The sequence below is a fragment of the Corythoichthys intestinalis genome, chromosome 10, assembly GCF_030265065.1.
Source record: "Corythoichthys intestinalis isolate RoL2023-P3 chromosome 10, ASM3026506v1, whole genome shotgun sequence".
Lineage (NCBI taxonomy): Eukaryota > Metazoa > Chordata > Actinopteri > Syngnathiformes > Syngnathidae > Corythoichthys > Corythoichthys intestinalis.
The window spans coordinates 13,233,522-14,368,425 of record NC_080404.1 but is presented as its reverse complement, the minus strand read 5'-3'; the positions used below and the strand labels follow the sequence as shown (position 1 = coordinate 14,368,425).

Below are 1,134,904 nucleotides of genomic sequence, written 5' to 3'. Positions count from 1 at the left end.
GAAATATGACACATAAATCCAATGCATTACAAATAAAGCCTACCACAAATCAGTGTGCTGTTAAAAATTCTTCTTGAACATGCCCTACATTATGATTAGTTTGATTAAAAATAGAGTATAATTTCTTAACAATCACAGCATGATATCCTTATGCAGAGATTCTTGCATGTAGCTTAGCACTTTGGCATTTATTTGGTACTTTGAATGCAGCAGGCAGGGAAACGTCTCACTAACCGAATGATGTATTAGGTTCTTGCTTGGCTGTTTCTGGTGTGTGACTGTGATCTCAGCATTAGCCTGTGACCTGGAACCTGATTTCTTGAGCTGTAATGGATAAGCAAGTATTTCCCTGCTTTGATTGATGGTGGAGAGGCAATTAAAATATACAGGAATTTGTTTAAAATCTCCTACAATTACATTTGTTCAATGCATTGATTTCTTTACTGCTTTTGGATTCATGAACATAACTTTTGAAATACGTTTGACATCACTTGCAGGACGTCATAGCATCCAGTTCTGTATGCAAATGAATTATGTTTAGGGATGTTCCGATCACATATTTTCGCATCCGAGTCCAAGTCACTTGATTTTGAGAATCTCCTGATACCGAGTCCTGATCCGATACCTGAAAAAAAGTTTGTTTTTTTAAACAAAAGTTCCAAACATGTTACTGGGCCACCGTGCCACCTTCATAATGTGATGTATTTTTAAACAAGAATAACGTAGAAAAATGATTGTCTATATTAAACGCTTCATTGAGTGAGTCCACTCAAATCCACTCACGCTTTGACGCTCACGCTGCTGAGAACAGCCTCTCACTTCGTCAATGAGTTGCCACAGCACACTTATGCAAGTTTAATGATGATTGACGCATTTGTGGCTTCTCTGGCAAGATCAAAGTTACAAACCTGTCAACAGTGTTGGGAAGGTTCATTTTCTACATGAACCAGTTTAAATTGCAGTTCAAAAATTTTAAAATAAACTGTTCAATTCATAGTTCCTAATTCAAAATTTTGAGTTCATGGTTCAAAAAAATGAACTTTTGTCGTTCTTTCTTTTCCCCAATAATTGCTGCAACCTATTTTTGATGTAGTCAATATTAGAACCACAGATAGCAATTATTTCATCCACTTATATACTAAAACTGTGTAGATTCATCTTCAAATTCAATGTCAAATCTGCGTCAGTACTGACCTGTTGGTAAAACTTTCTTAAATGATGGTACTGGGCCAGTGTTGTCAAGTTTTGTACCCCAATCATAAATTGCAACTTTTCGATTTGGCACATGCGCATCACATTACAAATGGCCGCGAATGCAGCGATTCCAAAGTAAATATCAAAAACTTTCTATAAATAAATGAATTATGGAGTTATGTTTGAACATGGACGCACACGAAGGAAAGTTCTTTCTCACTGCGTCTTCCCTGTGTCGTTAAGCATTTATTTACACCGGATTCATGTTGCAGGAGTATGTTTATGATGCAACTTGTTTAAATATTATCATAAAATGCTAAATTAAGTCCAACTGAATTTTATTTGCCACCATAAAAGTTTCGGGGGCAAAAGGTGCTGTATTTATTAAAACAACACAGCCGTGACAGCATCAGGCAGCTTGAGTTGCCAGGTTGGACAGTTTTCCACTATTAAGGTTTGTTTTTTTTATCATGTTTTTAGCTTATGGCTTTTTCTGCAGTTTTGTAGGAAAGGCTCTAGTTCTCAACTCATGAATGTGGTATATGGACTATGTGTCCCATGATCACCCTGGGTTCACACAGCCAATGGGATAAGACTTAGAGGACGGGAGAAATCACTGTTCTATGATATCTAGTGAGATGTGTGCGAGAGTTACAGTGCATAAAATAAAAACAGTTGACATATAACAGTAGGTTACCGAAGTAGTCGCGCGTATTCTTTGCTGCACAACTTTACTTACTTGAAGATGAACGAGGTTATTAACGCCACTCACCACCGCTAGAATAAACATGTTCACAGTAACGTTCATGAGACAAAAATATGACGTGTTCAGTTCACGTTCGACCAAAATCTGAACATGGTCATGAAGATCGTTCATTGAACGGGTTCATGCACAACACTAGCTGTCAAGCATCGTTCATTTTAAATACCAAACGCAAGCTGGACAGTTTGGCCATACTGCTTAGCAGGAGGGAGGGTGAAGGGCGGTGGCGCTGTACGAGCATGAAGCAGAAAAACTAACATATTTTTCAATCAAAAATCCGATCCTTATCACCCGATTCCGATTTTCTGGAAAATGGCCCGATTTCCAATCCCGTGATCGGATCGGAACATCCCTAATTATGATTGCACTTTTATACCGAAGATTGTATGTTTTCATTTATGGTAATTATAAGTAAGACCTATGCTATTAGGAGTCATTAAGCACTGCTAACTTTCTTTGATTTTAAAGTAAATTGGGGATCTTGAGATAAATACATAGATTAACTTTTAGGGTCCTTAAGCGGTAAAAAAATCTTTGGTCAATGAGCCAATAATTGAATAATCACTTTAAATTTTAAAGTTAATATTAATTCATATTCATTCAACATTTATCATTTTGGTTTAATTACACAAAATGACAAATTATAGCTGAAGCTTTACGATCTACATACATTATTTGCTTTTACGGGCATTTCTATTTGCATAATATATTTTAGTGATGTTATTATGCTAGGCACGTTTACTGACTAATTACTCAAAAATGACTAATTGCAGCATAAAGTTGACGACAGGAATCTTCCTAGGATGCCTTTTAATCAAATTAAGGAGATTCTAATGGCTGATGTTATTATTTAGAGATCGGTATGATAATCACCTCACCATAATTTTTGTTTGGCTTTTTGTTTTTTAACTATCTGTGTGTAAATATGCAGCAGAGTGGATGGATGGATGGATGGATGGATGGATGGATGGATGGATGGATGGATGGATGGATGGATGGATGGATGGATGGATGGATGGATGGATGGATGGATGGATGGATGGATGGATGGATGGATGGATGGATGGATGGATGGATGGATGGATGGATGGATGGATGGATGGATGGCAAACAAGAAAATGGCCAATATCATTTCATGACAGTACTTTTTATCATTTCCAGCCGAAAGATACTCATTCAACTAATAATTTACCGCAAAATATGGCCAGGGTACCAATAATTTACAGTTTAACTGTATCAAAGTGTAGTGTTATGTGCCTAAAATTGCTGTAGAGCTCTCCACAGATACTCATTATATGTTCTTTTTACATTTTTTTTTGTACATTCCAAAAAAAAAAAAAGTGCGCTGAAGGGCAAACAGCTTCTGTTGAACTCTTCAGTAATGGGTCGATTAGAATTAAAGTCATAAAGAAGGGCTCTGCAGTTGCATTCATTAAGAAAATCAGTCTGTCAGACAATAATGTGGACGAGCATACATTATCATATTGCTGTGGAGGTTAAAAGGAGTCTTACAGTGGTATCATTCACATTGAGATGATTATTAATCTTGTTTTCCTGCACTCTACATTCTTGGTCAAAGAGACGAGTTAAAGAAAAATATATTGACTTGCAATATCCTGTATGGTGTCTATCTGTGGATTTCGACTCATTGTAAAGTACTGTCTGCGATGACCTTATCCTAAAGCAGTTCATAGTGTTTTCTTAGTTTTCAAGCTCGTGTAAGAGCAACATTACTATGCTGTGATGAACCGTGTCTCTTCTCACTGCATTTTTGCATTGCCGCCAAGGGCGTAGGCTTGCATAGGGATGGTAGGGACAAAACACTCCCAACTTTTCAGGATGCTCAAATTGTCCCCACCAACTTTTAAGCAACCTTATTTGCATTATATAATGACTTCATATATGGGTATATAGGTCATTTAAATTGCCTTCCCATATGTTTTAATTGTTGTAATTGACCCCACCATTATTAAGTGAATTATTTTCATTATGTTCAGACTTACATATACAGTGTATCAAAAAAGTGTGCAATGACAAGCAGTACTCAATTTGGACATTTTGGGATGCACGTAGTTTCTATGCGGTGTACTCACTTTTGTTGCCAGGGGTTTAGATATTAATGGCTATATTTTGAGTTATTTTAAGGGGAAAATAAATTAAAACTATTATATAAGATGCACACAGACTACTTTTCATTGTGTCAAAGTGTCATTTTGTCAGTGTTGTCCCATGAAAAGATATACTCACATATCTGCAGAAATGCGAGGGGTGTACTCACTTTTGTGATACACTGTACCTCATTACACTTGCTAAATGTGCCGGTCCATTTTTTTTTTTTTACTCCTAAACGCACATTTGATTGGCTGATGATTTAACACACACACACACACACACACCCAACACACACTCACACACACACATTAGATATTAGAGATATTAGGGATATTAGATGTTTTTTTTTCAGCCAGCAGCAGTCACTGTAAGAAATGCAAAAAGACAATATTGTGGAAGTGAGGAACATACCACTAATTTTGCTACTGAAAGTACTAACTTTATCAGAGTAACATTAACATTAAACTGTGAACTTGCTAGAGAGAAGTGTCCTCTTGTATGTGTTTTCTACTGCTAATGTTAAATTAACTGTGAGAAATGTAGTGAACCAAGTTTTACTCCTTTCTCCCCAATTTTAGTTTTTATTTTATTTATGTGGTCTTAAAGCAGCCCACAAAAGCTTTCATTTTTTTTTGTTGAGTTTGGCTGTGCTTGTGGACAAAAACCGTACTGTTTTACCTGAAAGACGGCTCCATTTTTATTTATTTTTGTTATGCCCTGACAAAGACGTTTTTTCAGTTATATTTAATTTCTTTATTTAGACAATGTTCAGTGGTCTTAAGACAAATGTTTATTCTTTTTTAATTCCTGGATAGTTAAGAGATGATTAACAAGTTTGTATTTATTGTGTATGTTAATATAATTTAAGTGATGTTCAAATGATGCAATTTATATTTGCTCTTAAAATCCGGACATTTTTTCTGGAAGTTTTCAAAATGTTTCTTTAGTAGTTTTTTAAATTAAAGGTTTGAATTGAACGATGTAGGCTGAACCAATACACATAAAAGTTATAAAAGTATAAGTCAATACAGATTTATTTTGCATTGATCATTATGAATGTCCTATATGCCCTTCTACAAGTGTACATGCCAGTTATGCCACATCGTCCTTACCAAATCCACGCCCTTGATTGCCGCCATTGGTTTTGTTTCTCTTCGTACACAATATGAAATACAAATGTACCACACACTCATGGTAGTAAGTAATACATCTTCATTTTAAGATTGTCGCAAGTGATTAGGATGACAAGTCATTTGGAATCATCATCTCTTGATAAAAGCTTGTCATGCTGAACAGATCAGTCCAACCATTAGAGCACTCAAAAAAAGTGTTTAGATTTCTGGAAGAGTAATTCCTGAAGCTTCTTTTGCACTGCCTGTTTTGTTCATGTTTTTGTTGTTTAAATTGTGATACAAAGTTGACAAAATATGACTAGCTTTACAGCTAATATCACAGCTGAAACAACAAATGTGGAGCCTCTTTTTACACATTGTTTGTAGAAGTTAGCATTTTGAATCTTTTTTTTCTTTTTTTTTATGATTTGGAAGTTTCAGTAGTGCACATGTCAATTCTCCTTTAGAAACTGTAACAGAGGTCGAGTGGTGTCAGTATAAACCCCTTTTCATAAAACTGTAAAAGCCAGCATTTTCACAGTGTTAGACTTCTTCTGCACAAACAGAACTGAAAACAGACGGGAGGACAAACTCAAGCCGGCATTTTTTTTCTCCTTCTGATGGATTTTCAAAGCCATAACATAGGTGGAATGATGTCAGGTTTACAGGCTTTGTAAAAGTCAGCATTTTCTTTCCACCTTTTTTGGTCTTACAGTTCAATATAAATTGAGTGGCGCAGAATGGACAAAGTCAACCCAGCAATTTTTCAGCATATTTGTGTTAGAGCTTGAATGCCAAAGGGTGTATTGTTTTTGTTTTTGTCTTTTGTTTTTTTTTGCTTGAAGAGAAATCTAGTCAACATGAGATGTGTATAAAGCTGGATTGAAGATGAATTCTTAAAACTAAAATTGATTTGCACATTGTGATGACAAGCTTGATTGCCTTTATACAATAAAAGCAACTCCAACACCAGGGGCAAAGCCAAAATTTGTTGAGTCATAATTCATAAGCGTACTTAAAAGTTTTTCAATTTTCAGTCATTCATCATGAAGATAGTAAATGTCCAAGAGTGGAACTTCTTTAAAACAAACATTTTCGAGAACAGGTTCAAAATGAACTATGACTGCCCAGCTCACTACCTACATGTCTCACCGGTCCTGAAATGTGAAATGCCCTCTACTGGCTAACTCAGGACCTATAGGCAACAATAAGTCCACAATTAATTGATCTAATTGACAAAGCAATACATCCCTGGATTATACCTAGCAAATTTCATTCTGATCTGTCCACGAATAATGGAGGACAATTTTAGTAAGTGTCTTTCCCAAGAAGAAGAAAAAGAAGAACGGGAACGAGAAATTGCATTATGCCTCAAATACATGCCTCAAAATTCATAATGCCATCATGTCCGACACCAAAGCAAACTTATCACCACGCACAATACTCAACAAAAATATGTTATTTGTCTGCCTGCACTTCAGACATTGAAAAAGTCAGTACAGTTGATGGTTAACAGACATCTATGGGAAAAAAATGGTTTAACCCTTGTCTTGTGTTAGAAGTCAGCCCATATTTTTGCTAGTGAATTTAACTTGATCTGTAAACTAACTTTGCCTGAAATACTGAACCTTTCATATTTCAATGAGGATAGTATGCAAACTATGACAGAAGGGGGGAAATAAGTAAGTGAACCCTCTGCCGAAGGAGACTTAAAGAGCAATTGAAACCAATTTTTACCAAACAATTTAGGTTAGGTGTGTGCCCAATCACTGATGAGTGGTTTAAAGCTGCCCCACCCAAAATAAAACACACACCTGGTAAGAAATGTCTTGAGAAGCATTGTCTGATGTGCATCATGGCTCGGTCAAAAGAGCTGTCTGACGACCTGCAGTCAAGGATTGTTGATTTGTATAAAGTTGGGAAAGGATACAAAACCATCTCTGAAAGTCTGGATTTTCATCAAAAGACAGTCAGAGAAGTTGTCTACAAATTGAGAGTTTGGCACGGTTGCTTCTCTCCAAGGAGTGGCCATCCACCAAAGATAATGCCAAGAGTTCAGCGCAGAATACTCAGAGAGGTAAATTTTTTTTTGTTAATTTTTAAAAAACTAAAGTGTCTGCAAAAGACTTACAGAAATCACTGGCACAGTTCAATATCTCTTTGCACACATTAATTATATGTAAAACTATGGCCAAGAATTGTGTTCATAGGAGGAGTCCACGGAGAAAGCCACTGTTGTTTAAAAACAACATTGTTGCTAGTTTAATGTTCGCAAAAAGGCAATTGGACACTCCAGGGAAGTTTTGGCACACATTTTTGAGGACTGATGAAACCAAAGTTGAATTGTTCGGGAGTAACACCCAACGTCATGTGTGAAGGAAAAATGGAACAGCTCACCAACATCAACAACTCATCCCCACTGTGAAGCATGGTGGAGGGAGCATCATGATTTGGGGCTGTTATGCTGCCTCGGTGCCTGGACAACTTGCAACCATTAATGGAAGAATGAATTCAAAAGTTTATCAGGCTGTTTTCCAGGAAAACTTGAGGCCGTCAGACAGTTGAAGCTAAAAAGAGGATGGATGGTCCAACAAGACAATGATCAAAAACACAGAAGTAAATCAACTTTAGAATGGTTTCAGAAAAACAAAATACACGATCTGAAGTCAAAGTCCAGACTTGAAACCCATTGAGATGCTGTGGCAATACCTAAAAACAGTGATTCATGCCTGACATCCTAGGAATCTGACTGAACTACCACAGTTTTGTAGAGAAGAATGGGCCAAGATTAATCCTGATCAATGTACCAGACTGATCTGCAGCTACAGGAAGCGTCAGGTTATTGCTGCCAAAGAGGGGGCCACAAAATATTAAATGTGATGGTTCACCTACTTATTTTCCCCCTTCCGTCATTGTTTGCATAATATCCTCAATAAAAAAAGAAAACCTATAAATGTTTGGGTGGTTTTAGTTAAAACAGGCAGTTTTTTCATCTGTGTGATTTTGACAGAGATCAGATCACATTTAATGACGAATTTATGAAGAAATGTGAGAAATTCCAAAAGGTTCCGATACTTTTTCATACCACTGTAGCTAATATATGGTTTTTAAGCACTTTAAATGTAATAATTATGATAAGTTTTAAACATGTTACTGTCCTACTAACTTCTTTTTAAACAAGAATAAAGTACAAAATTGCTTGGCTTTATTAAAATCTTCATTGAGTGAGTCCACCCAAATCCGCTCAAGCTGCTCACTCACACACAATGAGTTGCCACAGCAACTGTTTAACAAGTTAAACGATGACTTACGCATCCGGCGCTTTGAAGTTCGAGTCTCTGGCAAGATCAAACATTAACCGTCTGTCAGTAATTGTTAACTTTAACCCTTTAAGGTCTGGGACTATTTTGTCTGATTTTGCATGCCTTTGAAGTTGCCTTTATATTTCAAAGAAAGAATTGTTTACGATGGCCTGGTTTGGTCCCTTTTTTTGTGACACCTTGAACTTCATGTCCAAACTGTTGTTTCCTTCACTGACCAATTATAAATCATCATTTTGGGCCCAAAAAGACCAAAAATTCCAAAATCGTTTTGTGAAAATTTTTAATATTGATGTCCAATTGACAACCAAACATGCGTAACGAACCGTTTTGAAACTTTATAATATTTATTCAACATGTTAGGATGAACATTCAACCAAAAAAATTTAGAATAAATAGTCTTATATTTGACAATTCAACATAAACAACAGGTATTTTATACATGCTCTAGTCAAAACAGGTTATATACAGCAGACCAAACAGTGGAGAACAGTGAAAAATATATACCATCTAACACAAAAAGTGTTTAGAGGCCATCTCTTTATGAGTTTAGGTATTGCGGCCCATCACCTGATGAAAACTATGTACACACAATGAAACTTCTTGAACACACATTTATATACACAAATTGAGAAGACTGATTGTGGGGGGGGGGGGGATATATAGCATTGGAAAAAAAAGTATTTTCAAAAATATTTACAATAAACAAGTTAAAATTTTTTCAGGCATGCCACTCCGAAAAGCTGTTTCGTCCTGGAATTCCTTGCCTTCCAATAATCTTGCACAGTTGGAAGTGAAACCAAAGACATGTACAAGAGGAGTCCAATAAATTTTTCAAGCTCCTCCGCTGTAGTGTCTATCCACACAAACTTTTTCCCAATCTCTTTTCGGACTCTGCCATACTGGTTTGTGTGTTTGCACATATTCATCATTGTCGATGAGGTGAAGAACAGGTCAAAAAGTTCTTTTGGGGTGTATGCATGCTCACGATTCACCTGAGGTCCTGGTGGTCTCCGGGATGTGAACCGGCTGCACTGTGGGGCAGTGTCTGTGTCTTGCTCTGTGCTCCATGGCACAGGTGCAGGCTGAGCCAGTGGTGATCGGCTTCTGCCGCGCTGACTTCTCCAGCCTCTCCTCCGCTGACATCTCATCGCTCTTCCGTGATGACCCCTTCTCCCTCGTCCTCTTTCCATTCGGGCAGTGAATGTAGATTTTTCATTGTCACTATAAATGTACATGAAAAAAAAGTCAGTATTTATGAAAATAATAAAGTATAAAATAAAAATATATACGGCAATAAATAATAATGGAAATCTATATGTATGACAATAGAAAGAATACCATAGCAATACCATAGCTGATGAATATGTGCTACATCCCTAATCTTCATATAGAAAGAAGAACACAAATTATAAATTCCTGCCTGGGATACACACAGCGCACGTACGACTTTGATCTGATATGCACATTTTATTATCATATACACAAACACACACTTATATTGCATCAACATTAACTTTGTCTTGCAATATCAAAAGAAACTTTCAAAAGAAACTTTTTCAGCATTAAAAAAAAAAAGTGAGTTGGCTTACCTCTGCTCGTCGATGGCGTCACCCACGTGTTCAATCCGTCACTATCTTCACTCAAGGACTCTTCCGAAGAAGACGATGATGACGAATTTAGACCATCCTCTTCCTCAAGTTGATCAAAAAGCACAATTGCTTGCGCTAAATTTAGTTTTCCGTTCATTCTCAAAGTCACACAAAGTCGCTGCTTGATCCAAACGGCCGTCGCTCGCCACCTCGCTGCTTCAGAACACTGCTCCCTCTCATTCGGTTGAACCTCGCACGGCAGTTTTATTTATAAAAAAAAAAAAAAAAAAAAACGCATTTTGTGCTTCCACTGTGACTTCGAAAGGGTTCGTTTGATTTGTGTTATTTTCATGGAGCTTCCGTTTTGAAAAAGGACAAGAAATGATGGAAATATAGACATAAACAAATGATCCATGCAGCGTTTTAATGTTTTTTTGAGATGACAATAAAACTATCAAACTTAAATGACAATATCTCACGTTTTAGTTGGTCGATTGACTTCAAATAATAACGAGAGTAAACCGCAACTTTCGCACTTTAAAACGAGACCAACCAACGGCATGTGGGTGACGTAATTAAAACGTGAGGGCGTTTCAAAGACGACGTGCGCTGAGGACGCGCCGGCGCGTCCTTCGACTCTCAAGGGTTAATAAGCAATTCTAGTAGAATGCCTGACCATCAAACAGCAGGGAGATGGCGGGAGAGTGAGACTACCGAGCTCGGGGCAGCTCATCTGTATTTTTTTTTTTTTTTTCACAGAAAGAAATTCCGCGATGGACTGAGGGCGCGAAGTTTGAAGCGCAAAGTAGCGAGGGATAACTGTACAACTTACCGTATTGGCCCTAATATAAGACGGAGTTTTTTGCATTTAAATAAGATTGAAAAAGAGGGGGTCGTTTTATATTTGCGGTCTAGACATTATACCTATTCACGACGCTAGATATCATTGAAGCGACAGATCTCAGCTACTAGTTTAATCAGTTTGCATTATTTTATTGCAATGTTTTTCCTTATTCAGATTTGTTTCAAGACTACGGTTACAGTTATACTTCACTTTGATGGTTAATGCAGTTATTGCAATTTGTTTGTTTAATCACGATAGATTAGTTTATTTACATTTCAAAAACCAGAAACCATTCATTTACGAATGTGATTGCACTTTAGTTTAATAATAATGATAATAATAATACATTTTATTTCTAGAGCGCTTTTCAAACACACAAAGACGCTTCACAAGAGACATGGAATCACAGTACGATAAAAAGGTATTAAAAGAATACAAAAATTAAAAGCACAATAAAAAGAAGTAAAAATATGACAGCTAGGGGTTATGGTGGGTAAGAAAGAGTGAACAGGTGTGTTTTCAGTCTAGATTTGAAAAGTGATAGAGTAGATATGCTGCGGAGATCAGGGGGTAGGGAGTTCCAGAGCTGGGGGGCGCAATGACTAAAAGCTCTGGAACCAAAAGCGGAGAGGCGGACACGGGGGACGGAGAGGGGAAGAATAGTGGTAGAGCGAAGTGAACGGGTTGGACTGTTTAGACGGAGAAGATCGCAAAGGTAGGGAGGGGCCAGGGCATGGAGTATTTTGAAGGTGATGATGAGGATCTTTTTACATATTTAAATGTTGAGATATTAAGATTTGAATGAGGCAAAATAACATGCTTTTTCTCTCAAATACATTGTTATAATCATTTGTTTCAGATGTACTGTAATTATGTTCTGGATAAAAATTCGTTGTTCAAAAAGTACTTTTTCAAACTTGACTCTTGAAAAAGAGGGGGCCGTCTTATATTCGGGCCAATACGGTAATTAAATATGATAAGTGAACCAAATTCAATTTTTATCAACCTTTTGTGAACAATAATTTTTAATAAGTAAGTAGTAATTTAGGACAGGTAAACATGCCTAACTTGATGTATCTCAGTTAAGTCAAATTAGAGAAAATACCCCGTGTTCTTTCAGACATGCGCATATCTGCCTTGTCTATTTCACGCTGTTCTGACACTAAAACATTCAAGCAAATGTCCATGGTGAACCGCGCTGTCAACCAGTCCAAGCACAAGCAGCGCTGTAATGGTTTTCTATAAAATTGACAGCGGTGATTGCAACAAAATGGATAAAATTACATATCTAAGTACTTGTTTTATTATGCCATTGCATTATAACATATTTGTAAATGCTAGTTTTACATTTGGAATTTTAAGGCGACAACTGAAAATTATGTAAACTGTTACGCAGAAGGGAACTTTCTCATGTTGTGGAGGGAAAGTTTAATGTTTGTGTTAGCATTAGCACGAGAAATCTACTTTTTCATTGAAATGCAGAATGATTAAGTTTTTCTTTTTTCACAACTAGACTACTGTTTTTCCCAGAGAAGGTCTAAATTTCCTTGATTCACTTACCTGTGGTAATATACTTAAGATAATGTATAACAATAAAAACTCATTACCCTTTCATAAAGAAAATATTTTTTTTATTAAACAATTGGTAAAATTTGTGTCATGGTTCATTGTTTAAATCTAAGATTTTATAGATCTGTGGGCTGTGATGATTGGTTGTGCAGCATTGGGATGCACCAATTGGTCTGAAAATGGTTATTGTATGTATGGTTTCCCCAAGGACTGAGAGCAGCAGCAAAAAATGGATGACAATGGTCAGTCAGCTGTCCAAACATGAAAATGAAAGGCTTTTTTGCATTGCTTTTTGCCGTTTAAAAGGGGCTCAGTGGCAACAGTCAGCAGTCACCCTCAGCAGGAACCATCAACTGGCCCCAGCACAAGCAGCACCATGAAAATGTAAACTTCTGACCTAAAAAATATATATACAGTGGGGAGAACAAGTATTTGATACACTGCCGATTTTGCTGGTTTTCCCACTTGCAAGCCATGTAGAGGTCTGTAATTTGTAATAAGTTCTCTTCAACTGTGAGGGAAGGAATCTAATACAAAAATCCAGAAGATCACATTGTATAATTTTTAAATAATACATTTGTATTTATTTATTTTTTTGGGGCTGCTTCTCTGCCAAGGGTACAGGACGACTGCACCGTATTGAGGGGAGGATGGATGGGGCTATGTATCACCAGATCTTGGCTGACAACCTCCTTCCTTCAGTGAGAGCCCTGAAGATGGGTCGTGGCTGGGTCTTTCAGCATGACAACGACCCAAAGCACACAGCCAGGGCAACTAAAGAGTGGCTCCGTAAGAAGCATCTTAAGGTCCTGGAGTGGCCTAGCCAGTCACCAGATCTGAACCCGATAGAAAATCTATGGAGGGAGCTGAAAGTCCGTGTTGCCCGGCAGCAGCCCCGAAACCTGAAGGCTCTGGAGAAGATCTGCATGGAGGAGTGGGCCAAAATCCCTGCTGCAGTGTGTGCAAACCTTGTCAAAGACTACAGGAAACGTTTGGTATCTGTAATAGCAAACAAAGGTTTCTGTACCAAATATTAAGTTTGATTTTCGTGATGTATCAAACACTTACAGTATTTCATGCAATTAAATGCAAATTTATTATTTAAAAATCATACAATGTGATTTTTTTTTTTTTTTTTTAATTAGATTCTGTCCCTCACAGTTGAAGAGAACTACAAATTACAGACCTCTACATGCTTTGCAAGTGGGAAAACCAGCAAAATCGGCAGTGTATCAAATACTTGTTCTCCCCACTGTATACCGTATTTTCTGCACTATAAGGCGCATCAGAGTATAAGGCGCACCTTCAATGAATGGCCTATTTTAAAACTGTTTTCTTATATAGGGCGCATTGCGTTATAAGGCGCAGTAGTAGTAGTAGTAGTGGTTGGGGTTGCGTTATACATCCACTAGATGGTGCTGCGCTAAAGGAATGTCATGCCATGATTATGTTATGAACCGATCAGGAAAAGCCGGGGACCCCAGTTGCAGAGGTGAATTGTTTTTTATTCACAAATGTGTCAAAAAAAAATCCCCATAAGTGGCAAAAACACACTAAAAAAGGAGTACTCGGGAAGCTTGGCCTTTTTCAGGAGTGAGGCTACTAATTGGTAGTGCTTGAATCGTCTGGCAACTGGTGCATGTTTGGCCTGGGCTTAAAAAGCCTCTACTAATGAGCCACAGGTGTTGCTGGTTAGTCTAAACCCTTAGGAGAACAGTCCCTCTCGCACCCGTGCAGCCTGCAGACATGGAAAAAGGCATAAATGCTTAACATGACGCAGGATCATAAAAGAGATCCATGTATACGTAAGGCGCATTGGATTATAAGGCGCACTGCCTGCTTTTGAAAAAATTGGGGGCTTATAGGTTCGGTTTACAGTGCGGGAAATACGGTACATTAAATTAGTTTTCTATTACAATTTTGTGTGTTATTATTTGTTGACATCACTTTTCATTCTTAACACATCTCTAAAATACAATAATGTCAAACATTTTGATCCAAAGAATACAGGTTGTCATGCATGAATTTGGTACTCTTTGATGAGGGTGATACCCTTAAAGCTTACAAAATCGAGATAACAAGCACATGAAAGTCGTTTGTCTACCAATACTCACGAAAACAAATAAGTGTATGTGTCACAAAAGACCTCTGAAAGAGTTAACAATTTAAAAGAGACAATCAATTTATCCTTGGTGATACCTTCCAAGTTAGCAGAGTCAGCTTAAAAAGTAGGAGAAAATCGCTTGTCAACTAACTAAAATATATACAGTACATATAATTACGCCATGCACATACAAATAGAGCTCAACATATACATCATTAAGCTCCTCTGATAAAATGCTGACAGTTGAAAATTCATAAGAGGTCATTTTTTAATAAACTTACCTCCAAATATACTTGATGGACAGCCATTCAAATAAATGGGGTCTTCCCTCGTTGATGCCATGTTTGGAACTATTCGTGGCTCCATTTTTTGGAAGTACCCGAAAGTAAAACCGTATAATGGAGCTCTATGGGAGTGTCACAACTCTCTTTCTATATGGCTCTAGTGGTACCTAGGGAGTGCACATACAGCATGGGAGCAATGTGAAGTCATATGTTTAAACAGAACATTTACATGTAAACGCAAGACTGAACATCCTGAGAGTGACAAGTCAATTATCCTTTGACATCTGCTCTTTCAATTACCATGGTGATAGATTGGGAGCATGGAGAGGGGTTAATAGATAAGGGAAACTCACCAAATCAGCTAATGAAGCATCATATGATCTCTTCCTCAAATCAGCATACAGAGTTGTTTATTATTGCATAAATTCTTCAGCGACAGCCAGCTCAAATGCAATAAAACCTCGGAGCAGTTTGCATCTGATAAGTCAAATGAATACTGATCGGGCTTGAAAGGGGAAGCTTTGAACACCTCTTTTACTCACATGAAATAGAGGAATTGATTGCATTTCAATTGATATGTCATAATATTTGCAAAACCAGTACGGGAAAAAAACTAAAGGACGTGCACACTAATACAGTCATGTCCAAAGTCCGGCCCGGGGGCCAAATGCGGCCCATGGTCAAATTTCATCCGGCCCCCAGACACTGTCATAAAATCAATCATGTCTGGCCCGCACACACTTTATCAATGAATCAGCAGTACTGCTACCAGCATATGAAGTAGTTACACACTAAATGCTACTCCTCATTTATCCACTAAAAGGCAGCAGCACTCTAAGCAACATTATTACCCCGTGTTACCCTTTACGTCCAATTTTCTAAAATGGCGACAATCAACAAAAAAAAGTTGACTGCGACGGCCAACGCTTTAAGGATAAGTGGAAATTGGACCATTTCTTCACAAAAATACACAACAACTTTGTCTGCCTCATTTGCAAAGAGACAGTCACTGTTTATAAAAAGTTCAATGTGAGGCAATATTACCGAACAAGGCGCGCTGACATGTACGACAAGATTACAGGGAAGATACGCAGCGAGAAATTGAAGCAACTTGAAGCTAGTTAAATTTCACAGCAGTAGTATTTTGCAAGAGCTTGAGACTTGAAAGAGAGCGCCACAAAGGCTAGTTGTGAGATAGTTGAAATTATTAATTAAAAAATAATAATAAAGCAAATTTGACACACAGAATGGGTTGCTAAAATTTGCTTAAATATATTCTTCTTTGTAAAAGACGTCAGCCAAGGTCGGCCCCCCACATTTTTACCAGACCAAATCTGGCCCCGTTTGCAAAAAGTTTGGACACCCCTGCACTAATAGCATGCTTGCTGTCATAGAATTGCTGCAATAGTGTCATATTTTCCTGCTTTGGATGTGTGGGTGGTGGAAAACATAACCCCAATCTGCAGTAAAATTTGTCTCAATAAGAGCGAAATTGACCATTCAACACTGTGCAGAAGATATAGCACTGCCTTTTTTCAAAACCTCCTTCAATCTCTATCTCAATCTTGTCAAAGGAAGAGTTCTTGTGCTGCTGTCTAATCTGCTGACTCCCATAGCTCCACAGTTTGTGGCGGCCCCGACTTTTGCACTAAAATAAATATGCTTGAAATGTTATCATATATGTTAATGTACAATTCTTATGGAAAGTCTAAAAATAATGAGAGTGATGTGTGCTACTGTTTGATAAAGTCTTGCAAATTTGCAGCAAAATAAGGTGCCAAATTGAAAGTTTCCGTAACAACAAATTCTGTTTATAAGCAAAAAAAAAAAAAAAAAAACATGGAAGAATAAAAAAATACCATACGATGACCAACAGTAAAGGACACAAAATACCTTAATTTAATCTACTGTAGATATACTGTAAATCAAAACGTTTTGGGGCAGGAAATTGTGTCTGTTTGAGCCATAAAATGTCGTATTTCTCTGCCGTCAAATAAAAGTTGATTCCAGATACATATTGGGACCCAACCCATTTGGGAAACTTCCAGGATATCAATCTGTTTAATCAATTGAACTGCTGTTGTGCAAATGGGAGCAGCTGGAAAATAACGGCATTTGCTTGGATGCTACTAAAGCGGGTGCACAAATCCCTTCTATTCACAGCGGATAGGGACTGAGCCATGCTGTAAACAGCAAAAACAACCAATTGATGCTTCCCCAAAACACAATTGTCACTATTATTCATTAAACTGTAAACGTTCTACTTGCTTGAATGTGTTGTGGGGTTTTTTTATTATTACATTGCTCTCATCAACATGATGGTAAAGGGCGAAGAGTGTAGCTTCAAGTGATTTATTCACAACCTCTATTAAGTCACACGTAAGGCCATGTTTACGCTATTCCACCCCGTATCGAAAAAGGGTGCGAGGGATTTAAATTATCTTCCGTAAATCTAACTCATGATGAATGAGTTAACTGCAAATTTTGCATACAAATCCATCTTGTTGCAAGTTGACTGAGCAAATTTAAGATCAGCCAAGGCTTTTACTCGCACTTCTTCCTCATTTAATTTAAATCATTTGACAGTGGTGTGTCTTTGGAAGTAATGTATGTGTGCTCTGAGTATAAATACTTAATGCATCGTGTGTGCATTGGCCCCAAGTTGTTTTTGTCTTAAATTGCACTGAACAGGCAGTGGAAACATTGCACATGATTTAACAGTCATTACTAACAAGTTGGCCTTGGTTGATCCATTTTTTTATTTTCAGGCTAACTCAAGCAAAATGAACACCACAACACCACACAATCTGTCACATATACATTGAGTAAATACTTTTGCAGTCATTAAATTCTGCGCTCTGGGGTTCACTTAATCCCATATAGCATTCTATTAAGATTAGAGACTACTATTATTTTTACCAGATAGAATTCTTCTGGAATTTTATCATGTTGTCCAACAAACTAAAACACAAACAGAAGAAACAATGAGTCACCCTTAAGCAACTCAGCAGCCACTTTATTCTGTGTTGGCAGTAAAATGCAGTGACTAACGGGTGTGAGATGCTTATGTTGTTGTTTTTCATATACCATATGAACAGCTGTATTATCTGTGTTCTTCAGTCTGCTTAGCGGCAAAAATTTAATTAGGAGACTTTGTTTTACGTGACATATGACAGTCATTTAATGTTTACGCCTACCATGAAAGCACTGCGATAGGAAGACTTTCGTGTCTTCTCAAAGAGAAATGTTACCAAATGGATTCTCATGTAACAATTGCAGTGTTAGGTTCCATAATCCTTTCTTAATTAGATGTTTTCTATCACCAACAAACCATATGCCAGAATTTCAGATGTGGGTGGACACTTGAGTATTTTATTCATTTATTTTTTTCAATTACATTATGTCACCACTTTTCAAAGAGAAGTAAGAACAATATCATATTACTGGGTACATTCTTGGTTTCCTGGGTTAGCAGATAGTGTAGCCAACTGTCCCTGAAAAATAAATCAGATGGAGGAAGTTAAGGAATAGAACAGGGCCAAGTATGCTGACCTGGTGATTGAGTGTCAAAAGAATAGGTGGAGGGCCAGGTATTGGAGTGGGTTGCAGAGGATTTGCAGGTTAGTATCAACAGTACATCAGGCCCTTGAGACAAGTGTCTGTTAATCACCCTGACTTGTGGGGTTAGGCAAGGGCGTAGGTTTGTTCTCAATATTGTTAGGGACAATATAACAACATAACCTGCATGTACACTTTTTGCTGGGGACAGGACATTAATAAGACCAAACATATTTGGTGAATGGGGGTCAGGGATACATTTCTCACCAATATGAACCTAATTAATTGTGAGGCTAAATGATTCATGTAAAATAAATCTGTATCAACTTATACTAACTTTCACAATACAAATTTATAATGTCTTTATCTGATAAATTTTCTTAAATCTAGTCGAATAATTTTCTCCCATCTTGTTTTGAGTGTTAAAGGCTAGTTAACAGATTAATGTGTCAAGAAAAAAAATCTTTCAATATTTTTTTGACTTGTGAACAATATCTGTTCTTGAATTAAGAACATTTCTGACAAACAAGTTTTTTTAAATATGAAATATACAAACTTTTTTTTTTTTTTGTGCTTAAAATGAGTATGTTTATTTTCAGCTAGCTATTTTTCTTATTTCAAGAAATTTTGGTAAAATTTACTTGAAGCACAAGAAGATAATTTCACTTATTTTTAATAGATTTACAATGAAAACAAGGGAATTTATTTATTATTTTTTCCCCCAGTTTTAAGGAGGTGGGTTTTTGCAGTGCAAATGTATTGGTTCAGGTGATACACCGTTCGATTCAAACATTTGTTTTCATAAACTACTAACGAAACATTTTGAAAACTTCCAGAATAAGTGTCTGGATTTTATAAGCAACTTTAAACACAAATTATATTAGCATACACAAGGAATACAAATTTGTTCATCATCTCTTAACTATCCAGGAATGAAAAAATAAACAGTTCTGCGGATGTGCGTTATGTTAAAAACGGCTGCGAATGAATGCAGTGGTTCCAAAGTAGATACTACAAACTTTCGATAAAGAAAGGCATATTTACTTACATTTGATCATGGACGGACATGTAGAAAAGTTCTCCTCAGACACATCCTGTCATGTGGCTGCCCACAACTCAGCTGCACGACACTCTGTCACTGTTAACGTCTTCGCCGTGTCGCCGTTCATGTTGCACGTGTATGTTTATGATGTAACTTGTTTATTTAGCCCCTTTGGATAACATTGAGAGTCCAACTGAATGTAAAACAGTGCATATTCACCACCACAAAAGCTTTGGGAGCAAAATATTATCAGGGTGAGAATTTTGACAGAACACCAGCTGTGAACGTGTGTGTGTGTGCGTAGGGGGTGGAGGGGTCAAGTCATCAGCCAATCAAACTAGCGTTTGAGGGGGAAAAATGGACTAGCACATTCAGCAAAGGAAAAGGAGTCAATGTAAGTGTGAACATATTGAAAGTACTGTAATTCACTCAATAATGGTATGGTTATTTCTATCCTTACAACATGGGAAGACAAGATAAATTACCTATATAATTGAAGTCATTATATAATGCAAATCAGATTGCGTAAAAGTTGGTGGGGACAATTTGAGCATCCTGAAAAGTGGGTAGTGTTATGTCCCTACCATCCCTGTGCAAACCTACGCCCTTGGGGTTAGGGGTGTATCGTAAGAACCCCCCCCCCCCCCCCCAAAAAAAAAAAAGGCTGCGACACGTCACATCACCCAAGATATACCCAGGTTGCACCACACGTTGTATGTCATTATTCCAAGGGCGTAGGTTTGCATGGAGACGGTAGGGACAAAACGCTACCAACTTTTCAGGATGCTCAAATTGTCCCTACCAACTTTTAAGCAATATTATTTGTATTATATAATGATTTTAGTTATATAGGTCATTTAGATTGTCTTTCCATAAGTTGTATGGCTAGAATTGACCGTACCATTGAGTGATTTATTATCATTATGTTCAGACTTAGAGTTAACCCTTTTTCATGCTGAATGTGCCGGTCCATTTTTTTCCCCCCTCAATCGCATGTTTCATTGGCTGATGACTAGACCCCCCCATTACACCCCGTCCCAACACAAGCGCATGCACACAACTTCAACAGAAATACATGCCGCCTCCTCCGCCTCCTTCGAAGAGGAGGGATATTAGAAGTTCTTTTCGGCCACCACCACCAGCAGCAGTCACTGTAAGTAATGTAAAAAGTAGGGCTGTCAAACGATTAAAATTTTTAATCGAGTTAATTACAGCTTAAAAATTAATTAATCGTAATTAATCGCAATTAATCGCAATTCAAACCATCTCTAAAATATGCCATATTTTTCTGTAAATTATTGTTGGAATGGAAAGATAAGACACAAGACGGATATATACATACAACATACTGTACATAAGTGCTGTATTTGTTTATTATAACAATAAATCCACAAATGGCATTATTAACATTCTTTCTGTTTAAGTGATCCACGGATAGTAAGACTTGTGGTTCATAAAAGATAAATGTTAAAGTTACAAGTTATAGTAATTTTATATTAAAACTAGGGCTGTCAAACGATTAAAATTTTTAATCGAGTTAATTACAGCTTAAAAATTAATTAATCTGAATTAATCGCAATTCAAACCATCTATAAAATATGCCATATTTTTCTGTAAATTATATATATATTCTGTAAAATAATTTGTTGGAATGGAAAGATAAGACACAAGATGGATATATACATTCAACATACAGTACATAAGGACTGTAGTGGGCATTTCACTCTACTGTCATTTAAATCTGTCTATGCTGTCCTCACTCCGAAGCGTCTACTTTTTCCAAAGCTAGACAGCTAGTGAATGACGCCTTAATAATCAGACTTCTTCCTTTTTCATCTGATCTATTAATAAAATGGCCTCAAACCACTGTCCTCTTTAGACCGTAGTGAAACTACAAAAAAAAGTACACAAGCATTGCATTAGCAACAACGTTAGCTTAGCACGCTATACAGGTTCACTAAACATAAACAAAAAGCGTCTCATACAAAAAATATAACATTTCGCTTACTAACATAATATGTACATTCTTTACAACAACCATACTTGCGGACAAATCTTGTCCAAGGATCATATAAGCACAACATTACAACGTAGGTGTCAGCCCGAGACGTCGTGCAGCCATATTGAACTGGCAAGAAAGCAATAAACCATGTCGCAAAGCGACCACAAGAGTTCGCTGTTAGACAGCACAAAAAACCTTGCTGTAAAACTTACCAAAAGGCAGAATACTGTCTGAGCGGGACATGTGCGTTAATTGCGTCAAATATTTTAACGTGATTACTTAAAAAAATTAATTACCGCGCGTTAACGCGATAATTTTGACAGCCCTACTTAAAACCCCTCTTCATATTTTCGTTTTAATAAAATTTGTACAATTTTCAATCAAAAGTAGAGTTAATATAATAATAAGAAGAATAAAAATAACAATAATAAGAATTGAGTGACCAAACTCTGAGTAATGCCAGTTCACTTTGCATTGTTGTTTAGCTGTGTGAGAACAGATCCTCATTACTACAGACTGAAGTGCTTTTCTTTTTGTGAACTTTTTTTTTTTTTTTTTTGAGAGATAGCAATATTATTTTTGTTGTGCTTTCACTAAATGATACTTCTGTTTGTTGTGAAGGAGTTGCAGAAGCTTATGCCAATAAACGGCGCAGCCCAAAGAACGCCTGTGTCCACTCGCCTTTATAACAGATATACTGTATCTCTGTGCATATCTTACCCAAAATACAACAAGAGACACATAATTGCCACTAAAAGAAAGCAAACTTACCGAAATATGTGTGGAGCACAAAGCAACAGCATAAACGTCTCACAACTACTAATTCTCCCACTATTAGAAGGAAAAACATTAGTATGGAACGGCGCTGCCCCCAAGCGGCCGGTGGCGTTCTCTTCACTCTTAATGTCCATGAACGGCCTCATTGTAATCTGTGAGGCAATGTGCAAGCGGGTCATTTAGCGCATGCGTTAATTGCGTCAAATATTTTAACGTGATTAATTTTAAAAATTAATTAACGCCCGTTAACGCGATAATTTTGACAGCCCTAGTAAAAAGACGACAATATTGTGGACGGTGGCTAACACGCCACTAATATTGCTACTGACAGTCCGACCTGCATCAGAGTTAGCATAGCATTAAACTGTGTGAACTTGTTAACCTGCAAAACTCGAGTACACTGCAAAAATACACCTTCTTAAAACGGTTAAATTCCATCGTTTTCAGTGTAAATCTACTAGAAATAAGTTACATTTTCTGCCAGTGCTTCAAGTAAACTTAACTCAGATTTCTTGAAATAAGAAAAATAGCTAGCTGAAAGTAAGATTGACAGACTTATTTACGGTCTAATTATAAATTTGCCGTGTGTTTTCTACTGGGAGAAATGTAGTGAACTCTGATGGAAACTATAGAACCAGCAAAACGTGAGCAAGACGCTGCTAAGTGAGAGAGGTCCCAGGACACAGTCTGTGTTTCACAGGAAAGTGTTGGCAGTCAAAAAAAAAAACACATGCTGCTTCTTTTCTTCTTGTAAACGGCCTGGTTTAGAAGGAAAGAAGGCTAGAGCATGTTGTGACTTCACACTTTTGAAACCAAATACCTATTACTGCATCCATTAATTAATTAAGATGTATTCATTTATTTTTTATATTATTTATTTTTTTTAAAAAATATTTACAACTTATGCAGACATTATTTTCAGATAATAATACATTAAGCAAGAGGCTTGACTTTCTCCCATGAAAATAATAATTGCAACTTTTTTCATTTTTACATATGAAACACATCAGCATATTTTTGGGGAATGCAGCCCTGACCCCCCATTCACCTAATCTGTTTGGTTTTACTGTATTAATGTCCTGTCCCCAGCAAAAAGTATACACGTAATTTATGCTGTTATAGCGTCCCTACAAATGTTGAGACCAAACCTACGCCCTTGTATTATTCTTCCCTTATTATGCCAGGATAAGCCTAAAAACAATTCACGATCAATCAAAGTTAAGAATGAATAGTAAGTCAATTTATTTTAAGTTTAAAGTTTTCGTTTTACTAATAACTGTATGCAAAAGAAATTACATTTTGGGCCACTGATATTATTCTACTGCCCTCTTCTGGATATGCAGAACTAGTACAGCACTGAAGGAAAAGCTTCTTAGTTGTTTGTTCACTATTTTTTTTATTGCTAATAAACCCTAAAGTAAAAATCCGCTTACACACATTGCACACAATGACAGCTGCAGGTGTAAAGGAGGTGGTGTCGGAGTGTGTATTTTGTAGAATCAACGAACCCTCCATTATTATGTTTTAAGGACATATTCAATTAGAATAAATAGAAAATTAAAGCAACTAACAAAGAAACATGTGATCATGGGTGCAATTCAAATTTTTGGCCACTGTGTGTCAAATCCGACGCTTTGCCGGGTCGGGTCATAGTAATAGATATAACACATATAAAGTAGATGTCTGATTCGCGCTGTGGGAAAAAAAAAACGGGAAGCGCGTCGTCACTTGTCAGCCATTTTGCGTCAGAGCCGTCTTTGACAGGTGACGTAACGCTTGCAGAAGCCGCAGTGCATTGTGGGTCGAATAGCCATTTTGAGTGCACACTTATTGTAAACAACTGAGCAGTGTGAATCGTCTTTGCTTTTATCATTGTCTTTGATAAAATGGGACACTCGTGTTGTGTGAAAGGCTGCCATACTAAATCACATGACAAAAATGGCAGCAAAGTTGACCACAACGTAAGATTTTTTTCGTTATCCCTCCTGGAAAAGAGGTTATGGGCAGCAGGTTGAGGAACTAACGAAGCGGCGTCGGATGGCCTGGGTCGCAGTGGTGAACGAAACGGAAGGGCATCACTTTCGACACCATATCTCCCTTCCTGCGTGTTTGTGCTCGGCATTTTCATAAAGGCAAGTCGGAGTATTTTTTTTAAGTATTGATACTGAATATGCTGTTTTTTGCTTTCTAAAGTCGCTATTTTCTCATTGGCTAACCTTAACTACCTAGCCTCACTTGTAAACTACAGGGAAAGAGGGAGGGCGGTGGAAATGGGTTAATCCGTTCGTGATAAATCAGTGTTTACTTTATTCAGTCATCGTTTATAAAAACATAGAGTGAATGATTTGAAAGATAAAGGTAAACAGTAGAAATGCACAGAAATATTTATCAACGCGTGAGATTTCCTTTTGTGATCTGAGAGATCTGATGGGATGGTAGCATGTCTGATTGAGTGTTTACGATTGTAAAATGCCATGGAAATATCCAATCTTACCTAGCTTGCTAAATAAAACCTAATGTAATTGCAGGTGAACCAGCTTATGAAATGATGGAGACTGACCCAGACTGGGCACCATCTGGGACACACATCTGTTACACCGACAAACCCTGCACACTCTGCAAGACGAAGTAGGCGTGAGCAGCTACGGAAAGAGACACTGCAAGCACCAGAGATGGGGGTCCAGCAGGATGCAAACATTGAAGAGCTGCAGACCAAGGAGGGACCATCTGAGCCTGGTGAAATAAACAGTCACCAACAGAATGAGGAGGGGACACCTGATGCTGGAGAAGAAAGTGGTCAGCTACAGACTGAAGAGGGGACACATGTAGCTGGAGAAGGTGATCAGCTAATCACAGAGGATGGGACGCACAACACCAATCAGGATGTGACACAGACTGTGATTATTGACTGTTTTGAAATTTTCACAGAAAACCCATCAAATCTGAAAGCCCGTGCCCAAATGTTTTCCAGCTACAAGCACCACCACACTATGAAGTATTTAATATGTATTGCACCCAAGGGAGCCATTTGTTTCTTATCAAAAGGCTGCGGAGGTCATCCAAGTGACAAACATGAATAGTGATTTTCTTGACAATTTGTTACCTGGGGACATTGTCTTGGCTGACAGAGGAACTTTTGACATACAAGAATGTGGGCATGTAGTGTTCAGATGTCAAACTCCCAGCATTTACAAAAGGCCGCTGTCAGTTAGCAGCTAGAGCAGCTGAGAATCCATGTTAAAAGGGTCATCAGAAATGTTTGTCAGAAGTATAATATCTTAACAGGAACCATACCCATAAACATGATTCTTCCATGTGAAGGTGACGAAGCCACAATGTTGGATAAGGTTGTCACTGTCTGCTGTGCCCTGACAAGCCAGTGCCCAACAGTAGTTTAGTACAATTAGTTTTCATAGTGTTTGTACAAGCAAAGTTGTTTTTTTTATATATATATATATATATGTTTGTAGATGACAAACCTGTTTAATAAAGTATGTCAGTGACAATTTTGAAGTCTTCTTGACTCTTTGCCTTTCTTAGGTACATAAAGAACTAGTGTTGGTTTTGATAATGAAAAGTACTGTTTTTTTTTTTTGTTTTTTTTTACTAGTTACATTCAAACAATTTTGTGGAGATAAACACTGAATAGGAAATCCGATGTTTGCTAACAAAACGAGAAGTTGACAGTTTTACTTTTTTAGATACTGTATTTAATTTTTACTAAAATTCTCAAAACAGCAGAAGCACAATGGTAAACAGAAAATAGCAATACAAGGAAATATAAAACGTGCATATGAAATAAAATAACACTAGTTGTAGAATAACGTGTTCAAGTAAATGTTTCCCTCTTCACATGATAAGTCCTGCATTGAGAGAATTGCACATCTTTGCATGGCAATGTCAACACTGAAACAATATATTGTGCAATATACATGAATTTGCATGTCATTACGACAGTTCCTTCACCTGTTTTAGTCATGCGATGTTTAAGATGATATTCAAGGTACAATTCAAGTTCAACAATGTTTAAGTAAGAGCTGTATCATGTTTTTAAGAGGAGCAACGAGAGTGACGACTGTGTTGTCGCAGTCCTGCGGTCGAAATGCGGAGATCCTGCACCGAGCCATTCGTTAAATGTCCGTGAGCTTCGAGAGATTTATAGTTTTTAAAATTTAAGCGCTGATACCGTATACGAGGGACTTTTTTATATTCAGCGATGAAGTTGGAGGCAGTAATGAAGCGTCAGAGCTACTCCTGTTCTGTTTTGTTTACATCCGCGGTGCACTCAAAATGGCGCATGGGGGCGTGTCCGCTAGTTTGGGCACGTGACTGACAGACCGATTACAGTCAAAGGAGCGTGTAATTTGAAATATCGATAGATTCCTAAATTGTCAACCGATTTTCAAACGGCTTGGTTTCTCATAAACATCAGAGATGCGGGAGACTTACTGCGCACTTAAAAGTAATTTAAACTATTTTCCAACATCCAATCTGAATTAAAGCCACGTCAATACGTTTCGTTATAAACATAAAACGTCTGTTAAATTAAGAGTAGTTTAGTATTATCGTAGGTCCTCTTAGGCGCCCGAGAAGTAACCCCATAGTATGCAAGATGACAGTCAGTTACTTACGCCGCCGACTCAACCTTATAACATCTAGCCTTATACATATGATATTGACCTCCAAACTCCTACTCCTAGTCCTCGTTTGTCATTGGATGGCATTGGTAGCCGCGCCTTCTCCCTGACGCGCCTGTGTTTCCCGCGAACCCACAGCTCGTGCTGCGTGTTTATGGCGTACGGAGCCCATGTTAGCAACTGCTAAGGATTACAGACAAGGTTCCTTCATGGCGAAGCAAAGCTCCCTTTTCAATTTCTTCACCAAGTCTCCACCGGCGGTGTGCAAGCCGAAGCCCGGTGCTCAACCCGCCGAGGGCGATTTGCCGTCCTCGGTCGAAAAAGCCAACTCGTCCCCAAAAGAAGACGCTAAGCAACTCCCGAGTAAAGCCACTAAAGTCAAACCTAAAAGTGTCACCAAGAATGTGAAAGGAGGATTCAACAAACTCTTCGGTGAAAAGGAGTCAACAGCCAAAAATGAGTGAGTTCATTTTGTCATAGTTTAATGGCTATTTAATATCCTGGCATGGTTTGTGTATCGTTTTGACGAATTCAGCATTTAATTGATTAGTTATGGATTATTCTTATACGCAGATATTGCATGCTGAAATCACACGCTTGCTGAAAAATTAAATCGTCTCTTGATATCTAAGTATCGGATCAAAATGGTACTCTACAAATGCAATGACCAGCAGGGGCGTCACTAGGTCTTAAGAATAGCGGGGGCTTAGCCCCTTAGGAACAGTGTTGTTAATAACGGCGTTAGAATATAACGGCGGTATTTTCTTCAGTAGTGAGTAATCTGATTAATTACTTTTCTCATCTTGTCAACGCTGTTACCATACTGAGTCGGGAAAGGTGTGCGTTACCATGTTGGTTGACTGACGCGAGAAAAGTCTGAGACTCACGGAGACGAGAGAGCAGAGCAGGAGTGGGGAGGAGGCAAGGGAGGGTGACGCTGTTGCAAACGCGATGCTACTCTGCTAGGTGGCTCCAATAATCTCTCCCAATAATACCTGACTGTAGCCGATAGCCTACTAACTACGCCCACATGATGCTTCGGTAGATATCACATATATACAGAACTAGATGTAAATGACAGACACGGCTGCATTAGCAACATGTATAATAAAGAACTAGATGCGTCAGTAAACAGCCGCCATCTTAAAGCAGTAGACTTCTCAGGAAGGCTCTGTTGTACAGAACCTTCCTAGCGAACCTAAGTAACTTTTTATCTAAAATGCTCCTAAATCGGCAAAATCTTGACATAAATCTATCTTTAAATAGTTTTAAAACTTACACATGTCAAAAGTAGACAGAAGGGATGTAATGCAATAACGTGAGCAATTTTAACAACTTTAAAGTTTTATTCACAACATTAAATGACTTCCACACATAGCAAGCAAAGGTTACTATCTAGTTATCGCAATATCCGCAATACCCCTGTATCTAGTTAAGTTTAGGGTAAAGAATTGGGCTGGGGCCAGTTATCCCAAAAAACCCTTTAAACTTCACATTGTGTGACCTGTTTGTTGTTGTTGTTGTTGTTGTTGTTGTTGTTGTTGTTGTTGTTTTTTTTTTTTTTTGGGGAAAAAGAAAATTATCACCAGTTACTTTGCCAAGTAACTCATTACTCTTACACTCAGGTAACTGAGTTACTAACGCAATTACTTTTAGGGAGAAGTAATTTGTAACTGTAATTAATTACTTTTTTAAAAGTAAGATTAAGAACATTGGCCAAGAGTTTCACAGGATGTAAGTGAACATAGCGTACAAGCCCAAAACTTCACAAACAGCTTACAAAGACTAATAATTTATACATATAAACATATAAAATCATAGAGGCTAACGCCATGGTTTTCACTCACAACACATTAATAATTTGTTCCCAAATATTTGTAAACCGCATAGATTACATTTGCACTTATGTAACAAAAATGGTTGTAATTTCAAACCCTGAAAACTACTATTACTTGAATTTAAGTAATACTATGCACACAAACATATATCCAAACATCATACATAACATATTACATACATACATACAGTACAGGCCGAAAGTTTGGACAAGGTCCCAACCCCATTGATAAAGCAATAAATTCCACAAATTAACCCTGAAAAGGCATATCTGTGAAGTCAAAAAACATTTTAGGTGACTCCTTCTTGAAGCTTATCAAGATAATGGCAAATGGGAAGAGTGTGCAAAAAAGAAATTAAAAAGTAATGACTATCCACTGATGATAATCATACATGAATTAGCTTAGCTCCTGTACTCATCTATGCGTAAAGTGAGAAACACAGCTGATGATCCAGAAGGAAGTCACCCCAAAGATAGCAGTAACAAGAGTGCACACTTAAGTCTACAAGGACCTTCACAATGCATTTCAGACGAACTAGCTAGCAGCAGCTAAGTAGCAGTGTTATTTTAGAGCTGGGATGCAACTTTTCACCACAAAACAACAAAGGTAAAAAGACTTGCGCAGAGACTGACTGCGAGAAATTAAAAAAGAAAAATGGTAGTACCAACTGCTAACAATGTCACAGGGACTGGATTTTCAGAGATGTTGGCATTCTCTATATGAACAAGTGGAATGGATTGGATAGCGATGCACAGAAGGGGCTCTCTACCTTACTCTATGAAGTAAGGGTGATAGATTCACGATCATATTTAAGTTAATAATAAAAGGTTATATGATTATTGATTTAAACTAATATTGTGTCAGCTTCATATAATGTATTTTTTTTATTAAATAAAACAACACCAAATTATTTAGGGAGGCTGAAGCCCCCTAAAATAGGCCTAACGACGCCACTGATGACCCGCCACCAGTCAGTTATTCATGAGAATAAAACCATTAACAACTCAACGTTGACATGTGTAATTGCTTGAGAGAGCCCATAAGACATTTCTTGCGGTAGATATTTTTTTTAATTCTGGTTATTCAGTTAATGTTGATCACCATAGAAACTTAGTGTACAATCCACGGACTCCACACTGAATGATGGTGGCACGAATGTCGGGTTAAAGATCATTTGTGAATATCATTTTTACTTTCAGGAACTCCACATGCTCATTCAGTGCTGGCTCTCTCGTGTGGGCAAAGCTAGAGGGGCACCCATGGTGGCCATGCATGGTAGTACCTCAGCCACTCACTGGACAGCAGATGCGGGGCCGTGGCCGGGAACAACGCATACATGTCCATTTCTTTGATGAACCGCCAACACGGGGATGGGTCAGCACTAAATACATTAGAGAGTACCAAGGTTGACCATTGCTAGTATTATTCTTCTACTATTGTTGTAGTATTGGTCCTCCAACTAAGACTCAGACCACTTGATGTGGGATGTCTTCTCATTGTGTTCCAGGTTCTGACAGTAGTGATGCTAAAAGTGGAGGGTTATTTTTCAGCGGGAAGCCCGAAATCCGCCGTGCAATGGAGCTTGCGGACAAGGTCTTGTTCGATAGCCGAGAAAAACGATTAAAGATGCCTCTCTGCACAGATCCTTCAGATGATGATGATGAGGAGGAGGAGGAGGGGGAAGAAGACATGGAGGTGACACAATTTAATTACATTAGTTGTCTAACTGGATGTAAACAAGCTAACAGTATTTTTGACAATCATTGTATGCCTGTTAATCTAACAGATTTTACATTTTATTCTTTTATCAGCTTGAGAAATCTACAGTGACAGATGATGATGAAGCTCAAGAGAAAGATATGGAAATAAAGTCATCCAAAGTCTGTTCACCGCCAACCCGGTCCAAGCAAAATAAAGCCAAGCGCCGCCGCATAATCGTGGCCTCAGATAGCGAGGGATCGGATGACGAATTCAAACCAGACCAAGCTGAGAGCAGCAGTGAAGATGAGGAGGAAGAAGCCACAGTGAGCAGTGAGGCCGAAGAAGCAGAGAGTACGCAAGAGTCTGAAGCTGAAAGCCCGGTTAAACCCGTGAAGCGTAAACGTCTCCCAGAGAAGCCTGTGAAGACAAAGCCAAATATAAGCAGTACCTCTTCTAGTGTACGGAAACGGCCCACAGCATCCATAGCTATCGAAACAAAGTCTCGTCTATCCGCCTTTTCAGCCCCTGAAAGCTTTGAAAGTCAAGCCAATGGGTCAGGCACAAGTGGAGGAGCGACAATTTGGGACCACGAGAAGCTGGAGTGGTTGCAGGATCATAGGAGGAAAGACGGTCAAAGGCGGAAAGTGACAGATGACGGTTATGATTGTACGACACTGTATGTGCCAGAAGATTTTAACAACAGAAATACTCCTGGTATGCGGCAGTGGTGGCTTATCAAATCCCAGATGTTTGACACCGTTATTTTCTACAAGGTGGGGAAATTTTATGAACTTTATCACATGGACGCTGTGATTGGAGTCAATGAGCTCGGATTGACTTTCATGAAAGGTACATGGGCACATTCTGGTTTTCCAGAGATTGGTTTCGCACGCTTCTCAAATGTGTTGGTCCAGAAGGGCTACAAGGTGGCGCGTGTGGAGCAGACAGAAACCCCAGAGATGATGGAAGCACGATGTAAGACCCTGGTCAAGCCCACCAAGTTTGACCGCGTTGTGAAAAGAGAAGTATGCAGGATCATAACACGAGGCACCCAAACCTACAGCGTGTTGGATGGTACTCCTGCTGAGAGTCAAAGCAAGTTTTTGCTAAGTTTAAAGGAGAAATCTGAAGATGAAGGAAAGGGGGGTTGTTGCCGCAGCTATGGTGTGTGCTTTGTAGATACCTCTGTGGGCTTCTTCCAGGTTGGCCAGTTTCCAGATGACCGGCACTGTTCACGTTTACGCACCCTGATAGCACATTATGCACCTGCTGAAGTGCTTTTTGAAAAAGGTAACCCATCTAATGAAACGCGCAAAATACTTAAAGCTTCCCTGTCGTCAGCGCTGCAGGAGGGGCTGAATTCAAGCACTCAGTTCTGGGATGCTCAGAAGACTCTGAAAACCCTTTCGGAGGAAGACTACTTTAAAGACAGTGCAGTCAAGGACTTGGGAAGAGGGAGAAGTCATCTACCGGCTGTTCTTAAAAAAATGACATCTGACAGCGATTCGCTCGGTCTTACGCCTAAAGAGGGCTACGAGCTGGCGCTGTCATCATTGGGTGGATGCATCTTCTACTTGAAGAAGTGTCTGGTAGACCAGGAGCTGCTTTCCATGGCCAACTTTGAAGAATACATCCCTGTTGATGTTGAAATGGAGAAGGCTGTTGGACAAAAAAGTTTCTTTGCTCAGACTTGTCAGCGCATGGTCTTGGATGCAGTGACTTTAGCGAACCTTGAGATATTTCAGAATGGCTCTGGAGGCACAGAGGGAACGCTACTGGAGCGCCTCGACACCTGCTCCAGCCCTTTTGGAAAGCGGTTGCTCAAGCAGTGGCTCTGTGCTCCCCTTTGTAATCCAACATCCATCAGGGACAGACTAGATGCACTGGAAGATCTGATGGCTGCCCAAGCCCAAGTCTCTGAAGTTTCAGACCTGCTCAAGAAGCTTCCAGATTTGGAGCGCCTTCTGAGTAAAATTCATAGCATTGGCACACCCTTGAAGGGTCATGACCACCCAGACAGCAGGGCGGTTCTCTACGAGGAGGTCACTTACAGCAAGAGAAAAATAGCAGATTTTCTCTCAGCACTCGAAGGTTTCCAAACGATGCAGGATATTGTCAATGTCTTTGCATCAGTAACTGGGGATTTCCAATCCACTTTGTTGCATCGAGTAGTCAGCCTTGAGAGTGATGATGGCGGTCTCTTTCCTGACCTGTCCGGTGAACTAAAGCGCTGGAAAACAGCATTCGACCACAATAAAGCTCGTACCACTGGTGTCATTACACCAAAGGAGGGCTTCGACCCAGATTATGACCAGGCTCTGGTCGGGATCCAAAACTGCGAGCGAAAACTGCAGGATTATCTGGACAGACAGAAAAAGAGAATCGGCTGTAAAAACATGGCATACTGGGGAACTGGGCGAAATCGCTTTCAGATGGAGGTGCCAGACAGCGTCTCTGAGAGGAATATTCCAGAAGAATATGAGGTGAAGTCGACTAAAAAAGGTTGGAAGCGTTACGTGACTAAGGAGTCTGAGCAGCTGTTCTATGAGTTGCAAGGATTTGAGGAGAAGAGAGACTCTGCCCTCAAAGACTGCATGAGGAGGCTCTTCTACAACTTTGACAAGAACTATAGCAACTGGAAGACTGCGGTGGAGTGCATGGCTGTGCTTGGTATGGACATTTGTTTTTGTTTTAACTTCCACAGCACTATTGAGACGGAAAATGTTTTGCTAAAAATCGTGACTAATCGCAGCATCTACACGGAATGTGCTTTTCTGACACACAGAATACTGTTCACTCCAAATGTTAACTATTTCGTATAGAGATTTTCTTAATATTAAGGCTAATTCGGATTAGTTCTGTTCATCTAAATCAGAACAATTAATCTCTCAATAAATTGAATTTGCCCACCAAGGTTGGACTGCACAGTGAACTGGCCTTATTCTTAAGCTAACATCGGGGTAATTGTTTTTCAGATGTTCTGATGGCCTTATCACGCTACAGCCAGGGGGGAGATGGACCAATGGCTAGGCCAGAGGTGGTTCTGCCGGATGGCGATGAGCGAGTTGCACCCTTCCTCGAGCTTGTCGGTTCTCGTCACCCGTGTGTTACCAAGACCTTCTTTGGCGACGACTTCATCCCTAATGACATCTACATCGGCATACGCTGTGTCAGCGAGGAAGATGATGAGGAAAAAAGTCATGCTTCCTGTGTCCTTGTCACAGGGCCCAATATGGGTGGGAAGTCTACACTCATGAGACAGGTGGGTGACTTATGGGTGTCTGATATTGACAAGGTGCCTGTTACCAGGCCTGCACAATATATCGTTTGAACAACGCCATCGCGATATGCGCAAAAGACCCATCGCAGGTGTGCGGAGACCTGGTCTCCTGGATACCTTTCATATACAGTTGGGCTGTAGCTAGCGATTATTTTAGTAGTCGATTAATCTATCAACTATTTAGTTCGCATAATCGAACCATCAGATTAGGAACAGTTAATACGTTGCAGAATAAATGTTACGAGATGGCGAAAGGTTTACTTTCATCACAGCATTAAATGTGAATACAAAATAAAATTCTCCGAGTGTTTCTTCGAACTATGCAGAGTTGCACTTCCGTTTAAAAATAAATTAAAACACCTGAGCTTAGCTTCAAATGGCATAAAAAAATGAAAGAGGATCTAAGGACAACTAAAGAACAATTGACTAACTTGCATAGCAAACATCCGCTAGCTTAAATGCTAACGTTGTTTTTAGGGCTGCAGCTATCGATTCTTTTAGTAGTCGATTAATCGATGAACGAGTTCGTTGGAATAATCGAGTAATCGGATCACGAACATGACAAATTAAAATACCTGAGCTGAGCCTCAAACGGCATAAAAAACAAAAAATGAGATCTATGTACAACAAAAGAACAATTGGCTAACATATACTAGTCTAGCTAAAGTCCGCTAGCTTAAATGCTATAAAATGCTAAACTTTTTTTTTTTTTTTTACAATACTCTTAACAAATGGTTCAGACACATATTCCCACAAAAAACTGCTAAATATGCCTACAAACTAAAATACGAATGCATAAAAAACATTAGCTCAAACAAAAACTTACATTGGTCTTAACAGGGGTCAGCCAAGTGAAATGAGTCAGACCAGAGGGCAGTGTATCCACCCTAATCAATAAAACTGCAAACACTTTCAAAACAAACAATTACAACGCCACTTTAATTAAACGGATACTCGAAGCAATAAAGTTTAATTTGAATATTTTTTCTAATCAAATACTCGAGTTAATCGATTAATCGTTGCAGCACTTGAGACTCATTTTGATTTCTCTCGCAAGAAAATCCACCAAGCGCCTGTCTTGTGGAAAAACAATGAAATTGCGACGCCGTCATCAATCGTTGTATTTCAAGCATGTCGTCATACGTCGAGACAAATGTCAAGTCAAAATTTTACGTCGAAGTCTAAAGGATCGTATGCCAATGCGATCGTATGTCGATGTACCGTTGTACTTTATTATTTGCTCTTTGTTTTAAATTTTCCCTATTTTGAAGTCCTGAATTACATGCTTGATGTATTCTTATCAACAAATGCATCATACATTTGAGGTATAATTATGGTTTAACATATAATAGCTATTTAAACCAAACATATAAATCCAATTTCTCAGAGGCTACTCAACAAGGTTTATAATTTCTAAAATAAAGGAACAATAATAATGTAAAAAAACTGGAATGAAACAATGACAAAAAAAAATAATGCCTCTTCTGTATTAGCGAATCATCCTTGAACAAAATAATAGCAGTCTTTTCAATTCTTACTGTACAAATAAATAAATCTGAAATAATAATACCTCTTCTGTGGAATATCCAGCTTTAACAAAAAGCTTTCTCTTTCCGGTGTAATAATCTATATCAAACCATAGTCTCACAACACTAAATAACACAAAAAAAAAAAACATCATCTTCATCATCTTTTTTTTGTCTTGTTTTAGCACTTTGGAGGACGATTATGACGGACTATTAATTAGTGCCAACAAAAAGTTTAATTAAAAAAAAAAAAAAAAAAGGGACTTTGAGATTAAAGTCATAGTCTTGCCACGAGAAACTGAAAAACAAAACAGAAAAACAAGCTATTTTCATCCTTCTGCCGTTTCTGAACCCCTCGCCAATGCCAGGCGACAAGGTAATTTTGGGCCATTTCATGTTGATTTTCAGTCACTTTCTGTTGATTTTGGGTTACAGAACAGGAAGTGACCCGGGAATGAATAGGCAGTTACTCAAACTCAACAGGAAGTGATGTGTAAATGCCCTCAAATGAACAGAAAGTGACACGTAAATGCCCCTAAGATCGGAAAGTGACTGTGAATGCTCTGGTTTCGAATCAACGAACGTTCATTCGCCCTTTCTTGACTTAATGGACTGCGTGTCGAGCGCCGTCAATAGCAGACATAGAGTTAACTGAGACACTATTATGCTGGAAGATTTTGGTAGCAACTCGTTGGTTCCTAATGTTTTTCTTTTTTTTTTTTTTTTCTTTTTAACGTTGACACCTTTTTAAAACGATATCTCAATTCTTGGCACGAGCATATCGCTAACCTTTTGGGATGCAAAATATCAAGATATGTCACCATTTTGATATTTTGTCACACCCATATGGAGTTTGTCACTTTTTTACTCGGGACTGCCACCTTAAGTGTAACCTTGCCTAAAGTGTAACTGCAGCCTATGTTAAGCTAATGTATGGCGCGCATGCTTGTACGAGCACAAACATAAAGCAACGAGCGTTTGTTCCATCAAATCAACACCAGTACCAGAAACGTAAAAACGGTAAACACGATTGTTTACTGTTAATAGAAAGTCCCGCGTGGGTTAGTAAAAGTGTTTTTGCCGAGTGGAGGCTCTGTGAAACGGCACTGCTGTCACAGGTGCGTGTTCACCCAAAGTGTTCAACATTAAAAATTCCGTATAGTGTCATTAAAGAAGTTTATATATCTGTCCTCTGTGCAGTGTGGACTTGTGATTGTGCTCGCTCAACTGGGGTGCTTCGTTCCTGCCGAGCGTCTGCGCTTCACTCCAGTCGATCGAGTCTTCACTCGACTGGGTGCTTCGGATCGGATCATGGCAGGTGAAGTAGAAAAATGGAGACATTTTCTGTGCTTCAACTGTATATAAATCATGTGGTCCACTACAGGAGAAAGCACCTTCTTCGTTGAGTTGAGTGAGACTGCGTGTATTCTACACCATGCCACTAAACACTCACTTGTGCTACTGGATGAATTAGGTAAACGTTAACTCGTCACAGTGAATTTGTGTTTGTGTCATTATTCATTCATTCACTCTGTGGGCAGGAAGAGGCACGGCCACATATGACGGCACAGCCATCGCATGTGCTGTGGTGAAGGAGCTTGCTGAAAAGATTTGCTGTCGCACACTCTTTTCCACACACTACCACTCCCTGGTGGAGGATTATGCCAATAATCCTGCAGTGCGCCTTGGCCACATGGTATGTTATCTTTGACATTCAGTTATGTACTTTAAGGTAATAGCTTTACAGCTAGCGACTTACATCTATTTCTACGGTAACACAGCAATAAAGCAGCAAATACAGTAAAAGATTATTTATGCTTCTGCGTTTCAGTCATTAGTTACAGTTACAAATTACTTCTCCCAAAAACTAATTTAGTAACTCAGTTACTTCAATGTAAGAGTAATTAGTTACTCAGCAAGGTAACTGTTATTACATGATCCATTGTACAACGTCTTTCACATCAATATGTTTAAATTAACTAATTGACTTTAATTGAACTGTCTTTTTCATCTCCCTCCACCAAAAAAAAAACAGGTCACACTTTTGACATTTTTTTATCTTCTATCATCTTTGCTGTAGTTGTTTTGATTAAAAAAAATGGACATGGTTTATGGATATGTCATTCAAGAAAAGTTTAGGTCAAGTGACTATTTTTGGTAATAAAAAACAAAAACAAAGTATTATTATATTGTAGCATCTACAAGGACAACACCTACTTGGTGATGATAATGCATACTCAACAGGAAAACAGTCCATTATTTTTAATTAATTGTACACACCTGAACGCCACGAACTGTATGTTAAAAAAAAACAACAAAAATTGCCCGAGAGTTTAAGATTACGCTCGTCACGCTAAATGCTAGCGAGAACGCGAATGCTCTAATGCTCTGAGCCACCTAGCATCGCATTTGCAACGGTGTCACAACCCCTGTCCCTCCTCCACCCTCCCATTCTGCTCTCTCTCCTTGTATCCTGCGTCATTTACCCAAATGTTAGCAACGGTTGCCTTCACGTTCTCTGTAACGGTAACAGCATTACAAAGATGAGAAAAGTAATTAATTAGATACTCACTATTGACAAAAATAACCTTGTTAGTAACTCCGTCATACTTTAACGGCGTTACTTACAACACTGCGCTTCGGTGATGGCGTACCTACGGCGTTAACGCAAACCCGATTTACGAGCCTGATGTGTGCCTCCAAAAAATCCTGACTACGCGTCACGTCAACGCGTCGTGACATGAACGTCAAAGGACTGTGTGTGGTTCGCTTAGAACGTTATTTCCAGTTCAGCACAACACCGCCGTTTTCAAGCATTCGTAAATGTCTTCAGTGTCGCCTACGCTTCAACATTTGTATTAACATTTTGTTGATCAATAGTGATTAGCTGCAGCTGCAAATACAGGTAGTCCCCCAGGTTGCGATGTACCCGACTTACGTGATTTTTAAAAAACTTTAAGAATGTTGGCATATGTTTTGTTGACTTTTGATGCAGGAAGCACAGTGCAGGTAGTACTTCTGTACGCGAGTAAGAGCGCATGTACACATGAAAAACGTACTAGTATTTGTGCACATGAGGAACGTACAGTATGTGCGCACATGAAGAAGAGCGCACGTGCACACACGTGGAAGAGCAAATTAGCTGCCACAAAGAAATCAAGTGAGAGTGAGGGGGGGGGGGGAGTTGACAGCTGCAAACCTGCGCGTACATTTGTTGCTTGTGAACCACAGAGGCAACACCTGCATATAACACCTTTTGCACTGTTTATTGTGTGATTTCAATTGTGATCAAATACTTGGGGCGAGTTTATGTGATTGTTTTAGATGATGTTCGGACGGTAACTGATATGTGCTAATTGTTTATGTGGATTGTTATTGCTGTATACGCAGCTAGTTATAAACACAAATTTGAATTTCTGTTATTGAAGATGAAACTGATTAAATTTTTTTGTTTTGTTTTGTTTTATTCTGCAAGTGTTGATGTCATGAGCAGCTGAATAAAGTCAGCAAGCCACACGGACATCTGCCATAGTCATTTCGGAGTTTAGTTTGCTGTCTAGCTAGGACTTGGCTCCGCCATATTGACAAGAACAGTACAATGACGTATTATACTTGTTTTTGGATAGTTATTTCGGGTTAAGTCGCCAGCGTAGGAATGAATATTGTTTGTACCCGGGTACTACCTGTACACGTTCCATTTCCGTTGCCATTGCTGTCAGTGGCCGGAGGAAAACTAAAGGAATTTGACAAGAGTCCCCTAAAACTCTACAAAGACAAAGCCACACACCTCAAGTGGCTTGGTGGTGAATTACAGAGCAACGCGTTCCCTTGACGCAGTACTTTAAAGGTGCAATAGCGACCACTGTTGTTAATAACGGCATTATTTTTTTGTCAGTAGTTAGTAATCTAATTAATTAATTTTCCCATCTTTGCAATGCCATTGCTGTTACTGAGAATGTGAAGGGGCGCGGTGCCTCGTAACTAAAAACAGCTCACAACTGCCAAGGAGAGAAGAGCAGTGTGGAGGATGATTGGCTTGGAACATTAGCATAGCATTCACGTTAGCATGAGCATTTAGGGTGGAAATCATCATCTTATACTTTCAGGCAACTATGTTTTTTTTTTTTTTCAAACATACAGTTGATTGTGCATTATCATCACCAAATTGGTGTTGTCCTTGTAGATGCATAGATGCAACAATAATTTTTTTTAATTACCAAAAATAGTCACTTGCCCTAAACTTTTGTTGAATGACGTATCCATGAACAATGAAGGAGAGGCAGGAGATTCAGAGGCTCCCCTGCATATTGAAAAATATACACATATTAGGCGTGTGACGATATATACATATTTGTTCAGTACAACAGGAAAAACATAAAGGCTATTTTCTCACAGCAAGTTTGTATACCGTTATTCTTGAATAAGAGAAATTAGAAAAAAAAATGTTAAGTGTGACCTACGTTTTTAATGAAAAAATCAGTTCAATTCAGTTAATATGAACATGAAAAGTAACGTCAATTTGCTGAGTAATTAATTACTCTTACAATGAGGTAACTGAGCCACTAACTCAATTTTTGGAAGAAGTAATTTATAACTATTTTTTTTAAGTAAGATTAACAACACCGATGACGATGTAGGAGAACGCAGAAGCATAAAGCAGGCCGTAATGTATGAAAGTCATTTAGTGACAACAAAATCTTAATGCCACAAAGTTATAATTGAGGGCGTCCTATACGTGTTCTGCTACATTATTTTCAGGCATGCATGGTGGAAAATGAGTGTGAGGATCCAAGCCAAGAGACCATCACATTCCTCTACAAGTTCATATCAGGGGCGTGTCCCAAGAGCTATGGCTTCAATGCTGCCCGGCTTGCCAACCTGCCAGAAAGTGTCATCCAGTCAGGGCACAGAAAGGCCAGAGAGTTTGAGAAGAGCACCATGGGCCTGAGACTCTTCAAGTATGTTCATAGTTGGGGTATTTTTCGTTTTCGTTTTTGTTACACATCTTACTGACATCTTCCCTACACTTATTACAGGAAGCTCTGCCAGTTTGCTGAAGACACCAGCCAGGACAAGTCCCGTTTAGTTGCACTTGTTCAGATGATCCAAACCATGTAATTTGGAAACCTAATTGTTTTGGTTCCTCTCACTCAGCCAGTTCAATTGCATTCTTTGGTACAACCCCACACTCAAAATGCACTGCAACCAATTTGTGCATAGAGCACATTTGCAAATGCAGTCATTTTATTTTAAACCACATGCCTAAAGCAGTGTGAATAGTTTGGTGTTGGCCTATTTTTTGGGAGGAGGAAAAAAAAACATTTTTGTGATCTAATAAAGTTTATTAAAAAAAAAAAAAAAAAAAAGACAAATGTTCACCTAGGAAATTAAACCCTTTTAATTCAAGCTAACGCCTACATAACGATTATTGAATACTTCACAATATATTAAGTCTAGGTGTTATGATACATGCATACATTTCAGTCTGAATTAGAACCCACAATCACCATTACACATGAATTGGGGAGGGATAATGAAATAATATAGTGCTGTATGTAGATACTGGTCTCAGCTCTTGGGTTTTCCTGCAACATTGACAAATCAATGAGAGAGAAAAACTGAAAGGCGTTTCACAAGACCTGCGACCTAAAACTGGAAACAATTAGGCAAAGTACAAGGTAGAATAATAAGCCTGTTGACAGGTACTCTTAAGTTCATTGCGAAAGGTTTCAAATTAAAACTGCTATGTATAGCCGTGAAAGAGCAGACCTAATTTCTTAATGCCTTCTCTATAAATACACAGAGAGACCCCTGAACAGTTCACTGGGGAGAAATACATGCGAAGTCGTACAAGTCTTGTCAAAGTACATTTCAGTCTTTGTTGCGAATGAGCCAGTGTTGCAGGAGAAACTGCTTAGTGTTTCCCTCTCAGTTCTCTTTCACAGAAAGAAGTTAGATACTGCGACATGAGTATAATTACAGCAATTCTGGGGTATAATAAAACAAAAAAAATACATTTAATAAAATAAGGACATTCAAGTACAGTAAGGTCTTTGCATGAAAATACAAAACTACACAAAAAGCATTAAAATCAAATGAACAGTTGAGGGGTGGAAGTGCTAGTTCAGATATTCTCATACATAACGTATGAGCAGCTCGGTCACCAAGAGATGGAAGCATAGTGGCCTTTCGGGCCTTTTCCTCCATCAAAACGTCTCTGTCACGTTGTACATGACTGTATCTTTACTCCAACATGAGCCATTCTGCTGGTTTGCAGTTTTTTCCCATTGATGTCTCGTTTTACCCCCCAAAAAAAGAAAGGCTAGGCTTTTTTTTTTTTTTTTACATCCAGGTCTTTCTTTTTTTAACCCTGCCCCACATTGTAAATGCTCTGCGAGAGTCTGTATTCAAATTTAGGTTTCCTCTTCCTTAACAATGGTCCCAGGCATTCATTAATGCTGAGGCATGACTGGGATTGTGGTCTGAGGCTCAGTTGTGCTGGAGCGTATTGGACTCTATAGGAGGCGCTGAGTCGTAGAGGGTGTCTGTGTCGTGTGTCGGCTCTCCGGCTAATGTGCAAGGATTTGACAGTGTCCCTGCACCACAGTCACAAAAGAACCTGCAGGTGATGAGATGGGGAAAATGACAATCACATTAAATGGATGAAAGCAATTTTTACCTATCCATCTTTGACTTGAAAAACTAGTACCGGTATTAAGAAAGCAGCTGGATTAATATCAGGGGTGGTCAAAATAATATTACTCAAGAACTCGAAAAAACTCAAGTACTGAGCAATTCCTTATGATGTCTTATTTTTAAATCAATAGCATATTTTTTTTCCTCAGCATTAGGTCATCTACAGGGGTTGAAACACTTCAAAAATCAACAAAAACGTCCGCCTTTAGCGGCAATTACAGCCTGAATTCTGAAGATATTGATTCATACATCTTGTGAATTGTTTCCAAAGGAATTTTAAGCCCTTCTTCAGTTAGAATACCCTCTTTTATAGAGAATGGAGGTGGAAAGAGACGTCTTAACTGAATCTCTAAAACTGACCATAAATGCTCAATAATGTTGAGGTCTGGGGATTGTGCCGACCATACGCGATGCTCAACTTCATTAGATTGTCCCTCGTGCCATGCTTTAAAGTGATCCTCTAACTTAAATAGATGTAGGCTCTAATAAACCACAATTGTTCTCTTGTACTAAAATATGTTGTTAGAAACACATAAAATGTTAAATCAATGGCAATATTTTATAATATTTAGTACATGTTTTGACCGTTAGTTGACGCCATGGTTTGCGGGCTCGCAGTGATGACGTCAATGGCATCTTTCCAAATGTGTAGCGTGTTCAACAATTGCTTATTGCTGCCTAAACTCGCGAAGTAAAATGCCACGATGTGCTGCTTTTGGATGCAATTTCCAGTCAAATGGAAACAAGGGGGGTGAAGTGAGTGGTCAAGGTGGAATTATTATTTTTAGTGAATAAATGTGCATAAGTGGAAGGTTCTCCCCCTTTTTGGTCCCTGTGTGCACGTATCCTACCCACCAAGCGTTGCAACTGGCGCCCGAACATGTATCCTGGACACTCAGTCAAGCAAGGTCCCACCGCGTCTGCAATATTGGTTTCGGATCAGTCTATTTTGTGGAATCGACGGCCTGATCGCGCTGGAACATTGCCATGGGATCGGTTTAATTCCTGGTTCTTCGAGTGAGTAAAAAACGCGGATTTGGATTACTATTGCGATCTTTTTTGTTGACTATTCTTCGTGGGAGTTTTCCCCAAATCATACTAAATAATTAAAGCACTATGGCACGCTACAGTGACGACTGACTGACATGGACCTTACAACAATGTTGGAGTTCGTCAGGGAACACGGGTTTGCGTACTGCTGAGCTCCCCAGTGAAGAGTGGTCAAGGTGGAAATATTTTTTGTGAATAAATGTGCATAAGTGAAAGCTTTTCCCCTTTTTGGTACTTTTATACACGTATCCTAGCTACCACGCGTTACAATGTACAGGACATGGATTACACAAAGTGTGCTCTTTGGCCTGTACTGTAAGCACACGACAGCTCTGGATGATAACAATCTACATAATTTTATTGGGATGTTTGAAAACACAATATGCTTGCCTTGAATATCTGCTAATAAAACTGGAGTTCCCAACACTCTCGCTCCCAACCCGAGTTCCCAATAGCACTCTGTCGCTCTGTTGCCATTGAGACAGCGAGTGCATCACCAGTTTTGCCCAACTTTTGTCTGATCAGGTATTTGCTGCACGCATTTTTCCCTGAAGCTCGTCTTGTGAACGACCGACAGTGCTGTCCTGCTCTTCACTTTTCATATCTGGTTCAAATAGGAAGGGTAGAACTGACGACATGTTGGGAAAGCTAACTATTGACTCGCTGGAATTTTGGCATCAGGGCCAGTGACGTCACGCACTGCGACGTAACAAGATTGGCGACCTATCACTTAAAATAATTTTACAAACCTTATTAAAACAAAAACATTAAGAGGGGTTTTAATATCTAATTATGATAACTCATACTAACATTTATCTTATAAGAATTACTTGTTTTAAAAATAGAGGATCCCTTTAACAATTATGTTCAATGAATATGATGCTAAAATGTTAGTTTTTTTCCATTATTTTGCCAATGAACTGTCAATATTATTATACTGTAACCTGTAAGATGACAATAATAGGCCAAAAATGTACCAGAATCCTAGAACTCCAACTGCTGTCCCAACAGCATGATTGTCCTCTAGTGGATAAACACATTTTCTACCATGAAAGTAAAACTTTTCTGTGGTTTAACAATGCAAAATCAAAACAAGGAAAAAGTTTGAAATCCGCACTTTTATTTTTGACGGCAGCGCTATATGTGAAATACTTTTTTTGTATTTTTTTTTTTTTTTTACAGCGTTCTAAAGACGCCACTTGCGATGTTAGAACATGGACATGATCATATGACTGGACTGGAAGCTTGTGTTGTGTGTGGTGATGTATCTGTATCGTTACGTCTCACTGGTATAATGGAGTCATGTGATTATTGTTGCTGCGTGTGATTGGTGAGACTGAGTGAGTAGTGGAGAGAGTAGTGTTTCTCCTTTATAAATCTAATAGAGGCGTGCGAAATTTCTGATTCTTAGATTATTCGCAATTCAGTCGTGGAAGATTCGAGAATGATTCAGACACATCCAAATTCCGATTATTGAAATATGCCAAATAAAGCGGAAATAAAACAGCGCGGTCTTCGGGACGCAATGAGGAACGGACCGACAACTTATGCCGCTAGATTAAAAAAATAATACCTGACTGCGGACGACAGTTGGTTCATACAAACTACATCCACGTAATGCTACGGTAGATATCTTATGTATATAGAACTAGATGCGAAATGACGGACTCTGCGGCGTTAGCACATGAAAAGAACTAGATGCGAAATGACAGACTTGCCAGCGTTAGTGAAGAGCCGCCATCTTAAAGTAGTAGACTTTTCTGAAAGGCTCTTGTAGCGAACCTTCCACGCAAACCTATTTTATCTATAATATTCCTAAATCGGCAAAATCTTGACTTGAATCTATCTTTAAATGATGAAACAGTTTTAAAATTTTCATGTCGAAAAGAGACAGAAGGGAAATGATGGAATAACGGGGGCAATTTTAACAACTCTAACGGTTGCTTCACAACATTAAATTAATTGAATGTAGTTAAAGCTGCTGATACAGAATGGAGACTCGAGTATTTTATTTACTGTTTTGAACTGTTCACTTGTTACTGAAATAGTAGTTTATTTAAGCCTGAGACGATTTTTGTAACTAATGTACAAAACATTAAAAGCAGCTAATACCTGGGGGCGGGGTGCATCAATAATCGATTTATAATGGAATCGTAGCCTCTGAATCCTAATCGAATCGTTTGGTGCCACAAGATTCCCACCTCTAAAATCTACTGAAGTAAAAAGTAGAACTATTATATGGTATATATATGGTCGAACTATTTTTAGTTACTCAAGTAAATGTAACACTTACTTCTGATTAATATCTACAAAGAGTTGAGTCTCAATAGTATTAAGAGTTTCACGAACCCTCACCTATCGTGTCTGATGAACTCCACGTCGTGTCCCTGGTGGCACTTCTTGATGCAGTTCACACAGATGGCATTGCGGTCTGTTGTATTACAGGTGTGGCACCTGTGGCGAGCCAAATGGGAGCCGTGAAAAGTCAACAAAACAAAAACAGCAGGTGACATCATCATCTAGTTCTCAAACAGGGAATTACCTGTAAAAATCGTGCATTGGATAGCTGGTGTAACTTGAAATCTTGTACAGGCACTGACCTCTACTCACAGCCTTTTCAATTGCATCTTGATTGTTCAAAATTTTGTTATCTGCAGGATGAATATGGCACGATTCATTTAAGTTGCTTGTGAAAGTGTGGCAGTTTAAACTAATACCTTTCATTGTAACGTTGACACCAGATGCAAGAAAAAGCCCTCCGAAACGATTGTTGAAGATCTGATTACCCTCTAAAGTGGCTGTGGCATGATTGGTGATTTCAATACCTGGTAAACACAAGCAAATGAAGTTCGAATGCACGGTGCGTTTCTTAACACTCAATCCTAGATAATGGATTCCAGATTGACTGACCTGCAGCAAAACCGTCAAATATTCTATTTTTCCTCAAGACGGGATGACTGTTGGTGCTGATGAGGACACCTGCTTGGGCATTTCTGAAGATGTCGTTTTCCTCAAGCAAACCTTGGATAAGAGAGAAAAATCTTACTTTACAGATTTTTTTCCAGGAATTTGAGGATGCCTATGTACAACAAAAATAATAATAATACTGGAAGTAAATGTGTGGAAAAAGTCTCACTGGGTGTAATACTTTAAATAAACCTGTCTCAATATGCAATAAGTCAATTTATCGCACCGCAAACAAACATGAGCGTGGTAATTTTCCCGGCTGCGATTTATGGCCGTGTGCGTGCATTCATTCATGTGTCCTGCGTGCACTCGGCACATGTGCATGTGGCTTGCATAATACACTGCAGTTCCTTTCCCAGATGTTTATTAGTCATCAACACCCTGAATTAAAGGTCAGACAGAGACTAACCCAGAATAAAGAAACACAACAACATTGTGAAACGTTAGCATTGCTACATTGAGGCCAATGGAAAAACAACAATGTGCGAATCACTTTACACACATTTAGCCTGTTATAAAACATTGGCAGTCTTCTCCATAACGCAAAATTAAGGTTAAAAGGTGACACTTCAAACATAAAAACACGCTGGTTTACAGCATTTGCAAACGATGCAGGGGGGGAGGAAAAAGGAAAAAAATCTATTACCGACACCACATGCATGACGAAAAGAGAAGCACTTTTTTTTTTCCCTAACTGAGTGTAATGCTTACAGTTAGCGGCTTAGGGAACGTACGTCCGGTGAACATTTCAATATAAAAGCATGCCATGTTCAACATGTAAATAAAGATTTCTGGAGTTAATCTCAGATACTCCAGATTCTACACTAAGAATATCTTTAAAATGACGCCTATTATGTAAAATGTGATTGGCAATGAATAATTTGGCTTCAAATTTGCTAACGTGCACTTTGCAGGACTAGGTGACAGTCATCTTGGATCAAATTAACACTTTTGATAGGCTCTAATTGGCAGAAAACAAAAACAGCATTGGGTTTCTCACCTGTTATATAATTCTGCTCTTAGCTAGCTTTCAAATGACTTGTTATGCATTGTGTGTGTGTGTGTGTGTTTTTTGTACTATTTAATATGTGTTTTATTTTAAAATAACAATTTATTGAATTTGAATGGGCGATTTATTACCATGTATTGTCACTACATTAGTGCTTGAATTGGTTTAAAAAAAAAATGACAATAACATCGCGTATCTGAAATAATTTATGAGACAAAATATCGCCGACGACTTACCTCTTCCTCCATTAAATATACAGATTCCACCATCTCTCCCATCATGGATTTTATTTCTTCGCAGGGTGGGGTTGCTGTCTGTCTTAATCCACACTCCTGCCATAGCATTATCAAAGATCTCATTGTCTTCAATAAAGCCCAGGCCTGCAAAACAGTTTCAATTTTAGGGAAAGTGGGATCGAGACTAGAAAATCCAAAGGGAAGGACTAGACTTCTCACCTGAGTTGTAAACCAATATGCCGCCATTTTGACCTCCCCATATCTTGTTCCGCCTTATTTTGGGATTGCTGCCAGTTCTGTGGAAAAGGCAATCAACACAATAAGATCACTTTCAGAACACGATTCAGATGTCTGAATGAACCTAAGTAAACTAAAACATTTATCATTACACAAACCTTATTTGAACTCCAGAATACATGTGATTGTAAATGTCATTGTCTTCCAAAACACCATGGCCGTTGTCATAGAAATAGACACCAACCTGTCAATGAATGGTTGTAGATGAAACTCAATATTCTGATAACGGCATTTAATTTCTATTCAAATCAGAAGTGTCTGATTATGTCTATGTGTCAGGTATTACAGTACATTAAAATATGAATCGAAGATCAGTTAAAAAAATGACTTAAAGCGGAAGTTCAGAATTTTTGACATTAGGCTTTATCTTCGAGTTAGCGGGGGTTTAATTAGTTGGTGGAGTTCATTTCAACAAATTCTGTGCAGTTTGTAAGTTATTTGTTAGTTTCAGGGCTCCGGAGTGGCTAAGCTAGCGCGAGTCAATGGTCCCTTCCTAGCATGCCAATAAATAAATGATACAGATCTACGAACAGATCCAACATAGTCAAATAAATTCAGAACGCAGACCATTGTTCCAAAACAACCATGCGGCCAAAATATTGTCACACCAAACTGCCGTAATTAATTTCCTTCTGCAGGACTATTTTTTTACACGCGTAATATGACCACAATGGAGAGGACTGCTTCGGCCACTCGTGCTCACACTGCATTCGAGGAGGGTGGAAAGTTGGACGTGTGCCGTTCAGATGGTACCAGTTGCAACCTCAAAGCGTTCCACGCGAATGTAAACAGCAAAAATGGCTAATCGCGACAAGTGGTTTTTTATTTTGGCCATCAAAAGACATTTTGACTTCCAGCCAACCTGCCTTCTCATAAGCGATCAAATAGTGGAGGCCTCCCAATGATAATTTTCCAGATCAGAAGTTGGAATTCTGACTTCCCACCTTCCTTGAATGCAGCATTAGTCTGCTGAGTTAACTGACAGCCGGCAACATGGCGAAATATGCATTTAGATGCTGTGGAAGCAGACAGAAGAAATGGCCAAAGGAAAGTTTCCACAAATTCCCTATGAAGAGCAAGGAACAATATAAACTTATTACTTGCTGCTGGCTAGGACATTAAAAAATCAGCGTTGAAAAAAAACGATGTGATATCACTCCGCTCTGCTCCACTGCTGGATTACAAATGTTGCTGTTCATACTAGGCCTGAACGATATTGGAAAAAACTATTGTTGCGATTTTTTTGAGGTGTGCAATATATTGCGATATTTTAAAATATATATATATATCTTTTTTTAAGAAATTTTCACTAGATGACTTGAATAGCTGTTTGGAAATACTTTGCATGACACACCGTGACCACAGTGTAATGGTTATGGTGTTGTTCATATAATACCGTTTCATTTGTGAATGATTAAGATTGCTGTATGAAGGGATCTAGGAAGCCATGTCTGCACAAAATAGATAATTTATTGAACACAATATTTGACACTTCAACAGCAGCAAATACATTAAATGACAAATAAAAGAACAGGTGCATTAGTCCCCTAAGGTTTTGACAAAAAATAACAATAAATAAAAACTTCTGTAAAATAACAACAAATGCATTAGTCCCCTAAGGTTTTGACAAAATATAACAATAAATAAAAACTTCTGTAAAATAACAACAAAGTTGTAAACATATTTGAACAAAAATATTAAATATGACAAATAAGAGTTGTTCACAAACTATAACAATAAATAAAAACCTAAGTAAAACAACAACAAAGTTGTCAACATATTTGAACTTAAATGTTAAATGTCAAATAAAAGTGCAAGTGCATTAGTCCCCTGAGTTGTTTACACAAAATATAACAATATAAAACTGCAAAACAGCAACAAAGTTGTAAAAATATTTAAACAAAAATATTAAGTATCAAAACGTTATGTGCAGCTGTACTATATATAGTTATTTGAAAAAATACGTTTTATAATTAATTTAAATATGAAAGAAACAGAAACTCAATTGAACTTGTAAATAATTGAACTGAATAACTGCAAATAACTGTGATGAATAACAGAACCATTTTAACTCCCAAATGTTCTGCCTTCCTGATGGCTGTCACATGAATAAAAATAAGAAAAGACATTCCTGCAGCTGTGTTATGTATTTGTCTGCATATCGTCCACCTTCCTTGCTCAGCAATTCTCAACTGGGTCTCATAGGTTTTTGGCCATGACTACTAGTTTATCCACCATTGCAGGCTTGAGACAAGAACGTTGGCACGTGACAATGTTCCCACCTGTACTAAAAAGCCTCTGATGGGAAGCTCGTAGCAGGAATGCATAGATACCTGCGTTTTAAATGGTCCCACGTGTTCGACGGATTACTTCTTGTTGAGGCGAGGCACTGTCGACAGGGCTGTTTTTTGTTCCTTATATTCAGGGGTGCACATATTTTTTTTGCCCAGGTTCTCAGAGGAGGACCTGAAGATATGACTTGGTCCTCATTGAGCTTGAGAGCCGACCCGCCTGATGCGATAAAATTATGACATGCTTTACTTAGAGCTAATTAACTTTAATTAATTATATTAACAATTAATGCTTGATTAACATCAACTGGCACAACAAAATTGCCATTACTTTGAAGTGAAATGTAAAGAAATAAACATAAAAGCTCCAATTCAAAATAAAGGGCATTATGCGACTCCCACATGAACTCCAAGCCTTTGTAAAAGTGGGATGTCCTCCTCATAAGACCTCATTGAACGTGCATGTTTAGCTTTGTAAAATGCGAGCAAAAACGGGTTTGTCAGTGCATGGCGCTGTTCATTACCTTTATTCCGCCAATTGTCTGACATCGATAGTTTGCTTAAATGCCACATGCTCTCTGTTTTTTTCATGCTTTTCAAAGTTTGGATGGCTGAAATTCTTTGACCCTACATAAAATGCGCTGCTCTTATCAGCGACATTGGGATTCTCACGGCACATTTTGTACCGCATTTCCGTGCGAGCATCATTTGCTTCTAGCCATGGTACCTCCTTCAGCCACTTTTCAGCAAAAGTCCTTTTTTTTTCGGTAGCTCCGGTGACGTCTCTGTTGTCTGTCTTTTGACGGGGGTGGGGGAACACGGAAATAATTACTCAGTGGGGCCTGCCTCTTCGACATTTTGAGAAGGTATTTTCTCGTGTCCGTCGCAAATACAGTGGTCAGCCATCGGTACGCAAAAGCGTATGTAAGCCATTGAGGGCCAGCGCGTTTGTCTACGTCCAGTACGCATGCGGACCACTGATGTGCACCCCTGCTTATATTCTTGTCGATAGCCAAAATACTTCCAAAACTCCTTTTGGAGACAGTCTTCCCCTCGCTTCCTTCAACGTGTTGCTTGCTTTCACTTTGAAAACGGCCCGTCCTCCCTCCGCTCTGCTGTTCGGCCCCTCCTCCCTCCACTCCGCTGTAGCAGGGGAGGGGGAGGAGCTGATGACTGCGAGCTGGAGGGAATGAGAGGCTGTGCGCTCTCCTTCCCGCTCCTTCCTCAAAACAAACGTTTGTGGATTTAAAAAATGAAATGAAAAAACTATCGCACGTTCTTGCAATGGGACTATTGTGCATGCGCACATCGCGATGGCGATGTTTAAACGATATATCGTTCAGGCCTAGTTCATACTGCAATTATTGACATGCAAGGGTAAGTTTTAATAATTTTATCCTGTGAAAAATAGTCAACACCATTGATTGTATGGGTCATCGATGATTTTAATGTGTGCATATGTTGTTTTTTCATGTTGGCATGCTAAGTCAGCTCAATTGACTCTCGCTAGCTTGGCCACTCCGGATCCTTGAAACTAACAAATAACTAACAAACCACACAGAAGTTGCTGAAATCAACGCCACCAACTAATTAAACCCTTGCTAGTTCAAAGATTAAGCCTGATGTCAAAAATCCTGAACTATCCCTTTAAGACAAAAATCTGTGCACTTTTTTAAGATTATACATTTTCTTACAAATCTAAGACTTTCTAAAACATATTAAAACCCTGTATAGGTGGGTTGAAATCATACCTGCTTGCCACTGTGTATCCTGTTCCTCCGCAGTACCGGGGTGCTGCCCGTTGTGACCCACACTCCAGCCAGTGTGTTGCTGTAGACCTCATTCTCCTCGATTACACCTTGTCCTTTCTCATGCTGTGTGACACAAAGAGGGAAAAAACATAAGCATTAAAAATACCGCAAGTTTAAAATATGCATAGTTTTGAAACTTCAATCAACATCTATATCTTACCACATAAATGCCACCATGCTGGCCGTCGTGGATCTTGTTGTGCCTGACAATAGGGCAGCTGTTTGTCCTGATCTGTATCCCGGCCAAGGCATTCCCATAGATGTCATTTCCTTCAATGAGACCTCGGCCGTCACCAAAAATATACACGCCGCCTTGGTTACCATTGAATATAGCATTTCCCCTGTATCAAAGAGCAAAATATTTCCACATGTAACACACTTCTACATATGTAGCCATTTTACCAGTGAGGGAGCTATACAGACCTTATTGTGGGATCACTATTAGAAGTAATCCACACACCGGCAAAGTTATTTGCATAGATCTTATTTTCAATGAACTGTCCACGGCCCTTTTCATGCACGTAGATGCCCCCCGTTTGACCATGATGGATTTCACAGCGCACCACTGTCGGGTTGGCATACGCCTTCACCTCAAACCCAGCGATGCGGTTCCTATGAATATTGCAACTCTCAAAGTAACCCTGGAAACAGACCACAAATTTAACTTAGAAAACCAGTGTTGTAAAAGCCACCAGAACACTGCTTACAAGTTGCCGTTTTAAATTGCGATTTACCATTCCATGGTCGAACGTAAAAACACCAACATCTCTGCCATGGTGAATGTGATTTCTTCTTATGATTGGGTTACCGTGATTTTTCACCCATATGCCAGCGAGAGCATTGTTGGAGATCTCATTGTCCTCATATATTCCCTAAAAAAGTTCATTCTTTTCTTAGATGTGTCGTCTTGGACATGGATATTAAGGTACGAAAAAAAGTGAAACGCAACATTACCTGTGCATGGTCTGTGATATAAAGCCCGACATTTTCACAGTCACTGATGTTGCAGTGCTTGATGGTGGGACAAGCACCCTGGCCACTGACACACACAGCTGACCCCACTGAAACAGCAGAATATTGACATTAAGGATGTCTTGATCACATTTTTTTGCACCAGAGACCTACTCATCTGATTTTGCGAATCTGCCAATACAGAGTCCCGATCAGACACACAAAAAAAAGATGTTCTTTTTTTGTTTTAATTTATTAATTTGAACAAAAGTCTCAAACATTTTACAGTACCAGAGGTGGGAATCTTGGGGCACCAAACGATTCGATTACAATTCAGAGGCTAAGATTCAATTATAAATCGATTATTGATGCGCCCTCCCCCCAACTATTAGCTGCTTTTAATGTTTCGTACATTAGTTACAAAAATTATACAAAATTCCTTTCAGGCATAAATAAACTACTATTTCAGTAAGAGGTTAACAGTTCAAAACAGTAAATAAAATACTCAAGTCCCCATTCTGTTTCAGCAGCTTTAAACTACGTTCAATTAATTTAATGTTGTGAATCAACCGTTAAAGTTGTTGAAATTGCTCCTGTTATTCCATAATATCCCTTCTGTCTACTTTCGACATGTGAAAGTTTTAAAACTGTTTCTTCATTTAAAGATAGATTCAAGTCAGAATGTTGCTGATTTAGGAGTATTTTAGATAAAAAGTTAATTAGGTTCACTCGGACGGTTCGCTACAACAGCCTTCCAGAGAAGTCTACTGCTTTAAGATGGCGGCTGTTTACTAACGCCGTCCAGTCTGTCGATTCGCATCTAATTTTCTGTACATGTGCTGCTAACGCCGCAGAGTCTGTCGTTTCACATCTAGTTCTTTATACATGTAAAATCTACCGTAGCATTATGTTGGCGAAGTAGTCAGGTATTATTGTTTTTTTAATCTAAAAGCATGAGTTGAGCCAGAGCCGTGATTTGAGCACGATGTTTACTCTCGGTCCTTTCCTCATTGCGTCCCGAAGACCGCGCTGACTGTGTTTTAGTTCCGCTTCATTTGGTATATTTAAATGATCAGAATTTGGATGTTTGTGAATCGTACTCGGATCTTCCACGGCCGAATCGAGAATAATCTAAGGTCACGGTTCAGTTCATTTTCGGTACAGTAAGAAAACAAAATGCAAAATATAAATTTGCTAGTTGTTTATTACACACTTTTGTGCTTTCAACAATAGGAACATTAGCCTATACAAAGCTAGAATTCTGCTCCAAAATAGAAACTACAATATTCTCAAATGTAGATATTTTGAAAAACAAAATAAAAATAAATAACATTGGCTCAGACATTTTGTTTAAAAAAATATCTGATGTGCAAAATTGAACAGTTGCAACATTGAACCGTTTCAAGTTTCTCATATTAACTTTATGACCACAGCCTCGAAAAGTAAGGGTTGAATTAGGGCTGTCAAACGATTAAAATTTTTAATTGAGTTAATCACAGCTTAAAAATTAATTAATCCCAATTAATCACAATTCAAACCATCTCTAAAATATGCCATATTTTTCTGTAAATTATTTTTGGAATGGAAAGATAAGACACAAGACAGATATATACATTCAACATACTGTACATAAGTACTGTATTTGTTAATTAGAACAATAAATCCACAAGATGGCATTAACATTAACATTCTTTCTATTGAAGACATTGTCTTTTTCTCTGCAAAAACAAACACACAACAGAGCCTTAGAACAGTAACAAAAACAGTATTATTTATAATGTGTGCAAAGTGTGTAGTGTACACATAAATGGGGCCCTCTTCTCTACTCATCCATCAGCCAGTCGCTGAGGCAAACCAACTTAGTTACATTTTCTGAGAGTTGTTCCATTTATATTCTTTTTTTCGTCGCGTCTGCCAGCTGGCTTCCTTCCCTCGCAACGTGACGTACTCTGATTGACGCCGGGCGGAAGACGACGTCACTGCTGCTGATGGGCCACCCGAGGAAGGGTGCCAACTAAGAGCGTGACAATATCTCGATACAGCGATATATCGCAACATTCTGCAACCCGATCGGTTATTGATATGCTCCCGCCAAGTATCGATACTTTTATTTGACATTTTGGCCACTGGATGCTGTAAACTGCTCAATGTTTGAGCAATTCCTTGGCGGTCCGCTAGGGGCGCTCAAGAGTGGCGGTGAAGGTAAAGTGTGCACAAGTTGTCTAGAGAAGAAGAGAGGAAGCTCCAAGTAGGTTGAAAAAAATAAAAAAGCTTCGTGGGAACGGTGGAGGAAAAAGTGAAAAAATACTGCTACAAATTACACATGTGGACACACTTTAGATTTTACACCAACAAGAAAGAAAGGAAGTAAGGTGAACAAGGACTGTGCTGTATGCAAGAATTGTCTAACAAAAATAAGGTTCGCTGGCAGCTGGTGACGAAGTGGACACGGATTTCTTCACTGCTTTGCTTTCATCACTTGAGGTAAGAAAGTTTTGCAATGTAATTGATTTTTTAATTTACATGTATTATTTTGATGACATTTGGTGTTGAGTGATATAAAATAAACCAGGACCCTAAACTGGATGAAAATGAATATGGAACAAGCCTACATGAATTTACTGATTTATCTGATATTATTTGAGAACCACTTTCCATCTAGTTTACTACACAAACTGTTATCACTGCCATTTTGATGCAATAAGCCATAAAAATGGTTTGAATAACTTCCAAGATATACGTATAAGGTGATGTGCATGATAATTAATGTAGCCTACATATTAAAAATAGGTAATTATTGCATCTTTAATTTCTATACATTCAATTCATATTTTTTTAATTCACTCAATACTTCCAACACAAAAAAAAAAAAAATCAGGATTTCAACTAAAAAGCTATTAAGTAACTAATATTTTTTGTTTTATTTTGTTGTTTTTAAGGTGACGAAAATTGTGACTGAGTCCGACATCTCAAATGCTGAAGCAGATGGTGGAAGTGCTCAAACCAATGCTTTTGGCAAAAAAGGTCATATACGAAGAAAAGACCCACCAATTTTATCATTGCCCCACTCCAAGCTCAACTGCTGACTGACACCTACAGCACTCTTATTTTTTTTAAAAAGATTTAAAACTTTAAAGAAATTAAGGGTAACATTCATCATGATCTCTCCAAGAGATATCAGTGGTTGTGGTTTGTTTCCTCTATATGTGCAGGTACACAATTTGCAGTAGATTCATATTTTACAACAATGTTGTACAGAAAAGGTGTCACTGTTTAATAACGGACTTAAACAGTACTTTTTCTATTTTGAAATTTTTTTTTTCCTTTCAACAGTTATATCGTAGAATATCCTGTATCAAATTTCTGACAGATATATCGATAATCGCTGTATCGTGATATCGTGAGATAATCGTTATCGTGAGCCTTGTAGCGCGAATCGTTTCGTATCGTGAGGTGCCCCTAGGTTCCCACTCCTAGTGCCAACTTATGTCAACATTCTAAGAGTTCGCATTTGCAGCATACGTGCCGCGTACCTCCACTCCTCGCTGTAGTATATGGACTACGTGTCCCATGATCGCCTGGGCTCACGCAGCCAATGGCATGGGACTTGGAGTGAACTAACACAGCGCATCTAGGTCGCTAGGGTGAAGCGCGCGGGTGTTGTTGTGCAATGAAAAAGTTAATAGATGCCGCAGAAGTCACGTCTGTTGTTTACTTCACATCACCAGCATATGACATGGTGTCAGAAGTAGTGCAGTACAGCATCAACAAGAAGTAATAATACGTGAACAAGCCCAGCTAAGCATTCAGCTCCCCACGATGCTAGCGTTGCTAAACTGCTCGGCACTTCGGTCTGTGAGTTGCTCGTTCCTTGGCTCATCGATGATGCAGTCGTTCACACAACCAGCTCCCTTGCTGTTGACTGGGAACTAGAGCTGGGCGGTAAACCGAAAATTTACCGTCACCGAAATTCTTCACGATGACCGATGTAATTTTGACCACGTCGGTAAATTAATAAAAAACAAGAAAATAGTCTTTTCATCCCGCTTTGACTCTGTGTTGTTCGTCTATGTTCATTCCCCTTTAAGAAAGCAGTCAATGTACTTACGTAGGGAGTCACGTGATCATCAGGAAGCCAATCAAACAGAAGCCCGGTTAGCTAACGCTAGCAGCTAACGCTACAAGCAAAACGTGATGCAGTGTGGCTTAAGGGAGGTTCGCCAAACTTTCACCCGACATTTAGTAGACTCTTGGTGGCATCCAGACGGGCTTTCACCCGCTGTCCTCCCTTGTTCTCACGATTTCCGGAGATGGTGCTTTCAGTGCTTTCTACTGGTAGCCAGGCCACAGGCTAACGCTAGCGGCCGCTAGCGGCTAACGCTGCAAATGAACGTGATGGAGTCTGATAGCAGCTCTAACCTTGTCGAAACAGCTGAACTTAATGAGTGGACTGGGCACGGACTGCATCTAGCAATTACTATGTCGCGTCATTTTGTATCTGACTGTGTGTGTTTTCTCTGATAGCTTTTGTGATGGTAAAGCATTCAGCATAAAGCACAATCCAACGGTGAAACTTATAATATGACCGAGAAATGGCCCCAGCTATTTTTCTGTATGTGCTTAATTCTGTGTCATTATTGCTATCATAAAATCTTAAGTGTTTCATTTGCAGAAGATCAATATAGCTTTAATGTGTGTCTGTCAGTTTTGGGGTTCATGTATGCGTGCATTTATTAAAAAATGCTCTGGGGGGTGGGGGGGGCTTCGCCTGAAACCATAAAGTAAACACTTGTAATGAATAATTATGTCACAGCAGCCATTGACAATAAATTGTCTTTTTGAAGTGTACTGTTCAAGCTGCAAGTCATTTATGTTACAATGACATGTTTGCACAGGCATGTTGATTTTGACAATGTACATTGTTCAAGCCATACACGCTGTTATAAATGCTCATACTTGAATTCTTATTGTTTACAATACATTTTTATAAACTTAATGTTTAGACTGCATGTACAATTGTTAAATATATCAAATTGAATGCTGGTAACTAAATCAACAAGAAACTGTTAATCTGTATTTCATGCATTGATTCAGATTTTCAAATTACATAACAGTCCGCTTGGGCGACTTTATCGTCATTTATCGTTATCGAGGTAAAACTGCTCAATTTATCGTGATACGTGTTTAAGGCCATATCGCCCACCCCTACTGGGAACGTCCCAGAAAATTGGCGGAAATGGGAGCAAAGACTGCGCCTATATTTATCAGCGAGTGGACTTGATGACGAACCTGAAGACCGCAAGAAAGACACTCTTGAACTTCGCTATGACAACAGTAAAAGTATTTCAGTGTTTACATAGCGTGTGGAGATTAAGTGTAGTTTCATTTTGTTTGTTGTTTTGGTCTGGGCTCACGCTGAAGCCAGCTTCTTCCGCATTTTGTTCATTGCGAGTTCGACTTGTGTGAATAAATTTGTGTCCACTTGCAACTTGTGTGTGTGGCTCGTTTTATGTTACGCCTTTAGCGAGCCATCCGTGGGACGTAACAGTGGAATTATGGGATGCATGAGCGGGCATTCCGCGCTTGCGTTAAATGCGTCAAATATTTTAACGTGATTAATTCAAAAAATTAATTACCGCCCGTTAACGCGCACTTTACAGTACGTCAGAAACTCGTTCGGTACGCCTCCGTTCCGAACCGAGCACCCCGAACCGAAAGGGTTTAATACAAATACATGTACCGTTACACCCCTAATATATAGTATAAATCTTATCTAATTTTGTATCTTTTGGCAATGTCATTGTATTTCTGGATTATTTTGTGACTTTTTAGCTCTTAAAAAGTAAAAACAAAATATATAAATTTGGCCTGAATGATATTGGGGAAAAAAATACATTGCGATATATATTGCCAAGGCTCCACACTTACTTTTTGTATTGGTTGCACTGGTGCACCAACTTTTTTCTTAAGAAGCACTAGCCTAAAATGTAGGGGCACCCACATATTTCATTGCATCACCTTTAACGCCTCATTTTTAATCACTCTCCATAGCATTCATATCATTCATATAAGTCCACTCAAATTCACTCACGCTTTGACGCTCACGCAGCTGACAACAGTATCTAGACAACAAAGATTGACTAAACGATGATTGACACATTCGTGCCTTTGATCGTACAGCTACAAACCTGTCAATCATGGTTTAACTTTAACTAGCAAACTTCAGCTGCACTGCTGACCAAAAAAGCAACAGGAGAGAGAGTGAGAGGCTGTACAAGCATGAAGCAGAAAAGCATTGTTTTCTTTAAATTAAAAACCTGATCCTTTTCACCTAATTCTGATCCCCTGCAAGAAATGGCACGATCGGCCCATGTCCGATCATGTGATTGGATCGGGGCATCCCTCATTGACACCAAAATAATGAAATATACAGTGGTACCTCTACATACCAAGTTAATTTGTTCCAGGACTTTGTAAGTCGAAATCGTCGTACGTCGAGCAGGTTATTACATAAGAATACATTATAATTCCATTAATTCATTCCACAGCCCAAAAACCTCCACTAAATCCTTAATAAATACTGCTGGTACTATTACAAATGGCAGGTAAACATAGAAAAGCAAATAAATTATGAATAAAAATCAGAATAATACTTTAATAATAGTTCCTGTAATAATGTAACCAATAATGTACCTAAACGCACCACGCGGCTGACGTAACAAACAGAGGAAAGGCTTACTTTCACTTTCAATGTTTTCATGACACCGTCAACTGCGGGGTACAGTAGGCATTGCACAAGTTGATGGAATAATAATGGAATAATAAGTCACCTTAACTTATAAAGACTGGCAAACGATGGTCAGAGGAGGACCGTGGAGCTGTATTGTTGAGCCAGTTCACGGATGCGCGCCCCACGCTCTTAGTTCTCTATAACTTGCATCATCATTTTAATGGTAAACATCACCTTTTTCCTTGTTTCACCACCTGTACCAACTTTTCCGAAACCTGTTGATTTCTCTCACAAGAAAACCGCCGTGCGTTTGTCTGCGGTGCTGTCATGTCGTCGTATTTTGAGCATGTTGTCGAATGTAGAAACAAATGGAGAGTCAAATTTTGCGTCGGATGTCGAAAAGATCGTGTGTCGAAGCGGTCGTATGCTGAGGTACCAATGTACTTGAACCAAAGTAAGAGAGGGTTTAGTTACCTGTGCATGTGCTGCGTATGATGCAGTGGTCAATAATTGGGCTGCAGTTGACCGTAATTTCCAAGCAATGGTGTGCATTATGGTGCTGGGCGGATTTATCATCAGGATTAAACTGTAGTGGACACAAGAGTCCTGATGATCACACCGTCTTTGACAACAGGAAACACAAGAATAATAAACATGTATTCTTACCCTTATAGTCATGTATCCGACATAAGCGTCTTCTGAGCCTTCCATGAACACAAATGTGGAGTCCCTGGTATTCTCGATGATGACTTTCTCTGCCACTTTTCCAGGAGCTACCAACAGAAAAAAAGGTCAAACTACAGTGCTGACTCACAACAACAAAAAATGAGAACAGTAAGGTGTATACCAGCGCCAATCATTGTGATAGGCGACTCAATGTAGATCCACTCATCTGTGTAAATACCAGTGTGAACAAATATGAGGCCATCAAAGTGGGGCTCCTGGCCCCCTCCAAGGGCATCCTCTATGGTGTCGTAGTACTTAAAGGGGAAACGAAGAATCAGTCAGATTAATTATTGGGTACAGACATGGAATAAGAAACAAAAGGTAGTCACTTACAAACATGTTATCTCTCCCTTTGTACCTCGCAGGATTGCTGTAGAAGTGTTCTGCAAAACCTGGCTTAACGTGAGCGCCTTTGTACTGTAAACAGACCATCCCGCAATATGCCATTTTAAGCAATCTGAATTCGCACAACAAAGACATAATATTTGTGGTTTGACAGTATTAAGATGAACGGGGGGGAAGCTATCCTGAAAATATATTTGAATTTTTTTGTTCAATGAAATCATGAAGGTAACTCAAACGAACAAAAATTAAAGACACAGTGTCCCGCTTGCACCTGGCAAATCAGAAGGCCATAGTTATAGCCTGCAGTGTTGTTCTTTCACATGACATTAGCCACCCAAACACAGAGGACTTGACACAGCAAAAGAGGGACAAAATGTTTTAAGACAGAGTTTAAAAAAAAAAAAAAAGGTTATCTTTCATTTCGTTATCACTATGTTCTTTATTGTGCTTGCAGAACTGTACTAAGCAACGCAGAAAAGCATTCTAACTTTAACTACATTAAATGGGGTCAACATTTTTTAACAGCGTTAGTCAACACAGTTACAATTTAAAACGTACAGATTGTGTGGTTGTACCATATTTTCGGACTATAGGCTGCTACTTTTTACACTCCCTTTGAACCGTGTGGCATTAAAATGCTTAATAATAAATACAGTGCCTTGCAAAAGTATTCGGCCCCCTTGAACCTTGCAACCTTTCGCCACATTTCAGGCTTCAAACATAAAGATATAAAATTTTAATTTTTTGTCAAGAATCAACAACAAGTGGGACACAATCGTGAAGTGGAACAAAATTTATTGGATAATTTAAACTTTTTTAACAAATAAACTGAAAAGTGGGGAATGCAAAATTATTCGGCCCCCTTGCGTTAATACTTTGTAGCGCCACCTTTTGCTCCAATTACAGCTGCAAGTCGCTTGGGGTATGTTTCTATCAGTTTTGCACATCGAGAGACTGACATTCTTGCCCATTCTTCCTTGCAAAACAGCTCGAGCTCAGTGAGGTTGGATGGAGAGTGTTTGTGAACAGCAGTCTTCAGCTCTTTCCACAGATTCTCGATTGGATTCAGGTCTGGACTTTGACTTGGCCATTCTAACACCTGGATACGTTTATTTTTGAACCATTCCATTGTAGATTTGGCTTTATGTTTTGGATCATTGTCCTGTTGGAAGATAAATCTCCATCCCAGTCTCAGGTCTTGTGCAGATACCAACAGGTTTTCTTCCAGAATGTTCCTGTATTTGGCCGCATCCATCTTCCCGTCAATTTTAACCATCTTCCCTGTCCCTGCTGAAGAAAAGCAGGCCCAAACCATGATGCCACCACCATGTTTGACAGTGGGGATGGTGTGTTCAGGGTGATGAGCTGTGTTGCTTTTACGCCAAACATATCGTTTTGCATTGTGGCCAAAAAGTTCAATTTTGGTTTCATCTGACCAGAGCACCTTCTTCCACATGTTTGGTGTGTCTCCCAGGTGGCTTGTGGCAAACTTTAAACGAGACTTTTTATGGATATCTTTGAGAAATGGCTTTCTTCTTGCCACTCTTCCATAAAGGCCAGATTTGTGCAGTGTACGACTGATTGTTGTCCTATGGACAGACTCTCCCACCTCAGCTGTAGATGTCTGCAGTTCATCCAGAGTGATCATGGGCCTCTTGGCTGCATCTCTGATCAGTTTTCTCCTTTTTTGAGAAGAAAGTTTGGAAGGACGGCCGGGTCTTGGTAGATTTGCAGTGGTCTGAGGCTCCTTCCATTTCAATATGATGGCTTGCACAGTGCTCCTTGAGATGTTTAAAGATTGGGAAATCTTTTTGTATCCAAATCCGGCTTTAAACTTCTCCACAACAGTATCTCGGACCTGCCTGGTGTGATCCTTGGTTTCATAATGCTCTCTGCACTTTAAACAGAACCCTGAGACTATCACAGGGCAGGTGCATTTATACGGAGACTTGATTACACACAGGTGGATTCTATTTATCATCATCTATGGAGATAGAATAGTGCCAAAAGAAGTGAGGTTGTAAAATGAAAATTCTTCCTGTAAAATGACCATTTTTAACTAAAAAACACTTGTATTACCGACTTTTTCCTTTTGTAATAAACATGAAAAAAACACAATGTAAAAAATACATTATACAAGTGTTTTTTTTCCAATTACAAGTGATTTTTTTTTGTTCTACGGGTGTTTTTTCTTAGCTACAGGTTAAAAAGTTTTGTCTCACCCTTGTCGCGTTTTATGAGACAAAAAAAATACTCGTAACCTAGTTTTAAAATAAAAACATACCTGTAAAATGACTCATCTTAACTAAAAAACACTTGTATTTTAACTAAAAAAACACTTGTATTTCCAAATTTTTTCGTTGTGAAATAAACATGAAAAAACAATATTATAAAATTTCTTCAAGTGTTTTTTTTCCTCATTTACAAGTGATTTTTTTTGTTCTACGGGTGTTTTTTCTTAGCTACAGGTTAAAAAGTTTTGTCTCACCCTTGTCGCGTTTTATGAGACAAAAAAAATACTTGTAACCTAGTTTTAAAATAAAAACATACCTGTAAAATGACTCATCTTAACTAAAAAACACTTGTATTTTAACTAAAAAAACACTTGTATTTCCAAATTTTTCGTTGTGAAATAAACATGAAAAAACAATATTAAAAAATTTCTTCAAGTGTTTTTTTCCCCCATTTACAAGTGATTTTTTTATTTTTCTACAGGTGTTTTTTTCTTTGCTACAGGTGAAAAAGTTTCGTCTCACCCCTTGTGGCGTTTTCTGAGACAAAAGTCACTTGTAACCAAAGATGAAAAAATCTACTTGTACATCGAAATAATATGTTGTAAAACACAAAAATATCATTCCAAGTCGTGGTCAAAAGAAGACGTTAGTTAAGAAAGAACACAATCTAGTGAATAGTTCTTCGGGTGTTTTATCTTTAATAATCTACAAGTGTTTTCTGAGCATGTACAACTAAATTTCGGCCCAAGCATGTGATGTGAGGCAAAATTCAGACCAATCGGAACGGCGATTGTTCAGGAGGAGGGCGGGACACACCATTGCCGACCTGCTCCTTCTTGCTTTATTCATCACGGCAGAGTACGACAGAAATGGCAGAGCACGCTCAGGTAAGAAGTTCCGTGGAATTAATGTTTTCTCATGAATGTCATTCAGTTAAAGATTTATCAAGCGTATAATTGGCTCGTCGTCGATTTTCGTGCCTTTCTTAGGAAGGCGAAATTCACTTGATGTTGACACGAATTATGATTATATACGCTTGATAAATCTTTAACTGAATGACATTCATGAGAAAACATTAATTCCACGGAACTTCTTACCTGAGCGTGCTCTGCCATTTCTGTCGTACTCTGCCGTGATGAATAAAGCAAGAAGGAGCAGGTCGGCAATGGTGTGTCCCGCCCTCCTCCTGAACAATCGCCGTTCCGATTGGTCTGAATTTTGCCTCACATCACATGCTTGGGCCGAAATTTAGTTGTACATGCTCAGAAAACACTTGTAGATTATTAAAGATAAAACACCCGAAGAACTATTCACTAGATTGTGTTCTTTCTTAACTAACGTCTTCTTTTGACCACGACTTGGAATGATATTTTTGTGTTTTACAACATATTATTTCGATGTACAAGTAGATTTTTTCATCTTTGGTTACAAGTGACTTTTGTCTCAGAAAACGCCACAAGGGGTGAGACGAAACTTTTTCACCTGTAGCAAAGAAAAAAACACCTGTAGAAAAATAAAAAAATCACTTGTAAATGGGGGAAAAAAACACTTGAAGAAATTTTTTAATATTGTTTTTTCATGTTTATTTCACAACGAAAAATTTGGAAATACAAGTGTTTTTTTAGTTAAAATACAAGTGTTTTTTAGTTAAGATGAGTCATTTTACAGGTATGTTTTTATTTTAAAACTAGGTTACAAGTATTTTTTTTGTCCCATAAAACGCGACAAGGGTGAGACAAAACTTTTTAACCTGTAGCTAAGAAAAAACACCCGTAGAACAAAAAAAATCACTTGTAAATGAGGAAAAAAAACACTTGAAGAAATTTTATAATATTGTTTTTTCATGTTTATTTCACAACGAAAAAATTTGGAAATACAAGTGTTTTTTTAGTTAAAATACAAGTGTTTTTTAGTTAAGATGAGTCATTTTACAGGTATGTTTTTATTTTAAAACTAGGTTACGAGTATTTTTTTTGTCTCATAAAACGCGACAAGGGTGAGACAAAACTTTTTAACCTGTAGCTAAGAAAAAACACCCGTAGAACAAAAAAAATCACTTGTAATTGGAAAAAAAACACTTGTATAATGTATTTTTTACATTGTGTTTTTTTCATGTTTATTACAAAAGGAAAAAGTCGGTAATACAAGTGTTTTTTAGTTAAAAATGGTCATTTTACAGGAAGAATTTTCATTTTACAACCTCACTTCTTTTGGCACTATTCTATCTCCATATCATCGGTCATTTAGGACAACATTGGATCATTCAGAGATTCTCACTGAACTTCTGGAGTGAGTTTGCTGCACTGAAAGTAAAGGGGCCGAATAATATTGCACGCCCCACTTTTCAGTTTTTTATTTGGTAAAAAAGTTTAAATTATCCAATAAATTTTGTTCCACTTCACGATTGTGTCCCACTTGTTGTTGATTCTTGACAAAACAATTAAATTTCATATCTTTATGTTTGAAGCCTGAAATGTGGCGGAAGGTTGCAAGATTCAAGGGGGCCGAATACTTTTGCAAGACACTGTATATTAATTAACAGGATTCTTGCACCATTGTAAATGTCACAGACCTTAAAAATATGATTGAAGACCGAAACATGTCACAACAATTTCTGATTAAGAAAAAAAAAATTCACTGTAACTCGGCTTTTTCCCCTATCATGTGTGACTCGACAGCTTTGACCCCCATTGTCCTGAACGAAAAAGTCTGCACTAGGGGTGGGAACCTCTGGATAAGTCACAATATGATTTGCGATACAAGGCTCAGGATAATGATGATCTCATGATATGACGATACAACAACTATTGATCATTCTAGGATATTCTACAAACTAATAAACAGAAAAACAAGCTCTTTTTATTCTGTTGTTGTGAATTGGAATGAGTTTATCACTAGAAGACGTCCAATCCGTTTGAATTGGGCAGCCAATGCCAGGCAACGAGTTAATTTGGGGGCATCATTTCCTGCTCGTTATTGATCAATTGGCATTACAGGCCACGTCCTGTTGATTTTGGGACATTTACAGGTCAGAGTCGGTTGATCTTGGGTTACTGGAAAGGAAATGACTCAAGAATGTCCCTAAATGAATAGGAAGTGACTCAAAATCAACAGGAGGTGACCTCTAAATGCCTTGAAATAAACAGGAAGTAAATGCCCACAAAAGAGTTTCAGTGCCATTGATGGCACATCCAATCCAGTCAAAATGAATTGGATGTCTAGCAGCCAGTGAGCTAACACTATTCTAAAGGAAGATTTTGGTAGCAACACAAATCTTCTGGAAATGTAATACCTACTGCAATTTTCCATTAAATTTAAGACAATTAAAAACCTTGATTTTCTGGATTTTAAATTTAAAACATAATAAGACATTTTAAGGACCCGTGGGAATCCTGATAAAGCTTATTCATGAATTTTTACAAGCTGACGAGACTTGTTTCCTTCTTGCAGTTAGCGTACGTTTCATTCATTTTAATTAGCGACCGGCAGCGTCACAATTAAAGGGCTATTATGCTTCTGTGTCGGGGCAAAGCCATAGCTACGCCATCAGCAGCTTAAGATGCTTTGACCCTACGCCATAACCTGACGTGTGCCTCCCAAAAATCCTGACAACTCCTCGCGGGGACACATTGCTACATGAACGGCAAGGACTGTGATTGGTCCACACAAAACGTAATTAGGGCTGTCCCAAACGACTAATTTCCTACCGATTAGTCAGCCGACTATTTTTACGATTAGTCGACTAATCTAATAATTTTCTTTTTTTTTTTTTTTTTACTAATTTAATAATGAAATTTTTGTTAAAGCTTATTAATTCAAAAAAACATTTTGGAACACCTAAATTCTTTATTAACATATAAATAAATAACATAAATATCAATAATAAATCACAAACAATGAGGTTAAAATGCTGCTGGCATAAACTTGTGCGAAAAAAATGTAAACGGGAACACTGTGACTTCACCTTTTTAACAGGAGTCAAAACAATTCTTACTCTTTTTGCGGTATGTCATTGTCTATATTGTTCTCAATGTTAAAATGAATTGCAATGTCCCAATCATTTTCAGAATACTTTGTGAGAGTTCAGATGCTCTTTCCGGTGTGCGTTCCGCATTTTTGGGGGAGGGGAAAAACTGTTCAACTTTTGTTTGTTTTAACTTGAAGATAATGCAGAGGGCACACTGAAATATTACCACAATTATTTTGAATGTAAGGCACACATACCCACAGTAACAAAAATTAAGTATATAGTATTAATTTTATAGTATACTACTACAGTGGTACCTCTACATACGAAGTTAATCCGTTCCAGGAGCTTGTTTGTAAGTCGAAATGGTCGTATGTCGAGCAGGATTTTCCCATAGGAATACATTATAATTCCATTAATTCGTTCCACAGCCCAAAAACCTGCACTAAATCCTTAAAAAATACTGCTGGTACTATTAAAATGGCAATTACATATAGCAAAACAAATAAATAATAAATAAAAATCGGATTAATAATATAATAATAATAATAATTCCTGTAATAGTGTAACGAAACGGGTTCTAATAAGGCGGACGTTTTTTTCTGTACCTGAAGGCACCGCGGCGCTGACGTGACAAAGAGGGAGGGGAGCGGGTGAAAGTTTACTTTCGCTTTCAATGCTTTCTTGAGAACATCGTCAATTGCGGCAGACAGCAGGCGTTTTGTGTTGAATAAGTTGTGAAAGAAATGATGAAAACGTGGCGAAGCTGGCGATTTCTCTGGAGATGTTACCACAATAAGAATTGTCAGCTTAACTTATAAAGACTGGCGAACGATGGTCGGAGGAGGACCGTGCAGATGTATTGTTGAGCCATTTCACGGATGCCCACCCTACGCTCATATTTTTCTGTCATTTGCATCTTCATTTAGAAGGTAAGCGTCAACTTTTTCCTTGTTTCACCACCTGTACCAACCTTTTCTGAAACCTGTGTTGATTTGTCACACAAGAAAATCCGCCATGCATTCGTCTGCGGTGCTGCCATTGTCGTCGTATTTCGAGCATGTCGTCGGATGTAGAAACAAATGGCGAGTCAAATTTTACGTCGGATGTCGAAAAGTTCGTGTGTCGAAGCGATCGTATGTAGAGGTACCACTGTATATGTAAAACTTTATAATATTAAATAACTAACATTAGTGCATTCATGGATTACAGTAAGCAGGCCAGTGGTGTTTCCATATATATTTTTTATATTTTGTGTATACAGGATACATGTATATATTTTCCCAAAGTGGGAGCTTCCATGATCCTAATAAATTTAATAATAATTTTAAAAAATATATAATTATATTAATTATTTTATTATATAAAAATGCGCGTTGATACGACGCACATAAAGGCAACTTCCATTTAAAATATCGTTAGAGAGTTGTATGGACTTACAATCCGCTAGCTTGTTGTTTCTTGTTGTCTTCGAAAATTATCCTTGGGTGACGGCGCTTCAAGTGTTCGTTTATAGCCGACGTGCTACCGTGGTATGCGAGCTCAGCTTGGCAAAGAGTACACACAGTGGCACCCTCCATATTTTCCTTGAAATAATCCCAGGCTCTGGTTATTCTGCTCCGCTTTTTTGGCTTTATGCCGCTTTCACGTGTAACCATCTCTGCCCTTTTTGGAAATTGGCTGTGTTTTCAACTCCTCACCGGCGATTCACTTGGCTCGTTGTCGTCGGTTCGTCTGGGTTCGTCCGATTTCCTCCTCGGGAAGGCGGCGGCGTGCATAAAAACACCGAGAGGCGTCGGATGGCTCTTTAAGGATACTTTTATTGACCAAAACAAAAACGTGGGGGATGAAGCCACTCAACTCGGCGCGACCCGCGCACTTTTCCAACTCGCCGATCTCGCTCCCTCTCTCTCGCTCGCTTGCCCACTTTCTTCCTCTTTGCTCAATCTGACAACGCCGGTCACATTGAACTAACAGCGGCCCCCTTGGGGGTGCCAGTAACAACCGCTTGTATCTCGAACGCCTGCCATTCTAAACTTTATGTATTTTTTTTTTTAACCCGTCATTACCCGTCGACGGTATGTTTTGCCCGTCGACGCATTTACGTCATCGATGACGTCGACAACGTCGACTAGTCGGGACAGCTCTAAACGTAATCGTCGTCAACGTCATCAACAAGCATATTGTGCGTTTGCTGGTGCGATATTAAAGGTTGAATTCACCCAAGAAGATCGTCAAATCTGCCCGCTGACATTCGAAAATATCGGAAGCTTACCTCTTTGTTAATGCCCCTCACTAAGTTAAGAAGTGTGGCAAATTCACCCGTTGCCTGCCTCGACTGGTTCAGTGACTGGACAGACTACCTCCACAAACGTTTTTTGACCTGCATTTCAAAATTTGGAGTAAAAGCGTTTCTTTTTTTTATTTCGATGAGCTTCAGCTCAAGAAACAGCTGCTCCGTTTCTGACATTAAAAAAAACAAAAAAAAACAAGGAGTGCTATGTGAAGCCCCGCAAAAGCCCGCAAAACCACACAGAGATAAAGATACACCCCACTCGTGACTGGGCGGTGCCCTACAGCGCAATGCAACACTTTTATGCAGAGCTTCAAATGCTCATTGACAGCGTAGATTCTACGCCGTAGCTATGCTGTCAGGCTGACGCAGAGGCATAAACCATGCATTACAATGCTACATTGAGTGCACATGTTGAAACTGAATATAGTTTAAATAAAACAACAAAATAGAAATGACAAGATGAAGATTTAGAATGCTCATAAAATTATAACATACCAGCTGCTGAAAACTTTCCTTCCAGGGATTTGGCTGCTCATATTCTTCTGGATTTATTTGGTAGAACTTCCCTGCCTCTGGGTGCATCATGGGTCGCGTGTACTCGAAAACATCCATGTACAGTCTTTTCCTGAAACAAGATGCATAATTGCTTAAAACCATTCAATCTGCGGTACAGGGTTGCAAAGTATACTTGGATAAAAAAAATTAAGTGAAACCTTCATTCAAAATGCAACATTCTCAGTACACTCTGTATGGAGGTACAATGGCACCTCTACATACGGAGTTAATTCGTTCCAGGACCTTGTTGGTAAGTCGAAATGGTCGAGTGTCAAGCAGGATTTTCCCATAAGAATATATTATAATTCCATTAATTCGTTCCAGAGCCCAAAAACCTACACTAAATCCTTAATAAATACTGCTTGAACAATTACAAATAAATAAAAATCGGAACAATAATATAATAATACTAATAATTCCTGTAATAATGTAACAAATCGGGATCTAATGTGCGGACATTTTTTGCTGTACCTGAATGCACCGCGTGGCTGACGTGACAAAGAGGCAGCGGTGCGGTTGAGAGTTTACTTTCACTTTTAATGTTTTTCTGAGAACACAGTCAACTGCGGCGGACAGTAGGCGTTTTGTGTTGGACAAATTCTGAAATGAATGATAAAAACCTGACGAAGCAGGCGATTTCTTTGCTGATGTTACCACTATAACAATTGTCACCTTAACTTATAAAGACTGGCGAACGGTGGTCGGAGGAGGACCGTGGAGATCGTACACATTCTACGGCTGTATTGTTGAGCCAGTCCAAGCTCATGTTTTCCATCATTTACATCTTCATTTCAATGGTAAGGGTAACCTTTTTCCTTGTTCCACCACCTGTACCAACCTTTTTTGAAACCTGTGTTGATTTCTCTCACAAAAATATCCACCATGCGTCTGTCTGCGGTGCTGTCATGTAGTCGTATTTCGAGCATGTCGTCAGGATGAAGAAACAAATGGCGAGTCAAATTTTACATCGGATGTCAAAAAGATCGTGTGTCGAAGCGATCATATGTCGAGGTAGCACTGTACTTGATACAGTCAATTTTATTACTATCGTGAAAGCATTAGTGCTGCATACGGAACAATTCATGACTAGGGTTGTTCCGATCATGTTTTTTTGCTCCCAATCCGATCCCGATCGTTTTAGTTTGAGTATCTGCCGATCCCGATATTTCCCGATCCGACTGCTTTTTTTTTTTTGCTCCCGCTTCAATTCCAATCATTCCCGATAATTTTTCCCGATCATATACATTTTGGCAATGCATTAAGAAAAAAATGAATAAAACTCGGACGAATATATACTGTACATTCAACATACAGTACATAAGTACTGTATTTGTTTATTATGACACATCCTCAAGATGGCATTTACATTATTAACATTCTTTCTGTGAGAGGGATCCACGGATAGAAAGACTTGTGACTTTGTATGTTGTGACTAAATATTGCAGTCTAGTGTATTTGTTGAGCTTTCAGTAAATGATACTTTAGCCATGCCCAAATGCATGATGGGAAGTGGAACCATGACTGTGCGTAGTGCTACCAATTGACATATCTTCTCTGCGTTGGGAATAACATAAGGTGTTAAGAAAAAGATCAATTGCTACCTTGCTTCCCCACATTGCTTCCCATGATATTTCTAATCGTAGGAAGAGGGATTGTAAGGCTTTAGCCAATTCAAAAAAGGCTCCAAAGGCTGCCAAAATTCACTCTACTCATTTTACGCTGCATTTTATCTCTCTATATAGGTAAAACGGCGTCATTACAGGTTGAGCGCGACAATGCGTGAGTGGGTTGTGCAGTGCATGCATTAATTGCGTTAATTAATTTAACGTGATACGTTTTTTAAAAAACTAATTACCGCCGTTATTGGGATAAATTTGATAACCCTACCTTAAGCCTAAACTAAAGACTCTGGATGAGTGTAACATATTATGTCTGTACCGTTAAATACAATTAGAAAAAAATAATAATTAAAAAATATATACATATTAAAAAAAGACATGGCCGATATTTTTTTGCCGATTCCGATACTTTGAAAATGACGTGATCGGACCCGATCGATCGGCATCACATCTCTATTCATGACCATAACAGAAACAAGTGGGTGACTATTATTAAATATGAATTGATCTAAACACATAAAACATGTTCAGAACATCCTTGTAAAAAAGGCGTTTAAATGATGTACGCCATCAGAGACTCACCAGAGGATGGGGTCGTTTGCCAGCTCGCTGAAGCGCTTGCACACAAGTGCAGAGTGGCACAAGTCCTGCTCCAGTAGGTATGAGAAGATCTTTAGCACCACCTCATCTGGAAGCTTCTCTTGCAAATACTGCTCAGCTGGAGCTGCTGAAAGGAGGAAAAAATAAATAAATATAGAAGTAAAAATGTGTTCGGAGTAATGATCCAATAGCAGGCAAAATAACAAGAAGTTTTTAGGTGCTATATTCTCTAAATAAAAAAAATTCAGTCTCATCTGAAAGCCACCCTAATTCAGACATATTTAATGAAAATATACTTGCAGGTGTTTTGATTTTTAATGATAGTTTATCACTGTTGAAAATTTGGACTGTTTTTAGCAGAAGGGGCTGGGAAGCAAAAGTAGCTCATACTTCATTGTATGTTCATGTTTCAATTTCTCTCACCATCTTGATCATTTAATTTCTATTCAAGGCTAAACTAACATAAGACATTAATTACCCATAATCCAATGGGAAATGTTTTGAAGAATGTTTTTTTTTATTACACATGTATGCTGCTTATAGATGGAGTGGAATTTAGCCTGATAATACAACAACAACAAAACTATCCATTTTCTGTAATATATTGATGAGGGCTCTGGGAGTACAGGAGCCCCTCCCACCTGACTATAAGCAGGAGGCACGGTCAAACCTGAACTAGTTCCCAATCACAAGGGTTTAAGGTTAGGTTGATACAATCAAACTGTCACTCTCTCAGTCAAACCTACAGACAAATTGGTTTTGCATGCATGTTTTTGAGATGTGAGAGGACACCGTAGTAGCTAGGGAAGAACATTCAAGCTCCACAGAGGAGGACAATAATCCGGGGTTGACCTCTCGAGCTCAGAACTGTGAGAACGTGCTATCTAGTCACCCACACACAAACTGGACTTCACACAAAAAGTGTGTATAGTTACATGGTATATCTTGGCATTTTCCTGAAACCCTTGGTCGCTTGGGTCGGTGTCCGAAGTTTTCTGTCGTTGAAGTGGAAGCACCCTGTAAGAAGAACATCTCAAAGTAAACATTAGTAGATAAAACTGAGCTTATTAAGCACACATAGCAATTTTGTTGCTAGTACCTCCATGTTTGTCTTTGTCGGACACACAGTTCTCTTGGGGAGAGACTTTCTTCTAAGTTGGTACGGACTATTCTGAGCTCCTGGACCAGATTCTTCTGCAACCATATCTGCAGGAACGTCCTCATCTGGAAATGATAGAAATTAAATCTAGTGAAACTAGTCAACATACATATATGGGAACCTGACAGACATGAAGTATATGTGGCTCCCATAATGCTACAGCATTAAAGCAAAGTAATGATTCTATCATAGGAACAAAGAGATTTAATTACCTACTCTGTATGCCCCAGAAACGAATACAGATCCCATCAAGAAGGGGGTTCAATCAAACCTAAATGGAGCATTCACTCAGAACTACACACCAAGCAATGATGGGGTTGTTAGCTAGAGATGCAAAGCCTTGCTGCTTGTTGCTCTGGTTGCAAAGATGACTCCCAGGCTACTGTGCCAGTAACCACCACAAACACTATAACAATCGGGTTAGTTTTTAGAAGCTAGAAATTGCAAAGGCGACCGTGTAAACAGCTTGTTACAATGTTTAATGGGTAATAAATGTCCTTCAATATATTTTATGAGCACACATTATAAAACCAGTCTAGCTGAGTGATGACTTTTAATGATATCCACTAGCACTTAATTGCTATACAACTCAATCAATCCCCAAAATGGTCTGTTGTTCTCCATCAATCGAATTTCATCGAGCAATATACAATTGAAGACATAACCAGTTAATGTTTACGTTTAACAGTCGCAGCACGTTCTCTCCTACATTACACAGTCAATTTACGTAACTGCAAATAATATCAAACCATAGTAATTATTCCAGAGAGATTCCTTATTTGACATGAAAGGGCTTGGTACGAAACACCAGAGTACAACAAGCTAGCCAAACATGCTAATCATAGCTTCTGATACCGCTTGTTCAGTGAGTCTGCTACGACAACCACTTTGTGTACCATTTCCTACGTTTGTCACTCGTAAAACAAGCAACCTCCGCTTTGAGTTCGTCATTTTACCATCACAGCAAACGTTAGACGGTGGGAAAACACACTTTCAACATACTGTAAGACAAGTAAATTGAAATAAATGCCCACGCACTGCAAAAAAATTAAGCAAAACAAAGCGCGGCCTGAAGGCTGGCTGGGAACACGAAAGCCTCGGTGTTTCCTGACAACACAAGCCGATGTATACGCTTACTACAAATACCTGTCGTTTCAACAACTGACATTCCTTGCATCTGAAACAATACTGACGAATACACAATTCAATCTGATGAATTTACTTTGAAATAAGTACTAAAAGAGTGACTAGTCAACGCTAACGCTACCCTGGCTAATATTGAGGTTACCTCTTTCCTGGTGATTCCTCTCCGGCTGCACCGGGCGCGGCCTCGACACTCGCCTTGGTCTTCTGCTCACGGCTCTGACGGAGTTCATTTGGGGTGTTGGTAATGGGGAAGAAATGTCGAAGCCTTCACAGCAGAAGAGGCGACGTCGAACGCAACGTCTATGTCTCTCCCAGGAGCATTACAAGATCTGTCATCTTCCGCGGTGGGCTCCGGAAAATCACACGGCGGTCGGGTTACTCCCGGTCCCCTGCGCTACTGTTACGTCTCGGCCTTACCACTGGGGCAGGAGGAGCCATAACAGACGAGCACCGTCCGCCAGGAATCAGTCGCATCACATGGGACAACCTCTCCCCGTCACATGGTCTTCTCGCGTCCAGCCCAAACATTCAATTACGATTGCGCCAACTACATCCAAGTTGAAACGAAAGCTCAGGCGAGCCTCCGGTTTGGAGGTAAGATGCCTTGCTCAACGACATTGTAGTTAGTGTTGACCAAACCAGACACTATTAGACAAAGATTCACAATTTATGCATTAAACCTTTCCAAAAATTCTAATTCAGAAGTTTATTTTTTAAAGCAGGACCTTAGAGAAAGTAATTGTAGCAAATGGCTGCACTTTTGTTGTCGTATATAACTTCTCATATGTATGAAAGTACAGTGATCCCTCGTTTTTCAGGGTTAATGGAGACAAGAACCCCCCGCGATTAGTGAAACCGCGAATTAGCCCACCCCCCCAAAAAAAGTGTGTGTGTTCAATGTATTTATTCAGATGTAACATTGGAAAAAAATCTGTATAAGACATGTTTTTTCACTTTTTTTTCCTAAAGTATAATTTTAAAAAATATATGTACAGTGGTACCTTTACATATGAAGTTAATTCATTCCAGGACCTTGTTTGTACTTCCAAATGATCGTATGTCAAGCAGGATTTTCCCATAACAGTGTTTCCCCTACACACAAAAGATTGAGGCGCACTGCCACACCAAAATAAAAGCCGCCACGCCTTGGAAATGACTTGATTTTTTTTTTTTTAAATAGTTTTTATTTTAAGGCCGTTTCAGACTAACGGCAGCTGAGTGTGAAGAGTTTAGCGGCAACCTATTCATTGTGTATTGTAATGTCCGTAACTAAGCACAACCCCCTTAAGAGACAATCGGACTGGGGAGCTGTGATGCAGGGGGAAGCGGGTAGGAAGAATGAGCGAACGGGCGAGGTAGCGAGAGATAGCAGTCGCATCTCACGGCAGCCCACTGGTATTTTGTTATTGTTTTTCTTTATTATTGTTACCACAATAACGTGGGTAAGCCAATACCGACTCCTCTCTTTCTTCCCCATATCCAGGTCATTACAGCGGTTGAGATCGGACTTTTCGGCGAAAGTGAACGGTGGACGCCCGTCTTAGACGGAAGGCCAAGTTTGAATGAATTTGCGCCAAGAGGCGGGGAGCGCTGCCGCGCTAACTTTGACAACGAGGGGCACGCGTACTTATATCTGTGCAATCAGGCTGTTTCGGCAGACGGATATACGCAATCACGGCTGATGAAACTTTGATAAATGCGCTGTTTTTCAAGTTACGCGAGCTCTGGGACACTTGAAAAATGACTCTCATACCTCTCCTTGCTCAGTTAATGGTACCTCGATGTGCGTTTGTGTGGAAATGTAGTTCACAAACAACAACAAAAAACTATTCACTGGTTTTGTTTATTTTGAAAGTATTTGCATTTAGTTTTATTGATTTGGTTGGATACACTGCATTCGTAATTTAGTTTATAGGTATATCTATCTGTCCTTTTCGTGGGAATATGTCTGAACTATTTGTTAAGAGCATTGGAAAAAAAAATGTTCACATTTTATATCATTTAAGCTAGCAGACTTTTGCTATGTAAGTTAGCCGATTGTTCTTTTTTTGTACATAGATCCTCATTTATTTATCTTTTTATACCATTTGAGGCTCAGCTCATGTATTTTAATTTTTTATGTTCCATGTCCGATTACTCAATTATTTGAACTAACTTGTTCATCGTTTAATCGACTACTAAAATAATCGATAACTGCAGCCCTACTATTCACCTTCTCACCGAAACTAATAAAAATCTTTACACGGCTATTAGAATTTCGAATGGGTCCGTTGACAGAAGGACTATTATTGTTGTGTGTGTCGTACGTATTAGGGCCAAATAAAAGGAAAAAGAAGGACTACGAATGGGGTCTGCAACCCGTGGCTCTAGAGCTGCGTGCGGCTCTTTAGTGCTGCCCTGGTGGCTCCCTGGAGCTTTTTCAAAGATTTTTGAAAATGGAAAAAGATGGGGGAGGTAAATCTATTTTTTTTTTGTTTTAATATGGTATCAGTAGGAGGACAAACATGACACAAACATTCTTTCAATTCGTTAATATTATAATGAAGTTGAACTGGAAGTGTCATCGTACAACAGAGTAGTCACTTGGTGTGTCATTCTCTATAGGATCCACTGCAGGGAAAATAGACATTTAATCATGAAGGCCAATAATGTATTTGTATCCAACTTAGTCATTTTTATAGTAGGTTAATATAGCTAATATCGATACATACAGCCGGTGTTGCTTTCATTATAAGGCTTATATAAGGCCTTTAATTTTTTGCATCTCCAGACATACTGTATCAGTTTGTTTTTTTGGTCAAATGTGGCTCTTTAAACATTTTGGGTTGCCGACCCCTGAGCCAGTACGAAATGTAAGTCTTACTATTGCTACGAGAAAAAAATTGGTATTATTACGTAGGGTAACGTAGCTGTAATCAGCTACGCATTTTACGTACATGTACCGTAGCTGAGAGCTACGACATTAGCCTGCCCAATGAAATTTCAAATATATCTTTGTTATGGTTCTTATTGGGGGGAAAAGCATGAAAAAAAAATTGCCGTGGCACAACATGGTGAGGCTGTCCGACTCCGATACAGCCCACCACCACAGTTTCAAAAAATCCTAGGGGAAACCCTGCATAAGAATACATGATAATCCCATTAATTCGTTCCGCAGCCCGAAAACCTACAATAAATCCTAAATAAATACTACTATTACTATTGCAAATAGCAATTACAAGGAGCAAAACAAATACATTATGAATAAAAATCGGAATAATATAATAATAGTAATACTGTAATAATAATAATCATAATACCTGTACTTATGTAATAAATCAGATTCTAATGTGGCGGATGTATTTTGCGTGGTGTACCTGAACGTACCGTGGGGCTGACGGCAGAGTGAGACAGTGCAGTTGAGATATTACTTTCTCTTTTTAACATCCTGTTGTTGCTGGCAGTTGGCGTGTTGCGTTGCACAAGTTCTGAAATAAATTATTAAAACCTGACCAAGCTTGCAATCTCTTTGGCGATGGTACCACAATAATATTTGTCACCTTAACTTATAAAAACTGGCGGAGGTCGGAGGAGTATTGTCAAGCAGTAGACGGACGTGCACCCCACGCTCATATTTGTCCATCATTCCATCTTCATTTCAACGGTAAGCCTCACCTTTTTTCTTTTTTCACCACCTGCCATAACATTCTTGGAACCTAAGTTGATTCCTTTACCAAGAAAATCTGCTGTGCATCCGCCTTGTGGGAAAACAATGAAATAGCTGGCATAAATCGTCATATTTCGAGCATTTCGTCGGACGTAGAAACAAATGGCGAGTCAAATTTTACGTCCGATGTTGAAAAGATCGTGTGTCGAAGCAATCGTATGACGAGGTACCACTGTATAGTATATATATATATTTTTTAAAATAAATTGGTTTTAAGCACTTAAATGTAATAATTATGATAAGTTTTAAGCATGTTACTGTCCCACCGAATGATTTTTAAACAAAAATAAAGTACTGTACTGTAGTAGAAAAATGCTTGGCTTTATTAAATGCTTCTGTTTCCTCTCATGGCTGTAACTCCGGGAGTGACATGTAAAAATTACAAGGTGCGCAGGATCACTTTTAAGATGTGGCGTTTATTGCCGTAAACACAACACGTCCGGCTGCCTCGAACGTCGCCACATGCACACATTCATTACAGCGCGCACTTCCTTATCCCCCCGCCCGCACAATGCGCACACAGAGCCTGTCTTTTCCAAGGCAGCACTTCATTGAGTGAGTCTACTCAAATCCTTTCACTTACACACAGTGAGTTGCCACAGCAACTGTTTAAAAGTTTAACGATGATTGATGTATGCGGCGCTTTTGAAGCACGTGACTCTGGCAAGATCAAACACAGACATCTGTCAACATCGTTAACTTTAATACGCAACTCAAGTGCACGTGCACTGCCTGCCTGGGGAATTAAGAGCAGGGAGAGGGAGGGAGGGAGCGAGAGGAAGACTAAACGATCAGCTCGAGACAGCTCATCTGTATTTTTTTTTATATTTTTAATTGGAAAAAAAAAACACGATAGACTGAGTGCACGATGTTTGAAGCGCGAAGTAGCAAGGGATCACTGTATTTTTTATTCTTCTCGAAATATAATTTAGATGTACCTAATGATATAGCTGGTTTCGCACCACAGAACTTGGAAAAATAAATGTTCTGCTGAACCTACAAACTCATACTGTACAATATACAACTGATTTTACTGTAGTATTGAAAATGACAACCCTGACATGATTGGCAAACTTTGAATTAAAATTTCAGACGCATAATTGTAAAGTTGCCACTTATGTTTTCAGTTCTCTTTTATTGTTGAGCAGCCCAGTTAGTAGCAGGAAGCAGCTGTTTCTACTTCCAGCTTTCTTAAATCAAGATCATAAGATATGTTACTTGAAGATTAGTTGTTCCATAAGCAAGAATTTGAGTGTGTGTGTGGGTACCAGTTGGTTTTAATATGCTCTGTGAGTGACTGGACCTAGATAAATTTAAATAACTTTGCTAATCCAAATAGTTTTTTTGTCCTATAAAGTGAATGGGGTAAAGTTGTTAAACCGCCTGCTTGTGTTGATGTTTGTTCGTCCTAATGGTGGTGCTCTAGAGCCTGATAGGATGACTGTTGGAGAGTTTAAAAGCATCAACAGTATTGTCAAGTATAGAAGAGTTTTAAGATCATCTAAATGCACAGCAATAATTTAAAAACATTTTTAATTTGACTCCTATAAATTGTATCTGATATTGTATCTGGCAATATTTTTTTTGTAATATTTAAAATTATATACAATATCAGATTATATTGTATTGTAAGTCTTGTATTGTAAATATTGATAGAAGAAAGACTGACTTTTTTGTTGTTGTTGCTTTACTCAATTTCTTGCTTAACGTAATTTCATTGCATGTAATTGACTTTCCTATATATGAATTCAAAATAAAGAACTAGTCGGTAAAATGTTGTCTATAAAAGTTGTAAAGCAATAAAACAAACGACAAAGTATTTCATAATGGGTCAAAATTATTTTTCGAACAGATCATGTGACGAGCACCTTAGAGACGATCCTTAGCTTTGCTTTGCCAAAACTACACCTGAGGAGGCAAGATGGATATTTGGAATTTCTGTTTCCAGTTTTGTCCCCCCAACCCACCACACATAAGTCAAACCCCACCTATTTTTAAAATCATATGCTGTTTTCTTTTCTTTTTATAAACTTAAGTAAATTTTAGAGAGGGAAACCAGTCTCTTTTTTTAATTTTAGCATGGACACGATTAAATTTTTTTTTTAGTTTGTTTAATGCCAACTATTGCAGGGATTACCGTAATTTTCGCAATATTAGGCGCATCTGACTAAAAGCCGCCACCCACCAAATGTGACAAGAAAACGGCATTTCCTCATAGATAAGCGGCACTGGACTATAAGCCGCAGATGTTCTCACTGTATTATGGGATATTTATACCAAAATATATTAACCGGTAACACTTTATTTGACAGCGGCATAATGACACCAAGTGAACCACCTGGAAGCTTTGAACCAATTGGCTGCAAAGCGATATTGCTTCAAGAAGCTTTATTTTGCCATCACTGCTCCCTTGGGGGAGACGGTCAACCTCTGCTGCCACCTGCTGTCAACACTGTTGTTCTCGAACATGCCTCCTAGCGTGCATTGCAGTGCTCCAGATGTAAATAACAATCATAATTCATGTTCTGTGCTCATTCTTTTTTCTGTTACTGTACTTTTTAATAATTGCTAGTTATGGTATTTGGCAACACTTTATATGACAGTGGCGCCATAAGACTGTCATTAGACAATCATAAATATGACATGACACTGTCATGAGCAATTATGAATGCTTACAACAGATGTCATATACTGTTATCCGGCAAATTATCTTTGAATGGATGTAAAAGATCCGAGCTGGACATAAATGGAGTTAGTAACATAATTTGCCGGATGACACTTAATGACATGTGTCATAAGCATTCAGTAATTCCCATGATAGTGTCATGTCATAATAATGACGGTCTTATGACACTTATGACACCGCTGTCAAAGTGTTACCAAATACCATAACAAGCAATTAATGACTGAATAACTGAATAAATAATTTAAAAAATAAGTTATTAAAAAAATAAGAGTAACTGAATAAATAATTATCACAAACCATGAATTTTGATTATTTACATCTGTAGCGCTGCAATGCATGCTAGGAGGTATGTGCTGCCTATTAACCCAAATAAATCAAGAAATAAGCCGCACTAGACTATAAGCCGCAGGATTCAAAATGAAGGAAAAAAAGTAGCGGCTTATACCTCTGTGAAGTTGGCCACTCATCAGACGCAAATTCATTCCAAAATTTTGTAAATCGTTTGTGCTATGTTTGTGCTTGTTTGTGCTGCAAAACGTTTTGTTTGTGCCACCATCGTTTTGCAGTTATTAAACATTGTTCAATGGTTCAGATGATACACAGTTCGATTCAAAACTTTGTTTTCAAAAACTACTAAAGATACATTTTGAAAACCTCCAAAATAAATGTCTAGATTTTATTAGCAAATTTAAATTGCAATATCTGAACATAAAATATATTAACACACACACGATAAATAGAAACTTGTTAATAATCTCTTAACTATCCAGGAATGCAAAAAAATAAACATTTGTCTTAAGACAAATACGTTAAATATATCTAATCGTTTTGCAGTTATTAAACATTGTTTTTTTAAGGTCATCCAGAGTTCCCCCAGCCCCCAATCTGCGGCAGAACGGAACCCCGCTGGTGTCAATTGATTGTACCTCGTTAGTGCTGGTTTATGCTGTTAAAAGTATAAATTAATATCAATATATCTAAAACTGTTGCAGTTCAAGCAAAACTTTTTACAAAAAAAATCTCAAAACTCAGCATGAGTACAATATATACTTAATAATGTATATGGCGGAAAACACAGACAAGACTGAAAAAGCAGTTTCTGCTCTTGCACTCCTCTTTAAAAGAAACTGCTGTATTTTAAGCCAAAACAACTGTTGTGTTTCATATAACAATATGTCTATATGCTGCCATAGCAGATTCATGGCGCATTAAGCCCCCGAACTATTTTTAATTTGTCCATTCTACCCTGGAAACCCCCGTTTACAGACGTCGTGCAACCGCTTTTGTTTCAACCCAGCCATAAAACTCAGGTAATTAATTATTTTTCTTATTCAAAATGTCTATCATTTCTAGCTTAGAATAATTAATTGATGTCTAATATTTCGTTTAAAAAAAAAAAAGTCTCAGAAAAATTATTCACTCGCATATTTTAAACTTCGTGACAGCACAATGAAAAAAAATGGTGTCTATAAAACAGGTCAGATATCTACCTCATAACTATGACCTAATTGTATTTTTTATGTTACTGCCGCATTTTCTCGAAAATGTTAGATGATAAATAATCGATCCAAACAAAAAAACATTGAAAAAAAACGTTTAAAAGGGTAAATATATGAAAAATAAAATCTCGAGCACTCCTTGATGTCTGCGATTTCTGCATCGTGATCCTTGTTATATTACCATTTTTCACCCATAAAATCTAAAAAAAAATCCAGCTGTGGCCATTCACAGCTCTGTCTTGACACTCAGTGATACATGCTACATGGAGTTTTTGTATCGAAACAAGGTAAGTACGCGATAATATCCCGTTAAAGTCATGGCGTCTGTAATTCTGCTCTCGCGTGCTCTCACCTCCAGATAGGGTTTGCTGTTTTAATTTTTTTGTTTGTTTTTTAAATGCCCTCCTTTTCAATATTTTTCTTCCCACAGAAAATTGAGATTTTAAGCTTTCCAATGATGTATCACACATGTGTATCGGACAATTTTGAAATTTGGCCAAATTGGGGTTCTCAGAGCGGAACTTCAAGTCACCTGAGTGTTTTCCGCCACATTCATTTTATGATTACAATAAAAGAGAGCTTGTGATTTAATTTTTGACGCACTCTTACTACAGCTACAGTATATTTGAAAAGGGGGGGGGGGGAAATCTCTCAATTTATTTACACTGCATTAGTTGCCCACTAGATGTCACCTCTCACCTCTGACCAGCTGTTGTTCCGAGTGTCAGGCAATACCAACTATGTATTTGTTGTCGCTTCACGTCCCGAGTTTTTTTTTTTTTTTCCCTTCAATCCGTTTAATTCCTTATTGGTGGTCAATAAAAACTCATAATCCACTCAAATATAGAATCAATGTCATTATTATAATGGCTGAACACAATCTACGATGACGCCTTACCAGAAATACATTTCAATGTGCAACATTATATTATTTCAATGTGTAACCACAGTGAAAACATTTTCCAGACTGTGCTAAAATTAAATTTGCCTGTTCAGTTGCATTATGATGCACTTGATGACTCACACCGCTAAACTGCAAAACTAACCAACAATTGCCCTGAATGTGACCTCTGGCATGATTCCAATTTTTTCCCAGTTTAATGCATAAAATAGGTCCAAATGAAAATGTACCGTGTATAGTATGTCTTCTGTACGGTTTGTGATATGATTGCAATCACTTTTTAAAGTCAAACCGCTCTGCAAACAAGCATGCTTTAAATCGGTGACAATGTGATGTCACACCCCAACCTAAATATGCAAACGTCCTCACTTCATACTTCTTCCCTGCCCATTCATCTCAAGAGTCCTAAAGAGATAGTACGTCTCACCCCAACCTTTATAATGTACAAAGATCAATAAACTTACCCAAACTCAGACGAGTTTAAGACTGGCTTCACCTGATTTCTGGAGAACTCACTGAGCATTTCAGAACCAATATTTTACTGTATTCAGGCCCATTTTGTGAAGATTGACCATAAAGAATGCATTTCCTGCTTCTCCGGCATGGTTGCCGAGCCACACCAAGCCATACAAATACTGTATATACTGTAAATTCTTTATTCGTGCATTTCTTATGGTTCACTACTGTACTTTTTTTTTGTTCAATACAATGCTTTTTATCTGTTTTATTTTGTCCAGTCTACAAAATCATATGAACACTATGTTAATTATGCTTGTATATGATAACACACGTGATACCACACACATCAGATGATCAATTCGTGATGTCTTAAGTTTTGTCTGTATAAGTATAGGTCATGCGGGGGCTTATAGACACCGACACACCTGCTCATCTGATGGTCAAGCAAAGCATTGAAATAGAAATATTAAATATTCAAATTTGATCCAGTCAGTTATGTGGCTAATGACAATCTGGCTGTTTGCGGAGACAAGCAAAAATGACTAACTAAAATAAAAGAAAAGGACACTCTCGGCATTTTCAATGTTAATTTTCATGCAAACCCAATAAAATGACATCAAAGGCATGGTCAAAGGTTAGGAAAAGTTATGGGAAAAGTTATCTTTAAGGTGACATTTTGATTGTAATCAATCAACCACTATTAGTTTTCTATTTCATACTTCTTATTTGTGCAGATTGCCAAAGAGGACATGGAGCAAAAAAAGAAAAAAAATAGTGAAAGCTTTTTTTGTATAATCTTTTTTTTCCCAAGGTTTATTTTCGACATCCGTGTCCTCTTAGGGCCTCTCTTCCGTTCTGCATTTATTTTCTTTCATTTTGTAACCATTGGACAACTCCGTGTTAGGTCACGGGCTGGGCGTGTGTGTGGGTGTGTGTCATCCCATTAGAGCCAGCACCAGACAGGTGGCGCTACGGCAGATGTCTTCAATCACAATCACCTGCCTGTTTAAGCCAGCCAGAGCTCCACCACGTTGCTCGATCGTCTCTCACAGTTTGTTAGTGCCTTCCTGTGGTTTTTGACTATTCTGCTTGCTTATCTCTTACTTGTTCCCGGGATCCTGCCTTCACCTCTTCCCCTGTACTTTTGCCCAGGCTCTCCACTCCATGGCCCCACACAGCCTCCGAAGCACCCGCACGCTGCTGACAGCTTTGTGGCTAAATAAACTTTTTCCATCCAATCATCACTATCTCTCGTGCCTGTTTTGGGTCCCTCTGTCCACACCTGTAACACTCCTATTAACTCACCATTTAATATTTGTAATATCCTGCTTTTGGGTCAATGACCCACCTGCGCATTAAAATTGTTGGCTTTGTCACTCGTTTTATAGCAACTGACCATGCAAAGGCAGGACTCGAAGAGTAATCTGGGGATATTTTCTTTGTGGCCATTGTACAAAGCCCCTCTCTGTTCCTACTGCTTATTTTGGGGGGGGAAAAAATCTTGTTTTATGGATAGTAGTCAGCTGAAAATGAGAACGTTTATGTGCGTGCCACAAGCTTTTCCGTTAGATGAAATGTTAGGACCCATTGTTGCTATGACCAGAAGAACTAGGACATAATGTTTATTTGTGCTTATAAAACATTGCACTGGATCACCAGTTTGCTTGCAAAAACACATCTGGCTCTTGACTCTTCCATTTGAGTTATGACAGTGCAGCACATATGTTGGCTTGGTAACCAATCTAGTATCCAGTGGCAACAGAGGTCTATTGAATGCTCTATATTGGCCGATGTGACCACCACTATCATGTCACAGGGACACATCCTTAGAGCAGCTGAGTGAGGATGTAATAAGTAGGTTGTCAATTAGTTAACTCACCTGCCAATGTTGTTTGTGCAAAATTATAGTGGGTTCATATTTAAGCTTATATTACTGATACCATGTGTGATGTAACAGCATATGTACTCTACTGTACATGTACATACATATCTGTATAGCTGTTAGATTTGAAACAAAACCACTTGGTTATGTTCTCACTTCAAATAATCCTATTTTATATTTTTTGCACTTAAGATATTTCTGATTGATCATCTTCAAACCCTGTCAATATCTGAAGGCATCCACCGGGGCAGAGGCAGACACAACAGGATAAGCGTCTTTGTCTCAGACTCTTGTCTGTCATAGACCCCTCCCTCCATCCACTCCTCTTTTTGGGCGGCTGTTACAGAGAGGGCAGATGGCTCATTACCATAAATAGGGCAAGGAGAGAGTGAGTGAGGGGGCCATGCACACCGACCAAGAGGACCATGCCGCCTAAAACCGAGGAAATGGGACGCCGTTGCTAGGAGAGAGGAACGACAGCTTTATGGTAACACAAAGCTGACCCCCCCGCCCCATCTAAACTTGTTTTGTTCACGCCCCCTTTTTACCCTGAGCCCTGAATCTGCTGGTTGGGGACAGATGGTCATTGGGCCCCACCGTCTCTACAGCTGGACATGGGGTACAACAACACAGTGGGACCTGGCAGGAGTGAATCACACCTCATGCTGTCCAACCTATGAGAAATGGGAGCGGCACGTGCTGAAGCCCAGGCCAGCAGCTAAGAATAGATCCGCACTTGTTGCCCAAAGGAAACATGTGGCATCACAATAGGTTATATGTTGAGGTAGTTTAATACACTCTGTAAGAAGCCCCAACATGATACACCTTACCGCTTACACATTGATGCTGATGTTAGGAGAGTTGTTGTTTTTTAGCCAGCCAGTGTTGTTATTTTTAATCCCCTACTTGAGTCACTGACCTTGTTTTAAAATGCTACAAAGCTTGGCAAATGTATTCATCCATATGAAAATTAAATGGACACTAAAATATGGGACATGCTGTGAGGTGAGTTGGAAATTACATCTTCCCAGGTTGAGTATGTCAGACTCAGGCTCACATCTGTCTTCATTGGAGATAATACCTCAAAGAAAAGTGAGGTACACAATTTTTAGCTATTAATACATCAGATGAGGTAATTACTGAATTTGTATCTTGAAATAATATAAAATTACACATCAATTTCAAATGTTAACACAATGTCAATTTTATACAATTATAATTTTATGTTGCATGAAAGGGAGAGCTTGGAGGTAGCATATGCAGGAGGTTGGCCTGCACTACCTAGCCCACCGCCTTGGTTGCATAGGAACACGAGAGCAATGCCTACCCTGCAGAAATACTCCTTTCCTCTTTTCTGCCATGCTTCATTACCCCATGCTCAGCCAGGCACAGAGGCACTGCACCACTTTCTCCAGTTTACAGTCATGTGCCCACTTACAGCCTTGTAGTGTGGCTCTCTATAGTCTCAGGCTGGATAGACATTTGCCCTTAGGCATTGGGTCATTCTCGATTTTTAGGTGCCGAGTACACTGGTACATTGGAACTTGCAGCACTTTATTTGGCTAGGCGCCATGTTAATATCTATAGGTAAAATAACCACTTAGCTCGAACTGGAGGCAAAATAGACAAAACACGCTTCACTTAAGGCTTGCTCTCTCCAAACACGTTGTTCAGTTCTACAGGGAGGACATTGAGGTACTTCAACACCAGAGCCAAGAATTTAGTCCTGCCAGCGTGTTCTAGGCCTGGCCCCAGGCCTATTTATGGTTGGACAAATCCAGAGCATCTCACTAGGGAGGGGATTGGGATGCAATGGAAGGAGATGGCCATGGAATCCTCTACAACTACTACCTCTACTACTACTCTAAACTGCTAGTGGCTAAATTTGGATTGTGCGCAATTTTGTTGCGTAGAGGTTGCTATGGTTCCTATGAGGTTAAATATATTTTCTTTTTATTCCACATAAAAGTTTGCACACTGTGTTCAAAATGAACCCTGGATGTATCATTCTCTACATCACTGATTACGTGTAGCATTATGGGATTGCTGATTTTATGGGGAAAGGTGGGGTACCCCATAACCAGCGCACTTGGATAATAATGAACACTTGAAATGTCATATTTCCGGTATAAGGAAATATAGTACAGTTCTTTTGAGGTTAAAACTGTTGCTTTGCAGCAGGAATTTTAAGGATCAATCTAATCTAAAATAAAGATACGAGAGGGAGTCTTATTGTAGAACAATTGTTTTCATATCATATAAAGGTAGAAATCCTAGTCCGGGGTATATGGTAAATCAGTCTCCTGATCCAAGTCAGCCGAATAGAAAATTGATATAACATCTTCATTCAATGAAATCATAAAACGCTTAAAAAAAAAATGTTTTGTGTTACAATAAATGTTTAAGTCCTGACCCTGAAAGTACTAAAAAAAATTCCCTATTAAGGGTTAACAGATTTGCAACAACTGCATGTGGTTTTACCCAAACTGTTCTAAGCTCTGCAAGTTGCTCTGTGAATTCACAAGTGTACCCGCTTCGCCTGGTCATCATCAATTGAGCCTTTCAGGATTTTGTTTTTTTCGGGACGTAAGTTCGCAATTTTAGCAAGAGGTAACTTTTACTCTGCATGCATGAATCCTGACAATGATGAAGGAGCATTAGTAATGCATACACTGGTAGTGCCAGCTAACGTTCCTGTGCATAAGACCACAATTGTTCAGGAAAATACAGTGCGTTTGTGACCAAGGAATAGCGGGGCGGACTAGAAGCTGCGCAAATCCATGCGGGTTTCAAAGAACAAAGCTTTTTGTGTTGTCTTGTTGTGACAGTGAAGCCATCAGCCAGATGTCTCAGAGACATCACGACTTCACATAGCTGATGGTGCATCATAAATTGAGAGGTCTACATAAAATGTGGCTTTACTCTCCTAAAGAATGCTCCTGTTCCACTGTTAATTGACTGAAAGTGTTCATTTGCTTGTGAAGAGAAGTCATTTAGGACAAATAACCGAATTTGGTTTGGCGTAGAGCAGCAAGGGATCAGTGGGTTTATTGAATTACCTCTGCATGTAATGTATTGCCTAACTTTTCTATTCCAACGCTTTTGCAAGGGAGCATGATTGTTTCATTGCGCTTAAAAGTGCAATGAGCTAGCAATGGTAAAGATAGAAAAAACACACACTCAAATTTATCTATTAAAACAATGACAGTTCAGTGTGTCTTCTGGAAACAAAGTGATTGAAATAAAGAAAACAGTCTTTTTTGTTACAAAGTAATGAAGTTAGAGAAATCACTATCTTTGTAAATATTAAAATCACTTGGACTGCATTGATTGCCAGCCAAATCAAATCAACATGAGGAAAACTAAGAAATGTATATTTTTTGCGTCTGACTTTTCTAGACATTTTTATCTAAACTGCCACCTTGCATGTCTGATTGGGTTAATCTATGTGGTTAGCAAGAAAAGTGTAGAAGAAAGATTGTCACCAACATGTCCTCACTGTTTAAAATAATTTTATGAGCTGTTGTGCAAATCATGCAAGATGCACCATCTTGTGCCTGCTATAAAAATGTGTTGTTGGTCATGAGGTTGACTTCATATATTCAGTATGTAAGATTAATTGTTGATTTATGTACTGAAATGCATTCTTGTTCAGTTCAACAGTAACATTGTAAAAGGGGCATATAATCAGCCTCTAAAGAGCTAGATAAAGGTCAATTAACTGTTGTGTTTGTTTTTAATTAAGTCCTTGTTAAATTTAATTTACTCTCCCTCATGATGGCATGCCTAATCCTACAAAGGAACAAATTGACACTTGGGACTGTTAATACATCAGATTCTTACTGTAATCTGAATAAATCAAATAAATACAGAATTACAGGATATTTGTTTTACTATTGAAAAGATCATTCCCCTGCCCTCGACACTGAGCATTTTACTGCCTGTGCCTGAAAGGAGGCACTTATCTGCTGACAGATAACAGACAATCACCAAGTGCTAGCACAATTCATAAAACTGGGTTAACAGAAAGGATTGTCAAACAAAGGCTTCTGTAGGCAAACATCCTCCTCAAGTGAGGATGACTGCAGGCAAAAGCTGGGAGAAACTCCAGGGAAACAAACCTGAAGAACAGAGAAAGTGTTGCATTTGAAACGTGGACCACGCCTGGTTTGCTCTGCTAACAGTCACAGGGCGGGTAGTGTAACATTTAAACTACATTCACAGCAAAGATAAAGCTTCTTAGCCTTTGAATATAGGATTACTATGAGATGTTCCTAAAATAAAATGAGCTTTGACCCTCTTTTAACAACATCTGGACTTCAGCAAGCAGGCTCTTGCAGCTTTACAATTATTTTGGGTAACATTTCATTCTGAGATGAATTCAAGTTCTGGTACTTGTTAAACAACTCTGATTATAATGTGTTATCTAGCAAGAATGCATCTATACATTAGTGCATGTGTCTGCCTTTGCACACATGAATAGTTGTGCATGCTTGACACAATTCTCCAGACCAGGGGTCCCCAAACTACGGCCCGCAGCCACATTTGGTCCGGCCCCCTGAACAACAACCAAAAAAAAATTGTAAAAAAAAAAAAAAAATTTTTTTTTTTTTTTTTTTTTTTTTTTTTTTTTTTTCAATAGAGTTATTTATGTCCTGGCTTTTTTCTGTGAAGAACTGAGCAATGGTTATTTGGTTATTATCTATTTAATTAATACAGTATTATTATATTATATTATATTACATGATATTATATTATATTATATTATATTATATTCAGGGGTGCACATAAGTGGTCCGCACATGCGTACTGGACGTAGACAAACGCGCTGGCCCTCAACGGCTTCCATATGCTTTTGCGCACCGATGGCTGACCACTCTATTTGCGGCGGACACGAGAAAATAACTTCTCAAAATGTCGATGAGGCAGGCCACACTGAGTAATTACTTCCGTGTTCCCCCACCCTTGTCAAAAGACAGACAGACGACAGAGACTTCACCGGAGCTACCGAAAAAAAGGACTTTTGCTGAAAAGTGGCTACAGGAGGTACCATGGCTAGAAGCGAATGATGCTCGCACGGAAATGCGGTACAAAATGTGCCGTGAGAATCCCAATGTCGCCGATTAGAGCAACGCATTTTATGTAGGGTCAAAGAATTTCAGCCATCCAAACTTTGAAAAGCACGAAAAAAACAGAGAGCATGTGGCAATTAAGCAAACTATCAATGTCAAACAGGACCCCACTCGCCCTATGGACATGTGGTGGAATAGGGCGGAATAAAGGTAACGAACAGCGACATGCACTGACAAACGTGTTTTTGCTCGCATTTTACAAAGCTAAACATGCACATTCAATGAGGTCTTATGAAGAGGACATCCCACTTTTAAAAAGGCTTGGAGTTAATGTGGGAGCCGCATAATGCCCTTTATTTTGAATTGGTGCTTTTATGTTTATTTCTTTACATTTCACTTCAAAGTAATGGCAATTTTGTTGTGCCAGTTGATGTTAATCAAGCATTAACTGTTAATATAATTAATCAAAGTTAATTGGCTCTAAGTAAAGCTTGTCATAAATTTATCGCATCAGGTGGGTCGGCTCTCAAGCTCAATGAGGACCAAGTCACATCTCCAGGTCCTCCTCTGAGAACCTGGGCAAAAAAATTATGTGCACCCCTGATTATATTGTATTATATTATATGATATGATATGATATGATATTATATTATATTATATTAAGGGCTGTCAAAGTTATCGCGTTAACGAGCGGTAATTAATTTTTTTCTTTAATTACGTTAAAATATTTGACGCAATTAACGCATATGCCCCGCTCAAACAGATTAAAATGACAGCAGTGTCATGTCCACTTGTTACTTGTGTTTTTTGTCTCCCTCTGCTGGCGCTTGGGTGCGATTGATTTTATGCACCATGAGCATTGTGTAATTCTTGACATCAACAATGGTGAGCTACTAGTTAATTTTTTTGATTGAAAATTTTACCAATTTTATTAAAACGAAAACATTAAGAGGGGTTTTAACATAAAATTTCTATAATTTGTACTAAAATCTATCTTTTAAGAACTACAAGTCTTTCTATCCAGGGATTGCTTTGACAGAAGATGAATGTTAATGCCATCTTGTTGATTTTGTTAGAGCCCCACAGCAGGCCTGTATACTTTTTCCTTTTTTTCCCCCTCAGTCATCAGCACTCATTCCACACACCTGTCCTGCACACCTGGTCATTACCACAGCCTCCCTACATAAGCACACACAGCCCTCTGCTCCATTGCGAGTTTGTTAGCCTTCACTGCAACTTACGAGTGTTTCTAGTTACCTTGTCTTGCCGGATTTTTGATACACTTTTTGACCTTGTGGATTTTTGCCTCTAGCCTGCTCCTCGTCTGTGCCTCTGCCTTTGATACACTTTTTGACCTTGTGGATTTTTGCCTCTAGCCTGCTCCTCGTCTGTACCTCTGCCTTTTCTCTGCGACCTGAACCCTGCTACAGGACCGGATCTAGACGCATCCTGCCTGGGCCTTCGCCTTGCTCGTCCCCCCCTGCTCGAACAGCCTTCAAGGGCCAAGACTTCTTCGTCTCAGAACCATTGTTAATAAATCTTCTCTGAGCACTGCATTATTGGGTCCGTTTGTTCTCTGAGCCGTGTCAGAACAAACTCGCCATAACATGGACCCAGCAGGCTCTTCCCTGTATGAACAGGCCGTCAACAACCAAGGCCAGCGTTTAAACAAGCATGAGCAGCTCCTGTCTCTTCTGGCCCAGAGCGTGTCTCAGCTTTCCCACATGGCTGCTTCATTCCACAACCGACCCGCTGCCGAAGAGGAAACACCAGTGTGGCCAGAGCCCAACATCCCACCACCTACGAAATACTCAGGTGACCCGGCAACATGCAGAATGTTTTTTAACCAGTTGAAGCTAATTTTTGTGTCTCAGCCCCGTCGCTTTTCCCGGGAAACGGCCAAGATTGCCTTCCTAGCCAATCTCCTGGAGGGGGCACCATTGGGCTATTTCAATGCCCTAATGGAACAGAATTCCCCGCTGCTGGCCTCATATGAACATGTGGCAGCCGAGCTGAAAAAGATCTATGACCACCCTCTCCGCGAACAGGAAGCTGGCGCTCTCCTCCTTCAGATGAGGCAAGGCGGAGAACCCATCAGGGAGTATGTCAGCCGGTTTCGCTCCCTGGCGGTGGAATGCGGCTGGGACAACAAAGCCCTAATTTCGTCATTCAAGACTGGGCTTAACCCAGAGATCGGCAGGGAGATAGCGCTCAGGTGCCGTTTTTCGACGCTGGACGAGGTCATTGGCACCGCCATAGAAGTGTCGGACCAATATACCCAGTGGATGCCCCATCCCGTCAGTCCATCTGTTGGACCCACAGCTAACCGAGGTATCGCGGAGGCCGCATCCCCCACCCAGGGAGAACCAATGCAGATTGGCAGAGCTAGGCTGTCCGCTGCAGAGCGCAGTCGTCGTCTTTCGGCTAGGCTCTGCCTTTACTGTGGGGAACCTGGGCACTTTGCTGTCAAATGCCCCAACAAGAGGCATGATTATGCACATAAAGTGTCCATCAGTCGCACTGTTTCTTTAGGCATAACCTCTCGGGTCCAACCCACTGTGGTCTTAAGCTCACCTGTCTTCTCTCTCCGGCAGAAAGCCCTGATCGACTCAGGGTCAGACACCAATCTGTTACACATGGACCTGGCCAATCGACTTGGATTGCAGCTCATCAGGATGTCTTCACCTCTAGAAGCCGTGGCTCTGGATGGAAGCCCATTATGGCGGGTAACGCACCGCACACCCATTATTCAGATGGAATTCCCTAGTCATGTCGAGAATATCAGTTTTCATGTCTACACTTCACCCCACGAACCACTTGTTCTCGGCTTGCCATGGCTGAAGAAACACAACCCCCACATTGACTGGGACACCGGGACGGTGATCTCCTGGAGTCCATCATGTGACAGAACTTGCATAACACATGGCTTGGCAAAGACCCAGATTGCTTCTACCACACTTATCGCGCAAAAAGACGAACAAGCAGAGTTCCCGGCCCTCGATAAGGTTCCCACCTGCTACCATGACCTCAAACAGGTGTTCAACAAATCCAAAGCCACTAGCCTCCCTCCTCACCGCCCACACGATTGCGCCATAAACCTACACGTGGGCTCAATACCACCCAGGGGTCGCCTGTACTCTTTATCAGGCCCGGAAACCCAGGCAATGACAAAGTATGTAAATGAGTCATTGGCATCAGGGCTCATCAGGAGATCCTCCTCTCCTGCAGGCGCAGGATTCTTCTTTGTCGAGAAGAAGGACAAGTCCCTCCGTCCATGCATTGATTATAGAGGGCTTAACGACATAACTGTCCGGGATCGGTACCCGCTACCATTAATGTCCTCTGCTTTTGAAATGCTTCAGGGTGCGCGGGTCTTCACAAAGCTTGACTTGCGCAACGCGTACCACCTTATCCGCATAAGGGAGGGAGATGAGTGGAAAACTGCATTTAACACTCCCATAGGCCATTTCGAATATTTGGTCATGCCTTTCGGACTGACTAATGCCCCAGCTGTCTTCCAAGCATTAGTCAACGACGTTTTGAGGGAGTTTCTGAACGTGTTTGTTTTCGTCTATTTGGATGACATTCTGATTTATTCCTCTGACCTGGAGACCCACATCATTCATGTCCGCTCAGTCCTGGAAAAGCTGCTACAAAACGACCTGTTCGTCAAAGCAGAGAAATGTATTTTTCACCAGCCATCTGTTCAGTTCCTAGGTTTTGTCATCGCTGAAGGGGAAATACGCATGGACCCAGAAAAGGTTCGAGCCGTCCATGAATGGCCCAGGCCCAGTTCACGTAAAGAGGTACAGCGTTTTTTGGGATTCGCAAATTTCTACCGAAAATTCATAAGAGGATTCAGTTCGGTGGCGTCACCGCTACACTCCTTGACGTCACTCAAGTGTCGCTTTCAGTGGGACCCCAAGGCTGAGGCGGCCTTCTGCAGGCTCAAACACCTTTTCACCTCTGCTCCAATCCTCAGATTCCCTGATCCGACTATCCAGTTTATAGTCGAGGTCGATGCTTCAGACTCGGGAGTCGGCGCAGTCTTATCCCAACGCTCACCCCTCACCGGTAAGATGCACCCATGTGCGTTCCTATCAAAGAAACTCACAGCCGCAGAAAGAAACTACGACGTTGGAAACCGTGAACTTTTGGCAATTAAGGTGGCCCTTGAAGAATGGAGACACTGGCTAGAGGGGGCTGAACAGCCATTTATGGTGTGGACCGACCACCGGAATTTGGAGCACCTCAGAACCGCTAAGAGGCTCAACGCCCGACAAGCCAGGTGGTCCTTGTTTTTCACCCGCTTTGATTTCGTTGTGTCTTACAGACCCGGTGCCAAGAATGCCAAACCCGATGCCCTTTCCCGGGTGTTTCCCTCAGAGGGACGTGTGGAGGACCCAGAACCAATCCTTCCAAAATCTTGCTTGGCGGGAGGATTCCAGTGGCAGATCATCAAGAAGGTCCAAGAGGCCACCAAGGGACTGACCAACCCGCCCGGTACCCCCGCGGGTTTGCTGTTTGTGCCACAGGGCCTCCGAGGGGATGTCATTCACTGGAGCCATGCTTCCCGGTTTGCAGGACATCCGGGGACCAGACGCACCCTTGCTCTCCTGGCCCGGAAGTTTTGGTGGCCGCACATGAGGAGAGACGTCAGGGATTATGTGGCGGCGTGTGTGGTCTGTTCCACCAACAAGACACCTCGTAGGCCACCTGCGGGCGAGCTGCTCCCCTTGACGGTTCCGACACGACCCTGGTCGCACATCTCGGTGGACTTCGTCACCGGACTACCACCCTCGCAGGGGAAGACCACCATTCTGACGGTGGTGGACAGGTTTTCGAAGATGGTCAGGTTCATCACCTTCCCAAAACTGCCCACAGCTAAAGAGACGGCCAGCGCTCTGCTCAACGAGGTGTTTAGGGTCCACGGCTTTCCATCAGACATAGTGTCTGATAGAGGGCCACAATTCGTGGCTCGTTTCTGGAAGGCGTTCTGTGGGCTCATTGGTGCCACAGTCAGTCTGTCCTCAGGGTTCCATCCTCAGAGCAACGGGCAAGCGGAGAGAATGAATCAAGATTTGGAAACCACTCTGCGTTGTTTGGTTTCCAAACATCCCACTACGTGGGCCCAAAACATCATGTGGGTTGAGGTTGCCCACAACTGCCTGCCATGCTCTTCGTCGGGGTTTTCCCCGTTTCACGTTGTATTTGGGTATCCGGCCCCTCTGTTCCCACAGACAGAGACACCAACACGAGTACCCTCTGCCTTGTTGTGGATCCGCCGCAAGAAGAGGGTGTGGAGCCAAGCCAGAGCCAGTCTCATCAGGAGCACAGCCCGTATGAAGAGGATGGCAGATCGTCATCGCTCGAGCAACCCGACATACGAGGTGGGTCAAAAGGTGTGGCTGTCAACCAAACATCTCCCTCTTAAGGTTGGGAGCCGCAAACTAGCTCCCCGGTTTGTTGGCCCCTTCCCGATCTCCAAAATCATCAACCCGGTGGCTGTACGGCTGCGACTCCCCAGGACCATGAGGGTCCATCCGACCTTTCATGTTGGACAACTAAAACCGGTCTGTGTGAGCCCTTTGGTTCCCTCCACGCCGCCTCCTCCACCTCCTCGATTGATTGACGGCGGCCCGGCCTACACCGTGACCAGACTCCTGAAATCCAGACCGCGGGGTCGTGGTTTCCAGTACCTCGTTGACTGGGAGGGCTATGGCCCCGAGGAACGTTCGTGGGTCCCCTCCTCTCACATCCTGGACCCGGACCTCATTCGGGACTTCCACCGACTCCACCCAGACGCGCCTGGTCCGTCCGGAGTCCGTCCCTAGGGGGGGGGGTTCTGTTAGAGCCCCACAGCAGGCCTGTATACTTTTCCTTTTTTTCCCCCTCAGTCATCAGCACTCATTCCACACACCTGTCCTGCACACCTGGTCATTACCACAGCCTCCCTACATAAGCACACACAGCCCTCTGCTCCATTGCGAGTTTGTTAGCCTTCACTGCAACTTACGAGTGTTTCTAGTTACCTTGTCTTGCCGGATTTTTGATACACTTTTTGACCTTGTGGATTTTTGCCTCTAGCCTGCTCCTCGTCTGTGCCTCTGCCTTTGATACACTTTTTGACCTTGTGGATTTTTGCCTCTAGCCTGCTCCTCGTCTGTACCTCTGCCTTTTCTCTGCGACCTGAACCCTGCTACAGGACCGGATCTAGACGCATCCTGCCTGGGCCTTCGCCTTGCTCGTCCCCCCCTGCTCGAACAGCCTTCAAGGGCCAAGACTTCTTCGTCTCAGAACCATTGTTAATAAATCTTCTCTGAGCACTGCATTATTGGGTCCGTTTGTTCTCTGAGCCGTGTCAGATTTATTGTTATAATAAACAAATACAGTACTTATGTACAGTATGTTGAATGTATATATCCGTCTTGTGTCTTATCTTTCCATTCCAACAATAATTTACAGAAAAATAAGGCATATTTTAGAGATGTTTGAATTGCAATTAATTACGATTAATTTTTAAGCTGTGATTAACTCGCTTAAAAATTTTAATCGTTTGACAGCCCTAATTATATTATATTATATTATACTATATTATATTATATCATTTTTATTTTATTTACTTTGGTTCCGTGAAGAATCCAGAAAGGGTTATTTGATTGTGGCTTTCTGAAAAACAATACATTTTTACATTTAGGCACTCCTGCAATCGTCACACTTTTTCTGTTACAAACTGACCCCGGCCCCTCATCAGAGAAGAGAAGGGTTATGTGGCCCTCACAGGAAAAAGTTTGGGGACCCCTGCTCTAGACCTTCACCAGTTTACATATTAAAGGAACCAATCGACCCAGTGAGACATTCAGTCATCTTCTGAACCGCTTATCCTCACGAGTGTCACAGGGTGCTGGAGCCTATCCCAACTAGCAACAGTACACCCTGAACTTGTTGCCTACCAGTCACAGGGCACATAGAAAGAGACAACCATCCACACATACACAGACAAATTGGAGTGTATATTCAGACTGCATGTTGCAGGCATGTGGGAGGAAGTCAGAGTACGCAGGCACGGGACAACATGTACAGTAGACTCCACACTGAGCCAGCATTGAACTACCGATCTCAGAACTGTGAGGCAAACGTGCTCACCACTATGGGTTTAGGGTTAGGTTAGGGTTAGGGTGCTCACCACTATGCCACTGCGCCGTCCTCCAGTGAGGTACTTTCTATCGATCTTAAATTCTTGTGTTACTAACCTTATACCACCCTATAAATGACAGCAACATTAAAAACAAACATTGTTTTTTTTTTTTCTATAGTTTTGACTATAAACTATAAAAAAGAACTAGACAGACCCTTGTTGATGTGTTACATAGCGTTTGTCAGACTACATTTACTTCACGCTTCTAATTGTTGAGGGTGGGGCCATGACGGATGGCGCATGGGGTATTTTGGCTGTGCGATAGGTATTTAAACACGCTTGTGGTCTTTAGATCTGTGGCTGGTTGAGGAAGTAAACATATCTTTAGAGCATATGGTTGCCAGGACCACTGCCAATGGTGCACTACTTCAAGATTAGACCTGAGCTTCGCATGTTACTACACCATATACTAGATGGCCGAACGGTTCCCAGAGAGGCGCCAAAGTTAATATAAATGAGCCTGAAAATTCACATGATTATAGCCCAGCCACCTCGAAAGGCATTATGACTTGTGTTATGATTGTGGTAGAAAAATAAAAATGACCACCCTATACAATTGTCGTGAAGCATTTATGTAATGGGATATTGAACATTTTTACGTTGCCTCCAATGTAAGTTGCTTTGTTATGAAGCAAGCCTGTAAACTTCGGTACTGCAGGGTTTTAAAATATTTCTGGGGTCTCATTTTACCATACCCGAGGCTGTCCTTTGGTCTTGACTTGTCACGGTCCCAACTCCCAACAATATTGGTCCTAGTGGATTTTTTTCTTCTATCCAAGACGATTGCTTTAGGTTGTTTTTAATTACCTGACGTGTTTTGGCGAACACTTCCACCTTCATGAGAGAGTCACTGGTGTTGGTGTGACGCATCTTTATCACCTAATGGATGAAGGCATGACTCACTTGTCAGATTGACATGCGAGTCACGCCCTATGCTTACCATTCACTCTTCCAGGATGCTGGTCCAGGTAGTAGAGCGCATGTACGCCCCTTCGTCCCTGTTGATGGTCGGGCCTCGGGCCCTGCTTGCGGATCTCAATGGCCTCCCTGATCCAGTGCTGATGTTTGTTTTCTTCGGTGCGGATGATTCTGGCCTTTTCCCAGTCCGTGATGTGGTTTTCCCTTTTGCAGTGATCGGTGATGTCTGATTTGTGATGTTTCTGTTGTGCTTGTTCTTTTATTGCCCTTGTTCGTCTCATTGTTGTCTGCTTTTCACATTCCTTATTGTGTTCTGTTTTTCTTGTAATAAAGCTCTTCCCTGTCCCCCCAATGTATGATTTATTGCATGATTTGCATGGAATTTCATATATGGAGTTACATTTGTTTTCTGGGTAGATTTTGTCTTTTGGATGGACGAATATCTGGTGGAGTGTTGTGTTTGGGGTTTACCGGTGTGTTTATGTTGTATTTTTTTCATGACTCTTTGTATACGTTCCGTGACTCCTCTCACGTACGGCAACGTCACCATATCTCTGTGTTCTTGTTTTGTTTGTTTGTTTCTTTACCCCCTGTGTTGTGTTGTTCTTGTTTTTGACCTGTCCTGCACCTTTTGCTATTGCCCACTGTGGATACTGACACCTTTTTAGTGCATGTTGTTTATGTTTTTCTTTCTGTGTTGTGTCATTCGTTCATGTAGTGTTCTGAAGGGAAAAAAATCAACTAATCTATAGGTGTAGACAAAATGAACTCAGTGCAACTAATATTTGTGCTATCTTGGTTTATTGAGTTCTGGACTTGGGTAGGTCTTTGTCTCGGGTTGTGTGGTCTTGAGCACAGCACTTGAAACCACTTGTTCTTGAGGATTCATTGCTGCTTTAAAATTGACCAATTCCTTTCTTCTCTCATATGGACATCATACAGTATTTAAATGCTTCAAGGGCTTTACCTTCATTTTTGTCCATATTATAAATTTCGATTTTAAAAATACCTCATGCCTCAGCCATGTTAAGAGTTTAGAGTAAATAACGCTGGGTTGACTGGACACCTACAAAGTGTGTAGACTGTGTTCCCATCCAAAGCCTGGTAAAAGGAAGCGGGAAAAAATAGAGAGGGTGTAACAAAGGCAAGAGGACAGAGGGAATATAGTGCAGTATACAAACAAGGTTTGTCACTAGTAGACAGTTTTATGAGCTCCAGACCTGCTGAAATTGAGTAGCGCGTGTGTGCAGCGCCTCTTATCGCCTCTCTGGCAGTAACGGAGGGCAAGAGCCTCAACACTTGGCGCTCCGTAAAAATGGTCTGATTCATTTTCCGCCTGAGAGGGTCTCACTGGGGCAGCATCAGAGCAGCCAGCCCACACAGATTTATGGACCATTAAAGCAGCAGGGCTCCTGACCACTCTGCCACCATAGGCCGGCTTGCAAAGACACACCGCACCCTCATTCATGCTCAGCCACTATAAGACGGGATAGATTCCTCATTGTTCATTCCTCACTTTTACTGCCTCACATTCAACTTCTCTCAAAGTCTGTAATCTTGCACTTCTTCACCCAACTCTGCTTTTACTGAGGGATCTGTTAACTTTTAATTGTTTTCAACAGCTGTTAGGTTAACGCAGAACTTTAAGATATTTCATATGATTATTTTGTCCTACTGTCGCTCTGATTGTAGTATGTGACTGTGTGTTATACAACTCTTTGCCATGCTCAACATTTCTGATGAACATCAGTGGGGCATGTTGTTTTAGCCTAACCGTTTAACAATCAGATTAGCACATTGGCTAATGGTCTTGCCTTTTCGAGGCATCCTCTATCAACAGTTTCCCTGGTGATTAATGCTTCTCCTCTCTCCCTCAGTGGCTATGCAACTTCATCCCTGAGAGTGACGATGGGAGGGAAAATGGGACAGTCTACGCAGCCTGCTGTCCCTAAGAATAGCTTTGTTGCGCAAGAAAATGATGTCAGCATAGGCCTTAAAAACATGAATGAATATAACATGACAATGAAAATGGTCAGACCAACTATTAACTGTCTTTTCCTTCTTCCTTTTCTTACATTGTATCTATGCACATGTGCGTTTATACACAAGCATGTAAATGATTTTAAAAGATTAAAGTAGGCAATGAAAACAAATGTATCAAGTGAAGTATTTTCCATGACATGCATGCTACAACTGCCACAGAACCTGTTTGTCAAGTTAAAACAAGAGCAATGAGAGCATCAACAAAAGATCAACAGTCACATCAACAGTGCGTACGCGACGACTGCTTGACATGTATGTGGGCTTATGCACAATGAAGGCACACAGGGAACCTATTAGATCAGACCACAGAGAGGTACTTATGTGCGCTTTTGAAATAGGTTGAGCAGGGTATCACCAGTATGTGAACGTTACAGTTTGGTGTGAAGTCGCTTTCAGACAGTAAAGCTGCACTCCACAGATAGCCATGGGAAGATAACAACAACAAAAAAAAGCTGTGCTTTTCTGCCACGTTTGGCTAAAATTAAAATATTCTGGTTTAACGTTATTTGGAAATTTAACTTGGATTTTGTGTGCAGGTAGAAACATGTATTAGTTATTATCAACACAAATAGATGAAATTGTGGTGAAAATTGTCAAAGTCAAGTTAGAAGTATTTTACGATAGTTAATGGAGGACCATGATAAGGTTTGTATGAAAAAGAAGAAAGACCATTTTAAAATCCAATTAACAAAATAGGGTGATGCACTAAAATATTTTATTACTAAAGAGTTAAGTACAAATTGAGGAGGGCCGAAAACTGCGTGCATAAAAACAACGAAATCAAGCTGTGTGCCAGTCAAAATTGTTTGAAGGCAAAATATGAATACATCAAGGGATGCACATAAAATATGCATTCATTTGGACTCGCCACCCTCCCATAATGGGTTCTCAATAAACTTTTATGTTTTGACTCACCTATTGAGAATCACTGAATTATACAGCACAATATCAGTTTAACTTGAATTACAAATACATTTAATAAATGACACTTAAAATAAGATCTAGCTAAACAACCCTAAATTTTAGATGAGCATTTACAAGAATGTTACTCACATATATTTTGTTATTGATTTTTGTCTTTTTAATTTTAAGCATGTGATCAGTGTGTGTATGTGCAAGTCTGGTTAGCTCCTGAGTATCACGGTTTACTTTAGGTGGGGCCCTGTTGAGGGTCCACTGTGGAGGGTGTGGTGACTCATCCTCTCCTGCCCGAGGTGTTTCGTGTTGCCTAAACAACATTCAATTTATAAGGCCTCCAACAATCATATCGCCGCCTACGTCACTGTCATGGGGAAGTATTAATAACGATAGAATTTAAAAATGTTAAAGCCTATTTTGCTTTGTGAGAGGGAAATAACCAAAAAGTGAAAGCTCGTTTGGCGATGCAAAATAGGATAGCGTGTGCGCTCGTGGAGCCCCTTCGCTGCGGCAGTTGCCAGGGGAGATAGGAGGGGAGGGGCTGTGATTGGCTGGAGCGGCTGTGTTGCCATGACGACGGCTAGGGGTTTGGTAGCGTTGCCGTGCGCTGTGTGATCCGCGCGCTGCCTGCATGGAGGAAGCAGCTGCTGATCTGATCTCTGACATTGTGCGAGGCAGACATCCGAATAAACTGCGTCCTGTCGTGTCTTTAAACACACCGCACCAAGACACGTCGTACATGATTGTGAGTATTATAACCCTCTACCCCTTTTCTCGCTTTTGTTTGAGATCCGTGTGTGCTCGGGTCATGTTTGCGAGGCGTGTGTTTCGGAACAAGCTAAAAGTAAACGTGGTCAAGTGACTTTGCTCAAGAGCGGCCAGCATGGCAGAATAAGCGAAAGCATGTGGCAGCTAGCTCACGTTACTTCCCCTCTGCTTTTCATGCTTCAATATTCAAGTCGCAGGGCATTTATTCCAAGCACATACTGCTGTTTATCCTTAGCCATGTCACGTTTATCGGCATTCAATCAAGAGAGCGCGTAAAGTTGTGCAATGCTAAAGCTAGCGTTGGATTTACCCTCACTGACCTACCGAGCGGCTGCTAAGGCTACTTTGCTTCGTTCCTGTACTGGGTGAGCTAAGGCATGTAACGTAACGCATTGAGTTCTGTTAAAACTACCCGAATGGTTGTTAAGCGGTAATAAGTAACTGGGTATCGAGTCCGGTTTGTCGGGAAGTATTGTGCAATAGTCCACGTCATTGCGTGTAACTTCATATTCCACGTTGTGTGTGACTGTGTGGTGATTCATGTCCCCGTTTGTCCGTTTATCAAACATTAAGACAACAACAGTAACTATATTTCGTTTTATTGGATGGCTTAATCTTCGCTACTTTCATTAAACTCGCCACTGTTTAATTTAGTATATTGTGTGTAACATGCACATGAAACAAATCAAACATTGCATGGCTGCATTAGCCGAGTGTGTGATGTAATCGAATATCACAAGATTATTCCATATATGGAGTGTTCTGTTAAAAAAAAAAAAAAAAAAACATGTCTCAGTGTTAACAATTTTTTTATTTGGCAAGAATGACACCAAATGTTACAGTTACAAATTAGTCCACTTAGCATCATAGCATCATACATTACCTCTTGACACTGTATGGGTGTTTTGTGTGTTTGGAGAAAGAAGGTTGCAGTGTTCCATTCAGCGCTGATTTACTTGAAATAAAATCAAAGGCAAAAGGGGATCTGCCATTTCTTTATAGCCAACGTTTCTATGGCCACAACCATCTGTTGTCTTCATTGTTGTTTGTAGTCCTTAGCATGTATTCCACCTCTATATGTACATAGGCATATGCGGGGTCAGTCCTCTTGCTACCCAGAATAGCCAAGAGCCTGCTAACTTTACTGACATTCATTCCTATAAATAGGACCCTGCAATGTTGTTTTTCCTCATGTTAAGTAGCTTTTACCTCTTGACGCCAAGATAAAAAAAAAAAAAAGAAAGATTTAAGAATCTTCTGTTTTTGCTTTCAAGTAGATGCTAAATAAAGTTGAGAAACTTAATTAAAATATGTGGTAAAATAATAAATAATAAAACCGAAGAAAGAAATAATAATTATAAAATGAATATAATTTTATGTAGGATGCAAAATAGCGACAACAGGTATATTATAAAAATAAATAAAGCATTGAGGCTGGTTTGATCTGGTATGTGTCTAATCTGGTATAATATTGTAGTAGGCATCACTGGTGAAGCCCTGTAGTAACATGTTGTGTAAATTTAAATTCATTCTTTTGTAGTGCTTTAAGTTACAATGTGTTCAACATACTTAAATAGAAATCTAAATAAAATCTAGTCCCGTAAACAGTTTTTTCCCCCAGGTGTTGACTATGCCATCTTAGGCGCCCCGCGATTTGATTCGATTCGATTACGATTCAGGGGGCTATGATTTGATTGTTGAACGAAGATCACAGTTATCAGGATTATTGATGCATCGTACATTACTAATTAATAAAGTAGCCAAATAAATTAATTTCCATTATTTATTTAAAATGTCCTAACGATTCAACAGGAACGGTGGAAACATGTCCATACAACAAAAAGCTGCCCTTAAACAGTTTTTTTTTTCTTTTTTTTTACATGAAAGTGCAAAAACATTAACAATTTTAAAGGCAGTACTTATTTTGCTCAACAATACAATAAAATTTACACAGGTGGAATGAATTCCACGTTTTCTGGAAACAAAGTGTCTTTAGAACAGTGGTTCTTAACCTTGCTAAAGGTACCAAACCCCATGAGTTTCACACGCGCAATAACCAAACCCTTTGGAATTCGAACTTTTTTTCATTCAAAATCAATATATCTAAGCTAGCAAGCTAAAACCTAAGTTTATTTCCATTCAAATTTCTTCCCATTTAGACTGCATATGTTTTTATCTTTGTTCCTGCAGCATCATCAAAACACTAAACCAAGACTGGCCCAATGCGCATATCTTAGAATTTTTCATTCATATTTGGACAAATATATCTTATATTGTTCAACATTAAACCTGCTTGGTTGCATTAACCTTGACCGTGCAGTTTTTGTCATGTTTGCATCTCAGATATCAAATTTAATTAAACACCCTGCACAAAATGATGGCCAAATTTGTACACAAGGTCGATGTTAAAAAACATTAATTTTCTCAAAAATCCAATAAACAGTATTAATTTACAACAAATAATTCTGCCTTTTGATTTGCTTTTCACATTGGAAAAGTAAATTACCTCGATTGATTTCAGTTTGCATTTTTTTTTTTCCTGTCGACATTTTCATATCATCTTATCCTTGCCGAACATACTATTCTCATGGCGTAAAATAGGATGCAAATGTTTTTTATGTCAATGCAGTGTACGCTACCCGTAGGTCTATTGTACTTCCTCATACCAAGTGAGAGTCAACCTTCCACTGAGCAAACCAGTTTCTCCTCCCATCAGATAGAGGACTAGAAGTTGAAAGAATTGGAATAAAGCCTGTAAATTGGGGAATAACCAATCCAAAACCTGCTTTAAAACTACACTATGCCTGGATTTAGTCAGCGTCCAAAAATAGGGCCCTGCCTGTCTGAACCTTAACCGAACCCCTTAGACTGACTTATCGAACCCCTGGGGTTCGATCGAACCTAGGTCAAGAACCACTGCTTTAGAAATTAGACTTCTTTTAACCAATATACTTTGTTTTCACAGATTTCTGTAGTATTTCGCCATGTTTGTAGTGTTATTGCTTAACTTAATCATGGTTTTACACGTTCTGCATATGAAATACACATTAGCGAATTAGCTTGGCGCTCGGCGCTAACTGTTAACATCTCAAAAACAACAACAATAAAGGCTAAACAGTAGAAGAGGGTTCGTATACTCACCTCTTATAGACGCGCACAGGTCTTAGTAACACATTCAGGACATTTTTCAATTGACATGACTTGAAACCACTGCTGGACAACTGAAAGACAAGGAGCACCGAACTCTCTCTCTTCCCCTCGCGCTCTAAAACATAACTTGCGCACAGAAGCGCAACCGCCGGGTTCCTGCCTGTCTCATACACAAATTTATTTTCCACTCTTTTGAAAAGGAGTAAATCTCTCGCTCAGTAACCCAGCAGCATCCATCATAACGTTGTGAGTGCGTCCGTTAAAGGTGTCTGGGGAGCAGACGTGTTTTGAATTTCGTTCTGCTACGAGCGGCTGTCATAAAGTTATTAGGGAAAATCATCGTTTTTGAACATTTATGAATCGTAATCGAATCGTCGCGTGTCGAATCGTGATGCAACTAATAATCGATTTTTTGGGACTCCCTTAGTGTTGACTGCGCTCTGATGTTCTCTAATTGTTTACTCTTGGTAAACTTTCAAAACTTGTATTGCTTAATTTCTTAATTTTTTTCTTATAAGACAATACAGAAATGCAAACCTGTAAAAAGTTGCCATGCCATCAAAGATGGTAGGCTTGAAAAGTGTACATTAAAATTTTACACGATAATGTCTTGCACTTTATGGACAGTTACTCAAATGTGAAATGAGATTTTATGACTTAACGTAATAGGAACCTGCTTTTAAAAAATGAAAAGCTTAAATGAAGGGTTTAGTGCACCCAATTTTTAGTGTAATTTCTTGGGAGCAAGCAAAACTGTTAAATTAAGGTAATTTATCGTTGGAGCTTTACATCCTTACCATAAATGTAATCAATTCATCAATGGACAGAGCACATATTTAAGGTGTTGGCAGTTTGGCACCGCAACAAAAATGGTCTCAGGTGATGACTAACATGACATTGTAGATGTATGAAGTTGTTTATTATTCTAGGACAGTTTGCACTAAAGAACAGAAGTTCCAAATTTAAAAAAAAATCTTCATTTCTGTTTTCATTTTCATACTTTTTGTGATTAGTACTAATAAATGACTGCTTTTTATAACCTGAAGAGGGATCGTAAATAGGGTTGGGCAATGGGCATCGTTTGAAATTGAACGATTCCAATTACGGTTCCACGTTTCGATTCCGAACGATTCTCGATTCCGATTCTTTTAAGAGGCAGGGTAAAAAAAAATTGCATGGTTTATATTAGTCTTAACTTTTCGATGTGTTTTTTTTTTAATTATATGAACTTCTCACAGGTTTAATTTTAACTTGCATATAAATATAAGTCTTTGACCTTGAGCAAGTTTTTCCGCTCGGCAGTCGGGGCATCGAAACATGGAATCGAAATTTTAAAATTTGAACGATTCCAGGAGCATCGGAGTGATATAACCGTTATAACCATTGATGCTCGATGCCCAACCAACCCTAATTGTAAATTCATTTCAGTAATGTTACAACTGAAAATTCTCTCATGTGCTTTCTCTACATATTACTGTCTACTTAGTCATATGCCTATAACAAGTACACAACTGATATTTTAGTTGCCAGACAGCAGACATGTTAGCTGCCTTGACTCCTCCAATTCATTGAACAATGCTGTCTGTCTATGGTCAGTACATTTTAGGCTGAGCGGACATAATGACAATGTTGTTAGAAAGTATTTGAAAATTAAATGGCACAGGCTGAAAAAGTTAAATTGGCTGTCATGATTTCATGAGCAGTTATTCAACCAAAAAGTTAATTAAATATTTGAAACTTGACCAAAATAGAGGACCCAAACGGAGTCAGTTTACTAGCAGTGTGGCTTATTGGCACAAACTGGGGTATAAGGGCCTACTTGCTGAAAGCAGTTCATTAGATTAGGGTAAAGTCCAGACTAATGGTTTTGAGCTGAATTGGATTGGATTATGGACAGTTGCGTTATGTATTGGGCTTTTGTGTATTTGTATTTAGACTTTGCGGTCACAGAGCACCCAATGTTGGGAATATTTTTTTACTCATATTTAACTGAACACTGGAGTCAACTGTGTCGTAACGACAAACACATTTCCTCAGGAACACTTGTGGAAAAACCACACATCATTTTTCCAACTTTTAATACTTATTGGTTTCACTCTTCCAAGTAGTTGTTCCATTCCCCTCTATTAATGATGCAGAAGCCCCTAAGGGGATGTGCGCTATAACAGTGAAGAAATGTGACCATCCTTACTCCCATTTTCATTATGTACAGTACAAACTGTAGGTATGATCTATTTTTTGGGCCAATTAACACACCATTATCAATAGATCAAATATCGAAATTAAGGAAGTAAATACTAATTCTAAATTCTGTGTTTGTTGTTCTTATTCAGGCTAAAATTGCACAGGAACTGCAGTTCAAAATGGTGGTAAGGCCATGTAATCAGTCTTATCACACAGTATTGTGTACTCTGACCCAAAGTAAATGGAAAGTTGCGTCCTCAAAAATCCACCATGTGCTTTGCAGGCGTGTGACTGACTTGGGTTTAGATTTGTTGCAAGGGCAGATACCTCTCATTCTAATTGCCTAACTCAGCGTATAGAGCCAGGCCCTCTGATGAAATGCATCAATAGAGCCATCACTGTTCTAGTTTTTAAAATGTACTTTATTGAATGCACAAAAAAGTGACATGGATTTGACTACTTAAAGTTGAAAACATTTATTCCATTCTGGGTTTAAAATGAGTTAGTGAATTCCTTACATCTTTGAGATACAGTATACTACAGTATGTATTTAGGGTTTTTGGGGGAAAAAAGTGTCTCTGTAAGTAAATAGAATTGGGGTGGGCAAACAGGTCCTCAAGGGCTGCAGTTAGTCCTGGACTTTGTTCCAATTGATCCAGCACAGACAGTTCAACCAATGAGGTTTCTGCAGAAACGAGAAGCGCCTGACTTAAATAAAGTGATTGCATTTGTAAAACACCAGATTTGACAATGTGTCCTCTTGATGGGTTGGAACAAAAACCTGCACCCACTTCAACCCTTTGTGGAAAAGTTCCCCCACTCCCGAAATAAAGAGTACCTGTATAGTGCATTCATCTATATCAGGGGTCTCTAAACTAGTCCTCAAGGGTCGTTTTGGGTCATGTTTTTTGTTTCTACTGATCAACCGCAGGCAGTTTATCCAATGAGGTTTCTGCCAAAACAAGCAGCACATGACCGCAATCAACTGATTACACTTTTAATACACCAGATTGGTGAAAAGGTGTAATCTTGTTTTGTTGGAATGAAATCCTGCACCCACCGTGAACTTATGTAGAATAGTTTGGACACCCTTGATCCCGTATTTTTCGGACTATAAGTCGCACCTGAGTATAGGTCGCACCAGCCATAAAATGCCCAACGATGAGGAAAAAAAAACATATATAGACCCTACCCACGTGACGTCACAACTCTGCCCTCCTGACTGGTGCCGCCCAATTGTCCGTCAACACATCGTGTTTACCTGTTACGGCTACGTACATTCCTCCTATTTACGGCGTGTTTTTCTGCTCGTTAACATTAATAATCAAAATGGTGAAGGCGTGTGTGGCGGTCGGTTGCAATAACAGAGAAGATAGACAGAGAGACTTGAAGTTCTACCGGATTCCGAGAGACCCGGAGAGGAGAGAGCGAGATGGGCTGCTGCAATTCGACGAGAAAACTGGGCTCCAAATGATTACCACAGATTAAGTAGTAGTCATTTTATATCTGGTAAGATGCATTTAATATATATTTAGAGGGTTTTGGGCTGACAACCACAATTAAGATCATTGCTAGGCTAATCGCCGACAACATACACGTATGTATGTAGTGAGAGTGCTATCGCTAAACCATATAAACATTAAAAGCCCTAGCTCCATTGACAAATGACATGAAATACATTAGACTCGACAGTGGATGTTAGCAAGAACAAAAGATTTTGAATTGAAAATTTCGTAACTCACCTTTCCAAGCACAAGATAGATTCCTGCCGAATTTTCGTGGACGAGGACCTGTTTCACCCAACCAGCAACGAAGTATTTATCAGCCTCCAAGCTCTTAAAGTTTTTCAAACTTTCGTGAGAATAGGCTGATTTTGTGTGGACAAGATCAGTGTAAATCAGGGTAGCTAGCAGATGTCAGGCAAATACGGCGAACACAGCGGGTCGAAAAACATCGATTTAGGCATCAAATATGGATCTGGCGAATGGATAAACTAAAGCTTTTCCACATAACGCCTTTTATGCAACGCATCAAGTGAGTTTACGGCATCCGAAAGCACCGGGTCTTCCATGAAATGCATTATAAATTGCTCGATCAATTGAGACCATTGATAATACAGACACAAAATGACGGACAAGGGGGCGGAACAATACAGCGATCACGTGATTTTGTGACGTCGGTGGGTAGGGTCTATAGGTCGCACCTGAGTATAAGTCGCACCAGCCATAAAATGCCCAACGAAGAGGGAAAAAAAACATATAGAAGTCGCACCGGAGTATAAGTCGCATTTTTTGGGGGGAATTTACTTGATAAAATCCAACACATAGAACAGATATGTCATCTTGAAAGGCAATTTAAAATAAAAATACAATAAAGAACAACATGCTGAATAAGTGTACAGTATGATAATGTTACATGTTGCATGAACAACGAAATGCGAACGTGGCCGGTTTGTTAACGTAACATAGGTATTAAGAGTTATTCAGATAACTATAGCATAAAGAACATGCTAACAAGTTTACCAAACCATCAGTGTCACTCCAAAACGCCAAAATAACATGTGAAATGATGTAATAATGTGTTAATAATTTCACGCTTAAGTCGCTCCTGAGTATAAGTTGCAACTTCAGCCAAACTAATAAAAAATCTGCGACTTATATTCAAAAAAGTACGGCACATGTTTTTACCATGCTCAAAGCATTTTACATTAGCTCTTTGCCCAAGAACATTTCGACAGTTGGCAGTCGTTTTTACTAAGTACAGTGGAACTTCTGAACTTCATTTCTTCCTACATTTCCAACATGACCCCTATATGACAATTTGAAAAGTACTTTCATACTGCCCATGTAGTGTGGTATACAAAAAATACCATAGCACACAAATCACATCATGTTCTCCCCACTGACAATCTAGACTCAGGTTCCCTAATCCACAAGGCTTGTGTAATCGCTGGGTTGTATGGTCGACAACTAGTTGCACTTCAGTTTCTGAAGTCCGTCAATAGTGCAGGTTTCAGTTCAGTTCCTTGCAGTCATTCTGATCCATGTCACAATAACAGAGTCTGTGGCTGGGTTGTTGTTGCTGTTGATAAAACACACTAGGTTTTTTAGACCGCCTGGAGGGAGGTCATAAGTTCTCCATAGAGCCAGCAAAGATGATAATACCCGATCTAAAGGTTTCCTTCCTGGTTTTTTCGCATATCATATTTGCATGAATAAACAAATGCAATTTACCTTTTGTCCAAAAACTCAAACCATAAAGAAAACAACATTTCTGCAAATTTGGCTAAAACCACCGTGTCATCAACTTCTAATGATCTTATTAGCATAGCGTATAGAGGAAGTTTGGCAACTTGTTTTCCGGTTTGGTAACATGACGCTCTGCATATAGCAGAATAGCTATGCACATCGAACGTCTGATCAGTAGCGCCTCATCCTCCTCTTTTTCTAACTGGTGGACACAAGATGCCGCTGATTAGGACACGCCTCACTGACAGCACTGAAGTGACCGTTTCCTTGATTGAGTAGATGGGGAAAGAGGAAGCACAATGGGTCTTTGTTTCATCACCCCTAGCATAATTAACAGGGTTTATTTAATTGACAGCACTGCGACACTACACATACAGGATCTGACAACTTTTGTGCAAGTAGTGTGCGTGTCTTACACTGTTGGGGATGAACTAGGTTTTATGAAAAACTAAAATTGTTACACTATCATCAATGACTAATCAAAAAAATCTTAAAATATAATATGCCTAAATAATGAAATGAATATGCATTCATAAGAGTAATTGATTTGAGTTCTTTTGTAAATGGTAATGACAGCAGTAAATGGAATTCAAGACAAGATGCTACAATTTACTTCTGCCTCCAATTATTGTTTTCACTATATAGGGAGTCCTCCATGCAAGCCGGATTTCACCGTTAAAAGTCAAATTTTACGTCAAAATACTTCGTATAGGAAGCTAAAATATATCAAAATGAAAATACAAGATGCTGTACTTTCCATTACTGCTGAGAGGTGGATGGAGTTTTCAATGGTTTTTTTTTAGGGGTGGGAACCTCTTAGTTGCTCACGATAAGAATTGCGATACAAAGCTCACGGTAACGATGATCTCACTGTATGGCGATACAACGATTATTGATGCATTGGTTAGGAAATCATTCTAGGATACTCTGCAAAACAACTAATACATAGAAAAACAAGCTATCTTCATCTTTCTGCTGTAAGTTTATCTCCAGTAGATGTCTAATCCGTTTGAACTGGGAGGGTGGCAGCAAATGAAACCCTTCCACTTCAAACAGGCCCCTCCCACTTCTATGGCCACCAGTGGCAGCCAATGCCAGGCAACAAGGTAATTTTGGGACATTTCAGGTCATTACCTGTGTATTTTCATTCATTTCCTGATGGTTTTAGGGCATTTTGTGGGCCACTTCCTGTTGATTTTGGGTTACAGAACAGGAAAGCGATTTATTACATTACTGTCCTTATTTTTACGTTAGATGAACCCTAAGCTGTTTGGTTTTTCGAACTTCAACTATGAACACAAAACCTGTTTTGCGTGAGTGAGGCGATTTCATGCGACGGTTTTACTTTGGCCTGAAAGCAGCATAAATTAACCAGTGTTCGTTGGTCTTTCCTTTCTTTGATCATTTTATGATGTTAAGCTTTGTTGATGGTAGCTTTGCATGTAATGCAAAAGCAACCATCCAACACAGATAAAGCATCCGTCAAAAATTTCAGGAAGGTAAGGGGCAAAAAAGTTGCACACAGAATTTGCCAAAAACCTACGGTTCCCCCCAAATTCACCCAAAACTTTTCCATTTGTTTGTAATGGGATGCCATTGCCATGTTCGTCGTTCATTCCTTTTTAATTGCCTAAATTTCCCATTCATTTTGAATGGCAGAAAAACATGGGTGGTTGAGATTTTTGACCAAAAAACTTACCATTACAGCCCAATGACATTCAACTGGCGCCCAAGTAAGTCGATGCCATTGACAGCTATGCGCTTCCATGCCATTGACGGCGATGCACCTCGATTCTATTGATGCTAATGTACTTCTATTCCATTGAAGCATATGTAAAACGATGCTATTGACGGCCATGTACGCCAAAATATCAACAGGAAGGGACCCTGAAATGTCCCCATATAAACAGGAAGTGATCTGTTATTAACAGAAGGAGACCCTGAAATGTCCCCAAATCAACAGGAAGTAACCTGAAATGAGCAGGACGTGACCCCAAGAGGTTGGCCTTCGAAAGTAAAGCTACCATTGCAATTTCTCCAGAAATTGCATTTTCTAGTTTCCATGGTAATTGCTTTTCTTTTGGCTGGACCAGCATAGCTAGAAGACCCAGCTTCTAGGCAAAGATCCTCCTGGCTGGCGCACCAAGACAGACCAGCACTATACACTAGCTAAGCTAAAACATAGATGCTGGGGACTAAATAGTGGTCGAGGTGCAGGCGTCGTAAAGTCAAAACGTCGTAGGTCGCAACCCGACGACTTACTGTACTAGGTAGACATTACCAATTGTTTTTCAGTTGATATTTCAGTAAAATTGTGCAGAAAAAAGTGTTTTGTTTGTGCACGGTCAACAAAGTTTGTAGTGCTTTACGTCGTGTAGTGTTTTTTGTTTGTTCTTTAAACTCTCAAAATGCAAACATGTTGTAAACATAAAACAGCAAACCTGTTAAAAACAAATTTCTTTCAGGATAAGCACTTTAACTGTCAACTGGCAGAAAGCAAACAGTATAGTCTTGCTTGTTTATGGTATTTCAAAGTATATGAGGTCATGGTGGGAGGAGGGTTTCTAGACAAGACGGGCACATGACCCTTGAGATAAGGTTTCAGTGTTTGCTGGGAGGCGGGTTTGTACTTTGGAAAACTAACCTCTGATTAGGGTCCAAGTGCAGTTTGAAACAATAAAGTACATGTCTGTGCCAAACAACTTAGTCTTTCTTTTATTACTTTTATTTGCCCGTGTGTCATTAACAGGCTTGGGTGTTTGCTAGCAGGGTATAAATGTTTGGCCTCCTTTTGCAATAGTTCACTGTTTTGGTTTAGCGCTGGCCCAACTGAATGCTCTCTGACTTAGGACTTCCTTCATAGGCAGTGGGTGTTTCCTTCCCTCTGGGTTGTCTGTTTGTAAATTTTAGACGAATACCCGGCGCTAAAAAAAATGACAGATGAGAGCGCCCCCCCCCCCCCACCTCAAAAACAAAAAAGAAATACTGTAAGTCAAAGCAACTTCAAAGTTTTATGTTTGAGTTTTTTTTTTTCCCCCTAATTTATAAACTCTTTTTGCCCCTAAAACCTGACACAGTGCAAGTAGATGTTTTTCACCTACTCACACTGATAAAACCTGTAAGTTTGCTGATATTTTTTTTTTCTAGAATATTTTTTTGTCAATGGCAAACTTTTGCTCCACACTTCAGTTGTTAGCGAAGATGCCAGAAATGAGCTGTTGAAAGTTGTTGCATCTGCATATACAGTATAGTTGATCACAGACGCCACTATAAGTTGATTGGAAACGGGCCGCTCTGTAGGGGGCCTATTTTCAAAGACTTATTTCAAATATTTTCAAAACCAAAGCTGCTAGCAACCTAAAACCAAAACGGGTACCTCCCTTAGGCATATATGATTCCCCATGAGCAGCAGCATCAAAAAATTCAAAGTCATTCCCGAATAAAATCCTGATTAATTATATTTAAATGGTTTTAAATTTTTCAGATTTTACACTAAATGCACAAAAATCACAAAATGCAGTCAGTCACCAATATTTTCTTTTTTTTTTTTTTTTTTTACAATTTTTTAAAATTCATTTCTAATTTTTCACACAAAACACAAACACAACATTCCCCACCACCGAATATCACCAACACCAAACATAAAGAAAAATATAACTAATGAGCACCCAACGGGCCTGTGTTCTCCTCTATCATGATGAGCCAGAGATCCATATTATACCCCTTTTTCCCTGTAAGTCAGCCACTTCCCCCAGTTTTTCCAAAACAAATATTCTTTTATCTTTAGCCTATATGTTAGCCGTTCCATGTCGAGTATTTCATCCACTATTAGCAGCCATTGTTCATGTGTTGGAGATTCAGTTCTTAACCAGTTCTTTGTTATGGCCTTTTTTGCAGCCACAAGGAGAATTTTCACAATATACTGGTCCTCTTTATGTATTACATCCTCTAAAAGTCCCAGATATAATACCTGACAGGATTTGGGAATTGTGTATCCCAACATATCACAGAGAGCTGAGTGAACCTTCTCCCAGAATGATTGAATATTAATGCATGTCCAAAATATATGTGTATGGTCTGGATTCAAGTCATTGCATCGTCTCCAGCAAGATTGTTGGCTACTTGTTTGTTTACTTTTAATTTTGGGTGTGATGAAGTATCGAATTAAGTTTTTCCAATTGAATTCCTTCCTGTCACCAATATTTTCAGGATCAAAAGCAATATTTAACATATCATATAAACTTATGCTCGAAATAGTGATTTTTAAATTTTTTTTTTAATTAATGCAATTTTGACATATGTTTTCAACAGCTAATAAATCACTCAATTTTCACATCAGAAACGTAATACTTGAGGAAAGCATCCAGAATCTTAATTCTACTCAACAAAAGCAAAATTTGTATGTTTCTATATACAACCACAATTTATTTAAGTTGAATTCCAATCCGTCAGCACATCTTGCAGGCTATTCGGCCCTCGTCGGTTTTCAGTTGAAATGTTACATAAAAAATATAAGTAAAAGCCGAGATTTTTTGTTAAGGACGCAGAAATGTCTAAATTGCTCAGTTTTGCCCCCAAAAACGGACAATTGGCCGAAAATTACCTGATTATTTGAATGTGTAATTACGCTATTGTGTTTGGATACCAAATTCAACATGGCCCCATCGCAAAACAAAGAGCTTTTTAAGTTGAAAATTATTGTAAATAAATGCGTAAATCTCTGAATTTCTATAGATATGAACATAAAACAGTCTAGATTCTTGGTTGAAAGCAAAAAAACGGGCAGTTATCATTCATTTTGCATAAATATTTCAAACGCTAATTTTTTTCATAATAATTACCTTTAATCTTCGACCAAATCACTCTTGAAACACTCCTACCTGCTTGTACGCACTAAAACTTTGGTCCTGTTTCCACCTAAATCTGGCGTTGGAACAGGGTGTGTTTGAATTTATCGCAGTGAAAGCTTGCTTTGATGCTCTACCTGGCCCAGGCCCCTACGGGAATGTCTGTAGGAGGTGTCTCGTCAACTTATAGTGAAGTCTATGGGTTGTTTAAATATGACAGGACTGATCACTCTGATCGATCTAAAAAAATTTCCGATCTTAGATTTCGATAATAAAATTATCCAGGCCTGAGGAAACTACTGAGAGGAAAAAAAGGTAGTCTGTAACCCTGTAATGCATTTAGTAGTTTTGCATAGGATAATATACCTAATAAAATGCATTTCAAGTCGCGTCACTCTCATACGTCATACCAACGTAATCATGTCCATTTAAATTTTTGAATATTTAAGTTTTGATTTGCAAGGAAGCCAGAAACATCACAGAGAGTTTCAAAGAACAGCCATTGGGGTTTGTCGACACACCTTTGTGTACCAAGAGGTGTAACTGGTTTGTGTTGACTGGTTTAGTTAGTGGTTGGGAGCAGGGTGCGGTGTAACAAAATATGAACTCAAGCCTTTTGTCTGAAATTATGTATTTCCTCATAATCCTATGTTGTAAATAATGAGGACCTAAAGTCACAAATGCCCTCATGGCACCTTAGTCATAGCCCCATGTCATCCAGGTTGGCAACTGTCTTTTCCGCTTCTCTTTGTCAGACAGGTTTTACAGGGAACAGCACTAGACTGCTGGCCTAAGCAGTTTCCGCCTGTATTGATCTCCCCACATCAGCTCTCTTCATGCGCAGACATGAGCGCAATTGCTTCCCTCACCACACAGGCTGCCATTGCAACCGATTCCTAAAAGTCAGATCCGCTGCCTGAGATCTTTGCTGACACAGCCATGGTCTCCCCTTTACATTCCACTTTACCTATGTGACACATCAATGGCTTGATCTGCCACTTACAGCTATCTTTGTGCCTTTGTGTCATTTTTGAAAAGGCTAAGTGCTTAACAGGATAAAGGAGCAGTTTGAAAGGGGAAAAATTGCCTTGGCACCTGCTGTTTGTCCCTGTCTGTTTGCACATGAATATGATGCGGCTCATGCCGTGCGGGGCTATTTTAACTTGCAGATGAGCCATCAGGTCAGCACCATTCCAGCTTTGGTGTATTTTCAACGGTGAGCTGGAGTTAGCAGGCAGGCCCATCTCATTGACTCTGCTCTTTACATTGTAGTGTCCCATTCACGTTTGGATTCTTACCTTCCTCTGAAGGTTTTTCATAACAGTGAAGTGCAGTTCTGACAAATGCAGGGGTAATTGACCAGCTGAATGCAGCCCCCCTCCTCATCTATTCACCTTCCTTCTGTTCATGTTCCATTAACGGTCTTCTGGGTGGAACATGTCATTCTCAGGTAGTTGGAGGCTCTTTTACCTGAGAGGTTTGGACTAAGTTGGAAAGTGGCGGAGCCTTCTTTTGCTTTAGGGTTAATCAGCGTTCTAACAAAAGGCCACTTGGTCACTTTTTTCCCCCCTCCACGCGACAAAACTGTAACGTGTGCAGAGTAGGGCAGAGTGATTACAAAATCGAAATCGTCAATCTCGGTAGTACAAAAATTATAATGCACATTTGAAATTAGCAGTGATGCTGCACCTTACGACATATAGTAAGCATGTGCCTGGATGAGATTCTGGCGGTATGATAACCTTAAGCAAAAATATCACGGTATCACAGTATTGCAATTAAAGCTCTAAAGTGTGTCATTTTGAGATGTCTGGGTAAAAAAAAAAAAAAAACGTTTCCATTGAACAGGATTTTTTTCAAAACAACATCTTAGCCAATGGCAACATAACGTTAAGTTAAAATGAATACAAAAATAACTGAAATATACTAATAAATAAATTAAAATAAATGCAGTCCTTTAAGTGAGCCTAAACCCACAGCCACAGCTCAACGTTATTATTATTAGAAGAAATGATTATTACATTATACTAGGGCTGCAGCTATCGAATATTTTAGTAATCGAGTAATCGACTGAAAATTCTATCGATTAATCGAGTAATCGGATAAAACAAATATATTTTTAGGTGAAGAGCAATTATAAATATACATGAGAAAACAAGACATTTCATCCAATCTTGAACCATTTTCAGTCAATCAATGTCTTTATTTTCGATGTATATAGTTGAAAACAGCCAACAATTGCATCTCAGATGTAACTAGAATTTAAAAAAAAAGACTTATTCACTGCTTTCACTCAAAAAACTTTTAGATCTTATTAAAAACAAAAAACAAAAAAATATATAAATATCTTACCTAAAAATGCCGTTACGCTTGATAACACACATCACTTAAAAGTTAGGATTTTTTTCCCACGTGTTTCAATTGAATTTCTCTTTGCGTCAAGCCATTTTTAAGTTCTAGTTAAGTTTTAAATTAGTCTAAACTGTAAGTCCTGATAGGATTTTGAGTTTTTGCAGTGTTCGAAATAAATGTATGATACAGGCTGTGTTGGAGCACATTAGGGACCAGTGCTACTTGGTTGTTTTATCAAGAAATGACTACTGAGCTAAAATTGATAGTTAGCATGATTAAGTTTTTATTTTACACCCTCATCACTCCACAATGCTATGTTATGTTAAAGCCTGTATGTAAGTTACGTTAGCCACAGTGGTCATAATTTATTTGAAACCTAGCCCTCCGCAGGGCTAACGTTTTGTGAGCTAGTAGCGACAGTAACGTTAATCTTATTTATTAGCGCTTAGCGCTCTATTGCTTTAAGATGGCGGCTGTCTACTAACGCTGCCCAGACGCGGCCGAGTCTGTCAATTCGAATCTAGTTCAACATACATGTGATCTCTATGAGACGCATCAGACGCTACCTGTACCAACGTAGCATCGTGCGGGCTAGTATTTAGCAACGTCGGCGTCGTTTGTGGCGGCTGTCGGCTGCAGTAAGTTTTTTTTTTTTCCTTCTTCCTCTCCGCACGTGACAGCGCGTTGTCCCGCATTAAAAGTAGCCCGAGCAAAACGTGATGCTTAGAGCTGTCAAAATAAACGATTACTCGAGGTGGATAAAATTACTCGGATCAGTTTTTAAACTCGAGTTACTCGAGTTGCTCGAGTACTCGTTTCAGCTCTACATTATACACATGCTCTCTCAACACAGTCACCAAAGCGGAAAAAAAAAACAACAACACAGGCTGTATTGTGAAAATGTTATTTTGAACAGATGTTCACAATGGTGGAAGACTTAAACAAATGTAGGCTGATATTAGAAAGGAAATGGGGAATGGGAGGTACTACGTCATTGTTTGGACGCGCCTCCATGCTGGCAATATGATTCACTTCCGGGCCGGCAGAGTCAATGCGGATTGTAACGTGTGGTAGTCTTAAGCTAACTCTTTCGGTGTTTTAGAAAGAAAATATGGGTGCTTATTGTTGTGTTACCGGGTGCAACAGCTTCTCCTACGACTAAAAAAAGGGCGAGGAAAACTGGACTCACTTTTCACCGTTTTCCTGCATGGAGGACCAAATATCAGATCACGAAGGCACGACGGATGGCTGGGGCGCAGCGGTTCGTTGGAAAAGCATTTCTCTTGATCATATTTCTGCTGGAATGAGAGTGTATTCCCCTCATCTCTACTCTTGTAAGTTGAACGATTTATCCGTTTTGGTTTAAATACGTTTTTTTTTTTTTTTTTTTTTTACTGTTGTGTAAATCTGCCTCGGTAGCAATGCTAACCTTCTCCTCCTCCTCACCTACCTGTTGTGTTACTAGGAAAACCTGCATATGAAATGCTGACAACACATCCCTATTGGTCACCATATCTCTTCTTGGGTTATTCTGAGGTCAAGCGCACCACATCGGAGCGTTATGAGAGGTTGGAAAGGCGAAGAGTGCACGCTGAAACTTCAGTTTGCTCTGCTCTTACAAACACGATCCCAAGTGTTGTTGTGAAAAGTTAATAAAATATGAATACCAAAACATGACTTGAACAACTTCTTGACAAACTGTAACTGCTTGTTGTTTACTTCAGGTCTTCATAATAAACAGGTGTAATAATTACAAAGTCAGGTGACTTACTTTTGTTATTCTATTTGGAATATGCATTGACAATTTTTGGACAATGTTGTAGACAAGAACTGGGACTGATAAGTTGCAATAGATTTATTTCAAGTAATGCAATTTCTCCAATACGATATTTGAATTGACAGTTTAAAATCTTTAAATTAGTGCAAACAAGGCCCACCCTCTGACGGTGGCAGCAAATATTATATAATTATAAGTAATACATAAATACAAGATCACAATAAACGTGTCTTTGTCAAAGCAGTTTAAAACACTATTTACTGGCCTTGGGTAAATTGCCAGACAGGATAAATATGTGCTTTAAAGTTCTTGCATTTCCATTTTAAGTATTGCAAGTACTAGTCTCCAACACAGTATTTGAACTGACAGTTTAAAATCCTTTTAGTACAAAATGGCCCACACTCTGGCAGGGGGCAGCAAATATTATAATACATAATACATTATAAATAGCTATATACAATATAAATACAAGATCACAACAAAACCTGTAATTTTCAAAGCAGTTAAAAAACATCCAGTGGCCTTAGGTAAATAAAGGTGTATAAATATGTACTTTACAGTTCTTGCATTTCTATTTTAGGTATTGCAACTTTTCCAACACTATTTGAATTGACAGTCTAAAGTCTACATAAGTGCAAATAAGAATATTATAATTTAAAAATAATAATAGAATATATAAATTCAACATTACAATGAAACGTGTCTTTGTCAAAGTGGTTTTAAAAAAAAAAAAAAAAAAAAAAAAAAAACGTCGCTGGCCATAGTTAAATAGCCAGGCAGAATAAATATGTGCATTAAAGTTCTTGCATTTTCACAAGTTAAAAGCCCGCAGTTCATCGACGAGAAGGGCAGACCCAGATGGCGTCTGCTGCAGGGGCTTGTTTGAGTCCGACACAGGACAAATGGAACCACTCCATTGAACAAATTTTCTTTGTCAAATGATCCAAGAAGAGAGATGGTGACCAATCGGGATGTGTTGTCAGCAGGTTTACCTAGGAACACAACAGGTAGGTGAGTCGTAGTAGGCGAGCATTGCTACCGAGGCAGATTTACACAACGGTGTAAAAAAACAAAAACGTATTGAAACCAAAAGTGGATAAAGCGTTCAACTTACAAGAGTAGAGATGACAGGAACACACTCTCATTCCAGCAGAAATATGATCATAAATGCTTTTCCGACGAACCGCTGCAATCCAGCCATCCGTCGTACCTTCGTGATCTGATATTTGGTCCTCCATGCAGGAAAACGGTGAAAAGTGAGTCCATTTTTCCTAACCCCTTTTTTTGTCGTAGGAGACGCTGTTGCACCCGGTAACGCAACAATAAGCACCCATATTTTCTTTCTAAAACACCGAAAGAGTTAGCTTAGCACTACCACACGTTACAATCCGCATTGACTCTGCCGGCCCGGAAGTGAATCATATTGCCAGCATGGAGGCGCGTCCAAACAATGACGTAGTACGTCCCATTCACTATTAGTTAGCCATCTTTCATGCTAATTAGCCACGCTATCTGCCTCGTTAACAACCTTACGTTATAGTATGGCTTACCACCACCAGACACACTAAACACGCTTGAGTTAACTCTCGTAGCTGGTGGCAAACATTTTTTTGTATGAATGCGAAATCACATTGAAGGTATTGCCTCCTCAGCTGCCGCCCTCCACAAACATGTTTTACATGTTGGTTGGTCCTTCTCTAAGCCACAGCCGTCTAACTTTTCTGTAGCTGAAGTTTTCCGATACCATGGACTTGTTTTTCCCCCATTGAAGAAAACTTCCAGGTGTTTCACCTCCTCCAGCCATCGTGTAGCATAGCTGACTCACTGACACTGAGCAACAACTGGAGGGGGAGAGCCCTGCAGCTGCAAGCAAGGGATTTCTCTGCATTTTTGGGACACAAAAATTAGCTAGTATCATAGGGGACAGTATTACGGAAAATTTTTGTGGTTTTGAAATCGTGACATTTTCATACCACGGTATACCTTGAAACCGGTAAGCAGCACATGTCTACTATATAGCATCTTATTTTGAAAACAGTAATGGTTACTTTTAGAGCTGGGAATCTTTGGGCACCTAACGATTCGATTGCGATTCAGAGGCTCCGATTCGATTATAAAACGATTATTGATGCACCCCCCTCCTTTTTTTTTTTTTTTTTTTTTTTTTTTTTTTAATGTTTTGTACATTAGTTCCAAAATTGTTCAAAAATACTCTCAGGCTAAACCAAACTACTATTTCAGTATCAAGTTAACATATCGCAGTAAACAAATATACAAAAATAACAGTAAATAAAAAAACTCCAGTCCCCATTCTTTATCAGCAGCTTTAAACTACATTCAATTAATTTATTGTTGTGAATCAACCATTAAAGTTGTTAAAATTGCTCCCGTTATTCCATAATTTCCCTTTTGTCTACTTTCGACATGTGAAAGTTTTAAAACTATTTTAAAGATAGATTCAAGTCAATATTTTACCGATTCACCGAGTATTTTAGATAAAAAGTTAATTAGGTTTGCTTGGAAGGTTCGCTACAACAGCCTTGCAGGGAAGTGTACTGCTTTAAGATGGCAGCCGTTTACTAACGCCCGCATCTAGCTTTTTGTAGATGTGCTTGTAACGCTACCGAATCTATTTTGCATCTAGTCCTATATAAATTATATCTACCATAACATTATGTGGATGTACTTTGTAGCAGCTTTTCGGCAGCAGTCAGGTATGTTGTTGTGTTTTTTTATCTCGTGGCATGAGTTGAGCTAGAGCCGTGAGTTGAGCATAGGCATTACCCGAGGGGCCGGGTAATGAGAAGCATGATGTTTAGCTACTCTCGCTCCGTTCTTCCTCATTGCGTCCCGAAGACCGCGCGGCGCGCTGAGTGTGTTGTACTTCCGCTTTACTTGGCATATTTCAATAATCGGAATTTGGATGTTTGTGAATCGTTCTCGAATCTTCCACGGCCGAATCGCGAATAATTTAAGAATCGGAAATTTTGCACACCTCTCGTTACTTTTACTCTACGTCATTTCTATTACCCCGAGGGAGAAATTTGTGGTGTTCTTAATCTACTTTCTCAACCCAAAATATTTTAATTGATTCATTAATAATTTGTGTGGGTTTTTTTGGGAGGGAGGGAGGCATATCACATTGTCTGATTTCAATAGTCTTCTGTAGTGTGTGTTTAATCAGATGAACGCAAAATGGCTCTTGGGAAAGGCATAAGAAGGCAGTCACAGTTTTTATGCCATGCCTGTACTATGTGGTTGACAATGTCTTCCAGGGAAATGTTTTGGGTAAAACAATCATGACATGGTTATAAAAGCAGTCTGAATCAGTGAATCACTGTTGATCAACAAACTGAAATATCAACCTTTTAGGTCAAAATTCATTCATTTTACACTATATTTTAGGATGCCCACACACTGTATGTTCTCAGGCTCCAACCTTATAACATCCAGTTGATAAATAGTGACATGTGACATTTACTTATTCCGATGTGTTTATTATGCAGCTGAGAGACTCAACTATGTGTTGTCATAAATGTTTTTTTGAAACAGTAAATGTGATTTTTTTCTGAAACCTGTCACATCAATAATTATATATTTTCTTGTTTGGACTCCAGATTACAGATTTTATTAAAACACAAATAGTCCTCACAGTTTTCACAGCCTACAACACGATACGTGTTGTATCACATACTATATCTTTATATTTCAGTTTTGTGAAAGTTGTGATTGACCCTTGGCCAGGGCCCTGGACTGTTTTTTCTTTTTTAACTGGAGCACAGTGGTCCCTGACCTAAAATTTTATGGGCACATATTGTTAATTGACTTGCGATGTACTTGTTGTTCACATTACAGTGATGTTTATTACTTTGTCATGAGACTGGAATGGATTAATTGATTTTCCATGAATGTAAATGGGAAGCATTCCTTTATTCGCAAACGTTTTGGGTCGCTAACCACGTCACGGAACCAATTAAATTAGTTACACAAGGTTCCACTGTAATAGCGGAAATGCGTGCGTGTGTGTTTTTTAAAATCCATTATTATTTTCAGCTTAGTGGAACAAAAAACAATAAATGATGTCAGTAAGTGATGGATTCTCATCAAAACTAAACGAGAACATCCGTGGAAGAGTACCGACCACTCTGTATGAATAATGCAGGTTAATGCATCGCAAACTGTAAACTGCAATTTGCACATATTTAATCGATCCCATGCTGGTGAAACCATACATATCCTCCATGGCATATGTATCAAAAACACTGCAAATACTCTTAAGGCCAGAATAACCCATGATTCAAACTAACACAAATTGGGATTGCTCGCTTCTACATGTTCCTCTACTCTCATTCAGGGTTAAGTGGTAATTTAGTAAATGCACTAATGCCCCGCTCCTTCCTCTCCTGTTCTCACTGGCTGACTTTCACAAACTGATTTGTGAGTATGCATGCATGTGTGTGCATACACTCCCTCTCTCCCCTCGTTCTCTGGCCAAACACTCTTCAGTCTGACCCAATTCCTATTTTATCACAGAAATGAAAAGATACGCCTATCTGATGGATTAAATGTCTGTTTACATCCAGCTATATTGGTCCACATTCAATGCATCACGCATCACCACACTATGTCATCTGGTGTCCACTTTCAGGTGCCGCTGCATTTCTTCTGGCGCTGTGAGACAGCGAAACATGAACTACTCATTTTCCTACTCTCGTTTGTGAGATTTCTGTTCTTAATTGAAAGGACGACATGGTTGTCATGGTGACACCCAAGACTTAAAGCTTGTTGTGAGCTGGGCCAAAGAGTAATCTCTTTGTACATTTGGCCTCAACAGTGTACAATGCGCTTACTTGTATTTGTCAGGGGAATGCATTCAAAAATACAGTAGATGTTGATATTAACATTGGGCGCAAGCAAAATTCATTATCAGTCCAAATCTTTCCTGGTTTTGAACAGGGTGAAATGAGGTGATCACAGAGTTGCAAGTGTTACAATGGAGTTTTCAGCATGGACCAGTAAGGCTTTTTTTTTTTTTTTTTTTTTTCTTGTCCTGCTGGAGGACTTAAATCTGATCTGAGAAAGTCGCCGATCTTTAACAGCTGCGAAAGCCTTTGCAATTTCTTCATGGTCAAGGACTATTCAAATAACTTGACTGTATTTGCATGTACAATAAGGCTGCAACAACTAATCAATTAAAATCGATTAATAAATAAGTTGCCAACTAATTTGATAAACGATTTTTGCTGGCAGCTAGGAGCAGTCCCCTTTAGGTTCTTGTTTGTGTTTAACGTGAACCTCGCGCCAGTGATTAGAGCAAGAGAGAGAGTTTGCTGCTGCTGCTGCTGCTGAATCAATGATATTACAAAGTGTTGAGAGGTGGATAGTCTATATTTGTTGTTAGATCCAGTGTGCTTCCATCATAGATGAGACGCTGCTAAGCTATTTAGCGATTATGCTAATTAGTGTCTTATTTGTCCATTTGTATTGTGTTTTGGAGAAGCATATTAGCACTTGAGTTATTGTTAGATAGTAAAGTTGTCTCATTTCTTTTTATAAAAAAACACACACATAAACCCATTCATATAACAATTTAGAGCAGTGGTGCTAAAGGTACTGAACCCCACAAGTTTCACATGTGGATTCACCGAACCCTATAATATTAAAGCAATTTTTTTAATATATTCAAAACCTATATATCTAAGATAGCAAGCTAATAATTTAGCAAATTCCCGTTCAAAATTATTCACATCTTGACAGCATGTTTTATAAACAGGTCAAAATTCGAGAGCCTCTGTTATATTCCCTCATACCAAGTGCGAGTCAACCTTCCACTGAGCAAACCAGTTCCCCCTCCCATCAGATCGAGGACTAGCAGTTAAAAGAAATGGATTAAGCCTGTAAATTGGGAGCAAACCAGTCCAAAACTTGGTCTAAAAAGCCACTTTGCTTCGATTTAATCAGCGTACGAAAATAGGGCTCTGCGTTTTTTTTACCTTCGCCTTGAACCCCTTACACTTACTCACTGGAGCCCTGGGATTCGATTGAACCCAGACTTACTCACTGGAGCCCTGGGATTCGATCGAACTCAGGTTAAGAACGACTGGTTTAGAGTCTCCTTTCAACCCTAACTCCCATTCAAACTGCAAATTGTCATACAACAGAATGTGCTTTGAAATTGGATTTGGAATATATTTAGGAACAACTGTTTGATAAAGAAAACTGATTCATAAAAGTCGACATCCTCCTTTTTCAATTTTGGTGAGTTTTTTTTTTTTTTAAAGAAAATAAACGAGTCATTAACACAATTTATATCAGCGCTTTGCCCACAAGAAAAAAAAAAATGTCAGTGAGCAGCACTTTTTTTATTTTTATTTGAATGAACAGGAATTTTGTCTCATTTGTGTACTGAGAAATTGTTCTTACATTTTTTACTACCTAAACAAGTTTTTTGTACTTAAAACAGTACAGTTGTAGACTACAGTACAATTAAGTCAGGAAGCTGTAATAAGATATTTTTGAAGGAAATAGTCATCCATTTTGTCTTCATTGTTACTTACAACATGCCTAAACAACTTCAAATTAAATTGTGAAGTTAATTGAAGAAAGTGACATTCATCCTATTAACCGGACGATTAATTAAACGATTACTTGATTATAACAATAATTGTTAGTTGCAGCCCTAAATGTGTCATTAACTCATTCAATTTATCTTGGTAAAACTTACCATATTCTATAGTTGTCGGAGAAAAGATGACTTCATCAACAATACACTTCTGTTAGGCAATAATCTTGTAGCTAAGCCTGTAAGAGCGTTCCGCGTAAGGTGGAGGCAGTCATTTGATTTCAGCAGTCATTGGCGGGAGTCATGCTCATTTACACATAACGAGCGCCCGGGTCTTGGCTGGATGAGGTGGGCGTCAAATTGCATCAATGAGTGGAGCCTTAAGTCTGCTCAGTTGCTTGAGAGGATCTCATTGAAAGTCCTTGGCTAAAGTCAAGAGATGGAGAGCTAAGAGGCTCTCCATCTTTGCAAGGCATGGAGGAGAGGGACACAGGCTTGGGAAGTACAGTTATGACCCTAAAGAAAGACCAATGTATTCTTGGCTTTAAAGTAATTTTGTGTAAACAAAGGCATCACCTCTCTGTGACCAGTATTCCAAATTGTTGCAAAGAGTGTTTTCATCATTTCTTCTTTTTACCTATTTGACATGTCTTCTCTTATTTTCTACAGACCTCTTTGATTTAATGGGTCCAATTATTGGGATGTCACCAGACAAGAAAACGGAAATTCCGGGTATGCAAGAGGAGCGGACGTGGCTCCGAGGTGTTTGTGGAGTTGGAACATTGCCCGAGGCGGAGTGCGCTTCCAGTCCTCTTGCGACTAGTGTGGATCGGACTGGAGGTACTGAAGATGAAGAACTCACCAACCTCAACTGGCTCCATGAGAACCTGCTTCAGAACTTCACGTTAGGGGGTCCTGAAGCGCAACCTAGTGCCAGCCCCCTTTTTGACATCGAAGGAGACTATGGACCCAACCAGGGAACTTCATCCTCGTCCACAGCCTCAACACATAGTAGAGGAAGAGAGCGGGACTCATTGAAGTCCAAGCCCCCTTTTTCGTTTTCGCTCCTCATTTACATGGCCATTGAGCAGTCGCCTAGCAAATCTTTACCTGTCAAAGAAATCTATGGCTGGATTCTTCAGCACTTCCCTTACTTCTCCAACGCACCCACTGGGTGGAAGAACTCAGTGCGTCACAACCTCTCCCTGAATAAATGCTTCCGCAAGGTCGAAAGGACTTTAGGAAAGGTATGTCATTAAGCTGCTGCCTCATTCAATGCACTTATGATTCATTACAGTATGGTTCAATTTGATCGCATTATTAAACTATGCTGTTGTTACAAAACATTATATTTACATTTCTGCTGGGCAAAATCGTTGCTGTGTAAATCCCTTAATAGAGTGTTTCAATGTCTAGTCTTCTAAGTACAGGCGGCACAATAGCCTCTAATGCGATAAGCCTGGAATTTCATCCAGGTCACTGCTAGACAAGAAACGCAAACAAAGCACAGTTTTTGTATGTTAAAGGTAGTTCAACTTTAGACATAGAAATTTAGTTTTAGAAAATTCCTCTTATAATTGGGGTTATCTCAAAGCAGAGTGGCTATGAAGCAGTCATTTATAAAGAGCTCTTTGAACAATATAAATCTAGATCAAGCAAAAGTAAAGCTTGTTACTGAATGTCTGGTGTATGATTAGAAAAGTGCAAAACTATTTCATTGATATATTTACAAGTTCAGCTTTATTTCAACATATATGCAAAGTGAGACTGTAAATTTGTGTTTGGTGTATATTGGCTTTCAAATATGGAAGGTAAATTTAGTTGTAGATTTTAGCATTTGTACATTGTCCATGCTCACAAATAGAATATTTTCCCATACCTTGTGTTGTCAGAATTTGTGACAGAAACAGTTTTCTGCATATACAGTGTGGGTCACAATGGTTGCCATATTGAGCTTCGGTATGAGTTGAGACTTGTGACCGGTAGAGCCCGTGGTGCCAGGACTGTGCCTGGCTACGACTTGATATTTTTCCACAACGGGAGGGGATAATGGGAGGTTAGCACTCTGTGTGTAGCAACACGGAGTAGCGCAAGTCACTCAGCATGCAGGTGCACAGTGTGAGCACTTCGTCTGCTGACAGACCAGCGCCAGTTTCACATGACACTGGCTGGTGGTTTCCGTTGCCATGGAGACATTTCCTTCTTCCTGCATCAGGGACAGGCTGGTAATGTGAGTCAAGGTTATTCTCCACCCTCCCTCGCCTGCTCCCTCAGACTGGGCAAGAATACACCGCCACCAGATAATGTGATAGTTAACACACTCCGCACACATCAGCGACAGAAAGATTCATTGTTTACATTGAAGCAGTGCGTGCAGCAATGTGAAAAACTTTTCAAAATTGACAGTCCATCGGAAAAAAATGTTGTTTAAATAAGGCAATCAATGTGATTTTTTGAAAAAAAATTCCTTGTTTTTATCATTGTACAATAAATGTCAATTAAATTCAGTTTTAATTTCTTTAAGAGGAAAATTGGCCTTAAAATAAATCTTTTCATTGAGTATGAGTCATCTTGTGGCACGAACCGCTAGAAGCCAGAAAATCAAATCATGAGCTGCAAGGAGGTCTGTGATGGCCGAGATCTGTTTTTGTGCCGACTTGAAAAGCAGCTAAACAATGAAAACATTTTCTCTGTGGTGTTGTGTATATTTACGCATCACTGTGGCATGACTGATGATTTTAAGACTTTCTCAAACTCAAGTGGCTCATTTGTTATCATAGTCAGGGTCAAGGATGTTCATCCTTCATACTCTCATAAAGCCTTAATATCACTATCATTACAGGCCAATGGAAAAGGGTCTCTCTGGTGTGTCGACCCGGAATACCGCCCCAACCTGATCCAAGCCCTTAAGAAGCAGCACTTTCCCACCGCTCATGCCTTCTGTACGCCACCCGCCTCCCCGCCTAGGTGACCCTTCTTCATTTACCACAGTAAATTTTGACAAGATGTGACGATGCAGGAAATTGTTTTCAGGCCATCAAGTCAGACACTCCGAGTTAAATGGCCTTAGTTCTTTCACTTTAAAAGAGGATTTTTACGGTGTCATTTCAAAGTGTTGAAATAGTGTCTACTTCTTTAAACGCGTGTTTCAAATTCGATCATGATACTTTTTTTCTTTTTCTTTTTTAATTTCTCCCGCAGTGCCTCCTCACCCCCTCGTCATCTCTTTCTGCAAGGTTGCTCATTTAAAGGTGAGACAGAGCTCTTGGTCTTTGTATGCTCATATCCTATATGGCTATTTGCTTCCGTTGTTAATGTGCTTGTGAATGTATCACAATTGTGGTGCTTTATTTATTTTTTACATTTCAGTCACAGAACATCCAGCATCTCGTTCCCCCGCCTCAATTCTTAGTTTGATTTATTACTTTCAAGTCATTGATGCCTCATGTGGTCCATTCGATGCCTCCGCTATAGCTCCCTCCTTTCTCTGCCTCTTAGATTTGTAACCTTGACAACAGGCAGAGGTTCTGCTGGTGCTGAGTGTGGAGCACTCAATCTCGCTGTAATCATTAATAATTTAGAGCCCCAGAAGTGAGCCATGAGGCTTTTAGACACTTTGTCAGGTCTGAGAAGATCAGATGCATTTTCCCTATCAGTGGCATGAATTTATTGTCTGCTTTGTTTTGATAAATCTTTGTTTTATCCAACAATGCATTGCATCAGCATTTTTGGGTCACTTAGCTGTCAAGTGTTACAGTTTAGCTCATAATACCACAGTGTAATGTTAGGAACAGTTAAACCCTTGTATGACTCCTAGTTCCACCATGGGGTGGGTTGGTGGGATAGCATTACACTTTAGTTTCTAACCTACGAATTAAACAAAGGACATGAACAAGGAAAGAAAGATAAATAAAAAGGACATTTAGCATTTCGGGGTTTCCTCTATGTCGTATGGCTGTCGGTAGAAGAAATACATTTGAAATAATCATGATGCTGCGCATTAATGGACTGCATAGAGTTTTTTTCACTTGGTACTCTAATGGAAAAGTGGCGAAAAGTGGTATAATACGGATCAGTTATGTATTACATTTGTGGCCCTAATGCGTCCCATAACAAACTAGATTGCTTGGTGAAAATTGGGCTTGAGCAATATTAAAGGAACAGAAACTCCCCTCTATTTTGCTCTCACACCTTAGGACTGACCATCATGCATGTTCTCTCCTCTTCCAGAGTCTGATATTGATGCTGCCACTGCCATGATGCTCTTAAACTCTGCCCCAGGGCACCACGTTGACCCATGTAAGAGAATCCCAACAGCATCCATAAGTTCACCCTCCTCACATACCACCCGACCCATTGCTTAAATGTTTTTTATTTAACTGCTGATTCATTTCTACACCTCCTTCATTTGTGTTGATGAGGTCATACTGTTGATACGTTATATACGTTATATTCTTACTCAAGTAGAGAATGTTTCAAAAACATTTGAGACATGGCCCTTTAACACTGCTAGTAATGTCTCAGACATTGAGAAAAATTAAGAGTTCAGAACATTCCAATTCTCTTATGTAATCTCATTCAAAACAGTACCATGGAATTTACGTCACAGCATCCGCACATAACATTCAGTTGTGCTTTCTTTAACACAGCGTGAACACAAATATTCTACAGTTTGCATAGACCACACAATCTTAATATTTTTGCTCTAATTAGTCCTCACGATTGGAGCTTAAAAAAATAAAAGAAAGAAAAAACAGCAAGTACTGTATTCTCCGCACAATACGGCACATCAGAGTATAAGGCGCTGTAAGGCTGCAACAACCTGTTTAAGTCCTTGTTTGTGTGTAATATGGGCTGTGCGTGTGCGCCAGTGATTACAGCAAGAGAGAGTGAGAGTTCACTGCTATACTCAGGTTTAGTTGCTGAATCAATAATATTTACGTGAGAAATATTCTTTTGTGTTGTTTGATCCAGTGTGCCTCCGTCAGAGGTGTGCAAATGAAGCCAATTGTATTGTTTGTATTCTTTGTTGATGAGGGAAGCAGATACTGTAGGTGGATACACAAGGAGCAGGTACAACAGGTGAAATCCATGGATAATCACATGACAAGGCACATCCGGGCACAAACCGAACACAACTCAAGTCATGACAGAGACATTACTACTTAGCACGGAGCACTTAGCAAGTTATTGATTATGCTAATAAGTGTCTTAATTGTCCGTTTGTATTGTGTTTAGGAGAGGCATATTAGCACTTGAATTATTGTTAGAGAGTAAAGTTGTCTCATCTATTTTAAAAAAAGAAACCACACACATAAACTCATTCATATAACAGCTTAGAGTGTCTTTTAAACACAAACTCACATTCAAACTGTAAATTTTCATACAAGAGAGTGTGCTTTGAAATTGGATTTGGTTTGTATATATGAACAACTGTTTGAACAAAAAAACTGATTCATTACAGTCAGCCTCCTCCTCATTCGATTTTGTTGTTTATTTAAAAAAAAAAAAAAAAAAAAGATTGCCACAATTTATATCAGCACTTTGCCCACAAGAAAAAATGTCAATCAGCAGCACTTTTTTTATTTGAATGAACAGGAATTTTGTCTTATTTGTGTACTGAGAAATTCTTTTTATGTTTTATACTCGGGACCTATATTAAAAACGTTAACAAGTTTTATGTAAATAAAACAGTACAGTTGTACACTAAAATTAAATTGGGTAGCTGTAATAAAATATTATTTTTGAAGGAAATGGTCATCCATTTTGTCTTCATTGTTACTAACATGCCTAAAACAGCTTCCAGTTAAGTTAAAAACATCACATTTATGCGATTGTCTGATTTAATGGCTTGCGCACCTTCAATGAATGGCCTATTCTAAAACTATTTTCATATACAGCACAGGCCAAACGTTTGGACACACCTCATTCAGTGCAACACAAATGAAGGTCCCAACCCCATTGATAAAGCAATAAATTCCACTATTCGACCCTGAAAAGGCATACTTGTGAAGTCAAAAATCATTATAGGTGACTCCCTCTTGAAGCTCATCAAGAGAATGGCAAGAGTGTGTAAAAAAGTAATCAGAGCAAAGGATGGCTATTTTGAAGATACTAGAATATTATACGGGTTTTTCGTTATTTCACCTTTTTTTTTTTTTTTTTTTTGCTAAGTACATAATTCCATACGTGTTCATTCATAGTCGTATTACCTTCAATAAGAATTTACAATGTAAATAGTCATGAAAATAAAGAAAAAGAACGAATGAGAAATTGTCGAAACCTTTGGCCTGTACTATATTGAGTAGGGGTGTGACAAAATATCGAAATGGTGATTACATCCTGATACTTTGTATCCCAAAAGGTTATCCATATGCTCCTGCCAAGAATCGAGATGTTGTTTTAAAAAGATGTCAATGTCTAAAAAAAAAATAAAAAGGAACCAACAAGTTGCTACCAAAATCCTCTACCATAATACCCAGAGAGCAGACCAACATTGAACAAACGTTGATTTTCTATCAAAATTTTCGATTAAGTGACGTTGAAACAACGGTGTTCTATTGTACAGTGGGGCAAATAAGTATTTAGTCAACCAACAATTGTGCAAGTTCTCCTACTTGAAAAGTCATCATGTCATGTGTCAACATGGGTAAACATCAACCATGAGAGACAGAATGTGGGGGGAAAAAAAACAGAAAATGACAGTGTTTGATTTTGAAAGAATTTATTTCCAAATTAGAGTGGAAAATAAGTATTTGGTCACCTACGAACAAGCAAGATTTCTGGCTGTCAAAGAGGTGTAACTTCTTCTAACGAGGTCTAACGAGGCTTTACTCATTACCTGTATTAATGGCACCTGTTTTAACTCATAATCGGTATAAAAGACACCTGTCCACAATCTCAGTCAGTCACACTCCAAACTCCACTATGGCCAAGACCAAAGAGCTGTCGAAGGACACCTGAGACAAAATTGTAGACCTGCACTAGGATGGTAAGACTGAATCTGCAATAGGTAAAACGCTTGGTGTAAAGAAATCAACTGTGGGAGCAATTATTAGAAAATGGAATACATACAAGACCACTGATAATCTCCTTCGATCTGGGGCTCCATGCAAGATCTCACCCCGTGGCGTCCAAATGATAACAAGAACGGTGACCAAAAATCCCAGAACCACACGGGGGGACCTAGTGAATGACTTACAGAGAGCTGGGACAACAGTAACAAAGGATACCGCCATGGACTCAAATCCTGCACTGCCAGACGTGTCCCCCTGCTGAAGAAAGTACACGTCCAGGCTCGTTTGCGGTTCACTAGAGAGCATTTGGATGATCCAAAAGAGGACTGGAAGAATGTTTTATGGTCAGATGAAACCAAAATAGAACTTTTTGGTAGAAACACAGGTTCTCTTGTTTGGAGGAGAAAGAATACTGAATTGCATCTGAAGAACACTATAGACCCTACTCACGTGACGTCACAGCCACGCCGCCACGCCATGTCCGTATACTCGTCATGTTAATGTATTAGCGCTTCGTAAATTCCTCCTATTATGGCGTGTTTTTCTGCTCGTTAACATTAATAATCAAAATGGTGAAGTCGTGTGTGGCGGTCGGTTGCAAAAACAGAGAAGATAGACGGAGAGACTTGAAGTTTTACCGTATTCCGAGAGACCCGAAGAGGAGACCGAGATTGACTGCTGCAATTCGACGAGAAAACTGGGCTCCAAACGACTACCACAGATTATGTAGTAGTTATTTTATATCTGGTAAGATGCATTTAATATATATTTAGAGGGTTTTGGGCTGACAACCACAATTAAGATCATTGCTAGGCTAATCGCCGACAACATACACTCAGACGTTGTGAATGAACTACCTGAAAATATATAATTATAAGGGGATAATCAGACAGTTGTCATACAATTAATTTACAATTTCACTATTGAGGTCAAAAGCCAAAAAATAAATTCAACTAGGGACAATCTGGAGTAGTGCTATCGCACTTCATATTTATTACATATTATATATGTATGTAGTGAGAGTGCTATCGCTAAACCATATAAACATTAAAAGCCCTAGCTCCATTGACAAATGACATGAAATACATTAGACTTACCGATGAGTAGTCGTGCGTCGAGGGGACGTCGTCCGCTGCCACCGAGCGCGGAGCCACACTTGACAGTGGATGTTAGCAAGAACAAAGATTTTGAATTGAAAATTTCGTAACTCACCTTCCGAGCTCAAGAAACCTGCCGAATTTTCGTGTACGAGGACCTGTTTCACCCAACCAGCAACGTAGCATTTATAAGCCTCCAAGCTCTTAAAGTTTTTCAAACTTTCGTGAGAATAGGCTGATTTTGTGTGGACAAGATAGTTGTAAATATCAGGATAGCAGATGTCAGGCTAAGACGGCGAACCAGCGAGTCGAAAAACATCGATTTAGGCATCAAATACGGATCTGGCGAATGGATAAACTGAAGCTTTTCCACGTAACGCCTTTTATGCAACGCATCCAATGAGTTAACAGCGTCAGATAACACCGGGGCTTCCATGAATTGCTCTATAACTTGCTCGACTAATTGAAAACAATGAGAATAGGTCTAAAAAATTGGTACAATATGGCGGCCGGAAACAGCGACACGCCCATTTTTTGACGTAGGTGAGTAGGGTCTATACCCACCTTGAAGCATGGGGGTAGAAACATCATGCTTTGAGGCAGTTTTTCTTCAAAGGGACCAGGACGACTGATCTGTGTAAAGGAAAGAATGAATGGGGCCATGTATCGAGAGATTTTGAGCGAAAATCTCCTTCCATCAGCAAGGGCATTGAAGATGAGACGTGGCTGGGTCTTTCAGCATGACAATGATCCCAAACACACAGCCAGGGTAACAAAGGAGTGGCTTCGTAAGAAGCATTTCAAGGTCCTGCAGTGGCCTGGCCAGTCTCCAGATCTCAACCCCATAGAAAATCTGTGGAGGGAGTTGAAAGTCAGTGTTACTCAACGACAGCCCCAAAACATCACTGCTCTAGAGGAGATCTGCATGGAGGAATGGGCCAAAATACCAGCAACCGTGTGTGAAAAGCTTGTGAACAGTTACAGAAAACGTTTGGCCTCTGTTATTGCCAACAAAGGTACATAACAAAGTATTGAAATGAACTTTTGGTATTGACCAAATACTTATTTTCCACTATGATTTGCAAATAAATTCTTTAAAAATCAAACAATGTGATTTTCTGTGTTTTTTTCCCCACATTCTGTCTCATGGTGTTGACAATTGCAGGCCTCTCTAATATTTTCAAGTGGGAGAACACAGTTAGTGGTTGACTAAATACTTATTTGCCCCACTGTATGTAAGGTGATGGTTGGGTTAACAATGTTGGCAAATAGTTCATTTATGATTGACCAGGAAATATGATTGAAAAGTCATTAAATCATGGATGAGCGGGCGTTTTGGTCGAAAACATAACATTGATTCAGCGTTGTTCCAATATTATTAATAATCGAAATGACGTTTAGGTTTTGTAAGGATTTTCACGTTGAAACAACTTTAATCGAGGGTGCAAAAGTGACGTTGATTCAACGATATAAGATCAACAGCGGACTGTTGATCCAACATCTTTTCAACGTCGGTCTGCTATCTGGGTAGTGTCTGTTGACTCCAAGGCTGCATTAACGGTGCTCGACGCCCAATCCATTTAGACTGGGAATGTTCGTTCATTCGAAACCAGAGCATTCACAGTCATTCTACCCGATTTTCAGGCATTTACAGGTCACTTGCTGTTCATTTTAGGGCATTTACAGGTTACAGGTTTACAGGTTAGGGCCTATTCATATGAGTGATTCCCAGGTCATTTCGTGTACTGTAACTCAAAATAAACAGGAAGTGACCCATAAAATACCCCAAAATCAACAGAAAGTAACTTAAAATCAACAGGTAAATGACCTTAAATGGCCCAAAATTACCTCATTGCCTGGCATTGGCTGCCACTGACGGCCATAGACATTCATGAACATTCTTTCATTCGCTGCCATCCCTCCCACTTCAAACGGATTGGATGTCTACTAGTGATAAACTCATTCCAATTCACAGCAGAAGGTTGTTTTTCTGTTTATTAGTTATTTGTAGAATATCCTAGAATGATTTCCTGACCAGTGTTTCGATAATCGTTGTATCGCCATATCGTCAGATCATCGTTATCGTGAGCTTTGTATCGCAAATCTTATCAAATCATGAGGTACCAAGAGTTTCCCAGTCCTATATACACTCACCAGCTACTTTATTAGGTACACCATGCTAGTAACGGGTTGGACCCCCTTTTGCCTTCAGAACTGCCTCAATTCTCCGTGGCATAGATTCAACAAGGTGCTGGAAGCATTCCTCAGAGAGTTTGGTCCATATTGACATGATGGCATCACACAGTTGGTGCAGATTTGTCGGCTGCACATCCATGATGCGAATCTCCCGTTCTACCACATCCCAAAGATGCTCTATTGGATTGAGATCTGGTGACTCTGGAGGCCATTTAAGTACAGTGAACTCATTGTCATGTTTAAGAAACCAGTCTGAGATGATTCCAGCTTTATGACATGGCGCATTAGCCTGCTGAAAGTAGCCATCAGAAGTTGGGTGCATTTTGGTCATAAAGGGATGGACATGGTCAGCAACTACTGTATACTCAGGTAGGCTGTGGTGTTCCAACGATGCTCAATTGGTACCAAGGGGCCCAAAGAGTGCCAAGAAAATATTCCCCACGCCATTACACCACCACCACCATCCTGAACTTATGATACAAGGCAGGATGGATCCATGCTTTCATGTTGTTGACGCCAAATTCTGACCCTACCATCCGAATGTCGCAGCAGAAATCGAGACTCATCAGACCAGGCAACGTTTTTCCAATCTGCTATTGTCCAATTTCGATGAGCTTGTGCAAATTGTAGCCTCAGTTTCCTGTTCTTAGCTGAAAGGAGTGGCACCCGGCGTGGTCTTCTGCTGCTGTAGCCCATCTGCCTCAAAGTTCAACATACTGTGCGTTCAGAGATGCTCTTCTGCCTACCTTGGTTGTTACGGGTGGTTATTTGAGTCACTGTTGCCTTTCTATCAGCTCAAACCAGTCTGGCCATTCTCCTCTGACCTCTGGCATCAACAAGGCATTTCCACCCACAGAACTGCCACTCACTGGATATTTTTTCTTTTTCGGACCATTCTCTGTAAACCCTAGAGATGGTTGTGCGTGTAGTAGATCAGCAGTTTCTGAAATACTGAGACCAGCCGTTCTGGCACCAACAACCATGCCACGTTCAAAGTCACTCAAATCACCTTTCTTCCCCATACTGATGCTCAGTTTGAACTGCAGGAGATTGTCTTAAACCATGTCTACATGCCTAAATGCACTGAGTTGCCGCCATGTGATTGGCTGATTAGAAATTAAGTGTTAACGAGCAGTTGGACAGATGTACCCAATAGAGTGGCCGGTGAGTGTAGAATGCACCACATAAGGCACAGCGGTAGTAGTAGTAGTGGTTGGGGTTGCATGATGCATCCACTAGATGTAGCTGTGGTAACGATTAACAATATTGATCCATATGTAAGGCACATTGGTTTATAAAGCACATTGTCGGCTTTTGAAAAGATTGAATGCTTTTAGGTGCACCTCATAGTGCAGAAAATACGGTAATTTTGCTCCCAAGAAGTCTTACCACAGTTTTGGTGGTGTACGGTGAGCTTTCTTTGTGCTATGCATGGTTTGGGGTGGAGGAGGCTATACATTTCAATTGGGGGAAATTGCTGCCGTTCGCCAAGTCGCAAAATGAGTTGAGTTTCCAAACAGGTATAAAAATATGAATTAAAGGATCACTAGAATTCTCTTGACAAAGCACGATGAGTCACTTGGACATTCTTAGTTTATTACATGGACAGATGATTGAATTTGGGCTTCATGAATGCCTCTGTTTCTCATTTGGTGTCATACTCAATACTGTTTGCTCCCTCTGTTCTCGACAGGCAATTCTGACGGCCCGCTGGACCTTTCCAGACCCGACTCGGTCTTAGTGAGCAGCGATCCAAAGCAGGACCACAACTACAGCAGTGTCGCCCTGCAGCGTTGCTCCTCCCGGTCTTCCTCCTCGTCCCTGTCCTCCTTAGACGAAGGAGGCTGCGACCGCAGGCAGTCTCGCCGCGCCGGTAGCGAGGGCTTCCACAGCGACGAGGATTCCGACCTCTGGGACGAGAGGGCCGCCAACCAAACGCAGCGTCGCCCGCCTGCCATCAAGTGGCCTGACGGCAAAAGGCCGCGACGTGAGGTCAAGCCGGAGCTAGATGAGGAGCTTAAAGAGGCCGCCGGTTCTTTGCTGCACCTCGCTGGTATACGCAGCTGCACGGAGGGCTCCAAACGCAATGTGAAGAGCACAAAACTTAACAGGAAGTAGAGATACTCCGGACCCTGTGAATCCTCATCTCTAACCCCCACCTGTTGCGTGCCCCGGTTTGCCTCCTTCTCCTTTTCTCATCGTATATCGGCCATTTTGAGCCTATCTTTTGTTGTTTGTTTGGGATATCTTTGTCATATAAAACAAATGGCAATAGTATTGTTCACACAGGAGAACGAAGCCATAAAGAGACTTTTGCAACTTGGGGGCAGTCACAGAATATGGGGGGGATGGGTGTCTGGGCTGTGGAGTACTGGATCAAAAATGACCTACCTGCTTTTGTCGAAATAGACGATGGTGAATCATAATTTTGTTTATGCTCAGAAAAATGGGAAAGGGTTTTCTAACTCAAAGCCTTGCATGCTTCCTCCTCAAACCCGTATCCTCTTCCAAGTGAATCTGTGTAAGAAGCGAACGAGTGCATGTTTGTAACAGACAAAACCTAACCTCTTGGTGTTACAAGTTTCCCCTCTTTTTGTGCTAAAAACAGGAAAAAAGACAAGTATGGCACGGTTTCAAAAAACCTTGTGCGCCAAACCTCCTCTTGTGAGTGAGATGCAATAATGAATCCTCAACCTTAACTTTTTCACCTCATTTAGTATTGTGACTTTTTCTGCCCCTGAGATGCTAATCAAGCTACAATTAAGCGAATTAAGTGAATAGCTTTATTGTCTTGTTATGCCATGAACATAAATGACACATAGGCGCTGACTCAGTTTCAGGATTTGCAAAGTGTGGGAATAGTATTTAGTCTGCTACTGCCAAATTTTACTTGCAAACTTCGCCACTCAGCTTTGCTATGTTTTGGTCTGTCAGTCAATTTCATCTACCACAGTGTTTTACATTTATGCCCAAACGTGTCAAATGAAAATCTGCCTATTCAATGCTTGTGCATCAGATTTTCTCCATAGCTTTTACTTTTGTTTTTTTCCCAATTATTATTATTCAATACGTAAGTCCAAACCCATGACGAGAGGGTCGGATGCCCATCTCATACAGGGAAAAATGTAGCCATGCTACATGTATGGGATGGAAAATAACCACTGGTTTTCACATCAGTTTTGTTAGAAGATTTGTCTGATTTGGAAGAAAGTTGAAGTATAACTTGTCTAAAGTAGGATAAACTTCACAGTGCAGTTATGGTTGCAGAGAACTGGATTCCATGTAAAGATGTGTGCTGCTCTTGTGATTGGCCCTCACTTCCGGTCGATTGCTTGTGTTCCTTTCATAGTTCTTCCTCCTTAAAACAAAATAAGGAAGTCCAAAACCCCCTCAAGCTGTGAAATGTACTTTCTGTCAGATGATTTTGTACATTTTGTCTCTGCGGGAGGTTGCAAACCACAGTTCTCATTTTAGGGATTTTTAAATCAAAAGTACTACACAAGAGCAGACATGCATAGTTGAAATCTCATGCCACATGACATGATTAAACAAAAGAAAAAGTGCCACAATTTGTGTAAGTGGCAGCAAGTATAGCAGGCAAGGTCGGTGCCAAACAATTCACTGTGCCACTGATGTAAAACTGCAAGCGGCCATGGTCACTGGTTCCTAGTTGACACAATATAGTTAGTCATGACTTGATGTCCCAGTTTTCTGAACGGCACTAACAGGAAATGCAAACGGACTGGACAGTGTAGTGACGCAATGAAACCTGGGTTACTTTCAGCCACTCTATGGTTGAATCACAGAATAAGCTGTAGACGTACAGTAACTCGAACATACACTGGTCTTATTTTGCTGTGAAAGAACAAATTTATTGTTCATAAATCGTTACCTTATTTATAATATTAATTTATCAGGTGGAAATGCCATCTAAACACTGGTCATCTGAAATGAATGACAAGGCACATTTATAGTTTTGTTTTTCCTCATAAGTATTTTGTCTTGCTCAGCTTTTTATTCCACAGCAATATATCCTATTTCCCCTTTTTATTGTGTTATATTGATTATTTTTATTTTTTTTGGGGGGGGGGAGCAATTGTCCATAAAGTGGGTGTTTTATTCCTGTTTATTTTTGCAATTCACATTTTGCTGCCAGATTATTGAACATGTTGATTCACATTGAACTCTCTTTTTGCTGCCAAAATTAATGTACAACTGGGGTGGTGCAAAATGTCACATTTCCCGCTTGTGCTGTAAATTTTCCAATTCAACCATTTTATGTTTTGTCTGCATTTGTATGTTTAGATTTTTTTTTATTACTTGAGCTAACTACAGAAAACTACTGCCACTCATCGGTCCTGCTTCCAGGTGTTGTGAAATGTTGTTATCACTGGAAATTGGAGCAGACTGACCCATGCAGTCCCAAGGCTGCTCGTGTACTTTCAGACCCCAGGTCCATTCTGAGCAGGAGTGGGGAACCTACACCTTAAATGCATTTGATTCGGGTCACAGGCATTGGAGTTAGAGCAGAACATCTAACCAACAAATTCTAATAATAAACATCATATAAGTTGTGTTTATTGAGATCATCAGAAACATCTGTCGGATTTTGTTTTTGTTTTTTTTCCCCTTACACAAATTCGATGTTCTTCAAAGGACTTTAAACAACAACAAAAAAACTGAATTGCCCCCTTTAAAGGTCAAAGGTTCCTCGCACATGCTAGAAAGAGATCTCTCTTGCATTCATTTTGTAGCACTTGTCAAATGAAAGTTCTGTTGCTTTCAGTGACACAACACAGAACATATAGGGCTGCCACAAGACTACCGCCACACGACACCAGTTGCTCTGTTAGTTTTTAGGTTTTATTGAGTATCGGTCATGTGGTTCCCAGACTTATGTTGCAGATCCTATATGGATATAATTTAAGTTGCATTGATTTTAAAATAACAAAAAACTGCCAACCCGGTTTGTGTCTGCAATGGCTTTTGGATGACACATTTTTGGTTTTTGTATGCTTAACCTATGTTGATAAAATGTTCATAAGATTTATTTTCGCCAAAGATATGCAATTGCATTATATATGGTATTACAAAACTATTAATAAAAACCTGTTCTTCTTATTGCTATGAGCACTTTGTCTGTTCTTAAGAACCAGTGTTAATAGTCCACACTTGCTGCTTGTACATTTCTGATCACCGTTGCCACCTGTTGTGATGGCACAGTTCTAATATAAGCTAATTATTCCGTATTCTTTAACTATAACTACCCATTCATGCGGCAGCCTTCTCAGTTTTCACATTAGCATGTCACAGCTGGCAAATATTTCCCACCAAGTCCGGCTGTTTTAGACGTGTTGTGACTGCACAATCTGTGATCAGCACCACGTGTGGGACTTCTCCACCACACATTACCTCCTTCTTCCTGCTTGTCTTTTTCACTCTTCCAACATGGCAGGTTGCCAAAGTTGCACCTTACATTAAACGTGGGGCCATGCCAGAGATGCCGGCACCATATGTCTTAAACACAACTCTTTGCTCTAAGTTAATTTGTCACTGAGGACTGGGAGATGAGCACATGACCCTGAACAAGGGCTTGTGTGACCAGCCTCAGGCCCATTGGCGCTGCACTATTGTTCAATAGAGTTCTGTGTGTAGACTGGAAGTGGGGAGGTGGGGGCTTCTCCCTACTGACTGCCTCAATTCAGCTGGAAATCAGAGCAGCATCACCTCCCCCCCTCCCACACGGCCTTAGCAACCACGCCACGCCGACAGTTGCCAGGCAACCAGACAATGCTGGAGCCACTGGCTTCATCAGTGTGTGTGAGTTTTCCACGTACAAAAGTGGTAAAGGATGCTCCTTATGTGGGTGAATGATATTTACTTGTTTATGCAAATACTTACGAAACATCCAATGAAATATGAATTTGTATAAATGTTAACATGTGGTGACAACATGAGGAGATTACAGTCGAATGGATTAGATGAAATTAATCAGAGAGAATCTGAGCAGTGATGGCAGCATTAGAAACATGCTATTTCACTTCTAGTGAAAATGAGGTCATGTAATTATAAGACCTTCTTTAAATCCTAACAACACCTTCCATCCTAGAATTCTTTAACGTGAAAGTTTATTAATGACATGGAAACTAATTGCAAGAGGAATTAGGTCTATTAATGATAAAATGTGATAATGATTGGAGTAATGTTACCTTCCTTTTTTTTTTTTTTTTTTAATTCAAATTCAATTTTAGTAGTTAATTTGTGTTTCCTCAGGGCATCTAGGACTTTGTATTACCATAATAGGATACACTCATTCATCTTAGTGGCATACACAGGCACAATCCAAATTCTCATTTGACGAATTAAATAAGAAACGCCTCCCTTAGAGGTTTGTTTTGTTTGCTCTCAGTGCATCAATGCAGTATAATTATAAAGTGTACATTTCTCTTAATACTCCCATATCAAACAACAAAAATGTTACAATATTAACTACAATAAAAAAGTTTAATCAGTTTAATAAAACAAAATTACACCATTTGGATATTACCAAATAAATGACATTAAATGTTAGATGACATAACATAGAGGTTTACGGTATGCTATTTTAGTGGACCAACTCAGTTTTGTGTTTTTTAATTCAAGCGCATATAGTTTAAATTTTGAGATGAAAGGAGTAATTCATGATTACGGACAAAACTTTTTCAAGACTTGCAACAAATGGGCCAATTTCCCTTTCAAAGATGGCCACACCAGTTAAACCAAGTTTCACTGCCCGGAAAACATCCAGAATGTGAGGTTCAGAGTTTGATACCAGATTCCGAAAGCAAGTAGCGCATCTGCACCTTATTATAAATTATTATTTGTGAAATATTGATTGCTTGACTAATGCCCCTCCGCCCCCCCAAAAAACACTTTCTGTATTTTTTTTTTTCAACTCCCAAACAATTATTACCATAAGGGTCATCCCAAAAATTTAAATCACTTTCCTGCAAATTGAAAAAAAAAAAGTAATGGTGCTATGAGTGTCACTCGGTTTGTTTAAAGATTATAATTTATTCTTCACAAATATTTAGTTTTTCATCTAAAACAATGACGTATAGCGAACATTTAAATCCAAAATAATTAAATTCTCTTCTATTAGATGAAAAAATGGTGGGCTACAATACACCAGTGTAACCAGCTGTTGCCATGCATACAACAGAGCTTTGTGACCAACTAAACAGGCCCCGATTTCTCACATTAATGCAATGGTTCTTAACCTGGGTTCGATCGAACCCCGGGGGTTCGGTGAGTAGGTCTAAGGGGTTTGGCGAAGGTAAGAAATGCAGAGCCCTATTTTCATACGCTGATTAAATATAGTCAAAGAGGCTTTTTAGACCAGGTTTTGGACTAGTTTGCTCCCAATCTACAGGCTTAATCCATTTCTTTTAACTGCTAGTCCTCAATCTGATGGGAGGAGGAACTGTTTTCCTCAGTGGAAGGTTGATTCACCCTTACTGTGAGAGAATCCAACATACTAATGGGCAGCATGGTCTCAAATTTTTACCAGTTTTTAAAAATGCTGTCAAAATGAGAATAATTTTGAATGGGAATTTGCTAAATAATTAGATCGCTTGCTTAGATATATTGGTTTTGAATATGAAAATAAAATTTAGGTAATTCCGAAGGGTTCGGTGAATCCACATGTGAAACCTGTGGGGTTCTGTACCCATAGACCTCAAAACCTTCAAAACCACCGGCTTTATTCCACGCACCCATAAAGAGATCCCAATCTGAATTAGCTCTTTTTCAATCTAGACTGTTTTACATTCATATCTATGAAAAAATTCAGGGATTTACAAATTTATTCACAAGATTTTTCAACTTAAAAAGCTCTTTGTTTTGCTACTTCAAAATATTTACGTAAAATGAATTACTGTATAACTGCCTGTTTTGTATTTTTTTTTTGCCTTTGGTCAGCAATAGGCCGGCCCAGCGCCTGCACTTGCTAAAGCTCGTCGGGTTCTTTTCCGGGGACGTGCAGGTTGACCTGGACCGCGCCAAGTTAGAGGAGAAAGAGGACGAGGAGGAGATCTTGGCTGAGCTCGCCAGGGAGCTAGCCGGACCCGCCGACGAACGACGGCTACCTGGACAGAAAGGTCCAGGCCAAGCTGGAGCTTGCCCGGCAGGAAAACATGGAGATCGCCATGCAGCTCGAGGGATGTGACCCACTCTCCATGATGTTCGACGTCCTGGTCGAGCTGGTGGACAGGGGAGAGCTGGATACGGGAGAGCTGGGCTGTCCTCAACCGGCCATCTCACCCCATGACCTATAGTGACATCGGAATTCAATAAATAATAAGTTGTGATTGTATGTAGAATTTATTTGAATATTGTTTATAGTTGATTCCGCATGCCTTTCTCAAGTATTACGTTTCTGATGTGAAAATGGAGTCATTTATAAGCTTTTGAAAACTGTGTCAAATTTGCACTAAATTAAAAAAAAGTTGCTATTTTGGGCAAAAATTCATATGATATATTAAATATTGCTATTGATCCTGAAAATATAGGTGATTCTCTCTGCATTTGGTGATTTTTTGTGCCTCTAGTGTAAAATCTGAAAATGTTATAGCCATTTTAGGTTTTGCTATACTTCTATGAAAAAATAATTAATTGGGATTTTATAAGGGAACGACTTTGAATTTTTTGATGCCGTTGCTCATGGAGACTCATACTGTATATGCCTAAGGTAGGTGTCTGTTTTGGTTTTAAGTTGGTAGCAGCTTTGGTTTTGAAAGTATTTGAATTTGGAAGTTCTTGAAAATAGGCCCCCTACGGATCGGCCCTGTGCCCCGTGTCATGTCAATATATTATGAAGTCTATGCTGTATCCTTAGCAAGGTTAACAACCACTGCATTAATGTATGAGTAAATAGAAACTATTTTTGTATTATTATTTCAGTCATACTTACTCTATTTTTGGTGGTGTTCTTGAAATTTTTGGTAGGTTGGAAAACACTAGATTATGACATTACCGCAATAAAATCTAAAATCTATTTATGTATGTTTCCCCTTATACATCCAACCGCTAGAGAGCGCACTATGAACAGTCACTTAACAGTTTTGTGTTTCCTTATTTGAACTCTGACCTCTGAGCTTGTCACTGGTCGGATTGCCCAGGAGTAACAATAAAAATCAAAGTAATGCAGATAATGACTAACTTGACAGGGCTTTGTTTACTAATGTAACAACAGCTACTCTTCATATTTGATGGTATTCATGGACGATATTCCGACGGATACCTCCGCAATGGCTTTATTTATGTGCTTTTTGCTTTCACTGGAACGTGTTATGCTAATTTGCTAACGAGTTAGCCCGCTACGTGCTGACATCGCCTATAATGCTAACTTCAACCCATCGACGTGAAGTTCCAATAGCATCCGCATTTGTACCATTGCGTAAAACTGATGACCACCGAGGTTTGGATTGTCCGGAAACAATGGCGCTACTCCTTTCCTTTCTTGTTTTCACGGACAGCCAATTTTTGATTGTTACGCTACAAGCAGCTCTCAAGAACCTCATAATTGGAGTCTTGCTAATCTGAGCTAGCCAGCGTTTTCACTCGGACGCCCTTCCGAGTGAAGATTGAAGTTCATTAAAAAGTTCATTGGACATTACTTCGAATCCAGACGAGGGTAATTTCGCTCGTGTTTTCAGGACGTGAAAAAGTTTCGAGTAAATATGGCTAATGTCACGGATCTGCAGACAAAATACAGCAGGCTGGCACAGGAGTACTCCAAGGTAAATCCACTTTTTTTCCATTTATCATCCGATATCCCATGTAGTTTCATGCTCATTTTAGTGATGCTGATATGTTGTTTTATATTCTTACCATGTGTAAGCAATGTAAAAACAAGTGAATTATTTCTACATCAGCACCAAGATGATTATATTTCTAATGTTTAAAATTTAGTTGTCGTTCTAAGCCTATTTAGTAAAATTAGTTAAAAAAAAAAAAAAAAAAGATTTCGTTCGAATATAAGTGCGACACGTGAAGGTAAACCCATTATTGCTTCTCAGTAAGTGTAGCGATTAGATTTGAATGTTATGTATTGAAGCCATTATTTCCATTAGTGCGCAACTTAAATGTGTTTATTATTTTGGGGTACTTAATGTGGTTATATGCAATTGCCCTTTCAAATGACTTGCTTTTGCCTCATGATCTAGGCGTGTGCTGGTATGATAATCTGACCGTATGATAACCTTAAGCCAAAATATCACGGTTTCATGGTATCACGGTATCGCAATTACATCTCTAAAATGTGTTAGAGATCTCTGGGTTTAAAAAAAAAAAACAACTATTCCATTGGATAGGATTTTTATTTTTCAAAACATGTTGGCAAATGGGAACATAAGTATAATGTTAAGTTGAAATAAAACAAAAAATCAAAATAAAATTAAAATAAATGTAGTCCTTTAGGTGAGCCTAAACCCAAAGCCACATTATTACCACTAGAACAAACATAATTGAATTAATTTCCATAAAAAGCATGTGTGTATGACTCATGTTTATCATGTTTACATCAACACACTCCCTTTCCTAACACAGTTGCCAGAGAGGAAAAAAAAACACATTTTATCACTGATAGACACACTAAACACGCTGGAGTTAACGCTCGTAGCTGGTGGGAAACCTTCATGAAATGACAGTGTTTACTAATCTTTAATTTTGTATAAATGTGAAATCATATTGGAGGTATTGCCTTGTCAGCAGCCACCCTCCACAAACATGTTTCACATGTCGGTTGGCCATCCTCGTCTAAGCCGTGGCCGTCTTTAACTTTTCTTTAGCCGAAGTATTCCCACCCCAACGATTTTGTTTTCTTCGATGGGGGAAAAAGTTCAGGAGTTTCACCTCCTCCAGCCATCGTGTAACACAGCTGACTCACTGACACTGAGCAACAACCGGTGGTGGAGGGTTGAGCCTTACATCTGCAAGCGAGGGATTTCTCAATGCATTTTTTGGACATAAAAAATAGCTAATACCTTAGGGATCGTTTGCGGTTTTAAAACCTTGATGTTCAATACCATGGTATATCTTCAAACTGGTAATCGGCACATGTCTAGTCTCATCATTGTTCAGTTCTTCAAAACTGAAATAACATGATTGTTCAAGTGCACCCATGGATGAGACTTGTGAGCATATACATATTCTCAGTACCATTGATGTGTCCTCTGTAATTAAACATCAGCATTCCATGATTAAAAAATAATTGCTACAACTCACTGGTAATTAGGGTATAATAAGTGTTTTCCCTTGCCACATTTAGACTCATATAATGAACACAATGTCATGTGGTTATTTGCTTTTGAAATTTCAAATGTTCAAATTGTTTTCTAAATGGTGCTAGCAATAATTTTTTCCTCTTTATGGGTCCTACACGCCCTTTCTTCCCATGTCAGCTGACAGCACGGCCATTGGCCAGTGTGTGTTGTTTCCTGTTTGACTGATCTCTCTGTGAACCACTATCACACTGAGGAAGTGCTGACTATGTAGTTGTCCTCCACATGCAGTTACAATAGTATTTTATAAATTTTGCTTACTGCTGGAACAATGTGTACAAAAAATGTAATCCAGTTCATTTGGACTTAACAACTGCTGTTTTAATGCATGTGTATGCCACTATTGTGTATATTTTCACAGCTGCGTGCCCAGAACCAGGTGCTGAAGAAGGCAGTTGTCGATGAGCAGGCCACCTCAACTTCCCTCAAAGTAAAAAGCCATCTCAAAGATAAAACACATGGCCCTATTGCATACTTACTACCACGGTCCTGTAGCAATTGCAGTGCCCAAATGAAGTCCCTTTTACACAGTGAGCCTACAAAGTGACCCAGCCTTTTTTAGAGGCACAGTGTGGTCATGGATAAGCAAATTTAGGCCTTTGGGGGTAATCAAAATCATCAGATGTGGAATCACAGATGTGTGTGACACTCAAGATCCACTTTTCACTGCAGCTGCTGACTTGATATTTAGTGTGCAACGATTAATCGGTTAGCTCGAGTATTCGATTAGAAAAAAAGATTCGAATTAAATTTTGCTGCTTCGAGTATTCGTTTAATTAAAGTGGCGTTGTAATGGTTTGTTTTTGAAAGTGTTTGCATTTAGTTTTATTGATTTGGGGATGGCGTGGCTCAGTGGTAGAGTAGTTGTCCCCCAACCCAGAGGTTGTGGGTTCGATTCCCTGCCCTGATGAACTCGCCTAAGTATCCTTGAGCAAGATACTGAACCCCACAGCGCCTTTGAGCGCCTTGAATGGTGGAAAAGCGCTATACAAGTATAACACCATTTGGGTGGATACACTGCCTACTAGTCTCCCCCATTTTACATGGCCGGATCCAGGTGCTCCCTGTTAAGACCAACATAAGCTAGGTTTTTGTTTGAGCTCGTTTTTATGTCTGAACCATTTGTTAAGAGCGTTGTTTAAAAAAAAAAAAAAACTTATTATTTCATAGCATTTAAGTTAGCGGACTTTTGCTATGTAAGTTAGCCAATTTTTCTTTTGTTGTACATAGATCTTTTTTTTTTTTTTTTATACCGTTTGAGGCTCAGTTCAGGTATTTCAATTTTTTTATGTTCTGTATCCGATTACTCGATTATTCGAACCAACTCGTTCATCGATTAATCGACTACTAAAATAATCGATAGCTGCAGCCCTAATTGATAAAAATTCACATGTAATTTTTAATTCTCTCCCAGTGATTTGGCCTGAACTCTGTGAAAGAGGCTAGTGATTTTCTGGTAATCCAAATGTTTGCTACAACAATATTCCTATTTCACTGCTTTGTACTCCATGTTCAGGAGCAGGTGAAGCAGAGGGATCAGAGCCTGAGGAAACAGGAGCAGGAGATGGACAGCCTAAGCTTTCGGAACCAGCAGCTGGCCAAGAGGGTGGAGCTGCTTCAAGAAGAGCTGACTGCTTGTGAAACTAAGGGCAAAAAGGCAAAGGTGTGATCAATAAGATGGAAATGGAAACTGATACATTGCTCATCCCTTGTATTAGCTGTAGTCCCAATCCTGTTGCTTGTAATTCAATATTAAAAGTACCGGTAACTAAAATGCTGTAAGAAGCCACAAGCCAAAATGCCACCAAAATGAAATGAAGGCTAGAATACAAGTAATAGACGGTAATCTTTAGATGCTGTGCAACTAAAGGCCCTTGGGAGTTATGACTAATATAGCAATGATATATAGGCGGAGTTTCACTTTTGGGGGGTGGGGATGGGAAAGACATGTTTATGACCCCAAAACGCAGTGTCAGCAATAAAACTAACTTACAAGATACAGTACATGCTCGGTTAGTACGGTTGAGGTCTTTAAGATCCTAGTCACATTATCAGAAAAATAATTTTGACCCCTTATGAAATACTTTGTTTGATTCTTGTTCATTTGATTCATTTTTGTTGTTTGCTTTATTGATTTACAACTTTTAGAGACAACATTTTACCGGCTAGGTCTTTATTTTAAATTTATATAGGATAGTCAAATATATGCAATGACTTTTTTGGGCAATTAGGGGGGTGCACTGCCCCGCCTGCCTACCCTCAATATCCGTGTAAGGAATGATATCAGATCAATTTGACTGAAAGCATAATAAGTAACAATTATAATAACCATGCTGCTGTGAATGTGTGATAGTAAACTAACATTAAGCATATATGTCTTTAATTGTATAACATATTTCAGCAATTGGATGGTCATGATTAAACACCATTGTTTTTTCCCAATCTTTAGAATAAAGGAGATTCGCCTTCACACCACGGTGTGCGGACACAAAGTGTTTTTGATGAGGATCTGCAGAAAAAGATAGAAGAAAATGAAAGGCTTCACATTCAAGTAGTGTACAATTATTATTATTTTTTAATTTGAAGTCAAGGATGTCGAACATTTTGTTTTTCTCCTGCATGCAATTTAGTTTTACGAGGCAGATGAGCTCCACAAGAAGCAGGAAGCTGAGATGAGGGCACAACTAGAAGAGTTGGAGAGGGACTCGCAACATCACCAGGCTATTGTGGATGGACTCACCATCAAGTACACAGAAATCATTGAAAGGCTGCAGAGTGACAAGGCACGATTGGAGGTGAGGTTGAGACAGAACGAAAAGGCTAGACTCAGGTGATTCCTCATTCAATTATGAACTGACTTGATTGCAATTTTGTCCTCTCTTCTTTTGTAAGGTTAAAACACAGACTCTGGAGAAAGAGGGAAAAGTTTGCCGATTGAGAACAGAGGAATGGTAAGTTTTTTTGGTTTTTAATTGCCTTAATCAAGGATTTAAAGCTCGGTCCTGGCTGATTTATTTATTTTTGTTTCTAGTCAACAGCAATTAAGACGATGCCAGTCAGAACTCAACAGGCAATTGAAACAAAGCAGCAGCGTCATCCAGGAAAAAGTGCCGTTTCATGACACCAGTAAGTGTTTGCTTCTGAAAAAGGAAACTAAATAACCATTATTGTTTTTTTTATCATTAATGTGAAATATATATAATTATTTGCATAAAAATGCTTTTACAGCAGTGGTGCACCAAGGCAATGTGTGGAAGAAAATTACAGGAAATATAAAATAACACGACGGGGCTAAAAACATTAAGTGCAGGGAAAATGTAACTCACCATATGCTGAATCAACATTTTTTTTAACAGCGGCCTCCTAAAACTTGACTGCAAATATCCTTGGTCGCATGGAAAATGTGTTATCTCCAATCGTGAAAATTTTCTTGGCTTTAACAAAAAAGTTCACCACAAGATATGATGCTCTCAATGTATTCGCTTTTGTTGCCTCCTTTGGTAGCTTTTAGCGACATATTATGTAGCTTGGACTTTATTGTAGGCTCCTTTTCTGGCTATACATGTGGCCTTTTCACTGTAAAAAAAGCTGTGCAAAGATGTTGCTGCCCGCAGCACACAGTCAACAGCAACTTACATTACTGTTTACATTGACTGCCGCCGGGCTGCAAACACTCCAGTAAGGGCGGCCAACCACTAGAGGGCAATGTACACACATCTTTGCTCAGATTAATATAGCTGCGTCAAGAGGCACAGGCCAGATTGCGGTTGTTAACAAATTTTTCACTAGTTCACTGCGGCCCGGTAGCAAATGCGCCACGGACCGGTACCGGTTCCCGGCCCGGTGGTTGCGGATCACTGCTTTACAGGGCAAGTGACTATTTGTGCTAATTAAAAAAAGTAATAAGCATAACCACATTAAGAACTGGTGTCCACATATGTGGACATTACTTTTTTGTCAAGTGTGGCCTACATAACCCAAAACTTTAAGTGGGCCCCAGGTCTAAACTGTAATTATAAATTTGTATGATAACTAATCATTACTGTATTTATATTATTTTTTATATATTTTTGTATACATAAGTAACATTATAAAATGTTAATCAAAACTAAACACGGTCCCCAATAACGCTCTAAAGTTTTTTTCCCCGCCCAGTACTTAACTCATCGCCTGCCTTGACAAGGATAGAAGTCTAATTTATGTAAACTGGCAGGATTGGCTGTGAATTAGTGCTGCAACGATTAATCGATTAACTCGAGTATTCGATTAGAAAAAAATAGTTGAATTAAATTTTATTGCTTCGAGTATTTGTTTAATTAAAGTGGCATTGTAATAGTGTATTTTGAAAGTGTTTGCATTTAGTTTTTGATTAGGGTGGATACACTGCCCTTTGGTCTGCCTCATTTCACATGGCTGAATCCAACTGCTCCCTGTTAAGACCAACATACCTTTTTGTCTGAGCTAATGTTTATTAATGCATTCATAATTTCGTTTATAGATATATTTAGCTGTTTTTTGTGGGAATATGTGTTTGAACCTTTTGTTAACAGCATTGTAAAAAAAGTGTTAGCATTTATTAGCATTTAAGCTAGCGGACATTTGCTAAGTCAGTTAGCCAATTGTTCTTCTGTTGTACATCAATCATTTTTAAAATAAATTCTATACCATTTGAGGCTCAGCTCAGGTATTTTAATTTTCCATTTTCCTTATCCGATTGCTCGATTATTCGAACTAACTAGTTCATCGATTAATCGACTACTAAAATAATCGATAGCTGCAACCCTACTGTGAATGCTCACGTTTTAAGTGCCATTCGTTGCCAGCCTCTCCTACTCAAAATGGATTGGACGTCTAGCCCTGTTAATGACAGCCAATGAGTTCAATCAGTGCCCTAAAAAAGTTTAAACCCTAAATACAAAACAATGTTTTTGTGACATGACAATGTATTGTTTTTATGCTCATATGCTAGTTAATTGCATATCATTTAATCCCATCAGAATTTAATATGATGACGAGAAATATTTCCCTCATTGAAGTGTCTTGTCCCTCCAACCTTCCAGAATTTAGTGATTACAACTGTCTAAATGTGCCAGCACACAATCGAAGACATCAGGTGGGTGTTAAAAGGACATTCTCATCTGTAGTGCACCATTTATTATTTTAAGTTTGCCTCTCAAATATCAAAAGGTGTAGGTTTGAACATTTGTACCCACTGTAATTTAAATGAACAAAATCTTATATTACTATTCAGCTTAAAGCCAGGGATGTGGCTGGCCAAGCCTTGAGCTTCATTCAAGACCTGGTGGCTGGTCTTCTGAACTTCCATTCATACACTGAGCAGAGAGTCCACATCTATCCCCTGGACTCTTCTATTGAACCCATTTCTCCTTTGAATCAGAAGGTTAGTAAAACAGCAAGAACAAAAATTATACGCTTGATGTCATGTGAGTATTAATCTGAACGGGCATTAAGTAAAAACTTTCCCTCCAGTTTTCTCAGTATCTGCACGAGAATGCGGTATATGTGCGCCCTCTGGAGGACAGCTTTTTGCAGTTACACCAAAGTATCACTGAAGACACAGTCACTGTGCTGGTGAGACATTCTTTGACAAAGACATCGTGATACATAGGTCTTGTAAATTTATGTCCAGCCAAAATCAATTTTGTGTTGTTGTTGAATTTCAGGAGACTGTAGATAAACTGAAGAATTTCAGTGACAATTTCTCCTCTTATACCAATTTTTTACAAAAGCTTCTCCCTTATCAACTAAAAAGGTCAGCAGTGTTCTTGCATCTAAGTGATGTGGGTACAAAGTAGAGGGTTCTTATTTTAATGGTATTTTCCTCCCAGCCTAGAGGAGGAGTGCCAGACACCACTTTGTACTACTGCTCTTGCAGCAAAGAACCAGGAGCTGCAGAATGATGTGAAGAGAGTCACTGCAGTGTTTGACAAACTACAGAGCTACATTAACCTACTGACTTTACCTAGTAGGTTAATTTGAATTATTCAAATCTGTTTTTTGACTTTGTCTGATTATTCTTGAATCCTGCTAATAAATTCTAGGTAGCGTGGGCAATTTGTCACAGAAGATAATTTTTTAAAAATGTTTACATATTGTGTCTTTTGTGTTAGGTGTACGTCCGGATGGTATGCCACAAAGTAGCAACTCCGCAGTCTTCACTCAGCTGTCGGCATGCTTACACAGTCTTAATGATGCTGTTAAAGGTAAGCAGTCATTTTCTTTCTGCTACAACAAGTAACAGTCAACAAGTAGCTTGAAAATATACCTCAACATTCAGAAATAGATCATGTAAAACCTGCTCATTCAATGTATTTGAGCTGTTTTTAGTTTAGGGAGTCCGCATATTTATGGAACAATTGAGTATTACGAACATCAAAATTAATGGCGGACAATCTGGGATGCTCGGATTTGACTGGCTACAATCAGTGTTGTTTTTGGCAGGAATTTTAATTTCCGGCTTCGTCTTTTGTTGAGATCGACCGATATGGGTTTTTCAGGACCGATACCGATTGTGAATAGTTAGAGGAGCCAATAGCTGATTTTTGAAGCCGATATTCATTTGCAGTTAAATGTAAAAATTGGCGTAAAAAAAAATGGAATAAAACACTGAACTTTATTGATCATACCTATTAATCTTAGTAATATTTTAGTCATTTCAAAATGTGTTAGTTTTAGTTGACGAAAACTCGTTTTAGACTTAGCCGCTTGAGATTTGTAGTACAGGTATTTTCTCCACCAAGTGTGTGGCCACAGCCGCCACACTTGTCTCTCATGGGGACATTACAGTTAAAATCCGACCATGAGTCTTCGTGCTTGTAGCCACCATTGTTGTTGATAGATCATCTGCACTGCCTCAGGGGAGGGTGGGGGCGTGCGCAAGTCACACGAATGATGGCTCGGAAGCAGGCTAACTGACTACAGCTCCAAAAAAATACTAGTTGCACAAATATTAAATGTCACCCATTGTGAATATATGATGGGTACGATGGTGCATTTTCGTGTCGTTGTCGTCTCGTCAGACGTAAATTGGCAATCTTTTCGTCACATTAGAGTAATCGAAGACGCGCTTTCAGCTCGTCATTGTGACGTCATCATCATGAAAAAAATGTTCGATAACGAAATGTTTTCGTTGTTGTCGTCGTTGACGAAAACAACACGGCATTTAACCAATCAGAGGACAGGGTGAATACTAGTACAGTAGGCAGGAGAAAGAGACATGGATGCAGCTGAGCCAAAATAACCCACTTTTAAATTATTTTTTTCATGTTGGCCATTCGGACTAAAGGCCGATACCTTCAAATTTCCAAATATCGGGGCCTCTAGTCTTTTGGACGAAAATGCTTATTTGTCTTAGTTATATTTTAGTAATTTCAAAGTGTGTTAGTTTCCGTCTATTTTTTGTCGATGAATACTCAAAAAGTTATTGTCTACTTTTAGTCAATGAATTCAAGAGGGCATGAAAGTGGTTGGTGTGACCACAGAAGATCCAAAGGACAGGTTTAGATGGTGGCAACTGATTCGCTGTGGCGACCCCTGAATGGAAATGCTGAAAGGAAAGAAGACGAAGACTCAAAATGTTTTTCTCTGTAGAAATGTAACTGTTTTAGTCTTTAAAAAACAACAACAACAAAAAACAATTTCGAATGTACATTGAAAGACAAGGGAAGGTGCAGCATGTCATTGAGTGACACGGCCAAATGCTAATATGCAAATGTCACGCATCGTGAACATGTGACAGAGACTGTACTGTTTTCGTCACGTCTAATCTCCTTCGACGAAAACTGGCAATCGTCTTTAGCTCATCATTGTTACGTCATCGTCATGAAAACGTTCGTCAACAAAATATTTTTGTTGTCCTCATCGTCAGTGAAAACAACATTGGCTAAAACAGCACTGGCATTTAAAATGTCTCACCACTTATGATGGCTACTTTTGTAAAACAATGCCTTTTGTTTGTGTTATCTCTTCTGTTACAGATTAGAAAACAAATTGTTTTATTCAATTAAAAAAAACATTCTTTCTCTAGCAGGCACATCATAAACGTGTTGGCTTTCCCTTTAAACACAGGCGGAGACTTTTTATGTCTGGAAAATTTTTGATTTAAACACCTCTTTTACGTGTCCTTGAGCTGCATTAGTTTCAAAATGATTAAAATTGTCGCAATCCTTTTTTGCTGTACTTTTCTTCTTTGTGTATTTTGGTGTGCAAATAGAAATGTCAAAGCACTACAACCAGAAAGCAAGCTTGGAGCAGGAGCTCCCAACAGCCTCACAAAAACTCTTCACCACCACAGAGTGTCTGCTAGGCTCCCTTGGCTCACTGACCAACAGCACTGGCAAGGTACGGTCAATAGGGGGCGATCAGCAGCCAGTGTCATGATTCATCTGAACCCACACACACACACAGCATTAAACCTTGTGATGCACACTTGAGATTTGTCAGCAGTGGTATCATGGTGCTAAATTTCTACTATAGGGCTCAGGTGGCAAGCAGTTGAATAAAATACGTTACTGTCAAAATCACATTTTTACAGCTGCTCCCCAGGTATACAGTAGTGACTGATAAATGATTTCTCTTTCTGAATAAAAATAATGGGAGGTCCAGTGCTGTGGCTTGGAACACACACTGATACAGGATCTGTGAATCTGTGATGTAGCATTTTTTTCAGGGGGAATCCTAACTTTACAGGCATTTTACCCATTTTACATTTTACCCATCACTGTTTAATTTTAGTTTAAGAGGTGAAAGGTTTAATTGTATGATACTTATTATCTGTTTTTTGGCAGATTGCTACATTCTTTAGTAACAATTTGGATTTCTTCACGTCATCGGCGTACAGTCCCAGAGGGAGCACAGCATCTCTTAACCCTTTACAAGCTGAGACTATGCTCTCAAATAAAAAGAAAGCAGCTTCTTACATTGACATTCTTCAAAAGGTAGGCAATCCCTGAGCTGTGAGAGCACTATATGAGGCAATTCGTTGGACAGAACACTCGTCCAATTAAGTAAGTTTTAACATATTTATAGTGTCATTTGCAGAGGTATGATATACAACCATTTTGAAAGTTGTACTGAAAATACTATGTTATCGTTTTGTGTTCCTTAAACCTTTGTTCCTTTTTAGCCAAGGCCAGAGTCCATTCCCTATAGGGAGGCGCTTTCCAATCGCCAGGTACTCACTAGTTCGACTGAGAGTAGAGAAGGTCTTACTCAACAGGTATGTTGTTGTTTCCTCTGTGGGTCACTATCAATAAGTGTTGCATGTGGTCACGTTAATGTGATAGTGTAAGCGTGTCAAATTATGCTTCTACTGAGTGTTGCAAAGGATACAACAAAATGGCATGAAACTTTAAAACCCAAAATTATTTGGTGAGCTTTGCCAAAATAGTATAAGTGATTACCGTATTTTCACGACCATAAGGCGCACCTAAAAGTAAAAAAAAAAAATTCTGCAAAATGGACGGTGCGCTTGACAATGTGATGAGCTCATTGTTTGGATGGAGTACCAAAATGTGTCCGAGCAGTTTTTGAAAAGGCGGACGTACTGTAAGTGATGGCAGCATGAGAACCTTAAAGGGAGAAGGTTGCATCCCCCTAGTAGTTATAAAGTTTTGAGTGTTTGCGCTAGGCTGTTCAATTCGAATAAAGAAGATGAGGACTTTGCTGGATTTTTGGATGGATGAGGATTGATGTGAGTACTTTGTTAAATTCTCTAATAAAGTACAATTGAACTCAGTTTTGCTACTGCTGCCTTTAAAAAAATGAATAAAAATAACGCTAGCGTGCATGCTCGCGTATGTTTTTCATGCACCCAATAATGCGGTGCACCTTGTGTGTGTGTGTGTGTGTTAAAAAATATCACCTGAAAATGAGCTTGCACCTTTTATGCGGTGCACCCTATGGTGGCAAAAATACGGTATATAGCACTTTTCATGCACAGAAAATGCAACATAAAGTGGCCAATGTCATTGGTTTGCTGGTCTGCACGTATTCTGATTTGGGTCTGCATTTCGGTAAACATCTTTCAAAATAAATCCGAAAGCAAACTTTAAGTCACGTTTCGACTACCGTAGTGATTTTCAATCATTAAATTTTCATTGCATCGCAATGTTTTTTAAAAGTTTTATTTATTATAATTGCTGTACTTGCACCGTTTAACGGCTGTCACCCTGGTTTTCTGGTCCCCGCTTGCCACTTGCAGGTGCAACAGAGTCAGGAAAAGATTGCACGTCTAGAGCAAGAAAAAGAACACTGGCTCTTGGAAGCTCAGCTGGGTAAAGTGCGGCTGGAAAAGGAGAACCAGCGTATTTCAGACCTGGAAGCGCAGCTCGCTATGGCCCTCGGGGCAGGTCAGAACGCGAGGACTAGTACACTGACACAGAACCACGAGGAAGTAGAGGCATCTGCAGCCAAGGAAACTATGTGCACCAGCCTGGTACAGTCACTTCTTACTTTTATCTTGGATGAGAAAATGCATTTCCGTGGCCAAAGTGTCTCATTTCCTGTGACAATTATCATTGTCTGTTCTTGTTGCTCACATGCTCTTTTTGTATGGTAAAACTGTACTGAGACAGCACAATACAAGTAGTCCCCGGGTTACGACGTACCAGACTTATGTGACTTCACGATGCCTGATTCTCGTTTTTTTTTTTTTTTTTTTTTTTTTTTTTTTTTTTTTTTTTTAAATGTTGACTTTTGTTTTGTGATGCATGCTTTTATTTTGGTGCAGAAGGCATAGAGCAGGTAGTACTTCCGCACGCGATCGCATGTCCACACGGGCCCACCCCACACACACACGCACACCGAGAGCAGCCGAGTGAGAGAGGTGACAGCCTGCATGCACATTTGTTGCTTGTGAAGCATCCAGAGGCGACAGCTGTATATAACCCCTTTTGGACTGTCTATTGCGCGTTTTCAATAACGGTTGAATACTTGGAGCGAGTTTATGTGATTGTTTTTGATGATGTGAGGACGCTAACTGATCCATGGTAATCGTTTTTATTGCTCTATCAGCAGCTACTTGTAAACACAAATTTGAATTGCTATTATTGAAGATGAGACTGATTAAATTTCATTTTGTTTTAGTTTCATTCTGCAAGTGTTGATGTCATGAGCAGCTGAATAAAGTCAGCAAACCACACGGACGTCTGACATCGTCATTTCGGAGCTTCGCTCACTGTCTGTCTTGGACTTAGCTCCAAAGTCTTGGCAAGGACAGTACAATGACGCATAATACATGTTTTTGGATATATATATCCTAGTCCTTCTCAAAAAATTAGCATATTGTGATAAAGTTCATTATTTTCTGTAATGTACTGATAAACATTAGACTTTCATATATTTTGTATTCATTACACACAACTGAAGTAGTTCAAGCCTTTTATTGTTTTAATATTGATGATTTTGGCAAAAAAGTCAAGAAAAACCAAAAATCCATATCTCAAAAAATTAGCATATTTCATCCGACCAATACAAAAAAAGTGTTTTTAATACAAAAAAGTCAACCTTCAATTAATTATATCAGCTATGCACTCAGTACTTGGTCAGGAATCCTTTTGCAGAAGTGACTGTTTCAATGCGGCGTGGCATGGAGGCAATCAGCCTGTGGCACTGCTGAGGTATAATGGAGGCGCTGGATGCTTCGATAACGGCCTTAAGCTCATCCACAGTGTTGGGTCTGGTGTTTCTCAACTTCCTATTCACAATATCACACAGATTCTCTATGAGGTTCAGGTCAGGAGAGTTGGCAGGCCAATTGAGCACAGTAATGCCATGGTCAGTAAACCATTAACCAATGGTCTTGGCACTATGACCAGGTGCCAGGTCGTGCTGAAAAATTAAATCTTCATCTCTATAAAGCTTTTCGGCAGACGGAAGAATGAAGTGCTCCGAAATCTCCTGATAGCTAGCTGCATTGACCCTGCCCTTGATAAAACACAGTAGACCAACACCAGCAGCTGACATTGCACCCCAGACCATCACTGACTGTGGGTACTTGACACTGGACTTGAGGCATTTTGGCATTTCTTTCTCTCCAGTTTTCCTCCAAACTCTGGCACCATGATTTCGAATTACATGCAAAATTTGCTTTCATCTGAAAAATGTACTTTGGACCACTGAGCAAATGTACTGTGCTGCTTCTCTGTAGCCCAGGTGAGGCGCTTCTGCCGCTGTTTCAGGTTCAAAATGCGCCACCTGTAGCCCATTTCCAGCACACGCCTGTGCATGCTGGCTCAGGATGTTTCTACTCCAGACTCAGTCCACTGTTTCTGCAGGTCCCCCAAGGTCTGGAATCGGCCCTTCACCACAATCTTTCTCAGGGTGCGGTCACCTGTTCTGGTTGTGCAGCGTTTCCTGCCATACTTTTTCCTTCCCACAGACCTCCCACTGAGGTGCCTTGATACAGCACTGTGGGAACAGCCTATTCGCTCAGAAATTTCTTTCTGTGTCTTAGCCTCTTGCTTGAGGGTGTCAATGATGGCCTTCTGGACAGCAGTCAGGTCGCCAGTCTTGCCCATGATTGCGGTTTTGAGTAATGAACAAGGCTCTGAGTTTTTAATAGCCTCAGGAATCTTGGCAGGGGTTTTGAGTTAATTCGTTGATTCAGATGATTAGGTTAGTACCTTCTGTAGAGTACAGTAACTTTTCATGATATGCTAATTTTTTGAGATAGGAATTTTTTTTGTTTCTTGACTTTTTTGCCAAAATCCTCAATATTAAAACCAATAAAAGGCTTGAACTACTTCAGTTGTGTGTAATGAATCTAAAATATATGCAAGTCTAATGTTTATCAGTACATTACAGAAAATAATGAGCTTTCTCACAATATGCTAATTTTTTGAGAAGGACCAGTATATTTTTAATTTAGAGGGTGTTTAGAGGTATTTAAAGGGTTAATTCTGATTCACGCGAAAATCCGGGTTACGTTGCCAGCGCAGGAATGTAACATAAACATAATGTTCATAAACCAGGGACTACCTGTAGTAGAATGCAACTGTAGAGGTTCACAGGTAGTTCATGGTTCACAATGTAGAACCTTGTCACAGATTACTTGAAAAAGTACTTCAATTACTGTGTATGCCTAAAAAAAGTAATCTACTTACTTTACTGGTTACTTTATTATCAAAGTAAGTTACTTTAAAAGTACCAAAAAGTCAAAGTACCAATTACCAATTTTCCTTCCTTTCCTCCCTCAACATAAGAATGGGGACAGCTCAGCATTGTTGCTAGTAGGGATCTTTTTCAATTATTGCTCAGAAAGAGGGCGAGTCAACAGTACTCAACTGACACATTTCCTCAGTAATATATCACCCGACAAACTTTTTTAGCTCACTCCCACTTATTGGTGCTTTTTCAGTAAAATCCAGCTTTATCTGTTTGCATGGCAGGGGGGCTGAAGTAACTGTAGAACTGCTGGCTGTCTTGTTACCTGTAGGCTTTGCTTTGAGTGGTATCGCGCTGTGCTGTGATTCCAAGTGTTTCCTTAAAAAGCGTTTTTAGCGGTCGACATTGTTTTTGCAAAGCACTGAGATATTTTTGTTATCTTTACTGGACAAAAATGTGAAGTAATGGCTGTATTTGCAGTGAATGAATGCAGCCGTTTGTGGTATCTCTCCTGCTTCTTTCATTGTTCGCGTCGTGACGAGGTTTGTAGGCTAAAATTTGGCATATGACGTTACTCCCAAGAGAAACATTTTCGATACAAAATTGTCTTCGTAAATGACTACAAAATTCTTCATTCTACAAACATTATAAGGCAATAACAAAATAGTAATGCATAGACACTAAGGAGACTAACTTTAATCAGATTACTGGTTTGGGAAAATGAACACGTTAGATTGCTCATTACTGAAAGAAAGTAATCAGATTAAAATAACGCGTTAATCCGTAGCGCGTGAGTGACAACACTGCTGGTCAGGTTGTGTATGTTTTTTTTTTTTTTTTTATTGTTGCAGTAAATAACTGTGTTTATGTCTGTTCTCTCTAGGTTGGCATGTTGTGTACCGTGCCAGCAGCTGAGCATGTGAGTGGCCATGCATTTATATGAAAAGGTTCAAAGCAGCAATATTCTCCATGGATAAATTGACTGTAACATTGCAGGATGTTGCGTGTGGTTTGCAGGTGGGAGATGAAGAATCCAGGGAGCAGTTGATAAAAACTCACTACATGACAAGAGTAAGAGAGCTCACAACTCAGCTCCAGGTGTCAGACAGCAAAGCAGTCCACTTCCACTCTGAGGTGAAGCCTTCAATTGAAAGTCTAGGAAGAACAACTTTAATGCTATTGAGAAAATAAGATGGCACTCTAAATAATCTTAGCAGTGATTCACCTGTCATATATTCCAATTTGTGTCGTTTTTGTAAATACATGGTCTATAAATAGGGCGAGCATGGACATATGCAATTTTTCGTTATACTGAGAAAATTGGTTGGAATTTTAATATGTCCCAGCGTGACCAACTCATCGGCGATTTGGATCGCTACAGTAGGAATAGAACATATCTTTTTTTTCTGTTGTAGAAGTTGCTAGATAGACTATCCCTTCTTCAAAACATAATTTGCTTTTATTAATGGCTTATTTTCATGTTTTAAAAAGCATGCAGAATGAATTAATAAATAAAAATGTTGTAAACTTTTATCTTTCTAGTGTCGCGCTTTGGCCAAGAGATTAGCCATTGCCGAGAAATCGCGAGACGCTGGACGCGATGAGATGAAACGGGCCAGTCAGAACATCACACACCTGCAGGTATGTTGATTCACCAGCAAAAGAACAACAGCTCTAACTGCCTTTGATTGAAATTGTGTCTTGTGTCACACAGGATGAACTGAGCACGACCAAAAGGAGCTATGAAGACCAACTCAGCATGATGAGTGACCATTTGTGTAGTATGAACGAGACGCTGAGCAAACAGAGAGAGGAAATCGATACACTCAAACTGGGAAACAAGGTATTCTGATGACCCCTCTATGTTTTTAATATTTGAAACAGTAGGAATATGACTTCCAGTCAGAGCAGGCCCTACTCAATGGGACACCTTATGCAAGATTTTTATGGCGTCCCTCTCCATGAACAAGTTACCTAGGCTTGAAAATGAAATCAAATAGATTTGATTTTATGATTGCCGTTTATCAGAATTATATGAGTGTGAAAATGATATGATATGAATCAATATATTTAAAATATAAAATAAGATTTTATTTTGTGGGGATATTTTTTAAATTTAGAATAGTGCTGTCAAATTTATCACGTTAACGGGCAGTAATTAATTTTTTAAATTAATCACATTGACGTATTAACGGAATGACCTGCTCATGCATTGCCTCAAACGGATTACAACGATGCCGTTTTTTGCACATTGAGAGCTAAGAGGCATAGAAAGCCTAGTGAACACAAGCGTTCATTGGACCGCGCCGTTTATTGGCATAAGCTTTGGCAACTCCTCCACAACAAACATAAGTATCATTTAGTGAAAGCACAAAAAAATAATATTCCTATCTCTCCAAAAAAAATAATGTTCACAAAAACAATGCAAAGAGAACTGGCATTCCCAATCAAAATAGTTATGCAAAATACACATAAAACTTACTCAGACCTTTGTCAAACTCTATTCAAACATTTCATTTAGCTCAACAAATGCAGTGGATGGCAATATTTAGTCACAATATACAAACTATCAGAGGTCTCGTACGTTGTGAAGCAAGCACTCAAATGAACATGAAATACAACGGATGGACCAGTAAGCAGGGAACTACGGCGTCAGTCGAGGGACAAAACACACTCTTTGGCTTGATTTCTAAGTAATTTAAAACTCTCCATTGACACCTTGTGGTGTATTTCAATCACTACCTTACGTAGTTAAAGACACTGTGGAAGAACGGCAGGGAGCCTGTGTGACATCACCGCTCGGCGACGTCAACAATGGCGAGCTACTAGTTTATTTTTTGATTGAAAATTTTAAAAAATTTATTAAAATGAAAACATTAAGAAGGGGTTTAATATAAAATTACTATAACTTGTACTAACATTTATCTTTTAAGAACAAGTCTTTCTATCCATGGATCCCTTTGACAGAAAGAATGTTAGTAATGTTAATGCCATCTTGTGGATTTATTGTTATGATTAACAAATACAGTACTTATATACAGTATGTTGAATGTATATATCCGTCTTGTGTCTTTCCACTCCAACAATATTTTACAGAGATGGTTTGAATTGCAATAAATAAAGATTAATTAATTTTAAGCTGTGATTAACTCGAATAAAAATTTTAATCGTGTTACTCTACTGTGCAGGTATAATATACAATGTGTTTTTATTTTCGGAGTTAATTTGTTCCAAACCTAACACACAAGTGTTGTTACAATGAAATTTGGAAAGAAGCATTAAACTGTACTTCAGTATGGTACAGGTGATTGCTAAAGTATGAAGTACAGTAATAGTAATTAGAGGTGTGCGAAATTTCCGATTCTTAGATTATTTACGATTCAGCAGCGGAAGATTCGAGAACGATTCACTAACATCCAAAATTTTGATTATTGAAATAGGCCAAGTAAAGCGGCACTAAAACACAGTCAGCGTGGTCTTCGGGACGCAGTGCGAAACGGACTGAGAGTTAACATCATGCTCAACTCACGGCTCTGGCTCAACTCATGCCGCTAGATAAAAAAAAACAATAATACCTGACTGCAGCCAACAGCCACTACAAAGTACGCCCACTTAATGCTACGGTAGATATCACATGTATATAGAACTAGATGCGAAACGACAGACTAGTCGGCGTTAGCAGCACATGTATAGAAAACTAGATGCGAAATGACAGACTCGCCGGCATTAGTAAACAGCCGCCATCTTAAAGTAGTAGAATTCTCTGGAAGGCTGTTGTAGCGAACCATCCGAGCGTACCTAATTAACTTTGTGTCTATCTTTAAATGATGAAACAGTTTTGAAATTTTCACATGTTGAAAGTAGGCAGGAGGGAAACTGGAAAAACGGGAGCAATTTTAACAACTTTAACGGTTGATTCACAACATTAAATTAATTGAATGTAGTTTAAAGCCGCTGACACAGAATTCGGGACTTCGACACTTTGAACTGTTAACTTGATACTGAAACAATAGTTTATTTAAGCCTGAGATGATTTTTGTACAATTTTTGTAACTATTGTACGAAACATTAGAAGCACCTGGTGGGGGGGGGTGCATCAATAATCGATTTATAATCGAATCGCCAGTGACGTTTAGTTATTCTCGCGATGTGATTGGCCGAAGAGTTGAAATACATACCTAGAGCCATGCTCCCCTGTAAAATGCCTGTTTTAAAAGTGTGACGGTTGTTCTTGAGTGCCGTAGAAATGCGCCGCTTTAAAGTGCATGTTGAAAAAAGGCATATGATGGAAAACACTCAGGTGACTTGAAGTTCCGCTCTGAGACCCCCAATTTGTCCAACTTTCAAAATTGTGCAATATGCATGTGTGATACATCGTTGGAAAGCTTAAGAAAATCTCAATTTTCTGGGGGAAGAAAAATATTGAACAGAAGGGCATTTACATTTTTTTCTTTTTTTTTTTTTTTAAACTTTGAAACCTTATCTGGAGGTGAGAGCACGCGAGAGCAGAATTACAGACGCCATGACTTTAACGAGATATTATCGTGGACTTACCTTGTTTCGATCCAAAAACTCCATGTAGCATGTATCATCGAGTGTCAAGACACAGATGTGAATGACCACAGCTGGATTTTGGGGGATTTTATGGGTGAAACATGGTGATATAACAAGGGTCGCCATGCAGAAATCGCAGACATCAAGAAGTGGTCGAGATTTTCTTTTTGATTTATTTACCCTTTTAAACTTTTTTGGTTCAATTTTTCTTTGTTTGGATCGATTATTTATCATCTAACATATCAGAGAAAATGCGACGGAAAAAAAAAAATACAATTAAGCGATAGTTTTGAGGTAGATATACGTGACTTTTTTACAGACATCATTTTTTTCATTAGGACGTCAGAGTTTAAAAGTTTAAATTATGCGAGTGAATAATTTTTTAAGGTTTTTTTTTTGTTTGTTTGTTTTTAAACGAAATATTAGACATCAATTATTTATACTAAGCTAAAAATGACAGACATTTTGAATAATAAATATAATTAATTACCTTTGTGTTATGGCTGGGTTGAAACAAAAGCGGTTGCGTAGCGTCTGTAAACGGGGGTTTCCAGGGTAAAACGGACAAATTAAAAATAGTTTGGGGGCTTAATGCGCCATGAATCTGCTATGGCAGCATATAGACATATTGTTCTATCAAACACAACAGTTCTTTTGGCTTAAAATACAGCAGTTTCTTTTAAAGAGGAGTCCAAGAGCAGAAACTGCTTTTTCAGTCTTGTCTGTGTTTTCCGCCATATGTAAAGCGATTGATGATACCACACACAGACATGATTATTAACAATTAAATGGGAAAGTTAAAAAAGAGCAAATGTGTGCGCACACCTGTCACTCAGACATTAAATATCAGGGCCGTCACTGTCCATCTCTAAAACTAGTTTTAAAAAAAAAAAAAAAAAATCTGATTTATTCGCTGGCTTTTAACCCTGCATCAGACTCAACTGTTTTAATGTTTTATGGTTTGTTAATTTATGTTTTTTTTGTTGTTGTTGGTTTTTTTTTTTTTTTGCTTGCTTGCTTGTGATATCAGTACTGATGTTGTATGTCCCTTTCTTTAAATAACGAAAATGTTCCTCACATAAGTCGTCCATTATTGAAACAATAGAAAAATCAACCCGAACACGTTTGCTGGATTTGAGGAAGGTGAGAAGTCACGCTTGTCCCACTCGGACGCTCTCAGTTGCGACCTCAAAGCGTTCCAAGTGAATGTAAATAACAAAGATGGTTGATAGTGACAATGAGTTGGTTTTTGTTTTGTTTTGACCATTTAAAGACATTTTGACCTCCAGCAAAGCCTTTTCATAAGCGATCGAAAAGTGGAGGAAAAATTACGGTTGAGATAAATTGCACACACTGTAACTGCCTTCTTTAGTTACATCCTTGCTGTAAGGCAATATAAAAAATATATAAAGCTAATTTATTGTATGAGGAAAAAATACATGGCGCCTTAAACTTAATTAACTTCATTATTATGTCATCAATACATAGTATTGAGCGGCATTTTGTCGAGTGACGTTAGATTAAAGCAACTTGTGAAGTGGTACTTTTTTTTTCCCCCCGACTTCGCGACTAGGATCTCCCAGTTCGGGTGGCGTTCCATTTATATTTTTCCTGGTTGGAGGTTGGAAAAGTCCGACTTCCCACATTCCCCGAATGCTACACGAGCGTTGTTGTGACGTCATCAGCAGTCGCAGACGTCCCGAGCGGATAGTGCACCTACAATGGCGCCATTTTGACGAGGAAGAGGCGAATGAAAAATATGACTGCGGCCACGACACTTAGCCAAGTGCAGTAATGCACGCACTCTATTACACAAATCACACATTTCTGGTTTTAAAGCACCAATGTCAAAAGAAAAGCACGTGACTATGTATGGACAGTATGAATGCAAATGAATGTGTCTGTCAGGCAGAACAACCCCGCGGGCCGTACATTTGACATCATGTGACAATTTCAACTTTTAAACCAATCGAGCTGGCTATGCTGCCAATCTGATATTAAAAAAATTAAAATCCAAAGACTGAGTGAGAAGTGTCAAGTGTCTCTGGAGGTTAAGTTATGTTTTTAACCTGTGAACCATGACATTGTAAAGAATCTGCCAGTTACACGGTAGACATGGAGGTCAGTTGTCGAAGTGTGCTTAAGTTACTACATGGTCTGATGGTTAACACACCTGCTGGCAGCATCTGAAAAAGACATTAGGTCCGGATTGAAGAGGTCTGTTGTGTAGTGTGCGTGCGTGTGTGTGTTTGTATCTAATGTGTGTGTGTGTGTTCTGGGTTGCTTGAGAGCACGTTGCTTACTGGCAAGACAGCACACGTGGGTCATGTGAAGGTGCTGGGTTTCTCCAGGACTGAAACTAGACCCAGCACGTTTCTAGACTTTCGAAAGAATGTGAAGTAAATTTGAAGCCCTTAAAATGATATAAATTTTCCATTCCTCTCGATTCAGTGTGTGATATACAGTATATAAGTGATGAAGTAAAAAGTCATTTGGGGTTAGTATGTACATTTGAAATGATTATAGATCAAATGTATTTGACACAGCTGTTCTAATAGGCTTTATAAATATGTAGCAAAAACCTGATTTGAATTGCTGCTTGCCTCTTTGCGAAGAGAACAAGCACAATAGCATTATTAAAAACAAGCTTTACTTTTTGTTCTGGTCGTATTCCCCCCTAATTTGATTAATAATAATTAATAATTTCATATATATTCTATATATTAGTTCAATCTTGATATACATTTTTTCTCGATCTGACGATGTGTCTGGGCCTTTTCTGAAAATCTGACAAGTACAAGCTTTAAATTTATCTTGAACGGTGTGTGTGTGTGTATGTGGAATGATAAATAGCCTAAACTGACTTTTGTTGTCTTTAAATATTTTCTGCAGGCAAATTCAAAAAAGAACAAAAGTCGCTAGCTGCACATGTTTGAAAAACACTGCCTTCAGTTGGGATGATGAGCACCTTGAAGTCACTATGGAGCCACCTCACACCCCACCCTCTGTGTCAACCCGATACCATGAGCACCATACCACCAAACCCGTATCTCAAGAAAAGCATCCAAATCCTCCACACTTTATGAACACTGTGGCATTACAAACTCTCAATACTGACTGAAGAGGCCTTTTTCATCCTGATGACAGTATCACAAATTGTGCCGGAAGCTGCTTGACCTTTGGCCAAAGCAGGATAGGAGAGGAACTGCTTGTTCTAAATGGACCACAGGAAGTGGATAAAGTTTGCTGACTTGAAGACCAAGGCCTATTGCTCAATCAGCTTTTCCCCCTGTTTTGTGTGTGAAAAGGAAAAACAAAACTGTTGTTGCTGCTTATTGAACACAAAATGTCAGTGAGGCTGTTTTTACATGCACCTATTGCTTCACGCCTTTATTGTATAACCCTTCTAACTTGCATAATCTAAGAAGGGCTTTCAATGATCAACCAACAGCTAAACACTTGAATCCATCAATTATTCTGGACAGTTCTCTTAAGAGGACAAAAAATGTAGACTTAAAACCACTGACTGATTAACTGTTTACATGGAAGAAAAAGTCTACGCACGACAATTTGAAGCTTGAAATGCATACCCTTTGAGTGTGTGGTCTTTCTTTGCAACAGTAGTTATTTTTGTTCCCTAAAGTACCAAAATAGTTGTGGATTTGCCTTCCTTTTTGGATGTTGCAGCTTCAATACGTATTGGGATTTGCAATTCTTTTTAACCGTACATTTATTATGTATATTGAAATATGATTTGTTTCTAATGTTAAATACAAACATACAGTATATAAAAAGTATCCATTCCTCTACCTACAAACATTTCTTATAAAATGTGAAATCTGTACCTACTTATTTTGGGTGTGTCTCATAAAGTTTGTATAATGTGATTCATAGATTGCTTGGACTCTTGAACTGTTGCTTAGACAAGTTGGTTCGTGCAGTGTGAAATTTGCAGCTGCAGTTAAGTTTTGGCTTGTTGTGACATGAGGTAAGTCAAGGAATCCTCAAGTTGGTTGGCTCACCAGTCTTCTTTTGGGTGACGGGATTTGCCAACTTTCTTTGAAGGAAAGGACTGTTCTAGTGTACTCACGGTGTAACATTCTCAAAAGCTCACAATGTGTGAGAATCCGAATAAAGAACTATTTGTCTTTAGAATGAAATGCCTTTACTTCTTCATGCATTATCTGCATTTGGTTTTCTAGCCAAAGTCCCGCCCTGACCACTGGGAAATAAGGCGGCACCATTTAACTTGACATGAGAACAATTTCAAGATTATTATTCAATGGCGTCACTTTCTTTGGCAAAAATATGATATGTTAATCTGGTTTTTGCTGGGCCTTTACATCCTCTTTTTACACGACTCATAAAGTGAATCACTTTAAAATTTACAAGCTGAACTATTTGAAAGAGCTATTTTTTTAAACAAGTAATAGGATGTTTATTTTACAACTACCACTACTTGTTACGATGTGGGAAATGGATACTTCTTTGTCTAGCTTGTTCCCTATGCCTACACGAGCTCCGAAGCATTATTCTCTCACATTTTCAGCACACGTTGCTCCCATTACCACACAAGCGGTTCTTTGCAAGCAGGTACCCAGGAAAAAGCATTTCTTTAGGCCACATTTTTGGTATGCCTTACTCCCCACCTTCATGTTAGCGTGTGCTCGGGAAGAACGACTGCTCTTGTAAATTGAAAGTGGGTACACCATTGCACTCCTGTCAACAGTTCCCTCTTAGACCTGCTCATATACCCTCACCGGCCACTTTATTAGGTACACCATGCTAGTAACGGGTTGGACCCCCTTTTGCCTTCAGAACTGCCTCAATTCTTCGTGGCATAGATTCAACAAGGTGCTGGAAGCATTCCTCAGAGAGTTTGGTCCATATTGACATGATGGCATCACACAGTTGGTGCAGATTTGTCGGCTGCACATCCATGGTGGCACGGTGGCTGAGTGGTTAGCACGTCTGCCTCACAGTTCTGAGATCAAGGGTTCAATCCCGGGCTTCAGCCTTCCTGTGTGTTCTCCCTGTGCCTGCGTGGGTTTCCTCCGGGAACTCCGGTTTCCTCCCACATCCCAAAAACATGCATGGTAGGCTGATTGAACACTCTAAATTGTCCGTAGGTATGAGTGTGCGTGAATGGTTGTATGTCTCCTTGTGCCCTGCGATTGGCTGGCAACCAGTTCAGGGTGTCCCCTGCCTACTGCCCGTAGTTAGCTGGGATAGGCTCCAGCACCTCCGCGACCCTCATGAGGAAAAGCGGCATGGAAAATGAATGAATGATTGAACCATTACACCACCAGCCTTAGCCGTTGATACAAGGCAGGATGGATCCATGCTTTCATGTAGTTGACGCCAAATTCTGACCTTACCATCCAAATGTCGCAGCAGAAATCGAGACTCATCAGACCAGGCAACGTTTTTCCAATCTTCTATTGTCCAATTTCGATGAGCTTGTGCAAATTGTAGCCTCAGTTTCCTGTTCTTAGCTGAAAGGAGTGGCACCCGGCGTGGTCTTCTGCTGCATTAGCCTATCTGCCTCAAAGTTCGACGTACTGTGCATTCAGAGATGCTCTTCTGCCTACCTTGGTTGTAACGGGTGGTTATTTGAGTCACTGTTGCCTTTCTATCAGCTCGAACCAGTCTGGCCTTTCCCCCCTGACCTCTGGCATCAACAAGGCATTTCCGCCCACAGAACGGCCGCTCACTGGATATTTTTTCTTTTTCGGACCCTTCTCTGTTAACCCTAGAGATGGTTGTTCGTGAAAATCCCAGTAGATCAGCAGTTTCTGAAATACTGAGACCAGCCCTTCTGGCACCAACAACCATGCCACGTTCGAAGTCACTCAAATCACCTTTCTTCCCCATACTGAAGCTCTGTTTGAACTGCAGGATATTGTCTTAAACCATGTCTACATGCCTAAATGCACTGAGTTACCGCCATGTGATTGGCTGATTAGAAATTAAGTGTTAACGAGCAGTTGGACAGGTGTACCTAATAAAGTGGCCGGTGAGTGTAATCCTGCCAGCTTGGGTGGTGAAAAAGTAAATTTTTTTGACTCAGCAATTGAGAGTGAATTTTTTTTTTTTTAGTCTTTGCACGTTTTCAGCACTCATTTTTAAACATTTAATGTACAGTATTTTAAAAGGGAAAAAAAGTTTGCAGAACTTTTAAATTGCTCTGGAAGTGGGAGTGATGTTCTTTGAAGTGTGTTGGACTAGAGATGTGATTGTCCTTTGTTGTCTCTATTGTTCCTTTTTCTTTTATGACAACTAACTTGAAAGACTGCCATCCATCATCTTGTCCATAAGAATAATAAGTCTAATCACCCAACCATAACTAAAGCACTGTACTGTATCAACGCCCCTGAATGAAGTGAAGTTGTTTTTTCCCATATTCATGAATGCATCTCAACTCTGTTGCTTCCTGCGGTGTCCTGTCGGACTCGGAGGACAGTCGGAGGAGTTCAGTCAACACTCCCGGGACTCTCTCTCTGCCATTTTGAACATAACCGACCAGCCAACATCAGCGTCCATCAAAATTAAGCGATGACCTCAAAGAGTAAGCGATCTTCGTGAACTTGTAAGTTTCTTTCGCATTTGGGACAATTCGTTCCTGTTCATAAGAGTTGTGATTGTTTTGAGTGACGTACCACACCGCACCGACAAGTAGGTCTTTTGGTCGAAGTCGTGCTAATGTTTTTGCATTGGCTGTTGTCAGTCACAGTCTTGCAGTGATAAAGTCAATGGCGTCTGTTCTTTAAACTTTTGTTAAGATTGTGACTAAGCACTCGGTAAAGTTGACGAAATCAAAACAATGGCGTTTAGCGGTGAGCGGAGAAAGGCCTGAGTGTCCGTGACACGGAGCTTGGACGGCGGTGGTGTCGTGGGTGTCAGTCGCTCGATCAGGCTAGAGCTCCGCATGGTAGTTTTAATTCGAGTAAACAACAAGTTTAGACGGTTTATTACTTTTTCATGCCTGTCTAAACATTTACTGAACCGCTATCTACTCTTAAGAGCATCTCCTCAGCCGTTTGCATTACTTTATAACGTAAACGCACGGCGGTCACAACGTACACTTGCACAAACCAATAACTCGGCTTGTTCTTCATTATTTTGATTAGCATTCACAATTAAAACTAAAACGAGTAACAACAATTATAGTTTTAATTTGTTAATTGAACATTGTTAATTATAATGGTAGGCATTTGCACGCATTCATTAAAATGGGGGATAGAGGGTATTAACTATATATATTAGGGGTGTGACATAGGGTGACCACATTTTGACTTCCAAAAAAGAGGACACTCGGCCCGGCCTTGAGATACTTGAATTTTATTTTTACTCGAAGATCACTCAAAGATGCCTATATCACGCACTTTTTTTTGTACTCAACAGGCTTTATTCTTCCTAAAAAAATAATTGAATAGTAAAAACAAACACAAAAAAAAAAAAAAACGAATATTGATTAAAAAAAATTAATATAATGCACACCCATGAAAATGTAGTCCAGTCACTACACACACAAAGTAGGCTATGTGCCAACTCACTTATTTTAAATTACTATCGCGACAATTGTCGTTGACAAACAGGGCACATACGAAGTATAGACCCTACCCACGTGACGTCACAACGCCGCTCTCCTGAATGGTACCGCCCACTTGTCTGTCAAAACATAGTGTTAACCTGTTACGGCTACGTACATTTCTCCTATTTACGGCGTGTTTTTCTGCTCCTTAACATTAATAATCAAAATGGTGAGGGCGTGTGTGGCTGTTGGTTGCACTAACAGAGAAGATGGAAGGAGAGACTTGAAGTTTTACCGTATTCCGAGGGATCCAAAGAGGAGAGCGAAATGGACGGCTGCAATTCGACGTGAAAACTGGGCACCAAAAAATCACCACAAACTATGTAGTAGTCATTTTATATCAGGTAAGATGCATTTAAGATATACTTAGAGGGTTTTGGGCTGACAAATAACCACAATTAAGATCATTGCGAGGCTAATCGCCGACAACATACGGCGTAGTACGACATAGTTTCAAATTCAAGATGTTTGTGACTTCCCTTTCTTCCACCATCGTTATTTTTTGAATAATATTTAGCTGGTACCAAGTGAAAGAAACTGGCCTCGTCTACGGGGCTGACAAATAACCACAATTAAGATCATTGCGAGGCTAATCGCCGACAACATACGACGTAGTACGACATAGTTTCAAATTCAAGATGTTTGTGACTTCCCTTTCTTCCACCATCGTTATTTTTTGAATAATATTTAGCTGGTACCAAGTGAAAGAAACTGGCCTCGTCTACGGGGCTGACAAATAACCACAATTGAGATAATTGCTAGGCTAATCGCCGACAACATACACGTATGTATGTAGTGAGAGTGCTATCGCTAAACCATATAAACATTAAAAGCCTTAACTCCATTGACAAACGACATGAAATACATTAGACTTGACAGTGGATGTTAGCAATAACAAAAGATTTTGAATTGAAAATTTCGTAACTCACCTTTCCAAGCACAAGATAGATTCCTGCCGAATTTTTGTGGACGAGGACCTGTTTCACCCAACCAGCAACGAAGTATTTATAAGCCTCCAAGCTCTTGAAGTTTTTCAAATTTTCGTGAGAATAGGATGATTTTGTGTGGACAAGATAATTGTAAATATCAGCGTAGCAGATGTCAGGCAGACAGGGCGAAGACAGTGGGTCGAAAAACATCGATTTGGGCATCAAATATGGATCTGGCGACTGTATAGAACGAAGCTTTTCAACATAACGCCTTTTATGCAACACATCCAGTGAGTTTACGGCATCAGAAAGCACCGGGTCTTCCATGAAATGCATTTTAAATTCCTCGATCAATTGAAAACAATGCTAATACAGAGACAAAATGACGGACAAGTGGGCGGAACCACACAGCGAGCACGTGGTTTTGTGACGTCGGTGGGTAGGGTATATAGACCCTACTCACCAACGTCACAGAATGACGTGTCGCTGTATCCGGCCGCCATATTATCCGTCTTTGTTTATCCGTATTCTCAATGGTTTCAATTTGTCGTGCAATTTATAGTGCAATTCATGGAAGCCCCGGTGCTTTCAGACGCTGTAAACTCATTGGATGCGTTGCATAAAAGGCATTATGTGGAAAAGCTTCAGTCTATCCATTCGCCAGATCCATATTTGATGCCTAAATCGATATTTTTCGACCCGCTGTCTTCGCCCTCTCGGCCTGACATCTGCTACCCTGATATCTACAACTATCTTGTCCACACAAAATCAGCCTATTCTCACGAAAGTTTGAAAAACTTTAAGAGCAGCACTCTAAGCAACATTACCCCGTGTGACCCTTTACTTCCAATTTTCTAAAATGGCGACAATCAATTTAAAAAAAAAAGTTGACTGCGATGGCCGACGCTTCAAGGATAGGCGGATATTGGACTATTTCTTCAATAAAACACGCAACAACTGTGTCTGCCTCATTTGCAAAGAGACAGTCGCTGTTTTCAAAGAGTTTGATGTGACGCGATAATGATATTACCGAACAAGACACGCTAACATGTACGACATCACAGGGAAGATACGCAGCCAGAAATTATAGCAACTTGAAGCTAGTTTAATTTCACAGCAGCAGTATTTCGCAAGAGCCCGAGTGTCGAAAGAGAACGCCACAAAGACGAGACTGTTGAAATTATGAATTAAAAAAAAATAATAAAGCAAATGTGACACACAGAAGGGCTTGCTAAAATGTGTTTAAATATATTGTTCTATGTAAATCAGCCAAGGTAGCCCCCCGCATTTTTACCACACCAAATCTGGCCCCCTTTGCAAAAGGTTTGGACACACCTGTTTAACTGATGAGCCGTAGACGAGGCCAGCTTCTTTCACTTGGTACCAGCTAAATATTATTCAAAATGTAATGATGGTGGAAGAAATAAGCATCTTGAATTTGAAACTGTATGTTGTCGGCGATTAGCCTCGCAGAGATCTTAATTGTGGTTGTCAGCCCAAAACCCTCTAAATATATATTAAATGCATCTTACCAGACATAAAATGACTACTACATAATCTGTGGTAATCATTTGGAGCCCAGTTTTCTCGTCGAATTGCAGCAGTCCATCTCGCTCTCCTCTCCGGGTCTCTCGGAATACGGTAGAACTTCAAGTCTCTCCGTCTATCTTCATTGTTATTGCAACCAACCGCCACACACGCCTTCACCATTTTGATTATTAATGTTAACGAGCAGAAAAACACGCCATAATAGGAGGAATTTACGTAGCGGTAATGCGTCAACACGACGAGTAGACGGACAATATGGCGCGGAGGCGTGGTTGTGACGTCATGTGAGTAGGGTCTATAGCTTTGAGTGCACCACAGCGGGGTCAAACCATTTTTCTGCTGAGACGGGGGGGGGGATGTTTTGTAATTAAATGTTTGCACTGGGCCAGTGTTCTGTCAGATTTTGTACCCCATCAAAAATTGCAAGTTTGCGGTTCTGCAAATGCGCGTAACGTTACAAACGGCAGTGAATGCAGGGATTCCAAGGTACACACCAAAAACTTTTTATAAATAAAGGAATTACAGTGGGGAGAACAAGTATTTGATATTACTCACAATGGGAAAACCCATTGGCAGTGTATCAAATACTTGTTCTCCCCACTGTATGTACTTATGTTTGGTCATGGGCGCACACGAAGGAAAGTTCTCTCTCACCGCGTCTTTCCCATGCCGTTAAGCATTTATTCACGCCGTATTCATGTTGCAAAAGTATGTTTATGATGCAACTTGTTTATATTTAAGTGTTCAACTGAATGTAAAACAATGGTTACAGTGATCTCTCGATACTTCGCGTCAGAAACTTCCCTCAGTCTATCATAATAATAATTAATTTTAGAAAACATATTGATGAAATTACACATAAACTGTCAAGATATGCTGCTCTTTTCTTTAAACTGAGACACTATCTCCCACTCTCTGCACTTCTCATTTTGTATAAATCTTTATTTGAACCACACTTACAATACTGTAATGTCATATGGTGCAACACATATCCAACTTATTTAAAAAAGCTTGAAATACTACAGAAAAAAGTTATACGTGCCCTAACATGGTCTGAGTTTAATGCTCCAACTAAAATAAATTTTCACCGCCACCACCTCCTGAGGCTTAAAGACCACAACTATTACCAAAATGCTTGTGTAATGTGTAAGATTATCTATAGACTAAATTATAAATTAGGTGACCTCGTCCCAGTCTGTACTCCTCAACACACATACACTACCAGAAGAAAACATCAAATCACAGGAAAAAAACGAAGGCTAAAGTGTACAAGTTTTAGCATTGTGTGCAAAGGACCACAGATTTGGAATGAACTGGATGAAACACTTAAAATGTCACACTCCATCTCCATCTTTAAGAAAAAACTCAAAACTCATCTCCTAGCAATGTATATATAATATGCTGATTCTTTGAATAATACTACTGGTGTCTCTTATCAAATCCAATGTAACCAAAATTTTGAAATTGCCCACAGTTAATTGTGTGTGTGTGCATGTGTGTATGTGTGTTTTGTCTAACTGGGCCCCTGCTAAAAGCTTTGAATAGCTTCTTTGGAGTGTCCGATTCGCCCACCTTAACATGTGAACTGCTAGCGTATGATCATGTACTGTATTTGTTGATGTGCGAATAAACTGAAACTATCATGGATTTTTTTCAATTAAAAAAAAAAAAAAAAAAAAAATTCAGATTAGCTGTCCCGAGCTGATCGCATAGGGACACTCTCGCTCCCTCCCTTCCTCTCCCTGCCCTTTATTCATCAGGCAGTGCACGTGCACTGGAGTTGCTTATTAAAGTTAACGATGATTGACAGATGTTTGTGTTTCATCTTGCCAGAGTCACGAACTTCAAAAGCCTGCATGCATCAATCATCATTTAACTTGTTAAACAGTTGCTGTGGCAACTCATTGTGTCTGTGTAAGTCAGGGGTGTCCAAACTTTTTGCAAAGGGGGCCAGATTTGGTGTGGTAAATATGTGGGGGGCCGACCTTGACTGACGTCATTTACGTAGAACAATATATTTAAGCAAATTTTAGCAAGCCATTCCGTGTGTCACATTTGCTTCATTATTTTTTTAAATTAATAATTTCAACAATCTCGCAACTAGCCTTTGTGGCGTTCTCTTTCGACTCGGGCTCTTGCGAAATACTGCTGCTGTGAAATTAAACTAGCTTCAAGTTGCTTCAATTTCTTGCTGCGTATCTTCCCTCTAATCTTGTCGTACATGTCAGAGTGTCTTGTTTGGTAATATCGCCTCACATTGAAATCTTTAAAAACAGCGACTGTCTCTTTGCAAATGACGCAGACACAGTTGTTGCGTATTTTAGTGAAGAAACAGTCCAATTTCCACCTATCCTTGAAGCGTCGGCCGTCACAGTCAACTTTCTTTTTTTTTTGTTGATTGTCGCCATTTTAGAAAATGGAAGTAATAGGTCACACGGGGTAATGTTGCATGAAGCAATTATCAGAGAATCCCAAAATTTGAAAAATAAGGTCCTAATGAAACCTTTTTTTCAAATTTGTGAAATGAAAAGTCAAAATGAATATATGTGTAATAAGCGCTCTAATATCTATAACCCATGCTAAATCATGTTTTTTTTTTCTCATGGAACCTGCAGATGCATTTGTTGACTTGCATCCATCATTTTTTTTTTTTTTCAAAAAGTCAAAATTCTAAGTCAGTCTCAAAATCATGAAATTTTAGGTGTTTAAAATGTGATACATTCGGCAATAAAGGGTTTAAGTGCTGCTGCCTTTTAGTGGGTGAATGAGGAGCAGCATTTCGTCTGTAAGCTACTTCATATGCTGGTTGCAGTACTGCTGACCAATTTATTAAGTCTGTGTGTGGGCCAGACGTTATTGATTATATGACAGAGGCTGGGGGCCGGATGAAATTTGACCACGGGCCGCATTGGGCACCCGGGCCGGACTTTGGACATGTCTGGTGTAAGTGCTCTCAGCAGTGTGAGCAGATTTGAGTGGACTCACTCAATGAAGCATTTAATGAAGCCAAGCATTTTCTGCTACTTTATTCTTGTTTAAAAATAATTCTGTGGGACGGTAACATGTTTAAAACTTAACATAATTGTTATATTTGAAGTGCTTAAAAACATTTATTAAAATATATACTGTATATACATATTTTTTAAATTATACTTTGGGAAACAGTGAAAAACACATGTCTTATACGTACAGTATCTCTTTACAATACTAAATCTGAATAAATACATTAAACACAATTGTTTTTTTTGGGAGGGGGGGCGGCATTGTTTGCTACTTCGCGGTTTTTCACTTACCACGGCGGTTTCTGGTGTCCATTAACCGCGAAAAACTGTAACACACTGTATTCGCCTCCATAAAAGCTTCGGGAGCTAAAGCTGCCATATTTGCTAAAACAACATAGCTGTGTGACAGCCTCAGGCAGCTTGAGTTGCCAGGTTGGATATTTTATTAAGGTTTTTTTTTTATACTGTGGATAAGCCTGTGACTTTATCTGCAGTTTTGTCAGAAAGGCTCTAATTCTGAACTCATAAATGTAGGATACGGAATATGTTGTTTCCCATGATCACCCTGGGTTCACACAGCCAATGGGATGAGACTTGTGGGATGGAGTAAACCACTGTTCTGTTATATGATATCTAGTGAGATCTGCGAGAGAGTTATGGTGCATAAAAAAAGAGTAAACATGACTTGTGCTGCAGTAGTCGCGTAATTTATTTGCGACACAACACCAGTACGTGACAATGAACGAGGTAATGAACGCTGCTTACAACCGCTAGAATGAGCAGTAACGTTCATGAGACAAAAATATGATGCGTTCAGTGCACGTTGGCCCAAAATATGAACGTATTCATGAACAATCGTTCATTCAGCGCATTCATGCACAACATTAGGCAATGAGTTAATGGTGGTGTCATGTGTTATATTTCCGTTGATAGTGTTTTGTTAGGGGAAAAGAGCTGAAGTCCATGTAATTCAAGTTAATTACGGTTTACCAGTGATGACTGTTGTGTTTCCAGTATGTGCTGAGCAGCAGTTTTTCTTCTGCTCGCTGACTGATGAGTCGACACTTTGCCTCTGGAAATGGGTCATCGTAATTTCGGCTCTGCACTTGTTAAGTCACTGTGGTCAACATCCATCAAATTTGGTTGTTTAGTACATTTTTTGTTTTGTATTTTACCATGGAATTAACGTGCCACCTCATTGAGCTTGTAGTAATTGCTCAACTATCAGCAGATGATCCTCCTAAGTTTAAAGTGATTTTTTTTCTTTTTAAAATTCAGTTTTAATGACAGAATAGAGATGTCAAAGAAATCGGGTTGCTTCATGGAAAGAACAGATTGGTGCCATGTTACGACCCGTTTGACTCACTCTGGTCTGTCTGTTTTTCAGTCTTTTATGTGTTGTAGCTTGTTTGGCTGAAATGACTCAGAAATATTCAGGATTTTATGTGTGCCTGTATTTACAATGGCTTCGTCACATTGTGGATGTACTTTCCCAAGTTGCGCGAACATAAATTTAAGCATTACTTGTTGCATTTTGAGATTCAGACTAATAGGAGCACATTGCTATTTCCTGTGGCCATCATTGTTTGTCCCAAAGGAATGTATGGAATTTATTCTTTTGTCCTCTACAGATTTAGCAGCGCCTCATTTCTGTGCTGCTTAGTAAGCAGAAGTTCAGCATAGAAAAACATGAGATTGAGAGGTGATGGACTCATGGAAAAGCCTGTATTTAACTTTTGATGTCATTTGCCATAGTTTGACTTCCTGGCTGGTTTGTAGTTGAATTCATCCGTGCACTGGAGTCTCTTGATAGTGGAATTCAGAATTTTGTGTTTTAAAGGGGCGGACAACAGGGAATGTAATCTGGTTCTTCTCAGGCCACGTAAATAGTAGGTCATTGGTATAAATCTTCCATACTAAAGTAAAGCCCACATCCCAAAACAAGCATTTACATCATTAGGACACGAACAGTCAGGTTGCAGTGCACCAGGGGAACCTTAAAATTTACAGGCATCACTTATCATCACCTCAATGCCAAATATCACAATATATCACAATATTGTACAAAGAAAACACCGAACTTGATTAATCTACGGTAACTATACTACCCCACCACTTCTACAAATACCTTTTGCCTATTTAATCTCAACGCATGCACAGTTTATGGACAAACTAGACTTGTGCTTGCTTGTGTGAACAATAGCAATTGTTGTGAAGACATTGGCTGCCATTGACAGCACTAGATGTCCAATCCATTGGAACTGGTTGCCACCCTCCCACTTTAAACGGATTAGCCGTCTACTAGTGATACACTCATTTTCATTCAGTTTTTATGAACCACATGAAAAGACCCATCATCAACAGCACAGAAAGAGTTCATTTAATCTATGATAAAAATTTCTAATTACTCCCCGCATTTTGTTTTCTTGCAGATAAGAATTCCTCTCTGTAGGACAGGTCTCTAAGCAAAGCAGGAGCTTTTGCTCTGAAGTGCTATCAGCCATGTGTTCCACCAATCACTCCAACTGGGTAACATTTGACGATGACAACACACCGCTGTCCTCCCCACAAAAACCACTACAGTCACCAGAGTGTATTAAAGTGGCACTTCCACGCCCCAATGGACTTAAATTAGTGTTTCCTCCTATTAGAGACACTTCCTGGAGCTTCAACAGTTCCCTGGAATCTCCTCAAAGCCAGTCAAGTGCCAGTGGACGTTCCTCTCTTTCGAGTAACACACCCCTTTGCACACCTAGGAGTGGCATTCCAAGTGTCTCGTCTCCATTTCGCTCCAACTCCAGGGAGGAAAGTAACTTCTTCAACAACTTCAACAACACACCGGGAGCCTCTGTTCCCTCTTTTGCACCGGAAACCCCAAATCTATGCACTGACGGACCAACACCCTTTCCTACTTTCCAGGGGAACTCTGGACACTTAAACCCTTTCTGGGACAGCTCCGGACACAGCGTTGATGCGGAGAGCTCCTCCTCAGACTCTGAATGTGACAATAGTTTACCACGTTTCTTTATACGGACCAAAGATGGCAGTGAACCTCCACGTGATCACCTCCAAAACACTTTGTCTTTAGTTTGCAACAAAATTGAAGGGCTGCGAGCAGATTTGGACAATAATGGTGGGACAGATACACAGAAGAGCGACGACAGGCGGCTCAGTTCGAAATGTGAGGTGATAAGCGATGGTCCCCCTGAGTTTGTCCCCCGTGGTTTGTTTCGTAGCCACAGGAGAGACGGATGGCCTGTAATGCTCAGGATTCCAGAAAAAAAGAACCGCATGTCTTCAAGGCAATGGGGCCCAATCTATCTTCGCTTGTTACCAGGGGGTGTGTTGCAGATGTACTATGAGAAAGGTCTCGAGAAGCCCTTCAAAGAGTTTCAACTACTGCCTCATTGCCGGCTCTCGGACCTCAAGATAGAAAGCTACAGTGAGCCCCGCAAAGTCCTCACAGTGAAAGTTGAACATTTCACCTACATTGAAAAGAAACGCTACCACCCCAAGCTGGAGGTGAATCATGAAGCAGAAGTGGAGCAACTGCTCAAGTTTGGCTCAACTGTACATAAAGACATGGAAGACCTTGTGGTCTCCATGGAGGAGGAGATCTTTAAGCTGCCTTTGCTACACCAACCTAGGCGGAATTACGAGGAGCAAGAGCTGTCACTGCAGATCACTGACCACATGTGGGTGCAACAAGATAAGTTTGGAGGAGTTATGGAACGCACTGCCTTTACACAGATTCACTGTCTTGCTTTCCTGAATGGAGTTGGCGATTGCTTTCTTGCACTAAACGATCTCAACCTCTTGCGTTCAAATGCAAGTTATGGATCAGAAGATGGCACTGAGATCTGGATGGAGATCACAGACTCCCGCTTTCACAAGTGTGTGAATGAAACAGAGTTTAGCACCTCCAGACTGATAAAATTCTGCCCACCTGATGCATGTAGGGTGGAGCTGATGCGGTACAAGACAATGTTTTTGGGTTGCACAGAAGTTCCTTTTTCTATAAAAGCTGTGGTGACAGTTCAAGGTGCCTATGTGGAGCTACAGGTCTTTCTTAATATGTCAGGGACATTTATCTCCACAATGGGGGTATCGGACACATATCCGCTGTGTGAGAATGTAGAAGTGCGAGTGCCGGTACCGGGTGAATGGGTGAAAGTGACACAAACAGCGGCCTTACTGCGCCAGCGATCACTAAAGGCCCGTATGAACAGAAATGCCTGCTTGGGGTCCTTCGGCACTTTGCAGTCACAGCCTGTCATGCAGGTGTCAGTTGGCAGTGTCAAGTATGAGAACGTCTACTCTGCTGTTGTATGGAAGATTGACAGACTCCCGGCAAAGAATACAGGTAATACACATACTGCACACAGTCTTGAGTAAGCCATGCCATCACAAAGTGATATACTTAACTAATAAAAACTTCTAGACGTTGTTGTTCAACATTGATCTGGTTTATATTTGTATATTTTCTGCTATTATCTGGTGAAATGGCAACAATTTCTTAACCTATATGACCTTGTAACCCTCATTTAATCAGTTCTTAATTCATTCTTTCAAAATGCGAATACAAAATAAAATACCCGAGTGTTTCTTCCAACTATGCCGACTTGCACTTTCATTTAGAAATAAATTAAAATACCTGAGCTTAGCCTCAAACGATACAAATTTAGCCTCAAACGATACAAAAAATAAATGAGGATCTAAGTACAACATAAGAACAATTGCATCGCAAAAGTCCGCTAGCGTCAATGCTATAAAATGCTTCCCATGCTTTTTTTTTTTTTTTTACTACAATGCTCTTACCAAATTATTCAAACACATATTCCCTCAAAAAAACTGCTAAATATACCTCTAAATTACGAAAGCATTAAAAAAAACATCAGCTCAAACAAAAACATACCTTAACAGGGAGGAGCTGGATTCAGCCATGTTAAGTGAGTTAAAGTACATTCACTTTGCCACTGGAGGGCAGTGTATCCACCCAAATTCAAACACTTTCAAAACAAACCTTTACAACGCCACTCTGAACTAATACTCGAAACAGCAAAATTTGATTCAAAACTTTTTTTTTTTTAATCGAATTGCTCAAGTTTATGGATTGATTTTTGCAGTACTAATTTATGCTCTATATAATAATTAAAAAAAAAAAAAGTTGTGCTGGCTGGTGTCACCATGGTTTAGGGCCAGTTAACATTTTACAGTAAGTTACTGCCACCTTGTGGTCATAAAAATTCATTGCATCCACCGTTTGACAGAGTTTGAAACACATGCGCATTCACTTTTACAGGACACAACCTGTTGGTCGCATTGACGCTGTTGAGTGCTTTCTTTTACATTTCTGTCTTGGAAGCTACAGTCATGTGAAAAAACTAGGACACTCCATTAATTATTCAGTTCTTTATGAAGAACTGTTCACATATCAATGTCTGATCTTGTTTTTCTTTATCTATGGAAAAGAAAGTGATCTAATTGCAGGTAAACAACCAAATTTAACATTATTTTACTCATTAAACCAAATATATCAACAAAAATGCATACCGGTATTCTAACTGAGGAAAAAGTTAGGACACCCTACCACCTAATAGCTAGTGTTACCTCCTTTGGCTGAAATAACTTCAGTGAGACACTTTTTGTAGCCAACTACCGGTCTTTGACATCGGTCTGAAGAAAGTTTTCCCCACTCCCCAATGCAGAATACTTTCAGCTGTGAGATGTTTGAGGGGCGTCTTACATGTACTGTACATCCTGTTTCAAGTCACCCCACAGCATCTCAATAGGATTAAGATCTGGGCTTTGACTCAGCCATTCCAGGACTCTCCATTTCTTCCTTTTCAGCTAGTCCTTGGTGGATTTACTGGTATTTTGGGGTCATTGTCATGCTGCAGGGTCCAGTTTTCCTTCAGCTTTAATTTTTTTCACCGATTATCTCACATGTTCCTCAAGCACCTTCTGATACACGATAGAATTCATGGTGGATTCTATGATGGTGAACTGGCCAGGTCCTGCTTTAGCAAAGCATCCCCAAACCATGACACTTATCCACATAATTCAATTTTAGATTCATCTGTCCAACGAACATTATTCCAGAAGTCTTTGTCTTTGTCTACATTTACTCAGGCAAACTTAAGTCTGGCCTTCATGTTCTTCTTGGAGAGCAAAGGTTTCCTCCTTGCACACCTCCCATGAAGGTTAAACCATGAAGGTGAACTCTCTTTCTGATTGTAGAGGCATGCACTTTCACATCAACATTAGCAAGAGCCTGCGGTAGGTCCCGTAATGACATTTTAGGGTTTTTGGAGACTTCTTTTAGCATTTTGCGGTCTGCTCTCGGGATGAACTTGCTTGGACGGCCAGATCTTGGCATTTTGGCAGTTGTTTTGAATGTCCTTCACTTGTGGACTATTTTCTGGACAGTGGAATGCCCGATTTTATATTCTTTTGAGATCTTTTGAAATCCCATACAAGACTCATAAACGTCTACTATCTTCTTTCTAAAGGCCTCAGGCAGCTCCTTTGATCTTACCATGGTGTTTTCTCTCACTTCAACAATCAGGGGCAAAGCAAACTAAATGTGAGGTTTAAATCAGGCAAGCCTTCTTCAAAACACTGGGTAATGATGTTCTAATCATGTGCACCTGATGTGATGCACCTGTGTGTGATTTTAGCCATTTTAAGTAGGATTGAATGTGGGGGTGTCCTAATTTATTCCTCAACAGAAATTGCATTCATTTTAAATTACATTTGACAGAAAGTTATATATAAAAAAAACAATCCGTTCTAATTGTTTAGTTATATTACTTGACTCTCTTTAGATTGTTAAAATTGATAATATCCTTATGACCAAATATGTTAAAAAACACACAGGCTTCCATCGGGTGTCCTATTTTTTTCACATGACCATATATGTCTGAAAGTATTTTACATCTATCCCAACCCGTTAATATGCAGTATATTTGTGTTTATGAGGAAAAGCTATATGAACGGAATTTGTTAATAAATTCTGCTGTGTGGAAGCTAACCTATACTTAAGCTTGTAACTCAAGTGAAATGCAGTGTCTACATGGTATTTGTATACCGGGATGTATTGTGCAGTTGTGTTGAATGCATGCATGTTTTTTTTTGTCAGAGTTTCACAAACCTAAACGAATTGCTTCATATAAAAACAATAAAAGACCTAGCCTTGTGCTTTATTGGAGGACAATAAATGTTAGCTGGCTGTCTGGCAGTGCACAAAGAAACGCACTGTTTTGGGCAGTACACCTTTATATTTCTTTATTAGAGCTAAAAAGTAACAAAATAATCCAGAAATACAGTGGCATTGCCGAAAGAAACAAAAATATATATGTTATATCCTCCACAACACTCCTGGAAAAAGAGGAGGAGGAAGTACTGTAAACAGTACATTGATGTAAAATGTATGGAACGTTTGTTCAAATAAAAAAAAAACTACTTTTTTTTCCAGTATCTGATCGGGATTCTGTATCGGCAGATTCTCAAAATCAGGTGACTCGGACTCGGGTGCAAAAATATGCGGTTGGGACATCCCTAAATAGGATAGTTTTCTGTGTTAGTGTTAACTGGTCTATGAAAATATGTTGTTTTAATTGCGGAAGTCTAGAGTCTTTATTTATGACCAAATGATAGTTAATAATTTAATTAACACTAATTTATTATTTCTAGTTTGTGAGTCACACTGCACTAAACGTCAACTTGTTTGCTCTCTTTCAGCAGTCAGCCACCCTCATTCATTCTCCTGCAAACTAGAGCTTGGATCTGACCAGGAAATCCCAAGCGACTGGTATCCCTTCATCACCATGGAATGTGAGATTATGGGCGCCGTCGTGTCACAGTCTACAGTCAAGTCACTGGGAACGGTCAATGACATCCAGCCGCAGAAACACGTGACCAGCTGGACACGCTATCATTGTCAGGTAAGCTGTTTCAGTTGCAACCTAGGGTGAACCTAATGGACAAAAGTACTCATACATGTGGCGGAAAACACGGACTAGACTGAAAAAGCAGTTTCTGCTCTTGCACCCCTCTTTAAAATAAACTCCTGTATTTTAGGCCAAAAGAACTGTTGTGTTTGATGGGACAATGTGTCTATATGCTGCCATAGCAGATTCATGCCGCATGAAGCCCCTACACTATTTTTAATTTGTCCATTTTACCCTGGAAACCCCCGTTTACAAATGTCGCGCAACCGCTTTTGTTTCAACACAGCCATAAAACAAAGGTAATTTATTTATTTATTTTTATTTATTTATTTATTATTCAAAATGTAATTTTTAGCTTTGAATCATTAATTGATGTCTAATATTTCGTTTAAAAAAAAAAAAGACTTCAAAAAATTATTAATATTCACTCGCATATTTTAAACTTTTAAACAAATTACGTTACAATTAAAAAATTGGCGTCTGTAAAAAAAATCACGGATATCTATCTCATAACTATCACTTAATTGTATTTTTTTTGTTACTGTCTCATTTTCTCCTATATGTTAGATGATAAATAATTGATCTAAACAAAGTAAAATTGGGGGGGAAAAAAACGTTTAATGCAGGGGTGGGCAAACCGGTCCTCGAGGGCCGCAGTGGGTCCTGGTCTTTGTTCCAACTGATCCAGCACCGAGCTTTTAACCAATGAGGTTTCAATGGAAACAAGAAGCACCTGACTGCAATCAACTGATTGCACTTATAACACACCAGATTGGTGAAAAGGTGTCCTCTTGATGGGTCGCAGCAAAAACCCGCACCCACAGCGGCCCTTTGTGGAATAGTTTGCCCACCCCTGGTTTAAAGAGTAAATATATGAAAATGAACATCTCGACCACTCCTTGATGTCTGCGATTCCTGCATCACGACCCTTGTTATATGACCGTGTTTCACCCATAAAATCTGCCAAAAATCCGGCTGTGGCCATTCACAGCTGTGTCTTGACACTCAGTGATACATGCTACATGGAGTTTTTGGATTGAAAAGAGGTAAGTACGCGATAAAATCTCGTACTTACTCTCGTTAAAATCATGGCGTCTTTAATTCTGCTCTCGCGTGCTCTCACCTCTAGTTAGGATTTTGCTGTATAAATTTTATTTTATTTTATTTCTAAAAAGCCCTCCTGTTCAAAATTTTTCTTCCCCCAGAAAATTGAGATTTTTTAAGCTTTCCAATGATGTATCACACATGCATACAGAACAATTTTGAAATTTGGCCAAATTGGGGGTCTCAGAGTAGAACTTCAAGTCACTTGAGTGTTTTCCGCCATACGTATTTAATAAGAAACCAACATTTAAGCCACACTGCTTTGTTGCAGAATTTTTTTTCTTTTGCATGTGCATATTCCTTTTCAACTGCAAGGTGCACCCAACATCAAACAACCCAATTATAACCCTGTGTTATAATTTGTCCATAATTTGTTATGCGTTCCATTTTTATGGCTAAGTTGAAACTTGCAGAGTTAATTGTTCACCGTATTTACAGTTTGAGCTAATTTTCTTTTTTTTTTTTCCCTCCCCAGGTGGAAGTGGAGAAAAAAATGATTGAAACAGAATCAAAGAAGGAAGGAAGTTGTATGACACAGTGATGTACAACTGCATTCCTTTTATTGTATTTTTTGGGGGTGGGGGGTACACACACACATACATGAATTTAAATGGGCGACAAGGGATTTCTGTTTAATATTTTGTGCCATATTCTTCCAATTTCATTTTGCTTGCTAGGATTGTTCTTGAAGATTTGCCCTTCAACTTAGACTGTGTATAAACACCCTAACACTTGCACTTTACATTTAATTGTTCTAAGTAAAATAACAAATGTATGAGAACTTTATGTAGACTTGCGTTTGTATCATCTACACTGCCCTCTAAATTAATTTGCAGCCTTAGTAAACTGGCTGAGAGTATTATTAATGAACATTTATCAATGTTTGGGATGTATGGGTTTGCAATTATGCCGTATGTTGCACACTTTAATTCATTTCACTGGGGAACACTATTTGTTGAGTTGGGTCTAACAGCATATTTTTAACTCATTTTTGGGTGCGGAATCCAAAACTGATCTCGTTTTTTTCTCCATTAACTAATTTTGGAATCTGCGCTCAAATTGTAGATTTAATCAGATTTAATAGAACTCATCAGAAATGGGTTTTCAAATTGTTACCCAATGTCTGGTTCATGTTAATAATCATAAGCTCCTTTCAGATTTATATTACGCTACAATCCCGTGTATGAAGACGCGGAATTTACCGGTCTCATAGCTTTCAGATATGGGGAGATGTACCGGAAATTACCCGGGCTGGATGCTTTTAGACTTCTCCCGTGTTGGCGACTCTGTGCTCTCTGTGCGGGGAGGGTGGGGGATGGAATTTTATAACCCGGACATGACTTCATTTTTGGTCGGCATCACCAACAGAATAAATCACCCATTTCCAAAGATGGACGATGGGCTGTCTCTTCCTTTGCTCTAAGATCGAGTAGCAATTTAATTTGGTCATGTTTTCAGGTTAATTTTGCTATCTTTCTAGTTTGGCATGTTGATTTTGTTTTCCTGCGGAGAAAGAGGAAATGGGGATCGGCTCGCCATGATATTTACGTGATCAGCCTTCGCGCTGTGACCCGGGAATTAAACGACTGCTTTCACACATGCCGCGTTCTGGGTAAATCCCGGACATTATACTAAGACGCGACCCTGTTAATGTCCGTGTCATCTCCGTGTCAGTCGGCCCTGGAAATTGCTTTCAGACATAAGGGCTACCCATTTAAATCCCGGAATTTAACCGGAGTTCAGCGTATGTCTGAAATGGGCTTTAATTAAAGTTTTGATGCATGAAGAAGAGTGACTCAAGCCCAACAATACAACTAGCTGTTGAGTTTTGGCTGAATTTTTGTCTAGTTTAATTTAGTGACAATGACATCTAACAAGCTGTTGGACATTTCGTCCATGCATCATAAAAGCTGACAAATGATAATTTAAATGTGGGAAAAGTATGTGTACATCGGGAAAAGAAAATTTGTGTTTTTAAATTATGCGCCATAGTATGTCTTTGTATACAACTGCTGCTGATTCATGAATTCATGGTCTTAAATTGTGTATATTTTTTTTGGTCTTACCGCAAATGCATTTTTTTTTGTAATGAATGCTGCATTTTTCTCTTTTTGAAAACATCTCATCCCTTACTGCTGCTTAAATTCAGGTGGCCAATTCTGGTTCAATTCTGGCCGAATGTATTTTCATTAAATTGAATCTTTTGCCTAGTATTCGACTGTTAAGCCTGGTCATGGACTTAATTCCTTCAAAAAAGACTGCTATACGTGTTACCAAATTTCTGTCTTACCAAAGTAAAATGAGAAATAAACATGTATGACTTGTGAACCTCATAAATTCCATCATGGCTCTTTTGTATCTTTATATCAAACTCTATGCATACACACACTACAGTGGAACCTCTACTTACGAACGTCTCTACATACAGAATTTTCAGGTTGAGACATACCTCAACTGCAAAATATCGTCTCGTTATGAAAGAAATTTCATGATACGAAAGGCAAAGAAACTGTATGACTGGTACTCGCAGCTCCCAGAGTTTACTGAATGTGCCATTGGCTATTGCCTAGCTTTCCTGGCATCCAGTTGGCTAAGAGGAACCTCTACTGTATGTATATGTGCTTATCTCAGCGTCTTCATTCGCCCCTCGTGTACCGAAAGCTTTACATTAGTGTATTAACTTTTATTCTTGTTTTTTTTTACAGTGTGCACAACACTGATTTATGTTTATTGTGCAATAATCGTAACGTACGTATTTGTTACATGTTTGGATGCATTTTTATGCATTACAAAAGATGTATGTCTGAAGTTTGGAACGGATTAGGACATTTACATGGAATATTGCGACTCACAGAATTTTCAAGTTACAAAACTACTTTCTTGAATCAACTTGAATCAATTTCGTAAGTAGAGTTGCCACTGTATATCCTTAGTAAATATTCACAAAATTTAGCCTTGCTGTTTGGATTAAGTAAGCAAACAACCTATTTTGTGCCCAATCTTTCCTCCAAAAGGAACTTGGTTTTGTGCCTTGCAAGTGATACATCTTGTGCACTCTCTCTACACATGATAATAATATCTTAAGGTCAAAGTGGCTCCTGAAATACTAATCTTCTACTGGCTGGTTTGGTGTTTGTGACAGGCGGCACCATGGCGCCTTCAATGACCTACTGGTGAATCCTTGAAAGACTTCCTGAGATAAGATAATCCTTTAGTCGTCCCTCAGTGTGAACTCAGAAAGTTCCAGTTGAATGAAAATAAGTGAAAGTGAAACAAAAACAGGGGAAAAAGCTTAGAATATTTTTTTTGGGGGGGGGGGCAGAACAGTATAAAATATGCTTTATTTTTTCATTAATGTTTCTTTTTTTTAATTTAGTATTTGTGTGTTTGGTAGATGCAGATCTATCATGTCACTTCCTATTTGGGGACATTTCGGAGACGCTTCCTTTTCTTGCTTGACACGGAGAATGGGAATCTGAGTGTCCTATTGGTCTGAACAGTTTTAATGTATCACATTTGAGTATGATATACTGTACTTCCATTGTGATGATATTCATTATATTTCATTTATTAGGAGAAAGCGAGCAGGAAGCAGGAAGGGGTTATGGGGGGACAAAGAAAAGCAGAAAATAGAAACGGAGAGACAGAAGAGAAGAACAAACAACAAGAAATACATTCAACGCTTACACTTACTATGAATATGCTATTGTTATCTAATTGTATTTCCGGTTGACACCATGTGGGGGGCCTGATGACCGAGGAGAAAAGGAGCAGGGGAGAGTCAGAAGTGATTAGGTGGGGTGGACTGTCACTGTACACAAATGAGCAATGTAAGGTGAAGAACCCAGTATTATGTGAATCACTTGTAAGTGTGGATATGTTGATATCCTATTCTACGCTGCCTGATCGCTAATCCTGGTACAGATAGTTTCTCTGCTTGAGTGTGTCTAATTGCACCCAGTCATGCTTGAATCAGATGTGTGATAGTCCTGCAGACAAGTGGAAATACTGTGCAGGGGCTCCCCCAGTGCTGCGGCTGCCCCTCAACCAATCGGGTGAGCCAGCGTCACCCGTCCCTCCTCCCCGCAGCTCCAGCAAGGGGGCAGCCATCATCCCGCTGGGACCCAGGGTGGTCGCCCGTCTGTACCCCTATTAACCGGCCTTCAGGGAAAGGATGAGGGGACGCGCCACCGCCCCATACGGCACACCACGGGACCCCCACAGCCCACCTGGCCCGGGGCAGGACAGGGTCCCCATCCAGAGGGGGCGACACCCTGCCAACCCACAGGCACCCGGGAAGAGACCCGCGTCAGGGCCCAAGGAGGATACCCAGGCAGAAAAGAGAGGGGAAGGCGGAAGCAGGAGAGTGGCAAGAAGCTTCCGCGGGACCGGCGCCTTAATCCCCTGGAGACACTTCCTGTTGATATCAGGTTTAGAGACATTTCGGGGACACGTCCTGTTGCATGGCTGTGAATGGCATCGACTTACTTGGGCGCCAGTCAGGGCCGGCCCAGCCTATACGCAGACTATGCAGCTGCTAAGGGCCCCTGACCACTAGGGGGCCCCAAATCTGGCAATCTGTTTAATTTATATTCTATTTTGTTTACTACAGTTTGCTTTATTTGACTTTTGTGAGTTTTGATACTTGATTACAAGCTTAAAAAAAATAAAAGTTCTTCCTTAACTTCTTTCTTTCCTCTTTTAGAGAAAGGTTTGGTGCTAACTACTGTAAGTACTGACAATCATTTGGGGTGAGAAGTTTGAAGTATGCAGTGCAACAAAATCTGATTAATATACAAAATATGGACGTATGGGTTGGATTGAATGTATGGGTTTCACAGTACACTGTGACGGAATGGTGGGCCAAAATATGGGCCCCTTTGCATTATTTTGCTTAGGGCCCCAAAATGGCCTGGGGCGGCCCTGGCGCCAGTTGAATGTCAATGGGCTGTAAAGGAAGTTTTTGGTAAAAAAATCACAACCACACAGGTTTTTCTGCCATTGAAAATGAATGGGAATTTTGGACGTACGTGGCTTTCAATGGCATCGACATACATTAGCCTCAGTTGAATGTCAATGGGCTGTAATGGTAAGCAGTCAAGAATCACAACCACATGTTTTCCTGCCATTGAAATGAACAGGAACTGTTTGACATTAGAAATGAATGGAATGACGTTCATAGCCGTCAATGGCATCCCATTAGAAATGAATGAGCAATTTTTTGTGAATTTTGGGGGAGCTGTAAGTTTTTGGCAAATTCTGTATACAGTATATTCTTTTACAGTATGTTACTTACTGTCCTAGAATTTTTTATGTGAAAAGTATGTGATTTGGTCAAAAATTGTAGGACAAGATACATCTTTGGAAAAAAAAAGTGTTTACAGGCGAACGGAAAATTTTGGAGGGGTGGGTCATTTGAAAAATTCCCTGCGTCACGCGAAAATACGGTTGGTCAAACGGTTTGGGCTGTGTGGTGCGCCAAAGAAACGCCATTCAAAAAAAAAATAAATAAATAAAGAAAGAAAGAAAAAAAAAGAATTTTACTATCTCTAAGACAAGAACTAAAATTGGAGAGGATCTTTATGAGAGGCCCAAAGCCAATTGCAATTTCTCTGTGGAGGCTGATTACTATCACCTGTGAAAGAGAGTGGACCATATTAGTTCGGATAGAAGTGTTCTGTGTCTGCTATTTGTTTGCTTTCAATCATGCTGACCAGCGGCGTGGTAGTGGTAAGACCTCTATGCCCCCAGAAAATTCAGACTTTAAAACAAAAACTCAATTTCTTCATGCTAATTCAGAACAGCAATAATGCTTTTCAGCCATTTTTATAACTTGTTGTTTGCAGACACACTTTTACTGTATTATACATATCTTAACAAGAATATTTGGAGTTGAGATTTCATTATTATCATTGGAAAAATGTATTTTGAGCCCTGTGCTTAACCAAGTTCATTATTTAAGATGATGATAGGCAGGTTTTTGCGGTCAAGTGTCACATTTTTATTTAAAAAAAAAAAAAAGAGGTTAAAAAGCTATGTTATGTGTAGTTGAAGAATATTTAAAAGGAAAAAAATTGGCTAAATTTTGTTAAATGTAGAGTTAAGATTTTTTTGTAAATGATTACAGGCCAAATTCTATTTGTCAATAATTGATGATGTCATTGAGAATACAAGGGAGCTGTTCTTGGATGAGGGCCTTGAAGACTGCATCCTGGATGATTTACGGAATGTGAGTTTTTAATATTCTAATATTTGATTCGAGCTGTCTCCAACAAGCATGCCACACCTTGTTCCGTGCAGCTTTGGGAGACAAAAGTGATGGCGTCAAAAGCTATGGACGACTTCAGGATGAACAATGACGACTCTCCCAACTTTGTGCTGCAGCTTCCAGCGAACTATAGCAGCACTGAAACGGAACTCCCAGGTAATTATTTCAAGACTTGTTTTTTTTTTTTTTTGTGGTTGTAATCAAAATATACCTGATGATGCCAACCGGGTACACTGTATCATAAACTGTGAGTTTTTGTTGTTGTTCTGATTCACAGCTTCGATAGAAAGCCCCGGAAGAGAATATTCACAGAATATTCACAATTTTCCTGTTAAGGCAAGTATGTTCATTATGCAAACGGATATTATACTGTATGTTACCAATCAAGTTTATCAAAGCTTCAATCTCTACAACAGATATAATCGGTTATGTAATGTTCACAAAGATTTTCTTACTGGCAAAACGGCTCATGAATATACTAGCATGGTCCCCTGCTTACATTATATTTACTGTTCTAAATGTTGCAGAACAATTCTGAGACCGTTACTACATTCTCACTTCCTGCTGGCCTATCTTACCCTGTGCAGATACCCGCTGGAGTCACTCTACAAACGGCTTCTGGTACGAATATGAATAGCGATGTGCACATGTTTTAAATGTACCTTAAAAGGCCGTGACCCTGAGGCGGCCCCCCGCACAGCATTTCCACTTGTCTGCAGGACTATCACACGTCTGATGGGATTCACGCATGACTGAGTGCCATTAGACACACTCAAGTAGAGAAACTATCAGTAGCATTGAATAGGATGTCATTATACTGTATTCACATAATGCTGAATACTGGGTTTACACCTCAGATTGCTGATTTGTGTACGCTCAGCCTCACCTAATCACATCTTTCTGATACCCCACACACTTTTTTTTTTTTTTTCCTCCTCCTCTGTCATCAGGACCCGTACATGGTGTCAACCGGAAATATACAATTGGCTAACAATGGCACTACTATATTCATAGTTTGTGTAGGCGTTGAATGTATTTCATGTTGGCTGTTCTTCTCTTCTACCTCCCTGTCCTTTTCCATTTTCTTTTCTATCCCCCATAACCCCATGCTGCTCGCTGCTTTCTCCTGATAAACGAAACCCCACGAATAATCATCACAATTGGAGTATACTCCCATCTGATACATTAAAATTGTTCAAACCAATAGGACACTCATTCCCACTGTCCGTGTCAAGCAGCTGAACAGGACAGGTTTAAAGGGATCCACGGATAGAAAGACTTTTAGTTCTTAAACGATAAACGTTATTATGAGCTAAAATAATTTGATATTAAAACCCCTCAATGTTTTTGGTTTTATACAATTTGTAAAATTAGTTTAACTTAGAGGTCGTCATTGTTGTTGACGTCACAGGGACACTTTAGTGACAAACATGTCATCTGTTCAACCCTTTCCATTTGAACCTGAGAGGAACATTAATGAGCATGCCAGCACTGTCGATATTTCACAAAATGAGCAGCAAAAGCAAAATGAACAGGAAAGACGAGATGAGAGTAGGACAAAACCGATGTTCTGCCAAAATGTGCTACACCGGCGAAACGTCCTACAAGAGGCAAATTTGACATCCAAAGTACTACCATGCGCTTTCAGCTTGTTTTGTTTAGATGCATAGAGGCAGAACATTCTAAAGAAGCCTTCAGAAAATACTCAAACATATTAATATTAAATAAGGGTGGTTTAAATACGTTATGTGACTAATGTGGTCAACAGATCAACAATCTGCTTTAAAGCTACCACAAGAAAACACAATGCTTAAGAATGAGAGGGAAACGCATGCAAAAAGCATTTTGCGGCAATGAAAAGGTAATAAAAGACTCAATCAAAACACAGTAAGTAGTCGCCGTTTTTAACCGATGTGTGCATGTGTTGGAAATCTCGCCGCGTGAAAGGAATAGCGTACTGCACGTAACACGTCACCTTTGCTCATTAATTTTTCATGACGTTAGCAACTGTTGCTAGGGGGGTCAAACTTGCGTTTACCCCTCATGCTAGATGCATGTAAATAGTGTACAAACGAGGTATTTACTGAGCTAAACCTACCAATTCTATCTGAAAATGATGTCCCTGGTGCCAAATTCACTGGTAAAGATGTGGAACAACATACAAATGTTTGGTTAAAGAGATGGCTTGAGCGTCCAGGGCTTAAAAAGACTGGGGGGAAAAAGAGCTGACCTGATCCAGAGGTCGCTTTTTTTATCGACACCTTTTTCTTGTTTGCGTTGCCTTACGCCACTTACAGTGACATTCTCCTGTTTCAACAAGCTTTCCTTTACCGACATATGCCCTGTCTGTCTTATGTTATATCATCTGGTTGTATTCTCTGACTTTTCTTGGGGGTAATTTATATTGCTATTTTTGTGTAGCGATCACAAATGCTACTCTGTGACAGCCAACAAACACTTTTATTTTTTTCATTAACAAATCTTAATTCTATTAATTTACACTTCCCCCTTACTAATGTTGTTTCTTTACAACAGAAAAGGTAATACGACTGGCATTCAGATACCATTTTATTCAAGTCATTCAGTGTCAGACAGAAGCAGCGCGTCAAAACGCAATGCTAAAAAATAAATGAAGATATCAAAATGGCTTACCTCTTCGTGGCAGGCTGTAGCCGGCAATGGATCAGCATTGTCATCTCTAGGACGATGGCCCCCCAAAAAATGTTTTTGGCCTCGGGAAACGTATGAAGAAAACATCCTTCGTATGTCATAATGTCTAGAGTAGTTTCTACAAGTTCCATAGCAGCAGTGTTTACTCAGCATGTTCTTTTTTGAAAGATTACCACCAGAAAACAAGCAGTACTAGCATGGGTTGTAGGTGAGCTCGCTTCTGTGTTGACCCCCTTCCGGTTTATGGTGGTGACGTCACGCAGCCTTGTGGTCTGAAAATAGCATTCGTGCGGTACGCTATTGCAGAACACTGGCAGTGTTCATCTAGTGACAAACTACGTCATCACCCCGAGTGTCCGTTGAGCGCATAAAACATTGCGCCCTCGGTGGGTTAAAACATTTACTAAATACGATTGATTTTTTAATCCATGGCAATATTTTATGTTTCCAATAACATATTTTAGTAAAAGAGAACTGTCGTTTATTAGAGCCTACAAGTCTTTAATTCTGAGGTACCCTTTAAAAATAAAATAAATAATTGCATCTTGAAAATATGACTTGGAATATTTTACTTATACTGTACCTTGAAATACCGATGCTTATTTTTTTGTTTACATTTTATGAATGTCCTAACCCTTCTGTTTGTTTCAGGGCAAAAGTTTGCCAACTTTGTAATGTTTGTATGAAGACAAGTAAAATGACAATAGAACACTAAATATTATTATTATTATTTCCACTTGTGTCTTGTATAGTGCAATGCAAAGTTGCATTGAACTGTGAGATTCAGATACAGTGCCTTGCAAAAGTATTCGGCCCCCTTGAATCTTGCAACCTTTCGCCACATTTCAGGCTTCAAACATAAAGATATGAAATTTCATTTTTTTGTCAAGAATCAACAAGTGCGACACAATCGTGAAGTGGAACAACATTTATTGGATAATTTAAACTTTTTTAACAAATAAAAAACTGAAAAGTGGGGCGTGCAATATTATTCGGCCCCTTTACTTTCAGTGCAGCAAACTCACTCCAGAAGTTCAGTGAGGATCTCTGAATGATCCAATGTTGTCCTAAATAACCGATGATGATAAATAGAATCCACCTGTGTGTAATCAAGTCTCCGTATAAATGCACCTGCTCTGTGATAGTCTCAGGGTTCTGTTTAAAGTGCAGAGAGCATTATGAAAACCAAGGAACACACCAGGCAGGTCCGAGATACTGTTGTGGAGAAGTTTAAAGCCGGATTTGGACACAAAAAGATTTCCCAAGCTTTAAACATCTCAAGGAGCACTGTGCAAGCCATCATATTGAAATGGAAGGAGCATCAGACCACTGCAAATCTACCAAGACCCGGCCGTCCTTCCAAACTTTCTTCTCAAACAAGGAGAAAACTGATCGGAGATGCAGCCAAGAGGCCCATGATCACTCTGGATGAACTGCAGAGATCTACAGCTGAGGTGGGAGAGTCTGTCCATAGGACAACAATCAGTCGTACACTGCACAAATCTGGCCTTTATGGAAGAGTGGCAAGAAGAAAGCCATTTCTCAAAGATATCCATAAAAAGTCTGGTTTAAAGTTTGCCACAAGCCACCTGGGAGACACACCAAACATGTGGAAGAAGGTGCTCTGGTCAGATGAAAGCAAAATTCAACTTTTTGGCCACAATGCAAAACGATATGTTTGGCGTAAAAGCAACACAGCTCATCACCCTGAACACACCAGCCCCACTGTCAAACATGGTGGTGGCAGCATCATGGTTTGGGCCTGCTTTTCTTCAGCAGGGACAGGGAAGATGGTTAAAATTGACGGGAAGATGGATGCAGCCAAATACAGGAACATTCTGGAAGAAAACCTGTTGGTATCTGCACAAGACCTGAGACTGGGACGGAGATTCATCTTCCAACAGGACAATGATCCAAAACATAAAGCCAAATCTACAATGTAATGGTTAAAAAATAAACGTGTCCAGGTGTTAGAATGGCCAAGTCAAAGTCCAGACCTGAATCCAATCGAGAATCTGTGGAAAGAGCTGAAGACTGCTGTTCACAAACACTCTCCATCCAACCTCACTGAGCTCGAGCTGTTTTGCAAGGAAGAATGGGCAAGAATGTCAGTCTCTCGATGTGCAAAACTGATAGAAACATACCCCAAGCGACTTGCAGCTGTAATTGGAGCAAAAGGTGGCGCTACAAAGTATTAACGCAAGGGGGCCGAATAATATTGCATGCCCCAATTTCCGGTTTTTTATTTGTTAAAAAAGTTTAAATTATCCAATAAATTTTGTTCCACTTCACGATTGTGTCCCACTTGTTGTTGATTCTTGACAAAAAATTAAAATTTTATATCTTTGTTTGAAGCCTGAAATGTGGCGAAAGGTTGCAAGGTTCAAGGGGGCCGAATACTTTTGCAAGGCACTGTATCATTATAGCTTTTTCATAGAGTATAAAATTTGTATGTGTATATACAGTATCTGAGATGGGATGTAACAATATTTGCTTACTGTTCAATATTGTAACGGTATTAAGCTTACTGCACAATAATAAGTTCAAAAAGGGTTCATTCCTGTCTTATGGGACAAATTAAAAAAAAAAAAAAAAAAAAAAAAATCCAAACAAATCGTATGACAGCCAGCGACCTGTAATAGATTGTGTTATGTTCCACTGAACTCTTTGGTCTGACTGTTCTGAAAACACTCTCTCCATTTTGTTACCCAAAGGTCAACTTTACAAGGTCAACGTTCCTGTTGTAGTCACTCAGGCCCCAGCAGGTCAGCAAACATTATCCCAACCGGCACAGAAGGCAACTGAGCAAAGAGAACCTCCTGATCCTCTGCTGGTTTCAGTCCAACCCAATGAAACACTACCTCAAGAGGTTTTGCCACCAAATGATGTTATTTTACATTCTCAGCAAGACCCTACACCAAAGTCCCCACAAACTGAGGTAGCACCCGCTACTCATCTATCATCTGTATTGACTGCCAACGAGTTAAATCCTTGTCCAGTGGACTTTGGTGCCAGAACCTTAGGTGTCAGTCAATTGTTCGACTTCCAGACCGGCAGCGAAGAGGCTTTGACGGAAACCCCTCAATTTAAGAGCAGCGATATCGACGACATCCTTAAAGAAGTCATTGCAGAGGAGCGAGAAAAAGCAGCAAGGGCAAGAAACTTGGCTCACAACAAATCTTACGACCGGCCTGAAGCCATACTTGGGGTAATTCTAAATGGCAATTCAGCTTAGATTGCAGGTCACTAAAACCACTGTTAACAATTTTATTCATTACCAAGCAGGAACACTGGCAGACCTTTAGATTCATGTTTGTAAATACATGTATCACCACACTAATCATAACTTTTGCCTACAAGTTGGAACTGGACTACAACTACAATGAACTGTCAGATATCATCCAGCTGGATGGTACGGTGGACAGTTCAGATCTGGAAGAGGAAGACGTCATGCCACTACAGGAGAATGACTTCCTAGGTATGATCAACGCAGAGGCTCTTAGGGCATTGCAGGAAGAAGGGGTGAGCAGTGATGGAAATAGCACTTCCTCCACTAGTGACAGCGACGGAGTTGATGAACTTAAAAATATAGATGATGAGGTATGGGTTCCTTTTTGCTATGTGTTGTGGCAGTAAAATTAGTTAAAAACACCCATTGTTGGCAATAGACGCCAATCTATTTTGACTAGGTGGGGCTGGCGGCAATCATTCTGTCAGCCATCCCAGTCAAAATGGATTAGACATCTTTTGCTGTCAATGGCAGAATATGAAGACTGTTCAATAAATTGTTGAATTGAAACTCTCGCTTTCTTTTCAACAGGATCCGTTAAATTCAGGTGATGATGTATTTGAACAAGATGTCACAGACCTGTTCGATTCAGAGACTGTCATAGTTTGCCAATATGACAAAGTAAGTACAGGTACATGGCATGTCAGCCAATGAAATTCTGACCTGTGATTGGTATCGTAATGCTTTTGTCCTCTTTACGGGGTTGCAGATTCACCGCAGTAAGAATCGCTGGAAGTTCCACTTGAAAGATGGAGTCATGTGTTATGGTGGAAGGGATTATGTGTTCTCTAAAGCTGTTGGGGAAGTAGAATGGTAATGTTTTGCTTTTCATTTTGTTTAGCGTTTATCCTCTCTCAGCTGACTTTGGGTGAACCTGAGCTGGTTGCCAGACAATCGCTGAGGCTGCTATAATGATGGAAGATGAAACAATATGAACAGAGGGCGGTGCCAAATTAGATATTTTCTCATCATTGTGTTAGCACTTTGGTTTAATGCCAGTCATGTTGCCAATCCTTGTTTGATTGTTTTTTTCTAATTCCTGTCGGCAGCATGCAATAAACCTTAAAATTGCTGGTTAGTATTAAGATGGGTCTCGATTTCTACACTCACGAACACAAATATTCGGTACACCCATAGTCGGAATTTGACTTTTGTGGGAAGGAGGGCAAAGCATGTAGATGACCCTGGAACGCAGTGTCAAAAAAAAAAAAAACAACAACATCTACACTGCTAAAAAAATAAATAAATAAATAAAGGGAACACTAAAGTAACACGTTGTAGACCCAAATGAATGAATGAAACATTTGTATTAAATGCTCTCTTTTCGTACTTAAGTGCTAACAACAAAATCAAATGAAAATTATCCATGAAAATCAAATTTATCAACCCATGGAGGTCGGATTTTTCAGTTATACTGATCCAACTTTGATGTAATGTCCTTTAAACAAGTCAAAATGAGGCTCAGTAGTGTGTGTGTGGCCTCTCTACAACGCCTGGGCATGCTGCTGATGAGGTGGTGGATGTTCTCCTGAGGGATCTCCCCCCAGATCTGGACCAGTGCATCACTGAACTCCTGGACAGTCTGATGAGCAACCTAGCAGCCAGTAGGAGATTCCAGGAGACTGGTAGTTACTCAGGAGTGCATGACAGGGCTGAAGAAGGTCCTCAGCAGGATGGGTATCCACTCCTTTGTTCAAGGAGGAACAGGATGTGCACTGCCAGAGCCATACAAAATTAGCTCCAGCAGGTCACTGGTGTGAATGTCTCTGACCAAACAATCAGAAACTGGCTCGATGAGGATGACCTGAGTGCTTCACATCCTGTACTGAGTCCTGTGCTCACTGCCAATCACAATAGAGCTCAATACAGCCCCTTCAATCTCCCCCTATGGGTACACCTGAATAGACCAAATAAAATGGTCTTAAATGATAATATATTATACAGCTTTGTGTGGGGAGATTTTTGTCCATTAACCAACACAGAGAAACATTTTACTATCACAGAAATATTTTTAATATGGTCATGCATATGGCATGTTAACCACACATCATAAATACTGTATGCACCACTTTTTATGACCGTCTGTAATATTGTTTGTTAATGCAACAAACACTACATGCTGCTTATTAGAGTTGGATGTAGCAGGTGTACTGATGCACACTGTTGACGCTGAGACAGTAAATGGTTGATGATAAGACTGTGTCATGGCTTGCTGACTTAAAAATAATTCCTTTGTCAGCCTCCACAGTAAACATTTTTTAAAGAATAATGAACCGCTCCGTTCTTGTGGAATAAAAACATTTTAATGATGAATTTCATGAATTCTAAACACAACAACCCACTTAGTTCCATCCTGGAAATGAGCTACTGACAATGATAGATGTCCATCAATTAAAATGGGAGAACTGGCTATGAATGGTCATGTTTCAGAGCCATTGACGGTGCTAGACATCCAATCTATTTTGACTTGGCCTGCCAGCCCTCCGGGTCAAAATGGAGTATGTAATTTTAATTTTTTGGCTGCCATTTACAACGCTAGACATCCAATCTATTTTGACTTGGCCTGCCAGTCCTCCCAGTCAAAATGGAGTGGATGTCTAGCGTTGTAAATGGCAGCCAAAAATTAAAATACATATAACAGATTTAAAAATCACAGAAGATCCATACAAACATACTGGTAATAAAACAAAAAATTATTCAGTGATCCCTCACTACTTCGCGCCCTCAGTCCATCGCGGATTTGTTTTCAATAATAAAAAAAAAAAATCCAGATGAGCTGTACCGAGCCGATTACGTAGTCTCTCGCTACCTCCTTCTCCCTGCTCTTTGTTGGTCAGGCAGTGAGTGCACTGGAGTTGCTTATTAAAGTTAACAAGGATTGATAGACGTTGATGTTTGATCTTGCCAGAAAAGCGAACTTCAAAACGTCGCATTCATCAATCATCGTTTAACTTGTTCAATGCTTGCTGTGGCAACTCATTGTGTGTAAGTGTGCAGCTTGAGCGGATTTGAGTGGACTCACTCAATTAAGCATTTAATAAAGCCAAACATTTTTCTGCTTTATTCTTGTTTAAAAATGGTTCGGTGGGACCGTAACATGTTTAAAACTTTGAAAGATAATTATTACATTTGAAGTGCTTAAAAACCATTTAAGAAATGGTTTTCAAGCACTTCAGATATAATAAAAAGACATGCATAAAAGATACGTAAAAGTATACTATTTTTTTTTTAATCATACTTTGGGGGTGGGGGGGAAAGTGAAACGTCATAAATATATCTTTCCAATGCTAAATCTGAATAAATACATTGAACACACACACACAAAAAAAAAAAAAAAAAAATGGGGGGGGGTGCTACTTCGCAGTTTTTCCACTTATCGTGGTGAGTTCTGCTCCCCATTAACCGCGAAAATCGAGAGATCACTGTAGCAGTTAACAAAGACATCAATTTCTACCCCTTTTTGGGAGGAAAATAAATACTGAAAACAAGTTTGTTATTTTTGGACCGGCCCTCCAATACAGTAATGATTTTTCTTCTGGCGCAGGTCTGGTCTTAGGGTTTACGTTGTTATAATGATTACAATATCCCTGCACAAATACTGTACATGCTGAAACATCTGTCCATTCATCCATTTTCTCTACCGCTCATCCTCTTGGGTTATGGTTTTGCTAGTTCAGGGCTCTGCAGGTCTGGTCTTCGAGAGCCGCTATCCAGCTTGTTTCCCATGTCTCCCCCCCCTTTAACACACGTGAATCAAATGATCAGCTCATCAGCAAGCGCTGCAGGAGCCTGATAACGATTCTGATTATTTGATTCATGTATGTTAAAGGAGGGAGAAATGAAAAACAAGCTGGATAGCGGCTCTCGAAGACCAGACTTGCAGAGCCCTGAGCTAGTGTCTAACTCAGTTGAGTGACTGAGAGGTGATTGCAGGGGCAAAACACACGGGAGGTGATGGCGAAAGTCATCGCCATTGAGCTGAAAGCCATCACACGTGGCGCGATACAACTGCAGCGGCAAGTAACAGCGACATGCATCGCTCTCTGGCTGTGCGTCATCACTCGTCTCTGGCATTTAAACATTTTTGGTATCTTCTGAGCACCAATAACCTTTATGTCCCGGAAATCATGCTGAGAGGTATCATAAAGTATCACTGGTCGTACGTACGTACGTACGTACGTATACTGCTAAAATGACACACACCTCCATGTTTTTTTTTTTTTTAATTTAAATATGACAAGCAATGTTATACAATCATTGAAACTTGTAAAAAACAGCAAACGTACAAAAGAATAAATATCCATGTTGTTTTTTAACCCCCCCTTGTTGACTGTCATTACCCTATCGTGACGGCGAACTGGATCGCGACCGACTGCTACTGCGCATGCACATGCGCAAACTGACGCCATTTTCTCTTGAGCGATGATGACAGATCTATACTGTGTATATATACAGTGGGGAGAACAAGTATTTGATACACTGCCAATGGGAAAACTAATTGGCAGTGTATCAAATACTTGTTCTCCCCACTGTGTATGTATGTATATATATATATATATTTTTTTTTTTGGAAGGGGGGGGTGGTTACTTTTTTTAAAACATACAATTATTATGCCATCAATAGAAGTAAACATAATGCCCTAAAAAGTTAAAACCTTTTCAATGTACATGTGTAGAACATAAACTACTGTATACTAGTGATGGGTCCGTGAAACCTCATGAAGCGTGTCGACACAGTGACACATTGTGTTGACACAGTGTGGATACTGTGTCATTGAATACTGACACCTGCTGGACATAAAAAATCCCTACAGGCAACCCATTTGACAGACTGACACTGAATTGATGACATAGCATGTAAAATCAAATCATTTAAGTCTTTGCATTCATATTGCATTAGTCCATATCTTTACATTATGTGAACATATATTATAATGTGAAAATGTAAGTAATAATGAATGGGTGAATAAGGAATGCCTGTGGACTTTTTGTTCTGATAAAATTTTATTCAAAAACAGTTTTTTTTTCTCTAAATTTAGTTGTTGTTGTTTTTTTTTTTAACAAGCCTGCTGTGGACAACACACTCGCATGGAACCAACAATGCCAGCATGCACAAGAATTTCCAGTTGAAAGAGGTTTGGATAAGATATCCATTGGCTCCTCCAGTATCGAAGAAAATCGGCATTGCGTGCCATGTTCGGCTCAGCCATGCATCGTTGCACTTTTGCAATTTCATCTACAGTTGCACTGCCTCCTTGACTCCCCACTTTGTCATCTAAGTGCTACCATAGCCCATCAGAAAGAAATTGAAGTGGACAAAAAAATAAATTATAGCTTAATTACAGATTTCTAATAAATTACCAAAAAAGTGACTGTGTGAAAGTAAAGGAATGGTTCTATACCTGTGTTTATTTGGGGATTATCAGAAACTTCAATCTCATGCTTGGCCAGTAATGCTTCAGCATTGAGGAGGTGGCAACTGTTTTTATATGACAGGTTAGTCATATACAAAGTACAAATGCGACATTTCACCTGCAAAAAAATAACTTTTGATAGTAAAATCAAAACTTTTTGGGATCACGTAACGACCCGATAATCGCGTTCTGACCAGGATTCGAACCCGCACGCACGATGTGTCGGGGAAGAATGGCGTATGCTCTGACCACTATGCTAGCGGATCAAACGCTGTTGCGTAGGGTAAAGACAAGGGACGGCAACCGACGGACCCGCGTGCACCCGTCACACTAATAAACTAAGCTTTACCTTAAAATTAATTGTATTTTGAGTGAATGATGACAAGTGCGTTTTCCCTGTCTTACGTCCATTTCCACAGCAGGTAGACAACGAGGAAGTAACCGTGAGATGTGGATTGTTTCAGCAACTCCATCGCATTGACAGACGCGCTTCCTTTTGAACCAGTTTGCCGCGTCATGACTGTGTCGACACAGTTCAATGAGTTCATGCATCGGTCACGTGATTTTCTTGTAGCGATACGCGCACCGACGCAGGGGTTGCTCCATGAGCTCGGCGCGCGCGCCGGCGCATTAGTATCACTAGACCCATCACTACTGTATACTCACATATGCAAATATCGGACTCTGAAGCCCTCGTTCATTTTTACAATAACACTTTCTTACATATATCTTATCAAAGACTAACTAAAGAGGCTAGTTAAGCTATAGATATCTTGAAAATGTATGTTATGGCAAAGTCTGACGTTAAAAGTTTTTAACAGCGTGAATGGTCTATGACAGGTTTAATTGGGGTGAGGCTGGAGGACGACAATCTTGATTAATAGCGGATTGCAAGCAACTTTCAGGTGCATACTGCCATCTAGTGAACAAGAATATGCAGCGCCCATGCACCCTTACAATCAATACATAAATTTAATGTCAATAATTTAAGTGCAGTTTAGTCTTTATCTCCCTTCATCCCAAGTAAACCCTTCAGAGACCATTATCCCACAAACACCAAAGAAAAATTTATATTTATTGTTTAATCTATCACATGAATATATCTCGCATCATCCTGCGAGAGAAAATGGTGTCAGTTCGCGCATGCACAGCAGCATTCTGTCGTGATCCTGTAGCCATTTACGATTGGGTAGTGACATTGACAAAGTGTGGTGTGTGAGAAAAGTCTGACTGCAGCCTCACCCACACTACAAACGATGCCTCATCCAAACTACGCCCGTCAAAACCACGCCTGCTGTTGGTACGATGGCGCAAATTAACCGTTACAGTTGTTAAAATTGCTCCCATTTTTGCATTAGTTCCCTTCTGTCTACTTTCGACATGTGAAAGTTTTAAAACTGTTTCATCTTTTAAAGATCAATTCAAGATTTTGCCGATTCAGGAGTATTTTAGATAAAAAGTTACTTAGGTTAGCCAGGAAGGTTCACTACAACTGAGCCTTTCTGAGAAGTCGACTGCTTTAAAATGGCGGCTGTTTACCAACGCTGGATGTAGTACTAACGGCAGTCTGGGTACCGCGTATGGTATCCCATTCATATATTACTGATGTGTTCTAAGTTTTAAGTTTTGCGTTGTTACCTCCAATGTTCCCTCGAAGCTGCACGCGTGCGCAATCGCGCACTGCTGGCACCTACTCTGCGCACAAGAAATTCTATGCTGGACACAAAAAAAAAAATCTACAGAAACGTATTAAATGCGTTGTAACTCGGTGAGTGACAGGTGTCCATCAAATGATACGATAAGATTCATTTCCGCTACGCAGCCAATCATAGCATTGACATTGCTTGTGTATTGCAGCCTACACGCGCGGTGTAGGTTAGCAAGCTATCAACAGTGCGTAAGAGCAGCGGAGTTGAGAGACGCAAAGGCCAACCCCTTAACATGGCGAAATGAACGGCCAGCGACACATCCACTCACCAAGCCAAAGTAAAAAAGAAATGCGGTTCACATAAGATGGAGTGGCTGTCGGAGCATGTGCAAATAGACAAACAAGCAGTGAAACTGTGTGATATTTGCCACGAAGCCAAAGTACCAAGTGAGTTTTCAGAGGGAAAAATGCGGACTGAATGGAAGTTGGACTACCTCAAGTGTCATATTCAGCAGAAAAGTCATTTGAAAGCTGTTGAAAGTTACAAAGACTCAAGATGGGACAGGCGATTGGTACATTAGTATTGCGGGAGAATGCAAAAAGACCGACAGAAGAGAAACGAGCTGTCCCACAAAACAAAATCTGACCCAGAGCAAGTTGAAGTTCTCATTGACGATATTTTACTAGCCATTGAAATGAATGCGTCAGTGGTGTCAGTTCAACAAATCCGCAATCACATGGCAAAGTATGTGAGTATACCAGAAAGCTGGCCAAGTAAAAACTATGCCTTTGAATTTGTAAACTCAATAAATGAGATGGTGGAGAACGAGACTATGTGCAGTGTTAAAAATGCACCCTGGCATACACAGATAGTAGATGAGAGCACTGACATATCAGTACACCAAATGCTAGTCCTATATATTAAGATATGAAAAATAAGGTACAATTTAAGTCAGATTGGTGTGTATTCTAGTGACATTTATAAAGATATTTTATTTATAGATATTAATCATTAAATGCTCTGAATACTAGACAATTTACGGGCAGTAGAAATGCTAATAGCCGTGAAAAGGCGTGATACTGGTGTGTGGCCGCCATGTACCGTATTTTACAGACTATAAATCGCAGTTTTTTTTCATAGTTTGGCAGATGGTGCGTCTTATACTCTGGAGCGACTTATACTGTATGTGAACTTATTCACACATTATTATATCATTGTTGCTAGTTAGCATGTTCTTTATGCTATAGTTATCTGAATAACTCTAAATAGCTATGTTACATTTACATACAAGGCATGTTCTCAGTTCGTTGTTCATGAGTCATGTAATGTTAGCATACCGTACACTTATTCAGCCTGTTGTTCTCTATTGTATTTTTATTCTAAATTGCCTTTCAAAATGACATGTCTGTTCTTGGTCGTGGATTCTACCAAATAAATTTCCCCCAAAAATGTGACTTATACGCTGGTGCAACATATATGTTTTTACCTTTTAATTGCGCATTTTTTGGCTGGTGCGATTTATATTCCCAAAAATACGGTACACATCTGATGTTGCTCACCGTGGGCCGCAGTGTGCTCAGAGAGCAGGTGTGTTTGCTCAGACACATAAAAAATTAGAGGGAACATTGGTTACCTCCTCTATCACCTTAAAAAAAAATAAAAGTGAAATGTTGGTTTTGTTCCTAGAGGGCGCTACACACATTTACACATTTAAAAAAAAAAAAAAATTTTTTTTTTTTTTTTTTACATTTTATCAAAGTTTTCACCAGTGTTCACCTGGCTGTTGAGTTTGGTGAGTTTTGAAGCATTCTGAGGGGGTCGAAATAGTGCTCAAAGCGTCGGCAGGACAAATAATGACTGCTAGGGGGCGCTACATAGTGTATTTGGAATTTGTCTACACGATAACAAAGATTGCACCTGTCTTGACCTGCCTGCCGATTTTGGTGCATTTTGAAGCATTCTATGGGGGCCAAATTGAGCTCAAAGGGGCTGTGGAACAAAGAATAACTATATTCATAATAATAAAACCGAGGAACCACAATAGGTTACCTAAAAAAAAACATTGTCACCTACATGTCCATACTGTTCAGTTATGGATGTGTTTCTAAGTCAAATAAAATGAAATAAACTTTTATTTGTTTAGACCAAATCACAACAACAGTTATCTCAATGAGAAAACAAAACATGTTTTAAGGTGCAGTAGCCCTACGCTGGATTTCGACCTACCCGAGCAATGTAGCATTTTTTTTTTTTTTTTTGCCCCATTGAAAATGAATAGGACATCTAGCGCTGTCAATGGCACTGAAAGATGAGCAGACACAGCCAGTCTTTCCAGTTTCAATTAATTGGATGTCTGTTGTTGTTAATGACAGGCATTGAGTTCAAAGCTAAAGCGTGGTTTCGTGCTGAGCGTTGTTTGGAATCAGGTAGGAATGGAGCTGTAGGCATTTACCTATAAATGCCCTGACAGGACTTCCCCAATGTCGGAGCAGAAAGCGCACTTCTTTCCTAAAGCCACGAGTGAAGATGGTGTACAGGAAAGGGTTGCAGAGAGAGTTGATGGGATAAAAAATGGTGAGGAGGATCTTGGAGTGAGACACTGTGATGAGGGGCATGTGAAGTGTCGCGGAGATTGCGAAGAAAGAGATTGGAGCTATGCAAAGGAAGTCTGTGAAAATGAGCACCGCCATGCGCTTGGCGAGCTTTGCATCATTGTAGTGATTGGCAGGTAATGGCTTGCGGACACTCTGGTACATGCACACGTAGCAGAAACACACCCCCAGAAATGCTGCAACATTAAGCGAGAGCACGATCATCACGTATGCCTGAGAAGCCTGCGTGTCAATATCCATTGGGAGGCAGATGCTCACTTTGCCATAGCTGCTGACTCCCACTAGAGGAAGCAGGGCAACCAGCAGGGAAAAGACCCAACCAACAACCATGATGGCCACCACATGGTGCATGCTGAGTCTCTTGTTTAGATCTATAGCATTGATGATGGTGTACCAGCGTTCAAAGCTGATGACGGTGAGTGTGTAAACGGATAGCTCACTTGAGAACATTGTCAGGAAGCCCGACATATCGCATCCTGGTCCCGTCTGCCATTCGGTGGCGTGGTTGTAGTACTCATGGCGAGAGTGGTAGTCCATGCGAGCAATCAGCATCAGGTAAAACCCCATGCACAGGTCCGCCAGGGCAAGGTTACATATCAGAAATCGGGAGATGGTTAACTTGCGACTTGTAAAAAGCAGGATAACCAACACAGTGAGGTTGGCAACAATTGTAAAAAAGGCTATTATCCATGTCATGTTGCCCAAGATGGGACCCAGTAAATCTTCGCAAGGGTTAAAATCATCTGGCTTTGGTGTGCACTGGATGCCATCATTACTGGGACAAATGTGCTCCAGTTCTGGAAAGTTCTTGTAAAGCTCAGTGGCTCCACCAGCATTTCTGAAGAACAAAATATATTTGAGCTATTTAAAAAAGTTGAAATAATGCATTTTAGCAACTTACGTGTAGAGCAATTCACAAACTGATTGCGGATTCTTGAGTGCCTGTTGTCTGTAAATGTAAAAGCAGTTGATAAGTGAGGTTTTACTTATTTGTATGGTGTTCGGGTCTGTGGGACACATTTTTTTTTTCTTCTCCATTACTGAAACAATGTCTCAGAAGTCAGGACCCGAACGCCATCTGAACGTTAAGCAAATGATGGTTTAAAAGGATGAATATTTGCATTCTTATTTCATGGTCACGTGAAAGAAAATTTTATATACCTGTGTTTGCTGTGCCACATGTGGAAAGCGCAGCACTGGCTCTCATAGGTAAGCTCTGCCTCTCCAAGCTCAACCAGGCTATCTAGTGGAGGAAGGCGCTTAAGGGCAAAAGCAGATTTGGCTCTCAGGCGCTTTACCCTCTCCAAGCCTTTACGAGGAAGAGAGGTCAAAGCTGTGGACGATACATCCCTAAATCACAAACAAACATGTACGCCAAGAAAACAGGTTACCTTGACCTATAGGCACCCAATACGTCGATCACAAGCGACTGGTCTCAAAGACAAAAAAAAAAAAGCTTGGTAGTCCATCGATACTTCCTTGCTATTATACAGTGCTTGCCAAAAGTATTGGCACCCCTGCCATTCTGTCAGACAATGCTCAATTTCTCCAAGAAAATGATTGCAATTACAAATGCTTTGGTAGTAATATCTTCATTTATTTTGCTTGCAATGAAAAAACACAAAAGAGAAGGGAAAAAAATTAAATCATCATTTCACACAAAACTCCACAAATGGGCCGGACAAAAGTATTGGCACCCTCAGCCTAATACCTGGTAGCACAACCTTTAGACAAAATAACTGCGAACAACTGCTTCCGGAATCCATCAATGAGTTTCTTACAATGCTCTGCTGGAATTTTAGACCATTATTCTTTGGCCAACTGCTCCAGGTCCCTGAGATTTGAAGGGTGCCTTCTCCAAACTGCCATTTTCAGATCTCTCCACAGGTGTTCGATGGGATTCAGGTCTGATCACTTTAGATGTCTCCAGTGCTTTCTCTCAAACCATTTTCTGATGCTTTTTGAAGTGTGTTTTGGGTCATTGTCCTGCTGGAAGACTCATTACCTCTGAGGGAGCTCCAGCTTACTCACACTGGGCCCTACATTATGCTGCAAAATTTGTTGGTAGTCTTCAGACTTCATAATCCCATACACAGGGTCAAGCAGTCCAGTCCCAGAGGCAGCAAAATAACCCCAAAACATCAGGGAACCTTTGCCATGTTTGACTCATGGGACCGTGTTCTTTTTCCTGTTGATGCCTTTTCCCAAAAAGCTGTACTTCTGTCTCATCTGACTTCTCAGATAAATTTTGGCAAACTCAGCCTGGATTTTGTATGTCTCTGGGTCAGAAGTGGGTCTTCCTGGGTATCCTACCATAGAGTCCCATTTCATTCAGATGCCGACGGATGGCACGGGTTGACACTGTTGCACCCTCGGACTGCAGGACAGCTTGAACTTTTTGGATGTTAGCCGAGGTTCTTTATCCACCATCCGCACAATCTTTGGTTAAAATCTCTCATCAATTTTTCTATTCCGTCCGCATCTATGGATGTTAGCCACAGTTAGCCATGGGCTTTACAGTTATTGATGACACTGCGCACGGTAGACCCAGGAATAATCAGGTCTTTGGAGATGGACTTGTAGCTTTGAGATCGCCCATGCTTCATCACAATTTTGCTTCGCAAGTCCTCAGACAGTTCTTTGGTCTTCTCTCTTTTCTCCATGCGGTACACACAAGGACACAGGTTGAGTCAGCTTTAATCCATTTTAACTGGCTGCAAAAAGATTTAGTGATTTCCACCACCTGTTTTGTGCCACAGGCAAGTAACAGGTGCTGTTATTTACACAAATTAGAGAAGCATTACAGGATTTTACAAAAGGTGCCATTACTTTTGTCCGGCCCATTTATGGAATTTTGTGTAAAATGATAATGATTTATTTATTTTTTCCATTCTCTTTTGTGTTTTTTCATTGCAAGCAAAAAAAAAAAAAAAAAAGAAGATTTTGCGACCAAAGTATTTGTAACTGCAGTCATTCTGAGAAATTGAGCGTTATCTGATAGAATTGCAGGGGTGCCAATACTTTTGGCCAGCAGTATGTATACATATATATACATATATATATATGGCAGAAAACAGGTGACTTGAAGTTCCGCTCTGAGACCCCTAATTTGGCCAAATTTCAAAATTGTCCTATATGCATGTGTGATACATCATTGGAAAGCTTAACATCTCAAGTTTCTGGGGGAAGAAAAATTTGAAACAGGAGGGCATTTAAAAAAAAAAAATAAAAGTTTTTTAAACAGCAAAACCCTATCTGGAGGTGAGAGCACGTGAGAGCAGAATTACAGACGGCATGACTTTAACGAGATATTACTGTGTACTTATCTAGTTTTGATCCAAAAAATCCATGTCGCGTGTATCACTGAGTGTCAAGGCACAGTTGTGAATGGCCACAGCTGGATTTTTTTGGGAATTTTATGGGTTAAACATGGTAATATAACAAGGGTCGCGATGCAGAAATCACAGACATCAAGGAGTGGTCGAGATTTTTTTTTTTTATATATTTACCCTTTTAAACATTTTTTTTCTTCAATTTTTCTTTGTTTGGATCGATTATTTATAATCTAACATCAGAGAAAATGCGACAGTAACAAAAAAAAAAAAACAATTAAGCTATAGTTATGAGGAAGATATCCGTGACTTTTTTACAACGCCATTTTTTTCATTGTGACATAATTTGTTTAAAAGTTTAAAATATGGGAGTAAATAATTTTTTAAAGTGTTTTTTTTTTTTTTTTTTAAACGAAATATGAGACATCAATTAATGATTCCAAGCTAAAAACGACAGATATTTTGAATAATAAATATAATTAATTACCTTTGTTTTATGGCTGGGTTGAAACAAAAGCAGTTGGGCGACGTCTGTAAACGGGGTTTTCAGGGTAAAACGGACAAATTGAAAATAGTTCGAGGGCTTAATGTGCCATGAATCTGCTATGGTAGCATATACGTAGACATATTGTTCTATCCAACGCAACAGTTGTTTTGGCTCAAAATACACCAGTTTCTTTTAAATAGGAGTGCAAGAGGAGAAACTGCTTTTTCAGTCTTGTCTTTGTTTTCTGCCATATATATATATATATATATATATATATATATATATATATGTGTGTGTGTGTATATTTTGGAATGACAAACAGTTTAGAAAAAAAAAAAAAAATCGCAAAAAAACAATGGTTGACCCACAAAATACAGCGCATGAAGTATACTTAACCCAACCCAACAACCAAAACACAGTATTTGCTAAGAATGTTGCATTTATTAATGCTGTCAAACCAGTCGAAAGTGAAAAACAATAAATAGAGAATATTAGTTTAACATCACAAACATTAATAAAATATTGTAGAAATCATAAACCGTAAAAGATTCCACTTGTGACTAGTTGGCTCAGATGTATCGATCTTACAGGGGCACCGGTTAGAGAGCACAGGAGATGAATTCAAATACTTTTTTGGGCTCATGTGCTGGTGTTCATACATGTACACAATTCTAGTATCTGGTGAAGAGCATATAGTCAACATTCTTCCTCTTAATGTATTTGGCTTATTAAACATTAAGCCACATAATTTAAACTATCAACCTACTATAGAGAACATTTGAATGCTATCTCCCTTCAAAGTAGTACATTCACTGCTCACATGAATTATTTTGATATGATATCAGCTGTAGCCGATTAAAAACAAGCTAACAACTACGAAATTACGAGCGTAAACAATAAAAAAAGATGGATACAAAAACACATTTAACACAACTACTCCAGCTAGCATTGTGAGGAATGTTGGCGATCTATGAGCAGCGCCTTTAATTCTCTCTACAAGGCATACTCACATCATCATTGAAGGAGCCGACATAAGAACGGGGAAAGGCAGAACCGGGAAACGCACGAGTAATTTCCTAAATAAAAATGCTGCCCCAAATAGAAAGTAAATTAATTGAACGTCTAAACTATTAAATCACTTAAATCACAGAAAGAATACATATACAGTGGGGCAAATAAGTATTTAGTCAACCACTAATTGTGCAAGTTCTCCCACTTGAAAATATTAGAGAGGCCTGTAATTGTCAACATGGGTAAACCTCAACCATGAGAGACAGAATGTGGAAAAACCCCCAGAAAATAACATTGTTTGATTTTTTTAAAGAATTTACTTGCAAATCACGGTGGAAAATAAGTATTTGGTCAATACCAAAAGTTATTCCCGATACTTTGTTATGTACCCTTTGTTGGCAATAACGGAGACCAAACGTTTTCTGTAACTCTTCACAAGCTTTTCACACACTGTTGCTGGTATTTTGGCCCATTCCTCCATGCAGATCTCCTCTAGAGCAATAATCTTTTGGGGCTGTCGTTGGGCAAACCGGACTTTCAACTCCCTCCACATATTTTCTATGGGGTTGAGAGCTGGAGACTGGCTAGGCCACTCCAGGACCTTGAAATGCTTCTTACGAAGCCACTCCTTTGTTGTCCTGGCTGTGTGTTTGGGATCATTGTCATGCTGAAAGACCCAGCCACGTCTCATCTTCAATGCCATTGCTGATGGAAGGAGATTTTCACTCAAAATCTCTCGATACATGGCCCCATTCATTCTTTCCTTTACACTGATCATTCGTCCTGGTCCCTTTGCAGAAAAACAGCTCCAAAGCATGATGTTTCCACCCCCATGCTTCACAGTGGGTATGTTGTTCTTCGGATGCAATTCAGTATTCTTTCTCCTCCAAACACGAGAACCTGTGTTTCTACCAAAAAGTTCTATTTTGGTTTCATCTAAACATAACACATTCTCCCAGTCCTCTTCTGGATCATCCAAATGCTCTAGCGAATCGCAGACGGGCCTGGACATGTACTTTCTTCAGCAGGGGGACACGTCTGGCAGTGCAGGATTTCAATTCAATTCAATTTTATTTGTATACTGAAACTCTAAATCACAACAAGGTTGTGTCAAAGGGCTTAGGGATTTGAGTCCCTGGCGGCGCAGTGTTACTGATAGTAGCCTTTGTTACTGTGGTCCCAGAGCTCTGTAGGTCATTTACACGGTCCCCCCGTGTGGTTCTGGGATTTTTGCTCACCGTTATTGTTACCATTTTGACGCCACGGGGTGAGATCTTGCATGGAGCCCCAGATCGAGGGAGATTATCAGTGGTCTTGTATGTCTTCCATCTTCTAATAATTGCTCCCAGAGTTGATTTCTGTTCACCAAGCATTTTAACTAGGGTTGTTCAGATCATGTTTTTTTGCTCCCGATCCGATCCCGATCGTTTTAGTTTGAGTATCTGCCGATCCCGATATTTCCCAATCCCATTGCTTTTTTTTGTGTGCTCCCGATTCAATTCCAATCATTCCCGATAATTTTTCCCGATCATATACATTTTGGCAATGCATTAAATAAAAAAAGGAATAAAACTCGGACGAATATATACATTCAACATACAGTACATAAGTACTGTATGTGTTTATTATGACAATAAATCCTCAAGATAACATTTACATTATTAACATTCTTTCTGTGAGAGGGATCCACGGATAGAAAGACTTGTAATTCTTAAAGGATAAATGTGACTTTGTATATTGTGACTAAATATTGCCATCTAGTGGATTTGTTCAGCTTTCAGTAAATTATACTGTAGCCATTTGTGCTGTAACTGTTCTGCCCAAATGCATGATGGGAAGTGGAACCATGACTGTGCGTAGTGGCACCAATTGATATATCTTCTCTGCGCTGGGAAATAACACAGGGTGTTAAGAAAAAAAGATCAACTACTACCTTGCTTCCCCATATTGCTCTCCACGATATTTCTAATTGTTGAGAGAGGGAATGTAAGGCTTTAGCCAATTAAAACAATTCTCCAAAGACTGCCAAAATTCACTTTACTTATTTTACGCTGCCTTTTAGCTCTATATATAGGTAAAACGGCACCATTATTATTTGAACGCGACAATGCATCAGTACGTCGTGCAGCGCATGCGTTAATTGCTTTAAATATATTAACGTGATTAATCAAAAAAAAAAATAACGCCATTAACGCGATAATTTTGATAGCCCTACTTTTAGCCAAAACTAAAGACTCTGGATGAGTGTAAGGCATTTTGTCTGTAACGTTAAATACAAATAGAAGACGATTTAATTGAAAAATACATATATATTAAAAAAAGGCATGTCCGATATTTTTTTGCCGATTCCGATACTTTGAAAATGACATGATCGGACCCGATCGATCGGGATGTCTTTAATTTTAACTATTGCAGATTCAGTCTTCCCAGCCTGGTGCAGGTCTACAATTTTGTCTCTGGTGTCCTTCGACAGCTCTTTGGTCTTGGCCATAGTGGAGTTTGGAGTGTGACTAACAGAGATTGTGGACAGGTGTTTTTTATACCGATAATACAGGTGCCATTAATACAGGTAACGAGTGGAGCCTCATTAGACCTAGTTAGAAGAAGTTAGACCTCTTTGACAGCCAGAAATCTTGCTTGGTTGTAGGTGACCAAATACTTATTTTTCACTCTAATTTGGAAATAATGGTTGAGGTTTACCCATGTTGACAATTACAGGCCTCTCCAATCTTTTCAAGTAGGAGAACTTGCACAATTGGTGTTTGACTAAATACTGTACATTATATAAGTAGGTCAAAGGGTTAAGTAAAAAAAAAAAAAAAAGATTCTTAACGGTCTGCAGGGGGCGGCATTGCAACACTAGGGGCGCCAATTATAATCTAGTTAGTCCCCGGGTTTAAAACAAGTTCCGTTCCTACGATAGTGAAGTAAACCGAATTTCCGCGAAAGTCGGAATTAACCTTTTGAGTAACCCAAAATAACTTTCCAAAAGTCCAAAAGAAATGTTTGTGTATGCATTCATAATTAAATTTACACCTACAGTTTGTTGAGTTACGTGTCAGCGATTTGCAATGAGAATTGTAAATACGTTAGCATTCGTATCATTTAAGCTAGCGGACTTTTGTTAGGCAAATTAGGCCAATTTAGCCAATATTGATCAGACTAGATGGACATTTGAAAACCAATTGTTTTGTGTCAAGTATTTTATTGTTAAAATGTGTGTCGTTTTGAACATAAGCGAATATGTGTGTTACAGCTTTTCAAATTGTAAAGAGTGAGGAAGGTCAAAAGCTTCAAAAAGCACAATTGTTTGATGTCTGTAAAGCTGAACAACATTTAGTGAGGACAAAACATGTCATATTAATTGAGTAAAAAATAAGGTACTGTGATGTACAATAAGGTACTGTTTACAACTAAAGAAAAAAAAAAACGACTGGAGACAAAATGGCGGGCGACATTCCGGCGTCATAAATCGCATAAGACGAGTAAAACCTGGGGACAACCAGTAGTATACAATCACTTGCTTTCACCCTGCGTGCATGTGCCCCTGGCAATTCGCCGCCCCGAGCGACCGCCCAACCCAACCGTGCCAGCAACCGCCATTGCTAGAACCACACCCACCCTCCATGCTGTTTGGACTCGACTGACATTCATGACATTACATTGGATCTCGTCAAGTCGCAACGCATTCAATCTTGTCTGTATTCACTTTTCATATCACTACGACTATTCTGAGGGCGCTGCGACAGGGTAAGATAAGTGAAAATTCAGTACATTCAATGTAACTTGTCAACGCAAGGTAAGGAAAATGGTATACTTTATCTGTATTCAGTATTGTAATTCATACTTCCATATTCCTAACTGTAGAAATATAATTTTTCGATTGAGCATTTTAAAAGTAGCACATAAAGCCCCCCAATCCTCCCCCCCAACACAAAATAAAATGCTGCCACTTTAACTTTTGTCCCTATGACACAGTGGCAGGTGTCCCAAATAGATATTGGATGCTGTTTGCAATCAAAAATAATGGAATTCATGTTCTGCCAGCACATTTTGTAAGCACAAAATCTGAATAAATCCACTTAAAAAAAAGCCTAAAATAAATACTGAGTCAGTTTTTTTCCTTGCAGATATGTTTTTTTTCTAGCACTATACAAAAGATTCAAATGTTTGTTGCATTGTAAAGGCCTTTTGTTAAAGAAAAAAAAAAAAAAGATGATAACCTTCAGTAACTTTGAAAATTGGTTTGAATGCCCACTCAAAAGTTTTTATAGATTTTTTTTTTTATTGAATTTGTTAAAATATTTTTGGAATCAATGTGCTGTTAACACTCACAAATAAAGCGGACCAACAGCTCCTTCGAAGGCATCGTCTGGAAGGTTGCGCAGATGTTTGTTGTGACTTAAATCTCTAGAAATGAAGAAAAAGAATTACATTTCAAGTTAGCGATTTAAAGTTAAAATAGAATAGTTTTGCGGTATGACCTCCAAAGTTAAATACAATCCATTCTGCACCCAGTGCTGTTAATCTTACTTTAAAAAACACTTACACTTACAAATCACTTCTCCCAAAAAGTAAGAGTTAGTAACTCAGTTACCTGAATGTAAGAGTAATTAGTTAATGGGCAAAGTAGCTGGTGTTACCTTTCATGGTTTTTTTTCAACCCCCCCAAAAAACATTGTAACCTTTGCTATGTTTGGAAGTCATTTAATGTTGTGAATCAACCGTTAAAGTTGTTAAAATTGCTCCCGCTATTGCATTAGTTCGCTTCTGTCTACTTTCAACATGTAAAAGTTTTAAAACTGTTTCATCATTTAAAAATAGATTCAACTCAAGATTTTGCCGATTTAGGAGTATTTTAGATAAAAAGTTATTTAGGTTTGCTAGGAAGGTTCTCTCCAACAGAGCCTTCCTCAGAAGTCTGCTGCTTTAAGATGTAGGCTGTTTACCAACTCCAGTGAGTCAATCAATTCGTATCTAGTTCTCTATACATGTCCTAACGCTGCTGTGTCTGTCATTTTGCTTCTAGTTATAAATACTGTAAATAAATATCTGCCTTAGCATCATTTGGGTGTACTTTGTAGGCTATCCGCTACAGTCAGGTATCATTGGAGCCAACTAGCATCGCGGTTGCAAAGCGTCACAACCCTCCTCCCCACTCCCACTCTGCTCTCTTGTCTCCGTGAGTCGTGCCTCTAACAGACTTTTCTCGTGTCATTCAACCAACGTCGTAACGCACGCATTTACATCCTCAGTAACGGTAACGGCATCGCCAAGATGAGAAAAGTAACTAATTAGATTACTCACTACAAAAAAAAAAATAATAACGCTGTTAGTAACGCTGTTATACTCTAACGCCATTATTAACAACAATGTCTGCAACACTGACTAGCAGGCAGCATAAGAACACGTTTTGGGGGTTTCATTTTGACAATAAATTCAACTAATTTCAATTATTTCAGAATGAATTGTATTGAGAAGCCAGATCCTTTACTCTGCAGCATTGTTTTAAGTAAATTTCCTTGTTTTATTTAAAATTACAATTTTGCCATCACTAATATCTTTCAGTGGTGACATCACGTGACTTTTTTTCTGCTGCTGGTTGAACTTCACATCGTACGCCTCAACATTAGTGTGTCACAGGGCAGGAAAAAAACACAAAAGACATCCGGTCTTTGTTTAGTCTTGTGTATTATTTGTTTTCTCTATTTTCCTGATAAGAAAAAAAAGTATAAAACATATTGCAGAATAAACTATCAAATAAACAACGTCAGCCCAAAACTTGGCCCAAGATTGTGTTCTAAAGAAAAGAAAAAAAAAAAAAAAAATCACCAATGGAAGACTTACAGTGTTCCGATGAAGGTTCCATTGAAAGCATGTGGGTTGATTTCCTTGAAACTGCTTCCCATCAGGCTTCTGTCAAGGTCAAAATTTACTGTCAACAGACCCAGTGTCCATGGTCGAGGAAGGTAATATTCAGTTATGTAAGCATAATTGAGAAGCAAGTAAAAAAACAAAACAAAAAATAATAACTTTTTTAATATAATAACACACTTAAGCTCTGACCTTTTACATCCATTCAAAAGTGAGATCATTTGCCGGATGACACTAAATGACGTCTGCATTCATTAATGCTCATACAGTGTCATTTCATAATTATGATTTTCTTATGATAGTCTTATGGCACAGCTGTCAATTAAAGTGTTACTAAATACCATAAATAGCTATTAATGAAACTGGAACAGTAACTGAAGAAATATTTCGCAGAGAATATGAATTTTAATTGTTATTTACATTTGTAGCGCTGCAATGTATGCTAGGAGGCATGTGTGATGACAACAGTGTTGACACCAGGTGGCAGCAGCGGTTGACTATCTCCCCCAAGTAAGCAGTGATGGCCAAATGAAGCTTCTTGAAGCAATGAAGATTTGCAGCATACATTTGTAGCGCTGCAATGTATGCTAGGAGGCATGTGTGACGACAACAGTGTTGACACCAGGTGGCAGCAGCGGTTGACTATCTCCCCCAAGTAAGCAGTGATGGCCAAATGAAGCTTCTTAAGGCAATGAAGCTTTGCAGCCTATTGGTTCATTCATGGAGGTTCATTTGGTCTTATGACAGTCTTATGTTGCCGCTGTCAAATAAATTGTTACCTGTTAATGTCTTTTGGTGTAATTATCGCATAAGACAGTGAAGACACCTCTGGCTCATAGTCCAGTGTGGCTTATCTATGACCAAATGTCGTTTTCGTGTCAAATTTGGTGGGTGGCGGCTTAGATTCAGGTGTGCCTTATACTCCCAAAATTACAGTAGGTGTCCTCTGATGCATTCTTTTGGTTGGAAAAAATACTAAATGGTAAAAAACAGCCACATTTGAATACCAAATTTGTTTTCTACATGTAAAATTACTATAGTGCATGCATTTTCATTTTTTTGTGGCACGATCACCACCTTTCAAAGCTTAAGGAACTGATGTCCTTAAACATTTTCAAATCTCGAAAGGTGTGAAAGCAGTTTCTACTGAATGCCAACTGTTTGGCTCGGCAGCTTAAACCAATGATTTCTAAAAATGACTATTATTAAATCCAAATATGTTTTGCTTTGTAAGTTTTCTAATTATTCTGTCACGTTTTGGTCTTGCTGGTGCCTATCATGGCCAGGGATCCCTTGGTTTTTTTCTTTCTTTCTTTGTCTTTTTTTTTTTTTTTTTTTTTTTACACACACACACACACACACACACACACACACACACACACACACACACACACACACACACACACACACACACACACACACACACACACACACACACACACACACACAAACACACACACACTCTCCATTGTATCTTTGGGGATCCCCATGGCACCTTCTCACCTCACCAGGGGTTGCTCTGTATGCATCATAACCTGTGCCACCTCAGCAGATCTACACATTTTCCCAGAATTATTTCTTATGCACACACAACCATTAAAAAAAAATCAACCCTGAATGCATTCTTTAGACAATAACTTCATCATATTCTGATATTGTGCTGAGACAAAATCCTAAGTATTTACTCACATGTCACTGCGCTTCTTCGTCATACCATTAAATGAATTGGCAGGGATGTTTTTTACAGCCATGTTTGCTTGTATTTTTCTGTAAAACCAGATAAATCCAACAGGATAGGCCAATTAGTCGAACAAGATTACGTCAACACTTTGAGGAACAGTGAAACAAACTTTAGGATTTGTGCTAATTTTGACTATTGTCACGCTCAGTTACAGTATAAAATCGAATAAGCCTCAAGGAAAAAAATGAACAAAAAGAATGTTGGCAACCACTCCTATGTTTGGATATAACTACTTACAGTCTAAATGGGAATTCCAAGGAGGATATAGTGGACAAGTCTGGAAAGTGCATCAGCCCTGTGCCAAAGATGCACCTGTGAAAAATGTGATATCATTAGGACATTTGGTTTTATCATGGTATACTTTGGTAGTACTGTACGGTATGTGTTTATCGCTAATCGCTAATGGGTTTATGTAAATTGCCATCAGCTTTTCATCTGTGAACTTTGTTTAAAGGGGAAGTTCAGAATTTTTAACATAGGGCTTAATCTTTTAGTAAGCGCGGGGGGGTTAATTTGTCGGTGGAGTTGATTTTAACAAATTCCATGCAGTTTGATAGTTATTTGTTAGTTTCAGGGTTCCAGAGTGGCTAAGCTAGCAATGGTGCCTGCTTAGCATACCAATAAAAAACAACATATGCACGCTGAGAATCACTGATGACCCTTGTAATCAATAGTGTTGGCTATGTGAATACGATAAAGTTATTAAAACTTACCATTGCATGCAACATTTGTAATCCAGCAGCTCTGCAGGGAACAGGTTGTCTAGGCAAGCAGGGCGAAGTGATATCACATCTTTTTTTTTTTTTTTGTGGGAACGAAAGGGATTCCCTAGCACAGTGCTTTTCTGAGTCATGACACGTTTTTACTTTCTGTACAAGATATTAAATTATAAAATAATTTGTCCATATTTATACTTACTCAGTGTGAAACTTGAGCCTTTTTAGATGAACACAAAGCCGATATCCTGGCAGGAATATTCGTCAACAGCTCTCAGTCTCTCTCTGTTTTTATCAAATATAGGAGTTAGGCTTGAAAAGCTCAGAATTATCAGACAGGGGGATTTCAGCGATGTCTTTAACTGCATCTGCACCGAGTATCTAGCTGACAATGGCTTTGCAGGCAGGTAGTATCAATGTCTCTGCCACAGTGTGGAACTTTTTGGATTTAGCAACAAGTTCATCAACAAGGTAACTGGCTTTGAGGGCTTTGTCATTTATTTAGCTTTGTATATTTTATCAAAAACGTTGCTTGTTTCTCCGTGCTTTCATGAGGGCGAACAAAATAGTCCATCGACTTGTTTTGAAGCGACGGTTGGATAGCTGTTCGTGTTGGAATAAAACACAGGGGAAGGACTGACGGTTGTCACATATGGATAATATGGAAATGACATTTTTGTGTGTGTCGACACTTGGTGAGTTGAATCAAAGGATTTACAATAGACGAGCTGGGGTCCACATTGTCGCGCACAGCCACGTGGCTTATGGCTAGAAATCCGAGCAGTTCTTGAACGCGACATGAGCAATACCTCGCTTAACTGCACACGGCCGCAACCTTCTACCTACTCCTTCCTTCCTATTGCAACTCCTCCCGACAACGTTAAAAATGTTTTTTTAAAAAGATCCGATATTGGATAATTTCTTGCCAAACACCTGACAATCTCTCAAGGCACACTAGTGTGCCACGGCACACCGGTTGAAAAACACTGCCCTAGCAGACTGAGTGGCCGAAGCATTCCTCTCTATTGTGGTCGTATTACACGTCTAAAAAAAATAGTCCTGCAAAATGAAATGAAATACGGCAGATTGGTGTGACATTGCTTACGGCGCATGGGTTTTTCACACAATGATCTGCATTTTGAATTTATGTAACTATGTTATGTCTGTTAATATCATTTTTTTATTGGCATGCTGAGCAGGCACCATAGACTCTCGCTAGCTTAGCCACTCCTGAGCCCTGAAACTAACAAATAACTGATAAACTGCATGGAATTTGTTGAAATCAACTCCACTGACTAATTAAACCCCTGCTAACTGGAAGATTAGGCCTACTACAAAAAATTCTGAGCATCCCCTTTAACATTTCAATTTCCTTGTTGCCTCAAAAACATTTAAAATGTACAGTCATATTTTGAACTTAATGATTGTTTGATTATTATTGACAAACTAAATTTAGACTTCACCGACTTTCTGCACTCATGAATACTGTTGCTGCATGCATGGTGAGTACATTAAGCTGAAAAAAATAAAACTATGTAAAAGAGGATATACTTACAAAAGAGTCAGATTGGGAAGGTCAGTGAATGCACCCTTTTCAATTGTCCTCAGGTTTTTCATATGTTTAATAGTGCTACGGGAGAACATTGGGAGAAATTAAAAAAAAAAAAAAAAAAAACTGATGTGCTGTTTTCACAATCTGTAAATTGCATGATAAATGGCATTATAGTTAATTAATCCAATTGACAAAAATCAGAACACTAAGGCCAATTCCTTTATGAAAAATAAAATGTATGTAATATGCAATAGCTAAAAGGTATAAATCTACATTGACTTAACCCAGGGGTCGGCAACCTTTAACATTCAAAGAGCCATTTCGACCCAGTTTCCACAGAATTGACAGCATTGGGACCCACGTGCACATAAAGTGTATCACAAAAGTGAGTACACCCCTTGCATTTCTGCAGATATTTATATCTTTACATGGGACAACACTCAAAATATAGCCATTAATATCTAAACCCCTGGCAACAAAAGTGAGTACACCCCTTAGAAACTACATCCCTAAATGTCCAAATTGAGTACTGCTTGTCATTTTCCCTCCAAAATGTCATGTGACTCATAGGTGTTACTAGGTCCAGGTGTGCATAGGGAGCAAGTGTGTTTAAATTTGTAGTGCAGCTCTTACGCTCTCATACTGGTCACTGAAAGTTCCAACATGGCACCACATGGCAAAGAACTCTTTGAGGATCTTGAAAGACGTATTGTTGCGCTACATGAAGATGGCCAAGGCTACAAGATGGTTGCAACACCCTGAAACTGAGCTGCAGCACAGTGGCTAAGATCAACCAGCGTTTTAAACAAGCGGGGTCTACTCAGAACAGGCCTCGGGTTGGTCGTCCAAAGAAGCTGAGTGCACATGCTGAGCGCCACATCAAAATGCTTTCTTTGAAAGATCGTCGGAGTGCTGTCAGCATTGCTGCAGAGATTGAAGAGGTGGGGGGTCAGCCTGCTAGTGCTCAGACCATTCGCCACATGCTACATAAGATGCATGGCTGTCACCCCAGGAGGAAGCCTCTTCTGAAGACTGTAAATAATCTGATGAGACGATGATTAATTTGTTTGGGTCCGATGGTCTCAAGCATGTGTGGTGGCGACCAGGTGAGGAGTACAAAGATAAGTATGTCATGCCTACAGTCAAGCATGGTGGTGGGAATGTCACGGTCTGGGGCTGCATGAGGGCTGCAAGTGTTGCAGAGTTACATTCCATTGAGGGAAACATGAACTCCAACATGTACTGTGAAATACTGCAGCAGAGCATGATCTCCTCCCTCCCAGAAACTGGGTCGCAGGGCAGTGTTCCAGGATGACAATGACCCCAAACACACCTCCAGGATGACCACTGCTTTACTGATGAGGCTGAGGGTAAAGGTGACGAACTGGCATGTCTCCAGACTTAAACCCAATAGAACATCTTTGGGGGATCCTCAAGCGGAAGGTGGAGGTGCGCAAAGTCTCAATATTTGGCAACTCTGTAACGTCGTCATGGAGGAGTGGAAGAGCATTCCAGTGGCAACCTGTGAAGCTCTGGTCAACTCCATGCCCAGTAGAGTAAAGGCAGTTCTGGAAAACAGTGGTGGCCACACAAAATATTGACAGTTGACATATTAACAACTTTCACTAAGGGGTGTACTCACTTTTGTTGCCAGGGGTTTAGATATTAGTGGCTATATTTTGAGTTATTTTGAGGGGAAAATAAATAAACTCTATTATACACTCACCGGCCACTTTATTAGGTACACCATGCTAGTAATGGGTTGGACCCCCTTTCGCTTTCAGAACTGCCTCAATTCTTCGTGGCATAGATTCAACAAGGTGCTGGAAGCATTCCTCAGAGAGTTTGGTCCATATTGACATGATGGCGTCACAAAATTGGTGCAGATTTGTCGGCTGCACATCCATGATGAGAATCTCCCATTCCACCACATCCCAAAGATGCTCTATTGGATTGAGATCTGGTGACTGTGGAGGCCATTTGAGTACAGTGAACTCATTGTCATGTTCAAGAAACCAGTCTGAGATGATTCCAGGTTTATGACAAGGCGCATTATCCTGCTGAAAGTAGCCATCAGAAGTTGGGTACATTGTGGTCATAAACGGATGGACATGGTCAGCAACAATACTCAGGTAGGCTGTGGCGTTCCAACGATGCTCAATTGGTACCAAGGGGCCCAAAGAGTGCCAAGAAAATATTCCCCACACCATTACACCACCACCACCAGCCTGAACTGTTGATACAAGGCAGGATGGATCCATGCTTTCATGTTGTTGGCGCCAAATTCTGACCCTACCATCCGAATGTCGCAGCAGGCATCGAGACTCATCAGACCAGGCAATGTTTTTCCAATCTTCTATTGTCAAATTTTGATGAGCTTGTGCAAATTGTAGCCTTGGTTTCCTGTTCTTACTGAAAGGAGTGGCACCCGGCGTGGTCTTCTGCTGCTGTAGCCCATCTGCCACAAAGTTCGACGTACTGTGCGTTCAGAGATGCTCTTCTGTCTACCTTGGTTGTAACGGGTGGTTATTTGAGTCACTGTTGCCTTTCTATCAGCTCGAATCAGTCAGGCCATTCTCCTCTGATCTCTGGCATCAACAAGGCATTTCCGCTCACAGAACTGCCGCTCACTGGAGAATTTTTCTTTTTCGGACCATTCTCTGTAAACCCTAGAGATGGTTGTGTTTGAAAATCCCAGTAGATCAGCCGTTTCTGAAATACTCAGACCAGCCCTTCTGGCACTAACAACCATGCCACGTTCAAAGTCACTCAAATCACCAACTGTGTGATGCCATCATGTCAATATGGTACAAACTCTCTAAGGAATGCTTCCAGCACCTTGTTGAAGCTATGCCACAAAGAATTGAGGCAGTTCTGAATGCAAAAGGGGGTCCAACCCGTTACTAGCATGGTGTACCTAATAAAGCGGCCGGTAAGTGTATAAGCTGCACACAGACTACTTTTCATTGTGTCAACGTGTCATTTTGTCTGTGTTGTCCCATAAAAAGATATACTTAAATATCTGCAGAAATGCAAGGGGTGTACTCACTTTTGTGATACACTGTAGCTCACTGTCTAGCTAGGATTTAGCTCCAACGTCTTGGCGAGGATGACGTATGACGTATAATAAATGTTTTTGGATAGTTTTTTTTTTCTTTTTAAATTTAGAGCGTGTTTTGAGGTATTTAAAGGGACACCTAGGTGGAAATCCGGGTTACATCGCCAGCACAGGAACGGAACTTGTTCATAAACCGAGGATTACTTCTACATGCAATGAACTTTTTCACACTGCCCCCCGTCCCTTTCAAACTCTGCGTATGATTGTGTAGCATAGTCGACTACTGCAAAAACTCTTCGCTCTAAAAGCAGTAATTTTGTCTCACAATTATACCTTGATGTCAAATTCATGTGTTTTAAGTCTGCAGTAAAAATATAGAAATTGGCCTCATTGTTTTGGTACTTTTAGAACCTGAAATGGGAAATGCAGTTAGGGTTGAAATATACAAGCTGTTTAAACACAGATGATGAGAAGTACATACATTTCTCTCAAGCCATGGATGGAAAGGAATGCATGTGTCTGGATCTGGGTCGCAGTGCTGTAGTAGATTTGACTGTGGCACACACAGCGTGACATAGGGTTGAGACAAACATGAGCGACTAAACAAATATACTGTATATTAAATGAAATAGTGTTTAATTGAAAAACATGACCTATAAGACATCAGCGAATCCTATAAAATGTACTATGTAAATAACATTATCAGTTCTTTATGAAAATTAAGCTAATTAAAATGTTCATTACGTTCTATCACATTCCTTAATTCAGAAGTGTATATCAAACACGGAGTCTTTTAAATTAATTAATACACATGTAGAAGTTCTTGCTTTTAGAAGAGTTGGTGACTCTTGATCCAGGCCAAATAGGCCAAGAGAAAATATATAAGAACGGCGTCTAAACAAAGACATTGAAAGGTAAACAGACTTTTAGATTTGTCCTTGAGTGTTTTGTTTTCTAATACAAGTACTGTATAACCTGACCTCTCTTTTCTCTTGTTACTTTTTACCACTATTTTTTCCTTTTATGGTGGGCTCTGATTACAAATGACATTTATTTTCACGCTTTCCATGACAGCACTTAATTGCAATGTTGTGAATATTTGCTCATGTCAAAGATTTTTTTTGTTGCCCTCCCCCCCAATTCCTGAAGAAAGCCCTTGTTTCATTTGAGCTCGAAGGGACTGAGAAAAGGGATCAAATCTGCACTTTTGACATACAACAGCCCCTCTCTATTGTAATTTTTTTCATTTTGATGTGCGGCTTGCTCCAAAGATAATTTCATTCACATGCTGACCACCACACCAGCCTGGAAACCTCACATTACACATTTTCCTTTTTTTACACACACAGGTGCAAAAAATTACTTAATTAAAATACAAGTGTCTAAGAAAAAAATACTCAAGTAAAAGTACACAGTACTTGCTTTCAAAAAGTAGAAGTATTTTCTCCCGATGCAAAAATGTAATATATATGTATATAATATATATACTGTACACATACATACAGAGATCTGAGTCGATTTTCAAAGAAAGAACCAGAAAATTTACTGACCGCTAAGTTTTAATTAAAAATAGGAAAAAACAAACAATAAATTGACTGCACTGTAAACAGAAGCTTGACAAGCCCAAAACTCTAAAACCTAACTTAATAGCAGATTGCAAGCAATCATCAGGTGCATACTGCCACCTACTATGCGAGAGTGTGGTGGTGTTTATTGGTCAATATCTTGTTCATCTGCTTAATCTTGCTTGTACCAGTGTTGCTGCCTCTAGTACTCAGTTACGGTATAGTTGCACGGGGCTTATGATAATGAAACTATCAATTCACAATGAGAAAAAAAGAAAAACAAAAGTCATGTGCAATGCAGGCGACAATTTTAAAAGTAGAGGAGTAAAAAGTACAAATACCTGCTGTAAAATATAGTAAAGTAAAAAGTACCAGTTCATATTTGTACTCAAGTAAAGTACAGATGCACAAAAAATCTACTTAAGTACAGTAACAAAGTCCTTTTACTTTGTTAGATTCCACCAATGCATTACTCTTAGAGTTGTGGACACTGTTGCTAAAACCTGGGTGAAAGTAATCAATGATCATATTTTTTCGTGGCACAACTTTAACCCTCTGGCGCATAGTGGTCAATACAGTGGACAGTTACTTAAACGTACATTTCTCTTTAATGCATTGGTTTATATGGTTTAACTGCATAGCAACCTCAAGAGTGTTCTCTGCTGCCATACTCTATTGAGGTCAATTCAGTGGTCAGATGGTATAACTGCAAGTAAATATCCTCTGAATCCAATATACAGGTACTAACTAGTACAGTAGCTGACAACCTGCCACCCATGTTGACTTCAACCTGCATATGCTGTCAATACTTCTATGCCCGAAGAGCTACAGTGGTAAAAAAATATTATGATATGCAGTAACGTCTAGGGAAAGATTTGAATTTGTTTGGAATATGAAATATTTGTGAATAATATATAGAAATTTACGATTAACCATGGGTCCAATGAAGTGGGCATCATGCATTCCTCGATATATTTTTGAACACAAGTCACATCATTGCGTCCCTGTTTTTATGAATCTTTTAGTTATAAATCAGTATGTCATTTTTATATTTATAAGCAATCGATCTAAAATATACATTTTGTGCAGATTAGCTGTAGTTTGCATTACTATATGCAGTTTTTTGCAGATTAGCTGTAGTTTGCATTACCATATGTAGTTTATACTATTTTATAGACTTGAATAGCAGCAAAGAATAAGGCAGTTTACAGGAATAGCCCAGGAAATTCAATCCTGCTCAGTGATGATGACTGTAGGGACAACAGTGATGATGAGTGGCTGCCAAACAACAACAGAGACAGACATACATACATATACATTGTGCCTATTGTTTTGAAAGTGTTGAAATTTCCCCCAAATTGTTGAAATGTTTATTAAAGCATTAAAGTGATCAAGCGTTTCTATATTTTCAATAGAACACAATTCATTTTTTGAAATCATAAATTCACAATGTAATGTTGAGTGTGCAGGCGCATGAAGTCCACTGGATTGGACATGTCTGTAACTTCATGAAAAATTATATTTTTCAAAAATACACAAATTTAACTTTTTTTTTTATTTCTAAAAGGGGAAGTTCAGAATTTTTGACATAAGGCTTAATCTTTGAGTTAGCGGGCGTTTAATTAGTCGGCGGAGGTGATTTTAACAAATTCCGTGCAGTTTGTCAGTTAATTGTTAGTTTCAAGGTTCCAGAGTGGCTAAGCTAGAGCGAGTCAATGGTGCCTGCCTAGCATACCAATAAAAAAACAATATATGCACGCATGAGAATCACCAATGAACCATATACTGTTGGTAATGTTTTCAGGGTATAGTTATTAAAACTTAACATTGCATGTGCAATAATTGTAGTTTGAACAGCAACATTTGTAATCCAGCAGCTCTAAAGGGAACAGGCTGTCTAGGCAAGCAGGGCGAAGTGATATCAGATTGTTTTTTTTTTTTACCACAATTTTTTTTTTTTGGGGGGGGGGCAAAAGAGACTGCCCAAACACTGGCTGAAACACTCCTCTCTATTGTAGTCACATTACGTATCTAAAATAGTCCTGCAGAATGAAATGAATTATGGCAGTTTGGTGTGCCATTGTTTTGGCCGCATGGGTATTTCGAGCAATGATCTGCATTTATTTGACTATGTTAGATCTGTTAATACCATTTTTTATTAGCATGCTAAGTGGGCACCTTTGACTTGCTCTAGCTTAGCCACTCCGGAGCCCTGAAACTAATAAATAACTGACAAACTGCACGGAATTTGTTTAAATCAACTCCACCAACGAATTAAACCCCTGCTAACTCGAAGATTAAGCCTAATGTCAAAAATTCTGAACTTCCCCTTGAAGAAACACTTAATAGGTTTCAGTTTTGGTAGATTTTAGCGATACCGGTGGACAAAAGCGGTAGTGTTTTGCTTCAAAGAAGACTGTGTTTCCAAAGAGGACCAGCACTGCATTGCCCATGAGGACCAGCGCACACCCGCAGTATCGCAAAATCATCAATCAATCAAAAATTAATCTCCCGGTCACCTGCAGATGGATTAAAAAACATTTCTGTTTCCAGTGGCTGTGTAAAGGATGAAAAGTAATAATGTAATGAATCCACTTGTGGCTAAACAGTAGCGTATGGTACAGTTATCAACTGTGTGGCTAAATCCCCCAAACCACTCGAACTCGCTCACGATTTCATTTGAGGGTGGGGTCACACCAGCGAGTGAAAGCTGGGCCAATGTTTATTCTGTATATCTTGGTAGCCCCCCCCCCACCCCAGACTAAACTTTTTGTCTCTTTTGCTGCTATGCCATCTTTACAGAATTCGCGCAAAAACGTTCACATCGACTTCCGTATTTATAATGAATGGGGAAAGGGGGACGTGACGTTTGCCGTAAAGCACTCAGCACATTTGTAGTTTTTTTTTTAACTTGGCAAGGTTCCTACCACCCTCCTCAAAGTTAATTATTGTCGGTGAAAGCGATACAGACCCCCTCAAGATATAAAAGAGGTGTCATTCAACTAGTTGTCAGTCGACATATTATGACAAATGTTATGAAAATGTTTTATAAAGGTGAAAAAGTTACCTATTGTTGCTTTAAGAAGAATAAAAACCCATCAGAAAAAAAATATTGACCAAGGATTTCATAATTCATGCATCAGATGGTTAAAACAACCTTCAGTTACTGACTGCTATTACATAATGTTGTATTTTCTCTTATGAGTTATTTGTACACAGTGAACCCATCATTGACCAGCCAAGTACTTTAAGTATTCCAGGCTGATAAAGTTTGTCCGTGAGGAGAACAGCAATGTTTTTTTATTTTTTATTTATTTATTTTTTAACATAACTTTTTTTACCATAACCAAGCGACGTTTCATATCTTCATTTCCAGCTGGATGGGAAATGTTGACGAAAATGCGATGCCAACTATGAAAGGCACAAAAAAGATGTTATTATAACTAGAACTCTAATCCTACGTTAGAGTTGGATGGACTAAATATGACATATTGAGTCCTGAGCATGTGATGAGTTGGTAACCAGTTCTGAATGTACCCTGCCAAGGTGCAGGACAGATGGTTCCATCAAGATAGCGAAAAATAAATCCAAAGTCATCTGGGATAGACTCCAGCACACCTGCAATCCTCATGAGGATAAACAGGACAGAAATTGGATTGTTATTGTCCTCAAAAGTAAGTTATACATCAACCATACATTTTAGTCATAAATACTGATTTAAACTGAGTAAAGCACTGTGTGTGTGTGTGTGTGTATATATATATCATAGACTTCATCATGTAATGACATGACACATTCGTCATTCACTGCATTACGCCTCCCCAAAGTCTGTCAGCTATGTAACGCTGGATTTAGGTTGAAAAAGTACGAAAGCTGTACTGCATACAAACAGGTGTGATTTGTTCGAGGATTCAAGGTAATTATTATATTTCTCGTACCATGCATGAATTTTGAAACGTTGTGAAAAAAAATCAATGGGAGAAATTAGCCGCTACAACATTGGCATTATACTACTTAATATTTACGTAAAATAACTGCTAACTGTCCGTTTTTTTTTTGCTTTTAACCAAGAAATGAGACTGTTTTACGTTCATATCTATAAAGAATTCAGGGATTTAAGCATTTATTCACAAGAATTTTCAGCTGAAAAAGCTCTTTGTTGTACTAAGGTGGCAGCCAGGGACTTAACTAGCAGCACATTTGACATATTTACGTAAAATAAATGCTAATTGCCCGGGTTTTTTTGTTGTTGCTTTTAACCAAGAATAGAGACTGTTTTGCGTCCATATCTATAAAGAATTCAGGGAAATAAGCATTTATTCACAAGAATTTTCAATGGAAAAAGCTCTTTTTTTACATATGTTAATTTGCTTATTGACTAGCATCATAGTTCATAATTTATACGTAAAATAAATGCTAACTGCACTTTTTTTTTTTTTTTTTTTCTTTTAACCAAGAATCGAGACTGTTTTACGTCCATATCTATAAAGAATACAAGGATTTAAGCATTTATTCCCAAGAATTTTCAACGGAAAAAGCTCTTATTCTTTGTTTCCACTCAGCCAGAAATTTTGGACTATAAGTTGCTTTTCTTTTTTTCCCTTTCATTTTGAATCCTGCGGCTTATAGTCCAGTGCGGCTTATTTATTGATTTATTTGGCTTAATAGGTAACACTTTACTTGACAGCGGCATCATAAGACTGTCATAATTATGACATGACACCGTCATGGATATTAATGAATGCTTATGACAGATGTCCTTAAGTGTCATCCGACAAATTTTGTCTCTAACTCTATTTATACCCAGCTCGGATCTTTTACATTTATTCATAAGTGAGACCATTTGCCGGATGACACGAAATGACATCAATCATAAGTAGAGATGTCCCGATTGATCGGCATCCCTATCGATCGGGTCCGATTACGTCATTTTCAAAGTATCGGAATTGGCAAAAAAATATCGGCCATGCCTTTTTTTAATATATATATATTTTTTAATTAAATCGTTTTCTAATTGTGTTTAACGTTACAGACATAATATGTTACACTCATCCAGTCTTTAGTTTAGGCTTAAGGTAGGGTTATCAAATTTATCCTGATAACGGCGATGATTAATTTTTTAAAAAATGTATCACGTTGAAATATTTAACGCAATTAATGCATGCACTGCACGACCCACTCACGCATTGTCGCGCTCAATCTGTAATGGCGCCGTTTTACCTATATATAGAGATAAAAGGCAGCGTAAAATGAGTAGAGTGAATTCTGGCAGCCTTTGGAGCCTCTTTTTAATTGACTAAAGCCTTACAATCCCTCTCCCTACGATTAGAAATATCATGTGAAGCAATGTGGGGAAGCAAGGTAGCAATTGATCTTTTTCTTTACACCTTATGTTATTTCCCAACGCAGAGAAGATATATCAATTGGTAGCACTACGCACAGTCATGGTTCCACTTCCCTTCATGCATTTGGGCATGGCTACAGTATCATTTACTGAAAGCTCAACAAATACAGTAGATGGCAATATTTAGTCACAATATGCAAAGTCACAAGTCTTTCTATCCGTGGATCCCTCTCACAGAAAGAATGTTAATAATGTAAATGCCATCTTGAGGATTTATTGTCATAATAAACAAATACAGTACTTATGTACTGTATGTTGAATGTACAGTATATATTCGAGTTTTATTCATTTTTTTCTTAATGCATTGCCAAAATGTATATGATCGGGAAAAATTATCGGGAATGATTGGAATTGAATCGGGAGCAAAAAAAAGCAATCGGATCGGGAAATATCGGGATCGGCAGATACTCAAACTAAAACGATCGGGATCGGATCGGGAGCAAAAAAACATGATCGGAGCAACCCTAGTCATAAGCATTCAATAATGATCATGACAGTGTCATGTCAGAATTATGACGGTCTTATGACGCCGCTGTCAAATATATTGTTACCGGTGAATATCTTTTGGTGTGAAATGTCCCATAATACAGTGAGGATAGCTGCAGCTTATAATCCGGTGCAGTTTATCTATAAGCAAATGCCGTTTTTGAGTCAAATTAGTGGGGGGCGGCTTATAGTCAGGTGCGCCTTATAGTCTGTAAATTACAGTATAATTGATTCTATGCAATAAAATGCACATCTCAGCATAGTAATACTGTACAACTATTCAGTCATACATGTAAACATGGCATAATTACATCAAATACAATCGATGTAGCAACAATGCTGCCATAGAGCATGAATAGCTTCTTTTTTTTTTTTAAAAACTGGGAGTATGAATGGTGGAGATTAAGAAACAAAATACCTAAAAAAATTCAAACAGCTGTAACCTTCTCAAGATACAATTAAAGTTCTGAAATATGTGTGTAGCTATATGTTATGTAGTGATTGATGGATTCCAATATGAAATTCAAATTGCTACTTTCAGTTGAATGGAATTATCTTTTGTTATAAGCAAAATAATTTTCAAAATGACATGGCTGCTTCTTAATATAAACCTCAGTACTCGTCCTGTTCCGCTTAGCTCTAAATTTAATTTGCAAGAACTTACATTACTTTTATGTTGATCAGTTGTTTGAAGGCATGGGTTGGAATCTCTTGAAGATCCAAATGTTTGATAACTCTGTAAAGTGTATAAATGGAAAATGTTTACTCCACAGATGCTCCTTTGTTTTGTACATGAAAAATATTGCAACAGAATGCCCCATAAGTGACAGGACTCGAGAAAAAAAAAGTGTAAGAAAGATCATAAATAATAATCATATAGAGATACTTACATCGATGTGGTGTAACTCTCCGAATCCTTTTGAGTGTCATTGCTGCACTGGAAGCTTGAGGCCGTACAATGGCAGATTTGCGGACACTTGAAAGCCTCAAAGGAGGTCACAAATAAGATGCTGGATAGAGCAATCGCAACCCAGAGCACCTGGGAGGTCATTTGGCAAATCAAGAATTTAAGCAAACTTCAGTTTCCGAATTAAAAGTTAATGCAGGAAAATCAATGTAAAGCTAAAAGCAATAAACGACACACTGTAAAAAAACAAACAAACAAAAAAACAAAAAAAAAAACCCAGGTGGTTGTCTTATTTCCTCCTCTGAAGTCTCAGCGGAGGGGTTGCTTTCATTTACTCACGTGAATGTGAGATGTCTGCCTGCCTGGAGGAGTTGCCTAAAAAGTGAAGTACTTGTGACGCTGAGTGGGTGGAGATCATGAAAGCTCTTTAAATATAGTTTCTTTATTATTTTCCAATAATATGCAGGGAAATTAGCTTTAAATGTCACATCAATTTTGCTTTCACAATCTGATATAAAATGTGTCATTGCAGAAAATCAGAATAATCATTATTGGCCAAGTATGTTACATACGTAGAGTTGCTCTAGTATTGTATCTCATAAGTTGCTATAACAAAAGTACATTTAAACATACAGTAGGTATAGAGAACCATTTATCCATGTAGGATTGAAGTCGTGCAAAAGTGCTGTGCGGTGTACAAGTGATTTGTGCAACTGTATGTGACCTGAATTGTAGTACTGTAATATGGGAAAAATAATTAAACTGGTACAGTGTTTAGACAATTTAAAGTGATAATACAGGTAATACCAGTGTTACGAACGAGTTCTGTTCCTACGCTAGTGACGTAACCCGAATTTCCATATAAGTCGGAATGAACCCTTTAAGTACCCCACAACACCCCATAAATCTCAAAATAACTATCCCAAAATATGTATTATACGTTATATTAATAATATAAAGTAAAAATTAAGAAACTATGAGGTACGTTGTGTTAAATGTCGTTATATCCAATGATTTTTCAGGCTCTACTCGTGAGTGAGTCGCCTTGCCGAGAGAAAATGGTGCTGTAGAAAGTGTAGGGAGGCGAGAGGGGGGTGGGTTATCATTGCTGCTCAGGTTGCCAGCTGTCGCCTCTCTCAATATGAGCTCACTGTCCACACTCAAAAAACCGGAACAGGACTCGTAAGAGGAGTCAGCGCCGCTGGAGAAGCAGCAGCAGCATGAGAACAAGGAAGCGGCAGATCTCCTGGCTGAAATGAACTGCAGGACAACGGCGACGCTGCTGGGGAAGGAAGGAACGGCAACAGGACGTAGGCACTGTTTACTCGACTAAAAAACAAAACAAACGGTGTCGTAAAGTCGAAATCACGTAAGTAAGGTGCGCTGTAACCCGGGGACTACCTGTGGTTTGAAATTGGGATATCCCGATCTGATCGCGTTATCGAAAATCAGGCCGATTGCGCCATTTTTCAGAGGATCGGAATCGGGTGAAAAAGGATCGGGTTTTTAATTAAAAAAATATATTTGTGTTTTTCTGCTTCATGCTCGTACGGCGCCACAGCCTCTCACCATCCCTCCTGCTAAGCAGTGCGGCCAACTGTTTAGCTTGTGTTTCCTACTTAAAGTTAATGATGACTGACAGGTTTGTAGCTTTGATCTTGCTGGACAAACTTAGTAGCGCTACGATCAACTGCACAAATGTGTCAATCATCATTAAACTCGCAGATGTGTGATGTGGTAACTCACTGTGTAAGTGAGAGGCTGTTCTCAGCAGCGTGAGCATTAATGTGTGAATGGATTTGAGTGGACTCACTCAATGAAATATTTAATCGAGACAAGCATTGTCTTATGTCCTATTCTTGTTTAAAAATAATTGACATTATGAAGGCGGCACGGTGGGTCAGTAACATGTTTGGAACTTTTATTACAAAAAAGAAAAATTTAAAGAACTCTTTTTTTAGGGAATCGGATTGGGACTCTGTAATGGCCGATTCTCAAAATCAGGTGACTCCGACTCTAGTGCAAAAATATGCTATTGGAACATCCTTAGTAAAAATACACTCAAGGTAAAATTTTTGACCATTTGATACTGAAAACCAAAATTTAATAAAAACAATAAATAATAACAAATTCAAATTTATTACAAATCAAACATTAACTCAATATGCCAAACAATTTGACCGAAAAAACAAAAATTAATAGAACAAAAACCACAGTGTCATTGGACAGAGGGACAGTTTTCATACTGTATATGTCTATGTTAATCATGAAGAAAAGTTACCAATATACCAATGCAAATCTATCCTTTTTAACTATTACGAGAACGGTTCAGTTCAAGTCGACTTTTTGCATGACCTGACAGCCAGCACAGGTGAAAGACACCTACGCGGGGTGCTTTAGTCGTCTCTTCCACTTGAAAACCTTTTAAGTGAATGGCAAGTTGACCTCGGAAAAAAGGAGAAAGGGGAAAATGAATAGAGACGTAACATAAATTCAACATAGTCACTCTGGCCGAAAACAACTTGACAATTGTGCACATTCACTAAAAGAGCGTTTTCAAAGAAATTAGGTTGCACTGCTACAGTATAAAAAACAAAATAGACAAAAGTGTCATGATATAACTAAGTCATGACATCAATGACAAAAATGAATGAAATTCATAAAATCACTTTAAAATAATTATTGCTTAACAAATATATTGGAACAATTTGGTAAGCGCTAATGATTAGGAAAGCACAAACCACGCTGTCTGTATCAGTCCAGTAAGATGAGCGATAGCAAAATTTACAAAAGACTTTAAATTGAAAGAAATATTATTTTCAATGTTGTAATATTATGAGGGGAAAATTGCCCTTCAGATGAACTCAACTGTATTTAAAGACTAATAGAAAACAACCACAGTTGAAACAAAGTATTGCACCTTCTTCAGCCGTTTGTCCGCATGCTTTCCTTGAAGCTTGCGTTAAAATGCGAACATGTCAAATTTGTAAGAGCCTTGCTACAATGTCTGGCTCTTACAGACCACTGAATTCATTGGCTAATGCTGCTTGTGTAGGTTGCAAGGTGAAGTTTTGTATATGGAAGCCTTCTGTGACAAGAGTAACGAGAATGAACATCAAATGACATAAATTGAAATTCAAACCTCAGTCTCTCTACTCCAATATTTTTACAGGATATTCTATTTATCAAGTATTTTTCCCCAATAGCTAAATAAATGGTGTAGTCATGACAAATAACAGTCTTGTTCTAAATGGAATATGAAATAATAAAAATGAATTTATTCAATACGACATGGCAAAATTACTCCATAATGGTCAAAACAGTCGACTTCACCTTTACTGTTGCACCTCCCGAATAATATTGTATGCCACCGTAGTCAGTCAGGCTTTTGCCATTTCACTGCCCCGGCTTCGGAGAATGTAAAATGCTAGCCAACATGCTAACCCGAACCGAGTGACGTCTCAAAGTCTTATTTTCGCTTTTCGAAGGGAAAAATCACACAAAACTAGCTTGGATGATGTCACACGACGGCTGAGTTGTGGATTGTCTTCGCCGATCAGCAACACACCCGGCGGCGAGCAGGTTACAGCTCGTTCCCCTGCTACGGACAGGAGAGCTCGCCGGATCAGCAGCTGGAGAGTACTGCCGGACAAACCGGCCGACGTTGGAGAAGCGCCTAGCTGCCACATGGTCAACATGAATATGGTGTAAAATAATGCTTTACTACACAGCAAAGACGTAAACAGTTAGAGAGCAGCGTACAGTTGTTGTGCAGCTAACATGGCAGGATCTGTCTGAGGAGAACTTTTCTACATGTCCGTCCAGGATTAAACGTAAGTAAATAGTCCTTTATTTAAAGAAAGTTTGTAGTGTTGCCATTTTTAACACAAAGTTGCAAATTCTGATGGGGTTGAAAATTTGACAGAACACCGGGCACATGAAGAGGGCAATAAGCCAAGCATAGAGGGGGGTGTGCAAACAAGCCGCTGGTCGTCGGCCGAGTGGCATTCTCGGTGGACAAGGAGCATTGTCAGCCACAAAATGCAAGCCACCTCCGTATTAAAACTTGTGCAATGATCCCAGTATTTGACATAATACAAAATACGATGTTTACTTTACTCATTTCCTCAAAAGTCCAATGGTCTCACAGTAGTAGGACTTTATTTGGCCAATATCCGCCGGTGAATGGGAACCTTTTGAAACCCAAAAAGGCCCACACACCTCTCCCTGGTGCAGCAACAACTTTCTGCAGCTGTTTGACTGGCGTGATGCGGAAAAAAAAACTGATTAATCCGCAAAATCAGCTGAATCCACAGTCCATCTGCATGCTATAAAGCAATGCTGTATTGTGAGATGCTGACCCGGGTGACGTCACATTCGCATTCGTTCTCAACCCGAGACTGAAGCCGGAAGTCACTCATTTTCATGGCGCGGGATTCAAAAATTGAATCTACAGTATAAAACGATGGCTTCCACACACATCCAAGCGGTCCATTTCATTCAGGAGCATAAAACATTGTGTGAAATATGAAATAAACATGATTTTTGGTGTCATACGCACTTTAACAACACCTTTCACGACACTAAAATAAATTGCACGCGAATATCTAACAGCGCTCCCACAGCAGCAGCTCAATAGCAACAATAAACAATAATATGGTTACAATGCATGCCTTACCGATTTGAAGACACCGAAAGACAGTCATCTTCATTTTCGACCTCGAATTGAATTTTAGAAAATGTTGCTGTTTTTGCAAAGAAAAAAATCCCTAATTTGTTTTTGTGCCATGTTAACACCTCTTCTGTCAACAGTTTACTTTTCTGTTCCAAAAGTGCCTTATTCAACGTGACCTGGTAGCAAGCAAGATGTCAGGTGGTGTTATTAACAACAACAAAAAAAACCTTTTTCAACATATATATTTAATCCTCAAAGTTAAATACGCTATTGTTTCGAAAGGTTTTTATTATTTATTTTTAACAACAACAAAAAAAAGAATCCACCAAAACCATTTTATTCTCCTCAACACCAGGGGGTGTTGCTGCACCCACAGCACCCCACTTCCCACTCCCCTGGCTGTCACTTTCATTCAAGTGCCCTTGGAATTGTCATCGCTGTACTTTCTCTTGTTACCAACAGATTGGTTATGTTATGAAACTTATGTAAAATAATTTAATTTCTAATTGATGGTAGCTTTGCATGTAATGCCAAAACAACCATCTGTGTTGTTCAATTTTTTTTTCAATGGCGTTTCTTCGGCACGCCGCACAGCCAAACTGTTTGGCCCATCGACACCGTTCAAATAGCAAAAAGACCGTAATTCTCGTGCAACGCAGGGAATCTTTCAAATGACCCCCCAAAATTAGTGTTTGCGCCAAAACACCGTTTTTTTGAAAAACCATCCCCCCCCCCAAAAAAAATCTGGTCCTACATTTTTTATCCAATTCACATAAATCATGCATCAAAAATTTCAGGAAGGAGCATAAAAATTGTACACAGAATTTTTCAAAAACATACGGTTCCCCCCAAATTTGTCAAAAAATGGGATGCCTTTGCCATGTACATTGTTCCATTCATTTCTAATGGCCAAAAATTTCTATTCATTTTCAATGGCAGAAAAACGTGTGGTTGTGATTTTTGACCAAAAACTTGCCATTACAGCCCATTGACATTCAACTGGCATAAGTTGATGTCAAGTAAGTTGATGCAATTGACAGCCATGTACGTCATTGCCAATGACAACCATGTATGTCGATGCCATTGACAGCCATGTTTGTCGATTCTATTGATGCCAATGTATTTGGATTCCACTGACACCCATGTACGTCCATGCCATAGACGGCCATATATGTCTGTTCTATTGATGCCACTGTACTTGGATTCCATTGACACCCATGTAAGTCAATGCCATTGACAGCCATGTATGTCAAAAAAATCAATAGGAAGTAAACCCGAAATGCCCCCAAATCAAAAGGAAGTGACCTGGAATCAGCAGGACGTGATCCCAAGGGGTTTGCCGGCGAAAGCAAAGCTGCCATCGCAATTTCTCTAGAAATGGCTTTTTCTAGTACGATAATTTTACTGTCACAATTTTATTAGGTTTTCTTTTCTTTCCAGCATGGAGTAGAGGCATGCCAAGAAATCCTGCTGTTTTGTCACGTTACAGACAATAAATAATTGTGATCTCTTCTCACCATACATGTTCACCTTCACCCATTTGTTGTCCGATGCTTCCAATGGTTGTATTGTTTGGTTACAATGTTTTCCCTTTTATAGGAAGCTGTTGACCTGTTGACAACTTACTGACTATACAAGATCTGACAACTGTTGTGTGTGAAAAGACGGAGGAAGAAAAGAAGGAACTGAAACATTTTTACCTATAATGTTAAAATACGATCTTGTGGAAATCAACACAATACAAACCAGCCCAAACACCCCTGTAAGTGTTTGAACTGAGAGGCCCTGCAGTCTTTACTGAAAGTGGTAGAAGAAGCAATTTGCTGTCATCTCCTGTTTTCTTACTACGTATTTGCACTGAAAGGGTCGTTTTCAGGCGGCGGTGAATTTGAGAGCAAACCAACATCAGTGAGACATTTGTAGCAACTGGCAATAGGGCCACTGTGTGTCGTGTGTGAGTTCCTGTGTTTTATTGCTCCGTGAATTGGACCTCAACATCAAATCCCAGTCAGAACAAATGCATTCTGCGGCTTGAAAACTCTTAAGAGCTCACTTGAGAACGGGCATTATATAAAACAAAATCCACCAGTTGAAGTTGTGTGTAGTGCCGTGCGTAGTAAAAAAGAAAATAAATACGAGCAATAAAATATTTTTGGGGACTATTATCATATCTTTTCTCTTAAAAAAAAAAAAGTCATATATTTACACCTTTTTCATGAAAATCTGCTTTGCTGTTGATTCTAACTGTTTTGGAAGCTACATTAAAAAAAAAAAAGCACAAATAGAAATTAGACTTCCAGGCATGAAATCAAGGCTCAGCACTCAAGGGTAGCGCAAAAGAGTACTATCCTGAGGAACTGAGCCAAGAAGCACTTAGCCAAACTGAACCAGAGCCAAGGTGGTTTGAACAGAGATAGTGACATCAGTGCATCATGTTGACTCTCATTATAATGCCTATTATGATTAAAAGTGACACTACTGCTATAAAACTATAATCACAATCGAGAGTCATCATTTTTTGGTGTAATTTATGAAGTTTTAACAGTCTGTTGTTTTGCTTACACATAGCATTAACTTATGATGGCTTATCAGATCAGGAATTTGAGAGACCTTGGACATTGTGTGGAGCATTAACACGTTCACTACTGGACATGACACAAATAAATTTGGTATCAAATTCAAGGTATAGAAATGGAAAGATTGTTTCATTTGCTTTACTAGTTAGAAATCAGCAAGTGTCAGAGATACTTTGCTCAGGATTCCCTGCTGTCAGCAGGCTTAGGCTTCAACTTTTTTGGACACTGCATATGACTCTAGGCTGCAAAAAGGATCTTCAAAAGTGTTTGTTTTTGTTATGGTTGTCTGCTCACAGTCTTTCCAAACTCAAACCTGTTCACCCATTTCTACTAAGTACCAAACTTTTTTTTGCTACTCAACATCAAACCATCAATTTCCGAGCCAGCTGGACTGCAACAGTGGCCAATGTGAGAGTGTGCATGTGTGTGATTGAGAGAGAGAAAGTGTGGGAGACTTGGCATATCTGTAAGGCTAAATGTGTTTTTGTCTTTGAAGTAATATATTGTTTGTCTGGATGATACAGTGGTGGTCCACTGTGGGGGATGTTTGACGATAACACTATTCGTGCCTCCTAGGTACAATCTGAGGATTGTAGGCGTTTCGCACCTTGGAAATATTGTCAGACAGGAATGTTTATCTTATGACTAATCATTGTCGTCCTGCAGTTTACCTTTAACCTCATGAAGATGCTGTGTCCATTTATCAGTGGTGGAATGTAACGAAGTAAAAGTCATTTGTTACCGTACTTAAGTACATGTTTGTGACTTGAGTACAATCATGAAGTGGTATTTTTTACTTCACTTCATTCTACGGCACATATCTGTACATTTTACTCCACTACTTTTTAAATTGTCGCCTTCTTTACACGTTACTTTTGTTTCCTTTTTTTCTCATTGTGAATTGATAGTTTCTTTTCATGTCTCCAGTGTTCACCCCATGAGGTTCTGCGTATGTGCGTAATGTTAAAAATGGCAATAATGGCAATAAATGCAGTGGTTCCAAATTAAACACTACACATTTTCTGTAAAGAAGGGACTATTTACGTATGTTTGATCAAGGACGGACATGAAGAAAAGTTCTCCTCAGACACATTCTGCCATGTGGCTGCACACAACTGAACTGCACAAAACTCTCACTGTTAACGTCTTCGTCTTGCCGTTAAGCATTTATTCATGCGATATTAATGTTGCCCATGTATGTTTATGATGTAACTTGTTTATTTAGCACCTTTGGATAACATTTAGAGTCCAACTGAATGTAAAATGCTTATTCACTGTCAAAAGCTTCGGAAGCAAAACATTATAACGGTACAAAATTTGACAGAACTCTAGCGCAATCACTAAACCCAATGCAACTATACCGTAACTGTGCTGTAGAGGCAGCAACATGAGTACAAGCAAGATTAGGCAGGTGAAAAAGATATTGACCAATAAAAACCAACAGTCTAGCAGTGCGCCTTCAGATGGGTGCTGCACACTCATGTACAGTAGGTGGCGGTATGCACCGGATACTTGCCTGCAATCCGCCATTAACCTAAGTTTAGGAGTTTTTGAGCTTGTTAAGCTTCTGTCTACAGTTCAGTCAATTAAAGTTTCAAGTTTTATTGCTATTATTATTTTTTTCCCCATTCTGCATAGTTTTTCTTTAAAACTGAGCAGTCAATTAATTTTCTGGTTCCTTCTTTCATTATTGACTCGTATGTATGTATGTATGTATGTATGTATGTATGTATGTATGTATGTATGTATGTATGTATGTATGTATGTATGTATGTATGTACGTACTGTATTTACTGTATGTATGCATGTACTGAATGTATGTATGTATGTATATGTGTATGCAGTGATGTTAATCTTCCATCCATCCGTCCATCCGTCCATCCGTCCATCCGTCCATCCGTCCATCCATCCATCCATCCATCCATCCATCCATCCATCCATCCATCCATCCATCCATCCATCCATCCATCCATCCATCCATCCATCCATCCATCCATCCATCCATCCATCCATCCATCCATCCATCCATCCATCCATCCATCCATCCATCCATCCATCCATCCATCGTGTTGAAAGTCTTTCTGACAGGGGATTCTGCCAGATGTTCCCTGCAGAACCTCACAAAACGTTTGGGCCTGCCAGTTCTGGCCAGCATCTTCCCCCGCCTTTGGAGCCAACACACCACCAGATGGTGATCAGTTGACAGCTCCGCCCCTCTCTTCACCCAAGTGTCCAAAACATGCGGCCGCAAATCCCATGACACGATTACAAAGTTGATCATCGAACTGCGGGCTAGGGTGTCCTGATGCCAAGTGCACATATGGACACCCCTATGTTTGAACATAGTGTTCGTTATGGACAAAACATGACGAGCACAGTCGAATAACAGAACACCACTCGGGTTCTGATCATGGGGGCTGTTCCTCCCAATCACGCCCCTCCAGGTCTCACTGTCATTGCCCACGTGAATGTTGAAGTCCCCCAGGAGAATGAGGGAGTCCCAAGAGGGGGCGCTCTCCAGCACACCCTCCAAGGACTCCAAAAAGGATGGGTACTCTGAGCTGCTGTTCGGTGTATAAGCGCAAACAACAGTCAGAACCCATCCCCCCTACCCTCTCGTCTACCGGGGTAAACCCCAACGTACAGGCGCCAAGCCGGGGGGCAATAAGTATGCCCACAACTGCTTGGCGCCTCTCACCATGGGCAACTCCAAAGTGGAAAAGAATGTTCCTTTAAAAAAGTAAATAGTTACAGTAACAAATTACTTCTCCAAAAAAGTAATTGAGTTAGTAACTCAGTTACTTCAACGCAAGAGTAATTAGTTACTCAACAAAGTAACTGATATTACTTTTAATGTGCTACACGTTATTACATGATCCATTCTATATAGTCTTTCACAACAAATATGTTAGTGATAACTAATTGAATTGAACTGTCTTTTTTATTTAAAAAAAAAAAAAAAAAAATCCTGGTCACCCTTTTTACATTTTATTAATTTCACCTATATAAGATTGTAATGGCATACAAACTTTCAACTTTCAAATGCTGTGAGAAAAAAAAGCCTTTTTCCTGGTGTACTGAACCGTGACTTGTGTGTACCGTAATACTTCTAATATTCATTCATTCATTTTCCATGCCGCTTTTCCTCACGAGGGTCACGGAGGTGCTGGAGCCTATCCCAGCTAACTACGGGCAGTAGGCTAATACAGTGCTGCTCGAAAGTTTGTGAACCCCACAGCGATGGTCAGATTTTTTGTAAAAAAAACTAAAATAACCTTATTAAATGTTAAGTTATACCCAAATCCACAATACTGACATTCCAAATAATGGACTGAAACAAAAGAAATAGTTATATTGTCATTCTTTATTTAACAAAAGTGGTTGATTTAAGAAAAACTCAGATATCATGTGTGCAAAAGTATGTGAACCCCTTCAGTTAATAGGATATTGCGCCTCCTTTTGCAGAGATTACCTCAACCAAACGGTTTCTGTAGTGACTAATCAGCCTTTGCCCATTCTTCCTTGCAGAACGCAGTCAGTTGAGAGAGGTTTGATGGGCGTCCGGCATGAACTGCTCGCTTCAGGTCCCGCCACAGCATTTCAATGGGATTTAGGTCAGGACTTTGACTGGGCCAGTCCAGAACACGAATCTTCTTCTTTTTCAGCCATTCCTTGGTTGTATTGCTGGAATGCTTTGGATCATTATCATGTTGCATGATCCACCTTCTGCCAAGCTTTAACTTCAAAACAGATGGCGTCAGGTTATGTTCTAGGATTTGACAATATTCCTCAGAATTCATGATTCCCTGGACTATGTGGAGTTGTCCAGGTCCTGAGGATGAAAAGCAAGCCCAGATCTTGACATTCCCACCTCCATGCTTCACTGTTGGGAGAAGGTTCTTTTGGTGGTATGCAGAGTTGACTTTTCGCCAGACATGGCGGTTTTGGTTGTGACCAAACAGTTCAATTTTGCACCTACATCAGTTGATGAAAACTCTTTTTAATTTAGTCTCGACAACACAACTGTTAAAAAAACAAAAAACAAAATACTGAATTGATTGATTAGGAAATCAGGTTGAAATAATAGAAAATTCCAAAATGTTGAGGGGGTTCACAAACTTTTGAGCAGCACTGTATATTTATCAATATGCAGGTGAGGCTTTAATCTCTTTGCTCTTCTGGCTTTGGTCTAGTTGTTGTAATTAAAAAAATAAATCACACACGGTTTATCGATAATCCATTCAAGAAAAGTTTATCGCAAGTGACTTTTTTGTTAATAAAAAAATGCATATTATAATGTAGCATCTACAAGGACAACACCGACTTGGTGATGATAATGCATACTGAACGGGAAAGCAGTCCATTATTTTCAATTAAATGTTCCTACCTGAACGCCACGAACTGTACGTAAAAAGTTTCCCAAGCGTTTAACATGACGCTTGCAAGAATGCGAATGCTATGCTAACGCTCTGAGACATCTAGCATCGCGTTTGCAACGGCTTCACAAGCCCCTTCCCTTCTCCCCCTCCTGCTCTGCTCTCTCCGTGTCTCACACGTCATTCATCCAAATTGTAGTACAGTAACGGGAGCCTTCACCTCCCTAATAACGGTAACGGCGTTGCAAAGACAGGTAAAGTAATATATTTCATTACTCACAACTGACAAAAATAACGGAGTTGGTAACGCCGTTATAATCGAAAGCCGTTATTAACAACACTGTATGTACAGTGGGGCAAATAAGTATTTAGTCAACCACTAATTGTGCAAGTTGTCCCACTTGAAAATATTAGAGAGGCCAGTAATTGTCAACATGGGTAAACCTCAACCATGAGAGACAGAATGTGGAAAAAAAAACAGAAAATCACATTGTTTGATTTTTAAAGAATTTATTTGCAAATCATGGTGGAAAATAAGTATTTGGTCAATACCATGAGTTCATCTCAGTACTTTGCTATATACCCTTTGTTGGCAATAACAGAGGCCAAAAATTTTTGGTAACTCTTCACAAGCTTTTCACACAATATTGCTGGTCTTTTGGCCCATTCCTCCATGCAGATCTTCTCTAGAGCAGTGATGTTTTGGGGCTGTCATTGGAGAACACGGACTTTCAACTCCCTCCACAGATTTTCTATGGGGTTGAAATCTGGAGACTGGCTAGGCCACTCCAGGACCTTCTTCTTACGACCTTGCTTCTTACGAAGCCACTCCTTTGTTGCCCTGGCTGTGTGTTTGGGATCATTGTCATGCTGAAAGACCGAGCCACGTCTCATCTTCAATGCCCTTGCCGATGGAAAGAGATTTTCACTCAAAATCTCTCGATACACGGCCCCATTCATTCTTTCCTTTACACAGATCAGTTGTCCTGGTCCCTTTGCAGAAAAACAGCCTCAAAGCATGATGTTTCCACCCCCATGCTTCATAGTGGGTATGGTGTTCTTCGGATGCAAGTCAGTATTGTTTCTCCTCCAAACACGAGAACCTGTGATTCTACCAAAAACTTCTATTTTGGTTTCATCTGACCATAACACATTCTCCCAGTCCTCTTCTGGATCATCCAAATGCTCTCTAGCGAACCGCAGACGGGCCTGGACTTGTACTTTCTTCAGCAGGGGGACATGTCTGGCAGTGCAGGATTTGAGTCCCTGGCGGTGAATTGTGTTACTGATATGGTAGTAGCCTTTGTTACTGTGGTCCCAGCTCTCTGTAGGTCATTCACTAGGTCACCCCGTGTGGTTCTGGGATTTTTGCTCACTGTTCTTGTTATCATTTTGACGCCACGGGGTGAGATCTTGCATGGAGCCCCAGATCGAGGGAGATTATCAGTGGTCTTGTATGTCTTCCATTTTCTAATAATTGCTCCCACAGTTGATTTCTTTACACCAAGCGTTTTACCTATTGCAGATTCAGTCTTCGCAGCCTGGTGCAGGTCTACAATTTGTCTCTGGTGTCCTTCGACAGCTCTTTGGTCTTGGCCATAGTGGAGTTTGGAGTGTGACTGGCTGAGCTTGTGGACAGGTGTCTTTTATACCGATAATGAGTTAAAACAGGTGCCATTAATACAGGTAATGAGTGGAGCCTCGTCAGAAGAAATTAGACCTCTTTGACAGCCAGAAATCTTGCTTGTTTGTAGGTGACCAAATACTTATTTTCCACTCTAATTTGGAAATAAATTCTTTAGAAATCAAACACTGTGATTTTCTGTTTTTTTTCCCCACATTCTGTCTCTCATGGTTGAGGTTTACCTATGTTGACAATTACAGGCCTCTCTAATATTTTTTAAGTGGGAGAACTTGAACAATTAGTGGTTGACTAAATACTTATTTGACCCACTGTATGTATGTATGTATGTATGTATGTGTGTATATTAAAAAAAACATTACTTATACTCTTGTAAAAAAACATTTTAAAGCAAGTACTTTTGTACTTTTACTTAGGTAATTTTTTGCACCTGTATCTGTACTTTTACTTAAGTTAAACAAAAAAAAAAAAAAAAAAAGGGAGTACTTTACCACAACTATTCATCCCGTTTCCCATAAATGTAGGCTGTCACTGGTTTGATTGGGTGACAATAGGTTAGTCAAGAAAAGTTTGACATTGAGAAATGGAAAGATGCCAGTGTACTTCCTGATTACTGTTGATATTTGTTAGGGGTTGAAGACAAACAGTGTCGTGTGGGCTGGGCAGCAGGTCTGGAGCATTATTTTAATTTTTATTCATCTGATTACCCTCCGATTTGTTTGCCATGCAGGTGTCTGAAAGATGACAATGCCAAATTACCGAGATGAGTTTTTATTTTTACACTGGCACAGTAGTAGAACTTGTGAGCAAGCTTTGAGAATTCAAAGCAAAATACCTTAACACAACAATATACTGTATGTATGACTCCAATCCATGTTGCTTGTGTCACAAATAATGCCTTGTAGAGAAATTAAAATAATCTACAATATATATATATATTGAAAATATGTGGGTTATAAATATGTGAGCACTGTTGAAATATAAAGAAATAGTTAGTGTTCTTAAAATGTTAAATCGCTGTCCAATGGGAGATTAATGTGCAAAGAAGGGCCAATAGATTATACCACTGCTATTGCAGTCATCCATCAAGTTGATCCCCTCATTAAGTTACACAGGGGTAAGAATTATGCTTGTTATTTCGCAACGAGCACATAAAAAATACTACAATAAAATCCTTTTCAACTTGTCATTTAATGGGCGTGGGTATTGATGCTGAACGACTCATTTGAGAAGAAACAATGCCGATGTAGGCATCGCACACTTTCGTCTACAAAATGCGATGTATTCCAAATGGCTATTGCTTGTTTCTGTTGTAGTTTAGGTGGGCGTCCACTTGTTGTGAGGAGCACAGCATGCATACATGCATGCATGACATACTTTTACTAATGCGTCAGCATCTCAATTAATACTACCAAACTACACATTTGTTCTTAGTCTTTATTTTGTTTTGACTATTCCCTGATGTCCTTCAGGGGTTAGCATCAGCATCCTGTGTTGGGTTGGTAAGGGGAATAACAATCAGAGTCGCCTTTAACACCTTTATTCTTGCCCTGGATAGCAGTCTCACATTTACTCCAGTAACCTGTTATGCCATAGTAGACGTGATAACCCATGGTGCCTTTCTGTAATCACCATTTAAACTGTGTAACATCACAGCAAATCAGATATTTTTTGTTGATCCTCCTTAGAAAGAAACCTTAAGTATGGAATTGCAGGAGTGGCAAAATCTGTATCACATGCAATTTTTGATTCATCATTTATTTGGAGATATGTGAAAAAATCATTTTCACAACTGCTTAAATAAGCAGCTGAAAGACTGGATGGGTTGCCTGAGCCAAATACCCGGTCACTGAAGGCAAATAAAAAAATTGCCATTGTTTTTACTGTTTGTGTTTTTCAATGACAAAATGTAAAAGTCAATGACAAACATTGTCATTGTTTTTTTCCGTTTGGGATTTTCAATGACAAAAAGTAAAAGTTAATGACAAATATACTTTAATATTTTCATTTATTTAGTCATTCATTCATTTCTCCATATACTGTATACTCATTTCCGAGCCACTTTGGGTCACGGGGGTGCTGGAGCCAATCCAAGCGAACAATGGGCAGTAGGCAGGGTACACCCTGAATCAGATGCCAGCCAATTGTAGGGCACAAGGAGATGAACAACCATTCGTGCACACACTCATACTTAGGGACAATTTAGAGAGTTCAATCAGCCTACCATGTATGTTTTTGGGGAAACCCGAGTACCCGGAGAAAACCCACGCAGGCATGGGGAGAACATGCAAACTCCACACAGTAAGGCCAGAGCCCAGGATTGAACCCTTGATCTCAGAACTGTGAGGCCGAGATGCTAACCATTCTGCCACCGTGCCGCCTTATTCATGTATTCATTTATTTATTTATACATTAATTATTGTTATTATTATTATTGTTTAAAGAGCACTCCTAGGATTCCATACTGAAACTGTAAGCTTGCCAATGTAAAATATTGGAATCTGTGATCATAGCATAATCTTCCCAACATAAGAAATTTGTGAGATGCTCACACAATTTATCATTTGCTTACCGTTTTCGGAAAGATCCCTTGGAATTAGAGAATGATGATGGCTCTGGTCAACTCAAAAATGACGCTGGCGATATAGCTTGAATAACAGACAATATTGCCTCAAGGTTGCAATCAATCAATCAATCAATCAATCAATCAATCAATCAATCAATCAATCAATCAATCAATCAATCAATCAATCAATCAACGGGTGACCACCCTGGATCCCTGGGGGGTGACGATGGCCCCTGTCCTGGGCTGCAGGAGGAGGGATGGGCTGTGCTGGCTTGCCCCCAACTCCCCCCCAACCCCCTTGGGTTGGCTAGCGAGGGGCGTGGCTCCGGGGTGGTGCCCGCACAGCGTCTCCGCTCGTCTGCGTGGCTATCGTATGTTTGATGGGATTCGCGCATGGCTGGATGGGATTGGGTGCGCTCAGGTAGAGGACCTTGGTACTTGGATGGGTGATGGGGCGGCGGAGGGAGGTTTGCCAAAAGGCGCACGGCCGCACGCTCACAAGGGATTCACACGGTTACTGGGTTCTAGCTCACAGGGCTGATTTGTGTACACTCCACCCCTGCCAATAACATCTTCTAGACCCCCCCCCCCCTTTCCCCAGTTAACAGGCGCCCCACATGGTGTCAACCGGAAATACATCTAGCTGACGATAGCACCAACATAATCACAGTTAGTTTAGGCGTTCAATGTATCTCTTGTTGTTGTTTGTGTTTCTTCTGTGTCTCTCTCCTTCTTTTCTTATGTTCCCCCATAACCCCTTCCTGTTCGCTGCTTTGTCTTAATTAACGAGGTATGTTGAATGATCACAATGGGAGTATGCAATACTCCAATGTGAAACATTAAAACCGTTCAGACCAACCAGACACTCAGACTTCAATTCTCCGTATCAAACAGCTGAACAGGACAGGTTTGGGAGAAAAAAAGAAAATGAATATACATTGTATATATAATAGCAACGTTTCCTATCATTAAAGAACCGTTGTCCACTGTTGTCATCACTTACACACAAGATGCATTGCCCACAAGCTTCCCATCGACGCAATTACTCCACTAATGTCCAATCAGAGTGTATAGCTAATATTTAAATATTTAATATTCAATTATTATTTTTTTCCTGAGTTGATAAATTTTCGCTCAATTCAGTTACTGGTCCTTTCTAGTTATCCATTCTCAGCAAAAAGATTAACACGTGTTTGAATATGAAATTCCCATGTGACAAGTAGTAGTTTATGTACTGACATAACTGAACGAATGGATTTACAATGTCTACAGTAAAATGAGTAAGAATCCAACTAAGCATCACAGTCAGATATTATTTCAAGAAACTAAAGCGTCACTTTTCAAAGCAAGACAGCACTCCCTAGTCTAAGAAAGAAGTGTGAAAGTGCTGCAATCAATCCGGATTTGCCAAGACGTGGAGATGAGTGATGTCGACGCGTATGATATTTAGGCTGGTGGTGAAAGAGCATTGATTGTGGGCTTTCTCCGAGACACTGACCTGTCACGGATAAGATTAAGCTGCCAGAGCGGGCCCATCATACCCTCACACTCTCTCAGCAGCATCCACTCCCCATCGGTATGCCTTGTGCATCTGTTGGCTTAAGTCCAACATGTTAACTGGCAGCCAGATGGTAGAGATGAATGAAAGACGGTGAAAAGACATAAGAATGCTTGTTCTTCGATGTAACTGAACCACTGAAGGCATAACTCACAGTTAAGAGTCTATAGATTTATGACAGCAGTTTAGAGACCTCTTATCGTAGAAACAAAATATTTACAAATTAGATTTGCTTAAAATATTGTGATTCCCTTGAAAGGGACCTCTGTGTGGAGAAAAGTAGACTAAACACAGAGAGCTGGTGGAAACAAATATGTAAATTGAGTCAACAGCTGGTAGTCACTTCATGAATCTCACATCAGAACAATGTGGACTTGATGATATTCTTTAAACACTGCTTGATATACAGGAAATAAATATGTTTTATAAATCTGTTTATATTTGTACAGCAAGAAAAAAAAGTTGATTGTATAAATTTGGCCTAAAGCACCTTGTGACAAGTCTTATGCTGTGTTCTCTTTACTGTTTGCGAAAAAAATGTAGCTTACACGTAACTAAGGCATTATTGACCAAAAATCTGCTAATATCACTGACTTCTGTGCATAAAATTGCACTCAAAAAATGAAAATAGAGTGAAAAGCATCAGTTTTGTTGGTTCAAACAGTCAAATTCTATCAGGCAAATAACGCTAGTCTACAAAATTTTGGGAAATATCTACTTCAGGCACAAAAATGGCTGCATTGGTGATATGGATTGGAAAACAGGATTTAAGCGCTGGTTGGCTAAAGTATTCAAGGTATTTAATTTAAAGTTTGTTACAAAGATACATTTGTGTAATTATGTAATATCAGTTTTACAAGTTGTTACATTTGACATGAGATAGATTAATCAATATGTGCCACAGCTTATGAAATGTCTCTTCAATAATGCATTATGTGATTTTGTCATGCATTTGAAACCAGCATATTATATCAAAGCTCTTGCCTACACGATTATATTATATTATATTATATTATATTATATTATATTATATTATATTATATTATATTATATTATATTATATTATATATATATTTAAGGTAGATATGTTTACCCAAAAATACAGTAATTACCCAGAAATAGCCACTTTCGCCTAAGATGCTTGGATTTTAACATTTCGGCCAGGACTACAGTCAGTTGACAGTTTTGACCTTAGTTTTCTTTCTTAGTGTCTCACTTCTTTAATCCAGAAATCATTTTGCTTGTAGACCAGTGTAATCAGTGTAATTTTTAACAAGATGTTTATTTTTATGAGTAATATCATTTTTTTTTTTTTTTTTTTTACAGTGCAATAGTTCTTCTTATAACCAGCAGGTGTCAGAATAGCTTCTATAAACTGTATTTTTTGCTGCTTGAGCATAGTTCTCTAGACATATTTCACGTGATATAAAAAGAGAAAAGTACTGCAGGTGAGACACGCTTTAGCAGTACGTGTAGTTAATGAATTTGTGATGAAAGAAAAATTGATCTGAATAGAAATAGGAGAGCGAGAGCACAGTGAGTGGGAAGGTATCTCACTCAGGCAAGAGAAGAGCAGCTGGACAGACCAATAAGGGTGACTATCAAGCACCATCTTGCAAATATACAAGACTGCCTATTCAGTGCTGTATGGATATTGACAAAAAGATGAAAGTGGAAACAAAAAGCCCCCTGCTATCAGTCATCGCCATGACAACCAGCCACAAGAAAGTCCCAGGCGAGACCTTGCAGTGGGTAGGTGCAGGATTATAATGGTGAATGTCCTCCATTACTTTCCTTCTTTCTGTAACCAATCAAATAACATTGAAATGATCTTTTAATCAATACTGGAATGGCATACTTTAATGTCTTGTTTTCCAACATTCTTTTTTTCTTTATTTTGTGTTTCTTTTGCTTGGTAATCTCCATAGGTTGAGGTTGAGGGGGGCCGGGGGTGGGGTGGGGGTGTGGAGGGGTGGGGGTGGGGGGCTGACACCCCCCCAACCTGGATGCCCGAAAAATGTCATTGCATGTAATTGACTTTCCTATAAAATAATTTGAAGGGGAAGGTCAGAATTTGTGACATAAGGTTTAATCTTCAAATTAGCGGGGGTTTAATTAGTCGGTGGGGAGTAATTTCAACAAATTCCGTGCAGTTTGTTAGTTATTTTTTAGTTTCAGGGCTCCGAAGCGGCAAAGCAAGCGCGGGTCAAATGTGCCTGCTTAGCATTCCAATAAAAAACATCATATGCACGCATGAGAACCACTGATGACCCATGCAATCAATAGTGTTGGCGATGTTTTCAGGATAAAGTTATTAAAACTTACCATTGCATATTATGAACATCAAAATTTGTCTAGGTAAGCAGGGTATCACATCGTTTTTTTTTTCACTGCTGATTTTTTTATTTATTTATTTTTTTTTAGAGAGACAAAAGAAACTCTCCAGCAGACTCAGCACGGGTGGCCGAAGCACTCCTCTCTATTGTGGTCACATTACGCACCTAAAATAAAGTCCTGCAGAATGAATAGAGCAGGCAGTTTGGTGTGACATTGTTTTGGCTGCATGGGTATTTCGAACAATGGGGCGCATTTTGAATTTACTTGACTATGTTAGATCTGTTACTATCGTTTTTTATTGGCATGCTAAGCAGCTAAGCACCATTGACTTGTGCTAGCTTAGCCAGTCCGCAGCCCTGAAACTAACATAAGTTACAAACTGCACTGAATTTGTTGAAATCAACTCCACCGACTAGTTAAACCCCTGTTAACTCGAAGATTGAGCCTAATGTAAAAAAATTCTGAACTTCCCTTTTAAATAAAAGACCTGGCTGTTAAAATGTTGGGTCAAAATCATTTTTCGAACAGATTATGAGGCTAGCACCTCAGAGACGGTCCTTTTCTTTGCTTAGCCAAAACTACACCTGAGGAGCCAAGATGGATATTTTGAATTTCCTAAGCTTTCAAAAGCTTCAACAAGAATAGAGCTTGAATGATGATTGAAAACCAACAGTGTCAAGATATACTGTATAAGTGTCAAGATATACTGTACATGTACATATATAGAAATAAAAATATTAAGGGTGTAACGGTACTTGCATTTGTATTGAACCGTTTCGGTACATGGTTCTCGGTTCGGAACGGAGGCGCACCGAACGAGTTTCGGACGTAATGTAACCCCCTTTTTCAAGTCTGTGAGTCGATCGGGTTACAGTTTCTTTGTGTAAATTTATATTTACTCCGTCTTCTCTACTATAATGAGGACCAACACCGTAGGACAGTATAACCCAGAAACGTCAACGGCGCGACAAAGTGGCCGCCGCGAGAACGCAGTGAAACGTGGGCATTAAAGTCAATCAGCTAATGCACACCAGTCGCAGTGCAGCCGCGTGTTAGACGTGTCCCAGAAGTGGCTCAACACGACGCATGCGAAAAGAACAGCAGAGTTTATTATTTGACGCGCGATGCGACCCCCACTGCGTCCACACTACTACCGATAGCTGGGATCGGGCAGACCAGAAGTCACTCGTGTAAAAATACGGTGGAGCCGGTCGATTTTCAAACTAATGTGCAATCGTAACCCACTTTTTGAGTCCATCAGATCTCTTGATTGGTAGATCGGGGCACAGTTGACTTGTCTTTGTTGATTTACTGCTGTCTTCTCTGCTATAATAATAACCAACACAGCCCCTTGTTGAATACAAAACCCTCCTACCACAACAAAACAAGTAGGAACTAATATTCACATAGGAACTAAATTTATACAGCATAAAATATATAATATAAATGAATACTACATCACATTTGTAAAATATAAACACATAATAAAATAAATAATAGCCCATTTAAATAAAATGAATCGAAATGAGCTTAAACACCTGTAATTAAATAATAAGAATAATACTAGGGGCGTCAAACGATTAAAAATTTTAATCGAGTTAATTGCAGCTAAAAAATTAATCGTAATTAATCGCAATTAATCGCAATTCAAACCATGTATAAAATATGCCATATTTTTCTGTAAATTAATGTTGGAATGGAAAGATAAGACACAAGATGGATATATACATTCAACATACGGTACATAAGTCCTGTATGTGTTTATTATAACAATAAATCAACAATATGGAATTACCATTATTAACATTCTGTTAAAGCGATACATGGATAGAAAGACTTGTAGTTCTTAAAAGGTAAATGTTAGTACAAGTTATAGAAATTTCATATTAAAACCCCTCTTAATGTTTTCGTTTTGATAAAATTTGTAAAATTTTCAATCAAAAAATAAACTAGTAGCCCGCCATTGTTGATGTCAATAATTACTTACACAATGCTCATGGGTGCTAAAGCCTATAAAATCAGTCGCACCCAAGTGCCAGCAGAGGGCAGCAAAACTCCATAAAACACAACAAGTACACATTTCACTGTCCTGTCATTTTAATCTGTTTGAGAGGGGCATTTGTGCATTAATTGCGTCAAATATTTTAACGTGATTAATTAAAAAAATTAATTACCGCCCGTTAACGCTATAATTTTGACAGCCCTAAATAATACAGATCCTGCTTACGCAATTAAATTTATTAATTTCTGTGTAGCGCTTTAACTTGAGAAAATCCCCCAATAAAGCTTTTGAAAAGCGTTCATAAGAAAAAAAAATGATTCATTGACGCATTTCATTTGTAAAATCATTGTTAAAATCTTTATCATTGGGATTGCTTTTCTCTTTAGCACAGGACTTCTTTTTTTCTTTCTTTCAGAAAGAAAGCTGACCAATACGCGGGGTCTGAAAGGCGGGGTCTGTTGTTGGATTAGCCTTAAATACCTGCTACTTTTTGAGCAGAATTCTAGCTTTGTATAGGCTAATGTTCCTATTGTTGAAAGCACAAAGTTTGTGTAATAAACAACTAGCACATTTATATTTTGCATTTTGATTTCTTACTATACCGAAAATGAACCGAACCGTGACCTCAAAACTGAGGTACGTACCGAACCGAGATTTTTGTGTACCGTTACACCCCTAATATATGTATATGTATATATACATATATGTAGAAGTACGACGATTCATGACAGCGTCGCAATTTCATTGTTTTCCCGCAAGACTGACGCACGGCGGAAATCAACATGAGTTCCAAGAATGTTAAAGCAGGTGATGAAAAAAGAAAAAAAGGTGAGGCTTACCATTGAAATGAAGATGGAATGATGGAAAAATATGAGCGTGGGGTGCACGTCCATGAACTGCTTGACAATACGCCGACGACCTCTGTTCGCCAGTCTTTATACGTTAAGGTGACAATTATTATTCTGGTACCATCGCCAAAGAGATCACCAGCTTCGTCAGGTTTTTAATCATTTAATTCAGAACATGTCCAACAAAACACTCATCGCCAACTGATAGCAACAACAAGACGTGAAACGACAAAGTCAACTGCACTCTCTCACTCTGCCGTCAGCCCCGCAGTGCGTTCAGGTACGCTACGCAAAATACATAATGTATATGTGTTGCTATTGTAATTGCTTTTTGCAATAGTAACAGCAGTAATTATTAAGGATTTTGTAAAAAAGCACGAAGCTGGTGTGACTAGAAGAATGGATACCATTGCAGATAGTTCGGTCAGAACAATAATGATGCGCGTTCCGAATTATTCAGACCAAAACTTTCTCTTCATCAACGCGTTGCTTTTTTGTTTTCGTTCTAAGAGTACGTAGGTCTTAGCTCTCTTAAGGTGGCCAAAATATGCCTGATCATAAAAATAAAAAAATTAAAACTCGCCACCAGGGGGATCCAAAACACGTAACATGCAAACAACCTGGCATTTTTATCAGATTTAGTGTAGGTTTTTGGGCTGCGGAACGAATTAATGGAATTATAATGTATTCTTATGGGAAAATCCTGCTCGACATACGACCATTTCGACTTACAGACAAGGTCTTGGAACAAATCAACTTCGTATGTAGAGGTACCACTCTATATATGGAATTATTCTAGAAAGCACACAGGTTCTCCCAGACATTAACGCAATTACAAATGTTTTCAGTATGAATATGTGTATTTTTTAATTTCCTTTAGAAAAACACAAAAAAACCTGAAACGAAAAGCCAAAAGGTATAGAATTTTACACAGATTGTAATAAATGGGCTGGACAAAATTGTTGGCACCATCACCTCAATATTTGGTTGCACATGATTTGGAAGAAATAAAAGAAATCAATCGCTTCCTATAACCATCAACAAGTTTCGTGCACCTCTCATGGAATTTTGGACCACTCTTCTTTTGCGAACTCCAGGTCTCTCAGATTTGAAGGGTGCCTTCTCTACGTAAGTGTTCATTGGGATTTAGATCCGGACTCATCGATGGCCACCTCAGAATTCTCCAGAGTTTTGTCTCCAACCATTTTTTGATGCTATTTGAGGTATGGTTTGGATCATTGTCCTGTTGGATCACCCACGACCTCTGACGCAAACCCAGTTTTCTGACACTACATCCCAAATTGCGGCCCAAAACATTGTCATGGTCTACAGATTTCATGACTCCTTGCACACTGTCAAGGCACCCTGTGCCAGAGGCAGCAAAACTACTCTAAAACATCATAGGACGTCCACCATGTTTGACTGTAGATATTGTATTCTTTCTAAGCCTCATTCTTTTTTTATGGCACAAAATTATATTAATCATTCCTTAGAACAGCAATTTGTAAACCTTTTGTACCCAGACGAGCCGTGTTGGACGGCATCTTTACAAACAGGCAATCGCCAACATGACTAGTAATTTTCACGCGGAAGTCACATTTTAATTACATACTTATTTCTGGGCCTTCGTGGTGAGAGCTCAAACGCACAAAAGATATTATCGGCTTTCGCACATCTACAGGGAAGGACAGAGGAGGCTGAATGGTTCATAGCAGCTATAACAGTGAGAATGAATGTTTTTGTGACGATCAGACCATAATTAGCAGTGGAAATCCAGTCAAGTGCAACATACAGTACCCCCAAGTCATTAAGTTGCCGTCCAACTCAGACGCTAAATGACTTGAAGTGGGAAAGGAGAGGAACACAGATTTTTTTTCTTAACCCAGCACGTCTACCTAATATCACATTAATGAAGTTGAGGAATACAATCAAATAGTATAAATATTAAATCAACAAAAAATGTGGACATTTCAAAGATATTTTTGTATTCTACATGAAGCATTTTTCCTCTCTCCTGCTGGAGTCTCGTACTGTGTTCCTGCTCGGTATTTTAGAATAAAGAATGAATATTTCATTTACCGTCGGAGTGGGAACTCGCCTCGGATGCTTTTGGCGGTGGATACCATGGCTCCACTCACGCACACTACCTTGAAGTGTCTCATTCTTCTGAAATGATCTGAGCTGTCGATGTTTCCTTCGAAGAAAAATGCAGGAATAGAATAGAAGAAGAAGATGACTGATTGTCTTAAATTCAGTGCTTCCACACATTTATCTGGTGCATCTCTGAGACATACAGAGACTAGTCTCATGCCATACTTGTTATCCAGGCTGTCTCCAAGGAAGTGTCCTGTGGGAATTGTCCCGCTCTGCCCCTTGAAATGAAGAAGCAGACAAGAATCATGCAGAAATCATGAGTAACGGAGACTTTGTGAGTTGAAGCAAGATACTCCTGAAGTGGTACACCTACAGGGAAAAAAAAGTAAAGAATATGTTGAGTTGTTCTCTCGGCATGCAACTTAAACAGCTTCTTCTCTATAGAAAAGATGTGGTGTTTGCCTGTGGGGATTTTGTCCATCCATTCACAACATCCAGAACATAAGAGGTCAGAGATCATTTCTGTTCAGACCAGAGATTCAGTTTGTCTCGTATAGTATCTGGTGAGGTTGACATTGTTCTTCCCCTCTAAACTCTTCCAAGAAGGCTCGCTTGGAACTTAACTTGTGCGTTGAGCCAATATTCTTCAAATAAGACTGAATTGAAACATTTAACTTTAACTTTTTTATTTCTGCCAGAAAAAAGAGGGTTGGGATGTGGCTGACCATGGGAAAGTGCCGTAAAAAGAATTGCTTTTATTCCCATTTCCATTTGTTTGGCAACAATTTGTAGAAAAAAAAAAAAAAAAAAAAGTTTTTTAAATGTCTGTCACTGCTCCTTCCCAACAGTGTCTTTGCCTACAATGGCGCCGTTTTACTTCTATACAGAGATAAGAGGCAGTGTCAAGTGAGTGGAGTAAATAAAAGCATTCATTGGGGCCGTGCTTTTAATTGGCAAAAACTTTGTCATCTCTCCCCCACAGCAACTATAAATATTGTGGGAAGCGACGTGGGGAAGAATGACAGGAGTTGATCTTTTTCTTAACACCCTGTAGTGTATTCAACGCAGAGAAGATATAGCATTTGCAACCACCACACACAGTCATGGTTGCACCACTTCCCATCATGCATTTGGGCAGAACAGTTAAGTCGCTACAGTATCATTTACTGAAAGCTCAACAAATACACTAGATGGCAATATTTAGTCACAATACACAAACTCCCATTTATCCTTTAAGAATTACAAGTCTTTCTATCCGTAGATCCCTTTCACAGAAAGAATGTTAATCATGTTAATGCCATCTTGTGGATTTATCGTTATAATGAACAAATACAGTACTTATGTACAGTATGTTGAATGTATATATCCGTCTTGTCTATCTTTCCATTCCAATGATAATTTACAGAAAAATATGGCATATTTTAGAGATGGTTTGAATTGCGATGAATTACGATTAATTCATTTTTAAGCTGTGATTAACTCGATTAAAAATTTTAATCGTTGGACAGCCCTAGTTAAATGTACACCTTATGCCTAATATATACATAACACAATAAAACAGAATTGTTGTGGAACTCAAAATGTTGACTGGACAGTTACGGACTATGCACATTACATCATTAGTAACATCAAATATTACACAATACACCAAAGTATATCAGTAACCGTGTCCTTAAGTCTTTCTGATAGTTTTCCCCTGACAATAATATCATGTAAACCTGAAATTATGGCTTTTAGTTTTGGCCACCCCAAGATTTTAAGTGGCCCCATCTGGCCACCCCTATGAAAAAATATCTGGAGTCGCCACTGGTTGACATGACGTATAGATTGATATGCCGGCCACTTGAGTGACCAAAATGAGGTGAAATTACTACTGGTGCACGATAATTATTGGTCCGATAATTATTGGTCCGATAATAGGAATTATGACGTTATCCCAATAAATCCAATAACATTATTAATAGGACCGATAATACTGTATGTACTGTGCTGCGCTACACACCAGTATGGGAAATAGTTGACCATTTGCGGGGCATTGCTGCCACCTGCCGGTCAGAATAATTTGCTGCATCTATTTTTTGTTTTGCTCACAAGCTCATTCACTTACACAGTGCGGTGTCTAACGGTAGCATTGACAATCGTGAATGCTTTCCGCCTCGGAAATATATGTCTGTAAGTATTTTATATCTACTATAACATATGGATGTGCAATATATGTTTACTTCTCTGGTGAAGGGTCATATGTACAGAACTTCATAAGTTGTGTTATAGAAGCCAGCCAATTCTTAAGGCTAGTAGCTCAAGCTAGTGTGCTATGCTTTACATATAATAGTTGTGTATATAAATGTTTTGTGCAGTTTGTTGTATTTTGAGTATTGAATATGTCTATTTTTCTTTTGTACTTTCACAATATTAAGACAAGTGTCTTCCCAAAAAAACCAAGAAAAGACCAAGCCTTGTGGTTTATGGAAGTGCATTCATTTTTAGCTGGCTGTCGGGCAGTGCAGAAGTGAAACGCAATGTTTTGGGCAGTACATGTACTGTAATATTTTTGGCACGGTGTCAGTGAATTGGGATGTGTGCGTTTGTAAATCAAGCGCTCCCTTTCTGTGACGTCACGCTTAAGTGTGTCACACGGCTAGCGAGAAACACATCTTAATAAGCCACTGAAAAGATGATAATCGCTTCGATGGTGTTTTAAAGATTGATATTGATTATTATAAGGAAAGCCATTAATCCTTTTTGCGCTACCATATTTTTGTTGTGAGGAATGAGTGATGAACCTTACTATATAATGTTTGCATTTTACAGTGTTAGTTATAAGTTAGTAAGTTATTGAGAGGCCTTTTGGTTATTGATAGACTTGCTGTCCTAACCTGTCTCCTAGGTTAAGAAGGTTGTTCCATGGACCAAGACCACAACAGTCTCCTCTCCTGTAGCACCAAATATTTTTATTTGATGACAAAGCACAATACCTGTTGGTTTTATGTTTTAGTTCAGTGCTCATTATTCAGGAAACACATCTTCAATTATATTGACTAATTGATTGTGATTGACTCAAATTATATTTAATATTATATTAATAATATATTAATAAATATTGGCACTTTATTTGAAGTCAAGACTATTCTTGTCTTTGTTTTGTTCATAATAATGTTCATGTCATTATGAAAAATCTGGTGAGGTCAAAGGCAAAAATCTATGTTGAATCCACCACTAGTTTTTTTTTTTTTTTTTTTAACCTCCAGGTGTTGAAAAACTTGGGGGAATATACAGTACATTCAAAAATTATATATTTATTATCGGTTATCTATATCGGTATCGGCTTTGAGGAGCCGGAAGTTATCGATATCGGGTTCAAAAAATGGATATCGTGCACCCCTAGAAATTACAAATTATATTACATTAGCCGAATTCAGAAGGGCTGAAACAGATTTTGTTGTTACAAGGAAATGCTACAAGGTAAGTACATATGTAATGGGTACACGCAAGTCCATTGTGGAGCGTGGAAACCTCCCTGCCAATTCCTTCATGTGCGGACGCTGACGGCTGTGCCGTTGGCTTGAGCTTTATGGTGCAGTGGTTAGCGTCCCGACACTGTTGATATTGAGTGCGTCGTGCAGTGCATCGTGGGTTCGCGTCCCAGCCTAGTCAGAGAGGTGGGAGCAGATCGCGTCGGGGTGCGGCGTATGTCAAACTGGTTACATTGGTGCCGTGACCCGGGTCGGCAGCGAAGGTTTTGGCGGGTGAGTGTAACGGGTACACACAGGTCCGTTGTGGAGCGTGGAAACCTCCCTGCCGATTTCTTCATCTGGGGATGCTGATGGCTGTGCCGTTGGCTCGAGCTTTATGGGGCAGTGGTTAGTGTCCCTACTTGCCGAGTGGAAGCGTCGGGGCGCGCGGGTTCGCGTTCCAGCCTAGTAAGAGGTGGGAGCGGAACGCGGGGCGGCGCTGACACACCGGTTACACATATAAACAAAAATAATATGTCATGCTTTTTTATTGCAAACATTGATCGCAATAAAACATTTGGACAACATGATTCCATTCCTTGTTTTATTTAAAATGATTGGTGCATGTGGAAAACAGGTCAATAAATCACAATTTAGGAAATTATTAGAAAAATACTAACAAAGGTTGAGCATCGGAGGAATGTGTTGTCAGACAACACAGCTTAAGGGAGCTTCTCCAAACTTACACCCGACATCACGGAGACCCTTGGCGGCATCCAGATGGACTTTATCCTGCTGTTCTCGGTAATTCGAGCTCCAATAGCATATCTTAAAGTTGCTTCAGTTAAAAAGCTCGTAGTTGGATCTCGGGATCGAGCTGACGGTCCGCTTCGAGGCGAGCCAACGCCTCCAGCCCCAGCCTCTCGTACCCCCAGGTAGAACGATGTAGTCTCACTATAGGTCCATCAATGTACAGTAAGTGTTGCTGGGAGGCACATCAACTTATATTCCCTTGCCTAACAGCGTTTTCCACCTGTAAACAAACAAACAAAAAACTGGTAGCACTTGCTTTTATGCGTGCCATCCAAAACATACTGATTAGCAACAGGCTAGTAGCAGTAGTTGTAGTGAATAATGTAAAGGTCATAATTACAATCATCATTCTAATATCAATAGCAAAGGCAACAAGTCGTTTCATGCGCCAGATTTTAAGTTTCGTATTTTTGGAGCACATACCTTCCAGCAGTGGCAGCATAACTACACGAACGCCCGGGACCCGCAATACATGTACAGCCTGCAGTTTTAACGTCTCCCTCCGGTGTTACCAGCACCCATGGTTTGTGGTACAGAGCATTGGGGCACTGGCTTGGTTCTACATCCGCCTTCAAGAATACAAAATTCCCATGTTCGTGTATGAGGACACATCTAACTTTTTTGTGGCTGTGCAGGTACTGGAATGCCACTGCCATAGAGTCAATAAAATACAATATTTTACTTGTGGTCACCCTCGGCCACTTCTTTATGTTTTCTTCCCATGTCGAGATGGCAGAAGGATGCGGTATTTCCAAATCGTGTTTTTTCAGGGTTTTTAGTGAGTAATGTCACTTCAGCGCCACTGAAGTCAATGGTAAAAAAATTTAACGCGGAAGTTGTAGGCGGACATAAGAAAGTAAGGCAGACGTACCTTGGAAACTTGTCTATAGAAAATTGTATTGTGATGCCTCACTGGATGCTTTTAAAGTGCATATGACACCAAAAAGCATGTTTATTTCATATTTCACGTGGTGTTTTATGCTCTTGAATGAAATGGAACGCTTGGATGTATGTGGAAGCGATCGTTTTGTATGTTCAATTTTTGAATCCTACGCCATGAAAATGAGTGACTTCAAGCTTCAGTCTCGGGTTTAGGACAGATGCGAATGTGACGTCACTCGGGTCAGCATCTCACAATACATTATTGCTAGTTTATAGCATGCAGATCAGTTGATTTTGCGGATTATTTTGTTTATTATTCGCATCACACCAGCCAAACGGCTGCAGAAAGTTGTTACTGCACCAGCATGTGAGCTTTTTTGGGTTTCAAAAGGTGCCCGTTCGCCGTGGATATTGGCCAAAACAAGCCCTACTAATATAGGACCATTGGACTTGCGAGGAAGTGAGTAAACAACGTATTTTGTATTATGTGAAATACTGGGATCATGGCACATGTTTTAATACGGAGGTGGCTTGCATTTTGTGGCTGATTGTCCACCGAAAATGCCACTCGGCTGACGACTGGCGGCTTGTCACACCCCCGATCCCCACCCCCGCCGGGAGAGCGCTATTCTCGGCTTATTGCCCTCTTCGTGTGCCCGATGTTCGGTCAAATTTTCAATCCCATCAGAAATTGCAACTTTGTGTTAAAAATGGCCGCGAATACAGCGATTACTAAGTGAACATTACAAACTTTCTTTAAAGGACTATTTACTTACGTTTGATCATGGACGAACATGTAGAAAAGTTCTCCTCAGACACATCCTGCCATGTTAGCTGCACACCAATTGCATGCAGGTCACTGTTTACGTCTTCGCCGTGTAGTAAAGCATTATTTTACGCCATATTCGTGTTGAACATGTGGCAGCTACACGCTCCTCCGACGTCGGCCGGCTTGTCCGGCGGTACTCTCCAGCCACTTCCCCGGTGAGCTCTTCTGTCCGTAGAAGGGGAACGAGCTGTAAATTGCTCGCCGCCGGGTGGGTTGCAGATCGGCGAAGACAATAAACAATCCCGCCGCCGTGTGACGTTATCCGGGCTAGTTTTGTGTGATTTTTCGCTTCGAAAATTGAAAAAAAGACATCTATCATGCCTCTTAGTTTGTTTACATTCTCCGAAGCTGGGGCAGGGAAATGACAAAATCCTGACTAACTACTGTGGCATAAAATATCGTTCGGGAGGTGCGACAGTAAGGGTGAAGTCAACAATTTTGATCATTATGGAGTAATTTTGCCATGTCGTCCTGAATACATTTTTATTTTGTCATATTCCATTTAGCACAAGTCTGTTATTTGTCATGACCATACCATTTATTTAGCAATTGGGGGGAAAATACTTCGATAAAAAGAATATCCTGTAAAAATATTGGAGTAGAGAGACTGAAACAATGACATTTTGCGGCTCTCTTCGTCGCATTTTCCTCGTTCTGAATAATTCCCCCTCAATGGGTTGAATTCTAAATCAGATGAAACCATGACCCTGCTGACGTCATCCTCATGTTGGGGACGCTAGAGCCCTATAATTGTAGGCGTGGCTAAACGGGGGATTAAAAGACTAATTTCTCATCATCTGTGCTTTGCCAAATTGTTGTATATAGTTGAATCGTCTCAAAATTCTAATTCACATAATAATGCTATTTAAGACTTTTTTTTATCCTGTCGTACGCACTTTAATAATGATAAGGCTCACATAACACCTCACATCTTTGTTTGGAGACCTCTAATGGTCAATAAGCATAACTGCTGGGCTGAGCTGTGACAAGCCCTTGTGCAAAGGCTGAAGTTCTACATTCACTATGAAGGCAACATGCATATTAGCCTAAATCCGTCAATGAAACACCATAAAATTCTTTTATCGGCTGATATTATCGGCAAGTCTAGTACAGTGTTACCGTTACTTACGAACATCTCTACAGTGCCTTGCAAAAGTATTCGGCCCCCTTGAATCTTGCAACCTTTCGCCACATTTCAGGCTTCAAACATAAAGATATGAAATTTCATTTTTTTGTCAAGAATCAACAACAAGTGGGACACAATCGTGAAGTGGAACAACATTTATTGGATAATTTAAACTTTTTTAACAAATAAAAAAACTGAAAAGTGGGGCGTGCAATATTATTCGGTCCCTTTACTTTCAGTGCAGCAAACTCACTCCAGAAGTTCAGTGAGGATCTCTGAATGATCCAATGTTGTCCTAAATGACCGATGATGATAAATAGAATCCACCGGTGTGTAATCAAGTCTCCGTATAAATGCACCTGCTCTGTGATAGTCTCAGGGTTCTGTTTAAAGTGCAGAGAGCATTATGAAAACCAAGGAACACACCAGGCAGGTCCGAGATACTGTTGTGGAGAAGTTTAAAGCCGGATTTGGAAACAAAAAGATTTCCCAAGCTTTAAACATCTCAAGGAGCACTGTGCAAGCCATCATATTGAAATGGAACCACTGCAAATCTACCAAGACCCGGCCGTCCTTCCAAACTTTCTTCTCAAACAAGGAGAAAACTGATCAGAGATGCAGCCGAGAGGCCATGATCACTCTGGATGAACTGCAGAGATCTACAGCTGAGGTGGGAGAGTCTGTCCATAGGACAACAATCAGTCGTACACTGCACAAATCTGGCCTTTATGGAAGAGTGGCAAGAAGAAAGCCATTTCTCAAAGATATCCATAAAAAGTCTCGTTTAAAGTTTGCCACAAGCCACCTGGGAGACACACCAAACATGTGGAAGAAGGTGCTCTGGTCAGATGAAACCAAAATTGAACTTTTTGGCCACAATGCAAAACGATATGTTTGGCGTAAAAGCAACACAGCTCATCACCCTGAACACACCATCCCCACTGTCAAACATGGTGGTGGCAGCATCATGGTTTGGGCCTGCTTTTCTTCAGCAGGGACAGGGAAGATGGTTAAAATTGACGGGAAGATGGATGCAGCCAAATACAGGAACATTCTGGAAGAAAACCTGTTGGTATCTGCACAAGACCTGAGACTGGGACGGAGATTCATCTTCCAACAGGACAATGATCCAAAACATAAAGCCAAATCTACAATGTAATGGTTAAAAAATAAACGTGTCCAGGTGTTAGAATGGCCAAGTCAAAGTCCAGACCTGAATCCAATCGAGAATCTGTGGGAAGAGCTGAAGACTGCTGTTCACAAACACTCTCCATCCAACCTCACTGAGCTCGAGCTGTTTTGCAAGGAAGAATGGGCAAGAATGTCAGTCTCTCGATGTGCAAAACTGATAGAAACATACCCCAAGCGACTTGCAGCTGTGATTGGAGCAAAAGGTGGCGCTACAAAGTATTAACGCAAGGGGGCCGAATAATATTGCACGCCCCACTTTTCAGTTTTTTATTTATTAAAAAAGTTTATATTATCCAATAAATCTTGTTCCACTTCACGATTGTGTCCCACTTGTTGTTGATTCTTGACAAAAAAATTAAATTTCATATCTTTATGTTTGAAGCCTGAAATGTGGCGAAAGGTTGCAAGATTCAAGGGGGCCGAATACTTTTGCAAGGCACTGTACAAACAGAATTTTCAGGTTAAGACGCGCCTCAACAGGAAAATATTGTCTCGTTACGAAAGAAATTTCAGGATACAAAAGGCAAAAATGCAGTATGGTATTACTTGCATAACGTAACATACTTAAAGCCGCTCTGCCATTGGCTATTGCCTTTGCTGATAAAGGCAAAAATGCAGTATGGTATTACTTGCATAACGTAACATACTTATAGCTGCTCTGCCATTGGCTATTGCCTATGCTGATACTGGTACCAATTAATATTTGGAAATACCAAAAGATCTTCAAAAAGTTTTTATTTATTCTTATAGTGCATTTTTCAAAAGGCCCCCACTTACATCACCATGATTCACACTTATGTTACTTGTGGAGAATGAACAATTTGAAACACAGGTAAAGAATAAAATTTACTGCATAGTCGGGGTGTGACAAAATATCGAAATGGTGATATATCGTGATACTTTGTATCACAAAAGGTTATCGATAGGCTCCTGCCAAGAATCGAGATAACGTTTTAAAAAGGTATCAATGTCTAAAAAAAATAAAATAAAAACGAACCAACAAGTTGCTACCAAAATCTTCCACCATAATAGTGTCTCAGTTAACTCTAAGGCTGCATTGACGGTGCACGACACCGAATTCATTTAGACTGGGAACGTTCGTTCATTCGAAACCAGAACATTCACAGTCATTCTGTCCGATTTTCAGGGCATTTACAGGTCATTTCCTGTTGAGTTTGAGTCACTGCCTATTCATTTGGGTGATTCCCAGGTCACTTCCTGTTCTGTTACTTAAAATAAACAGGAAGTGACCCATAAAATACCCCGAAATCAATGGAAGTAACTGAAAATTAACAGGTAAATGACCGTAAATAGCCCAGAATTACCTCATTGCCTGGCATTGGCTGCCATTGACTGCCATAGACGTTCAATCCGTTTGAAGTGGGAGGGATGGCAGCGAATGAACGAATGTCCCTGCCACCCTCCTAGTTCAAACGGGAGTGGGAGGGATCATCGTCACATCATCGTTATTGTGAGCTTTGTATCGCAAATCGTATCATATCGTGAGGTACCAAGAGGTTCCCACTCCTACTGCATAGTGAAGGTGGAGTGAATAACATGCCGGTGGAGCAGGGCAGTTCACTGGGATGATTGCTATATTGTACAAGGCAGCTGTGATGATAAGTGGTGTGTGAAATCAATCATAATGTGATTTGAAAAAAATATTGCTGACAAATTCATTTTAAATTAAAACTCTTCACTGTCATTAAATTAAATAAACCAATGCAATCAAACCTGAGTATAGCTGTTATTTACCGAAGTCATGTGGGAAGCGAACGTTATTGATGAAATGCTTAATGTCATCCTGGAAGTCAAACACAAAAGTGAGGCAGGCCTTTAATGTTATAATCAGAGCTTCCCTGGAAGGAGGGAAATATTGACCTACGTGTGGACTCCTTCACAGATGAGTGCACACTTGGTGTCCCACCCTGCTGCTCCTTTCATCAAATCAATCAACATTTCCAATTAACTACATTCAAATGTTCTAGCCAAAAAGAACCCCCTTTTTTCAACAGGTCCTGCCCACACACAATGATTTTGCCCTTTGGTTTCCTTTGACTTTTACTATTTCCCAGTATGACTAATTCAAACCAGGAAAGTCCATAGTCTGCTGTCTTTCAGGCATGAAAATCTCTCACCTTTCGGCGAAATTTGCAGTTTTGAAGTAAAAAAGGATGACCTACGTGAATCGTGTAGATCCGAGGAGAAAACTTTTAAGGGGGGGGGGGGGGGGTCGGGTGTAGGCATGTGCCGGTTACCTTCACGGTTTACCATGCTATGAAAACGTCGCGGTTACAAAACCACTAAAATTTTCCGTCATACAGTAGTACGTATTCGTTATTTTTCATGTGTCGAAAATGCAGCCAGAAGTGGCTTGGCATGGCAGCGCCAAGCCCCTTCCCCTGTTTGATGCGGTGAGTGTCAGTGACGCTATAGACCCTACTCACGTGACGTCACAGCCACGCCCCCGCGCCCAGTTGTTCGTCTACTCGTCATGTTAACGCATTACCGCTTCGTAAATTCCTCCTATTGTGCCGTGTTTTTCTGCTCGTTAACATTAATAATCAAAATGGTGAAGGCATGTGTGGCGGTCGGTTGCAAAAACAGAGAAGATAGACGGAGAGACTTAAAGTTTTACCATATTCCGAGAGACCCGGAGAGGAGAGCGAGATGGACTGCTGCAATTCGACGAGAAAACTGGGCTCCAAACGACTACCACAGATTATGTAGTAGTCATTTTATATCTGGTAGAATGCATTTAATCTATATTTAGAGGGTTTTGGGCTGACAACCACAATTAAGATCATTGCTAGGCTAATCGCTGACAACATACCGTTTCAAATTCAAGATGCTTATTTGTTCCACCATCTTTATTTTTTGAATAATATTTAGCTGGTAACAAGTGAAAGAAGCTGGCCTCGTCTACGGCTCATCGGTTAAACAGGGGTGTCCAAACTTTTTGCAAAGGGGGCCTGATTTTGTGTGGTAAAAATGTGGGGGGCTACCTGGGCTGATTTACGTAGAACAATACATTTAAACAAATTTTAGCAAGTCCTTCCGTGTGTCACATTTGCTTTATTATTATTTTTTTAATACATAATTTCAACAGTCTCGTCTTTGTGGTGTTCTCTTTCGACACTCGGGCTCTTGCGAAATACTGCTGCTGTGCTAGCTTCAAGTTGCTATAATTTCTCGCTGCGTATCTTTCCTGTAATATTGTCGTACATGTCAGCGTGTCTTGTTATTATCGCGTCACATCGAACTCTTTGAAAACAGCGACTGTCTCTTTGCAAATGAGGCAGACACAGTTGTTGCGTGTTTTATTGAAGAAATAGTCCAATATCCACCTATCTTTGAAGCGTCGGCCATCGCAGTCAACTTTTTTTTTTTTTTTTATTGTCGCCATTTTAGAAATCACACAGGGTAATGTTGCTTAGAGTGCTGCTCTTAATGTTTTTCAAAGTTTCGTGAGAATAGGCAGAGTTCCTGTAGAAAACATAGTTGTACATATCAGGGTAGCAGATGTCAGGCAGAGAGGGCGAAGACAGCGGGTCGAAAAATATCGATTTAGGCATCAAATATGGATCTGGCGAATGGATAGACTGAAGCTTTTCCACATAACGCCTTTTATGCAACGCATCCAATGAGTTTACAGTGTCTGAAAGCACCAGGGCTTTCATGAATTGCACTATAACTTGCACGACTAAGTGAAAACAATGAGAATAGGTCTAAAAAATACGGACATTATGGCGGCCGGATACAGCGACACGTCATTTTGTGACGTAGGTGAGTAGGGTCTATTCCAGCAAACCCAAAAACAAACACTCCAAACGCAAGGCGTAAATTCTTCAATTTATTGATCTCTCAAATCGTGGTAACTGAAATATACCAAATGAATACGTTTAAAACGTTGTACAATCGTATTTTTTTCCACGTGTGAGTCGCTTCAACAGTTTAGCTTCATGAAGAAGTTCGCCAAAAACAAAACACACATTTTCCTTTCAAATTCAATACACAAAGTTACTAAAAACTTACAAAGACGAATGATAGGCAAGGCTTAGCTAGGAGAGCAACTTCATTGAGGTTAATCACAGCCGCTAAGAGAGAAACAAGTTTGTATGCGGGGAAGAAAAAAAGAGCGTCAAAGATCGCTAATTGCGACAGATTATCTTGTCCTAAGCACAAATTGACGTTCGCTGGACGAGGTGAGGTCTCACTCCCATTTTTTTAGATGAATGCATTTGCCAGCATATTGAATTTGGTGAGTAATGGTTTTAATCGTTTTCATATTTTGCGGTATGACAAAGTTACTGCCGTTTGTTGCAGCTTGCGTTGAACACTGCCAGAGCGTCCGGTGAAAAACTAGCTCCCGTTAAGGTAGCGTCAAGCTTGTGTATTTAACGGTAATATAAAAGCAGTGTTGACAGTAATGCGTTATGTGAGTAATGCGTAACTGTAATCTGATTACTTTCTTTCAGTAAAGAACAATCTAACGCGTTCATTTTTCTAAATCAGTAACCTGACTAAAATTGCTTTCCTTGATGCCTGTACATTACTATTTTGTTATTGCCCCATAATGTATGTAGAATGAAGAATACTGTAGTCATGGGAGTGACATCACATGTCACATTTTCTAATCGGGGATGGAAAAAAAAAGGGTCACGTGTATTACCATGATGCATGAGCCGTGAGCGCTGGGAGTTTGCGGCCAAAACAACATAGCCTTGCTACCTCGCCAGGATGCAATGAAATAGGCAGGAGATATACTGCAAACGGCTGCATTTGCACACTGGAAACACAGCCATTACTTCACATTTTTGTCCAGTAAAGATGACAAAAATATCTCCGTGCGCTGCCAACTTTGCGCTGGCTCAAAAAGACTGTCGACCGCTATAAGCATCCAATTCAAGCACCACTTGGTATTACAGCACAACAGGTAACACGAAAGCCAGGACTTTTTGATACTGCTCGTGCTCAATCCTCGGTTCAAGCTCAGTTGTTGTTGAAGGTTTTGAAAGCTTAGGTTTAAAGAAATTCTAAATATCCATCTTGCTTCCTCAGCTGTAGTTTTGGCTAAGCAATGCAAACGTCTCTCTCTAAGGTGCTATAGTCACATGATCTGTTCGAAAAATAATTTGGACCCATTATGAAATAGTTTGAAGGATTCTTGTTCATTTCATTCATTTTTGTTGTTTATTTTATTGCTGTAAATCTTTTATAGACAACATTTTAATGGCCATATTCAATGGTCTTTATTTTAAAGGGGAAGTTCAGATTTTTTTTACATTAGGCTTAATCTTTGAGTTAGCCGGGGTTTAATTAGTCGTTGGAGTTGATTTGAACAAATTCTGTGCAGTTTGACAGTTATTTGTTAGTTTCAGGGCTCCGGAGTGGCTAAGCTAGCGCGAGTCAATGGTGGTTGAAATCAACTCCTTCAACTAATTAAACCCCCGCTCGAATATTAAGCCTTATGTGAAAAATTAAAATGGTCAAATTCGCCACATGTAGGACGTTTCGCTGGCAGAGGACATTTTGGCAGAACGCCGGAACATATTTCCTCCACACCTTTCTCACCATTTTAACCCCTGACCCATTTTCATTCCTGGTCTTTAGTCCGCACCAAAATGCACTTTTTTGATGCGGTTTCTTTTCACGTTACAATTTCAGCAAGCGACCCAGGATTTGACAACAAACTTACGAATGTGCAAAAATCATTGGACAAAACGGCCTGGGCGGGGCAATGCGCTAAAATAAGGAAGCAAACGATCCAAGAGCTCCTGAGTTTTGCAAACACTCTCATAAATCCCTTTCAGACTTATATCCCATAAAATTTCCGTGTAAAATGACGTGAGATTTACCCGTGTCATGGCTTGCAGACATGGGTATATGTCCCGGGAATTAGCTGCGTTGGACACTTTCAGACTTGTCCCGTGTTGGTGACTCGTCGGTCTCTGTGTTAAAAAGTTCTATTTTGGTTTCATCTGACCATAACACATTCTCCCAATCGTCTTCTGGATCATCCAAATGCTCTCTAGCTAACCGCAGACGGGCCTGGACGTGTACTTTCTTCAGCAGGGGGACACGTCTGGCAGTGCAGGATTTGAGTCCCTGGCGGTGCATTGTGGTACTGATAGTAGCCTTTGTTACTGTGGTCCCAGCTCTCTGTAGGTCATTCACTAGGTCCCTCCGTGTGGTTCTGAGATTTTTGCTCACCGTTCTTGTTATCATTTTGACTCCACGCGGTGATATCTTGCATGGAGCCCCAGATCAAGGGAGATAATCAGTGGTCTTGTATGTCTTCTATTTTCTAACAATTGCTCCCACAGTTGATTTCTTTACACCAAGCGTCTTACCTATTGCAGATTCAGTCTTCCCAGCCTGGTGCAGGTCAACAATTTTGCCTCTGGTGTCCTTCGACAGCTCTTTGGTCTTGGCCATAGTGGAGTTTGGAGTGTGACTGACTGAAGTTGTGGACAGGTGTCTTTTAAACTGATAATGAGTTAAAACAGGTGCCATTAATACAAGTAACAAGTGGAGCCTCAGACCTCGTCAGACCTCGTTAGAAGAAGTTAGACCTCTTTGACAGCCAGAAATCTTGTTTCTCGGTGACCAAATACTTATTTTCCACCATGATTTGCAAATATATTATTTAAAAATCAAACAATGTGATTTTCTGTTTTTTGTTTTTGTTCTGTTTTTTCTCCACATTCTGTCTCTCATGGTTGAGGTTTAACCATGTTGACAATGACAGGCCTCTCTAATATTTTCAAGTGGGAGAACTTGCACAATTAGTGGTTGACTAAATACTTATTTGCCCCACTGTATATCATCTAACACAAAAAGGGTTTGGAGGATATATCTTTGTGAGGTTAGGTATTGTAAAAATCAAAAGTCAAAAGTATCAAAAGTATATACTGTACATGCAATCAAGCTTCTCGAATACACACATCTACTGTATATACAAATTGAAAAGATTGATTGTGAAAAAAAAAAATCTAATATAACATTGAAAAAAAGTCTTTTCAAAAACTATTGACAATAAACTAGTTCAGTTCTATTCTTTCAGTTTCCTCTTGAAAAGGACACAGAGCCCACTCTTTCGCCATTTGCGCGCTGGTAGTTCCCAGGGTTTCTAAAAGTACTGTCGGAGCTAGAGCCTTTAGCCACCAAGCCCGTTTTATGGAATCAGCTTCCAGCTAATATTAAAGAAGCCGAGACAGTCTGCACATTTAAGATTAGATTAAAGACGTTCCTATTCAACAAAGCTTATGGTCAGGCTAGTTGAAGTCGGAGTAGACTCAAAGTTTGGTCTAAGCTGCACTAGAAGCTATAAAGCTGGGGGAAGTACAGCCAATGAGTTTTATCTCCTTTTTCTCACTCTACCTATCACTTACCTTACTTTATTTCTATTTTCCAATGTTAATATCTAGTTGTCTAGTCTCTTCATCACTAGTCATCCGGTGTCCCCTTTCCCCCCTCCCCTCTGGGGAGGGGCTATTTTTCAGCTGCAGCCTCCTGACTGTCCGGAACCCAAGCTGGATGGATGTCCTCGTTGCTACCCCCGTCTCATCTGGCTAGATGGACCTCTTCTTGTTCCTTTACTCCACCGCATTTTTTACGGACTGTAACTTCGCCTGCTAATTCCCATTAGCGGTCCTGGGGCTTCCTGTCTGTCCGTCCTGGGAGTGGATCTCTCCTGACTGTGGTACTCCCCAAGGTTTCTCGTTTTCTCCCCTAGACTCTGTAGTTTTTGGAGTTTTTCCTTGCCGACATGGAGGGTCTAAGGATGGGGGATACCCAGGACTTGAATTTATTTATTCATCTTTGTTGCTTCATTTGCTGTTTCTGATTGTGTATCATATTGCCTCTGCAAAGCCCTTTGAGAAAATGTTGTTGTGATCCAGGGCTATACAAATAAAATTGAATTGAATTGAATTGCGCGCTGCTGTCACTTCTCACTCGCCGAGACGCCGACTCATCCGAAGAAAACAACGACAAATCTGGCTCGTCCTCTTCCTTGAGTTGATGAAATAATGCATTATCTTGCAGTAAATTTAGTTTTCGATTCATTCCGCACGTTTCAAAATCTCTCGCTCAATCCAACCGGCCGTCACACGCTACTTTGCCTCCCTCTCCTTAAGTGGTGCCTCGCTCAGCAATTTATTAAAAATGTTCACATTACGTCCGTCCTTCTTGAGCTCACAATGGCTCCTAAGATATGTTGTCTTTCGTGGTGCTTTCGGTTTTGAAAAAGGGCAAGAAATGATGGAAATATAGACATAAACACATGATCCATTCAGCATTTCAATGCTTATTTATGAGGGCAATAAAACTTTAGAACTCAAATGACATTATCTCCCACTTTTACTTGGTCGATTGACCTCAAGTAAAAATGGGCATCGACCTCAACTTCCGCACTTTCAAATGAGACCAACCAGCGGCACGTGGGTGACGTAATTACAACGTGACGAGTCTTCAAAGAAATAATAATGTTGTTGCTGCCGACACGTTCGGTGTTAAAGGGTTAATATCCGTATCATCTCTGTGTCAGTCCACTTGGGAAATTGTTTTCAGACGTAAAGGCTACCCATTTAATTCCCGAGATTTAACCGGAGTTCAGGGTATGTCTGAAAGGGGCTATACTGAATTGTTTTAGGTATTTGAGTTCAGCTATGGTCCGGACTATGGTGCGGTTGCTTTCACACCTATAGTGAACCGCACCACGGTCCGCTTGGAAGGGAACCGAGATCACTTCTCTGGCGAAGTCTCGAACCGGTTGTTTGGTTCTCACCAGAATTCACTGGTTTGTATTCACACCAGCCCAAAAAGTGCGCACCACAACTTTTTTGCTTCGGTCCGGCCCAAACAGGGCAGGTGTGAAAACATGGGCGTTGCCAGACATATTGCACTGGGGCACGTGCTCCAGTATTGATCTCCAGTGCCCGAGTATAAATTTCACTGGTAAAAATAAATAAATGAAATGCTCTGAAGTTTAAGTTTACATAGCGTAATCTACAGAATGTGCCTATTTAATACGGTCATATTACTCTAATTCACTCCATATACACAATCTGCACATGGCTCCTTAATATGGTCATTTATGCATGTAAATTTGTCTGTGGTAGAAATATGAGTTGATACTTCCGCGAAGCACGTTCGGGAGATATGCTGCATTCATGTGAGATCTGCGTCCCCCCCCAAAAATCATTCTGTGTTTTAAAGGCTTAATGTGGGATAAAAGCATGGTTGCTACAAAGAAAACAGACTATTTTAATGCTCCAACGATACATCACAAGTTGAGTGACTGTTTGGCGCTTTTTATAGACACAATCTAATAGAGAATCATTTTTTGGATTACTCCAATAACACGTGAATGCAGCATCAATATTACGGTGCGTGGTCCCAATTTGGATGGATCCTTTGCACGTGGAATGCCAAATGGTGCAAAACGAATCAACAAAGCCTGAGCACCAGCATGCTCATTCTTTGGGAGGAAATGGGGTATTAGAGGACCGGGCCCGGTTGCCAGAACCACCACTAAGTTCCACCCGTGGTTTGTAGTCCCTTTGCTACAGATAATATTTCGGTCTGAGTTGCAGTTTTGGATCATTTATGCCATTTCCGACAATTTGCGGGATTGCCACCTAATTTTCAAAGAGGTACAGTATATTTGACAGATGGACAGTTAAAAATGCTTGCTTTCACCATTGCCCTGCCCTCCTACAATAACCAAAATACAAAAAGAAGACAAACCAATTGATGTGTTACTGGCTGGCTGACTTTTGTGTGATGGTTGGGGGTGATAAGGGGCTGGATCCATTTCTTGGCTGAATAATTAATTGATTAAAAAGTGTGTCTGGATATCACTGTGGCTATAGCGTATCTCTGTTAAAGTTTATGGCTGTAGAGAGAACAGCTGCTCAGTAGACATCTAGCACTCTCTCGCTTTCTTCTTCTAAACGTTTTCTGCCATATAGTGGATCTCATCTTTAGCAAAACCCTCAAGGCGCTTGAAGTGTCTCCAGATGTGCTCCTCCCCCACATTGTGGACTGCAGCGTCCCTCCCCTGGCATTTTTTCACACGCCCAGCTCGTTTCTCCTTCATTTACAATCAGGCCGCATTTCAAGCCTTATCGTGAAATCAGCCTCCCTTCCATGTTTGCCCCTCTCTTGTGGTGAGATTAATTGGAAATGCAAACTGTAATCAGATCAGTGCAATAAAGATGAGTGGCGTAAAGATGGAAGATATGAGTGACAATTCTACGGACTCTTGATAGGAAATGGAGCAGTTGGTTCTGATAACAGAGAAGTAGACTTGATCAGTCAAATGGTTTGTCTTGGGTCTATTCCTCTACAGTTATTAGGAAATTATTTTAAGATTAAGGCACTGAATAATGTTACATAATTTGTAATTTGTGTCAGTTTTTCTGCCTTACAGTCATTCAAAAAACTGGGTAAACACAGATTTGTCTTTAATCATACTGTATCCCAAACCCAGAGGTGGTTAGTAACGCGTTACATTTACTCCATTACATTTACTTGAGTAAGTTTATGAGAAAAATGGACATCTAAGAGTAGTTTTACTAAGCCATACTTTTTACTTTTACTTGAGTAGATTTGTGAAGAAAAAAATGCTACTCTTACTTCAATACTTTGGGTTATACAAGTTGTTACATTTTTCTTTTTGCAGTACTTTTTTTTTTTGCCAAAAAGCCAACAATGGCGCTACCAGTTTCAGCAATGAGAGGTCGCAACAATAATCACACGGCTCCATTATGCCAGGGGTCAGCAACCAATAAAGCTCAAAGACCCGTTTCGACCATGTTTCCAAAGAAAAGACAACGCCGGTAGCCGCATGCACATATTTAAATTTGAAATGATTGCGTCAGCTTGACTGTATGTATATACAGTATATATACATACACACATACGCACACACATACAGCGCTGGCCAAAAGCATTGGCACCCCTGCAATTCTGTCAGATAATGCTCAATTTTTCCCAGAAAATGAATGCAATTACAAATGCTTTGGTAGTAATATCTTTATTTATTTTGCTTGCAATGAAAAAAACACAAAAGAGAATGGGGAAAAAAATGAATCATTATCATTTTACACAAAACTCAAAAAATGAGCCCGACAAAAGTATTGGCACCCTTTGAAAAATCATGTGATGCTTCTCTAATTTGTGTAATTAACAGTACCTGTTACTTACCTGTGGCACATAACAAGTGGTTGCAATAACTAAATCACACTTGCAGCCAGTTAAAATGGATCAAAGTTGACTCAATCTCGGTCCTGTGTAATAATAATAATACATTTTATTTATAACGCACTTTACATTTGAAAACAAATCTCAAAGTGCACATTTCCGTGTAAAACAACAAATAAAAATGAAAAGACTAAGAATAAAAGAGCAAAAATGGAGAACTGTGTCCTTGTGTGTACCAAATTGAGCATAAAGAAAAGACTGAAGACCAAAGAACTGTCTGAGGAGTTGAGAAGCAAAATTGTGAGGAAGCATGGGCAATCTCATGACTACAAGTCCATCTTCAAAGACCTGAATGTTCCTGTGTCGACAATGCAGTACGTGTAAAGCCCATGGCACTGAGGCTAACTTCTCTAGATGTGGACGGAAAACAAAAATTGCTGAGCGATTTCAACGAAAGATTGTGCGGATGGTGGATCAAGAACCTTGACTAACACCCAAACAAGTTCAAGCTGTCCTGCAGTCCGAGGGTACAACAGTGTCAACCCGTACTATTCGTCGGCGTCTGAAAGAAAAAGGACTCTAGGGTAGCATAACCAGGAAGACCCCACTTCTGACTGAGAGACATAAAAAAGCCAGGCTGGAGTTTGCCAAAACTCACCTGAGAAAGCCAAAAATGTTTTGAAAGAATGTTCTCTTATCAGATGAGACAAAAGTAGAGCTTTTTGGGAAAATGCATCAACATAGTTTACAGGAAAAAAAAATGTGGCCTTCAAAGAACAGAACATGGTCCCCACAGTCAAACATGACAGAGGTTCTCTAATGTTTTGGGGTTGATTTGCTGCCTCTGGCACTGGACGGCTTGACCGTGTGCAAAGCATAATGCAGGGCCCAGTGTGAGAAAGGTGGGTCTCCCTCAGAGGTCATGGGTCTTCCAGCAGGACAATGACCCAAAACACACTTCAAAAAGCACTAGAAAATGGTTTGAGGAAAAGCACTGGAGACTTCGAAAGTGACTAGCAATGAGTCCAGACCTGAATCCCATCGAACACCTGTGTAGAGATCTGAAAATGGCAGTTTGGAAGAAGGCACCCTTCAAATGTCAGAGACCTGGAACAGTTGGCCAAAGAAGAATGATCTAAAATTCTAGAAGAGCTTTGTAAAAAACTCATTGATGGATACAGGTAGCGGTTGTTCGCAGTTATTTTGTCTAAAGGTTGTGCTACCAAGTATTAGGCTGAGGGTGCCAATACTTTTTTCCGGCCCATTTTTGGAGTTTTGTGTACTTTTTGGATAGTTATTTTGAGATTTTGTGGTACTTAAAGGGTTAATTATGATTTATGCGGAAATTCGGGTTACATCAGTGGTTCCCAACCTTTTTTGCACCACGGACCGATTGTATGTAGGCCTTTTTTTCACGGTCTGGCAATGTGTAGCAGAAAATTACTGTAACTGTAAAATAACATGTCTAAAATCCAAAATAAAGTGCAGGGAGAATGTAATTTACCATACGTTTAATCAAACTTTTTTAACAGCGGCCTATCCTAAAACTTGACGGCAAATATCCTTGGTTGCAGGCATAATGAGTTCCAATTGTGAAAGGTTTCTTGACTTTTGCAATACGGTTCGCCACGAGGTGTGATGCTTTCAGTGCATTCACTGTTGTTGTCCCATTTGCTATCCTTTGGCTGCATATTATGCAGAATGGACTTGATTGTAGGCTCCTCTTCTGGCTCAGCTGGTGGACTTTTCCCCATGAAAAAGCTGTCCAAAGACGCAGTGGCCAGCAGCACACAGCCGACAGCAGCTATAACGATATTGTTCACATTGACTGATGCCGGGCTGCTATAGGTGTTCAAACATCCTAGTAATGGCAGCTTACCACTAGATGGCAACGTACACAAATCTATACTCAGATTAGTCAATAGAGTAGACAGGTATATTGATGTATCAAGAGGCACAGGCCAGATTGAGGTCGTTAACAAGTAGCAAATGCTACAGTAGCAAATGCGCCACAGACCGGTCCCTGGCCCGGTGGTTGGGGATCACTGGGTAGGAATGGAACTCATCCGTTACCCAGGGACTACATGTATTTTTTTTCTATCGAAGGAATTCTTTTTTTGTGTATTTCTTTGGCCTAATCTGGTTGAGTAGTGGTTTAGGCTGCTTCTTCTTCAAAGTATAATAATCACAGTTTATATAAATAACTTTGTGCTGAGAAAAAAAAATACCATTGTTTAAAAAAAAAAAAAAAAAAAATTAAAGAATCAAACATCGTAAGCAGTTACTCACAATGTTCCAAATTACTTGAGTATTCTTTTTACCAAATACTTTTTTACTTGTAATTGAGTATTTTTTGGATGACTACTTTTACTTTTATTGGAGTTATATTATTTTGAAGTAACCCTATTCTTACTTGAGTAAAAGTTTTGGCTACTGTACCCACCTCTGCCCAAACCTTATACAATAAGTAAATGGTCTTCCGTGGAAGTCACAGATGGTGTCGCGATACATTCAATTATGCCTTAATGGTATATTGTTGCAATCTTCAGTATTATAGCTTAAGTGTTCTTCCTTGTTAAAGAAACATGATTGTTTTCCATCAGACACTGGAAAAGAATAATAGTGGCATTTAATTTAATGTGTAGCAATAATTGGAGTAAAGAAGGTACTGTACCATTTGTCAGACTGCTTGTCTCTCAGTTTCTGTATCAACACACAATTATTATGCAGAGAAAAAAACGACATTTCAATTATTTGATGGTTTAACATTATCCAGATCAACAGGAAGGATATTTTTTTTCCAAGCAAGCGTCTCAACAATGAACATGCATTATTCATTTTTTTTAAAGCTGCATCCTCTGACTGGATCATTTTACTGTTATAATGCCTCGAGGGGGTAAGACTGTTTATTTTTTCATTGAAATAATCTCTCAGTAGGAGAAAAGTTGCCCATGTGAGAAATCAGACAGAGAAAAGTGGAGAAAGTATGGGAATGTAGTTCAATTGCTTTAAAAAACAACCAACAAACAACAATAAAACAAATATGACACAATTTACTCTACACACACATACACATGCCCGCACACAGAGTATACAAACACTCTAAATTATGGTTGTAACCTATTTGTTCACAAGAAATCCCACAACACACAGAGAAAACAGAAATAAAGAAAAATAAAAACAAAAATATTGAAAAAGTAGACTGAGTTTGTACACAGCTATAAATACCTGGACATAATAATTGTCGACTCTCTGAAATTCACACAAATCAATCCCAAAAAGTGACAGAAAAAGCTTCATAATAAAATTAGTCTTCCTTTCTCAGATGTCTTTGTCATGCCCACTGTCAGGAAATAAAACACGACCAGTATTCTATTCTAAAGACAGTCACAAGGAAACGGAAATCTCACATCCCAGTCAGAGGCCACTCGAGTTTCAGTTTACGTGCACGGGGACGATCTCTGACTCTCTTCTCGGCGTGCACGCTTTTTATTTGGCAAAATCACATGATAACTCATGGTAACACATGAATATGCATAAAGTGAGTACATGTCGTTCAGTGATTGGTTAGTTCAGAATAGCAACAGTTTGGGGAGTGACTTTTTTGGTGTTGTTTCTCAAAACTGGATGCTTACTGTGAAACAATACCTGGAAAAATGAGAGTGAAACTTAAGTATTTACTCTGGTGATTTTCCACAGCTTACGACCTTGAGAACCTGGCCATGGCTGGCACCAAAAGGAAGGGAAAATTTGATAACACAGTCAACAACACCTCTTCGTATTATGTTCAAAGAAATACAGCACATGAACATGGATGAATAAAGTCTTACAAATGAATATAGTATCACACCAGTAATGTGTTTTATAAGCATAGATATAATATATTCTTTCACACCCACTAAAAAAATCTAAAAAAAAAAAAATTCTGTCAACATGTAGTCGTTCGAGATTAGAACGCAATAAATGATCATCAATTCTGTTTGTGATGTCACAACCAGAATTGCTGGTGAAAAGTACCGTAATTTCTGGACTATAAGACGCTACTTTTTTCCCTCATTTTGAATCCTGCTGCTTATTTGGTCATTTATTTGGGTAATTCGGTAACGCTTTATTCGACAGCGGTGTCATAAGACTATCATAAAATCGTCATAATTATGACGTGACACTATCATGATCATTACTGAATGATTAAGTGTCATCCGGAAAATAACGTTACTCCATTTATGTCCTGCTCGGATCTTTTACATCCATTCAAAAGTGAGATCATTTGCTGTATGACACTAAATAACATCTGTCATAAGCATTCATTAATGCTCATGGCAGTATCATTTCATAATTATGATTGTCTTATGACAGTCCATAGACTTCATAATTATAATGACGGGTCACACCCCTCAGACACTGCACTACGCCTTCAATTACGGGGGCTGCCCACACCCAACATCAAGAGGAGTTATTCTCTAACACGCGCACGCAGCGATCTAACACCGGATTTAGGTTGAAAAAGTATGAAATCTGTACCGCATACAAACAGGAAGGATTGTCTCAGGAGTGATTTGTTCGAGGATTCAAGGTAGTTATTATTTTTTTTCTGCAGCAACCTTCTGACTTTTCGTTTCTTCGGGACGTCTGGGATCCGTCCTTTGGGGGGGGGGTACTGTTAGGTTTTGTGTTGGTTTCTCCTAGTGTGACTTGTCCCTGTGATTACCCATTGCTCTCACCTGTGTGTGTTTTCCCAGTGTATCCTGCAATCTGCATCCACCTGTGTTACCCAGCTGTTCCTCGTCTCGTTACCCCTAGTCTGCGTATATAATGACCCAGTTTCTCGTCACTCCTTGTTGCGTCATTGTCTATGTCCGTCTTTGCCAAAGTCAAGTCCGTTCCACGCCCTCGTGTACCAGTCCCTCTGCTTAAGTAAGTTTTGGTTTGAACATTGCCTTTTTGATCCCTAGTCCTTTTGTTTGTACTTTGTGCTTTTGGTTAGTTGTTATTAAAACGTGTTTTGAGTTCTCCTCCACCTACCTCGCTGCCTTTTTTGTTTCCCTGCAATTGGGTCCACACAACCTGCCTGCCTGCCCGTACTCCCTGACAGAATGACGCAACCAATTGTGGACCCAGCGGGAAAAATTCATTTTCGGCAGGCACGCCGACGGCCATCAATCCAAACCCGAACACAGCATATTTTGTTGGACTCTGATTTTTCTGATTTTGAGGAGGATCATAATTTATACGATCTCCTATTTTCTGATTCTGACTCTGACCCGGATTTTGATTTCACAGCCTCTGTTTCCTCTGATCGTTTTTCTTTCTACCCCCCTACCTCTGTGTCCCGTTCGGAGCTCCTGGCCAGAGACTCCTACCTGGGGTCCCGTTGGGCCATCTATCGGGGACCCCCCCGGGGAGGTCTGCGGGGTCGCCCTGGGACAAGGCGGCCTAATGAGGCTGTTCTGCCGCCCCTGCCACCTGAAGGCGCTCACCAAAGGCCTTGGCGTGGTCATCAACGTCGACGGCGTGCGGCAGTTCCTCCCGCGCCGGCTCCTCGCAGTCAAGTTCTTCCCGCGCCGGCTCCCCGCAGTCAAGTTCTTCCCGCGCCGGCTCCCTGCAGTCAAGTTCTTCCCGCGCCGGCTCCCCGCAGTCAAGTTCTTCCCGCGCCGGCTCTCCGCAGTCAAGTTCTTCCCGCGCCGGCTCTCCGCAGTCAAGTTCTTCCCGGGCCGACTCCCCGCAGTCAGGTTCCCGTGCCGACTCCCCGCAGTCAGGTTCCCGCACCGACTCCCCGCAGTCAGGTTCCCGCGCCGACTCCCCGCAGTCAGGTTCCCGCGCCGACTTCCCGCAGTCAAGTGCCCGCGCCGACTCCCCACAGTCAAGTGCCCGCGCCGACTGCTCCTGCGACTCCGCTGCTGTCCCGCCAGCAGACTCCTACGACTCCGCTGCTGTCCCGCCAGCAGACTCCTGCGACTCCGCTGCTGTCCCGCCAGCAGACTCCTGCGACTCCGCTGCTGTCCCGCCAGCAGACTACCCCGCTGCTGTCCCGCCAGCAGACGACCCCGCTGCTGTCCCGCCAGCAGACGACCCCGCTGCTGTCCCGCCAGCAGACGACCACGCTGCTGTCCCGCCAGCAGACTACCCCGCTGCTGTCCCGCCAGCAGACGACCCCGCTGCTGTCCCGCCAGCAGACGACCCCGCTGCTGTCCCGCCAGCAGACGACCACGCTGCTGTCCCGCCAGCAGACGACACCGCTGCTGTCCCGCCAGCAGACTCCGAAGTTCCTGACCCTCGTCCCGACGATGCTGCTCCCCGCTTCTTGCCACGGCTTGGCGGCATGAAAGACCGAGCACTGCCTCGTCTTGGACGCCCGCCTGATCGACCCGTGCGGTCGCCCAACGTCTGGCGCCCTGGACGCCCTCCTGATTGACCCGTGCGGTCAGACCATGTCTGGCGTCCTGGACGCCCGCCTGACTGGCCCTGATGGGCCGGTATTGCTCCCTCCTCCGAGCAACCTTCTGACTTTTCGTTTCTTCGGGACGTCTGGGATCCGTCCTTTGAGGGGGGGGTACTGTTAGGTTTTGTGTTGGTTTCTCCTAGTGTAACTTGTCCCTGTGATTACCCATTGCTCTCACCTGTGTGTGTTTTCCCAGTGTATCCTGCAATCTGCATCCACCTGTGTTACCCAGCTGTTCCTCGTCTCGTTACCCCTTGTCTGCGTATATAATGACCCAGTTTCTTGTCACTCCTTGTTGCGTCATTGTCTATGTCCGTCTTTGCCAAAGTCAAGTCCGTTCCACGCCCTCGTGTACTAGTCCCTCTGCTTAAGTAAGTTTTGGTTTGAACATTACCTTTTTGACCCCTAGTCCTTTTGTTTGTACTTTGTGCTTTTGGTTAGTTGTTATTAAAACGTGTTTTGAGTTCTCCTCCACCTGCCTCGCTGCCTTTTTTGTTTCCCTGCAATTGGGTCCACACAACCTGCCTGCCTGCCCGCACTCCCTGACATTTTCGTACCACGCATGCATTTTGAAACGTGAAAAAAATCAGTGGGAGAAATTAGCTGCTTCAGCATTGCCATGATAATTCACAATATTTACTTGAAATAAACTGCCCGGTTTTTGCCCGGTTTTTGCTTTTAGCCAAGAATCGAGACTGTTTTACGTCCAAATCTATGAAGAATTCAGGGATTTAAGCATTTATTCACAATAATTTTCAATGTAAAAAGCTCTTTGTGGTGATAAAGCGGCACCACAGCGGCTTAAAGACTAGCAGTACATTCAACATATTTACGTAAAATAAATGCTAACTGCCCGTTTTTTTGCTTTTAACCAAGAACCGAGACTGTTTTACGTCCATATCTATAAAAAAAAAATAGGCCTGAACATGCACAAAAAGTCACCAAAATTTGCACATACGTGCGGAAAATTGTACATTTCGATAATTTTGCAACGTTGCAAAAAAATGTAACAAAATGGCTCAGTGGCGCCCCCTTGAAATTTTAAAATTGGCCTATAACATTAGGGTTTGTCAGCGTAGAGCGATGAAATTTGGGGAGTCTATACCTTGTCCAAAACCGCTCCAAAAAAGCATTTACACCCATATTCCAAACCCAACAGGAAATCGGTTATTTTGGATCAAATAAGAAATTTTTATCGATTTACAGGGTGCACATTTGAGACCTTTTCACCGAGGGAGTTAGTTGGATCATCTTCAAAATTGGTGAGAATGTTCAGAAGACATATGAGAGCTTAAGTTTTCAAAATGGTGTGTTTCCATTCACGGGTCTGACCTGGGCGTGGTGCCAAAGTCGGCCATTTTTTCGGCAAAATGACAAATTCAGTAAATGACTAATAGTTCCTTGACATAACGTTCAATCTTTTTCATATCTGGTATGTATCTGCGGTATCCCACCCTTAACACGAGTGCATTGAAATATTACCCATTAGGCCTAGCGCCCCCTAGTGAGAACAGGAAATGCCTTTTTTTACCAGACAGGTTCCTCCTCCAAGGGAAAAAAATCTGTTGACCTCAAACCTGCATCAGGGGAGCCTTAAGACCTGTGTTCAGGTGTCTGATGAAAAATATTGAGGTTTCGTTGAAGCGGAGGGGTCCAAACAGGAAAGTGAAAATGACCGTCAACAATTTGCCTCGCAAAAAACTTTGAACAGTCATAACTCAGCAGATATATGACATATCTGCGCCAAACGTCCCGTGCTTGTTGAGAGTCATACCCTGAAGGGTCTTGTAAGGGTCATTTGCATCAACTCTACAGTGCCAACTAGTGGCGATAGAAAGGAGTTTTAAAAAAGGCCTTTCCTATTGGTTTTTTTTAAACGTAGAGCAACAAAATTTGGGGAGTCCTTACCTTATGCAAAACTGTTCCAAAAAGTCTCTTGCACCCATTTTCCAAATCCAACAGAAAATCGGGTATTTTGGATCGAATGTGAAATTTTTATCCATTTGTAGTATAGTTTACATTTGGAGGCCTGAACATGTACGAAAACTCACCAAATTTTGCACATACATGCGGCTTTGCGTGGATTTTGATAATCTTGCGACATTACAAAAAAATGTAACAAAATGGCTCAGTGGCGCCCCCTTGAATTTTTCAAAAAGGCGTTTCCTATTAGGTTTTTTTAACGTAGAGCAATGAAATTTGGGGAGTTGATACCTTGTGCAAAACTGCTCCAAAAAGTCTCTTGAACCCATATTCCAAACCCAACAGGAAATCGGGTATTTTGGATCGAATTTGAAATTTTTATCAATTAACAGGGTGCACAATTGAGACCTTGTCACAGAGGGAGTTAGTTGGATCATCTTCAAAATTGGTGAGACTATTCAGGAGACATAGATCTAAAATTTTCAAAATGGTGCGTTTTCATTCATGGGTCTGACCTGAGCGTGGTGCCAAAGTCGGCCATTTTTTCGGCAAAATGCAAATTCAGTAAAAGACTAATAGCCCCTTGACACAACGTTCAATCTTTTTCATATCTGACATGTATGTGCGGGATCCCACCCTTAACACGAGTGCATTGAAACATTACTCATTAGGCCTTGCGCCCCCTAGTGGGAACAGGAAATGCCTTTTTTTACTAAACAGCCTCCTCCTCCAAGGAAAAAAAAGTATATTCACCTGAAACCTGCATCAGGGGAGCCATAAGACATGTGTTCAGGTGCCTGATGAAAAATACTGAGGTTTGGTTGAAGCAGAAGAGTCCAACAGGAGAAGTGAAAATGACTGAAGCCATTTCGTCTTACCACAAGTTTTTTTTTTTTTTTTTTTTTTTTTTTTTGAAACCTGTCCTGTTCAGCTGTTTGACACAGAGAATGGAAGTCTAAGTGCCCGGATTCTGAACAGTTTTAATGTTTCACATGGAGAGTCTGACATACTCCCATTGTGATCCTTCAAAATACCTTTTTATTATGACAAAGCAGCGAACAGGAAGGGATTATGGGGGGACAGAAGAAAAGAAATACAAGAGAAGAAAGAAAAGAAACACATAAACAACAACAAGAAATACATTGAACATCTAAACTAGTTACTAATATGGTGGTGCTATCGTCAGCGAGATGTATTTCCGGTTTACACCATGTGGGGGCCAATTGGCCAGTGAAAGAGGAGAATGGGGGTGGGGGTGTCTATAAGACTATAAGCTAAGTGATTGAAAGGGGTAGAGTGTACACAAATCAGTTTTGTGATCTAGAACCCAGTAATCGTGTGAATCTCTTATGAGTGTAAGCCCGTTGGCGACCAACCCTACGCCGCCGCATCGCCAATCCCGGCACCGTAACCCCCAACCCGAGCATGCCCTACCACATCCAGCAGCACGCAAGCCCCACCGGGCGCGCGACAGCCATGCAGACGGGCGGAGAAACCGCGCGGGCGCCAACCCAGGGCCACGGCCCCCACCCAGCCAGCCCGGGGAGGGAGGGCGGGCGGGGGGGGGGTGGGGGTTGTCATGTGCAGCCCATCCCTCCTCCCGCCGCCCAGCAAAGGAGCCACCGCGCCCCCCCCCGGGACCCAGGGTGGTCCCCCGGGCCACACGCGCGCCCATCAACCGGCCTTCAGGGATGGCAGGAGGGGACGCATCACCAACCCCATGCCTACACCCACCCCCGCCCGCCCACCCGGGCCACGAGCCACAGCCACAGCCCCCCAACCGGCACGGCACGCCACGGGACCCCCAGCGGCCCACCAAGCCCCAGGCAAGGCAGGGTCCCCCGCCGGTGCAGGCGACACCCCGCTGATACACCGGCGCCCAGCCAGCGACCCGCGACGGAGCGCAGGGCGGATGCCCAGCCAGAGAAGAGAGGGGAAGGCGGAGGCAGGAGAACGCCCAGGAACTGCCACGGGGCGATGCAAGATCGGAGACCCGACCCCCCAACCCACTCCCGTGGCCGGCAGCCGAGGCAGAGGGGAGGCCACACCCCGGGAGCCACGCCATATAGAAAAAGTGTGGGACCCACCTACCACCCTATTACTGTGGCTGCCAGGTTCCCACTGGCAGCCATCACCCAGCACCGTGATGGGGGTGTGAGGGGAAGGTAGTGCAATGTATGCATTAAAATAGGAGAGCTTGGCTTGGGGCAGTGGGACCGCAGCATGGAGTTTCTGTCCAGCCGCCCGTCCCACCGCCCTTTGCCGGAGCTCTCCTGTGGAGTATGATGTGTGTGGTGCATTTAAAAAAGGTGCAGGGATGGCGGGGCCTGTGGTGAGGAGGCAGCCGTGAGGCCCCCCCCCCCCAACAGGTCCCAACCATCCCACAACCTTGGTGTGTGGTGCATTAAAAACAGGGGGGAGTCGGGCTGGGACTGTAAAGCCCCGTCCCAACTCTCCCCGGAGAAATGTATGAGCATGTAAGTGCCAGGGTGAAAAATATTTACAGTGCCGAAGTGAGAAGTGCGTGAGTTAAGAGGCAGGCTCCCGCGGGCGTGGCCCCGTCCACCAGAACCACCGGCCCCAGGGCGGAAGAAGCGTCAGGGCCCCGATCAATCCCCGCCCCAGACCACCCACGACGCCTCCGCGACCGCCCACCCCCCTCCCACCCACCAAGCACCCACCCCGCACCCCGAGCAGGCGCCACACCAAGTTTTGAACAGTCATAACTTCTACAACATATCTGCGCCAAACATCTCGTGCTTGTTGAGTCATACTCTGAAGGGTCATGTAGGGGTCATTTGCATCAACCCTATAGCGCCAACTAGTGGCAATAGAAAGTCACTCATTTTTCTAATATATGTCCAGTTCTTTTCAGGTTGGTCATTGTAGTTTCAAGACCTTTTGAAATACTTATTTTACGGCCCATGTCCACATGTCTCTGTCTGTTGCCGTGATTACCCTTTATTCGCTCCTTTTTTGTAGTACTCTCTCCAATAAGGGTTTTTATCTCTTAGGTGTGTGAATGTAAAGAGGCAACATTCGAGCATGTTAGGTTCTAATGAGATGACTAGAGAGGGCGATCTGCCACCACCCTGACCTGCACACTGTCTGAGTTGCGTGACGTCCAAGTTGCGCTAGATTGCGAGGGCCCGTTCAGTCCTGCTTGCAGGCCTAGTTTACATTTGTAGCACTGCAATGCACGCTAAGAGGCATTTTGGATGACAACAGTATTGACGCCAGGTGGCAGCAGAGGTTGACTGTCTCCCCCAAGGGAGCAGTGATGGCCAAATGAAGCTTCTTCAAGCAATGAAGCTGTGCCGCCTATTGGTTCAAAGCTTCATGGTGGTTCATTTGGTCTTATGCCAGTATTATGTTGCCGCTGTGAAATACATTGTTACCTGGTATAATCTTTTGATGTAAATATCCCATAAAACAGTGAGGACACCACCAGCTTATAGTCCAGCGTGGCTATCTATGAACAAATGTCGTTTTCGTGTCAAATTTGGTGGGGGACGGCTTACAGTGAGGTGCGCCTTATAGTCCGAAAATTACGGTAGGTGTATTGTTTTTGTTGGAAAAAATCTGAAATGTTCAGAAACTATAACATTTGAGTGCCAAATTTGTTTTCTACCGGTACATGTAAAATTACTATGGTGCATGCATTTTCATTATTTTGTGGCATGTTCACCATTTCATAGCACCTCTAAATCACCTTTAAAAGCTTAAGGAACTGATGTCCTTAAACATTTTCAAATCTCAAAAGGAAAGGTATGAAAGCAGTTTCTATTGAATGCCAACGGTTTGGCTCAGCAGCTTAAACAAATGCTTTCTACATATGACTATTATTAAATCCAAATATGTTTTGCTTTGTAAATTTTCTAAGCATTCTGTCACTTTTTTGGTCTTGCTGGTGCCTATCATGGCCAGGTATCCCTTGATTTTTTTTCTGTCTTTCTTTGTTTTTTTTTTACACACACACTCTCTCCATTGTATCTTTGGGGATCCCAATGGCATCTTTTACACCTCACCAGGGGTTATTCTGCATACATGCTAACCTGAGCCACCTCAGCAGCGCTACACATTTTTCCAGAATTATTTCTTGAACTCCAAATTGTGCAACCACTAGGTTGATTTTTAAAATTCCACTATATTTTATATATGCATAAATATGTTTTAAATTTAAGTGTGACTATTTGGGTTTAGCTGTACAATGTTAGTCTGCGTGTGAGCCCGTTGTAATGTTGTAAACAATGTGCATCGATAGCTGACATGCCTAATGTGCTTGTTAGCCGCTTCGGGCTCCCCAGAGGCAAGAGTATCAGTCCGAGTATTTATTTATGGCACATTTTAACAAGCTAGTCCATGTGGGCCAGCCTTGCAAGATTACAGTCAATGGTAATGTCATGTGCCACACATAGTGCAAATGAGCTCTCCAAATGTTACTGGGCCTTCAACTTATGTCCATGACAGCAGGGAGACTGAAGTATGATGGCCTGCGGCTGTAGTGAGCACATTCATGTGTTAAGAGCAAGATATTTTATTATTTGGGTTAAATAGTCCAAAATGCAATGTAAAAAAGATCATCAGGTGATGAGAAAATCTCTCACCTTTGAATGTTTTATTACAATCTTCCCATCAAAATCTCTGCCATAATGTCAAAAAATGTCCACATGTAGCTTTGTGTGCCTGGTGGGACAATTTTGTTATGTTTGGGCAGTGCCAGGCCAGCTGTAGTGACATATTTTCAACATTAATGTTACTATCAGACAGCTGCCAGCATATTATTCCATCTTCATGGAATGTAGTGGTTTTTAAGTTTTGGTATTTCCATTTGTTCATCCCCCAATTATCTCAACAAAACACATTCAAAACAGATGTAGCTCATTTTGGATGCTTGTGTGCAACACTTGCTTTTCATTCTCACATCTACAAAGCAGCAACAAAAGACTTACTTCTAGTTGCTTCAGTGCTTATACTGGTCAGGTTCCTGAGGAGATGGGCATTTCCTCATTTGCATTTGGTGAAAGGCAGACTAAATGCTGTTACTTGTTAGGCTACGTCTACGCACTTACGCTTAAGGTGCGTTTAAGTGCCCCCCCGCCGCCGCTTCTGCAAGGTACGCCTGCATTTGCACAGTAGAAAGGAGCAGCCTCATGTGTTACGTCATCGCCCGCGTGGTTTACCTCTGAAGCCGAAACGCATTACTCGCCAGCGGGAAATGTTGAAATGATTACACCTTCTAGACCAGGGATCGAGAACTATGTTTTGTGATCACTGTTTTTCTCATTAACGCAATTGAACGCATCACGCGGGAGCGAGAGTAAAGGGAGGGCACGCTCGGCTTTTACGAGCAGTTGCCGTGTTGTGATTGAAATAAATCTTTAGAAGACAACGAACGCCTGACATTGTTACTTGGGATGTTACAATCGATGCTCAGTTTTGCACTCACCAGTTGGAAAATAACAAATAGAAACATATGGTGTGGTGCTACATATATTTCCTGGAAGCCACAATCAGGAGTGCTTGTGCATAAAAGTGGCGCTCCTAGAAGTAGTGACAGTTTTGATAGTGAAACTGATTGCTCGCCTCTGTTACTGGGGGTACCACGCAGTTCACTTTTTGTGGTTTAATTTTCCTCTACACATTTTTATATGTTCCAGTTCAGTCTGCATTGAGTTGGGAGGGGCCAAGCCCAGCAGCTGGTTGAAGACGGAAGACGAGCTCTGTGATAAAACACTCATCTCCGTGTATTCCGCGATGGGAGGACCATCAATGGGCACTGAATTGAAGCATATTATTGCGGCGCACGTTTGAAGGTTCAAGAAAAATGTGTAAATGCATTATCAGTTCTTCACTTCAAGCGATCCGGCTGATACCACATTTAAAATTACGGGTTGGCGGATAGGCAGATGCACTCATCAAAAGAGCCAGAAATGACTCGCGAAGACAAAGGTTCGTGATACCTGTTCTGCACTCTAGACTCTAACTGTAAACAATGACTTTGGAAAAGAAAAGAGGAGCAGGAATGCCACGTATTGATCATCCGCCTCCATTGTTTACAATGCTGGAGGGCTGTACTAAAAATGGCGATGGCTCGCTCCATGACGTCACTTCCTTAGCATCCGATTGTTGTACGGAGACAGCAGTCCATATTAAGCAGTAGGTAATATTACACGCCTACATTATCCGTGTAACAACTAATCCGGACAAGAGGTGTATTAGTGTAGCTGACTTGCCATATAGTCTAACTAATTACACGTTTTTGGCCATAATCTGTCCGAGTGTAGACGAAGCTTTAGAGGTTATGGTAATTACTATACATTTATCATTGATTAGCATTACAAAAAAGTCTTGTAATTGTGATAGTCTGAAATTTATCTAAACTTGCCTGCCATTGGCATCCAATCCATTTTTAGTGGGAGACAAACTGGATTGGACGTTCATTGCTGTCAATGGCATTGAAACATGCTCACTTAAATCCAGTCATCCCAGTTGATATTGATTTGATGTCTGTGACTAGGGTTGCCAACTGTCCCTTGAAAAACAGAATCGTCCGGTATTCAGAAACAAAAGTACGTGTCCCTTATTGAGCTTTCAATGGATGTGCTTTGTCCCTTATTATCATCAAACTCATGTCTTATTTGTAGAATGAATAAATACTGATATAGTGCTTTACAAGAATATGCAGGGAAACACATTCCCCCACCTAACCTTCCTTTTGACCAATGAGCTGATGAAATCACACTAATCTCATTGGTTGAGGTACTGACGCTAATGGAAGACAGCATAAGAGTGTGTTTATTTGTAAAGCTTTGTCGCCATCTGGTGGTGCGTAAGTATAACAAGTTTGTTATGTTCCAGCTTATTCTACAGACGTTAGCACATGACTACTCAAGCCCATAGCAAACACACCATGCCAAAAGAAGGGCTAACTTCGGCAGCCATTCCTTGCTATCTATTTCATCTCGCTGTTTGTTCCTTGTAAGTTATATTCTTCTTTTGTTTCAGTGAAGTGAGTTTGCCTGATTTCAGATTGGAAGACAGACGGGTGGAGCGGCCACAGCTGTGAGCGATTACCATCAGCCAGCCTTAAAAGCCCAGCAGACGGACCACCATGTCGCCTGTTCAACTTGTAAGGTTTCTCCATCAGTTGTTTCTCTCATCCCTAGTGTGTATCTTGATTTTTGACCCCCCGGCTCACGATATCTTTTTCTTGCTTTCAGGACCTGATCAGCGTGCCCCTTGTCGGATACCTCCATTTACCAGGTGAAGTATTAGCTACCCACGTTGGCTTCCACCAGTGCTCACTGTGACCACTCTGCCTTCCGCCCGGGACCACTTTTGGGAGCCAAATAAAACGTGACATTAATCAAACCTTTGTTTTCAAAAACTGATAAAAAACATTTTGAAAACTTCCAGAATAAATGTCTGGATTTTATTAGCAAATTTAACTTGCAGTACTTGAACATAAATTATATTAACATGCACACTTCTTAATAATCTCTTAACTATCCAGGACTGCAAAAAATAAACATTTGCCCTAAGACCACTCAACATTGTCTGTCTATATCCATTTAAGTTAAATATAACTGAAAAAACTTCTTAGTCAGGGTGTAATAAAAATAAATAAAAACAGAGCCTTCCTTCAGGTAAAACACTACTGCTCTTGTCCACAAGCACAGCTAAACACAACAAAAAATTAAATACTTTTTACCGTGACTATGTTTAAAGTATGATTAGTTGAAAAATGTCTGCATAGGCTGCAAATATAAATATTAATTAAGTACTGTAGAAAATAAATGTAAATGTAAATACAATTTAAATGAATGCAAGTCAGAGCCAATTGAATTTAAGTGTAAATGTAAGTCTGAACATAATGAAAAATTTCACTTAAGGTCACTTAGGGTCAGTTCTATCCTTACAACATATGGGAAGACACTCGAAATTACCTTTTTAACTGAAGTCATGATATAATGCAAATAAGGTTGCTTGAAAGTTGGTAGGGACAATTTGAGCATCCTGATAAATTGGTATTGTTAAGTCCCTACCTTCCCTATGCAAACTTACACCCTAGGTATAATGACTAATTTTTCGTAACATAAGGCGAAAAAAATCTCAGAAAAACCTTTCGTTATATGAATTCTTCGCTTACAGAAGCTTTTGTATCTCAAGGGGGGACTGTATTTCTTTTTTTTACATGCAGCACTCCAAATACCGAATGTTTTTTTTTTTCTGGTTGAACTGTGAAAAAAGAAGAAGTAGGTATATGAGAACAGGGGGCAAGGGTGAATTCATGAATTAACAACCTTGAGGTAATGGAATTGAAGGTCTCATTGCGGTGGAGGCAGCCATGCATCCACTATGCACTTATTAGAGTGCAATAAAGAGACAGTGTGTTTAGATTATTATGTCCCGCCTCTGTGAGCTTGATTGGAAAGAGAGAAGGTAAGTAGACAGTGAAGAGAAATAAAACTAGTAATTGGGGGTGGGGGGGAGTCCATACTTAAAAATTGACGGAAATCCAGCAGGACAAAAGCAGAGATTTAGCAATCGGCTAGATTAGCGTCGCAGGAGACACAATAAAGCAAAACAATAGCATTAACTCACAATAACTGGACTAAATATAACAACATGAATCCTGGACCGACTGTATACATAGTCTACATTTTGAAGGCATAGGAAACATCAACATGCAACCGAAATGGCACACTAAATTTGAAATGTAATACTTGTATATTCAGAGGATCTCAAAATGATTTTGTAAGAGACAGTCTGTTATGTAGCAATTTTCATGCAGTTCGAAAACATACCTCCTGTATGTTTACTGTCAGTTTGCTCTCAATGGCAGGCACGTGCAGAGGGGGGAGCGGAGGGTGCTTGAGCACCTGCCCCTTTGCCCCTACATGGCCAAAGTGCCCCCTGTGACTGGGCTTTTTGTGTGTGTGTGTGTGTGTATTTGTGTGCCGTCCGACTTTGCAGGCACACCACCGAGTACTTTACTTGAACACCGAAAACACCTTAAAAAAAAAAAAAAAAAAAATTAAAAGCCATCTGTGTGCTGCAAAGATGGCACATAACACGCCACCCCTCCCCCTGCACGCTGTTCCTCTGTGACCTGGGTGTGTGGGGAGGAGTCTTAGGAAATATGGTGTTGCAAACAAACGGTGTTTTCCTATTAAACCGTGTTCGAGGAAATATTGTAGTGAAAATTGTTACATCAGGTTTATTGTGGGGATATTAAAAAAAAAAAAAAGTAATTTTCTTTTATATAGTTTTCTACCTTAATAATGAATTACCCCCTTGACCCAAGGCCATTTCAATCCGTGTGTCTCTACTCTCTATAGGCAACTACTAGTATATTTGTCCGTTCGCTTCACAACTTTATTTAGAAGGGTACGCATCTTTAAGTTCTCTAATAATGAAATAATAGGTTTGAAAAAACTGTGCTGATGGTGGCTCAGTGAACATCTAATTTGGTTTGTTCTCAGATGAACAACAAGTTGAGTGAGGAAGTTTTAATATAGAGGTTGAAGGAAGAAAAGACGCAAAGACTGAGTCCCAGCCAGAAAGTGTTGATGACAGTGTTGATTTCTATTCATTGTTCCCCCTTCCCAATTAAAGTCTGTCACATTCAAAGCCAATTTTACTGTAAAGGTGGATAAACTGGAAATTATGTTGTTGAAAGGTGTATTAAATTGTTGTTCATGTGCCCATATGAGCACCTGCCCATCCATCGGTCTCTGCATGGCCCTGCTCAATAGTGTTTCTTTGCACATACTTCAATTTGTCTTTGAAGCAGTTTGGTAGCACATTTGCACTTTTCGACAATATCTAATTTTTTCCTTAACCTTGGACTGCTTGTGAACAAATATTTGTGACTTTTCCCTCAATTTCCATTTGCAGAGCTCACAAAAAGAGAGCAAAGTGTTGGCTTCGCTCAGCAGCTACATGAAAAAAATAAACCACATCTAAGAAATATCTTGAATAGTAAGCATTGACGTCTAGCAAAAGTAGTCTGATCCCACTTTGCATCCATCGAGCAACAGTTCGCTCTCGTCTCTCATCTTCACCTGCCACCAACAGATCTTTAAACACTGTAAACATGCCCTCAGTGACACATGCAAGACTTGAGCGTTCTTTCTTATGTTTTCTAGTTCTAACTCACCTTAAAATCTCTTTCAACCAGCAATATCTGCACCTTGGGTAACCATAGAAACGCTTAAAATAGAGCTGGAGGAAGAACGGCAAAATGTGTATAAGTACAATATTTTTCATATGTCTCATGATTCAGGATGATATATAGCTCTGTTAGTCCTCAAATCCAGTTTACAGGTTAGTTGGCTTTATTTCACCTCTACTAGATTGCTTTTTCGGGTGCCGCTACATTTAAGTACAATACAGCATGTTTCAATTTTTAAATCCTATCAAACAGTATTTATGTTGTGAAAGTTTCAACAGATTAATGAGTGCATTGTTGACATCCACCCTCGTATTTTCTCTATCATTATGCCAGTGCAGAGTCCAATGTAGGGTGGCCACCTGTCCGGTTTTGGGACGGACACTCAGCCTTTTTGATGATGTGTCTGGCATCTGGCACAGCCTGGATAGCGGGACGCTATTTGTCTGTGGTTCAGTTTATGTGACCAACTCAGCCACACGGTTATCCCAACTGGTCTGTGATTAGCCAAGAATGGCTTCATTTAAAAACGTCCTATATCTTTGGTTCAATAAAATGTAAACAAAGCTTCAAGTGTTCCTATCTGACGACATCATTTCCTCACTGAGATTTGGCACTAGTGCTCAGAAACATGCCAAAATGGCAGACATCTTTTAACACTGAATGGATGAAACAGCACGATTTCCTCACCAAAAGGAGTCGACACTCGTTCCACGGTTCCTGCCCGCTTTGCCGGTGTGACGTGGACATAAGCAGCAGGGGCAAAGCAACCGTAGAGCGTCACACGGAGAACTCGAGACATAAAAGAATGCGAGCAGAAGGTGCATCGACATCGAAAACATTTTTTGAGAACCCTCATCACCTCTGGATAACAAAATAATTGCAGCTGAACTTTGTAAAGTTGTTCCCTCCTGAGACCTGGCCCACCTGGGGAAGTTATGCGAGTTTTTAATCTGATTGTAGGTTGGACGTCAGATGGGTGGCCACAGGTGCTGGCAATGACATTCAGGAGTCATAAAAAGGCAGTGGACGCCGCCACCTCGTCGCCCGATCATCTTGTCTGTTTCCTACGTCACTTGTATCTCGCGTTCCTCATTGATTTCTGTGATCACCGGCTCATGACTTATTTGCTCTCGCTCTATCCTGTTTTCGTGCGCCTCTCGTCGGATTTTACGCCTGCCACCTTCCCAAGCTTCATCGCCTCACGTCGGCTCGACTACCCCTATCAGAAAGCTCCCCTCTCTTCTTTTTGGATGCAAACAAATAATTTTGTTCATCACTACACAGTGCTTGAGTCTGCTCAGGGATCCTCAACATTCCGCGAATGCTAACAGTTCCTCTTAAAAAGGGTTCACTTCTTTTGAGCAGTTAAATGCACACATTGTTTTTACGCAAAAAGTCCTTGTTCTGAAGAATTTGATTTGTTACAAATGTTCCTTGTTAATACCATTGTTCTGGCAAAATATCCTAGACCGGCGAAACGTCTACCAATGGCGAATTTGACACACTAAGTACTACTGTGCGCTTTCGGCTTGTTTTGTTTAGATGCATACAGGAAGAACGTATTAAAAATGCCTTAAGAAAATACTTAAATATAACAATATCAAATAAGGGTCGAGACAAATGTGGTCAACAGTTAACCACTGCTTCGAAGCTACCACAAGAAAACACAATTCTTAAAAGCTATCAGAGGATAACATACGCCAAAAGTATTTTGAGGCAATGGAAAGGCAAAAAAAGACTCAATAAAAACTAAAATATAGTGGTACCTCGACATACGAAGTTAATTCGTTCCAGGACCTTGTTTGTAAGTCGAAATGGTGGCATATCGAGCAGGATTTTATAATAGGAATATATTATAATTCCATTACTTAGTTCTGCAGCCCAAAAACTTACTCTAAATCCTTAATAAATACTGCTGGTAGTATTACAATGACATGCACCGGAAGGCAAGGGAGACAGGTGGACTTCTTGGCTGGTCTTGCAGAGGGACGGGTGGACGTCTTGGTTTGTCTTACAAAGGAATTGGCTCACTCTCATGTGCACAAAGAAGGTGCAGAAAGAAAAATTGCTTCGTCAACAACCTCCAACACCTAGCCCTGGGAAAAGGGCAAAGTGTCATACGTCACCACATAAAAATGTTTTGTTTTGTTTTTAATTGCACCGTCCCTTGTATGTAGGCAAACTGCAGCTTTTGAAATATGTAAAAAGGTTGTCCCCCCGATTGCCTGCCTGAGCTGTCCACTGTTTAACAAAGCAAAGGTAGCCCTGCCCTGCAGACAATCAAGATGCTAATTGGAGCAATCCAAACTTGTGGTTTTGCGAGTGTGAATGGGAATGACTAATGGGGACCTCAAAGCTCACAACAGATATGCTGATTAGGGTCAGATGACCCTTCTCTGGATACATAAGGGAATTGTAGCATTTGATCCACCCTTGGTAGTTCTAGTGTAACGGATGTGCACATGCATGCGCAAGTGCACTGGGCATTGGTAGGCATTTTGCCACGGAGGATATTTTGGCAGAACACAAAAAGACTATTTTCAAAAAAAAAAATTTGTTCTTGGGTGTGTTGCAATTTGAAAACACGGTACTGTAAAGTGTATGAAATGTCAAAAAAAAGTTTGAAAAGAATTTTTTACTTTTTAGCTACACAAATATGATTAATAAACCGTTTTATAAACCTTTTTTTTTTTCCTACTTATGGAAGTTGTTACCCTAGTAGAGGGACATGCACGCGAGTGATGGTCTCCCAGTGTTACAATGACACCCCCTGCAGACCGAATTTACTGTCTGCACAAAACCCCAAAATAAGAAACTATTTTGGAAACTGCTAGTGCTTTTATTTCCAGTTCTTCGTTTCCCGGTGTTCTGCCAAAAGTACTATCGTGCGCTCTAAACTTGTTTTGTTTAGCTGCATACAGGAATAAAGTACTAAAAAAATGCCTGCAGAAAATACTTAAATGTAGTTATATCCAATAAGGACGGTTTAAATACGCTACGTGACTAATTTGGTCAACTGCTTCAAAGCTAACACAAAAAAACACAATGGTTAAAAGTATGAGAGGGTAATACATGCAAAAAGTATCTTTGAGGCAGTGAAAAGGTTCTAAATAACTAAATAAAAACAAAAATAGTGAGTACTCGCTGCTTCTAACCGATGTGCGCATGCGTGTGGATGCACGCGCAAGCGCCCTGAGCATTGTGTAGGACGTTTCGCCGCGTAGTAAGGAATGGCCGAACACCTGTTCATGTGTCTGCTCCTTCAATGATTATGTGAGTATGCTTTGTTAAGTGAATTAAAGGTGCTGCACATCATGAACATACCTCACAATGCTAGGCGGAGGAACAGTTGTGTTAAATCTGTGTTTGTGTCCGTTTTTTTAATCGCTCACGTTCGTAATTTTGTAGTTGTTAGCTTGTTTTTCTTATCGGCTATGACTTTTAGCATCATATCAAAATAATTATGTGTTGTTTGAACAGTACGCGTTACTGTAATCTGATTGCTTTCTTCAGTAACGAGTAATCTAACGCGTTCAGTTAGTTTCCCTAGTGCCTGTGCGTTACTATTTTGCTTTTGCCTCATAATGTATGGAGAATGAAGAAAACTGTAGTCATGTACGAAGACCATTTCTCGTGGGGGGGGGGGGGGGGGGCGGGGGCGTGTATTACGGTGCAGTCTGAGGCTGAGCGCTGTCTGCCACGGCGGTCAACAACATAGCATTCTGACGAGGCAGCGAGGCTAACAGTGGAAGGCAGGATATATACCGCAAATGGATTCCTTTGCTCACTGGAAATACAGCCATTACTTCACATTTCTGTCCAGTAAAGACGACAAAAATATCTCCGTGCGTTGCAAACTTTACGCTGGCTGAAAATGACTGTCGGTCGCTGAATCAACAAAGAAGCACTTGGAATTACACTACAACGCGACAAAACTCGATACAGCCTACAGGTAACAAGACAGCCAGCACTTCTACAGTTTGTAACCAGCCTTTATGCACATTTTATTGTCAGTGTTTGTAACCATAGGCAGAGTTTTACTTTTGTGGGGCTGGGGGTAAAGCATGTTGATTACAAACAAAAGTCAAAAGTTTGGACACACTTACACATTTTTCGTTTTATATATTTTCACTATTATTGTAAATCCTCTCTGAATACATCAAAACAATGAACGAACATGTGGAATGGCCAAAAAAAGAGAAATAACTGAAAACAGGTTTTATGTTCTACATTCTTCTAAGTATCCACCTTTGAGGTGTCACCAAACTTTTGGCCAATACTGTATATATACATATACAGTATATAAAACTGTTCAAGCGCAGTTGTTGTTGGTTGCGTTTGAAAGCTTAGGTTTACAGAAATTCTAAATATCCATCTTGCCTCCACAGGTGTAGTTTTGGCTTAGCAAAGCAAAAGCTAGTGTCTTAGGTGCTAGTCAAATGATCTGCTCGAAAAATGATTTTGACCCATTATGAAATACGTTGTAGGATTCTTGTTCATTTAATTAATTTTTGTTGTTTGTTCTATTGCTTTACAACTTTTATAGACAATATTTTAACAGGTAGGTCTTTATTTTAAAGGGGAAGTTCAGAATTTTTGACATTAGGCTTTATCTTGGAGTTAGCGGGGGTTTATTTAGTCATTGGAGTTGATTTGAACAAATTCAGTGCAGTTTTTCAGTTATTTCTTAGTTTCAGGGCTCCGGGGTGGCTAAGCTAGCGCGAGTCAATGGTAGTTGAAATCAACTCCATCGACTAATTAAACCCCGCTAACTCAAAGATTAAGCCTTATGTGAAAAATTCAATTACATGTGATGACATTTTTTTGTTGTCATTTTTATGTTGAGGCAGCAAAAGGCGAAAAATTGGTAAAAAGTAACTGATAAGTTACTTTTTAAGTAACTTAGTTACTTTGATAATAAAGTAATTGGTAAAGTAACTAGATTCCTTTTTTGAGGTGTAATCAGTAATCAGTAATTAAATTACTTTTTTAAGTAATCTGTGACAACACTGGGTTTGAAGGGAGATAGCATGCAAATTTTCATTATAGTTGGTTTATAGTCAGGGGTGCACATAAGTGGTCCGCATGCGCACGTGCGTACTGGACGTATACAAACGCGCTGGCCCTCAACGGTTTCCATACGCTTTTGCGTACCGATGGCTGACCACTGTATTTGCGGCGGACACGAGATAATCACTTCTCAAAATGTCGGAGGCAGGCCCCACTGAGCAATTATTTCCGTGTTCCCCCACCCCCGTCAAAGGACAGACAGACGACAGAGACGTCACCGGAGCTACCGAAAAAAGGACTTTTGCTGAAAAGTGGCTGCAGGAGGTACCATAGCTAGAAGCAAATGATGCTCGCACGGATATGTGGTACAAAATTTGCCGTGAGAATCGCTGATAACGGCAGCGTATTTTATGTTGGGTCCAAGAATTTCAGCCATCCAAACTTTGAAATGCACGAAAAAAACAGAGCATGTGGCAATTAAGCAAACTATCGATGTCAGGCAGCACCCCACTCGCCCTATGGACAAGTGGCAGAATAAAGTTAATGAAGAGCAGCGCCATGCACTGACAAACGTGTTTTTGCTCGCATTTCACAAAACTAAACATGCACGTTCATTGAGCTCTTATGAGGAGGAGGACATCCCACTTTTACAAAGGCTTGGAGTTAATGTGGGAGCCGCATAATGCCCTTTATTTTGAATTAGTACTGCTTTTATGTTTATTTCTTTACATTTCACTTCAAAGTAATGGCAATTTTGTTGTGCCAGTTGATGTTAATCAGGCATTAATTGTTAATATAATTAATTAAAGGTATTTGGCTCTAACTAAAGCTTGTCATAATTTTATCGCATCAGGCGGGTCGGCTCTCAATGAGGACCAAGTCACATCTCCAGGTCCTCCTCTGAGAACCTGGGCAAAAAAAATATGTGCACCCCTGTTTATAGTTAAAATGATGTGGTATAATGTTTAAAAGCTAAACATATTAAGAGGTCTGTGAATGTTGCCGATTTGTCTGTATGTTATTCGCCAGATACTAAATGTGAGTACATGTATGTACACTTGCACATGAGCCCAAAAAGTATTTGATTTAATCTCCTGTGCTCTCTAACCGGAGACAATGTAGTAGTCAACACTGAGCTAACTAGTCTCAAGTGGAATCTTCCACACTTTCGTTATTATTTCTACAATATATATATATTTTTTATGTTTGTGATGTCAAATTAATATTCTTTTGCCCATATTTATTGTTGTGCACTTTTAACTGGTTTGTTGTGTAATGTAACATTCTTAGCAAATACTGTGTTTTGGTTGTTGGATTGTGTTCTGTCCCTTATGTTATGTAGACTACCTTTTAAGTTTGATTTCTTTCGAAAATTATACATTGTTCATCCGTCCACAAGATGTCACTGTTGTGGCTCCGGACACTGCAGTTTTTCTTTGGTTTTGCTGTGTGGGCTTGGCTTCCCCAAGTGGGAACTTACTGGAAGCAGCAGGCAAAAAGGACGAACTTAATATTTGAGTTGGAAAAGAAGCCTTGAGGTGTTCAGACAATACACACCTCCTCTGCACCACACATCGTTGGAAACCCTTGACAAAACAAGTTCTGTAAGTTTTCACGTTTTAACAATGTATCCGATGTCATTTCAGTGTATCTATTCTGTTTTTTTTTTGTTATCATTTATGTGGCTTGAACCGACACGTTTTTGTGCTAAGCTAAATAAGCCATTTCATTTTATTTGCTCATAATGTAACCAGTTTTTCTGTCATTTACTCTAACACATTGGTGTTGTGAAGAACTTTTTTTTGTGCATAACACTCGTGTTTTTTGTATGTTTGCAGTTTTACAAAAATTCAGTTAAAAGGAAAGAAATGAAACTGTAGAAAAAGACCAAGTATACTGTCTTTGTTTTGGAACTTCTTTTTTATGGTGTTTAGCTCGCTGTCAAGGTTGAGTAGCCATACGCTCAACTGAGGGCAGAAGAGGTTGTGCTAAGTATATTCCATGCTCTGTATTTCGTGGGTCAGCCGTTGCTGTTTTTTTGTGATATATATATTTTTTTGGGGGGGGCAAAGCATCTTGTCGCTCAGGGCACCATGTAGGCTAGGAACGCCACTGGCTGAGTCAATGGTGAGCTGAAGCCCATTTCAACTGACTTCCAAGGACGGTTGACGTATTCTACTGACTTTCACGAACAGCAATTTTTAAACCCTTCACTCAAAAAGCTATAGTGAACTATGTTTCGACAGCTGTGATAGACATTGCTTGACTTTCAGGATTACCAAAAGCTTTGACAGTTAAGATGCTGGACAAGAGGCCCGGCAGGGTATAATTCTTCTATCTTAAGAGCCACTGCGGGGTGGATTGAAATCTGATTTGGGTTTAGCAGTCAAATAACTTTCCACTAAATCAAATTTATTTTCCATGCTAAAACACAGTGTTGTCATGAATTATAACAATGCGAAATAAAGCAACCCTAAATATGTCCTTGGGAGTAGTCACTTTCCCTCGTGGGACATTTTTCACTAGGTTTAATTTGCAGTTGCCAATCATTCAGTTCAGTTGTCTCTCAGGACAGCTTCAACGCCTGAAACACTGAGTCCGCTGTTCATATTCACACATGAATGTCAAGCTTATATTTTCACTCGCATAATTTATGGCACAATAATCAAAGCTTTCAAAATGAAGCCAATCTGTGCATGGTTTTACTGTGTTTTGGGTGGGTGTCCACTTCCTCACTGTTTTTTTGACCTCGTGAGTCGGAAGGACATACAATGTCACCATCAGGAGGATAAGTACAATGTTTTGGCTGAATTTTATCATTACAATCGCATAAATTATCATGTTGGTAATTCTTTACTTTTGGCTATCCCATGAAACCCTTTGGAAGTAGCTGTCTATGATGCTAACAACTGCCATGTGTCATCAGATTAAAAAAAAGTGAAACAAAAAAAACATTCATGGATGTGTATCTTTACCTGGGGCTACAACACATTTACTGGGTTATCATTTTAGCCTCTATCACGCGGAGAAAAGGCCTTGGTTAATATCATATATTTGCGCAAATGAATTGTGTTTTAGTTGAAAAATAATAAGTCAATTTGACTTTTTTGTAGCTGTGCAATCATTGTACAAGAGAGGGTGCTTCTCGGCATAGTAATACTGCATACATTTGTCATTAGAGATGTCCCGATCCGATATTTGGATCGGATCGGACGCCGGTCCGCATTTTACGGCACTCCTTCAACACACTACATTACCGTCTCCCAATTTACCGAGAGACTTTATTGGTAAAAATGTCAGCTGTGTGGGATCATTTCACCTTAAAGGACGACAAAGACGAAGAGGCAGAGTGCAACATATGCAACAATAAATTCAAGCGTGGTGGTAAAGCTGTAAGAAGTTTTAATACAACCAACCTAATCAAGCATTTAGCGAAATACCACCACAAACAATATGAGGAGTATGTTAAGAAAACCGAAGACAAAAAGAAAGGTCCTACGCAACTAACACTGGCAGAAACTTTTGCTATGCGTGACAAACTGGCACTCGACAGTCCCAAAGCCCAGGGAATAAGAAGAGTCATTGCCGAAGAATTCATTCTGGATGACGAGCCATTATCTCTGGTGAGTAAAGACGCACCATCCAACACTTTTATGCTGCATTCCAGAGAAGTGGGAAGTCGGATTTATCCCACTCGGATGGTACCAGTTACGACCTCAAAGCGTTCCAAGCAAATGTAAACAACAAAGATGGCTGATCGCGACGAGGTGTTTTTTATTTTGGCCATCCAAAGACATTTTGACCTCCAGCGAACCTGCCTTCCTATAAGCGATCAAATAGTAATAATAATAATAATAATACATTTTATTTGTAGAGCGCTTTTACCAATGCTCATAGTAGAGGACAAATGACGGCTGCGTTATTGCCCACACTGTAAACTGCCTTTTTTTTCAGTTACATCCTTTGCTGATCGTCAATATAAAAACATAGCAAAACAAAGATAATTCACTGTATGAGAAAAAAATACATGGTGTCTCAAACTTGATTTACTTTATTATTGTGTTAGCATTCAATACGTTTTCTTGAACGCCATTTCGTCCAGTGACGTCAGATCGAAACAACTTGCAAGTCGGGGTAGTTATTTTTTTCTCCGACTTCGTGATTTGGACCTCCCAGTTCGAGTGGCCTTCCAATGATATTTTCCTAGTCGGAGGCCGGAAAAGTCCGACATCATCTTTGTTGGGCTATGACTATATATTGACGATCAGCAAAGGGTGTAACTAAAAAAAAAAGGCAGTTTACAGTGTGGGCTATAACGCAGCCGTCGTTTTTCCTCTACTATTTGATCACTTATAGGAAGGCAGGTTCGCTGGAGGTCAAAATGTCTTTGGATGGCCAAAATAAAAAAACACCTCGTCGCGATCAGCCATCATTGATGTTTACATTTGCTTGGAACGCTTTGAGGTCAGAACTGGTACCATCCGAGTGAGATAAATCCGACATCCCACTTCTCTGGAATGCAGCATAAAAGTCATGCTTGTCTAATAGATATCATATGTATACAGAACTAGATGCAAAATGACAGACTCGATGCCGTTGGCAACACTTGCATTGAAAACTACGTGCGTTAGTAAACAGCCGCCTGCTTAAAGCAGGAGACTTACCTTGTAGGCTGTTGTATTGAACCTTCCAAGCGAACCTAATTAACTTTTTATCTAAAATACTCCTAAATCGGCAAAATCTTGACTTGAATCTATCTTCAAAACCGTTTTAAAACTTTCACATGTCAAACGTAGAAGGGAAATTATGGAATAACAGGAGCAATTTTAACAACTTTAACAGTTGATTCGCAAAATTAAGTGAATTGAATGAATTGATACTGAAATAGTCGTTTATTTAAACCTGAGAGGCTTTTTATACAATTTTTGTAACTAATGCACAAAACATTAAAAGCATCTAATAGCTTGGGAAGTTTGTTGGATTTTCCACTGACAGTTTACAATATTATTTGCACGTTTTACTGACTGACTATGCCATTTCTGTTTGTTATTTAGAATGTTTTGTGTTTGTCACTGAATAAACAGGTCAGTTTCTTGTTACCAACCATTGTGTGTTATTCAAACTCACCTAATTCAGCTGGCAGGTTGTTATCAAGAGTACTAAAACCCTTTTCAACATGAATCTGACAACTAAGTAAGGAGGCTAAATAACTCTAAACTTTAATACATGCTCAGATAGGCCGGTATCGGCCAGTATAGGTATGGGATCGGAAGTGCAAAACAGTATCGGTATCGGATCGGAAATGCAAAAACCTGGATCGGGACATCCCTATTTGTCATAGTAAGTCTTCTATCTACATTCTTACATTTGTCCATATTTGGAGTAGGACTAAAACATCTGTGCAACAAAGAGTAATGGTTATGAAAATGTAGGTTGTGTTGTCTAAAACAATAAAATCCTACAAGTGAGTAGGGATGGGAATTGATAAGATTTCTATGATTCCGATTATCGATATTGTTGCTTAACGATTAGATTCATTATCGATTCTCTTATCGATTCTAATTTGGACTATTGGACTGTATGAGGTTCTGGGTTTAATGTGTTCTATGGTTCATTCGCCTTGGGGTATCGGTTAGAACACAATGAGCGGAGAGTGGAGTTGGTATTTGGCACTTTTAATTCAACTTGGCAACAGGCACAACTATACAGGCAATGACACTTGATATGAGAATAACTCAAGAAAACTATGCAGTTTATACTCATATAGATGTACAACATAATCTTAAGATGCTAAAATAACACATTCCCTCTTAACACAAATGTGCAACGTGAATATAATGTAAACAACGCTCTCCTCGACGCAGCGAGGACAAGCAGGAGCAACCCGGTCGCACTGATAACGGCTCTAACTTATCATAAGAACTTTATGACATGAAGAGGAAATACTTACATTCGTTCACGGACGCACACAGATTAACAGGTGGCCACACTCTGCTCGAAATGCGCACCTTACGCCTATTCTCAGTCCCAGAATACGCAGCACTTGTGACGTAGGACAATAACAGGACGTAACTGACTGATTGCTATGGGAATGAACGTATACCCAAGGAACCGTTCTAACAGGAGTATTAAAATTTCTAATAAAATCGTTTAGGAGTATTTTAGATGCATATATGTTTTATTTTTCTTCTAGAGTATTCGACGAAGAATACAATAGACCCATTAATAGACTTTTTTGGAAAAATCACCATTTCTTTAAGCAGTCTCATGAATCATGACTTGGCCTGTGAATATACATGCATAATCACCCGATGATGACTGTTCAGATTATACCTGGTGAGTGGTCACTCTTTGAGTAGTTATGTAGTTTCTATTACTGAACTGAATGTGTGTAACATGCGCAAATTATGTGGCGTAAATTGTACTGTTTGTAATCTATAAGAGAATTGGTAGATAAACTGCCAAACGATTCCATGGAATTGAAACACCCGTAACAGAACCAGATCTTGAGTCCCATCCCTACAAGTGAGTATATGATATATACTGTATGTAAATAATACATTTCAAGAAGCATCATAATAAAGGATTATGGCTTTAGACAAGTTTTCGAGGTACTTCCCCTTTACTTCCCTATGTCTGCAAGCCAGTTCCATTTTAGAATTTCTCCATCCAAAACAACAGTGGAGCTGGAGTAACATTACTCATCAAAATCCCTTAAAAAGACAATTTGGAAATACTGCATCCATCTGCCATCATCACGGCAGGGAGGACAACATGTTCATCAAGGCACATGTGGAACCAAGCTAGTGCCACCACAAAGACAGGGTGTTTTTGTAGCCATGTTGCCGCTGTGTTATGGAACACATGTTCTCCCTATCCCTGCATTTTCACGTGTCCGGTGCTCAAAAAATACTAAAGCTAAAGTCTTGTGCATGAAACGGCTTGTTGCCTTTGATATTGTTATTACGATGATAATTGTTATTATGATGATCTTTAATATTATTTACTACAGCTACTTTATCTTCTACTAGCCTGTTGCTAATCAGTACATGTTGGATGGCACAATTATATCAACGTATAAATGCAAGTGTTACAAGTTTTTTGTTCGTTTGTTTACAGGTGGAAAACGCTGTTAGGCAAAGGCGGAGTTATGCTTCTGCGGCAGACCTACTGGGCCAAGGCAGACCTGATTTACGACCCTTCGCCGTAGCCTGACGTGCATCTCCACAATTTTCTGACTGGTTGACACGTCAGTGCATGGTGAAGTGGCGCAAATGGACTGTGATTGGTCCGCTCAGACGGTTGTTTCCGGTTCAGTGCGAAATCACCGCCATTTTCAAACATTGTTTTGCTACACGCAAAAATTGGCCAAGCCGACGAGAGTATCATCGAAGAGCAAGTACGACAACTTCCACAATGTTTCGTCAAGACATTATAAAGGTTGCCAAATAGCAAGGTCAGCGATTGCCTAAAAAAATGGAAAAAACACAGAGACAAGTATGTGTGTGTTCGGAAGCGAATGGCCACCCGAAGCGGTGACACAGTCGGCCAAAAAACGCCGGCTTTTCATCACTTTATTTCGTATTTTTGGTTGGTGCACTTCATCATTTATTCTCTACATACGTATGTTTGCTGTGAGTCTGTGACTTATTTACATTTCACACTTTAAGTATATGAAGAATAAAGCACAGATTTGGTGTCAGCAAAGTTTTTCAATTTTCAACAATAGTTCTCACACTTGATACATCATCACTGATTGAGAGTGCCTCAGTGCTTTTATGATAACAGATGGAAGGAAGAAGGAGAGGAGTCGATGATGGCTTACCCCACTTTATTGTGGCAGCAATAAAATAAATAACAAAATAATAGTGGCCTGCCACAACATGCGACTGCTAACTTTCGCTTTCTCCCGTTCTTTCCGCTCGCTTCCCGCTATGTCACGGCTCCCCAGTCTGATCGCCTCGTAAAGGACCCGCGTTTAGTTACGGATATTACAGTTACGGACATCACAGTATTATCAACATTTGTTGTCTAATGTTGATGAGCTGAAGATCCACATTCAAGCGTTCCGTTTCCGTTGGCATTGTTGTGTAACCGGAAGAAAACTAGAGGAAGTCGACAAGATTCCCCCAAAACTGTACAAACACAACGCCACACCCCACTAGTGGCTTGGCGGTGAATTACAGAGCAACGTGTTCCCTTGTCGCAGAGCTATCGAATGCTTATCACCGCAACGCAGAAGCATAACTCAGGCTATATTATACTGAACTATAACCTATTACATAACCGCATTAAGCCAGAGAAATACAAAACAAGTCATTAAATTTCCGAGGGAGAAAAAATCTACAGAAATGAAGCATCATTCGTCCAAAGAGCATGACTGCCCTCTTGTGGAAAAAATATATTTCCCATTACGAAATTAAAAGGCTCATATCTCAGGTCTTCCGTGGTCAATCGGTGCCAAATAACAACTGGGAGAGTGGTCAAAATCTTTGCTTTCGAGTCACGAGGACAGGGGCCCTTCATGTCAAATACTTCATTTTTTAATGGTGCTTTAAAGACACCACGTGATTGAACAGGCATCATCATAAAACAGCAAGCTTGACTCTGATTGGTATAATGGAAACGTGATTAGTGTTGCAACATCTCATTGATGAAACTGGTAGAACCACTGTTGGCATCTCGGGCAAAAAACATAAAATCTAATATGTAGAATGAAGAAGAAAAATGTAATGACTAGAGTAGCCCAAAGAATCGGAGTAAGAGTAGTGTTTGTTCTTCACAAATCTGCTCAAGTAAAAGTAAAAATTATGGCTCAGTAAAACTACTCTTAGAAGTACATTTGTCTCCAAAAGTTAATCAAGTGAATGTAACTGAGTAAATGTAACGCCTTACTAACCACCTCTGCTTACAAGTGTAATCAGTTGATTACAGTCAGGTGCTGTTTGTTTTAGCAAAAACCTCACTGGTTAAACTGGCTGTGCTCGATTGGTAGGAAAAAAATACAGGACCCACAGTGTCCCTCGAGGACCAGTGTGGTGACCCCTGCCGTACAGGATAGACATACTTAAAGGCATACACTAGGTAGTTTTTTTCCCCGTTTGTATTTGCATTTATGTTTGAAAATGTGTTGCAATAATACATGCAAGCACTGTGACATCAGAGGTGAAAGACTACACAGCATTTATCAATGCCAGCCAATTGTATTTGTGCTCTTTCTACAAACTCTCCAGTAAAACGAGTGCACGACAAGGGCTTGACCTTCATTGTCTCTCTTCATCATCCATCCTATCTCCTTATTAGGCCGATGGTCAGACCAACAAGAAGGTGAAGGCAAGGATGTGTGCTAATGAATTACTCGTCCAATTATAGATAGTGCGGATGCACAGATATCCCATTTCACATTCATTTGCACATGTTCAACTGCCATCATTCTTCTGTTTACCTCATTTTGCCCCTGCAGCAGACAAAAGCAGCACACTGAGGAAGGTGGTGAGGGAAACAATACACCACATAGATGACATCACTTATACGTAACTTTCTGTCTGTCATGTAATCATTCAGTTATATGATCATGGTAATTATTCTAGATGTCGCCATCTGTTTTGGAACAGCTCAGTAAAAATAAATAAATGAGAGGCTGCAACAATGTATATCAAGTCTACTTCTTTCTGCAAGCTACTAAATGTGTTTTTTGTTCTATAAGGGGCAGCTGCTGTATTTCTGTATGTTTGGAAGGTACCCAGTGGGTTTTTATTTTGCCTTCTGTTACTTGTAAAGGTTCACACCTGAACCATAGAGTTTGACTTTTGTGGCGGGGGGACAAAACATGTTGATGACCCTGAAAAGCCAGCAATAAGAATTACATACAAGCAGTGTTGTCACAAATTACTTAAAAAAGTAATTTAATTACTGATTACACCTCAAAATAGTAATCCAGTTACTTTACTGATTACTGTATTATCAAAGTAACTAAGCTACTTTAAAGTAACTTATCAGTTACTTTTTTACCAATTTTTCTCCTTTTGCTGCCTCAACATAAAAATTACAACACAAAAATGTCATCGGATGTAAATGAATTTTTCACGTAAGGCTTTATCTTTGAGTTAGCGGGGGTTTAATTAGCCGATAGAGTTGATTTCAGCCACCATTGACTCGCGCTAGCTTAGTCCTCCGGAACCATGAAACTAACAGTTGCATGGAATTTTTTCAAATCAACTCCAACGACTAATTAAAGCCCCACTCACTCCCAGTTTAAGCCTAATGTCAAAAATTCTGAACTTCCCCTTTAAAATAAAGACCTAGCCATTAAAATGTTGTTTGTAAAAGGTGTAAAGCAATAAAAGAAACAACAAAAATGAATGAAATGAACAAGAATCCTAGAAAGTCTTTCATAATGGGTCGAAATCATTTTTCGAGCAGAGCATGTGACTAGCACATTAGAGACTGTACTTTGCTTTGCTTAGCCAAAACTATACCTGAGGAGGCAAGATGGATATTTAGAATTTCTTTAAACCTAAACTTTCAAACGCTACCAACAACAACATATTTATTGAAAACGAACAGTGTCAAGATGTATATACAATGGGGCAAATAAGTATTTAGTCAACCACTAATTGTGCAAGTTCTCCCACATGAAAATATAAGAGAGGCCTGTAATTGTCAGCATGGGTAAACCTCACCTAAGAGAGACAGAATGGAAAAAAAAAAAAAACAGAAAATCACATTGTTTGATTTTTAAAGAATTTATTTGCAAATCATGGTGGAAAATAAGTATTTGGTCAATACCAAAAGTTCAAGTCAATACTTTGATATGTACCCTTTGTTGACAATAACGGAGGCCAAACGTTTTCTGTAACTCTTTACAAGCTTTTCACACACTGTTGCTGGTATTTTGGCCCATTCCTCCATGCAGATGTCCTCTAGAGCAGTGATGTTTTGGGGCTGTCGTTGGCCAACACGGACTTTCAACTCCCTCCACAGATTTTCTATGGGGTTGAGATCTGGAGAATGGCCAGGCCACTCCAGGACCTTGAAATGCTTCTTACGAAGCCACTTCTTTGTTGCCCTGGCTGTTTGTTTGCGATCATTGTCATGCTGAAAGACCCAGCCACGTGTCATCTTCAATGTCCTTGCTGATGGAAGGGGATTTTCACTCAAAATCTCTCGATACATGGCCACATTCATTCTTTCCTTTACATAGATCAGTCGTCCTGGTCCCTTTGCAGAAAAACAGCCCCAAAGCATGATATTTCCACACCCATGCTTCACAGTGGTGTTCTTCGGACACAATTCAGTATTCTTTCTTCCCCAAACACGAGAACCTGTGTTTCTACCAAAAAGTTCTATTTTGGTTTCATCTGACCATAACACATTCTCCCAGTCCTCATCTGGATCATCCAAATGCTCTCTAGCGAACCGCAGACGGGCCTGGACTACTTTCTTCAGCAGGGGGACACGTCTGGCAGTGCAGGATTTGAGTCCCTGGCGGCGCATTGTGTTACTGATAGTAGCCTTTGTTACTGTGGTCCCAGCTCTCTGTACGTCATTCACTAGGTCCCCCTGTGTGGTTCTGGGATTTTTGCTCACCGTTCTTGTTATCATTTTGACGCCATGGGATTAGAGTTTGCATGGAGCCCAGATCGAGGGAGATTATCAGTGGTCTTGTATGTCTTCCATTTTCTAATAATTGCTCCCACAGTGGATTTCTTTACACCAAGCGTTATACCTATTGCAGATTCAGTCTTCCCAGCCTGGTGCAGGAGTACAATTTTGTCTCTGGTGTCCTTCGACAGCTGGTCTTGGCCATAGTGGAGTTTGGAGTGTGACTGACTGAGATTGTGGACAGGTGTTATACCGATAATGAGTTAAAACAGGTGCCATTAATACAGGTAATGAGTGGAGCCTCGTTAGGCCTCGTTAGAAGAAGTTAGACGTCTTTGACAGCCAGAAATCTTGCTTGTTTGTAGGTGACCAAATACTTATCGTCCACTCTAATTTGGAAATAAATTCTTTAAAAATTCAAACAATGTGATTTTCTGTTTTTTTTTTCTTCCTACATTCTGTCTCTCATGGCTGAGGTTTACGCATGTTGACAATTACAGGCCTCTCTAATCTTTTCAAGTAGGAGAACTTGCACAATTGGTGGTTGACTAAATACTTATTTGCCCCACTGTATACTGTATACAGTATAGGCCAAAAGTTTGGAGACACCTCAAGGGTGGATACTTTGAAGAATGTAGAATATAAAACCTATTTTCAGTTACTTCATGATACATGGTACATGATTCCACGTGTTCGTTCATAGTGTAGATGTCTTCAGTGAGAATTTACAATAGTGAAAATATATAAAACGCAAAAATCACGAGGTGTGACCAAACTTTTGACTTTTGTTTCAGAGTCATCAACATGTTTTGCCCCCCGCATCCTACAAAAGTAAAACTCCGCCGATGGTTACAAACTAAATATCAATATCATGCACACTGTAGAAGTGCTGGCTGTCTCATTACCTGTAGGCTTTGTTTGGAGTTTTGTCACATTGTGCTGTAATTCCAAGTGCTTCCTTGAATTGGATGTGAAGTTTTTAGCAGTCGACAGTCTTTTTGAGCCAGCGCAAAGTTTGCAACGCACGGATATATTTTTGTCATCTTAACTGGAAAGAAATGTGAAGTATTTCTGTATTTCTAGTGAGCAAGTACAGCCATTTGTTGTAGCTCTCCTGCCTCTTTCATTGATTGTTCGCATTCTGACGATGTTGGTAGAATAAGTCGTTCTGGTCTGACCCGTTTGTTTTTTTTGTCAAATGGGAAAACTTGAGATGTGTGAGTGTGAAACTCGAGCAATATTTTCTATTCAAATGCTCTACGTACATGACTACAGTGTTCTTCATTCTACATACATTATGAGGCAACAACAAAATAGTAACACACAGGCACTAAGTAAACTAACTTAAATCAGATTATTGGCTTGGACAAATGAACTCGTTAGATTGCTCATTACTGAAAGAAAGTAATCAGATTGACAACATGGCTTACAAGATATATGCTCGGTTAGTAGCTTAACCCATGCTTATAAACACAGACACCCCAGCTATGTGTGTGTGTACGTGCGTGTGTGAGCGCACGTTCTGTGGAGAAGTAGATGGCGATTTTTGCGTTCTGCGGAGGTATCCAATTTAATGCCAAGTTTTTTAGTCACTCACACCCTTGCGAAATTAATCCTCACCGTGGTGAGTTTGAACATGGCGGCAGGCAAAACAGGAAACGGCATCCTTTTTGACTGAATATTCCAGCCAGGAATATTTTTAATCATACATTGAAAATTAATGTTTTTTTGTTTCCCATCAGTTTTTAGGGGAATTCCAAATCAGGCTGCTTAGGACAACTATGCTTTTGGCCAAGGATGTTGCCTGTTGAATATGGTATGCCCGGTTGTGGCTCTGTTGTACAATTAGCGTCTTTGGCGGTGCTCTCCGGTGTTTCATGGTCCACATCTTCAAGGCTTGATTCTCGCTCAGTAGTTGTTGTCGCTTTTGAAAGCTCAGTTTTGAAAAAAAAAAATGTCTATCCATCTTGTTTCTTCTGTCCTCAGGTGGTTTTGGCTAAGCAAAGCAAATAACCATCCTTAAAGTGATCCTCTAGTTTTAAGACAAGTAATTCTTAAAAGATACATCTTAGTATGAGTTATAATAATTTGACATTAAATCCCTCTTAATGTTTTCGTTTTAATAAAATTTGTAAAATTATTTTAACTGATTGTTCGCCATGGTTGTTGACGTCGCAGTGCTGTGACGTCACAAATCCCGCTGCCGGACTTCTCTCGACTTCAGCGTGTCATTCATTAGCAACATCTCGTCAGTTCGTCCCTTCCAATTTGAACCAGAGCGGAAAAGTGAAGAGCAGGACAGCACTGTCGGTCGTTCACAAGACGAGCAGCAAAGGCGAAATGCGGAGCAAGAAATACCTGATGAGGCAAGAGTTGGGCTAAACTTCTGGTGTACTTGCGGCAAGTGCATCTCGATGACAACGGAGCGAGAGAGCGTATGTTGTCGAGAACTCAGGTTTTTGTCAGCAGATCTTCAAGGTGAGTTATTGCGTCATCAAACTCATTCCAATATAATTGTGTAGATTGTTAGCATCCATAGCTGTCGTATGCTTTACATACAGTACAAGCCAAAACACATTGGCATTCGTGCCTTTTTATTTTCTTGACCATTGACATTATAAACTCTCACTGAAGGCAATAAAACTATGAATGTGTGGCGAGCTAGGGAAGGATGCGGAGTATCAAACCACGGAGCTAATCCGCGTTGTTTTATTGACATTTAGGCTGCAAGAAATAGCAATGTCTGTCTGTCATGCGACCCGCGGAAGGTAACAGTTATTTCCAGCTGTTCCCTTCACAAAGCACCCCCCCCAACCACACAACGTGCCAACATAATTTCCGCCGGTGAATTCTGTTATAACTTGCTACAAATGCACACGTGTGTATTGTGTACTTAGAAAAAAGGTGAAATAACTAAAAACGTGTGATATTCTAGTATCTTCAAAGTAGCCACCCTTTTCTCTGATTACTGTTTGGCACTCTTGCCATTCTCGCGATGAGCTTTCAGAGGGAGTCCCCTAAAATGGATTTTGACTTCACATGTATGCCATTCCGGCGATGAGAATTTATTGCTTTATCAATGGGGTTGGGACATTTGTGTTGCATTGAATGAATTGCATTGGACGTGCTTTGATCAGTTTGAGTGGCAGCATCACTCATATTAGCTGAATACTGAACACACACTGCCTGATGAACTGACAGTAGAGGTGAATTATTAGCTTCCTCTGTGACTAGCGGTACGCCCGAAGGTTCACCTCCCGCTGTAGCGACAGGAGCGGCTTGGGTGCTTAAGAGGGCGGCCAGAGTGTCTCGTCCGTCTCGCTTCATTGCGCGCATTTCACTCGATATCCGAGCAGGCTGAGGCTTCTTGTGCGGGAAAATAGTTGCAACAGCATTTGGTTTTAGTCTGCGCTTATATCTAGCCGCTCCGATGAGATCTTTCATTAGTTGTCATCTACTAAAATCCTCAAACGCGGTAGGAGAAAAATGGCGACAACAAAGCCTTGGTTGTTTGGGAAGATTTGCTTGTCTACAGGCATTTTCCCAAACCTTTCTCCTCTTCTTGTCAACAGGAAATTTGTGGAGACTCGCATCACTCTCCTTGTTTCCATTTGACTCGAAATTGCATCCATAAGCAGCACATCGTGGCATTTTACTTCGCGAGTTAAGCCAGTAATACACAGTTGTTGTACACACGCTACACGATTGGAAAAATATCATCTACGTCATCACTCCGCGCCCGCAGAACATGGCGCCAACTATCGGTCAAAATATGCACTAAATATTATAAAATATTTCCATTGATTTAACATTTTATGTGTTTCTAACGACATATTTTAATACAAGAGAACAATTGTGATTTATTAGAGCCTACATGTCTTTAAAATCGAGGATCACTTTAAGGTGCTCGTCACATGATCTGTTCGAAAATTAATTATGACCCATTATAAATAGATTTTTTTTCATTTTTGTTGGTGATTTTATTGCTTTACATTTTTATAGACAACATTTTACCGGGAAATTCTTAATTTTAAATTCATATACAGAATAGGAAAGTCAGTTACATGCAATTATATTTACGGCCACTCCGTGTATTACCTGAACAGGTCCCATCTCAGTGTTTCCTTATCCTCGTTATATACAAAATTACTGCTTTCTCTTTGGGTCTTAAGCCTTTGTGGAACTGAAACAACTCAGTTAACAGCTCCAGGCCCTTGCGGACCTGTGCCTGAGTCGGTGTTGGCGTCAATCACAATATAATTGGTTCAGCAAAGAGCAATTTAAGAACAACTTCTGGGAAAAGGGTGAAATATACAAATGGAAGGACAAGTGTTGATATCACGAAAATATTATTATGAAAATGCTGTTACTGCATATTATACAAAACACAAAGGGAGTAGAAGAACTCATTTTGTTTCAACACTTCGAAAGTTTGATAGACATTTCAACCATTTCATGAACATGAATGTGCCGAAGTGCTAAAAAATGGTTTTCAATGGGTCACACTTTGATTTAGTAATCAATAGAGAAATAACTGTATGTGTTGGAAGGAATCGGAAATTCAGAGGAATTCCCAGCTTTATTCTCTTAAAGCTGTTTCGACAGACCTCAAACACTGAGGTTGGTAATAAAGTACAGTAATAAATGATGGCCGCAACTGTACTTCGTAGAGTTATCCGATAATGACTTTTTCACCGATAACCGATATTGTCCAACTCCAAAAATCAGACACAGTACTGATATCAAACCGTTACCTATGTATGCTGTCATGGACTTAACATACTGTATTATGGCTAATTGTATTGTGATGCCCCACTGGATGCTTTAAAAATGATAAATGTAACAACTTCAAGGTTTTCAAAATACACATTCTGTGAAGTTATGGAAAACGTTTCTATATTGCACCACTATATCAATAAGCATAACTGCTGTGCTAAGATTTGACCAGTCCTTGTACAATGACAGAAGGCTTCTACAGTGGTATAAAAAAGTATCTGAACCTTTTGGAATTTCTCACATTTCTGCATAAAATCACCATCAAATTTGATCTGATCTTTGTGAAAATCACACAGATTAAAAAAAACAGACTGTTTTAACTAAAACCACCCCAACATTTATAGATTTTCATATTTTAATGAGGATATTATGCAAACAATGACAGAAGGGGGAAAAATAAGTAAGTGAACCATCACATATTTTGTGGCCCCTCTTTGGCAGCAATAACTTCAACCAGACACGTCCTGTAGCTGCAGATAAGTATGGCACATTGATCAGGACTAATGTTGGCCTATTCTTCTCTACAGAACTGCTGTAGTTCAGTCAGATTCCTGGGATGTCTGGCATGAATGGCTGTCTTTAGGTCATGCCACAACATCTTAATGGGGTTCACGTCTGGACTTTGACTTGGCCACTCCAGAACGTGTATTTTGTTTTTCTGAAACCATTCTGTAGTTTATTTACTTCAGTGTTTTGGATCATTCTCTTGTTGCAGCATCCATCCCCTTTTTATCGTCAACTGTCTGACAGACGGCCTCAGGTTTTCCTGCAAAACATCCTGATAAACTTTTGAATTCATTCTTCCATTAATGATTGCAAGTTGTCCAGGCCCTGAGGTAGCAAAACAGCCCCAAATCTTGATGCTCCCTCCACCATGCTTCACGGTGGGGATGAGGTGTTGATGTTGGTGAGCTGTTCCATTTTCCCCCGCACATGAGGTTGTGTGTTACTCCCAAACAATTCAACTTTGTTTTTTGTTTTGTTTTGAGCAACAATGTTTTTTTAAGACAGCAGTGACTTCCTCCGTGGAGTCCTCCCATCAACAACATAGTTTTACATATAGCTGATGTGTGTACAGATTTATTGGACTGTACCAGTGATCTCTGTAAGTCTTTAGCATATACTGTAGGGTTCTTTTTTTTACCTCTCTGAGTATTCTGCGCTGAACTCTTGGCATCATCTTTGGTGGATGGCCAATCTTTGGGAGAGAAGCAACAGTGCCAAACTCTTTCCATTTGTAGACAACTTCTCTGACTGTCGATTGATGAACCTCCAGACTTTTAGAGATGGTTTTGTGTCCTTTCCCAGCTTTATACTAATAGACAGTCCTTGATCGCAGGTCTTCAGACAGCTCTTTTGACCAAGCCATGATGCACATCAGACAAGACTTCTCATTAAGACATTTCTTACTAGGTGTGTGTTTTATAGTGGGCAGGGCAGCTTCAAACCACTCATCAGTGATTGGGCACACACCTGACTTAAAATGTTTGGTAAAAATTGGTTTCAATTGCTCTTTAGGTATCCTTAGGCAGAGGGTTCACTTACTTATTTTTTCCCCCCTTCTGTCATTGTCTGCTTGCTATACTCATTAAAATATAAAAACCTATAAATGTTTGGGTTGTTTCAGTTAAAGCAGACACTGTATTTTCATCTGTGTGATTTTGACAAAGATCAGATCACATTTGATGGTGATTTTATGTAGAAATGTGAGAAATTCCTAAAGTTTCAGCTACTTTTTCATACCACTGTACATTCACTTTGAAGGCAACATGCATATTGACCCAAAACCAATAATGAAAAACTGATGTCGATATTATCCAATATCATTTAAAAATGCTTTTATCAGCTACCCAATAATATAAAAAACTTTAGTGTTAAGAGTTCTATTCAGATTTCGCGTCGATTTCTATATATTTTCAAGCAGTCAATCAATACCACCCAGTTCGCATCTCCAAAATTATTTGGGTACTTTCATACAAAAAGTGTCTGTTCTGTCCATGCACACGGATTATCAGTTGTTAATGGTATATATCTTTTATACGCACACATATACACATATTTTGATTTTTCCATTTTAAAAAGAGGTTGGAATCTCATCTGATGATATCCAGTTCCATTTTTTTCTTTTACACTGCCATGACCCATTTCCTAATTGGGCCACATGGCAGCGGTTACTTTAAATATGAAAGTCATCCAGCCCCCTAACACAGTCTTCCTTTTGTGTTAGAGTATTTTGTGGGTGAGCAGCGAGGTAAGCAAGAGAGCTACAATTCTATACAATTCATTTCATTTTACTTGAATCTGGAAGAAAAAAAAAAAGTTATTTTAACACAAGGTAGTGTTTTCCAACCTAGTCTAGATTTCAATTCAACAGCGAAGGCACAGTCTTTAACCCAGATTTAACCCATTCACAGTGTTAAATATGTTTTTTAGATATACAAAACAACAACAACAAAAACAAACAAAAACCGTTGCTATGCAATGCTTGCCTAGCAGAGAAATGTCTGTTTTTTCCCACTAGATGTTGATTGTAAATGGGACTACATAAACTCACCCTGGATTTACCCTCCATGAAAGTAACTTTGGATTTTGACACTTGTTAAAAAATGTATAGAATATGTTCTTGCCTAAACAAATCCGTTATCTGAAAAAGTCTTGTATGCTTCAAACTGACAACAAACTTTGTATATATTTTTCTTTTAGTCTTGATTTTGTTTATGTGTAGTATTTTTGAAATGATAATCAGTTGTCCAAACATATCATCAAATTATCATATCAGCCTTTAGTGCGCTAAGCAAACAGACTATGGCAGCATCTGATAAGCAGCATGGCTTGCAGTAAGCACTTATTGATGATATTTTTAGAGTGTCTTATCTGAGACACTGGTGGATCTCAATATTTGCATCAAACTGAGTGAAAGGAATATCTGGTCCCTCACTGGTTTCTCTCCATATGCTGCGGATTGTTTCTCCTTGGAGGATGCAAGTAATTGGACCCACTATTTCTACAGTGGGGACACTCAAGTGCATCTCTGAGTATCCTCATAAACAGCAAGAAAAATTGTATCTTTCGAGGTTTCCAAGCACGTCTTCCGTATGTTTACATGACCGGAACAGACATGTTGCTTATTAGAGCCATTGTATATGTTTTGCAACAGCGTTGTTCAGTTCAATGACTGGAAACATGTCCATGGTCGGACTATATATTACAAATTCCCACAACGGATTATACATCTTTGTTTGCTTCATTATTCATGTCAACACTAGAATTATGAAGTCATGGTTTGTCCTAATCTGTTTAAACAATTCCCAGTATCTACAAAGACCTTTGTTGTTGAGGGATTGCAAGCGCTAGATCAATATTCTGTGTTTGTGATTCAATTCTAATTAGTGACCCCCCCCCCCACCCGCCAAGATTTGAATAAAACATCAGTGAACAATTATTAACTGAGCTCTTAAAGATCTAAGAGAAGAAACAAAATCTAGCTTCAATTAAAGCACAACTGATTAACTTATCTGATATTCAAACAGTTTAAGGGAATGTGCAAATGTTGAATACAGATGGTTTGTTTGATGATGATACATGGCTTGATTTGACAGTTTTAGACCCTGCATAAACATCAAATTTTGATACATTTCAGATGTTCATCAACATTTCAAGGGAAATAGTTTGACATGAGGAATACCACAGGCAACCAAGACGTGGTCGCTGCTGCAATGATAGTGGAAAACACGAGATGAAAAACAACACAAGAAAAGTAATCAAATAAACTAAAGCAATGCATAAATTCTGATGTTTCTGCCGCTGACTAAATTGATCAATTGCAACAAATTTTCTGTGAGCGGAATGAAAATGAACATAAATTAATATTCTAATAGGTTTTGGTATCTTGTTCTGAAAAATTATGCAAAAATGTAATAGTTTGAAAAACATGGGTTTGATACAAGGGTGTAGGTTTGCATAGGGATGGTAGGGACATAACACTAGCAACTTTTCAGGACGCTCAAATTGTCCCCATCAACTTTTAAGCTACCTTATTTGCATTATATAATGAGCTCAGTTATGTGCGAGATTTGGACTGTCTACCATATGTTGTAACGATAAAATTGACCCTACCATTATTAAGTAAATTATTTTCATGATGTTCAGACTTAGATGTACCCCTTTTCGCTTGCTGAATGTGCCAGTCCATTTTTTCCCCTGTGATTGGCTGATGAATTGCATTTTTTTTTTTTAAAAAGCATATGACAGCATGATTATTTCATATTTCACGTGGTATTTCATGAATGAAATGGACCGCTTGGATTTGTGTGGAAGCGATCGATTTATATATTGGATTTTTTGAATCCCGCGCTATGAAAATGAGGGCATTCCTGGATTGAGAGGGAATGCGAATGTGACGTCACCCGGGTCAGTATCTCACAATACAGCATTGCTTTATAGCATGCAGATGGACTGCAGATTCAGCTGATTTTGCAGATTGATTTATTTTTTGCATCACGCCAGCCAAATGTACGGCAGGTTTTTGTTGCTGCACCAGAGAGAGGCATGTGAGCTTTTTTTGGGTTTAAAAAAGTTCCTGTTCACTGCGAAGATTGGCCAAAACAAGTCAGACAATCAAGAGACCATTGGCCATATGACTAAGTGAGTAAGCTGCGTGTTTTATGTTATGTCAAATACTTAGCACAAGACTGTTATTTGTCATGACCATGCCATTTATTTAGCAATTGGTGGAAAAAAAATCTGGTAAAAAGATTATCCTGTAAAAAAATTGGAGTAGAGAGATTGAAACAATCATGACATTTTGATGCTGTCTATCGCATTTCCTCGTTCTGAATAATTCCCCTTCAATGGGCTGAATTCAAAATCAGATGAAATCCCTGCTGACATCATCTACCAGCTGGGGACGCTAGAGCGCTAAAATGACATGCGGGGCTAAACGACAGATTAAAAGACTAATTTCTTTAAATCTGTGCTTTGCCAAATTAATAATAATAATAATAATAATAATAATAATAATAATACATTTTATTTATAGAGCGCTTTTAGTGATGCTCAAAGACGCTTTACAATTGAGAAAAAGAAAAGGCTCACACAACGTGCGCAATACAAAACAATAGAGACAAGAATTGCCAATTAAAAGCCAGTTTAAAAATGTGAGTTTTTTCTGGATATATTGTAGTTTATTGAGGAGTTTGGCTGGAGAACCGAAAAGAATGCCCTTACAATAATCGAGTCTGGAGGTGACAAATGCATGTATGAGGGTTTCTGCTGCACAGTAGGTGAGGGAGGGGCGAAGGCGGGCTATGTTCTTGAGGTGGAAGAAGGCAGTTCTGGGTTGCGGGAGTGTGTTGAAAGAGGGAAGGTGCAGTTGTCGATGGTAAAGGAAATTTGACTATCTTTGATGTAAACTGCAGGGTCGTTGAAGATAGTAGTTAACTAGCATCCAGGAAATTGTTGTATATAGTCGAATCATCTCAAAATCTGATTCTAAGATTTTTTCTATGCTGTGACGGGCACTTTAAAATGTATTTATTTATTTACTACATTTTATTGTAAACAACTTTATTTGCAACCTATGCAGACATTTTCCAGATGATCATTCATTAATCATAATCAAGGTAAAAAGTTTTCATTTTTGTGCTATGCTTGTGGCTTTGCTTTTGGACAAAAGCAGTAATGTTTTACCTGAAAGAAAGCTACATTTTTATGAATTTTTGTTATACCCTGACTAAGACGTTTTTCAGTTATATTTAATGAAAGGACAGTCAAAAGTCGATACAGATTTATTTTGTATTTAGCCTATCAATTAATTATATATATATTCTTTTCTTCTTTTTATACTTATATAGCGCTTTTCCACCTTTCAAGGCGCTCAAAGCGCTTTACACTATCTCACTATTCACCTACTGGTGACGCAGGGTTCATATTTGTGAGAAATAAAGCCCTGACCCCCGTTCAACCAATCTGTTTGGTTTTAATAATTTCCCGTCCCCAGCAAAAAGTGTACATGCAAGTTATGCTGTTATATCGTCCCTACCAATGTTGAGACCAAACCTTCGCCTTTGGTTTCATATCATCCCTCTGTGTCCTCCACTAATTGTGAAGATTTTGTGTTTCTAAAAGTTTCATCTGTTTATGATGATGCAGTTTCGTCTGCAAGACAACTTTGCAAGTTCAATTAAAGAGCAGTCAGTGATTCCCAATAAGGATGATTTCTTCGACTTAACTCCTGTTGCAGTCTGCGAGTAGGCGGAAATGTATATTTAAGTGTAATATAGAGTTTTTAGTAGATACAATCGAAAAACAAGTCGGAGGGAAAGCTAGCAAAACACACAAAAGTTACTATTGAGTTGCTCTATACTAAAATATTTAAAACAACAAAACATATTGGTATTGTGAATGTTCTTGAAAGGATGTGGACTTTGAACTGGAATGGTACTCCACTACAATAACAAACACATACACAGAAGAAGCCTGAGGCAAGAGGAGGAAATAAAAAAACTCACTATACTGAAAACAGTGGGCTGTAAATAAATGAGAGATACAATTTAATTATTTCAAAATTGCAATTAAACTCTAATTTTCTTCTTTAACCACATGCATACGAATACAGTTATGAAGAGGCGCTTATGTCTTGCCTTGATTTAAATGGTGCCCACCAAACACATGATATTTTGTGGGTTTTTTGATACTTTTATGCATGCTATTACTATAGTTGAATATTGTAAGATTGCTGATTATTCCAAAAAGAGGCCGTTTTGGTACCATGTTATCATTCTCAGTATACATATATTGTCAATTTATATACGTCAAAATGGCATAAGGGTATCACCACGTCTCTATGGTAACTTGAGACTGACTCACCATCAACACATCATCCAAAAAGAGCTCAGAGATGATCAGTTAGAATAAATGAGGAGTATTTTTAACACACCCTACTCACTCCACCCTCCAAGATTTCAATGTTATTTATGAGTAAACAGCTTTCATGCATCCAAGTTCAAAAGCTCGTATAGATAAAACTGTGGGCTGAGCAGCCACAATTGTTATTTCATGATCTGATTTAATCATGATGGACCCCTTTTCCAGTGCATGGTAAAAGATGCAGGCTTTTCCTTTTAAAGAGTGTGATATTTTCTGCCCAATCATCCATGTCCTACTGTCCAATAAATCCAATGCTATCAAAACTTTCATAAAGACTTTGTCGGGGTGTATAACAAGCAGTGAGTACACTACAGTGGTACCTCTACATGCGAATTTAATTCATTAATAAACATTAATAAGACCAAACAGATTGGGTGAATGGGGGTCAGGGCTACATTTGTCACCAATATGAACCAAATTAATTGATAGGCTAAATGATTGATGCAAAATAAATTTGTAAGGATATACTAACTTTCACACTGCACATTAATAATGTCTAAATCTGATAATTTTTCTTAAATCTAGTCGAGTAATTTTTTGTTGTTTTAAGTGTTAAAGACTAGTTAACAGATGAATGCGTCAGAGTTTTCCATTTTAATAATAATAATAGGTTTTATTTGGAGGTGCCTTTCTGGCACTCAAGGACGCCATACAATCATTTAAAACATTTAAACATATTAAAAGTGAGAAAATTAAAGTATAGAACGTTTAAGGAAATTTAAAATACTAAAAGAGATATAAGGACAGTTAAAAAGACCAGAACTTAATGATTATTGAGGATAGGCTAGTCTGAACAGGTGAGTTTTGATTGAAAAAAGGGGGAGGGAATCTGTGTTCCTGAGGTCGGGTGGGAGTGAATTCCAAAGCCAGGGAGCTGAGTGGCTGAACCCTCGGCCCCCCATGGTGCTGAGGTGAGCGGGGGGGGGGGGGGGGGGGGGGACAGACAGTTGTATGGAGGAGGAGGATCTAAGGGCACAGGAGGGAGTATTAACATGAATGAGATCGGTCAGGTATGGAGGGGCGAGGTTATGGATCGCCTTGAATGTGAGGAGGAGAACTTTGAACTGTATTCGAAAGTGGACCAGGAGCCAGTGAAGCTGTTGGAGGACTGGAGTGATGTGGTGGATGGAAGGGGTACGGGTTATGATGCGGCCAGCTGAATTCTGGACCAGTTGGAGTATATGGAGTTTTATGAGGGAGGCCAAGGAGGAGAGAATTGTAGTAGTCCAGGTGGGAAGTGACAAGGCTGTAAACCAGAATTGCAGCAGAATGTGGGGTGAGGGAAGGGCGGGGGCTAATAACTCATTTGCTCTAAAAAACGTATGAATACGTTCTATTTTTAATTGTTTCAGTGTCCCAAAGACCTATTTACACGTCTTTTACGTTTTTTTTTTTTTTTTTTCTTCAAAAAAGACATTTCTGGGTCGTGATTCAATTTAGCTCCAAAGCACAAAGCTGAAAATCCATTTTAAAGCAATAAAACTGGCCACTAGAGGGCAGTAGCGCATTTGGTACGACCCACAACCCGATTCAACGGCAACGAACGGCCAAGCCGCACGGCCGGGCGCAGGCAGAAGACGACCGAATGGATGCCAGGTGGCGGACGACCGAGCAGAACGACCGGGACCACTAGTGCAGCGAACAATGCCTTTGAGTCCGTGCTGCTCCAAGAAGAGCCTGCAGAGACTCAAAAAAATTTATCTTTATGAGACAGACGGGGATGAGGGAAAAGTTTAACCGGCTGTCGCGGCCAGAACAGCGTCATCTTTCAGTTAGTTATGTGTAAATAAATTGTTACTTTGCCATCAAAAGCTCTATTTGTCCTGTTGTTTATCTTATATTGTAAAAGGAAAACCTTATTCAGATGTATGGGATGTAACTAAAGCAAAAAATAGCTGTGTATAAGTCAAAGTTATGTTTGAAATGTATGTTTTCACAAAAACCTCAATTTCTTCGTTTTTTTCATCAGAAATTGGAAAATTGCTCAAATTAAGCTATTTTCTAATGCTGATTTCTAAAGAATGGAAAAAGATATGAACTAACTTTTTTTTTCTGCTGAAAGAAGAGAGTCTAATCTTTCTTTCGGTGGGTTCCATGTTTATATAGCAATAGAACAGAATTTTCTGTGGGCCTTGCAAAATCAGCCAAAATCCAGGAAAACGGCCGGGAACGAAGGGCCTTGCTCCGGTGAAAATGGCTGGGAGTGAATGGGTTAATGGTGCTTAGGTGAAAGTGGGCAATCCGGGTAATGTTATTGATGTGTGATTGAAACGAAAGTGTGTTGTCGAGGATTACTCCTAGGCTCTTGACTTGGGGGGAGGGTGAAACAGTAGAGTTGTCAATGGTATGGGGTATGTTATGGTTTTTTGAGATGGTGAATTTAGAGCCAACGAGGGACACCTCAGTTTTATTACTGTTAAGTTTTAGGAAATTTTGGGGAAACCACATTTTTATTTCTGTGATACAGTCAGTCAGAGATGCGGGCGGGAGAGAGGAGGAGGGTTCAGAAGTGAGGTAGAGTTGTGTGACGTCGGCATAGCAGTGAAAGTGGATGATGAATTTCCGAAAAATATTGCCAAGGGGAGGTAGGTATATGATGAAGAGTAGGGGTTCCAGGACAGAGCCCTGAGGCACACCGGAGGTAACGGGAGAGTGTAGATTTAAATGACTTTAGTTGGATGTATTGGCTGCGCTCAGAAAGGTAGGATGACAACTAGTTCAATGGGGTGCAGGTGATGCCAATAGTGGAAAGTCGGTGGAGGAGTGTGGTGTGACTAATGGTATTAAAGGCTGCAGATAGGTCTAGAAGGATGAGGATGGAGAGCAGTCCAGAATCAGCTGCCATAAATAGGTCGTTGGTTATTTTAACGAGTGTTTCTGTGACTGTTTCAATGCTGTGTAGTGGGCGAAAACCAGATTGAAAACTGTTCATAAAGGTTATTCTGGGATAGGTGAGAGTGGAGTTGGAAGGCGACTGTTCTTTCAAGGATTTTGGAGATGAAAGGGAGGTTGAATATGGGGGGAAGTTATTGAAGTCGGAGTGGTCGGCACCAGGTTTCTTGAGGGTTGGATAGATGGCTGCAGTTTAAAAGAAGTGGGTACAATTCCAGAGGTGAGAGATCAAAGGATGACAGCAAAGATGAGCGGGACCAGGGAGGTGGGGCAGAGTTTAACTAGTTGAGTGGGCATGGGATCCAGATGGCAGGTTGATGATCTGGACTTCCGGATGAGTTCGGCAATCCCGGGTGGGGGTGGGTGGGGGGTGTGTAAGGAGGAGAGTGGGTGTGGGGACGGGTGCCAGTCGGAAGATATGCTGGGATGGGGGTTGATCCAAGGTCGTCGTGGATGTTCTTAACTTTTTCGGTGAAAAATTTCATGATAGAGCTGCAAAAAGAGGCACTGTAACAGAAAGGGGGGAGGGAGTCTTTGGGTTGGGTGATGCTGTTGAGGAATGAGAAGAGAGTTTTGGTGTTGCCTTGACTGGTGCTGATTATTCTGGAATAGTAAAGGGTTTTGGTCTTGATAATTGAAGCCTTATGGGCTGATATGTGGTTTTTGTACATTTCTTTATGAATAGTGAGACTTGTTTTCCTGGAGAGGCGTTCCCGCTGACGACCCTTAGCTTTCATGAGACGTAGAGTGGGAGTGAACCAAGTAAATATTACTACAGTATTTGTTCTTACTAAGGCCATACATCTAAAAGTTGGTCATTTTTCACCTAAACAAAGAATAAAAGGCATTCAAATAATACTTTGAACAGTATCTATTCTTGAATTATGAACATTTATGACAAACAAGTTTTTCAAAAATTAAATAAAACTTTTTGCTTAAAATAAGTCTGTTAAGCTTATTTTGAGCTAGCAATTTTTCTTATTTCAAGAAACCTTAGCGAGTAAAATTTAATTGAACTACTAGCAGATAATTTTTCTTATTTCTAGTAGATTTAGACTGAAAACAAGGGAATTTTTTTTTTTTTTTTCAGTTTTCAGTAGGTGTGTTTTGCAGTGCATAAGTATTAGTTTAGGTGGTACACCGTTCGATTCAAACCTTTGTTTATAAAACCTACCAAAGAAATATTTTGAAAACTTCCAGAATAAGTGTTTGGATTTTATGACCAAATTTAAATTGCAACATTTGAACACAAATACATATACAAAAAATACAAATTTGTTAATCGTTTCTTAACTCTCCAGGAATGCAAGAAATAAACGATTCTACGCATGCGCGTAATGTTAAAATTGGCTACAAATGCATCGGTTCCAAAGTAAACACTGCAAACTTTCGATAAAGAAAGGAATATTTACTTACGTTTGATCATGGACGGACATGTAGAAAAGTGCTCCTCAGACACATCCTGCCATGTGGCTGCACACAACTCAACTGCACGCCGCTCTCTCACTTTTAACCATCTTCGCTGTGTCTTTAAGCATTTATTTATGCTATATTAATGTTGCATGTGTATGTTTATGATGTAACTTGTTTATTTAGCACCTTTGGATAACATTAAAAGTCCAACTGAATGTAAAAGTGTGCTTATTCACCACCACAAAGCTTCAGGAGCAAAATATTATCAGGGTGAAAAATTTGACAGAACCCGGCTGCGGTCGCGTGTGTGCATGCGTGTGGGTGGGGAGGGGGCGGGGGAAAGGGGGGGAGTCAAGCCATTAGCCAATCAAACTTGCGTTTGAACGAAAAAAATGAAAATGGACTTGCACATTATGCAAGTGAAAAGGGGTGAATGTAAGTCTGAACATTGAAAGTACTGTATTTCCCTTAATAATGGTAGAGTTAATTCTATCCTTACAACATGGGAAGACAATTAATTAAAGGGCAACTGAAGAGCTTTTCGGATTTCGCTCTTGAGTGTTTTACTCAGTTGAATTGTATTAAATGCATCATTGGCTGTCTCAAAAAGTCACATGAAAAAAAAAAAAATAACTGACCGCATAGTTTTTGAGTTATGGCCATAGCAACACCATAGCAACGAGGGACGCGCCGTCCTGCCGACCGCAACCTCATGACGTAACTTCCAGGAAGCCTCGCCACCACTCTGAACACGGAAATATAGCACCACGCTATCCTCGCCATATATTGCAAACATTTTCTGGGTTTTACTCGCCGGACTCGTCATGCCATCTCGATGTGTAGCGATGAATTGCTCACAGGAAGACTCGAGACTCTAGGAGTGGTCCAAAAAAACTTCTCCTGCAAAGGTTTGGACCGTTTTTGTGAGCATGCATACAGGTCCCCAATCGGCTCATTGTTTTCATCATTTCAGCCACGACAGCTTTGAAAACCTACAACAATGCAACCTTGGTTTTACAAATACGTAAAAAGACCCTTACCTTTCTGATTCTAAAATTTGATGCACTTCTGTTGATAAACGAGGGGGACTCCTACTGCCTGTTTGTTGAAGCGCGACATTTTTTGTTGTTGTTGCTGTTGCCCTGTCATAAGTAGATAGGTTTGCTGACAGGTCTACTCATGTTATTTTATTACTATATCAATAGGTATTATGTAAATTCAAATGTCCCCAGCACCAAATAGGTCCTTGGCTCGTTGTTTTTTGGCCTGTCACAGGGTAAATCTAAAGCCTAAATATAAAACAATCCTCTGCCAGGCCCTAACGTATCAAATACATCTAAATAAAACAATAACTATTATACTTCAACATCAAGGTCTGCCTATTTGAAGAGGGAACAGTAGCATCAAATATATGCTGCTTTGACTAGGGCAATATTATTTGATCACCAAGAAATTATTATTAAATTAAAATAAAAAAATCCAATATTTTCATGCTGCTGCGATTTTTTTTTTTCTCCAGGAAGCCAAACATAAAAAATTAAGCGGCGGAAACCCTCAACACGATGAAAAAAGCATTGCAAGTCAGTCGCCACCCAGTTTCCCAAAATCAAGAGAGAGTGGGTCGAGTCATATGATGACCCAAGTGATGCGGTGTCCAGCGATGACGACTGAAGAGATCCTATTAGGCCTGCCAGATGCTGAATTTCTTCCGTCTGCGACATCAGATGACGATGACTTAGGAGAAATAAATGTAGCAAATTTTGATGACATGAAATCATAAACTAGTCATATATACAGTACACATATTTTAAAAGAAAAATCTAGTTACCTTCATATTTTAATGATAATGCATTATCTTTGTATAGAGAACACTTCATGCTACAGAAAAGGGTAAATACATATTTCCCACTGCCATTATCATTTTTCAATGTTGCTCTAGTCCGTTGCTATCCTAACTTTGTGTTGCTTACTAAATTTATGTTCTTTGATGTGTGCCATTGTGTGCTTGGTATAACTTAGTTTATATGTTGTGTCACAATCTGACAGTGAAAGCTGATACTGATTCAACATAAATCTGGTATCATTTATTATTGTGGCCTATTGAATATTTTTTCAGAATGGAATATAATTACAATTTATTATATACCAATAGAATACATTAAGCAGTCAACAAAATGTGTCAATGTTGTTTATAATTTAGGGTTTTATTTTTTTAATTTAATTCATGCCCCTGTCAGTGCTTCAGGCTCCCTCAAGTTTGGCTCTCACGTCTGGGATCTCCTGACGACACAGGCATACTCTTGGAAGGGTAATTACTTGACGGTTTACAGCAACACCTGGAAAATAAAATGGTTTTGTCATTTATTTTGAAAAATCAATAACATATCATTCATTTAGCCACATTTGGGCTAGCTTTATCTTATTTAGATCTGTAGGCGCTGTCCCATTACCTAATATCCAGTTTTAGCTATGTGGAGAGCATGGAAAAATATACAACCATGTAATCGCATTCTAATAAAAAAATCACGATGCTGGACTTACCACTCACTCTCCCGTTCGTGAAGTGTCGAGCTGTCAATTGGCGTCATGACGCCATCTGCTGTGTCAAGTAAATCGCCGTCAACTGATGCCTCAGGTTCAAACATGTAGGGATTAATTGTAGTTCATCTTTCCTGGGAGCCTTTGCCATCGGTAGCGTCACGAAAGAGCGATCCTGAATGGTTACCTTTGGTGGAAATATCACTGACATCGTTGTTGCTGCTATGCTAGCTGTGGATAGTCTTGTCTGTTGCATTGGGGAATCTACGTCACACTTCCGGGTTTGCGAAGGGACCATAAACGGAGTGCAAAAAAACTAAAAAAACGCAAATTATCCTTGCAATTACGTGTTGATAATGTCATGGCTGTTTTGACGAACTCGTCCAAAGTTTATATTCGTAAAATTACACCAAAATCCGGAAAGGTCTTCAGTTGCCCTTTAATGGGTGTGTGCGCGCCAGTGACATATTTAAAAGACCCAGTGACATATTTAACATTTTTCAAATGAGATATAAAACAACTGATTAACAGAGTAGCCATTACATTCCAATTCATATGGCTTCAGAAAAACTGCAATAGATTTGTCAGAAATATGATGGATAAAAAAAAAAAAGTCAAGAGCAGCATGCAGACATGCAGTGAGCTGTACATGATTGTCCCCTGATGCGATGATAAATCATAAAGATAAAAGACAAAACATGAAGAAAGCATGGTGTTGAAAAAGACTGAAAGTTAACATAAAAAGGCTGTCCTGACCTGGCAAGGGAAAAGAAAAAAGGGACAGTTAAATACAATCTACACTAGTCTACCCCCTAATTTGTCCAAGAAACATGGTATTAAAGGCATCATAACTAAAAAACACATGGACACAAAGAATCCAAACGTGCGGGGTTGTTTTTCAAAAGTTTTCTTTAATGAAAGACACAGCGCATCAGTGTCTGTTACAGTCACACGTGTTAAGGAAAACTGCACATTGTCCACTGATTTCGACGCATTAAACTTTACACTCATTCCTACCTCACTCACAAATAATCATTTGATGTACTAACGCAACATGTTCATAAAATAGACAACATTGTACAACATACAGCGGGCCAAATAAGTGTTTAGTCAACCACTAATTGTGCAAGTTCTCCCACTTGAAAATATTAGAGAGGCCTGTAATTGTCAACATGGGCAAACCTCAACCATGAGAGACAGAATGTGGAAAAAAAAAAAAAACAGAAAATCACATCGTTTGATTTTTTAAAAGAATTTATCTGCAAATCATGGTGGAAAATAAGTATTTGGTCAATACCAAAAGTTCATCTCAATACTTTGTTATGTACCCTTTTTTGGCAATAACGGAGGCCAAATGTTTTCTGTAACTCTTCACAAGCTTTTCACACACTGTTGCTGATATTTTGGCCCATTCCACCATGCAGATCTCCTCTAGAGCACTGATGGTTTGGGGCTGTCGTTGGGCAACACGGACTTTCAACTATCTCCACAGATTTTCTATGGGGTTGAGATCTGGAGTCTGGCTAGGCCACTCAAGGACCTTGAAATGCTTTTTAAGAAGCCACTTCTTTGTTGCCCTGGCTGTGGTTTTGGGATCACTGTCATGCTGAAAGACCCAGCCACGTCTCATCTTCAATGCCCTTGCTGATGGAAGGAGATTTTCACTCATAATCTCTCGATACATGGCCCCATTCATTCTTTCCTTTACACAGATCAGTCGTCCTGGTCCCTTTGCAGAAAAACAGCCCTAAAGCATGATGTTTCCTCCCCCATGCTTCACAGTGGGTATGGTGTTCTCCGGATGCAATTCAGTATTCTTTCTCCTCCAAACACGAGAACCTGTGTTTCTACCAAAAACTTCTATTTTGGTTTCATCTGACCATAATACATTCTCCCAGTCCTCTTCTGGATCATCCAAATGCTCTCTAGCGAACCGCAGACGGGCCTGGATGTGTACTTTCTTCAGCAGGGGGACAAGTCTGGCAGTGCAGAATTTGAGCCCCTGGCGGCGCATTGTGTTGTGTGTGCCTTTGTTACTGTGGTCCCAGCTCTCTGTAGGTCATTTACTACGTCCCCCCGTGTGATTCTGGGATTTTTGCTCACCGTTCTTGTTATCATTTTGACGCTACAGGGTGAGATCTTGCATGGAGCCCCAGATCGAAAGAGATTATCAGTGGTCTTGTATGTCTTCCATTTTTTATTATTGCTCCCACCGTTGATTTCTTTACACCAAGCGTTTTACTTATTGCAGATTCAGTCTTCCCAGCCTGGGTGGGGCAGGTCTACAATTTTGTCTCTGGTGTCCTTCGACAGCTCTTTGGTCTTGGCCAAAGTGGAGTTTGGAGTGTGACTGAATGAGTTTGGGTGTCTTTTATACCGATAATGAGTTAAAACAGGTGCCATTAATCCAGGTAACGAGTGGAGCCTCGTTAGAAGAAGTTAGATCTCTTTGACAACCAGAAATCTTGCTTGTTTGTAGGTGACCAAATACTTATTTTCCACTCTAATTTGGAAATAAATTCTTTAAAAATCAAACAATGTGATTTTCAGTTTTTTTTTTCACATTCTGTCTCTCATGGTTGAGGTTTACCCATGTTGACAATTACAGGCCTCTCTAATCTTGCACAATTGGTGGTGGTACGTATTTGCCCCACTGCATATACTAGTGGCAAAGAAATACAGAAATGGCTGCTGTACTCATCTGCGAATTATCCTGCGTCACTATTGCCGTACATTTACACTCACAAAAGTGCTCAAAACCTAAATCATGTTATATTTTGACATCATGAAAAGACCTTTGACATTACCAACAATATTACACCTTGTGATTATCACTTTAGCACTTTGTCTCACCTGAAACACAACGCACATCAGCGCATAGGCGGAGTTTGACTTTTGTGGCAGGGGGGCGCAAAAATGTTGATGACCCCGTAACGCAGTATATGCTCAAATAGTATCTTAGCCCATGCTCGTACATAAAGGCATCCCAGCTGTGGGGGTGTGCGCGTGCGTGTTTGAGCGCACGTGTTTTTCTGTCTTACCAAGTGGAGAAGTAGAGGCGGCATCATTTTTGACTGAATATTCCAGCCAGGAACATTTATAATAATAAGCTGAAAATGAGCGTTTTTTTGTTTCCCATAATTTTTGGGGGTTAACGTCTTTAGTGGAGCAAACTAAAACTCCGCTCACCATTTTGGCGGTGCTCTTCTGATATTTTATGGTCCACATCTTCAATCCTTGGTTCTCGCTCAGTTGTTGTTGTCGCTTTTTAAAGCTAGTTTTGAAAAAAAAAACTACGTATATCCATCTTCTGCAGTCGTCAGATTTTTCAAAGCAAATTACCGCCTCTAAGATGCTAGTCACATGATCTGTTTGAAAAATAAATGTGACCGTTTTAAAAATATTTTTTTTTGTTCATTTCATTCTTGTTGTTTGCTTTATTGCTTTACAACTTTACCTATGCTTTTGCCCCCTTGGGCCCCCCTTAATATCCACGTATGCATGACGAGGACGAGGAAAACTGCACATTGTCAACTGATGTGTGATGTGTGTTTGTGAGGACCCTGTTGCTGTCTCAGGTCCCTAAATAATTTAAATTAATTTCTATCTCTATAGCCACTGGTACATCACTTTAAATGTCTGTATATGATATTCACATGTTTTGTAATAAAAGCAAAAAAAAAAAAAATTCTCCAAGGGTGTGTACATATTTTAAACCCCACATTGTCCAACAACAATGCTATCATGGGTCCCACAATGGTTTATTTAAAAAAAAAAAAAAAAAAAAAAAATCTTTAATTTGATATAAGCAATTATGGAAAGTGGATGAATTTATCTCCACAATTCTAGCTTCCTTTCATTTTTGTGTGTGCTTGTTTTGGCTTTCAAAAATTGGGAGGCAAATGAGTCATGAGAGTGAACTGAATAGCTAACAAGGTCCTGCTGCTCCGTATGGACACAGATTTTGGTGTCTCATGCTGAAAGTTAAATATCCAGAATGACAAACCGCAGTTGCCCTAGATTCAATATCTTACTTATCTTACTTCAAAACATCTTCATTGTGAGATATTTGATCCATATTGACAACACTTTGGAGTGAGGGCCCCACAAAGAAGAACTCACTGCTTCTTGAAGTTATTTTAAAACTCTTACTATGCACAGCAACTGCTGAATTGAGGGAATCCCCTCTTCATCCCTTAGGTGTTGTCTGGCCAAAAGAAATATTTGGACATCTCTAGAGGGGACTGTGAGGTCCCACTCAGAAAAACAGCCTTTGGTCCAAATCTCTCTCTGTAAAGGCCAGTAAGATCTGGAATGTTTACCACTCGCCACAAACCTTTAAAATTCAATTCAAGCAGTTGAAAGTAAACCAGTCCTCTTCTTAGTGATCTACTGCAGGGGTCCCCAACCTTTTTTGCACCACGGACGGGTGTGATTTGGGTCTTTTTTTCACGGACCGGTGTTCTGTCAAATTTTACACCCTTGTGGCGGTGAAAAAAGCCCTCTTTTATATTAAGTTGGACTCTCAATGTTATCCAACGATGCTAAAAAACTATTTACATCATAAACATACATGTGCAACACGAAAATGGCATACATTAATGCTTAACGACGGCAAAGTTGTTAAGTGAGAGAGCTGCGTGCAGTTGTTGTTTGGAGCTAACATGGCAAACATAAGTTAATATTCCTTTCTTTAAAGAAAGTTTGTAGTGTGTACTTTGGAATCGCTGCGTTCACGGTCATTTTTAACGTTACACGCATGCCAAATTTGTCAAAACACCGGCAATGTGTGGCAGAAATATACAGCAAATATAAAATAATTTCTTTTTAGCCCCGTCATGTTAAGTGCAGGGAAAGTACAACTCACCCACTGAATCAGTGGGAGGCCTGAGCGTGTTTCGTTGAGACGAGATGGGAGTGAGAGAAGCCCGCTTCTCAAATATACGATGTTAGAAATTGTAGCACCGTTTTCAGCGCTCTCCTAGCGATGTCAGGATATTCCGAAATGACTTTAATCCAGAACCTCGGTAGAGTTGTTGTCTCAAATGTACGTTTAAAGTTGCAGTGATTTGCGATCTCTACAAGCTGATATTCCAGTTGCACAGACATGCTCAAATCACTCGGTTTATTCACATACCAGTCACGAATACACTCCTTCGCAGTTCGTAGGTCTTTAGTGATTAGGAAGTAGCATAGATTTTGTTTTCTTCGAGGTTGTAGGGTCATCTTCTGGCTCGTCAGGTTCCCTTTTCCCCATAAAAAAATCTGTCCAAAGGCGTCTGTTTTTCAGTCATTCTAGTGGGGCAAGTTATTTCCGGGACCAAATGTGATCGTTGACGACCTATGTCGTACGCTATTATCGAGGCCAAGCGCACATAGATAGTCAAAACAAGATGTACTGCTAACAGTCAAATCAATGCATTTATATGACGACCTCCTTTCCTGTAGTTGTATATCTAGAGTAGACAGGGATATTGGTGTGTTAAGCGGCACAGGCCAAAGTCAATCGGCTAGAATGCAGTCGTTAATTATTTATTATTTCTAGAGCTGTCAAACGATTAAAATTTTTAATCGAGTTAATTACAGCTTAGAAATTAATTAATCATAATTAATCGCAATTAATCGTAATTTAAACCATCTCTAATATATGGCATATTTTTCTGTAAATTATTGTTGGAATGGAAAGATAAGACACACGACGGATATATACATACAACATACTGTACATAAGTACTGTATTTGGTTATTGTAACAATAAATCCACAAATGCCATTATTAACATTCTTTCTGTTAAAGTGATCCACGGATAGAAAGACTTGTAGTTCTTAAAAGATAATTGTTGTAGTTACAAGTTATAGTAATTTTATATTAAAACCCCTCTTCATGTTTTTGTTTTAATAAAATTTGTAAAATTTTCAATCAAAAGTAGAGTTAATATAATAATAATAAGAATAAAAATAACAATAATAAAAATAGAGTAAAAATACAGTTTACGTGTATTTTGCATAGCTATTTTGATATGGAATGCCAGTTCATTTTGCATTGTTGTTTAACTGTGTGTCAGAATAAGGCCTCATTACTATAGACTGAAGTGCTTTTCTTTTTGTGAACATTTTTTTTTTTTGGCGAGATCAGAATATTATTTTTGTTGTGCTTTCACTAAACGATACTTATGTTTGTTGTGAAGGAGAAGCTTATGCCAATAAACGGCGCGGTCCAAAGAACGCCTGTGTCCGCTAGCCTTTACTGTACAACATATATCTGTACATATCTTACCCAAAATACAACAAGAGACACATAATTGCCACTAAAAGAAAGAAAACTTACCGAAATATGTGTGGAGCACAAATAGCAATTTGCATTGCATTGTGAATACAGCATAAACGTCTCACAACTACTAATTCTCCCACGTTTAGAAGAAATAACATGAGTATGGAACGGCGCTGCCCCCAGGCGGCCGGTGGCATTCTCTTCACTCTTAATGTCCATAAACGGCCTCATTGTAATCTGTTTGAGGCAATGTGCGAGCGGGTCATTTAGTGCATGCGTTAATTGCGTCAAATATTTTAACGTGATTAATTGAAAAAATTAATTAACGCCCGTTAACACGATAATTTTGACAGCCCTAATTATTTCTGCGCGGCCCGGTTCCAAATGCGCCACGGACCGGTACTGGTCTGCGGCCCGGTTGTTGGGGACTCCTGATCTACTGTACTGTGTTTTATTGTAACTTCTTGCTCTTTCTTAAGTCTTGTCGTGTTTTTCTGGTCCGTTACCTGCCAAGGGACTTCGGATGTAAATGAGTGTTTTTGCTATAATCTGGCATATTTACGTCTTTTAAATGTTTCTAAATAGATGTTCATTAATATGCACTTTCCTTATCAAATAAATAAATAAATGAATAAATAAATATTTTAGGCACTCATCATGTTAATCCATTCATGGTCAGCTGAGGGACCATTAGGGTTAGAAAATTTAATGGGCGTTTAACTGACCTGACCTGGCCTCTATTTTCTCCTATAGGTGGCGCTTGATTTTTGCACTTCAGATTCAAATACACATGGTTAGTAATTCAGGGGTGCAAGTGGCTACAATTACACATATATTAGGCTACCGCATTACACTTACTGTAACAAGCCATACATGAGAAACTGATTTTTCTTTCAAAATTGAAAAAATATCATACAGTTCCCAACCTCCATCTCTCAATTTTTATTTTCCCCTCATTTCCTTGCATCTATATGAAAAACCTCAATTTTAACTACTTAACAACATAGGATGAAGCGTGCATTAAATTTGAAGATAATGTAAACGTTGACTTATGTATTATTTTAAGTACAAATCACTTTGACATGACACTATGCACAGTGAAATGGAATATATTTTGAAGATAATGCAAACATTGAACTCTATATAATATAAGGAAATAAATAAGTAGCCTAACATAGGCAACAACAACAACTTAGAGAACATACTGTATATACAAATATATTTTTTCTTTTTACTTTTTATTATATTATGTTTAAGGACACCTTAAAGCTTTCAAATAAAAAAAATAAAGTTTATTATTTCTGGGGTAAGGCATTATAACATGGAAGATGTTCTGAACCTCCCCATCAGAGCAAATAAAATAAAATAAAATAACCATCTTCCAACTCTTTCCTTTTTCTTAAAGATCTGATAAATTTTCCGTTGTATTGCCCTTATTTTGATCATATTCATTCAACAAGCTTGTTCACATTCATTCAACAAGCTTGTTCTTTTCTTTTTTAGCTGTCCCAGAAACATTTGAACCAATCACAGCTAACTATCTATGCTGATCACATGTCAACATGCCAGCCAATTGCACGGACAACTGGAATCCAGGCAGGGTGGTTTGGTTAGCGCATGCGCACATCAACGCAACTCGACTGTCTCGTCGGACTTGCTGGGAAAACTCCGTGGAACTCTTGTGGAATAAATAAATAATAAATATCGGTGGAAACGGATGACAATAAATACCAAATGACATGACAAGATGAATATATACTGGACCCAAAAGGCACTAATTATGCATTCAAAACACAGGATGCTTACCCATCACTATGATGCCTTCATACAAATTAACATTCACTTTGTAAAATAGCGAAATTTATATAGACACATGCAAGTTTTACAAAGTTAAGCAAAACTTGGTACTCACTTTTAGAGCATCTTGTGGACCTACTGTGCAAAAAGTAGCTAATTAGCAGCAACAGACAATACAATCAAAAGAACCATTGATGTTCATGGTGACAACTCTACAAGTGCAACTGAGGTACAGTATATCTGTCTGAAAGGAAAGAGATAAATATGCCATATTCAGAAAGTCTCCATCTGTGGATTAATTGGTTTGAATCTACAATTCGTTTGAAAACTATTCAAAGTCCAACAATAAACAACGCACTCCACCATATTCTTATTTTGAGTTTTACCAGCATTCAGTGGAGATATTCCACAAAAAAAGGTGTTTTTCATTGTTAAATTCTTCCCCAAAATATATAATAGCTCCTTTCTTGACCTCTTCCCTCCATTTACAAAGTAAACATGAGTTTAGCTGGCTAACAAATAACGTCAAACGATCAGGGCAAGCGATTAGTCACACAGCACAAAAATTCTTCACAGAAGTTGTCAGCTTTTCCGTCTTCGTTGTCAAGGACACTCTTCATGCTATAATTAGTCATCCATATAGTCCTACATTAACGCCTTGCTATTATTCCGATGTGACTGTCATCAGGCCTGTCATTATTCAGCTGAAAGCACAATTCTACAGGCTGACTGCTGGATGATGTATTACCTGTCAGATTAAAAATAATCACCTTAACTTACACTTTGGAACGGTAGAACAGTCATGCACAGGTGTGGTGACTTTGGGAAAAAAAAACTCCTCTGCCTTGTCCTGCTGGATCCTGGTGCAGTGCGGTCGGTCGTGGCACCTGTCATCTCCACTGGACGTCACTTTTCATGGAGGGCATGGGGAGGGACTGTGGGGACTCACTGGACAGCACGCAGCAGGTGGCAGAGGATACTCACATCCTCTGTCTTCTCACTTCTCTCCCAAGGGCCAACAGAATGCTCGGTACATGACAACTTGCTACTTTCCGCCTGCGTATGCCTAATACCCCTTCTGCATAATAACAGCGCCACAACTCAATTCACACTTTCTTTTTGGCCAACGGTGATCAAAAGGCAGAGGTGGGTAGTAACACGTTTTATTTACTCTGTCACATGACTAAGCTTTTGAGAAAAATCTATTTCCAAGAGTCAGTTCAGTTTAGTTTATTCACACATCATTCAAAGTATACAATACAGTACATATCCTATACAACTAGATATTGTATATATTTATTTAATTCGATGTGCGAAAAGGACAATCCAAGGAAGCTATTTAAAGGTTTTAGTAGGGGTCCGGTTTTTCACAAATACGATATATTGGCCAGATATCTTTATCCTTATGAATGTGGAAAGCATACAAATACACACCCCCATACACATACCTACAATTAACGTTAGACTAGGGCTGTCAAACAATTAAAATTTTTAATCAAGTTAATTACAGTTTGAAAATGAATCGTAATTAATCGCAATTCAAACCATCTCTAAAATATGCCATATTTTTCTGTAAATTATTGTTGGAATGGAAAAATAAGACATAAGACGGATATATACATTCAAAATACAGTACATAAGTACTGTATTTGTTTAATATAACAATAAATCAACAAGACGGCATTAACAATATAATCATTCTCTTAAAGCGATCCATGGATAGAAAGACTTGTAGTTCTTAAAAGATAAATGTTAGTACAAGTTATAGAAATTTTATATTAAAACCCCTCTTAATGTTTTCGTTTCATTAAAATTTGTAAAATTTTCCATTAAAAAATAAACTAGTAGCTCGCCATTGTTGATGTCAATAATTACACCATGCTCACTCATGGTTCTAACCCATAAAATCAGTTGGACCCAAGCGCCAGCAGAGGGCACCAAACACCAAAAAACAAGTAACAAGCGGAGATTATACTGTACTGTCATTTTAATCTGTTTGAGCGGGGCATATGCGTTAGTTGCGTCAAATATTTTAACGTGATTAATTAAAAAAAATTAATTACCGCCTGTTAACACGATATTTTTGACAGCCCTACTTTAGACAATTTTAACTTTCTGGTTACACTGGATTTGATATGAAATACTGTAGTAGTGTTATTACAAAAAAAAAAAAAAAAAAAAAAAAAAAAATATATATATATATATATATATATATATATATATATATATATATATATATATATATTAGGGCTGTCAAAATTATCGCGTTAACGGGCGTTAATTAATTTTTTAAATTAATCACGTTAAAATATTTGACGCAATTAACGCACTAGGCCCGCTCAGACAGATTTAAATGTCAGTACAGTGAAAGGCCAACTTGTTAATTGTGTTTTATGGAGTTTTTCCGCCCTCTGCTGGCGCTTGGGTGTGACTTGCACATGTTATGTGGCGTAATGTCGCCCTCTGCTGGCGATTCAGTGCAGCTGATTATTTGGGTTTCGGCGCGCTTTTCTGACGTGATTATATGTCGACGCGAACTCACACTAATAGACAGTGCTATTTAGACCAGCTAACGTCCGCATCCAGTATTCAGTGGCAGTTCTCATAGCCCCATCACACTGTTTGTGTCTAATACATGCATCGCTTGTGAGTTATATTCCTCCTTTGTTTATATTCATGAGCATTAGATAGTTATTGATTATGTGTATTTGAATTTGTTCACATATATGGTGAAATGCAGTTACATTGTTAGATGCTTGTGAGCTAATTGGCTAGTGCTACTGCTCAAATGGACACGTGTGTGTACATTTTATGTTATTTTGTGATTTATGCAAGTTATTGACACATTGCCTTGTTATTTTCAGTTTTACAAAAATACAAGAAACGTGCTCCTGTCAAAAAGAGATGACTTCAGTAAAGCCCATGCAACTTTGCCACACCGTCTGATTTCTTTTTGGAACTTATGTTCGCTATCTGTCAATTTGTGTACTCACACACATTGAGGACAGAATAGGGCTACTAGTTTATTTTTTGATTGAAAATTTAACAAATTTTATTAAAATGAAAACATTAAGAGGCGTTTTAATATAACATTTCTATAACTTGTACTAATATTCATCTTTTAAGAACTACAAGTCTTTCTATCCATGGATCACTTTAACAGAATGTTAATAATGTTAATGCCATCTTGTTGATTTATTGTTATAATAAACAAATACAGTCCTTATGTACCGTATGTTGAATGTATATATCCATCTTGTCTTATCTTTCCATTCCAACAATAATTTACAGAAAAATATGGCATATTTTATAGATGGTTTGAATTGCGATTAATTGCGATTAATAACGATTAATTAATTTTTAAGCTGTAATTAACTCGATTAAAAATTTGAATCGTTTGACAGCCCTAATATATATATATATATATATATATATATATATATATATATATATATATATATATATATATATATATATATATATATATATACTGTAATTTTCAGACTATAAGCCGCTACTTTTTTTTCCTTCATTTTGTATCCTGAAGTTTATAGTCTAGTACGGCTTATTTTTTTATTTATTTGGGTTATTAGGTAACACCTTATTTGACAGCGGCATCATAAGACTGTCATAAGACCGTCATAATTATGTCACTATCATGGTCATTACTGAATGCTTATGACAGATGAAGATTAAGTGTTACTAACTCCATTTATGTCCAGCTTGGATCTTTTACATCCTTTTAAAAGTGAGATAATTTGCCGGATAACACTAAATGACATATGTTATAAGCATTCATTAATCCTCATGACAGTATCATAATTATGATTGTCTAATGACAGTCTTTGGGCGCCACTCTCAAATAAAGTGTTACCAAATACCAACAACTTGTTATTAATGAAATAACTGGAACAGTAACTGAAGAAATAATTTGCACAGGACATGAATTTTGATTTTCTGTTGCGCTGCAATGCATGCTAGGAGGCATGTTGTACAACAACAGTGTTGACAGCAGGGGCAGCAGAGGTGGGAGCAGTGATGGCCAAATAAAGCATCTTCAAGCAATGAAGCTTTGCAGGTAATTGGTTCAAAGCTTCATGGTGGTTCATTTGGTCTTAAAGAGTTACCAGTTAATATCGTAAATATCTTAAATATCCCATTATACAGTGAGGACAGCAGCGGTTTATAGTCCAGTACAGCTTATTTATGAACAAATGCCGTTTTCGTGCCAAATTTAGTGGGTGGCAGCTTATAGTCAGGTGTGCCTTATAGTGTGAAAATTACGGTATATATTATATATAAATTGCTGAGAGATGGGTTTTGAGTTTTTTCTTAAAAATGGAGACAGAGTGTGACATTTTAAGCATTTTATCAAGTTCATTCCAAATCTGTGGTCCTCTGCACACAGTGCTAAAGTACAGCAATTTGATTTTTTCCCCCCCTTGTAGTATAGATGTTCCGAGTAGTACAGATTGGGACGGGTCACTTAATTTCTGGTTTAGTTAATGGATGATCTGATACATTACGCAGGTATGTTGAAAGTAGTTGTATCCTTTAAGCTTCAAAAGGTGGTAGCTGTGAAAAATCCTTTTAGTTGGAGCATTGAATCAGACCATGTTAACTTTGTTTCTGTAGTATTACAAGCTTTTTAGATAATTTAGAAATGTGTTGCACCATATGAGATATGACATTACATTATTGTAAGTGTGGTTCAAATAAAGATTTGTACAGAATGAGAAAATGCAGCGTGTGGGAGATAATGTCTCAATTCAAAGAACAGAGCAGCATTTCGATAGTTTAGATGTGAGATTAGAGTAGTAGTAGTTTTACTAAGCCATATTTTTTTACTTTTACTTGAGTAGATTTGTGAAGAAGAAACCCCACTCTTACTCCGCTACTTTGAGCTACACTACAAGTTACATTTTTCCTCTTCATTCTACATATCACATTTTACTTCTTTTTGCTGGAGACACCAACAGTGGCTCAACCAGTTTCATCAATGAGACGTCGCAACAATAATCACGACTCCATTATACCAATCAGACTCAAGCTCGCCGTTCAATGAGCACGCCGGCCTGTTCAAACATGTGGCGTCTTTAAAGCAATTTAAAAAATTAAGTATTTGCCACCGTCAACATGACTAAAAAGCAAAGATTTTAATTTCTCTCCCAGTTTTTATGACCACGATAAGCCAGAGTTATGATCCTTTTAGTTTCATAGTAGGAAATATGTTTTCTCCACTTGAGGAAACGCATGCTCTTTGGACGAATAATGCTTCATTTCTGAAGATTTTTTTTCTCTCTTGACATAATTCAATTTTTTTTTTTTTTTGTATTTGTATGGCTTAATGTGGTTATGTAATATGTTATAGTACAGTATGATAATAATAATTTATATAGGTAACTTGGACTGTGAAAAAAAATATACTGTTACTACTCTACCCACCTCTCTCAATAGGTAGTACTCAGTTTAATATCAGGTGTGCTTTTAAGAAATAATGATGAGTACTTTGAAATAGGGCTGTCAAATTTAACACATTAACGGGCGGTAATTAATTTTTTAAATTAATCACGTTAAAATATTTAACGCATTTAACGCATGCACGGAATGACCCGCTCATGCATTGCCTCAAAAAGATTACAATGACGCACTTAAGAGCTAAGAGGCAGAGAAAGGTGTCTTGTTTTGTGCTTTTTCGTAACAAAGGTATACCACACGCGACGTGCTGGCACTTTGTTTCTTTATTAGCACATTCAGCTTCAACATTAACACAGCTTACGGCGCTCGTCAGGCTGTAACTCTAACTCACTCCTGCATCATGTGAGAAAACAACATGTTGACACCGCGTGCAATTAAAGGTGCCTCAGATAAGTCTATATCACAATATTACAAAAGGTGAGTGGACACAGGCATTCATTGGACCGTGCCGTTTATTGGCATAGGCTTTGGCAACTCCTTCACAACAAACATGAGTATCATTTAGTGAAAGCACAACAAAAATAACATCTCTCAAAAAAAATAATGTTCACAAAAAGAAAAGCGCTTCAATCTATATTAATGAGGCCCTATTCTCACACAGTTAAACAACAGTGCAAAGAGAACTGGCATTCCCAACTAAAATAGCAATGCAACATGCACATAAAACTTACTCAAGACTTTGGTCAAACTCTATTCAAACATTTCGTTTGGTTCAACAAATACATTGGATGGCAATATTTATTCACAATATACAATATCAGAGGTCAAGTACGTTGTGAAGCCAGCACTCAAATGTCGTGAATTACAATGGATGGAGTGGTAAAGAGGAAACTACGGCGCCACTCGAGGGACAAAACACACTATTTGGCTTGATTTCTAATTTAATTTCAAACTTGCCATTGACAACTTGTGGTGTATCGAGTGAATCTAGTTTATTTTTTGATAGAATATTTTACAAATTTTATTAAAACGAAAAGATTAAGAGGGGTTTTAATATAAAATTAGTATAACTTGTACTAACATTTATCTTTTAAGAACTACAAGTCTTTCTTGTGGATCACTTTAACAGAAAGAATGTTAATAATGTTAATGCCATCTTGTGGATTTATTGTTATAATTAACAAATACAGTACTTATGTATAGTATGTTGAATGTATATATCCGTCTTATGTCTTATCTTTCCATTCCAACAGTAATTTACGGAAAAATATAGCATATTTTAGAGATGGTTTGAATTGCGATTAATTACGATTAATTAATTTTTAAGCTGCGATTAACTCGATTAAATATTTTAAACATTTGACAGCCCTACTTTGAAATAATATGACATACAGTACACTGACCAGCGGGTATACCGAACGTTTTACAAATTGTTTACACCACATCTCTCACTTCGAATTAAAAAATGTGAAAAAAATAGACTTTAAACTTAACATAATTATTAAGCAAACGGCAAACCTTTGATCTGAAATTAAATGGACTTTAATAAATTTCTTGTCTAGAATAATTCCTGGAGGCACAAACAAAAAATCATTAGTTTGTTAAAATAACACGCAGAAATAAAATGAGACAGATTATTGGCTTGTTTGACCTCTTGTGGTGGTCCAGATCTGGTTTTTGCCAGTCACGACTAATTCTAAATGTAGCTGGAAAATGACTCTCATTATTGATTTTTGCTTTTCTCCTACTACTTTTCAGTTCCTCATTTTCCACAGAGACATTCGACACTCCTCTGATCCAAGCAAAGTTTGATGACGGATACATTTGGGTAGTTATGGAAAGCCGCAGCCCATTAATATTTAATACATGTGAGTGTTCCTCCACTGATTCCAAATCCAGATGGAGTATTTAGTTTCTTTGCGTTGTTTCCTGTTTTGCAAAGTAGATAGCACTATGGTGGCCACTGGCCGATACTTCATATATAATCTTTGGAGAACTGTTGCAATTTCATCATATTTATTTTGGCATGTTTGGATTATTGTCAAGTTTAAATTCAAGAGTATCTAGACATCCCTTTTTTTGTCTTCCTATTACAATATACTACGTGCAGAGTTCTGACGTCATGTGTAGCAAGAAGTGTGGCCATTAAGCTTTAAGTTATGTTAAAAACAGTCTAAGGCAGGGGCATCCAAACTTTTTGCAAAGGGGGGCAGATTTGGTGTGGTAAAAATGTGGGGGGCCAACCTTGGCTGACGTCCCTTACGTAGAATAATATATTTAAGCAAATTTTAGCAAGCCATTCTGTGTGTCACATTTGCTTCATTTCATTATTTTTTTAAATTAAAAATTTCAACAATCTCGCAACCAGCCTTGGTGGCGTTCTCTTTCGACTCTCGGGCTCTTGCGAAATAGTGCTGCTGTGAAATTAAACTAGCTTCAAGTTGCTTCAATTTCTCGCTGCATATCTTCCCTGTAATCTTGTCGTACATGTCAGCGTGTTTTGTTCGGTAATATCGCCTCACATTGAACTCTTTAAAAACAGCGACTGTCCCTTTGCAAATTAGGCAGACACAGTTGCGTATTTTAGTGAAGAGATAGTCCAATTTCTACCTATTATTGAAGCGTCGGCCGTCGCTGTCAACTTTTTTTTGTTGTTGATTGTCGCCATTTTAGAGAATTGGAAGGGTCACACGGGGTGATGTTGCTTAGAGTGCTTCTGCCTTTTAGTGGGTAAATGAGGAGACGCATTTAGTGTGTAAGCTACTTCATATGCTGGTAGCACTACTGCTGACAATTTTTTTAAGTCTGTCCAGACGTTATTGATTTTATGACAGAGGCTGGGGGCCGGATGAAATTTGACCACGGGCCGCATTTGGCCCACGGGCCGGACTTTAGACATGTCTGGTCTAAGGTAAACAGCTTCCATTTACAGGTATACGTAAACATCAAACATATCTGTGAACATGTGTATCCTGCCTCTTGCCCAAAGTCAGCTGAGAAAGTCAGGTTCTCCGAGTTCACCTATGACCGATATAAATGTACATACATGCATGTAGGAAAATGAAGGGATACGTGTATTCATGAGTATACATGAATTAATAAAACATGAGATTTTTTTTTTCTTCTTTACATTTTGTATCAAATCTCATTATAATGCATAGCCACACCTAATGTTGCACAGAGTGATTTATTATATGTTAAGGTCCTCTAAATGAGCACACTGCATTATTAAAGCTTCAAGTTTACATGAAGTGGCCAATTTCTTCTGCTCATTCCTCTTAGTTTGACCTTGACACTGCAAACTGGAGTTTAACTCCAGCTGTTCCTTCAGAGTTGATCTCAGGTCATATGCATCAAAGACACTATCGTAGGGAGGAAGTCATCACCTTGACCGATAAACACACTTGAACAGAATGTGGGAGTGGGAGTCATTTGACTAATGAGGGAGAATGAATTACTGGGTGTTAAAGACCTCACTTGATTGAGGCACTCATATTTTGTGAGAACCATACAAGTAAAAGATGAGTAAACATGCAAGCATGCACATGGTGTACAAAGATAAGCAATGCAGAATTAATGCTAAACTTTGAATCTATAAAACAGCCCTGATCCTCAAGACACACAATGCAAAATATGAATGACTCACATATTTCACTTTTAACATTATTAATGACGGATAAAGTACTCACTTTTTTAAAAAGTAAAAGTACAGACACAGGGGCAAAAAAAAATACTTAAGTAAAAGTAAAAGTATCTACAAAAAAATTACTCAAGTAAAAGTACAAAAAACTATTTAAAATTTAATTTGTAAGTAGAAATGAATTATTTATGCATATATATAGTTATATATACTGTATGGCGGAAAACACTCAGGTGACTTGAAGTTCCGCTCTGAGACCCCCAATTTGGCCAAATTTCAAAATTTTCCGATATGCATGTGTGATACATCATTGGAAAGCTTAAAATCTCAATTTCCCGGGGGGAGAAAAATGTTCACCAGGAGGGCATTTAAAAAAAAAAACTTTTTTTAAACCCCTAAACCAGGGGTCCCCAAACTTTTTCCTGTGAGGGCCACATAACCCTTCTCTTCTCTGATGAGGGGCCGGGGTCAGTTTGTAACAGAAAAAGTGTGACGATTGCAGGAGTGCCTAAATGTAAAAATGTATTGTTTTTCAGAAAGCCACAATCAAATAACCCTTTCTGGATTCTTCACGGAACCAAAGTAAATAAAATAAAAATGATATAATATAATATAGTATAATATAATATAATATAATTAGGGCTGTCAAACGATTAAAATTTTTAAGCGAGTTAATCACAGCTTAAAAATTAATCGTAATTAATCGCAATTCAAACATCTCTAAAATATGCCTTATTTTTCTGTAAATTATTGTTGGAATGGAAAGATAAGACACAAGACGGATATATACATTCAACATACTGTACATAAGTACTGTATTTGTTTATTATAACAATAAATCAACAAGATGGCATTAACATTAATATTCTGTCAAAGCAATCCCTGGATAGAAAGACTTGTAGTTCTTAAAAGATAGATTTTAGTACAAATTATAGAAATTTTATGTTAAAACCCCTCTTAATGTTTTCGTTTTAATAAAATTGGTAAAATTTTCAATCAAAAAAATTAACTAGTGGCTCACCATTGTTGATGTCAAGAATTACACAATGCTCATGGTGCATAAAATCAATCGCACCCAAGCGCCAGCAGAGGGAGACAAAAAACACAAGTAACAAGTGGACATGACACTGCTGTCATTTTAATCTGTTTGAGCGGGGCATATGCGTTAATTGCGTCAAATATTTTAACGTGATTAAAGAAAAAAAATTAATTACCGCTCGTTAACGCGATAACTTTGACAGCCCTTAATATAATATAATATAATATCATATCATATAATATAATACAATATAATCAGGGGTGCACATAATTTTTTTGCCCAGGTTCTCAGAGGAGGACCTGGAGATGTGACTTGGTCCTCATTGAGCTTGAGAGCCGACCCACCTGATGCGATAAATTTATGACAAGCTTTACTTAGAGCCAATTAACTTTGATTAATTATATTAACAGTTAATGCTTGATTAACATCAACTGGCACAACAAAATTGCCATTACTTTGAAGTGAAATGTAAAGAAATAAACATAAAAGCACCAATTCAAAATAAAGGGCATTATGCGGCTCCCACATTAACTCCAAGCCTTTTTAAAAGTGGGATGTCCTCCTCATAAGATCTCATTGAACGTGCATGTTTAGCTTTGTAAAATGCGAGCAAAAACACGTTTGTCAGTGCATGTCGCTGTTCATTACCTTTATTCCGCCCTATTCCACCACATGTCCATAGGGCGAGTGGGGTCCTGTTTGACATTGATAGTTTGCTTAATTGCCACATGCTCTCTGTTTTTTTCGTGCTTTTCAAAGTTTGGATGGCTGAAATTCTTTGACCCTACATAAAATGCATTGCTCTAATCGGCGACATTGGGATTCTCACAGCACATTTTGTACCGCATTTCCGTGCGAGCATCATTCGCTTCTAGCCATGGTACCTCCTGTAGCCACTTTTCAGCAAAAGTCCTTTTTTTCGGTAGCTCCGGTGAAGTCTCTGTCGTCTTTCTGTCTTTTGACAAGGGTGGGGGAACACGGAAGTAATTACTCAGTGTGGCCTGCCTCATCGACATTTTGAGAAGTTATTTTCTCGTGTCCGCCGCAAATAGAGTGGTCAGCCATCGGTGCGCAAAAGCGTATGGAAGCCGTTGAGGGCCAGCGCGTTTGTCTACGTCCAGTACGCATGTGCGGACCACTTATGTGCACCCCTGAATATAATATAATATAATATAACATAATATCATGTAATATAATATAATATAATAATACTGTATTAATTAAATAGATAATAACCAAATAACCATTGCTCAGTTCTTCACAGAAAAAAGCCAGGACATAAATAACTCTATTGAAAAAAAAAAAAAAAAAAAAAAAAAAAAAAAAAAAAAAAAAAAAATTTTTTTTTTTTTACAATTTTTTTTTTTATTTTTGTTGTTCAGGGGGCCGGACCAAATGTGGCTGCGGGCCGTATCCGGCCCGCGGGCCGTAGTTTTGGGACCCCTGCCCTAAACCCTAACTCGTGGTGAGAGCATGACAAAGTATTTAAAGACACCATGATTTTAACGAGATATTATCGCATACTTACCTTGTTTCGACCCAAAAACTCATGTCAAGACACAGCTGTGAATGGCCACAGTCAGATTTATGGGTGGTTTTATGGGTGAAACACGGTAATATAACAAGGGTGGAGCAATGCAGAAATTGCAGATAAATATCGCAAATATCAATCTGCAATTTCTTTTTTTCATTTTTTCTTTGTTTGGATCAATTATTCATCATCTAAAATATCGGGGAAAATACGACAGTAAAAAAAAAAAAAAAATAATAATAATAATAATTAAAAAACAATTAAGCGATAGTTATGAGGTAGATATCCGTGACCTATTTGGAAACACTATTTTTTCATTGTGTCGTAATTTGTTTAAAAGTTTAAAATATGTCAGTGAATAATATTATATATAAAGTCGTTTTTTTTTTTTTTTTTAATTAAATATTAGACATCAATTAATGATTCTAAGCCAAAAATGAAAGACATTTTGAATAATAAATATAATTACTTACCTTCTTTTTATGGCTGAGCTGGAACAAAAGCGGTTACGTGGTTTCTGTAAACGGGGGTCTCCAGGGTAAAACGGACCGATTAAAAATAGCTCAGGGGCTTAATGCGGCATGAAACTGCAATGGCAGCATATAGACATATTGTTCTATCAAACACAACAGTTCTTTTGGCTTAAAATACTGCAGTTTATTTTAAAGAGGGGTGCAAGAGCAGAAACTGCTTTTTCAGCCTTGTTTGTGTTTATATACAGTATACTGTATATATGAACAAGATATTGACCAATAATAAAAACAACAGTGAGAGGAGCACGCCTTCAGATGGGTGTTGCAAAATACAGATATATATATATATATATATATATATATATATTAGGGCTGTCGGAATTATCGCGTTAACGGGCGGTAATTAATTTTTTAAATTAATCATGTTAAAATATTTGACGCGATTAATGCACATGCCCTGCTCAGACATATTTAAATGACAGTACAGTGAAATCCCTACTTGTTAATTGTGTTTTGTGGAGTTTTGCTGCCCTCTGCTGGCGCTTGGGTGCGACTGATTTTATAGGCTTCAGCACCCATGAGCATTTTGTAAGTAATTATTGACATCAACAATGGTTTATTAATAACTCGTTTATTTTTTGACTGAAAATTTTACAAATTTGATTAAAACGAAAACATTAAGAGGGGTTTTCATATAAAATTTCTATAACTTGTACTAACATTTATCTGTTAAGAACTACAAGTCTTTCTATCCATGTATCGCTTTAACAGAATGTTAATAATGTTAATGCCATCTTGTTGATTTATTGTTACAGGACTGTCTCAAAAAATTAGAATATTGTGTATTCTAATTTCCTGAGACAGTCCAGTATATATGTGGTCAAAAGTTTACATACACTTGTGAAGAACATAATGTCATGGCTCTCTTGAGTTTCCAGTTATTTCTACAACTCTGATTTTTCTCTGATAGAGTGATTGGAACAGATACTTCTTTGTCACAAAAAACATTCATGAAGTTTGGTTCTTTTATGACTTTATTATGGGTGAACAGAAAAAAGTGATCAAATCTGCTGGGTCGAAAATATACATACAGCAGCGCTAATATTTGGTAACATATCCCTTGGCCATTTTCACTTCAATTAGGCGCTTTTGGTAGCCATCCACAAGCTTCTGGCAAGCTTCTGGTCGAATCTTTGACCACTCCTCTTGACAGAATTGGTGCAGTTCAGTTAAATTTGATGGCTTTCTGACATGGACTTGTTTCTTCAGCATTGTCCACAAGTTCTCAATGGGGTTTAAGTCAGGACTTTGGGAAGGCCATTCGAAAACCTTAATTCTAGCCTGATTTAGCCATTCCATTACCACTTTTGATGTGTGTTTGGGGTCATTGTCCTGTTGGAACACCCAACTGCGCCCAAGACCCAATCTTCGGGCTGATGATGTTAGCCCGAAGAATTATCTTAGCCCGATGAGTTATCTTGAAGAATTTGAAGGTAATCCTCCTTCTTCACGGCAGCCTCTCAGTCCATCTAATTCTTGGCAGATCTGCTTTTTGGTGATTCTCGGTTGAATCTTCACCCTCCTGACCAATTTTCTCTCAGCAGCAGGTGATAGCTTGCGTTTTCTTCCTGATCGTGGCAGTGACAAAACAGTGCCATGCACTTTATACTTACAAACAATTATTTGCACTGTTGCTCTTGGGACCTGCAGCTGCTTTGAAATGGCTCCAAGTGACTTTCCTGACTTGTTCAAGTCAATGATTGTTCAAGTCAATAATCACTCACAAGAAATTGCTAATTCGTGTTGCTGTATGTATATTTTTGACCCAGCAGATTTGATCACTTTTTCTGTTAACCCATAATAAAGTCATAAAAGAACCAAACTTCATGAATGTTTTTTGTGACAAAGAAGTATCTGTTCCAATCACTCTATCGGAGAAAAATCAGAGTTGTAGAAATAACTGGAAACCCAAGAGAGCCATGACATTATGTTCTTCACAAGTGTATGTAAACTTTTGACCACGACTGTATATATATATATATATATATATATATATATATATATATATATATATATATATATATATATATATATATATATAGTACAGTACAGTAACAAATTACTTTTACTTCGTTACATTTCACCACTGATTAACAACTGTAAGAAAAGGTTAAATACCATTACATAACACTCATTCGTAACTCTGATTACAATTATCAATTTGTCTTTAAGATGACAGTATTGCTAGTGTACACTCCAGTATGGCACTGACATTACACTCTCATTGATACATATAATTGCACAGTAATTGCGCATAGCTATCCGTTCGTCATTGCTCAAAATTTAACAGACCCTTACATTCTTTTTCTCTACTTTCCGATAATTTAATTTGAACCAACATCTAAAATATCTGATGCCCTTTGAGAGTCCCTGGCAATAGTTTCATGGTTTCCTTCTCGGTTGGCTCATCCACAACCGACAGTTTAACTTTCATCAAACTAGAGCCCATCTTTTGATCTCCTGATACCCGCACATGCTTTCGGGCATGTAATCATTCATTCACAACAAAAAAAGTCTGTTAATCAGATTTCACATCCAATTTTGCAAGATCATTTATTATATCAAGTAGAAGTTTTGATATCAGTTGGGGAGTCATACGTTCTTCCTTTGGAATGTCTGAGAAGTCAGATCAAGAATCATCTTTGTCAGCCAAGTATGTTCCTGTAAAAGCACATAAGGACTCTATCTCCAATAGAGGAAGCAACTGTAGCAATAGAGCAAAGTGTGTGTGCGTGCATAGGAGAAGGGGGTTGGATACAACGTAAATCTATTTATTTACTGTCAAGCAGAGGCGGCACATTGTAATTATAACATTATCACTGGATCTTGTAGCGCAGCTATCAACTCGTACCAATGTGTCATCGTGACTGTAAATAAATAAGAAGGACTGCAGGTGGAGCATTCAGTAAGAACTTGCCCACTTTATGCACCATCACTTTTTAAAGTTTAATCCTGTACTTTGCTGCATTCATATGTAACTGATACCTTTCGTCTAATCACGTTTTGGAAAGGTTCCCGACACTTGCCATAAAGCTGCTACTACATCATCTGAGTTTTAATAAAGAACGTATTTCCTTGGGTTTTACAGCACTCCTGTTATACCTGTCATTACAGCCTCGATTCCCTTTTATACTGTATTTCACAGCCTCGAGACCCTTTTAAAACATATATTGTGTAAATTAGTCCTGCACAAAATATCGTCCGAACATTGCAATCGCAATGTGTGCATGCACAATAGTCCCTTTTTTTTTTTTTTTTTTTAAACACATTAACTTTTTCTTTACTTCATAAAAGCAGCAAGTGTGCAGATCCTGGATCCCTTCTCTATACAGCAAGCCTGGAATAATCGGCATTAAATAAATTAGGGATGTTTCCGATCCGATCACATGATTGGAAATCAGGCCGATCGTGCCATTTTTCAGAGGATCGAAATAGGGTGAAAAGGATTGGATTTTTAATTTAAAAATGTATTCATGTTTTTCACCTTCATGCTGGTACAGCACCACAGCCTCTCACCACCTCCCTCCTGCTAAGCAGTGCGACCAGACTGCTTTTCTTGGTCACCAGTGCAGCTGGTGTTTGGTACCTAAAGTTAATGCTGATTGATAGGTTTGTAGCATTGATCTGGCCAGAAAAGCCTTGGTAACTCTACAATCAAAGGCACAAATGTGTTAATCATCGTTCAACTTGCAGCCCAGTCTGAAGTGTGCTGCGCCACTCATTCATTGTGTAAGTGAAAGGCTCTTCTCGGCAGCATGAGTGTCAAAGCGTGAGTCAGTTTGGGTGGACTCACTCAATGAAGCATTTAATAAAGACAATAATTTTTCTAGGTTATTCTTTTTTAAATGTAATTCACATTATGAAGGCAGTGGGACGTGGTTAGCACGTCCCCCCAATAGCAGGCGACTGCGTGCCGGATCCAGACTCAGCACGCCAAATCCGCATAGCAATCACACCCACTTAATGTCAGTGCGCCAGATGCGGCCCGGATCAGCACTATGACAGTCCAAATGGTAGGTTACGCACTGTTCCGGGTCGGACATTGCAGACCGGACGTGCTCAAAATCCTGCTTAACATTTGTGCACCAGATGCGGCCCGGATCAGCACAATGACCGTTTTACCTTAATTGTCGCCTTGATTGCAAAGATGGGTGAGACTGGGACCTGGTGCCACTGATCATCGTCAGCAGCTTACTTAAACCGGTCTTGGCCTGACATCATTGCCAAATCAACAACTCACCTGCAGGTATGTGACTTTCAGCTCACAAAGAATCTTGTAATCCTGATACTGAGCTCATTTTTGTGTTTTTCCCCCCTAGATCCTGTAATGCTTGTCTGGCAAAATGCCTGCCTGCCCAGTCACCTGTTCTATCACCAAACTGCCCACCGGATTCTTCATACACTGTCTACCACTCTCTCTCATCGTCAATGAATTAGGTCCCCTGTTACCCCAGCACCTAAAAACAAATACAATATTTTGTTTACAGTCTCAAAATGTGTCATCTTTAACCCTTAGATGCACAAGTTACTGGACCCTCCACTCTTCCATAAGTGGGTCAAAAATGACCCATATTAGAACCAATGTGTTTTTATCTCATTTTGGTGAAGAATAATCACTTGTATATTAATTAGTATGATATTTAGGGCTACACAAGAATGATTTCATGCTTGAAATATCTTTGATTCAATTAACATTTTTGGGGGGAAAAAAAAAAATCAGAACAGCAATAGACTTCATTCTTCCTTGTATTTTATCATCACTGATGAAGAGCTCCCATGCATCTTTTTGGTGAGACAGCGGTGCTAAGCCCTTGTGGAGGCACTGACCGATTTCTGAGGATATTGTGGCTCTGTGTTCTGCCCTGGGTGGGAGGTAATTCTCTCTAGTAATAGCCCTACCAACTCATTCTGTTGGCCATGATTTTGACGCTTTCTTCTTCAGAGGACACAAAAGTGGAATCTTATGAGTCAGATTGATCCTGTTCAGTTTGATTTCCAGGCGGACAACTGCCACTGCCACCTGGACAATAGTCTGGGTCCTCATCATCAGAAATTTCGGACACTTGAGTCCAACCCCGTCACTGCCTCTCCATCATCCAACATCTGTAGGACCATTTCAGCTGTAAATCTAGCACAAATCCGATTTTTCCATGTTTTTCCGACTCGACTGAACGGGAAAAGTCACATAAAAGTGGAACATTTTCAAATTCGATCCAGGTCTCTTTTGTATGTGGTTAAAATCCCCTCCGGGCCACATTTTTCAAGAATGTGGCAGCGATCCGAACTGTCAAGTCCCCCAAATTGGAATTCATGCAGCAATTAACATCAGCAAGCGAGACAGAGTGCTACGGTAGCGGTGCAGCTGTGCATTCGCGTTAGCACCTAGCTTGAACGCGGCTTTTGGGGAAGGAGCGGGCTTGACAACAGTCATAAAAAAATAAAATGGGTTGAGAATAAGCCTGACAATGCTTGGTTTTCTCTCTGCTCCAATGCGCCTGGGCATGCGGGCCAGTTTGCTCATCGCACCTCGGACTGCGAATTAGAGTGCTTGTGTGATACTTGAGCAGGCTCAATAGACAAAGGCAGTCTGAACGGGTAGGCCAAAAAACAGATATGACAAAAATCCGAATTGTGCATTAGGACCTGCGGTATGAACCTAGCCTTAGTTAGCTTCCTAGTTATGAAGTATGTTAATTTGTTGATAAATAATAAGAGTCATGAAAGACACACACACAAAATACTATATGGACATAATACTTACAGTACACGTATCAGCTCTTGCTGTGTAAAATAATCTTCTTAAGGGATGTCACTTTTTACGTACCTAGTCTGTGTGGTCCAAGGTAAATTTATTCCTGCCAGCCAAAGTTGATAAGAATGAAAGATTCTCATTGGATTCCATAGAAAATGCATGTGTGTCATTTTTGACCCACTTTTGGAAGCTTAGGGTAGTAATACAAAAATGACAATTTCTTCAAATGTATAAAAAGTTCATCAAAAATTTGAATGGCATTATATCAAAAACATGTTTTTTGAGGATTACCGGTACCTGGAATATGAATTGAAAACAATTTTTCATTCCGAAGATATTTCGAGAAAACAACCTCACCGGGTCATTTTTGACCCACTTATGCATCTAAGGGTTAATGTTGACTTGCTTGTTCCAATTATTTTGTGAAAAAACAATGTTATATTGTTATGTTGTTGTATGTTGCATTAATATGTTAGCATTAATAAATGGCATGGAAAAGAAGTGCTGTCATTATTGCTCTTAATAGACAAATTTAATTTGCAATGTAAACACATTACAGTATGATACATTGAACAAAATGGACTCCAAATTTAATACTGAAAACGGTTTTGATTCAAATCTGGCCTAGATTGAGTAACATTTGTGCCATATCCGGGCCATACATCAATGTTGTGTCTGCTACTTTGGACCAGTTCTTGCCCAAAACCAGTTGCTGATCCGGCAAGTGGCTCCTTACTGAGTTTGGGCAATTGTTCAAAAAGACACTGGGGTGGATCCGTTTAACGAAGGTGGGCCGAAATTTGCAGTACATCTGGCCCTAGTCCGCTCCACTTATATTTTGCTATCTGGGCTACCTCACAGTTCTGGGATCGTGGGTGCAATTCCGGCTCCGGCTTCCATGCCTGAGTGAATTTTGTCCGGGTTTCTACTACATCCCAAAAAACTGTGCATGGTATTCTGATTAAACACTCCAAATTTTCCGTAGGTTTGACTATGTGCGTGAATGGTTGTGTGTCTATATGTGCCATGCAACTGGCTGGGAACCTGTTCAGGGTGTAGACCACCTTCTGCTGGGAGTTAGCTGTGATAAGCTCCAGCACTCCCGTGACCCTTGTGTGGACAAGCGGTTCAGAAGATGAAAGACTAAAGGAATTACAATGGTACCTCTACATACGAAGTTAATTCCTTCCAGGACCTTGTTTGTAAGTCGAAATGGTCGTATGTTGAGCAGGATTTTCCCATAGGAATACAATGGAATTCCATTAATTCGTTCCACAGCCCAAAAACCTACACTAAATCCTCGATAAATACTGCTGGTACTATTACAAATGGCAATTATATATAACAAAACAAATAAGTTATAAATAAAAATCGGAATAATATAATAATAATAATACGAATAATTAATAATTATTCCTGCAAATAATGTAACGAATCGGATTCTTATGTGGCAGACTTTTTTTGCTGTACCTGAACGCACAGCGGGGCTGACGTCACAGTGAGAGAGGTCAGTGCGGTTTAGATAATACTTTCGTTTTCTTGAGAGCATAGTCAACTGCGGCGGACAATAGGCGTTTTGTGTTGGATAAGTTCTTAAAAAAATGATAAAAACGTGACGAAGCTGGCAATTTCCTTGGCGATGTTACCACAATAATAATTGTCACCTTAACATATAAAGACTGGCGAACGGTGGTCGGAAGAGGACCGTGGAGCTGTATTATTGAGCCAGTTCATGGATGCGCACCCCACACTCATTTTTTTCTATAATTTGCATCTTCATTTTAAAGGTAAGCATCACGTTTCTCCTTGTTTCACCAACTGTACCAACTTTTTTTTGAAAAGTGTGTTGAAAAAAATCCGCCTTGGGTTCTTTTGCGGTGCTGTCATGTCGTATTTCGAGCATGTCGTCGGATGTAGAAACAAATGGTGTGTCAAATTTTACGTCGGATGTCGAAAAGATCGTGTGTCGAAGCAATCGTATGTCGAGGTACCACTGTATATGAATTTTATGGAGAGTGATTAAAACTGAGGCGTTAAAAGTGATTCAATGAAAAATGTGGGAGCGCCTATATTTTGTGCTGGTGCACCCTTAAGGAAAATGTTAGGTGCAACCAGTGCAACCAATGCAAAAAGTAAGTGTGGAGCCTTGGCAATATATATTGCAATGTTGATTTTTTTCTGATATCGTTCAGGCCTATCTCAAACAGAGCTACTCACGTTATCTGGTGAAAATTGTTCTAGTTTTAATATTGCAATATAATATCACAATATATCCCAAACCCCCCCAATAATCACAATATGTTTTCCCAATATCGTTCAGTTCTATTGTAAATAGATTAGATTAGATAATATCAATTGTATACTTGATTGTTAAAAAAAAAAAAAAATCTGAGAGTATTCTAGTAGTAAAGGTATTCTGAGAGTCAGATGTGGTACATTGTACTATCCATAACTAGGATTTTAACAGGTATATTCCTTCCCACAATTTATTTGTAATGCCCTACATTACTTTTTCAGTCAAAATATTACAGTACCTAAAACAGTGGTCCTGTAATATAATTTGTAATGCCTTCATTACTTTTTCTGTAAAAATATTACAGTACCTACAACAGTGTACTACGGTAACACCTACGGAGGTGTTTTTGGTTTAAATTAACCCATTAAGTTTGGATAGTTATAAGATATAGGATGCGCACTACATAGCCCGGTGAATATTGCAGATACTTCGCAGTGATTTCATAGACACTAATATTTTATTAACACTGTCAAGTCTTTGGCCTTGAGGATTCCCATAGTTTCTCAAAGCTCCTGTAACATTTAACGGCTGATTTACAGAGCAGCTCTCGGCTGTATAACTCTGAGATATCGGTGCTAAAGAGGATTCTTGCTTTTTAAAATGTAGCTGTGAGAGATTTGAAGTTTGATTCAGAGCAATTTAAAAAGGGAGGTGACAGCTCAGGAAAAAGAACCATCTCCTCCGGGAACGGCTGCATTTTCAGCTCAATAAAAAGTGCTACAGGGGGGTTTCTTCCTCCAAGAGCAGCCTGCAGCTAATGAACATTACACATTTGCCCTTTGCGTGGAACAAAATGCAATACTGTATGTACCGTCACCGATCTGAAAAGGAAAAAAAAAAAACGATGTACAGAAAACTGGAGACAGCAGCTGCCTCTGAGCTGACAAATGACAGCGACAGTACTGAGACTGGCTGTACAGTTCTGACACTGACAGTGTTTTGACACATGTTTGACATGTTGATGATTCAATAAAAGCTTTTTGGATGGTGAGAAAGGACCTGTGGATACTACACTCTAGGATTTAGGATGATGTCTCGTCTTTGGTGTTTCTTGTCATCAATACAAATTAAAACTTGAAATAGTGCAAGTAATACACAATGATTAATGAACTTTTTATGGTCATTTAGAATCATTGTAGTGATTTCATAAACAATTCGCTTTCCTTTGCTTATTGTTCATTATGCTTTTCTAACCCACAGCGTTCTACATTCAAGTGAATAAACACTTCTGCAGGCGTGTGTTTTTAAGACAAAGCTAAACCCCTAATTATGTTTCTGTAAAAATGCATTGTATTAGCCAGGCATAGTAAAACATGGTATTCTGATTAATACAAATGGAAGAGTAGCTTGACACCTATCGCTGTCAATGGCAGTGAATGAGTTAAATTCTTTTGAATGCTGAATGCTTTTGGCAGGCCTTAATCCAAAGTATTCTGTCTATGGAAACAATACTATTATTATTACATATGAATACTTTTTTTTTTTTTTAACAGGCTCTTCAAAAGAATGATATCCATGCTATATCAGCTGGGGCAGCACTTGATTTGACACTAACATGGTAACAAATACGTCCTGTCACACTGACTTAAATCATGCAACACTGCCTGCATGGAAGAAAAGACGCATGGAGGTAAAAGAAAAACTCACATATTATACTACTGCCCAATACAATAAAGACTCAGTAAGTACCAGCTTTCCTATGGAAAACACTCAGTTCGTCAGCAGCGTGCAAGAGCTGTCAACATTAATCAAACATTATTAACCTCAACCTGGCAATCATTATTGCTAGGCTTTTTTAGTGGATTGCATATTGTCATACAGGTGTCGCAGTTTTATTTTTGGTGACAACGACAACATTACACCTCTGTGTGAAACACTTAGGTTGCAGGGTTGCTCGTAAAATTGTAATACAGATTCTGAAATGTATTACATATCTGAATTTTTCTACATTTGCTGCCTCCTGAAGATGTATTCTAGTCGATATATATTTACATACAGGGTGACCCAAAAAAAAGTTTACACTGCCATAATACAACTTAAATGCCATGTTTTTTCAGCTTAGAATTTAATCACAAATTATACATTATTGTAAAGAACATGTACAGTACACTCTATTTTTCAATGTGTCCTCCCTTAAGTGTCACAACAGCCTCCAGGTGCCTGCGGAACACTTGACAGGTCTTCTTTATGTAGGATGCTGTCATCTTTTCCCAAGATCTAACAATGGACCTCTCCAAGGCTGACACAGAAGTTTGTGGCTTCTTACAGGCACTGTCCTCCACAGTTGCCCATACGCTATAATCCAGGGGATTGAGATCTGGACTCTGGGGTGGCCACATATCACCTTGTCAATCAACTTTTTGGTCCGCACAGATCGGGTTTTCCAGACCCAGGTTTTCGTGAGGCTGTTCCAGTATCTTTCAGCTTCTTTTTAACTTTGTAGACTGCACATCTGGATATTCTCAGATTTGCTGCAATCTCAGTAGGTGTCAGACCGGCACGCAGCAATTCAGGTACAGCTAAAGTTTTCTTCATTTTCAGCAGAAGCACAGGAATTGTAGAGACGAGAGATTACCAGCTGCATTGAGTGACCTTAATGAATCACTTAAGCATGACAAACTATTTAGATATGTTTCAATGGCTTTTAAACAAGCAGTCAACTGAGTGTAAACTTTTTTTGGGTCACCGTGTATTGCTGAGGAACTTATCATTAAATTATTTTTCATTCAAATTCATTCTTCCATTAATGATTGCAAGTTGTCCAGGCCCTGGGGTAGGAAAACAGCCCCAATCATGATGCTCCCTCCACCATGCTTCACAGTGGGGATGACGTGTTGATGTTGGGGTGCTCTTCCATTGTTCCTCAACACATGACGTTGTATGTTACTCCCAAACAATTCAACTTTGGTTTCATCAGTACACAAAATATTTTGCCAAAACTTCTGTGGAGTGTCCAAGTGCCTTTTTGCAAACATTAAACAAGAAACAATTTTTTTTTTTTTTTAAAGACAGCAGTGGCTTCCTCCGTGGAGTCTTCCCATGAACACTATTCTTGGCTATAGTTTTAAATATAGTTGATGTGTGCACAGAGATATTTGACTGTGCCAGTGACTTCTGTAAATCTTTTGCAGACACTCTCGGGTTCTTTTTTACCTCTCTGAGTATTCTACACTGAACACTTAGTGTCATATTTGGTGGACAGCCACTCCTTGGGAGAGAAGCAATAGTGCCAAAATCCCGCCATTTGTAGAGAACTTCTCTGACTGTCGTTTGATAAACATCCAGACTTTTAGAGATGGTTTTGTGTCCTTTTCTAGTTTTATATAAATCAACAATCCTTGATCGCAGGTCTTCAGACAGCTCTTTTGACCGAGCCGTGATGCACATCAGACAATGCTTCTCATCAAGACATTTCTTACCAGGTGCGTGTTTTATAGTGGGTAGGGCAGCTTTAAACCACTCACCAGTGATTGGGCACACACCTGACTTAAAGTGTTTGGTAAAAATTGGTTTCAATTGCTCTTTAAGTCTCCTTAGGCAGAGGGTTCACTTACTTATTTTTCCCCATTCTCTCATTGTTTGCATGCTATCCTCATTAAAATATTAAAAAACTTATAAATGTTAAGGTGGTGCTAAAGCAGACACTGTATTTTCATCTGTGTGATTTTGACAAAGTTTAGATCATATTTGATACTGATTTATGTAGAAATGTGAGAAATTCAAAAAGGTTCAGATACTTTTTCATACCACTGTACTTGTGCTTATATGACTATGCTTTTGAGTGTTGATAGCTACAGTCAATTTTAAAATTAGAAGTACAAATACTGTACAATATACGGAACAGGCCAAACGTTTGGACACATCTCATTCAATTTACACAAATGAAGGTCCCAACCCCAGTGATAAAGCAATAAATTCCACTAATCAACCCTGAAAAGGCATACCTGTGAATCCAAAAACCATTTTAGGTGACTCACTTTTGAATCACATCAAGAGAGTGCAAAAAAGTAATCAGAGCAAAGGGGGGCTACTATAATGATACTGGAATATTATACGTTTTTAGTTATTTCACTTTTTTTTTTTTGCTAAGTACATAATCACACATGTGTTTATTCATAGTTTTTATCAGTGAGAATTTACAATGTAACAATCATGAAAATAGAGAAAACTCGAATGAAAAACGAATGAGAAGGTGTGTCCAAAATGTGTTATGGTCTATCTATCTTCTCCCCCAATTTAAGTTGTTTAAAAGTTTTTGTTTTTAAAGTGACTGGCCTGTACTCAGTCCCAATCAGCAAACTCAGGACATATATTGAGCTTTGAGTAGTGAAACCACGCAGCGCTGGCATGCACTCCTCTCCTCGTAAAAATCTATGATGCAAATTCCCTTGACATTTTTATCAAACTCCTCAAACACCATCTGCTCACCAAAGCCCACATTTAGTAACAGGAATACAGACACACACAAATATGTACATTTTCATAAGCCTTATGAGTTTTTAAGTGTCCTTGGATCCCTCAAAAAACACTATATAAATGTATCATAATAATTACTGTACATTACTAAAATTAAGTAGGTTTTACCCCTGTATGATAGTTGGATAATATTGTAACATAAAGGAGATATACCGCGTGGGACAGTTTTGTTAAAACAACCCTAGGTTCAAGAATTACTAGGCAATTTATATGTAAATTTATATACATGCAAATGCAATTGGTTCCCTTTAAACATTGTGTAATTAGTTGATAATGGTTGCGTGATGATGTTTTAACAGCAAAATTAATGGATTTTCAATTTAATCGGCACTAATTGCAGTTTCAAACAACAACAAAAATAAGAAAAGATTATGTTCAATGTTTAAATATCCGTTCAAGAGGTACTTAATTAATTTCAGAAAGTAAATTGAGTAATTACTTGAATTATTAAGGAATGAACAGTTAAAGATGACATACTTTACATGTAGACGTGCCAAATACCGGCTTTAAGGTATATCTTGGTATGAAAACGTCCCGGTTTCAAACCGCAAACATTTTACGTCATACCGTACCTACGCTATTAGCTGTATTAATGTCCCGAAAATGCAGGGAGAAATCCCTCTCTTGCAGCTGCAAGGTTCAACCCTCCCCTACCAGTTGTTGCTCAGTGTCAGTGAGTCAGCTGTGCTACACGATGGCTGGAGGAGGTGAAACTCCTGAACTCTATTCCCCATTGAAGAAAACAAAATTGCTAGTATGGGAATAATTTGGCTACAGAAGTTACAGACGGGTGCGGCTTAGAGGAGGTGGGGCAACTGACATGTAAAATATGTTTGCGGAGGGTGCCTGCCGAGGAGGCAATACCTCCAATATCATTTCACACTTATACAAAATTATAGGTTAGTAAACACTGTCATGAACGTTTCCTACCAGCTACGAGAGTTTACTCTAGCGTGTTTAGGGTGTCTACCAGCGGTAAAAAGTGTTTTTTTCCTCTCTGGCAACTGTCCATATTGAGGAAAAGAGTGTGTGTATAATGTAAACATGATACGAGTCATACACATGTGCTTTTTAAGGAAAATAATGAAATTACTTTTGTTCTGAGGGTAATAATGTTGAGCTGTGGCTGTGGGTTTAGGTTCACCTAAAGGACTGCATTTATTTTTATTTTTATTTGAATATTTCAGTTATTTTTAACATTTTTGTTAGCTTAACATTATACTCCCGTTCGGTGTTGTTAATCTTACATTAAGAAAGAAATTAATGACAGCAGAGCCTACCTGAGAAGTCTACTGCTGTATGATGACGGCTGTTTACTAACACCGGCGAGTCTGCCTTTGCGAATCTAGTTCTCTATACATGCGCTAACACCGCCGAGTCTGTCATTTCACATCTAGTTCTATATAATGTACATGTGATAACTACCGTAGTATCATGTGGGCATAGTTTTTAGCAACGTGAGTGTAGTTTGTAGGCTGTCGGCTGAAGTCAGGTATTATTGGAGCCACCTAGCATCGCGTTTGCAACGGCGTCACTCCCGTAACTCCCTTCCTTTCTGCTCTCTCTCTGTCTCTCAGAAACCTCTCGTCATTCAACCCAAATTGCAGTAACGCACTAAAGCCTGAGTTATGCTTCTGCGTTGCGGTGATGGCATAGCGGCTACGGAGTCAATGAGCATTCAATAGTTCTGCGGCAAGGGAACGCGTTGCTCTGTAATTCACCGCCAAGCCACTAGAGGGGCGTGGCGTTGTGCTGGTACGGTTTTCGGGGACTCTTGTTGACTTCCTCTAATTTTCTTCCGGTTATGCAACAATGCCAACGGAGATGGCATTGCATGGCATTCAACGCTTGAATGTGGATCTTCAGCTCATCAACATTGAACAACAAATGTTGATCATAGAAATGTTGAGGCGCAGGGGACGCAGAACACGGTTGCCTAGGTGGTCGTTAGCGCAAGAATAAAAGTAAATGGCAGGGATTTCGCGCTGAACCGGAAACAAAAGTCTGAGCGGACCAATCACAGTCCATTTGCGTCACGTCACCACATGTTGACGCGACGTGTAGTCAGAATTTTGTTTAGCTGCACGTTAGGCTATGGCGGAGAGTCGTAAATCAGGTCTGCCTTGATGGCGTAGGTCTGCTGCAGAAGAATAACTGAGCCTTAACGCACCCCTCAGTAACAGTAACAGCGTTGCAAAGATGAGAAAAGTAATTAGACCACTCACTACTGAAAAATATAACGCCTTTAGTAGCAACACTGCTTATGTTCCAATTTGCTAAATTGTTTTGAAAAATAAAAATCCTGGTCAATGGAAAAAATGAATTTTTGTTGTTGTTTTTTAACCCCAGATATCTCAAAGTAACACATTTTAGAGCTCTAATTGCAATACTGTGATAAGGTGAAACGTGGATGTTTTTTTGGGGCCAAAGATTATCATACCGCCAGAATCTCATACAAGCACATGCCTACAGCATGCAATAACAAATGTTTTTGATAACCCAAGAAACGATGTATACACAATGTTTCTATAATGCTGTACTCTTTGATGTAACAGTTTGACGTAAAACATTTAAATATAGCACACATGTCATTTATTTATTACCATGGACTCCAAATTAAAAAAAAAATAAATATATATATATATATATATATACTTGTTCTCTGTATATTTACAGAGAACAAGTATTTGATACACTGCCAATGGGTTTTCCCATTGGCAGTGTATCAAATACTTATATACAAATATATACTTATACTTATATACAAATATATACATGTGTATCAAATACTTATATACAAATACTTATACTTACTATATGTATATATGTATATATATGTAAGGGAATATTCAAATAAAACCAAAAAACAAAAGACATACAATTGCGGTGAAGTGGAAACTCATGAAAGCTCCAAGTACAAATCACACAAAAAGCGTATTCTTTATTCTTGGTGTCCTTTTCAATGTTAGAGTAATGGGACTTTTCCACACAAAAAACAAACAAACAAAATACACACAAAAATGAGAGTTGGCCAGTTACATACCCATCCCTGAACTAACGTTTGCTTGAAAATTCAGCCCTTCTCTGTCCTCACATTTCTCTGCTCTACTCAGAGGCTTATCCTGAGAAGGCACTTGTCTTCTATGAAAGACTAAGCTCATGTCACAGTGGAGCAAGAAGGCCGAGGGCAACGAGGATTGCAATTGATCCTATCCCAAACAATAGCTCTTCAGTAGGGCTATAGACTCTGGGAGGACAACTCCATTTACCTTATCACCTCCAAACCTGGGTTTTTTTTCCATCCTTTTTTTTTTTTTTGCTTTATCCACAGCAATAAAGAGTAAGAGAAACAAGTGTGACCTTTGAGTGAATAGGCGTGAAACAATGTGTTATATATCGAGCAAGAAATTGGAAATCCATTACAGACGGACGAGCATGCCGGTGTACCTTGCCACTGATTAGTTTGATTAGTTACGTAGACTGACAAACAAAACAGCTTGTGTCTCATCCAATAAATACAGGCTTTCTGTCAATAATGCATTTAAAAAAGTAGCAATAATAATGAATGATGGCCAGTTCTGACAAAACTGCTACTATGGCAAAATAACTAGATATTTTTCCATCAGTACGTTGATTTACCGTTTAGCTTTGATACTAAATACAGGGGGAAAATATATATATATATATGTATATACAGTGATACCTCAGCTCACGAACATAATTGGTTCCCAGAAAGTGTGTGTAAGGCGAAAAGTTCGTCTTCCGAACATTTATTTCCCATAAGAAACCATTAAAATGAGAATAATCCGTTCCCAGGTCCCCATAAAACATAATTTTCTACTAAATAACCCTTAAAACTACACAAAAATATACCTTATTTTATGTATAATAAATGTGCTATTGTATTATAATTAAAGAAATAAACTGTACTGTATAATAAAGTCGTTTTATTCACCTTTGTGATGGTAGTTGATGGCTTGATGGAATGGAGTGGGAGGAGGAGGGAGGGAGGGAGTTACTGTTTGGAAGGAGAGTGTTACCGGCAAAGTGCGCAGTTAGCGTAGACTCCACTGCTGTGCCCCCCACATGCTTTTGGTTGTTAATAAAAGTGCCCACAAAAAGCCATCCGACGCCTCTGGGTGTTTGTATGCACGCCGCCTCCTTTCTGGAGAGGAAATCGGGCAAACCGAAGACAACCGACAACAACGAGCCAACGTGACTCGCCGGTCCACTTCTCACTACGGTGGGAAGCTGAAAGCACCGCCAATTACCAGTCGAGGGCGAATTGGTAACACGAGTCACCTTCCATAAGGACTGTAGGTAACTTTTTCGGTCCCATAATAGCAAAAGTACACTCAATATGGTCCAAAATGTCTATCAAACACAAACCACGTCCGCACTCAACGAAAGTGAGGGGACGAACTGGGACGCCGTGAGCGTGCGTCAGTTTCTCGTGGCGCTTTTCGACCACGTGAATTGGTTTGTCCGCCGAAAACTAGTTCGTCAGCAGAGACTATATGCTCGCGAATTTAATGTTCTTGAGGCGAAAAGTTCGTGAGCTTAAGCGTTCGTGAGCTGAGGTATCACTGTATATATATATATATATATATATATATATATATATATATATATATATATATATATATATATATATATATATATATATATATATATAATGTATATGGCGGAAAACATTGACAAGGCTGAAAAAGCAGTTTCTGCACTTGCACCCCTCTTTAAAATAAACTGCTGTATTTTAAGCCAAAAGAACTGTTGCGTTTGAGAGAATATGTCTATATGCTGCCATAGCAGATTCATGGCGCATTAAGCCCCCAACTATTTTTTATTTGTCCGTTTTACCCTGGAAACCCCCTTTTACAGAAGTTGCGCAACCGCTTTTATTTCACCCAGCCATAAAATGAAGGTACCGGTATGTAAGCTGCACACAGACTACTTTTCATTGTGTCAAAGTGTCATTTTGTCAGTGTTGTCCCATAAAAAGATATACTTAAATATCTGCAGAAATGTGATGGGTGTACTCACTTTTGTGATACACAGTAGATGCCGACAAAAGACAATTATCAAATTTGTTGGCAGCTAATTTATTAACCGATTAGATGTTGCAGCCTTTCAGGACTCAAACCAAGCAGTGAACTTCTCCTTCAAATAGCATATATCTATTAGATAAATAAACTGGGTCATAAAAATATAATGTTGTTACATATATATTGAATATACTGTATACATGTTTCATCAAACATTTTAGTTATCCTTTTTTTCCTCTCCAGTTTTGTGACTTGTACAAAATTCACATATTACATTGCTTGCCTCTGTTAATATTTTCCTGTGCTCTATCCATACAGAAATAATAAAATAAAGTTTAGCATTGCAATAATAAATAAAATGAAAACCCATTTGAGATCCCTTCAAGGCAAGAAAGCGTTCATGACACCTTTGACTTTTATAGAACTAAAGCAGCAGGTATTAATGATCTGGAGATCACAGATACTCACACATATGTGAAGAGACTGCCAGTGGCTTTTTGTAATTACTTACACCGCAAATTGTCTTGGGATGACACTCCAGCATTAGAACTTACTATATAAAACAATAGCCACATTCACACAGAGCTAACACATTCGATTCTCAAGGTAAAAATTAGCTTTGATTTCAGCAGAATGTTTGAGACTGCATATCACCTCATAATTCAGTATTGCATTTGGTAACCCTGCAAAAAGTCGAGATAAAACGGTTTTCCTTCAGACACCAACATGCTCTGCAGACATATTTTTTCTGCAACTCATGTCATCGCAATTGAAACCAATAATGACTATATATATAGATATGCCATCCCACCTTCATCACTTGTCTCTACAATCTGCGAAGCTATTTCTAGTTAATGCTCCGCTTATAGTGCTAATAATGGTGCTTGAAAGGAAAGAAAAATAAGAATTGTATGAAACATTCCAAAAGAAAACACATTTTTACAGTCACTGTAAATTTCTGTTTCAGCCACAAAGTATACTATACTACTTGTCATTTCAATAGCAATAACAATAAAAATAATAACAGAGTAATAGTAATACCTACAGAAAAACTCAAGCATTATGCAGCAAGAGCAACCATTAAATGACTTTTCTTTTGGTTTTGCTTTATTCCTTATTGGCTTTTGACACCACAAGGGAAGCTTTTTATGGGCTAGCACCTTCTAAAAAAATCATGGAAAAAGACTGAAACAGGTAAAATGAATTACCATGCTAAAATATTCACTTATACAGGGTTCTTATTTCAGAAGGCTGTTCATGCCTCTATTAAGGTCTTGTTTTCTGTGTCCTGCAGAGTTCTTTTTCTCACATGGCTTATTAAAGCTGTTCCTTAAAGCTATATAAAGATTTCTTCTGTGGCTCAGAACTATATTATGACTCATTCATTTTTTTGTGTGGTAACACATTTTAGTATACGTATTGCATTACATTAAAAAAAAAAAAAAAAAAAAAAAAGACATCACAGACAACCAATTATATATTATATAACTGGTTGTCTGTGATGTCACAGCCAGGACTAGATATTAAATTTGTTCCTATAGCCAGTGTGCAAAAAGGAATATAATGTATTTTAATGTAGTTTAAAGTGGCTCCTATTACAAATATTGTAATTGACGGGCGAATCGACACAGTGTCATTAAATCAGTATTGGGTAATTTTAAGAAATTTTTCTTTTCCTGCAGACATGCTTTTTTAAGTCCAGCAGTATAAAATACAGTAAGTGCCAAAGTTTGTTGCATTTAAGAGCCCATTCAATTAGCAGATTATAGTGTACTACTTCCAAACAACATAATTTAATCACCAGACATAAGTCTAAATTATTAGAGTACAACATACTTTAACTTTGCATCATTTTTCTTTTCTTTTCCATTCACTTTTTGTAGAATTTTTGCAACACTTCCAAATAAGTACAACCTTCACGGAGAGAAGGCAAACATGAGAAGAGCAAAAGATGACATTAAATAGAAAGGTAGGTGAAATAAGTTGACTCCAGACTCCAGTGGTGCCCGACCTAATACTTTACCACGTGCCTTGCTGCTGCTATAGTTTTTCTATGGTTATCTTCTTGTTTGTGAGAACGTCCAAAAAGGAATATTTGTGACCACTTACGAAACCAATCACCATTATTGGTATTTGTTTTTCCGGGGAAGAAAAAAATTAGGTAACATTTTTTTTCTGAATGAGTCTATAAGTAGTGTTTTAGTTTATATATTTTCCCAATGCATCTCCTAACACACTGTGATTTCTATGTTCTATCTCCATCTTTTGAGGAATTGTCGGTGTTACATAGTTCCCATGCACTTCACTCACAGTGTCAAGATTTATAAATTATTTAACAAAGGGCTGGAATTCTCCTCCATGTTTGCAAATAGTGCTTAGGGCTCAGTGTAGGTGCACACATTGGCAATATCATTCAATATGAGTGGCAGTACAGTAGCTGTCAACAGAATTATTAAGCTTTCATGACACTGTGAGACGATTCCAGATACATGAAAATGATTGTCCGAAAATAAAAGTGAACATGAGAAACATACTCATAAGTCTTCTCAGTTTTGATCCTACTACATGTTACAATTTTCTGAACACGTGCCATCAATCTGAAAAAGGGTTCTATTTTGGTTGGCCGCGCACAGGGGAACACTAGCATATCCTGAGTTTTGTGCAGGTGCGAGCTACGCTCTGCCTGATTGGGAATTCAAAGTGGTGGATGAAATACTCATTTTTTAAAACTTAAGTAAAAATATACAGTAAGCATCCAAGAAAAAATAAGTACTCAAGTAAAAGTACAAAGTACATGCTTTAAAATTTTAAAAAGTAAAAGTATTTTATCCTGATGCAAAAATATAATATACCTATGTATTATATATATCGAATTTTCAGACTATAAGGCGCACCTGATTATAAGCCGCCACCCACCAAATTTGACACCAAAACAGCATTGGTTCATAGATAAGCCAAACCAGACTATAAACAGCAGCTGCCATCACTGTATTATGGGATATTTAAACCAACAGATATTAACCGGTAACACTCCATTTCAAAGCAGCGTCATAAGACTGTCATAATTATGACACGACACTGTCATGAGCATTCATAAATGCTTATGACAGATGTCATTTAGTGTCACCTGGCAAATTATTTCATTATAATTATTCCATTTTCAATGGACGTAAAAGGGTTAAATGGAGTTAGTGAGAAAATTTGAAGGAATACACTTAATGACATCTGGCATAAGCATTATGTAATGCTAATGACAGTGTCATGTTATAATCATGACAGTCTTATGACGCCGCTGTCCAATAAAGTGTTACCTATCAAACCAAATAAATCAACAAATAAGCCGCACTGGACTATAAGCCGCAAAAAAGTAGCGGCTTATTGTCCGAAAACTGCGGTATGTATATAATATATACTGTATATATATAAATTTCATATACTGTGTATATACTGTATTTATATACAGTATTCATAAATGAAGAGATCTGAGTCAATATTCAAAGAAAGAACCAGAAAAATCATTGACTGCTCAGTTTTAGTTAAAACTGTGCAGAATGGAAAAAACAAGCAAAAAATTTGTCTGCACTGTAAACAGCAGCATAACAAGCTCAAAATCTTCAAAACTTAGTTTAATGGCAGATTGCAAGCATTTATCAGTTTCATACCGCCACCTAGTGTGCAAGAGTGTGGTGGTTTTTATTGGTTAATATGCTGTTCACCTGCCAATCTTGCTGCACTCATGTTGCTGCCTCTAGTGGTCAGTTACGGTATAGTTGCACGGGACTTATCGATTGCGCCGGAGGCATGAAAACAATACTATCAATTCGCAATGAGAGACAAAAGAAAACAAACAAAAGCGACGTGTAATGCAGGCAACAATTTGAAAAGTAATGGAGTAAAAAGTACAGGTACTGTGGGGCAAATAAGTATTTAGTCAACAACCAATTGTGCAAGTTTTCCCACTTGAAAAGATTAGAAAGGTCTATAATTGTCAACATGGGTAAATCTCAACCATGAGAGACAGAACGTGGAAAAAAAAAAACAGAACAAAAGGTGAAGTAACTGAAAATAGGTTTTATATTCTACATTCTTCAAAGTATCCACCCTTGAGGTGTCTCCAAACTTTTGGCCTATACTGTATACAGTATAAAGTGGGGCAAATAAGTATTTAGTCAACCACCAATTGTGCAAGTTCTCCTACTTGAAAAGATTAGAGAGGCCTGTAATTGTCAACATGCGTAAACCTCAACCATGAGAGACAGAATGTAGGGGAAAAAAACAGAAAATCACATTGTTTGAATTTTTAAAGAACTTATTTCCAAATTACAGTGGAAAATAAGTATTTGGTCACCTACAAACAAGCAAGATTTCTGGCTGTCAAAGACGTCTAACTTCTAACGAGGTCTAATGAGGCTCCACTCGTTACCTGTATTAATGGCACCTGTTTTAACTCATTATTGGTATAAAAGACACCTGTCCACAACCTCAGTCAGTCACACTCCAAACTCCACCTTGGCCAAGGCCAAAGAGCTGTGGCAGGACACCAGAGACAATATTGTAGACCTGCACCAGGCTGGGAAGACTGAATCTGCAATAGGTAAAACACTTGGTGTAAAGAAATCAACTGTGGGAGCAATTATTAGAAAAGGGAAGGGTAACACTTTATAATAACTATCCGTTTTACTAGTTAATAGATCATTAGTAAACTGTTGATAAATGATTCATTGTTGATTTGTGAAGTATTTGTTAACAGTTTGTTAAGCATTTACAGGGTGTTCCAATATAGTTGACCACATTCTAAATGCCATTCTAAATGAAACACATTTTGTGTAGAAACGTTTCAAGTTTTGTGTGTAACGTTTGGCATTTCTATCTTTTTAGTTTAAAAAATGCCGTTCACTTCAAAAGACAAGGCATTTTGCAGGCAGCGCTCATGTTGCACATTTATGAAAATCTGCCATAGAACCAACAAATATTTGTACTTTTCTTTGTATATTTAACACTAGAAAACCCAGCAGAGGCCGACTCGGCCCTTCCCCAAGACAAATATTCCTAATATTCCCAAGCAATGGCCGATTTGGCCTCTCTTCCTAAAAACCCAGAGGTGGCCCAAATGACCCAAGTGCTTTTGAATTAGCAAGTCGTTGTCCGACAGACAGCAACCACTAGACATACATTGTGTTAGAATGCGGCCCAACGGAGGGGAACACACCACGGTTGCACAATTCATGTGAAAGTTTTTGTCAGTTCAAGTCAAGCTACATTTATTAATTTACATTTATTTATGGAGTTTTACGCTTTTTGCAAACTTTTAACTTACTTCTCCTATACTCCACACAGAAAAACAGAAAAAAAATGGCCCAAATGTGTACATTGTTTTTGCAACAAAAAAAAGTTTTAGAACTGCAATTTGAGTTTAAAGCAAGATCATGTATATAGTTTAGAATGACTGGATCTAATGGAGCAAGAATTGTGGCTATTTTGTCTGAAGTTAGTACGAGAAAACGTGTGAAAACCTTTGAGAAAAACAGAAACACAATTTGTGTCATGAGAAGGTGGAAGGGAGCGGCCCTGAACAGTTTCTTTGAACACACTGAAATAATGACTGAATGTCCTAATAGTACTAAATTACTTTTTGGGAGAAGTAACTCAGTTACCTCATTGTAATTTGTTACTCAGCAAAGTAACACATGTTACTTTTCATCTTCTACACGTTATTACAAATATACAATATAAAACATTTCACATCAAAGATGTTTATGTTAACTGATTGAATTGATTTTTTCATTCCTCCCCCAAAAAACGTGGGTCAGATTTTTTACTTTTTTTTTTTAATTCACCTATATGAGAGTTAGCGGTATACAATCTCATTGGGCTGTCATGATAAATGGTAAAAAAAACACAGGGACCTTGATTACTTGCCATTGAAAATAAATGGGAAATTTGTTTTTATATGTATTTGTTTAAATTCAGATACAGGACATACCATCTTCATAAGTAGGACTCAAGACTCGAAAAAGGCTCAAGTCAGGCTACTTTAGCTGAGTAGGGGGTTGGGCGAAACCTTGCTGAGTGAGGCTACTTTCTCTTTTGCCCAACCCCCTCCTGAGCTAAAGTAGCCTGACTACTAGTCAGGCTACTTCAGACACTTATTTCTTACTTGCCTACTGTAGGTTGATAAATTTGTAGGTAGATTTGTGTATGTCTTAGTCAATCCAAAAAAAAAAAAAAGGTTCCTTCAATCAAAGTATATATTTTCAATCGAAAACAAAAGTCACTTGAATGAAAGCAAAATGTGTTTGAATGCAAAAGTTGCCTGAATGATAGCTTGTTTTTGAACCAAGAGTAGTATTTACTAGTCTTGCATATTTTTTTCCCAGCCATTTCATGTGAGGTGTTTTTCTTGTTACCACTGTTGCTTGGTGTGCTTAGTTGTAGTATTTCTGAATATCTATGTATATCAATGTATATCGACAGCAAATTGTTAACTGATCTTTTCAAAAATGTTTTTTTAACATGTAGAGGGTATTCAAACAAATACATCCGAATTAATTAGAATTATTAAAATACTGTCAAAATATCCTCAAAAGTTTAGCAGTTTATTGTCAAGTAAAAAGTGTCTGAAAGTAGCCTGACGCCCAACTCCCTTCCACAGCTAATGGCTGGTTGCAAGTAAAGAAACAGCAGCCTGACTTGTTTACGTTTGCATTCAAACACATTTTGCTTTCATTCAAGTTACTTTTTTTCTCGATTGAAAATATATATTTTGATTGAAAGAACTTTTTTGGCTTGACCAAGAAATAAACATATCTAGCTACAAATCTATCAACCTCCAGTAGGCTCTCAAAGCTGTGATTGATTCTCATAAAATTTTGTCTGTCTTTATTTGTAGGCAATTTTTGCATTCAAACACATTTTGCCTTCATTCAAGTGACTTTTGTTTTCGATTGAAAATATATACTTTGATTGAAGTAACCTTTTTTTTTTTTTTTTTTTTTTTTTTGATTGACTAAGACATATACAAATCTACCTACAAATTTGACAACCTACAGTAGGTCAAAGCTGTGATTGATTCTAATAAAATATAAAAACATATCAAAAGCAAAATAAATATACCAACAAAAGAATTTTTTTGTCTCTTTATTTTGAGGCAACTTTTGCATTCAAACACATTTTGCTTTCATTCAAGTGACTTTTGTTTTTGATTGAAAATATATACTTTGATTGAAGGAACCTTTTTTCTTTGATTGACTAAGACATACACAAATCTACCTACAAATTTATCAACCTGCAGTAGGCAAGTAAGAAAGAAGTGTTTAGCTGAGGAGGGGGGTTGGGCGAAAAAGGCTCAAGTCAGGCTACTTTAGCTGAGTAGGGGGTTGGGCGAAAGAGAAAGCAGCCTCACTCAGCAAGCACTTTTCCCATCATGAGTGATGCCCCGCGAGGAGAGATTTAACATGGAGCCCCAGTCCAAGGTAGATTATCAGTCATGTTTAGCCCTTTCCATTTTCTAACAATTGCTCCAACTGTTGATTTATTCTCACCAAGCTGCTTTTCAATTGTCCCGTAGCCTTTTCCAGCTTTGTGGAGCTAATCAATTTTTTTATCTGGTGCCTTTTGAAATCTCTCTGGTATTGCCCATGGTAGCGGGTGGATTATAACTGACTGTGGGGTGCACAGGTGACAATGATGAGCTCAAACGGGTGGGGTAAAGGTGGACTTTTTTAAAGTTAGAATGACAACTCTTTGAGTGTCATAATTATTGCTGATTCTCAGGTGCAAATACTGAACTGAATCCCAGTAGATAAAAAATATATAACAAATACATTTTAAGAATCATACAATGTGATTTCTGGATTTTTTTAGATTGTCTCTATGAGTGGAACTGCATCTATGATTAAAATTTCAGACCTCCACCTCTTTTCAAAGTGAGTGAACTTGCAAAATGACAAGGAGTGCATATAATTGCTCCTAATTGTATACCAAGAAGTCCCAGGAAAACAAAAAAATCTTGATAACCTTTCAAAAAGTCCAGTATAGAGGGTGTATAAGAGGTACATTTATGTGTGTTTTCTATAGTATTTCATCGTTTTGACTTGACAGTTTTGATTTGCTGTGATTAATCTTGTTTGAATCTTGTGCATCAATAAATACCAGGAAGAAAATACAAAAATTAACTTCGTCAGACTCTTATTTCAGTTTGAGCTTGAACTGACACATAATATTACATGAATAGTACTACTGTTGTGTGTTCCCCTCCATTTGGGCCGCATACCAACACAAGTGGTTGCATTTCCATATGAACGGCTGTTGTCTGTAGGACAACGACTTGCTAATTCAAAAGCACTTGGGTCATTTAGGCCACCTCTGGGTTTTTTCGGAGGAGAGGCCAAATTGGCCATTGCTTGGGACTGTTAGGAGTAGCAGAATTCTCTGGGACTTCTAGTGTTAACCAATAAAACTTATGACCTTCAACATAAAGTGCATATAGTTTTATTAAGATCCATCAACTAGCATGGTCATTTAGAATGGGGTCAACCATATTGGAACACCCTGTAAATGCTTAATAAACTGTTAACAAATACTTCACAAATCAACAATAAATAATTTATCAACAGTTTACTAATGATCTATTGACTAGTAAAATGGATAGTTATTATAAAGTGTTACCAAGGGAAGACATACAAGACCACTGATAATCTCCCTCGATCTAGGGCTCAATGCAAGATCTCACCCCTTGGCGTCAAAATGATAACAAGAACGGTGAGCAAAAATCCCAGAACAACACGGGGGGACCTAGTGAATGACCTACAGAGAGCTGGGACCACAGTAACAAAGGTTACTATCAGTAAAACAATGCGCGTCCAGGCCCGTCTGCGGTTTGCTAGAGAGCATTTGGATGGTCCAGAAGAGGACTGGAAGAAAGTGTTATGTTTAGATGAAACCAAAATAGAACTTTTTGGTAGAAACACCGGTTCTCGTGTTTGAAGGAGAAAGAATACTAAATTGCATCCGAAGAACACCATACCCTCTGTGAAGCATGGTGGTGGAAACATCATGCTTTTGGGCTGTTTTTCTACAATGGGAAAACCCATTGGCAGTGTATCAAATATTGTTCTCCCCACTGTATCTGTGTAAAGGAAAGAATGAATGTGGCCATATATCGAGAGATTTTGAGTGAAAATCTCCTTCCATCAGCAAGGGCATTGAAGATGAGACATGGCTGGGTCTTTCAGCATGACAATGATCCCAAACACACAGCCAGGGCAACAAAGGAGTGGCTTCGTAAGAAGCATTTCAAGGTCCTGGAGTGGCCTAGCCAATCTCCAGATCTCAACGCCATAAATAATCTGTGGAGGGAGTTGAAAGTCCGTGTTGCCCAACGACAGCCCCAAAACATCACTGCTCTAGAGGAGATCTGCATGGAGGAATGGGCCAAAATACCAGCAACAGTGTGTGAAAAGCTTGTGAAGAGTTACAGAAAACGTTTGGCCTCCGTTATTGCCAACAAAGGGTACATGACAAAGTATTGAGATGAACTTTTGGTATTGACCAAATACTTGTTTTCCACCATGATTTGCCAATAAATTCTTTAAAAATCAAACAATGTGATTTTCTGGTTTTTTTTCCCACATTGTCTCTCATGGTTGAGGTTTACCCATGTTGACAATTACAGGTCTCGCTAATATTTTCAAGTGGGAGAACTTACACATTTAGTGGTTGACTAAATACTTATTTGCCCCACTGTACCTGCTATAAAATGTAGTGAAGTAAAAGTAAAAATTACCACTTCATATTTCTATTCAGGTAAAGTACAGATACACAAAAATGTACTTAAGTACAGTAACAAAGTATTTTTTTCTTCATTTAATTCCACCACTGGGAATTTGGAAGAGCATTGACCATTCTATGCCAAGTTTGGTATTTTGGTACAGCAAAGATGTGGTGTTGAGTATACATACAAGAATGACATTGGTGGCAGAAAGTTAGACCGGACCTGACCGCTGCACAGGTAACAAAACACATTTTGGGTGAATTTGGTTGGGACAAAGGTGGACAGATTCTGATTTTTGACATTCCATTCTTCAATATGACAGAATACAACAGCGGGCATCAAACCTTTCGATTGATTGTGAAAGTATATTGAATGTACTCTTTAATAACAATATTATTACCATAATTATAGTTATAAATCAAACTGGCCAGCTCGCAGCTATAGAGAGGGTATAGGGGGCACAACAACTAGTGATGGTAGGGATGGATGCATGAGTGCCATGGATATATTTAAGTCACCAGCAGTGCATCAGGTCACAGTTCTGATCGCGCTGTGTACAATTTTGCGCACAGACCTCTCCATGTGGCAAGGGATTTTGCCACATTTTAATAGAATGAGTAGAGGTTCTTTGAATGGCGATTGATGACTGTTCACCATCACAACAGTACAAAATGGCCACCTCCAAATGCACTGGCTTACAGTACATCTTCAAAATTACCAACTAATGATCTAACCTGCATTACATCTTCAAAATTACCAACTAATGATCTAACCTGCATTTTCATGAATTTAGACAATGCTCTGGACTTGCGCTATTCACAAAAATACGGCCATTAGTTTCAACTTCAGCACCATATACAGTACATGACACAGATTAAGATGAAGTTCGCAAATGATAGCTTTGCTTTGTTGTTTCTTCAAAATCATTTTTTAAAATCAGGGTGGCCCCTTGCCTAGGTTAATAACCTTCTTTTAATAACAAGTACAAAGTAGCATTATTATAGCTGGTGCTTACTTGGGAAACACAAGCCTTAAAGTTTATAAGCACTGGTCACAATTTAGAGCAGCTAAGAAAAATCATCGACCTTTTCTGTTTTTCAAATGAATGACCTGAGTACAGAGTGTAATTATCGATTAATAGACTTGGAGTCATAATAAACTTTGCATTGTAAGTGCTGTCTCGAATGACCACTTTCATGTTCTGGGCAATGTCCCCTCAAATGGAAGGCAATTAGGGAGCGAAAAAGGCACATTAGTTTTGTATAGTTATTTTACAGTCATCAGTCATCATCACATCTTGCATGATACAAAACTCCAGTGTTCTCTAGATGGACTTTTTGACTTTCTACCACCTGGAATGCTAAAGATGGCCTAGTATCTATTTGCAACTGTAGTGGCTCCATCTCAGCAGCATACCCACCTTCTCCTAGCTCCACCCCCTGCAGTCAAATAGCTATGAATAATGAGATACAGCCCCATGCATTAATGTAACAGCATGGACCCTGAAGGGGTGTGCAGTAGCAGGTGATTGTTCGCAGCCCTCTGCGGGGCTGTCAGTAAACATGTGCCCCCTGTAGCGTGGACCATTTGAGTAGGTGCAAACCTTCCCTGCTCAAAGCCGTTGCACTGCATCCTGGGAAATTACCAACGAACGTATCCCTAACCTCGAAGCTGAATATTAGCTTTAAAGCTACTTCTGTCTTCCAATGATTTATGAGTAGATTTAGTCAAAATAAAAATGTTTTGAAGGGTGAAAACAATGCGTGTGCCAGTAAACACATCGGAATGTTCAAAACGGAAAACATATTCAAGGTTTCCATTTAACATCCAATTTGATCTTGAGCTGGCCGACAGATGTTACAGTCATTCTGTCAATTCAGTCCATCCAAAAGCACCTTACATCACCTAAAATAAAAAATAGTGGTTAAAGAATAAAGATAAAAGGTGCAATCTCATAAAATGGGCTTTATTGCTCACTAAAACACAAACTGCCGGCTCTGTTGGCAGTGTTCCATAACCAAAACCCACTAATACATCAAAAGGTACACCAGCACACATGAGGTATGCAAGAACTGGGTTTATTATTTCTATTTTGGCTTTGACTGTCATCATTAATATTTAGTTTAAACACAGATACAATTTCTTGACTGAATAGTCTGGTCAGTAAAAGGATGTGAAATGGAAGTCCTCTTTGTTTGCAAGTAATTGATGTGAAGCAGTCAGCACTTAGTTTGTAACACAATCTATGAATAGCCAATCAGAGGAGACATTTTGTGGTTTGATTTAAAGTACTATAATGTATTACCCACCTTGAGTCTTGAAAGATGCACTCGCATTGCCAAAATGCCCACCAGAAAACAACTGAGAACTATTAACTCATTGGCTGCCATTAAGGGGGATAGCTGTCCAATCCATTTGAACCGTGAGGGTTCCCTACCAGCCCTTCCGGCTGTATTATTGGACCTCTATCATCCTCAATGGCACAGAAAGTGTTGAATAATAACAATGCAATGATGTCATAGCCAATGGCGGTTCCTGGCACGGTCAGGTTGGGCGGTTGAGCGGCAAATTGCTAGGGATGCATGCACGTGAGGTGCATGCTAGTGATTGTATTCTATTATAACTGGCGCCCCTAGCGTTGCAATGACGCCCCTGCAGACCGCACTTACTATCTGCACGCAACACCACAAGAAGAAGGAGGTGTGGATCAGTTAACAGTGTCATTCACCTAGGGTTGGCTTTGATTCTTAATGTGCAAAGAATCCATTCATCCATCCATTATCTTCCGCTTAGTCCGGGGTCGGGTCGCGGGGGCAGCAGCTTTAGCAGGGAAGCCCAGACTTCCCTCTCCCCAGCCACTTCAGCCAGCTCCTCATTCGGGATTCCAAGGCGTTCCCAGGCCAGCTGAGCGACATAGTCTCTCCAGCGTGTCCTGGGTACCTAGTTGTACAATCTATATGTAATCTTTCTTGTTGTGTTGTGATCAGGAAAAGCAGAGGACCCAGTTGCAGAGGCAGTTTAGTTTTTATTAACAAAAGTTTCAAAAGAAAAAATTCCCATAAAGGCAAAACACACTAAAAAAGAATACTCAGGGAGCTTGGCCTTCTCAGGAGTGAGGCTACTAGGTGGTAGTGCTGGAATCTTCTGGCAACTGGTTGGTGTTTGGCCTGTGCTTAAAAAGGCTCAATCAATAAGCCACAGGTGTTGCCTGTTAGCCTCGCCCCTGAGGAGACCGGTCCCTCTCGCACCCATGCAGCCTGCAGACAGGGAGGAAGGCATAAATGCTGAACATGGCACAGGATCATAACACTTTCTGTTAAGAATTTTTGAAGTTGTTCAATAGTTTAGCCCTTTAATTCATTTACTTTCTATTGAGAGCGGCACTTTTATTTTGGAAACTGCTCGTGCTTTTACTTCCAGTTCTGCGTTTCCCGGTTCATGCGTCTGCTCCTTCAATGATGATGAGCGTATGCCTGGTAAAATGAATTAAAAGCATTGCAAATAGATCGTGATCATTCCTCACAATGCTAGGTGGAGGAATAGTTGTGTTGTGTTTATTTCGTTTTTTGTTTTTTTGTTTTTTTTATTGTTCACGTTTGTAATTTCATAGTTGTTAGCTTTTTTTTTTTTTTTTTTTTTTAATTTTATCGGCTACGACTGCTAGCATCATATCAAAATAATTAATGTGAGCAGTGAATGTAGTGGTTTGAAGGGAGATAGCATGAAAATGTTCACTTTATTTGGTTTATAGTTAAAATGATCTGGTTTAATGTTTAAAAAGATAAAGATAATGGCTATATGCCTGTATGCATAGACTTCATAATAATTGACATGACACGGGGTGCAGGGCCGATCCGTAGGGGGCTAGGCATGTGCCGGTTACCGGTTTCAAGGTTTACCGTGGTATGAAAACGTCACGGTTTCAAAACCACTAAAATTTTTCGTCATACCGTAGTACGGTATTCGCTATTTTACAAGACTCAAAAATGCAGCCAGAAGTATCTTGGAGCGGCAGCGCTCACCCCTCCCTCTCCGGTTGTTGATGTGTGTGTGTGTGTCAGTGACGCTATTCTGCCAAACACCAAAAAAGAAACACTCCAAACAAAAGGCATACTTTTCTTGAATTTATGGAGGTCTCAAATCATGGTAACTGAAATATACAGTTTTAAAACGTTGTACAATAGTATTTTACACGTGTGAGTAGCTTAATTAGCACCAACACAACAGAATGTCAGGAAGTCATCCATGAAAAAGTTCGCCAAAAACAAAACACACATTTTCCTTTCAAATTCAAAACACAAATTATCTAAAAACTTACAAAGACGAGTGTTAGCCTAGTCTTAGCTGGGAGAGCAACTTTGTCAAGGTTATAAATCTCACAGCCACTGAGAAACAAGCTTGAATGAAGGAAAAGGGACGCCATCTAAGATCGCTAATTGTGACAGATGATCTTGCACTAAGCACAAATGTACGCTCGCTGGACAAGGAGAGGTCTCAGTCCCAGCGTTTTTAGATGAAACCTTTACACAACAAATTTCACTTTTAACTAACTTATCCATTTTTAACGTATTAACTTATGAATTCTGCGTCTTTTTAACACAAAGGCATGACATGTAGACTAGAGTTGACACAGTGGCTGAAAATGGCGAAACTTCACTTGAGCTTTTGCCCCCTCAAGGAAAAAGGGAAAACAAAGTACAGTCAATATTTTTCAATTTTATTTAGAAGTGTTTTTACTTTTTTATAGAAATTAATTTATATCTTGTCTCCAATCTTGAGCAACCATATCAGTGGCTGTGGGTAGTCTATAAGTTCTATTTATTTTAATTTCATTTAAAATATTTTTTGTTTATTTATTTTAACGTAATATTCATGTTCCAATGTGCAAATATTTTCTGAAAAATTCAAAAATCCCGGAAAAAAGTTTTTTTTTTTTTTTTTTTTACCTATACCTCTCAAAATAACACATTTTGGAGCTACACATAATTGCAATACCGTGATACCGTAAAACCGCTGTATTTTTGCTCACAGTTATCGTACCGTCAAAATCTCATACCCACACATGCCTATAGGGGGCCTATTTTCAAAAACCTGAAATTCAAATATTTTCAAAACCAAAGTAGCTACCGACCTTAAACCAAAACAGGCACCTACCTTAGCCATACAGTGTATCACAAAAGTGAGTACACCCCTCGCATTTCTGCAGATATTTAAGTACATCTTTTCATGGGACAACATGACAAAATGAAACTTTGACACGATAAAAAGTAGTGTGTATGCAGCTTATATAATACAGTTTATTTATTTTCGCCTCAAAATAACTCAAAATATAGCCATTAATATCGAAACCCCTGGCAACAAAAGAGAGTACACCCCTATGAAAAAATGCTTGTCATTTTCCCTCCAAAATGTCATGTGACTCGTTACAGGAGTGCTGTCAGCATTGCTACAGAGATTGAAGAGGTGGTGGATCAGCCTGTTAGTGCTCAGACCATTCGTCGTACTCTACATCAAAATTGGTGTGCATGGCTGTCACCCCAGGAGGAAGCCTCTTCTGAAGACCCGTCCCGACCGTCTCATCAGACCATAGGACGTGGTTCCAGTAATCCATGTGCTTTGTTGACATGTCTTCGCAAACTATTTGTGGGCTTTCTTGTGTACCGTCTTCAGAAGAGGCTTCCTCCTGGGGTGACAGCCATGCACAGGCCTAGACAGACTTGTAGTTCTCCCACCTGGCCAGCACCTTCAGGCTCGAGAATCGGGCTGTCCTCATCCTCTCAGGCTCCTAGACAACAGGGTTTGTTTTAGTAAGGTAGGCGTTTTGATTCATCTTTTTTACAAAGTGAATAATGCTGGCCACTTACTTCAGCCCCAGGACACCTGGGCCGCACCTTACAGCCGTTGTTGTTATGAAAGCTGCTGTAAATGTTCTTCCAAAGGTGCACGGCGTCAAAGTAGAAGAAGATGTGCTTGTTGCCGTCGGCGTAAGGGTTGGTGTAGAACCAGGTGCCTTCGGGGAGCTCAAGGCTGGCGTTGTAGCCAGCCATGTTGGCGTAGCCTTCAAAGCTGACTGAGTGGAAACACAGACAAAAAGCTTTTTCCGTTGAAAATTATTGTGACTAAATGCTTAAATTCCTGTATTTTTTTTTATACTGTATATATAGACATACAAACAGTCTCGATTCTTGGTTAGAAGCAAAAAAAAAAAACAAAAACAAAAAAAAAAACGGGCAGTTTGTATTTATTTTACGTAAATATGTCGAATGTGCTGCTAGTTAAGTCACTGGCGGCCGCCTTAGTACAACAAAGAGCGTTTTCCTTTGAAAGTTGTTGTGAATAAATGGCTAAATCCATGAATTCTTTATGCATATGGATGTAAAACAGTCTCGATCCTTGGTTTGAGACAAAAACTGTGCAGTTTGCAGTTATTCTACGTAATTATTGCGAGGTATAATGTCAATGCTGTGGCGGCTAAATGCTCTCATTGATTATTTTCACAACGTTTCAAAATGAATGCATGGTACCAAAAATATAATAATTACCTTGAATCCTCGAACAAATCACTCCTGTTTGTATGCGGTACAGCTTTCGTACTTTTTCAAAAATCCGACTTAAATCCGGCTTGGGCTCGCTGCATGTGTGAGAGTTTACTGACTGCCACCGACTGCTAATAAATGATGCAGAGTGTGGTACAGCCTTATACGGGCAGGTGTGACGCAGTGAAATCTGTCAAGTCAAGTATTATGAAGTCTATGCTGTATGTTATTGACCAGACACTAAATGTACATGAGCTGAAAAATGTATTTGCATTAATCTCATGTGCTCTCTAACCATAGTCCCTGTAGTGGTCAACACAACTGAGCCAACTAGTCACAAATATAATCTTCCACACTTTCTTTATAATTTCTATGATATTTTATCAATGTTTGTGATGTTAAATTAATATTCTCTTGCAATATTTATTTTATGCACTTTTCTGAATCCTAGCAATAAGTGCAATAATTCACATACAAATCACACCATGTCTTTCATATGCACAACTGTTCATTGTTCATCACGTTCACAGTGATTAAGTGAAGTTGACAATAAAAAACATTACACAACATCTGGTGTCTCGAGTGGTTTTGTTTTTTAGTCTGATTTTAGTCTCTAGTCTTTTAGTTATGGAAAATCCATACATACATAGCGTATGGGGCTATAAACTCGAGGGATCAAAGTGTATGTTTTATATGGTTTATAGTCCAAAAATTACAGTATTACTACAGTCAGGGCAATACTTTTGAGACACGGGCCCAGTCCAGACCAAAAATCTGCTGGAAAGATTTGGATTCACAAGAGTGGAATCGTGAATATTTGATGGGAGCCCAGACACAAAATATTACTTAAGGTGTCAGCTGCTTGCCACCACCATGGCCATCCACACACTTTCACTGGCTTCACTAAATTAAAGCAGATGAAACATACATATTCCATTGCTAAAATGGACTTAGCATACACTCCCCTGAGCTCAGAGAGGCAGGATTCTCGTCATCGCATCAACGTTTGGGGTTCATATGAAGTCCATGAACCCATTCAAACATTTCCGTGCTGCCAGGAGCGTAGCTACCCATTCTTGTTATGGTATGTGAAATGAAAAATGATGCCCCCCCACGTCCCAACCGGCCCTAACCTAGCAGATACACACACGCTTTATTTTTTTGGTAGCATCTTTGCTGCTTTTTTAGTATGTTAGTGATACTGCTGCAACAAATGATTATTTTTCAAATTGGTTAATTGGACAAGTACCGTATTTTTCGGACTATAAGTTACACCTGAGTATAAGTCGCACCAGCCATAAAATGCCCAACGAAGAGGAAAAAAAAACATATTTACTGTATTGGCCCGAATATAAGACGGTGTTTCTTGCATTGAAATAAGACTGAAAAAGTGGGGGTCGTCTTATATTCACGGTCTAGACATTATACCCATTTACAACGCGCCAGATATAGATGGCGCCAGATATCATCGAAGCGATGTTCTGTCATGATAGATCTCAGCTACTCTCAACTTTAACCAGTTTGCATTATCTTATTGCAATGTTTTTCCTTATTCAGATTTGTTTCAATACTACAGTTACAGTTAGACTTCACTTTGATGGTTAATGCAGTTATTGCAATTTTGTTGTTTTATCACAATAGATTGGTTTATTGACATTTCAAAAAATAGAAGCCATTCATTTACAAATGTGATTGCACTTCAGTTTACATATTTAAATGTTCAGGTATTAAGATTTGAATGAGGCAAAATAACATGCTTTTTCTCTCAAATATATTGTTATAATCATTTGTTTCAGATGTACTGTAATCATAAGCGGATTTTAAGGGGTGCCAGGCCTCCCCTGGTGGCCGAAAAGTGTCATTGCATGAAAATGACTTTCCTATATATATAAAAGTTGTAAAGCAATAAAACTGCAACAAAAATGAATGAAATGAACAACAAAATACATTTTTATAATCAGTCAAAATTATTTTTTGAACAGATCATGTGACTAGCACCTTAGACGGTCATTTGCTTTGCATATAATTAAAGAAAAAAAATTAGCGGAGGGCAATTTCATTTTGGCAAAAGATTTTTTTTCTTTGATTGAACTTTTTTTTTTGTTTGATTGAGGCAACTTTTTTTGGTATTGAATGATTTAGACACAAATGTCCTACCCATAATATGGCCCGAACACAAAACGGATTGCTTCAATCAAAGAAAACTTAAGTGTTCAAATGCAAATTTTTCAATCTTAACTATTTTTTCGCATTCAAAAACATTTTCTATGATTGAAATCTTTTTTTTTTTTTTGATTGAAGTGATTTTTTTTTTTTGAAAAAAAAAAAAAAAAAAATTAAGCAACTTATTTTTTGATTGAATAATAAAGACAAAAACATCCTAGTCAAAATGTGGCCCGAACACAAATTAACATTACTTTAATCCAAAAAGTTGGTTCAATTAAAAAAAAAAAAACTTGACTCCAATCAAAAAAAAAAAAAAAAATCAAAGAAAAATAGCTTTCACTTGCATTATTCTGAGTTTTAAATTTATTTTTGCATTTTTTTTTTTTTTGATTGCAACAACTTTTTTTTTTAATTGAAGTAACTTTTTTTTGATTGAATAATAAAGACACAAAGCTACCTCCATATGGCTCCGCCCAGGGGATACAATTTTTGACTGGGGTAACTACATTGGCACGACACCGGTGGGCGCGCCATATTCAATGGATGATGATATTAGCTAAAAGTATTGCCTAAGCAGCCTGATTTAGAATTCCCCTCAAGAATGATCGGAAACAAAAAACGCTCATTGTCAACTTATTATTATAAATATTCTTGTAAGTTAATTTTATTGCTGACACTGCGTTTCGGGGTCATCAACATGTTGTGCCCCCCCCCCGCCCCAAAAGTCAAACTCCGCCTATGACTGTAATTATTTTTTTGTATAAAAATTAATTTAGTGTTCAAAAACTCTTTTTTCAAACTTGAGTCTTGATAAAGAGGGGGTCGTCTTATAATCAGGGCCGTCTTATATTCAGGCCAATACAGTAAGTCGCAACGAAATATAAGTCGCATTTTTTGGGGAAATTTACTTGATAAAATCTAAAACATAGAACAGATATGTCATCTTGAAAGGCAATTTATCATAAAAATACAATAGAGAACAACACGTCGAATATGTGTACAGTATGATGTTACATGTTGCATGAAGAACGAAATGCGAATATACTATCCTCACCAGGACGCTACGGCTTGGTCCTGGCTGTACAGCGAGCTAAACTCCCAAATGACGATGCTGGACGTCCTTATAATTTGCTGAATCAATTTGATCCTTGATACCAAACAGGTTCGCATCAACGTCAATAAATGATAATTAGGTGCTATTACAGCAATGACACAAACGGTTAGCAAGCATTCGCTAGCATTAGCACATCGTTCAAACAACCACACAACTGGCTCGAAGTGTCCGATCGCGGGTGGAAAACACACAATAACAACATAAAAGTGGATACACAAAGGCGGTGCCTCTATAGAGATATTTTACAAGCATAAACAACGAACGTAGGCTCGGAGCGGTGTCTCTCTCTCTCTCTCTCTCTCTCTCTCTCTCTCATCCACTCACTCAGAGACGCTGCGTAGCTGTCCGTCTTCTTTTGGCATGTGAGCACTCTTCTTTGCGTAAACAAGTGCGAGTGCACCCCCACTTGGGCGTGAAAGCGCCACAATCTAAAAGCATACATTTCAATATAAAAAAGTCAATAATACAATTGAACACACATTGTCAAAGGCAGAACGCGAACGTGGCCATAGCTATTAAGAGTTATTCAGATAACAATAGCATAAAGAACATGCTAGCAAGTTTACCAAACCATCAGTGTCACTCCAAAACACCAAAATAACAAGTGAAATGACATCATAATGTGTTAATAATTTCACACATAAGTCGCTCCTCAGTATAAGTTGCACACCCAGCCAAACTACGAAAAAAAAAATGTGACTTATAGTCCGAAAAATACGGTAAACAATTAATCGTTTAATCTAATAAATGATGCTATTTTTCCAATTACCTTCACAATTTCACTTGACATTGTTTTAGTCATGCTGTAGTAACATTCATTCATTATTCGAGCCGCTTATCCTCATGAGGGTCACAGGGGTGCTGCAGCCAATCCCAGCTAACGATGAGCAGTAGGGAGGGTATACTCTGAATCGGTTGCTAGCCAATCGCCGGGTACAAGAAGACAAACAACCATTCGTACGCACACTCATACCTAGTGAAAATTTAAAGTGTCCGATCAGCCTATAAAATAATATTTTATTACAGCTTCCTGACTTAACTGTAGTCTATAACTGTAGGTTTCAAGTACATAAAACGTTTTTAATAAAAGTTCTGAGTATAAAACAGCACAAACATTTCCTAGTGCACAAATCAGACAAAGGTCCTGTTCATTGAAATAAAAAAAAGTGCTGCTGATTGACATTTTTTTTCTTATGGGCAAAGTGCTGTTATAAATTGTGTCAATAAATCATTTATTTTCATTAAACAAACTAAAAAAAAAAAACGAAATCAAATAAGGAGGAGGCAGACTGCAACAAATCAATGTTCTTTATCAAGAAGTTGTTCATAAATATAATCCAAAACCAATTTCAAAGCTCTCTCTTGTATTGACAATTTACAGTTTGAATAGGAGTTTGTTTTTGAAAGGAGACTCTGAGCCAGGGGTCGGCAACCCAAAATGTTGAAAGAGCCATATTGGATTAAAAAAACAAAATAAAAATAAAAAAAATAAAATAAACTGTGTTCCCCGCCATTTGTTGTGGACTGTCTGGGAGAACTGATTGCGAGACTTGGTGGTGCAGACGTGTGCTTGTCACTGTTTGTCACTTGCTCAGTTGTAGGACGCACGCACTGGGCTTCCGTAATAAGAAGGCGTTGTTTATCTCTTATGCCCTATATTCTGCTTGTTTTCTTTAAACTATGGTATAAGTGCTATTTATTTTATATTGGGTGTGTTAGAGTAAGAAACTGCTTTTTCAGTCTTGTCTGTGTTTTCCGCCATATATATATGTATATATATATATATATATGTATGTATGTATGTATGTATATATGTATATATGTATGTATGTATGTATGTATATATATATATATATGTATGTATGTATGTATGTATATATGTATATATGTATGTATGTATGTATATATATATATATATGTATGTATGTATGTATGTATATATGTATATATGTATATATATATATATATATATATATATATATATATATATATATATATATATATATATATATATATATATATATATATATACAGTGCTGCTCGAAAGTTTGTGAACCCCACAGCGATGGTCAGATTTTTTGTAAAAAAAACTAAAATAACCTTATTAAATGTTAAGTTATACCCAAATCCACAATACTGACATTCCAAATAATGGACTGAAACAAAAGAAATAGTTATATTGTCATTCTTTATTTAACAAAAGTGGTTGATTTAAGAAAAACTCAGATATCATGTGTGCAAAAGTATGTGAACCCCTTCAGTTAATAGGATATTGCGCCTCCTTTTGCAGAGATTACCTCAACCAAACGGTTTCTGTAGTGACAAATCAGCCTCTCACATCTACTTTGGGGGATTTTTGCCCATTCTTCCTTGCAGAACGCAGTCAGTTGAGAGAGGTTTGATGGGCGTCTGGCATGAACTGCTCGCTTCAGGTCCCGCCACAGCATTTCAATGGGATTTAGGTCAGGACTTTGACTGGGCCAGTCCAGAACACGAATCTTCTTCTTTTTCAGCCATTCCTTGGTTGTATTGCTGGAATGCTTTGGATCATTATCATGTTGCATGATCCACCTTCTGCCAAGCTTTAACTTCAAAACAGATGGCGTCAGGTTATGTTCTAGGATTTGACAATATTCCTCAGAATTCATGATTCCCTGGACTATGTGGAGTTGTCCAGGTCCTGAGGATGAAAAGCAAGCCCAGATCTTGACATTCCCACCTCCATGCTTCACTGTTGGGAGAAGGTTCTTTTGGTGGTATGCAGTGTTGACTTTTCGCCAGACATGGCGGTTTTGGTTGTGACCAAACAGTTCAATTTTGCACCTACATCAGTTGATGAAAACTCTTTTTAATTTAGTCTCGACAACACAACTGTTAAAAAAAACAAAAAAAAACTACTGAATTGATTGATTAGGAAATCAGGTTGAAATAATAGAAAATTCCAAAATGTTGAGGGGGTTCACAAACTTTTGAGCAGCACTGTATATATATATATATATATATATATATATATATATATATATATATATATATATATATATATATATATATATATATATATATATATATATATGTTAGGGCTGTGAAACGATTGAAATTTTTAATCGAGTTAATTACAGCTTAAAAGTTAATTAATCGTAATTAATCGCAATTAATCGCAATTCAAACCATCTATAAAATATGCCATATTTTTCTGTGAATTATATATATATTCTGTAAAATAAATTGTGTGAATGGAAAGATAAGACACAAGATTGATATATACATTCAACATACGGTACATAAGGACTGTAGTGGGCATTTCACTCCACTGTCATTTAAATCTGTCTATGCTGTCGTCACGCTGAAGCGTCTACTTTTTCCAAAGCTAGACAGCTAGTGAACGACGCCTTAATAATCAGACTTCTTCCTTTTTCATCTGATTTATTAATAAAATGGCCTCAAACCATTGTCCTCTTTAGACCGTCGTAAAGCTACAAAAAAAAAAGTACACAAGCATTGCATTAGCAACAACGTTAGCTTAGCATGCTATACAGGTTAACTAAACATAAACAAAAAGCGTCTCATACAAAAAATATAACATTTCGCTTATTAACATAATATGTACATTCTTTACAACAACCATACTTACGGACAAATCTTGTCCAAGGATCATTTAAGCACAACAGAGACGTCGTGCAGCCATATAGAACGGGCAAGAAAAAAATAAACCATGTCGCAAAGCGACCACAAGAGTTCGCTGTTAGACAGCATAAAAAGCCTTGCTGTAAACCTTACCAAAAGGCAGAATACTGTCTGAATGGGACATGTGCGTTAATTGCGTCAAATATTTTGATGTGATTAATTTAAAAAATTAATTACCGCGCGTTAACACGTTAACTTTGACAGCCCACTGTCAAACGATTAAAATTTTTAATCGAGTTAATTACAGCTTAAAAATTAATTCATCGTAATTAATCGCAATTAATCGCAATTCAAACCATCTATAAAATATGCCATATTTTTCTGTAAATTATATATATATTCTGTAAAATAAATTGTTGGAATGGAAAGATAAGACAAGATGGATATATACAGTGGGGAGAACAAGTATTTGATACACTGCCAATGGGAAAACCCATTTTCAGTGTATCAAATACTTGTTCTCCCCACTGTACATTCAACATACGGTACATAAGGGCTGTAGTGGGCATTTCACTCTACTGTCATTTAAATCTGTTTATGCTGTCCTCACTCCGAAGCGTCTACATTTTCCAAAGCTAGACAGCTAGTGAACGACGCCTTAATAATCAGACTTCTTCCTTTTTCATCTGATTTATTAATAAAATAGCCTCAAACCACTGTCCTCTTTAGACCGTCATAAAACTACAAAAAAAAAAAAAGTACACAAGCATTGCATTAGCAACAACGTTAGCTTAGCACGCTATACAGGTTCACTAAACATAAACAAAAAGCGTCTCATACAAAAAATAGAACATTTCGCTTACTAACATAATATGTACATTCTTTACAACAACCATACTTACGGACAAATCTTGTCCAAGGATCATATAAGCACAACATTACAACATAGGCGTCAGCCCGAGACGTCGTGCAGCAATATTGAACTGGCAAGAAAAAAATAAACCATGTCGCAAAGCGACCACAAGAGTTCGCTGTTACAGCATAAAAAGCCTTGCTGTAAAACTAACCAAAAGGCAGAATACTGTCTGAGCGGGACATGTGCGTTAATTGCGTCAAATATTTTAACGTGATTAATTAAAAAAATTAATTACCGCGCGTTAACGTGATAATTTTGACAGCCCTAATAATATGTATATATATATATATATATATATATATATATATATATATATATTATATATATATATATATATATATATATATATATATATATATATGTATGTATATATATATATATATATATATAAATATTTAGTAAGTATAGTTGGTTTTAAAATGGGCAATTCATTGTAGATATATTTATTTTATTTTATTTATTTATTTTACTAAGATGTTTATTTTCCCTGCAGTGCATCCTGTTATGAATGAAACATCACATGACTACTTTGTTGTACGATGCCACCTCAAGTTTAACTTCATTACTTTATTAATGAATTAGAAGAATGTTTGTGTCATGTTTGTCCTCCTACAAAGACTATATTAAACAAAAAATATATATATATTTCCCTCCTCCATCTTTTTCCATTTTCAAACATTTTTGAAAAAGCTTCAGGGAGCCACTAAGACAGCGCTAATGAGCCGCATGCAGCTCTAGAACCACGGGTTGCTAACCCCCCCTCTAAGCTGTTATATGAATGGGTTTACTGTATGTATGTGGTTTCTTTATAAAAAGAAATGAGACGTTACTATCTTACAATAACTCAAGCGCTGATATACTTCTCCAAAAAAACAACACAAACAAACAGTTGAGACACTGATTAGCATGATCGCTAACTAGCTTAGCGCTCCTTGCTAATTAGTAACGTATCAACAACAAAGAATACAAACCATACAATTGGCTTTATTTACTCACCTCTGACAGAGACAAACTGGATCTAACAACACTCAAGACAATCCAACTCGTGACATTCTTAATATTATTGATTCAGCAACCAAACCTGAGTGGGGCAGACTAGCAGTGAACTCTCTCTCTTTTGCTCTAATCTCTGGCACGCGCACAGCCTCACATTACACACATACACCAGGTCCCAAAGGGGACAGCGAAAATCGATAATCAAATTTGTTGGCAACAGTCTATTGACTTTCCTAATGAACAGTTTAAAGGTGTAAGTTAAAAAAAAAGGAAGTGGGAGTTATTTTGACTAGGACCAGGAGTGATCAAGGGGATTCCTCGTGACGGTGCCCTCTGTTGGCTCGTGCCCATGTGTAGCACATTCACTGCTCAACGTGTAATTGGCCACTGCGCGCTGTATCTGTTTATTAACATGATATGCATTTCTTCGCTTCTACCAGAGATGCTTTGTGCCTGCATTTGCGTAGCTCTATTATTCAATGTGTTTCAAACGTTGAATCGAACACACATTTACTTTTCTTGCCCCATTTTTTAATATTACATATTAAAACTGAAATGTGATACTTTATGCAAAGAAATCTGTGATGCTTACTGACACACTCCAAAATGTGGCCTATGAATGCTGAAAAAAGGGAAAAATTATATTGCAAGGCATTAAATCAATTAGAAAGATAAATGTTTATAGTTATTAATTTGACCAATTGTACTTCATTGCTGAGTAAAAAAAAATGATTAAGTGATTCAGTCACATTTAACAGTCAACATACTTGCACATCAAGCCGCAAATGGTAACATCTTATATGAGTAGATTCTAACATGTATTTGATTCTATCTAGTTGAGAAACGACAGAGAAGAGTGGGATGATATACAGAAGAGAGCCGACCACCAAGGACAGACAGCTCCCTTCTGGAACAGCACCAAATTGGACACCTTCACCAATTCATCACTTCTTGAACATGCCTGAATTTTGTAATAGCACTAATGTGTTTTGCACTGACAATTTGAGGTCGATGTTGAAACATTTTGCTATGTTCATTTCCTGGATCCTCACATTATTTCTTTTTTAAATGGTTCTAAAATGTTTTATGTACAAAATATCAATGTGGTCTGAAAAACAGCATTCCTAAGATTGGCATCTCGTCGAGGTAATTATGATTGTGTGGCTAGCGCAAGACTGGCCGGGAGATTTCCTAGTGCATGGGAACATGGTGTTTCAGAGATTTGAGAGGGGAAAAATGGGGTCACTAAGTCATGTGCCAATTGAGTTCGTGTCTGCGTAAGAAAGCCCAGGGCTGTTTCTAGTCCCAATCCACGCCTGTCTGATGATAATTAGTTATCGCAGTAATGATGATCACTGAGATGAGGTTGAACGCAATCTAAGTTTATTGCACTATTCATCATAAAGATAGTTAATATACTAAAGAAGATGAGAGTTGTTTTAAATCATGAAGCTTCATGCAGGTACATTTTCAATTTTCAATTTGTGTTAATAAACTAAAAATGTTTCCTAACTTGTTGCAAATAGTGAATAGCATGGGTGTCGCCAGACAATTTCACTGGGGCATGTGCCCCATTATTGATCTGCAGTGCCCCAGTATAAATTTCACTGGTAAAAACAAACAAACAAACAAACAAACAAATAAATAAATAAATAAATAAATATAATTTTGAGTTTTAAGTCTGCATGGCATAATCGTCAGAATGCGCCTATTTAATATGGTCATATAACTTTATTCACTCCATATACAAAATCTGCACATGGCTCCTTAATACGGTAATTTATGCACGTAACTGTGACTGCGATAATATTATGAGGTAATACTTCTGCGAAGCATTTTCGGGAGATATGCTGCGTCATGTGTATCGGGAGATCTGAGTCCCCAAGTTAGAAAATCGGTCTGATGTGTTGTAAAGTCGTAATGTGCGATAAAAACATGGTTGCTCTAATTATACATCACAACTTCAGTGACTGGCGCTTTTTATAGACACCATGTGATAGACAATAATTTTTTTTCGATTACTCCAATAACAAGTAAATGCAGTTTCAATATTACGGTGCGTGTGCCAAACTGCCAATCATACAGTCGATGGTGCAAATTATATCTTTCCACCTGCTTTACAGGTTAGTGCCAGATAAACCACCCATCCTTGTTGTTCGTTTTCACCTCTGTGTTGATGTTTGTTTGATGTTCGCATGAATTGTGAATTTAAATGGTTCGGCTTTACTCTTTATGCATCAGGCAGTTTACTGCGGAAAATTACTCTGTTCGCAAATTGAGGTAGCAGATTAACTGCTGTCTTTTAGCTAACTGGCTAAAAGCACATTAACAATTGCGTACCGCAAGCATTCTGATTTTTATTTATGATTTGTTTGTTTTACCATCTGTAATTGCCATTTGTAATAGTACCAGCAGTATTTATTAAGGATTTAGTGTTGGTTTTCGGCCTGTGGAATGCATTAATGGAATTATAATGTATTCTTATGGTAAAATCCTGCTCGACATACGACCATTTCGACTTACAAATAAGGTTTTGGAACAAATTAACTTCGTATGTAGAGATACAACTGTATGACCAAAATGAACAGAACCAATCTGGATGAATTAATTGCCTAGCTTTGAGATACAATCTCTAACAATTTTGTATGTGTGCTCATCGTAATTTCCAGTTATTTCACAAGCATTTTATTTGTTACTGCAGTCCCTGTAATCAGTTACAAGATGCGTTTTTTTTATTTTTTTATTTTTTAGTATTTTTATTTCTATTTGACTCGAACAACATTACTCTTGCAAATGAGTATTAGAAAGTTATTTGCTTGCAGCAAGGATAAATAAGCAAGGAGTAATTAGAGAGGTAAGTTAGGTAACCCACCTAGGCGACATAAAACAGTTTTAGGTCACAACCTACCGATTGAGAAACATAGATTAATTGCATAACTGTAACAGTGATATATCCCCATTTCAGTCCAGACAAAGTAGAGCAGCAGTGTATGGAGAGGTGAAGGAGAGATGGAAGTTGATGAGCATGAACAGAGGTGAAGCGACTATCAACAAAGAATGTCCCAATTTTGATTTTGAATGCTGATGGCTGAAAACCCCCAAAAATATCACTGTTTTACAGAAACGTGTACTTTGGTTTGATAATATATATATATCTAAAGTATTTCTGACTTTTTATCATAGATAAGTGCTAAAAAATATATGGCGGAAAACACTCAGGTGACTTAAAGTTCCGCTCTCGGACCCCCAATTTGGCCAACTTTCCAAAATTGTCCGATATGCATGTGTGATACATCATTGGAAAGCTTAAAATCTCAATTTTCTGGGGGTAGAAACATTTGGAACAGGAGGGCATTTACAAAACAAACATTTTTTATAGACAGCAAAACCCTATCTGGAGGTGAGAGCACGCGAGAGCAGAATTAAAGACGCCATGGCTTTAACGAGATATTATCGCATACTTCGATCCAAAAACTCCATGTAGCATGTCCCACAGAGTGTCAAGACAGCTGTGAATGGCCACAGCTGGATTTTTGGGGGATTTTATGGGTGAAACACGGTAATATATCAAGGGTCGCGATGCAGAAATCGCAGACATCAAGGAGTGGTCGAGATTTTCTTTTGCATATATTTCCCGTTTTAAACTTTTTTTTTTTTTTTTTTTCAATTTTTCTTCGTTTAGATCAATTATTTCTCATCTAACATATGGGAAAAATGCGACAATAACAAAAAAAAAAAATACAATTAAGCGATACCTATGAGGTAGATATCCGTGACTTTTTTTTAAGACACCATTTTTTTCATTGTGACGTAATTTGTTTAAAAGTTGAAAATATGCGAGTGAACAATTTTTAACGTCTTTTTTTTTTTTTTTTTAAACCAAATATTAGACACCAATTAATGACTCTAACCTAAAAATGACAGATATTTTGAATAATTAATATAATTAATTACCTTCGTTTTATGGCTTGGTTGAAACAAAAGTGGTGGTGCGAAGTCTGTAAATGGGGGTTTCCAGGGTAAAATGGACAAATTAGAAATAGTTTGGGGGCTTAATGCGCCATGAATCTGCTATGGCAGCATATAGACATATCGTTCTATCAAACACAACAGTTGTTTTGGCTTAAAATACAGAAGTTTCTTTTAAAGAGGAGTGCAAGAGCAGAAACTGCTTTTTCTGTCTTGTCTGTGTTTTCCGTCATATATATTTGCTCTCTCCCCAGTGCCCCCCTGTGCCCCAGTATTGTATTAGGTCCAGTGACGTCCCTGTTGAATACATGTCTCTTACTTTTTGCCCCTGTGAAAATAATGACTTTCAGCATCTTTTTTTTTTTTAATTTCTTCTTCCATATAAAACATTTCGGTAACACTTTATAATAACTATCCGTTTTAATAGTTAATAGATCATTAGTAAACTGTTGATAAATGATTTATTGTTGATTTGTGAAGTATTTGTTAAGCATTTACAGGGTGTTCCAATATGGTTGACCCCATTCTAAATGCTCATGCTAGTTGATGGATCTTAATAAAACTATACACACTTCATGTTGAAGGTCATAAGTTTTATTGGTTAAACATACAAAGAAAAGTACAAATATTTGTTGGTTCTATGGCAGATTTTCATAAATGTGCAACATGAGCGCTGCCTGCAAAATGCCTTATCAAAATGCCTTTTCTTTTGAAGTGAACGGCATTTCTTAACCTGAAAAGATAGAAATGCCAGACGTTACACACAAAAACTTGAAACGTTTCTACACAAACTGTGTTTCAGGTTAACAACACCATGTAAATGCTTAACAAACTTTTAACAAATACTTAACAAATCAACAATAAATAATTTATCAACAGTTTACTAATGATCTATTAACTAGTAAAACGGATAGTTATTATAAAGTGTTACCAACATTTCTATATGCAGATTGTCAGACAGACTGTGCTGACTCATTGAAGATGTAGGATGGTTGGGTTGTCTTACAAATGATGAAAATAACATGAAATAATTGCTGGAGAAAATATTAGAATTAATTTGCATGTATTTTTCCTAGGGCTATTAAAATTATCGCGTTAATGGGCGTTAATTAATTTTTTAAATTAATCATGTTAAAATGTTTGACACAATTGACGCATGCACTGAATGACCCGCTCACACATTGCCTCAAACAGATTACAATGACGCCGTTTATGGACATTAAAGTGCATGTGACACGAAAAAGCATGTTTAATTCATAATACACGCGGTATTTTATGCTCCTGAATGATATGGACCGCTTGGATGTGTGTGGAATGCAATCGCTATATTTATTTAGTTTTTTGAATCCCGTGCACGAAAATGAGTGACTTCCGCCTTTCCGCACGTTACTTTTTTAAAGTAACGTGCCCAACACTGGTCATGACCATGCCATTTATTTAGCAATTGGGGAAAATACTTGGATAAAAAGAATATCCTGTAAAAATATTGAAGTAAAGAGACAGAAACAATGACATTTTGCAGCTCTCTTCGTCGCGTTTTCCTCGTTGTGAATACTTCCCCCTCGATGGGCTGACTGGTCCTTCTCAAGCCATTTATTTAGCTATTGTGGAAAAATACTTGGATAAAAAGAATATCCTGTAAAAATATTGGAGTAGAGAGACTGAAACAATGACATTTTGCGGCTCTCTTCGCTGCATTTTCCTCGTTCTGAATAATTCCCCCTCAGTGGGCTGAATAGTAAAACCGATGAGCCTAGTCTCCCGCTGACGTCATCCACCTGTTGGGGACGCTCGAGCCCCATAACTGTAGGCGTGGCTAACCGGCAGATTAAAAGATTAATTTCTCGTCATCTGCGCTTTGCTAAATTGTTGTATATAGTCGAATCGTCTCAAAATATGATTCTAATTCACATAATAATGCTATTTAAGACTTTTTTCTCCTGTTGTATGCTCTTTAAGAGTGAAGAGAATGCCACCGGCTGTTTGGGGGCAGCGCCGTTCCATGCTATTCCATGTTATTCCTTCTAAACGTGGGAGAATTAGTAGTTGTGAGTCGTTTATGCTGTTGCATTGTACTATTTGTGCTCTACACATATTTCTCTATGTTTTCTTTTTTTTAGTGGCAATTATGTGTCTCTTGTTGTATTTTGGGTAAGATATGTACAGAGATATATATGTTAAAAAGGCGAGTGGACACAGACGTTCTTTGGACCGCGCCGTTTATTGGCATAAGCTTCGGCAACTCCTTCACAACAAACATAAGTATCATTTAGTGAAAGCAAAAATAATATTCCTATCTCTCAAAAAAAAATAATAATGTTCACAAAAAAAGCACTTCAGTCTATAGTATTGATGCCCTATTCTCACACAATTAACAATTGCAAAATGAACATGCATTCCATATCAAAATAGCTATACAAAATACATGTAAAACTTAGACTATGGTCACTCTATTCTTATTATTGTTTTTTTTATTTTTATTCTTATTATTATTATATTAACTCTACTTTTGATTGAAAATTTTACAAATTTTATTAAAACGAAAACTTGAAGAGGGGTTTTAAATCTTAATATAAAATTACTATAACTTGTAACTATAACATTTATCTTTTAAGAACTACAAGTCTTTCTATCCGTGGATCACTTTAACAGAAAGAATGTTAATAATGCCATTTGTGGATTTATTGTTATAATAAACAAATACAGTACTTATGTACAGTATGTTGTATGTATATATCCGTCTTGTGTCTTATCTTTCCATTCCAACAATAATTTACAGAAAAATATGGCATATTTTAGAGATGGTTTGAATTGCGATTAATTAATTTTTAAGCTGTGATTAACTCGATTAAAAAATTTAAACGTTTGACAGCCCTAATTTTTCCTTTTCATCAAAACTAATTTGTCCATAGCATGACCTGCTATATACATCACCAAACTGCTATTTCCATTACTGCTGTATGATTCAATGTCAACCGCTGACTCACACAGACAGTTAGTAAACAGCTCGCTATTTTACCTTAATCATTTATGTGTATGTATTTTATATTAATTTTGTTATTGGCCTTCCTTTCTTGCTTTGTTGTTGGTAAGGCTCTATTTTCGTGTAGTTTCTATTTTGGGTTTGGAAGAGGGTGGTTTGCACTGTTTAAGCGTGGACGCTGGCTTTCATCAAAGACACTCAAAGTGGGTCCTCTCAATTCCTTTAAATGCGGTCCACCAGGTTCACACTTGTAGTCCTTGACATGACGGGATAAGAAACTGATTTGTGTCCAGAAGGTCGAGGGGTGCAACGTATAAGGAAGTGCAATTAGACTTCCACAGATAATTGACGCAAAATTGGCTGGGGGGAGCAGAGATGTGCTTTTAAGTAGGCACTTAAAAATTAGCTGCTCCCCCAACTGTTTGCTGCAAGTCTATTTTTTCATTGCTCACTGGCTTATTTTTTTATTTATTTTTTTAAACTAAAAAGGAAGTGAATCCTTTTATAAACAGCAGTCCCGCATCCCCCTGAGAATGTCTCTATATTTCAAGAGTGACAGCTGCTATGTTCACTGCATTCCAAGTTGTAGAGCTACTCCTCCCTCTATGAGTATTCCCTTGTGCATCTGCCAAACAAACACTTGTCAGCATTGTTGACATCCCTCTGTGTTTTTATTTGGCCAAACAACATTGGCAAAATGCTGAGACTACATTTCATTTTGTTACTGCTTCTCTCTTTTTTTTTTTAATTTTTATTTTACGAGCTGCAGTTGGCTTCCTTTTAAATTACATCGCACCACCGACACACATACACACACCGTCCCCAAAGGACCAACAGAATGAGTTAGCACTTCACACTGAAAGCACTCAATTGTTGCTCGAGCGTTGTTACCTACAATAGGTCAAGTACTTCATTAATCGGAGGAAGTGCATCCAAAGGAGAAGCTGTAAGGTCAATTCAAGTGATGTTAAAACAGAATTCAGAGCAGATAGTCCCGGATTGCGTGGGACTCAATACACAGGTAAAAGAAAACAAATTCCTCGCAGCTCTTGAATTGGATGACAAATGTTCCTAATGACATTTGCAGTGAGTTTAAATGAGGCATAGATGACTGTTGTCACATAAGAAGGGAGACATTGCTATTTTTGAAGTGACGGTGTTGAGACGTGTCAGCCCGTCTGTGCTCTGCTTATTTTCAAGACGTGGACAGAACGGCACCCATGAATCATTTATGAAAGGAGAAGAAGTCGGAGAAAATGCAATGTGACATGGTCGCATGTAATAAAGACGACACGTAAAATTAATATGATTCACCTGCCTTATTATGTTACCCAGTGACGCCTGATTTATGCGCAGCCCCAATAACCTTTTAGCACCTTTTTTTTTTTTTTTTTTTTAATTCATTTTATTTTCAAAAAATGTATTTATGAAAGTGACATTGTATATAATGCAACATTCATTGGAATGTAAAATAACCTTAGATAGGGCTAATTTGTGTCGGTAGTCCCATTGCCAGATGTTGTTTGGCCAACTGAAATAGAGATAAAATCATCACAACATTGAACAATTCATGACTGAGCTTTTTCGATCTCTATTACATTAGGTCTTATCAGATTTAATTTTTGCTGCCATTCTTGATCAAAGTCTTAGCAGCCTCTGAATTCTGGTAGTGGTGGTGTTCTGACTATAAAACAATCCTTTTGCTTTCTTTTCATCCAGATCATAAAACAACCCCTTTTGCTTTCTTTTCATACAGATCAAAAATACTGTATTCGTGAGAAGGTTTTATTGCTTGTCTGATTTCAGTCAAGTTTACTTTATGATGTCTAAATGAATGCTATGTCGCGTGAAAAAGGAACAAAGAGGCAGTCATCCTATCACACACAATTTTTGTGTGCCTTAAATTCAAAAGAATATATAGTAAATTATAGTCTATAGAATTATTAAGTAGCATATAGGAAGATATAGAATCATTTGTTCATTTCCCAGTACGAGCTATTCAGTTCCTGTTTGTCATTGGTCCAAACCGCATTATTTTTTTCATTTAAATTATTTCCTTTAGGTGCATGTAAATGGATAGTGGGATGTAACAAGCCTTGTTAAATACACCAAATCACCGAGACAAAATTAAAGTGGCTCAGAGGGCTAAAGTAAAACTCAATACTACGCATTAGCTGTTAGGCTGAGCAGATATTTGCCTCACTTGATATTTATTATTCTTGACAAATATCAACATTATTAGTAGTAATGTTATCAGATCAGTCAAACACAACTATGAGTCCCTCCATCATTCACTGTAGTGCTTTAACGCTTGACTGCTCACTGAAAACAAAGCATATTCATTGATTGCAGGATATTAAATATTGATTCATGGATCATGACGAATCCCAGAAGCAGAAAATGAATTTCATCTAAAAATGTGCAATTCACCTTGTGGTACAAAGCAATCAAGCAGCTCATCATCTTCATCAAAACAAGGATGATGATCATCAGCTCTGTGACACTGACACACACAAGGACTGGGAGTGTTGTGATAATTACAGTCTTCCTGCAGGGCTCAGATTAGTTAGCAGACAATTCTTTCAGTCTTTTTTTGTGCCGTACTGTCTGCTGCGCCAGTCATGCAGTAATCCAAATGCCTCCAAACACATCACATTCTCCATCACAATGCAATTATTATATCAGTTTTGGAGAGGACTGATGTCACTTCTGAGAGAAAGTGCTTGTTGTGCATCACACCTACTGTATCTTCTATCTGTATTTTCTATACCGCTTATCCCGGGGATTAGCAAAAGGTGGCTCTAGAGCATCATACGTCTCTTTAGCACTGCCCTAGTGGCTCCCTGGAGCTTTTGCAAAAGTGTTTGAAAATGGAAAATGATGGGGGAGGGAAATACAGTGATCCCTCGCTACTTTGCGCTTCAAACTTCGCGCCCTCAGTCCATCGCGGATCTTTTTTCAATTAAAAATAAAATACAGATGAGCTGTGCAGAGCCCATCGTGTAGTCACACTCTGTCTCTCCCTGCTCTTTGTTGTTCAGGCTTTGCACTGGAGTTGCTTATTAAAGTTAACGATGATTGATAGATGTCTTCTGTTTGATCTTGCCACAGATCCCTGGAAGCCTACGCATCAAAGCGCCACATCCGTCAATCGTCGTTTAACTTGTTAACAGTTGCTGTGGCAACTCATTGTGTGTAAGTGAGCAGCTTGAGTGGACTCACTGAATAAAGCATTCAATAAAAACAAGCATTTTTATGTTTTATTCTTGTTTGAAATAATTAGGTGGGACAGTAACATGTTTAAAATTTGTTTAAAATGTTTAAAAAGGTTTTATTTCAACTATACTTTGGGGAAAAAGTGAAAAAACATGTCTTGTATGAGTCTCTTTCTAATGCTAAATCTGGATAAATACATTGAACATTTAAAAAAAAAAAATTTGGGGGGGGCGCTACTTCGCGGTTTTTTCACTTATTGCGACGGGTTCTGGTCCGCATTAACTGTGAAAAACGAGGGATCAATGTATATCTTTTTTTGTTTAATATGGTTTCTGTTGGAGGACAAACATGACACAAACATTAATATTAATACTGTAAGGAATTTAAACTTCAGGCCGCATTGTACAACAGTGTAGTCACGTGGTTTGTCTTTCTCAATAGAATGGACTGCAGGGAAAATAAACATCTACCGAATTTTCCACACTATAAGGTGCATCGGAGTATATCGTGTATATTCAATAAATGGCCCATTTTAAAACTTTAAGTATCTATATAGACAAGTTTCCTGAGCGAAAAAATTGGCCGGCGCCATCTTTGACATTTTCTGCTACGTACTTCCGGTTTAGACAGAACAACATGAAGTGCGGTTCAAGTAAGCAATGTGTAGAAGTTAAAACTGCAAAATCAAACCAGAGGAACAGACAGAATCTCCAAAAATGAATTCAGCACGACATAAATGAGTCTCTGGGACTTTCTGTGCTGTGTGTTAACTCCTGAAAGCGCCTATATATATGCTTGGAATTGGAATTTTTTGATCAGCGACCAGCTAGTAAGCTACAAAGCGCCAGTGTGGAGCTACCTCTCCATACACCTTAAATCGAAACCAGCCGCTGACGATAAGTTGTGGATAGTTTGTGGACAAAATTCTAACAATCTGTGCAGCCTGTGTTAACATTAGGTGTAGATTGATACGCCGCCCACTTGAGTGACCAAAATGAGGCGAAATTACAAATAATATTACAGATGCGAAATTCAAAAGGGATGGCGTGGATTTTGTTGTTACAAGGGAATACTACAAGGTAGTTTTTATCTGGTTAGATTATAGTTATGGTATTATGAGGTCATCACACATGTACATATAAAAAAAAAAAAAAAACAACAACAAAACTCATTCTGTTTTTATTGCAGATATTGATCGCAGTAAAACTTTAGGACAACATGATTCCATTTCTTTTTTTATTTAAAACAATTGGTGCATAAAACAACTGGCACATGTGCAAAACAGGTCAATAAATCACATTTTATAAAATTATTAGAAAAATGTTAATGAAGGTAGAGCATAAATCGAGGCTTCCGTCATCAAGGTAGAATGCATGTAGTCTTGATATATCATCAAGTCTTCCCTTGCCTAACAGCATTTTCTACCTAAACAAACGAACAAAAAACATGTAACACTTACATTTACGCATTTGAGGGAAAAAGCCCGTGTATACTTGTAGAAGATGAGTGCTTCTTTTCCATTTCTTTATCATTGAATAACTAGCAAAGCTAATGATGACGCAACACACAGAATTGTAGTCAAAGTGAACATAATTATACCTGTTATTGCTTTATGGTGGTACTGCCTTGGTTCCACATCTGCCTTCATAAATACAAAATTCCCGTATCCATGTATCAGGACACATTCACACACAACTTTGTTGCTGTGCAGGTAGATACTGGATGCCGCAGAGCTTTTTAGGTTTCTCATTGCGTTTCCATCCACTTCCAATAAATCAATAACACACGAAAATTTTGTGGTTGCGGTGACTCTTAGGCATTTCTTCATGTTGTCCTCGCATGTCGTGATGATGGCAGATGGACACGATATTTCCAAATTGTCTTTTTTGAGGGATCTTGATGAGTGGTGGCACCAGCTCCATTGTTTTTTGGTTAGACAACGTGAAAAACAGAAGTTGCGAGCAGAAATGCGCAAGTAAAGCGGAAATACCTTGAAAACCTGTCTATAGGGTGCACCACATTATAAGGCGCAGTAGTAGTAGTAGTAATACTAGTGGTTGGGGTTGCGTTACGCATCCTCTAGATGGAGCTGCGCGAAAGGGAATGTCATGCCATGATTAACCAATATTGATTCATATTTAAGGCGCTATGGATTATAGGGCGTACATTCGGCTTTTGAGAAAATTGAAGGCTTTTAAGTGTGCCTTATAGCGCACAAAATACAGTAATCATAAACGCTTGTTATGTATTTGTAGTAGGGCTGTGAAACGATTAAAATTTTTAATCGAGTTAATCACAGCTTTAAAATTAATTAATCGTAATTAATCGCAATTCAAACCATCTATAAAATATGCCATATTTTTCTGTAAATTATTGTTGGAATGGAAATATAAGACACAAGACGGATATATACATTCAACATACTGTACATAAGTACTGATTTGTTTATTATAACAATAAATCAACAAGATGGCATTAACATTAACATTCTGTTAAAGAGATCCATGGATAGAAAGACTTGTAGTTCTTAAAAGATAAATGTTAGTACAAGTTATAGAAATTTTATATTAAAACCCCTCTTAATGTTTCATTTTAATAAAATTTGTAGTTCGCCATTGTTGATGTCAATAATTACACAATTTTCATGGTCATAAAATCAGTCGCACCCAAGCACCAGCAGAGGGCGACAAAACTCCAAAAAACACAAGTAACAAGTGCACAGGACCCAAATATTTTAACGCGATTAATTTAAAAAATTAATTACCGCCTTTAACGCGATAATTTTGACAGCCCTAATTTGTAGCCAACTTATTCATTTTGATAGTAGGCTAATATAGCTTAATAGATACATACAACATGTGCTGCCTTCTTTATAAGGCTGATATAAGGCTTTTATTTTATTTTATTTTTTTTGCGGCTCCGGACATATTTTGATTTATCTTACAAACAAAAACACTTTTACTTACTTTCCTATGATGCTTTCATTTATTAAATTTTTTAAAGATGTACATACATCAGCAACGCTGAACTTTCTTTGTTGAACTTCACAGATCTACTGTATTACAAAATATTGTAATGCAGAAATTCAGTGAAGACCAGGTCCCAACATACTGTTTGTGGTTTGTTCTAATATTTAATTCTCCTTTTGTTCATGTGTTTATTTATTTTCATTATTCCCGGATGTTTTACAAAGCAAACCTTATAAAGGCACACAAAAAAAAAAAAAGTCACCTTGATATTTCCACTGCAGGTTTTCATGGTCTCTGAGGGGAAAAGAGGAAAACATCATTATGTGGGGTAGAAATGTACCTGTAATAAAGCCAAATGGCACTGAGAGGTGCACTTGTCAAACATGATAAATGACACCGATGCACCCTAAATGTGTTAGGTGCCCTTGCCACATTGACTCCGCCCCCCCAAAGGGTGGCTTGGAGTTCCCAACACTAAACCTTCTCTTTGGAATTTAATACGGACAGCAGGTCTCAAGCAAATTACTCTCTTAGCCCCATTTTTAATGGAAGCAGAAAAAAATATATATATTTTTTGGACATATAACCAGTTTCTTGTTTTTTTTCATTACTTTAGTTAATTTTAATGCACAGCTAGTGGCAGGAGCTGTCTGCCACCCAGGTTTGCCCTCACAAAGTCTAGTCAGAGAGGACTCAATTATGTAAATGATCACACACATAAATTGTGCATCCGTCATAAAATTAACATAAAACTCCACTTAATTCTTGACTTGTTTTGTTCGGGTTTAAAGAACAATGAAACATTACACATTAAATAGTTTACTCATACAAGCAAACGTAGACAAAAACAAATAAGAACAGTTTATCATTGTAACAAGTATCAAATATAGGAGATTAACTGACAATTGGTTCCACCAGTCATCTTTTTTTTCTTTATATTGCAGGTTACTTTTAATGTTGATTTTAGTACAGTAGTGTTTTTTTTTTTTTTTTTTTTTTTTTGACATGATGAGGATATTTTCATACCAGCAACTGTCTTGCAACCAGTTCAGGGTGAACCCTGCCTCCTGCCCATTGTTAGCTGGGTGACTCATTTGACAATAAGAGATTCAGAAGATGGATGGACATTTTTATAGATTTACCACTACAATCAATCCCGGATTATGTTTGAATTAACAGTTTCTACTAGGGCGGGGCGATATGGCCTTAAATCAGTGGTTCTTAACCTTGCTAAAGGTACCGAACCCCATGAGTTTCGCATCAACCGAACCCTTTGGAATTAGAAAAATTTTTTTTTTTTTTTTTTTTTTTTTTTTCCAAATTCAAAATCGATATAAGCTAACAAGGTAAAACCTAAGTGAATTTCCATTGAAATTTCTACTCATTTAGACAGTATGCTTCTAAACAGGCCAAAATGTATGTTTTTACCTCTATTCCTGCAGCAGCATCAGACCAATAGACCAAGATTGTCCCAATGTGCATATCTTAGAATTTTTCATTCAAATTTGGAGGAATATACCGTGTCTTCTACTGTATTGTTCAACATTAAACCTTCTTGGTTGCATTAATCTTGACTGTGCAGTTTCTGTTTATATTTCCAATTATATCAAATTTAATGGAACGCCCTGCACAAAATGATCGCCAAATTTGTACACACACACACACACACACAAAAAAAATAAATAAATAAATAACACACATTTTCTCGCAAATCCAATAAACATTGCTAATTTACAACAAATGATTTTGCCTTTTGATTTGCTTTTCACATTGGAAAATGAAATTAAACTGGAATCATTTCAGTTTCCATTTTTGTTTTCAACATTTCATATTATCGCATCGTTGCCTTACATACTATTTTCATGGCATAAAATGTGATGCAAATGTGTTTTTTATATCAACGTAGTGTACGCCACCTGCAATTCTCTTGTACTTCCTCATACCAAGTGGGTGTCAACTGTCCACTGAGCAAACCAGATTCTCCTCCCATCAGATAGAGGACTAGCAGTTAAAAGATTTTGAATAAAGACTGTAAAATGGGGACTAACCAGTCCAACCAAAACCTGGTTTAAAACGTCACTTTACGTAGATTTAGTCAGCGTCCAAAATAGGGCCTGCGTGTCTTAACCTTCACCGAACCCCTTAGACCAGTGGTGGGCAAACTATTCCACAAAGGGCCGCAGTGGGTGCGGGTTTTTGTTCAAACCCATTATGAGGACAGCCTTTCACCAATCTGGTTTCATACAATCAGTTGATTGCAGTCAGGTGCTTCTTGTTTCCGCTGAAACCTTATTGGTCAAACTGTCTGTGCTGAATCAGTTGGTACAAAGACCAGGACCCACTGCGGCCCTTGAGGACCGGTTTGCCCACCCCTGCCTTAGACTGACTCATCGAAATCCTGGGGTTCGATCAAACCCAGGTTAAGAACCACTGCCTTAAGTACTTATCATGGTAAATAGAGCAGATTTGCCTAGATAACGACAAATTTGCCCAAGCGGACTGCTCTAAATTTGAAATTCTTAATAAATGCATGAAATACAAACTAACCGTTTCTCAATGATTTATTTACCAGCTTTCAATTTAACATATTACGCAATTGTAGATTGTTTAAACATTAAGTATGTAAACATCTCTCGTAAACAATAAGCATCCAAGTATAAACATGTAAAATGGCATGTACGACTTAAACAATATACGATATTGAAAATATTGCTACGGCCTCGGTGCAAAAATGACATTGTAACACAAATGCAAGCAATAGGGGCTTGAACAGAACACAACTTATTGTTAATGGCTGATGTGAAATGATCACTCAGCACAGTAGTGTTTACTTCAAGTTCCGACTAAGAAAGATGGTTTCAGTTTTTTTTCCAGAGCATTTTCAGGAATACTCGCACACAGACCCGTATCCCCCCCCCCCCCCCCCCGATACAAAATTACGCGACATACTGATTTACTGATTGCCAGGTGCAGTCTGTTTGTAACGGGTACATGCGCATCCGTTATGTGAGATGCGTGCAAACCTCCCTCCCGATGCCTTCAAGTGGGTGCGCTGGCAGCTAAATCTGCTCGCCCGGGCTTTTGGCTTGGTGGTCAGCGGATCCGCCTGCTGAGTGGACGCGTCGTGCGGCGTGGGTACGAGTCCTGACTTGGACGATGGGGACGGGGCGTGTTGCGAGGCGCGGTTCGATGCAAAACCCTGTTACATTGGTGCCATTACCCGGATCGGCAGCAAAGGTTTCAGGGGATGAGTGTAACAGGTATACGTGGGTCCATTGTGTGCGGTGCGTGGAAACCTCCCTCCTGATGCCTTCAAGTGGGTGTGCTGGCAGCTAAAGGTAAAGGCCCTAGCTACCGCCCGTTTGGCCTGATGGTCAGTGGATCCGCTTGCTGTGTGAACACATCGCGTAGCGCGGTTCAATGCAAAACAGGTTACATGTGCCCAAAGCGCTGGTCTTGCATCCACTCACTGAGTTCAGCCGCTTTGATAGCGTTAGAGCTGCTGTCGATGGTGATGGCGACAAGGTTCTCCTTCATGTCCCATGCAGAGAGAATTTCTTTCGGGCCTGAGAGATCATTTTACCCATGTGGTGATCTGTAAAATAGGCCTTTTTTCAGCACCAGTGTGTGCACCTCCAACTTGTTGTCTATGAAAAAGACAGTCAAACTAGGTAGGTTGGTTCGTCGTCCTTCTCGTATCCAAAATATTTCCAGACAACCGACGTAGAGTTCTTTCTTGGCACCGTCACCACATAATGAGTGTCAACTAATGCTATACTCGAAGTGCCTATGGCTTGGCTATCGGTAGCTGTTCCACTATTATCCGACTCCATCACGTTCAATTGTAGCGTTAGCGTTAGCATACAGGTTGATAGCAATGTGCTTCTTTTGTTTGTTTGATTTTCTAATAGCCATCTGACTTCACACATAAGGACAGAACGACACATCGTCAAAGTGGGCTGAAAAGACTAACTTTCTCGTTTCATTAAAAAAACATTTACCGACATGGTCAAAATTACATCGGTCATCGTGAATCATCTCCGTAACGGTAAATTGTCTGTATACCACCCTCTATTTTCTACTGCATGCTACAGCCGACCATACTTCTGCTATTGACACTTGCGAACAGAGAGCAATAAATGGTGCATGAATCTCAATTAGATTTTCATTGGATTCAGAAGCCTGGTATAAAAATGCACCTTCAAATCCATGAGTAATTATACCTTCTTTAATAAACGTGGTCAGCCGGAGAAGCTTCTATTAAGCGGTACCGCTTTCCAGCAGACAACCATGAGATTTCTAAACAAATAGTGAACAAATGAAATGGAAACCAGTGTGCTCTGGTGTACTGCTGTGAAATAGAATCCACAATGCGTGTCTCAAGTTCGGGGAGAGGGCATGAAAATTGGAAAATGGATGATTATAGAGAGAGCGAATTACACTGGTGTGTCGAATGAAAAGGACGTCTGCGATATCCAGCTGAGATGGAGACCTAAGAGAGGGAGGGAAAATGGCAGCAAATGAATGCAAAAGACAGGGACGTCAATGCAGAAGAGGGAGGATGACATGAGAGAATAAGCATTTTGCTAAAAATACCTCTTCACTCCATGAATGTTCATCTACTGGCAGAGAGGGTGCCCGTTAAAAGATATCTGAGAGACTCCCATTGTTATTTCATTATTCCTGGTGTTATGTGTTCCCCAGGAGGGGAGCAAATTTACTGTAGAGAGGGATGTTGGCAACTGGAAAAGAAATCATGTGAGCAATCAACCCGCTGAGAGAAAATCAAGTAAAACAACATGTAAAATGATATCATCGAGAATCTCGGGTGGATAGCACTAAAATAAACTCTTTTCAAAACAGACTTTGCCTTGTAGAATTAATGTAGAGTGATATTGTGCTAGGCCTCAAATATACTTTAATTATTATGTTAAACATTGACAATATGAATGTGCTGAAAGGTGGAAAGTTATCTCCATTACGCGTGCTCACAAAAAAAAAAAAAACTGTTGTGCTGGGAATAACAGCAAGTTTATAGCCCCTGCAGTAGTACATAGTACTTGATAACATACCCACAGGAGACTGTCAGTTGCCATAAAATCCCTAGGATATCATATTTGTGGTAGAAATAATGGAGTAAGGTGGACCAAAATACAGAAAATGGTCATACCGCGAGCAAGAAATCATAAAATACATTTGATCTTAAAAAGAAAATTGCAGCTGGAATGAATCATATAAACTGTAAAAAACAAGTAAAAAAATGAAAACAAAGTTTTAAAATTCCCCATACCACAGGATAATCAATCGAGACCATCTTTAGCACCCACCATCCCTTAATGCAGTGTTTTTTTTAAACCTTTTTTTGAGCCATAGTACTATTTTTTCATGAAAAATATCCCGAGGCATGTCACCAGCAAAAATGCAAAAATGAATTTCTATAGACTATATTAACAATATAACATCTTGTATTGAATAGGAATCAAACACACACAAAGAAGAAGAAAGAAAAACACTTTATAATCATGTTTTACTCCGTGTGGCTTCTGTATCGGTCTAGGTATCACTGCATCCACGTTGAAAGTTAATCACAGTATATTCAGTTCTTCCTTACATCCTTGCGTAAATCCCTGCTTATTGCCTTACACCAGAGACTCTCCGAGAGGAAATAGTTTCTGCTTCCTTTTGACCAGTGGTCCCCAACCTTTTTTGCCCCACGGACCAGTGTAATGTGGGCCTTTTTTTCACGGACCGGCAATGTGTGGCAGAAAATGACAGTAAATATCAAATTACACATGTCAAGGCTAAAGATGAATATTAAGTGCAGGGAAAATGTCCCTCACCATACACTGAATCAACCTTATTTGATTTTATTTTTTATTTTTTTAACAGCGGCCTCTTCTAAAACTTGGCGGCAAATGTCTGTGGTCGCAAGCATGAGTTCTTCTCCAAACGTTGAAAGGTTCCCCGACAAACGGTTCGCCATGAGATCCTGATGCTCTCAGTGCATTCGCTTTTGTTGCTTCATTTGCTAGCTTTTAGCCACATATTATGCAGAATGGACTTGGTTGTAGGCTCCTCTTCTGGCTCAGCAGGTGCCCCTTTCCCCATAAAAAGCTGTCCAAATCTAAACAATAATTGACAGGAACTCCAGACTCACCGCTGTCCCAGCGATAGAGTCTGGCGACCGTTCCGCGGATCAAATACCCAGGGCGTAGCAAGCCTGTTAGGATTTGTGTTGGTTCCCTCCTAGTGTGTCCCTGTGATTGCCCATTGATTTCACCTTTTGTTCCTGCTCCTTGTGTTTCTTCCAATCTGCATCCTCCTGTGTCACCCATCTGTTCCTTGTTGTCTCGTTACCACTTGTCTCTGTGTGTATATAAACTCCAAGTTTCTGTTCACTCCTGGTTGCGTCATTGTCAGTGTCGATGTCAAGTCCTGTCCAAGCCCTCATGTACCATTCCCTCCGATTAAGTAAGTTTTGTTTGAACATTGCCTTTTTGATCCCCAGTTACTTTTGGTTGTACTTTGTGTTTTTGTTAGTTATTATTAAAACGTTGTTTTGAGTTCACCGCCACCTGCCTTGCTGTGTTTTTGTTTCCCTGCTTTTGGGTCCACACCACCTGCGTTTTCCATGACAAAGCCAAAGCAAACAGAAAGCGGAGTGGAGCAATCATCGATGGGCGGACATGATGTTGGTAAAGCGACAAGAAACTAGCTCGAGGAAGCACATCTTCGTTTAAAAGAAATGCTTCCAGTGCCGTCAGTTGCTGGGGTTTTAGCGACTTGATGTGTTTTTGGTCATTTAATACTGAATTTACCGTGGATTGGAACTTATTCTCGGCTTTCCCGTTCGCCATCTGTGTTGTTGTGGGGACTACTTCCGACTCGCAACAGTGACATTGCTCGTTAGGAACATGTCTGATTGCACGGATACGTTCGTCCTAGCTTGAGAGGCCAATGTAGAGCTGGGTCCCAGACTCTTCTCACAGTGTTTGAAAAATACATGGAGAGCAGTCTGGTCGTGCCAGGCAAGGCTACTATAGGTATGCAAACACCCTAGTAATTGCTGCCAACCACTAGATGGCGACCTATACATATCTTTACTCGGATTAGTGTATAGAGTAGACAGGGATATATTGATGTGTCAAGAGCCACAGGCCAGATTGCAGTCGTAAATTTTTTTTTTTTTGCGGCCCGGTAGCAAATGTGCCACCGACCGGTACCGATCCGGTGGTTAGGGACCACTGCTTTTGACCGCCAGTCAGTGAATCTTCTCCAGTTATGAGTTTCTTTCCTTTTTTAAAACCTTTACCATCGCTGTCACCGTTATAGTTTCGCTAGCCAGCCGCTACCGCTAGCCCAAACCCACTCTTACGTCTTACGCATTACTAAACAGTACAGTTGTGCCTCAACATTCGATCGCATCGCCATACATACCTTTCGACACCTGACATAAAATTTCACTCGTCATTTGTCTCAATGTATGACAACATGCTCGAAATGCGACGATTTATGACAGCGTCGCAATGTCATTATTTTTCCGTAAGTCGGAGGCACGGAAGATTTTCTTGTGAGAGAAATCAACATGGGTTTCAAGAAGGTTAGTGCAGGTGGCGGAAAAAGGAAATAGGTAACTCTTAGCATTGAAATTAAGATGGAAATGAGAGAAAAATATTAGCGTGGTGTCAGTGAACTGGCTCAGAATATGTCTACGATCTCAACGGTGCTCCTTCAACCTCCGTTTGCCAGTTTTTCAAAGTTAAGGTGACAATTATTATTGTAACATTGGCAAGGATGTCGACAGCGTTTTAATCATTTCAGATTTTGTGCAACACAACACAGCTACTTCCGCCGAAGTCAACGCCAACAACAACATGAAAAGAGAAAGTAAAAACTCTTTCATACCTCTCACTCTGTCGTCCGTCACACGGTGCGCTCAGGAACAGCATGCAAAACACAACCGCCATATTTGAATCTGAGGTTTTTGGGCTTTGGAACAAATTATATGTATATGTATGTATATGTATTCTCATGAGAAAATCCCACTCGCCATATGACCAGTTCGACTTATAAACCAGGTCCTGGTTCAAATTAAATTCGTATGTAGAGGTACCACTGTAATTAGCTACCTATTGAAACCTACTGATATGGAAGAGTATTGCATGATTACATACCATTAGACAGCACGGACACTAGAGTTTGCGCATTAGCGGATTCATTTTCCCAAAACATTTTTACATCAATTAGGTGAAAGTGGATGATTTTCCATGGCACACTAAACACTACGCCACGGCACAGTAATGTGTCATAGCACAGTGGTTGAAAAACACTGCATTGATGGGACTGTTGCTTGTGTTGGTAATAGGAGTGTTTTCACCACCCCCGAAAAATCAGCCCTATCTTCATTATGTGTGGGTTTAATTGCGAAAAAAATGCATAGTGGTTGTTCTGAACTACATTTTGTCACGTTTGACTGCTGCCCTATTTCATTCCCATATGTTGTTGTGTTGGTTATTTAGAAAGCAGCCATATGGACCATTCGATCACTTTTACTCAACTCATAGCAGTGAGCACATGCAGACATAGCATAGTAGCAAGACTCATCTCTTCTTCTATGCATCGTACGTACACACTTGCACAGTGCCAGTCACTGACATAACTAATATTGTCACAACATAAGACATTGCATGTGTCTGTAAACACAACAGATGTTATACCAGTTTATGCTTAAATTAATGTGGAATCAAATGAGGGTTACATGATGGAAAATGTGATTGATGTAAAGTATGTGTGTAAGTGACTTTCAAAGGTTAAATAGGTTTTCTTCATGGTTTCTATATCCATATGCCTCTTAGATGAATTCTGAAATGCCCTTTAGTTCCACTTTGGGCACTTTAAACATTGAATGCCAGTCATGTCTCGGAAGTCATGTTAGTGCTTTGTGTTTGTTTGTTCAGAATTTCCTGCTTTTATTTCGGTAGTGGCAGTCCGACTTGTTCATCTTTACTTCCTGCTCTTCCCAATCAGGTTGATCGTATCCACCTGTGCTCCATTGTATATATAGTCTGCATCTAAACTTGCCCTGTGTCGATTCAACTTGTATCCTGCCACGTTCCATGTCACCACCCCATGCAAGCTTTTTCTTGACTAAGATTTATGTTTGGAACAAATGCCCTTTTCTTACTTTGTTGACTTGGCTCAGTTTTTTGGTATCCAGCAAATGCTGTGATTTTTCGTTGTCTCTTTTTGACATTGATGGACTGAATAATAAACCTTTTTGTTAAAATGGAGCACTCGTGCATTTGGGTTCTTAGTGAATCCTTGTCAATACCACACTTTCTCAAAAAGAACTCGACTAGGAACAAGAATTATGTGATAATTTTCTGTTTGTATACTGTACTTATAAATACATATATATATATATATATATATATATATATATATATATATATATATATACTACTGAAGACAGCAGTAGTGTTAGATGTAACAATCCCGAGCGATAGCAACATCATGAAAAACACGAAAAGCTGGAGAAATATCAAGGGTTGAAGGAAGAGTTGAAGAAAATGTGGGGAGTGACTGTAACAGTGGTGTCAGTAGTGACCGGGACACTAGGGGCAGTAACCCCCAAGCTGGGTGCATGGCTCCAACAGATCTCTGTTCAGAAGAGCGCAATCTTAGGGACAGCTAAGATCCTGCGCAGAACCCTCAAGGTCCCAGGCCTCTGGTAGAAGACCCGAGCTTGAAAGGAGAGACCATACCGCCCGGGTGGGCAAGACGACAATTTTTTGTTGTTGTTGTATATACTAGTATATCCATCCATCCATCCATCCATCCATCCATCCATCCATCCATCCATCCATCCATCCATCCATCCATCCATCCATCCATCCATCCATCCATCCATCCATCCATCCATCCATTTTCTCCCGCTTAACCGGGGTCGGGTCGCGGGGGCAGTAGCTTCAGAAGGGAAGTCCAGACTTCCCTCTCCCCAGCAACTCAGCCAGCTCTTCTTGAGGGATCCCAAGGCGTTCCCAGGCCAGCTGGAAGATATAGTCTCCCCAGCGTGTCCTGGGTCGGCCCTGTGTCCTCCTCACTGTGGGACGTGCCCGGAACACCTCACAAGGGAGGCACCCCGGAGGCATCCTAATCAGATACCCGAGCCACCTCATCTGGCTCCTCTCGATGTGGAGGAGCAGCGGCTCTACTCTGAGCCCCTCCTGGATGACCGAACTTCTCACCTTATCTCTATGGGAGAGCCTGAACACCCATTTGGGCCACTTGTATCCGCGATGTTGTTTTTTCGGTCACGACCCACAGCTCGTAACCATAGCTGAGGGTAGGAACGTAAATCAACCGGTAAATAGAGAGCTTTGCCATTCAGCTCAGGTCCCTCTTCACAACGACGCACTGATGCAGAGTCCGCATCACTGCAGACGCAGCACCGATCCACCTGCCGATCTTCCATTCCATTTTTCCGTCTCTCGTGAACAAGATCCCGAGATACTTGAACTCCTCCACTTGTGGAAGGACCTCATCCCTGACCCGGAGAGGGCATTCCACCTTTTCCCGACTGAAGACCATGGTCTTGGATTTAGCGGTGCTGATACTCATCCCGACCGCTTCACACTCGGCTGCGAATCTGCTGCGAACCAGCTGCAGATGCAATACTGAGGCCACCAAACAGGACCCCCTCAGTGCCTGCGTCTAGATATTCTGTCCATAAAGGTGATGAACAGAACCGGTGACATAGGGCAGCCTTGGTGGAGTCCAACTCTCACTGGAAACAAATCCAACTTACAACTGGCTACACGAACCAAACTCTGACACCCGTCATACAGGGACCGGCTCCCCCGTATCAGAAATTCTGATACCCCATACACCCGGAGCACCCCCCACTGGGCTCTCCGGGGGAAACGGTCGAACGCCTTCTCCAAGTCCACAAAACACATGTAGACTGGGACTGAGGAGCTTTTTAACCACCCTGTTGACTTCAACCCCAGAGAATGTATTCTTATGGGAAAATCCTGCTCGACATACGACCATTTTGACTTACAAACAAGGTCCTGGAACAAATTAACTTTGTATGTAGAGGAACCACTGTATATATACACTCACCGGCCACTTTATTAGGTACACCATTCTTGTAACGGGTTGGACCCCCTTTTGCCTTCAAAACTGCCTCAATTCTTTGTGGCATAGATTCAACAAGGTGCTGGAAGCATTCCTCAGAGAGTTTGGTCCATATTGACATTATGGCATCACACAGTTGGTGCAGATTTGTCAGCTGCACATCCATGATGCGAATCTCCAGTTCCACCACATCCCAAAGATGCTCTATTGGATTGAGATCTGGTGAGTGTGGAGGCCATTTGAGTACAGTGAACTCCTTGTCATGTTCAAGAAACCAGTCTGAGATGATTCCAGCTTTGTGACATGACGCATTATCCTGCTGAAAGTAGCCATCAGAAGTTGGGTACATTGTGGTCATAAAGGGATGGACATGGTCAGCAACAATACTCAGGTAGGCTGTGGCGTACCAATCAGTTGGTACCAAGGGGCCCAAAGAGTGCCAAGAAAATATTCCCCACACCATTACACCACCACCATCAGCCTGAACCGTTGATACAAGGCAGGATGGATCCATGCTTTAATGTTGTTGACCCCAAATTCTGACCCTACCATCCGAATGTCGCAGCAGAAATCGAGCCTCTTTAGACCAGGCAGCGTTTTTCCAATCTTCTATTGTCCAATTTCGATGAGCTTGTGCAAATTGTAGCCTCCGTTTCCTGTTCTTAGCTGAAAGGAGTGGCACCCGGCGTGGTCTTCTGCTGCTGTAGCCCATCTGCCTCAAAGTTCGACGTACTGTGCGTTCAGAAAAGCTCTTCTGCCTACCTTGGTTGTAACGGGTAGTTATTTGAGTCACTGTTGCCTTTCTATCAGCTCCAACCAGTCTGGCCATTATCCTCTGACCTCTGGCATCAACAAGGCATTTCCACCCACAGAAGTGCCGCTCACTGGATATTTTTTCTCTGTAAACCCTAGAGATGGTTGTGCGTGAAAATCCCAGCAGATCAGCAGTTTCTGAATTACTCAGACCAGCCCTTCGTGCACCAACAACCATGCCACGTTCAAAGTCACTCAAATCACCTTTCTTCCCCATACTGATGCTCGGTTTGAACTGCAGGAGATTGTCTTAAACCATGTCTACATGTCTAAATGCACTGAGTTGCTGCCATGTGATTGGCTGATTAGAAATTAAGTGTTGACGAGCAGTTGGACAGGTGTACCTAATAAAGTGGCCGGTGAGTGAATATATACAGTATATAAAACATTTTTTGTGTGCGTTCCAAAGCTGGAATTTGAGAGGGTAAACAAACTTGTATTGCTAACTTGACATTAAGGGAAATAACAAGTTTTGTCAGTACAGTTTGTGGGTGGTTATGAGCATGTTCTAAAAAAACGTGAACGTGTGGGCAAGCGATAGAAAAAGTTTGAGGGGAGGGCACAAGGGAAAATAACATACAAAACATCTTTTTGTAAGGTAACCAAACAGATACATGTTAAAACAAGATAATTTTAATGAACACTGCTTCAGGCTTAAGGCCATTATTTTTTGGGCTTTAATTTTCAATGTTATCCGACAACAATTTACATCAGAGAACGAGTTTTGTTTTAGAGGATTTTATCTTCTCAAATTGTTTTTGTATTGAAAAGCAGATGGGCTTCTACATTATGCATGCTTAATAAACTTGAGTTCAAGATTACTACCTATTATGGTATCTACTTTGTGTATTGGTGTTGACATCGTTTAAAAAAGAAACCTCTATTTGCATAAGCGTTATTAAAATTTAATCCATGACGTGTTTAGCGATTGTTCCCTTAGAACCATTTTAATTCTATTTCCAGCCCCTTTTGAATTCGCAGTGTTTTACTTTCACTTAATTAGTTTTCAATGTTTCTTAAATTATGTGTAAACAGAGGGTGTTGGAAGGAGGACAGGCAGGACGGGTTGCAGACAGGTCCAGTGCTTGTGGCCCACTTTTATTTAATCAATGAAAAAAAGAACAGGCAAAACAAAACAAAATCTTTCGTTTCTGGGGAACACGGCCGCGCTGTGGAATCCCGGGGTTGCTTGTTAATCCTGGAAATAGACGAAAAAAAAACCTAATGTTAGTCAAGGTTCCCAACCAGGATTACGAAACAATGAGTAAAAACGCTCTCGCCACTATCAAAAGCTCCCGCATACTCACATCTCATGGACCCCTTGTTGTGATTTTTTCCCCCCTCCTTTTATACGCTAGGGAGAGCCCCTCGATTGGTGATGAGAGACCATGTGTTGCCTAATCAGGCAATTGGTTACATGTTTGGTGGTCACCTCTCTAGAGAGTTGCTTTCCAGGGTGCTGATGATTATACTTTCTGTGGTGTCCCTGGTGAGGTAGCTGTCCAACGTCCTAACCTCCATGGTGACATCTGTGGAACCAGCCACTGGGGCACCACATACAGTATGATAGTGCATCTGGATTGAGTTCAAATTGAGCTTTATGACACCCTTTGTGTATTTGTTGTCAGATAAGGTGTGCATCTAGATATAGTCAGTCACAAAATGATGAGTGTGGGATTTGGGTAATCTGTCAAGGCTTCAAGGCACTTTGTCCATGTGAAGGAATTAATTGAATGTGTCATATGGTGCTTCAGTTTCAAGATCCGTATTTGGTTCTCTGTCATGATATCATTAGCTGTTGGGATAGCTTCTCTTCTGTAATGTCGAAAAATGTCACCTCAATTTACTACAGTTGTCCAGATCGCTTATTTTTGCACCCAAGTCCGAGTCAGCTGATTCTGAGAATCCGATCCATTACTGATTATTATTATTATTTTTTTAAACAAATTTTTTAACATGTTACTGTTCCACCATGCCACCTTCACAATGTGATTATTTTTAAACAAGAATAATGGATATAAATGCTTGTCTTTATTAAATGCTTCATTGAGTGAGTCCACTCAAATCCAATCACACTGCTGAGAACAGCCTCTCACTTACACAATGAGTTGCCACAGCACACTACCACTAGTGTGTCATAAGCTAAAGGATGACTGACAGATTTGCACCTTTGATTGAAGAAGTATCCAGATTCTGTGGCAAGATCAAAGCTACAAACCTTTCAATCATCGTTACATCATCACTTTAACAAGCAAACTCCAGTGCACTGCTGATCAAGAAAAGCAGCAGGAGGGAGAGGCTGTACGAGCATTAAGCAGAAAAATATATTTTTGTAATTAAAAAGCTGGTCCTTTTACCTGATTTCGATCCTCTAAAAAAATGGCGCGATCAGCCTGATTTCCGATCATGTGGTCGGATCAAGACATCCCTACAATTTACTATAATATTTAACACGAGCTCAGAGTTGTGAGTTAATACATAAAATGACTCAACTTCATAAATGTGGAGATGCTTTGAGAAAGCAAAGCACCCGAACATGTAAAATCATTCCACTTTATTGTGGGAATGCTGTGCAAAGCAAATTTGTGAATTTGAGATTTTTTGCAATTACAGTGGTACCTCCACATACAAATTTAATTCATTCCAGGACCCGGTTTGTAAGTCGAAACGGTCGGATGCCGAAATGTTCGTATGTCGAGCCCAAAACCTACTTTAAATCCTTAAAATATTGCAGGTATAATTACAAATAGCAATTACACAGAGGAAAACAAATAAATTATCAATATAAATCAGGATAAAAATTATATAGTAATAATGTGAAAAATCACAAAAAGTGTTTATTTTCTCTTTTCATGTTGTTTTGTTTTGTTGACGTCGGCTATGGCGGACATTAGCTGTGTTGTGTTGCACAAGTTTTGAAATAAATGATTAAAAAAAAACTGACGAAGCTGGCGACTTCCTTGTCGATGTTTCATGTTGCATTAATAATAATTGTCACTTTAACTTGTAAAGACTGGGGAACGGAGGTTGGAGGAGGACCGACAAGATCGTAGACATATTCAGGCGGTATTGTCGAGCCAGTTCATTGAGGTGCCCACCACGCTCATATTTTTCTATCATTTCCATCTTTAATTTCAATGGTAAGCGTCACCCTTTTCCTTTTTTCACCACCTGCACCAAGCTTCTTGGGAACAAAGTTGATTTCTTCCACAAAAAAATCCGCTGTGCTGCAGTCACACGGGAAAACAATGAAATTATGACGCTGTCGTAAATCATTGTATTTCGAGCATATCGTCCTATGTCAAGAGAAATGACGAGCCAAGTTTTACGTCGGATGTAGAAAGGATCGTATGTCGAAGTGATCATATGTCAACTATACGATTGTTAACAATTATTCGATTTCTGTCACAATCAAAATTTGGGGGATTTTTCCAGATTAACTGATTTTTCGCAATTATTCATTTTTTTGTGACCAGAATGTACTGGTTTGAACCAGTGTTAACCAGATTTAACTGGTTTGTGCCTGCATTTGCTCTAAACAGGTTTGAACGGATCTTAATCATATTGAACTGGTTTGAACTGGTCTAAACCAGTTTGGAAATTTTTAAATCCCAGTTTAAAATCCCTTGCTGTTAATCAGTGATGCCAGAGTCTGTAACTGGAAGTGACATATGAGAAAGGAGTCTTTTCCGTGCACAGTGCCTTCATCCATGAAGTTTCACAATTTTGGCAGCCAGCATTTTATTTGTTTTTTTTTTACCCAAGAAATGTAATCTTTTTTATCGGAACATTGGATTATTCGTGTTGTATAAAGATTAAGTGTCCAAATTAGGGTTTTAATTTAGGGTTTCAAACCAGGGTTAAAGTGCATACGACAGGATAAAAAAAAGTCTTAAATAGCATTATTATGTGAATTAGAATCGTATTTTGAGACGATTTGACTATATGCAACAAATTGGCAAGGTGCAGATGACGATAAATTAGTCTTTTAATCTGTGGTTTAGCCATGCCTACCATTATAGGGCAGGAGAATGTTTCATCTGATTTAGACTTCAGCCCATTGAGGAGGAATTATTCATAACGAGGAAAATGCGACAAAGAGAGCAGCAAAATGTCATTCTTTCAATCTTTCTACTTCAATATTTTTTACAGGATATTCTTTTTGTCGAAGTATTTGTCCCCAATTGCTAAATAAATGGTATGGTCATGACAAATAACAGTCTTGTGCTAAATGGAATATGAAATATAAAACATGCATTTATTCAGTACGACATGGCAAAATTACTCCATAATGGTCAAAACTGTCGACTTCACCTTTACTGTCGCACCTCCTGAACAATATTTTATGCCACCGGAATTAGTCCGGCTTTTGTCATTTCCCTGCCCCGGCTTTGGAGAGCGTAAACAAACCAGGAGACGTGACAGCTAGCCGACATGCTAACCCGAACCGAGTGATGTCTATTCTCGGCTTTCGAAGCAAAAAATCACTTAAAACTACTCGGGATAATGTCATACAGCTGCGTGTTTGTCGATTGTCTTCACCGATCGGCAACCCACCGGGCGGCGAGCAAGTTACAGCTCGTCCCCTACTGCAGGCAGAAGAGCATGTTTGCCGGGGGAGCAGCTGGAAAATTACCCCTGGACAAACCGGCCGGTGACGGAAGAGCGCGTAGCTGCCACATGGTCAATATGAATATGGCGTAAATGAATGCTTAACTACACGGCGAAGACGTAAACAGTGAGAGCGCGGCTGCAGTTGTTGTGCAGCTAACATGACAGGATGTGTCTGAGAACTTTTCTACATGTCGTCCAATAACAAACGTAAGTAAATAGTCCTTGATTTAAAGAAAGTTTGTAGTGTTTACTTTGAGATCGCTGTATTCACGGCCATTTTTAACACGAAGTTGCAATTTCTGATCGGGTGGAAAATTTGACAGAACACTGGGCACAGAAAGAGGTCAATAAGCCGAGTATAGTGCTCTCCCGGCGGGGGGATGTGCAACAACCCGCAGGTCTTCGGCCGAGTGGACAAGGAGCATGTCAGCCACAAAATGCAAGCCACCTCCGTATTAAAATGATCACAGTATTTGAAATAATACAAAACACGATGTTTACTCACTTCCTCGTAGGTCCAATGGTCCCACAGTTGTCGCACACTTGTTTTGGCCGATCTCGAGGTGAACGCGAACTTTCTGAAACCCAAAAAGGCTCACACGCCTCTCCCTGGTGCAGCCACAAAAGCCTTCAGCCGTTTGGCTGGCGTGATGCGAAAAATAAAGGCATTAATTCGCAAAATCAGCTGAATCCGCAGTCCATCTGCACGCTATAAAGCAATGCTGTATTGTGAGACGCTGACCGGGTGACGTCACGTTCGCCCTAAACCTGAAACTAGAGCCAGAAGCAATGTTCCCTCTAAGCTGCGCGCGTGCGCAATCGCGCACTGCTGGCACCTACTCTGCGCACAAGAAATTCTATGCTGCGCACAAAAAAAAATCAACAGAAACGTATTAATAGGGAATGGGACGTACTACGTCATTGTTTGGACCCGCCTCCATGCTGGCAATATAATTCACTTCCGGGCCGGCAGAGTCAATGCGGATTGTAACGTGTGGTAGTGCTAAGCTAACTCTTTCGGTGTTTTAGAAAGAAAATATGGGTGCTTATTGTTGCGTTACCGCGTGCATTAGCGTCTCCTACGACAAAAAAAGGGGTTAGGAAAAATGGACTCACTTTTCACCGTTTTCCTGCATGGAGGACCAAATATCAGATCACGAAGGTACGACGGATGGCTGGATTGCAGCGGTTCGTCGGAAAAGCATTTCTTATGATCATATTTCTGCTGGAATGAGAGTGTATTCCCCTCATCTCTACTCTTGTAAGTTGAACGATTTATCCGTTTTGGTTTCAATACGTTTTTTGTTTTTTTCTTTACTGTTGTGTAAATCTGCCTCGGTAGCAATGCTAACCTACTCCTCCTCATCACCTACCTGTTGTGTTACTAGGAAAACCTGCATATGAAATGCTGACAACACATCCCGATTGGTCACCATATCTCTTCTTGGGTTATTCTGAGGTCAAGCGCACCACATCGGAGCGTTGAGAGGTTGGAAAGGCGAAGAGTGCACGCTGAAACTTCAGTTTGCTCTGCTCTTACAAACACGATCCCAAGTGTTATGAAAAGTCAATAAAATATGAATACCAAAACATGACTTGAACAACTTCTTGACAAACTGTAACTGCTTGTTGTTTACTTCAGGTCTTCATAATAAACAGGTGTAATAATTACAAAGTCAGGTGACTTAATTTTGTTATTCTATTTGGAATATGCATTGACAATTTTTGGACAGTGTTGTAGACAAGAACTGGGACTGATAAGTTGCAATAGATTTATTTCAAGTAATGCAATTTCTCCAATACGATATTTGAATTGACAGTTTAAAATCTTTAAATTAGTGCAAACAAGGCCCACCCTCTGACGGTGGCAGCAAATATTATTTAAGTAATACACAAATACAAGATCACAATAAACGTGTCTTTGTCAAAGCAGTTTAAAACACTATTTACTGGCCTTGGGTAAATTGCCAGACAGGATAAATATGTGCTTTAAAGTTCTTGCATTTCCATTTTAAGTATTGCAAGTACTAGTCTCCAACACAGTATTTGAACTGACAGTTTAAAATCATTTTAGTACAAAATGGCCCACACTCTGGCAGGGGGCAGCAAATATTATAATACATAATACATTATAAAAAGCTATATACTATATAAATACAAGATCACAACAAAACCTGTATTTTTCAAAGCAGTTAAAAAACATCCAGTGGCCTTAGGTAAATAAAGGTGTATAAATATGTACTTTACAGTTCTTGCATTTCTATTTTAGGTATTGCAACTTTTCCAACACTATTTGAATTGACAGTCTGAAGTCTACATAAGTGCAAATAAGAATATTATAATTTAAAAATAATAATAGAATATATAAATTCAACATTACAATGAAAGGTGTCTTTGTCAAAGTGGTTAAAAAAAAAAAAAAAAAAACTCTGGCCATAGTTAAATAGCCAGGCAGAATAAATATGTGCATTAAAGTTCTTGCATTTTCACAAGTTAAAAGCCCGCAGTTCATCGACGAGAAGGGCAGACCCAGATGGCGTCTGCTGCAGGGGCTTGTTTGAGTCCGACACAGGACAAATGGAACCACTCCATTGAACAAATTTTCTTTGTCAAATGATCCAAGAAGAGAGATGGTGACCAATCGGGATGTGTTGTCAGGAGGTTTACCTAGGAACACAACAGGTAGGGGAGTCGTAGTAGGCGAGCATTGCTACCGAGGCAGATTTACACAACGGTGTAAAAAAACAAAAACGTATTGAAACCAAAAGTGGATAAATCGTTCAACTTACAAGAGTAGAGATGACAGGAACACACTCTCATTCCAGCAGAAATATGATCATAAGAAATGCTTTTCCGACGAACCGCTGCAATCCAGCCATCCGTCGTACCTTCGTGATCTGATATTTGGTCCTCCATGCAGGAAAACGGTGAAAAGTGAGTCCATTTTTCCTCACCCCTTTTTTTGTCGTAGGAGACGCTGTTGCACCCGGTAACGCAACAATAAAGCACCCATATTTTCTTTCTAAAACACCGAAAGAGTTAGCTTAGCACTATCACACGTTACAATCCGCATTGACTCTGCCGGCCCGGAAGTGAATTATATTGCCAGCATGGAGGCGGGTCCAAACAATGACGTAGTACGTCCCATTCCCTATTGCGTTGTAACTCGGTGAGTGACAGGTGTCCAGCAAATGATACGATAAGGTTCACTTCCGCTACGCAGCCAATCATAGCATTGACATTCCTTGTGTAGTGCCCAGCCTACGCGCACCGCGCGTGTAGGTAGCAAGCTATCAACAGTGCGTGAGTGCGGCGGAGTTGAGAGACGCAAAGGCCAACCCCTTAACTTGGCGAAACGAACGGGCAGCGACACAGCCACTCACCAAGCCAAAGTAAAAAAGAAATACGATTCATATAAGATGGAGTGGCTGTCGGAGCATGTGCAAATAGACGAACAAGCGGTGAAACTGTGTGATATTAGCCACGGAGCCAAAGTACCAAGTGAGTTTTCAGAGGGAAAAATGCGGACTGAATGGAAGTTGGGCTACCTCAAGTGTCATATTCAGCAGAAAAGTCCTTTGAAAGCTGTTGAAAATTAGGAAGACTCAAGATGGGACAGGCGATTGGTACATTATTGCGGGAGAATGCAAAAACACCGACAGAAGAGAAACGAGCTGTCCCACAAAACAAAATCTGACCCAGAGCAAGTTGAAGTTCTCATTGAGGACATTTTACTTGCCATCGAAATGAATGCGTCAATGGTGTCAGTTCAACAAATCCGCAATCACATGGCAAAGTATGTAAGTATACCAGAAAGCTGGCGAAGTAAAAACTATGCCGTTGAATTTGTAAACTCAATAAATGAGATAGTGAAGAACGAGACTATGTGCAGTGTTAAAAATGCACCCTGGCATACACCGATAGTAGATGAGAGCACTGACATATCAGTACATCAAATGCTAGGCCTATATATTAAGATGTGAAAAATAAGGTACAATTTAAGTCAGATTGGTGTGTATTCTAGTGACATTTATAAAGCTATTTTAATTATGGATATTAATCATTAAATGCTCTTAATACTAGATAATTTACGGGCAGTAGAAATGCTAATAGGCGTGAAAAGGTGTGATACTGGTATGTGGCCGCCATGTACAGTATTTTTCGGACTATAAATCGCATTTTTTTTCATAGTTTGGCAGAGGGTGCGTCTTATACTCTGGAGCGACTTATACTGTATGTGAACTTATTCACACATTATTATATCATTGTTGCTAGTTAGCATGTTCTTTATGCAATACTTATCTGAATAACTCTAAATAGCTATGTTACATTAACATACTAGGCATGTTCTCAGTTCATTGTTTATGAGTCATGTAATGTTAGCATACCGTACACTTATTCAGCCTGTTGTTCTCTATTGTATTTTTACTCTAAATTGCCTTTCAAAATGACATGTCTGTTCTTGGTGGTGGATTCTACCAAATCAATTTCCCCCAAAAATGCGACTTATACGCCGGTGCGACATATACGTTTTTACCTTTTAATTGCGCATTTTTTGGCTGTGCGACTTATATTCCAAAAAATACGGTATACATCTGATGTTGCTCACCGTGGGCCGCAGTGTGCTCAGGGAGCTGGTGTGTTTGCTCAGACACATAAAAAATTGGAGGGAACATTGGCCAGAAGTATCTCATTTTCATGCCGCGGGATTCAAAAATTGAATATATAAAACGATCGCTTCCACACACATCCAAGCGGTCCATTTCATTCAGGAGCATAAACACCGCGTGAAATATGAAATAAACATGCTTTTTGGTGTCATACGCACTTTAATGTTTGCAACCTAGGCTTTAAAAAAAGGTTGGAGTTTAAATTTAGATTTTCATACTAGATTAGTGTTTCAAATTAGAGTTGGGGTCCATAATTAGGGTTTAAAACTTGGGTTAAAGTTCCGATTACATTGACATTGAGCCCACAAAAATAACACATTTCATAACTGTCAACCAAACATTGAAGAAATATAAGAGAGGAGACAACAGTAAGTTATAATAATCATTTATAGTTCAAGGTCATTTTCCTCATACTCATTCCAAGTACAAGTGTCTGGAAAGCAGAACTGACGGACAGAATGACAGAACAAACACAGAACTGTTGAAATGGACCCGTGAAATCTTTAGATCTTTGCATCAGCATCAAGCACACATTGGACTATTTCATAATGCCACTTGGAAACACACAAAACAAATTCATGGTTCTTCATAATTCTCATCATGACTCAATTATAAATTAGTATTTTTTTTTTGTGTTTTTTTGCAGCACACATCAGTCAGTCAGATCATTTTGGTGGAGGAAGGCAGTGATTCTCCAACCGTGCACTTTGTTACGCTTACTCCACTCCTGCTTTGAACTCTGTGCAGTTTTGGGAGAGCTACTCTTAGCCTGGTTAGCATTTGTATAAAAACTATAAAGAAACATTTAAAAACAGGAAGGGGGCTGGGAACAAATAATGCAGATTTCTTCATAAAATGTTCTATGTCTAGCAACACTTAACATTTATGTCATCTTTATTTATTTTTTTGTTGTCATTTTGATTTTTATTCCAAAATGTTTTTTGAGCAGTTATAGTTTGCATCATCTATACAACAGGCTATAAAACACCACATTATCACAGTTCAGAAAGCACATTTAGATGTGGTTGTACTGAATATAAACATATGTAGTTGAATAGGATAATTCAGCGTGCATGGCTCCCACACGGTCACGTCTGAGACTTCTGACGAAATTTCTCGCCTTCGACTTCCTATGATGCCGAAGCAAAGGCCTCCAGATTTCATACTGGCACAATGAACATTTTGCTCTTGTGGAAACAAAAGTTTTGTAAACGACACCGCAGTTCAGTCAGTTCAACTTTGAGTCTGACGTGCTCAACTGAGACATTTTGGCGAGTCTGTGGATCATTGTCAATATTTTTTTCTCTGTGGAGTTGTCGTCAGTTTCCTGCCTCTTTCTTTTTCTGATCAAATGTTTGCAACACTTACGCATGGCGCCATGTTCTCTATAAACAAAACACCACAAACACAGGCAATTTAAAATCAAACCATTAAGTTTGTAACCACTGTTTGCAAAGTGCATCTGTGCTCCTCTGGTGGCCACAAACAAAGGAGTAGGATCATCCTGTTCTTGGAAACAAGTCACAGATGGATTATGCTATTTGGTTGTTTTCAGTTAACTTTCACTTGGATGTCTGAAACAATTGTCCATCCATGTCCTTTCCCTGACAGTCTTGAGAATGTTTCTCCCCTCAATATTTCTTCTTTTTAATTTGAAGAGCATTGTCTTCTTGGAAAAAAAACAAAACAAAACTAAATAAAGTTCAGTTTTGTTATCTTACTATACACAATAATGTCTTGATTTGTATTTTCCAACAATGTTTCAATTGGTCTGATAAGACCAGCACTTTGACAATCAGACGTAGTACTCCTTATCCTTGTTCTTCTTGTTCTTGCTGCCGGTCTTTGTTGTGTTGACTGCTTTTTCTTTGACAATTGAACCATTTGACTGAGCCGAGTTGCTGATGTAGTTGCGACTCTCGTCCACGTGGTATGAACCTTCATCTCGATTGCGGTACTTGTACATGGCGTACAGCAGAATAAGAATACATAGAGCTGCTGCTGCTACGATGCCAACCACCATGCCCGTCGTGCTGCTTGACTCACGGAAGACCTCGGAGGAGTCTGGAAAACTCTTTGGTCCGGTACCTGTAGGATTGGCTGCAAGAGAGACAAAGAGATAGTGATTAACCCGTTATTGCCGAATGTATCACATTTGATACACCTAACATTTCAAGATTTTGAGAGTAATTCAGAAAAAAAAAAAAATGATGGATGCAAGTCAACACATGCATCTGCAGGTTCCATGAGAAAAAAACAAGGATTTAGCTAGGGTTACAGATATTAGAATGCTTATTACACATTTTCATTTTGACATTTCTTTTTACAAATTTGAAAAAAAGGTTTCATTAGGACCTTATTTTTCAAATTTTGGGATTCTCTGATAATTGCGTCATGTTGCAGGTATTTAAGGGTTAAAAATATAAAATATTATTTGATATGTAATGATTTAAGACTAGGGCTGCAACTAACGATGATTTTTTATAACCGATTAATCGGACGGTTAATTAACCGATTAATTGGATGAATGTCACTTTTTTAAATTACCTTCACAATTGAACTTGAAGTTGTTTTAGGCATGTTGTAAGCAACATTGAAGACTAAATGGATGACTATTTCCTTCGAAAATAATATTTTATTACAGCTTCCTGACTTAACTGTACTGTCGTCTACAACTGTACTGGTTTAAAGGGATCCTCAATCTTAAAGATACAGTGCCCTTCATAATTATTGGCACCCCTGGTTAAGATGTGTTTTTTTAGCTTCTAATATATATATATATATATTTTTTATTCAAATAATATGGGACCTTAATGTTGCCAAAAAGCTCAATTTTGGTCTCATCTGACCAAAGCACACAGTCCCAGGCTTCAACTGGGAATATTGGTCCCAGGCTTCAACTGGAAATCTTGGTCCCAGGCTTCAACTGGGACGGTGTGCTTTGGTCAGATGAGACCAAGATTGCACTTTTGGAACCAAACACTCTAAATGGGTCTGGCGTGCAACGAAAGATGTGCATGCTGAAAAGCACCTCATACCCACTGTGAATTATGGGGGTGGGTCAGTGATGCTGTGGGGCTGTTTCGCTTCCAAAGGCCCTGGGAACCTTGTTAGGGTGCATGGCATCATGAATGCTTTGAAATACCAGGACATTTTAAATCAAAATCTGTTGCCCTCTGCCCGAAAGCTGAAGATGGGTCGTCACTGGGTCTTTCAGCAAGACAATGAACCTAAACATATGGCCAAATCTACACAGAAATGGTTCACCAGACACAAAATCAAGCTCCTCCCATGGCCAGCTCAGTCCCCAGACCTTGTTTTGTTGGCAAAAGGTATTAACACCAGGGGTGCTAATAATTGTGACACACATTATTTGATGTCAAATAATTATTTCTTTATGTGGGATTTTTTCCCCCACTGAATAAATGCACTTGTATTGAAGGTTGGATTTTTCTCTTTTTTTCCATTAAGGTCCCATATTATTTGAATAAAAAAAAAATATTAGAAGCTAAAAAACACATCTTAACCAGGGGTGCCAATAATTATGGAGGGCACTGTATGTAGGCTCTAATAAACCACAATTGTTCTCTTGTACTAAAATATGTTGTTAGAAACACATAAAATGTTAAATCAATGGCAATATTTTATAATATATAGTACATATTTTGACCGATAGTTGCGCCATGTTTTGTGGGCTCGGACTGATGATGTAACTGGGACGTTTCCAACTGCGCACAACAATTGTGTATTGCTGCCTAAACTCGCTAAGTAAAATGCCACGATGTGCTGCTTTTGGATGCAATTTCCAGTCAAATGGAAACAAGGGGAGTGATGTGAGTCTCCACAGATTTCCCGTTGACAAGAAGAGGAGAAAGTTTTGGGAAAATGCCTGTAGACTGACAAAACTTCACAAAGATTCAAGGCTTTGTTCTCGCCATTTTTCTCCTGCCGCGTTCGAGGCTTTTAGTCGACGACAACTTATGAAAGAGCTCACCGGAGTGGCTGGATATAAGCGGAGACTAAAATCGAATGCTGTTCCAACTATTTTCCCTCACAAGAAGCCTCAACGCGCTCGGGTAGCGAGTGAAATGCGCGTAATAAAGCGCAAAAGATAAGAAACTGCTGGCTGCTCTCTTAAACAGGCAAGCCGCTCCTGTCGCTACAGCGGTAGGCGAACCTTTGGACGTACCTCTAGTCACAGATGAAGCTAATAATTCACCTCTACTGTCAGTTCATCAGGCAGTAAGTGTGTCTGTTCAGTATTTACCTAACATGAGTGATGCTGCCACTCAAACGGATCCAGACACGTCCGATGCAGCGGTACAGTGGCCAACTGATGCACGCCGAGCACTTGATATGGACCACCCTTACGTAGCTAAACGTGAGTTGGATGTACAAGACATGGAGGACACTCCATCCCAGGATTTATTCCCATCAGATGACAAATTTGATGAGGACCGTCAGCCACGAAACGACTCCGATCCGGACATCGCACACATGTGCATTCATAGTTTTATCACCTTCAGTGAGAGTTTATAATGTCAATAGTCATGAAAATAAAAATGCACGAATGACAAGGTGTGTTCAAACTTTTGGCCTGTACTGTATGTAAAGCACACGACAGCTCTGGATGCTAAATATCTACATTTTTATATTGGAATAAGTTTGATCACACAGTAGCTCACCTTGAAGATATGCTAACAAAAACCTTCTCAGAAGCATACACTCTCTCGCTCTGTTGTCATGGAGACGCACTTGTCGCGAGTACACCATTTTTGCCCAACTCTTGTCTTATCAGGTATTTCCTGCTCAGAATTTTGCCTTTGCTGCTCATCTTGTAAACGACTGACAGTGCTGTCCTGCTCTTTACTTTTCCGCTCTGGTTCAAATTGGAAGGGCAGAACCGACGACATGTTGGGGTAGCTAACGGGTGACACGCTGGAAGTTCAGCAGCGGGCCATGTGACGTCACCGCACTGTGACGTCAACAAGAATAGCAACCTATCAGTTAAAATAATTTTACAAATTTTATTAAAACAAAAACATTAAGAGGGGTTTTAATATCAAATTATTATAACTCATACTAATATTTTTCTTTTAAGAATTGTCTTTAAGATCGAGGATCCCTTTAAGTATATGAAACATGTTATTAAGTTATTAAGTTCTTAATAAAGGTTTTGGGTATTAAAAAAAAAAAATTCTCTCTACACAAATCAGACTACTGTCCTGTTCATTCAAAAAAAAAAAAAAAAGGTGCTGCTGATTGACATTTTTTTTCTTGTGGGCGAACCGCTGGCATAAGTTGTGTCAATGACTGGTTTATTTTCTTTAAACAAACTACACAACAAAATCTAATAAGGAGGAGCCAGACTGTAATGAATCAATTTTTCTTTATCAAACAGTTGTTCATAAATACAATCCAAATCCGATTTCAAAGCACACTCTCTTGTATGACAATTTACAGTTTGAATGGGAGTTTGTGTTGAAATGAACTCTAAGCTGTTATACAGTATGAATGGGTTTATGTGTGTGATTTCTTTATAAAAAGAAATGAGACAACTTTACTATCTAACAATAACTCAAGTGCTGATATGCTTCTCCAAAACACAATACAAACGAACACTTAAGACACTGATTAGCATAATCGCTAACTAGCTTAACGCTCAATGCTAAGTAGTAACGTCTCATCCACAAAGAATATAAAAAAATACAATTCTCTTCATTTACTCACCTCTGACAGAGGCACCCTGGATTTAACAACAAAAAAGACAATCTAATAACTCTCGACACTTCGTAATAGTACTGATTCAGTGACCCAACCAAAGTGTAGCAGTGAACTTTCTCTCTCTCTCTTGCAATGATCACTGGCACACGCACGCAGCCTCACATTACACACAAACAAGGACCCAAACGGGACTGCTCATAGCTTCCAGCAAAAATCGATTATCAAGTTAGTTGGCAACTAATTTATTAATTGATTTTAATCGGTTTAATCGATTAGTTGTCAAAACCTTACCCGAGACACGTATTTTACTTCTCATGGCACATCTCACACAATTTCACAAAGATATACACTGAAATAGTCATATATTTAGATCCTTGTACTCAATGTGAATTCTGAGATTACAGTAGTTGAACACAGCTTTCAGGAATTAAGAAAGCCATTAAAGACATTTTATTAATTTATGCGCCTCTTAAGTGGAATTTTACAATTTTCAATGGCACAGCATTTGATAAGTTCTCATGGCATGCCCATTGTGATCGCAGTGGCTTGGAATACTAACCTGAGAAAATATAAATCGAGGGTCAGATTTTGATGTAAATGTTTCTTCCATATCCAACTTTCAACTACTTTAAACAGTAAGAATATTATAAGGAATAACATCAGACACAATAGAATGTAACTGAAGAAACATTTGTTTTTACAGCAGTTATTGTTGTGGAAAATATCAAAATTTTTGTTTTCTTGAAGCAGTTAAGTTCCCATTTTATCAAGACCCTCAGCCGTTTTCAAGCTAGTTGGCAGAGAGACCTAGTCCAGTTTTAGTATCATGAAAAGTCTACGAGTTGTCACAGTATAGCACAACGTGACACTTGCACAGTCGAAGCCTTATATTGTGAGAAAACCATGTTATTACTTCCATTTGGGTCATGGGAGCTTGTGATTGCTTCAAAGTTGTTTTGACAAGTTCATTGTCTGTTGCAGAGGAAACAATGTCGATAACTGGGTCGATAACTGGCTGTGTTGAGCCTCTTGAAATTGTTGACACGGAGGGAATTAAGTAAAATCTGACTTTCTGCCTTTTACACTGCATATTTCATCCGCCCGTCCATCCACCCATAAAACCTTCGTATAAACTTCGTTCCAACCATTCTTTGAATTCTTTAATGGTCATAAAATGATGATACATTACTGAATGTCACACTGAGTACATCTTTGAGTGGCATTTGATTTAGACCTTGCTACAGCACTCCGTAATTCAATGTATTTCTGAAGACCTTAAAACTTGTATGAGCTGAAGCCTTAAATTCATGTTCAGGTCAATTTCCCTTACCCAATCGATGTCCTGCAATACATTACCCTGATGATAATTCTCAAATGTGTAATCCTCCGCATAATGTGGACCGTAAGTGATATTCTGGAGACAGAGGATGTGCTATCTCATTGTAGAGATTTGCTAAATTTAGAAGTAAAACCGACAAGAATAATGTGTTAATGATCCAGAACGAAGCCCAGTTTAAGATCACAGCTCATTAGGTGTTTTACAGCACAGTCATGAATGAATAGACACACGTTTATAACATCCCCGGTAAATGCTACCAGGATGACTCACTGAAAAGAGATCTGTCAGTAAAAAACAATTCCTCAATAGACTCAGCAGATTTTTCCAAAGGCTGTCCTCCTCTGTGTTTTGAAACATTGCAGCTCAATGAGGCATATTTTGAAAACACGTCAGCCCCCTGATATCATTCAGTCCTCCTGGCAATATCTCACTGTGTGTTTTGTTGCAGTCATCAGTTCTGCTTAAGCTGTTTTTGTTGCCTTGGGGAAATCCAAACACACCAAATTTGGAAATGAAAGCACCACAGTTCTACCAGATTGAGGTAAACACCATATTTGAGGGATTAACATTTGAGTGTAGGGTGTTGTATTGAGCCACACAAAGCAATAATAACAATTCGGACCAGACAACTGCATTATTCTGTTAACTCAAAATTAGGGATGTCCCGATCCAATCATGTGATTGGAAATTGGGCCGATCATACCATTTTTCAGAGGATTGGAATCGGGTAAAAAGGATCGGGTTTTTAACCCTTTAACATTGGATGTGTTGCCGGCGACACATTTCCACATGCGTGCTTTGAACTACCGTAACTCCTAAACGGTTTGTGCTATCGCATAAAATTTCAACGGGTCCTGAAAGCTGAGAGGTTCCGCTTCACAGCCAAACGGGTGTCATTGCTGTGATCTCACTCTCCTACCGCCAGGAAATCAGCGAAGCAGCTCTTTTATTATCTGACTTGCTGGCAGTGTCGCATTTACGCATGCGACCCGTGATACACACACGGAAGAAGAGATGTCAGGAGAGTGGTAAAAAACAGCAAAGAACCACAGGTTATATTTCTTTTTTTTTGCGAGGAAATGCCAGCAAGACGGTTATCCAGGATGATAAACCTCCACAGAGGTTTAGGGAACAGTGTTGGAGCAAGAGCGCAACGGGAGGAGCAACGTTTGTGAAGAAAGGTATCGACTGTTTCTCTGTAGTTGAAAGTCTCTCTGTACTTTTCTCAACCTCATGTTTACTTTGTTATTCATATATTCACTATTTTGCACTCTTGATCTCCTGTATATAACCTGTTTTGACCATAGTACATAGAAATTACAGAAAAGCCTATGCCCATACCTGCTGTTTTTGTTGAATTTTAAAATTTAAAACTATTCACTGAAATTTTTATCTGTTGAACGTTTATCCTAACAAGTTTACTAAATATTATCACGCTTCAAAACACTTCATCGAACATGTTTGGTTGTCAATGGGACATCAATATTACAAGCTTTGACAATTTTTTTTTTTTTCTTTTTGGGACCAAAATGTTGATTATAATTGGCCAGTGAAGAAAACAACACTTTGGACATGAAGGTTATGGTGTCCTGAAAAAAAGGGACCCAACCTGGCCAATGTGAACCTGTATGGTATATCACAATTTTATTTTTTTCCCAATTTCGTTCAGTCCTATCCCAAACAGAGCTATTCAAGTTATCTGGTGAAAATTCTGATAGTTTTAATATTGCAGTATTTTGCAACCCCCCCAAAAATCACAATGATAGTTTTTTCCAGTATCGTTCAGGCCTGATGTGGCGCCAATAAATGAAATAATCCAGAAATACAATGGCATTGCCAAAAGATACAAAAATATATACGTTTGTACTCTGCAACACTCCCAGAAAAAAAAGAAAAAAAAATAAAAAATTTGGTATCGGATCGGGATTTTGTATTGGCAGATTGTCAAAATCAGGTGACTTGGACTCGGGGGCAAAAATACTTGATTGGGACATCCCTACTCAAAACTCACTTAAAAGTTAAAAAGTGTTGGTCCCACTCAATTTTTGAGAAAACAAAAATATCTGAAAATACTCTTTCATCATCATTTTTTTTTTCATTCTGTTTTCCTGATAACTATGGCATCTTTTTTACTTAACGAGTGACAGTGATCATGAATAATAAATAATCAAACTATCTTGGTCTGTCTTTGGTTATTATGAAAAGCATTGCTTTGACTGATGCAATATGAGAAAATACACACACACAGGAGAGCCAGTTATTTTTTTCTTTTAACGGAGCAATCATCTCTGTTAAAAGAAAATGTGGGATGAAGCCTATAAAGTTCTCTCGGCTGTCTGGGTGCATGGGGATGTGGGAAGGGAACTAATCTTCCAATGCCAGGAGACATTCATTGACAAAAGGAAAGTTGCTTTTGCGGACTGAGTGTGAGTGTTGAAATAGATTAGCTGTGCTCTTTACATGGGCATTTATTCTCTAGGACAGGTGTGAAGAATGCTCTCGCGTTGAGGGTAAAAGCTGCCTTTTGACACACTTCTTAGTCAACTACCGTAAGACAGTACGGGTGTTAGCTGCAGGTTAGCTTTGTATTGTATCTGCTTTCATACTGCTGTGTCTCGGGTCAACAAGTTCAAAAGGTGCAAACAAGTATTGAGCCACATTATGATGTATGTAGGATAACTGATCATGTTAAAGAGGAGTAATGTATATTTTTTCAGGCTTGAAGTACAACTCTAAAGCACATTCAAGTATCATTTTTATTTTATTTTTACCTTGAATTGATTTGTGAAAGCTATACATTTTATACACAATTTAATCGAAAATTGCTTTCAGCAACATGGTTGTATAACGAGACTCGGCCTCTTCAGGAACCTCTTCCACTTCCCCGACTTGCCCTTTTCACTACGTCATCCTCCACCTGGTATACTTTTGTTTTGAAAGGGGTGTTTTTGTGCAAATCAGAGAAAGTTTCATTATATAATAGTGTTTTTGTAAAATGGCAATGGAAAATATTGTCATGATCCTGTTTGGACCCAGAGAGTGACTTTTCTTGAGAATCACAGCTGGAGCCGGACGAGAGAGAATTGCAGGACACATCTGACTGACTGTTGACTGTAAAATGACGAGCGGTCAGATGACTTTTGTTAACGCTGCCTTTATTTGGTTAACAAGACTCAGGCACAATACAACACACACAGGGATGCGAGCTCAAACTACCTTGTATCGGCTTAGCTGCCGTAAAGCAAGTGTCGTTATTGCCGCAAATGTAAACAAAGCGCTGCACAATGGATACATGACAGACAGCGGCTGGGTCATTATCAATATACGGTGCCTTTGAGAACTTCCAACTTGCCCAAAAAAAAGCTGAGATTTTCCATTCAACTTCACATTTATAGTATTAATTACCTGTTGTACTGTTAGGAATGCACGTCGGTCAAGCTCCCACACTTTTTTAATAATAACTACAAGCAGACAAAGTACACGTAAACAGCAAATTATGTCAACTCTGTCATGGACAAATTCAAAGCAGAATAAATATATTCTAATTGCATAGTGATTCTAAAATGTATATTTTCAGGAAGGTTTTTTGTCCTTATCTACAGCCTACGTTTTGTTTAATTCGAAAAGTATTTGGATAATAATTAAATTAGGGGAAATTATTTGATTTTCCTGAAAATCAGCAAAAATTCTACATTCTTTTCTTAATAAAATCTGTCAACAAAGATATGTGGTCAAATTTTCAGCTGATACTATAAGGCCCTTAATTGTTCATGCAGAAATCGCACAAAAAGTTTGCTAACTTGTGAAAAAAAATGCATTATTTTCCTAGAATATAAAAAATAACAGAGTGGACAGTAAACTGACAGGGTTGACCTAGCATGACAGAGTGGACAAATTGTGAAAGATCTTTGAATGAATCAAATAATTTAAATGTAAATATATATACCAGAGGTCCTATCCCCTTCAGATAGAACTACCAGAACCTACCAAAACACCAAAATGAGCCATAATTGTGGCATTCTACAACTTAACTCCATGGATGATTCTGCTGAATCAGCCAAACATTGAACTGTACAATGAGATGGTAAATTGCTGAATAATGATTGACCTGAAGAGAAACAAATGAACATAACTGAACACCAATGAGGCACATCTATAAACAAATTTGATTTCTGCAGAGGCATGGCTCAAGATGGTTCAATCTGTACAGAGCGCTTGTTCACACCCTGTGGTTCTGGTATTCGGCAAAGTACCTGCCAGTCATGGTACCAACAAATGTCATCCCAGGTACTTGGCGAATAGAACTTGTTTATGCCATGGCGGTGCATACACTGAACTTTCACACTGTGCCCTTAGACCTCTCTGATGACATCTGAATATGCTTCATTGTCATTATTAACGACACACCAGTTTCCAATGTGTTTTACCGCAATCATATTTGGTCTCCAAGTATTTTCTGATGTCTTTCCACATGATGGGGACTCGTTAGATGAATCATCACCTCTTAAATGCTTGGTGGATTCTCATGGTGTCCTTTATGGCAGCTATTGCAGGTACTTCACTTTTGGATACAATATCCTTTTCTGAGATGAAGAACAACTCGACAGATGTGTCAAGGCTTTTCAGCTTGTCATACTAGGTCTGAGCATCAGGGATATCTGTATCTGCTGAGCTCTTGAGGACCCCACCCACAGCATCTGGTGCCCCTTTGCCATGACTTGCCGCAAAGTAATTCGATGTCATTTCGTTGAATCCATACTAGTAGGGCTTTGCTGAGAGGGAAGATATATGTCCTTTGTCGATACCGCATAGCAGGCCCATAACTGATAAAATTATTGTGACGTGTAGGTGTCGTTCTCTCACTACCTTCAAAACTGGATCGAGGTGGGCCCAGACTGACAAGGGATCATGTCTTTCGGAGGGTCATTTGGAAGCCCTTTCTTTTTCCAGATATTCTCTTCTTCTTTTAGTGTCAGCACAACGACTTTCCTGATTATCTCCTTACTGTCTTAGCTCCTTTTGATCTCGTACCTTGAAAATTTCAACACAAAAAGTGTAACTTAACCAATTTAATGGGGAGTAAATCTGCCTTGCCCAATCAAACTAGGCTTTCTGTAGTGCTGCTCTGATCCATTTTTACCATGTCTAGCATGACCCATTATAAAATGTATGTAATAACTCTTATCATATTAGCACGTTGACATTATCAGTATGTGGCTTAAACTTTTAAGAACCCTGTCCACCCTGTCATGGAAGCTTTGCTGACAGGGAGGACAATGACAGGGTGGAGATTTTTGTCTAATATTGGTATTTATTAACCACATGGTGGACCTTCAGTGCGCAAAATGGTTAAATTAGCAAGCAGACTGTGGACGTATTTACATACAGCTTTCAAATATATCAAATGTTTTTATAATAATTGATATTTTATAATGACAGAGTGGACAGGTTAAGCTTGACAACATCTGACTACACACCTAATATGACAAAAATTGCGAAACATAAGTGTAAATACATACTCAGCAACTAGCCTCTGTTTTAGTCACCGATAAAAGAAGACAAAATTGGTCTTGTGACATCACTGAAAAAATCAGCAGGTTTTCTAAAGAGGCAGTTTTCCCTAAATGACAGGGAGGACAATTTTTTCAGGGACATTGTATTTTGGGGGGAAAATGTTAAATATTTTCATGAAAGTAAGGATATGCATGGTCAAAATGACCAATTCTATCAAATAACTTGCTGTGGCAATAAGTTAATATGTAAAAATGTTTCATTTTTTATCATTTAACCATTTATTACACACACTGAAGTTAGCAGTGCAGTGTGTGGGACATGCCAAAATGGAGTACATCAAATGGAAAACGTACACATAAAATAAAGGAAACAGATTTTAAGAGACATATTGTTGTCCAGATATGTGTGAAAATCTTTGTTCTCCCATAATAAGACATAAGATTTTAATTATTTGTATACATTTTCATGATAACTGGGTGTTTCTGATGAGGACACCAAAAGGCACTTTATATTGATAATGACCCGGCTAGTTTTTGTAGTTGGCACCCTTCCTCGGGTGGCCCACCAGCGGCGGCGACGTCGTCTGCCCGTCCGGCGTCAATCAGAGTAAGTCATGTTGGGAGGGAAGGCAGCCAGCTGGCGGACGCAAAGATCAGCTGACTGACAGTCTCAAAAAATTATTAATTAAAATTAATGATTTATAAGTAATTAAAATTACCAAAAATTATTAATTTAAAAAATACTGTTTTACTATTCAAAATTACTGACGTGTGAACAAATGAGGTTTCAGGATTTTTTTAGCATGTTTTTTGAGGAGGCAAATAAAATTTTTGGATGGCATTTTATACTTTTTCTTAAAATGCACTGTCCATGCTATTTGGCTTCACAAGGACTGTTATGGCGCCACTGAGCAAGGTCCCAGTGCTGCAGTCAATGTTTGGTGTCCTCATCACACTGACATCCTTCCTTGCATACCCGCATTTGTGCTGTCTAACCCCTCAGTGAGGTATGCACAATATACTGTACAGTAGCATGTAAATAAAAACACCCTTGTTTGAGAATAATATAAATACAAACATACACTAAAGTCTTCAAATCCATCTGTCCGTCCGTCCGTCCGTCCGTCTGTCCGTCCGTCCGTCCATCCATCCATCCATCCATCCATCCATCCATCCATCCACCGTTTAATCCAGGGTCGGGTCGTGGGGGCAGCAGCTTTAGCAGGGAAGCCCAGACTTCCCCCTCCCCAGCCACTTGAACCAGCCCCACCAGCTGGATCCCAAGGCATTCCCAGGCCAGCCGAGAGACATAGTTTCTCCAGCATGTCCTGGGTTGTCCCCATGGCCTCCCGCCGGTGGGAAAAGCCCGGAACACCTCTCCATGGAGGCGTCCAGGAGGCATTTGACCCAGATTCCTGAACCATCTTCAAATCCCAATCACTAATCACATTGTACATTTGCATCTACAGTGTATCACAACTCGCATTTCTGCAGATATTTAAGTATATCTTTTCATGGGACAACACTGACAAAATGACACTTTGACACAATTAAAAGTAGTCTGTGTGCAGCTTATATAATAGGGTTAATTTATTTTCCCCTCAAAATAACTCAAAATATAGCCATTAATATCTAAAACCCTGGCAACAAAAGTGAGTACACCGCATGGGAACTACGTACATCCCTAAATGTCCAAATTGAGTACTGCTTGTCATTTTCCCTCCAAAATGTCATGTGACTTGTTACAGGAGTGCTGTCAGCATTGCTGCAGAGATTGAAGAGGTTAGGACTTAAATATCTGCAGATATGAGAGGGGTGTATTAACTTTTGTGATACACTGTAGGTCAGACATGTCCAAAGTCCGGCCCGGGGGCCAAATGCGGCCCGTGGTCAAATTTCATCCGGCCCCCAGCCTCTGTCATAAAATGAATAACGTCTGGCCCATACAGAGACTTAATAAATTGGTCAGCAGTACTGCTACCAGCATATGAAGTATCTTACACACTAAATGCTGCTCCTCATTTACCCGCGAAAAGGCAGCAGCAATCTAAGCAACATTACCCCGTGTGACCTTTTACTCCCAATTTTGTATAATGGCGACAATCAACAAAAAAAGAAAGTTGACTGCGACGGCTGGCACTTCAAGGATAGGTGGAAATTGTATTTTATTTTTTTTTTTAATTTTAAAGAGTTCAATGTGAGGCGATATTACTAAACAAGACACGCTGACATGTACGACAAGATTACAGGCAAGATACGTAGCGAGAAATTGAAGCAACTTGAAGCTAGTTTAATTTCAAAGCAGCAGTATTTCGCAAGAGCCCGAGTCGAAAGAGAACACCACAAAGGCTAGTTGCGAGATTGTTGTAATTATTAATATAGACAAAATAATAAAGCAAATGTGACGCACAGAGTGGCTTGCTAAAATTTGCTTAAACATATTGTTCTACATAAAAGACGTAGGTTAAGGTCGGCCCCCCACATTTTTACAACACCAAATCTGGCCCCCTTTGCAAAAAGTTTGGACACCCCTGCTGTAGGTCTACCATGAAACAAAAAATCCATTATTGCACTCCTACAAAGTAATTCCATGTATGAAAATTCTGTTTAACATGTAAGCAAATGAAAGCAACAGAATCAATCTTTCACTGTTATACAGTATCCCATTTAATATGTTGAAAAAGAAAGATATACTGAAACCTATAATTAAATGATTCATACTGCATTTAGTGTTGTGAGGGTAGCTTTGTCCTGTGCCAAAAGATTAGCATTCATTACAGCTCATTAGAGCTGTCTATTGAACAACCTGAAGGTATTGCGGCTCTCATTCCAAGAATATGCGATCAATGATGGATATGATGGTTATGAATGATTTTGGAAACTGCGTGTTTGGCAGCAAACTTTGTTTACCCTCATACTGGGCACAGCAAGTGGCGAGTATGGAGCGTTCCAGAAATTATTAGACCTCAGTTAAAGTACATCAGTCCTTCTCAAATAGCAGGGCGCGGCCCCGCAGGGGGATGCAAAGCAATGCCGTGGGGGGGTGCATGTGACCTCGGGAACATACTTTTTTTCTGTAGCTATTAGAATAACGTGTAATTGCTCATCCACTCAATAGTTGGCAGTGGTGCTCTCATTTTCAGAGTGTGCGCAGTATTTTTGCGCCAAACCAAAGCACACAGCAAAGAGAAGGATATATGAAGTCTCTCGAAAGCTAAGACGAGGACATATGACAAAGTGTACGTAGTGTTTGGCTTCACTTTTAATACATTGGGAGACAACGAAAGACGGGAATGTTTACTGGGTCTAAAAATGTTGGCAGTGGACAGCATGAAACCAAATCAATTAAGACGTCACTTAAAGACCCTGAATCACATTGATCACCCGCTTGAATTTTTTCAACGAAAATGTGCCAAATACTGCCAACAATCGTCTTACTTTATGAGTGCTACATCAGTAAACCAGAGAGCACTGTTAGCATCATATAAGGTGGCATGCCAAGTTGCTCAGTGCTAAAATATCCCACACCATAGGAGCTGATACTGACAGCAGTATTAGACATGGTGTCGGTCATGCTGGACGTTACAAGTCGAGATGTCCCGATCCGATATTTGGATCAGATCAGACGCCGATATGGGCAAAAAAATGCGCATCGGTATCGATCGGCCAACACTGAAAAATTCCGATCCAGATTTCCGATCCAGTTTTTTTTAAAAGTCCGGTCCGGGTTTTCCACCGGTTTTCATAATTCATTCCAGTTTTTGCTTCGGTTTCCCTAAAATCCGGTCCGCATTTTACGGCACACCTTCAACACACTACATTTACATTACCGTCTCCCAATTTACCGAGAGTCTTTATCGGTAAAAATGTCAGCTGTGTGGGATCATTTCACCTTAAAGGACGACAAAGACGAAGAGGCAGAGTGCAACATATGCCACAATAAAGTCAAGCGTGGTGGTAAAGCTCTAAGAAGTTTAATACAACCAACCTAATCATGCATTTAGCGAAATACCACCACAAACAACATGAGAAGTATGTTAAGAAAACCGAAGACAAAAAGAAAGGTCCTACACAACTAACACTGGCAGAAACTTTTGCTATGCGTGACAAACTGGCACTCGACAGTCCCAAAGCCGAGGGAATAACAAGAGTCATTGCCGAAGAATTCATTCTGGATGACGAGCCATTATCTCTCGTGAGTAAAGATGCACCATCTAACACTTAGAACCACGGTACAACATGCCCAGCCGTCATTACATCCTTGAGCGATTCGGCCGTGGAAGATTCGAGAACAATTCACAAACATCCAAATTCTGATTATTGAAATATGTCAAGTAAAACGGAACTAATACACAGCGCGGTCTTCAGGACGCAATGAGAAATTGACCGCATTGCGTCCCGAAAGTAAACATCATGCTTGTCATAGACCCAGGTAATGCCAATGCTTAACTCACAGCTTTAGCTCAACTCATGCCGCTGGATAAAAAACACAAGAATACATGACTGCTGCTGACAGCCGCTACAGACAACGTCAACGTTGTTTTACTGGAGATAATAGATATCATATGTATATAGAACTAGATGCAAAACGACAGACTCGACTGCGTTAGCAACATTGAAGTATTGAAAACTAGTTGCGTTAGTAAACAGCCGCCATCTTAAAGCAGGAGACTTCCCGAGTAGGCTGTTGTGAACCTTCCTAGCGAACCTAATTAACTTTTTATCTAAAATACTTCTAAATCGGCAAAATCATGACTTGAATCTATCTTCAAAACAGTTTTAAAACTTTCACAAGTCGAAAGTAGACAGAAGGGAAATTATGGAATAACGGGAGCAATTTCAACAACTTTAACAGTTGATTCGCAAAATTAAATGAATTGAATGTAATTTAAAGCTGCTGATACAGAATGGGGACTTGAGTATTTTATTTACTGTTTTAAAATGTTAACTTGATACTGAAATAGTTGTTTATTTAAACCTGACAGGCTTTTTATACAATTTTTGTAACTAATGCACGAAACATTAAAAGCATCTAATAGCTTGGGGGATTTGTGGGATTTTCCACTGAGGTTGTTTGTGTGTTTTGCTTTTTTAAGACAGTTTACAATATTATTTGCATGTTTTACTGACTGACTATGCCATTTCTGTTTGTTATTTATAATGTTTTGTGTTTGTCACTGAATAAAAAGGTCAGTTTCTTGTTACCAACCGTTGTGTGTTATTCAAACTCACCTAATTCAGCTGGCTAGTTGTTATCAAGAGTACTAAAACCTTTTTCAACATGAGTCTGACAACTAAGTAAGGAGGCTAAATAACTTTGAACTTTAACACATGCTCAGATAGGCCGGTATCAGTATCGGCCAGTATCAGTATCGGATCGGAAGTGCAAAACAATATCGGTATCGGATCGGAAGTGGAAAAACCTGGATCGGGACATGCCTAGTTACACGTGCTGCAAAGATAAAAACTGTCCCTCTGTCCAATGACACTGTTGTCTTTGGTCAAATTGTTTGACATATTGTGCTCTGAGTTAATGTTACTAATCGATTTGAATGTATCATTATTTATTGATTTTATTCAATTTTACCTTTCAGTATCAAATTGTCAAAAAATCTCCCTTGAGACAGTTTGGATGTGACTTTTTTTTTAAATTCAGGTAAGTTGATGCACTTTAAGTCTTTTCTGTTACAAACTAAAACAATGTTGATAATGTTATACTTTACAGGTAGTCTCCGGGTTATGAACGAGTTCCGTTCCTTCGCTAGCAACGTAACCCGAATTTCCACGAAAGTCGGAAATAACCATTTATGGACCCGTAAATTCCCCATAAATCTTAAAATAACGATCCAAAAACATGTATCACACATATATTGATAAAGTAAAAAATAGCGACAAAATGGCAGACGAGACTTCGGTGTTGTAAAGTCGAAATCACGTAAGTCGGGTAGATCGTAACACTGTTACTACGTCTATTGTAAATTGATCTATATTACTTTTTCCCCCCCAAGGAAACAATGATATGCAGAGGTGTAAATATAATAATTTTATAGACGATAGTATTTACAATGGCGACAGAAAGTTGGGCGGGGGCACGACACGTTTACTTCTTAGTGGAGGGCGGGGGGGGGGGGGGTAACAGGAAATAATTGAGAAGCATTGAAATAATATTTGGTTGTTCATCAGCATTCTAATATTGATTCCATACAGTCAGAACACCCTGTTAAATATTCTTTTTTAAAGAAATGTTCACATATCATGTCAGATCTTGATTTTCTTAATCTCTGGAGAAGAAAATGATTTATTTACGAGTAAACAACAACAAAAAAAACATTGTTTTACTCATTAAACCAAATATATAAACCAAAAATGCATATTCTACCTGAGGAAAAAGTTAGGACACCCTACCACCTATTAGCTAGTGTTACTCCCTTTGGCTGAAATAACTTCAGTGAGACGCTTTTTGTAGCCATCTACTAGTCTTTGACATCGGTCAAAAAAAGATCGCCCCACTCCTCATCGCATAAATACTTTCAACAGTGACTGACTGTTGAAGAGAGAGAAAAAAATGTGGTGAGATCAAAGGAGCTGTCCGAGTCATTCAGAAAAAAGATTGGAGAGGCTTATGAGTCTGGTAAGGGATTTCAAAAGATCTCAAAAGAATATAAACTTAGCCATTCCACTGTCCAGAAAATACAAGTGTACAAGTGGTGGACATTCAAAACAACTGCCAACATGAAAAGGGTCTGGCAGTCCAAGCAAGTTCACCCCGTAAGCAGACCGCAAGATGCTAAAAGAAGTCTCCAAATACCCTAAAATTTCTTCATAGGACCTACAGCAGGCTCTTGCTATTGTTGATGTGAAAGTGCATGCCTCTTCAATCAGAAAGAGATTTCACAAATTAACCTTCATGGGAGGTGTGCACAAGGAGGAAACCTTTGCTTTCCAAGAAGATCATGAAGCCCAGACTGAAGTCTGCCAGAGTGAATGTAGACAAAGACCAGGAATAATGTTCTTTGGACAGATGAATCTAAAATTGAATTATTTGGATACCAGAACAGAGGACATGTTTGGCATAAACCCAATATAGCATTCCAGGAAAAGAACCTACCAACTGTGAAGCACGGAGGTGGAAGTGTCAAGGTTTTATAGATGCTTTGCTAAAGCCGGACCTTGCCAGCTCACCATCATATAATCCACCATGAATTCTATCATGTATCAGAGGGTGCTTGAGGAACATGTGAGGTCATCTGTGAAAAAAATAAAGCTGGAGCGAAACTGGACCCTGCAACATGACAATGACCCAAAACATACCAGTAAATCATTTTTTCCCAGTAAAGGACGATATAGAGAGTCCTGGAATGGCCAACTCAAAGGCCAGATCTTAAACCCATTGAAATGGTATGGGGTGACTTGAAATGGAATGAACATACACGAAACCCCTCAAACATGTCACTGTTGAAAGTATTCTGCGTTGAGGAGTCGGGCAAACTTCCTTCAGACTAATGTCAAAGACTGGTAGATGGCTACATAAAGCGTCTCACTGAAGTTATTTCTGCCAAAGGGGGTAACACCAGCTATTCGGTGGGTGTCCTAACTTTTTCCTCAGTTAGAATATGCATATGTTTTTATATATTTGGCTTAATGAGTAAAACAATGTTAATTCCTGTTGTTGACCTGCATTTAAATCATTTTCTTCTCCAGAGATAGAGAAAAACAAGATCAGTCATAATATGGGAACATTTCTTAATAATGAACTGAATATTTAATGAGGTGTCCTAATTTTTTCATATGACATGACATGAGGGGCTAGCCTCTAAAGGGGTAAACTCAAACAGCAGGGCACACTTGTGAATCACTCAAAGGGAGTAAAATGTTGGGGATAAGCAATAGAAAGTTCATTCTTTCAGTCTCATTTCAGACATAACTGTAAATTACGGTACAGTTGTGTCAATCATTCTGTCATAGGCACGCTGAGATTCCTTGAGACGAGTTGCTCTGGAAAATTTTGGGAATGGTGACCTTCAACATAAGAACTACACAATATAAGATAAGAAAATGTTCAAAACTCTGCTAACTAATTTTTTTTTATAGTAAATGAGATGCTCTGAGAGACCATAGCACATTAAGATAGAAATCTACTCGAATATTCAGCAAGACATTACAGCTTAAACAGCACAAGAAAAATGCCAGTTTGGATGGTTCCTCTCCTTTGAGCCTAACTTGTATAGGGAGTTAAGAGCTAAAAAAAAAAAAAAAACTCGGATCCTTTCCTGTCAAGTAGAATCGCAACAACAAATGATCCTCAACAGAGCCAATTTTTCCTCATTTGTTTTCGGCAAGATTCTCATTTATTTGATAATTTGCAAGAGCGTGCTGGGTGACAAAGCTGGAAGAGGCAAAACATCGAGGTTACCTCAGGTCCATGCTTGGGGTAATGAAGCAACCAGGACTACTTAGGATTTATTGAACAGTCAGCGTAGGTTTGACCCCCCCATAAAGTTAGAGTGATAATAGGCTCAACGAGTGCAGGGAACACATGGACGATTGCATGCACTATCAAGCTCTGAGTTAATGCATCTGACAATGTAATTCTGAAAGTTATTTTGGCAAAAGAGCCCGAAGGGACACTTTTTCGTGGCCGCTGTCCTCATCAGCCTGCAACATGAGTCAGTCTAAGCTACGAAGGAATTTTGATTTAAAATTAGGGCTGTCAAACTATTAAAATGTTTAAACGGGTTAATCACAGTTTAATAATTAATTAAACGTAATTAATCGCAATTCAAACCATCTTTAAAATATGCCATATTTTTATGTTATTGTTGGAATGGAAAGATAAGACAAGACGGATATATACATTCAACATACTGTACATAAGTACTGTATTTGTTTATTTATAACAATAAATTCACAAGATGGCACTAACATTATAAACATTCTTTCTGTGAAAGGGATCCACAATGGTATAACTTGTAATTCTTAAAAGATAGTGTAAATGTGAGTACAAGTTATAGTAATTTTGATAGTGTGTATATTGTGACTAAATATTGCCATCTAGTGTATTTGTTGAGCTTAATGAAATGTTTGAATAGAGTTTGACCAACGTCTGAGTATTATTTTGCATAGCTATTTTGATAGGGAATGCCAGTTCTCTGTGAACATTATTTTTTTAAAAGTTAGGAATATTATTTTTGTTGTGCTTTCACTAAATGATAATGTTGCGACTTTACTGTTCTTAACTTCCCAAATGCATGATGGGAAGTTGGGCAACCATGACTGTCAGTGGTGGCTGCAAATGGTATATCTTTGTGTTGTGTTCAATACAGGTTGTTAAGAAAAAGATAATCTCCTGTAATTCTTCCCCACAGCGCTCGCCACAATATTTATAATGTTGTGGAAGAGATGCCAAAGCTTATACCAATAAATAGTGCGGCTCCAATGAATGCCTGTATCCACTCCACTTGCTTGTCTCTGCCTCTTACCTCTCAATATACATAAAACGGCGCCATTGTAGTCCGTTCGCGGCAATGTGTGAGTGGGTCGTTCCGCGCATGCGTTACATGCATTAAATACTTTTACGTGATTAATTAAAAAATTAATTACCGCCCGTTAATGCGATAATTTTGACAGCCCTATTTAAAATATTTTTGTGAAGTACGAAATACCACTGTAGTTAATCTCTGAAAACTTGGGCTTATTTAAAGCAGAAGAAAACAGCTACCATAATGCATGTGAAAGACAGTTGCACAGTGTATTTAAGTATGCAAATTGCATATTTTTACACCTGTGATAATGGACAAAACATTTAAATACAAAAAAATGACACCGTATACAAGCACGGCCATTATGTGAAAAACATGACATAAGACACGCCATGCGTATACAGCACATAAACGCTGATACATTCAAAACAATAAGTATAAGCAGCTATGGCCACGTTCACATGACAACGTCCTTACGCAATAACGCAAAAGTGGCGTTTTGCTGTTATTTTAATCTCGCGTTTACACGACCATTATGTGTGTGGAAAACTGCGAGCAAATGGAAGTGCAAAACTGCATGAAACTTCCAATTTGCCACTGCAAATGCATACCTCATGCATCTCCAATGTGTAGGTGGCAGCACCACCAAAACTTGATACCTGCGTGTAACCCTTCTCTTCTACTGTTTACAGTATATTGGAGCATTATTGCCATCTACTATTCCGAAGTACAGAAGTCAGTTGTCACCCAAAATCACTTTTGCGTTGTCAACTGTTTAGGCAGTGATGGCAGATGGGAGCATTTTTGAGATTTCCACTCTAAAAGGCGTTTTCTAATTTTGGCGTTTTCAGCCCTCCAAAAAGTCGTCGCCAGGTGACCGATACGGCTCTCTGGAAAATTTTTTTGCACTGTCAGCCCCGTTGCCACTGTCGTGTAAACAGCCCCTAAGAAAATAGGTACACACTACGTATAGTTGCTGTACTTGTTCAATCTGTCGCTGTGTTTCTCCTTTCTCCGTCTGAGACCCAGCCGAAACCTCCTTTAATGGGTCCATTAAATTAATTCCTGTTTTCTCCAATAGCCAAGTGGGTAGCCAATGTGTATCCACTGGCCGGGACAATCTTAAATGCTTGCATTTGATTGGCTACCAATGGCTATTTTGCATACATATGGGAACTACTACCTTTTATTCAAATTTTCTCCACTACTAAAAATTGGAATAATTAAATTCAGTGTTTTTTCACTTCATTAAACAAGATTCTTTCCACTGGGATGATCAAGGTGTTTTCTATCCTTTAAAGCAGCAGGTCATGTGGTAAAATTCCATTAGGAACAAAATATAAAAGTGACATGTGATTGTTAGCAAGATGCTGGTCTGATTGCTGGCTGCTTTCGAGCTGCCTTGAGCAAGGCATGGTCCTCAGGCCACACAACTTGTTGTTGGGCACTTTTTGTGCACCCCTTTCACTCTGAATCACTCTCACATTCTGTGCATGCATGAATATGAATTAGCTCTGTGTGGCGTGCAACTATGAGCACAAAATATAAAGCAGCGAACAAGATGAATTTCCCCTGAGGGCTTTTAATGAGAGTAATAAATGATATTAATAGGTAGATTGCTATCCATACTATTTCCAGGGCAATACAGAGATTTCTCTCTTTTGTAGGTTGACGAACCAGGAAACCTATTTTGATGTAAATTGTACACTCAAATGAATCTTCTGTTTGATTCAGTATGAAGTTAAACATTTTGGTTTTCATGTGTGGGGACGACGGGTTGGTCCTCAGCCTGTCCAGGAACTCAGTGATGTGCTGGTCCAGATCTGGGTGGAAATCCCTAAGGAGAACATCCACCACCTCATCAAGAGCATGCCCAGGCATTGCAGGGAGGTCATACAAGCATGCAGAGGCCAAACACACTACTAAGCTTCATTTTGACTTGTTTAAAGAACATTACATCTAAGTTGGATCAGCCTGTGGTGTATTTTTCCACTTATTTTTTTAGTATAAATCCAAATCCGGACCTACTACATGGGTTGATACATTTCATTTTCATGGATAATTTTTGTCTGACTTTGTTGTCAGCACGTTCAACTATAGAAAGAACAAGGTATTTAGTTAAAATATTTCATTCATTCAGATCTACAACAAGTTATGTCAGTGTTCCCTTTATTTTTTTTTAGCAGTATAAATACATTTCAAACGAAGTGGTGACAGTATGGTATCGGCTGATACTGCACAGCTAGATATCTGACTTGTTATTGTCTCCTCTGTCAATCTAGTTGAATCTGCAACCATCTTATGCTTTTGATAGCATCGTCGGTACGTATTTGATTTCTAAGATGTCATTTTGCATATATAGATCATTATTTGTGGTAAATTTAGTTATTGTGGAATATTATGTGAGAATTTATTTTGTCATTGTGCCTGATGGTTGTAGCGTTCGAATTAGCCAGTTAAAGAGAATAAATACAAGTGATAATAATTAACAAAGACAATTAATAGTATAAATACATGTTTAAATAGCAGTTAAAAAGCAGGTTGGTTTATTTCATTCACAAATTCAGTGCATTTATATTGTATGGGAAAAAGATATTCATTTCATTTATTGTGTGTTTCAGTTTTACTCTTTACACGATGTCAATAAACCTGTGGACAATGGACAGCTGTCTTCAGAGTCGTGATGTCACTAAAGAGTTATCTAACTGCCGAGTAGTATCCAGCGGTCATATACCAAGGGCAGTACACATGTAATCACGCCAGGCGGGGAGTGTGCCGTTACCACTGTTAAAAATGTTAAAATGACTTTTACTTTGCATGTGAATTGTCATTGTTTTGTTTTGTGTTACTGTCACTTTAAATGAAGACAGGTTGTAGTACCAGACATGGCCTCTGACTTGCCATGTGACCACAAAGTCAGGAAGTTAAGTGTAATTAAATAGTGTCACAAACTCGTGGTAAAAGCAAAAAATAAAAAAGTCGGGTAAAATATGTTAAGTCAAATAAAGTCCACCTCTCTCTCTCTCTCTGCTTCTCTGTTGAGTACCGACTCGTGTGTGTTAGTCATTTTTGTTAATGCCACATTATCGCACGCGATCACGGGAGAGCCCACAACGGGACGGAGTTGTCTGACCGCAGCTGTGCGCAGCCGGTGTGTTTTGCCAATTTTTGAAGTACTGCGAAGCACTGCAACCATGTCCGGTATACTATGGCCTTTACAAGTGAATAACACATCTACCGTATTTTTCGGACTATAAGTCGCACCAGAGTATAAGTTGCACCAGCCATTAAATGGCCAGCGAAGAGGAAAAAAACATATATAAGTCACACCGGAGTATAAGTCGCATTTTTGGGGGAAATTTACTTGATAAAATCCAACACATAGAACAGATATGCCATCTTGATAGGCAATTTAAAATAAAAATACAATAGAGAACAATATGCTGAATAAGTGTAAACTATAATAATGTTACATGATGCATGAACAACGAAATGCGAATGTACTGTCCTCACCAGGATGCTACGGCTCGGTCCTGGTTATACAGCGAGCTAAACTCCCAAATGACGATGCTGGACGTTCGTATAATTTGCTGAATTTATTTTGGCCGTCGTTATGACACCATCATTTGAAGAGTGAATCTAAAATTAGAAATAATATAATTCCATTTCGTCCTCAATACCAAACAGGTTCGCATCAACATAAATAAATGATAACAAGCTGCTATTACAGCAATGACACAAACGGTTAGCATGCGTTTGCTAGCATTAGCACATCGTTCAAACAACCACACAACTGGCCCTAGGTGTCCGATTGCAGGTGGAAAACACACAACAACAACAGAAAAGATACACACAGGCACTGCCTCTGTAGAGGTATTTTACAAGCATAAACAATGAACGTAGGTTCGCAGCCGTGTTTCTCTCTCTCCCTCTCTCTCTCTCTCTCTCGCCCACTCGCTCAGACGCTGGGTAGCTGTACGCCTTCTTCTGGCGTGTGAGTGCTCTTTTTCGCGTAAACATTTGCGAGTGCGCCCCCACTTGGGCATGAAAGCACCACAAACTAAAAGCATGCATTTCAATACAAAAAAGTCAATAAAACAATTGAACACACATTGCCAAAGGCAGAACGCGAACGTGGTCATAGCTATTAAGAGTTATTCCGATAAATATAGCATAAAGAACATGCTAACAAGTTTACCAAACCATCAGTGTCACTCCAAACCACCAAAATAACATGTGAAATGATCTAATAATGTGTTAATAATTTCACACATAAGTCGCTTCTGAGTATAATTCGCTCCCACAGCCAAACTATGAAAAAAACTGTGATTTATAGTCAGAAAAATATGGTATATGAAATCCACAGGCAAGAAAAGAAAAGAAAAAAAAAAGGATTATGGTCCTTGCGGTCATCATAAGTGGTACTACAGTATGTCGAATGTTTTAGCTTAGGGCAAAATGGGAGTAGGACACCTTCACCCAAGCCTGGTTGGCAGGCTCTAGGACACATTGGTGTTATTTAGTCAGATTAGCGTTTTAGCATCGTCTGACTTCACATATCCCATCATAATCACAACCTGTCAACGGCGTCACATAGTAGAGTTGGAACTCAATCTAGTGACAGGTCACTGTATCAGCTACAGTGGAGCCAAAACACTTATTAAATCCCTCTTTAATTATCAGAGTGTCCTCGAGAAGTGTACTTGTGACACGTTGGCAGTACGCCCGATGATAGCGTGTGAGTGAGAAGTGGTTGAGCTCATGCTAATGGTGGATGATGAACAGAGAGCTGAATGAGCATGAAATGAGGTCCTTGTGAAAATTACTTAAAGGTGTTTCATTTAGTCCGGTTAAAGGTTTGGTGTAATTTGAGCCTCTGCCCAGAGGATCTTGCACAAGAGGATGATTTATTCGGCATTAATAGTACAAGACTGGGAACTAGACAGTTGATTACTTTTGCTCTTAGAGTAGAATGATGCGAGATTTCTTTTAAGTACCAAAGACTTGATTTCAAGTAGTAAAGATGCAGCTTTATATTGCAATGTCAATAGCTGAATATTATTCTGCCTCCAATTCTTGTCAGATGGACTACATGGATGTGTTAATGGAGTTTTTGACACATTCTCTGGTCTGTCAATGTGTGAAGTTACAATTGTGATTTGCAAAACAAAGGAAGTTAAGATTTCAAATTAAAAAGGAACACACTCTCATTCCAGCAGAAATATGATCAAAAGAAATGCTTTTCCGACGAACCGCCGCGACCCAAGCCATCCGTCGTGCCTTCGTGATCTGATATTTGGTCCTCCATGCAGGAAAACGGTGAAAAGTGAGTCCAGTTTTCCTCGCCCTTTTTTTGTTGTGGGAGATGCTGTTGCACCTGGTAACACAACAATACACGCCCATATTTTCTTTCGAATACACCGAAGGAATTAGTTTAGCACTACCACACGTTACAATCCCAGTTGAGTCTGCCGGACCGGAAGTAAAGGATATTACCAGTATGGAGGCGTATCCAAACAATGACGTAGTACGTCCCATTCCCTATTTAGTTAGCTTTGTGTAGCGATCGCAAATGCTACTCAGTGACAGCCAACGAACACTTTGAATTTTTTCATTGATAACAAATCTTAATTCTATAATTTGTTTACACTTCCCCCTTACTAAATTTGTTTATTTACACACAAATATATATATATATATATATATATATATATTAGGGCTGTCAAACGATTAAAATTTTTAATTGAGTTAATTACAGCTTAAAAATTAATTAATCGTAATTAATCGCAATTGAAACCATCTATAAAATATGCCATATTTTTCTGTAAATTATATATCTATTCTGTAAAATAAATTGTTGGAATGGAAAGATAAGACACAAGATGGATATATACATTCAACATACGGTACATAAGGACTGTAGTGGGCATTTCACTCTACTGTCATTTAAATCTGTCTATGCTGTCCTCACTCCGAAGCATCTACTTTTTCCAAAGCTAGACAGCTAGTGAACGACACCTTAATAATCAGACTTCTTCCTTTTTCATCTGATTTATTAATAAAATGGCCTCAAACCATTGTCCTCTTTAGACCGTCGTAAAACTATAAAAAAAAAGTACACAAGCATTGCATTAGCAACAACGTTAGCTTAGCACGCTATACAGGTTCACTAAACATAAACAAAAAGCGTCTCATAAAAAAAATATAACATTTCGCTTACTAACATAATATGTACATTCTTTACAACAACCATACTTACGGACAAATCTTGTCCAAGGATCATATAAGCACAACATTACAACGTAGGCGTTAGCCCGAGACGTCGTGCAGCCATATTGAACTGGCAAGAAAACAATAAACCATGTCGCAAAGCGACCACAAGAGTTTGCTGTTAGACAGCACAAAAAGCCTTGCTGTAAAACTTACCAAAAGGCAGAATACTGTCTGAGCGGGACATGTGCGTTAATTGCGTCAAATATATTAACGGGATTAATTTAAAAAATTACCGCGCGTTATTTTTCAGGTCATTCATTGTCAGACAGAAGCAGTATGGCACGACGTTACGCTAAAAAAATAAGTTAAAAATATAAAAATGGCTTACCTCTTTGTCCTCTGAAAGACCACGCCAACCCAACAAAATGTTTACTGCGTATGAAATGTGAATGGATTCACCAAACTGGTGTTAAAAAGTCCGCGCAAGTTGATACGGTCCTCACAATTTTTCCTCCCGAGTTTTTGGTTTCCGGAAACGTATGAAGAAAACATCCTTCATGTGTCGTAATGTCTAGAGTCGTTTCTACAAGTTCCAAAAAAGGAATGTGTGATCAGCATGTTCGATTTTGAAAGATTACCGGAGAAAAGTAGCACAAATTGCGTTGTTTCTATGCGAGGGCTGGTCTATAATGTCCCACTTTGGCTTTACTTCCACTTTAAGATGAGACGTCACGGTCTAAAAATAGCATGCGTGGGGTACGCCATTCACTCATCAATTGAATTACTCGGTAGAGACTGATTGACCTTCCAGAGAAAAAACAAAAACAAAAAAAGTCACTTCCGGGTCTCAACACATCGAAAATGATACAAACCGAACAAAAACGCCATGATAATTCCGTCAATTTAAAAAAAAAATCAAAACAGCGAAAAATGGGCAGTTATCTGGTTTTCAGATTTGTGATTTGAAAATGAGAATTGAAATAATAAGTCGTTATCCCTCATCTGATTTTGCATTCTAAAGCAGATATGGAATGAACGAATGTTGCACTGATATTTTTTATTTGAGAACGAGAAATGAAATAAGTCGTTATGCGTTTTCCGATTTTTGATTTCAAAGAGAGAATAGAAATAACAAGTCACGATCCGTTTTCGGATTCTAAAACAGATATGAAATGAAGGAATGATACACCGATAAGACAGGAAGGTCCGTGTAACTTTTCGCAATTCGTTTTTCCATCTAATTTTGGAAAACAAAAAACAGAAAATGAGCCGAATTCTGTTGTTTGCTTTTAAGTGTGTTGGCAAAAAAACAGAAATAAATCATCTCCCATTTCCTGATTAAAAACAGTTAATTCAATAACGGAAAACGAGCTTTTCCAATGTCAGTTTATAAGTAAAAAAAAAAACAACGCCCAGTATTGTTTCCCACCAAGTTCGCTTTTACAACGAGCCTCGACCTGGAAGACGATGTTCTTCAACAAGACGAACAAGACCCTGCTGCAGGTACATAATATTAAATTATACGACAAAGAAGAACAAATAAAAACAATGTCTTCCGGGTCATGGTTCATTGTAAAAGCGAACGTCGTAAAAAACACAAATATTGGACGTATTGTTTTTCGACCTCAGTTCAATAAACTGATATTGGAAAAACGAATTAAGGCTTGTTTTCCGTGATTGAATTACCGGTTTCAATTGATAAACGGGATATGATTCATTTCCCATTTTTTTGTTAACACACATAAAAACAAAAACGGAATTGGGGTTGTTTTCCATGTTTCTTTTCCAAAATTAGAAGGAAAAACCAACGGCCAAAAGGTAGACGGAGCCAGGAAGCCCATACCCATTTCCTTCATCACAAACTTGTTCGTTAAAGACATTATGTTTTTTAACATACTTTTTATAGGTGTAATTTAATGTTGGTTTTAGGTTGATGCACTTTATATTGATTATTTTTCATTTTACAAGGGTTAACAATTCCTTTTGTATCCACTCATGTAAAACACTTGGTTAAATTTGCACTTGAAGTAAATCTGAGTGATGTTTTATTACTATTATTATTATTATTATTATTATTTTTTTTTTTGAAGAAAAAGTATTTGTAGCATTCTGAGTTTGTGCTTTTGGTGATTGAGATCAGATCTGCAGAGTCATGTTGTTGGTTGTAATCAATTGTCTGCAGGATCTTAAGTACAGTGGCAACGAAGAATATCAATGTATCACTTTCCTCTCACTTTGAAGGTATTCACGAAACATAATACTTGTAATTTCAGTGAACAATTTGGACTTGTTTCATTGCCTCCATCGTCCTCATAATATTGCACAAGTCACCGTGTTGTGGCAGGTCAGTGTACATGAATGACAATTCATCACACCAAAAACCATCACATCACTCAAGTATGAGAACTTCCTGCATATATTCTAAACTAATATCAACTATGGCTATGTCTTCTCTCAGATAAGCAAAGTCTTCAATGCCCTACTTAGATTTATAAACAGACACATTGTGTAAGCATCAACGTCAGCACATTCTAAAGATGAGTGGGTGAAAAAAGGAAAATAATTGAAAATATAAATATGGGGATCAGCATAGAGGCAGCCTGACAGTGAGTGTGAAATCCTGTTTTCTTTCAGAACACACAAGATGAGCCTTGGACGGCATAATCCTCAATGAAATAGTACTGGGAAAAATACCAAAACTGCATCGGACTGAAATAAAGCTTAATTTTCCCTTAAAACAATGTTTTATGATTTCTCCTGGACTGCTGAATTTACAAGTACGTTGAAAAGTATTTGTCTGTCACTAGATTCATGGGTGAGAACAATAATTTTCCCACACCACAGACCGTGCTTATGAAAGTCCTAAATGGATATTCGTCGGAATAATGACGCAGGCAAATCATCCATTCTGTTTCTATTGGATCTCAGTGCCTCATTCGACATGGTTGATCACAACATACTACAGTACTTAGCAGATTGGAACAGTGGACATAGCTCACTGACACTGTTCTTCAGTCATTCACTCTTATTTACATGATAAGGATTTCTTTGTTTCAATTGGAAACCATGAGTCGGAACGAACGAAATTCAGATGTGGGGTTCCTCAAGGGTACTTTCTCGGACCACTTTTACCTAAAATCTACAGTTGTGCTCAAAAGTTTACATACACTTGTGAAGAACATAATGTCATGGCTCTCTTGAGTTTCCAGTTATTTCTACAACTCTGATTTTTCTCTGATAGAGTGATTGGAACAGATACTTCTTTGTCACAAAAAAACATTCATGAAGTTTGGTTCTTTTATGACTTTATTATGGGTTAACAGAAAAAGTGATCAAATCTGCTGGGTCAAAAATAAACATACATGGATCTGAAAAAGTAAATCATTGACTTGAACAAGTCAGGAAAGTCACTTGGAGTCATTTCAAAGAAGCTGCAGGTCCCAAGAGCAACAGTGCAAACAATTGTTTGTAAGTATAAAGTGCATGGCCCTGTTTTGTCACTGCCACGATCAGGAAGAAAACTCAAGCTATCACCTGCTGCTGAGAGAAAATTGGTCAGGAGGGTGAAGATTCCACCGAGAATCACCAAAAAGCAGATCTGCCAAGAATTAGAAGCTGCTGGAACACAGGTGTCAGTGTCCACAGTCAAGCGTGTTTTGCATCTCCATGGACTGAAAGGCTGCCGTGCAAGAAGGAAGCTCTTGCTCCAAAAGCGGCACCTTAAGGCTCGACTGAAGTTTGCTGCTGATCACATGGACAAAGATAAGACCTTCTGGAGGAAAGTTCTGTGGTCAGGCGAAACAAAAATCGAGCTGTTTGGCCACAATGCCCAGCAATATGTTTACAGGAGAAAAGGTGAGGCCTTTAACCCCAAGTACACCATGCCTACCATCAAGCACGGTGGTGGTAGTATTATGCTGCGGGGCTGTTTTGCTTCCAATGGAACTGGTGCTTTACAGAGAGTAAATGGGATAATGAAGAAGGAGGATTACCTTCAAATTCTTCAAGATAACCTAACGTCATCAGCCCGAAGATTGGATCTTGGGCGCAGTTGGGTGTTCCAACAGGACAATGACCCCAAACACATATCAAAAGTGGTAATGGAATGGCGAAATCAGGCTAGAATTAAGGTTTTCGAACGGCCTTCCCAAAGTCCTGACTTAAACCCCATTGAGAACTTGTGGACAATGCTGAAGAAACAAGTCCATGTCAGAAAGCCATCAAATTTAACTGAACTGCACCAATTCTGTCAAGAGGAGTGGTCAAAGATTCAACCAGAAGCTTGCCAGAAGCTTGTGGATGGCTACCAAAAGCGCCTAATTGAAGTGAAAATGGCCAAGGGACATGTTACCAAATATTAGCGCTGCTGTATGTATATTTTTGACCCAGCAGATTTGATCACTTTTTTCTGTTCACCCATAATAAAGTCATAAAAGAACCAAACTTCATGAATGTTTTTTGTGACAAAGAAGTATCTGTTCCAATCACTCTATCAGAGAAAAATCAGAGTTGTGGAAATAACTGGAAACTCAAGAGAGCCATGACATTATGTTCTTCACAAGTGTATGTAAACTTTTGACCACAACTGTATATGCTTCCTCTAGCTCAGATCATAGAATAGTATGACATCCCCTATCACATCTATGCAGATGACACAAAACTCGACATTTCTGTGTCCCCACATGATGATGTCACTTACAGCTACAAATCAAGTCATAAATCTTGGCGTAATTATTGACTCAGACCTAAAATTTGACAGCCATCTGAATTTTGTCACTAAATCTGCCTATTACCACCTAAAAAATATAGCCAGAACTAAGGGACTTCTGTCTAAACAAGACATGGAAAAACTTATCCATGCATTCATTTTTAGTAGATAGGACTATTGCAACAGTATATTTACGGGTCTGAATAAAAAATTAGTCAGGAAGCTGCAGCCAGTACAGAATGCTGCTGCCAGAGTCCTAACAAATACAAAAAAAAGTGGACCATATTACACCGGTTATGAAATCATTACACTGGCTTTCAGTGAGTAAAAGGGTAGACTATAAAATAATACTGCTTGTCTACAAAACACAATGGCCTTGGACCAAAACACATGCTTGATTTGTTTGACCCCTATGGAGCATCTAGATCCCTAAGGTCATCTGGAACCGGAATGCTGAATGTTCCGAGAACAAGAACCAAGTAGGGTAAGGCAGCATTTGATTACTATACGCCTCACATCTTGAACAACTTACCTGAAGGTCTGAAGTGTGCTCAAACTGTTAGTTCCTTTAAATCAGGACTAAAAATGATAGTTTACAATGGGCATGTGCCAATTACCAGTTTCAAGGTATACTGGGCTATGAAAACGTCAAGGTTTCACAACCGCAAAAATTTTCCGTCATATTGTCCCTACGGTATTAGCTATTTTTTATGTCCTCAAAATGCATGAAGAAATCCCTCGCTTGCAGCTGTAAGGCTCAACCCTCCCCTACCGGTTGTTGCCCAGTGTCAGTGAGTCAGCTATGCTACATGACGGCTGGAGGAGGCGAAACTCCTCAACTTTTTTCCCCATCGAAGAAAACGAAATCGATGGTATGGGAATAATTTGGCCAAACAAAAGTTACAGACAGCTGCGGCTTAGAGGACGAGGGCCAACCGACATGTAAAACATGGGTGGCTGTCGAGGAGGCAATACCTCCAATATGATTTTGTATTTATACAAAATTAAAGGCTAGTATACACAGCCATGAACGTTTGATACCAGCTAAGAGAGTTAACTCCAGCGTGTTTAGTGTGTCTAGCGGTGGTAAAACGTGGTGTTTTTTTCTCTCTGGCAACTGTCTGTGTTGAGACAGTGAGAGTGTGGATAATGTAAACTTGATACAAGTCATACACACATGTTTTTTTGTGGAAAATAATTCATTTTTCTGTTTTGATGGTAATGTTGAGCTGTGGCTGTGGATTTAGGCTTACCTTAAGGACTGCATTATTTTAATTTCATTTAGAATTTTCTTTTTATTTATATTAACATATGTTCCAATTTGCTCATGTTTTGAAAAATAAAAATCCTGTTCAATGGAAAAACGCTTTTTTTTCAAACCCAGATATCTCAAAGTAACACATTTTAGAGCTGTAACTGCAATACCGTGATACCGTGAAACAGTGGTTTTATTGGCTTAAGGTTTTCAGAATATCATATCGGAACATGCCTAGTTTACAACATTATATTCATCACTGTCTATATGGTTCAAACATATATATATATATATATATATATATATATATATATATATATATATATATATATATATATATATATATATATAAGTTATTTGCTTTTTATTCCTTTTTGTTCCAATTATTATTTTTTAAAAATCTTCTTGATGGTTTAATATGATTTTAATGTATAATTGTATTTCCTGTTTTAATTGTCTTTGTTTTTAACTTTCTTTTTGATTTACTGTTTTCACAAATCATTTTATCTCTGTTTGAGGATCTTCATGTGATGTAAGCACTTTGAATAAATTTGCCTTGCCGTGCCTTACACGAAATAATGTTATTGAAGGAAATGTTGAACATATTGTTAGTTGGTAAGAGCAGAATCAAAAGAGTGCCTGTCAGAAAAGAAAGATGGGTGTGCAGAAAAAGAAGACCAAAATGAATGTGTTGAACCCCAGCTTGCCAAAAGGAAATACAGCGGCTAAAAATAAGGATAGAAAGGGATTGTTAATAAAATTGTAGCATTGAAGATTAGAAGAAGAAAAACTGGTCAAGGGCTTTAATTTGTTTTTCCAATGTGATGATGCAGAGTGGCTGTTCTTTGTTCCCTTCCAATTAGGACCATTTTTGCCTGCATTATAAGCTGGCCTCACACCTGACAAAGAAGCACAGGACATGCTAGGAAGGTCACTCAAGCCCATGGGTAAAAGCCTCAGTCGTCTTTTAAAGTGGCACATGGAGCGAAAAAGTGAGAGTGAGAGAGAGAAAGCGGGAGGGAGAGAGAGAGAAAACATTACTCTTTAGACGGTTCTCTCCCAGCCTGCCTATGCCTCGTTCTCAAATAAACTAAATAAGCCCACTATCATAGTCCTCATGTTAGTATTCCTCTGTGTGTTTCTGAACCAGGAGAATGATTCCATTTACTGCCATATGATCTAATCACAGATGGCTTAACAGGTGATAAGCCTTTCCTTACGCTGCAGGGTTTTCATGTTTTCAGGAGGTTAGAAAAATAAAATAGGCAGATGATTGAATTGAAACAACTGGTTTCCCCCACTTACTTTACTACTAAGAAAGTCAGCAGTTGAGAGCAAAATGATTCAGTTTTGACATTGGGTTACCATAAGTTCTCATGGTTGTTTAGCTTTAGCAACAACATTAATTCCAGTTTAGATGAATAGTAGAGCTGAAACGAATACTCGAGCAACTCAAGTAACTCGAGTTTAAAAACTGATCCGAGTAATTTATTCACCTCGAGGAATCGTTTAATTTTGACAGCTCTAAGCATCACGTTTTGACCGGACTACTTTAAATGCGGGACAACGCGCTGATGTCACGTGCGTAGAGGAAGAAGCAATAAAAAAATATGAAAAAACCTTTCTGCAGCCGACAGCCGCTACAAACTAGTACGCCGACGTTGCTTAAAAACTAGCCCGCATGATGCTACGGTGGTAGCAGATAGCATCTGATGCGTCTCATAGATATCACATGTATGTTGAACTAGATGCGAAGTGACAGAGTCCGCGGTGTTGGTAAACAGCCGCCATCTTAAAGCAGTACACTTCTCAGCGCTAATAAATACGATTAACGTTACTCTCACTCGCACACGTAACGTTAGCCCTGCGGAGGGCTAGGTTTCTATCAATAATGACCACTGTCGATGCGTGGCTAACGTGTCTTACATACAGGCTTTATTTAATCTGTGAAAACATAGCGCTGTAGAGTGATGAGTGTGTAAAATGAAAATATAATAAAGCTAACTGTCAATTTTAGCTCAGTAGTCATTGCTAGATAAAACACCAAGTAGCACTGGTCCCGATTGTGCTCCAATACAGCAGGTATCATACTGTAACGTTGACAAAGAGTCACCCGCTTCGTTAGGTTGCATTTATTTCTTTTTCGGGAACTTGTGGAACGACAGCAAAAACAGGAAGGCACGTCTCTCGCTCTCCCGCACCTCCTTCACCCCCGCACGTCACGCGGTGCATTCAGGAACGCATGCAAATATCTCCGCCATATTATATAACCTGATATGATACAATACATTTATTTTGAACACTGCAAAAACTCAAAATCCTATCAGGACCTACAGTTTAGACTAACTTAAAACTTAACTAGAACTTAAAAATGGCTTGACACAAATGGAAATTCAATTGAAATCGTGGGAAAAACACCTAACTTTTAAGTGATGTGTGTTATCAAGCGTAATGGCATTTTTAGGTAAGAAATATGAATATACATACATATTTATATAAATTTATAAGATCTAAAAGTTTTTGGAGTGAAAGCCGTGAATTGGTCTTTTTTTTATTCTAGTCACATCTAAGAGGCAATTGTTGGCTGTTTTCAACAATGTACATCGAAAATAAAGACATTGATTGACTGAAAATGGTTCAATATTAGATGAAATGTCTTGTTTTCTCATATATCTTTATAATTGCTCTTTTCCTAAAAAATATGTTTTATCCGATTTCTCGATTAATCGATAGGATTTTCAGTCGACTACTCGACTACTAAAACATTCGATTCCTGCAGCCCTAATGAATAGTGACATCTGATTGTGATTTGCAGAAATATGATAACTTAATCAAGCGTATCCATCTTGAAACAGGGCATTTCACCTCTAAAATTTGACACAGCCCAAGTACATTTTCCTTACTTTGGAAGATTTGATTTAAAAAAAAACAAAAAAAAAACCCATTCTTTTTCTTGATTTTTTTTTTTTTGTTTGCTCACAAACTTCTACTCCACACTCAAGCCTTATTGTTGGCAGCTAATATGTTGCTAAAGGCATTTTTTAATAATATAGAAAAAATGAGTGGAAATCAAAATATTGTCAGGGTTCCTTCAGCTCATGTAAAGTTAAATTCAAGACTTATTAATGTTGTTTGTTTTTTTGAGTTTTAGGAAATGCTATCACTCGATTTATCTGTTATATTCTTAACCCAAAATAAATATTTCTTGCAATAGACTTGCAAAGTCAAGATTCTTTGTTGAATTTCATCATTTTGACAGTGCCATTGTTTAAAAATCTCACGAAAATTTTAGATGAGATCGGTGCCACATCGCTCTTAGAAATCCTAGATGGGACGAGTTTTAAAAGTATTAGATTTACCATGAAAAACAGCAGGGCTCCATACCAATGTTCCCTCTAAGCTGCGCACATGCACAATTGCGAACAACTTGCACTTACTCAGCATACAAGAAAATCAATGCAGTGCACAAAATAAAATTCAACAGAAACGTATTGTAGCATCACAAGGACTACTGTCGGAGACGCAGTGATGTGTCAGCACGACACTCGTATTAGTGCGTTCGATACGACAACGCGAAGCTCCTATTGGTGGGTTACTACACCATGATTGTATATAGTTGTGAGGTGCACGACCTGAGTGAGTGCATAAAAAAATAAAGATTGACAATTGAGTTAGACTCACTTGCTGATTTACCGAAGCAACATTCCACTGCCAATTTTTTCAAGCGCTAAAGTATTAATATCTAATATTAGCACTTATATAATCTAGTTAATTACACCAACAATATTGTTTTGTGTACCATTTTGCAACGTAACTCAATGAGTAACAGGTGTCAAGCCAATAATACGATACAGTTTACATCAGTTACAGTGGAATGAAAAAGTATCTGAACCTTTTGGAATTTTCTCACATTTCTGCATAAAATGACCATCAAATGTGATCTGATCTTTGTCAAAATCACACAGATGAAAATACAGTGTCTGCTTTAACAAAAACCACCCAAACATTTATATAACATTTCATATTTTAATGGAGATAGCATGCAAACAATGACTGAAGGGAGAAAAATAAGTAAGTGAACCCTCTGCCTAAGGAGACCTAAAGAGCAATTGAAACCAATTTTTACCAAACATTTTATGTCAGGTGTGTGCCCAATCACTGATGAGTGGTTTAAAGCTGCCCTGCCCACTATAAAACATACATCTGGTAAGAAATGTCTTGATGAGAAGCATTGACTGATGTGCATCATGGCTTGGTCAAAAGAGCTGTCTGAACACATGCGATGAAGGATTGTTGATTTGTATAAAGCTGGGAAAGGATACAAAACCATCTCTAAGAGTCTGGATGTTCATCAATCGACAGTCAGAGAAGTTGACTACAAATGGAGAGTTTTAAAACTGTTGCTTCTCTCCGAGGAGTGGCCGTCCACCAAAGATGGCGCAAAGAGTTTAGCGCAGAATACTCAGAGAGGTAAAAAAAAAAAAACCCTAGAGTGTCTGGTAAAGACTTACAGAAATCACTGGCACAGTCCAATATCTCTGTGCAAACATTAACTATATGTAAATCTATGGCCAAGAATTGTGTTCATAGGGGGACTCCACGTAGGAAGCCACCGTTGTCTAAAAAAACCCCATTGCTGCTCAATTCATTTTCGCAAAAAGGGACTTGGGCACTCCACAGAAGTTTGGCAAAATATTTTGTGGAGTGATGAAACCAAAGTTGAATTGTTTGGGAGTAACACACAAAGAAATGTGTGGAGGAAAAATGGACCAACATCAACACCTCATCCCCACCGTGAAGCATGTTGATTTGGGGCTGTTTGCTGCCTCAGGGCCTGAACAACTTGCAAATATTAACGGAAAAATGAATTCAAAAGTTTATCATGATGTTTTGCAGGAAAACCTGAGGCTGTCTGTCAGACAGTTGAAGCTAAAAAGAGGATGGATGCTGCAACAAGACAATGATCTAAAACACAAAAGTAAATCAACTTCAGAATGGTTTCAGAAGAACAAAATACACGTTCTGGAGTGGCCAAGTCAAAGTCCAGACTTGTACCCCATTGAGATATGACATCCCAGGAATCTCACTGAACTACAGCAGTTTTGTCGAGAAGAATGGGCCAAGATTAGTCCTGATCGATGTGCCCGACTGATCTGTAGCTACAGGAAGGATCTGGTTGAAGTTATTGCTGCCAAAAGGGGGGGCAAAAATATAAAATTTGATGGTTCACCAGGGGTCGCGTTAACCGAATATTTTCCGTCGTTGACAGGTATTTTAAAACGGTGACAGAAAAAACTGAAGTCCATCTGTCATTTTGACAGGTTGCAATTCACACCCCAGACCACAGGGTGGCGAGTGAGCATATTAATTAGCTATTGTCTCTTTTGATGCATGACGTCGTTGGCCTTACTCGGAAAAATGTCAAGGCAACTGAGTGTCCGAAGTAAGGCTACATTCATACTACAGGTCTTAATGCACGAATCCGATTTTTTCGTGTTTTTCCGACTCGAGTGAGGCATTAATTTGAAGGTCTGAACGTGACAAGTCGCATAGAACGGGACCATTTCAAATCCGATCTGGGTCACTTTCGTATGTGGTCTAAATCCGATCTGGGCCACATTTTTTCAGACTGTCGCGGCGGTCTGTACTGTCCAGTCCCGCAAATCGGATTTAATGCAGCAATTACATCATCAAAAAGCGAGAGACGGTACAGTAGCTACGATAGCGATGCAGCTGTACGTTATTAGCGCCTAGCTTGCCTTGAACACGGCTTTTTAGGAAGGGTCGGACTTGACAACAGTCATAAAAAAATAAAAATAGGTTTGAGGATAAGTCTGAGAATGATCGGTTTTCTCTCTGCTCCATATAAGCAATATTTCAACATTGCTTACACGGCCGAGAGTCGGGGCAAACTGCCCGTATGTGTGTGTGACATGCACGAACAGTGCGTGCATGCTATTGATCCATATACTTTGAATATAAACCTAAACGGGGATTATATATGCCTGTAGAAGCATCAAAACAAATGACCATACAATCACACATGCTGGCTGTCGTCCGTCATTCCAGGGATATCATATTTTGCTTATTAAAAAGGACACAAATAACAGGCATAAATAATCGCTGTAATACAAAATACAACAGTAGAAAAAGAAAGTAGAGCTGGGTGATGTGTGGAGCGGGTCAGAGGAGGCTATGAGCGATGGCAAAATTCGAAAGTCATTGCCTTTGAGCTGTAAGCCAACACACGGGACGCGATACGACTGCAGCGGCAAGCGACACGCACCGCCCTCTGCTCGTGCGTCATCGCTCGTCTCTGATTTGCTATGAATTTGGAGGCCATTTTAAAATTCTTTTCTGAGCACTATCCTGCTGCTTTTTATCTTTGTCCTAAAAATCATGCTGAGAGGTATAATAAAGTATGTGCTGATTGCATACTGGTAAAATGATATGGTCCTCCATGTTGACAAAGTGTGGCTCTATTTCTCGGTTGGCCAGTGTCCTCGCAGGTGATTTGTCGCTAAATAAATCTGTTGCTGATTGGTTGTAGTGCCAGGTGACAGCGACAGAATTAGAACAAAATTCCCATGTTAACCTGATTTCTAAGTAGTATGCTGGTTGATGTCAAAACTGATAGAGAATAAAGTATAGATTCATAAGATTGTAGTTTTATGCATTTATTATGAAAGTATTTATTTGTTAAACAGTGAAAATTAGAGGAAAACTTTGCAAGCCAAGTCGATATACAGTGTGCGCGCCTGAATCTTCTGCTAGCGCCCCTAACATTTTAAGTTAGGGTCTACTGTTCTCCTAGGAAAAATGTTAGTCTGGAGCCCTGAACTGTCTCCACAAGAAAACAAAACAAGAAAACAATGATTGATTCATAGGATGTTTTGAGCCTGTCAAAATTATGGCAGATGCGATGGGCTAATACAGCTCAAGATATAGATTTTAGAAAATACTGCAGCTTTCACCTTCCCATGCAGAAATAGAGCAACAATCAGATTCCACAATTCCTGCCACAAGACAGGAGTTGCCACAAATTTAACATGTGTGGTGTTGGGCAAAGACTAATTTAGTGGCAGTTTGATGACCTCACACTGATCAATAGAAGCTAGATGGAGTGGGTAGTCTGGACTTAATTGTTTCCACTTTTTCTCATCACTTCAGAAAGCTTTTAAAATCCCTCTATTCATGGGTTCAGCTTTAATACCTTGCCTTCCTTGGAAAGGTACGAGATTAAAAGTTTGGCAGCATTGCAAGCTGATATAAAACATGGTACGGCAAATAAATCTTTCCTTGAAGTTTGCGTTTATCAGCAGTCTGGTAAAGGCTGTTGCATCCATTCTGGTCTTTTTTTCATTTTTGTTTTTAATTTAAAGGAGCACACACGAAGTGATTTAAAGTATGAGATTCATCACAAAGGAAGGAAAACTAACTACGCACAACTAACAACATGATTAATTCTCAGCGCAATTTGCACAACCGACACTGAAGTGACTTATTGATAAGAAATTGATGAATATTATGTAACTTACATTTTGGTAGAGTGGAGTTATTGTTCAGGAGATCTCTCATTAGAATGAATATACAATGGAGGGAAGCCAAGAACAGCTTTTTTAGTAACAACAGAAACGCCACGCACTTTGTGCTCAATGAAAACCCAAAGATTCTGATATGAAACCAGACCAATTATCATCATTTGCTAGGTTAGTTGTTAGAGTTATGTTGATTCAATAATATCTTCTTTTAATTGAATCAGTTGTCTCCATCTAACCCTGTCCTCTGCATCCTCTGCTCTCACATCAACTACCTTCATGTCCTCTTGAACTACATCCATCAACCTCCTCTTTGGTCTTCCTCTATACCTCCTGCCTGTTATTTAGAAATTCAGCATCCTTTTGCCGATATACTTACTATTGCTCCTCTGAACATGCCTAAATCATTTCAGTCTGGCCTCTCTGACGTTATCTCCAAATCTTCTAAAATGCGCTGTCCCTCTGATATGCTCATTCCTGATCCTATCCATCCTGGTCACTCCCAAAGATAACCTCAGCATCTTCATCTCTGCCACCTCCAGCTGTGCCTCCTGTTTTTTTTCCACAGTGTTGCTGTCTCCAGAGCAAAAAACATAGCTGGTCTCACCACAGTTTTATAAACCTTTCCTTTCATTTTAGGGTTAGCCTACACCTGACACTTTTCTCCATCCATTCCAGCCTGCCTGTACATGCTTCTTCACTTTTTCCACACTCTTCATTGCTCTGGACAGTTGGCCTAAATACTTAAAATCCTCCACCTTCTTGGTATCTTCTCCCTGTAGCCTCACTCTTCCACTTGGGTCCCTCTCATTTACAAATGGATACTCCATCTTGCTAGGGCTAACCTCCATTCCCCTCCTTTCCAGGGCTAAACCCACACCTCAAGTTTCTCCTCCACCTGTTCCCTGCTCTCACTACAGATCACAATGTCATCTGCAAACATCATAGTCCATGGAGATTCCTGTCTAACCTAATCTGTCATCCTGTCCATTACTATAGCAAACAAAAAGGGGCTCAGAGCTGATCATTGATGTTGTCCCACCTCCACTTTGAACTCCTCCGTCACACCAACAGCTACCTCACCACTGTTTTACAGTCCTCATACATGTCCTGCACCACTTGAACATCTCTGCCACTCCAGACTTCCTCATACAAAACCACAGTTGCTCTCTGGGCACCCTGTCATAAGCCTTCTCGAGATTTGAGCAGTGTTGTCACAGATTACTCAAAAAAGATCAGAATTTTTCACATAAGGCTTAATCTTCAAGTTAGCGGGGGTTTAATTAGTCGATGGAGTTGATTTCAACCAGCATTGAGTCGCGCCAGTTTAGCCACTCCGGGATCCTGAAACTAGTAAATGACTGACAAACTGCATGAAATTTGTTGAAATTAACTCCACCGACAAATTAAACCTCCGCTAACTTGAAGATTAAGCCTAATGACATAAATTCTGAACTTCGGGTTAGGGTTTAGGATTAACAGTATATCAGTGCCGATGTAAAACAACGCAGATTGACTGCACAATAATCAACAACACACAAATGAATTGCACAATGCAATAAACACAAATGTGGGGGCGGGCGTGAATGCACGTGCACAACCCGGAGGTACGCTGTACACACAGGCAGTCAATTTGGCCACAAAACATGGCAGCAACTAAGCACTTTACACTCAATCGGACTTACAAACCATCTCAAAAGTGCTACAGGAACACGTCACCCTACGCCATAAATGTGCAAAACGAATATGATATAAACAATTCTTGCAGACTTTGCAAGGACGAGCAGGAGCGACGACTACCCGCCGTTGCAATGGCAGGCGACATAGCAGCTCCAACCCATCGCTGGAACCCTCCAAAATGAAGAAAAAATACTCACGTTCATTCATGGACGCACACAGATCAACATTCCCTCGCACGTCTCAATAGGTGGCTGCACCCGGCTCGAATGTGCACCCGCGCTGGCCTGGCACATGTCTTTCTCAGTGCCAAAACACTTCGCGCGTGTGACTCAAGACCAAAAGTAACTATGAGCGGTTACCATGGAAAATAGTATTTTCTATTCAAAATGCGCTTCGTAAATGACTACAATAATCTTCAGTTTACATACATTATGAAGCAATAACAAAATAGTAATGCACAAACACTTGGGAAACTAACTTCAGATTACTGGTTTAGAAAAATAATCGTGCTAGATTGCTCGTTACTGAAAGACTAAGTAATCAGATTACAGACTACTGACAACACTGGATCTGAGACATAATGCAGCTCCTTCTGACCTTCTCTGTACTTTTCTATCAACATCCTCAAAGCAAACACTGCATCTGTTCTGTTCTTTTTTGCCATGCATCTGTTCTGTTCTTTTTTGCCATGAAACCATACTGCTGCTCACAAATGTTCACCTCTGCCCTCAGTCTAGCTTCAACTACTCTTTCCCATAGCTTCATTGTGTAGCTCATCAGCTTTATTCCTCTGTAGATGCCACAACTCTGCATGTCTCCCTTGTTCTTAAAAATGGACACTGGCACACTTCTCCTCCATTCCTCAGGCATATTGTCACTATCTAAGTAAGATCCTGTTGAACAATCCAGTCACAAATTCTACTGCTACCTTTTCCAGTGTTTATTCAATAAGTTCATCATAATAATACTTTGTTGTAATAGTTTGTCTGAATACATATATCATGATATTTCTGAAAGTGAAAACTGACATTTATTCCTGGATATGTAATGTTGTGGCCAATGAAAGTAAAAATACACAGCTATTTCGTAGGCTGTGTTATTTCTGAGTGTTGTGGCGTGGGTGAACTACAGCACACATAGACAAAACTGACACACCCAGAGAGAAATAGAATAAAAAAGATGACTAACCTAACCCACCTGAGCTCGGCTCACAGGGATCTATGTCTTCATCATCACTTGGACACTCTGCCGATGCCACCAGCATGTCTTCCGTCGTCTGCAAAGGGAGAAATAGTTCACAGTTGAGTGTTCCCATGGGTTAAATTTGCTAAACATGCAAACTGCTTTCATACTCTACAAATGTGAAATCGGATTATTGTGGAGCAGCCGAGGCGAAAGTTCTGTGTGGAAAGATCAGCTGCAAAGCTGAGTGTCTGTTGAATTCCAAATGAGAGAATAAACTTCATCCCAAAACACAAATGATGGTTCATTATTCAAAGATACTTTCCAAAGCAATTTATTATTTATTTATTAAGAATTCTATTCACTATTATTATGCAATGTTAGTCTACAGTAGCCTCATTTTTGTTTAGCTTACACTAACCCTTACCATGATTGGCCCTACATGTTTCATTAAAATGATCAATGTTGGCACCTATACTAACACAGATTTAGAGTGATGACACAATTTATTTTTTTTCTGACGTGTTTTTATTCTTTTTTGTAAATGAAAATAAAGTTCAATTTCTTATTTTTCCAAAATATGATTTTTTTTTTTCATGAAGTTAGAGACATGTACCATCCGGTGCATTCATGCACCTGCACGCTCAACATAAAACAATGTAAATTTACTGTCAAAAATGAATTAACTTTTGTTCTATAGTGAATATAGAAACCCTAGATCTCTTTTATGCTTTGATAAACATTTCAACATTTTTTCCCCCGAAATTTCAACACGGTACAGTACAATACAATAAGAAAACTAATGAAACTCCCGAGTGGTGACTCTTACACCTAAGCACTAATGTTGTTGTCTGGCTGCCACTAATCATCACTGTTGTCACTACAGTCATCATCACTGAAGCTGGATGGAATTTCCTGGGCTATTCTGTAAACTGTATTTTTCTTTGCTGCTTTTGAAGCTACATAATTAGATAAAATACATTCAGTATAGTAATGCAAACTACAGCTAATCTGCACAAACAGGTATATTTTAAATTAACTGCTTAAAAACATTGTATAAAAATATTCATACTAAATTATAACTAAAATAGTGACACAACTATGTAAGATGTGTTCAAAAATATGCTGGGGGATGCATGATGTCCACTTCATTGGACACATGGTTAATCATAAATTTCTATATATTATACACAAATATTTCATATTCCAAATAAATATTATCTTTCCCTAGATATTACTTTATATAATAATGTGTTTTTCCCCCCCACTGTAGCTGTTCGGGCATAGAAGTACTGACAGGACATGCCAGTTGTATTGGACACGGGTGGCAGATTGCCAGCTGTCTTGGATTCAGAGGATATTTACTTGCAGTTACACAAACCGACCACTGAATTGACCTCAATAGAGTATGGCAGCAGAGAGCACTCTTGAAGTTGCTATGCAGTTAAACGACTGAAACCAACGCATTAAAGAGAAAGGTACGTTTCAGTAGCTTTCCACTGTTGTGACCACTATGCACCAGAGGGTTAATGGAGGTACATGGCCTGCCATATTCTTGAAAAAAAAAAACTCAGGTCCACAGTTCAATCCTCTCAGTTTTTCCCCAGTTCAAATGTTTTCAATATTATAAAATTTGAAACATACAAAAAAGAATTAGCCGCAATTTAAATTTGTTTTTAACAATTAAAAAAAAAAAAAAACATGCCTTGCTCACATACCAACAGACATCAAGTAATATCTAACCCCTTGGCAGTGATAAACAAAAACATTTATTAAACATTTGTAAACGTGTATGGATATATAAATGTTGCAAATAAAATCATCTCTGTGTTGAAGATGGACTTAGTTTTATTGAGTTGATGTTTTTATTGCTCTGACGTTTGACAATGCATTACAATACAGCATACGATCCTTTCGACATCCGACGTAAAAAATTCTCGTTATTTGTCGCGACCTATGAGGTCGTGCTCGAAATACGACGGTTTATAACAGCGTCGCAATTTCATTGTTTTCCTGCAAGACGGCAGCACAGCGGATTTTCTTGTGAAAAAAATCAACATGGGTCCCAAGAAGGTTAGTGAAGGTGGTGAAAAAAGGAAAATTGTGATGCTTACCCTTGAAATTAACATGGAAATAATAGAAAAAATATGAGCGTGGTGTGCGTGTGAGTGAACTGCCTTGAAAATACGGCCGGAATATGTCTATGATCTCGAGGATGACTCTCATTACTATTATTGTTATTGTAACATCTGCAAGGAAGTCGCCAGCTTCGTCAGTTTTATAATAATTTATTTTAGAACTTGTGCAACACAACACGGCTACTGTCTGCTGTAACCGACGCCAACAAGAACAGCACATGAAAACAGAAAGTAAAAACTCACGCACCTCTCTCACTGTGTTGTCAGTCACACTATGCGTTCAGGAACAGCATGCAAAACACAACCGCCACATTAGAACCCTATTCATTACATTATTATACTATTATTATTCCGATATGTATTTATAATTTATTTGTTTTGCTATGTGAAATTGCTATTTGTGATTATACCTGCAGTATGTATGAAGGATTTAGCGTAGGTTTTTGGGTTGTGGAACAAATGAATCAAATTATAATGTATTCTTAAGGGAAAACCCCGCTCGACATACGACCATTTCGACTTACAAACTAGGTCCTGGAATGAATTAAATTTGTATGTAGAGGTATCATTGTATTTGTGTGAATCAGATTAAATATGGGTTTTCAGTATGTTTAAGAAATTTAACATCCATTTGGACGCAAGTTAAGTCAGGTCCCATTTGTACCGCTCTTAATCACAGCAATGGCTCAAAGGGCTTATGCAGTGCAGAGATGCAGTTACAGGTAATCTTATTTCATTGCCCCTATGGACTTATTTCAACATTTGCTGTGCAGGCAAACATCACCTTCACAATAAAAGACCTGGAAATTATCCACTAAAGTAGATGTGATGAAGGGTAGTTGTCGGTGAAGCTGAGGGAGTCCGTCCAAATGTAAATGTAATTTTCTGATATACAGTGTCTGCTATCCAGATGGTGGAGCAGTTTGATCCAAGAGTGCCACATCCATCACTTCGGCGTCGTGATTTGTTTTTCTTGGCGTAGGGTGTTGACACGCTATATTTGCTGTCAGGAGTTTGGGCGATTATGGAATCAATATTCCCTTGCTCCTCTTCCTAACTTATCGCGGTCATCTTCTCTCTACCCCTTAACTTGTGCTCCTTTCCTTCAGATTTATGTGGAAGAGCAGAAGTGGAACAAACCTGCCTCGTAGGTTAAATCATCACATGGTAAGCTTTAGTGGAGGTGGATGGATGAAACACCACAATCACGACAACATTCTATTCCTTGCTATTTACCACAGGGTAAAATTTGAAAAGTAGTGACTGTGCCAAATCTACTTTAGATTGGTTAACACAATCTAACTAAACTATTTAAAAGTATTACATGTGAAAATGTCAATATTTTGACCCAGTGTAAGTGTTGCTGAATAAAATTACATTTGCCCTCGCAATGTCAAAAGCTGTAGGCATAATGTGGAGAATTAGTTAGCTGCTTGTACTCTCTTCCCATGCTCTTCAATCAATATATCCGCTCATGTTATTCAACAATTCAAATCAATTGTCACATAAAAACATATCCTGCAACTGGTAATAGGTTGTAGGCCAATATTATTACCGGTATGTTTTCATGATGTAAAAAGCCCTTAGTGAAAATTAATTCTATTTGGTGTTATCATGGAATCAGTCTACAATAATGGAATATGCTATTGGATTTCCTGTGGCCATGCCAGAAAAACACCCATATCCAAACGTTTAGATAGAAGATAAAAAGCAGAGAGATGTTTTTTCTAACAATACCGTATAATTCGAGGAGAGTTCATTAGCTGAGTGGAGTTAGATTTTCCAGTCTAAGCGGTGTAATTCACACAGGAGAGATACTGCTATAAACAAGATACTTCTAAAGTGCTAAAAGCAATGACTCCGGGCAAGCATCATTATTCCAGCAGCAAAGTGCTAAAGCCCTAGTGGAACACGGATATTCGCTCATTTATCTGCCACTACTCTCAGCAGCGGAGGAGCACACTCCAGTGGGATACGCCTGAAAACCTTGGGAGACATTCAGTGTGTGAAACACGAAAAACCAAGAAGAGAACTGCTTTTAGGCTTCATGCAAAATGCATGAACATAGTCAAGGTCTTTAAATACACTGTCATGTGAGATTATTTAGCTGTCGGGGATATTGACACAATGGAGTACAATAAAACCATTCCAGTCATTCTAATTATCGTTTGGTGGAGTGAAGTTGATCAGTGAAATGAGGGTTAATGTACTGTGTCCCTTATCCATGACTGAATTTACACTGCAAGGTTAAAAAACTGAGATTATGATTTTTATGTTTTATTTGTTTGTTCTAGAATGGCATAATCTGCATTTAGATAAATGACGGAATCAAGGACAAACTAGTTTACCACAGGGTGAAGGCTGTAGCGGTGCGCATCCATGCCCTCTACTTGCTAACTCCTAACCTCAAGGTTTTATTTGATTAATCAGCCCTGATATAAAACAAATCGGGCTTCAGGCATCAATGTGTATACATCAATAGAATATACCTACCATATTTTATTGTGATCCATCCACGAATAACGGAGGAATAGATTAAAAAAAAATGAGACGGTACACACCGCTGACAACAACAACAACATAGGTGGCAACTTGACAAGCCTTCATCTTGTAAAAATACACAGAATCTGCTAGCCTCAGATTAGAATCCAGCACCTTCCAAATTCAAAACTACATCATGAAATATCAGCAGCAGACACCCAAATTGCGCATAAAAAACAGTGCTGAAGTAAAGAATATTGCTATATAACTTTTCATTGACTGTTTATTTGCTCCTATTTTAAAGGTGTTTTGAGTTTTTTTGCCTCTACAAATCAATATAATTCAATAACATCAAACTCACATTGATGGTGTACATCCAATACAGTGTTGTTTTTAGCTGCCCTTTTAATTTTCGTCTTAGTCTTTAAAAAAAAACAACAACTTATTAGTCTTAGTCATATTAAAGTAATTTCATTACAGTCATTTCAAAATGTGTTCGTCTTTGTCTAGTTTAAGACAACGAAAATTAATAGTCAACAATTACTCATGTTTTTGTCTGTAAACTTCCAAAGTTTTAGTCCATGAATGAATGAATAAACAAAAGGTTTCCAACAATTTCAAAAGAAAATCGACAGATGAGCACATCATTGAAGTGTGTACAAGGACATTACCATCTTAGTGATGATAATATACACTCAGCTGGAAATCAGTAAATTATTTTTAATTAATTAAAATCACCTGGACGCCGCAAAGTGTATATGAAAAGTTTTCCAAGAGTTTAAGACGACAATCACCATGCTAAACACTAATGCTCACGCAAACACTATGCTAATGCTACAAGTTTAATTTAGTGCGTGACGATCACTCAGCACAGACCTTTAAAGCCTAAAGCAACATGGCACATCTAGCCAAAATAAGAAAACAAACCTAAGCAAGTAGCACCTGACATGTGTTTTACAAAAGGACCTGGAGTGTGTGGGGAGGGGGGGCTGACGCAGCACGTTACATGAGTAACATGACCAAACACTGCTACGATGCATGCTAATTACACATTTGATAAGAAAACGTGACACATTGTGAACTTATGACGAAAATTGTGGCAAATTTTCATCTTGTTCTTGTCTTGTCAGACGAACACTGGCATCTATCTCGTTATGTTTTAGTCTCTCTAGACACGTTTTTAGCTTGTCATCGTCATGAAAAATTGTTCGTTAATGAAATATTTTTGTTATGGTCATTGCTGACGAAAACAACACTGATCCAATACATCTGTTTATTCTTCCAATGATATCAGGTACATATTAGATTTGTGTTTGCATTCGAAGAGGCCTGTTTCCTGTTGAGGATTCACAAACTTTTTGTTTCACTTACGCTGCCTCGACACTGCCACTTGACAGCAAAAAAATCTGATCCATTTCACTTCAACCTAGTAGGACAACTTCAGCCTTAAAGTGTATATGACATGACAAATGAAATCTTAAATATCATTATTATTGGAATTAAAATCATATTTTCAGATGATTCAACTACATTAAATAATCTGGCAAAGCGTAGATGACGAGAAATGGGTCTTTAAAGCTGCCTTTTAGCTCCTCCTGTCATCATAGCACTCCGGTGCCTCCATCTTGGTGATGATGTCACTAGAAGTATTTAGCATTGAGCACAAAGGAGGAGGAAGCATTTTTCAGCGATTCTGGTTCAAGTGTGGATTTTTCGAACAATATTGTCGATCCGGAGGACGTATGTTGACATACAGCCATATCTGTTTGAGTCATATTTGAAAGAGGAGAAAGAACAAGAAAAAAAGGCAACAGAGACAACAAACACGAGACTGATGACTAGAGCAAAATGTCATCATTGTTTTTATCTCTCTACTCCAATATTTTTACAGGATATTCTTTGTACAAGTATTTTTCCCTAATTGCTATATTTATCGTATGGTCATGACAAATAAAAGTCTTGTGCTAAAGGGAATATGAAACATTAAAAATGCATTTATTCAGTACGACAGGGCTAAAATACTGCATAAATGTCAAAACTACCCCCTTCTTAAACCTCACAAACGGTATATTATGCCACCAGAGTTAGTTCAGCTCTTATCATTTCCCTGCCGTGGCCTCGGAGACGGTGGAAAGAGCGTTAACAAAAGAAGAGGAGTGAGAGCTAGGCTACATGCTAACTCAAACTGAGCGGCTCTCCCGAGTCTCTTCCTCGCCTTTCGAACATGTAAAATTCCACAAAACTACCCCGACTCATGTCACACGTGGAGGCGGGAGTAATCGTGGCGAGCAGGTTTCAGCGGACTACGACGGCTTGTCATTCCCCTGCTGCGGCCCGGCAAGCAGTACCTCCGGAGTTTGCAGCACATTTGGCTGACATGATGCGAAAAATGAATGAATTAATCCGCAAAATCAGTTGACTACGGAGTCCTTCTGAATACAATAGTATGACTGTATAGTGAAGATGATCTCATTCACTGACGTCACATCCGCCTTCTTACTCAATCCTAGACTGTCCAGAAGCCACTCATTTTCTTGGCGCTGGAAAAAAGTTGAATAAATATATCGATCGCTTACACACACATCAAAGCGGTCCATTTCTTTCAGGAGCATCAAATACGGCGTGTAATATGAAATAAACATGCGTTCTGGTGTCATATACACTTTAATGAGAGCCCTCGGCTGACCCCTTTGTCAGCACTCAGTATATATTTAAAAAGGTGACTTTACAATTCTGCAGAACACTACACTTATGTCCTAAATGTTTTCACCTTTGTGTTGCATGGGGAATGAGAGTTGTTCTTGAGGGAATTTTGTGTTCCAATGCCCTGGTGTTCAAAACCAAGAGAGATTTTCAGGATAACCTGTTGGCACACCTCTTTGAAGAGTGATAGCTTTTCACGTTGTTGTCGTCCTGGTCTAATTTGATGAATACTCTTTGGCACATAGCACACCTCTTTGGAGACAAGCTGAAAGTCAGGAGGACACAAAAGGCATCTGAAGGGTTTATCTGATGCACGCTTGTGCTGTCCTACTAATGTATTCCACTGAGGATGCTTGTTGTTTTCTTTTACCTTGCTGTCTTTGTGTATCCCTTGGCAAATCCTGTTCTTATCCAGTCTACAGTTTGTTGTACAGGGATCTCTCTGATTCTTTATTTGTACAAACCGGTAAGTACAAAATCTGTAGACTCGCACAGAATACATTATTTCAATTAAGAATGAAGAAACAGCTTACTTATAGAATGTATTAGCAGAAGTGTCTTATGACTGATCTTTGGCTGATGGCTGGTCAAACCAGTATTCTTCAGTACTGTCTCTTATTCCATATCACGTAAGCAATACTGCATGACATTTATTCTAAACAGGTTTTAGTATGATAGTATCACCCAGAGTGATTTTGCAATATTTGCAAGGTGAGAACGAGGTGTGAATTTCTGTCACAGATGGCATATGTTTACTGACATATTGCATTTAAAAATATACCTATATGCAATCATTTATTTTTAATATGGTGAGGAAGGCTGTTTTGTTATACAGTATATTTGGGCTTGTGTAAGCATCTTTACCCTTAATAGTTAAAATGAAGTCATAAATAGGGATTAAAAACCGGAAATAAGGATTAAAAACCGGATTAAAACTCCCTATTGTTCTGCAATAGGACTTCTTCCATTTCTTAAAATTGTCATAAAACGGCTTTATTAAAACAGCAAAAGATTCTACAGTATTACAATACATTTGTTATTATTAACTATTGGCTAATTGTAATCAATCCCTTGCAGCAAAATCTTCAATCAATCAATCAATCAATCAATCAATCAATCAATCAATCAATCAATCAATCAATCAATCAATCAATCAATCAATCAATCAATCAATCAATCAATCAATCAATCAATCAATCAAAGATGTTACATTTTTCATGGTTGCAATCTTTTGCTTGTCCAGGTCTAACAAACATGGTAATGTTTGTACAAACTAGGATCAGTTAGTTTTCTCGAGCTTTAAGTCACAGGCAACACATCATCAGTGCAAGGTCAAAGTGGGTGGGCTAAATAAAATTGCTTATGTTAAGATGCAGGCTGAATATATCCATCCTTTCAAAAAAAAAAAAAAAAAAAAATCAAGAATAATACAATTGATAGGTCTAATAAACCAAATTGAAGTCAATGAAATCGGGGCCATTACTGATGAAGCCCTCTGTAGCTATCACAATTTATAATGACGATGACAACTTAGCAGCATGGAACTGGGTCGATGGTGATGAATAATTTAGTCCCAGATGCTCAATAGATTTCATCGGAATAATGATGGCAAAAGCCCTCTCAGACTGTGAGGTTAGTACAGTGCAAATGCTAGGCCTTCGCCCACACACTTCCTGCTGCCAAGCTGTCAACATCACCGAACCACACATTAAAGATGATGTGAGTCTTATTGTCACAGCAATTAATCTACATATAATATATGGTGTTAATAAAATACAGTAGGTATAGCATACTGTTGAGAGGCTAGAATAAATTAATTTTGACAAGTAAAAAGGCCCCAGTATATGGGATGAATGTGGAAGTATATGGTAACTTATGGGTAAAAATAGAATTAGTTACAACAATAATTATCATTTATTATAGGCAGAACAGGACCAACATTGAAAACAAAACACTCTTTCTTCCCTGAACTGTTTATCCTCACTCGCAAAAGCAAAGGACATTCTGAACTGGTCACCAGCCAATTGCAGGCCAAATACACATTAGACTAACAACAAATTACTCACTGCACACAAACAGACAATTTAGTGTCTTCAACCTATGCAGCGTGGGAGGAACATGTTCCTCACAGGAAGGCTAGAGTCTGGATTTACCAGAGTCTGGATTCAAAACCCTGAAGTCAGAATTCAGAAATATTAAGAAAAAAAAAAAAAATCACAAATCAGTTTACACAATTAAAGCGCTCCTTATTTGATGAAGAAATACTAAACACATCAACATCACAGATCTGTAAAACACACAAACTAGTAGCGAAACAGAAGGAAAAAAATAGACAAAAACTTGAAGGGAATGGTATCTTTTCTCGTATTTACCGTTCGACTGTTTGTATTACTCTAACACACTTAATATAATCAATCAGGGACTAGTATATTTTCTCGTATTAACCGTTGGACTGTTTGTATTACTCTAAAACATCCAATATAAGATAAATAACATTATTATCAGAGTTTAAGAAGCCCAACGCGTGCGTCATGCAGCTGACTGAGCAAGATGGACGCAGACAACCAGGTACAGTAATAGGCAAGACATCTACAAGCCCACGTCTGCAATACCAAATCCCGCAATCAGCTCTTCATGACAGTCCAGAACAAATGGCGGGACGTCCTCTCCCAAAACATGGAACACCGGAGAATGCCTGATATCCAAATGATAACACGACTGATAAGACTCCAAACGCCCCTTTGACGCTGAGGTGGGCAAAATCTCCCACTGCAGTTGTCCCAGTAATGGTGACTCAGCAACTGTGACACATGAACTAAATAGCCCAAACTGCGATAGAAGATTATCCTAACCAACGGCCAAACACACCCTTCTCTCAGACCACGTCCCGCTTCACCAGAGCCTTTTAAAGACTGAATACTTAAATAAACGTTGTCATTTTTATCGGGAAACTTTTGTTGACTTGTGATATGGCGACCCTGGAACCAGTCTGCCTCCTCACCTGGGTCTGTTACTGTTTTGCCTTGCTGTTTGATCATTGTCTACCTGAACAAATTGTCAACTTGTGTTTCGAAGCCTTTTTCCAGCTTTCAAAATGGAGTCAGTCCAAGGGGTTAAGACTAAGGTGAACGCGTGGAGTTTGGCCTTTTGGCCAGGTTGTCGGGTTCTTGCCGTCCCAGGTAGTTGGAGCTGTGCCAGCGCGGGTCCGGCGGGTCGGCTGGCAATCTGGCTAAAAGGTCAGATTCCATCAAACTTTTTAAAATTCTTTAATTTTTCTCATCTCAACAATAATAATACGTCCGCAGAGCATGCTGACCAGCTAGTTTGTGTTACCTAAAATGCAAATTGCAGTGGTGTATGAAGTACTCACTTTTTTTGTACTTAAGCTAAAATACAGAAACGCGTGCAAAAAAAAATACTTAAGTACAAGTATCTAAAAAAAAAACAAACTCAAGTAAAAGTACAGAAGTATTATATATACACAAGTATATATAGTATACTCTATATATGTACGGTATACAGATATACTGCAACTGCTGTAAAAGGTCGTGAAGTAAAAAGTACCACTTCATATTTGCACTCAAGTAAAGTACAGATACACAAAAATGTACTTACCGGTAGGTACATAACAAAGTACATTTACTTCCTTACACAGGCAATAGATAGCACTTGAGTTGAGTCACATGTAGGCACAGCTAAAAAATGATCATGGGAAGCCTTTCATTGGGGGTGTCCGCTTTTGTCCTGTATTATAGAATTCTTTTGTTCATGTGTAAGCATGACATGACATTGCACCATTAATTTATTGTGTGGTATTGGAGAATGAGTTTTCCATAATGCTTGGCTGCAATAAAAAAATATCACATTATAATGTGTTATTTTGTACATTCATGGTGTCATGGTTCAAGGGTGTGTTTTTATTTTCTACATTTATGCTACTGTTACTTTTGATGTTGTTAAATCTGTTCCTGAAATTAAAGCAATAATAGTTAACCGTTAAACTTTTATAAAATATTTTCATAACGTTTGTTATAATATGTCGACTGACAACTAACTGGATGACACATCTTTGATATCTGGGGGGTCTGTATCGCTTTCGCCGACACTAACTTTGAAGAGGGTGGCAGGAACAAAATAAACTACACATGTGCTGACTGCTTTACGGCATACAGTGCCTTGCAAAAGTATTCGGCCCCCATGAATCTTGCAACCTTTCGCCACATTTCAGGCTTCAAACATAAAGATATGAAATTTAATTTTTTTGTCAAGAATCAACAACAAGTGGGACACAATCGTGAAGTGGAACAACATTTATTGGATAATTTAAACTTTTTTAACAAATAAAAAACTGAAAAGTGGGGCGTGCAGTATTATTCGGCCCCTTTACTTTCAGTGCAGCAAACTCACTCCAGAAGTTCAGTGAGGATCTCTGAATGATCCAATGTTGTCCTAAATGACTGATGATGATAAATAGAATCCAAATGTGTGTAATCAAGTCTCCGTATAAATGCACCTGCTCTGTGATAGTCTCAGGGTTCTGTTTAAAGTGCAGAGAGCATTATGAAAACCAAGGAACACACCAGGCAGGTCCGAGATACTGTTGTGGAGAAGTTTAAAGCCGGATTTGGATACAAAAAGATTTCCCAAGCTTTAAACATCTCAAGGAGCACTGTGCAAGCCATCATATTGAAATGGAAGGAGCATCAGACCACTGCAAATCTACCAAGACCCGGCTGTCCTTCCAAACTTTCTTCTCAAACAAGGAGAGAATTGATCAGAGATGCCGCCAAGAGGCCCATGATCACTCTGGATGAACTGCAGAGATCTACAGCTGAGGTGGGAGAGTCTGTCCATAGGACAACAATCAGTCGTACACTGCACAAATCTTGCCTTTATGGAAGAGTGGCAAGAAGAAAGCCATTTCTCAAAGATATCCATAAAAAGTCTCGTTTAAAGTTTGCCACAAGCCACCTGGGAGACACACCAAACGTGGAAGAAGGTGCTCTGGTCAGATGAAACCAAAATTGAACTTTTTGGCCACAATGCAAAACAACATGTTTGGTGTAAAAGCAACACAGCTCATCACCCTGAACACACCATCCCCACTGTCAAACATTGTGGTGGCAGCATCATGGTTTGGGCCTGCTTTTCATCAGCAGGGACAGGGAAGATGGTTAAAATTGATGGGAAGATGGATGCAGCCAAATACAGGAACATTCTGGAAGAAAACCTGTTGGTATCTGCACAAGACCTGAGACTGGGACGGAGATTTATCTTCCAACAGGACAATGATCCAAAACATAAAGCCAAATCTACAATGGAATGGTTAAAAAATAAACGTATCCAGGTGTTAGAATGGCCAAGTCAAAGTCCAGACCTGAATCCAATCGAGAAAAGAGCTGAAGACTGCTGTTCACAAACACTCTCCATCCAACCTCACTGAGCTCGAGCTGTTTTGCAAGGAAGAATAGGCAAGAATGTCAGTCTCTCGATGTGCAAAACTGATAGAAACATACCCCAAGCGACTTGCAGCTGTAATTGGAGCAAAAGGTGGCGCTACAAAGTATTAACGCAAGGGGGCCGAATAATATTGCACGCCCCACTTTTCAGTTTTTTATTTGTTAAAAAAGTTTAAATTATCCAATAAACTTTGTTCCACTTCACGATTGTGTCCCACTTGTTGTTGATTCTTGACAAAAAATTAAAATTTTATATCTTTATGTTTGAAGCCTGAAATGTGGCGAAAGGTTGCAAGGTTCAAGGGGGCCGAATACTTTTGCAAGGCACTGTATGTCACTTCCCTTTTCCCCGTTCATTATAAAGACGGTAGTTGATGCGAATGCTTTTGCGCGAATTCTTTAAAGATGGCAGAGCAACAAATGAGACAAAAAAGAAGAGGGAAAAAAAGGAAGGCTACCAGGATATGCAGAATAAATATTGGCCCGACCTTCACTTGCAGGTGTTAACCCCCCCCACACACACACACCAAACCGAACTCGTTAGCGCTGACGAGTTCGGGTGGGGTGGGGGTTAGCCACACTAAGCCACATGGTTGCTAACCATCATATGCTATTGTTTAGCCACAACTTGATTCATTATCTTATCACTTTTCATCCTTTACACAGCCGCTGGAAACAGAAATTTTGTTCAATCAATCCATCTCCAGGCGCACTGGAAATGAATTTTTGATTGATTGATGATTTTACGACACTTTGCAGGTGTGCGCTGGTCCTCATGGGAAACACAGTGTGCCTTAAGGCAAAACAGTACCGCTTTTCTACACCGGTGTCGCTAAAATCACCAAAACTGAAAAACTACCAACTGTTTTTTTAAAATGTTAATTCAATTAATGACCTAGTGCAGTCAAACATGCAATTATGACAAATAAGAGGTTTCTCTCAGCATCAGACTCCATGTATTCAAAACATTAATATAATTGTGTGGTGAGGTTTTACAACTAAACTATAGATACGGTTATCCTCAACACATCAAAGCTTTAACACTTACACTTCCACACAGCATGATGAGAAGAAATAAAAACAACCAGACCACAGTCTTTGCCAAAGAATGAACATCAATAAACACATCAATAGCTAAACTACTACAATATGGTCTCTTGCTAATTAATAGGAGTATTGTAGTTTCTCAAGTATTTGTCAAAGACAATTCTGTATTATTTATCTAGGTATATGTCTTATGTCCTTGTAACATTTCATCTGGAGGCGGACCACGTAATAACATCTCGTTTGTGTAATTCATAAGATTTTTTGCCTTAGGGAACTCTGCTTTATTTAAAGCCAATCAGCAGTTTCTTCAAAAGGCAATGTGCAGGCAGGATATAAATTAACAAAAAAAAAAAAAAATAGTTAGAGGCCCTCTAACTCCTCCCTCGGTACCATCATCCTCGTGTCTTGCCATACATCTTCCTGGTGCTTTTAAGTCACTATGCCCAGACAGGCTAACAAGGTGCTGTGAGGCAGCTTCACACATCCAGTACACCCAATTTCATGCAGCAGAGAGGGACACATTCTTCCATCTGGCTGGTTTTGTAACATAGCGTCGTAAAAAAAAAAAAGTTCTAAGCAAGACTATATTTCTTATGCTATGAAAAAACCCCTGAAATGAGCAAACATTGTTCTTTTGGACTGCAGGGACACATGCATGTGTGCACTCATGAGTAGTGCTCCCCCTAAAAACCCAAGAGCACAACTATGAAACGACAATTCTTTTTAGGTTCAGATCATTTCTACTTTAGTGCACTGCTACTCTGCTTTGTGGAATTTCCTTAAATCCCCTTCTGAACCATTCCTAAGTATTCTCCAAGACGAGGAACCTACAGTACTATATGATGTTAGTGTCAAGTCCTCATCATCTATAGAAGGAGCGCTGGTAATAAACTTACTGTATGTGGCTGTATATGAGAGGGAACAGCTCTAATTTTTCTAACGTATGATATCAAAGACATGGAATCTATCGCCTACTTAAAAAAAGAAAAAAAAACCCCAAAACATTATTTATTTTTAAATTTTGTTATACATTACACTGTGCATTTGATATTACATCATTTATTTGCCCCCTTACCAAATGTGTAGGTTTGCATGGGACATTAATAAGACTGAACATTGATGTCAAAGATCCGAGCTGGACATAAATGGATTTGGTGACAAAATTTGCCGGATGACATTTAATGACATCTGTCATAAGCATTCATTAATGCCTATGACAGTGTCATGTCATATTTATGACAGTATTATGACACCGCTTTCAAATAAAGTGTTACCTAATAACCCAAATAAATCAACAATAAGCCGCACTGGACTATAAACTGCAGGATTCAAAACAAGGGAAAAATTAGCGGCTTATAGTCCAAATATTACAGTACTAAAGAAACATTTTGAAAACTTCTAGAATAAATGGCTGGATTTTATTAGCAAGTTTAACTTGCAATATTTGAACAACCCCGCCTACTGCCCATAGGTGGGATAGGCTCCAGGATCCCTGTGACCCTCGTGTGGATAAGTGGCTTGGAAAATGAATGAATAATTGAACATAACTTAAATTATATTAACATACACAATATATACAAACTAAATCAGTTAGCTAATAACTAATTTAGTTAATCTCTTTATTATCCAGGTATGCAATAAATAAACATTTGTCTTAAGACCACTCAACATTGTCAGTCTTAATAAATGAAATCAATACAGCGGAAAAAATCTTCCTAGTCAGGGAATAACAAAAATAAATAAAGATGGAGCCTTTTTTCAGGTAAACACAACTGATTTTGGCCACAAGCATCTATAAAGTGCATCAGTGGGTTGAGCAATTATGGCATAATCTAAATCGGGATTAATTAAACTTTTTACCTTGATTATGATTAATGTATGATTATCTGAAAAGTCTGCATAAGCTGCAAATAAAAATATTTTTAAATAAATAATTTAGAAAATAAATAAATACATTTTAATCAATAAATGAAATGCACTAATTGGTATTCGGTTTCAAAGGTGTCACAACATGCTCTTGCCTTCTTTCCTACTAAACCAGGCCGTTTACAAGAGGAAAACAGCAGAATGTGTTTTTTTGATTGTCAACGCTTTCCTGTGATACACAAAATGGGAGCTCGCTCTTTAAGCAGTTTCCAGCAGAGTTCACTACATTTCTCACAGTTTAACGTTAACAGTAGAAAACACATAAAGGAGGACACGTATCTCCAAGCAGCTTCCTACTTGAGTTTTGCAGGTTAGCAAGTTCACACAGTTTATTGTTGTGCGAACTTTGTTTCAGGTTGGACTTTCAGTAGCAAAATTAGTGGTGTATTTCCCACCTACACAACATTGATGTCTTTTATATTACTTACAATGGCTGGTGCTGCTGGCTGAAAAAACTTCTAATATCCCTCCTCTTCGAAGGGGACGGAGGAGCGGCATGTTGTCTGCAAGTCTTTCTGTCAGGGTTGTGTGAGTGTGCGTGTGGCAAAGGGGGTGTCAAGTCATCAGCCAAGCAAATGTGCATTTGAGGGAAAAAAAAAGGACCGGCACATTCAGCGAATCAAAAGGAGTAAATGTAAGTCTGAACAAAATGAAAAAATTACACTTAACAATGGTAGGGTCAATTCTATCCTTACAACATACGGGGGGACAATCGCAATTACTTACATAACTGAACTCATTATATATTGCAAATCAAGGTTTGTGGGGACAATTTCAGTGTCTTCAAAAGTTGGTGTTTTCGAATAAAACTAGACGAAGCTGAAAACATTTAAAATGACTAAAATATGACTAAGACTAAAAATGTATTTTCATCCAATAGACTAAGACAAAAATTAAAAGGGCTGCCAGAAACAACACAGTTTAAGAAGTGGTACAAGCACATGTTTTTCACAGGGTATAGGGAAGAAGAAGAGGTTTGATTACAGGGGGTTTTCACATATCTGTTATTGTCTATGCAAACCTACACACTTGCCCCCCACAGTCAGGAACACATACCCAAGATAAACTGTCAACACGGCAGCGTTTCCATCCCCATGAATGGTTGAGTATTTTCCTTTATCTGAAATGGAATCTGTAGTCCTGTGTGCATCCCTACTTCACCCTGGTTGTAATCTGCTCTGAGAGCAGAGAGGTGCCCGGTTGGGGTCACACTTTAAAGACAGAAGAAATATTAAAAAAAAAAAAAAAAAAAAAAAAAAAAAAAAAGGAAAAGCAAAACATACAGTAACAACGTGTCATCACTTCCATTTACATGCAGCAAACATACTTGTATCACTTTAGAAACCTAGTTCAGTGTTAGATATAAATAGGAAGATTATCCCACACGTGCAAAAATGTGTTTTAGGAGAGCGTGAAAATGGGGAACATGCTGCTTGGCTACAAATCCCTGTCTCACTGTCTTTCTCACTACCTGCTTCTTGACATGCAGTCCCAGTCCCTCATCAGGTGACAGGAACAAATTTGTCATCCTAATATAGATACCTTCATGGTTGAGAAGAATGTACTGAGGGCTCAAGTCCCATGTGTAAAGTGCAAAAAAAAAAACATAACAAACAAACCAAAAAACAAACTAGGAAATAGAAAAGCTGCCTCGCTTTTCAACAGTAGGATGAGTCTTATGTCTTATGTGAAACCCACATCATCAGAGATCCCTGCCTTCGAGGTCTGGATGCATCATCCCCCATGGCAAGAATACCAATAAGCAAAATGAGCAATTTTGTGAGTCATCTTAAGCAGACAAGTAGTAGTAGTAGTGGGCACAATTTGGAAATCTTTAATACGATTTTTCACTGTACATCGTCTCAGATAAACTCAGTATTTACCTTTCTTATTTTTCTTAATGACATCTGCAAAGATATGACTTATTTTTCTGAATTCACCCATTAATGATATTGATGAACACATTCCCCAGACACTTCACCACGCCTTCAAGTAGGGGGTCGTTCCACAATCCGCTTAATTTGGTCGCAGTTATTATCAAACACGGATTTAGGTTGAAAAAGTACGAAAGCTGTACCGCATACAAACAGGAAGGATTGTCTCTGGAGTGATTTGTTTGAGGTTTCAAGGTAATTATTATATTTTTCAGACAATGCATGCACTTTGTAACGTTGTGAAAAAAAATCAATGAGAGAAATTAACCGCTACGGTATTGGCGTCATAATTCGCTATATTTACGTAAAATAAATGCTAACTGCCCAGTTTTTTGCTTTTAACCAAGAATGGACAATGTTTTCCATTAATATCTATAAAGAATTCAGGGATTTAAGCATTTATTCAAAGAATTTTCAACGTAAAAAGCTCTTTGTGGTGATAAGGCGGCACCACAGTGGCTTAAAGACTAGCAGCACATTTGACATATTTATGTAAAATAAATGCAAACTGCCCTTTCTTTTTTTTTTTTAATTGCTTTTAACCAAGAATTGAGACTGTTTTACGTCCAGATCTATAACTAATTCAGGGATTTAAGAATTTATTCACAAGAATTTTCAACGTAAAAAGCTTTTTGTGGTGATAAGGCAGCACCACAGTGACTTAAAGACTAGCAGCACATTCGACATATGTACGTAAAACAATTGCTAACTGCCCGTTTTTTTTTTTTTAACCAAGAATTGAGACATCCAGATCTATAAAAAATTCAGGGATTTAAGCATTTATTCACAAGAATTTTCAACATAAAAAGCTCTTTGTCTTTGTTAATCGGCCCCGCGCTCTATGTCCCGTCAATATATAATGAAGTCTATGATTCAACATTGTAGGTGATGTTTATTTATATGTTTATATATTACTCTTTAAAAAATGTAATAAATAATTACTGGCAAAGAAATGCTTAAATCAGTTTAATCAAGGGGGAAATACTTCAAAATGCTTTGTCAAACTTAAAAGTGGCTGGAATTAGAGACAGTTTTCAAACATTTAACAAAAAAAAAAAAAAAAAAAAAAGAAGACTTGAACAGGCATCTGTGTGGGCAACTGTGGCCATCGCTGACTGACGGTTGGACCTCAGAAGGACCCTGCAGAAGCTTCAAGGCAGGCTGCGACAGGAAGCTACAGACTTGCCTGTTTTGTAAATATTGTAAGATTTAAAAAAAAAAATTTTTTTATCTTGCATGAGAGAATATGCAATGTTGTTTTACCCTTTAAAGGTGTTTACTGAGTTATCCTTACACTCTAAATGTCACTTGTAGTGTTAGCGTAGGATTCGCATTAGTATTAGCTTTAGCGTTGTTTACATCTCCTCATGACTGGTTGGTTTAATTATTTGAAAATGTACTGTTCTTGCTGAGTGTGTATAATTAAAAAAACAAGTGCTGCGTTCGTTGGTTTGGTAGCACTAAACCGAATCAATATTTTATGTCATCATTGTAAATTTGAAGATGTTGAAGCAATTTTTCAAAAATTACCTTTATAATCTACATGCTTAAAATAAAAGTATATAGGCCTCGCATATCGGCCAAGAAAATAGGCTTTAGGTATCGGCAATCAAAAATTTTTTTAGATTTCGGTGCCGGCATTTGAAAATCCCATACCGGTTGACCTCTAGCTTTAATACAGAAATGTTTACGCTTATGTAATAGTGCAATTAACATGGAGTTAACGTTAACATGCACTGCCCCGACCCCCAAAAAATAACAAAAAAAACCACTCAAGCTGGTATTCAGTGAGCTACTGGGCACTTATAGATTAATTTACTAATCTGCAATGATGATCAAGAGGCATCACAAGAAATATATGTAAAAAGATGCAGACATCCAGTGTTTTCGTCAGGAATGATGATAACGAAAATATTTTGTCAACGAAAATTTTCTTCATGACGATGGCGAGAGGATGACGAGTTGAAAAGGTGCCTCGGGAGACTAGAACACAACGAGACAAATGTCAGCTTACGTCTGATGAGATGACAACGAGACAAAAGTGCGACATCGTTTCTATAATAGAGTATGTTCACAATGCGTGAAATTTTCATACTGCACGTCAGCTTGCATCATGGTAGTGTTTGGGTTGTGTCACTCATGTGAGATGTGCTGCAGCACTCCCTCACTCTCCTCACTGGAGTTTAGGATGTGTTTCAAGCTAGGCTGCGCTCCATCTTGCATGTTTGGAAACAAGGTAAGATTTGTTTTCTTATCTTTCCAAGAGAGAATTTGCAAGAGAGAATATGCAATTTTGCGTTAGCCTTTAAAGGTCTGTGCTGAGTGATCATTAAACGCTAAATGTGATCCTAGCATTAGCGAAGCATTCATGTTAGCGAATGGCGAGAGTCCTCTTAAAACACTGGCCAGTCTAAAGCAGAGCCACTTGGCTTTTCTCATCAATAAGTCTAGGATGTCAAATTCCAGGACTTTTTTTTTTTTTTTTTTTTTTTAATTAACATACAGTTCGTGGCTTCTAGGTAGGTTTAATTGAAAATAATGCACTGCTTTTCCTGCAGAGTGTGTAATATCATCACAAAGTTGGCGTTGTCCTTGTAGACACTTCAATATGTGCTTGTCTGTCTGTGTTCATTCGAAATTGTTGGAAACCTTTATTTTTGGACTAAAACTTTGAATTTTGCAGACGAAAACAATTTAAGTCACTGTTGACTAAAACTAGACACAATTGGTATTCGATTTCTTGACTAAAACTAGATGAATTTGAAATAAATTTAAAATGATTAAAATATGACTAAGACTAAAAAGTATTTTCGTCTAATAGACTAAGACAAAAATTAAAAGGGCTGCCAGAAACAACACTGCGGACGTCTCAAGAAAAGACTTTTGAAGCTCACAGCCAGTGGTAACCATCATGGATTGAATATTTGTGAGAAGCTGATAGGATTTATTTAATTAAGGGCTTTACACAAAGTTAAAGGAAAATATTCATTTCTCTTTTAACAACCACCCATTGATGTATGACAGCAGTTTTAAACATAAGCTTTTAAATACATACAGTATATCATCTTTTGGCTGGCATTTTTTCCTCCCAAAAAATAAACGTTAAAAAAGGAAACGCATCAATGCAACTCATTGAGTAGTTGGCACAAAGCTTATATTCATAATTGAAAAAACTGAGTCCAACGAGGGTTCTCATGCTTGTTTTTTTCTGAAAATCATAAGAGCCAATGCCCTGAGAGATGAAAAATGGTCAATAAAATATGCTGTAAAGGGTTAGTGTCATTACTGTTATAAAACGTCACAGACAAAATAACTTAATTCGTTCTTGCATTTCAAAGAGTGTAAGTAGGGCAATTTGTGACACTATGATATGCTACCACAAGAGACTGTAAAATTTTGTTTTCTTTAATAAAAAAAAAAAAAAAAAAAAAAACAAAGCAAATACAAGTGCATGCTCCTGCAGACAGAGCTCGAATCCGTGTATCAGCCATCTAGTCAATTTTCCATTTTAAATCAAAAACAATATCATCAAATAATGTGAATTGGCTAATTTCGATTTTGATTTGAAATTTGTAAGAAAAAATGACGCAGATTCCCTGTACATTCAAATTTCCTTTTTCAATGTAAGCATCAGCAGCATTTATGAAAACCAAAGCAACTCGGGGAGATATTATTTGATTACTACATGAAACGAAAAATGCTAACAGCTCACGTTTCTGGCTAATTTCACATTTGATTTGAAGAAGAAAATTGAACAAATGATAAACTGATTCATTGATCTGATGTTCTCTGTATCGTATCATGTCATGAAAACATGACATCATGGGCTGATGTGTGTGTTCAACATCATCAGTGATGCACATGAACTCGATTTGTATCTAGCAAAATAGTGAAGGCTAGTCCATAACTGCCTCTGGTGACACCAAAATGATGGAAATATTCTGTCATGGACAGCCACTGCTGCAGGACAGACCCATCAAAGCTCCATTGCCATTTACTGGCACTAAGTGGGCAAAGAGTGTAATCAGAAATCTGATAAAACACTGCAAGATTTCCTAGTCCAAACCAGTCCTATTGTTGAGCGTCAAAAACATTATACAGTCAGTATCATGCAATTGGCTGGCGACCTGTCCAGGGTGTACCGCACATCATGCCCAAATTTTAGTAAACATTGTTTTCTGCTCATCCACAACCTTAAAGAGGGTAAGTAGTCAAAAATGACTTGAAGGATAAAGTTTTTATCCATCCTACAATATGAGTCAGATGTGAAATATATTATACCATCCAGACCTAATATTGTCTACATGTACTGTATAAAAAAAAAAAGAATGTATTTACTAATAATATATATAATAATTTAATAATTTTGTTGTAAATTGTATAAAAAGTTACTATGAGATGAGTGGGAATAGTGCTGAAAAAACGGAAGTGTTGCAGAGTATAAAACGCACATATTTTTGTATCTTTTGGCAATGCTATTGTATTTCTGGATAACATTGTTACTTTTTAGCCCTTAAGAAGTAAAAAAAAATTGAAAAAGCAGTTTCTGCTCTTGCACTCCTCTTGCACTCCTCTTTAAAATGAAGTGCTGCATTTTAATCCAAAATAACTGTTGTGTTTGATAGAACAATATGTCTATATGATGCCATAGCAGTTTCATGGCGCATTAAGCCCCGGAACTATTTTTAATTTGTCTGTTTTACCATAAAGAGCCCCGTTTACTGGCAACCACTTTTGTTTAAACCCGGCCATAAAAAGAAGCTAAGTAATAGTATTTATTATTCGAAATGTCTGTCATTTTAGCTTAGAATCATTAATCGATGTCTAATATTTAGTTAAAAAAAAAAAAAAAAAAAAAACTTTAAAAAATGATTCACTCGCATATTTTAAATTTTTGAACAAATTACGTCACAATGAAAAAAAATAGTGTCTTAAACAAGTAAGGAATATCTACCTCTTAACTATCACTTAATTATATTTTTTTGTTACTGTCGCATTTTCCCCGATTTGTTAGATGACAAATAATCAATCCAAACAAACAAACAAAAAAAAAAAATTAAAAGGGTATATATTTGAAAAAGAAAACCTCGACCACTCCTTGATGTCTGCGATTTCTGCATCGCGACCCTTGTTATATTACCATGTTTCACCCTAAAATCCCGCAAAAATCCGACTGTGGCCATTCACAGCTGTGTCTTGACACTCGGTGATGTATGCCATATAGAGTTTTTGGATCGAAACAAGATAAGAATGTGATAATATCTCATTAAATCATGGCGTCTTTAATTATGCTCTCACCTACAGTTAGGGTTTCGCTGTTTAAATTTTTTTTTTTTTTTTTTTTTTTTTTCAAAAACGCCCTCCTGCTCGAAATTACACAAACCTTTATGTTGGATCTATTTTGAAATAAAAATAAATACTAGTATATGGCATAACAGTAGAGTCATCACAATGTAGACAAGATATAATTCCCCTAAAGTATTACAGAGGATGGTGCTAGTTCATGCACTTGACTTTTTGTTAAAATCTTGTTTCACTATTACACAAAAAAATGTACCACTTCATTTCTATGGCCTTGGCAAATTAACCAAAAATTTCAGTATAGCATGCAAATTAGTGGTAGTAGTGTGTATGTACACTTGTATAACTCAGCAGCTCTCTGTGCATTTCTAAGCACTGTACTGTTTAACTGTGTGATCATTTAAGTTTGATTGCTGATCTATGAAACATTACAAACCACTTTTTCTCCCTTCGCTGATTTTCAAACTATCGTTTCTTGTTCTGCTTTTCCCTTGTAGCTTTGGCATTTTATGAAAAACCTGGAATCAGAATTTTCACTATCTGGCTTCTTCTTTCTGCATTTACCGTTTCTGCCAAGCTGTCTGATTACCTGAAACAGCTCATGGAAAGCCATCAGAGGGTTTCTGAGAACCCACCTTCTGTGATTATCCCGTACGTGCATCTCACCACTCTGGTTCAGAACTTATCGTTGAGACGTTTCCCCCAGATCAGCCCCAGTGTAACAAAATGACAAGGGGGTCTAAGTTTTGGCGCAGACAGACACACACCTGAGCTGTCATGTTATGCGGACATCATGTTTAATCCATAAACATGTAAACAGCTTGCACAAAACCTCAGAATCATCACTTCATTTAACATGATTGTTATTGTCATCTTTTTTAATTCCAAAGTCATCCCACTTTTATATTATTCTATATATTAGGAGGGGATGGAGGTGGGGATTGGTGGCGGTGGCTGGGGTAGGTGTCAATGTTTGAAGTGGGCCTATACATGGACACGACTGATCTCAATGCAAGGGTGGAAGGCATTCCCCAAGTGAGTATTTTACTATGTATTTCTTCTCTAGCCAAATTCATGTAATCTGTTCAGAAGGTTTGCTCAGACACGTCCTCATACTATGTGCAATTCAACCATCCAAAGGTGAAGGATATGCCTTGCCAACAAAGGCGTGGTCGTTAAAGGCAATGTAAATAAACCTGCTCTTTGGTGCAGAAGAGTTAGCAGCGTTCACTTCTACACAGTAACCATAGCGTCCCGTCCTCATTCCAAAGCACATGCATGCACCTGTCCAGAGAATGACCAAAACCCAGTCTAAAAAGCCCCTTCACTTGCCACAGGCTCACACAGATTTTGACGACATACAAAAATAACGTCCTATGAATGTAGTGCATAGTCAATAATTCTTGGAATATATCCAATGCGTACTTAATCGTTCACTCTGAAGTGGCAATGGCATTACCAGGAGTTGGCATTATGTTTGAAAGGACAGATATAATCTCTAACAAAATTAAAACCAAATAATCTGCTGGACTCATCATATAAATCTTAACTTGAAGAGCCTAGACTTCACAAATTAAGTTGCCTGAGGAGTGATTCAAACCCCAGATATAGCTCAGGTCTGAATAGAGGAGCGTACAAGATTAGTGTTGAATCTAAGATTTTCAGCTTTAGCTTGTAAAACAATAAACCAATCCAGAACAAAGAGAATCAGAATGATGCCTAGAGGTACGGTAGATACTGTTGTGACTGGATAGGAGAAGAAGTGCATAGATGATTATTAAAAAAAAAAAAAAAAAAAAAAGAATGGGATGGGATGGATTTCAGTATCAGTATCTATGAGGTTATCCCAAAAAACTATTTTTTACCAGATGGAGCTCTATTTTCGTCCCTGTCAGAAATATACCTCGATGTGCTGTGCAATAGGGGACTGGGGCAGGTTGGACTGGGTATTAGAAAGTTAGGTAAATTTGCACATTCAGCGCATGCGCGTAACGTTAAAAATGGCCGCGAATGCAACGATTCCAAAGTAAACACAACAAACTTTCTTTAAAGAAAGGAATATTTACTGAAGTTTGATCTTGGAAAGACATGTAAAAAAGTTCTCCTCAGACACATCCTACCATGTTAGCTGCACACAACAACTGCACCCCGCTCTCTCACTGTTAACGACTATGCCGTGTCGTTAAGTATTAATTTACGCCATTTTCGTGTTTCACATGTATGTTTATGATTTATCTAGTTTAGTTAGCACCTTTTGATAACATTGAGAGTCCAACTGAATGTAAAAGAGGGCTTTTTTCAGTGCCACAAAAGCTTTGGGAGCAAAATTTTATAAGGGAGCAAATTTTGACAGAACTCCGTCACCCAGGTGTACTTTTGGAAGACAACAAGAAACAACAAGCTAGTGGATTGTTAGTCCATACAACTTTCAAACGATTTTATTTAATTGAAGTTGCATTTATGTGTGTCGTATCAAGGTGCATCATTAATTTTCCCCCCACGTACTTCACGTTTTTAATCTACTCTGCTACTGCTCCCGAAAGCTGTAGATCTCGACATCTCTGTGCACGGCATGCAGATTGTATTTATTTGGAATAAAAGCTCACACTTGGGGGAAAAAAAAATAAATAAAAAATGTATATATATATATATATATATATATATATATATATATATATATATATATATATATATATATCCCGTATATAAATAATATAATAAAAATATAAATGAAACACAGCACAGGCATATATATATATATATATATATATATAGTAGTAGCCTATATACTATAAAATTTGTACTATATATTAAATTTTGGTACTATGACCATGTGTGGTTTTCATTCAAAATAATTGCGGTAATAGTCCAGTGTGCCCTCTGCTTTATTTATTTTCAGGTTAAAACAAACAAAAGTTGAACAGTTTTCCCCTCCCCAAAAAATGCGGAATGCACACCAGAAAGAGCATCTGAACTCACACCAAGTAAAAAATGATTATCTGGGACATGAGGCCCATTGCAATTCATTTTAACATTTAGAACAATATAGACATACCACAAAAAGAGTAAGAATTGTTTTGACTCTAGTTAAAAAGGTGAAGTCACAGTGATTCCGTTCACATTTTTTTTGCACTAGTTAATGCCAGCAGCATTTGACCTCATTGTTTGTGATTTACCATTGATATTTATGTTATTTATTTATACGTTAATAAATAATTTAGGTGTTCCAAAACTTTTTTTTTTTTTTTTTAATTAATAAGCTTCGACAAACATTTAATTATTAAATTAGTTTAATAAAAAATACCGTATTTTTCGGACTATAAATCACACCCGAGTATAAGTTGCATCAGCCATAAAATGCCCAAAGAAGAGGAAAAAAACATATATAAGTCCCACCTGAGTATAAGTCGCATTTTGGGGGGAAATTTACTTGATAAAATCCAACACATAGATCAGATATATCATCTTGAATGGCGATTTAAAATAAAAATACAAAATACAATAGAGAACAACATACTTAATAAGTGTACAGTATGATACTGTGACATGATGCATGAACAACGAAATGCGAACGTGGCCGGTATATTAACGTAACATAGCTATTAAGAGTTATTCAGATAACTATAGCATAAAGCACATGCTAACAAGTTTACCAAACCATCAGTGTCACTCCAAAACACCAAAATAACATGTGAAATGATATAATAATTTGTTAATAATTTTACACATAAGTCGCTCCGGAGTATAAGTCTTACCTCCAGCTAAACTATGAAAAAATACTGCGACTTATAGTACGAAAAACGCGGTATATATTAGATTAGTCGACTAATCGTAAAAATACTCGGCTGACTAATCGGGAGGAAATTAGTTGTCGTTCAATTAGTCCCAAATGACGTTCAACCCACGCAAAAGCACACAACAACCCCCGGAAGCAACCCCACACCCTCCATAAATCCAAACACGCAGGCACGCACGTGATACACACCCAAACATAAAAATCAGCTTCAGTCAATCAGCACAGAAGTCTAGCTTACTTTTTACAGTTTTTTTTTTCCCCGCACTCACTCAGACTGTTTGGTGTGTGCTAAACGGCAGGACTTGATCCAGTTGCAGGTTGACGGACCAGAAAATATACCTCATACGCATTTTAGTTTTGATGGATCGGAGAGGATGGACTTAAGCGGATCCGGATCGGAGCTGAGCGGATCATGTGACCACCTCGTATTGATTAAAATACGTATTTGTTGCGTCGTTCAGAACGCAGTTGAGCGTAGCGCAGTGCAAACCACAAAAAGAATTGGAATTTGGGGGTTAGGTTTATTGAATGATTCAAATGTATTTGGCTTTTATTTCAATCCGATTTCACCCTTATAAAATTTAACGTTGTATTTTAGCATAGCTTGGAAAGACTTACTCTATTTAAATGTAAAATGTGTTTTATTAAACGAAAAAAAAAAAAAGAAAAATCATAATACAAAAGCAATCCCGGAACGAATTAATTTCGTATCTTGAGGTACCACTGTAATTACATGCAACATTTAAAAGCAGGCAATATGACAATCTATCAGGGGGCAACTGAATGATTTGCAACCATCCATTGAATCATTCTCAACCACATTAACAATTGTCCTGCCTGTTTCTCTGGGGACAGTCATGCTCAAAATGAATGTGTAATGCAAGTCTTGTTTAAAAAAAGAATAATCATTGAAAATAGATGCCCATCAGAAGGGAAATAACCAGTTGGACAATGCTAAAATGAGACCCATTCAAGGGTGAGGACTGTGAAAGCCTCTCTTTGAATAGAGGGCAGACACAATGCAATGTCCTGAGACTCAAACATCCCACAGCGGGAGTTCTCAGCGGAACGGTCGTCAGGAAGAAAGAAAGCACAGACAATGACATGTCCCAGTGCACATTTTTTGTATGCCTAATTCATCTCACTGTTTTCATTACTGAACTCCGCTTTAATCAAGTGGATCAACTCAACCCTCTTTTTCCTATTTCTGCTTTCATGATCAATCGAACCTTTACTTGCAACTTCATATGCTTGGTGTCCAGTATCACTGACAGACAAATCTTTTGCCCTTTGACAGGTAATGACAGATTTATTGCTGCTCCAGAATCAAAATAATTTAAACCTCAATCATCTGTCAACAATAGTTTTTTTATTTAACAAAACTGTTGTAACTTTTTGCGAGTTTTACACTTAGTGTCGGAATAGACATTAATGCTGCAGGAATTAATGGATTAAATCGATTAAAATTGATGAATAAATTAGTTGCCAACTAATTTGAGAATCAATTTTTTCCCTGTTAAGGTCCTTATTTGTTTGTCATGTGAAGCTGCGCACGCGCGCCAGTGATTAGAGCAAGAGAGAGAGAGCGAGTTCACTGCTGCAACTGCTGCTGCTGTTGGGTTGATGAATCAAAAATATTACTAAGTGTCAATAGTTAGACTGTCTTTTGTGTTGTTTGATCCAGTGTGCCTCTGTCAGAGGTGAATATATGAAGCCAATTGTATTGTTTGTATTCTTTGTTAATGAGATGTTACTACTTACCATCCGATGGCATCGAGCGCTAAGCTAGTTAGCGATTATGCTAATCAGTGTCTTAAGTGTCCATTTGTATTGTGTTTTGGAGAAGCATATTAGCACTTGAGTTACTGGTAAATATTAAAGTTGTCTCATTTCTTTTTAAAAAGAAACCACATATATAAACTTAGGCTACGTTCATACCGCAGGTCTTAATGCACTTAATGCCGATTTTTTTTGTCATATCTGTTTTTTTGGCGTTCCAGTTCAGACTACCTTTGTCAATTGAGACCGTTCAAGTATTACGCATGCGCACTAAGTATTAAGTATTATGCAGCCTCAGTCCGACACGCGCTGAGCAAGAAGACCCGCATGCGCAGAAGCATCAAAACAAATGGCCACATGCTGGCTGTCATCCGTCATTCCAGGGCGATCATATTTTGATTTTCAAAAAGAGGACACAAATAACAGACATAAATAATCCCCGTTTAGGCTTATATTCAAAGTTTCTGTGGATCGATAGCATGCAAGCACTGTCCGTGCATGTCACACACACATATGGGCAGTTTGCCATGACTCTCGGCCGTGTAAGCAATCTTGAAATATTGCTCATATAGAGCAGAGAGAAAACCGATCATTCTCAGGCTTATCCTCAACCCATTTGTATTCTTTATGACTGTTGCCAAGCCTGACCATTCCTATATAGGCAAGCTAGGCACTAACGCACAGCTGCACTGCTAATGTAGTGTGCCGTCTGTCTCGCTCTTTGATGACGTAATTGCTGCATGAATTCCGATTTGGGAGACTTGCCAGTTCAGACCGCCGTGACATTCTGGAAAAATGTGGAATCGGATTTAAATCACATACGAAAGTGACCCAGATCAGATTTGCAATGGTCCACTTCTATGCGGCTTGCCCCGTTCAGACAGTCAAGTTAATGCCTCACTCGAGTTGGAAAAACATGAAAAAATCGGATTCGTGCATTAAGACCTGCAGTATGAACGTAGCCTTAGAGTCTCCTTTCAACACAAATTCCCATTCAAACTGTAAATTGTCATACAAGAGAGTGTGATTTGGAATTCGATTTGGATTGTGTTTAAGAACAACTTTTTGATAAAGAAAACTCATTACAGTCTGCCACCTCCTTATTCGATGTTTAGTTAATATATAGAAATTACATTTGTAATTGCAATTATTTTGCGGGAGAAATTGAGCATTGTCTGACAGAATTGCAGGGTGCCAATACTTATTTGCCAGCTGTGTATGTACTTAAAACAGTACAGTTGTTGACAACAGTTTAGTCAGGAAGCTGTAATAAATATTATTTTTGAAGGAAATAGTCATTCATTTGTCTTCATTGTTACATACATGTCTAAAACAACTTCAAGTTAAATTGTAAAGGTAATTGAAAAAACGTGACATTTATCCTATTGTTTAATTAATCTTCTGATTAAGCGAATATAAAAATAATCGTTAGTTGCAGAACTAATAGATATTTGAAAAGAACAATTCAAAGACCAGCTTACCTGCTGAGGCTCTCGTGGGGTCGTCTGTTTCACCCGCCGACCAGATGCAGTGGTGGTGGTGAGCTCCATAATGGTTGTCGAAGTTTCAGACCGATTGGCTGTAGTACTTGATTGTGGCGTGATAGAGGAAGGCGACTCCCCTACAAGCCGTGCACTGCCTTGGATTTTAATGTTGGGGTCCCCCTCTGCTGCCATGTTGAACACTTTCAGGCCATTATAGTAGAGGCCTGAAAGTTGGCCCTGAAAGGACCTAGTCCGGTCTCTCTCCCAGCCACCAATCTGTATAGTAGTTTGGCTGTTGAAGATTGTAAGCTGCCGCCCTGTGGGAAAACAGTGTTTCATATACACATCTGTTGGATTGTGGACATTTTAGCAAAGTACAAATTTTCTAAAAAGACAAAGAAAAATTTCTCGACCAGTTACTAATGAGACCAATAAATTACGGGTTGTAAAGGAAAACCCTGGCAATTTATTGCAGTTACTTTGATGACATGCCTACTTTATGAAAATAAAAAACAAAAATGCAATTAAAAAAGATGCAAAAAAAAAAAAAAAAAAAAAAAAAAAAACATACACAGCTTTGCTTAAAGGGTACAGTAGTCTCCTAAAATAAACTGTGAATAGGATAAATGGTAATATGTGTGTGAGATTATGTACAGTATGTCTGTATATACTGTATGAATGTATCTATATATGCATGTGTGTATGTATGGGTATATATACAGTATATGTGTATAAACATTCTAGCAGGAAGCATTCGTACTCCTTTTTGCAAATGCAGGGAGAAGAAAGAAGAAAAAAAAAAAAACCACAATAAACACACACAAAAAAAAAATAGATATAAAATGTGTTATGACAGGTGATTAGATAAAATGACTAAAGGAATAAAATATAAAAAGGGTAATTTCACATTTTATGTGAAAAATATGAGCTATTACATTGTAAAATCAAAGCATGCACTCAATTTATTTTAATGTTACAGTTCATTCACATAATGCCCTACACATCTCAACACAATATGTTAAAGGGACTTCAAATTTCTGACGCCAATTCATATTTTTATCTATTTACAATTTCTAGTAATTTTATTAACAACAAAACAAACACAAAAAATTCAAATGGCAGTAATCTGTCAAAATGTATTTCATAAAATGTGACACATACAACTGAAAATAACCAAGACAATTATAAATGCTAAATTTATATTTACTGTTTAGATGTTTACATAAAAAAATCACTGGTAATTTATAGACATTTTAACAATACTGAGATTTAAAATCATATTTATAGTCCCTTTAACCATAATTTCACACACACGTATTAAAACAGCTGACTATAAAATAAATACATTAGTGAACAGTAACATTATATTATCTAGTCAAATCATTTATTTTATTCATATTTTATTCTATGTTTAGTGTCTACAAAATATTGCAACAACTTATTTATGATCAAATTATTCTATTTGAAATTTTAATCAGTGATTTTACCTTTGTCGAGTAGCCATTCGTCAACTACTCGACCAAGTCGGAATGGGATTCGCTGTCTAGCAATCGCCAGGCGTTCGTTATCATTGTTGCCTTTAAAGTTTAAAGAGACATTTCAGAGGTTATAATCTGTAAGGTCAAGGGTTAAATGTTCATACTGGTATAGCTAAACAACTGCACATTTACATTAATATTGATGATGTTTTGTAAATTTAAAACAAATGTTTAATGAACCATTATTTAAACAAACATTTATTTATTTTAATCCAACAAATTAGACCTACATTAATTGAAATTAAATGGTTTCATCCTTTAGATTAATAAATTTATTATATAAAAACAACCCATATAACAAGTTTCATTTCATTGTCAACTCTTATCTTCAACCCTTTTCATTCTTATAAATTTTAAAAAGCCTTTTGCTAGTTATGTACATACATTTAGAAAATAGACATCACTTGAATGTGTTATGTCACCTTTTGTTGTTGGTTTTAAAATAAAGATAAATGTAGCACATTACAAATACCAATCATGTATGAAGTAGCCTGTTTCTCAAACATAAGTCTACTCACAACATTTCATACAATAAACAATAAAACTAGACATTCAGTAACAAGGTAAATACTGTATATACAGTGGTATGAAAAAGTATCTGAACCTTTTGGAATTTCTCATATTGCTGCCTAAAATCACCATCAAATGTAATCTGAGCTTTGTCAAAATCACACATATGTGAAATCAGTGTCTGCTTTTAACTATATCCACCCGAACATTAATAGGGTCATATTTTAATTAGGCTAGCATGCAAACAATGACAGAAGGGGGAAAAATAAGTAAGTGAAACCTTTGCCTAAGGAGACTTTAAGAGCAATTGAAACAAATTTTTACCAAAAAATTTAAGTCAGGTGTGTGCCCAATCACTGGTGAGTGGTTTAAAGCTGCCCTGCCCACTATAAAACACACACCTGGTAATAATTGTCTTGATGAGAAACGTCTGATGTGCATCACTGCTCGTCTAAAGAGCTGTCTGAGGACCTGTGATCAAGGATTGTTGATTTGTATAAAGCTGGGAAAGGATACAAAACCATCTCTAAAAGTCTGGATGTTCATCAATCGACAGATAGAGAAGTTCATGGGAGGACTCCATGGTGGAAGCCACTGCTTTCTAAAAAAAACATTGTTGCTTGTTTAATGTTTGCAAAAAGGCACTTGGACACTCCACAGACGTTTTGGCAAATTATTTTGTGGACTGATGAAACCAAAGTTGAATTGTTTGAGCACTGTTGCTTCTCTCCCAAGGAGTGGCTGTCCACCAAAGATGACCCCATGAGTTCAGCGCATAATATTCAGAGAGATAAAAAAGAACCCTACAGTGTCTGCTAAAGACTTACAGAAATCACTGGCACAGTCCAACAACTTGCAATTATTAATGGAAAAATTAATTTAAAAGTTTATCATTAAATCTTCTAAAAAGAAGATAGATGCTGCAACAAGACAATGATCCAAAACACAGAAGTAAATCAACTTCAGAATGGTTTCAGAAAAACAAAACATGTTTTGAAGTGGCCAAGTCAAAGTCCAGACTTGAACCCCATTGAGATGCTGTGGCATGACCTACAGACAGTGATTCATGCCAGACATCCCAGGAATCTGACTGAATTACAGCGGTTTTGCACAGAAGAATGGGCTAAGATTAGTCCTGATCGATGTGCCAGACTGGTCTGCAGCTACAGGAAGCGTCTAGTTGAAGTTATTGCTGCCATAAGGGGGGGAGAGGGGCAAAAAATATTAAATGTGATGGTTCACTTACTTATTTTTTCCTCTTCTGTCATTGTTTGCATACTACCCTCATTAAAATATGAAAACCTATAAATGTTTGGGTGGTTTTAGTTAAAGCAGACTGACAAGACAAGACTCTGTGATTCTGACAAAGATCAGATCACATTTGATGGTAATTTTAGGCAGGAAATATGAGAAATTCCAAAAGGTTCAGATACTTTTTCCTACCACTGTACATATATTGCAAAGTAAAAGTACATTGTTCCACAAAATGCCGTATTTTCCGCACTATAAGACGCCTCGGAATATAAGGTGCACCTTCAATGAATGGCCCATTTTAAAACTTTTCATATATAGAGTGCACTGCAAAATAAGGCGCAGTATTAGTTGTTGGGATTGCATTTTGCATCCACTAGATGAAGCAGCGTTAAAGACAATGTCATGCCATGATTAACTAATATAGATTCATATATATATATATATATATATATATATATATATATATATATATATATATATATATATATATATATATATATATATATATATATATATATATATATATATATATATATATATATATATATATATATATACGGTGCATTGGATTATAAGGCATGCTATCGGCTTTTGAGAAAATTGAAGGCTTTTAGGTGCGCCTTATAGTGCAGAAAATATGGTAGATTGTTCCATAAAATGGATTTGACAAAAGCTACAAGGATAAGTGTTGGTCACACATTTGCATGGGTTCTTGCGGATGGAACCTTGTCTTTCAGTAAAACAGTCAAAGAAGTGCCACTGGAGGGATATACCAAAGTAACCTCCAATTTTACTTTGTAGGACCGCTCGGCATAAGTGAGGACAAATTCTGCATCAATCTTTTGTCAGGGCCAATAACCTCACTAGATTTAAAGAGTAAGTACTTTCCCCCTTTGCTTTTGTCTGCAGAGATTGAATTCAGCGAGCTCTTCATTCTTCTTGCAGATTGACAATGTTTGTTCCATCAACTGTATTAATTCACTCTGTGCAGATTAAAGATCTGGTAGCTAACAATGCTTTGGAGGAGAATGGCCACTGAGCAGACAGGAACACAGAGACCTGAGGGAAAGGAGGTCTTGGTGGTAAAAAGACGCAGTGAGACATTTTTCATCACATCAGCTTGAATGACTACAAAGGATCAGCAACTTTGAAAAGGATTTAAAACCTGTCTGTTGAGTTAATTGAATTTGGCGCCAGGTTGTGTCAAATTGTCAATTTGGGGCGCTTTTTCTTGTTTTTTCCCCTCTCTTTTTAGAGGCATACTCTTCATTATAGGTATCCCACAACCTACAGTTTAAAAAAAAACCTCCCAATTTATACTGATATTAACAAAAATAAAAGAAAATGCGATTCACATCACGTAATGTGAATACTAACGTCGTACAAGATGTAAGGAAATGTAATATATGCAGCGTAATTTAGCTTTGGGTCCAGAATTAGATTGTCATCCCTAAGGCATCCTGCATTGGGACATGCCTGGAACACCTCACCAGAGCGGCATCCGGCAGGTATCCCAAACAGATGCTCGACCCAACACCTCCTCTCAATGTGAAGGAGGAGTGGTTAATACAGTGCAATATTGACAATATTTTTGGAGTTAGACAATAATATCATTTAATTAATGTAGCTGAAAGAAATTCATAAAGCCACATGGAACAGATACGAACACATAAAGTCTAACCGCAGGTAATCATTCTGAGAAATTCCTCTATTTTTTTCGACTTGTGTGCAAAAACATGTTCTCTATTCTGCAGTTTATCAGTTTGGCTGGATGTTAAATATGGTCAGTCTCATACTGGGGTCAATTAAATGAGAACATAATCGCGTTATGATAATGTATTGATCCCTGGTGTGGCACTCGAACAATGCCATCCACAGGGCTGCGGGAGATTCCATTCATCAGGGCACCAAGGAGAGCCTGTGACTGTTGCCTAGTGTTGATTTGGTTTAGCATGGGATGGCCGAGCTTATCTACATGTCCAGACAGAAGAGATTGAGCTGAACTGTCCCAAATGGCTTGATTTGGTCCCTTTCATTTCCTTTTGTTCTTTGTAACAAAGTGGTGTGAAACTAGTATACAGATTAGGGATGTACCGATCGCATACTTTTGTACCTGGGTCCGAGTCATCTGATTTTGAGAATCTGCCGATAACAAGTCCCGATCCGATATCGGGGGGGGGGGGGGGGGGGGGGGAGAAAAAAAGTTTTTGCTTTTTACAGTACTTCCTCTTACGCTTTTTCCAGGAATGTTGCAGAATATAAAACGTATACATTTTTGTATCTTTTGGCAATGCCATTATATTTCTGGATTATTTTGTTACTTCTTAGGCCTTAAAAAGTAAAAGTAGGAAAGTAAGTAAGGTAAGTAAAAATATATATGGCAGAAAACATTTGCTTGCTCCCCTCTTTCAAATAAATTGCTGTATTTTAAGCCAGAGAACTGTTGTGTTTGATGGAAGAATATGTCTATATGCTGCCATAGCAATTTCATGGCACAGTATGCCCACTGACTATTTTTAATTTATCCGTTTTAACCAGGAGACCCCTGTTTACGGACACATTGCAACCGCTTTTGTTTAAACTCAGCCACAAAAAGAAGGTAAGTAAGCATATTTATTATTTGAATTGTCTATCATTTTTAGCTTAGAGTCATTAATTGATGTCTAATATTTAGTTTTAAAAAGAAAAACGACTTTAAAAAGTTTTTCGCTCGCGTATTTTAAACTTTTAAGCAAATTACGTCTATAAATAGGTCACGGATATCTACAGTGTATCACAAAAGTGAGTACACCCCTCGCATTTCTGCAGATATTTAAGTATACCTTTTCTTGGGAAAACACTGACAAAATGACACTTTCACACAATGAAAAGCAGTCTGTGTACAGCTTCTATAATAGAGTTAATTTATTTTCTCCTTAAAATAACTCAAAATATAGCCATTAACATAAACCCCTGGCAACAAAAGTGAGTACACCGCATGGGAACTACGTATATCCCTAAATGTCCAAACTGAGTACAGCTTGTCATTTTCCCTCTTAATTGTCATGTGACTCATTACAGGAGTGCTGTCAGCATTGCTGCAGAGATTGAAGAGATGGGGGGGTCAGCCTGTGAGTGCTCAGACCATACGCCAAACTCTACATCAAATTGGTGTGTATGGATGTCACCCCAGGAGGAAGTCTCTCCTGAAGAAGGTACACAAGAAAAACCGCAAACAGTTTGCTGAAGACATGTCAACAAAGCACATGGATTACTGGAACCATGTCCTATGGTCTGATGAGACGAAGATTAATTTGTCTGGTTCCGATGGTCTCAAGCATGTGTGGCGACGACCAGGGGAGGAATACAAAGATAAGTGTGTCATGCCTACAGTCAAGCATTGTGGTGGGAATGACCCCACCACCTCTTCATTCTCTGCAGCAATGCTGACTGCACTCCTGTAACGAGTCACATGACATTTTGAAGGGAACATGACAACCAGTACTAAATTTGGACATTTAGGGATCTATGTAGTTCCCATGCAGTATACTCACTTTTGTTGCCAGAGGTTTAGATATTAATGGCTATATTTTGAGTTATTTTGAGGGAAAAATAAATTAACTCTATTATATAAGCTGCACACAGACATTCATTGTGTCAAAGTGTCATTTTGTCAGTGTTGTCCCATGAAAAGATATACTTAAATATCTGCAGAAATGCGAGGGGTGTACTCACTTTTGTGATACACTGTACCTTGTAACCAGCGTTGTTAATAACGGCGTTAGAATATAACGGTGTTACTAACGGCGTTATTTTCTTCAGTAGTGAGCGATCTAATTAATTACTTTTCTCATCTTGGCAACGCCGTTACCATTACTACCGTTACGATGTTGGTTGACTGACGCGAGAAAAGTCTGAAAAACACGGACTCACAGAGACGAGAGAGCAGAGCAGGAGTGGGGAGGAGGCAAGGGAGTGTGACGCCGTTTCAAACGCGATGCTTCTATGCTAGGTGGCTCCAATAATACCTGAATGTAGCCGATAGCCTACAAACTACGACACATGATGCTTCGGTAGATATCACATATATACAGAACTAGATGCAAATGACAGACACGGCAGCATTAGCAACATGTTTAATAAAGAACTAGATGCGTTAGTAAACAGCCACCATCTTAAAGCGGTAGACTTCTCATGAAGGCTCTGTTGTAGAGAACCTTCCTAGCGAACCTAAGTCACTTTTATCTAAAATGCTCCTAAATTGGCAAAACTTAACTTAAATCTATCTTTAATGATGAAACAGTTTTAAAACTTACATATGTCGAAAATAGACAGAAGGAACTAATGCAATAACGGGAACAATTGATTCACAACATGAAATGGCTTCCACACATAGCAAAGGTTACTATCTAAATATCGCAATATCCGCAATACCCTTTTTTTTTTTTGAGAAAAAAAAAAAAAAAAAAAAAAAAAAGAAAATTATCACCAGTTACTTTGCCAAGTAACTAATTACTCTTACATTCAGGTAACTGAGTTACTAACGCAATTAGTTTTTGGGAGAAGTAATTTGTAACAGTTATTAATTACTTTTTTAAAGTAAGATTAACAACACTGTTTGTAACTATCGCTTAATTGTACTTTTTTTTTGTTGCTGTCGCATTTCCCCCGACATTTTAGATGATAAATAATCAATCCAAACAAAGAAAAATTGAAAAAGATAAAAAATAATGTTTAATAGGGTAAATATTTGAAAAACAAAATATTGACCACTCATTTTTGTCTATGTCCTTGCAAAATGACCATTTTTCAGCCAAAAACGCCAAAGCCTGGCTGTGGCCATTCACAGTTGTGTCTTTATACTCGGTGATACATCCTACACAGTTTTTGGTTCGAAACGGGGTAAATGCGCGATAATATCTTGCGCTTGTAAATGTAGTGCAAGCCACAAAAAAGATGTTAATTGGAGTCGAACGCTAGTGCGAGAATTATGGACCCAGCAAGCTTACTGACTAGCATGCTATTTATTATGTTTTTGACCCGTGTTGCCGTTTGGATTGCTTATTATGGGAAGGTATAGATATATTAGATACATTAGATGATTAAATCAGCATTCATACATTCACATTCTTTAATCCTAATTGAAAAAATATTTTAAAAGCCCACTTGCAAAAATTTAAATATTATGGTATTAACCCCTAAATTTCCCCTGGAAATGTTTTTTTTTTTTGCGCACAGATTTGTTATCTTTAACTATACAGTTACTTCCCCGTTTAGCCATGTTTATTTACTAAATGAAAACACAGGGCTCAATTAACTCTACATTTACTCACACACCAATTTCCTTTATTTTTGTAGATCCACCCACATGTCATATTGATTATGCAAGACTTGAGTAGACAAAGAGGGAACATCTTGAAGTGTTTGTTATTTATTATGTAACAGGATGGGTGTCCAAAATTTCAAAGGTCTCAAAAATGTCTATTTTTCACTCACATGATTTGACCTACTTTTAAAGTGCCCACCAGTTCAAAATTTTTCTTCCCCCAGAAAGTAGTATTGTGTGTTGTATCACACATGCATATAGGAACATTTTGAAATCTGGCCAAATTGGAGGTCTCAGAGTGGAAGTGCGCTCGCGATAGTCGAGTCCTTGTTGTACTATTGATACATCTAAGATTTACTGGCTATTTACTGTCGAATAGTTAGTTTGCTATCGATACAGCAATATCGCTCGCCTGTATAACCAGATATCCGGTCGTATCGGTTTATCGTTCTCAAGCTTAGTTTTCAGGCTGTGGAACGAATTAATGGAATTATAATGTATTTTTATGGGGAAATCCTGCTCGACATACGGCCATTTCGACTAACAAACAAGGTCCTGGAACGTATTAACTTCGTATGTAGACGTACTGTATGTATATTTTTTAAATTGAAAACCCAATCCTTTTTACCCAATTCCGGTTCTTTGAAAAATGGCGCGATCGGAACATCCATAATACAGATCCTTTACTATTTCCTCCTTCAAAGAAATCAACACTTAGAAAAGTACAAACCAGGCTAACTGTGAATTTTTTTATGCTTATTAAAGAATTAGCATTGTTGCATATGGTATCTATTGTACTATAGTTAAAACATGAACAGGTTCAGGAAGAGGAGGGAGTACAGCTCTGACACTTTGAAGAAAAGAAGCTAACCCCCATCTGCATCCTGCAAATCAGATTCCAAACTACAAGCTGGTGTGTGCACATGGGGGGCTGACAGTGAGATGGACAGAGGGGCAGAGATGGTCAGCTTGAGGTAAAAGGTACAGCGAGAGGGGGGGAGTGCATGAATGAGGGAGTCATGTAAGTGCACTGTGTACTGATAACACTAAAAAGAATAAGGCCAGGCAGGGACTTCTCCATTATCAGTGTGTGCTGTGCATGCTCATTGAGTACCGTAATAGGATGCTGCATGGTGCCCTGCGGGCCTGGCAACACCATTGTGTTGGTATTACTTTCATGGCCAATACTCTGGAGAAGAAGCCCTTTTTCCCTTTCTTGTTTTTGTTGCAGCCCATCCTTTTGTGTGCGCCGTAAAACAGAGCAAGACTAAAAGCAAGAACTACAGCCAACAAAAGGGTAGTTATGTGTCATCACATGAGCTTAGAATTTTAGATTAGAAAAACTGCGCTGAATATTTTTAATGGGCCCTCTTAAGTATCAAGGACGAGGCTTTTTAATGAGATTACTATGACAGCAATATAAGTCTTGGTGGAGCAATTATTGCCTTGCTTTCAGAATGATTGCTCCCTCTGTTACAATCTGCACCTTTCTGCCTATTGGACCTTCCAACCATTATTTTTGCTGTCTGCTTTGCTCTATTGTAGTCACTGTTGATCGTCAGCGGGCATTGGCCAAGGGTGACTATTATGAGAGCATTAGTGGCATACATGGATACTTGTCAAACTAAAGGAGGGTTGACTGAATAATGACTTTCAGTGCTGGAGGTGAAAGAGGGAGTTGTACAGCAATTGTGACTGAATTTAATTAGTCTGCCATGAACCTATGATATTGCTAGCCACAGAACTGTTCCAAATGAATCATTTGAGTCCAGAATGTTCTAACACAAATGGCTAGGAGTTCAAATCATACATTAAATTAAAACAAAAATTCTACAGGTATCAGCAAATCTTTAATCTTTTAAATGCCAATGTTAACTAATTTAATACCCATGCCTAACTGCAGATAATTTCCCAAACACAAACTGTAAGTAGAGTTGTCCAATAATGACTTTTTATCCAATAATCGATATTCCGATATTGTCCAACTCCAGAAAAATCAATACTGATATCAAACCGATACTGATACATGCAGTCAGGGACTTATTATGTTAATTAATTGGTAATTAATATAATAAGCATATTATGGCTAGCTGTATTGTGATGCCCCATTGGATAGTTTAAAAAAGAAAAACGTAACAACTTCAAGGTTTTCCAATAACCTTTCTGTAAAAAATAACTTCAAATAAAGTTATGAAAAAGTACATATAAAGGTAGCGCCTGGGTTACGACGCACCCAATTTTGACTTTACAACACAGAGTCTCTTCCGCCATTTTGTCTCCAGTCGTTTTTTTTTTCCAGTCACGTAACAGTATATTGTCCGCCACCTCTCAGCATTGATGGTAAGCACAATATATTATGTCATTTTAATTTTGTTATTTATAGGTCTAATTAATCTAATCTCTAATATCTGGTATTTCATTATACTATACGTGTGGTCCGCTTTCCTTTTTTGCACTCGGACTTGTTTGACGTCACGCTAGCACTACTTTCTATTAGTTTCGAGCATTGCTTTTACGTTGGGCAGCGGGGGTGAACGCCAGTTAACATTTCAAGAAGGCAGTGAAACGGTAAACGGCGCAGAGCTGCATTTGTTTTCACTCCTGGACCGGTGCCACTAATATGTAGCTGCTAACTAATAGATTAGGACCTTATTTCCCTCGGTACTATTGTGCAGCAATTGAGGCATGTTTTAGTAAGCAAATTTGTCGCTATTGCTTTATTTTATAGCCTGATTGTACGCTGTTTGTCATTATTGTATTTATTTTCTAACTGTGTGTTCATAGTTTACATTGACAAATTAATAAATGTCAGTTGTAAGAATAACTATGGTGGGATTGATATTATCGGAGGGAAGTAATACCTATCTTTTTAATTTCTTTAACTTTATTTTATTAATACGACATATAAGACTTATTTTTGTTTAGTTATTACAGGATTTTGGGGGTATTTGAGTATTAATTTCGTCTTATGCGGAAATTCGACTTACATCGCCAGCATAGGAACGGAACTCATTCGTAACCCGGGGACTACCTGTATTGCACCACTATATTTATTGTTGAAATCAAAATAATACAAACACCAGTTTTTTTGGATCAAGTGCAAGTGCAATGTGCAAATAAGGCACTGCCATATCACATATGACTCACACAGAGCTTCTGGCTCAGAATAACAACAAAGGCACACAGCTTCAGTACAGTGAATAAGGTATGTCTTGAGTTTATAATTCATTTTCAATCATTTATTGTATATTTAATTTTCGCAACTTGAATGCAAATGGTTTACTCAGATAACAAATCCCAAGCATCTTAGTTTGTGGACATCTATCGGACAATCAACATAGCTGCTGCAGTAAGCTGTGATCAGCCCTTGTACAAAGACGTCGACATTCACTTTGAAGGCAACATGCATATTGGCCCAAAACTGATAATGGAAAGCTGATGTCAATAGTACATTATCATTTCAAAATGCTTTTATTGGCCAATCTTATCGCCTACCAGATAATATCGACGACTATAATAAATTATGTAAAAAAAGTTTTTTCTAACCGTCAAGTTTACATAACTTTTAATGCCTCGAACATTTGGTTGCATGCTTTTTAAGGCCTGAATTTTGACATAATCTATTTAATGACTTTTAATGCTTTTTAATGACCCGCCTAAACCCTGGAATATTAACAAATTTGGTTATAGTGAAATATCTAAATTTGATGTAGTTCAGAATTTGGAATGTTGATGTTTATAATAGAATTTTTTTTCATTTGCTTTTTTTAATGCACCTACAGAAAAAGAATGATCAGCCCCAAATAGTTGTGTTATGTTTGTGTGGTTTTATTTTTTTAAATTTTCTATCACTATCAGTTGTGTATATGTTAAAACATTAACAGAAAAATTCCATTATTTCCTTTAGGAAAGGTTGCCTCAAAAATCCATAATCAAAGATTGCTTGATCTCAAAGTTTCCTTTGAAAAAAATAGACAAGGTAATGGAGTAATTTATAACAGAAGACACCAATGACTTGATAAACTAATACACACTGACCTAAAACTATATCTAGATAAGGTTATCAAAACAGGCAAACGATAAATTTACTTACACCAGCTTTTTTCTTTCATCAGCACTGTCTGACTGTGAGTTTTAGGATTGATTGTTAACTCTGCTGTGTTTTCTCCCCAGTTTGTAACATATCAAAACTATTACTGTCCACGTTTTTTAACCTGGGGCGAGATGGAAGGATTGAGCCCATTTGACCATCTTGCTTTTGGATGGATGCTCCAGTCCTTTCTAAAAAGGTCAGTAAACATTCAGAAAAAAAAAAGCTTTTGTCCCACTGCCCAGACATTTAATTCATACTCTGAATCAAAAACATGTCAATTTGACTGGGAGCTGGAGAGCACACTCTTTGGGTGTTCTGCTTTATAGTTCAGCATCAGGATGTAAGCAAGTGGTAGCTTATCACTTTTATAAAGTTCTCAGTAGCTTTTGTCAAAGCCTTATGCATTACGGATAATACAGTAATACACATTGTGATATTGAAATAATTTTTCAATAAATACAGTCATGTCACTGACGTATAGATATTGCACAGAAAAATACTAGTATCACTGGGTCCTTCCTTCCTCAAGGAATCCATTCATATGACTTCAGGAAACATCACATAACAGGTTCAGCAACTATATAATATACATGCAAATCAACTTCATTTAATTTCAGTATTGTGTTCATAAATCTTAATTTATGTTTAAACATTGCTAAAACACTAAATGTAGAATGTGGGTAGATTTTAATCTACATCTTGTATTAGCTCCAATAACAAAAGTGTGGGTGAGTTGTAATTCATTAAAAAAATGTTGAGAAATATTGATATGTACAGTGTGGTTAGACCATGTACAAAGGCACTGGTATTATTCTACACAGCTGCTGGAAAGAGAATAACCAAAAACATTACATAATCACAACAAGTGCAGTTTAAGTCATTTACTTGCTCTTATTTTTCAAATTAACCTTAATTAGCAAACGCATGCTTGTCAGAAAGCGTGTGGGGAACTCACCTTGAGGGTAGCGCTCAATGACGGGAAGATCATCCAACTGGAGAGTGGCATTACCCCCACTCCTCGTAAACTTCACTATATGGTACTTTCCGTCGTTTACAAACTTTGATGTCTCCTCTATGTTAATGTCGTCTGTTCCAACATTAAATACAACGGCAATGTTTCCTCTTTCCTAAAACAAGAAAAACACAAGACGAAAAAAATTTGAGAGTTTTATTAAACTGAATTATAATTCCCAGAGATTTTTGTAGGTGTATGTTGCTTCGCGTTTCCATATTTACAGTATGTTAGCTGATTTCAGTTAAATATTGTGGTTTACTCAAAAACTGATTAAACAATAATCAGCCCTACAAAAATAGCACACTTTCAAATGGTCAATTAATAAATAGAATTACCCCATTGTTCACCTCGTGTTATACTGAAATCAATGCTAATGTCTCCTTGGATGGCCATAACACTAGCTTCGACCTAGGCTACACACTCTAAAATATGAGAAGTTGAAAAAAAATGCAAACTTGCTGCCATAGAAAATGTAATTTATGTTACTTACGTTAATTAGATTAAATTTACTTAGTTATTTCAAGTTTTAAGGACTCAAAGGCTAGGTTCATACTACAGGTCTTGCACGAATCCGATTTTTTTCCCGATTTTTTTGTGTTTTTCCGACTCAAATGAAGCATTAACGGTCTGAACGGGACAAGTCGCATAGAAGTGGACCATTTCAAATCCGATCAGAGTCCCTTTCGTATGTGGTTCAAATCCGATTTGGGCCACATTTTTTCAGAACGTGACTGGCGGTCTGAACTGTCAAGACTCCCAAATCGGAATCCATGCAGCAATTACGTCAGCAAAGAGCAAGAGGCACGGAGGACGGCAGCCATGTAGGCATTAGCACCTAGCTTGAACTCTACTTTTAAGCACGAAGCGGGCTTGAGCACAGTCACAAAAAAAAAAATTAATTAAAACAATGAAGAAAAGAATAAGCCTTACAATTTTTGATTTTCATTCTGTGCGCCGAATGAGCAATATTTCATTATTACAAACATGGCCGAGTCGGGGCAAACTGACGCACCCACGTCATTTCATGCACACACGAAAGGACGTTCTATCAGTCCATATAAACTTTGAATTTGAATTAAACGGGGATTATTTACATCTGTTATTTGTGTCCTCTTTTTGGAAATCAAAATATGATCACTCTGGAATGACATACAGCATTGTAATTTGTTTTGATGCTTCTGCGCATGCGGGTCTCTTTGCTGCGCGCATCTCAGACTGCGAATGAGTGCGCATGCGTGATACTTGAACGATTTCAATGGACAAAGGCAGTCTGAATGGGCACGCCAAAAAAGACAGATATGGCAAAAAATTAGATTTGTGCATTAAGACCTGTAGTACGAACCTAACCAAATTACCCATAAATTGGATTATAGTGAATTGTTTTAAATTGCAGCACTTAAATTAACTTGAATGAATTAGATTACAGTAATTTCTTTGAGTTTGCAGGACTCCAAATATCTTGAACAAGTTAGATCATAGTAACTTATTTATTGTGAGCTTCCAATACTTAAGTGATACCTTAGTTAGCTTAAGCGCTGCCCGTTCATCATATGCAGGTGAACTTTTTTACCTGAAATAATTCAACTTGCTACAACATGCTAATTTAATTAATTTTCCAACAGTAATGACCCTACCACCAAATAAATGGAGAACATTCAATGGATAAACTCAGGGGAGTTAAACTATTTTAAAATTCTCCACAATGCATTTAAGACACAAGAAACACGGGCTCTTGACACGCCTCTGAATGTTTTGTTAATGCTTGGTTTGAAACGAACAATCAGCATATCAGTAGGTTATCAGTAGTATAACCTTGTGTAGTATAACCAAAGCTCTCGTCAACACTTTCACTTACTTCACATCAATTTAGCAAGTAAGTATTGTGGCGAGCGACGGGGAGAAGAATGACAGTAAATTGCCTTTTGTTATTAATAATTGCTGTTCTTGTGCCCCATACACTGGATGACCCCAAGAAACAACACACCTTATTGAACAGAACACACATGACATAACAGCAGCAATCACTTCTCTCAGTCGTGGTTGCCACAACTACCCATCTATTGTTGCGGAACAGATGAACAAGAGTCGATATAATATTTTACTCTTTTATAAACTGTTGCGTTGTCTTGTTACAGGCAAGTAAGTAAGGTTCTGAAGAGAGCTTCTGAAGGTTCTCAAGAGAGCTCTGTTTGATGGCACAGTTCACTGTGGACGAGAGTGGGAAAGTTTTGCTGTCAGAAAAGCGCTAAATAGAGTAGGCTGATCTGCACATGTCTGACAGAACGCCCAAAGAACACTAGGTACAACAAATATTTTTTTCTAATTTGACTTAATTGAGATACCTCAAGCTAGGCATGTTTTGCAGGCCAAAATTACTACATACTTCTTAAAAATTAGTGTTCAACAACAGGTTGATAAAAATTGAGTTTGGTTCACTTATAATATTTAATTGTAATAATAATTAATTTATATATAATATTTAATGAAATGTAATAATAATTAATTTAAATATAATTTTAATGAATATTAATATGAATTAATATTTAATGGTTCTGTTATAATGTCCCTTCTCTTCACTGTCTATATGTTTCCACTTGGAAAAATCTCCCGCCACCACAGATTCAGATTCTTCTCCCGTGTTGATGAAATCCAGCAATGCCCATGCCCATACCCCAGGCTAGAGATGACCCCATCCGATCTTTGGATCGGATCGGATGCTGATATGGGCAAAAAAATGTGCATCGGTATCGGATCGGAACACAGGAAAAATTCCGATCCAGACTTCCGATCCAGTTTTTTTTTTTTTTTTTTTAAGTCCGGTCCGGGTTTTCCAGCGCACCAGTTTACATAATCCATTCCAGTTTCCCTAAAATCCGGTCCGCATTTTACGGCACACTTTCAACACACTACATTTACATTACCGTCTCCCAATTTACCGAGAGACTTTATCGGTAAAAATGTCAGCTGTGTGGGATCATTTCACCTTAAAGGACAACAAAGACGAAGAGGCAGGGAGCAACATAATGCACAATAAAGGCAAGCGTAGTGGTAAAGCTGTAAGAAGTTTTAATACAACCAACCTAATCAAGCATTTAGCGAAATACCACCACAAACATATGAGGAGTATGTTAAGAAAACCGAAGACAAAAAGAAAGGTCCTACGCAACTAACACTGGCAGAAACTTTTGCTATGCCTGACAAACTGGCACTCGACAGTCCCAAAGCCCAGGGAATAACAGGAGTCATTGCCGAAGAATTCATTCTGGATGACGAGCCATTATCTCACGTGAGTAAAGACGCACCATCCAACACGTGATTCGGCCGTGGAAGATTCGAGAACGATTTACAAACATCCAAATTCCCGATTATTGAAATATGTCAAGTAAAGAGGGACACAATGAGAAACTGACCGCATTGCGTCCCGAAAGTAAACATAACTTGTCTTAGACCCGGGTAATGCCAATGCTCAACTCACGGCTTTAGCTCAACTCATGCCGCTGGATAAAAAACACAAGAATACCTGACTGCTGCTGATAGCCGCTACAAACTACGTCAACGTCGTTTTACTGGAGATAATAGATATCATATGTATATAGAACAAGATGCTACACGACAGACTCAACTGCGTTAGCAACACTGAAGTATTGAAAACCAGATGCATTAGTAAACAGCCGCCATCTTAAAGCAGAAGACTTCCCTAGTAGGCTGTTGTGAACCTTCCAAGCGAACCTAATTAACTTTTTATCTAAAATACTCTTAAATCGGCAAAATCTTGACTTGAATCTATCTTCAAAACAGTTTTAAAACTTTCACATGTCGAAAGTAGACAGAAGGGAAATTATGGAATAACCGGAGCAATTTTGGGGACTTGAGTATTTTATTTACTGTTTTAAAATGTTAACTTGATACTGAAATAGTCATTTATTTAAACCTGAGAGGCGTTTTATACACTTTGTGTAACTAATGCACAAAACATTAAAAACATCTAATAGCTTGGGGGATTTGGGGGATTTTCCACTGAGGTTGTTGGTGTGTTTTGCTTTTTTAAGACAGTTTACAATATTATTTGCACGTTTTACTGACTGACTATGCCATTTCTGTTTGTTATTTATAATGTTTTGTGTTTGTCACTGAATAAACAGGTCAGTTTCTTGTTACCAACCGTTGTGTGTTATTCAAACTCACCTAATTCAGCTGGCTAGTTGTTATCAAGAGTACTAAAACCTTTTTCAACATGAGTCGGACAACTAAGTAAATAGGCTAAATAACTTTAAACTTTAACACATGCTCAGAAAGGTCGGTATCGGTATCGGCCAGTATCGGTATCGGATGGGAAGTGCAAAACAATATCGGTATCGGAGCGGTAGTGCAAAAACCTGGATCGGGACATCCCTACCCCAGGCACTTGTTAACTTCTTCCATGACCTAAAAATCTGAATATCACGAAATCATCTCAAACTCTATAGCAAGACTGAGGTCAGGTTTGTCGTTGTTGCTGTTTTATTTTTGTAAAGTAGCCTGAGTTCTATATAAATCCGTTATTTTTACTGTATAATTTATATTTGCAATGGTATACAAGTAGTATATTAGTAGTTTATACAATAGTATACAATATTACATTTATATGTATATTTTATTGTTTTTTACAATATTTTTATTATCGTGTTCTCATTGTTCCCATCCATCCATCCATCCATCCATCCATCCATCCATCCATCCATCCATCCATCCATCCATCCATCCATCCATCCATCCATCCATCCATCCATCCATCCATCCATCCATCCATCCATCCATCCATCCATCCATCCATCCATCCATCCATCCATCCATCCATCCATCCATCCATCATTTCCTGCTTAATCCGGGGTCAGGTTGCGGGGGCAGCCGCTTTAGCAGGGAAGCCTAGACTTCCCAGTCCCCAGCCACTTCAACCAGAATCTCTCCGGCGGGATCCCAAGGCGTTCCCAGGCCAGCCAAGAGACATGGTCTCTCCAACACGTCCTGGGTCGTCCCCGGGGCCTCCCACCGGTGGGACATGCCTGGAACACCTCTCCAGGGAGGCGTCTAGGAGGCAGCCGAACCAGATGCCCGAGCCACCTCAACTGGCTCCTCTCAACGCGGAGGAGTGGCGGCTCGAGTCCCTCCCGGATGACCGAGCTTCTTACCCTATCTCTAAGGGAGAGCCTGGACACCCAGCAGAGGAAACTAATTTCGGACGTTGTATCCGGGATCTTGTTCTTTCGTTCACGACCCACAGATCATGGCCATAGGTGAGGGTAGGAACGTAGGTCGACTGGCAAATCGAAAGCTTCGCATCTCGGCCCAGCTCCTTCACCACTACGGACTGGTGCAGAGTCCTCCTCATTGCAGACGCTGCAGCAATCCGCCTGTCAATCTACCGTTTCCCTCCTACTCTCACTCGTGAACAAGACCCCAAGATACTTGAACTCCTCCACTTAGGGCAGGATCTCATCCCTGACCCAGAGAGGGCACGCCACCCTTTCCGACTGAGGACCATGGTCTCGGATTTGGAGGTGCTGATCTTCATCCCAACTGCTTGACAGTCAGCTGCGAACCGCTCCAGTGAGAGCTGGAGGTCACAGGTTGATGAAGCCAACAACACCACATCATCTGCAAAAAGCAGAGATGCAATGCTGAGGCCACCAAACCGAACCCCCTCAATGCTTCAATTCTGTCCATATAAAGTATGACAGAATCAGTGACAAAGGGCAGCCTTGGCGGAGTCCAACACTCACTGAAAATGAATTCGACATACTGCCGGCAATGCGGACCAAACTCTGACACCGGTTGTACCGGGAGCGAACAGCCCTTACCAAGGGGCGCGGTAGAATATAATGTTGAAAATACTGTATATTTATATTTTTTAAACCAAATTTGGCACATTCCCCTATTTCGTGTGAAACTTTACAATAATTAAAGTAACTACAGAGAATTAAGGGCTACAGTAATCCTTAATGCTGCCTGAACTCAAGATTGCCAGTGATCTCTACATGAGGCAGGCTCCTTTAACAATTTATGTTCAAAGTTGTTAATATGTACTGCTTAATCAATTTTTCAATGAGTTTGCATGCTAGTGCAAGTTGCTCTCTCCTCTTTGGAAATTCAATGAAATCAGCATCTGGTTGGTAGCTGAACCTATGGTACAACTGCAGCAGTCTGCATGTCATTATCCATTCAGCACTGCCCTGCTCTGCATTTTAGTCTCTTGCCGTAACTCTCTTAAAATGGTAAATCAACTGATTTCCAACACCAGCAGGTTCTTATTCTGTTTAAGTTTGGATATGTCAGACTTGTAATTAAAATCAAAACCATGAATTACCTTTTTGTGCAGACTGAGTGTTGTACAGGTTGCTTAACTGGATACTGTACTTGTATGATTCACTGTCTCATTTGGAAAACTAATCCACCAACGTGTGTGGTGTGAGAGAAGTGAGAGGATGATTGTCAAACACTGATGTGGCAGTAAAACCTTGCCTATGAGTTAATTTGTGTCAGGTTGAGTGATTTGCTCCCCTTAAAACCCTTTGGGAAGAGTCCCTGAGACAGCAGCTGTGCAGTGAGCAGCACCCTACTGCTTACTCTGAATTATAAAATTTAGTCCAAGTGGAAGAGATAAAATGAGACTATTCTTAAACCTTCAAAATCTAGACCCATTAATACTGATCTTCTTTGCAACTGGTAGTCTTTAGGGACAAACTCAATTAAAATCCTTCTTTAAATAGTTTCTTCCAATTCACTTTTATGCTTCCCTTGGCCTTGTTAAGGTTTACAACATAAGTGCCCACAGTATACAATCTGATAGACAGATTTTAAGATAGATAAGTGGTTTAGGGTGAAAAACAACGTAAGAAGCGCATGCTAGATGACCTTTGACCTCAGAGAAATGTCAAACCACTGCAGATATGTTCTAAAATTTTGTCAAAAAGCTTCCTAGAAGAGTGGAAGCTACTCTATGTACATAAGGGCCACTGGCATCATATTAAATTATGTTTTAGATTACTGCAAGAGTCACAATGTTTTGCTCATCGCCCTACAGTGTATTTTGATTCATTCATTCATCCTTTACAGGCCTTTACATGACATGTACATTAAGAATATTTTCTATTTATAATATACGTAATATCAACAATTACAACATTTCTTATAATTGGTTAGACTTCAGCACGCAGTTCTGTCGTGGGCCAAGAGAATCTTAATCTTGGAGGTTTAATAGCTCATAGGCTAATGTCGGAGTGATTGATAGCTGCTTATATAAACCATGGCCATCACTGCACATTCCAGGCTGCTCACTTGTCCTTTCTCATGGGAGCATACTGTATGGCGTGCACATTCCACACCCAGCCTTGTCTAAAATTGTGCATGGTGTCTTGATTAATTGCTCATCAAGCAGCAATAGAGTTTAATTAACTGATGAAGTTGATCCGCCATTCTACTCTAATCTCGTCTCTGTTTTTTAATGCTTCTTATCCTCACAGCTGGAGGGTGGAGTATCTGCCGTAATATTGGAGGTGTCAGTCGCTTGTAAAATGTCCCCATCTGCAGTCATTATACAACTATAGGCATAGTTGTTTTAGTAGCAATAAAGCTGCAAAATAGACACTGCAGACCAAATCCTTGCGTAGCAACATTTATTTTTTCCACTTACGCCCGCAAAAGCATATTAGTAGGCTACTCATTTTCTTCCCAATACAATGTGTAAACAATAACTGTTGTAAATGTAAACAGTCCAACCAAATAGGATTTAAAGTGCATGTGACACGAAAAAGCATGTTTATTTCATAATACACGCAGTATTTTATGCTCCTGAATGATATGGAGCGCTTGGATGCGTGTGGAAGCGATCACTATATTTATTTAGTTTTTTTTAATCCCGCGCCTTGAAAATGAGTGACTTCCGGCTTCGGTCTTGCATTGAGGAGGAGGGCGCTGTGACGTGTACGGGTGAAGGCGTCCTCTTCACTAAACAGCCGTACTGTTGTGTATGAGGACTAAAGATTCAGCTGATTTTGCGGATTAATACGTTTATTTTTCGCATCACGCCAGCCAAACGTCTGCAGAAAAATCTTGCTCTATGAGGGAGAGGCGTGTGCGCCTTTTTGGAGTTTCAAAAGGTTCCCATTCACCGTGGATATTGGCCAAGCCCTACTACTGTGGGACCATTGGACTTACGAGGAAGTGAGTAAACATCTTGTTTTGTATAATGTCAAATATTAAGACAGCGATTACAAAGTAAACACTACAAACTTTCTTTAAATAAGGGACTACTTACGTTTGATCATTGATAGGCACGTAAAAAGCTCTCCTCAAGCACATTAGCTGCATGTTAGCGGCACAACAACTGCAGCCGCCCTCCTCCGGGAAACAAACTGTATATTGCTCTCCGCCGGGCGGGTTGCCGATCCGCGAAGACAATCGACAACCCAGTCGTCATGTCAAATAATCCGGGCTAGTTATGTGTGATTTTCCGCTTCGAAGACTTTGAAACATCACTCGGTTCGGATTAGCATGTCGGCTAGCTGTCACGCCTCTTGGTTTGTTTACATTCTCCGAAGCCAGGGAAGGGAAATGACATATGTCCGGTTTAGGTGTCATAAAATATCGTTCGGGAGGTGCGACAGTAAAGGTGAAGTCGACAGTTTTGACAACTATGGAGTCATTTTGCCATGTCGCCCTGAATAAGTGCATTTTTATTATTTCATATTCCATTTAGCACAAGATCGTTATTTGTCATGACCATGCCATTTATTTAGCAATTGGGGAAAATACTTGGATAAAAAGAATATCCTGTAAAAATATTGAAGTAGAGAGACTGAAACAATGACATTTTGCGGCTCTCTTCGTCGTGTTTTCCTCGTTCTGAATAATTCCCCCTCAATGGGCTGCATAGTAAAACCGATGAGCCCAGTCTCCCGCTGACGTCATCCACCTGTTGGGGACGCTCGAGCCCTATAATGGTAGGCGTGGCAAACCGGCAGATTAAAAGACTAATTTCTCATCATCTGCGCTTTGCTAAATTGTTGTATATAGTTGAATCGTCTCAAAATATGATTCTAATTCACATAATAATGCTATTTAAGACTTTTTCTCTCCTGTTGTATGTTCTTTAAACATTGACTTATTTATTGGATCCATGTTATTGCCTATTTGGCATAGAGGCTATTTAAATGCCGCAAAATATGAATACCTCTGCACTCATTTACAAGTAATTTCTGATGACGACAACTGTGCTTTGGTGATACTTTATTGCTCGTCAGCAACGCCACAGGACTGCAACCCATCATTCTACACTGCACGAGCCTCTGAGGCTCTGCTGGCAGGTGGAGGAGCACCTCTGCCATCCCTTAAGTATGTCTTTGTGTGCATGTAGTGTATGAGCACACAGGCATGCTGACTTGGGGGAATATTATGATCTCACCACAGAGGCTAAATGTCTTTGTATAGCAAGGACATGCAGGCCATTCTCTCTACCTTATCTTTTAATTACCCCTGACATTCGTCTGCTTCTCCCTTTTAAGCTTTGTTAATGAAATTACAGAGCTAATGGAAGAATTAGGCACAAGAAAATCACTCCCCTCTTTTTTGTGGCATGTATTTCTGCTCCATGAACTGTATACTATGCAGTATTTCAACTGATGCAGAACACATTGTGTGCCACAATGTATACATATGCACAAAATGCAATTGTTGATACCAAATGCAAACAAAGCAACAAACTCATATTAAATGTCAAAATTACAACACAATTGCATTCCAGAACAAATTGGGCTTATGATGCAAGAGAGTCATGATTCATTTGCGCCATACAATATTAGTAGGGCTGCCAACTGTCCCTTGAAAAACAGAATCGTCCTGTATTCAGAAATACCGGAAGTGTCCCTTATTGAGCTTTTAAGGGATGCACTTTGTCCCTTATCATCAAACAAAAACATAGAGTCTTATTCATAGTACGAACGAAGAAATACTGGTATGCTTTACAAGAATATGCAAGGAAACACATTCTCCCGCCTATCCTGCTTTTTGACCAATGAGCTGACGGCACAAAGGCAATACAAAATCTCACTTATCTCATTGGTCGAAGTACTGTCGCTAACAGACGACAACATAAGAGTGTGGGGGATAAGAGGTTTGAGTGAAGAGAGAGTAAAGGCATGTTAAAAATGATGATCATTCGTTTTCCTGTTCTTCATTGTAAACCGTTTTCGTCAATTGTGTTATATTTTTGTGTTTGTCAAATTCATTATATTCAGAGCAGTGGTTCTTAACTGGGGTTCGGTGAAGGTTAAGAAAGGCAGAGCCCTATTTTGTATGCTGACTAAATCTAAGCAAAGTAGCGTTTTAGATTACAGGTTTTGGACTGGTTTGCCCTCAATTTACAGGCTTTATTCCGTTTCTATCAACTGCTAGCCCTCTATCTAATGGCAGGAGAAATCGGTTTGCCCGGTGGATGGTTGACTCGCAGTCGATTTGAGGAAGAACACTACTGTTCAAACGTTTGGGGTCTACGCGACCCCAAAACTTTTGAACCGTAGTGTACCATATGGGAAGTTTGGGTCGCTTAGACCCCAAACTTTGTAACGGTAGTGTATGGCAGACCTACAGGCAGCATGAACTGTGCAGATCAGGAGTGCCCAAGTCCGGTCCTCGAGAGCACTATCCAGCTTGTTTTCCATATCTCCCTCCTCCAACACACCTGAATCAAATAATCAGGCTCGCTCTCAGGCTCCTGCAGAGCTTGCTGATGAACTGATCATTTGAATCAGGTATGTTCGAGGAGGGAAACATGGAAAACAAGTTGGATAGGGGCTCTCCAGGACCGGGCTTAGGCACCCCTTGCGTAGATAATAAAAAAAAAAAGAACAAAAAAACATTTGAGTCATTTCACGTCATGAAAATAGTATGTGATGCAAGGATGCCACAATATAATGAGAATGTAGGCATGAAAAAAAAAAGAACAGAGTGAAATGAGTTTCATTTCATTTAACAATGTGAAAACCAACGGCAAAAGGCAAAATATTTGTAGTAAATTTGAAATCTGGAAGAAATTTGAACAGGAATTCACTTAGATGTTAGCTTGCTTGTTTTGAATTCGTAAAAATTCCGGCTTCATTATGAAATTCTGACAGGTTCAGTGAATGCACCTGTGAAACTTGTGGGGTTCGATACCTTTAACAAGGTTAGAACCACTGATTTAGAGTGATCATTTGTGAAAATGTTATTGCTGAGGGGACTTTGAACAAACCTGAATTGTTCCCCCCCAAAAAACAATAAATCTTTAGAATTTGTTTCCACTTTTTAAAAAAAAGTATCAAAAAATAAATAAATAAATAAATAAAAAACACCTAAACACACACACATACACACACATCTACACACACACATAAAGGCTTAGGACCTTAAGTTTTAAATTACACAATTTTAAATTTAGCAAACAAATTTAATTCTAGTATATTTTGTATTAACAATACATTGCTGATAATTATGAATTCAGTTTTGAGTACAATTATTACATTATAATGACAGTAAAAAAAATCTCTCTTCACATACAAAAATAAATAATTAAAGGTTGAAGATTAAGGGGCCGGACGGCTCTACCAATCAGGTGTCTCTTATTTATTTATTTATTTTCTCCAGGTAGTTGGCAACCCTTTATGTTAGACAAATTAAAATACAGTGTGGCAAATATGTGAGATCACACTTAAGGCTACTGAAGCCTGCAAATACAATGTTTTGCTTTAATTCTTAAGTAATGGCATTGGCGCCATAAAATACAGGACTTTATACTGATGAACAATGATAGAGCAGAACCAAGTTTAGAGATTGTCATATGTAGACACTATTTGGAGTCTGCTGCATATTATGTTGTTTATTTTTTATACAAATGACCCTTTTCCATGTTTTTAAAGACTTAACCAATACTATGTTTGGGCATGTGGTCTCTCATCCCTCTCCAACATTCTGTTGAGCAGATGATTAAGACATAATGTTGGCACACAGGATCAAGTCTCAATATGGCGTCATTACACGCAACTACATCGACAAACTCTCTTTTTTGTGCATTTCAGCGAGCAGAGAGCACAACCAAAACGATGGAGTCCATGTGTAGCTATGAGAGTGAAAATGACTTTTTAATGTACAGTGCTTAGAAAAAAATTGAAATTACCATTACTTTGACTACAGTGCTACTCATTAAAGCCCATATCTTTACCAGGTTAAAAAGGTGAAAGACATTTTTTGTGTGTTTTTTTTTTTTTTGTTACAATAAACTTAGTTTGTCATGCACACATACCCACACGAATGCAAACAGTAATTCAAATAACACTTGATCATTTATCAAGTACAAACAACCATAAAATGTGTTCCTCCTCAACTTAACCTCAGGATCTTATTTTTTTGACAGTTCTCTTGAGACTTAATTGGCGAATCTGGGACCTGGGGGAAACACGTTTGTCCCATATAAGCTAAAAGTACAGTAGGTTGATATGCCAGAAAATTCCTTGAAATCCGTAAACCCCTTCCTAATATGTTTTTGATGTCATGTGTCGTGAATGAGAGGGTGGTTTTACTTTGTTTGTATTATTTAGCTTTTAGTATTATTCAAAACTTTAATAAAATAAAATATGAAATAAAATAAAATTATAAAATATAAAATATAAAAATACATTTCTAAAATAAAATAAAAATAGGTCCTCATGGAGTTAGGCGTTGGTATTGAACAACAAAAATGCCTTAATGCGATACTATCTCCAGTGTGCTGAGGTAAGACTGCATTTGCTGTGAGCTCAGCTCATTTCAAAATCAAAGCCACCGGCTAAAGTGCCTAATTATCTGTGAAGTTGGCTTGAAATTGTTTCTGTTGCTAGAAGACTTTATCAAACGGCTTTTCTGCAGGAGAGCTTCATCAAATATCTTAGAGTTCATAAATCATAGCTGCAGCAATTTCTTAAATGAGGACTCAAAGGGAATAAAAGAGGATGTATGTACCATTACCGATTCGCAATTAAAATATATAGATCATGCAGCACACGTGTAACAATAAAAAAGTGCCATAGTTTCAAGAAAAGAATCTAAAACAGAGGTTGGAAGGGGGGGGGGGGGGGGGGGGGGTGATGCCTGCAAGTGCCCATCTCTTCCTAAAATGACATTTGCTATCTATAAGCCTTTTCTTTGGCTCCATCTTCAGCTCTACCGTGACACTTTCCATCAAGAGAGGTCAACATATATCTGAAATTTCATTCTGTCTCACTCAAAGAAATCAATTTAGGTTTAAGGTGATTTTGCTGTCTGTCCACTTGTGACAGCTGGCGAGCAGTTGGGGTGACTTGACCTTCATCTTTGTCCTCTCCACCAGGACTTCCTCCACCTACCCTAGAGCATGCCAAGAATCAAGCTCATTTAACTGTATATTACTATGTGCACACATATTTATACCATTAAAATTTAAAATACAGCTGTATACAGTAGAGTGCAACTAGGACATTGCATTGAGTATATTATTGGTCTTTTTATATTATTTAATTTGATTTTTTTTTTTTTTTTTCCAAAGTCTACACTGAATGTAAGAAAACGGGGGAAAAAATCCCATAGATTAATATGTTCGTCTCTCAGAATCAAATTCACTGACTTGCATTAATTATACTACAGGCCTGTGCTTTACATGAGATTTCCTGTGATAATCAAGTCTCTCAGCTCATAAATATGTAGTTGGTGCTTGAGCTTCTGAGCTTCGTTTAGTAGGATTTTGTCACTGTTTGAACTCCTCAGATAATTATGTTACAACAAGTTCACTTATTATTTTATAGGTGTCACTCCTCCGATTTTTATAATGTCAGCTTTTGATTTGCTTCAGCAATAGTATTTACTGAATCTTGGACTCCTGTGATAAAAGTAGAAAATAAATAGAACAAAAAACCAAAAACAGAGAAAAAAAAATAGACACATTCACCTGACATATCCTCTCTAATATTTCTTCTTTATTGGACAAACACAAATCAATATCTCTTCCTTTAACCCACTTATTCTTATTAAGAATATATATCTTGTCTGACAAAACAAATATGTTGCTTGTTTTGGAAAAAGGCTAATCTTTTGTGTTGAATAACATAAATAAAATAGTTTTAAAAAAGCTGGTGTGTGAAGATATATTTGCATATCACTCCCCTATCATTAAGAACATATATCTATCTACAGCGGTATGAAAAAGTATCTGAACCTTTTGGAATTTGTCACATGTCTGCATAAAATCACCATAAAATGTGATCTGATCTTTGTGAAAATCACACAGATGAAAAAACAGTGTCTGCTTTAACTGAAACCACCCAAAACTTTATAGGTTTTCATATTTTAATGAACATACTATGCAAACAATGACAGAAGGGAGAAAAATAAGTGAGCCATCACATTTAATACTTTGTGCTCCCCCCCCCCCCCCCCCCCCTCCTTTGGCAGCAATAACTTCAACCAGATTCTTCCTGTAGCTGCAGATCAGTCTGGCACATCAATTAGGACAAAACTTGGCCCATTCTTCTACACAAAACTGCTGTAGTTCAGTCAGATTCCTGGGATGTCTGGCATGAACCGCTGCCTTTAGGTCATGCCACAGCATCTCAATGGGGTTCAAGTCTGGACTTTGACTTGGCCACTGCAGAATGTGTATTTTGTTCTTCTGAAACCATTCTGAAGTTGATTTACTTCTGTGTTTTGGATCATTTTCTTGTTGCAGCCTCCATCCTCTTTTTAACTTCAATTGTCTGACAGACAGCCTCAGGTTTTCCTGCAAAACATCCTAAAAAAGTTTTGAATTCATTCTTCCATTATCGATTGCAAGTTCTCCAGGCCCTAGGGCAGCAAAACAGCCCCAAATCACAATGCTGCCTCCACCATGCTTCACGGTGGCGATGAGCTGTTGATGTTGGTGAGCTGTTCCATTTTTCCTCCACACATGGCGCTGTGTGTTACTCCCAAACAATTCAACTTTCGTTTCATCTGTCCACAAAATATTTTGCCAAAATGTCTGTGGAGTATCCAAGTGCCTTTTTGCGAACATTAAACGAGCAACAATGATTTTATTTTTAAGACAGCAGTGGCTTCCTCTATGGAGTATTCTTGGCCATAATTTTAAATATAGTCGATGTGTGCTTAGAAATATTGGACTGTGCCAGTGATTTCTGTAAGTCTTTAGCAGACAATCTCTGTCTCTTTTTTTTTTTTTTTAACTTTCTTAGAATTCTGTGCTGAACACTTGGCGTCATCTTTGGTGGACAGCCACTCCTTGGGAGAGAAGCAACAGAGCCAAACTCTCTCCAATTGTAGACAACTTCTCTGACTGTCGATTGATGAACATCCAGAATTTTACAGATGGTTTTGTATCCTTTCCAAGTTTTATACAAATCAACAATCCTTGATCGCAGGTCTTCAGACAGCTGTCTTGATCGAGCCATGATGCACATCAGGCAATGCTTCTCATCAAGACATTTCTTACCAGGTGTGTGTTTTATTGTGGGCAGGGCAGCTTTAAACCACTCATCAGTGATTGGGCACACACCTGACTTAAAATGTTAAAAATTAAAGTAAATATTGGTTTTAATTGCTCTTTACGTCTCCTTGGTCAGAGGGTTCAGTTACTTATTTTTCTCCCGGCTGTCATTGTTTGCATGCTATCCTCATTAAAATATGGAAACCTATAAATGTTTGGGTGGTTTTAGTTAAAGCAGACAGTTTTTTCATCTGTGTTGTTTTGACAAATATCAGATCACATTTGATGGTGATTTTATGCAGCAATGAGAGAAATTCCAAAAGGTTCAGATACTTTTTCATACCACTCCATCCATCCATCCATCCAACCTAAAATTATGCTATTCAGATTGCATGCATGTCATCCCCACGATGAACACACCCAGCAAATATGCGTAGTATCTGGGGTTTACAATGTTTGGAATAGGCTAAACCAGTGTCATTTAATCTCTTCTCAAACTAATATCCCACATAATTTCTCTGGCAATTGGCATTTGCACCTACAGGCATTTACACACTTACAGTACATGTTACAGTACACTTTGTTTCTTTTTATACTAAGCTCACAAATAACCTTCAAACCCAATTTGCAAGACAGTAAGACTATTTAAAATATCTGGAGCAAGAAAAAGATGGTAATTAATCTTAGAGTGTTAGGGCCTCCGCCCCTCCCTCCTGAGGCCTGACCCACCTTGGGCAGGTGTGCATCTTTTTATTTGATTGCAGGTTGGACGACAGATGGGTGGAGCAGCCACAGGTGCGGGCAATGCAATCAGCCCTCCATAAAATCCAGTGGACGCCGCCACCTTGTCGCCTGATCAACTCGTCTGTTTCACATGTCAGTTGTATCTCGCCTTCTATATATCTTTGATCACCGGTTTACGACTACATTGCTCTCGTCCCAAGTCCTGCTTTCTGCGCGCCCCTCATCGGATTCCACGCCTGCCTCCCTTCCGAGCCTCCTCGTCCTACGGCAGCTCAACAACCCCGAGCCCAGCAATCTACACCAGCCACTTTCTTGTGATCAACAATAAAATACTACTCGCGACAACCCCCGTGTGTCTGCATTTGGATCCCTTCTCGTCGCACACCCTAACATAGAGGAGCTAAGCTTTCCCTTGAATTTGTCATTATATAGGCAATAAATAGATTTTTTTTTTCATTTTTTAAATATGTATTAAATATGTAATTCTTTACTTTGCTGTTGCTGCTCCATTGCTATTTTTCCTTTTGAACAAACCCTGTCACATTGAGGGATTTGGTGGATGTGAAACAGTTGACAGATAAAAAGAGGAAGGAGGAGATATCAGTCACTGTATATACAATTGATCAAGGCTTGTACGGCAGCAGACTGAGATACCATATCAAATCATTGAAGACAGACTACATGATTCGAGTCATTTGCAATGTCGCATAAAAATCATAACTGTTGTACAACTGAAAACAAAGGCAAACAAAATTAAACTAAATTAGCTCTCACTACTTAATATACATCAGCCTGTGACACCTTAAAAGTGCCGTATTTTTCAGACAATAAATCGCACCTGAGGATAAGTTGCACCAACCAAAACAATGTAGAGAAAAAAAAAAACCATATAAGTCGCACCGGAGTATATGTCACTTTTTGGGGGGACATATATTTGATAAAGTCCAACACTTAGACATCTCATCTTGAATCGCAATTTAAAATAAAAACATAATAGAGAACAACAGGCTGAATAAGTGTACGGTATGGTAACGTTGCGTGACGCATAAACTACGAACTGAGAACGTGCCCGGTGTGTTCACATCACATAGCTATTAAGAGTTATTCCGATATGATGACATTTTTGAAATACGGCAATTTCTGAAAGCGTCGCAAATTCATTGTTTTCCTGCAAGATGGATGCATGGCAGATTTTCTTGTGAAAGAAATCAACATGGGTCCCAAGAAGGTTAGTGCAGGTGGTGAAAAAAGGAAAAAAGCGACACTTACCATTGAAATCAAGATGGAAATGATAGAATATGTCTACGATCTCGTTGGTCCTCCTCCTACCTCCGTTCGCCATTCTTTATAAGTTTAGGTGACAATTACTATTTTTGTAACACCGGCAAAGAAATCATCAGCTTCGTTAGGTTTTTAATCATTTATTTCAAAACTTGTGCAACACAACACGTCTACTGTCCACTGTAGCTGATGCCAATAACATGAAAAGAGAAAGTAAAAACTTTACCGCACCTCTCTTACTCTGTTGTCAGTCACACGGTGCGTTCAGGAACAGAATGCAAAACACAAACGCCACATTAGAACCCAATTTGTTACATTATTATTGTTACTTACAGTACCGTATTTTTTGGACTATAAGTCACAGTTTTTTTTTCATAGTTTGGCTGGGGGTGCGACTTATACTCTGGAGTGACTTATGTGTGAAATTATTAACACATTATTGTATCATTTCACATGTTGTTTTGGTGTTTTGGAGTGACACTGATGGTTTGGTAAACTTGTTAGCATGTTCTTTATGCTATAGTTATCTGAATAACTCTTAATAGCATGTTACGTTAACATACCGCCCACGTTCACATTTTGTTGTTCATCATGTAACATTATCATACTGTGCACTTATTCAGCATGTTGTTCTCTATGGAAAGATAGAGAACAACATGCTGAATAAGTTTTTCTCTATTGTATTTTTATTTTAAATTGCTTTTCAAGATGGCATATCTGTTCTATGTGTTGGATTTTATCAAGTAAATTTCCCCCAAAAGCGCGACTTATACTCATGTGCGACTTATAGTCCGAAAAATACGGTATATTATTATTATTCCACTTTGTATTTATAATGTATTTGTTGTGCAATAAGTAATTGCTCCAGCAGTATTCATGAAGGATTTAGTGTCGGTTTTTGGGCTGTGGAACGAATTAATGGCATTATAATGTATTCTTATGGGAAAATCCCGTTCGACATAAGACCATTTCGACTTACAAACCAGGTCCTGGAACAAAATTAATTCATATGTAGAGGTACCACTGTATATACCGGTTGTTTATATAGTATGGTAGTATGCAGTATATAGTAGCCTGGTACACCAGACTCAACGCTGTTCCAGCAATTGAGTCTGGCCACCCTTCCCACGGAAACAATTTCCAGGGCGGAGCAAGCCACAGCATACAGACAGCGGAGTGGACCAATCAGCGACGGGCAGACGTGACGTTAGTAAAATGGCGACTTCAGGATGACGGACTTGCGCGCGGAAGTAAACATACGAAGAGAGCGGAGTTTATTCGACATGGCTAGCGCGAGACAGATTGTTGTCAGTGACTCGTGTCGATGTGTTTTTGGTCATTTAAAACTGATTTTACCGTGGATTGGAACATATTCTCGGCTCTGCCGTTCACCGTCTGTGTTGCTGAAGGGACGACTTTCGACGCGCAAGAGTGACGTTGCTTGTGAAGAACACGTGACGCAAATAAACGAATCTGATTTGTCGATTGATTTTGTATCTGCTCGAAAAGGCCGTTAATGGGAGGGGTTCCAGACTATTTCTCTCAGTGTTTGAAAAATACAGGGAGAATAGTCTGGCAGAGCCAGGCTAGTATATAGTAGTATTGTATACAGTCCAAAAAATATGGTAATTACTTTGTGGGGCATTTGTGGGGCAGTGCTGTTGCCTAATACGATAATAAAATAAAAGGGTAGGCACTAAGTTCCCTTAGCAAAAATAGTCATCTTTCCTTTTTTTTTTTTTTTTTTTTTTAAATTATTATTTTGTTAGGGGGAGGGGGCATTATACATGTGACTGTGTGCTTGAAGTCTTATCTTTCCTAGCTACAAATGTGCATAGAGCCCCCAAAAAGATATGGGATGACTGTCTCTGTTCACTGCTCCCATTTTTAGAACGCGCCTGACCCATAATTCTGTGCTGATAGTTTCTTATTCACTGTCCTGCAGATAAACGTCACTTTGAACAACTAACACACAGGCCACAATATTATACCTCCTGGCCCTGCATGCTTTTTATCATCTTGGAAAAATCCAACATTAAAAACCAAACAAACAAAATAGGTTCATATCCCAAATTAATACAATCCTAACTTAAGATGTTCATAATGTGCTTGGTGCAAATAATGAAGTCCAATTTTTTCTTTCGCAAACTGAGTGAACAGCCATCAACACCATGCCAGCTTCCCCTGACACACCAACAAGCATGCGTCACCCGCCTCTGCACTGCCAGGGTGACAGTGCAGTGTCAAAGAAAATCCTTGTTAGGGCCATGGAGAGCAAGGTGACACATCCTGCCATAGCTGTCATTTAAACAAAGTAAACCTTAAACCCTTTTATATAATTTTAAAATCTTACCTCAATTCATTTAAAACTGATAAATAACATTTTACTTTTAGGTGACACAATTGTGTCTTATTTTATTGGTCTTTTTTTTTTTTTTTTGCCGGGCACTCAGCAACACGTCTTCAAGGATAACTGGAGGAGAGTGAAAACCTGCCAGGGTACACATCAACATTCTGAAACGCAAGCCAGGCTCCAAGTGGCAGAACTGACCAGGTGCATCCCATTTCCTCTCATATTCAGAGGCTGCTAGCATGAAAAAAAATGAACAATGTAAAATGAACTAGTCAGAAACAGAAGATGGATGGCTGGGGGATGGCTTTTTGGTTGTTATATTAAAGCTGATAATCACCAGGTAACACATATTTTGTTCCCAGGTTCTAAGTGGTATTTCCTAATTTGTTTTGTCACATTGACCCAAAACATTTGGGTTTGTGGTCACGACTTTGAAATACTGTTTTCCACTTTTCTTTACTGTTGTGCTTTGTAATTCTTTATACATACATGGTACATACATAATACATATTATATACATGTATATACCGTGAAGAAAATAAGTATTTAAACTCCCTGCTATTTTGTGAGTTCTCCTGCTTAGAATTTATGGAGGAGTCTGAAATTTTCATCGTAGGTGGATATTCACTGTAAGAGAGATAATCTAAAAAGAAAAATCCAGAAATCACAAAGCATGTTTTTTTTAACAATTTATTTGTGTGATACAGCTGCAAATAAGTATTTCAACACCTGTCTATCAGCTAGAATTCTGACCCTGAAAGACCTGTTTGTCTGCCTATTAAAAGTCTATCACCATTCCATGTATTATCCTGAATCGCATGCACTTGTTTGAGTTAAATGGCAGCATATAGACACCTGTCCACCCCATACAATCAGTAAGACTCAAACTTGTAACATAGTCAAGACCAAAGTGCTGTTCAAAGACACCAGAGACAAAATTGTTCACCTTCACAAGGATGGAAAGAGCTACGGAGCAACTGCCAAGCAGCTTGGTGAAAAAAGATCCACTATTGGAGCAATCGTTAGAAAATGGAAGAAGATAAACCTTACGGTCAATCTCAATGGGAGTGGAACCCCATGTAAGATATCACCTTGTGGGTTCTCAATGATCCAAAGAATGGTCAGAAATCAGCCAAGAACTACACTGCACTGGTCAATGACCTGAAAGGTGATGGGACCACCATTTCCAAGGTTACTGTTGGTAATACACTAAGTTGTCATGGTTTAAAATCATGCATGGCACGCAATGTTCCCCTGCTTAAACCAGCACATCTCCAGACCTGTTTTAAGTTTGCCAAGGACCATTCGGATGATCCAGAGGAGTCATGGGAGAAAGTCATGTGGTCATATGACATCAAAATGGAACTGTTTGGTCATAATTCCACGAAGAGAAGAAGAAGAATGATGAGTACTATCTCAAGAACACCATCCCTACTATGAAGCATGGGGGTGGTAGCATCATGTTCTGGGGTGTTTTTTTGCACGAGACTGGACGACTGCACTGAATTAAGGAAAGGATGACCAGGGCAATGTATTGTGAGATTTTGGGGAACAACCTCCTTCCTTCAGTCAGAGCATTGAAGATGGGTCGTGCCTGGGTCTCCCAACATGACAATGCCCCGAAGCACAAGGCCAGGAAAATCAAGGAGTGGCCTAGCATAGCCTAGCTGGTCTTTAGACCTAAACCCAATAGAAAACCTTTGGAGGGAGCCTAACCTCTGTGTTTCTCAGCGACAGCCCAGAAACCTGATTGATGGGTGGGCTAAGATCTCTCCTGCAGTGTGTGCAAACCTGGAGAAAAACTACAAAAAACAACTGACCTCCGTAATTGCAAACAAAGGCTGCTGTACTAAATATTAACATTTCAAATACTGGTCAGGTTTCTACGGAGCCCCCCGGGTGCCAGGATAGAAAAAATAAAAAATCATAGCTAATCTGTGGGTACAGTTTACTAATCTGTGGGTACAGTTTAGTAAACTGCTAAACTGTACCCACAGATTAGTAAACTGTACCCACAGTTTAGCAATCTGTACCCACAGTTTACTAAACTGTACCCACAGATTACTAAACTGTACGCACAGATTACTAATCTGTACCCACAGATTAGTAATGACCCAGAAACAGTAATCACCAATGTTTGGCGGGGACTTCGAGTCCAAACACCGAGGGACCGACCGAGCTAGCATCTGCCCCATTTGCCCTCGGCGAACAAAAGGGTTTTAAAAGGTAACTATTGTACGGAGCCCCCCGGGTGCCAGGGGTCCTCGGTGTTTGGACTCGAAGTCCCCGCCAAACATTGGTGATTACTGTTTCTGGGTCATTACTAATCTGTGGGTACAGATTAGTAATCTGTGCGTACAGTTTAGTAATCTGTGGGTACAGTTTAGTAAACTGTGGGTACAGATTGCTAAACTGTGGGTACAGTTTACTAATCTGTGGGTACAGTTTAGCAGTTTACTAAACTGTACCCACAGATTAGTAAACTGTACCCACAGATTAGCTATGATTTTTTATTTTTTCTATCCTGGCACCCGGGGGGCTCCGTACAGTGGACATGCACCTACGATGAAAAGTTCAGACCCCCTCCATGATTTTTAAGTGGGAGAACTTACAAAATTGCAGGGTCTTCAAATACTTATTTTCTTCACTGTATACAGTAAATTATATACTGTATTTACAGTATATAATATACTGTACTATATGCTATATTTATCCACAATTTTCTCTTTATTTTATAGACTTAGTTTGACCTGAAACACGGAGAAATGACATTTAACAAATATTTTCTGCATAACTAGGACGTAAAATTGGAAATTCTTAATATAGCCTCCCATTTTAGCAAAACCAAACTTTTACCTTTTAAGTGGCACTTTTTCATTTAGTGTGGATCGAAGCAACACAAATAAAATGATTACAAGCCAGGAACATTTTTTTTCCTGTAACGTGGTTTAACTAAAGGTGGCCTTAAATAGGAGACTGAAGCACTGCTTAAAAAAAATAAAGGTTTGGGCTCTAGTTTAAAAAATGATGCTGCTGAGCCCACCGAATTGATTGTTTGATATTCATGCATTGTTAATCATTACTGACTGAACCTTATTACCATGCACTATGAAGCAATTGAATGGTTAACGAGATGAGCTATTGACACATTTTAATTGGCGCTTAACGAGGATACCAATTACACTTGCGCTAATGAGAGGAAATTGATTATTAAGGCTGGTCTGTGGGCTTAATCAGAAAGGAATTGATGGGAGAAGAGAGCTGTCTGAAGACAGCGCTGCATCTTTACTTATTTATTTTTTTGATAAGCAATATCACGGTCTAATGAAACAATGTCATCCGGCAGTGTTCACCAAAACAGCAGCATTTCAAGTTGGGATGTTTAGGCTGGGTAATGACAAGAATACAGGTAGTCCCCAGGTTACGACGTACCCGACTTAGGTGATTTCGACTTTTCGAAACGAGTCTCGCCCGCCCTTTTGTCTCCAGTTTTTTGTTTTTTTTTTGTTTTTGTGGCGTAACAGTGTCTCATCTTCTACCTCTCAGCAATGATCGTAAATACAGTATATTCTTAGTCATTTAATTTAATAATTAATTTGGCCAAATTAATCTAAATGGTCTCTACCGTAATTTTCGGACTATAAGGCGCGCCTGATTATAAACCACTAACCACCAAATCTGACACGAAAACGGTATTTTTTTCCATAGATAAGCCGCACCGGTCTATAAGCTACAGGGATCCCCATTGTACTATGGGATATTTACACCAAAAGATATGAATCGGTAAAACTTTATTGGACAGCAGTATCATAAGACTGTCATAAGATCAAATTAACCACTATTCATTGCTTCAAGAAGCTTCATTTGGCCATCACTGCTCCCTTGGGGGGGACAGTCAACCTCTGCTGCCACATGCTGTCAACACTGTTTTTGTCCAACATGCCTCCTAGTAAGCCTGTCGCAATATGCAATAATTCCATTTATCGCACGATAAATAAAAATGAAGGCGGTAATTTTTCCGCTGCGATTTATCGCCTCGCGTGCACGTGTGTGCGGCAGACATGCTGTTAAAAGTTCGGATTCCTTGTTACCAACTGTGCAAAATGCATCTTCGTTCCAGGTCTGGCAAAAAATAGCGCCGGAGACAATCGTTTCCAATATATCCTATTGTTCAGAGGTGGGCAAACTATTCCACAAAGGGCTGCAGTGGGTGCGGGTTTTTGTTGCAACCCATTAAGAGGACACCTTTTCACCAATCTGCTGTTTTACACGTGCAATCAGTCGATTGCAGTCAGGTGCTTCTCATTTCTGCTGAAACCTCATTGGTTAAACTATCTGTGCTGGGTCAGTTGGAACAAAGACCAGGACCCACTGCGGCCCTCGAGGACCGGTTTGCCCACCCCTGCTATTGTTCAACATATACCGGCTGCGTCAGTGCTCCGGATTGACTGCGGGCCATCTCCGGCATGCCGGTGTTGTTGATGTGTGAGCGCTCCCGTCAGGGGTGACATTTCACGCGGGGTGGCTATTTTTCGGCACAACACCGGATATTTGAGTGGCAAATTAAGAGCGCTGTGCTTCAAACTCGTCCTGTTTATGAAACTCGATTGTCATATGCTGGTGTTGTGCAGTAATGAGCAGACGTGACTTCTGTGGTGTTTGCTAACTTTTTTTAATGCGCACACACACTAGATATCATGAAATAGCAAACTAGTTGTGCTACATCCCATGCCATTGGCTACGTGAGCCCAGAGTGATTATATACTACATCGATGAATTATAAACCGCCATGACTGAATGGAAGAAGGCCAAATCAATCCATACCAGTGACTATAGATAATGCTGCAAATATTGTTAATTCAGTATGTGACACAGATGGATTCGGACCACAAAACATTTTATTTATTCTGTGTTTCTGTGCGGTATTAACATTGTTGTCTTTTATGTAAGAGGCATGGTCTATTGTAAAGCTACACGATAATATCGGCTACCGATAATTATCGGCCGATAATGGCAATTATGACAACACAGAGATAATACAGATTAAAAAAAAAATCCAAACAATAATGCAGTCCGATAATTATATACTTAATTTAGCCTCCAAATGTGCGCAACCGAAGCAGTTTTGTCCACTTCTCCACCGCAGCCTGCTCAACCTCTCCCCTCTCTGAAGCCCCTGTGGTAGGAGGGGTTGAGGAGTACGGCGTCATAGAGGAGGCGGCGTTACACATCAGTGTTGAGGCGCTCTCACTATCGTGCATTGATTTTCCCGTGTGTGAAATGAAATAAACGGCGCTTTCGCCATCTACAAAACATGCACTGCAGAAGTTCCACGAGGTGGAAAGAAAGCGTCCTCATTCAACAACACTAACCCAGCAGCCATTTAAAACTGCATCACAAAGATTTTTGGAACAAATACAAGGCTGCTGCTAGAGTGAATGCTAAAGCTATTGTAAACACAAACTAAACGAAGCTACGGGGCTTATGACGATACAGAGACGCTGGGGTCCTCCCGGAGTCGGGTTGTTTGGGAATGCAGCCCAAAGCGGGTGGTAAACTCCCATCTATGGCTAAACACCCGCACGAGACCGATAGTCGACAAGTAGCTGTCTTCCGACGGAGCCCGCCGCTTTGGCTGGTTTGGCAGGCCGCCGCCTCGCCCTGGGCGGGCAGAGCAGAGCCATGCACCGAATACGCCGCGGCAAGCCGGGCAGGGCAGGCGGATATCCGGTACGAACTTAGCTGCTGCCGCCACTCCGGTTCAAGACAGAGGCCTGGCGCGGGTGCTAATTTGGCGGCCGGACGGACTGAAGGGCACAGTCGGGAGGAGATTCCCGAAATGACGTGATAGCCAAACCCCTGGATGAAAAAATAATGCAGTTTATACCATTCTTTGTGAAAAACATGCCGATCACATCAGTTTTACCACGGACATTTGGACAACTGATGTCAAGTAAGCATGTTTATCATGACGGCACAGTGGTTAGTTGATAATTTTAACATGCACCAAACCACACAAAGAAGTCATCCAGTAGGTAATGCATTCAGTAGGCTGTAAATTTATGATGTGTTAATCAGATCATTCTTCTTAAATCTAGTTAAATAATTTTTCCCATCTTGTTTCAAGTGTTAAAGACTAGATAACAGATGAACGCGCCAGATTATTCCATTTGCTTGAACTAAATATTGCCATTTGTTCTAATTAAACTCAAACATCTAAAAAAATAAGGTCATTTTTCACCTAAATCAAGATAAAATTGCTTTCAAATAATGTTTTGAACCATACGTATTCTTGAATAAAGAACATTTCTGAAGAGTTTTTTTTTTTTTTAGGATTATGTATAATAATTTATTGCTTAAATTAAGGCTGTTAAGCTTATTTTCAGCTGGCTATTTGTCTTCAAGAAATCTGAGTGAAATATACTTGAAGTGCTGGCTATTAATTTCACTTATTTCCAATAGATTTAAACTGAAAACAAGGGAATTTAACTAGTTTTAAGGAGTTGTGTTTTTGCTGTGTAGTAATGTTATACGTTAGGAAAGGTTTATTTTTAAAGCCATTTTTGTGCAACTTAGGTATTTACTTTGTAAGTAATTGTTGCCAAAAGTTTACCATTACACAATGTCAGATAATCTGTCTTTATTTAGATGTTGGAATTTACTACTTGTTCACATTTGATGTTGAAAAAAGAACAATAATATTTTTGCACAGTAATATTTTCTCTTGTGTATACTTAAATTTTTTACATAAATCTTTTAATAGAATTATCGGCTTGACATTATCGGTTATCGGTTGGAACGAGGAGGAAATGATCGGTTATCGGTATCGGCTGAAAAATGCATTATCGTGCATCACTAGTCTATTGTTTTTAGTTGTGATTTCTTATTGCGTTTAAATGGGTGTACTTGATCTATTAATATATACTGTATTCCCACTGTGTTATTGTAAATTGGTGGGGGGCGCAATAATATCGCATATCGCAATAATTTATGAGATAAATTATCGCACACTAAAATTTGTTATCGCGACAGGCCTACCTCCTAGCATGCATTGCAGTGCTAAAGATGTAAATAACAATCAAAATTCATGTTCTGTGATAATTATTTCCTCAGTTACTGTTCCAGCGTTTTCATTAGTTGCTAGTTATGTTGTCTGGTAACACTTTATTTGACAGTGGTGCTATAAGACTGTCATAAGACCATCATAATTATGACATGACACTGCCATGAACATTATTGAATGCTTATGATGGATGTCATTTTGTGTCATGCGGCAAATGATCTCATTTTGGAATGGATGTAAAAGATCTAAGCAGAACATAAATGGAGTTTGTGACATAATTTGCCGATTGACACTTAATGACATCATTCACATTAATTCATTAATGCCCATGATAGTGTCATGCCATAATTATGACTGTCTTATGGCAGTCTCATGACACAGCTATCAAATCGAGTGTTACCTCTTCACGCAAATAAATCAACAAATATGCCACACTGGACTATAAGCCGCAGGATTCAAAATGAGGGAAAAAAGTAGCGGTTTATAGTCCGAAAATTATGGTAATTGCTATGCATATCTGTTATTTCATTATACGATACGTGCGGTCCACTTCCTTTTGTTGCACTCGAACTTGTTTGACGTCATGCCATCGCAACTTTCTGTTAGTTTAGAGCGTTGCTTTCACGTTTGGAAGTGGAGGTGAATGCTAGTTAACTTTTCAAGAGGGAAGAAAAACAGTAAACGGTGCGTGCTCGGGGATTCCCCACCTGTTAGCCCGCTAGCTTATTGAGCTTTTCATCGCTGGGCCAGTGTCACTAATAGCTGCCGTTTTGCTTGTTGAATTGCCCAAAATTTTGACCATATTTCCCTCGGTATTAGGATGCAGCCATTGAGGTATGTTTTTGTAATCAAATAGGTCTCTATTGATTTAGTTTATTGCATAATGTACGCTGTTTGTCATATTTTTACTTTTATTTTCTAATTGTGTGTTCATGGTTTGACAGTGCCAAGTTAATAAATGTCAGTTGTAAGAAGAACTATGGTGTGATCGATGTTACTGGAGGGAAGACATCCTATTTAGGGGTACTTAAACGCTTAATTCCGATTTACGCGGATATCCGTGTTACGTCGTACGTAGTAGGTTCACTTTGCAAACCACAAGCTCTAACACAAGAAAATGAAAATTGAATACAAATAGTTATAGAGCTCCTAGAATTTGTGGGGTTTATTTGAAACGTTTATCAAAAGAAGATTAAAACAATGAAAAAACAAAATTCTGAAGAAAAATACTCTGCTCTGTTCACAACTGCAGAGTATCCTTGTGCAAGGTATTAAAACTCCCTGCTGTTTCTGACGCTGAGGTCATCCGTCGGTGAATGAGTCGCACTCAAAGTGTTTTGAGTGCCTTAAAATATAGATAATCAAGATGGTCCAGTTATGTTTATTTAGTTAGCGCTAAATAATAAAAATATGTCTACCCTCAGTTCTCAGTTGACTTCATATTATACAGTTGTGATTTGTAAATCATGTTTTAAATAAGGATTTTATATTATACAGTTGTGATTTGTAAATCATGTTTTAAATAGGGATTTGAACTGTTCACATTTTTGAATGCAGCTTCTTCTGTGTTAAAGTCTGAACTGTGGGGGGCCACATGAACGTGACGCAGGCGAGTGTCAAGCCAAGTGAGTTGGAACTGATGGTGAATGTCATTAATAGTCTGAAATAGACTGAACATTTTTACTAGGTCGCAATGTTAATTGACAACGTTACTTGGGATGGTGCCTCACAGCCTGAGGCTCCCACTATTTCAGCCCATTTTTTTTTCAGTCTCTCCAATTGCTTCAATTCTAACGTCCTATTTGTTACTCTCCTTACTTTGCTTGCTCCTGATTCTAGCCTACTGCTGAAATCCCTCCCTACACTTTTCAATGTCATCTTCCATGGTCTTTTTCTACCTCATCGGTATTTTCAATCAGAGACTTAAAATAAAAACAGTACTGTTATGATGTATGACAACATATTGTAGATAGGAAAATCCACTTCATTTAGCCTCATTTCTCAGGACTGAAATACATTTTACTCTCTGCTAATATACTCATTTAAATTCAAGCTGCCAACTCTTGGGTACCTTCAAATAAAATACAGCAAACTTGGACGATTCAGTTTTGATAATGGAGAATCAGACAATGACTTAGCTATAATTAATCTCTCACCCCACCACCTGAGTGACTGATGTTGTAAAAGAAGAGAAGCAGACACTTGAACAGTGTGAATGAGACAGTATTCGAGGACGAAAGGTGCTGAAAGCAGTGTTCGGACGATGAAAGCTTTGCCCTTAGAGATGGAGTGTGGAAGAAACACAAAGTCGGTGGACTTCAATTGGAGGTAAAGAAAGAAAAAGTTAAACTATTAAAGATATCAGGAGCTGGTTAGGAGGGAAACTTAGAAAAATATGAGGTCAAATTGAGTGCACCATCATATAATATATTGTGTTCAAATGGCTGGTTGTTCACAAAGGCAGCTAGATACAGTATAGGTAATGGAAAAGCCTGTCCATCACATGCTATTACTCTTTGGCTCTCTGCTTTCCGGTCTCAGTAATATTCTGCCAGGCATCCAAGTGTCATGAAGGTCTCACCTGTCATTAAACATGAGCATTAAGTCCTAACCACACATATGACTAAGTAAGCTTTTAGCATAGTGAGCCTGTTATTGAAGAAGCCACTGACCAGAGGGAGGATGGACAGGCTGAAGTTAAAGGCCTGAGGTTGTGGTGCAGCTGACAGCTTTTAAAATGTTGCTTGAGACAGGCGAGAGTAGGGAGGCATTTATCATCAGCAAGGTAAGCAGGTTTTCTCAAAGCAACTCAGGCGAAAAATGAACAGCTGCCATGCCTGCCTTACAAAGACCGCACCAATCTTTCTGCCTTTCTTCAGTCTCGCTTTCCAGCAACAGGAAACTAGTCAGACATAATGACATTCCAATACAGCACAATAGGAGTCAAGCTACCAATATTGAATCAAAATTCAAGCGGAAAGTATTACATAGCAAGTCAAAGAGAAGAAGGCAAGGGGCAAGATTTGAAAGAAATCAAGATTTATAAATCATGAACTATTTACAGGGAGATTCTTCATGAGATACTTTTATCTTCTCAGAACGGTATTGACATCAAATTGTATGTATAGTGAAGCACCCGAAAATGTATATGATATTGATTCCCTAGGAAGCAACGATGTAGGTTCATTTCCATTAGGCTCTATAGTTAAAAGGGAATTGAGCACAATTCTGAATCAAAACCACATCACCCTAAAGGCCGACTTACGCTTCTGCGTCAGACCTGCGCCGTCAAGTAAGAACTGATTTACGACCCTCCGCCGTAGCCTGACGTGCTCCTACAGAATTTTCTGACTTCGTGTCACGTCGACGCATATGACGTGGCGGAAATGTACTGTGATTGGTTCGCTCGGACAGTTGTTTCCGGTTCAGCGCGAAATCACCGCCATTGTCAAACATAATTTTGCTACACGCCAAGCTGACTAGAGCAACGAAGCAACGAAGCGCAATTACGACAACTTCTACAATGTCTCATCAAGACATTATGAAGATTACCAAATGGCAAGCAATTTGTGGGAGGAGATTACTGAAAATACGGGGCTGGAGGTCAGCCAGCGATCAAATAAAAAAATGGAAGAACCACCGAGACAAGTATGTGTGTGTTCGGAATCGAATGGCCACACAAAGCAGCGACCCAGTCGGCCAAAAACTGCCAGCTTTTTATCATTTTATGTCGTATTTTTTGTTAGTGCACTTCATCATTTATTGTGTACATATGTTCACTGTCAGTCTGCGACTTATTTACATGTCACACTTCAAGTATATGAAGAATAAAGCACAGGTTCGGTGTCAAAAGAATTGTTTTGATGTTCAATTTTCAGCACCAGACAGTTCACACTCGATACATAATAACTGACTGAGAGAGCCTCGGTGCTTTAATGATAACGTTAACATCAAGGCTTCCAACGCAGTTTGGGAAGTTCCATAGCTGCCTGAAATCTGTTATGACTTCCCACTGGCTGATCGTAGGACACGGCAAACAAATCGGGCTGGAGGGCTTTGCAGACCTCGGACAAAACGCTGGACGCAGAGCTCGACGCCATTTTGAAGCTAGCCGCCAGAACTTGCTGGTTTCCACCCGAGGCTAGAACTCTCTGTCCAGCATCAAAAGTCGGACAGACCACCTCAAAACCGTCTTCTGCGTCGCCTGCGCCTCAACATTTTTATGATCAATATTTATTAAATGTTGATTAGCTGAAGATCCACATTCAAGCGTTTCATCTTGGATTGTTTATTTATGTTTCCTCCGTTAAGCTAGAGGAAGTCAACAAGCGTGCCCCAAAACCGTACAAACACAACGCCACACCCCTCTAGTGGCTTGGCGGTGAATTTCAGAGCAAGGGGTTACCTCACCACAGAACTATCGAATGCTCATCGACGCCGTAGTCACTTCGCCGTCACCGCAACGCGGGAGCATAACTCAGGCTTAATGCTCATTTCTCAATCCCAGCACTAAGAATGGATGGCTCAAGTCTTTACATCAGTCCAATTCAAAGAGAATATAGGCCTGTTTTGCTGTGCAGAATGATGGGGAGCGCTGTCGAAATCAAAAGGCCTCCCATGGGTGTGCTCACCAGGCTGTTGAGTACTTCTCGCCAAAGAGATTCACTACGCACATTCTCTTTTATAGTCCTTTCTTATTCATCATAACAGAACTTGAATTTTATTAACCTCTCCAGCCAAGCATACATCATTGCTTCTGCTGCCAGTCTCTTTCGCTCTATGTCTATTTACGCAACACACCGCTCCACCCACTTCCCCATGACGCCCATCAATGAACGTATACAGGGCAAACTCGCAGCCGCTCACAGGTATTCAGATGTAGCAAGCGGCTAGATGGAGAGAGGAGATGCAGTTTTTGCACTATGGGCTTGTCTTTATCTTCCTTTTCGAAAGGTGTCATTCCCTTGCTGTGCCTCGGTTACATTCATCTAGTTTCCTTTTCAGCACAAAGCATTATCAGGACCAGAATAATAAGGTGAAAATACATCAAGCGTCAATTTCATAACTTTGCATTTGAATTAAATGCTACAAAATGTTAAGATAATTTACATCTGATAAATGAATTAACTTGAAGTAACATTTTTAATTCACTTATGTACAATTTTATTTGACCTCACAGTTACAGCCCTTTACAACCAGTCTGTTTTAGTACTTCAGTAGTTCTACTGTTTCCTCTGAAAACAAGAAACAAAACATTCTAAATGATAATAAATAAAATATAGCTATAACTATAGCACATATGCAAAATGATTAATGTTGATTAAAAGTGCAAAAAAAAATTACCAGTAATTTATTTGGTAAATTCAGAAGATAATGCATGTTAAGAGCTTTGCTCTTTTCCAAGACAAAGACGTAAAAGTGAAATGACTAATGTAATGGAGTTTGAATTATAATGTCTGTGTACCCAACTACACTTACAGTACAACAACAACTTTTTCAGCAGATTGGACTATTGCAATGGTATATTTACGGGTCTTGATAAAAAATCAGTCACGAAGCTGCAGCTAGTACAGAATGCTGCAGCCAGAGTCCTCACAAATACAAGGAAGCTGGACCACATTACACCGGTTTTGAAATCGCTACACTGGCTTCCAGTGAGTCAAAGGATAGACTATAAAATACTACTGCTCGTCTACAAAACACTTAATGGCCTTGGACCAAAATACATGCTTGATTTGTTAGATTCCTATGAGACATCTAGACCCCTAAGGTCGTCTGGAACCGGTCTTCTGCATGTTCCAAGAACAAGAACCAAGCAGGGTGAGGCAGAATTTAGTTATGACGCTCCTCACCTCTGGAACAAGTTACCTGAACGTCTGAAGTATGCTCAAACTGTTAGCTCTTTTAAATCAGGGCTAAAAACAACTTTTGTTTAGCACTGCATATCCATAACTGTCTATATATTTCAATCTACTTGTTTTCTATTCCTCTTGTGCTTATCTCCATTGCTGATTTCAATTATTATTAGTAGTAGTAGTTTTTGTTTTATTTTTATTTATTTATTTTTATTCTATTTGTTATTAAATGCAATTTTTATGTATAATTTTATTTCCGATTTTGATTGTCTTGGTTTTTACGTTGTATTGATTTAAATGTGATTTTTATGATCTTCATGTGATGTAAAGCACTTTGAATTGCCTTGTGTTGAATTGTGCTATATAAATAAGTTTGCCTTGCCTTGCCTTACAAGGGTCGACAATATAAATGGCCTGGTGGCCCGGACATACAGTACTTATAAAACCATCAGGGCCACAAGAATGCTCCATCACTGGCCCTGTTGGGCCAGTAAAAATATTGCGTTGAAAAAATAAAATTAAAATCTTATTTCACATTAATTCCCAACAGTTCAGTGTTACGGTATCCCAATCAAAGACAATCTTACAATCCACGCAGCCAGCTGTTGCTCTCCGTGGGGCGTAAACACACCTCGTTCGCTCGCTCCCACATGAATGTACGCAACCTGATTACTGCTGCTGATTGATTGCCAGTATCTCAGTACCCATCCAATGTTATAGTACAAGACGACATGTTTCTGAAACCGCCAGCACCCGGCCAAGGACCAGGGGAATAAAGACTGCTCAAGAAAGAGAAAGTCACCGGAGGAGTTGAGGGAAAGGGAAAGTTTCAGCCCCAGTGTCGAGACCACTGAAACTGGCTCAGTTACGATAGGACAAAAAACGAGGTTTACTAAGAGGTGTGCAGATGCCCACTTATGCAGACAAGTTAAATTTAACGAGTACGAAACCAATTGTATGAGCATAACATGGGATAATTCATTAGAGTGACTACGGAGAAAATAATATCGTTATAACGAAAATCTTGCTTAAAAAATGTTAGCTATAATTGCCTTAGTAATTCCTTTGACTTCTAAATTGTTGCCACGACATCCAAGAGGGCAGCAAGGGGAAGACAGGAAAACTGTGCTCAGGCACAGGGCTCTTCTGTTGGCGCCGTTCCCCCTGGAGCTCCCAGGAAAAAAATGTTTTTTTGTGTGTGTTTTTATTTCCTGAAAACATTCAAATATGTCTAACTGGTCAGTGGAGTCGATTTGGGTTTATTCATGTTTTTAGTTGTTATATAAGTAAAGTTGAAAATGGGTAAATGCTTACGCCGCATGCCAGTTTGTTACATGCCGACGTTACACAAAAATAAAAGTAAAATGTAAAAAATAGTAAAAAAATTCTAAACATTTTAGCACAAAAACTATCTGGTCATGTGACCAATGGACTCAAAATTTGTGTAGGTTGACAGCACTCCACTGGCTGCATGAGTTAGGCTACATTTCTTTTTTGTACATTATAAACCTGTTTGCAGCAAATATCTGCTAAATATTCAACTTAAAACTAACTTTATTGCACACTGTAGGCTAAATCAGTGTTTGAAATGATATTTTTATATTTTTATGAATATGTTGGGATTATTTTTATACAATTTTACTAGAATAATATTTTTTCACTGTTTTGCTGCACTTTTCAATAAATCTACCTAAAAAAAATAAATGCTATTCATGTTAATCAAGCAAATTGTTCTTCTTCGTGGTTATTAGAAACAATAACTGACATGTTGACCTGGGCCAGTGGTTTTGATAATGGGGCCAGTGAACTTCAAAAGCCACTACCCCTGCCTTAGTCCACAGTTTCAATGGAGCGTGTCATACTTAATTTTAAATAAAAAGAAAAAGCATCTACCTGATTACTATGCATTCCGTACCGAAGCTTGAATCACAGATCTTTTTGCTGCTAACTTATGATAAACTGTGCTCTCCTCAAATGAAATCGCTGTTATCAGGCGTCAGATAAATGATAATAAGCAGTGCCTCAAGAGAAACAATGTTCTATTTCTCATTAAAGATTTATGAGTCTCCTCCTGCTACAGTATGTCACGCCTGAGAAGAATTTCACACAGACAGCGCTGCCATCAATGTGCTGTCCAGGCCATAATGGGAAAGCAAAAACTGAGAAGAGAATTTCTTCGTAAAGGAAAGCTCCGTATGGTGGGGCTCCTTGCTGTTGCTGCCGCTGTGAGCATTTCTACATGAGGACAGCACAGTTGTGACATATGTTAATGGAAGCGCTTTTTTCCAGCTGTTCAAGACAAAGATATGCAAGTACACGGAGGGCAGCAAGCTGAAGAAGGCTGGAGGCTGTGGTTTTCCGCACAGCAGATATATTCAATGTACTATCCATATGTGTTGGTTGTATGTTACCTATCCCACTAACATACTGCACAATATGTTCAAGTGGTGTAGTAATATCAGAGGTGGGTAGAATAGTCTAAATTTTTACTCAAGTAAAGTACTGAAGTTTACTTCAAAATAATATTACTTAAGTGAAGGTAAAACTAGTCATGCAAAATATGTACTGCAACTCCAAGTAAAAAAATATTTGGTGAGAAGAATACTCAAGTAGTGAGTAACATTGTGAGTAACTGTTATTTTTTTTATTTTATTTTTTTTAATAAACAATGGTATATTTTTTTCTCAGCATAATGTTATCTATATGAACTGATTATTAAAATGTGCATGACCCTATTAGGCCCCTTTTCTGACTAGAAATGAAACATCAACCGTCCAAAGAGGGTGAGTGTGCTCTTGTGGAGAAAAACATATTTCCTACCATGAAATTAAAATGATCATATCTCTGGTTTTCCGTGGTCTTTCAGTGCCAAATAATAACTGGGAGAAATGTGAAATGTCAAATTGTTTCATTTTTAAGGCGCTTTTATTGACACCACGTGATTGGAAAGGCCAGCTTAATCATAGGAATTCCGACTGCAAGCTTGAGTGTGGTCATGTGATTGTATTGTTACGTCTGATTGGTATAACAGAGTCATTTGATTATTGTTGCGACTTTTCATTGGTGAAACTGGTGGTCACTGTTGGCATATCTGGCAAAATTAAACTGAAATCGGATATCTAGAATCAAGAGGAAAAGGGTAACGACTAATTTAGCCCAAAGTAACGAGGAGTGTGTCTTCTTCACAAATTTACTCAAGTACAAGTCAAAATTATGGGATGGTGAAACTACTCTTAGAAGTACATTTTAGTAAACGTAGCGGAGTAAAGGTAATGCATTACTTCACTGAAAAATATGATAAATTGACTTTTTACTTTAAAAAAAAAAAAAAGCAAACTTGCTGCCTTAGAAAATATAATTCATGTTACAATTGCAATTGCAATCAATTGCAATCACTGAAAAATATGATAAGTTGACTTTTTACTTTAAAAAAAAGAAATGCAAACGTGCTGCCTTAGAAAATATAATTCATGTTACAATTGCAATTGTAACATAAATTTATCTCACGAATTTATGTTACATTATGAAATAAAAAGGCCATTGTGAAAAAATTTCTGTGTGAAAAAAGCTTTTCATCTTGTAAAATCTCATTGCGCTGAAAAACGACATTATGAAAAAAAAAACTGAAAAATGTTTTTTATCTTGTAAAATCTTCTTTAAAATAATATTACCTTATTTTATAATTTAAGTGCCATATTACACAATTTGTCTATTATTTAGTAGTATTTATTTAGCTAAAATAATAGAAATAGTATTTATTTCAAAATGTAGTTTTTATATATTGAATTTTGACCCTTTTGAGGTTCCATACTGGACACGATGCTGAATGTTTTGTCAATGTTTGATGTGAAATGAACAATAAGTAGTCTAACCTTATATAGTATAACCAGAGCTCTCTCCAACGCCCTCACATCGATTTTGTAAGTAAATATTGTGGCGAGTGAAGTGGAGAAGAATGACAGAGACTGTTTTTTGTTTCATCACTTGCTGTTCTTATGCCCCATACACCGCACGACCCCAGGAAACAACAGTTTATTGAACTGAACACACATGACATAACAACAGCAATCTCTACTCTCAGTCATGGTTGCCACAACTACCCATCATCCATTGCTGCGGAACAAATAAATAGCAGTCGATACAATATTGGTGAAGAGAGCTCTGGTTGATGACGCGGTTGACTGTGGAAAAATGTGGGAATGTTTTGGAGTAAGAAAAGCACGAAATTGATGAGGCAGATCTGCGTATGTCTGAAAGAACGGCCAAAGAACACTGGGGACAAAAATATTTTCTAATTTGATTTCACTGAGATACTTCAAGTTAAGCATTTTTTCCAGCCCAAAATTATTACTTACTTATTAAATTAGTGTTCACAACAGGTTGTTAATTCACTTATCATATTTCATTAAGTTGGATAAAATAATTTACAGTGTACCAATCTCCGAGTAGTATGCACATTTCCAGAACTGCTGCAATGTAAGATTCAACCCCACAATACTGCATTGATTTTATATCTGCAACAATATTTATCACGTAACCTGGCAGTGTTTCTCAACACTAATCAGCCAATGACATTTTTTACCTGGAAGCTATTAGGGGCAAATAGCGAGCACCTAGGAAATTAATGATTAAAGATTAAAATCAGGTAAGTAAACAGAAAGAATTGCTGTATTATACTGAAAAAGTGACTTTACTGCTTGGTCAATATGAGGTGAAATTACCCATTAAAGTAAATGTACACGATATTACTAATGACACAAAATGTCAAACAATAAAACAATATTCAAGGCAGAAGGTGTTTATAAACTAATTGATGCATGTGTTTGAGAGTTGGTTGTTGATGGGTCACTGGGCTAAAATGAGCATTGGATCTGGAAGCAGTCGCTGCATGAATACTAAAAAGTGATGGTCGTGCCAGGCCTCCTGCATGCAACTCTGCAAAGGAGTTGAAATAAACAGAGCCACTCAGGTGTAATGTAGCCAGGGAGGCTTAACATATCCAGCACTGGGGATGTGCTGGGGCCTTATTAAAGCAGATCTAAGCCAACTGTACCAAACCTTAATCTGTGTGATAGTTTAATAGATGTTTTACATCTGTGTCTGTTTAGGCTTGTGTTTATGTGTCTGTGAATTGTTTAAGTGGTGCACTTTATTTGATCCAGAGCAATACTGAAGGCAAGTCTGCACAGGCACATTGTCTGTGATGTAATGCTTTTATCATGGTAATGGAATTTGAATTTCATCATCTCATTTTATGTGTCAGGGCATTTACTCATTCTTATTTTATCTCAGAGGGTAAAACCGGATAGCAAAGTATCTCTTGAAGCCAAGTTGGACGTTTACCAGCTCATATTCCCAAACTCAGATTCGCAGAAGCGGGGAAATTCATTTAAATATAAATAATAATTATTTATTGTTTATAATAGTAGTTTTTAATCAAGCTTTTTTTTTCTGACTGAGCTTAGTGTGCGTGCTTGTATGTGTTTTTGTGTTTTTAGTGGCGGGTAGAAGTGGGTACCGTAGCCAAAGATTTTACTCAACTAAGAGTAGCGTTACTTCAAATAATATTACTCAAGTAAAAGTAAAAGTAGTCTTCCAAAAATTATACTCAAGTACAAGTAAAAATGTGTTTGGTGAAAAGAATACTCATGTAATGAGTAACATTTTGAGTAACTGATTAAGATGTTTATTTGTTTTATTTTTTTGTATTTTTTTTCTCTGCAAAAAGATATCTATATGAGCTGTTATTATTATACTGTAACTGTACTACAACCTATTACATAACCAAAAAAAAAAAAAAAAAAAAAAAACAATAAAAAAACTAAACAAAAAAAAAACATTGAATTCCAGCGAGATAAAAAAAAAAATCTATAGAAATTAAGCATTATCCGTCCAAAGAGCATGAGTGCCCTCTAGTGGAGAAGACAAAGTTCCTTTTCTGAAACTAAAAGGATCATATCTCCAGTTTTCCATGGTCAATCGGCGCCAAATAAAAACTGGGAGAGAGAATAAAATTCACTCTTTGGAGTCATGTTGATGGCAGCGCTCTATGTCAAATATTAATTTTTTTTTTTTTTTTCTACGATGCTTTAAAGACGCCACATGATTGTACAGGCCGGTGTGATCATAGAATGGCAAGCTTAAGTCTGATTGGTGTCATGGAGTGATTATTGTTGTGATGTCTCATTGGTGAAACTGATAGAGCCCCTGTTGGCTTCTCTGACAAAAGAAAAAAAAAAAAAAGTAAATGTAATATGTAGAATAAAGAGGGAAAATAACTACTAGTGAAGTCCAAAGTAGCAGAGTAAGAGTAGCTTTTCTTTTTCACAGATCTACGCAAGTAATAGTAAAAAGAATGGCTTAGTAAAACTACTAAAACTACTCTTTCTCAAAAAGTCAATTAAATGTAACGCGTTACTACCCACCTCTGGTGGCGGGTGGTATACTGTACCAACTTGTAGTTATAATGCAGTAACGAAAACAATTTGCTTACATCATAGAAAAAGGGGATTCAGGATCATTTAATGGATCTTAGCCCCCCCCCCCCCCCCCCACCCACCATGTCTGTCTTGTCTCTGAAACTGCGTGACAGTGTGTATCATAAATGACAGATTTCATAAATATGTTACACAAAGAATAACATGCAAGGTACACGGTAATACTGTCACTTCGCTTTGGAGTTGTTGATGGTGATTGCCATTTTAAAGATGAGAAAGTAAATTAAGAAGCAAATGATGCACATCCAGAGCTTTAAGAGCTGTTTCTTCATCCAGCAATGAAATTAAAAACTTGTCCTCATTGGGGTCGCAAGTCACTGGACCTTATGCTTACAGACATCAGGCAACAGACAGCGTACAGCATTTCAGCATTAATAACAATACAAATTTTCCAAAATATAAAAAATCAATTTGACATACAGTAAGGGTTGCTTTTCAAACACCAATTTTAGTATCCCTTTCACTGAAGAAACAGAGACCCTTACAAACACTGAATACACTGCTTGGCAAAAAGGCCATAAAAGATACTTGAACTCAAGGAAATTGTTACAAATGAGTTCGTTCCTATGCTAGCGACGTAACCTGGACTTCGCGTTAATCGGAATCAACCCTTTAGGTACCCCTATATCTCAAAATAACTATCCAAAAAGTCCAAAAGTATTGTACGCTGATGGTAGTGTTGGGTCTGGCTGGACTGTGACTTTGTATTACTGAGGAGCAGACTCAGACGTCTGACATAGATAAAGGGTAGCTGCGCTCTGGTTTGGGCCACATCAGAGTGTAATTTTTTTCAGCTAATACATGTTTGTGAATACATTTGTAATCAAGTTTACAGCTACAGTTTGTGGAGTTATGTGTGAGTGATTTTCTTTGAGAATTTTTAATACGTTAGCATTCATAGCATTTAGGCTACCGGACATTTATTTGGCAAATTAGGCTAATGTAGTCAACTAAATTTACATATTGATCAGACTAGATCAGGGGTCATCAACCTAAAATGTTGAAAGAGCCATACTGGAGCAAAAAACAAATATGTCTGGAGCCACAACAAATTGAAAGCCCTATATAAGCCTTATAATGAAGGCAACACATTCTGTATGTATCTATTGTATATTAGCTACTGTATATTAGCCTAGTATCAAAATGACTAAGTTGGCTACAAATACAAAATGAGCCCTAATGATTACATTCATTTCCACTCTATAAGGCGCACCTGAAAGCCTCAGCAAAAGCTGACAGTGCGCCTTATAATTTGATTTGCCTTATACATTATATATATATATATATATATATATATATATATATATATATATATATATATATATATATATATATATATATATATATATATATATATATATATATATTAGGGCTGTCAAAATTATCGCGTTAACGGGCGTTAATTAATTTTTAAAATTAATCACGTTAAAATATTTGACGCAATTAACGCACTAGGCCCGCTCAGACAGATTTAAATGTCAGTACAGTGAAAGGCCAACTTGTTAATTGTGTTTTATGGAGTTTTTCCGCCCTCTGCTGGCGCTTGGGTGTGACTTGCATATGTTATGTGGCGTAATGTCGCCCTCTGCTGGCAATTCAGTGCAGCTGATTATTTGGGTTTCGGCGCGCTTTTCTGACGTGATTATATGTCGACGCGAACTCACACTAATAGACAGTGCTATTCAGACCAGCTAACGTCCGCATCCAGTATTCAGTGGCAGTTCTCATAGCCCCATCACACTGTTTGTGTCTAATACATGCATCGCTTGTGAGCTATATTCCTCCTTTGTTTATATTCATGAGCATTAGATAGTTATTGATGATGTGTATTTGAATTTGTTCACATATATGGTGAAATGCAGTTACATTGTTAGATGCTTGTGAGCTAATTGGCTAGTGCTACTGCTCAAATGGACACGTGTGTGTACATTTTATGTTATTTTGTGATTTATGGAAGTATTTGACACATTGCCTTGTTATTTTCAGTTTTACAAAAATACAAGAAACGTGCTCCTGTCAAAAAGAGATTACTTCAGTAAAGCCCATGCAACTTTGCCACACCGTCTGATTTCTTTTTGGAACTTATGTTCGCTATCTGTCAATTTGTGTACTCACACACATTGAGGACAGAATAGGGCTACTAGTTTATTTTTTGATTGAAATTTTTACAAATTTTATTAAAACGAAAACATTAAGAGGCGTTTTAATATAACATTTCTATAACTTGTACTAATATTCATCTTTTAAGAACTACAAGTCTTTCTATCCATGGATCACTTTAACAGAATGTCAATAATGTTAATGCCATCTTGTTGATTTATTGTTATAATAAACAAATACAGTCCTTATGTACCGTATGTTGAATGTATATATCCATCTTGTCTTATCTTTCCATTCCAACAATAATTTACAGAAAAATATGGCATATTTTATAGATGGTTTGAATTGCGATTAATTGCGATTAATTACGATTAATTAATTTTTAAGCTGTAATTAACTCGATTAAAAATTTTAATCGTTTGACAGCCCTATATATATATATATGTATGTATGGATCAATATCGGTTAATCATGGCATGACCTTGTGGATACAATACACAACGTCAACCACTACCACTACTACTGCTACTGCGCCTTATGATGCAATGTGCCCCATACATGAAAACGGTTTTAAAATACACCTGTCATTGAAGGTGCACCTTTACTCCGATGCAACTTTGAGTGCGGAAAATATGGTAATTGTGTTTTTTCCAGCTGACCAGTTTAATTTCATTACAAAATAACGAAATAGAAGAACGTTTGTTTCATGTTTGTCCTCCTACAGAAACCATTTTCAAAAAAAAATTGACAACGCTCCAAGTAGCCATTAGGGCAGCGCTAAAGAGTCGCATGCGGCTCTAGAGCCACGGGATGCTGACCTCCAGACTAGATGGACGTTTGAACACCAATTGTTTTGTGTCAAGTGTTTTATTGTTAAAATGCGTTTTGTTTGGAAAAACTTGCCAGAAGTGAAGGAAGTATAAAGCTTTAAAAAAGAACGATTGCCTTGTTTGCTGTGTGTAAAGCTGAGCAACTTAACGTTTAGCGAGGACAGAACATGTCATATTAATAAAATAACGTTAAAAATAAGATGCTGTAAGGTACAATAAGGTACGGTGCTTTACGCAACCAAAAAAACAAAACAAAAAAACAAAAAACCACTGGAGACAAAATGGCGGCGAGACTCCGGCGTCGTATAGTCAAAATTGCATTAGTCGAGTATGTCGTAACCCGGGGACTACCTGTAGTTGTCAAAAATGCAGAGTGCCACCAGACATACACTGGTTTACACTGTAAAACTGTTGGTGCGATGATTAGTGAACCCAAAGCTAAACGTAGGATGTTGACACATTCATATTGATAGGTGATTTGTCCTGATACTGGGTTTCCCACTACATATTCAGTGTTGTTTTTGGCATTTTAATTTTCAATGGTTTTAGTGTTTTATTTATCTTATATTTTTGCCAGTTCAAAATGTGTTCGTCTAATTTTAGTCAACGAAAACTCAAAACAAATTTCGTCTAGTTTTATTGGACTATTACACAAAATGTTTTTGTCTGTCAATTTCATGTTTTAGTCCCCCCCAAAATAATAAATAAATAAATAAATAAAGTTTTCCAATAATTTCAAATGCACATAGTAAAATTGAAACATTGTATGACAACGCGATCTTCAGGATGATGATACACACTCAACAGGAATATAGTATATTATTTTCAATTACCGTATTTTTCGGACTATAAGTCGCACCTGAGTATAAGCCGCAGCCATAAAATGCCCAACGAAGAGGAAAAAAACATATATAAGTCCCACCGGAGTATAAGTCGTATTTTTGGGGGAAATTTACTTGATAAAATCCAACACATAGAACAGATATCGTATGTCAACTTGAAAGGCAATTTAAAATAAAAAATACAACAGAGAACATCATGCTGAGTAAGTGTACAGTATGATAATGTTACATGATGCATGAACAACGAACTGCAAACGTGGCCGGTATGTTAATGTAACATAGCTGTTAAGAGTTATTCAGATAACTATAGCATAAATAAAATGCTAACAAGTTTACCAAACCATCAGTGTCACTCCAAAACACCAAAATAACATGTGAAATGATATAATAATGTGTTAATAATTTCACACATAATTCGCTTCAGTGTATAAGTCACACCCCCCACCAAACTATGAAAAAAACTGCGACTTATAGTACGAAAAATACGGTAATTAAATCCGCCTGGATGCCATGAACTACATGTATGGGTGAGTGACGGAGCCAAACACTGCTACATTGAGGGCTAACTACACATGTAATAAGAAAATGTCACACATTGTGAGCATATGACAGAAACTTTGGCGCATTTTCATCTCATCAGACGGAAACTGGCATTCGTCTCATTAAGTTTTAGTCTCCCAAGACACGTTTTTAGAACGTCATCGTCCCATCATCGTAATGAAAATGTTGTTCGTCGACGAAATATTTTCATTATCTTCATTGTTCATGAAAACAACACATTTACACATTATTAACATTGCTTGCGCACTCACCTTACCCTATAGCACAACTATCTGACCTATCTTCCTTGTTTTGTTTCTTCAGTATCCCCTCCCCACATGGTGTCCTCTTGCTAAGAGTAGTCATATATATTAGCAACACTAAATACATTAGGTAGCATGTAAACTGAATCATATTTGTGTATCAACATTCCCTCAGATCTTTCTTTTTCTCTATCCCCCAACCCTTTTCTGTCCATCTGCATTCTCTAAAAAAACAACACAACAACCACAAAGGGAATACAATAAACTCACATGTGGCACATTAAAACTGTTCTAGCCTTTAAAGACACTCAGATTTACCATTCTATTTATCCAAGCAGCTGACCAGGATAAAAAAAGGTTGTCACAAAAATATAACAGGGGGATATACTTGTATTAAAGGCTCAGATCGGGTATGACTGTTTGTTTTCTGGAGGCAAGTGGAGACAAATTAATTCAGTATAAAAATGCGTAAAACACAGACACCATTGTGTGTTAGAAGAATACTGAAGAACATGGAATACATGTATTGTGCTTGTTTATACAGTCAGTATTGCTAGGGTAATTGCACCAGCTTGCTTCAAATGTTAAGCGTTCTTCCACCAGGGAGCTGTGGGGCAAATATTTGGACTTCATATCATTGCTTGTTTTCAAGGTGGTTTTGTCATGGTGACAAAAATACATATGAAACACTGTGATTAAAGGGAGAAGTAAAAGTTCTGTTTTTCCTTGGTGCTGTGCCTCACAACTGTGCGCAGTTTTTCTCCCATCAAAAAGCCATCCAGTATTTTATACCACATTTCATTACATAACTACAGTGAGGTGGAGTTTCTCAAATAGTATAAAAAACACAATACAGTGGTACCTCTACATACTGTACAAATTTAATTCATTCCAGGACGTGGTTTGTAAGTCGAAATGGTCGTAGGTCGAGCGGGATTCCCCCATACGAATACATTGTAATTCGATTAATTCGTGCCACAGCTCAAATACCTATGCTAAATCCTTAATAAATACTGCTGGTACAATTGCAAATAGTAAATACACATAGCCAAACAAATAAATTATAAATACACATCTGACTAACAATAATTTTATAATAATACCGTATTATAAGACGGCCCAGATTATAAGACGACTCCCTCTTTTTCAAGACTCAAGTTCGAAAAAAGAGTTTTTGAACACCAAATTAATTTTTATACAGAAAATAATTACAGTACATCTGAAACAAATGATTATAACAATATATTTGAGAGAAAAAGCATGTTATTTTACCTCATTCAAATCTTAATATCTGAACATTTAAATATGTAAACTAAGGTGCAATCACATTCATAAATGAATGGCTTCTGGTTTTTGAAATGTAAATAAACCAATCTATTGTGATAAAACAAAAAAAAATTGCATTAACCATCAAAGTGAGGTCTTACTGTAACTGCAGTCTTGAAACAAATCTGCATAAGGAAAAACACTGCAATAAAATCATGCAAACTGGTTAACCTTGAGAGTAAATGAGATCTGTCATGACAGAACATTACTCCTTAAGTTCAGCATTCGCTTCAATGATATCTGGCGCCATCCAGCATAGTGTATGGGTATAATGTCTAGACCCCGAATATAAGACAACCCCCACTTTTTCAGTCTTATTTCAATGCAAAAAACACCAATACAGTAATAATTATGTTTCAAATTGGGTTCTAATGTCATGGTTGTGTTTTGAATGCTGTTCCTGAACGCACCGTGTGACTGACGAGAGTGAGAGAGGTGCAGAAGTGTTTTTACTTTCTCTTTTCATGTCGTTGTTGGCGTCCACTATAGCGGACAGTACCCGTGTTCTGGTGTGCAAGTTCTGAAATGAATTATTAAAACCTGACAAAGCTGGCGACTACCTTCCCAATGTTTCAATAATAATAATTAAACAAAACCCCTTAACTTATAAAGACTGGCGAATGGAGGTCGGAGGACCATCGAGATCGTAGAATTACAGTATTCCGGCCGTGGTGTCGAGCCATTTCACTGACACGCACACCACGCTCATATTTTTCAATCATTTCCATCTTAATTTCAATGGTAAGCATCACCTTTTACCTTTTTTTTTTTTTTTTACAACCGACACTAACCATTTTGAGACCCATGATGTGTCCGTCTTGCAGGAAAACTATGAAATTGCGACGCTGTCATAAATCGTCTTATTTCGTGCATGTCGTCATATGTCGAGACAAATAGTGAGTCGAATTTTACGTCAGATGTCGAAAAAATTGTTTGTCGAGGTACCACTGTATAACCAAAGCTATATCCAACCTGTTATGAGAAAATTTTATTTCTAAAATTTGATGCATTTATATATTTATTTTAATCCCGAAGCAGAGAGCAACCATTTGGTATACCGTAATGGGATTCTGCTGCAGGATACGTAGTTAAATTGTCAAATGCCTTCCTGAAATTAATATTTTTCAACATTAGTTGTGAGGTCACACTTATGACTGACACCATAAAAACAAATCTTAAAACGCTTAAAGTAGATCATTTAAATAAAAATACCAATGTTCTATCAATTTTTTCAAGTTGCAAGTCCCAGATTGATTCGTGTGGGTTAGTCCATTTGTTTATTTAATAATCTGCAATTTAACACTTATGATTAAATATGAAAATACATAATTACTACATAAAAATCTAAAGGCCAAGATATCATTAATCAGTTAAAAAAGTGCTTGAACCGTGCCTTGTGCCAAGAGCAACATAGTTGATAAATTTCACAGGAATTTTCCATTTGTACTACATCTAACAACCAAAATGCCGTACTAAATTCAAGATGTTACAAAACCCTATTTTATAATTACCATCATAACAAAAAAATACACAAAATGTTAAAAGTTTGTTTCATGTATGCAAATAAGGTGTCTGATCACATGTTATTTCAAAATTGTAGAGCCTGTAGAGGAAATTGACCACAGAAAACCACTTAAACCTGCCAAGCCACCTGTGTTTTATGCACTGCGCAGCATGCGGTGGGATCAGTTCACAATATAAAACTTTTTGATTGATTTCTTGACTTCCCCATTTGAGCTGGGAATACAAAGCATTTTATTGACGGGCTTTTGACAAACTGCTGAGGTGCTTTAAGTGAATATTGGCTTTTCTGTTTGTCTATGACAGCGTCCATCTTCATTCAGATGCCTTAAATCTGCTTCTGAACCTATTGGAAATGAATCTTTTACTACACACCTTCCATTACTCCCCCTCTCATAAAAGCCTGGCAATCTTTTATCTGAAAAGATGACATTTCCATTATGGTCTGTCACCATCTTACTGCCGCCTTATGAGTTGTGGCAGTTGGGATGAGCGACGTTGACCAACACAACAACAGCAGCAGGTTTTCGCTGTGCCCGATGAACTGTGCACTAGAGCTCACTAGATCGGGATGTGTCAAACTTATGGTCAGCGGGCCGGAAGTGACCAGCCAGTTCAAATTTGATCTGCGAGTGTTGTTCTGTCTGACGCTGTAGCTCATTCACACTGTTCATACAGAATCACATGCTTTTATTTTGACATTGCCGCTGTAAAACCAGAGATTTGAGCACTTCTGCACTTGGATCACTTAGGTGTCTGCAGTCACATTTCCTTATTCACCCATTCCCAGTCAACATTATTGAACAGGGCTACATTTCTCACAAATATAAACCTAATTAATTGATAGGCTAAATAATCAATGCAAAATACATCTGTATTGACTTAAACTAACTTTCATATGTATTGGTTTAGGTGATTTATTAAAGAAACCGTTTGAAAACTTCCAGAATAAATGTCCGGATTTAATTAGCAAATTTATATTGCAATATTTGAACATAATTCAAATTATATTAAAATACACAATAAATACGAACTTGTTAATAATCTCTTAACTATCCAGGAATGCAAAAAAAAAAAAAAGTAAAATAAAAAAATAAATAATATTTGTCTTGAGAAAACTCAAAATTGTTGAGAAATAAATACAACATATATATAAAATATATGAATATATAAATTAAATATAACTGAGAAAAACCTCTTAGTACGGGAATAACAAAAATAAATAAAAATCCAGCCTTCCTTCAGGGAAGACACTACTGCTTTAGACTACAAACACAGCCAAACTCAACAAAAAAAAATGAAAGCTCCTTTGGGCTGCTTTAAAACCACATAAATAAAATAAAAATGAAAATTGGGGAGAAAGGGATAAACTTCAGAAAATGATTGCAATTAAAAATGCTTTGGTAGTAACAGTTATTTTGCTTGAAATGAAAAAAAAAACACACAAAAAGAATGATAAAAAAGTTAAATTATTATCATTTTACACAAAACTCCAAAAAACGGCCGGACAAAATGATTGGCACCCTCAGCCTAATACTTGGTAGCACAACGTTTAGACAAAATAACTGCGAACAACCACTTCGGGTATCCATCAATGAGTTTCTTACAATGCTCTGCTGGAATTTTAGACCATTCTTCTTTGGACAACTGCTCCAGGTCTCTGAGATTTGAAGGGTCCCTTCTCCAAACTGCCATTTTCAGATCTCTTCACAGGTGTTCAATGGGATTCAGGGCTGGACTCATTTCTGGCCACTAAACAAGTCTCCAGTGCTTTCTCTCAAATCATTTTCAAGTGCTTTTTGAAGTGTGTTTTGGGTCATTGTACTGCTGGAAGACCCATGACCTCTGAGGGAAACACAGCTTTCTCACACTGGGCTCAACAGTATGCTGCAAAATTTGTTGGTAGTCTTCAGACTTTATAATGCCATGCACACGGTCAAGCTGTCCAGTGCCAGAGGCAGCAAAGCAACCCCAAAACGTCAGGGAACGTCCACCATGTTTGACCGTGGGGACCGTGTTCTTTTCTTTGAAGGCCTCGTTTTTGTCCTGTAAACTCTATGTTGATGCCTTTTCCCAAAAAGCTCAGCTTTTGTCACATCTTACCAGACAACATTCTTCCAAAACGTTTTTTGGCTTTCGCAGTTAAGTTTAGGCAAACTCCAGCCTGGCTTTTTTATGTCTCTGGGTCAGAAGTGGGGTCTTCCTGGGTATCCAACCATAGAGTCCCTTTTTATTCAGTTCAGACGCCAACAGATAGTACTGGCTGACAGTGTTGTACCCTCAGACTGCAGGACAGCTTGAACTTGTTTGGATGTTAGTCGAGGTTATTTATCCACCATCCACACAATCTTTTGTTGAAATCTCTTGTCAAGTTTTCTTTTCCATCCACATCTAGGGAGGTTAGCCACAGTGCCATGGGCTTTACACTTATTGATGACACTGTGCACGGTCGACACAGGATCACTCAGTTCTTTGTAGGTGGACATGTAGCCTTGAGATTGCCCATGCTTCCTCACAATTTTGCTTCTCAAGTCCTAAGACAGTTCTTTGGTATTCTTTCTTTTCTCCATGCTCAATGTGGTATACACATGGACACAGGGCAGAGTTTGTGTCAACTTTAATCAATTTTAACTGGCTGCAAGTATGATTTAGTTATTGCCACCACCTGTTATGTGCCACAAGGTAAGTAACAAGTGCTGTTAATTACACAAATTAGAGAAGCATTACATGATTTTTCAAAGGGTGCTAATACTTTTGTCCGGCCCATTTTTGGAGTTTTGTCTAAAATGATTATGTTTTATTTATTTATTTTTTTTACATTCTCTTTTGTGTTTTTTTTCATTGCAAGCAAAATAAATGAAGATGTTACTACCAAAGCATTTGTAATTGCAATCATTTGTGGAAATTTTGAAATTGAGCATTATCTGACAGAATTGCATGAGTGCCAATACTTTTGTCCAGCACTGTATGATTTCCATTAATGTGGCCCGCCAACCAACATGAGTTTGACACCCCTGCACTGGATGACTGCTTCACAAGTGTCTCCTACACTCATGGAAATTGATGATCTTGTTCTTAACATACACAGAAACTTAAAATTCACAGACACGACACATTGACATAGCACGGCAAACCTACCTTGCTGGGAGAAACAAACTGTGTTTGTAGTTTATGATCAAAAGAATAAGCCTTCAAACTGGCAACACTTTTAGTCCAAACAACGTTCTCAAGGCATGCTCCTCTGCTTCATTGTAGTGTGTCATTAACTTTGTCGATTCTTAGGTGAACCATGTTTTTGGAATTGGAAATCATGTCACTTGTACACATAAGACAAAGTCCTTCTTTATTACAAGTAGCTTTTTTCAGGGGCTTTGTTTACTGACACTGTGGCTACTAATGAGAACCCCTCATCTTGTGTGGTTTGACAGACTCACTCTGAAGTCCCAGCCTAAGACTTTGGATGAAATTTACACACATCAACATGCTGTCCACAAAGGTTTTAGAAGTGATGTATGAATTATGTATCAGCTTTAATTGCACACTTAAGATCCATTCACCTTCCAGTCTCTAAGCAAAAGCAACTGATCTAAAGCTATTTACTTTCACATTTACAGTATAATGCGAAACTTGTAATTGTTTAGCAGATTGATGACCTTAATCTCTACCTACATTCTGCAGTATTCATTTTTCTTTTCATTTTCTATTAGTCCGTGACATATTTCTACCCATTTATCGAAGGGCTTTGGGGTAAAACCGCTTTCCTCCATCATGATCTCATCAGCCCTGAATCCTGGACCTTTGTCCTTTGCTGTAAATGTCAGCTTTCTTTACGAGGCCTGTGATGGGTTTATTGAACAGGTCACACTTAGTGACACACACAAACACACGCACGCAGACGCACCCACACCTACATTCAAGCACAGTTGTTCATTGTGCATGCAAGCACACACTGCCATAGGATGTGCCTTCACAGGCAACCATAACTCTGATTTTGGGGCATCGACTGGAAATTCATGGCCCACACTGGTGGTAGGAATGAGAGCCCATCAAACTCGATGGAAACACCACAAATAATAGGATTTGATGGGACTGATATTGCTTCCTGTAAAGCCTTATGGGCTGTTAGGCTTCGTGGAAACTGTGTCCTATAATTGAGGCATTGCTAATACGAGCAGTTTTAAAGGGTATGAAAAAACACTAACGATAAACTTGGTCATTTAAGACATTGTGTGATGTTCGTGTCTATAATAGAAGAATCGAAAGGACAAATGCAGCACGGCAGCTGTAGCATGTAGTTCCCCAGTAGAGTCCGATCCCATGTTTATTCTTCCAGTTGTGCACTATAACATGGGCAATTGATTGATGGCTACAACTTTGATGCGTAATACTATCACAGCCCTACGGCCTTGTGATAAGGGAACAGTAAAATATGCTGGACCTACATATTTACCTGCTTACATTTGCTGCATCATGATGCACTCGGGCACACTATAGACCAGAGGTTGGCACTTTGGTTAAACAAACTATCTTTATAGTGTGTGTTTTCTTGTGTGTGTTTGATTATAATATAATTAATTATTGAGAACCTGTCCTTTTTGAATCTGGTCTATTAAAAGTTAATTGGTCAAATAGATACAGTGAATATCTAAAACAACAGGTAGGGGTCTAATTAGCAGTTTTGCCAAAGCATTCACATGATGGCCTTTCGAATACATGTATGTGCAGCCTATGCGTCAGGTTCAATAAGGCACTCAGGGCTCTCAACGTTGCAGCTACTCAAATAATTCTACTTCCCAGTGGTGGATGAAGTACTGCCTTTTTTTCCTTAAGTAAAAGTAAAAACAGGTGCAAAAAAAATTAAGTAAAAGTACACGTTTCTAAGAAAAAAGTTACTCAAGTAAATGTACGAGTAAATTACTGTACAAGTAAAAAGTAAAAGTATTTTATCCTGATGCAAAAATGTAATATACAGATACATGCATACATCACCGATATCTGAGTCAATATTCAAAGAAAGAACCAGAAAATTCATTGACCGATGCAGACAATTACAACTGTCCAGAATAGGAAAAAAAAAAAAAAAAAAAAAAAGCAATAAAATTGACTGCACTTTAAACAGAAGCTTAACAAGCAAACGACTTGCAAGCAACTATCAGGTGCATAACGCCACCTACAGTACAAGAGTATGATGGTTTTTATTGGTAAATATCTTGTTCACCAAGCTAATCTTGCTTGTACTCATATTGATGCTTCTAGTGTCTCAGTTACGGTATAGTCACATTGATTGCGCCGGAGGTATGAAAACGAAACTATCAATTCACAATGAGAAAAAAAAACAAACAAAAGTAATGTGAAACGCAGGTAACAATTTGAAAAGTAGTGGAGTAAAAAGTAGAGATACCTGTTTTTAAATGTAGAGAAGTAAAAGTAAAAAGTACCATTTCATATTTGTACTCAAGTAAAGATACACAAAAATGTACTTAAGTACAGTATCGGTGTACTTTTTGCTAATTCCATCACCGCTCCTTCCTGATTTCGCAAATGTTGTGCAAAATACAACATGGTATTACGTTCTAGTATAAGTGAAATGTGGACATCGGCGAATCACTGCTTCCACTTCATTTCCAGTAGTATCCACTTCTCCATACCTACATAAGACTTAAATAAGTTCTTACAACCATCTTCACTCGTAATCTTTTCCTCCGCCTTCGAGTTATCATTTAGCTTTCTCTCTTTCATCATCTATAGAGTCTTTATCAGCTATTGCTCTGAGAGAGTTAATTAAAGACAAACACAGTGAAGGAGCTCAATACGGCTATGTCATTTTGTTTCAGTCCCACCTTTGTTGTGTCTGTAAATGTTTATTTGTGGCTTCAGATGCCCCCAAGATTAGTTTCCAATGGTTCTTTGAGGTGTTGCTTGTCTCCTTCAGTCACAGTCTTCCCCTCTTTCTAGTGTGCAGGAAACCCCCGAGTAAGATTGATAAAATATAATGACTAAATATCAGTCCATTACCTGCAAGTGAAGTTATATTTCAACATTTATATTAATGGTGAGAACCCTTTGGTGCTTAACGGTACAATGTGATTTGCGACGGAAAGCTCCCGGTAGCGGTTATCTCTCGATAAAATGATACAATGATTATCGATTAATGGGTCATAAAATCATTGTCCAAAACAACTAATAAACAGAAAAAACAAGCTATTTTCATCATTCTGCTGAGAGTTTATCACTAGTAGACGTCTAATTCTTTTTAATTGGGAGAGTAGCAGCGAATGAACGAATTGGACGTCTATGGCACTCAATAGCAACCATTTCATTTACTGCTGATTTTCAGTCACTTCCTGTTGACTTTGTGGCATTCCAGGGTCACTTCCTGCTTATTTTGGGCCATTTATGGCTTACTTCCAGCTGTTTTTGGGTTACAGAACAGGAAGCAACCTAGGAATCTCCTCAAAGGAATAGGCAGTGATGAAACCCAAACGCCCCAAAAATCTGAAAAACTGGCTGAGAATGCTCTGGTTTCGAATGAACAAACATTAATTCGCCCCTCCCAGTCTAAATGGTTTGGGCGTCTCGCGCCGTCAATGGCAGCCGTAGAGTTAACAGAGACACAATTATGGTGGAAAATTTTGGTAGTAACTTGTTGGTTCCATTTTGTTGTTGTTTTTTTTAAACAGTGACACCTTTTTAAAACGATATCTCGATTCTTGACAGCAACATATCGCTATCCTTTTGGGATACAGATTATCACAATATATCCCCATTTTGATATTTTGTTTCACCCCTAATACTTATACACACTCACATGATGTGCTTAAATGTCTTTCATCAGTGATCCCCAACCACTGGGCCGGGGACCGGTACCCGTCCGTGGCGCATTTGTTACCGGGCCATAGAGATATAATAAATAATTTAATGACCGCAGACTGGACTGGGCCTATTGACACATCAATATTCCTGTCTACTCTGTTGATTAATCGGGGTAAAGATTTGTGTCTATCGCCCTCTAGTGTTTGGCCGCCATTACTGGGGTGTTTGCACACCTAAAGCAGCCTAGAGTCAGTCAATGTAAACATTAACATTACTGCAGTTGGCTGTGTGCTGGGGGCGACGTCTTTGGACAGCTTTTTTGTGTGGAAAAGGCCACATGCTGAGCCAGAACCTACAACCAAGTCCATTCTGCATAAAATGTTACTAAAAGCTAGACAACAAAGCAACAAGCATCATACCTCATGGCAAACCGTATTGCTAAAGCCAATAAACTATTCATGATTGGAGAAGAACTCATTAACGACCAAGAATATTTACCATCATGCTTTAGGAGAGGCCACTGTTAAAAAAGATTCAGCTATGGTGAGTTACATTTTCTTTGCACTTAATGTTCCTTTTAGCCCCGCCACGTTATTTTATATCTACTGTCATTTTCTGCCACACATTGCCGGTCCATGAAAAAAAGGTCCACATCACACCGGTCCATGGTGCAAAAACAGTTGGGGACCACTGTCTTACATGATGAAGTCACTCTTCCAACACAAGTAGATATAATTGCCTGGAGAGGAACCTAACTTTGTCTCCCATCTGTTTTACAACTGATGGAGTCAAACGCTGGTGTTTTGCATTACTTCTGCAGCAGATATTAAAATTTCATGAAGAACTAACTACATTAAAATTACTTCGTTGAAAAAGTTTAGGTGTTTAAGGACAGCATATTTATAAATTAAAACACAATCATACAGTTTGGATGAGTGACTGACTAGCCATGTGGGTTTCTGATCCTATTGACAACATTGGTTGAATTGAATTTAATTGAAATAGTGGTTTAAGATGGCGCCGGAAAGCAGTTGCATTCTAAGATATTATGTCTTATAAGAGCCTGCGGTAGGCACAGAAATGACTTTATTGATGGGAGATATGACACTAATTATAAGGGGCTGTATGTGAAGTGAAAAAAAGTGAAAAAAGTGAAACATACTTGGAATGAACCACTGTGCTGATGCTTCAGTGGTTAGGAAAGAATTAAAATGTGAGTTTTTTTTTTTTTAATCTGTGTGTTAACTTCAAGGAAGATTCAACTGAGGCCTCTGTATTCCCACAACAATTTTCTACATCTTTTATAGTTGCTCTCATAAGACGTAAGATTATTTCACTAACTATACTGGTAAATTAAAGAGTTAAGTAGAGGCAGCTACTTGAAGCATAGCTGATTTAATAGGCCAAGTGAAGGGAGAAGACCATATAGTAAAATGAATTAGACCCTACATGCTCATTTAATAACTGTATTCAAGGTGTTTACTTTACCCTTCTTGTACAAACAAAATATCCTTCAAAAAAAATTATATAAAGCACCAAAGGAAGCCATAAATCTTAACACTTACTACAGTGGTATGAAAAAGTATCTGAACCTTTTGGAATTTCTTAAATTTCTGCACAAAATCACCATCAAATGTGATCTGATCTTTGTCAAAATCACACAGATGAAATTACAGTGTCTGCTTTAACTAAAACTACCTAAATATTTATAGGTTTTCATATTTTAACGAGGATAGTATGCAAACAATGACAGAAGGAGGAAAATAAGTAAGTGAACCCTCTGCCTAAGGAAACTTAAAGAGCAATTGAAACCAATATTTACCAAACAATTTAAGTCATGTGTGTGCCCTATCACTGTTGAGTGATTTAAAGCTGCCCTGCCCACTATAAAACACACACTTGTCTTGATGAGATGCATTGTCTGATGTGCATCATGGCTTGGTCAAAGAGCTGTCTGAAGACCTGAGATCAAGGATTGTTGTGTAAAGCTGGGAAAGGATACAAAACCATCTCAAAGTCTGGATGGTCATCAATTGACAGTCAGAGAAGTTGTCTACAAATGGAGAGAGTTTGGCACTGTTACTTCTCTCCCAAGAAGTGACCGTCCACCAAAGATGACGCCAATATTTCAGTGCAGAATACTCCCAGGTAAAAAAAATGCTCTTTAAGTCTCCTTAGGCAGAGGTTTCACTTACTTATTTTTCTCCCTTCTGTCATTGTTTGCATACTATCCACATTTAAATATAAAACCTATAAATGTTTGAGTGGTTTTAGTTAAAGCAGACAGTTTTTTCATCTGTGTGTTTTTGACAAAGATCAGATGACATTTAATGGTGATTTTATGCAGAAATGCGAGAAATTCCAAAAGGTTCAGATACTTTTTCATACCACTGTATGTGGTACATTTAAGCAACATAAAGCCAGTTTCAGCATTTCTCTTTTGTCATGGGACATACGGTGGCTACCACAGCATTTAGCAAAGCTGGTTAAGATGTGTTTTTTAAGTTCTTCCAAACGTTGATCCAAGTTAATTATTCAGTGGGGGAAAATCCCACATAAATATGAGAGCAATGCATGGCTGACAAACGGATTTTAAAGAAGTCACCCATCCATGGCTGCTCCTCACACCTCTTACTGGAAAGATAAAAGAGGATTAAAAAAAACAAAAACCAAGGCACCATCGACCTCGTGAAAGAGGACATTGCCTCATTCAAAAATGTAAGATATATTGCTTTTTTCTTTGGATATGTTCTATTATCTACCTAACTGCAGGTATTAACAGTTATGTATGTGGAATGATTCAAATGTGTTTGGCTGTTGCTTTATTGCAATTTTACCCTGATTATAAAACTTCATGTGGCGCGTTAGTTTTGCTTGGAACTGATTAGGGTAATTACATGTAAACCGCGTCTCTATTTACAAAATTTTCGGGTTACGAGACTACTTCCAGAATCAGTTAATGTCGTAGGTAGAGGTACCACTGTACTGTACAATCAAAGCTACGATATGTAGCAGCCATGAGGCAGCGGTTTGAGGTATAGATGCTATCTTAGTTCTCAGTGGGTGAGCCCTACACTTACGTCCTGATGGTAACAGACTTGGTAAGGATGCAGGATAAGTGAGGTATCAGCTTATAGGGTGCCTTTTTATGACTCTGAAGCCACAATAGTAGGCAATGCATGTCAGTTCTTTACACTTAAATTAGCCTTCCATCCATTTTCAACACTGCTTATCATGATCAGGGTCGTGCGGTGCTGCGGTCTATCCCAGCTGGACAGAGATGACACCCTGAGCTGGTCGGCAGTCAGTCAAAGGGCAAATACAGAGACGGACAACCATTTACACTCACATTTATACCCTCAACTGAGTCTGACTCCTCTTGCTAAATCATGAATTAACTATGACTAATCAACTTGTGGGGAAAATTGTGTTCATTTCCCCGGACCAAACCCAGGCCTGATTATCTGCTGACTTTCTCAGTTAAATACTTGCTTGCTGTGAGAAAAAAAAAAACCTGCAAGATTTGTCTTAAATTGTATAAAAACTATAAAGTTAATTTTCCATGATAGGTAAACTATATATTTCCTTTGATACTCAATCAAACAGGAAAAGGAGCAAAATGTGAGACTCGAGAAGACACAGCAGTGATATCCTGAGACTCAGTAAACACTTAACAGCTCAAATGCCTTGCTAATTTCGCCAGAGAAGACAGTATATAACTTTTGTTTTTCATTTTCATTACTTTGCAGCAAAGCATGTGAGCAAAAGATGCATACTGATTCTACAGATCTCTCTTTTTAACTTTTGAGAAGGAAAGCAAACTTGTATACAATACAGCACTCGGATAACAACAAAGCCATTAATACTTTTAGATGATGCTCATTTTTTAATTTTTAAATTTGAGTCCCCTGGCTCTTTCTTTTTCTTTGTAATATAGTGGTACCTCTACACACGATCACATCGACATAAGATCCTTTCGACATCAGACACAAAATTTGACTCGTCATTTGTCTCAACATATGACAACAGGCTCAAAGTACGACAGTGTCACAATTTAATTGTTTTCCTGCATAATGGATGCACAGCGGATTTTCTCTGTGGGTGCAGGTGGTGAAAAAGGAAAAAGGTGACACTTACTATTGATATTAAGAAGGAAAGTAAAGAAAAATATGAGCGTGGTGTGCGCATCAGTGAACTGGCTAGACTATCCAACCAGAATATGTCTACGATCTTGAGGACTACTCTCATTATTATTATTATTATTATTATCATAACATCGGCAAGGAAGTCGCTAGCTTTGTCAGGTTTTTAATCATTAATTTCAGAACTTGTGCAACGCAACACGGCTACTGTCTGCTGTAGCAGACGCCAACAACAACAAAACATCTAAAGAGAAGTTAAAAACTCTCCTGCATATCTCTTACTCTTTTGTCAGTCACACGGTGCGTTCAGGAGCAGTATGCAAATCACAACTGCCACATTAGAACCTGACTCATTACTTAATCATTATTATTATTATTACTATTATAATTCAGATTAGTATTCGTAATTTATTTTGCTGTGTGATTTATCTTGCTATTTGTAATTGTACCTGCAATATTTATCAAGGATTTGGCGTAGATCTTTAATCGAATTACAATCCATTTTTATGGGAAAATCCCACTTCACATACTGTACAACCATTTTGACTTACGAACCAGGTTGGCCTGTTTGTTGTGTTTGTACATGCTCTGGTTTTGGAAATGATATGTCAATAAAGATGAAAGGAATACGGGGTGACCCCCCTATTCCCTCAATAAATAAATAATGAATAAAGAAACAGGCATTCTTTAACAACTCAATAAAACAAATAGTAGTGGAAGAAAAAAATATTCGTTCAAACAGTGGTTCTTAACCTTGCTAAAGGTAACGAACCTCACGAGTTTTACAGGTGCATTCACCAAACCCTTCTGAATTTTATAATAAAGCCATTTTTTTAACAAATTTAAAACCTTGCAAACTAACATCTAAGTGAATTCAAATTTCAAAGTTCAAATTTCTTCCAGATTTCAAATTTACTACAAATAGCTTAGCCTTTTTCTGTTGATATTCACGTTGGTAAATTAAATGACTCATTTCATTTCAAACTGTTCCTTTTTTTGCTTTGTTTTCATGTCTACATTCTAATTTTATTGTCACATCCTTGCATCACATACTATTGTCATGACCTAAAATGATGCAATTTTTTCTTGTTGTTTATTTTTAATTATTTACGCCAGGAGTGCCTAAGTCCGTTCCTCGAAAGCCCCTATCCAGCTTGTTTTCCCATGTGTCCCTCCTTTAACACACCTGAATCACATGATCAGCTTCCTCAGCAAGCTGTGCAGGAGCCTGAGAACGATCCTGATTATTTTATTCGGGTGTGTTGGAGGAGAGAGACATGGAAAACAAGCTAGATAGGGGATCTCGAGGACCGGACTTGGGTGCCCCTGATCTACGCAGTTAATGCTGCCTGTAGGTCTGCTATACTTCCTCATACCGAGTGTGAGTCAACCTTCCACTGAGCATCCGATTTCTCCTCCCATTAGATAGAGGGCTAGCAGTTGAAAGAAATGGAATAAAGCATGTAAATTGAGGGCAAACCAATCCAAAGCCTGGTCTAAAACGCAATTTGCCTAGATTTTGTGATTTTAGTCAGCGTACAAAATAGGGCTCTGCGTTTCTTAACCTTCACCAAACCTGCCTACCTGTACAATTGCATTCTTGCAACATGTTGTTGACCACTGTTGAAACCTGCTAACCCAGGTGAAACCCAGGTTTCGGCGGTAAATAAGGAATCTTAACAACAGATTTCAAGAATGTTACTTTGTTTTTGTTTTGTTTTTTTACTCAGGATATTGAACAAGCATCCATTTAAATAATAATAAATGCTTTTGGAGCCATCTGTAAATAAATAACTGCCCTTGGAATGCTAACTGAATTGAGTTACAGTATTTACACCATAAAGATGCATTGTAGAACAATTTGCAGTTAAGTCTGGCTTGCTGCAATGGAGCAAGATAAAGGCAGGCTATATATATCTCACCCTGAGGGTGGGGGCAGCTGTGTCCAAAAGTCAAAAGCTATGTCCATTTCATCTGTGGTGCATGCCCCCCCACCCAGAAAAAAAACAACAACATGCAAACGCATCATGATAATGAATCATACAACTGTCTTCTTGATTTAAAGAGAATAATCCACGCATGATCTATGAGGAGGCTGAGCTGACAAAACCAAATTCATGCTTCGATCTATTAAATTTAAATGAAATGTCAATGCTTTTAACCTTGTAACCCATACACGAATGAGTGACGAACAGGCTAACAGTGCAATAAGGAACGACGATGAAATCAAATTTCCCTCATGTTATCCGTGGCAATATTGCAAAACACATAATGCATTGATGCTCAGCTTTGAGAAAGACGTTCTACACACGTTTTGATTTGTAACCCTAATAAAATAGAAAGCACATCATTGGCTGCACTCTGAAAAACACACGTGCATGCACGCTCAAACACACACCAACAGAATCATCCACTTTTCATGGACCACTTGCTTTCATCGCGGCCAAAGAGCTTGAACAAATTGAGAAATGATTGGAATTGAAAGATGAGTAATGGTGATTCTAACGCTGTCCCCTCGCAATATGGAGATGATGAGATTTGATTCTTTGAGGTCAGGTAACATCATCCGAGGAGAGCGGATGCTCTGACTATATGACTAAAGAGATGGGACGCGATTCACTCTCACACTCGGGCTTAGAGCGTGATCGCTCACGCTTATGGTGCTACAAAATCAATGCTTGTGTGTCATTTGCATGAAATGAAATGCTAAGGCATAACGTTACAATTCAAAGACCATATTGAATGGGGAGCGCATAACCATCGTATGAGTACAAGTGTCGTCTGCCTGGTTTCGTGTGACTGAATCATCACAGAGGGACTAAATGAGGTCAGTGGAGCTCCCCCATCCGTTCCATTCACTGCTGTCTTCTCAACATGGTCAGCTTTAAAATTGTCATTACAGTGGCATTACCATCACCTTATGAAGGTCCATCTTTGCAAATGGCCAACAGTAATGGCTAGTACATAGCAATTCTGTTCTAACTGGTAACTATGAATGGGGGTAAAATCTGGGGATGCATGCAACAAATGCTTTTAATGTGAATCCCAATTAGCTGTAGTGATTTATTTTTTCTCATGTACCCTTGTTGAATTGGGTGGGCAGTTAACAAACAACGGAAAGACTGATGAAACCCAAATGATAATCAACCCGTGGTTGTATAAAGGGTAGATTTGTGTCTTTATTATTCAATCAAAATAAAAGTTTACCATCGCTGGCACTCCGGTGAAATGCCGATGTCACACCCCCGTACCGGTGCCCTATTTTCATCTTGGACTCGAGCAGAGTCCGATGGCCGGACGGAGCCCTGGTGGCCATTATTCTTGCTTCATACTTTTATGCCATTGGCGTAGTCACCTGCCACTCAAACATGTCGGAAGTAGCGTTGAAGTTGGATCTTTGTGTCAAAATGATTCAATTGAAAAAATAGTGCGTTCAAAAATTTTTCCACTTTAAAAAAATAGTTTAAAACTTTTTGTTTTTCAAAAAAAGTGACACTTCAATAAAAATATATATTTCAAATGAAAAAAAAAAAATATATATATATATATATATATATATTTGCAAATGATTTTTTTTCCTTTGATTAAAAATAGTTTTTTTGATTGAAGCAACTCTTATTGGGATTGAATGATTTAGACACAAATGTCCTACCCATATTATGGCTCAAACAGAAAAAGGATTGCTTCAATCAAAGAAAACAGTTTCAATGAAAAATCAAGTGTCCAAATGCGAATTTCTGAGTCTCAAATATTTTTTCACATTCAAACCTTTTTTTCTACGATTGAATTTTTTCATTTTTGATTGAAGTGATTTTTCTTTTGAAAATATGTTTTTTTTTTGTTTGAAGCAACTTATTTTTTCATTGAATAATAAAGACACAAATTTCCTAGCCAAAATGTGGTCCAAATGCAAAATTACATTACTTCAATCAAAAAAGCTGTTTCAATCAAAAAAAAAAAAAACTTGACTTAAATTTAAAAAAAAAATTAAATCAAAGAAAAATAGTTTTCAAATACATTTTTTTTAGTTTCAAATTTATTTTTGCATTCAAACAATTTTTTTGATTGAAGTGACTTTTTCTTCGATTGAAAATATATATTTTGATTGAAGCAACTTTTTATTTGATTGAAGCAACTTTTTCTTTGATTGAATAATAAAGACACAACTCATTTTCACCAATTAGCAGTGTTGGGAGTAATGCCGTTATAAATAACACCGTTACGTAACGGCGTTATTTTTTAAGTAACGGGGTAATCGAACTAGTTACTTTTTCCGCCGTTACAACGCCGTTACCGTTACTGATGGTCAAAACCCCGTGCGTTACTTACTCTGAATAAATTGAAAAAACTACCAGCCGTGTCGAGTCGACTCTCTGCTCTGTTGATTTGTCATCCAAGACTTGGGGTGCGTTCAGGTTCGAGAATAGCGCATGTACTTCTGACTCCAAGCTGTTTGTCCCTGCTCATTCAATTAGACAATGCTTTCCAAAGTTTGGTAACATTTCTGTGTTTGCTACACCTGATGCTTGCCCCGTTCCCGTCAGCCAGCAATAATTCTGCTTCCATCTTGAGGACGGCAGATGCTTTGAAGGTGACGTGAATTGTCGGGAAACGAGCCTACCTGAATGCAGCCCCTCGAGAGATGCGATGGAAGTGATTGTGATTGGCTGAGGGTTAGAGTCATGTGTCGTGGTAAGCCAATCAGAGCCAGTGATTTCACAAGCAAACCAGAACAGTGCGTGCGGCAAACACACACACGCAAAACAGATGCATTGGGTCGGGATGGCAGAGCATTCAGAAGAAAAATTGTCCTTTAAGAGGTGGAGATATAGACACTATTTCAAGTTTGTCGAAATTAAAGGAAAGAACCTGCATGTGATGTGTAATTTATGTCCCGGGGCAAAGCTTTTGTCGACATCTGTGGTAAGCAATTCAAATCTGCTGAAGCAACTAACAAGTTAACTACCTGTCTGTTCTTCTCTATTCTACTGACTCGAATACTGCTCAGAAAATGTCAAATTCTTTGACATACAAGTTCTTTTTAAAGTAACGGAAATAGTTACTTTCCCTGGTAACGGGTGATGTTTTTCCCACCAGAAAATTATGCAGTGGTACCTTGACAAACGATCGCTTTGACACACGATCTTTTCGACATCCGACGTAAAATTTGACTTGATATTTGTTTCTACATCCGACGACATGCTCGACATACAACAACATGACAGCACTGCGGACGGACGCACGGCAAATTTTCTTGCAAGAGAAATCAACACGTTTCAAAAAGGTTCATACAGATGGTCAAACAAGGAAAAATTGACACTTACCATTGAAATGAAGATGCAAATTATAGAAAAATATGAGCGTGGGGTGCGAATCCGTGAACTAGCTCAACAATACATCTCCATGGTCCTCCTCCGACCACCGTTCGCCAGTTTTCATGAGCTAAGATGACAATTATTATTGTGGTAACATCTCCAAAGAAATTGCCAGCTTCGTCAGGTTTTTATCATTTATTTCAGAACTTATCCAACACAAAACGCCTCCTGACCGCCAAAGTTGATGGTGTTCTCAAGAAAACATTGAAAGCGAAAGTAAACCCTCAGTCGCCTCGCTCCCTCTGTGTTACGTCAGCCACGCGATGCGTTCAGGTACAGAAAAAAACATCCGCTACATTACAACCCCATACGTTACACTATTACAGGAATTATTATTAATATTATATTATTATTCAGATTTGTATTTATAAATTATTTGTTTCGCTATGTGTAATTGCCGTTTGTAATCGTACCAGTAGTATTTCTTAAGGATTTAGTGTAGGTTTTTGGGGTGTGGAAAAAAATTAATGGGCTTATAAAGTATTCTTATGGGAAAATCCTGCTCGACATACGACCATTTCGACTTACAAACAAAGTCCAGGAACGAATTAACTTCATATGCAGAGGTACCACTGTATTTAATTTCAGTCAACATTTGATCACTCGACAGTGCATGAAGGGGGGAAAAAGGAATCAAAACAATTCCAAAAGTGGTTCAAAATACTGAACCAGCATGGTAATGTGGTCCCAAAAAACTAATGGCTGACATTATCTCAATAAAGCATAAGGTGAAATGGTTACTAATGTTTTAAGATTAACAAGATTAGTTTCATGTGTTGTTGTGGTCTGAATTTGACAATTTTTGTGTCATCTTTTTGGCCTAATATGGTCATGTAATAGGTTACAGTATAGTAGAAGTTCATATAGATGACATTGTGCTGAGAAAAAAAAAAAAAAAACTATAAAAAAAAAATAAAAAATCATTCCAAGCAGTTAATCACAATGTTACTCATTACTTGAGTATTCCTTTCAACCAATACTTTTTCACTTGTACTTAAGTAAATTTTTGCATGACTACTTTTACTAATATTAGTAATATTATTTGGAAGTAACGCTACTCTTTCTTGAGTAAAGTTTTTGGCGACTTCACCTTCCTCTAGTAATACGTAATCTTATTTTCTGTCAATACAATATATATTTTTATATTAGTATATAGAACATGGACTAGGGATGTAATAATCACAAATTTCAAAGATGATACAGTACAATTTAAATAAGTATTGACCTTTTTTATTTAATAATTTAATCTGAGTGCTCTTAAAGACTGAACAGTTTTAATGTTCCACATGGGAGTTTGATATCCTCACATTGTGGTTGTTCATATTGTTTTATTTCTTAGAAGAAAGCAGCGGACAGAAAGTGGTTTTGCGGGGGACAGAAAGAAAGGAAGCACACAAGAGAAGTACAACTAAAACCAAAAATAACATTTGGGGCCATCCCCAAAAGGAGGTGGAGAAACTTGCATGATGAAAATCACCTGTTGTTGTTAGGTTGACGTCCTACTCTATGCTACCTGCTCTCTAATCCTGGCATCGACAATCTCATTTACATGAATGTGCCTAGTTGCATCTAGTTATGTATGAATACACTTTGATGTGTTGTAGTAATGCAGAAAAATGGAAATGCTGTGCGGGGGCTACCAAGGCGCTCCGGTACTGCCCCTACCGACCAGGTGGGAGTGAGCACCCCCCCAAAGGTCCAGCAAATGGGTTGCTGCCATCTCTCCAGGACCTTGGGTGGTCCAATCAACCAGCCCTCAGGAAAAGGGCGAGGAGATGCGCCACCACTCCCTTCACCCGTCCTCCCACCACCACACAACAATCTGGACCCCCAGTCTGATGCAGCCCACAGCGGGACCCGCATGGTCCACTAAGCCCGGGGCCCAAGGAGGATTCCTGGACGCCAAGAGGCCCACGTGGGGCGGAGCAGAACCAGAGCCCCTCCACACACCCCCACACACAACTGACTGTCCAGGCGAAGAGGAATCTCACACCATAAAGATCCCCCCAGCCCACAAGCACGCTTCCCGCCCCCTTGAACGGTCGCTTTACCACTACACCGGCGGCCAGGGGACCACTACCCTCTCCAAGCAGGGAACGACAAAGCTAACGGAAAGGCAGCTGAGAGAGTCACATCCCAGAGAGGCGGGAGGAGCTGGAATATGTATTGAATATGTATTTACCAATGGAACATTTCTTAAATTCAAGTAAACCATGAATGAATTACTGTATAACAATCCTAATTTGCTTGAAAGTTGAATAATGAATAACGATAGCCGTTTTTGTAGGTGTTATTCCGAGCAGAACATTACCTATTTAAACGGAACTCTTTTCTCCTTCCTTGCCTGACTCGCACACACCCACTCATTTCACCTGCAAAACTGCTCTGACCCAAAAAAAAAAAAAAAAAAAAAAAAAAAAATACTGGTTGAGTTATGTCATGTGGGAGGAGTTAAAAAGTTACTGAGGTGAAAGTTTACTCAAAAATCATTTAGATTTGTTGATTTGTTTATGCAATGCACACAATGCTTCCAGATGGCATTATACCTCATTTTGACTCCGTGCAAGAAGTGTCTGGTTTCGATGGAATAGCTAATGTGTAATGGTCATAGTAATACGTACTTTCCAATGTATTGTGGAACGCTAATAACATTCTGAAAATTAAAAAATGAAAAACGTCCCTCCATTTTCCGCCAATTATTATTATTCCAAATATTGTATGATGAGAGAAACATCCTTGTTGTTACAATTCATACCATAGTTTGTACTTGTCGAATAAATAATATTAAATAGAATAATGCAATGCAGCAATTGAAATGAAATACCAGGGCAATGTCGTTGTCCTGAACCACTGTTGCCATAGAAATATCCATGACAGTGGGCTAGCAACCCGTGAGGCGGCAACAGTGGCAATAAGGGATGCATTAAAATGATTTAAAAGTGGAATCCTGATTGAAAGTGGAATACAGGAAGAATAGCTGAGTGATGTGCCCTCAGCAAACAAATAGCACAGGGACAGTGTATACCATAAATCCAGCTGCTATCACATGCAGGTCTGCAGTGAGCACAGGAGGTAATTACTGGCTCTCAGGCATTAACAGGAGTAGAAGTTGAAATAAGACCTATTCCCTTTGCAGCTGTATTTAATAGGAGCATGGGGATAGCGTGACAAACTGTCTCCAGAGCCCCACAGCTTCTTTCCCAGGTAACAATCTCACCGCGGCATCAAAACTGACTCTGCTGTCATTATTTGGTGAGGTAAAAAATGTGCACGCTGTATTCAGAAACAAAAACTTTCCCACTCTAACATAAAACTTCTCATACATTTGTCATGGTTGTGCCTTACCCTCAAGCTATTTTTCCTGATTAATGGGATTGGGAGTGAGAGTTAAAATTACAGTAAAATTATGATCCACAAGACGAAGAAAATCCCCTTTTGCGTCGACAGCTAAAGAGAACCGAGGGGAGCAATGCTCCAGCAGAGAAGTCATTATTTCTCCACGATCCTCTCTCATCTACGGAATACATTAACTTCATAGTACATTGTCTTAGCCTGAGTGCCTTCATTGCTTGTTTTTTAAAGTCTTGTAGGCAATTAGAAGAAAAGGATAGAAGACAGTACTTGGAATCGTCCCCTAACCCCCACACAGAGATTTGAGAGCTGGTACAAAACAAGCTCAGTGGGCCCCTGGGGACCTTCCATGAGAATGAGGAGAGGCTCTGGTACTGCTCAACATTTCTGCTCATTGTCAACGAAATATGAACATACAGTGTATCACAAAAGTGAGTACACCCCTCGCATTTCTGCAGATATTTGACACAATGAAAAGTAGTCTATGTGCAGCTTATATAATAGAGTTAATTTATTTTCCCCTCAAAAAATCAAAATATAGCCATTAATATCTAAACCCCTGGCAACAAAAGTGAGGACACCGCTTTGAAAAAATGTACATTCCTAAATGTTCAAATTGAGTACTGCTTGTCATTTTCTCTCCAAAATGTCATGTGACTCGTTACAGGAGTGCTGTCAGCATTGGTGCAGAGATTGAAGAGGTGGGGGGTCAGCATGTTAGTGCTCAGACCATACACAGCACTCTACATCCAATTAGTGTGCATGGCTGTAACCCCAGGAGGAAGCCTCTTCTGAAGACGGTACACAAGAAAGCCCGCCCGTCTCATCAGACCATAGGACATGGTTCCAGTAATCCATGTGCTTTGTTGACATGTCTTCAGCAAACTGTTTGCGGGCTTTCTTTTGTACCATCTTCAGAAGAGGCTTCCTCCTGGGGTGACAGCCATGCACACCAATTTGATGTAGAGTGCGGCGTATGGTGCTCTCTGGAGAGACTTATGTGTGAAATTATTAACACATTATTATATCATTTCACATGTTATTTTGGTTTTTTGAAGTGAAACTGATGGTTTGGTAAACTTGTTAGCATGGTCTTTATGGTATAGTTATCTGAATAACTCCTAATAGCTATGTTACGTTAACATACCGGCCACGTTCGCATTTCGTTGTTCATGAATCATGAAACATTATCATACCGTACACTTATTCAGCATGTTGTTCTCTATTGTATTTTTATTTTAAATTACCTTAGAGATGACATATCTGTTCTGTGTTGTGTATCAAGTAAATTTTCCCCCAAAAATGCGATATATACTCATTATATGTTTTTTTGTTCCTCTTCATTGCGCATTTATGGGCTAGTGCGACTTATACTCAGGTGTGACTTATAGTCCGAAAAATACGGTATATGAAATGTTGCTTTACCCTTTAAAGGTCAGACGCTAAATGTAACTCCTAGCGTTGGCGTAGCACTCGTGTTTGCATTAGCATTAGCTACACAATGGTGAGCGTCCACTTAAAATACTGGCCAGTCTACAGCAGAGCCACTCTAGCGTTTCTGGTCAGTAAGTCTAGAGGATGTTAAATGCCTTGACCGTTTTTTTTAACATACAGTTCTAGGTAGGTTTTATTGAAAATACCTTTTCTGCTGAGTGTATTGTCATCACAAAGTTAGCGTTGTCATTGTAGATGCTGCATTATGGGTCATCTGTCTATGTTCATTTGAAATTGTTAGAAACCTTTAATTTTGGACTAAAACTGTTGAATTTTGCAGATGAAGACATTTTGAGTAAATGTCGACTAAACTAGACAAAATTTGTATAAGATTTCGCCGACTAAAACTAGAAGAAGACGAAAACATTGTGAAGTAGCTAAAATGTGACTAAGACTAATAATTATTTTTGTTCAGAAGACAGAATAAGACAAAAAATAAAAGGGCTGCCAAAAACAACACTTATTATGTTTCTAAAACAACTAAATGGAAGAATTTTTTCTTCAAGCCAAGGTTCAGAGCATCACACTATGCTTTTTTTTTTGTTTTTTGTTTTTTTGTTTTTTACATTGTTAACCCGTACAGACTGTTACCACCGAATTCCAAAGAATTTGAATATGCATTGACTAATAAATACATTTGAAAAAAAAACTTTTGTAATCCTTATATGCTTGAAACTTTAACTACAAATATGTATGGGTGTTTTTTTTTGTTTAGTTTTTTTTGGGAGGGGGGGGTTTCAAGCAAAACATCACCTTGCACTCTTTCCTTGAGCTTTGTGTGTCTCTACTTGCCTGTCTCTTACACACCTACGCACTTCACCTGCAAAGCTGCTCTGAATAAAGAATTTGACAGAATAAGTTGTGTCATGTGCGATGAGTTGGAATATAGATTGGTCTTTATATTAAATACAGCAGTATAATGACAAAAAACACTACTGCGACTCTCTCAAAAGTTGCAATGTCAAAAAATATGAAAAGAGGTCTATGTCTTTATCAAAAGGCATTTCGGCCACTTTTTACAAGGTTGTCAAGGATGCGGATGAGCCTCCCTGAGAATTTTAACACCGCACATGGCACAATTAAGTGCTTCAGCCAATTTAACAATACTACAGACTTGTGTGGTGGTATTCTTCAATCATCTAGATCTGTATCTAGGGAAATAATCTTAATTGCATTCACAAAACAAGTAATGATAAACACAGTGGTTACAGTCAGTATCCAATACACCCCGAATGCATAATGTTACTGCAAAGAGTTATCATTTAAACATCTAACTGTAAATTATTCATTCTATACAGGGCACTGGTGTGTGTCTCATAACTGTTCGAGCGTTTTAATGAAAATATTGTAGCACTTAAAAAAATAAATTGAAGAATTAAAATGGAAAGAAATTCTGAAACATGATTAGAAATGGAGTCCTTCTTCATTATGAGCTACAATGGGGGAAAAAAAAATCACTGTACATTTGATGGTTCAGTGATTTCTCTGTCACATTGTCTTCTGCAATGGGGAAGGAACAGTAAGGTGAGAGATCACAACTCTGTTGAATAGCTTTAAATCAGTCTCCACATTTCAGACAATGTTCTTTCCTTGGAAAAAAAGAAAAGAAAAATGAAGCACAAGCTGAGGTTGTCTTTCAAGGCCCGATGGTTTTGCTGTCATCATGAAATGGGAGTCTGTGATTAGGTATGTAAGGAAGGCTGGGGGTGTGGGAGAGTGTACATACTGAAACCTGGTCTAATCCTATCACATAGAGCTAAAGATACACTCCTCCTCCTAAGAGGAGTCGAGGTAACACAAGGAAATAAAGGGGAGTGAGGAGGTGGGGGTGCCCTTGGGAATTATTCTTGACAATGTTGTCTGGTTGGGATGCATTCTAATGAACGCCAGCCCCAGATACAATTTTCTTCATAGTCAATAAAATACGTATAGTAGTCACAGAGTTATATATATATTTTTTTTAATTTAATGTCCAACTAAATATTGTACACACACAAACCTGGGATTCAGTCACTTAATAGGCATTTTTTGTAATTAAAAAAATGTATTTTCTCATTTTCTCTGGCAAAGAGTGACTTTCTCAAAGCCTGCCAAAGAACAGCGCATTAATGAATAAATAATTATGAGGAGGCAACTGGAGTGACTGCTGATGCGAAAGGAGAAGGGATTCTCACAACCCACTGCCCCCGCCTGTAGAACATAACTTATCCACGATATCTGCCTGTCAATTGAATGTTGTGTTACAACAAGGTAACACATGCATTTGATGTAAGCTGCAGGGGTGTTCCTGTCTTAATTTTAACACACCAAGACCCTCCTTTGGTCTCTGCATGCTTTCATTACTTTTATACTGTATATATTCGAATTATGAATACATATTACTTACACAACCTTCACCACTCATGGATTTACTTTGGGAATTGTCCACTCATCAATTTGAGGTCTTTTTTATGATCTTAACATACTAGTTATCTGTTTTCTCAATTTTGAAAGTAGTAATTGTAGATGTTATGAACCAGTTAACAATGAGAATTATGGAATAAATATGAGGACATTTTAATTTATAATAATATAAGGTCTACTTCCCCAAATAAATAAATTAAAACCAACTGATTGTCTGCAAGATCATTTTATTATCTTAAAGGACACATCAGATTTATTGCTATGGCTGTACACCAATTCATGTGGTAGGTAGAGTGTCTGGAAGGCATTTGGAGATTAACAGTGTGAGCATTAAAGGTCCCCTCCTTTTAAACTGGATAGTTACACTCAGATGATGAGTGTGCTTAAAAAATAGTTTAGTCTAGGTGACAATAAAATGGCAAAAAATGCAATTCCACATGACAAACAGGTGTTCAGTTTCCTTAGAACAGGCCGGCTTACTCTATCACATTCCACAATGACGTTGTGTTCCTGTATACCATATTTTTTGGACTATAAAACAAGTTACACTGCATTTTACAATCCAGTGCACCTTATGTATGAATTATAGTTGTGCTTAATGACCTCAAACCTATTTTGTTGAAACACAACTGCATAGTATTATTGTGCTCCAGAAAAGTGCTCAAGACAGATTCATCATTCATCAAATCCATAAACGAAACAATAAACAATAAAACAAACAAACAAACAAACAAACAAACAAACAAACAAACAAACAAATACATAAATAAATAAATAAATACATAAATAAATAAATAAATAAATAAATAAATAACTCAATCAAACAAATAGTTAATTGGGATAGGCTCCAGGGCTCCTGCAACCCTTGAGAGGATAAGCGGCTTGTAGAGGTAATGAATTATAATGTTAAAGGATTAAACTCTCACATTCATGATCAAAGCAGTCTCATTGCTTTTTTAGAATCATTATTATTATCATTATTATTATTTTAATAATCAAAGATGCCTGTTGTCACTAATATTTATCTTAATAATATTTGTATTTTAATTTTATTGTTATTATTATTGTATTTATTATCATTAAAGTGTATTACCGTAATTTGCCGAATATAACGCACACTTTTTTTCCCCAAAATCAACTTGTAAAATCATGGTGCACATTATAAACGGGTACATGGATGGAGACAGAAATATATATATAAACCGATTTTTTTTTATTGACACGGCCACGTTGTGTTGAACAAACATATGCAGCGACCCGTTGCCGACCATTATGGACTATTACAGACCATTTTGTTTCGGTAATACTTCACTCTAATCGGCCGAATGATTTCGCCTGTGTTAGATTCTGCTTTTTTCACTCTTCATAAAGCACAGAATTTAGTTTCTTGAACTCATTTGAGTCAACGTTTATTGCAGCTCCGCAACTCGGACCATAACAAACGTAAGCACACAGACTTCCTGTGTCCGTCAACTATATCTGTCCCTCGGGAAACTCAAACCCAAATAACAATAGTTTCTATTGTTACTGTCGTGTCGACAGCGATGAGCTCTCATGGATTTCCGACTTACATTCTCACTTGCATTTTACCGTATCAATCCATGGAGGAAACATTTATTCATCATGACGGAAAGAGCAAGTTATACAGCATCCTTTAAAAGAAAAGTCACATCTATTTTGTTTTCTCCTAGATTCTGGCAAGTTGGAGAAGTCAAGTCATATTATTACCGTAAATATTGTCAGTTTATGGTAATGTTTTGAACTACCAATGTGCTATGCTTGTGCTGTGTGTCACCAGTCAGTAAAATGACATTTCTGTATCTGTACATGAGCAGCACTGTTTTCTTGTATTCTTCTATTTATTGGTACTAAAATTAGGGTGCACGTTATAAACGGGTACAATAATTTCCCCTTGATTATACAAGTAAATTTGGGGTGCACATTATACACGGGTGCGCCTTATATTCGGGAAATTACGGTACGTTTAATATACCATATATTTTTAAATATTAATCATTTTTATTTTATTATATATTTTAATGAACCTTCTCAACTTGATTTTGCATCGTCTTGAAAGTAAAAACAGAAGTAAAAGATTCTTAAATCAGATTCCCTCCCCTTTTTTTTTTTTTTTTCTTGGTATCAAGCGGTTAAGAATAAATGAAACAAAATACAGTACATTGACACACTGATACACATTACAATAAGTTGCCCCTTATCTATGAAAATAAACTTGTTCATTTATGGTGCACTTTATAATTGCCTTGTAGTGTGAAAGATATGGTAGTCGCCAATAGTCGTATCTGAGCACCCAAGCTAAAGGTGCGCTCAACAATGTATTCCAAGTACTTGCTTCTGTACTCCAACAACATTATTGTTGGACAATGGAACCGTTGCGCCAGTAGGTAGAGACTCTGAATGCACCCAAGTCGGAAATGACATCATCACATTCTTTGCCAATAAGCAAAATTAAAGAAAGAAACAAGAAAGAAAGAAAGCATGATGCTAGTTAGAATATAAATGTGTAATATGTTTGTGCGTAGGCACTTGAGTGTGGAGAGAACCTCATTGCTGAATTAGTGACATAGTAAAAGTGCGCTCACAAGAGGTCATTTGGTGACCATCGGAACTATGTCAAAGTCAGATAAAAAGGAACCCCCCTTTCCTTTAGTGTCATCAAAATCAATAGCGATACCACTGGAGGTCCCGGGGTTTTTTTTGGGGCTATAAAGAAAGACCAGAAAGGCGTCAAATGACCCGGATAGCAAGCTGACTACTTGGCTTTGTCAAACAATAGACCACTCAAACAAGCAATCAAGCAGTCAACCCCCCTACACACTCCTGTGGAGTCGCTGCCTAGGTGTGAAATGGGGGTTTCACTCCGGACAGCTGCAATTAGCATCTTGAATATTTGCAAATCCGGGGCTCCCTTGGCTTTGTCAAACACAGAGGAACACGGAGATGGCCAGTCGCCGTGTTCTACAATATGATTGACATGGCAGCACTGAATGCATATGTGTTGTATCAGGCATGCACCGGAAGGCAAGAGAGACAGGTGGACTTCTTGGTGGGTCTTGCAAAGGAATTGGCTTACTCTCATGTGGGCGCATAGAAGACGCAGAAGGATAAATTGCTTTAGCAACAACCTCCGACACCTAGCCCCTGGAAAAGGGCGAAGTGTCGTATATCACCACATAAAAAATGTTTTGTTTTGTTTTTTAGAACACCATCCCTTGTCCTGTAGGGAAACTGTAGTTTTGGAATATGTAAAAAGGTTGTCCGCCCGATTGCTTGTCTGAGCGCTCCACTGTCCGACAACACTCAAGATGCAAATTTGGGTTAATCCAACCTTGTGGTTTTGCGAGTGTGAATTGGAATGACTAATGAGGACCTCAATGCTCACAAAATATATGCTGATTAGGGTCAGATGACCCTTCTCTAGATACAACTGATCCACCATTGGTATTTCTAGTGTTAGGAACGGAAGTAGGAAGCTAGCAGAGGCCATTTCTTCTGACACCAAATAAATCACAGCTAAGTGTTGAGTGAAAATGTTTTTCCACTTACGATGTGCAGTTTCAAGAAGTCTCCAAGACCAGAGGAACTGTCCACTCTGACAAGGACAGCATCCTTCAGGTGAGTGCTGAAGCCAATGGCTAGCCGGTCTGCCCTTGTGCTGGGCCGGTCGTTTGGCGGCCATGTGTATGTGATTATACCACCATCTCGTCCAAATATGTACGTTGTTCCAGCTGGAGAAAAAAGAGACAAAGACAAATGCATTATGTTAATGGCCTGTGCTCTTACTAAGTTTTATAATATTTCAAATGCATTAAAAAGAGCCTTCATTTACTTGTAAAAACGGGACAGCTGACACATTTCTCATAATACTGAGCACTTACTCATCTTTAGATTATACACAGTGCCTCAAGAGGGGAAACAGGCAGCTGATTGCGAGCGAGTGTGCAGTCATGTTGCTCAAGTAACTGGCATGCACAGTCATGCCTCTTGTGCTTCATTAGCAGCCTGAAAGGCTACGGTATTATTGACTGACTGCTCCAATTATGGCTTTTGGTGACCTCCACGCCAGCTATTTCCTGTCTGCATGAATTACATTGTTGTCTTTTGGAGATCATGAACATGACCTAGTAAATAGTGAAGTCGTTGTAATTACCTCACTGTTTAGTGAGACAGACCCTTGCGGCATGGTGCCACTAATAGATGGGAGTGATTCCCCTAGGCAAAATGATCAATGCAAAATAAGTCTGTATTGACTTATACCAACCAAAGACACATTTTGAAAACTTCCAGAATAAATGTCTGGATTTTATTAGCAAATTTAAATTACAATATTTGAACATGCAATTATATTATTGATACAGAATGAATACACATTTGTTTATCATCTCTTAATTATGCGGGGATGCAAAAAATAAACATAAATCAATCAATCAATCAACCTCCCGGTTGCCAGCAGATGGATTAAACATTATTTCTGTTTCCAGTGGCTGTTTGAAGGATGAAAAGCAATAAGGTAATGAATCCAGTTGTGGCTAAATAATAGCATATGATGGTTAGAAACGGTGTGGCTTAGTGTGGCGCAAAAGCGTTCACAGCGACTTCCGTCTTTATAATGAATGGGGAAAGGGGGAAGTGACGTATGCCATAAAGCAGGTAGCACATTTGTAGTTTTTTGTGTGGCAGGGTTCCTGCCACTCTCCTCAAAGTTAATTAGTGCCAGTTAAAGCGATACAGACCCCCTCAATATATAAAAGAGGTGTCATTCAACTTCTTGTCAGTTGATATATTATCACAAATGTTATGAAAATATTTTGTAAAAGTTGAAAAGCTACTGCAAAGCTAGTGTTCCTTTAAGACCACTTGTCATTGTCGTCTGAATAAATATATACATTAAGTATAAATGAAAAAAAAACTTTTTTTTTTTTTTTTGTTTTTTTTTTTTTTTCATTTATACTTAATGTATATATTTATTCATTTATTCAAAAAAAAAAAAAAAAAAAAAAAAAAAAAAAAACTTGGCGGCACGGTGGCTGAGTGGTTAGCACGTCTGCCTCACAGTTCTGAGATCAAGGGTTCAATCCCGGGCTTCGGCCTTCCTGTGTGGAGTTTGCATGTTCTCCCCGTGCCTGCGTGGGTTTCCTCCGGGAACTCCGGTTTCCTCCCACATCCCAAAAACATGCATGGTAGGCTGATTGAACACTCTAAATTGTCCATAGGTGTGAGTGTGTGCGTGAATGGTTGTGTGTCTCCTTGTGCCCTGCGATTGGCTGGCAACCAATTCAGGGTGTCCCCTGCCTACTGCCCGAAGTTAGCTGGGATAGGCTCCAGCACCTCCGCGACCCTCGTGAGGAATAAGCGGCATGGAAAATGAATGAATGAATGAATGAAAAAAAAACTTAGGGTAAAACAAAACTGAATAAAAATTGAGGCTTCCTTCAAGCAGTAATGTGAAGTAATTTCTTCACATGCCAAATAGGGTCCAACAAATAAAAGCATGAAAAAATAATTTATATGTTGTATATTTCACAAAATAATTGCGTTTCCGAAGTTCGAGCCTGAAAGGGGATGAACCCGGAAGTGATACGTCACACCAGGAACGCGATGGCACCTCCATACATACGGCCGCCATACAAACCCCTTCAAACAATGATTCAAACAGCGATATAAGCGATAGATCAAGCGCAAGGGAGGAGATCCAAGTTTTTGAAGAGTTGGAGGAAGAAAAGAAGATTGGAATTTTATGTTATTAGCCAGACGCTAATCAGGATGCAAACAATGTGCCTAGACTTCCTGACATGGAATGGATACAAGACCCATCGAGATTACAACATTGGTAAGATATAGGCTGTTATTATTTTCATGATTTGAAGATGCAGGCATTTGCACATAATTTTATGTTTTTGTCTATCTGATGACATTGTTAAAAAAATAATAATCAGACTTCATGTTCATTTTGGCAGATCCGGCAGCTCTCGTGCATATAAAATAATAATATAAAAACGTTGGGGGGAAAGAAGGAGATGAGTCGTTGTTATATCTTGACCGAGTGACCCACACGACTCCTTTATTGGCTTTTACAACTTTACTCAACGTCTTGCCAAGTGACTCTGAACAACAACGTTTCTGTCTTTTAGTGAAGGAGTAAGGCACAAACAATAACACATCTAAATGACATGCGTACACTCTACTGGTGAACTCCCGTATTACAACTTAATAATATCCACCATATCACAGTCGCCGATGGCTTTCTCCACTTTATTGTGGCAACAATAAGAAAACAAAGTGCCGTCTAATGGCGTGAGGAAATGTATTTTTTTCACACAAGCGAACAGATTACAAAGCACCACTTCAGTGTTGTCCCGAGACTACATTTCCCATGATTCACTGCGTGGCCTGCGCGCTCGCTGATTCGCATTAAAAGAAACACTTGTCACCTGTCAGCGGCTCTCGCGAAGCGGCGAAACACAAACTAGAAGGCTATCTGCAACGTGACCGTGAATTACCGCGACGCCGACCCGCTTATGTGCACATCCACACCCCTTTCCCGATTGACAGTGGATTAACCCTTTCGGACAAGATCGTAGATGACGCACAATTTAAACGAACGCAACAACAACTATGATCGGGGATAGCTTCGGCTAACATCGCTAGCTTATACTGTTCATTCAGCAACAGTTGGCAGCTCTGCTTTGACAAAGTCATCAGTCATCTATCCAAAAATCACACTTACATTTTGGCAAATCCTTGATCATAAGCAGACCGGTTAAGGAAGCAAGCATCTTCGAAGTGTTTGCAGCAGAGAACACTACTCGATGATGGCATGAAATTCATTCGCTTCGTGCAAACGAAAGATGTCCATTTACTTGCCCTGCTATCCTTTGGCCACTCATACAACTTTTCGTTTGAGTGAGAACAAAACATTGCCACACGCCGCCGTGGCATCTTACTGAGAAGCAATGCAACAAACAATACTGTTCTAAGGCGGACTTCCCTCGCACTTCCCGGTGTGACTTAATTTCCGAAGATTTCCGAAGATTGCCGAAGAAAAGCATTTTCGTTGTCAAGGGCGTTGCTATGGGTTAAACAAAGAATCTGGAAGGGTTGCGTGAAAAAAAAAAAAATGAAAATATGCTTATAATTGTTAAGCCATTGATATTATTCAAAAAACATGTTTGGCCAACCTTAGTTCACATTTCCCCTTTACAGGAAAAACACTACTGCTTTTGTCCTCAAGCACAGCTAAACTCAACAAAAAATAACCTAACCTTTTTACCTCGATTGTGATTAATACATGATTATCTGAAGAAATGTCTGCATAGGCTTCAAATAAAAATATTTTTAAATAAATAATGTCAAAAATGTTAATAAATACATTTAAAATAAATGCAAGTCATCAGCTAATCAAATGTGCATTTGAGGGGAAAAAATGGACCGGCACATTCAGAGACCGTAAAGGAGTACCGTAATGTTTGGACTATAAGCCACTACTTTTTTACCTCATTTAGAGTCCTGCGGTTTATGGTCCAGTGTGGCTTATTTGTTGATTTATTTGGGCTAATAGGTAACACTTTATTTTTTGAGCTGCGTCATAAAACCGTCATAATTATGATATGACAATTTCATAGGCATTAATGAATGGTTATGACTGATGTCATTAAGTGTCATCCAGCAAATTATGTCACTAACTCCATTTATGTCCAGCTCAGATCTTATGCATTCATTTAAAAATGAGACAATTAGCCAGATGACACACATGACATCTGTCATAAGCATTCATCAATGCTCATGGCAGTGTCATGTCATAAGTATAATCGTCTTATGACAGTCTTACGGTGCCACTGTCAAAAAAATTGTGACCAAATACCATTATTAGCAATTAATGAAACAACCGGAATGGTATCTGAAGAAATAATTAGCACAGAACATGAATTTTCATTGTTATTTTCATCTGTAATAATGCATTCTAGGAGGCATGTTGGATGACAACAGTTTGGACAGCAGGTGGCAGCAGAGGTTGACTGTCTCCCCCAAGGGAGCAGTGATGGCCATATGAAGCTTTTTGAAGCAATGAAGCTTTGCAGCTAATTGGTTCAAAGCTTCATGGTGGTCAATTTGGTCTGATGACAGTGTTATGATGCCGCTGTCAAATAACGTATTCCTAGTTAATATATTTTAGTGTAAAAATCCCATAATACAGTGAGGACAACTGCGGGTTATAGTCTGGAGTGGCTTATCTATGAACAAATGCCATTTTCATGTCGAATTTGGTGTGTGGCGACATATATTCAGGTGTGCCATGTAGTCAGAGTATTCGGGTAAATCTAAGTCTGAGCATAATGAAAATAACTCACCTAATAATGGTAGGGACAATTCTATGGTTAAGCATATGGGAAAACAATCTAAATTACCTACAGTATACAAGTGAACTCATTATATAATGCAAATGAGGGGTTACTTATAAGTTGGTGGGGACAATTTGAGCATCCTGTAAAGTTTGTAGTGATATGTCCCTAACATCCTCATGCAAACCTACGCCCTTGGTTTTAATGCTTGTGAGCCTACCATATACAGAATTTTTGCTAGGTGTCTTAAGTTTGTTTGTTTGCTACGACATAAGCAAAATAAGTTTATATTCACATTCACTAGTCATGTTTAGATCCATTAAATGTTTACGTTCACATTCACTGGTCCTGTTTAGATCAATTAAAATTAAGTCACTAGTGAATTTTAAAATATATTTTACAAGGTTAAAAGTTTTTTTTTTTTTTTTTTTTACAGAGCAACTTTGGATGAGTCCTCATGTGTGTTTTTGTGTTATTCCATACCAGAATACTAAACTGCAAATGTAAGCACAATGCAAGACCACAGTAACATAATGTATACGAATAAGTGCGATAGTGGTATGTATATGGATGGGAAAAGAAAAAAAAACAAAAAAAAAAAAAAAAAAAACTATTATCTCCATTGCACTTTACAAAATGTTCTCTGTGGTTTCCTGGGAGAGTGAGGAGGAGAAAACTAGCACAAGTCAGGGAGTTTGTTAATATTCATAGAGGAATTAAGTTAACTGTCTCAGTTTAAACAATAGATTATACTCAATTCTGACTGTAATTCCAATATTTTCTTGTAAAGTAGTTCGCAAGGATATAAGGCCATCAATAAATGCCGCATTTATCCCTATATCATGTTTTCCTCCCTCTGGCTTCTTTCCATTCGACAATGATATAAGAAGGTCATTCCGCTGACACATTCATTCTCATTCCCTCATTTTTGTCAATGCACTGTCATGAGTTAGTTCCAAAAAATGGCAACATTGATCAAAAATACAGTGATGAACAAATGAAGTTGGGCCAGAAAATCTGTGGCATGATTTGTTTGTATTTAAATGCAATGATACAATTTATAAATGCAGTAAGACTATTAGCAGTAGTGTTCCCCTCATTGATTTTGCTTTATGATGTCTTGTATTAAAAGGAAAAAAAAAAAAAAAAAAACGTTTTTAAAAATCATTGAAAACAAAACAACAAAAACAAACAAACAAACAAAAAATATATACACAGCGTAATACAACTATCAAAAAGTATGGAATCACCAGTCTCGGACGAGCACTCACTCAGACATTTTATCATGTAGAACAACTCAAATAAAACACTTGAAAAATAATGAATTAGTTCAAAAGTGCAACTCTTTAGCATTCAGAAACTCTAAAATAAATTAATAAAAAACATTGTGGTGGTCAGTAAATGTTACTTTGATAGAGCAAGTGCAGGGATATATATATATATATATATATATATATATATAATCACTCCTTTCTGTGGAAAAAATATGGAATTATGAAAAAAACAAACCTTGTCAAGAGTCAAGAATTGCATTGGACAAAGTGTCAAGAGTCAAGAATATGCATTGGGCAAGGTGATGATGCTGGAACTTTTGTTTGGTGCCGTTCCAGTGAGATTTACAAAGATGACTGCCTGAAGAAAACATCAAAATTCCCTCAGTCCTTGATGATATGGGGTTGCATGTCAGGCAAAGGCACTGGGGAGATGGCTGTGATTAAATCTTCAATAAATGCAAAACTTTACATTGCAATTTTAGACAGCTTTCTTATTCCTTCAATTGAAAATATGTTTGTCATTTTCCAAGCTGACAATGCATCATTTCATACAGCTAAAACTGTTAAAGCAGTCCTTGGAGAAAGACTCATCCAGTCAATGGCATGGCCTGCAAGTCGCCCAGATCTCAACCCTATTGAAAACCTTTGGTGGAAATTGAAAAAAAAAAATGGTCCAGTCTGGCAACTGCAATCAAAGAGAGCTGGTACCAAATTGATGAAGAATACTCATAAAGTCTATGTCTAAGAGACTGCAAGCAGTCATAAAAGCCAGAGGTGGTGCTACTAAATACTAGAGATGTGTTTTGATTTTATTTCTTTGTTTGTTTCTCATGATGCCATATTTTTTTCCTCAGAATTGAGTGATTCCATATATATTTCCCTGAACTTGCTCTATGAAAATAACATGTAATGACCACCACAATGTTTTTATTTATTCATTTTAGTGTTTTGAAAGCTAAAGAGTTGCACTTTTAAACATGCATTATTTTCTCAACCTTTTTATCTGAGTTTGTTCTACCTGATAAAATGTCTGAGTGAGTGCTCTTCCGGGACTGGTGATTCCATACTTTTTGTTAGGGGTTGTATATTCGTAAGGCCGACATACTTGGTTTCCCTGAGGTCTAGAGGCTATATTACTGAATACCAGTCTTGTTCCACAACTGCGTGTCGGATATTGGCCTCTTAACAGAGAATGTTCATGCTGGCACTGTCTGAGCTTTTACCTCGGAGCTATCAAACACTTGCTCCATGTTGCAGATTATTATAATTAAGCTCTTCTAAATCATGTCAGGGTTTGCGCGAACATCACCCTCAAGCAGCCATGTCCCCTTGCTGTCTCTGTATGATCTGACACTCACTTAAACCACGGCATTATATAGTCATTTCAAGAAACACTACAAAATTGCTCATTTCAGATGAGTAGAAAAAAAGAAACACATATGTTTCAAAGTGTACAGAAGGGGAAATATAAAATCTCATGACCAGTCTCAGTAAAAGACTTCCAAAAGCTCTATTGATGATTACGATACACAGGCAACTACGTTAATGTGCACCTACACATTTATGCATGAGTTGCAAAGTGTCAACTGAAATCACATTTATAGTGTAACTGAAGTTGTAAGAACAATTATGCACTGGCTCCATATTTTTCATTTGTGCTTGTTCTCATGGGACGCCAAGTCCACTATGTATTTAATGCAATAATTGCATTTTGTGGTCTTCGCAAAAAGCACATATTTATTATTTGACAGGCATTTCACCCCATTTCCAAATGATTGCTAAGTAAAAAAGAAATCATAACAAATATATGAAATGACAAAAGCCGGCGTTATTGATATGAGATTAGTGTTTGGCATCCAATACATCACTGTTTAAAGAAATCAGATGGTTACAAAAATTGTGTAGTAAATAGGATTATAGCTGCATTGAATTTTGCTATTACAACCCAATAATTATTACAATGTTACTCTTATGTAGAATTACTTTATTTCTGTTGTTAGTATGGGAAAAGTAATATGGACTGATGGTTGAAAAATAGAGAAGAAGGGTAGGTTTTAATAAGCAAGTACTTCATCCTACTCCTTTTTGGCCATACTGAGTACATTTTGTCATCATCATTAATGCAGTGGTCCCTTTACAAACAAATTTAATTCATTCCAGGACCTGATGTGTAATTCGAATTGGTTGTATGTCGAGCGGAATTTTCCAAAAAGAATACATTATAATTCGATTAATTTGTTCCACAGCCCAAAAGCATACACTAAACCATTCATAAATACTGCATGTACAATTACAAATCGCAATTACACATAGCAAAACAAATAAATTATAAATACAAATTGCAATCATTATAATAATAAATGGGAATTAAAAAAGTGTTTGTATTGCCATCCTGTCGTGGTATTCACACAATTCACCTATGGAACCATAGTTACTCTTAATGACTATTGTTTTTGTTATCTTAAGTGTCTCATTGGTTTTTTGTGATTTTTTTAAATTTGCTTTTTGATTGTTTTTAAAAAAATTTTTAATTTTCCTTATCTGTTATATGTCCAAAATAAAGCATTCAATTCAAATAAAATCAATTCTGGAAAGAAGTTATGCTTTAATTTAGGCGTGACAATTATGTCAATTACAACGCTAGAGTGGGTAACTCGCGGCATCAAAAAAAAAAAAAAAAAAAAAGTTTTTATTTATTTTTTATTTTTTTTTTACTTTTAAATGTGCGTTAATTATGTTGTGTGAACGGCATAACCTCATATGCATATGCTGCTCACACAACATAATTAACGATGCACCCCTCTATGCACCCCTGCTTTAAATGATAAACACACATGCAGGAAATATGTGTAAAAGCCCTATGTTATGTTTCAAACTAAAATCTGCGCTTGATTCCAACAGTTGATCTTCCATGCAGTATAAAATTCATATGTTTTAGTATTGTGCATGACAACATTTCAGTGATATGTACGGTGTTTTTTTCAGTCGTGTTTAGGAGGGGGAAAAAAGACAAAAGAAAACTGCACTGTGTGTTTCAGTAGATTCTGTGAGTCGTTTGAGTAATACAAAAATAAACACATAGGTGTGTGTATTCAAATATTTCAGTATTGTGTACTAAAACGTTTTATTAGTATGTTTAGAGTGCTTCATGTTTCTGTAAGAAGCAATCTTTAATTGTCTCTGATGGCCCCTTGAGTCATCTGGCTAGTGGCTACAAATACATGCCTTGGTATGATTGGCTAAAATCACGCCCACACAGGATGTCTTTCTGCTGACCTCCAACACTGCTATAATGAGCGTCATATTACTGCTTCTTCCGAGAAAATGGGGAGGAATCCAATCATAATTACATAGATGTGATGAAAATATGAGAAGGAGACATGGCATTATAGATCTGCTTTCCATCAGCACCTCACACGTCTATTTCCCTGTTCACTACCGAGTCTTCCAGTAACGTCTAGTGTACTAAAACAGATTACCCGAATTTTTTCTTCCTTTTTTTAGGTTAATAAATAATGATTCACGGAAATCAAAATAGAATTTCAAATTATATTCTGCTACCCCAGTAGGCTATGTACATAATCGTGTGGCAGATAATGAAAGTCAAACCAATCAAACCTCAATATCTTTAACCCTTAAACCTGAGTTATGCTTCTGCGTTGCGAAGTGACTACGGCTTCAATGAGCATTCAATAGTTCTGTGGTGAGGGAACGCATTGCTCTGTAATTCACCGCCAAGCCACAAGAGGGATCTGGCATTATGTTTGTATGGTTTTGGGGCATGCTTGTTGACTTCCTCTTGTCTAGTTTAATGGAGAAAAAAATAACAAAGCAAGATGGAACGCTTGAATGTGAATCTTCAGCTCATCAACACTAAATAAATGTTGATCATACAAATGTTGAGATGCAAGCGACGCAGAAGACTGTTTTGAGGTGGTCTGGCCGACTTTTGATGCCACACAGAGAGTTCTAGCCTCGGGTGGAAACCAGCAAGCTGTGGCGGCTAGCTTCAAACTGGCGTCGAGCACTGCGTCCAGCATTTTGTCCGAGGTATGCAAAGCCCTCCAGCCTGATTTGTTTGCCGTGTCCTACAACCAGCCAATGGGAAACCATAGCAGATTTCTGGCGACTATGGAACTTCCCAAACTGCGTTGGAAGCCTTGATGTTAACGTTATCATAAAAGCACCGAGGCACTCTCCGTCAGTGTTGATGTATCGCGTGTGAATTGTCGGTTGTGGAAAATTAAACATTAAAACAACTCTTTTGACGCCAAAACTGGGCTTTATTCTTCATATACTTGAAGTGTGACACGTAAATAAGTCGCAGACTGACAGCAAACATATGTACACAATAAATGATGAAGTGTGACCATTCGATTCCGAACACACACACACACTTGTCTCGGTGGTCCTTCCATTTTTTTTATTCAATTGCTGGCTGACCTCCAGCCCCGTATTTTCAGTAATCTCCTCCCACGAATTGCTTGCCATTTGGCAATCTTCATAATGTCTTGACGAGACATTGTAGAAGTTGTAAAAGTCGTTATTACTCTCTCGTCGGCTTGGTCCATTTTTGCGTGTATCAAAATCATGTTTGACAATGGTGGTGATTTTGCGCTGAACCGGAAACAAAAGTCTGAGCGGACCAATCACAGTCCATTTCCGCCACGTCATACGTACAGTATGTGCCGAGGTGACACTAGGTTAGAAAATTCAATAGGAGCACGTCAGGCTTCGGCGCAGGGTCATAAATCGGGTCTTCCTTGACGGCGCAGGTCTGACGCAGAAGCATAACTCGGCCTTTAGGAGGGTCAAAAATGACCCAGTGAGGTTGTCTTCTTGAAATATCTTCGTAATGAAAAATTGCTATCAATTCATAAAACATGTTTATGATATAATGACATTCAAACTTTTAACAAACTTTTTAAACGTTTGAAGAAATTGTAATTTTTGTATTACTACCCCAAGCTTCCATAAGTGGGTCAAAAATGACCAATACATTTTATATGGAATCCAATGGGAACATTTGATTCCTATCAACTTTGGCTCTAGGGAATCAATAACTGTAGACCACACAGACAAGGTATACAAGAACTGTCACCCCTAAGGAAGATTATTTTCCACAGCAAGAGCTGATACGTGTACTGTAAGTATTAACTTTAAACAGTGGTACCACTACATACGAAATTAATTCGTTCCAGGATCTTGTTTGTAAGTCGAAATGGTTGTATGTCGAGCAGGATTTTCCCATAAGCCATTCATTCGTTCCACAGCCTGAAAACCTACACTAAATCCTTAATAAATGCTGCTGGTACTATTGCAAATAGTATCACAGAGCAAAACAAAGAAATTCTGAATAAAAATCAGAATAATAATATAAAAATAGTAATAATACTAATACCTGTAATAATGTACCGCATCGGGTTCTAATGTGGTGGATGTGTTTTGCCTGGTGTACCTGAACATGCATGGCATGGCTGACTTGACAGAGTGAGGGAGGACTTTTTACTTTCACTTTGTTTAGCCGCGGCGGACAGTAGGCATGTTGTGTTGCACAAATTCTGAAATAAATGATAAAATATCTGACGAAGCTGGCAATTTTTTGGCGATGTTACCACAATATTAATTGTCACCTTAATTTAAAAGGACTGGCGAATGGAGGTTAGAGGGGGACCGTCGAAATTATAGACATTCTACGGCCGTATTGTTGAGCCAGTTCACGGACGAACGCATCACGCTCCTATTTTTCTATCATTTCCACCTTCATTTCAATGGTAAGCCTCACCTTTTTTAACCACCCGCACTAACATTCTTGGAACTCCTGTTGATTTCGCTCACAAGAAAATCTTGTGGGTTGACAAGGAAACTGTGGCGCTGTCATAAATCGTCGTATTTCGAGCATATCGTCGGATGTAGAAACAAATGGCAAATTTAACGTCAGATGTCGAAAAGATCGTGTGTCAAAGCGATCATATTTCGGGGTACCACTGTATAGTATTTTGTGTGTGTGTCTTTCATGACTGTTGTTATTATTTGTCAATAAATTAGTATACTTCATACCTAGTTAGATAACTAAGTTAGCTAACATTACTGTATATGTATATGTGTTTATTTATTTATACAGCTACTGTATATATTGATCCATTGAAAACATTATTCTTATTTTTCCTTATCCAAGTTGTCATGGCTGCTAGATACACCGCTAAAATGGTCCTTTAGATGCTGGACTATGGAGAGGCAGTAACAGGGTTGGACTCAAGAGTCCAACATTTCTGTTGATGAGGACCGAGAATATTATCAAGATAGCAGAAATCTTGAAATCCAACTGAACAGGATCAAACTGATCATAAGATTCCACTTATGTGTCCTCTGAAGAAGAACGTGTCCAAATCATGGCCAACAGAATGAGTTGGTAAACTTCTTACTGGAGAGAGTTAACTCCCACCCAGGGCAGAACACAGAGCCACAATACCCTCAGAAGTCAGTCAGGGCCTACACAAGGGCTTAGCACCACTGTCTCACAAAAAGGATACATGGGAACTCTTCATCACTGATGATATACCGTATTTTTCGGAGTTTTTTTTTCATAGTTTGGTTGGGGGTGCGACTTATACTAAATATCTGTACAGAGGCAACGCCTGTGTGTATAATCTTTTCTGTTGTTGTTGTGTGTTTTCCACCCGCAATCGGATACTTAAAGCCAGTTGTGTGGTTGTTTGAACGATGTGCTAATGCTAGCAAACGCATGCTAACCGTTTGTGTCATTACTGTAACAGCACTTAATTATAATTTATTTACGTTGATGCAAACCTGTTTTGTATCGAGGACGAAATTGATTCCGCAAATTATACGGACGTCAAGCATCGTCATTTGGGAGTTTAGCTCACTGTATAGCCAGGACCGAGCCGTAGCGACCTGGTGAGGACAGTATATTCACATTTCGTTGTTCATGCACTGTACACTGTACATTTATTCAGCATGTTGTTCTCTATTGTATTTTTATATTAAATTGCCTTTCAAGATGACAGATCTGTTCTATGTGTTGGATTTTATCAAGTAAATATCCCCCAAAATGCGACTTATACTACGGTGCGACTTATATATATATTTTTTTTTTCTTTGTTGGGCATTTTATGGCTGGTACTCAGGTGTGACTTGTAGTCCAAAAAATACTGTAGTATAAGAGGGGATAAAGTCAATTGCTTATATGGATACATTTCTTTTAAAAAATGTGAAAAATGGTGAAAAATAAAGATATATTTTAAACATGAAATAATTCTTGTGTGGCTCTAAATATAATACTAAATATTATACAAGTGATTATTCTTCACCAAAATGGCATAACATCACATTGATTCTAATAGGGGATTTTTGACCCACTTATGGGAAACTGCAGGGTCCAGTCACTTGTGCATCTAAGGGTTAAAAAGCAAATGAGCTTATTTGCATTAAGTGCAAGTCCAAATCAGTGCACCACTTGAGTGTAAAGGACATTAATTAGTTAAAAGTTATACACTACAGCATAGCTCAGCACACCATTAAAACGGGAAAAACATTTAATTTTATCTTTAAGCCTTCTCGTGGGAGGAAAAAAATAAATAAACGAGTCATAATTATGTCTGCCGAATTATTATTTCTGATGCTTCTGAAACCATTACGAATATCAAGACACCTTTTCCTATTCAAACACTGTGTTTGAGAAGGAGCTTCCTCCAATCAATGTCATTTAGGATTTATTGACAGAAATGTCAAGTTGACACCCATATCCACCAGTCTACCTCAATTTTGTGACAATTACATTGTTATCGATATTTAATTGTCCTTGGAACTCCATATATCAACCTAATTAAAAGCATGAGTCGAGTGAATGGAGCTAGCTGTTCTATGTTCGGTGGCACTCACACAGTTTTCTTTTTTTTTTCCTTCCTCTGTGCTCAAGTCTATTTTGTAAATTACTGCAATCTTGGTAAATGTGTATCGTTGAGTGTTTTAGCCACGCCATTTACCTACTCCTGTTCTGCTATTACAAAAAACTGTTATAGTACCTTAGGTACTGCACACACAGATGTACCCTGTTTTTCTTAGTTTTCAGTGATAAATCTCCCTCTTACATCTTAATCGGGGGCAGAGTCTGAATGATAATTTTCCAGTCAGCATAAAGTACAATGCAAGACACAGGTGATAAATACTGTAAAACCGGGGAGAAGGCAGCTTGCTTACCTTTTGCTCGATAAGTCTCTGCATTTTGGGATATACTAGTATACATAGCAGAGCCAATTAAAAATTTTACAATTCATTGCCAGAAGATAATCTTTACTGCAGAATCATTGGGTCTTTTGTTATATCTATAATTACCACCAGTTATTGCCACCTGTTTTCATCATTGTGGTTTATGAGTTTGAGCATTTCTTGGCTTCAATAATAAACATCTGATGCATTCAAATGCTCTATTTTTTTATTTTTTATTTTTTTATCTGAAAATGTGTTCGTAAATTGATGTTAATTCACTTTGATTGATTGGTGTTTAACATTTTACTTTGTTAATTATTACTACTGACTTATTTGCTTTATTTTGGTTTACATGATAGTTTTGATTTGGTTTTCCTGTACTGTTTAGTATCTGTCAAGCGTGAGTGGAGGAATATGCCGTGTAGAGAGAAAGCCAGTGAGTCATCTTGTTTGTCATTTTTTTCTTTCTTTTCAGTTTGACCCTGATACTACTTTGGACAGTTTAACTGCAGATGGGCCAAGACATTTCTTTGAGTGCAATTAACAGTAGAGACCAAAAATAGCTTAAATACAAATAAAAAAATGAAGTCATTCTGCCAGAGTTTGGCAAGCATTCTAATTAGCACAGTTCTACAGTGCAGTATTGTTTTCACTGTATCCAATGACCTATGAGCCTTAAACTCCCTTTCATCAAGGCAGTCCCCGTACAGCATTTCAGACAGAGGCCAACCTGCCTTCATAAGCCGATACAGATTAATCCCCTCTCTCCCCGTCTCACTCTTGGCTGGGTTAAATTGACGTAATTAAATTAAGTGGAGACACAATGTGGGGCATTGCAGCTTGGTGCCTTTGATTGGTCACCCTTATTAAAGTCTATAAGATGCCAGCTCCAGAATTAGAGGGCAACAAACGTAATAAGGGGAGAAAAGCTGAAGGCACAAGCAGATGAACGCGAGTACATCCAAGCAGAGGGAAAGGAATAAAGTAATGAAGTACTGTGATGAAAAACAAGCCAATTATAAAAGTACATTCATTTTGCGAAGGGTCAGGATTCAAGAAAGTAAATGTTATGCTGTCTAGATTTTTTCTTTTAATTGGACAACAGAGCTATTCCACTGGGTTGTGCTTTTCCCCTCCTTTGGATAGAACGGCATTGCTATTAAGGCTACCTTCCTGTTGTTGTGCTGTCATTCACACATTTACTGTATGTATGTGCCTGAGAAACCAATGGGTTTATCACCTTTCTGTGTCTGCATTCTACTATATGTTTTAATTTTACTTTTCAGAGAATTTTTTTTTTTTTTTTTTTTTGGGAGGAGAACCATCACTTTCTTTTGCAACTGCCGTTTGCATTATGGCAATTTGCATTTCTGCTTTTTTCGTTTTTCAAAGTGTCTGGACTTTGCATTTCGAATGACACTTTTCGGCCACCGTACATTCATGCACAAAGCTCCGGCCAAACAAACATGGAGTCGTGCACCACCTAATATCTTTCTTTTTGACAGAATATTCCTGCTAGAGGATGTGTCTGTCAGTTAGAGCAGAGTGGTGATAATCTGATTTAATAGCCTTGGAAAATGTCATTTAGGAGCTTTGCGGTATAATGTATAGAATGATCATTTACTGAAATCCTATTTGAGACCAGTGAGAAGAATAATGCTGTCAGAAGTAATTTCGCTTTTATGTGCTTATGCCATGAAGGACTTTTTGGGATAGCAACACAGCCGAGCAATGCACTCCACTTTATTTGATCAACCAAATCATCACACATAAACAAACTTAATAACAATCAGTAATATGCACAATACAGTTGCAGTACATGCTTGTCATTTGTTCTCACACTGCTGCGCTGAGATAAGATTTAACCTCACAGAAACTGGCCTCGGGGTAGCCAGTGACCACCCTCGTCATTCTCTTCATGGTAAGGGCTCATCAATTCTAGGCTGAGGACAACGCAGTAGCCCCTGGGCTGGTAACATTGTGCCATGAGTGCTCAGTCGACCAGTGTCCCTTGAAGCATTCTGCCCCCTCCGCTGCTGTGCTCACTTCCCCTAAGCCCAAAGTGAAACATGAGCCCCTGCCTTGTGGAGCAGAATGGTCCATCCAAGCTGAGCTGACAAGACCCAGTGTCCTAATGGCACACTACACCCAACGGGCCCTTTGTTGCTTCGACCAGCTGCATACATGGCATCTCAGCCAAACGTCCTGGCTCTCAGAGAGGTGTCCCACAGTATTGACAGCTTCTAATTTACTCTCTCATCATCACCTTGCCTCGTTTGCGGCTAATACACAATGCGCCCTTTCACTCAGCTCAGATCAGCCTTTTCGTTTGCCAGAAAACCTTGATTAGATTTTTCTGCATCCAGTGTTTAATTTGCACACATCAAAAATAGACTCAGAGAAAATGAAGCATCATCTGATTCCCTGCTTTAAAAAAAAAAATCTCTATGGAGAATCGTGTGCCATGAGACATTAGTGTCATCATTATTTGGGTTGAGTGAGTCTGTGTGCGAGTATGATCATCCTTGATTCTAAACATTTCTACTATCTTCTTTATAGGGAGCAAGCAGATGTGGTGCATGTCTGCAGTTCTTGTTAGAGGAACAAAAAGTGTAAGGGATAATTACACAGAGAAAAGTGAGGCAGACAAATAAAGTCCAGGGCCAGGGCTCTTATATGAGTCTCGCTGCCTGTGCTCCATGTGCAGCCCAACCTGCGTCAGCATGAGCAAAGCTCACACAAAGAAGTGGCTTATGGATCATAGCAAGCAAATGCATTCTAAAGAGTGCATCCCTTCATTAGAAATAACCAACAAAATTGTGCCAACTTGTTCCTGTTCTCACAATAGAGGAAGTCCTCGAGTGCTGTTCCCATGCTGGAGATGTAACCTGAATTTCCGCGTAAATTTGAATTAAACCTTTAAATACCCCAACAAAATACAGTGTATCACAAAAGTGAGTACACCCCCTGCATATCTGCAGATATTTAAGTATATCTTTTCATGGGACAACACTGACAAAATGAGACTTTGACACAATGAAGAGCAGTCTGTGTGCAGCTTATATAATAGAGTTATTTTCACCTCAAATTAACTAAAAATATAGCCATTAATATCTAAACCCCTGGCAACAAAAGTGAGTACACCCCAATTAAAAAATGCACATCCCTACATGTCCAAATTGAGTACTGCTTGTCATTTTCCCTCCAAAATGTCATGTGACTCGTTAAAGGAGTGCTGTCAGCATTGCTGCAGAGATTGAAGAGATGGGGGGTCAGCCTGTTAGTGCACCGACCATACACCGTAAACAGTTTGCGAAGACATGTCAACAAAGCACATGGATTACTGGATACATGTCCTACGGTCTGATGAGACGGGCGGGCTTTCTTGTGTACTGTCTTCAAAGGAGGCTTCCCACTGGGTTGACAGCCATGCACACCAATGTGATGTATAGTATGGCATATGGTCTGAGCACTAACAGACTGACCCCCTACCTCTTCAATCTCTGCAGCAATGCTGACAGCACTCATGTAATGAGTGACAAGCAGTACTCAATTTGGAAATTAAGGATATACGTAGTTTCTATGGGGTGTATTCACTTTTGTTGCCAGGAGTTTAGATATGAATGGCTATATTTTGAGTTATTTTGCAGGGGAAATAAATTAACTCTACTATATAAGCTGCACACAGACTACTTTCATTGTGTCAAAGTTTAAATTTGTCAGTGTTGTCCCATGAAAAGATATACTGAAATATCTGCAGAAATGTGAGGGGTGTACTCACTTTTGTGATACACTGTAGCTATCAAAAAGTCCAAAAGTATTGTGTTTTTATTAATGATGGAGGATACACTGTCCTCTGGTGGCAGCGTTGGGTCTGGCTGGACTGTCACCTTATATGACTGAAAAGCAGACTCAAAGTTCTGACATGGATAAAGGATAGATGCGCTCTGGTTTGGCCCACATAAGGCTGTAAGTTGTTTCAGCCAATATATGTTTGTGTATGCATTTGTAATTACGTTTACAGCTACAATTTGTGGAGTTTCGTGTGAGCGATTTGCTATGAGAATTGTAAATATACGTTAGCATTCATTGCATTTAAGCTAGCAAACTTTTGTTAGGCAAAATAGGCTAATTTAATCTACTAAATGTACATATTGATCAGACTACATGAGCGTTTGAAAACCAATTGTTTTGTGTCAATTGTTTTATTGGTAAAATGTGTGTCGTTTTGAACAGAAGTATACTGGACTGTCTCAGGAAATTAGAATACACAATATTCTAATTTTTTGAGACAGTCCTGTGTATATATACAGGACTGTCTCAGGAAATTAGAATACACAATATTCTAATTTCCTGAGACAGTCAGGAAATTAGAATACAGGAAATTAGAATATTGTGTATTCTAATTTCCTGAGACAGTCCTGTATATATACACAGGACTGTCTCAAAAAATTAGAATATTGTGTATTCTAATTTTCTGAGACAGTCCAGTATATATGTGTGTTACAGCTTTACAAATTGTCAAAAGTGAAGGAAGTAAAAAGCTTAAAAAAGCACAATTGCCTCGGTTACTGACAGAAACACATTGTGTCAATAAAGTGAAGTAAAAAATAAGATACTGTGAGGTACAATCAGGCACTGTTTGTGCCATGATAAAAGGATACTCCAGAATAAACATTGGCCCAGCTTTCACTCGCTGGCATGACCCCCCCCCCCCCCCCCAACCAAACTCGTTAGAGGGGTTAGCCGTACGGTTGCCGTTATATGGTATTGTTTAGCCACAACTGGATTCATCACCTTATTAATATTAATTCTTCACACAGCCGCTGGAAATAGAAATGTTGTTTAATCCATCTGCAGGTGACTGGGAGATTGATTTTTGATTGAGATTAATGATTTTACGACACTGTGCGGGTGGGCATTGGTCTTCATGGGAAACGCAGTCTTCATTACGACAACACACTACCGCTTCTGTCCACCGGCGTCGCTAAAATCGACCATACTGAAAAGTTACCAAGTGTTGCTTTAAGAGCGCTTACTATATATTCACACATCACAATGAAAAGAACTGAAAAACCGTTTCCACTATTCAAAAGTAAGTAAGTAAGTAAGTAAACTTTGAATTTAAGAGTTAAACGGGGATAATTTATCTCAGTTATTTGTGTGGTCACCCAACGACGACGAAAATATGGCCACCCTAGATCAAAGTAGCGCCAGCATGCATAGTCATTTGGTCTGATCTTCTGCACATGCGGGTCAGTTTTCTCAGTTTGTGTTGGACTTTGAATTAGTGTGCATGCGTAATACTTGAACGGGCTTAATGAAAAAAAAAAAAAAAAAAAAAAAAAGTGAATGGGAAAGCCAAAAGACCAGATAAGACGAAAAATCTGAATCATGCATCAAGACATGCAGTCTGAACCTAACCTATGAGATCATAAAATCAAACAAAAATGAGAGTCAAACTGGATTAGATAATTTGAACAGTTGAGTTTGTTTGTAAAAAGTGGGAGAGAAGCTATATTGCAGATGTCGGGCGTAAGGAGTTGGCTAAATGCTCTGGATCCCTTTATAGTTTTACATTTTATTTATCGTTGAGCCAATTAACACGTCAAGGTCAACATTGTATTGCCAACCTAGTCATTCAAGTAAAAGTGCTGCTTAAATTATTAACTAGAGATCAGTGAACCATTATGGCATTTGCATCAAGTCAACAGTCGTTTTGAAGTGAATTTCATTGTATACATTTTGTGTTGTAAAACAGTTCTTATTTATTGAACTGTATACAGTTAACAACATACAGCAACAATACAGTACACTAGTTTATATGTTTATTTGCATGGTTATATTTAAACACATTTGGCATGTGCCCTCTCAATATTTACCACATACAGATACCAACACACATCTGCTAACAAATAAATAGAAAACACGAAGTGAACGAATATGTGTGGGTTTGTATTGTGTTCCCACACAGCGTTGCTCACAATATGCTAATATTAGCACACACATTCAGCAAACATGTTTTTATCAGTCATTCCCAGCAGACCTGAGGCTCGACGAAATGGAAGGAGCAATGAGGTTGCTCAAATCCCACACAATCCTATTAGAGTGGATTAGAGGCCAGTCACTCGGCTGCAGGTGAGCAATTGTAAATTGCAAAGAAATCATAGCTACGACAAGTCTCAACCTGAAGATAACTATTGGCTGACATTCATTTTAAATGCTGAATCTGAATTTTAAACGACGTATTGGAAAATTGAAAATTTGCTTAATTCCCAACTTTTAATTCATTAGATCTTCTTTATGCGGCGGGGTGGCATAGTGGTTAGCACATCCACCTTACAGTTCTGAGATCAAGGGTTCAATCCCGGGCTCCAACCTTCCTGTGTGGGTTTTGTCCGGGTACTCCAGTTTTCCCCCAGATCCCCAAAACATGCATGGTAGGCTGATCAAACACTCTAAATCAGACATATCCAAAGTTCGGCCCAGGGGCCAAATGCGGCCCGTGGTCAAATTTCATCCGGCCCCCAGCCTCTGTCATAAAATCAATAATGTCTGGCCTGCACACACTTTATAAATTGGTCAGCAGTACTGCGACCAGCATATGAAGTAGTTTACACACTAAATGCTGCTCCTCATTTATCCACTAAAAGGCAGCAGCACTCTAAGCAACATTACCCCGTGTGTCCCTTTACTTTCAGTTTTCTAAAATGGCGACAATCAACAAAAAAAAGTTGACTACGACGGCCAACGCTTCAAGGATAAGTGGAAATTGGACTATTTCTTTACTAAAATACGCAACAACTGTGTCTGCCTCATTTGCAAAGAGACAGTCGCTGTTTTTAAAAAGTTCAATGTGAGGTGATATTACCAAACAAGACACGCTGACATGTACGACAAGATTACAGGAAAGATACATAGCGAGAAATTGAAGCAACTTGAAGCTAGTTAAATTTCACAGCAGTAGTATTTTGCAAGAGCTCAAGAATTGAAAGAGAGCGCCACAAAGGCTAGTTGCGAGATTGTTGAAATTGTTAATTAAAAAAAAAAAAATCAAGCAAATGTGACGCACAGAATGGGTTGCTAAAATTTGCTTAAATATATTCTTCTTTGTATTTGACGTCAGCCAAGGTCGGCCCCCCACATTTTTACCGGACCAAATCTGGCCCCTTTTGCAAAAAGTTTTGAGACCCCTGCTCTAAATTGTCCCTAGGTATGAGTGTGCATGCAAATGATTGTTTCCTTGTGCCCAGTGACTGATTCAGGGTGTACCCAGCCTACTGCCATAGTTAGCTGGGATTGGCTCCAGCACCCCTGTGACCCTCGTGAGAATAAGCGGCTCGGAAAATGAATGAATTTTCTTCATTTTCAAATTAAACCAAAATCAGCTATTGTTGTTAGGATTAGGAAAGTAAGGATAGCTCACCTGAAATATCAGGCCATATTTTATTTGTATTAAAATGGTGGCAAGAAATTGGTGCATTTTATGAGTGTTTTATTTATTTATTTATTATTTATTTATTTCCTTTTCAGGCGTGGACAGGCAACAATCCAAACGTACAGCATTCATTTGTGTTTACATTCAATTAAACCGGAAAAGAAAAGGCTGACGAGAGAAGCCGAAGCTTATTAGATACCGTCCCTAGAATAGCCTAGGACGCAAATTATCGAATAACAGTTTTGACATTTCAAATTGTGTTATGATTACAAGTTTTTTTTCCCCCTCCCCTTGATTGTGTAAATGTTCATCTTTCCAATAGTCATAGTCGATCACGACGACGAGTTTGTTTTGTTGATTCGATCAGGTATATTAGTTCATAGTTCAGTGTGAGTTAGTTCATTTTATGGATTCGATCCAGTGGATAGAGGATAGCTGAGGATAGACGGCAGCCCGCGTCCGCCACCTCCTTCAGTTGATTCATTCCTCGTTGTGGTCTTCATTCCTTGCTGTGTTCCGACGAACAATCATCTCCAGATTGCGCAGCACCGTGGCAATTTTTATTACCATTCTGGTTGTGGCAATGTTGGATGCTGAGAGGTTGTTCTTCACCTGTGATAAGTCGTCACAGGCCTTGTAGAGCATGGTGTGCACTCCTGTGATAGTGCTCACGGCCGTAGTGGTCAATTCTACAGATTTCCTTTGGCCCTGCAGCATTTTCATGATGATCCGACGAATCCAGTGGGCTTCGAGCACTTGCAGAAGAATCACAGCCATCAGCGTGATGAACAGGTGGATGTCCTCGACGTCCTCCACTTCGAGTGTGGTCAGACACAGCGGCCGCCATTTTCCCCAGCTATCCTCCATAAATCCAGACTTGATAACCATCTTAATATATATCAAATTTAGGACTATCTTCACTGCAAATTTATAACGTTTTAGTCAGATTTTTTTTTTCTTTTAAACTCTTTTCAAATAATTTTCTCCATCTTGTTTTGAATGTTAAATACTAGTTAACCAATTAATGTGTCAGATTATTCCACTTTAAATAAATTTTACTATTTGTTCTCTTTAAGCCCATGCATCTAAAGGTTGGTAATTTTTCACCTGAATCAAGAAAAATTCGCTTTCAAATAATGTTATGAACAATATCTATTCTGGGATTAAGAACATTTGACATTCCAAAGCTTTTTTTTAAGAATAAATATACTCATTGCTTAAAATAAGTCTGTTAAGCTTATTATAAGCTTAGCTATTTGTCTTATTTCACCAATTCTAAGTGAGTAAAATTGACTTGAAGCACTGGCATATAATTTCACTTATTTCTAGTAGATTTACTCTGAAAAAAAGGTAATTTAGCTAGTTTTAAGGGGGGGGGGGGGGGGGGTTTGCAGTGTTTGTATTACCGGTTTCATTCATCAACTGAAGCTCTAGTTTCCTTCATTGAGTTCAACCTGTCATGTTTTGACCCCTGAGCTAATGCAGAGGCACTTTTTAAGTGACTTGTGCCCACCAGCTCTGGAACTCCCTAACTCTCGATCTTCACAATTCTCTCAAATCTTCTCACTTTTCAAATCCAACTCAACGACTCAAAACACACTTGTTAACTCTTTCTTACCCACCATGATCCTTATCTCAGTTTTATCTTGACCTCTTAAATTATTATTTACTTTTATCCTGCTTTTAATCTAATTTTATGATTGTTTTGTTATTGTTGTTGAGCTATAGTGTTACCATCTTTCTTGTGAAGCGTCTTTGCGTGTCTTAAAAAGAGCTCTAGAAATAAAATGTAATATTATTGAGTGTTGAAGCTGTGAAGTACAACAGAATGTTAAACTCAGGCTTCTTTTACAGGCTATATTTGATGATGTTTTCATAATTTGCTGCAGGCCAAAAAACTTGGCCATACTGTATTGTGGACACATTTATAAGGAATATAAGAATTTATGATGATTTACTAGAATAGAAATAAGTTTAACAAGAAAAACAAGATGCCAGCAATGGTTATTTGGTTTGCATCCATAAAGACCTCTACTATGAGACAACACAACTGCTATAAGTAAAATATTCAGCAATTTTGAAAAGGGACTGTATCATACATTTAAATACTATACCCTGCAAAAAATGTATACGTATTTATATATAAAGAAAAAAAAGACAAGCTTCTTATGATTCAGGATGCCTGACGCATATCCCCTTGAGTACCAACGGAAGGGGGCCTATTTCTTTCTCTCTTTTATGCTCTCATCTTCCAAGTATCTAAGCTGAAACCGGACACATTACTCAGATGAACTTTCCCTGCTCACCACACGCATAGTCATGTCTCATTTCCCTCCATGCCATTCACTGTATCGTGTGGTCACTGCTAGAACCACAGATCATTGCAAGTGAAAAAAAAAATACTGCTTCTGCTAATCATTTTGCTTGGATGGACTGTGCACATCGATAGTTAAAGGTGTGTTAGGATGGGATATATGAAGATGTGTGGAGATTGTGAACGACGGGTGGCAAAGAAAAGATGAGTAGAGGCACACTCCCCATATGGTAGGATGCTAGAAGATTAAAGCGCTGAAACGCGCATAAGTAGAGGGAGTTGCTGCCCAGCACTGGAAAAAGAGAATATTAGTGCAGCCTTCAGTCTCTTATTCATGGGTCAATAATCATCTAGGCTCCCTCTAGATTTGGGTGGGTCTTTATCAGTACAGCTATCCCCACCACTGCCTCAAAGAAGGACAGATATTGTCATCTTCACACTAGCACATCAGCTCAGAGACATGGTAGTAATTATATTATACAAGCCAACAACATTCTGGCAAGTAGATCGAGATCACAGATCCTCCGCTCCTTCTCCCTAGACTAAAACTTATTTCTTACTTCTCAATTCTAAATTCACCCTCCTTTCATCTGTTATGCTGCAATATGGTGATATCACAGACATCTCTGCAATTCAACTGAATGTTAGTTGTGACATTTACAATTGACTGCAGTACTTTAATATCCTGAATTCTAGAGATCGACCGATATGAGTTTTTCACTGACTATTAGTAGTTAGAAAGGCTGATAAGATTGTTGGAGCCGATATTGTTTTGCAGTACAAGTGTAAAAATTGGCGTAAAAAAATTGAACACAGGTAGTCCCCGGGATACGAACGAGTTCCGTTCCTACGCTGGCGACGTAACCCGAATTTCCAATTAGTCGGAATTAACACTTTGTGTACCCATAAATCTCAAAATAACTACCCAAAAACATGTATTATACGTCATTGTACTGCCCTTGCCAAGACGTTGGATCTAAGTCAAAGCCAGACAGCGGGCTAAGCTCCAAAATGACGATGTCAGACGTACGTGTGGTTTTCTGACTTTATTCAGCTGCTACTCAACAATTGCAGAATGAAACTAAAATAGAAATGAAATTGAATCAGTTTCATCTTCAATAACAGAAATTCAAAGTTGTGTTTATAACTAGCTGCTGATGCAGCAATGACAATCCACACAAACAATTAGCATCTTATCAGTTAGTGTCCACACATCATCAAAAACAATCACATCGCCCCTAGTATTCGATCAGAATTGTAAATGCAAAATAAACAGTATAAAATGTGTTATATATAGGCGTTGCCTCTGTGGATGCTTCACAAGCAACAAATGTGCATGCAGGCTTGCAGCTGAATCTCTCACTCTCTCTCTCGCCTCACGCCCACTTCTTCAGGGGTGTAAATGCACTCTTCCTCGTGTGTGCACGTGCATTCTTCTTCATGTGTACATGTGCTGTTACTCGCGTACGGAAGTGCTACCTGCTCTGCGCTTCCTGCGCCAAAAAAAGACATTATATAATTTTTTTTTTTTTTTTCAAAGCCGACTGGAGACAAAATGGCGGACAAGACTTTGGCATTGTAAAGTCGAAATCAGGGGGACTACCTGTAATGCAAACATTGAACTTCATTGAAATGCATAAGGCATGTTTATTGAAACATAGAAATACAAAATAATAGCTCCAGAAGTGCCTGAATTTCCGAGACTAGGAAACATCTCTTATAGAGTTGACATTTTTCCACAGAAAAAAAAAAGCCTTGATACCTCATCAAAGTATCCTTGAGCAAGATACTAAACACTAAGTTGCTCTTGGTGCTGAGTCACCAGTAGGTAGATGAGGATATAAGGCGGTGGTGTCCATACTATTCCACATAGGGCCGCAGTGGGTGCTGGATTTCATTCCTACTAAACAAGACGACATATTTTCACCAATCTGGTGTCTCACAAGTGTAATCAGTTGACTGCAGTCAGGTGCTGCTTGTTTTAGCACAAACTTCATTGGTTAAACTGTCTGTGCTCGATTGGTAGGAACAAAAACCAGGACCCACAGCGGCCCTTGAGGACAGGTTTGGACACTCATGATATAAGGTGAAGCGCTCTGAGGGCATTAAAAAGGTGGAAAGGAGCAATACAAGTGTACAATGTATCACAAAAATCTTTTCATAGGACAACACTGAGAAAATGACACTTTGACACAATGAAAAGTGTGCAGCTTATATAATAGAGTTAATTTATTTTCCCCTCAAAATAACTCAAAATATAGCCAATAATATCTAAACCCCTGGCAACAAAAGTGAGTACACCACATGGGAACTAAGTACATCCCTAAATGTCCAAATTGAGTACTGCTCGTCAGTTTCCCTCCAAAATGTCATGTGACTCGTTACAGGAGTGCTGTCAGCATTGCTGCAGAGATTGAAGAGGTGGGGGGTCAGCCTGTTAGTGCTCAGACCATACGCCGTACTCTACATCAAATTGGTGTGCATGGCTCAGCTCGCTATTAGTACGCTAGCTTATTGAGCATCGTTCGTTTTCACCGCTGGACCGGTTCCACTAATAGCTGCCGTTTTCCTTGAATTACCTAAGATTTAGACCTTATTTCCCTCGGTATAATTGTGCAGCTCTTGAGGTATGTTTTTGTTAGCAAATGTGTCTCTAGTGATTAACTTTATAGCATGATTGTACGCTCTTTGTCATGATTATATTTTATTTTCTGATAGTGTGTTCATAGTTGGACAGTGACAAATTAATAAATGTCAGTTATCAGAAGAACTATGGTGTGTTCAATGTTACCAGAGGGAAATAATATCTATTTATGCATCTCATTTTTTACTATATTTTATTAATATGACATATCATACATGTTTTTGGATAGTTATTTTGAGATTTAGGGGGTATTTTGGGGTACTCAAAGGGTTCATTCCAATTTAAGCGGAAATTTTGGGTTACGTCGCCAGCGTAGGAACGGAACTCGTTCGTAACCCAGGAACTAGCAGTAAGTCAAATTTTCAAATATTGGTCTATCTCTCCTCAGTCCTATCAAACACATTTAGGATTATGTTAAATATAGATCAGGGGTGGGCAAACTGGCCCTCATGGGTCATAGTGGGTCCTGGTCTTTGTTCCAACCGATTCAGCACATACATTTTAACCAGTGAGGTTTCTTCTGAAACAAGAAGCACCTGACTGTGATCAACTGATTGCGCTTGCAAAACACTAGATAGGTCAAAAGGTTTCCTCTTGATGGGTTGGAACAGAAACTCGCACCCACTGCAACCTTTTGTGGAAAATTTTGCCCGCTTTTGGTAGAGATAGTGAGTGAAACCCTCCCATCTCAGGCTAGGTTCATACTGCATGTCTTAATGCACGAACCCAATTTTTTCGTGTTTTTCCGACTCGAGTGAGGCAATAACTTGACGGTCTGAATGGGACAAGTCGCATAGAAGTGGACCATTTCAAATCCGATCTGGCCTGGGTCACTTTCGTATGTGGTTTAAATCTGATCTGGGCCACATTTTTCCGGAATGTCGCGGCCGTCAGAACTGTGAAGTCTCCCAAATTGGAATTCATGCAGCAATTACGTCATCAAAGAGCGAGAGAGACCGGGCGCTACAATAGTGGTTCAGCTGTGCGTTAGGCGCCTAGCTTGCCTTGAACTCGGGAAATTTTGGGTAAGGGTTTGGGTACGCTTGACAACAGTCATAAAAAATAAAAATGGGTTGAGGATAAGCCTGAGAATGCTCAGTTTTCTTTCTGCTCTATATGAGCAATATTTCAAGATTGCTTACACAGCCAAGTGTCGGGTCAAACTGTCCGTATGTGTTTGTATCATGCACGGACAGTGCGTGCATGCTATCGATCCATATAAACTTTGAATATAAGCCTAAACGGCTGTGTCTGTTATTTGTGTCCTCTTTTTGGAAATCAAAATATGACTTCCCTGGAATGACGGATGACAGCCAGCATGTGTAGTCATTTGTTTTGATGTTTCTTGCTCAGCGCGTGACAGACTGCGAATTAGTGCGCATGCGTAATACTTGAATGGTCTCAATGGACAAAGGCAGTCTGAACGGGCACTCCAAAAAACAGATATGACATAAAAAATCTGATTTGTGCATTAAGACCTGGGTATGAACCTAGTGTAACATGTATCATGTGATTTCGCAAATTCTCATTTAAATGGATTGATTTTTTCACAGGAGTGATCGCATTTGCTCTAATATTGGGCCGTTTGAGTTCAGTTTTCAAATCTGCAAGTGAAATTGTTAATTATAAACAGTAGAGTAAACCATGACACAAAGGAGTGGAGTAAACACACACTGTATCGTGTGACAACATAAGGACAAAGTATTACTTAGAAAATAAAAATACAATCATAGAGGACCACAAATCAAATTCAGAATATATGCAAAATGACTGATAAAAGTTAATTGCAGCCATAAACAGACACCCCTGACAGAAGACAAACCGCATGAAACTAAAGTAATTTGCATCACAGCAAAGACTGCAGCAGGCTTTATCCTAGAGCCAGGTACCATGTCGATTAACATGGCTTTCATTTTGTTTTTATGTACCCATCCACATGCTGATTGACCTAAAATGTAATCACATTACTGATAACCTGTGCATTATAAACAGCTCAAAGGTCATGCCATATGCTCCGAGGATATTAACAAAGAGCTGAGTGTTGTCTTTTCCAGACTGGTCAATTATCAACTTGCCAATATCGCTTTTTTTTTTCCCGATTGGCCACCAAACACTTGTCTCGAATAAATTTATTATTTCTGCAGGCTTTACATACAGTACCGAACCTTCCATTAAATAACGTACGAGAACACATACCGGATTTCTGCAGGCTTTACATACAGTATCGAAACTTCCATTAAATAACGTACGAGAACACATACCGGTAATCTAAAAACCATTGCTTCTGCTGCTCTTATCAGTCACAGATTAATTTCCTTATCGTGAAACCGGCATTAGAGCAGCAATATCCAAGCCGGACTGTGGTCTCGTACCAGGCTGTGGATTTGTCAGTTCGAAGCCACAGAGAGGAAATTTGAAACATATCTGTCCATCCGTTTTCTGTAGCGTGTATTCCCCAGTGCCATTGGTGAACAGGAGCCTATCGCAACTGAATTCACACAGGAAGCAAAGCACATTTAGACTAGTCGCTAGCAAAGAGAAGACGTAAAAATAAGCAGACCAAACACACACAAATCTCCTTAAAATGTGGGGAAAATGTGTTATGGTTTGATGAAAGCAGCGATAACAAATTGCTCGAACAGACACAAGACTAATCATTGCCCAAAGAACACCAAACTTGCTAGTATCTAGGTGATGGTAGCATTCATTAAGGTGTATTTTTTTCCTTAAATCGGTGCTAGCATTGTACTAAAAGCAAGAAATGTCAGGAAAACCTTGAAAGAAAAGCTGAAATGTACTTGGGCTTAATCAGGAGCACTTGACAAGGTGGGTAGCGTATATAAGATACCCCCTCAGCAAACATAATAAACTTATTATGATTATCAATTATTATGCAAAGTTAGAAATTATTAATCTTTTTCTTATTTTCTTTGCACTAGGGTTGATTGTAGAGCTGAAATGATTACTCCAATAATTCGAGTAACTCGAATTTACAAATTGATCGAGGAATTTTCTCTGCCTCTAGGAATCATTTAATTTTGCCAGCTCCAAGCATGACATTTTGCCCGGACTACTTTCAATACGGCACCACACGCTGACGTCACGTGCGTTAAGGATGAAGAGAGAGGCGGTGGATACATTTGATTTCAACCACGAATGGATATAGCGGTAAGTACGAAGGAGCTGATGAAAGCGAAGAAAAAGGCACCAAGAAAAAGCAGATAATGTAAAAAATGTGGGAGCATTTCAAGATGGACACCAAGGTGAACACGGTTTCATTTATTGACTATAAGACCGCGCTTGCATAACACTACCCCCGCCGGCCCTGCCGACGCTTCCGCACCCCTGGCTGGACCCCGTGACCGATGGCCACCCCGGGCGCCACCGCACGACCTGCCGGCCTATCCCCCGCTCCACCGAAAGCACCCCGTTTATTCCAAGAGTGAAGGAGCGATACTCAGGACAAGGTAAAATTAAGTAACACTAATAAATATGATTAGCATTACTGTACCTTGCTAACAAAACGTTAGCCCTGCGGAGGGCTAGTTCTCTATTAATTATGACTACTGTCGATGCGTGGCTAACGTGTCTTTCATACAGGCTTTATTTAATCTGTATAAACACAGCACTGAAGAGCGGTGAGGGTGTAAAATACTGTTATAATAAAAAAAAAAAAAAAAAAGAAAAAAAAAATATATATATATATTAAAGCTAACTGTCAATTTTAGCTCGGTAGTAATTGATGGATAAAACACCAAGAAGCACTGGTGCCAAACATGCTCCGATACAGCAGGTAACATACATTTTTTTTAACAGTGCAAAAACTCAAAATCCTATCAGGACTTTACTTAAACTTAAAACTTGGGTAGAACTTATAAATAGCTTGCCACAAATGGAAATTCAATTGAAATGTGGGAAAAAGACCTAACTTTTAAGTGATGTATGTTATCAAGCGTAATGAAATTTTTAGGCAAGAAATAAGATTTTTTTTTTTTTTTTAACAAGATCTTAAGTTTTATGAGTGAAAGCAGTGAATTTGTGTGTGTTTTTTTGTCAAGTCACATCTGAGATACAATTTTTGGCTGTTTTCAACAATGTACGTCTAAAATAAAGACATTGATCGTCTAAAAATAGTTCAATAGGTGAAATGTCTTGTCTTCACCTAAAAAAATGTTTTATCTGATTACTCAATTAATCGATGGAATTTTCAGAATACTCGATTACTAAAATATTCGATGGCTGCAGCCCTAGTTGATTGATGATTTTTTTGTCCTCTGCATTGTCTGTGGCTTGTTTTATCACTATTATCTGTGCCTGCTGGTGTGCTCATAAAGCATCTCAACCCAACCCTATAGCTAATTTATGAAGAAAAAAAAAAATCACTGGAGCTTTGATTAAAATTTTTTTTAAAAATTGATGATGAGAAGCAGAGGAAAACACTGCCAAGAAAAAAAACTGTAAAATACTTTCAACCAGCTTTCTAATAAGCGTATGATGCATTTAAAATTGCTTTGCCACATGGCTCAGAGTTCCCATGTTTTAGTGCTTTCAGGTGAGTTTGTATTCACTTTGCTGTTTGTGCGCATTATTAAGCATGGGGAGTGAAATTGGAAGATTTTCAGAGGTGCAAAAGGTTGATGACCACTGCACCGGAGCATAGGGCTGCAAATCACCAATTTCATAACGATACAATATCGATTCTTTTGACAAAAATATACATATTTGCCGATAATACAAAGCCTGCCTTGATTCGATTCGATTCAAGGGCCTTCAAATCTCTTAAAAACAATATTATGTATACATTTTAAACAATCAGTTACATTCCACAAAACAAATGTAATGTCTTTGAATATATATTCTGTTAGTGAAACATTTCAGACATCTAAATGAAAATCATTATTTTTAACAAAACGGCATCTAAAAAAATGGCGATTGTGCTTAAGCAATCAATATGTATATTGATCCAAATTGATGTATTGTTTCATCAGTACTGGAGCAAACATAAGAACAGGGTACATCTGCATTACATCATCTTCACTCTAGCTGTTAATGTGGTATGTACACTATTCCTGGTCTATCTGGTCTCTTGCTGTAAGAAGTGTATGTGGCCCCATGAGGATATCGAAGGTCTTCTCTATGCTCAAGATGGGCCTATAGAAGAGGCTTAACACCTTGCAGAGCTGGAGGGAACATGTTTGTCAGTCCCAAGCACCCTTGGGCAACATAGAGCGCCACATTGTTCTAATCCTGTCTAATCTGGACACAGTAGAGCATCTGCAGAAAGGATACGGCTAATCTCAGTCATAGAGACACAGAGGGCACTTTGCTGAGGCAGACACAAAAAGGGATAGACCTCAACTTGACAACAACGTGACAATGAAATGGAATCATTTTATAAACAGATTGACAGTTTTCAAAGAGTAATATAACTTTAAAAAATTGACCAAATACTCACTGTGCCCGACTCTTAGGGACGCAGGGGATTTGTGGATAGCAATAGGCACGATATGTTGACGTTTGTTCCCTTGGGATAGCTGAACATGGTGCAGATTCTCCACTGCACCTGGTTCTGACCCTCCTACAGAACCCAGAGTCAAAGCAGTGAGCCAAAAGGCCAGGTGAGTAAGGGAAACCCAATTGTGGTAAAGGGGCTCTTCCAGTACCAGGGGAGTCCTCCAGCCTGCCAGCATCTTTCCTGAGTATCTTGATGAGGCTTTAGATTATAAACAGAATTTCAATAAGCTTTTACGTACATAGTTCTCACCTCCCTTCTCAGTGAGTAGGGATCCACAGCGAAGAAAATGCGCACCGCAAAAAATGTTGTTTATGCCGCTTTCTGGTCTGCGTCAAGTTTGGAAATCCGTAGCAACACCCAGAGATATGAAGTGTCATAAAACATGATGTGAAGCAAAAGCAAGGGTAACCTGAAAAAGCAATGGTAATCCCCCACTTGAATGGTCCTCTTACCAGCTTTTCTCATGAAATAAGTAACATCTTACTACCAACTCTTTGTATTCCAAAATATGCAACTGGAAGAAAAAGCCAGTTTGTGAGTGAAGCGTGCAAAGTGGAAGACTTCAGAAAAGCAAAACCCATAGTTCCTTCATTCTTTGTCCGTCGGCTCTCTCAAAGGTTTTCCACAGAAATAGAACCATAGTAAAATCCGAGTCTCTTTTGCATGTGATAAACAGCTGCTATGCGGCTCTGTGTGCACCTGTGGGTTTGCCAGGTAGCACAGTTGCTCTCCATCCAAAGATGTGAGCTCTCAATGAAACTGTAGCACCTGGGAAAAAAAGCCCTGGGCAGGAAACACACGCTCACTCACAGGCAGCATCAGCAGCGTTGTTCAAGAAGATGTGCGCAGGAGGACTCGGGGAGAGAGAAAGGGAAGGAGTAGGGGAGGAGAAGAACTGAAGGGAGGGGGGTGGGGGGCTCAAGAGCCAGCCAGGAAGCAAGAGGCGAGAGTAGCTATGCAAATGGGCAGTGTGCACATAGCGAATCACTGGAGCCTAAGAGCATTGCAGGAAATACAGCTATGTCCCAAAGCTCTGATTTCTTTCTCCACAATCACTTCCTTACTTTTTAACTCACTCAACAACCCGGGAAAAGAATCAAAGCTCTGTTTTTTCCCTTTCATCATTAACTCCAAATTCAGTATTCAGCTTTTCTTATTTTGATACCCTATTCTTTGACCCCAGTTGATTTCAAGAAAATGTTATACTGTCCTAAATAACAAAATGTAAAATAATAATCATACAAATATGACTAATTACCATAATTTGCTGTTTACTAGAGGCACAATTAAACAAGAGTTATCGTGCTTCTGCACACAAAGGCAACTCATACACAGCAATATGCAATTTGATACAGTACACTTGGTACTGTGCTGAGGTCTGCTCTGCCTGTTAATAAAGGACCATTAGTCACTAGAGAGGGTCTGCAGATGGCAGCCACGGTGCTCAGTGTGTGCTGCAGGAATAGAGAGAACATGTGGACATTAAAGCCCCGCTGACAAAACCTATCTGGTTCAGATGGGAAGGTTGTTTAGGTGTAAAACTTTAGGATGGAAATGGACAAGGCTCACACTTGCCACCGTGCCTGATACTCCCCAGCATGCTCGAATGGAGAAATAGTAATTACATTAAAAAAAAAAAAAAAAAAAAGGTCTTCTAAGCTGCATTGCAATAATGAAGGCAAACTGCATTTTCTTGGTGGCCAAGAAAATTTGCATAAATATGCTCAGTAATATATTTTATATAATGGCTGCTTGTCATGTACAAATATTTAACACCCCTGCATTTAAAGAAAAATAAAACAAATAGGCATCTCTGTGAACACGTTGGAGCACAATTTGTAGTTTACACAGCACGTTTAATGGACATGCTGCGTTGTACAGCATTAGAAGTTAATGACATCATCCCGGTAGTGATGCTCTAATAATCAGGTTCATCGTTACTTGCTTGTTCATTTCTGCCCCCAAGTGGTGACTATATAAAGTACATCATGGTTGTGTTAGAATTGGTTAGTGAGGAAAAAAAAAAAACTCCCACAAAACTATCCTAAATCCAACGTACTGAAACATCAAGTAGTTCTGCTGACTCCTGATAAAATCCCTTTTTGACACAGAGGACCAGTAAGCAACACAGACCGGTTGTCTCCATTATATGTGACACTTTGAGACCTCTTACAAGTAGAACATAATTCAGTTTGCTTCATTTAAAGAAAGAATTTGCAGAGTTGCGACATAGGAGTAACATAATGAGGTGGAAGACGCACGTTGGAAACTGTGCATAATAGTACCTCCGAGAGCAAACGAAACAGCAAAAATAATATACAACACTCTCTACATATGTAGTAAACAACTGTGCACCACAGGGATGCAATGCTTTGGAAAGAATAGATTGGAACAGAATAGATTCTGAAAGAATGTCTGACCCCCCCACTGTGACAAATTTATAATTTGTTAAATTGAACATACAGAACGATATTACAAGACACAAAGAACACCACTAATACTGAAAAACAACCAGCCTTCTCGATAGCAACCGGGGGTGAAATAGGATGAAATGAAGCATAACTTCTTTTATGCAGGTGAAGATTAATTTATCGGATGACACTTCGTACTTAGGGCAGCTCAAGCATGTACACCAAGCCATGCATTTACTTGGTGTACCTGCTGCATGATGCAGTGACACATCTGTGCAAGGCACTTGAAACATATGTGACAATAGAAATATCTGGGCAAGAGTGAGTAAATGCAGGGTTCAGGGAAAAAAGATGACCCAATATTAGAGGTTATATGAGTTAAACCTTAAGTTGCATTGAGAGCAAAACATTTGAAAATATAGTTGTTGTAGGCTTTCATCAGATTATACAGTATATGGCGGAAAAAACTCAGGTGACTTGAAGTTCCGCTCTGAGACCCCTAATTTGGCCAAACTCAAAATTGTCCGATATGCACGTGTGATACATCATTGGAAAGCTTAAAATGTCAATTTTCTGGGGGAAGACAAATTTTGAACAGGAGGGCATTAATTTTTTTTTTTTTTAAACAGCAAAACCCTATCTGGAGGTTATAGCACGCGAGAGCAGAATTACAGACGCCATGACTTTAACGAGATATGATCGCGGATTTACCTTATTTCGATCCAAGAACTCCATGTAGCATGTATCACTGGGTGTCAAGACACAGCTGTGAATGGCCACAGCTGGATTTTTGGGGGATTTTATGGGTGAAACATGGTAATATAACAAGGGTCGCGATGCAGAAATCGCAGACATCAAAGAGTGTTCGAGATGTTTTTTTGGATATATTTACCCTTTTAAACGTTTGTTTTTTTCAATTTTTGTTTGTTTGGATAAATTATTTATCATCTATCATATCGGAGAAAATGCAACAATAACAAAAAAAAAAAAAATACAATTAAGCAATAGTTATGGGGTAGATATCCGTGAGTTTTTTACAGACGCTATTTTTTCATTGTGACGTCATTTGTTTAAAAGTTTAAAATATGCGAGTAAATAATTTTTTAAAGTCGTTTCAATCAATTAATGATTCTAAGCTAAAAACGGCAGATATTTTGAATACTAAATATAATTAATTACCTTCGCTTTATGGCTGGGTTGAAACAAAAGCGGTTGTGTGATGTCTGTAAATGGGGGTTTCCAAGGTAAAATGGACAAATTAAAAATAGTTCGGGGGCTTACTGTGCCATGAATCTGCTATGGCGGCATATAGACATATTGTTCTATCAAACACAACAGTTATTTTGGCCTAAAATATAGCAATTTATTTTAAAGAGGAGTGCAAGAGCAGAAACTGCTTTTTCAGTCTTGTCTGTGTTTTTTGCCATATATATATGGCGGAAAACATTAGGGTGACTTGAAGTTCCGCTCTGAAACCCCCAATATGGCCAAATTTCAAAACTGTCCTATATGCATTGGAAAGCTTGAAATCTCAATTTTCTGGGGGAAAAAATTTTGAACAGGAGGGAATTTAAAAAAAAAAAAAAAAAAAAAATTAACCAGCAAAACCCTAACTGGAGGCGAGAGCACGCGAGAGCAGAATTAAAGACGTCACAATTTTAACGAGATGTTATCGCGTGAAAATCGCTTACCTTGTTTTGATCCAACATGGGTAAAACATGGTGATAAAACAAGGGTCGCCATGCAGAAATCGGAGACAACAAAGAGTTGTTGACATTTTCTTTTTCCTATATTTACCCTTTTAAACGTTATTTTTCAATTTTTCTTTGTTTGGATCGATTATTTATCATCTAACATATCGGGGAAAATGTGACATTAACGAAAAAAATACAATTAAGCGATAGTTATGAGGTAGATATCCATGACTTTTTTACAGACGCCAAATTTTTCATTGTGACGTAATTTGTTTAAAAGTTTAAAATATGCGAGTGAATAATTTTTTAAAGTCGTTTTTTTTTTTTTTTTTTTTTTTTTTAACGAAATATTAGACATCAGTTAATGATTTTAAGCTAAAAACGGCAGACATTTTGAATAATGAATATAAGCCTTTACTTCCTATTTATGGCTAGGTTGAAACAAAAGCGGTTCCGCGACGTCTGTAAACGGGGGGTTTCAAGGTAAAACGGACAAATTAAAAATAGTTCGGAGGCTTAGTGTGCCACGAATCTGCTATGGCAGCATATAGCATATACACAACAGTTGTTTTGGCTTAATATGCAGCAGTTTATTTTATAGAGGGTTGCAAGAGCAGAAACTGCTTTTTCAGTCTTGTCTGTGTTTTCCGCCATACATATACACACATATATATATATATATATATATATATATATATATATATATATATATATATATATATATATATATATATATATATATATATATATATATATATATATATATATATATATATATATATATATATATATATATATATATATATATTTATATATATATATATATATTTATATATATATAAATAAACATTACTTGTCCCTCGGTGACATTTTTCCAATACAAAAGGCTTTTCATGAGCATAGTATTCAAAATCTTTGAAAACTGTCGTGCTACTTAACATGATACATATATTTTATTGTTGACCTGTTAAAGAAAATTGGAAAAAGTTTTAACATACAGTATTTCTGTCCCTATGTTTGCCGTCAAATGTGTTACTTGGATAAAAATGGCCAACAAGGGCAATAGAACCCTGAGAGTAACATCATTTTTCAGGAACTGGCATTATCTGCCTCTCTTTGGGATATTGGGATTTTCTTTGACTGTTGTTTCATTTGACTGAAGGGGACATTCATGAGTGTGTCAATTGCATTACTGCAATATCATGTATGAACTAATTCTTAAAATGTTCAAATTAAAATGCATTTTAGCTGCTCCGAAATGCACACAATGAACCACATTGCAAGTAGTAATTGCTGCCAACAGTTTTATTTATTTATTTTTTTTTTTTAGTCAAATGTGTTTATATCAAATGTTACATCAAACCTTCCTATGAATCCTGTCCTAAAACTTTTTCTTAAAACCAGAAAATCAACAAGAAGTGACCTGAATTCAACAGGAAGTGACTCAAAACCAAAAGTAAGTGATGCAAATGCCAAAAACATTTACAGAATGTGAACTGAAATCAACAGGGTGTGATGAGGATTCCCCCTTATCTTCAGGAAGGAATGATACCAATGACACATCACACATTTATACTTATAATTTTAGCAACATAAATACATTTTAAAAAGATGGCCTGAGAAAGTGAGGTATATTTTTTAAACACTTTTGTGTCTACTTGAATCAAATACAGCGGTATGAAAAAGTATGTGAACCTTTTGGAATTTCTCACATTTCTGCATAAAATCACCATCAAATTTGATCTGATCTTTGTCAAAATCACACAGATGAAAAAAAACAGTGTCTGCTTTAACTAAAACCACCCAAACATTATAGGTTTTCATATTTTCATATTTTAATGAGGGTAGCATGCAAACAATGGCAGAAGGGGGAAAATAAGTAAGTGAACCATCACATCTAATATTTTGTGCCATTGTTCTCTGCAAAACTGCTGTTGTTCAGTTAAGTTCGGTTATGTGTGGTATGAATATCTGTCTTTAGGTCATGCCACAACATCTCAATAGGGTTCAAATCTAGACTTTGACTTGGCCACTCCAGAACATGTATTTTGTTCTTCTAAAACCATTCTGAAGTTGATTTACTTCTGTGTTTTGAATTATTATCTTGTTGCAGCATCCATCCTCTTTTTAGCTTCAACTGTCTGACAGACGGATTCAGGTTTTCTTGATAAACTTTTGAATTCATTCTTCCATTTGCTTCCGTTTCCATTGCTCTTTAAAGTGCTTGTGACACGAAAAAGCATGTTTATTTCATAATACACGCAGTATTTTATGCTCCTGAATGATATGGACCGCTTGGATGTGTTTGGAAGCGATCGCTATATTTATTTAGTTTTTTGAATCCCGCGCCAGGAAAATGAGTGACTTCCGGCTTCGGTCTCGCATTGAGGAGGAGGGCGCTGTGACGTGTACGGTAGAAGACGTCCTCTTCACGCTACAGTGTACTGTTGTGTATGAGGACGAAGGATTCATCTGATTTTGCGGATTAATACTTTTATTTTTTGCATCACGCCAGCCAAACGGCTGCAGAAAAATCATTCTGTATGCGGGAGAGGCGTATGCGCCTTTTTGGAGTTTCAAAAGGTTCCCATTCACCGTGGATATTTACTGTGGGACCATTGGACTTACAAGGAAGTGAGTAAACATCTTGTTTTGTATTATGTCAAATACGAATACAGTGATTACAAAGTAAACACTATAAAATTCCTTTAAATAAAGGACTACTTACGTTTGATCATTGATAGGCATGTAAAAAGCTATCCTCACGCTCATTAGCAGTTAGCTGTTAGCACGTTAGCTACACAACAATTCCAGCCACCCTCCTCCAGGGAACGAACTGTAAATTGCTCTCCGCCGGGCGGTTTGCCGATCCGCAAAGAAACTCGACAACCGGGTCGTCATGTCAAATAATCCAGGCTAGTTATGTGTGATTTTCCACTTCGAAGACTTTGAAACATCCCTCGGTTCGGGTTAGCATGTCGGCTAGCTGTCACTCCTTCTGGTCTGTTTACATTCTCCGAAGCCGGGGAAGGGAAATGACATATGTCCGATTTAGGTGTCATAAAATATCGTTCGGCAGGTGTGACAGTAAAGGTAAAGTCGACTGTTTTGACCATTATGGAGTAATTTTGCCATGTCGTCTTGAATAAATGGATTTTTATTATTTTATATTCCATTTAGCACAAGTTATTTGTCATGACCATGCCATTTATTTAGCAATTGGGGAAAGTACTTGGGTAAAAAGAATATCCTGTAAAAATATTGAAGTAAAGAGACAGAAACAATGACATTTTGCCGCTCTCTTCGTCGCGTTTTCCTCATTGTGAATAGTTCCCCCTCGACGGGCTGACTGGTCCTTCTCAAGCCATTTATATAGCTATTGGGGAAAAATACTTGGATAAAAAGAATATCCTGTAAAAATATTGAAGTAAAGAGACAGAAACAATGACATTTTGCCGCTCTCTTCGTCGCGTTTTCCTCATTGTGAATAGTTCCCCCTCGACGGGCTGACTGGTCCTTCTCAAGCCATTTATATAGCTATTGGGGAAAATACTTGGATAAAAAGAATATCCTGTAAAAATATTGAGAGTAGAGAGACTGAAACAATGACATTTTGCAGCTCTCTTCGTCTCGTTTTCCTCGTTCTGAACAATTCCCCCTCAATGGGCTGAATAGTAAAACCGATGAGCCTAGTCTACCGCTGACGTCATCCACCTGTTGGGGACGCTAAAGCCCTATAATTGTAGGCGTGGCTAACCGGCAGATTAAAAGACTAATTTCTCGTCATCTGCGCTTTGCTAAATTGTTGTATATAGTCGAATCGTCTCAAAATATGATTCTAATTCACATAATAATGCCATTTAAGACTTTTTTTCTGGTGTCGTATGCTCTTTAAGTCTCCTTAGGCAGATAGTTCACTTACTTATATTTCCCCCTTTTGTCATTGTTTGCATTAAAATTAAAATATGAAAACCTTTAAATGTTTGGGTGTTTTTAGTTGAAGCAGACACTGTTTTTACATCCGTGTGATTTTGACAAAGATGAGATCACATTTGATGGTGATTTTATGCAGAAATGTGACAAATTCCAAAACGTTCAGATACTTTTTCATACCACTGTAAGTCATTAAACTCAATAAAAGCAAAAAAAAAAAAAAAAGTCTGAACTACTGAATACTCAAATGACATTTTAATGCCAAAATGTAAATTGCAACATTTAAATTAAAATGAGTGTGTTTTTTCACAGCTAAAACTAGAGAGTGTCAGTTTACGTTGGGTGAGGGTAAGAGTACAGCACTGTATCTCAGAGTGAATGTTGTCACTTTGGACTTACACAGGTCACGAGGCCAGTGACTTGTTCAGTTTCAATCCACGTATACGTACATCAGCTGCACTCACATCCAGTTATCACCATAGCCAAGACAACATTGGGAACATGCTCAATGATCTTTCAATAAGTGTTCAGCATTCTAATGTAATGTGTTGTATTTAAGTTAATCAGCATCTCTGTACACAAGCTATACTGTGAGCAAATGTCAAGGCATTTGTAAAACAAAGCAGTGCAATTGAAGACTGTGTTCATTATGCATGCGATAAGCCCTGCATAAATGACAACACAAGCTGAAAAAACAGCTCTCTAATAAGGCATAATGCTTTACTGTTCCAAAAGCAAATTGCAAGTCACAGAGGTTTGCTTGAATGACTTCATTTTCATAGTGATATTCAAATCTCAGAAAGTTACTGTACGTATCTCGATGTAACTTGTCTTTGGATATTCATATGCTTGACACTCGTATGATGAGAATTATCCATCTGACAGAAATCCATTTGGACATCTATTAAAAAAAACAAAAGCTAAGGAATTAAATACGCCAACGTTTAAACAAATTATGAACAAACGCTGTATAAAACTGCACTTTAGGCACTGCATGGCAGTACTGTATAAACTTACAAGGTAAACATGGATGAAAAGGTCCTAATATTCAGTGCAAAACCTTTGTTCATTTGGGCAATGATATGAAGGAAAAACATACCATATACTGTATATGTGTTCAATTGACATTTTTACGCACATACGATGCCTTCTATGATTCCTAAGCGATGTTACAAATGTTCTGATAATCTCCAAAATCCATTTATATAGATATTAAGAGCCATTGCTTAAGAGATAACGTTGAAAGAAACAAAACAAAACAAAGAAAACTAGGTCTGCAAGCAGGACTGAACAGGACCGCGCCATTTGGCGCAACTCGGATGTCACGTCCTCCTCTCATCATCACATGAGAAACTACTTTGTTCTCGAAACTCGCTTCTTTTTTTTGTGTGGAACCTCTTTTGTGTTGTGGCCAAGGCAGACAAAGATGTTTTTTTATATCCTGAGGTGAGAAATACATTAACACACCTAGGTAAAAAAAAACAATTGAAGAGGGTGCTAAAACAAAGTAGGCAACTGAGATGTGCAGCCACGCCCTTATTCAGAAACAAAATTAATCTTCTAATTGGGCTAATTCGACCAAGTTTGCCAAATTTCGAGGCTCTATAACAGGGGTCCCCATCTGCCGGGCCGCGGACCGGTAACAGTCCGTGGCACATTTGGTACCAGGCCGCGCAGAAATAATAAATAATTTATTAACAACTGCATTGTGGCCGATTGACTTTGGCCTGTGCCGCTTAACACACCAATATCTAGATATCATAGAAATGCGTTGATTGGACTGTTAGCAGTACATCTTGTTTTGTATATCTATGTGCACTTGGCCTCGAGAGTAACGTATAACGTAGGTCGGCGCCAATCACATTTGTTCCCGGGAAATAATTAGCTCCCACACTCGCGAAGATGACTGAAAAACAAACGTCTTTGGACAGACATTTTAAGGGGAAAAGGGCACCTGACGTGGAAGAAGATGAGCCTACAACATTGAAGAAAACAAAATCTTCTTTTAACAGACAATCCCAAGAATCCTACCTAAAGTATGGGTTTGTCGCAACAGGTGACTGTCAGGCGCCAAGTCCACTCTGCATAATATGTGGCCAAAAGCTAGCAAACGAGGCAATGAAACCTTCGAAGCTGCTCCGGCGTATAGAGACTAAGCACCCTGGAATAAAAGGCAAGCCTTTGGATTATTTTGAAAGAAAAAAGAGCGAGCACGAAGGACAAAAACAACTAATGAGGGCCACCACATTGACAAATGCGAATGCACTGAGAGCATCGTATCTCGTGGCGAACCGCATTGCGCAAGCTAAGAAACCTTTCACAATTGGAGAAGAACTTATTTTGCCTGCGACCAAGGATATTTGCCGTGAAGTTTTAGGAGAGGCTGCTGTTCAAAAGGTTGCACGGGTGCCTCTTTCTGCTAGCACCGTCACAAGGTGCATTGATGATATAGCGGCCGACATAGAGGAGCAATTGCTGGAGAGAATTAAAAAGTCACCATGGTATGCGATTCAGGTGAATGAGAGTACTGATATTGACAACAAGGCAACAGTGCTTACTTATGTGCGATATATTCACAAGGAGGACGTGCATGAGTACATGCTATGTGCACTGTTGTTGCCAACAAACACAACGGCTGCGGAAATATTCAAATCCCTGAATGATTATTTTTCCGCAAGACTGAGCTGGTCATTCTGTGTCGGCGTGTGCACGGACGGAGCTGCCTCTATGACAGGTCGGCTGTCTGGTCTAACCACTCGGATCAAGGAGGTCGCACCTGAATGTGAGTCCACACATTGTATCATTCACCGAGAAATGCTGGCTAGTCGGAAAATGTCAGCTGAGCTTCACAACATATTGAATGATGTTGTTAAAATTATCAACCTCATCAAAGCACATGCGCTCAACTCCCGTCTGTTCGAGCAGCTTTGCGAGGAGATGGATGCAACGCACAAAAGCCTTCTTTTGCACACAGAAGTAAGATGGCTATCCAGAGGTAGATCATTGGCCAGAGTTTTTGAGCTACATGAGTCACTGCAGAAATTTCTCGTCGAAAAGAACTCGCCACTGGCTGCTCATTTCAGCGACAAAGACTGGGTCAACAAACTCGCTTACCTGTGTGACATATTTAATTGTCTCAATGAACTAAATTTGTCACTACAAGGGAGAATGACAACAGTGTTTAAGTTGGCGGATAAAATAGCTGGTTTTAAAGCCAAATTGGAATTGTGGGAGCGGCGAGTGAACGCAGGGATATTTGACATGTTCCAGACATTAGCAGGGATTTTGAAAGACACATCACCTGAACGCACGTTCTCTCAGCTGGTTAGCAAACACCTGTCTAGACTTTTACAAGTGGCTATTTCCCCACCACTAAAGACCCACGAACTGCAAAGGAATGGATTCGGGACCCATTTGTGAATAAACCAAGTGATTCAAGCATGTCTGTACAACAGGAGGATCAGCTTGTAGAGATTGCAAATGACGGCTACCTCAAACGTACATTTGAGACAACAACTCTACCAACGTTCTGGATTAAAGTCATGCCGGAATATCCTGACATCGCTACGAGAGCACTCAAAACCTTGCTACAATTTCCAACTTCGTACCTTTGTGAAGCGGGCTTTTCTGCAATGACGGCAACCAAGACAAAGTTACGGAGCAGACTAGACATAAGGAACACACTACGTGTCTCACTGTCTCCCATCACACCTCGATGGGACCATCTCCTCTCGACAAAACAAGCTCAGGCCTCCCACTGATTCAGCAGGTGAGTTATATATTTTTTTCCTGCACTTAACATTTGTTTTAAGCCCCGTCGTGGTATTTTATATTTGCTGTATTTTTCTGCCGCACATTGCCGGTCCGCGAAAAAAATATCCAAATCAAGCCGGTCCTTGGTACAAAAAAGTTTGGGGACCCCTGCTCTATAAGATGCCTAAGTCCTTAAAGAAATCTACCCGGTACTTCCTTTTAATGGCAAACAGCTTCGTCATGGTAATAGGCAGAGCTATGTTGATATGGGCCTTTAGTATTACAAAATGTCTTGTAACTACATTGACCAACCTGAAAAGAACTGGGCATGTATAAGTAAAAGTGACTTTCTGTTGCCACTAGTTGGCACTGTAGGGTTGATGCAAATGACCCCTATAGGACCCTTCATGGAACAACTCTTCTCAAGAACGGGACGTTTGGTGTAGATATGTTGTATATATGCTATGACTGTTCTTTGTGGTGAGACAAAATGGCGATGGTCATTTTCACTTTCCTGTTTGGGCCCTTCTGCTTCAATGAAACCTCAGTATTTTTCATCAGGCACCTGAACAACTGTCTTAAAGCTACACTGATTCAGGTTTGAGGTCAATTGATTATTTTCCCTTGGAGGACGAGCCTGTCTAGTAAAAAAAGGTGTCACCTGTTCCCAGCAGGGTGTATTGCTCAAAAAATGCCGACTTTTGCACCCCATCCAAGTCAGGCCCATGAATTAAAACTCACCATTTTGATAACCTTAGATCTGATATGTCTCTTGAACAGTCTCACCAATTTTGAGGAGGATCCAACTTACACCCTTGGTGCCAAAATATCCGATTTTCTGTTGGGTTTGAGATAAAACTTAAACTCAAGAGTTTTTGGTGCAGTTTTGCACAAGGTTATGACTCCCCAATTTTAATTGCTCTATGTTGAAAAAAACCTAACAGGAGAGATCTTTTTGAAAAGTTCAAGGGCGATGTTGAGCTATTTCATTGCCGTTTTACGCAAGGTCGCAAAATTATCGAAATTTACGGCACGCCACACGTATCTGCAAATTTTGCTGAGTTTTCGAGCATGTTAAGGCTTCCAAATTCTCCATTTACATTTGCCATGAAAAAAAAAATAATAATAATAATCCTTCACATTACAATAGGGCCCTTGCACCACTTGGTGCTCGGGCACTATGAATAACTTGCACATAAATGCAAATAGGGGTCGCGTATGATTTCTGTATCGATACATCCCTGTTGCCAGTCTTTTGGTGAGCGTGTGTGAATATGCAGAGAAGTTGTGTCCGCAAATGCATAAACTAAATCCTGACTGTCAGTGAGAGAGATAGGGGTCGTAGGTCATCAGCTTTCTGGAGGCTTCCTCTCTATCTCAACTGACAGTTCCCAAGATGCAGCGGCTGACGAGACCCATGGTCTGTCTATCTCTCCTGAAAGCTAACTCCATCACTTCTCTTCTCAGAGTGAACCATCTTAAACAGGTCAAGGACGGACTGCCTCCCACTTTCAGAGCCTACGTTTTTTTTGCCAAAGAACTTTATTAACTCTAGAGAACAATTGGCAGTTTCAGTTAAATCTAAACGTCGCTTTCAAAACGCAATCAAAAATACTCAGCCAATGTCTCCTGAGGCGGTTGAGTGGTTACCACATCTGCCTCACAATTCGGAGATCAAGGGTTCAATTGGACTCCGGACTTCCTGTGTGGAGTTTACATGTTCTTCCCGTACCTGCGTCCCGTACCTCGGTTTCCTCTCACGTCCAAAAACCATGCATAGTAGGCTATTTGACCACTTAAAATTATCCCCATATGTGAGATTTAGGCCTGTTGCGATAACAAATTTTAGTGTGCGATAATTTATTTCATAAATTATTGTGATATGCAATATTATTGCACCCCCCCATTTAAAAAAAAAAAAATACAAAAAAATTACAATAACACTGTGAGAATACAGTATATATTAACAGATCATGTACACCCATTTAAACGCAATAAATGTTTACTCTTAAATTCAAAAATACTTTTTAGGAAATCACAACTAAAAACAATAGACCATGCCTCTTTTAAGTAAAAGACAACAATATTAATACTGCACAGAAACACAGAAGAAATAAAATGTGTTTTTTAAGAAAAATAAAATTCCACTTAATAATTTAAGCATCTAGGCAAATGAAAATGTTTCCCCTCATAGGTTCTGCTATGGCGTTCCATGTGTAATACAGTGGTACCTCTGCATACGAAGTTAATTCGTTCCAGGAGCTTGTTTGTAAGTCGAAATGGTTGTATGTCGAGCAGGATTTTCCCATAAGAATACATTATAATTCCAATAATTCGTTCCACAGCCCAAAAACCCTCACTACATCCTTAATAAGTACTGCTGTTTCTACTGCAAATAGCAATTACAAAGAGCAAAACAAATAAAATATGAATAAAAATCAGAATAACAATAATATAATAATAGCAATAATAACAATAACAGTACAGTACCTGTAATAATGTTACGAATCGGCTTCTAATGTGGAGGACTTTTTTTGCTGTTCATGAACGCACCGCGGGGCTGACGGTGAGCAGGAGAGCGCTATTTTACTTTCTGTTTCGATCCTGGCGTCAACAGCAGTGGACACTCGGCGAGTTGATGGAATAAATGATTAGAAACCTGAAGAAGCTGGCGATTTCTTAGGCGATGTTACCACAATAAGAACTGTCACCTTAACTTATAAAGACTGGCGAACGGAGGGGGACCGCCGGCTGAGATCGCCATTCTACTACCCAGTTCATGGATGCATACAACATGCTTATATTTTGCTATCATTCACATCGTCATTTCACTGGTGAGCATCATCTTTTCTTTTTTTTTCTCCACCTGCACTAAACTTAAACTGCACAAAATTAAAAACAGAACTAAAATGCATTTTGCGTAGTTGGTAACAAGGAAACCGAACTTTTAACAGCACGTCAGCCGCTCGTGCGCATGTGTGTGCATGAGAGGCGATAAATCGCAGCGGAAAAATGATCGCCTTCATTTTTATTTACCGTGCGATAAATGGAATTTTTGCATAATGCGACAGGCTTAGTGAGATTGTTTGTCTGTATATCTCTTGCGACTGACTGGCAGCCTTAGAGTGTACCCCACCAACTGCCCACAGCTGCGATAAGCTCCAGCACCCTAATGAAGATAAGCAGAGCGGAAGATTAAAGAATGCATGTTTCCTCAATTAATTGTGAAAAAAAAAAAAAGAAAATAAATATGTACTAATACCAAAAAGTTACTTACATTCAGTTGTAAAATACATTTGCTTTGCAAGACAAATAAAACATATTTCACCTGAACAGATTTTTTTTTTTTCCACAGAGTAGTATAGAAACTAGAGACTCTTTCAGACATACATACATTGTACAGCTTCCTTTTCTGATGTCTAATGCTTTTGACCTTCAACTCTATAGAAGTTCACATCTGGAGCACTTTTCAGATATATGAATCATATTGTCCATGTACTTTGTATACTTGACATACAGCTCAGTTGAATCAATCCATCCGTATAGTGCTGGCCAAAATAATTGGCACCCCGGCAATTCTGTCTGATGATGCTCAATTTCTCCCAGAAAATGATCACAATTACAAATTCTTTGGTAGTAATATCTTCATTCATTTTGCTCACAATAAAAAAAAAAAAAAAACACAAAAGATAATGGTACAAAAAAAAAAAAAAAAACATGATCATTTTAGACAAAACTCCAAAAATGGGGCGGACAAAAGTATTTGCATCGTTTGAAAAATCATGTGATGCTACTTTAATTTGTGTAATTAACAGAACCTGTTACTTACCTGTGGCATATAACAGGTGGTGGCAATAACTAAATCACACTTATAGCCAGTTAAAATGGATTAAAGTTAACTCCACCTCTGTCCTGTGTCCTTGTGTGTACCACATTGAGTATGGAGAAAAGAAAGAAGGCTACAAGTCCATCTCCAAAGACCTGAATGTTCCTGTGTCTGAACGCAAAAGAAAAATTTATGAGAGATTTCAACGAAAGATTGTGCGGATGGTGAATAAAGAACTTCGACTAACATCCAAACAAGTTCAAGCTGTCCTGCAGTCCGAGGGTGCAACGGTGTCAACCCATACTATCCGTCGGCGTCTCAATGAAAAGGGACTCTATGGTAGGATACCCGGGAAGACCCCACTTCTGACCAACAGACATAAAAAAGCTAGGCTGGAGTTTGCCAAAACTTACCTGAGAAAGCCAAAAACGTTTTGGAAGAATGTTCTCTGGTCAGATGAGACAAAAGTAGAGCTTTTCAGGAAAAATTATTAACATAGAGTTTACAGGAAAAATAAACAAGACCTTCAAAGAAAAGAACACAGTCCCCACAGTCAAACATGGTGGCGGTTCCCTGATGTTTTGGGGTTGCTTTGCTTCCTCTGGCACAAGACTGCTTGACCGTGTGCATGGCATTATGAAGTCTGAAGACTGCCAACAAATTATGCACCATAATGTAGGGTAGGGTAGCATTGTAAGAAACTCATTGATGGATACCAGAAGTGTTTGTTCGCAGTTATTTTGTCTAAAGGTTGTGCTACCAAGTATTAGGCTGAGGGTGCCAATACTTTTGTCCGGCCCAATTTTGATGTTTTGTGTAAAATGATAATGATTGATTTTTTTTTTTTTTTTCCATTCTCTTCTGTGTTTTTTCATTGCAAGCAAAATAAATGATATTACAACCAAAGCATTTGTAATTGCAATCATTTTCTGGGAGAAATTGAGCATTATCTGAAAGAATTGCAGGGGTGCCAATTCTTTTGGCCAGCACAGTACACACATACCGCTTATCATTGCCAGGGTGGCGGGGGTGTTGGAGCATGTCCCAGTCAGTCATAGGGCACACACAGAGACAGACATACATTCACACTTACAATCATACCACCACTGAGTATGAATCGTTGCCACGCTGCCTGTACCAACGTCAGATGAATAAACCACTACACCATCAGCGACTCAGTTGAATCTTAAAAAGCAAAATTACAATGGAGAGGGTGAATTTCATTACAGTTAGAAATATACTTTTACAGTTCATTTGCATCTTGAAACAAAACATTGAAAGGTGTGGAAAAAGTATATTTTCTAGTAATCTTCAGTGATCAGATAAATACAGTGGTACGTTAAGATAAGAAGGCTTCAGTACATGAAAAATTCATTTTACGAAAAGTTTTTTGAAGGGTTTCTCGCTTCATATTATGAATAATTATTTAGCATACAAAAGATAGTAAGTACAATAAGTGATACTTAATTCCTGCTTGCAGACAATTTAAACAACACTCGTGTCATAAGATCCTGCTGCCTTATTGGTCAGAACCTTTCCCATAATGGTCAGTAACATGATTCTACCCTCCTACTGGCCCATTGTTGATGACGTTTGAATTTGGATGTCACAATGTGATGATGTGCACAGGCGCGACGGTGCTGTTGTTGTTTTTTAGCGGGCTCGACGTCTTTGCCAAAAGAGCACAAGTCTCCTCTGATTTATGCCTAACGAGGAGGTTTTTTACACCCACACAGGGTCAGCTATATTGATATCACTTTCGCTGTTGGACATCTCCTCAATTGAAAGGAAACATTCCACATTTTCCTATTAAAAAAAAAAAAAAAAAAAAAAAATGGGGGCATATTGTTCTACTGTATTATCTACTTCATAACATGTATTGGCAGTTAGGTTAGGTATACTCTATGAGTCAAATGTATTTGGCTTTCATGTCAATGGATGTTTACATTTATTCTAAAATTTGATGTGGTGTTTTAGTACAGCCTGGAACGAATTAGGCGAATGTAAAACGCAGTTCATTATGCGGAAAAAATAACATGATACGAAAGCCACTCTGGAACGGAATTAATTTCGTATACCACTGTATGCTATAGTTCAATCGGACAGCAAAGTAGGGAAAAAAGATTAAGTAGGAAGCAAACAAATCTGGAATAAGTGCAGTGCTTATTAAAAATGCTGAAGGCCAGCACCGACCGCCCCCTCCAAAAAAGATTGCAGTAGACTGCATAGTGTTCACATCTGACACCTAGAGACTCAGACATCTTGAAGCTCGAGTTTTCCTTTTTAAGTCATTGCGGATATTAACACAAAGAGGGGGAAAAAAACAATCACAGCGAACCACCAAATTTAAAATGACATGACAGGTGAAAACAAAGGCCATTTATGAACCTTCTGCCATCTATTAGCTATATAGCTGTATTAGCCAATAGCTAATTTGATTGTTCTGCCTGTTACTCTGTTCTCACTGGTGTGAAAAAGACAAAGTCATTCTTTTTTTGAGAAGTGAAAAAAACTGTCATACCAATTACTGTAATTTACAGACTGTAAGACACTATTTTTAGCCTCATCTTTAAAAAATGTGGCTTTTGGTCAAGTCTGGAATACAATATAGGGGATATGGATGTTCACAGGCTGATTAGTTGCATGTCTTTTTGAGAAAATATCCCATTTTAAAATGGCCAGCAGTTTATTGTCCAGAGCAGTTATATGTAAGGCGGAAAACACATGCAAGACTGAAACAGCAGTAAACTGCTGTATTTTAAGCCAAAATAACTGATGTTTTTGATAGAACAATATGTCTATATGCTGCCATAGCAAATACATGGCGCATTAAGCCCCAAAACTATTTTTAATTTGTCCGTTTTACCCTGGAAACCCGTTTACAGGCGTCGCGCAACTACCAAAATTTCCCGAATATAACGCGCACTTTTTTCCCCAAAATCAACTTGTAAAATCATGGTGCGCATTATAAACGGGTACATGGATGGAGACGGCTTCCATACGCTTTTGCGTACCGATGGCTGACCACTGTATTTGCGGCGGACATGAGAAAATCACTTCTCAAAATGTCAAAGAGGCAGGCCCCACTGAGTAATTATTACCGTGTTCCCCCACCCCCGTCAAAAGACAGACAGACGACAGAAACGTCACCGGAGCTACCGGAAAAAAGGACTTTTGCTGAAAAGTGGCTGCAGGAGGTACCATGGCTAGAAGCAAATGATGCTCGCATGGTAATGTGGTGCAACATTTGCCGTGAGAATCACAATGTCGTTAATTAGAGCAGCACATTTTCTGTAGGGTCAAAGAATTTTAGCCATCCAAACTTTAAAAAACACGAAAAAAACAGAGCATGTGGCAATTAAGCAAACTATCGATGTCTGACAGGACCCCACTCGCCCTATGGACAAGTGGCGGAAAAAAAGTTATTGAAATACAGCGCCATGCACTGACAAACGTGTTTTTGCTCGCATTTCACAAAGCTAAACATACACGTTCAATGAGCTCTTATGAGGAGGACATCCCACTTTTACAAAGGCTTGGAGTTCATGTGGGAGCCGCATATGAATGCCCTTTATTTTGAATTAGTGCTTTTATGTTTATTTCTTTACATTTCACTTCAAAGTAATGGCAATTTTGTTGTGCCAGTTGATGTTAATCAAGCGTTAATTGTTTATATAATTAACTAAAGGTAATTGGCTCAAAGTAAAGCTTGTCATAATTTTATTGTACCAGGCGGGTCGGCTCTCAAGCTCAATGAGGACCAAGTCACATCTCCAGGTCCTCCTCTGAGAACCTGGGCAAAAAAAATATGTGCACCCCTGTGTATATATATATATATATATATATATATATATATATATATATATATAAAACATTTTTTTTTTTTTTTGACACGGCCATTTTGTTTTGAAGAAACGTATGCGGCGATCCGTTGCCGACCATTACGGTACGTGACGTCACCATTTTGTTTCGGTAATACTTCACTCTCATCGGCCAAATGATTTCGTCTGTGTTAAATTCTGCTTTTTTCACTCTTCATAAAGCACAGAATTTAGTTTCTTGAACTCATTTGAGTCAACGTTTATTGCGGCTCCGCAACTCAGACCATAACAAACGTAACAACACCGACTTCCTGTGTCCGTCAACTATATCTGTCCCTCGGGAAACTCAAACCCAAATAACAATAGTTCCTATTGTTTCTGTCGTGTCGACAGCGATTAGCTCTCTCGGATTTCCGACTTATGTTCTCACTTTCATTTTACCGTATCAATCCATGGAGGAAACATTTATTCATCATGATGAAACGAGCAAGTTATACAGCAGCAGCGTTTAAAAAAAAAGTCACATCTGTTTTGTTTTCTCCTGGATTCTGGTAAGTTCAAGAAGTTATCAGATCATATTATTACCGTATATATGGTCAGTTTACGGTAATGTTTTGAACTACCAATGTGCTATGCTTTTGCTGTGTTTCACCAGTCAGTAAAATGACATTTCTGTATCTGTACAAGAGCTCTGTTTTCTTAGGATGCGCGTTATACACAGGCACAATAATTTTCCCTAGATTTTACAAGTAAATTTGGGGTGCGCGTTATACACGGGTGCGCCTTATATTTGGGAAATTACGGTACTTTTGTTTTAACCCAGCCATAAAAAGAAGGTAAGTAATTATATCCATCCATCCATCCATCCATCCATTATCCATCCATTATCTTCCGCTTAGTCCGGGGTCGGGTCGCGGGGGCAGCAGCTTTAGCAGGGAAGCCCAGACTTCTCTCTCCCCAGCCACTTCAGCCAGCTCCACCGCCGGGATTTCAAGGCGTTCCCAGGCCAGCCGAGCGACATAGTCTCTCCAGCATGTCCTAGGTCGACCCCGGGGCCTCCCGCCGGTGGGACATGCCCGGAACACCTCTCCAGGAAGGCGTCCAGGAGGCATCCGAACCAGATGCCCGAGCCACCTCAACTGACTCCTCTCAACGCGGAGGAGTAGCGGCTCGACACCGAGCCCCTCCTGGATGACCGAGCTTCTCACCCTATCTCTAAGGGAGAGCCCGGACACCCTGCGGAGGAAACTCATTTCGGCCGCTTGTATCCGGGATCTTGTTCTTTCGGTCACTACCCACAGCTCGTGACCATAGGTGAGAGGTGAGGGTAGGAACGTACATCGACCGGTAAATCGAGAGCTTCGCCTTTTGGCTCAGCTCCTTCTTCGCCACAACGGACCGGTGCAGAGTCCGCATCACTGCAGACGCTGCACCGATCCGCCTGTCAATCTCCCGCTCCCTCCTACCCTCACTCGTGAACAAGACCCCAAGATACTTGAACTCCTCGACTTGGGGCAGGATCTCATCCCCAACCTGGAGAGGGCATGCCACCCTTTTCCGGCTGAGGACCATGGTCTCGGATTTGGAGGTGCTGATCTTCATCCCAACCGCTTCACACTCGGCTGCGAACCGCCCCAGTGAGAGTTGGAGGTCACGGCTTGATGAAGCCAACAGCACCACATCATCTGCAAAAAGCAGAGATGTAATGCTGAGGCCACCAAACCGGACACCCTCAACGCTTCGGCTGCGCCTAGAAATTCTGTCCATAAAAATTATGAACAGAATCGGTGACAAAGGGCAGCCTTGGCGGAGTCCAATCCTCACTGGGAACGAATTCGACTTACTGCCGGCAATGCGGACCAGACTCTGACACCGGTTGTACAGGGACCGAACAGCCCTTACCAACGGGCTCGGCACCCCGTACTCCCGGAGCACCCTCCACAGGACTCCCCTAGGCACATGGTCGAACGCCTTCTGCAAATCCAAAAAAACACATGTAGACTGGTTGGGCGAACTCCCATGCACCCTCGAGGACCCTGCCGAGGGTGTAGAGCTGGTCCACTTTTCCACGGCCGGGACGAAAACCACACTGCTCCTCCAATCCGAGATTCGACTTCCCGACGGACCCTCCTCTCCAGCACCCCTGAATAGACTTTACCGGGGAGGCTGAGGAGTGTGATCACTCTATAATTAGAACACACCCTCCGGTCCCCCTTTTTAAAAAGGGGGGCCACCACCCCGGTCTGCCAATCCAGAGGCACTGTCCCCGATGTCCACGCAATGTTGTAGAGGCGTGTCAGCCATGACAGCCCTACAACATCCAGAGCCTTTAGGAACTCCGGGCGGATCTCATCTACCCCCGGGGCCTTGCCACCGAGGAGCTTACCAACCGCCTCAGTGACTTCAACCCCAGAGATCGAAGAGCCCACCTCAGAGTCCCCAGACTCTGCTTCCTCAAAAGAAGGCATGTCGGTGGAATTGAGGAGGGCTTTGAAATATTCTCCCCACGACGTCCCAAGTCGAGGTCAGCAGTACACCATCTTCACTATACACAGTGTTAATGGTGCACTGCTTTCCTCTCCTCAGACGCCGGATGGTGGACAAGAATTTCCTCGAAGCCGTCCGGAAGTCGTTTTCCATGGCCTCGCCGAACTCCTCCCATGTCCGAGTTTTTGCCTCGGTGACCGCCGAAGCCGCAGTCCGCTTGGCCAGCCGGTACCTGTCAGCTGCCTCCGGAGTCCCACAGGCCAAAAAGGCCCGATAGGCCTCCTTCTTCAGCTTGACGGTATCCCTTACCGCTGGTGTCCACCAGCGGGTTCGGGGATTGCCGCCACGACAGGCACCAACCACCTTACGGCCACAGCTCCGATCGGCCGCCTCAACAATGGAGGTGCGGAACATGGCCCGCTCGGACTCAATGTCCCCCACCTCCCCCGGGACGAGGGAGAAATTCTGCCGGAGGTGGGTGTTGAAACTCTTTCTGACAGGGGATTCCGCCAGACGTTTCCAGCAGACCCTCACAATACGTTTGGGCCTGCCAGGTCTGGCCAGCAAACTTCCCCCGCCATCGGAGCCAATACACCACCAGGTGGTGATCAGTTGACAGCTCCGCCCCGTCTTCACCCGAGTGTCCAAAACATGTGGCCGCAAGTCCGATGACACGATTACACGATCATTGAACTGCGGCCTAGGGTGTCCTGGTGCCAAGTGCACATATGTCCCCACCCGAAGGCGGAGGGAGGCTACCCTCTCGTCCACCGGGGTAAACCCCAACGTACAGGCACCAAGCCGGGGGGCAATAAGTATGCCCACACCTGCTCAGCGCCTCTCACCGTGGGTAACTCCAGAGTGGAAGAGAGTCCAACCCCTCTCGAGAGGATTGGTACCAGAACCCAAGCTGTGTGTGGAGGAGAGTCCGACTATATCTAGTCGGAACTTCTCTGCCTCACCCACCAGCTCAGGCTCCTTCCCTGCCAGGGAGGTGACATTCCATGTCCCAAGAGTTAGCTTCTGCAGCTGGGGGTTGGACCGCCAAGGTCCCCGCCTTTGGCTGCCGCCCAACTCTCTGCACACCCGACCCCTTTGGCCCCTCCCACAGGTGGTGAGCCCATGGGAAGGGGAACCCATGTTTCCTTTTCGGGCTGTGCCCGGCCGGGCCCCATGGGGACAGGCCCGGCCACCAGACGCTTGCCTTCGAGCCCCACCTCCAGGCCTGGCTCCAGAGGGGGGCCCCGGTAACCCGCGTCCGAGCAAGGGAAACTGGAGTTCATTTATTTTTCTCATCATAAGGGGTCATTTTGAGTCATGCTTAGTCTGGCCTCTCACCTAGGACCTGTTTCCCATGGGTGACCCTGCCAGGGGCTTAAAGCCCCAGACAACATAGCTCCTAGGATCATTGGGACACACAACCCCTCCACCACTCACGGAGGTAATTATATTTAGTATTCAAAATGTCTGTCATTTTTAGCTTAGAATCATTAATCAATGTCTAATATTTCGTTAGAAAAAAAACAACAACTTTAAAAAATTATTCACTCGCATATTTTAAACTTTTAAACAAATTACATTACAATGAAAAAAATTGGTGTCTGTAAATAAGTTATGGATATCTACCTCATAACTATCGCTTAATAGTATTTTTTTTTTTTTTTTTTGCTACTGTTGCATTTCCCCCGATATGTCAGATGATAAATATTCGATCCAAACAAAGAAAAAAAAAAAAAAAAAAAAAAAAAAAAAAGGTTTAAAAGGGTAAATATTTGAAAAATAAAATGTCAACCACTCCATGATGTCTGCGATTTCTCCATTGCGACCCTTGTTATATTACCATGATTCACCAATGAAATCCCCCCAAAATCCGGCTGTGGCCATTCACAGCTGTGTCTTGACACTCGGTGATACATGCTACCTGGAGTTTTTGGATCAAAACAAGGTAAGTACGCGATAATATCTAGTAAAAATCATGGCGTCTTAAATTATGCTCTCTCATGCTCTCACCTCCAGTTAGGGTTTCGCTGTTAAAAAATAAATAAATAAATAAATAAAAATTAAATGCCATCCTGTTCAAAATTTTTCTTCCCCCAGAAAATTAAGATTTTAAGCCTTCCAAAGGATGTATCACACGTGCATATTTAATAATTTTGAAATTTGGCCAAATTGGGGGGCTCAGAGTGGAACTTCAAGTCACCTGAGTGTTTTCCGCCATAAACAAATACTGTTTTCTTGTTAAATTTGGTGTGCGTGGCTTATAGTCAGGTGTCTTATAGTCACAAAATGACAGTAATTTGAGTTGGATATTTTCCTAAATCTCAACTGTAATCTTTTGTGGCACTATAATATGCCAGAGCACATAGGTTGGAAATTACTGCCATCTCTGCAAGGTTCGCCAAACACCCCAACCCCTTTCAATTCCTGAGAGTGGCAACCATGCCGTGATATACTATGTTCTGCTAAGTTGCTCGAGGGTTGCAGCCTACGCACCCAGAGTTTTGGTTGTAAGTAACCTGAAACCCTATTAAAATCGGCTCTTACTTAAATCACTACATCAAGACAGCAGTATAGGTGGAAATGAATTTTGCTGCGATGGTGAGTGATCACATGTGCACACTTGCTGTTTGCTTCAGATAGGGAGAGCACCACACACAAAGTCTATCCGCCATGAATGAAAAGAGGCTGCTGAGGTCAAGGAGACTCTCGAAGGTTAAGATGACTTTTCTATAATGGAGAAAGAGAAGGATGGCTTTGTGTAGTCTAATCCCTGCGTGCTTGGAATAAAATGTTCACATGCAATGGGGAAAGATGCCGGTTTGCTGTCCACTCAATACTGTCTCATTAAATTTAAAGTCTTATTTAGGCCTGTGTATAGACAATTGCCCATCTATTTTCTCTACTGCTTTGTCTTCATTAAGGTCACATACATTAGCTGGAGACTATTCCATCTGAAATATCCCAGAAAGTGGGGTATATAATGGACTGGGTTAGAATTACACCACCTCTGAAATGACATGATACACTGCTTTGTTTGCAGGTTGCGTTTACTGAATACAGTATCCATGGGCTAAAACAAAGCCCAATGGTGTGGTTTTTGCTGCAGTGATGCCAAGTGCAATATTTATGTTCAGTGAGATGTTTAATTGACAGAAGTGTGAAACATTCAGTGTAAACCCAGCAGGGTAGTTAAACACATTCTCTGTCAACATCTTAATTAGACCGGGGTTGTAGAGAAACAAATGCATATTTAATGGTGAAATAAGTCACCGGTGCATATCCCTGAGTTCTGGAAAAGAACCGAGCCATTATTCAGTCTAATCCATGCAAACATCAGTGAGAACACAACTGCGGCATCACAAAAGAAACGGTTCATTATACGCGATTTAGAATGCTGTGCTGTGTGTGTATTTTTAGCATTTGATTGGTCTGCTAAAACAAGTTACTGATTATAATGGTTCCGATAACATGGAACCATTTCAGCGGTCATCCGTCATTCACAGGGTAGAAGCGCTCCATCCCTGGTTTCTATGCCAACAGTCCAGTGTTGTTTTCGTCAACGATGACGGTAACAAAAATAATTTATCAACGAAAAATTTTTTCATGACGATGACGTCATGATGGCGAGCTAAAATCGTGTCTTGGGAGATTGAAACATAACGAGATGTATGCCAGTCGTCGTCTGACGAGACTAGAACGAGATGAAAATACACCATTGTTTCCGTCATAAGTTCACAATGTTTGATATTTTCTCATCGTATGTTTAGTTAGCACGAATCCTATCTGTTTGGTCGTGTCACCCATGTGACATGTTGTGCCTCCAGCATTAGCGTAGCGTTCACGTTAGTATTCGCATATAGCGCTGTGACTCGGTGAGTGTCTTCTTAAACTCTTGGAAAACTTTTTACATACAGTTCATGGCGTCCAGGTGAGTTTATTTAATTGCAAATAATGTGCTGTTTTCCTGCTGAGTGTGTATTATCATCAGAGGTGGGTAGTAACGCGTTACATGTACTCTGTTACATTTACTTGAATAAGTTTTTGACAAAAACATACTTCTAAGCGCAGTTTTACTAAGCCATACGTTTTACTTGAGTAGATTTGTGAAGAAAAAAACGCTACTCTTACTCCGCTACATTTTTGCTCTTTATTCTACATATTAGATTTATTTATTTATTTTTTGCTAGTGATGCTATTGCCAACAGTAGCGCTACTAATTTCACCAATGAGACGTTGTAACAATAATCACATGACCCCATTACACCAATCAGATGCAAGCTTGCCGTTCTATGATCACGCAACCTGTTTCATCACGCGTCTTTAAAGCACCGTAACAAATCAAGTATTTGACATAGAGGGCTGCCCTCAACATGAATCGAAATTGCTTTATTTTCCTCTCTTCAATGAATTTGTTTTGTTATTTCTTTGGCTTAATGTGGTTATGTAATGGGTTATTGAGTAGTATGATTAAAACAACAGTTCATATAGATATGTTTGTGCTGAGAGAAAAAAAAAAAAATACCAATGTATTAAAAAAAAAAAAAAAAATCTAACAAAAATAAGCAGTTACTCAAAATGTTACTCATTACTCAAGTACTCTTTTCAATTGATACTTTTTTACTTGTGCTTGACTACATTTTTTGGATGACTATTTTTACTCTCACTCGAGTAAAATGTTTGGCTACTCTACCCACCTCTGATTATCATCATGAAGATGTTGATGTCCTTGTAGACTAGACAGTTTTGTGCTTGTCTGTCAATGTTCATTCGAAATTGTTGGAAAACATTAATTTATGTATTTATTTATTTATTTATTCATGGACTAAAACTTAGAATTTATAGACGAAAACATTTTGATAATTGTCGACTAAAACTAGACGAAGACTAACACATTTTGAAATAAATAAAATATGATTAAGACTAATAAGTATTTTCGTCTAAAAGACGAAGACAAAAATTAAAAGGGCTACCAAAAACAACACTGCAACAGTCTGATTCACTGGTCCGACACAGAAACTCATTGAAATCCATATTCTCTATCAACATTAGAAAATAATTGAAAATAATCGTGTTGTGAAGTGTCAAGTTATTTAGAGTTAAGGTGTGATGAGGGGGTAATAGAGTTAATGAAACCAATAATAATCCCCAAACAAGCAGTAATGTTGTTTCAGTCACAATCCACTAAATATTAATTAGCCAAACTCTACAACATTCATTATACTGAGATAAAATTATTATACCCTCAACAATAGTTAAAATCTAATCAAGAATGTTTGTTGGCAGGGTTGTATTTCTTGCAAGCCTGGTGCTGTGGAAATGAGGTTAGAGCTGCTAAAGTGAATAACCAGCAGTACTTAGAGGGCCAAATTATATTTTGCAATGTTTGTTGAAAACAGGGCAAGCATTCAATGTGCACTGTGGCCCAAATATTTACAATATGATAGTATACTGTATATGAAATATATCCCCACACGGAGGGGAAAGAGAATATTCTTTTGTTGTGACAGCAGGCTCAAGTGCTTTCAACCCCCTGTGGCCACAGACCTGCCCTGGTTATCCCCTTGAAACAAACTAAGTGGTTAATTTGTCCACCGTAATCATATTGACCGCTTGACTCACTGCACGCTAAGGTAAGCACTTGCTTGTCTTTATGTCATCAATGAAACCCAAGTGCTCTACTTTACCCTTAACACCTGATTACATACTGACTTTTTTAAAGCTTTAGCACTCAATAGTCTTTAAGGTAATATTTTATTGGTACTCTGACTTCTTTAAAACTTTATTACATGAGATCCAGGTCACTCAATGGGTAAGGCTATAACCAACTTTGATGCCCGTATTACATTTAGCAAATGGACCCTAACCCGCATATTTGCAATTGTTATAATTTTGTTCAATACTACATCCTTTTAAAAGGTACATTAAATGGTTCCAATAACACACACCAATGTGAATCTAAATCCTATCAATATTTCTTTTTTTTTTTTTTTGGTGGGGGGGAGTAAAGTTGATCAGGGTTACGTATCATGTTACTGTACTGTATGTATAAAGACATTGAAGTGCACAAGCCTTTACATTGAATATTAATGTTTCACTTATTTAACATTATTACACATTGGTCATAAGTGAATATCAGTCTTTAATTATGCACTTCGAATCATGGACCACATGCCCTGAGGTATGTTGACTTTGGATGAATCTGACCCTGCACAATGTCATATAGTAGAAACCAATGTTCCCTCAAATTTTTCATGTGTCTGTGCAGACACACAAGCTCCTTGAGCACACTGTGGACCACGGGGAGCTACATCAGATGTGTACCCTCGGGTACCCACGCCTGTTCAAAACCCTGGATCATAGCATGGCTTATTAAAATAATGAAACTACAGCGGCAATTTTCATTAGTTTACCTTTAATATAATTGATTTGGCCCACATAAAAAGAAAAAGACAAAAATCTCATTGTTCATGAGATGTGTACTCTGTTATATGTGAGAGTCCTGCTTTAACCAAAGGAAGAATCCTGCTTTGACCTGGGTAAGGTCCAGTTGTGACATAGATGACTTCATAAATAAAACATAATGAACAACCACAATGGGAGTACAGTATAACAAACTCACACATTAAAACTGTTCAGAAAATAAGGACATTCAAGATTCATATTGCAGCAACACTGCACAGTTGTGGTCAAAAGTTTACATACACTTGTGAAGAACATAATGTCATGGCTCTCTTGAGTTTCCAGTTATTTCTACAACTCTGATTTTTCTCCGATAGAGTGATTGGAACAGATACTTCTTTGTCACAAAAAACATTCATGAAGTTTGGTTCTTTTATGACTTTATTATGGGTTAACAGAAAAAGTGATCAAATCTGCTGGGTCAAAAATATACATACATGGATCTGAAAAACCGAATCATTGACTTGAACAAGTCAGGAAAGTCACTTGGAGCCATTTCAAAGCAGCTGCAAGTCCCAAGAGCAACAGTGCAAACAATTGCTTGTAAGTATGAAGTGCATGGCACTGTTTTGTCACTGCCACGATCAGGAAGAAAACGCAAGCTATCACCTGCTGCTGAGAGAAAGTTGGTCAGGATGGTGAAGTTTCAACCGAGAATCACCAAAAAGCAGATCTGCCAAGAATTAGAAGCTGCTGGAACACAGGTGTCAGTGTCCACAGTCAAGTGTGTTTTGCATCTCCATGGACTGAGAGGCTGCCGTGCAAGAACAAAGCCCTTGCTCCAAAAGCGGCACCTTAATGCTCGACTGAAATTTGCTGCTGATCACATGGACAAAGATAAGACCTTCTGGAGGAAAGTTCTGTGGTCAGACAAAACAAAAATCGAGCTGTTTGGCCACAATGCCCAGCAATATGTTTGGAGGAGAAAAGGTGAGGCCTTTAACCCCAAGTACACCATGCCTACCGTCAAGCACGGTGGTGGTAGTATTATGCTGTGGGGCTGTTTGCTGCCAATGGAACTGGTGCTTTACAGAGAGTAAATGGCATAATGAAGAAGGAGGATTACCTTCAAATTCTTCAAGATAACCTAATCTCATCAGCCCGAAGATTGGGTCTTGGGCGCAGTTGGGTGTTCCAACAGGAAAATGACCCCAAACACACATCAAAAGTGGTAATGGAATGGCTAAATCAGGCTAGAATTAAGGTTTTCGAATGGCCTTCCCAAAGTCCTGACTTAAACCCCATTGAGAACTTGTGGACAATGCTGAAGAAACAAGTCCATGTCAGAAAGCCATCAAATTTAACTGCACCAATTCTGTCAAGAGGAGTGGTCAAAGATTCAACCAGAAGCTTGCCAGAAGCTTGTGGATGGCTACCAAAAGCGCCTAATTGAAGTGAAAATGGCCAAGGGACATGTTACCAAATATTAGCGCTGCTGTATGTATATTTTTGACCCAGCAGATTTGATCACTTTTTTTCTGTTCACCCATAATAAAGTCATAAAAGAACCAAACTTCATGAATGTTTTTTGTGACAAAGAAGTATCTGTTCCAATCACTCTATCAGAGAAAAATCAGAGTTGTAGAAATAACTGGAAACTCAAGAGAGCCATGACATTATGTTCTTCACAAGTGTATGTAAACTTTTGACCACAACTGTAAGCCTTCTGTTGTGGAGCCTCCTGTACAAAAGCTAATTCTTGTGTTCGAATGTTCGGAAGCTTACTGAATTGTGATTATTTCATTGTTGAAAATTATTCATTTGTTTGTTGTTACTCGTGTGCATAATTTTGGTGGGAGTGTAAATAACAAGAGCCTAATTTCTGTCTCCTGAACGTATTTTATTTTGTAATTCACCATGTCTTGACGATGACAGAGCCATATCCTTGTACACCTTGAAACTCAGACCACTAATCTAGTGCACGAGAGCTGCTTGACTGGACGCTGAGTTATTGTAAACCAAGATTGTTGATTGTGTTATTGTAAAGTTTGTGGCCATGTGATGTAACTGTACCATGTCTGATTGTGCGTCTTTAGCTGTATGGGGGGGACGGGAAAATGATAAGCTTATGCTTCCTCCCGTCTGCTTTGTCTTTTTTCTTCGGATCTTTCTTCCTTCGGGCAAATCATATCACATTTTGTAATTGTCAATTATTGTCAATGATACTGATGATGATGACAATAAATATTTCATTCATTCATTCATCTTCCTGTTACGCTTTTATTTTGGTGTATTTCCTGTTCCATGTGTTTTGCAATGTTTGTAACTTGAAGGCGGGCCAAAGTGAGTGACTAGCCTAGCGGCCCCTCTGGAAAAGGCAAAGCTCTTACGGTGAACCTGGTGACCTCGGTTGGTTTAATTAACTAGATAATATCAGTTTTAAAATTAGATATTAATTAATACTGTAGCGCTTGCAAAGATTGTCAGCGGAATGTGGCTTCAGTAAATTAGCACAGGAGTCTAGCTTTTTTCCCCACCAATGGAAGCGTCGCGTTGCCGTATCGAACGCACCAATAGGAGTGTCGCGCTGACACACGTCAGGGCGCTGACAGTTGTCCGAGTCGCATTGCTGTATCGAACGTACCAATAGGAGCGTCACATTGCTGTATCGATCACACCGATACTGCGGCGCTGACAGTAGTAGTGACGTTACAATATGTTTATGTTGAATTTTATTTTGTGCGCGGCATAGATTTTCTTGTGCGCAGAGTATGTTCAAGCAGTGCGCGATTGCGCATGCTTGCAGCTTAAAGAGAACATTGGTAGAAACCATCCCAGGGCCCAGACAGCCTATTCTCACGATATTGAGATACAGTGGTACCTCGACATACGATTACTTAGACATCCGATCCTTTCGACATCCGGCAAAAAATTTAACTCGTCATTTGGGACACAGGCCGGATTTTCTTGTGAGAGAAACCAACATTGGTCCCAAGAAGGTTAGCACAGGTGGTGAAAAAAAAAGAAAAAAGTGACGCTTACCATTGAAATTAAGAAGGAAATGATGAAAAAATATGAGTGTGGTGTGCATGTCAGTGAACTGGCACGGCAAAACGGCTGGAAAACATCTATGATCTGGAGGACGACTCTTATTATTGTAACATCGGCAAGGAAATCACCAGCTTGGTCAGGTTTTTAATGATCTATTTCAGAACTTGTGAAACAGAACATGGTTACTGTTCGCTAGGGGTGCAACGGTTCAGTTAGCCCACGGTTCGGTTTGAACCTCGGTTTTGGGATCACGGTTTCGGTTTGGTTTCGGTTTGCATTTTGCTTTTTTTTTTTTTAAACTGCCTTTATTTTGCTTTTAAAAAAATGAAATAAACACTTAAATGGACTTAAATGGCATGGACTTTGATTGTGTTGTTTTAGTGGGTGACTTTAACATTCATGTTGATAATCCTGAAGAAGGATGTGCTAGAGAGCTTTTAAATATTTTGGATAAATTTGGTTTATCTCAGCATGTCACAGTTCCAACACATAACAGAGGGCACATACTGGACTTAATAATATCCAAAGGTCTTAACATCTCAGAGGTCACAGTGAATGATGTTGCTCTGTCTGATCACTACTGCATTATGTTTAAAATGACCACCCCTGTCCATCCTCTGAAAAGGGAAACAGAGGTGATTAGGAAGCGTTACATAAGTGATAACACTTGTGCGTTATTCACACAGGCCTATGCCTCACCATTAATCCCTACAACAGCTTCAGTGGAAGAACTTGTAAATAGTTTCAGTTCCAGTGTGATGACTGTAATTGACACTATTGCCCCGATTAAGACAAAAACTTTGTCAAGAAAGAAGAGGTCACCCTGGAGAAATGCCATACTAGCTATAAAACAAAAGCAAGTTTGTAGACGAGCAGAACGCAGATGGCGAAAAAACAAACTCCTAGTTTTTCATGATATCTACAAAGAGAGTCTTCGCAAATACAACCAGGAACTGAAAAATGCTAGACAGTCATATTTTTCAGAGATCATTAGTAGAAACACCAACAATACTCGAACACTATTTTCTGTTGTTGACAAACTGACAAACCCACAAGCATCAATACCTCAGGAATTGGCATCTGAGGTGTCCTGTAATAATTTCGCAGCATTCTTTACACACAAAGTATTAAAGATTAGACAGACTGTGTGCAACTCTGGATTAACAATTGGTACACTAAATGCCTCCCAAAATGTCCCCCACGTCAAAAAAAAGTTTAGCCTCTTGGACTATGCCACTTTAACAGAAATTGTGTCAAAATTAAAGCCCACAACATGCTGCCTTGACATCCTTCCTTCAAACTTTTTCAAAACTGTTTTTCATTGCATAGCCCCAGACAGACTTCAGATTATAAATACTTCTCTCCAAACAGGAGAGTTTCCACAAACTTTAAAAACTGCAGTAATAAAACCTCTCCTAAAAAAACCTAATCTGGATGCTTCAACCATTAGCAATTACAGGCCAATATCAAATCTGACATTCCTGTGGAAAATTATCGAAAGGATTGTGTTCGAACAGATCCAGACTTTTATGATGCAAAACAATATTTTTAACTCATTTCAGTCTGGATTTCGGCCACAACACAGCACCGAGACCGTGCTTATCAAAGTCCTAAATGATATTCGTCGGAATACCGATGCAGGCAAATCATCTGTTCTGTTACTATTGGATCTCAGCGCCGCATTCGACACGGTTGATCACAACATACTACTCAGCAGATTGGAACAGTGGGTAGGGCTCACTGACACTATTCTTCAGTGGTTCACATCCTATTTACATGACAGGGATTTCTTTGTGTCAATCGGAAACTATCAGTCAGAACGAACCAAATTCACATGTGCAGTCCCTCAAGGGTCAATTCTTGGACCACTCTTATTTAACATCTATATGCTTCCGTTAGCTCAGATAATGGAACAGTATGACATCTCCTATCACGCCTATGCAGATGACACACAACTGTACATTTCTGTGTCCCCACATGATTATAGTCCCTTAGTCTCCCTGAGTAAATGCATTCATCAAATCAATGAATGGATGTGCCAGAATTTTCTCCAGTTAAATGTGGAGAAAACAGAGGTGATCATTTTTGGGCCAAAAAAGGAAAGGTCAAAGATAAGTAGGCAACTTAGCACAATATCACTTATAGCTACAAATCAAGTCAGAAACCTTGGCGTAATTATTGATTCAGACCTAAAATTTGATAGCCATCTAAAGTCCGTCACTAAATCCGCTTATTACCACTAAAAAATATAACCAGAATTAAGGGGCTTCTGACTCAACAAGACATGGAAAAACTTATGCATGCATTCATTTTCAGCAGATTGGACTATTGCAACGGTATATTTAGAGGTCTTGATAAAAAATCAGTCAGGAAGCTGCAGCTAGTACAGAATGCTGCAGCCAGAGTCCTCACAAAAACAAGGAAGCTGGACCACATTACACCGGTTTTGAAATCGCTACACTGGCTTCCAGTGAGTCAAAGGATAGACTATAAAATACTACTGCTCGTCTACAAAACACTTAATGGCCTTGGACCAAAATACATGCTTGACTTGTTAGATTCCTATGAGACATCTAGACCCCTAAGGTCGTCTGGAACCGGTCTTCTGCATGTTCCAAGAACAAGAACAAAGCAGGGTGAGGCAACATTTAGTTATTATGCTCCTCACCTCTGGAGCAAGTTACCTGAACGTCTGAAGTATCTCAAACTGTTAGCTCTTTTAAATCAGGGCTAAAAATGCTTTTGTTTAGCACTGCATATCCATAACTGGCTATATATTTCAATCTACCTGCTTTCTATTCCTCTTGTGCTTATCTCCATTGCTGATTTCAATTATTATTAGTAGTAGTAGTTTTTGTTTTATTTTTATTTCTGTTTTATTTTTATTTATGTATTTTTATTCTATTTGTGATTAAATGCGATCTTTTGTCTTGGTTTTTACGTTGTATTGATTTAAATGTGATTTTTATGATCTTCATGTGATGTAAAGCACTTTGAATTGCCTTGTGTTGAATTGTGCTATATAAATAAATTTGCCTTGCCTTGCCTTGCCTTAAAATGTAAACATTTTCGACTGTTAAAATGCCTCTTAGCTCTTTGGCTAGTGTAGTGACTGACTACTGAAATACACACACAGTAATAAAAAAGGTTACTTGCCAAAGTGGTGATACCTTTCATGTATTTTGTTTTTCATAAAAAAAATAAAAAATAAAAAAAAATTTAAAAAAAAAAAAAAAAAAAGAAACATAGTAACCTTTGCTATGTTTGGAGGTCATTTAATGTTGTGAATCAACCATTAAAGTTGATAAAATTGCTCCCGTTTTTGCACTAGTTCCCTTGTCTACTTTCGACATGTGAAAATTTTAAAACTGTTTCATCCTTTAAAGATAGACTCAAGTCAAGATTTTGCCGATTTAGGAGTATTTTAGATAACAAGTTGCTTAGGTTCGCTCGTAAGGTTTACTACAACAGAGCCTTCCTGAGAAGTTTACTGCTCTAAAATGGCGGCTGTTTACTAACGCTACCGAGTGTCATTTCGCATGTAGTTCCATATGCATGAGACATCTAGGCGTAGATTGTATGTTGTCGGCTAAGTCAGGTAATATAGACCCTACCCACCGACGTCACAAAATCACGTGATCGCTGTATTGTTCCGCCCCCTTGTCCGTCATTTTGTGTCTGTATTATCAATGGTCTCAATTGATCGAGCAATTTATAATGCATTTCATGGAAGACCCGGTGCTTTCGGATGCCATAAACTCACTTGATGCGTTGCATAAAAGGCGTTATGTGGAAAAGCTTCAGTTTATCCATTCGCCAGATCCATATTTGATGCCTAAATCGATGTTTTTCAACCCGCTGTCTCCGCCGTATTTGCCTGACATCTGCTAGCTACCCTGATATGTACAACTATCTTGTCCACACAAAATCAGCCTATCCTCACGAAAGTTTGAAAAACTTTAAGAGCTTGGAGGCTTATAAATACTTCGTTGCTGGTTGGGTGAAACAGGTCCTCATCCACGAAAATTCGGCAGGAATCTATCTTGTACTTGGAAAGGTGAGTTACGAAATTTTCAATTCAAAATCTTTTGTTCTTGCTAACATCCACTGTCAAGTCTAATGTATTTCATGTCATTTGTCAATGGAGCTAGGGCGTTTAATGTTTATATGGTTTAGCGATAGCACTCTCACTACATACATACGTGTATGTTGTCGGCGATTAGCCTAGCAATGATCTCAATTGTGGTTGTCAGCCCAAAACCCTCTAAATATATATTAAATACATCTTACCAGATATAAAATGACTACTACATAATCTGTGGTAATCGTTTGGAGCCCAGTTTTCTCGTCGAATTGCAGCAGCCCATCTTGCTCTCTCCTCTCCGGGTCTCTCGGAATCCGGTAGAACTTCAAGTCTCTCCGTCTATCTTCTCTGTTATTGCAACCGACCGCCACACACGCCTTCACCATTTTGATTATTAATGTTAACGAGCAGAAAAACACGCCGGAAATAGGAGGAATGTACATAGCCGTAACAGGCAAACACGATGTGTTGACGGACAATTGGGCGGCACCAGTCAGGAGGGCGGAGTTGTGACGTCACGTGGGTAGGGTCTATTGGAGCCACCTAGCCTAGCATCGCGTTTGCTACAGCGTCTCAACAAACACTCTTCCCTCTCCGAGTCTCTGACTTTTCTCGCGTCATTCAAGCAACGCATTGTCTCGTTGCAGAAACGGTGACCGAATCCGAACGGATTAAAAAAAAAAAAAAAAAATGTAATGCACGAAAAACGTGCAGATTTTGAACGTAATGTACGGCGTACACATTCAAAAATGAGTGCTCACTTGTACAAATTACGACGAGACCGTACAATTTGACAGCTATGAATTATAGTGGACTGTCACAGTTAGGTAGTAGCACTCTGTAGCACGGGACGTCCAACTTCCAACTATCAGTGGTCAGGGCGAAACTATGTACTTTAGCGAAATCCTCTTCGATGGCTTTGCGTGCCATTTCATAAATGTCGGGGATTACGTTGTTGGAGAAATATGTCCGCGAGGGAACAACGTAATGCGGGTCAAGCGTTGCAAATAAATAAAAGCCCGCCCGCCGTGTGTTTTCACTGGTGTCATCTTCGGGGTTGTCCTACCCTGAGAAAGTGATATCTGTGGGTGATGCTGGCTGAGGTGCCGGAGTCATGTTATAAAAGTGTTGCCATTAGCAAGGGGAACAAGCGCTGAGCAATGCTTGCAATTTTTTTTTCTATATTTTCTCTCCCTCCGCATTGTAATCCACGGGGAAACCAAAATGTTGCCACACGGCAGATTTGAAAGAACCCGGTGCTTCCTCAAAATTCTGTCTCTCCACTCCTCTGCTCGCCATAGCTATTTGATTTCTTTCTTGTTCCCATTTCACTTCGCTCGTAAGCGAGAGAGGGCATTACTCGTCTTCTATTACACAGGTGCTTGACAGCGATCCGACATTTACTTGCAGGGCGGGAATTTCTACACAGCGGTGCTTCACGTCACACACAGGCACACAGAGCTCGATCAATTCATTCCATAAGCGTTCGGAATACATTTATTGCAAAACCGAAAAGGCGCGGTTCATAAAGGCGTATTGAACCAAACGGTTCGGCTTTGAACCGCAAACCGTTGCACCGCTACTGTCCGCCGTAGCCAACGCCAACAACAGCAGAGCATGAAAAGAGAAAGTAAAAGCTTCTAACTCTAACGCACCTCTCCCACTCTCGCATCAGTCACACGGTGTGTTCAGGAACATCGTGCAATACACAAACGCCTCATGAAACCCGATTCGTTACATTATTATTAATATTATTACAGTATATTATTCCAATTTGTATTTATAATTCATTTGTTTTGTTATGTGTAATTGCTATTTGAAATTGTACCTGCAGTATTTATTAAAGGGTACCATGGATAGAAAGACATGTATGTTCTTAATAAATAAATGTTAGTACGAGTTATAATAATTTGGTATTCAAACCTGTCTTAATGTTTTTGTTTTGAAAAAAATTGTAAAATTTTAAATAAAAAAATAAACAAGTAGCTCGCCATTGTTGTTGACGTCACAGGGCGGTGACGTCACATGACCACGCTGCCATACAGTGTCACTGTTTAACTATGTAAGGTAATGATTTAAATACACCACAAGGTGTCAATGGCGAGTTTTAAATTAATAAGAGATCAAGCCAATGAGCGTATTTTGTCCCTCGACTGATGCCATAGTTTCCCGTTTAGTGCGGGTCCATTGTGATTTACATTCATTTGAGTGTTGTCTTCACAACAAACAAGACTCCTGATAATGGCTCCCAGCATCATAGTTTGTATATTGTGACTAAATATTGCCATCCAATGTATTTGTTGAGCTAAACGAATTGCTAAAATATTTAAATAGAGTTTGACCAAAGTCTGAGTAAGTTTTATGTGTGTTTTGAATATCTATTTTGATTGGGAATTTTTGAATGCTTGTTTTCTTTGCATTGTTGTTTAACTGTGTCAGAATAAGACCTCGTGAATACAGATTGAAGCACTTTTCTTTTTGTGGACGTTATTTTTTGAGGGATATGAATATTATTTCTGTTGTATTTTCACTATATTACACTTATGTTTGTTGTGAAGGAGTTGCCGAAGCTTTTGCACATAGACGGCGCAGTGCGAACTACAAATCTGAACGCCTGTGTTAACTCTCCTTTCTCTCTGCCTCGCATCCCACTGTGGATTAAAGGAAAACTACGGCGTCAGTTAAGGGACAAAACACACTCACTGGTTTGATCCCTAATTAATTTAAAACTCACCACTGACACCTTGTGGCATATTTAAATCACTACCTTACATAATTAAAGACTGACACATTTTTTATTTTTATTTGTTTTAATGAGCGACACGTGGAATTCCGGCAGCGTGGCCACGTGACGTCACCGCCCTGCGACGTCAACAACAATGGCGACCTACTAGTCAAAATAATTTTACAAATTTTATTGAAACAAAAACATTTTTATTTTTTAATATCAAATTATTATAACTCGTACAATGATTTATCTTTTAAGAACTACATGTCTTTCTATCCGTGGTTCCCCTTAACGATTTAGCGTATGGTTTTGGGCTGTGGAACAAATTAATCAAATTATAATGTATGCTTATGGGAAAAATCCCGTTCGATATACGACCAATTTGACTTAAACACCAGGTCCTGGAACAAATTAAGTTTGTATGTCGAGGTACCACTGTACTTGTGATTGACTGGGTCAGACACATTAGAAATCAAGGCAGTAAATCTTGTCTGTGCCCCCAGGGAAAATGGAGATATACGACACTACCTCTATTGTTGGTACAATATTGACATGGCACTAATAGCTTCGAATGGAAAGAAAGGGTGAATGAGCAACCAAGCGAGGCAAAAGTTGCGTGAAGCTCAGGCCGACTCAACTCAGTCGCCTTTTCTTGACCCACTTAAGCTCAATAGCAAATACCATTCTGTTTGTCTTTAAATATTACCTTCAGATGCTTGACCATTGCAGGCAAATTCCCTGAGGGGGTCTAGACAGGATATGATCCAGCTCTCAGGCATACCAATATTGCACGCATGCACATACACACGCTGGCTTCGGTTCATCTGGGGTTTCCAAGTACAGGATGTATAATAATATTTTTTGTGTACTGCATGAACATTAAAATCAAAGTTTTACACTCAAGGAACCAAATAATGGCCCAGATTAGCACAATTATAACAATTTTAGCTTCAAACTTTTTTTGCAAACAACTGCACACAGTGAATTGCAAAACACTATATACACTTAAAGATGATACACTTGGATACATATGACTTCACATCCTAAATACACATCTTGAAGGACTGAGTTTTATACGAACAGAGTGAAATGTGTTTTCATATCGGAAGAAAACTTTGTATGTTTAACGCAGTGTATAATTTTTTACACACGTCACATTTTGAGAAGGAACTGAGATGTTGTGCAAGTTGTGTTTGTGGCTGTGCTAATTGTGTGCAATTTTTTGAGGAAAAAAAGGGTCTTCTATTAAAAATTATGCTCACAAAATTGAGGGGAAAGAAAATAAAGAAACAAACCATTCATTGTAAAACCAGACCTTCACCACATTGTTCTCTGGCTGATCACCTGATGTCTTTTTGTTTCTATTAGTGGTTCAATGTTCAATTTCAAACCACCTATATAAACAATACAGTGGTAGAAAAAGTATATGAACCTTTTAGAATTTGTCACATTTCTGCTTAAAATCAGCATGATGTGATAACACACTTGGTAATAATTGTCTTGATGAGAAGCACTGTCGGTCAAAAGAGTTGTCTGAAGACCTGCAATCACGGATGGTTGATCTGTATAAGCCTGGGAAAGGATACAAAACCATCTCTAAAGGTCTGGATGTTCATCATTCGAAGTCAGAGAAGTTATCTACAGATAGCACTGTTGTTTCTCTCCCAAGAAGTGGCCGTCCACCAAAGATGCCGCCAAGAGTTCAGCGCAAAATACTCAGAGAGGTAAAAAAGAACTCTAGCGTCTCTGCTAAAGACTTACAGAAATCACTGGCACAGTCCAATATCTCTGTGCACATATCAACTATATATAAAACTATCACCAAGAATGGTGTTCATGGGAGAACTCCACAGAGGAAACCACTGCTGTCTAAAAAAAACATTCTTGCTCTTTTAATGTTTGCAAAAAGGCACTTGGACACTCCACAGAAATTTTGGCAAAATATTTTTGTGGACTGATGAAACCAAAGTTAAATTGTTTGGGAGTAACACACAACGTCAGCTGTGGAGGAAATATGCAACAGCTCATCAACATCAACACCTCATCCCCACCGTGAAGCTTGGTTTAGGGAGCATCATGATTTGGGGCTGTTTTGCTTCCTCAGGGCCTAGACAACTTGCAATCATTAATGCAAGAATGAATTCAAAAGTTTATCAGGATGCTTTGCAGGAAAACCTGAAGTCGTCTGTCAGACAGTTGAAGCTAAAAAGAGGATGGATTCTGCAACAAGACAATGATCCAAAACACAGTAAATCAACTTCAGAATGGTTTCAGAAGGACAAAATACACGTTCTGGAGTGGCCAAGTCAAAGCCCAGACTTGAACCCCATTGAGATGCTGTGACATCACCTAAAGACAACAATTCATGCAAGACATACCAGGAATCTGGCTGAACTACAGCAGTTTTGTAGAGAAGAATGGGCCAATATTAGTCCTGATCGATGTGCCAGACTTATCTGCAGCTACAGGAAGCATCTGGTTGAAGTTATTGCTGCCAAAGGGAGGGCCACAAAATATTAAATGCAATGGTTCACTTACTTACTTTCCCCCTTCTGTCATTCTTTGCATACTATCCTCATTAAAATATGAAAATCTATAAATGTTTGGGTGATTTTAGTTAAAGCAGATAGTTTTTTTTTTAATCTGTGTGATTTTGACAAAGATAAGATCACATTTGATGGTGATTTTATGCAGAAATGTGAGAAATTCCCAAAAATTTAGATACTTTTTCCATACCACTGTGAATATAGAAACTAATGTCACAGCGTCATGCTTCAAGATATTGCATGTATCTGATATAACGTAATTATTTTTGTGTTTGTATTTCACAAACCAAAGGTTTACTGATCCCTCAGACCAATTGCATTTAATTATTTTCCCCATTTCTCCAAAATGCTGATACATGATCTAGCTGCTACAAATATCCACAAAATCAGGGTGTGTACTAGAACTCACATCACAGAGTGGCTGTAAATGTTAATAGGTTGTTGTAAATACATGCTGCCATCTTGGAGCTATACCGGTGGCATAATTAATCGCACAGCTTGAGAATGCTTATTATGTGTTGTAGGTACAACACTAGGTATGATATAAAATAGAGGCAGGAGGCAAGGTACTAAAGCTACGTTTTGGATAATTCAATAAACTCTGCATGTCACTTGATTTCGCGGAACTTATTGCAGTGTTCGAAATTACCTGCTCTTTCGAACAAAAGTACAAAAACCCCTAAACCTTCCCCATAGTGCTTTCTAATTTTTCTTCTCTCACCTCCATCCCATTACCTAGACATACATACATCAACACAGATAAAACTTGAGCTTCATTTCTCACACAGATTTTCTGAGTATTCTGGGCAGAAAGAAGCTGACTTGCATCTTTATTTCACTGACTGCAAGTTTGTCACAGTTCTAGGAAAATGTTTCTAGTCTTTGTACTGGATATTGCATCCCCAGGGCCGTAATATTGCGCTGGGCTATTGTTTCATTACGTCTGCAGGAACAATGTGTCTGGCTACAGTAACAAGGCTCAGCAGGCACGGTCTTTTAGTCCAATTGTAATATATTCTTACATTTCCTGGCAGTCAGTCAGCTCCCTTTGGCGTAAATGGCTTTAAAGGATGTATAAATCTATATATAACTAAAAAGAAAAGCAAACGAACAAACAAACAAAAAAACTTTACAATTTATTGCTCATTTCCATCCAAATGTGAAGTCAAAAAGGAGAGTAAGGAAAGCATCATATAGCAAAGTACTTAATTATTGCAAATGACTTCCTGTCTTCCAAGTGGTATAAATCCACATCTCACCACAATGCAAAGTTTTTCTCTTTGAAATGATGTTCAGAACATTGCCTATTCATGCTTAAGGAGTTCAAATGAGGATAGAATTGGAAGCCTTCAAATATATTTTGTCATACAGTAGAACCTTTTGCGAAAGGTGGATATTACCTAAATAAACAGTTCTTTAAACTAAACGTGGAAACGTGGAAAGCATAATCATATTTCCTTCTTCTTCCATTTTCTACACCAACATATTTCAGCTGACTTTAGACCAAGGTTTAAAATCTCCAGCCAAACAAACATTCATACTCAGGCTGCTACAACAGTCGGCTCCCTTTGTCGTAAATGGCTTTAAAGGATGTATAAATTTATATATAACTAAAAAGCAAAGCAAACGAAAAAAATAAATAAATAAAAAAAAAAAAAAAACCTTTACAATTTCTTGCTCATTTCCATCCAAATGTGAAGTCAAAAAGGGAGAGTAAAGAAAGCATCATATAGCAAAGTACTTAATTATTGCAAATGACTTCCTGTCTTCCAAGTGGTATGAATCCACATCTCACCACAATGCAAAGTTCCTCTCTTTTGAAATGATGTTCTGAACATTGCCTATTCATGCTTAAGGAGTTCAAATGAGGATAGAATTGGAAGCCTTCAAATATATTTTGTCATACCGTACAACCTTTTGCGATAGGTGGACATTACCTAAACTAAACGTGGAAACGTGGAAAGCATGATAATAATTCCCTATTGTTCCATTTTCTATACCACATTTCAGCTGACTTTAGACCAAGGTTTAAATATCTCCAGCCAAACAAACATTCACACTCAGGCTGCTACAACTAATCGATTGATTGATTACAATCGATTAATACATTAGTTGCCAACAAATTTGAAAATCAATTTTTGCAGCTATGACCAGTCCCGTTTGGCTTCTTGTTTGCGTGCATTGTGAGGCTGGGCGCGCATGCCAGTGATTGGAGCAAGAGCGAGCGAGTTCAACACGACTCTCAGGTTGCTGAATCAAGAATATTACCAAGGGCAGAGAGTTAGATTGTTTTTGTGTTGTCAGATCCAGTGTGCCTCCGTCAGAGGTGAGTAAATGAAGCAAAGTGTATTGTTTGTTTTGTTTGTTGATGAGATGTTATATATATATATATATATATATATATATATATATATATATATATATATATATATATATATATATATATATATATATATATATATATATATATATATATATATATATATATATATATATATATATATATATATCATACACATATATATATAATTATAAATAATATAACAATAATAAATAAATACACTTTTTTAATTTGATTGAACAGGACTTTTGTCTGATTTGTATACGTAGAAATTGTTTTTCATGCTTTATACTAGAACCTTTATTTAAAACTTTAACAAGTATTACAGTATATACCATATTTTTCAGACTATAAGTCACAGTTTTTTTTTTCGTAGTTTGGCAGAGAGTGCGTCTTATACTCTGGAGCGACTTATGTGTGATTATTTACGGTCGGGTCTGGCCGACTTCTCTCTCGCTAACTTTTTTAAAATAAATAAATATTCGTATATTTATACTAAATCGATGTATGGATGTTAAATAAAATAAATAATTTGGATCAAACAGAGAAGGCGCTGTGCATGCCTGTGCACATGAAAGCAGTGGCTCTCTTTTCAATTGTCCCCTCCCAGCACCCTACGGCGCCCTCCGCGAGCATCCTGGTATTTCCTTTTCGATATGGAGCAGCTATAGGAGTGAAAAACAAACTAAAGACAGGGGAACTGAAAAGCAAACAACTGCGGTAGGAGTGGGATATGGAAAGGATTCAAATTGATTGTTGAAGGTGCTGTACGGAAACCTGTGTCAGCTTCGCTGAATGTAAACAAATGTGGCACTTTGGTCTCATACGAGAAATATATTTAACAAACTTTTCCACTTTTATTTCATTATCTAAATGGATTTATAATGATCATAAAAATATGTAGACTATTTAAACATGGAAAAAACTTGCATTTTTTTCTCTGCCAACTCGAGGAGATTAAAATAAATGTCAAATCCACTATCCGCTTGTTAAAACAGACACACAATTATAAAAGATGTTTATTGAATATCCATCTTACAGTCTTAACTGGGAGAATTCGTTACAAAAGACAGGCTTTAATTTGTTATCATTACGCATATATGCACCTCATCGTCACAAACGTGATCACACAAAACGCAACCACGCATCGCATCCCCGCATTTCCTCCTTCTCCTGAGTCCTCACGAATAAAACATTTTTTTTGTTTGTTTTTTTTTTTGTTCGGGCTCGTGCCTACAAATAAAACATAAAATTTCCGTTTTTTTTTTTCGGGCCCGGCAAGCAAATCAAGTTAATTGATCGGGCTCGAGCCGCGTCGGGCTTTAATACCCGTGGGCCAGTCGGGTCGGGCTGGATTTTTTAGGCCCGATCTAACTTCTGGCTTCATGTAATGTAAGCATACCGTACACCTATTCAGCCTGTTGTTCTCTATTGTATTTGAAATTGCCTTTTAAAATGACATATCTGTTCTTGGTGCTGGATTCTATCCAATAGATTTTCCCCAAAAAATGCGTCTTATACTCCGGTGCGACTTATATATGTTTTTTTTTTTTTTTCTTTTCATTGTGTATGTTTTGGCAGGTGCGACATATAGTCCAAAAAATACGGAACTTAAAACAATACAGTTTTAGACTACAGTTAAGTCAGGAAGCTATAATAAATTCATTATTTTTAAAGGATATTGTCATCCATTTTGTCTTCATTGTTACTTACATAATGCCTGGAACAACTTCAAGTTAAATTGTGAATGTAATTGAAAAAAGTGACATTTATCTGATTAATCGTTTAACTAATCGTCCGATTAATCGATTATAAAAATAATCGTTAGTTGCAGCCCTAATTCACACACACAGTCACAACTAACGACAATTTCGACTTTTCAGAGACAACATAAAGGCTTAAGGCATACCATGTTTTGACAACATACATAAACATTCATATTTTGTATTATGCCACCGGTAGTTAATCCCTTTAAAGTAAAGCAACAGTAAAAGCGAAATGATATTTTTGTAAACATCTGAGTTTGACAAAAAGACGACAAAAACACAACAAAACAAAACAAAAAATACAGGGACCGCATTTAATGATTTATGGAATCCTACCGTCGTTACACAGTGGTCCACCAAAGGTTGTCATGCTGCAGTCACAGCTAAAGCCCTCCCACTGCTGAAGACACACACCCTGGTTGGCACATGAGTCTTCCTGGCAAGTGGTGCTGGGGCCTGAGTATAAGGAGAGGTACAACACAGTGAGCCAACAAACATACCCATACTTTTCAATTGTCACCAAAATAACTATCCTCCTATAAAAGAGTCACATGCGAAAAATGACATTTTGTATATTCCAAAATTGTCCGCTGCATGGGAGAACATTTTAAAAGTATAAAGCAGATACAAACCTCACACTTTATAATTATATATTTACAGCTAACATATACATTGGGGAGCAAAATACTTTGCACCCCTTGTGATTTTGCCAGTTCACCCACTTGGAAAATTGGTAGATGTCTGAAAATTCAATCATAGATGCGTTTCCACTTATAGAGATGTATTCTTAAAAAAATACGGAACTCACATTGTATTATATTTTAATAATTTATTTTAAATTTACTGGGGTTCATCAGTATTTGTACCCTTGAGAAAAGCGTGCTAATATTTAGTGCAGAAGCCTTTGTTTGCGATTACAGAGGTCAAACGCTTTCTTTGGTTCTTTACCAGGTTTTCACATATGGAAACAGGGATTTTGGCCCGTTCCTCCACACAAATCTTCTCTATTTCTGTCAGGTTTCAGGGCTGTTGTTGAGAACCACGATGTTTCAGCTCCATCCAAAAATTTTCTATTGGTTTGAGATCTGGACAGACTGACTAGGCCACTCCAGAACCTTGATATGCTTTTTATGCAGCTACTGCTTGGTCAACTTGGCTGTGTGCTTCGGATCATTGTCGTGTTGGTCTCATGGTCTCTACTTTGCTCTCATCTGAACACATGATTTTCTCGCATGACCCCTCTGCATCATTCAGATGGTCCCTGGCAATCTTCATTCGGGCCTTCACATGTACTGGCTTCAACAGGGGAACCTTCTGAGCAATGCATGATTTTAAACCATTGCACCTTACTGTTCTACTTACAGAAGCCTTGAAACTGTACATCCAGTTCTCTTCTGCCGTGAAGTTCTAGGCTGAGCTTTACTTTCCTCATCATGAGTGATGCCCCACGAAGAGAGTTTTTACATAGAGCCCCAATCCGAGGTAGATTATCAATCATGTTTAGCCTTTTGCATTTTCTAACAATTGCTGCAACTGCTGATTTATTCTCATCAAGCTACTTTCCAATTGTCCCATAGCCTTTCCAGTTTTGTGAAGCTCAACATTTTTTTCTGTGGTGTCTTTCGAAAATGTAACCCAGCCACAAATAAAGGGTTAATTAAATTTAAATTTAAATAAAAAATGACAAAAAAAAATGATATTCAATTAAATAATCCTTCTCTTTCAACATTATCAAATTAAACTGCAAACTGGGAAAAAATACATCCATCCATCCATCCATTATCTTCCGCTTCGTCCGAGGTCGGGTTGCGGGGGCAGCAGCTTTAGCAGGGAAGCCAAGACTTCCCTCTCCCCAGCCACTTCAGCCAGCTCCTCCGGCGGGATTCCAAGGCGTTCCCAGGCCAGCCGAGCGACATAGTCTCTCCAGCGTGTCCTGGGTCGACCCCGGGGCCTCCTGCCGGTGGGACATGCCCGGAACACCTCTCCAGGGAGGCGTCCAGGAGGCATCCGAACCAGATGCCCGAGCCACCTCAACTGGCTCCTCTCAACGCGGAGGAGTAGCGGCTCGACACCAAGCCCCTCCCGGATGACCGAGCTTCTCACCCTATCTCTAAGGGAGAGCCCGGACACCCTGCGGAGGAAACTCATTTCGGCCGCTTGTATCCGGGATCTTGTTCTTTCGGTCACGACCCACAGCTCGTGACCATAGGTTAGGGTAGGAACGTAGATCGACCGCTAAATCGAGAGCTTCGCCTTTTGGCTCAGCTCCTTCTTCACCACAACGAACCGGTGCAGAGTCCGCATCACTGCAGACGCTGCACCGATCCACCTGTCAATCTCCCGCTCCCTCCTACCCTCACTCGTGAACAAGACCCCAAGATACTTGAACTCCTCCACTTGGGGCAGGATCTCATCCCCGACCCGGAGAGGGCACTCCACTCTTTTCCGGCTGAGGACCATGGTCTCGGATTTGGAGGTGCTGATCTTCATCCCAACCGCTTCACACTTGGCCGCGAACCGCCCCAGTGAGAGTTGGAGGTCACGGCTTGATGAAGCCAACAGCACCACATCATCTGCAAAAAGCAGAGATGCAATGCTGAGGCCACCAAACCGGACACCCTCAACGCTTCGGCTGCGCCTAGAAATTCTGTCCATAAAAATTATGAACAGAATCGGTGACAAAGGGCAGCCTTGGCGGAGTCCAATCCTCACTGGGAACGAATTCGACTTACTGCCGGCAATGCGGACCAGACTCTGACACCGGTCGTACAGGGACCGAACAGCCCTTACCAAGGGGCTCGGTACCCCGTACTCCCGGAGCACCCTCCACAGGACTCCCCTAGGCACACGGTCGAACGCCTTCTCCAAATCCACAAAACACATGTGGACTGGTTGGGCGAACTCCCATGCACCCTCGAGGACCCTGCCGAGGGTGTAGAGCTGGTCCACTGTTCCACGGCCGGGACGAAAACCACCCTGCTCCTCCTGAATCCGAGATTCGACTTCCCGACGGACCCTCCTCTCCAGTACCCCTGAATAGACTTTACCGAGGAGGCTGAGGAGTGTGATCCCTCTATAATTGGAACACACCCTCCGGTCCCCCTTTTTAAAAAGGGGGACCACCACCCCGGTCTGCCAATCCAGAGGCACTGTCCCCGATGTCCACGCAATGTTGTAGAGGCGTGTCAGCCATGACAGCCCTACAACATCCAGAGCCTTTAGGAACTCCGGGCGGATCTCATCTACCCCTGGGGCCTTGCCACCGAGGAGCTTACCAACCGCCTCAGTGACTTCAACCCCAGAGATCGTGCGTTACTATTTTGTTTTTGGCTCATAATGTATGTAGAATGAAGAATACTTTAGTCATGTACGAAGAGCATTTCTCATCAGGGGAAAAAAAACGGGTCACATGTATTACGATGCTGTTTGAGGCTGTCTGCCACGGCGGTCAACAACATAGCATTCTGACGAGGCAGCGAGGCTAACAGTGAAAGGCAGGATATATACCGCAAATGGATGCCTTTGCTCACTGGAAATATAGCCATTACTTCACATTTCTGTCCAGTAAAGATGACAAAAATATCTCCGTGCGTTGCAAACTTTACGCTGGCTGAAAAAGACTGTCGGCCGCTAAAAACTCTACATCCAATTCAACAAGGAAGCACTTGGAATTACAGGACAACGCGACAAAACTCGAAAAAGCCTACAGGTTACAAGACAGCCAGCACTTCTACAGTTTGTAACCAGCCTTAATGCATTTTATTGTCAGTGTTTGTAACCATAGGCGGAGTTTTACTTTTGTGGGGCTGGGGGCAAAGCATGTTGATGACTGAAACAAAAGTCAAAAGTTTGGACACACCTAGGCCTGTCGCGATAACAAATTTTAGTGTGCGATAATTGATCTAATAAATTATTGCGATATGCGATATTATTGCGCCCCTCCCCAATTTTTTAAAAACCAATTTACAATAACACAGTGAGAATACAGTATATATTAATAGATCAAGTACACCCATTTAAAAGTGATAAATATTTACTAGTGACGGGATCTGTCGTTCACTTGAGTAAACGAATCCATTCCGGATCGTTCAGTAAAAAGATTCGTTCAAACGAATCGTTCAACGAATCGTTCGCCCCCATCATCTCCCTCCCCGTCCAAATGAATCGTTCGGTTACTGAACGGGAAGTGACGTTGCCGAACGAATCACCAAAGACCGCTTCGCAGTATAACTGAACGGGAAGTGACATTGCTTGGTCCCTCCCTCTCTTGCACATTGACCACTCGTCGTAGTTTCAGTAATGAGTGACAGGCAATATCATTCTGCTTTCACAGACAGCCTCGTCTCCCTCCCTCCCGCTGCTGCAAAAGCGAGGGAGAACTTTCGCGTCGTCTGTCCTAGTTCTATGGGCTCAAAATCATGGCTCGTGCTTGCATTTCGATTTAGGACACGGTTAAACATTTTCCTTTTGTGGGAGGAGTGGGGGTTTGGGGTCGGGGGCGCACGGACTTTCTTTAGCATGTTCTCGATCACATATACAATGCTGCTGCTAGCCTGCTACCAGCCAACGCAGCATGCTTGCTGTCACGAAAATAAAAAGAAATCGAAAGTTTAATTTCTAAATGGAACGACCAACACATCATATTTACCTCTCGCTCTGTTGTATTTTTGTTTTCATGCTCATCACTATTATTTTTAGTCACTATTGTTAAAACGATAAGTGTAAATAGCTAGTTTTCGAATGTGCTGCTCTGAAATAAAGACAATACTGCATTTTGATATTTGACAGTTTAATTGCAAATCAGTATTAAGATGATCGTATTGAATTTTTGCACTGGCATTAATAAATAAAATAATCCGGTCAGCTCCCCTGTCGTCCCCGCATCTCAGATCGTCAAATGCTGACGAGAAATGGTTGTTTGCTCTTTACGATGTCGCCTTTCTACCCTTATTAGTCTGTTAAGAAAAATGTAGACATATTGCGTCATCTCCCGTGTCTGCGTGCATTGTTTTGGGGCGCTTGAGTAGTGCATGATGGACGGATTGACATAATTTGTCAAACCAACCAACACCTGACACGGGAAAAAAAATAAAACACTCGGGAAAAAATGACATGTATTTACAGTTTCATTGCAAATCAGTATTATGGTGATCGTATTGACGTTTTGCACTGGTATTAATAAATAAAATAATCCGGTCAGCTCCCCTGTCGTCCCCGCATCACAGATCGTCAAATGCTGACGAGAAATAATTGTTAGCTCTTTACGATATCGCCTTTCTACTCTCATTAGTCTGTTAAGAAAAATGTAGACATATTGCGACATCTCCCGTGTCCATGTGCGTTGTTGTGGGGCGCTTGAGTAGCACATGATGGACGGATTGACATAATTTGTCAAACCAACCAACACCTGACACGGGAAAAAAAAAAATAAAACACTTGGAAAAAATGGACATGTATATACCGTTTCATTGCAAATCAGTATTATGGTGATCATACTATTCTTTTTTTCTGTGCACATATGAGGTAAATATCGCTGCCATGAAGCCTCCATATAGTGACAGTTCTTTGCCCCCTTCATTGCTGTCACGCGACCGCAGCTCAGCTTTTGCTTGCCTCGTAGCTACCCGTGTTTTAAATTACTGTAAATTTGATAGTATGTCGTAATAGGTAGTCCCGAGTCTGTTGAGAAAAGTAGTACACGAAACCATGCTCGCTAGATTTGTGTGGTGTTTTTGTCTTTTTGAGCTGCATTTGATAGGCTCCACGTTAACAAATATGTGACAAAGTCCTTTCCTTTCATTTTTTGATTCGTTCACCGCATAGTCATTACTGGAAAGTCACGTTAGCAGCAAGCTAGGTCAGGAACCGGAGGACCGAGTCACTGAACGGGAAGTGACAAAACTCAGTCTTGCCCCCTTGCCTGCACGCTGGCTGCTTATTGGCCACACGTGGAAGTGAGTGACATACGCCCTGATTCTGTTTCCGGTCCCTCCCCTGCCCGCGATGAGGCTGGCGTCTGATTGGTCGTGTGCGATGTCAGATGACGCTGCCGCTTGCTCAACGCCCTCCCACGCAGTGAACAAGCACCAACTTCATAGAACGAATCAGTGCAGATGGTGATTAGTTCGGTCTCGTTCACCCAAACAATTCGTTCAAAAAGAACGAATCGTTCGCGACCGATACAACACTAATATTTACTCTTAAATTCAAAAATACTTTTTAAGAAATCACAACTAAAAACAATAGACCATGCCTCTTAAGTAAAAGACAACAATATTAATACCGCAAAGAAACACAGAATAAATTGTGTTTTTCAAGAAAAATAAAATAAAATTGCACTTAATAACTTAAGCGTTTAGGCAAATGAAAACTTTTCCCCGCATAGCTTCTGCTATGGTGTTCCATACGGATGCAACGATACAGTTAAGTCACAATTCGGTACGATTTTCGATGCGGGGGACACGATATTCGATTCGATTCAATACATTTAATGCTCTGAAAAGAAAATAACAGTTGAATTTTTTGTTTCGGATTTCTTTTTTTTTTTTTTTTTTTTGCTAACGAGCAAAAATGAAATTGCCATCATATGGATTGATTTGGCCTTCTTATCTTCCATTCAGTCATGGCAGTTTATAATTCATCGATGTAGTATATGGACTACGTGTCCCATAATCACTCGAGGCTCAGGTAGCCAATGGCAGGGGACCATAGCACATCTAGTTTGCTATTTCATGATATCTAGTGTGTGCGCGCCTAAAAAAGTAAAGCAAACGCCACAGTCACGTCTGCTCATTACAGCACAACACCAGCATATGACAATCGACTTTCATAAACAGGACGAGTTTGAAGCACAGCGCTCTTAATTTGCCACTCAATGTTCTTCATGTCCGTTGTCAAAGCGTGGTTGTTCGTAGCAGCCAAGTCGGTAACAATGTTTTGGCGGACTTCGTTGTAAATATCCGGTGTTGTGCCGAAAAATGTCACCCCTGACGAGAGCGCCCACACGTCAACAACACCGGCACGCCGGAGATGGTCCGCAGTCAATCCAGAGCACTGACGCGGCCGGTATACGTTGAACAATAGGATATAATGGGAACGATTGGCTCCGGCGCTATTTTTTGCCGTACCTGGAACGAAGACGCATTTTGCGCAGTTGGTAACAAGGAATCCGAACTTTTAACAGCACGTCTGCCGCACGCGCACGTGCACGTGAGCAGCAGAAAAATTACCGCCTTCATTTTTATTTATCGTGCGATAAATGGAATTATTGCATATTGCGAAAGGCTTAGACACACCTAAACATTTTTATGCTTTATATATTTTCCCTACTATTGTAAATCCTCTCTGAATACATCAAAACTATGAATGAACATGTGGAATGGCAAAAAAAAGTGAAATAACTGAAAACAGGTTTTATAGTCTATATTCTTCAAAGTGTCCACCTTTGAGGTGTCGCCAAACTTTTGGCCAATACTGTATATATACATATATATAAAACTGTTCAAGCTCAGTTGTTGTTGGTTGCGTTTGAAAGTTTAGGTTTACATAAATTCTAAATACCAATCTTGCCTCCACATGTGTAGTTTTGGCTTAGCAAAGCAAAAGCTAGTGTCTTAGGTGCTAGTCACATGATCTGCTCGAAAAATGATTTTGACCCATTATGAAATACGTTGTAGGATTCTTGTTCATTTCAATAATTTTTGTTGTTTGTTTTATTGCTTTACAACTTTTATAGACAATATTTTAACAGCGAGGTCTTTATTTTAAAGGGGAAGTTCAGAATTTTTGACATTAGGCTTTATCTTGGAGTTAGCGGGGGTTTATTTAGTTGTTGGAGTTGATTTGAACAAATTCCGTGCAGTTTGTCAGTTATTTTTGAGTTTCAGGGCTCCGGGGTGGCTAAGATAACGCCAGTCAATGGTGGTTGAAATCAACTCCATCGACTAATTAAACCCCCCACTAACTCAGAGATTAAGCCTTATGTGAAAAATTCAATTACATGCGATGACATTTTTTGTTGTCATTTTTATGTTGAGGCAGCAAAAGAAGAAAAATTGGTAAAAAGTAACTGATAAGTTACTTTTAAAGTAACAGTCACTTGATGATAAAGTAATCGGTAAAGTAACTAGATTACTTTTCTTAGGTGTAATCAGTAATCAGTAATTAAATTACTTTTATAAGTAATCTGTGACAACACTGGTCATAATTAATGTTGATTCTCAGGGGTGCAAATACTTAAGAACCCCAGTAAATATACAAATAAAATATTTTAAAACTCATGCAATGTAATTTCTGGATTTTTTTTAGATTATGTTTCTCTCAGTGGAAATGCATCTACGATTGATATTTCAGACCTCTACTTATTTTCTAAGAGGGTGAACATGCAAAATCACAACGGGTGCAAATAATTCTGCCCCTCACTGTATGTAAATGTAGGAAGGCATAATCAAAATGTTTAACAATCTGTCCGGCCAAAGTCAACTGCATATCAGTATTATTGTGGTTTTCAGGGCGATTCTGTATTAAAAATGATATTTATCCATGATTTTATGGCAATTTCCTGCTATTCATGATGTTGTCAAGTCCATGGATTTTCCTTTAAGGCCACAGTCTGTGAAGGTATATTATGAGGCAGGCGAGTGACTTTGTGCTGAATTTTATATCACGCTGGTAAAAATTGATGTTATGGATGACTGTTAAAGTTATTCTATGGATTTCAATGACATTCTACAAACACAAATTTCATTGATATTACTTTCATTCAATGTCAATGTATCTGCTGGTCACTGTTTTAACATCACTTTTTTTATGTTAAAAAAGGTTCATTCATTCATCTTCCGTGCCATTTATCCTCACAAGGGTCACCGGGATGCCAGAGCCTATCTCAGCTAACTATGGGCAGTAAGTGGCTTACACCAGCAATTGGTTGCTTGCCAATCGCAAAAAGATTGTGCAGCAAATTATTTCATAGGCGATTTACATACATAACAACAAGACATTATATGTAACGTGATTCGGCCCATATTTCACACTTTACTACATGCATTTTGTAAAATGGATGTGAGATCACCGTAATAGTGGTAAAATTATTCCGTATGATCTTGTATTGTTCATGTACAATTCTGATGACTCCAAAAAAATTGGACATATGAAAACCAAGTCTGAATTCAGACAAGTGAATGATAGCAACCTATAGGAGTATGGCCAAAATTAAATTAGCTTGCTTGTAAGACAATGTAGAAATCCTTTGAAAGAATATAGATTATGACAGTTTTACAGCGATATAATGTAGCATCGTAAAATGGAAACACGAGCATTAAAATAAAATTCTCTATGATGAATGTGTGAACTTTGAAGCAAAAGCTCTGATTTTATGAGGGTTTCAATCAGAACATATTTTATTTTACTAGACATGGATTAAGGCATGCAAATAACACTTTGTATCCCCTCCCCCAAAATAAGGACAAACATAAATAAAATAAATTTGAAAAAAAAAAAGACAAATTTGTGATGTGAATACCATTTTTTGGGACAGGGATAATAAAATTATTAGACCACATGCAGTTAAGACTTTTAAATATTGAATAGAAAGTTCAAATTGACTTTAGAAAATTGGATGTGCTTTATTACCAGGTTGATCTGTGTAGTCTGAAATTAGGCAAGCATAACATTTACCACTAAAACATTGTTCTCGGTTCAGTAAATATTTATAATTTGGAATATTTATTTGAACTTTCTGATTATGAATAAATCATTGTATTGTAGCATAGTAATAACACTAGGAATCATAAGTTTTTATGTATTGAGGAACTCAGCATCACAGAAAGCTGAACTGTTGCTTCGGCAATTTATGAGGCTGTTCATTTAGAGCCCATTGTTACACAAACCTGGTTGGTGGTCCAATAATTTTTTTTTTTTTGTGCAAATTAAAACATGTGGCCTGTTAATTTATTTGATAAAAGATCACTGCCTGAGCACGTTTGGTCTTGTTCTCTTTATATAGTGCAGCAAGAACAGCGGCGTGCATAATGAGTTTGAAAATTAAAATTAAATGTACAGAAAGGTGACAATCCTTGTGCTCCAGTGGGACTAAAGCCCATGATTAAGCCTGTCGCGATAAGCATTAAGCCAATTAATCGTACGGTAAATAAAAATGAGAGCGGTAATTTTCCCGGCTGCGATTTATGTGCATGCGTTTGATTGCATATGAGACACCAGTTCCTTTCCCAGATGTTTACTGGTCATCAACATAATGTAGAATTAAAGTTCCGACATACAAAATAAGGAGACACATCTATATTAAACATTGTAAAACGTTAGCATTGTTACATTGAGGCTAACGAAAAAAAGACAATGTACTAACCACTTTAGCCTGCTATAAAACATTGGCAGTCTTCTCCAAAACGCAAACGTGCGGTTAAAAGGTGACACTTCAAACATGAAAACTTGCTGGTTTACAGTGCATGCGAAAACAAAAGAAAAACTTTTACTGACACCACATAAATGATGAAAAAAGAAGAGATGTGCACTTGTTTTTTTACCAAGTGCCGCTCACGGTGAGCGGCTTCAAAATAAAAGCACGTCATGTTCAGCATGTTAATAAAGATTTCTGGAGTTAATGTCACATACTTGAGATTCTACATTAAGGATAGCTGTAAAATGACACACATTATGAAAAAATCTAATTGTCAATAAATAATTTGGCTTCAAATTAGCAAAAATTCTAATAAAATTTGTTATCGCGACAGGCCTACCCATGATGTATGACGGGAAGGTGTATAGGTGAAGTGATGCCATTTTGCTCAGATTTTTGGAAAAGTGGGGATGGGAAAGCATTGCCAATCACAAAGAAGTATAGGATCTTATGTCAAATTAAACATATACAACTACCGTATCTACCTTGCAAATCAGCTTTCATCAATGCAACTTTTGTCAGCAAAATGGTAGAAGAGACAAAGGCAAAGTATAGCAGCTGTTAGTAAAACAGAAGGATGTCAGAGGTGGAATTACTTGTATAGACTGTGGAAGGTGGACGGAGTGTGTGTAAAGTTGATCGAAGTGGGTGTTTGAAGCAGCCAGAGGGAGGGAAACACAAAAATTTGAAAGTTGGGCAAGACTAAAAATGTTCAAATAGTATTAGCAGTATCATTATTGGTCTTGACCACAGTGTAAAAGTGTAATAACATATTTTTAAAAATTGGAACAATGTTTACTTGAGAACAACCATTGAATCTGTGTGGCATAAAGGTAAACGTAAACTTAACACAACCATGCAGGGTGTTGAAATGGAATGCATTTCTAATGCTGAACCATTAAAAGATTGGAAGTTGTAAACTCAATTGAGAGGACTGAATGAATTGTGAAAATTAAACTAGGTGACAAATGCAGAAATTGTGAACCCATTATCATCTGTGGATACACTGTTCATGCTAATCTGCATGCTACAAAGGTTTCATACATAATTCACACTGGCAAACACTCAAATCCAGTAAATGTGCGCAGTGCAAAACAGATTGGAGATGGAATTGGAAATAGCAGTAACAGTACAAATATGCCAAAGCGAATAATCAGATTAGGGACAAAATGAAATTAATAACTGTCGACAATAAAGTGTCAGTGTTTGATGCGTTTGAACAGAAAGCCAACAGTGCTTATTCACATCACGTGGCATTTGTGGCAGGGGTTGGAAGTGTGGGTGTCTCAGTACAATTAGTGTGTGAGAATTTGTAACTGATAACAATCACAAGCAATTACACATTTGTTCTGATGTCACAGTGACAGAATAAAACTCCAAAGTATTAATAATGAGGAAAAACATTCCCTTGAGGGATGGAAATGGGGGATATGAATAAAAATACCAAACCAGTTATCAGCTGTAAAATACGTGATTAATAATCTGACAAAAACGATCATAATTTGGCATTTATTTCTGTTAAAGTTCAATTTTTAAGAGTGGCTTTGTTTTGGTCTTTTAGAAAGGGAGTACAAAAGATCACAGTGTCTACGCTTGGAAAAGGAGCAAAGTTAGTGTAAACACCACATTCCCCAATATCCAACAAAGAGCCAGAAGATTTTCCTCCTCAATTAAATCAGTATGAAGAAATTAATCAAAACTATACTTGTCGCAACAGTTTTTTATATTTTCAAAACAGTTTTGTATTTTAAAAACAGTATTCATTCCGCACACAAGTTTAAGACTTGTCAAATTCTTGCACATTTGAACACATAAGACAACAGCAAGCAAAATGACTAATGACTGATGAGTATCCTGACAGCACCCCATCAACTGAGACACTTGCTTTCAAGGTAGAACTAGAGCTACATAAAATGGGGCTTGAGTCCTGGGGACTCACTGTTTTCAACAAGTGAAGTTCATTTTCTTAATGATACATATTTGGATCCAAATGATTTACAGTGGTATGAAAAAGTATTTAAACACTTTTGGAATTTCTCACATTTCGGCATAAAATCCCCATCAAATGTTATCTGAGATTTGTTAAAATCTCGCAGATGAAAAGACAACATCTGCTTTAACTAAAACCACCCAAACATTTATAGGTTTTCATATTTTAATGAGGATAGCATGCAAACAGTGACAGAAGGGGGAAAATAAGTAAGTCAACCATCACATTTAATATTATGTGGTCCCCCCTTTTGCAGCAATAACTTCAAACAGATGCATCCTGTAGCTGCAGATCAGTCTGGCCAGTGGCGCCACCAGGGGGTGGTCAGGGGTGGCCACGGCCCCCCCTATAAATTTGTTGGCCACCCCACTGGCCACCCCACTTGCCAGTATATTGTTAGACTGTTGTAGCATCACTTATGCATTTCATCCCAAATTAATGCATTTCTTTTGCTTTGTTAAATGTGCACCTTATGCCTAATATATAAATAACACAATAAAACAGAATTGTTGTGGAACTCAGAATGTTGACTGGACAGTTATGGACTATGCACATTAAATCATGAGTAACATCAAATATTACAAAATACACCAAAGTATATCAGTAGCCGTGTCCTTAAGTCTTTCTGATAGTTTTCCCCTAACTTTTTTACTGCAATAATATAATGAAAACCTGAAATTCTGGCTTTTAGTTTTGGTGTGACACCCCAAGATTTTAAGTGGCCCCATCTGGCCACCCCTATGAAAATTTTCTGGAGGCGCCACTGAGTCTGGCACATTGATCAGGACTAATCTTGGCCCATTTTCCTCTACTGTATAAAACTGCTGTAGTTCAGTCAGATTCCTGGGATGTATGACGTGAATCGCTGACATTAGGTCATGCCACAGCATCTCAATACGGTTCAAGTCTGGACTTTCACTTGGCTTCTCCAGAACGTGTATTCTGTTCTTCTGAAACCATTCTGAAGTTCATTTACATCTGTGTTTTGGATCATTGTCTTGTTGCAGTATCCATTCTCTTTTTAGCTTCAACTGTCTGACAGACGGCCTCAGGTTTTCCTGCTAATCATCCTTATAAACTTTGAATTCATTCTTCCATTAATGATTGCAAGTTGTCCAGGCCCTGAGGTAGCAAACAGCCCCAAATCATAATGCTCCCTCCACCATGCTTCACGGAGGGGATGAGGTGTTGATGTTTGTGAGCTGTTCCCTTTTTCTTCCACACATGACGTTGTGTGTCACTCCCAAATAATTCAACTTTGGTTTTATCAGTCCACAAAATATTTTGCCAAAACGTCTGAGGAGTGTCCAAGTGCCTTTTTGCGAACATTAAACGAGCAACAATGTTTTTTTTAGACATCAGTGGCTTCCTCCGTGGAGTCCTCCAATGAACACCATTCTTGGCCATATCGTTCATGTGTGCACAGAAATATTGGACTGTGCCAGTGATTTCTGTAAGTCTTTATCAGACACTCTAGGGTTCTTTTGTACCTCTCTGAGTATTCTGCGCTGAACTCTTGGCGTCATCTTTGGTGGACGGCCACTCCTTGGGAGAGATGCAACAGTGCCAAACTCTCTCCATTTATAGACAACTTCAACCCCAAATTCTTGCTCCAGCCTTCACCTTGTACAGACACACTCTCTGAGCTCCTGAAGCACTCTCTTATCTTAACCGATAAGCACTCAGGGCCAGCAAGCTCGACTCCCAGTATGGCTCCAAAGAATTTGAAACCTGGAGACTTGGATGAAATAAAATCCTCCATACAGAAGTTGGAGGTCTCCTTGACTGGCTTGATTCAAAACCAGAATCAAGAAATCATCAGAGAGCTCCAGTTAATTCACGCTGAAAACGAGAAACTCAAGCAGGCGGTCGAGGAGAGAGATGTTCGCATCAAGAGGCTGGAAATTTTGGCGGACGATCTCGACCAGTGCCGACGCGCAAATGAGCTCATCATTTCTGGATTACAACTGACGCCTAGCCCAGGTGACACAGTGGCGCAACTGGCAATTGCTAAGCTGAAAGAGTATGGAATAGACATGGAACCACTGGATATCCGTCGCTGTTTTCTGCTCCCATCTGGGGGGAGAGGACCGGCGACGGTGCTCATGAAGCTGGCAGACCACAAGACCAAGACTGCCCTGCTTAACCAGCACCGCCACCTGAAAGGGTCGAAGATTTTTTTGAATGACAAGTTGACTCTGCAATGCCGAAATTGCAAGAAAAGCACGTCAACTCAAGAAAGCTGGGAAAATAGCCAACACCTGGGTCTCGGATTGCAGGATCCTTGTCAAGATGCAAGATATGAAGATTAAAGCTATAACGAGTCTTGACCAGCTGACCTCACTTGAAAATTAATGATGACATCTGAAACCACACTTCTGGACCACAACTTCTACAATAGCTGGATAACAGTAAATACTACACAGCGGACCAGTATAACAACTCCTGGATGTGGACGGTAAGCTGAAACTTATCAACGGCAGGAGTCTCTACAAGAATCTTGAACACATTAAGGATTATCTACTAAAGATAACAAAGGCTCTGACTTTAATTTGCACAGATATAACATGACACAAATGAATCGGGCACCTTTCCCAGCTTTATACAAATAACCAATCCTTGATCACAGGTTTTCAGACAGGTCTTTTGACCGAGCCATGATGCACATGAGACAATGCTTCTCATCAAGACAATTCTTACCAGTTGTGTGTTTTATAGTGGGCAGGGTAGCTTTAAACCACTCATAAGTGATTGGGCACACACCTTACTTAAATTGTTTGGTAAAAATTGGTTTCAATTGCTCTTTAAGTCTCCTTAGGCAGAGGGTTCATTTACTCATTTTTCCTCCTTCTGTCATTGTTTGCATGCTATCCTCATTAAAATATGAAAACCTATAAATGTTTGGGTGGTTTGAGTGAAAGCAGACACTGATTTTACATCTGTGTGATTTTGACAAAGATCACATCACATTTGATGGTGATTTAATGCAGAAATGTGAGAAATTCCATAAGGTTCAGATACTTTTTCACACTACTGTAGATGTCAAAAAATATGTACGGTAGTGTATTTCAAAACCAGACTATAAATCTTACTCTTGGACTTCAATGAACTTTCCAAGCCTACTCTGCTATGGCTTAAGTACAAATAAAATCTTACATTATCCTCGAGAGTGCCGATGTCACGTCTATCTTGATGTTATCCCTGTCTTCAAAAAGAGCCAGGTCTGGTCAGTCAGGAGATTGTTGAACACGCTGAAGTTTTGCACAGCCAGGAACTGCTATTGGACTGAAGCAACGACAAAATCTCTAACCCAGCTTTCGCCTACATTTGTGCACTGAGCGAGGAAAATGTTGCAGGACCTTTCATCTGGCCCACATCGAAGGGGAAAAATCCTAGTTTGGAGTTGTACTTTTACATGTTGTAACTGTTTGTAAACAGTCCTGGAACTTCTTCTGACACACCCCATATTCATCAAAACGATTACAACTATGTTTTCACTCATTAGAGCTCTCCTAATATTTCAGTGCTGGCAAAATATTGTTTATTTGCAGTCCTTGGCAGAAATGAGTAGAGTAGTCAAAAATTTTACTCAAGAGTAGTGTTACTTCTAAATAACATTACTCAAGTAAAAGTAAAAAATTATTTATTTTAAAGAATATTCAAGTAATGAGTAACACTGTGAGTAAGAGCTTACAGTGTCTGATTATTATTATTATTTTTTTTTGTATAGACAAGTTTCCGAGGTACTTCCATTTCATCAAAATCCCCCAAAAAATTTTGGGGAAATGCTGCATCAATCTGCCATCATCACGACATGGAAGGACAACATAAAGATATGGCTATAAGTCACCACAACCAAAATAGTTTTGTATTTTATTGGTTTAATGGCAGTGGACGGAAACGCAATCAGGGACCTGAAAATTTCCGAAGCATCCAGCTGAATGTGTCCTAATACAAGAATATGGGGATTTTGTGTTCTTGAAGGCAGATGTGGAACCAAGACAGTGCCACCACAAAGAAATAACAGGTAAATCTATGTTTAATTTGACTACAATTCTGTGTGTTGTAAGTGTGTAACGGTACATGTAATAGGTTCGGTTCGTGGTGCTCGGTTCAGAACGGACGCGTACTGAACGAGTTTCTGACGTAATATAACCCTTACTTTTCGAGGCTGTGAGTCGATCGGGTTACAGTTTCTTTGTGTAGATTATATTTACTCTGTCTTCTCTATTATTTGAGGACCAACACGGTAGGACAGAAGTCTATAACCCAGAACTGTCAAGGGCGTGACAACATGGTCGCAGCGAGAACGCAGTGAAACGCGGGCGTTAGAGTCAATCAGCCAATGCACACCAGTCACAGTGCAGCCGCGTGTTAGACGCGTCCCAGAAGTGGCTCAATGCGACGCACGCGAAAAGAACGGCAGAGTTTATGATTTGACGCGAGACGAGGCCCTCCTGCGTCAATACTACTACCGGTAGCTAGGATCGGGCTGGAAGTGACTCATGTAAAAATACGGTGGATCCGGTTGATTTTCAAACTAATATGCAATCGTAACCTACTTTTTGAGTCCATCAGATCTCTTGAGTGGTAGATCGGGACACAGTTGACTTGTCTTTGTTGATTTACTGCTGCCTTCTCTGCTATAATAATAACCAACACGGCCCCGTGTTCAATACAACACCCTCCTACCACAACAAAACAAGTAGGAACTAATATTCACATAGGAACTAAGCCTAAAATATACAGTATAAATTAATACTACATCACATTTGTAAAATATAAACACATAAATAAAATAAATAATAGCCCATTTAAATAAAATAAACTGAAATGAGCTAAAACGCCTGTAATGAAATAATAAGAATAATACACACATCCTGCTTACACAATTAAATGTATTAATTTTTGTGTGGCGCTTTAACTTGAGAAAATCCACCAATAAAGCTTTTGAAAACCGTTCATAAGAAAAAAAAAAATGTTTCATTGAGGCATTTAATTTGTAAAATACATGTTAAAATCTTTGTCATTAGGATTGCTTTTCTCTTTAGCACAGGACTTCTTTTTTCTTCTTTCTTTCAGAAAGAAAGCTGACCAATACGTGGGGTCTGAAAGGCAAATTGTTGTTGGATTATCTTTAAACACCCGCTAATTTTTTAGCAGAATTCTAGCTTTGTATAGGCCAATGTTCCTATTGTTGAAAGCACAAAAGTGTGTAATAAAAAACTAGCACATTTATATTTTGCTTTTTGTTTTCTTACTGTACCGAAAATGAACCGAACTGTGACCTCAAAACCGAGGTACGTACCGAACCAAGATTTTTGTGTACCGTTACACCCCTAGTGTGTTGCGTCACAGCTGAGACATCATTAGCTTAGCATTAGCTTCAACAATAAAGAAATGGAAAATACTCATCTATTAAAAGTCATACATGGGCTTTTTACCCTAAATGCAAAAATTCAAGTGTTACGCGTTTTTTGTTTGTTTGTTAACAGGTGGAAAACGCTGGCAAGGGAAGGCAACTGGATGTGCCTCACAACAACACTTACGTTGATGGACATACAGTAAATCGAGACTGTGTGCATTCTACCTTGATGTTGGAAAGCTCGATTTATGCTCCACCTTTGTTAATATTTTTTCAATAATTTTATAAATTGTGATTTATTGACCTGTTTTGCACATGCAGCAATTGTTTTAAATAAAACAAGAAATGGAATCATGTTGTCCAAAAGCTTTATTGCGATCAATATCTGCAATAAAAAAGAATGACATAATATTTGTGTTTGCATGTACGTGTGCGATGAGCTCATAACTATAATCTAACCAGACTAAAATTACTTTATATTATTTCCTTGTAACAACATAATCCGCGTCAGCCCTTCAGCATTCGGCAACTGCAATATAATTTGCAATTTCGCCTCATTTTGGTCATTCAAGTGGCCGGCGTATCAATATACACCGAATGTTAACACAGACTGTACAGATTGTTGGAATTTTGTCCACGAACGCTCAACGAAGTGATAAGAACAAACATGCATCCTTTTAGATGGCTCTTTTAGGGTTCAAGCACATCCTTAACTTATTGTCTGCAGTTGGTTTCAATTTAAGGCTTATAGCAAGGTCAATCCACAATGGCGCTTTGAATCTGGAGGCCGTTCAAAACATTCCACTTCCAAGAATATGTATATGCACGTTCAGGAGTTCACACAACCATGCACAGCACAGATAATCCTGGAGTCTCATCTACGTCGTGCTGAATCAATTTTGGGAGATTCTGTGGGTTCCCTCGGTTCGATTTGGCAGTTTAAAACTTTGTCTACTTCAACCGCAATTCATGGTATTACGTCTAAACCGGACGTCCGTAGCAGAAAATGTCAAAGATGGCACCGCCCAATTTTCGCTCAGGAAACTTGTCTATATTTTTCTATATGAACTGTTATTATGATACTAAACTATAGCCCTGTGGTCCCCAACCTTTGTTGCACCACTGACTGCTGTGATATGGGTCTTTTTTTCATGGGCCGGCAATGTGTGGCAGAAAATTACAGTAAATCTTGACATCTTATTGGTGAAACAGGCAGCACTACTTTCGGCATCTCTGGCAAAAATAAAGTCAATAGACAGAATAAAGAGGAGAAATGTAATGACTCCAGTGTAGCTCAAAGTAGCGGAGTAAGAGTAGTGTTTCTTCTTCAAAAATCTACTCAAGTAAAAGTATTGTGTGGGAAAACTACTATCAGTACATTTTTCTCAAAAGGTTACTCAAGTAAATGAAACGGAGTAAATGTAATGCGTTACTGCCCACGTCTGGTCTTTGGAATATTCAAATAAATAAATGAACAAAAAAAAACATTTGAGTTGAAAAAAAAAAAACGCATACTGTATGAAAATGAGACCCAATCCGCCTCAAGCAGTTTGAATCATTTTTAACTCAAAACAAACTAGTACTAGCAACATATTGCATCAATTCCTACAGTTTTACTGAAAAATGTCAGTTGGAAATTCTGACTGATGACTGTGACCAATACAAGAGATTTAATGTTTCACTTGAGAGAACTCTGGCTTTTTCTTGGATGAAATGTGATGAATCACTTGAGCTTTGTAGAGCATTGAAAAACACACAAAACAACTACATATAACTCAAACCTCACCTTCGCATCCCCTTTCAATTTGTCCCACACAGTCCAACGCATCTGACATCAGGTCAGGTAGACGGCCATTCAGATCTACTGACGCCAAACAACCTTGAAAGCCCTCCTTAGCATGTACCAGTTTGGGCAGTTCCTTGTACATCTCTTTGGTCACTCCACCAATATAGAGGTTACCTGAAAGAAAAGAGAAACATATACAGTACTGACCTCTAGTGGGCCAAAAGCGAAGGTGCACATTAAAGGGGTATACAAATTCAGCTTTGCCTTTGAGAGCTACTTGTGAATGTGTCAGAAGTAGGACCAGAATGTCTGCGTTAATGCTAGTAAGGATACATGCCTTTGTAAATCAAGAAGAAGTTTACATGTAATATGTGACCTTAACTACAAGTAGTGTACAAATTTTAAAATGTCAAACAATTACAACTTATTGATACTGGAGATTGACCGATATGGGTTTTTCAGGACCGATACTGATTATAGGTAGTTAGAGGGGCCGATGACCGATTTTTGGAGCAGATATTTATTTGCAGTAAAAGTGTAAAAATTGGTGTAAAAAATTGAACAATGCAAACACTGAATTTCATTGAAATGCCTAAAGCATGTTTATTGAATCATACAAATAGAAAATAATAGCTAATAATAGGGAGTGGTATGGTTCAGTGGTAGAGTAGTTATTCACCAACCCAGAGGTTGTCGGTTCGATTCTCCGCCCTGATGACCTTGTCTAAGTATCCTTGAGCAAGATATTAAACCCCAGATTGCTCCTGGTACTGCGTTACCAGTAGGTAGATGAGGATATAGTGTGAAGTGTGTTGAAGCTTTAAAAAGGGGAAAGGGTGCAATACCAGGGGCCGTTTACATGGTGACACTCCAAGAATACGACACATTTCATGTTTGAATTTACATGGCTCTGTCTTTGTTGCGTCTCCATTCGAAAGTTGTTGGAATTCCGCGTGAAAACAATGTAGTATTCATGCTGGGCCCTAGAGGGCTTTGCAGTTTAACAAAGCGACAGCCAATGTTGCAGTTTCTTGACAACCTCCTCAGCCTGGAAGACAACGCACCTACCCACTCGAAGCAATGTTTTTTTTTTTTTTTTTTTTTTTTTTTCCTCTATAGTTCATTTTTCTCTGGTATTTATTGTAGGTTTGCTGTTTTACACGTTTAAATGATTACACGATATTGCTTGTCAATAAAAAGAAATTCAAAGAAATGGCGTTCATGCATTTTTACTTTTTCTTTTTTACAAAAATGCAAAAATACATAAAAAAAAAAATAATTAAAAAAAAAAATAAAAAAAGTAAATTAAAGCCGCTGATCTGTGCCATGTTTGCTGTTTTAAAATATTTACTAGCAGCGACAGCGCATGCCCAAAGTGGCGCAAGTGCTAACGTCATCGGAGAGAGAGCATTCCATGTATATGGTTGCGGAGCAAGTACCGAATCAAATCATTCCACTTTGGAGGACAGAACCAAAAGTTTGCAGCTTCGCCTTCCCTTATCCCCGTCACCATGTAAAGGCGAGGCCATTCCGCAACACAATTGTTGCGTCTTGGTGTCGCAGCGTCACCATGTAAACGGCCCACAAGTGTAACTCCATTTCCATTACTATTTAATCAATCAGAGGATTGATACTAGTGCAAGAGAGAGCAGGCAGTGGTTATAACCTAGTTTTAAATTGTTTTTTGTTTTTTTTTTAATATCGGCTGGTAGGATTTTAAAAAAAGGCAGATACCATATATTCCTTAAATTTCCAAATACCAGCACCGATAATCGGCCCGGCCGATAATCTATCTATGAATTTGGAAGATAAGACACATAAGGAATGTATCAGAAATTCATATAATGTCTGTCACAATTGTGCTTTTTGTTTCATGCATGCATATTTTGCATGACTGGGTCATGTTTTAATGTAACTGTTATATGCTGTTGTATGTATCTACTGTATGTACTGTTGAGTATGATATAACATATGAACAACAGAATAAATACCTTTTAAGTCCAAGTTTTTGGCCCCTGTGGTGGTCTGGGTAGTAACTTTGGTGTCAATCTTGACTGTATGGAGGTTATTGGCATCCCTGGAAATGATGACACTGTGCCAGTTGTTATCATTGAGCGGCTTGTTTGAGTTTCCTTTAATCAAATGGGCTCCATTTCCCAGGTCCGACACATAATGCAGGTATCTACAATCACATTATGTAATACGATTAACTATGTTTGATCATGTGCAGAAAATCACATTACACCTTTGAAAAAACAACACCATATTTTTTTGTAATTTTCAGTCAACTGACACAACTGCAGCGAGTGTCTGCATTTTCCTTAAATGCATGTTTGTTTTTTTGTTTGTTTTTTGGTGAAGCATTAGTCAGTGCATCTGCATAAAGAAGTGGTTAAGTCATTGTCAGTCTGATGAATTAAAAAAGGCTGTGGGCTGTGATGAGCAAACCAGTCTACATGTCCGTAGTTTAAGGGAATTTATATATTACAGTTAATGACTTTTTAGTGTTTCCCCAAGCAGAATAAAAAGTATTATGTCAGACCTTACTTGAAAGAAATACACTGCTAAAAAAAATAAAGTGAACACTAACATGACACATTGTAGATCTGAATGAATCAAATATTTATATTAAATACTTTGTTCTTTCCATAGTTGAATGTGCTGATAACAAAGTCAGATAAAAATGAAATGTATCAACTTGTAATGTCCTTTAAACAAGTCCAAATGAAGCTCAGTAGTGTTTGGCCTCTGCATGCTTGTATGACCTCCCTGCAAGGCCTGAGCATGCTCCTGATGAGGTGGCGGATGTTTTCCTGAGGGATTTCCACCCAGATCTGGACCAGCACATCACTGAGTTCCTGGACAGTCTGAGGACCAACCTGTCGTCCTGTAGGACATTCCAGGAGACAGGTAGTTATTCCAGAAGAGCTGTACAGGAGATCCTTAAACCCTTAGCAGGATCGGTATCCACCCCTTTGTTCAAGGAGGAATAGGATGAACACTGCCAGAGCCCTACAAAATGACCTCAGCAGACAACAGGTGTGAATGTTTCTGACCAAACAATCAGAAACGGGCTCTATGAGGATGGCCTGAGGGCCTGAAATCCTGTAGTGAGCCCTGTGCTCACTGGGAATCACCATAGAGCTTGATTGGCATTTGCCATAGACAACCAATTCAACTATGGAATGAACAAAGTATTTCACAAAAATATTTCATTCATTTGTATCCATAATGTGTTACGTTAGTGTTCCCTTTACATTTTTGAGCAGTGTACATTCATTTGTAGCTGATCTATGTTTATATTGGATACTTCATACTTATGTGCCTTTGTGGAGATATAAAAATAAATAAATAAATAAAAGTCAAACGCTCTCAGTAACAATTCTGGCACAAAGAATAGTAAGTATAGTAAGATACAATTTACATTGAAGGTCAGTTCAATGGTTTGAACGTGAGTATGAAAGATTGTTGGTCTATGTGTGTCCTGCGATTGGCCGGCATCCAGCATAGGGTGTACCCTACCCATAATAATGTGGGATAAACCCTAACATCCCTGCGACCCTCTTGAGTATGAGTATTGTGGAAAAATAATTAATGAATAATACATAGCCTACTATAACTTTAGAACTGATCTTTTTTTTTTACTCTGAATTTTTAAATGGTGGCTAGTAAATGGTGGAATAATAATACTTGACCTCTTGAAGTATGTATTCCTATATATATATATATATATATATATATATATATATATATATGTCATGGCTCTCTTGAGTTTCCAGTTATTTCTACAACTCTGATTTTTCTCTGATAGAGTGATTGGAACACATACTTCTTTGTCACAAAAAACATTCGTGAAGTTTGGTTCTTTTATGACTTTATTATGGGTGAACAGAAAAAAGTGATCAAATCTGCTGGGTCAGAAATATACATACAGCAGCGCTAATATTTGGTAACATGTCCCTTGGCCATTTTCACTTCAATTAGGCGCTTTTGGTAGCCATCCACAAGCTTCTGGCAAGCTTCTGGTTGAATCTTTGACCACTCCTCTTGACAGAATTGGTGCAGTTCAGGTAAATTTGATGGCTTTCTGACATGGACTTGTTTCTTCAGCATTGTCCACAAGTTCTCAATGGGGTTTAAGTCAGGACTTTGGGAAGGCCATTCGAAAACCTTAATTCTAGCCTGATTTAGCCATTCCATTACCACTTTTGATGTGTGTTTGGGGTCATTGTCCTGTTGGAACACCCAACTGCGCCCAAGACCCAATCTTCGGGCTGATGACGTTAGGTTATCTTGAAGAATTTGAAGGTAATCCTCCTTCTTCATTATCCCATTTACTCTCTGTAAAGCACCAGTTCCACTGGTAGCAAAACAGCCCCACAGCATAATGCTCCCACCACCGTGCTTGACAGTAGGCAGGGTGTACTTGGGGTTAAAGGCCTCACCTTTTCTCCTCCAAACATATTGCTGGGCATTGTGGCCAAACAGCTCGATTTTTGTTTCGTCTGACCACAGAACTTTCCTCCTGAAGGTCTTATCTTTGTCCATGTGATCAGCAGCAAACTTCAGTCGAACCTTAAGGTGCCGCTTTTGGAGCAAGGGCTTCCTTCTTGCACGGCAGCCTCTCAGTCCATGGAGATGCAAAACACGCTTGACTGTGGACACTGACACCTGTGTTCCAGCAGCTTCTAATTCTTGGCAGATCTGCTTTTTGGTGATTCTCGGTTGAATCTTCACCCTCCTGACCAATTTTCTCTCAGCAGTAGGTGATAGCTTGTGTTTTCTTCCTGATCGTGGCAGTGACAAAACAGTGCCATGCACTTTATACTTACAAACAATTGTTTGCACTGTTGCTCTTGGGACCTGCAGCTGCTTTGAAATGGCTCCAAGTGACTTTCCTGACTTGTTCAAGTCAATGATTCACTTTTTCAGATCCATGTATGTATGTTTTTGACCCAGCAGATTTGATCACTTTTTCTGTTAACCCATAATAAAGTCATAAATGAACCAAACTTCATGAATGTTTTTTCGTGACAAAGAAGTATCTGTTCCAATCACTCTATCGGAGAAAAATAAGAGTTGTAGAAGTAACTGGAAACTCAAGAGAGCCATGACATTATGTTCTTCACAAGTGTATGTAAACTTTTGACCACAACTGTATATATATATATATATATATTAGAGGGCTGTCAAAATTATTGCGTTAACGGGCTGTAATTATTTTTTTAAATTAATCATGTGACGCAATTAACACACATGCGCCGCTCAGACAGATTTAAATGACAGTACAGTGAAATGACAACATGTTAATTGTGTTTTATGGAGTTTTGCCGCCCTCTGCTGGCGCTTGGGTGCGACTGTTTTTATAGGCTTCAGCACCCATGAGCATTTTGTAAGTAATTATTGACATCAACAATGGCGGGCTACTAGATTATTTTTTGATGAAATTTGTAAAAAAAAAAAAAAAAAATTAAACGAAAACATTAAGAGGGGTTTTAATATAAAATTTTTATAACTTGTACTAAGATTTATCTTTTAAGAACTACAAGTCTTTCTATCCATGGATCGCTTTAACAGAATGTTAATAATGTTAATGCCATCATATTGATTTATTGGTATAATAAACAAATACAGTCCCTATGTACCGTATGTTGAATGTATATATCAATCTTGTGTCTTATCTTTCCATTCCAACAATAATTTACAGAAAAAAAAAAAAAAAAAAAAAAAAATATATATATATATATATATATATATATATATATATATATATATATATATATATATATATATATATATATATATATATATATATATATATATATATATATATATATAAGTTATATACTATATATATTATATATTATATATACTTTTGGTAGATCATTTTTGTTAAAAATTGATAACTAAATAAATAAATCGCATTGAAACCAGGGCTGTCAAATGATTACAATTTTTAATCGAGTTAAACACAGCTTAAAAATGAATAAATCGTAATTAATCGCAATTCAAACCATCACTAAAATATGCCATATTTTTCATTAAATTATTGTTGGACTGGAAAGATAAGACAAGACGGATATATACATGCAACATACTGTACATAAGTACTGTATTTGTTTATTATAACAATAAAACCACAAGACGGCATTTACATTAACATTCTTTCTGTGAAAGGGATCCACGGATAGAAAGACTTGTAATTCTTAAAAGATAAATGTGAGTACAAGTTATAGTAATTTTGCTAGTTTGTATATTGTGACTAGATATTGCCATCTATTTTAATTGGGAATGCCAGATCTCTTTGCATTGAGCGCTTTTCTTTTTGTGAACTTCACTTTATTTTTGAGAGATAGGAATATTATTTTTGTTGTGCTTTCACTAAATGATACTCTAGCGCAGTACTTCTCAAATGGTGGGGCGCGCCCCCCCAGGGGGGCGCAGAGCGATGCCAGGGGTGGCGCGAGTGACCTCGGGGAACATGCTTTTTTTTTTTTTTTTTTTGCCGTACTAGAATAAAGTGTACTTGCACATCCACTCCGTGGGTGGCAGTGGCGCTCTCATTTTCAAAGTGCATGCAGTATTTTTGAAATAAGCAAGAGCACACGGAAGAGACTCATGCAGAGCTGGACTCACGCAGCGACCCACTGTCTTCTCCGTTTCTCACGTGTCCGGCAGAGAAGTGCCGTTTTCGGCTTGGGATCGTCACGACCACCGCCCTCACCTACGGTTCTCCCTCAGCCGCCGAGAATGCGCTTTTTTCGGGCCATTTGCCTTTTGGCTTTGACTTTTATTATAGGAAATGAGGAAAGACCACTGTTTACTGAGTCTAAAAATGATTATAGCGGAGAGTCTGAAGCCAAATCAGTTAAGACGCCACTTAAAGACATAAGACCTCAATCTCATTGATAAGCCGCTTGATTGTTTTTCAGCGAAAACGTGCCGAATATTGCCAATTGTCACAATCGTCCCGCTTTGTCAGTGTTATATCAGTAAACCAGTGAGCACTGTGGTGAATCAGCGAAAATAAAAACTTTCCTTCTGTCCAAAGACACTTTTCCCCCCTTCTATTCAGTTTTGTTTTTTTCGGTCAAATTTTTTGGCATGTTGTCCTGAAGAGTAAATGTTTCTAATCAATTTGAATTTGTTATTATTTACTGATTTTATTACATTTTATTTTTCAGTATCAAATGGTCAAAAATGTACCTTGAGTGTATTTTTACAGTTTGGATGTGACTTTTTTTTTTTTTTTTTACTTCAGGCAAATTGATGTGCATTAAGTCTTTTCTGTTACAAGCAAAACAATGTTAATAAAGTTATACTTTATCATAAGTTGATCTATGTTACTTTTTTTCTTTAATAGAAAAAAAGGACACAATGTTAGGCTGAGGCGTACTTATAATAGTAATATTATAGACAAATGATACTATTTACAGTGGCGGCAGAGAGTTGGGGGGGGGGCGAAACATTTACGTCTTCCTTTCGGGGGGGGGGGGGGGGGGGGCGGCGTGACAGAAAATAATTGAGAAGCACTGCTCTAGCGACTTAAATGTTCTTAACAGTCCAAATGCAGGATGGGAATTTAAGCAACCATGAGTCACAGTGGTTGCTGCAAATGCTATATCTTCTCTGCGTTGAGTACAATACATGATGTTATGAAAAAGATCATCTCTAGTTAATCTTTCCCATGTCGCTCGCCACAATAGTTATAGCAATTGTGGAAGAGATTCCTCTGCGTACTCCATTAAACAGCACGGCTCTTATAAATGACTGCGTTCCCAATTCGCCCTTCTTTGTAATTGGCAGTGCAATGGACAGGCGATTCATGTTGACTCGGTATCGTCGGATGGCACGGTTCGTCCGATTTCCTCCTGAGGAGGACGGCGGCGTACATATAAACACCGAGAGGCGTTGGATGGCTTTTTGTGGGAACTTTTACGAACAAAACAAAAGCATATGGGGGACGCTGCGCACTTTCTCTACTCTCTCGCTCCCTCTCTCGCTCGACCACTTTCTTCCTCACTGCTCAATCTGACAATACCGGTCACACTGAAAATAACAGCGGCCCCCTTGGCGGGTGCCGGTAACACCTGCGTCCACTCCTCTTGCTTGTCTCTGCCCTTAGCTGTCAATATACTTCAAACGGCGCCAGTTCGCAGCAATGCATGAGTGGGTCGTTCCGCGGATGCGTTAATTGCGTTAAATATTTTAACGTGATTAATTTAAAAAAATTAATTACCGCCCGTTAATGCGTTAACATGGCAATTAAACGGAGGCGGAGACTTTTTAGTAAGGTACAGTTGTGTTCAAAATTATTCAACCCCTACAGTAGATAAGCGTTTTTGCAATTTTTAAATGTATTTTTCGTTTTGTTCATAACTACAGTACATAAACAATGACATGTCAAATAGACAAATACAACTGAAATAACAAAAATATTTTATTTGAATATTCCAATTTATGGCGTTTCTGTGATTACTTCACTGACAAAATTATTCAACCCCTTAGCTATGTAGAACTTTAGTACTTAGTACAACATCTTTTGCAACAATAACATCCATTAGATGTAAAGCATAGCTTGACACAAGTTTCTTGCATTGTTCCACAGGTATTTTTGCCCATTCCTCATGGGCAAAGGCCTCCAATTCATTAACATTTTGGAGCTTGTGTGTTGCAGCTGCCTTCTTCAAGTACCACCAGAGATTTTCAATGTGATTTAAGTCTGGTGATTGCAATGGCCACTACCGAATCTTCCAGCACTTCTTTTGCAACAAAGATGTGTTAGATGTTGAGGTATGCCTAGGATCATTGTCCTGTTGGAAGTTCCAGCCTCACCCAAGCTTCAGCTTTGTCAATGGCTGGAGGACATTTGCATCCAAGATCTCCTGGTATTGAACTGAATTCATAATACCTTGCACACGCTGAAGATTCCCTGTACCTGAGGAAGCAAAACAACTCCAGAGCATGACTTGCCCCCCTCCGCGCTTCACAGTAAATAGGCTGTTCTTTTCTTTATAGGCATCCTTCTTTTTCCTCCACACATACCGTTGATCTATTGGCCCAAAAAGGTCCAGTTTGGTCTTATCACTTCAGAGAATAGTATCCCAAAATCTTTGTGGTTTGTCCACATGGTTTTTGGCATACTTCTTGTGTTTTGGAGTCAGCGGGGGGTGCACCTAGGGGTTCTTGCATGGAAGCCATCATTTCACAGTGTGCGTCTTATTGTCTTGGATTAAACTTGAATACTTTCCTATGACATGTCCTGTCATAGTTCCTCAGCTGTCACCTGGGAATTTTTCTCCACCTTTCGTTTCAGGTATCGCACAGCAGTTGCAGACAGTAACCTCTTTCTACCACGCCCAGGTAGCGTTTCCACTGTGCCTTTAGCTTTAAACTTGCGGACTATGCTCCCAATTTTGTCTCTTGAAATTTTGTGGCCTTTTGCTACCTTTGTATATCCATATCCTTGCTTATGAAGTGAAATGACCTCCTCTCTGAACTTTTTTTTACCATTCCTTGGACTTCACCATGTTATAAAGATTAACTGCCAAGAAGAGACATGTGTCACCGTCCTTTTAAATCTGCTTAATTGCTGCTCATTAGGGTTCCGTTCAGATTTACAGATGTCTTCATCAGCTGCTTGCCAGCACCTCATGGAAACGTTTGTACTTGAGAGTGGTGGACTTGAACAATTTTGTCAATGAGGTAAGCACAGAGAGGCCATTAATGGGAATATTCCCAAACATTTTTGTGTTATTTCAGTTATATTTGTCTGTTTGACATGTCATTATTTGATGTGATTATAAACAAAATGAAAACTATATTTCAAACTTGCAAAAACACTTATCCACTATGGCGGTTGAATAATTTTGAACACACCTGTATATCCACTCAATATTTTGTGGTGTTATACGTACAGCAGCCAGAGTATAAACCATTTGTGAAAAGGGTTGTTTCGATTATTATTGTTACTTTTAGTGACGTATGAACGTGTGTGTTATGGATGTGGCTTGCAATGGTATTGAACCTATCAATATGTTAACTGCAGTGCCTAATAGCTTGACTCATTTACATGTTCAGTCCCTAAAATAACTTATCAACATATTAGAAAAACTCTCGTCGTGATAAAGTATATTCCTACACCACTCCAAACACATGAACACGTTAACTTTCCACAGAATCAACATACCCTTTGACCAGCTCCACTACAATGAAGTCATTCCCATCCCCACTGTTGTAGAGAATGAGGCCATCGGAGGAGGTGGTCTTGAACTGAAAGAAAAGGTGCATGGAGTAGTAAGCCTGCAGAGCAGTGAGGGTCACATAGCTGGACCGGGACTTGAAGGTGACAGGATCAGCGATAATGTTCTTGAAGCCGATCATGGCGTTCAGCTCACAGTAGTCTATATCGCCATTTTTACACAGGTCTATGTAGGCCATGCCATTGAAGGAGAGGCTTTGGAGGTGACCGATGAAATTCGACGGCACCATGGACATGAAACGCTTCTCCGTCACAATGCCCGTCTCAATGTTGTGGAACTCCAGTTGGGTGTGGTCACCAGCCATTTGACCTTCACACAGACGGGAAAAGATAAAATGGGGATAGGAACAATTCTGGCAATGGCAACACAAAGTCCTTAAAAGTCACTATATTTTAGACAGAATGATCAATATTATGTACAAATAGCATTTACACTCCAAATCTATGCATTCATTCATGAATAATTGAGGTTTGTCAAATAGGTAAAAATATTCACACTTACAAAATAAAATAAACTTTAGCTCAAAAGTTGTCAGCAGCCAGAAGAATTTGGGTTTAATTGTATAAAAACAAGAAAGGATAAAAGCAAGATCCCCCCCCCCCCCCCCCCCCAAACACAAATAGATCGTTAACAAGTACCTTCCACTGGCGTCAGATCATCTACGGTCAGTGTCAAACTCTTTCCCCTCCTGAACACACGCACTGTGTGCCACTCGTTATCGTTCAGATTTTGACCCGCAAAAATAGTTTCTGGACCTTTGCCTGCAGGACAGTCCAAACAGGGTTAACAAACAGACATGTGCAAGGTGGCAATACTTCCAAAAATCCAAAAAGAAAAAAATGAAAGGAAAAGACAAAAATAAGTAGCAAAAGAGGCAAAAAGAATTAAGTTTATGAGTTCACATTTTTCAGTAAAAGCAACAATCATTAAGGTTGACACTGTTAATGATCCATTTAAAAAAAAAGATTATTCTGACTTGCACATTGCAGTTGACCCCTGCCTCCACCCCAAAAAAAAATGCAGTAGACAAGTAGCTTGTCGTTTGGTGTCTGACAAAGACTACAGTATGCAAATAATGACATTAATCCACTAGGTGGCAGCATATGACCATCAAGAGATATTGCACCGCTCAACAGCCTCACATAACCTTGATTTCTTAATTCGTTTAAGAAATGAATGGTAAAATTGAGTATTAAAAGAAATATCAAAGGAATATTAATAGAATAACAGAAGTTTGAAACAGCACCATTGTAACCAGTTGAAAAAAAAAAGGAAAATAATTTGGTCACTACAAATCCAGGCAATCAAATACAAGGAAATACAGAGTGTGGTCAATTTACAATGTGCATTCCCACAAAAAACATAAGTTTTGGAAAACAAACACTGAGTATCTGATCCTTGTTGCATTTAACATGAAAACTATGCAACCATGATGCTATTTACCGTCCATTGATAATTTAGCTGGCATGAATCAAAATACTACTGCAGCCTTCAGATTGGTGCCCTTAGTCAATCTTAAAAACTGGCATTATAACACTCCAAGAACTGTGTGAGTATTATAAGGCATTCAGTAAGTGAGAAGTTAAAAATATTCAAGGTGACAAACACCTTAAGCATAATCTAATTGCAAATGTGATAAATTAAAGCAACACTACAAAAATGCTTGAAAATTAAAAACCCTGCTAGATGCCTCTGTGAATAATTACCACTCAGTGAACACAGAAAGCCATGAATTGGTGTGGCGTGAAAAACATACAACCTCTGTGAAGATCTTGAATTTGTATAGAAGCTGCTCGAGTGTTCTCTTGCTGTGCCCACACAACCAAACACGCGGATGACAATATCCCATTGTGACAGAATTAAATCTCCAGGCTCTACACACTGTGAGGCTTATTTTAGATAGGTGCCAGGTTCATTCTCTTCAACTCCTTTATGGCTATTTATTCTCTCTTTTTCAGCAAGTTTTAAACCCCTGATGCAATGCATATGCAAATGCGAGGATGCCAAAGTTCTGGGACACATTCAATCTTAGAGGCCCAGTTTTGCTTTGAAAGCATTAAACACAGGGCAGGATTGAAACTGGAGTGGGATTAAGGGCCAGAGATATGAAATAACGGAACAGAATAGGGCTTGAAAGTGTACTTGATCTTTGTCTTCCATCTGTATGCCCTTGTTGCTCTCCAAGGGGAGAAAAGGGGAAGTGGGCAAAGAGACAATTTACATTACAGCCTATTCCCTCACTACATCTACTGCCTTACTTTGTGTGTGGTTGTGAGAGTGACTTTAAAGGCCAATGTGTGTGCTGAATCCAGCCACCAAGAATTCTCACTTATGGTGATCTATCTGCAGTGATGGACCCACAGAAATATCTTCCTGCCTCGTTGACTTCCGTGCCCAAGGGAACAGCAGAGAAGTATGGCACAAGGGCAGCAAGAGAACATGTGATTATCCAGTCAATCAACTCGGGTTGGCAGAATGACAAGCCAGACGCTGGTGCTGCCCCGACTGACGCCACTGCATGCTCAGGTGGTGGAAAGAGGTTGACCAATCAGCGATTGCTGGATTACCGTCAAACGCAGACATCAAAGCCTGTGCTGGTGGCAAGGAAAGCTTTGAGGGCTACACTAGGTGACCTACTTGTCTGATGCTAAAATGTATCGTGAAAATGTTCTGCCATGCAAAGGTCGCGAAACAAGGCCAATCAGTCCATTAAATTCTCCTAACTGCATCAGTACTCGAAAGAACAAATGCTCATTGAAATGACTGCCAGTCAGGGGTGCTGGAAGTCACTCACAGCATGGGGTACTGATGTACCTTTTTAGTTATTCCAGTCCAAATTTGTCATGCTCGTGTGTTTTCTCCATACAAGGCATGCACAATGGCAGTACACACGCATGCTGGATAGTTTATGTTCTACTACTAGGCTACTATAAAGACAGCGTTCTATTTCACCTATTTTGTGTGCTGGAGTTTTTGTATTGGAAATAAAACTGTCCATGTATTATAATTTAAATTTCCGCAGCTAGACGGTGAAATGACACACGAACACATTTGAAAACTAAAAGGTCCAATAAACCTCGGTTTAACACCCCCTTTTCACAACACTAAAATAAATTGCACATGAATAACCAACAGCGCTCTTAACATCGGAAGCTCAACAGCAACAACAAATAATATTATGGCTACAAAGCATGTGTTACCTATTTGAACACACCAAAGAGCGATTTCCTTTCTGGACTCCATGGTCTTAATCTGGTCTAAATCTTCCTAACTGGGCACTATTATGGAGCTACCATCATAATCATCTTTATTTTTGACATCAAATTGAATTTTAGAAAATGACTGTTTTTGTAGAGAAAAAATATTGTTTTTGCTCCATGGTAATGCCTGCTCTGTCAATGGTTAACTTTTCCATTCCAATAGTGCCTTACTAAAGCCTGAGTTATGCTTCTGCGTTGCAGTGACGGCGTAACGACGACGGCGTCAATGAGCATTCGATAGTTCTGCGGCAAGGGCATGCGTTGCGCTGTAATTCACCGCTAAGCCACTAGAGGGGTGTGGCGTTGTGTTTGTGTGGTTTTGGGGAACTCTTGTCGACTTCCTCTAGTTTTTTTCTGTTTACACAACAATGCCAACTGAGTTTTTTTGTTTGTCATTTGGAAATCTTTATAATGTGTTGATGAGACATTGTAGGGATTGTCTTACTAGCTGACCTCTTCGATGATACACTAGTCGGCTTGGTCGAGTTTTTCGTGTAACCCAACAATGGCAGTGATTTCGCTCTGAACCGGAAACAACAGTCTGAGCGGACCAATCACAGTTCATTTGCATCACGTCTCCACGTGTTGACATGACGCAAAGTCAGAAAATTGTGGAGATGCACGTCAGGCTACGGCGAAGGGTCATAAATTGGGTCTGCCTTGGCGGTATAGGTCTGCCGCAGAAGCATAACTCACCCTGTATTCAACATGATACTTGGAGCAAGCAAGGTGTCAGGTGGTGACCATGTTATAAACAAACAAAAACATTTTCAAAATATATATTTAATCCCCAAAGTTAAATACGCTAATGTTTCAATTAGGGCTGTCAAAATTATCGCGTTAACGGGCAGTAATTATTTTTTTAAATTAATCACGTTAAAATATTTGACGCAATTAACGCACATGCCCCGCTCAAACAGATTAAAATGACAGCAGTGTCATTTCCACTTGTTACTTGTGTTTTTTGGTGTTTTGTCGCCCTCTTCTGGCGCTTGTGTGTGACTGATTTTATGGGTTTAAGCACCATTAGCATTGTGTAATTATTGACATCAACAATGGCGAGCTACTAGTTTATTTTTCTTGATTGAAATTTTTACAAATTTTACTAAAACGAAAACATTTAGAGGGGTTTTAATATAAAATATCTATAACTTGTACTAACATTTATCTTTTAAGAACTACAAGTCTTTCTAACCATGGATCGCTTTAACAGAATGTTAATGTTAATGCCATCTTGTTGATTTATTGTTATAATAAACAAATACAGTACTTATGTACAGTATGTTGAATGTGTATATCAGTCTTGTGTCTTATCTTTCCATTCCAACAATAATTTACAGAAAAATATGGCATATTTTATAGATGGTTTGAATTGGGATTAATTAGGATTAATTAATTTTTAAGATGTGATTAACTCAATTAAAAATTTTAATCGTTTGACAGCCCTGGTTTCAATGTGATTTATTTATTTAGTTATCAATTTTTAACAAAAATGATCTACCAAAAGTTTTTTTCTCCCCAACACCAGGGGGTGCTGTAGCTTTCCACGCCACTGCTGCCAGTGAGGCTTATTGCATCTTGGTCTGGATAGGAAATTGGTCCATGAAATCTCATGTTTGTTCAGACTAATCAGGCATGTCAGCCAATATACAGTATATTAACATTAAGGACTTTAGGAAAAATGTTTTGTTTTGGTTGTAAAACTCATAATCTAGACTACATATAACTCACTAATCACACTCAAAAGTGTTAAGGATTGCAGGTGGATGGTCATTAGCTTGTGCACATATACAACATATCAACGCCACCTAAAATAATCGGCCACATCATTAATGCCCTCCGCCCCCACAGATTTTTCAGGAAAGACAAATAACTAAATCATGTGTTGATTTTTTTTTCTTTTTTTTTTTTGTTTTTAATTCAGTAACAATGTTAATCGATTTTGTTAAAATTAAAAAAAAAAAAAAAAATCTTGGCCAATTAATTTGAAAAGGGTGATGAAATATTAAATTATTTTACATACTGTGTTGTGCATAACAGTAAAAGGGGAAATATTGTTCATAATTTGTCATAATACCGTGGAAGCAGAAAACCATCTATAGCCATACAATTTAAAATTTTCTGCTTTAGCTTGTAATCACTTGGCACACATTATGAGTGTTTAAGCGGAAGTGGCAGTGTTTTCTTGAGACAGCTCTCAGCAGCCCCAGGGAGCATGGCTCCCTAATTGACAGTGATGTGTTCTTTGAGTTGCTACTGAAATTAGTCAAGCACCAAGCTGACCAGAACCACAGTGCCTGACACTGCACATTAATTAACATGAGTGGGAAGAAGAGGACAGAAATAACTGAGAAAATAATGGGGGAAAAACTGAATTCAATATGAAACTAAACATGGTGAGTTCTCTGAACCTTCATTTTCTATCTCCTGAGACCAAATGTGGGTTTGAGCTTCATTTTTTTTTTTTTTTTTTTTTGCCTCATTCCACTATTTATTAATATATTTAAGTTACTGGAATAGCTATTATGGAGTATAAACTTAGGCTTTTCTTTTTCAGCGATATGCACTACAAAGCTATAGTATATAATCCTTGAAGCATTTTGTGATACTTTACAATAACACTTAAATGCTAAATGTCAGCCAAACAAAGACAAATTTCCTCTTGTCATTGTTTTGTTGATTTATATTTTAAATGAACGACATTGGATATAACCTATATTGTGACTATTTAGGTGTTTTCGATATACTATATTGCAATATTAAACTAGAACAATTTTCCTTAGATGACTTGAATAGCTCTGTTAGGGAAGACTTTGGTTGACTCACTATGTTTTTGTATAAGTGTATTGCAATTAGTATTTTATTGGATTGTTTTTCCTGAGTTTCCTCCTTGTTTTTCTCATTTATTCTTGTGTTCTTATGTTTTTCCCTTTATTTTACATCATTTAAACAATTTATCATATTATTTTGATAAAATGTTATCTTAGTTTCTGTATTTTTTTTTATCATTGCATTATAGCTTTAAGGTGCTTTGATTTACTTTAAATGTATTTATTTGTTTATTATTAATTTATGTAAGAACTGAAAGTGCAAAAAATGGCAAACTCGCGATATATGATTGTAATCATAAAATACTGTTTAATTCAGGTTAAGGGGTTTTTATCTGTGATTGATGAAGATTGTTGCATATAAAATGGATACAGGAAGCCATTTCTCTGCACACTTTCTGCTTTTATGAATCAAACCAAAAGTTAACGTGTTAAAAAAAAAAAATAATAATAATAATAATAACCGCACATTCTGCGATAGGACTATTGCGCATGTGCACATCGCGATGGCGAATTCAAACAATACATTGTGCAGGCCTAATTTTAAAACAAATAAAATTATACACATGAATCCAAATATTATATCAATAGATGTAACCGTTTTTTTCGTGTGCACACTTAATATGCCTTCACAGTATCATCATAAACCAAGAATGACCTTTTAAAGTGTTGAAACGAGGAATTAGAGCTGTGAGCTTTCATTTGCATACACAAACAAGTGAAGCATCCAGGAGGCATGGACAATGCTATTTAGCATTTAGTGTAGAAAGGTGTTAAGAGTGGCTGGCTCATAGAGGCATGTCTGGAGGTCACTTCACATCATGTGACATGGGGAAGTCTGTTGTGCAAGGCCTCTCTCTTCTCATCATGACCTTCTGAATATAAAAAACAGACTTACGACATATGAAACCCCTCTATAAGTGGGGACAAGCTGTATGAATGATATTTTATTTCCGCCATTATTATCTACAATACTGATAGTATATATCTCTGAAATCATTAAGCAGGAAGAAAGGTCATGCATTATAATTCCAAGGATGAAATCATTTATTAATCACAGTTACTCAATAATAGATGTCTAGGATATTTAGCACCTTAAAATGTTGCGATGTTACCTTACACAAAGAAAGACACGGGCAGTGATCTAGTCTCGCCACCTTCTTTTTCAAACATTTCTTTCTGCTCCGTGAGGCAGGTTAATGAGAATGAATGCACACTCTGTAATTCCTGTACTTGTACCATGAATGACCCCGCCAATTTAAAACCAGCTTGACATACTGAAGTCAAAGGAAATGTGAAATAAATGAAATTAAAAAAAAAAAAAAATGTGACAAGGATCGCTGTATGTCTAATACCACCAAAATGCTTCTGAAAATTTTATTTCTTTAGTATCACTATGAAATGTTAACGTGCAAGATGCAAGTCAGATACACCTTATGAGAGCTTTGGAATGTAATTCATAATAGCTGCAAAAAAAAAAAAAAAAAAAAAAAAAAAAAAAAACTACATACATATATAGGCTGCCTGCTACGTGTATAACCATGATTCTAACTGATAAATGCTCAGAGAAGTATGTTAAAAGAAGACTTATAGAATAAATGAATGTGAGCAGTAACTTACTGGAGGTACAGTTTATCCTGATACAATCTAGATGGGGAAGAATAGATGAGAGATAAATTCATCTTTCAACAATGCAGCTGCAGACATCAGCAATACATACAGTCCACCTCTCTGGGGACATACACACGGACACTGACCGTTCTCTGATGCTCTCACTTATTGCCTCCAGCTGCAACATGAACATTGAAAGTGCTACAGTAGTTGTGACAGAAGAGCATAGTAGCATGGTTTATGGGTATATCCAAAAGGGATTATAGCTGTTCAAGTAAATACAAATATGAATTTTATTATTGTTTTGTCTTCACATTTTAGCTGGACTATTATTATTTGAAGAGAGCATAAGATTTTGGTCAGAGTCAGACAGGGCCATCAAGGCTAATTCATCTATAATTTCACAAATTAACCACAATCAACCCGTAAAATATGAAGTTTTAAGATTACTACCTGTTTATTAATATATTGAGCTATTCACGGCAGTAGAGAAATTACAGTAATAAAATAATGACCGTTACTTAAACCAATTCTTATACACATTACAATCATCTCTATGCCAATGACTGCACTCCAAAGATACTATATTGTGTATTTGTATCCAGGTTGTAAATATATAAAACACAAAACTGAAGAAGAAAAAAAATCTAATGTTTTTAGTAGTAACCTTTTCCAGCGTGGTATAGTCTAAATTCTACCACAGCAGCTCTAGTTGTCAACTTTCATGACTGACTTACAGTAAGCCGCGGGCACACAGGCTTTATCTTACTTTTCCTTTTTACCTCCCTGGTTGCAAAAGCTCAGCTCATGTTGTGCTCTACGATAGGTGACCCAATTCGAAAACCCCCTCCCTGCCTTCATTTTTGGCCCTGCCTGTCGTGTGTTGTCAACCGCAGCAGAAAAGTGGGAGCAAACAGCCAGAGACCAACACTTGCGTGCCCTTACAGGAAATGCTCAGATTTTAAAGAGGAAAAAAAGTGGTCTTGCTGATAGGTAAAACATATTAAGTCTCCATTAAAAACATATTAAGTCTCCATTAAAAAAAATAGTTAATACCTATTGAGTATCTATCTATCTATCTATCTATCTATCTATCTATCTATCTATCTATCTATCTATCTATCTATCTATCTATCTATCTATCTATCTATCTATCTATCTATCTATCTATCTATCTATCTATCTATCTATCTATCTATCTATCTATCTATCTATCTATCTATCTATCTATCTATCTATCTATCTATCTATCTATCTATCTATCTATCTATCTATCTATCTATCTATCTATCTATCTATCTATCTATCTATCTATCTATCTATCTATCTATCTATCTATCTATCTATCTATCTATCTATCTATCTATCTATCTATCTATCTATCTATCTATCTATCGTGGTATGTAAAGGTATCTGAACATTTCTCACATTTCTGCATAAAATCACCATCAAATGTGATCTGATCTTTGTCAAAATCACATAGATAAAAAAAACAACAACAATAGTGTCTGCTTTAACTAAAACCACCCGAACATTTATACACTAGGTTTTTACATTTTGATGAGGATAGCATGCAAACAATGACAGAAGGGGGGAAATTAAGTAAGTGAACCCTCTGCCTAAGGAGACTTTAAGAGCAATTGAAACCAATTTTTACCAAATAATTTAAGTGAGGTGTGTGCCCAACCACTGATGAGTGGTTTAAAGCTGCCCTGCCCACTATAAAACACACACCTGGTAAGACTTAAAGTCTTGAAGAGAAGCATTGTCTGATGTGCATCATGGCTCGGTTAAAAGAGCTCTCTAAACACCTGCGATCAAGGATTGCTGATTTATATAAAGCTGGGAAAGGATAAAAAAAAAAAACATCTCTAAAAGTGTGGATGTTCATCAATCGACAGTCAGAGAAGTTGTCTCCAAATGGAGAGAGTTTGGCACTGTTGCTTCTCTCCCAAGGAGTGGCCGTCCACCAAAGAGAGGTAAAAAAAGAACTCTAGAGGGTCTGCTAAAGACTTTCAGAAATGACTGGCACAGTCCAATATTTCTGTGCACACATCAACTATATGTAAAACTATGGCCAAGAATGGTGTTCATGGGAGGACACCACACAGGAAGCCACTGCTGTCTACAAAAACATTGTTGCTCGTTTAATGTTCGCATAAAGGCACTTGGACACTCCACAGAAGTTTTGGCAAAATATTTTGTGGACTGATGAAACCAGAGTTGAATAGTTTGGGAGTAACACACAACGTCCCCACCGTGAAGCATGGTGGAGGGAGTATCACGATTTGGGGTTGTTTTGATACCTAAGTCTGTCTGTCAGACAGTTGAAGCTAAAATGAGGATGGATGCTGCAACATGGACAGTGATCCAAAACAGAAGTAAATCAACCTCAGAAATATTTCAGAAGAACAAAATACACATTCTGGAGTGGCCAAGTCAAAGTCCAGACTTGAACCCCATTGAGATGATGTGGCATGACCTAAAGACAGCGATTCATGCCAGACATCCCAGGAATCTCACCGATCTACAGCAGTTTTGTAGAGAAGAATGGGCCAAGATTAATCCTGATCGATGTGCCAGACTGATCTGCAGCTACAGGAAGCATCTGTTTGAAGTTATTGCTGCCAAAAGGGGGGGGGGGCACAAAATATTAAATGTGATGGTTCACTTATTTCTTTTTCCCCCTTCTGTCATTGTTTGCATGCTATCCTCATTAAAATATGAAAACCTGTACATGTTAGGGTGGTCTTAGTTAAAGCAGAGTCTGATTACATCTGTATCATTTTGACACATTCTGACATTTATACAGAAATGTGAGAAATTCCAAAAGGTTCAGATATTTTTTTCACACCTCTCTCTCTCTCTCTCTCTCTCTCTCTCTCTCTCTCTCTCTCTCTCTCTCTCTCTCTCTCTCTCTCTCTCTCTCTCTCCCCCTCTCTCTCTATCTATCTATACATGTATCTATCGTATCTTCATAATCTATCTTTTAAGTGCATTAGAGGAAAGCACTAATGGAATGGGTGGTGAGCATTTCCTTCCTGGGCAAAGGCAGCTGTGAGCTCAAGTGGCAGTAAGCAGAGAGCCGCAGACGCTTGCCATTGAAAGCTTTACACCATCTCCTTCTATTCAAGAATGTAAACATAATAATAACAATATTGGTATGTGCGTGAAGTCCAATGCATGTGGTGGTGTGGCACGAATTTGAAAGAGTTGTCAGGCATAGTTTAGCTCAATTTGACACATGACTTTGGTGCTGCAGAGGATACACGCTTGGGTCGCTACCTAAATTGACTGTCAGTCGGACGCGGCCGCTCTCCAGCTCCAGACGCAGGGTGTCGGCCGAATCCCGGGAGGTGGTGGCGATGAGGATGCCATAGGCTCGCTGGGATCTGAAGCGCATGGAAACATCTTCAGCTTCTGTATGCATCACCACGGGTAGCTGGACCTTCATAAACTTGCTGCCGTCGTAACTGAGGACCGTTGCCTCTGGAAATAGAAGAGATGGACACGAAAATGTTAGCTCATTGATAAAGAATGTGGCAGTTTTAAAGAGACTGTGCAATTGTTAATGAATTATTTGAGTGAAGAAAAGGAACATTATTGTCAAGCATGAATAAATAAAACCACTGGTAAATACACGTAATAAAGCCTAAAATAGGAGAAAATAAGGCTTGCCCATCAGGTATAAGACTTTGGAGGCGTGTCCGCTGACTGTGATATTCCAAAAGCTGCAGTTTGCCTACAGTATGTACTGTATACTGAAGCTTGTGTTTGGTCTGACAAAACAGCTGTTTGAGCTGCTGTGGAAAGTTCTTTGGTCATTATGTGCTTCAATATAATAAACTGTGAACCTTGACAACTGAATGTTGGACTTGTCAGGACAAAGTAAAGGTCTTGATGGGATTCGCCCCAGATGTTCTGACACTCAATTTTCTAAAATGTAGACAGTCTGGTTTAGCTACGGCTCTGGATGCTAGTCGTAGTTTCATGCTACATGGCCGTCATTTTTACACTAACCTAGGAGTTAACAAGTCTAGATTAATACTCAAGATGCTATTTTCAGCTATTCAGAGTGAAACCCTCGCTTCCCTCCTCGGCTGCTTGATTGCTTGTTTGAGTGGTCTATTGTTTGACAAAGCCGAGTAGCAGTTTGGTATCGGGGTCATGTGACGCCTTTCTGGTATTTCTTTATGACCAAAAAACCCAGGGACTTCCAGTGATAAACAGTAAAAATTTAAAGTAAATCTTGTCCAGTCTGTTGCAATTAATCTACCCCCCCCCACGCACAGTAAGGTGTAATTTATAATTAACAATAATTTCAATTAAAACTTCAGCTAACTTTAGCATTACAGCATCTCTCTAGAGTATAGTTATATTGACAACAAGACTAAGACTTGTTCGAACACAATGGCACAAAGACCATAAACACAATTCGGAAGATAATTAACGGAAAATCATGTGACTGCTATATAATTCTGTATCCATGTTGTGTGCCTGTGTCACAACGACAAACTAAACAGGGTCATTTATATGGCAAGATATATTAACTCATTTGTTCCCAAAAACGTATAAATATGTTCCATTTTTATTTGTTTCAGTGTCCCAAAGACGTATTTATACGTCTTTTACATTTTGGTTTTTTTTCAAAAAAGACATCTCTGTGTTCTGTTTCGATTTAGCTCAAAGCACAAAGATGAAAATCCATTTTACAGCAATGAAACTGGCCACGGCTGGGGTGCCGGCGGAAGACGACCGAATGCATGCCAGGGGGCGGACGACCGAGCAGAACAACCAGTAGGACGTCCGGGATGCCAGGCACTGGACGACCAAGCAGAACGACTGGAACAACTAGTGCAGCGGACGATGCCTTTGAGTCCGTGCTGCTCACAAGCAGAGCCCGCAGAGACTCAAAAAAATTCATCTTAATGAGACAGAAGGCGATGAGGGAAAAGTTTAACCGGCTGTCGCGGCCGGAACAGTGTCATCTTTCACTTAGTTATGTGTAAATAATTTGTCACTTTGCTATCAAAAGCTCTATTTGTCTTGTTGTTTATTTTATTTTGTAAAAAGAAAACATTATTCAGATGTTTGGGATGTAACTAAAGCAAAAAATAGCTGTGTTAAAGTCAAAGTTATACAGTGCCTTGCAAAAGTATTCGGCCCCCTTGAACCTTGCAACCTTTCGCCACATTTCAGGCTTCAAACATAAAGATATAAAATTTTAATTTTTTGTCAAGAATCAACAACAAGTGGGACACAATCGTGAAGTGGAACAAAATTTATTGGATAATTTAAACTTATTTAACAAATAAAAAACTGAAAAGTGGGGCGTGCAATATTATTCGGCCCCCTTGCGTTAATACTTTGTAGCGCCACCTTGTGCTCCAATTACAGCTGCAAGTCGCTTGGGGTATGTTTCTATCAGTTTTGCACATCGAGAGACTGACATTCTTGCCCATTCTTCCTTGCAAAATAGCTCGAGCTCAGTGAGGTTGGATGGAGAGTGTTTGTGAACAGCAGTCTTCAGCTCTTTCCACAGATTCTCGATTGGATTCAGGTCTGGACTTTGACTTGGCCATTCTAACACCTGGATACGTTTATTTTTCAACCATTCCATTGTAGATTTGGCTTTATGTTTTGGATCATTGTCCTGTTGGAAGATAAATCTCCGTCCCAGTCTCAGGTCTTGTGCAGATACCAACAGGTTTTCTTCCAGAAGGTTCCTGTATTTGGCTGCATCCATCTTCCCGTCAATTTTAACCATCTTCCCTGTCCCTGCTGAAGAAAAGCAGGCCCAAACCATGATGCTGCCACCACCATGTTTGACAGTGGGGATGGTGTGTTCAGGGTGATGAGCTGTGTTGCTTTTATGCCAAACATATCGTTTTGCATTGTGGCCAAAAAGTTCAATTTTGGTTTCATCTGACCAGAGCACCTTCTTCCACATGTTTGGTGTGTCTCCCAGGTGGCTTGTGGCAAACTTTAAACGAGACTTTTTATGGATATCTTTGAGAAATGGCTTTGTTCTTGCCACTCTTCCATAAAGGCCAGATTTGTGCAGTGTACGACTGAATGTTGTCCTATGGACATACTCTCCCACCTCAGCTGTAGATCTCTGCAGTTCATCCAGAGTGATCATGGGCCTCTTGGCTGCATCTCTGATCAGTTTTCTCCTTGATTGAGAAGAAAGTTTGGAAGGACGGCCGGGTCTTGGTAGATTTGCAGTGGTCTGATGCTCCTTCCATTTCAATATGATGGCTTGCACAGTGCTCCTTGAGATGTTTAAAGCTTGGGAAATCTTTTTGTATCCAAATCCGGCTTTAAACTTCTCCACAACAGTATCTTGGACCTGCCTGGTGTGTTCCTTGGTTTTCATAATGCTCTCTGCACTTTAAACAGAACCCTGAGACTATCACAGAGCAGGTGCATTTATACGCAGACCTGATTACACACAGGTGGATTCTATTTATCATCATCGGTCATTTAGGACAACATTGGATCATTCAGAGATCCTCACTGAACTTCTGGAGTGAGTTTGCTGCACTGAAAGTAAAGGGGCCGAATAATATTGCACGCCCCACTTTTCAGTTTTTTATTTGTTAAAAAAGTTTAAATTATCCAATAAATGTTGTTCCACTTCACGATTGTGTCCCACTTGTTGTTGATTCTTGACAAAAAAATTAAATTTCATATCTTTATGTTTGAAGCCTGAAATGTGGCGAAAGCTTGCAAGATTCAAGGGGGCCGAATACTTTTGCAAGGCACTGTATTTGAAATGTATGCTTCCACAAAAAGCTCAATTTGTCAATTTTTTCATCAGCAATTGGAAAATTGCTCAAACTAAGCTATTTTCTAATACTGATTTCTAAAGAATGGAAAAAAATATGAACTTTTTTTCTGCTGAAAGAAGAGAGTCTAATCTTTCTTTTAGTGGGTTGCATGTTTATATCATAATATAGCAATAGAACAGAATTTTCTGTGGGCCTTGCAAAATCAGTCAAAATCCAGTTAAACGGCCGGGAGCGGAGGGCCTTGCTCCGGTAAAAATGGCTGGGAGTGAATGAGTTAAGATCTACAAGATTTGTGCTTGTCAATAGATTTTGAGTGTCTGCTCATTGCAGCTGCATTGACTCAATGCATTAGGCAGCTGTCTGGAGAAATGCTAGGGACATTGTTTAACGCTGGCAAGAGTTTGTAACTGCATTTCAGAGGATGTAACTAAACCACAACCCAATAACAAAGCCATTACTGCTCTTGTGCTTGGTGCTTAGACAGATGCCGAAGAGGTGGGAGATGGAGAGCTCGGGTGTTATTGGGTATCACTGTCCCATAGACCACCTCATCACTACTTCCCAGTCACACAGAGTCACATGTCACATCCATCCCATCCGGAGTAATTCACCCAAATCCAATTTATGTACGTCCCTCCCGGGGTACCCTGCAGACGATGGGTGTGTGAAAAACGAGTCACACAGCTTCCTACTAGAGGCTGAGGGCAACATTTGGAAACTGTCGGAAAAATCTGAGGTCCTAACACTTGTATAATACTCATCTCCAAATATTATTTACTGTTGTTTGCTACTCTTTACACGTTGTACATGTTAGCTTACTGTGTTTAGTGTAATTTCTTTACTACCGTTCCCATTCTTTCTCCAGTTTGTGAAATAGTTGTGATTCATGGTGGTATACTCGATGCTTATAAACAAAGATCATAGGGGAAAAAAATCATAATTTCCTGTAAAGCATACCTGTGAAAGTGGTGTAGGAGTTGGGGACAATATATTTTGTCTTTTTATATGTCTGAATTTACAGAGAATACATTATAATATAGGAGGACTTATTCAAGGACATAAAAATATTGTATATTTGTGGCAACAGCTAATATAGAAAATCATTGTTTACCTTTTTCATTTACTGTACGAGTGATTACAACTAGAGTCTGCTATGAGGTGGAAAACAATCTCTAACTCAAACCATGCAGTTGGCGCTTTTAATGACTTCAACCATTATCTCACCCTGTCAAAATCTGCGAGGCTGAGATGAGAAAAAAGTCCAATTGTATGTGTCGAGATGTGGAGAAAAACTGTGGGGAATCTCTCGTAAATCCAATTCTTTAAGTGCAGTCGTTTTCTGTAGCCTCTCTATGTAAACAAATTGAACAGAATGAGGCTGTCAATGTGCCCAACAGGAGGCTGTCACAGGGCAGATGTAAGCCACCAAACTAGACCAAGCATTCATTTTCTCTCATGTAAAACACAAAACACCATTGTTGTGTGGGCTTTCAGAGGAGTGAGCATGTGTTTGTATCCGTGTGATGTGACAAATTAGGCTTTGATACTAACAAGGGGAGGAAATGGCAGACACGAGACAGCATTTTTTTCCCTTCCGTTCTCCCCTCAGGAGAAGAGCCTCTGCAGGAAGGGGAGCTGTCAACTGCATCTCACAGGATTGTGACGTGCATGCCAAGGTACAGGGGCACCAGGTCCAATGCAATTTACATTTTCCTGGGAACAACTGTCAAAGGTTTTGGGGGAAATATATGTTCAAGATTTGAGATAAATAAGAGGATATGAAAATAAATTATTCAAACACTGTCCAAACATCACCATTTTTGAGCATGCACAATCCAATAGGTAGACTTCAAATAAAGTCAAGTGATGGAATTCCTGCAGAATATTTCCTGACTCAATATATACAGTAATCGCCAAAAGTATTGGCACCCCTGCAATTCTGTCAGATAATGCTCAATTTCTCCCAGAAAATGATTGTAATTAAAAATGATTTGATAGTAATATCTTCATTTATTTTGCTTGTAATGATAAAACACAAAAGAGAATAGAAAAAAAACATATTATCATTTTACACAAAACTCCAAAAAATGGGCCGGACAAAAGTATTGTCACCCTTTGAAAAATCATGTGATGCTTCTCTAATATGTGTAATTAAGAGCAGCGGTTACTTACCCGTGGCACATAACAGGTTGTGGCAATAACTAAATCACAGTTGCAGCCAGTTAAAATGGATTAAAGTCGACTCAACCTGTGTCCTGTGTCCTTGTGTGTACCACACTGAGCATGGACAAAAAGAAAGAAGACCAAAGAACTGTCTGAGGACTTGAGAAGCAAATTTGTGAGGAAGCATGGGCAATATCAAGGCTACAAGTCCATCTCCAAAGACCTGAATGTTCCTGTGTCTACCATGTGCAATGTCATCAATAATTGTAAAGCTCATGGCACTGTGGCTAACCTCCCTAGATGTGGACGGAAAAGAAAAATTGATGAGAGCTTTCAATGAAAGATTGTGCGGATGGTGGATAAGAACCTCGACTAACATCCAGTTCAAGCTGTCCAGCAGTCCGAGGGTACAACAGTGTCCACCCGTACTATCAGTCGGCGTCTGAATGAAAAGGGACTTTATGGTAGGATAATAAGGAAAACCCCACTTCTGACCCAGAGACAAAAAAAAAGCCAGGCTGGAGTTTGCCAAAACTTAACTGAGAAAGCCAAAAACATTTTGGAAAAATGTTCTCTGGTCAGATGAGACAAAAGTAGAGTTTTGGGGGAAAAGCATCAACATATAGTTTACAGGGAAACAAAATAGGCCTTCAAAGAAAAGTACACGGTCTCCACAGTCAAACATGGCAGAGGTTCCCTGATGTTTTGGGGTTGCTTTGTTAAGTCTGGCACTGGACTGTTTGACCGTGTGCATGGCATTATGAAGTCTGAAGACTGCCAACAAATTTTGCAGCATAATATAGGGCCCAGTGTGAAAAAGCTGGGTCTCCCTCAGAGGTCATGGGTCTTCAAGCAGGACAATGACCCAAAATACACTTCATAAAGCACTAGAAAATGGTTTGAGAGAACGCAATGAAGAGTTCTAAAGTGGCCAGCAATGAGTCTAGACCTGAATCCCATAGACCATCTGTGGAGAGATCTGAAAATGTCAGTTTGGAGAAGGCACCCGTCAAATCTCAGAGACCTGGAGCATTTGGCCAAAGAAGAATGGTCCAGCAAAGCATTGTAAGAAACTCATTGATGGATACCGGAAGTGGTTCTTGTTTTCTCTAAAGGTTGTGCTACCAAGTATTAGGGGGAGGGTGCCAATACTTTTATCTGTCCCATTTTTGGAGTTGTGTGTAAAATGATAATGATTTAATTTTCTTTACATTCTATTTTGTGTTTTTTCATTGCAAGCAAAATAAATGAAGATATTACTACCAAAGCATTTGTAATTGCAATCATTTTCTGGGAGAACTTGAGCATTATCTGACAGAAAAGCATGGGTGACAATACTTTTGGCCAGCACTGTATTTAAATTGGCACAAATGTATCTAGGTTTGGCCACATTGCAGAAACCTAGTTTGCCCAACAATATAGGTTGCTGCTCTGTGGCCATTGATTATTGTGTCTCTCATTCGGAGTCTGAAAATTTTGGTATTATTAGTATTAGGAAGATATGTGACAGCTACACTATGATGGAAAATGAAGTTCCACATCCCTGGTGGACTTTGAAAAGATAATTATAATGAAACTGAGTTTACAAATTAATCCCCAATCTCTTGTCTTTTGATAATACTATCACACTTTCCTATGAGCTATTATGAGAAACTAATACCACCAGAAGGTATATAAAGAATCGAGACTTAATATGACAATCAATTCTCATTTATGGCCACTACAACGTCTTAAACCTCTGTTCTAACAATTCCAATCTGCATTTTTCCTGTACAATACCTGTACAATGGTAGTGTCTTGAAGGCACTCAGCCAACCAGCCTCTTATTTCTGATAATACAGTAATCAAACATGAGGAATGATGATTGACAGTTACTGTATGTCATATATGCTCAGGGCAAGTTAGTTTTAAAGCTTCAATTCATTTTTATAACAATATTGTATTTTGTATGACATTGATGTTGGTGGTATTACACCTACATGAATAATTGATCATCTTAGGCAAATTATTATAGCAAAATATATTTATAACAAATTTTTGAACAATACCTCCAATGGTGTGAAAAAGTATCTGAACTTTTTGGAATTTCTCACATTTCTGCATAAAATCACCATGAAATGTGATTTGATCTTTGTCAAAACCACAGAGATGAAAAACCAGTGTCAGCTTTAACTAAAACCACCCAAACATTTACTCAATAGGTTTCATATTTTAATGAGGATAGTATGAAAACAATCACATAAAGGGGGGAAAATAAGTAAGTGAACCATCATATTTAATTTTGTGCCCCCCCTTTGGCAGCAATAAATTCAACCAGACGCTTCCTGTAGCTGCAGATCGTCGGGAACGTTGATCAAGACTAATCTTGGCCCATTCTTCTCTACAAAACTGTTGTAATTTAGTCAGATTACTGGGATGCCTGGCATGAATCACTGTCTTTTGGTCATGCCACTGCATCTCAATGAGGTTCAAGTCTGGACTTTGAGTTGGCCATTCCAGAACTTGTATTTTATGTTTCTGAAACCATTCTGAAGTTGATTTACTTCTGTGTTTTGGATCATTGTCTTGTTGCAGCATTTAGCTTCAATTGTCTAACAGAAGGCCTCAGGTAATCCTGCAAAACATTCTGATCAACTTTTGAATTCATTCTTCCCTTAATGATTGCAAGTTGTCCAGGCCCTGAGGCAGCTAAACAGCCCCAAATCATGATCATCAGCTCCCTCCACCATTCTTCACGCTGGGGATGAGGTGTTGATTTTGGTGAGCTGTTACATTTTTCCTCCACACATGATGTTGTGTGTTACTCCCAAACAATTCAACTTTGGTTTTATCAGTCCACAAAATATTTTGCCAAAACTTCTGTGTAGTGTCCAAACGCCTTTTTGCCAACATTAAACGAGCAGCAATGGTTTTTTTTTAGATAGCAGCAGCTTCCTCTGTAGAGTCCTTCCATGGAAAGCATTCTTGGCCATAGTTTAACATATAGTTGTTGTGTGCACAGAGATATTGGACTGTGGCAGGGATTTCTGTAAGTCTTTAGCAGACACTCTAGGGTTCGTTTTTACCTCACTGAGTATTCTGCGCTGAACTCTTGGCGTCATCTTTGGTGGAGGGCCACTCCTTAGGAGAGAAGCAACAGTGACAAATTCTCTCCATTTGTAGACAACTTCTCTGACTGTCGATTGAACATCCAGACTGTTAGAGATGGTTTTGTATCCTTTTACAGCTTTATACAAATCAACAATCCTTGATCACAGGTTTTCAGAGAGCTCTTTTGACCGAGCCATGATACACATCTGACAATGCTTCTCATCAAGACATTCCTTACCAGGTGTGTGTTTTATCGTGGGCAGGCAGCTTTCAACCACTCATCAGTGATTGGCCACACACATGAATTAAAATGTTTGGTAAAAATTGTTTTCAATTGCTCTTTTCAATTACTCTCCTTAGGCAGAGGGTCCACTTGATTATTTCCCCCCCTTCTGTCATTGTTTGCATGCTATCCTTATTAAAACATGAAAACCTATAAATGTTTGGGTGGTTTGACTTAAAGCAGACACTGTATTTTCATCTGTGTGATTTTGACAAAGATCAGATCACATTTGACGTTGGTTTAATGCAGAAATGTGAGAAATTCCAAAAGGTTCAGATACTTTTTCATACCACTGTATGGAAGGAAAGCACTTTTTAAACTCTTGAAAAACATTAAGTTGATATAAAGATCGTAAGGGTGGGGAATCTGCACATTTTGTACTTTAGGTGGCAGTATGCACCTGAAAATTAATTGCAAGAAGAACAATACAGTTCAGCTACCCAATTGCGACCAACTGTTCACGTGACTCCGCTACATCACTTCCCTTGTTGACTTTATGCTTATAAACGTGAAAGATTCGGACATATACATTTACTGTATTATTCTTCAAACTGTCTGGCATATGGGTTGAATAATAATGTTTTTATATGTCTGAATTTAACGTATAAATCACCATAGTGACATCTCAGCACACAAAAACAAAATCTTTTGATTAATGGCGGATTGTAAGCAACTTTCAGGTGCATACCACCATCTAGTGTACAAGACTATGCAGCGCCCATGCCTTCACCCTTACGATCTATACATACACTTAATGTCTAATCAGGGATTTTAACAGTGCAGTTTAAAGAGTCTTCCTCGCCCCTTATCCCAAGTAAACCTTTCAGAGACCATTATCACCCCAAAAAATAAGAAAGAAAAATCATATTTATTATTATCACGTACATATCTATATCTCCCGTCATCTCTTGAGAGAAAATGGTGTGGGTTCGCGCATGCGCAGTAGCAATTCGTCGCAATCCGGTAGCCTGTCACGATTGGGTAGTAACAGCCCTATTTTTGGTGACGTTTAAATTTGGGCGTCGCAGTATGATGATATGCACAGGCGCGATTGTGTTATTGTTGATATTGCGGGTTGACGTCTGAGCCAAATGAGCACAAGGCTCCTCATGTTTTTGTCCCAAGAGTTTTTTTAAGCCTACAGATGGTTCATTACATTAATGGCACATTAGAACATAGGTCTCCTTGTGTTTTTGTGTCACGAAGAGTGAGATAGGCGATAGGTACCATGGATCTCGTGAAAGAAGACACTGCCTCACGTGCAAGATACATTTATTTCAGATTTTGAGTTCTTTGCATTATTTTCAATTATCTACTTCATTACAGGTTAGGTTAGGTACTGTATACGAATGATTCAAATGTGTTTGGTAGTTGTTTTTTTTCCGATTTTACCCCAATTATAAAATTTAATGTTGCGTGTCAGTAGTGCTTGTAACAGATTAGGGCATTTACATGTAAAACGTGTCTCTATTTATGAAATTTTCAGGTTACTAGGCTTCATCCAGAATCAATTAATCTTGTAAGTACAGTTACCACTACAGCATTTTCTATGCTGCTCTCATATGCACCTTACAACAAATTGGATGTGCTGTTCTGGGTGTTCAGCACACACGAGACCTACTACTCCAGTATATTGATCAAAAATCTACATTTAATGCAGATGTTTAGTGCATTCAGCATTCCGGAATGTCAAATCTCATTAGGGAATATGTGCATGTCCTGCTACCAGCCATCTGCCAGGCTGCCTTGGCCTTACACTAATATTTGGGCTAATTAGCAACTGGATTAACAATGTAGGGGTAGACATTTGGGATGCATGTGCGAAATTGCTTTGTCTGCTTAATTAAAATCTCTCAAAATAGGGCAAATAGCTTCATGCCTCACTCTAGAAGCCCCCACCCACTGTTCCTGCAGCTATGTTGCCGTCGTTGTCCTCCTACACCATATGTAATTGCTGTACTTTGCCACCGGGGGGTACACCATGCTCGGATAAGTGAGAGCCGGGGTAATTCTTTTGACAGCTCCTCTGCCTACTGGTGCCTGCTGCATCCGACCAGCATCATGACAATCTGGAGACATCAAAACAGCTGGCAGCAGGCCAGGAAGCTTCCTCCGTACCACTGCTCCCACTCACTCGCACATTGATGCCAGTGTTTGAGCAGACACAGCCAGGAAAAAAAGAAAAAGAAAAAAAAAAAAAAAAAAAAACACGAGATAAACTCCCTGGCCAAAACACAGTAAGACACTTGAATGTGAGAAGAAAAGGAATGGTTGTGACTATTAAATAATGGCTGTGAAGATCCAAGGCTTTCTTTTCCATTCCCTTGAATTTCCAGTTGAAGTCAAAGCTGATTCTGCCTTTTTCAACCCAAATAATAGATAATTATCTTCAGAAGTAAAGTAAGAAAATGGTGTGTGTATACAGTTCCTGTTCCACCGCCTCCTGTACAGTGCCCATATTCTTTGTGTCTTATTAGCCAGAAATGGAGCACACATGAGCATGGAGAAAAGGGTAGAGCAAGGCTCAATTGGTACAGTATATTCAAAAGAAATGTGGGACGTTCACTCACAGAACATATTAATTAAATGCTGTATGTGCACAGCTGGAGCATCAAATTTATTAATGTGGTTGCTGTCTGCTTGTTTTTGGGTCAAGCTATCACCATACTTCATGTTCAAGACTGTTTTGCAACTACAGAGCCAATATACTGTAAATGGTGTCATATAGCCTAAAAGTAATCCATTGGTTTACAGTGCTTCTTATGGCTATAGTCTCATCAGTTTGAGTAATTAAGAGAAAACTCCTCTCCAAGGTTTCCTGAAGTAGCTACACCTCAAAACGCAAAAAAGAGATCCTTCGCGTATTTAATTGATCTGAAATGGGGAAACAAATAAGTGTATACTGAAACAGGCACAAGGGCAAAATGGTCAAAAAAAAAAAAAAAAAAAAAATTAAAAAGGATTGTCCTGCTGGTAATGAGCCCTTCTAAAACAAATACTAAAACAAAATACTATATCAGACCACTATGCTATTGACCTGGAAGTGTTTGTACACCCATGTTATCATGCAATCTATGATAACAATGCGGCATGTTTTCCAAAGAGGAAACCTGAAGTGCATTGGACCTTGATAACATTGTCACATGCTTCACTTCACCTAGTTTCAACATTTGCCTTGATTATGCTTTTTTCCCCCTTCTCTCCTTTATTAGACACACCGCTCTGTATATGCAGATTTTATGCAGATAATTGTTGCTATTGTTGTAATTTTCACTTACCAATGATTTTCATTGCCATAAATCCATGCAGAAAAATACCATAGAAACATAACCTACTACAGTCTCTAAGAAGATTATCATATTGCAAGCTACACATATTTCAAAACGCAATGCAAACTCTACCGGTAATCCATCTTAATTAATTAAATAAGACAAAACGTTCAATTACAGGCTCAGTTTCTCTGAAAATGATATTAGCAGCTCAAGGATTTGCCCCTCTTGCACGGCGTTGCGTAGTTGTTGTTTTGATCAAGCTAGATTTTGATCAAACAGGTCACAGACTAATATTCTGGTCAAAGGCCAACAAGCTGATGTAGGCAGAAAAGCACTGCCACAACTTTGCTGAGCTTTGCACTCAATGAAACCCAAACTCATCCAGTAACAGTGTAATCCAGGGAGATCTATCAAAACTATAGATCCATAAAACAACCCAAATGAAATCCATTACTTGCAGAAGCATTGTTTTACTTATTTATTTGTTTTATTTTTCAGTAACACATTTGGAGAGGATTTTATAATCAGCCAAGGTGCAAGGACCTAGACTTTAGTCACTACTCATATTCATCTTCTACAGAGGAGAAATGACGAGCATTTGCCAGTTCTGGGCAGAGACATGTGGTTTGATGAGTTAAAAGGTTAGCAAGAAGACAGCCAATTTGCAGTCTATTGTGCAGGCTAGATATGACCGCCAGTATGCTTCAGCGGTGCATCAGTCACCTGCCATTCAACACAGCCATACACTAAACGCTTGAGAAACCCTGGCACGTTCTGCCGACTTGCAGTGGTATGTTAAAATGATCTTTTCTTCCAATAATTCTCTTTTGGGCCTTAATCTAAAATCATTATCAAGGATTTATAAAAAAGGGAAATACCAGCAGGCGTCCTTCTAACAAAATTTTCATTTTAAAGGCTTAAATTCTCCAACTCTAATCATAAAGTTTGGCTGTTAAGTTCAGACAAATTATATTATAATGCTGTTGTCACACTTTTATCACAGTTAAGAATGTTACCATACTCGAAATGCTACATAATATTGACTCTGTATCAGTTCGTTATTTCATGTTATATTCATTTTTTGGCGGGGCTGTTTTCTATATAGAGGTACCTCGACATACGATCGCTTCGACATCTGACGTAAAATGTGACTTGTCATTTGTTACGACATATGATGACATGCTCGATATACGACAATTTATGATAGCGTCACAATATCATTGTTCTCCTACAAGACGGATTTCCTTGTGAGAGAAATCAATATGGGTCCAAAGAAGGTTAGTGCAGGTGTTGAAAAAAGGTAAAAGGTGACGCTTCCTATTGAAATTAAGATGGAAATGATAGAAAAATATGAGCGTGGCGTGCGCGTCAGAGAATTGGCTCGACAATACGGCCGGAATATGTCTATGATCTCGAGGACGACTCTCATAATTATTATTATTATTGTAACATTGGCAAGGATGTAGCCAGCTTGGTTAGGTTTTTTCAATCAATTATTTCAGAACTTCTGCAACACAACACAGCAATTGTCTGCTGCAGCCGATGCCAACAACAACAGAAAATAAAGGGAAAGTAAAAGCTTCCTACTCTAATGCACCTTTCTCACCCTTGCGTCAGTCATATGGTGCTTTCAGGAACAGTATGCAAAACATAACATTAGAACCCGATTTGTTACATTATTATTATTATTATTATTATGTCATTCCAATTTTTATTATAATTTAAAAAAAATGTTTTTTTTTTTGTTATGTGCAAGGTGGCGGCACGGCGGCCGAGTGGTTAGCACGTCTGCCTCACAGTTCTGAGATCAAGGATTCAATCCTGGGTTCCAGCCTCCCTGTGTGGAGTTTGCAGGTTCTCCCCGTAGCTGCGTGGGTTTTCTCTGGGGCTTCCCACATCCCAAAAACATGTGTGGTAGGCTGATTGAACACTTCAAGTTGTCCCTAGGTATGAGTGTGTGCGTGAAAGGTAGTTTGTCTCATTGTGCCCTGTGACTGGCCTGGAAAAAATTCGGGGATGTACCCCGCCTCCTGCCTGTAGTTGGCTAGGATGGGCTCCAGCACCTCTGCGAGCCTCGTGAGGATAAGCGTAATTGAAAATGAATGAATGTGTAATTGTAACCTCATTATTTATTAAGGATTTAGCATAGGTTTATGGGCTGTGGAATGAATTACCGTTATATTATTTTCAGACTATAAGCCACTACTTTTTTCCTTAATGGCTTGTAGTCCAGTGTGGCTTATTTATTGATTAATTTGAGTCAATAGGTAACACTTTATTTTTCAGCGGCAATATGAGACCGTCATGTCATGGGCATTACTGAGCTCGGATAACATTAAATAACATCTGTTATAATCATTCATTAATGCTCATGACAGTGTCATGTCAAAATTATGATTCTCTAATGACATGTCTTATAGCGCCACTGTCAAATAAAGTGTTACCAAATACCATAACTAGCAATTAATGAAACAGTAACTGTAGAAATAATTAGCACAGGACATGAATTGTTATTTACATCTGTAGTGTTGCAATGCATGCTAGGAGGCATGTTGGATGACAGCAGTGTTGACAGCAGATGGCAGCAGAGGTTGATTGTCTCCCTGAAGGGAGCAGTGATGGCCTAACGAAGCTTCTTGAAGCAATGAAGCTTTGCGGCCATTTGGTTCAAAGATTCATGTTGGTTCATTTGGTCTTATGACATATACAGTGGGGAGAACAAGTATTTGATACACAGTCAATGGGAAAACCCATTGGCAGTGTATCAAATACTTGTTCTCCCCACTGTATGTCTTTTGATGACGCTGTCAAATAAAGTGCTACTGGTTAATATCTTTTGGTGTAAATATTCCATAATACAGTGAGGATAGCTGCGGCTTATAGTCCAGTGCGGCTTATCTATAAACAAATGTGGTTTTGTGTCACATTTGGTGGGTGGCGGCTTATAGTCAGGTGCGGCTTATAGTGTGAATATTTCGGTAATCGAATTACAATATATTGTTATGAGAAAATCCCTCTTGACATACGACCATTTCGACTTACAAACCAGGTCCTGGAATGAATTAAATTCTTCCATAGAGATATTACTGTATGTGTATATATATATATATATATATATTTTCTATTATTTCAACCTGATTTCCTAATCAATCAATTCAGTAGTTTTTTTTTTGTTTTTTTAACAGTTGTGTTGTCGAGACTAAATTAAAAAGAGTTTTCATCAACTGATGTAGGTGCAAAATTGAACTGTTTGGTCACAACCAAAACCGCCATGTCTGGCGAAAAGTCAACACTGCATACCACCAAAAGAACCTTCTCCCAACAGTGAAGCATGAAATGTCAAGATCTGGGCTTGCTTTTCATCCTCAGGACCTGGACAACTCCACATAGTCCAGGGAATCATGAATTCTGAGGAATATTGTCAAATCCTAGAACATAACCTGACGCCATCTGTTTTGAAGTTAAAGCTTGGCAGAAGGTGGATCATGCAACATGATAATGATCCAAAGCATTCCAGCAATACAACCAAGGAATGGCTGAAAAAGAAGAAGATTCGTGTTCTGGACTGGCCCAGTCAAAGTCCTGACCTAAATCCCATTGAAATGCTGTGGCGGGACCTGAAGCGAGCAGTTCATGCCAGACGCCCATCAAACCTCTCTCAACTGACTGCGTTCTGCAAGGAAGAATGGGCAAAAATCCCCCAAAGTAGATGTGAGAGGCTGATTAGTCACTACAGAAACCGTTTGGTTGAGGTAATCTCTGCAAAAGGAGGCGCAATATCCTATTAACTGAAGGGGTTCACATACTTTTGCACACATGATATCTGAGTTTTTCTTAAATCAACCACTTTTGTTAAATAAAGAATGACAATATAACTATTTCTTTTGTTTCAGTCCATTATTTGGAATGTCAGTATTGTGGATTTGGGTATAACTTAACATTTAATAAGGTTATTTTAGTTTTTTTTACAAAAAATCTGACCATCGCTGAGGGGTTCACAAACTTTCGAGCAGCACTGTATTAATATATATATATATATATATATATATATATATATATATATATATATATATATATATATATATATATATATATATATATATATATATATATATATATATATATATATATATATATATATATATATATATATATATATACAAAAAAGTCTTGTACCTCCCAACAATTTTTCTCCAGACTGTGAGGAAAAGAATTACAAGGCAGTGCTGCCATTTCAGCCACTGCTATAAATATCACCTACCTCTTTCACAGGAGCGACCCAGGTATCCAGTTCCTGAACAGTCACATACATATCGGTTCCAACCTTCTCTGCAGATGCCGTTGTTTTGGCACGGATTGCTCAAACACTGTTTGGGAGGCTCTTTAGAACACGAGGGCTTGACTCCGGCAGCCTTCTGAATTTCAGCCAGGCGCCGCACATCTTTACTTTGTCCATCAATAAATAGATCCCGGATGCAGCCAACGTAGCCATAGTTAAGCAGAGCTGTCCAAACTTCGGTGGGGAACACCAGACCCATTTTGTTCTCTGGCAGGCCCCCGAGGTAAAGATTATCATCCAAGTCCAGAATCTCACTTTCTCCAGGGGCTGTATAGGCAGTCCGGAGGGTGTTGATAGAAATGGTACCTGAAAACAGAGACAGGTAGATATTTTACTCACTTGCTTTATTTTTTTCCCCCTCTGAGTCCAGAAAACTCATTGAAAGATGGTCGAATAGAGAAGTTAGCCTAATTGGTGTTATCTATTGAGGCAGGGTCAGGGCTTTCTTCATTTAGAAAGACTGATGAGTGTTGATAAAACACATTAATCACTAAGCAGCTAGTCTATTAGTTGCTTAATCCTGGATCCCAAGTATCCTTCTCTCTATTTTCCCTGGATTCCTCATAATACGTCTCATTTATCTTAAAGCAGCCGTCATATAAAAAAAAAAGACTAAGAGAGCACAGAGGTGAATAAAAATTTGGCAGCCCTTCAATCATTTCAGCCAGTCGTAAAAAAAAAATTGCAGCCGTCTTTTTGAACTTGATTAACGGTCTGCAGTGTTTTTCACTTCGTCTCTCCTTCTGTTTGCCTCTCCAGCATAAACCTGCAACAAGAGTTTGTGTGTTTCCCCACCATGATTTATTGCTCTCATTCAGGTTTAATTCTCGATCTGGAGAACGGTAAACAACAGAGGACATGACTGGACTGTAAAAGTTAGAAAAAGAAGGCCCTAGTGTGGAAATTGGATCAAGTGATTAATTTGTACATGAATCTGTTACTCTTGGTTTAGGTGCCATTGTGGATCTTTAATTAATAACCACTGCCTTTGGTTCCCTTATGCAGTAATCTATAGAGCAGATTTTTGCCTGGAGAGAGTGGCAGAGAAATAGGCTGAGGACGCTCCAAAATAAGATTGCCATTAAATAATAATTTGCATTTTGAGCGGCAGATGCTTGAAATGGAAGATATGAGGGGCTAATAGTTTATTGCTTATGGCCAAATGTTTCCTTGTTTGTTAAAAATGGGAGCAGAGCTTTTAAGTTATTTTCTACTCAAACTGTTTGTGTTGAGGTGTGAATCTGAAAGTCCAAAACCTTAAATAAAATTTTCATGAGGACTGTATGGCATTTAATGGACACATTAAATTGTGCTTTTCCAGTTTTATTATAGCTGTCAAAAGCATGCATGAATGTGAATAAACATTTGTATTAAATTGTACGTATGATGACTATGTAGTTAGTATTGTAGTTAAGCTATTGCAAGCAAATCCATTATGGCCATGCCACGGTTAAGTATGCACACTGTTGCTGACCCAATTAAAGAAATTTGGCCTACATAAAAACATGGAAACAAACAGAGGTGGTTAGAATCGCCAAAGATTTTACTCAAGTAAGAGTAGCGTTACTTCAACATAATATTACTAAAGTAAAATTAGTCATCCAAAAAAGTACAAATGATTTAGTATTTGGTGAAAAGAATATTCAAGTAATGAGTAACATTCTGAGTAACTGCTTAAGATGTTTGATTTTATTTATTTTTCTAAATAATGGTACTTTTTTTTCTCAGCACAAAGTTATCTATATGAACTGTTATCATTATACTCTACTATAACATATTGCATAACCACATTAAAGCCTAATTTATGCTTCTGCGTTGCGGTTACGGAGTAGCGATGGCGTAGACCCTACGTCGTCAACGAGCATTCGAACTTCTGCGTCAAGGGAACGCGTTGCTCTGTAATTCACTGCCGAGCCACTAGAGGGGTGTTGTGTTGTGTTTGTGCGGTTTTGGTGGACTCTTGTCGAATTCCTTGAGTTTTTTCCGGTTAGACAACAACGGCAACGGAGATGGAAGGCTTGAATGTGGATCTTCAGCTCAGCAACATTGAACAACAAATGTTGATCAAACAAATGTTGAGACGGTTGTGGGGGTGGTCTGTCTGACTGTTGATGCCGCACAGAGATTGGCAGTCACATTACGAATCCTAGCCTCAGGTGGAAGCCAGCAAGCTGTGGCGGCTAGCTTTAAAATAGCGTCGAACAATGTGTCCACCGTTTTGTCTGAGGTCAGCAAAGCATTGTGGACAGGCCTCCAGCCTGATTTTTTGCCGTGTCCTACAACCAGCCAGTGTGAAGCCATAGCAAATTTCTGGCAGCTATGGAACTTCCCAAACTGCATTGGAAGCCTTGATGGTAAACACGTTATCATAAAAGGACCAAGGCACCCTCAATCAGTGATGATTTATCAAGTGTGTAAACTGTCTGTTTTTGAAAATTAAACATTAAAACAACTCTTTTGACACCAATCCTGTGCTTGATTCTTCATATGCTTGAAGTGTAAAATGTGAATAAGTCACAGACGTACAGCAAACATATGTACAAAATAGATGATACAATGCAGCAACCAAAAATACGACATAAAGTGATAAAAAGCTGGGTCACCGCTTCCACGAATTGCTTGCCATTCGGCAATCTTTATAATGCATTGAAGAAACATTGGACAAGTGGTCGTACTTGCGGACCTCTTCGATGATCCCCTCCGGCGGTTTGGTCCATTTTTGAGTGTAGTGCAAGAATATTTGTAAATGCCGGTGATTTCGCGCTGAAACGGAAACAACAGTCTGAGCGGACCAATCACAGTCAGAATTTTGTGGAGGTGCACGTCAGGCTAAGGCGGACTGTCGTAAATCGGGTCTGCCTTGACGGCGTAAGTCAGTAATCAGCTTTAAGCCAAAGAAATACAACAACAAAAAACATTGAATTCCAGCGAGAGAAAAGAAAAAAAAATACAGAAACAAAGCATTATTCGTCCAAAGAGGATGAGTGATCTTTAGTGGAGAAAATATATTTCCAATTATGAAACTGAAGTTTTCCGTGGTCACTTGGTGCCAAAAAAACTGGTGGCAGATTAAAATCCACACTTTTGAGTCATGTTGACGGCGGCGCTTTATGTCAAATACCGTATTTTTCGGACTATAAGTCGCACCCGAGTATAAAGCCTGAGTTATACTCCTGCGTTGCGGTGACGGCGAAGTGATTACGGCGTCAATGAGCATTCGATAGTTCTGCGGTGAGGAAACGCGTTGCTCTGTAATTCGCCGCCAAGCCACTGGAGGGGTGTGGCATTATGTTTGCACGGTTTTGGGTTTTGGAGCATGCTTGTTGACTTCCGCTAGTCTAGTTTAATGGAGAAAAAATAAACAATGCAAGACGGAACGCTAGAATGTTAATCTTCTGTTCATCAATATTGAATAAATGTCGTTAATACAAATGTTGAGGGGCAGGCGACGCAGAAGACGGTTTCGAGGCGGTCTGGCCGACTTTTGATGCCGCACAGAGAGTTCTAGACTCGGGTGGAGACAGCTAGCTGTGGCGGCTAGCTTCAAACTGGCAGCTCCGCAACTCGGACCATAACAAACGTAAGCTCACAGACTTCTTGTGTCCGTCAACTATATCTGTCCCTCGGGAAACTCAAACCCAAAAAACAATAGTTCCTATTTTTACTGTCGTGTTGACAGCGATGAGCTCTCACGGATTTCCGACTTACGCTCTCACTTTCATTTTACCGTATTAATCCATGGAAGAAACATTTGTTCATCATGGTTAAACGAGCAAGTTATACAGCAGCCTTTAAAAGAAAAGTCACATCTGTTTTGTTTTCTCCTAAATTCTGGTAAGTTGGAGAAGTTGTCAAATCATATTATTACCGTAAATATTGTCAGTGTATAGTAATGTTCTGAACTACTAATGTGCTATGCTTGTGCTGTGTTTCACCAGTCAGTAAAATGACATTTCCGTATCTGTACACGACCTCTGTTTTGTTGTATTCTTCTATTTATTGGTCCTAAAATTAGGGTGCACATTATAAACGGGTACAATAATTTCCCCTAGATTTTACAAGTAAATTTGGGGTGCGCATTATACACGGGTGCGCCTTATTCGGGAAATTATGGTAGCTATAAAGAGTTTTCAGATAACGATAGCATTAAGGACATGGTAACAAGTTTACCAAACCATCAGTGTCACTCCAAAACACCCAAATAACATGTGGAATGATATAATAATGTGTTAATAATTTCACACATAAGTCGCTCCCCCAGACAAACTATGAAAAAAACTGCGACTTATGGTCCGAAAAATACGGTACTTGATTTTTTACGGTGCTTTTATGGCAAGCTTGAGTTTGATTGGTATAATGAAGTCATGTGATTATTGTTGCGACATCTCATTGGTGAAACTGGTTGAGCCACTGTCTCTGGCAAAAAACAAAAAAAAAAGAAAAAAAGAATAAACAGGAAAAATTTAACCACTAGTATAGCCCAAAGTAGCGGAGTAAGAGTAGCGCTTCTTCTTCACTAATCTATTCAAGTAAAAGTAAAAAGCATGGCTTACTGAAATTACTCTAAATACTCTATTTTTCTCAAAAAGTTACTCAAGTAAATGTAACGGAGTAAATGTAACACGTTACTATACACCTCCGGAAACAAATACATAAAATGTTTAAAGTGCTGAAAAAGTATATAGACAAAGAGAAACTTTGTGTTGCATTGTGGAGTTTGAGTGATACATTTATTTTTTACATCTCATAAGTCAAGATGATTTTTTTGGGTGGGTCTAAAGCTCGTCTAACATAAGACCCCAAAACGCAGTGTCAGCAATAAAATTAACTTACAAGAATATTTATAATTATACGTTGACAATGAGCGTTTTTTTGTTTTCCATCATTATTGAGGGGAATTCTAAATCAGGCTGCTTAGGCAATACTTTTCGCCAAAATCGTCATCCATTGAATTTGGTACACCGGCCTGTATCGTGCTAATGTAGTTACCCCAGTCAAAAATTGTATCCCCTAATGTAGTTACCCCAGTCAAAAATTGTATCCCCAGGGCGGAGCCATATGGCGGTAGATTTGTGTCTTTATCATTCAATAAAAAAAAAAAAGTTGCTGCAATAGAACAAAAAAAAAGTTGCTTCAATCAAAATGTATATTTTCAACCAAAAAAACGTTGCTTCAATTAAAAAAAAAGATGTGTTTGAATGCAAAAATAAATCTGAAAGTCAAAAAACTAAAGATAAAAATGCATGTAAAAGCTATTTTTCTTTGATTAAATGTTATTTTATTTTATTTTTTTTGATTGAAGCAACTTTTTGATTGAAGTAATGTTGATTTGTGTTTAGGTCACATTTTGGCTAGGACATTTTTGTCTTTATTATTCAATCAAAAAATAAGTTGCTTCAAAAAAATTTCAGATTTTCAAAAAGAAAAATCACTTCGATCAAAAAAAGAAAAATTTCAATCATAGAAAATAGTTTTTGAATGTGAAAAAATATTTCAGATTGAAAGATTTGCATTTTAACATTAATTTTTCATTGAAAAGGTTTTCCTTGATTGAAGCAATCTTTTTTGTGTTTGGGCCATATTATGATTAGGACATTGGTGTCTAAATAATTCAATCCTCAAAAAATATTTTCAATCAAAGAAAAAAAATTTAAATTTCAAAATATTTTTTTTCTCTTATATTTTTCAAATTATCTGCAAAGCAAATGACTGTCTAAGGTGCTCGAAAAATAATTCCGACCCATTGTAAAAAAATTTTTTTTTTTGTTCATTTCATTCATTTTTGTCGCAGTTTTATTGATTTACAAATATTATACGTATATTATATGAAAGTCAATTACATGCAATGACACTTTTCGCACCCCCCCCCCCCCCCCCCTTTAAAATCCATTTATGGTTGCAAGCCATGAAGCATGCAGCATAGGAGGAGAGAGAGAAACAAAAAAATATCCCCGAAATATCATTGAGTGCTTGGACGAGCGTCACTAGGGAATCCTCAGATGTTGGCAACAATTCTGCAAAGGCCCGCTAAAATTCAACTGAGGCAGTTTATGCCAGAGTATAGAGCCAAGGGTGCCTGGCCACCAAACAGACTGCCTCTCTCAGCCTGTGAGCTTGCTCTAAAGGAGCAGGGGAGGGTGAGGCATGCACCTGATTGAAAGATGGACGTCTGTTTCACACAGCACGCCTACTGCATTTTTGCATTCCTGCAACTGGAACGCAAGCTGCTTTTTTATGATTTTGGAGCTCTATTTTATTCACTTTGCAATATATTATCCATTTAAATTTGGCAGTATGCATTTTAATAGTCTTCTCTGTGTCAAGTTTTGGTTTGATAAAAATGAGAACGAGCATGAACATTTGGACTTAAGTATTGTTCATTGGACAGGGACAATATGTTGTTTTTTTATTCAAAAGGGGCCAGCATTGTTTTAAACACTGAGAGAACAGTGGAGGACCAGGAGCAGATTATTAATCTGGTCCCACCAGCATGTTGTAGCCCGTTTTAAGGGTCTTGGCCCTAGACATCTGTTCCAACGCTTCCCTGCCATAACCGAGTGGCCTTGCTCTTTCGAGCCACATCTGCTGTGACTTCCAAGCTTTCCACACTTGGCAAGGGCCACCCGCTACACAGCCAGAACAGCTCCCTTCAGGTTACAGCTAATGAGCACACTACATCAAACTCATTAGTGAGGAAACTTTTTTCTCCATCCTAGAGAAGATACTTAACTAAACAGTCAACTTTAGTGTGGTTGGTGTGGTTAGTGATGGGAGTATCCACCATTTACTTTGTATCAAGCCCCATTTAACAGCATGACAAATCCAAGCAGGCATGAAAAGGATGGGTTTTGTCATCAATGTATCCATTTAAGGAACTTTTTTCCCCCTTTCAATTGTGTAAAATTGATTTTAACTCATCATTTCACTAAATAATCGTCACAAAATGGAGTCCGCTAATAACTGTAATGCAAAGACAGATGATTAAAATATTGTAATGTTTCAAACCATTCAATGATATTTTATTTTATTTATTTATAGTTATTTTAACTTCTACAATGGAAGTCTTTCAAAATTTATGCGAGTGGAAGACGAAAGAATGTGAGCATATTTAAAAGATGGGTTCAGAGTGCTCTGCTTTCTTGTCACAATCCTGTAAAGCAAGTGTGTAAACACAGTCAAGCTACATTGTGGAAAGGCACTAAAGAATCCCGTGGGGACTTGTGCCACCACCAGGCAAGCAGCACGGGGATCATAACGCAGACACTCATTTTAGGACTATGTTTGGAACATCATTCATTGCCAAAAGGGTTGAGCGAGTATGAATGCTGCAGAGCATAAAAGAGGAGGAGATGAATCTAGTACAAGATGGGAACATGGAGATAAAGATGTCTGCAAAGGGCATGGGGGAGGAGAGCACAATGACAGATAAGAAAGCAGATGATGGTGCACAATACCCACCAGTATCTGCGTTAAGCACAGGAAAAATGAGACATTTAATCAAACAATATGAACAGTACAAATTGCAGAATAAGGATGAGAAAGCTCACCACTACGACTAACTTTCAAAGGCTTCCAGATGTTTGACCCAACGCTTATTAAACTAGAAAGTAGGGCTCTCATACTTTCTGCATCAGTAGCCAGGCACAACTTGGCATGATACCTCCTAACCCCACTCACACATCCCCAAAATGTGTTAAACCGGGGATTACTACAATCCAGTTAGGACGATATGGCCAAATCTCTCTGTGATTGAATTCTCTGTAGGGAGGGAGCTACGGATATGTGCGGCCTCTGTGTGTGTGTGTACGTGGATTCATGTGGTAATATTTTTTATATGTGCTTGTGTGTCAATGGTGTGCACACTATGGCAGGATGCGGGTCCACAACAGAGCAATACCCATGTATTATATTGAAGATTGACACCACTCTGAGCCCAGAAGCTCTCACTTAAAAGCAGAGTATCACTTAGAACTCTTTTGGGTAGAAGGTGATGTCTGAGAGCTAGAGTGGATTTTCAGATTTGCTTCTGACAGAAAGAGCTTGTTTAGATGAATGCAGCAGGATTCTTTTTCCCAAGTGTGGCAGCTCAAGTGTTGCTCATAGAAGATCCGGCTGCCGATAATTACGTTTGGCTCATGTGGTCCACTTTAATTTTTAGTCATGTAATTGAGAATTGATAGAACATCTGGCATGTTGCAAATTGCAGCATATGATTTAGGTTTACTACTACAACTTGTACCGGATCTGTGAATTATTTCCTGTTTATATACACACATCTACGTATGATGTGCGCTATTTAAACTGTAACCTCCGAAGTCTAACAATCCTTTCAGTAGGGGTGTGAGAAAATATTGAAATGGTGTTACAGTGGTATGAAAAAGTATCTGAACCTTTTGGAATTTTTCACATTTCTGCATAAAATCATCATGAAATGTGAGCTGATCTTTGTCAAAATCATACAGATGAAAAAACTGTCTGATTTAACTAAAACCACCCAAACATTTCTAGGTTGTCATATTTTAATGAGGATAGCATGCAAACAATGACAGAAGGGTGAAAAAGAAATAAGTGAACCATCACATTTAATATTTTGTGCCCCCCCCCCCCCTTTGCCAACAATAACTTCAACCAGACGCTTCCTGTAGCTGCAAATCAGTCTGGCACATCGATCAGGACTAATCTTGGCCCATTCTTCTCTACAAAAGCATTGAATCGCTGTCTTTAGGTCATGCCACAGCATCTCAACTGAGTTCAAGTCTGGACTTTGGCTTGGCTACTCCAGAACGTGTATTTTGTTCTTTTGAAACCATTCTGATGTTGATTTACTTCTTTGTTTTGGATCATCGTCTTGTTCCAGCATTCATCCTCTTTTTAGCTTCAACTGTGTGACTGACGGCCTTAGGTTTTCCTGCAAAACATCCTCATAAACTTTTGAATTCATTCTTCCATTAATGATTACAAGTTGTCCAGGCCCTGAGGTAGCAAAACAGCCCCAAATCATGATGTTCCCTCCACCATGCTTCATGGTGCGGATGAGGTGTTGATGTTGGTGAGCTGTTCTATTTTTCCTCCACACATAACATTGTGTGTTACTCCCAAAAGATTAGACTTTGGTTTCATCAGTACACAAAACCGTCTGTGGAGTGTCCCAGTGCATTTTTGCGAACATTGAACGAGCAACAATGTTTTTTTAAACAGAAGTGGCTTTCTCTGTCTAGTCCTCACATGAACACCATTCTTGGCCATAGTTTTACATACAGGCGATGTGTGCACAGAGATATTGGACTGTGCCAGTGATTTTTGTAAGTCTTTAGCAGACACTCTAGGGTTCTTTTTTACCTCACTGAGTATTCTGCGCAGAACTCTTGGCATCAACTTTGGTGGACGCCTACTCCTTGGGAGAGAAGCAACAGTGCCAAACTCTCTCCATTTGTAGACAACTTCTCTGACTGTCAATTGATGAACATCCAGACTTTTACAGATGATTTTGTATCCTTTCCCAGCTGTATACAAATCAACAATCCTTGAAAGCAGGTCTTCAGACAGCTCTTTTGACCAAGCCTTGATGCACATCAGACAATGCTTCTCATCAAGACAATTCTTACCAGGAGTGTGTTTTATAGTGGGCAGGGCAACTTTAAACCACTCATCAGTGATTAGGCACACACCTGACCTAAATTGTTTGGTAAAAATTGGTTTCAATTGCTTTTTAAGTCTCCATAGGCAGAGGGTTCACTGACATATTTTTCCCCCTTCTGTCACTTTTTGCATACTATCCTTGTTAAAATATCAAAACCTATAAATGGGTGGTTTTAGTTAAAGCAGACACAGTTTTTACATCTGTGTGAGTTTGACAAAGATCAGATGACATTTGATGCTGATTTTATGCAGACATGTGAGAAATTCCAAAAGGTTCAGATACTTTTTCATACCGCTGTATATCGTGATACTTTGAATCCCAAAAGGTTATCGATATTCTCCTGCCAGGAATCGATATATAATTTTAAAAAGGTGTCAATGTTTAAAAAAAAAAAAAATAATAATAATAATAATATAATAATAATATAATAAATAATAATAATAATAATAATAATATAATAATGATAAAATTAAAAAAAAGGAATGAATAAGTTGCTACCAAAATCATCCACTGGAATAGTGTCACTGTTAACTCTACGGCCGCCAATGATGGCACTAGACGGCGAATCGATTTATACTGGAGGAGTGTTCATTCGAAACCAGAGCATTCACAGCCAGTCTTTTTGATTTTCTTCGCACTTACAGGTCACTTTCTGTTCATTTTAGGGCATTTAGAGGTCACTTCCTGTTGAGTTTGAGCCCCTGCCAATCCATTTGGGGAGATTCCTTGGTCACTTTCTTTTCTGTAACCGAAAATCAACAAGAAGTGACCCATAAGTGCCCCAAAATAAAAAGGAACTGACCCAAAAACGCCTCAAAATCAACAGGAAGTGACTGAAAATCAAAAGCAAATGAGCCTTAATGCTCCAAAATTAAACTTATTGGTTGCTATTCACCGCCATAGACGTCCAATAGGTTTGAAGTGGGAGGGATGGCAATGAATGAATGAATGAATGTTCATTCTAGCAATAAAATCAATTCAATTGACAGTAGACGGGTTAAAAGAGACTTTTTCTGTCGAATCGTAGAATATCGTAGCATGATTTCCAGACCCATGCATTGATAATTGTTGTACCGCCATATTGTGAGATCATCGTTATTGTGATCCTTGTATCGCAAATCATATCGTAAAAAGAGCGACCCAGAGGTTCCCACCCCTACTCTTCAGTACAGGTGACTTAAATGAACAATCTTTTTTTTTTTGTAAAATTGTTTGTTTGTTTCATCATTGGTATGTACAGTTAGTACATTTGTTTGTTTTGCTCTCAGATAATTCAGGCATAATCCAGATTTAAGTACCACTTCTCCATTTCTGTCAAACGAGTATTAAAAAAAATGAATAAATAAATAAAACCCTTTGTGTTTAATTTAACTATTCAGCTTTTAAGCTGCCTGCATGGTAGTAGACATGTCAACCTGAAACATTTATAGAAAAGTCATAAAATTCAATTTGTTGGCAAGCTTCTGCATTCTGTGGTCGTTTTTTTTTCATTCAAGCCATTAGCTATTATGCTGCCAGCTGCAGTACATTCTATGTGTGCTGCCATTGGGGCATTTTGACTTTGGAGGTTCTGATATATGCTGACATGAGAACAGCATTGTCATGCTTTTCATTTAAGGAAAAAAAAAGTAAAAGTGATGTTAGAATTGTTGAAAATATTAGGTTTACAGCAACTGCAACTGAATGAATCGTGAAAGGTACATGTATACTGTCAGAGTGTAACCCACAGCACGCCTTTCTGACTGAAAGAAAAAGTCCCCGAACTGTAATGCTTTCATTTCAGATGCAGCACAGACGACAGTACATCAAACTATAATGTTTTGCAGTTTATATGAATTTCAAGATGGAACATGAGAGATGAAGGAGGGTTTAAATGTGTAGGATTACGCAAAAATGAACCAGCACTGGTAAATTGGCAATTGTGATTTAAAAAGATGCTTGAGGCTCAACTGTAACAATTTTGTGAGTGTTCTCAATAGACAAGTAGAACTCTTTGCATCCCTTTTGTATTCAAGCATGAACAAATTTATGCCATGAATCAAATGAAAACAAGATAAATTATTCTTAAATGTCATTAGTGCACATCTCAGCACTGCACTGTGCAGCAACTGTCTTGGTCCTGGGAGAGCCCACCTCCTGTTTCCATGGAAACTTCGACAGGGTAGACAGAACAGTGAGTAGAAAAAGCTCAACAAGATTTTCCATAGCATGCATGCGTGGACAAAAAGGATAATGAGCACCATCAAAGATAGGAACTATCTTTTGTTTGACCCAACATTAACAGCAACAGTATGCTATTTTAAAAGACTTGGCTTTGATTTCATGACATATTACTCAGTGCTAAAAATGACAGCAGCATTTCCATCCAAATCTACGCATAACTATACACATTGTAGCTCTACTTAGGACCAAATCCAGTGTTGCTTTAGGGTATAATGAAATTTAAATTCCAGTTTTTGAGCTTGAGAGTAGAAACGGTCATGGAGTACATCTAATTTACACCCTGACATTGCAAGAGCCTGGCCCGAAGCACATATTAATAAATTGCTGCCTAGAAAGCCAAATCAAAAGGGAGTGTAACAGCAAATCTGAGTTTAGGAGACACGCCAGGAGAGAGGTCAAAAATGTATTACAGCAAACATGACTGGAAGTCTGACGTATGAGGTATATTCCAAGCCCTATTTTAAGTGAGGCAGCTCTTGCTAAATGTACATTAGAAATGTGCAATGGCGGTTCCTGGCAGGGTCGGGTTGGGTTAGGCGGTCGTCCGGGGCGGCAGATTGCTAAGAGCGCATGCACGCAAATGATTGTCTACTTTTATAATTGGCACCCCTAGCGTTGCAATGACGCTCCCTGCAGACCGTAGGTACTGTATGCACGCAACCCCAAAAGGAGAATCAATTTTGGAAACTGCTCATGCCTTTATTTCCAGTTCTGCATTTCCCTTATGAAGTGAATTAAAGGCGCCGCATATAGATTGTGAACATTCCTTACAATGGTAGGTGGAACAATATATTTTTTTAATTGTTCAGGCTCATAATTTCATGGCTGTTGGCTTTGTTTTTTTTTTGTTTTTTTTTATCGGCTACGGCTACGACTGTTAGCATCATATCAAAAATAATAAATGTGAGCAGTGAATGTAGTGGATTCTATTTTCCCCAGAAGTTGGTAGCAACGCGTTACATTTACTCCGTTACATTTATTTGAGCAACTTTTTGAGAAACATGGACTTGTAAGAATTGTTTATCACGCCACACTTTTCCTTTTATTGGAGCAGATTTGTGAAGAGGAAAAACTACTCTTACGCCACTTCTTTGGGCCACACTACAGTCGTTTCATTTTATCTTTATTCTACATATTTGACTTTATTTTTCCCAAAAATGCCAACAGTGGCTGTATCAATTTCACCAATGAGATGTTGCAACAATCAAATGACTCCATTCTACCAATCAGACATTACAATAGTCACATGACCAACACAAGCTTGCAGTCGCATGTCCAGTGATCACGTTCATTCATGTGGCATCTTTAAATCACCGTCAACATTACTCGAAAGTGTGTATTTCAACCTCTCTCACAGTTTTTTTGGGCACTGATAGACCACGTAAAACCGGAGATATGATTGTTTTGATTTAATTAAAGGAAATATGTTTTCTCCACTAGAGGGCACTCATGGTCTTTGGATGGATGATGTTTCATTTTTGTAGATTTCTCTAGGTGGAATTCAATGATTTATGTTCATTATTTGGCCAATATGGTCATGCAATATGTTATCATACAGTATAATAATTCCAGTTCACTAAGACATTATAGATGTACATGGCAGAAAACACACACAAGGCTGAAAAAGAAGTTTTTGCTCTTTCACTCCTTTAAAATAAACTGCTGTATTTTAAGCCAAAACAACTGTTATTTTTGATAGACCAATATGTCTATAAACTGCCATAGCAGTTTCATGGCGCATTATGCTCGTGGACTTTTTTTTTTCTTTTAATTTGTCCATTTTACCCCTGGAGACGCCCGTTTACAGACAGCGCGAACACTTTTGTTTCAACCCAGCCATAAAATGAAAGTAAGTAATTATATTCATTATTCAAAATGTCTATCATTTTTAGCTTAAAATGATTCATTAATATCAAATATTTAGAAAAAAATCCAAAAAATAGAAAAAAAAAGACTTTATAAAATTATTCACTCTCATATTTTAAACTTTTAAACAAATGATGTCACAATGAAAAAACAGTGCCTGTAAATAGGTCATGGATATTTAACTCATAACAATCGCTTAAATTTATTTTTTGTTACTGTCACATTTTCACTGATATTTTAGATGATAAATAATCGGTCCAACCAAAGAAAATTGAAAAAAAAAAAAAAAAAGTTTAAAAGGGTACATTTTTGAAAAAGAAAATCTCGACCACTCCTTTTTGTACGTGACTTCGACATCGCGACCCTTCTTATACTACCATGTTTTACCCATAAAATCCCGACAAAGTCCGGCTGTGGCCATTCACAGCTGTGTCTTGACACTCGGTGATAAATGCTACACTGAGTTTTTGGATCGAAACAAGCTAAGTATGCGATATTATCTTGTTAATTGGATTGCTTCTTATGGGATGATATTGATGTTTTAGATACATTAGATGCTTAAATCATAAAGCCAAGGTCCAATAAATAGACAGTGTTATGTACTCACATTTATATGTTCCCTTTTTGCATATGGAGCATTTTTTTCTCAGTCAAAGCAGTTATGTACTCACATTCTTTCATCATTATGGAAAAACTATTTTAAAAGCCCACTGCAAAAATTTTAAATATTATGGTATTGGAATTTAACCCTTAAAATTCCCCTGAAAATGTTTTTTCTTTGCACGAATTAAAATCAAGCCAAATCAAAAAAATATATGCAGTAAAGTTATTATTAACTGCTGTATACGGCTACAGTAACTCCCCGTTTAGCCATGTTTATTTACAAAATAAAACACAGGATGTAAATTAAATCTACAATTACTCACACGCCAATTTCCTTTATTATTGTTCATCCACCCACATGTCTTAGTGCATGCAAATAGATTATCAAAGACTTGAGTAGACAAAGGGGGATCATCTTAAAGTGTTCGATATTTATTATGTACCAGGATGGGTGTCCAAAACCTTTTTTTTGAATGAAAAACTTAAAAATTTCCAAGGTTTCAAACAAGTCTATTTTTCACTCATCTGATCTGATTTGACCAATCTTTAAGGTGTCAAAAAATGCCCTTCTGTTAAAAAATGTCCATCCCCGCAGAAAATAGAGATTTTTAGCTTTCCAATGATGTATCACACATGCATATGGAACAATTTTGAAATTTGGCCAAATTGGGAGTCTCAGAGTAGAGCTTCAAGTCGCCTGAGTGTTTTCCGCCATATACGCATAGGCCATTAAGTAAATACCATTGTTTTAAAAAACAGACATTGTAAGCAGTTACGCATGACGTTACCTATTAGAGAGTATTCTTTTCACCAAACTTTTTTACATGTACAGTACTTGAATTTTTTTTTGGGATGACTACTTTTACCTTTACTTGAGTAATATTATTTTGAAGGAATGCTACTCTTGAGTAAATTTTGGCTACTCTTTCCACCTTTGATTTTCATGGAGAATTCTGTTTAATGCCACTTAATACATTATATTAATTATATTCAAATGGGGTTTCATAGCATTTTTTACTGTTTCCCTGCTTTTGGTATTTGATTTTTTTTCTATTTTCCATGCAAATACTAATGAACTCTCATTGATATCTCTATTGCTGTGGTTCTTAACCTGGGTTCGATTGAACCCCGAGGGTTCGGTGAGTATGTCTAAGGGGTTTGGCAAAGGTAAAGAAATGCAGAGATCTATTTTCGTACACATAATCCAGGCAAAGTGGCTATTTAGACCAGATCTTTGACTGGTTTGCTCCCAATTTAGAGGCTTATTCCATTTCTTTTAACTGTTAGTCCTCAAACAGATGGGAGGAGGAACTGGTTTGCTCAGTGGAAGGCTGACTCACACTTAGTGTGGGCGAGTAGAACAAACCAATGGGCAGGGTGGTCTCAATTTTTTGACCTTTATATAAAACATACTGCCAAAATATGACAACAACAATAATAATAATAATAATAATGAGTAAGAATTTTAAACCGGGATTTGCTAAATTATTAGCTTGCAAACCTAGACATATTGGTTTTGAATTTTAAAAAAACATTGCTACATTACCTAATTCGGAAGGGTTCGGTGAATTCACATGTGAAACTTGTAGGGTTTATTACCTTTAGCAAGGTTAAGAAACACTGCTCTATTGACAGAGCAAACTTACCAGATCTGCCGTCACGTTGGAAGTCCACGTGGTACCATTCGCCATCATTGACCTTCTTGTTGACTGCCTTGGTCTTTGTAGTCCCTGAGCCCATGTCCAGCAGCAGATACAGGTGTCCATCCAACATCTCAATGGCAAAGAAGTCCACTTTAAGGATCTGGGGGCTTTTGGAATCCTTCTGCTGCTGTTTGGGCTTGCCATGGCTGAAGAGGAGAAGTCCATTGGGCTCTGTGGTACGAAAGTCAAATGAGATGGAGCCTGTCTTCTTGGCATTCCACTTGTTGAGGACGATGAAAGAATCAGGTGTCTCAAAGGTGATCGGGTCCAACGTAGCAACATTCTCGCACTTGAAGGCCACAGTACCATGGATTTTCATTTTGGGATCTCCCTGCTTGGCCAACCTTGACAGCTCAAGTCTCACATCATTGTTTTTATACACGACCTGATTAGAAAGTGAGGAAAGAAGATACCGTAATGTAGTGACGCATACATGCATACATTTTGTTTTAATATACAGTACAAAATCAATTTTGTAAATACACAGGTGTCTGTCACATTTATTCAGTAGGCTTCATTTGAAAATAAATGTGACTATGACCAATTCAGTTCATTAGTACTGCGGACTTGAACGCCATGTGGCACTATTATGTCTTGTGTATTCAGCTTCTTTGTGCTCTGCTGTAAACAATTGGAAATCTAATGTTGCCTACGCAGTGTCTTGGTGAAATATATCAGTAGCACCCTGCTGTGTTTTATCGGTTACTAATTCCCCTTAGCTGTATTTAAGTGTGCATGATATTATTGTCTACAAGTTGTGTCAATTGTCTTGGACTTGAGTAAATGTTAACTTCTGCTGTACTCAACCTCCACGGTATTTTTGTTCAATTCATGACACGTAAACAGATAAGTGCTGCTAACACATGCCCATAATGAAAATCAACAACTTATTGATGACAACATCTCAGCCCGGCAAATAGTAGCTACACTGTGTCAAAGGGGAAACACTGCAAGAACCACTTTGCAGAAAGAAGAGTGATGCTGTAATGGGGTTTAAACAAATTAGAGACACCAATAACCACATCATTATCCAATCTGCATAATGACAGCGTATGTATTTAGAAAAAGAGCAGCAGTAATGACAGGCTGGCTTGGTACATTTTATAATGGAATATTTACTAACTCGTTTTAGAGAAGGGCTTTTCAGTCAAAGATAACTTAGGTTGTTCTAATTGGCATCATTAGGGAATTGAAACAACCCGGGCAAGGTGAATCAGACTGCAGTACTTTATGAGTCCCAGTAGTGTTACATGTTCATATGGTGTATAGAAATAATTTTTAACAACACATACACATTCACATACAATTATTGTAATGCCTATATTAAAGTGCGTACGACAGGATAAAAAAAATGTCTTAAATAGCATTACTATGTGAACTAGTATCACATTTTGAGACGATTCGACTATATACAACAATTTGGCAAAGCGCAGATGACGAGAAATTAGTCTTTTAATCTGCCGTTTAGCCACGCCTACCATTATAGGGCTCTAGCGTCCCCAACAGGAGGATGACGTCGGCAGGGTCATGGTTTCATCTGATTTAGAATTCAGCACACTGAGGAGGAATTATTCAGAACAAGGAAAATGCGGCGAAGAGAGTGGCAAAATGTCATTGTTTCAGCCTCTCTACTCCAATATTTTTACAGGATATTCTTTTATTCGAGTATTTTTTTTCCCCAATTGCTGAATAAATGTTATTGTCATGACAAATAACAGTCTTGTGCTGAATGGAATATGAAATAATAAAAATGCATTTATTCAGTACGACATGGCAAAATTATTCCATAATGGTCAAAACTGTCGACTTCACCTTTACTGTCGCACCTCCTGAACGATATTTTATACCAGCGTACTTAGTCAGGGTTTTGTCATTTCCCTGCCCCGGCTTCGGAGAATGTAAACAAACCAAGAGGCGTGACAGCTCGCCGAAATGCTAACCCGAACCGAGTGACGTCCTAAAGTTTTATTTTTGGTTTTCGAACTGAAAAATCACACAAAACTAGCCCGGATCATATCACACGGCGGCGAGGTTGTCAATTGTCTTCGCCGATCGGCAACCCCCCGGGCAGCGAGCAGGTTACAGCTCGTTCCCCTAATACAGACAGGAGAGCTCGCTGGGGAAGCAGCTGGAGAGTACCACCGGATAAACCGGTTGACGTCGGAGGAGCGCGTAGCTGCCACATGGTCAACACGAATATGGCTTAAAATAATGCTTTACTACACGGCGACGACGTAAACAGAGAGCGGCGAGCAGTTGTTGTGCAGCTAACATGGCAGGATGTGTCTGAGGACAACTTTTCTACATGTCTGTCCATGATCAAACGTAAGTAAATAGTCCTTTATTTAAAGAAAGTTTGTAGTGTTTACTTTGTAATTGCTGTATTTGCGGCCATTTTTAACACAAAGTTGCAATTTCTTATGGGGTTGAAAATTTGACAGAACACCGGGCACACGAAGAGGGCAATAAGCCCAGTATAGAGGTGGGGGTGCAAACAAGTCGCTGGTAGTCGGCCGAGTGGCATTCATGGTGTACAATCAGCCACAAAATGCAAGCCACGTTCGTATTAAAACGTGTGCCATGATCCCAGTATTTGACATCATACAAAATACGATGTTTACTCACTTCCTCATAATTCGAATGGTCCCACAGTAGTAGGGCTTTTTTCGGCCAATATCCGCAGTGAACGGGAACCTTTTGAAACCCAAAAAGGCTCACATGCCTCTCCCTGGTGCAGCAACAATGTTCTGCAGCTGTTTGGCTGGCGTGATGCGGGGAATAAACGAATTAATCCGCAAAATCAGTGGAATCCACAGTCCATATGCATGCTATAAAGCAATGCTGTCTTGTGAGATGCTGACCCGGGTGACGTCACATTCGCATTCATCCTAAACCCGAGACTGAAGCCGGAAGGCACTCATTTTCGTAGCGCGGGATTCAAAAATTGAATATGTAAAACAATCTCTTCCACACACATCCAAGTGATCCATTTCATTCAGGAGCATAAAGCCCCGCGTGAAATATGGAAATAAACATGCCTTTGGTGTCATACGCACTTTAAAGACATAGGATGGCATATCACTGAATTAACCATGCAAACCCAAAACCGTGTTTACAGTGGCGCGAGAAGTGGAGTGCCGAGGGTGCTGAAGCACCCACTGGTGTTGGGGAGAAAAAAAGTGTTTTGGTAGATGTATTTTTTTTTGTTAAATATAAAAAAAAAATTAAAATAACAAAGAACAGCGTATTTAACTTTGGTGATTAAATATATACAGTATGTAGATTTTTTTGTTTGTTTTTTGTTAATAACACCACCTGACACAATGCTTGCTACTGAGTAATTTTGGATAAGGCGCTCCTGGAATGGAAAAGTAAAATGTTGATAGAGGACGCGTTAACGAATCAGCGACTTTTTCTTGACAAAAAATAGCGACATTTGCGACAAATTCAATTCGAGGTTGAAAATGAAGATGATTTCCCCTTTGTGTCTTCAATGCTTCATGCTTGCATTATTGTAGCCATAATTGTGTTTCTTGTGGCTGTTGAGCTTCCCCCTTGCAGAACACTGTTGGATATTTGTGTGCAATTTATTTTAGTGTTGTGACAAGAGGGTGTTAAACCCAGGCTTACCTGCCCTTTTAGTTTTCAAATGTGTTCGTGTGTCATTGTGCTGTCTAGCTGCAGGAATTTGCATTATAATACACGGGCACTTTTATTTCCAATATAAAAACTCCAACACACACTGTAGGTTAAATAGAACACTGTATTTATATTAGCCTAGTAGTAGTACATAAACTATCCAGTATGTGTTATGTACTGCCTTCGTGCACGCCTTGTATGGAGAAAACGCGCGAGCATGACAAATTTGGACCAAAACAGCTGGTTTTGGATGGGAAAAACTAAAAAAGATCCTGGGCACCACCTGCTGTGGGTGACATGTATCCTGTTTTTTTGTTTCCAATCAGGTACCCTCGCCATTTCACTGATTTGAGTAGTTTGTTTGCATTTTGATTTGAGGAAATAATGCTATGACTTCAAAAACACTGAAGGAAGAGATATGATTGTTTTTTTCTCACATTATAATCAGAGTTAAAAGCATAAAATTATCAAAATAAAGTGGTGAATTTCTCACAAAACGAAGGTACACTTGGCGGTGAATTTTTTAGTCCGATGCCTTTGTTCTGTTATACCCTAGGATGTGTCTGTGGATTTTAAGTCAACACACTACAGCCCATAAACCCCAATGAATTATTCAATATGTGTGTGAAGGGTAACTTGACGTAATATAGTATTGCTTTTTGACATCAAGGTACTGTTGATGAGTGACAACCTGTTGTTGTTTTACTAAAACTGTAGTCATGGAAAAAAAGTATATGCTGGAATGCACACACAAATATTTCATCAACACAACCGAGAACAGCCCATCAATCAACTATTGTACATGTTGCTACATAAAAGCGTGCATGTTCACAGATGCTGAGACAGTGCATCTGATTAGATCCGGGATGTTAGATGTTATGTTTTACAATATGTGGGCTTAGTCATTATGTGAAATATGAAATTCGTGGGATGGAAGAGGAATCATCACAAGCACTGAAACAGGAGGAGGCGGTGTTGAGTCCTAACAGTAACAAGGTAGCAAAAATCAGGCACCTGTTTTGTAAGCAGCTTTACTGTACTCTCACATTTCATTGTTGCAGATCATTTACATTTTCTTACAGTGGTATGAAAAAGTATCTGAACCTTTTGGAATTTCTCACATTTCTGCATAAAATCAATATCAAATGTGATCAGATCTTTGTCAAAATCACACAGATGTAAAAACAGTGTCTGCTTTAACTAAAACCACCCACATATTTATATGTTTTCATATTTTAATGAGGATGGCATGCAAACAATGACAGAAGGGGGAAAAATAAATAAGTGAACCCTCTGCCTAAGGAGACTTAAAGAGCAATTGAAACAAATGTTTACAAACATTTTAAGTCAGGTATGTGGCAAGTGGCAATCACTGATGAGTGGTTTAAAGCTGCCCTGCCCACTATAAAACACACACCAGGTAAGAATTGTCTTGATGAGAAGAATTGTCTGATGTGCATCATGGCTCGCTCAAAAGAGCTGTCTGAAGACCTGCAATCAGGGATTGTTGATTTGCATAAAGCTGAGAAAGGATAAAAAAAACCCATCTCTAAAAGTCTCAAATGTTGATCAATCGACAGTCAGAGAAGTTTTCTACAAATGGAGAGAGTTTGGCATTGTTGCTTTCTTTCCCAAGGAGTGGCAGTCCACCAAAGATGACGCCAAGAGTTCAGCGCATAATACTCAGAGAGGTAAAAAAAACAAAATCCTAGAGTGTCTGCTGAAGACTTACAGAACTCACTGGCACAGTCCAATGTCTCTTTGCACACATCAACTATATGTAAAATAATGGCCAAGAATGGCGTGCATGTGAGGACTCCACGGAGCAAGCTACTGCTGTGAAAAAAGCCACTGCTGTCAAAAAAAAAAAAAAAAAAAAAACATTGTTGCTCGTTTAATGTTCGCAAAAAGGCACTTGGACAGTCCATAGAAGTTTTAGCTAAATATTTTGTGGACTGAAGAGATCAAAGTTGAATAGTTTGGGAGTACAGTGTATCACAAAAGTGAGTACACCCCTCGCATTTCTGCAGATATTTAAGTATATCTTTTCATGAGACAACAATGACAAAATGACACTTTGACACAATGAAAAGTAGTCTGTGTGCAGCTTATATAATGGAGTTCATTTATTTTTCCCCTCAAAATAACTCGAAATATAGGCATTATTATCTAAACCCCTGGCAAAAAAATGGAGTACACCCCTTTGAAAAAGCGTACATCCCTTGATGGGATAAATATACCCGGAATATATGCCCCGGATTGAATTAGCATTATTGCATTGTTTCTCTTAGTTCCCTTAGTGACCGTACCGTATAAGAGCTTTGCCACTTTGGCGCCTCGGTGATGCGTGATTACAAAGAATGACTTTGCTTCCTCGCCACTTTGACGTATCTGATGCGTGAGTACAAAGACATGTGTAACAAGCGGCGAGTAGCGTGTCATCTTTTGAGATAAGGGACGGACATCTCTTGTAACAAGGGGCGAGTGGCTCGTCATAAGGGACTGACATCTCTGACCTCATTCCTGACGTCATGCATCCCTATATAAGCCGAGGACATTTTCCTCTCCAGTAGAAGTTTTTGTAGCTGCAAGACGCTGAACACTGTTTTAGCATTTCTGGAGACCCAAGAGTCAACTACGCCTGTATTCCTCTGCAACTCTACTGAGCGTAGGCTTTCTGCCCGATTATCAATCGGTAAGAGTTTTGACTGTTCTTGTGTGCTTTAACAGTAGCGCGGGGATTTTAGAAGCAATCTAGCGCTGGCGTCATTGTTCTTGTTTTCTTCCTTTTTCTATATTAAACATTGTATTATTTGCAAAAGTGTGCCTGTTACTGACTCGCTGCGAACCCGGAAATTTCGTAAAACATTTTGGCGTTGTCGGCAGGATAGTATTACCAGGATAGTATTACTAGGATAGTATTACTGGGATTTTGTTAATACTAAGTGAGCCGTAACAGAATAACGATGTTTAAGAAACTGCGAAGAACGATGTTTAAGAAGCTGCGAAAATTTATTGTGGAAGAATCCGAGGAGTCTATCGATGGAACGGTAGTAACTCCTGGTTGGGAAAAAGAACCGTGGAACGGAATCGCGTCGTGTTTGCGCGAATGCGGTGGTCGTCCCGAATCATGGAAGGATTCGCTAGGGGACAGTACTGCGCACGATGTTAAAAACGTATTGTCGTCCGTAGGGATCCCAGCTAAAGCATTGTTGGGTGGGGTCCAACGACGCATGTGGGTCTGCGCTACGGCGTGGAGGATTCAAACGGAGAAATTAGAGGACGCTGAACGAGAGGCGTCACAACTGAAAGTACAATTGGACAATTGTCAAAGTGAAAAAGGCATTTTAGAGGAAAAAATTAAATTGCTAGAATGCCAACGAGATCGGTTACACCGTATGTGTGAACAAGCGGTTGAGTGCGTGGGGCGTTTACCAGCTCGAGAGCGCAAACTCTCTCGAAGGCGCACTGATCCCGTTAAAGTACGGGCATTTGTGGCGTCCTCGTTAGAGAACACCAGTTCGTGGGATCCCGAAACGTGGGATGGGGATATTTGGAATGCGCAAAGCCATGGGAATTATCAGGAACGTCCCATATCCCGACGACGACAGGTGGAACATATTCTCCCACCGATTCGCGAGCAAATGGTTGATCAGGATGGCGCTCCGCTGCTAGACAGGGATGGTCAACCTCTTTATCAGGAAAGACAACGTGAACAGCCTGCTCCTGAGGTATATAAGTCTATCGAAGATTATACTTCCGAAGAGGTGATTCATTTGAGTTCCAAATTTCGTCAAAAACCTGACGAACCTTTGGACTTGTGGATTGTTAGATTATTGGAAGAAGGAGCATGGCAGGCTGATATTGACATACATGACGGACATCGATTTTCTGGAATGTCCCGTGATCCCGTGGTGAATTCCGAATTTCGGTTGTACGTTCGTGCACTGGGAGACGAGGTTCGTGCTGTGGGAAACGTGTATGCTCAAGCCGTGTCGACGCGCTATCCCTCTCCGTCGGATTGGCCCCCTCTCGACCGGGAGTGGCAGACCATCAGGGAAGGGAAACAGCGCATGTTGCGCATGTGTGTTCGCGAGGCTTTGAGGAATGGGGAGGTGGAGATAGTTCAAGATACCCCGGTCCCGAAGTCGGTGCGTGATGCTATGATCAAAACTGTGCCACCGGCTTATAAGTCACTGGTTTTAACCCTGATGGTAGGAAATCCGAATCAAACGCTTGCTGAAGTGTCAAGTATGATGTCTGAATTAGGGAGTTTAGGGAACTGGGAGGTCATCCGGAAGGAGACTACTCGCCAGACAACTAGTCCTCCTCCTCCTCCCAGGCGAGACTATCGAGTCTCTCCAGCGGCCAGAGGGCCGTCTAGGAGAGACTTGTGGAACGCTCTTTTGAAGGCGGGAGTGCCGTTTAGAGAGATAGACGGTCTCCCCACTCCGGAACTGAGAAAACGGTGCAAGAAAAAGGGGATTAAGGTCAGTTGTTTAGAAGCATCCTTCGGAACATCACTGAAGAAAACGGAGGAGGTGCTGCGGTCCGTTTTAAGAGAGGAGGGGCGAGCAGTTCCGACAGCTCCACCCCCTCCACCCCTAGAGTCGGAAGACTCCTCCTCTACTTCTGAGGAGGACGAATCAACAAGGGTGCGGTCAGTGAAAAAGAGCAAGCGAACCAAGGACAAACAACATCGACAGAAGAGAAAGGAACAAAGGGGGGAGAAGGCTTCTTCCCTCTATCCTAGCCTCTTGGATTTGGAATAGGAGGCCAAGCCCCACCTTTTTCCATCAGAGCTCATCATTCCAATTGGTCCAAGCTCTGGTGGACACAGGGGCGGAGGCCACACTAAGTTCTAAGATCGCGGAAACCACCGAATTTCCTGTTCGAGCTACTCCAGGTTCGGCTGGTCTTGATTTACGAGCCCTTGAAACGAGCACTTTAATTCCCGCTATACCTAAAGTAGCTTCAACTGGACTAGGACATTTTACCTAGGTCTGGATTGTCACGTAAAGGGGTAACCATACTTGCGGGAGTCATCGATGCCGATTATCGCGGAGAATTGGGGTTTGTAATGTACAATTTAACCCCTGAACCGTTCATTGTGAAATCCGGCGATAAAATCGCACAACCTTTAGCAAGGGAATGTGAATGGGGTGTAGGTTCAACTCCCCCTTTCAATTGGACAATTGCTAAAAGCTATCTATTCGGTGGAATGGATCATCGGAATGGACAAACTTCAGAGTGCCCAATCTTTGTCCATTCCGAAGCATTTTATTCTGTTTTCTTTTTCAGCATGGTGATTGATGTGTGATGTGGAGGCGGTTGATGGGAACGTCTGCGGGAAGATCGCGGAAGATTGCACCGCATCGATGGTGTCTGATCATGGGCTACCATCCGTTGCATCCTTTCTGCATGGTGGATTATGAGCGCTGACTCGCTGGGGAGTCCATCGCAGTTCCTGGCGCAACCGTTCCTTGCTTTATGGGGGACGTGCCCTACTAGGAGGAAGCTACAGGGTTGCCTCACTTCCAACATCACTTGATATCTAACACGTGACGGAGAAGTCACTAGAACGATGTTGTCCAACACCGGAAGAGACGTGGCTCATGGTCTCTTGACTGTGGGACTATGGCTGCCCGCATCTGTCGTGCCCCATGAAGAAGCAACATCCTTCCCAACCGTCATGGGACAAGACAATGTGGGGGGAGACCAAAGAAGTTTTAACCAATATTTCTAATGCACTGAATATGAACAAGTGTAACTTGCAGGTCTTAGACATGAAACTACAACAAGAAAGATTTCTAAGGGTGGTAACATCGCCATCGGTAGATCAATGGCGTAAAGTGTGGAATATTTCTACTGAGTCCTGGGTAAAGACATCCTGAGAAAACCATACGTAATGAATCTGCATGTCAAGGAATGTGGTAGCTAAACCCCTTGTAGTTTGTAGATATCATGTGTTTCCTGTGATTACGACCTATGCATATTATTTCGTTAGACCTCAAGGAGAATGGTTTAGCCCACAAACCAATCTTACTTATGACTTAAGCGGCTGCGACACATCGGACGAAGTTATTGCATCTATGAAACAGTAATGTATCATGAAGCATGTTTTAACACGACACAGGCATTATGCAATTGGCATGTGGAAAACCACTATGAAACCACATCCACAGTTGCCTAAAACACCATTTTCGGGTTGTACACTTTTCACTTGGAATAATCAGACCTACAAGTTGATTGACTACGGCTCAGTGGGAAGCCTTAAAACTCTTTGGGCAGTAAAGCTGGAGCGCTTTAGAGGCGCCCTAAACCGTTCCACGTTGCTGCAACAGATGATTGAGGAACACAGGTCTACCATTTCCAAGCTTAATGTGTCCACATTTATAGCCCGAAATGAGGTGGTATATCGCCAGCAGATTAATTAAGGGAATGGTGGATTCAATCCGGGTCAAGGGGTGGAATGATGGGATAAATATACCCGGAATATATGCCCCGGATTGAATTAGCATTATTGCATTGTTTCTCTTCCCTTAGTGACCGTACCGTATTAGAGCTTTGCCACTTTGGCGCCTCTGTGATGTATGACTTTGCTTCCTCGCTACTTTGATTACAAAGACATGTGTAACATGGGGCGAGTAGCGCGTCCTCATTTGCGATAAGGGACGGACATCTCTTGTAACAAGGGGCGAGTGGCTCGTCATAAGGGACTGACATCTCTGACCTCATTCCTGATGTCATGCATCCCTATATAAGCCGAGGACATTTTCCTCTCCGGTAGAAGTTTTTGTAGCTGCAAGACGCTGAACACTGTTTTAGCATTTCTGGAGACCCAAGAGTCAACTACGCCTGTATTCCTCTGCAACTCTACTGAGCGTAGGCTTTCTGCCCGATTATCAATCGGTAAGAGTTTTGACTGTTCTTGTGTGCTTTAACAGTAGCGCGGGGATTTTAGAAGCAATCTAGCGCTGGCGTCATTGTTCTTGTTTTCTTCCTTTTTCTATATTAAACATTGTATTATTTGCAAAAGTGTGCCTGTTACTGACTCGCTGCGAACCCGGAAATTTCGTAAAACATCCCTAAATGTCCAAATTGAGTACTGCTTGTCATTTACCCTCCAAAATGTCATGTGACTCCTTACAGGCGTGCCGTCAGCATTACTGCAGAGATTGAAGAGGTTGGGGGTCAGACCATACGCAGTACTCTACATCAAATTGGTGTGTATGGCTGTCACCCCAGGAGGAAGCCTCTTCTGAAGACTGTACAGTGAGACTGTACAGACTGTACAAAAGTAGTCTGAGTTATTTTGAGGGGAAAATAAATTATCTCTATCATATAAGCTGTACACAGACTACTTTTCATTGTGTCAAAAGATATACTTAAAAAACTGCAGAAATTTGAGGGGTGTACTCACTTTTGTGATATACTGTAACACACAACGCATGTGTGGAGGAAAAATGGAAGAGCTCACCAACATCAACACCTCATACCCACCGTGAAGCATGGTAGAGGGAGCATCATGATTTGGGGCTGTTTTGCTAACTCAGGGCCTGGAAAACTTACAATCAGTAAAGGAAGAATGAATTCAAAGTTTATCAGGATGTTTTACAGAAAAACCTGAGGGAGTCTGTCAGACAGTTGAAGCTGGAAAGAGGATGGATGCTGCAACAAGACAATGATCCAAAACACAGAAGTAAATCAACTTCAGAATGATTTCAGAAGAACAAAATACACGTTTTGGAGTAGCCAAGTCAAAGTCCAGACATGTACCCAGTTGAGATGCTGCAGCATAACCTAAATACAGCTATTCATGCCTGACTGAACTACAGCAGTTTTGTAGAGAAGAATGGGCCAAGATTAGTCCTGATCGATGTGCTAGACTGATCTGCAGCAACAGGAAGCGTTTGGTTAAAGTTATTGCTGCCAAGGGGGGGGGCCACAAAATGTTACATGTGATAGTTCACTTACTTATTTTTCCCCATTATGTCATGGTTTGCATGCTATCCTCATTAAAATATGAAAACCTATAAATGTTTGGGGTGTTTTTAGTTAAAACAGATACTGTTTTTTCATCTGCGTGATTTTGACAAAGATCAGCTCACAATTGGTGATTTTATGTGAGAAATTCCAAAAGGTTCACATACTTTTTCATATCACTGTAAGAGAATGTAAGTAATCTGCAACAATGAAATGTGAAAGTATATATACTATATATAGGGTAAATACATTAATCAATGTCCTGAAGCTTTTCTAGGCAGGTATCTTTATGTATCCCCGAAGACTTCTCAAGTAAATGTTATGGGTTACACCCTCAATTAAGCAGTGAATTTAAAATAATCTTCAGGTGAAAGTGAATGGCTTACCTTATCAAACCTATGGAATAGAAATTAATTCTTTCTATCCCTTAATCTGTTAGCTCATAAAGTTCATCATTATTACACTGCACCGATAAAAGTGCACTCATCTGAAGTCACACGGTTGCCATGAATACAGATCATATAACAAGCCACCGTTTGTTGTTTTTTTTTTAATTGGATCTCAAATTGTGTATGTTCAGTGTTTACATTTTTTATCTACTTCCATTGGATAACACCCAATATTCAGGATGCCCGGTTTTCCTCATTCAAAGTCAGCTGGGCTAGGCTCCAGCACAGCAATGACCCTGATGAGAACAAGTGTTGTAAAAAATGGATGGATGGACATTTTTATCCACAGCATGTGTGCCAAAAAAAGAAAAAATGGAAGCGCTGAGGTTTAAGTACCGACCATTTTTGAGTTGAGCCTTTTACTTACCAATGAGTTAAGGTAATTGAGAAACACTTTCAGCTTTGTGTTGTACAAGTAAAATAAAACTTGTGTATGTAGGAGTGTGTCATGGTGAATGGAAGGTTTGATGAACCCTTAAGTGATACCCTGACTCCCCACTTGCTTCAGATTGCACATTTACCTCTTTGAGGCAGCCCATGAAGTTGTTACTAACTGGAGAACCAGGTAAATCCGCTGTGCTAGGACTCCCTCCAACGTAGAAAAAGTCATCGGAGCCAAGCATTGTGTAGTCCTCTTGTGTATACCCTGTAGTTGTCAGAATTCCATCGACGGATATTGTTACCTAGACAACAAAGCACAGCGAAAGGAAACACTATACTCAGCCTATATTAGGATGTTTCTAAGTTTCTTCCCATCACAGACATTTTCGCTATTCACTTCCAGAAACCCATTTTCATGTCTGTTTTTTCATGTCTTTTTTCTTGTTTTGTACCATTATTTTGTCCAAATGGTTATTCGGAGGACTCCATGCCCCCAAAAGAAATGATTTTTAGAGGGTTAGTGAACTTTCAAGGATACAGTGTTAGTATTGTCCCCAAATGCAACATAAAATTGTTTAGCAGACACAAAAATGGTGTTAGTAGAATGTCAACTGGGTTAGTTTAACTAAATAAAATATTTGTATGCGTAGCAGTTCTATAATAAGTCAGATGTTAGTAATGGAGTACATGCTATGTAAGGCACAATCATCTCTTTTCTTTTTGATCATTTGCATACAAAAAGAAAATGTTACCAAACTGACAGGGTTACGGACATCAGTACACTTGCCAGTGCATCAGATGCATGCATAAAGTTATGGATACTACCAAACCACAATAAGGCATGAGAAAGCACCAGAGAAGACAACCACAGCTCAACTGTCACATTAATGCTGACAAATGGCTAATGTGACACAGAATGTAGGCAAAATGCATGCCATGCAAAGTGAATGAAGATCCAAAAGAAGGCCAGCCGGACACCAAAGGGTCCCTAACATATAATGTATTAAAAATGATGTTCCTAAATGAGTATATCAGACAAAATTGGACTGGAAAGAAGTACAAAAATAAATGAAATTAAGAGGATACAACAAATTAAAATAAACTAATAAAAGCTGAAAAAGTCGGAATGTAAGCAAAAGAGTACGAACGGTAAATTTTATTTTTTTTTCTAAATGGTGTCTATATTAAAAAAAAGAAAAAAAGAAAAAAAAAAAAAGAAAGAAAAACACGGAATACCCAAACTAAAGAAACAATTAATATGATTTCTACCGAACAATGTAGTTTGTTTACCATAGCGTGTCCAATGCCTGAGTGCTTTGTGGAAAAGGGGGAGAAAGGAAATTAAAAACTGTGAACAGAATAACGATTGTTACTCAAATCAAATATGATGGTCAATACTGTTAGTACATTGTTAAAACGGCAACGACCATACTTGTTAGTAAAATGGCACATTCCATGAATGATGTTAGTTTGTTTTGAAAGCATGTTAGTGGCAGAGAGGAAATTGGGCAAAATAAGTTTAACAAGAAAAAAGCAGACCTAGAAATAGAAATAAATGAATAAAGAACCTGATTTTTTTTTTTTTTTTCAAAGATCTGTAAAACCAGCCAATGACATACTACTGTAGATTAAGTGTACAATGGTCCGAGAGTTACCAGTAACACAGACATTGGAGCAAAAATCTACGACATCATACGACTGAAAACATTACATGGTTTTAGGAAAGAATGCCTACAGCACATCATTTGACCATCCTTATCAAATATTGTTATTTCAACTCAAATAATACTGATGAGATCATTTTTAAAGGCTTAGAACAGTTCTTTTGTAGGTCAACTTTATTTGACTAACCGCTGATTGATACATAATGCAGAATGATAAGTAATAATAATTAGAAATGGATGAGCAAGATCCTGGCATAACATTTAAAGCAACACTAGGGAACTTTTCAACCTCTATAAAATATTTTCATAACATTTGTGATAATATGTTGACTGGCAACTAGTTGAATGACTCCTCTGTTATGGCCTGAAGGGGTCTGTACCGCTTTCACCGGCACTAATTCATGTTGAGCAGGGTGGCAGTAACACAGTGCCACAAAAAAAAAAAAAAAAAAAAAAAACACCTACAAATGTGCTGACTGCTTCACGGCATACGTGATTTCCCCTTTCCCTATTTGATATAAAGACTGAAGTCGATGTGAAAGCTTTCGAACAAATTCTGCAAAGATGGCAGAACAACAAAAGAGATGAAAAGTTTTGTCCGAGGAGACAAAACCCAAAAAAGAAAAAGGGAGGCTACCAGGATAAAAGGACACTCAAGAATAAACTTTGGCCTGGCCTTCACTTGCTGGCGTGCCCTGCTAAGTTCCGGTAGGTGATTACGGTAAAAAATCAAACGTTTCTTATTTTCATCAGTGTTGTTAATCTTACTTTAAGAAAGTAATTCATTAATTACAAATTACATCTCCTCAAAAGTAATTGTGTTAGTAACTCTGTTACCTCATTGTAAAAGAAATTAGTTACTCAGCAAAGTGACTGATGCTATTTTTCATGTTTTACACATTATTTCATTATACATTCTATAAGATATTTCACATCAAAGATGATTATATATTAACTGATTTATTTAAACTGATGTTTTCATGAAAAAAAAAAAAAAATGTGGGTGACACTTTTTATTGTATTTTTTTTTTTTTATTTCACCTTTATACAGTAAGAGTGTAATGGTAAACAAACTTTAAATTTCAAATGTTGTAAGAAAAAAAGGCCTTTTTGTTTTTCCTTTTGTAATGAACACCCACTGAACTGTGACACCCGCACCCATAGACTCACTGTCAGTTGACAGGACACGTGGCTCGGGGCTGATCCATAGGGGGCTATTTTCAAAAACTTAAAATTCAAATATTTTCAAAACCAAAGCCACTAGCGACCTAAAACCAAAACAGGCACCTCCCTTAGGCATATATGAGTCTCCATGAGCAGGGGCATCAAAAAATTTAAAGTCGTTCCATAATAAAATCCTGATTAATTGTTTTTGATATAGGTAAAACAAAACTTAAAATGTTTATAAAATTATCAGATTTTATGCTAGAAGCATAAAAATCACCAAATGCAGAGATAATTACCTATATTTTCCAGAACAATAGGAATATTTAACATATGTTTTTGCCAGAAATAGCAACTTTTTTTTTTTTTTTTTTTTTTTTTTTACAAAATCCAACATGGTGGCCGTCACAAAACAAAGATCTTTTTAAGTTGAAAATTCTTAATTCGTAAAAAAATGCTTAAATCGTGCAGTTTCTATTGATATGAACGTAAAACAGTCTAGATTCAGAAAAATATGCCGTTATCGTTCATTTTACGTAAATATTTCAAGCCAAAGTTACACAAAATTTATCCATTTATTTTTTTTTTTGGTGCTATTTAATACAATAATTACCTTGAATCCTTGACCAAATCACTCGAGACACTCCCGCCTGCTTGTATGCAGTAATATCTTTGTCCTGTTTCCACCTAAATCCAGCATGAAAACGCAGCATGCTTGAGTTTATCAAATTGAAAGCCTACTCAACGTTCTGCATGGGTCAGCCCCCTACAGGAAGGATTGGCGCAATGTCTGCGGGAGCTGTCATGTCAACTGATGGTGGAGTCTATGCCTGCACCGAGGTACGTACTGAACCGTGACTTGTGTGTATCGTCACACAACTAATACAGTATATGGCGGAAAACACTCAGGTGATTTGAAGTTCCGCTCTGAGACCCCCAATTTGGCCAAATTTTAAAATTGTCTGATATGCATGTGTGATGCATTATTGGAAAGGTTAAAATCTCAATTTTCTGGGTGAAGAAAAATTTTGAACAGGAGAACATTAAAAAAAAAATAAAAAATACACAGCAAAACCCTAACTGGAGGCGAGAGCACGCGAGAGCAGAATTAAAGACGCCACAATTTTAACGAGATATTATCGAGTCCTTACCTTGTTTCGATCCAAAAACTCTATGTAGCATGTATCACCGAGTGTCAAGACACAGCTCTGAATTGCCACAGCCAGATTTTTGGGGGATTTTATGGCGAAACATGGTGATATAACAAGGGTCGCGATGCAGAAATCGCAGACAACAAGGAGAGATTGAGATTTTCTTTTTCATATAGTTACCCTTTTAAACGTTATTTTTCAATTTTTCTTTGTGTGGATCGATTATTTATCATCTAACATATAGGGGAAAATGTGACAATAACAACAACAACAAAAAAAATACAATTAAGCGATAGTTATGAGATAGATATCTGTGACTTTTTTACAGACACCAAATTTTTCATTGGGACGTAATTTGTTTAAAAGTTTAAAATATGCGAGTGAATAATGTTTTTAGTCCTTTTTTTTTTTTTTTTTTTTTAACTAAATATTAGACATCAATTAATGACTCTAAGCTAAAAATGACAGCCATTTTGAATAATAAATATAACTACTTACCTTCATTTTATGCCTAGGTTGAAACAAAAGCGGTTGCCCGACGTCTGTAAATGGGAGTTTTCAGGGTAAAACGGACATATAAAAAATAGTTCGGGGACTTCATGTGCCATAAATCTGCCATGGCAGCATATGGACATATTGTTTTATCAAACACAACAGTTGTTTTGGCTTAAAATACAGCAGTTAATTGTAAAGAGGGATGCAAGAGCAGAAACTGCTTTTTCAGCCTTGTCTGTGTTTTCCGCCATATATATATAAAGATATATTTTTCAATATGCAGGTGAGGCTTTGAATGTCGTTCCTCCCTTGTCTTTGCTGTAGTTGTTTTAATTAAAAAACATCATACAACGTTCATGGATACATCATTCAAGAAAAGTTTAGAGAAAGTGACTATTTATGGTAATAAAAAAAACTAAACAAATTATTTTATTGCAGTGTCTTCAAAGACAGCACCAACTTGGTGATAATAATGTACTGTTTTCCTGCTGAGTGTGCATTGTTTTCAAATATTTACCCACCTGGACGCCACGAACTGTATGCATAAAAAAGTTGCCCGAGAGTTTGAGATGATGCACACCATGCTAAATGCTAATGCTAACGAGAACACGAATGCTATACTAATGCTCCGAGCCACCTAGCCAATCATCATCGTGCACCACCCCCTTCCTTCCTCTCCCCTCCCGCTCTGATCTCTCCTAGGTAGCTGTTACAAAATCAGACAGCTTGGGTTTCATTCAACCAATTTGTAGTAGCGGGTAGTAGGGCCCCTTCACATCTTCAGTAACGGTACCGGCGTTGCAAAGATGGGAAATTACTCACTACTAAAAAAAAATAACGCTATTAGAAACGTTGTTACACTCTATCGCTGTTACTAACAACACTGATTTTCATCATCGTCATATTATTTTGTTCAGACACAACTGGATTACCTCATCACTATCCATCCTGCATACAGGCGCTGGAAACAGAAATGTCACTCAATCCAACTGCAGGCGACGGGAAATCAGGATTTTATGATACTGTGCGCAGGTCCTCATGTGAAATACAGCCTTCCATAAGGCAAAATACTACCACTTTTGTCTACCAGTGCCGCTAAAATCAACCAAAACTGAAAGTTCCCTAGTGTTGCTTTAAGAAAGGGGACATATACTACTTACGTATTTTAAATAATGTTTTTACCTCCCGAGAATCTATGACTTGACTTCATTCGAGAAGGATTACTGTCCTTCTAAAATTGCAGGGCCAATTTATTGATCTGGCTGAGAGAGTCTGGCCAAGCTACATTATTCTGTTTTTGGACTCTCATGGATTAGTGGATTGTACCATAACATGTTAGTTTAGGTTGTATTTGCATCTTTGTGACTGCCTGAGATTAGCTGTCTGCCTATGTAACACTTTAAGTTTACACATTTCAAGTACGAGTAGGCTTGTGTGAATATGTGTTTTTCAAACAATTGTTCACTGACAAAATTATGCTGGTAGGCGTTAACTGCCACGATAAAGCGCTCTCATCTTACGTATGTGCAAGTCAAGTTAAAAGGTTGTCAGAATGGCAGCTGATACCTGGAAAAAAAATTGGTCACTTGCACCACAAGACACTATTGTGCCTATCATTTACATGTGCATCTGAGGGAAAAAAATATTACTATGCTACTATGTTGAATAAATCAGCAAAGAGAGAAGTTCAGCTAACATTAATAACAATGAAATCATACTTTGCAATTAATTTCTTTTAAAAAGGAATTGATGAAACGTTAACTTTTGTTTTCAAGAGTCAAAAGAAATTTCTGTCTTTCTCTTTAAGATTAAAACTGAATGCAAGCCTTAAATAACATCTGGCCGTCCTTGCTCCTGTGTGGCTCTTTTTTATATCCCTACCTCTTGTTTTGATTTAGTAATGCAATTAAAGGATCTGGAAACATAATACAATCTACAGCATAATGGTAATGATTGAAGTGCATGGTATAACTCATTTAAGTATCTTGTTCTCCTTGGTACTGTTACCTGACGTAGATTCCTTGTTACTTTGACATCATGCCAATCATTGTCATTAAATTTCCCATTGACTGGCTCCACCAGAGCTTCAAAGGCTCCAGACCCCAAATTAATGACGAGAGATACAGCCCCATTTTTCAGCGACAGGTTGACGTAGTCGGCCGATTTGCCCGTATGCAGCATCAGTCCATTCCTCTGGAGGGTTTTGAATGACAATGTGATTTCATCGCTGCTGCTTTGAATTGGGTTCAAGGACAAGTCGTAACAGAAGAACTCAGATCCTTTGAAGGTTGCAACATACTCCTCTTTCCCTGCAAAGATGAAGAGAGAAAATGTGTTGAATTAATAACGTGTCCTCCTGGGTGCCTATTGGGATACTTTCAGAGGGGGAAAAAAAAGTAAAAAACATCTCAAAGTAGCACGATTAATAATAAACGCACATAAATCGGACAGATACCTACCGCGGCCCAGGACCATAGGTGAGTGCTGTACTGCACGTTTTCGACTCATGAGTATTTTCGTACATTTCTATTAAGAAAGCCATGACGAAAGAGCTTGCTTTTTTTAAATTGACTCTTTATTTTATATTTGTCCCTTTAGTTTGGTAATTCCAGTGTTTTCCCCGAAGACACTGACTGGTCTTTTGTAAACCAAAGGAGTCAAAGCATTTTACGAGACAACCCACTTGACTGACTCATCCATGTTACCCACGAAAAAAGGAAAACATGCATTTTTGCCTTACTATACGCACAAGACAGGGCTTAAGGAAAATGAAAGGGTTGTTTTTATTCTATGTACTAGATTTTCTTTATTTACCAATCATCAAAATTGAAAAGTCAAAAGTTATGTCATTTTATTCTACAGCACATGGAGAAAGTATGACATTTCCCCCATATTTTTTATGTTAAGGCCAAGTTCCATAATACATCCAATTCATTCAAACTGTCTTTGCAATAAAGACTCAAATGAATAGCAGTTGAAAAGCATACATACACCCAAAAGTAAATTACAGTAAATTAACTGGAAATCACAAATTGGAGCAATCGCCAATTGGACCATGCAACCTTTAGAGACACTTGAAAAGCTATTACAACCCCTAGTAAAAAGTATGGAATCACCAGTCTCGGACGGGCACTCACTCAGACATTTTATCATGTATAACAAACTCAGATTAAAAAGCTTGAAAAAATAATTATTTCAAAAGTGCTAGTCTTTAGCATTCAGAAACACTAAACGAAATGAATAAAAAACAATGCAGATTCTTGACTCTTGACACCTTGTCCATTGCAAATTCTTGACTCTTGACAAGGTGATGATGCTGGAACTTTGGTTTGATGCTGTTCCAGTGAGATTTACAACGGTGACCGCCTGAAGAAAACATCAAAATTCCCTCAGTCCTTGATGATATGGGGCTGCATGTCAGGCAAAGGCACTGGGGAGATGGCTGTGGTTAAATCTTCATTAAATGCACACGTTTACATTGACATTTTAGACAGCTTTCTTATCCCTTCAATTGAAAATGTTTGTCATTTTCCAAGATGACAATGCATCATGCCACAGAGCTAAAACTGTTAAAGCATTTCTTGGAGAAAGACTCATCCAGTCAATGTCATGGCCTGCAAATAGCCCAGATCTCAACCCTATTGAAAACCTGTGGTGGAAATTGAAAAAAAAAAAATGGTCCACAGCAAGGCTCCGATCTGTAAGGATGATCTGGCAACTGCAATTAAAGAGAGTTGGCACCAAATTGATGAAGAATACTCATCAAGTCCATGCCACAGGGACTGCAAGCTGTCATAAAAGCCAGAGGTGGTGATGCTAAATACAAGAGATGTGTTTTGATTGTGATTTCTTTGTTTGTTTCTCACGATTCCATATTTTTTTCCTCAGAATGGAGTGATTCAATATATATTTCCCTGCACTTGCTCTATAAAAGTACCCTTTACTGACCACCACAATGTTTTTTATTCATTTCTCTTAGTGTTTCTGAATGCTAAAGAGTTGCACTTTTGAACTAATTCATTATTTTTTCAAGCTTTTTATCGGAGTTTGCTCTACGTGATAAAATGTCTGAGTGAGTGCTCATCTGAGACTGGTAATTCCATACTTTTGCTAGGGGTTGTAAAATAACTATTAGAAAACAAATAGCATGTTTTCCTGACCATCTTTAAGATAAAATGCATGTGAACAGCCGTTACAAAGCATTTAAAAACTACTTTAGACTGATAACAAGCTATTAAAACCACTACCAGAAAATAAGCCACAGCAATATAAATGGGTGAGCAGCGTTCAGGCATGCTACAACAGCGTAACAAATAAAAAGGGGTTGCTGTCCACAATAATTTGTCACCTCATTGATTCCTCCTTAAAGGCCCCATACGGCACCTCTGGGAGAACTACATGGGGCCGTAATTGAAGTTGACTAGAGTTCTTTTTTTCTTTTTCTTTTTTTTTTTTTTTTTTTTTTTAAAACACCCTCAATGTCTTTGAACCCTATCAGTGAAGATGAGAGACCTCTACTTCTTTGCACTAGCACAAGCTTAGGATCGCATCACAAATAAGGCCACTGGTTGGGGGTCATTCTCATCTCTTGCCTCTTTATACGTCTCCAAAACCAGCTATTCACATGTAATTTTCCTGAATAATGAAGAATGACTTGGAGCATGGATTAAAAGTGCACAAGTGTGTCTAAGGCTAGGTTCAGACCGCAGGTTTTCATGCACTGTTCCGATTTTTCTTCATATCTGTTTTTTCAGACTGCTTTATTCCATTGAGCCCATTCAAGTACAGTGGTACCTCGACAAACGATCGCATCGACATACGATCCTTTTGACATCCGACGTAAAATTTGACTCGTCATTCGTCTCGACATATGACGATAGCCTCGAAATTTGAGGATCTATGACAGCATCACAGCGTCATTGTTTTCCTGCAAGACGGACGGATGGTGGACTTTATTGTGAGACAAATCAACATGGGTCTCAAGAAGGTCAGTGCAGGTGATTAAAAAGGAAAAAATATTGTTATCATTGTAACATCGGCAAGGAAGTTGCCAGCTTCTTCAGGTTTTTAATAGTGCTGTCAAATTTATCACGTTATCGGGCGGTAATTAATTTTTAAAATTAATCAAGTTAAAATATTTGACGCAATTAACGCATGTACGGAATGTCCCGTTCATGCGTTGCCTCAAACAGTTTACAAAGACGCCGTTTTAGCACATTGAGAGCAAAAAGGCAGAGAAATGCAAGTGGACACAGGCGTTCATTGGACCACGCCTTTTATTGACTTAAGCTTTGGCAACTCTTTCACAACAAATATAAGTATTGTGGCAAACGACGTGGAGAAGAATGACAGGAGACGATGTTTGTCTTAACATGCTTAATTTAACACAACACGGACATACTGTATACCATTTGCAGCCACCACTAACTGTCATGGTTGCCCAACTTCCCAACATGCATTTGCGCGGAACAGTTAAGTCGCTACAGTATCATTTAGTGAAAGCAGAACACAAATGATATTCCTATCTTTCACAGGAGACAATCTTTTTCTTAACACGCTTAATTGAACACAACGCAGAACATACTGTATACCATTTGCAGCCACCACTAACAGTCATGGTTGCCCAACTTCCTCATGCATTCGGGCGGAACAGTTAAGTCGGTACAGTATCATTTTGTGAAAGCACGGTACAGTATCATTTAGTGAAAGCACAACAAAATTAATATTCCTATCTCTCAAAAAAAGTTCACAAAAAGAAAAGCGCTCAATGCAAAGAGGACTGGCATTCCCAATCAAAATGGCTATGCAAAATACACATAAACTCACTCAGACTTTGCCTTGGCTAGATCTCTAATTAATTTAAAACTCGCCATTGACACCTTGTGGTGTATTTCAACCACTACCTTATGTAGTTAAAGACACAGTGTAGTGGAAGAACGCCAGGGAGCCCATGTGACGTCTTGCTCGGCGATGTCAACAATGGCAAGATATTAGTTTATTTTATGATTGAAAATTTTACAAATTTTATTAAAACGAAAACATTAAGAGGGTTTTTAATATAAAATGACTATAACTTGTACTCAAATTTAACTTTTAAAAACTACAAGACTTTCTATCCGTGGATCCCTTTAACAGAAATAATGTTAATATTGTTAGTGCCATCTTGAGGATTTATTGTTGTACCGTATTGGCCGAAATATAAGACAATGTATTTTGCATTGAAATAAGACTGAGTAAGTCTTACATTTGCGGTATAGGCATTATACCCATTCACGACGCTAGATGGCGCCAGATATCATTGAAGTGATGTTCTATCATGACAGATAACAGCTACTCTCAATTTTAACCAGTTTGCATTATTTTATTGCAATGTTTTTCCTTATTCAGATTTCTTTCAAGACTACAGTTACAGTTAGACTTCACTATGATGGTTAAGGCAGTTATTGCAATTTTGTTGTTTTGTCACAATAGATTGGTTTATTTACATTTCAAAAACCAGAAGCCATTCATTTAAGAATGTGAATGTACATTAGTTTACATATTTAAATGTTCAGATATTAAGATTTGAATGAGGCAAAATAACATGTTTTTTCTCTCAAATATGTTGTTATAATCATTTGTTTCAGATGTACTGTAATTATTTTCTGTATAAAAATTAATTTGGTGTTGAAAAACTCTTTTTTAAAACTTGAGTCTTGAAAAAGAGGGGGTCATCTATAATCAGGGCCGTCTTATATTCGGGCCAATACAGTAATAAACAAATACAGTACTTATGTACAGTATGTTGAATGTATATATCCATCCTGTCTTATTTTTCCATTCCAAAAATAATTTACAGACAAATATGGCATATTTTAGAGATGGTTTGAATTGCGATTAATTACGATTAATTAATTTTTAAGCTGTGATTAACTTTATTAAAATTTTTAATCATTTGACAGCCCTAGTTTTTAATCATCAACGCAACACGGATACTGTTTGCCGTAGCTGACGCAAACTACAACAGAAAATGGAATGAGAAAGTAAAATCTCTGCCGCACTTCTCTCATTCTCGACAGTCTCACGGAGTGTTCAGGAACAGCATGCAAAACACAACTGCCACATTACAAATCAATTTGTTATATAGTTGTTATAATATTATTTTTCTGAATTATATATATATATAATTTTTTTTTTCTATGTGTAATTGCCATTTGTAATTGTATCTGCAGTACTTATTAAGGATTTAGCGTAGGTTTTTGGGATATGGAACGAATCAATAGAATTGTAATGTATTCTTATGGAAAATCCCGCTTGACATACGACCTTACAATCCAGATCCTGGAACGACATACATTTGTATGTAGAGGTACCACTGTACTTCAAAAATCATTTAACCATTCTCTATTAATGTTATATCAACTTGCCTCCAAGACCAGCCAATACTAACGATGATATGAATAAGTCAAAAAGTAGAGATATACAGCAGAAACATGTAGGAACAAACAACTTTGAAGTCTAAGTTTAATGCCATACATAGGAGAAATAGAAAATAAACAAGAATCATCAGTGGCAGCAGCCTTTACAACACACAGCTGGACTTTTAGCACACCGCAAACATTCTGCATCCTAAAATAGGATCATGTCAAATCAGTGTCTTTTCTATGAGGACTAATCCACCTACTTCACAAGGTGAAGGATCTTTTCAGAGAATTATTTGACACATATGACAATTATCCTTCTTAAATATACATTAGGCTGACTTCTACTAAATTTCCTGGAACTGTCGTGTTTCACTTTTGGGCATATTTTTTAGAGAGGAAACACAACCTTCAGTGTTAACACTTGACTGCTGATGTATCATAAAACTGTCATCTTTCCACAGAAAAAGAACCCCAGCTAGTTAAAGGCTGTTGTTCTGTCTCCGTGTTGGTTGGCATCTTTGGGTGTGTCCTGTGGTCTTGAGTCAATCAAAGCTCTGCAAGCTGCCAGCACCTTCATGCCCTTGAGTCATGACACAGAACGGGAACAGTGATAAAAGCTAGTGCCTTTAGTCTTTTTCCAGACAAGAAAGGACAAAAAAAAGAATAGAACAGAGGGAAAATGTGCTCCCGAGCGACACCATAAATAGAATCAGACTTGAAATTGCGAGGGTGTTGTTTTGTGTCATTAAAGAATCATCTTTACGACCACCCAATTTACATAAAGTGAAGTATATTTTATGGCACAATCTATTTCATCATGTCTGAAACTAACACAACCAAGTGAACTATATAATTAAATGATCAATAATATTTAACTGTTTCTACTATTCAGCAGCTGTTTCTCTTATCACATTACATTTGCGGTTGCGGTATTGATGCTCGTAATGCAGTTCTTCACCACTGAAACGAAATCAGTTCCACAAAGTATGCTAAGCAATGACAATGAAGACAAAAGCAGCATAGAAATGTTGTAATAAATAGGAGTGCATGAATATATTCCTTCGCCAACATTTAAGCAAAACCGACAGCTTAGCAGCAAACGAAGGATGTATAGTGATGCAGGGCAACAAGCAGTATTCTGTCCTATGTGTACAACAGTGTGGCCAGGAGACTCCTCATCAGTCACTTTGGTCTGACACTAATCTGGCATCTGCTGCTCTATGGCTGTTTTTAAATTAGCTTGCACCCAGGGGAGCACACTGCCTGTCAACATCAAATCATAACACAATCACTTCAAAACAGACTTGGCAGGGGTTTAGGAAAGGAACTATAGCGTCAAGGCCTCGGATTTTTAATTGTCTTCATATTGTTCAGGCCTTCATTTTACAATATGCTATAAATATAACAGTGTGTGAAATGCACCATCTAGTAGCTCCAGTACATGTACACCAGCAGGTATGGTAAATCTAGAGAGAACTAAATTAATCTCAAACGCAAGATATAGCGGAAAACACGGACAAGGCTGAAAAAGGTTTCTGCTCTTGCACCCCTCTTTAAAATAAACTGTTGTATTTTAAGCCAAAATAACTGTTGTGTTTGACAGAACAATATGTCTATATGTTGCCATAGCAGTTTCATGGCGCATTAAGCCCCCAAACCTTTATTAATTTGTCCGTTATACCCTGGAGACCCCAGTTTACAGACACCATGCAACCGCTTTTGTTTCAACAAAGCCATAAAAAGAAGGTAAGTAATTATATTATTTATTCGAAATGTCTATCATTTTTCGCTTAGTATCATTAATGGGTGTCTCATTTTTGGTTTTAAAAAAAGCGACTTTCTAAAAATTATTCACTCGCATATTTTAAACTTTTTAATAAATTATGTCACAATGACATAAATAGGGTTTGTAAATATCTACCTCATAACTATCGCTTAATGATATTTTTTTTGTTACTGTCGCATTTTCCCCAATATTTTAGATGAAAAATAACCGATCCAAACAAAGAAAAATTGAAAAAACAAAAGTTTAAAAGGGTAAATATTTGAAAAAGAAAATCTCGATCACTCCTTGATGTCTGCGATTTCTGCATTGCAACCCTTGTTATATTACCGTGTTTCACCCATAAAATCCCCAAAAAGTCCGGCTGTGGCCATTCACAGCTGTGTCTTGACACTTAATGAGACATGCTTCACACAGTTTTTGGATCGAAACAAGTTAAGTACGCGGTAATATCTCGTTAAAATCATGGTGTCTTTATTTATGCTCGCTCATGCTCTCACCTCGAGTTAGGGTTTAGGGGTTTTAATTTTTTATATATTTATTTTTTATAATGCCCTCCTGTTAAGGGTTTAGGGGTTTATATTTTTTATTTATTCTTTTAAATGCCCTCCAGTTCAAAACTTTTCTTCCAGCTGAAAATTGAAATTCTAAGCTTTCCAATGATGTATCACACATGCATATAGGACAATTTTGAAATTTGGCCAAATTGGTGGTCTCAGAGTGGAACTTCAAGTCACCTGAGTGTTTTCCGCCATATACTAAAACTTTTGACTAAACAAAAAGCATGAATGCTCATTTTTTTTTACCCGATGAGAATAACTGAACATACAGCCCCTACATTGCAGTATATTATAAATTATATACACTGAATCAAAATAGAATGCAACATTTTTTATGTGTGTTCAGAATGCGGGTGTCTTACTAAAGCAGCAAATAGAGACACAGATAATTCTGTTTTTTGATGGGATTTTTTTCCCCCTTCATTTCCAAGGCCAAACATTGACTTCGACTAGTATAGTCTATTCCATCGTCCCTGTAAAAGATCACACTATCACTGGCATTTCTTGTAAAACAGAAATGAAAGCAGAAATGGTGGTCTTCAGCTTTCAGTGACAAGCACAAGTTGGAAGATTTTATATCAGGTTCACAAGAAGTTCACAGCGTAAATACGATGCATCACATGCACCACTTTCAACAAAACAATTTAAAAAAGACCAGCACAGCCATAAATATGTTTAAAATCATCCAATGACTATTGGGTGGTTTGATCGTCTGGCAAGTGACTGACAGTGGTTTTCAGTCCATTTCCATTCAATCTCCTTTCTCTGGCAGTCTATTAGGAATACAGGCATGAGTGCCAGGCACTCTATTAAAACGGGTAGCAAGTTGGCATCGTGAAACCACACTAAGCCTCTCAATCTTTAACAAAATAATATTTTTTCCCCAAAAACTGCATTCTTTAAATACATACTTACGACATGATCACCACACAATTTATAAGACAGCATAGCAAACTGACTTTTCAATATGCTATTAGGTGACAGTATTGTATTTCACTTTTTCAGTAAAAATTAATAACTGGTAGAGTGATTTTACTTCCAGAAAAAAATGACTGGAAGATGAATGTGTTGTTACTGCATGCTCTGTTGGTTGTATGCAACTATTTGACTGAAAGAGTCAGCATGTGTGGAAGGGTGCGAGATTACACATTCCAAGTGCTGTTAGGCACACTGTCATTTACTTGCACATTATGATGGATGTCTTGCTGAGCTCAGAGAGAGTGCCAGCTTCAGAAATCAAATTGCAGGAATACTTCTTACGCATTCATTCAATGTGTCAGTAAAGTAGGAGGTAGGCATCAATTAGGCATTGATTAGAACATGCTTCCTATGTTATAAAAGCTTTTGACAAGAGTGGTTGCACAAAGTCTGGAGGCCACACATCAATGGTGTTGATGAAGAGAAACTGTACTAGGCCTGCACAATATATTGTTTGAACGGGGCCATCAAAAATGTACAGTGGGGTAAATAAGTATTTCGTCAACCACTAATTGTGCAAGTTCTCCCACTTGAAAATATTAGAGAGGCCTGTAATTGTCAACATGGGTAAACCTCAACCATGAGAGACAGAATGTGAAAAAAAAAACAGAAAATCACATTGTTTGATTTTTAAAGAATTTACTTGCAAATCATGGTGGAAAATAAGTATTTGGTCAATACCAAAAGTTCATCTCAATACTTTGTTATGTACTCTTTGTTGGCAATAACAGAGGCCAAACATTTTCTGTAACTCTTCACAAGCTTTTCACACAATGTTGCTGGTATTTTAGCCCATTCCTCCATGCAGATCTCCTTTAGAGCAGTGATGTTTTGGGGCTGTCGTTGGGCAACACGGACTTTCAACTCCCCCCACAGATTTTCTATGTGGTTGAGATCTGGAGACTGGCTAGGCCACTCCAGGACCTTCAAATGCTTCTTACGAAGCCACTCCTTTGTTGCCCTGACTGTGTGTTTGGGATATTGTCATTGTCATGCTGAAAGAACCAGCCTTGCTGATGGAAGGAGATTTTCACTCAAAATCTCGCGTTACATGGCCCCATTCATTCTTTCCTTTACAAAGATTAGTCGTCCTAGTCCCTTTGCAAAAAAAAAAAAAAAAAAAAAACAGTCCCAAAGCATGATGTTTCCACCCCAATGCTTCACAGTGGGTATGGTGTTCTTCGGATGCAATTCAGTATTCTTTCTCCTCCAAACACGAGAACCTGTGTTTTTATCAAAAAATTCTATTTTGGTTTCATCTGAGCATAACACATTCTCCCAGTCCTTTTCTGGATCATCCAAATGCTCTCTAGGGAACCGCAGACAGGCCTGGACGTGTACTTTCTTTAGCAGGGGGACACGTTTGGCAGTGCAGCATTTGAGTCCCTGGCGGTGCATTGTGTTACCGATAGTAGACTTTGTTACTGTGGTCCCACCTCTCTGTAGGTCATTCACTAGGTCCCCCCGTGTGGTTCTGGGATTTTTGCTCACCGTTCTTGTTATCATTTTGACGCCACGGGGTGAGATCTTGCATGGAGCCCCACGGCGACCATTATCAGTGGTCTTGTATGTCTTCCATTTTCTAATAATTGCTTCCACAGTTGATTTCTTTACACCAAACGTTTTACTTATTGCAGATTCATCTTCCCAGCCTGGTGCAAGTCTACAATTTTGTCTCTGGTGTCCTTCGACAGCTCTTTGGTCTTGGCCATAGTGGAGTTTGGAGTGTGACTGACTGAGTTTGTGGACAGGTGTCTTTTATACCAATAATGAGTTAAAACAGGTGCCAATAATACAGGTAACGAGTGGAGCCTTGTTTGACCTCGTTAGAAGAAGTTAGACCTCTTTGACAGCCAGAAATCTTGCTTGTTTGTAGGTGACCAAATACTTATTTTCCACTCTAATTTGGAAATAAATTCTTTAAAAATCAAACAATGTGATTTTCTGTTTTTTTTTTCCACATTCTGTTTGTCATGTTTGACGTTTACACATGTTGACAATTACAGGCCTCTCTAATCTAACAATTGGTGGTTGAATAAATACCTACTTGCCCCACCGTACACAAGCGCAATAGTCCCACCGCAGGACTTACGAATTTTTTTTTTTTTTTTTTTTTTATGAGGCATGTCTTCCTGGATCCCTTCATATATGCCAATCTTCATCATTCACAGATGAACCCCTTAGCCGGGATTAAAAGGCATTACATGAATACTATATGGATGTCCTGATCGCATATTTTTGTCACCTGAGTCACCTGATTTTAAGAATCTGAAAAAAAAATAATTTTTTTTTCTGTTTTGCTTTGACGCTCACGCTGTCGAGAACAGCCTCTCACTTAAGGCCGAGTTATACTTCCGCGTCAGACCTACGCCGTCAAGGAAGAATCGAGTTACGACCCTACGCCGTAGCCTGACGCGCACCTCTCGATTTTTCTAACCTTCGCGTCGCGTAGACGCGTTGACGTAGCGAAAACGGACTGTGATTGGTCCGCTCAGACTGTTGTTTCCGGGCGAAAACACCGCCATTGTAGAATAGAATCAAACATTATTTTCTACACGCAAAAATGCACCAAGCCGACGGGAGTATCATCGAAGAGCAAGTCTCGTCAAGAAATTATTATTGTGACTGCCAAATGGCAAGGTCGGCGATCGAAAAAATAAATAAATGGAAGAACCACCGAGATGTGGGTGGTCGGAATCGAGTGGCCACACGAAGCGGTGACACAGTCGGCCAAAAACTGCCAACTTTTTATCACTTTATGTCGTATTTTTGGTTGGTGCACTTCATCATTTACTGTGTACATATGTTTCAAGTATATGAAGAATAAAGCACAGATTTGGTGTCAAAAGAGTTGTTTTGATCTTTAATTTTCAATAACAGACAGTTCACACACACAATACATCATCACTGATTGAGAGTGCCTCGGTGCTTTTTATGATAACCTTAAAATCAAGCCTCCCAACGCAGTTTGGGAAGTTCCCTAGACGCCAGAAATCTGCTATGGCTTCCCACTGGCTGGTTGTAGGACACGGCAAACAAATCAGGCTGGAGGGCTTTGCAGACCTTGGACGCAGTGCTCGACGCCAGTTTGAAGCTAGCCGCCACAGCTAGCTCTCTCCACCCGAGTCTAAAACTCTCTGTGCGGCATCAAAAGTCGGCCAGACCGCCTCGAAACCGTCTTCTGCGTCGCCTGCCCGTCAACATTTGTATGTTCAATATTTATTCAGTGTTGATGAGCAGAAGATTTACTTTCAAGAGTTCCATCTTGCATTGTTTATTTTTTCTCCGACTAGCGGAAGTAGTCAACAATCATGCCCCAAAACCATACAAACATAACGCCACATCCCTCTAGTGGCTTGGCGGTGAATTACAGAGCAACGCGTTCCCTCACCGCAGAACTATCGAATGTCGAATGACGCCGTAGTCGCTACGCCGTCACCGCAACGCGGGAGTATAACTCAGGCTTTACACAATGAATGAGTTACTTCTTACAGAGCTCCTCTCCCGCGTTAAGTCTCCGATCAGCCAGCTGCAGGGTTGGCCCTCCAAACTCAATGCCGACTGAACATGAGTATACAAAAATGCGTAGAGGAAAATGAAACCCCGAAATGTGAACTGCGTGGTACCCCCAGTCAAAGAGGCACACGATCAGTTTTTTTCATGACATTTCCACCTGTCAAAACTGTTGCCACTTCCAAAATCGCCACTGTTATGCTCAAGCACTCCTGGTTGTGGCTTCCAGGAAATATACGCAGCGCCACACCATATGTTTTTATTTGTTATTTTCAAAGTGGTGAGAGCGCAACTGAGCATCGATTGTAATATCCCAGGTAACGAAATCAGGCTTTCGTTGTTGTTTTCTAAAGATTTATTTCAATCACAACTTGGCGACTGCTCTAAAAAGCCGAGCGTGCTCTCCCTTCACTCTCGCTCCCGCCTGATGTGGTCAATTACGTTCACGAAAAAAAAGTGATCAAAAAAACGGAGTTCCCGACCCCTGGTCTAGAAAATGTGGTAATTTCGAAATGTCCCACTTTCGAGTAATGAGTTTCCGGTACAGAGGTAAACTGCAGGGGCGATGACAGAACACATGAGGCTGCTCTTTTCTAAGCATGCGTAGTTTGCGCAAATGTAGGCGTACCTTGCAGAAGCGGGAGGGCCTTAAATGCACCTAAAACGCAGTGCGGACAGGTATAAAAATAGTCAGCAAAATACCCTGGAGAAAATTATCTGTCCCAGTGTAGACATAGCCTCAGACTGTGTACCAAGCTTAACGATGATTAACACATTTGTGCCTTTGATCGTAGAACTACCGAGGCGTCTCTGGCCAGATCAAAGCTACAAACCTGTCAATAATCGTTAAAGGGCAACTGAAGACCATTCCGGATTTTGGTGTAATTTTACGAATATAAACTTTGGACGAGTTCGTCAAAACAACCATGACATTATCAACACGTAATTGTAAGGATAATTTGCGTTTTTTTGAGGGGTTTTTTTGCACTCCGTTAATTGTCCCTTCGCAAACCCGGAAGTGTGACGTAGATTCCCTTGACGCAACAGAGACTATCCACAGCTAGCATAGCAGCAACAACGATGTCAGTGATATTTCCACCAAAGGTAACCATTCAGAATCGGTCTTTCGTGACGCTACCGATGGCAAAGGCTCCCAGGAAAGATGAACTACAATTAATCCCTACATGTTTGAACCTGAGGCGTCAGATGACGACGATTTGCTTGAGACAGCAGATGTCGCCATGACGCCAATTGACAGCTCGACACTTCACGAACGGGAGAGTGAGTGGTAAGCCTAAATCCAGCATTGTGATTTTTTTATTTGAGAGAATGCGATTACATGGTTGTATATTTTTCTATGCTCTCCACATAGCTAAAACTGGATATTAGGTAATGGGACAGCTCGTACCGATCTAAATATGGTAAAGCTAGCCCAAATGTGGCTAAATGTATGATATGTTATTGATTTTTCAAAATAAATGACAAAACGATTTTATTTTCCAGGTGTTGCTGTAAACTGTCAAGTAATTACCCTTCCAAGAGTATGCCTATGTCGTCAGGAGATCCCAGAGGTGAGAGCCAAACTTGAGGAGGCTGGCTGAAGCACTGACAGGGGCATGAATTACATTAATGAAATAAAACCCTAAATTGTAAACAACATTGACATATTTTGTTGACTGTTTAATGTATTCTATTGGTATATAATATATTGTAATTATATTACATTCTGAAACACTATTCAATAGGCCACAATAATAAATGATACCAGATTTATGTTGAATCAGCATCAGCTTTCGCTGTCAGATTGTAACAGAACATAGAAAGCTAAGTTATACCAAGCACACAATGGCTCACATCAAAGAAGATAAATTTAGTAAGCAACACAAAGTTAGGATAGCAACGGACTAGCGCAACATTGAAAAATGATAATGGCAGTGGGAAATATGTATTTATTCTTTTCTGTAGCATTAAGTGTTCTCTATACAAAGATAAATCATTATCATTAAAATATGAAGGTAACTAGATGTTTCTTTTAAAAATGTGTACAGTGTATGTGACAAGTTTATGATTTCATGACAGCAAAATTTGCTACATTTATTTCTCCTAAGTCATCGTCATCTGATGTTGCAGACGGAAGAAATTCAGGATCTGGCAGGCCTCATAGGATCTCTTCAGTCGTCATCGCTGGACACCGCATCACTTGGGTCATCATATGACTCGACCCACTCTCTGTTGATTTTGGGAAACTGGGTGGCGACTGACTTGCAACGCTTTTTTCATCGAGTTGAGGGTTTCCGCCGCTTAATTTTTTTATGTTTGGCTTCCTGGGGGGAAAAAAATCATAGCAGCATGAAAATATTGGATGAATCCTAATTTTAATTTAATAATTTTTAATAATAATTTCTTGGTCATCAAATAATAATGCCCCAGTCAAATCAGCATCTATTTGACGCTATTGTTCCTTCTTCAAAAAAAAAAAAAAAAATGTCGCGCATCAACAAACAGGCAGTAGGAGTCCCCCTCATTTATCAACAGAAGTGCATCAAATTTTAGAATCATAAAAGCCAGTAAAGGTCTCTACTTACGTTGTTGTTAAACCAATGTTGCATTGTTGTAGGTTTTCAAAGCTGTCGTCGTTAAAATGATGAAAACAATGAGCCGATTGGGGACCTGTATGCATGCTCACAAAAACGGTCCAAGTTTTTGGGGACCACTCATAGAGTCTCGAGTCTTCCTGTGAGCAATTCATCGCTACACATTGAGATGGCATGATGAATCTCGCCAGTAAAACCCAGAAAATGTATGCAATATATGGCGAAGATAGCGTGGTGCTATATTTCCGTGTTCAGAGTGGTGGCGAGGCTCCCTGGAAGTTATGTCATCAGGTAGCGGTCGGCAGGGCAGCGCATCCCTCGTTGCTATGGCCATAACTCAAAAACTACGGGGTCAATTATTATTATTATTATTTTTTTTTAATGTGACTTTTTGAGAGAGCGAATGGTGCATTTAATACAATTCAACTGAGTAAAACACTCAAACGCGAAATCCGAAAAGCTCTTCAGTTGCCCTTTAAGTACCGAACGCCAGCTGTACTGGTGACTAAGAAAAACAGTTTTGTGGCACTGCTTAGCAGGAGGGAAGGTGAGAGGTTGTATGAGCATGAAGCGAAAAACAAATATAAATTTTGAATTAAAAACTCCATTCTTTTCACCCGATTCCGATCCAATGAAAAATGGCGCGATTGGCCCGATTTCTGATCACGTGATTGGCTCAGGACATCTCTAATGAATACAATGGGGTCATAGTGAGTCAACCAGTCTTCCCAAACAGAGATATTAAATTAATCTGGTGGAAATTCTTGTAGTTTTAATATCAAAATATACTGTATATCGCAATATATGGCAAACCACCAAAAAGTCGCAATGTCAGTTTTTCCAATATCTTTCAGCCCTGAACTGTTCTATCAAGATCATCTAAAAATTGAAATTCTGAGTTTTTTTTTCCCCCCTTAATTTTACTTAAATGCTCTGCCAGTTCATGGACTTCATGCAAATACTCTGCTCTAAAGACAAAAAAATAATAATTTAAAATGAAAAAATATATGTATAAACAGAGATGTAATGATTGACAGAGTTCTTAAAGGCAACCCTGATTAAAATGACATGTTGGTTCTGTGTGCTTTATTTCAATGGTAACTCATCTATAATATATAAGCTCGGAAAATCATTTGCAGTTTAATATAATATTAATTAAAAAAAATATATATATATTGACTTAAGTTGACATTATTGTTTATGTCGCACTAAGGCTATTTAAAATGAAATAAAATTTCAGGCTGCGATGACAATTATTCTTTGCTGTGCTTTGTTACTTTACAACTGATGAGTATTCCATTGGCCACCAGAGGACAGTGTTTAAAAATTCTCTCTTACTAGGAAGAAATTATATTTTGCTGCTCTGTTTTTCTTATTAAATTGCTGTGCACGTCTCTCTTTAAGTTCATCTATGTATTTGCCTTGTACCAGCCGTGTTACGTGCTTGCGTTAGCTTTATTAATCATATTCGGTAGTATGTGTTCTTGAATTGATAGCTTCACTGTGTAAAGTTAGTGTAAGCTATGCTAAGTGCTAGGGTGTGGTTACTTCGATGTGGTTACTTCGGTGTGGTGTGGTTACTTCGATGTCACTATTAAAATTCTAAATTGAAATTGAGGATGTATTTTTTCAATAGTGGTTGGAGGTTCCCAAATGTATTTTTTTCCAAAAGTGCCCATAATAAATTTATAGTTATGGCAAAGAAAAATCCCAAAGGAGCTCTGTGAGAGTGGTTGACAGGCACTAACTCACATTGCTGCTCCAAATGAGCCTTTTGGAGTGTTTACATCTGCGTTGGCATTTACTACAGAAAAACCATCGAACATGACCAACTCAAGATTATGCATGTTAGCCACATTTTTAGGTCGATTTGCCACTGCCTGCCACACCGTTTTACGTCGTCAATTTCCAACATAAACAACAACGGCAACTTACATAGAAACAAAGTAATATATTTAACTGAATTATTTTCAAAGGTTGTATATAATAGATCAGTTACAAACATTAAAACATATAAAACCAACATGTAATTTTACTAGCAATTCCTTTCAAATCAACAGCAACAAATCTACTACTAACTGCTAATATTTTGATATAGACATTTTGACCACACTGCATAAATCACTCAGTCATACAGAAAAGTGTACTCTATGCTTAGTTGAGTGATATATACAGCCACCAGCCATTTCAAAAGCAAATACTATCAACACACAAAATTCAAGATCAAACTCCATGCTAAATGTGTAACTATGCTCCATTCACGTTTACTTAAAGATTAAATAACCCATCTGGCAACTTAGTACTCACTACAGCTGTTGCCACTCAGCAATGAGTTGGCCTGCTCCATTTCCCCAAAAAACCACAGCCCTTCAGGGCTCATCCCTTTAGCTCTATCAGAGCTCTAGGCTGTTCCAATCAAGCATGCCATGGGTGGCAAGTCTACATTTCCTGCTATGAAAACCACACAATGAACCCTGTCATCAGAGTCGGCAGTGGGGCGGTTGCTATGTGGTGGAGCCTGCAGCATCATTTCATCACAATTTCTCATTAGTTCCTGTGGTTGGCACCTCCATGGTACAACTAATCTCCTGATGGCCTCTTTTTAGGATATTTCCCCCCCTACCTCAATATGACCAACCCAGTGCTGAATGTAATGACAATATACAAGCAAACTTTATGTGCAGGTCTTGGATGAACACACTTTTATTTGTTTTCAAACTTTATATGCCTTTAACTGCTAGAAAAATGGATATAAAGTTAGTATCATTAGTTGGCCTCATTAAGAAGTGAAATACATCTTAACTTGACGCATGACAGGCGTCGACAATATAAATGGCACGGATGGAGTTTTAAAACCGTCAGGGCCACCAGAATGCTCCAATCACTGGCCCAGTGGGGCCGGTTAAATTAATGTGTCAATTTAGAAAAATAAAAAAAATAAAAAAATCTTATTTCACATTAATACCCAGTGGTTCCGTGTTTTGATGAAGTTCCGCTATCCCGATCAAAGACAACCTTAAAGTCTATGCAGCCAGCAGTTGCTCTCCGTGGGGCGTACACACATCTCGTTTGCACGCTCGCTCGTGCGCAACCTGATTACTGCAGCTGATTGATCGTCAGTATCGGTATACTACAAGACGACATGTTTCTGAAACCCCCAGCACCCGGCCAAGCGCCGGGGGAAAAAAAGACCACTCAAGAAAGAGAAAGTCACCGGAGGAGTTGAGGGAAAGCGAAATCCAATAAAATGAGCATGCTGGAATTAGCTTGGCTACGATGAGACAAAAGCCTGTGCCCATTCCAGGCTCATTTTGTGAAACATAGTATGTGTCAGGTCATGCTTGGTAAGTTGTGCTTTCTTATCTTGCCTAGATATGCCATGTTGCTTTACCCTTTAAGGGTCTGTGCTGAGTAATCATCACACACTAAACAAACTTGTAGCGTTTGTGTTAGCATTAGCATTGTGTCTTCTTAAACTCTTGGAAAACATTTTACATACAGTTTGTGGCATGGAGGTGAGTTTAATTAATTGTAAATAGTGTGCTGTTTTCCTCCAGAGTGTGTATGATCATCATGAAAATGGTTTTGTCCTTGTAGACTCTACAGTTATGTGCTCATCTGTCATGTTCATTCGAAATTGTTGGAAACCTTTTATTTATTTATTTATTCATGGACAAAAACTTGAAGTTTATCGATGAAAACATTTTGAGAATGGTTGACTAAAACTAGACGAAATTAGTCTGACTTTTTGTTGACTAAAACTATGACGAACACATTTTGAAGTGACTAAAATATAACTAAGACTAATAAGTATTTTCCTCCAAAAGACTAAGACGAAAATTAAAAGGGCTGCCAAAAACAACACTGTTGTGGAGGTGGAAAGTCACAAAGTGATTTATGTACAGCGATCCTTTTTATAAGGACAACTTTAAAAAGGAAGCAGCATGGAACACCATAGCAGAAGCTATGAGGAGGGACTTTGAGTTTTTATGCAAGGTATGTAATTTTAAACCGTAATTCAATAGTAGAGAATGGGTTGTTGACGTGGTCAGGGTGTCACAAACCCATGGTACAAACAAAAAAAATCTGGGAAAGAATGTTTAGTCAAATAAACTCTCTCTCTCGGCTTTTCTGTTAAGTTCAGACTCCGTATGTTTGTCTTTTTTATTGTCAAATTATCGTACGCAATCAAACAAGTGCTCATGACGGGACAGAACTGTGGGACCGCAGTTGTGCGCAGCCGGTACATTTTGTCCTGTTTTTGTCGTACTGCGGAGCACGGAGTCAACACAGATCTTGGCGGATCCGTACAGCTCGTGCATCTGGTATAATTTGGCCTCTATTCGCGCTCCGGGTTGATGCACCCCATAAAGTTGAAAACAGGTGAATCCTGCGCTACAAGCCAGTTTGTTACACGCGGACATAACACAAAAATAATAAGAATTATTAACATCATTTTGGCGCAAAAACTCTGAGGAGGAGATGGATGAAAAACTGGCTATACTCGTTTGATTATGGAATTGGAATAGAATTATTTGCACTAGATTCATGTTTTTGCACCATTTTGCTGCACTTTTCATTATGTCTGTCACAATTTTTTTGTTATTCACACAGATTGTTCTTTTTTGTGATTATTGGGATCAATGAATGACGAATGATTGTGCTAGGCCAGTGGTTTTTATAGTTGGGCCAGTGAACTTCAAATAATTTCCCTAATTGTCTACCCCTGCATGATATGTTCATCCAACTGACTTCAATCTTATTTCTAGCTAATGAATCTATGTAGTACTACTCTTGAAGGAAACACTGACATTATTAGACATTGACTTTTTCACTGTTCACATACTGATAGTTGAGTCTCTGGAGTCCTTGCTCATCCATCAAGTGTGAAATTACACATTCAAGTAAATCGTTGAGAGGTGCCTATTTTTGAAAAAATGTTGAGTGAACACTTCAGAGTATGGGTAAATTCAGGGGGTGTGCACCATGTGTCTACTTAAAAGATACTCTAACTGTGAGACCACGCCCCAATGACACTTTCATGTATGCTATTGACACTTTTTAATTGTGTTTATTGAGATTTTAACAAATCTTGTGAGACGTCAGTCAGTGCAGCTTCTGAAGAAAGTGTTCTATATCAATGGAATTTTGATATTTGATGGTTTTATGGTTAAGATCTTGTACAATACATTTTGTCAACAGTCTATATTTAACTATGCTTGCGAATCCCCATGGAATGTACATACCTAAAACGAAGAAATAAGACAATCATAGGCGGAGTTTGACTTTTGGGGTGGGGGGAGCACAAAATGTTGATGACCACGAAACACAGTGTCAGCAATAAAATTAACTTACAAGAATATTTATAAGTTGAAAATTAGCGTTTTTTTTGTTTCACATAATTTTTGAGGGGAATTCCTAAATCCGGCTGCTAAGGACTGCGATAATTTTCGCCGACGTCGTCATCCATTGAATATGATACGCCCGCCAGTGGTGGCTCTGTTCAACAATTAACGTCTTTAGTGCGGCAAATTTCATGGTCCACATTTTCAATCCTTGGTTCTTGCTCAGTAGTTGTCACTTTGAAAGCTCAGGTTTGAAAAAAATTACGTATATCCGTCTTGCCTCTTCGGTCCTCAGGGGGTTTTGGCTAAGCAAAGCAAATGACTGCCTCAGGTGCTATTCACATGATCTGTTAGAAAAATAATTTTGTCCCCTGATTTTTTTGTTTTGTTCATTTCATTAATTGTTGTTGTTTGTTTTATTGCTTTACAACTTTTGTAGACAACATTTTACCGGAAAACTCTTAATTTTAAAATCATACAAAGGAAAGTCAATAACATGTAATGACAATTTTCAGCCACCTTTCATGCCCCCCCCCCCCCTTAAACTCCACGTATGACTATGGTGAAATAAGACATACTTTATTTAACATCGTAATAAGACTAAGATCAGCATAGTCATATTGTATTTAACATCACTGCCTTACATTCTGAGTTGTGACATAGTGATAGTATCGCACCACAAGCGGAACTAGTGTCACAGGCCTGGTGTTTTAGTAAAATATTGCTTAAGTGAAAATAACTCCACTTCACCGGGAGAAGACTAAAAAATAAAATAACAAAGAAGAAAAGACAACAGTAACTAATAAAGTCAAAGTGAGTACACTTTTAAATGGTATTGCTTCTTTTTACATGCATGTAAGAATTAGGATTGTTAAAACTAATAGATGCCGTAATGTGCAATAAACTTTTGTCCTTGAATTACACCAATATGCTTGTCTGCCTTGACTTACAGTAATCATATTGCATCGAAATTACTGAAAAAAGTAACAATGTTGAGAAAGTAAAGCTATGTGATGAGGCTTAGCACCACCAACATAAAGGTCATCCTGGCAAATGTTCTGCCAATTCACTCGGTGTATTTGAACATATACATACATTTTATTCTACTGCAGTTGTGCAGACGACACAGCGCTTGAATTTCGATTTCCACACAGCTGTTGCCAACACCATCACACATCACACCATGTTAAGCAGCTGGCAGAAGACATTTCAGGCTGAGGGTATCATCCAGAATCCCAGCCAGATGTCCATGCCTCATTAGCCATTTCTAAATAGCCCAAGTATTGTGCTCCTTACATACAGTATGTCAGTCATTATAGTCCATGTTTTTTCCTTGTCTTACGTGCGGAGAGATTGCTGGTAAGAAGTTTAATGAAAATCAAAGATGCACTCTGACATCAAAAAGCCTATTCACATCTGTTCTTAATTAAAATTGTCCTGACAGTGCCGGAACAAGTACAGTGACCCCTTGTTTTTCGCAGTTAATAGTATCCCCCCACCCCTGACGAAAATCCTCCAAGTAGAGGCTGAGCTTATTTACATTACATTTACATTACGTTTACATCCATGATCTACATTATTGTTTTGGTGTGTTCAATGTATTTCTACAGATTTAACAGCATTGGAAATAGATACATATACATTGGTATGAAAACGTATCTGAACCTTTTGGAATTTCTCACATTTCTGCATAAAATCACCATCAAATGTGATCTGATCTTTGTCAAAATCACACAGATGAAAAGACAGTGTCTTCTTTCACTAAAACCACCCAAACATTTATAGGTTTTAATTTTTTAATGAGGATAGCATGCAAACAATGACAGAAGGGGAAAAATAAGTAAGTGAACCCTCTGCCTAAAGAGACTCAAAGAGCAATTGAAACCAATTTTACCAAACAATTAAAGTCAGGTGTTTGCCCAATCACTGGTGAGTGGTTTAAAGTGTCCCTGTCCAATATAAAACACAGACCTGGTAAGAATTGTCTTGATGAGAAGCATTGCCTGATGTGCATCATGGCTCGGTCAAAAGATTCATTCTGGAGTGGCCAAGTCAAAGTTCAGACTTGAACCCTATTGAGATGCTGTGGCATGACCTAATGACAGCAATTCATGCCAGACATCCCAGGAATCTGACTGAACTACAGCAGTTTTGTAGAGAACAACGGGCCAAGATTAGTTCTGATCAATGTGCCAGACTGATCTGCAGCTACAGGAAGGGTCTGGTTGAAGTTATTGCTGCCAAAGGGGGGGGGGGGGGGGGTGTCACAAAATTTTAAATGTGATGGTTCACTTAGTTATTTCCCCTTTCTGTCATTGTATACTATCCTCATTAAAATATGAAAACCCATAAATGTTTGGGTGGTTCCTGTTAAAGCAGACACTGTTTTTTCATCTGTGTGATTTTGACAAAGATCACATTTGATGCAAAAGTGTGAGAAATTCCAAAAGGTTCAGATACTTTTTCATACAACTGCAAGGCATGTTTTCCCCTTTGTTTCCTAAAGTGCAATTTAAAAAAATATGTTTGTTTATGTATATTTGTATAAATGTTTTTTAAGCACTGCAAATGTAATAAATATGATACATATAAATGATATACATAAGAACATGATTTGTACATGCATATATCTTATACAGGGGTTGGACAAAAAAATGGAAACACAAATCATTGAGCATTATTGTTAAAGAATGGCATGAGGAACATTCTAATGAAATTGAGAATCTCATATGGTTGGCACAATTCCCAGACCTCAACATTATTGAGTTTTTATGGTCACTTTTAGAGATTCAGTTAAGACGTCGATTTCCACCGCCATCGTCTTTAAAAGAGTTGGAGGGTATTCTAACAGAAGAATGGCTTAAAATTCCTTTGGAAGCAATTCACAAGTTGTATTAATCAATACCTCAGAGAATTGAGGCTGTAATTGCCGCAAAGGCGAACCTACACCATATTAAATTAGTTTTTGTTAAATTTTTTAAGGTGTTTCCATTTTTTTGTCCAACCCTTGTATACGTATCTTATAATCATGTATAGTTATTATTTTAATTGAAAAAAAAAAATCCGCGAAGGACTGAGGGCGTGAAGTTTGCAGCGCAAAGTAGCGAGGGATCACTGTATGTGCATCTTTAATTCATTGTACCGTCCAGTTGAGATATACAGTATTTAGCCAGTATTGTGACAATCACATCACACACTGGCTGTAATTTAAGTGGCTATTCAAATGATTTGTCAGTGTGACAATTAATTTACAGTTTGTAAACAAAGTTTAGCACATTTTAAAGATGCAAACCTGTTAATGACACTCAATTGCAGAACAACATCAATAAAAAGCAGGTCACTGACCAGACAAAAATGTACAAATGTTACTTTGAAAAATATTTTAAAGTTAGGTCTACCTACAAAATCACCATCCTGACATGGTGGCCTTTTAAGCACAATTATTCACACCAAATATTCTCCTTGCGACTCACTGTTCATACCAAATATCCATATCAAAATAATTTCATTAAGTAAAAAATAAAAATATTTAAAAAATAATAAATTTAAAGGGATATATGTGTGAGTGCCTGCGCTTTAGATATTGTTCCAAAAAGACTGAATGAGCTTCCCTGGAGGGTTTGCAAGAAAAGCAGAGAAAGCCTCTTGTCTAAAACTGCAGGAGATACTCAAGATCAAATAGTGTATATTCGTATGCGAGATGAAAACATAGCACTATTTATAGCTGGCAGCTATTAAAATAAATCTTTTTGTGCTATTCCCTACTGGGAAGAACATTTTGTGGAGTGGATTTAACAAAAGTAGCACCTTGAGGACTTAATGGGACTGGCATGGAAAGTGGTATTCAATCAAACACAATACACCACAGACACATTGTACTTGGACAGTGTGAAGACGGTAAAAAGCAAATTGACTCCTCATGAAATTTGGGAGCCATAAGATGATATTACAGAGGGTCACTCCTTGCATTCTCAACCAACTCCTGAAACCACAACCACAAAACCTAATAAGAATGTATAAAACAGCTCAATTTTTGATGGCACATAATGTTTTTAACTAGGGATTTCCGGATCACATACAGTATTATTGCACCCGAGTCAGAGTCATTTTGAGAATCTGCCGATACAAAGTCCCAATCCGATACCGAAAAAAAAGTTTGTTCAAAAACTTTTAAACATGTTACTGTCCCACCATGCCACCTTCATTATGGGAATTATTTTTTTAAACAAGAATAACATAGAAAAATGCTTGTCTTTGTTAAATGCTTCATTGAGTGAGTCTTCGTAAATCATGCTGCTGAGAACAGCCGCTCACTTACATGCACAATGAGTTGCCACAACACACTACCGCCAGAATTTTATGAGCTAAACGATGATTGACACATTCGCCCTTCAACGCCTGTCAACATCGTTAACTTTACCAAGCAAACTCAAGTGCAATGCTGACCAAAAAAATCAGCAGGAAGAAGAAAGAGGCTATAGGAGCATGAAACATAAAAACATAAATATATTTTTTAAATCAAAAACCTGCTCCTTTTCACCCAATTCCGATCATCTGAAAAATGAAGCAAAAGGCCACATTTCCAATCACATGATTGGATCGTAGCATCACTATCCTTAACAGTTGTCAAATACAAATATTTATTATTATTATTATTATTATTATTATTATCTGTAATCAAATATTCAGACGTGTCAAGGCTGGTTTCATAACGGGAATTAACAGTATTCTGCACCTACAGGACCTCATCCATCCACCCATTCTGTGTACCATTTATCCTCTAAAGAGGCGCCGGTATGCTGGAGCCTTTTTCCATTCACAAAAAAAAAAAATGTTGCTTTGTCTAGCTGTGTACATCACGATGGTTGTAGGATTTTAGAAATGTAAATTGTTAATGATGATAAACCGGCGTTCACATTTTATAAGCCACCTAAGTTGTTGGTCTGGCCACCATGTATAGTGGTATGAAAAAATCTGAACCTTTTGGAATTCCTCACATTTCTGCATAAAATCACCATCAAATGTGATCTGATCTTTGTCAAAATCACACAGATTAAAATACAGCTTTGTATTTTAGCTTTGTAGCTTTGTAATTTTATTTAACAAATATTTCATATTTTAATGTGGAGAGCATGCAAACAATGACAGAAGGGGGAAAAATAAGTAATTGAACCCTCTGCCAAAGGAGACTTCAAAAGAAATTGAAACAATTTTTTTCTCTCCCAAGGAGTAGCCGTCCACCAAAGATGACGCCAAGAGTTCAGCGCAGAACACTCAGAGAGGTAAAAAAGAACCCAAGAGTGTCTGCTAAAAACTTACATAAATGACTGGCACAGTCCAATATCTCTGTGCACACATCAACTATATGTAAAACTATGGTCAAGAATTGTATTCACAGGAGGACTCCACAGAGGAAGCCACTGCTGTCTAAACATTTTTTTTGTTCGTTTAATGTTCACAAAAAGGCACTTGGACAGTCCACAGAAGTTTTGGCAAAAATATTTTGTAGACTGATAAAACCAAAGTTGATTTTTTTTGGAAGTAACACACAACGTGTGTGGAGGAAAAATGGAACAGCTCACCAACATCAACACCTCATCCAGACCGTGAAGCACAGTGGAGGGAGAATCATGATTTGGGGCTGTTTTGCTAGTTCAGGGCCTGGACAACTTGCAATGATTAATGGAAGAATGAATTCAAAAACTTTTCAGGATGTTTTGCAGGAAAACCTGAGGCCATCTGTCAGACAGTTGAAGCTAAAAAAAAAAAAAGATGGATGCTGCAACAAGACAATGATCCAAAACACAGAAGTAAATCAACTTCAGAATGGTTTCAAAAGAACAAATAATAATGATATACTATTAAATACATAATATTAAACGTGATGGTTCACTTACATATTTTTCCCCCTTCTGTAATTGTTTGCATACTATCCTCATTAAAATATGAAAACCTATGAATGTTTGGGTGGTTTTAGTTAAAGCAGGCACTGTTTTATTTTTATCTGTGTGATTTTGACAAATATCAGATCACATTTGATGGGGATTTTATGCAGAAATGTTAGAAATTCCAAAAGGTTCAGATACTTTTTCATACCACTGCACATTGGTAGTATGCGTAGAGTATTTAAAAGAGACAAACACGTCTATAAGGAATTCATAATCATAAAAAAAAAAAAAAAAAAAAAAAAAATCCGACAATTACAAACGCACTGTGAAATCTTCCTGTGAATGGGAAAACTGTATGAATACATACTCAGTGGCCCACTTCTAGCTGCAAGGTTCTCATTTGCTCTCAGCCCATTACTGAATCACAACAGCATTACAGTGAAGAGGGAGAGTAATGTGTTGAATGCTAATCTGCAAAACCCAATCCTTTTTGATTTAGTAAATCCAGGGGATAATAATGTAAACCCAGGGGAGATTGGCGATGGAGGGTAGGGGTAGGGTGTGTGCATCATCAAAATTCTCATCAAAAGAGAAGCTTTTTCCTAATAATGTATTTGTTTACTTAACTTGAGTGGACTATTAAAATGCTTGTTTGCTCCAGTCAGACACACCGAGAACCATCAACGCTAATTTGTTACAGAGAGACGATCATGGTTAAGTGATTATTTTCAAAACCAATGACTTGCATGGGCAGGTGCGTAGTAAAGTTTGATAGCTGCCTTTCCCTCTTAATGAGCCCCACACTGATAAATCTCAGCTAAGCATCTTAACAAGCTGCTCAATTAGGGTGTAACCTTGTCAAGGTTGTTAGCAAACAAAGCTAAAGCTTGCACGGCAATACTGCTATGCCATCTAATTTTGATTAGGGTAGAGGCTAAAGTGGCATCTGACTGTGGAGGACTGACATTTGGCAAATATCTAATTTGGGCCTCAGACATGGAGACGTCGCTCAAACAAGAGCAAAGTCAAAAGGCACTGAGGCGTGTCATTGCACAGAAATAATTCATGTGCTAATTACTTGGCTGGTGAATCCCGGGATGAGTTCTGTAAGTGTTGCTCTTGTCTTTGCAGCTCTTACTCAGCACAGACATACTAGCATTAGTACTCGAGAGGAAGCACGTACATCAAAACAGACTACTCTTCATCTGCATGCTCGCAGCTACTGTTTGTCATGTTCAACACATTCTAGGTAGTACTTTGTAATTCATTTTTCACGATTTCCATGTGTCATTTCTGAAAGACAAGTTATGATGATTGGAAAAATACATTGTTTTAATAAAAAAATAGATTACATGTAGGATTTCCAAATCTATTTCGCATTGCACCAAATGTTCAAGATGTTTCCCATTGAAGCACTTTTGTTCTTTGAGTTCCAAAAGTCAAGATAATGACTTAAGATTGTTCAGTCATGCCTCTCATACTCTGACACTGGCGAAGTGGCCTGTCTGTCAGGACCAGTTCTTTCAGAGTGCAGTGAGCTGAACTTGAGATAAATGTATCCTGAATCCAAACACTATCTTCCCAGCATGTCAGCTCCACCACTCAGACAAGAAAAAAGTGAACAAAGCCTGCAGTGGGTTACTGTGTGCAGAAAATTTTTTAAATCCCTTTTTTTGTTTTTGAAATGCATTCTGTTGTCAGATTTATAGTGGTCACTGGACTGAGGTTTGCACAGCACGTTGAGCCTCATCATTGCATGTTTAAAATTGTGCTCCAGTGAGCAAATTGCTGCAGGATAGTGAAGCCTGACAGAATCCCAGCATCACCTCACTGCATTGCTACAAGGTCACAAATATCTTTTTTTTTTTTTTTTTTTTTTTTGAGAACACCAGATGATAGATTTCCATTTCATTGTTTGAGAATACCAGATGATAGATTTCCATTTCATTGTAATACAAATTTGGGATTAATTTGCTTAATGTAGCCCACAGATCCATCACAAACAACATGATTTTGATAAGCATATCGTGCTCTCACTCAATATATTCTATAACTTAGACAGGACATGTGATTTTTGGAGTTCATGTGAAGTTCTGTGATTACATAAACTGAGGAATTGCCTCTTTAGACTCGCCTCGCAAGCAAGTACAACAGTACAATCTTGCAAACCTCAACTGTCCAACCACTTCCCCTGTCATCTGATGTTCGAGCCAATCAGGAGAACGAGACGGGAGGTGAAGAGGTGACAGCAAGGAACTATCTGGTTGAATACAATGTCGAAGTGCAAAGCGGTCCTTGTAGAGAGGCAATTTTCTGAAGTTTTGTTGGAAATACACTTAATTTCCTCATTAAACAAAGAGGAAAGAAATACATTTTTACTCTTCCGCGAACCAATATGCCTTACTGTGGCTTAAAGTGCATGTGACACGAGAAGCATGTTTATTTCATAATACACGCAGTATTTAATGCTTCTGAATGATATGGACCGCTTGGATGTGTGTGGAAGCGATCGCTATATTTATTTAGTTTTTTTAATCCCGCGCCATGAAAATGTGTGACTTCCTGCTTCGGTCTTGCATTGAGGAGGAGGGCGCTGTGACGTGTACGGGTGAAGGCGTCCTCTTCACTAAACAGCGGTACTGTTGTGTATGAGGACTAAGGATTCAGCTGATTTTGCAGGTTAATACGTTTATTTTTCGCATCACGCCAGCCAAACGGCTTCAGAAAAATCTTGCTTTATGAGGGAGAGGCGTGTGCACATTTTTGGAGTTTCAAATGGTTCCCATTAACCATGGATATTGGCCAAAACAAGCCCTACTACTGTGGGACCATTGGACTTACGAGGATGTGAGTAAACATCTTGTTTTGTATTATGTCAACTACGAATACAGCGATTACAAAGTAAACACTACAAACTTTCTTTAAATAAAGGACTGCTTACGTTTGATCATTGATAGGCATATAAAAAGCTCTCCTCGTGCACATTAGCTGCACGTTAGTTGCACAACAACTGCAGCCGCCCTCCTCCGGGGAACGAACTGTAAATTGCTCTCCGCTGGGCGGTTTGCCGATCCGCGAAGACAATCGACAACCCAGTCGTCATGTCAAATAAGCCGGGCTAGTTATGTGTGATTTTCCGCTTTGAAGACTTTGAAACATCACTCGATTCGGGTTAGCATGTCGGCTAGCTGTCACGCCTCTTGGTTTGTTTACATTCTCCAAAGCCGGGGAAGGGAAATGACATATGTCCGATTTAGGTGTATCGTTCGGGAGGTGCGACAGTAAGTGAAGTCGACAGTTTTGACCATTAAGGAGTAATTTTGCCATGTCGTCCTGAATAAATGCAGTTTTATTATTTCACATTCCATTTAGCACAAGACTGTTATTTGTCATGACCATGCCATTTATTTAGTAATTGGGGAAAATACTTTGATAAAAAGAATATCCTGTAAAAATATTGGAGTAGAGAGACTGAAACGATGACATTTTGCGGCTCGCTTTGTCGCGTTTTCCTTGTTCTGAATAATTCCCCCTCAATGGGCTGAGTAGTAAAACCGATGAGCCCATTCACCCGCTGACGTCATCCACCTGTTGGGGACCTTAGAGCCCTATAATGGTAGGCGTGGCTAACCGGCAGATTAAAAAACTAATTTCTCGTAATCTGCTCTTTGCTAAATTGTTGTATATAGTCGAATCGTCTCAAAATATGATTCTAATTCACATAATAATGCTATTTAAGACTTTTTTTCTCCTGTTGTATGCTCTTTCATGTGGATTGGTCGCCTTCTGATAGCGAGCACATCAGGGGAATGAGGAGGGAGTTGCAGATGTGACCAGGAAGCAACTACTGTATCTACTTGAATCCAATGGCAGAATGCTAAGTGTCTTCTATAGGTACGTAGGTCAATTTCCCAAGTTTTGTCTGAAATACACTTAATTTCCTTATTAACCCGTAGATGCAGAGGTGACTGGACCCTACACTCTTCCATAAGTGGGTCAAAAATTACCCATATTTTTGTTTTGTTTTTATGCCATTTTGGTGAAGAATAATCACTTGAATAATACGTACTATAATATTTAGGGCCACACAAGAATGATTCCATGTTTGAAATATCTATCTTTTCACATAACATTGCAAATAAATAAAAAAAAAAAAAGAAAATTACACAGAATAACAATAGATTGGATCCCCTCTTGTATTATATAAACAGTGATGAAGAGCTTCCATGCATTTTTTTGGTAAAACAGTGGTGCTAAAGTCTTAGCTAACCCCGTTACTGCCTCTATATCGTCCACCATCTATAGGACCATTTGAACTGTGTATCTATAAGCCATGACTTCTTGGATAAGGACACATAAGAGGAATGATATCAAATGTTAATAGATCATTATGCAGCTACAGTGCTGGCCAAAAGTATTGGCACCCCTGCATTTCTGTCAGATAATGCTCAATTTCTCCAAGAAAATGATTTTGAATTAAAAAAGCTCTGGTAGTAATAGCTTCATTTATTTGTCTTGCAATGGAAAAACACAAAAGAGAATGGGAAAAAAATAAATCTTTATAATTTTACCCAAAAGTCCAAAAATGGGCCGGACAAAAGTATTGGCACCCTTTGAAAAATCATGTGATGCTTCTCTAATTTGTGTAATTAACAGGACATGTTACTTACCTGTCACACATGACAGGTGGTGGTAGTAACGAAATCACACTTGCAGCCAGTTAAAATGGATTCAAGTTGACTCAACCTCTGTCCTGTGTCCTTGTGTGTACCACATTGGGCATGTAGAAAAGAAACCAAAGAACTGTGGACTTGAGAAGCAAAATTGTGAAGAAGCATGGGCACTCTCATGACTACAAGTCCATCTCCAAAGACCTGAATGTTCATGTGTCTACCATGCAATAAATGTAAAGCCCATGGCACAATGGCTAAATTCCCTAGATTTGGACGGAAAATAAAAATTGAGAGATTTCAACAAAAGATTGTGCGGATTATGGATAAAGAACCTCGACTAACATCCGAACAAGTTCAAGCTGTTCCGCATTCCGAGGGTACAACAGTGTGAACCCGTACTATCCGTTGGCATCTGAATGAAAAGGGACTGGTTGCATATGGTATTGTATGGTATGGTAGGATACCCAGGAAGACCCCACTTCTGACCCAGAGACATAAAAAAACCCAGGCTGGAGTTTGCCAAAACTCACCTGAGAAATCCAAAAATGTTTTGGAAGAATGTTCCCTGGTCAGAAAGGACAGCAATAGAGCTTTTTGGGATCATCATCATCAACATAGAGTTTACAGGGGAAAAAAATAAGGCCTTCAAAGAAAAGAACACGGTCCCCACAGTCAAACATGGCTGAGGTGTCCTGATGTTTTGGGGTTGCTTTGCTGCCTCTGGCACTGGACTGCTTGACCGTGTGCATGGCATTATGAGGTCTGAAGACTACCAGCAAATTTTGAAGCATAATGTAGGGCCCAGTGTGAGAAAGCTGGGTCTTCTTCAGAGGTCATATGTCTTCCAGCAGGACAATGACCGAAAACACACTTCAAAAAGCACTAGAAAATGGTGTGAGAGAAAGCACTGGAGACTTCTAAAGTGGCCAGCAATGAGTCCAGACCCGAATCCCACAGAACACCTGTGGAGAGATTTGAAAATGGCAGTTTGGAGAAGGTTCCCTTCAAATCTCAGAGACATGGAGCAGTTGACCAAAGAAGAATGGGCGAAATTCCAGCAGAGCATTGTAAGAAACTCATTGATGGATACCAGAAGCGGTTGTTCGCAGTTATTTTGTCCAAAGGTTGTGCTACCAAGTACTAGGCGGAGGGTGCCAATACTTCTGTCCGGCCCATTTTTGAAGTTTTGTGTAAAATGATAATGATTTTTTTTTTTCATTCTCTTTTGTGTTTTTTCATTGCAAGCAAAATAAATGAAGATATTACTACCAAACCATTTGTAATTGCAATCATTTTCTGGGAGAAATTGAGCATTTTATGCAGGGGTGCCAATACTTTTGGCTAGCACTGTACACACACTACATACACATTAATGTTAGCATACTTAGTTAGCTAGCTAGTTATGAAGTATGCTAATTTGTTTATATGTAATAATAACACCAGTCAAGACAGGCATAAAATACAATATAAATACAAATAAAGCTAGTGCTGTGTAAAATAATCCTCCTGAGGGGTGACACTTCATATATTCCTAGTCTGTGCGGTCCACAATTTATTTCTGACAGTCAACGTTGATAAGAATCAAAGGTTCCGATTAGATTCCATAAAAATGCATGTGGGTCATTTTTGACCCACTTATGGAAGCTTAGAGTATTAATACAAAAAAAAAAAAAAAAAATCTTCAAATGTATAAAAAGTTCCTTAAAACATTGATTGGCATCATATCAAAAACATGTTTTTTTTAGGACTACCTGGAATAAGAATTGATAACAATTTTTTATTACGAAGATTTTTCAAGAAAACAACCTCACCGGATCATTTTTGACCCACTTATATAGTACATCTAAGGGTTAAAAGAGGACCAAAGAATTTCAGTAAAAGTTTTTTTTCAAGGGAAATGATGTTATCTTTAGTGTGATGAGAAGAGCCATCGTCCAAGCAGCAGCTGTAATTTTTTCGAAGGTTCCTCCCATGACACAGGTCTCGATTGGATATTTTCCACATTGATATGTGGAATATAGTATTCGTAGTGGATGCAAGGAACAATCAATGTGGCATGCCAGGTTACCTTTAGACACTGTGCACATTTCATATAATCTGACCCAGCACCTTCCAACCCACAATCATCTCTTTATAAAGACTGCACTCTTAAAAGGAAGTCAATGCATTCCCTTTGCTGGCTCATACAGAAGAGGCTTGTAGCAATGATCACATGATGGTGTCATCATCAACATGGAACCAGAGGTGCAAGTGTTTGTACTGAGCCAAAACAGTCTGTGGCAGAGGAGATGAAAAATGGCTATGAGTGGAACATCTGATTACAACAAGAGTAGCAATCATTGTGTCACCTCACTACTTCAGAGGGCTAAAACGCCTCACCGATATTGTTCCCCAAATAATTACAGCTGCGGCATGGCATTTTCACTTTCCAGGTGTCACAGAAACAGCTCAGCTTCAGAACAAATAGCTCTCTGAAGTCTTTAATGAAATCCACTCTGCTATGAAGATAAATACACACGTAGACTAATTAAACTGCCTTGCAAGGGAATGCAAAGTGAGGCAACACTGAGCTTTTGTTAATCTATTGTTCAGTTTTGCTTAACAACCTAAGTACATTGGTATAATTAAAGTGACTGAGTTTTTCCCCGCTACAAAGGGTTGTCTATTACCACCTCTCCCTTCCTCATTTGTGGTAGATGCCTTCCCCACCATGTCAGCAAAGATGCGGCTGGTAGAGGCAAAATTGCTCACTTCATGGTGCTACTGTTTCAGCAATGCTATGGCCCTACTGACACTTGACCAAGGTCATTTCATAATGGCTTGTCCAACTGTCACTCTGCTGTCACTGGGTTAGAGTGATGTAGAGAGAGCATAGCCAGTTATTGTGACAGGAGTCAAGGCTATAGGAGCATGATAAAGATCAGCTTGCATCACGATTGAAACCATCAAGAAAGGATACATGGGGGGAAAAAGATGATCTTGCATTTTCTGCCTTATCTTTCAAAGTGGTGACAAATAGATGTGCTTTGTAGCTTGCGTCTGCATAGACTGTTTTATATTCTGCTGTGAGTTGCAACAGCCATGCCACAGAAATAGATTAATTTGATTGACAAAAACAGTCATCACACCACTGCAATACATGCAGCAAATTTGACTAAGTTTCAGCTGTTTTCTATGGTCCTTGTCAATCCTGTCACTCTTACAAATTGATCACAGGAGGTGCACATCCATCAGCCGGACTGATTCAACACAAATGCCTTTTATTGGACAATAGTAGCTTGAGAAAATTCAACTTTATATGAATCTTTTCTAAACCCATTTGTATATGTGTGCAAAATTCATTCAGAATTATATTGATTGATTAAAAAAAATAAATAAAAAAAATGTTCAAGAGTTTCGATTTAGTTTTGTTCCTATGATGGGGAGTTAAAAGGGAAGTTCAGAATTTTTTACTTTAGGCTTAATCTTCGAATTAGCAGGAGTTTAAAGTTCGTACGACAGGATAAAAATGTCTTAAATCGTATTATCATGTGAATTAGAATCATATTTTGAGACTATTCGACTATATACGACAATTTGGCAAAGCGCAGATGACGAGAAATTAGTCTTTTAATCCGCCGTTGAGCCACGCTTACCATTATAGGGCTCTAGCGTCCTCAACAGGAGGATGACGTCTGCAGGGTAATGATTTCATCTGATTTACAATTCAACCCATTGAGGAGGAATTATTCAGAACAAGGAAAATGTGACGAAGAGAGTGGCAAAATGTCATTGTTTCAGTCTGTACTCCAATATTTTTACAGGATAATCTTTTTATCGAAATATTTCCCCCCAATTGCTAAATAAATGGTATGGCAAATAACATAATAGGAATATGAAATAATTAAAATGCATTTATACAGTACGACATGGCAAAATTACTCCATAATGGTCAAAACCGTCGACTTCACCTTTACTGTCGTATCTCTCGAACGATATTTTATGCCACCGTAGTTAGTCAGGCTTTTGTCATTTACCTGCCCCGGCTTCGGAGAACGTAAACAAACCAAGAGGCGTGACAGCTAGCCGACATGCTAACCCAAACAGAGAGACGTCTCAGTCTTATTTTTGCTTTTCAAAATAAAAAAAAATCACACAAACTAGCCCAGATCATCTTACACGGCGGCGGGGTTGTCGATTGTCTTCGCCGATCGGCAGCCCGCCCGACAGTGAGCAAGTTACAGCTTGTTCCCCTGCTGCTGACAAGAGAGTTCGCCGAGGAAGCAGCTGGAGAGTACTGCCGATGGGCCGATGTCAGAGTAGCGCGTAGCTGCCACATGGTCAACACGAATATGGCATACAACAATGCTTTACTACACGGCGACGACGTAAGCAGAGAGCGGCGTGCAGTTGTTGTGCAGCTAACATGGCAAGATGTGTCTGAGGCGAACTTTTCTACATGTTCGTCCATGATCAAACATAATTAAATAGTACTGTATTTAAATTTTTAAAAAATGGTAGTGTTTGCTTTGTAATCACTGTATTCGTGTCCATTTTTAACACAAAGTTGCAATTTCTGATTTTGGAAATTTGACAGAACACCGGGCACACGAAGAGGGCGATAAGCCGAGTATAGCACTCTCCCGGCAGGGGGGTGTGCGACAAGTCGCCGGTCGCCAGCCCAGTGGCATTTTCGGTGGACAATCAGCCACAAAATGCAAGCCACCTCTGTATTAAAATGTGTGCCATTATCCTAGTATTTGACATAATACAAAATACAATGTTTACTCACTTCCTTGTAAGTCTAATGGTCGCACAGTAGTAGGGCTTGTTCTGGCCAATATCCGCGGTGAACGGGAACCTTTTGAAACCCAAAAAGGCTCACACGCCTCTCCCTGGTGCGGCAACAATTTTCTGCAGCCTTTTGGCTGGCGTGATGCAAAAAATAAACTAATTAATCCACAAAATCATCTGCATGCTATAAACCAATGCTGTATTGTGAGATGCTGACCCGGGTGACGTCACATTTGCATTCGTCCTAAACCCGAGACTGAAGCCGGTCATGGCGCGGGATTAAAAAATTGAATATATAAAATGATCGCTTCTACACACATCCAAGTGGTCCATTTCACTCAGGGTATAAAACACCGCGTGAAATATGAAATAAACATGCTTTTTGATGTCATACACACTTTAATTAGTCAGTGGAGTTGATTTCAACAAATTCCGTGCAGTTTGTCAGTTAGTTTCAGTGCTCCGGTTTGGCTAAGCTAGCGCGAGTCAATGGTACAATCTTGGCATGGCAATATAAAACGATATTACCAAATCTAAGATAGTTAAATTCAAAATGCAGATCATTGTTCGAAATACCTATGCGGTCAAAACAAAGTCACACCAAACTGCCATAATTCATTTTATTCTGCAGGACTATTTTTTTAGATGTGTAATGTGCCCGCAATAGAGTCGTGTGCTTCGGCCTCTCGTGCTCATGCTGCATTTAAGGACGGTGGTAAGTCAGACTTATCCCAGTTGGATGGTGCCAGTTGTGATCTCATAGCGTTCCAAGCGAATATAAACAGCAAAGATGGCTGATCGCGACTGACTCACTGATCGTGTTTTTTTTTTTTTGTTTTTTTTGACATTTTGACCTCTTATAATACAATATACCGTATGATTGGGTTTGTTAAAATGAAAAGAAAAAAAAAGATTTACAAGCAATATAAGTCATTACAAATAGTCTTCTGAGTGCTGTGATTCATGGGAAAAAAATAAATTAAAAAAAATACAAAACATATCTAGTCTTCTTAATTTGTTGGGCTCTGTTGAATGACGCTATTTCTAAGGTCTACACATTTAAAATGATTAGTATTACTCATTTGCTGTTATTTATTCATTGATTTAATATTTAAAATTAACGGTTTGTTTGCAATACCATTTGGGACCTTTGGTAATTTAGGGCTACATAAATACACCTAACTTGTAATTTGACTTCAAAATATTCCTTCAGCCGACCAAGACTCGGTGGGAAATTATAGCTTGGGCAACAGTGAGGTCTGCACATTATAAAATAAAGAATGGCTAATATCATCAGTGTAATTTATACTGTTGTGTCTCCTATGTTTTTTCAATTTAGGCAATTGCTTTAAGCTTTTTATTTATTCATTTTTTAATAATAGAAGACCGCTCATTTCTTAATTTGATCTTTGTGTAGGATGTAGAACTAGTGATTATACATTCATTTATTGGTTTACCATGCAGGTTGGCAGGAATATCAAAATTTTTTCACCTACCTAATTGTAAATGTAAAAGAGATGTGGAAACTATTCAAAGACAGGGCAGTTATGTGTCTACCTCATTTTCTGAGTCACAATAAATTTTCTAATGACATGAGTCTAAGCTTCCATTTTGCCGTTGTGCATATTGTTTTGGGGCATCAAAACATAAAAAGCCAAGGAAAAAATATAAAAGACGCATGTTTCACATGACATTTTAAATTGTGTGACTTGTGCCGTTCCATTGTATTGTATTGCACTTACTAATTTCGCTGAGCGTTAACAGCAACTTGAGTGAAATCCTCATATAACTCTAGTAATATTCCTTAATTGAAACTACCTGAGTGTGTGAAGTAGCTCTAAAAATGATTTCTGGATCGTATATTCTCGACAATTCATTCACATAATATCCCTGCTGACAAACTTCACAACGTAACCTTCACTCCATAATTCTTAAAGCAAAGTACTGTAAAAAGGTCAAGCAGACACTCACCATCTGATCTGACCTGAACTTCTTTATCATGGCGGACACAAATGCTCAGTGATGCACAAGTACTTTGTACAATTTCTGGAGAAAATCTGGGAGAAATTACAGAAAGCTGCTCAATGAGCTACTTTCTGCCGAGACCTTGTTCAGTAACTCTCCATCTGACCATAGCCCAAGGTGAAAGGGCCTTTTACCTATCTACAACATCCAGCCACCTGCCGTGAATGACGACGGCTGTTTCTGCCATATGCCTTCTGCTCTGCAAATTCTCGATGGTCTGTTCTGCCTTGAGCACATTTCATTATATGATTGCCGCATACATGCAAGTCTGCTCATTAGGGCTATCACACTGGCATGCCATTGTTAGTAAGACAAGGAATGTGTGAGATCACCTCAAGCACGAGATCACTGTGCAACTTTAGCAAGGGCGTAGGTTCGGTCTCAACGCTGTTAGGGACAACGTAACAGTACAAGCTGCATTATTCGGCCCCCTTGAACCTTGCAACCTTTCGCCACATTTCAGGCTTCAAAGATAAAGATATAAAATTTTAATTTTTTGTCAAGAATCAACAACAAGTGGGACACAATCGTGAAGTGGAACAAAATTTATTGGATAATTTAAACTAACAAATAAAAAACTCAAAAGTGGGGCGTGCAATATTATTCGGCCCCCTTGCGTTAATACTTTGTAGCGCCACCTTTTGCTCCAATTACAGCTGCAAGTCTCTTGGGGTATGTTTCTATCAGTTTTGCACATCGAGAGACTGACATTCTTGCCCATTCTTCCTTGCAAAACAGCTCGAGCTCAGTGAGGTTGGATGGAGAGTGTTTGTGAACAGCAGTCTTCAGCTCTTTCCACAGATTCTCGATTGGATTCAGGTCTGGACTTTGACTTGGCCATTCTAACACCTGGATACGTTTATTTTTGAACCATTCCATTGTAGATTTGGCTTTATGTTTTGGATCATTGTCCTGTTGGAAGATAAATCTCCGTCCCAGTCTCAGGTCTTGTGCAGATACCAACAGGTTTTCTTCCAGAATGTTCCTGTACTTGGCTGCATCCATCTTCCCATCAATTTTAACCATCTTCCCTGTCCCTGCTGAAGAAAAGCAGGCCCAAACCATGATGCTGCCACCACCATGTTTGACAGTGGGGATGGTGTGTTCAGGGTGATGAGCTGTGTTGCTTTTACGCCAAACATATCGTTTTGCATTGTGGCCAAAAAGTTCAATTTTGGTTTCATCTGACCAGAGCACCTTCTTCCACATGTTTAGTGTGTCTCCCAGGTGGCTTGTGGCAAACTTTAAACGAGACTTTTTATGGATATCTTTGAGAAATGGCTTTCTTCTTGCCACTCTTCCATAAAGGCCAGATTTGTGCAGTGTACGACTGATTGTTGTCCTATGGACAGACTCTCCCACCTCAGCTGTAGATCTTTGCAGTTCATCCAGAGTGATCATGGGCCTCTTGGCTGCATCTCTGATCGGTTTTCTCCTTGTTTGAGAAGAAAGTTTGGAAGAACGGCCGGGTCTTGGTAGATTTGCAGTGGTCTGATGCTCCTTCCATTTCAATATGATAGCTTGCACAGTGCTCCTTGAGATGTTTAAAGCTTGGGAAATCTTTTTGTATCCAAATCTGGCTTTAAACTTCTCCACAACAGTATCTCGGACCTGCCTGGTGTGTTCCTTGGTTTTCATAATGCTCTCTGCACTTTAAACAGAGCCCTGAGACTATCACATAGCAGGTGCATTTATACGGAGACTTGATTACACACAGGTAGATTCTATTTATCATCATCGGTCATTTAGGACAACATTGGATCATTCAGAGATCCTCACTGAACTTCTGGAGTGAGTTTGCTGCACTGAAAGTAAAGGGGCCGAATAATATTGCACGCCCCACTTTTCAGTTTTTTATTTGTTAAAAAAGTTTAAATTATCCAATAAATGTTGTTCCACTAAATGTGGCGAAAGGTTGCAAGATTCAAGGGGGCCGAATACTTTTGTAAGGCGCTGTATATGTATATATATATATATATATATATATATATATATATATATATATATATATATATATATATATATATATATATATATATATATATATATATATATATATATATATATATATATAGTAAGTCTGGAATCTCAAAAAATTAAAAGCCATATGTAAAGCCTTATAATAAAGGCAACACATGCTGAATGTATTCATGTTAGCTATTTTAGCCTACTATCAAAATAACAAAGTTGGCTACAAATACATAATGACCCGTCATGATTAAATGTTTATTTTCCCTGTAGTGCATCCTATAGAGAATGACACACCTCATGACTATTCTGTTGTACGATGCCACCTCAAGTTTAACTTCATAAAATTATTAACGAATAAGAATGTTTGTCCTCCTATAGAAACCATATTAAACAAAAAATATATTTCCCTTCTCATCTTTTTCCATTTTCAAACATTTTTGAAAAAGTTCCAGGTAGCCACTAGGGGAGCACTAAAGAGCCACATGTGGCTCTAGAGCCGTGTGTTGCTGACCACCGGGATAAATGTTCAATGCAAAAAAAAAGTCTTATTAACTTACACTAACTTATATTAGCAAATTTAAATTGAAATATTTGAACTTAATTTATATTAACATAGACAATAAATACAAAGTTTATAATCTCTTAACTGATGGAACCCCAAAAGGGTCAAAATTAAATAAATAAAAACAACATTTTGAAATAAATACCATTTTGATAACAGACAAATTGTGTAATATGGCCCTTAAATTGTAAAATAAGGTAATATTATTATGAAAATGATTTTGCAAGATAAAATGCATTTTTCACAATGTTTTTTTTTTTTTATAATGTCTTTTTCCACTATAGTCTTTTTAATTTAATAATTTTTTCAGAACAATGAGATTTTACAAGATAAAAACCATTTTTCCACAAAGTATTTTTTGTTATGTCTTTTTCCACAATGGCCGTTTTATTTCATAATGTCGTTTTTCAGCACAATTAATTGTCTTCTGTCAATCAAATACATAAGGTGGTGTCAGTTAAGTGATTAGCTGGATCATGGAGCCTGGTTAGTGGCATTAGCATTTGGTAGCGTCAATGAACTATAAGGTAAACTTCCAGAAAACATCTTATCAAAAACACACTGCTGCTGGAATCCTCGTTCAGGCTGAGGTAAAGGGCTTTCATCACTATATCACACCAATTCCTAACTTCTCTGAGTAACTCTAAAAGTGACGCTACCAAAGGCTACCACATTTGGTAGGAAATACATAGAGGAGGACACTTCTCTCAAAGCAGCTTCCGGCTCGAGTTTTGCAGGTTAGCAAGTTCACAGTTTAATGTTATGCTAACGTTGATGTAGGTCGGACTTACAGTAGCATAGTTAATGGTGTGACATTTACATTAATTAAAGTGAGTGCTGTTGCTGGCCGCTAAAAAAAACTTCTAATATTCCACCTATTCGATGGGGATGGAGAAGGCGGCAAGTTGTCAACATCTGTCGGGGCTGTGCGCATGTGTGGTCAAGTTATCAGTAATCAAGCATACGTTTGAGGAAAACACATGCTCGAGGAACAGATTAGTTCACGATGTTGAGTTACTAAAGGTGAGGTGAGTGTGGAATAATGACCTATCATTGCTGCCTTTTGCTAAGACCGAACACACACACACCCTTGCAAGAAGCCAAATATGAAAACTGTCTATGTATTTGTATTGGACACAGCTTCTGTTATGCTATTTGTGGCTACTGGACCAAAATGTCTGATAGTATTTGATACATATTGATTTCCTCTCAACGGGCCACTGTGAAACAGGGATGACAGAAATGGGAATGTATCAATGCAGCTAGTCATCTATTGTGTTGTAAGTGAATAGGTCAAGGTTATAAATGATGGGAGTAGTGAGAAAATAAAAATGGATCAGCAATGGCACAAACTGTGTCCATTAAAAACACAATTATTCACTGCACATCACTGTTCCAGTTTTGACCTGTATGGAAAGACAATCAATAGCATCACAGTTTTCCTAAGAGCATGCGTTCATCAAAGTCAAAATTGAGGAGAGAGATTTTCAAGACAATGACAAACAAAATGTGGACAAGTGTCCGACATCAGGAAGCACAAGAAAGCATCTTAGGCAGGAACGGGCCCCGTGATGGCTTTGCACTCAGTCTTGATGAAGGACATGACTTCACGTCCAAATGACCCACACCAGCAGTTATCAGCATTACACTATTAGAGAGCCAATTCCCACCAACATGTGCCCTCATTTACAACAATGCCTACTGAGACCAAACAAAAATAAACAGCTTGAAGCAATTCTGAGTGTCAAGGGACACAAAGCTGGCGATTATGTGTAATTTGCAGAAACTCAGCTAGTCTCTGTCAGTTCTTTTTGTAGAGTATATGACCTGTCCTCCTCCTGTTGAATCAGGGTGGCCCTCTGTCAGGTAGCGGTGACACCAAACCAATGTCTAATGGCGCAAAAGACATAAATTTGGCCGCAGAGTCGACAGCCTGGATCTACGATACCCCATTACCTTGATTCATTTCCGCACAAAGGGAACAACCCTTCAATGTATTTTCGTCGACTTGAAAGGGAGGAAGTCAGCAGGATCCAGAGACACAACCTAGTAAATTGCCCATTTCCCCACTAAATTTATGATTACAAGTTAGTTCAAGCAATATGTTATGATAAAGCAGCAGAAGAAAGTGCCGCTTCCCAAACTGGCACAACAGAAATGATAGGGAGTACAAATAAATCAGGAAAAAATACCTAGTCAATAGAATCAGCCTGTTTCAAAGAAATTAGCAGATATATCGACTGAAATGATTCCATCACCGCTAAGTGTAGCGATTACACGCTATCGATTCATCTACCTAATTGTGTGCAGTAAGGTTTGCGCCTGCACGGAAATTTATTAATAAGGTCTTTTTGTTGTATTGCTGATATTCCATCTATGAAAATAGAGCCCTTCGTGATGTACTTACAGAAAGTGCCACGCAACATTAAAGGGGTCCACGAATATAAAGTCTTGTAGGCCCTATTAAGCCGCAGTAGTTCTCTTGAACTAAAATATGTTAATGGAAACACATAAAATATTGCCATTGATCCCAACTGAATGTCACGGACCCTTTTTTTTTGTCTCCCTTTTTGCGATTGTGTGTGTTTTTTGTGTGTTCTCAATAAACACTTGTACGAAATCCCTCTGTGATTGTTGTCTCCTTTGGGGCCTAACCTTGCTTTGGCATTTACAGACTGAAACAGATTTGTTGGTTTGTTGGAAAAAAATAACATGGTTCTTGTGGTGTTAATGTTACTAAGCAGTGTGGTGTTGAACGCGACCCGCATGCAACAAACGAGTTTTAAGTACAAATAAAGTACATGACAGTCCTCTTATATCTCAATGTGCAAAAAAAAAGGCATTATTAAAATCTATTTGACAGAAAATGATTTGAATAGCCAGTAATCAAACTAAGTTTAATACATTCATTCTTTCATTTTCCATGTCACTTATCTCTCTTAAGCATTTAATTATGCCACATATGTATGTTGCATATGCATGTTTATGATGTAACTTGTTTAAGGCCGTTTCGAACTAGCAGTAGCCTAGTGTGAAGGGTTCAGCGGCAACCCATTCATTGTGTATGTGGGAGGGGACTTCTCGGCGAAAGTGAGCAGCAGGTGGCTGTTTTGGGCGGAACGGCAAGTTTGAATGAATTTGCGCCGAGAGGCGGGTCCCAAAATAGAGCCTTGCTCTATTTTCAGGGCGCTGCCACGCTGGCGTCAACAACACATCCAATAGCAGAGCGGCAGACGTACTTATATCTGTGGTATCAGGCTGTTTCGGAAGACGGATATAGGTAACCACGGCCGACGAAACCTTGATAAATGTGCTTTTTTTTAAGTTTCTCGAGCTCTGAGACCCCTGAAAAATCACTCTCATACCTCTTCTTACCAAGCTAATTGGTACTCCAATGTGCGTTTGCGTGGAAATGTAGTTCACGAACAATAAAAAAAAAAAAAAAAAATTATTAACCTTTTCACTGAAACTAGTAAAACTCTTTACACAGCTATTATAATGCCTCCTACTCATGAAATAGGAAAAGTTTCTGTTTGCTGCAACAACGAAGACTAAACGCTTTGGTGCTTGTGACTATAGTAAATGTGCTTGCCGCTTTTCATTTCTTGACAGCGTCTACGTCAGGCTACGTGGCTCCTCCCGTTTTGTGCTTGCTGTGGACCACTCTTCACACTGGGGTGACGCTAGAGTGAAAAAGCCTTCATTTAGCACCTTTTGATAATGAGTCCAACTGAATGTAAAAGAGTTCTTATTCATTGCTACAAAAGCTTCGGGAGCAACATCTGACAAGGGAGCAAAATCTGGGAACAGCATCAGAACGATCATCAATCTGCACAGCGCTATTACATGACGAGGATGGTTGGTGACCCGGTTCCGATCGGGTAAGGCAGCACTCTGTCGGTCAAAGAAGTGGAGCCCATTACATGTCTCTGTTGAAACAAATTGCATCAAAGTTTTCGTGTGCTCTGATGCATTGGGCTATCTGCAAAAATAAACTGCTGTATTTTACTGTTTATTCTAATCATATGTAAAACTGGAGTTCTTGACGGCAAACTCTCCTACTCCGTTGTTACCATACAGACGAACTTGCCACATGAACATTACCGGTTTTGTCTAACTCTTGTCTCATCCCGTATTTCCTGTTCATTTTGCTTTTGCTAATCGTATTGTGAAATATCGACAGGGCTGTCCGGCTCATTATTGTTCCGCTGAACAGATGACATGTTTAAGTCGCTAAAGAGTCATACTCTGGAAGCCCGGTAGGGCAACCCGCTGACATCACCGCCCAGAGTGCATTGCGACGACAACAACAATGGCGACCTATTAGTTAAACAAATTTGACCATTTTTAGAACAAAAACGAACACATCAAGAGGGGTAAAGGGGGGTAAAGAGGGGGTCAAATTATTATAACTCATACAAACATTTATCTTTTAAGAACCACAATACTTTATGTCCGTGCATCTCTTTAACAATGTTGCTGCAGTAAGAATATAGATGAAATACTGTGGGCAAAAATGTGTATCGCTATACTGTCTGTAGTAAATATACCATAACTGTCTGCCGTTTTGTTTGTGCTTTGTGGATACATATTTGAGTACATTAAGAGGAATGTGGGGAACAGCCAGGTCATTTAATGTTCATCTACCTGGCAACTGCAAATACCTTTTAGGCATATCAAACATGCAAAGCCAGAGACTGGGCTGATGAATATTTCACAATTTCACTTCTTAGATGATGAACTCAGGCAAGTTCTTTAGAGTGCATGGGGCTGCGCTTTTAGTTGTGGACAAGATAAATATTACCCCATGATGGCAATGATTTGAAGAAGAAAACATCATGTCTTCCTTACAAATTGACTTTTTCTCAGGATAAATAATTGAATATCAGTCAAATAGATACGCTGTTTGGGAAGGTGAATCCAGAAGCCCATTTGAGATTCCAATTGCATGTCACCTCTTATTCTATGCACATACGCACATGCGAACACCCCGACCTAGAAAATACACATTCCATGGGATGACTTTTTACCTGGTACCAGAAATAAAGTACTGTATTTTCGTGACCATAGGGTACATCGTATTAAAAGGCGCAGACTCTCTTTCGGGTGATATCGTTGTATTTAACACACACACAAACACACGGCGCACCGCATTATTGTGCGCATGAAAAACCCGCTCACGTGTGCGCTAGTGTATTTTTTTTTTTTTAGAAAGGCCGTGTGAGCAAAACTGAGTTATTAAAGAATTTAACAAAGTACTCACACATAGATTTCATAATTATATTGACGGGTTACACCCGTCAGAAACTGCACCACGCCATCAAGAAAGGGGCCTGCCCACGTCCAGCATCAAGAGGAGTTATTCTCAAACACACCCACACAATGATCTAATGCCGGGTTTAGGTTGAAAAAGTCCGAAAGCTGTAACACATACAAAGATACCGGATACAACAGTGATTTGTTCGAGGATTCAAGGTAATTCTTATATTTTTCGTACCATGAAATGTTGAAATGTTGTGAAAAAAATCAATGGTAGAAATTAGCTGCTATGGCACTGGCGTCATAGTTCGCAATATTTATGTAAAATAAATGCTAAGTGCACATTTTTTTTTTTTTTTTGTTGCTTTTAACCAAGAAGCGAGACTTCTTTACATCCATATCTATACAGTATTCAGGGATTTAAGCATTTATTCACAAGAATTTTCAACAGAAAAAGCTTTTTGTTTTTATATGGCCGCCGCTACTTTTGCTTACTGACTAGCATCATAGTTTGCAATATTAACATAAAATAAATGCTAACTGCACGTTTTTGTTGTTGTTTTTTTTTTAACTTTTAACCAAGAATCGAAACTGTTTTACGTCCGTATCTATAAAGAATTCAGGGATTTAAGCATTCAGTCACAAGAATTTTCAACGGAAAAAGCTCTTTGTCTGTGGTTCCACTCGGTCAGCTTTAATGGCCACGCCAACAATGCAGGCCCACTATAAATCAGCCCTGCGCCCCGTGTCCTGTCAATAATTATGACGTCTATGACTCTCATCAATCTTAATCCACAAATCCATCAAAGTCTTCATCTTCTGTTTCCGAATTGAACTGCTGCGCTAGGTCTCTATCAAACACGGAAGCTCAACTTTTTTTTAGGCCAGTGTTTTTCAACCAGTGTGCCACGGCATACTCGTGTGCCGTGAGAGATCGTCAGATGTGCCGCGAGAAACTTTCCAATATCGCATTTTTATTTGATTTTTTTTTTTTTTACGTCGTCAGGCGGAGTTACTGTAGGAAGGAAGGAGGAGGTAGAAAGTTGCGGTCGTGTGCAGATGAGCGAGGTATTGCTCTTGCCATGTTCAATAACTGCTCGGATTTCTAGCCATCAGCTACCTTGCTGTCCGCGACAATGTGGACCCTAGCACTTCTACTGTACATCATTTGATTAGACTCATCAAGAATCAATATTCACGAAAGTGTCCTTTCCATTTTATCCATATGTGACAACAGTCAATCCTCCCCCTGTGTTTTATTCCAACACATTGTCAAGGGCAGCAAGATGGATGACGGCTAGAAATCTGAGCAGTTCTTGAACGAGACACGAGCAGCTATCCTAAACGTCATCCCCAAACGAAACACCCGTCGCTTCAAAACAAGTCAATGGAATATTTTGTTCGCCTTTGTGAAAACACAGAGAAACAGACAACTTTTATAAGAAAAGCTACAAAGCTTTTGATGAAGCAGTGAAAGACATTGCTAAAGTCCGTCTGTCTAATAATTCTGAGGTTTTCAAGCCTAACTGCTATAAAAAAATAAAAACGGAGACTGAGAGCTGCTGATGAAGATTCCTGCCAGGATATCAATTTTGGGTTCCTCTAAACAGGACCGAGTTTTACACTGAGTAAGTAAAAATATTGAGGAACTATTTTATAAATAAATATGCTGTACAGAAAGTAATTTTGGAACATTTTTGGTCTGTGGTGTTCCGCGAGATTGTTTCCAATGTAAAAATGTGCCGTGACTCAGAAAAGGTTGAAAAAACACTGCTCTAGGCAGCGTATTCCTCTTAAAAATCACCATAGGTGGCAGTTTCTTTTTGTTTCGCGTAGATGATAGCCTTGAGATTGAAGGGGGTTCGTAAGTGTGTCTCTTCACAGTAGATGCCATTTTCAAGGGTCCTTCGCCAAAACAATGTAGTTTAGCCTAACACACACACTTAAACGGTACAGCTACTTGGGGCACGCCCCCTATCACACGCAACCTTCTCCATTTAAGGTTCTCATGCGGCTCTCACGTTTGTCCACATTTTCAATAATTGCTCAGTCAGAAAGGCACATTTTGGTACTCAGTCCACACAATAGGCACACCACATTATTAGGCGAACCATCCATTTTGGTGATTTTATTTTTTTGAATGGCGTGCCGCAAGCAACACGTCATTCCGCTCATTAATATTCATGACATTAGCTACTGTTGCTAAGGAGGGACACGCACCGTTTGTCCCTAGTAGGAAATGAATGGAAATCGTGTACGAGGGAGATGTTTACATAGCTAAACCTACCAATTCTCTCCGAAAATGATGTCCCCGGTGCCACATTCACTGGCAAAGATGTGGAAGAACATAAAAATGTTCAGTTAAAGAGATGGATTGCGTGTCGAAGGCTGAAAAAGACGAAAAAAACGAGCCGACCTAAGCATAGTCTTAGCTTTTTTATTTTTTTATTTTTTTTTTCTGTTTTCCTGTTCCAACAAGCTATTCTTTACCATCAGCCCTGTCTTTCTTATGTATCCTCTGGCTGTCCTACGTCTCTGACCGTTCTTGGGGGTAATTAGTTAGCTTTGTGTAGCGATCGCAAATGCTACTCAGTGGCAGCCAATGAACACTTTTAATTTTTTCATTGATAACAAATCTTAATTCTATAATTTATTTACACTTCCCCCTTACTAAAGTTGTTTTTTTTTATAATTTTTTTTTTATAACAGAAACGGTAACAGTGGCAGTCAGATACCATTGCAATTCTTTTCAGGTCATTCATGGTCAGACAGAAGCAGTACGGCATAACGTTACACTAAAAAATAAGTAAAAAATATAAATATGGCTTCCCACTTTGTCCTCTGAAAGACAATGCCAACCCAACAAAATGTTTACTGCATATGAAATGTGAATGGATTCACCAAGCTGGTGTTAAAGTCCGCGCAAGTTGATTCGGTCTTCACATTTTTTCCTCCCGAGTTTTTGGTTTCCGGACACGTATGAAGAAAGCATCCTTCATAATGTCGTAATGTCTAGAGTCGTTCTACAAGTTCCAAGAAAGCAATGTGTGATCGGCATGTTCGTTTTTGAAAAATTACCAGAGAAAAGTAGCACAAATTATGTTGTTTCTATGCGAGGGCGGGTCTATAATGTCCCACTTCGGCTTTACTTCCGCTTTACGATGCGACGTCACAGTCTAAAAATAGCATGCGTGCGGTACGCCATTGTGACTGAACCAGCATGAACTGATCTTCTAGAGAGACTTTTTATTCACTAAAATAATCTTTACATTAGAATACTACAAATCTAATGCCGAATTCAAACCAAACACAAAAAGCAGCACAATTTGCACTTGAAGTATAATAGTCCATACTTCAATTGTGCCACATTAGATAGAGGTATACCGACGTATCAGCATGGACTGCATTGACTTTATAGGTTCAAATTGTTCAAATCATGTTCGTTCTGAACGCAGCATAAATCTACATACATTTAAATTGGGTCCTGCTGGTAGATATGTGTGCCTTGCTGAGTGAAGTTATTTTCTGGTCCCCTACAGCTTGTTTACCAAACCATGTCATTAGATTACCACCTAATGTGTGCCTTTAGAAAGTCAATTGTGACTAAAAGACTGCTTGGGTGGCAAATTGTACTTTAGAAATGAGTATAATTGACATATATTCATACAATTACATATGAAATGAAAGAGGATGTTTTGCTACGTGCCATAGGTAATGACTTTATTATTAACAGAGGTGGTTCAACCAGAAAGAGGCAGAAAAAAAAAAAACATTTATGGAAGGTGTAAAATAAAGCTGTGCTCTTCTGTGTAATGAAATAGCAATACTCTATGGGACTTATAAAAATGTGGAGGTCTATATCCTCCAGTCTTTACCACAAGCCTCAGCCTCCCTCCATTCCCCTCTTCAGACAGCATGGAGTATAATATAGCACGATAGCAACCCCCTGGTCAAGATTGCGTGAGGGGCTATGAGAGGTCAGGCCAGAAGATATAAAAACAAGATGAGATAAACAAGACAAAGTGACTCTACCAAACAAAGCAACGTCTGCAAAATGCAGGCACCTAACTGGACAGTAGTTCAGGTTACATCCCATGTCAAACTGGGCACCGAAATCAGAGCGGACAAGATATTTTTTATGGCGGCTGAGAAAATATGCCTCATGCCAAACAAGGCAGAGGATCCTTCTCCTCGCTATACAAACAACTATGATAGTGAAAGGCTGCTGACATGGTGAAAATGAAATTGAACTGTAAAACATATTGCAAAGACTGGCCATCAAACACACGTATGTCACATGCCACAACACCTCACAATGGGGTTGGTCAAATTTAGGGTCGGTCACCCAGACAACTTTTTTTTTTTTTCAATGAAAAGTCCCACTTTTATCCATCAAAGGAGTTGCAAAATGTATAGAAAATATAGTCATCACATTGACAAGTCAAGGGTCAAGAAATAATGATTAATGTAAATACAACACAAGGCTTGTTTCATGATCAAATTCACCAACATTCGGTTTGAACCACCTGCGCCAATTTTTAGACGTGGTCTGAGTAGGTTTAAATGACAACGACTTTCAGCTACCAAATTGTCACCGGTTGTATCTCCAAGGACCTCATTGTGTTGGAATGTCCAGCTTTGTGAAAAACAGTCTGCCAAATTGGACAACATGCGTAGCGAGCCCTATGCTGATGCGATAATCAGGATTTATGCCACGAGAAATAGAGCTACGATGATAGAGCCCCATATGTCTGCAAGAAATAAAGAGCAAGTTAAATTATTTGTACAGTGATGGACAGATGGATTCTTGCCAGATGTGGTAGGGAGCTGATTTGCAATTTGAATCTCTTCAAACCCCTTCGTCTGTGGGAGAAAGTGTCGCCTCAGCGTGTCTGTAGCGGTGATGCAGGCAATAGAAGGCGTAATCATGCATACTCACCCAAACCAACCTCCTGGCTGGTTTGAGCCCAAGTGTCTGCCACATGCATCATGCAAAGAATTGCAACCGCTAGAAGCGTAGCATACTTAGCGTGTTGAATTAAAACTATGACTGTAATTGAATTAACACTAAAGGGATAATAAATTTGGACTGCTTAATTTAGCGTTGGTCACTTCTTAAGCTTTATTGGTTTCTCCCTGCTTTGTGTAAACCCTAAGCCACCCACCAGTCTGAATATAATAACTTTCAGGCAAACTGTTGGAAAACACTCGCAAAGCATGTGTTTAAATGTTACCAGACAAATACATATGGTATTACTAAGAGATGTTTTTGCTTTTTTTCAATGTTTTGTTTTTGCTTCACATTTTTCTTTTTATTCTGTTGGTGCAAGACTGGTATAGTCTTACAACCAAGAAAACATCACATAAAACTGAAAAATAGAATTACAGCTTAGCCTTAATAGTTATTTAAATTGTTATATATATGGTGGAAAACACAGACAAGGCTGAAAAAGCAGTTTCTGCTCTTGGACCCCTCTTTAAAATAAACTGTTGTATTTTAAGCCAAAAGAACTGTTGTGTTTGATAGAACAATATGTCTTTATGCTGCCATAGTAGTTTCATGGCGCATTAAGCCCCTGAACTATTTTTAATTTGTACGTTTTACCCTGGAGACCCCCGTTTACAGACACTGCGCAACCGTTTTTGTTCCACCCCGGCTATAAAAAGAAGATAATTATATTCATTATTCGAAATGTCTATCATTTTTTGCTTAGAATCATTAATTGATGTCTAATATTTAGTTAAAATAAAAAAAAAACGACTTTAAGAAATTATTCACTCACATATTTTAAACGTTAAAAAAAATTACGCCACAATTAAAAAATAGTGTCTGTAAATAGGTCACAGATATCTACTTCCTAACTATCGCTTAATTGTATTTTTTTTTTTTTGTAACTGTCGCATTTTCCCCGATATTTGAGTTGATAAATATTCGATCCAAACAAAGAAAAATTGGAAAAAAAAAAAAAAAACATTTAAAAGGTTAAATATTTGAAAAAGAAAATCTTGACCACTCGTTGATGTCTGCGATTTGTGCATCGTGACTCTTGTTGTATTACCATGTTTCACCCATAAAATCCCCGAATAGTCCGGCTGTGGCCATTCACAGCTGTGTCTTGACACTCAGTGAGACATGCTACACCGAGTTTTTGGATCGAAACAAGGTAAGTACGCGTTAATATCTCGTTAAAATCATGGTGTCTTTAATTATGCTCTCTCATGCTCTCACCTCGAGTCAGGGTTTAGTGGTTTAATTTTTTTCAAAATGCCTTCCTATTCAAATTGTTTTATTCCAGCAGAAAATGGAGATTTTAAGCTTTCCAATGATGTATCACACATGCATATAAGACAATTTTGAATTTTAGAGCGGAAATTCAATTCACCTGAGTGGTTTCTGCCATTTACTAAAATATTTAACAAAACAAAAAGCATGAATGCTCAATTTTTTTTGACCTGATGAGAAAAATTGAACATACACTCCCTACATTGCAGTATATAATAAAGTATATACACTGAATCAAAATAGAATGCAACATTTTTTATGTGTGTTCAGAATGGGGGTGTATTACTAAAGCAGCAAATAGATACACAGATAATTCTGTTTTTTGATGTCTTTTTTTTTCTCCTTCATTTCCAAGGTCAAACATTTTGGCCAAATCGGGGGTCTCAGAGAGGAACTTCAAGTCACCTGAGTGTTTTCCTCCATATACTGTATTTACAGTATGTACTAAAAGGCTATAATACTGTGGCCCTGAAGTGCAAAACACAACGGCAAATCAAAAAACACAATTTTCCAGTTCCTTAATGTACCGGTAATTTGGTTTTGTTGTCGTGTTTTTTGATTTGTCGTTGTGTATTTTTAATTATTTTTTGTATGTGATTTGTCGTTGTGTATTTTAATTTCTTTTTTTCTACAAGTGATTTGTCGTTGCGTTTGTCAATTCTTTTTGTTATGTGGTTTGCCGTTTTGTTGTTTTAATTTTTTTTTAAATGTGATTTACTGTTGTGTTTTTGAATTTGCCGTTGTGTTTTTTGATTTGCCATTGTGTTTTGGACTTCAGGGCCACAGTACTATAAGGATAAACGATCCTTCTTGCAGTCTTTGACACTCACAAATTTAATTAAGAGACAATTCAATGTAGAAAAACACACACTCACACGTACACACATTATTACAGGTAGTCCCCGTGTTACGACTTACCTGATTTACGTGATTTCGACTTCACGACGCGGGAGTCTTGTCCGCCATTTTGTTTCCAGCTGTTGATTTTTGTTTTATTTATTTATTTATTTATTTTTAAGACTTATATCTCACTAAATTCCCATGTGACATGGGATTTACCCGTGTCATAGCTTTCAGTTTGAGGAGATGTAACGGGACTTACTCGGGTTGGACACTTTGAGATTTGCCCCGTGTTGAGGTTTTTTTTCATGAGGTTTTTTTTACCCGGACATGACGTAATTTTTGGTCGGCATCGGCAAAAAAATAAACCACACATTTCCAAAGATGGACGATGGGCTGTCTCTTCCTCGGCTCTAAAATCCAGTAGCAATTTAATTTCGTGATGTTTTCAGTTTAATTATGCCATCTTTCCAGTTTGCCATGTTGGTAATTGTTATGTTTGTTTACTGATTTTTGTCTTACTGTGAAGAAAGGAAAGAAAAGACAATCGGCTACCATGATATTTACGTCACAGACCCGGGAGTTAACAGTTGCTTTAATGAATGGTGCGTCCCTGGTTATATCCCGGACATTATATTAGGATGAGATCTGGTTAATGTCCGTGCCTTCTCCATGTCAGTGGACCCTGGAAATTGCTTTCAGCCATAAGGGTTACCCGTTTAAATCCCGGGCCTTAACTGGATTCCAGTGTGGCTCTAACGCTTCTCTGAATTGATAAGTGCAGAATCTTATTTTTTATTTCATTTTGGATCATTATTTTGAGATTCAGGGAGTATTTAAGGGTACTTATAGGGTTCATTCCAATTTATGCGGAAATTCGGGTGACGTCCCCAGCGTAGGAACAGAACTCGTTCGTAACCTGGGGACTACCTGTATAACTATAATACAGAGTGGCTTGAGCAGACAGTCAAAGATGTGGGATGTACAGTGTATCACAAAAGTGAGTACACCCCTCACATTTCTGCATGTATTTAAGTATATCGTTTCATGACACGAATGATAAAATGACACTTTGAAGCAATGAAAAGTAGTCTGTGTGCAGCTTATATAATAGAGTTAATTTATTTTCCCCTCAAAATAACTCAAAATATAGCCATTAATATCTAAACCCCTGGAAACAAAAGTGAGTGCACCCCTTTGAAAAAACGTATATCCCTAAATGTCCGCATTGAGTACCGCTTATCATTTCCCTCCAAAATGTCATGTGACTCGTTACAGGCATGCTGTCAACATTACTGCACAGATTGAAGAGGTGGGGGGTCAGCCTGTTTGTGCTCAGACTATACGCCGCACTCTACATAAAATTGGAGTGCATGGCGGTCACCCCAGGAGGAAGCCTCTTCTGAAGATGGTACACAAGAAAGCCTGCCCGCCTCATCAGATCATAGGACATTGTTCCAGTAATCCATGTGCTTTGTTGACATGTCTTCGGCAAACTGTTTGTGGGCTGTCTTGTGTACCGTCTTCAGAAGAGGCTTGAGGGTGTACTCACTTTTGTGATACACTGTAAATAGCTCCAAAATTCAGCGAATGTGTTGGCCAAGACAAAACTTAATCGAACCTTATTTGTGCACATCATGAAATCTCAACTTTTTCTTCCTGAACTACACAAGTCCAGCATTAGTCAACACAACCTAAATCCCTGAGTCACCTTAGTACCTTCACCTGTCATTTAAAAGCCGGCCAGATTTTCACAGCCCCTGTGGAGTTAACTCAAGGTAAGATGCTCTAAAGGAGGGCATTTCCATCCTTGAGCCACAAGGATGGCTAAATAAACTAATTAAAAATATGTCTGTGAGCATGTTGTGTTCAAGGGGAACAGGTTTGGGTTTAATGAGCAGCTTAACATCAGGAAACAATGCCAGGGGCACAAACATGTTGACAAAGCTTCTGTGACTGCTGCTTCACCTTCGCCAGTTAGGTTCATTTGTGCGCACTCCTAAGACAACATGCGTGTACTCATTTTATGGTCAAGGCCTCCGTTATCGGTGTGGGTGTTTGGCTGCTCTAATCACAATGTGAAGGAGTCTCTAGGTGACTGCTACATCAGTCTGACATGGCTCCTCAGGCAGCTGAGAGGAGAAAACACCTTGCCAACTTTTGCAAAGCAATGTGAGTCATTATGCCTGGCATGACTGAAGACGGACTTTACTGCTTGGCCAGAAGAAGAGTATTTTCATGGATAAAAGCATGGTGTAAACAAAACAAATAAATAAATGTGTAAATGAATAAATAATGTCACAGGACATCACGTTTGTGTGGTCAATAACGCTATGACATTTTATCAAGAATACAGCATGGTTCAGTGCAAGATGCACTGATTTTGAAAAACGAAAAATCAGTGAGCCTCATAATTTTGCACTGGTGAGTATATGCCAGCAATTCACATATTATATAATGAATTTAGTACTTCATTTCTTATTAATGAAAGCACAGTTGAGGGTCAGGTACGTCTGATTCTGCTCACATTCCCTAAATAGACATGCCAGGGAAATATCCGACTCCAATCTTGCACTACATGCACCCTCCAATAAGAAGTGAGTTGAAACCAGTGTAGTTTTAGCAACCCTTTTCATTTTTGACTTCATCTTCTGGACGAAAAAACTTAGTTATATTGGTAATATATTGTTAACTTTAGACTTAGTCATAGTTTGGTCGTTTCAAAATGTTTTCGTCTTCGTCTAGTTTTAGTCGACAAAATCTCATACAAATTTCGTATAGTTTTAGTCGACAGTTACTCAAAATGTATTCATCTGTAAAATTCAAAAGTCTCAGTCCATGAATAAATGAGGGGTTTCCAAAAAATTTGAATGAACATAGACAGACGAGCGACCAGAAAAGCTAGAAAGTGGCTCCGCTTAAGACTGGACAGTGTTTTAAGAGGAAGCTAATGCTAACGCTAATGCTAACGCTAATGCTAGGATTACATTTAATATCTGATTATCCCTCAGCACAGACCTTTAAAGGCTAAGGCAACATTGCATGTTTTTTCTTGCCAAGATACGAAAACAAATCTTACCGTGTTTCCAAACAAGCGAGATGGAGCATAGGCTAGCTTGAGACACACCCTAAACTCCAGTAAGACTGGAAAGGTGCACCACATCTCACATCAGTGACACTACCCGAACACTGCTACGATGCAAGGTCACATACTACACATACAATATGAAAATGTCACGCATTGTGAAAACATGACAGCAACGATGTCGCATTTTCCTCTAGTTGTTGTCTCGTCAGACGAAAACTGTCATTCGTCTTGTTATGTTCTAGTCTCCCAAGCCACGTTTTTAGCTCGTCATCGTCACATCATCGTCATTAAAAAAAATGTACGTTGACGAAATATTTTCATTATCGTCGTTGTTGACGAAAATAACACTCTAACAGTAGAAACAAATGATTTTTACCAAGGTATATATACTCACTTAACTTTTAGGGACCACTGTATTAAAGACTCAAGATGAATGCAAATTATTTCTAATTTAGGAATTTTCAGAGAAGAAATAGTGCATCTGATAAAACTACAATGTTCAACATTTGCCGCGTGCGGCTTCCATGACAAACGCAATACAAAAAGGACTAAATTGTTCCCTCTGTGGCGGAAAATGTACCAGATGGATGATTATAAATTCAATCCATCCCAATGATATAATTCAATCATGCCGCATCCTGAATAACAAACAATCATTTGTGAATTGTCTATTTGAAGCAGTTTTCTGAGGGTCCAGGGGTGTATCTCTGTCTTCCTTCCCTTGCATATTGGGGAGCTTACTTATGGTTAACTTTTCAGCTTTTGCTCCTGTTTTGCTGGGAGACGTTCACCCTTCGCCTGACTCATTTCTGGGCACTGGTTTCCGGATCATCTTCTGCCTGGTATCGGCACACTTCGCGTTCTGTTCATCCTTCTCCACGTGCGTGTATAGAGACACCGGTTGAGTGTCGTTGCTTTAGCGGTGTACAGGCTCTGCTGCTCTTCCTCTTTTGCCTGGGTTGCCTCCCGGGCTGTTTTGGCTTCCTCATTGCGCCCAGCGTTCGCTGCGGTCGAGAAGAGGGTGTGTGTGGAACTGATTTTTTGTAAACTTTCTATTCTTTAGTCCCTTTCATTGGGGAACATTTTTCGTATCTTCTGACCTTACCTCCCTGCTTGTTTACTGCATGCTGGAGTGCCTTTCCAGTTTGTTCAACTGTTGGTAATTTTCTACTCTTATGTTTTTCGGATCTGTAACTGTTTTCTATCTTTCAGTGTCATTTCTGCCGAAAGTACTTAACAATTGACTAAGACGAAGACTAAGACTTTGACTACATGACTGGCGCATTGCCAGAGATTTGGCTTCTGTCTGAGGTATGACGAACATCTCAATTTACCATTGGTCCGGGTTATGATTAGAGCCGCGATTGCACGTACTGAGCAATAACTCCAATTGCAATGTGACTTATTATGTACTTACGAACACAAATATAGCTGCTGTAAAATATGGGGTCAGATTGTCAGGTCACTTGCATCTGTACTGTTAGAGTCATATCAAGCGATATTTATTTTTGCATCTCTTTGGTTTAAATTAGTTGCTAAAATGGAGTCAGCTAAATTTATCTTATACCAGGAGCTTACTTAGTTGTGAATCAGTGGGCTCTGTTTCTTGTGAGTGCATAATTTTGACCTGTGTGGCTTCAAGGTTGCGAGGTCGAAGGTACAGTGTTGCAGGCCCACGGTTTCTTTTCTAGGTCGTGTGGTCTCTCGGGTTGGTACAGCGGTGTCACCTGCTCACCGAGAGTCCATATTGTCACACCCGAAGCCGCGAACTGTAAAAGAAACGCTTTCCTTTTTGGGCCTCACCGGCTACAGCCGCAACTACGTTGCCGATTACGGTGAATTGACTGCGCCTTTAAGAGCGATGGTGGCAGTGCACGGCATGCAAAACAGAAAATACCTTTTTATATGGTGGACTCTAAAATATTTTATTCCAATTATTTCTGCTCAAAAGGAATTTGGCTTTTCGGTACAAAGAAGAAGGGGTCGACAATATAAATGGCACGGTGGCCCAGACGTACTTTTGAAAAAGTCAGGGTCGCCAGAATGCTCCAACCACTGGCCCAGTGAGGCCAGTAAAAATAATGAGTTGATAATGAGTTGAAAAATAAAATAAAATAAAATAAAGTAAAATAATAAATAAATAAATAAAGTCACATTAATTCCCAGTGGTTCCACATTTTGATGACGTTACGCTATCCTGGTCAAAGAAAACCTTACAGTATAAGCAGCCAGCCCTTGCTCTCCGAGTGGTGTAAACACACTTCGTTCACTCGCTCGCCCCTGTGTGAACGCGCAACCTGATTACTGCTGTTGATTGATTGTCAGTTTCTCAGTACCAACCCAATGTTATACTACAAGATGACATATTTCTGAAACCGCACAACACCTGGCCAAGCACCGGGGGAAAAAAAGACCACTTAAGAAAGAGAAAGTCACCAGAGGAGTTGAGGGAAAGTGAAATCCAATATAAAAAGAAAAGAGAGAGAAAGTTTCAGCCCCAGTGGCAAGACTGCTGGAAGTGGCTTGGCTACGATGAGACAAAAAATGAGGTTTATTGTGAGGTTCGCAGATTAATGCCTACATATGCAGACAAGTAAGTTAGATAAAAAGTTAACCAGTATGAAACCTATGAGATGAACATAACGTGATAATTCATCCGCATGACTACGGAGAAAATAATATCGTCATAACGACGGTCTTGCTTGATAATCGTTAGCCATAATTGCCATCTCTTTGACTTCTAAATTGTTGCCACGACAACCTAGCCGGGAGAGACCTCCAGAAGGTGGTAAAGGGTAGCCTGGAACTCCAGACTCACCGCTGTTCGAGCTATATACCCTACCCACCGACGTCACAAAACCACGTGCTCGCTGTATGGTTCCGCCCACTTGTCCGTCATTTTGTCTCTGTATTAGCATTGGTTTCAATTGATCGAGGAATTTAAAATGCATTTCATGGAAGACCCGGTGCTTTCTGATGCCGTAAACTCACTGGATGTGTTGCATAAAAGGCGTTATGTGGAAAAGCTTCGTTCTATACAGTCGCCAGATCCATATTTGATGCCCAAATCGATGTTTTTCGACCCACTGTCTTCGCCCTGTCTGCCTGACATCTGCTACGCTGATATTTACAATTATCTTGTCCACACAAAATCAGCCTATTCTCACGAAAATTTGAAAAACTTCAAGAGCTTGGAGGCTTATAAATACTTCGTTGCTGGTTGGGTGAAACAGGTCCTCGTCCACGAAAATTCGGCAGGAATCTATCTTGTGCTTGGAAAGGTGAGTTACGAAATTTTCAATTCAAAATCTTTTGTTATTGCTAACATCCACTGTCAAGTCTAAAGTATTTCATGTCGTTTGTCAATGGAGTTAAGGCTTTTAATGTTTATATGGTTTAGCGATAGCACTCTCACTACATACATACGTGTATGTTGTCGGCGATTAGCCTAGCAATGATCTTAATTGTGGTTATTTGTCAGCCCAAAACCCTCTAAGTATATCTTAAATGCATCTTACCGGATATAAAATGACTACTACATAGTCTGTGGTGATTTTTTGGTGCCCAGTTTTCACGTCGAATTGCAGCCGTCCATTTCGCTCTCCTCTTTGGATCCCTCGGAATACGGTAAAACTTCAAGTCTCTCCTTCCATCTTCTCTGTTAGTGCAACCAACAGCCACACACGCCTTCACCATTTTGATTATTAATGTTAAGGAGCAGAAAAACATGCCGTAAATAGGAGGAATGTACGTAGCCGTAACAGGTTAACACTATGTTTTGACGGACAATTGGGCGGTACCATTCAGGAGAGCGGAGTTGTGACGTCACGTGGGTAGGGTCTATAGACCCTACTTACATGACGTCACAACCACGCCTCCGCGCCATATTGTCCGTCAACTCGTCGAGTTGACGCATTACCGCTACGTAAATATCTCCTATTATGGCGTGTTTTTCTGCTCGTTAACATTAATAATCAAATGGTGAAGGTGTGTGTGGCGGTCGGTTGCAATAACAGAGAAGATAGACGGAGAGACTTGAAGTTCTACTGTATTCCGAGAGACCCGGAGAGGAGAGCGAGATGGACTGCTGCAATTCGATGAGAAAACTGGGCTCCAAACGATTACCACAGATTATGTAGTAGTCATTTTATATCTGGTAAGATGCATTTAAATATATATTTAGAGGGTTTTGGGCTGACAACCACAATTAAGATCATTGCGAGGCTAATCGCCGACAACATACAGTTTCAAATTCAGATGCTTATTTCTTCCACCATCATTACATTTTGAATAATATTTAGCTGGTACCAAGTGAAAGAAGCTGGCCTCGTCTACAGATCATCAGTTAAACAGGTGTGTCCAAACCTTTTGCAAAGGGGGCCAGATTTGGTGTGGTAAAAATGCGGGGGGCTACCTTGGCTGATTTACATAGAACAATATATTTAAACAAATTTTAGCAAGCCCTTCTCAGGTGTCACATTTGCTTTATTATTTTTTTTAATTCATAATTTCAACAGTCTCGTCTTTGTGGCGTTCTCTTTCGACACTCGGGCTCTTGCGAAATACTGCTGCTGTGAAATTAAACTAGCTTCAAGTTGCTATAATTTCTCGCTGCGTATCTTCCCTGTAATGTTGTCGTACATGTCAGTGTGTCCTGTTCAGTAATAACATTATTGTGTCACATCGAACTCTTTGAAAACAGCGACTGTCTCTTTGCAAATGAGGCAGACACAGTTGTTGCGTGTTTTATTGAAGAAATAGTCCAATATCCACCTATCCTTGGAGCGACGGCCATCGCAGTCAACTTTTTTTTTTTTATTGATTGTCGCCATTTTAGAAAATTGGAAGTAAAGGGTCACACGGGGTAATGTTGCTTAGAGTGCTGCTTTTAAAGTTTCGGTTAGGGTTAGGGTAACTTTCGTGAGAATAGGCTGATTTTGTGTGGACAAGATAGTTGAAGATATCAGGGTAGCAGATGTCAGGCAGAGAGGGCGAAGACAGCGGATCGAAAAATATCGATTTAGGCATCAAATATGGATCTGGCGAATGGATAGATTGAAGCTTTTCCATATAACGCCTTTTATGCAACGCATCCAATGAGTTTACAGCGTGTGAAAGCACCGGGGCTTCCATGAATTGCACTATAAATTGCACGACAAATTGAAACCATTGAGAATACGGATAAACAATGACGGACAATATGGCGGCCGGATACAGCGACACGTCATTCTGTGACGTTGGTGAGTAGGGTCTATAGAGTCTGGCGACTGTTCAGCGGATCAAATTCCCAGGGCAGAGCAAGTCACAGCAAACAGACAGCAGAGTGGACCAATCAGCAACGGGCGGACGTGACGTTGGTAAGCGTCAAGAAACTAGCGTGAGATGTAAACATATGAGGTTTATTCAACATGGCTAGCGTGAGACAGACTGTTGGTATTAGCGACTCAATATTTTTTGGTCATTTAAACTGAATTTACCGCGGATAGGAACATATTCTCGACTCTCCCGTCCACCATCTGTCTTGCTGTGGAGACGACTTCCGACCTGCAAGAGTGACATTTCTCGTTAAGAACACGTCACGCAAATAAACAAAATTGATTGCATGAACGATTTCGTTCGGGCTCAAGAGGCCAATAAGGAGCTGGGTCCCAGACTTTATAGCTGGAACAGCGGTGCGTCTGGAGTTCCAGTCTAGGTAAAGGGAAGACAAAAAACCTTCGCCCAGGCACGGGGCTCTCCTGTGGGCCTGTCTCCCCCTGGAGCTACCATGAAAAAATAGTTTGGGGTTTTTTTTGTGTGTGTGTTTATTTCCCGAAAACATTAAAATATGTGTAAGTGGTCAGTGGAGTCGATTTGGGTTCATTCATGTATACTGGAGTGATTACGGAACGATTATGGATGTGATTATAGAATTGGAATAGGATTATTTTCACTAGATTTATGGTTTTGCACCATTTTGCTGCACATTTCATTAAATCTAGCCGGAAAAAAAATGTTCAGGCCAGAGCGCCAGTGGCTAATTTCCCTTATTTTCTACCTCTGTAAAGACCTATGCAGTCATTTAAGAGTCTCTGGCATTTTATTCCTTTTTTCTGTCTCACATGTCACTTCAGTCAATTTTTGGCACACTGCTGTGACTAAACAAGATGCTGCTGTTGCTTGCACAGTATGTTGTTTTGGTTCAAGAGGGGCACAAATAGTCTCTGGTGTAAAAACTTCATTATCACGCTGCAAACTGTCATTGTCTGTTTTACCATCATAGGGGATATACATGTGAAAAGGCTATTTCTGCTGCTAAAAGTCAATTCACAGACAAAACTCAAATAGGCAACATGCGACATATTACAAGTAGACACAGTAGGTTGATGCACCCAACACAAAAAACAACAGGAGTGTGGAGCACTTTTACCTAACACATCTCCAGAGGCTTAAGAAATTGTCTCATTTTTTTCCATAGACACCTGCTTGTAACCCGCAGGGCTAATGTCACCTTCATCTCTTACATGCTTGTTTGCGTTTCACCACTTGTTAGTATCACACTGACAGATAGCTTTTGTGTACATTTTTTTTTTTTTAATTTCTGCCAGCCTTACCTCAGAAATTCACCAAGATGGATATCAAACAATCAAAGAAGACCCAAACCTAATTCAAGTTCGAGTTAGCTGTGAATGCATATGTAAATAATTGTGTCTACATGTGCTGTACAGAACAACATGTTGATCAGGTAAAAGGGTATACCTTCCCACTTCGTCCAGAGCCAGCTGGAATAGGCCACACAGGTTCAATATTTAAATAGATTTTTGTCTCTCTATTCTTGTCACAGTGCAATGAAAAGCATAAATGCCAGCATCCTTGAAGGATATATTTTCGGTTCAGAGTCATAAAAGCAAGAAACGATCATAAAAATGTGTGTAAATAATAATTTGAGAAAAAAAAAAAGATTGAGAGAGAGCCTTGTTTAAATAGGTTTAGATGCTTTCATGACAGCAGTTTTAACAAAATGTAATCGTGAAAAAAAATGAACAAATAACTGAATGGTTCTTTTGATGGAAATTGTGTTTCATCCTCTACTTGTTAATCAGAATGGACTACAATGATTTCAGCTAAATTATTTTTCACCCAATCAGCTTCAAATTACCGTATTCTCCGCACTATTAGGTGCATTAATAGTGCAATGAATGGCCTGTTTTAAAACTCTTTTCATATATAGGCGCAACGCATTATAAGGCACAGTACTAGTAGTAGTAGGGGTTGCGTTATGCAGAGAGCTGCACTAAAGAGAGTGACATATCATGGTTAACCAATATTAATCCATATATGAGGCGCATCGGATTATAAGGCAGACTGTTGGCTTTTGAGAACATTTGGAGGCTATTAGGTGCACCCAGTGGTTATTTTGTGCCGGATTCAGCACAGCCCATCCCTCCTCCCGCATCCCGGCAAAGGAGCCATCACCCCCCCCCCCCCCCCCCCCCACCGGATGCAGGGTGGTCCCCCGGGACTTCTGCGCACCCATCAACCGGCCTTCAGGGATGGCGAGAGGGGACGCACCACCAACCCCATGCCCAACCCCAGCACCAAACGAGTCCACCGCACGGCACGCCACGGGACCCCCAGCGGCCCACCAAGTCCAGGGCAGGGTCCCTCGGCGGAGCAGGCAACATCCAGCCGATACACCGGCGCCCAGCCAGGGACCCGCGACGGAGCACAGGGCGGACATCAAGTGGGAGAAGAGAGGGGAAGGCGGAGGCAGGAGGACGCCGAGGAGCCGCTGCGGGGCGACGCGAGATCGGAGCCCCGACCTCCCCCTACTCCCGCGGCCGGCAGCCCAGGCAGAGGGGAGGCCACGCAGGTTCCCTGCTGGCAGCCATTACCCAGCACCGTGATGGGATTGTGAGGGGAGGGTAGTGCAATGTATGCAATAAAAAGGAGGGTTTTGGCCTCCCTATGTTCCTGGACTTATTTGGGCAGATCCAGCACCTCTCGTGTATAGAAAATAATAGTAATATAAAAATATTTTTAAAAAAATGTATTGTAATAGCCATGGGGAAAGAAGGAGAGAAGTCATTGATGGCTTTCTCCACTTTACAACAATAAAAAAACAATAACAGATCACAACACAGAATATAACACAATATAAGAACACAAAATAACAGCGGACTGCCGCCACATTCGAACTTTTGCTTCTCGCCCGTCTCTCCCTCGCTTCCTACTACTCACAGCTCTCCAGTCCCAGCGTCTTTTAAGAGGACCGTGCATAGTGTCTTGTTTTGTGCTTTTTGTTAACAAAGGTATCGCACACACGACGTGCTGACAACTTGTTACTTTAATAACACATAGTGCTAACAGCATGAACACAACTTGTGGCTCTCATTAGGCTGTGCATCTCTGTCTCACTCCCGCATCACTTGTCGAAAACAACAGTAATGTTTCATGCACTTCAGGGTGCCTCGGAAAACATATCAGAATATTACACATATTTACGGACATTACAGTAAAAAATAAAATAATAATATGCATAAATTAATTTACAGAACAAATCCCAAGAATTCCAGGTTGTTGATACAAATTTGACATCATTTGAAAGAGTCGGAGATGGAAAATACGGTACATTTGAAAGTGTCATCGCATTCAAAACAGTGTCTTTCAGCTCACCGTGCCAAAGAGATACACTCTTCAAACACCTACTGTGTAAGTTTAAACCCTGAATAAATCTCATTCAAAGATGTGAAGTCAGATTGTCCAGTGACCAACTACCATTCCACATCACCGTGAAGGTTATGCAAATGCTATTCAGCAGTGGAACTTCAATACAATATTGGCACGAGTGAGTGCAAACATTTTGATCTGAGTTGCAGATGGGCCAAAATAAATTAAGTCTTTTCATTGGGTAATGGCCCTGCCAAGAATGAAAGGATAATTCACTTACTAAACAGTGGCCTGTCAGTAATTTCAGCTATGCAATAAATCTTTTCATTCACCTTTTGCTTATTTTGTCTCTTGCCATTGAAATGAAGAGGAGGCTGAATCTTGCATCAGAGAAAATCACTTAGCAGCGCAGGTGATTTACTATAGATGAAATAATTGATATAGTCAAGTCATCGTGTCACTGTTTTTTTTTCCTCAAACAGACTGCATAAAAGTGATGGCTGTGATTTTTCTTTATCATGCTACATTTTCCAAGTCATGTTATACCACACGGTAAAATATTTTGTTATCATCCAAAAAAAAATCAACCGAAACATACAAGAAACAACTAGCGCGGCTTAGCCAAGATTTACATGTGAAAAACATCAGGTTCTTTTGAAGGAGGAAATAATATATTCAAAAGTATGAAAAGTACAAATGTATTTATTTCACCTCACTTTGGATGCATTAATACGTATTTATATTCAGTACGAAACGTTTATGAATCATTTTTCATTGTTTTGTTTCTTTTTAAAAATGAAATTGATAATTAATAGTCTCATTCAATGGGAAAAAAATATGATGAACATTTTACTCATGTCTAATTTAATATTGAGATCCACAGCAATATCACGACTGTTTTTCACCACAGCAATGCATTTATTTATTAAAGGTCTTGCAAATTGATTTTTTCAGAACATAAAAGGTACTAAAACCAGTGCTATATTATTATGTTGTTGAGTATGCGGTGCCTTCCTTTAATGAAATATATATTTATGAAAATAAAGAACTAAAGCTTTATTTGGACACTTATGTGACAGCATGAACACAAACAACAAATTGTGAGTCTATTCAAAATTGAGAAATGGCGTTTTCCATGGAAGTGTAATTGTTGGAAACACATCACATTTTATTATAATGCAAATAGGTTATAATTTTATTTTTATTATTATTATTGTCTTTCCAGAAAGAAGCAAGTGTGGGGTAATGGAGCCATTCGCATATGGCTAGCAAAGCTGCACAAAAGACAGAATAAAAAGCTTTGTGTGTAAAGAGGTGGTCAATACAGACCTCTAAGCAAAGTACAGAATATTGGATTTCTCATACACCGGAGGTTGCCGGTAGGGAGCTTTTAAAATGCCTTAAGTCTGCACGGGATGCTTGTAAATGTGTTGGACAATGTGTCATTCACACGGAACATGAGAAGGACAAATTTGACAGGAAAGTCACTGTAATAAAATTATAGAAGTCTTCCTATTAGCAACCCCATTCACTTCACCTGTGAACGAGCATTCTCTGGTCGTATGCCTTAAGTGGATATTAATTATCCCTTGGGTGCTTATTAAGGACCTGGGGCATTAATGATCTGACTCCTCATTCCACAATCCTCAGTTGAGTTCCGGCTCAATGCTGTATGACAGCAAGGCAATGCATATCTGCCCTACTGTACATTCAAGTTAAAGCAATGAAAAGTACTGCTGTATACAGTATAAAGCATGATGGTGAAAAATAGACTAGTTGTGAAGAGGCCTACTCTCAATCTCTGTCATGACCTCCTAAAGTGACCACTACCAATTAACTAATCTCACATGTCAGTTTGCAAATACAGAAAAGGATTATCAGCAATATTATTACGATGACAAACCCATTTATCAACATTAAATCAGACTGCAGAGTGCTTGTTTGGGTTACAAGTCAAGCTGATTGACATTCAAACAACTGTAGATGGATTCCAAGCACATGGCCTGCACTAGCGAAGCCCAGTCTGAGTCATTAACACTCAACAAGCACATTGGAGCCCTAGGGCACCCTGCTCTCTGACAGTAATGCATTCTAATCTTGTCAGCCCATTGAGAGCTTCAGCTACATTACAGATAACAGGGCCAGAATCAAACAGTGCTGTCTGTCAACATATCAGATCAATCAGGGGCTAAGAGTCTGTGACGCAGCCATGCATGCGATGCTACATTGCAGGCCAACCAACTGCCATAAAGACAAGATGATCAAGAAATGCTGGTGGGATCTCCTAATAGTAATTGCTTTCCTTCTATTAATGCTGACTGCATTTTTTTTTTTTTTTGGCTCATGAAGTGAAACAGTCAGAGGTGGGTAGTAACGCGATACATTTACTACGTTACAATTACTAAAGTAACTTTTTCAGAAAAATGTACTTCTCAGAGTAGTTTTTTATACTTTTTCCTTTTTTCCTTTTTTCCTTTTCCAGCAATGCCAACAGTAGCTCTACCAGTTTCACATGACTCCATTTTAGCAATCTGACTCAACCTTGCTGTTCTATGATCACGCCGGCCTACTCAATTACGTGGCGTCTTTAAAACACTGTAAAAAATGAAGTATTTGACATAGAGTGCTGCCCTCAACATTACTTCAAATCGCGGATTTTAACCTCCCTCCCAGTTTTTATTTGGCACCGATTGACCACGGAAAATCAGATGTATGATCCTTTTAATTTCAAAATAGGAACTATTCACTATTCACACTAGGAACTATTTTCTCCACTAAAGGGCACTCACACTCTTTGGGTGAATGATGCTTCAGTTCTGCAGATTTTTTTCTCTCGCTTTAAATCAATAATTCTTTTTTCTTTGTATTCCTTTGGATTTCTTTGGCTTAATGCGGTTATGTATGTTAAATCACGTGGCGTCTTTAAAGCACCATAAAAAAATTAAGTATTGTATTTGACATAGAAGGCCGCTGTCATCATGACTTGAAAACGTGGATTCTAATCTCTCTCCCGGTTTTTATTTGGCACCGACTGACCACAGATAACCGGAGCTATGATCCTTATAGTTTCATAGAGAATTATTTTTTTCTCTTGCTGGAATTGAATGTTTTTTTAATGTATTTATTTGGCTTAATGTGTTTATGTTGTTGTTATGTTATGTAAAAGGTTATAGTACAGTATAGTAATAACAGTTCATATGGATAACTTTGTGCTGAGAAAAAAAAATGCCATTGTTAAAAAAAAAATAAAAAATCGAACATTGTAAGTAGTTACTCACAATGTTACTCATTACTAGAGTTATCTGTTCACCAAATACCTTTTTACTTGTACTTTAGCACATTTTTCGGATGACTACTTTTACTCTTATTTGATTAATATTATTTTGAAGTATCGCTACTCTTACTTGAGTAAAATATTTGGCTACTCTACCCTCTTCTGGAGACAGTCCAACTCAAAATACTGTCTGCACTGTCATTTATTATAAAAGTTCACTATTTATAGTATCTTCATTACACTATGATGCATGTGCAATGCAAATTATTTTGTGATCATGCCCACGTCATGTGTGATAAAAGACGGGATTGTTTTGTTTTAATGTTCTTCCATGTCACAGTGCATTTCCCACAGAACTATGAAGAAAACAAAGTTGAATGAAATCATTTTTGTTCTGGCTGAGATAGTCTACTGTAATGTCAAGCAATTTCTCATTGCTTCCTTTGAAAATGCTCCAGTTGTTGCAGGATTTCTTTGATTTAGTTTTACTTACATAATATAACAAAACATAACAGCACATAAGAATATCATAACATAGTTAAAATATCAGTCATTTAGTTTTCAAAATGTATTATTTTTCTTGTTTATAGCAAAGAATACTCATATTTTTTCTCTTGATAGACTGTAATGTTCAGGTGAATTTTATCTTGTCTGTTTCCATTACTTCCAGTCATCCATACAGTGATACATCAGCCCATTAAGTAGATTCATTATTCATGAAGAGATTGTTACTTCGATGGATCACTTCCCATAATTGTAGTGATATTTTTCCCTGAAATTCATTGGAACAGGAAATGAACCAAAGAGAGGATAAACATCATACATATTCCAAACTAAAACTACCAGCAGTAGTAACAATATATATATTTTTTGATTAAAAAGGGAAAAAAAAAATGTCATGGTCTGTTGAGAGCGTAATGACAGCGTTCATTCATAGCTGATCAAACACTTTTAGTTGAAAATGTTTGAATAGTTCCTATAGAATGCGAAATGAACGTATCCCACTAAACAAAATGGTCAGTAGCCTACTGTACATTAACTTTAGCTGATAATTTTATAAAATATGATAATACCTGATTAGAGTTATCCTTTGACTAGGCATAACAAATTGCAAATGCAGCTTTTATATTGTAATTTTATAGTTTCAAGCAATGTCATTAAAAATGATAAAACATTACTATTTCTGCTGAATATAATTCTAATTACCATATAATGTATAAGGCATCCTGATCTAAAGAGAAAAGAAAATTGAGTCCACCGCAATAGAAAAACACATTTCCTCGATTTATTTTGAACAAAGAAGCTTTAAGTAAATAAAGGACAATAACCATTTGAAAGTGTCTCGGTAGGACAAATATCCTTGCTCTCCTTGACTGCCCTGTTTGTCCATTTAGAAATGTCACCAGCTGTGGGACTTCCCACGGTGCAAGCTAAAAGCTTCACGACAGTTCTTTCCCATTTATTGCTCGAGTTGGCACAGAGATAGTGCTCTGTTTTTGTGTACCTGTGGTCGCCAGGAGAGTCAGAGTGCACAGGCATTTATCTTGGCCTCTAACAATACCGGGATATTATCGAGCAACCACTCTGGGGAAGGATCCCCATTGCGTCTCAAGAACTACTCCAAAATATAGATCAAAGATCACGTGAATCACAGCATTCACTGATCTGGAGTGTGTTTTTGAGTAAATATATAAATAAATTGGAACGATGAAATAGATGAACAGTTGGTGAACACGTTATTTCCTCTTGCTGAGGTTGAATAGTCCACAATTAAATAGGAGGAGATGGCATATCAGGAAAATTACTATACTTAGTGTGTTTTTTTTTTTTTCCTTCTCATTTGCCATCCAATAGACACACTAGAAACATTCTCCTCGACTGATTAAAATCAATCAGGTGAAGTAAAATAATGAACTATTTGCTTAGATTCTTGTACATTACAGTAGGTTATGACTGTATAATGAATTATTTGCTAAGCATATTTATGGAATTTAAGGCCAAATTTTAAAATGGAATTTTTCAGTACTCCAGTAGTAATACATACATTTAAAAAAAATACTCAATTAAAACCATAGTCTGAAACGAAAATAAAATACATTGAAGACATAACTGTGTAATCCCACGTTGTTCTTAAAGTAGAAGATATGCACATGCTAAACGGTCTGCCCATTGATTCAAAATAAAAGTGTTTCTGTTGTCTTGCCTACTTCACCCATATGGAAAAGAAATAGAAAAAAAACTATAATAATTTACATCAATTTCAGTAATAAATCTTTATAAGTCTCATACTATGATTTACGCTTGAAAGTGGCCACTTTCACATTCTATTAATGTAAAATACAGTAGTTATAGGATATGAACATGAAACAAGTAAACATTACTGTATGTATGAAGTAAAACAGCAGTATGTATAAAAGTATATAGAAAACATTTTCTATTTATTTTTCTATGAGTTTAGAAGTTTTTAAATACTGTATATATCAGTTTTAAAGACATACTCCTTTTTTTATATGTATACATACTGTTATATACATGTTTTTTGCATGTAAAGTGTATATATTCTGCGGAGAGATTATGCTTTCTTTATATATTTCATATAGGTTTTTTATATGCCATGTGATGAAAAATACCTAAAACATACTTGTATATACAGTACAGACCAAAAATTTGGACACACCTTCTCATTCGTGTATTTTCTTTATATTCATGACCATTTACAGTGGAGAAAATAAGTATTTGAACACCCTGCAATTTTGCAAGTTCTCCCACTTAGAAATCATGGAGGAGTTTGAAATTTTCATCATCCAGTCGGTCTAAAAAGAAAAATCCAGAAGTCACAATGCATGATTTCTTAACTATTTTTTTGTGTGATACAGCTTCAAATGAGTATTTGAACATCTGTCTATCAAATAGAATTCTGACCCTGAAAGACCTGTTAGTCCTCCGCCTATTAAAAGTCCATCTCCACTCCATGTATTATCCTGAATCAGATGCACTTGTTTGAGGTCGATAGCAGCATAAAGACACCTGTCCACCCCATACAATCAGTAAGACTCAAACTTGTAACATGGTCAAGACCAAAGAGCTGTCCAAACACACCAGAGTCAAAATTGTCCACCTCCAAAACGCTGGAAAGGGTTATATATCACCTCGTGGGGGTCTCAATGACCCTAAGAAAGGTGAGGAATTAGCCCAGAACTACATGACAGGAGTTGGTCAATGACCTGAAAAGAGCTGGGACCACCGTTTCCAAGGTTACTGTTGGTAATACATTAAGACGTCATGGTTTGAAATCATGCATGGCGCGGAAGGTTCCCCTGCTTAAACTAGCAAATGTCAAGGCCCGTTTTAAGTTTGCCTATGACCATTTGGATGATGCAGAGAAGTCGTGGGAGCAAGTTTTGGGATTAGATGCGAGTAAAATAGAACTTTTTGGTCATAATTCCACTAACTGTGGTTGGAGGAAGACGAATGATGAGTACTATCTCAAGAACACCATCCCTACTGTGAAGCACGGGGGTGGTTGCAACATGCTTTGGAGGTGTTTTTCTGCACATGGGAAAGGATGAGTGTGGCTCTGTATTGTGAGATTTTGGGAACAACCTCCTTTCGTCAGTCAGAGCATTGAAGGTGGGTTGTGCCTGGGTCTTCCAACAAGACAATGACCCGAAGCATACAGGCGGGAAAACCAAGGAGTGGCTCCGTAAGAAACATAACAAGGTTCTAGCATGGCCTAGCCAGTCTCCAGACCTAAACTCAATAGAAAACCTTTGGAGGGAGCTAAAACTGTGTTTCTCAGCAACAGCCCAGAAACTTGACTGATGGGTGGGCCAAGATCCCTCCTGCAGTGTGCGTAAACCTGGTGAAAAACTACAGGAAATATTTTACCTCTGTAATTGCAAACAAAGACTACTGTACTCAATATTAACATTAATTTTCTCAAGTGTTCAAATACTTATTTGCTGCTGTATCACACAAATAAATAATAAAAAATAATTTGTGATTTCTGGATTTTTCTTTTTAGATTATCTTTCACAGTGGACATGCACCTACGATGAAAATTTCAGACTCCTCCATGATTTCAAACTAGGAGAACTTGCAAAATAACAGGGTGTTCACATAATTATTTTCTCCACTGTAAATTGTGGATTCTCACTCAAGGTATCAAAACTATGAATGAAAACGTGGAATTATGTACTTAGCATTCATTATATTCTATTATCTTCAACATAGCCACATTTTTGCACACTCTTGACATTCTCTCGATGAGCTTCGAGAAGTAGTCACCCGAAATGGTTTTCAACTTAAAGGTATGACTTATCAGGGTTAATTAGTCGAATTTCTTTCTTTTATCAATGGGACTGGTACTATCATTTTTGTTGCGTTGAATGAGATGTGTCCGAACTTTTGGCCTGTGCTGTATATATGTTTTTAGATCTCTTGTTCCGTTGTCTGTACCCATATTTGTTACAAATAGCCTCAAATATGCAGGATTATTTTATTTTATTTTTTTTTAATAAAATTGGCAAATTGTGTGATGCAAAACATAACTGGAAAATGATTTTATCTTAAACCTTGTTATTAAAGTCACAGGTCTGATATATGTTGTTGAAATGCAAATAAAAAAAAATAAAAAAAATTCATGTTACCAAGCACAGAAGACTGTTTTTTTATTTTATTTTATTTTTTATTTATTTATTTTTTTAATAAATTAGACCTGCTAAATCGCTAAGTAACAAGCGATTACTGTAATTGCTAAAATACTGTATTTGTCTTTGAGCAAATGAAAACTTTTAACATTCGTGTTACTACGTGTCAAAAATATATATATATATTTTAGTAATCTGCTGTGGTTTATGTTGTTTTGTTTGTTTTATTTTAATATATAATGTATGTGCCACTGCACCGTTTGTGTTTTCTATGATTGCAAGATTTTAGTTTTACTTATGATTTTTGTAACTCATATAAGTTTGATTTTACACATATCTACGAAGGATATTGTATGTGCAATTTCTGTTAACTATTGTTGTTTTAAGTTCCCAAATTATACAAGTTTCATATTGTATAAATTTACCAAGGATCCTGTATGTGGTTTGAGTGTCACATACTTTACATAGAAGTTCCAGATAAAACAGATATGAACTTTATAAATATTATATATATCTTTCCCATCTGGGCATTATTTGATATAAAAAACAAACAGTTAAAAATTGAGATACTGCCACAATGACGATGAAAGTCACTAAATATGGGAAATTTGGATGTTTTATTTTTGCTGTAGGAGATCCATGTTGCAAATTTGTTACATGCCAAATACTGTACATATCTGGTCTTTGTTGGCCTGAGCAAGACAGGCAAACACGAAACTGGGGAAACTGGCAGTAAAAGAGTTAAAGAGACTCGTGCTTCAATTTAGACACATGCTTATACAACCTTCCAATTAATATGGGCTGTTGCATAATTTTACTTGCCAAAAGTAGTTTTAATTATGCCATAATGTAGCAGTTAAACTGATTCTATATGCACCATATCCTGCGGCCCATGTTGTACATGGAAAGAATTTCTGCAGTCCCTAGGTAGCAGTGCCAAGATCCCAGTTGATACACTATGTTGCTCATTAGATGAGGTTCCTAAGAGGATCAACTCGAGATGAAATCCACACTGGTGCCATTGTTACCCCAGGCAAATTACCAGGGAGGGTGGGATGGTGTTTTGAGACTGGGGGTGAGGGGAGTGGGGGGACAAGAGGGATCACAGGAAACAAACAGTGCAGCCAATCAGGATGCTCTCTAGAGCAGAATACTTCTTCTACTATTTAGCTTACAAAGCTGGAACATTGTTTTTCCTCAGTGTCCCAGAGTAAGTCATTAGGGGGGAAAACAAAGAGACCAAGAAGTCTAACAAAAGTAAAATCAAAGCTATTGCTTTATTGCAATAATTATTTTGCTGCATATTTCTAATTGCCATCATCAGCATTTCAAATTAATATGTACACATCAATTAATGATGCATGTTTCCCACAGTGATCAATCAAAACTATGCTGACCTTCAAATAAATTAGTCATCTATGAAACCATGTTTGGAATGAACAACAACTTAAAAAAAAAAAAAAAAGGAAACATATTTCCCTCAGAGTTTTTGAGAGCCTGCTCACATACTCAAACTTAAATTACACTTGCTCCTGGTAGATATGGCTCCCAGGGTCACTCTTTATTAAGCTGTCATTAATCTATTCCATATTGAGAGCATGTTGTCATTGCTTATGAGTGGACTGCCAATACAGGAGGATGCCACAACAAGCATTTATGAGCAGAGTGCGACTAAAAGTACTAAAATAACAAGCATAGTGAAAAGCGCACGTAAGAAAAGCATAGGGAAATGTCACAATTCCCCAATGGGAGCCAGCAACACTTTGCAAGTGATGTGGGTTGCAGTGTGTTTCACACTCTCATGGACATTGTCATAAATCAGCACTGTAAACAATGTAAACATATAAATCTGACATTGCCACACAGCTCGAGGTCACTAGATGGCCTTTTGTGCTGGAAACAACATTGTATTGCTCAACACAATGTGGTTTACCAGAACTGACTCTGTTCCAATAACTCTTTGAAAATATTATAAAAATGTTCTATGACACTATTTGGCTGGGGGTTTCAACATTTAAATAATGTAAAACAGTTATAGATGAAATTAACGGAACTACTCATCCTTTAAGGAATCAAAAAGTGTAGTTTTATGTGACTTTTGTAGCACATTTTCCACAATGATCATCATTTACAGTGGTATGAAAAAATATCTGAACCTTTTGGAATTTCTCACATTTCTGCAAAAAATCACCATCAAATGTAATGCGATAGATGAAAAAACAGTGTCTGCTTTAAGTAAAACCACCCAAACATTAATAGGTTTTCACATTTTAATGAGGATAGTATGCAAACAATGACAGAAGAGGGAAACTAAGTAAGTGAACCATCACATTTAATATTTTGTGGCCACCCCTTTGGCAGCAATACCTTCAACCAGACGCTTCCTGTAGCTGCAGATCAGTCTGGCACATCGGTCAGGACTAATCTTGGCCCATTCTTCTCTACAAAACTGCTATATTTCAATCAGATTCCTGGGATGTCTGGCATGAATCGCTGTCTTTAGGTCATGCCACAGCATCTCAAAAGGGTTCAAGTCTGGACTTTGGCTTGGCCACTCCAGAACATGTATTTTATTCTTCTGAAACCGTTCTGAAGTTGATTTACTTCTGTGTTTTGGATCATTGTCTTGTTGCAGCATTCATCTTCTTTTTAGCTTCAAATGTCTGAAAGACGGCCTCATGTTTTCCAGCAAAACATCCTTATAGACTTTGGAATTCATTCTTCCATTAATGGTTGCACGTTGACCAGGCCCTGAAGCAGCAAAACAGCCCCAAATCATGATGCTTCCTCCACCATGCTTCACGGTGGGGATGAGGTGTTGATGTTGGTGAGTTGTTCCATTTTTCCCACACACGACGTTGTGTGTTTCTCCCAAACAATTCAACTTTGGTTTAATCAGTCCACAAAATATTTTGAGAAAACTTCTGTGGATTGTCCAAGTGCCCTTTTGCGAACATGAATCGAGCAACAATGTTTTTTTAGACAGCAGTAGCTTTCTCCGTAGAGTCCTCCCATGAACACCATTTCTGGCCATAGTTTTACATATAGTTGATGTGTACACAGAGATATTGGACTTTGCCATCGATTTCTGTAAGGCTTTAGCAGACACTCCAGGGTTCTTTTTTACCTCTGAGTATTCTACACTGAACTCTTGGCGTCATCTTTGGTGGACGGTCACTCCTTGGGAGAGAAGCAACAGTGCCAAACTCTCTCCAACTGTAGACAACTTCTCTGACTGTCGATTAACATCCTGAATTTTAGAGATGGTTTTGTATCCTTTTCCAGCTTTATACAAATCAACAATCCTTGATCGCAGGTCTTCAGACAGCTCTTTTGACCGAGCCACGATGCACATCAGACAATGCTTCTCATCAAGACAATTCTTACCAGGTGTATGTTTTATAGTGGACAGGGCACCTTTAAAACACCCGTCAGTGATTGGTTGCACACCTGACTTTAATTGTTTGGTAAAAATTGGTTTCAATTGCTCTTTAAGTCTCCATAGGCAGACAGTTCACTTACCTATTTTCCCCCTTCCATAATTGTTTGCATGCTTTTCTCATTAAAATATGAAAATCTATAACTGTTTGCTATTTTTTTTAGTTAAAGCAGACACTGTTGTTACATCTCTGTGATTTTGACAAAGATAAGATCACATTTGATGGGGATTTTATGCAGAAATGTGAGAAATTCTAAAAGTTTCAGATACTTTTTCATACCCCTGTAACACCAAATTGTGCTATTTAATAAGAGGTTCGACGTCACACGTTTTGTTATCTTACAATGACAGGTGTTTTTTTTTTCCAAAGATAGATTTATTGAAGGGTGTTTGACATTTCTCCTATAATTTAGTGATGGAGACTTGAACTCCCGTTATTGTGTCAATGTTTTACTCGTCTGACATTGATCACTTGGCAGGAATAAGAATATCAACCAAAGAAGCCCACCAAACCGAGCTAAGATAAAATTTCACTTTTTTTACCTTTTGATCCAAGAATTATATTAATACAGTATTTACCCACCACACTACCTACAGCACCTGTCTATCATACTACAAAATGCATGTACAGTATTTGCTCTAAAATTGTATGTTACAGTTGTAAAGATCTAAGCAGGTTTGACAGACAATAGGTATATTTATTATACGTTTATTTACGTTGAAGCGAACCTGTTTGGTATCGAGGACGAAATTGATTCAGCAAATTATACGGACGTCCAGCATCGTCATTTGGGAGTTTAGCTCGCTGTATAGCCAGGACCTAGCCGTAGCGTCTTGGTGAGGACAGTATATTCGCATTTCGTTGTTCATGCATCATGTAAAATTATTGTACTGTACACTTATTCAGCATGTTGTTCTCTATTGTACTTTTATATTAAATTGCTTTTCAAGATGACATATCTATTCTATGTGTTGGATTTTATCAAGTAAATTTCCCCCAAAAATGCGACTTATACTCCGGTGCGACTTATATATCTTTTTTTCCTCTTTGTTGGGCATTTTATGGCTGGTGCGACTTATACTCATGTGTGACTTATAGTCCGAAAAATTAATAATCGCTTTTGAACCGAAACCAACTTTCCTGGTTAAAACGATGCTAAAAACGTGCAAATCGGTACGTATGGTTTTCAAAACCGCATCGTTTTGGTTGATCTAAGCCACCGTAGATTCCTCTGCGTTTACGCTTCCTGCCACAAGAGTGTGCAGTCTTAACAACAAGAACAACAACAGATGGCTAACGACAATTCTGCTACTTTTGCCCAGCCAACTTTGGACACAAATTGCATAACGACATGAGTAAGTGTAATATCTAATGATCTCTTTGAAATGTTGTTGTATATGTAGAAGGATTGCCGTGGCTTGTCAAATAAAACATTGTAATGTTCAACACTTCATCATTTACATGTCTGCACACTTTCATGTACAACACAACAAGAGACAGTAACATAGCGCCACGTCTGGCTGAGTGTACTGTATATTGCATTATACCACAAGTCTTAAAGTACCTATATGCGTGTGTTTGTGTCTGTCTGTCTTTCTGTCTTGTCTTCTTGTCAAGATTGTTGCTACCAGATTACAGTAATTAATAGCATTAAATGTTTTTGGTTTTAATACATATCATATTTTAGCAAAATGCATAGGTCTTCTACATTTGAAAATTGAATCTATATGCACATTATTTATTGGCACCATTAATATGTTTGACTTGATGTCTTTGTAAAGATCAGGTGCTCATAAACCTGAGCGATCATTCTGTTTGTTACCTTCACTGTGGTGCTTGTTTGTTTAGACAAGGTGATTGCCACCTTGCATATTGTTATTATTGAGTGAGAGTATTGGAATAATCATTAATTTTATGGAAGTAAGACCAGAGAGAAATGTGACAGCACATCACCCTGCGCCTGGCTGCCTACATGCTTCACCTGACTGACTTGATTGATTGACTGGCTAGCTGGTTGAAGACTGACTTGTTGACAGACTATTTGGTTTACAGACTGACTGACTACCTTTTCTCATCTTTAATTTTGTTTCAAATGGTATATGCAGTTTCTTCTTTTATTATCGCTTTATTAAAGAACAGAGCTGGAGCCTTGTATAAATTAAAAAAAAAAAAAAAAGATCGTCCTGTGTGTTTAACTGAGTTAAGTTCACTGGCATTTTCAGTTCTGATAAAGATCAGTAAGAAGAAAATACATTTTATTAGACGACATTCCGAATACTTTATTTGTCATTATTTTTATTTTGTCAAGAAATCATAATTGACATCAGAAAATGGGGTATGAGACAAAATAATAGAGATTTTCTTGTCAGGCAAAATCGAACAAGCCCTAACCAGGGGTCGACAATATAAATGGTCCAGTGGTCCGGACATACTTTTAAAACTGTCAGGGCCATCAGAATGCTCTAACCACTGGCCCGGTGGGGCCGATAACAATAATGCATCAATTTAAAATAATAAAATAAAAAATCTTATTTCACATTAATTCCCAGTGGTTCCGTGTTTTGACGACATTATGCCATACCGATCAAAGACAACCTTACAGTCTATGCTCCAGCCGTTGCTCTCTGTGGGGCGTAAACACACCTCGTTCGCTCGCTCGCTCATGTGCAACCTGATTAGTGCTGCTGATTGATTGTCAGTATCTTGTACCCACTTACCGTTAAACTACAAGATGACATGTCTCTGAAATCCCCAGCACCTGGCCAAGCACCAGGGAAAAAAGACCACTCAAGAAAGAGAAAATCACCAGAGGAGTTGAGGGAAAACGAAATCAAATATGAAAAGGGAGAGAAAGTTTCAGCCCAGTGGCGAGACCACTGGAATTGGCTCAGCTACGATGAGACAAAAAAAACGAGGTTTACTTTGAGGTGTGCAGATCAATGCTCACATATGAAAACAAGTAAGTTAGAGAAAAGTTGACGAGTATGATACTTGTGGTATGAACATAACGTGATCATTCATCTGTGTGACTACGGAAAAAAAAATATTGTCATAACGACGGTCTATCTTGAAAATCGTTAGCCATAATTTCTATCTCTTTGACTTTTATATTGTTGCCACGACAACCCAGCTGGGAGAGACTTCCAGAGGGCGGTAAAGGGAAGACAGGAAAGCTTCACCACGGCACGGGGCTCTCCCCCAGGCACGAGCTCCCAAGAAAAAATGTTGTCTGTACTAGAGTGATTATGGATGTGTTTATGGAATTTGAATAAGATTATTTATACCAGATTCACGTTTTGCACTGTTTTGCGGCACTTCTCATTAAATCTACCTACCTTATTTGTTATTATTCGGATCAATAACTGACGCATTGACCTGGGCCAGTGGTCTTGATAGTGGGGCCAGTGAACTTCAAAATCTTGGAGGGCCAGTACCTAATCTCCCTTATTTTCGACCTCTGCTAACATCAGCCCAGCAACCATTGAAGACAAAGAATTAATTAACTTATGTTTTCATCTCACTTTTTAATGTAGGTTCTTTAAAATCGAACCTCCACACACCCCTACCTTAAAACACAACTTCTCTCTCACTCACTCACACTCGCGCGCCATTGGAATGATTTATTTAAACATGTTCTCTGAGGAGAAAGAGCCGTTATTCTTTTCCTCCATCAGAGAATGCAATCTCACCTCAATATGGCCACGGCAATTCGTCTTTATTTAAGTCCCCATTTGCTTTCTCAAGTCGCTGCTGTGTGGGTCGTTCCCCCATAGTCTGCCAAAAGTGTCCTTTACATTCCTCGCAGGCTCATTTGTCACGTTTGACACTTCAAGCAATTTTTTGCGTGGTAAAATATGTACATTTTAATACTAATGTCTCCCAATGGCTTCATTAGATTTGCTGTTTTCTCACATCAGCAGACAGACAGTCATACACATAAAAAAAAGCACCGGTATGTCATACTAATGAAATGTTCTTGTTTATACAACATTTTTAAATCAAAAACAATCATATAATTCACATTGCTCTGTGCCTACACTGATACGCTACTACAGTTGAACTCTTTGTGTACTTAATGCAATGTACTCAAATTTGTTATGCCTGATTTTGAAATTTAAGTCGCAGATCTTTTTCCCCTTTTAGTTGGTCCAAGGAAATTAGTTTTACAGCCATTAGGGGGAAGTTGCTTCCTCCCCATACTTGCTGACCAAGTGCTTTGTGCTATAATATCTATCCACTTGAGTAGACTCTTTTTGTGTGGGTGTGGTGCTGTTTCTAGTGCGGTCTGACCCACTGCAGAAGACTGGACATGTCGAGACTTAAGGCGCTACATCGGAAGACTAATTACAGAACAGCAAGTTGCCAAGCAACTGCAGCAATTGGTGCCTTGTGGGTCTGGGGGGGGGGGGGGGGGGGGCGTTGAGTAGCAATTGTCAAGTCTGTGATGGATCTTTATGTGACCCCAGTGATCCTTGAAGTATCTATGTATCATGATTGACTCAACACGGGGAGCATGAACTTGATGAGCAACACAATATGAGCAAGGAGTAACACTGGCACGATATTGACTGTATTTTTTATTCATTTGATTGATTTCAGTACATTTACACTAGGGCTAACATTTTTTTTTTTATCCAAAGATCAATTAAACAATTGATAGATTATTTGGATAAATGTCACTTTTTTCAAATACCTTCAAAATTCAACTTTAAGGTGTTTTAGGCATGTTGTAAGTAACAATGAATGCAAAATGGATGAATATTTCCTTCAGAAATAATATTTTATTACAGCTTCCTGAAATAAATGTAGTCTACGTAGTATAAGAATTTGTCACTACACAATTCGGACAAATATCCTGTTCATTAATATAAAAAAAGTGCTGCCGTTTTTTTCCATATAGGCAAAGCGCTGATATATATTCTATCAATAACCCATTTATTTTCTTTAAAGAAACTAAACAACAAAATTGAATAAGGAAGAGGCAGCATGTAATGAATCAGTTATCTTTATCGAAAAGTTGTTCATAAATACAATGCAAATCCAATTTCAAAGCACATTGTCTTGTATGACAATTCACAGTTTGAATGGGAGTTTGTGTTTAAAGGAGACTCTAAGCTGTTATATGAATCGGTTTATGTAAGTGGTTTCTTTATAAAAAGAGACAACTTTACTATCTAACAATAACTCAGGGCTAATATGCTTCTCGCAAACACAATACAAATGAACACTTAAAACACTGATCAGCATAATCGCTAACTAGCTTAGCCAGGCCAGGGTGACCATATTTTGATTTCCAAAAAAGAGAATTTTTTTTTTTTTTTTTACTTAACAGGTTACAGGTTACTCAACAGGCTTTATTCTTCCTAAAAAAAAACAAAAACAATAAATATGCAAAAAAAAAAAAAAAAAAAAAAAAAAAAAAGAATTATATAAGGATTAAAAAAATATGACCCATGGAAATGTAGTCCAGTCAATACATACACACAGTAGGCTATGAACTGAGTAAACATTTTTATAAATTACAACAGCATTAATGTCTCTTAGAACTACTCCTTATTGTAGTCTGTAACTGCATGATCTCTTGCCAAACTGTCATCCCAGTAGATGACGGTAATGCCCCATGATACAAGGGATAAACTGCCGACAAAAAACAAGAGCTATTCCTTCTCCCCCTACTAGTAGGAGTCACGTCATTGCAGGCAGGTGCTGCCCCCCAGCAACCGATTCTCTTCAAATTGGTCCCATGAAAAATCATGAAAACTGGACATTTTCATGAATTTAGAAAACCCGGCCGGACGCTATGTAGAGGACATGAAAAGTGCACTTGTCTGGGCAAAAGAGGACGTTTGGTCACCCTAGCTTAGCGCTCTGTGCTAAGTAGTAGTGCCTCATCAACAAAAAATACAAACAATATAATTGGCTTCATTTACTCACCTCTGACAGAGGCACATTGGATCTAAGAACACAAAAGACAATCAAACTCTTGACACTCTGTAATATTTTAACATTGATTCAGCAACCCAACCTGAGTGTTGCAGTGAGCTCTCTCTCTCTCTTGCTCTAATCACTGGTGCACGTGCATAGCCTGATATTACTCACAAACAAGGACCCAAACAGGACTGCTCATAGCTGCCAGTAAAAATCGATTATCAAATTCGTCGGCAACAAATTAATCAATTTTAATCGATTTAATCGATTAGTCTTTGCAGCCTTAATCTACACTTATTTACAAGATTAATTTGATTCCGTTATTCAAGATATTAACATAGATTTGTGTATTAAGGTCACCAGCAAATAATGTTCATAGTTTCTAGTCAGTAAAGAAACAAGAAAATATCAAGTTAATGTTAATTGGATTTATCTTAGAATTAATCTTTACCAAATACATTTATTCATGTAATGTGAAAGTGGGAGTATACCGTTTCCCTATCCTAAATAAATATGTGGGGGAAAAAAGCCACTTTATTTATTTATTTGAACATGATGCGCTATTGTCACTAAAATTTATAACATGGCTACAAGTTCTGTAGTGATGTACAAGTGGCTGGAGGGTGCCGAGTGTTTTTATGATGGCAGTTTTTACTGCAACCCTTTTACTGCTGTTTATACTCAACAAGAGTGAATCCCCTCTTTTAATTACATTATTAATTAACAAAGCCTACAGCAGCAGACCCTAATGTAACACTGCTATGCACCTTATTAAGAACATGTTAATGTATTAATCATTACTCAGATCCATTATAATTTCTGCTTACAAACCAAGTAAATGAAAGGCACAATGACCAATGATTTAAATTAATTATAAATTACTAAAGTTAATCAAAGTAATGCATAGAGCCTGGCTGGAACAAAAGTAATTATGGCCCTGTTTTTTTCCCACACTTGCAGTTCCTCGGGTTTTGTATGATGTCTGCTAAACAAAGAACCTCGGTCCTTATTTATCAACTGCGTATATGCACAGCTTACTGAAATGAAAGTATGGGATTCATCAATTAGGACGTGTGTAGGAATGTGTAACTTTAAGTAAAAAAAAATCTTCTAATCCCTGTAGAAGAGTAGAACGGCAAACACAGTGCGATCTGATGCTTAAAGAGCCTGCCACTGCCATTTTGACAAGTGAGAGGATTATAAAGATTTTTTGCAATCAGACATTGCACATCACAAGTGTGTGGGGGTAAATAATCTCATATATAACTTTGGAAAATTGATTTAGTTGACATTTGTGAGGCATTTGAAGTAATTTGCATAACCTAGTGCTGATTTGCAGTGGAGTCTCTGTGATGTTTGTCAGTTGATCCTTTATTTCATTTATGGATTCACGTGTCTTGCGTCTACAGAGGCACTGTCTCTAGCATTCATTTAATACATGATTTATTAGAATAAATAAATTTGTCAGAGTAGACCGTGCCTGTGTTTTCTTCCATGCCCCACTTAAATTAATTTTGAGATGATGTGTCTTTGAAAGTGCTTAAGCGTATGTGACGTCTTTCCCATGACTTCCTCAAAGTTTTTCTTATGGCAAATAAAGGCCCTTTTCAGTATTTTTGTACTGTTATCAAAACATTTACTAATATTTAATCATGACATTTTTTGATATTAATGGAAAAGTTTATATAGTTTTATATTTGATATTTTGATGATAAATCTTTTTCCCATGATACTCAATTTTGGAAGGGAAAAGGGTCTTGTCGACTACAGGTAATCCCCGGGTTTCGAACGAATTCCGTTCCTACGCTGGCGACATCACCGGAATTTCCGTGTAAATCAGAATTAGCCCTTTAAGAACCTCTAATTACCCCCTAAATCTGAATACAAATCCCAAAAAATGTATTATATGTCATATTATTAAAAAAAGGAAAAATAAGATATTACCCTTTTTACAACTGGCTTTTATTTATTTGTCAGTGTCAAAGTATGAACAAACAATTAGAAAATAAAATACAATAATGACAAAGAGCGTACAATAATACTATAAGGTAATTCAATCGAGACATATTTGCATACATAAACATACCTCAAAGGCTGCATAATAATACCGAGGGAAATATGGTCCAAATATTGGGCAATTCAACAAGGAAAACAGCAGCTATTATTGACACCGGTCCAGCGGTAAAAACGAACACTGCTCAATAAGCTATCTGGCTAATAGCGAGCTAACAGTGGGTACATCGACGAGCCCGCACTGTTTACCGTTTCTCTGTCTTCTTCAAATGTTAACTGGCTTTCACCGTCCGCTTCCCAATGTAAAAGCAACACTCAAAATGAACAGAAAGTGGCACTGGCGTGAAGTCAACTCCGAGTACAACAAAGGAAAACGGACTGCCCATATAGTATAATAAAATATTATATATGCATAGCAATTAGAGACCATTTAGATTAATTAGGCCTAATAAATATCAAAATTAAATGAGAAGTAGTAAACTGAATTTACCATCAATGCAAACAATCAACTCATTCTGTTCGTAGATGATACAAATATTTTTTACAGTAGCGATAGTTACACTGAACTTATAACTTCAAACAAACACTGAACAAGGAACTAAACTTAATTAAAGAATAGGTGGATATAAATAAATTATCATTGAATATAAGTAAAACGAAGCAATGATTATTGGGAATGCAAAAATTGATACTGAACTAACATTTACTATTGAAGGTGTACAAATTGAAAATGTTTTTGAGAATACATTTTTGGGAGTTGATAATTGATAACAAGCTGTCTTGGAAAACAACTTAAATCTTTTGACAATATGTTACTGGTACATAGATACATTTACAAAAATTATTTTTTAAAATTTATTTATTGTTTTTGGTTTGTTGTTCTCTCTTTGTTTTCTCTCTTGCTGACTGAGGGAATCGACATTGCGGGTTCTGCCCACCCGTTGCATGTGTTGGGGAAGAATGTATACTTTGTAACTTAAAAAAAAAAAAAAAACACTGAATACAAAACGGGGGACGAGACTCCAGCGTCGTAAAGTGGAAATTACATGTCAGGTACGTTGTAACCTGGAGAGGACCTGTATACGTTTTCCATTACTGTTCTTGTGCAGTAGACCGAAATTTGTCTAGACTACATATACAGTTGTGGTCAAAAGTTTACATACACTTGTGAAGAACATAATGTCATGGCTCTCTTGAGTTTCCAGTTATTTCTACAACTCAGATTTTTCTCCGATAGAGTGATTGGAACAGATGCTTCTTTGTCACAAAAAACATTCATGAAGTTTGGTTCTTTTAGGACTTTATTATGGGTTAACAGAAAAAGTGATCAAATCTGCTGGGTCAAAAATATACATACATGGATCTGAAAAAGCGAATAATTGACTTGAACAAGTCAGGAAAGTCACTTGGAGCCATTTCAAAGCAGCTGCAGGTCCCAAGAGCAACAGTGCAAACAATTGTTTGTAAGTATAAAGTGCATGGCACTGTTTTGTCACTGCCACGATCAGGAAGAAAACGCAAGCTATCACCTGCTGCTGAGAGAAAATTGGCCAGGAGGGTGAAGATTCAACCGAGAATCACCAAAAAGCAGATCTGCCAAGAATTAGAAGCTGCTGGAACACAGGTGTCAGTGTCCACAGTCAAGCGTGTTTTGCATCTCCATGGACTGAGAGGCTGCCGTGCAAGACGGAAGCCCTTGCTCCAAAAACGGCACCTTAAGGCTCGACTGAAGTTTGCTGCTGATCACATGGACAAAGATAAGACCTTCCGGAGGAAAGTTCTGTGGTCAGACGAAACAAAAATCGAGCTGTTTGGCCACAATGCCCAGCAATATGTTTGGAGGAGAAAAGGTGAGGCCTTTAACCCCAAGTACACCATGCCTACCGTCAAGCACGGTGGTGGTAGTATTATGCTGTGGGGCTGTTTTGCTGCCAATGGAACTGGTGCTTTACAGAGAGTAAATGGGATAATGAAGAAGGAGGATTACTTTCAAATTCTTCAAGATAGCCTAATGTTGTCAGCCCGAAGATTGGGTCTTGGGCGCAATTGGGTGTTCCAACAGGACAATGACCCCAAACACACATCAAAAGTGGTAATGGAATGGCTAAATCAGGCTAGAATTTAGGTTAACGAATGGCCTTCCCAAAGTCCTGACTTAAACCCCATTGAGAACTTGTGGACAATGCTGAAGAAACAAGTCCATGTCAGAAAGCCATCAAATTTAACTGAACTGCACCAATTCTGTCAAGAGGAGAGGTCAAAGATTCAACCAGAAGCTTGCCAGAAGCTTGTGGATGGCTACCAAAAGCGCCTAATTGAAGTGAAAATGGCCAAGGGACATGTTACCAAATATTAGCGCTGCTGTATGTATATTTTTGACCCAGCAGATTTGATCACTTTTTTCTGTGCACCCATAATAAAGTCATAAAAGAACCAAACTTCATGAATGTTTTTTGTGACAAAGAAGTATCTGTTCCAATCACTCTATCAGAGAAAAATCAGAGTTGTAGAAATAACTGGAAACTCAAGAGAGCCACGACATTATGTTCTTCACAAGTGTATGTAAACTTTTTACCACAACTGTATGTCCTACTGTCTTCCACTCGGTTCTCTTCACATAGTTGGAAATAACTAGCAAGTGAGGTAGCCAGATACTCATACACACACTAAGTCAGAATTCACATGGTTAGAAGACTGATGGAAGAAAAAAAAAATGTTCAATGTAGGTTTTTTTTTTTTTTTTTTACATACACTCCAAATGATTATACAGTGGTACCTCTACATACGAAGTTAATTCGTTCCAGGACCTTTTTTGCAAGTCGAAATGGTTGTATGTCGAGCAGGATTTTCCCATAAGAATACATCATAATTCCATTAATTCATTCCACAGCCCAAAAACCTTTACGAAATCCTAAATAAATACTGCTGGTACTATTACAAATGGCATAACAAAAAAATAAAATTATAAATAAAAATCGAAAGTATAATATAATAATAACAATAATTCCAGTAATAAAGTAACAAATCGGGTTTTAATGTGGTGGATGTGTTTTGCGTGCTGTACCTGACGCCACAGACAGATGCAGCAGAGATTTTTACTTTCTCTTTTATTGTGCTCGTGTTTTTGGCATCAACTGCAGCGAGGGTGCAAAAGTGATGACAAATCAACGTCGGGTGTCAACATTGATTCAACAAAATAAGATCGACAGTGGCATGTTGATTCAAAATCTTTTCAACGTCGGTCTGCTGGTGTTTTGGTGTGCACAAGTTCTGAAGTAAATGATTGAAAACATGAAGTAGCTGGAGATTTCTTTGGCGATGTCACAACAATGGTAATTGTCACCTTAACTTATAAAGACGGATGGACGGAGGTCGGAGGAGGACCGTCGAGACCGTAGACATTCTACTGCCGTATTGTCGAGCCTGTTCACGGATGCGCACACTACGCTTATAATTTTTAAAAAAATTATTTCCATCTTCATATCAATGTTAAGAGTCATCATTTTCCTTTTTTCACCACCCTCATTAATCTTCTTGGAACCCGTGTTGATTCTCTCACAAGGAAATCCGCCATGCGTCCGTCTTGCGAGAAAACAAAGAAACTGTGTCTGAAATTGTATTTCGAGCATGTCGTCAGATGTAAAAACAAAATGGCGAGTCAAATTTTACACCGGATGTGGAAAAGATCGCGTGTCGAAGCGATCGTACAGTATGTCGAGGTACCACTGTATTAGGTTTGGTAGCACTCTGAGATCATATATTGATTGGAGGCAAAATATTAAAGAGGTGGTGAAGGTAGTTTGTGTTTGAGGATCGCGTTTCTTCGGTTTTGATGTTATATTGTTGTAGGCTTGGTTCATATTCTGGAGTTCTCTGGCTAAGAGACCTTCATTTGAATCTATTTCCTTTGTTGCTGCAATGAATCCATTGCAGCTGGATTTTTCAGGTTGTTTCACCCAGTAGGCTTGCGCTGACAGTCCTAGTTTGACGGAATGGTGAAAGAATCAAGTATTTATGCTCTACACCAGCCAGAATGTTTTCACTTTTCTAGGATGCAAAATGATGGTTGTTACGATATGAGGCAAGAGCGAAAGAAGCCTTTTTGCCAGAGTGGAAATGACACTCATTAGCATTTCAGTCAATTGTAACACTGGTCATGGAGGCACCTGAAGGCCAGAGAGGCTGTGTCATGTTTGATATTTGTTACGGGCTAAATTATTAAGTGTCTTTGGGAAGTGAGAAATGGCAGCGCTGTATGCTGTAGATAGCTGATGTTGTCGAATTTTTCCTTTGTTGAGAAATGGTTTCTCAGCCTTGATGCAGGTGGCTTCCTTCACTCCTTTTTCAAACCACGTCCCCTCTGTCAAGAAGACCATATATGTACCAGTACATTGTTTTTGTCCTAAGAAGGCTGGAGTTTGTCTTTGAAGTGCGATTAGACAGTTAAGTCTTTGAAGGGACATAAATCTACCTTGAAAGATAAATGCATGTAGCTTTTGAGCATAAACCAATCAGGCCTATTCTGATGGTAAAGACAACAGCAACATTCAACTTGCGATTAAATGCTTTTAGGAAGAAAATTATATCAAATGAGGAAGCATTAGCCACCAGCCATGGCTATTTCTACTGTCTGACTAACCATAAACTTTAGGATAGATGATCCCTGTGCCAACCAATAGCAAAAATTTGCTGCTCATCTAATGCTTAATCTTGTCTTTAGAGACGAATTTGATTATCTCAAATTTATCTCTATCTCTATCTTATTATTCTCTGCTTATTTGTTTCTGAGTTTGTGCTCCTAACGGTCCTTAGGAGCAAGGGATGAGTCATAATGAGCAAAGACATCATTGAAAAAAAGGAGATTGACTTGAGAAAACCAGATTTGAGCAATATTTGAGAAGAGAAATTATCATAATTGAAACTGGAGTTATACTGTGCTTGAAGAGTTTCCACCTTTCAGGAACTCAAAGGGCTTTGACACTATATCCTATTATACCTACTGGTGACGCAGCAACAGGAGCAACATGGTGTTCAGTGTCTTGCCCAAGGATATTTAGACAAGTTCATCAGGACAGAGAATCAAACTCCGAACCCCTGGATTGGAGATCGACTACTCTAGCACTGAGCCACGCACGGGCTCAAATACACTGTGATGCGGAAAATCAATGGAAAGCAACTTAAGAAAGTGCATGTAGCAGCAATGAAGCCAATTTATTTTAATTTCCTTTATTTAATAATTTATATATTTCATTTCATCATTGATACTTCAAAATACTTCCAAATCGCGGACATGTTAACTGTGATCCAGTAGTTTTAGCTAGACAGCATTAGCACGCGTGTTGCTTCTTGCTGTGTTTTGATTAAGGCATCACAAGAGGACTAAGGGGTTCTTCACACTATTCGGTGGTAAACTTTTGGTCTTCAAAACCCAAAACCGATAATGCATTTTTAGCTACAGTATTTTCAGCCGACAGTTTTTTGCGCCAAATTTTTAATCACATTGTGTAAATGAACGAGATACTGTATGTTATTGAATTATTTGTCCGATTATATTTTCTGGTTTTGACACGAGATGAATTAAGATGTGATTGGACATGTCAAAGCAGAAACTACTCTTTTCTTACAATGAAAGAATCGTGAGAACCCAAATTGAGCAATTGCAGACTGGAAGGAGAGCAAATTGAGAAATATTTGTAATTGGCACAATATAGGGTTGCTTGACGAGATCAGGAAAAGACAGGTTTAAGGAAAGTTTAAGAAATAAAATAATTTGCTCATCAATATCCTTCACTGGGACATGACTGACATAGTCAGTCCAAGTAAGGAGATCGAATTGAAACGCATTTGAGATCAACACAAGGACTCATAGTTGTCTCTTGGTGGGATCTTGAAAGGAGACAGCTGTGAGACATTATTGAGAAATCGTGCCAGTAGAACTATTTCTTAAGACTTTCTCATGTAATGCTGTCTGTGAGACTTACTTCTCTCTAGAAAATTTTGATAAAACTGAGAAAACCACTCTGGTCTCGATTGTTGCTGATTCAGTTCACAGAGATGTAAATGAGACGAACAAGAACTCATCTTCAATTTTGCTTTGCTATGGGACATACCTGAAATGTCTTAAGGCACAATGATGTATATTTATTTTCTGGAAGGATGAAGTACTCTGAGAGCAGACAATCCCAATAGTCATGTACACAATTTTATTGTGACTTATTTTTTTCAACTTCCATGTTTAAAAATGGCACTTTAGGTTTAAATTCAAGTTATGAGTATTACGTACAATTCCTTAGAAAATGATGGTTAGCTGTGAGGACATCTGCAGCATGACAGCAAAGACTCAAAGTACAGGTCACGCTAATGTATTAGAGAGCTGATATTGGTCTTCCACTGGGATGAAAGGAATAAATCAGCTGTGTGGGAGGTTGCCTGCTCTTGTGCATTATCACTACATTGTACACACACTACAAAACCTCCTTAAAACTAGTTAAATTATCCTTTTTTCAGTTTTAATCTATAAGAAATAAGTGACATTTTCTGCCAGTGCTTCAAGTAGATATTAAAAATATAAAATATATAAGTTTGAGATGAACTCTCTTAACAAAAGTGACTTGTTCGAGTTATTTTGGAGTAACTCAAGGAGGGGAAGTAAATGTATTAGAAATGTTCTTTATTTAAGAATGGAAACATTTGACAGCAATTTTTTCTTAATTTTGTTTTTAAAAATTACCAATGTTTAGATATAAATGCTCAATGAGTACAAATTATTTCACTAGATTTAAGAAAAATAATCTGATTAAGTATAATCTGCTACCATGGTTTTATGGACATTGTACAGGTTTTTCAATGTAATCGATTGATATTTAAATATGTCAAATATGGAATGGCCAGCTAGGATACCATCTGTTTGTATAACATTTGGTCACCATTCTAAAGGGTCAGGCTCTTGTTCATAATGTAAAGGTTATTCAACTAGATCCATAATCTAAAACCAAATATACCCACTGTCCCTACAGTTCAGTTACAGTACAGAATGCTTCGAATAAAGTCAAATTCAATTATGGTTTGTCAATTTAGATATGAACAGTCATACATTTATGAAAACAACTAGAATGATTACCGTATTTTTCGGACTGTAAGTCGCAATTTTTTTCATAGTTTGGCTGGGGGTGTGACTTGTACTCAGAAGTGACTTATGTGTGAAATTATTAATACATTATGACATTATTTTACATGTTATTTTGGTGTTTGGTGTGACACTGATGGTTTGGTAAACTTGTTAGCATGTTCTTTATGCTATAGTTATCTGAATAACTTTTAATAGCTATGGCCACGTTCGCGTTCTGCCTTTGGCAATGTGTGTTAAATTAAATTATTGAGTTTTTATATTGAAATGCATGCTTTTAGTTTGTGGCGCTTTCACGTCCAAGTGTGGGCGCACTCGCACTTACTTACGTGAAGAAGAGCGCTCACACGCAAGAAGACGACGGACAGCTACGCAGCGTCTCTGAGCGAGTGGGCGAGAGAGAGAGAGAGAGAGAGAGAGAGAGAGAGAGAGAGAGAGAGAGAGAGAGACAAAGAGAGAGAGAGAGAGAGAGAGAGAGAGAGAGAGAGAGAGAGAGAGACACGGCTGCGAACCTACATTCATTGTTTATGCTTGTAAAATATCTCTACAGAGGCAACACCTGTGTGTATAATCTTTTCTGTTGTTGATGTGTGTTTTCCACCCGCGATCGGACACTTAGAGCCAGTTGTGTGGTTGTTTGAACGATGTGCTAATTCTAGCGAACGCATGCTAACCGTTTGTGTCATTGCTGTAATAGCACCTAATTATCATTTATTTACGTTGATGCGAACCTGTTTGGTATCGAGGACGAAATTCATTCAGCAAATTATATGGACGTCAAGCATCGTCATTTGGGAGTTTAGCTCGCTATATAGCCAGGACCGAGTCGTAGCGTCCTGGTGAGGACTGTATATTCGCATTTCGTTGTTATGCATCATGTAACATCATACTCTACACTTATTCAGCATGTTGTTCTCTATTCTAGTTTTATATTAAATTGCCTTTCAATATGACATATCTGTTCTATGTGTTGTTTTTTTATCAAGTAACGTTCCCCAAAAAATGCGACTTATACTCCGGTGCGACTTTTATATGTTTTTTTTCTCTTCGTTGGGCATTTTATGGCTGGTGCGACTTATACTCAGGTGCGACTTATAGTCCGAAAAATACGGTATATCAATTAATTATCTAGACCTAAATGAAATGTACAAATGTCTGCATATCCAATTAAAAAATCATAGCCTAGATACTTTAAGGGCAATTAAAAGCAAGTTATCCATTTCTTTTTAGGAAGGCAACATAACTGAAAGTAACTCATATTACAAATGTTTATAGCACAGTTTCTGACATTTGAAACAAGCATGGTCGAGGAAGAGACGGTAGATCATCTTCTCTGTTCATCTGCAACATTACTCCTTTATTCATATAGTAGCTCCTTGGATTCACAGTCTCTTTCCCAAAGTCTCACTTCCCTGTGTCGTGACCTCCTTCAGAACGACTCCGGTCCATACGTCCAGTCATTAATAATGCCGCCTCGCTCAGTTTTTTTTCTGCCAAACAGAGCAATGCTTTCCTGTCATCCTGACACAAATTAATTCCCCTTATTTATCTTCAAGCACCAAAGCGGACATAGGCAGAATAAGTGTTTCGAGGGGAAGAGGACAAAGAATTATAGATGGTGTGTTCTTGATGGCAGGGCCATTTGTTTCTCAAATAGGAATCGAGATAAAGTTCATAACAATCAGTTTTACACACAAACTCTTTTGTTGGCTCTTTTGTCCTCAAACTTCAGTGTGAATTAAAAATGGGAAAGAACAGGTAGTCCCTGGGTTACGACATACTTGACTTATGTGTTTTCGACTTCATGATGCCGGAGTCTCGTCTGCCGTTTTTGTCTCTAGATTTTTTTTTTTTTTTGTGTCGTGTAACAATGTGTGTGTTTGAGCTATGTATTTTTCTTTGTGTAACAGCTGTCTAGTTTCCCTGCAGATATTTGTTTCACCAATAAAAAGAGCTGTTGTCTCACTAAGTTTAATTGAAAATTTACAAGATGCACAACTTTTTTTTTGAGTGCATTGTTTTTGTTTTCCTGTCATCGTTGTACAATTCTTGGGACTATATTGTTAATAATAACTTGTTTACAGGTTAAATTAAAATGGTAAAATGTACGTATAAGTTTAACTACAGTGAGCGCACACCCAATCAGGTCGCTTTCTGTTATCTACTAAGGGAGTAGAGTCCGATGCAGCAAGCAACGGTGTAGCATTTGCAGCTAGACCTTGTCTAAGTTGAAGAAATCAACCTCTAAATAAGCTTCATACAGTAGGGCAAATAAGTATTTAGTCAACCACCAATTGTGCAAGCTCTCCTACTTGAAAAGATTGGAGAGGCCTGTAACTGGTAACATGGGTAAACGTCAACCATGAGAGACAGAATGTGGAAAAAAAACAGAAAATCACATTGTTTGATCTTTAAAGAATTTATTTCCAAATTAGAGTGGAAAATAAGTATTTGGTCACCTACAAACAAGCAAGATTTCTGGCTTTCAAAGATGTCTAACGTTTTCTAACGAGGTCCACTCGTTACCTGTATTAATGGCACCTGATTAAACTCATTATCTGTAGAAAAGACACAACTGTCCACAACTTCAGTCAGTCACACTCCAAACTCCACTATGGCCAAGACCAAAGAGCTGTCGAAGGACACCAGAGACAAAATTGTAGACCTGCAGCAGGCTGGGAAGACTGAATCTGCAATAGGTAAAACACTTGGTGTAAAGAAATCAACTGTGGGAGCAATTATTAGAAAATGGAAGACATACAAGACCACTATTAATCTCCCTCGATCTGGGGCTCCATGCAAGATCTCACCCCGTGGCGTCAAAATGATAACAAGAATGGTGAGCAAAAATCCCAGAACCACACAGGGGGACCTAGTGAATGACCTACAGAGAGCTGGGACCACTGTACCAAAGGCTACTATCAGTAACACAATGCGCCGCCAGGGACTCAAATCCTGCACTGCCAGACGTGTCCCCTTGCTGAAGAAAGTACACGTCCAGGCCCGTCTTCGGTTCGCTAGAGACCATTTGGATGATCCAGAAGAGGACTGGGAGAATGTTTTATGGTCAGATGAGACCAAAATAGAACTTTTTGGTAGAAACACAGGTTCTCGTGTTGGGAGGAGAAAGAATACTGAATTGCATCTGAAGAACACCATACCCACTGTGAAGCACGGGGGTGGAAACATCATGATTTGGGACTGTTTTTCTGCAAATGGACCAGGACGACTGATCTGTGTAAAGGAAAGAATGAATGGGGCCATGTGTCGAGAGTTTTTGAGCGAAAATCTCCTTCCATCAGCAAGGGCATTGAAGATGAGACCTGGCTGGGTCTTTCAGCATGACAATGATCCCAAACACACAGCAAGGGCAACAAAGGAGTGGCTTCGTAAGAAGCATTTCAAGGTGCTGGAGTGGCCTAGCCAGTCTCCAGATCTCAACTCCATAGAAAATCTGCAGAGGGAGTTGAAAGTCCGTGTTGCCCAACGACAGCCTCAAAACATCACTGCTCTAGAGGAGATCTGCATGGAGGAATGGGCCAAAATACCAGCATGAGTGTGTGAAAAGTTTGTGAAGAGTTACAGAAAACGTTTGGCCTCCGTTATTGCCAACAAAGGGTACATAACATACATAAGTATTGAGATGAACTTTTGGTATTGACCAAATACTTATTTTCCACCATAATTTGCAAATAAATTGTTTAAATATGAAACAATGTAATTTTCTGTTTTTTTGTTGTTTTTTTCCCCCACATTCTGTCTCTTATGGTTGAGGTTTACCCATGTAGACAATTACAGGCCTCTCTAATATTTTCAAGTGGGAGAACTTGCACAATTAGTGGTTGACTAAATACTTATCTCCACCGCTGTAAGTCACATCGACTTACCTGTTTGTTCACTCGCAGGCCAAAGTGTTCTACGTTGTGTCTGTGATTTAAAAGTAAAACTACAGTAAACATCAGTGAAACAAGAACTCTTGTATCTCCACTTATGAACAACCAAGCTTACTTAGTGTACCTTTTTCACGATCTGTTAGCATTGATGGTGAGTACAATAAGTACAATATCTTATTTTTTACTTTTTTTTAAATCAAAATTACGTATAATACATGTTGTTGTTTTGTTATTTTGAGATTTAGGGGGTATCTATGGGTACCTAAAGGGTTAATTCCAACTTAGGCGGAAATTTGGGTTTCGTCGCCAGCGTAGGAACGGAACTCGTACGTAACCCAGGGACTACCTGTAATAGTCTTTCGGTACTCACAATAGTTGCTATCTACAAATAAATTGGTATCTAATGCAAATGTGAAGGATTAAAATCACTAAGAGTGGGACAAACCAGGTTTTCTTTGCCGAGAAAAATCTAATTTATTTATATAGTCCTTTACAAAAACATGAAAAGTCCCCAAAGTGCTTTACAACAGTGTAAAATATAGTTTAGGATACAGTGTATCACAAAAGTGAGTACACCCCTCGCATTTCTGCAGATATTTAACTATATCTTTTTATGGGACAACACTGAAAAAATGACACTTTGACACAATGAAAAGTAGTCTGTGTGCAGCTTATATAATAGAGTTCATTTATTTTCACCTCAAAATAACTCAAAATATAGCACAAGCAGTTTAAGCAGTACTCAATTTGGACATTTAGGGATGTATGTAGTTTCTATGTGGTGGACTCACTTTTGTTGCCAGGGGTTTAGATATTAATGGCTATATTTTGAGTTAATTTGAGGGGAAAACAAATTAACTCTATTGTATAAGGTGCACACAGACTAATTTTCATTGTGTCAAAGTGTCATTCTGTCAGTGTTGTCCCATGAAAAAATATACTTAAATATCTGCAGAAATGCGAGGGGTGTACTCACTTTTGTGATACACTGTATATTAAAGTTAGGCTAGTATTATTCAATATTATGGAGGGAAAAAAAACTACGCATTGCGCTCAAAGTCAAAACAGCAAATAAAACACATACAATCTGAAATTATTAAAACCCCTAAGAAATATAACCAAGCTACCCAAGTCAGGCGAGTTTAAAAAAGTGGCTCTTTAACCGCGATTTAAAAAGGCTTGGCTTACTAATCGTGCGGATTTCAGGGGGCAGGCCATTCCACAACCTGGGGGCAGCAACCGCAAAAGATCGAACACCCCACTGTTTAAGTCTCGACCTTGGAACTTGCAGAAGAAGCTGACCGATGGAAGGAAGATACCTGCCAGAGTTAGAGAGGGTTAAAATCCCCGACAAATAAGATAATGTTTTGAGAATGGTATTTGCGACAGGAGATAATTAGCTGTGCTGTACGCAGGCATTAAACATATGTGTTTAACATATTGAGGCTAATAAATTAATGAGAATGCTGAAAAAATCTAATTATTTCTTAATGTTAATATGATCAAAGATGATGTTTGATGATTCAAATGGAGACAAAGAGCCCTATTTTAGTAAGGCATGACATATTTTTGCACCATTGCAAACTGCACAGGTGTCCTTGCAGATACACTCAGTGCAAGTGACAATTTGGTGGCAAACTTTTACTACGCCACCAAAAAGGATATAAGAAAATACTGCACAAGGAAGATCACTGGTATAGGGCAATTTTGATGAACCTGCAATCGAGATGCAGAAAGGCAGATATACTGATATGCTGCCATTTTAGGTGGAAGTCATACGGTTCATTCATAAATATGCTAAGAGCATGCATCACTCTGCATCATTATCGGAATGAATTAAAAAAAAAAAAAACATGTTATTGTTATCATCTTACTAAATTCTCCCATTTTTTATGGCACAGTTGAGGTTGGGGGTGGCGTGGCGATCAAACATGGATATGAGTGATCATTGTGGAAAGCGGTCACAAAGTGCCCATTTCACACTGCCCTGCCCATGAGGTCTGCTTGTCCTTCCTCATACCAACCAATCACTGAGCACACTGCAGCAGCATTTTATCCTTCTGTCAGGTAGAGGATGAACATTGCCAAAAAAATGCAACGCCCTTTAAGGGAACACAAATCAGCCAAAACAGAATCCTGCTTTGTGTCCACGAAATGACAACTTTTTCTAGAGTATGATATACTTTAATCTTCTATAAACAGAAAAACAATGGTCCACTGGGTCTCTACTTATATGTATACTGTATTATTAAATGTTTGTAACACAATTTATTATCATACTTATGGACTGTAGAGGTAATCAAATCTTTTGAGACCTCAGCAAGTTCTTTTCTGATAGGGCAGTTCAGACTTGTATTGTTTTAATTTTGTTTACACTTGCATAGCAGTTTAAAAACAGTATTTACAGATAGAAATGGCTTAAGATTGACATAGTTTCAACTCAGAAATTGAATGTAAATCACTGAATATTTGAACTTGAACTGTATCATGTGCTTTTCTCTGGTTAGTTGGTCTCCACAGTTTATATTACGAATATAATATATTGAGTTTACTTGAATTGAAACACTTCCTCTGAATTTTAGAATATATACTGAAATAAGCCAATGCATACGGTGTACTCTACAGCCTTAAATGTGTGTATGTAGGTCCAGTAGTATTGTATCTCCTTATTCAAATTGAAGCAGCTCTACTTTCACTGACAGTGAGAAATGGATTTAATAGGCAGAGAACAGCTTGTCAGCAGTCTAAAAAACACAACGTTAGGAGACTTTGTGCACCCATCCCCTATATCCTCAGGGATCTGTATTGGAAGAGATATTATAAAGATTGGAAAATACCTATGTCAACACTACATCTCCCTCCATTGGAAGGTATATTAATCATTACCGATTCATTGTGAAGTGCATGTGGTAGCATATGTGTAGTGTGACAGAAGGATGTATTCTGTAAAAATTAAACTCATGTAGCAGCTCAATTCAAGCAGCCATTTTGGAGTTGTCGTCACAGGATAGTGAAGGCTGTATTATAGCATATTGTGCCACGCCCACAATTGGCCCTGTTATCTTTGTTATATTATAAACGCAGAAAAGCTGAATGATTCAATGAAACTGCTGATGAATGTAATGTTTACCATTATATGAAGCGTCTTTGAGTGTCCAAAAAAAGCGCTATATAAGTTTGAGGTATTATTATTATTATTATTATTATTATGAACTGATTGCACTTTAAAGTACACTTAAACTAAGCCCATGGTTCTTGTGTTGTGCTTAGCACAGACTAATGGAAAGTGTGTTTAATGTTTGCTTTAACACTTTGATTCTCCTGCATTAAAAACGAGTGAAAATAATGAAAACATTGCCATATGTTCTGTGGTTGCTTAAATAGAAGGAACATTTGTACTGCTAACAGTCACTAAAATGATCACACGAGGCTGTAACTACCTAATAACAATTTAAATTTAGCAGGCAGTCAATTAAAAAAAAAAAAAAATAAATAGTTTTTGAAGGTAACTAATAGCTTAGTTCTGAAAACAAAGAGCATTCTGATGAGTCAATATAATTTTATTAGTTTCTTCATATTTTATATTGCACAATGGATCTATTTTAAACTAAATGATGCAATGGAAGCTGGGTTGGTGTGAGGCTCTCTTAGACATAATTGTGCAGGGTCCTGTCTGGCTGTTGTCTCTCCAGGGGAACAGCAGGCAGCTCAAGGGCGTGTTGTTATATTTCACACTTAATGATGTGCAAGGCATCCTCGCCTCTTATTCGCACCACTATTTTAGTCACTAACATACTCTCAAATGGCAGTAAAATACAAGTCTGTGCATTAATGTAATAAAAAATATATAAATGTAATCATCTTAAATTCATAGATTTGTAAATTGATTTTTTATGTACTACAATAATAAAGATAAGTTATTTTCCAACACCAAATAGTTGTTCATTCAATATTATATTATTGAGTAGTAATACTACTTTTACATACTATAATGCAGTGGACCCTCATGATACAAGCACCTCACCTTACGAGTTTTTCATGATGCATGCATTGTCACGAGAGAAAATGAATATCATTATGCGAGCAATTTTTCACTATACGAAAGCCAGAAAAGCCTTTTTCTCGCATTGCGCGTCCAAGTACATCAGCATCCCGCCAGGTGGCATACAAGCTCTCTCTTGAATTGTCTCTCTAAGTGTCTCAGTGTCCCACTATGGGGAAGACTAGCATCTGGCATTAACTAAATCCAGCAATCTGCCCAGTGTTGCCAGTTTGAGCGACTTCCCGCCCAATTGGGCTATGTTCGAAGACTCGGGGCGGGAGAAAAATGCACTGAGTGGGTTGATAAAATTTGGGTAACTTTGGAGAAAATTTGGTCGTTTTGAAGGAAGCGTTTCGATTAGTTTATTATTATTATTTATTATTTAACAGTTTACAGTCTTCATTTAACAGACAGCTTGTATGTCTAATACCTTGAAATTCAGCTATATTGCTTTTTTACAGCAGCATTTTCTTTATTTTAATTACATCTGGTATTTTAGCACCTTACAGCATGTGGAGTAGTGAACTGCATTAGAGCTAGTGAACTGCATTAAAGCATGAATTATTTCGGGAAATCCCGTGGGAATCCCGTGACCCACGGGAGTCAAAATTTTATGACTGCCGTGATTGGTACGGGAATAAATAATAATCAACGGGAACAGGCGGGAACACATAAATAGATGATAATTTTCACCTGCATTAAAAAAACCTAGAGGACCAAAGTATTCATTTTTATACTTATATTTTCGTGGGCCAATGCTAAGAACTACACAATAAAATATCCCAAGTTTCCAACGCTTCCACATCCTGCTACTATATTTGCACAGACCAGCGATGTTTTCGTCAACAATGACGATCACGAACATATTTCATCAACAAACAATTTTTTCATGACGTACACCCTAAAGACCCACGCATAGACTTCATGATGTATTGACGGGACACAGGGATAAGACCTTTTTTTTTTCAAATTTGTAAAAAGAAATGTCAAAATGAATATGTATAATAAACACTCTAATATCTATAACCCTAGCTAAATCCTGTGTTTTTTTTTTCTCATGGAACCTGCAGATGCATGTGTTGACTTGCATCCATCATTTTTTTTTTTCATTTCAAAAGGATGTTAAATGTCTGATTTTCCATTCTCTATCGGTTTAGGTGATAACATTAATATCTTTTTAATGTGGGTGGGAATAAATTATGTAACTGCCTTTATCAAGGAGAATATTTCCATACAGGCCTCGTGATATTGTCTAATGAGATGTCATTCACGAAAAAGAAAACAATATTTAAATTTTAATGTCCCTAGTGCATTTTAAAGCATTGCAAGAATTCATGAAACAATCTAGTTGGTGATAGATTTTGAATGTCATACACAGAGTTCTATCACCTAGCCACACATGAAAACAGTTTGTAAATTATTTAATTGTGGACATGTTGACACATTAGTATTTACTCATGGCTTAATTTCAGTATATTTGCATAGTGGTAATGAATGATGCAGTACAAGTTATCAAAAGGAGCTGAACTGTGAAAATATAGTAAGGGAATTAAGAGGGTAAAAAAATGAAATTGGTTCACCAGGCTACTTAAAATCCTGGAAGCTTCAGAGTGCTTGCACGTTGACAGTAACATGAATGTTTTGACAGCTCCCTAGTGACCTTTGCCAGAGCGCAGGGAACAACGAATTATGGCCCCAGCAGTCCTGGTTGAAAGCAATATATTTACAGTTCACAATGTTAGTTTCCCACAAGAGGAATTACCAAGCACTAGATGAGAATTAAGCCCTTAGTTTCACCAACACCGGCTTAAGTTCTCACACATCTAAAATATGATTTGATTAAAACATCTGGACAGAGTGCGCAATGGCAAACAGTAATAAAGCGCAAATCCTCGGCAAGTCTCTTTTCACAAATAATGACTAAGCCGATGATGCACAATAATGATCTTTCTAAAACCTAGAGGTATGAACAACAAAAAAGTGAAAAGGTTAATAATACCTGATTTTTCCACAAAGAGAAGTTCTAATTTCTTTGAGGAGCACACAGGTAGCTATTTTTTTCATTTACTCAGGTGCCTTGGCCTTTCAACCCAATATTCTCTCACAATTGCATATTCACACTGAAGGGCATAATGCGCAATTTGGCTTTTGTCTGATCTGATCTTTTTATGGTGCTACTTTAAATGAGTGTCTTTAAAAAAATTTTCATTTTTTGAAGCAAACGGAATTTTTATTTCACTGAAATCCAAGGAAATTGGTAGATTACTGACCCAAACCTAATTTTTTGGAATGAGAAAAACACCTCATTGCTTACTATGATTTTTTTTTTCTTTTTTCTTTTTTAATATATTGAAATAAAAAAAAAAAAACGTAAAAATCAGTTAAGCATGTAGGAGTGGAACCGCATAAAATAGATGGTGGAATAATAATGATGCATAGTCACAACATGTGCTTTCAGCCCAAAAGGTCAATAACCCCTGATCTACTGCTATTTTAAAAAGCCTAGCAATGATTGTAGTCATAAGGACTGATGGCGCAAATTGGCTGCCTTGTTTCTGTCAGACTGCCCCAGGCCAGCTGTGGCTACGATAGCTTACCACAGTCTACTGTGGAGTGAAAGAATAATGCTATGTAAAGCGTCTTTGAGTATCCTGACAAGTGCAATATAAACTCAATGCATTATTATTAGAGTTGTCCAATAGTTACTTTTCCAACTCCAAAAATCTGATACCAACATCTAACCAATACCCATATATGCAGTCATGGACTTAACATTTTATGGCAAATTGTATTATGTTTGTGTATAATTGTATTACACTGGAAGTTTTAATGATGACAAATGTAAGGCAAGGCAAGGCAAATTTATTTATATAGCACAATTCAACACAAGGCAATTCAAAGTGCTTTACATCACATGAAGATCATAAAAATCACATTTAAATCAACACAACGTATAAACGAAGACAAAAGATCGCATTTAATCACAGAATAAAAATAAATAAATAAAATAAAAATAAAACAAAAACTACTACTACTAATAATAATTGAAATCAGCAATGGAGATAAAAACAAGAGGAATAGAAAGCAGGTAGATTGAAATATATAGACAGTTATAGATATGCAGTGCTAAACAAAAGCGTTTTTAGCCCTGATTTAAAAGAGCTAACAGTTTGAGCATACTTCAGACGTTCGAGTAACTTGTTCCAGAGGTGAGGAGCATAATAACTAAATGCTGCCTCACCCTGCTTGGTTCTTGTTCTTGGAACATGCAGAAGACCGGTTCCAGACAACCTTAGGGGTCTAGATGTCTCATAGGACTCTAACAAGTCAAGCATGTATTTTGGTCCAAGGCCATTAAGTGTTTTGTAGACGAGCAGTAGTATTTTATAGTCTATCCTTTGACTTACTGGAAGCCAGTGTAGCGATTTCAAAACTGGTGTAATGTGGTCCAGCTTCCTTGTATTTGTGAGGACTCTGGCTGCAGCATTCTGTACCAGCTGCAACTTCCTGACTGATTTTTTATCAAGACCTGTAAATATACCGTTGCAATAGTCCAATCTGCTGAAAATGAATGCATGCATAAGTTTTTCCATGTCTTGTTGAGTCAGAAGCCCCTTAATTCTGGTTATATTTTTTAGGTGGTAATAAGCGGATTTAGTGACGGACTTTAAATGGCTATCAAATTTTAGGTCTGAGTCAATAATTACGCCAAGGTTTCTGACTTGATTTGTAGCTGTAAGTGACATTGTGCTAAGTTGGCTGCTTATCTTTGACCTTTCCTTTTTTGGCCCAAAAATGATCACCTCTGTCTTCTGCACATTTAACTGGAGAAAATTCTGGCACATCCATTCATTGATTTGATGAATGCATTTGCTCAGGGTGACTAAGGGACTATAATCATGTGGGGACACAGAAATGTACAGTTGTGTGTCATCTGCATAGGCGTGATAGGAGATGTCATACTGTTCCATTATCTGAGCTAACGGAAGCATATAGATGTTAAATAAGAGTGGTCCAAGAATTGACCCTTGAGGGACTCCACACGTGAATTTGGTTCGTTCTGACTGATGGTTTCCGATTGACACAAAGAAATCCCTATCATGTAAATAGGATGTGAACCACTGAAGAATAGTGTCAGTAAGCCCTACCCACTGATCCAATCTGCTGAGTAGTATGTTGTGATCAACCGTGTCAAATGCGGCGCTGAGATCCAATAGTAGCAGAACAGATGATTTGCCTGCATCGGTATTCCGACGAATATCATTTAGGACTTTGATAAGCACAGTCTCGGTGCTGTGTTGTGGTCGAAATCCAGACTGAAATGAGTTAAAAAGATTGTTTTGCATCATATAATTCTGGATCTGTTCGAACACAACCCTTTCGATAATTTTCCCCAGGAATGTCAGAGTTGATATTGGCCTGTAATTACTAATGGTTGAGGCATCCAGATTAGGTTTTTTTAGGAGAGGTTTTATTACTGCAGTTTTTAAAGTCTGAGGAAACTCTCCTGTTTGGAGAGAAGTATTTATAATCTGAAGTATGTCTGGGGCTATGCAATGAAAAACAGTTTTGAAAAAGTTTGAAGGAAGGATGTCAAGGCAGCATGTTGTGGGCTTTAATTTCGACACAATTTCTGTTAAAGTGGCATAGTCCAAGAGGCTAAACTGTCTAAGACTGACGTGGGGGACATTTTGGGAGGCATTTAGTGTAACATTTGTTAATCTGGAGTTACACACAGTCTGTCTAATCTTTAGTACTTTGTGTGTAAAGAATGCTGCGAAATTATTACAGGACACCTCAGATGCCAATTCCTGAGGTATTGATGCTTGTGGGTTTGTCAGTTTGTCAACAACAAAAAATAGTGTGCGGGTATTGTTAGTGTTTCTACTAATGATCTCTGAAAAATATGACTGTCTAGCATTTTTCAGTTCCTGGTTGTATTTGCGAAGACTGTCTTTGTAGATATCATAAAAAACTAGGAGTTTGTTTTTTCGCCATCTGCGTTCTGCTCGTCTACAAACTTGCTTTTGTTTTATAGCTAGTATGGCATTTCTCCAGGGTGACCTCTTCTTTCTTGACAAAATGTAACAACTTTGAGGTTATCCAAATTTTTGGTTCAAGTGCAATTGCATGTGCAGGTGAGCACTTGTTCTGTCCTCAATGTGGGTACACAAATCGACAGATAGCGAACAAAGCAGGCTCTAAAGGGAAGCCTGACGCTGTAGTGAAGTTGAATTGGCTTCACTGTGGTTATTTCTGTCTTGACCTGACCACTGATAGGTTTTTGAAAAATTGAAAACAAAGCATTGTGTCAATAATATGAAATAAAGTCACAAAATAAAGCAAAGTATGCACCACATGTTAATTTGAATACAAACTGGTAGTACAGCTTGCAAACAATAAATAATCTAACCATATTTTACCACAAATGCAAACAAAACTAAATATACACATCTCAAAACAATGTGGTGATGTGACAAAAACTGCTATGGTCAGTGTTGTTAATCTTACTTTTAAAAAGTAATTAGTTGCTGTCATAAATTACTTCTTCCAAAAAATAACTTGAGTTACTAACTCAGTTACTTCATTGTAAGAGTAATTAATTACTCAGCAAAGTAATTGATGTTACTTTTCATGTTTTACACTTTATTAAAGTCTACATTCGGTAACATCTTTGACATTAAAGATGTTTATATTAACTGATTGGAGAATAAAAACAAAATACAGCGTTACCTCGACATACGCTTCAACATTGCTTCGACACATCTTTTCGACATCCGATGTGAAATTTGACTCGCCATTTATTTCTATATCCGACGACATGCTTGAAATATGATGATTTATGACAACGCCGCAGTTTCTTTGTCAACCCCCAAGACGGGTGCATGGTGGATTTTCTTGTGAGAGAAATCAACATGGGTTCCAAGAATGTTAGTGCAGGTGGTGAAAAAAGGTGAGGCTTACCATTGAAATGAAGGTGGAAATGATAGAAAAATATGAGCTTGGTGTGCACATCCGTGAACTGGCGCGACAATACGGCCGTAGAATGTCTACGATCTCGACAGTCCTCCGCCGACCTCCGTTCACCAATCTTTATAAGTTGAGGTGACAGTTAAGATTGTGGTATCATCATCAAAAATTAGCCAGCTTTGTCAGGTTTTTAATCATTTATTTCAGAATTTTTGCAACACAACATGCCTACTGTCCGCGGCAGCTGAACAAAGTGAAAGTAAAAAGTCCTCCCTCACTCTGTCAAGTCAGCCACGCAGTGCGTTCAGGTACACCATGCAAAACACATCCGCCACATTAGAACCCAATTCGTTACATTATTACAAGTATTATTATTATTATTATTACTATTATTTTATTATTATTCAGATTTTTATTCATCATTTATTTGTTTTGCTATGTGTAATTGCTATTTGCAATAGTACCAGCAGCATTTATTAAGGATTTAGTGTAGGTTTTCAGGCTGTGGAACGAATTAATGGAATTATAATGTATTCTTATGGGAAAATCCTGTTCGATGTACGACCATTTCGTCTTACAAAGAAGGTCCTGGAACGAATTAACTTCGTATGTAGAGGTACCACATTATAGACTGTTTTAGAACATTTGGTATTTATTTGGATTAAATATACTAGCCGGTATGAAAACACAAATGTAAACAAACTGACCATTAACCAGTGCAAATCTTAAACTGTATGTTAGGCCTTCTGCACAACAAGCAGAACACTATCCTTTAATATTCCGTAAAGTAACAATATTAAATATAGAAAATAATTAAAGTACTAAAACCAATACCAAAAAACATAAAATTGAGTAAAACTACTCATTCTTGCTAAGCAGTACTAAGCAAGGCATGATCCGCCCACCTAGTCAATCATCGTCGCGTTTGCAATGACGTCAGCAACGCCCGCCCACCCCCACCTCTGCTTCATCAAGGCAGGAGGTAGCTAATGTGTGAATGCAAAATTGCTAAATTAATTACATTACTCACTACTGAAAAAAATAATGCCGTTTAATGCCGTTATTAAAAACATTGAAACACTGGCTGAAGACGTAAGCTCGTCTCTCTATTTGCATAAAGCTCGCGTCGACTAACGTCAGCAGAAGGTGCTGGAACTTATCAAAACTAATTACACCAAAGCGCCAGCAGGAGGTGACAAAACACCAGAAACAGGCTAGCATTTAGTGGACATGACAGCTCTGTCCTATGCATATTGGCCCAAAACCGATAATCAAAAACCGTTATCCGTTATCATTTTAAAATACTTTCATTGGCAGATATTATCGGCTATCTGACAATATCAGACGATTATTATTTTGTTTAGTCTTATGACTCTAAAACTGCTTTTACACCTCAAATACTGCTACATTTATGCCTGATAGTGCAGGTGAATCAATATTGAAAGAGCTGAACCTCCTTTAACAACAATGCAAAACAACAGTTTCAATGGCATTTTCATGTTTTGTTGCAACAGTGGATCTCATCCAGAAAGTGAAACAAGACTCTACTCGGAGAAACGTATTGATACAACAGCAGTGGACCAAGTGGGGTCATGTAATCTCGCACTGTCTTTCCCTGGCTCAGTCTCAAAGGATGTGGGAGCAGTGCACAGGTGATGTGAATCCAGGAATAAGAGCGGAAGGGAGGGGGGGGGCAGGAAATGAGAAGGGAGGCAAGATGAATAACACAGGCAGATGAATTTCTTGCAGTCTGAGTGAAAAACATTCTTTCGGCAGCACTGAAAATAGGCAGACAAATGGTGCTCCTACAGAGACCTCGAGTCTTGAGCGAGACCTCAGTGCATTCAAGTCAAATAGGACATCGCTATTCAGACTATGAAATTGCAAAACGTGTCAGGCAACATTATTGCACAAGTGACAAAAGACAGGCAAACAGAACATTAAAAACACAACTCCATATTTTCTACATGTAATGTGTTGGGACGTTCTAATGACCAGAGGATGGGAGTCAAATCGCTATCAACAAAATTCCACATGACAAAATGCTCAGAATGTGCATAGAATATAATTGTTAAAAAAAAAAAAAAAAAAAAAAAAAAAAAACGTTTTTACAGTATATTTTATATGAAAAACAAAATGAAATAACATGAAATATAAAGGGAAATGTTTGCAAAGTGAAATCAAAGCAGAGAGAAATTAACATACATTTTATGTATAAAGGTGTGATACAAGGTCTACTTTCTAAATAGTGGTTGTGTCCCTCAGGACATGCTGGTTTTGAGTATAATGACTCTTGGTGCACACCTCCCGAGACAAATTGCCACTGACCCCCATGGATTTTCCAGGGCACACTCGATTCGAAATGGACTATTCAATTTCCACAGGGAGCCCTGCCACTTCCTCACAATGCATCATTGAAAACAAAGCTCTTTCTTTCTCTTTGCCATGTCACATATTCTACTAAATCTATATTCTTTATATACCTTCAATTAATGGTTACCACAATGGCTTATGTAATTATTCTCAATGAATTTTCTCCATACATGCCCTGATTTCAATAATAACAAATTCATAAAAGGTTCATAATTAATTGGCAGAGTTAAATAATTTGCTTAAATAAGTTTTGTAACACTAAATGTATTCTCACACAGGCACATTCAGTATGTCACAAATTGTTGTTGCCAGACATACAGTACATGATAATAATGTGAACGATGCCTTTTAATGTACTGGCAGTGATTGATATCAAATCAAGAATATAAGGTTGTCAAACATGTTCTAATTGGCGGCCGAATCGCTGCAATTGTTGGCGGAGTTATAATAGTGAAACCATGTCACTTGTAGAGCACAATGCAATGGTTAAGTGGTGGAAGAATACGCTTATAGTCATGGTCCAATGGGTACAGCTTTTTTGTTATGGGTTCACTGTGCTGTTCACATTGGGGGTAAGGTGATGAGGGAACTAAAAATAAACTAATGGTTTTTGAAAACCAATGTTGTTTTTGGCAGCCTTTTTAATTTTTGTCTTAGTATGTTGAACGAAAGTAGTTATTAGTCATGTTTTAGTCATTTCAAAATGTTTTTGTCTTCATCTAGTTTTAATCAGCGAAATCTCATTCAAATTTCATCTAGTTTTAGTCGACAGTCAAAATGTTTTCGTCTGTGTTAGTCCATAAACTAATAAAGGTTTCCAACTATTTGGAATGAACATAGACAGATGAGGAGATATTGTAGCGTCTACGAGGACCACATCAACTTGGTCATAACAATACACACTCAGCAGGAAAAGCAGTACATTATTTTCAATAAACCTACATAGAAGCCACAAACTGTATGTAAAAAAATAGTTGTCTGAGAGTTTAACATCTTCTTGACTTAGGCTACGTTCATACTACAGGTCTTAATGCACGAATCTGATTTTTTCGTGTTTTTCCGACTCGAGTGAGGCATTAACTTGACGGTCTGAACGTGACAAGTCGCATAGAACGGGACCATTTCAAATCCGATCTGGGTCACTTTCGTATGTGGTCTAAATCCGATCTGGGCCACATTTTTCCAGACTGTCGCGGCGGTCTGTACTGTCCAGTCCCGCAAATCGGATTTAATGCAGCAATTACGTCATCAAATAGCGAGAGAGTCGTTACCGTAGCGATGCACCTGTGCGTTATTAGCGCCTAGCTTGCAGTGAACACGGCTTTTGAGGAAGAGCTGAGCTTGACAACAGTCATAAAAAATAAAAATGGGTTGAGGATAAGCCTGAGAATGCTCAGTTTTCTCTCTGTTCCAAGTGAGCAATATTTCAACATTCCCTCCACGGCCGAGAGTCGGGACAAACTGCCCGTATGTGTGTGTGACGTGCACGGACAGTGCGTGCATGCTATCGATCCATATAAACTTTGAATATTTGCCTAAATGGGGATTATTTATGTCTGTTATTTGTGTCCACCTTTTGAAAAGCAAAATATGATATCCCTGGAATGACGAATGACGTCTGTCATTTGTTTTGATGGTTCTGCGGGTCTTCTTGCTTAGCGGGTGTCGGACTGCGAATTAGTGCGCATGCGTAATACTTGAACGGTCTCAATGGATAAAGGCAGTCTGAACGGGCACGCCAAAAAAACGGATATGACAAAAAATCGGATTCGTGCATTAAGACCTGTAGTATGAACGTAGCCTTACTGACCAGAAAAGCCAAGTGGCTTTGCTTTAGACTGGTCAGTGTTTTAAGAGGACCCTTTCCATTCTGAAGCTAATGCTAACACGATCCTAGGCAAATTCTAGGAGTTACATTTAGTGTCTGATGATCACTCAACACAGACTTGCCTGTGGCACCATAAAAAAATCTGAAATAGCATTGTTATGTGAATTAAAATCATATTCTGATAGATTCGACTAAATAGTATATAACATTTTGGCAAAGCGCAGATGACGACAAATGAGTCTTTCAATCTGCCGTTTAGCTATTCCTGTCATTATAGCGCTTAGGTGCCGCCATCTGGGTGATGACGTCAGCAGAGTAACGATTTCAGCTGAATTAGTATTCAGCCCAATGAAGCAGAAAGATTCAGAACGGGGAAAATGCGACAAAGAGCAGCAAAATGTCATCGTTTTCATCTCTCTACTCCAAAATGTTTACAGGATATTTTATAAGTATTTTTCCCCACTTGCTAAATAAATTGCATGGTCATGACAAATAACAGTCTTGTGCTGAATGAAATATGAAATGGAATATGAAATATTAAAAATGCATTTATTCTGTACGAGAGGGCTAAATTACGGCATAATTGTCAAAACTGCCGACTTCTTAAACCTCCCGAATGGTATTCTATGCCACCCGAGTTAGTCGGCTCTTGTCATTTTTGGGGACTTGGAGACAAGCAAGAAGTGTAAACAAAAGAGTGTGAGAGCTATGCTACGTGCTAACTCGAACCGAGCAGCTCTTCGAAGTCTCTGCCTCGCCTTTCGAAATCGAAAAAATTCACACAAAACTACCCAGACTCATGTAAGGCACGTCAGCGGGGGTGATAGCCTTCACCGATCGGCCAGCCCCCTGCGGCTTGTCGTTGAACGCCAAAAATGGCACATTCTCGGTGGACAAACAGGCCAACGTCGGAACGTGTGGCTGCCCGAACCCAAGCCAAGGATAGTGCTCTCGCGGCGGGCACACAAAGAGGGCCGAGAGGGGTGGAAGTGTCTACACAATCGAGAACTGCCGGCGAGAGCGTGTGGCTGCCCGAGCATGGACGCTCATCGGCCGGTGACCAGGGTGTTAAACAAGCCGTTTAGTCTACCGAGGGAGGCGGCCACTCCTGCCTTTTTGGTGGACAGGGAGCATTGTCACACACAAAATGCAAGTCACCTCCTTATTAAAACATGTGCCATGATCCCAGTATTTGACATAACACCATATTGGCCCGAATATAAGACGGCCCTGATTATAAGACGACGCCCTCTTTTTCAAGACGTTTGAAAAAAGACTTTTTGAAAACCAAATTAATTTTTATACAGAAAATAATTACAGTACATCCGAAACAAATGATTATAACAATATATTTGAGAGTAAAAGCATGCTATTTTGCCTCATTCAAATTTTAATATCTGAACATTTAAATATGTAAACTAAAGTGCAATCACATTCGTAAATGAATGGCTTCAGGTTTTTGAAATGTAAATAAACCAATCTATTGTGATAAAACAACAAAATTGCAATAACTGCATTAACCATCAATGTAAAGTCTAACTGTAACTGTAGACTTGAAACAAATCTGAATAAGGAAAAACATTGCTATAAAATAATGCAAACTGGTTAAACTTGAGAGTAGCTGAGATCTGTCATGACAGAACATCGCTTCAATGATATCTGGTGCCATCTAGCGTCGTGAATGGGTATAACGTCTAGCCCGTGAATATAAGACGACCCCTACTTTTTCAGTTTCATTTCAATGCAAAAAACACCGTTTTATATTCGGGCCAATACGGTATAAAACACGTATCTTACTCACTTCCTTATACGTCTAATGGTCCCATAGTTGTCAGACTTGTTTTGCCCATTCTTCGCGGTGAACCCAAAAACACTCACACACTTCTCCATGGTGCAGCAACAAAAGCCTGCAGCTCATTGGACTGGCATGATGCAAAAAATAAATGATTTAATACGCAAAATCAGATAAATCCGCAGTCCTTCTGCATAATATAGTAATGGCTTTATTGTGAAGATGATTAATCTGCTGACGTCACATTCGCCTTCTTCCTCAATCCAGACTCTTGCCGTAAATCAATCATTTTCATGGCGCGAGATTTTAAAAAAATTGAATAAATATATCGATAGCTTCCACTGACATCCAAGCGGTCCATTTCATTCAGGAGCAGAAAATACCGCGTGAAATATGAAATATACGTGCTTTTACTGTTATAGGCACCTTAAAGACTAAAGCAACATTGCATATTTTCGCTTGCCAAGAAAACAAATTTTACTGTGTTTTCAAACAAGCAAGATGGAGTGCAGCCTAGCTTGAGATATATCCTAAACTCCGATGAAGAGGGAGAGGCGCAGCACATCGCACATGAGTGACACTGACACGACCCAAACACTGCTACGATGGAAGCTGACGACCCATTCTGAAAATGACACATTTTCGTCTCGTTGTCATCTCGTTATGTTGTAGTCTCCCAACACGTTTTTATAACATCATGAAAATATTGTTCGATGAGGAAATATTTTCGTTGTCATTGTTGACTAAAACAACACTGTTGTAAACTAAGTCAAATGAAATGCCACTTAAAATTAAATATGATCAGCTTTTTTTTTTCTCTTTATAATAAAGTGCAACATTAATAGCTTTGAAATAACGTTTGAGACAAGCACAACAATTACAGATTGAAGAGTAAAATGAAAATATAATAAAATATAATCTTACAAATGCCATTTGGTATTTATTCATCTCCATCTGATGAGCTTGCTAATTTTTTACAGAACATATATGGCATATGGCTAAACAGAAGCTTGGCGTTTGAATCCAGTGGAGGTCTGAATATGGCCAGAAGCTCTTGCGTTTTACACATGGGAGTTAGATCATTATGCTAAACAGCTTGTAATAAAGCAATGTGACTTTTTTTTGGTCTGTCAAAGCTTATGGCATGCCTCAGGGTTATATCATTCATAGGGACTTATTACACAATATTGATGTAATCATGTGACAAGTGGCAACAATGATGTAAGAAAATCATGATCAGGTGCTAAGACACAAAAAACCTGCGAAGAAAATAAAAATGCATTCCCTCCAGCTTGCAAGCTTGTGTTTTATCTCAATCACCAATTTAAGATGGTGAAATAAAGATATGTATGTATATTATTAGGATCTTTAAATTTCAACTATGTACTGTTGTTAACTCATTGGCTGCCAATGATTATGTTTCAGTCACAATGGCCGTGGTTGACGCGCAAACCATTTTCACTGTAAATAGCAAAACTAGCTGACAGATTGATCCATCAAACTCATCCATTAATCACAAAATTACTCAACAGTGTAATCTTTCATTAATTTATTCACTGCCAGTGATCATGTTTCAGTGCTAATCACCAATCATATTGGATTGGCGACATTAGAATTTTACCATTTAATTGCAAAATTAAATCGCAAAATTAGTCCAAAGATTAATCCATCACAAGGTCATCAATTGATCACAAAATTATTCGACAGATTAATCTATCATTAACTCATTCTCTGCGAATGATCACGTTTCAGTCCCATTGATGGCAATCAATGTCATTAGAAGTCAAAGAGATGATAAACATTATTGCAATTTAGATGACAAAATAAGTATCCTTTCAAATTGTGAAAAAAATACTGTATTATTTACACAATGTAAATTTAAAGGACATTTATCCTCAAAGAAATATGGGGGGAAACCAGAGTTCCTGGAAAGAAAAAACCCAAATGAACAAAAACAATAATACCATTGATAATAATAATAAAAAAAAAACATGACTCTTGTGAGGATAATCTTACAGAACAATGATGAATGAAAGATAATACTTAAGATACTACACAGTACAATTAATTTCAGGATGTGGTTTTTATTTGAAATGGTCGTATGTCGAGCGTGATTTTTCCCCATAAAAATACATTATAATTTGATTCATTCATTCCGCAGCCCAAAAACCTACGCTAAATCCTTAATACAGTGGTACCTCTACATACGATCACTTCGACACACGATCTTTTCGACATCCGACGTAAAATTTGAGCCGCCATTTGTTTCTACATCCGACGAGTTGCTCGAAATACGACGACATGACAGCACTGCAAACGAACCCACGGTGGATTTTCTTATGTGAGAAATCAACACAGTTTTCAAAAAAAGTTGATACAGTTGGAGAAACAAGGAAAAAAGTGATGCTTACCTTTGAAATGAAGATGCAAGTTATAGAAAAATATGAGCTTGGGGTGCGCGTCCCTGAATTGGCTCAACAATACAGCTCCATGGTCCTCTCATGACCACCGTTCGCCACTATTTATAAGTTAAGGTGACAATTATTATTGTGGTAACATTGCCAAGGAAATCGCCAGCTTTGTCACGTTTTTATCATTTATTTAAGAACTTATCCAACACAAAACGCTCATTGTCTTAAGCAGTTGACTGCTCTCAGGAAAACGAAAGTATTATCTCTACCGCACCGACCTATCTCACTGGAGACGTCACCTTCGCGGTGCGTTCAGGGACAGTAAAAAGTGTCCGCCATATTAGAATCCGATTCGTTACATTATTTTCAGGAATAATTATTAATTCTTCTTCTTCTTATTATATTATTCTGAATTATTTATTTATAACTTATTTGTTTTTCTATGTTTAATTGCCATTTGTAACAGTGCCAGCAGTATTTATTAAGAATTTAGTGTATGTTTTTAGGCTTTGGAACGAATTAATGGAATTATAATGTATTCCTATGGGAAAATCCTGCTCGACATACGACCATTTCGACTTACAAACAAGGTCCTGGAACGAATTAAATTCGTATGTAGAGGTACCACTGTAAATACTGCAGGTACAATTACAAATAACAGTTACACATACATACATACATACATACATACACATACCAAAAGATAAAATAAAAATACAAATGTAATAATTATTATGAATCTGAAATGAAAATGTGTTTTTATTTTCACCTGGCGTGTAGTGGTAGAGGAGGACACATCTGTTTGAGGACGCTAGACATATTCTGGCCATATTATCAAGCCAGTTCACTGACGCACACATCCTAATCATAATTTTCTATCATTTCCTTCTTACTGTAATTTTCGGACTACAAGCCACTACTTGTTTCCCTTATTTTGAATCCTGCGGCTTATAGTTCAGTGCGGCGTATTTGTTGATTTATTTGGGTTAATAGGAAACACTTCATTTGACAGCAGCGTCATAAGACTGTCATAAGACAGTCATAATTATGACACTATCATGAGCATTACTGAATGCTTATGACTATGTCTTTCAGTGTCATCCGGCAAATTATATCACTAACGCCTTTATGTCCAGCTCAGATTTTTTACTGTACATCAATTCGAGAGTGAGATAATTTGCCGGATGACACAAAAAGACATCTGTTATAAGCATTCATTAGTGCTCATGACAGTGTCCTGTCTTAATTATGATTGTCTTATGAAAGACTTATGGTGCCATTGTCTAATAAAGTGTTACCAAATACCATAACTAGCAACTAAAGAAACAACTGGAACAGCAACTGAAGAAATAATGAGGTTGACTATCTCCCCCAAAGGAGCAGTGATGGCCAAATGAAGCTTCTTAAAGCAATCAATCAATCACGATGGTTCATTTGGTGATATGACAGTCTTATGATGCGGCTGTCAAAAAACATGTTACCATTTAATATCTTTTGGGGTAAATATCCCACAACACAGTGAGGAAAGCTGCAGCTTAATAGTTCAGTGTGGCTTATCTACGAACAAATGCCGTTTTTGTGTCAAATTTGTTGGGTGGCAGCTTATAGTCAGTTGCTCCGTATAGTCCAAAAATTACAGCAATTTCAATGGTAAATATCACCATTTTCCATTTTTCACCAACTGCACAAGAAAATCGCCCGTGCTGCCATCAGCAGGAAAACAATGAAATTGCAACGCTGTCATAAATCGTCGCAATTCGAGCACATCATCATATGTCAAGACAACGATGTCGAAAGGATCGTATTTTGATGCATTCTTATGACGAGGTACCACTGTAATAATAATTCCTAAATGTTCCTAATGTATGTATTTACAGTTGTGGTCAAAAGTTTACATACACTTGTGAAGAACATAATGTCATGGCTCTCTTGAGTTTCCAGTTATTTCTATAACTCTGATTTTTCTCCGATAGAGTGATTGGAACAGATACTTCTTTGTCACAAAAAAACATTCATGAAGTTTGGTTCTTTTATGATTTTATTATGGGTTAACAGAAAAAGTGATCAAATCTGCTGGGTCAAAAATATACATACATGGATCTGAAAAAGTGAATCATTGACTTGAACAAGTCAGGAAAGTCACTTGGAGCCATTTCAAAGCAGCTGCAGGTCCCAAGAGCAACAGTGCAAACAATTGTTTGTAAGTATAAAGTGCATGGCACTGTTTTGTCACTGCCACGATCAGGAAGAAAACGCAACCTATCACCTGCTGCTGAGAGAAAATTGGTCAGGAGGGTGAAGATTCAACCGAGAATTACCAAAAAGCAGATCTGCCAAGAATTAGAAGCTGCTGGAACACAGGTGTCAGTGTCCACAGTCAAGCGTGTTTTGCATCTCCATGGACTGAGAGGCTGCCGTGCAAGAAGGAAGCTCTTGCTCCAAAAGCGGCACCTTAAGGCTCGACTGAAGTTTGCTGCTGATCACATGGACAAAGATAAGACCTTCTGGAGGAAAGTTCTGTGGTCAGACGAAACAAAAATCGAGCTGTTTGGCCACAATGCCCAGCAATATGTTTGGAGGAGAAAAGGTGAGGCCTTTAACCCCAAGTACACCATGCCTACCGTCAAGCACGGTGGTGGTAGTATTATGCTGTGGGGCTGTTTTGCTCCCAATGGAACTGGTGCTTTACAGAGAGTAAATGGGATAATGAAGAAGGAGGATCACCTTCAAATTATTCAAGATAACCTAACGTCATCAGCCCAAAGATTGGGTCTTGGGCACAGTTGGGTGTTCCAACAGGACAATGACCCCAAACACACATCAAAAGTGGTAATGGAATGGCTAAATCAGGCTAGAATTAAGGGTTTTCGAATGGCCTTCCCAAAGTCCTGACTTAAACCCCATTGAGAACTGGTGGACAATGCTGAAGAAACAAGTCCATGTCAGAAAGCCATCAAATTTCACTGAACTGCACCAATTATGTCAAGATTAGTGGTCAAAGATTCAACCAGAAGCTAGCCAGAAGCTTGTGGATGGCTACCAAAAGCGCCTAATTGAAGTGAAAATGGCCAAGGGACATGTTACCAAATATTAGCGCTGCTGTATGTATATTTTTGACTCAGCAGATTTGATCACTTTTTCTGTTAACCCATAATAAAGTCATAAAAGAACCAAACTTCATGAATGTTTTTTTGTGACAAAGAAGTATTTGTTCCAATCACTCTATCGGAGAAAAATCAGAGATGTAGAAATAACTGGAAACTCAAGAGAGACATGAAATTATGTTCTTCACAAGTGTATGCAAACTTTTGACCACAACTGTATATCCAGTCACGCAATATTTTACCATACCCATATTGTTAAAAAATCTCTATTCAACATGTCAACAGGTTAACACATGACAGACCTTTAATCGCAGAAGATGGATGCTCTATTAGAGTAGATGGTCCTTTGAACCTCGCCAAGTACGATAAATCAGACGACAAAGCAGCAGTATAAACATGTATTGTGGGCACAGTGACAGCATGAATCAGATTGCATTGCCTTTACAATAAATCATCATAGTCGTGGCAGCATTGCACTCCTTAGACCCTGCTTGCTAAATGGCCAAAATGTAACTCAAACAAATGTGCACTCAACAAATTTAGCAAATTAAGAGGACTTTATGGAACAGAAAGTGACCTTCCCAAAATTCATCTTCCTTCTATTGGCAGGCCAGGAAATACAGTTTTTCATCACCATAGTCTCAGCGAGGCATCGACCAAAAGTATTGATCTCACGTACTGTAGATCTTTCACTCTGCTTGGGAGCCAGATGAGCCTTGTCGACATTGATCCCACTCCCCTTTATTCGCCAGTTTCTTTCACTTTTTCTTTAGGCTGAAAGAGTTATAAGTCTGTCATCTTTTATTGTAAGTATTACTAAGGAGAGCAGACTGCCGGTCATACAAATGATGCTCTTGTGATAAAAGGTGACATGCAGACGTATATAGTGGTAGTGAAAAGTGTAAAGGAATGTGTGCTATTTTGCCACGGCTACAAGAAAAATGACAATACAGTGGTACTTTGACATACGATCACGTTGACATATAATCTTTTCGAGATTCGACTTAAAAATTGACTCGCAATTTTTTCTACATCTGATCACATGCTCGAAATACGACAATTTACTGTATGACAGCACCACAGTTTATTTGTTTTCCCCGTAAGACAGCAGAATAGCGTATTTTCTTGTGAGAGAAATTAACATAGGTTCCAAGAAGGTTAACATTGAAATGAAGATAGAAATAATAGAAAAGTATGAGCGTGATGTGTGAGTCCCTAAACTGGCTCGCAATACGGCCGTAGAATGTCTACGATAACGATGGTCCTCTTTCGACCTCCATTTGCCAATCTTTATTAGTCAAGGTGATAATGATTATTATTATTGTAACATCGCCAAAGAAATTTCCAGCTTCGTCAAGGTTTTAATCATTTATTTCAGTACTTGTGCAACACAACATGCCTACTCTCTGCCGCAGCTGATGCCAACAACAGAACACTAAAAGAGAAAGTAAAATCTCTACCGCACCTATCTCACTCTGTAACGTCAGCCACGCGGTGCATTCAGGTACAGCACACAAAACACATCCACCACATTAGATCCTGATTCGTTACATTATTACAGGAATTATTGTTATTATTATTTTTTTAATATTATTGCTATTACGATTTTGTTTTGCTATGTGTAATTGCCATTTGTAATAGTACCAGCAGTACCTATTAAGGATTTAGTATAGGTTTTCGGGCTGTGGAACAAATTAAAGGAATTATAATGTATTTTTATGGGAAAATCTCGCTCGACATACGACCAATTTGACTTCAAAAACAAAGTCCTGGAACGAATTAAATTTGTATGTAGAGGCACCACTGTATTGGCTAATACGACCACCGAGTAGGTTTCCCTATAGTTTACCAATATTAGTTGCTAAGGAGTAGAGGTGGGAATCTATGGGCACCTAACGATTCGATTACTATTATGATTCAGAGGCTACGATTCGATAATAAATCGAAATCGAAATTATTCATCCACACCCCCACCCATCCACTTTTAATTTTTCGTACATTAGTTGCAAAATTGTTCAATAATCCTCTCAGGCTAAACCAAACTACTATTTCAGTATCAAGTTAACAGTTAAAAACAGTAAATAAAATACTCAAGTCCCCATTCTGTATCAGCAGCTTTAAACTACATTCAATTAATTTAACGTTATGAATCAACCGTTAAAGTTGTTAAAATTGCTCTCATTATTCCATAATTTCCCTTCTGTCTACTTTCGACATGTCAAAGTTTTAAAACTGTTTCATCATTTAAAGATAGAGTCAAGTCAATTGCCGATTTAGGAGTATTTTAGATAAAAAGTTAATTAGGTTCGCTACGGCAGAGCCTTCCAGTGAAGTCCACTGTTTTAAAATGGCGGCTGTTTACTGATGCCGGCAAGTCTGTCATTTTGGAACTAGTTCTCTATACATGTTCTAACGCCACCATTGTCCGTCATTTCATATGAAGTTCTACATATATGTGATATCTACTGTAGTGTTACATGGCCGTATGTTTGTAGCAACTAGCAACTGGCCGTTGTTTGTAGTGGCTGTCGGCCGCAGTCAGTTATTGTTGTTTTTTTATCTAGCAGCATGAGTTGAACAAGATATTTACTCTCGGTCCCTTCCTCATTGCATCCAGAAAACCACGCTGACTGCGTGTTTTAGTTCCGATTTACCGGGTGTAATTCAATAATCGGAATTTGGATATTTGTGAATTGTTCTCGAATCTTCCACGGCCGAATCACAAACAATCTAAGAACCGGAAATTTTGCACGCCTCTACTAAAGAGTAACCGAATGATGTTGTTGGAATTTAACCTTTGTCAGGAAGATAAAAGGTTTTGACAAAGTACTTAGCGAGGGTTAATGATTTGAAAGCTGTTTTTTTTTTTTGGGGGGGGGGGGGGGGTTTGTTTGTTTTTATTAAAATTATGACAAAAGATAGTATGATATCGGAAGGACTCTACGAGAATTGTTGCTATGACACGCAAAACCTCATTCTTCACAAGACCTTAGTTCTGTGAATCCAAAATTCTATTTCTTTGTCTCATGAATGTATCTTTTTAAAAATGTTTCCAAAAGCACCAGTCTGAACAAGGATTATTGTTGTTACAAGAGAAACAAAATACACAGAGATGTTTGGTGAAGTTAGCCATTTTTAATTTGTTATTAAACTTCACGTCGTATTTTATTCAGTTTTTCAAAAATATTTTACATTATGTGTTTTGTGTGCCTCACTTTGTATGGACTTTATGAACAGGAAATCAACTAATTATGTGTCTGGCCAACTATACTTAATACACTTACATTGTCTTAATTATATAAACTTTTGTGAGGCTATCGTGGCTAAAAATGTTATTCGGTGAATATCAGTTATTCGAAAAAAACTGAAAATGGTTTGTTATCAAATACAAATCCATGTTGTTTAATTATAAATTATTCAATACAAAATATAAAAATAGAGAAGCTCAAGATCAATTAAATCAATGTGCCATCTATGTGTCTACGTCTTCTCTTGTTCCACATGAAAATAGCTATCAACGTGCCATCTATGTGTCTACGTCTTCGCTTGTTCCACATGAAAATAGCTATGTGTCATAGTTTTTGCTACCAGTGCATCATTTCTTTGTGCATACATACTTGAAACAATAGAAACATGAGTCATCGTATATGTGAAGCTTTCATTTGATGTTATGCACAACAATGAGCCCTTGGGTTTAAAAAAAAAGTGATTGGCATGAAAGAGGAAATTGAATGTTATTTGTAGAAAATTTCAAGACAATAGTGTAAACAAAATTTAATTTTTCATGAAAGCCCAGATGGCCACTCAGTGTAAGGTGTAATTTAATGTGAGTGTATCCTCTTTATGGCTCAAAACTGTCGGAGACAAGCACCCACGCTCATGGAAGGAATGTGCCTCTTTATTCAAATAATACCACCAATTTCCAAAGTTATTCTTTAATTAAAAAGCGGATGTGTGTATATGGTTATTATCTATAACTAAAACAAAGAAATTGTAATCCTTTGAGATGGTCAATAGAGCTTAAAGGATTTTGCTGTCAGTCTTCCTAGTTTCATGTGAAGCTACAAAGGCAACAGCTGTTGTTGATTCAATTTGTCCTGATACCTGTCACAAAGCGATAGCCGACACGTCCACAAAAGTTATACTTAGACATGCTGCTGCATGCTGTTGGAAAAATGCTTATTGTGGCCCAAATGCAACATTTTGTTGAAACCCTTACAACTGGAAAAGGAAAATACTAGTATTATTGTTGTTTTTATTAATGGTTCAAAACACTACACTAATAGGAAATGTGTTTTTATCGACCACTGGGAAGTTTCAGTCAAACAGTTTCCAAGCCAAACAATTGTATGCTACAAAATAAATGTGGGCGATTGATTGCAAAATGATTTTGTGTGTGTTGTTTTGTTAGTCCCATGCTGCTGCAGTGTGAGCCAATGAGCTACTTAGCATGTGCTTGTCCGACTTGGATTACATCATACATTAATTTTAACATGTGTAGCTCCCAAACCCTTGGACAAACAACTGATTTTGACAGTCATTCTCTTATCCATTCATGACAATCTACAAGACTAAACTGCAAGATGACATCGTCCATATGTTCAACCAACAGATTTTAGCTAATTGCTAGATATTGAATGAGGATTTAGTGCACACTTTCTGGAGCAGCAGGGATTTAAGCATTAAAGATCCATTTAATTTGTCATGTGTAAACATATTAAGAAAATAATCTGCTGTCCTACTTCAGAGCACACCATTGGGAAAAAAATCAATTTGCTTAAAAACTATACTAATTTAGAAAGGGCTCAGTTATACCTGCAAGCTCGTATGCAGAGGCTGCTGATAGTGATGACGCGACTTGAATACAGGGAATTTCTAGGGTTAGATGTGGAGGAACAAGAGGTTTCAGGAATCTAGTTCGGCAACCAGGTAAATGCTGCACAAATAAATTAAGCACACTCTCAAAGGAACTAACACAAACAGAAGATAAACCCATTTACTGGTGAATAGACCATGGGAGGACAAAAAACAACCATGTTTAGTGTAGACTGTATTTACATACAGTGAGGAAAATAAGTACTTTTTGGAACACCCTGCAATTTTGCAAGACTTAAAAATGATGGGCGGGTTTGAAATTTTCATGGTAGGTGCTTGTCCACTGTGAGAGACAACCTAAAAAAAATATTCCGAAATCACAGTGTATCAATCTATTTGTATTATACTGCTGCAAATAAGTATTTAAACACCTGAGAAAATCAATGTTAACATTTGGTGCAGTAGCCTTTGATTACAATTACGGTACAGAGGTCAAACGTTTCCTGTTACTTTTCACCAAGTTTGCGCAGGCTGCAGCAGGGATTTTGCTCCACTGCTTCGTACAGATATTCTCTAGATCAATCAGGTTTCTGGACTGTCACTGAGAAACACGGACTTTGAGCTTCCTCCAAAGATTTTGATATTGGGTTTGGGTCTGGAGACTGGCTCGGCCCCTGCAGCATCTTGATATGTTTTTTTACGCAACCACTCCTTAGTAATTCTGGCTGTCTGCTTCAGGCTATTGTCATGTTGGATTTTTCAATGCTCTAACTGAGGGAAGAAGGTTATTCCCCAAAATCTCACAATACATGGTCCTGGTCATCCTCTCCTTAATACAGTGCAGTCATCCAGTCTCATATGCAGAAGAACGTAGGGATCATCCCTAATGCTTCACAATAGGGATGGTGTTCTTAGGATGGTAATCATCATTCTTCCTCCAAACACTATTAGTGGAAGACCATAAAGTTCCATTTTAATCTCATATGACCACATGACTTTTTCCCATGACTCCTCTGGATCATCCAAATGATAATTGGCAACCTTAAAACGGGCCAGGACATGTGCTGGTTTAAGCAGGGGAACCTTCCGTTCCATGCATGATTTTAAACCATGACATCTGTCATATTACCAACAGTACCCTTGGAAATGGTGGCCCCAGCTCCTTTCAAGACATTGACCAGGTCCTCCTGTGTAGTTCTTGGCTGATTCCTCACCATTTTTTTTTGGTCATTGAGGCCCTAGAAGGTTGATCTTGCGTGGAACCCTAGTCAGAGGGGGATTGACAGTAATGTTTGGCTTCTTCCATTTTCTAATAATTGCTCCAACGGTGGATCTTATATCACCAAGCTCTTGGCAATTGCCCCGTAACCCTGTCCAGCCTTGTAGGGGTCTACAATTGTTTTTGGACAGCTCTTTGGTCTTGAGCATGTTAGTAATTGAAGTATTCCTGATTGTATGGGGTGGACAGGTGTTTAAATGCACCTAAACGCCTCAAATAGGTCAAAAATAGCTAAAAAAGTCTACCTCCACTCCACTTATTGGTTGGACTTTTTAAAGGCGATTAAAAGGTCTTTGAGGCTCACAATTGTAGCTAATAGACAGGTGTTCAAATGTTTATTTGCAGCAGTATAATACAAATAAATAGTTAAAAAAATATACACTGTAATTTCTGGATTTTAAAAAAAATTTAGATTGTATTTCACAGTGGACAAGGACCTACCATCAAAATTTCAACCCCGCCCATCATTTCTAAGTGGGAGAACAGGGTGTTCAAATACTTATTTCCCATACTGTATATTGTGCAGCCTATTTTCACTATCATACTTCCAGGCATATTTCCCCCTCCATGTTTAATAGTCACATGAGGATAAATTGTACAAATAAGTGACTACACTTTCAATAACTGGACTGCGTAGGTTTGTACCACAGTGGGGCAACTAACAGAAGCCTGTATTAGAGGCAAAGTGCTGCACATGTCAGGTTTGTGCTGCATCAGCACTGTCATGCCATGTGGCTTCATTTCTGTCAGTACCAAAGCTGTTTTGTTTGGTGCATAAATATGTTCAGTGGACACATAAATGTCACATAACCACACTACATTAAGTACAAACTGGAATTCTGGTGCTAACAATACATGTAATAGCCATTACTGTCGCCATTTCACAGCTTATTGCACCTAATCAGTAACATGATGGGCAAAATCTATCATCAATGGTGATAAACTGTGAAACTCAAAAAGTCAAATAATTAGGTTCAAAAGCAGTTCAAAATGAGTATTTTGAAATGACTCTTTTCACTGTTGCTCATCTCCACGTTGGCTTCAGAGTAAATTAATAGCTACAAGTAGTTTGTGTAATTTATAATTGCAACTCATAAGACACACACTAATTCATGGAACAGTCCTCTCCCTGTGTCAGAATTAGGTTAATTAAGGATTTTAGAGAAGATAATAGTTTTAGAACTATGGCTTATCCTACAGTTTGCTTCTGTTGGTAAAGCGATACCTTAAAATTAGAATTTTTAAAAAAAGTGCACCATTTTGCGGAATAACGTCAACAAAGCACAGCGTTTAACAATTTATAATACATTAGTGGTCACTTTCGATAAAACAACAAGCCTTAAATAATTAGGGAACACAGCCTGTTTAGGTGTTGTATACTTTCAGAATATTATTAAGTGGTAATTTAAGATTACCCTCTTTTATTGTTAACCTTTCTTATTTACTGTACAATTAAAATTAAAAAGTTTTTTTAAAAGCCAACAATTTGAATTATTGTCTTTGTGGTACAAAATTTTATGAAGCAAAATAGAGATCTATAATCCCAGAATAGATCATGTCTGGCTTAAAAGGTTCCATTGTACTGTTGTTTTCAAATTCTGAAGTCAATTAATGTGGCATTACTGTTCATCTGGATAAACCTTCACTCTAAAATAATGAGCAATTCCAGTGGGGAAATATACTTTGATGTGCAGGGCCTCAACCAGACCGAGTACAGGAATGACACTTACCTTACGACACAGAAAATGACAATTTCTATTCATGCAAAATGCAAGCAATCAAAGTTGTATGTTGGTGTATTTTGACAGGTTAAGACATTGGCATAATTGCTGTAAGCAAGAATTTCTGGCAGAATAACTGATATTAACTGAATATAACTGAAGTAACAATTACATTTGAATATATTAGATAAGAACTAGAAGCTTACCTGCTGATATGTAAAATATATTTAAAGGGGAAGTTCAGAATTTTTGACATAAGGCTTAATCTTTGAGTCAGCGAGGTTTAATTAGTCAGTTTAGTTGATTTCAACATATTCTGTGCAGTTTAATAGTTATTTATTAGTTTCAGGGCTCCAGAGTGGCTAGGCTAGCGCGAGTCAATGGTTCCTTCTTGGCATACCAATAAAATACAACATATGAATGCATTAGAATCACAGATGACCCATGCAATTAATAGTGTTGGCTATGTTTTCAGAATTGACCAAATTTCCCATTGCATGTGAATAATTCTAGTATGAACAGCAACATTTGTAATCCAGTAGCTCTGCAGGGAACAGACTGTCCAGGCAAGCAGGGCAGAATGAAATCTTTTTAGCCGCTGATTTTTATTTGTTTTTTGTAGGAACGAAAGGGATTCCCCAGCAAACTCAGCACGAGTGGCTGAAGCACTTCTCTCTAATGTCTTTAAATTATGCATCTAAAAAAATAGTCCTAAAGAATTAAACTGATTACGGCAGTTCGGTGTGAAATTGTTTTGGCTGCATGGGCATTTCGAACAATGACCTGCATTTTGAATGTAGTTGACTATGTTAGACCTGTCAATATTATTTTTCCTTGCCATGCTAAGGAGGCACCATTGACCCATGGTAGCTTAGCCACTCCAGAGACCTGAAACTAACAAATAACTGAAAAACTGCATGGAATTTGTTGAAGTCAACTCCACCGACTAATTAAACCCCCCGCTAACTCGAAGATTAAGCCTAATGTCAAAAATTCTGAACTTCCCCTTTGACATTATACAACTTAAACAATTACAAAATGTAGTGTTCATTTCAAGCAACAAGGAAATGGAACAAATGATATCAAAACATCAAAAATGTGTAACTTCTAACTGATTATGTGTCGTGTTCAATTTTTAAACCACAACTTGCTAGATTGAGCTTGATTTAACACATAAAAAGGAAGGCTTTACCTTGAATGCTGAGTAGAGACCTTAGGAGCCAAGTTTCCCCACTCTGCCCTGAGGAGGAGAGTCAAACGGCAAAGATCAGAGGTCCACTTACCCCTCAGGGAGAAGAGGTGAGGATCACAGCCAGGATGGGAGGCCCACAACACTATGATCACTCCTCAAAAACCCCAAACCCATTTTGTGAACCATGGACAACAAAATGAAACGCCCTTTTTCCTGTGTCATTGTTGTCTTCTCATGCAGCAAGCAAGCGACAGATTGGATGTGTGAAGCAAAAGCTGCACCTACCTTGAAGACAGCTATTTAAAAGTACCGCTGACCTCAACTATATTATATGGTACAGTATGTAAATACAACAGGGTAATGAATTGGGTAATTCAGAATTGGGAAATACCTTTAGTTTTACCTATGAATTTTGATGAGATGGTCCATAGTGAAAGCAAGTTCCAGTCACAAAAAAGGAGAACAAAAGGAGAGGAGGAGACACCAATAAGAGTAATGTTGGTTAAGGGAATGAAAAAATAAATAAAAATAAAAGGAAGAGGTTTGATTGCTGACAAGGGTCATTGTTGATTCTTAACAGAGGCGAAATGGCTACAAATGGGGAAAAAAATGGAAACAAATATGGTTGCATGAAATATGGCTGAATGATAGACAGAAGCTAAAATGACAGAAACTACTATATTGCAGTGATTCCTATGCATGCATTTAAACTTGAAAAAGCTGTTTCATTAACACAGTGAAGCATTTAAACACATTTACACACTACAAAGCATTTACACACCAAGAACATAATGGGAAGAAATAACCTCTCAAGAATGGGGAGACTATTCAGCTCATAAAATGGGTCATATACACTGGATAATTAACATCAACGAGGTCATTCTAATGAACGGCCACATTAGAAGTGTCAAGTTTTGTGCTGGTGTCAAACACATACGATTCAAATCACAAGGTAATGACAGCATTAGGGACAATGGAGGTAGGGCAGGAAAAAAAACGAACAGAGCTCATACCTTGGTCGCCCATCATCAGGTGTGCCAGACCTTAAAAAGGAAAACAAGAGTACAGTCAGCAGAGAACAAGGGATCATGGGAAGTTGAGTAAAATTTAAAAAAAAAAAACAGACACAAAGGCATCTCTTTTCACAGTAGATGTCTGTGTTACTGAAAGGGATGGGATAAGGAAGAGTGGGAGGGAAAGGAAAGAAGGGTGTGCACACACAGGGTCAAGCCTGATGAGCATTCGCAGTTGGAATGCGTCATCGGCTACTTACTCATTCAGACACCTTCATTCATCTTTCATCGTATTGGAGGTTTAAAATGCACATATTTTTATCCAGAGTGAAGTCGCCACTATAACTTGCCATATACTGTAACTTGCATTTTACCCGAGTCATCTATGTATCATAACACATGCAATAAAACACTGTGTCTGCTACAAATAAAAATAAAGTACAGAATAATTATGTTCAGTCTGGGCCCACAAAACTAATATTGAAATATTTCAAATACAATATGAAGTAATCCCAAATAGTGGTCACTACAATAGATGCTATTCCAGTGACCAGTGTCAAAAATTAGAAGTATTAAAAGGCCCCAGGACCCCATTGGGGGTCAAGGGCAAACAATATTCATTACTTTTAGTCATGTCCGTTACCCGAGAGCAGAAGTAAACTGATGATTCAATAATTGTTTATAGAAGAGACTCAGACCTGATGCAGTAATTTGATCCAAGTGTATTGATTCCAGATATATTTGTAAATGTCAAATACAGAATTCTGGCTGATAGTTCCCTTACCCAGAGAGTGCCCATGATAGCGGAAGTATTAGTAAAGTCCTACAGCCAGTGTGTAACCCATATACTCCAAGGTGTGAATAAATTAGCATCTAATCACATAATGAGATGAGATATCGTGATGAGGCGATGTCTTGGAGGCATCGGAGCCGTCACACGTTCCCTCTTCTGGGAGCCGTCGTGACATGTGAACCTGTTATTTCTACTGCGCTAAACAATTTATTGTCGTTTACGTATAGCTTGTCTGTGGGTGAAAAGTACCAGACGCCTCTTGGAGAAAGTACAACATATGAATTTGCGCATGCAGCTAATTTTTACAGTACAATACAGAGGTAAAAAGTTTCTCACGGAGTCAGAGATCGGGCATGTGACGAGATGTTACTATTCTGCAGAATGAACGTTCGATTTATAAATGTGATCAAATGAGTTAATACAAGTTAATCGATTAAGGTACAATTAAAGTGTGCAATTAAAGTGTGACATAATACGAGTATATTTGAGTAAATAAGGCGCAATTTTATTTTACCCTAACAACAGAATGTTCAAAAAATAAATTCCCCGCCTCAAATAAGCACCTTTTATTCATATTAAACCTATATTTTCCTAGACATCCTTGATTGAAATAATATACAGTGCATCACGTGAAGTAAAATGATTTCAAAACCAAAATAATTAATGGAATAATGCAGTTCAAAATACAATGGCACGATTGCTGAATATCAAATTAATATGGACATACACATTGTTGTGTTACCCGTCACTGGAAGGTTAGGATATCCTCTCCAGAAAAGACCATCTTAAATACTGCACTGGGAACTGAGAATCCATACACTGATTAATTGTAGAGAGTGTAAATGTGCTTCGTGAGGTGGGAATCATCTTATTAACAACAACTTTAAATAGGCTTAACTTTTAACTCCTTAATAACTATTTAAGAGGCATGGTTTTGTCTAAGTCACAGGTGTCAAACCGATTCCAGAAAGGGCCGAGTGGGTGCTGGGTTTTGTTCCAACCGATACCGCGCAGAGAGTTTAACCAATGAACTTCCTGCTGAAAAAAGCAGCACCTGATAAAGTTCAAGTGATTACACATGTAAAAGATCTGATTGGTGAAAAAGTGTCCTCTTCATTGGTTGGAAAGCAAACCTGCACCCACTCGGCCGTTTCTGGAATCAGTTTGACACCTGTGGTCTAAGTCAAGGGTGCCCAAGTCCGGTCCTCGAGAGCCCCTATCCAGTTTGTGTTCCATGTGTCCCTCCTTTAACACACCTGAATCATCAGCTGTTCACCAAGCTCTGCAGGAGCCTGATAACGATCATGGAGGAGGGAGACTTGGAAAACAAGCTGGATAGGGGCTTTCGAGGACCGGACTTGGGCACTCCTGGTCTAAATTTTCATAAACATGGTAATGAGTAATGTTTGTGTACAATAAAAACCTACAATAAACAAAAATGTATTCCCTCTAAAAGCCAGTGGTTCTGTCAAAGTCCCCCCACACTAAAAAAAAAAATGCAACTTAAATCTAACATAGATTGATCAGCTGAAATATAACCCGGAAAACATCACTGTAATAATAATTCAAATGATAGTATATACACCGTGGGATGAAAAAGTATTTGAACCTTTTGAAATTTCTCACATTTCTGCATAAGATCACCATCAAGTGTAATCTCTAATCTTTGTCAAAATCACACAGATATATAAAAAAAAGTGTCTGCTTTAACTAAAACCACCCAAAATTTATAGGTTTCATATTTTAATGAGGATAGCATGCAAACAATGACACAAGGGGGAGAAATATGTCAGTGAACCCTCTGCCTAAGGAGACTTAAAAAGCAATTGAAACCAATTTTTACCAAACAATTTAAGTCAGGTGTGTGCCCAATCACTAATGAGTGGTTTAAAGCTGCCTTGCCCTCTATAAAACACACACCAGGTAAGAAATGTCTTGATGGGAGGCATTGTCTGATGTGCATCACGGTTCAGTCAAAAGAGTTGTCTGAAGACCTGCGATCAAGCATTGTTGATTTGTACAAAGCTGGGAAAGGATACAAAACCATCTCAAAGTCTGGATGTTCATCAATCGACAGTCAGAGAAGTTGTCTACAAATGGAGAGAGTTTGGCACTGTTGGTGTAGCGGTTCAGCGAAGAGTTCAGCGCAGAATACGAGAGGTAAAAAGGAACCCTAGAGTGTCTACCAAAGAAAATCATTGGCACAGTCAAATAGCTCTGTGCACACATCAACTATTTGTAAAACTACGGCCAATAATTGTGTTCATGGGAGGACTCCACGGAGGAAGCCACTGCTGTCTAAAAATAACATTGTTGCTCATTTAATGTTAGCAAAAAGTCACTTGGAAAATCCACAGAAGTTTTGGAAAAAATATTTTGTGGTCTGATGAAACCAAAGTTGAAGTGTTTGGGAGTAACACACAATGTCATGTGTGGAGGACAAATGGAACAGCTCACCAACATCAACACCTCATCCACACCGTGAAGCATGGTAGAGGCAGCATCATTTGGGGCTGTTTTTGCTGCCTCAGGGCCTGGAAAACTTGCAATCATTAATGGAAGAATGGATTCAAAAGTTTATCAGGATTTTTTGTGGGAAAACCTGAGGCTGTCTGTCAGACAGTTGGAGCTAAAAAGAGGATGGATGCTGCAACAAAACAATGATCCAAAACACAGAAGTAAATCAACTTCAGAATGGTTTCAGAAGAACAAAATACACGTTCTGGAGTGGCCAAGTCAAAGTTCAGACTTGAACCACATTGACATCCTAAAGCATAACCTAAAGACAGCGATTCATGCCAGTCATCCCAGGAAAGCTGTCTGAACTACAGCAGTTTTGTAGAGAAGAATGGGCCAAGACTAGTCCTGATCGATGTGCCTGACTGATCTGCAGCTACATGAAGCATCCGGTGTTCTGCCAAAATCTCCTACATTGGCGAAACACATGACACACATGACACTCAAAGTACTACCGTGCGCTCTAAACTTATTTTGTTTAGCAGCATACAGGAATTACGTACTAAAAAATGCCTGCAGAAAATACTTAAATGTAGTTATATCAAATAAGGACGGTTTAAATACACTACGTGACTAATGTGGTCAACTGCTTCAAAGCTAACACAAAAAAAAACACAATGGTTAAAAATATGAGAGGGTAATACATGCAAAAAGTATCTTTGAGGCAGTGAAAAAGTTCTCAATAACTAAATAAAAACAAAAACAGTAAGTACCCGATGTGCGCATGCGTGTGGATGCATGCGCAAGCGTGCTGAGCATTGTGTAGGACGTTTCGCCATGTAGTAAGGAATGGCCGAACACCGGTTGAAGTTATTGCTGACAAAGTGGGGGCCACAAAATATTAAATGTGATGGTTCACTTCCTTATTTTTCCCCCTTCTGTCATTGTTTGCATACTGTCCTCATTAAAATATGAAAACCTATAAAATTTGGGGTGGTTTTAGTTAAAGCAGACACTGTTTTTTCATCTGTGTGGTTTTAACAAAGATCAGATCACATTTGATGGTGATTTTATGCAGAAATGTGAGAAATTCCAAAAGGTTCAGATACTTTTTCATACCGCTGGAACACAAACATGAATTATATTCCATGGTAACTATTTGGAATACTTCAATACCCAAAATGAATGACATTTACTACATACGCAGTTGCACGTTGAGACTTCAGGTAGTTGTGTATGTTAAAGGACTTAAGTTATAAACTGACCTAAGAGCCTAGACTGCAATAATTGCTCATTTGAAATCCACAGCTATAGTCTACACCAATCTTTGAGGTAATAGTATAAAATATCTTATGGAATTACGTGTCATAGACAAAGTGTTCAGCCCATTTTTTTGATGAAGAAAAAAAATGAAACCTCAATTATTCCAATGATAACAACCTCATGTTCCACTTACCATTTCAACAACACTATCATGAATATTGGCTTCATCAAAACATTTGCTAATATTTATGGCCCTGTATTAAGGGTCCATCAACTACAAGAATTCATATATGCACATCCGCTTTAGCAAGAGCTAAAAGACGGGATTATACCCACCTTCAGTATATTTATCTTCTGGAAGCACGGACAGGCAAAGAGAAAGAAAGGAAGACATTCATTAAGCAGCATGCAGACTAAGACTGGCCATTGCATGGTAGCATGCAAGGCATTGAAAAATCACATGCAAGTGACCTAACATAACCCCTACATTTTTGGAAGAGTTATTTTGTTTTCTTATACATTAAATGCAAGAGTTATAGTTAACACTACCGTCACTATCTCTTATTACCTGATCTGATGTAAAAGTATGACATTGTCTTGAGCATTTTAGAGGCTTATAAAACATCCAGAAACATTGTTAAATTATTTTATTGAAAAAAAAAAAAAAAGGCAATGAGGCATAATGCTTGGGGGTTATAAAGCACATCTTGAGAATTACTCATTGTGTTATGTAGGACAGTTTAATTCATTCATTTAAGCATGAATGACTATTAAACTCACAGCACTAGACATATTTTTACAGAATAAAAAGCTACTATAGGACATTATCTGGAATTAAATGCATAGTAATAAATACGATATTTGCAATAAATCCACTGTGGTAGAGCAGGTAGTGGCAAGCATGTGTTCTTCAGTGATTTGCACATTGTCAATAGTCTGCAAATGAAAATTCTTATATTTTTTGGGGGAGGGATGTGTGATGTGCAGATGTGACGGGGTTCGTGTGGCAAACTATAAGAGTCTAAGAAAAAAGGATATTCTATACATGCTTATTTTTTAAAAATAATAAAAACGCAGCCGAAGTGCATGCAAAATCAGATGTTTAAGGCCCATAGACTGCCTATAAAAAAAATAAAAAAAACAGTCAGTCATTGAGTGCTTTCTGCAAGGTTGGTTCTTGGCTTATATACCATGCAAAAACATGTTTTTTTAACGCTAGTTATATGGGTTTACATTTTAATGAAGCATAAAAATTCTAAATGCAACTTCACATGCAATGACTAAATAATGTTATTAAATGAACTATGTCTGGTTAAATCTATGGGGAAACGCAGTAAAGAACAATTTAAACCGCAAAAACAAATTCCTACCTCTTAAAAATGCTTTGTTCCCCAAACTCAACACATTGATTTGAACCCAAAACTTACCATGATCACTGGTTCCCCCTCAGACACCATGCATGCACAAAAAAACATTTTTATCACAGTTTTGTGAACAAAAGTGTGAACAATGGAGGGGCCAACTGTTGGAGTTTGTCTATACTTTGTTAAAAGAAAAATACAGTAAATTTCACTTTTTTTAAAAAACATTTTATAAGCACATACAGAATGCTTTATTTCAAGTGATTTGTCATTTTAGTACTTTGTTCACAAAGCTTGATGATGAAAAGATTTGCTGAAAAATCAACTAAGCAAAGCATAGCAATGATATTTGTAAAGCAAACAAATATGAAGATGCAAAGACGGACAACAACGTTAAAATTGGTGCTTCACTTCTTTCACATTGACATGATTCATACAAGTATATTTAACTGTACTGTACTGTACTGTTTTATCATTTGATATCGAATGTTTTTCACAGTATCATTTTTTTAACACTGTCACTTAAGTCTTGTCGCTTTTTTTTAAATATAGGTCCAACCAATTTATATTCCACCACCATGTTTCACTGATTGAAATATATATTTAAAAAAATTCTAAAGATATTTCTTGAAAACCCAGTCTACGATATTTAATGCCACAATAATGATGTCATTGAGCAGCATTCTAAAGAAAAGAAGCTTTTGCCAAACAGCTGTATCACCTGCCAGAAGCCATTAAAACAAGACCCTGTTAACACAAAAACTCTTTTTCTCCCTCGCACACACACACGCACGCAAACGCCACACACTTTCTTTTACAAATGTACCCAGCTGGTTACATTCTAATCCAGAGACATAAATCCATTTAATCCCCTTGTCAAAGTGATCCTAGTGCTATTGTGCCGTAATACTACACCAAAACGCACTCTGCTGTCTATCACAAACAATCTGCATCTTTGGTGCTGATCATTTTCCAACAATATTTTATATTGTGGGCACAGTAATTACATTAAAAAGTCAAGGTGTCGCTTAACTGAATGAAACATCTAGTGTGCAAACACGAAAACAAATTGCGGAAATTAAAAAAATATGTAAATTGTTTGCTAGTTCTGCCCCATTGCTTTTGATTATGAAAACAAATATAAAAAAATCAGAAACATTCGGACAGCTTGAAAGCACTGGAGGCCTACATCTACAGCAAGGTAAAATGATAGACTATTTTGTTGGCCCCCTGTTGCAGCTCTAACAGCTTCCACCCTTGTTGAAAGACTTTCTGCAAATTGAAGGAGTGTGTCAAGGGGAATATGTGTTTCGTTTTGTCAAGATTTAAGTGTTTTTCTCTTTGGGTATGCATGGCTTAAGACGGCAAAATAAAACCTGGATCACAAAATCATTCTCTTAATACGATAATGAAACCTTGTGCTTTCAAATGAGCCTGCATATTGACTTAACTGCTCTCTGAAGACTTACAGTCAACACCTGAAAAGTAGCAACAATTGGTTTAATGTACTGCTACAGTGTTTGTGGGAGATGGGAATAGGAAGTGTTGGAATTAGGGTTGGTCACAAGTATTTTCTTGTATACTGCTGTGCATCCCTAATTCGTCTTTTTGGGTATGCCTTGCTGGCTTCCCCAAGTTATAACAACTACTGTACATTCAATATAATAATTAGATAAGATTGTCATGAGACTGTCCTAATTGTGACATGACACTGTCATAAGTATTAGTGAATGCTTCTGACAGATGTCATTAGCATTAATGAATGCTTCTGACAGATGTCATTAAGTATCATCCATCAAATTTTGTCCCTTTTGAATGGATGTAAAAGATGCGGTATGGACATAAATTGCATTAGTGACTAAATTTGCCAAGTGACACTTTATGCCATCTGTCATAAACATTCATTAATGTTAATAACAGTGTCATGTCATAATCACGATGGTCTTATGACAGTCTTGTGACGCCACTGTTAAATAAAGTCTGACCATAATTTGTCATAGGGCAGCGCAATATATTGAAATAATTGACTTTACGGCAATAGCTTGTGTTGTATGCTAGAAAAGTATCATCAATTAATTTGCTGATACGAAGTCCTGATACGATACGATTTTTTTTTAAGACAATTTCCAAACATGTTACTCTCGTACAGTGCCTGACTTCACAATGTGAACTATTTTTAAAGGGAACCTTGGATAAAAAGACATGTAGTTCTTAAAAGATAAATGTTAGTACGAGTTATAAAGTTAGATATTAAAACCCCTCTTAATGTTTTCGTTTTAATAAAATTTGTAAAATTTTAAGCCAAAAATTTAACTAGTAAGACGCCATTATTGTTGTTGACGTAGCAGGGCGGTGACGTCACATGGGCTCGCTGCCGGACTTCCACAGTGTCACTCGTGAACTACATAAACATGTCGTCTGTTCTGCCCTTCCAATTTGAACCCAAACGTAATATTAATGAGAAGGATAGCACCGTCGATATTTCACTAAACGAGCAGCAAAAGCAAAATAAACATCAAAAATGGGATGAGAGGAGTAGCTTAAATGTCACTGAATGCTCATGTACTGAATACTCACACTACCGAGAACAGCCTCTCACTTACACAATGAGTTGCCAAAGCACACTTATGCAAGTTTAACGATGACTGACACATTTGTACCTTTGATCGTAGTGCTATCAAGCTTCTCTGGCAAGATCAAAGCTACAAACCTGTCAATCATCATTAACTTTAAGTACCAAACACAAGCTGGACAGTTTCGCTGCACTGCTTAGCAAGAGGAAGGGTGAAAGGCCGTGGCACTACACGAGCATGAAGCAGAAAAAAACAAATATATATATTTTTTTAATTGAAAACCCGATCCTTTTCACCCGATTCCGATCCTCTGAAAAATGGCACAATTGGCCCGATTTCCGATCACGTAATTGAATGGGAACATCCCCAAGTAAAAGTATTAGTTTAATTGTATAATTCTTCAGGGAACATTTTAAGTCATGTTAAGTATTAAGACACCCACCTTCCCAAATAATTTCATTTCTAAATAGCATCCTAACTGCAATTTGTTGCACTGGTATACTTTTAAAAAAGTAGGTCACCTTGAACAAAAGTTAAATTGAAACGTTATATCATGAATTGCTTAAAAATTGTTTACATTATAGTAAAACTCAGTTAATAATACCAGAGATATGGTTGAAGCAAATGTTGCATGTTTGCTTCAATTTAGTAGTTGACGGGAAAGTCAGGCAAATCAGGGCAAGGTAGGAAGAGGTTTTTCAGCAAGAAAAATCCAATTCAATAAATAGCTCGACCACCACATTGATAACTGATCTTGTGGTATGACATTCCATTTCCATTAACGTTGCAGGGTACAACATTATGTAATTCATAATGAATGAAATGAAATATTAAGTTACACATACATATGTGAGAGACAATAAGCAATGTAAAATGTCATTAGCTTGGTGTGGAATACTTTTGTTTGTATTGTTGTGTTTGTGTCCATAATTTTATTCTGTTGGGATTTGTGTTTTTTTCTTTTGATAATTAGTTTTTCCCTGGCGGATCAAAAGGCATTTCATACAGCCAATATGTATTTCCTCATTTTGCTTTTAAGCTAGGGAATACACAAGATTAATTTAAAAGTTTTTTTTTTTTTTTGTGATCTCTAACATAGTACAGTCATTTTCGAAAGATAAAGTCGATAAAAACTATAAGACGCACCCACCAAATTTTACAAAAAAACTGAATTTGTTCATATTCAAGCCTGGACTATAAACTTCAATGTCCACATTATATTATGAGTCATTTACATCAAAAGATGTGCAGCTCGGTCGCCTGTAAAAAAGTAAGCCACAAGGTTCAAAGTCAGTGTACTGAATGTGCATCAGGGTGAGGAGGGTAGCATTTTATACTACACAAATTTACGATTTGTCTATTTTAGTGAAGTAATTAACTAAACTTAAAAGGTGTTATGGTCAAAAACATTATTATTTTTTTTATGTATCTCTTAACAAAGCAAAAAATAAGCCGACAATGGGATGCCTGCATTTTAAAATTTCATTACATAGCCTTTGAATAAACAATGACAGGGACAATTGAAAATGATGGATTGCTCTAATACAATCTGCATAAAACCAGATGGGATGAAAACTCCTGTTTGAATTATTATATAAAAATAGACATGTCCTTAGCATAGAGTATACAGTAAGAATAGAAAACAGCAAAGAGATAAATCCCATTCACATTCCATTAGGAATGAAAATGGCAATCAGTGTAGAGCAGAATGTATATACATTCATTTATCTTCCAAGCCACTCATGAGAGTTTCGGGGTGCTGGAGCCTATCCCGGCTAACTATGGGCAGTACAGGATAGGGATGTCCCGATCCAGCTTTTTGCACTTCCGATCCCATACCGATACTGGCCGATACCGATACCGGCCTATCTGAGCATGTATTAAAGTTTAAAGTTATTTAGCCTCCTTACTTAGTTGTCAGACTCATGTTGAAAAGGGTTTTAGTACTCTTGATAACAACTAGCCAGGTGAATTAGGTGAGTTTGAATAACACACAATGGTTGGTAACAAGAAACTGACCTGTTTATTCAGTGACAAACACAATACATTCTAAATAACAAACAGAAATGGCATAGTCAGTCAGTAAAATGTGCATATAATATTGTAAACTGTCAGTGGAAAATCCCACAAACTTCCCAAGCTATTAGATGCTTTTAATGTTTCGTGCATTAGTTACAAAAATTGTATAAAAAGTCTCTCAGGTTTAAATAAACGACTATTTCAGTATCAAGTTAACATTTTAAAACAGTAAATAAAATACTCAAGTCCCCATTCTGTATCAGCAGCTTTAAACTACATTCAATTAATTTAATTTTGCGAATCAACTGTTAAAATTGTTAAAATTGCTCCCATTATTCCATAATTTCCCTTCTGTCTACTTTTGACATGTGAAAGTTTTAAAACTGTTTTGAAGATAGATTCAAGTCAAGATTTTGCCGATTTAGGAGTATTTTAGATAAAAAGTTAATTAGGTTCGCTTGGAAGGTTCACTACAACAGCCTACAAGGGAAGTCTCCTGCTTTAAGATGGCGGCTGTTTACTAACGCACGTAGTTTTCAATACATGTGTTGCAAACAGTGTCGAGTCTGTCATTTTGCATCTAGTTCTATATACATATGATATCTATTAGACAAGCATGATGTTTATGCTGCATTCCAGAGAAGTGGGAAGTCGGATTTATCCCACTCGGATGGTACCAGTTCCGACCTCAAAGCGTTCCAAGCAAATGTAAACTAGCCTGGTACACCAGACTCAACGCTGTTCCAGCTATTGAGTCTGGCCACCATTCCCACGGAAACAATTTCCAGGGCGGAGCAAGCCACAGCAAACAGACAGCGGAATGGACCAATCAGCGACGGGCAGACGTGACGTTAGTAAAATGGCGACCGCAGGACGATGGACTTGCGCGCGGAAGTAAACATACGAAGAGAGCGGAGTTTATTCGACATGGCTAGCGCGAGACAGACTGTTGTCAATGACTCGTGTCGATGTGTTTTTGGTCATTTAAAACTGATTTTACCGTGGATTGGAACATATTCTCGGCTCTGCCGTTCACCATCTGTGCTGCTGAAGAGACGACTTTCGACACGCAAGAGTGACGTTGCTCGTGAAGAACACGTCACGCAAATAAACGAATCTGATTTGTCGATTGATTTTGTACCTGCTCGAAAAGGCCGTTAATGGGATGGTTTCCAGACTATACTATCAGTGTTTGAAAAATACAGGGAGAATAGTCTGGCAGAGCCAGGCTAAATGTAAACAACAATGATGGCTGATCGCGACGAGGTGTTTTTTTATTTTGGCCATCCAAAGACATTTTGACCTCCAGCGAACCTGCCTTCCTATAAGCGATCAAATAGTAGAGGAAAAACGACGGCTGCATTATAGCCCACACTGTAACTGCCTTTTTTAGTTACATCCTTTGCTGATCGTCAATATAAAATCATAGCACAACAAAGATGATGTCGGACCTTTCCGGCCTCCAACTAGGAAAATATCATTGGAACGCGTCCGAACGCCACTCGAACTGGGAGGTCCAAGTCGCGAAGTCGGAGAAAAAATAACTACCCCGACTTCTAAGTTGTTTCAATCTAACGTCACTGGACAAAATGGCGCTCAAGAAAACGAATGATAACACAATAATGAAGTTAATCAAGTTTATTTGAGACGCCATGTATTTTTTTCCTCATACAGTGAATTATCTTTGTTGTGCTATGTTTTTATATTGACGATCAGCAAAGGATGTAACTAAAAAAAGGCAATTTACAGTGTGGGCTATAACGCAGCCATCGTTTTTCCTCTACCATTTGATCGCTCATAGGAAGGCAGGTTCGCTGGAGGTCAAAATGTCTTTGGATGGCCAAAATAAAAAACACCTCGTCGCGATCAGCCATCTTTGTTGTTTACATTTGCTTGGAACACTTTGAGGTCGGAACTGGTACCATCCGAGTGGGATAAATCCGACTTCCCACTTCTCTGGAATGCAGCATAAAAGTGTTGGATGGTGCGTCTTTACTCACGAGAGATAATGGCCGTCATCCAGAATGAATTCTTCGGCAATGACTCTTGTTATTCCCTGGGCTTTGGGACTGTCGAGTGCCAGTTTGTCACGCATAGCAAAAGTTTCTGCCAGTGTTAGTTGCGTAGGACCTTTCTTTTTATCTTCGGTTTTCTTAACATACTCCTCATATTGTTTGTGGTGGTATTTCGCTAAATGCTTGATTAGGTTGGTTGTATTAAAACTTCTTAAAGCTTTACCACCACGCTTGACTTTATTGTGGCATATGTTGCACTCTGCCTCTTCGTCTTTGTCGTCCTTTAAGGTGAAATGATCCCACACAGCTGACATTTTTACCGATAAAGTCTCTCGGTAAATTGGGAGACGGTAATGTGTGTTGAAGGAGTGCCGTAAAATGTGGCCCGGTTTAGGCAAACCGAAGCGAAAACTGGAATGGATTATGTATATCGGTGCGCTGGAAAACCCGGACCGGATTTCCCCCAAAAACTGGATCGGAATTTTTCCGAGTCGGCCGATCCAATACCGATGCGCAGTTTTTTATGCCCATATCCAAAAATCGGATCGGGACATCTCTAGTACAGTATGTGGGGTACACACTGAATTGGTTGCCAGCCAGCTACAGGACACAAGGAGACACACGACAACTCATGAACATTTTTGGGATGTAAGAGGAAACCAGAATACACGGAGAAAACCCACACAGGCATGGAGAGAACCTGCATGTCCAAACAGGGAGCTAGGAATGAGCGAGAAATCAACGCATTATTCACAAAACCAGGATCAACAGCAATGACATAGGAATGTCATTCGGACTAGACAAGTGCGGCGTAATGGTCTCAAAGAGAGGCAAGATGGTTAGAACTGAAGGGGTTGAACTACTAGAGGGCAAAATAGGTGATATCCAAGACAACTCTTGGTGTCCCACAGGCTAATGGAAAGCACGAGGAGGTCACAAGGAAGTCAGCCACAGCCAAATACCTCCAGAGAGTGAGGCAAGGCCTGAAGAGTCAGCTGAATGGTAAAAACAAGATATAATCCATCAAAATGTATGCACTACCAGTCATCAGATACCCAGCTAGTATCATAAGCTGGTCAAAGTAGGAAGTAGAAGCCACAGTTATCAAGACCAGAAAGCTCCTCAGCTTGCACGGAGGGTTTCACCCTAAGTGCAGAACCTTGAGACTATACACAAAGAGGAAAGAGAGAAGCCAAGGGCTAGTCAGCATCAAGTCCACAGTCCAGGATGAAAGATCGAAAACCCTAGAATAAATCATGAAAATGGCCCCAAAAGATAAGCTGCTAAGTCAGTGTCTCAGGTAGCAGAGACCCAATAAGAGCGCAGAACAGGAGGAGTAGACAACCTGGAGAGACAAGCCCCTACATTGAATGTATCACCGGCAAATTGAAGAAGTGGCTGAGGTCAAGAAATCCTACCAGTGGGTGGAGTAAGCCGGACTGAAAGAGAGCGCGGAGGCTCTAATTATGGCTGCAAAAGAAAAGGCCATAAGTACAAGGACCGTAGAGGTCAAGATTCACCAGAGCATATCAGACCCGAAGTGCAGACTGTCAAGGATGCTGAGACAGTTGATCACATCGTAGCAAGGTGTAAGATGCTAGCTGGATCAGCGTACATGAAGAGGCAAAACCAAGAGGCTGGGATAGTATACAGGAACATCAGTATGGAATAGAAGAGCCCAGATCCCAATGGGCCACGCCACGGAGGGTGGCTGAGAACAACAAGGCCAAGGTTTTGTGTGACTTCAGCGTCTAGACCAGGGGTGTCCAAACTTTTTGCAAACAGGACCAGATTTGGTGTGGTAAAAATGTGGGGGGCTGACCTTGGCTGACATCCTTTATGTAGAACAATATATCTAAGCAAATTTTAGCAAGCCATTCTGTGTGTCCAATTTGCTTTATTATTTTTTTAGATTAATAATTTCAACAATCTCGCAACTAGTCTTTGTGGCGTACTCTTTCGAATCTCGGACTCTTGCGAAATACTGCTGCTGTGAAATTAAACTAGCTTCAAGTTGCTTCAATTTATCGCTACGTATTTACCCTGTAATCTTGTACATGTCTGCGTGTCTTGTTTGGTAATATCGCCTGACATTGAACTATTAAAAGCAGCGACTCTCTCTTTGCAAATGAGGCAGACACAGTTGTTGCATATTTTAGAGAAGAAATACTCAAATTTCCACCTATCCTTGAAGTGTCGGCCGTCGCAGTTGTCGCCATTTTAGAAAATTGGGAGTAAAGGGTCACACGGGGTAATGTTGCTTAGAGTGCTGCTGCCTTTTAGTGGGTAAATGAGGAGCAGCATTTCGTGTGTAAGCTACTTCATATGCTGGTAGCAGTACTGCTGACCAATTTATCAAGTCTGTGTGTGGGCCAGACGTTATTGATTTTAGGACAGAGGCTGGGGACCGGATGAAATTTGTCCAAGGGCCGCATTTGGCCCCCGAGCCGGATTTTGGACATGTCTGGTCTAGACTGACAAACATCTCCAGGCTAACTAATCGGACATCATGGTGGTGGACATAGAGCGGAGAAGAGTGACTGTGATAGATGTGGTATACCAGCTGATGCCAAGATCTAGAAGAAGGAACATGAGAAGACAGAGAAGCACTGAGGGCTGAAAAAGCAGTTGGAATAGATGTGGAAGGTGAAAGCTAGTGTGGTTCCCGTGGTAACATGAGGATTCGGGGCAGTAACCCCAAAACTGGGAAATCCAGCAGATCCCCGGAACATCGGAAGCCTCTGTTCAGAAGCGTGCACTCCTAGGAACAGCTAAGATACTACACAGAACCTCTGGTAGAGGACCTGAGCATGAAGATGACACAGATACCACCCCAGGAGGTGTATTCGGGATGTTTTTAACATATTATTATTTTTTTATATCTATATATAAGGGGTTGAACAAAATATTGGAAAGACCTTAAAAAAACCAACAAAAACTAATTTAATATGGTGTAGGGCCATCTTTTGCGACAAATACAGCCTCAATTTTCCAAGGTACTGATTCATACAACTTGCGAATTGTTTCCAAAGGAATTTTAAGCCATTCTTCAGATAGAATACCCTCTAACTCTTTTAGAGACAATGGCGGTGGAAATCGACGTCTTAATTGAGTCTCTAAGACTGACCATAAATGCTCAATAATTTTGAGGTCTGGGGATTGTCCCTGTCCATACTGTAAAAGATCCTTAACTTCATTATAATATTCCTCATGCCATACTTTAACAATTATGTTCAATGATTATGATGGCAAAATGTTGGCAAGTTGGTGTTTCCATCATTTTGTCCAACCCCTGTATATATATATATATATATATATATATATATATATATATATATATATATGTGTGTGTGTGTGTGTGTGTGTGTATGTATGTATGTATGTATGTATATGTACTTATCTATACATATATGTATATATACTTATATATACACAAACACATGTGTATATATACATACACATATGTATATATATTAGGGCTGTCAAAATTATCGCGTTAACGCGCGGTAATTATTTTTTTTTAATTAATCACGTTAAAATATTTGACACAATTAATGCACATGTCCCGCTCAGAAAGTATTCTGCTTTTTGGTAAGTTTTACAGCAAGGCTTTTTGTGCTGTCCAACAGCGAACTCTTGTGGTCGCTTTGCGACATGGTTTATTGTTTTCTTGCCAGTTCATTATGGCTGCACGACGTCTCGGGCTGATAATGTTGTGCTTATATGATCCTTGGACAAGATTTGTCCGTAAGTATGGTTGTTGTAAAGAATGTACATATTATGTTAGTAAGCGAAATGTTATATTTTTTGTATGAGACGCTTTTTGTTTATGTTTAGTGAACATGTATAGCATGCTAAGCTAACGTTGTTGCTAATGCAATGTTTGTGTACTTTTATTTTGTAGTTTTACGACGGTCTAAAGAGGACAATGGTTTGAGGCCATTTTATTAATAAATCAGATGAAAAAGGAAGAAGTCTAATTATTAAGGCGTCGTTCACTAGCTGTCTAGCTTTGGAAAAAGTAGACGCTTCGGAGTGAGGACAGCATAGACAGATTTAAATGACAGTAGAGTGAAATGCCCACTACAGTCCTTATGTACCGTATGTTGAATGTATATATCCATCTTGTGTCTTATCTTTCCATTCCAACAATTTATTTTACAGACTATATATATAATTTACAGAAAAATATGGCATATTTTATAGATGGTTTGAATTGTGATTAATTGCGATTAATTACGATTAATTAATTTTTAAGCTGTAATTAACTCGATTAAAAATTTTATTCGTTTGACAGCCCTAATATACTGGACTGTCTCAGGAAATTAGAATACACAATATTCTAATTTTTTGAGACAGTCCTGTGTATATATACAGGACTGTCTCAGGAAATTAGAATACACAATATTCTAATTAGAATATAATATATTCTAATTTCCTGAGACAGTCAGGAAATTAGAATATTGTGTATTCTAATTTCCTGAGACAGTCCTGTATATATACACAGGACTGTCTCAAAAAATTAGAATATTGTGTATTCTAATTTCCTGAGACAGTCCAGTATATATATATATATATATATATATATATATATATATATATATATATATATATATATATATATATATAGATATATATATAGATATATATATAGATATATATATATATATATATTTTTTTTTTTTTAATTGAAAAAAAAATTCGCGTTGGGCTGAAGGCGCAAAGTTTGAAGCGCGAGGCAGCGATGGATGACTGTACAATATATGTGTGTATGTAATGAGTCTTCACAGTAATAGGTAGCTAAATCCATTAATTCTGAGCAGGTGGCATCCTGACAATAGCCCAATTGTGATCTTTCACAGGGGAAGACCAAATTGAGGGGGCGTGAATGTTAGAGTGCGGCTCATGTGTTGAAGGACCTTGTCATTCTTTCAAATCTTATAGTTTGGAATGATCCAACAGGATAATCAAAGAGTTTATACTCTAGTTTTATTACCTTAATCCCAGGATTGACCATATCTAGGATACTCTTACAGGCAGGTAAGGACATTCTTTGATGCATAAATGGAAACCGTATAGCTCGTGGGAGACCTAAGAAATCAATGCTAAAACTTGACAGATGTTATAAAAAATATATTTCTACAGGAGAATACCACCTAATTTGCAAATTTTGTTGATGATAAATAGGGAAAATTTTTTCATATGATTAAAACCTTCCTCAGAAATGTCTGCCTCTCTAAAATTTAATTGGTAATACATATACAATTCAAAATTCAAAATAATCTTTTTTTTTTTTTATTATTTTACAAATATTTTCCATAGAAATTATTGTATAAGTAATGTTGTTTTCTTATGGCACGTCCACCGCAAGGAGCCTACCATATTTTTGAGACCCCACTAATGCAATGCATTGAACAGGGTAAAAAATTGGAATTCAATGCAAGTTCATATTTTAAATTTCATGAAGAGTGGGTGTTGCAGCTTGCAGTCAAGTGCACTCTAATGCAGAATTTAGATTAATTCCTTTATGAAAATTCACATTATATTATCCTGTAGGATACTAAGTGAGAAAAGAAAACCTAATTTAATTCTAGTCATGAGGTGTTTTTAAAGAAGACATGCAGAAAAAGAAGAATTGTCAGACAATTGTCTAAAAATCCTTTTAGTCACCAACAATAGTATTTAAACAAGGCAGAAATCCTGCAGGATATACCTCTAATCTTTTGATCCCAATATCTGTCTTTAGACTCAGAGACAGTAACGTACTATTAATCTGCTTTTGTCCGAGTAGAACAGCACAAGGCTTCTAGAAAATGACACTTCCCAGATGTGGGTTGTGCTCATGCAGTGATCAACACGCGTAGCACTCATTTAAATGAAAAAACACAACTTCATGTAAAATGCTTGCACTTCTATTTGTTAAATTGAGTATGAAAATTGCATAAGTCACCCCAGTGGTGAGGTCACCTCTATGGTGCTGGAGTCAGTTCACCGGGTAGGTGCCAGTTCTGAAACTACTGTAGGTTGGGTTCCGATTAAAAGCTACATTTCCACCAAGCGATGCAGTTCAGTATGTTACTAGGATGTTTGCAGGATGCTTAGAACCGCTGTGTAAATAATGGAATACATTAGGGCTGTGTGATATGGCTGAAAATTGTAACACAATATTAACATTTCATTTCTCCTGAAGGCAGTTCACTGCTACCATACTGCTCAATAGTTTATGCTCAAGTCAAAGCAAAAACATGGGCCTAACATCAGGTCACTCATACTGTATCTAAAGGCACCACTGTACTTTTCACATGTATTTAGGTGGTTGCAAGAAAAGGTTGAATATTTTTCAGGATAAATCTTAACATGAAAAAAAAAATCTTTACATGTTTTGAGACTTTAGTAAATTTGAAATAACTTCACACATATACACTAAATTCATCTGCACCTGCCTAGCAACCAGTTCGGGGTGTACCCTGCATTCAGAGGTGGGTAGAGTAGCTACAACCTTTACTCAAGTAAGAGTTACTTCTAAATAATATTATTCAAGTAAAAGTAGTCATCCAAAAATTTACTAAAAAAGTATTAGTTGAAAAGAATACTCAAGTAATGAGTAACACTGTGGGTAACTGGTTACAATTTCTTATTTTCTTTTTTAATAATGGTCCAAAAAACATTCTCAAGACAACTTCATTTATATAAACTGTTATCATTATTCTGTACTATAACCTATTACATAATGATAATAGCCCAAAAGGATGACACAAAAATCATCGAATTCAGACCAGAGCAACACTATGAAACGTCACCCGTCCAAAGAGCATGAGTGCCCTCTAATGGAGAAAAAAAAAACGTTGTTACCTCTAATTCAGTGTTGTTTTGGCAGCCCTTTCAATTTTCGTCTTAGTCTTTTGAAGAAAAATACTTATTATCTTAGTCATATTTTAGTCATTTGAAAATGTGTCTTTGTATAGTTTTATTCAACGAAAACAAATTTTGCCTAGTTTTAGTCGACAATTACTCAAAATGTTTTGGTCTATAAACTTCAAAGGTTTTAGTCCATGAATAAATACAGAAATAAATAAAAGGTTTCCAACAATTTCAAATGAACACTGACAGACGAGCACATAATTGTAGAGCCTAGGTGAGTATAATACACACTCATCAGGAAAACAGTACATTATTTTCAATTAATTAAATTCACCAGGATGCCATGAACTGCATGTAAAACATTTTCCAAGAGTTTAAGAAGACACTAACCACACTAAATACTGATGCTCCAAGTTACATTTAGTGTGTGATGATCACTCAGCACAGACCTTTAAAGGTTAAAGCACCCTGGCAACTAAACTAAGATAAGAATACAAAACTTTCAAAACAGCACTTACCATGTGTTTCACAAAAGTTTGGAGCCTGAAGACCGGCCCATGAATAAGCATGTGTGTGTTCTATGATGCATGCTAACGACACATACGATAAGAAAATGTCACACATTGTGAACTTATGACCAGTAATTGGTAGGGTATCCAAAAAATTTACTTAAGTAAGAGTAGTGTTATTTCACCATAATATTACTCAAGTAAATGTAAAAGTACTCATTCAATAAATGTACTGAAGTACAAGTAAAACAGTATTTGGTAAAAAGAATAGTCAAGTTATGAGTAACAGCTTAAGAGTTTTTTTAAACAATGGTGGAGTTTTTTCTCAGCACATAGTTATCTTTATGAACTGTTATTATTATATTGTACAATAACATATTACATAACCATATTAAGCCAAAGAAATACAAAAAAAATAAATAACTAACCATTGAATTACGTGAGAAAAAAAACAAACTAAAATTAAGCATTACTCGTCCAAAGAGCATGAGTGCCCTTTAGTGGAGAAATTATATTTACTGTTTTGATACTAAAAAGAACACGATTTTCCGTGGTGCCAAATAAAAGTAGGTCGGCATGATCAAAGAACTGCAAGCCTGAGTCTGATTGGTATAATGGTGTCATGTGATTATTATTGCGACGTAACATTGGTGAAACTGGTTAAGCCACTGCTGGCGTCTCTAGCAAAAAAAAAAAAAAAAGAAAGTAGTAAAATCTAATATGTAAAATAAGGAAGAAAAACGACTAGTGTAGCCCAATGTAGAGGAGTAATAGTAGCATTTCTTCTGTACAAATTCATTTAACTAAAAGTAAAAGGTATGGCTATGTAAAACTAATCATAGATGTACATTTTTCTCAAAAATGTTACTCAAGCAAATGTAACAGTAAATATAACTTGTTACTACCCACCTCTGCTTATGAGGGAAAATATGGCCAATTTTCATCTCGTTCTCCTCCCGTCAGACGAAAACTGGCATCCATCTCGTTACATTTTAGTCTCCCAAGACACGTTTTTAGCTCGTCATCGTCACATCATCGTCATGAAAAAATAGAAAGAAATATTTTCGTCGAAAACAACATTGCTCTATTTCAGGGGTGTCCAAACTTTTTGCAAAGGGGGCCAGATTTGGTGTGGTAAAAATGTGGGGGGCCGACCTTGGCTGACGTCCTTTACGTAGAACAATATAAGCAAATTTTAGCAAGCCATTCTGTGTGTCACATTAGCTTCATTATTTTTTTTAATTGATCATTTCAACAATCTTGCGACTAGCCTTTGTGGTGTTCTCTTTTGACTCTCGGGCTCTTGCGAAATACTGCTGCTGTGAAATTAAACTAGCTTGAAGTTGCTTCAATTTCTCGCTGCGTATCTTCCCTGTAATCTTGTCGTACATGTCAGCATGTCTTGTTTGGTAATATCGCCTCACATTGAACTCTTTAAAAACAGCTATTGTCTCTTTGCAAATGAGGCAGACACAGTTGTTGCGTATTTTAGTGAAGAAATAGTCAAATTTCCATCTATCCTTGAAGCGTCGGCCGTCACAGTCAACTTTTTTTTGTTGTTGATTGTCACCATTTTAGAAAAGTGGAAGTCAAGGGACACATGGGGTAATGTTCCCAAGAGTGCCTTTTAGTGGTTAAATGAGGAGCAGCATTTAGTGTGTAAGCTACCTCATATGCTGGTAGCAGTACTGCTGACCAATTTATTGAGTCCGTGTGCGGGCCAGACGTTATTGATCTTATGACAGAGGCTGGGGGCCGGATGAAATCTGACCACGGGCTGCATTTGGCCCCCGGGCCGCACTTTGGACACGTCTGCTCTAATTGGTACAATGGAGTCATGTGGTTATTGTTGCGATGTCTCATTGGTGAAACTGAGACAGCCACTGTCGGCATCTCTGGCAAAAATGAAGTTGATATATAGAATAAAAAAGGAAAATGAAGTTGATATATAGAATAAAAAAGAAAAATGTAATGACTCTTGTGTAGCTGAAAATGGTAGTCGTAGTGTTTTGCCTTCACAAATCTACTCAAGCAAAAGTAAAAAGTATAGTGTCATAAAACTAAGAAGTACATTTTTCTCAAGAAGTTACTCAAGTAAATGTAACGGAATAAATGTAAGGCGTTACTACCCGACTCTGCGCGCCTCCAATCCATAGTCAACTCGGATTGGCTTTAGTTCCCGCCTTGATTCTCGTAAGAATAAGCGTTACAGAAAATTGATTAATGATTTTGTAAATTCATTAAATTCAACTCTATACTGTATACGACAACATACAACACTCAACCAATATGAAAGTCCATTGAACAGAAAGAAAAATTGGTGCTCGTGAAAAATTGTACAATTTACTAGCTTCTCCACCCAAAAATTGAGGTACTCATATAAAAACAGCACAATGTAGTCACTGCAATAACAGCCATAGAGAGCTGAGCTCATGGGGCAAGGAAGTGAACTGAGTGACTATTGTAAAAATATATAGCTCCAACTCCAGTCCCAGTGCACAAGTTGATTGATGGCATTTCCTTTATTGGAAGTAAAGGTTGGTTGAGACTGTGAAATATGACCAGGTCACTGCACGCATATGTATGCTTTTACTGTTCAAGGCAGCCTCCAATGGCTCGAACATAAGTCAAACCCTGCCTATGAATCAGATAATGGACCAAATAAAAAGCCGCATCGTCTTTAGTTGAGCTCTTTTTATATATTTATATATTTTTAACCAGAACTGATTTATGTTTAGCTAATGTGCAATGAAATAAAGAACACAATTTCAATTTATAAGGATGAAAATATGGCAATGCATCTATGTTATTTCTCTAATGAGAAACGGGAGCACAGATTCTGTTGGACTAAGCGATCGCTATAAAACAATGCATTTAAATAATTGTTCTAACCGATCAAAGGGATTTGTGCAGGCGTAGTCATGCAATGTGAACGCTTGTGATTGAGCGGGGAGAGATGACAGTTGTTGTAGGAAAGCCAATAATCCTTTCATCTGATCAAAGTAATAGAGCAGCTTTGAAATGATTTAATGGACAGGTAATGTCTAAATTTCAAGGTATTTTAAGGTTGAATCTGTGCACTTGCATTAGGCGAAATGAGATATGGATGGAGGACGACTTTTGTTTACTTTGCTGACATATTTGGATCTGCCAAAGCAAGAATGTTTTTTGCTAGATTTTGCTGTTGAATCTATTTCTGATTGACATAGCTGTCAGCCTCTATTGTTTAATATTTGGTTCAGAACACCAGCTCGACTAAATTTTAAATGAGTGCTGTGAATTTATTTATTCACTGCATTTCTTTGCAGCAGGTGAAAAATCAATCAGCAATGAGACATTCTGTAACCATGAAGGAAATAATTTATAACACGTATAAGGGAATTAAATTGGTTACCATAGACACATTTTGTTAAATATATTCAATAGCATGCATATGATGTCAGTATAGAAGAATCGCTGAGAATTTATGCCTCCGTTTTCCAGTGTTGTGACTGGAAGGGAATATAAAAAAAAAAAATTCAATACATTTTCGTATGATTAGATATATAAACGACATGTTACGCTAGCCAGTAAACCAGTCAGCCGAGTAGTTTTCTAAGGCAAAGAAGTAGAAAGTTATATAAAAGCTATTCCAATTATCTGACCTGAAACTGATCGAAGATGCATTTTACTTGCCCAAGACAAAACTGATGGAAAAATGTTCCAGAAGTAAGGATAATTACTTGGGCTGTCAAACGATTAAAATTTTTTAATCGAGTTAATTACAGCTTAAAAATTAATTAATCGTAATTAATCGCAATTCAAACCATCTATAAAATACTGAATGCCATTTTTTTCTGTAAATTATTGTTGGAATGGAAAGATAAGACACAAGATGGATGTATACATTCAACATACGGTACATAAGTACTATATTTGTTTAATAAAACAATAAATCAACAAGATGGCATTAACATTATTAACATTCTGTTCAAGCAATCCATGGGTAGAAAGACTTGTAGTTCTTAAAAGATAAATGTTAGTACAAGTTATAGAAATGTTATATTAAAACCCCTCTTAATGTTTTCGTTTTAATAAAATTGGTAAAATTTTCAATAAAAAAAAAAAAAACAACTAGTAGCCCGCCACTGTTCATGTCAATAATTACACAAAGCTCATGGGTTCTGAAGGACATATAATCAGTCGCACCCAAGCGCCAGCAGAGGACGACAAAACTCCAAAAAACACAATTAACAAGTGGACATAGCACTGTGCTTTCATTTTAATCTGTTTGAGAGGGGCATGTGCATTAATTGCGTCAAATATTTCAATCAATCAATCAATGATCTTTATTTGTATAGCACATTTAAAAAATCCGCCAAGGAGACCAAAGTGTTTTACATACCATAAAACAGCAAAATAAGTTAACCTTCAAAGATAAAACAAACACAAAAATAAAATAAACACACCGTCATTGCACATTAAAAGCTGAAGAAAAATAAAATGTTTTAAGGCGTGATTTAAAATCCGTAAGTGAAGGGGCTTGTCTAATAGTAAGTGGTAATTGGTTCCACAGCCTAGGCGCCATCACTGCAAATGCAAATATTTTAACGTGATTAATTTTTAAAAAAATAATTACCGCCCGTTAACGCGATAATTCAGACAACCCTAATAATTACAGTTAGAGGCCTAGGCTGCAAGATCAGGGATCAAATCAAACGTTTAGTGATGCCTATGTTGTCTTCACTTTAGGCTGGACTTAAAAAAAAAAAAATAATAATAATAAATAAATTATGATTTTGTATTTGTTCCATTATCTTTGGACACTCATGTAGTGAGGAGTACACAGACAATCTGTTGTAATCCCTACACAGTTCACCTAATTTGTATGTAAATGCATTAAAATTAAAGTTGAAAATAAGTAGTTCAAGGACATTGGTGTTTATACCCAAAAAGATGAGAATTGTCTCGATATCTAAATGTTTACGGACTTGACGCTGTGTGCAAAAGCAATCTGTGTCACAAATCATTCTCTAGTATGAAAACTACTACCAGAAATAGAGTGCAGTATATTCATTACCAATATTCATTTATTTAATTCATTATCTATAATGCTTATCCTCAATGCAAGGGACTACCACATCTGATTATGGGCAGGAGGCAGGGTACATGCTGATCTGGTTGCCTGCAAAAAGACAAATAACCATTCATGGTCAAATTCACATCTACTTATAATTTGGGGGCGTCAATCAGCCTACGGTGCAAGTTTCTAGTAATTTGGGAGTACCCGGAGAAAACCAAGGCAGGTACGGGTAGAATATGCATATTCCACACAGGAAGGCCAGAGCCCAGGACCCATGATCTCAGAGCTGTCAGGTGACATGCTAACCAGTCTGCCACTGTGCCCCCCTCCAGAAACATTTATAAGATAGAATTAAATATCACTATATGACCAAGTAATCGATAAAATTATTTAGTAACGTGTGTAGTATTCTCAAACAAATAGACTCAATTCCACTTTGTACTTTAAAGCCAATAGTTGAAACTACAACACAATGAATCAAAACACAAAATGCCACTTCACAAGGTCCGTTCAATTGTAGCCCAATCACACAAATGTAAATCCAGCAACAATACAAACATGCAAAATACATGGATGACATTTTAATTAGTTGTATATGCTTCAGTAAATTATAATCCAGTGAGAGCAACTTGGGCTGCATTTGCCCGACAATCTAACCTGACCTAATGAGCTTATTGTTAACAAAATATTACATGCATGAATGGGCCTATATGAAAATTAACATCCAAACATTAACTATGGCTAATAGGGATATACTGTATGTCTAATAGAACCCCCTGAAATGCACCAATTTAATTCAGGACTATTATTTTCAGATACAGCTGCCTTTTAATAAACCCGTATACTGCACAATAATTTGATTGTACTTTAGTACACAACTGAAACACATTGTATGGGTTGGATACATAAAAGAACACGCCGAGTCTGAATAAAATTTTAAATATAATGTGATGGGACCCCTTGAAAAACTATATTGCTATTAAACAGTCAAAATTAGAAGTTGCCATACAATGGTGCATCATATTGCATTTGGAATCTTATTTGAGTTATGGTAAAAGCACCATTGATATCATTATGGCAGTGCTACACCATCATTTTGTGTGATTCTTTACGCAGTCGTTACATTGACGTTCTTGTTGAGAATAAAGACTGTTTAATTCTGCAACTTGAACTGACTTATGGTCTTTGCATCTGAGGCAAGCCACTGGAGGGATAATTTCATAGGTCAACTGATCTCGGCGGACCTGTAGGATAAGAATTGACGAAGACCTATGGGGATGAAGAGCACCTGCATGGTTTCCTAATGAGGCCTAGCAGGAGATTCACTCATTCCAAACAACAGCAGATCAATGGCACACATCCCATTACTGGCACAAAAACGGCCTTCACTTAATACAGGATTTTTTTCACTTTTCATAGGATGCGAAAGCCGTAGGGATTTTTTATTCATTTATTTTTTCTCACTTGTTTTATCGGATCTTTTGCACAAATTGTACAGTCACAGTGGATGAACATGTCTTACCTTCACTGCAATCTGTTCCTTGGAATCCAGTCTGAGAACAGTCACAGGTAGGTTTGTTGTTGATTAAACTGCACACTCCACCATTTAAGCACATGTTAGCCGTGCCGCAGAGGTCCTTTACGACCCCTTCACTGTCCACCATGACAGATGCTGTGTTGTTGACCTTTATGTCCGTTATCCAACCAGTGAAAGGCGGCTGATCCCTGATAGCAGCAGATGTAAGTCGCAATGCCACCGATCGCAACTCAGGAGGGATCCCACTGACAAACAAATAGCTGAAAACGGTCATATCCCGTCTTTTGGACTTCACCTCCACCCATTTGACTTCATTGTCCACCATCAGAGTTGTGTTCTTAAAGTTTCTCCTTATTGTGACAGCGTGCCACTGGCTGTCGTTGACTATCGTATCAGATATCACAGAGGCGGGCTCGGCACAGAAGATGGAAAAACTAAGGCTGAGTTTCCCGTTTAGTATGAGGAGTTCCAAAAAGTCGCAAAATCCCTCGTCGTCGAAGTAAACCAGCAGCCCGTGAGAGCTCTTTGTTTTCATGTTGAAACTCATTTCACTTTCACAGCACGCATTCCAAACTGGGAATCGAGCCCACTGTCCCTGTGCACCTGTAAACTCCAGACAAGTGCCAACTTCGACATAGCCACAAACGAGCAGCCCGACCCAAATTAAATGGGCACTGTGATGCTTTTGTAAAACCATTGTGAAACACTAATCTATATAGAAAGCTTAATGTGTTGAAAGGATGTTTTGCTTAACCAAGAAGAATATTGTGCTAAATGTGAAAGATAAGTGGCATATAATGACTGATCTCATTGTAGGATAGTCTAAGCGAAGTACATTATTGGATTTTTTGAAAAACCAAAAATGGTTGCTCTTATATCTTTGGGGGAAAATATTAACACTGCTGGGGCTGTCTTTGCCAAAACTGTCTGCTCTGTTTCAAGGCCCTCTCTGCCATGGCTCTTCAAAGCAATCTAACAGTGCTTCAAACACAAAAATTGTTTGTGATCATGAAACGGCTCCTCCTGATGCCAGTTAGAGGATGCACGGTTTCACGTGAGTTGAGATTGCAGCCTTAATCTTCATGTTCATGCCAACATGATTTTGGCTGGTAACCGTAAGCCTTGCCGTGGGCCTTTCACCCCACATTCTCTCTAACAAAGTGAAAATAAGCCATATGGAGACACATCAGCTGATGAGCTCATCAAAAGAGGCAGTCTGTCCACCCAGGTAGTTCTCTGCAAAAGAAAAAAAAAGTCAATTAAACAGCAGCCTCTCACTTTTAACTATGGCTGTATAGCATAAACTAGCGGAAAACTGCCAGGGCCTTCAAAGCCTTCTGAGCTGCTTTAAAAACTTTAAAAAATGCTGATAATCACTTCAATTCATTTTAAAGGTCCATTACCTTCATGTCATAATGTGTATGTGTGTATCAGCTGCAGAGCTTCATATCAAGTATACGCTGATCCCTCGCTACTTCACGCTTCAAACTTCGCGCCAACAGTCCATTGCGGATTTTTTTCAATTAAAAAAAAAAAAGTATTCTATTTAAAAATGTTAAGGGATATTCATGTTTACATGTACAAATAGTTGTTTTCTTTTATTTATATCTCACTTATAACATAATTTTTACATTTGCAGTGCATAAAAACCATTTATAAAATATATATAGATACATATTTTTAAATCATACTTTGGGGAAAAAATGTCTTACATGTATCTCTTTCCAATGCTGTTAAATCTGAACAAATAAATTGAACACACCCCAATTTTTTTTTTTTTTTTTTTTTAATGTAAATAAGTTCTGCTTCTACTTCGCGAAAAACGAGGGATCATTGTATTCCATTTCAGTTTCTGTTTGATGTAATATTAACTTACTTCGCTCGATCGTCGAGTGACGTCGACATTTTTTTTAATCCTTTGATTTAAGGCTGAAGATGCCCAACAAAGACTGATTTATAGGAAAATTCCTTTTCGAGGCGAAGACTTGAAAAAAACAGGATGTTGTGCGGAGAGTTTGTATAAAACTGTTTCTGGTAGGCGTATTTCAACCCGACTTGCCGATACGTAGCAGCAACAACTCGTTAGCTCTGGCTACCTAACAAGTATAAGAAGCATAAGAGGATGGATTTCATCTCTCTGGTGAGTACAATGTATTTTGATTTCATTTCATTTATTTGAATCCCCATTAGCTAACACAATGCCAAAGCTATTCTTGCTGTGCTATATATAATATATTTATAAAGTATAAGTGCAATTTTCATCACATATAATACATTCCACATTCAATACAGTAAAAATGTCGTGAAATACAAATAGATACACAACACAATTTAATATTTGTATGCTTTTTCCATGTTATTAGGGTAAATTAGGATAAATGTGATGTGCTATAGTGAAGTGTAGAGTTCGGACTTGCTTGGTCGTGATATATTGGAAGATTGTTAAACTGTTTTCTTTCGTTTGATGATATTGGTATCTATTTATCCTCAAATACAGTGCCTTGCAAAAGTATTCGGCCCCCTTGAACCTTGCAACCTTTCACCACATTTCAGGCTTCAAACATAAAGATATAAAATTTTAATTTTTTGTCAAGAATCAACAACAAGTGGGACACAATCGTGAAGTGGAACAAAATTTATTGGATAATTTAAACTTATAACAAATAAAAAACTGAAAAGTGGGGCGTGCAATATTATTCGGCCCCCTTGCGTTAATACTTTGTAGCGCCACCTTTTGCTCCAATTACAGCTGTAAGTCGCTTGGGGTATATTTCTATCAGTTTTGCACATCGAGAGACTGACATTCTTGCCCATTCTTCCTTGCAAAACAGCTCGAGCTCAGTGAGGTTGGATGGAGAGTGTTTGTGAACAGCAGTCTTCAGCTCTTTCCACAGATTCTCGATTGGATTCAGGTCTGGACTTTGACTTGGCCATTCTAACACCTGGATACGTTTATTTTTTAACCATTCCATTGTAGATTTGGCTTTATGTTTTGGATCATTGTCCTGTTGGAAGATAAATCTCCGTCCCAGTCTCAGGTCTTGTGCAGATACCAACAGGTTTTCTTCCAGAATGTTCCTCTATTTGGCTGCATCCATCTTCCCGTCAATTTTAACCATCTTCCCTGTCTCTGCTGAAGAAAAGCAGGCCCAAACCATGATGCTGCCACCACCATGTTTGACAGTGGGGATGGTGTGTTCAGGGTGATGAGCTGTGTTGCTTTTACGCTAAACATATCGTTTTGCATTGTGGCCAAAAAGTTCAATTTTGGTTTCATCTGACCAGAGCACCTTCTTCCACATGTTTGGTGTGTCTCCCAGGTGGCTTGTGGCAAACTTTAAACGAGACTTTTTATGGATATCTTTGAGAAATGGCTTTCTTCCTGCCACTCTTCCATAAAGGCCAGATTTGTGCAGTGTACGACTGATTGTTGTCCTATGGACAGACTCTCCTACCTCAGCTGTAGATCTCTGCAGTTCATCCAGAGTGATCATGGGCCTCTTGGCTGCATCTCTGATCAGTTTTCTCCTTGTTTGAGAAGAAAGTTTGGAAGGACGGCCAGGTCTTGGTAGATTTGCAGTGGTCTGATGCTCCTTCCATTTCAATATGATGGCTTGCACAGTGCTCCTTGAGATGTTTAAAGCTTGGGAAATCTTTTTGTATCCAAATCCGGCTTTAAACTTCTCCACAACAGTATCTCGGACCTGCCTGGTGTGTTCCTTGGTTTTCATAATGCTCTCTGCACTTTAAACAGAACCCTGAGACTATCACAGAGCAGGTGAATTTATATGGAGACTTGATTACAAACAGGTATATTCTATTTATCATCATCGGTCATTTAGGACAACATTGGATCATTCAGAGATCCTCACTGAACTTCTGGAGTGAGTTTGCTGCACTGAAAGTAAAGGGGCCGAATAATATTGCACGCCCCACTTTTCAGTTTTTTATTTGTTAAAAAAGTTGAAATTATCCAATAAATGTTGTTCCACTTCACGATTGTGTCCCACTTGTTGTTGATTCTTGACAAAAAAATTACATTTCATATCTTTATGTTTGAAGCCTGAAATGTGGCGAAAGGTTGCAAGATTCAAGGGGGCCGAATACTTTTGCAAGGCACTGTATATGCAATGCCCCTCTCGTTCTCTGTAACTCCCAGCATGGTTACATATTGCAGTGGTGTCGTTAAGCCCCCCTAAGTAATTTGGTGTTATTTTATTAAAAAAAAAAAAAAAAAAATGGCTGACATATTCATTATTAAGTTGCCAGAAAGTTTGGACACACCTTCTCATCCGCGCGTTTTCTTTATTTTTCTGGCTATTTACACTGTAAATTCTCACTGAATGTAATTAAACTATGAATGAACATGTGTGGAATTATTACCTTAGCAAAAAACGGTGAAATAACTAAAAATGTATAATATTTTAGTATCTTTGAAGTAGCCACCCTTTGCTCTGATGACTTTTTTTCACACTCTTGCCATTCTCTTGATGAGCTTCAAGAAGGAGCCACCTAAAATGTTTTTTGACTTCACAGGAATGCCTTTTCTGGGTAAATTAGTGGAATTTGTTGCTATATCGATGTGGTTGGGACCTTTATTTGTGTTGCACTGAAAGAAGTGTGTCCAAACTTTTTGGCTTGTACTCTATGTATGTATGTATGTATGTATGTATGTATGTATGTATGTATGTATGTATGTATGTATGTATGTATGTATGTATGTATAATGTTTGGATAAATGTTGGGGTTGTGTGTGTGTGTAAGGCAAATTAGCCTGACACAGATATTAATTGAATTAAGTAATTAGAAGTATTTTTCAGGGTTTGAAATTACAGCCATTTTTGTTACATAGAGTATGTGCCTAAAATGTAATCCGTGTGACTTACAAATACTGTATATAGGAACAAACAGCAAGACTGAAAAAGCAGTTTCTGCTCTTGCAACCGTCTATAAAAAAAAAAAAAATAAACTGCTGTATTTTAAGCCAAAAGAACTGTTGTGTTTGATAGAACAATATGTCTATATGCTGCCGATTAAGCCCCCGAACTATTTTTAATTTGTCCCTTTTACCCTGGAAACCCCCGTTTACAGACGTCGCGCAACCGCTGTTGTTTCAACCCAGCCATAAAACGAAGGTAATAATTATATTTATTATTCAAAATGTCTGTCATTTTTAGCTTGAAATCATTAATCAATGTCCAATATTTCATATAAACAAATACGACTTTAAAAAATTATTTACTCGCATATTTTAAACTTTTAAACAAATTACGTCACAATGAAAAAAATGATGTCTCTAAAAAGTCACGGATATCTACCTCCTAACTATCGCTTAATTGTATGTTTTTTGTTAGTGTCACATTTTCCCCGATATGTTAGATGATAAATAATCGATCCAAATAAAGAAAAATTGAAAATAAACATTTAAAGGGGTAAATATACAGTATAAAAAAGAAAATCTCAACCACTCCTTGATGTCTGTGATTTCTGCATCATGACCCTTGTTAAATTACCATGTTTCACCCATAAAATCCCCCAAAAATGTGGCTCCGGCCATTCACAGCTGTGTCCTGACACTCGGTGATACATGCTACATGGAGTTGTTGGATCGAAAAGAGGTAAGTACGCGATAATATCCCGCTAAAATCGTGGCGTCTTTAATTCTGCTCTCGCGTGCTCTCACCTCCAGTTAGGGTTTTGCTGTTTAAATGTTTTTTGTTTTGTTTTTTTCAAAAATACCCTCCTGTTCAAAATGTTTCTTCCCCCAGAAAATTGAGATTTTACGCTTTCCAATGATGTATCACACATGCATATAGGACAATTTTAAAATTTGGCCAAATTGGGGGTCTCAGAGCGGAACTTCAAGTCACCTGAGTGTTTTCCGCCATATATATATAATTATTGGTCTTTGTTAGCTGTTTGTGGAGTTTAGTGCTTGTATGCTGCATTTACTTACATCCTGTGTAACTTCTGGGGGCTAAGCCCCCCCTCACCTTCTGTTCTTTAAACCTAGAGACGCCCCTGACATACTGTATGTTGGGTCAATATATCTTTTATTGAGTGATGGAGGTAGTAAGAGATGGATTAGTTCACTCAAGTGTTCAGTGAGGGCCTACGTCCCAAATTCATCTACTCACCACTGTTACAAATAGATATTTCGCAATTTGAGAAGGAGGAGCTGTGCCAATATGACTGACTAGCATTTTTTCACCAAAACAAAAACCTTTCGGATTACATCACATCATCAAAATTCTGATGGCTCGTGAGTCATATATTTCATAATTAGATCATTTTGTGGAAATACTGTACGCCTCTGAAATTCAACCATAATGCACAACCTCATCTGAGACCATAGTGCTACGTTTGAAAACTCAGCTCAGTGATCATCAGAAGGAATACTGCAACTATATTTTGCGCTTGTGTGAGTGAAACAACCTAAGAAGTGCATCAGCTATAGCGGATCATTAAAAAAAAAAAAAAAAAAAAAAAAAAAAAAAACTTAAAATGGAACTCAGTATCTTACTGCGGCTCTATAAAAATACTGGAAAAGAAGATGGTTTGATAGAAGCTGGACTTCCAAAGTTCCATTTATGATTCTTCCAATTTCATAGTGCCAGTAGCAGTGCCATCGCCCGGTGGAATCATTCAGTCTCAAAGAATAAAATGTTTAGCTCGACAGGTAAGCTTCTACTTTTCATTGTGACTGAAATGTCTGGACATATTTCCAAGGAGTTCAGCTGCAAGACAGAAAACCAATAACGCTGCAGTGATGTCATGGTATCACACAACAGCAATAACTACGCAGCTTGTCAGGTCTTACGTCATCCAACATAGCTCACCACCGCTAGAGGGAATTTTTTTTTACATGCTTTTTGAAGATTGCTAAACTATGCTGTGATGTATTAACTAACACTATAGTTGTTGATGCACTGCCTTCTTGGTCATTCCCATTTCATGCTCTTCATTATTACCAGTCATCATTCACATATTTTTTGTTTTACCTATACTTCACACAGTTGTTTTATTTGATGAATATAATAGAACACTATATATATATATATATATATATATATATATATATATATATATATATATATATATATATATATATATATATATATATATATATATATATATCATCAGATTATGCACAATTTATTATTCAGGTGTATTATCAATGGTTGAACTAAGAATTTTTTTCTACAAATGCAATAAACCTTAAAAAATAAATTATAGTTAATGACTGGCCAGTACTTTTTAAAGAGAAAAACAATTCACGTGTGAGGGGAAAAAGGTCGATTTGTGTCTACAAATGCGCGCATTGCATTTTTCTCAATTTGAAAGCCTACATATGAGGAAACGACTAAGCTTTTTCCAAAAGAGTGTCTTAGGTGCACCCACATTAACGTGGACGCGGAGTAAAATGCCTATATTGTGCATATATTGTGTTTTTGAAAACGGTGTTAAAGTGTTAACTAATAATTCATGCTCGTCATGCGCACCCCCCCCCCCCCCCCCCCCCCTAAAGCGACGGCATTCCCAGCATCGCTTACACATTTTGCACCAGACGAAGCAGCTAAGATGTGTTGATTTACATTTAACTGTATATATTTTTTAATTTTCACAAGTGTAAAAACCCGGAGGCAAGGAGAGAATCAAATGTTGCCCCATTATCACTTTCATTTGCGCGCCGTACACTTGTACCGGACAATAAATAGTTAGCGCAAAACGAACATGGGGTGGAGGGAGACTACACCTGGAATAAAAAAAAAAAAACGCTGGCCCAAAACAATTCACATCCGTAAATATGTGTTGGAAGAAAAACCGCGCGAGTAAACAATCCACTTTCACACTTCGGTCGAGTTATATTGGTCAGGCATTTACCTTCAACGAGCGTCCTTCCACTGTGTCCTCAGATTAAGAAGGGGGGGAAAAACTAACACACGGAGCGTTTTAAAAAGAGCTAATCAAATAAAAATGGAAACGGAATGAGCAACGAGCTTTCAGGTGAAGAGCATAGAAGTGAGAATCCGGTTTTGGTGGAGGTTGGGAGAGGTGCAGTGTGCTTTCCCTGTTGAGCTTGTTCACGGACTGCGAGATGCCACAGACAGCCGTCCACGTGACTCCCTCGTGCAGGGGAGGGGCTGGATGCAGCACCTTGGACAGCGCCTCGGCGTCCACACAAACAAGACCCCTCAGATACTAACTTCTTATTTCGAAAAACTGCAGTGATGAATTACAGAGCACGGACACCTTTTCCAAGGACACATTTTTACACTTTCAACACTTTTAACAGCAGTAGCCCCTGAGCTATAGACAGATAGATAGGTGACAAAATAAATGCATCAGTGGATGGAAGGATGGGTGGACGTATAGACGATGGATGAATTGATAGGTTTGCGGGACTGATACGGATGGACTGGTGATTTTTGATTTGTTTGATGATTTGATGAATGAATAGATACATTTATGAATAGATGGTTGAAATGCTGCATACACTGTTGTTGGATGGATTAGGTGGATGGAGGGATGGACAGGCTGACAGATCGATAGACTGATAGATCAGTGCTTTGGGTAGACTATTGGGTGGTGGGTGGATGAGCCATTAACCTGTGACTTGTAAAATAGTGAACATGATGAAAATACTAAAACATAGCAAGAACCACAACATGAAAGACATGGAAGACGCACTGTGGGCAAAAATAATATCGAAAAAAGCGGTATGGTCTCTCCTTTCAAGCGCAGGTCCTCTACCAGAGGCCTGGGAGCTTGACGGTTCTGCACAGGATCTGTCCCTAGGATTGCGCCCTTCTGATTGGAGACGTCAGACGTTGTTCCTGGTATCTGTTGGAGCCATGCACCAAGCTTGGGGGTTACTGACCCTAGTGTCCCGATCACTACTGGCACTACTGTTGTCTTCACTCCCCACATTTTCTCCAACTCTTCCTTCAACCTTGATATTTCTCTAGCTTTTCGTGTTCCTTTTTCCTGATGTTGCTATCGCTCGGGATTGCTACATCTATCACTACTGCTGTCTTCTGATGTTTATCCACTACCACTATGTCAGGCTGGTTGGCCATCTGTCTGGATCTGGAAGTCCCACAGGATCTTGGCTCGGTTGTTTTCACCTTGAGTCTGGGGTCTCCAGTCCATACTTGGCACAGATGTTTCTGTACACTATTGCTGCTACCTGGTTATGTCGTTCCTTGTATATCGTTTTTTTTTTTTTTTTTTTTTTAATGAAATATTACACATCAATTAATGATTCTAAAGGCCGAGTTATGCTTCCGCGTCAGACCTGTGCCGTCAAGGCAGACCCGATTTACGACTCTGCGCCGTAGCCTGATGTGTACCTATTCATTTTTCAAATCCTAGCGTCACGTCAACGCATATGACGTGGGGGAAATGGACTGTTATTAGTCCGCTCAGACTGTTGTTTCCCATTCAGAGCAAAATCACCGCCATTGTAAAACATTATTTTTCTACATGCAAAAATGGACCAAGCCGACGGGAATATCATCGAACAGCAAGTCTTGTCAAGACATCATAAAGATTGCCAAATGGCAAGGTCAGCGATTGAATAAAAAAATGGAAGAACCACTGAGACGTGTGTGTTCGGAATCGAGTGGCCACACGAAGTGGTGACCCAGTCGGCCAAAAACTGCCAGCTTTTTATCACTTTATGTTGTATTTTTAGTTGGTGCACTTCTTCATTTATTGTGTAAATATGTTTGCTGTGAGTCTGTGACTTATTTACGTGTCACACTTCAAGTATATGAAAAATAAAGCACCGGTTTGGTGTCAAAAGAGTTGTTTTGATGTTTAATTTTCAACAAATGACAGTTCACACACGATACATAATCACTGATTGACAGTGCCTTGGTACTTTTATGATAACGTTAACATCAAGGCTTCCTACGCAGTTTGGGAAGTTCAATAGATGCCAGAAATCTGCTATGGCTTGCCACTGGCTGGTTGTAGAACACGGCACACAAATTGGGCTGGAGGGCTTTGCAGACCTCGGACAAAACGCTGGACGCAGTGCTGGACACCCTTTTGAAGCTAGCCGCCACAGCTAGCTGCTTTTCACCCGAGGATATCACTGTGCCGTAACCGCAACGCGGGAGCATAACTCAGGCTTGAGCTGAAATTGACAGACATTTTGAATAATAAATATAATTAATTACCTCCTTTTTATGGCTGGGTTGAAACAAAAGTGATTGCGCGACGTCTGTAAATGGGGGTTTCCAGGGTAAAACGGACAAATTGAAAATAGTTTGGGGGCTTAATGCGCCATGAATCTGCTATGGCAACATATAGATATATTGTTCTAACAGACACAACAGTTCTTTTTGGCTTAAAATACATATACATAAGGCCGCCATATACATATGCCAGAAAACACAGAGAAGACTGAAAAAACAGTTTCTGCTCTTGCACCCGTCTTGAAAATAAACTTCTTTTTTAAGCCAAAAAGAACTGTTGTGTCTAATAGAACAATATGTCTATATGCTGCCATAGCAGTTTTATGGCGCATTAAGCCCCCAAACTATTTTTAATTTGTCCGTTTTACTCTGAAGACCCCTGTTTACAGATACCACGCAACCGCTTTTGTTTCAACCAGGCCATAAAAAAAAAGGTAATTATATTTATTATTGGAAATGTCTATCATTTTTTGCTTGGACTCATTAATTGATGTCTAATATTGTTTTTTTTTTAAATTATTTTTATAAACCACTTTATAATATTATTCACCCGCATATTTTAAACTTTTAAACAAATGACTTGACGTGACGGTGAAAAAAATAGTGTCTGTAAATAGGTCACGGATATCTACCTCATAAGTATCGCTTAATTGTATTTTTTATTTTTTATTTTTTTTGTTACTGCCGCATTTTCCCCGACATTTTAGATGATAAATAATCGATCCAAACAGAGAAAAATAACAACAACAACAACAAAAAACGTTTAGAAGGGTAATATTTAAAAAAAGAAAATCTCGACCACTCCTTGATGTCTGCAGTTTCGGCATTGCGACCCTTGTTATATTATCATGTTTCATTCATAAAATTCCCAAAAGTCTGGCTGTGGCTATTCACAGGTGTGTCTTAACACTCGGTGAGACATGCTACATGGAGTTTTTGGATCGAAACAAAGTAAGTACGCGATAATATCGTGTTAAAATCATGGTGTCTTTAATTATGCTCTCTCATGCTCTCACCTCGAGTTAGGGTTTAGGGGTTTAAAAAATAACATTTTTTCTTTTTAAATGCCCTCCTGTTAAAAATTTTCCTTCCCCCAGAAAATAGAGATTTTAAGCTTTCCAGTGATGTACCACACATGCCTATTGGAAAATTTTGAAATTTGGCCAAATTGGGGGTCTGGGGGAACTTCAAGTCACTTGAGTGTTTTCCGCCATATATTTTATTACTTAGAGTAGAGACCCAAAGTTTGGACACACCTCATTCATGTGTTTTCTTTATTTTCATGACTATTTGCATTGTAAATTTTCACTGAAGGTAAAAAACTATGAATGAACATGTGTGGAATCATCATGTACTTGGCAAAAAAAGGTGAAATAACTAAAAACATGTATAATATTCTAGTATATTTAAACTAGCCTCCCTTTGCTCTAATTACTTTTTTGCACACTCTTGCCGTTCTCTTGATGAGCTTCAATAGGGAGTCATCTAAAATGGTTTTTGACTTCACAGGTATGCCTTTTCAGGGTTGGTTAGTGGAATTCATTGCGTCGTCGATGGGGTTGGGACCTTCATTTGTGTTGTGTTGAATGAGTTGTGTTCAAACGTTTGGCTTGTGCTGTATATACAGTATATATCATAATAAAACTAAAAATATTGCACTTACCTGGACCATAAACATGGATAATGATTGTATGACTTATGCATAAAAAATGTAAGAATGTCACAGTAGCAATATTAGAGGGGCAGCTGGCAAGACTCCACACTTTAATTCATTTGAAAAATGGCCTGGTGGGATAGGCTTAATTCATTCACTGCCATTCATTGGCTGAGTTTGAGGGGAGGCAGGTGGAGATAAAAATGTCATTGCATGTACAGTAATTGACTATAGAGGACTTTAAAATAAAGACCTAGCTGGTAAAATGTTGTCTATTAAAGTAGACTATTTGTATGGCATTACATTTCATAAAACAAACAACAAAAATGAACGGAATGAACAAGAATCCAACATAGTATTTCATAATGGGTCCAAATTATTTCTCTAACAGATCATGTGGCTAGCACCTTAGAGACGGTCCTTAGCCAAAACTACACCTGAGGAGGCAAGATGGATATTTAGAATTTCTTTAAATCTAAGCTTTCAAAAGTTTCAACAACTGAGCTTGAACTGTGGATTGAACACGAACAGTGTCAATGTGTATATATACAGTAAAAATGCATATATCTTTTAAGTTAATTTTATTGCTGAGACTGTGTTTTGGGGTCATTTACATGTTTTGCCGCCCCTCCCATAAAAGTCAAACTCTGCTTATGCTGCCATTGATGGCGATAGATGTCCACTCCTCATGAACTGGGTGTGTTGGCGAGGGCATATTAGTTACAGAATATATTTTCATATTCAAAGTGTGCTAAATTGCATTTTCCAAATAAATCTTTATGACATCCACAAGTCTTGGGAGACTCAATGCACCATGATTTACAGCCATTTTAAGAATTTAATCAATCATGCCTATTTGGTGGTTGTTTGCAAATTCCCAGGTAACGCAAGGTGGGTGTGTCTGTGTGCGAAGCCTGCAATGGAAGAATGCACATGGCTAAAAGGTGCACAAGGCAGACACCACAGAGAACAATAATGTATCCATGAACAAGAAAATATGGCCCATAATGCGCAACAACAGCAGCGAGTCCACCATGAACAAAACCCTGGAGTCGAGTGCTACTTTCCCATCCAGTGAATGGATGAATAATAATAATAGTATTGTTTACATTACATACTGTTGGATGAAAAAGTATCTGAACCTTTTGGAATTTATTACATTTCTGCATAAAATCACCATGAAATGTGATCTGGACTGTCGAAATTACACAGATGAAAAAACAGTGCTTGCTTTAACTAAAACCACCCAAACATTTATAAGTTTACATATTTTAATGAGGATAGTGTCATATTTGTGTGTGTTCTCAGTTCTTTTTTCTTTATTCAGCACTTGATTGAGCCTCGTTTGCGAATGATAGATCCCGTGTAGTTTCAAGGGGGCAGCCAGCCGCCTGCTGGATTTTTTTCAGGGCGATCTGACTGTAGCAGACTACTCTATTCAGTTTCGCATTTTGGCCGCGGAGTACAGTTTTGAGGAAGCGGTGCTGTAGGGGATTTTTCGGTGTGGGCTGTCTTCTGCTGTGAAGGACGAGTTGGCGGCCCGGTATGATTCGTCGAATCTGGAGGACCTGATTTCTTTGTCGGTGCTTTTGGACAATCGTCTGAAGGAACGTGAGAGGGAACGAGATGTCGTTGGACATCGCTGTGGAGCGGGCCGACTGCGGTCCGTGCAGACGACTTTGTCGAGCCACCGTTCGTCTCTTCGCCAACGCGGAGTCCGGTCCTGACGGGAGAGGAGCCTACGCGACTGGGCGGCGGGCGCCCTTCTGCGACGGAGCGACGGAGGCGGTTGGAAGCAGGCTTGTGTCTTTATTGTGGCTTGCCGGGGCACCATATCGCCACCTGTGACGCTGTCCCTTCGCGTCGACCTGAATCTTCGGTCCCTGGGGCTCCCCTCACCCGAGGGGGCCAGAGGTTCGTACATTACAGCAATCCGTCAAGTGAGTTGCCCCGCGACGAGACAAAGGAACCCAGAGACCCCCAAGGTGTTATGAGACTCCAACTGCCAGGTGAATTGTCAAATGATGGGGTTAATTTTAAGTTTACTGCTCTAATCGATTCGGGGGCAGATGATTGTTTTGTAGACCAGAGTGTTGTGGATGCTCTTAACTCATTTGCTCCCAAAAACGTATGAATACGTTCTTTTTTTAATTGTTTCAGTGTCCCAAAAATGTATCTATACGTCTTTTACGCTTTTTTTTTTTTTCAACAAGAGGCATCTCTAGGTTTTGTTGCACCTAAACTGCAATGCACAATGTTCAAAACTCATTTTAAAGCAATAAAACTGCCCACTGGAGGGCAATTCAATTCAGTTCAATTTTATTTGTATAGCCCTGGATCACAACAACGTTGTCTCAAAGGGCTTTGCAGAGGCAATATGATACACAATCAGAAAGAGCAAATGAAGCAACAAAGATGAATAAATAAATTTGAGTCCTGGGTATCCCCCATCCTTAGACCCTCCATGTCGGCAAGGAAAAACTCCAAAAACTCCAGAGTCTTTGGGAGAAAATGAGAAACCTTGGGGAGTACCACAGTCAGGAGAGATCCACTCCCAGGACGGATAGACCAGGAAGCCCCAGGACTGCTAATGGGAATTAGCAGGCGAAGTTACAGTCCGTAAAGATGCAGTGGAGTAAAGGAACAAGAAGAGGTCCATCTGGCCAGATGAGACGGGGGTAGCAACGAGGACGTCCATCCAGCCAGGGGTCCGGACAGTCAGGAGGCTCCAGATGAAAAATAGCCTCTACCCAGAGGGGAGGGGGGAAAGGGGACACCAGATGACTAGTGATGAAGAGACTAGATAACTAGATATTAACATTGGAAAATAGAAATAAAGTAAGATAAGTGGTAGGTAGAGTGAGAAAAAGGAGATAGAACTCAGTGGCTGTACTTCCCCCAGCTTTATAGCTTCTAGTGCAGCTTAGACTAAACTTTGAGTCTACTCCGACTTCAACTAGCCTGACCATAAGCTTTGTTAAATAGGAACATTTTTAATCTAATCTTAAATGTGCAGACTGTCTCGGCTTCTTTAATATTAGCTGGAAGCTGATTCCATAAAACAGGGGCTTGGTGGCTAAAGGCTCTAGCTCCGACAGTGCTTTTAGAAACCCTGGGAACCAGAGGCGTAGCAAGGGTCCCAGGGGGCCCCAGGCAACAAGCAACATAGGGCCCTTTGAGCGTGTGCAAGTAAGGGGGACAGTTGGACTTGGAGCAATAGCATATTTAATAAAAGTATAATAACGCCTCAGTCTCATAGAGTGCTTTTTAGGACACTCAGAGTGGCCGGCTTCTACAACATTAGGACATAAAACTACAGTAACATAGTACACTCACCGCTGTCTTTCTTCCTTTTCTCCTCTTCTGCTTTTTTTTCTTTCTTTTTTCATTTCCAGACGGATAACTTCTCTTTCTTTTGCCAATTAAAAAAAGGCCCGATCGCCACCCACTCTCGATCTGAATCACGTGACACACATACATATTTGCGCAGTAAAATGAACACGAAGATGGGGGGGGTGTTCGAGTGCACGCTGCGTGCGGTCATCTTGGCCATAAAAGTGGCGAAAACTAAGCGCTTTACACTCATGGATGTACAACATCATTTTAAGATGCTAAACTAACACCTTCCCTCTTAAAGCAAATGTGCAATGCGAATATAATGTAAAGATCACTCTCCTCGACGCAGCGAGAACGAGTGGGATCAACCAGCCAACGTAACAGGAAAAACACGAAACGGTCGCGCTGATAACGGCTCTAACCTATCATAAGAACTTTATGGCATGAAGAGGAAATACTTACATTGGTTCATGGACGCACAGATTAATCCTCAGGTGGGGTTGCAGTCCTCTGCTCGAAATGCGCACCTTACGCTTACGCCTATTCTCGTCTATATGTTATATTTTTCTTATAGCGTATTCAACGAGGATTACGATAGACCCATTAATAGACTTTCTTGGAAAAATCACCATTTCTTTAAGTAGTCACATGAATAATGAGGTGGCCTGTGAATACCTTTGTACAATATCACAGCATGGACTGTTCATATAGTTCATGGTGAATCACTTTTGGCTCATACCATTAGGCTAGCTTTGCTTAATGGTGGAATAGTTGTCCCCGACTCTAGTGGTTGTGGTTATCGATTGTCCAGCTGTATGAACTGTCCTAAAAGTCCTTGAGCAAGAAACTTGCCCCTGCCTTGCCCCTGATGTTGTGTCATCAGTAGGCACATGGCAATGTAGTTTTAATAGCACTATATATCACTATATAACACCATTTACATTCATATATTGTTAAAATTGATTGGACTTGCATAAAAACATGTATGCTAATTGGGACTGATAACAGAATTGATAGTTAATCTGCCAAATGATTCCATGGTGTTGAATCACTCCCAATACTTGTAGCTGTGACAGTGCGGTGAAGCTGAGTGTGCTAAATCTTTGTGTGTTAAATCTGTTAGCCCTGTGGGGGCCCCTGCTGGCTGGGGACCCTCGGCAATTGCTTGCGTATGCCTAATGGGACGCGACGCCTCTGCTGGGAACTACCAGTAGACCTGCATTCTGAGAGCGGAGTGTTCTGTTGGGGCGGTATGGAACCAGAGCATCGGTGAGGTAAAATGGCCCCAACCCATTAATGGTCTTAAATGTAAGAAGGAGGACTTTAAATGTAATTCTAAACTAGACTGGAAGCCAGTGAAGAGCCTGGAGCACAGGGGTGATGTGCTCTCTTCTATTGGTTCATGTTAAAAGTCTTGCTGCTGTGTTTTGGACAAGCTGAAGACCTTTTAGAGAACTTTTAGGACAAGCTGCAAGTAGGTAGTTACAGTATTCCAATCTCGATGTAACGAACGCGTGAATTAATTTTTCTGCATCGCTTTTAGATAAAATATTTCTAATTTTGGCTATGTTGCGCAGGTGAAAATAGGCCGTTCTGCAGGTTTGTTTAATGTGAGCTTTAAACGATAAGTCAGGGTAGAATAAAACTCCTAGGTTTTTAACTGTGGTGCTGGAGGCTACACTTACATTGTCCAGAGTGACTATCTGGGCAGCTAAAGAGTCTCTTACACTTTCGGGCCTATTATAAGGACTTCTGTCTTTTCAGGATTAAGTAGAAGATAGTTAGTGCTCATCCAGGTATTTATATCTCGGACGCAGGTGCCTTAGTTTGTCCACTTGCCTGCTCAGGTTTAATTGATAAATACAGTTGTGTGTCTTCAGCGTAACAATGAAAGTTAATGCTATGTTTTCTGATATTACCTAGAGGAAGCATATACAGCGTAAACAAGATTGGCCCAAGGACCGATCCTTGCGGCACACCATAACTAACGCTAGAGTACGGTGATGATTGCTGGTTTACATTGACAAACTGGTACCTATTATATAAATATGATTTAAGCCAGCAGAGGGCTGCTCCTCTAATGCCTATGTCACATTCTAGTCTCTGCAATAAGATATTATGGTTGATTGTATATTTCAAAGGCTGCACTCAGGTCCAACAGAACCAGGATCGAGACTAATCCAACGTCAGCGGCTAGTAACAAGTCATTAGTTACTTTGACTGATGCAGTTTCAGTGCTATGATGAGCTCGAAAGCCAGACTGGAAATGTTCAAATAAACTATTGTCCTGTAGGTGCTGACAGAGCTGTTTAATTACCACTCTTTCAAGGACTTTGGAGAGAAATGGTAAATTAGAGATAGGTCTATAATTGACCAAAATATCAGGATCAAGAGTAGTTTTTTTCAAAAGCGGTTTAATAACTGCATATATAAAGGACTGTGGCATGTGGTCAGTAACTAATGAGGTATTTATTATATTTAAGATAATATCAATAGTTAGAGGCAGGGTCTCTTTAAAAAGTTTGGTTGGGATCGGGTCTAGGAGGCACGTTGATGGTTTGGAGGACATTATAATTGAAATTACATCAATTTGGTCTAGAGTGGTAAAGTTATTTAATATTTTAGAGGGGTTTATAGGAAATTCTGAATATTTAGTCTGCACTTTATTAGACCTAATAGTTGGAAGTAATTCATTTATTTTATTTCTAATAGTTGCAATTTTATTGTTAAAATTTTTAGGAAGTCATCACAGCGAAGGGTGGTTGGGATATAAGGTTCTATTGAGCTGTGACTGTTTGTCAGCCTTGCTACAGTGCTGAACAGAAACCTAGGATTATTTTTGTTTTCATCTATTAAGGATGAGTAATATCTGGTTTTAGTCGTACGCAAGGCCTGTTTATAGGTCACTAAACTGTGTTTCCAGGCAGAGAGAGTGTGCTCTGTGTTGGAACGGCGCCAAAGTCTTTCTAATTTATGTGTCGATTGTTTATGAGAGCGTGTTTCAGCATTATACCAGGGAGAGGCTCGTCTCGGCTTGACAAACTTTAATTTGGAGGGAGCGACAACATCGAGAGTAGTATGTAGAGTAAACATAACACTATCAACAAACTCGTCATTAACAGCAGGGCCAGACATTATTCCTTCATAATCAGAAGACATGGAGGCAAATATTGGCTGGATTATCTGTTTATATTCTGAAACAGAGCAATCACATAATGTCCTTTTCATCTGAGTTCTAGTCACTAATGACGGATCATCTTGAAGCACAAACTGAAAGGTAATTAGAAAATGATCAGACAGTACGGGGTTGTGGGGATGGACACTAAGATCACTAATCTCCGTACCATAGGTTAAAATCAGGTCCAGGGTGTGCTTGTGACTATGAGTTGGTTTATTTACATTTTGAATGAAGCCAGTCCCATCTAGTAGGTCATTAAAAGCCTTACCAAGAGAGTCACCGTCATCATCAACATGTACAGTATATTTAAATCCCCTACAATTATAATTCTATCCCAGCTTAGCAAAATACTGGATAAAAAGTCAGAGAAATCTAACAAAAACTGTGAGTAGGGACCAGGGGGACGGTAAACCACTATGAAAAGAACTGGTTTTTGGTTCTTCCAGTTAGCATCTATAATTGATAGTACTAGACTTTCAAGGGAGTTATAAATGTAATTAGCTTTACTTTTTGGGCTCATACCCAGACAAGAGTGTGATATTAGTGCCACCCCCCATCCGCGGCCCGTGCTTCTAGCTGTGTGAAAATTCACGTGACTTGGGGGTGTGGCTTCATTAAGTCTAACAAAGTCATCCTGCTGAAGCCAAGTTTCAGTCAGGGCCAAAATATGAATATTATAATCCCCAATTAAGTCATTAACTAACAGAGATTTGGGCGAGATTGACCTGATGTTTAATAATCCGCATTTTATATATTTATGAAGAGTTATTTTATTTTCACTGCTATCAGGGGCTATACGTATTAAATTCTTTGGTCTCGTTCCTATAGTACTATGTTTTCTACTGTTCACTATACAAGGCACGGACACATTATCTATCTTCTGTCCTGAATGTTGTATTTGTGACAGCTCGGAAAGAGGCGAGTGATCACTACTAACAGAGTTGTGTTTTACACTACAACACTGCGCCCGGCCCCCCACTCTGGAGTGCCACTTTGGGAGACTAAGTTTGGCGGCCATGTTTCGAGTTAAGAGAGCAGCACCGTCCCAAGTCGGATGAATGCCATCTCTGCGAACGAGTCCGGGCTTCCCCCAGAATGCATGCCAGTTATCAATAAAGACTATGTCGTTTTCTGGGCACTATCTAGACAACCAGCGGTTAAATGATGAGAACCTAGAGTACATCTCATCATTGACCAAATTAGGCAGAGGACCAGAGAAAGCTACGGTGTCCGCCATCGACTTAGCAAGTTTACACACTGAGGCTACGTTTAGTTTAAGCACCTCAGACTGTCTCCGCCGGGCGTCATTACCGCCTGCGTGAATCACGATACGGCGGAACCTCTTCCTACTCTGCTTTAAGAGCCTGAGGTTTCCTTCGATGTCACCGACTATGGCCCCTGGGTAACACCTGACAGACACCGCCGGGTGCTTCACGTCTCTAACTATGGAGCTTCCAATTACGAAAGTGTCTGGTTCAGCCAGTGTGTCGCTGAGGTGGTCAAACCTATTGCTGATTTGAAGCTGCTGGTGCACTAAGGTTGTGCGTTTACCACTACGCTTCCCTCGTACAGTCACAAATCCGTCCTTAATTTCCCCCGGCTGCACGGGGCTCGCTGGGGGGCTAACTGCGCTAGCATTCCTACTACTGCAAGCATGACCTGCGGGCCCTGCTACTACCTGGCTAAAACTCGGATTAGCTTTCATCTCTAGAGTGCAGAGCCGTGCTTCTAGCTCAGAAACCCTGGTCTCCAGCCCTGAGACTAAGCTACACTTCCTACAGCTACTACTGTCTTCGACGAAGGAGCCAGGGTGCTCGCTATACATACAGCACACTGAGCAGAAAAGACGGGAGGGAGAAGGCAGAGGGCTAGCCATGGCTCGGATAAGCTAGGCTAGCAAGATAGAGCTAAAGAGGAGAGTAGTTTTAATCCACGAGCAGGTGTTTACGCTGTTAAATCGTGGGATAAAGCAAATTAAGGAGCACTAGGAGAGCCGAACCTGCCTAGGATCGATTCGCCGATGTGTCGGTGGGATAAAACAAACTGAGGAGCACTAGGAGATTAGCGACTAGTAGCAGTGCTAACAAACAAACAATACACTCACCGGATGTGACGTCAGACCGGATTGTCTCAGAGGGCAGTAGTGCATTCTGTAAGAACTCATCTCGGGCCAAGAAAGGAAGTGAAGAAAAATAGTCAGGAAACGGAAGTTGGATGGATCTTGTGAAGACACGTGAGAATTTGAGAAAAATGTGGACAACGATCGGAATAAAAAGGCAAACGACACTGGAGTTATATTTGTGCCTTCTAGCGTGCTCTCTTAGTTGTACTTTGTTATACTCGCATTTTTTGGCGTGCTCCCTTTGTTGTACTTATCAAATACAAACATTCACTATCCCCGATCTCCTGGTCTGTGTTTGGTATCCACATCAGCAGCTTGCCGCTATTTTGTGCAAGTCTGGACTATGACTTGGCAACTCCAGAACGTGTATTTTGTTCTTCTGAAACCATTCTGAAGTTGATTTACTACTCTGTATTGCATCATTGTCTTGTTGCAGCATCCATTCTCTTTTTAGCTTCAACTATCTGACAGATGGCCTCAGTTTTTCCTGCAAAACATCCTGATAAACGGTTGAATTCAATCTTCCATTAATAAGTTTCCAGGCTCTGAGGCAGGAAAACAGCCCCAAATCATGATGTTCCCTCCACCATGCTTCATGATGGGGAAGAGGTGTTAATGTTGGTGAGCTGTTCCATTTTTCCTCAACACATGACGTTGTGTTTTACACCCAAACATTTCAACTTTGGTTTCATCAGTCCACAAAATTTTTGCCAAAACTTCTGTGGCGTGTCAAAGTGCCTTTTTGCAAACATTAAACGGGCAACAATGTATATATATATATTTTTTTTGGACAGCAGTGGCTTCCTCCATTGAGTCCTCCTATAAACACCATTCTTGGCCATAGTTTTACATATTGTTGATGTGTGCACAGAGATATTGGACTGTGCCAGTGATTTCTGTAAGTCTTTAGCAGACACTCTAGGGATATTTTTTACCTTTCTGAGTATTCTGTGCTGAACACTTGGCATTATCTTTGGTGGGCGGACACTCCTTGGGAGAAAAGAAACATTGCCAAACTCTCTCCATTTGTAGACAACTTTTCTGACTGTCGATTGATGAACATCCAGACTTTTAGAGATGGTTTTGTATCCTTTCCCAGCTTTATACAAATCAACACTCCTTGATCGCAGGTCTTCAGACAGCTCTTTTGACCGTGCCATGATGCACATCAGACAATGCTTCTCATTAAGGCAATTCTTACCAGGTGTGTGTTTTATAGCGGGCAAGGCAACTTAAAACCACTCATCAGTGATTGGGCACACACCTGACTTAAATTGCTTGGTAAAAAATGGTTTCAATTGCTCTTTACGTCTCCATAGGCTGAGAGTTCACTTGATTATTTTTCCCACTTCTGTCATTGTTTGCATGCTATCCTCATTAAAATGTGAAAATCTATAAATTTTCGGGTAGTTTTAGTTAAAGCAGACACTGTTTTCACAACTATGTGATTTTGGCAAAGATCAGATGACATTTGATGGTTATTTTATGCAGAAATGTGAGAAATTCCAAAAGGTTCAGATACATTTTCATACCAATGTACATACATGTGTCATTTTCCAGCTCAGTGATAAAAAGTCCTTTGAAAATGAAATATCAATTAGCAGTAACCTAAAAAGGACAATGTTGTATGTCTACAGTCTGGGCATTATAGCATCGGCTTCTATATGGTGGGAATTTTGTTTGTTTGCAAATAATCAACGAGTTCCTTTAGTTTTATTAGTAGGCTATGGGCCATAATAAAGCCATCAATTTGAAAACATCATATTGAAGTTGGAGCACAGTGGTCAGTCCTATTTTTATATAAAAGACACAAATTACCATGATACTAGATGGATCTGCCAGATGTAATCATCCGTCAAAAGAAAATTATTCCTTTGTCTTTTTTTTTTTCCAAAGGGGCCATTTCCATTCCTAGAACTGTTCTGTTCGTCTTGAAAGCATCTGTATCCCACTCAGATTAAAGCTGATTGAATTTAGAAATGTGTGTCATTACGTTTATTAGATTAGAAGACAGGGAAAAGGACATCGCAACTCTGAATTTAATTTCCGAGGAATTAATGAATCATACGAGTGTGAGCTGCAAAGAGCTGCTTGCATGTCCAGCTAAAATGAGCTTAGTGATTGTATTGACTCTTATATAATGGCCCTGTACAGATGATGCATGAGAAAACCATTAACGTGCCAAAAATCTGATTAAAAGTGAGATTTTGAAACTTGAGCAAACAGCCCAGAGCAAATTGCCACTCTCCTTATTGACATTTGATCAAGGGATTATTGGATGAATTGATTTACTATTGCCATTCTCTGGTCACACTTTTTACAACACTTTGTAATTTAATGACACAACCCAACATTTACAATGTAATTCATAATTGAATTTCATCAAAGCTTTTTTTTTCATTACTATCATGTGACTTATATACACTGCTGGCCAAAAGTATTGGCATCCATGCAATTATGTCAGATAATGCTCAATTTCCCCCAGAAAATGATTGTAATTACAATTGCTTTGGTAGCAAAATCTTTTTTTTTTTTTTTTTTTTTTTTTTTTTTATATACTCGCAATGAAAAAACACAAAAGAGAATGGAAAAAAATAAATAAATCATTATCATTTAACACAAAACTCCAAAAATGGACTGGACAAAAGTATTGGCACCCTTTGAAAAAAATAATGTGATGCTTCTCTAATTTGTGTAATTAACAGCACCTGTTATTTACCCGTGGCACATAGCAGGTGGTGGCAAAAACTAAATCACACTTGCAGCCAGTTAAAATGGATTAAAGTTGAATCAACCTCTGTCCTGTGTCCTTGTGTGGACCACATTGAGCATGGAGAAAAGAAAAGACCAAAGAACTGTCTGAGGACTTGAGAAGCAAAATTGTGAGCAAGCATGGGCAATCTCAAGGCTATAAGTGCATCTCCAAAGACCTGAATATTCTTGTGTCTACCATTTGCAGTGTCATCAATAAGTGTAAAGCCCATGGCAGTGTGGTTAACCTCCCTAGATGTGGACGGAAGACAAAAATTGATATGAGATTTCAACAAAAGATTGTGCGGATGGTGGATAAAGAACCTCGAGTAACATCCAAACAAATTCAAGCTGTCCTGCAGTCCGAATGTAAAACAGTGTCAACCTGTACTATCCGCGTATGAATTAAAAGGGACTCTATGGTAGGATACCCAGGAAGACCCCACTTCTGACCCAAACACATAAAAATGCCAGGCTGGAGTTTGCCATAACTTACCTAAGAAAGCCAAAAACATTTTGGAAAAATGTTCTTTGGTCAGATGAGGAAAAAAGTGGAGTTTTTTGGGAAAAGGCATCAACATAGAGTTTACAGGAAAAAAAAACGAGGTCTTCAAAGCAAAGAACACTGTCCCCACAGTCAAACATGGCGGAGGTTGCCTGATGTTTTGTGGTTGCTATGCTACCTCTGGCACTGGACTGCTTGACCATGTGCATGGCATTATGAAGTCTGAAGACGACCAACAAATCTTGCAACATAATGTAGGGCCCAGTATGAGAAAGCTGGGTCTTCCAGCAGGACATTGACCCAAAACACGCTTCAATAAGCATTAGAAAATGGTTTGAGAGAAAGCACCGGAGACTTCTAAAGTGGCCAGCAATGAGTCCAGACCTGAATCCCATATAACACCTGTGGAGAGATCAGAAAATGGCAGTTTGGAGAAGGCACCCTTCAAATATCACAGACCTGGAGCAGTTGGCCAAAGAAGAATTCCAGCAGAGCTTTGTAAAAATCTCATTGATGGATACCGAAAGCGGTTGTTTGCAGTTATTTCATCTAAAGGTTGTGCTACCAAGTATTAGGCTGAGGGTGCCAATACTTTTGTTCTGCCCATTTTTGGAGTTTTGAGTAAAAAAATAATGATTTAATTTTTTTCCCCTTTTTTTTTTTTTTTTTTTTTTTGGTGTTTTTTCATTGCAAGCAAAATAAATGAAGATATTACTACCAAAACATTTGCAATTGCAATCATTTTCTGGGAGAAATTGAGCATTATCTGACAGAATTGCTGGGGTGCCAATACTTTTGGCCAGCAGTGTAATAATCACTTTCTGTAGTGTCTTTATCAGTTTAAATGTTATTAGGATGAATGAGTGCCTGATAAAATAAATACTACTTTTCTACTTAAAAAAATAAATTAAAATCTGCAATTCAAAATTTTAAACCTTAATGCTTGCCTCAAAGAGACATACTGTATGTGAGGCACATTACCTCTTTTCTACTTATTGTAATTTACCCAACATTCCGAAACTAGGTAAATGCCAACTCAGACCGAAAGACCTTTTCCCATTGCTCTCTAGTCCAATATTTCTGCTCTGCAGAAAATGGGATCATATTTGCACTATTAACTTAATTGATAAGGTTACACAGCTCTTTAGCCTTGATTTCTTGTTGCCATACCACCAAACCATCAATGGAATTCAGAAATTTAATTAATAATACCAACACAAAAGTGTACTGTTACACTATTCAACACTTGTCAAAGATGTATGAGTTACTGTAATTTGCATAGGTGCCTGTTCTGAAACTCTGAATCATCTAAGAGTTTTGTGGAAGTCACATTCTTAAATACAGTTTTCGAAAATCCAGGCAAACCAAAACTCATCCAACAAGGCATCATATTTTAACACATGCACTATCAGGTGAATTGGGTTTAATCTATTCCAAACAGACTAAAGTGTGCTCCTGTGAAATTATCAGTTACCTTTAGTAATTTAAGCCATGCATACATTCTAAATGTCACAGCAAAATTCAGCATGTAACAAGACATGTGGCATAGTTTGTTGATGCGATTCCTTAAAGGATTGTTATGCAAGAGTAGAGTTTAGCGTTGGTATTGCTGTGTTGTGTTGAGTTTGCCGGGCATACAGTAAGCATGTAGTTTTCCCACTCGTACCAGAATGCTGGAACAAGTAGAAAAAAATATACATCAAAGACGTACTTTATAATATTCCTGCAGTGTTGATGGGAACTTTAGGTCTGGATTGAAATAAAAAAAATAAATTAAAAAAAAAAAACGATTGGGTCAGTAGATTACAAGCGAACACTTCGACAAGCTCCCTTATTATTGAAAGTTGGAAAAAATATGTTTATTTCTCACATCTTCAGTTGCTCTTTTCTGCACTAATCTACTATAAATAAAAACATCTTGAGTTTGTTTTGCCTTAGGGATTCTAACAATATGTGTAAACACAGTTGCAAACAATAATTTACCGTCAATATTATTTTGTGGGTGTGACTGCATGTAGCCTGTGCACAATTTTAATGAATAATAGATATTAGGGGAATCCTCAAAGGAGGAATAGGAAAAAATCATGATTTTGTTGAAAGGGACATTATAAAATATAGTTCTGGGGCTTTAAAACTCAAAGCATTGTTAATTTTGCCATTCAGGGCAAGATCTCAATGGATACAGTAAGCACATAGAATATTGAAGGGGAAAAATGAATCTTGTGTGATTTTTTTTTAGTCTGACCTTTGCAAGGTTGAATGTAGTAAGTATCTCATCATAATAGGTTGGATTTGATTCAAATGTATTCTGCAAATAACTGAAGCGGGAGTCTTGCAAAAACTAGTAAACTGGCAATGCTCTAGAGAAAAGTGTGACTTAAACGTGGAGATAGGCAGTTATAAAAGGTATATCTTCGACCGCTATCTGTAAAATGTATGATAAAGTGAAATTATATTCATTGAATGCAAGCTAGTGTGAAATGGGCTGATAAAATAGAGTGATGACACACCCGCTGGTCACAAATAGTAATCCCAACATTTAAAGAGAGCTGCTTCCATTCACTATTGTCATAGAAAGGGTTTTTAGTGAATGCAAGCTCGGTACACCCAAAACAGAAAAGCATGAACATAAAACTAGATTCAAACACATAAATCATCATATCATATTTGATAGCTGGACGATATCTTGAAAGGTGCTCATTCAAATAGTAATGGTGTCCTATCATACACAAAATAAGTTTAGTTTCCCCGAGGCAAACGTTTACAAGAATTTAACAGACTGTACATGTAATGTAATGCCATACTTGAATAGGATGAATTATGTACTTTATTTTAGCCCGTCCCCATGGGGGTGCAACCGGGTATGTTGTCCTGGGTCTCAGGACCATAGGGGCCCATGAATGCCCTTTAATTTATTTTATTTTACATTCACATATTTCTTTTTTATTTAAATCATTGTCTGATTAAATATTATGGTCTATTCGATAAATATACTTAAAAACTTTAACATAATAAGTAAGGTTGTTCCGATCATGTTTTTTTGCTCCCGATCCGATCCCGATCGTTTTAGTTTGAGTATCTGCCGATCCCGATATTTCCCGATCCGATTGCTTTTTTCTGCTCCCGATTCAATTCCAATCATTCCCAATAATTTTTCCCGATCATATACATTTTGGCAATGCATTGAGAAAAAAATGAATAAAACTCGGACGAATATATACATTCAACATACAGTACATAAGTACTGTATTTGTTTATTATGACAATAAATCCTCAAGATGGCATTTACATTATTAACATTCTTTCTGTGAGAGGGATCCACGGATAGAAAGACTTGTCACTTTGTATATTGTGACTAAATATTGCCATCTAGTGTATTTGTTGAGCTTTCAGTAAATGATACTGTGGCCATGCCCAAATGCATGATGGGAAGTGGAACCATGACTATGCACAGTGCTACCAATTGATATATCTTCTCTGCGTTGGGAAATAACATAAGGTGTTAAGAGAAAGATCAATTACCACCTTGCTACCCCACATTGCTTCCCATTATATTTCTATTCGTAGGGAGAGGGATTGCAAGGCTTTAGCCAATTTAAAAGAGGCTCCAAAGGCTGCCAAAATTCATCATCATCCATCTCAGTACTATGTTATGTACCCTTTGTTGGCAATAACGGAGGCCAAACGTTTTCTGTAACTCTTCACAAGCTTTTTACATACTGATGCTGGTATTTTGACCCATTCCTTCATGCAGATCTCCTCTAGAGCAGTGATGTTTTTCGGGCTGTCGTTGGGCAACACGGACTTTCAACTCCCTCCACAGATTTTCTATGGTGTTGAGATCTGGAGACTGGCTAGGCCACTCCAGGACCTTGAAATACTTCTTACGAAGCCACTCTTTTGTTGCACTGGCTGTGTGTTCGTGATCATTGTCATGCTGAAAGACCCAGCCACGTCTCAACTTCAATGCCCTTGCTGATGGAAGGAGATTTTCACTCAAAATCTCTCGATACATGGCCCCATTCATTCTTTCCTTTACACAAATCAGTCGTCCTGGTACCTTTGCAGAAAAACAGCCCTAAAGCATGATGTTTCCACCCCCATGCTTCACAGTGTTCTTCGGATGCAATTCAGTATTCTTTCTCCTCCAAACACAAGAACCTCTGTTTCTACCAAAAAGTTCTATTTTGGTTTCATCTGACCATAACACATTCTCCCACTCCTCTTCTGGATCATCCAAATTCTCCTGGACATGTACTTTCTTCAGCAGGGGGACACATCTGGCAGTGCAGGATTTGAGTCCCTGGTGGCGCATTGTGTTACTGATCGTAGCATTTGTTGCTGTGGTCCTAACCTTCTGTAGGTCTTTCACTAGGTCCCCCAGTGTGGTTCTGGGATTTTTGCTCCCCGTTCTTGTTATCATTTTGACGCCACGGGGTGAGATCTTGCATGGAGCCCCAGATCGAGGGAGACTATCAGTGGTCTTGTATGTCTTCCATTTTCTAATTATTACTCCCACATTTGATTTCTCTACACCAAGTGTTTTACCTATTGCAGATTCAGTCTTCCCAGCCTGGTGCAGGTCTACAATTTTGTCTCTGGTGTCCTTCGACAGCTCTGTTGTCTTGGCCATAGTAGAGTTTGGAGTGTGACTGACCGAGGTCGTGGAAAGGTGTATTTTATACCTATAATGAGTTAAAACAGGTGTCATTATTACAGGTAACGAGTGGAGCCTCATTAGACCTCGTTAGAAGAAGTTAGACCTCTTTGACAGCCAGAAATCTTGCTTGTTTGTGGGTGACCAAATACTTATTTTCCACTCTAATTTGGAAATAAATTCTTTAGAAATCAAACGATGTGATTTTCTGTTCTTTTTTTCCACATTCTGTCTCTCATGGTTGAGGTTTACCCATGTTGACATTTACAGGCCTCTCTAATCTTTTCAAGAGGAGAACTTACACAATTGGTGGTTGACTAAATATTTATTTGCCTCATTGTATTTTTTTAAATTTTTTTTTGCACAACACCCCCTCTCCCTCTCTCTTAGCAAAGAATGGTTTGGTCTGGCGCACTAACGGCTACACTACGTACGTGCCCGTGACCAAAATCCTGATTTGACTCTGTCACCGGCCGCTTGTAGCCTATTTAGCTGCCGGTGACAGTAGCTGGAGGAAAGCGAGCCTTCAGTAAAATGAAAATAATAAAAAAAACTACCTATACGCTCCACCATATCACAAGGCAGGCTTAACAATCTAGCCACGCTCTCCATTGAGCGTGAGCTTGCTCAAAAACGGGATTTCACTGATGTTATAAATGAATGTCTTCGGGGCACAATGAGGAATGGACCGAGAGTAAATATCATGTTCAACTAGTGCCGCTAGATAAAAAAAAAAAAAAATCAATAAAACCTGACTGCGACCGACAGCCACTACAAGCAATGCCCAGTTGCTAGTTGCTACAAACATACGGCCACATAATGCTACAGTAGATATCACATGTATATATATCTAGATGCAAAATGAGAGCTGACAGCAGCATTTAGAACATGTATAGAGCACTAGATACAAAATGACAGACTTGCCGCCGTTAGTAAACAGTCGCCATCTTAAAGCAGTAGGCTGCTATGGAAGGCTCTGTTGTAGTGAACCTAATTAACTTTTTATCTAAAATACTCCTAAACCGGCAAAATCTTGACTTGAATCTATCTTTAAATGATGAAACATTTTTAGAACTTTTACATGTCGAAAGTAGACGGAAGGGAAATTATGGAATGGGGGGGCAATTTTAACAACTTTAACAGTTGATTCACAACATTAAATTAATTGAATGTAATTTAAAGCTGCTGATACAGAATGGGGACTTGAGTATTTTATTTACCGTTTTGAACTGTTAACTTAATACTGAAATAGTAGTTTGGTTTAGCCTGAGAGGATTTTTGAACACTTTTGGAACTAATGTACGAAACTAATGTACGAAACATTAAAAGGGGGAGGGGAGATGCATCAATAATCGATTTATAATTGAATTGTAGCCTCTGAACTGTAATCGTAATCGAATCGTTAGGTGCCCCAAGATTCCCACCTCTATTGTTTATATTGTGTCACATCACCTTACGGTCTTTTAAATTTAACTGTCAAATTAAATCAGTTGAAAATTTACACTGTCATTGATTGCAAAGCGTTAAAAGCACTGCGTATGTTGTCATGACAAGCCGGTGGCAGGGGTGGGCTGGGGTGGGGTTAGGGTTAGGCTATTATGGTCCCTTGTCCCCGGGCCCCTGCAAGTCTGTTGACAGCCTTGACTGTATTCATCTAATTTTTAAAACGAAACAATATTAGGAGCCATATCACACATCAGAATTATAAAACTATAAACCAAATATGCTGCAAAATGCCAGAGATTAAAAATGTGTTGTCATGATGATTGAAAACTCATCACAGGGGCAAGTGTGATTGCTGTGTGGCCTTAAAGGCTCGAGCAGGGCGACACCTGTTGAATAAATGATTAATGACCACTAAGCTGAACTCTTCTTGTGTTGAAACATTCTGTTGTTCACTTTGTTAAACCGTTGAATCAATCAATGTTGAAAAATGTCAGGTAAAGAACATAACTCTGTATCGGGGAAAAATAAATTCTACTAATATCCATTAGATGGGTTGCATTTTTTTTTTTTCGCTACAGACTAGACTAGACTAGTGCGTAACCTGTGTTTTTATATTTGCCTTATAGTACTTTAGTTTTATTTGGTTCACATTATGGTGGAGCTTTACATCTCATTGTACTCTGCATAACGACAATAAAGACATTCTAGTCTACTCTAGTGACATTTCAGTGCAAACTACAGTTGAGAATGGAAAGAAACTGTCTCTCAGTCTGTTTGTTTTGGCAGATATGGCTCTGTAGCGCTTGCCAGAAGGCAACATGTTGAAGAGGTGGAAACTGCGGTGTCTATAGTCCAGGGGTTGGGAACCTATGGCTCGCGAGCCAGATCTGGCTCTTTTGATGGCTACATCTGGCTCGCAGACGAATCTTTAATTATTAAAAAAAAAAAAAAGTTTTGTAATTTTCCTTTGCGCATTGCGTGAAACGGCGACAGTCACCAGTGACATGAAAGTCGGTTCGCAGTAATTGTAATGTAAAAGTGGCAAACATACATGTCATTTTGTCTATCTATCTATTTATTTATCTATTTATCAATCGCATAGTTAACGTATATGAGGCAGAGACACTGTTCAAGTGCTGCTGACGTATTTTGCTGTTGAAAATAGCGGCTGATGTCCGCATGTCCGTGAGCTCAGGAAGTAAACTTCGTTTTCAGTTTCGCTTTCCACGTTGTCAGCTAATTTTAGAAGCCCTTTTGAGAAGATGGCAAAAATAAAAAAAAAGACGATGAGTATCCTACTTTTCAGCAGAAATGGACAGGATAAAGACAAGATAATTAATGGATAAAAGACATGTCTGTGTTGGCAAGAACTGCTCACAATCGTACCATCATGATGTCAAATCAAAATTGAGGCAACGCAAGTGAAGAACATAAATGCAGCACCGTTTTTTTCTCTCGCTTTGGATGAGTCAACAGATGTAAGCAATTTATTCCAGTTCAGCGTGATTGCAAGCTTTTGACTATAAAAGGGACAACAAGAGGAGAGGATTTATTCAAGTCCTTCACTGAGTTCGCGGAAGAAAAAAAATCTACCGATGGATAAACTTGTTTCGGTGTGCACTGATGGTGCTCCATGCATGGTGAGGAAGCACAGGATTTGTGGCGCTTCTTCGTGAATATGAAAGAAAGGAAAGAAAGAAAGGTTTCACAACGCCTGCATGAAGCTTTACCTCACCAAGTATCAACCAGACTACAAAGCCATCAGCAAAACCATGCAGCACCAGAAATCGCAATAACGGTAAGAAACAATCATCATTGATTAGCAAAAGCATAACAATGTTATTAAAAAGAATTCAGAGACTTATTGTATTTTAAAAATGTGGAATTGACATAAAATGTACACATTACATGTATTTTTGGTTTTAAACATTTTGTATGGCTCTCACGGAATTAGATGTAAAAATATGTAGTGTTCATGGCTGTCTCAGTCAAAAAGGTTCCTGACCCCAACAATAGTCGCAATAGACCCTACCCACGTGACGTCACAACTCCGCTCTCCTGACTGGTGCCGCCCACTTGTCCGGCAACACATCGTGTTGACCTGTTACGGCTACGTACATTCCTCCTATTTACGACGTGTTTTTCTGCTCGTTAACATTAATAATCAAAATGGTGAAGGCGTGTGTGGCGGTCGGTTGCAATAACAGAGAAGATAGACGGAGAGACTTGAAGTTCTACCGGATTCCGAGAGACACGGAGAGGAGAGAGCGAGATGGGCTGCTGCAATTCGACGAGAAAGGGGCTCCAAACGATTACAACAGATTATGTCGTAGTCATTTTATATCTGGTAAGATGCATTTAATATATATTTAGAGGGTTTTGGGCTGACAACCACAATTAAGATCATTGCTAGGCTAATCGCCGACAACATACACGTATGTATGTAGTGAGTGCTATCGCTAAACCATATAAACATTAAAAGCCCTAGCTCCATTGACAAATGACATGAAATACATTAGACTTGACAGTGGATGTTAGCAAGAACAAAAGATTTTGAATTGAAAATTTCGTAACTCACCTTCCGAGCACTAGATTCCTGCCGAATTTTCGTGTACGAGGACCTGTTTCACCCAACCAGCAACGTAGCATTTATAAGCCTCCAAGCTCTTAAAGTTTTTCAAACTTTCGTGAGAATAGGCTGATTTTGTGTGGACAAGATAGTTGTAAATATCAGGGTCAGGCAGAGACGGTGAAGGCAGCCGGTCAAAAATCATCGATTTAGGCATCAAATATGGATCTGGCGACTGTATAGAACGAAGCTTTTCCACATAACGCCTTTTATGCAACACATCCAGTGAGTTTACGGCATCAGAAAGCACCGGGTCTTCCATGAAATGCATTTTAAATTCCTCGATCAATTGAAAACAATGCTAATACAGAGACAAAATGACGGACAAGTGGGCGGAACCATACAGCGAGCACGTGGTTTTATGACGTCGGTGGGTAGGCTCTATATGACATTTGACAAATTTACTCAAAGTATTTCTGTAAGAAAAATGTTTTTTAAATCCATCCATTTCATTATTACTTATCATGTTAAGGGTTAAAGTCAAGAGATAAGGAGCTGATTTACTGGACTTCATGCAAAAGGGAGCAATTCTGATCTGGTCAACATGAAGGCACATTTAGAGATTGACCGATGGAAAGAAAGACAGTCATAGAGACATTGGAGTCACAACTATAAGCTCAGTCTTATTATTATTAGTGAATTTGGTAATGTTTAATGACGTCCAGGTATTGATTTCACGCAGGCAATTAACAAGGGCCTCGGTGAAAGTTGGGTGGATGGTGTGGCAGAAGGATACAGTTAGGTGGATGGTGTGGCAGAAGGATACAGTTTGGTGTTGTCAACATAGTAGTGAGGGTTAAGGCTGTGGTGAGGAATTATTTGTCTAAGTGAGAGCATATAAACTGTAAAGAGGAGGGGCCTGAGGACCGAACCTTGAGGGACACGTTGGAGGGCAAGGGTGGAGGTGTGACCATCAATGGTGACAGACTGTTCCTATTGGGCGGGATAGGATGAGAACCAGTGCCATTGAGGCATAGGTGGTGATGTTGAGGAGAAAATTGTGGCAGACTGACCTTTACATTACATTTGTAAATTTATGGGGGAGCGCTAAAATGTAACATGATCTACAATTCATCTTCAAAGCTTTGTCACCAGACAGGTTTGGTGCTTGTAAAAGGCCAACATTCAATCACCAAAGCTTCAAGGGAATATTTTTGGGGATGCTGCATGTAGTTCATCCAGATTTTCAAACTTGATGTAGAAAAAAAATATTGTGCATGCATAAGAGACAGCAAATTTCCCCATTGGAATATCTTCCGCCTATATTGTCTGATAACATACAATATGTGTGTCATATGGATGTTTGGGTGAAGTATGAGTGTGGCTGCTGTCAAAAAAAACACTCAGATTTGTCCAGCCTTGAATGACTGGTGGACAGTAGCAGAGGGAATGACAATACTGAAGACAGGATTGTTCTGCTCACAGCATGTAATACGTATTATTCTTATCAACATTTTACATTAAATACACAAGGAGTTGTTTTTTTTGTTTTTTTTTTTTTGTTTGCTTGTTGCAATTTAAAGACAAAACATTAAAAAATACTGTGTATATATATGCCAAATAATAATAATAATCAGTAAAAATGGACAAATAAACATACAAATACCATTTGCTTCTCAAAGAGAATGCAATCTAACATTAAATCCTAAGAAAGATGAAAGGTGATAGAATTTCAGGACAGCCACCTTCCATTGCGAACACAGCAAGCACCCATAATTAAAAGTGTTAAACAGCTGCAAGAGGAAGGTTGCTTTCTTCCACATGACTGCCCCTGACAGAAAGAAAAATCCACTTCATCTTAGACATCTCCCTCTACAGTCTTTTTTGGGGCCAGCGGGAGGAAGATCGCTCCCATTTTGCACTTTTTGTCAAAGTGGCAACCAGGGCCCGGGCACACACTTCATTAACTGCTCCTACTGCAGAGGATGGTTGCTTTTCCAGGCGGTAAGCACAAATCTGAAGTTGTACGATGACCACAATGCATTACACAGAAAAGGCCTGTCAGTCCCTCCAAGGTTCATATCCTTTCAAGTGTGGGCGCAAGTCAATCAAATGAAATGAGCTGAGAAACCTTGGTGTTATTTACAAGTCTACTCAGTTTGTTTCATGTCACAAAACAAGTACAAATATCTCTGCAGTAAGTAAGCATGGTCTTAAAAACGTCATTGTATCCCACGCATTTGCATTTATTCGATATTATATTCCACATGCAACCCACTGTTCACATAGGTAAAGGTACAATTATGAATTTGGCGTTCTTCCTAGTGTGTGATTCCATTTGATGATGGTGATCAGAATAGTTTCCCTCGTGAAGAAGAAAATAATTACATAAACAAGTCAATATTCTGGAGAAATTATGTTCCCAAGAATAAGGTGAAAAAAGAGGATAGAAAATAATGAGTTGCCAAAAATTTGTAACATTCTTCATAGGTAATCCACATACAAGTAGACCCTGGGTTACGACGGACCCAATTTACGCGATTCCGACTTTACAAGGCCTGCGCCTCGTCTTTTTTTTTTTTTGTTTGTTTTTTTTTAGAAATTTTAACTTTCGTTTTGTGATGCATGCTTGTATTTTAGCGCAGTAAGCATAGGACTGGTTGTACTTCCGTATGCGAGACCATTTACACACCTGCCCACCCCACACACAGCTGTGACGGCGCACACGCACATGAGGAAGCAGCCAAGTGAAAAGGTGACAGCCTGCGCGCACATTTGTTGCTTGTGAAGCATCCAGAGGCGGCGGGGGTATATTTTTAATTGTGGTCGAATGCTTGGGCTAGTTTATTGTGATTGTTTTTGATTGTGTGCGGACGCTAACTGATATATGCTAATCCTTTGTTATCGCTGGTTTAGCAGCTACCGTAATTTCTGGACTATTGGGACCCTGATAACAAGCCTCACCCAGTACATTTTTAAAGGACAAAACATTTAAACCGCATGTGCCCACATAGTAAGATGAGATATTTACAAAAAAATACACGGAGTTTGCAAAATTTTAATAACATACCTTAACTTTTCTTTCCAAACAGCGCCAGCAACACGGCAGTTATATAGCAGCGACACGGCAGTTACATAGCAGCAACATGGCAGTACAGCACTAACTAGCCTGGTTATTACAAACATAAAAGTATTTGTTAGCAATCTATATCTTCCTCCTGTGCACTACAACCATGGAAGTCTTCACCCTCATTGTCTGCTATGAATAGGCTCAGATACACCTACTCAGTCTCTCCTTCGCTGTCTCCTTCAATATCTCCTATATTGAGGCAAATTCACTCCTGAGCCCGTGCCGTCCTCCTTGTCACGCAGCAGACCGGCCCCTCGAAACCCGTTGGTGATGGCGGACTTCTTTCACTCTGCTCCACGCTGCCAGGATCCACCGGCAGACCCGTGCAAAAGCTGCTCCTCGCATGCGGCCAGTCTTGGCAAACGATCTCTCGCCGCTGGTCATCCAAGCCTCCCATTCAACTCGGAGTGCCACTTTAATTTGTTCTACTTGTAGCATTTTCTCAATGCGGGTCTGCTAATTCTACTCATACGTAAAGACGAGGGTCCGCCACCTCAATTCATGCACAAAGCACAAAGCTAAACCACCGGTAATAGTGCAAACTAGTGTCTTCCTCGACACATATATTCCATGTGTCTCACTCCCACATTCCATGCGCGAGCGCCTCTGGCGGCCTTCAGAAAAATACACAAATTGGCCACATCATTGCACATGCCGCAGGACCCAAAATGAGGGGAAAAAAGTAGAGGCTTGTAGCCTGGAGATTACGATACTTGTAAACAAAAATTAAAATTGCTGATTTAATTTGATTTTATTTTAGTTTCATTCTGCAAATGTTGATGCCATGAGCACCTGAATAAAGTCAGTAAACCACACGGACATCTGACATCGTCGTTTTGGAGCGTAACTCACTGTCTAGCTTGGACTTAGCCCCAATGTCTTGTCGAGGACAGTACAATGACATAAAATCGTTTTTTTTTTTAGAGGGTGTTTTGAGGTATTTAAAGGGTTTTACATTGGGGTTACTTGCCAGCACAGGAACGGAACCCGTTCATAAAAAGGGGACTACCTGTATTTCGAAAAGGAAAGTTCCCACATTCTAGAATAAGATCCTATGGACATCCTTTCCAATCACCAAAAAGATTAAAACTGATTTCCCAATCATATTTAAATGAAGACTTAAAACCCCATCCAATTCTGTTTTGAGGTGCAATAACGTATTTTTCTTATCATGAGCTAAGATAAACACAAAGAATTTCTAAAACCGTTTTATCTCAACCCATTAATGTACAACATATATGATTGCTGACTTCTTTGCCAGGTCATTACTTAAATTTCAATGCCTTTTTGCTACTTCCTGAATTAGATAAAAAAGTTATTTTTATTTTACCTGGGCAATCTGGAGTTGCTGGGTGCAGTGATGAAGAGATGGAAGAGAAAAGGGTGTGGAAGAGTTCCTTGGAATGGGGGCTATGATTTATCAAAACACTTACTTTCAAGCCTGAGAAAATATAAGACTACAAACGTGCATACAGACTTAGCTTGGTACTCGCGTTCCATCTTACATCATTAATGTTTGATGTAAACATCCAACTCAATGAGTGCTGCAGTGGACTTAATGTTATGAACATCTCTGTGATCCTTGTCCAGAAATACAATAACAGCTAAACCACAAGCTCATCCTTCCCATTAAAACACTCAATTGTAAATTTGATGACCCAAGTACTATACATGCATTCTAGGCAGTCGTCAAACTGTGACTTGTCTGTATTCACACCTATTAGTTTTTCACACACACAAAAAAAAAACTGTATCCTGTAGTGCTGACTTCCTTTCAATAAACTCAAAAATTTTAATACAGTTTTTCAGTAAATCACCGAATTTCATTCTGCCAACCACAGGTGGAGGCACCCCCAATATAAGGCTTTTGCATGTGCCAGATTATTAGACTCCCAACCCACATCTCGCATAGAAACTCCCAGCTTGGCCGAAGCCAGATGGTATGGCTGTCACTTTGCAAGTGGAATCCATTGACTCGTTCAAAATCCAGTAGGTCATCAATCCAGTGGCTGTTAAGCTCAAACTCATGGATACTTAAATTGGCAAACTGTTACTTTTTCTTGATTCGAATACACTTTAGAGCTTTGGTGGAAGAACCGAGAATTACATTTTTACCCTCCTCTAATTTTGTGACCCTTATCTATAAAACCATTTAAGCCTTTAAATATAGATTTTTTTGTTCTTGAAATATTACTTTTTAGATTATTCTGACCTCGATCTTCTCTGCACATAATGATACACATCTAAGCAGCAGGCTAAAAGTGCTCAACCATGTGATGAACAGCTCTAGCAGCAGCACACGAATAACAATGGGGACAATTGGCACCCCATCTGGATTTCATATGAGTGAGACATATTGCAAAAAGAAAAAAATTAATGGAATCAACACTGAATATAGGTGATAAAGAACCACACTAAAAACAAACAAAAAAAAAAAACAAGTAAGGTGTCTCATTATGAGGTGTGAGAAGCTAGACATGGAAGTCCCAAAATGGAAGCTCTAACAATACTTAGGTAACAGCAAAAGACACATCCTATAGCCTTGGTAGTTTGGAGATATCGTCTGTAAAAGTCACTTAACATTGCAGTAAGTGACCGATTTGTTAGTGTTTTGGTTTCCTTGGTTATCTTGATGTTTTTACGCAAAATAGTAATCGAGAGATATTTATTTATAATTCTGAAGCGATACAATGAAACTAAAGGCCATTTAACGTTTGTGCTTGCTAGTATGAAAGGTCCATCTGTGGCTGTGGATGAAAATGGCAACAAGTGTCACCGTCGCCAGAGTTGCAAGTGCTGATGCAGCAAGATTTCAAGGTTGCATAGGAAAGCTTTGCTAATTATTTGGAGGAGAGTGAGATTTTAATAGCAATGAAAAGGACTTTTCTAGTTTTCGTAGCAATGTCGAGGGTTTAAACTTCACCATGAGTAAAAGTTCTCAAACTACTTCGAGATAAAATTGAGACTGAGCAAGGTGCAGTTTTAAAACTTCCTTTTCTAGTGTCCCAGAGCTCGGGAAACTAAGATTTATCAAGACTTCCTCCATTTTCCTTATGCCATCACTGGTGAATCTGTCCATAACAACATGAAATCTATTCAGCAGGCCCTCTTCTATTCGGGGTGCTTTATGACTTACTCTTGTTGCACCAGAACGGCCAGCAACGCATCATTGCATGGGTACCGCTCCCTCAACACCAGTGGTGATTGCTCTAAGACTGCAAGAGAAGCTCAGCTTCTTACAAAATGTCCAAAAAATAAGTGATCAAATGTGTACATGTCGTTGACTAAATATGCACTACAACATGCTCAACTTTTGTTCAGAATTAGCTTCTTATGATGCAGCTTGCTTTTCATTCATTCGCACAGCTTCACATTCCTTTAAACAGTGTGGACGGTGTGCATCTGGTCTCTGGGGATCTACGAGCAGTGGATGGGGCTCGGCTGGCCTAGACGCTCTGGTTCTCTGCATGATGATTGTATGATCTGTCTGAGGCTGAATCCTTTTTGATTTACAGCGAAATTAGCGATTCAGTGATCTTGTCATATTAAACATTTTTCACTTTTAATTCTGTTGTTCTGAGATGAACCGGAGACTTTCATAATCATCCTAATGACACTTGCTTCGTTTCAAATGACTAGCGAAAAATTGAGCTTGTATATGTGGAGTTGTTGTTGTTTTTGTTGTTTTTTGTAGCTGCTTGTGTTTGGAGACTTGACTTCTGGCACTGAGGTTTCTTTCCCTACCGAGCAGCATCACAATGCACTGACGGGCAGATACACTTTTGGCTTCCTCTCATTCAAAAACCAGCATCCCCCATTGGTCAACACATGCACAATGAATGGGTTTGCTGATGGCACACTGCGTAATGTGGAAAGGCCTTAAAGCTGTACTTGCTGAGCAGTTTGCAGCTTCTCCCCAAGTCTGCAGAGATTTTTTTACCAGGTAGGCCTACGCCAAGTTTCTGCCAAACTTAAAAAACATGGTGGGCAAAATGTAGATTCCAAATTAATTGTAATTGTAAATGTGAGTTAATAGTTGTAAGTCTACATCTGCCCTGTGATTGCCAGACAAGACCTACAACCAGTGTTGTTGATCTTACTTTAAAAAAGTAATTAGTTAGTTACAAATTACTTCTCACAAAAAGTAATTGAGTTAGTAACTCAGTTACCTTATTGTGAAAGCATTTAGTTACTGAGCAAAGTAACCCACGCTATTTTTCATTTCCTACACGTTATTACATTTTACATTGTATTTCTATTCTATTGTCCACATCAAATATGTTGGACAACTAATTGAATTGAACTGATTTTTTCATCCAATCCCCCCCCCCCCCCCCCCCAAAAAAAAACATAGTTCCACACTTTTTACATTTTTTAAATTCACCTATATAAAAGTGTAACAGTATACAAACTTGAACTCTCAAATGCAGTGAGGAAAAAAAGACTTTTTGTTTTTCATTTCCTACTGGACTGCACCAAACCAAACCGTGACCCCCGTACTGAGGTATGTACTGAACCGTAACTTGTGTGTTTCATCACACCCCTAATATATATAGATCTATTTTTCAATATGCAGGTAAGGCTCTGAATCTAGTCTTTGCTGTAGTTGTTTTGATTGAAAAACATCCCACAAGGTTCATGGATAAGTCATTCAAGAAAAGTATAGGGCAAGTGACTATTTTAAGTGAAAATAATATAAAAAAAATAAAAAAAAATTTAAAAACTATCACATTGTACCGCTTATAAGGACAACGCGAACTTGGTGATGATAATGCACACTCAGCAGGAAAACACATTACATTATTTTCAATTATTTGTACCCACCTTAGATGACGCTTGTCACGCTAAATGCTAATGAGAATGCAAATGCTATGCTAACGCACCTAGCCAATCATCAACACGTTTGCAATGGCATCTGTAGATATTTTACAAGCATCAAAAATGCACGTAGGCTCGCAGCTGTGTTTTCCTTTCACACCAGCTCACTCGCTCGGATGCTATCTACAGAGACAACGCCTGTATGTAGTCTTTTGTATTGTTGTTGTGTGTCTCCACTTGCGGTCAGACACTTAAAGCCAGTTGTGTAGTTGTTTGGATGATGTGCAGACGCTAGCGAACGCATGCTAACCGTTTGTGAATGTCATAACTGTATTAGCAGCTAATCCTCGCGGATTTGCGTTGTTGCGAACATGTTTGTTACTGAGGATGAAGTTGATTGTTTCATTTCTATTTTTAGTTTCATTCTTCAAGTGATGACGTTAGGATCAACAGCAAAATAAAGTAAAAAAAAAAATCATACCAATGTCCTGCATTGTCATTTAGGAGTTTAGCTCGCTGTATAGGCAGGACTGAGCCGTAGCGTCTTAGTGAGAAGAGTACAGCTGCGTTCAAGCGATGCCAGTAAATGGTATCGGCACCCTCTTTGTTGGTACTCACCGATACCACCATTTCTGGCTGGATCGCCCCCCCCCCCCCCTGCCGATATTGGTATTGGTGCATCTTTACTTATAACACATTATTGTCGACAGTAATTCCATCTATTCAACTTCTATAATACTTGTAACCTGCAGAAAACCTACAAACGCAAAGACCAACCATGCAAATTTTACACAGGCAGTCCAAAACCAAGAACAGGCAGATGTGTTTAGCACTGAGATATTACTCCCTGCCAAATAGACTTGAAATGGTTGGAATCTCTCAACAGTACTTTAAGTGGTTTGTAACGTACAGGGAAAACAATGCCAAGTCATTTGGAAACATTTCTATGTGGATACATTTTTCCGAATAGACACTCAAATTCCTTGTTTAAAAACATTTTTATTACAGATCCTCTTACATTTGAATACAGTTGCCAATGTGTGTTCTAAGTACACAACTTTAAAGTGTCATAGAAAAAAAGTGAAAAGTAGGATTATCATTTCTTTTTTACTGGCTCACCAACTTTGGTTTTATTCACTCTTGGATGCAAGACCGACCAATAGGATCTTTTGTGACGTCATAGTTTCATTTCTCGCATTGCATCATGGCAGATGATTGCAAGAACAAGTGTATTTTACATGTAATTCGATTGGTTTGCACATTTGGAGGAGGATTTAGGCCTTAGATTTTGTCGGATGCAAAACTCATATTTTGTGGTCGATTGTTGGGGGCTCTGAGAAAGTTTTGTTTTTTTTCCCCCCCCGAATTGGAGGACTGCAAAAAACGAACTAAATAGCTGCAGGCCATCAAATTAAATCCAGAGTTCTGTCTAATTAGCGTACTCATTTTGATTATATAGAACACGTATTAAATTTTGCTCAAAGCACTTGATAATACTTATGCTTCTTTATTTATAAATATAATTGTGGACTAACCATGCCTGGTTCACACTGAACTGCATTTCACAAATGTGTGTGGAAAAGTGCTATGCCATTCTGACAGAGTATACTACTCTCACAGGACACTGGGCATGCCAAAGAAAGCCTGACTTCCTGCTGAAACTGATACTACTGGGTTTGATGAGCTAATTTTGTTAATGGTAAATTCTAGTGACTATGTGTTATTTAGAGAAGATTAAAAAAATGAATGGAAAGAAAATAAATCAAATTTACCTAGTTTACAATGCACTTTCAGCATGATCATAGCTTTATGCTTGACAGAAGAAATTGGCCCATTAGCCTTTGAAACAAAATAATAATAGGCCTTCAGACTTTTGAAAGCCTTTCATTTTTTATGAGTGAAGGGTCCAGGCATTTTTCTTAAATTGGAAGAAATGTCTCCCCAGCAGATTAGTGGCCAAGGCAGAGGTGAGTTGTATCACCATTTTCCATGATCCCAGTTCTCATACGGGTTTTGAAATACTTTGATTTTGTTGCCATATTAAAGCTTGTCTCTAAACATCTTTTGGTCTGCAGACGTCAAAGTGCCTACGACAGGATAAAAAAAAGACTTAAATAGCATTACTATGTGAACTAGAATGATATTTTGAGACGATTCGACTATTTACAACAATTTAGCAAAGCGCAGATGACGAAAAATTAGTCCTTTAATCTGCCGTTTAGACACGCCTAACATTATAGGGCTCTAGCGTCCCCAACAGGAGGATGACATCGACAGGGTCATGGTTTAATCTGCTTTAGAATACAGCCCATTGAGGGGGAATTATTCAGAACAAGGAAAATGCGACGAATAGGGCCGCATAATGTCCTTGTTTCAGTCTCTCTACTCCAATATTTTTACAGGATATTCTTTTTATCGAAATATTTTTCCCCAGTTGCTAAATAAATGGTATGGTCATGACAAATAATAGTTTTGTGCTAAGTGGAATATGAAAGATTAAAAATGCATTTATTCAGTACGACGTGGCAAAATTTCTCCATAATGGTCAAAACTGTCCAATTCTTGCACCTCCTAAACTATATTTAATGCCACCGGAGTTTGTCCGGCTTTTGTCATTTCCCTGCCCCGGCTTCGGAGAGTGTAAACAAACCAGTAGGCGTGACAGCTAGCCGACATACTAACCCGAACCGAGTGATGTTTCAAAGTCTATTCTCGGCTTTCGAAGCGAAAAATAACACAAAACTACCCTGGATCATATCACACGGCGGCGGGATTGTCGATTGTCTTGGCCAATTGGCAACCCGCACAGCGGCAAGCAAGTTATAGCTCGTCGGACTTGTTCCCCTGCTGCAGGCAGGAGAGCTCGTTTGCCGAGGAAGCAGCTGGAAAATGACCGCCGGACAAACTGGCCGACGTCGGAGGAGCGCGTAGCTGCCACATGGTCAACACGAATATGGCGTAAATTAATGCTTAAAAACACAGCGGAGACGTAAACAGTGAGACAGCGGCGTCCAGTTGTTGTGTGAAGCTAACAAGGGATGATGTATCTGAGGAGAATTTTTCTACATGTCTGTCGATGATCAAACGTAAATAAATATTCCTTTATTTAAAGAAAGTTTGTAGTGTTTTCTTTGTAATCGCTGTATTCTCGGCCATTTTTAACACAAATTAGCAAATTCTGATGGGGTGGAGCACACAAAGAGAGCAATAAGCCGAGTATAGGGCTCTCCCGGCAGGGGTGGGGGGCGACATTGCCTGGTATACCAGACTCACCGCTGTTCCAGCAATTGAGTCTGGCGACCGTCCGGCGGATCAAATTCCAAGGGCGGAGCAAGCCACAACAAACAGACAGCGGAGTGGACCAATCAGCGACGGACAGACGTGACATTGTTAAAGCGACAAGTAATTAGCGTGAGCGGAGAATGGAGAAGTTTATTCAACATGGCTAGCGCGAGCCATGTTGACTGTTGTCAATGACTTGTTTCGATGTGTTTTTGGTAATTTAAAACTGGTTTTACCACGGATTGGAACATATTCACGGCTCTGCCGTTCGCCATCTGTGTTGTTATAGACACGACTTTCGGCGCGCAAGAGTGACGTTACTCGTTAAGAACACGTCACGCAAATAAACGAATCTGGTTGGACGATTGATTTTTTTACCCTGCTCGAGAGGCCGTCAATGGGCTGGGTCCCAGACTATTTCTCACAGTGTTTGAAAAATACAGGGAGACTAGTCTGGCTGTGCCAGGCAAGGGGCGACAAGCCGCCGGTCATCGGCTGAGTGGCATTCCGGAAAAGCAGCATGTCTGCCACAAAAATGCAAGCCACTTCCATATTAAAGCATGTGCCATGATCCCAGTATTTGACATAATACAAAAAACGATATTTACTCACTTCCTTTTCAGTCCAATGGTCCAACAGTTGTCGCACACTTGTTTTGCCCGATCTTGGGGCGAACGGCAACTTTGTGAAACCCAAAAAGGCTCACACTCCTCTCCCTGGTGCAGCTACAAAAGCCTGCGGCCGTTTGACTGGCGTGATGCGAAAAATAAATGAATTAATCAGCAAAAATCAGCTGAATCCGCAGTCCATCTGCATGCTATAAAGCAATGCTGTATTGTGAGATGCTGTTTTCCGAAATTTCCGGGTCCACATTGAGTCAGCAACACACACATTTTTGTGAGATATACAATGTTTATTGTAGAAAAAGGAAGAAAGCAAACACGACAATACCGCTAGATATAGATTGTCACTTCTAAGATCCCCGCGCTACTGTTAAAGCACACAAGATATTCCTTTAAGCAATCAAAACTCTTACCGTTGACAAGCGGGCGGAGAGCCGACACCCTGGTTGAGTTGCAGAGGAATATAAGCTAGGCGTCCGTATACTGACCGTAGCAGACTCTAACCGAAGAGGAAAATATCCCCGGCTCTTATAGTGGTGCACCACGTGAGAGAAGAGATGGCCAGCCCCTTCCCTCAGGTGACGAGCCACTTGCCCAATGGTATCGTTACACATGTTTTGAGATCCAATGGTTTCATTACACGTGGTTTCACACATGTTTTGTAATCACACATCACAAAGATGTCAAAGTGGCAAGGAAAACAAGGTAAAGGGAATCCTACATTACAAGGACGCCAAAATGGCGAAGATAACAAGGTTACAGTTATAAAAGGGACTAAGGGAATCAACGCAATGTGCTGATTCATTCCGGGTCATATTATATTTATCCCATCAGATGCTGACCCGGGTGAAGTCACATTGGTATTTGTCAATATATATACAATATTCCATGAGTGAGGTAAAAGCATAAATAAAGGACCCATATTAGAATAAATGTGTTTTTGCACTGTGGATATCTCTAATTTTGGTCAAATATGACGATTTTTATTAATTAATTATTTTTTTTATTTTAATCAACAAAGGAAATTTAATATCATGTTTGACAAGTTCATTTATCAATTTGAATTCACATTTTACCATAAAATCAATTATCCAACAGGTATCGAAAACCATAAGAATCTATTATTTGTCTTATTTGACTATTGAAGAACCCGAATCAACATCCAGAGTGTCTGGAGTCATCTCTCTTCTCACTGTGTCAAGCTGTTAAAACTACTTGCTTCTGGTCATTGCACACAGAAACACTACATTTCCAGCAGCAATTGGTGGCTTTGCGATCTTTCTTTCTTGGACACACCTTAAATCTCTTTCACTTCGTTTGGACTTATCTGGATATGTACTTACATGTTGTCTGCTTTGTATAAATGACCTACTAGGTGGTGAGACGCTTGGGATCAGACGTGTAAGCGTGACAGTAAATATTTAGTGACTGTCACAGATGATAAGAATCAAAGGTTCCTGGCGCTAACGTATGAGATACCATTGGAAATGTTTGGAGACAATTGTGATGAATCCAATGGAAAATTTGGTAGTGATTAAAAAAGCTGCACTCTATTTAAATGAATGATCAAAAAAAAAAAAATGCAACGGCCTCATGTCAGAAACATTTTATGAGGAATAAGCCTTGTCTTGTGTCAGAAATCAGCCCATATTTTTGCTCGTGAATTAAATTTCATCTGTAGATTAACTTGGCCTGAAAAACTAAACCTTTGCAGTATGTTGTTTTTCCACGTAAGGATAAGTAGTACGAAAGATGAACAAACGACAAACCTTGGGGTAATATCTTACCCCACGTGTTCATCTACGTGGAAATGAAGATAATACCCAAAGGGAGTAAATGTTATATGGTAATCGTGCACACATCCATATTGGTAAAACCGTCGGGTGGGTTGCTGGGTAATACTTTACAACAAGAGTCCCTTAGTTAACATTAGTTAATGCATTTTCAGACAATAACTAATATCTAAGTAACATTATAATAATTCACATAATGCCTTATCTAACATTAAATATTTTAACTATCATTAGTTAATGAATAACCAGACAGTAACTAATAGTTAGGTAACATTAAAAAACTTAATACAATACTTAACATGAAGTCATATAAACATCAGTTATTAATGTATACTGGTCCGAGTAAGTTAAAATATTCTTTCAAATTAGGAAACGTTGTGAGTCCTTGGGTGCTGCGAACCTAAGTATGGTATTATTTAACATTAGTTACCTATTATTAATGTTAAAATATGCATACGGTTGGAGCATAAATATTACTTAACCATAGTTTACTATTACTGAATACTGTTTGGACCCTTATTGTACAGTGTAGCACATGTGTCCCTTAACTAAGAAATTATTCATGCTTAAGTGCCTACCCCTTAACCATAACTAACCATTACTGAATGCTTTTGGACCCTTATTGTAAAGTGGAACACATGTAACACTTGAGTAGCAGATAAGCTGAGACATTAATAGCTCAAATGAATGACGTTCAAAGAGATTACAACCAAGAACTTGTGCATATTCTTTTGAAAACAATAAAACATTATTCGAGGTGATGTCTTAACTTTAGCAGTTACACATATTTTAGGATTAATAATAGGTGACTATATTTGAATAATACCGTATCGCAGCACCCAAGGACTCACAGAGCAATACTTCCCAATTTGAAAGAATATATTCACTTTCTAAGACAAGTATTAATTAATAACTGTATTAACGCACTAATGTACATGTGAATAAACGTTAAGTATTGTGTTATATTAACTTATTTAATGATATGAATTATTATAATGTTAGTTAAACATAAGTTATTGTCAAAAAATGCTTTAACTAATGTTAATTTGGGGACCTTTATTGTAAAGTGTTACCTATTGCTGCATAGGAAACACTTCATAAAGCTGAAAATAAGTTGAGCCACCGAACCTCAGTCAATCTGGAGCTACCCAGCTTCACGTCCATCTTAGATCTCACTTGGGTATAATCCTCATTTGGCAAAATTAGCAAAAGTCAAGCTCGGTTTAACGTGCAGACACTAATGACATCCCAAGGTTAGAATGAAGAGGCGGGCATTGATCAGTACAGTCTGTTTTTTATGCATGTAATGAGAACAAAAAAAACAAGACCAGAGTGGAGGACAAGGCCAACATCTTGAAATGAATGTAGTACTATTATTCAACATAAGAGGCGAACACAATTATGTTATACATTAATGCAATAAATTCACTAAAACCATGTGGAAATATAAATAAAACATTTTTCTTCAAAGTGGAACGCGACAGGAAGTGACAGCAAGCAAGCTGCTTGAATATAGATATAGTATGTCTGCATTGTCTTTAGCAGTAGGCTATCAGTTAGTATGTGTAGGAATGGAAATTTGCTTGAGAAGTTGGATGTCTTGTTGAAATTGGGTGAGATAAATGCAGCTGTGATAAAGGCTGCTTCAATCACTCACAACCTATATCTTTACTCTTGTCGTAGGAGATAGTGATGGTAGGGGATTCTGTACGGGATAAAATCATAAAATAAACAAGTTGGCTGGCTGACTGAAATGCTTTACTATAAATCTCTTGTTGATCAAAAGCAAACATGGAAGATGTTAATGCTGATTACTTTCAGTTCAGTAAGATTCCAAAGGTACCTAGGTATTAATTTAAGCATTTAAACGGACCTTTGACTGGGCATTAATTAATACAGGCAGTCCCCAGGCTATCACGTACTGACTTACTTGATTTTGACTTTATGTCGCCGGAGTCTCGTTTTTTTTTTTTTTTTTTTTTAGTAGGTAGTACTAATGGCATGCGAGTAAAAATGCATTGACACACGAGATCGTATTTGTGCACACATAGAAGCACGCACGGGCACATGCACAGTCGAGGAAGAGTGCAGTTGTTTTGTTCCCACGAAGAAGTCACATGGCCGAGTGAGAGAGAGGGAAAGCCTGCAAGCCTGCGTGCACATTTTTTGCTTGTGAAGCATCGACAGAGGCAACACCTGTAGGGCTGTCAACAGACTTGCAGGGGCCCGGGGACAAGAGACCATTATAGGGGCCCCCGACCCACCCCTGCCACCGGCTTGTCATGACAACATATGCAGTACTTTAACGCTTTGCAAGCAATGACAGTGTAAATTTTCAAATCATTTAATTTGAGATGGACAGTTCAATTTAACAGACCGTAATGTAATGTGACACAATATAAACAATCAGTTTCCATCTATTGTCCCATGTAGGCTACAATACAATACAACTGAGAGTGCTATGCCTGCCTGCTAAGCAACAAAACAGTATAACGAAACATCCTGTGACTGCCTCCTTCACATCCCTGGGGTTATCAAGCCCTCAAAAAGTTATGCGCCTAGATTTTTTGCCAGCAAAGTCATTTATAACATCAGTGAAATCCAGTTTTGGAGCAAGCTCACGCTCAATGGAGAGCATGGTGTTACCGGCATTCCCATGGGGCCGCGGTCCCCTACAATATGACAGGCTTTACTAATTTGGCGCAAACTAAGAGGTGGGCAAGCATAAGGGGGTGAAATAAGAGTTTTTTGGGAGTTGTTGCGCGGTAGCGCTAAGTTGAGTGGCTGTGAGTCCCCTATTGTTAATAAAAGTTGCTGCAAAAAGTCATCCGACGTGTGTCTGTGTGTTTATGCACATCGCCACCTTCCTGAAGGGAGGCCCAGACGAACTGACGACAAACGAGCCAGCCACCTGTCCACTCCACACTACTGTGCGGAGTTGAGAGCACCGCAACTTACCATAAAGAGCAGTTTGGTAACAACGGCTAGGTTGTTAAGCCTGCCCTATATGGTGGAGCGTAGATAGTTTTTTATTATTTTCATTTTACTAAAGGCTCACTCTCCTCCAGCTACAATCACTGGCAAAGCCAAGAAAATGCGTAGCACTTGAGTGCACCAGAGCGGGGTCAAACCAATCTCTGCTAAGACAGGGGAGGGTGGCGTTGTGCAAAAAAAGGAAAAAATATATATTTGAAATATTTAATATGTTAAAGTTTTTAAGTATACAGTATATCGAGTAGAACATAATATTTGATCAGACAATGATTTAAATAAAAAAAGAAATTTGTGAATGTAAAGTAAAATAAATTAAGGGTCATTCAGGGGCCCTTATTGTCCTGAGGCCGGGGAACACATACCCGGTTGCCCCTCCCTGTCAACGGGCTTGCTTGTATATAACACCATTTGTACTGTTTATTGTGCGTTTTCAATTGTGTTCGAATACTTGGAGCGAGTTCATGTGATTGTTTTTGATGATGTGCGGATGCTAAATGATAGATGCTAATTGTTTGTGTGGATTGTTATTGCTGTATCAGCAGCTAGTTATGAGTGCAAATTTGAATTGCTGTTATTGAAGATCAAACTGATTTAATTAATTTTTTATTTTAGTTACATTCTGCAAGTTTTCAACAGCTGAATAAAGTCAGCAAATCACACAGACGTTTGACATCGTCACTTGAGCTTAGTTCGCTGTCTAGCTAGGACTTAGCTTCAACGTCTTGGTGAGGACAGTACTATAATGTGTAATACATGTTTTTGGATAGTTATTTTGAGATTTAGGGGTACTTAAAGGATTATTTCCGATTTACAAGAAAATTTGGGTTACGTCGCCAGAGTAAGAAGAGAACTCGTTCGTAAACCAGGGACTACCTGTCCTGACATTGACACATTGGCACATCAGCCTAATGACATCAATGACAGGACTGTGGCAGTATTTTACTATTGTTTGCTGGCTTGCTTTGTGTGCTTCCTGATTTTTATTATTTTTATTTTTATTATAAATACTTTACAGATTAATTGTGGATATGTGTAGCGTACGTGGAAAGAAAGGAGGAACCTAGCATGAATTCCTGATAGACAGGATGATAACAGAGTGGTGCTTACCAATCGTTCTTGACTTCTCACAATCAGACGTATCAAAACACTGACGGAAATACCTGTGATCTCGTTCCACAGCACAAATGTGTCAACATAATAATATGGCGTATAAGACTCAGGTGGCTTGAAGTTCCACTCTTAAACCCCGCAATTTGGGCAAATTTCAAAACTGTCCAAAATGCATGTGTGATACATCATTGGAAAGCTTAAAATTGTGTTTTTTGAGGGAAAAAATGAACATGAGGGCATTTTTGACACCTGAAAAGTAGGTCAAATCAGGTGAGTTAAAAATAGACATTTTTGAGGCTTTTGAAAATGTCTTTAAGTTTCTCAATTAAAAAAGGTATTGGACACCCACCCTGGTACATAATAAATAACAAACACTTCAAGTAACATTTTGTAACAGAAACTTATCTATTTCTTTAAGATGATTTCCCCACTCCTTGTCATTTCATAGCCGTTGGGTGAAAGGATGCATCGACTTGTATGAAAAAGAGATGTAACTTTTACCTCAGAGCCATGCCATGCTTCTCGGACAGATACTCAACCATGTCATTGGCATTGCGGAAGTTTTTTTCACAGAGTGCACAGCTCTTTTGAGGGCCTGGGAGACGAAGCCAATCTCTCCATCACTCTCCTCTTTGCTGTGCTCAGAGCCATCGTAGTAACGTTGAGCCTTGTGGGGCAGCATTGTCAAGTCATGAAATGTTGATTTATTCCGATAATTGGAAGCAATAAAAATGATGAATAACAACGTAAACCAAAAGAAGACCCTCAATAACAAACATATGAAGTCTGATAAACAAAACCTACCATGTACTGACTCACAGCAGCGTCACTCCACATTGTAAGCCCTTTCACGGTCATTTTTGTGCTCATCCTCGACATTCGCTGTGTTTTAAACTTGTTGACCGCTGTGTGTTAGTGTTTCATGTCATCTGTCAGAAAGATGTGGGCCTCCCTGACCACACTGTCCTCCCCACATCTACAGTATAAGAGAATCCCTCAGCATCTTATATTTATCCGGATCATTCTTCTTCATTTTTCTAAACCACTGTGTAGATCTATGTGACATGATGACTTCTGAAATGTAATGCAGCCAATAATATGAACGTGAATGGAGAATTCCCAATTGAAAGATCGATCTATCTATCCATCTATCTATTGTGTTTAGCCTAGAAGCCTTGGCTTTATAATTTCAGCATCCAATCTTTCTAATACATCGATATCGTCTCATAAGAAGCAATTCAAACGGCAACACAGGTCAAAAACATAATAGATAGTACGCTACTCAGTTAGCTTGCAATGTCCTTATTGCAACGTACGTCTTTTTCTGATTGGTGCTACATTTCCTGTAACGTGTTGCACGATCAAGCTCGAGCAGATCTCACCTTGTTTCGATCCAAAAACTGCCCCATAACATGTGCTCGCCTATGTTCATAGTTCATTCCAACAGTTCATCAAAATTGTTGGAAACCTTTATTTATTTTTGGACGAAAACTTTCAAATTTTACAAATAAAAACATTTTGAGTAACTGTTGACAAAAACTGGTCGAAGAAGAACACATTTGAAATGACTAAAATATGATTGAACCCTAACCCAAAAGACGAAAACAAAAATTAAAAGGGCTGCCAAAAACAACACTGGTGTAGTTTTTTTCACAGCTCTTAGCCGTGTGTGTTTTTTTTTAAATCGTTATATTATAATAATGCACATTCAAATGTTCATTTTGCCTAGTAATGTCACTGATAAATTTGGAAATGCTTTAATTTAGGAGGGAGTGGATATGCAATTCTTCACATATATATATTGAACAATGCCACACAAGGATTAACTGTATCACAGTGCTTAAAGCCATAGGTAAAGGAATGGTAGTTCCCTTACAATGCATTATAACAAAAGTAAATTGAATTGTAGAAAAATGGAAAAATCATTGTCTAACTGATTTTAGTATTAATACTTTCAAACCACATCATAAAAACGATAAAAAAGGAAGGTTTAGCAGAGTCACCGGCAGCGGGCTAATAAAGCATTTTGCCAATTGGTGGGAACTATTGATGTCAGACTGCAGCTATTTCACTATTGAACGGCATCATCTTTAAAAAGGAGACGATGGGCTTGGTAGTGGAAGAGTCCTATTGATCCCTGCTTTCATTGATTTCCTCCTTTAGTGAGAAAGAGAGATCGTGTTTGTGTGTAAGGGTGTGGGTGTGCGTGTGTGTGTGAGTGGCAAAGCAAAAGGATGGGAGGTGTGTTAGCATGGGAGAAGGCCTCTTTCTGAATAAGAATGGTGAAGCACTGGGCGCCGGAGTAAGGCGCTGCATGAACAATAACGTCTGGTGCCGCTGTGAATTGTGCTGCACTCCAGACGAAAGAGTCTCTCACTGCAGATGTGATACTGATTCAAGCAGTACACTATGAAACCTTTATAAGTGATTAAAACACTCAACCGGTCAAATTATGAGTTTTTACTATTCCAAAAAAAATAATGAAAATGGAAAAAAAATGTTCTGCTCTGTTCCACTATTCAACTGTTGCAAACTTTACTTTTTTATACAATTTTTCATAATTGTCATTCAACTGTAAAACCCAGTGTCCAATTGCTTAATATAAATACTTGATCATGTTTGTCAAGTCAAAAGGACATCTTAACTACATATGTCATTTCAATTTGTTTTTGTCATTTTTCCACCCTATTTATATATTTTTTTGTATCCAATATGTGTAGATGGAGAATAAAACCACTTTCTACCATTTTACCTTTTTTTTTTTTTTTTTTTTTAATCTACCATTGGAGCCAGAACATGTACACACGTACTGGCACTACTTGAATAATGCAGCCCTGAGAGCATAATGAGAGGTACAATAGTGAAGTGAATTGAAAGTGAGAGAGGGGACAGAAGAGATGTGATTTAAAAATATCCTTACATTGATCACTATAATGTAAAGTGAAGTTACCATCAAAACGTACAATTTTCGTTACATTCAACCAGGCGGACTGGTATACATATATACCGGGGATTTCCATGGTGGGCCGTTGGGCCATGGGCAGATGGGCTGGTGTCGGGAGAAATAAGTAAGGTCGTAATTCCTAAAATAAGTAGGTCTGGAGTAGGTCTCTGGTGTCACTACACCAGAGATGGACTGGGGGTGGTAGAGTGGCCCGGGAGTCATTGAACGACCGGCCCACTTCATGGACGTTGTTGGAAGAAATCTAGCCGGTGTTCTGTCAGATTTTGCACCCCATCAGAAATTGCAACTTTGTGGTTCTGCGCATGCGCGTTGTTCTGACAAGTTTCAATCATACGCTGGTAAGGAATTTTCAACGTGCACTCACCATGAGTCGATATCAGCCGGCAGGATCAGACAAAACAACGTGGCCGATGGTAATCCATGGTGTCAAAATGATCAACTAGTCAGGTTAAGCTAATCATGGTAATTCAGCCCAACATCACGTTGTTAGGTCAAAAAACAACCAAAATTTGAAGTTGTCATCTTCAAGCTTTCAAACAATACAATACGCAACTCTGCGGTAATCTATAACGTGCACGGCGCAAGCTGTTGAAAACTGTATCCGCCAGCGTTCCACGCCTGTGCAGAATAAGTCACGGATATATAAACACATCGCGATAACGTCATTGCCCATAGTGGAGGAATTGCCACATTGCGTCACTCAACATAAAAACTGCTCCAACACGTGTAACGATACAAATGGCCGCGAATACTTCAGGTCCAAAGTAAACACCACAAACTTTCTAGAAAGAAAGAAATATTTAATTATGTTTGGTCACGGACGCGCACAAAGGAAAGTTCTCGCACACATCCTACCATCTTGGTTTCACTCAACTTGACTGCACATCGATCACTCAACGTTAACGTCTTCCCTGTGATGTTGAGCATATATTTATGCCGTAATCATGTTGCACATGTACAGTGGGGCAAATAAGTATTTTGTCAACCACTAATTGTGCAAGTTCTCCCACTTCAAAATATTAGAGAGGCCTGTAATTGTCAACATGGGTAAACCTCAACCATGAGAGACAGAATTTGGGAAAAAAAATAGAAAATCACATTGTTTGATTTTTAAAGAATTTATTTGCAAATCATGGTGGAAAATAAGCATTTGATCAATACCAAAAGTTCATCTCGGTACTTTGTTATGTACTCTTTGTTGGCAATAACGGAGGACAAACGTTTTCTGTAACTCTTCACAAGCTTTTCACACAATGTTGCTGGTATTTTGGCCCATTCCTCCATGCAGATATCCTCTAGAGCAGTGATGTTTTGGGGCTGTCGTTGGGCAACACGGACTTTCAACTCCCTCCACAGATTGTCTCTGGGGTTGAGATCTGGAGACTGGGTAGGCCACCCCAGGACCTTGAAATGCTTCTTACGAAGCCACTCCTTTGTTGCCCTGGCTGTGTGTTTGGGATCATTGTCATGCTGAAAGACCCAGCCACGTCTCATCTTCAATGCCCTTGCTGATGGAAGGAGATTTTCACTCAAAATCTCTCGATACATGGCTCCATTCATTCTTTCCTTTACACAGATCGGTCGTCCTGGTCCCTTTGCAGAAAAACAGCCCCAAAGCATGATGTTTCCACCCCCATGCTTCACAGTGGGTATGGTGTTCTTCTGATGCAATTCAGTATTCTTTTTCCTCCAAACACGAGAACCTGTGTTTCTACCAAAAAGTTCTATTTTGGTTTCATCTGACCATAACACATTCTCCCAGTCCTCTTCTGGATCATCCAAATGCTCTCTAGCGGACAGCAGACAGGCCTGGGCGTGTACTGGCTTCAGCAGGGGGACACATCTGGCAGTGCAGGATTTGAGTCCGTGGCGGCGTATTGTGTTACTGATAGTAGCCTTTGTTACTGTGGTCCCAGCTCTCTGTAGGTCATTCACTAGGTCCCCCCGTGTGGTTCTGGGATATTTGCTCACCTTTGTTGTTATCATTTTAACGCCATGGGGTGAGATCTTGCATGGAGCCCCAGATCGATGGAGATTATCAGTGGTCTTGTATGTCTTCCATTTTCTACTAATTGCTCCCACAGCTGATTTCTTTACACCAAGCGTTTTACCTATTGCAGATTCAGTCTTCCCAGCCTGGTGCAGGTCTAGAATTTTGTCTCTGGTGTCCTTCGACAGTTCGACAGCTCTTTGGTCTTGGACATAGTAGAGTATGGAGTGTGACTGACTGAAATTGTGGACAGGTGTCTTTTATACCAATAATGAGTTAAAACAGGTGCCATTAATACAGGTAACGAGTGGAGCCTCGTTAGACCTCTTTAGAAGAAGTTAGACCTCTTTGACAGCCAGAAATTTGCTTGTTTGTAGGTGACTAAATACTTATTTTCCACTCTAATTTGGAATTAAAATATTTATAAATCAAATAAGGTGATTTTCTGTTTTTTTTTAATTATTTTTTTTTTATTCACATTCTGTCTCTCGAGGTTGAGGTTTACCCATTTTGACAATTACAGCCCTCTCTAATATTTTGAAGTGGGAGAACTTGCACAATTAGTGGTTGACAAAATACTTATTTGCCCCACTGTATGTTTACGATGTAACTTGTTTAGATAGCAACTCTGTATAATATTGAGAGTCCAACTGAATATAAAAGAGTGCTTATTCACCGCCCACACAAGCTTCGGGAGCAAAATCTGACAGAAAACCAGCAAAGCAAGCACCTGTACCTGTTCCTGTACTTTGATGAAAAATAACAGCATTTAATGTTGTTTTGGACAAAAATCATATAGTAGACAAGAACCCGAGCCTTAGTTAGCCAAGAGTAAAATAATTACAACAGTGTAGTGATTGTCAAGCATGTAGTGATTTTAATGCAAACAGGACATTGATAAAACCCTGCGACCCCACATATTTTACACGTACTGCGGTCAAGTCAGCGGATGCTCATGTTCCCGTGGTGAAATGAGCGGACCCTAAAATTAGCACACCCGCATAATTCATGCATTACGGTAAGGCGGCAAGGCAGTTGACTTCCTTGTGCTCACGTTGTTTCCAAAAACACTCTCTACACTCTAAAATATATAACCCGACCACTGTCATCATTTAATAAAGGACATAAAGTCACCTGATCTTAAAACCGCTTCATCTACATGTGCGTTATGTGTGTTGTCGCGTCAGTACAATATTATATAGCAACGGGTTGTATTAGTAGATAGTAGGTTACAGTTCTCATATTTTTGGCACTGTAAATCTACAAATCTGCATAAGTTTGAACATTGGTGAATGTTAGTAGCACACCGCTCTTACTACTCCCATACTCAAAACTATGCATTTTTGCTGTACCAATATTTAGAAAAATAAATTAAAAGTTTGCCATGTATACTTTGATCAGGTTACAGTTCTCATATTTGTGGTACTGTAAATCCACAATTTGGCGTCAGTTCTGGCCAAGGTTAGTGAATTTTAGTAATGGACCTCTCTGATTGCTCACATATTCAAAACTGCATTTCTACTGGACCAATATTTAGAAAAATGAATTAAATGTCCTGTAAACATGTGAACCTTGATTAAGGTTACAGTTCTCTAATGGTTTACCCGTGTTATAGTTTTTTGGCTCAAAGACCTATTTGCATTAAAATCACTACATGCTTTTAAAGCAATATTTGGGAGGTTTCAGTTTTCCAGTGGCTGTGTGAAGGATGAAAGTAATAAGGTAATGACTCCAGTTGTCGCCAAACAATAGCGAATGACGGTTAGCAACTGTGGGGCTTAGTGTGGCATTCCCATTACACCCACCCCACCCAAACTTGTCTGCTCTAAAATGTTTGGTTGGGGGAAGGGGGGGGGGTCATGCAAGGGAGTGAAAGCTTTGTCAATGTTTATTCTGTATGTCCTGGTAGCCTTCTTTTTTCCATCCTCAGACAAAACTTTTGGTCTATTTTGTTTCTCTGCCATCTTTACAGAATTTGCACGGTCACATCGACTTCCATCTTTATAATGAATGGGGAAAGGTTGAAGTGAAGTATGCCGTAAAGCAGTCAGAAATTTTTTAGTTTTTTTTTGTCCCTGCCACCCTCCTCAAAGTTAGTGTTGATGAAAATGATACAGACCCCGTCAAGATATAAAAGAGGTGTCATCCAAGTAGCTCTCAGTCGATATATTATACCAAATGCAACCTATTGTTGCTTTAAAATAACTATTGTTGTAATTGTTTTAATGTAGTCTAATTAAAGGCTCAGGTTATTGTTTACTATATATGAATTTTGTCCAAAACAACATCAAATGCAGTTTATTTTTTATCAAGGTACAGGTAATTGTGTTGCCGGCTATATGGCATCCAACCCACCCCCACAGTCTGCCCCTGCATTCAACCATCCACTGCTAAAACCAACACACAGGATATCATCAAGTTATGATCACAAGATTACAATTTTAGGAACTACTGGCCCTCATTTGAGACTTAATTCAGTAACAATTTCAAACTAGCCCTTTTAAACACTGAGACCACGAAAGGGCAGCTGTGGAAACAGCAGGCACCCAACATAAAGACTGTGTCTAAAATTTAACAGGGAGGTTTTATGGTCAAGAGATGTTTTTGTTTTTTAGCTTGCCAAGAAAAAAATATTATTCATTCATTAAGAATGTATTTGCATTTGATGTGCTTTGCTGTTGTTAATTGTATTGTGTTGTTTTTCAACGAGCACTTTCAGTTCAGTTCAGTTTCACGTTCAGCTAAAACAACTAAAATTGAATAGAATTTAATTTAATACTCGTGAGCTGAATTTTCCATCACTGACTTAAAAAAATTTATACAGTGAATCATGCATCGACCAGGATGCAAAGCTGAAAACGAAGCATCTGCTGGAGGCATTTTGCTCCTTGAACCTGAAGAGAAATGACTCAATCGCTGACACTTCTGAGTTTTGACAGTGTGAGTTATCTGTTCAGTGGCTAATCTTGAGCGTTGGATGGTTGTGGTCAGAATGTTGACAGAGCTGAAATGCTGAGGGGAAACACTCCAGGTGAAAGTCTTTGCAGTAACCCGTTCCCTAAGCTGCCTAGAATGTATGATGACAACAAAAACACAATTTCCTCCAGGCAGGGGTCCTCTATCTCAAAGGACTTTCCTCAAGTAATTTCAAGTGAATTATGTATCCACCGTTGAGTCATTTTATTGATACAAAATGTTGTTGCATTTGCCTTTCAAATGTTGGAAATAGACTGAATAGTTGAAACACTGCAAAGTAAGATCTGTTGGACCCTGAGGCAAACATTGCAAACAATATCAATGAAACATTTCCATTAGAGCGAAAGTATATGTCAATTCCAGTTGGTTTTAAAGTGGTACCGCGACATACGACATTCGACATACAGTCCTTCAGACATCCGACGTAAAATTTGACCTGTTATTTGTCTCGACATATGACATGCTAGAAATCTAACGATTTAAGAGAGCGTGGCAATTTCATTGTTTTCCCGCAAGACGGACGCAAGGCGGATTTTCTTAGAAAGTAAATCAACATGGGTTCTAAGAAAGTTAGTGAAAGTGGTGAAAAAAGAAAAAGATGACACTTACCATTGAAATTAAGAAGGAACTGATAGCAAAATATGATCGTGGTGTGCGCGTGAGTGACCTGGCTCGACAATACGGCCGTAATATGTCTACGATCTCGAGGACGACTCTCATTATTGTTACATTGGCATGGAAGTCACCAGCTTCGTCAAGTTTTTAATCCTTTATTTCAGAACTTGTGCAACACAACACGGCTACTGTCTGCCGTAGATGACGCCAACAACAAAAGAACATGAAAAGAGAAAGTAAAACCTTCATTCCTCTCTCTCTCGTCAGCCACACGGTGCATTCAGGAACAGCATGCAAAACTCAAACGCCACATTAGAACTTGATTCGTTACATTATTAATAATTATTATATAATTATTCCGATTTGTATTTATAATTCATTTGTTTTGCTATGTGTAATTGTTATTTGTAATTGTACCTGCAGTATTTATTAAGGATTTAGCATAAGTTTTTGGGTTGTGGAAAGAATTAATCGAATTTAGTCCTGCTCGACGTATGACCATTTCGACTTACAAACCAAGTCCTGGGATGATCTAAATTCGTATGTAGAGGTACCACTGTATTAACATACATAAATTGTAGGTATAATCCCACCCTTACGGTTTCCTCTGGTGTAAATCATCACCTGTTGACAAAGAGAGGGTTTTTACTGTCACGTGACTCGTGACGTGTTTCCACCCCGACGATAACATCCTTAATTCTTGAACGTATGCTGGCATGTTTTCATGATTTTACACCACATAGGGGAAAAAAATGGAGATTGGCGTATTTTCCGAAAAGTATTGTGTTTAATATGTATAACTGCCAAAAGCAGTTTTCATTGCATTTCTGTGGTTTTAGGGGGTTTGACATCCCACCAACCAAAAAAATAATAATAATAAAACATTGTTTTAAAAAGAATCTTACTACAGGCAGTTACCCACAATGTTACTCATTACTTGAGTATTCTTTTCACCGAATACCTTTTTTCAATGTTTTGAATGACTACCTTTTTTTTTTTACTTGAGTAATATAATTTTGAAGTAACCCCACTCTTGAGTAAAATTTGGCTACTCTACCCACCTCTTCTTATGACCAATCATTTCAAAGTTATGTGTTGGATGTATGATAGTTAATTTTTGAACAAGCAAGGCATCAAACTCAACTATGTGGTGTTGACAACAGCACTAAAACATTGGTTGTGTAGTAGGTTATCTGATAATATTTCAATTTACAAATGATCAGGGTTACCATGGTTATGACACAGGTTTGTTTCTCATTAATAACAGTCAATGGAAGTGCGTATTCACTTTGAAGCTCAAGATTAAAAGCTAAACTCTCAAAACGATCTTCATATAGGTACCACTGGTGGATTTTTTTACATGACTATTCACTACAACAATTGTCAAATAGCCTACTGCCAAAAATCTCCAAAGTCAAACTACTTTTCCGATTAGAAATGATGTAAATTAGAAAATATGTCCCAGGCTCAAACTGTATTTTAATTATCAACTCTACAGGCAGCAATTATAATATGAATCAATTAAAAATACAGAAAAATAAATAAAATAAATAAATAAATAAATCATCACTTGAGAGAGAAAGACTGGACTGACATTGCAAGTGTCTGACTGTGATTCCATTTCAGCAAAATTTTCATCTGTTTATATGTACATTTTAAGTGACACACACTCGCTAATCAAATTTCTCGCAGTAATCGTATAGCTGCAAAATACTGTAAGTCTAGCAAAGCAATTCATTTATGAAGATCATATACATAATAATCCACATAAAATGTGTTCCTCTGAGAAAAGGAAAACATGAGTCTCTTTTTAATGGCCCCATTTAATGATACAATTAACCTTTCTTAATCTTAAAATCACAAGAGGTTGGATGTGTGCGTTGGTTGAATATCACAAGATTAACAGAGTGATAGAAAAGTGTTTGGTTCAATCTAATGAGGCTGTGTTTGTTTACCTCTTGTAGCGCCGGTTTTCAGCAGAATCTGCCAAGATTTGCCTGACAAAAATGCCAGTGTTTTGAGAAAGGTCAATGAGTGTGAGACAAGGCCACGCAACTTGGCTTCCTTTAATTAGCTCTGGCTTTGTCTTCCTGCCTCATTCTGTATCACTGCTACAACCATGTTCCCACTTCAAGATTTGGCCAGAGCAAAGATACACCTGAGAGGAAGCCAAATGAGACAAGTGGTCATTAACGGTTAGGATTCCCTTAGCTCAAGACAAATATGATTTCAGTCTGAATATTAAAAACCAGTGTGAAACTATTAAACTTATTGACACGAGGTTTGACAGCTAAACTCATGAGGGTTGCACCTTTCGCTGAATCAAATGCATTGTGAGAAATGAGAACAGAGTCGAAGCACGTATTTGCAAGTTAATGAATGACAAGTCAGGTCAGTTCAGAAGATTTTAAATTGGCAACATCCAAATCCCCTGGGTCGCATGAAGCTGCGGTGAGAAAGAAAGCTTCACTGGACACTTAATCTTATTTTCATCAGATGACTGCCAGGAACAAGAGCAGGAAATACTGAGAAAAGGTCAGATATTTGTCACAGCTATATAATGAAAGTTGCTTTCTCAGCGGTACGGTTGGCTTCCCAGGATGGTGAACTAGAGCTTACCCACTTGAGCTGCTTTTTCACTCTCACCTGTCAGATAGGAAGCAGAATTCCTATTATTGTGTACGCCCAATGGGCAATATTTTTTTCTGACACACAAAATGGAGGTGAGAGTGACACCCAAACAAATGATCTACTTAGCTAAATAACTCGCTAGCTAGAAGCTGGCAGTAGGCTACCAGTTAAATTACAAGGTACAGATAGTTTTAAATAACTGATTGGTACGTACTTGCCAGACAGCACACAAACATCAAGCAGATGTCTGATTTACAAATCCAGTCGCTAGGATATTGCAGGGAGAGCGTTGGAATGAAGGGGTGGCCTCTTCATACAATGTATCTTTAATTTATTTCTAATTATTATTTTTGTAGTACAGTGGTACCTACACATACGAATTTAATTCATTCCAGGACCTGGTTTGTAAGTCGAAATGGTCATACAGTGGTATGAAAAGTATCTTGACCTTTTGGAACTTCTCACATTTCCACATAAAATCGCCATCAAATGTGATCTGATCTTTGTCAAAATCACACAGATAAAGAAACAGCGTCGGCTGATGGGTGCGCGTGTGGCCCGGGGGAACACTCGTGATGGGGGGGGGGGGGGGGGGGTACGATGGCTCCTTTGCTGGGCTACAGGGGAGGAGTGATGGGCTGCGCTGAACCGCGCCCTCCCCCTGTCCGCCCTCCCTCCCCGGGCTGGCTGGGTGGGGGCCGTGGCCCTGGGTTGTCGCCCGCGTGGTGTCTCCGCTCCTCTGCGTGGCTGTCGCGCGCTTGGTGGAGCTCGTGTGCGACTAGATGTGATAGGGCTCGCTTGGGTGGGGGGTCCCAGTTCCCGGAGTGGCGATGGGGTGGCTTAGGGTCGGTTACCAACAAGCTTACACTCTCAAGGGATTCACACGATTACTGGGTTCTAGATCACAGAGCTGATTTGTGTACACTTTACCCCTTTCAATCACTTAGCTTATAGACTCCCCCGCCCCCGTCCCCCTCTTTTCCTGGTCAACAGGCCCCCCACATGGTGTCAACCGGAAAATAAACGAGGTATGTTGAATGATCACAATGGGAGTATGTCATACTCTCAATGTGAAACATTAAAACTGTTCAGACCAACCGGGCACTCAGACTTCCATTCTCCATGTCAAACAGCTAAACAGGACAGGTTTAAAAGATTAAAAAAAAAAAAAAAAAAAGCATGTATTTTGTTCTTCTGAAACCATTCTGAAGTTGATTTACTTCTGTGTTTACATTGTCTTGTTGCAACATTCATCCTCTTTTTAGCATCAACTGTCTGACAGACGGCCTCAGGTTTTACTGCAAAACAGCCTGATAAACTTTTGAATTCTTTTTTTCATTAATGATTGAACGTTGCCCAGGCCCTGAGGCAGCGAAACAGCTCCAAATCATGATGCTCCCTTCACCATGCTTCATGCTGGGAATGAGGTGTTAATGTTGGTGAATTGTTCCATTTTTCCTCCATGCATGACGGTGTGTTTTACTCCTTAGCAATTCAACTTTGGTTTCATCAGTCCACAAAATATTTTGCCAAAACTTCTGTGGAGTGTCTAAGTGCCGCTTTGCAAACATTTAATGAGCAACAATGTTTTTTTAGACATCAGTGGCTTATTCCGTGGAGTCCTCCCATGAACACAATTTTTGGCCATAGTTTTACATATAGCTCATGTGTGCACAGAGATATTGGATTGTGCCAGTGATTTCTGTAAGTCTTTAGCAGACACTCTAGGGTTCGTTTTGTTTACCTCTCTGAGTATTCTGCACTGAACTCTTGGCGTCATCTTTGGTGGACGGCCACTACTAGGGAGAGAAGCAAGAGTCCCAAACTCTCTCCATTTGTAGACAACTTCTCTGACAGTCGACTGATGAACATCCAGACTTTTAGAGACAGTTTTGCATCCTTTTCCAGCTTTATACAAATCAACAATCCTTGATCGCAGGTCTTCAGACAGCTCTTCTGACCGAGCCATGATGCACATCAGACAATGCTTCTCATCAAGACACTTCTTACCAGGTATGTGTTTTATAGTGGGCAGGGCAGCTTTAAACCCCTAATCAGTGATTGGGCACGCACCTGACTTAAATTGTTTGGTAAAAATTGGTTTCATTTGCTCTTTAAGTCTCCTTAGGCAGAGTGTTCACTTACTTATTTTTCCCCTTTCTGTCATTGTTTGCATGCCATCCTCATTAAAATATGAAAACCTATTAATGTTTGGGGGGTTTTAGTTAAAGCAGACATTGTTTTTACATCTGTGTGATTTTGACAAAGATCAGGTCACATTTTATGGTGATTTCATTGATGGCGATTTTATGCAGATATGAGAGAAATTCCAAAAGGGTCAGATACCTTTTCATACCACTGTATGTCGAGCAGGATTTTCCCATAAAAATACATTCTAATTTGATTAATTTGCTCCACAGCCCCAAACCTACTCCGAATCCTTAATAAATACTGCAGGTACAATTATAAATAGCAGTTACACATAGCGAAACAAATAAATTATAAATATAATTTGGAATAATACAAATCGGCCGTGGCACTGTTGGTAGCTTGAATTGTCCTGGGACCAAAGGGTAAGCGGTTCGATTCCCGGCTACGACTACCCACAGTCGAAGTGCCCTTGGGCAAGGCACTGAACCCTAATTTGCTCCCAATGGGTTGGCAGCGCCTTGCATGGCATGTTATGTGAATGTGTGCATGAAAGGGTAAATGTGTGCTAATGTAATGCGCTTTGGGCATTGTAACAATGTAGATAAGTGTGCTATATAAGTATTTACCATTTTAACGTAGCAGTTGTGTTTTGCATGCTTTTCCTGAACAGACTGACCAGATAGGTGCGGCAGAGATTTTGCTTTCGCTTTCCATTTTCTGTTGTTGTTGGCGTCAGCTACGGCGAACAGTATCCGTATTGTTCTGAAATAAATGGTTAAAAACCTGACAAAGCTGGCAAATTCCTTGGCGATGTTACAATAATGATAATAATCATAATAATGAGAGTTGTCCTCGAGATTGTAGACATAAACAGGCCATATTGTCGAGTTAGGTCACTGATGTGCATACCATGCTCATCATTTCCTTATTAATATTAATGGTAGGCGCCACTTTGTTCCTTTTTTTCACCACCTGCACATGAAAATACGCCATTCGTCCGTCTTGCGGGAAAACAATGAAATTGTTGTATTTCGAGGATGTCGTCATACATCGAGACAAATGACGAGTCAAATTTTACGTCGGATGTCGAAAGGATCATATGTCGAAGCGATCATATGTTGAGGTACCACTGTACTTTGGTTTCAGACATTGAGGCACGTTACGAAATGTAATACTGTAGGACAAAATAAATTGTAAAGAGAATGAAAGTGCTTCGAGACAGAGATCAACCTTAATATATGGCTGAGGAATTAAGTCTTGCCTCATTGGAGAATGTTTGACAGTTAAATGTACCTGCAGTCGAGCCACTCCAGGGGGATTTGGGGGGTTTCAAGGAGGAGTCAGCTATAGACACAGATTGATTGTGCCCTTCAAGAGGACCCTAAGATGAAACAACTTGTAGACCCAAATGTTTTACCACCATTTTTGAGGGGCTAAGACACTTTTACAGCTGGCCACAGCAATAGTACACTGTCTGGACCTGATTCTTTGAAGGGATCAGCAGTGATTTTTGTAATGAATCATTCGGGTACAAAGAACATTGATTTGTTGAGTGTAAGGTCAAAACAATAACACTTCTAGTCTGAAGACTCCCCAACAAGAATTATATACTTGCCTCAAGAATTCAATCTGCAAGGGCTAGTAATCCGCATGCAGTGAAAAAGTGAAAATGGAAAAGATCATATTGCAGTCATAACTCAAAGCATTTTACCCAAAGGTGAAAACCTGGATCACTGTGGAGGGTCACAAGGGGCCATGAGACTCCTCTATGGAGGATAATTCAGACCATAATGTAAAATGACAACAGTCACTCACAATATGGATTACTGGCTACTGAATCAGCCAATGACTGTGTGGTGGTTTGTTCATGAACACCCAATAACCAGGCATCTAATTAGCCAATTTCCCCCCAAAATTCCCAAAGATTTACTTACCATAAAACCAAATTTCACATTTTCATTGGATAGTAACGAAAGGTTACTAAAGGTAAATGCAAAGGAGTGTCCCTTGTGTCCAACAAATTTACCATGAAACACATATTTTGGTCCCAGGTTCTAAGTGGTAATTCCTAGCTTGTTTTGTTGCATTGAAATATACAGTAATAACACTTCTGTTTCCCAAAATGTTTGGGTTTGTAGTCCCGACTGTTAAATTCTATTTTGAACTTTTCTATACGATTGTACTTTCTAATGCTTATATACAGGTAGTCTCCAGGTTACGACGTACCCGATTTATGTGATTTCAACTTCACGACGTGCGTCTTGTCAGCTGTTTTTCTCCAGTCTTTAATTTATGGTAATTCGGGCGACAGTGTTTCTTCCGCCACTTCTCAGCATTGATGGTAAATACAGTATATTTTTTCATTTAATTTTGTTATTTATTAAGTCAAAATAAATGGTTGATGTCCACAATTATTGTATGCATACCTGGTATTTCATTACAGACAAGTTTCATGAGCGAAATATGGGCGGTGACATCTTGAAAAATGTCTGCTCCTAACTTCTGGTTTAGAATTAATTGTGGTTGAAGAAAGCAGTGTGTTGACAAAGTTAAAACTGCAGAATCAAGCCAGAGGAACCAACGGAATCTCCAAAAATGGATTTAGCATGACGTGGATGAGACGTACAGAGCCTTGCAAAAGTATTCAGCCCCCTTGAACCTTGCAACCTTTCACCACATTTCAGGCTTCAAACATAAAGATATGAAATTTAATTTTTTTGTCAAGAATCAACAACAAGTGGGACACAATCGTGAAGTGGAACAACATTTATTGGATAATTTAAACTTTTTTAACAAATAAAAAACTGAAAAGTGGGGCATGCAATATTATTCGGCCCCTTTACTTTCAGTGCAGCAAACTCACTCCAGAAGTTCAGTGAGGATCTCTGAATGATCCAATGTTGTTCTAAATGACCGATGATGATAAATAGAATCCACCTGTGTGTAATCAAGTCTCCGTATAAATGCACCTGCTCTGTGATATTCTCAGGGTTCTGTTTTAAGTGCAGAGAGCATTATGAAAACCAAGGAACACACCAGGCAGGTCCGAGATACTGTTGTGGAGAAGTTTAAAGCCGGATTTGGATACAAAAAGATTTCCCAAGCTTTAAACATCTCAAGGAGCACTGTGCAACCCATCATATTGAAATGGAAGGAGCATCAGACCACTGCAAATCTACCAAGACCTGGCCGTCCTTCCAAACTTTCTTCTCAAACAAGGAGAAAACTGATCAGAGATGAAGCCAAGAGGCCCTGGATCACTTTGGATGAACTGCAGAGATCTACAGCTGAGGTGGGAGAGTCTGTCCATAGGACAACAATCAGTCGTACACTGCACAAAGCTGGCCTTTATGGAAGAGTGGCAAGAAGAAAGCCATTTCTCAAAGATATCCATAAAAAGTCTTGTTTAAAGTTTGCCACAAGCCACCTGGGAGACACACCAAACATGTGGAAGAAGGTGCTCTGGTCAGATGAAACCAAAATTGAACTTTTTGGCCACAATGCAAAACGATATGTTTGGCGTAAAAGCAACACAGCTCATCACCCTGAACACACCATCCCCACTGTCAAACATGGTGGTGGCAGCATCATGGTTTGGGCCTGCTTTTCTTCAGTAGGGACAGGGAAGATGGTTAAAATTGACGGGAAGATTGATGCAGCCAAATACAGGAACATTCTGGAAGAAAACCTGTTGGTATCTGCACAAGACCTGAGACTGGGACGGAGATTTATCTTCCAACAGGACAATGATCCAAAACATAAAGCCAAATCTACAATGGAATGGTTCAAAAATAAACGTATCCAGGTGTTAGAATGGCCAAGTCAAAGTCCAGACCTGAATCCAATCGAGAATCTGTGGAAAGAGCTGAAGACTGCTGTTCACAAACACTCTCCATCCAACCTCACTGAGCGCGAGCTGTTTTGCAAGGAAGAATGGGCAAGAATGTCAGTCTCTCAATGTGCAAAACTGATAGAAACATACCCCAAGCGACTTGCAGCTGTAATTGGAGCAAAAGGTGGCGCGACAAAGTATTAACGCAAGGGGGTCGAATAATATCGCACGCCCCACTTTTCAGTTTTTTATTTGTTAAAAAAAGTTTAAATTATCTAATAAATTTTGTTCCACTTCACAATTGTGTCCCACTTGTTGTTGATTCTTGACAAAAAATTAAAATTTTATATCTTTATGTTTGAAGCCTGAAATGTGGCGAAAGGTTGCAAGGTTCAAGGGGGCCGAATACTTTTGCAAGGCACTGTAGATGAAATTGTATGATTGTTCTCATCACTTCGTTGATCATTCGTGGACAAAACTATAACAACCTGTCAGCCTGTGTTGACGTGAGGTATAGATTGATGCGCCGGCCACTTGAGTGACCAAAATGAGGTGCAATTACAAATTATATTACATTTGCCGAATGCAGAAGGGCTGACACGCATTCTGTTATTACAAGGAAATATTACGTATGTGTACATATAAACAAAAATAGTATGTCATTTTTTATTGCAGATATTGATCGCAATCGCAATAAAACATTTGGACAAAATGATTCCATTTCTTGTTTTATTTAAAATGATTGGTGCATGTGCAAAACAGGTCAATAAATCACAATTTATAAAAATTATTGGAAAAACAGCATACGAGAAAGTGATATCAGACAGCAGAGCTCTGGAGCCTCGCCAAACTTTCACCCGACATTACGGCCTCCAGACGGGCCTTCTCCTGCTGTCCACGGTAATTCCAGCGCCAAAAGTGTATGTTAAAATTGCTGCAGTTAAAAAGCTTTTAGTTGGATCTTGGGATTGAGCTGAACGCCTCCAGCCCCAGCCTCTCGGCCGCCCCCGGGTAGAACAAAGTTGTCTCAATATATGTCCATTAACGTATAGTAAGTGTTGCTGTGAGGCACATCAACGTATCTTCCCTTGCCCAACAGCGTTTTCCACCTGTAAACAAACAAACAAAAAACTTGTAACACTTGCGTTTATGCAGTGACATAATTGTGCCATATACAAGTACTGATTAGCAAACGGCTGGCAGCAGAAAGCACGTGTTGCAACCGCAGTAGTTGTAGAAAATAATATTAAAGATCCTTAAAACTACAATCATCATCGTAATGATATCGAAGGCAACAAGTCGTTTCATGAGCAAGATTTTAGGTTTAGTATTTTTTGAGCACCGGACACATGAAAATGCAGGGACAGGAAGAACATATATGTCATAATACACCGGCAACATGGCTACAAAAACACCCGATCTTTGTGGTGGCACGAGCTTGGTTCCACATCTGCCTTCATGAACATGTCCTCCCCTGTTGTAATGATGGCAGATGAATGTGGTATTTCCAAAATGTCTATTCTAAGGGATTTTGATGAATAATGTTACCCTAGCTCCACTGTTGTTTTGGATGGAGAAAATCTAAAACGGAAGTAGCTAGCAGATATGCGGAAGTAAAGTGGAAGTACCACGGAAAGATGTCTTTACTACAGCATATGTGTTGTGCGCTTTCATTTGTTTCACTCGGACTTATTTCAACTTACACCAGCGCTATTTTCTGTCAGTTTCAAGCGTTGCTTTAACGTTGGGAAGCGGAGGAGAACTCCAGTTAACATTTACACAAGGGAGAGAAGCGGTAAACAGTGCAGGCTCAGCGATGCCTCCCAACCCCCTTCTCCTGTTAGCTCACTATTAGCCCGCTAGCTTATTGAGCAGTGTTCATTTTCACCACTGGAAAGGTCACTAATAGCTGCCATTTTCCTTGTTGAATTGGCCAACCTTGCACCTTATTTCCCTCGGTATTACTGAGCAGCCATTGAGGTAAGTTTTGTAAACATATACTGTAAATATATATAATATGTACACAGTGGTACCTCTTTATACAAAGTTAATTCGTTCCAGGACCTTGTTTGTAAGTCGAAATGGTCGTATGTTGAGCAGGATCTTCCCATAAGGATACATTATAATTCCATGAATTCGTTCCACAGCCCAAAAACCTACCCTAAATCCTTAATACAGTGTTTTTCAAATGGTGTGCCGTGAGAGATCGTCAGGTGGGCCGCGAGAAATTATGTAATGTCGCATTTATATATATTGTAATATCCGTAACTGCGCGGGCCCGTGAAGGGGCCATCAGACTGCAGAGTGGGGCCGTAGCAGGAAGCAAGCAAGGAGGAAGGGAGAACGGCGTGAGAGCAAGTTAGCGGTCGCATGTTGCGGATGCCGCTGTTATTTTGTTTATTATTTTCCATTGTTGCCACAATAAAGTGGGAAAGTCATCACCGACTTTTCTCCTTTCTATTTCCCCATACGGGGCTATTAAAATATTTTTTTTACGTCGTCAGGTGGAGTTGCAGGAGGAAGGAAGGAAGGAGTGCAGCGAAGTTTGCTCGTGTCGCGTTCAAAAACTGCTCGGATTTCTAGCCATCAACGACCTTGCTGTCCATGACTTTGTGGACCCCAACACGTCTACTGCACATTATTTGGTTAGACTCGTCATGTGCCGATATACTCGAAAGTGTACTTTCTATTTTATCCATATGTGACGACCGTCAATCTTCCCCCTGTGTTATATTACAACACATTGTTGACAACAGCAAGGTGGCTAATGTCTAAAAATCCAAGCAATTCTTCAATGCGACACGAGCAGCACAGCGCCATGGTCCCAAGCAAGTTTAAACGCCATCTCCAAACGAAACACCCATCCCTTCAAAACAAGTCGATGGACTATTTTGTTCACCTTCGTGAAAACACAGAGAAACAGGCAACTCTTTTTTTGTAATATAAAACCTACGAAGGAAAATTAGAAAGCCCTAAAAGCCAGTTACCCTGTTGCTTGTTTTTACCTTGATCCAAAAAGTCTGACACCATGACAGAGACATTATTACTACCTGCCTACAAACCCATTGTCTGCAAGATGCTCGGCCCTGATGTGGTTAAAGACATTGCTCAAGTCCCCCTGTCTGTTAATTCTGAGCTTTTTCAAGCCTAACTGCTATTTAAAAAAAAATAAAAACAAAGACTGAAGAGCTGTTGAAGAATAAGGACATTGACTTTGCATTCATCTATACAGTTTCACACTGAGTAAGTATACATACTGAGAAATTATTTTATAATTGAATATACTGTACAGAAAACAATTTTGGAACATTTTTGGTTTGTGGTGTGCCGCGAGATTTTTTCCAATGTAAAAACATGCCGTGTGTCAAAAAAGGTTGAAAAACTGCCTTAATAAATACTGCTGGTACTATTACAAATCGTAATTAAACATAGCAAAACACATTAATTATAAATGAAAATCAGAATTATATAAGAATTATAATAATAATTCCTGTAATAATGTAATGAATCGGGTTCTAATGTGGCGGACGTTTTTTTTTCTGTACCTGAACGCCTGACGTGACAGAGAGAGGAGCGGTGCGGTTGAGTTTACTTTCGCTTTCGATGTTTTCTTGAGTGCACCATCAACTGCGGCAGACAGCAGGCGTTTTGTGTTGGATAATTTCTGAAATAAATGATAAAAACCTGACGAAAATGTTGATTTCTTTGGCGATGTAACCAAAACAATTATTGTCAACTTAACTCATAAAGACTGGCGAACGGTGGTCAGAGGAGGACCGAGGAGAGGTATTGTTGAGTCAGTTTATGGAGGCACACCCCACGCTCATATTTTTCTATAATTCGCATCTTCATTTCAATGGTTTCCTTGTTTCACCATCTGTCCCAACCTTTTTGAAACCTGGGTTGATTTCTCTCACAAGAAAGTCAGCCATGCGTCCGTCTGCGGTAGGGTTGCCACCTTTCAGAAATAGAAATAAGGGACGCCCCCCCCTCGCGCCCAAAGCCTTGCGAGCGAAAAAAAGGGGCATCCCCAAAACTCCTAAAATGCATAGAAATGTGTGTATTTTTAGATGAGAAAACTGTGTTGTGCACTTTGTGGGCATGGCAGTTTCCTTGCAGCAGATTGTTTTTTTTTTTTTCCTGCAGGTGTTTATTTGCTGTTAATCTATGAGGAATAATTCCAAATGAGTAGCATTAGTTAGCGTAACAAAATAACATGTTCTTTATGGGTACACAAATTCATTCCATATTGATTGATAATAAATACATGTTTCAAAAAAAAAAAATCAACATTCCTAGAAATAATCAACCATAGTAGCAACTGAAATAGCCTAGCTATGCTCCTATCAATGCAAGATGTATGAAGGTAAATATAAATATAGCCTATATGTTATACATATACAAGAGCATAATAACATACCAAATCAAGCTCAGGGGATGTTTCAGGTACAAAGAATTGTGACGAAGGCTCTTCTGGGATCTTGTGGAGGTCCCATGCAGCATGCTGTTTTACACTTCCGTGAGACACTGCAATAACTTTCCTGCCTGCCTTGCAGTTCATGTTATAATCATCATCAGTGACTCTATCGAGCCACTACAGTCTATTTTTTGGAGACGTTTCCCCTGACGTGGGGTGTCCTGAACTTCCAATTTTGAAGAGACATGTTAGTTTTGAAAACGTGCGGGGCGGTGCACTGAGCAGAGAGAGCGAGGTAACTAGGCAACGAACCCGGAAGTGGAGCGCAGTGCAAGGCAGCCAGCAGCGGGCAGGCAGATAACTATCTTGCTGTCTTTAATATCTCTTGCCCTTTTTGTTCATTATTGTTGGCTCAGTGGTCACTCATGAGCTCAGGTATGTGTTTGTGTGTGACAGACGTGCATGGGCTGGGCGCACCGCCGCCCGCCACGCAAGTGCCGCGGGTCGCGCGGGATTGACCCATGGGACAATTGTGAAATACGGAATAAACTGCGTTCCGTATTGGTTCAATACAGAATGCAACTTTTAATTCCCAATTACGGAACGATTCCGTATTTCAAGGGACGGGTGGCAAGCCTAGTCTGCGGTGCTGTCATGTTGTCGTATTTCGTGCATGTCTTCGGATGTAGAAAGAAATGGCGTGTTAAATTGAATCGTATGTCGAGGTACCACTGTGTATCTAAGGGTTGTAATCACTTTTGTTGCCAGGGGTTTAGATATTAATGGCTATATTTTGAGTTATTAACTCTAGTATATAAGCTGCACATAGACTACTTATCATTGTGTCATTTTGTCAGTGTTGTCCCATGAAAAGATATACCGTACTTAAATATCTGCAGAAATGTGAGGGTTGTACTCATTTTTGTGATACACTGTATAGACACGGCAGAAAACACAGACAAGGCTGAAAAAGCAGTTTCTGCTCTTACAACCCTCTTTAAAATTAACTGCTGTATATTAAGACAAAAGAACTCTTGTGTTTGATAGAACAACATGTCTATATGCTGCCATAGCGGATTCATGGCGCATTAAGCTCCCGAACTATCTTTAATTTGTCTGTTTACCCCGGAAACCCCCGTTTACAGACGTCGCACAACCACTTTTGTTTCAACCCAGCCATAAAAAGATGGTAATTATATTTATTACTCAAAATGTCTGACATTTTTAGCTTAGAATCATTAATGCATGTCTTCATGTTTTTAAAAAATAAGAAAAAAATAAAACAACTTGAAAAAATTATTCACTCGCATATTTCAAATTTTTAAACAAATTATGTCACAATGAAAAAAATAGTGAATGACTTGACACTCGATGATACATGCTACATGGACTTTTTGGATCTAAAAGAGGTATTACGCGATAATATCTTTTTAAAATCATGGCGTCTTTAATTATGCTCTCTCATGCTCTCGCCTCCAGATAGGGTTTTGCTGTTTAAATGTTTTTTAAAGCCCTCCTGTTCAAATTTTTTCTTCCCCAAGAAAATTGAGATTTTAAGCTTTCCAATGGTGTATCACACATGCATATAGGACAATTTTGAAATTTTGTCAAGTTGGAGGTCTCAGAGCGGAACTCAAGTCACCTGAGTGTTTTCCGCCATATATATATATATATATATATATATATATATATATACTGGACTGTCTCAGAAAATTAGAATACACAATATTCTAATTTTTTGAGACAGTCCTGTGTATATATACAGGACTGTCTCAGGAAATAAGAATACACAATATTCTAATTTCCTGAGACAGTCAGGAAATATTCTATATATATTCAATATTCTAATTTCCTGAGACAGTCAGGAAATTAGAATATTGTGTATTCTAATTTCCTGAGACAGTCCTGTATATATACACAGGACTGTCTCAAAAAATTAGAATATTGTGTATTCTAATTTTCTGAGACAGTCCAGTATATATATAGTCTCGCCCACCTGGGCGGTACGGTCTCTCCTCTTAAGCTCGGGTCCTCTACCAGAGGCCTGGGAGCTTGAGGGTTCTGCGCAGGATCTTAGCTGTCCCGAGGATTGCGCTCTTCTGATCGGAGATGTCGGTCGTTGTTCCTGGTTTCTGTGGTAGCCATGCACCCAGCTTGGGGGTTACTGCCCCCAGTGTCCCGATCACTACTGATACCACTGTTGCCTTCACTCCCCACATTTTCTCCAACTCTTCCTTCAACCCTTGATATTTCTCCAGCTTTTCGTGTTCTGTTTTACTGATGTTGCTATCGCTCGGGATTGCTACATCTATCACTACTGCTGTCTTCTGATGTTTATCCACCACCACTATGTCAGGCTGGTTGGCCATCACCAGTTTGTCTGTCTGGATCTGGAAGTCCCACAGGATCTTGGCTCGGTTGTTCTCGACCACCTTTGAGGTGTCGCCCACCTTGACTCTGGGGTCTTCAGTCCGTACTCGGCACAGATGTTCCTGTACACTATGCCTGCTACCTGATTATGTCGTTCGATGTATGCCTTGCCTGCCAGCATCTTACACCCTGCTGTGATGTGCTGGACTGTCTCAGGGGCCTCTCTGCATAGCCTGCACATGGGGTCCTGTCTGGTGTGATAGACCCCGGCTTCTATTGATCTTGTGTTTAGGGCCTGTTCTTGTGCTGCCGTGATAAGTGCCTCCGTGCTGTCCTTCAGTCCGGCCTTTTCCAGCCACTGGTATGTTTTCCCCATGTCAGCTTCCTCCAGAATTTGTCGGTGGTACACACCATGCAGGGGCTTGTCCTTCCATGATATCTTCTCAGGGTCCTCCTCCATACTGAGCTTCTTTTGCCTGAGGCTTTCACCGAGCAGGTCATCACTGGGGGCCATTTTCATGATGTACTCTTGGAGGGATTTAGTTTCCTCCTGGATAGTGGCTCTGATGCTCACTAGTCCTTGGCCTCCCTCTTTCCGCTTTGTGTAGAGCCTCAGGATGCTGGACTTAGGGTGAAACCGTCCGTGCATTGTAAGGAGCTTCCTTGTGTTGATGTCAGTAGCCTGCATCTCTTTTAGCGGCCAGGATACGATGCCAGCAGGGCATCTGATGACTGGTAAGGCATAGCTGTTAATGGCCTGGATCTTATTCTTGCCATTCAGCTATATATATATGTTTTGGAGGTCTCAGAGCGGAACCTTAAGTCACCTGAGTGTTTTCCGCCACCCAATTTTGCCAAATTTCAAAATTATCCTATATACAGTCCAAATCCACCATTGGAAAGCTTAAAATTTCAATTTTCTGGGGAAAGAAAATTTTTGAACAGGAGGGCATTTAAAAAAAAAAAAAAAAAAAAAAAAAAATTGTAAACAGCAAAACCCTAACTGGAGGTGAGAGCACGTGAGAGCATAATTAAAGACGCCGTGCTTTTAACGAGATATTAGCGCGTACAGTGTTTCTATCCAAAAACGCCATGTAGTATGTATCACCAAGTGTCAAGACACAGATGTGAATGGCGACAGCCAGATTTTTAGGAGGATTTCATGGGTGAAACACAGTAATACAACAAGGGTCACGATGCAGAAATCGCAGACATCAAGGACTGGTCGAGGTGTTCTTTTTCATATATTTACCCTTATAAATGTTTTTTTTTTTTTTTACAGACATCATTTTTTTTTAATTGTGATGTAATTTGTATAAAAGTTTAAAATATGCGAGTGAATAATTTTTAAAGTTGTTTTTTTGAAACGACTTAACTTATTTTGTAGACTTATTCTGAAACACCACAAAATGACGTTTAACAAATATTTTCTGCGTAACTAGGATGTAAAATCGTAAATTTTGAGTATAGCCTCTAATTTTAGCAAAACCAAACTATTACATTTTAGTGGTATTTCTTCATTTAATTGAAACAAGAAACACAGAATGCTTACAAGCCAAGAGCATAATTTTTTTTTTTTTCTGTACATATTTATTTGCCATGGAACTGCACTTAAAAAGCAAAACCACTCATGATTAACATATTTTGTAGAAAGGGCATCGTTTTTGGAAATGAAACACTTATTATCACATATGTGTGATCCATTCAGCATCTTTTGTTTGACACCACTGCAGAAAACAGCATGTTTTCCAGTACATAATTTTTTTTTTTTTTTTTTTGTCTGAATCCCATGTTTGACCATACACCTAACATAGTAACAGGAGGTCTCATCTTTTTTAACTTTTTGCTTCCCAAGAAACCGTCTGTGCCTAGGGGCAAAGTGTAATGCATTTCCTCTGTTGATGAGGCATACCGTCTGCTGTGGGAATAGGCAAGCCTGGGTCTAATGTCTGCAAAAAGTCAAGATGACTTACTGGTGTGCAAGTGTAAGTATGAGAAGGGTCGACTGAAGAGAGGTAAAAGGGTCCTCAAGCTGCCTGCTGGGGACTCTCACTCTCTCCTCTATCGATTTCTCTGTCCACTGTGTAATTAGGCCTCAGTGAAAGTGAGTGGGAGAGGAATGGACAAGAGGAGGGGTCGTCTGATGTTGTACAGAGAAAGGCTGTGTTTTTGTCAGTAAAGGTAAGAAATAAGAGCAGAGCAGATACGATGAACAGTTAGCCACAATATCTAAATATCCTTTGCTTTCTTAGCCTTTTGTAGTTTAGCTCTTGAGTGTCTGAAAAGGAAGTGGTGTGAACAAAGGTTGTTAACACAGTTATCGAGTTTGTTTTAGTTTAAACTAACGCTGATTGTTCTAACATTGGAACCCCATAGTGCACTGAGCAACCCTATTGTGGAAAGGGACAATTGAGCTATTGTAGATTTTTACACAGCTCTGGAGGTTACATTAAATGTACATTAAAATGTAGTCAAGTATACAGTGCCTTGCAAAAGTATTCGGCCCCCTTGAACCTTGCAACCTTTCGCCACATTTCAGGCTTCAAACATAAAGATATGAAATTTAATTTTTTTGTCAAGAATCAACAACAGGTGGGACACAATCGTGAAGTGGAATAACATTTATTGGATAATTTAAACTTTTTTAACAAATAAAAAACTGAAAAGTGGGGCGTGCAATATTATTCGGCCCCTTTACTTTCAGTGCAGCAAACTCACTCCAGAAGTTCAGTGAGGATCTCTGAATGATCCAATGTTGTCCTAAATGACCGATGATGATAAATAGAATCCACCTGTGTGTAATCAAATCCCCGTATAAATGCACCTGCTCTGTGATAGTCTCAGGGTTCTGTTTAAAGTGCAGAGAGCATTATGAAAACCAAGGAACACACCAGGCAGGTCCGAGATACTGTTGTGGAAAAGTTTAAAGCCGGATTTGGATACAAAAAGATTTCCCAAGCTTTAAACATCTCAAGGAGCACTGTGCAAGCCATCATATTGAAATGGAAGGAGCATCAGACCACTGCAAATCTACTAAGACCCGGCCGTCCTTCCAAACTTTCTTCTCAAACAAGGAGAAAACTGATCAGAGATGCAGCCAAGAGGCCCATGATCACTCTGGATGAACTGCAGAGATCTACAGCTGAGGTGGGAGAGTCTGTCCATAGGACAACAATCAGTCGTACACTGCACAAATCTGGCCTTTATGGAAGAGTGGCAAGAAGAAAGCCATTTCTCAAAGATATCCATAAAAAGTCTCGTTTAAAGTTTGCCACAAGCCACCTGGGAGACACACCAAACATGTGGAAGAAGGTGCTCTGGTCAGATGAAACCAAAATTGAACTTTTTGGCCACAATGCAAAACGATATGTTTGGCGTAAAAGCAACACAGCTCATCACCCTGAACACACCATCCCCACTGTCAAACATGGTGGTGGCACCATCGTGGTTTGGGCCTGATTTTCTTCAGCAGGGACAGGGAAGATGGTTAAAATTGACGGGAAGATGGATGCAGCCAAATACAGGAACATTCTGGAAGAAAACCTGTTGGTATCTGCACAAGACCTGAGACTGAGACGGAGATTTATCTTCCAACAGGACAATGATCCAAAACATAAAGCCAAATCTACAATGGAATGGTTCAAAAATAAACGTATCCAGGTGTTAGAATGACCAAGTCAGAGTCCAGACCTGAATCCAATCGAGAATCTGTGGAAAGAGCTGAAGACTGCTGTTCACAAATACTCTCCATCCAACCTCACTGAGCGCGAGCTGTTTTGCAAGGAAGAATGGGCAAGAATATCAGTCTCTCGATGTGCAAAACTGATAGAAACATACCCCAAGCGACTTGCAGCTGTAATTGGAGCAAAAGGTGGCGCTACAAAGTATTAGCGCAAGGGGGCCGAATAATATTGCACGCCCCACTTTTCAGTTTTTTATTTGTTAAAAAAAGTTTAAATCATCCAATAAATTTTGTTCCACTTTACGATTGTGACCCACTTGTTGTTGATTCTTGACAAAAAATTAAAATTTTATATCTTTATGTTTGAAGCCTGAAATGTGGCGAAAGGTTGCAAGGTTCAAGGGGGCCGAATACTTTTGCAAGGCATTGTAAATATGTTGATCATTTATTTTCAGAAAAAAGGCAACATTTTGCAAACGTCTTACAGTTTTTCAATTGAACATAATGATAATATTCCAAATCCATAGAGAACTACAGAAGTCAGAGAGAATGTTCACTGTTGGGAGGTGGAAAGTCTGGTTTAATTGAAAATGACCTCTAAACGATATCTATTTTCAAAACAGGTCTTGTTTCAATTGATAACTGATTAGTTCACCTCATAGATTTTAGATTTCTCAGCATTCAGTTCATTCTGGTGTAATTTATATAACCATGCATCCTAACAGTGTTGTTAATAACAGCGTTTGTGTATAACGGCGTAACTAACAGCGTTATTTTTGTCAGTAGTGAGTAATGCAATGAATTATGTTTCCCATCTTTTGCAACGCCGTTACCGTTACTGAGGACGTAAAGGCGTGCGTTACTATGCGTTACCCTGTTGGTTGAATGACGCGAGAAATATCTGAGAGACACGGAGAGAGCAAAGTGGGTGAGAGGAGGAGGGGAAGGGGTTTGTGATGCCGTTGCAAACGTGATGCTAGGTGGCTTGGAGCATTAACAAAGCATTTGCGATCTCCATAGCATTAGCATTTAGCGTGGTGAACATCATGTTAAACGTTCGGGAAACTTTATACATACAGTCCGTAGCATTCAGGTGGGAATAATTAATTGAAAATAATGCCCTGTTTTCCTGTTCAGTATGCATTATCATCACCAAGTGGGTGTAGTGTGTCCTTGTATAGTGAATCACAAAAGTGAGTACACACCTCGCATTTCTGCAGATATTTAAGTATATCTTTTCATGGGACAACACAGACAAAATGACACTTTGACACAATGAAAAATAGTCTGTGCGCAGCTTATATAATAGAGTTAATTTATTTTCCCCTCAAAATAACTCAACATATAGCCATCAATATCTAAACCCCTGGAAACAAAAGTGAGTACACCTCTTAGAAACTATGTACATCCCTAAATGTCCAAATTGAGTAATGCTTGTCATTTTTTCTCCAAAATGTCATGTGACTCGTTACAGGAGTGCTCTCAGCATTGCTGCAGAGATTGAAGAGGTGGGGGGTCAGCCTGTTAGTGCTCAGACCATACGCCGCACTCTACATCAAAGCCCGCCCATCTCATCAGCCCATAGGACATTGTTCCAGTAATCCATGTGCTTTGTTGACATGTCTTCATCAAACTGTTTGCGGGGTTTCTTGTGTACCGTCTTCAGAAGAGGCTTCCTCCTGGGGTGACAGCCATGCACACCAATTTGATGTAGAGTGCAGTGTATGGTCTGGGCACTAACAGGCTGACCCCCACCTCTTCAATCTCCGCAGCCATGCTAACAGCACTTCTGTAACTATTCATATGACATATTGGAAGGAAAATGACAAGCAGTACTCAATTTGGACATTTAGGGATGTACGTAGTTTCTCAGGGGTGTGCTCACTTTTGTTGCCAGGGGTTTAGATATTAATGGCTATATTTTAGGTTATTTTGAGGGAAAAATAAATTAACTCTATTATATAAGCTGCACACAGACTATTTTTCATTGTGTCAAAGTGTCATTTTGTCAGTGTTGTCCCATGAAAAGTTATACTTAAATATCTGCCGAAATGTGAGGGGTGTACTCACTTTTGTGATACCACTTGGGGATCCTGATGACGAAGAAGAAGTGGGGGAGGGTCAAAAAGAGATGTGATCAGGCGGGCTGGAGCGTACACAAATCAGCAAGGTTGAGAACCCAGTGTGATGTGAATCACTTGTTAGTGTGGATATGTTGACCTCCTATTCTATGCTGCCTGAGCGCTAACCCTGGCACCAACAGTTTCTCTACTTGAGTGTGTCTTATTTGCACCCTGTCAATGCAAGATTCCCACCAGACGTGGGATAGTACTGCAGACAAGTGGAAATGCAGTGCAGGGGCAGCCCCTTCCAAGCCAATCGGGAAGTGAGCCAGTGTGGCCCATCCCTCCTCCTGCAGCTGTGGCAAGGAAGCCACCACCATCACCCCGAGACCCAGGGTGGTTCCCCTGGACCATCTGCGCCCCGATTACCCGGCCTTTAGGGAAGAAATGAGGGGACGCGCCACCGGCCCTCACAAGTGCACACACAACCGACCGACCACCCACCCACCACTTCCGCAACCCCCCCAACAGTCTTTGCCCACCGCGGGACACCAACGGCCTACTAGGCCCGGGGCAGGACATGGCAGTGGGATTGCCGCATGGTTGTTTTTCCCAGCTACACATCCCACCGCCCGTTGTCGAAGCTCCCCCGTGGAGTATGATGCATGTGGTGCGTTCAAAGAGGTGCGGTAATGGCGGGGCCGGCAGCGGGGATGTAACTGTCATGCAACCCCCCCACTGAACCAGTCCCAGCCACCCCACATCCTCACTGTATGATGCATTAAAATCAAGGGGGAGCCGTCCGGGACTGTACAGAAAGATACAGTACAAAGTGGACTAGAAATAGATTTTTCCAATTTCAATTAATTACTCCGACCTATTGTTGGTTTGACTCAATAAATTGTGAAGCAGAGCAATCAGTGACGGAAAATATAAATAAGAGCAAAATGTAAGTAAACAAGAAAAAAACAAACAAATGTAGTTCCCAACACCCAAATATGTGTCATACACAGAATGACTCAGTCATGAAAATAGAATTAGAGTAGGGCTCAGTTCATCGTTGGTTCGTTGGGGTAAAAAAAAAAAAAAAAAAGGATTAGCTGCTTCTAGCTTCTGAGTCATTCCGATTCAGTCAAATTACAAATCATTTTGACATCCATAAATCCATTTCACTTCACTTGATGCTTGTTTGAACACAAGTCAGTGATTCATGAACACTCCAACTGCAACAATGGTATAATTCTCTGACATTCAAATTATATATGAAAAGCCCTTCTCTTTAGCGGGAGAGTTTTTCAAATTGAAGGGTTACACTTCATTGTTTAGCCTTGTAACTGTCCGTAATTGAAATACTTTTAATCATTTATTTATTGGTTTAGTTTTATTGTGCCAAAAAATAGCAGACTTTCATGTTGTGGTGTGTCCTTTTCATTTCCGGACATTTATGGTTAAAATACTGAACATATATTGTTCATAAACTGACAGATCAGAGAGATATTATATACAGTACACATTTCTATTATAGTTTGGCAGCACAGTAGTAGTAGCCACAGTCCAGAGCTCATGTTTCAAAGACTTGGGCTTTGACACATGTGAAATTTGCATATTATTTCTGTGGTTGTGTGTGTTGTCTCTGGGTACTTCAGATCTACCTCCATTTTTTAAAACAGGCATGTGTGTCTATTTAAAAACAAAATTGTTTGTAGGTGTGAATTGTGTAGAAATAGTTATTGTCTGTACGTTGTCTATTGACCTTGATGAATGGCCTAATTCTGGTTCATGCAAGTTCCAAAAGTCCCAAAGCCCTATTGTTCAATTCATAGATATATTATAATAAATACGATTAGCAAAGTGCATGATTCTTGTGGCTTTGCTTATACCAGTCAATCTCACTGTAACACAGTAACACCAACAACTAATGAATTATCAGAGATAGACAAGTTTTGCTAAAATGCTTCTGAAGTGTCCAGAGAGTCATTGGGGAATCTATTACCAAGCCAGGAATATAACAGCATACATTAAGGTGCGCGTGTATTCGTGTTGACCATGTGGCAGGTACACACTCCTCTGACGTCGGGTAGTTTGTCCAGCGGTAATTCTCCAGCTGCTTCTCCGGCAAACATGCTCTCCTGCCCGCAGCAGGGAATGAGCTGTAACTTGTTCGCCGCCGGGCGGGGTGCCGATCGGCGAAGACAATCGACAACCCCACCGCCGTGTGATATGACCCAGGTAGTTTTAAGTGATTTTTCGCTTCGAAAGCTGAGTATAGACTTTGAAAAATAGCTCGGTTCGGGTTAGCATGTCGTCTAGCTGTCAAGCCTCCTGGTTTGTTTACGCTCTCCGAAGCAGTGCAGGGAAATGACAAAAGCAGGACTAATTCCGGTGGAATAAAATATCGTTTGGGTGGTGCGACAGTAAAAGTGAGGTTGACAGTTTTGACCATTATTGAGTAATTTTGCCATGGCGTGCTGAATAAATGCATTTTTAATATTTTATATTCAATTTAGCACAAGACTGTTAGTTGTCATGACCATACCATTTAGCAATTGGGGAAAAATACTTCAATAAAAATAATATCCTGTAAAAATATTGCAGTAGAGAGACTGAAACAATGACATTTTGTGGCTCTCTTTGTCGCATTTTCCTCATTCTGAATAATTCCCCCTCAATGGGTTAAATAGTAAAACCGATGAGCCGATCTCCCGCTGACGTCATCCACCTGTTGGGGACGCTAGAGCCCTATAATGGTAGGCGTGGCTAAACGGCAGATTAAAAGACTAATTTCTCGTCATCTGCTCTTTGCCAAATTGTTGTATATAGTCGAATCGTCTCAAATATGATTCTAATTCAGATAATAATGCTATTTAAGACTTTTTTCTCCTGTCATAGGCACTTTATTTGTGTAACATTAAGAGATAAACACCTTCTTGCATTGTCATTCTCATTTAAAATGCAGAGGGGGCCTGGAAGAAGTAGACATGATTTTATGTTTGAATTCCAATAAGTGTTTGATTTGTTAAAATTGGGGAGAAAGGCCTGCCATCATGCTAATATGGTTGACTTAAAATCATTCTTAGCAAACTAATTTTCCTTCCTTATATTGTCTTCCGTGTGTACCTAAGAGAAAGAAGTAATTATAATAAGGGCCATGACCTCATCAGAGAAGCAGCTCCAAATACTCAGCAGTATAGCTAAAGGAGTTGCCGGATTGTAATTAAGGGCCTCTGTGTCATCTACCTCTCCATCAGGTTGAGGTTTCCCCAGGACACTTTTCTAGTAATTTAAATCTATTTGTATATTTTGATTACATATCTATGACTCAGCTAATGATCAAGTTACTGTTTTAAGCGACATATTCTCATGCCATTCTTAGATTGAAAACTGTTATTTTGCCTTGAAGTGATGAGGTAGTATGCAGTGACGTGCGGTAAGGTTCATGGTTGGTGAGGCACTGACTCCTTTAGTGTCAGATTTCCAAATATAGAAACCAAAAAGGGTAGCTTATTCAATTGGCTACTGGTTATTTCATATCTCATCAGCATTCTTCACAAAACACGCACACACGGTACATATTATCGATACGTAAAAGTAAGAAAATAACATGCATTTGCTCTACACCCTCAATGTGTTGGCCGTCGCAATTCTATAATTCATGCAACATAAATGAGAGTAAAGAGTGGTGTACAAAACCACAGAATTCAATTCTGACCTTTAGTGAAATATTCAGTTGTTTTTAAAACTTTTAATTCTGATACTTTGATCAATTACAGATTGCTAAATAAAAAGTGTGAAAAGAAAAACAAAGGATATTTTATTTAAGTCCACAATTTAGTTTTTAAATATTCTATTGTATTTTTCTTAGTCTAAGCTCTTTTTTTAATAAGATTGAAATGAAAACTGTTTGTGGTCTTGCGCCTGTCCTTCACCACAAAAACCGCCGTTACTTTGGAAGGGCATAGGTTTGGTCTCAACATTCGTAGGGACGATATAACAGCATAACCTGCATGTAAGTACACTTTTTGCAGGGGACGGGACATTAATAAGACCAAACAGATTGGATGAAGGGGGCAAAGGGCCACATTTCTCATGTATATGAACCTAACTAATTAATAGGCAAAAATGATCAATGCAAAATAAATCCTTATCTGCTGATAATAACTTTTACGTGCATTGGTTCAGATGATACACTGTTCGATTCAAACCTTTGTTTTAAAAAAATACTAAAGAAACATTTTGAAAACTTCCTGAATAAATGTCTGGTTTTTATTAGCAAACATAAACATAATGAAAATAATTCACTTAATAATGGTAGGGTCAATTCTATCCTTACAACATATGGAACTATTGAAAGATCTAAATTCTCTATATAACTGAACATTATATCAAGCAAAAAAGGTAAGGTTGCTTAAAAAATGGTGGGGACAATTTTAGCATCCTGAAAAGTTGGTAGTGTTATGTCCCTACCGTCCCTATGCAAACCTACGCCCTTTTTGTAAAAGTCCTCCTTATTTTCCTTTACTTTAAAAAATCTCTCCGCCTCAATGGAGAGGATTGCTTCAATTAGATCGTTCTGTGTTCTATTTGACAAGCCAGAAAACACAGTGGATGTGTCCAAATGTCTAGCTAACCTTTCATCTTTCTCAGCAAAACCATGTAATCGTTCTACATATATGCCACGTTTAGAAGAGCTTACACGCTCATCGTTACCACGAAATGTTAACTCCTGTTTAGCTAGGATGCAGGTTACATTAACGAGGTCTTTCAAACTCTTTCGGTTTTCCTTTACCTTGTCATTGTGGGTGCTACCGTTGAGCTTCCGCTGTTCGTCAAAGCCAAATCGATCCTTGAGCTTCCAAAAGTTTTTAAAGCAATCAGGCTTTAAATGTGAGTGGTCGAGCTCTCATGTTTGCTAAGGCTTCGTGGTAGTTTTTTAATGTCACAATATCTCGTGTTTGTCCAGACATTGGCACAAGTTGAGAAGAAAAGGCAGGGAAAGCAGCAAAGGCGATTTTTCGAAGGACAGCCACATAGCCAGTCTTTTCGGGTGTACCAGTCCGTTTGAAAAGCGCGAGTTATCTTCTGTCCCGTAGTTTGAAGCAAACCTTTTAGCTCCGGTGTTGTTAATCGCGTCCACTTTTGACGGAAAGTCCAGTTTCACGTACGCCCCCTTTCAGTGCGGCAGAGTACTATCTGCCGCAACCTGTGCCTTTTCACTGCGGTTTTATTTCCCATCAGCAAAACTAAATATGTCGCTAACAAAAATTAAACTTTAAGGGTTAAAGACATTAGCCAGACTGTGGAAAATCAGGTCAAATAAACGTATCTGGAAACATTATAATGGCGACATGCAGATGTACGGCAACCAGCACGCTCCAATTCCATGTATCAACCCAGTTTGTTATGGATTGCGCAATCAGAGGTGAGGCTTTACTCGTTGCTGCCGCACCTCTCGTTTCATTTCGTTATTTGAACAGGAAATGGGCAAATTCAGCGATTTTGACCATAAAAAAATGTTTGAAATGAGTCATACATTAAGAGCAATGGACAAATATTAATATAAATTTGATGCTATACTTATTTTTTTGTCATGATGACAGGTGAGGCTCTGCCTCACCTGCCTCCCCTGACCGCACGTTACTGGTAGTATGATTTTGTTGTAATATGTCAAAACATGTACCATGTTTTCCGCTCTATAAGGTACATCAGAGTACAGGTAGTCCCCGGGTTACGAACGAGTTCCGTTCCTACGCTGTCATTGCAACCAGTATTTCTGCGTAAATTGGAATCAACCCTTGAGGGACCCCTAAATCTCAAAATAACTATCCAAAAATTCATAAAGTATTGTATTTTGTTTCATGATGTAGGACACACCCTGGTGGCATTCTTGGAGCTGGCTGGACTGTCGCCTTGTATGACTGAGGAGCAGACTCAGATGTCAGGCATGGATAAAGGATAGTTGCGCTCTGGTTTGCCCCACATCAAGCTATAAGTTGTTTAAGCTAATATTATGAGGTACAATAAAGGTAGTGACTGAAAAAAAGTCAAAATCGCGTAAATCGAGTATGACATAACCCCGGGGACTACCTGTATAGACCCCACTCACATGACGTCACAACCACGCCTCCGCGCCATATTGACCGTCAGCTCGTCGTGTTTATACATTACCGCGATGTAAATTCCTCCTATTATGGCGTGTTTTTCTGCTCGTTAACATTAATAATCAAAATGATGAAGGCGTGTGTGGCGGTTGGTTGCAGTAACAGAGAAGATAGACGGAGAGACTTGAAGTTCTATCGTATTCCGAGAGACCCGGAGAGGAGAGCGAGATGGACTGCTGCAATTCGACGAGAAAACTGGGCACCAAACGATCACCACAGACTATGTAGTAGTAATTTTATACCTGGTAAGATGCATTTAATATATATTTAGAGGGTTTTGGGCTGACAACCACAATTAAGATCATTGCGAGGCTAATCGCCGACAACATACAGTTTCAAATTCAAGATGTTTATTTCTTCCGCCATCATTATTTTTTGAATAATATTTAGCTGGTACCAAGTGAAAGAAGCTGGCCTCGTCTATGGATCATCAGTTAAACAGGGGTGTCCAAACTTTTTGCAAAGTGGGCCAGATTTGGTGTGGTAAAAATATGGGGGGCTACCTTGGCTGATTTACGTAGAACAATATATTTTAACAATTTTTAGCAAGCCCTTCTGTGTGTCATATTTGCTTCATTATTATTTTTTAAAATTAATAATTTCAACAATCTCGCCTTTGTGGCGTTCTCTTTCGACACTCGGGCTCTTGCGAAATACTGCTGCTGTGAAATTAAACTAGCTTCAAGTTGCTATAATTTCTCGCTGCGTATCTTCCTTGTAATGTTGTTGTCCATGTCAGCGTGTCTTGTTTGGTAATATTGCGTCACATCGAACTCTTTGAAAACAGCAACTGTCTCTTTGCAAATGAGGCAGACACAGTTGTTGCGTATTGTATTGAAGAAACAGTCCAATATCCACCTATCTTTGAAGCGTCGGCCATCGCAGTCAACTTTTTTTTTTTTATTGATTGTCGCCATTTTAGAAAATTGAAAGTAAAGCATCACACGGGGTAATGTTGCTAAGAGTGCTGCTCTTAAAGTTTTTCAAAGTTTCGTGAGAATAGGCTGAGTTTCTGAGGACAAGATAGTTGTAGATATCAGGGTAGCAGATGTCAAGCAGAGATGGCGAAGACAGCGGGTCATAAAATATCGATTTAGGCATCAAATATGGATCTGGTGAATGGATAGACTGAAGCTTTTCCACATAACGCCTTTTATGCAACGCATCCAATGAGTTTACAGCGTCTGAAAGCACCGGGGCTTCCATGAATTGCACTATAAATTGCACGACAAATTAAAACCATTGAGAATACGAATAAACAATGGCCGGAAACAGCGACACGTCATTGTGTGACGTTGGTGAGTGGGGTCTATAAGGCGTACCCTCAATGAATGACTTATTTTAAAACTGTTTTATATATATGGCGCACCGCATTATAAGGAGCAGTAATAGTAGCAGTAGTCGTAGGAGTGCTTGCATTATGCATCCACTAGATATAGCTGCAGTAAAGGGAATGTTATGCCATGATTAACCAATACTGATGCACATATAAGGCGCCTCAGATTATAGGACACAGGCTTTTGAGAAAATTGAAAGATTTTAGGTGCGCCTTCTAGTGGAGAAAATACAGGTAATCTATTTTTCTTTTTTTTTTATTATTGCATTGACTAATACTAGTATTGTAAAAACTGCAAAATAATTCTTGATAACATGCATGCATCCATCAATCCATCTTTTCCAGTTATAATACAGTTCTTCCTCATCTCCCACCCATGATAATGAAAACACAATTAAACATGTACTTTGATGACCAAAAAAAAAAAAAAAAAGACAACTGGAGTTTTAGCAAACCTTTTAACGCGCCAAATGATCTTCTAAAGTCACTGAAGAAAACATCCAACAAATCGGAGTTGTTGTCACAGTTTCACTGACAGTCCAGTCAATTAAAAACAAGCAACAACCAAAGTAACAATTGCTGCCTGGTTGCAATACATCATTGCAAAACATTCCCGCCTCTTTTATTTTTTTAATACTATACTAGTATAATACATACTGTTTTTGGTCAGTGAATTTATGTTAGACGTCTACATTTCCGACTCTCTGCATGGCAGTAAAGTTACCTGTATGTGATTGAATGAAGAAGTCCGGGGCTGAGGCTTGTGCAGCTGAGAACAGCGGGGAAGTGAGTTAGCAGAGCTTGCATTTAGAGGTGTGCAGAGTAAGTTGACAGCTTTAAAAAAAAAAAAAAGACTACCATCACCTCAGCCGACTGCAATAAATCTGAAGACTTTCACTCTCCCAGTTTGGGATTTGCATGCTATCCACTTGCTTGCATCGGTTTCCCTACATGTACATTTTTGTTTTTGTTATTGCAGTGACTGTGAGTATGAATGACCCGTTCAGGACCCTAGTGAGTACAAGCAGTGCAGAAAATAGATTGAGGGGTTAAAACTGATTTTGTCTCACAAGCAATAATTTTTTTTTTTTTAAATGACTAAACCAAATTATTATTCATATGCAATGGCTTTATTAGAAAAAATATTGTGTGTGTTGAGTACCTATTAAAAATGATGTCTTTTCATTAATAGGGTACCACACGTAACACGTCACCTTTGCTCCTTAATATTCATGATGTTAGCAACTGTTGCTAGGGGGTCAAACTTGCGTTTGTCATTCATGCTAGATGTATGTAAACAGTGTGCAAACGAGATGTTTACTGAGCTAAACCTACCAATTCTGTCCGAAAATGATGTCCCTTGTGCCAAATTCACTGGTAAAGCTGTGGATGAAAATACAAATGTTCAGTTAAAGAGATGGCTTGAGTGTCGAGGGCTGAAAAAGACAAGAAAAAGAGTCAACCTGATCCAGATGTAGCTTTTTTATCGTCACCTTTTTCTTGTGTGCATTGCCTAGACAATGACATTCTCCTGTTTCAACAAGCTATCGTTTACCACCATATGCCGTGTCTTTTTTATATATTATATCCTCTGGTTGTCTTACGTCTCTGACCGTCCTCGTAATTTATATTGCTATTTTTGTGTAGCGATCGCAAATGCACTCAGTGACAGGCAACGTACACTTTTAATTTGTTCATTCACAATAAATCTTAACTCTATTCATATATTTACGCTTCCTCCTGACCAAACTTGTTTCTGTACAACAGAAAAGGTAACGACAGTGGCAGTCAGATACTATTTTAAATTTTTCAGGTCATTCATTTTTAAAAACGCCACGCTAAAAAGTGAGTAAAAATATCAAAATGGCTTACTTCTTCTGGGCAGCCTGTGGCAGGTAATGGATCAGCATTGTCATTTGTAGGACCATGGCCCCCAACAATTGTTTACTGCATATGAAGGTGAATGACTTCACCTTGCTGGTGTTAAACTGGTCTCTTGGACGTCCGCACAATTTGATCCATTGTTCACATTTTTTCCATTTTTTGGCTTCGGGAAACGTATGAAGAAAACATGCTTCAATCAGTATGTCGCAATGTCTAGAGACATTTCTACAAGTTCCATAGCAGCAGCGTATACTTGGCATGTTCATTTTTTGAAAGATTACCGGCAGAAAACTTGCATGGGTTGTATGCAAGCGCTTCTATGTTCACCCCCTTCCGGTTTACGATGGTGATGTCACGCAGTCTTGCGGTCTAAAAATAGCATTTGTGCGGTACGCTATTTCATTGGCTGAAAATTAAAATATCCAGCCTCACCGTGTTGTCTAAACAAATAGCGTCATTGCAAGAGAATATTGGTTTATAATCTTGATAAACATCAACATGTCTGAGTCATTATGCGTATGAACTACTGAGTACTCGGATTCACATAACCAATGTGGCAAAAAGAACAGAAGGCAAATGTAAATGATACTCTATTTGTAACTTTAGCCTTTGAGATTTCTAAGTGAAATGACACCAAAAAATATCAGTCTGTGGAAACTAAATGGCGTGAAAAGACAAATGCCTTTAGGTGTGAGCGGGCTGAATCAGACCAATTCTGGAGTGCTAACGAAGGTGTAAGGAGAGGGAGATGTGAAAAAGGAATGAAACCGAGAAGAGAGGGAAAATGTTTCATGGTTTTGTCTGGTGGCACTTATCAGCAGCTGCCACTCTGATAATTACTGCTCGAGGCCCAGTACTGCTCCTTCAAGTCGATCTTGACAGCCCAATTCAAGCTCACAGCCGTAGTGCTATGTACTATAGCTGTTGGGAAGATGCTGGCTTTGAGCAGATATCACAGAAAGCACAATTGCCTCTGTGAACAGCTTTCATTTTAGAATCTTAAAAATAAATGCTCTGTTTAAATACTGAAGGAAAAAACAATAAAAGTAGGTTAGCATAGCTCCAGTGGAAACCATAGCCGCTTTCACACACATATCCCGGTAAATTCCCGTATAAGCTGATGTGGGATTTACTTGCGTTATTACTTTCACATATGGAGCGTTATCCCGGGAATGACGCGGGTTGGGCACTTTCACAGACTTGTCCCGTGTTGCCCACTCGGCGCTCTCTGTGTGGAGAGGGTTGCTGGCGCGATTTTACAACCCGGACATTATGTAAATTTTGGTCGGCATCGGCTGTCACTTTTTATTGGTCAGATCGTGTTTTGTTACACAGCCTGTTGGAGGGTTTCCAACATCGTACCTGCAGCCAATTCTAGCTCACCAAGACTGAATTTAAGTCTACGCAATCAAAGAGAAGTGTGCCGAGATATTACCTTGCTGGGCGCCTTTCGACACCTTGTACTCTCGAATGTCGTGCATTTACTAGCTTGTTCGTCTGCCGCCCTTTGCCTGGCACGGCCAGACTGTTCTCCCTGTATTTTTCAAACAGTGAGAGAAAAGTCTGGAAACCAGCACATTGACGGCCTCTCGAGCAGGTACAAAATCAATTGACAAATCAAATTTGTTTATTTGCGTGACGTGTTCTTAACGAGCAACGTCTTTCTTGCGCGTTGAAAGTCGTCTCCACAACAACACAGATGGTGAACAGGAGAGCCGAGAATATGTTCCAATCCACGGTAAAATCAGTTTTAAATTACCAAAAACACAAAGGCACGAGTCATTGACAACAGTCTGTCTCGAACTAGCCATGTTGAATAAACTCCGCTCTCCTCGTATGTTTACTTCCGCGCGCAAGTCCCTCGTCCTGCCCTCGTTGTTTTACTAACATCACGTCTGCCCGTCGCTGATTGGTCCACTCCATTGTCTGTTTGTTGTGGCTTGTTCCGCCCTGGAAATTGTATCCGCTGAATGGTGGCCAGACTCAATAGCTGGAACAGCGGTGAGTCTGGTGTACCAGGCAATGCCGCCCTTGTTTTGAAATCCCCTACGTTGTGCTGGTATTTGAGTGTATTTGTTTTGTTGTCTTACCGGCGCTCTGCCAGCCGCTTAGGTTAGTATTATTGATCCCCGTCGACCTAGTGTCACGGACCCATTGTGTTATTCCCCCTTTTCCTCGATGGCGTGTATTTTTGTTTGCATTTATTAAACCCTTGAATGCATCCCCCTATTGTTTTGTGCTTTCAGGTACAATCTTGTTTCCGTAGTTGTGGACCCCAACATCGGCAACAAAATAAACCACACATTCACGTACCGTCTTTGAAGCACCTTTAAGTACGTTAACATAGAGCACCTCCATCAACATGCCTCAAAGGCACAGATTTTAATCTCTCTCCCAGTTTTTATTTGGCACCGACTGACCACGAAAAATGGGAGATATGATCCTTTTAGTTTCATAATAGGAAATATGTTTCTCGACTAGAGGGCACTCATGCTCTTTGGACGAACAATGCTTCATTTCTGTATTGTTTTATTCTGTAATGTTTTCATGAATGTTTTTTGGCTTAATGTATTTATGTAATATGTCATAGTACAGTATAATAACAGTTCATATAGATAACTGTGCTGAGTAAAAAAAAAAAAATGCTTAAACCATTGCTTAAAAAAAAATCAAACATCTTAAGAAGTTATTCACAATGTTACTCATTACTTGATTATTCTTTTCACCAAATACTTTTTTACTTATACTTGAGTACATTTTTTTGGATGACTACTTTTACTTGAGTCATATTATTTTGAAGTAACACTACTCTTACTTGAGTAAAAATTTTGGCTACTCTACCTACCTCTTATTTTACGCCTAACTCTTCTAGAAAGGTGATCCTCTTCTTATGTCTTTTATCTTTCACGATTTTCTTTTTTACATTTAATAAATATGAATACTGTCTGCACTACTAGGAACTAACACTTGTTTTACAAAATATCTCTGTATAACTGACAGATAACGTCATTTGATATTCGTTTCATATATCGCCTTGCAATTTGTCCAATCCAGGGTAACTGATGGAAAATTCAAATTTTATTTATTTGTTAAGGAGGAAAGAAGAAAACAGTCTCAGAATTCCATCAGACCTTGGGATGATTGGAGTGAAAGGCTTGATGTATAGCAATTTTCTGCTAATTAAATGACATCATTGTGTCACCAAAGTTGGTTGAATTTAACTGCAAAGTAAATCTGCTATCAATTGTTATAAAATGAACTCCAGCAGGATTATGAATGCTTGGTTAATTTCACTGGCAGGGAAAATAGACATTGATAAGTGAATGGTGTCATGATCGTTGCCAAAGAAATAATAGTTCACTTTGACAAATAACCGTCACAGCTACATACTAGTAGTATTCAGCAATTATGTTGCATCACTGATCGTTCATCTAACCAATTTTGCAAACGAATGCTGAACATTTCCCTTAAAAATTAGCAACAGCTTTATTCACTTAAGGCTTTTTTTTTAATTGGGAGCCATTTATATCCCCAATATAAATCAAGTTGTATTTACACTAAAGTTGGACAAATACTCATTCAACTTATTTTTTATTATTATCATTATTATTATTATTATCAATTGCTGTTTATTATAAATTCAAGGGTACGGGCTCCTGAATTCAGTCTTTTATTTTTTATTTAATTTACATCTGGTTAAAGGTTATGGAATTTTGCTATGTCCCAAATGTCTCATTCAAATTCAGTCTATAAATGAACTAGTACGAGTAGAAAAAAATACAAAATAATTGTTATGATTTTGTTTATCTCTGATAAACTATCTTAAATCATGTGCTGTTTTTAAATAAAAATATATAATATAATTTAAAAAGAAGTTTTCTGTTCGTCCACTCTGTTAAGTTTTGTTAGTGTCCCTGTTTATTAATGACATCACTCTTCTGTGATAACATCATACCAGTGGCGGGAGATTCAACTGTGGTAAGCAATTTTATGTTTTTATAAAAATAGTCCTAAAATAAACTTACATTTCAATTTGGCCTTTTTTTGAACTACGCTCAATGTGGTTAATCATAACGTGTTTACTCTGTGAAAGCTATACCCTATATCAAAGAAATTTATTGAAGTGAATCAATCATTCAGATGGTTTATTTCTCAAATTATAGAGTTCTCATCAAGCATCCAGTCATGTTAGCTATTATTATAACAAAGCTAGGCTGAGGACTGACTTTAGATAAAAAATGTCCTGTCTGTTACGTCCAAATAGCTCCTTATAATTATAATAATAATTTTAAAAAAAAGAAAAAAAAAAAAAAAAAGACCCTTATTCTTAAGTGCACTGTTTGTCTTCTCCACTGTTAAATCTGTGAGGTTTTGTAAGAGTATCAGTAGAAATAATTAAAAAATGACATTCCTGTACAATTTGTCCAGTATTAATAGCAAAGGACAAACGGTCTATCAGCGACAATCTGTACCGAATGGAATCTTGTATGTATGTCCATGTATGTCTACGTTGTAGGGTTTAGAGATATTATGTAATGATGTGTTAAATGTGTGGATATGAATTCAGCGAAGCCAGAGCATATTGACAGATGACAGGGGAACATCCATCCATCCATCAGAGAATAAATTGAAAAGACACGTGTAGGGTGGAGGGAGTGCAGTGACTGTGTGTGGAAAAGCACCAGAAAGAGAAAGGAAAAGCTGCAACGTGTTCATTTTGGGTTGATAGTGGAGGTGTATTGCCTCTCACTGACTTTATTTATTTCAATCATACATGCATTTCCACTTATAGAGACATAATCTAAAAAATAAATAAATCTGGAACTCATATTGTATTATTTTTATAAATAATCTATTTGTAATTTCCTGGGGATCATAAGTATTTGTACCCCTGGGAAAACCAGTGCTAATATTTAGTGCAAAAGCCTCCGTTTGCAATTACAGAGGTCAGACGCTTTCTGTAGTTCTTTACCAGATTTTCACATCAGGAAACAAGGATTCTGGCCCATTATTCCACACAAATTTTCTCTACATCTGTCAGGTTTCAGGGCAGTCGTTGAGGCACACAAGGTTTCAGCTCCATCCAAAGATTTTTTATTGGATTGAGGTCTGGAGACTGGCTATGCCACTCCAGAACCTTGATATGCTTTTTACGCAGTCAGTCCTTGGTCAGCTTGGCTGTGTGCTTCAGATCATTGTCATGTTGGAAGGTCCAGCCACATCTCATCTTCAAGTCTCTGACTGAGGGATGGAGGTTGAGGCTCAAAATCTGACGATGCATTACACCATTCATCCCCTGCTATATACAGTACAGTCTTCCTGTCCCCTTTGCCGAAAAGCATCCCCAAAGCATGAGGTTTCCACCTCCATACTTCACAGTGGGGATGGTGTTCTTGGGATTGTACTCATCCTTCTTTTTCCTCCACACACGACCAGCAAAGTTTACACCAAAAACTTTTAATTTGGTCTCATCTGACCACATGACTTTCTCCCTGAGCCCTCTTCATCATTCAGATGGTCCCTGGCAAACTTCAGATGGGCCTTCACATGTATTGGCTTCAACAGAGGAATCTTCTGAGCAATGCATGATTTGAAACCATTGCACCTTAGTGTTCTACTGACAGTAGCCTTTGAAACTGTGGATCCAGCTCTCTTCAGGTCATTGACCAGCTCCTGCCGTGAAGTTCTAAGCTGAGCCCTCACTTTTTTCATCATGAGTGATGTCCCGCGAGGAGAGACTTTACATGGAGCCCCAGTCCACGGTAGATTATCAGTCATGTATAGCCTTTTCCATTTTCTAACAATTGCTGCAACTGTTGATTTATTCTTACCAAGCTGCTTTCCAATTGTCCCATAGACTTGTCCAGCATTGTGGAGCTCAACAATTTTTTTCTGGTGTCTTTTGAAAGCTCTCTGCTCTTGGCCATGGTAGCAGTTGAATTATAACTGACCGTGAGGTGCACAGTTCACAATAATGACCTCAAACGGGTGGGCTGGTGGGTGAACTTTTTTTAAGGTAGACTGACAAGTCTTTGAGTGTCATAATTATTACTGATTCTCAGGGGTACAAATAGTTATGAACTCCAGTAAATTACAAATAAATAATTTTAGAAAAATGATTCAATGTGAGCTCCGGATTTTATTTATTTTTTTTTAGATTATGTCTCATACTCCCAAAATGCAGCGAACAGGAACGGGTTATGGTGAGAAAGAAAAAAAGAAAATAAGAAAAAAAGAGAATAGGAGAGAGAGACAGAAGAAGCAGAAACAAAAACAAAAAAAAATAAAATTGAACACCTACACTAACTATGAATTTGTTGGTGCTGTGGTTAGCTAGCTGTATTTCCGATTGACACCATGTGGGGGGCCTGATGGCCAAGGAGAAAATGGAGGGGGGTGGGGTGGGGAGTCTGAAAGGTAAGTGATTGGGAGGGGCAAAGTGTATACAAATCATCCATGTGAGGTGTACAACCCCGTATTTGTTTGAAAGCCTTGGGAGTGTGGATATGTTGGAATCCTATTCTATGCTGCCTGATCGCTAATCATGACACCAAGTTTCTCTACTTGAGTGTGTCTACAAGCCTGAGCTATGCTCATGCGTTGCGGTGACGGCGAAGTGACTATGGCGTCAATGAGCATTCGATAGTTTTGCGGTGAGGGAACGCGTTGCTCTGTAATTCACCGCCAAGCCACTACAGGAGTGTGGCGTTATATTTGTACGGTTTTGGGGCATGCTTGTTGATTTCCTCTTGTCTAGTTTAATGGAGAAAAAAATAAATAAACAAGGCAAGATGGCCTCTTGTCTAGTTTAACGGAGAAAAAAAATAAATAAACAAGGCAAGATGGAACGCTTGAATGTGAATCTTCAGCTCATCAACAATGGATAAAAGTTAAAAATACAAATGTTGAGGCGCAGGCGACGCACAAGACGGTTTCGAGGCGGTCTGTCCGACTTCTAATGCCACATAGAGAGTTCTAGCCTCGGGTGGAAACAAGCATGCTGTGGCGGCTAGCTTCAAACTGGCGTCGAGCACTGCGTCCAGCGTTTTGTCCGAGGTCTGCAAAGCCCTCCAGCCCTATTTTTTGCCGTGTCCTACAACCAGCTATTGTGAAGCCATAGCAGATTTCTGGCGGCTATGGAACTTCCCAAACTGCGTTGTAAGCCTCGGTGGTAAACACGTTATCATAAAAGCACCGAGCCAATCTCAATCAGTGATGATGTATCGAGTGTGAAATATCTGTTGTTGAAAATTAAATATCAAAACAACTCTTTTGACACCAAACCTATGCTTTATTCTTCATAGACTTGAAGTGTGACACGTAAATAAGTCACAGACTCAAAGCAAATATAGGTACACAATAAATAATGAAGTGCACCAACCAAAAATACGACGATAAAAAGCTGGCAGTTTTTGGTCGACTGGGTCGTGTGGCCATTCGATTCCGAACACACAAATACTTGTCTCCGTGGTCCTTCAATTTTTTTATTCATTCGCTGGCTGGCCTCCAGCCCGGTATTTTCAGCAATCTCCTCCCACGGGTTGCTTGCCATTTGGCAATCTTCATAATGTCTTGACGAGACATTGGAGAAATTGTTGTACTTGCTCTTCGTTGATACTCTCGTCGGTTTGGTTCATTTTTGCGTGTAGAAAAATCATGTTTGACAATGGCAATTTTGCGCTGAACCGGAAACAACAGTTGAGCGGACTAATCACAGTCCATTTCCACCAAGTCACACGCGTTGATGCGAGGCAAATTCAGAAAATTGAGAGGGAGCAAAAGAGGCTACGGCGAAGGGTCGTAAATCGGGTCTTCCTTGACGGCGCAGATCTGACCTGGAACCATAACTTGGCCTTATTTGCACCTAGTCATTCGTGAATCCCATCAGACATGTGATAGTCCTGCAGATTGGTGGAAATGCTGCGCAGGAGCCGCCCCATGGCCACAGCCCTTCCCCAGCCTATCGGGGAGGAACGAGCCAGAGCAGGCCATCCTTCTCCAGCAACGCCAGCAAGAGGGCCGCCGTCATCCCCCCGGGATGCAGGGTTGGTTCCTGGGCCATCCGTGGCACCATCAAACTGCATTCAGGGATGGGATGAGGGGCACTGCCACCGCCCCCTCACACCAACCCCCAACTGGCCCACGAGCCACCGCTGCAGCCCCCCAACTGACACAGCACACCCTGGGACCCCCATGGCCCACTAAGCCCAGAGCAGGACAGGATCCCAACACGGAGCAGATGATGCCCTGCCGACCCACCGACACACGGCCAACGACCCGCGCCAGAGCACAGGGAGGATACCCAGGCAAAAATGAGAGGGGAGGCGGAAGCAGGAGAGTGCCGAGAAGCTGCTGCAGGGCGGTGCAGGATCGAAGCCCCGACCCCCGCGGCCGGCAACCCAGGCAGAGAGGAGGCCACGCCCTGGAAGCCACACCATAGAGAAAAAGTGTTGGAACCACCGATCGCCCTTTTTTATGGCTTCCAGGTCCCCGACTGGCAGCCATTACCCAGCACCGTGATGGGATTGTGTGGGGAGGGTGTTACAGTGTATGAATTAAAATAGGACATGCCCGGCTGTCGTCCCCCTAACATGTCCCAGCCGTTCCACAGCCTCGGTGTGAGATGCATTAAAATCAAGGGGGAGCTGGCCCAGGACTGTCCCTGGACCTGTTCCGACTCTCCCTGGAAGCATGAATGAGTATGTAGGTAGCAAGTTATTTACAGTGATGAGTGCATGAGTTAAGAGGCAGGCTCCCGCAGGCGAGGCCCTGTCCACGAGAACCACTGTCTCTTTAAGTGGAAATGCATCTATGATTGAAATATCAGACCTCTACCTATTTTCTAATTGGGTAAACTTGCAAAATCACATGGGGTGCAAATACTTCTGCTCCTCACTGTACATCTTAGGGCATTTCTGATAATGGAAATGATGCCAGGATCCAATTAATTATGTTCCCTCACTTTTCCTGTGCACTACCCAAGGATGAGCCTTATCAGGCTCTAGGAACACTGGCATATTAAATTGAGCACTACAGTTCAAAAATTGAGTATTTAGTGTGGGATAGAGCCCTGTGGGTCTGCAGTATCAGGAGTGAATTTGAGAAATTAATTAATCCATAATTAAGAAAAGAAAAATCATTGTAGTTTGGTATTGCTCACTTTTACAAACTTAAGACTTTGAGCTAAAACTATACATTCAAGTCATTGCTCCAGACTGCGACCAAATGGTCGCATTTTGCTACTAAAACTAGAGCCAGTACGAGTATTTTTTTTAATCTACTCGCATCATGCGCGACCACTAACATTGCAGGATTTTTTTGTTGTTGTTGTTCCTGAAAAACTCCTTCATGGTTAAATCTGAGAATGTAACGGCTTGGCTGTTTTGCCAAGGGTAAATACAACAGGATAATAAGAAGGTAGAGATGGACAATGTGTGGAGCGGGTTATAATTGGGGTAGCGGGAAACTTGACAGCACTTGCGAACAGTGGCAAAAAAGACAATAAGTGAGTACTTTCTTTTCAACAAAACTCCTGGCACTGTTTCAAAGGAGGCCGATGGGTTAATAAGTCTCGGGCTCAACACACAGGAGGCGATGAGCGATGGTGAAATGCGGAAGTCATCGCCATTGAGCTGAAAGCCAACACATGGGGCGTGATGCGACTGCAGCGGCAAGCGACACACACCGGCCTCTGACTGTACGTGATGGCTCATCTCAAATTATCTATGAATTTGGAGGGTATTTTAAAATTTCCGGTCTTTTCTGAGCGACAACTTCCCATACTTCAGCTTATTTATTACACTCACCAGCCACTTTATTAGGTACACCTGTCCAACTGCTCGTTAACACTTAATTTCTAATCAGCAAATCACATGGCGGCAACTCAGTGCATTTAGGCATTTAGACATGGTTTAAGACAATCTCCTGCAGTTCAAACCGAGCATTAGTATGGGGAAGAAAGGTGATTTGAGTGACTTTGAACGTGGGATGGTTGTTGGTGCCAGAAGGGCTGGTCTGAGTATTTCAGAAACTGCTGATCTAATGGGATTTTCTCGCACAACCATCTCTAGGTTTGCAGAGAATGGTCCGAAAGAGAAAAAATATCCAGTGAGAGGCAGTTCTGTGGGCTGAAATGCCTTGTTGATGCCAGAGGTCAGAGGAGAATGGCAAGACTGGTTCGAGCTGATAGAAAGGCAACAGTGACTCAAATAACCACCCGTTACAAGCAAGGTAGGCAGAAGAGCATCTCTGAACGCACAGTACGTCGAACTTTGAGGCAGATGGGCTACAGCAGCAGAAGACCACGCCCGGTGCCACTCCTTTCAGCTAAGAACAAGAAACTGAGGCTACAATTTGCACAAGCTCATCGAAATTGGACAATAGAAGATTGGAAAAAATGTTGCCTGGTCTGATGAGTCTCGATTTCTGCTGCAACGTTCGGATGGTAGGGTCAGAATTTGGCGTCAACAACATGAAACCATGGATCCATTCTGCCTTTTATCAATGGTTCAGGCTGGTGGTGGTGGTGTAATGGCGTGGGGAATATTTTCTTGCCACTCTTTGGGCCCCTTGGTACCAATTGAGCATCGTTGGAATGCCACAGCCTACCTGAGTATTGTTGCTGACCATGTCCATCCCTTTATGACCACAATGTACCCAACTTCTGATGGCTACTTTCAGCAGGATAATGCGCCATGTCATAAAGCTGGAATCATCTCAGACTGGTTTCTTGAACATGACAATGAGTTCACTGTACTCAAATGGCCTCCACAGTCACCAGATCTCAATCGAATAGAGCATCTTTGTGGTGGAACGGGAGATTCTCATAATGGATGTGCAGCCGACAAATCTGCACCAACTGTGTGATGCCATCATGTCAATATGGACCAAACTCTCTGAGGAATGCTTCCAGCACCTTGTTGAATCCATGCCACGAAGAATTGAGGCAGTTCTGAAGGCAAAAGGGGGTCCAACCCGTTACTAGCATGGTGTATTTAATAAAGTGGCCAGTGAATGTATGTCACAAAAGTATTGCTAGGGCATCATGAATTATGTGCTGGTCGCACATTGCTAAAATGACATACTCCTCCATGTTGACAAAGTGTGACGTGTGGATGTCAATTTCCGTGTTGGCGAGTGTCAACAAAATTCCCCAAAGCAGTATACTGGTGATAGAGCTGATAGAGAATGAAATATAGATTCCCAAGTTTGTTGTTTTATTCATTTATTTTGAAAGTATTTATCGATTAAACTGAAAATTAGGGCAAAACTTTGTATGTCAGAGTGTGCGTCCCTGAATCTTCTGCTTGCAACCCTAAATTTTAAGTTGGGGGCCACAGTGCTCCAAGTAAAAAATATTAGCCTGGAGTCTTGCAAGTTGTTTTACAAGTCAAGAATGTTTACCGAAAGTCTCATCTGCACACTTCTTGTATTGTCTCAGGGGCAGTTTACATGGCGACTCTGCGACACAAAGACGCAATGACTGAGTAGCGAAATGGCCTCGCGTGCATATAGTGTCAGTGAAGACGAAAAATTCTGAATCCTGCCTCCAAAGTGGAAGAATGCGATTGCAGGCGATTGAGGGGGGCTTGAGGGGGGCTTGCTCCGCATGCATATCAAAGGCTCCCGCGGCGCGAGACCGCGCCGATAATGTCAGCAAATATGGTTTGTTGTGGTATGTTGGCTTTAATTTACAGTTTTAATAATTTTTAAAAATTAAAATATTTTGAATGTTTCCATTTTTGTGCCTTTTTGAACAAAAGAAAAATGCCATTGCTTCGAGTGGGCGGGCATATTTTCTTCCGGGTTGAGGAGCTTGGTGGGGTCAAAGTGCATCATTCGCTGTCACCTTGTAAATCTGCACTTCCGCCTAGGGCTTGGCATGAATACTACATCGTTTTCATGCGGAATTGCGACATTGTTCGAATGGAGACGGGCCCATATAGACCCTACTCACATGACGTCACAACCACGCCTCCGCGCCATATTGTCCGTCAAATCGTCGTGTTGACGCATTACCGCTATATAAATTCCTCCTATTATGGCGTGTTTTTCTGCTCGTTAACATTAATAATCAAAATGGTAAAGGCGTGTGTGGCGGTTGGTTGCAATAACAGAGAAGATAGACGGAGAGACTTGAAGTTCTACTGTATTCCGAGAGACCCGGAGAGGAGAGCGAGATGGACTGCTGCAATTCGACGAGAAAACTGGGCTCCAAATGATTACCACAGATTATGTAGTAGTCATTTTATATCTGGTAATATGCATTTAATATATATTTAGAGGGTTTTGGGCTGACAACCACAATTAAGATCATTGCGAGGCTAATCGCCGACAACATACAGTTTCAAATTCAAGATGCTTATTTCTTCCACCATCATTACATTTTGAATAATATTTAGCTGGTACCAAGTGAAAGAAGCTGGCCTCGTCTACAGATCATCAGTTATACAGGTGTGTCCAAACCTTTTGCAAAGGGGGCCAGATTTGGTGTGGTAAAAATGCGGGGGGCTACCTTGGCTGATTTACATAGAACAATATATTTAAACAAATTTTAGCAAGACCTTCTGTGTGTCACATTTGCTTTATTATTTTTTGAAATTCATAATTTCAACAGTCTCGTCTTTGTGGCGTTCTCTTTCGACACTCGGGCTCTTGCAAAATACTGCTACTGTGAAATTAAACTAGCTTCAAGTTGCCATAATTTCTCGCTGCGTATCTTCCCTGTAATGTTGTCCTACATGTCAGCGTGTCTTGTTCGGTAATATCATTATCGCGTCACATCGAACTCTTTGAAAACAGCGACTGTCTCTTTGCAAATGAGGCAGACACAGTTGTTGCGTGTTTTATTGAAGAAATAGTCCAATATCCACCTATCCTTGAAGCGTCGGCCATCGCAGTCAACTTTTTTTTCTATTGATTGTCGCCATTTTAGAAAATTGGAAGTAAAGGGTCACACGGGGTAATGTTGCTTAGAGTGCTGCTCTTAAAATTTTTCAAACTTTCGTGAGAATAGGCTGATTTTGTGTGGACAAGATAGTTAGAGATATCAGGGTAGCAGATGTCAGGCAGAGAGGGCGAAGACAGAGGGTCGAAAAATATCGATTTAGGCATCAAATATGGATCTGGCGAATGGATAGACTGAAGCTTTTTCACATAACTCCTTTTTTGCAACGCATCCAATGAGTTTACAGTGTCTGAAAGCACCGAGGCTTCCATGAATTGCACTATAAATTGCACGACAAATTGAAACCATTCAGAATACGGATAAACAATGACGGACAATATGGCGGCCGGATACAGTGACACATCATTCTGTGACGTTGGTGAATAGGGTCTATAAATGCAAATTTGAATTTTTTTGTCGAAGAGTCACCATTTAAACGGCCCCTCAAACTAGTAGTATCTGAACAGAGGTATTCAGCAATTACTATTCTGTACAGGTATCTCTTTAGTAAATTGTCTTTACAGACATGAGCTATCTGTAAACATGTATACCAATTACTATTCTGTACAGTTATCTCTTTAGTAAATTGTCTTTACAGACGTACTATCTGTAAACGTGTGACGTTACATAGAGTGACATTGTAGCAGGGACATCCAGCATTCCGCCGGTAGCTCCATTGGCTGCACAGCAGGGCCACCCCCACCTCTTGAGGCTTTACTGGCCAGGTAGCAGAAACAAAGAAAGTTCTCAGGGGTATACAAAAAAAATTTGGATTGGGGTGATGATGCAGCTTTTTGGTTTGGGTTTATGAGGAGACACAAGATTTCTGTGTAAATAAAGCCTCCGCTTGTTCAACGAGAACAATCGTGTACTTTCTTTTCATTTCTACATCACTTCATCTTGGTGGCCGGTCGGAGAGTCTTTAAGAAACCCCGACAGACTCCCAAAAAATACACAACACTACCAAATAATATTTTTAATAGAAGTTCTCACAGTAAAACAAAGTGCATTCTCAATTGGTGGGAGTTCTTCACCCAAATTAAAAGCCAATTCCATTGTCCTGAAGCACTCATTGTGTGAGGGAGTCGTTAGAAAGAGGTGATAAAACTGAAGCAACTGCTTGTCAGAAGAGACAGGGCTGCCAGAAATAGAAGGTTCACTCGAATTAATTACACCAAATGTCACATGGATGAATAATAGGAAGAGGATATTCAGAATTAGATGCAACTGAAAAGACTAATAAAAACAGTTGGTTGAAGAAAGTACAGTGCTTATACAGTTTCCGGAGTGCACTGCTATGAAAATGTCTGTCAAATATATTCATTTATAGAAGCAATTTTGCTTGATTTAAAATGTATAGGACACAGGAATGAAGTCTTAAATAGCAATACCGTTTGAATTAAAATCATATATTGAGACCATTCAACTACAGTGGGGCAAATAAGTATTTAGTCAACCACTAATTGTGCAAGTTCTCCCACTTGAAAATATTAGAGAGGCCTTTAATTGTCAACATGGGTAAACCTCAAATATGAGAGACAGAATGTGGGGGGAAAAAACAGAAAATAACGTTAATTTTTAAAGAATTTATTTGCAAATCATGGTCGAAAATAAGTATTTGGTCAATACCAAAAGTTCATCTCAATACTTTGTTATGTACCCTTTGTTGGCAATAATGGAGGCCAAACGTTTTCTGTAACTCTTCACAAGCTTTTCACACACTGTTGCTGGTATTTTGGCCCATTCCTCCATGCAGATCTCCTCTAGAGCAGTGATGTTTTGGGGCTGTCATTGGGCAACATGGACTTTCAACTCCCTCCACAGATTTTCTATGGGGTTGAGATCTGGAGACTGGTTAGGCCACTCCAGGACCTTGAAATGCTTCTTACGAAGCCACTCCTTTGTTGCCCTGGCTGTGTGTTTGGGATCATTGTCATGCTGAAAGACCCAGCTACGTCTCGTCTTCAATGCCCTTGCTGATGGAAGGAGATTTTCACTCAAAACCTCAAGATACATGGCTCCATTCATTCTTTCCTTTACACAGATCGGTCGTCCTGGTCCCTTTGCAGAAAAACAGCCCCAAAGCATGATGTTTCCACCCCCATGCTTCACAGTGGGTATGGTGTTCTTCTGATGCAATTCAGTATTCTTTTACCTCCAAACACGAGAACCTGTGTTTCTACCAAAAAGTTCTATTTTGGTTTCATCTGACCATAACACATTCTCCCAGTCCTATTCTGGATCATCCAAATGCTCTCTAGCGAACCGCAGACGGGCCTGGACATGTACTGGCTTCAGCAGGGGGACACGTCTGGTAGTGCAGGATTTCAGTCTCTGGCGGCGCATTGTCTTACTGATAGTAGCCTTTGTTACTGTGGTCCCAGCTCTCTGTAGGTCATTCACTAGGGCCTCCCGTGTGGTTCTGGGATTTTTGCTCACCGTTCTTGTTATCATTTTGATGCCACGGGGTGAGATCTTGCATGGAGCCCCAAATCGAGGGAGATTATCAGTGGTCTTGTGTGTCTTCCATTTTCTAATAATTGCTCCCACAGCTGATTTCTTTACACCAAGCCTTTTACCTATTGCAGATTCAGTCTTCCCAGCCTGGTGCAGGTCTACAATTTTTTCTCTGGTGTCCTTCGACAGCTCTTTGGTCTGGCCATAGTGGAGTTTGGAGTGTGACTGATTGATATTTTGGACAGGTGTCTTTTATACCGATAATGAGTTAAAAAAGGTGCCATTAATACAGGTAACGAGTGGAGCCTCGTTAGACCTCGTTAGAAGAAGTTAGACCTCTTTGACAGCCAGAAATCTTGCTTGTTTGTAGGTGACCAAATACGTATTTTCCACTCTATTTTGGAAATAAATTATTTAAAAATCAAACAATGTGATTTTCTGCTTTTTTTTCCACATTCTGTCTCTCATGGTTGAGGTTTACCCATGTTGACAATTACAGGCCTCTCTAATCTTTTCAAGTAAGAGAACTTGCACAATTTGTGGTTGACTAAATACTTATTTGCGCCTCTGTATATGAAACAATTGGGCATGGCGTGATGATGAGAAATCCATCTTCAAATCTGCCCTTTTGCTTCTTCTGTCATCATGGCCCTCCAGTGCCTCCATCTTTGTGATGACATCACCAAAGTAACGATTTGAGCTAATTTAACATTGAGCACAATGGAGGAGGAAGTGGGTTTTTTTCTCGATTATGGTTCCAGTTTGGATTTTTCGAACGATATTGTCAATCCATAGGAAGCCTGTGACTTGTAGCGACTCTTAGCCATTTTGTCATGCTGTCCTCCCATGTCGTGATGAAGGCAGATGGATGCTGTATTTCCACATTGTCTTTTTTGAGGGATTTTGATGAGTGATTCCACTCCAGCTCCATTGTTGTTTTGGTCAGAGAAAGTGTACAACGAAGTCCCCAGCAGAAATGCGAAAGTAAAGCGGAAGTACGTCGGAAACTTGTCTATAGCACTTACATTTTTACTATTTGTAGTTTTTTTTCCAATAAGATGTAGTTTAAAGCATCATAAACAGCTTTTAAACCTTGAAAAAATTCTGCCATCAAGAATGTAATTTATTGACTCTTGCTTCAATGATTATGTGTGCATATTTAGATGTTTGTTATCGATAGCTATATACAGTTCAAGAGACGAAAAATACATTAGTTCATCATTCATTCATTTTCACCACCACTCATCCTTGTCAGGCTTGCAGAGCTATCAGTATCAAACAAAAACTGAACACATAGACGCCAGATGATGCTCAGGCACTGGGTCTTGCCCTTTTAACCAAGCAAGTGCCCTCATCAAGGTTATTAAGTCATGATCATTGTTGTTTTAGTAATGCGATTGAAAGGCCTCCCAATCTCCGTAGCCAGAATCACTGTGCGAGCCTGTCCTACAAACGTGCAAAGACATGCCCTCCACACCTACACTACTGATGCACCGATACCGATGCCAGTATCCGAAGCGGGCGGGGGGCAATCCGGCCAGAAATATCGGCGAGTACCAACAAACAGGGCGCAGCCTTTTTTCTCCTGACACTCACTACACTGTTGTGTGATCACACGTGATTAATTTGCATGCCAAGCAGCTATCCCTATTGACCTGCTCCAGACCAATGTGAGCTGGCCAATAGTTGCTCTTAACTAATGCCGGGGCAGCTTTTTCATATGGAGGAAAAACAAACTAGGAGTAGGAGAAGAAAATGTTTTGGAATATTTCAGCATCGAGTACAATGGCTGGGGATGGACCGCAGCAACAAACCCTGGGCAGTGGGACGAGAAGAGTGAGGCAGCAAGACAGATGTCTGAAAAAATCCCCGAAATGACTGTTGTCTGTAACTGCCCATTGCATTCGGTGAAAGCGTGAGAATCCTGCTTTTTATGGCTCATGCAGTACCTAAGCCAAAAGCATTTCAACCAACGCCTGGAGCAGCCAAGTCTCCCAACTTTCCCTGCTTAGCTTGACAGCCGACTGGAAAGTGTAGTACTTCATGCGAATGAATCCAAGGGATCACACACACCGGCCAAGACATTGCTGCTCAACTGGAGCATCCCAGAGTCAAAGGTACTTTACTTTTCTTGTCTTTTACTGAAAGAAATGCTGCAGTAATTTGGGACCTGTTACAAAAGTGCTGTAGAAGTAAGCAAAGTAAACTAATTGGCTAAGGTGTGTGTGCGCGCTGTTTGCATTTGCGCGTTGCTCGAGATGGAGTTATGTTTTTGCTGGTGCACAAAGAGGGAGGCAAATAGAGATAAAATATGCTGTGGTCAAATTATTATTACTTATAATTTCATGAAAGTTGCACTGTTTGGCCTTTGAGAGGTTTAAAAAAGTTTATTCAGTTCACTCAGAGTTTATTATTATGAATGTATTTTTACTTTCTTACTGTTGTGCTAGTATTATACATACAATACAAATTTAGCGCTATTTTGGTCTTTGAGAGCCAAAGGATTGTTCAGCTATTGTCACCCATACCAGGTATGCAATAAAAAAGTTCGACTGGATTTACTTTGTATTAGTCTTTTTCCTGTTTCGCAAAGGTAAGCAGTAGTCTGACAAAGCCATGAAGCAATGATTTCGCATCCAAGTATGTAGCTCTTTGAAAAAGAAAAAAAAAAATTTGGTGCTGTCAAATTTAGTGCTGTCAAATTTATCGCGTTAACGGGCGGTAATTATTTCTTTTAATTAGTCACGTTAAAATATTTGACGCATTTAACGCATGCGCGGAGTGACCCGCTCATGCATTGCCTCAAACAGATTACACTGACGCCGTTTTTTGCACACTGAGAGCTACATAAGAGGCAGAGAAAGGCGAGTGGACACAGGCGTTCATTGGACCGTGCCGTTTATTGGCATAAGCTTCGACCACTCCTTGACAACAAACATAAGTATCATTCAGTGAAAACACAACAAAAATAATATTCCTATCTGTCAAAAAAAAATAGTTTTCACTAAAAGAAAAGCACTTCAATCTGTATTAATGAGGCCCTATTCTCACACAGTTAAACAACAATGCAAAGAGACCTGGCATTCCCAGTCAAAATACCTACGTATGCAAAATACACATAAACCTTACTCAGACTTTGGTCAAACTCTATTCAAACATTTCGTTTAGCTCTCATTTAGCTCAACAAATACACTGGATGGCAATATTTAGGCACAATATACAAACTATCAGAGGTCTCGTATGTTGTGAAGCAAGCACTCAAATGACTGTGAAGTACAATAGATGGACCAGTAAACAGGGATCTAAGACGTCAATCTAGGGACAAAACACACTCATAATATGTAAACTCACTAATATGTATAAATATGTATAAATAATATGTATAAAGTTTCTGCTCTTGCACTCCTCTTTAAAAGAAACTGCTTTATTTTAAGCCAAAACAACTGTTGTGTTTGATAGAACAATATGTCCATATGCTGCCATAGCAGATTCATGGTACATTAAGCCCCCGAACTATTTTAAATTTGCCCGTTTTACCCTGGTAATCCTCATTTACAGACATCGCACAACCCTTTTTGTTTCAACCCAGCCATGGAAACAGGTAATTATATTTTTTATTCAAAATGTCTATCATTTTAAGCTTACAAACATTAATTGATGTATAATATTTTGTTTAAAAAAAAAAAAAAAAAAAAACTTTAAAAAATTATTCACTCGCATATTTGAAACTTTTAAACAAATTACGTCACAATGACAAAAATGGCATCTTTAAAAAAGTCACAGATATCTACCTCTTAACTATCACTAAATTGTATTTTTTTGTTACTGTCGCATTTTCCCCGATATGTTAGACGATGAATAATTGATCCAAACAAAGAACAATTGAAAAAAAAAGTTTAAATGGGTAACTATACGAAAAAGAAAATCTCGACCACTCCTTGATGTCTGCGATTTCTGCATCGAGACCCTTGTTATATTATCATGTTTCACCCATAAAATCCCAAAATATCCAGCTGTGGCCATTCACAGCTGTGTCTTGACACTCAGTGATACATGCGACAAGGAGTTTTTGGATGGAAACAAGGTAATGACATGATAGTATCTCGTTAAAGTCATGGCGTCTGTAATTTTGCTCTTGCGTGCGCTCACCTCCATATAATGTTTTGCTGTTTAAAAATCTTTTTTTTTTTTTTTTTAAATGCGCTGCTCTCCAAAATTTTTCTTCCCGCAGAAAAATTTAGATTTTAAGCTTTCCAATGATGTATCACACATGCATATCGGACAATTTTTAAATTTGGCCAAATTGGGGGTCTCAGAGCGGAACTTCAAGTACTTGAGTGTTTTTCCACCATATATATATATATATACACATATATATATATATATATATATATATATATATATATATATATATATATATATATATATATATATATATATATATATATATATATATATATATATATATATATATATATATATACACACATATATATATATATACACATATATATATATATATATATATATATATATATATATATACACACCGGCCACTCCGTTTATACACTCACCGGCCACTTTATTAGGTACACCATGCTAGTAACGGATTGGACCCCCTTTTGCCTTCAGAACTGCTTCAATTCTTCGTGGCATTGATTCAACAAGGTGCTGGAAGCATTCCTCTGAGAGTTTGGTCCATATTGACATGATGGCATCACACAGTTGGTGATTTGAGTGACTTTGAACGTGTCATGGTTGTTGGTGCCAGAAGGGCAGGTCTAAGTATTTCAGAAACTGCTGATCTACTGGGATTTTCACGCACAACCATCTCTAGGGTTTACAGAGAATGGTCCGAAAAAGAAAAACTATCCAGTGAGCGGCAATTCTGTGGGCGGAAATGCCTTGTTGATGCCAGAGGTCAGAGGAAAATGGCCAGACTGGTTCGAGCTGATAGAAAAAGGCAACAGTAACTCAAATAACCACCTGTTCCAACCAAGGTAGGCAGAAGAGCATCTCTGAACGCACAGTACGTCAAACTTTGAGGCAGATGGGCTACAGCAGCAGAAGACCACGCCGGGTACCACTCCTTTCAGTTAAGAACAGGAAACTGAGGCTACAATTTGCACAAGCTCATTGAAATTGGACAATAGAAGATTGGAAAAACCATGCCTGGTCTGATGAGTCTCGATTTCTGCTGCGACATTCGGATGGTAGGGTCAGAATTTGGCGTCAACAACATGAAAGCATGGATCCATCCTGCCTTGTATCAAGGGTTCAGGCTGGTGGTGGTGGTGTAATGGTGTGGGGAATATTTTCTTGGCACTCTTTGGGCCCCTTGGTACCAACTGAGCATTGTTGGAATGCCACAGCCTTCCTGAGTATTGTTGCTGACCATGTCCATCCCTTTATGACCACAATGTACCCAACTTCTAATGGCTACTTTCAGCAAGATAATGCGCCGTGTCATAAAGCTGGAATCATCTCAGACTGGTTTCTTGAACATGACAATGAGTTCACTGTACTCAAATGGCCTCCACAGTCACCAGATCTCAATCCAATAGAGCATCTTTGGGATGCGGTGGAACGGGAGATTCGCATCATGGATGTGCAGCCGACAAATCTGCACCAACTGTGTGATTCCATCATGTCAATATGGACCAAACTCTCTGAGGAATGCTTCCAGCACCTTGTGAATCTATTCCACGAAGAATTGAGGCAGTTCTGAAGGCAAAAGGGGGTCCAACCCGTTACTAGCATGGTGTACCTAATAAAATGGCCGGTGAGTGTATAAACGGAGTGGTATCAGTAATGTATTGGTATCGGCCGATACTGCACAGCCAGGTATCGGGGCCAAAAAATGGTATCGGTGCAACACTAACCTACATACCCCAGCACCCACAGAAAACATTTAACATGTGGATGGTGTTAGGCAGGTATTTTCATGGCTAGCCAGAACCCTTTATCAGATTTAAAGGCGACGACTCTGCTGGCTAAAATTGGTCTCCTTTGTCAAGACTGATGGCAAGACTTAGACTGAATGATAGGCCATCATTCCCTGTGGGAGAGGAAAGGAGGCATCTGATGGGCGTAACTGGAACAGCAGTCTTCAAAAATATGTCTGGGTGCTTTTTTTGAATGCGTTTAGGCTGAAATAATATTCGTATAACATTTTCTTGGATTGATATCAAAATTAAAAAAAAAAAAAAAAAAGTTAGGTAAAACAAGCAGTTTTAGGAAAAGTCATGAAAACATGACACTAAATTAAACAGGCAGAGATTTTTTTCCCCTTGGTGTTGAGTCACTTGACCGAGCCCGAACGGTCTTGACTGTTTTAAATCCGACATTAAATGTAAAATAATGTCAACTGTTTGAATAGTTTGTAACCATGGACAAATAAATGTGCTTCAAATGGTGTTCAGTAAAATGGCCAATATTCTAAATTCATCAAGTGAGATGCAAAGTTCAATATAATTCAATGTCGATATTTTTTTATGTGCTCACTTTCTTACCACAAGCATACAAGTAATGTTAGAGCAGCAAATGTGATGACTGTCCCCAGATGGAATAGAAACGTGTTTGATTGAAACAAGCCAAAGGCTGTTAGTGTGATCGCAGTCTAAATTATGTACAGATGTAAATGTGAACGGTTATGATGGTTAGCCATGTGATTGACTGGTAAGAATAGACTACACCTCATCAACAACTGCACAGTAGATGAAAGATGGATGTAAGTTATTTTCTCCAGTGTTCCCATTACTATACACTCAGACAAGTATCATCACTCACTCAATAATCTAACCTCTCATCTTTGAATGTTTAGATGAGGTATTGGATCAAGACACTGCTACAGTGATTTAGCACTTGTCCTTGCTGCCAAATGATCTACCTGCTGGTATCTGCTTGCTCTTTTTTTTTTTTTTTTTTTCCTGTTGCATTCCCTGATGAGCAAAAGAGCCTCATTTACTCGGGCTTCAAAGACATTGCCGAAATTCTCTCCCATATGACTTTGCTTCCCTAGGGTTAGAGGGAGGGGGTGCAGATTGTCTGCATTTCCCTTTGAATCCCATCCAAACCGGCTTTGATGATATCTCTGTGTATTACATGCGTCAACGAGATCACACTGAGGAAAATATTCAACTGTGGGGGTATATTATAAAAATCAAACCTGTTATTACTCAGGAAACTCCTGCTGAAACGTGACTTTGAGAGCGCTCCCTGATTAGAATTTAGACTCATGCTCACCTGAGTGTAGGGTGACCACTTCCATAAGGTCAAAATGGAGGACATATTTTATATAAAAAAATATATATATATATATTTTTTTTTTTTTTTTAAACAGACATGCGGTGTATTTTCATCAACAATACAATTTTGCATGGTTTCTAGCTCATATTTGTGTAACTAAATAGTGAAAATTTCAATTGAAGGTCAACATTTTTTGACAATTTATTTTATTTACAGTACCGTGTTTTCAAATTGCAACTTGATCAAAAACAAATCTTACTTTGAAATGGTGTTCTGCCAAAATATCTGACACAGCAAAACGTCTACCAATGCCCAGTGCACTTGCACAGTGAGTACCTATTATTTTCGTTTTTATTGAGTCCTTTTTAAGCTTTACATTGCCTCAAAATACTTTTTCCATGTGTTTTCCTCTGACAACTTTTTTTTTAACTCATTCACTCCCTGCCATTTTTACCAGTGCAACCCCCTTCGCTCCCGGCCGTTTTACTGGATTTTGACTGATTTTGCAAGGCCCACAGAAAATTCTGTTCTATTGCTATATAAACATGGAACCCACCAAAAGAAAGATTAGATTAGATTAGATTAGATTAGATTAGATTAGATTAGATTAGATTAGATTAGATTAGATTAAATTATCAGCAGGAAAAAAAGTTCATATCTTTTTCCATTCTTTAGAAATCAGCATTAAAAATAGCTTAGTTTGAGCAATTTTCCAATTTCTGATGAAAAACCAGAGAAACTGAGTTTTTTGTAAAAGTATACATTTCAAACATAACTTTGACTTTAACACAGCTATTTTTTGACATCCCAAACATCTGAATAATGTTTTCCTTCTACAAAATAACACAAACAACAAGACAAATAGAGCTTTTAATAGCAAAATAACAATTTATTTGCACATGGATGGACTGTTGGGCTGGGAGATGGTGCTGTTGTGGCCGCAGCGGCTGTCTCGGCGGACGGGGTGGGCTTTCCCCTCGTCACTGCCTGTATTGTCTCATCAAGATGGATTTTTTTTAGTCTTTCTTTTGTGGTGAACACTGCCTCGTGGCGGAGTTCGTCTAGGGAACTTGTGTGGGGTTAGGGTTCCTGGGGGGGAACTGGTTTGGCCGTGCGCCTTTCCGGCTGAGTCGCGGGACACTGGAGGGTGCGGGGGACGCGAGCGGCCGAGGACGGCGACGTGGGCTCTGCTTGGCGAGCAGCATGGACTCAACGGCATTGTCCGCTGCACTGGTGGTCAAGGTTGTTCTGCTCGGTCGTCCAGCACCTGGCATCCCAGGCGTACTACCGGTTGTTCTGCTCGGTCGTCCGCCGCCTGGCATCCTGGACATCTTCCTGGTTGTCGCACTTGGTCGTTCGTCGCATGGCGTCCCAGATGTCCTCCTGGCCGTCTTGCTTGGACTTGCTGCGCCTGGCATCCTGGTCTTCAATTCTGTCGTCTTCTGCCGGTGCCCCGGCTGTGCTGCCCGGCCGTTCATTCCGTTGAATCGGGTTGCGGGTCTTACCAAATGCGCTACTGCCCTCTAGTGAACAGTTTTATTGCTTTAAAATGGATTTTCAGCATTGTGCTTTGGAGCAAAGTTGCATCAAAACCTAGAGATGTCTCTTGTGAAAAAAAACGTAAAAGACGTATAAATACGTTTTTGGGACACTGAAACAATTAAAAATAGCATGTATTTATACGTTACTGGGAGAAAATGAGTTAAGCATTGTGTTTTCTTTTAGTAGCTTTACAGTTTTTCACAAATGTCAGAACACATTTCAGGAAACTGCCATCCGTTTTTCTCTAAACTCTAAACACAAAACACTTTTCTCAAGCTAGCTTCACAAAAACTCATTCTCTTTGCAAAACGAAACTCTCACTCCAAAACCCAAACTTTCACCACAAAACTGTTGCTCCTATGGGCAAAACCAAACTTTGACAACAAAATGGTCCTCACAGCTTGCAAAAATCTAAACACAATTCAATATCTATCGCACATTTCAATAAAAATTAAAAACACAATGTTCAGGGTGTGATGTTCTAAGTACCCCATCATCTGTGTAGTAATACAGTTTTTCTCGAATGTCAGAACACATTTCAGGAAAATGCCCTCCGTTTTCTCTAAACTCTAAACACAAAACACTTTTCTTAAGCTAGCTCCACAAAAACTCGCATTCTCTTTGCAAAACGAAACTCACTCCAAAATCCAAACTTCCAACCACAAAACCCAAACTTTCACCACAAAACTGTTGCTCCTATGGCCAACACTAAACTTTGACAATAAAATGGTCCTCACAGCTTGCAAAAATGTAAACACTATTAGATATCTATCGCACACTTCAATAAAAATTGAAAACACAATGTTCAGGGTGTGATATTCTAAGTACCCCATCATCTGCACTGGTATAGTAATCAATAGTAAGTCACAGATTATTTTTAGGGGAATTGAACCCCATTTATTGATGACAACCTGTACAAACGTACTTTTCCCCCCAAAAAAAGATATTTCAAAAGAGAACAAAAGCATACATGGGGATACATGTCACAAACTTTTCTATGTACAGTAAAGAGGTACTATGGGGTCTGTGGGGGTCCTTGTACAGGGGCCTGTGCAGGGGACTGTGCACGGGCCTGCGCATCACGTCGTTGGGTGGGGTCAGGCCACAGGACCTCATCCACATTGCAGGCTATGTTTTCCCTTGCCAGGCAGCGGGGGAAGAAAGCTCTGGCATGCCGGACCCAGCCTGAGTAACCCCCCACATCATCACAGGCCAGATCCATGGCCCTGAGGAGAGTCTCTCTACTAAACGGTTCCCGGTCATACACCTTCCACCGCCATGATGAGAAGAACTCCTCTATGGGGTTGAGGAAAGGTGAGTAGGGTTGCAGACATACATTGAGGAATTGTTGGTGTATATTGAACCACTCTTTTATCTGGTTGGTGCGGTGGAAGCTGACGTTGTCCCAGATGATGACATATATAGGAGGAGGCTGTGCTGGAACCAGATTCTGCTGCTCGCGGTCAATTAGGATATCCCGTAGCTCTCCCAGGAACGTGAGGAGACGCTGGGTGTTGTAGGACCCAAGGAGCGCATGCCTGTGGAGTAGCCCTTCTGAGGTCATGGCTGCACATAGAGAGATATTCCCTCCACATTGGCCAGGAACGTCCATTATTGCTCTTTGGCCAATTATGTTACGGCCTCTCCTCCTTCTCTTGGTGAGGTTGAAGCCAACCTCATCCAGGAAGATGTATTCATGAGGTCTCATCATGGCGTCCAACCCCAAGATTCTCTGTGGAAATGAACGGAGTATTGTTAGTGTCACAGAAGGAGTTCTACAGTACACGGTGGGTTACTGTGTAGTACAGTGAGCTTGTACACCCACTATACTGTGAACAATCAACATTGCGTACCCGTATGTAGACTTACTTGCACATACTGGAAACGTAGCTCTTTGATTCTGTCCGAGTTACGCTGAAAGGTAACTCTATAAACTTGCTTCATGCGTAGCTTCTGGCGACGGAGGACTCTGTCTATGGTGGCCACGCTGACTCTGTCAATGCCTCCAAAATTGACGTTGTCAGCTATGACTCTCTCCTTTATTTCTCTGAGTCTGATGATGTTGTTTTCCCGGACCATGTCTGCAATGAGGATCTCTTGATGTGCTGTGAATAGGGGAGTCCTTCCACCATGATGTGGCAATCTTTCAACCCTATAGAAACAAATATGCATTCACTCTTCAAAAAAAGACTTACAATCTACAATTCAAACATCAATGGAAATGTCCAGTGCCCCCAAGCAAAAGGTTCTGTGGTGAAAACAATTTAGGTTGTGGGCTGCAAAAATTTAGACAAAGAAACTAAAGTACATACCTGTTGTGTTGTCTGAATGCTCGAATTATGGTGGCCACCGAGAACCTGCTGAGGTTGGGTTGGACTCTTAGCTCAACTTCTTTCATTGACATTCCATGGGCAATGACATGGTCAATGACAGTAGCTCGCATTTCATTTATGATGATTGTATGCTGTTGTCTTGCTCTTCCTCTTTGAGTTCCTCCTCTCCTTTCTCGCCCTCCTCCTCGGCCTGCTCCTCTCCCTCCTCTGACACGAACACTGCCTCTGTTCATTCTGTTGCCATTTGGCTCCTTCAGCAAACTGTACATTCTAAACTGTCTTCAATTATGAATCAACGTGTTTAAGCAATGACGCCCGTGCTTTCATGGTGTTCAACTTTTGATGTCTGAGTCTACCATTTAGCATTTTGTGAGCAAAATGTGTTCAATGAATGAGAATGTGTTCATATGATTGTGCAAAGTGTGTTTTAGCAAGTGCGAAAGTGTTTAGCGCAAGTGTGAATGTGTTTAGAAAAGTGCAAATGTGTTTAGAGTTTTCTGAAATCGGAGATTGAGGTGAAATGTGTTTATTGTTAAGCCAAATAGCTGCCTGATTTAATAAATGTGTTTAGGCAACTGGTCATTGTGCTCAGAGATCAAGAAATTGTGCTTTAGCAATCGAGAAAAACTAACATCTGTTTAGTAATCAATATCACAGATTATTTTTAGGGAAAATGAACCCCATTTATTGATGATGACCTGTACAAATGTACACCCCCACCCACCAAAAAAAACCCCAGATGATGACATACAGTAGATAGGAGGAGGCTGTGATGGAACCAAATTCTGCTGCTCACGGTCAATCAGGTTGTCTCGTAGCTCTCCCAGGAATGTGAGGAGACGCTGGGTGTTGAAGGACGTGTCTTCAATTTTGAGTCACCGTGTTTAAGCAATGACGCCCGTGCTTTCATTGTGTTCAACTTTTGATGTCTGAGTCTACCATTTTGCATTGTGTGAGCAAAATGTGTTCAGTGAATGAGAATGTGTTCATCTGATTGTGCAAAGTGTGTTTTAGCAAGTGCGAAAGTGTTTAGCGCAAGTGTGAATGTGTTTAGAGAAGTGCAAATGTGTTTAGAGTTTTCTGAAATCGGAGATTGAGGTGAAATGTGTTTATTGTTAAGCCAAATAGCTGCCTGATTTAATAAATGTGTTTAGGCAACTGGTCATTGTGCTCAGAGATCTAGAAATTGTGCTTTAGCAATCAAGAAAAGCTGTAAAGCAGTGTTTCTCCTTTAACCACATTAGCCACGTAGCGTATTCAAATCAAATTTGATAATATTATGTTTTTCGTAAGGCATTTTTCAGTCCTTTCTTCCTGTATGCATCTAAAGAAAACAAGCTAAAAGTGCACGGTAGTACTCAGGGTGTCAAATTCGCCATTGGTAGACGTTTCACCAGTGTCACTTATTTTGGCAGAACAACGGTATTAACAAGGAACATTTGTAACAAACAAAATACTTAACAGGAATTTTTGGTGTAAAAACAATGTGAGCATTAAACTGCTCAAAAGAAGTGAACCCTTTATAAGAGGAACAACTTTACAATGTTCAGCTGCAGTTATTTTGTTATCCAGAGGCGATGATTGTTCTCGAAAAAATGTTTTCAATCTTGAAACACCTGCTGCTCGCATCATTCTTTTATGTTTCCCGCTCTCCGCGTGATGTTGTATGACTGCTTTACCCCTGCTTCTCATGTCCACATCACACCGACAAAGCGTGCAGACACCGTAGAACAAGTCTCGACTGCTTTCTGTGAGGAAACTGTGTTCTTTTATCCATTCAATATTAAAAGATGCCTGCCGTTATGGCATGTTTGCTAGCACTATTGTAACATCTCGGTGAGGAAAAGATGTCGTCAAATTGTCATATGTGAAGCTTTGTTTACATTTTATTGAACTAAGGATATAAGATGTTTTGGAACTGAAGCCACTCTTGGCCAATCACAGACCAGTTGTGACAACCGTGGGGCTGAGTTGCGTCACATAATTTGAAATGCGCCCCATTTTCTTTCAAAGCCAGACAAATAGCGTTTGGCTAATGGGTTGTGCCGGACGCCGGACACATCAATGAAAAGTCTGAGTGTCTGTCCTGAAACTGGACAGGTGGTTATTCTACCTGTGCATCGGTTTTGTCAACGCGTTACTTAATCTGATTACTTTTTTACTGTAACGAGCAATCTAACGCGTTCATTTTTCCAAGCCAGTAATCCAAATAAAGTTAGTTTCCTTAGTGCCTGTGCGTTACTATTTTGTTTTTGCCTCATAATGTATGTAGAATGAAGAATATTGTAGTCATTTACGAAGAGCATTTGAATAGAAAATATTGCTCGAGTTTAGGAGTGACATCACACGTTTTCTCATCGTCTTGTCTGCCACGGCGGTCAACAACATAGCCACGCTGGCATCGCTGCCTTGTCAGAATACTAACAGTGAAAGGCAGGATATATACCGCAAATGGCTGCCTTTGCTCACTGGAAATATAGCAATTACTTCACATTTCTGTCCAGTAAAGATGACAAAAATATCCCCGTGCGTTGCAAACTTTACGCTGGCTGAAAAAGACTGTCGGCCACTAAAAACTCTAAATCCAATTCAACAAGGAAGCACTTGGAATTACAGCACAACGGACAAAACTCGGACCAAAGCCTACAGGTCACAAGACAGCCAGCACTTCTACAGTTTGTAACCAGCCTTTATGCACATTTTATTGTTAGTGTTTGTAACCATAGGCGGAGTTTTACTTTTGTGGGACAGGGGGCAAAGCATGTTGATGACTCTGAAACAAAAGTCAAAAGTTTGGACACACCGCATCACTTTTGCGTTTTATATATATTCACTACTATTGTAAATCCTCTCTGAATATGTAAAAACTATGAACGAACATGTGGAATGGCAAAATAAAGTGACATAACTGAAAATAGGTTTTATATTCTACACTCTTCAAAGTATCCACCTTTGAGGTGTCACCAGATTTTTGGCCAATACTGTGTATATACATATCTATAAAACTGACAAGCTCAGTTGTTGTTGGTTGCGTTTGAAAGCTTAAGTTACTGAAATTCTTAATATCCATCTTGCCTCCACAGGTGTAGTTTTGGCTAAGCAGAGCAAAAGATGCTAATCACATGATCGGCTCGAAAAATGATTTTGACCCATTATTAAAACTGTACGTTGTGGGATTTTTGTTCATTTTATTAATTTTTGTTGTTTGTTTAATTGCTTTACAACTTTTATGGACAATATTTTAACAGCTAGGTCTTTATTTTAAAGGGGAAGTTCAGAACTTTTGACATTAGGCTTTATCTTGGAATTAGCGGGGTTTATTTAGTCGTTGGAGTTGATTTGAACAAATTCCTTGCAGTTTGTCAGTTATTTGTTAGTTTCAGGGCTCCGGAGTGGCTAAGCTAGCGCAAGTCAATGGTGGTTGAAATCAACTCCATCGATTAATTAAACCCCCGCTAACTCAAAGATTAAGCCTTATGGGTTAAATTCAATTACATGTGATGACATTTTTCTGTTGTCATTTTTATTTGAGGCAGCAAAAGGAGAAAAATTGGTAAACAGTAACTGATAAGTTACTTTTAAGTAACTTAGTTACTTTGATAATAAAGGAATCAGTAAAGTAATTAGATTACTTTTTTAAGGTGTAATCAGTAACCAGTAATTAAATTACTTTTTTAAGTCATCTGTGACAACACTGCTGTGCGTATATTTGTGTTTGTTGTTTAATAATGGGTACTCCCCCTTAACCTTCAAAGCACATGTGCGTGCAGTTAATCAGAGACTCAGAGTTATGGATCAACATTAGACGTTGTTAGTCGATAATGTATGTGCCCTGCGAATAGCTGTTGATCAGTCCTTGGTGAATAGAAGTCAACAAGGATCAGAATAATCTTTTAACCATGTAAGGACAGAAGGTGCTGTGCAGTGTCAGCTGTGCAAGTGATGAAGAGGTTTGTCCAACACTATAAATTAATCTGAAGTACAGCACTGTGGTATAACTACAATGATGCAACTAATGCACTTGTTATGCTGTAATGCTGGTCAACGCAACATACAGTGGAACAACTACGAGTTACAGCCACTATCTAATGTAAAAATACAGCACACAACACTGGGTATGATAGTACTGTTAGAACAAAACAGTTGTGAAAAAAAATGCTAATGACGTTTTGTGTACATAGCCCTTACCTGAGGGAATGAGTTGGAAAAGGTGGTGGCCAGGATGTGGGGGGTGTCCACTTGAATTTGCCCGCCCTTGTCCTAATTATTGCGGTGTGCAAGTGGATTTGTTTTCACCTTTGATTTTCTCAGTAGTCTTGATTGTCCGTTGCAGTCGGATTTTGTCCTTCCTTGTAGCAGCACCAAACCAGTCTGTGATGGATGAGCAAAGGCCTCAACAGCTCCTGTGGCAGGTCATGCTTCCTCAGCAACCACAGGAAGTACATTCTCTACTTGAGTCGTTTAGAAGATGGATTTAATGTTGACCTCCTACTTCAAGTCCTTAGAGACTAGAATTCCCTGGAAATTTAAGGTCTCAGCAGTACCAGAGAGCAGTTGGACAGCATGATGGGCAGCTGCGGCGAAGCTTGTCTGGGTGCTTTTGAGGCGCAGTCGTTTGTGTAGAGAGAGAAAAGCAGCAGTTAAAAGACACATCCTTGGGGGGCACCGTGCTGATGATTCACGTGGATGACGTGTTTTTCTCCCGGCTTCACTTGCAGCGTTCTACCAGTAGGAAGCTTTGGATCCACTGGATGGCCAGAGAGATGCTGAGCTGGAGGAGTTTAGAGGAAAGGAGCTCATGGATGATGGTGTTGAATGCAGAGCTCAAGTACACGAACAGGAATCTCTTGTAGGTTCCTGGAATGTCAAGGTGTTGCAGGATGAAATGCAGCTCCATGTTACTGCAGGGAATCCAGCAGGAGTCCAGTGACTCTCTTGAGGTGGTCCAGTATGTGGCATTCAAGGGATTTCATTACCACTGATCTCAGTGCGGCAGGCATGTAATAATTCAGTCCCGAGATTGCGTGTTTCTAGGATCCAGTTAATCAGATACCTTAATAAGGACAAGCAGTGTAGGGGATGGACCCTGATTAATATTAGTAAGTTTATAAATTAATTTTGATTCAAATTTTGTGATCATGTAATTCATTGAACAGATTGATGTAAGATTAAATCATAGACTTTGCGCAGAAGTGACAACATACACAAAGTGCTGGATTTACTGCGTGACAGTCATCAAAGCTCTGTCCTGCAGTGCCTTTCTTAATCGAGTCATTAGGATATTACCGCCCGCTACGCTGTTTAGATCTCTCATTCCACCTCTGCTGTAATAATGATTAATATGATGGTGCTTGCTCACCTAAACAAGTTAGGTAGTGCTATTTGTTGCACAACTGACAGCTTTATTATCATGCTGCATCATTTAATGTGGAAAAGATGGATACAGATTAGTTTGTTGCCTCTGGAAATAGATACTGAGGCTGTTGGGAGAAATTCAGACAATCATTTTTCACATATCCCATACGCTTTAATACTCATAAATGTATTGTCAGTTGGACCATATGAATTTTTTACGAAACTACTCATAGTACACATTTTTGGTCGAAGTAGATGAGTGCAATTCTCTTTAGTAATGGCTTACCCTTTTAATATTAGGGCAACTGTAAAAATACTTGATGATTGAGACGACATTGAGATGAGTGCTGCAACGATTAATCGATTAACTCGAGTATTCGATTAGAAAAAAAAGGATTTGAATTAAACATTGCTGCTTCGAGTATTCGTTGAATTAAAATGGCCTTGTAATGATTTATTTTGAAAGTGTTTGAATTTAGTGTTATTGATTTGGGTGGATACACTGCCTTCTAGTCTGCCTCATTTCACATGGCTGAATCCAGATACTCCATGTTAAGACCAACATAAGCTAAGTTTTTGTTTGAGCTAATGTTTTTTTATTTTTTTTAGCTATTTTATTTAGCTGCTTTTTGTGGGAATATGTGTCTGAACCATTTGTTCAGAGCATTGTATTTAAAAAAAAGTTAGCGTGTTAGCGTTTTATAGCATTTAAGCTCGTGGAGTTTTGCTATGTATGAATAAATGAATTTATTGTCACTGTCATATTCACGATGACAGACAAGGGAAAACGGAAAAAAACAAATGCTTATCGATACCCGTCCCCCAAAGTAAGTTAGCCAATCTTTCTTTTGTTGTACATAGATCCTTATTTAATTTTTTTTTATTTTTTTTTTTTTTAATACCGTTAGGGGCTCAGCTCAGTTATTTTAGATTTTTATGTTCCTTATCCGATTACTCGATTATTCCAACAAACTAGTTAATCGATTAATCGACTACTAAAATACCGTATTTTTCGGACTATAAGTCGCAGTTTTTTTCATAGTTTGGCTGGGGGTGAGACTTATACTCAGGAGTGACTTATGTGTGAAATTATTAACACAATATGATATCATTTCAGATGTTATTTTGGTGTTTTGGAGTGACACTGATGGTTTGGTAAACTTATTAGCATGTTCTTTATGCTATAGTTATCTGAATAACTCAATAGCTTTGGCCACGTTCGCTTTCTGCCTTTGGCAATGTGTGTTCAATTAAATTATTGACTTTTCATATTGAAATGCATGATTATTAGTTTGTGGCGCTTTCAGGCCCACGGGGGGGCGCACTCGCACCCACTAGAAGAAGAAGGACAGCTATGCAGCGTCTCTGAGCGAGTGGGCGAGAGAGAGAGGGAGAGACGTGACTGCGAAGCTACGTTAATTGTTTATGCTTGTAAAATATCTCTACAGAGGCAACACCTGCGTGTATCATCTTTTCTGTTTTTATTGTGTTTTTCACCCGCGATCGGACACTTAGAGCAAGTTGTGTGGTTGTTTGAACGATGTGCTAATGCTAGCGAACGCATGCTAACCGTTTGAGTCATTGCTGTAATAGCACCTAATTATCATTTATTTACGTTGATGCAAACCTCTTTGGTATCGAGGACGAAATTGATTCAGCAAATTATACGGACCTCCAGCATCATCATTTGGGAGTTTAGCTCGCTGTATAGCCAGGACCGAGCCGTAGCGTCCTGGTGAGGACAGTATATTCACATTTCATTGTTCATGCATCATGTAACATCATACTGTACATTTATATTCAGGTGTGACTTATAGTCCGAAAAATATGGTAATCGATAGCTGCAGCCCTAATTGAGATGATTGCTTTAATATACATATGTACTTTACATATAGGGATATCACAATACAGTGATCCCTCGCTACTTCGCCCTTCAAACTTTGTGCCTTCAGTTCATCGCGGATTTTTTTTTTCAATTAAAGAAAAATTTGATAATTAATATATATGCACGTATACATGTACAAACCATTGTTTTATTCATATATATGCAGTATGTCTCATTTATAGTGCTAAATAACATTTATTAAAATATACATACAGTATAAGGGTTTTTTATTTGTTTAGTTTTTAATTTGGAGAAAAAGGGAAACAACATGTCTTATATGTATCTCTTTCCAATCCTGTTAAATCTGAATAAATACATTAAACACACACACAAAATAAATGTAAATAAGCTCCGCCTCTACTTTGCGGATTTTCGATTTTCGTGGGAGATGGGGAGGGTGTCTCAATTAACCTCGAAAAACAAGTAAACACTGTATTGTGATTTCATTGTTTACTCCAACGTGTAATTGATTCTCTGATATAAATCTGGTCTCTTTTGTCCATCATCTACCCTTTGTGAAAGGCATAAGGAAGTTGTCATGGAAGAAATATGTATTTTGTTTCCATGCAATGTAATTTTGTGTGTCCGTCTTTGGCAAGTTGAAGTTGGCAAGTTGTCAAAGTAACCAATTTATCTATTTGGATTAGAATAGTCGAAAGCTATGTGCCCTTCTCCCAAAGTGGGTTTCCTTTGATTAAACCATTCTGAGCACCCAAAGGAAGTAAGACGGCCATAACTTATGTTTTCAATCACCAGGATTTTCCATTTCACAGCTACATTTTGCATATTGCAACTGTTTATCCCATTTGCAGGAAGACATCATTTCTCCCCATCCTGTGCTCAAACCTAAGCATGGCAACACACGGGGGACTTTAGTGGATGGACGTTATTTTCCCCTGCAAAAGGCCGTGTCACTATGGCTTGACATTAAAATCCGCCAACCTGCCAAATGCTGATGAATTTCAGAAATGGCAGGTTACACCATCACTTCCTGCTAGCTACGCATGGTCAGTTATTCATATAAAATACTATACTGTACATACACACAATATATAATGTAAGAATACTGACATATGGAGTTCTGAGACATACTGTATGGTATGAAATCATGCTGTAAGAGGTATGCTGAATGCACCATTCAATTAAATTATTTTTAAAAGGATGATGATGTGCCAGTAAAATATTGTTGGGAAGGACATTAGAATCTACTTTTTGACAAGGGGATCAATGTGGTCTAAGGACAACCTCCTAGCCCTTACTGCAGTTCACACACAGCAAAGCATCATCACTTTTTGTATTTACCATTTATCTTCAGTCTGCCTATGGATCCCTGACAAGTCCATTAAGCAAGAGCAGCCTTAATGGCTCTGAGCTGATGATGGAAAATCCCTTGCCTGATTAGAAAGGGGGCAAAAGACTAAAAGTATAACGCCACTTTGACCTCTGGTTCAAAGACATATTCAGTTGCACCAATGGATGGATTGGCTAGATTTGTGCCATCACTCTGCCAAACGATACGTGCTGAGTGAAGCTTGAAATCTTGGTGTTCTACGGCTTTGATTTTCAAATTTCTTAATAAAACATCAATTTCAGTGATTTTGACATTTTCAAAATATATACAGACTGGTTAGCATAGGCCTATTCGCCTGATAGTTAAAATGTTGTTGGTTAACACCCGGGTTGCATTAATTCCAGTGGTTGAATGTAACGAAGTAAAAGTACTTCGTTACTGTACTTAAACACATTTTGGTGTATCTGTACTTGACTACAAATATGAAGTGGTACTTTTTACTTTTACTTCACTACATTTTACAGCCCGTAGTTGTGCTTTTTATTCCACTTTTCAAATTTCGCCTGCGTTACACTTGACTTTTGTTCGATTTCTTTTTTTCTTAATGTGAATTGATAGTTTTGTTCGCAACTATACAATAATTGAGCACTAGAGGCAGCAACATGAATACAAACAAGATTAGGCAGGTGAACAAGATATTGACAAAAAAAAAAAACAGTGAGAGCAGCTCACCTTCAGATGGGCTGCACACTGTTGTACAGTGGGTGGCGGTATGCACCTCATAGTTTCTTGAAAGCTGCCATTAAGCTAAATTTTGGAGTTTTGAGCTTGTTAACCTTTTAACACCAGAGGTGTCGGCGGCGTTACGCATATCAACTTTGAAGTCTCGTCACGCTATAATTACGTCACCCACGTGCCGCTGGTTGTCCTCCTTGAAAAGCTACGTTAATCGACCAAGTAAAATGGAAGACAATGTCATTTGAGTTTTATAGTTTGAGTTCCCTCATAAATAAACATTAAAAAGCTGCATAGACCGTGTTTTGATGTCCATACTTCCATCATTTCTTGTCCTTTTTCAAAACCGAAAGCACCACGAAAAATTACATATCCCAGAAACCATGGTGAGGTCACAAAGGACGGACGGAATGTGAACATTTTTAATAAATTGCGAGCCGCCACCTAAGAAGAGGGAGGTGAGGTAACGAGTGACAGCTGGTTGGATTGAGCGAACGACTTATTAGGGCAAGCTATTTGTGAACAATTTTTTTCTTTGAAATATAAAGGTAACATCAAAAGCATGCAAATTCGGAAAAAATAGGCCCTAGTGTTAAAGGGTTAAGCTTCTGTTTATGGTGCAGTCAATTTTATTGCCCGTTTTTTTGCATTCTGCACAGTTTTAAATAAAACTTGGCAGTCAATGAATTTTCTAGTTCTTTCTTTGAAAATTGACTCAGATCTCTGTATCTATTTATGTATGTACAGTTGTACCTCGACATACGATTGCTTCGACACACGATCTTTTCGACATCCAACATAAAATATGACTCACCATTGGTTTCTACATCGACGACATGCTCTAAATACGACGATCTATGACAGCGCCGCAGTTTCCTCGTTTTCCCGCAAGACGGATGCAAGGCAGATTTTCTTGAGACAATCAACATGGGTTCCAACAGTGTTAGTGCAGGTGGTAAAAAAAAAGGAAAAAGATGCTTACAGTTGACATGAAGATGGATATGATAGAAAAATATGAACGTGTGGTGCGCATCCTTGATTTGGCTCAACAATACAGCCGTAGACGGTCGTTCTCGGCGGTCCTCCCCCGTTCGCCAGTTTTTATAAGTTAAGGTGGCAATTATTATTGTGGTAACATCGCCAAAGAAATCGCCAGCTTCGTCAGGTTTCTGAACATTTATTCCATCAACTTGTGCTACACAACACGCCTGAAAATGCTCACTCTGTTAGCCACACGATGCGCTCAGGTACACCATGCAACAACATTTGCCACATTGGAACCCGGTTTGTTACATTATTACAGGTATTGTTATAATTATTGCTACTATTATATTACTATTCCGATTTTTATTCATTGTTTATTTGTTTTACTCTTTGTAATTGATATTTGCAATCGTAACATCAGTATTCATTAAGAATTGAGTGTAGGTTTTCGGCCTGTGGAACGAATTAATGGAATTATAGGCAAGGCAAGGCAAGGCAAATTTATTTATATAGCACAATTCAACACAAGGCAATTCAAAGTGCTTTACATCACATGAAAACCATAAAAATCACATTTAAATCAACACAACGTAAAAACCAAGACAAAAGATCGCATTTAATCACAGAATAAAAATAAATAAATGAAAATAAAACAAAAATAGAAATAAAGCCAAAACTACTACTAATAATAATCATTGAAATCAGCAATGGAGATATGCACAAGAGGAATAGAAGGCAGGTAGATTGAAATATATAGACAGTTATGGATATGCAGTGCTAAACAAAAGCGTTTTTAGCCCTGATTTAAAGGAGCTAACGGTTTGAGCATACTTCAGACGTTCGGGTAACTTGTTCCAGAGGTGAGGAGCATAATAACTAAATGCTGCCTCACCCTGCTTGGTTCTGGTTCTTGGAACATGCAGAAGACCCGTTCCAGACGACCTTAGGGGTCTAGATGTCTCATAGGAATCTAACAAGTCAAGCATGTATTTTGGTCCAAGGCCATTAAGTGTTTTGTAGACGAGCAGTAGTATTTTATAGTCTATCCTTTGACTCACTGGAAGCCAGTGTAGCGATTTCAAAACCGGTGTAATGTGGTCCAGCTTCCTTGTATTTGTGAGGACTCTGGCTGCAGCATTCTGTACTAGCTGCAGCTTCCTGACTGATTTTTTATCAAGACCTGTAAATATACCGTTGCAGTAGTCCAATCTGCTGAAAACGAATGCATGCATAAGTTTTTCCATGTCTTGTTGAGTCAGAAGCCCCTTAATTCTGGTTATATTTTTTAGGTGGTAATAAGCGGATTTAGTGACGGACTTTAGATGGCTATCAAATTTTAGGTCTGAGTCAATAATTACGCCAAGGTTTCTGACTTGATTTGTAGCTGTAAGTGACATTGTGCTAAGTTGGCTGCTTATCTTTGACCTTTCCTTTTTTGGCCCAAAAATGATCACCTCTGTTTTCTCCACATTTAACTGGAGAAAATTCTGGCACATCCATTCATTGATTTGATGAATGCATTTACTCAGGGAGACTAAGGGACTATAATCATGTGGGGACACAGAAATGTACAGTTGTGTGTCATCTGCATAGGCGTGATAGGAGATGTCATACTGTTCCATTATCTGAGCTAACGGAAGCATATAGATGTTAAATAAGAGTGGTCCAAGAATTGACCCTTGAGGGACTCCACACGTGAATTTGGTTCGTTCTGACTGATAATTTCCGATTGACACAAAGAAATCCCTATCATGTAAATAGGATGTGAACCACTGAAGAATAGTGTCAGTAAGCCCTACCCACTGTTCCAATCTGCTGAGTAGTATGTTGTGATCAACCGTGTCAAATGCGGCGCTGAGATCCAATAGTAGCAGAACAGATGATTTGCCTGCATCGGTATTCTGACGAATATCATTTAGGACTTTGATAAGCACGGTCTCGGTGCTGTGTTGTGGCCGAAATCCAGACTGAAATGAGTCAAAAAGATTGTTTTGGATCATAAAAGTCTGGATCTGTTCAAACACAACCCTTTCGATAATTTTCCCCAGGAATGTCAGATTTGATATTGGCCTGTAATTACTAATGGTTGAGGCATCCAGATTAGGTTTTTTTTAGGAGAGGTTTTATTACTGAAGTTTTTAAAGTCTGAGGAAACTCTCCTGTTTGGAGGGAAGTATTTATAATCTGAAGTATGTCTGGGGCTATGCAATGAAAAACAGTTTTGAAAAAGTTTGAAGGAAGGATGTCAAGGCAGCATGTTGTGGGCTTTAGTTTCGACACAATTTCTGTTAAAGTGGCATAGTCCAAGAGGCTAAACTGTCTAAGATTGACGTGGGGGACATGTTGGGAGGCATTTAGTGTAACATTTGTTAATCCGGAGTTGCACACAGTCTGTCTAATCATTAGTACTTTGTGTGTAAAAAATGCTGCGAAATTATTACAGGACACCTCAGATGCCAATTCCTGAGGTATTGATGCTTGTGGGTTTGTCAGTTTGTCAACAACAGAAAATAGTGTGCGAGTATTGTTGGTGTTTCTACTAATGATCTCTGAAAAATATGATTGTCTAGCATTTTTCAGTTCCTGGTTGTATTTGCGAAGACTCTCTTTGTAGATATCATAAAAAACTAGGAGTTTGTTTTTTCGCCATCTGCGTTCTGCTCGTCTACAGACTTGCTTTTGTTTTATAGCTAGTATGGCATTTCTCCAGGGTGACCTCTTCTTTCTTGACAAAGTTTTTGTCTTAATCGGGGCAATAGTGTCCATTACAGTCATCACACCGGAACTGAAACTATTTACAAGTTCTTCCACTGGAGCTATTGTAGGGGTTAATAATGAGGCATAGGCCTGTGTGAATAACGCACATGTGTTATCACTTATGTAACGCTTCCTAATAAACTCTGTTTCCCTTTTCAGAGGATGGACAGGGGTGGTCATTTTAAACATAATGCAGTAGTGATCAGACAGAGCAACATCATTCACTGTGACCTCAGAGATGTTAAGACCTTTGGATATTATTAAGTCCAGTATGTGCCCTCTGTTATGTGTTGGAACTGTGACATGCTGAGATAAACCAAATGTATCCAAAATATTTAAAAGCTCTCTAGCACATCCTTCTTCAGGATTATCAACATGAATGTTAAAGTCACCCACTAAAACAACACAATCAAAGTCCATGCACACAGAAGACAGTATTTTGGTAAACTCATCAAAAAACATTGTGTTATACTTCGGTGGTCTGTAAATTGTTACCAAGGCAGCTCTGCAAGGGCTTTTTAGCTGAATGACAATATACTCAAAGGAATCAAACTGACCACATGAAATATTCGTGCATTGAAAACTGTCCCTGATCAGACTGGCAACCCCACCTCCTTTCTTATGGGTTCTTGGCGCACTAAAGAAATTGAAGTTTGCGGGGGTTGCCTCGATCAGAACTGTCGAACTCTTATCTTGATCTAACCAAGTTTCTGTTAGGAACAACATGTCAAGGTTATGTTTGCAGATAAAATCATTAATTAAGAAAGATTTGCCAGCTAAAGATCTAATATTTAGCAGAGCCAATTGGAGATGCCAGACTGGATTCACTGGTGAGCTTTGGGAATGACATACTATGGTTAACAGGTTGGCAGAATTTATTGAACGTTTTTTATTTCTCACCAGTCTAGCCCTTTTTTTGTTGTTTATCACCACTGGGATTCTTGAGCATACATACTGTACTCCATAAGGCCCCGGCTTTTGCTGGGACAGAAAAGTCTTTGTAATGTTGTCACAGCCTGGACCCGGTGCACATCATATTGGTGTCGCAAACATGGCTTCCTCCATAGAAGGATAATACCGTGTAGTTCCAGAGTTGTAGTGCTTTGGCTTTGCCCCGAGAGAATTCCAGTGGAGGCTGGTTGGTTTGTTGCCATCTTCCCCTGGCACCTGTCGGGTGTGGCAGGTACAGGGTGGAAGCGAAGACATGAACTTGAGGAGATCAAGAGACTGGTTAACCTTGCTATCTAGACCCATGGAGTCCCAATCAGGTTGACTCATTATTCCATCCAAACTAAGTCGTCGGCGGGGTGGCTTCCGGGACTGTGGGGATTTAGGCCTTGATGAGGCCTTAGCCTGACTGAGTCGGCGGAGTGGTGGCGTCTTGGAGTGTGAGGATTTGGTGCTGGATGGGGCCTTATCCTGGAGTCGGCGACGTGGTGGCGTCTTGGAGTGTGAGGATTTGGGGCTGGATGGGGCCTTAGCCTGGAGTCGGCGGCATGGTGGCGTCTTGGAGTGCGAGGATTTGGTGCTGGATGGGGCCTCGACAGCAGAGGATTGCACGGTCGGGTCGTTCTCCTCCTGTTGAGCTGATGGAGCCACTTCTTGAGTCTCGTCTGAAGGGGGTCGATCACCTGCTACCAGGGTCTCCTTCCGTTGAAGCAGTGGAGCCTCAGCAGAGGAGGGTTGGTCACAGCCTGGCGGGGCTAGCTTAGTCACTTCCCCTTCAGCGACTATCGGCTCCATTTTTGGAGGAGAGATTGATCCTGCGTGCACACTGTCTGATTCAGCACTCATCCCAGCCACCATGTTTATCCGATGTTTTGGGACAGCTTGCCTCCTTTCCTCGAGATAAGCAGACTGTCTGTGCCTCAAGAGATAAAACATGCTGCTGCTTAGTAACCGCACTCCTGACTTATTTAGGTGAAGGCCATCGTTCTTAAAGAGGTGCCTGCGCCCTGAAAATATGTTGAAATTGTCAATGAAGTACATCGATTGTCCAGCGCATGTTGCTTTGAGCCATTTGTTAAGCATCATCACTCTGCTGAAACTTTCATCCCCCAGCCTGGGCGCGGGTATGGGTCCACTGAAAAACACCTCAGTATTTAAAGTTCTGACTTTGTTTATCAGTTCAGTGAAGTCTTGCTTTAAAAGCTCTGATTTTTGCTTCGCAATATCGAGGGCTCCTGTGTGTATTATCAGACTAGTGGCTGTTGGATGCTGAGCAGCAATGCTCAAGATATGTTCAGAGATAACAGACACCGTAGCTTTGTTTAGACAACATACTCTGGTATTGTTGCTACAAAAGTGTTTCATCCCATTCACAGCAAAGTCGCCCACTATCAGAGTGCGGGGCCCATTGGGTCGCTTTCTCTGTAGCCTGCTAGCACATGCATTAGCATCGTACCTCTCTTTCGAGCTGGGTGTTCCAACTTTCCCTGGGTCAGGAGTCTCGGAGAGTGGCGTAAATCTATTTTCCAGTAAAATTCCAGCAGCTTGAGGCACTTTGCTTTGAGCCTTTGTTGTTGCCTTGATCTGTGATAATTTTCCTTCTGGTGCCGGAGTAGATGACGCATTCTTCTGCAGAGGTGGCCATTCCTTTTCATCGTAAATCTGCCAGTGCTGGGTTCTGCCAGGGTCCCGTTGAGTCTCAATGGTGTTTGTTTGCATTCTGTGGGTCCGCTCCCACTCGCTGTTTTGGGAGATCGGCAGAGTGGTTTCATTCCCGAGCTGTCCGTTTACCTCCATATTCACTTCAAGCCGGTAGATTTTTGTTTCCAGTACTGCTATCTTCTGGAGCAGTTTGTGGTAATCATCCATTGACAGGGGAGGCATGTTGCTGCTACTTAGCTTTCGTTAGCCGAATTCCTCAGCTCCGATAAGGCAGACTTGTGTTCCAGTAACGACAAAAAAGCACTTTAAAAGGCTCAAAAATGCTCAAAAAGCCTTTGTTTGAATATAAACATGATTAAAAGATAATTCCAAGACCTCCTGAGTAATTTAGTGGTGTTTAAAAATGATTAAAAAGATGATTGAAGCTTGAGAAGCAGGAGCAAAGCAGAGAGACGTCTGCACAGTAGCGAAGCAGCAAAAGAATTATAAAGTACTCTTATGGGAAAATCTCAACATTTGACTATTTGGACTTACACACAAGGTCCTGGAACGAATTAACTTCGTATGTTGAGGTACCACTGTATATTAAATGCAGTATATATACTATTTATACTGTATATACACACACACACGTATAGTACATGTTTGCAATGCAAGAAAATACTTTTTAAATAAATAAATTTGATTGATTGATTACTTTTTACTTGTAAATTTAAAAGCAAGTACTTTTGTACTTGAGTAAATGCATTCTTATATATTTATACGTGTACTTCAGTAAACGTACAAATACAGGTGCAAAAAAATTACTTAGGTTAAAAAAATAAAATTAAAAAAAACAAAACAAAAAAATAGAGTGAGTAGTTCTGTTTGGAGTCTGCTTGGTCTCCTCATGCCTGTGTGCGTTTCTCCGGGTATTCCGGATTCCTTCCACATTTCAAAAACATAATTTTTAGTTGAATTGAAAATTAAAAATTGTCTGCTGGAGCAGTATGGCAATGGATTATGCCACAAAAGTAGACATTGTAAATCCAGCCTAAGAGGGTCAACACAGTACCAGCGTGGCACCCACTAATAACTCTTTATTTATTTATTATTTATTTATTTATTTTATTGCCTACAGTTTTTTCATTCGTTAAAATGTCAGGACCCCAATTTACTTGACCCTGTAAGAAATGGAGTGCAGGGGAACGTGAAAGAGAAGTACAATTGGGACATCGGTTGCTTTGTCTTACTGAGTTCTCAACAGTTGCAACAACAGCGTCATTCCTGCCATGTACCCAACTGTTCCAGCTTCCAGGGTGCATCTGGAGGCCCTGGCTCGGACCATCACAGTCATTCAGGCCTTTTCTGGACCTTATCTCCCTCACTAAATGAGATCTCTGTACAATATGAAACACTGGAACAGGCCAGAAAGTCTGTCCAACAAAGACTAAATTAGTAGGTAATTGTGTTTACATGATTGCTTAATGAGATTATCATGGTTGTGGGCTGCCAAAGTTTACCAATGTTGGGTGTTCAAAGAATATGCAACTGTGGAGATAAATTGAAATCAGCTTAGCACACACTAAGGAGAGAATGCAAATATTGTATAACAATGCTGATAAGATTTTATTGCACACATGTATGCACATACTATACACATGGATTTTCATAATATGGATTTCCTTTTCTAAGAATGGTTTGTTCTTTGAGGAGAAACAATCTGCATAGTTCTTTCTTGCTATGTTCCTAGTTGTGCTCATTCCTCAACACAACCTTTAAAAGTCCTATATTGGTTTGTATCTGCTCCATTTTGCTGCTTTTCATGGAAATGATCACCCATATCACCGGTGCCGCTTTTTTTTTCCCCATTCGCGTATACATTATTACAATTTGCAGAAATAATAATTTCAGAATCATTACAACAGTCAGAGTTGACATGGCAAAAAAAGAATAAAGAGTGCATAAAAAGCAGCAACAGATGATGTCAACCACATTATATCAACTCGTATGTGTCTTTCATTTTCTTGTCTGGGATATATCTCATGAAAGTGATCCATTCTAAAATCTCAGGCCATATTTCAACAGTGAGGTTGGGTAGCGCGGTGGAGCTGCGGAGTTATCGACCTCATCACCCTGACCTGAGATACATTACCTGAGCCATGCTACTGCAGTAAATGATGCAGGTGTTTTGGCAGCACTACATTCAGCAAACTCACTGGTACACAATGGCCATGAAAGTTTAAATATTGTGGCTGTCAGCCTGAAACCTTGAATCTCTGTGTTTTGTCAGGCATTTTCTTTGCTTGGTTTTATTATATTCAATTCCAGCAGCTGGTTCAGGTATTCATAATATGTTAAGAAAAGTACTTTTTGTTGTTGCTACTAGGGTTTGACTATAGTGTCAATCACAGTGAGGGTTATTATGCATTTTCATGCAATATGTTTGCTATGAATGTTGATAAAAATACAGTGATCAGAGTGGGTTCAAATGTAATGAAAGAGATGCAATTTCACATAATTCATGGCTTTTAATATATATATATATATATATATATATATTTTTTTTTTTCTACCTGTCCTGTTCAGCTGCTTAGACATGGAGAATGGTAATCCGACTGTCGTCATAGAATGAACAGTTTTAATGTGCCACGGTAGTTTTGATATACTCCCACTGCAGTTGTTCATGTTGTTTTATTTATCATAAGAAAACAGTGGACCGAAAGGGGTTTGGGGTGACAAAGAGAAAGGAAGCAGACAGAAGAGGAGAAGAACAAAAAAAATGAAAAAAATACAGTGGACATCATTTTTGTGCCTTGAATTTCTTTGAAGATAGGGAAGATGGGAAGAAAGGAACAGCTCAGATGCAGGTGCAAACTGACATACTTTAATTTATATACATTATTTTCCGCATTATAAGGCGCATTGGAGTATAAGGCGCACCTTCAGTGAATGGCATATTTAAATAGAGTTGTTTTCATATATAAGGCACACAGCATTATACCCGCAGTCATATTATTAGCAGTAGTGGTTGGAGTTGCGTTATGGATCCACTAGATGGAGCTGCGCTAAAGGGAATGTCATGTCACGATTAATCAATATACGTATAAGGTGCACCGGATTATAAGACGCACCATTGGCTCTTGAAAAAAGAATTTAAGGTTTTTCGGTGCACCTTATAGTGCAGAAAAACGGTACTTTTCAGCTTGATTTTTGTAGCCTGTGCCCCTGTATTGGAGATGACTTAAATAAGTCAAAAATGTTACCGCATCAGTAATCAATCCTGCATCTGTACCAGAATATATTGAATTTTCCCTGTTTTTTTCCCCTATTAGTTACTATCCTCTGGACTGAAACTACTAAATAAAGGGATTTTGCTTTTTCAATAAAAGTTAATCCAACACAAATGCCAATTTTCATGTTTTGTTTTTCAGTAACAACTCTCGAAACTAAAATGACTTTTGACTGAAAGTTTTAAGGACACATGAAAAACGTATGTTTTAAAGAGCTACATGATGGACAAAATTTTGACCACTTGCATATCCAATCACACTTTTTGATCCTTTTTCAAAGAAGGGAATGTACACTGCCTTTGGCATTTTACTGAGTGAAACTTGTCATATATTATTAATGATTTGTATTTAAATTGCTTAAAATTTGGGTTGACATCTAACTGGACTCAAACAAGCTGATATGTATATTAATTAAGGTACTCGTGACTATGGCACCACAATCCTGTACAATCAAAAGGGAGTGTTTTGGTATCATCAGTTAAGTATGACAAACAATTGAGATGTTCAGTACGTACAGCAAATGATATTTCTAGCTGCCGGATGAATACATTTTGTAAATATTTCATGTGTTTGAATCGGCAGCGTGCATTGAAATGAAATCATGAATATACTTACCTAAGACTAGAATCCTGCTAACCTTAGAGTCTTACCCAGTCGGAGCTTTTGTTGAAACTCTATTACTACTTTTCATTACCAGTGGATCGCTAGATCTGCTAAGATTCATATAACACTGTAAATGCTAATATACTACTTAATTAGATATGATAAGTAAACCAAACTCAATTTTTATCAACCTGTTGTAAACACTAGTTTTTAATAAGTAAGTGTTAATTTGGGACTGGAAAACATGCCTAACTTGATCTATCTCAGTTAAGTCAAATTAGAAAAAAATAATTTTATGCCCAGTGTTCTTCAAGCATTCTTTCAGACATGCGCAGATCTGCCTCGTCTATTTCGTGCTTTTCTGACACCAAAACATTCCCGCACACGTCCACGGCGAACCGGGCCATCAACCGGAGCTCTCTTCAGCTCCTTCACTTACTTCACATCGATTTGGTGAATATTTTACTCTTTTATAAAGCCGCGTTGCCTGGTGTCAGTTTAAAAGCAAAATATTGCAGTGACTGTCATTTATGTTTTCGGCCGCAATAGATGATAGTTAATTGTGGCAACCATGGCTGAAAGTATTGATTGCTGTTGTTATGTCATGTGTCCTACGGTGGCCCTGAAGTGAAAAACACAACGGCAAATCAAGAAACACAATAGAAAAAACAGAATGGCAAATAACATAACAAAAAAAAAAACAAAATGCCAAATCACATAACAAAAAAACCCATTAAAAATCAACGGCAAATCACATAACAAAACAAACAATTCAGAAAACACAACAACAAATTAACACATGGGCAAATCATCGGACAAAAAAATGAAAAACATTTCAGAAAACACAACGACAACGCGAAAAGTATATTCTCGCTGTCAGTTATCAGATGTCTTTGTGCCTGCATATCCAACCAATCCAACCACGTTCGCGTCTTTGGTAATGCTCATTTTCAAATACCACACCAGACGCGGAATAACTTCCTGGTATATCAGTACCTACCCTTGACGGTAAGATTTGTCCAATAAGCGATCGGTGTACTTTTTGACTGGTACCTACCTCTTCCGGTGTATTTCAATTTTGGGATTTGTCATTGTGTTTTTTTTTTTGTTTTTTTTGGGGGGGGTATGTGATTTGCCGTTGTGTTTTTTAACTTCCGTTGTGTTTTATTGCTTTTTTTGTTATGTTATTTGCTGTTGTGTTTTTTTATTTTTCGTTGTGTTTTATATGTGTTTTTTTTTTTTTTGTTCTGTGATTTGCCATTGCGCTTTTGAATTTACCGTCATGTTTTTTGATTTTCCGTTTTTGTGCACTTCAGGGCCACCGTAATGTCCTGTTCAATAAGTATGTTGTTACTTGGGGCTGTGCAGTGTATGGCGCACAAGAACAGTCATTCCTCTTCACGTCGCTCGCCACAATATTTATTTACCAAATCGATGTGAAGTAAGCGAAGGTGTTGAAGAGAGTTCTGGTTATACTATTCAAGGTTATACTACTGATTGTTCATTTCACAACAAACGTTAACAAAAAATTCAGCAGCGTGTCAAGAGCCAATGTCGATTGTGTCTTAAATGCATTTTTTAGCATTTTGAAATAGTTTAATTCCCCTGATTAATCCATTGAGTGCTCTCCCTTCATTTATTGGGGGTAGGGTCATTACTGTTTGAAAATGTGTTATTATTTTAATTAGCATGTGCTGTTTTTATTGTAGAATTATTTAAGGTAAAAAAAAAAAAAGTTCACCTGCATATGACGAATTAGCAGCACTAAAGCTAACTAAGGTGTCACTTCAGTACTGGAAGCTCGCAATAAATAAATTGCAGTAATGTAATTCATTCAAGTTAATTTGAGAACTGCTCAAAATAAACAATTGACTACATCCAATTATTAAGGCTGAGTCCTTTAAACTTGAAATAATTAAGTAAATTGCATGCTAAATTACATTCAGTATATTTTTTACACCTGGCGTGCAATGATGGGGCAATAAAGCTGGAATCTTTGTATAGAATAGATAGAATAGATAGATTTATTAACAGACTCAAAGTCCGACAACACAACACAGTAATCGATTGAAAAAAAATAAAGAATAAAATAAGAATGAAGAAATAGTAAAACAATAACACAGCACTGGGTCTCATAGCGACCCACATTCAGAAGGCACGTATACCAGTGCCTCCAAAACCGTGACAAGTAGCGTGTACAGCAGTACAAAATGTTGGTCAGGCCCAACACAATCACATTTTTTGAACCATTCAGAAGACTGATAAAATTAAACATGTATACCCTTAAAACAGACTGGAGGGTATTCACCCGAGCTGCTACAAACATTTCTGAAGCACTGGTCCATCTGGGCCTTTTCAACAAGATTCTCAGGGAATCGATATATGCCACTTGTAAACTCTGGAAATTTGCTTTGCTATAAATGCAAAGCAAATGCAAATGTATAATATAATTTCAAGATTAAACAGACAGCAATAACCACACTTACTAATGTTCAATGAATTGTTCATAAACAGTGAAGTGCTAATGACAAATCATTAAAATGTTTTCAATCTGACATATGTTAAAACGGTCTTTTTATATGCTTCACTCCTGCAACATGTTTACATGATTCTTTGTGCCTTCGCTCCGAGGAAAACCTTGTGCTGGAAGCTTCATTAATATTTAACACAAATGCATCTGGAATCAATCAAGTTACTGACTTCGGGCTAGCTTTACAAGCAGATATTGTCTCGTGCAGGAAGGAAAATAATATTTAACCAAATTACCCTGCTTTTGATTTTGAACGGTAGTCCAAATCTGATTAGAATTTAAAATTAAAACCCAAAATCTGTTTGCATTTGTGTCAATACAACACATGTACTTCTGCTCCACTGGAGCCACTTCTACAAAACAGTAACAAGCATTCTCTCTAATCAAGTTTTCATGAATGAGATTATGAAAAATCCCACTCACTCCCATTTGAGATTTTCCTATATCATCAAATGGTGTTTCACAGGTTGAGGGCGAAGAAAAAAAAAAAGAACAGGAGGATAGTTATGTAAAAGGGAGGTGCAGAATTGCTAAAGTGTCTCCTCAGTGCTCCTCTTCACACTGCAGTGGTTTCCCGTGTCTGTTGAAGGTGACTGACAGTCACACTGTGACAGTGCAGCATGTTCAGAGAGCCTTCACTTACTTTCTGACAGAGGACACCGACAGTACCTTTGACAAGACATGACCCCACTGAGAGTAGGATATTGTGCTTTACTGATTCATGGAACACAACTCTAACTTAGACTAGTAAGTAAATATCCTAAACAAACAAAACACCATAAGTGGAACCATCTAAAACCATCAACTACAAACTCATGAGATTGAGGGTGAATTCGATGTGCCGAAACATTTCATTGTGACTAGAACTTTATTTAATGAAATAAGCCAAAGCCAGTATGGATCTAAAAACACAAAAGTAAAATGACCAAATTTAATAGTCATTAAGTATAGCAATAAAAGGTCTTACGAAATAAATGTGTTCCTTTAGTATTTTCGCTTTATGTGCCAATAGTTTGTATGAATTCGGAAAGAAAGAAAAAAATCTGTGTCCAAAGTGTTAGTTGCCGTTGTTAGTCTTGGATTTATTTCAATTCATTGAGCTTTCACAACAGTCACCTTTTCAAGCAAGACTAAACACATTCACATGTGTAGAATGACAGCAGATGCACACAGGAATCAAACAGCAGTCCATGGCAAACCTGGTATATCCTGTTGTTTTCCTTGTGAGGGCAGTCTGGATGACAATAACAAGATTATAGCAGACTTCCAGCTGGTTAACCGCCTGTGTGTCCATTGAAGTGATATCAAATTATCCAAACAAACAGTATCAGTTGCAACCAAAAATTGAATCAGATCCACTTGAGAGAAGCAGTGTTGTAGGAACTGTCACTCTTAATATTCTCAAAATAAAACACTGGGCAAATAACACCAGGAATGAGAAGTTTATCACTGAAGAATAAAACTCGCATCAGTAAAACTTTTCAGCATAAAGTTGACCTGCATAGGCGGACTTTGACTTTTGTGGTGGTGGGGGGCATGTAGACAACCCCGAAACGCAGTGTCAGTAAATATACAGTGGTATGAAAACGTATCTGAACCTTTTGGAATTTCTCACATTTCTGCATAAAAATCACCATCAAATGTGGGGAAAAATAAGTGAGTGAAATCTAATATTTTGTGCCCCCCCCTTTGGCAGCAAGAACTTCAACCAGACGCTTCCTGTAGTTGCAGACCAGTCTGGCACATCGATCAGGACTAATCTTGGCCCATTCTTCTCTACAAAACCGCTGTAGTTCAGTCAGATGCCTGGGATGTATGGCATGAATCGCTGTCTTTCGGTCATGTCACAGCGTCTCAATGGGGTTCAAGTCTGGACTTTGACTTGGCCACTCCAGTACGTGTATTTTCTTCTTCTAAAGTTGATCAGACGGCCTCAGGTTTTCCTGCAAAACATCCTGATGAACTTTTGAATTCATTCTTCCAATAATGATTGCAAGTTGTCCAAGCCCTGAGGCATCAAAACAGCCCCAAATCACGATGCTCCCTCCACCATGCTTCACAGCGGGGATGAGGTGTTGATGTTGGTGGGCTGTTTCATTTTTCCTCCACACATGATGTTGTGTCTTGCTCCCAAACAATTCAACTTTAGTTTCATCAGTCCACAAAATATTTTGCCAAAACTTCTGTGGAGTGTCCAGTTGCTTTTTTGCGAACCTTAAATGAGCAACAATGTTTTTTTAGACAGCAGTGGCTTTCTCCGTGGAGTCCTCCCATGAACACCTTTCTTGGCCATAGTTTTACATATGGTTGAAGTGTTCACAGAGACACTGGACTGTGCCACTAATTTATGTAAGTCTTTGGCAGACACTCTAAGGTTCTTTTTTTACCTCTTTGAGAATTCTGCGCTGAACTCTTGGTGTCATCAAGAGGCTATCCTCACTAAAATATAAAAACGTGTAAATTGTGGTGGTCCTTGCCCATACTCCCCTCTGCTGGCTTTTATTGTTATAACACCTCCTGTTTTGATGAATGATATCAGTTATAACTTGGCTCACCTGGGAGTGCACCTGCTGCGCATCATTGATCAACACTGCTTATAAGGAACAGCCCGGGCAGCAAGCAGGTGCCAGATGATTCTGCCAGTCACCACTGGTACATCGGCCAACTCAAGCATGTGGTTTATTGACTCTTGTTTTTGAAAGCTGCATTGATTCTATCTTTTGCCTTCAGGACACCCACCCAGCTGGGCCTCCTAAAAGAACATCACCGCCTGCCACAGCCATACACTGGATCATCAACCCTGCCAGCCACTCCACACCTTGCATGTCTTTAATAAATACCACTTCACTCTACTTCAGCTTCCAGGTCGCACTTTGTTCCGCATCGGCTTCGCCTAGCCTGCCTCAACATAAATGTTTGGGTGGTATTAGTTAAAGCGGACACTGTCTTTATATCTGTTTGATTTTGACAAAGATCAGATCACATTTGATGGTGATTTTATGCAGGAATGTGAGAAATTCCAAAAGGTTCAGATACTGCTTCATACAACTATATATGTATGTATATACAGTATATTTACTGTATATATACATCTTGACACTGTTTGTGTTCAATCCTTGATTAAAGCTCGGCTGTTGTTGAAATGTTTGAAAGCTTAGGTTTAAAAAATTTGTAAATATCCATCTTGCCTCCTCAGGTGTAGTTTTGGCAAATCAAAGGACCGTCTCTAAGGTGCTAGTCACATTATGAAAAACCTTGTAGGATTCTTGTTCATTTATTTTTGTTGTTTGTTTTATTGCTTTACAACTCTTAAAGATGTCATTTTAACGGCTAGGTTTTTATTTTACAGGTGAGGTTCAGAATTTTTGACGTTAGGCTTAAACTTCGAGTTAGCAGGGATTTATTTAGTCGTTGCAGTTGATTTCAACAAATTCGGTGCAGTTTTTTGTTATTTGTTAGTTTCAGGGCTCCAGAGTGGTAAGCTAGTGCAAGGTGCCTGCTTAGCAGTCCAATAAAAAAAACATATGCACGAAACATATGCACAAATGAGATTCATCAATGACCCATGCAATCAATAGTGTTGGCTATGTTTTCAGGATAAAGTTATTAAAATTTACCGTAGCATTAACAGCAACATTTGTAATCCAGCAGCTCCTCAGACAACAGACCGTCTAGGCAAGCAGGGCAGAGTGATATCACATCATTTTTTCACGGCAGATTTTTCTTTTTTTTTTTTTTTTTTGGGGGGGAACAAAAGGGACTTCCCAGCAGACTAAGCACTAGTGGAGAAGCACTCATCTCTTCAGTGGTCAGATTACGCATCTAAAAAAATAGTCCTGCAGAATGAAATTAATTATAGCAGTTAGGTGTGACATTGTTTTGGCTGCATAGGTATTTCGAACAATGATCTGCATTTTGAATTTATTTGAATATGTTAGATCTTTTAGTATCATTTTTTATTTATCGAAGATTAAGCCTTATGTCATAAATTCTAAACTTCCCCTTTAAATTCATTTATAGGAGAGTCAATTACATGCAATGACATCTTTCGGCCACCCTGAGGGGCACTGCCCACCACACTTATGGTGACCTTGTATAAAATTGCAGTTATTTCCACTTTTACATTCATACACTATGATAGATGTATATGGCCTGGTCGAAGATTGGAATCTTTGCTGTTTTTGATTGGATTACAATAGTCTAAAATAATATTGCAAACTGGTAACAGTATGACATGACACCAAACCTTATCATGCAAGTATCTGCCCACTTTGTTTCCCCTACACCTACTCGCCAATAGCCATGCGAGATATCAATATACAAATAATTGCCACTCACACACCCACTCCACAACAGCCGATCAGAGCGAAGAGTTTAAATATTCAAACTGGATCCACTCAGTCTTGTATTAATCGGAATCTGGATGAAAGCTACATTGAGTTTTTTCAGCGCAAATTTTCTTGCATTTCTGACAAAATGACATCAAACATTGTGGAAAAAAACATTTAAAATCAATAAATAAATGAGGACTTCATTTAGGATCTGCTCTATGGTTGTCATGACACTTTTCTTTGCCTTTTTCCGGATGTTCAACTTTTCACTGGGATCGACTTAAAAGGAGAAATTTGTCTATCCCCCCATGTAAGTGGGTTGTGAGGTACAAACAGCTATTTAATGTTGTCTTGCTCCAGCGACCCATTCAAGGCTTTCCAAAATGGTAGCTTTGTTTGCTGTATTTCAAGGTTTTATGAGCTCTGTGTGACAGCTCTCTTCTATCCTCTTTCTCTCTACCTGCCTGATTTTAAGACTACTTGACACTTTTGCCGTTGCATAATTCATCGAGGAACTAATTACCCTGGCAGCTGCTACAAAGAAATGTCCTCCCTGCACGGCAGTGGCAGCAGCTCAGGAAATTTCCAGCTGCTGGGCACCGAAAGGCCTGCTACAAAATAAATTAACATTGGCAAAAAAAAAAACTATTGAACTATACATATGCATGAAATACATTGTTGTTTAACACACAAAGTGGGATTTAAATGGTGCCATGATCGTGGTTCACGTACACTGGAGTTTGTTGAGTTATGTATAGCTAATTACAGAAAATGTAGAACATGCGAGCTAAAAGAAATTAAAAAAGTTTTAGGGGTGGGGTTTCACTCTGGAAAAATACGTATATTGTTCTCGCTTAGCCATAGAAGTAACTGCTTTATTGGTAGCCCAAAGAAAATAAATAAACACTTTAAATATATTGCTCTTGCTTGGAAAACAATTCTATTTACACTTTAGTAATTGTGGGCTCATTCCAAAATGACATTTCTCTTCATAATATGGCATGATGTGTGTAGGAAGGTAATGCAAAGAACATGACATATTTATTATTAATGCACAATTACATTAATGCCTAATGTGGTAAATAGCATTCAAGATAAGCTCTAGGGTTTGGTGCATTGAGTGGCTTTCTGCTCAATACCTCACGTATTCTTTTGCTTGTGTAATTAGACTATTTATTTCAAAACATTACAGCCTCAAGATTCTTCATCTGGGCTCATAAACAAATTGCGCTGCAGTGCTGCCCGCTGTGAATTTAATCATGGCTAACTCTTGTTGGGTCCAACTAAATCAAATGCAAAGCATATAGGTCCAATTCTGTGCAGGTCTGCACTTAGAAAATGACTGGAAGGCATCACTGGCTAAATGCTGGATAATTTAATGAACTGAGCCGAGGAGAAGTGTAAAACAGATCAATACAAAGAGGTTACGGCGACTGCAAGTTACCAGCCGTCCAACCTTCACCAGCCTGCGGCATTCTAACTTCATAATGACTAGCACGAGTGTCAAGAGTGAGCCTACAACGTGTCCTCATCCTCACTCACGCACAAAAATAGACACACTAATTAGTTGAGTAATTGCATGGTGATGGTGAAATGTGAGTGTTATTTGCTTTTGTTAAACCTCATTGTTTTGGGCATTCACTGACATCACATCACAAGTATGAAAAAAGTAATGTAATACACATGAAAGGTTATGTTAATTCATTCATCTTTCGTAACGCTTATCCTTAGCACATAGATGCTGGACAGAGGCGAGTAGAGCAGCCAAGAAGTTTACTCAAGGAGCAGAAGCGTTACTTCAAAATAAGTAAAAGTTGTCATCTAAAAATGCACTAAAGTACAAGTAAAATGTATTTGGTGAAAAGAATACCCAAGTAATGAGTAACACTGTGAATAGCTGCTTAAGATGAATTAGTCAAAGTAACTAATGACTTGTTACTAGCCGCTGACGTTGGATTAGTCTCGATCCTGGTTCCGTTGGACCTGAGTGCAGCCTTTGACACAATCGACCATCTTATTGCAGAGATTAGAATGTGACATAGGCATTAGAGGAGCAGCCCTCTGCTGGCTTAAATCATATTTATCTAATAGGTACCAGTTTGTCAATGTAAACCAGCAATCATCACCGTACTCTAGGGTTACTTATGGTGTGCCGCAAGGATCGGTCCTCGGGCCCATCTTGTTTACGCTGTATATGCTTCCTCTAGGTAATATCATTAGAAAACATAGCATTAACTTTTAGTGTTACGCTGACGACACACAACTGTATTTATCAATTAAACCTGAGCAGATCAGGCAAGTGGACAAACTAAGCACCTGCGTCCGAGATATAAATACCTGGATGAGCACTAACTATCTTCTACTTAACCCTGAAAAGACAGAAGTCCTTATAATAGGCCCGAAAAGTGTGAGAGACTCTTTAGCTGCCCAGATAGTCACTCTGGACAATGTAAGTGTAGCCTCCAGCACCACAGTTAAAAACCTAGGAGTTTTATTTGACCCTGACTTATCGTTTAAAGCTCACATTAAACAAACTTGCAGAACGGCCTTCTTTCACCTGCGCAACATAGCCAGAATTAGAAATATTTTATCTAAAAGCGATGCAGAAAAATTAATTCACGCGTTCGTTACATCGAGATTGGATTACTGTAACTACCTACTTGCTGCTTGTCCTAAAAGTTCTCTAAAAGGTCTTCAGCTTGTCCAAAACGCAGCAGCAAGACTTCTAACAGGAACCAATAGAAGAGCGCACATCACCCCTGTGCTCCAGGCCCTTCACTGGCTTCCAGTCGAGTTTAGAATTAAATTTAAAATCCTCCTTCTTACATTTAAGACCGTTAATGGGTTAGGGCCATCTTACCTCACCGATGCTCTGGTTCCATACCACAACAACAGAACACTCCGCTCTCAGAATGCAGGTCTACTGGTAGTTCCCAGGGTTTCTAAAAGTACTGTCGGCGCTAGAGCCTTTAGCCACCAAGCCCCTGTTTTATGGAATCAGCTTCCAGCTAATATTAAAGAAGCTGAGACAGTCTGCACATTTAAGATTAGATTAAAAATGTTCCTATTCAACAAAGCTTATGGTCAGGCTAGTTGAAGTCGGAGTAGACTCAAAGTTTAGTCTAAGCTGCACTAGAAGCTATAAAGCTGGGGGAAGTACAGCCACTGAGTTCTTTCTCCTTTTTCTCACTCTACCTACCACTTATCTTACTTTATTTCTATTTTACAATGTTGATATCTAGTTGCTTAGTCTCTTCATTACTAGTCACCTGGTGTCCCCTTTCCCCCCTCCCCTCTGGGGAGGGGCTATTTTTCAGCTGCAGCCTCCTGACTGTCCGGACCCCAAGCTGGATGGACGTCCTCGTGGCTACACCCGTCTCATCTGGCTAGATGGATCCTTCTTGTTCCTTTACGCCACTGCATCTTTACGGACTGTAACTTCGCCTGCTAATTCCCATTAGCGGTCCTGGGGTTCCTGTCTATCCGTCCTGGGAGTGGATCTCTCCTGACTGTGGTACTCCCCAAGGTTTCTCATTTTTCTCCCGAAGACTGTAGTTTTTGGAGTTTTTCCTTGTCGACATGGAGGGTCTAAGGATGGGGGATACCCAGGACTTGAATTTATATATTCATCCTTGTTGCTTCATTTGCTGTTTCTGATTGTGTATCATATTGCCTTTGCAAAGCCCTTTGAGACAACTTTGTTGTGATCAAGGGCTATACAAATAAAACTGAATTGAATTGAATTGAAGATGTTTGAGGTTTTTTTTTTTTTTTTTAAACAATGGTATTTTTTTCGCGACCCGACCCCAGATTAAGCGGCAGATGATGGATGGATGGATGAATGGTATTTTTTTCTCGGCACAGTTAGCGATATATAATTTATATTATACTGTACTATAACATATTACATAACCACGTTTAGCCAAAGAAATACAACAACAAACAAATCAACAGAAATTAAGAATCATTCGTCCAAAGAGCATAAGTGTCCTCAAGTGAAGAAAACATATTTCCTCTTATGAAACTAAAAAAATCATATCTAAAATCATAAAATCATATCTCCAGATTTCCGTGGTCAGTTGGTGCCAAATAAAAACTGGGAGAGATATTAAAAGTCGCACTTTCGAGTCATGTTGATTCCGGCGCTTTATATTAAATACAGTATTTTTTCTATGGTGCTTTAAAGATGCCACGTGATTCAACAGGCCAGCGTGATCATAGAATAGAGTCTGATTGCTACAATCAGTGTTGTCACAGATTACTTGTTTTTTAATTACTGATTACTGATTACACCTCAAAAAAGTAATCTAGTTACTTTACTGATTACTTCATTATCAAACTAAGTTACTTCAAAAGTAATTTATCAGCTACTTTTTTACCAATTTTTCTCCCTTTGCTGCTAAAACTCAAGAATGACAACAGAAAAATATCCATCACATGTAATTGACTTTCCGATAATTGAGTTTGAAGGGGTGGATCAGAATTTTTCACATAAAGCTTAATCTTCGTGTTAACAGAAGTTTAATTAGTCGATGGAGTTGATTTCAACCACCATTGACTAGCGCAAGCTTAGCCACTCCGGAGCCTTGAAACTAGCAAATAACTGACAAACTGCATTAAATAAACCACACTAACTGGAAGATTAAGCCTAATGTCAAAAATTCTGAATTTCGGGTTAGGGTGTATCGGTTAACAGAATATCAGTGTCAATGTAAAACGATGCAAATTTACTGCAAAATAATCAGCACAGAAATAAATTCCACAATGCAATAAACACAAAGGTGGGTGGGTGTGCACAGACAACCTGGAAGTACGCAGTACACACGCGCGGTCAATTTGGCCACAAAACGAGGCGGCAACTAAGCACTTTACACTCAATTACAACACATCCCAAAGATGCTAAACGAACACATCACCTCACGGCATAAATGTGCAACAAGAATATGATGTAAAGAAAGCTTGCCAACTTAGAGCAATGACTGCCCGTTGTTGCAACTGCAAAGCTACGAAACAGCCGCGATTGTAGGGGTTTATCCTCCAGAATGAAGGAAAAATACTCACTTTCATTCATGGTTGTACACAGTTCAACATTCCCTCACACATCTCAACACTTGGCTCCAATAAGCACTCGCCTGGCCCACGCCTTTCTCAGTCCCACAACACTTATTGCGAGTGACTCGAGACCAAAACAGGAAGTAGCAGTGAGTGGTTACCATGAAAACACGTACTGGGAACTTTTCTTGAACTTTTTTCATTCAAAATGCTCTTCGTACATGACTACAAAATTCTTCTATTCTACATACATTATGAGGCAATAACAAAATAGTAACACACAGACACTAAGGAAAATAACTTCAATCAGATTACTGGTTTGGAAAAATGAACGCATTAGATAACTTGTTTCTGATAGAAAGTAATCAGAACAGTAACGTGTTACTGACAACACTGGGTATAATGGAGTCATGCGATTATTATTGCGACGTCTCATTGGTGAAACTGGTTGAGCCACTCTTGGCGGCACTGGCAAAAAAAGAAGTAAAACCAATTATAAAGACTAAAGAGGAAAAATGTAACGACTAGTGAAGCCCAAAGTAGCAGAGTAAGAGTAGCGTTTCTTCTTCACAAATCTACTCAAGTAAAAATATGGCTGAGTAAAACTACTCTTAAAAGTACATTTTTCTCAAAAAGTTACTCAAGTAAATGTAACAGAGTAAATGTAATGTGTTACTACCCACCTCTAGTGCTGAAACCTATCCCAGCTAACTATGGGAAGTAGGCGGGGTACACGTTGAATTGGTTGCCAGTCAAATGCAGGGCACAATGAGACAAACAACCATTCACCCACACACTCATACCTAGGGACAATTTGAAGTGCTCAATCAGCCTACCAAGCATGTTTTGGGGTTGTGTGAGGAAACTGGAATAGCTGGAGAAAGCCCACGCAGGCACAGGGAGTACATGTAAGCTTCACACAGAACGGCCGGAGCCCAGAATTGAACTCTTGATATCAGAAGTGTGATGTTTATGTGAATTTTTACTCCAGAAACATTTGCATTATTCAGACTATTTAGTGGAATAATAATATGTTCCAAGGATGCCAGTCGTCCACCAATACTTTCAAATTTAAAAACTCCATTTCGCATAAGGAATTCTAATAAGCGGTTCCAGGGTCACCCATATAAAAGTTCAAATTTGCATTTTTTGGAGGTTAATCAGCTTACCACACTGTCACTTATGGCAGACTAGCAGGTCAGGGAATGATGAGTGCGGACACAATTGCATGGTTGCAGGGAGGCAAGGCCGACAGAGAGCAGTAAAAATGTTTTTTTTCCAAAAGCTTCAAAAACAAAGTACGGAGGTACCTCGACATACGTTCACATCGAGAAAGGATCCTTTCAACTTCCTACCTAAAATTTGACTCGTCATTGGTCAAGGTGATACTTACCGTTTAAATTAAGAAGGTTATGATAGAAAACTATGAGTGTGGTGTGTGCGTCAGGGAATTGGCTCGACAACACTGCTGGAATATGTCTACGATCTCGAAGACGTCATTATTATTGTAACATCGGCAAATAAGTCGCCAGCTTCGTCAGGTTTTTCATCATTTATTTCTGAACTTGTGCAACACAACACGGCTACTGTCAGCCATAGCCAATGTCAACAATAACAGAACCTCTCACATTCTCAAGGCAGTCAAAGGAACAGCATGCAAAACAACGGCCAGGTTAGAACCCGATTTGTTACGTTATTGTTATATTATTATTTCAATTTGTATTTATTGTTGTTTTGTTATGTGTAATTGCTATTTGCAATTTTACCTGCAGTCCTTACAAATACAAGTAAACAGGACCACATTACACCGATTTTGAAATCGTAACACTGGCTTCCGGTGAGTCAAAGGATAGACTTTAAAATACTACTGCTCATCTACAAAACACTTAATGGCCTTAGACCAAAATACATCCTTGATTTGTTGGATCCCCATGAAGCATCCAGACCCCTAAGGTCATCTGGAACCGGTCTCCCGTATGTTCCAAAAACAAGAATCAAGCAGGGCGAGGCAGCATTTAGTTACTATGCACAATGGAAAAATGCTGCAACAAGTTACCTGAAGGTCTGAAGTGTGCTCAAACTGTTAGCTCCTTTAAACCAGGGCTAAAAATGCTTTTATTTATCACAGCATATCCATAACTCTGTTTATATAATCAAATTTCAAGCTATTTGCTTTTTATTCATTTTATGTATAATTTTATTGCTTTTTTTAATTGTCTTTGTTTTAACTTTCTTTTGATTTAATGTGATTTTTATGAATCATTTTATCTCTGCTCGTGGATCTTCATGTAATGTAAAGCACTGAATTGCCTTGTGTTGAATTGTGCTATACAAATAAATTTGCCTCGCCTTGCAGTATTTATTAAGTATTTAGCGAAGGTTTTTGGGCTGTGAAATATATTAATTTATTATAAAATTTAATTTATTTTCCCATACTTCATGGAACGAATTAAATTCGTATGTTGAGGAACCACTGTACTAAAAAAAAGGATCAGGAAACACAAAAGTATCAGACAAAAAAACTGGAGTAAGGAGAGTTGCACAGGCAGGACTGGAGCAGAATGACATTGACGAAACAAAAACTGGGATTTTTTGTAGACAGACAGGAGGTTACAGGTGGGCAACAACAGGTGGGGTGAATGGGCTAATGACAAGGACGAGGCATACCACGAAACTGGAACACAGAGGAACAGAAAAAGCAAACCAACCCAAAACACAGCCCATGACCAGAGGTGGGTAGAGTAGCCAAAAAATTCACTCAAGTAAGAGTAGCGTTACTTCAAATTATAATACTTAAGTAAAAGTAGTCATCCAAAAAAATGTACTCGAGTACAAGTATTTGGTGAAAAGAATACTCAAGTATTGAGTAATATTGTGAGTAAACGCTTAGGCTATTGATTTTTTGGGGGGTTTTAAACACCGGTGTTTTTTTCTCAGCACAGTTATCTATATGAACGGTTATTATTATACTTTACTATAACCACATTAAGCCAAATAAATACAAATAAAAATATCATTGAATTCCAGTGAGAGAAAAAAAAATCTACCGAAAAGGGGCATCATTCATCCAAAGAGCATGATGTCCTCTAGTGGAAGAAAACATTTCCATCCATTCATAAATCCATTATCTATTCTAGTTTGAAATTAAAAGGATCATATCTCTGGTTTTCCGCGGTCATCCGGTGCCAATAAAAACTGGGAGAGAGGTTAAAATCTGCGAGTCATGTTCAAGTCAAGTTGGCAGCAGCGCTCCATGTCAAGTACTAAAATTTTTACGGAGCTTTAAAGACGCCTCGTGATTGAAGTGGCCGGCATGATCATAGAATAGCAAGATTGAGTCTGATTGGTATAACTGAGTCATGTGATTATTGATGCCTCATTGATGAAACTGGTCAAGCCACTGATGACATCTCTGGCAAAAAAAAAAAAAAACGAATAAAGAGGGAAAAGGTAACGACTAGTGTAGCCGCAAAGTAGCGAGTAAGAGTAGCGTTACTCAAGTAAAAGTAAAAAGTATGGCATAGAAAACTCCTCTATGAAGTACATTTTTCTCAAAAAGTTACTGAAGTAAATGTAATTGAGTAAATGTAACGCGTTTCTACCCACCTCTGCTCATGACACACACTGTGGTGAATCTGTAACTGTTTGTGCTGTTTTAAACCCTGTAGCATGTTCCTATATGAATATTTTACTGTAATATGAAAACGAGAACATGCGATATGAAATACTGCACAAAGTACAACTATATTAGCTCGTAAGAGACAGTGCTGAGTAGAGGTGGGAACTACTGAGTAGGAAACGATTTGCAATACAAGGGTCACGATAGTGATTATCTCACAATACGGCAATATACCAATTATCGATATACGCGTCAGGAAATCATTCAGTAATTTTTTTACTATACAAGCAGGGGTGTCAACAAACTTGCAGTGGCCCGGGGACAAGAGACCCTTATAGGGCTCCCCCACCCCTGCCACCGGCTTGTCACAACAACATACGCAGTACCTTAACGCTTTGCAAGCAATGACAGTGTAAAATTTCAAATTATTTAGATTGTGATGGACAGTTAAATTTAACAGACCTTAATGTGATGTGACACAATATAAACAAACAATTTCCATCTATTGTCCCATGTAGGCTACAATACAATACAACTGAGAGCGCTATGCCTGCCTGCTAAGCAACAAAACAGTAAAACTACACATCTTGTGCCTGCACCCTCCCTGGGGTTATCAAGCCCTCAAACAGTGATTATTTGACAGCAAAGTAATTTAAAAGATCAGTGAAATCCGGTTTTTGAGCAAGTTCACGCTCATTGGGGAGCATGGTGTTACCGGCATCCCCAAGGCGCCGCTGTCCCCTACAATATGACCGGCTTTACCATTTTGGTGCAAACTAAGAGGTGGGCGAGCGTATGGGTTTGAGATAAGAGTTGTTGCAAAAAAAGGAAAATATATATATTTGGAACATTTAATAGTATGTTAAAGTTTTTAAGTATGTATTGAGCAGAGCATAATATTTAATCAGACAATGATTTAAATAAAAAAGAAATATGTGAATATAAAGTAAAATGAATTAAGGGTCATTCAGGGGCCCCTATGGTCCCGAGGCGACCGGGACAGCCCCCCCCCCCCCCCCCCCCCCCGTCGACAGGTAATAAACAGAGAAAAAGCTCATTTCATCCTTTTGCTTTCAATTGTATTGAGTTTGTCACTAGTAGACGTCCAATTCATTCGAACTGGGAGGGTGGCAGCGAATTAATAATATTCGTTCGTTCGCTGCCATCCCTCCCACTTAAATGGATTGGACGTATATGGCGGTCAATAGCAACCATTGAGTTTAATTTGGGGGCATTTCAGGTCATTTTCAATCACCTACTGTTGATTCTGGCCCATTTATGAGTCATGTCCTGTTCATTTTGGGTTACAGAACATGTAGTGACTCAGGAATCTTCCCAAATTAATAGGCATTGACTCAAACTCAGCAGGAAGTGACCTGAAAATGCCCTGAAAATTGGAAAAACTGGCTGCGAATCCTCTGGTTTTGAATGAATGTTCATTCGTCCCTCCCAGTCAAACTAGATTGGGCGTCTAGTACTGTCAATGGCAGCCATTGAGTAACAGAGACACAAATTCTTGTGGAAGATTTTGGTAGCAGGTTGTTGGTTCCTTTTTTTTTTATAAAGTTTGAGATACAAAGTATCACTTTCGATATTTTGTCACACCCCTAGTGCGGAGGCAGCAGTATCTTCTCGGAAGCTTTTAAAAAACAAAATAAAGGGCAAAAAGACCAAACAATAGGGGCAGCAGTTAGTCAAGGACAATGTTACAGTCCAAAAGAACTAGAGGTAGGTCCGATCAAATGAAAAGACTGAGATGACTTAACAAAAAAATAACTGCAGTAGCATTGTACAACATGTACAATGGGATGATATGAAACAGAAGGCCATTATGTGCTAGAGGATAATTACCAACAGATGGGGGTTCATAGGCTAGTGGCTGGATGTGAATGTTTTGCTCTAGTGGAATAGATGATTGTTAAAATCTGCAATCGGAGCATATTGCAATATAATTAAATAGGAAAGCTTGGATACTATTAGACGCTACATGCCCTCAGAACGCCAATGACAAGTTTGGTATAAAAATCAGTGCTTTTGTTTATAGCTTAGGGTTAGGGTAAGGTTCCGTGTTTAGAGACCTCAGGCCTCAGAACTCAGGATTTATGACTGACAGTTAACAGAATGGAGACTGTGGATTATGGTTTCCTTCGAAAACAATGTCTAATCAGATTTTAATCACCCAGTTATGAGGCATTTGATCAGAACACATCTTCCATATGAGCAGCTAGAAAACTATGGAAGGACAAAAGAGTCATAATTGAACAAATGAAAACAACATTTTGAAATAAATACCATTTTGATAAATAACATACAAATAAGTAATACGGCCCTTGAATTGTAAAATAATAATAAAAAAAAGATTTTACAAGATATAAGTGTCCATCACAAAGCAATTTTATGTTGTCTTTTTCCACGATGGCCTTTTTATTTCATAGTGTTATTTTTCAGCACAATGATATTTTAATCATGTTTTTGATATGTATTATGATTTTATTATATTATGACATGTTTTTCATAAAGTATATTTTTATATCATCATGTCTTTTCTCACAATGGCCTTTTTATTTCAAAATGCCATTTTTAATCACACTGGACTATCAAATAATCAACTAATCAAATAAATAATGAGGAGACAACACATTCAATAGTAGAAGGCGTAATGAGATTTGTGCTATTAGGCTGTGTTGGCAGCCTGATGCACACAGGTCAAGGCTGAGAAAACCCTGGTAAAAAAAAAAAAAAAAAAAAAAAAACACATTTAAGTTTGGTGATATCTGTGACACTCGAAAAATGGCTCTCACAACTCTCTTTGCTAAGCTAAATGATATATCTCGATGCACGTTTGTGTGGAACTGTAGGTAACAAATGAACACAACTGTACACCTTTTCAGCAAAACTAATAAAACTATTATAATCTCCACTACTCTTAAAGATAGGAAAAGTCTAATTTCTTGTGCAACAATGAAAAATAAATGCATTGGTCCATAGGTGGAATTTGACTTTTGTGTGATAGGGGGGGTGGGGGGTGTAAAACATGACCCCAAAACGCAGTGTCAGGAAAAAAAAAAAAATTAACTTGCAACATATGTATATACAGTGGGGCAAATAACTATTTAGTCAAGTTCTCCCACTTGAAAATATTAGAGAGGCCTGTAGTTGTCAACATGGGTAAACCTCAATCATGAGAGACAGAATGTGGAAAGAAAACCCAGAAAATTACATTGTTTGATTTTTAAAGAATTTATTTGCAAATCATGGTGGAAAATAAGTATTTGGTCAATACCAAAAGTTCATCTCAATACTTTGTTATGTACCCTTTATTGGCAATAACGGAGGCTTTCTGTAACTCTTCACAAGCTTTTCACACACTGTTGCTGGTATTTTGGCCCATTCCTCCATGCAGATCTCCTATAGAGCAGTGATGTTTTGGGGCTGTCGTTGGGCAACACGGACTTTCAACTCCCTCCACAGATTTTCTATGGGGTTGAGATTGGAGACAAGCTACGCCACTCCAGGACCTTGAAATGCTTCTTGCTAAGCCACTCCTTTGTTGCCCTGGCTGTGTGTTTGGGATCATTGTCATGCTGAAAGACCCAGCCATGTCTCATCTTCAATGCCCTTGCTGACGAAAGGAGATTTTCACTCAAAATCTCTCGATACATGGCCCCATTCATTCTTTCCATTACGCAAATCAGTTGTCCTGGTCCCTTTGCAGAAAAACAGCCCGAATGCATTACATTTCCACCCCCGCGCTTCACAGTGGGTATGGTGTTCTTCGGATGCAATTCAGTATTCTTTCTCCTCCAAACATGAGAACCTGTGTTTCTACCAAAAAGTTCTACTTTGGTTTCATCTGACCATGACACATTCTCCCAGTCCTCTTCTGGATCATCTAAATGCTCTCTAGCGAACCGCAGACGGGCCTGGACGTGTACTTTCTTCAGCAGGGGGACACGTCTGGCAGTACAGGATTTGAGTCCCTGGCAGCACATTGTGTTACTGATAGTAGCCTTTGTTACTGTGGTCCCAGCTCTCTGTAGGTCATTTACTAGGTCCCCCCGTGTGGTTCTGGGATTTTTGCTCAGCGTTCTTGTTATCATTTTGAAGCCACGGGGTGAGATCTTGCATGGAGCCCCAGACCAAGGGAGATTATCAGTGGTCTTGTATGTCTTCCATTTTCTAATAATTGCTCCCGCAGTTGATTTCTTTACACCAAGTGTTTTACCTATTGCAGATTCAGTCTTCCCAGCCTGGTGCAGGTCTACAATTTTGTCTCTGGTGTCCTTCGACAGCCTTTTGGTCTTGGCCATAGTGGAGTTTGGAGTGTGACTGACTGAGCTTGTGGACAGGTGTCTTTTATACCGATAATGAGTTAAAACAGGTGCCATTAGTACAGGTAACGAGTGGAGCCTCTTTGACAGCCAGAAATCTTGTTGTTTGTAGGTGACCAAATACTTATCTTCCACTCTAATTTGGAAATAAATTCTTTAAAAATCAAACTGTGATTTTCTGTTTTTTTTCCACATTCTGTCTCTTATGGTTGAGGTTTACCCATGTTGACAATTACAGACCTCTCTAATCTTTTCAAGTAGGAGAACTTGACTAAATACTTATTTGCCCCACCGTATATTCTTCTTGGCAGCGTATACGTCAGCCTATGGGGGCTCCCGTACTGGTGCTGCTGCTCATGTCTTTGTAAAGGATCAGCCAATCACTTAGGTGACACTGCCTTAGGTATTTGATTGACAGGGACCAAGTCATTGTAATGACATTATGAAATAAAAAGGGCATTGTGGAAATACAATATGAAATAAAGCCTGTTAGTGTTCAGACCATGCGCCACACTCTACACCAAATTGGTGTGCATGACTGTTACCCCTCTTCTGAAGACGGTACACAAGAAAGCCCGCAAACAGTTTGCTGAAGACATGTCAACAAAGCACATGGATTACTGGAACCATGTCCTATGGTCTGATGAGATGGGTGGGCTGTTGCCAGGGGTTTAGATATTAATGGCTATACTAGGGGGAATTAAATAACGCTATTATATAAGCTGCACACAGACTACTTTTCATTGTGTAGAAGTGTCATTTTGTCAGTGTTGTCCCATGAAAAGATATACTTAAATATCTGCAGAAATGCGAGTGGTGTACTCACTTTTGTGATAGGGATCATAGGCAAGATCATAGGAAAATATTTTCATTTAATGAGATACCCTTTTATGTGTAGTTATGTGTAGACAAGGACAGATTTTTTTTTTAAATAAATAAATTAAAAAAAAAAAAAAAACGGTCTTTGCTTTTTGCCATTCTACAATACCCTACATGCGCTCTCACCTCCTGAATGTGCATAAGTGCTGTAAACAAAAGGGCATTAAACCCATCATGTGCACTCCAAGAGTGTGTTAGACCAGATTAACTGGTTCCTTCCTCTCAGTTGAGGATGTGCTCCGATGCACAGCTTCTTGCTCTCAGAGGCAGCTAAAAGACCACGCATGATTGGACAAGGGTTCAAAGATTTAAAGAGAAAGTAACATTGGAAGGAATATTTTATAAATGTAATGCAATTATATGAACTATTACCAAAGATTTTTTTTGATAATGTATTGATTTTTTTTTTCCTGTTACAATTTCAGAAAATTCTATTAACTAGACACATTCATGTTCATTTTTTGCAAGGTATAAAATGCTTCATGCTGCTATTTTTTAAGTCATCGATGTACTCTGCTGATACATTCTGTGAATTTGGTCGCATACATTTTTATTATTACTATTTTTTAAATCTTAATTGTTTTGCTTTTAATTAATTAAAGACCATGTGCATACCTGCCAACCCGAGGCCTTTAGCAATATTACAAATAGTGACGTATACCCTTAAAAAATTGTGACTAATCTTACATTTTATATAGCGTGCAATATGAAACAAAAATAAAACTTAATTTTTAAAATAATATGAATTGATTGGTAATATTGTCACATATAACCTGGTGCAATCAAAGAACAATCAATATCTTCGGCTACATCATGATTACTAAAATTACTAATTACTAAAATTTAACAGTGACTTTTGTTATAATTGTATGTAGCACTTTTGGCCATTTCTATCATGTCTTTTGATGGCTGCACTTCATGGCACTTCAGCTCGCAGTTCAGTTTGACTTAAAGGTAGTTCGTTAGTGTGTCCAATAATAAATTAAAAAGGTCAACTGATAAAATTAACTTACCGATGCAGTCTTTGAGTCAGGGAACATTTCTTTTGCTAATTCTGAGAAGTGATCAGCAATAGTTGCAGGCAAATTGTGTAGGGCAACAAATTGGTAGAATAAAATCTCCGCTGTCATCACAGCATAGCTTTTCATTCTGCAGACTGCATCTTTCTGTCCTTTTGTCTCAAAGTGCTTTCTGAAATCGAAGAATCCTGATGCCGAAGCTTTAATGTTCAATCCACACGGCACGCAAAATGAATACTGTGGTCCTTTCAAAGACGCTTTTATCCATCCAGCGCATTCACCAGTTTGCGTCTCCCCTTCTGGTAGATGGCATCCGTGGGCAACAATTTTTTTCTTATGAGCTTGTTATCCATATTTTTATCACGTTTGTATCAACTTTGTCGACGGCGATTCACGAAATGGTGGTGGAAGTGCTAGTGCAGTCAGGTATTTGGAAGAAGCAGACGCGAAGCTCAACGCGCAATTTTTGCGAGCCAACGGCTACAGACTAATTCGGTGCAGTGTCTCGCTGCCGAAACGGTGACAAAATCCGAACGGAGAAAAAAAAACGTAATGCATGAAAACCGTACAGATTTTAAACATACAGCACACACATTCAAAAATCAGTGCTCACTTGTACAAATTACGCCAAAACCGTACAACTTGACAGCTATGCATGTGTTACCCTGACAAATTTAAGACCATTTGGCCAAAACATCATTGCCCAAAAGACAAAACAGGCAGAGATTAGGTACAAAAAATATCGAAATAAATTAAACTCCATTTTGAAAGCTTGTAAAAAACAGTATTATACAAAATTATTGGAAGATAACAGAGACTATACTTGCAGATTATGGAAAATCAGGAATGAAATTACAAAAAACAAAAAGTTGAACAAGCGTATCCAGACTATTTTTATGCTAATGACTTGAAGATAACTAATACAGATGACATTGCAAATAATTTTAATGAATTTTTTGTTACAATTGCTCCTAGGTTAGCGGAGAACATTCTACAGGTACACTACAATAACACGCAGCAAAGGGCTCTGCACTCCATGTTTTTGCATACAGTGAAGTACACTGAGATAAGGCATCTGGTCGGGAAATTGGGAAACAAAGCTTCGACAGACATGCAAGGCATGGACATGAAGCTTATAAAACTTATAATAGATGACATTCTTCAGCCTCTAACATATATTTTTAATCTTTTTTTTAAAACTGGAACATTTCTGAATGAAATGAAAATAGCGAAAGTCGTCCCCATATAGTATAAAGGAGGGGACGCACATGTATTTAACAACTACACGCCCAATTCCATTCTGCCACAATTGTATAAGATCCTCGAAAAACTCTTTAATACTAGGCTTGACAAGTTCATATCAAAGCATAGCTTACTAAAGCATAGCCAGTGTGGTTTTAGAAAAGACCACTCTGCTGCACGAGCGCTGACGGAGTAAATGGAAATTATTACGGATGCGATTGATCAAGGACAGTATTCTGTTGGAATTTTCTTGAATCTGAAAAAGGCATTTGACACAGTAGATCATAATATATTATTTAACAAATTAGAGAGACTGGGAATTAGAGGAACAACTCTAGACTGGATACGTAGTTATCTATCTAAAAGGCATCAATATGTGACAATTGGTGGGAAAAGGTCGGGAAAAACTTGAAGTTACATGTGGAGTACCTCAAGGCTCTGTCTTTGACCAAAACTGTTTATACTATATATAAATGATATATAAAAGGTCTCCAGCATATTAAAAATGGTGCTTTTTGCTGACGACACTAATATCTTTTGCTCAGGTAACAACCTAAACAGATTGGCCCAACAAGTGAATGAGGAATTAGGCAAGCTACAAGAATAGTTCAATGCCATCAAACTGTCACTAAACCTTTGTAAAACTAAATATATGCTATTTGGCAAAAAAAGGGCTGAAAGAACATCTAGATATTCAAGTAAACCAGGTGGCTATTGAACGTGTTAGAGAACACAAGGTATTAGGTATAATACTTGATGATTCATTAACATGGAATGCACATATAAGACAAATGGAAAATAAATTAGCGAGGAGAGTCTCCATTTTTTACAGAGCACAAAATGTACTAGATCACAGGGCCCTCTAAATAATTTATAGTGCACTGTTTTTACCCTATTTGACTTACTGCGCCGAAATTTGGGGAAACACCTACAAATGCCGATTTCACCTTCTGTTGGTCATCCAGAAAAAAAGCAATACGGATTATTCATAAGGTGAAATACACAGCACATACACACGTGTTATTTATCAAATCCAATTTATTGAAGCTGTATGATTTAATACATTTCAAAATGGGGCAGATTATGTACAAAGCGTCAACTAATAGCCTTTGTTTCCAGGCTAGGGAATCGAAATACGATTTGAGGGGAGAAAATGTGTTTAAACTTAACTATGCTAGAACAACACTAAAATCATTTTCAGTCCCTTACTCTTGTGTACATCTTTGGAATAAATTAGATTCTACAGTGACCAGCTCAGGGTCATTGGCTGTTTTTAAGAGGATGTATAAACAAATTTTATTAAATGATTATGTTACTTAGTCAAGCTAAATCGAGGTCATAATACGAATTGAAAAATAGGTAAATAATGTGTGGGTGGCAATTCAAACTTGTAAACAAAACCAAGTGTACCCAAAAGTTAGTTAGTTAGTTAGTTAGTTAGTTAGTTAGTTAGTTAGTTAGTTAGTTAGTTAGTTAGTTAGTTAGTTAGTTAGTTAGTTAGTTAGTTAGTTAGTTAGTTAGTTTCAAAGTTAAAAAAAAAAAAAAAAAAGGTGACTCAAAGCCAATGCAAACAGAACTCATCCAGACATCACAAGGACAGATAATCTTTTGGCTGTAAATGCACAGAAAATTGACTTCAAATAGTAGTATTGTGACATTCTGTAACGACATTGAACTGGTAAATTGGCCACTGAGTGCCCTGGCCAAGATCTTCTCTACAATGCGGCTAAAACCCGGATAACGCGCCTGCCCGGGATAAACCCTAAAGTCTGGATATGTGGAGGATAGCTGGGGTAGATGGCGGCCGCTTTGTCTGACCATACTCGAAGTGGAATGACATCGAGGATGTTTTTCTTTTTGTTGCGCTGCTGGCTGCTATTCTTCTGCAGGGGCTTGGAATACACTTGATTCGTCGGAACATCGTCAAAGTGTTGGATAGCCAATAGCGATCGGTGGAATTGGCAACTACTGCGGTCAATGCTATCGCTGGAGTGAATGTCTCAACAAGGCCTGTGATGATATATTACAGGTGAAGAATGACCTGGCGACATCCAACACTGCCACAACCTGAATGGTGATGCAACTTACTACGAAGCTGCGCAACCTTGAGATGAATGTTCGTCAGGAGGCAGCAAGGAATGAAAACTGCGATGAGGATTAAGTCGACGAAAGGGGGGTGGCGGACACGGCCTGGTCCTCAGCTATTCCCTATCTTCTGGATCGAATCAACTGAATAAACTAACCACTGAATTATGAACTAATCTACTGGATCTAATCAACATAACGAGCACATGGACACGATTGACAATGGACTACTGGGAAAATGAACAATCAAGGGGGATGGTTAAATAAAACACAACAACAACAAAAAAAAACTTGTAATCACTACGCAATTTGAATGTCAAAAATTGTTATTCGATATTTTCTGCGTCGTATGGTATACTGGGGGCCGGTCTCAATAAGCTTCGGCTTCTCCTGATGCTGAGAAACACGGGGTTTGAGCTCCCTCCAAAGGTTTTTCTATTGGGTTTCAGTCTAGAGACCAGCAAGGCCATAGTAGAACCTTATTATGCTTCTTACGGAGCCACTGCTTGGTTTTCCTGGCTGTTTGCTTCGGGTCATTGTCATGTTGGAAGACCCAGGCACGCCCCATCTTCAATACTCTGACTGAAAGAATGTGTTTGTTCCCCAAAATCTCTCAATAGAGGGCCCCAGTCATACTCTTTTTCATACAGTGCACTCGTCCTGTCCCATAGGCAGAAAAACACCCCCAAAGCATGATCCTGCCACCCCCTTGCTTCACAGTAGGGATGGTGTTCTTGAGATAGTACTAATCATTCTGCTTCCTCCAACCATGGTTAGTGGAATTATGACCAAAAAGTTCTATTTTACTCTCACCTGACCACAAAACTTGCTCCCATGACTTTTTCCATCATCCGAAAGGTCATAGGCAAACTTAAGACGGGCCTTGACATGTGCTGGTTTAAGCAGGGGAACCTTCCGTGCCATGCATTATTTCAAACCATGACGTCTAGTGTGTTACCAACAGTAACCTTGGAAACTGTGGTCCCAGCTCTTTACAGGTCATTGACCAACTCCTGTCGTGTAGTTCTGGGCAGATTCCTTACGTTTCTTATGCTCATTGAGACACCACGAGGGGATATCTTACATGGGGATCCACTCCGATTGAGATTGACCATCATGTTTAGCTTTTTCCATTTTCTAATGATTGCTCCAACAGTGGACCTTTTTTCACCAAGCTCCTTGGGAAGTTCTCCGTTGCCCTTTCCAGCCATGTCGAGGTGAACAATTTTTTCTCTGATGTCTTTGAACAGCTCTTTGGTCTTGACCATGTTACAAGTTTGAGTCTTACTGGTTGTACGGGGTTGACAGGTGTATTGATGCTGCTACTGACCTCAAACAAGTGCATCTGATTCAAGATAATACATGGAGTGGAGGTGGACCTTTAATAGGCAGACTAACAGGTCTTTCAGGGTCAGAATTCTAGCTGATGGACAGGTGTTCAAATACTTATTTGCAGCTGTATGACACAAATTATTTGAAAAAATCATGCATTGCGATTTCTGGATATTTTCATTTTTGATTAACTTTCTCACAGTGGACATTTCGCACTTTCGACTTACTTTCGCAAGTGAACCCCTTGGGGTCACGTCCTGATCATTTCAGGGTCACTTCCTGTTGATATCAGGTCACTTCCTATTGATTTGGAGACATTTTATGGTCATTTCCTGTTGATATTTTTTTACGTACATGGCCGTTAGCGGAATCCTAGTACATGGCATTCATCGAATCAACATACTGTGTATTGCCCTCAATGGCATGGAAGTATATTGGTGTCAATGACATCAACATACATGCTTGTCAAAGGAATCCAAGTACATTGGCATAAAAAATGGCTGTCAATGGCATCGACCTACAAGGCCATCATTGGCAAGTCTTGGCTTGGGCGCCAGTTGGGTGTCATTGGGCTGGAATGGCAAGTTTTTGGTCAAAAATCACAGCCACTCATGTTTTTCTGCCATTGAAAATGAAGGGAATTTTTTGGCCATTAGAAATGAATGAAACGACATACATGGCAATGGCATCCCATTAGAAACAAATGGTAAAGCTTTTAAAGAAATTTTGGAGGAACCGTAGGATTTTGGAAAATTCTGTATCCAACTTTTATGCCCCTTACCTACCTGAAATTCTTGATGTTTGATTTATGTGAATTGGATAACAAATGTAGGACTAGATACATTTTGAAATTTTTTTATATTTTAAAAAAACCCGCGTTTTGGTGCAAATGGCCAAACGGTTTGGGCTGTGCGGTGCGCCATAACATAGATGGTTGTTTTTGCAAAGCTACCATCAATTTGTGAAATTACTTGCAACTCATTATCTTGATGTTTTTTTGTCGTGTGTGTGTTAGTATCTAAATGTTGCTTGTAATCATGTAGGACCATTTGGCTCTGTATGAAAATTTTCCTCCATAGTTAAGATGAACACCAACACAACAGCAACCGTCCTACTAGAGGCATTTGTGAGGCATCTGTGCCTCTGTGGAGCAAAGCTTTTACAGGGACATCTCTACTCCATTAAGACATGGCCATGACATCCCTAAAGGACGCCCAAGGTCAGTCGGTTATGCTGCATTTTCTCCCAAACTAAATGTTTTCTCATCTCTATATTGTGCACCACTTTTTATTTTATCAATGATATCTGTGCACTGGAGCTGCAGTACACATGGAACTATGTCACATATATAATTCAGAATCCCATCCACTGTCCATGTGAATACCCCTTAGTTGTACACAGCCATTGCACTAATCCGCGCTGATTCAAACCTCATCCTCTTTCCTGGCCGTTTCCCTGTAGCCAGACGCAAGCCCAAGATTTGCACTGCCAGCTTAAAGTAGGATCACACACAAGACTGCCATTGTGAAGATGTGATCAAAGGAATTTGTGCATGGCTCCAATGCACACTAGCAGCAAACCTTCAGTGCTACTTTCAGTGTGAAAACCCAGAACAGCAGGGGAATGCCAAATCCTACTGATTCATAATGCACTAGATGGCCTTTCTACTGGCAACACATACTCTCAGTCTAGTAAGAGAAAGTTATTGAATGAGACAGTCCATGACAGAAAAAAAGATCGATAGGGTATGTACAGTATGTGCAGTCTAAAGAAAACCTAAAAGTTTTCAGAACTTTAATCAAATTCAAACACACTGACAAATTCTGTCCAAGAGGAATGGATTTTTTTCCCCCAGAAATTTCCGATGCCACCAGGAAAAAAATAGAACATCAACATACAAAATAGTGATTACTGCAATTGTAAATCTGTCATGTTATTTTTGTGTCATTTATAATGTAAAACGGTTGCTGGAAAGATTTACTAGCTTCAAAAAAAAATATATTTTGCACATCAGTTTTCATAATTTGCTAGCATCAGGTCGAGTTCTCCTATACGCTCCTATACAGTGTTGTCATGGATTACTTAAAAAAGTAATTTAATTACTGATTACTGATTACACCTCGAAAAAGTATTCTAGTTACTTTACTGATTACTTTATTATCAAAGTAACTAAGTTACTTTAAAAGTAACTTATCAGTTACTTTTTACCAATTTTTCTCCTTTTGCTGCCTCAACATAAAAATAACAGAAAAATTTCATAACCTGTAATTGAGTTTTTCACATAAGGCTTAATCTTGGAGTTAGCGGGGGTTTAATTAGTCGATGGAGTTGATTTCAACCACCATTGACTCGCCCTAGCTTAGCCATCCCGGAGCCTTAAAACTAACAAATAACTGACAAACTGCATGAAATTTGTTTAAATAAAGTCCAACGACTAATTAAATCCCCGCTAACTCCAAGATGAAGCCCAATGTAAAAAATTCTGAACTTCCCCTTTGAAATAAAGACCTAGCCATTAAAATGTTGTCTATAAAAGTTGTAAAGCAATAAAACAACAAAAAATTATGAAATTAACAAAAATCCTACAACGTACAGTTTTCATAATGGATCAAAATCATTTTTTGAACAGATCATGGGACTAGCACCTTGAGACTATCCTTTGCTTTGCTTTATATATATATATATATATATATATATACTGTACAGTATTGGCCAAAAGTTTGGAGACACCTCAAAGGTGGATACTTTGAAGAATGTAGAATACAAAACCTGTTTTCAGTTATTTCACTTTTTTTGCCATTCCACATTTTCATTCATAGTTTTGATGTCTTCAGTGAGAATTTACAATAGCAGTGAAAATATATAAAATGCAAAAATTATGAAGTGTGTCTAAACTTTTGACTTTCGTTTCAGTCTTCAACATGCTTCTCCCCCCAGTCCCACAAATGTAAAACTCCGCCTACGATTACAAACTCTAACTATATAATGTACATAATTACACATATTATAAAGGCTAGTTGCTGGTTGTCTCGTTACCTGTTGTCTGGTTTTGAGTTTTTTTCACGACGCGTTGTTATTTTTCGGACAAAAGTCGCAGTTTTTTTCATAGTTTGGCTGGGGGAGCGATTTATGTGTGAAATTATTAACGCATCCTTACATCATTTCACATGTTATTTTGGTGTTTTGGAGTGACACTAATGGTTTGGTAAACTTGTTAGCATGTTCTTTATTCTATAGTTATCTTAATAACTTCTAATAGCCAAGTTACGTTAACATTCCGGCCACGTTCGCATTTCGTTGTTCATGCATCATGTAATATTATCATACTGTACACTTATTCAGCATGTTGTTCTCATTGTATTTCTATTTTAAATTGTTTTTTAAGATGACATATTTGTTCTGTGTGTTGGATTTTATCAAGTAAATTTCCCCCAAAAAATGTGACTTATACTCCGGTCGCCAACACGGGACAAGTCTGAAAGTGTCCAACTTGGCTAATTCCCGGCTAATGTTTATTAATGCTCATGCAGTCCACGTTGCCCATAGGCAGTGTTGTTAATAACGGTGTTAGAATATAACGGCGTTACTAACGGTGTTATTTTTTTCAGTAGTGAGTAATCTAATAATTACTTTTCTCATCTTGGCAACGCCGTTACCGTTACTGAGGTGCGAAAGGCGTGCGTCACTATGCATTACTATGTAGGTTAAATGACGCGAGAACAGTCTGAGAGAGACGAACTCACGGAGACGAGAGAGCGGAGCAGGAGTGGGGAGGCGGCAAGGGAGTTGTGACGCCGTTGCAAACGCGATGTTTGGTAGCTCCAATAATACCTGACTGTAGCCAATAGCCTACAAACTACGCCCACATGATGCTACGGTAGATATCACATATAATACGAACTAGATGCAAATGATAGACACGACGGCATTAGCAACATGTATAAAGAACTAGATGCGTTAGTAAACAGCCGCCATCTTAAAGAAGTAGACTTCTCAGGAAGGCTCTGTTGTAGAGAACCTTCCTAGCGAACCTAAGTAACTTTTTATCTAAAATGCTCCTAAATCTGCAAAATCTTGACTTAAATCTATCATGAAATGATGAAACAGTTTTAAAACTTACACATGTCGAAAGTAGACAGAAGGGAACTAATGCAATAACGGGAGCAATTTTAACAACTTTAACGGTTGATTCACAACATTAAATGACTTCTACACATAGCAAAGGTTACTATCTAGTTATCGCAATATCCGCAGTACCCCTGTGTCTAGTTAAGTTTAGGGTAAAGAATTGCCAATTGTCCCAAAAACCCTTTAAACTTCACATTGTGTGACCTGTTTATTTATTTATTTATTTATTTATTTGTTTGTTTATTTATTTATTTATTTGAGGAAAAAAAAACATGAAAATTATCACCAGTTAATTTGCCAAGTAACTAATTACTCTTACATTCGGGTAACTGAGTTACTAACGCAATTACTTTTTTGGGAGAAGTAATTTGTAACTGTAATTAATTACTTTGTTAAAGTAAGATTAACAACACTGCCCGTAGGTCTGCTGTACTTCTTCATTTCCAGACCAAGTCAGCCTTCCACTGAGCAAACCCTTTTAGATAGCTGAATAGGGTTAAAAGAAATAGAATAAAGTCTGTAAATTGGGGGAAAAACCAGTCCAAAACTCCACTTTGCCTAGATTTAGTCAGCGTACCAGAATGGGGCTCTGTGTGTTGTGCCTGCCTAACCCCAGGGGGTCGATCGAACCCTGGTTAAGAACCACTGGTCTAACACTTTTATCTTCCTGGTTAGTCTTCACGTGATATGTCCTTCCTACAGATTACAGACCAATCTAAGATGATGAAAATGGCTTACCTTCTTTAACAATGAAATGTTCAAGCTCAACAAATGTGGTATTCTTTTCCGCTCTTGAGATGGATGGTTTTGGAGATTTGATGTTTCTGCCCAATGATGAAACACCATGAAGTATCACAGATGGTTTTTCTACCAGTATATTGATTAATAGACAATAACTTCATTAAAATACTTTATTATATATTTCATCCATGGTCTATAAATAATGATCCTTTGCAGTAAACAAACAATAAATCCAAGGAGACAAGCACACAATAATTATACATTAGTGTAGCAGTAACTGTACAGTCGTTATAGAGTAATTTACCATTAACTCGTTTTTTTTTTTTTTTTTTTTTTTTTTTTTTTTCCTACACAAATGTGTTTTCAAACATTAAAAATTAGTGTCATTTTTGGGGCATTTGAAAAGAATTGGAACAAGGAAAGTAAGGGAAAAAACCTGGTAGACTTTTTTTTCATTCTGTATATAACTTTCCTGTGATCAGAGATACTAACACTTGCTGACATTTTCCATGACTGCTAATTTATGCGAGGGAAACCTGAGCAGTGGTGCAAAGAAACATATGGCATTCTGCAAACTGCAACCTTCAAAAAGGAGAAGAAAACTAATAAAGATGTCTCAGGGAAGCAAGCCTCTAATACGCCACATCTCGTCTTGAGATTTAACCACAAGAAATTATATATCACAGTACGGTGATTGTGGAATATTAAGAAATGTTGGCTTTGTAACATCAATGGCTTGTCCCCAGCACTTTCCTTCCTCACCTTGAAAAAGCAACAAATGCAATGTATTATATACCTCACATCTCACTTGAACTGGTACATACCGCACATAACCCTGCAGCGAGAAAATCGAGTTGTGATGAAATAATCACTAGAATTCCGATGTGCTCCAAAATTGAACTGTGCCTGTTACATGTTAATTCTTATCTTCTAACGTCGTTAGGTCCTCAATTTGACATAACATTTTCTATATAAATAATATAGTTTTGTAGTATTAAACTTTAAACTGAATGTAAATCAGAGTATTGTTGGTTGTTATGCACTACCAAAACCGCTTTTCTTTTTTTCAATACTCACCTGACGCGAAATGCAGACCTTGAAGTCTCAGGAACTAAAATATATGTGCATATGTTTGCATGCAAACGCAAACCTTGACTTGAGCTGGGGCTCTGTAACTAACACCGCTTGATTAATGGAGGGAGCCAGTCATGCTCGAGGAGGAGATAAGCAGCCACTTTCTGCTTGACCTTGAGAGACTACTGTACATGGAAATAGACCTAGGGCAGCTATTAGTTCAGCCCTTGCTCATTTGGCCTAGCTCCAGTGTTAAAACCGGTGTGTGCTCAAAGTCATATTACATCCCCAAGAGCCAGACGTCGAGGAAAGACACTGGAGAGGTTTGTAACTGGAAAACATGAGCCTCTCGCTCATAAATGCATGAATAAATGAATTTCAAGGGTCAATTCACCCAGTGCACACAAATAGCCTTTATATTTCCTCTATTCTTACACACAATGACAAGCAACCAGATCATCTGATTTTCAAGACGCAACAGGAGTGCTGAGGTCAATAGGAGCTCAGTAGCAACTGTACTGCACACTTAAAACACCTCTCAAGTCCATCCACAGTTTGAATTCTAATAAATTTTGAGCATCTGTGATTTGTCTAGTATCATGGCTATCCATTATTAAGCAGGTGAATGTGGCTGCTCCCTTGAATTTAGGGATGTATTTTGCTCTAAAATAGGGCAAAGCGTGCTCAAGCCCTGATAGTAGTGGCTTAAATTTGAACCTTTCATGTCAATTTCTATACTGTAGATTTGAAAGTCAGAATTTTTCTTTTGTTAATTGGGCCTTTAACATTTCTACAAAAGCTGCATTAGACAAATTAATGCTTTTGTTTATTTTCAGACCAAATTAAGGCTGCAACACCTAATCGATTAAATCGATTAAAATTGATTAATAAATTAAATTAGTTGGCAACTACTTTGATAATTGATTTTTGCCAGCAGCTATGAGCAGTCCCATTCTGGTCCTTGTTTGTGTGTAATGTGAGGCGCGCCAGTGATTAGAGCAAGAGAGAGAGTTCACTGCTACACTCAGGTTGTGCTGCTGAATCAATACAGTAATATTACAAAATGTCGAGAGTTAGATTGTCTTTTGTGTTGTTATAGCAAGTGTGCCACTGTCAGAGGTGAGTAAATGACGACAATGAGACATTACTACTTAGCACAGAGCACTAAGCTAGTTAGTGATTATGCTAATCAGTGTCTTAAAGGGCAACTGAAGACCTTTCCGGATTTTGGTGTAATTTTACGAATATAAACTTTGGACGAGTTCGTCAAAACATCCATGACATTATCAACACGTAATTGTAAGGATAATTTGCATTTTTTTTAGTTTTTTTTGCACTCCGTTAATGGTCCCTTTGCAAACCCGGAAGTGTGACGTAGATTCCCCAACGCAACAGAAAAGACTATCCACAGCTAGCATATCAGCAAAAACGATGTCAGTGATATTTCCACCAAAGGTAACCATTCAGGATCGCTCTTTCGTGACGCTACCGATGGCAAAGGCTCCCAGGAAAGATGAACTACAATTAATCACTACATGTTTGAACCTGAGGCGTCAGATGACGGTGATTTACTTGACACAGCAGATGGCGTCATGACGCCATTTGACAGCTCGACACGTCACGAACGGGAGAGTGAGTAGTAAGCCTAAATCCAGCATCGTGACTTTTTCATTAGAGAGAATGCGATTATATGGTTGTATATTTTTCCATGCTCTCCACATAGCTAAAACTGGATATTAGGTAATGGGACAGCTCCTACCGATCTAAATATGGTAAAGCTAGCCCAAATGTGGCTAAATGAATGATATGTTATTGATTTTTTCAGAATAAATGACAAAACGATTTTATTTTCCAGGTGTTGCTGTAAACCGTCAAGTAATTACCCTTCCAACATTATGCCTGTGTCGTCAGGAGATCCCAGACGTGAGAGCCAAACTTGAGGAGGCTGAAGCACTGACAGGGGCATGAATTACATTAAAAAAATAAAACCATAAATTGTAAACAACATTGACACATTTTGTTGACTGTTTAATGTATTCTATTGGTATATAATATATTGTAATTATATTACATTCTGAAAAAATATTCAATTGGCCACACTAATAAATGATACCAGATTTATGTTGAATCAGCATCAGCTTTCGCTGTCAGATTGTGACACAACATATGAGCTAAGTTATACCAAGCACACAATGGCACACATCAAAGAACATAAATTTAGTAAGCAAAACAAAGTTAGGATAGCAACGGACTAGCGCAACATTGAAAAACGATAATGGCAGTGCGAAATATGTATTTATATAATATGTATTATATATGAAGGTAACTAGAATTTTTCTTTTAAAAAATGAGTACTGTATATATGACTAGTTTATGATTTCATGTCATCAAAATTTGCTACATTTATTTCTCCAAAGTCATCGTCATCTGATGTCGCAGACGGAAGAAATTCAGCATCTGGCAGGTCTCATAGGATCTCTTCAGTCGTCATCGCTGGACACCGCATCACTTGGGTCATCATATGACTCGACCCACTCTCTCTTGATTTTGGGAAACTGGGTGGTGACTGACTTGCAACGCTTTTTTCATCGTGTTGAGGGTTTCCGCCACTTAATTTTTTATGTTTGGCTTCCTGGAGAAAAAAAAAATCACAGCAGCATGAAAATATTGGATGAATCCTAATTTTAATTTAATAATAATTTCTTGGTGATCAAATAATAATGCCCCAGTCAAAGCAGCATCTATTTGATGCTATTGTTCCCTCTTCAAATAGGCAGACCTTGATGTTGAAGTATAACAAGTTGTTTTATTGAGATGTATTTGATACATTAGGGCCTGACAGGTGGATTGTTTTGTTGTTATAGTCTTTATAGCTACCCTGTGACAGGCCAAAAAACAACGAGCCAAGGACATTTGAATTTACATAATACCTATTGATATAGTAATAAAATCACATGAGTAGACGACATGTCAGCCAACCTATCTACTTATGACAGGCCAACAGCAACAACAAAAAATGTCGCACTTCAACAAACAGGCAGTAGGAGTCCCCCTTCGTTTATCAAAAAAAGCCACTAATGTTTTACATACGTCTTTGTAAAACCAAGGTTGCATTGTTGTAGGTTTTCAAAGCTGTCGTGGCTGAAATGATGAAAACAATGAGCCGATTGGGGACCTGTATGCATGCTCACAAAAACGGTCCAAACCTTTGCAGTAGAAGTTTTTTTGGACCACTCCTAGAGTCTCGAGTCTTCCTGTGAGCAATTCATCGCTACACATCGAGATGACATGACGAATCCCGAGAGTAAAACCCAGAAAATGTTTGCAATATATGTCGAGGATAGCGTGGTGCTATTTTTCCGTGTTCAGAGTGGTGGCGAGGCTTCCTGGAAATTACGTCATGAGGTAGCGGTCGGCAGGACGGCGCGTCCCTCGTTGCTATGGTGTTGCTATGGCCATAACTCAAAAACTACGCGGTCATTTTTTTTTTTTTTAAATGTGGCTTTTTGAGACAGTGAATGATGCATTTAATACAATTCAACTGAGTAAAACACTTAAGAGCGAAATCCGAAAAGCTCTTCAGTTGCCCTTTATGTGTCCATTTGTATTGTGTTTTGGAAAAGCATACTAGCACTTGAGTTATTATAAGATAATAAAGTTGTCTTATTTCTTTTTAGAAAGAAACGACACACATAAACTCATACATATAACAGTTTAGAGTCTCCTTTCAACACACTCCCATTCACATGACAAAAAAACTAATCAAAAAACACAATGGCAAATTAAAAAACACAACGGCAAATTAAAAAACAAAACGCTAAATTAAAAAACACAACTGCAAATCACATAACAAAATAACAAATTAAAAAACAAAACGCCAAATCACATAACAAAATAACAAATTAAAAAACACAACTGCAAATCACATAACAAAAAAACAAATTAAAAAACACGACGCCAAATTAAACACAATTGCAAATCACATAACAAAAAAACAAATTAAAAAACACAACGCCAAATTAAACACAATTGCAAATCACATAACAAAAAAACAAATTAAAAAACAAAACGCCAAATCACATAACAAAATAACAAATTGAAAAACACAACGCCAAATAAAAAAAACAACTGCAAATCACATAACAAAAAAACAAATTAAAAAACACGACGCCAAATTAAACACAATTGCAAGTCACATAACAAAAAAACAAATTAAAAAACACAACGCCAAATTAAACACAATTGCAAATCACATAACAAAAAACAAATAAAAAAAAAACGCCAAATCACATAACAAAATCACAAATTGAAAAACAACGCCAAATAAAAAAAACACAACTGCAAATCAAATAACAAAAAAACAAATTAAAAAACACAACGCCAAATTAAAAAACACAATTACAAATCACAAAACAAAAAAACAAATTAAAAAACACAACGACAAATCACATAACAAAATAACAAATTAAAAAATACAACGACATATCCGAAATGAAATTACATTTCGGCCCGAAATGAAATTACATTTCGCCAACCGGAAAAGGTAGGGACCAGTCAAAATGTTAACTCATCGCTGATTGGACGAATCCACCGGAAAGTACTGATGAAGAAGGAAGTTTCTCCGCTTCTGGCGTGGAATTTCAAAATGAGCCTTACCGAAGACGCGAACATGGCTGCCGCTATAAAATAATATTTTTTATTCGGGGCATACATATGAAGTCCTATTGACATACTCGCAAAAGGTTTGTGAGACGCACGTACCACTCCATGGGGCCAAATTACATCAGGCACGTGGATGGCTACGATAAACTTAAACCCTTTGGCCTGGCTCTGGGTGTATGGATTCTCGAGAAGAATAATGTGGCTGGCTTGTGGCGCAACAAACAACAATCCGTCTGTAATCGCGTGCAATTCTATTAATTGCGTCACGGGTCTTTGTGCCATCCCAATGAGAATGCGAACAGACCTCGGCACGGAAAATGGGTCAATGGCAGCAATAGAGTGTGCCCTCCGTCAACGCCTTAGACTTACGCCAGCTCATCCACCCACCGTTATGGATCATCAATCGGCAATAGGCGGATTAAATCCTGGTGGTCGTTGTTCAGAAGAAGGTGAGTGTGTATATGAGAAGAACACAGCATTATATACAAAATTGTGTATACCAAAAACGAGTCATTTTTTTAAAAAAATTCACCTCATACAAGCACAAGATTCGTCCAAGCGGTCTTGCATCTTGTCCTGGAGAGATATCAAATGAACTATCTCTTGCCCCATAGGTAATTGTTTCATGTTGAATTGTATCACATTTTACGTCATAAAATATACACATTATTAGTCTATCAAAGTGTGTGAATTGTATACATGGGTAAAGCAACTTAAGAATAAGTGCTCTCTATCAGTTTACTATTCCATCACCTGATAAGCAATTATTTGGGACTCTGAAATATATCGAAGTTCAGTTAAATGATTCCATCAGAACTGATTTTCCAAACAAAATGGGGGAAATGCTGTCAATTTAAACTCATTTAGTAGTGATGTGTGAGATTGATGTCTAATTTGATCTGTGTAAGGAAACCTAATCATATTTTCTCATTTTGCATATATGGTTCCAGAGACGGTGGATTTCCTGTTGGGAGGGAACTGGATGTGTTTCCTGAGGCAAGGCAAACCGTAGGCTTGTGCAACGACCCAAATATTGAAGAATACCTACAGCACGCTGCTCACCAACATTGACTACAGCGGCCACAGGACTGGAAGTCACCCACAGAATTGTATATTTTACTCTGAAGGAAATAGCTGGGTTGTAGTATTTTTGAAACTCGCTCATAGTATGTGACTTTTCCTTCCTCACAATAAACTTGCAATGGTAACATTTTACCTGGTACTTATTATGAAACCCAAAAAGTTAAGCACAAAGATTTTTAAATTTTTGGCCACTTCCAAGTAAATGTATTCATCCTGTAGTTCACCTAGTAGTTAATTTCTGTATGTATTGGCTGACTTGAAAATGTACAGCTAATACCATTTTCCAGTACATGCATAGCAACATGGAATGTTTAAAGACGTATATACTAGAAAAATGAGTTAAAAATTAAGTCTGGCACTCTCAATGAAAACTTTATTAAAGATTTAAAAATCAAGAGAAAAAAATAAAGCTAGGTGTTTCTCAGAACTTTAGTACCAGTTTCTGCCAAAATGTGCTACATCGGCAAAACGTTCTACATGAGTCGAATTTGACACCCAAAGTACTACCTTGCGCTCTCAACTTTTGTTTAGATGCATACAGGCAGAACGTACTAAAAAAATGCCTTAAGAAAACAAATGCAGTAATAAGGACAGTTTAAATACGCTTCGTGACTAATGTGGTCAACTGCTTCAAGGCTGACACAGAAAAACACGATGGTAAAAAGTATGAAAGGGTAATACATGCAAAAAGTATTTTTGAGGCAATGAAAAGGTACTAAAAACCAAAAATAGTGTTTACTCGCCACTTCTAACCGATGTGCGCATACAGTACGTGCCAATGCTTGCGCAAGCGCGCTGAGCATTGTATAGGACGTTTCGCCGAGTAGTAAGGAATCGCCGAACACCGGTCAACAGTACCTGGTGAGAACTGGCTTATTAATAAACAGAATAACATACACTAAACAGACAAGGCCACATTTGAGTCCACAACCTCAGAACTCTTAAGGTGCAGGGGGTTACTACTTGGCTAACATACAGTAGTGCAAAAAGACTTTGACAAATCCTAAACTCTGAGTGCGCATTGACAATGATAGACGTATAACCACGTGGCTCTTTTCATACTTTTGCTCTGAATTTAAATATCACCAGCAGACATATAATCCATTTAAAATTGGTGGGGTGACAGAATGAACATCCATTCCTTTGCTAACCCTCCCATTTCAATAGATTTGACATCTAGCGTCGTCAATGGCAGTGAGTTAATTGTTACTTTAAAAAATTCATAGGATGTTTCTCAAAACGTCATACAAAAACATTGTAAATACAGTACATTAAAAACACCCAAATCCAGGTGAATTCTGGATTCCAAAGTCCATGTTTTGCTTGAAGACACCATATGTGTCTTAAAATAAAGCTGACAATGTATTGGCACAAGTGTTGGCGAGTGGAACCGTGAGTGTCAAGAACTCGATGCGTGGAAGGGGCCGGTGGAAATGCTGCTAACCCTGTAGTGAACATCACAACTTCTTCCAGGGAAACGGCCGCAACTTTCTCTGAAATAAGAATGGCAACAATGCAGTATGATCATTTGATTGGCATGCATTACACAATGCTTTTATTCCCAAAATGAAAGTGCATAATTAGGACATGTCAAGGAAATCCTATTAAGGCCTGGTAACCGAATGAATAATGTTAGCTTTCTCCGGTAAACGTATGTATCGTTTTACAGAGGTAAAGAAAGTCATACTGCACTGTTTTACTTACTCGAAGGACGTTCTGCGTCATTGACATTAGAAACTTCTCGAAGCCTCTTGTTACAGCCGCTGCAAAAATTAGGTGAAGATTCCACCAACTGCTTTCCACAGGTCTGGCAATGCATTATACTTCAAGAATTCAGTTGTGTTTTACGTATTTTTGCCCAAATGTTGAACTTCAACCAAAAGCGAGCAGTAACTATCTCTGCCGGTAGGCGCCATCTTGCAGTCGAGTCTTCCGTCTCGTCCGATCAACGATAAGCGTACTGTTTCCGGTGGATTCGTCCAATCAGCGATGAGTTAACATTTTGACTGGTCCCTACCTTTTCCGGTTGCCGAAATGTCGTTGTGTTTTTTTTTAATTTGTTGTTTTGTTATGTGATTTGTCGTTGTGTTTTTTAATTTGTTTTTTTGTTTTGTGATTTGCAATTGTGTTTTTTAATTTGTCGTTGTGTTTTTTAATTTGTTTTTTTGTTATGTGATTTGTCGTTGTGTTTTTTAATTTGTTTTTTTGTTTTGTGATTTGCAATTGTGTTTTTTAATTTGGCGTTGTGTTTTTGTTTTTTTGTTATGTGATTTGCTGTTGTGTTTTTTTATTTGGCGTTGTGTTTTTCAATGTGTTATTTTGTTATGTGATTTGGCATTTTGTTTTTTAATTTGTTTTTTTGTTATGTGATTTGCTATTGTGTTTTTTAATTTGGCGTTGTGTTTTTTAAGTTGTTTTTTTTTGTTATGTGATTTGCAGTTGTGTTTATTAATTTGTTTTTTTGTTATGTGATTTGGCTTTTTTTTTTTTGTTATTTTGTTATGTGATTTGCAGTTGTGTTTTTTAATTTGCCGTTGTGCTTTTTAATTTGCCGTTGTGTTTTTTTATTTGTTTTTTGTTATGTGATTTGCAGTTGTGTTTATTAATTTGTTTTTTTGTTATGTGATTTGGCGTTTTGTTTTTTAATTTGTTATTTTGTTATGTGATTTGCCGTTGTGTTTTTTAATTTGGCGTTTTGCTTTTTAATTTGCCGTTGTGTTTTTTGATTTGCCGTTGTGTTTTTTTGATTTGCCGTTGTGTTTTGCACTTCAGGGCCACCGTAGTTTATAGAAAATAAATGAGTCATTGACACAATTTATTTCAGCACTTTGCCCTCATCAAAATATGTCAATCAGCAGCACCTTTTTATTTGAATGAACAGGACTTTGGTCTTATTTGTGTCTTGAGAAATAATTTTTATGTTTTATCCTCAGAACCTTTATTGAAAACTTTAGTTTTTAAGTTTTATGTACTTAAAACAGTACAGTTGAAGACTACAGTTAAGTCAGAAAGCTGTAATAAATCGTTTTTTAAGGAAATAGTCATCCATTTTCCCTCCATTATTTTCTAAAAAAAAATCATTTAAGTAATTGTCCGGTTAATCAATTATTAAAAAAGTAATTGTTGGTTGCAGTTAGGCATGTGGCAGTATGATTTTCTGATTGTATGATAACCTTAAGCCAAAATGTCATGGTTTCGCGTGGTTTTGCAATTACATCTGTAAAATGTGTTACTTTGGAATATCTGGGTTTAAAAACAAAAACATTTTTCCATTAAACAGAATTTTGATTTTTCAAAACATATTGGCAAATTAGAACATAAGTATAATGTTGAGTTAAATATATATATATATATATATATATATATATATATATATATATATATATATATATATATATATATATATATATATATATATATATATATATATATATATATATATATATATATTGTAAAGAAAATAAATGCAGTCTTTTAGGGGCACCTAAACTGACAGCCATAGCTCATCATTATTACTATGAAAACAAAAATAATGGGGAATTATTTTCCATAAAAAAGCACGTGTGTATGACTTGTATCATGTTTACATTATACATACACTCTCTTTCTCAACACAGACAGTTGCCAGAGAGAGAAAAACACATGTTTTACCAACGCTAGACACACTAAACACGCTGGGGTTATCTCTCATAGCTGGTGGGAAAAGTTCATCTTTGTGTTTACCAACTTTTAATTTTGTATAAATGCGAAGTCATATTGGAGGTATTGCCTGCATGGCAGCCACACTCTGCAAACATGTTTCACATGTCGGTTGGCCCTACTCCTATAAGCCGCGATTGTCTGTAACTTTTTTGTAGCTTAAGTATTCCCATACGAGCAATTTCGTTTTCTTCGATGGGGGAAAAAGTTCAAGAATTTCACCTCCTCCCGCTATTGTGTAGCACAGCTGACCCACTGACACTAAGCAACAACTGGTGGGGCAGGGTTGAGCCTTACAGCTGCAAGCGAAGGATTTCTCCATGTAGTTTTGGGACATAAAAAAATAGATACTACCTTAATTCAATTCAATTCAATTCAATTTTATTTGTATAGCCCTCAATCACAACAGATGTCTCAAAGGACTTTACAGAGGCAATATGATACACAATTAGAAATGAAGCAACAAAGATGAATAGCTACAGCTCAAGTCCTGGGTATCCCCTATCCTTAAGACCCTCCATGCCGGCAAGGAAAACTCCAAAAACTCCAGTCAATTGGGAGAAAAATGAGAAACCTCGGGGAGTACCACAGTGAGGAGAGATCCACTCCCAGGACGGATCGACAGGAACCCCAGAACTGCTAATGGGAATTAGCAGGCGAAATTACAGTCCGTAAAAATGCAGTGGAGTAAAGGAGCAAGAAGAGGTCCATCTAGCCAGATGAGACGGGGGTAGCAGCGAGGATGTCTATCCAGCCAGGGGTCCGGACAGTCAGGAGGCTGCAGCTGAAAAATAGCCCCACCCCAGAGGAGAGGGGGGAAAGGGGACACCGGGTTATTAGTGATGAAGAGACTAGACAACTAGATATTAACATTGGAAAATAGAAATAAAGTAAGACAAGTGGTAGGTAGAGTAAGAAAAGGAGATAGAACTCAGCGGCTGTACTTCCCCCAGCATTATAGCTTCTAGTGCAGCTTAGACTAAACTGTGAGTCTACTCCGACTTCAACTAGCCTAACCATAAGCTTTGTCGAATAGGAACGTTTTTAATCTAATCTTAAATCTGCAGACTGTCTCGGCTTCTTTGATACTAGCTGGAAGCTGATTCCATAAAACAGGGGCTTGGTGGCTAAAGGCTCTAGCTCCGACAGTACTTTTATAAACCCTGGGAACTACCAGTAGACCTGCATTCTGAGATCGGAGTGTTCTTTTGGGGCGGTATGGAACCAGAGCATCGGTGAGATAAGATGGCCCCAACCCAGAACCTTAGAAACAGTATGACGGAAAATTTTGGCGGTTTTGAAACTCTGACGGTTTAATACCACGGTATACCTTGAAACCGCTAATTGGCATATGTCTAGTTGCAACTGTGGACCACATCTTATTCATTAGGAGACGATGTGGATTTGCAGTGTACAGAGTTCACGCATAGCAGCAGGATTAGTATGAGCCAATTTCATTTCTAATTAGATGTTGCTGTGGTGATAAATCTTCTAATGTTGTCTGTTCTTGGTGTCATTCCTTACTAGATAATGGAAATAGTACTTTTAATTTACCAGCTGTTACCAATGCTAAAATGTATAAAATTTTTAGAACAGCTGTGATGAGAAGGAAAGGTGGAATGCTATGAATAGGTGAAATGACATAAAAACAATTAAATCTTTTTTTTTTTTTTTTTTTAATGTGGACATTTCTGTTAACAAGGAGCCACTCCAGAGATGAAAAAGCAACTCGCAACAAAAATGTCTGTCTCCAAAATTGTTTTGGATAACAGCTACACTACAACTGGCTTATGTTTGACATATCACACCAGGCTGTGATCAGTTTTGGCTCTTTAATATCAATGATGAAACACTAGGACATTACTTGAGTGACTCAAAGCGGATATTTGCTTCCTTTTTAATTGGTCTGCCTTATCTGCAATGAAGGTTGGCCTTGGAGGCTGGCAGGGCTGTGTTGGTTGGCAACAGCAGAGGGACTGAAAGGTCATTGTGTCTTTTCAGTTCTCTGCATGAAAGAACTGTGCCACGACAATAGCACGTACAGCTTTGTACATGATTACAATAGACTTACACAAAACAGCATGAAAATCTATCATAAATAAGCAATGACAGGATACATTTCCTTGAGGTGTTTGTACCCTGTATACATACCTAAAACATCAAAACTGGCCTAATTATGTTCACATATTTAAATAAGATCTCACAAATGAACTTCAATTACTACATCTTGCACCAAAGGAAAGCTGATAGATCTAATAATTGATAAGCAGTGTTATTATTCATGGTGACAGATGGATGAGATATGGTATGAGGTAATAATCTTTTGTCTGGATTGCACAGTATAAAACTGTCAAACTGTAACTTTTCATCCAGACAGTCAGGCACATCTGTCATGTTGCATACCGTCAAATAGGATGTTTGTGTTGGTGCACACACAATAGAAATAAAGGACTGAAATATAAATCTATCAACACGGTCTTTCATTTCGATCAGTAAGCATTGTGTAATGGAAAATATTTTATATTTTGTTTCATTTTGTACTTGGTATAGACAACTACACATATCACACATTTCTGCTGACTGTTTAGTTATTTGCGTGTATTATTTCAAAGGCTCTTTTCACGTTAACTGGTAGTTTAAAGTCATCGAGCAATGCAATGGGTCAAAATCAATGGACCCTTGGATTCAAAACACTTCATGTCCTATTTTTATTATTGGTTTTGGTCAAGTGTGTTGATTGCACTATGGGTACCTTCATACCACAGGTCTTAATGCACAAATCTGATTTTTTCGACTCGAGTGAGGAGTCATTAACTTGATGGTCTGAACAGGAAAAGTCACATAAAAGTGATCAATTTCAAATCTGATCTACGTCACTTTCATATGTGGTTAAATTTGGGCCACATTTTTTCAGAATGTGGCTGCGGTCTGAACTGTTAGTGTTAGCGCCTAGCTTGAACTCGGCAAGAGGCATGCTTTACAACAGTCATTAAAAAAATAAAATGTGTGGGGGGGGGCGTAAGCCTGATAATTCTCGGTTTTCTTTCTGTGCGCTAAATGAGCAATATTTGAATATTGCTTAAAAGGCCAAGAGTCGGGGCAAAATGACCGTATGTGTATGCGTCATGTACGCACAGTGCGTGCATGCTTTCTATCAATCCATATAAACTTTGAATATATGACTAAACGGGGATTATTCATGTGTAGAGGTGTGCAAAATTTCCGATTCTTAGATTATTTGCGATTAGGCCAAGGAAGATTCGAGAACGAATGACAAACATCCAAATTCCGATTATTGAAATATAAGTAAAGCGGAACTAAAACACAGTCAGCGCGGTCTTCGGGACGCAATGAGGAACGGACCGAGAGTAAACATTATGCTCAACTCACGGCTCTGGCTCAACCCATGCCGCTAGATAAAAAAGCAATAATCCCTGACTGCGGCCGACAGTCGCTACAAACTACGCTGACATAATGCTATGCTAGATATCGCATGTGTAAAGAACTAGATGCGAAATGACAGACTCGGCGGCATTAGCAGCACATGTATAGAAAACTAGATGTGAAATGATAGACTTGCCGGCGTTAGTAAACAGCCGCTATCTTAAAGTAGTAGACTTCTCTGGAGGGCTGTTATAGCGAACCTTCCGAGCGAACCTAATTCACTTTTTATCTAGAATACTCCTAAATTGGCAAAATCTTGATTTGAATATCTTTAAATGATGAAACAGTTTTAAAACTTTCACATGCCGAAAGTAGACAGAAGGGAAATTATGGAATAACGGGAGCAATTTTAACAACTTTAATGGTTGATTCACAACATAAAATTAATTGAATGTAGTTTAAAGCTGCTGATACAGAATTGGAACTTGAGTATTTTATTAACTATTATGAACTGTTAACTTGATACCGAGAAAGTAGTTTATTTAAACCTGAGACAATTTATGTACAATATTTGTAACTAACGTACGAAACATTAAAAGCAGCTAATAGCTGGGAGGGGGGGGGGGGGCATCAATAATCGATTTATAATCGAATGGTAGCCTCTGAATAGAAGGGGTGTAAAGGTACACAAAAATCTCGGTTCGGTACGTACCTCGGTTTTGAGGTCACGGTTCGGTTTATTTTCGGTACAGTAAGAAAACAAAATGCGCAAAATATAAATGTGCTAGTTGTTTATTACACACCTTTGTGCTTTGAACAATAGGAACATTAGCCTATACAAAGTTAGAATTCTGCTCAAAAAGTAGCGGGTATTTAAAGATAATCCAACAATAATTTGCCTTTCAGACCCCGGTATTGGTCAGCTTTCTTTCTGAAAGAAAGAAGAAAAAAGAAGTCCTGTGCTAAAGAGAAAAGCAATCCCAATGACAAAAGATTTTAACATGTATTTTACAAATGAAATGCCTCAATAAATCCTTTTTTTTTCTTATGAACGGTTTTTAAAAGCTTTATTGGTGGATTTTCTCAAGTTAAAGCGCCACACAAAAATTAATATATTTAACTGCGTAAGCAGGATCTGTGTATTATTCTTATTATTTAATTACAGGTGTTTTAGCTCATTTCAATTTATTTTATTTAAATGGGCTATTATTTATTTTATTTTGTGTTTATATTTTACAAATGTGATGTAGTATTCATTTATATTGTATATTTTATGTATATAACTTTAGTTCCTATGTGAATATTAGTTCCTACTTGTTTTGTTGTGGTAGGAGGGTTTTGTATTGAACACGGGGCCGTGTTGGTTATTATTATAGCAGAGAAGACAGCAGTAAATCAACAAAGACAAGGTAGTAGTATTGACGCAGGAGGGTCGCGTCTAGCGTCAAATAATAAACTCTGCAGTTCTTTTCGCGTGCGTCGTGTTGAGCCGCTTCTGGGACGCGTCTAACACGCGGCCGCACTGCGACTGGTGTGCATTGGCTGCTTGACTTTAACGCCCGCATTTCACTGCGTTCTCGCGGTGGCCACGTTGTCACGCTGTTGACGTTTCTGGGTTATACTGTCGTACCGTGTTGGTCCTCATTATAGTAGAGAAGATGGAGTAAATATAATCTCACAAAGAAACTGTAACCAGATCGACTCACAGCCTCGAAAAATGTAAGGGTTACATTATGTCAGAATCTCGTTCGGTACGCCTCCGTTCCGAACCGAGCACCACGTAGCGAAACGGTTCAATACAAGTACATGTACCGTTACACCCTTACTGAATAGTAATCGAATCGTTAGGTGCAAAGCTTCCCAACTCTAGTTATTTGTGTCCTCTTTTTGGAAATTAAAATATGATTACCCTAGAATGACAGAGCCAGCATGTGTAGTCATTTCTTTTGATGCTTTTGCGCATGCGGGTGAGTTTGCTGTGTGCGAGTGGGTGCGCATGCGTAATACTATAATAATACGGGTTCAATGGACAAAGGTGGTCTGAATGGGCATACCAAAAAAACAGATATAACAAAAAAATCGGAATTGTGCATTAACTATGGTATGAAGCTAGCCTTTTTACCTTTTCCACTGCATTTACTGAAATAGCTTTTTGCATAAATTGCACTTGTTAGAGTAGTTTTAGTGCAGCACACTGTTTACTTGTGTTCACTGACCAGCACATTTCTCATAGGCTGACATTATTCATTAAGAATTGTATTAGTTGTAATTTTTGCTGGTCAAGGTTTGAAAATTCATTAATTCAACATGTTTTAATTTTTTACGATGATAAAACTGTTTTTGTCATCTCTGTGCAAACATTATTATTTTTTAGCCTTGGCCTCAGCATGTTGTGAGCCGTGGCGCAAATACAAAAGGACAGCAATGAAAGTCAGAGACAACTATGTTCAACCTCAGGGCACTTGTCTGATGTCTTGCTCTGCCCCTATTTTTTGGTTCGGCTTGTTGTCTTTCACGATTATGTATTACCTGCCCTGAATTTCCATTGCTATTTGGTTGTTATTAAGGATTGTAACAAAACAACGCAACTGTTTTGTGTAATGTGTAACAGTGGGTCTTGAGCTAAGGAAGAACATTATCATTAATCCACACTTTTGGTAAATAGCCTTAACCTTGAAGTGAATAAATTGAAAATCTTAATGACAAAATCCAAGATTATGGGCAGAATTCCTTAAAGGTGTAAAATGTAGTCCTAATGCCAGTTGAATTGATGACGCAAGTCTGAGATGTACAAGGACCAGTGAATTGAGAAATTAACTTACAAAAGAATACATACTTCACCTCATTGCACTTTTGTACTTACTGTAGTCTTTGTAAGACTGCCATCACTTCACTTCCCCGATTAAATGTATTATACCGGTGTTACAGTAAATTGGGGTTAATTGTTCCCATAGACCTTGTGCATTGCCATTGTCCTCTCTCGTTTGTCACCCATGGGGCTTTGGTGGATGCCTTCTCATGGTAAACACAGCGAGCCTATGAAGAAGAGGGAGGCTAATTACCTCTAATCTTTCCCTTTGTGTCAACTAAGAGGGCGTCATATCCTGCATAGCCCTTTTAGCCTCTTTTAGATTAAATTCAAATTTAAATCCATCATGTTCTTTCAGATTTAAAAGAAAATGTGAACATTAAATATGATGACTTTGAATTGAAATTACATCCTCCTGTCATTCTTGAGTTTGCCAAGTATTGCATTATATTCTATTTCCACTCTTCTGGTGCAGGGTCATCCGTGACGGATCATTTGACATTGATGAACGAAGCATTGACTTCATGATGTATTGACGGGACATGGGGGGCGGGGCGAATAACTAGGGGGCCTGCATTGTTAGCAAGACCTTCAAAGCTGACCGAGTGGAATCACAGACAAAGAGCTTTTTTTTGTTAAAAATTCTTGCGAATAAATGCTTAAATCCCTGAATTCTTTATAGATACGGACGTAAAACAGTCTCAATTCTTGGTTAGAAGCATAAAAAAACGTGCAAATAGCATTTATTTTACGTAAATATGTCAAAGTGCAATGCTAGTCTGTTAGTAAATGTAGCTAGCGGCTGCATTATGTAAACAGAGCTTTTCCGGAGAAAATTCTTGTGAATCAATGCTTAAATCCTCGAATTCTTTATAGATATGGACGTAAAACAATGTCGATTCTTGGTTAAAAGCATAAAAAAACGTGCAGTTAGCATTTATTTTATGTAAAATATGTCAAAATGCAATGCTAGTCAGTTAGTGAATGTAGCAAGCGGCCGCCTTATGTAAACAGAGCTTTATCAGTGAAATTTTTGTGAATAGATGCTTAAATCCCAGAATTATCTATAGATACGAATGTAAAACAGTCTAAATTCTTGGTTAAAAGCAAAATAAAAATGTGCGGTAAGCATTTATTTTACGTACATATTGCAAATGATGATGATGATGCCAATGCAGTAGTGGCTAATTTCGCCCACTGATTTTTTTTTCGCGTTTCAAAATGCAAGCCTGGTACAAAAAATATAATAATTACCTTGAATCCTCGAACAAATCACTCCTGAGACAATCCTTCCTGTTTGTATGTGGTACAGGTTTCGTAGTTTTTCAACAGAAATCCGGCGTTAAATCACTGCGTGCGTGTTTGTGACAAGCTCCTCTTGATGTGGACGGCCCCCTACTTGAACGCGAGGCGCAATGCATGACCGATCTGATCCGTCAATACCATTATGAAGTCTATGAACGAAGTGAGGAAACACCAGTTTGTAGTGGCAGTCACAAGCTGCCTGTGTCATGGCGAGAGTGTCTTTGCGACATTAGTTTGACAGGCAGGACAAAGGGCATGGATAACCTTATGTTACCCAGTATTTATAGTAAAACCGTTTTCCGTACAGTGTTGTTTTCATCAACGACGACGATAACGAAAATATTTCGTCAACGAACACTTTTTTCATGACGATGACGAGACGATAATGAGCTAAACGAAACAGATGCCAGTTTTCTTCTGACGAGAAGAGAACGAGACAAAAGCATTAGCCGTTAGCATTAGGGTTATACTAACGGCATTGCCAAAAGATACAAAATACTAATGCTAACAGCGGCGTCCTCTTCGGCTAGGTTCATACTGCAGGTTTTAATGCACTATTCTGATTTTTTTGTCATATGTTTTTTTGGTGTGCCCATTCAAACTGCCTTTGTCCATTGAGCCTGTTCAAGTATCACACGTGCGCAGTAATTTGCAGTCCGTGATGCACTGAGCAAACTGACCCGCATGCGCAGGAGCATCAAAACAAATGACTACACATTAAAGATGCACTGATACAGGTACTGGTATCGGCAGGGGGCGCCGATCCAGCCCGAAATGCTGGTATCGGTATCGGCGAGTACCAACAAAAACGGCGCCGATACCATTTACCGGTCCATTATTATAACATTTGACCGCAGCCTTTTTTTTTCCTCCTGGGGCTCACTACACTCTGTCTCTGTGTTGTGTGATGACACGTGACCACCAAGCAGCTATCGCTATTGGCCTGCTCCAGACCAATGAGAGCGGGCCAATAGCCACTCCTAACCAATGACAAGGCCGCTTTTTCATATGGAGGAAATACAAACCAGGAGAAATGGCGGCGGTCGGGAAGTATTTCAAAATAGAAATCCCGTCGATTAAAATCAATGGCTGCATGCAAGATTTGCGGCCTGAAAGTTTCGAGATGTGGAGTTAAATCGGCCAATTTCAATACCTCGAACCTGATAAAACATTTGAAGACGAAATGTGAACGACCAGGACTGGTATCCAGAGGAAGGGCGTTGGACCGGAGCAACAATCTCTAGTCAGTTCATTACGTCTACTTTACTTTTATTATGTTTTACTGAAAGAAATGCAGCAGTAATTTGGGAACTGTTTCCAAAGTAGGGTTGCCACCTTTCAGAAATAGAAATAAGGGACTCCCCCCTCCCGAAAAAAAGGAGGCTAATAGAGAGACGGGATGCTGTGGTCAATTATTATTACTTATAATTGTTTGCGTTCGCAAATACGGAAACAAGGTTGGAACTCGAAGCAGACAACAAGCGGGGGATACGTACAAGGGTTTAATGATTGCAAACAAAAAATAACACGCGATCGCGGGATAGAAGAAATAACAAAAGGAGTCCGTGACAGCAGGTCGACGGAGCTCAATACTACAAACTCGAAGGTTACTAAGACGATAGGCAGCGATCCAAAAAGCCTAAATAAAAACACTCAAATACCTGCACAGGGTAGAGCTTACAAACGAGAGCAGCACACTAACAGAAAAAAAACCAATGCAGGGGCGTAACAAGCAAATGTAGCGAGACTATAGTGCGAGATGTCAAATGGCGATCAGCAAGGCAAATATCTTTGAGATCACCCGTGCTTAAATGCTGCGCTGATGAGCCTGCATTGGATTCAGGTGCGACGTCAGGAAAGCCCCCACGACCAGCCCAGCAACAAGACACAATCTAACCAGCAGCAGAATGAGACAATAATTTCATGAAAGTTGCACTGTTTGGCCTTTGAGAGGTTTAAAAAGGTTTATTCAGTTCATTCTGAGTTTATTATTATGAATTTATTTTTACTTTCTTACTGTTGGGCTAGCATTATACATGTTTTATTAATTTCACAAATGTAGCACTATTTTGGCCTTTGAGAGCCAAAGGTTTATTCAACTATTGTCTACTAGGGTTTAGTAGACTATTCACTTTGTACTAGTCTTTTTTCTATTTTGCAAAGGTAAGCAACCGCCTGACAAAGCCTTGATAACAATGATTTCACATCCAATTATTTTATATATATATATATACATATATACGGGGTGGTATCGGTATGGTATCGGCCGATACTGCACAGCCAGGTATCGGTATCGGGGCCAAAAAATGGTATCGGTGCAACACTACTACACATGCAGGCTTAATGTCATTCGAGGGTGATCATATTTTGATTTCCAAAAAGAGGGCCCAAATAACAGACATGAATAATCCCCGTTTAATCTTATATTCAAAGTTTACAGTATATAGATTGATAACATGCATGCACATACAGACAATTTTCCCCGACTCTCAGCCGTGTAAGCAGTCTTAATATATTGCTCATTTAGAGCACAGAAAGAAAACAGATAATTCCAACCCACCCCCCCATTTCATTTTTTAAGACTGTTGTCAAGCCCGCTTCTTCCCTAAAACCCACGTTCAAGCTAGGCACTGATGCTAATGTACAGCTCCATCGCTACCGTAGCGCCCTGTCTCTCTCTCTCTTTGCTGACATAATTGCTCCAGAAATTCCAATTTGGGGGACTTGACAGTTCAGACTGCAGCCACATTCTGGAAAAATGTGGCCCAGATTTTAGATTTTAACTACATACGAAAGTAACCTAGATTGGATTTGAAATCCACTTTTATGCGATTTTTCCCAGTTCAGACCATCAAGTTAATGCCTCACTCGATTCGGAAAAACATGAAAAAATCTGTTTCATGCATTAAGACCTGTGGTATGAACCTAACCTTAAACTAGGGTGACCATATTTTGATTTCCAAAATAGAGGACACTCGGGCCAGGCCTCGAGATACATAAATTTTACTCGAAGTTCACTCAAAGATGCCTTATCACTTCAATATATTTAAATATATAAATAGATTCAATACACACAACTGAAGTACGGTAGTTCAAGGCTTTTACTGTTTTAATATTTATGATTTTGGCAAAAAAGTCAAGAAAAAAACAAATATCCCTATCTCAAAAAATTTGCATATCATGAAAAGGTACTCTAAAGAAGCTACTAACCTAATCATCTGAATCAACGAATTAACTCAAAACTCCCAGCGAAAGATTCCTGAGGCTTTTAAAAACTCCCAGCCTGGTTCATTACTCAAAACCACAATCATGGGCAAGACTGCTGACCTGACTGCAGTCCAGAAGGCCATCATTGACACCCTCAAGCAAAAGGATGAGACATAGAAAGAAATTTCTGAGCGAATAGGCTGTTCCCAGAATGCTGTATCAAGAAACCTCAGTGGGAAGTCTTTGGGAAGGAAAAAGTGTGGCAGGAAACGCTGCACAACCAGAAGAGGTGACCACACCCTGAGAAAGATTTTGGAGAAGGGCCGATTCCAGACCTTGGGGGACCTGTAGAAACCTGGAAATGGGCTACACGTGCCGCATTCCCCAGGTCAAGCCACTTTTGAACCTGAAACAGCGGCAGAAGCGCATGGCCTACGCAACAGAGAAGCAGCACTGGACTGTTGCTCAGTGGTCCAAAGTACCTTTTATCAGATGAAAGCAAATTTTGCATGTCATTCAGAAATCAAGGTGCCAGAGTTTGGAGGAAGACTAGGGAGAAGGAAATGCCAAAATGCCTGAAGTCCAGTGTCCAGTACTCACAGTCAGTGATGGTCTCGGGTGCCATGTCAGCTGCTGGTGTTGGTCTACTGTGTTTTATCAAGGGCAGGGTCAATGCAGCGAGCTATCAGGAGATTTTGTAGCACTTCATGATTCCATCTGCTGAAAAGCTTTATGGAAATGAAGATTTCATTTTTCAGCATGACCCGGCACCTGCTCACAGTGCCAAAACCACTGGTAAATGGTTTACTGACCATGGCATTACGTACTGTGCTCAATTGGCCTGCCAACCCTCCTGACCTGAACCCCGTAGATAATCTGTGGGCTATTGTGAAGAGGAAGTTGAGAGACACCAGACCCAACACTGTGGATGAGCTTAAGGCCGCTATTGAAGCATCGTGGGCCCCCATAACACCTCAGCAATGCCACAGGCTGATTGCCTCCATGCCACGCCTCATTGAAGCAGTAATTTCAGCAAAAGGATTCCCGACCAAGTATTGAGTGCATAGCTGATATAATTAATTGAAGGTTGACTTTTTTTGTATTGAAAAACACTTTTTTGTATTGGTCGGATGAAATATGCAATTTTTTTTAGATAGGGATTTTTGTGTTTTTCTTGACTTTTTTGCCAAAATCATCAATATTAAAACAATAAAAGGCTTGAACTACTTCAGTTGTGTGTAATGAATCTAAAATAGATGATAGTCTAATTTTTATCAGTACATTACAGAAAATAATGAACTTTATCACAATATGCTAATTTTTTGAGAAGGACTAGTATATTTATACAGTGGGGAGAACAAGTATTTGATAGTATCAAATACTTGTTCTCCCCACTGTATGTATATATATATATATATTTATATACATAAAATTAAAAAATCGACGTCTCGCCCACCCGGGCGGTATGGTCTCTCCTTTCAAGCTCGGGTCCTCTACCAGAGGCCTGGGAGCTTTAGGGTCCTGCGCAGGATCTTACCTGTCCCTAGGATTGCGCTCTTCTGAATGGAGACATCGGACGTTGTTCCTGGTATCTGTTGGAGCCATGCACCCAGCTTGGGGGTTACTGCCCCTAGTGTCCCGATCACTACTGGCACCACTCTTGCCTTCACTCCCCACATTTTCTCCAACTCTTCCTTCAACCCTTGATATTTCTCCAGCTTTTCGTGTTCTTTTTTTCCTGACATTGCTATCGCTCGGGATTGCTACATCGATCACTACTGATGTCTTCTGATGTTTATCCACCACCACTATGTCAGGCTGGTTGGCCATCACCAGTTTGTCTGTCTGGATCTGGAAGTCCCACAGGATCTTGGCTCGGTTGTTCTCGACCACCTTCGGAGGTGTCGCCCACATTGACTCTGGGGTCTCCAGGCCGTACTCGGCCCAGATGTTTCTGTACACTATGCCTGCTACCTGGTTATGTTGTTCCATGTATGCCTTGCCTGCTAGCATCTTACACCCTGCTGTGATGTGCTGGACTGTCATATTTATATATATATAGTGTGACCCAAAAAAAGTTTACACTCAGTTGACTGCTTGTTTAAAAGCCATTGAAACATATCTAAATAGGTTGTCATGCTTAAGTGATATATTAAGGTCACTCAATGCAGCTGGTAATCTCTCGTCTCTACAGTTCCTGTGCTTCTGCTGAAAATGAAGAAAACTTTAGCTGTACCAGAATTGATGCGTGCCGGTCTGACACCTACTGAGATTGCAGCGACTCTGAGAATATCCAGATGTGCAGTCTACAAAGTTAAAAAGAAGCTGAAAGATACTGGAACAGCCTCACGAAAACCTGGGTCTGGAAGTGCCGATCTGTGCGGACCAAAAAGTTGATTGACAAGGTGATATGTGGCCACCCCAGAGTCCAGATCTCAATCCCCTGGATTATAGCATATGGGCAACTGTGGAGGACAGTGCCTGTAAGAAGCCACAAACTTCTGCGGCAGCCTTGGAGAGGTCCATTGTTAGATCCTGGGAAAAGATGACAGCATCCTACATAAAGAAGACCTGTCAAGCGTTCCGCAGGCGCCTGGAGGCTGTTGTGACACTTAAGGGAGGACACATTGAAAAATAGAGTGTACTGTACATGTTCTTTACAATAATGTATAATTTGTGATTAAATTCTAATTCTAAGCTGAATAAACATGGCATTTAAGTTGTATTATGACAGTGTAATCTTTTTTTGGGTCACCCTATATATATATATATATATAAATATATATATATACAGTGGGGAGAACAAGTATTTGATACACTGCCAATGGGTTTTCCCATTGGCAGTGTATCAAATACTTGTTCTCCCCACTGTATATACAGACAGACAGACAGACCGACAGACAGACAGAGACAGACAGAGTAGAGTATGGAACCCCAAATTAAATAAAAACATTTTAAAATAAATACCCTTTTGATAAACAACACACACTGTGTAACATGGCCCTTAAATAGTAAAATAAGGTAATATTATTTTTAAAATAATCTTGCAGTCTGGTCATTCGCATTTGGTAGCGTCAATGAACTGTCAGGTAAACTTCCAGGAAACATCTCAGGATCTGCTGCTGAAATCCTCTCTCAGGCTGATGTAAAGGCCTTTCATTACAATCCAACGTCGACGAAAACTAAATGAAGTCAAACACTAATAAGTATGATCATCCAAAAGACAAAGACGATAATTAAAAGGGCTGCCAAAAACACAACTGGATCCGTATAACAGAAGTGTGTTAACCACTCTATGGGACATGGAATTTCAAAGTCAGCTTATCTTTCATGTTAAAATTTGGGCAAAGTCAAGGGTTTTACCTGAGGACTCAAATTATTCCAATTTTATATTCAACTATCAAAACACTGAAATAATAAAATTAAAAAATAATAAATGAATGAATGAATAAATAAATAATAGAAATTAAAAATATTCACCAAGAAATAACAATGTTCTTTTTCCATTCTTTTTTTTCTAAAACATTGCAGTTGAAAAATTCATGGATACAAATAACTATATTTCAGCATGACAACATGTTTTGGTTAAATAGCTTCGAGAATCAAAACAGGTAAAGCAATATAGACAAGGAACGGATAGAAGGCATTCCTGCAAATTGATTGGTTCAGTTATCTTCTCACCATGGCAGCTGTGTGAGCACAGATACTGTTGGAATAACCCTTCTTGACTGCACATCATTTACAAAAGCTCGGCTGTTACTATAGGAGACGTGCTGTTCTTTGAGACCAGCATACCATGAGTACAAACAGATTAATTCTTTCAATTGCACGCAGGGCATGATGTCAAATAAATCTCTCTATGGTCTACGACAATCCTTCTGTTGCAAACTTTCAAACACACATGAGCAAATGGGGAATGGACCAAGAACTGCTGTGTTTGAGACAAACTTTCCACAAAGTTTGCCTCTCTATCCATTTTATACAATACAGTGGTATGTCGACATACAAATTTAATTCGTTGCAGGACCTGGTTTGTACAGTATGCGCACATCGGTTAGAAGTGGCGAGTAAACACTATTTTTGGTTTTTAGTACCTTTTCATTGCCTCAAAAATACTTTTTGCATGTATTACCCTTTCATACTTTTTACCATCGTGTTTTTCTGTGTCAGCCTTGAAGCAGTTGACCACATTAGTCACGAAGCGTATTTAAACTGTCCTTATTACTAGCACATTCAGCAAGTGAAAAGGGCTAAATATATGTCTGAACATAATGAAAATTATTCACTTAATAATTGTACGGTCAATTCTATCCTTACAACATATGGGAAGACAATGTAAATTACCTATATAATGCAAATAGGGTTGCTTAAAAGTTGGTTAGCACAATTTGAGCATACTGAAAAGTTGGTAGTGTTATGTCCCTACCGTCCCTATGCAAACCTATGCCCTTACATTACATTATTTATGGTTTTGGTGTGTACACAGTATATATTAAAAAATAACCACACACACTTTGTAATAATTATTGTTGTGAGTCATTGCAAGTACCGTATTTTTCCACATTATAAGGCACACTTAAGAGTCTCAAATTTTCTCAATAGCCGACAGTCCGCTTTATAATCTGGTGCACTTTTATTTGGGATTAATATTGGCTCATCGTGATATGACATTCTCTTTAGCGCAGCTCTATCTAGTGGATGCCAAACCCAACCCCAACTACGTCTACCTTTACTACGACCATTATACTGGGCCTTATAATGTGATGTGCCCTCTATGCTACCGTTCAAAAGTTTAGGGTCGAAGCGACCCTAAACTTTTAAACCATAGTGTACATAATAAAAAACCCATATGATACACTACGGTATCGCTTAGACCACAGGTGTCAAACCGGTTCCAGAAAGGGCCTGGATGGGTGCTGGATTTTGTTCCAACCGATAACGCGCAGAGAGTTTAACCAATGAACTTCCTGCTGAAACAAGCAGCACCTGACAAAGTTTAACTGATTACACATGTAAAAGATCTAATTGGTGAAAAGGCGTCCTCTTCATTGGTTGGAAAGCAAACCTGCACCCACTAGGCCCTTTCTGGAATCGGTTTGAACCTGTGGCTTGGACCCCAAACTTTTGAACGGTAGTGTATATAAAAACGTTTTAAAATAGGCCATTAATTAAAGGTGCGCATTATTCAGTGGTACCTCTACATATGAAGTTAATTTGTTCCAGGACCTTGTTTGTAAGTCGAAACGGTCATATGTCGAGCAGGATATTCCCCTAAGAATACATTATAATTCCATTAATTCATTCCAAAGCCCGAAAACCTACACTAAATCCTTCATAAAGGCTGCTGGTACTATTGCAAATAGCAATTACACAGAGCAAAACAAATTTTGTATAAAAATCGTAATAATAATAATAGTAATAATTGTAATAATACCTGTAATAATGTAACAAATCGGGTTCTTGTGTGGCGGATGTGTTTTGCATGGTGTGCCTGAACACACCACATGGCTGACTTTTCAGAGTGAGCGAGGACTTTTTGCTTTCGCTTTTCATGTTCAGCTGTGGCAAACAGTAGGCATGTTGTGTTGCACAAGTTCTGAAATAAATGATTAAAAGCCTGACTAAGGTGGCAATTTTTTGACGATGTTTCCACAATAATAACTGTCACCTTAACTTGTAAAGACTGGCGAACGGAGGTTGGAGGAGGACCGTCGAGATCGTAGACATTCTACGGCCGTATTGGCCAGCCAGCTAAAAGACGCCCACACCACGCTCATATATTTGTATCATTTCCATCTTTATTTCAATGGTCAGCCTCAACTTTTAAATTTTTTTCCACAACCTGCATTAACATTCTTGGAACCCATGTTGATCTCTCTCACAAAAAATCTGCCATGCGTCCGCCTTGTGGGAAAACAAAGAAACCGCGGCGCTGTAATAAATTGTCGTATTTCAAGCATGTCGTCGGATGTAGAAACAAATGAAGAACAGTATGTAGAAACAAAATTTTACGTCGGATGTTGAACAGATCATATTTCGAAGCGATCATATGTTGAGGTACCACTGTAACCTGATGCGCCTTATAGTGAGGAAAATTCAGTACTTTGTGATTTATAAGATACTAAAATACTCAATTTCTAAATGTTCCCACCTACTGACTGGTGACCAGATCTAGGTGTAGTCTCCTCGTTTACCAAAAGTCAGCAGTGATAGACTTTAGCACCCTGTGACCTTAAACAAGATAAGTGGCATTGAAATGGGATGGATAGATTGGTTATCAACACAGCTCTCCTGCATGCACACACAGGTTTGAAAGCAACAGCAAAACAAACATCAGGTGAATGTCAAACTGATTCTCTTTGAAGCCTCTTTGGTCTTTAGATGGTATTTGAGATTCAATGTGACATTTACTGATTGCAAGCATCTTGTTACAGTAAAATAATCCAAACAATAGCTCATTCTTACCTCGAGGGGATTTCCATTATGCAAATGATTTCATGTTTTCATGGATAAATCTTGTGATTGTTGCTGCACATTCTAACCTATCTGCAATCAAGCTGAACAAGAACAATTTGACCTCGGACTGAGCTGCTATCCATCTTTGCAGCTTCACTGCACTATAATTGGGTCAGTCTTCAAACAGGAGCTTTTGGACATGAAGAAGCTTGCAGTTGTCCATTTGACCACAAGGTTAAAGGATGGAGGCAGCTGCCTTGATCGAAGTTTTTTTTTTTTTTTAAAGCCATCACAAGGGGGACATGAAGGGTGACCACATAGGTGTCCATGCTGAGCTTGCTTGTCTTTGAAATGTGCTAGTTATGGGATAAAGGCGAACAAAGAGCAATCTCCTCTCAACGTGTTGTGACCTGATTTAAAGGCCGCACTCCCGTATTTCAACCTGGCGCAGTGTGCGTTTTCATTAACCCACTTGAACATTACACTGGACAGACAAAAGACAAAATTTTATGTTAAACGACTAGCTGCTTGTTTGTTTGGGGGAAAAAGAATGGATTTAAATACTTTGTTATGTAACAGACATGACCAAATGTTTTGCAACGGACACAAGTATTGGTTTTCTCAAATGTTTCTGCTTCAGTGCTTTTAGGATTATTTTAGGTATGTCCCAACCACATATTTTTGCACCCGAGTCACATTCACCTGATTTTGAGAATCTGCCGAGACAGATCTGATACCAGGAAATTTATTTTATTTATTTATTTATTTATTGAACAAAAGTTCTAAAAATGTTAAAGTACTGTACTTTTTACAGTACTAACTGTTCCGCTTTTTCTAGAAGAGTAGCGGAGTATAAAATTTATACCGTAATTTTCGGACTATAAACCGCTACTTTTGTCCTTCATTTTGAATCCTGCGGCTTATAGTCCAATGCGGCTTATTTGTTGATTTATTTGGGTAATAAGTAACCATTTATTTGACAGCGGCGTCATAAGACCGTCCAAATTATGACATGACGCTATCATGGGCATTACTAAATATTTATCTTGTAATATATATCTTGCAAATGATGTCATTATGTCACTAACTCCATTTATGTCCAACTTGGATCTTTTACATTTAATAAAAAGTGAGATAATTTGCCAGACAACACGAAATGACATCTGTTATAAGCATTTATTAATGCTTATGATAGTGTCATGTCATAATTATGATTGTCTTACGGCGCCACTGTCAAAAAAGTGTTACCAAATACTGTAACTGGCAATTAATGAAACAACTAGGACAGGAACTGACGAAATAATTAGCACAGAACATGAATTTTGATTGTTATTTACATTTGTAGCGCTGCAATGCATGCTAAGAGGCATGTTGGACAACAACAGTGTTGACAGCAGGTGGCAGCAGAGGTTGACTGTCTTCCCCAAGGGAGCAGTGATGACCAAATGAAGCTTCTTGAAGCAATGAATGGTGGTTCATTTGGTCTTATGACAGTCGTATGATGCCGCTGTCAAATGAAATTTTACCAAATACCATAACTAGCAATTAATGAAACAACTGGAACAGTAACTGAAGAATTATTTAGCACAGAACATTAATTTTGATTGTCATTTACATTTGTAGCGCTGCAATGCATGCTAGGAGGCATTTTGGACAACAATAGTGTTGACAGCAGGTGGCAGCAGAGGTTGACTGTCTCCCCCAAGGGAGCTGTGATGGCCAAATGAATTTTCTTGAAGTGGTTCATTTGGTCTAATGAAAGTACTATGATGCTGCGATGTCAAATAAAATGTTACCGGTTGATATCTTTTGGTGTAAACATCCCAAAATGCAGTGAGGACAGCTGCGGCTTATAGTCCAGTGCGGCTATCTACTGTATGAACAAATATCGTTTTGTGTAAAATTTGGAGGGTGGCGGCTTATAGTCAGGTGCACCCTATAGTGCGAAAATTACAGTATATTTTTGTATCTTTTGGCAATGCCATTTTATTTCTGGATTATTTTTGTTATTTTTAAACCCTTGAAAAGTAAGAATTTTTTTTTTTTTTTTAAATCATTGCGATTTTTGGGGGGGTTTGCAATATGTTGCGATATTAATACTACTACTACCGTATTACTAAAGCTTGGAGTTTTCAGAATATATGGGGGTTTTTTTCAATCCACCTGCCTTTTGAGGATTGGCCGCACGTGCAGATGCCGTTAGTTCTACGCTGGAGGTGCCCCAATCCTGCAGGTGAATCAACTTTAGGAGACGGTCCTAGCATTTGCTTGACTTTTTTGGGCGCTCTGAAGCCTTCCTCGTCAACAATATTTGAAGTTCTTAAAAATGAAGAGGGATTTGGCAGTTTTTCTCAATTAATTTGATCACTCTTCATAACATTGCCATCATAGATAAGTTAAACAGTTAAGAGATCTAAAGTACATAGGTAAGACAAATCGAGAATACCCGGAGTAAATCCAATCAAAAACAAGTTTGAGATATGCTAACCAAAGCATTGTCATATGAGCGATATATGGCGGATAGACTTACAATATGTTGGCATGAGTAGTGAGGTAAATAACATTAACACATTACAATTGTTTTCATGAATTGTAAGACCATTATGAAGTATCCCTAAAACGTGTGTACAAGTCGACTTCCGTTGATAGTAGTTGTTCATCTGATGTGTAAGAAATAATTTGGGTGAGAGCACACTATCTTTTGGATTCCTGCAGCCTCCGAGGACAAGGTGAAGTCTGCATTCGCCTGAGTTGTGAAAAGCATCCATGGTGTTTGCTGCCTTCAGACTCTAGGCAGGGCAGCCTGCCACCATGTTGATAAAGTGAGTTATTGTGAACACGGGCAAGATTATTCCCAAGGACAAAGATTAAAATAGTTTCTGTTTGAGAAACAAACCATCACCTCCTCCCCTCAATATGCAAGCAAATTCTAAAGCTTTTGAAAAACATTATTTGAGACTTTACTTTAGGTGATTCAATAAGGCTTTTTTTTAGGGTATGTTCCAGTGGCTGACAAATTTGTAACATATAAAATGTGAAATACAAGAATGTATAGAAAAATAGATATAGAAGTTTCACATTCACTGAAAAAGCCTCTTTTTTCCCTTCCTTCTCCAAACAATCAAAAAGCTGTCTTATTCCATGTGTTTACTGTAGTTTCTGGTGGCAATGGTCATGTCCTGTCTACTTGCCAGATGTGTCTGAGAAAATAAATGCCTCACCATAATTAAAAATACAAGCTAAAGCTTGTAATACAAAAGCAGGTGAAATGATTAATTACACAGTCAATAAGCATAAACAATAAAAACCATCACTAAACAGCAGTGCCAATAAACATGAGCTCATCTTTATGCCAACACACATGCATAACCTTAAACCATTCACTGTAGCAAGTGGCCAGCCTGGTCAACTGGAGAGCCAGGCCCGGACCACCGTACATTGGACAAAACAAAGCAAAAGAAAATACAGGTAGTCCCCGGGTTACAAATGAGTTCCTTTCCTCCGACGTAACCCAAATTTTTGCCCAAGTCGGAATTAACCCTTTAAGTACCCAAAAATGCCACCTAAATCTCAAAATAACTATCCAAAAACATGTATTGAACGTTATAACAATAAAACAAAGGAAAAAGTAAGATACTGTATTTACCATAAATGCTAATGAATGGTAAGAAAGGTACACTGAGAATGCTGTGTTGTTCACAAATGGAGACAAGATTTCTTGCTTTAATGATGTTTACTGTCGTCTTTTAAACCACAGACACAACGTAGAACAGGTTGGCCTGCGAGTGAATAAACAGGTAAGTTGATATTACATACATATGAAGCTTATTTAGAGCTTGATTTCAGCAATTTAGACAAGGTCAAGCGGCTTAAGCTACACTGTTGCTGGCTGCATTGGGCTCTACTTCCTTAGTAGAGAACAGAAAGTGACCTGATTGGGTGTGTGCTCACTGTAATTTAACATATAAATTTTACCAATTTAATTTAACTTGGGAACAAATAATTATTAACAACATAGTCCGAAGAATTGTACAATGACGACAGGAAAACAAAAACAGTACACGCAAAAAAAAAAAAAAAAAAAAAAAAAAGTAGCATCATTTAAATCTTCAATCAACCTCAGTGAGACAACGACAACAGCTCCTCTTATTGGAGAAACAAATATTTGCAGGGAAACTTGACAGCTGTTACACTGAGAAAAATACAGACCTCAAACACCAGGGGTGAGACTAGACCTAACACAATTCTGGGGCACAGCGCGGCACTGGTGAGCGAGCAAAACGTTTTTAGCACTGATCATAAAAGTCAGAAATAGTAATGAAGAATGAATAATTATAGAAAAATAATACCGTAATAATTGAATGAGTAATAATAGTTACTAGTAATAGTAAAGCTATTTGAGTCAAATAGAAATTTTAAAAAAATTATATATGTTGTTACAGATTACAGGGACTGCATTAATAAACAAAAATAATTTAAATAAAAAAGCTGGAAATTAAGATGAGCACACATACAAAACTGTTAGAGGTTATATACCAAAGAAAGGCAATTGATGTTTACAGATTGATTCTATTCATTTTAGTCATATAAATAAATAGCATCAGTATTGATACAGTTCATATACCACATATCATATTAGCACAATATTAGACGAAGCTCGAGTGAGAGCCTCTCATTCAAATGACATTTAATTGTCGTTGTATTCGTAGCCAGTTGGCTAAAAGATGGCAGCTAATCTGAAACTTCAATTTGCGACTAAAGTAGTTAACCGCAGTTAATTGCCTAATACGTAAAGAGTAAAGTTGAATCATTGAAATTCACATTTCATGGGAATACGCGACCCAACAAACATCAACACAGAGGTAAAAACACACAACAAGGATGGGCAATTTATCTGGCAATAACCTGTAAAACAGGTGGGAAGATGTCATTTGCACTGTCGACAATATGATTGGCTTACGGACTGTAATATTGATGCTGCATTTGTGTGTGGTAGTAAACGAAAAAATGATTCTCTATAACCAGTGGCCTATACTACGAAGCCAGTTTTCTGGCTTAGCAGGGTAACTTCGAGAGTAACTTCATCACGTGCGACCTAAGTTCGCAGCTAAGCGAGACTACGAAAAGTGGATATGTTGGAACCGAGAAGTGTTGCCATGGCAACACACGCCACACGACAAACCTAGTCGTCTCAGAGTTAGATCTTGTTTAACCCCAGAATTCCAATTAACCACGCTATATTTAAACAGCACTCCTCCGCAGACGTGTCCTCCTGACAATGACAGCGTACCTGGACGACCCATACGACATTGGCGCGCGGATTGTGAGGGGCTCTCTTCGGAGGGCACGGGTTTTTGGAGACCGCCAGAATCCGCTGGCGTACCCGGAAGATGTTCTCCATGAAAGATATAGATTTTCAGCTGAGGGAATTCTTTACCTGTGCCAACTGATCGAGGTGGACGTCACTATAATGTAACCCGCCGAAGTCAGGTCCTCACAAACGGGCAGATTGTGTGCCTCTCCGTGCGCTCTTTCGCCAGGGACAATATATGCATTCCAATGGTGATGCTGAATATCTGCGTAAGAACACTGTATGCCGTGCGATTCGAAGTGGGGTATGGAAACGCTTCAAATTGATCGTTGAAATTGCTGAATGTAAACGAATGCGGAGCTTTGCTCTCATATACAAGAAATATATTTAACGGACTTTTCCAGCGTTATTTCGTTGTGTAAATGAGTTAATAATAATCATAGAAATATGTAGACTATTTAAACATTGAGAAAACTTGCGTTTTTTTCTGCCAACTCGAAGAGATTAAATTAAATGTCAAATCCACTGATAGGACAGACGCACAAATATAAAAGATATAAATGTTTATTGAATACTCATCTTACAGTCTTGTTTAACTGTGAAAATTCGTTACAAAAGACGGGCTTTAATTCACGCAACAACGCATGGCATCCCCGCATTTCCTTCTTCTCCTGAGTCCTCACAAAGATAACATAAAATTATGGGGGGGGGTTCGGTTCGGGCTCGGGCCTGCAAATCAAGTTAATTGATCGGGCTCGGGTCGGGCTTGATTTTTTAGGCCCAAACTAAGGGAAAAAAAAAAGGACATACGTATTCATAGTCAATGGGACTAAACATACAATTATCCTGCTTCATGTGGTGATGCGCGATAAATTATTTTTTTACTGTTAACGTACCAAATCTTATTTTATTGTCCTGACAGCAGGCTTTATTTCTTTGCATGGACATAAGTAAACTGGCATATTGACGCATTCACAAATCACACGATCTGTAAATTCGCTGTCAACAGACCCGTCGCGCTCTACTCGCTGAAACGATGTTCGATTTCGCGGTGAGGGTGGATTTTAATTCCTCATAACTCCGCATGATCATCGCGCATTCCTCTTCCGTGAAGTAAGGTGCCCGTGCCATCGTCACAAGTAGTGTTTGACTCTGGTCTCCGCCCCCTTTTATGTGAACGCGCAGTAACTCTGACTGGGTTGACACAGGTTCGACTAATCAACCTCATAATCAGCGTCGTAGCACCGACTGACCACAAACTAGACAACCAGGTTTTGTCAACTCTGGTTACCCGCTGGTAAACTGGATTACTTCTGGGGAGGTTGAACTCAGTTCGTAGTATAGGCCAATGGTGTCTATAAAAAGCGCCAAACAGTCACTGAACTTGTGATGTATCGTTGGAGCATTAAAATAGGGTACTCTTCTTTACAGCAACCATGTCTTTGTCCCACAATACAACTTTACAACACATCAGAAAGATGTTGCAACTTGGGAATTCAGATCTCCCGACCATACGCGGAGTTTCGGGGGGTGCCGAAAAGTGTCATTGCATGTAATTGACTTTCATATATAAATGATTTTAAAATTAAGAGTTCTCCAGTAAACTATTGTGTATAAAAGTTCCAAAGCAATAAAACAAACAACAAAAATAAATGAAATTAACAACAACAACAACAACAAAAAAACAGTTCAAATAATGGTCAAAATTATTTTTCGACAGATCATGTGACTAGCACCTTAGACAGTCATTTGCTTTTCTTAGCCAAAACCGCCTGAGGACCGATGAGGCAAGATGGATATACGTAATTTTTTTAAACCTAAGCTTATAAAAGCGACAACAAATACTGAGTAAGAACCAAGGATTGAAAATGCCAGAGAGCACCGCCAAAATGGTGAGCGGAGTTTCAATTTGCCCCACTAAGGACGCTAATTGTACAACAGAGCCACCACCGGCGGGTGTATCATATTCAGTGGATGATGATCTTTGAGAAAATGAAGCTGTCCTAAGCAGCCTGATCACAGCCAAAGTTAGGGGTATAAATTAACATATAAGGGAGTAGGGGTGTGACAAAATATCGAAAAGATGATACAGTGGGGCAAATAAGTATTTAGTCAACCACTAATTGTGCAAGTTCTCCCACTTGAAAATATTAGCGAGGCCTGTAATTGTCAGCATGGGTAAACCTCACCCATGAGAGACAGAATGTGGAAGAAAAACAGAAAATCACATTGTTTGATTTTTTTTTAAAGATTTTTTTTTTTTTTTTTTTTTTTTGCAAATCATAGTGGAAAATAAGTATTTGGTCAATACCAAAAGTTCATCTCAATACTTTGTTATGTACCCTTTGTTGGCAATAACAGAGGCCAAACGTTTTGTGTAACTCTTCACAACTTTTCACACACTGTTGCTGGTATTATGGCCCATTCCTCCATGCACATCTCCTCTAGAGCAGTGATGTTTTGCGGCTGTCGTTGGGCAACACGGACTTTCAACTCCCTCCACAGATTTTTCTTTTGGGTTGAGATCTGGAGACTGGCTTGGCCACTCCAGGACCTTGAAATGCTTCTTACGAAGCCACTCCTTTGTTGCCCTGGCTGTGTGTTTGCGATCATTGTCATGCTGAAAGACCCAGCCACATGTCATCTTCAATGCCCTTGCGGATGGAAGGAGATTTTTACTCAAAATCTCTCGATACATGGCCCCATTCATTCTTTCCTTTACACAGATCAGTTGTCCTGGTCCCTTTGCAGAAAAAGAGCCCCAAAGCATGATGTTTCCACCCCCATGGTTCACAGTGGGTATGGTGTTTTTCAGATGCAATTCAGTATTCTTTCTCCTCCAAACACGAGAACCTGTGTTTCTACTAAAAAGTTCTATTTTGGTTTTATCTGACCATAACATTCTCCCAGTCCTCTTCTGGATCATCCAAATTCTCTCTAGCGAACCGCAGATGGGCCTGGACGTGTACTTTCTTCAGCAGGGGGACACGTCTGGCGGTGCAGGATTTGAGTCCCTGGCGGCGCATTGTGTTACTGATAGTAGCCATTGTTACTGTGGTCCCAGCTCTCTCTAGGTCATTCTCTAGGTCCCCCCATGTGGTTCTGGGATTTATGCTCACCGTTCTTGTTATCATTTTGACGCCACGGGGTAAGAGCTTGCATGGAGCCCCAGATCGAGGGAGATTATCAGTGGGCTTGTATGTCTTCCATTTTCTAATAATTGCTCCCACAGTTGATTTCTTTACACCAAGTGTTTTACCTATTGCCGGTTCAGTCTTCCCAGCCTGGTGCAGGTCTACAATTTTGTCTCTGGTGTCCTTTGACAGCTCTTTGGTCTTGGCCATAGTGGAGTTTGGAGTGTGACTGACTGAGATTGTGGACAGGTGTCTTTTATACCAATAATGAGTTAAAACAGGTGCCATTAATACAGGTAACGAGTGTAACCTCGTTAGACCTTGTTAAAAGAAGTTAGACGTCTTTGACAGCCAGAAATCTTGCTTGTTTGTAGGTAACCAAATACTTATTTTCTACTCTAATTTGGAAATAAATTCTTTAAAAATCAAACAATGTGATTTTCTCTTTTTTTTTTTTTTTTTCCACATTCTGTCTCTCATGGTTGAGGTTTACCCAAGTTGACAATTACAGGCCTCTCTAATCTTTTCAAGTTGGAGAACTTGCACAATTGGTGGTTGACTAAATACTTATTTGCCCCACTGTATATCGTGATACTTTGTATCCCAAAAGGTTATCAATATGCTTCTGCCAAGAATCGAGATATCGTTTTAAAAAGGTGCCAATGTTTATTTAAAAAAAAAAAAAAAAAAAAAAGGAACCAACAAGCTGCTACCAAAATAGTAATAATAGCAATAATAGTGTCTCGATTAACTCTAAGGCTGCCATTGACAGTGCTCGACTCCAATCTATTTAGATTGGTATTTGATACCAGAGCATGCACAGTCATTCTGTCGGATTTTCAGGGCATTTACAGGTCGCTTGCTGTTCATTTACAGGTCATTTCCTGTTGAGTTTGAGTCACCGCCTATTCATTTGGGTGATTCCCAGGTCACTTCCTGTTCTGTAACTCAAACAGGAAGTGACCCATAAAATACCCCAAAATCAACAGATAAATGACCTTAAATAGCCTAAAATTACCTCATTGCCTGGCATTGGCTGCCACTGACGGCCAGAGAGGCTCAATCCATTTGAAGTGGGAGGGTGGTGGCAGCCTGCCAACCTCATAATTCAAATGGACTGGACGTCTACTAATGATAAACTCATTTTAATTCACAGCAGAAGCTTGTTTTGCTGTTTATTAGTTGTTTGTAGAATATTGATTGATTTCCTGACCAATGTATCGATAATCGTTGTATTGCCATATTGTCAGATTATCGTTATCGTGAGCTTTGTATCGCAAATCGTATCATATCCTGAGGTACAAAGAGGTTCCCACTCCTATTAGGGAGCCATATGCAGATTGTGTATATGGAGTGAATAGAGTAATATGACCAAATGAAATATACGCATTCTGTAGATTTAAACTAGTTTTTTTTGTTGTTGTTGTTTTTTAACCGGTGAAATTTATACAGGGGCTCTCGAGGAATGGACTTGGGAACCCCTAGACTGGAGACAAAATGACGGACGGGACTCTGGCATCATAAAGTCGAAATCACGTAAAATTGGTATGTTTTAACCTGGGGACTAACTGTATATGCGAACGGAGTCTCATACTATGAACAACAGCTTCGTTGTACTCTAGTGAAAAAGTGTGCTCGTTCAGTAATTGTTTTGATATCATTCTCCGTCTCTGCTGAGCCAATCAAATTTGGTCCTCAAGCATAAGCCAACCCATTTCTTGTGCTTTTCAGCTGACTGGTCAATCACTCCGCTTCAATCAGCTTCTTTCTACTCATCGCAAGGCTACCCAAACTAATTCAAAAAAGAAATCCATGCACACTCCTACAATTGTTTTTGGACGATAAAAATCATGATTGCTCAGTCAATGTGACACTTGAATTTGGGTATCCATTGGTCATGTGGTGATGTGGAAACAGTGAACACATCTTCTGCTATCCATGGGATGTGTGTGTTGATGAACTGCTATCCTAATTCAAGAATGAACGCTCACTGGCAGTGACGGCACACAGTAATGAACCCCCTTTGCTGACCCCTGTGAGGGTGCAATCCAGATGGGATATCATGATACAGGCAATTTGCGAATGCCAATGGAAACAAAATTTAAAAAAATAAAAAATAAAATGAATATCAATGCAGCATAAAGCAGAAGTGCAGCCTGGATTTAGTTTTAGTGGATGTTGATTGGAAAGGAAATGACAAACTATGATGTTATTTCATGTAAGAAGTTATCCCCAACATTGCCGATGAAACAGGTTACCAGTGATAGACTACATGTTCTTGTAAAAAAAATGGAATGCTCAAAGAAAAAAGGAGGAGGGATCACTTACGCAAAGGCATGTACTGAGCAAACAATCCATATGGCGGAAAACACTCAGGTGACTTGAAGTTACGCTCTGAGACCCCCAATTTGGCCAAATTTCAAAATTGTCAGATAAGCATGTGTGATACATCATTGGAACGCTTAAAATCTCCATTTTCTGGGGGAATTTTGAACAAGAGGGCATTTAATTTTTTATTTTTTTTTAAACAGCAAAACCCTATCTGGAGGCGAGAGCACGCGAGAGCAGAATTACAGACTCCATGGCTTTAACGAGATATTATCGTGTACTTACCTTGTTTCAATCCAAAAACTCCATGTAGCATGCATCACTGAGACACAGACAGAGTTGTGAATGCCTACAGATGGATTTTTGGGGGGATTTTATGTGGGAAACATGGCAATATAACAATGGTCGCGATGCAGAAATCGCAGACATCAAGGAGTGGTTGACATTTTCTTTTTCATATATTTACCCCTTTAAATGTTTTTTTTTTTTTTTTTTTTCAATTTTTCTTTGTTTCGATCGATTATTTAGCAACTATAATATGGGAGAAAATGCTACAGTAATAAAAAAAAAAAAAAATACAATTAAGCGATAGTTATGACTTTACTTTTTTACAGATGCCATTTTATTCATTGAAACGTCATTTGTTTAACCCTTTAAGGTCTGGGCCTATTTTGTCTGATTTTGCATGCCTTTGAAGTTGCCTTTATATTTCAAAGAAAGAATTGTTTACGATGGCCTGGTTTGGTCCCTTTTTTTGTGACACCTTGAACTTCATGTCCAAACTGTTGTTTCATTCACTGACCAATTATAAATCATCATTTTGGGCCCAAAAAGACCAAAAATTCCAAAATCGTTTTGTCAAATTTTTTAATATTGATGTCCAATTGACAACCAAACATGCGTAACGAACCGTTTTGAAACTTTGTAATATTTATCTTACATGTTAGGATGAAATTTCAACCAAAAAAATTTAGAATAAATAGTCTTATATTTGACAATTCAACATAAACAACAGGTATAGCCATAGGCGTTTTTTGCCTTTATACATGCTCTAGTCAAAACAGGTTATATACAGCAGACCGAACAGTGAAAAAATATATACCATCTAACACAAAAAGTGTTTAGAGGCCATCTCTTTATGAGTTTAGGTATTGCGGCCCATCACCTGATGAAAACTATGTACACACAATCAAGCTTCTTGAACACACATTTATATAGACAAACTGAGAAGACATTGTGGGGAAAAATATATATATACAACATTGGGAAAAAAAGTATTTTCAAAAATATTTACAATAAACAAGTTAAATTTTTTTTTAGGCATGCCACTCCGAAAAGCAGTTTCGTCCTGGAATTCGACACAGGGCGACATCACACAGCCCACACTTCCATGGGGTGTCAGTCCTCTTTCCACCCTTCCATTTTCATTTCACTTTACTTTCATTGTCACTATAAATGTACATGAAAAAAGTCAGTATTTATGAAAATAATAAAGTATAAAATAAAAATATATACAGCAATAAATAATAATGGAAATCTATATGTATGACAATAGAAAGAATACCATAGCTGAATATGTGCTACATCCCTAATCTTCATATAGAAAGAAGATCATCACAATTATAAATTCCTGCCTTGGATACACACAGTGCACGTACGACTTTGATCTGATATGCACATTTTATTATTATATACACAAACACACACTTATATTGCATCAAAATTAACTTTGTCTTGCAATATCAAAAGAAACTTTCAAAAGAAACTTTTTTCAGCATCAAAAAAAAAAAAGGGAGTTTGCTTACCTCTGCTCGTCGATGGCGTCACCCACGTGTTCAAATCCGTCACTATCTTCACTCGAGGACTCTTCCGAAGAAGACGATGATGACGAATTTGGACCATCCTCTTCCTCAAGTTGATCAAAAAGCACAATTGCCTGCGCTAAATTTAGTTTTCCGTTCATTCTCAAAGTCACACAAAGTCGCTGCTCGAGCCACACGGCCGTCGCTCGCCACCTCGCTGCTTCAGAACACTCCTCCCTCTCGTTCGGTGGAACCTCGCACGGCAGTTATATTTATTTAAAAAACGCATTTTGTGCTTCCACTGTGACTTCGAAAGGGTTCGTTTGATTTTTGTTTTTTTCATGGAGCTTCCGTTTTGAAAAAGGACAAGAAATGATGGAAATGTAGACATAAACAAATGATCCATGCAGCGTTTTAATGTTTTTTTGAGAGGACAATAAAACTATAAAACTTAAATGACAGTATCTCACGTTTTAGTTGGTCGATTGACTTCAAATAATAACGAGAGTAAACCGCAACTTCCGCAGTTTAAAACGAGACCAACCAACGGCATGTGGGTGACGTAATTAAAACGTGAGGGCGCTTCAAAGACGACGTGCGCTGAGGACACGCCGGCGCGTCCTTCGACTCTCAAGGGTTAAAAGTTTAAAATATGTGAGTGAATAGTTTTTTTAAGTTTTTTTTTTAAACGGAATATTAGACATCAAATAATGATTCTAAGCTAAAAATTGCAGACATTTTGAATAATAAATATAAGTGATTACCTTAGTTTTATGGCTGGGTTAAAACAAAAGTGGTTTCGCAGCGTCTGTAAACAGGGGTTTTCAGGGTAAAACGGACAAATTAAAAATAGTTTGGGGGCTTAATGCGCCATAAATCTGCTATGGCAGCATATAGACATATTGTTCTATCAAACACAAAAGTTGTTTTGGCTTAAAATACAGCAGTTTTTTTTAAAGAGGAGTGCAAGAGCAGAAACTGCTTTTTCAGTATTGTCTGTGTTTTCCGCCATATACATGATTTACCTTCATAGTACAGATCACGACTAGTTTTTCCATTATCACATTAACCGTGATAGTCTTTATTTCATCTCTGAGCACTGAACAGTACTCTTTAAATGTAAACATCTAGCACAATTAATATATTTTAAAAGGTATTCAAATATCAACGCTTTGTAAGGTGTTGAGGATTTTCAAATTCTGAGAAAGCCAACTCCCATCAGTGGCCATTTATCAAATGTACACACTGTGATAAGATGAAACAGCACACTCTTCATGGCTGCTTTTAATGAGAACACAATGTCTTATTTCATGGCTGCATGATGTGCACACAATACTTGGTTAGAATATAATTATATACAGTATATACTAGTATCTGTATACACACAGCATATTGTTCTAGTTTTTTCCCCTCATGTAATGTTTTGAAGAAGATGTAACCCATTTAAAAAGTCACCCCAGGAAAAAAAATATTGGAGAAAAAAAATTAAAACGCCTCCTCGGGACAGTACTTGTGCGAGTGATAATAAAGTCAGCTAAAACAAGTATGGCAAATATTGGGGGGGATGGGGAAGATATGTATAGCAATTACTGAGAGGGGAAAGTGATCTTTTTTTTTTAAGGGGGGGAGCTTTAGGGCAGTGCACCTCTTGTGGAAAACAGGTTTTTTTTTCTGTTAGAGCAAAAACACATTGAGGCATTTTATAATTTAAGTAGATAACTCATAATTTTCTAGCTGCTCAAGGGGAATATTGCTTATTAACATTATGAATATGTATGTTGCCTATACATATATCTAGGAATAACACTTGGGCCTTTTAGGGCTATTAGAGCTCATTACAGGTAGTCCCCAGGTTACGAACGAATTCCGTTCCCATGCTGGCGATGTAACCCGAATTTTCACGTAAAGTGGAATTAACCCTTTAAGTACCCCTAAAAACCCCTACTAACTTTGAGCTAAGTCAAAATGACGATGTCAGACGTCCGAGTGGTTTGCTAACTTTATTCAGCTGCTCATGACATCAACACTTGCAGAATGTAACTTAAATAAAAATGAAATGAAAATAGTTTCATCTTCAACAGCAATTCTAATTTGCATATATAATTAGCTGTTAATACAGCAATAACAATCCACACAATTAGCGTCCGCACATCATCAAAAACAATCACAAACTCGCCCCAAAGGTGTTATATACAGATGTTGCCTCTGTGGATGCTTCACATGCAACAAATGTGCACGCAGGCTTGCAGGAAGTTGTTGAAATACGCACGCCCGTAAGTTCTTCTTCATGTGCGCAAATATGTTCTTCTCTGTATGTACATGCGCTCTTACACGCGTGCCATTTGTACTACCTGCTATACGCTTTTTGCAACAAGATAAAAGCATGCATCAAAAAACAAAAGTCAACATTATTAAAAAAAAAAAAAGAAAGAAAGAAAAAGCGAAACTCCATCATCATGTAAATTGGGTATGCCGTAACTCGGGGTCTACCGGTATTGACCATCAGCAATTCATGCCATTTCACTTTTATCCCTTTCTGAGGTAGTAGTGTTCTTTTATAAAAATGCCCTAAAATATCAAACAATGGAGAAATCATGAAATCAAAATAGGGGGCAGGCGTTAAGTACTCAATTCACAGAAGAAAAAAAAGTTAACATTTTTTTTCTTCTGTGAATTGAGTACAGCCATGTCAAAACTCCAGCAGACGAGGCAGGTAGGATTGCCATGTTCAATGAGTGAATATTAGAATTAATATTATCAATTACGTGGCGTCTTTAAAGGGCCATAAAATTGACTTGAATTGATCAGAATTCTTTGTAAAAAAAAAAAAAAAAAAGACCAAGCATTTTATTGGAGGACAGTCAATGTTAGCTGGCTGTCAGGCAGTGCACAATGAAACGCATTGTTTTGGGCTGTACACTTATATATTTTTGTATTTTTTAAGAGCTAAAAAGTAACAAAACAATCAAGAAATACTTGAAATAAGAACTGTTCTGTTTGATAGAACAATATGCCTATATCATATCATTTCATAGCAGATTCATGGTGCCATGAGCCACCGAACTACTTTTAATTAGTCTGTTTTACCCTGGAGACCCCCGTTTACAGACGTCACGCAACTGCTTTTGTTTCAACCCAGCCATAAAAAGAAGGTAAGTAATTATATTTATTATTCGAAATGTCTATTTTTAGCTTAGAATCATGAATTGAGGTCTAATATTTAATTATAAAAAAAAAAATTTAAAAAAACTTTAAAAAATTATTCACTCGCATATTTTAAACTTTAAAACAAATTACGTCACAATGAAAAAAATAGTGTCTGTAAATTTGTGATAGATATCTCATAACTATAGCTTAATTACATATATTTTTTTGTTACTGTCGGATTGTCCCTAATATTTTAGATGATAAATAATCGATCCAAACAAAGGAAAAATTGAAAAAAAAAGTGGTTTAAAGGGGTAAATATATGAAAAAGAAAATCTCGACCACTCCTTGATGTATATGACCCTTGTTATATGACCATGTGTCACCCTTAAAATTCCTTAAAAATTTGGCTGTGGCCATTCACAGCTTTGTCTTGACACTCGGTGATACATGCTACATGGTGTTTTTGGACTGAAAAGAGGTAAGTACGGGATAATATCTTGTTAAAATCATGGCGTCGTTAATTATGCTCTCTCATGCTCTCACCTCCAGTTAGGGTTTTGCTGTTTTGTTTTTTTTTTTTAAATGCCCTCCTTTTCAAAATTTTTCTTCCCCTAAAAAATTGAGATTTTAAGCTTTCCAATGATGTATCGCACATGCATATAGAGCAATTCTAAAATTTGGCCAAATTGGTCTCAGAGCAGAACTTCAAGTCACCTGAATGTTTTCCGCCATATACACTACCGTTCAAAAGTTGACCCCAAACTTTTGAACCGTAGTGCATCATATGGGATTTTTCATTATGTACACTACAGTTCAAAAGTTTGGGGTGAGTAAGACCCCAAACTTTTGAACTTTTGAACTGCAGTGTATCATATGGGATTTTTCATTTTGTACACTAAGGCATATATATATATATATATATATATATATATATATATATATATATACCAGTATATATATTTTTTTTAATCGGATCGGGATTCTTTATCGACAGATTCTCAAAATCGGGTGACTCGGACTAGGCTGCAAAAACATGCGATGCGTATATCCCTACTTTAAATAATATACAGTGGGCTGGTCTGAGGAATGAAATTCCCAGGCTGAAAATGAGTACCAATCCAGCCCTGGCCATGACTGAAGTCTGTACCACTCCCCATAGCATTAGCCAGCTTTTAGTCCCTATTCATTTTTTTATTGGGCATTTTATTTTCAATTTGAATATACTTAACTTTATATGTAAGTACTATGCACAGCCCCAAACATTACCATATCAGTATATACTGTAGTAAAGTGCCATCAGCATTTTAGGTTAGCAAGGTATACCTGTGCCGTTGTCTCCAAATTAATACAAATAGTGCAATGGCCTAATTTGGCAATAGAATAGTACTGTAGCATATTAAACAATTAGAAATACCAGTAATGCATTGTATTTTGAAGGGAAAGAGACAAACATGCTGGCTTTTACACAAGACAAATGTTCCATCACCTAATGGAAGTACACAGAGGAGAAATGACTAGTAAACCTCTAGGTGCGATGCTATTTTGACTACCGGTACCTCATTTTGATGAGCATGAAGAGTATTATACATCATTTGTTCATTTTCAATTGCGCATTATTTTGCAAGTTAGTTTTAATGCAGTTCTAAAGGCTATACAAAAATTCAATGAAACTAAATTCAAACGGTTTCAAAATTTTAGGCAGTTAACATAAAATCATCAAAGCTTTTATTTGATTTGAAATAAAGCGATTAAATGAACACACCTAAGGTGTGCAATAGTTCGTGAACAAACTTTTTAATAGCAAGGTCATCCAGAAAGAATTGTGGAGGAAAGTACTGCAGAGCAGTGTCACAAAGATGGATGGGGTTCATTTACTATTCGCTCAGGTCAATTTAAAATGCTCTATCATGGAAAATTCTTTTCCATTAGTATTACACTCTAAGTTCAGCAGACCTGTGAAAGAGAGACAACTGTAATTTGATAAAGTCATAATTCATTATCTACATTGCGTGATTAATAACTTAGAATTTGAATACATTTGCAACACTTTGGAGACCAAAGCATATACAGTAGATTAACAATCCTCCCAATAATCTAATACTGATATTTAGTAACTTCAAAGGGCCTAAAATTGCATGCATATACTGCATAACCTTGCTATACCGTATATTATGTTTTGCTGATTTGGCAAATTCCAGTGTGAGATATAAATTATATGTTTTTACTTGTGCAACACAAACCGCATTAATCTTATTTACAATTGTAATATTGGTCAACCTGAAGACAAAGCCAATTGTATGTAAATTAATAGTTGTATCGTACAGAATAAGGCAAAACAAAAGAAAATGCTTACGATAATATTTCTACTACTGGGGTTACTTAGCAAGTCAAATATTTTTTTTAAGTAAAAGCTAAATAATAGCAAACGATCAAGTTGTATATTAAAAATAATAATGTCAATATAGATATAGTTAAAATTTGATGCATGTTTCCAGGTTAAAATTGGCTGTAGATGATTTTTAATCAAGTGCCGGGATGGAGAACCGGGATTTAACTTTATGTTCAATCATAAAAACGGGGATTCAAACTTTATGTCCTAAGATTTCACACTGCTCTCAGATCCTCAGGCTCATCCGGACTCGGCTGGCCATAAAAGCTTAAAGCTGCCTCACCAAACCTTTTAGAGTTGCACTTCTGGAACAAACCAGCACCAGGGGACCTGAAGGGCTGCACTAGTTCATGAACTCAGTTTTTAGAAGACTCACAAGTACCACAATGACTGACAGCTCTTTTTTAGGACCAGGTGTGGTCCGCTTATGCTTTTATGCCAAAAAGGATGAAAATAAGACAACAGAGAGGTAAAATAGATAGAACACTGTAGCATAAGCTAGACCCTAACAGCAACTGGAAGTGGATAAAATGACATCTAGTGATGCACACAAGACAAAAAAAACTCATTTATCTTATTACAGCATTTTGATTGTTTGCAGTATTTCAAGTTGCAACATTTAGGTAGCGTACAGCCCTTGTTGGTATCATAACAGGAAAACTCCAAAAATAGGTAGGTAATACTATCCACCATCTTCAACAGCATTGTGCTCCATGGAAAATCTTAAGTGGTTCATAACTTAGTAGTTGACAGTCTCAAAACTAACATACCGTATTTTGTGGACTATAAGTCACAGGTTTTTTCATAGTTTGGGTGGGGGTGCGACTTATACTCAGGAGCGACTTATGTGTGAAATTATTAACACATTATGTTATCATTTACATGTTATTTTGGTGTTTTGGAGTGACACTGATGGTTTGGTAAACGTGTTAGCATGTTTATATGCTACTGGACTGTCTCAGAAAATTAGAATACACAATATTCTAATTTTTTGAGACAGTCCTGTGTATATATACAGGAGTGTCTCAGGAAATTAGAATACACAATATTCTAATTTCCTGAGACAGTCACAATATTCTAATTTCCTGAGACAGTCAGGAAATTAGAATATTGTGTATTCTAATTTCTGAGACAGTCCTGTATATATACACAGGACTGTCTCAAAAAATTAGAATATTGTGTATTCTAATTTTCTGAGACAGTCCAGTATAGTTATCTGAATAACTCTTAATAGCGATGACCACGTTCGTGTTCTGCCTTTGGAAATGTGTGTTCAATTGTATTATTGACTTTTTTATATTGAAATGCATGCTTTTACTTTGTGGCGCTTTCACGCCTAAGTGGGGGCGCACTCGCACTTGTTTACGCGAAGAAGTGTGCTCACACGCCAGAAGAAGGCGGACAGCTACACAGCGTTTCTGAGCCAGTGGGCGAGAGAGAGGGACACGGCTGTGAACCTACGTTCATTATTTGTGCTTGTAAAATATCTCTACAGAGGCAACGCCTGTGTGTATCATCTTTTCTGTTGTTGTTGTGTGTTTTCCACCCACGATCGGACACTTAGAGCCAGTTGTGTGGTTGTTTGAACGATGTGCTAATGCTAGTGAATGCATGCTAACAGTTTGTGTCATTGCTGTAATACCACCTGATTATCATTTATTTACGTTGATGCAAACCTGTGTGGTATCGAGGACGAAATTGATTCAGCAAACTATACGGATGTCCAGCATCGTCATTTGGGAGTTTAGCTCGCTGTATAGCCAGGACCGAGCTGTTGCGTCCTGGTGAGGACAGTATATTCGCATTTCGTTGTTCATATATCATGTAACATCATACTGTACTCTTATTCAGCATGTTGTTCTCTATTGTATTTTTAAATTAAATTGCCTTTTAAGATGCATATCTTTTCTATGTGTTGGAGTTTATCAAGTAAATTTCACCCCCAAAAAAACTTATACTCAGGTGCGACTTATATGTATATGTTTTTTTCCTCTTCGTTGGACATTTTATGGCTGGTGCGACTTATACTCCGGTGCGACTTATAGCCCGAAAAATATGGTAATACTGAAGAATGGGTAATATTTAAGTAAAGCTGATTATTATAAAGAAAAAGATAGAAGAAAATAATAATTATCAATATTCGAATAGCTTACTACTCCATTTTGCTGAACAATTTTGATCACTGGTCCATGACGTAGATTTTCAAACTTCCATTTTACATACAGTATAAATCACAGAATAATAGCACATGGCCGAGTCAGGAAACAACAGCCATAAGCAGTAAAATCAAATTAGGAGCCAAGCAGTGAAAAAGATCAATTAGTCATGAAGACAAAAAAACAGAAAGCTTGCCTCGCTTTGGTTGAGCACATATGACATGCCTACCACTACAGCTGTGTGTTTTTCAATAAAGAAATGATTTAAAGTTGACAAAGTCTTTAACCCTCTTCTCATAAAAGTTTTTTAACTATCCTTGATACTGACGGGACACCTTCCCCAGACACTGCGCCACGCCTTCAAGTAGGGGGCCGTCCCATACTCCGCTTCAGTCGGTCGAAGTCAGTCGCAGTTATTCTCAAACACATGCAGCGATCCAACGCCGGATTTAGGTAGAAAAAGTACAAAAGCTGTACCGCATACAAACAGGAATGATTGTCTCAGGAGTGATTTGTTCGAGGATTCAAGGTAACTATTATATTTTTTGTACCATGCATGCATTTTGAAACGTTGTGAAAAAAATCAATTGGGGGAAATGTACAACTACGGCATTGGCGTAATCGAAATATTTACGTAAAATAAATGCTAACTGCCCGGTTATTTGCTTTTAACCAAGAATCGAGACTGTTTACGTTTATATCTATAAAGAATTCAGGGATTTAAGCATTTGTTCACCAGAATTTTCAACGTAAAAAGCTCTTTTGTGGAGATAATGCGGCGCCACAGTGGCTAAAAGACTAGCAGCAAATTCAAAATATTTATGTAAAATAAATGCTAACTACCCGTTTTTTGCTTTTAACCAAGATTTTAGACTGTTTTACGTCCATATCTATAAAGAATTCAGGGATTTAAGCATTTATTCACAAGAATTTTCAATGTAAAAAGCTCTTTGTGGTGATAAGGCAGCCTTGATGTCAATTTTTACCCGTCCTTACGCATAACTTCAAAAAAAAAAAAAAAACAATAGTGTGGTAGTGACTTTCAAAATTCCACTAATTGCTATTGTGATCACACACCAGTGCACACACACGCCTCTTTCATTGTGTCACTCAACCATGAGCACATATAATGAAAGACAGACAGTTGTGCACCATGAAAACATACATTATATTGCTTCAGCTAAAATAATTACAGTTTATCAGATTTCGTGAAGGAACTACAAATTTAGGAATGTTACATTATCTATTAACCCCGCGATTTAGATATTTATGAACAAATACTTCATTTGATTATTTCAAAGTACTGCATATGCACTTTTAAAGCCCTTTTAGTCGCATGGTAACAATGAAATGGTATATGCACTGTATGAATTTTCAGAGATAATGTGCACTTGCATGATGATATACAGTTGCACATTTCTCATCATGATCATAAATTTTACACTTGAATATGTCCAGAGAAGACATCGAACAACGCCGAAAAATTATAAGCTTCCGGTTCAGGGGTGACCTGCATGAATGATGACGTCACACATGAGGCTGCTCTCTCGTCCCTTGCAGGAGCATAATGTTTACAAACTTAAAGCAACACTAGGTAACTTTTCAACCTTTAGAAAATATGTTTATAACATTTTAGATAATATGACAGCTGTGTCTTGACACTCGGTGGTACATGCTACACAGAGTTTTTGGATAGAAATAAGATAAGTAAGCAATAATATCTTATACAATATATATACAGTATATATATATACAGTATATATATATATATATATATATATATATATACAGTATATATATATATATATATATATATATATATATATATATATATATATATATATATATATATATATATATATATATATATATATATATATATATATATATATATATATATATATATATATATATATATATACAGTGCTGCTCGAAAGTTTGTGAACCCCCTCAACATTTTGGAATTTTCTATTATTTCAACCTGATTTCCTAATCAATCAATTCAGTAGTTTTTTTTTTGTTTTTTTAACAGTTGTGTTGTCGAGACTAGATTAAAAAGAGTTTTCATCAACTGATGTAGGTGCAAAATTGAACTGTTTGGTCACAACCAAAACCGCCATGTCTGGCGAAAAGTCAACACTGCATACCACCAAAAGAACCTTCTCCCAACAGTGAAGCATGGAGGTGGGAATGTCAAGATCTGGGCTTGCTTTTCATCCTCAGGACCTGGACAACTCCACATAGTCCAGGGAATCATGAATTCTGAGGAATATTGTCAAATCCTAGAACATAACCTGACGCCATCTGTTTTGAAGTTAAAGCTTGGCAGAAGGTGGATCATGCAACATGATAATGATCCAAAGCATTCCAGCAATACAACCAAGGAATGGCTGAAAAAGAAGAAGATTCGTGTTCTGGACTGGCCCAGTCAAAGTCCTGACCTAAATCCCATTGAAATGCTGTGGCGGGACCTGAAGCGAGCAGTTCATGCCAGACGCCCATCAAACCTCTCTCAACTGACTGCGTTCTGCAAGGAAGAATGTGCAAAAATCCCCCAAAGTAGATGTGAGAGGCTGATTAGTCACTACAGAAACCGTTTGGTTGAGGTAATCTCTGCAAAAGGAGGCGCAATATCCTATTAACTGAAGGGGTTCACATACTTTTGCACACATGATATCTGAGTTTTTCTTAAATCAACCACTTTTGTTAAATAAAGACTGACAATATAACTATTTCTTTTGTTTCAGTCCATTATTTGGAATGTCAGTATTGTGGATTTGGGTATAACTTAACATTTAATAAGGTTATTTTAGTTTTTTTTACAAAAAATCTGACCATCGCTGTGGGGTTCACAAACTTTCGAGCAGCACTGTATATAAATATATATATATGTATATATATACAGTATGTAGATAGATAGACGGACGGACGGACGGACGGACGGACAGATAGATATAAGTAAAATCAGCGTGTCTTTAATTCCGCTCGCGTTTGAAAAGTTACCGGAAATGTAGCGCTAGCTAGAGAAAAGACGGACGTTGCGTCCTATCCATTTTCTTTTCAACCTGTTTTGCCGTTTGTATTGCTTATTATGAGATGATATTGCTGTATTAGATACATTGGATGCTAGAATTATAAAGCTTAGGTCCTAGGCTTCAAAGCTAAACACAATAGATGGATCGATGGAACTTTTTATTGGGAATTCTACATTCAAGTTCACATTATATACCTGCAATCTTCATGAAGAGTAGAGAAATGAGGCAGAATGACCCTGATAAATATGAGATGGACAGTGTGGTCAGGGAGGCCCACATCGTTATGACAGATGACATCAAACATGACCACAAGGCGGCCAACAAGTTTAAAACGCAGAGCCTGTCAAGAATGAGCACGAAAAAGAGAGTGAAAAGGCTGACAATGTGGAGTGATGCTGCTGCGAGTCAGTACATGGTAGGTTTTGTTTATCAGACTTCATAAGTGTGTAATGGAGGGTCTTTTTTTTCTTTATGTCGTTATTCATCATTTCTATTGCTTCCATTTATCAGAACCAACTATTTCATTACTTGACAATGCTTCCCCAAACGGCTCAACATTGCTACTATGGCTCTGAACACGGCAGAGAGGAGAGTGATGGAGGGATTGACTTCCTCTCCCAGGCCTTCAGAAGAGCCGTGCACTCTGGAAAAAACTTGACATGGTTGAGTATCTGTCCGAGAAGCATGGCACGGTAACAGGTAAATCTCTTTTTCATACAAGTCGATGTGTCCTTTCACCCAACGACCAGTGTTGTTAATTACGGGGTTAGAGTACAGAATAACAGCATTACTAGCAGCATTATTTTTTTCAGTAGTGAGTAATCTAATTAATTACTTTTCTCATCTTGGCAACGCTGTTACCATTACTGAAGATGTAAAGGTGTGTGTTACCATGCATTACTATGTTGGTTGAATGACACGAGAAAAAGTCTGAGAGACACGGACTCACAGGGACTCACGGACACGAGAGAGCAAAGCGAGAGTGGGGAGGAGGGAAGGGAGTTGTGACGCCGTTGCAAACTTGATGCAAGGTGGCTCCAATAATACCTGACAGTAGCAGATAGCCTACAAACCAAGGGTGTAGGTTTGCATAGGGTTGGTAGCGACATAACACTATCAAATTTTTAGGATGCTGAAATTGTCCCCACCAACTTTTAAGCAACCATATTTGCATTATATAATTACTTCAGTTATATGGGTCATTTAGATTACAACGTTGTAAGGATAGAATTGACCCGACCATTACTAAGTGAATTACCTTTATTATGTTCAGACTTACATTTACCCCTTTTCACTTCGGTTAGGGTTTCCCTCAAACACACCTTTGATTGGCTAATGACTTGGCACCGCCACCCCCCTCCACACACACAAACACACACGCATTCACTGCCCGACAAAATTACAACATGCCGCCTCCTCCGCTTCCTTCGAAGACAAGGGATATTAGAAGACGTCAGCAACAGCCACTGTAAGTAATGTAAAAAGACGTCAATGTTGTGGAGGTGGGGAACACACCAATAATTTTGCTACTCAAAGTCCAATCTGCATCAGAGTTAGCATAACATTAATCCGTGTGAATTTCTCGAACGCAAGGAGGAAGCTGCCTGGAGAGAAATATCCTCCTGTATGTTTTCTACTGTTAACTTTAATCAAACTGTAAGAAATGTGGCGAACTAAGGATTAACCGCTTGTAGATAGATAAACGAGGATTAACAACTCTGTATTTGTTATGTATGTTAATATGTTGTGTTCAAATATTGCAATTTAAATTTGCTAATAAAATCCAGACATTTATTCTGGAAGTTTTTTAAAATGTTTCTTTGGTAGTTTTTGAAAACAAAGGTTTGAATCCAACGGTGTATCACCTGAACCAATATACTGTACATGAAAGTTAGTATTTAAGTCAATACATATTTATTTTGCATTGATCATTTAGCCTGTCAATTAACCAGGTTCATATTGGTGAGAAATGTTGCCATGACCCCCGTTCACCCAATCTGTTTGGTCTTATAAATGTCCCGTCCCCAGCAAATAGTGTACATCCAGGTTATGTTATATCGTCCCTACCAATGTTGAGACCAAACCTATGCTCTTGCTACAAACTATGCCCACATGATGCTACGGTAGATATCAGATGTATATCGAACTGGATGCTAAATGACAGACAAGGTGGCGTTAGTACATGTATAGAGAACTAGATGCGAAATGATAGACTCACCCCCATCTTAAAGCAGTAGACTTACCAGGAAGGCTCTGTTGTGGGAACCTTCCTAGCGAACCTAAGTAACTTTTTATCTAAAATACTCCTAAATCGGCAAAATCTTGACTTAAATCTATCTTTATATGATGAAACAGTTTTAAAACTTTCACATGTAGACAGAAGGTAACTAATGCA

General features: G+C 38.9%; 8 protein-coding genes across 47 annotated transcripts; 5 read left to right on the top strand and 3 right to left on the bottom strand.

The window, feature by feature from the left end:
- Positions 1 to 26,958: 26,958 nt before the first annotated feature.
- msh6 (mutS homolog 6 (E. coli)) lies at positions 26,959 to 47,876 on the top strand. Its single transcript, XM_057848139.1, has 10 exons — positions 26,959 to 27,370; positions 29,948 to 30,153; positions 30,256 to 30,443; positions 30,560 to 33,119; positions 33,425 to 33,711; positions 36,456 to 36,573; positions 36,640 to 36,729; positions 36,797 to 36,951; positions 40,014 to 40,213; positions 40,292 to 47,876. Exons 1-10 carry the CDS (start codon positions 27,081 to 27,083, stop codon positions 40,371 to 40,373), a joined length of 4,176 nt encoding a protein of 1,391 aa, XP_057704122.1. The 5' UTR covers positions 26,959 to 27,080; the 3' UTR covers positions 40,374 to 47,876.
- fbxo11a (F-box protein 11a) lies at positions 40,584 to 74,433 on the bottom strand. Of its 3 annotated transcripts, none has more exons than XM_057848143.1 (22): positions 74,083 to 74,432; positions 72,735 to 72,859; positions 72,571 to 72,652; positions 71,618 to 71,759; positions 69,357 to 69,486; positions 60,353 to 60,436; positions 60,141 to 60,273; positions 59,960 to 60,066; positions 59,768 to 59,879; positions 52,567 to 52,673; positions 52,347 to 52,484; positions 52,036 to 52,253; positions 51,773 to 51,953; positions 51,553 to 51,675; positions 47,609 to 47,694; positions 47,433 to 47,509; positions 47,214 to 47,357; positions 45,912 to 46,022; positions 45,719 to 45,826; positions 45,544 to 45,652; positions 45,357 to 45,455; positions 40,584 to 41,874 (listed from the first exon to the last, which is right to left on the bottom strand). In XM_057848143.1, the coding sequence occupies exons 1-22, from the start codon at positions 74,168 to 74,170 to the stop codon at positions 41,745 to 41,747; spliced, it is 2,634 nt and encodes an 877-aa protein (XP_057704126.1). In that variant the 5' UTR covers positions 74,171 to 74,432; the 3' UTR covers positions 40,584 to 41,744. The 3 variants fall into 3 exon arrangements, with proteins under 3 accessions (XP_057704126.1, XP_057704124.1, XP_057704125.1); XM_057848142.1 differs by having other exon boundaries at positions 40,585 to 41,874; positions 71,618 to 71,762; XM_057848141.1 differs by having other exon boundaries at positions 45,544 to 45,826; positions 71,618 to 71,762; positions 74,083 to 74,433.
- A 27,385-nt stretch (positions 74,434 to 101,818) lies between these two features.
- foxn2a (forkhead box N2a) lies at positions 101,819 to 141,540 on the top strand. 3 transcript variants are annotated; one of them, XM_057847299.1, is made up of 6 exons: positions 101,819 to 101,967; positions 126,780 to 127,357; positions 128,953 to 129,077; positions 129,312 to 129,361; positions 130,341 to 130,409; positions 138,113 to 141,540. In XM_057847299.1, exons 2-6 carry the CDS (start codon positions 126,794 to 126,796, stop codon positions 138,535 to 138,537), a joined length of 1,233 nt encoding a protein of 410 aa, XP_057703282.1. In that variant the 5' UTR covers positions 101,819 to 101,967; positions 126,780 to 126,793; the 3' UTR covers positions 138,538 to 141,540. The 3 variants fall into 3 exon arrangements, with proteins under 3 accessions (XP_057703282.1, XP_057703284.1, XP_057703283.1); XM_057847301.1 differs by lacking the exon at positions 101,819 to 101,967 and adding an exon at positions 101,978 to 102,355; XM_057847300.1 differs by lacking the exon at positions 101,819 to 101,967 and adding an exon at positions 101,978 to 102,365.
- Positions 141,541 to 145,524: 3,984 nt separating this feature from the next.
- ppp1r21 (protein phosphatase 1, regulatory subunit 21) lies at positions 145,525 to 169,563 on the top strand. The gene is made up of 22 exons (XM_057847292.1): positions 145,525 to 146,198; positions 148,102 to 148,170; positions 149,257 to 149,403; positions 150,190 to 150,291; positions 150,371 to 150,535; positions 150,633 to 150,691; positions 150,772 to 150,866; positions 152,801 to 152,853; positions 152,992 to 153,141; positions 153,231 to 153,332; positions 153,425 to 153,513; positions 153,590 to 153,726; positions 153,872 to 153,964; positions 155,974 to 156,101; positions 156,548 to 156,697; positions 156,886 to 156,978; positions 157,963 to 158,196; positions 161,749 to 161,784; positions 161,883 to 161,999; positions 162,408 to 162,506; positions 162,580 to 162,708; positions 168,312 to 169,563. Exons 1-22 carry the CDS (start codon positions 146,139 to 146,141, stop codon positions 168,339 to 168,341), a joined length of 2,337 nt encoding a protein of 778 aa, XP_057703275.1. The 5' UTR covers positions 145,525 to 146,138; the 3' UTR covers positions 168,342 to 169,563.
- A 2,289-nt stretch (positions 169,564 to 171,852) lies between these two features.
- Positions 171,853 to 189,920, top strand: LOC130922514 (stonin-1). 3 transcript variants are annotated; one of them, XM_057847294.1, is made up of 4 exons: positions 171,853 to 172,008; positions 180,925 to 182,855; positions 186,239 to 186,438; positions 188,024 to 189,920. In XM_057847294.1, the coding sequence occupies exons 2-4, from the start codon at positions 180,995 to 180,997 to the stop codon at positions 188,087 to 188,089; spliced, it is 2,127 nt and encodes a 708-aa protein (XP_057703277.1). In that variant the 5' UTR covers positions 171,853 to 172,008; positions 180,925 to 180,994; the 3' UTR covers positions 188,090 to 189,920. The 3 variants fall into 3 exon arrangements, with proteins under 3 accessions (XP_057703277.1, XP_057703276.1, XP_057703278.1); XM_057847293.1 differs by having other exon boundaries at positions 186,236 to 186,438; positions 188,024 to 189,918; XM_057847295.1 differs by lacking the exon at positions 171,853 to 172,008 and having other exon boundaries at positions 180,930 to 182,855; positions 186,236 to 186,438.
- Positions 189,921 to 193,122: 3,202 nt separating this feature from the next.
- On the top strand, positions 193,123 to 200,930 carry gtf2a1l (general transcription factor IIA, 1-like). Of its 2 annotated transcripts, XM_057847298.1 has the most exons (10): positions 193,123 to 193,278; positions 193,676 to 193,777; positions 193,849 to 193,972; positions 194,094 to 194,152; positions 194,344 to 194,437; positions 199,201 to 199,424; positions 199,536 to 199,694; positions 199,847 to 200,086; positions 200,307 to 200,396; positions 200,485 to 200,930. In XM_057847298.1, the coding sequence occupies exons 1-10, from the start codon at positions 193,255 to 193,257 to the stop codon at positions 200,590 to 200,592; spliced, it is 1,224 nt and encodes a 407-aa protein (XP_057703281.1). In that variant the 5' UTR covers positions 193,123 to 193,254; the 3' UTR covers positions 200,593 to 200,930. The 2 variants fall into 2 exon arrangements, with proteins under 2 accessions (XP_057703281.1, XP_057703280.1); XM_057847297.1 differs by having other exon boundaries at positions 193,124 to 193,278; positions 199,201 to 199,694; positions 200,485 to 200,928.
- Positions 200,931 to 204,338: 3,408 nt separating this feature from the next.
- Positions 204,339 to 235,913, bottom strand: LOC130922515 (lutropin-choriogonadotropic hormone receptor-like). The gene is made up of 11 exons (XM_057847296.1): positions 235,567 to 235,913; positions 235,341 to 235,412; positions 227,703 to 227,774; positions 224,167 to 224,241; positions 222,133 to 222,207; positions 221,844 to 221,921; positions 220,128 to 220,196; positions 218,616 to 218,690; positions 210,612 to 210,800; positions 210,352 to 210,399; positions 204,339 to 210,288 (listed from the first exon to the last, which is right to left on the bottom strand). Exons 1-11 carry the CDS (start codon positions 235,725 to 235,727, stop codon positions 209,226 to 209,228), a joined length of 1,977 nt encoding a protein of 658 aa, XP_057703279.1. The 5' UTR covers positions 235,728 to 235,913; the 3' UTR covers positions 204,339 to 209,225.
- A 195,140-nt stretch (positions 235,914 to 431,053) lies between these two features.
- Positions 431,054 to 923,078, bottom strand: LOC130922805 (neurexin-1a-like). Of its 33 annotated transcripts, none has more exons than XM_057847885.1 (24): positions 922,860 to 923,078; positions 914,961 to 916,211; positions 893,375 to 893,392; positions 888,526 to 888,555; positions 887,904 to 887,915; positions 887,513 to 887,560; positions 762,483 to 762,784; positions 757,292 to 757,315; positions 756,142 to 756,303; positions 743,490 to 743,931; positions 727,434 to 727,817; positions 710,856 to 711,059; positions 707,580 to 707,606; positions 700,510 to 700,632; positions 699,799 to 700,180; positions 691,601 to 691,791; positions 689,610 to 689,783; positions 670,391 to 670,510; positions 593,008 to 593,189; positions 519,092 to 519,263; positions 506,924 to 507,013; positions 505,434 to 505,753; positions 475,395 to 475,482; positions 431,054 to 432,857 (listed from the first exon to the last, which is right to left on the bottom strand). In XM_057847885.1, exons 2-24 carry the CDS (start codon positions 915,670 to 915,672, stop codon positions 432,553 to 432,555), a joined length of 4,512 nt encoding a protein of 1,503 aa, XP_057703868.1. In that variant the 5' UTR covers positions 915,673 to 916,211; positions 922,860 to 923,078; the 3' UTR covers positions 431,054 to 432,552. The 33 variants fall into 33 exon arrangements, with proteins under 33 accessions (XP_057703868.1, XP_057703869.1, XP_057703885.1 ...); XM_057847886.1 differs by having other exon boundaries at positions 475,404 to 475,482; XM_057847902.1 differs by lacking the exon at positions 506,924 to 507,013.
- Between the last annotated feature and the right edge of the window lie 211,826 nt (positions 923,079 to 1,134,904).

Excerpts from the sequence above, each read along its gene's own strand:
- foxn2a (XM_057847299.1), top strand. The coding sequence starts at position 126,794 with ATGGGTCCAATTATTGGGATGTCACCAGACAAGAAAACGGAAATTCCG. Across the intron at positions 129,078-129,311 it reads CCACCCGCCTCCCCGCCTAG|TGCCTCCTCACCCCCTCGTC; the intron begins GTGACCCTTCTT and ends TTTCTCCCGCAG. Across the intron at positions 129,362-130,340 it reads GCAAGGTTGCTCATTTAAAG|AGTCTGATATTGATGCTGCC; the intron begins GTGAGACAGAGC and ends CTCCTCTTCCAG.
- fbxo11a (XM_057848141.1), bottom strand. The coding sequence starts at position 74,170 with ATGAACTCCGTCAGAGCCGTGAGCAGAAGACCAAGGCGAGTGTCGAGG. Across the intron at positions 69,487-71,617 it reads GCAAACGACCCCATCCTCTG|GAAAAGACTGTACATGGATG; the intron begins GTGAGTCTCTGA and ends ATCTTGTTTCAG. Across the intron at positions 47,695-51,552 it reads GGATACACAGTGGCAAGCAG|GTTGGTGTCTATTTCTATGA; the intron begins GTATGATTTCAA and ends ATTCATTGACAG.
- LOC130922515 (XM_057847296.1), bottom strand. The coding sequence starts at position 235,727 with ATGACCTCCCAGGTGCTCTGGGTTGCGATTGCTCTATCCAGCATCTTA. Across the intron at positions 220,197-221,843 it reads ACGAAGAAGCGCAGTGACAT|AAGCCTGATGGGAAGCAGTT; the intron begins GTGAGTAAATAC and ends TGACCTTGACAG. Across the intron at positions 218,691-220,127 it reads GGAACCTTCATCGGAACACT|AGATTTAAGTCACAACAAAC; the intron begins GTAAGTCTTCCA and ends CTTCATTTCTAG.
- msh6 (XM_057848139.1), top strand. The coding sequence starts at position 27,081 with ATGTTAGCAACTGCTAAGGATTACAGACAAGGTTCCTTCATGGCGAAG. Across the intron at positions 36,730-36,796 it reads TGTGCTACTGGATGAATTAG|GAAGAGGCACGGCCACATAT; the intron begins GTAAACGTTAAC and ends CTCTGTGGGCAG. Across the intron at positions 36,952-40,013 it reads CAGTGCGCCTTGGCCACATG|GCATGCATGGTGGAAAATGA; the intron begins GTATGTTATCTT and ends CATTATTTTCAG.
- LOC130922514 (XM_057847295.1), top strand. The coding sequence starts at position 180,995 with ATGTGTTCCACCAATCACTCCAACTGGGTAACATTTGACGATGACAAC. Across the intron at positions 182,856-186,235 it reads ACTCCCGGCAAAGAATACAG|CAGTCAGCCACCCTCATTCA; the intron begins GTAATACACATA and ends GCTCTCTTTCAG. Across the intron at positions 186,439-188,023 it reads GGACACGCTATCATTGTCAG|GTGGAAGTGGAGAAAAAAAT; the intron begins GTAAGCTGTTTC and ends TTCCCTCCCCAG.
- gtf2a1l (XM_057847297.1), top strand. The coding sequence starts at position 193,255 with ATGCTGACCAGCGGCGTGGTAGTG. Across the intron at positions 193,279-193,675 it reads TGACCAGCGGCGTGGTAGTG|GCCAAATTCTATTTGTCAAT; the intron begins GTAAGACCTCTA and ends AAATGATTACAG. Across the intron at positions 200,087-200,306 it reads TTAAAAATATAGATGATGAG|GATCCGTTAAATTCAGGTGA; the intron begins GTATGGGTTCCT and ends TCTTTTCAACAG.
- ppp1r21 (XM_057847292.1), top strand. The coding sequence starts at position 146,139 with ATGGCTAATGTCACGGATCTGCAGACAAAATACAGCAGGCTGGCACAG. Across the intron at positions 153,965-155,973 it reads TCTTAATGATGCTGTTAAAG|AAATGTCAAAGCACTACAAC; the intron begins GTAAGCAGTCAT and ends GTGTGCAAATAG. Across the intron at positions 156,698-156,885 it reads ACATTGACATTCTTCAAAAG|CCAAGGCCAGAGTCCATTCC; the intron begins GTAGGCAATCCC and ends GTTCCTTTTTAG.
- LOC130922805 (XM_057847885.1), bottom strand. The coding sequence starts at position 915,672 with ATGGTTTTACAAAAGCATCACAGTGCCCATTTAATTTGGGTCGGGCTG. Across the intron at positions 689,784-691,600 it reads CAAAAACTTGGACTTAAAAG|GTAACCTCTATATTGGTGGA; the intron begins GTATTTATTCTG and ends CTTTTCTTTCAG. Across the intron at positions 432,858-475,394 it reads GCCGAGCTCAGGTGGGTTAG|CCAATCCTACAGGTACCGGA; the intron begins GTTAGTCATCTT and ends TCTCTCTTGCAG.